A 1,088,198-nucleotide genomic window follows, 5' to 3' on the forward strand; every position below is an offset into this window, starting at 1 on the left:
TTAGCTAAAGACAGGTACTGGTAGGAAATCAAAGGAATAAAAGAAAAGTCAAGAAAGTTCTAGGCATTTACTTCTCCTGGGCCATGGTTTGAAAGTGACAATATTCATCTCCAAGAAGACCCAGCTTCTGCAGGGAAGCCTCTGTCCTATAGCCCTTGAGTGGCAACAGCTTCCTGCTGAGGATAATCCATTAGCCCTTTGCTACATCATTGGTTCTAAATCTTTATTAAACTCCCCTCAACTAACCTTTATAAAGAGCCATCTGCATTCTTTCTGGTGTCTTCCCCTACCTGAACCCAACCTCGCACTTCTAAGAGTATCTGGAGACATTCAATTTTAGGATTCCACAGCTTTTAGAAAGTTGGCTCAATTTTAAAGGTTAAATTTTTCTCATTTGAGTTGGGAGAAATCCTTAAGAAAATCATTGCAGAAGCTTGAAAGAAGGTCAGTAGAGCCCCAAGAAATTCTATTGAGTTGGTGAGCAATAGAGTTTTGAAGATTGTGGCTAAAATACAAATAAATTGGAAGCCCATTCAGGCCCTCAAGTGCCACTCAACTGCCTTCAAGAAAAGAGACAGGATCCATCCCCAATGTCTGTCTGAAGGAAGATCCATGTGCTGTGGGAAGCCAGACACCAGAATGTGAACCTGACCCGGGTCTTTGTGGGGCGTGGCAGAAGAGCCCTGGGAAGGAGACCTAAAGCAAACATGACCCTTTCTCTGTAGGGCTCCTGGCGCCTGGCCCTCAGGAAAGACAATGTCACTGTCTAGGAAGCAAGAGCTGTGGCTACTTGATAACCCATTTTTTTTCTTAATCATCATCCTAATATCCTGTATCTGTACTCATTGCAATGCACTTCCCAGTCTGGAAGACTGATGCTCTCATTTCTGACTCATAAAACCATAATTTTCAGCTAGAAAATTTTAAGATAATTTAGTCCTGCCACTATGTGTTGAGAAATTATGGCAACTTCACATCTAAGAGTCAAGTAGCTTTGAACAATAGAGCTCAGGGACACTTCTTTTCTTCTTCCAAGTGGATTGTGGGACCAGCTAATTAGCAACCCATAGAATAGAAGTTTTCCTGGAAACAAAAGTGACAAGAAGAATGGAGAAGAGTGTGTGACTATGTTTCTGTTTGATCATCTGAACTTACCATGGGCATTTGATTCATGGGTATTTATGATAACAAACAGTTGATTCCAGTGATTTATATTTGCTTGGAAATAGTTCTTACTCAAAATCATAACCAAATGAGCTATGATTGAGAGCATCAGAACAGGGAATAGCTTCCTAGGTCCACCTGAGACTTGGTCTGTCTCCAAGGCCTTTACGGTATCTCAAAAAACTACCTTGTTGAGAAACAGTAAAAGTCATTTTTTTCCCCAAGCAAGAGTCTTGAGCCTAATTACATAGAAAAAGCACCCAGTGATTCTTTCTTCTTTCCTTTCACAAGAAGGACTGTTCTTGGCATTTTTCTTGAGGAGGGAATGAAAATTGACACTTCTGGAATCATCTGAGGCTCTACAAGTGGATATGTGACCTTTTAATAATTATACTCATGTGCACCACACTTCTTCTCACTCAAGAAGGCATAATTGTTTGTGGGATCCCAAGCTCTTTGGGCGACAGAGCTGAGGAGTCCCTCAAGAAGGCCAAGTCAACCTGATTCCTCTCCCACGATTTCAGCAGACTCCAGTGTGGTCCCACTAACTACCTCCTGTCGTCTTTCTCTTCTCCATGATGCTGCCAAGGTGATCTACCCCAGAGACATCTCTGATGCTATCACTGCAGCACTCTGTTGTTCAAAGCCTTTGTACGGTTCTCCATTGCTCTTAAAGTCCTGCCCAGAAACAGGCTTGCAAGCCTGGTTCCTGTTGCTCCATTAGGAGCATCTTGCTGTCTCCCACCCTCCACGATCAACTTTCAGCCACCCTGAATAACTTTTATATCCTCAGAAGTTCCATATTCTCTCTTGCCTCTGACTTTGTACACATCCATTTTCTTCTCAAGTAATAACACGACAGTCTCTTACCCTTCAGCTCTCAGCTTACAGAATGTTTTCCCACAAAGAGCTCACTCCTTTCCCTCATTAAATCTGGGCTAGATACCTGGTATTTGGGCTCCCGTTCAACCTTATATTTCTGATAGCCTAACAGAGAATGCTGGATTATTACGATTATTACTACACTTCCAAACAACTTTAACATCATAAGTACAGTGCCTGACATAAGAGTTGTTTAGTAACAATTTTAAATACGTGAATAGATGAGATGGAAATTGTACTTAGTTCAATGCTATGTGATTTGGGCTTTAGAACTTTTTTGTCATTATTTTTTTAGTTCAATGTCCAACACTTCTTTCCTATCCTCAAATCCAACTTAATATTAACTAAAATATTTTGATTTTGAATTTAACTGTTTTTTTTTTTTAAAGTGAACTCATTGTCAAAGATTGGGAAAGAACAGACAAAATCAATAACAGAAAGACAAAAAGCTAACTGAAGAAAAAGCAATAATGGAAGAAAACTAACAAAATTAGAAAACCAGATGAAATAACTTTTGGAAAATGCTATGGAAAGGGTAGAGGTTTATCTGGAATGAAATTGATACATATTTCAGCTATGGCTTGCCTCTCTACTGGTGATTGAACTTCAAGCAGCTCTGCCATCTAAGGGTTTAGAGAATGCTTGAGCTATCGAAAGTGGATCCTTTCAGGGGCCAAGGAAGCCCTGTCACAGCAGTGGAAGTATAAAAATTGTACAACAATGGCACCTAACTTGGACCCACTGGTGTAAATATATATCGTACCTCCCAGAAGCAGCCGACCAAAGGCACTATATCTGAACTCAAGAGCCGAAGTCAGAGTGACCCTGCTTACATGGGTCTTAGTGATTCACTCGAAGAATTAGGGGTTCCCATCCCTGCAAATCTGGGCCTGTGCGTTTAGAGGTCTTGCTAACTAGACAAGAAAAGCTCCCACCTGGGGCCCCACAAGAGTCCCATTCAAACTTAAGTTATTTTATTTTGGGGTGCTACATTTTTTATTTTGTATAGTAGGCACACAAATGCAGCAGTCACATCCAGGAAAGGAATGGGGCCCAGGGACTCAGATATCTGAAGAATGAGGATCTGTCTCCTCACTAGGGATGCTACAGAGCACATCAGTGTGCCTTCTGAGAGCAAGGGAAATCCAGAACGGGCAGAAGTAGAGAACGTGAGCATGAGTTTAATCGTGGATTACAAATCTTTCCCAGATTTAAATCTTACATCATTGTTGTTGAAGAAGGTTTAAGAAATGGAATTATATGTTATTTAAATGTTCTAGAGGTCAATTTGGAAAAGTATGTACACTATATTTCAAATGTTAAAAATATTTATTTAATCTTTTGCCCAAAGACTGACACAGAAATTTCATTTCCACAAATTTAATCTGATTAAATTAGGATTCTAACTCATTATAGCCTAAATAATTATGATCCTACTTAATTTCCTGAATGAAGGAATGTGTTGGTAGCATAATATAGCTAAGTCTCTCTTCCTCAGAAGAATGTAAGTTCTGAAAAAGTAAGAACCGTGCCTGGGTTTTTTCCCCTCCTTCTCTAGCACTATAGAATCTACCTGGGGTATATAATCAATTTTTATTATATTTAAATTTGGAAGAATCAGTTATGATATATGCATAAATGGGGTATTTTATACACCAAAATGCTTACAATTATGTTTATTTAAATAGTGATATGTTAACAATAACTAACTTTTTAAAGTATCTAACAAAAATGCCTTTTAGCATGGTTTCATACTTGGGGGTACATATTGTATGTGTAATTTTAAGAATTAAAATCTCTTTAAGAATACATATCAATGTCATAATAAGAGTTATCCATGGGAAATATTTTTGATAATTCTTTCTCAATTCTCTTTTCTAAATGGTAAAGCACCTGCATTTAATATGTACCATTAGTACCAGATATATAAAATTATAAAGAGACATCCAAGAATAATGGAGTGATACAAAATGCATTTCAGAGATATCTTCCTTGAGCAATGTTTCTATTCTTGTCTAGAACCAAAAGAGAAAAAAAATAAATCCCTTGGATATAATAAGGAGAGATATAGTGCTTCAATAATTTTGATGGATAGTAAAGTTAGAAATTGGATGCTTTAAAATTGTAGCTTTTCTAAGGAACAGCAGATTTTGAATGCATTAGGATTATTGTGGTTTTACAAAAACAAACAAAAAAGCCCAAAGGCAATTTGCTGTAAATTTAAAGTGTAAAGGATCAAGATTCAAAATTCCAAGTATTAAAATCTTCACTCAAAAACAAAGAGGCATCTACTTAAGCTAAGAGTTTTGCTTAGGATAGGTTGGCACTTTACATCATAAAGCATCAAAACTTATGTTTTCCTACATTGAAAACCTTTCCAGAACTGGGATCTGTTTCCCCCAATCTGTCTTCTGAAGTAGTTTCAGGTTAACACATCAAAGCGCTGGGGAAAGAAATTGTCTAGCAATTTACATTGAGCATTAGATTTTGCAGGCTTATTTCACCCTTTTCCATTTCCATTCCTCATATACATTTACCATAGCATATGTCAGGGTCTTCCTAAAACTTCCCTTTGTGCTTTTTAACACAATGATGTTCAGGAAATTGCTGGCTTCTTCAGTTGCCAAGTGTATACAGAACATGGAGAAGCCATTTGCTTTATGAAAATCAACTGAGAAAAAGGTATCTTAGTATTCCCTAAAAAATTTCAATTGTAAATATTTTTGTTTCATTTCTAGAAACCATGAACACGACCTAGAAAGTTTCAATGGTTTGATAAATAATAAATAAATTCATAATGAGATACTTACAATAGACATAAAAAAAGCTAAGATAATCACTAAATATGGAGAATTATGTGCTAGAGAAATACCAATATATTCACAAAAGCTACACGAACAGAGGGCATATTTGATAGTTTAAAGCTAGTGCTAGAAAGCTATACCATAATTTCTGGCTTACATGTCTCCTTCTTTGGAGAAAATGGGATAAAGGATTGGTGAGCAGATGACCGATCTGAATAGAAAGTCTAGAAAAGAGAGCATTTTTTGAATTTTCTTTGCAGCATTGAGCTGTAAAGGCATGTCAAATTAGCTTTGTATTCTTCAAGTCAGTGTTCTTTTTAAAAAATTTAATTTACTTATTTATTCATTTATTTAAATTTGTTCCAATTAGTTATACATGACAGCAGAATGCATTTTGACACATTGTACACATATGGAGCACAACTTCTCATTCCTCTGGCCTTACATGATGCAGAGTCACACCAGTCCTGTACTCATCTGTGTATATAGGGTAATAATGTCTCATTCCACCATCCTTCCCACCTCCACACTCCTCCTCTCCCCCAACTCCCCTCTGCATAATCCCAAATTCCTCATTCTTCTCAGTGTACCGCCACCGCCCCCCGCCTTATGGATGAGCATATGCTTATCAAAGAAAACATTGCCCTTTTGTTCTTACATCTTGATCTAAAGCTGATTTTCTTTGGGAACCATTTACTCATTTTAAACAACTGAACTATAGCCTCCTTAGGAGCAGAGCAACTTTAAAATGAAGCATTTCTTAATTAAAATTAGGCATTTACTTCAAATTAATACTTATGAAGAATACATTATTTTCTAAGAGTAGGAATTATTTTATTCCTTTTTATTTTTCAATTTAGGTTTTTATTTTTGTATTATCTGTTTTTGGTTACTTAAGGCTCTTTTGTTTGTTTGCCTGAGATTCTGACTATAAGAAAAGAAAAATTTTAAGCAGAAAATGAGAACATTCTGGAACTTTCTTCAATTTACTCATGCTTTTAAAATAGAGGAAATATTAATCATAGCATTTCATGAGTCTTTCTTTATTTCTGCTTCCTACTCTAAAGGGAATCACTAATTCTGAAGAGAAAACAACAGAGAAGTGAGAACAACACCAGTGTAGGAGTTGGGCCAAGCACTTGGATTTAATCACCAAAACAACAAGTTTCAGACAAATAAATGAAGTATCCTGGCAACAATATTTTTTAAAACATAGAATTAAATATTTATCACTTTTTTGTGAGGAAGGGGTACCAGAAATTGAACCCAGGGGCACTCAACCACTGAGCCACATCGCCAGCCCTATTTTGTATTTTATTTAGAGACAGGGTCTCACTGAGTTACTCAGTGCTTCACTTTTGCTGAGGGTGGCTTTAAACTTGTGACCCTCTAGCCTTAGCATCCTGAGCTGCTGGGGAATATTTAACACTTTTAAGATTAAAAATGTGTAAAATTTGAAGCAAAATACGTATTTAAAAGGCAGTTATGAGTTCATTTGAATATGTATATATTTAAAACTTCTGTCTATAAAATGTTACATTAAAAGTAGAGAGGGAAAATCCTTGAAGAACATTTGGCATAAAGTTAATAGTTTTTACCCTAAAGCATTTATACAACTTGTAATAAATATCAAATGCCTAAAAATAAATGAGCAAGAAATATGAATAGATTGTTTATGCATAAAACTAAAATGATCAACAAATAGAGTAGAAATCACCATAATATTATGAAAAAAGGTAAAGGGGCTTAAATTAAAATGATAGAAGCTCTGCTTTTTCAAATAGTCCAGGTTTTTTTTTTTTTTTTACTGTTTATTTTATTGTTTTGTTTTTGTTTTATTCTTTGTTCTCCTTATTAATTCTTTACCGGAAATATGATCTATTAATCTATATCAACATCATTAAAACTATTCATGATTGAATACAATGCCATAGGAAGGCGGGAGATCTAACAAGGCTTCAGGATTTACAAGAACTTAAACTTTCAAAGTGATTGACACTTTAGAGGAACCCATTGGTAATGTTCCCTCTCTTCTTCCTTTTCTGTATTTTTAAAAATTTTATGACTGAATTTAGGCTGCTTTTAATTGAAATATTTTTCTTAAAAATCAGAAAAGCAAGCTTGTACTGAATACTTGGAATTCTATGATACACTGTTTACACTCTATTAAGATGAGGTTAAAAACAGAACTGAATATTGTCCTGACATATTAATTGCATTTTTTCTCTCATCATTAAAAAGGATAATATTTCACATATTAGTCTGAAATTTTGAACAATGAACAAATAGTAGCAGAGCTTGTCAATCATTTGGATATATTTGTTTTAAGTACATAGTTTGCACTAGCAAACTGTATTAAAGATTAATTTACATTATCTCATTCTATCCAACAGTCCTATGATAAAAATGTTATTAACTCCATCTGGATCAGGCAGAACATGAACTTACTGACACTATATTACTCAGCTAATGAAAGGAGGAACCAGTAGGAAGTTCATCAGTGACTAATGAAAGCACAGGAATTTGTCAAGAAATTTTCAAATGTTTATTGGAAAGGTAAATCACAAAATTAAGGAAAGAATAACAAAATATTCACTATGACTATGTTTACTTTTTCACATTTACTTTTACAAGTATATATATTTTAATCGTTGAAATTATAATAGGTGTTAAATGGATGTTTTCAAATAGTACGTAGCTGTTTTTGTGACACTTAGATATTTTCCATATTTCCAGAGAATATTTAGAATTGTTAATAATATTATGCATAATATTTATGGGTTTGATATAGGTGCCTTTTCCACCTTAAGACATCTGTTTTTTCTTTCTTTTTCTAATGCTTTCTTATGTTCTGTTACAAATAAAGATATATTCAGTATCTTCATGAATATAGCTATTTTGCTTTTCCTAAATTATTTTAATGGGATAAATTCATAAAAGTAGAATTGCCCTGTCAACTGACAAGTCAAAACTAGCTGGGGAAACTGAAAGTAGAAAAAAAGCTATTTACACAGCATCTCTTAATTATGTAAAAATGAAGCAGTTACTTCCCACACTGAAACTGTAGCTGACCCAAAGGGGAGCTCCAGCTGTCCTCCTGGCTGCCCTCTCCTCTCTGTGCCCTGTGCATGAACCCTGAACAAAATACACAGTCTCTACAATGGTCTTGACAGAGCACCACTTATTTCTAATAGAAGTTAGTAGGGGCAGGTATTCTTTTTATCACAATACTTTCACTTTCATGATTTAATCAGTACTTTATTAGACATTGTCCCTTGACCAAGTCCTTTCACAGACAGTGGAGAGACAACCATCTTTTACAAGCCTAGTGTACAGTGTGATCACATTGTTACTCAGAGAGGGAGGAGAGCTGGGTGGCTGAGGGGTATGCCCTTGGGCTACATTGCCTGGGTTTGAATCCTAAATCTACCATTTCCATATAATGCAGGACCTTAGAGCAAATATTCAATCTCTTTTGGGACTAGACAGATTGATGTAACTATAGATATAGATATGATCGCCAATATATTTCTTAATACACAAAATACATACTAAATCTTAGTTTATAGATAAACACAAACACATAAAAAGTTTTTATATCCAAATATAGATAAGACCTTAAGGAACTTCTGGACCAACTTTCCATTGCCAGAAAGAAAACTTTTAATTTATTTATGGCTAACAAACCCATTCAGCAACGTATGTCATTCAGTTATAGAGGATACATTTTGCAAGCAATTTATCTTATTATATTGTTCCAGGAAATTGTATTGCTCATAGCCAGACAGTCTATGAGTTATTTATTCAACTCTTTTTTTGTAATATTCAATATAGTTTTGGTCATGCCTGCTTTATAAAACATACTCATGTTAAAGTTCTCAACACATGACATTATATAATCTCTTGAAGTTTTGCAATTTCATTTGGGACATATCATAAATTATTTCAAATGAAGAGCCATTTCTTTCTTAAGCATACACCCTGTGCTTACCACCAAGCATAAATGAAGTATGTTTCTCTACCAATTAGCCCTAAATCAACATCTCAACTTTTGTAAGAGGAGTTGAAGTCTACTCTGGCTGGATGATAAATTAGAGCACGTTTTCATTCTCAAATGTGACATAACAGAATTTTTTCTTCATTTTACAAATTAGGCAGAAAGCACAATCTCAAAATTAATATTGTACACATGTAGGAAAATTAAATTTTAAAAAATAAATTCACAATGGATGTGCAATTTCTTCACATTGCTCAACCTTTTTTGAAGCAAAATTCCTTCTGATGAAAACTACAAATTCTGTCCTCAAAGAAAGACATCCAGAGGATACACAGGATTCCTGGATTTATCTTTGAAGCTGTATCTATCAATCTCTTTGGGTTTTTGAATCTGGTTAGGAAGGTCTGTTGAATATTCTCCAGAAACCTCCTTGCCAAATCACTGAAGTTCTGAACACCTCAATGATATAGTGTTTGCCTCAACAGGACGATTCTCACTGATGGTGTTTATTGTACTTCATGGTGGTGGTGACAGCCTCCAGCGAAACACACTGCCAGGAGACTCCTGCTGCAGTTATCCTGAGGGCATCACTTAGCACTCTGTTCATTATGTTGTGCAGTATTCTATTTACTATAGACTTCATCATGCATGTGTATAGATAAATAGTAACACAAATATTATGATGGAATCTTACTTGGAGCATATGGTGATCCATCCAGCAGCAAGAGCTATCTTTAGATTGCATAAGATACTAATAAAAAGTATCCTCCAGAAAAATTTTACCTTTCAATATTACTACAAAAATAGGGTATCACTTACTATGAAACATCCAAACGTTGCTATTGATTCCTATCAATGCCTGCTGATTTCTTAATACAAGCTCACTTACCAAAAATGTTATCTATTTACAGTATTTACAACTTTGAAATAAAGACAAGTTTCTCTTGAAGTTCTTTCAACAATGTTAAACATTTGCACTCTTGATGCTCCTCTTCTGCTTCCCTTTTAAAAACTGGACTCTACTACCTTGTCATTGACACACTTCCTGGCATGTTTTCTTCTGGTATTGAACCCAGTCTTGTTCTTTCATGTGTCATAGAAATATTAGAGATAAATTTCCTATTTTTAATTTTCTTTCAGCAGCATTACCTCATAAGCATTGCCTAATTTTATAAAGCATCCGTAGATCAGGGATCTGGCATATGTTGTTTTATTTTTAAAAACAAATTTCCAGTAAATGCAGTTTTCAGTTTACACTTACGAAGTCAAAATGTCAAGATGACTCAAAAACAATACATTAAATTGCAAGTGAACTTTACAGATTTGATTTGGCAAAGATAGCACAAGATTCAATCAGACGGTGTGTCTACAATATGCCTGAGTGAGCAATCAGAGATCATTCAGGAAGATAACGTCAAAGGCCAGACCCACACCATGTATGCAAATACCTTGAGGTGGAATTAATCCAATAGAATGAAAATTTTTCTACAAAAAAAAAAAATGTCAAAGCATGCGGAAATGTTACCGAAGTGCCTCCTCTAATGAGAATTTCTGTGAGGAGCAACCCGTGAGAAAGCACAAACACAGAGGAAAGGTAAAGGACAAATAGGTAACTACATTCAGGTCCCCTCTGCTATTTCTACCCAAGCACAACACTGCTTATGACACCATTTCCTCCAGTTAGAAGAATGGCACACCAAGGTGAAGATTTGTCAGGCACCCTGTTTGGCTTTCATGTACATCACACATGAGCATCTCCTTTGTTCAACATTTTTGGGGAAAGGATTTGAACCATAAATTTTACAATTTGTCCAGAAGAAATGGGCTTAATGAAGGAGGATATTTATTCTTAAGTATTGAAATACCCAAATTCTTGAAATAATATGGCCCAGAGTTTGAAATCGAGATATGATACAGCAACTTTTAACCACTGTTAGAAATTTCACAACCTGATTACACAAGAAATTCCTGGCTTAGGAAGAGTATGCCCTTAAAATCCACCAGAGAATGACCTTGATGAAATGACCTTCATGTCTTTTAGTATGGTAAGGAAAACAGAGCCAAGAGAAATAACCACAGTACTCTGGTGAAGGACTGATGGACTGTTTGTAAGTTTTAGGACTCTATACTTTGTTCCAGTAGATTCTAAGAGCAAGACACTGAACACCAAAATGTCAGTAAGCAGAAGCACTCCTGGAGTGATGGAATAAAGACCTGGGGAAATTTTTGCCTCCATAAGAAACAGTGGCAAAAAACAAAACAAAACAAAACAAAATAATTTTTCAGTCCTCTGGAAATTAACCAAAAATTTGCAACGAGAAGTATTTATTCAAGAAAAATACCTAAATCTTAGTAAGAATCATGAACTTTGTGATATTTTAGCTGCCAGCTCTATGGTAGCTTTGAAATTCAATAGGTTTGCTACCACTGCCTAACGTCACCAGAGAAGTGAAAACGGTGTGGGTGTCTCCGAAAGACCCAGGCCCCAAGAATAGTTACCATTTGACCCAGCTCACTGAAAATCCCATTCACAGGGATAGTCCTTATAAAATCTCATTCAGAGCCCACAAGCTGTCAAACTCCATTTCCTCCTGACATTTGCTGAAAATAATCAATAGCAGTTGTTCAATTTTGCAGCTGCCAACGCAGAGACACCTGTTGGAGTAGAGACGCAGAACAAAAAATTCATAAGGAAAATATGTGAAATAAAGTGTTGAAAAGCTCCAACATATTACTGGGCATGTGGAAATGCACATAGCCAGGAAGGATCTGAGAAGACTATGATGTCTCACCTCTACTTCACCTTGAGGTTCTCCCAAGACCATCATTCCTTAACTCTTCCAGGTCCTGGTGGCTGCTGGCATTTCTTGAGTTGTGGCTGCATAAGTCTAGTTAGTCTTCAAGGCCAGCATTTTCAAGCCTCTTTCTACTTTGTCTCCATGTTACCTTTTTTTTTTATGTATCAGTGACAAATCTCCCACTGCCTTTCCTATAAGGACACTTGCTGTCATGTTTAAGGACCACAGAAAATTCAAGACAATATCTTCATTTCAAATTTTTAACCTTATCTACAAAGTCAATTTTTCAAATAAGATTACATTTAGATGTTTAAGAGATTAGAATCTGATCTTTTGGGGGACTGTTGTTATGCTTATCATGGGTCCATTCAAAGATTTCCATGTCAATGTTCATAGAAATTTTATTCCTCAAAAATTTTGGGGAAAATTTCCATCAGTAGTTTAATGAACAAACAAGTGGTAGCATATCACTTCCATAAATTTAATGGGTATAAAGAGGAATAAATTATCAAAACTGGAACAACATGAATAAATCTCAAACTACTTACCTTGAGTGAAAGAAACAGATGCAAAATATTACATATTATAGAATCAATTCCTTTTGTGAAAAACTTCAAGACAAATAAATCTAATCTATAATGGAAGAAAACAGATTCTTGTTAACTTAGGGATGGCAGTGACAAGTGGGCATTGACTGGCAGAGTGTGCAAGGGAACATTGTGCTATGGTGGAAGTGTCATATACCTTAATTATGAAAATGGCAACATGGGTGTGTACATATAGCAAAACTTATCTCTACACTTAAAAATGTATGTCATTTATTCTATAAGAATTAAATTTCAGTAAAGTTGTTTTCAAATATACTTAAAGCATTTGAGATTTGCTCATTTTAAAAAGATCTAACCTCAAAATTAAAGAGAAAAACAAAATCTGAAATCATACCATCGACGGTGTTTCTTAGAAAAAGCTTACCCATGCAGATGTTTCAAAATATTTACCTTTCTTGTTCCTAATTATTATTTCATTTTTATGTTTATGTTCCTCAATCATTTGGAAATATTTCGGAGTGAGAAAGCTATTTTTTTCTCTGTAGTTATCTAGTTTTCCCCAAGACATTAATGATATAATCAGATTTTCTCATTTATTGGAAATTCTGCCCTCATCCTAACTAATTTCTCACATATGTCTAGTTCTGTTCCTGTACTATTCTACTCCATTGATTCTAACATTTATTTCCCTTTGTTTTTCTGGGTTGCATGATTTTAAATTATTATTTTATCTTTATGAACATTTTGATGTCTAGAAGACCAATGATATTGTCTTTATTCTTCTTTCTCAGAATGTTGATGACAATGTTTCTCAAGTTTTTATCTTTATATAAGCTAAAAAACAAAAGCAAATACAAGAACAAAACAAAGCCTATATGTCAAGATTATGACTGAAATAACACAGAATTTATAAATTGATTCAGGTGTACAGTCTCTGAAAATATTGACTCTTCTGAACCAAAACTCAAACCTTCCAAATTTATTGAAATATTATTTTTACAACCCTCACTCTGTTTACAGTTAGTTTTATAAAGACATTTCCGGTGCTTTGTTACTTACCACTTCAGACTCTTACTTGTTTGCCCTCTTTGGACCATGTTCTGTAATATTCTTTGTCCTATTTTATATTTCACTTTAACCAAATTCTTCTGATACTTGTAGATGTACTTTAATATACCTTTTCCTATCTTTTACTTTCAACCTCTCTGAGCCAGTTTATTTTAGACAAGATATGATAGGCTTACAGTTGTAAATTAAAAAATATATTTTATTAGAGCATTATAGTTATAGTTCATATATTGTTAATGTCATACTTAATAAGGGGGCTCATTTTGACATCATCATACATGCACGGGACATACTTTGCCATCTGCAGTCCCCAGGGCTTCCTCTTTCTATCCCCCTTTCTCTCTGTTTTTTTTCCTTTACTCCACTGGTCTTTCTCCTATTTATTTATAGTTTTCTTAATTAGTGATTTATAGATATCCATAAATGACAATTCACTGTGGTGCATTTACATATGTACTTGGCATAATTTGGTTAATTTGATTCCATATTTCTCCCTTTTTCTGTCCTTTTCCCCTCCTATCCTCTCAATCTCCTTCTTCTACTCCACTAATCTCCCTTCAATTTTCATGGGGTGCCCTCATCTTTTTATCCTGATTTTTTATCCTCATCTTTTTATCCTAGCTTCTGCATGTAAGAGAAAACATTTGACCCTTGACTTTCTGGGTTTGGCTTATTCCACTTAGCATGATGTTCACCAGTGGCCTCCATTTTCCAGCAAATGCCATAATTTCATTTTTGATGCTATAGAAAACTATTGTTCTGTATGAGTGTAAGTATCTCATCAGAATTATTTCTGTGAAGAATGTAATTTGTTTTATTTTAATTCTGACATCTTTTACTTTTTACTATGCTTCTACTTTTATTTTCTACCACTTACTATATGATCTGTGATTTGTCCACATGCCCATTCTCCGAAAACAGTTTATTTCATAGGTATTTCCTAATATAATTTCTCATAATTTGCTTATATATGTGTTTCTCAGTTTATCCTCTTTAGAAATGAAGTGGTATATAGTAAATTCCTGTATTAGTCAGAAACCATTTGGGCAAATTATTATAATCCAACCTAGTATTCTTTATATTAAAGTTGTAATTGATTGAAAGCCATTAGATTCCAATAGCTAATAGAAATCTAGAGGATTCCAGGAAGATTTTATTGCTCATGTCATAGGAAGGAGACATAAATAACAAAGCTTTAGGAATTATAAGGACTTAGAATTTCAAGTTGATTGACACTTGGTTTTTCCTTCTTCTCTCACAAGTTAGCCTAATTTTCTTTTCCCCATATTATATATGAAAGAGGTTTTAAATTTTACTTTTTTCAGTTTTATTCTTTTAGAAAATATTGGCCTTACTCTCTCCAGACCCCTCTGCTGACACACTTCACAGAAGCCATTGCATCTGCTTGGTCAGGTGCCTGCTCTCGACTATGTAATGAGATTGCATTTGGTAATTCTGCCATAGACAGAAGTAAGGAGAGACACGAGTAGGATTGTGGTTTTGAGAATCACAGAAGTTTTGACAGACAAAACCATGTATCCTGTGCTCTTGGCATACGCTTTCTCCTTCATCATCCAATAATTAACTTGAGAAATGTCTAACTCAACTGTGTTCTGTAGTATGTGGTCATAATGCTTTCTTATACTACTACTACAAAAAAAAAAAAAGAAAAAGAGAGAAAGAAAGAAAGAAGAAATAACAGGTTCAGAGAAGTGAATATAGAGAAGAGAAAGACAGAGGAGAGACTTGGCATTGGAATCCATGACTGAAGCTTCTGATAACAATATTAGTGAAGTTTAATTTCTAAAGAACATCTTCACTTAGTAATGCAGTGAAGTAATAAAGTGAATCAATTTTTATAATTTCACACAGTGAGTGTGTGTGTGTTTGTGTGTGTGTGTGTGTGTGTGTGTGTTTCATATGTTGCTCGAGTCCCTTTTCTTAATTTGAGAAATTCTATTCTGGATTGCTTTAAAACATGAACATCTCTTCAAACTGAATGTTCAGATAATGTGAGAGTTTTCTCCACACTATTATACTTTGTCCCTGAGCTGGAAAGTGCATGTTAATCTTGATGTCCCTGATCAGTCATCAGAATTCTACTGCATCTTGTTATTATTCTTTGTGAGTTTTTACAAAGCTATTATTTTTCCTTACTTTCAGGGTCTTTTTTTTTCTATTTAAGTTTCTTTATGCTCATCTTCACTGATTATTTTCTAGCTTCTCCCTTGTAATGATTTTTCTCATTGATCTTAAGTGTTTTTCATATAAATAACATCAATTATTTGTCCTGAATTTCATCAAAATGGTCTCTGTGCTCTTCATCTTTGAGCAAACATCCTAGCCTATACATCACACCCAGCATAGCTTCACTCAGTTTCCCATTTTCTGTTTGCCTTTTGTTACTTCAAAGCCACCAGTTCTATTCCCTCCTGCCACATTGCAGTAAGTAATCCAATTTAAGTGTTCACCCTCCCACTATCTGTCTTAGCTAAGCAGATGCTTACCTATAAAGTCCAATTTTTAAATTAAGTCCCTCCATTATCACAGAGTCCCTGATACTCCTGCATGACTGTAACCATTTCTGTGGTTGCTTTTCCATATTTTCAAAGTGCAGCCTGCAAACAGCAAGGATTTCCAGCTGCAGTGACAGATGCTGACCTGCAGTTCTACGTCCTCCTGTCAGGCATTGTTGAAGAGCATCCACCCTTTCTCTAGCATACCTTATGAGAACATGCCTTACAAGGTGTGTTAATACACTTCCACAGCTCCTTTCTATTTGACTTGTCCCATAAGAATGACTTATCTAAATCTCTGCTTCCTGCATTGCCTCACCTCTTGGAACTACTCTAGAGCTTGTCTACAACATTCACTGCTCTTCAGTAAACACAGTGTCTATACCATATGGATCAAAGATGACATGATTTTAGCAGAACAAAGCATGGCCTGCTTGCTTTGCAAATCAGATCAGACAAATGCCCTATGTCTCCCTATATTATCTCAACACAGGGGTCACACCCAGGGTGTGTGAGGCCCTGGAAAAATACTATTTGCCAGACCCTATCTTTTATGAGAAAAAAGATGGTTAAAATGTTTTATAAAACTCATGGTAACATATGAAATATAGTGATCATTCCAGTAATGTTTTAAATGGGAAGGGAAGAGTTACTTATATAGTTATTTGCTATCTTTGAGTGCACATGAAAATTCCTTGTTATTAATGAAGATCCCCCAAATTGGCTTGTCAATCCCATTCTGGACTTCCAATATCATGTAATTCCAAGAAAGAAATGCATTATTCTCTGCAGAAGTGATCTGATTATCCTCCCAGAATTGGGATTCTACCCTATAGACCCTGTAGTGTTAGTCACAGAATTGCTAAGTATTTGGTCAACAATACCTATTCAACAGTGAGACCTGAAAAGGGCAAAGAGGAGGTTAGGATTCAGAGAGGTCCTAGAAGCTTAGGTGCCTTGTCCAGATGGTACTGTCTGTCTAGGTGAATTTTGCTCATCAAGTTGAGATTTATAACAGTTTTTAAAAGGTGCTCTAAAAAGTGAGGCCCTGGATAGGGGTCCAGCTTGTCTGGATCAGACCAAAATTATCCTAATGCATGGATCTCAGATTCTGTTTTTCATCATCTGTTCCTTGCACTAGTTTAGGTGTTAATTTATTCATTGCTCTCTCTTGCTCGCTCTCTTTCCACTTTTCAGGGTTCTGGGAGGATCAAACCTCAGACCTCATATAGGATAGACATCTGCTCTATCATTACATCCCCTTCCACAGAGGTTAAATTCTTTCAAGTGGCTTCCAAATTGTCTCTGCATCGCTCAGTAAACCGTAAACTCTAACTGTAAATTCCACTTTAACTTAATATCAAAAAGATTTCTTTTTCCTTAAAAAAGAAGATATATATATACACACATATATATATGTATATATATACATATATGTATCATGGGAACATATGAAATATAGTGAGATATATATATATATATATATATATATATATATATATATATATGTCTTAAGTAAGGGGAGTTTGTTAAAAGGATACTTCAGGCGTCTTACGCAAGTCTCTGCTTTTCTAATATCTTCTTTCTCTTGAAAGTCCCTCATGGTGGCAATTCTCCCACTCTCTCCTTTCATCCTAACTTCTCACCCCTAAGCAGGGCAGATTTAATTTGCTCGGTTGCTTACCCTCTGTTATGGATTGCTCTGGCTCAGTCACACATGGCCAGTATAGCAGGATTGTTCTCCCTAAAAATCCACTGCTACTTTCACACCAGGTAGGCAGGTTGAGACTTTATGGTCTGGCCAGGGCAAGGCTGTTGATCCTTCTTTTCAAACTGTCTTCCAAAGGGCAGTCCCAATGTATCTTTCCCCCAGAAACCTGTGCCAACAGTGAGGAATTCATTCCTTTGTAATTAGATAATGTGATCAACAAGAAAAGCTAGAATATTGTTTAAATGTACATGGATACCGTCTCAGGAGGAACACTGTATATTTTAGCAAACACTTGTTAATCAATTAAAATTTCTTTCTGGCAAATTATCTGTTCTGATCCTTTAATGATATTGGCTATTTGTTGTCCACAATTACAGTAAGAGTCTTTTCCTTTCTTCTTCTTAACTTTGACAAATAAATCTTTTGACACATAGATTTCAGAATTTTTAATCTGAAACCTGTGTATCAAATTAATCTTTTATTTATTAAAAATATTATAATTATTTAAAAAAGCTATTAATCTTTTCCCTTGTAATTCATCCAATCCCTTTGACCTTAAAATGTTTCCTTTTACTATTTTATTGTTTTGCTAAACATACATCAAATAATTCTGGAACAAACTGATGAATTCTCTCTGCATTAACTTATGAAATAATGTTAAATTTATTTGTTGTCACCCTTTTTCTGTTACACATTTTTATATAAAAGGTATTGTGTCTCAGTCTGCTCACTTATAAAGAATACCCTAGCAGACTTTTTATTCAATCATTTTAACAAGTCCAAAAACGTAGTATAATGTTTCTTTATCTAAAGGGCTTTCTGACTCCTATCATAATTATATAATTTCCTTACTCTCACTTTATAGAAGTGTTTTTATTAATAAAATGTGAATCAAAATTGAAATAAACTTAATTTTATTTCATAATCAACAAAACATTTCAAGTAAAAAGTACAACTAAAAAATCTCCAATTTTTGCTTTAATTTCACATTTTATACAGTGCACAATATTTGTAAGATTCTCATTTTGATTATTTTATAACTAAGGTTGGGGAACAGCCTTAGTTATATATACCAAAGAATTTCTGCTGTTGTTTCCCTCATTTGAGAGCTATAAAGCAGATATTTTACTCCCCACAAAAATTCTAGGAAAAAAATATACTTTGCTTCTTTTCCTGTTAAACATTAAGAATGACTTGAAAGTTAAAATAGCCTTGTTATTAAGATTGAAGCTCTCTTGAAATCTTACTTGGCTATCACAACTTCTAAATTTTCTTATTTAAAAAAAATAATTTACAAGAATTGAATATCCTGTGGTTTTGTTGTTGGTTTTGTTTTGCTTTCTTCCTTCCATCTTTCCCCTTTCCTTCTTTCTTTCCTTGTGTGCATATTTAATTAGAGAGCACCTTTCTATAGACATTAGGGAGAAAAATTTCCCTTGAGGAACAATGAATAATAAAAATTATATGAATGCTATATGGAATGTTTTATTATATAAAATATGTTTAGACACTATTAGCTGTGACCACTGTGCTGCAGAAGCTAAAATGAGAGTATATTTTCTTCACTAAAAATCCCGATGTTTAGAGAAACAAAGAGCAACATACACTAAATACTTTCTTATTCAGAAATGAACCACAAGCTTTTGAATGATACTCCAGTGATTTCTGTTATTAAATTCAAAAGGCAGCCCCTGACATGGGGCCACAGATTCTCTCTGGTGCCCACGTTTAAGGATGTCCCCTCTTGGACACAGGTGAACACCTGCAGACAGGGTCCTCTTAAATAGCTGTCTGCACCAGCAACCACATGGCATGGTTTAACCATTCCACAAAGACTCTTCAGAGAAACTTGGGTTGAAATTCATAGAGAAACAGACAGGAGATGATTCCTAATGGCTGAGAACCAATCCAGGAAGAAGAATTTTCCATGATTGAAGCTTCTCTTTTGATAAGAGATTGTCTCCCCAGTTACTCATCCTTATTTGTCTGCAAAGTTACAAGAGAAGATCCCTAGATAAAGTGCTTTTCCAGTTGCTAGAACCAAGTTTAAGAAAGAAAATTAATCCCTTAAGATAAATGTGAGCTCAATGCCAAAACCAGTTTGCTTTTAGGTCAAATTAATTGAATGTGTGCTTTTCCTTTTCTAACAACATCACTTCAGGGGTGAGGAAGTTAAATCCTCACACTAGAAAATTCAAGGATTTCTGCTTCAATAATATGATAATGATTGAGGAGATAAGCACCATAAGAGTCCATCTTGGAAAAACGCGTGTGAAAATTGGAGCATCTGGCCACAGCAACAGAGGTCGGCTTTCTTTGTTTGCTTCTCTCACTTATAAACGAATGGAATCAAGGAACTTCAGAGTCTCCAATGTTCTGCCATTCTGTGCCTGTGTAAATCCATAAAAAATCCAAGATTGTAAAATACTTTATGGTTCAATTACTAAAGGAAGTAAAACTAAAATTCCTTAGGCTAGAAGATTTTTTAAAACGGTGACTTTTTTTTTTTCTGTACAGTCCTATGGGAAAGTAAATGAAGATTATAAACTGCACATAGCTGAAATTTTATTTTAATCTAAAGCATGTACTGCATCATAACGGATTCACAGATTAGAATCACTATAATGAATATGCCTCACATAGAATGCAAAGTATATAAATATATAGCTATTGGGGAAAATGCTAATTTTATTATTATTATGTTTGCCAGATATAAGTGGAAAAAAAATGTGTTCAAAGAAGATGTGTTTTACATTGTAATACCCAGCCTGTGTGAGCGTATTCAAAATTCACTGGAAACTCATCTGTCATTTGGACCAAACCTTCAAAATACTGTTTTGCCTATTTGTTATTTCCTTTCAATAAAGTGGGGGGGGGGGGGGGGAATAAAGGAAAAACAAAAAGAAAGAAAGCGTCCTACTCAGGAATCTGGAAATGCCTTAATGATGGAATCATAGGCAGGTGGTGGCGGGATTGAGAAGCCCACCCGGAGGCTGTCGCTGGACCAGTGGAAGTCCGGCCGGCTCAGAGGCTGGGAGGCGTTGACAGAGGCGGATGTGCTGGAAGAAGGCAGGGTCATCAACTGACTCTCAGTTTGTACAGGAAGCGGTGGACACTGCAGAAACGGATGGAAAGTGGAAGCTCTGAAACTCGATTTTCTCGGGAAGGAATTTGCTAGCTCCAGGGACGCTTGTCTCTGGAAAGTGAGGCTGGCCAGGCTGAGGTTGCTTCTGCGCTCACAGCCGCTGTGGCGGTAAAACCCAGTTCTGTTGAGGCTCTGGGTGTGCGAGGACCTGGATCGCCGGCTTGAACTCCACTGTGAGATGGGAGCGCTGGCTCTTCTTCGAGACAGACAAACCAACAATGCCCAAATAAATCCTCCAATTACCAGCCCGATCGCCATGGATACCGTGAAGGACATTAGAAGGTCCTCTGAAACAAAGAATAAACAGCTGAATTGATTTTTAAATAAGTATTCCATTAAAAACACAGGACAGAGTGTAAACTGTAAATTCATGGGAAACGATTAATTTAAGCCTACTTTGGATAAGAGAAATGGTGCTACATGGATGGGCACAAATTCGAGCCCATGCTTCCATTCATTCCAACAGAAAGATACAAATGACACCATTAGCTGCAGCGTTCCGGGTTGCTTATGCCATTTGTCATATTTATGACTAAAAATAGTTTCACCAAGGCCATCCTTTAGCTCATCAGTTAGTTGCGAATGTTATTCAAAGATAATTTCCTTTTGATTGACAATTGCAACCTAGGTGCCAAACTGATAAAGAATTTCCTGGTCACTTTGCCTTTTCCTCCGTCTGCTGTCAATCACACTAATTTCTCCCACTAGCCTTCTCATGATGCCTCACTTCCTGTGCTCATTCTGAGACAGGAAGTACTGGCACAGAACCATCTAGAGAGCTGACTGATTGATGCCTTATTTCCTGAACTTCAAGACCATCTCATGGGTCTCTGACTCCACGATGCCATGACTATGCAGCACCTGGGCTCCAGCTCATGCTGCTATCAAGTCCTGATTGTGATAATGGAATTCCTGTCCCCTGAATGTCCATACAGTCCCATTCAGTCTCTTTCACGTAGACACTTAACTGTATCCTCCAATTCATAGAACTTGCTTTTTTTTTTTTTCCCCCTATCCTGGAAAAAAACAGAAAATTAAAAAAAAAAAAAAAAAAGAAGAAGAAGAAGAAGTCTATCCCTTTCCCAGATAGAAATGATATCTTACTGCTTCTTTCAAACTAAAAGCATTGTGTGTGTGTGGGAGGGGGTGGAGAAAGGGAGGGGTGGAGAAAGGGAGGGATGGAACTCTGGGCCTTGTACAAGCTACATAAAATCTTATTGAATAAAACTCAATATCTTATCCCTACTTTAACTGGAAAAAACCCCTCCTGCTAAAGACCCCTCCAGCCTCACTAATGACCGTATTTTCCACTCTCCACTCTCTTGACATAGTTCACAAGCGGTGCTGGTTTTCTCCCTGTCCCCAAGCTTGCCTTTTCCTCTAAACCACTGTGCTTTCCCATATGATTTTCTTTATATCTGGATACAACTTTTTAAATTATTTGTTTTAATTGGCTATACACGATGGCAGAATGCCATAATTCATTTTATATTACACATATAGAGCATAATTTTTCAAGTCACCTATTGCACACAAAGTATTTTCACACCTTTGTGTCTTCATACGTGTATTCAGGATAATGATGTCTAACTCATTCCACCATCATTCTTACCCTCTAGTAAGAATTTTGAAGGTTTGGTCCCTACCCCTTCCCTCCCCTTTGCCCTATCTAAAATTCTTCCATTCCTCCCATGCCCCGCCCCATCGCCATTATGAGTCAGCATCCTCATATCAAAGAAAATATTCTGCCTTTGGATTTTTGGGATTGGCTGACTTCACTTAGCATTATATTCCCCAACTCCATCCATTTACCTGCAAATGCCATGATTTCATTCTCTTTTAATGCGGAATAATGTTCCATTGTGTATATATATATCAAAATTTCCCTATCCATTCATCTGCTGAAGGGCATCTGGTTTGGTTCCACAATTTAGCTACTGTGAATTGTGCTGCTATACACATTGATGTGTCTGTATCCCTGTAGTATTCTGTTTTTCCAATAAAATATAATTTATTTTTCTATTCTTTGGATCCAGGCTGGGTACAGGACTCAATTTGACCAAGAGAATGCAATGGAATCCAAACCTTGCAAGTTCAAGCCTAAGCTGCAGTAGACTTTCATTTTCTACCCTTGCTGTGCTTGGGAATTCTCTCATTGTGGGCATGTGGATAAGGCCAGTGGTGGTGACAGAAAAACATGGCCTGGTTCCCTGTATTGCTCTGGTCAAGAGCCTGCTATCTTTGACAAGTGAAAGGGATAATTCTAGAGAGGTCAGTTGCTAGTGAACTCACCAACTAAGGTTGAAAATCAGCAGAAAATCCATCAGGCTGACCTCATCCCAAATCATCAGCCCATGGAATTATGAGCAAGTAGATGATCATTGCTTTAGATCACCATGATTTGGGGGGCATTATAGAGAGCAAGAGCTCACTGATAAAAGATTCTAAATGCAGATCTTTCCCCATTATGAGATTTGTAGGGGACTTTGTTTGGACTCCATAATTTCAGTATTTTTTTAAATGATGGAGTTAGATTTTATGATTGCCAAAGTTTTTTTTTTTTTTTCAGATTATTCTTGTAACCTATGTTAATGTATAGAAAATCTGTAAGACAGAAATAACAAGTTGATCTTAACAAATGCATAAGCATAATCACTCTGCCTAATTTTAGTGACCTTCTACCATATGCTGCCACATCTATATCCTGTGGAAAGGATCCTTTGTGGTATCTTTTCTGGCAATTATCCTCAAAAACAATTATAATCAAAACCCTGTAAACCAATGATTTATACCAAATCTAAATGATATGTTTTCCAAAAATAACATGATAATTTCTGAATTACAAGATGATTTAAGACAGATTTGCTAGGCCTAGAACTGTTATTCTAAAATCTTTCTCATAAAAATAATGTTGATATAGCCTTAGGGTACAATGTCCTCAGACAGGTTTTGTGGAGGTAGGTGACATCCAAAGAAAGCAAATGGAGGTTGGGAGTGCCCAAGGCCCCTTGGTTAGATCCTTGGCACCAAGAAAAGAAAAAAAAAAAAGGGTGGCACAGAAAGTAGAAAAAAAAAAAAAAAAAGCAAATAGATGTAGTCCACATTAAAGCTGGCCTTGTTGGTAGCACAGTATGATTCCTAATTTAGCTATCGGTGAGCAAATATTTGAAAACTAAAATTCTTCTTAAAAAGAAATTTTAGGAATTCTGCATTGCCAAGACAATGACAGCCATGAAAATCCCATTTTCCAACATTTCTTAACAAAAAATTTAAAAAAGGAGAAAACAACAAACTGAACAAATAAAATCATGAATATGGTTTATGCCTTCAGCCTATTTAGAAGATGAACATCAAAACTTCAAGTTACCACAAAAAGAATACTGGAAAAGAGCCACAGGAAGTTGTTTCATTTTTCTTCCCTTTTTCCACATCTATTGACTTTTAAAAACTTTTCACGTGCTTTTTTTTCCCCTCCTTTTTAGAATTTAAATTATATTTTTCTTTTTTCCATCCTAAGAATTCTATTTCTATTGTTTTATAACTTTTGACTCTAGTTTACATTATTTTTCCTCTATTTTTGAGTGTAGTGGTTATTGGTAGTGTTTTATTTTATTGAGTTTTTGGGTTTTCTTTTTCTTCATAGCACTGATGATCAAGCCCGAGACTTTGGCCACATTGGGCAAGTTCCCTACCAAGAATACACTCCCAGCCCTGCTCCACCCATGACCTAGTCCCACTCAAACCTTGGATAATATGTTAACTTAAAGAAAAGGAGGAACAAAACCCTTAGCCAATGCAGCCCAGCTGGGGGAATCTGACAGCCCACTCTAGACACTGCAATAGCAGGAGAAATAACACAAGTGTGGTGGACACCACACCTGTCAAGGATCTCAAATTTGTCACACACCCCATCAGATCATACAATTATGACAAGACTTTAAATGAGTGCCAAAGAGATGGGGTGGAGGTGAGGGTAGGCTACCCCAACTCCTGCGTCTCTCAGAGAAACACAGAGTTCTGTACAAAAGTATAAACAGAATAAATGCTTCAGACCCTTCACAACAATTGGAAAAGTCAGTACTGGAATGACTTTCAAGTAACAGAACCAATATCAACAGTACATGAAGAACCACCCCCCTCCCATTATGGTTTGAATATGTGGTGTTCCCTAAAAGCTCATGTGTGTGACAATGCAAAAATGTTCAGAGGTGAAGTGATTATGAGAGTTGTAACCCAATTAGTGGATTAATCCACTTGAATGAATTAACTGGGAGTCAGAGTGTGGCTGGAGAAAGTAGGTCACTGGGAGCATGACTGGGGTTTATATTTGTTTCTGGTAAGTGGAATTCTCTCTGCTTCCTAGCTGCTATGTCCTGAGCTGCTTTCTTCTGCCATATCTTCTTCCATGATAGTCTGCCTCACCTGAAGCTCCAGTCCAGGGCTACAGAGTTGGCCAACTATAGAATGAACCTCTGAAACTGTGAGCCAAAATAAACTTTTCCTTTGCATTACAACGACACAACACTGACTAAAACAGCCCCCATTAACTAATAGGGGCTTCCACTCCCGTTGTAAGAGCAACCACATAGGGTGCACCCCTCTACTTCTTCTGTCTACACCACATCTGCCTGAACCATTGGAGGCTAGAGGGACCTGACTCTTGCTTGACTTACAGAGGAAACAGGTCCCTCAGTCCCCTACATGGTACACATTGTGTCAAAATCCCCTAATCAAGCTGAGAAAGCCACAGGGAGACTACACTATGAAATCCAACTGGAGTCAAGGGCAAACACTACACAAAAATCAATACACTAAGACACAATTTCAGAAGAAGGTAATATGACACCCCTAAAGTTAATAATTGCATAGTAACAGATTCTAAAGATATCAAAGGAGATAAAATATATTCAAAAGAATGATTTTATAAAGCTCAATGAAATCCAAAAGAATACAAATAAACAGTTACATGAATTAAAAAAGACAATGCAGGATATGAATGAGCATTTCCTTTAAGAGATCCAAAGTCAAGAGAAAGTAAAAATTATGCCAGAGGGGAACGTGGGCTGGGGAGAGGTTGATAAATGAATCTAAGTTACAGTTAGACAAGAGTAAGGAGCTCTGATTATGCACCATACAACTCAAAAAATCGGAAGAAAGGATTTTAAAAGTTTTTACCATATTGAAAAAATAAATTTTTGAAGGAACACATATGTTTAATCTGATTAGAGCATTATATCATGTACACATGTATAGAATCATCACACAATGCTCCATTTATATGTCTCCATTAATATGTACAATTTTCATGCTTTTATGTATCAGTTAAAAATCAATTTAAGGGCTCAGAATATAGCTTGCATGCACAATGCCCTGGGTTCAGTCCCAGAACCACACACACACACACACACACATACAAAAAAAATTAATTTAAGAGATGATGCAAAAGATTATTTGTGAACTATATTAAGAAAAAATATGAAAGTATAAAGTGGAGAATAAGAGATTAAAATAAATATGGCATAGAAATAAATATTTCATGAAAAAACTCAAAACAAAAAATTATTCTGAAGCATCGTACTATCTCATATACTAGAAATAAGACATTTGGGAGTGGTGGTGAACTGAGACTTAGGGGCTTTTGCTCTTAAAATATCTAAATTATCATTTTTAAGTAGTAATTTAATAAACAGATTACATCAGAATATTTTGGAAATGCTTTAAGCATTTCTCACTCCATGATGTTTTGGATGTATTATCATTTTATATAATAATAGTTTATGAGGAAAGAGTTTACTCAAAATTTTGTTTGTAATAACTAATACTAGATTTCCTTTTTTTTTTTTTTGCCACTTGTGGTCATGACAAATTCTGTATTTCACTGAAAAATGTCCTCATCAAACTTAACGGAATGATCTAGAAAAGAACTAAATAAAAACCAAGAACTGCTCAAGTATTTCATATGACCAAGTCCTTTATTTTCCTTATGAATAACTACATGAGTACAGGTGTTTTACTGCATATGTTGCTTTAGTTAAAAAGTAACTAGCTTTACCTTTTTTTTTTTTCAGAGTTTCTGGTAATCTTTATTTTTGTGAGAGGAAGTTGACTAATTTGTTACTTGATGCCATTAAGTGATTAATTGTCCCTAGAAGAGTCTATTTATTCACAGAAAAGTTTATACCCCAAAGAATCTGTCAGTTAATTATCACAAGACATATTTTAATTAAAGAATATGAACAAAATTCCTCAGAAATTCTGTGGTCTTCCCATAAGGAATGAATGAATGGGGAGTCCTGTGGTCCCTTTGCATGTTTTGCATTTGAATGGGAAAGTAACAAATTAGGTAGAGAGCCTAGCAGGCAAACCAGGAGCTCCCCCTAAGTGTGAAGTCTCAGTATCCCACACCTACAAAAGCTTCAGTCTCAGTATTCCACACCTACAAAGGCTTCACTGCAACATTGATTTTAAAAAATTGATGTTTGAAGGAATATGATTTATAAAATGTAATGTTTACTTTTAATTAATTACCTTGTTAAATAGCACAATCTCTAATTTCAAACTTAATCTTCATATCTACTCTGTGAAATAACTACTCACAGCTTAGCAGGCTGTTTTAAGTGTATTGTATCACCTAATGCTCAAGCCCCCCATAAGGGAAACACTACCGTTATTCCCATTTAATTACTAGGTGAGACTATTGAGAGATATAATTAACAAATCCATAGTCAAATAATTGATGAAGGGGTCAAGTGAGGCTGTGAGTCCAAGGTACTAATAGCTAAATTGCTTATTTTTAAAGTATAAGATTAAAAACATTAATCTAAAACGAAAATGAAGAACATAAAATGCCTGAAGATTGTAACAATTTGGTGTGCCAGAGTCTCTGGGAGCCTTCTATGAACATGAATTCTTGGGAAAATGACGATCAAGACACACTGCATGCTCTACAGATCTGTCTTTCTGAATCAGTAGCCTCCAGTGGAGGATTTTAAATATCATCACCTTCAGATATGGACTCACAGAAATGGGATTTTAGGTAAGAGACTCTTCAAAACTTCTTGGCCCATTCTCCTCATCGTATAAGCATTGAAACAAAAGCTAGAGCTTATGTGGTAGAATTAACATCTTATTTATTTTAATAATTAATTAACATCATTCACTGGTCAGAGGACAATTATTTACACTCATGTGTTGTGTAAACTGAGAAGACAAAGACTCAAATTCACAAAGTATATGCCCTTGGTGTTGTATATTAGATCTTCTTAAGGTCTACATAGGGTCTGACTGAAGATTCCAAATATTTCAGGATTGCAGGAAATACAATAGATGAAATTAAAGAGAGAGATTAGCTTTATTTTAGCAAAACAAAATTAAACTAGAAAATGAAAGGAGAAAACAGACTCAGATTCCCAACAGCAGCATTTAAAGGTTACAGTAACTCATGTATACAGTCTCCTTGTATACCCTTGTGACTCTCAACTATAGTCTCCTAACAAATAGAATATTCATGATATAAATATTATTAATAATGGAATTATAGCAAGTGTCAGTTTCAGGTAAAAAAAAATTAGAAACTTTTGAAGTGTAAATTAAGAGAAAATAATTTTTTAAGTATTAAAGTAATTGAGAAAATTAGCAAAGACAACAAAAATACATTGAGAAATAAATTTATATGTAAATTAAATTTTTCCAAAATATATTATTTTTCTGATATAGTAAAACTATGGTAATATCCAAACTCCAAAGGACAAATCACTAAAGACCATATTGGATCACTCCAGGCTTCTTAAGATGTATTTCAGTTTTATGAGTAAAAAGGATAATTTTTGTTGACACTAAAACTAGAGTTATATTTCTAGGAGAGCAATTTGAAAATTGCTCAAAAGGTGGGGAAATGACTAAAAATACCATTGAATACAGGGTTACATTGATATCTGGAAGGATTATATAAACTTAAAATATACATAAGAGCCATGGGAATGATATATGCATATCTATAATAAGCAATTAAAATTTGAATGAATATAAAATAAGATGAAGCTACAGAAGCCATAATAATGAGATAGGAAAACATTTGCCTTTGGTATATGGGTTTGCTTAATAATTGTCGAATGGACTTCTCCCAGAGCAAAAGCAAACTCCAAGAACACCATGAACTTTACTTCCTAACCTGTAAAGTGAGTCTCATACCCTTGCTCTGCATGCAGAATTTTTTAAACAGTTATAAATGAGAATGTTGACATAAGAATTTGAAGACTACTTAAGATAAGCAAGAAGCTTATTTATCTTCTTAAACTCCATTAAGTCCAAACTGCAAAAATAAGTTTAAAAATGCAGAGAAAGAAAGGTCAAAAATCATAATTGAAGTATAGCCTGTTCCATGGAATTCTTTTCATCTAACTGTAGTTAATGATTTTTTTCTGACCCACCTATACTGTGGAATTCAGAAAACATATTGTGGAAGATGTATCCACTGGTCATACAACTTCAACTCTTTCATATACATAAATCCATCTGACAGGCTGTTGACCTTAGGAGCTTTTCTAAAATCCTAATATAAAATAAACTGTAACTCCCCAAATAAAGTTATTGGCAAAGATGCTGCTTCTTTGAAAACTATGTGCCTTAATTCTCAATAACTTCAGGGAAAGAAAAAGGAGTCATAATGTTATTTCTTATAATTTCAAGCTAATGTTACTAACGAGACCAAACACTTAACTTTGGTCTTATTACCTATGTAACTTTGCTCCTCTGAAGGCAAAAGGAACAAATTCTAACATTAATAAGACATACCAGATAAATAAAGCTTTGTGTCTATACAAACGGTAACTCTCTGGCATGTAAAAAATCTCAGTGAATTCTAGCCATGCCTAGTAATAGTTGCATAACTAAAGTCATTTTCCCTTCTTGGTCTAATAACAGCTACTATAGTGCCTTTCAATTCTAAGACTCTAAAATTGATCATGGGTTTTCAGTGTCTATAGTGAATACTTCAGAGTCCATCCATTGGTATTCAAAGTTAGTGGAGGCCACCACCTAGTGGCCTAGAGTTGAATCATTCCAACATCTGAAAGTGGCTTATCAGAGACAATAGAACATTGACTAAAACATTCAAAACCCTTTGCAGTTATTAGACTCATAATCTCACCTTTGACGAAAGTGCCATGAAGCTTATAGTAGCCTAAAAGTGTATAGGGGGATGGTTCAAACAACAGGGAGACTTTGGTGAAAGGATATTTTTAAGAAGAATACCATTTAGGGCACATAAGTTTGATTAACTATAAGTTAAATTGTCAAAGAATACAAATTTTTTGTTTACCTCTTCTACTGGAAAATCTTATTTGATCTATTTTTATGAAAAGCCCAGAGCTCACTATCCTCCGTCTACATTGCTCCTTCTCTGGAGCAAGTGACCACCATGTGCACCTGGACTATTGTAATGCTGGTGTTCTGTGTCTGTCCTTGGTGCCTCTCCCACACTCCAGCTATAGTCCTTTCTCAAACAGTAAAGAGAGTGAACTCTTCAAAACGTGAGTCAAATCATATCACTCTTTTGTTCTATCACCTCCACTTCTCCCACGGCAAAAGCAAACTCCTAAATCTGGCCTCCTAGTCCCTATTTGATAGACCCCTGGTGGTCAGAGCTCATCTCGTCCACTCTACCTCTGGGTCACTCAGCTTCATCCCACTCTCCCCCCTTGCTGGTTCTTAAACACAGCATATGTGCTCCTGATTTACAGCCTTGCACTAGTTATGATGTGCTCCTTAAAACCCTTCCATAGCTCTTCATGTGGTGAATTTCAGGTTTCTTATTTATACGTAATCTTCTTATTATACATTATCCTCTAAAGGCAAAAGGAACAAACTCTAACATTAATAAGACATACCAGACAAATAAAGTTTTGTAATTTGTGTCTATACAAACAGTAAGTGTCCACTCTATCTGAAAGTACATCTGATCCTATCTCTTATGCAAAATTAGCATTCTTGATATTCTTTTTTATTTTGCCATTAATGGAAATTAGATTTATTAATGTGAACTCTTTTTAAAAAATTAATTAAATGGGGTTTAGTCAGATTTTTCATTGTTGTAACCAAAAGACCTGACAAGAACATAGAGGAGGAAAAGTTTGGCTCATGGTTTCAGTAGTTAAGTCCATGCTCCGTAGCTGACTCCTACAGTTACCACCCAGTTAATTCATATCAATGGATAAATACACTGATTAAGTCACACTTCACAACCTAATTATATTACTTCTGAAAGTTCTTGCGTTGTCTCACATATGAGCTTGGTGCATAGGTATTGTGGTCCATGTATCATTATGTTTAAAAGATAGGGGGGAACTTGTATTTGGAGTGGTTAGCAAAAATTTCATGAAAGAAATAAAATTTGGGATGCCCTTTTGTGTAGAAGTGGTAGACAAATAAATAAGGCATTGGAGGATTTGAAAGTAGTTTTGACCAATAGCCAGCAACATTCTGAATATAATTAGTAAACAGTATTGCCACAGTGGTGAGTAAATTCAGAAGGAACAGGGTGGCACATAACACTTTCTGTGTATGACTTGTATCAAATATAATATTTGTTTAAATAAAATTTTATAAAATAAAGATTTTAAATATATTTAATGTCTCTTAATCCTGTCCAAAACCCACGAAAAGAAGAAGGAGGAGGATAAGAAGGAAGACCAAACAAAGAAAGGCACATTTGTACCAGATTAAACTAAGATGACTTCCCCTAACTAGCTGCCGGCCGGGGCGGGGCGGGGGGTGGAAATGATATACTAAAAGGCTTTCCAAGAAGCTTGGATAAGTGAACAAAAACCAAGAGATATATATGATAATGGGAAAATATCCAGTTATCAAAATATTGGAGGGGCTAAGGATGTCTTGCAGTGGTAGAGGGCATTCCTAGCTTGTATGAGACCCTGGGTTCAATCCCTAGTACTTCAAAAACAAATTAGAATTCCCACACACAAAGATTAAAATAACCATGAATCAGTATGTTAAAAATATGCAATAAGTTGAAAATTTGGGGCAAAGACTGTGAATCTATGAAAATTATCATATAAAAATGTCTAATGAAAATTATTAACTGCATTGTACTCTATTCAAAAAAAGTTTTTTGTATTGTACTTTAAATGTGAAATACCAAAGTATTTGAGATGCATCTAAAATCACATTCAGAGAAAATTTATAAATTTAGGGATTATATCATTGAGAACATAAAATATCAATGTCTTAAACATCCATATAAAGGAGTTAACAAAAGACCAATAAATTGAACATAAATATAAATAGAGAACAGTAGACAATTATGACAAAGCAGAATCTAGGAAAAAAGCAAAATTAAAAGATACGAAGAGAAAAATTTCAAAACAAAGTGTGATTTCCATGAAAAAAAAATTAATAATCTACTGTAGGAATGACCAGATGGAAGGAGAGAGAAAGAGAAAGAGACAGACCAATATTAGAATGAAACTTTAGTGACTTTGGAACAGATGACACAAGCAACAGAAACATTCAAGAAAGATAGGATTCCAAGTAACTTGTGAACTGACTCTTCCATGTAAAATGACTATGAACACTGAATGTAAGAAAAAAGAGCTATACCTAATAGCACTGAAGAATGACCAAATGTTTGCCTCTGTTACAGAGGAATGGATATGTGGGAGAAGAAAATCAATAAGCTCTGGGCAAGTTTTTGATTTCCCAAAGCCTCTAACCTGAGAACAGACTCAGGCTGAATTATGTGAGGCAGGTAGAACCAAAACTGAAAACTTGCATTATTTCGATCTTGAGAAATAGAGGACAGAGATCATATCAATCAGAGCTAACAGAATATTAATGGGAAATAAATTCTGGGAAAAAAAGCCAGAGAAAAAGATCCCCAAATGTTAGTTGATAAATATTTCCCATATCTATTGCTGACTCCTAAATCACACATACACAGGGCATATCACAAACAGTTCAGCTAGAGAAAAGCAAGAAAATTAGATTAAACTGAGTGTGTTAGTCAGCTTTGCACCACCATAAGCAAAATACCTCCCAAGAACAACTTAGAGGAGAAAAGATTTATTTTGATCTCATGGTTTCAGAGGTTCAGCCCTCAGGGACTTCATCACTCTGGGCCCAAGATGAGACAAAACATCATGGTGGGGGGCATAATAGAGGAGAGCTGTTCATCTCATGGCAGGCAGGAGAGAGAGAGAGAGAGAGAGAGAGAATGAGGAGCTATCGATAAGATATATAATCCCCCATGGCACCTCTATGATTTATAAAATAATATAAAATATTTGACACATATATAATTATGGTCCCAGAAACAGGGAAAAAGAGAACAAAGCTGAAAAATATTCAAAAAAATAAGGCTGAAATTTTTCAAAAAACTGTGACAGAAACAATCTACAGATCCAGAGTTTTGGTCATATCAGGCAGAAAAAATATGAATAACCAAGCATGTACACATCTTACTCAAATATCTTAATATCAAACATTTTAAAAATCTTTGAAGATAATAACATATTACATTAGTGAGATAGTTATTTGAATAACTCCTCATCTCTAATAAGAAACAATATTTTAAAGTGGTTAAAAAGTGCTCTGTGTAGAATTCTGTATTCCACAATAATATCCCTTAGGAGTAACAGTGAAGTGGACATTCTTCAGGGGAACAAGAACTCAAGTCCATCAACACACCCACACTAATTGGTGTGCCAGAGACAACTAGGGCTGGGGAAAATGACAAGAGGTAAAAACATGGCTCTTCAAAGAAATTAGCAATGTCAGGAACAGAATCAGGGTATTCAAAAAACTCGTTCCCCTTAATCTTTAATATATGTATAAATACATATACACATGGATGTATACATATATAGCTATTTTTAGAAAAAATAAAATAAAAATATTGTCATATGGGGTTTATAATTATATATATTTTACATATGTATTATTATAAAGAACTTGGTATAGAATATCAATAGATCTATTAGCTTTATTTTTTATTTAGAACATCTTAAGCATTCTAAAATATCATTATAAACTATATTAAGCAATAAAGTCTAATATATAAAAATATTTTATATGATAATACATAATTAGCAAATATAATTATAATGTTGCAATAACATCATTAAACATAAAACACCTAGGAATTCTTTTTTACAATGGATGGGTAAGATCTCTGCATCAAAACCTTCAAAATATTGCTGAAATTAAACAAGACCTCAATAAATGGAGAGATATATTATTTTTGTGGATTGTCAAACTCAATACTGTTAAGAAGCCAAACTTGCTTAAATTTATTTACAGATTCAATGAAATCAATTAACAGGATTTTTGTGGCATTTTGCTAATTATTTCAATTGTGTGTTAGCTTTTTATCACTAAGGTAAGTACTGAGCCAAGTCAACTTGGCTCAACTTTTAATTACTATAGTAAGTACCTGAGCCAAGTCAACAAGAGGAAAGTTTTGTTTTGTTCACAGTTTTGGACCTTCCAGTGTATGAGCAGGAAGACCCATTGCTTTTAGATCTCTGGTGGGAGTGGAGGGCAGCACAGCATGGCAGGCGTTCTTGGCATTGCAAAGCTGCTCACTTCATGGCCAGGAAGTGAGAGCAGAGACAAAGAAGATACCATGGTCCCCAAATTTCCCTCAAGGTTATCCACTAACGACCTGAAGACCTCTTACTAGGTCCCACCTCTTAAAGGTTCCACCACCTCCCAACAGAACCACAGACTGGAAACTAAGCTTTTACAGCATGAACCTTTGGAGGACATTTAAGATCCAAACTATAGCACATCGTGTAAGGATATTTGAAAGAGCAAGAGAAACAAAATTGGAGACATCTCATTACTTGATTTCTAAATATACTATAAAGCTAAAGTAATCAGAACAATATGTTCCTAGAATAAAAACAGACACATAGACTAGTGAACAGAATAGATATCCCAGAATAGACCCATGAATTTATGGTCAACTGATGTTTAACAATGATGTCAAGAGCACACAATGGAGAAAGGACAATCTCTTCAAGAAAGGTAACAGGAAAACCAGATACCTTTTCATGCAGCATGAAAAAGGAGGACTTAACTCAAACCACATACAAAAAGGAACTCAAAATGGATTAAACATTTAAATTTAAAGCCCAAAACCATGAAACTTCTAGAAGAGAACACAGGAAAAAGTCTTGACATTGGTCTATGCAATAATATATATATATACACACATATTAACGTAACATCACAAGCACAGGCAACAGAAGCAAAAATAGACAAATGGGATTACATCAAACTCTGAAGCTTCTGCACAACAAAGGAGTGATGAGGGGGATCCAACATGGCGGCGAGTGGGGAGGCAGCGCTTTCAGTACCTCCGCAACAACGGGGTCAGAGAGACGCATGGATACGCTTAGATTCGACCTGCTGAGAAACTCCTAGCAAAATTCCACGAAAGACAGACCGGCCGGGAATTGGTAGGATTTTGGAGGTGACAGTTTGCGCTAGACAAGTGAATCTCCGCCACGCAGCACAGAGGTCCAGACCCGCCAGCTGCTGCCCGCGCTACTCGGCGACTGTCGGCTGCCTGCACGCGGCCCCCGTGTCAGGGTGGATAGCCTCTGAGGCACAGCGCAGCAGGAGCGGTGCAGGGACTCTAGGAAGAGGTCTCTCGCCAAGCCTTCATGAAATAGCGAACTGGGAGCTGAAACCAACCAGAGACAGACCAGTCCCACCCCTCCCTTTGGACACTCCGGCAAGGAGCCTGGGGCCCGCCATAGCAGAGAGGTGACATCACCAGAGTTCCGCCGACAGAATTCCTTCCCAGTGGAATCCACTAGCAGGTGTGTGACTCCCACCCCCCCCCCCCCCCCAGATACAAGCAGCCAGGAAACCTCGGGAATCTCTCCAGGGGCGTGTCTGTAGGGAAGCAGAGGGGATTCCAGATCCCCACCTCCCATTAACACCAGCAGCGACACCCAAGATCTTAGCCGCCAGTTTCTGGGGGCGTGCCCACCAAAGGGGTCCGGAAAAATTAAACTGTTGGTTCCCAGATCACCCCACCACAGCACTGGAGCTTAGATGAATGACAGAGAGGGTGTTCATTGCTCGGGATATAGGACACGCGGTGGGGCTGCAAGTGTAATCAGATCCTTGGGGAACCGCCTCTGGTGAACAGGACCTGGCTGGCTGGCTGGGAGGAGGAACAGGGGGAGGGGCCGGATAAGTGAAAGGGCTCTGGACTAACAGGATTGAGAGACTCCCAGGAGCCACCGTTCAGGGATTTCTGTCAGCACATAGAGGGCAGAAGCTCGGCTCAGAGGGCACAGCTCCGCCTATTGGAAGAGAAGAAAATGGGATTCAGCCATAGAACAGGGGATGCCAGCCTGGCAGAGATCTGATGTCATCAGAGAGCGGCCGAGGAGAGAACTTCATCGGTGCCAGCGGCGACGGAAACAGTTGGTCCCCTGGTAGGGAGGGTGAGTCACAGATACCCGAGTCTCTCTCGCTTTGTTGTCGAGTCAGAGGGGAGGAGCGGGGCCGCCGCCCGCGCCCGCAAGGTAGGCAGACCTGCGACCAACCTGCAGATCAGGCCCAGCGGTCTGCAGGCGTGGTAGGAGGGGCAGGGCAGAGCCGCCGCCCACGCCGGCAAGGTAAGCAGACCTGCGACAGACCGGCGGATCAGGCCCAGCGGCCTGCCAGCGTGGTACACACTTCACCCCAACTGGAGTAGGGGCAGAGCAGAGCCTTCGCCCGCGCCCAGATCAGGCCCAGAGGCCCGCCTGTGTGGTGGTCAAGTGACCCCAATTGGAGTGGGGGGCGGAGCGGAACTGACACCCGTGCCCGCAAGGTGGGCAGACCCGACCAACCTGCAGATCAGGCCTAGTGGTCCCCGGGTGTGGTAAGAGGGGCAGGGCAGAGCCTTCGCCCCCACCTGCAAGGTAGGCAGACCTGCGACAGAACGGCGGATCAGGCCCAGGGGTCCGCGGGCGTGGTAGACACCTCACATCAATTGGAGGAGGGGCAGAGCAGAGCCCCCCCCGCACCTGCAAGGGAGACTTTTCAACTATACAAGAGCAATATAAATATATAGGGGGGGAAAAAATTTTAAAAACACAACAGTTTCACCAAGAAAAAAGAAACGCAAGCAGTATGAAAAGACAAGGAAAGAAAGGACTACAAGCAATGCAGTTCAACTCAACTTTAGAAGAGGTAACAGCTGCAGCAGATGGAATGTCAGATAAAGAATTCAGGATATATATGCTTCAGATGATCTGGAGTATCAAGGAAGACATTAGACAGCAAAATCAGACAATGAAAGATCACTTCGACAAGGAATTACACAAACAAATCCAGGAAGCAAAGGATCAACTATACAGGGAGATAGAGGTTATAAAAAACAAACAAAAAGAAATCCTAGAAATGCAGGAAGCAATAAACCAACTTAAAAACTCAATTGAGAATACTACCAGCAGAGTAGAACACTTAGAAGATAGAACATCAGACACTGAAGACAAAGTATTTCAACTTGAAAAGAACATAGACAGCTCAGCAAGACTGTTAAGAAACCATGAACAGAACATCCAAGAAATATGGGATAACATTAAGAGACCAAACTTAAGAGTCATTGGGATACAGGAAGGTATAGAACTCCATACCAAAGGAATGAACAATTTATTCAATGAAATAATATGAGAAAACTTCCCAGACTTGAAGAATGAGACAGAATCCCAAATTCTAGAAGCCTACAGGACGCCGAATGTGCAAAATTATAAGAGATCCACACCTAGACACATTATAATGAAGATGCCCAACATACAGAATAAGGAGAGAATTTTAAAAGCTACAAGAGAAAGGAAGCAGATTACATTTAGGGGTAAGCCAATCAGGATAACAGCTGATCTTTCAACACAGACTCTGAAAGCTAGAAGATCCTGGAATAACATATTTCAAACACTGAAAGAAAATGGGTTCCAACCAAGAATTGTGTATCCAGCGAAATTAAGCTTCAGGATGGAAGATGAAATTAAAACCTTCCACGACAAACAAAAGTTAAAAGAATATACAGCTAGAAAACCATCTCTTCAAAACATCCTCGGCAAAACATTACAGGAAGAGGAAATGGAAAATAACAATGAAAACCAACAGTGGGAGGTAGGACAGTAAAGGGGGGGTGAATAATCAAAGAGGAAAACAAACCATGTTTAGTAACATAAATAAACAAATATGGCTGGAACAACAACCCATATCTCAATAATAACCCTAAATGTTAATGGCTTAAACTCACCAATTAAGAGACACAGGCTAGTAGAATGGATCACAAAACAAGACCCAACAATATGCTGCCTACAGGAGACGCATTTGATAGGAAAAGACATACATAGGATGAAGGTGAAAGGTTGGGAAAAATCATATCACTCATATGGACTTCGGAAACAAGCAGGAGTGTCCATACTCATATCAAATAAAATAGATTTCAAGCCAAAGTTAATCAAAAGGGATAAAGAGGGACACTACATACTGCTTAAGGGAACCATACACCAACAAGACATAACAATCATAAATATATATGCCCCAAACAATGGTGCAGCTATGTTCATCAAACAAACTCTTCTCAAGTTCAAGAGTCTAATAGACCATCATACAATAATCATGGGAGACTTCAACTCACCTCTCTCACCACTGGACAGATTTTCCAAACAAAAGTTGAATAAGGAAACTATAGAACTCAATACCACAATTAATAACCTAGACTTAATTGACATATATAGAATATACTACCCAACATTAAGCAGTTACACTTTTTTTCTCAGCAGCACATGGATCCTTCTCAAAAATAGATCATATATTATGTCACAGGGCAACTCTTAGACAATATAAAGGAGTAGAGATAATACCATGCATCCTTTCTGATCATAATGGAATGAAACTGAAAATCAACGATAAAAGAAGGAAGGAAAAAGCATTCATCACTTGGAGAATGAACAATAGGTTACTGAATGATCAATGGGTTATAGAAGACATCAAGGAGGAAATTAAAAAATTCTTAGAGATTAATGAAAACACAGACACAAAATATCGGAATCTATGGGACACATTGAAAGCAGTTCTAAGAGGAAAATTCATTGCTTGGAGTTCATTCCTTAAAAAAAGATAAAACCAACAAATAAATGATCTCATACTTCATCTCAAAATCCTAGAAAAAGAAGAGCAAAACAACAGCAAAAGAAGAAGAAGGCAAGAAATAATTAAAATCAGAGCTGAAATTAATGAAATCGAAACAAAAGAAACAATTGAAAAAATTGACAAAACTAAAAGTTGGTTCTTTGAAAAAATAAACAAAATCGACAGACCCTTAGCCATGCTAGCGAAGAGAAGAAGAGAGAGAACTCAAATTACTAGCATATGGGATGAAAAAGGCAATATCACAACAGACACTTCAGAAATACAGAAGATAATCAAAAATTATTTTGAATCCTTATACTCCAATAAATTAGAAGATAGTGAAGGCATAGATAAATTTCTTAAATCATATGATCTGCCCAGATTGAGTCAGGAGGATATAGAAAACCTAAACAGACCAATATCAATCGAGGAAATAGAAGAAACCATCAAAAGACTACCAACTAAGAAAAGCCCAGGACCGGATGGGTATACAGCAGAATTTTACAAAACCTTTAAAGAGGAACTAATACCAATACTTTTCAAGCTACTTCGGGAAATAGAAAAAGAGGGAGAACTTCCAAATTCATTCTATGAGGCCAACATCACCCTGATACCTAAACCAGACAAAGACACTTCAAAGAAAGAAAACTACAGACCAATATCTCTAATGAACCTAGATGCAAAAATCCTCAATAAAATTCTGGCGAATCGGATACAAAAACATATCAAAAAAATTGTGCACCATGATCAAGTAGGATTCATCCCTGGGATGTAAGGCTGGTTCAATATACTGAAATCAATAAATGTTATTCACCACATCAATAGACTTAAAAATAAGAACCATATGATCATTTTGATAGATGCGGAAAAAGCATTCGACAAAGTACAGCATCCCTTTATGTACAAAACTCTAGAAAAACTAGGGATAACAGGAACATACCTCAATATTGTAAAAGCAATCTATGCTAAGCCTCAGGCTAGCATCATTCTGAATGGAGAAAAATTGAAGGCATTCCCTCTAAAATCTGGAACAAGACAGGGATGCCCTCTTTCACCACTTCTGTTCAACATAGTTCTCGAAACGCTGGCCAGAGCAATTAGACAGACGAAAGAAATTAAAGGCATCAAAATAGGAAAAGAAGAACTTAAATTATCACTATTTGCTGATGACATGATTGTATACCTAGCAGACCCAAAAGGGTCTACAAAGAAACTATTAGAGCTAATAAATGAATTCAGCAAAGTGGCAGGATATAAAATCAACACGCATAAATCAAAGGCATTCCTGTATATCAGCGACAAATCCTCTGAAATGGAAATGAGGACAACCACTCCATTCACAATATCTTCAAAAAAAATAAAATACTTGGGAATCAACATAACAAAAGAGGTGAAAGACTTATACAATGAAAACTACAGAACCCTAAAGAGAGAAATAGAAGAAGATCTTAGAAGATGGAAAAATATACCCTGTTCATGGATAGGCAGAACTAACATCATCAAAATGGCGATATTACCAAAAGTTCTCTATAGGTTTAATGCAATGCCAATCAAAATCCCAAGGGCATTTCTTGTAGAAATAGAGAAAGCAATCATGAAATTCATATGGAAAAATAAAAGACCCAGAATAGCAAAAACAATGCTAAGCAGGAAGTGTGAATCAGGCGGTATAGCGATACCAGACTTCAAACTATACTACAGAGCAATAGTAACAAAAACAGCATGGTACTGGTACCAAAACAGGCGGGTGGACCAATGGTACAGAATAGAGGACACAGAAACCAACCCACAAAACTACAACTATCTTATATTTGATAAAGGGGCTAAAAGCATGCAATGGAGGAAGGATAGCATCTTCAACAAATGGTGCTGGGAAAATTGGAAATCCATATGCAACAAAATGAAACTGAATCCCTTTCTCTCGCCATGCACAAAAGTGAATACAAAATGGATCAAGGAGCTTGATATCAAATCAGAGACACGCCGTCTGATAGAAGAAAAAGTTGGCTACGATCTACATACTGTGGGGTCGGGCTCCAAATTCCTCAATAGAACACACAAAGCACAAAAGTTAATAAGTAGAATCAACAAATGGGACTTACTCAAACTAAAAAGTTTTTTCTCAGCTAAAGAAACAATAAGAGAGGTAAATAGAGAGCCTACATCCTGGGAACAAATCTTTATTCCTCACACTTCAGATAGAGCCCTAATATCCAGAGTATACAAAGAACTCAAAAAATTAGACAATAAGAGAACAAACAACCCAATCAACAAATGGGCCAAGGACCTGAACAGACACTTCTCAGAGGAGGACATACAATCAATCAACAAGTACATGAAAAAATGCTCACCATCTCTAGCAGTCAGAGAAATGCAAATCAAAACCACCCTAAGATACCATCTCACTCCAGTAAGATTGGCAGCCATTAGGAAGTCAAACAACAACAAGTGCTGGCGAGGATGTGGGGAAAAGGGTACACTTGTACATTGCTGGTGGGACTGCAAATTGGTGCAGCCAATTTGGAAAGCAGTATGGAGATTTCTTGGAAAGCTGGGAATGGAGCCACCATTTGACCCAGCTATTCCCCTTCTAGGTCTATTCCCTAAAGACCTAAAAAGAGCATGCTACAGGGACACTGCTACATCGATGTTCATAGCAGCTCAATTCACAATAGCAAGACTGTGGAACCAACCCAGATGCCCTTCAATAAACGAATGGATAAAAAAAAATGTGGGATTTATACACAATGGAGTATTACTCTGCATTAAAAAATGACAAAATCATAGAATTTGCAGGGAAATGGATGGCACTAGAGCAGATTATGCTAAGTGAAGCTAGCCAATCCCTAAAAAACAAATGTCAAATGTCTTCTTTGATATAAGGAGAGTAACTAAGAACAGAGTAGGGACGAAGAGCATGAGAAGAAGATTAACATTAAACAGAGATGAGAGGTGGGAGGGAAAAGGAGAGAAAAGGGAAATTGCATGGAAATGGAAGGAGACCCTCAGGGTTATACAAAAGAACATACAAGATGAAATGAGGGGAAAGGGAAAAATAATACAAGGGGGAGAAATGAAGGTCAGTAGAGGGGGTAGAGAGAGAAGAGGGGAGGGGAGGGGAGGGGAGGGGGGATAGTAGAGGATAGGAAAGGTAGCAGAACACGACAGTCACTAGTATGGCAATATGTAAATCAATGGATGTGTAATTGATGTGATTCTGCAATCTGTATATGGGGTAAAAATGGGAGTTCATAACCCACTTGAAGCAAAGTGTGAAAGATGATATATCAAGAACTATGTAATGTTTTGAACAACCAACAATAAAAAAAAAAACAAAGGAGTGATGATACAACCTATGAAATGGAACAAATATATTTGCAAAATAAAGATCCCATAAGGGATTACTGTAAAGTATATAAATATTTCATACAACTCAATGGCATGAAAACAAATAGTGATTTAAAAATGGGCAAAGGACCTGAATAGACATTTATCCAAGGAAGAAAATGGTCAATAGGTATAAGAAAATCTGTTGGTGACAAATGTATGTGATGACAATGCAGAGAAGAGGGAACTTTTATACACTGTTGTTAGAAGTAATTAGCAAATATAGTTATAGGGACTGGGGTTATGGCTCAGGGGTAGAGCTCTCACCCAACATGTGTGAGGAACTGGGTTCGATCCTCAGCAACATATAAAATAAAATAAAAAGGTATTGTGTCCACCTACATAAAAATAAGTGTGTATATATATATATATATATATATATATATATATATATATATATATATATATATATATAATTATGACATTGTAATAGCATCGTTAAACATAAAACACCTAAGAATATTTTTTTATAAAGGATAGGTAAGATCTCTGCACCAAAACCTTCAAAATATTGCTGAAATTAAACAAGGCCTAAATAAATGGAGAGATATATTATTTAATAGATTGTAAAACTCAATGGATGAGAATAGGAAAGACAGTAGAATGAATTAGTCATGACTCTCCTATGTTCATATATGAATACACACACGACCAGTGGAACTCTACATCATGTACACCCACAAGAATGGGATCATAATTAGAGTAAGTTATACTCCATGTATTATTTTATGTCAAAAAATACACTTTACTGTCATGTATATCTAAAAAGAACAAATTAAAAAAAGAAATGTGAATTTGTTTAACCATTACTAAAACAGCATGGAGTTTCTTCAAAACTAAATGTAGAATCACCACATGATTCAGGCAATCCCTCTGGGTACATACCTCAAGGAAATGAAATTAGTATCTCTAAGAGATATCTGTACTCACATGTTCACTGGAGCATTATCACAACAGCCAAAATACAGATTCAACCTACATGTCCATCATTGGATAAACAGATAAAGAAAATTTGATATATATAAACACATTTTTTTCTACATGATGTTGGATTGATAAATCCCATATATGACAATGGTCCCATAAAATTATATTGTAGTCATTTGGGGTTGATAAGTGCTTTCTGGATGTTTGCACAATGAAAAAATTTACCCAACAATGTATTTCTCATAATGTATCCCTGTTGTTAAACAAACATATGTATATGTATGTATGTAAAAGAACATTATATAATAACTGAATATTATTATTTAATCTTAAAAATAAAGGAGGAATTCCTGTTATTTGCAACAACATAGATGAATCTGGAAGACATTATGGCAAATGAAATAAGCCAGGTTCTGTGCTCACTGCACAGTTCTTTAAATGTTTCTTCTGTACATATAATATAGTGTTGGGAAAACATGAGAGAATGTCACAAACAAGTTTTACAGAATGTATTTGGAAGTTTGACTTAAAAGGGCATAAACAGCTGCCATAAACAGAAGACTCAGTGGACACTCTGAGTGGTCACTATTATTAATGCAGTCCAAGATGCTGTGATTGTATTGATGATTTTCTTCAAACATTTAAACAATGAGCAATGCAAATCTTACTAAAACTTGTCCAGACAATAGAAAACTCAGGACTGCTTCCCAACTTGTTTCTTGAGGCTTGTGTAACATTGATAACAAAATTTAGCAAGGAGATAATGAGAAAAGACAATTCTCATTAATTTCAATGCACAATCCTGAAACCACAGATGCATTGACCAGTAGTAGAGCATGTAGGCTCCCTCACACCTACTGAATCACAATCTCAGCTCACAGTGAGAGACAAGTTATAATAATTCTTTCTAGGTAATTTAGACATAGCCATTTTAAGGACCAGCATTTATAAACCCTCATTTTTCAAATTTTCTAAGTAATTGTGATGAAGAAATAATTAACAGGCTGTTAATATTCATCATTGTTAAAATGTCATGCTAATGATGCATAATTGTTGAAGACCATTCACAACTCTAATTGAGGTGAGTTTGAAATGTGCACCATTTTTTTTTTTACTATCTGGAAGGAGACAGAGGACTTCCTTGAGGCATGTGCTCATCCAGGAGCCTGCTCCCTTCAGCTTCTCTGTGAACACACTGCTCCCACCTACTGGGAAGATCCCTTTATGCTATTTTTCTACAGGCTGAGAAATAACATTTTCAGCTCTTAGACAAGGATTCCTCCCTTCAATAACACTTAACTCCCTCCAAATTGGTTCCCAGCCATTCATGTTATTCAGTTACCTCACAGAAGGTTAAGACAGCTAGCAAGCAAAATTAAAGTCAATGCTTCACTTTAAAATTACTAAGTAAATTGTTAAATATATAGAAAAAAAATCATAGTTTTGAAAATTAACATTGTTACTGCACTAACTAGGTATTTTGAGAGAAAAGTTTTTGTTTCAACTTCAAAATGCTAAAAACCTAAAGGACTCGAGAACATACCTTTTTACTATAAACAAAGTTAGGAAGAATAAAACATGGCCTATCGGTCATTTTTCATGAGCAGTGTGAAGAAGGATTTCAGAGAGAGAAAGAAAAAGATTATGTAGCAAAGGACCACTGAGAGTTTCAGAGAAGGGGCTCATTGCTCCATTCCTGCTTGTGATGAGCTACAGACTGGTGTATGGAATCCCAGGGAACTCAGGATCCATTCCCAGCTTCTTGGAGAAGATAATACTTAGAGAAGCTAGTAGCCCCTCTGGGAAGCCTGGGTTCTCTGGAGGGCAGAACTGGAAGCCAGGCTCCTGATGTTAAAAATTGTTCAGTGCCACTGAGACAGATAGAAGAGCACCTGAAAGAGGGCCAGGAGACCAGAGGGATTTGCAGAAAGGAAGAACCACACTGTCAGCAAATATTGCACAGATCATGTGAGCCAGATTTTGCAGTGAGAGCTTCAGCAGTGAAGGCAGAAAGAGAAAGAGCAATGCCCCAAAGCATTTGAGAAATACCTGTCAGTAGATGTCAGCAGAGGCCAGAAATTGGTCAAGAATCAAAGGCTCTTTTCCTCTAGTGTGTTAGAAAATATAGAATATGAACTCTATAACCCTCACACCCCTTTTCCAACCTTAGAGAAAAATCCTAGGGAGGTGGAATGTGAGGAGGCTTGAAGCCAATAAGTTGCAAGTGATTGGGGTTAAATCAGATCAAACTTTTGCACTGATATTAAAAATCTTACTAAAATCATTACCGTAAGTATATGTATGAAGACACAAATGGTGTGACTCTACTTTATGTACAACCAGAGACATGAAAAATTGTGTTCTATTGTGTAATAGGAGTTGAATCACATTCTGCTGTCATATATAACAAATAAGAATAAATTTAAAAAAATGCTACCTTCAACCTGCCTTTCAACTATGTCCCAGTAATTGCCAAAGATGATCATCCTAATTAGGCATCCACTTCTTCACAAACGTGCCTGAGAATTCTACTCCCGCAGATTTACTGCTAACATTTCTCCTGAGCTCTCTGAACTTCCAAACCATGTCATATGTATGACTCCTAACACATTATCTAATATGCCCAGCCAATGTTTCTGAGTGTGAGCTGAATGAGATTTAGTGAAAAATGAATATCAGAATGCATTAGAATTACCTCCCTATTTGAATCTTACCTTTCTATGAACAGGTAATGTTCCATTTCCTTTTAAGAAGGAGTTAGAAACCATTTTACCATATATTTTAAAACTCCTGTAAATATTTGTTGCCATTTTCTCCATTAAAAAGATAATATATGACAAAATGGTAATGAACATGCATACAAAATTGCATACATGATCACCTCCAAGAATTTAAACCTCTGAAAGATACATTGCATTTTTTTGTGAAGATTTAAATAGGTGAATAAATGCCAGCTCCTACATCAACTATACCTTTCCTCAATTTGTGCACAATGCTAGCTATAAAAGAAACAATCCCTTGCTCCCCAAGAAAAAGCATGAAAAGGTAGCAGGTCCAGCCAAAGCTATGTCTTGTGTGGGACTCTTAAGTACTAAGAGAATAACTGAGTTCGATGACATTGTATTCTATTTCATGAGAGCAGACATAGCAAACTTTCATGAGCCATATTTCCTGTTGTTTTTAGGAGGAAGGTTTATAGAGAAGGGAAGTGCAGTAAAGAAAGAAAAGGCGGAAGGTGTGAGGGGGGTTGTCACTCTCAGGCCAATTTTGTTGCCAACTCCTGTACTCATGACTTTGCTATTTGAACAATGCTCAGTAAGTTTTAGTGGGTGATATCCACAAAAATGCAAACCATCATTATTGGTAGTACTATGGCATCATTATCCTGTTGGCTTTTTTTTCCATTCATTAAAGTAAACGGGGAAAGTCATATTTGGAAAACAACTTCTTATGTGCCTTAAAAGTATTAAGGCTGGGGAAATTTTGTGGTTCTGTGTACAAGTTATGCTTTTCTAAGTTATTTTTTTTTCTGTGTTTTATGAATTCAGAGTGCCAAGCAGACAAGTATCTTTGGAAGCCATGAACAATGTGTTATAATGCATTGTACAAGATTTTAAAATAGTATTTTCAAGGAGCCAATTACCAAAATCAATATCAATTTAGAAATAAAAATCAAGAAATGAAAATAAAAAGATTGACATTTGTAGCTCAGAAAATGCTTGAATGTTATATACTTACACTCATATTTTCATTGTATACTTAATACTTTTAACCACAGAAATAATACTGTAATCTTTTACCTATTTTCCCCCAAGTGATCAAATATTTTATGTTTTCCAATTTCCATTGAATTTTCATACTTACAAGTGCAACACTCTGCTCAGTTTTCTTTTTCCCACCTATTTTCCATTATATTCACATGCCAAGAAAAAAGAAATATTAGGACCTATCTTTCATATAATAACTTTGTATTTCCTCTTAAGCACAGATCTATTTATTAAAAAAATTACATTTTAGGATGAAGGGATGGACTCCAACTAAGCATTCTCTTATTAATTTCAGCTTTAATGATTATTATTCATGTTTTATTCAGTAGATGATGGATTATTTTCCTTATATGAATCTCAAATTATGAATGGCTTGAAAAAATAGATCTGGATTTCATATATTAAGTTTTGCAATATGAGTTAATTTACTTTTGAATAATTTGTACAATTACTCATTTTTGTAATGGGGGTTTAGTTTAGACACATTCTAGCTATTTTCAGCATGTGGTTTGCATGATTGCTTTCTCTGTAAATAAGGACAGCAATTAATATTGTCACAAATATATAATTAGATCCCACAATTCAAAGGCTTATTGTCTCTTGGTATATAACTAGAATAAGCTATTACTAAAGCTGTTCTGTATAGTATGCATGCATAATTCATTTTCTTCTCCCCCAATTTATCATTTAATTTTATCAAGATGTTCATCATTAAATTTCTCTTTAGGCTTGAAGCAAACAGAAATGGTTATTGACAGAAAAGAGTTAATTCCCTTGATGCAAATTGCTGTGATGATGGTCAACTAGACCTGATTGCTGGGGACAGTCAGAAAGTGTCATTCACTTTTACCTGATGGCTCTCAAAACCTTACCTTAAATCACAGTAGTAGTCTGAAATAGTTTTTGAGAGGACTAAAAACTTGTTCTGAACATTTGAACCTGGCTATAGATCTCTTCATAAACTCCATTTCTTTTTCCTTTAAAGCTTTTTTTTTTTTTTCCCTGGATGTAACTGAACTTGTCTTCTTTATTTTTAAATTTCTCTGAACCCAAGAGACAGGTCAATTTCACATCCTAGCCCTTCTTCCCTGAACCTGTAGCGACAGGTAACTGACTTTGGCCCGTTCCTGCTCAAAGGTCAGCTTTGGGGAACACTAAAAAAACCTTAGTGTGGGCTGATCTAAATGAAAAACCACCTTGGTATTGGTCCTCTTATCTCTGGGATAGTATTGGAATGCTATATGAACTTATCCCCATATATTAACATATATATATATATATATGGAATAATATATTTCACATAGGAATCATATTATATAATTATATTTATTTTATCATGTAATATATAATATTTATTATATCTAAAATTATTGTAATTGTACATAAAATATTATTTTATTTGCAAAAAATTCTTTATATTTGTCATGCTCTAAATTCATTCAAGTATAGATTTGTTATTTATATTCACTTTGGAAATTAAAAGATACAACATTGACAACTTAAGTTACAAAAACCCCTGTAGAACATCTTGGTTTCATTCAATAAAATACATAACACAAACTTTACACAAGTAATACACATTTTTTCCCAATAAAATCCATTCTGTCATATTCCAAACAGCAATTACTTACACCTTATATTTCTTTTCTTTTTTTAGCCTCATTTTTAAATTCTCCTTATTTTCTAATTATATTTTATAACCCCAACCAAAATCTATACTTCTCCAGGTTCTTTGATGTCTCTGTAACTCTCTCCACAGATGTTTTATACAAATAACATTTCTGCAGTAAATCTATGAAAACTTGGATATAATCAGTTTACAGTAAACAAAATGTCTCAGCAATTTCCATCATTGTCATAAATTATGCACTACATTTCTCTGAGTCTGAATTTAAATTTAAAATGTTTAAAGAAAATACCTTACCCCAAAAGTTTTCTGGCCATGGACTTCCTAAACTTGTGTTATTAGCCATAATATCCACAAGAAAGAGAAGATAGAAAGAAAAGCCAGTATGTCCCAAAGAAGCTGTTTCAGTCTATGTCTTTGTGGTTCAGCAAGAGAAAAATTATTTTCACACAACCCCTCAAATACTAGTGTTTGCATAAAAGGAAATAAAGTGTATCATGTTTCCTGCTTTTATACTCAAATTAGCAACTGTTTTTCTTATCTTGGAATTCCACACGGTGCCCTAGACACAAAACAATTTCCTCCTCGTCATTTCCTCAGCTGAGTTACTGAGTACCCTCCTCTCAGCCACCTCTGAAGCTGCTTTGGGACCATTGGCTCTTTATCTTGGTATTTCCCCACCCTGCTAACATATTGAAGAACATTCCAAAGCTCAGCTACAGTGCTCTTCATTAAAGTTATATAGGATTGAGAAATAGACTATTTTCCAATGTCTGAAAGTCATAGCAATATAGTAAAGGGAAGAGGGGAGTAGCTGTTTAGAATTTCATATTCTATTTAAGTGCAATTAAGTTTACCTGACACCATTTGTTTATAAAATCTCAGTTACTTATTAAAATTCTTAGCTCTTCCCCTATTTTGCATAAAAAATTTGAAAGCCATTTAGTACTTAAATATGAAAAGATAGTTTGTGCAATGAAGGAGTCTGCTTAAAATCAGGTAAAGGAAACATAGGGCAAAATTTTCAATGACAACAGAATCTGAAGTGCTACAGCCAGGGGTACAAGGATCACATTATTTATTCTCAGGGATAGATCAGAGAGAGCCATACAGGAAAGAGTTGCTCGAAACCTTTCAGGAGATGAAGCTTAGTAGAAATTTCAACAATCTTTGTCCATGAGCGTTACTGCTTTAGACTGGATCCTCTGACACTGGGGAGCTACTGGAAGCAGTAATACCAGTTGCCAACATGCACTTAATGACTGCAAATGCAGGCACTGACCTGGTTTTCTCAATCCTCAAGGAACTCTAGCATAAACTCTTGCATGACTCTTGAATTAACCCTGAGTCACTAGAATATGATTTAATGTGGAGGCGTAACCATCTTCGCAAAGACTTTAATATATTCCTGAAAGGTTTTAAGAAGGGGGAAAAAGAATATCTCATTGATTTATGTAGTCCCAATTCTCCAAAAACTAGGTTGTTTCTGCTCACTTTCTCAATTTTTATCCATTTACTTATAAATTTGTTGAAAATTAAATCATAAACAATTAGAATTCTAGAAGAGAAGAACAGAACGTTATAGAGAGTGTATAGGATACACTGAGGAAATATGAAGACTCAGCTCTATGATATTTTTTGCTAAACTTTATTATCATATAATCCAATGAATAAAAAATTATTGGTAAAAAAATGCAAAGACGGCTCGTATTTCAACAGTTATAGTCACTTCTTAATATTATTGATAAATTCATAAAAGTAGAAAATTGAAAGCAAATGTTATTTCTGAAAAAAATATAATCTGGATAAAAGAATATTGAAATATTATTTACTCTACTGACCCAAAACAGAGTAGGATTGTTCAATTACTAAATACATTTTTAAATACATAGAGGCCTTTTTCTCATGCTAGCCTCACGCTGTGGACAGGCTGCAGAGCTACTGTTGGCCTCTGCTATAAGGACATTCAGCCCCTGCAAGAAGGCTTCACCCCCAGGCCTGAGGCTTCTCCTTCTAATGCCAAACCTTTGGTGGGTGAGGATTTCAACATATGAATGGTGGGTGTGTATCAGACTGTAACAGTATGCTTTGATCTTTTTTCCCACCAGAAATTAAACTTCATGAGTATTTTGTTTTAGCATTTTTTGATTTCCTAATTTTGATACATCCTATTTTCAAAAATGTGTGTAACTTCATAAAGAGCTCTTCAGACTGCATTTCTGAGCCAGATTCAGGACTCTGGCTTTGTCTGCCTTGGCCTCAGTGCTGAAAGAGCTCATTTGGCCTCAGGGGTGGGATACAGGCTGAGACTTCCTTTCATTGTTTCATGTTTAGACCTAGAGATATTCGACCAATAAATTTTCACTTTTGCAGACAATCAGAAACTAGTCAAAACCCTGAAGAAAACATGTTTTCTGTCCATTGGTGACCTAGGAATATTTCTCTCACTCGTTAAAAGCTTATTGATGGCATTAGTTCTTATCTGTGCATGCAGTTTGCCCTGTAAGGATTCATATTTTTCCCTGGCATAGATCCATGGCACTGAGTGTTTATATCTATGTGATTTTCGAATCCCATGACTTGTCATGCCATAACAGGAAGTTGATTTTTATCTTTACAAAAACGTGAGGTCTGCTTTTCTACTGTTCGTTGTTCTAAAAGTTCGGTCCACAGTCACGAGTTCTCCAGAAGCCATACGTTGGCAGATTTGTTCTTAACTCAGAATTCACAGGACTTATTCCCTTCCTGCAGGTGTCTGGACAGAAGTCACCTCCTGCAGAGTCACCACCTTGTCAGAGTATTCCCATGGGAGCCGCTCTCTCCCCTGAGTTTGCATTACTGTTTTCTTCAGAGCTACCCGGCACTCTATGCGTCTCGGTGTGTTTCCATTGCTAAACAAAATACCATAAGCTGGGTGACTTGAGAACAATAGAAATCCATTTCTCACATTTCAGGAGGCTGGGAAGTCCACACTCACAGCCTTGCACATTCAGTGTCTGAGAAGGTTCACTCCCTCATAAAGGCCTTCTTCTCATGCTAGCCTCACACTGTGGATGGGCTACGAGCCACTGTTGGCCTCTTCTATAAGGACACTCAGCCCCTGCATGAAGGCTTCACCCCATGGCCTGAGGCCCCTCCTTCTCATACCATACCCTTGGTGGGGGAGGATTTCAACATACGAATGGGGGGTTATCAGACTGTATCATTATGCTTTGATTTTTTTTTTCCTACCAGAAATTAAACTTCATGAGTATGGGAACTGCTGTAGTTTCAGTCAGTTTCTCAAAGGTTCATATGCTGGAAGCTTGACCCCAGTGCAGTTGTGCCCACCTAGTAAAAGCATGAAGGGTAGGGCCCAGTGGAAGGTACCTAGACATGGGGACTCCACCCTCATAAATGAACTAATGCCACTCTCACAGTGTAGGTAACATCTCACAGGACTGAGTGCATTTCCATGAATGGGATGCTGGGATGATCCTTCCCTGGAATCTTGCTTCTTGCCTCACCGTGTAATCTGTTCCATGTGTGCTCCTGACACTATGGAACCATCTGCTGTGAGGTCCTCACCAGAGCTGAGGAGATGACAGTGTTATACTCTTGAGTCTCCAGAACTGGGAGCTAAATATGGCTCTTTTCTTTATCATGTATCCAGCCTCAGGTGATTTGTTATAGCAACATAAGATGAACCAAGGCAGGAACTTCATTGATCTTGCTTGTGTTTGTATATCCAGTAGCTAAAATAGCATCTAGAACACAATAGCCTCTGAATGCATGTTTATTAAGTAAGAGAATGTAATACTTTGAAGATAACTTAAGATAAAAGTAATTTGGGCATTCAGATCAGGTTAATAAAAAAACTGTCACTTTACACTGAAAAACAAGTTAAAACTCTATTCATAAGCATTACAATATCTAAAATTTTTGACATAAAAATACAGAGTTAAAAATACAAAAGAACACCATCACATTTAAGAGAAAATTCATAATTGACTTTGAACTTCCTTTCTTTAGCTTTATCTTTTAAAACTATCATGGCTTTTGTTTCTCCCATATCAATCTGAGCCAAACAACTTCTGAGAATGCTCTTAGAACATACGAGAACCACCAGCAAAAATTAAAAATTTTAATCTATTGAAAAAATTTCAAGTTTTTAAAAGAAACCTAAGGGATAAAATAACATATTCATGCATTTTTTAATGTGAATATGCTATGAAAATTGGTCTTTCTCTGCCTTCAACCCATTTACTGTGGTTAGGGGATGATGATATTAAGAAAGACTGAAAACAGTAGTGGTTGAGTTACTTTTGTGAAAATTGAACTGCTAGTTTCAAGATTTCACAAACTGCAGTGGAGACAGAGTCTCCAGGCCAGAGTGCCACTTTCTCCAGTAACTATGCCTCTGTGGGTGCCTTGTTGAGGCTGTGATCTGATTAAAGGGAAGCATTGCCTGGAAATTAACTGTGAGAAACAGAGCTAAAGCCACAGGCCAGAGGCCTAGAGTTAGAGCCAGGGTTTTGGTTGAGCTTTTCGGAGTCTCTACATATAGAAACTGCAAACCAAGATGATCTGACTTCTTTCTAATTTGGATGCTTTTTCTTTATTTTTCTTGTCTAATTGTCCTGGAGAGGACTCGCTGTCCTGTGCTAACCAGAGCAGGCATTCTTGCCTTTTTCCTGATCTTACAAAAAACCTTTCAGTTTCTCCCATGGATCATAATGTTAGCTGTGGGATTTTTTTTTTTTATCATGAATGGATACTGAGTTTTGTCAATTTTTTTTTGCTGTATCTAGTGAGGGAATCACATATTTTTGTGTTTCTGTAGATGTGGTGTATCACAATGATTTTCATATGTTCAAACATTTCTTGGATCCCAACAACAAATTCCACTTGATCATATGTATATGATTCTTTAATACACTATGGAATTTGGTTTCCTATTGATTTATTGAGGATTCTTGTATCTATGTCAATCTAAGTGAGATATTAACTTGTAGTTTTCTTGTCTCATAGTATCTTTGTCTAGCTTTGGTATCAAGATGTTCCTGACTTCATAAAATGGATTTAAAAGTCTTCCTCCTTCTGTTATTTGGGAAAAATTTTTTTAAAATACTTTTTTATTTGTAGATGGACACAATATCTTTATTTGTTTATTTTTATGTGGTGCTGGGGATCGAACCCAGGGTCTCATGCATGCAAGGCAAGCGCTTTACCACTGAGCTACAGCCCCAGCCCATTTGGGAAGAATTTAAGAAGGATTGGTAGTAACTCTTCTTTGGATGATTAAATTCATTAAAGTAGGAAGATACAAAATCAGCATACAAAAATTAGTGGCATTTCTACGCACAAACAATAAACTATCAAAAAGAGAAATTGAGAAAGCAATCCCATTTAAAGAGCAACAAAAAGAATAAAATAGCTAGGAACAAACAATCAGATTTGTACAACAAAAATTATAAAACATTGATGAAAGAAATTCAAGAAGATACAAATAAATGGAAAGACATTGTGTGCTCATGGATTGGAAGAATATTGTTAAGATGTTCATCTCTTCAAAGTGATCGACAAATTCAATGTCATCACTATTGATTGGAGGCTCTCATTTCATAGGCTCTTATCTCTGGGAACTCTTTGCACCCTTGGTTTAAAGTGTGTCCCTTGAGGAAGTTTATTTCTGCAGGTTCATAGTCATAGCTAACTCAGCTGGCTACTTGAAACTAACTGTTCAGCTTGGCATCTTCTGGCATTATGGAATCAGCATCAGACACAGGCCCCTAACACCTGTGAGCACAAATCTTTGATTAGGAATTCTCAGGGGACCTTTATTTTTCTTGTCTGTCCCTTGGAGGCATGGAAGGGTGGGAAAACCTGCAGAACAATTTCTTTTCTAGATTGCATTTTATTGACAACATGGTCTGACAGTCGTCCTCAGGACAGATACCAACTTAAGGCATATTTTCTTCTTCTTTAAAAACTAAGATAAAACTAATAAACTAAAATTTTGTACATAAAATGATCACTGAAATCAAGCTCACATAGTCATGGCTTGGGATTTTTCTGTTCACTCGTGTGTGTGTGTGTGTGTGTGTGTGTGTGTGTGGTGTGTGTGTGTGTGTGTTGAGCGCGAGCACACGCCATTCAAAATCTTTTAGCAAATTCCAAATTGAAGGTGCAGTATTGTCAACTACAGTCACATGGATATTTATTAGCAATTCAGAAACTATTCATCTTGCATGACAGAAAATAAGCATCCATAGGCCAACATTTCCCTATCTATGCTGCTTCTGGAAATTATCACTTTGCTCTCTGCTTCTGTGAGCCTGGCTGTTTTGGATTCTACATAAAAGTGACATCATGAAACATTTGTCTTTCAGGTCTGATTTATTACACTTAGCATAATATCTTCTGGCTTCATCCTCTTTGTCTCAAATGACTGCATTTCCTTCTTTATTATGGCTCAATATGTACTCTACAAACTGTTCTATAAGGGTCTATATCTAGTTTCCTGCAACATAAGTTGCAATCATACAATTCAATATTTTGTGAAATAAATTTTTTGAATAACAGGAATTTGGAAACAGTCTAAATATCTAGCAATAAGGACCAAATAAACCACTGATAGAACAATCATCAAACTCTACACTACTTATAACATAGATAAATCTATACAAAATGAAATAGGATAATATCCTAGATGAAAAATTAGGTGAAAAAAATTAGACTGTACAAAACAAAAATGGATAGATATTAAGTACTATCTTGGTCCATCATGTGCTATTATAACAGAATGCTTGAGACTGGATAATTTATAATGAACAGAAATGAACTGACTTCCAGATCTTGAGGTTAGGAACTCCAGGATGGAGGTACTGGCATCTTGTAGGTGATTCTTAATTTATCATCACATGGGAGTCAGAAAAACAACAGAAGAAGAGAAAGCCAAACCCACCCTTCTATAACAAAACCACCTGGTGAGGTCTGAAGGACTTAGGACTTCCAAGAAGCAGTAATGTTTTACCAATTTTCTCTCTTATATGATCATAGTTTACAATAAGGTTCCTATAGCCTCAGCATATTTTAATAAGAGAATGAATTTAGCCTGGCATGATTTGCCATTATTTAAATAATAGAGGCTCCTAAAATAAATAAAATTGCATTAATTTTTTGGTAATCTTTACATATTCATTTATCCCTAAAATCATTCTAAAGCCTATTAGGATTGATAAAAAAATATTTATTTTAATTTTAGGAATTAATTTCACCATCCTTTCAAAAAAATAAAATCTTCCCTATTCTCCCTGGTTCTCAAAAATTACATTTGACAGATTGATATTCAAATTCTTATTATGCTAAAATCCAAATTGCCCATACCAGAAGATATTGCTCACTTTAGAGCAGCTAACTGTTATTTGCAATCTTTTCAGTCTTCCAGGACTTTTTGGTTCTTTCTTTTTAATCTTTACTTCCCCTTTTGGTTTAAAAAATTTTATCCTCAACTAAAATGAAGAAAAACAGCAACTGAAGAGCTTTATTTACTCATCACATCATTGGCCTTTAATTCATTTTGCTCTTTTTAGATCTGATTACAATCTTTAAGGCCACTTTGTTGCTGACAACTAAAGATTTTCGAAAGGCTCAATTTGTAATTTTACGTTCCAAAAAAAAGCTATACCATATTATCATATATTGATTTTCTGTTTTCTATATTTCTCATATATATATATATATATATATATATATATCTTAAAAATATGTGTGTGTGTCTCTATATTTCAGAATCACCTATAATACAAAGTTCCCCCTATTACTTTCCTACATACTCTTTTTTTCTTTACAATTTCATTTTCATTTTTCATAAAATATTTTCTCTTCCTTTTCTGAATTTCTATTAAAATTTTAGCTGATTATAGAATTCTCTGATTATTTTCTAAATGTCTCCATAGATTAACTTTTCTACTTAGGTCTGGATGCCTTGGACGTTTCTCCCTAATATTTTTAAAATCTTACACCATCTCTTGAGCACCAAATAGTTACTTAATAACAATCACATTTACTTTACTCAATAATCAATATCATGTATGAATTAGTAACTATTTTAGTCATTTGATATTAATTATTCTATTAATCTTTTACTTTAAAATGCTAGTAATTTGTTATTATATGTTTCAGATATAGCAAGAAGTTGCATGAATTTTTAGTAATGCAAGTTTGTTGATGATTCTTAGCTATACGGAGTATAGTCTTATTGACCATTTGAAAGCTTTTGCGTGAAATATTAAAGCAGACTTGGAAAGTGTCTTGATCTTAGGAACATAAAGTTCATTTAAATATTTGTATTTCAGAATACATTATAAATACTCTGTTCTTCCCTAAATGGAATCCATCAGCTAAAGATTGCTTGCTTACATGGCCTGTGTCTCCATGTAATTGCACAATTTTCTCAGAATGAGATCCAATAAGCTAGTGGGTGGTGCTGTCATTCAAAGGCTACCTTTTTATTTTATTGCTTTTTTTGCAGAAGTCCTTAGGCGCAGAGAACCGAGTTGACCACCCATGTCCTTTTGTGATATGTGTCTTCAATCCATGCTTTCTAACATACTTCTGTCTCTGCTTTCACCTGTCATTTATTATTGTGTTTATTTACTTCTTTTCGTCCTCATTCACAATTTACATTTCCCTCCCTCCAATGACCACCCTTCTAATGTGTAACCCACCCATCAGTTGTTTGGATAAATCCTTAGGAAACACTTGCTGTTTCAGTGTACAACTGTTAACCAGAAACACTGCTCTGTGCTTCCTTCTATCTTTTAACTTCTGTTCACGCAGCACAGTTTTCAGTACTATCTTCCTGGGTCAATATTTTGCGCTGTACAGCACTTTATGTATTACAGAATTCTACTTCACTTTTTACTGTTTCAGGAGGATCGTGTTCTCTCATAAGTACAGAGGAGGTCATGTTTACAGCCATTTGTTCCTTGCTCAATTTTCATTTTGTTTGCTTCTTTAAACACTTCACATAATTAATTAATTAATACTCTAAATTTGATTGATCTAAATTCTTAGGATCTTAATGTGTTTTTGTTGGCTTTTCCATTGAATTTCACTTGTATTTAGTTATTTGCTCAGGATGTTTTTCTTGTAAATATACATATCTATGTATACATGTATATACACACACACACACATTGCTGAAGACAATCTGTGGGAATTTTGAGAGGCTGCTTTTTACTATGCAGTCGTGAGCTTCCAACATTCAATTATTGTGTGGAGTTTCTCCACAGATGCCAAAATCTCAATCCCATGCTTACATGAGGAGCAATCAATAGTTACTAATTCTCAGGCAAAACATCTGTCTGGAAGCCTTGGAGCTATGGCAGGCTGCCATCTTCCTCCTTACCTCTTTCTTGCCTCCCAGCAGATTTTTCTTCACTAACCCCTTTTGCTAACTAACACGTGATCCTTTTCAGAATAGTGTTTTTGTGCACGGATGTTGAGCTTACTCCCTGGTGCTAGGTGGACCCAAGGCCTGCTTTTTCTTTTCTCCTGTTCAACCCTAAGCCCTTGAATTATGAATTCCTACTTTTAGCATTTGCTCCTAAACAGCTGAACCTCGGAGTTTGTTTCCTTCTCCAGGCTCGATTCCTTGTGGTTCATTGCATTTGTTGTTACTTGTTTTGGTTTTTGCCTTTGGACATGTCTCTTACTTTCCAGAGAGCTCAGAAATTCATTTAAAGTACTGATTTTGTTTTTATCCTAAGAGGAATGTTCATTGATTTAGGGGGAGAAGGCAGTGACAAGGGTGTGTGTGTGAGCAGAGATGACGTAAGTTCATTACAGTCTGCAGGATGGAAAATAGATGAAGGAGGAGGAAAGCCGGGGAATTAGTCAAGAGACTATTGCAGTGATCCAGGAAAAGTATTAAGAAAATTTGTAATAAAAATGTGACAGTTCAGCTACAGAAGACTCTCAGATTCAAGGGATATTTCGGAGATAAAAATGGGCAGACATTGCTGAGTTTGGATAGGATTGAAAGGATAGGATTGCTACATATAAAAATGATGATTAGAGAAATCTGTGAGGGAAAATGGTTGGGAAAGTCAATGGTTAGTTTGGGGCAAGCTGAACTTGGGGTGTCCTTGAGATACTCAGAGATTTCAATGAGGCTGAATACCCTGGCTGGTGATCTGAAGTGAAGCAGGTTGTGTCATAAACTTAAGTGAGTTAATGATTATTTCTGAGTTGTTGGGCATTCTAGAGATGGGTGTTGATAAGCTCACTCTTTGAGAACACAGGTCAGGGGTAGGTAGAGGAGTGAGGAATCCCAGGATTGAACTTTAAGAAACATTGGTGTTTAACATCTGGGAAGATGAGTCTGATAGGTAGGATACAGTCAATGGCAAAACAGAAAAACCCAGAAGGGTGAATTTGTTTTAAAAATAAGGGGATGTGGGCACAGTGGTACACACTTGTAAACCCAGCAGCTTGGGAAGCTGAAGCAGGAAGATCGCGAGTTCAAAGCCAGCCTCAGAAACTCAGCAAGAACCTAAGTAACTCAGTGAGACCCTGTTTCTAAATAAAAAAATACAAAAAAGGACTGGGGTAGTGGTTCAGTAGTTAAGTACTCCTGGATTCACTCCCCAGTACCAAAATAAATAAATAAAATATAAAAGAAAAGGAAGTGCAATTTAACAAGGATGCCAATCTTCCCCCAAATTAATCTATTAATTTAATAAAATACCTGTCAAAATTCCAGATTTTTATTAAACACGAGAAACTTTACTCTAAAATTTGTGAGGAAGGATGCAGGCAAATCAATCTGGAAAAAGAAAGTGGGGAGCATCACTCTCCTCTCTACAAAAGTTTACTGCACACCTACAGGCATCACGACAGGGTGGGATTGGTGAGCAACAGACACAGAGAGTAATGTAACCAAATAGACTTGGAATCAAAGCACACAAATATGCCCAAAGGGGATCTGAGAACATCCTGAGGAAAAGTAGGATGCTTCATCTGGGAGCCTATGCCACAGAGGAAAGCCCATGAACCCCAGGATTTGTAGGATTTCAAGAGCAGCAGCCTTCTCCCCTAAGGTTTTCTCTGCAAAATGGGGATTCTTGAATACCAGCATGTATGGTTGTGGTAAGAAATAAAGGAACGGGCATGAACTTAACTTTGCAATACGTAATTGGCTTTGCAAGCTTCAGTTAATAACAATACTACAATAATAATAATAATAATAATGTTAACTCTAATGAAGAAAGAGCAAAAATGAGCCAAGGGCTGAAGAGCATGGGTGGGAGTGGGTACAGGAGGGGCTGAGGGGCTGTACCCATGGCAATTCTGCACCAAAACTTGCTTCACAGTGCAGCACCTCATTCTCTGCCCTCGTTCAGGCTTTTCCCTGGCCACAGAGAACCCCAAAATCTTGCTCTCCACAGGGACTCCCTGTCAGCATGCCTGCCTAAATGCTTTCTGTTCCTATCTTCCCGTGGCATCAAGGCAGTTGTTTTAAGAGTTAGAATGAGGAACTCTTCCCTGCTTTCAAACACAGTCATGTGCAGCAGAATGATGCTTCAGATGGCATATGTGGTGATGATCCTGTAAGATTACAATGAAGCTGAAAAATTCTTTTTCCCGTTTTTATTAGTGCATTATAATTATACACAATGGTGGGACTCATTAAATATTTGTACATGCACACAATGTAATTTGGTCAATAGCATTCCAAAGCTTAAAAATTCTTGTGGCCATATTGCTGACACAGTGATCACAACTTGAAAGAGCAAGGGGTGGCTCACATGTATGAGGTGCTGCAGGGTAAACAAACCTACTGCCCTTCCAGTCCAATAACAGAGACCACATGCAATTACAAACTGAACATCAGACCTAGTGATGATAACAAATGAGTCTTTCCAGCTTTTATATTTGTTACACCGCACTGTTATTATTTTAGCATGTAATTCTCCTACTTTTCATAAAACTGTGTCCTGCATTAGAGGACAGAATCCTCATCCATCTCATGTTGCCATGTCTCTGGATGACATCAAGAGGCCACCTAGAACCACTGATTGATCTGAACCATATAGGTTTGAGTAAATACACACTATGGTGCTCCATAATGGCAAAATCACCTAATGAGACATTTTTTGGAACACATCCCCATCACTAAGCTGAGAATTACCTGGTTGTAATTGATGTTGCAAGTGACTATACCAGAGTGAAGGAGGTAGCCTTGTCTTCCCTTTCATAATCTCTACCTCCTGGACTTTCTCATCAACATTCAGACACTATAGGAATCATTGTTTGTGACCTTGGCCCAGTCATTTAATGCCAATAGATCTGTATCCTAGCCTGTTAAATGGCCTCCAACAATTTAACCTAAAGCCAGTTGGTTATATAAATTCTGTTTGCCTTAATAGCTTATTTTATGTGATAATTAATATTCCCATGTTTAAACATTGTACAAAATAATGGTCCTATCATAACTTATGAGATTCATTTTTAACTTTCAAATCATTTTTTAAATATTTATTTTTTGTTGTAGTTGTGCCCAATATCTTTACTTTATTTATTTATTTTTATGTGGTGCTGACAATTGAACCCAAGGCCTCGCATGTGCTAGGCAAGGGCTCTACCGCTGAGCCACAACCCCAGCCCTCTTTCAAATCATTTCTAATTTGATAAGAATAGGAGTTGCATTTCTTCTTAACATACCATTTTTGTTTTAGCTAAAATATGTATTCTTGCTGAGCATCCTGGCGCCTGCCTGTAATACCAGAAGCTGGGGGCGGTGCTAAGGCAGGAGGATCCCAAGTTCAAAGCCAACCTCGGCAACTTAGTGAGGGCCTAAGCAACCTAGTGAGTCCCTGACTTAAAATTAAAATAAATAAATAAATAAAAAGAACTTGAGATGTTGATCAGTGGCTAAGAGTCCCTGGGTTCATTCCCTGGTACCAAAAAAAAAAAAAAAAAAAAAAAGAGGAAAAAAAAGCATATTGTTTCATTAATGTGTTTTCCAGTAACTTACTACTTTTAAAAATGGCTCTCTTTATACTCTCTCCTCATTTATCTACTGGATTAGGACTAGTGTTGGTCTTAAGGCTTGTGTGCTATGGACAAAACCTCCTTGTTTGCTTGTTGATTTCTTTCTCTCATTCCTTCTGTTCTTTCCCTCTCTGAATATCAATTTCTTCATGTGTTAATTGGGGTGGCAGTCACACTTACCCCACAGAACTGAAAAGCAATTTAATGAAGTATCCATGCAAAGCCTTTAGGTCAAAGGTTAATACAGAGCAGCTATAATTAGTACCTGACAGATAGGAAGCCTTATTATTAATGTCATAGAAAACAACTTGGGTTAAACAATCTCAAAGAACTACTCTAGCCAATATTTCAATCTAATTTTATGGTGATTATTTTCTAATTATAAGGAGTTTTTATAAAGAATGTCATGCTATTAATATAAGAAGATAGTAATTTAAAATGAAATGATAATTGTGGACTTCAACAGGCAACAGTCTTTTAAATGTCTGAATCAATTGTTTATAGGAATTAATGTAAAACAATGAGAAAATTAAATGAATTTTATTTATTTAATTAAATAAAAAATTAAATTAATGAAAAGGATAACCATAAAACCATGTCAGAAAATATTTTTTTGAGAATATTAAATTTTGAACATAAATTTTTCTTGTGTTTTACATTGGAATCATGGTATGATTTTATACTGCTAAGTAATTTAAAATAAATGGTACCTTATAGAAATGTACTTAAACAAAAAATGGAGAAAGATACTAGTAGTTTGTATTTTTTCTAGAGATGGGAAAAATATCTTTATTATACCAACTTGTCCCACGAGAAATCATGACACAAAGAAATTTATTACTGACAGGTTCAAGTAAATTGTCCAGATACAAACTACTTTCAATAGTGTTTACTACCAAATGTACTTTCTTGTTATAAGTGAAAATACTTTCTGAGCTTAAAAGGGAGTTATTATAGTAGAGAAATATGATACTCTAAATAATTTTTCCCTTTTTCTTCTACCCAGTCTCTTTTCCTGTGTCTTAAAGGTTGATAAAAATTTGAAAGCAGAAATGGAACTAGCTCTGGAGTAGTTGTTTGGAACTCATATTAAAGGCTCATTTCCTCTCACTTGGTTCACACCCTAACAGAAGAATTTTAGGGGACTGCTCAACAGAGAAATGTCCTTGAAGTCCTGAGTGTAATCAGTGGAACTGTATTCTACTGGGAGCGATGTTTTTTAATCACAATAAATGATAAAACAATAAATGATACTTTAAAATAATAAAGAGTGTGTTGTGGATCCATAATATAGCTTTATAGAACTTTGTTTTTATTTATTTAAAACAGATTTTATGTATGTTTTAGTTTGCTAAATATAGTTTATGAAGAAAATTTTAAAAAATTTATGAACAATAGTTAACCCCTAGTCCATTTGGAGATGCTTCCTTCCTCCTGTCATCTATCTACTCCCCCCTCCCCTTAAATGCTTTGGTTCATAAATTACATGAAAAAGTGATTTTGACATACAGAAAATATTCCAAAGTACAGAAACTATAACCTCAGCCTTTTTGCACCTTAAATACTAAGTGCATGAATACAAAGCATACAAAGCAAGAAATTGTGCTATGTAGCAAAGAAAGTAAGCCGTGACTTGGTGTGAGAGAAAAACCTTTACATTACACACTGAAGCTAGTGAAGTCCCAATTAAAGACAAAAGTGTCAAGTTGTTAACATTAAGTGAGATGAAGCTAAGCAAGAGCAAAGGTGCATTGTGATGTCATAATATTGTTCTTAGACACAGAGCTGTAAAGTGACTGCTGGTAGCACTTGCTACTGTGGCTGCAATCACAGACTCAAATTATTTCTTTTGTCCTTCTTGCAGTGATTTCAAAGTGGCTAAATTGAACAGAAGACCCCTAAATAGCCAAGTGATGCTGGAATGCTGGGATACTGGCCTCAGAAGAATGTCAGCAGGAGATTTGTGCTATCTGAGATCACACAATGCATTGTGGAAGCCATGTTTGGTTATGTACACTTAAGATATTATTAGAGGGCTGGGGATGTGGCTCAAGCGGTAGTGCGCTCGCCTGGCATGCGTGCAGCCCAAGTTCGATTCTCAGCACCACATACAAACAAAGATGTGTCCGCCGAAAACTAAAAAATAAATAATAAAAAAATTCTCTCTCTCTCTTTAAAAAAAAGGTATTATTAGAAATAAATTCAATAAAATTCTCAGTTTTTCAGTTCTGCCAGCCACGTTTCCAGTGTTCAACAGTCACAGTTCACTAGAAATTGACACAGGCATAGATTTCCATTCTTAGTGAAAGTTTTATTGTACTGTGGTATTTGATAATTGCTATATTTTTGAAATAGAATCCAAAAAATTACACATCAACACTTGGGATTATTCCAATTTTATAAAGTAGGAATGATATAGTAAAATAGGCTTCCACAGCATTAAGGGGCTATAAGATATCAAGAGAAGAAGATAACATTTGGACTCAGATCATTCTGGATTCCGATCTTAATTCTACAGAGTATCCTGGGACACATTTCTGGCCTCTGTTCCTTTACTTGCATATGAGGAAACATAATGTTTACAAGAATTTATAAATATTAAAAATAATGTATGCAACATGTTTCCTACAGTGCCTGACACAGAGAAGGCATTCAGTGGAGTAGTTGTTTTTATTCCCAAATAGAAAGATAAAGAAGTTGTTAAAGGTCACACACAAAAGATCATACTTTTGAATGAAATAGGAATCTTTATTTGTGAGAAAAAGTATTTTCTAAGGCTTCAGTGCATTTCAAAAGTATCACACACCAAAAAAATATGAGCACAGAATAGTGAGGAAATACCAAACTAGGAAGGGAAAATGTGACCACAAAGGAATCAGTGTGTCAGGAAGAGAATAAAGATAATTTAACATGCTATGGAGCGGGAGAGACAGAGATGATAAAAAGAGTCCCAAGCTTACAAGAGTAGAAGAGGAAAAACTGATCTCAAACAAAGCGTCTCCAGGAAACATGCCAAAAAGACGCATGAAAACACAATGGCATAATGAAATAGGGAAGGAAAAATGAGTTCTCACTACAAACTACGAGGATGCAGCTTTTCCAGAAATTATTTTTCCTGTGCTAGAGAGGCAAATATACTTAAAGCTTTAAGGGGGGAAAAAAGAGGGCAATATTGCAGAATTGCATGGATTCCTGATTACTTTATAGCCTTAAGCAAGTCATTCAAAATTGATGTGATGCTGTTTCATGAAAATCTCAGTGAGTGGGATGGACTGCACGGTGTTCAGTTCCCCCAGATTTAGTAGGCACAGTTTATGGTAAGTAGTTTGGTTCTGGCCACCAATACGTACCCACTTAAAGAGCCTCCACAAAAAGGCAGGCCAGTTGACAACTAGCCCAACTTACAAAGGCATAGTAGTGAAGAGAAGTGGCCTGTGTTGCTATGGCCAAACCTGTCTTGGAGGAAAATTAGGGATTCAATGTGAGGTCAGCTGGACGGGGTCTCAGGCACTGCCTGCATATACCATGTGAAAACATTGGTCACCTGAAATCAATCTGGACACTTGAAAGATGAGATATTTGGAAAAGAAAGCATATTACCCCTTTCATAAAAGATTGGGATTTTTGATAAACAGAAGCAGTAGGATTAAGTTGGATGAAATAAGAAGCAGGGAGACAAATTTAGGCCAAAAGTTTGAGAAACCCTAAGGCCTCAGATCAGGAATCAATTTCCATTTGATCCTGAGAAGGAATTAAGACTTATTAAAGACAGTAATCAAACCTACTATTATTATTCAATATATGTACATTGAATCCCCATGTTGTTCTACAGTGTTAGGTACTGAGGATGCAACAAGGAGAAAAATACTTGTTATCCCAGCCTTTTGAAACTTAAACTGTGTCTAAAAAAAGGTACTTTTATTTTGGTCACTATCTACATTGTTCATTCAATGGACACATACATTCGTATTGATTAGTACAGGACAGCTAGCCTCCTAAGATTCTATTGTGAAATCTCTCAGCTGTCAGAGCTGCAGGGATGGACTAATGCAGATCACCAGAGGGTGGCGCTGAACACTCTAGATCTCTCCATTGTTACTATGACTAAATTGAAAATTAAAAACTGGTATTTAGCCTATAACACCACAATCAGAAATGGCCCCTTTCCAATTTAGTGGTTTGCCTCAGGTGTATACTAGGCATATTTTGATCACCAGGCAGTAGAGAGAGTGCCAGACTTATAGCATTTTTACTGATGAATAAGAAAGAAAAAGTGTTAAGTTTGATATATAAATCTTAAATCTGAATGCCCAGGAAGATATCCCTTTATCTCTTCAGTTCTTCATCCTTTTCCTGTCTTCAACAACATTCAAGATTAAACAATAGCAAGAGTTATAAAGTGGAATAATCAAACATCAAAAGCTGTTTTTCTTTTTCAATTTTGAAACTTTAGGGTTAAAATGTATTTAGGTAGGCATCATAAACATTTGGGGAAAGATAGCCTCTTTAACAAATGGTGCCAGGAAAATTGAAAATCTATATGTAGAAAAATGGAATTAAACCCTTATCTCTCACCCTATACAATACTTAACTGAAAGTAGATCAAGGATCTAGGCATTAGACCAGAGACCCTGAGCCTAGCAGAAGAAAAAGTAGGCCTAACTCTCCATCATGTTGGCTTAGGAACCAAATTCCTCAACAAGTCTCTTAAAGCACAAGAAGTAAAATCAAGAATCAATAAATGGGATGGTATCAAACTAAAAAGATTCTTCAGGTCTGGGGTTGTCTCTCAGAGGTAGAGTTCTTGTCTAGCACGCATGAGGCCCTGGGTTCAATCCTCAGCACCACATAAGATAAATCAATAAAATAAAGGTAGTGTGTCCATCTACAACTTTATATATATATATATATATATATATATATATGTGTGTGTGTGTGTGTGTTTGTGTGTATTTATATATATATCAGGAACATGAAGAGAGAGCCTATAAAATGGGAGGAAAATCTTTACCACCTGCACCTCAGATAGAGCATTAATCTCCAGGGCATATAAAGAACTCAAAGAACTTAACACCAAAAAAACACAAATAACCCAGTCAATAAATGGGCTAAGGAACTGAAGAGACAATTCACAGAAGAAATATAAATGGTCAACAAATATATGAGAAAATGTTCAATATCCCTTGCAATTAGAGAAATGTAAATTAAAACTACACTGAGATGTCATCTCACTCCAGTCAGAATGGCAATTATCAAGAATACAAGTAACAATACATGTTGGCAAAGATGTGAGGAAAAAGGTACACTCATACACTGCTGGTGGGGCTGAAAATTGGTATAACCACTATGGAAAGCAATATGGAGATTCCTTAGAAAACTTGGAATAGAACCACTGTTTAACCCAGTTATCTCACTCCTCAGAATATACCCAAAGGAATTAAAATTAGCAAACTATAGTGATGTGCCACATCAATGTTTATAGCAGCTCAATTCACAACAGCTAAGGTATGTAACCAACCTAGGTGCCCTTCAACAGATGAGTGGATAAAGAAATGTGATGTATATACACAATGGAATATTACTCCACCATAAAGAAAAATGAAATTATGGCATTTGCCAATAAATGAATAGAACTGGAAGCTATCATTCTAAGTGAAATAAATCAATCCCGCCAAACCAAAGGCCAAATGTTCTCTTTGATATATGGATGCTAACACACAATGTTTGGGGGGTGGGAAAGAATAGAAATTCATTGGATTACACAAAGAGGAATAAAGGGAAGGGAGGGGAGTTGGGAATAGGAAAGACAGTAGAATGAATTAGACATAACTTTCCTACTTCCTGCATTCATATATGAATACACGACCAGTGAAACTCTACATCATGTAAAACCATAGGAATGGGAAGTTATACTCAGTGTATGTATAATATGTCAAAATACACTCTACAGTCATGTATATCTAAAAAGAACAAACTTTAAAAATATTAAAAATTAAATGCATTAATGTATTTGTTATACTATGTTTCAAGTGTATTTAAATTTTTTAAAGAAAATTCAAATTTTTAGATTTTATTGATTTTACAAAGTTGGTTTTGTTCCTAATTTAAACTCTAGATAAAAATATTTGTTTGCTTTATTTTTAATGGAGTTAGCTAAACGTTCATTTTTTCACTTTCAAGTCAATTGAGTTGTTCTTAAAATAGCAAAAATAATGCCAAATTATTAGTCAGTCATGTTTATAAAAATGCAAGAGACACTCGGATCTGATCAAAGACAGAAAGTACTACTTACTGCACTAGACATCTAAAGGTGTCCCATTCCTCAGCACATACCCAAAGGACTTAAAGTCAGCAAACTATAGTGATGCAGCCACATCAATGTTTATAGCAGCTCAATTCACAACAGCCAAGGTATGGAACCAACCTAGGTGCCCTTTATGGGTGGATAATGAAAATGTACAGAACGTACTACTTACTACCCTAATTAAATTATTAAATTATTATCTAAATAATAATTTGTGTTTAATTCAAATTGATGCTGGGTTGTCTCAGAATTAAACTTCTGAACAAGGAAAGCCATCAATAAAAACTGTAAAGGCTTGCTCTTTGTGGAAATGAAAAATGCATTAGCGCTCCTCACAGCTATAGACCAAACAGACAACCAGTCAAAAATAAATGCACTAGAGTTCAAGTTCAGGAACCAGAGAATGACCAAGCACCATCTGTTGCTGTTTTTCCAAACTTGCCACTAAAATCCAGGCCCACTGCTCTTAGTGCGGAGATAGATTCTATGAAAAGGATCAGTGGTGAGTTTCGTCCTGTGTGGTGGACAGAGTGCATTTACACAGACCTAGACTGTGTCAGATAATGAGTGCTGTGGCCTGAGGATGCTGGCCATGAATATCTGGAAACTCAACAGCACTCTCCTGAACAATCATTGGGTCAAAGGAGAAATCAAAACATATTTAAATAATATCTCAAGGCATCTCTGAGTAGTGGCACATGCCTGTAATCCCAGGGGCTCCGGAGGCTGAGGCAAGAGGATTGCAAGTTCCAGGCCAGCCTCAGCAACTTAGTGAGGTTCTAAGCAACTTAGTGAGACCCTGTCTCAAAATAAATAAAAAAGGCTGGGGATGTGGCTGAGTGGTTGAGTGCTGTGTATTAAATTCCTGGGGCCCCCTATTCCCCCCAAAATCTCAAGGCAAATGAAGATGAAACTCAATGGGATACAGCAGTAACCAAAGGATATTTTATAGTAAAAATCACAAGCCTTGAAAGCGAAGAAAGCTTTCAAATAAACAACTTGACTTTATACCTCAAGGAGCTACAAAAAGATGTCCAAAGGAAGTGCACACACAAACATACACACACCCATACACACACCCACACACACACACACATACACACACACACATGACTGACAAAATCATGGCAATATGAAGACTAAACATACCTGTCATATCAAGAAATACAAACCATCTACACTCATTTACTAATAAAAATAAAATTCAAATTGAATCTCAAAGCAAAATTTGAATCTTTTCTATGCATAAGAAACACAACTAAAATAGAACGACTCTAAAATTTGGAAATATTTTTAAACAGGAGAAAAAATATCAAGGAAATATCAACAACTACAATGGCAAGAACAAAAATAACAAATTCGCATCCTCAATATCAGAGAGGGTAAAATTAAAACAACATTGAATAGAAAAGAAGAATGTCTTAAGGTTATAGATTGGAGACAACACACTGAAGTTCTAATGGATGTGTTTTCAACTAAAAATGGTGTCAACATTCATTAAGCAAAACATAAACTACAGGAAATAAAAAGAGACAGAAACACAGAAAAGATGGAAGTCTTTACTGTATCACTTTGGGTCCCATGAAGAGTCAGGAACCCAAAAGTTATCTTACCAGAGATAATTCCATCTAAATAATTCTTAACTAGGTATTTGTTGTGGCCATCTGTCATAAATGGGTGAGACCATCTCTCAAAATTCAGTTTGACTATCAAGACTGCTGGTGGCCCCCATATGCCAAGGGGGTATGAAAAGTTTTATTATTTTCATAATGGGATTTTCCAAAAAGATAAGGCCAAGTTTCTCAGGTGGCTCTGAAGAGGTCTTGAGAGGACAGGGAAAGGAGGCAGCTAGGGCTAGTGCATGATGCGGGGCCAGAGTGAGGATTCTCATGGGGGCAGGGTTTCCACCAGAACCAAAGGAGAGCGCAGCCAGTCATTCTTAACCGCTTGCCCAGATGTGAGCAGGAGAAGACAGTGTGGAGTCAGGTTGTTGGTTACAGTATTAAAGGACCGAGAAGCCAAATAGAATACTAGGGAGTCAAAGAGGCAGCCCCTCTAAAGCTAGGGAAGCAAAGGGAAGAGCTTGGGATTATTAAACTTTCAAGCTTTGAAGAGGGACTCCATACAGCTAACTCAGAAGAGGGGGCTGTTCTTGGTATTTCTGCAACTCTGCAGTTGGTGAATGGACCCTATGGAGCACCAAGACCTCTCTGAAAAGTCCATAGGGATGTGCTAGTCTCAGCTCCCTTGGATTTCTCAAGCCTGATGGCCTGTTATGAAGAAGTACAAGGCTCAACCTTGTGATAAGATGAGCGGGTTTCAATGGCTTCCACTTGGCCCTGCTATGATGGCTCTTTCTCCCTAGGCCAAAGTAGGTAGGGTTCTGCCAGTTGCTGCCTGGGTCCACAGTGATTATCCAGTTCAGAAATAGAGAATGGACCATAGGACAAATCAATACTCCACTGTGATTCAAATTTGGGACAAAGCTCCCCTTGTCCACAATCACCCTCACTTTGTCTAATGGAACAGAATAGCATTTTGAATCCACAGGCATTAACATCAATTTAGAGCTAGAATCGAGAGCCAGAATATCTCCTTTGTCCCCAGTTCACAGCAATTGCAGCAAATGGCCAGGGTGGGGTGGGAGGTGGGGAGGCACTTATAGGCTAAATTGTCAGTACTATAGCACCCTTGCTCACAAGCGCCCAACTCAAGAAGCTTGGGATATGGCCATTGGCCTCTATTTAGAAACTGAATTGGGTATATTTTTCTGGTATTTTATCAAGAACATGGTATTATGAACCTGTTATCCGTAAGTTAAAGTGGGCCCACCTTATCTTTGGTGATGGGGAGCTGCTACAGCCTCTGCTAATCCATAACCCTGGAGAAATCAACTAGCCCATCTTCTACCATCATGTCCAGTCAATAAAGGACAGCCATCCCAGAGCTTCTCAGGGATGCTGCTGGCTACTCCCCTCACCAATTATTTCTCAGTGCCTTAGAGGTGGGTCTTTATTGTACAAGGGGCATTTGGGCATCTCAATCTCACAAAATATAGGCTGCCATTGATTTAAATTTTAACCAAACAACTAATGAAATTATTAGAGAAAAGTGAGCTACAGAGAATATCTTTATTAACTATTTCAAGTAATATTTAAGAACCTTTAAAAAGTAATAATATGCTTCCCTGAAAGCATGATTAATAAGTCATTCAGATAATTACCAGAATCAAAAATATTTTGAAGATCTTATTTTCCTCCTTGTACTTTAAATACACTGAATTTAAAAAGCAAGGATTGGGGATGTGGCTCAGTGGTACGGCACTTGTTTGGCAGGCATGAGGCCCTAGTTTCAACCTCCACCCAAAAGACTACATTTTCCAGGCACAGAATTATCATCTTGAAAATATGCATCAAAAATAATACAGTACTACCAGAGATATAATGCCTTTGTGTCTCCTCAGTCGCCCCAGATTATAAATATTGGAATGAAATACTAGGTTTGAAACTTGGATCAACAGCTGGTTAACTAGCAAAACTATCTCAATCCAAGACAAGTAAGTAGAGCAGAAACAATCAGTAAGTTACTATTTTCTTAGTGTTACATGCTGCCATAACAAATTACTACTAACTAGGTGGTCTAGGACAACTGTGAAACCAGAGATTGAGATGAAACTCTATTCTCTGCTTGTATTGGCAGATGGAGTCTATGGGAGCTGCAGGCCTCTGCAGCCCAGAATGCCCATTTTAGTGTTAGTAGCTACTCCCAGCAGGGAATGCCTGCCAGGGTCAGCTCTGAGGTTGCAGCCAGCAAGCCTCCACTATGACTGAGTGGTGTGTTGCTGCTCTTAATGTGGGCTGTGCCCCTCAGCGTTGCAATAGACTTCAGCAGACTCATCGCCAACTTCTTTGTCTCACGAATCTGAAAAATGAAATTGGGGGGACAACAGAAGACTAGAGTGAAAAGAGTAGTATTTATTCAAACATGAAGAATAGGAACAGAACTCTTGTAGGGGCAAGAAGGAACCCGATAGCAGGTCACTGTCTGTGCGAGTCTAGGGGTTTATATAGCACTCGAGTCAATGCTATGGTTCCAAACTTATGCTAATCATGGTTTGGAAAAGCATTAACACTATTGGTTAGCTTTTGAGTCTGAACTTCCAGTCAGGTCTGCCCCACTTCTGTTCTCTCATGGTTGGTTGGGAAGCAGGAGGGAGTTTGAGGTCATCAGATGCTCGGGGGGTCAGGGATGGAGGTGTGCAGAGCAGGTGTCTTCATCAGGCCCAGCAGGGCTGGCCTAGTGCAACAGGTAGGAATCCCCTGGCTTGCCACGCATTAGGTCTACATTGGTCACGAGAACTGTCACCTAATCAATCCATCCTAGTTTGAGCGGACTGGGTAGTAATTGTGGGCAGGGGGAACAGGACTAGAGAACATGGGTCATTGGAGGCATGCCGTGGAAGGGTGCATCTTCCCTGTGGCCACGTCACCATTCTCTTCTTCCTGACCCCACCATGAGCTGAGAGCAGCTTTCCTCCACTAGACCTTTCTCCTATGATATTCTGCCTCACATGGGCCCAGAGCAATGGAGTCTGCTGTTTATGGACTAAGATCTCTGATACCATGGCACAAAATAAACTTTTCCTCCTCTAAGTTGTTCTTGTCAGGCATTTTTCTCACAGCAACAATAAAAGACCTAACTAAATTCCATATCATAATCCCTACTTAACTTCCAAGAGATTTCTCACTGAGTGTCCAAAAGTAAGAGGAAGTCACTTTGATGAGCAGTTTTTGCCAGCAGCCATAAATATAACAATCCCTACTATAGATCTAGATCATATATAGTTCTGTGTGTGAAAAGCTTAGACCTTAAAAACAGGAGAAAACTGGGTTTTTTAACCTATTGAACGTTAAAAGAAATTAATTTATATTAAATCACAAAAAACTCAGTATATTAAATAACTACATTAGAACCATCAATAGTCTAATATTAGAATGCAATCAGATTAGTTCTAGCTCTGTCACAGTGATGTAGGCACATTTCAGTTCATCCCTTCTTTTTATTGTAACTAAAAACTCTGGTAAAATACCACCCCTTCCCTGAAAAACAACTACCTGGGCACTATAAGAAAAATTGAACAAAGAAATAAATAGCCAATTGCCAAAGTGTGGATTTGCAGCCTCTTTGTTCTCAAGTTTAAACTACATTGCAGTCTCTGAATCTTTGTTGAGGAGAAAAATTGGGTCTTTGAGGAAGGATCCCATAAATTCATGATAGAAGAGAACAGTGAATCTTTCCCAAAGCCTTCTCCCTCTCAAAAATTCTTCTAAGATTACTGAGGAGGTGGGCATGGTGGGTACACCTGTAAGCAATGGGACTCAGAAGGCTGAGGCAGGAGGATGGCAAGTTCAAGGCCAGCCTGGAAAATTTATTGAGACCCTGTCTCAAAATAAATAAACAAAGAAGCTTGGGATGCAGTTCAGTGATAGAGCACTTCTGGGTTCAATCCCCAGTGACCAAAAAGTGGGAAAAAAAAGATTACTGGGGGGGAAAGGAAATACTAGTGCTTCTAGAAGTGCTCTGATTCTGTCCTGATTTTAGGAGGCCCTGAAAATGTGGTCCATAGTCAGAGCAGGGGAGTATGGTTATGGAGTCAGTGACCATCCTCCTCCTGGTCTGTTGTCTGGGATGTGATGGAGATATGACAACTCTTCCAACTTGTGTGTGTGTGTGTGTGTGTGTGTGTATATATGTATATATATATGTATATATATATATATATATATATATATATATATATATATATATATATATATAAAATACTTTCTAATATCATATTTCAACACACAAATAGTACCCCATACTTACTTCCCCATTCCAAAATGTCTAGTGGAAACAAATGTAAATAGTACCCGGGAGAACCTCTCTATCGGTTCCCTGATGCACAAACTGAAGGCCACTCTGTGGGAAGGGACAGACTGGAAACCCTTGCAACTGAAACAGCTCCCCCAGTCACGCCCTCCTAAAATAGTGAACAATAGAAACATGGTGTAGCTGTGGAATTGTAGAAATAAATTTCACCATCTATGGCCTGATAGTAACTCCTACCATGTCCTCATTTAGCTCACGTATAGAAGCTAGGCAGACGGGTTACAGAATAACTGTAGATTATAGCCCATTTAATCAGATAGAGAAACCCATCACTACTGCATCTGGATGTGATATCACTGCTGGAATAAATAAGAACAGCCCTTCAGACAGTACGCAGCTATTGAGCTGGCAATTTTTCCTGTTCCTATTAATCATGGAAATGAAAAGCATTTTTTTTATTTGTATGGATACTTTTAAAGATGATATCAGTTCTTCTGCTATCATAATGTAGTCCCAGGGATCCTTGATGATTTTGATCAAGAGCACCACACCACAGAGCACCACACCGATCCATTACATGGATAGCAATTCAATTGAACTTGATGAGCAGGAAGTGGCAAGCACCCCAAATTCCTGTATTAAATGCTCTGTTGGTTTGGGAACCTACCTCCTTAGTTAAGTTTCCATTAATATGGAACATCTCAGGATATTCCCATTAGAGTAGGCTTTCTGCTAAACCTTGCAAAGTCCACCACTGAGTGAGAAGTGGCATGTGGTGTGTTGAACTTCCTTGGATTTTCAGGTAACACATACTAAATTTGGTCAGGCTGCACCAGCCCATTTACTATAATCCATGAAGTCACTAGCTTTGTGCAGGGTCCAGAGGAGGAGCATGCTGTGTGGGAGGCCAGAGAGCTGTCCTGACCCTTGGTCATACAAACCAATAGCTGTTGAACAGAATCTCTGAAAAGCCCAGTAAGAGAATGATAACTAAAACCCTTAGGGCTCAGGAGTAAGGCCATGCCCTCTTCTATAAATAATCACTCTTGATTAGAAATGAGTTTCCTTGGCTCTGGTGGAGACTGAACATCTGACCATTGGACCATAAGTATACTGAGCTGAATAGTGTCCTCTCAAAGTTTATGATCATCCTAGAACCTCGGATGATGACCTTATTTAGAAATAAGCTCATTGCAGATGTAATTAGTTAAGATGAGATTATGCTGGAGTATGGTGGTCCCTTAACCCAAAATGACAGCTGTCCCCCAAGAAAGGCACTTCTCCAAAGACACACCAGGAGAATGACATGTGACAGTAGGTGGAAATTGGAGTGACACATTCAGAAACCAAGGATTACAAAGGACATGAAAAACTAAGAGAGTCACAGAGCAGATTCTCCTCCTGAGCCTTCAGACAGAGCATGGTCCTTCATTTGAGACTCTAATTTTTTGGCTTTGCTGCCTTATCCTCATCCCACAGCTCTGGCTTTGGGGGTGTTTTCTGTGATTAGTTAAGGGAAAAAGCTTCAGCTTAAAGTGAAGACGAATTCCTGCTATGGTAGCACAGGTAAAGGTAAATAGTGCTGTACTCAGGCACACCTGGGAAGATTCGCTAGACAAACAGAAATGGTGGAAGATCCTTCTAGTTGGTGGACTTTGGAGTGGTACAGATGACATTCACTTTGCATTGAAGAAGAAGTGGCCTGAGCAATGTCCTTCGCAATTGATCTACAATGACTCATTGGGAAACGAGTAGATTTTTAGCTAGAGAGTAACTTGGAAATAACAAAATGATAAATCCAATTACAATTTTAATACTCCTGGTGAGCTATATAGAAGGAGCCCTTGCAGTAGGAAGAGAGTGTGGATATATTTGTTTTTCACCCAAATGTATACCTGAGGGCACACTTAAGTGGAGAAACTTCTTAATGACCAAGTGGACAAGATTATTTTTTCTATGAATTTCACTTAGTCTCTTTCCCTCACCCTTGCTTGGGGAAGGGCCTATGTACAAAGTGACCATGGTGGTAGAGATGGAGGTATGCATGAGCTCAGTAACATGGACTTCCACCCATTATGGCTGACCTGTCCTCTACAGCGCTGAGTGTACAGTTTGCAAACAGTAGCAGCTAACCCCTTACTGTAGTGTTTAATTGCCCACTAGAAGGTTTCTGTTTAAAATCCTCTCAATCTTGACACTGTGGATTTGAAGCACCTATAGTTGGGGAGACGAATGCTTCCATCAGGGAATATCATCATGATTACTGGGAATTGGAAAGAATATTGTTCGCTGATCACTGGCCACTGTGAGATCCTCCCTCCTATAAGCAAGGGATAGTGAACAGGCTTTTCTACTGAGTGTCACAAATGTCCCAATCCCAGGAGCAACCAAGTTGCTATTGTCCAGTGCAGTTGGAAAAACTAGGATTGACACCTGAGGGATTTACTGTTTGTTTGTTTGTTTTTAAATCCTCCCTTGCTGAATCGTCCTGACTTGAGTACTGCAGTTATGTATCCAAGACAGGACCATTAATGCTTCCAGATTCTTCAGAAATGAGGGCTGTCTGGGTCGCCCCACCAGGTGAAATATCCATCCTGCTGAGGTACTGGCAGAAAGAAACAACTTGAGCCTCACGGCTTTAGCAGCTACATTTCCTGTTATTTAAAGTTTCTTTTCCTCCTTTTATTTCCCAGGTACTTTTATAAGAGAACACATCTGGCTAAAACTTTAGGTCTGAGGAAACTGAGCTGACATCAGCCTCCACAGCACAGGAGTTGATAAGGAAACATGTCTCCTTTGTCCATATTGATGAGAGACCTAGAAAATTGACAGGTGATCTGGGGCTTCAGATTGTTAAATTTTCATTTAAAAATGATAACAAAATAATAAGGAAGTTGTTGACTCCAAGAAAAATAAGAATTTGAACAGGGAATGATGAGAGGTCCTGGTATAATTGGTAGATCAAATTTTCGCACATTTGCCTGATCATAATGTAAATACTGAATGTTTCTCAAACTAAAATCATGATGAACTCTAGTAGAAACATGCAGGACAGGATGACATGGGGCCAGGGGCAGAGAGGAGCCCTGGAACACAGTGAAATACTGGTCTTCTGCAGTGAGCAGTCAGCAGACAATGCCTGAGATGTCGCAATCAATAAGCAATGGAAGCATGTTATTTAAAGATACAGAGATGAATACAAATTAAATACTGCTAAGCATGTTCCAGTTTGATGATTTGGAGGAAGGATAAATAGGATTGAGTGAGAACAAATAATTGCTGTTTTCAGTGATAAGACCTATTGGATTAGTTGGCTTTTAAAATTACATGCATACATTTTGTTAAATGCTTTGTAAAATATAACAAATGTAACAAAATATAATAAATATAAGAAAATCTCTTAGAAATGAATGTGGGGAGGAGAATAAAAACAGTAGTTAAAGAAATCTTTTTTTTTCTTTTTAACTTTCTATAATTAAGAATTAACTTTTAGGATAAACTATCTCATAGGAAGGAATATCACTATATGTTTGCCTAAAAGGTTTTTGCTTATTGTATTTTTAACTGTCATTATTTTGCATATTTGAGTTTTATTTTAAAGAAGTAATGGCATTAAATAGGTATAAATATACTTTCAGATTATCAGGTGATTTGGGTGGTTACCTGAATATTCAAGAATCCTGGCTGTATCATAAGCAGTAGGAATACTTTTTGCTTAGAAGTAATTATCTAAATTTTTTGTGAATGCTGAATCTGCACATTTTCTATAAATCAGCACAATATTTATTAATATATTCTTTTATTATATGTATTATTATATTATTTACTATATTTATTATTTGTTTTTATTTTGCTTATATATTAGCATACATATATAACTAAAGTTATTTATAAGATTATTTTCAATATAAATATCTAACCCTAAATCCCTATAAGGGGTAGAAGTAGTGAGATTGTCTTAGAAGTGAAGTCAAGACTTATTTTTTATCTTCAATGCTTAATAAACAGAAGAAACAAATAAACATTTCTGTATGTCTACAGTGACCAGAATATTCACTTATAATAAGAAGACATTTTTACCCACATGTAACAATTCTTAATTTTTTGCTATTTCATTTTTGGATTTTATGTTTGTGTTTTGGGGACACAAGAGTTCTCAGTGTCAACATTGTTAGCATGACACTTCTTTCTAAGCTACCTATAAGATTGTTCCATTTTATCAACTTCAAAAGCAAAGTCAACAGAGTATCTCATCTGCCATTTTTGTTTAGGCAAAATCACGATAGTTGCTAAACTTGTCAGATCACAGCTCTGACTGCAGGTGTTCAGCTGGTCACAGGAGCTACAGTTATTTGTTCCCTTTGAAATAGTTCCTGAACCTGGCTGGGTGTCTATCTTACCTGTAGAGTTGACTCAAAATACAGATTTCTGAGCCTTATCCCAGATCAGAAGAACCAGAATGTGGGATGTTGGTGTCCAAGAAAATATATTTTTAACAAGCTCCCCAGATAATTCAGATATAGCATGTGGAAAGCATTGCCATTACATAAACTTCAAAACCTTAGCAAAGTACTGTCAAATAATACCATTTCCATTATAACCTATTTTCCACCAACTGCCCACATAGTTATCTAAGCCCTCTTTTTCATGATATCCTATTTGGGTTTCCTCATTCCTGAGTTTATATTAACTTATGTTATTTTAGTCAGCAACACGTCGAGAGATTGACTTCCAAAAGCACACTGCAGAGTTTGTAAAATGGTACATCTGATTTTCTGTTGTGGTTTCCATCCGTCAAAATAAATTGCCTTTAAAATCATCCCTATGCATGTAAATCATCAATTGTTAACTTGGACATGAGGATTCTTAAGGGCAATAACTGAGACAAAATAGGACGTAAGGAGAGAAATGGGAGGGAGGCAAGTTAACCAAGAAAAACAGAGGAACGAGTAAATAGATAAAGCAATTAAAAGAAACAACTGCACTCACCAAAAGCCTAGGAAAGGGGACAGAAAAGGGCATGAGAGCAGTGACCTGAAGGATTTCTTTCCTGGAATTGTCTTAAGGAAGATTAACCAAATGAAGACTGTCAGAATTACTGCTGCAGTGGCATTTTGGAGGAGATAGGAAACAGAGAAACAGGAGGTGGAAGTGGAAGTTATAGAAAACAAATGAGGGGCAAATGATAGAGGAAAATACACATATAAAAAGTCCCGTCCATTTTTTAAAGGACAATATCACGCTCCTTGTTATCCAGGTTCTGATTTATCATCAATGCCTCCTTCTTGGCCTCTGAATTCAGTCAACTGCTCTGTCATTGCAGCTTGTAGATTTGCTTATGCCAGCGTAGCCACAAGCAGAGGAGTCACGCATTGCATTATTATCATTGTTACTATGAAGTAACAATTATGTCACTAGGCATTAGGAATTTCCCAGCTCCATTATAGCCTAAGGGACCCATTCTTATATGTGATCCACTGTTGATCAAAATGTCATTATACAGCACATGGCTGTAGTTTCTTTTTCCCATGCCTTTTCAGGCTGTGTCTCTCTGTCTGGAAATACATTTCTTTTCATCAACCACAGCATTAATCAGGATAGCAAGAATCCCCTCCCAAAGAAGTCCTGGAAACCACCTCTGATATGTACACAGTGAACAGTGGGCATCATCAGAAGGCCATTGAGGCAGCTGTTGAGGCAGTAGAGAATTGAAATCCTCAAAAGATAAAACTGCCTTCTGTGATTTATTACTAACCTTCATGTTCTGTTACCATTAGAATCTTCAAGACAGACAAAGCCTTGGGAAAGCATTGTTTCCTGGTCTTGTGCGGTTTCCAGTTCTGCAAGCTCCTATACTTTGCATTAGGTTTCTGCACAGCTGGGGCCTCTGATAGCTGCCTGGCTTAGTAGAGGCCATATAAAGAGCCTTCACTCAGTGGCCAAGCAGCAGGAGGGTTATGCTGCTGGTCTGGCTTCAGGTTGGTTACCTCCACAATGTGCTAGTGTCTTGATTCTCTGTAACTAGATCATTCTCTGAAGCAATGAGTGGCAGACTTGTTTCAGGATGATCAAACCATGGCCTAGTACCCCAAATCAATCGTGATGCATGCCTTAGCCATCCTTGATGCCCTCCTGCCCAGAGACAGGCTGACCCTCTGATAAAAATTTGCTATGACTTTCTTAGCCATCCTCACATCACTGTGATTCCCTTTGGATATTATCTTGGGTTTGGAATCGTGGTTATTCTCTCCATTCTGATTGATCCAGAGTTTTACTTGAAATCTGCCTCATGAGAATGATACTCTTCCAATTTCAGACCTGTTGGAATTTCAATATTTACATGGAAAACTTTGGAAATGGATGGTCCCCTGGCCTTAAGATGCTAATGCTATTACCATCACTCACACACCTATTAAATCAATAAATCTTAAAAGCATCAAAGTATATTGAGAACTTGATCATTTCTCACTGTTCCAATGGACAACCACCTGGTCCAAGCCAGCAGCATCTCTCACCTGTATAATGGCTGTGTGCTCCTAATTGGTCCCTGCCTTAATCTGCTTTCTACTACTGTAACAATACCAAGACTGGGTAATTTATAAAAAACGGTTCACAGATTTGTGGCTCTAGAGGCAAGGAAATGGCAAGGCAAGGCACTGGATGTATAGTGGAGGTCTCCGCTGCATTAAAACATGGCAGGAGGGCAAGTAAGTACCTGAGACAAAGAAAAATTGGGCTGACCTCATCTTTCCTATCAGCAGCTCACTCCTGGGACAACTAAACCTCTCCCATTTCAATCGCATTGATCCACTCATTGGGGTAGTCTCATGACCTAACTGTCTCTTAAAGGTCCCACTTCTTAATACTCTTACTATGGCAATTTATTTCAACCTGAACCTTGGAGAGGACACTTGAACTACAATGGTTCCCTGCTTCTGTTTCAGTCCTGCAGTATTATCAACACAGTAGTCAGTTCTCTTTTTGGAGCCCAGATCACATCCTGCCATTCTTGTGCTCAGGATTCTCCAGTGGATTCTTGTAAAGATCAACGAGCTCTCTAAGGTGGCCAATAAGACGTACGGGATCTGTCCACATCACCACCTTTCATTTCTGTAACTTCACCTCCCTCATCTACTGCACTCCAGCCACTCTAACTTCCTTGCGTTCCACAAATAGAAAAGGGAGTTTTCAAGGTCAAGGACATTGCTCTCAGCTCTCTGTGCGGGTATCCTTGGAAGGACTTCCTCCTTTACTTCCCCTAGATTTTTTTCCCCCAGGATTTATGGTAAGATTTCAGCCATTTACCGAACACATCTTTTGTCTCTTGTCTGCTTTATTTTTAATTTTTAGTAGTTATCCGTATCCAGTATAGTTCACATTTGTGTGTATTTTGTTTATTATAGACTTTCCCCACCAGAAGATAAACTTCCTGGAAACAAATGATTCTTTCCTGTTTTGTCGCCATCAAAAAATTGTCTATCACACATACAGTAGGCACTCAATAAATATTGAAGTAATTCATGAGAGCCCTAACTGCCTATGTGCCTAGATTTTGAACCTTGGATTCTCTGGTCCAGCCTACCATTCCAGGATTTTGTCCCCACTATGATGCATAAAGCACATTAGGGAGGCAGCTGAGGATGTTGCTAGCAATGGCTTGTCTATCAGAATCTCCTGAGGCTAACAGTGGAAAGCGATGGAATATTTTCCACTGTCCCTACAACTATCACAACTGTCACAGCAGCAGCTACCCTGGGGCATACAGCATTTTTGTGCTTGAGGAGCAAGAAATGATTTTGATATCCATTTTAGAGCCTGTTGGTTGCCAGAATGAATTTAGAACATTAGCCGAGAAATTCTAAAATCTACTTAAAGATAATCAGGAGGAAAATATTTTAGGGTTTATCTTATCCTAGTATAAAAAAAGCCTATGTCTAATCAAAACACCTTGGGCTCAAAATATGGCTAGATTAATTAAGATAAACAATGGGTCCATGCTTCCAGTCATTGTAATAGAACCCCCATATTCATATCATGTGCTATGTTAAGTATTTTTAAGAGGCTTTATCTGCTTTTTGGAATACTCAGTGCTATCACAAGTATCTTAAAAGTTCCTGGTAAGATAAGCAAGTAGAGTATTTCTGGTCTGCAGGGAATCTTGGTTGGTTGTCTCTATGGGTTCATTATCTTCTCTTATCTCCTTCACAGTTCTCAAGCTTTGATTCAGATACCATGCAGAATATTCTCTGTTGTCCCTTCTTTCTTTCCCTGTCTTTTCCATTGTGCTTTGCCCTACAAGGAGGACCAGCATGAACTTGCAGTGCTCTTGGGGCTACCCATGTCCCTCAGGGGTCAATGCTCCCATCTCCAATGTCATTCATTGCAGGACCTCCATTCCTCCCAGCCTCAATTTAGCTCTCCCTCCCATTTGTCTCTGGCAGGGTTAGTAATGGCCCAGATGTCATTCACTCCAAGCTCCTGTTAGGCCTTTGAGTTCCATTACCTCCTATCCACACTTGGGAAACTGGTCCTTTGAACAAGACAAAATCAAATTCACTTCATCTCAAATTATCCTAATCTAATTCACATGAATTCTTTTTTTTTTTTTTTTTTTGGGTGGGGGGAGGCACAAAATTGGTGTCTACACCTTGATTATAGAGGCCATTTGCTTTGGGAAAATAAGTTAAGTTTGGTACCAGGGATGGATCCTGATTGGTAAGAGTCAGAACAGTTTTATTCCTCCTGATCATGGTGATTCGTGAGAGGTGGATATTGGGAACATAATAGCTTAATCTAGTCCAGTCATGGTAAATTTTAAGGACCTTTTCCTGGAACTTATAGACATAAATACTTTCTTTCTCAGTGGATAAACCAAGAAGTGAGCACTAGCCTGATTATAGGCACTCTACTGGCAATAGTAAGAGTTATCCTTAGAAAGAACCCACTGTTCAGGCAGCAGGTGCAGGTGGCAGATGGGAGAGCATAGAAAGAAACCAGACCCCCGATGGACGCTTTGAGTGAGTTCTGAGCCCTATCCTCTGAACAAGATCATGAATTTTTTGTGTTGCTTTTGGTTGTGTCAGCTGGATTTTCTCTTACATGAATCATATTGGGTCTGAATTGATAGATGGCCACACAGAAATTTGAGTCTGGTGATTTGTCACAAATTTTCCAGCATAAAATAGGTGTGGCTAGTGAAATAAATCAGGGAGAAGAAACTCACAAATAGATCTTCTTTCCTTTTTAGAGTCTCCTTGAAGTGTTTCCAGTGGAATAAAACTGTGCATTAGTGAGTTCAGCCATTCTGTAATACTATTTGTAGGAATCTAATTAAGAATTTTCATTCTTCAACCCACATGCTCTCTTCCCATTTCAAACTAATCCATGACCTGATGTCATTACTGGCACAGTTATTTTGTAAACAAAAGCTCATTTCTGCACAGTATTTAGGAAGGTTATTACACACTACTGAGACAGAATGTTGGTGCCTATGAACCAACTTTTACAAAATATTCTGAAGATGTTGAAATCGTTTAACAAAAGAGAAAACCAAGGAAAGAAAAAAGATGATAATATTAATACATGATGAATAACAAAGAAAAGACTCCAATATGCCTAGAGAATGAAACAAATCCAAGGGAAATTTGGAAAGCAGCATACAATCTCAGAAGTGGATTTACCAAGTGATTTCAGAGATGCCCACCTATCAGGACCCATTTTTGGCATTGAATTGTATATCCAAACAGCCAACAATGCAGTGGCAGAAGTACTCCTGAGCTGTTAAAAAATTGTCAATAAAGAAGAAAAGATAGAATTATGAGCTGAAAGGAGAGACTTTTTTTTTTCCATTTGACATCACAGAAGATATGATTATCCTGTGTGACTGACCCATTTAGGATCAGGATTTACCAGAATTTGGATACCCAATTTCTAGGGAGTTTCATAAAAATGTAATTATATAACTGATGATAGGTACTGTTCTATAAGGCATAGCAAAATTAGTACATTATCTTGGGGGTAGGAAAGACGGTGGAATGAGATGGACATCATTACCTTAAGTACATGTATGAAGACACGAATGGTGAGACTCTACTTTGTGAACACCCAGAGATGAATAATTGTGCTCTATGTGTAATATGAATTGTAATGCATTCTGCTGTCATATATAACAAATTAGAATTTTAAAAAATAAATTAAAAAGTAGTATGTTATTTGTTTATTTATTCAACAGTCAGTATTAGTTGAATAAACAACATGTGTCACTTTTAAATGTTGGGAATATCAGAATTCAAATCAGAAAAGACATCTGCCCTCATGTTCATATTCTGAAGGCAGGCAGAAAATAACTGGATAATTAAGGAAAATCTATACAATAGTATGCTAATTTTTGGAGATAGATATAAGGATATAGAATGTTTAAACCAGAGTGGAGGGTATTTTAAACTTTATACAGGGCACTCAGGAGAAGCTTCACTGAGAAGGTGATAGTTTAATAAAAGACCTGAAAAAAGTTAGGAAGTAAGCCATGGGAATAAGTTTCAGAATTTAATATCCAGGAAGAAGTAACATTATATGAAAAGATCCTGAAGCAGTATCTTGCATAGTATCCTTCAAAAACATCAACCAAAGTTTGTATCTGCAGTTCAGTGAGGAGGGGAGATTCAAAGTTGAGGCTAAAGAGTTAATGGGGAGATAGGGACAAATCATGTAGGGCCTTACAGATCATCAAGAGGCTTCATCTTTCATTCTAAGTAAGATGGAATTTTATTGGAGGATTTTGAGCAAAGAGGTGACTTCAACTAATTTAGGCTGCACTAGGATGCAGCTGATATATTAATAGCCCCAAAGTCAATGATGATCCAGGTCAGCAGCAGTGGAGTTGATAAGTAACAGATTTTAAATATATTTCTTGTCACCTACTGGAATGCTTCAAGAATATTACATAGAATTCCTATGTATTTCTCAGCCGGATTCACACATTGTTTACTTTTGCCCCATTTACTTTCTCTATCTTCTTTATCTATCCTTACATTATTTTTTTCAGACCTACTTGAGAGTATGTTGAAAATATCTGCACTACTACTGCTAAACATTTCAGAGTTTATTTTCAAGAACAAAGATAGTTTGGTTTTGTGATCATGGAGTATTAAACCATGATGATGTCAAGTGGGTAGCTTATACAGAGTGGATACACAGGAAAATGAATGTTTCACATACCAGGTAGAAAGGACAGCATAAGATTTCATCATGTAAATCAGGATGATGTACGACTTTAAACTAATGAATTATTTCTGGAATTGTTTCCTTATTTTTAGACCACAGCTGATCATGGGTAGCTAAAACTGAAAAGTTGAAACTGTGGATAAGGGGTTAATACTGTAGTCACTGAGCTGCCATATATAATTAATGTGGGTTATGCACTGCATGCACCTCAGAATACCTCTCTCAAGTTGGTACCATTTAATTTGAAATTTATAATTTGTAAATTTATTATAATGATTTCCTGGAGGACGATATTTGAGTTTCTTATTTCATAAATAAAAGACCTTTTATCATAGTTTCCAAAAGATGGAATTAAAGCAATTGAAAAATTCAAAGATTTCAGTGGCTCTGCTGATGGTTATAAGGTCCTGTTTAGTGGAGAGCAGATTGGAATTGGTAAACTAGAGGGAGAGGACTGGGAACACCAGAGGCGATGGTCAGAGAGTGAAGTGTTTGTCATTGGGATTATCATTACAAATAATTGTCATTGTTTATAATAACAAAGCCAGGATTCTGATCCTGGGAGTGGATGGTCAAAGGCGAGGAGGGACAAGAGTGATCTAAGAAGAGCAGATCCAGATGGAAGCCTGGAGAGAAAGTGACAAGAAAATCACACTGGGACATTAATAATATCACCCTAAAATTTATCAGCAATGCCAACATGCTCTATGTTCATTTTACAAATACAGTCCTAACTTAAAATACTAAAACAATATCAGCATAAGAGGTACAATCAATTAAAAAAAGGATTCAACATTTAAAGTGAAATTTATGTGAGTTTTAAATAAACATTTTCATTATCTTGTTCAACCCAAGTCTGTGTTTATGTTGGATACAGTTTACTGGCAAGCAAACTTCATTCACAACTCTTTCTCTGCTCTCTATCTGGGGATGGCACTTCCCAGGCTCCTTTTCCAGATTTGGATAAAATTTGCATTCTGCCAGTGCTTCCACAAGAGAGCTGGAAGGCAAAGGGATCACCAAGAAGTTCTCCTTCCAATCTCTACGCAAGGAGTTCTATGGTGGCTGACTGACCGCCAAGTTCCATCAACAGAGTTTCTGTGATGCTGTGGCCCTTTGCTGCAGCACCTTGACCTCTGGGTGGCAGCAGCAACCTGCTTAGTTCTGGATGCACCTGCGCTGGTGGAGCCTGAGAGATAAAGGTAGCCATATTGATGAACACCTCTCCAGTCCTTCCAACAGCTTTCTAACTCCTAAGGTTGTTTGACTTTTCCCTGATGAATCCTGACTGATGCAATATTTCATGCCGAGTCAGTCTGGTTCCAGGCCTTCAAGGATGGGGATCTTGTGTTTTGACCTGCTTCCATTTTGCCTACTGAAGACCTCATTGTCCATGGAAAAGAGAATTCTAAGACCTGGAGGGTGGTGGCAAACAGCTCCTGAAATTAATGCCTATGATTGCCTGAAGTAAAGAGGCCATTGAAGACAAGGATATAGGTGCAGCTGTAACATCTCATGGTAGGAAAGAGAACAGGAAGGACTATGATGTGTGTCAGCCATTATGACTGTACCAGATGTCATAAGAAGAAATTGACAAGCCCCCAAACATTACACTCTTGGATCAAGGAAGTGCCCGAGAACCGAAGAACCTCTAGAGCCCATACAGTCACAGGAACATTTTTTATAAAATATATATATATATAATTAATATATATATTTAATATATAATTAATATATATTATATATAATAATATATAATATATATAATAATTAATATATATGATATATATAATAATTAATATATATAATTATATATATAATTAATATATATAATATAAAATATATATATAATATAATATAAAAAATATATATATATAATCACCTCAAAGATCTGTTTCTGCATGTTGCAAAATTATAGTGCAAGATGAATTAAATATTTGGCAGGTCTTTTATGGGAGAGTTAAAGCCCTTGTTGTAAAGAGTGAGCTCTGGGAATTAGAAAAGAGGCACTGTGGAGGATTGGATGAACTTTGAACTTAAAATCATCCTGCGACTTCCTTCAGGAAAAGTGAGCCCCTCCCTTGCTGTCCTTTCTTCCCTTGTTAACAGATGATATTGACTTCACTTGAGGCCATTACTTAGCAAGAGCCTCCCAAGTTTCCTAAAACTATATCAGACCATGGTTGGCTGCATCTGAATCCTGGGTGATACAAGGCTTCTTTACCTTTGAAAAGTAAGAGCTATTTTGTTTACATATTTTGGGGCACTTGAAGTTGGCTTCAAAGACAGTTAAGATCAAGGGAGGGAGATGGGAGAAGAGACCCACTTGTTAAGTTGCACGTGTACTCCTGCCAGTAAAGATGCACCTCTGGGAAGATCCTGAGGCTGATGCTTTTTATAAATCAACAACATATTTTAACTATGGCAATTTCCCCCTATAGTGTTAACAGAGTGACATAAAGTAGAAATGATAGAAACAAAAATTATTATTTGCTGACTTCAAATGGGCAATTTCTTATTTAACACACATGTGGGCCATAATGATAATAGGAAATTGGGCTAAAGATGAGCTGAAAGCAATAGGTAAGTTTTGCTACATTTTTCTACTTTCTATTAATGCAAAAAGGGATCAGTGGGGGGCCTAGCTTTAGGGACACATGACAATAGCATCCCATATAAAGTGAGACCATATGAAGACACCAGAAGAAGACAGGTATTGGACCTGCTGGAGAAAAAAATCAGATTGCTGCCCTGATCTGTGATGACCCTGGGATAATATGTTTCTATTCCCAGGAAATGGTGTCTTAGCTCAATCAGGCTATTGCAACACAGAGACTGATAATTTTCCATTTATTTGCTGACTTCTGGAATATCTGGAATCATATTAATAATAACTATAATGATAAAAATGATGCTAATTTTATCTTGTACTTATTGACCACATGCCAAGCTGTAAAGTAATAAGTGTTTCTCAGATATTAGGTCATTTGGCCTCCACAAAGACCCTATGAATAAGATACTATTATAATTCTGAATCAAAGGTTTGTAAATCTGAATTCATGAGAGGCAAATTGCACAGGCACTTAATAATAGAGCTGAGACTCAAACCTAGGCCTTTCTTGCTTAAAACCTAAGACTTTAACCACTATATTGGTAAAGTAGAACTTTTCTAAGTTCTATTGGGCCCATGTGTTAATGCAGCTTTTGGGCTGCTCTAGTGTAATTCTGAACACTGTGTGGCTTATAAGCATTTCTCTCCCATGGTTCTGAAAGCAAAGGAGTCAACCATCCAGGAGCCTGATAATTCTGTGTCTAGGGAGGGCTATTTCCTGTTTCAGAGATGATGGTCTTTTCACTGGGAGTTCTCTGTGTCTCTTTTAAAAAAGGCACAAACCCCATTTATAAGGGCATCATCCTCATTACCCAACCACTTCCCAAAGGCACCACCTCCAAATATTGTCACCTTAATCATTCCATGTCACCATGTGAATTGGGGTGTAAAGGGTTATATGGGCATTCGGTATATAGCCATGCACATGTTCTTATGCCCCGTAAGTTTTATCTGTTAAGTATTTTTCAGATCCATCTATTTTTGCCATCCCTATCAGTCTAGGAAAGAATGCCAGAATATTTTCTGAAGGAATACTGCAGCACCTTCCTAACTGGTCAGTGTTTGTGGATTCTGGCTCCAATTCTAATCTGTTTTCCACATTCTAGCCAAAGAGCAAATTTCAAAGCATAAATGCAATCAGGTCACACCACTTACTAGACACTCAATTCACATAATGACAAGACACCTCTATTCAGGGGACTTTTGAGGGTCCCTAGTATGTTTTGAGCCTCACCTTGTGCCCTGTTCCCTGAACCTCCTGCCTGCCCCTTGCATTCTCTTCCTCATTTCCTCAAATGCACCATGTGCTTCTCTTCCCTTGAGCCCCTGTGTTTGCTCTGCCCTCTGCCTGAAGTGCTTCTCCCACAGCAGCCCCTTTTACCTCTTCAATACCATCCTTCTGTACATCCCAGTTTAAGTGACTCTCCCATACCAAAGTCTTTCTATCTCTGAAATAAATTAATGCCCCCAACAGGAAGCTTCCTAACACCATTTCCCTTTTTTGGAAAATGAGATTTGACAAGAGTTTGTGTAGTTCTTTCACGAATTCCTGTCTCGCCCTGGCCATACCATTGGCTTAGTGAAGGCAGGAACCAGGTTAGATTCTGCTGACCACTTTAGGTCCAGAGCTCAGGACAATATCTGGTATGTGCTAGGTGTTCAAGCAGTAGTTGAGTCAATGGAGCAACAAAAGCCTTCCCTGGGGAGTCTGAAAAAGACAAGCCCTTTTCAAAAGTCTAAAATAGGAAAATAGTGTTGAATGAGCTGAGACTATAAGTTTGGTTCAACAGGGGAAAAAAAAAATGCCAGCCAAAGTCTCCAAGCTCTTCTCTGTCTGATCCTGGGGGAACAGATTAGCTCTAGCTAAGAAGTTTCAGTTGATGGGAGAGATGTTTCCAGCTTATATTAAGTAGCCAGCTCCCTTCTCAAATAAGTCAACTGCAGAAGCAGCTGCTAACACAAAGAATCTCAGGTTTGTAGAGTACCTTCCCACCTCATATTCCAAAACAAGTCAGCAGGGACAATTCCCTTCTATGGAAGGAGGATGAACAGGGAGAACTGAGACAGTCCAGTTCTTTCCTTCTGAGAAACCTCAAGTCTGGACCCCAGTCTAGTGACTTGGAATACTCAGGCTCTGGCTGTTATTTCCACATGGGACTCAGAACAGCCTTTATGTATGTCACCCTCAGGCAGAGGTGGGGTACCATTGGTATCAACCCAAAACACCATCTCTGCTCCTACAGCCCCAACTTCCTGATAAGTTCCATAATTAGCCAATATTTGGACTCCTAATTAAAAAAAAAAAACTCAAGGAAAGAGAATATATCAGATTAGTTTGCCAGATTTGTTTCAGATGTTATTATTTTGATAGGATCCAGAAAAAGAGAATTTGAAGGAAATGGAAACCTAATAGTGTGAATGTTGGCTGCAGGTGAGGGAAAGGCAGGAGGCAGAGAGAGACAAACTTCTCATACTTTACAAATTGGTCCTTTCATTCATCAAATTTAGAAAATCAGAGTTTTGTTAAGATCGAAGATTCAAGGAGTAATTATTATTTTTGAGATTCTTGCGATATAGCCTCAATTATTTTAGCTGCAGTATTCCTGTTGGACTTGGACTTCATTGTCAGTGAAGAGAAACTTTGTTTAACTTTGCTTGGAAACCGTAAAACCACAACAAAATAAAGTCTCCTGAATGCTCCTAGGCAACACTGCAATCTCCTACACAACTGGGAGGACTTGTGGTCCTTCACAATTTTCATGGCAAGTCTGAAGGACCTAAAGGTGTTCTTTTTATAATTCTCATAAAATAAAAACAAAATAATTCTAAATTAAGGTTTTAAATGCTATCTCAAGAAATCTAAGCTTTATAAACAACAGTAACAAAAATCTATAAAGCCTGACTAGTCTCTTCAAATTAATTGTTCCTGGTTTGACAGTCCAAAGGTCAGCTGTTGGAATCTTCTTGGAGGTGGTTTTCAGGGGAGCCGGCTGAATGTGTTCCTGGAACTGCATCACGTCCTTCCTGGGACCATCAGGGAACCTCCGGAGATTCTGCTCCGGAGGTCCACCGGGCGGTGGAACCCTGGGCAATAGTTGGCAGCCAGGCCAGCAAAGCTCCTGTAGGCAGCTGGGGCAGCAGGTCCCAGCGCCCTGGGACATTTCCTTCCCACCTCGACTACCTGGAGCTAGACCCTTAGCAGAGCTTGCTAAGAGGTTAGGTCAAGCAGAAGGACTTTGCGATTGCAGAGAAATAGCTGAGGCCAAGCATCTTTCTGAGGTAGGGGGAAGCCTAGAAGCGAGACTTCAGGTCCCCGCCCCCAGCTCCGCCGGGGAGCAGTGCATCCCGGAGCCGGCGCGGGGCCCGGAGGGGGTGTGGCGGGCCAGGGGTAGTGCTGGGCCCCGGCCCATAGGCTGAACCTCCTCGGTGACTTTCCCTTCGGGCAGGAGCACTGGCTGCGGAGGGCGGGAGATGGGGGAGGCCTAACCCCCTAGTGTGCAGCCGGGGGAGGAACCGATCGCGGAGGGAGGGCAGAGCAGCCGAGCAGCGGCGCAGCAGCGAGTGGCGCGCGCCCGCCGGGGTGATCGCCAGCCCCGAGCGGGGCTGGGATTGTTGTACTCTGTCACCAGGGCGGCCGGGCTCCCTGCAGCCCTGCAGACCGCGCCCGAGCGCCGGCGACAGGGCGGGCGGACAGCTGCTCACCCTTGGGTCCCTCCGAGCCCGGCGCAGCGAGCCGGGAGGAGGCGGTAGCTCGCGTCCCGGAACCTGAACGAGGCCGAGAGAAGGTAAAGAGAGAGAGAGAGAGAGAGAGAGAGGAGAGGAGAGAGAGGAGAGAGAGAGAGAGAGAGAGAGAGAGAGAGAGAGAGAGAGAGAGAGAGAGAAGGAGAGAGAGGTGCAAGGCGCACAAATTGCAGACAAATCGTAAGCAAGTTTGTGCTTGCAAGCTGAGGCGCTGCGTACTGGGTGGGAGGGAGAGAGTGGCGGTGGTGTGCGTACGTGTGTGACACTCATGGATAAGGAGATAAGGAGGTTGGGGAGCCTCTGCATCTCGTACGTAGATATCCCTATTAATATCCCCCTCTGTGAGTTGTCATTTCCGCTTGTGGCACGTCCCCTGGGCTCCAAGGATACCGAAGCAAAAGGCAGCCACCCTCGTATTGTGATGGTCGGTACTGTTGCTACTATCTGATGGGAGATGTAGGGCGTTGGACAATTTCTAGGAGCCTCCCTTCCTCCACCCCTAGACTATTTTAGGAAGGCTGGGGGAGGGAAAATGGGTAGCTGAGCCCAGGGCTTGAAGACTGCGCGGAGGCCCGGGCGACTCCCCCGGCGCAGTCATGGTGCAGTTGCTTCCAGGCAGAGCCTACACTAGAGGGCAAGATAACTTTCATCTCCTCAGATAGACACGTTTCAGACAGATTTTGCCCTGCTGCTGAAGGAGTTCTGGGAAATGGTGGTTCACAGCGGGGCAGGTGCATCGCAAAGGGCAGAATTTAGTGCAAAATGCAGCATCCATCAGACCCAGAAAGGAAAGCCCCTGGGGAAAGGAGATTGGCTGTGCTGCTTGGGATAACAGTGTTTGATGCTGGAAGTTCAGGCCTCTTCCATTAAGAGTCAGGTTCAAATAAGAAATATCAGCTCTGAAACCTCAGCAGCCTGTGATGTTCATTTCTGAGCTTTTCAGTTTGGAGTGAAAAACTTACATGTATCGGATTTTTTTTTTTTTTTTTTTGTCAAGGTTAAGAAAGCCCCAAATGAATTATTTTTCTGTTCTTTAATGCAAATTTATTCGTCTTGATCTAAGAACTACTTTCCTAAAGGCAGGATTTGTGTACAAAAGCCAGTCCTTTGCAAGAGAATGCCTACTAATTTTAAATCAAGCAAAGGTTATTAATATGACCTACATCTGCATAAAATGCTGATTTAATTGTGAGTCATGAGGATTGTTCTTTGTGAGAGGCTTTTTATTCCCCATGATGAAACAAATTAATAATATGGATAAAAAGTTTTGGTTAAATGCGTAACTAATTTTCTTGTGTTTTTCAGTCTGTTTATTACTTTGTAGCAGATTTAGAACAAAATGTACCGGATCACTACTAACTTAATGTTTCATGTTGAAGATAAAAAAAATAAAAACATGCTCAGACAGACCATTATCATAATATCGCTAGCCTTTGAAAAATATTCAATCAACTATTACATCATAGCCTTACTTTTATTTTTCTTAACTAATGATTTTCCACAAAGTGATTTGCTTCTGTCCTTATTGTCCCCAAGTAAGCATTCTTTTCACTTGATTCCTTGCTACCAGGGAGCAGGGACTGGGAAAAACTACTTTACCATTTGAAAAATGTCTAGAATTGCTGGGTGCTTCACTATGTCCTACTCTCTGATAATTATGCAGCCTGCAGCTTCTGGCCACTGTCAGGAGGTGTGACTATAACAGGAAGTAAGAGCAAGGTGGGTGGCATTTTTGCAGTTCTAGCTACTGCAGCCACACCCTGTAGCCTGAATGTGACTGGTGAGCAGCGCCCAAGACGCCTCTGTGGGGCAGATGTCTCTTAACTGTGTCCTTCCTTGAGGTCTAATCTAAGGAGAACTAATGTTGGGCAAGAAGTGAAATACATATTGAGCAAGGTATGGAAAGAAGGCGGCAGTTATCTTTGGGTGCATTTTATACCCCCAGCTTACAAAATCATTTGCATCATAACCCTGAATGTTTTTCATGCTGTTTTCTTCTATAATTTGTCTTGTGCTTACTTGTTGGTATTCGTGTGACTCTAGGAAAAGGACCATTTCTTATCATTGTCCTGAATAATTCTTAATAGTGAATAACAGAATTATTTACTAATAACCTGAGTACATATATTAGTAAATATATTTATATTAAGCCAATGATGTCCCTCTTCTTTCCTACTTCATAGCCATCTTAATGTTTATTAAGTAATGTCATTACTAAGGGCAGAACAGACAAAAAATAATTACATTTAAAATTAGAGAATTATGTGAATTTAAGCCAGTAAAAGTCTTGGAGCAGGTGGTTGAAAGAACTTTTACATTTTTAATTTAGTAGTGAATTTCAATATTATTGCTTTCATGTTCATATTTAGATATATAACTAAGCAATATTTACATATCATACTGCTGTGAATCTTTTTATGCATTTATGGTCTCCATTCTTTTTCCCCCCATTTTTTCAGGGTTTGGAATTTTCTGCTATAGTTTCCTAATATCTAAAATTTTGGTTGTATTGCTTTAAGGTATATTCTTGTGGCCTGGTAGTATTTTTCTTACTGCTTCCTTAGTGTATTCCTTTCTAGTCACACAAATAAGAAAGTGCTGTGGTAGCCTTTGGTACATTTTGGGTAAGACAGAACAAGTTGAGTTGTGACACTTCATAACTGTGCTTTTCATAGGTATTGGTGGTAAGAAGACACTGTCAATCAGCTAGCAGAATCCCAAATAGCACAGAGTCGAAATTCCCTCTGCATCCTGCACTGTGAGTGCAGCAGACAGTTATTGATTGAGTGTTCTGTTTGTCCCCACTGTGGCCTGGACTTCTCCATTACAAGTCACCCTGTCTGATTTGTGGCAATAGTGTTTATATCATCTCCCCCTCTGGTCTGTAAGTTCAATGAGGCACTTGGTCTTTCTTGTTCACCATTTCAGTATACACTGAGATCCATTACAAATATTTTCTCAATACATATTGGCAGTGAAATAATAAATACAGGAATATTACCTTTCTGCTAAGTATGATAAATATATTTAACTGCATTTTCTTAGTTCCTTCTTCTGGAGAGATGTAGAGATGGTGTAGTGTACGATCCATCAATGTCTACCCCATTCTCCCCTTCCATCCAAGTGCCCGGTTTCACCCTTTATTCTCTAACTCCTCACCCCACAATATCCTGCATCTATTAAAAACTCCTTTCAAAACCTTGGGATGGTAAACTTATTGCTTTTTCTGGATCTCCCTTTGGTGACCGGTTCTGTAGGTCATGTTCACAATCAGAACACCACCACATAACTACTCAGTTTGAGGCTCTTATCACTGTTCACCTGTAGTTGTTGTCCCTTATGCTACCATTGATTTTGGAATTGGGGCACACCTTTGGGGTCATCTTTCCATTTGGGGGCCACTTCTCAAATTGTTGACGGAGAAACAGAGGACAGTTGATGGAGAAACCAGTGATTTACTGAAACTCAATGGCATGCCATCGGTTATTTATTTATTTTGGCCATACTGGCAATTGAACCCAGGGCATCAGGCATACTAGGCAAGCACACTACTTGATTCAGCCTAATTTCACATAAGTTGACCTCATTTTACAGATGAAGGAACAAAGGCGCAGAAAAGCTAACCTTTCTTAAGATCATAGAGACAGAGTTAAGAGTGTGCTCCTTCCTGGTCTTTCTTCATCCAGTTTGTGCATTTCCTGTACCATTCTGTCTCCAATAAGTGGGTTGTTGAGGACAAGGACATTCATGCAGAGAGCCTTCTCAAAATTGACCCACTAGTTGGGACAAAGTTAAGCTTAGAATTTGTATCTCTTAATCACAGTCTTCTTTTTTGTATTCTTTTTAGCATTTTTAGATTTATTATTAAATCACATGACACAAAATTAAAGTATCAGTAAAAAGCAAGAAAATTATAATTCTATATAAGACCTGTGTATAAAAAATGATAAAAGCAAATTGGTTTATCTGAGGCCTGAAAAAGGAAGGATGTTGCTTCAACTTCTGTTGTGATGGGGAGGAGTAAGGGGTTTTTCTGGGGTTTGTCTCACCCACATAAAGTATTTTGAACCTGATTCGACAAAACAAAACTACATATTGAGGGCTTCATATGTGCTTGGGGATATATCAGCTGTAAATGAGTGAGTTGTGGAAATAGTAACAGTTATAGTTAATCCTTATTCCAGCAAAATGGTCATGTTCTGATTAAAGTAAGGTTAGCAGTACTGCAGAGTGTAGGCCAGAGTGTGGAGTATTAGTGCTCAAGAGGAATCGAGGGAAAACCATGCTGGATGTGTGCAAGTATCTTTAGGGAGGGCTTCAGGTGGGCTGGGGGTCCTTGGTGAATGATGCTTTGCATTTGCTCAGCTGGGAGCGTTTCCCCAGAAGTGAGGCAAAGGAGCAATGAAGAAATGGCTCCTTCCAAAAACTAGGAGGATATGGTGTACTTGGAAGAGTACTTGGAAGTAAACCCTGTGCAGCTCCTCTTCTCTGAGCTCCATTAGTGGCACCATGAACCCTGAACATCCTCTGGGACGCCTCAGTCTCCCTTATCCACTCTGGAAACTCCCAGCCCCAGTTGACCAATCACCAAGCCTTGCAAATTTTGCCCTGTGAAGGTTTCTTCTCTTTGTCTTACTCTCACCCTCTTCCCTCTCTCCAGTTTCTGCCTTTCATCCTCTCCTGTCTGGATTCCTGAGATAACTTTCCTAACTGGTCTTCCTGCCTTGACCACTTCAAATACACCCTTAAAAACCATAGCTGTTCATCTAGGTCATTTCTTCTCACGTCCAGCCCAACATGCCCCAATGGTTTCTTTTTGCCTCCTAGAAAACCAGAACCACTCTTCTGTACATGTACACAGGGACCCCCACCATCTGGCTACTCCCTCATTTGTCAGAGTGTCACCTGGCAGAGGCCTTCAGGGCCAGGCTATTAACTGTTCCACATATGATTCATGCTGCTTCTCATTCCCATACCTTTGCTCAAACTGGCCACTCTACCTGGAATGCATTGTCCATATTTTCACCTAACTCTAACTCATTGGCCAAGACTGAATGTAGGTGTTATCGTCTTCCCAGTAGAATTTTCCAGAACCCCCAGATTGGCAAAACCTTCTCCTTTCTAGCCCTCCATCTTTATATTTGCACTTGCTCCTGGGATTTTTGTATTGTTTTCTCTTTGTTGTCTTTTCCATTATGTTTTAAGCTCCGCAAAATTAGATTCCTGTGTCGTATTCATTTTGGTAGCCCCAGCATTGATATTGTCACTCAATGTGTTAGCCTATGCTTTGGCTGTAAGACTGGATGCATACTAGAGACAAGTAAGGAATTTCTGAGTTTAATGTGGAGAGAGAGAGATTAACTGATGTTAGATTTAATCTTTTCTGTTACATGAATGTGATCTAGAAGAGGGTAGAAGCAGAATGATCTGTAATGCAATGACTTGCAGAAATCCCTTTTAATTCTGTAATTCTTGATTAAAGGTGGGGGCTATGTTTTAGTCATTTAACCCTGCTAAGCAGGACTTAATGTAGGGCAGCTGGATTGAAGTGAATTGCTTTCCCTATCCCTGCTTAGAATACATACAGATGAATGATATTGACAGACACACAGTTTTAGATACAGATTTCAGAAAGTTGTACTCTTATATTTGTGGAACCTAACTTTCTAACAGATTAGAGAAAGAGACCAGTTGTAAGTTTCCTCAGGCCTTTCTCTCTGTTATTTTTCCAAGTTAAGGTTGCTTTTGTGCATGGGCAGGTAGGAATATTACCCAGGAAATTCAAACTGCTAATGGGAACATAATTTTGGCAGAGTTGTACGACATGATGTGTGACAGGCCAGCCATACATAATTATTTTCCCTCTGAGAATCTCTTAGGGATCCACCCACTGAGAGGTAGCCTTCTAGCCTAGAAGATGCCAACTACTTTGTCCTTCTCCTACTAATCTGATTTCAAGTGGCCAAGATAGGTCTGCCTTTCTATCTCTCTACTACTTGACACTGTTTACTCTTCTCTGCCCTCTAACTGGCAAAGTGAGCAGTCAGGGAGGTCTTCTTTCTCTAATGGTTCCTTTTTGTTTTTATTTTTTTAAGCACAGGGCAGTAGCAGTAGCAGTGGGTAGCATTTTTCATCCTTTAAAGATGTGTGCAATATATGCTGGTATTAGTAATACCATTTAAAAATCATTTGTACAGCCCCATGCAGTGGCCCACGCCTGTAATCCCAGCGGCTCCAGAGGCTAAAATAGGAGGATTGAGGGTTCAAAGCCAGCCTCAGCAAAAGCAAGGCATTAAGCAACTCATTGAGACCCTGTCTCTAAATAAAATACATAAAAGGGCTGGGGATGTGGCTCAGGATTTAACCCCTGAGTTCAATCCCCAGTACCAAAAAAAAAAAAAAAAAAAATCATTTGTACTTTGTATTTATACTCTATTGCTTAACCAATTCATCATAAATAATGCTAATTTTAAGGACTATACATTGAGATTATAGCATAATTTTGTAGCATGCATAGATTCTCCTTTTCCTTCAGGCAGGTGGGCAATTTCACACATATGTGCTGTGATTTCTTCAAGTTTCTGTCCCCCTTCTTTTCTTCCTACCCCCATTTCCCCCTACCCATCATCATCATAACCAAGAGATGTAGTATGAATCGTAATAGAACATCCGGCTCACATGGGCCTCTTCTGTGGCCCTTGGTTAAGTGCCTTTCTCTGGGTGCATTATTCAGCCCTCTCTTCTGATTATCCTGTTCATGGCAAGACCTGTCCAGCTACTCCTTGGGTTAGCAATCCTTGTTAAAAGTACACTGCTCAATGGCAAGACTCCTCCAAATATTTGTCTACCTCTTTTTCGCCACCCAACTCCTGAATGACCAATTACACTTGACCAAAGCAGAGAATTCAGGCAAGACTTAGAAGAGCAATATCCTCCCTGATTAGTCCACGCTCAACCCAGCCTTACAACCTACTTTACAGTCTTTCTACATAGGGAAGAAGAAAGCTAAACACGGCCCATTTTGTCTTCTAAATTTAGAATATTTAAAAGTCAGATTTTGAGACTGAGATAATTTTTACCTTTATACTCTTTTAATTCGTCAAATTGTTATTAGGAGCTAGGATATGATCTCATTCCTAGAAACATTACAACAAAACACAGCAAAATATGTTTGCAAAATAGCATAGATAAGAGAACCTGTGAAAATTGAGAAGTAGAACTCAGTGTGTTGAGATAGAATTCATAGATTGATAAAGTTTATAGTTAAAAAAAAAACATGGAAAGAAGTGTATTTCTCCTTCCAGCAACCAATTTTATTTTAGGTCCAATATAAATTTTGTCAAATATCATATAAATTTCTAACATTTGCATGGCACTTTATAAGTGTTCTTTACATTGGCTATTTCAGTTGATAATGAATCAGGAATTCACACTGAATGGAGAGAGTTCTCCTTTTAGCACTATGGTGACCTAGTAGATTTTTAAAAATTATTAATATACCTTTTTCTTGTTTTGTTTTTCAGATTCCAGAGTTCATCTAAGAGGACAGTCTTAAAAAAAAGAAGAAGAAGAAGAGGAAGAGGAAGAGGAAGAAGAGGTTCAAGATTTGGAAGGTTTGGAAGCCCTTACTCACTGATAGCTGCCAGTACCTTGGATTCCTTTGTGACTCCTCACATCTAGAAAGTCCTCTCATGTTTTCTGGAGTGGCATAGTCCTGTACTGCCTCAGGGAAGAGGCTCTCAGTGGTGTTGGTTTCATGCCACAGAAAAACCATGGCAAGTTCCAGAGGTACCTCGCGTTCTCCTCGGGACATCGCCAATGTGATGCAGAGGCTGCAAGGTAAGGGGCAGAAATCTCAGTATTGTTTTTTTAAATACACTTTTAAATCCAAATACCAACATAACTGAGAATCTACATTTGCTTAGATTTTTATTTAATTTTATGAATTGAAAGCAAAGCAAAGAAGAGCAAATGATAGAGTGGATATCTTTTTTCCATTGTTTGAAACAAGTGCATGCCTTCTTAAGATGAGTTTTGTTTAGGTAGAAAGAAAAGATAAAGATATGGGTCTTTGTGAATTCTGTCTGCATTAGTGTGATCCAAGTGGCCCTTCAGTGCCAATTGTACTAAGGCCCTCCTTCAATAAAATTAATGACAGTGCCTGGTAAAATGACCTTGGCAATGCTACACACAGCCATGTACTGTGGCCAGACAGTGAACAGCATGTATTTGGCTTTGTTTTGTTTTAACTGGATGCAGTGGTTCAAGCCTGTAACCCAGCTACTTGGGAGGCTGAGGCAGAATGATGGCATTTTCTAGGTCAGCCTGAGAAACATAGAGAGACCCTCCTCTCAAAGTAAAAAATAAAAGCTGGGAATGTAGTTCACCTGGATTTAATCCCCAGTAGCACCACCATAGCAAAAAAAAAAAAATTTTATATATATATATATATATATATATATATATATATATATATATATATATATAAAATTAACAAAATGAGGCAAAAGAAGCTCTGAGAGGTGGAAGGACATGACAGTCATGATCAGTGGCAACAGATGGACTAGTCCTGCATTTCTTGCTGGTGCTCTTTCTTTATCAGTGGATTGTCTTCTAAAAGAGAATTAATAGTAAAATGTTATGGCTGTTCTCAGGGGAGCTCCCAATTCTCAGTTTTCTTTACATGCATATAATCCCTGAACCATAAAATAAATTATCTCCTGTAGGTATGTGAAAATGTTTTGTTTTTTGTCATAATCCCAATGCTCCAATGTATACTTTCAGGATACAAAGATTTCCCAATTAGGAGGGTTTTACTCTAACCTTTGTCAAGAGAGCTTAAAAATAATGTTACAGTTTAACTTTTAAGTTTTCTAGTACTACCAATGAATGGCTGCTGTGATTTTGCACTACAGCTACCACAGCAAGATGGTATCATGATCCCACTTTCTTTGCTTATAGTATATTTGATGTCCACAGCAGTAAATTCCAGTGAAGCACTCCTGACTTACAAAATACACACTGAGCTCTTAAATCTGGATATTTATGCCCAGAATATGTTCATAGATATAGAAAATCAGGATAACCAGTTGATGGAGTGCTCTGTGGCCAGTGAACCCACCGTATTCACCTGCCCAGGGGGACTTGTGATGCCTCAGGGTGAGTGGTAACTTAAGTTTTGAGTTTGTTGTTGAACAATTCCATTTGTCATGCCAAAGAGAGTCTTGTTGAATTAAAGAACAGGCCCTAAGCAACTTTGTGAGACACTATCTCAAAATAAAAATAAAAAAGGATGGGATGTAGCTCAGTGGTAAAGCACCTCTGGATTCTACTCCTGGTACAAAAAAAAAAAAAAAAAAAAAAAAAAAAAAACCAGATCTCTGCTGAATATATAGATATATATAGGCTGAAAAATTATCTGATTGGCTCTGCCCAGAATCAAGGAGCTCCAATTTTTATTGAGCATCTTGATTTGGGTAAATGAGTTTGGAGTTCATTCTTCTGTCTATGTTTGGCTTCACTGTGTGCCAGAGGGCAAGTCACTGAACCATTTCAGTAATGGCAGCTATGAACAGATAGAAAGGAAACCTATAGGTCTCTTACAAAAGTACAAAAGTATAGGAAAGATAATTTAGGTTATAAAGCAGATTTCCCCAAAAGTTTATTAAATGTGAAACTTCTGTAGATGAGAAACACATTGACAATAGAGGAATGTTGTGAAGCGAAAAGTTGAAATCACTTAGCATCAGACTTTGGTCCTGCAATCACTACCCATCATTCAGACCTTGGTGTGAATGGAAGTCTCTTTATTAAGGCTATGGTTGGGGTGAGAGGAGAATGAAGAATACTGATGGCTTGATTTTTTTTTTTTAATAATGGATGTATAAGTGGTTTTTATTGAGAAATGTATGGAGTGGGGGAAAGAGAGTAGTCCCCATCTCCATTCCACACTGGGCCCATGGCAGTGGATTCCCTGTTTAACACACATGCATGTGGGTGCCCCTTTTGCAAAATATGAACAGCTCCCACCCAGCTTAGACTCTTTCAGAATTGTGTTGTGAATCTTAGGAGATAATATATTAAAGGCGTTTCACAAACTATTTGAATAGCTGTGCTATGTTGAGCTATTCCAGTAGTCACAGAAGAACATTGCATAAGAAAGCACAGCTTGATAAGTTGTTGCAAATCTTTCTTGAAAATTTTTCTAATCACCTAGATTGTGGGAAGAATGTTAATGGTCTAATGTATTCAGTGATGTATGACACTAGTAATTCTATTACATAATGAGGTGACTATACTTATTGTATTAATTATTCTTCCTTTCTACAAAAGTTATAACAAATCAGAAGGATACCTGACAAAGTTAGAATAACAAGCCTTAAAATCCTGAAGGAAGAAAATTCATGAGCATCAATTATTTACTGTATATAGATTACCGATGGCCACAAATGTAAGGTCTGCATTGCTACAAAATGCGACACACCTAGTCTGCATTAGAGGAAGTGAAGTGAAATGACAGGAAGTGAAAGTGACCTGTTGGGTGTGTCTGTTAACAAATCCATCTTCTGGGTTAATTCTGCTGATTCAATGGGCAAGGGGCATTTTTCCTGCTCTTGATTCTCCTGTTGTACCCTTATTGATGCTTTGCACCCATACAGGGGCCAGCCCTCCCAGAGAGAAGAGACCTGTCATTTACCAAGTGTATTTATGGGCTTGCTGGAACCTCCAGACAGATGAACGAGGTTCTAATAAGTGGAGGGCTGGCATTATTGCCCAGATAATTAAGACAAATGAGGAAATTTATTTGAGGCAAGATAAATTTCTATAAGCTTAAATAGAATCAGACTTGCTTGCCATTTTCAAAGTTCGAGTCCATAAGCACATTCTTCTAGAATTCCCTTTTCTCTGCTTGGATAGATAATGAGTAACTACTGTTTTTGTTTTTTCTCCTCTTGGGTTTACTGTCATTTCAGAACCATGAATAACAAATAAAGAGAACGTCACTTTAAATAATGGCTTTACTATCTTGCTTATTTAGTCTATAACTATAATTGTTGAATATTTTTCTTTTTAAAATTTTTATTCCCAGTGCTAGGGAATTCAAGCACACACACAGATTGCTACATAATTTAGCTGCTACTATAGCAGTTCAATATTTCACCTTTGCCAATATTTGTGCTTGTTTGAGCATAATGTTTTAGGCTGGGATCCTGAATTATGGATGAACAGACAGACTGCAATGCGGAGTTTCATTTGGTCTTAAGAATAATAAGGGTTTCTGTAACTTTAATCAATTTCTATATAGGCTTAAAAGAAAATACAAGAAAAGAGTGTAATAGGGGCGTATTAAATTTTAAAATGTACATGATTAGTATACATATATTTTTGCTTTTAAATGCTAACTAAAGAGATCCGTTTGACAAATAGTTTATAGAGTCACTTTAAGGTCACATCTAAGAAAATAAAAGTCTCAACTCTTTAGATTATTGTTTTTACAAGAAAGTAACGATATTGTAAAGACCTTTGTAATTTTTTCATAGTGCTTATGCATAACATTTACTTAAAACATTTGTTGACTAACTTTAGCAATGACTTTTTTTCTTTTGAATGTATTAAACTTTATGGATTTTTAAATTAATGCATCAATGTTGAGTATTATACAGCGGGGTGACATTGACACAATCTTATAGACAAAGTAGAAAATGCCAGAAAAGATCCAGAAAACTCTTTATTTGGTTTCATCAATTTCTCTTCCTATAAGAATGTTGTGTGATGGTATCTGAAATCCAAATTGACAAAAAACAAAGGATCTGCTAAAATGTCACATACAATGGGCTGATTTTAAAAAGTAGGATTATTCTCTGCAAAGTGAAAATTTGATCTTTTAATCTTGTGACTAGATTTAAAGAAAAACAGAATAGAGAAGCATTTTGACCTTTGGAAGCTTATTTATGAAATTTGCTAGCTGTTCAGTACAAAATCATCACATAAAACCAAAAAGCAGCATCAAACTCCATTAATTGTACTTAGGTACAACTCTCTTTTGAGTTTCATCTCTTTCTCTTCCTATAAGAATGTTGTATGATGGTATCTGAAATCCAAATTGACACAAAACAAGAATAATTTCTTTGTATTTTAGAACATCATAGTTAAATAAATATTTGAATAAATGAGTAAGTCATGATCCCCAAACTAATGAACTAAAGATAAAATTAGTCATGGCATCTAAAAACAAGAGAACAAACCATTAAAATTGGGTCTCTTTGCTCTCTTTTAGAAAAAGTTACCTAAATTGTGTTTATTGGGGCTTTCAACATAAAATTGCTCTAAGAACACACATTCTGCCTGAATGGGTGATTATACTGACTTCTCAGATGTATGTACTGTTTTTGTGACTGAATGCTTTAAATAAGTTTTCCTTCTTAAGAATATAGTTCCATGTTTATATTACTTTTATATGTATCAAAGTGCTCACATTTCTAGACTTCTGGTCCTTCAAGTCTTTTTCTTTGTAGAGCTATTTCATTATTGTGCTACATGGAGAAAATGTCTTGGGCCTTCAGGGTCTTTGAAAACCTTTAGAATATTATATATCAAGTGGAAAAAAATGCTGAATCAAAAATAGCAAAGGTTTACAAGTACTAATATTATGTCAAATGGTCAAATGTAAATCAAAATTGATCCAAAAATTATGTGTGGATACTCTACATTGAACTTGATATGGAGTGTGGCAGTTGATATCGAGTGTCTAATGCCCATGAAGAAAATAGGAAAGCGTCCCCATACATCATAATGCCTCCACATTAAAATTTTTTTAACACACTACTTTAATCTTGTCACTCATGACATTAAACATATGTAACAAAATTATTGCCCTGACCTCCCAATTAAAGTCTCAATTAGCTTCTTGGCTTCCTTATTCTAACAACTAACATTTAAGCTCCCTACATGTTTCAGGCAAATGACACTATTTACCATGCTCTGAGAATGCTCTGTCTCTGTCTCCTTCTGGGCCACCTTCAGGAATGAGCTGAATTTCATTCTCCTAAAACTGAACTTTAGACTCAATGGATCTAAATTAAATGCAACCTCCTTGTTGTAAAGGCTTTTACACTAATATTATGACAATTTTCCTCCTCCCTCCATACTCCTCTGGCACTTTTCAGCACTCTCACCAGTTACCAAGTACTGATTCACATTCTGTCTCATGTATGTGTCTGACCCAGGTACCCAGAGTATAAAACCTTGAGAGCAGGAAGTGGGTCAAATTCACAAGTGCCCTCCACACTAGCAGGACAGAGTATTTCATAATGTGGATGTTTCATGAGCATTATATAATGATATAATGACAATATGTTGATTTTCAATAGTGGAAGCTGGGAAATCAGGGAAGGCTCTTTTTAATAAGCCAAGAGACAACCATGGTTTGGATATTAAGTATATTAAACAGTGGATGGGCCTCACACATGAGACAGACATTTCATCCAATATGGGAGGAAGGAAGAGGAAAGAAGGAAGACCCGGAGGGCAAGAGAACAATGAGTTCCAAGAGGGAGTGATCAACTGTGTTTGATGTTATAATGTTTACGTGCACCTGTTCCTATATGTTTCGTGTATAAAATATCATATGTGTGTTTTACATATAAATACTAGGTCTGAGTAGGTGCAAGTGCGTGTACCTATAATTTCAAATTATTTCTAGAAGACTAAAGAACGGACCTATGTGAGGCCTGTCAGGAATTGCAAGGTTCTAGGGAATGAGTTAGATAAGAGACATTCCTTAAAAGATTATTAAATATAATTCTGCTCTACTTCATGCAGAGATCAAGCAGAAATGACAGAGAGCAGGAGATATGAGACCCAAGGGTGAAATGTCTCTCACTTAGGCCCTGCTCAGTCTTATACCCTTATGGAATTGGGGCCCCACCATGAACCAAGAACAGTTCTCATGGGATGGTGCTCCTGTTGATGCCTTTGTGGACACCTGAGTGTCTGTCACATCCCGGCTGACTTCCTGCTTTGTTTACCTCCTCCCTCATATATCTCCACCTGCTCCCCATGACATTATTTTCTAGATTCTTTCCACATATTGAAACTAGTACCCATCCTGCTTGTGTTTTGGAGAAAGTCTTTGTGGAGTTGGTGGGAATCGTTTTCTTGGCATTGATCATTGTTCAATTAGGGCACAGTTGCATGAAGAGAAAGGACAAAGTGTGGCATCTTATGTGTTTTGATTGTCTGAAATATTGTGAGGACACTAGGAGGTCTTCTTCAAGGACTGTTAATAAGCTCCCAACTGTGCTTTAAGCAAAACTGTACAAGTGAGTCACCATGCTCGTAGCTATTTAACCCTGCCTGTGTTGGATCTGACCTGGGGCCTTGGGTTGGCTTCTGATGAGGCATCCATGAACACTAGAGTTTCACTAATGCAGATTTTAAGGTAATAAACACCTAGAAACAAAAAATTATTAGACTCTAAGTTTATATGAGAAATTCCTCATATATTTTCAAAGGTTAAACAAAAACAACTCATGTCTCAGGTTATTATTTTTCTCTTTTATTTTCATTCCAATTCAGGAAAATTTCTTTTCTATTTTCTTTCAGATTAGGGCAAATGAGGATATTATCCATTCTTTTTGTGTATACACAACAAAATACCTATCCTGATCTTTGAATGACAGTTTATAGTTTAAGCAATTATTAAGGTTAGATATTCAGTTGAGGATGCATGCATTTATCTTATATAGTTGCAAAGTTACTTTATAAGAATATATACAGTATTACTATATGCTGAGGATAGTCAAATGGTACTTTGTTTCTTCTCAAGTAAATGAATGGTAACATCTGAAAGAAGGTGACTGCCCCAAACAAATTCAGCATTGAATGACCCATAGGTGATTTTGAATTCTTCGGAGTCTTTGGATGTAGTGAAATTTGCTTGAAGTATTTTGAAAATGGTTTCTATGGTAACCTATGCTCTTTTTTTCATTGTTTTCAATGACCTCTCAGATCAAAAACAAACAATTCCTTCCTCTACTGATATTAATCTTCTGTGTTTAGTAAACACTTATGTTCAAAAGATCATTTACCTTGAATTACACAATTGCCCTTTGTTTGCTTCTTCTGTCTCCTTGTATGTGTCACCAACATTGTTCCCATGCCATTTAAATCCCTTTTACTGCTTTTCTTTGATTATTATGTTGACTGGTCATTAACTTGGGAAGAATGCTGAGGTCCCCAGGGTTTATCCTGTTGGGTTGTTGTCGTTATCTATGGTGATACCTGCCATATGTTGTTGTAATATATTGTGAACTGCAGTGTGCAGTTTGCTAAGGGTTATACTAATTACATCCTCATAGCCTACATTTTCAGCTCCTTTGCTTTCCTGAAAGTTCTCACAGATTTAACTCAGCTTATTCAATTTTGGTTGAGATGAGCATTCCTAGTCAAGAGAAAAATGTGGAATTCTTAGAGTTTATCCCCAAACCTGGATAGGTTGCACCCTCAATCAGGTAGCAGGGGATCTTTCAAAGCACAACTCCACTGTGCCCCTTTCCCTGCTCCTCTGTCTCATGGTAACCTTCAAGATGAACTCATTGTGGCAGAAGAATCTTCATTATCTGACTCCTACCAATCCTCCTATCTTCATTCTCTTAGCCCTCCACAGACTCTGGTCTTTCTGAATCACTTCCAGCTCCCTTCAAACTAATCTGTGATCTCACTTGGGCCTGTCTCATTCCTGCCCCCACCCCCACCCCTGCCTTCCTCAAGCTTCAGGGCCCAGCTCAAATCTTCCCTCCTCTGTGCTGCCTTCCTAATACACCAGCCAGAGAGAAAGATTCCCTTATTGATGGTCTACTTGAGCAATATGTCTGTTAAAGCTTACATCAGTCCATGAGGGCTTCTTTTACTATCCATATCCAATTAGAACATTAGGACCTCAAGGGCAGGGCCTGTAGCTTATGCAATTCTACATATCCATTACTGAGCACAAATCTGACCTTTAGTAAGTGCCTAGTCCACTCAGTTGTACATTCACACATTGAACAAATATTTACTGGACATCTGTGCTCAAGTCATCTGATATGAACATGATGTACAGAGTTCCTGTCTTCATAGAACTGTAGTCTCCTGGATGCAAAGATAACGATCAAAGAATTTTTAAATTGGGTGATAGATATGATGGATAAATATAGATTTGAAGAATAAGTGAATGAATAAATTAACTTTCCACAAAATAGATAGATAATTAAGTGAATTGATGAGAGTAGTAAACTACTCAATGATCTCTGTTACATTCATGTGTTTTTTTACTTCACATCTTATCTTAAAATCATGGGTCCCTAGTTTTATACTGGGGAGTGTGGTTGTGTAGATGGGAAGGGGACTTGGGGTTCCTAATATGACATTCTCATTCTGCAGATGAAATGAGAGAATTCTAGAGCAGTGAAGTGATAAACCAAGGTCTTAATTAGATAATAGATACTGATGGAGTCCAATCTCAGAGAACTGAGGAGCATCTCGACATTCCTACAGTGCCATGCGAAATCCACGCAGTTATCCTGGGCATAGTTGTTAATGCTGGATGGGTCATTATAAGACTGGCTTCAAAATTTTCAGGACCAGCACAACATAAAAATGTGGAACTCACTTGTTGAATGGATAAGGATAATTTAATATGCAACAGAGAATAAACGTGTGTGGGGCCCACCAAAGCACAGGGCCCTCTCGTGCTCTTTAGCCCAAGCACCCGTGAAACCAGCCCTCAAAGGAAATCACTCTGGGAGACTTAGGACCCTGAGACTTTAGGCTGTTTCAGAAGAGGTAAAAAAGAACTGAAGGGGAGAAGGAGCAACACATCAAGAGAGCCCTTAAGTGTTTCAAAATCATACCTAAAATTGGTCTTGCATAACACTGAAGTGAGAAGACTTCATGACCATCTCAGCACGAGCTTGCCAGAATTCACAGCTCATCCATGGGCAATATGAGCCAACCTCTCCACGAGTTGAACACTCTGGTGACCCATCACTTATAACTTACTTCTCTTGATTCAAATCAACTCACCATATAAATGAATTTGTGATCACTTGGTGAATTGAAACTTGCCCATATATTTCTACAAAAGAAAAGATCATTATGAAAATCAAAACTCTTAATGTCCAGTTTTTTTACCCAAAACATTAATTCATACTGATTCATCATGATGAGAGACTAACAATTATTATTTTTTTATTCCTGGACATTTTTATGCTAATTTTATTCCTATAATTTCTCTACCCCAATAATTAGTAGCACTATAATCAAGCTGTAAGAAATGTGATGTATGGCATACAAAAAGATGTGTTGAAAACTTCTGTCTCTTGACTTTATCTTATTCAGTGAAGTTGTGAAAAATCCCTCAAGAGTGCCTAGCTCTTATATTTGCAAGTCAAAGGCGTGAAGACAGTTCCTTGAGAAAGCATTGCCAGATTCATGGTTCTCCTACAAGAAGCAGCAGATATTCTGAGGTCATTTTGCATCCTAATGTTGTGATACTTCCTCAGTTACATTGTCACTAGGATCTATGCATAATTAGTGAATCCATTAATAAATTAATATAAAGCATATGTAATCCAGACTGGAAATATGGGTATACAAATATCATTTTAACACTTATTTGATTTTACAAGTTCAAAAAAATACCTTTGTCTCACCTGTGTGGTATGATTCCTTTCCAAAGTAATAAAGGCTATCTCTATAATAATAATCAAGAAAAGAATGAATGCCATTTTTGATGTATTTTGAAGCTTTGTATATTTTCTTCTCTTGTTACTTTGTACTTTAAAAAAAAGAGTAATTTCATGACGACATTGGAGGGGGCTTATAGTTCATGGTGTGATATCCTTATTTTTTTTCAGATGAAAAAAAAGCAATTCTAGAGTGGTGGGGTGATAAACCTAGGTCACTACTAGATATTTGAGAGACTCTGAGGGAACTTGGGGATAACTTTATATTCACGCATTTGTGCATATTTCTTGGTGTCTTGGATATACCTTTATGGGTTTTTATAACAACAACAATTACATAAAACTTAATTAAATATTTATAACTATTTGAAGCCAGATACAGTGCTGTGTACTTGTAGTCCCAGCTAATTGACAGGAGGATCAGTTGAGCCCACAAGTTTGCCACCAGTCTGGGCAACACAGTGAGATCAAAAGAAAAAATTATAAATTATAAGTATTTGAATCCAAATTACATAATCCAAATATTTGAATCCAGTTATATTAGAATCGAACTTTGACAATTTTACATTACCTATAGAAGAGATATGCGAGTTTTAAAGTTTCCTTGGTGACAGTTAACTATTGAAATGTGACCTGAAAGACTTATAGAATCTCACAATTTTAGATGTAAAAATCTTAAAAAGATCAGTTTGATGAGTAAATGACAAGTAATTCAGATTCCTAAAGATTAAATAACCAGTGCAAAGTCATGCACTTAGTTAAGGCAAAATAAAAATAGAACCTAGATTTTTTATTTTCTACAGTTATGAAATTGTAAGGGATTTTTCTATCATGATAAAATTATATGCTTTTTTTAAAAAAACTTATACATGTAAACAATATTTTTATTTATTTTTATATGGTGCTGAGGATTAAACCCTCACATATGTGAGGCAAGTGCTCTGCCACTGAGCCACAACCCCAGCCCAAAATCATATGATTTTTTTAAAGAAACATTGCCTTTTTAGCTTTTGAATATTAATATTGATATTATTTTAATATCCAGTTCCCAACCAAAACCATTTAGGTCTTACTAAGTAATCAAAATGAGAACCTAGCTATTACTTTTCTTATTTCTGGATATATTCATGCTAATTATATAGCTGAAAAGCAAGACTGACATTTAGTGTGTGATTATAAAATTATAAACTTTGAACTTGTCTGCTGCATTAGTAATCTTTCCATTATCACTATAATGAATTACCTGAGGTAATTGATTTACAAAAAAGGAAAGGTTAACATTGGCTCATGGTTCTGAAGCTTCCAGTCTAAGATCAAGTGACTCCATTTCTTTGGATCTCTGGTGAGGGCAGTGCATCATGATGACAGTGAGTGGCCCACCTCCTAAAGGTTCACAGCACCTCCCAATGGTACCACCCTAGGGACCAAGCCAACATGGTCCTTTGTGGGCATTCAATGTCCACAGTACCTGTAATTGTACCACTGGAGTATTAAGACATATTCGTGTATGTTTCAGCTCTGAAAAATCTAGTAAAGTTCCCTAAACATTTGTTGGATGACTTTAGATGAGTGAACTCACCTTCTCCACTGTATGTCTTTGAAGAGAAGGAGAACAAGAGACAGAGATGCAGAGGACAGTGTGAGGGTGGGAGGCAGTCTTTATTAGCTCATCACATCTGCTTTTAGCTGTTGCTTCACTAGGGATGTTAAAAGTGGGAAATTTCTCCTTTGTTCCCATTTAGTCCCTACTTGTCACTTGAACTGGTAAATATTGGCTGTTAGTCTAACATTAAAGTATAAGGACATTTTTTGAAAGCTTTGGTTTCTGATTGATTCATCTGTGCAATCTTCTGTTCATAAAGTGCAGTTGAGAGTGCAGTTCAGCAGATTTCCTTTTCCTGTGACCCATGTAAAGTGAGCATCTCCTATGTCCCCATACAGTCACACCTAAGGGACCTCACTCTGCATCTCATGGTTTTGTCCTGGATCTTGAGGAATGTTAAAGTTGGAAAAATTGTAATTGTCAATTTTGCTCTTGAAAAGGTCTTCAGCAAGTCGCTATGGACAGGGTCAGAGGGCCTTTGGAAGTTGATGTAGGTTTCTCCCAGACTCATGCCAGGGAGCGGCCCCAAAGCTCTCTGTCTGGTGCTGGCCCTCCCTCCCTGTGATCCTCATGCCAGGTTTTAGGAACTAGGCCACGTTCTGACAGAACTGCCAATGAGCTCCCCGACTTGCCACACTCCATATGGCCCTGGGGTTGTAGATGACAAACTGGCTGCTCCTCTGCCAAGCCTCAGACTGTGCCCAGGGAAGGCATAGCTGCTCACTTCCTTGCCCACAGCACGTCCGTTGTGTGTTTATACCACAGATTCGCAGCGTCACCCGACTCTTCTTTCTACGGGGGAAAGTTGGCTTTTGTTCATACCTAAGACATTTAGGAATTAAAAATAATAATTATTACTTTTCTGAACTTAATACTTTAGCTTGGCTCTGGGAAGGCCAGGACTACTTGAATGGTATACTGTTTCTCATTCTTTTTAGAACCAAGTATTACTCTAATGAGCACATTTAGCTCCAAGAAAAAGAAAAAAAAAACCTTTTAAAATTCATAAAAACCTTGAATGTAAATCAAAACTATGAAAATATCTTTAAAGAGCTGCACTTAGAAAAGTCAAATTGTTTCTGTGCTACACACTATGAAAAGAGACCGTCTGCTCAGAATACTCTGTGTAGAGTTTCAACCTGGAGCTGGTCTTAATTGGCTCAGTTGTTGATACCTCAAAAACGGAGTTTTATAATGTTGAACTAGCCTCAGGTATGGACTGAAGGGCTGTAATGCCTTTCTTCTGGGCAAAGTCACTTTATCAGCTACACATTAATGTGAGCTTTTTTATGTTTGATACCTAGAACTATTTCCTGTCATCCAAAACAGCTTCTGATACGGGTCATATTATTGATGATACTGATCATCATTGATGATTCAAGGACAATCAGAACTTCGAAGGACAGCTACTTGCTGTTGTTTCAGATTTCAGAGGAAAAATGAGTCCATTTTTAAATTTCCTCATTGCTGGATAGCTAAATAATAAGGTGACTTAGAAAATGTGATGCCATCACTTCTTCAGAGAAGAAATAAGCCAAAATGGAAAACTAGTAAGATTTCTATGTTTTCAACAAAAAACCTTCATAATCCATAGTGATTTTTAGTAGCCTATCAGTGATATAACCACAAAAGTAATTAAATAGACTTTATGAAATGTTTTTTTCATATTAAATGGCTCACTTGCCACAGGTTATTTTATAATGCAAGCTTCTTAAAACTCAACCAATATAGAAAGTATGAAGAAGAAATTGCTAATACTTCTCAATAAGAGTGCATAGATAGATGTAAATTAGATAGACAGGTGTAAGTATATTGGTGGATAGTCTTTCACATGTTTTATGCATGTACATTATGCATAAAAATAAATTTACACTGTAAATGCTGCTTTATAATATGTGGGTATTTGTACAAAAAATCATATTATGCACAGCTTCATATGTCCATAAATATATATTTGTATCATCTTTGAATGTTTGAATAATATTCCATTTTATATATGTGCCACTTGATTTAACTTATTCTATATTGTATCTATCTTTCACTATTGTAAATAGGATATAAATATATTTATATACTTTTGTACCTTCTAAAAAATCAGTTTCTAGCCAGGCACAGTGGTGTACACTATAATTCCAGAGACTCAGGAGGCTGAGGCAGGAGGATCACAAGTTTCAGGCCAACCTTGGCAAATTAGGGAGACTTCAGCAAATTAACAAGACTCTGCCTCTAATAAAATATAAAAAGGGCTGAGGATGTAGCTCTGTGATAAGTGCCCCTGGGTTCAATGCTCAGTACCACAACAAAAAACAAATGAACAACAACAACAACAACAACAAAAAACCTAGTTTCTAATCATTTTAAGAGACAAGTTTCCAAGACTACAAAAGTATAATGAATATATTAGCAATATAAAAGTTGAAAATAAGATGGAATGGATTTTAATTAGTATGGAATATTTTCAGATGAACTTCCCAGCCCTTTCCTTCACAGAGTCATAAACTACCTGACCTAGAAGCGGTGATTCTCTGGCATACGCTTCCCACTTGACTGGAAAGTTCTGAGAGGAAACTGTCAGGATCTGATGCTGTTTCCTTTGATCACACTGGTTCCCGTGTGGCTGAGGGCAGGACAGTTGGTCGTGTTTCATTTAAAAATGGCACAAATACCTTTCTGCAAAATAACAACTGCCTGTGATAGGCTAAAACTGAATTGAGTTGTTATGATACAAAGCGCAGCATTGTTTTGTAGCCAAGAGGTCTCCCCAACTCCCATGCACCAATCTTGCAATTCAGGTATTGCAGTTTGATTTTGGTGTTCCTTGAATCACCCAGACAACCACCTTGGCTCATGGTCAGCTGCATTCCTTGGTGCTAAGAGTGGAAGTGAGAGCTTATGAGAAATCTTGAAATGAATGGGTGCCAAGATGCACAAGTCCTGCCTCCCATTCCTGGCAGCGGTCTTGTTGCTCAGACTGATTATTTTAGCTGGAAATACACTGATCCTCTGCCTGCTTGGCCCCAGTGCTGTCTGTCCACCCTGGCCGGGCTCACATTGGCTTTTCTTCCTTTCCCCCCTCATTTCACAGGTGCAGCCTGCTTGGCCTCCCCAGGAGCTGCTGCAGAGAGGGTATCTGCCATCAGGATACCCTTAGGGTAGGACTTCTCTCTGCTGCTGCCCTAGAAGGGGGCACATACCGCTTGGACTTCTTAAAGTCACTGCTCTCTCTTTTGCTTTTCTTTCTTTTTTTTCAGTTCTAGGATCACACCCAGGGCCTTGTGCATCCTAGGCCAACGCTCTACTGCTGAGCTACATCGCAGCCCCTCTCTTCCTTTGTCCCTTCTTTCTGTTGGTAGTAGCTACCTAAAACTCCAAGGTATTAACTCAAAGAGGAAACAATTGTGGCCTGAGTTTCAGAGCATGAGAAATCCTTACTGACACCCTCCTTCTTCCAGAAAGGACGGAAAATAACAAAAATGATGCGCTTCATTTTTGAATAAGGAAGTAGCTGAGGCCCATGGAAAGTACTAATTAACACTGCTTCATTCTTAGTGCAGAAGGCCCGGGTTAGTTTGCTAGGGCTGAAAAAACAAAACATCACAAACTGGTGGTTCAAAGAACAGAAACATAGTGTTCCATGGTTCTGGTGGGAGCTGACAGTCTAGAATCAAGTGACCTGCAAGGTGTCCCTTCATGAGACGGTGAGGGAAGGACCTGTTGATGTCCCTCGCTGGCTTGTACATGGCTTGTTTTCCCTTGTATTCTTCACATGGAGTCTCTCTCTGGATATCTCTGTCTAAATTTCTTCTTTTAATAAGGACACCAGTCATGTTGGATTAGGGTCCACCCTAATGAGTTTCCTAATGAGTTTCATTACCTCTGAAAAGACCCTTTCTCCAAGTAAGGTCGTAGTCTGTGGCCCAGGGGATAGGGTTTCAAAATGTAAATTGGGAATTTAGAGAGCTGGGATGGGGCAGAGAGGAGAGAGAGGAGATTCATGGAGCAGCATGTCTGCAAGGGCAAGAGCATTGGCCTTTGAAATAAATCTAAGGGACACAAGCACCCAACCCAAATGAGAGGCACTCAATGAGCAAGAAAACCCAGGACAAAGAGCATCTGGAAGTGCAAGGGTGGCCAGGTGAACCCTGGAGATGACTTTGCAAAGCCAGCGCAGCTCTTTGCCCACAGCCTGTGACCGATGGTCTGTCAAAGGAGTCAGTATGGAGTCAGCAGGGAATGGACCCTGCTCACTCCGGCTTAGCGGTGCTCATTTTACCTCTGCTGTGATCTTGCCCATGAACCAGCCCTCTCGATGACTTACCAAGCCCATCCAAACTGCAGCACCAGTTGAATTCCCACTGGAACTGGTTTGTGTTCAACCCAGTGATTCCAAAAGCATTTCAGGAGACGGTTTATCATCTTTTCTGTGGATGTCCAAGGCTCCTTCTTATAGCTTTTTTCTCTGCAGCTATTTAGCAGGACCATCTCCTGAATGATTGTTCAATGTCAGCCTCAACCTTCCTCAATTTACCTAAAATGTCTTAGCCCATGAATAAGGAGAAATACACAGATAGGCGATCCTCAATTTCTTCTATTTAAATTATGCCCACGCTTTTGGTCTTGATGTTTGTCACCATTATCCATAAATTCTGTCCCCGAGTGATCAGGAAATGCTTGTCTCTTTCCTATTTTTAGGTACCTAAGTCCCTATTGAACTTCTACCAAGTTTCGACACTACTTTCGATATGAATGGCTGTTCCCTGCCTTGGTGTACATCATTAGCATATACCCTGTTCTCACTCCACAAGTAAAGGCTTCCTCACTCAGACAACCTCAGAACAATATCATCTTCACACCTGAGTTCTCTTTATTGTCTTTGTGGGTTTGGAAAGTGGTCTTCTCAAATGATCTGATTTGAAGCTTGCCACTTTAAAACAGTGCAAACACACAGGAAGAATCAGAGCACGGTTTCCACAAAGAAAAGATGAAAACTATTTATTCATACTCTCACTGGAATTTTACTTCTTTATTGAAATATTTTCACTGTGGTTGTGTCAAAGCTTTTAATTTCATGGTGTGTAAATTCGTTTTCTGACTTGCTGAGAACTTTTCAGATTATATCTTTTTTGTTCTGCTTATATAAAAAGCCATTTAGAGGACATCTTTCCTCCAGGGACCCTCAATGTGTGCCCTCCCATCTCTTAATTTATCTGAACATCCAGGAAAACCATCCAAGGGAAAAAACGAAAAGAAAGAGGATCCTGAACACTGAGGTTGGAGCTAGAAGATTGTCATTACTTAGAAGAAACCTACAGGGACAGATTTTTAACAGATTTATTTCTTTCTGTTACAAACATTTCTACCACCAGGATGAAAGGTTAATAGAGCTTCTATCCAGTCATGACCAGTTATAAAATTTTTGCATTTAGCTCTCCAAATAAGATAAAGGAAAAGACACACACACAAAAATTGTTTGTTTTTTTTTAAAATAGGAAGAATTTTTTAAAGTAATTGTCACCATTTCCTAGCTTTTACAACAAAAATTCTTGTTATATGGTACATTTAGATTCCTGTGTCTATAACAAAGTTAGCAAAGGGGATATTTGTCTGGACTCTCAGTTCCTTTTCACCTGGTGGTGGCACCTGTTCCTTGTAGCTGTTGCCATCTGTTCTCCTGTTCTGTCACCTCTTCTAAGGTTTTTGCCACCTCAGAGCTGTCCTCTGGTTGTTGAACTGTTCATCTTTGTTATTATATATGAAGTTTTGGGGTTTATCAGCTGCTACTGCACATAATAAAGGGGTCAATCCTCACTGATATTACTAGGTTCTGTTGGCTTTTGCTGGTTCTATGAGAAAGACATTTCAAATAAATTACTGCATCTCTTCAAACCCTACACTGTTTTTTTTCCCTTTTTTTTTCTCAATCCACATATTACTCTTTATCTTCCAGCAGTTCTTGTGTATCCAATGATCTTATGTTCCACTTTTCACCTACCAGCTAGTCCACGTACTAATCTGTTGATTGTAGCACTTTACCCCACCTCTGGTGCTATAGGACAGGTACACATTTAAAACACTAGTGCATGCAGAGAATAAGTAGACCACAGAAGACATGATGATGTCGATAAAATAACATCCCAGAACACTCTTGACTCCAGTGAACCTGGGTAATGGATTTTAAATCTTACCATCAATAGGTAGCATATAGATATGTAGTGGATCGGTTTTGCAATCAGTAGTTTGGGGATACTTAAAAAGGAATGACCAAGCATCATGTACCTTTTTGCACTTTATTTTTATCTGAAAAATCAAGAGAAAAACACTGATATATCTGACTATGGAAGATACAGAATGTCCAGAATGCTAATTCCAAGAATTATCATTGTTCTTTTGTTGCTATTCCTTTGGGAACTAGAGACATTTTTAGTTCTTTGATCTGATAATGTCACCAATGTAGGATTGCTTGGCATGTCAAGGGACGGAAATGGGAGGAGTTCTAGAAAGCCCTGTGGGTGGGTGATAACCTAATGCCATCAGATAAGTAGATCCAAATATGACTGCCCCCCCAAAAGCACTCTTCCTCCATTTTCCAAGTGCTTATTAGAGCAACCTACAATGATGTTTTACTTGGCAGCCCTGAATAGCTATTATAAACCAGAGGATTCTCCAGTCTGAAACTGGTGACAATTTCATAAGCTCACAAGGGTTTATGTTTAGTGCTTTAAATAAATTTAGAATGATAATTTTTCTCCCCTATGAACTTCTATGGAAATTATTTTTTAAATCTGATGAATTTGCTTGGACTGTATTATTATTTATTTCTTAGGAAGAGTGAAAATCAAATCCAGATGTTTGTTCTCATTTTGCTATTTGATTATTGTGGAAGACTCAGAAGAGGCCTCTGACCTCTTATGAAAGAGAATGACATCACTTGAAATTGCTATTATTCTGCTTCTCTCTGTGGCATGGATGAGCAGCAGCAAAACATCTAGATTAGAAGGGATGAACAGAGATGAAAACAACACCATCAATTATGTCACAAAATACTCTGGTTTGTCATTGCATTATCTGTCACACAGAGATTAAATATTGAAAGCATATTTGTAACTTACTGACACTGAACCTACCTGATTTTCTTCCTACTGCGCAGGAGGATATCGAGTTCAAAGCCAGCCTCAACAATGGCAAGGTGCTAAGCAACTCAAATGAGACACTGTCTCTAAAATAAAATATACAAAATAGGGCTCGGGATGTGGCTCAGTTGTTGAGTGCCCCTGAGTCCAATCTGCGGTAACTCCTCCACCAAAAAAAAAAAAAAAGATTTTTTTTTAGCCCAGATTCTTAGAGGCTCTTATAGCTAAACAAGGAATACATAATTGCTACATTGTCCCTTGTGGTCAATAAATGGGATACTTTTTTTTTTTTTTTCTTTCTGGACTGGGGTTGAACGCTGCGCTTCTTGGAGACTAGTTCAGTGCTCTGCCATCCAGTTGCAAACCTGGCACACTTTCTTTTAACTTTGCAAATGTAGAGTATACCATGTTCACTTGATACTGTTAAATCCTGAAACAGAGATCATGTTTATCATGGGAGAGATTGCTAAACCACCATTGTGTTTAGGAGAAACTGAGAAATATGATTTAATTAACTTATTTAAAGAAATGTCATTTTAATGTTTAAAATATATGTTCAGTTCCCAAATCTGAGTATCCCAGCCTGTTTTTCTCCCTTTAAGCCCCAGGAAATATTTCCTTTTTCTTACCTCATTTGTTATAAAAGGGCAGTTCATATGTCACTACTTTATCAATGCAGTTATTCTGATAGTGATGTAGATGGGAGTTTATGGATCAATTCCTAGTCTCAGAAATATTAAGACAATTTTTATGTATGTGGAAGTATCATCAATCATCACCATAGTTGCCACAGGGAAAGAAAAGAGTAGTTTTCCCCAAGGGGGAAAAATACTTTCCATTTGGCTGCAATATATATATATATATATATATATATATATATATATATATATATATATATATGACATAGTTAAGCATGCATTTTAAGTTTTTGTTCTTACGAAAATATTTGTACTAAGTTACAATAAAAAAGGAATTCTTAACATGCAGCTTACAAGACAGGCACTCCATAATTAGATAAGTCAAAATTAGTTCCATGTATATTTATCCTTCTCTTACTAAGGTAGAAAAGCAACATTTTCATAAGGTAGAAAGTTTGAGGTAAAGAAGAAAATGCTTTAGGAAGTTTAGTTACTCTAAGATGTAAATTTAGTTTCTGTTAATATGTCAATTTAATGTTTGTTTGTTATTATTATTTTTCTAAACTGGGTATTGAACCCTGGGGCTTCTAATATTGAGCCACATCCTCAACCCTTTTTATTTTGAGACAGGGTCTTACTAAGTTGCCCAAGCTGGTCTCAAACTTGCAATCCTCTTGCTTCAGCCTCCTGGGAGGCTGGGATTACAGGTGTGCACCACCATGCACAGTTCTATTTAATGTTTCCAAATATATTTCCTTATAGATGATAAATGGGAAAACATCTCATCTCATTGCTAAAACTCAAATGTCTTCAGGTTCATCCCAAAGCAGTTCACATGGGTCAAATTCACCCTTTCACATTCAACTTAACAAAAACCCTCCATGTAGTTAAAGAAATACCTGTAGTTTAAAAAGAGGCAAGTGATTTCATTGGGTCTATTAATTTGATGCCCACATTTCTGCTCGACATATGGACGCGCTCGTGTTCCTGGCACAGATTATGAGCAGTGTGTGCTTGCGCCTTTGTCAGAGCCTCTGTGCGGGAAGAGTCTTTCATGAGGAAAACCAAGGACCTGAGATTAGAAAGCCTGTCATGCCAAATTTACCTCAGGCTGTCCAACATAACAAGAAGGGGAGATAACAGGTGGATTTAAATTAATGTTTTAAAACTGTTGCTTTATGAATTCCATAGTTTACATGATGTAACTGAAATAATCCTACAAAATCATGCTTCCTTATATTCTCCTTTCATTGATAATCTGTAACACTTACCTTGGGCTTAGCTAGACAATCACCCAGTCACCCTCCTCCATGGAAGGAGTGGAGAATAGGCAAGAGGACTTGAGTCAAAACTATAACCAAACCATTTTTAAATGAAAAAATAATTTGAAAATTATCTCATCCTGCAAAGTTAGCCTTTAGGGATACATACCAATATGTCTTTTTCTCTGAGGAAGTTCCAGCCAGGGAACAGGAATCAGAAAGGGCCATTTTGTTCTTAAAGTCCCTTCCTTGGTCCAAGCACACTCTTCCTGGAGAGAGGTCCAAGGAATGGTGAACAAATCTGTTGGTCGGCCTCAGTCCTCCTCCCTGTACCTCTGCTGTCCCTGATTAGGGAAGACAGCTCAATTTCTTATCTTATTCCTATGAACAAGTCAATGTGAGGTCTAATTCTCCAGTTTGTTACATGGGACTGGGTATTCCAATCATGAGAGCCTAGAACTTTTGGACTGAACAGTGCTGTAGAGAATGTGAATCCAACAGCCACATCTTACAGGTGAGGCAGCTGTGGCCGGGAAGTAGATGTCCTGTCAGACCGGACACCTGGTCCCCTGTCGCTATCACAACCCTTTCTTGAGGTTTCCAGAGTTCCCCGTAGGGGCAGATGTAAATCCAACCACGTTTTCCCGCGACAGCTCTGTTGACATATTTCTGTTCCAGTGTATCCAAATTTGGGAAAGAATATATAGTTTTTGGCAAGGCAGTTTGGAATAGTTTGCAGCAGCATTTTAGGGATTAGAATTTTAAAAACATAGATTGCTCATTTATTCATCCACCAACTGTTTAATAAACTTCTACAATGCTCCTTGGGATGGAGTTGTCAGCAGAGGCATGTTTAAGAGTGGACATGTGATTGGGACCTGAATGGCAAGAATGGAGTCTGGAAATAGGGGAGGGCATTTCAGCTGAGGAAAGAGCAAGTGTAGAACTCTGTGGGACACATTTGGTCAATGTACCTGGAGCTTGGTGGATAAGACATGGAATCACGGGTTGTTCGTTGGAAAGATTCACTTTGAGATGCTTTGAGACCTCCTGCGGGGAGGCTGAGCAATCAGCTTTATTGAGCAGACTTGACCTCAGAGGATAGCTCAGGCTGAGGACATATACTTGTGATTCCAGAGCACACAGATTGCATGATCTGGATGGGATCTGCTGAAGGAAGGTCATCAGTGTAGAAGGAAGTGATCATTGTGCACCTGTCCCTCAGCAAAAGGAGAGGAGACAGTGCTGGAGATGTAGGAGGAGTGGTGATATGGCAAGAAAAGCCAAAGGACAAGGGGGTGGATGAGCTGGTATCTACAGGAATGGAGTTTTAAGAATAAGGATGAAACTAGCAATGCTTGCTGCTGAGTCAAACAACATGAGAAGCAAAAATCCTGGAATTTGTTGATTCAGAAGGGTGACACTGAGGAGAGGGTGAGGGTCGACTTGGAGTAGATCAAGAGAGACTGAGAAGGCAGCAGAAAGTAGGGATGCCTTGGAAGAACTGTTACTGGGGGAGAGTAGAGCTGTTGATGGTAGCTGGAGGAAATATTATGCATCTATGTAGGAGGCATTTACTTTAATGAACTGTTTTTAGAGACTTTACAGTAAGTTTGGTGCAAAATTCCATAATTTAAAATAATCAATCCTGTTTGCTGTAAGTTGAGTTTTGTGAAGCATCAAACACAGAGAAGTTCCTGAAATTGTCCTAGAAGATTTCATAAAGTTGACATTCAGCTTTTCATGTGGATAACTGTGATTCACATTCAGTTGAGAGAGCCTGGCATAAATTGATGAAAGAAATATTGACTCCAGACTTCTCAAACAAAAAGCCCCATTCAGTTCTATTTTTGTACTTTTTAAAATTGTAATTGATGGTGTGGATCCTCTCTTTCTCTTTGTTTACACTCACTTAATGCTGAAACACATCTTTGTGATTGATAGGCTGGTAAAAAGATGAAGACTTTTCAGATTAGTTGGGTTTTAACCTAAAGCCATTATAAAATATAACTTTAAAATCTTTATGACTTTAAAATAAACAATATTATCTTAAATTTTCTGGTAGAAAATGGTTTTATGAGATTAGTAGTAGCCTTTCTCAGAAAATCAAATCCAGGAAATCAAATACATTAATAAAATGTTAATGGATTCTTTTTTTTTTTTTTAACATTTTTAACGTATTTCTTCTATAATCCCATGAAAAGACTAACAAATGCCATGATCTCTCCTAAAAGGGACCATTTAAATATGTGCATTTAAAACTCTGGAGATGTGTAGTTTTGCTTTTGCAATCTCCTAGTTGAGTGATTTCTTGCTTACTGTGTGGCTATAGGAGAGTACATCTGCCTGTCTGAGGTGATGCTACTGGTGTGGAGTGTCCTTCCCAGGGCCTAGCTGGATGACAGCAGGCAGTGGTCCCCATTAATCTTTTGCTGATGCAATGTGGGGAAGGAAGAATATTAGTTACTTTGGGAGCTTCTTTAAGGTGTGTGTGTGTGTGTGTGTGTGTCTTCCCCTCTCTCTAACGTTTATCAGAACTGTAGGAAAAGGAAGCCTGGGCAAGTGTGTTTCAAAAGAGCTTATCTGGCAAGTTTGATATGACCCACTCCTCCCTCCTCCCTGGCTGGTACCATGTGCAATGCAGGAGCTACTTGTCCATCTGAGAGGATTCTTTTTTCTTCTTCAATTCTAATCCTAACCTGGCTGTCCTGTAACCCAGCCAACCACTTGTCAGGCTTCTCATTGGCTATTGAATTTCTCTGTGACTCAAGGAGTGAAACCACAAAAAAATCCAGACTAAAGAACCTGCAGGGGACTGAGGATGCAGCCAGGAGGGTAAAGCAGCTACTGAGCATGTGCAAGATCCTGGGTTGGATCCCCAGTACTGGGGACAGGGAAGAACCTGTAGAATAGTTCCTGCATTTCTTTGTAATACTGTTTCACTGATAATTTTGGACTCAGACTATTTTACACATTGCAAGTTGTCATTTGTATGTATCTTCTGTTCTGCCCAGTGCAATGTTAGATACAAGGCACCTTGTTAGACATTATCCTCTCTGCTCAGCACAGAGCTTCAACAGAGCAGTTATCTAAAAGTCCCTGTGGCTTTTTGTTGTTGATACTCATGTTCTTTAGCTCTTGGCTGCCCAGGTAGCACTCTATCCGGTTTGAGATACCTGTATCATGAAGCAGAGGGTGAGAGGTTGTGCAAGTTTTGAATGCCAGCCATTGTGTAAATCTGTAGGCACTTCTAGTAGACAAAGGAGAAAGGTAAAGCATGTTTAAAATGTTGTGGCATGTATGTCTAAGTTGGTAGCAAATAAAACGTTGCAATCATTGTTGCTAAATGAAACAACATATTCAAACCCAAGGTAGGAGTATTCAAGGGGACTGCCCAGCTGACTCTAAATCATGACCTGACACCATAATTATAACTTACATTAGTTGAGTTCCAAGCAGGAGAGTTTCTTCCAAACAATAATCTGACCTTGATCTGTGATTACTAATGGTAACACTGGATTTTCAAACGAGAATTCTAGAAAATAGAAACAGAAGAAGCTACTGAGCTTAGCTAAGCACCTTGCACACCCAGGGAGAGGTGTTCTAATCGCTCTCAGCCATGTTGCCACAAGAGATCTTGTGTGAGGGAGGATGTGGGGAGGAAAAATGGAAGATGATAGCATATAAGAGGAACTTGCTAAAGAGATTCCTTTCCTTTTGTTCCTTTCTTTCTGGGTCCCTCATCCCATAAAACCAGCACCTGTTCTTGAATCCCTTCTTCATTATTCCACGTCTCTCTACTTTTCTGCTAGTTGTTACTTTGTATGACTGAACTGAATCTTCTCCAATCCAGGACTGTCTAAATGTTCCCTTGTTCCAGTGAATAGTAGTCACCAGGAAAATTTTGAACACACTGAATTTCTAAAAGTTGGAGACTGTTAGGTAAGTACATTTCCTTGAGAAAAGTGACAACCTTTAGAGGAACAGTGTAGGAGTTCTGGTGAAAGACTGTGAGGAAGGATATCTTAGTTCTTCCTGACTCTCAGAACAACAAAACAGAATGCAAAACTAATGGGAAAATGTTATAATAGTAAACTTAGAACAGTTATAATCTAACCCCCCGTCCAAATAATAATGGTATTTGGATCAGATGAAGTGAAGGGTAGAGAGAAATAAGAACCTTCTCCAGAGGCCAAGGAGGACACAGAATACTCTAAAAGACAGCATTGTGGTCCACAAGTAGCCTTTTCAAAGATCCCACACTGGGCCATGGAAAGCTATTGCAGACATGGAGAACATTCCTGGGCAGACCCATCTCCCTCTGGAACATCAGCTGAGAGTTGAAGAAGGACACAGAGTTATTTTTATTCTTTCTGATCTAGAATATATAGAATTTAGCGGTTTATTAAAGTAATAATATACCACCAAATGGGTTTTTTCCCCTAGGAATTTCAGGATTTTTTTATTATTGTGAATTTTATTAATATGACTTTGAAATGAATCAAAGGAGAATAATTATATGTCTATCCAAGTACAAAATAAGTTGTATGAGATGTGCACTTAATTCTGAATTTTAAAAGATCTTTATCATGTGTGTATAGGTGTGTGTGTCCAGGACCAGTACTTATAAGTTATAGAAGATTCCAAGTAAAGCCAGCAGTCACATACCAACCAATATAATCAAAGAAGGACAGAAACACACAAATGAGAAGTATGACAAACATCATTAGTTACATAAAATATAAAGTATGACTAAAATCCATAACAGAACCAATGGAAAGACTGTTAAAAAAAAGTAAGAGAAGTTGCTCAGGTAGTTAGTTTTAAATATGAAAAAATTTGTACCCCACATGTGTTCATGTAAGTGGTTTACACACCCACACCCAAACACACATATGCACACACACGTGCACAAACACACACAGATACATACACACAGAACTTCAATTGGACCAAAGGCTTCAATGTATTTGTTTGAAGTTGATAATTTATAGGCTAAAACCACTATTGACATATTTATATAATTGAAACTAAATTTAAAAAGATACATCATAGAAATATTAATGAAAATATAGAAGTTTTTAAAAATTATCCAGTTATGGGAAAATCCTTTTTTTCATTTGTTAGACTTAGAGCCAAAAAGAAACTGATTAGTACATTTGAGTAAATAAAAATATCTGTACATATTCTTGCTCATCTGAGGGAGCTAGAAAGGTTGATATCACAGAAGTAAAGAGTAGAAGAACAGCCACCAGGGGTAGGGAGGCAGGGGAAGGAGAGAGAGGGAGGTCGGAAAGTCTGTGCAGAGAGGAGGCCGAGGCTCTTGTGTTCTATGTTGCCACAGGAGGAGAGTTTACATCACCTTGTTATATAGTCCCTAAAGAGCTAGAGGAGAGCGGGTCAGAAAGCAAATGAGAAAGTTGGGGAAATACTTATTATGCATATGACAAAAATTACACAGTTTTGAAATAGATAAAAGTATTTATATGCCAGTAAGTAAAAGAACATCAGTTAATACAAAGTAAGCAAAAGACATCAGAAAATAACCTGTGGTTCTATTTTCACTTGTATGCAAACCTATATTACAAAGTTGTTGATTGCAACATTATTATATATGTATATAATTATATATTTTATATACAATAGTACATTATTAATAATATATAATATATGTCATTATATGTTATATATAAATTTTTGTATTTTAAATTTTAAACTACATATATAATATATAATTAAATATATATTTAAGTATATATTAAATATATATTATATTAAATATTTAAATGTATATATTTAAGGTAGAAGCATCTCAAATTTTCCTATAGGAAAATCTTTACCAGTAGTAAAATTCTCCCACACAATGAAATATTATGCATCTATTTAAAATTAGGAAAATTTATTTATATGGAAATGTGGAGATTCAGGAATATATGTAACTTTCCTCATAGAACTAGTCTCTATATAAGAGTGTGAAGGTATATACATAAAAATGTCATTATATTGACTTTCTATATTAAACAGTATATTAGAAATTGAAGGATAGTCTAGGAGGAGATGTCTTACCGACAAGATAAATTAGGCAGAAAATGTTAGAAAAGTATAATGTTACCCTATTTTGTGATTTTTCTCTCCATATTTGTGGAAACTTTGTGGCCAGGCACTGTGGTGAGGGCATCACATGTGCTATCTTAGTTAAACCTCATAATAATGAATGCCTTCATTATTATGCTCCCAGTTCAGTCAGCAGATCAGGATACTGCGGATGGAGATCATATATAAACATGCCCTTTTTCCCCTTCTTCTTGGTGGTGCTGAATGGAATTCAGGGCCTTGCACATGCCAAGCGAGCACTCTACCATTGAGCTTCACCCCAGCCTGGAAAATGATTTTGATGACTCTCATTCCCAATCCATCCCTTCTTCTTCCTTCATTATCTAGTCCACCCACGTCTGCTGTCAGGAAAAGAATAACTAATAAATTCAACCACGTAGAGGGACGGACAACCAATATGGCTCAGTGACTGTCTCCAAATATCCCCTTCTATAGAGGAGACGAGTTGAAAATTGCAGACAGAGGAGAGGCTCTCTGAGTCACTGGAGTTGGAGGTTGATGGAGGGAATTTTAGACAGGAAAATTTTTGGGTCCTGTGAAGCAGATATGACCTGTTTGTCAGTCTCTGGAGGGTAGGGAGTTCCCTGGCTGTTTTCTGTTGAAGATTCTATGACCACACGCCGGGATTGTTAGAATGGGTGACTTTATAGATTTGTTATTATGCTGTACAACTCTAATGATAACCTTAGGACTCTCTGGACACCATCATCATCACCACTTCATAAGTGTGGAAATGGGGCTTAGAGCGGAGAAGTTGCTCCAGGCCACTGGATTAGTAATGTCAGAGATGTCACTACAGAGCCCGTCAGTCCTCTTTGGGAAACAGCTGAGGGCTGGGGTGTGAGAAAGGGACTGTTGACTGTGAAGATCCTAAAGACCTGTCCTCCACTCGGAGCTTCCTTGACTTTAGAATGTGACCCACGAGGCCAGGGCACACCAGAAACCCTGGCACATGTTGTGAGGGTAGCTGACTTAATGTCTGTTTAGAGGTAACTCAAAATGTGCTTAATGTATTCCCTGTGGTGCAAAATAAATTTTAGGTGATGAAAGAGCCACTTATTAATGGTTTCTTATGAATAAAATAATTATAAAATATATAAGATTTATGATACCTCAGAGGCCCTCTGTTCTAACAAAGGCATCATTTAATAATTCTAGTAGCACTCCATGATTTTGTCCATATTTGTAACCATATAAATGCTCAATATAGAAATCTGATAAAAAAAATTAAAAGATATTATGATTGAGGGCTGGGGATATAGCTCAGTTGATAGAGTGCTTGCCTCACATGCACAAGGCCCTGGGTTCAATCCCCAGCACCATGAGAAAAATAAAGTAAAATAAAATATATTATGATTGAGATCTTCTACAAAGAATTTAGAGGCTATGAATTACATTTTCATGTGGGATTACAAACAATGTTGAACAGGCCAGGAGTGTTTGACTTTTGAGGATGAGGACCTAAAGGAAGAAAATTGTGCACAAAGAAGATACAATATTTATGTTTGAGGCTACTAATAATTATAAAAATAAGGAGTCATCATTATTTTGTCCAGAAAAGTACAATTTCTTAGACATGAATTTTTAAAACAGTTTATTAGGGTGATTGAAACTCTAAGTTAAGTTATATTTTATAGTATATTATTTGGGAATTAAGATAGCCATTTACATTTCAAAAGTCCTTTGACTAGATATCAATAGAATAAATAATCACCGGTGATAGAGCATGGTTTTTCTTCTGAAGTTCCTGCTGAAAGAACACCCTTGCTGCTGTGCAGGATTGCCATAAATTATAAATGTTGTCTTTTTTTAAATTTTTTAAATTTTTAACACCAATTTAAGTTGGTGTGTGCCTGCCTACCTGCACATACACATTTTTATGTGATATGTTAAGCAGCTGTTAGATAAATATTGACATTATTATCACAAGGAGGGACGCAAAACTGCTGGGATAGTGTTTTTAAGACAAGATGCAAGGAATTGATTTTGAGAGTTGGGGAGAGAACTTCCAGGTAGAATGATATCACAAGAGGTCTTACCATTGAACAAGGGGTTAAGGAGGAGAATTCTTACCTGATGGCAACAGAGGAGCTGAAGGTGTCTGAGGTGGTAGGGCCAACTTGAGAAGAGATGGGGCAGGGAGGCAGCTGGACAGAGAAGCCCAGGCTGTGTTTGGGAAGTGTCAAGGCTGGGCTACAGAAGGGAACTGCAGTGTAGTACAACTAGCTCTATATGGGTTATTGCTGACATGACTAAAAAGTAGGTTGAGGCCAGATTATAAAAAGTTTTCGATTCTGGGATATGGAGCAAAGAACCAGCTAGGCCGTGGTAACCCATTTTAAGGTGACAAGGGAGTGAAATCTTCAGAGCTGTGCTGGAAGAAGAGAGACCTAAGTCAGGGGACCAGAGCAGGTGTGCAAGGACCAGCTGGGAGGAGTCACTAGAGTTCAGACCCCAGCTCCCACCACCGGTGATTCTGATTCAGTGACATTGGAGTGGCCCAGGGGGTATGTGTGGGTAGCAGAGTCCGTGATTCTTAGGCTGCTGGGCCTCTAAGCCCCCTGGAAAAACATCAAGGGAAAGTTGAGAAGTCTTAGGCGGAAACTGGCCTGGGAGGGGCAGACAAAGGAGGTGTAGAAGCTACTCAGTGATCCTCGCGTCTGGATGCACCAGGACATCACCTCTCACCTGCTCACAGGAACGTGCTCACCCCACCCATTCAGGCCCATTCCTGGTCTCTGGTGTCACTGGCACATCAATGCTGTGCAGGACATTCTCAGCAAAGCAGCTCTTTGCGTGCGTTGATGGAAAAATCTTTCATCTTGACGGTTTCTGCGAGGTAATTTTTAGTAAGGTTTGCTAAGCAGAGAAAAACTAATAAATGGAGAAAGTAAATGGTTTTTTAAACACAAAGAGAAAAGCAACTTTACAGCTGGTAACAGATGTGGCATGGTGAGTGCCAACAGTGCACTTGTTTACTCCAAGTCCCACGTGTTCGGGATATCTGTGGCTCTGTGACAAGTTACAGAAGTTGGTAGCAAACCACAGTCACTTATGACTATGCTCACACCCTTTGTGGATCAGGGATTTTGGATAGGACTGTCAGAGGGCTTATCTCTGTTTCAAAACGCCTGGGTGCTCTGCCAGACGACCTGAATGCAAGGGCTGCCAGCAACACAGAGCTCTTACTACATCTGGCAGCTGGTTGTGGCTCTTGGCTAGCACTTGAGCCAGGACACCTGCGTGTGTGTCCTCTCCACGTGCCTGGGCATCAGACAGCAGAGGAGCTGGGTTCCAAGCATGAGTAACTGAGACAGAGCCAGGCAGGCGTTTGTGCCTTTAAGACCTACCCTCAGAAGCCATGCCACTTTTACACCTGATTTCAAGGGGAGGGAGAACAGTTTCATCTCCTAATGGGTTAGTCGCAAGATTCCAGGAGAACATGTGGGACTATAAATGCTGTTGTCTATTTTTTTTGGAAAATTCAATCTTTCTAGGCTTGTAGTCTCCAATGGGCCTTACTTAGGTAAATGATAATATGGTGAATAAGAAATGTCCTTATTAAATTCAAAGTAAGGAAACCCACTTAGTGAGAATTAACAGATAAAGTGTCATTATACTTCTGGTAGATTTCCATCTTTGGTTATAGGCATATGAAATCCAATATCTTCTGAGAGGATTAGAATATTAAATTAATATTAATTAAATTAATATTATTAATTTAATAGAATATTAAATCTGTTTCTGGAGATGACAGATATTTAACTGGAAAACTTGGAAATGAAACCTGGCTCTTACTCTTAAAAATGATAATGAAATAAACAGAGAAGTCATGGCCACATAAAATGTTATTAAGTTGAATTCATAGAAGAGATACATGGGTGGTAATCAGAGGTCAAAATTCTCAATTATGAAAAAGGAAAACAGAATCTAAAGACTTCACAGGAAAAAAGGCTTAATCCCTCTCTTGTGGCTTGGATATGAGGTGTCCCCCATAAACTTATGTGTGAGACAATGCAAAAAGGTCTACAGGTGAAATGGTTGGATTATGAGAGCCTTAATCTGATCAGTGAATTAATCCCATGATAGGGATTAACTGAGTGGTAACTGTGGGCAGGGTGTGGCTGGAGGAGGTGGGTCACTGGGGTTGTGCCTTGGGGTTTACACTTTGTTGTGGTGAGGAGAGCTCTGTCTGTCTGCTTCCTGTGTGCCATGTTCCCTGCTGCTTTCCTCCTCCACATCTTTCTGCTGTGATGTTCTTCTGCTCACCTTGAGCCCCAGGAAATGGAGCCAGCCATCTGTGGACTGAGAACTCTGAAATCATGAGCCCCAGGAAACTTTCCCTCCTCATATTGTTCTTGTCAGGTCTTTTGGTCACAGTGGCCAAACAAGCTAACTACAACAATTTCCAAAATAGGGAATTTTGAAATCAAAACCAGAACAAATAATATGAAAGTATAAATCTAGTGAGTTTTTTTCACTGCTGTACTTAACTTTATTAAGGGACTAAATCTCATGCATTTAACAAAAGAAAAAGAATTTGCTATTGTTTCTCTGGGCACTGCAGTCTATATTTGTGCAGTAGGCAGAGAGAATGACACTTTACAAATGACAGACATACAGGTATATACCCACCCTCATACCAACCTGGCATCACCTCACAGGACCTATGGGAAATAGGGAAGATGTGGAGTTTGTTATTCCAAAAAAAAAAAAAAAAAAAAAAAAAAAAAAAAAATATATATATATATATATATATATATATATATATATATTTTTTTTTTTTTTTGTCAGAAGGAGGGTGGTACTGGGGATTGAATTCAGGGATACTCAACCATGATCCATACCCCCAGCCCTATTTTGTATTTTATTTAGAGACAGGGTCTCACTGAATTGCTTAGCATTTCGATTTTGCTGAGGCTGGCTTTGAACTCATCATCCTCTGCCTCAGCCTCCTGAGCTGCTGGGATTATAAGTGTGCAGCACCATACCCAGGGAAATATTTCTTCTTGATGGCTACTTTCGTTTTTTTACTATTGCATTATAATTATACAGAAGAGTGGCATTCGTTGTTATATATTTGTACATAAGATATGTGAATAACTGTGGTTATTTTATGAGTAAGGCTATTCTGTAATGTAAGTCTTTTATAAGTAGGCAAGATATAGTATAATAAATAAAAATTATTTTGTTGGCATATTGCTTAAAAAGCTAAAAAAACAAAAGAAAAACTCCGTGGGGAGATGTGATACCAGATAAATGAATATAGAGCTTCATTCCAAAATCTGCCTAGAAAAATTACCAAAGTGGTTAGAAACATTTTTAGTGTCAGAAAATATTTTTATAACTTAAAACATCTGAACTTTTAAATTTTTAGGTGATTTTGTAGATTTAGCAAATGATTTTTAGTAGTAGAATATACAACCTCTTGTAAAAACAAAACAAACCATGATTCGCCTATTTCTTCCAGAAACCAGGATCCCTAGCTTAGCTATGTCACCTCTGCAAGGTAATGCATAATTATAACTCCTAGTAAAATTATTCCCCAAATTGAATGATCTGTAGTAGGTTTTATTCTTGGTAAAAAGCAAAAACACTTCATTAGCTCTACTGATTATGAATAGTTGTGCTATTCCAAGTTCACTTTAATTTTAAGAAATTGCCAAAAATTTCCTTTTCCATATTTGAACCATTTTCATTGTTGGAAAATGAAAGTTGGTATTTATGTGTTCCTCAATTTATTTCTAAAAGCCCTTTTGCATAAAAATGATTACTACAAATCCTTTTTGCTTTAGTTCACAATTTTCTTTCCATAGATCTTTGTTAGTCTTCAATTCTTAAATCAAATTGTATCTCTATTTCCGGTTCACTTTGAGGGTTATCCATTCTTATTTAATCTAATTGGACTAAATGTGATTAGACTCTGGGAAGCTCAGTAACAAAAATGAATTTTTCCACTGATTCTTGACAGGCAGATTTGGGAGAATGTAAAGTAATTTCTGTATTTCCCCTAGCTGATTTTGATAGGCAGATCAAGAATCTGGCTGTCCATCCTTGCACCTGCCGTGACCCAAAATATGCCAAGGTTTGGAAAGCTCTTTGGTTGATGAGTCATTGTCTCATTTGGAAATCTCTGTGATTTTGTTTTTGTTTTTGTTTTGAGAGGCATGCATGAGCTGTGTTTCCATACTACTGACTTTTTAGTGACTTATCTTTGACAGATTTGGGAGCATAAGCCTGAGACATGAGTTTGATAACAAAACAACTAGGTTCAGAGGGGTAGCTAAACATTCCAAGTTGTATAGGATTCATCATTAAAAACTGTGAGCACCCTGTGCTCTTGGAAACTGACTGATGGAAACAAAAAATAACATGACATATATGTCCATGGGCACATTGCAAAGTAAATAGAGCAGGACTGGACCTCAAGAACAGAGTGTCTGCTAGCTTCTCTGCCATCAGTGCCTGATAATCAGTTCTTCCAGTGTGTAGCTGTGAGCTGCCCCTCACTTCTCTCACCAGTTTGTTCTGTTAGTAGGCACTGTGACACTTGGCCTGCTCTGCACCTCTTGAGCACCTGCTCAGGGAGTGCATTGTTTTTTTTTATTTTGGAAATGTCCTGTAGATACAGATTGTGAACACATGCCACTAACTGTAGGAAGCAAGTAGTTAATACGGATTAGATTTAAGATTAGTAAAGAAAGATGGGTTCGTACACATTAAAAAAAAAAAAAAAGCCACCTCAGGAACAATTCAGTAGCTGGCCAGCTGGCCTCCAGAAAGGCATGCATGGGCACGTTTGTTATGTGTCAAGGTCCACTCTGTCCTTATTTGGCAGATTGTGCATTAGTCCTTTCCCAGAACATTACTCATCATGCCATAAGAGGTATGGGGCTTTGTTTAAATTGAATATGTTTAATAAGGTTGCAGTCACACCAAGTTGATAAAAGGGAATGTCATAACAATGACATGTACTGTTAACTCTAGCCATTATCCCAAGTGAGTACTATGGTCCCCACACTGCACTCTAAATTTGCACATATATGGCTCATTTAGCTGCCCCGCCCCCATCTCTGTGAGGTAGCTATAATTAGTTTCCCCATTTTAGAGATGAGGAATGTGATCCTCATAGGTTTAGACACTTGTTCAAGGTCATACAAAGTCATGGTGAATCTAGGTCATTTTTCTAACTCCAATGATTGTGTTTATTCCCGTGTCACCACACTCTAAAAATGGAATATCTTATTTGATTACTAAACTTTAATGCCCTCTTGAAATGTTAGCAATTAGCATCATTGAATTATCATGCAAACATTTTAAGAATCTAAAGCAGTGAATTTGAACTTCAGCTTCCATAAGATTTGCATGAGGAATGTGTTCCAATGGAGACCTCTAACAGAGATTCTCATTCAGAAGGTATGATGCAGAACAAAGGAATCTGCAACTCTAACAAGCATCAGTTTGGTGCATTTGGTTTATGAACCACATTTGGACAGAGGCAAATCTAGAGAAATATAGTTCAGTTCAGAAAAAAAGAAAGAAAGAAAGAAGGAAAGAAAGAAAGAAAAAGGAAAGAAGGAAGGAAAGAAAGCTTTTTGAAAAGTTATTCTGCTCAAGGTAGCATTATATTGGGAAAAAGTTGATAAAGTGTGTCTCCTCAAAGTACTCTTCTAGGACATTTGTTCCATTTCCATATTAAAGGCTACTATATCTTGTACCATGAAGGCCAGAGAAAATATTATCAACTGTGTACACCACCAGGTAATTCAGAGTTTGCATCTCAGATGTAGCAGTTATTATATTTAGTGCTTTGATACAGTTGCTCCTATTCTTTTGCTTAAAAGAACATGATTGCAAGGATTATTTTCTTCAAGTACTCCCATGGTGCTAAAGAGACTAAAGCAATAAAAATCACACACACACACACACACACACACACACACACACACACGGCTAAGAATACCAAGAAGTTCTTCTCTTAAGGACTTAACAGTGGATGGCAGACACTAAATGTGACTAGCATAGGGGCCTGAAAGCTTAAACTGCCAGATAAAACCACAAGCTGGCTCATACACTGGGGCAAGTCACCTGGGTTGCTACAAATACCTCAAATACCTGAAATGCTTGCATAGAAAGCTAGTAAAGAGTTTACCTTTCAGGTGGAATTTTCTGTGGTTGAGAAACTACTGTGGTATTTACTTAACATCTATTATACTCATTTCCTTTTCAGCCCACAGAGCTGCATTTAGACCAATCAATGAGATAAGATTTTGTATTCATTATCAAACTCTGGATGCTTAATCAGCTAACAAGACCAGAAGAGAGTCATGCAGGAAGTGAGAGTAAGGGGGACCAGGAAGGACATCCAGCCTTTGCTCTCCATTTAGAGAAGTTAGCAATCAGGTGTGGGAAGGAAGGACAGGTACAAGAGTGAAGAGCAGGTAAACACACAGGACTGAGCTAGACAGCTCTCTACTTCTACCTCTCTGTCTCTTACATGCACAGACAGACAGAGATACACAATACCAACATGGTAAACTCTGTCCCTCTTCTTCCTTCTATCCTGAGACTCAGATTGTAGTTGTCAGATGGCATCTGTGTTCACTCTCCCAGGTTGGAATCAGGATGTTCTGGCACTTCTTGTAACTTGTTTTTGAGAATCTACAACTCATAAAGAAATGACTCAGAGCTTGGTTAAACATCTCTAATATTTGTTCTTTGGTTAAAAAAAAAAATCGCTTTTTGTCAAGTCAAAATATGTTCTGTGGTCCCAGCAGGTAAAACAAAGCTTTAGTATTATTCATTCCAAAAATGAACCCGTGTTTGTTTTTTCATTATTGATGCTTGTTTTAGGATAAGTAGGTGCATTGTCATTATTAGTTTGATTATCTTAATTGAACTTTTTAAAAAAAGATTGAAACAATTGAACAGGTGCATTAGAATGCTGGGGTAATAGTTTCTAGGGAAACCCTCAGAAAATGTGTGCAGAGTTCTAATTTATGAGAATCCCAAGGTTGCGTTCTTGGACTTTCTGCAGGTTGGGTCTAGAAACCTCTCAAACATTCCTAGATTCAGAGAATGCCAAGTTGGGGCCCTTGGAGGAGGGAGACATGTGAGCAATGGAACCCATTACTTTTTTATCCTTTTGCTCTTACTTCTCTCATTTGGGGATGCCAGTCTCCTCCTTAGGAACAGGACTACCTATCCCCCCACCCCAGGGGAGTCTGGCCTGTAAGCTCCTCACCCTTAGAAACCTGTTCCTTTCTCCCACTGCACCCTTTGTTTTTCAATGCCTGAGGTCATGACAAGGTGCTACCTAATTAGAGCAATTGGTGATGAGTTGTGAATGACTCACAGACCTACCTTCCCTGGGTGTTCACCTTCCTTAAATGTTGATTAGAACCAAGGCAACTTCCTGTTTCAGAAACTGTGTCTGAAATACTTTTTATGCTTTCTCTGCCTACCCTAGAAAACCAATGGGCAGGAAAACATCAATACTTATCACCCATGTAGCACAAAACACCAATAAGCAAAATTCACAGAACTGGCTTTATTCTATAGCTTTTGGCATTACATTAATTCCCTTCACCTCCCCTCTCTCTAGATAGGTGCCTCTTCAGTCCCTAGCACAAGGCAAGTCACCCTTCAGAAAGGACTTTCCCCAACTCATCATTCCTACTGCCTAGGAAGAGCTTTTGACTCTTCTAGAATAATGAGCATCGTTTCTGACTTTCTATGGCTAAACAAGTTCTGTGACATTGGGCGGGTCACAATCCACAAAAATACTCTAGTTCTAGGATTCTGTTATTCTGTGAGTCTCCTTCTTCTGTTTATTTGCTCTGAAGTCCTTCCAACCTGAATAATTTCTCCCACAAGGCAAAGAAAATGAGTACTTTACAAAAAGCAAGACATTTAGGACTGAAGTGACTTGTTCCAACAGCTCAATAGATTATTGTGCATTTGGGGGAGATATAATCAATAGAGGATAATGAGAACACTAGAATACAGATAGACAACATGGACAGAAAGGAAAACATACTTTCATTTGTAGAAGTTTCAATTTATATAAATATTGTAATAAACATTACCTTGGTTACTATAGGCACTACAGTAAAATGCTAGGCATTATGTAATGACAATGGAAATACCACCGGACACCTTCAGGAGTGTCATCATGTGGAAATGTAGACATTTTATAAAAATATATTGACTTCTATTCATCTTGTTGGATGCTTAAAGCAAAAGGCCAGTTTAGGACTATGCTTACAAACCTCCCTCACCCTCCTTCCTCAATTTAGGAAGAGACCAGAAAGGTTTTGTCACTGTTCCTACAAATATGATCATCTTTTGTTAAGGACATTTAGAAACTTTGTGATCATGTGTAAACCAGCATTATGGTTTTTGAAAATCTACTAAAAATAAGAAATCAATTACACATAGCAAATAAGCAGGAACCAAAAAGTTTGATCATGTTACTTTTTTCTTTTTAAATTATTTAAGAAAATAAAATATTAATATTTTTCTGCTAAAGAAAATGCAGTTATACTAATTAATTCAAGACAATTACAGCCATAGTAAGACAATTTTGCTTCTGAGACCCATTTCCCTTCTCTCTTTGTGGGTACTTTAAAGTAATGTAAAGTTAAATTGTCCTACATTTCATGAAGTGAAGGTAATATGCATTCCTTCTCTGTTGTGTGTAAAAGTATATTTATGTATATTGTTCCCTTCATCCTGATAAGCCTCAAAACTGTTGAACTGTTGATACATAGCACTAAATTTGTGTTGACACAGGATTCATATGCACATGTACGTTCATCTAAGGAATCCCTTAGATCTTTTTGGTTTCTGCACATTGTATTATTTTTCTTTCCTCCCCGGATTATCTTTTCATGAACACTCAGATGGAATAGCAGTGCCAGTTCTCAGCTGGAGGTCCTCACCAAGGCTGCTGTTTGAAAAGTAAGATTAGTAATGTGTACTTTCTTTCTTTTCTTAAGCAACCTCAGAAGCAAAAAGTGAAAACAAAACAAAAACTTCAGCAGAGAGCATTTCCATTCTGTGGGGTTAAAAGGAACCTCAGAATTGAACGCTATTGTGTTCCCTGATGACATTGACTGAATCTAGGTCACTGAGATAGAAAATTGTCAATTAAAAAAATATCTCTGCATTCTTGTATGGGTCAAGAAAAGACCATCAGATTAAAGAAGCAACTTGATTTCAGAGGGGAGTCTCTGCCCTTCATGCATTACAACTAGAGGGACAACCTCCTTTTGTTCATTCCTTCCTGACCCTGGGCAGAGGGGTCTCATGGGAATCTGTTCACACCTGGGCCCCTTTAGTATAAAGCCACCTGGGTGAGGCCCACTTCACTGGCAGTCTGTCTGTACTGCTATGGGCAGGAGTTTGATCATTTTTTTTTTCTTTTCAGTGAAGTCAATGATTAAAGAAAGATTCCTTACCACTGATAATTGGGGGCTAAAACTTCCTGATAGCTCCCTACATAAATTTGTAAAAAGAAAAAAAGTACACATGCCAATGTTTCAGTGGCCCCTGATTATGGGAACAGTTATTAGAGGTAACCTAGTTTCCTGGTGGGAGCAGGTGGAACAGATAACCCATCTCAAACTTGTTAGGGACCAAATGACCCAGTACTTCAAGGCTGAAGATCAAGGCTGAGACCATGTCTCGGTGGATCCTGTCCCTGGTGAAGCGAGTCTGGGCCTCCCCAGAACTCAACCACTTTAGACTTTAGCAACCTCTGACTTCCCCTCTACCTGACCCAAAGGCACAGGTAATTCCCGGGTTTTCCTGTTCACATGAAAATCAAGCACAGAGGTAGAAGAGTGATGGTATAAATGCATAGTAGGCAGAGACTTAAAAGATTTTTTTGAAAGTCTAAGAGAAAGTATTTTGCTGCATTTTAGACAATCAGATATCCAACAACATAGGAAAATATTAGTACTTTAACTTTTATATTATGTCGCTTACTGTTGAGTAAGAAGAGTAAAAATAGAAAATGTAATTGTTTTCAGTTATTTTGCTGTGATTTCATGATTATTTAGATGTTATTAACAACTAGATAATTGAAAAATTTGGTGGAGTTGTCAGACAGGGTCTAGACAACACTGAAATAACAGCTATCCTAGTACATTTAGTTTTTAAAGTATTTTGAAAATTAAATTACAAATCAAAGAAGTGATTAATATGTAGAATGAAATCATTAAGAATACATTTCATTAATAGCATAAGATGATATTTGGATCAACTTAATAAAGGGTTATTTATTTCATCAAGGTTTGGCTTCAATCCATGTAGCTACTATTTCTGGTCATTTTATTAGCAAATAAAATCAAAAAGGCACATCTTTACCACCCAAGAATGAAAGTCTATATTCCCAAATCATTTTGCATCTGAGCAAAAGGATTCACATTTCCAGGGTTATATTCAAAAAGATCCCGGAATTAATGATGTGTTTGGTTTTCGGTTGTCAGAATACTTGAGAATTTGGGTACAGCTGGTATCTATTCTTTTTTTCTTCTCCCTATTTTTCATCATTTCAAAATACTAAAAAATTCTCACTATTAACTATTTTTCCATTCCTGCACAGACATGCAAATAGTTCATCGTTTTCAATAGTGTGATTATCAATTATCTTTATTTAAAATTTTTTCATCTGCTCTTTGGCCTTTTTGATTAAAAAGTAATTTTTATTTTTATTTCACAATGAGCTAAATTCTACACTAAGCATTGTTTCATGTACTTTTCAAATATTAACACATGTTATCCTACCAACAAACTTATGAGGCAGATGCCAATACCATCCCCCTTTTCTATTATGCTTTCATTAGTGAGTTATAATTATGCAGAATAATGGGGTTCACTGTGACGTATTTACATAGGTACATGACATAATTTGCTTCCTCTTTTCCTTTCCCTCCTTCCTCCCTCTCTGATTTCCTTCCTGTACTTTATTGATCTCCCTTTTATTCATTTTTAGTTTATCACACATAAAAGTAGGATTCGTTGTGATATATTCACACATGCACATAGCAAAATTTAATTTCATTTCTTAGTTCCTCCACTTCCCCTTTCCCACTCTACCCACCTTTGTCCCCTTCCTCTGCCCCACTGATCTCCCTTCTATTTTCATGAGATCCTCCCATTTTTTTTTAATTCCATTTTTATCTCTAGCTTCTGTATATAAGAAAACATTTGACCCTTGACTTTCTGACTCTGGCTCATTTCGCTTAGCATGCTGTTCTCCAGTCAGGTCCATTTACCAGTAAATGCCCACTTTCTTCTTTATGACTAAGTGAAACTCCATTGTGTATATATATACCACATTTCCTTCAACCAGTTATCTATTGAGGGAAAATAAGGCGGGGCCCATAACCTGGCTATTTTGAACTGTGTTACTATAAACACGGGTATGCATGTGTCACTGTAGTGTGCTGATATCAGCTCTTTTGGACAAATACCAAGGAGTAGGATAGCCGGGTCTTGTGGTGCTTCTATTTTTAGTCTTTTGAGGAATCTCTATACTATTTTCAGAAGTGGTTGTACTAATCTGTAGTCCTACCAACAATGTATGAGTGTTTCTTTCTCCCCACATCCTTATCAGTATTTTTATTATTTATATATTTAATGGTTACCATTCAAATCAAGGTGAAATGAAACCCCAGTAGTTTTGATTTGCATTTCCCTGACTGCTGAGGATATATAACTTTTTTTTTCATATATTTCTTGGCCATTTGCATTCCTTCTTTGAGAAATGTCTGTTTAGTTCATTTAACTATTTACTGATTAGGTTATTTGGGGTTTTGGTACTGTTTTTTTTTTAAGTTCTTTATATGTTATGATATTAATCCTCTGTCAGAAGAAGAGCTGGCAAAGTTTTTCCTCCCGTTCTGTAGACTCTCTTTCATACTATTAAGTGTTGACTTTGCTGTACTGAAGCCTCTTGATTTGTTGCCATTTCACTTATTTACTTTTGGTTTTATGTCTTAAGCTTTAGACATCTTAGTAAGAAAGCCAATGCCTGAGCCTGTATGCTGGAGAGTTAATCCTATGCTTTCTTCTACCATTTGCAAAGTTTCTGGTCTAAATCCTAGGACTTTGATCCACTTTGAGTTGACTTTTGTGCAGGGTGATGGATAGGGATCTAGTTTCATTCCACTACATATGGATATCCAATTTCCCTAATACCATTTGTTCAAATAATAGTCTTCTCCAGTGTATGATTTTGGTGCCTTTGTCAAGGATGAGATGACTGTATCTGGTAATTTTTCTACATCTTCTATTTTATCCCATTGGTTTTCGTATTTGTTTTTATGACATTACCATACTGGTTTTGCTACTATATGTCTCTACTATAATTCGAAGTCGGATATTGCGATACCCCCAATCTTGTTGTTATTGCTCAGAATTAATTTGGCCATTCTGGGTCTTTTAGTCTTTTTTCCTAATTCAGTGAAGAATGTCATTGGTATTTTGATGGAGATTTCATTATCCCCCTTTTACACACAAAGAATCTAAAAGAGAATCTGAGTAACTTGCCTAAGAAGTGGAGGCAGGACTAAACCCAGGCATCATGGGTGCATGCTGCTAACCACTATGCTATAGTTCTTTAAACCACCGTGACACATATAGTGATTCCCAAACGTGATTGTGCATAAGTATCACCTGGGAGTTTGTTAAAATGGATTGCTTATCTGATGCTTTAGGTCTTAATTGGAGCTGAATATTTATCCCTCTGACAAGTTCTAAGTGATGCTGATGCTGATGGAGCAGGCGCTTTTAGAACCACTGATGTACGAGAGCATGGAGACCACATGAGGACTCAGTAGCAGCTTATTAATGTTGCTTAATCTTCATTATAATAACTGAAAATGTTGGCTTTCAAAAATAGGAACATTTTGCAGTTTAACTTCTTGTTTAATTATTCTGGATATGATATTTATCTCATTCTGATCTCCTTAAAATGTAAATATTTTCAAATTTAAATTCCACATATTTTAAAACCTTTTTGAGAGTTGCTAGTTCATTCATGTCTTTGCTTAACAATGCAATAGGCTGTTAGGTTATGTTTGGCAAATATTTTCCTAATATACTCTTTTTTATTTATAATATTTTGAGCATGCAATTTTATTTGGATATGCAATGAAATTTGTCCCTCTTCTGTCACCTGAAGGCCTGGAGTGTCTGTCTTTAGTAAATGCAGATGTCATATTTATAGGTAGTTGTTACAGTTATTTCATTTACCTTAATTCCCTACACCATTTGGAATTATTTTGGTTAAAAACTGAGATTTTAAATGGATTTTTCTACTATAATCTGTCTTATAAACCATTCATACCCTTTTCACTTTGTTTAGACAGGTCAGAATCTCCTTCTGGATTGTGTGTTCCATTCTATTCTGTGGCGTTTCCTTCCCTGTTGTCACATTGCACTGAATAATTTAGCTTTTTACTATATTTTAATATTCGATAGGACAAGCCCTGTGTTCCCCTCATCCATTGTTTTTCTTTTCTTATCTGAGATGCTTTCCATACAGGAGTCAGGCCTCTTTTATTCTCTTTAGAAAATACCTAAGAAGCTGTTTCTGACAAGTTAATAAAGAGCATTATTTTTTTTGGATTTTGTACAAAAATTGATTAACACAAAGTTAATGCTATAATAACTAGTTGACATTCAGATAGCAGGAGAGTTGCAGGCTAAGGACATCATGACATTAGAAAACACTGTTTCTTTTCATCTTCTCTAGTGTTTGTATCAGATGGTAAAAGAAGTCACTGGGAGGAATATGGAGGCAAAAAGATTCAATAGAATCATCCCAGCCATCTAATATATACGCTGTACTTCACTCTAGGATTGTGAACACACACTAATAGAGATCTTGCTATTCAAACTTAAGAGAGCAGGGCATGGTGGCACATGCCTGTAATACCAGCAACTCTGGGATGCTGACACAGTAGAATCACAAGTTCAAGGCCAGCCTCAGCAACTTGGTGAGTCCCTAAGCAACTTAGTGAGATCCTGTCTCAAAAAAAAAAAAAAAAAATATATATATATATATATATATTTGGGTTGAGGATGCAGCTCAGTGGTTAAGCACCTCCAGGTTCAATCCCCAGTATAAAAACAAATAAACAAAAAAATTATAAGAGGCGTGTTAGTTAAGAAAACAAAATAACGTATATTTATATTATTGTAAAAAAAGAAAGAAAATCTATTTGATTGAAGAGTTAGCCTGATTAAAAATTTAATGTCCTACCACTCTTCAATATAGAATTGAATAGAAAAAGATGTTGTGGTATACATATACACATATAATGTGGAATACCAGCCAGCTTTAAGAAGAAGGAAGTTCTGTCATTTCTGGCAACATGAATGAAGCTGGAGGACTTTATGCTAGGTGAAATAACCAGATATAGGAAGAAAAATACTGCATACATTGTTCTTGAAAAAGTCAAACACAGAGAAACAGAAAGCAGAACGTAGTTACCAGATGCAGGGGGAGGGTTGGAAGAGGGATGTATAAGTCACAGTGTACTGAGTTGTAAGGCTGGTAGGTCTGTAATTTAAGTTCCAGTGTGAGGACTATAGTTAACATTGTATTATAGACTGGAAATTGGATGAGACTTGATTTCAGATACTCTTACCATACATGAAAGGTAACAGTGAAGTACAGCATATATATTAGATGGCTGGGATGAGTCTATTGAATCTTTTTGCCTCCATTTTTCTCCCAATGTCTTTTTCTATCTACTAATTGCTTGGCTGTAGTGTGTGTGTATATATATATGTATATGTATATATATATATGGAGAGAGAGTTATAAATGTTGTATACTACAAATGTATATAATAAAAAAGTCAATGTTTAAAATAACATGTAGAAAGATAAGGGATACTTTTCAGTGGCAGCAAAGCATTTGTGGATTATTTTTCTGCCTCTGAGATTATACCCCTACATGGTGAGTGTCACTCCTGTGCCTGCCGTTGTTTGTGAAATGACTATTTGAGTCCAGCCCAGCTCTACTGGAGTAATCCTGCAAAGACACCTTGCTGAAAGGACATCTGTGGCTCCTCCTCCTGCCTGATGTCCATATGGCAGCCACACTCTTGATAATTCCACTAATCCTTATCCTACAGCACCAGGAACCTGAGATTTAGTACCCAAAATGCTACTCTTAACCATGCTTTTAAATTAATTTGAAAGGTGGTAACTTGCACCAAAATCACCTCTGAATCTATATTCCAGTGCTTTTCCTGTGTCCCTGTTGCCCCTCCTTCCAATCCCACTGTTTCTGCTGCTATTTTTTAAATGGTAATTTTTTTTTCTCAAGGTTGGTATTGTTTCTTCCTGAAAAGAAACAACATTGCCCTTGTCAGTGAAAACCAAAAATAAAAGGGAAGGTCATGTGGTTGCGTATTCCAGTTGGAGCAGAGACAACACATCATTTTCAAGCCAGCATCTTTCACTTCTGTTGATGCTCTGAAACGCCAGCGGTTGGTTCACACATATACCGTGGGTTCCATTGGGAGGCGATTTGGTAATGAATCAGGGACTGCTACATTCCGGATCCTTTCCCTCTAGAGCCACCCACACACAAATACACACAGATGCAGTGCTGTTTGAGGAAATAGTACTTTTCAGGGCTGTAAAGGAGTTAGCTTATGAGGGCAATAGGTTTAGGTTCTTCATCTTTCTTTCTGTCTAGCTCCTGTGCCCTCCCCACCAAGTCCCCAAGGTAACCAGCAAGAGCCTTGCACATAGACTGCAGAGTGAGTGCTTCTTAAGGCACCAAGTAACCCAGTGGTCCTCCTTTAGGGTCTCAGACCCTTCTGAATCTAACTTTTTATATCCACAATCTAACTTGTTATACCCTTTAGCTTCTTGCCAAATGGAAACAAGACTTTAGTGAGAAAGTTGAAAGGATAAGAAATTCTACATGTAATGTGATGCTAAATCATCTCCCTGTCATCTGCTCAGTTTCTTAGAAATATGCCCTTCCTTTTTTTCCCCTTCTCTGCAGGGCAGATGTTTAAAGTGATGGAAATTTTAGCAGCCTTTGATACTTTTCTGAATCTTGAATACAAGTGAGAATCTCAAGACTAATAAGGTTGACAATTCAAAGTTGAAAACACTGGTTCTGGGTGCGGAGGGCTCTAGGGAGTATGGACTATGAAATGACCATGCCAGGACACACAAGAGTACTGAACCCATGCTTTGCACAAAACCACGATTGCTACAGAAGCCACCCTGGAGCTGGTGCTGGCTAACCCTTAGGGGTGAAAGCTAGGTGCTATGCCTATTCTTAAGATGTAAGGATTACTTTGTTTTACTTATTAATTAACTTAATTGCCCTGAACATATTAAGAAAAATTAAACCTAATGGCTCAGATTTGCTCAGTAGATACATGCTAGAATGTCTCAACTTTGTATGAAGCTCAGATTCTTGGTGTTAGGAAGCAAGGAGGGACAAAGGAATCATGTAAATAACCGGGTTTCTCCTGGCTTGCAGGAATTGCTCCCTTTGCTAAGATAATATCCCACTAATAAGATAAAAGAAAGCAATGGTCTTTTCTATTTCCTTGACATGGAAACAACATTGCCCTTGCTATCATGTTTAAATCAGTAAGAGTAAAAACAAGAATAACAATAGCTAACTGTGTGTGTGTGGTTCTGGAGATTGAATCCAGGGATGCTTAAATATAAATGAATGCCATTTTAATGTTGTTCTATGAAAGATTCATTTAGTTTCTTCTCCCATATTCTAAAATTAAAACTTCATATAACAATTCTGAGAATTCTTATGAGTTGATTTTTTCCCCAACAAAAATGCCCTTAAAAGTTTTTAATGTTAGATTTTAATTTTTTAGCTTTATTAGAATATATTTGACAAAAATTTTGTACATGTATAAAAATCATGTATATATATATATATGTTGGGGGGAGTATATGTGTGTGGGTGTGTGTATATATCTATATCTAAGGGGAGCAATGTAATGATTTGTTACATGAATGTATTGTGAAGTGATTGTTATAATCAAATTAACATCAAGGTCTTAACATCATAAAGATGCCTGAATTTCTAAATATTAAATGAAAAAATGTTTCTCCCCCACCCTCACTGAAAATGCATCAGAAGCACTTTTGGTAAGTGAATGTGGAGACTGCTTCCTAGAGGGCTGGTAGTGGGGACAGTCATTTGGTCAGCTCACAGGGGGTAAGGCTGAAGAATGAGAAAACCTAGGTCTTTACAAAGGTGTTGCTATAGCGATAATTTAAGGAGACTGCTGCTAGGAGAGCCTCAAGTTTCCTAGGTGAAACTATGTTTTGTTTAGATATTGACTGAATGAGGGCAACTTCTCAAAGCCAGTAAACTAGTTTAAAACAGAATATGATAAAAATAAACTACAAGACTCCAGGAGCAATAAAAGGTATTTTATTATTGCTTTTATTGTTAATGTTTGTGTGTGTGTGTGTGGGGGGGGGTGTAGTGTGTGTGTGTGTGTGTGTGTGTGTGTGTGTGTGTATACTTGTTTTCTTCTGCTATAACTTGAGTCAGAATCCCTGGTACAAATTTTAGACCAACTCTGAAAGTTTAATTTTTTTTCTTTCTATTTTATCTTAATCTAAAATGAATGAACATGAATAATACTGGTTCGTAGTCATGACTGTCAGTAACTTAAAACCAGTATTTGTAGTGAAAATTTTGAATAGTGAACATTTAGGTGATTCATCATTAGGTATTTTAAGAAATGGTATCTTTAATTTGAGACATCAGTTTATTTGGGGTTCATGACTTCAGAGATCTCAGTCAGTTGGTAGATGGGTGATGTCTATGCTCTGGACCCAAGGTGAGGCAGAATATCATGGCAGAAGAGTGTAGAAGAGGAACACAGCTCAAGATATGGCAATCAGGAAGCAGAGAGAGCCCCACTCACCAGGGACAAAATATAAACCCCAAATCCATGCCCTTTTGTATATGATGGATTCTTTTCTCTGGGGTTACCATGGAAGTTACATGAAATATCTTTTTTTTTTTTTTGAAATATCTTATAGTTATAATAATAGTATGTTTTAAGCTGATAACAAATTAACTTTGACTGCATACAAAGTTCTATATTTAACCTCTCCCCCTAAATTTTATTTGTATCACAATTTACATTGTTTTACATTCACTATTAATACATTATTGTAACCACAGTTATCTTTAACACTTTTGGTTTTTAACTTTTATATTCAGTTTATAAGTGATTTGCACCATCATTACAGTATTAGAGTATTCTGAAGTTGACCATATTGTTAACTTAGTATTTTTTTTTTATATTTTCACATTGTCAATTTACATCTTTTTTTTCAACCTGAACAACTCCCTTTAACATTTCTTGTAAGGTAGGTCTAGAGATGATGAACTCCCTCTGCTTTTGTTTATGTGAGAAAGTGAGTTTTTGTTGTTGTTGTTTTGTTTTGTTGTTATATCTCTCCTTCATCTTCTCCTTTTGAGAGACCACTTTGCCAAATATAGTATTCTTGGTTTGCATTTTTTTCTTTCTTTCAGGCTTTTGAATATATCTTCTCACTTTCTCCTAGTCCATAAGCTTTCTGTTGAGAAATCTGCTCATAACCTTACAGAGGTTCCCTTACATGTAAAAAGTCTCCCTTTTTCTTACTGCTTTCTAAATATCCTTTACTTTTGAACTTCTGAGAATTTGATTATAATGTGTCTTGGAGAAGAACTCTTTTGTGTTGTTTCTTCTTTGGGACTCATGAATCTCAAGGTTTATTACCCTATTCTCATTTGGGGAATTTTCTGATATAATTTTTTATTAAAATAAGCCTTTTTTCTCTTTCTCTGTCTTTGATTACTCTAGAATTACCATCATATGTATGTTGATTCACTTCATGGTATCCAATAAGCCCCACATTTTTTCTTTATTTTACTCTTTTCTTTAATTTTTGATACTCTGATTAGATAAATTCAAACTTATTTTCAAACTCACTCTTCTACTTGATTGAATCTGCTGTTGAAATTCTGTGGAATTTTAAACTTTGGTCATTGTGTTCTTCACATCCTGAATTTGTTTAGTTGTTTTTGTCGAACTGATATGTTATGTATATTGTTCTTCTGATATTGTTTAATTGTCTTTTTGTGTTCTTCTGTAATTTATGGGTAATCTTTTAGAATATTATTTTTTAGGTAGTTGATAGATCTCCATTAATTTAGAGTTGATTACTGATGCTTTATTTTGATGGTATTATATTTATCTGATTATTTGTGATCCTTATGGCATTCTATTGGTGCTTGTGCATTTACATATTTTGGCACCTCTTCCTGTATTCACAGACCAGCATTCACAGGGAAAACCCTTTGCTAGTCCGTCTGTATAGAATTTGGGGTAGACCTGCTAACTGTCCTTAGACAGGCTTGCTCCTGGAGTCCTATGGCAGGCTGACATGATGCCTGTGTCAGGGGGCATATGAGCTTGTCACCTGAGTGCATAGGGTCTGACCTGGTGCCTTAGACAATGAGGGTAGACTTGGACCTATGGTGGACTGGGGTGAGCCCTGGCAATGGGTCTGTGGAGGCTAGACTGAAGATTGAGTCCACAGGGGCTCAACTAGAGCTGGTGTGGATCTCTTGCTGAGTTAATGAGAGCTGGCCTGAGCAGGGATGGGACTGGCATCTGGGTGCACCTGGGAAAGTCCTAGGCCCTGGATCTGTGGGGTTGGGTCTGGAGACTGGGTCTGATTACAGCATTCACCAGGGCAGACGCTGAGGAATGTGGAGGTCAGGCTCTCATTTCACTACTGTCCCCCACACGGAGGAAATCTTTCTTTATGCTGTGCTATGCAGATTTACTTTCTTAGGTACACCTTTTCGTAGTGTACTGTGCTCCAGTCAGGTGCTAGAATTTCTCACCTGGATTCCTTAACTCTTCTGATGACTGTTAAACTGATGCTTCTGTGATGGGGTAGGCACTAGAAACTTCTATTCACTATTTTATGGATGTCATTATTTTTCAACATCCTGTGAAGGTGACTCGGAATTTTACTTCTTTTTCAACTATGTCGATATATTCTAGTTTTCTTCTGTAAGAATAATTTTCTTCAGTGACACCTCCTACAACATAAGGAGGTAGTTGAACCATTTCTTTGACAGAAAACAAATGCAGATATAGTAGTCTTATGCTGACGTGGCTACATGGAGTTGCTTGCTCTTGATATAGACTCATGACTTACAAAGTTTTATGTAAAATGTGCCATGCATTATGATAGCTGGTTGAAATTTGGAATCTGCTACTTGGTTATATACAAAAATTCTAAAATCATATGATCTTGAATAGATATTTATCAAATTTCATGAATCTGTTGATATATTTACATCATGAAATGTAAATTTTCTTTGGTTCTAGTCATTTTGAGTTTCCATGAAATAACACTTTTTAACATTTATACAAATTTAAAATACTGTGAGAGGAAATTAAAAATGTGAGAAGATGATAACATTTTCTCTTCTCCCTTTCCCCCCAATATAACATAGATATAACAAAGATATAACAATTATAACAAAAAAATTAGAGTTTCTTTTTTTTTAAGTTGGGTGTCTTTGTTTGCTTATTATCTCTAAGATTTCTCATCATATTTCTTCCTTAGTTTCCTTATCTTACCTCCATCTGTGCATGTGTGGAATAAATATTTCAGTATAATATCTTAAACACAGTTATCTTCAGGTGATTTAGGATGTAATTTGTTTAAGAGAATAGAGTAATGGGTCCGTGGGAAAGTGGGGAATAAATATAAGTTGCATGGAGTATATACTAATTAAAATATTTTCTTTGAGTTTTGCTGGTGGAAGGAGATACATTTTGGACCCAGATTCTCCCCATATGTCAGTATACACGAATACCTGCTTCTCACGGTGTAGGTGCCTGGCTGAAAACATTTATAAGCTGGAAGAGTTGTCTTCCAGGGGAGGGAGTGGAACATGGAAGGAAGGGGAGACCAAAGGGAAGGACTGATAGTGGTTGCCAGAGTTGTCTAGTTAGAGGAATAAAACGGTACCTTCGGTAGGGAGGCCCAGAGGTTAGTTTGGGTTGGTTGACTAAGGAAACATATGAATCAGTAAGAAACCATTCAAACTGATTTAAAAAAATGAAGAAGTCTGACATGATTTGAAGAACTGCATGTGACTAAGTGCGTCATGAATGATGTGGCCCTTTCCCTTCCCTGGCAGCAGCACACTGTCACACATTTGATCTAGTCTTTAGGAAAGTGCAAAAATGGGCCTTGGGTACAGTGTTCAATTTTAAATAAGTAGAGGACAGAAGACAGCACCTCATGTTGGTAAAGGGTTTGGCTTTGGGGTCAAGCATAAATGGGAGCAAGTCTCGGCTTCCTCTAAATGTGGCATCTCTGACATAACACGAAATAAAAAGAGCCGCTATTCTCATTATTATTTGGACAGAGACAATTTCCAGGACTTAGTAGCTTATGCTGTAGCTGATGCAGCAGATGTTCTAGGGCACAACCTAGATGCTGCCCTTCAGTTCTGAGGTCCTCATTCCCATCACTGCAGAGAATTGACTGTTAAAGCTTCACAGGAGCCATCCTTGGCCAAGAGGCAGGACATCTGCCTCTTCCAAGTTACATCCTCTTCCCACATCTAACAACTGATAAATACCAGGGTGCAAAGTCTCAGCTCCTTGCTTTCATTTAGAACACCTCTGAAAGACTGTTGCAACCTCAGAGATCTTGCTTCAACATCTCCCTCTGCCCAAGCTTGCTTCCCTCACACCCTTACAGTTGTTCCTGAGAGCACCTTCCCAAAAGCCTCCTGCTGACAAATCCCTTGCAGAATCTGTTTCCTTGTAAACCTAACCTATGACACACGATAGTGCCAGATACAAATATAGACCCGAGGAAGGGAAATTCTTCTGTGGATTCTTACAGGAGCCAACTCCCATGAACATCTGACTCGATTCTGTTTCCTGTTGAAGAAGCTGAAGCGGGGTATGAGGTGGGCTAGGAATTAAGGTGTAAAAAGTTGCAGAACTGATGAGAGGAAATCAGGGTGTCACTGGAGGGTGGGGAGAAGTCTTTAGATTGTAGTTCAGAAAGATGTGACCATAGAGAGCCTAACTTTGTATTGCTCTGTAAATCCACTAGATTCTAGCCAAATCATTTCTAACATAGTGCAGGGGGACAAAGGGTCAGAAGGAATTCATTGGACCTCGGCATGCACTTGCTGAGACACCGTTTCTGAAATGGGGTCACCCCATCTGGGAGTTGGGAATAACACTTGCATTGTTTAGTCTCCAGATCAGATGATATATAAGCATTTTTTTCTGGAAATCCTCATGGGCTATTTGGATATGAGAGTGGAATAAAATGATTGAAGACACAGATGCAAATATCTATGCCCCACTCCTTGGTGTCTCTGTGAACCTCAGGCAAGTTGATTAACCTTGGTAGTTCCCATTAACCTTAAGTATAAAATCAGGATAGGGTGGGGACATGTTTCCTCACAGGGCTGTTGAAATGTTGGATGATGTGAATAATGACCATATGCAACATGATGTCTGCCATATACATTCCAACTAAATGATAGACGATTATTATTAAAATGAAATTTAAAATATTACATTATTATATAAATGAGCTTGTTCAAGTACATTGGGGCTGACACCCAGAAGAACTGTCAGTGACCATTCTCCAGGTGCTGACCCACATGGACACCCCTGCAGCAGGTTCTATTATCCTTAGTCTATTCTATTATCCTGATTTTCCTTATTCCTGAGGTCACTGATATCACTCCAATCCTGAAACAACAGAAAGCTACAGCACCCTCTGGTGCTCTGTGTGCAGGTCTTCCAGATGGCCAAGGGAGCTTTGTGTTCTTCAGGCTGAATTTGAGATTGGAATTTCCAACATCTGCTCTTTAAACTGCCCTTTGACCGCATTTTTAGTTTTGCTCTTTTAGCTTCTTGTTTACTTTTTCCATGTCATCTCTATCTCCAGTTTATTAATTGTGATGGTGTAATTGAAGTTCTTTTGATATGAGATGTAAGTAAAATTGTGTGAAATTATTGCATTTGTGCTTTGATAGTGATAAAATAATATAGGTAGAGAGATAAATATTAAGATCACCAGGTGAAAATACAAATAATATTAGTAGGTACATGAAATATGAAATAACCAAATGTAAAATGATGGATTATAATCATGAGCCCATTTAAGAAAACGGGTAGTAATTCGATGAACAATAACAACCTCCAAACTTTGAAAGCACTAACTGGGGAAAAGCCACCTTTACTTGGTAGGTTTTTTTGTTTTGTTTTTGATTAAAGATTAGACTAAGTGGTAGAGATCAAGTATATGAACAGTGTGATCAAGTACTCTCCATGTTCTCCCCCTATGCAAAATAACCCTGTATTTTGATTCTTAAAATTCTAGCACTGAAGCACAGTTTAATGTTGAAAGCAACTGTTGAATTTGAATTTATACTAATTTTGTTAGTATGAGGAGGGTGGCTTTGCAGGAAATTTCCCAATCCTCCCTTTCCTTCTGCTGCTCTGAATTGCTCACAATTCACAACAGGAAAAGGTTTCAGAGTCACAGTGTCTTCCTTGCAAAATCAGGAGGCCCCCTTTTTTGCAAAGACAGTTTTTTGCATGTGTCAAGTTCATGTAGCCCCAACTCTGTACTCTCTAATTGAAATAATGCCTTTATCAACATCAGTTGTCCTTCACAGATATCTACACATGGAATTTATTAGGAAAGATCTTAGATATGGGACCAGCATTTTCTCTTTAGTTTTTATCCTAGCAAATGTTATAGGTTGGTTTCCATATTTTCCACATTCATTCTATCTTTAATACAATAATAATAGTCTTTTTTAAAAATCTGGTAACTATTGCATGTCATTATTTGTTCTTAATTTTTCTTTGCATATATCAACCATTGGATGATATATAATTCTTTCTGATTTTGTTTTCCTTGCTGGATGTTGAGGACCCAAATGATCCTCTCAGTTTGCCCCCACAGATGGTCAGAGCAGAGTGGCTGGCACATAGAGGGAAGGCAATGAAATCAATTAAGTAAGCAAATCAAATAATTGTTTTATGACTCTAGTTGAAATTGCATTAGGGTAGGAGTTTGATAACCTAAATTCTGGTCCTGATGCTGTAATTCTCCTGAGTTTGTTACATAACATAAATTCCAGGCATTTCTCTCTTTTTTAAAACTAATTTTATATTTTAATTAGGACATAATATTTTTACATATTTATGAAGTATGATGTTATATTTTAATTCATGTAAACATTGGGTAATGATTAATTTGGGGGTAATTAGCATATTCATCACCTTAAACTTTTGTTATCTCCTATGGAGAATGCATTCAAAATCCTCTCTTCCATCTATTTTGAGATATTCAGTGCATTATTGTTAACTCTAGGCGTCCTACTGTGCCATAGAACACTAGAAATTCTTCCTGTCTAGCTGGAGCTTAGCACTCTCCCCAGCCTCTGATAACCTCCCTTCTACCCTCAACTTCTACAAGATCAAGATTTTTAGATTTCATGTGTGCGTGAGATCATGCAGTGTTTGTCTTTCTGTACTCAGCTTGTTTCATTTAGCACAATGCCCTTCAGGTCATTGGCACATTTCTTAATGCACCCTCTGCTTTAGTTTCTTTGTTTCCATCCTGGCTGATGATACCTCCTCCTCCTTTACTTGTGAAAACCAATGAGACATACATGTGAAAGTATGTCAATTTAAATGTTATGCAGATATAAATTGTTACTTTATCATATGATCAATGTTTTCTGCAACATTTGCATTCACAAATAGAGGTAGAAAAGGTATAAAAAAGCAATAAAACTTTGCCCAAAGTATTTAAATTTATTAACTTAAGGTATTAGAAATTGCCAAAATAAGCTCTGCTGTTTTCACTCTTATTATATTTTTCTTCTCCTGATTGTAATGATTTTCTTATGAGGGCATATCTCTGTCACTATTGCTGTATTTCCATATTGTACATATAGTCCTTTATGCAGACACCTAAGGGACCAGCTTAAATTTAAATTCAGAATTTTTAGGACTTCAAAAATATAATATGGCACACATACCATGTATTATGTATGTATCATTTCTAATCTATCTATGGCAACACCTTGCCATCAGAGACCTTCATATTTCTGCAAAGTATTAATTTTCATATTAAAGGGAATAACAGATTACTGATAGCCTCTTCTCAATTTATATCACATTTTTGCTACCAAATGAGTTACTAAAATTTATCAAATTCCAGGCTAAGGCTTGAAGGCTGTTGCACCTGTTACCTCCACTCCCCCAAATCCTCTAGAGATTACGGAATGCTCATAAATGCAAAGCATTTCCCATTGTTGCACCCCTAGGGACTAACTCAAGACATGAAATACGGTCTGATGTATGTTCTTATAAAGCTGTACGTGCTTAATTGACTCCACCCCAACAAATGCATTACTTTTTTTTTTTTAGAATTCTGCATATTTATTTCAGTGACAGGTTTTATTATTAACATTAATAAGAATTTAAGAGGGAACACATCATCCCCGATGGAAACCTTTAACAGTTCCATTCCAAGTAATAGTCACTTGTTTCAATTATAATTCACTTTAATTTTCATAGTTTAATATGTCTTCATTCTAAAGAAAGTATGGATAAGTATTTTTAACAAAGTGCTTGCCATGTTATTTTAATTCTTTATTAGAATTTTACCCTTTGATGAGTAGAACTTGAAGGCCAGTATTATTGACATAAAATACACTGGTGAGTCATTAATCTGATCTTTGGAATACAGCTGAAAAATATTTTTAAAGTCACCTGTAAATAAAATATACCATTATGAAGCAACATTACAATTCTTTATAATTTAGAATTTTTTTCTTACACTTAGCTGATTAACATGCCATATAGTTTTCCTGGTCTGACAGTAACATATTGAAATTGTTAAAAATAAATGGTTCAGGCTCTACTTTTAACCCACAATAACCACTTAAAACTATAAACTTCAATTTTTATTCATTTCTTTATTGTTTACATTTCTGAAAAAAAGTTATTAATGTTTATAATAGTAAAATAAATACAACAAAATACCAGGATAAATGCACCCTCTTCTACCCATTCCTTCTCCATCATATAGGACCAGATTTGAATGACAGAGTATCTGTCACATGAAGTATATGATATTTCATTCACATTGGAAATATTGTGTCACTTTTACATAGCCTTTCATCAGAGTTATTAGACTGTCTGCATTTTGGCACTTCTCAAATAGGTGTATCTCAGGGTGAAGGATTTATGCCCAAATAAGCATATTAATTATGGTAATAAGCTTATACAATAATAACTTCCAATTGTTTATTGTTAATTGAACAATAACAATTTAATTGAAATGTTGACAGTAGCAGTAAATGCTTGTGTTGATTTATGTCTATCATCATGCCTAAATTCACAGGGCAGAGTTCAGGTAATGGTCATCAATGAGAATGGTTGCCTGCTCCGTCTAACCCAGTAGAAATTTGGCAATGCCTGAAGACATCTTGATTATGAGACTGGAGTAAGGATGTTTCTGGCATCTAGTGGGTTGCTGCCAGGGATGCTATTAACACCCTCTGATTCAAAAGATGCCCTTTCCCAACAGAGTTATCCTGCCCAAAATGTCAGTAGTGCTGAAGTTGAGAAATTCCAACTTAGAAACTGAAGTAATTGTGTTCTTCTCTTCCTTTGTGCCTTAGACTTGAAGTGAAATGACTTCAAGTTTTGCAAATGTAACTTTAATGAAACTGGTCTCTTGATCCAGTCCCTGGTTCTCTATATAAAATAAATACAGCTCCATTTCCTACAAGTATAAGAACAATAAATCTTTACTGACATTCACTTGAAAAATCACTGAAGTGTAGTGATTAGAGTACTCAACATTAAAACCCTAAAAATTTATTTTGCTCATTTTTTTCACTCAACTCTAGAACTTTTGATAGCTATGGAGCTTCTTTCCCTCTTCCCTTCCTTGTCCTCTCCCACCAATTCATGCTGGATCTAATGCAGAGTAACTCATATACCCTGTTCCTTACTATGTTTTATTCCATGTTTCTATCTGTCACATAAATGAATGGCTTTGTTTCAGTTAACTCTTAGTGTAACAAACTGCTCCAAAACATTGTGGCTCAAGACAATCACAATTTATTATTTCTCACAATCTGTGCCTCAGTGGACTGGCTGGTGAGTTCACAGTTAAATAGCAATGGTTTTTATAAAGGATGCGTATATAAGACAATGTGCCAGGCAATGACTTAGTGTTTAGGGATACAAAATGGGGAAAAAGCTTTCTTTCCTTGAGGATTTTGTGATCAGGTATGGGTGAGTGCAGGATAGAGCTGGTATCAGATGCAGTAGCCGTGAAGTCTTAGGCCTTGATTTGCCGATTTCACCTTGGCTCCTCTGTGGCTGATTTCCTCTGCAGGACTTGCTGAGCGAGGAGATACAAGATGACCTCACCTCACTTGTCTGGAAGCTGGTTCTGGCTATCAGATAGTTCATTTCAGTTCTTCTCAAAGTGGATTTGCATCCTCAGAACCAGACTGCTTTCCTTGCTCGATAATTTTCAGATAGTAATTCAGGACAGCTAAAACAGAAGCTGCCAGGTTTCTTAACTCCAAGAGTGAGTCAAATGACATAAAGTCATTTCTGCTGCATTATTAATCAAAGAAAGCATAATATGGGATCAGATTGAAAGGAAGGGGAAGTCAATTCTACCCTTGATGGAGGAAGGGTAAGATCACATTGCAAAGGAGGATGCATACTGGGAGAAGTTTTTGTGATCCTAATTTAAAATGTCTTCTGGTCTATTATTATTGGTATTCTTCCTACATGCAAAATATACACATTCCTTCTTGAGACTCCAAAAGTCATGTCCAGCTCCAATCTCAGCATCAAGCTCCAAGTCCAGTATTGTGTCACCTACATCTGGTGCAGATACAGACAAGATTCCAACCACAGTTCCTCTTGATCCATAGACCTGTAAATTAAAAGCAGAAGTTATCTGTTCCTCATGTATTCCACATGCAGTGATCAGAGAAGAATAGGTCATTGCAATGGACAATACTGTCCTAAAGGGGAAAACACACACACACACACACACACACACAGGAATTAACGGTCATAGTCCAAAGTAATTTTGAAATCCAGCAAGACACATGTATAGCTCCTTTAACTGACAGGCCAATTCCTTGTCTTCTAGATAAGAAGTGACTCATGGCTTCAAGTGACAGTTTTCTCAGCCTCTTCCTAGCTTAAGTCATGTTTTCCAAGTCTTCTATTCTTTTTAAACCAATCTGCTCCTTTGGTACAAGCTGGTGTCCTAAACGTCTGTTTGGGGTTCATTCTATTCTCCCAAACCTAATATTTGTACTGGGCATGCTGTGGCATGCCTGTAAACCCAGCAACTTGGGAGGCTGAGGCAGGAAGATCTCAAGCTCAAAGCCAGCTTCAGTAACTTAGACCCTCAGCAACTTAGCCAGACCTGTCTCAAAATTGAAAAAGAAAAGAAAAGAAAAAGTCTGGGAATGTGGCACAGAGAAAGAGCACCTGGATCCAATCACCAGTAGCACAATAAATAAATGAATAAATGAATAAATAAATAAATAGATATATAGATAGATAAATAAATAAATAAAGCAGACTTTGGACACATGAAGGCTGCTCTGGGCAATGCCTTTAAGATTAATTTCCTTAAGGTACTTTTAATAAACTTAAACCTTAGAAGCTGGTTTGTTTAGTGGAAGAGGTCAAGTAGGCTCTATTAGAAAGCTTTTTGAGTTCTTCCTTTTGTTTTCCAACCCTATGATGAAGTAGAATTGATAGATGCAACTTTATATATATTTCAAGATTTATAACATGATGATTGGATATATGTATACTTTGTTGTGCATAATTACCATAACCTAAAAAGAACACATTCATGAATGGATAAAGAGAATCCACCAGGCAATATTATTTAGACACACACACACACACACACACACACACACACACACACACAGGAAATCCTGCTATTTGTTGCAACATGGATGAATCTGACAAGCTAGACACAGAAAGAAACTGTATGACCTCACACGTGAAATCTAAAAAAGCCAAACTCTTCCTGGGTTCCTAACCATGGGTCTTACAAACATATTCTTCATTGCTGTTACCCTGAAGCTATTTATTCCTTTGCAAATCATTTTCCTGCAAAGACTGAAAATAACAGACCATCTTATTTTCCAATCCACCATAGCCTGGGCCTTCGATGTTTCTTCTAATCTGTGCTTGCAAACAAAACGGTTTCCTCTTTGGTTCATCAGTTTCTTTTCCAGAACTTATAACACACAGCTAAAGGAAGCCACTTGACACTTTCAGCATTGTTCGGGGAACTCTCTTTATCCAGATGCACACATTTGTTATTTCAGATGACATATTATATAATGTACAGAATACCTGTAGCCTCCTCCAATCTCCAACAGCAGTTACCTCACTGTCCTCGAGCCTCCTTTCCCTACCTGGTCCTAAAGCCAATGCCACATGTTTTAGACTTTTGTTCCCGCACTGCCACACTCTGGGTAGCAATTTCTAGTTCAATTAAATTGCACTGTGCAAGAAACCACCACCTGATTTTAATGGATTAGAGTAACAGGGATGTGTGACTTGTGATTCTTTGAGTGTCCTAGTAGTTATGACCTGGCTGGTTCAGGTGGCTGCCTTCACTGGATCAGTTAGACTAGCCGATCCCAAGATGGCCTTGCTGTGGTTGTTGGCTGTTCCCTGGGGTGCTTCAGTTCTCCTCCAAGTGACTTCTTATCCTCTGGGATCCTAGACCAGCTTCCTTATGTGATTGCCTTAGGGAAGAGTTCCAAGAGCTAAAAATGGAAGCTCAAGGCCTCTTAGGGTTCACCTTTACAAATCACATAAAATCACTCGTCACATTGTCATCAATGCAAGTCTCAAGGCCAGCCCAGACTGCAGGTGGGGGAGAGAAGATGACCTCTTGATCAGAGGAGTGACACAGTCACATCACAAAGGATATGCCGGCCAGGATGGGAAGAACTAGGGGCACACTTCACAGTCTGTCACAGCCTGGTTCTGTAAATATTCTTTTCACTTATGCATTTGATTTAAAAGTTTTAACAATGAGTAATTATGAACATTTAGTTATCTTATTATGTTCAACCATCCAATATACCTTGGATCCTACTTATGTATAACAAAGTAGTGATATTAGTAATTATATACTTACAACAGGGAAAATAAAATTCTGATCCCAAAACAATTTATTTGACTCAGGTGATCTAATTTTGGCTGTTAATTAATAACCACTGCATTATCATCTTTATGCATTTGTGTTTGTTTTTTTCCTATGTAGGCACAGTATTTGGTTGTGGCAAGAAATTCAGTCTGCATTTTTCTGGTTTTTTTTAAACTTCATTCCAACTTTTTTATTGATGCATCAAAAATAATGAAAACCAATTATTAGAAACAGTCAGGGGCAATGTGACCTTAAAGATTATTTATTTTAAATTAGCATTTACATTTTATGGTATAGTTACCTTTAAGATTATTATTTAAGCCATCATTATTATTAAAGATATTTATTAGGATATAATAATAATCTGCAAAAAAATGTTAATAATGATCTATAGCAAGCTGAGTTTTGTGTGTGGTGAAAGAAAGGGGTATAATTTCATTTTGCTACATATGGATTTCCAGTTTTACCAGCACTATTTGTTGAAAAGGGTATCGTTTCACCAAGGTATGTTTTTAACACCTTTGTCTAGTATGTGATAACTATATTTATGTGGGTTTGTCTCTGTGTACTCTCTTCTATACCATTGGTCTTCATGTCTATTTTGGTGCCAATATCATGCTATTTTTGTTACTATAGCTCTGTAAGTATAATTTAAGGTCTGGTATTGTGATGCCTTCTGCTTCACTTTTCTCTCCGAGGATTGCTTTGGCTATTCTGGGTCTCTTATTTTTTTCAAATGAATTTCATGACTGCTTTTTTTATTTCTATGAAAAATATAATTGGAACCTTAATAGGAATGGCATTAAATCCATATAATGCTTCTGGTAGCATGGCCATCTTGACAATATTAATTCTGCCTATCCAAGAATATGGGAGATCTTTCCATCTTCTAAGGTCTTATTCAGTTTTTTTCCTTCATGTTCTTTAGTTCTCATTATAAAGGTCTTGTACCCCTTTTTTAGATTGATTCCCAATTTTTTTTGAGGCTACTGTGAATGGGATAGTTTTCCTAATTTCTCTTCCAGTGGATTCATCACTGGTATAAAGGAACACAAGTAGACCAGAGACCCTGTGCCTACTAGAAGAAAAAGTAGGTGCAAATCTTCATCATGTTGGCTTAGGAACAGAATTCCTCAACAAGATTCCTAAAGCACAAGAAGTAAAATCAAGAGTAAATAAATGATATGATATCAAACTAAGAAGCTTCTTCACAGAAAAAAAACCAATCAAGAATGTGAAGAGAGACCCTACAGAATATGAGAAAATATTTACCACCTGCATCTCAAATAGAGCAATAATCTCCAGGATACATAAATAACTCAGACAACTTAACACCAGAAAAACAAATAACCCAATCAATAAATGGGCTAAGGCATGGAAAGAATGGAAGAACTTTAGATAGAGGAAAGGGGGAGAAGGGAAGGGAGGGAGGAAGTGGGTAGGAATGATGATGGAATGAGTTAGACATCATTGCCCTAAATATATGTATGAAGACACGAATGGTGTGAAAATACTTTGTGTACAGTGACTTGAAAAATTGTGCTCTATATGTGTAATATGAAATTAATTACATTCTACCATTATGTATAACAAATTAGAATAAATAAATAATTTAATAAATAAATAAATGGGCTAAGGAACTGAACAGACACTTAATAGAAGAAGAAATATGAATGGTCAACAAATATATGAAAAAAATGTTCAACATCCCTAGCAATTAAAGAAATGCAAATTAAAACTACACTGAGATTTCATCTCACTCCAATCAGAATGGCAATTATCAAGAATGCAAGCAACAATAAATTTTGGTACAGATGTGGAGGAAAAGGTCCATTCATACACTGCTGGTGGGACTGCAAATTGTGTAACCATTCTGGAAAGCAGTATGGAGATTCTTCAGAAAACTTGAAATAGAACTGCCATTTGACCCAGTTATCCCACTCCTCAGCATATACCTTATGGACTTAAAAATCAGCTTACTATAGAGATGTGGCCACATCAAGGTTATAGTAGTTCAATTCACAATAGCTAAGCTATGGAACCAACCTGGGTGCCCTTTAATGGGTGAATGGAAAAAGAAAATGTGGTATATATACCCAGTGGAATATTACTCAGCCATAAAGAAAAAGGTAAAGATGGTATAATGGATTGGACATAACTTTCCTGTGTTCATCTATGATTACATGACCAATGTAACTGTACATCATGTACAACCACAAAATGGAAACATACTATATGAATGTATGTCAAAATACATTCTACTGTCAAGTATAACTAAAAACAACAAATAAAAATTTAAAAAATTAACCACTAAAAAATAATCTATGGCAAACTATTAATAATACATTAATATTAGATAATTTTAGTATTTTTTGCCAGAGTTTTTTTTTTTCAAATTTAACTATATTTATTTAAGCAATGTAGTTTTCTTCTTAGTACTTGTATATTAAATGTGACATTGATTAGATGTATTCAGGAATTCATGATTTTACTCTTTATGATTTTTCATGCTTCTGATAGAATTTATTGTACATTATTAAGAGCATACTCATGAATACTCATGTACTTCTCAGAAATAAGTTCTTATGGAAGAATTTGTTCAATATATTTTAATATAGTCATTTCAGTTACTGTTAACATTCCAAAAACATCATCTGTTAAAATGGATATTGGCATGTATTTTAATATTCTTTTTATTTAGTAATGCTATTTACAAACTAATGAGCACAAGATTCTGTAGCATAGTTTTACATAACTAATGATACATGTCAAATCCATTATTCATAATAAAATTACCAGGTAATCAACATACTTCTAGACTCTATGTTTGTATGATGAGTGACAAAGTTTCTGTAGTAACCCAAGCTACCATTTATTTTGACCTCCTTGCTTCTAACTGCATGAATACACCAGGTGAACCATAATGGCCATAGGAACAAGTTACTGCTAACCTTAAACAATGTTCTTTTAAAAGCAAGGGCATATATATCAAGAGAACCTTAAAGCTTACGTCATGGGAGTTATTTCAGTTGCTTGTCAATAGGATTATAAAGAAGTGTTCTCATGACTATTTTTATGTAGGTTGATAGACATTTATGGCATACTTGTCTTCTGCAGTTTAAAGATCTTATGTTATCGATATTAGATTTAATTAACAAATGTGGGAGTAAATTATTCAGGTTTTACATAAAGATAAGAGTTTGCTAACAATGAAATTTTAGAATTCTTTTTTCTTTTAGGAAAATAGTACATAAAATTGAAATATTTACTAAGAATTCAGCTGACTGCATCTGATAAATATAAAAGTAGACTTTTAGGATCCAGAAAAATCTGGTTTTGCAGGCATAAAAGGAAGCATGTAGAGAATTTGACATTTAGATATACACAATGCTACACAAAAAAAAAGATAATTTGAGCTCTCTAAAAGGAGGTCTTTTAACTAAAGTCTAAATATAAAATCAAAGATTTGCCATCAGATGGTAAATCTGAAGGTGGTAGCAGTGAAAATGTAAAAATTTAAAATCAGGAAGCAACATATAATCAGTAGGTATTCTTAAACTTATGACATCCTACACTAACTCATGCTAATTTATTTTAACATTTTAAAACAATGACATCTTGGTTTATAAAAGAATATATAATTTCAAATTAAGTGTCACAATTTGCATAAACTCTAATTGTATCTTCAGTCTATTTTAGACAAAGAATTGCACTTTATGTATCATAAAGTTCTGAATTTCATCACGCTTAGTTTGAATAGTTAATTTTGCAGCCGTATAACTTTATAGAACCTGAAGATTCCAAGCCAATCTCATATTTAACCATGAATTTATCATTTTCATGTGATTAGTATCTGGTAAGACCAATATACTAATTTTTATGTTATTGTCAATTAGTAATGTAATATCATGGATCCACACTTCTGAAATCCAAAACCTGGCTCTTCTGCTGGGTGATTTTGGTAAAAATACTTAATTTCTATGTGCCTTGGCTTTCTTATCTGTAAAATGAGAATTATAATAGGCTTTATTTATACGTTTGTTGTAAGAATGAAAGTTAATACATGCATTATATTTTGTTATATAATGATTAAATAAATAATAATTTAATTAAAATATGATGTGATATATGTCACGTTATACATATAATACATATAAATGTGTGTTAGCATGCATAGGAGCACCTTGTATATAGGAAATGTTACCAATTTGTAATGCTGATTTTTTTTTATACTTGAAAATTAAAACAAAAAAGCATGCTGGAAATATTTTAGAAATACTAGCATTCTGCAAATTTTATGTACATATCTAAAGCTTCTCCAAGTTAAAAGGTCTTGTTATCTATTTTCCTCATCCATTCATTGCTATTTGTCAATGTTGATCAGGTTTACATCCTAGTAGACAGTCGGATTCCAAGGTGAAACCTTGGTAAGGTCAGATCTAGAAATATGGATTGAGCATCATCCCCCAAAGGGAGAGGAATTGAGATTAGGTGTGCTCATCTGTATCCCCCACAACATCTCATCTTGTCTGGTGTCAAACATTTGGCATCCAGGAAAGGTTGGCTGAGCAAACAGATGTCACCCTTCTTTCTAAGGGATTAAATGCCTCCTCTCTCTGGCCTTCATGCCTTTAAACCTCTAATTAAAGCTTTCCTGAACCCTGTTCTTTTCCTTCTTCATTAGTCTTGTTGCATAACAATTACCACAGACTTAGCAGTTTAAAGCACCACACATTTATTGTCTCCACATGTTCATGGGTCAGGAGTCATGCACAGCATAGCTGCATCTGCTCAGAGTCCCACAGGCTACAAGATGCTAGTGGACTGCATCCACATCCCCATTCTTTTTAAGGGACTTCAACCTACTTTTGAATTTGTCTGCATTGCTAGCAAAATCCATTCCTTGTGGCTGTTAGTCAAGGAACCAGGTTCCTATTGGATGTTGGCTGGAGGCAGCTCTCCACTACTGAAAGAAACCCAGTTCCCTGCCTTTGACCACGTTCACAGATGGTTCACAACATGCTGGTGCTCGGAGAGCCTCAGCTAGAATGGAGTGATTTAAGGCAACAGGATCACATGTGACACCCCACCACCAACCATTTCATATTCTGTTAGCTTGAAGCAAGTCACAGGATCTGCCCACACTCTACCGACACAAAAGTGTGGATTCCAGGAGGTAGGGATTTCTGGAGATTGCCCAGGGTGTATTCACCCCACTCCTCATTTGGGTTAAGTTCCTATAATACCTCATGTTTATAGCTCTACCTTAATATTGCTGTGTAACCCACTATATACATATGCCCTTGTCTGTCTGTCTCCACCTCTATGTCTCTCTGTCTCCCTCTACACGTAGAACTTGACATTTAGTTGGACTTAGCAAACTTTTATTTTTAACAGCTTTGTTGAGGGACAATTAATCAGTGAACTTTCAGTAAGTGAATGAGAGTAAACATAGGGATGATGTGGTGCAAACTTTAAAGTATTTGGTAATAATTTTTATTCGAATAGTTCCGTGTGATAATGTATTTAGAATTGTGTCAACCCTGAAAGAAAATAATTGTTCCAATGAATTAGAAGATAAAATGGTTTTACGATTAGTTCTAGAGCTGTATACCTTGGACCTTTTTCATAGTATAAACATGATACTTTATGCTATCTAACCAGATTCTTTTTTTTTCTTTTAGATGAGCAAGAGATTGTACAAAAGCGTACTTTCACAAAATGGATCAACTCTCATCTGGCCAAGGTAAGGGAGACAACCCAGAGTTACAGGTTTGCATAGTTTCAGCCAAAAAGTCATGAAGTGCACAATGTGGAGGGATGTTGCTGTTGTTTTTGTCACCATTACTGATCAATGACATTGGCCATCCTATTCGCTGGTTTAATCGTCACCTAAATGAGGCATTTACAGACTTTGCCTTTGGAAAGAAATGGACTGACAGCCAGTCAAGAGCAGTTACTTCATGTCAATCCCATGGATCTTGCTCAAATATTTCACTGTTATTACTTCTATCTTAATTGTCAGAGTCTTTGCTCAGATGTGCTTATGTCTATTTGGAACAGGAAGAAAGAATAATTGGTCTGTGCTGAGCAAAGAGGTTTATCTGAGGAGGTGACAACAGTGCCCCTCCCAGGTGCTTTGATGAAAAATAACCCTGGAAGCAAGACACTGGAAAGATTGACATCTTTCCAAGATTGTCCATATTAGGTTGTGCCAGGTGATCTTAGTCTTTCTAGTGTGCATTCTAATGTCTTTGCACATAACTACGATATAAAATAAATTTTAGGGTGGTCTTTCGGTCACAGAAGACATGCTCTCTAAGGGGTTTGTGGGACCCCAGCCCCTCCTCTTTTCTCAATCTGGATGTGAGGTGAACAGCTTTGCTCTTCCACATGCCCCCTCCCCATGATGTGCTGCCTTGCTAAAAGCAATGGGCTGACTGTCCATGGGCTGAAACCTCCATACTGTAAACCAAAGTAAATCTCAATAACAGAGTGAATTAATACATCCCTGAAGTCCCCTTCCCTCCCTTTTTTTTTATACTTCAATAGCAAACAAAGTGTGGCAGTTGATTTTAATTCCTTTCTACAGATTAACTGTGTACCTGCGTCTCTGCTAGGTTTTAGGGAAAGGAAAATATAGTAGAAAACATTCCCAGGACTTGAGAAGCTCACAATCCAGCAATAAAGAAATAGAGCAATGTGTCTAGGTGCAGGATAAATTGGGATCACCTTTCCTAAAATCTCTTTCCAAAAGCTACTTGATGAGAGGAGAATTCTCTGGTCCAGTGGTTGCACCTAGAATCCGTCCTGTTCCTCCTTCCTTTCTACTCCGTGACTGCAGTAGGCCTGAGTACTCTGGGGGCTCATTTCCTCAAACCTGTTGACAGCCAGACTCTACTTACACTACAGAATTGGCAACTATCAGGGAAGATTTTTATTTCCAAAATGAAAATAGAGTTATTGTTTCTCATGCCGTGAAAAGGCTACATGCTAACTGTAAGTAATATTAATAATGAATTTCTTTAGAAAGTGTAAAGAATGTTAAAGTGACCTTAGATTACTACACAATCCAGTTAGACGTATGACTCAAATATTATTTTCCATTTTTCTTTTGATAGTGTACCTCTTCACATGCCCAGAAAGATTCTAATCTAGAAAAGAACCTGAAGTCCCTGTGTTTCCCCAACATTACACACTAGTGCATGAATGATATAATTTTGAAATGCCCAGAAAATTACCATATCCATAAAAACCTATTATAAACTTAACCATATGTTATTTTTTAATCCTCTGTACTTGTCATTTCTTTTCTTCTTGGGCCACTTTGAAAACTAAACAGTGAAATAGAACAATACGTGAACTTGTTCTCCTGAACTTATTTATGCCAATGTTATGGTGTTTCATTAAACATAGCCCAAACCTAAGAAAGCGTAGGATGATATTTTAGTTTTCTGACTCCTTATATTTGGAAAACTTTCTGAAATGAGATCTGGCCCCAGTTCCCTGCTGTGGCAATTGAGAACTCAAGGAGAGCTGTAGGGTTGGTGTGTCTGTGTTTGTCTCGGCAGCTGACCACATATTGCCACTCATCTGTCCCCATCCTTTGCCCTCCTTGTTCCCACTTGAGGTCCTGTTTACAGCGCTCTCTCTCTCTCTCTCTCTCTCTCTCTCTCTCTCTCCCTCTCACCTCTCTTCCATCCCATTTCAGTTGTCCCTTCCATGCCATCTCCTCTGCCACCACACCCGCAGCCCAGCCCAGTCTCTTTTCCATCTCTATCTCAGTCTCCCTGTCCCTATCTTTACCCTATTCCATCTCTATTTGATTTGTGTACTAGTCCTATAAAACACATTTAGTCTGAAAATCCGAAACTTCACAGTGTCGTTGAGGTTGTATTTACGTATGTCCTCAAGTTAAAAGGGAGGCAAACACTTCCCTCCCCATGATGGGTCCTCACTTACTTCAAGGAATTCTAAGAATGAGAATACCTCACCTATGACAAAAGCAGTCACTTTCATATGTGATCTGGCCTCTGGACCTTGTGTCACTTTTCCTGATGCTTTGTAAGAAGGCTTGCTGCCAACACCACTCCGGGTGCTAGAGCATGCTTGGACCCTTCATTTTAGCATACATGGGCTGTTGCACTAACCACACATGCATACACACACACACACACACACACACACAGTCAGCTAATTCCTTCAGGAGCATGTGCCCAGGGTCTTACTAAATCTCTCAAGGATATAGCTTCTTAAATGTGGGGTTCTTGTCTCTTGATCATCAGCAACACCCTGAAATCTCCCCCAAACAATAGGTTTTCAGTCACAGAGCAGGCCCAAAGCTATGTTTCAGAACATTTCTCTTTAGAAAAAATAATTCACAAAGAAGAAGCTTGACTCATCTGAAAGTCTTTCCTGATCTTCCAGAGCTTTTTGGAGTCATGTTTCCCTCTTCTTGCTTGTTGAGTAACCAAAGCTGTTGGCTTTTAGTGGACCTGGGGTACCAGGGTTGAGGATCAGGTTGAGTCTGCTCTGGTGTGTTTTTCCTGCATTGCTAATTCTCCATTGTCTAGTAATGACTCAGCCTGTTGTGTCAGTGAATTTGGGTCCTGCTTAGTCAATTCAACCTGTTGTAACAAAATACCAGAGGCTGGGTGGTTTAAACAGCAGACACTTATTCCTTACAGTTCTGGAGGCTGGGAAGTCCAAAATGAAGGCACCAACAGATTTGGGTTTTGATGAAGGCTATTTTCCTTGTCCCTGTGTTTCACATGGCAGCAGGAAAGAGCTATGGTCTCTCTTCATCTTCCTATAAGGCCACTAATAAATCACACAGTGGGGCCCCACATTTGTGGCTTCACCTAAACCTAGATACTACCCAAAGGCCCCACCTCTAAATATCACCATATTGGGGTTAAGTGTTCAACATATGAATTTTGGTGGGGATACAAGCCACAGAACTTTAGTCCGTAACAGGCCTCAAGTTCAGTCTGAAGTCTGACTGGAAGCAAATGAGAAGTTCTGAATCTATAACACAGGGGTGGGAACTCTACCCTGAAAACACTTACCCCTATTCCTGGTGGATGTTTTCTTTGGAATTTTTCCACTAACCTGACAATGAAACCATTGAGAATGGTTGAGTTGCATTCTATTCCTTGGTCTTATTGATTGTCCCCTTTCCTATAGTTTTTTGTTTACATTTACTAATAAAAGTAAGAAAATGAACCGTGTTGAAAGTATATTTTTTTTTCTGGTAATCAGAATAATAGTTTCAAATCACCTGTTACTTATGCTACATGATGTTCCAAGTTATTTTATATCTAAAAACAAGAAAAAGTGTCAAATTGACTAGGAAAAAGAATTTGACATTTTTCTGGAATGCAACTTGTAAATATTTCACAGGATCTCTGTTGTCTGAGAACTTTTGCATAGTAGTCATGGAAATTGGTATGTATTTAAGTTAGAATGGTAAATCATAAATCCTGTGATAATATTATGCCTCCTTTAATGTTTATGAACCATCTAAAGATAATAAAATTTTATTTTTTAGTTTTTATTGATTATTTTGTGGTGCTGGGGATTGAATGTAAAGCCTCATGTTTGGCAATCCACTGAGCCATATGCTCAGCCCCCCAATTTTTATTTTAAAGGACAATTTGAAAGACTGTCTTTGGAAAGCAAATGTATCTATTTTCTCAAAATCTTCTTTGCAAATTGACTTCCCAAAACAGCATTGATAACAGATAATGGCAGGATTAAGAGTTGAGATGTTGAGTTGAGAAGAAAAAATGTTGGTGGTCTTGTTCTTCCCAAGGTCATTAAATCTTGGGTGCATCAGAGACTATTGGAAATGATTTTGAGAGTGAGTTTGAAGAGGTTTTTTTAATAAGAAATTTTCATTTTGTTCTTGATTGCTTGTCTTGGTTTCACATCAATATATGACATATTAAATAAGAAACTCTTCTACTGATGACATTCTATTCTATTATAGCAATTATTTATAAATATTATGACAGAAGTTATGAAGAAATAAGATACAAACAAAAGTCCAATATGTTTTTGTAAAATATACTTTTCTTAAACAAAATATTTTATCAAAAATAGGGGGCAAACCTAAGGATTTTCCCTCTGTGGGTGTTTTATATCACTCTTAGAACACAGATATAGATTATTAAAATTTATGGGTCTAATTAACTTTTCATTTTTTGATGTTTGCTTTGTTCCTAAATGGAAGTTTTTATGTCTCTGCAATTATGCAAAGAATCGAAAATCACAAATTGTCAATATGCTACAATATGACATTCACAAAAATTAGTAGTTATAGTTGTTTCATATACTCCATCATCTGTTTCAGAGATGGGACTCCCTTTTTAGACATGAAACCTATAATTTTCTTTTTATCAAGAAGAAACATTTTTTCTGTTAGTTCTGTTAATGAAAGAAGATTAAATATTTCTTATTTAATTAGCCCAATTTATTTTGAGTGGTAGTTTTTCAAAGTTAGGTTCCTGATGCAGGTCTAACACATTAGCACTCATTGTTGGGATGCATTTCTAAACTGAAGGGATGCTGTTTATTGAGCACTTGTCATGTGCCAGTTATGGTGCTTTAACAACTGTATCTTATTTTATTTAATCCTAACAACATTCAAATGTATCATTTTTATTCTTTTATAAGTTATAAGCCTGAAAAGTTAATTAATTAGCTTAGGGTCACATAACAAAGGACAAAGCCAGGTTTCAATCCCACCATTCCTGAGCTTGGGCACTGTTGGTCAGCTCAGGCTGCTATGAGAGATGCCATAGGTTGAGTGGCTTAAACAACAAACTATTCCCACAGTTCTGGTGGCTGGGAAGTGCAAGATCCAGGTCTTGAAACATTCATTTCCCTGGGAGGGCACTTTTCCTGGCTTGCATATGGCTGCCATCTCCTTGTCTTTAGTTGGCAGGAGGAAAAGGAGCCCTGGTCTCTCTTCCTCCAATTATAAGGCTATTAATCAATCCCATCATGGGGGCCTCACTATCATGATCTCATCTAAACAGAATAGTTTCCAAGGAACCCCATCTCTAAATATCATCACATATGAATTTTGGAGGCATTCAACCTCTTAGTCCACAGCAGGCATCAACCACTGTGTCATACTCTCAGGCTTCATTTGTTTATTTAGTCATTCATTCACTAAGCACCTATTTTGTGGTAGGTGTTGTGGATACATCAGTGAATACAGACATAGCCCATGCCATCTTGGAACTAGTGGTCTAGCAGAGGAGACCCACAATTATAATGAAGTGTGTATGATGAATTCTAGGAGAAAGAAAGTTCAGGGTGACCAGGAGCACATATCAATCATAGCCAGACACACAGATGATCTCAAGGAGAGGTCTGTAGGCTTTCACAGGAAGAAACATTTAATCAGAGGCCTGAGAAATGTCTCAGGAGTGGGTAGGTGAAGGGAACAATGTTTTCAAATGTGGAGAGATGAGAAAGATGATGGTTCTAAAGTAAAGGGAATAGAAGAATTTAGGAATATCTGAAAATGTTCCAGGAGTGAGTTGGCAATATGGAAAACAGAATTGGTCAAAGGCCAGTCATAAAGAGAGTTTGGACCCGTACCATGGGCAGAAGGCCCAAAATAAAGAATCTTATGCAGGGTGAGAAATGATTACTTAGGCTCTAACCCCTTCCCCTTCTCATGAATTAGAGCAGGAGCAGGTAAGATTGGAGATGGAGTGCAGTAAGTCAGATGAGAGCTGTAGACAGGTTGGACTAAAGTGAATTGCACAGAAGATGGAAGGAGACCCTCATTGTTATACAAATACATGTATGATGATGTAGGAAAAAGAAAAAAAAGAAGTGTGTCACATTAGATTGGGTAGAGAGAAGTGATGGGAGGGGAGGGCTGGGGAAGGGGGAAAGGAAGGATAGCAGAATAAAATAGAAATTATTATTGCTGTATATATATACATGACTGCATGACCAATGTGATTCTGCAACCTGTGCACTCAGAAAAATGAGAAATTATACCTCATCTGATTCAAATGTATGATATGTCAAGATATGTCATGTGTAACTAATTAAAACAAATTAAAAAATAAAGTCATGGTGGGAGAATGGAAAAAAAATGGATAAATTAAATAGATGTTTAGGGGTGGACCTGATGGAACTGAGGCTTAATTGGAATCCCAGAGGAGGAAATTAAGGATAACTTGTAGATTCCTGACCTGAGAAATTAAGATCAGTCATATAGATCAGAAATTATAAGAGGCTTGGGAAAAAGGTGTACTAAGTTCTGGCTCAGATAGAGAAATTACTTGATTTCTCTGAGAGATGAATCCATGTGACCTGGCAGTTAGGACGCATTGTCCACTGTTGGGAGTGGAGTCCACATTACAATAGAAACCAGATTCATGTTAACTGATGAGTTGATGAAGGGTGAGAGAGTTAGGACACTCAGTACCTACAACATGTTCATGAGATGGAATCTTAGCTAGTGCTGAAAATTGGATCTGTTGAGAGACTTTTTTTTTTCATATAGCATTAAAAAAATTTTAGTGAATTATACTTATACATAATAGTGTTATTTATTTTGATATACTCATAAATGCATATGATTTAGTCTTCTCCATTTCAATCCCCAATACTACCTCTTCCCTCCCTCTTCCCTCCCCTGGCTCCTCTTCTTCTACTTTATTGGTTTCTTTTTATTTATTTGTTTGTTTATTTTTAATCGATGCATTAGAGTTATATATAAATTGTAATGAATTTTGATATGTTCATACATGCCCATAGTGTAATTTACTCAACATTATTCCACAGATCTTCCCCTTTGCCTCTATTCTTCCCTCACCCTTGGTCCCCTGGCTCCTATTCTATTGTTTTCCCTTCTATTTTCTCAAGAGTCTCATTTTTTAAATTTCTGGGTTTTGGTCTCTAGCTTCTGTATATATTGTGTAGACACACCACATTTTCCTTATTCATTTTTCTATTGATGAGCTCTGGAGCACCTAGGTTGACTATTGTGGATTGTGCTGCTATACACTCTGGTATGCATGCATTATTACTATAGCATGCTGACTTCATTTCTTTTGGATGAATAGTAAGTGCTTTTTTAACACAGGGTGGTCTTGGGTGTCTATGAAGAAGGGAATGATCAAGAACTAGTAAAGAATGAGAGACTGGAGAAGAGAAGGAAGGTTAGTTTGAAGGTACAAAGGGAGGCAGAATGGGACAAAGAATCAAGAGCACTTGTGGGGGGTGTACGTTTGCACCAGAGGAGAGAAATCTCTTTCCTTGAGACCAGTGGAAAGAAGGGTATGGATGTATCTAAGTTTGGGTGAGGTGAAGACATTAAAAGACAGACGGAAAGCACTTGAGTTGAAGGGGTCCCCACCTGATGGTCACAGATGTCTCAGATTTACCAGTGTGATTATGCGTTTTTGAACAAAAAAGATTCTATTAGAAAAATATGTTAAATTTTGACAGTTAAAATGTTAGTTCTTTTTTTTTTTTTTTTTATTTTTATTTTTTTTTATTTTTTATTGTTGGCTGTTCAAAACATTACATAGTTCTTGATATATCATATTTCACAATTTGATTCAAGTGGGTTATGAGCTCCCATTTTTACCCCATATACAGATTGCAGAATCACATCAGTTACACATCCATTGATTTACATATTGCCATACTAGTGTCTGTTGTATTCTGCTGTCTTTCCTATCCTCTACTATCCCCCCTCCCCTCCCCTCCCCTCCCCTCCCCTCCCCTCCCCTCTTCTCTCTCTGCCCCCTTTACTGACATTCGTTTGTCCCCCTTGTATTATTTTTCCCCTTCCCCTCACTTCCTCTTGTATGTACTTTTGTATACCTCTGAGGGTCTCCTTCCATTTCCATGCATTTTCCCTTCTCTCTCCCTTTCCCTCCCACCTCTCATCCCTGTTTAATGTTAATCTTCTTCTCATGCTCTTCGACCCTACTCTGTTCTTAGCTACTCTCCTTATATCAAAGAAGACATTTGACATTTGTTTTTTAGGGATTGGCTAGCTTCACTTAGCATAATCTGCTCTAATGCCATCCATTTCCCTGTAAATTCTATGATTTTGTCATTTTTTAATGCAGAGTAATACTCCATTGTGTATAAATGCCACATTTTTTTTATCCATTCATCCATTGAAGGGCATCTAGGTTGGTTCCACAGTCTAGCTATTGTGAATTGTGCTGCTATGAACATCGATGTAGCAGTGTCCCTGTAGCATGCTCTTTTTAGGTCTTTAGGGAATAGACCGAGAAGGGGAATAGCTGGGTCAAATGGTGGCTCCATTCCCAGCTTTCCAAGAAATCTCCATACTGCTTTCCAAATTGGCTGCACCAATTTGCAGTCCCACCAGCAATGTACAAGTGTACCCTTTTCCCCACATCCTCGCCAGCACTTGTTGTTGTTTGACTTCATAATGGCTGCCAATCTAACTGGAGTGAGATGGTATCTTAGGGTGGTTTTGATTTGCATTTCTCTGACTGCTAGAGATGGTGAGCATTTTTTCATGTACTTGTTGATTGACTGTATGTCCTCCTCTGAGAAGTGTCTGTTCAGGTCCTTGGCCCATTTGTTGATTGGGTTGTTTGTTCTCTTATTGTCTAATTTTTTGAGCTCTTTGTATACTCTGGATATTAGGGCTCTATCTGAAGTGTGAGGAGTAAAGATTTGTTCCCAGGATGTAGGCTCTCTATTTACCTCTCTTATTGTATCTTTTGCTGAGAAAAAACTTTTTAGTTTGAGTAAGTCCCATTTGTTGATTCTAGTTATTAACTTTTGTGCTATGGGTGTCCTATTGAGGAATTTGGAGCCCGACCCCACCGACTGTAGATCGTAGCCAACTTTTTCTTCTATCAGACGGCGCGTCTCTGATTTGATATCAAGCTCCTTGATCCATTTTGAATTAACTTTTGTGCATGGCGAGAGAAAGGGATTCAGTTTCATTTTGTTGCATATGGATTTCCAGTTTTCCCAGCACCATTTGTTGAAGATGCTATCCTTCCTCCATTGCATGCTTTTAGACCCTTTATCAAATATAAGATAGTTGTAGTTTTGTGGATTGGTTTCTGTGTCCTCTATTCTGTACCATTGGTCCACCCGCCTGTTTTGGTACCAGTACCATGCTGTTTTTGTTACTATTGCTCTGTAATATAGTTTGAAGTCTGGTATCGCTATACCGCCTGATTCACACTTCCTGCTTAGCATTGTTTTTGCTATTCTGGGTCTTTTATTTTTCCATATGAATTTCATGATTGCTTTCTCTATTTCTACAAGAAATGCCGTTGGGATTTTGATTGGCATTGCATTAAACCTATAGAGAACTTTTGGTAATATCGCCATTTTGATGATGTTAGTTCTGCCTATCCATGAACAGGGTATATTTTTCCATCTTCTAAGATCTTCTTCTATTTCTCTCTTTAGGGTTCTGTAGTTTTCATTGTATAAGTCTTTCACCTCTTTTGTTAGGTTGATTCCCAAGTATTTTATTTTTTTTGAAGATATTGTGAATGGAGTGGTTGTCCTCATTTCCATTTCAGAGGATTTGTCGCTGATATACAGGAATGCCTTTGATTTATGCGTGTTGATTTTATATCCTGCCACTTTGCTGAATTCATTTATTAGCTCTAATAGTTTCTTTGTAGACCCTTTTGGGTCTGCTAGGTATAGAATCATGTCATCTGCAAATAGTGATAATTTAAGTTCTTCTTTTCCTATTTTGATGCCTTTAATTTCTTTCGTCTGTCTAATTGCTCTGGCCAGTGTTTCGAGAACTATGTTGAACAGAAGTGGTGAGAGAGGGCATCCCTGTCTTGTTCCAGATTTTAGAGGGAATGCCTTCAATTTTTCTCCATTCAGAATGATGCTAGCCTGAGGCTTAGCATAGATTGCTTTTACAATATTGAGGTATGTTCCTGTTATCCCTAGTTTTTCTAGAGTTTTGAACATAAAGGGATGCTGTACTTTGTCGAATGCTTTTTCCGCATCTATCGAGATGATCATATGGTTCTTATTTTTAAGTCTATTGATGTGGTGAATAACATTTATTGATTTCCTTATATTGAACCAGCCTTGCATCCCAGGGATGAATCCTACTTGATCATGGTGCACAATTTTTTTGATGTGCCTTTGTATCCGAGTGGCCAGAATTTTATTGAGGATTTTTGCATCTAGGTTCATTAGAGATATTGGTCTGTAGTTTTCTTTCTTTGAAGTGTCTTTGTCTGGTTTAGGTATCAGGGTGATGTTGGCCTCGTAGAATGAATTTGGAAGTTCTCCCTCTTTTTCTATTTCCCGAAGTAGCTTGAAAAGTATTGGTATTAGTTCCTCTTTAAAGGTTTTGTAAAACTCTGCTGTATACCCATCCGGTCCTGGGCTTTTCTTAGTTGGTAGTCCTTTGATGGTTTCTTCTATTTCCTCAATTGATATTGGTCTGTTTAGGTTGTCTATATCCTCCTGACTCAATCTGGGCAGATCATATGACTTAAGAAATTTATCTATGCCTTCACTATCTTCTAATTTATTGGAGTATAAGGATTCAAAATAATTTTTGATTATCTTCTGTATTTCTGAAGTGTCTGTTGTGATATTGCCTCTTTCATCCCGTATGTTAGTGATTTGAGTTCTCTCTCTTCTTCTCTTCACTAGCATGGCTAAGGGTCTGTCGATTTTGTTTATTTTTTCAAAGAACCAACTTTTAGTTTTGTCAATTTTTTCAATTGTTTCTTTTGTTTCGATTTCATTGATTTCAGCTCTGATTTTAATTATTTCTTGCCTTCTACTTCTTTTGCTGTTGTTTTGCTCTTCTTTTTCTAGGATTTTGAGATGAAGTATGAGATCATTTATTTGTTGGTTTTTTCTTTTTTTAAGGAATGAACTCCAAGCAATGAATTTTCCTCTTAGAACTGCTTTCAATGTGTCCCATAGATTCCGATATGTTGTGTCTGTGTTTTCATTAATCTCTAAGAATTTTTTAATTTCCTCCTTGATGTCTTCTATAACCCATTGATCATTCAGTAACCTATTGTTCATTCTCCAAGTGATATATTCTTTTTCCTTCCTTCTTTTATCGTTGATTTTCAGTTCCATTCCATTATGATCAGATAGGATGCATGGTATTATCTCTACTCCTTTGTATTGTCTAAGAGTTTCCCTGTGACATAATATATGATCTATTTTTGAGAAGGATCCATGTGCTGCTGAGAAAAAAGTGTAACTGTTTGATGTTGGGTGGTATATTCTATATATGTCAATTAAGTCTAGGTTATTAATTGTGTTATTGAGTTCTATGGTTTCCTTATTCAACTTTTGTTTGGAAGATCTGTCCATTGGTGAGAGAGGTGTGTTGAAGTCTCCCATGATTATTGTATGGTGGTCTATTAGACTCTTGAACTTGAGAAGAGTTTGTTTGATGAACATAGCTGCACCATTGTTTGGGGCATATATATTTATGATTGTTATGTCTTGTTGGTGTATGGTTCCCTTGAGCAGTATGTAGTGTCCCTCTTTATCCCTTTTGATTAACTTTGGCTTAAAATCTATTTTATTTGATATGAGTATGGATACTCCTGCTTGTTTCCGAAGTCCATATGAGTGATATGATTTTTCCCAACCTTTCACCTTCAGCCTATGTATGTCTTTTCCTATCAAATGCGTCTCCTGTAGGCAGCATATTGTTGGGTCTTGTTTTGTGATCCATTCTACTAGCCTGTGTCTCTTGATTGGTGAGTTTAAGCCATTAACATTTAGGGTTATTATTGAGATATGGGTTGTTCTTCCAGCCATATTTGTTTATTTATGTTACTAAACATGGTTTGTTTTCCACTTTGATTATTTTCCCCCCTTTAGTGTCCTACCTCCCACTGTTGGTTTTCATTGTTATTTTCCATTTCCTCTTCCTGTAATGTTTTGCCAAGGATGTTTTGAAGAGATGGTTTTCTAGCTGCAAATTCTTTTAACTTTTGTTTATCGTGGAAGGTTTTAATTTCATCTTCCATCCTGAAGCTTAATTTCGCTGGAAACACAATTCTTGGTTGGAACCCATTTTCTTTCAGTGTTTGAAATATGTTATTCCAGGATCTTCTAGCTTTCAGAGTCTGTGTTGAAAGATCAGCTGTTATCCTGATTGGCTTACCCCTAAATGTGATCTGCTTCCTTTCTCTTGTAGCTTTTAAAATTCTCTCCTTGTTCTGTATGTTGGGCATCTTCATTATAATGTGTCTAGGTGTGGGTCTCTTATGATTTTGCACATTCGGCGTCCTGTAGGCTTCTAGGATTTGGGGTTCTGTCTCATTCTTCAAGTCTGGGAAGTTTTCTCGTATTATTTCATTGAATAGATTGCTCATTCCTTTGGTTTGAAACTCTGTCCCTTCCTGTATCCCAATGACTCTTAAATTTGGTCTCTTGATGTTATCCCATATTTCTTGGATGTTCTGCTCATGGTTTCTTAACAGTCTTGCTGAGCTGTCTATGTTCTTTTCAAGTTGAAATACTTTATCTTCATTGTCTGATGTTCTGTCTTCTAAGTGTTCTACTCTGCTGGTAGTATTCTCAATTGAGTTTTTAAGTTGGCTTATTGCTTCCTGCATTTCTAGGATTTCTGTTTGTTTGTTTTTTATAACCTCTATTTCCCTGTATAGTTGATCTTTTGCTTCTTGGATTTGTTTATGTAATTCATTGTTGAAGTGATCTTTCATTGTCTGATTTTGCTGTCTGATGTCTTCCTTGAGACTCCAGATCATCTGAAGCATGTATATCCTGAATTCTTTATCTGACATTCCATCAGCTGCAGCTATTACCTCTTCTAAAGTTGAGTTGACCTGCAATGCTTGTGGTCCTTTCTTTCCTTGTCTCTTCATACTGTTCTCTTTCCTTTCTTCTTGGTGAAACTGTTGTGCTATTGAATTTTCCCCCTATATATTTATATTGGTCTTGTATAGTTGCAAAGTCTCCCTCGCAGGCACGGGCGGCGGCTCTGCCCCTCCGCCAATTGGGGCAATGTGCCTACCACGCCGGCAGGCCGCTGGGCCTGCTCTGCCAGTCGGTAGCAGGTCCGCCGTCCTTGCAGGCGCGGGCGGCGGCTCTGTCCCTCTGCAGGCCTCTGGGGCTGTACTGCCAGTGGGTCGCAGGTCCGCCTACTTTGCAGGCGTGGGGGGGGGGGCGGCTCTACCCTTCCTCAGGCCACTGGGCCTGTTCTGTCTCTCGGTTGCAGGTCTGACCTGTTCTGATGGTGGTCTCAGTTCCGACTACCTTGCAGGCGCGGGGGGAGGGGGCGGCTCAGCCTCTCAGCAGGCGGCTGCTCCTCTTCTGCCGGTGGGTCGCAGGCCCGCCTACCTTGCAGGAGTGATTGGAAGCTCTGTCCCGCCCTGGGCCACTGGGCCTTTTCTGTCGGTGGTCACCCTTCCCCTACCTGGCAGGCGAGGGGGGTGGGGGGCGGCTCTGCCCCTCAGCAGGCCACTGGGCCTGCTCTGTGATTGGTCCCAGTTCCGTCTACTATGCCAGCGCAGGGGGAGGGGGCGGCTCAGCCTCTCAGCAGGCGGCTGCTCCTCTTCTGCCAGTGGGTCGCAGGCCCGCCTACCTTGCAGGAGTGATTGGAAGCTCTGTCCCGCCCTGGGCCACTGGGCCTTTTCTGTCGGTGGTCACCCTTCCCCTACCTGGCAGGCGAGGGGGGTGGGGGGCGGCTCTGCCCCTCAGCAGGCCGCTGGGCCTGCTCTGTGTTTGGTCCCAGTTCCCTCTACTATGCCGGCGCAGGGGGAGGGGGCGTCTCAGCCTCTCAGCAGGCGACTGCTCCTCTTCTGCCGGTGGGTCGCAGGCCTGCCTACCTTGCAGGAGTGATTGGAAGCTCTGTCCCACCCTGGGCCACTGGGCCTTTTCTGTCGGTGGTCACCCTTCCCCTACCTGGCAGGCGAGGGGGGTGGGGGGCGGCTCTGCCCCTCAGCAGGCCGCTGGGCCTGCTCTGTCTTTGGTCCCAGTTCCCTCTACTATGCCGGCACAGGGGGAGGGGGCGGCTCAGCCTCTCAGCAGGCGGCTGCTCCTCTTCTGCCGGTGGGTCGCAGGCCCGCCTACCTTGCAGGAGTGATTGGAAGCTCTGTCCCGCTGCGGGCCACTGGGCCTTTTCTGTCGGTGGTCACCCTTCCCCTACCTGGCAGGCGAGGGGGGTGGGGGGCGGCTCTGCCCCTCAGCAGGCCGCTGGGCCTGCTCTGTGTTTGGTCCCAGTTCTCTCTACTATGCCGGCGCAGGGGGAGGGGGCGGCTCAGCCTCTCAGCAGGCGACTGCTCCTCTTCTGCCGGTGGGTCGCAGGCCCGCCTACCTTGCAGGAGTGATTGGAAGCTCTGTCCCGCCCTGGGCCACTGGGCCTTTTCTGTCGGTGGTCACCCTTCCCCTACCTGGCAGGCGAGGGGGGTGGGGGGCGGCTCTGCCCCTCAGCAGGCCGCTGGGCCTGCTCTGTGTTTGGTCCCAGTTCTCTCTACTATGCCGGCGCAGGGGGAGGGGGCGGCTCAGCCTCTCAGCAGGCGACTGCTCCTCTTCTGCCGGTGGGTCGCAGGCCCGCCTACCTTGCAGGAGTGATTGGAAGCTCTGTCCCGCCCTGGGCCACTGGGCCTTTTCTGTCGGTGGTCACCCTTCCCCTACCTGGCAGGCGAGGGGGGTGGGGGGCGGCTCTGCCCCTCAGCAGGCCGCTGGGCCTGCTCTGTGTTTGGTCCCAGTTCTCTCTACTATGCCGGCGCAGGGGGAGGGGGCGGCTCAGCCTCTCAGCAGGCGACTGCTCCTCTTCTGCCGGTGGGTCGCAGGCCCGCCTACCTTGCAGGAGTGATTGGAAGCTCTGTCCCGCCCTGGGCCACTGGGCCTTTTCTGTCGGTGGTCACCCTTCCCCTACCTGGCAGGCGAGGGGGGTGGGGGGCGGCTCTGCCCCTCAGCAGGCCGCTGGGCCTGCTCTGTCTTTGGTCCCAGTTCCCTCTACTATGAAAATGTTAGTTCTTTCACGTTTTAAATTCCCAAATTTATTCATGATCCATAGCTATTATAACTGTATGGTGCTACACTGGCCATCCAAAGGGAACAATTTAAATATGTCTTTTCCAACAAAATTTATAAAATGTTTGATTTTTTTAAATTGGAGAAATTAGTATAAATAATATTAATATTCATATTGATTGTATTCATTTGCAATTTCACATTTTCTCTCATTTTGTCAAATAGAATAAACTGTATTTAAACCCCATTGGTTCAATCTTTATGATATCTAGCTGTAAAATATATGGGTTGGAACTAGACCCTTTGAGGGGAAAAAAATTGGTCTCAGCCATTTTTAAGTGTTTCTATAAATGGTGTTTCTTTTCAATATGCAATGAGCAATCCTTTTTCCATCTGCCAGCCTTATATTTGTAGATCTCTCAAGCATAGGCACCAAATATTTCAAACACTGCCTTTGGAATGACCTCAGGCATAATATAGGCATCTTCTTACTCTTTAGAAGAACTGGTTAAAAAAAGAAAAAAAAGTCTTAAAACATTATTCAGGTTTTCTATTAATTTCCATGGCTACTGTAACAAAGTACAGTATATTGACTTGAAATGAGAATTTTCCTCTTTCACAGTTTGGAAGGAAGAAGGCCATGTTCCTTCTCAGACTCCAGCAGGAATCCTTTCTTGTCTGCTTGGCCTCTGGAGGTGGCCTGCAGTGCTTCATATTCCTTAGCTTGCATCTCTGCAGTCTCTTCCCCTGTGCATGCCTGTGTCTGTGTCAGGATTACCTCATTATATAAAGACACCTGTCATAGTGGATGGGGACCAATGCTACTGACCTCGTTGTAACCTGATTACTTCTCTGAAGACCCTCTTTCCAAATAAGGTCACATTCTGCAGTGCAGGCATTGAGATTTCAATATATATTTGGGGCCATAAGAGATCCATTAAGAGCATTTTGTTTTAATACAAAGTTAGATGCATAGCCTTTAAAAGGAACACGGGATTTTCCTTGTTCTTTTAAAAAGCAACCCGTAGTAATTACAACTTGAATGATGTCTGCACAGTCATAGAAGATCACTTTCCTAGTTGCTTTCATCTTCTCCAGTTATCTTTTCGCCAACAGTGGTGAAAGGTAGCATGGAAACACTTTGTGGATTGAATTTCTCTCCCATCTGTTTCCTTGCATGCACTTTGGTGGAACTGCTAGTGAACTAATATAAGATAATAAGGGCCAAAGAGGGAAAGGCAAATGTAATTATTCACCCCGGAAATCACTATTTAGTTTTTTTTTAAAGCTACATTAAACATGTGAGGTGATGAATATGTTGTTACCTTGATTTAATCATTTCACAATGTGTTAAAACCTCATTTTTACATTCTAAATATATACAATTTTATGTGTCAATTATGCCTTAATAAAATCAGGGAAAACACATGTATTTTGATTTTGTTAACCCTAAACATACTGATAAATTAGTTATTTCCAAATATGCATTTAAAAATTAGAAAGGAAAAAATCACCATTTCAAGATGAATAGCATTTATTAGTTTAAGGGGTATAATTCATTGATAACATGGAAATAAGTCCTACAAAGTTTTTTACAGTTAATAAACATTTAAATAATATTTTTCAAAATTCCTTCTTTAGAAATATATCTTATTTATTCATACATTCATTAACAAGTATTTTTAAATGCTATTTAATCAGGCAATATTTGAGGTACTGAGCATGTAGCAGTGAATAAAATAGAGAAATAATCTATGTATTTTGGATCTTACATTCTAATGGGGGAGATGAGCAGAAGAGGAGATGACAAAAGTGTTCTGTTGAGAAAAGACTGAAGAAGAGCAAGTTGAGAAGGGAAATAAGTTGGGGGTCATTGAAGTCGTCATCCAGGCCAGGGACTGGTGACTTGGACCAAGATACTGGCGGTAGAGGAGATAAGAGATGGCTGGATTCTGGATGAATTTTGAAAAAGAAAACAAAAACAAAAACAAGATTTGTTAATGAGTCACATATTTTGTGTGAACAAAAGGTATCAAGGACAATACCAATATTGCACAGAATAAAGGAAATGACTTGAAGATTGTGCTTCTTTTATACTACATAGTGAAAATAACTTTTATTATATCTGAGAATTATTAAGAGCAGGGTTTTCCTGAGCTGATTGAAAGCTGGGCTAAAGGGAAGTTATTGCCTTTTGAGATATTTATTCAGAACTGAATTAAATAATCAAGGAAGTGGAAATGATTATGCTATCCATCATGGAAAATGAAAAAGAATGGAAACTACATTCGTATCTTTGCCAAATAGAGGTGGAAAATAATCACAATAGGTCTTTCATAAAGGCACTGGCAGAGAAACAGATGACACAGAAAGTTTTAAAATTACTTCTCGTTTCCAGAGATATTGGGAACTTTCAATTCGATGTTCTGAATAATATAACAAATCCTTTCAGACATCAAGTGAATTTTATTTGGCCATCATCTGTGGTTATTATCGGCTTTATCGATCTGGTCCAAGGCTGTGTCAGCTTTCTGAGGTGTTTCAGTGTGGTGGGCTGTTTGCCAGCCTCTGGGGAGGTGACTTGCTTCACATCCACTGGTCAACCTCTCTTCCCTTACCACCTTCTCTCTGTTCCTGCTGTTTGGCTCTTGTCCCCACCCTGCGGATGACCATCAGAACATGGAAAAGCTCGAGACTGGACCTGGGGTGGGAATTCTCCTCCCCGCTTCTCTTCTGGGTCTGTGTTTCTAACTGAACTTTAGTTAAATGGGAAGTCATGGTTTATCTGGGTCCAGAAGTGAGGCACCACAGTGCACACAGGGCTCAGGGATGCTCAGAATGTGTCCTGAGAAGCAGCCCTTGCCTTAAGACCTCCCACACAGTGCACAGAGGGACATTTTGTGTGCATCTGAGGCAGCACACAAGACTGATAGTGCTCAACAGTGAGCGTCTCACCGGAGGTGGTTTTCAGTGGGTTGGGCTTTCTGCTAGACATTTTCTAGTTCTATTTTATTGGTATCACAAGGTATCCAGCAATCACAAATATTGAGTCATAGGGTGTGTGTTTAGTATTTTAAAGTACATAGCTTTCTGTGTTGTGAAATGTTTTGAGAGTTCTTCCCCCCAAAGAAAAAGCATTTGGTAGAAAACTAAACAAGATGATGGTGAGGACCTGGATTGTTCTGGCAGAAGAGAGGTTGATTTTACTCTTGTGGTTGCTAAGGGCTAAATCTTGAATGCTGAAAAATCTACTTTATAGCTGTGTGGTTTTGATTACTAGGAACTCTAAGATGGTAGAAAATGTATAGATATTCACCTATGAAATGGTGATATACTAATAGTGTTTCAAAGTAGGTTTTTATTTTTTTGCATGATAGAATCTATAGAAAACTATGGTAGTTTCTGAAAAAAATAAAAATAAATAAAATTTCCAAAGAACCTACCAGTTCTACTTCTGGCTATATATCTAAAAGAACTGAAAATAGGGTGTTGAAGAGATATTGATACATGTATGTTCATAGCAGCATTATTCCCAGTATCCAGATGGGAGAACACCTTGCATCCACTAACACAGAGATCAATACAAAAAGTGTGGTATCTATGTAAAAGAAAAAATGCTATTCAACCTTAAAAAGGAAATAAATTCTGTCATCTGTGAAATGATGGATCAACCTTGAGAACTTTATGCTAAATGAAATAAGCCAGTCACTAAATGACAAATCTATATGATTCTACTCATATAAGGCATCAAGAATAGTCAAAATTATTGAAAAGAAAGTAGAGTGTTGCTTGCCAGGAGCTGGGAGGAAGTAGAAATGCTGTCATTCAATGTGTGTAGCCTTTCAGTTTTGCAAAATGAAAATACTTCTGGAGATGGTAGCACAGTAATATGGAAATAACCCACTACTGAACAATTACACTAAAAAATTGTTAAAATGGTAAACATTTTTAATGTGCATTTTTGCACAATTAAAATTTATAACTTAGAATAGCAAAGACATACAATCAGATTCCTTTGAAAATGCTCATTCCTATCTTACAGAATGAATTGATTTGGGGTCACTTGTAGGAATCTCATCATTGGATGTGGGGAGGTTCTGAAATATAGTTTGACTCAGAACAATTTTTCATACTAATAAATTTAGACATGTGTCAGTCATGTTCCATTTGTGAATAAAATTAGTTTTAGATGGTTTAACCCAGAGGAGAGGTCTATTGAGAGGATTCTAGGTGCTTCAGAGTATGAGAAAAAGATTAATTAGCAGGAAAGGGTTAACTCAGAAGCCCTGTGTTGTTTAAACTGTGCACATTCCAGAGAAAAGCCTATCTTAGTAATGGCCCTGGCTGGCTATAGAGAGATAACCACTGAGCACTTGGCATATTTTGCTTCTCTATATCTGTGACCCTATGCCATACTATGTTTATAGTGAGTATCTGTTTTTGTGTTAGGGGGTTTGGCTGTGCTGTACCACTTTAAATAGATTGTTTATATTACCAATCTTATTTTGGTTAACATTTTTTTTTTCTGGGGTTGGGAGTGAGAAAGAGGGCTAGAGTCTGAGTAGCTGATGCCCATCACACGGGAACTGTGTGTCCCCAATAAAAATCCCAGACACTTAGGTTTGGCTTAGTTTCCCTGGTTGGCAACAATTTGTGTTGTCAAACATCATTGTTAAAAAAATAAAGTGCATCTCCATGTGACTCTGCTTCAGAGGGGGCAGGTCACTCACCTTGGAAATTGTGTGAATGCATTTTCCTGGACTTCACTCCATGGGAATGCACCTCTCCCCTTTGCTGATTTTAATCTATATCCTTTTGCTATAATAAACTGTAGGCGGGAGCTTAATAGTTTTTCTGAGTTCTCTAAATCCTAGAGAATCACAAAGCCTAAGGGTGGTTTTGGAGACCCTAACACACGGGTAACTCAGTATTGAAAAAGTCAGACATGGAGTAGCTTGGGACCTCAGTACCAGGAACCTGATGATGAGCAGGAGGCGATTTGGTCCCAGCCATCTTTTAGATCCACGCAGAGAATGTGACAGGCCCAGCTCAGGGCAGAGTAGAAATATGATCATTAGGAGACATGATAACCATGATAACATATATTTATACACATGATGTTTTCTTCTTTTGATTTTAGTATTTCTTAAATCCATATTTAGAAGTGGCTTTTTACTATTAATCTTTTTGTTTCCAGTAGAGTGGAAGGCACTTGATTTGATTAGTCAATAATTTTCTTATTATTAAATAAAAGTCATGTTCGTAGGTTTGTGCATTGTTCTGAAAAATTAAAGTGAGTGCCTGAATTTTTGTACTAGGCTTTCTGTCTAAAAAGGAGGCTCAAATTATAATAAACCTAGACTCAAATCTCCAGTCACTTAATAGTGGTGTGATTACTGGCCAATACCTTAGTGAAGCTGGGATTCAGATTCCTTGCTTTTAGAGAGAGGGGAGCTTTCCCACATGCGGTGGTGTGAATATGAAGTGAGATAACCCGGAGTCCACACAACAGTGTTCAACACATTTAGACAGTCAGTAATATTTTACTAATTCTTCTTTATTCTCCTTCCCCTATTCAATCAGCTACTAAATTTGAGTGAATAAATATCTTAGCCATAGAAACATCTACTAAATATTAGAATTCATGTATATAGTTTATATGACTTTTGCCTTCTTTCCCTTATGCAACAGCATTGTTATAATTTGTACTTATTTATTTATTGTACTGATTCTTGAACCCAGGGAACATTCTATCACATTCAGGCCCTTTTTTTTTTTTTAAATTTGAAAGAGGGTCTCACTAAGTTGCAGAGACTGGCCTTGAACTTGTGATCCTTCTGCCTCAGACTCCTGAGTAACTGTGACTACAGGTATGCAATACCATGTCTGGCTCATTTTATTCATGATTTTTCTTTTCTTTTTTTTTTTTTTTAATTTTTTATTGTTGGCTGTTCAAAACATTACATAGTTCTTGATATATCATATTTCACAATTTGATTCAAGTGGGTTATGAGCTCCCATTTTTACCCCATATACAGATTGCAGAATCACATCAGTTACACATCCATTGATTTACATATTGCCATACTAGTGTCTGTTGTATTCTGCTGCCTTTCCTATCCTCTAATATTATTCATGATTTTTCAATGTGAACATTTCTTAAGCTTTCATTTCATGCCAATAGTTATTTCTGAAATCTTTTTTCATCGAATCATTCTCCTAACCTCTTAGGGAATGTAATTATTCTTCAGGGCATACAACTAACAGGTAGGATAACACATATGGCCATCCTTTCACAATAAAATCATAAAAGCAGGTGGCAAATAGGGGCTAAATATATGATGGTGCTTACAGACCAGTGAATAGACACACAGGGTGTGCACACACACACATGCACAAACACACAGGAGGAGAGAATATTTCCCCAAAGAGAGGAAGCGGTCAGAAAAAATGTCTAAGATACCTGTGGCTTCAGATTTCACAAAGTTCAAGAAGAAACCTCCTTAAAGTCCTCGGAGAACACGTGTGAGTTCTGTTATGTGTCATCAGGGGGCTGCTGTAGTAAGAATGAAAGGGGAGGAGAAATAGAGAACATGGAGCTGTGAGGTCTGTTCAGTCACAGATGAACCACAAGGGACTCGCCTGCAGCACCAGCCCTCAGAGGCAGAGGCCTGCAGCCTTGAGTTTGTAGGGTTTTTTGGGTCACCCAGTCATTTTAGAGCAAAATGCATGGTTTAGACATGATTTGAAAAAAGCTTCTGGAAGGGTGGCACTGAAGGGAAGTTCTTCTCTTGTCTCTCTGTCTTCCTCTGCCCTCAGGGAGACAGGAGTCCATTCCTAGAATGATGTCAGGCCCAGCATGAATAGGTGATAGTTCCACCTGCTAAGTGTGATTGCTATGGCCATGGGGGTGGAAATTCTCCAGATACCTCCAAAACTTATCACAGTTTTACACTGATTTAAAAAAAGGAGGAGGAGGAGGAGGAGGAGGAGGAGGAGGAGGAGGAGGAGGAGGAGGAGGAGATAATTATGATCTTGTAAAGTGCTCAACTGTTTGCTATCCAGTGCTTGAAAGCAATAAGAACAAAATCACACTGTCCTTATTTTCCATCAAGCTGGGCTTCAATCAATTATCTTCATTTCTATCTCTTTTTTTGGCCTCTAGCCCTATGACCTTCATTCAACCAAAGTAGTCATATTGATACAGTATTTTGTATGTGACCGGAGACAAAGTTAGCTAGAAGATTTTCTATTACAATGTTGTTGCAAAGAATAGAGATGAACTAATCAGGACAAGAAAAAGCTCCCCTATTGTTCATGAAGTATGTATAAACAATGCCTCAGGCAAAGTGGCATTGCCCAAGCACCTGCTACATATTGGACAATATGTAGGAGAGGACATTTACCTGGAAGGAGGGACTCAAGTGTCCTGTCTATGCAGGCAAACTTCCGTGAAGAGCAAAGGACTTAGGATGGAATTGGCCCCAGCTCTAGTACCTAGCCAGCTCCTGTGAAGGAGGCAGTTTTGTCATAGGCAGAGGCCTGTGGGTCACTGACCTGTCTAGCTGTAACTGCTGATTTGAAGGCCAGTTCAGCCAGCACTATGGAGCATGTGTTCTTCAAAGTGGAAGAGACCTGTGCATGTTTAGTGGCATGGATACATGCATTCAATCACATTTTGGGGGGGTGTCAGATTTCTTTGAATATTTATTATTTCAAGGGAATTTCCTGTTTTCTTTAACTTTCTTTACATATTCACATTAAAATATTATGTGAAAAACTTAAATTGTATTTATTCACTGTATATATCACACATTTATGAACTTTTCCCTCATTGTTTTATTTCATTTAAACTATATGGATACTTTGAATGATAGATTATATTTGTAATGACTGTCTATGGTCATTGTAATAATTTTGATTCTTATTGCACCAAAGAGTTTTCATTGTAATGGCTCCTTTTGTTCTAGATAACTTTTATTTATATGCTTGGGCTATAAAATCACTCTTACATTTTTGCTCTATAAGTAAGAAGCAGTGTGAGGGGTGGGATCCAAGAGGGAATGATTGAAAATGAAAACTGTTATTTTTGAACATGTATTTCGCAGCATGAGAACAAAATGTGTTCAGCTGTTCATTTTATAGAGAGAAAAATACTTTTAAAATTAGAATTATACCACTCAGAGTCTTTAATTCATGCAGTCAGAAGAGAAATATAAATGCTCCATATGTAGAGAAGAAAGTCAATTTCAACAAAACATGGTGTTTAAATAGCTCTCCATAGAACATATTTATTTAAAGAAAGGAAGACAGTTGATGGTCAGCAGTCAAGAATTAAAGTCTGCGACTAGATTTAACAAGAATCAGACAAGAATGGAGCTGGAACTCAGAATGACGAAAGTGTTCCAATTCTGTGAGATGGCTGTGAGCCCCTCCCTTCTATTGACCATCAACATTAGTACCACCACCTCTTTGCTTCTTCTGAGCCAGGATAGGCTCTAATTCATGGTTCCGTGAACACCAGTGTGTTGAACACTTGAATGACTTTCTTTAAAAAAATGAAAGACTCTCATGAATTAAACATGGGAGTTGGTTCATTTATCCAGCAGAGGTGATGGGTCTGCTCTGATCAGCCTGTACTTTTGTACTTATGCTCCTTTTGGGTTTTGTGCTGTCTCAAGAGAAGTTTTGCTAGATGTGCAAACAAAACAAACCAGCCTCCTGACCTCAGGAGTATCAATGAGCCTGTGACCTTGGCAGCCCCAATAGCACTATCACAGCAGGTCACTGAGCTAAGAGTTGCCTTGGTGGGAATGTCCCACAGAAGGCCTTCATCTTGTTAAGCCCCAGTAAGTGGTGGTCACTCACAGTGAAGTGATGAGGTTGGTCCAGTTCGTCTAGGATGCCTCCTGCTGTCCTTCAGGTCTGCTTTACTCTTTCTTATAGGCTGATGGTGACTGCTTTTCTTTCCTTTTTCTTGTACCATCCAATCCTGTAAAATATCTCTTTCTACAAAGCAGTCAGTATTCATGTTAAAGCCCAAGCATTAAATCTTGAGGTTTTGGAATGTTGAGTTTTATCTCCACTGGATGGTTTTTCTTCTTGCAGTTATCAGAAGGTAATTGGCAATTATATTCAAAATAAAGAATTAAAGGGCCTGGTGTATTTCAAAAAAAAAGTAAAAGGAAATAAGGTTTATAGAGATTTCTCCTACAAGATCCCTCAAAAGAGCAAGAATGGAACCACAATATGACCCAGTTATCCCACTCCTTGATATTTATACTTAAGAACTAAAATCAGCATACTATAGAAATGCAGGCACATCAATATTTATAGCAGCACAATTCACAATAGCCAAGTTATGGAACCAGTCCTGATACCCATCAACAGATGAATGGATAAAGAAAATATGGTATATATACATCATGAATGTTTTAGACCACTTTTTTTTTTGTCACTGTGACTAAAAGACCTGAAAGAACAATGTAGAGGAGGAAGAGTTTATTTTGGCTCTCAGTTTCAGAGGTCTTAATCCATAGATGGCCGACTCCATTGCTCTGAGCCCAAGGTAAAGAGAACATCATGGCAGAGGGCATAGTGGAATAAAACAGCTCAGGATATGGCAACAAGGAAGCAGAGAAATCTCTGCTCACCAGGGACAAAATATATACCCCAAACGCATGCCCCCAGTGTCCCACCTCCTTCAGCCATACCTTACTTGCCTACAGCTACCACCAAATTAACCATATCAGTGGTCTACTCCATTTACCAGTTTACAACTCTCATAATCTAATCATTTCACCTTGAATGTTCTTGTATCGTCTCACACATCAGCTTTTGGAAGACACCTCAAACCTAAACCGTAAATAGCAATGAAGTTTTACCCAACCATAAACAAAAATAAAATCTTGTCATTTGTGGGTAAATAGATAGAATAGGAGAACATTTATAATTCAGACTCAGAAAGTTGAGTATTAAATATTTTCTCTCTTATGTGGAAGCTAGAAAAAAAAAGGGGGACTGAAGTGTGGGAAACCATCAAAATGGAAGGGAGATCAGTGGAGTAGAGGAGGAGGGTTGAGGAGGAGGGGAAGAACAAGAAAGGAATGGAGTTGACTAAACTATGCTAGGTACAGATGTGAATGTACCTTTGCAAATTCCATCATTTTGTGTACTTTGAAGTATCAATTTGTAAAAATACTATATAGCCAGGTACAGTGGTAAATGCCTGTGATCCCAGTGATTTAGGAGGCTGAGGCGGGAAGATCATAAGTTTGAGGCCAGCTTGGGCAACTTAGTGAGCCTCAAAATAAAAATTTAAAAGATCTGAGGGTGTAAAGCACATCTGGGTTCAATCACCAGTATGATAGATAGATAGATAGATAGATAGGTAGATAGACAGACAGACAGATAGATAGAGGAAGGTCAGTAGAAGAGTGGGGATATAGGTGGGGAAGAAGGCCACAGTGTTGGGAGTCGCCCCGGGTCCAAAGACTAACTTTCCCATCCCCTGAGAAGAGCCATCCAATGGTGAACCCTGCTGACTCACATGATCCTTACCCACCAATCAGACTAGCCCTGCTGGCTCACATGATCCTTACCCACCAATCAGAAAGCACCCCATGCCAACTGTCAAACCGTTCAACCATTAAACTGTCATAATTGTCAAACCACCCCAGCTCTATAAATAAATATGCAGAGCTGTTCCTCAATAAACGGGCATTTTCTCTGACGACAAGCCTTGTTCGTTCTTTCACATGGAGTTACTGGGGACTGAATAGGGCAAATGATATTCCATGCATGGATGATCATGTCAAAATAAACTTGACTATTGTGTATAGCTAGGATGCACTAATAAAAACATAATTTCTTTTCTCCTACAAATTTCACCATGAGCAGCATTTTGATTTTACAGCGGAAGCCCCCTATGGTGGTGGATGATCTTTTTGAAGACATGAAAGATGGTGTCAAACTGCTTGCTCTCCTAGAGGTCCTGTCTGGTCAGAAACTGGTAAGATTTTTGTTGTTATTGTCTTTTTTTTTTTTAAACCAAACTTGTCAATTAGTTTTATTTGGAATTTGGGGATTGCAGGGTTGAAAGAGTAGCAGGTCCTGCCCACAAGAGAGAAAGTTCTCTTTTGTAAATGATAAGATACTGGAAACCGTGGTTTATTGGTCATTTCTAGGAGCAAGCAATAAATTTCCTTTTGTTCTTGCAAATTCCCAATGGACTGAAAACATATTAGTAATGATAACTTGAGAAGTAGGAATAAAGAACAGAATAAAAAATAAAGAACCTTAGAATCATAGACATGGCTAACTATTGCATCTGCATGGTATCAGGAAGATTTGCTGCACATTAATATCCACCTCACTTAAATGTTTGCTTTTCATTGGAAAAGATTGTTAGTCCATCTTTATGTATTTATACAGTTGTTTGTTGAAAATTGAGCTTGAAAGTAATGTGGCATTTTCATACTCTTGTCAACATCCTCTGTCATCAATCATTTGTAACAAGAACAGCATGTTCACAGTCATTTTTTTTATATGCCACAGAACAGAGTGAAAAACAACATTGACAGTGAGCTATAAATTATATTTTTCAGGACATTATTGAATAATAAAAAATTTATTTTTCTTGCATATGTCTTTTCAGAGTAGAAGAACAGTAAGTAGTTTATTAACATAAATTATTTATAAATTAAGGTTTACTGTAATTGGTAAAAGGAATTCAGGAAGTATTGTCCAGAGTGATCTATAACACACTGAACCGAAGATCAGAAATTGGCAGTACTTTTTTTTCTTTATCTCTTATATCTTGGCAATCATTATTACTTGGATAATTAGATTTTTAAGAGTGTTTTTGACTGAGCATAACTTTCCAGGTAATTTTGTGTAGGGAGTCAGTCATCAAAATAACTTAAGAGACATTTGTTGAAAAACGCAAATCGGTACGATTTTGGGGTCCACCATTCATGTAACTGGATTCTCACAGAAGCAGATGCATTTGGTGAACTGGTCTCGTCTGAGCTCGTCTTTGATTTCAGCTTTGTCAGTAGTGGACATTTCCCCAAACACTTTGACAGCATCTCACCTCAAGTGCTAGTAGCATCTCTCTGGATTCCTGCCTGAGGGCTTTTATCAAAGCCACAAGTTGACAAGGCTTTCCTGAAGTATAAGAGAGCTAACAGTCCCACAGGATCCCCAACCAACAGAGATAGGAGTCTGTGAATAAATGTTCAGCTTTGAATTTTTATGAGGGGCAATTTTTAGACATGTCTCAGAATTCTCCATAGGCCCTCCAGTGGGACTGAGCTCCAGTTACCCACAGAGGTAAATTCCAGTAACACTCCTTGTATTGACTTTCCCTACTTTCCATCTCAATCTTCACACATCCGCACCATGTGACTAGGAAAGAGCTTGCTAAGTCCCTGTCACAAGCTCTGCTTTGGGATGAACCATACAGAACATATATGAATAGACAATTTGGAATATAGACATATTCATGAGCACAACAAATCAAATAAGCACCAGGGTATAAGAGCTATTAGACTGAAATATTGATTATCTTAAATACCTGGCCATCTTCCAAATCTCCTGAATTCAGCTATTTATCTGAAGGTTGAAAGAGCCTTGATATGACTATTCAAGAAGTGTATCTGTCATAGTTTCAAAAATAATTCTGCCAATGTACTTTCCCAACAGTCTATAGAAATCTTGATGGACATTTAAGTGCCAAGCTAGATAATTCTAGAAAAAGTGTATATATTTGACTGGACAATCTTACTTCTGTTTAAATGTCCTACACATTCAGACATAGTTAGAACTGTGGAATCCTAAAGCTGGAGAGGTTTTCTGAATGAAACTCAGCATTCTTATTTAACAGGGAGGGAAACTGAGATATAGAAGGGCAATTTCCAGTGTAATCTTTACTATTTATTTATTTATACAGAGCCCTTCAATAGTTTGAATTACACAAATTGAATTTTTTCTGAAATTATAAATATGCTTTAGCAGTGGTGATTTTGATTTAAATTTTGTACATGTGAACATTATGGTTCAGGAGCACACAGAGAGGAAGCATTGTATAAAGAAATGAGCATACTGGGCAATCTTTTAGGGTTTTTGAAGGGAGAATGTGAGCAAGTGCATTTCCTCAAGAGTGTTCACATGGTCAGGAACTCTACAGCCATCCAAGGGGCAGAACCATTGTAAACGCCATAGTTAACCCCAGAGTGCACATAGCCCCTGCCTCTGGCTCTGACCATGATAATCCAGAAAATGTGGCCAAAGGAATAAGCATCCTATTCACTGGCCCTATCCCAGGGTGAGTGCAATCTCAATATCTTAGTACCCTTTAATAGCCTTTTGTGACTCCCTTGTCTATGATTTATTTAAAATTTTAGGGGGTTTTAAATTTTAAAATTATTTATTCTTGTATTTCTCTACATACCTGGAATGCTAATTGTGAAGCATTCATTCTTTAACGAACTAATGATTATGCCTTTATTCACATGTAAACCACAGACTTTAATTTAATTTTGCCTGTGAGATATTTTTAAGAATGTGAGCAATTTCTATCAAAAAAAATAGGAACCATAGAATCAAATGAACAGATTAAGGACCACAGACAAACTTTTCTTTTCTTTTTCCTATTTTGGTGATTCCCGAAGTGTTTTTAGAAAGCCTCTTATACTTTGCACTCAAGAGAAGTCTAATAATTCACTTCAGAGTGCTCAATGGGCACTTTTAGGAACTCTTGAGCCTCCAAAGCTCCTTTACGTTCACCAGGTAACTATTAGTCATCAACCACATACGTAAATAGATAGGAAAAATACTAGAAAGAAAAAAGAAAAAGTTGGATCCTTATTCCATGGCCCACAAAAAGAATTACATCTACATGAATTAAGGACCTAATGGCAAAACACTTAAATATTTTAGCAGAAAATACAGGCAACTGTCTTAGACACTGGGAAAGGAAAAAAAGTCATTCAATAAGACAAAAAAAAATATTGCTATATTTAACCATGTTAAAATTAAGAACATCTAAAAAATCAATCACCTTGAAAAGAAGTGATTATATTTGTCCAAGACATTGAAAATTTATGTTGTGAAAGGCTTAGAAATATAATATAAAAAATACATAAAATATAGCTTTAAAACAAGAAGGGTACAAATGACCCACAGGAAACCTGGGCAAGAGATGGGAAAAGGCATTTTACAAAATAAACACACATTGCCAACGACCAGAGGAAGAGATGTGCACAGCATCGCTGTCTAGGAAAATGCAAATGAAGATCACATGGAAAGCAGTACATACATTTCACATTCATTCCATTCAAAAATATGTTTTAAATATATGTCAAAATAAAGTGTTGGAGAGAGTATGAGTCAACAGTGTCACTGGACGAGAGTGAGAAATAGTTTAATTTTTTTGGAAAAATTTGAAATTATTTTGCAAAAAATAAAAGTTGTGCTCCCTCTGACCTGATGGTTCTCCTCCAAGTATTATATATCCAAGACAAACTATGCTTGTACAAAAGGTGGTAAGTACAGGAATTATCCGTCAGCATAGATTATTATAACCTATATAATATAATATCATGGAAATAACCCAGGTTCACCTCAGAGGGAGAACATACACAGGGCACATTATCATTGTCAAAATGCGTGAAGTATGGATGAATCTCAGCAATATAATGTTACACAGAAAAGTAAGTTTCCAAGGATTAACACAGTGCTGATCTATGTAATGTTTAAAAATCAAGGGAATGTTCATTAAGGATGCATCTGAATGAACTGGATCCATAAAAAAAGGAAATTTTAGGACTGGATTTAATGTGGTGGTTGTCTTGGGGAGAGAAAGAACAAGAGGATAGGGATAGAAGGATGTGATGATGTGGACTGATGTGGTTTTCTCTCACTGAATTGTGTGTCTTGGCTTTCTTTTAGTTGGCAGATTAATGGGTATTTTTTTTTTTTTTTGCCTTGCAAAAATAAACTAAATAAGTGGGCTGGGCATATGGACAGATAAAAAGCTAAGTCATGTATAACAGTTTCCCAGTGAAGAATAAATAAAAGTTTAAGAAGTGTATCTTCTACTTTAATATTTCTTTAAAATCACACCATTATATTATTACACAATACACTAGTAATTGAAATGAAAAGATACTCCATTTTGAATTTTAATGGGAAATTATTTAGAGCTCTAGGGCATCAAAAAAGAGAATAGTTTGTAAGTTTTCAGCCTGAGAGAGACTTCTTTGCCTCTGTGAGACTGGTATTGGCTGTGAATGTAAAGAAGGCAACAATATCAACTTCACTGAATTTATTTTGACTTTTCAAATTAATGGTGTGGCTCAAAGAAAGCACAAATACACTTTGGCGACCTTAGCACAGATGACAGAATATCCAGGTACTCAAACACAATGTTGTGTATAACATCTTCATTCTCACAATCCTGTATTTAAACCTTGGCTTGGCTTCATGTGTTTTTGGTCAATCAAATCAAGAGATGTCAGCACTATTGTCAGTATCTTTGCAGACCCCTATGACTGTAAAAAAAAAAAAAAATGGTGAGTGACCAGGAGTACGTTTCATATAAATATTTCCTGACCTGTAGGGACACCCATCTCCATATACAGCGTGGAACTCCATGAATGTCTGCTTTCTGGCATGCAGAAGCCCCAAAGGCAGCATTTACAGAGAAACTGGGAACAAATGTCTTTATAAGGCGGGTGCTTCAGGGTACAGAGGGATAGTGCTCCTTGGCATATTTGCTTACTGTTGAAGAAGTTGAATAATGTCAGTTGCTTTTGAATAGCTGAATAGCCTTCAAGTATAATTTTCATCCATTTAGATTTTTTTAAATGTGTGCTCTTTTTTGGTCCCTGTTCTTTCCCTTTTCACAGCCTTGTGAACAAGGACGTCATATGAAGCGAATCCATGCGGTGGCAAACATCGGCACTGCACTCAAGTTTCTGGAAGGAAGAAAGGTAGGAAATGATAGAGAACACTGGAAGATGGAGGCATGGGCAAAACAATGCTTCCAGAAGTAGCCATGGCATCAAAGCACTGCCAGTTATCTATGCAGCAAGGACACATGATATTATTATAAAATAATTTTGGATTTACAGTAAAGTTGCAAAAAAGGGTTTCACATCTACTCTTCACTCAAATTCCTCTGAAGTTAAAAATTTATACAACCATAGTACTATTATCAAAATAAGGAAACTAAAATGTTGTGATACTGTTAATGAAAGCACAGATGTTAGTCTAATTCCATCAAATTCCTCCCCGTTGCCTAGTTTTTGCCCCAGGACTCAATCCAGAATCACACAGGGCACTCGATCATCTCTTTATTCTATGAAGAGTCCTCATTCTTTTCTTGTCTTTCCTAACCTCTGATATTTTTGATACCATCGATCGGTTATTTGAACATAATGTCTCAATTTGAGTTTGTATGTTTTCTCATGATTAGATTGAAGTCATACATTGTTGGCAAGAATACCAAGGACGTGATGTTGTATTCTTCCAGCATATCACGTTAGTGAGCATAGAATTCTGAAATGCCATTGCTGATGAGGCAAACCTTGATCACTTGATATATAATGTAATGCCAAGACTATAAAGAGCAGAAGTTATTCAGCTCACAGTTCTGCAGGCTGGGGAGTCCGAGAGCGTGGTGCAGACACCTGTTCAGCATCTAGTGAGGGCCTTCTTGCTGCATTACAACATGGCAGAGACAGAAACTTGAGTAAGCATGGGTCAACGCAGCTTCCTTTTCCTATAAAGCCCCCAGTCCCATCAGGGCTACCCATCCCACCCTAATGGGCTTATCTGATCCTAATCACCCCCCAAAGGCTGCCTCATCAATGCCATTGACAAAACTTGAGGATTAAGTTTCTAACACATGATATTTGAAGGATGCATTCAGATCATAGCAGGTAGTGTCTGCCATGATTTCCATGATGTTATTACTGTTTTTCCACTTGATGAATAACTTAGAGGAGATCATTGAGACTGCTAAATCTCGGCTTCTCCTCCTAACTTTTGCTCACTGATTTTTTGCAAATAATTATTTGCAATAATTATTTCTGTACTCTTTGCCTACTGGTGATTTTGTGTTTCCCTCATTCTATCTACACTTATTGAAATTGTTCTGTAGGAAAAAAGATGTTCTTCCTTCTTCACTCTATTTATTGACTTATTCGACTACTTATTTCTTTCAGCATGGACTCATGTAAATTTGTTTTATTCAGACTTATCAAATATTGTTATTATCATTTCGTTGCTCAAATTGTTCCAGCTTTGGCCATGGAGAGCTCTTTGGCTGGCTTCTTCAAGAACAAGGAAGTGCTTAAAATGTTTCTGGTAACTACAGGTGATTCAGGCTTATATGTTCCTGCCGCAGTCCTAGAGTCAATCACTTCTCTAAGGAGGCTTTGTTCCTGTTACGGGTGAACGGTGTTCATAAACCTAGATCTAGGGTTTGCTCATTGCTACTGAGGTGATGTTGCTTCTAGGCTTTCCCAGCAGATAGGTCCAAAAGTACGTATGCTTACTCATTTCTGTATGTACACATGTGCTTGCCCCCCTACCTATCTGTATGCATACATATATGTACATATACATGTATGGTTTCTCCTGTGTGTGTGTTTGTATGCATATGTAAAAAAACAAAACATTAGTTCAAAATGATACATCTGATTCCAGCCTAATTCCATAAGGCTCATTCTAGCCTCACATGCTTATTTATTTCTGTTTTCTCCAATAATGAGAGCACTGGCTCTTATCCACAATATATTTGCTTATTTTTTGTAACCCTGCTATATGCATAAAATAGTTTTGGAATTGCTAGTTCATATTCTTGTCAGAAACAGGTTTACTAACTGGAAATCAGTACTTATTATAGTTCTTTTTCCCTTTAGCATTATATTACCCAGTCAGAAGACTATTTTCCAAATGTACTTTAGTTATTTCTAGTCTCCCACATCCTCTGCAGTGTGCTTGAATTAGCAATTTTTAATAGTTATGTTCTATTGTTATTGTGTAACACACTGAGCTCATGAGCATGCGCGTACACACACACACACACACATACACACGCACACACATCCTGCTTTACTTTATTTGTTTATTTATTTTTAATTTGGGGAAGACATTACCATGATTCTAATAGTAAAAAACACACTAGTAAAAAATTTTCTGATCTCTTTTCTTTCATCCCCATTCCCTGGCCTCTAACTCGATTTCCCACCTCTCCTAATCAATCTCTCTTGTTTCTTTTCAAATAAGATGTGTGTGCATATGCCCCCTCCTTTCCTACATGAAGGGTAGGATTCCATAGGTGTATTTTCTGTTTTGTTTTTTGAAGTGTATCTTGATAATCACCCCACCTACTTTAGCTTTTTCTACTTTGTGGAAATTTAGTATGTCTGTACTTGGCAATAGCAAAACCAGCTTTATAAACAGGTATCCATATACTTCTGGGAAAGGGAATAATTTGATTACTTCCTAACATCTACATGTACTAGGTTAATTCATTCACTTTATAAATGTACAAAACAGGAACTTGAAAAAAACTTAGATCCTGACCCTTAAATAACTTTTGTTTTGAAAAGTTGGCAATGCAGTGAACCAGGATAAAGTTGTTAGTCTTGCAAACTTCATGCCCTACACAGATTCTAGGAACTAGGACCATGTAGAAAAATACTTTTATCTCCTTATACAATATTGGGAAGTCTTTGCAAATCACTCTAACTTCATTATTATTGGAGAGTTTACCTTCTTCTTGCTCACCCTGTGTTAGCTTTTCATAGAAAGCAGAGTAAAGCCTTATGGAACAGGATACTAGAGGATTCCAGGATATTAAGTCTGCCATTTCCATTGTATAACAAGAATGCTTTAATTCATTCTGAGAAATATTTATTGGTTAGAATAGAAAAAAAAATTTCCTCCTGTTAATTAATATCTTGGAGAAAACTGTAAAGACTTAATCTATGAAAGGCATTTTTTCTGAGGACTCTTCCCATTGAAGATTTGCTCCACAAGATCCATTTTCACAGAAAAACCGGAGAAAATTAAAAATAAATAAATACAGGAATCATATTTCTAAAGTTAACATTTGCCCTAGACACAAAGTATTACAGTTGAATGTATGATAAACATTTTAAAAAGTAAATAATTCATAAACTTCTGAACTTTATATTAATCACACACCTCATGAAATCTTAGCTTAGCTACATGCCTAAGGAGTATGTCATTATTTTTTTAATTCATAATTTGTTTATGAAAAAAGATGCTGAACAGTTATTTCTTATATGCTATAGATATTGATGGACATAGAAGTTCATTTTGCTTGAACTTAAGAAACAACCTTTTTAATAATTGGGAGAACATAAAAAATAAATAATTAAGGGCATTTGTAGACAGATTGGAATCTAAGGAAAATGCTTTATAGTACATTGCCCAAAACTAAATGCTAATGATCTCTATTTTACTATTTCTTGGCTTTACTTTGTTTTTTGAAATTTATTCTCTAAGTCATGCTCTAAATTTACTATCTTTTATTCCTTTTGAACAAATAATGCTGATTTTGGAAGGTTATTTATGTATGTATATCATCTTCTTCCTTTGTTTTACATGTCAGTCCATGTACAGAGGATCACCGGTTAGTACAAATTTTAGAATTTTTAATTCCTGATTTTTATAGGTAAAAGAGAACATAAGTTTCATGCTATTTGGTAGAAAACTTAAAAGTAAGTGCATCTTCTTAAGCTACTCTTCATGGTTTCTTTTTAGTCAACCTTTAAATGTAAAGAATAACCTTTTTTTTGTTTGAAAATTTTTGTTGATAATTCCTTGCATGATGTTATATATTTTTAAAAATTTTAAATTTAAAAAAGTTTTTGAAATCAGTTTTTTAGTTGTTACATTTTGTGCACCTAACAAATGCACCAGAAAGTTTCACTGAAACCATGTGTGCGTGTGTGTTCACAGCTCACCCCACTTACTCTTGTGTACCACCTCATGACCTCAAACCTTACTGGTGTCTAATAAAGTTCTAATTATTGTGTAATTAAATGGGTTGTAATATTTCTAGTACATTACTAATGCAGTTTTTCTTTTTAAACAGATTAAACTAGTCAACATTAACTCCACTGATATAGCTGATGGCCGACCATCAATAGTTCTTGGATTGGTGTGGACCATTATTCTATATTTCCAGGTATTGTGCTACAGTTTCTTTTTCAGTTGATGTTATATCACAGAAGGAAATGGGAGTAGACATTTTAATAATGTCATCTTTTCTTTAGCTTAGCAGATATGTTACCTTCACTCATAACAGGGTATTTGGTTGCAAGAGAATTTCCTCTTCTCTCTTGAAACCCTCCATTCCAAAATACTCCAATAGAGGTACCCACTCTGAAAAGTAGGTCAATCTCAATGGAGGTGGATATAGGCATAGAAGGAGTTGGGGAATTTTTTTTCTTTTTTTCTATGGGAGTAGTTCTAAGCTCCAGGGGGGCATATTAACCACCATTCCATGCAGAATAATTGTTATAAATATTAGGTTTTATTTTATTAGTGGTATCAGTCAATTTTCCATTTTTACAACAAAATAACTGAGGCTGGGTAACTTATAAAGAAGAATATTTAACTTATACTTTGGGTAACTGAAAGACCAAAAAGTACGGGGCCAGTTCTGATGAGGTCTGGTGGCTGTATCACATCAGGGCAGATGGCATCATGGCTTGTGCCAGAGGGAGAGATCACAGATCACAGGGTGAGGCAGGAAGCCAGAGAGACCAGGAAGTTGCCCGACTAATAGTGCTCTCATGAGAAGTAACCAATGTCCTAGGGCAGCTCCCTAGGCTCAAACTCCTAAAGGCCAGCACCTCCCAAAATTGCTGCACAGAGGACCAGGCTTCCAACATATGAATTTTCAGGTGACAAGCTCAGATCACATCTAAACCAGACATCAGTTCATTCATGCATTCAACAAATATTTGTGACTGTAAGATATAGGGGCACAGTGAGCACAAAGAGGGATAAAATGTCCTCTTGTGCCCTATAAGAGCTCACATTTCAATGTCATTTTTATTGGGAAAAGTATATTCCAAGGAAAGAAAAACCAAAGATGATTCTTATGTTTTTGCTCTCTGTTAACTCGTAAATAGATTGAAGAGTTGACCAGCAACCTGCCACAGCTACAGTCTCTGTCCAGCAGTGCCTCTTCTGTGGACAGCATCGTCAGCTCTGAGACCGCCAGCCCACCAAGCAAGCGCAAGGTGGCCACCAAGATCCAAGGAAATGCCAAGAAAGCTCTATTAAAATGGGTGCAGTACACAGCAGGCAAGTAAGTATCAAGGGTTTGTTTGAATTTGGAACCCTGTGATAATTATCGATTTATCGCTTATTACACCTTCTAATGATTGCAAAATTTGAAAAGATATTTGAATGAATGACTTTTGCTTTAGCTCTTATTTCACTGTCCTTGAACTAAAATGTAAACATAAGCTCATCACCAATACTCCAAGAAAATGCTGTAATAAAATGAATTCTTTCTTCGTTCATGTGATTGGGCCTGATCGATTCAACTGATCATTTTTTTACTTTTGATTAGTGGCCTGAGGGCTAATTCTAATCAGATCATTATTTAGATTCTCTGTTCCTATTAAATAATGTTTTCACAAATAAATTACAAGCTCAAACTTGATTATCTCTTCAAAAGACTCTTGAATTCGATTTAATAATAATGTTAAGAAAGGTCTACATTCTGAAAAACATTGTATTTGTTTCCATTCCCTGAAATTTTCTAGAAATTTTATTTTTTGATTTTTACCCTTTGTTCTTATATCTATAACAAAGATTCCTTTGTCAACTCTTGCTTTATGAGTTGAAATTTAAATTTACATGTACATACATTTTGTTATGATGGTAGATGGAAGATTACTACTCTTCAAAAAAGTACCTTTTCATAGCAATTCCAATGGGATATCTATCCCGTTGATCATAGCAATATTTTGTGGCCTGATGTGGTCACTGTCAAGTTTCTTCACATAAAAGTTGTGCATTTGTTTGATTTTCCTAAATAGCGTGAAATATTAACTAACTTTCTATCTTGCTTTACTTGATTGAATCTAATCTGAATCTATTATCTACTTTGGGAAAACAGTTGTAAATAAGTACTTATTATAAAATACTGAGGTGCTAAAACATAGAGAGTTCTATTTTTAAAAAGTTTGAAGAGCAAAAATAAGGAGAGAAAAATCAAAAATAGATAAGATGTAATTAGTGTTACTGATTTATGTAGGTTTGTTTAGCTTTTAAAGTGTGTTAGTTGTTTTCTAATTTTAGGTATATACTTATGATTTAGTGCAGCCAAAAATATTGTGAAAGCAAATTTGTTTGACTCTTTAGACTCTGTAGTAGAAATTAAGATTAAAAATCTTTCCCATAATATTGGTGCACTATTTGATTATAAACACATTGGACCTTACTAATCTCTATTGTAACTTAACTGGACAGGGAAAAGAAATGTCCTGGGTGGAAAACTGATGACCGCTTGCTGACATTTGTCACAATGCTATTGCATTTACACTTTGTAATAATTCAATGTGCTCTTCTATTGTCCATTGCTCCACACAGCACTAAACTAATCAAAAATAAGTTGATTTTTATTTAATAACCTAGTGGCTTGAGGTTAACTCAAATTTAATGCTGTGGGAGTTATCCTACATCGAATTTAGTTTCATACATACTGTGTTGGGTTTCTAAGATATGCAGAGATATGCTAACAGCGCAAAGTCATTCCTACAACTTATATGTTTGTGACATCAGTTTAAGTTATATTTTCCTTATCTGTATAAATGTCTAATATCATGATCCCAATCAGATCCATTTCTCCGGTAACTGTGTAAACTGTAGAGTTTGGACTCTTTGTCATGAAAATTCTGTAAGGACACATGACGTTTATGCCACCAAATTGTTGATAATTGTTGTGAAGCTTCCTTTTACATGGTCCCTGTGTACACTTTTTAAGCAACTTCTTACCTGACATGGATAGAAGACTTTAGGATCTGTATCCATTTCAATATGTGCATGACAACTTTCCTGAAATTGTTATTATCTTATGGGGGACTCTGTAGTCTGGATCACTCTCACAGGACTCTCACAGCCAATGGGAAGGTGGGAAATGAGAAAATATTTAGAAACACCTGACTGATTGCTAGAGTGTATTCACTATCTTCACACAAAGTTTAAAGAGATTTGAGAAATGAGTCAAAAACTGTGTTGGTAAAACAAAATCATGAAGCCCTTTCTATTTTCTTAGCCAATTTCATGGACTGCTAGTACATATTCTCAGAAATAAAAAGCACTAAGTTAAACCATTTGCATACCTATTATTAACTGTCTAAGAAGAACGATTATGTTTTAACACAGAAATAAATCAGATAAACAAACAAATGAAGATATGAATACCCCAAATCATTCAAAATTACCTGAAGTAAATGTAGAGCTGTTTTAGTCAGCTTTTTCAGTGCTGTGAATAAAGCACCCAACTAGAACAACTGTAGAGGAGGAAAAGTTTATTTGAGGGCTCATCATTTCAGAGGTCTCAGTCCATAAACAGCTGGCTCCATTCCTCAGGGTTCAAGATGATGCCAGACATCATGGTGGAAGAGGTGGTGTAAGGGAAGCAGTTCACATGATGATCAGAGAGCAGAGAGTGAGACTCCACTCTGCCAAATACAAAATATATACCCCAGAGCCACATCCCCAATTCCAACCTTCTTCAACCTCACTCTATCATTTTGGTTGCCACTCAGTTAATCCCTGTGCAGTTATTAATTCACTGATTGGATTAAGACTGTCATGACCCAGTCATTTCTCCTCTGAACCTGCTTACATTGTCTTACATGTGAGCTTTTGGGGAACACCTCACATCCAAACCATAACATAGTAGAGACCAGAATTGCCTGTAAACTGACCACATTTCATCACTTAAGTAATGCACAAGTTTTCCTTGGGTTTATAAGATTCTAAAAGGAGAAGCTTGAACTAAAACCAGAACTTTTGAGAAATATTAACTACTACTTTGATGTAATAAGAAATGGTGTGTATCTTCACATACACACACACACACACACACATATTATACACGTATATTTATTTCAGCAAATGCAAAAGGAAAAATGCACTGAAACATTTTAATGATTCCAAGATAGTAAATATTTAAGAAAACATTTTAAATATTTCTTTTAGAATATCTGAAACAATAAAAAAGTTCAAGGAAACATTAAATAACAAGGTGATTATTTATTAGCTGGTTGTTTATTTGTGCCTTGTTTTATTATGTTAAAAACTAATATGAAGTGGCTTAAAGAGTCAGGAATATTTATAAATGAGAAAATGTGAGCAAGGAAAAATATAGGTAGAAAAGTAAGATGAAGAGGAAATATACAAATGAAAAGATAACAAGGACAAACTTTTCAACCTGTATGGATATTAGATGTCTGCTCAAAGAATTTGTATCCATACTGCCAGAGACACAAACTCTAGAAGAACCAAGAGCAGATTCAGGATTATAATTACTAAAGTTTTGGACACAGTTTTTAAAAAATATTTATTTGTAAAGCCAATGATTAGTTCCAGTGATGCTATTTTCAGCACATGATATTTTATGTGAACTGAATGCACTTTAGTAAAATGTGATTTAGAGTAAATATAAAGTGTCCTGAGATAAATTTAAGGGAACTTAGCAATTTATTAATGAGTATGGTATAGTATTTTTTTATGAAAATTTTGAGAATTTGGTAAAAACTCAGTGATGTTTTTGTTTTATTTAGGAACAACTATAAAGTGAATGACTAATTTTTTAAAAAGAATCTGTCATATGACTTTATCCATGAATATTCCCTAACCAAGTAGTCGCATCTATAGGTTCTACATTTAATCATGGGGTCTCACTGATGTTCACAATCATCTTTGCAACTCTTTTTTGGAACTCCCTTTATAATTGAGAAATTGTATGTAGAAAAATCTCTCATGATTTTGCCTCATTTTTATTTATAATCATAAAGTATTATTACCAGCTTGAACTGCTTTCCTAGTTGTAACTGGCTTTGAACTTATCAAATCCATCACCAAAGAACAAAGATTTGTCTACAGAGCATTGCTTTCAAGATAATCCCAAAAAGAAAATTTTAAAGCAATTTGATTGGTGGGGCAATGAAGTAATCATCTAGAATTGTGTCAATTGTGGCTCTTTTGTGACTACTTTGTGTATCTGATCACATCCTTTTGCTTTTGTATGCTCTGGTGTATTGGATATGATGTAGCCACATCATCTTAGTCTGTTAGAACCTTGGCCTATATGACGTACTGTTGTTTATCATTAAAAATGTGTTGGATAGAATTTCTTAAAAAGCACACACTGGTTAATTCTTGTCACTTTTGGTGTTTTTATCACTTTCTCTTTTTAAAATATTGTCACACATTTTCCTCTAAATGTATTTCCCTTTCAAAAATAAGTGTGAATTATGATTCAAATGGGCCATCTCAATTACTGAAAAAAAATCTCATAAAAACTATAAATTTTATTATCTTCTAAAATATTTTTTTTGCTTAATTCCCCCCCAAAGGGAAAAAAATCATTTAACTGATATAGTGCATCATTGGCAGTGAGCATTGGGTTTTGCATAAGATCTTAAAGAAATTACTTGTGTCTATTCAGCATGTGACACTGTTTCTGTGTTTACCACACTAAGGCAGATCGGAATAGAAGTGAAAGATTTTGGGAGAAGTTGGAGAAGTGGAGTTGCCTTCCATTCCGTTATCCATGCCATCCGACCTGAGTTGGTGGACTTAGAGAAGGTGAAAGGCAGATCTAACAGAGAAAATCTGGAGGATGCTTTCACTATTGCTGAAACACAACTGGGCATTCCAAGACTGCTGGACCCTGAAGGTATGTTGAATAATTAATGAATGTTGCATACCTCACTGTAGGCTATTTGTATGTATTAAACCCACAAATTGCATGACTCCTAAGGCTCTTTACAAGACAGAAAGCTGGAGAAAAGCAGCAAGAAATACTATCTTTCTGCAATAATTTTCTTCTGGATAAACATTTGCCACTGTATTTGGAAACAGAATATGGAACCATTGCTCCAAACAGCTCTTTGATATGGTGTAACAGCCACGTAAACTGAGCTTACTCAACACACCAAAGGGTGAAATGAAGGTGTTGGAAGTGTATGCAGGGGCAAAAAGTTACTCTAAAACCCAGAAGAAATAGATCATTACTTATCTAAGACCATATATTCAAAATGTCAGTCATTAGATACTTAGAAATGAAGGCATTCATCCAATGTTTTGGCAAAAGTAGCAGACTATCCAAACGGTTGACTACTATTTTCCATTCCAATTCTTTTGCATAATTTTTGTAAGATTGTGAATTTTAAGACTTTTTAAAAATGAATTTAACTTTTGTAAGTATTCAAAAGACAGTTATGCTAAAACTGTAATAAAGTAGTAAATTGTTTTCATATTGAAGTAAAAGTATCAAAATGAATTTTCCAAATGTCATACATAATTCTCTATTTGTGTTGGAAATTGTGGAAATTCCCATTAATGAATGTGTAAGTGTAATACACGGTGAAAAACAAGTTTTTCTAAAAGATTAGCTTTCAGAATGAATTCTCACAGCCCTAAAGCAAAGATGATGCCCTGGCATTTCCAAAAAAAAAAAAGAAATAGAGACCTGAGTGGGTTTCATCTGAGATGAGAGGCCCCATGGAGATCCCTTGCCACCTTAGGATGCTGATTTGGGGCCCCACATTCACTCAAATCATTAAGGAATTTCCATCTGTTTCCATACAAGAATGCCAAAGGGGAAACTACTATGCACACATCACAGCCATCAGCTGCAAGAGAGCTGAATCTCTTCATAGTATAGGATGAGAGTATAAAGCATTCTTTGATGTCCACTAGAATAGAAGGTCTTAATACTTCTACTAATTCTCAGAAACTGAGGTTGCTCAAATGCAAGGTTATCCCAGATAGAAGTGATCTTGTGTTTTCCTAAAGAATTTTCCTCTTCAAAAGTAATTTAGCCAACTTTTAGACATACAGAATAAATAGACTAATACCTATTGTAAAAGTTATTTTATAAGTTAGGCATATATATATTTAATGGCACATACTATATTAAATCATGTATTAAATTTTGCTTTTCTTTCCATGTTTCCACTTCATGAAATAGTTTTATTCCTTCTTCACATACCTCTTTAGTATTAGTAAAGAGTGTCAGTATCAAGTATGACTGATCTTGTCACTTCTAAAATCACTTTTAAGTCATCTAAGAAATTCCAGGATCTTTGGTTTTTTTTAGAATCCTACATTGATTGTCCCTAGAAATTACATCACAAATTAAAAGAAATATTCATCAATTGTTGTGGGTTTTAGGTTTGTTTGGTTTGGTTTTGGCTGTATAAATTGTTCTTCAAAATGTCATCGCAGTTATTGACTTTTAAATGGGTATTTTAAAGATTTGTTTATAACATTTGGTACATTTTATTTATTCAGTCTTTTCCCCACATACAGTTACTGAATCTGCCAAAATTCTGGTGCCTTATTTATACCAATTTTATAGAGCAAATATCTGTAGATTTGAAACCACATGATTGAGATTTTTTCAGGCTGTGTCTCCCTCAAAAAGTACTTGATTATTCAAACTATTATAATTTATTATTTTTATTTTTTAATTGCTTTTATTTTTTAAATACATGACAGAAGAATGCATCATAATTCTTATTGCACATATAGAACACAATTTTTTATATCTCTGTTTGTATATAAAGTATGTTCACATCAATTCGTGTCTTCGTACATGTACTTTGGATAAGGATGTCCACCACATTTGACCATCATTGCTAACCCCCTGCCTCCTCCCTTACCCTCCCACCCATCTGCCCTATCTAGAGTTCATCTGTTCCTCCCATGCAACTATGGGAGGATATAAGTCACCTTATGAGTTAGTCACCTTATATCAGAGAAAACATTCACCATTTGTTTTTTTGGGATTGGCTAACTTCACTTAGCATTGTCTTCTCCAAATGCATCCATTTACCTGCAAGTGCCATGATTTTATTCTCTTTTATTGCTGAGTAATAAAAATATTATAATTTATTTTTAAAGGAAGAAATAAAATTGTCTTTGTTCACAGATGACACAAATGTCTAGATACAAAATTTTAGACCAAGATTGCAAGATAGAAGGTTAATATACAAAAGTGTATTTCTTTCCTATATACCAGCAATAACTACTTGGAATATGAAACTTAAAACACAATACCATTTATATTACAATGAGGGTAAAAAGTGTAAGTGCAAATTAAAAAAAATATATACAAGATTTCATAAGGAAAACTACAGTGCAAATGAAGAAGGTAAAAAAGATCCAAAGAATGAGGAGATATTTCATATTCCATATTCATGAACAGGAAGACTCAATTTTAAGATGTCAGTTCTTTTCAATTATTTATTTATTTATTGTAACAAAAACTAAAAGTTTCAGCTTAATAGAAGTATATATGGCAGAGTGGTAGACCAGAGGACGTAAAGAGGTTGAGGTGGTGTGGGGGCTGTTGATAGCAAAGATTTCCTGAGGATTAGTCAGGAAAAGGGCAAGGTCACCACATAGCAGGAAGAATGAATTGATGAAAGAAATAACATTTCAAGTGAAAGGCAAAGGACAAAGGAAATACATGAAACAGATGGGGAAAATAGTCAGATATTTAAGAGTTAATCATGATTTTCAGATTTTATGAGAAGAAAATTACTAATATACAAAGATTCCAAATTTTTTCTCTGTAAGCCTTCCAAGGAAGTCCTGCCTTGCTGTTCTAGTTGTGGGACTACTATTTTTATTTGTTCTTTTTAGATATACATGACAGTAGAGTGTATTTTGGCATATTGTATATACATGGAGTATAACTTATTCTAATTGGGTTCCCATTCTTGTGGTTGTACATGATGTGGCATTTCATTGATCATGCGATCACATATGAATGTAGGAAAGGATGTCCAATTCATTCTACTATCTTTTCCATTCCCATCTCTTCTCCCTTCCCTTCACTCCCTTTATTCACCTTTATCTAATCTAAAGAACTTCTATTCTCACCACACATAACACTTATTGTGCCTTAACATTCACATATCAGAAAGAAAATTTGGCCTTTGGTTTGGGGAGACTGGTTTATTTTATTTAAAACAATAGTCTCCAGTCCCATCCATTTACTGGCAAATGCCATAATTTCACTCTTCTTTATGGATGAGTAATATTTTATTGTGTGTATATACCACATTTTCTTTATCCATTTATCTTTTGAAGTCATGAAATTCATTTGGGAAAATAAGAGGCCCAGAATAGCCACAACTATTCTTAGTGAGAAAAGTGAAGCAAGAGGCATCACAATACCAGAACTTAAATTATACTACAGAGCTATAGTAACAAAAACAGCATGGCATTGGGACATAAAAAGATATGAAGCCCAATGGTACTGAATAGAAACACAGAGACAAATATATATATATATATATATATATATATATATATATATATATACATACATACATACATTTATCTCATACTAGACAAAGACACCATAAACATACATTGGAGAAAAGATAGTTTTCCAACAAATGGTGCTGGGAAACTGAAAATACATATGTAGTAGAATGAAATTTAACCCCTATCCCCTATCTCCTACCCTGCACAAAACTCAAAGTAGACCAAGGACTTAGGCATTAGACCAGTGCCAACTATAAGAAAAGAAGGCCCAACTCTTCATCATGTCAGCTTAGGAACCAATTTCCTCAACAAGCCTCCTAAACTGCAAGAAGTAAAATCAAGAATCAATAAATGGGATGGTATCAAACTAAAAAGCTTCTTCACAGCAAAGAAAATAATCAAGAACATGCACACAGAGGCTACAGAATGGGAGAAAATCTTTGCCACCTGCACCTCAGATAGAGCATTAATCTCCAAGATAGATAAAGAACTCAAAAAACTTAACACCAAAAAATCAAATGCTCCAATCGATAAATGAGTTAAGAAACTGAACAGATACTTCACAGAATAAGAAATAGGATCAATCAACAAATAAGTGAAGAAATGTACAACATCTCTAGCAATTAGAGAAATGCAAATTAAACCTACACTGCGATTTCATCTTACTCCAGTCAAAATGGCAATTATCAAGAATACAAGTAACAGTAAATATTGGTGAGGATATAAGGGTAAAAGCACACTCAAACATTGCTGGTGGGATTGCAAATAGGTGCAACCATTCTGGAAAGAAGTATGGAGATTCTTCAGAAAACTTGAAATGGAACCACCATTTGACCCAATTATCCAGCTCCTTGGTATGTACAAATGACTTAAAATCAGCACATCACAGTGACACAGCCACGTCAATGTTTATAGCATCTCAATTCATAACAGCAAAGTATAGTAATTTAGAAAGAATGCCTCATAGTGAAAGGACCAAGAAATTAGATATATGACACGTCCCGTTCTTCTCAAGCAAAGTTTAAGGGGGCAGGGAAGTTGTCTGTATTTGTCCATATATAATGGTCTACAAGCTGTCATTTAACATCACATCTGCAAACATTTTTATATGCCCTGCTCTCTCTAATTCTAAACTTTACATATTATTTGTATTTTATTAGCCAGACAGAATGTCTGAATAACCATATAGAATCTTTGATCTCTGCTAAATTATTGATGAGACTTTATAAATGGGACATCTATTACTTTTATTAAAAGCTGTTTGTTAAAACACACCATCTTGAGTTATAAAATTCTTAGCATGTTTTATTCAGACTAAATTGGTTTCCTTTCTTCCCCCAAATTTCTTAATAATGATTCTATTTTCTTTCTGCATTTAGGTCAGTTTTCTTGATATAATAGCTAGATTTTAAAACTTGCATTATTAAACTCCAATGAATGCTAATTAATTTGTTCACATTTGATCTTGATTTTTCCAGATGTTGATGTGGATAAGCCAGATGAGAAGTCCATTATGACTTATGTGGCCCAGTTTCTGAAACATTATCCTGACGTCCACAATGCAGGCAGTGATGGGCTAGAAAACGATGTGAGTATCTGTTCCAAGTATTGCTGGTGTGCTCAGTGACAGTGGCTCAGGTTTGCATGGCTACTGTTTTCAAAAAGTTAAATTGGAATGCATTTTAATATGAGACCAATTGAGTAAGGAATAGATATCACCAAATGAAAAGGCAATTAGAGGAAAAGGTTTTGCTGGTTTGTATGTTGCTTATTAGAGCATTTCTAATAAGTGCTAGATTTGCAATGCTGATGAATTAAACTGAGGAAAGCAGTGTTGGGAACTCAGTTTTAGTAATTTGAGAATTGAAATAATTTTATGTCTATCACATTTGTACACATAGTTCTTGAGTCTCCTCATTCTGTCTGATCTGATGAAATCTAATTTTGACTTATAGATTCAATGTTATCTATTTACAGCAAGCATATGGAAGTAGGGCATAATTTTAAAAGTTGTAATCATTTGCTGTGGTTAGACTTTTCAGCTTTCAATAGTTTAAGTAAAATTTATATTTTTCTTACTGATCAAATCATATATGTTCAGCATCATAATTATTTTACATAAATTTGGGGAAAAAAGGAAAATTACCTTTATTTGACTTTCTAGATAGAACCTATGCTAGGAAAACATTAACATGTCAGTGTTAATTCTCAACATTTTTCTTTGTCTATGTAGATTCATGATATTTTAAGAAAAATAGAATAATAATATCCATTCAATTTTAAACTTATTTTTCCATGAACGTTATGAAGAATTATGCAAGTCATCATGTGTATGATTGCCCATGAATGGGAATGTAATGCAAAAATCCTCAGAGATGAAACATGCAAACTCCTGACACAAGCTGTCAGTATTTAGCCAAGTTTATCTGCTGGAAATTGTTAACTTCTCAATATCATAGATAACACTTTTATGAACAGTCTTTTTTTATTTTAAACAATTTATTCTAATTAGTTATACATGATATGAACAGTCTTAAAGCTCTGTTGTAAGATTTGTTCTTAGAAGTAGAATTCCTAGTCTAAACAAAATACACATTTTAATTCTTTTTAAAATGTTTTTTGAATTTCCGTGTTGAAAGTTTGCCCCATATTGCTCTCTATGCAGGAAAGCAAACTACTTATTCTTCCAGTCTATAACAACTATGGTAATGGCCATTCTCCTAATAGTTCTGAAATCACACTCTATTCCTTTTAAATTATAAAGGGCTTGATTTATAGCTGAATTTATAATGAATCATAAAGCAAAATGACTGCAGGGAAAATAGCAAAAGGAATTTTCAAGATGTACCTCTCTGTATTGCCCTGATCTCAGATAGACTTTGGAAGCAGTTTGAGATCATGATGAAAGACAATAAGAAAAACAAAACTTAAAATATGTTTCCTAAAACCTCAGAAACAGGTCTAACAAAGGAAAGGTCAGGGACGTATAAGGCCATATTGTCAAGTGGAAACAACTATTATACTAATAGAAATCAGTGGCTTCATGAAAGAATTAAAATACAGGTAACTGGTGTTTCCTATGCCTCCTAGTTGAAGTTACTATGGTTTGGGATAGAGGCGTGCTGGTGCCTTAAATCTATAGTTTTAGAAAATGTTTCTTGTGTCTTGCCAGGATTCAGGCACAGGCACTGACTACCAGAGTAACTTATCCATAGTTAGTAAAGCAAACATTTCAGAGAAGTACACGAAAGGCTAAAGCAAAGACTGTGTATGCCAGCATTTTGAAGTCATTTGGGGATTTCAGAGTTTTGGCCATATAATTGGACATGGATGTTGCTGGATGAATACGAAACTATAAGAAAACATATTAGACTCACCTCATCCAGCACAGAGTAAATCAGATTTCTATCTGATTTTTATATCTAAAGTTCTTGTATTACTCAGGTGGATTTACATCTGATTTGTTTTCTGAGTTTTTTTCTGTTTTAATTTCTTTGACATTTGTCATCTCAGATAAGTACATTTTATGATTGAAAACATCTGAGAAACACAAGTAGTTGCTTTAGTGATTGCCTGTGAATAGGAATGTAATGCAAAAATCCTCAGAGAGATGAAACATGCAAACTCCTGACACAACACAAGCTGTCAGTACACTTCATTAGAGTCTTATTGTTAGGAGTTTAAGTTCATTATCTAGAAAATAAGTTTTGATCCTTTAAAAAAAAAATCCCTTCCAACTTGTTCCTGAAGAGAGAATCCACATGGCTTCTGTGTGTGTGTTTGTGTGTGTGTGTGTGTGTGTGTGTGTGTGTGGTGCTGGGGATTGAACCCAAGGACTTGAGCATGTAAGGCAAGCACTCTACCAACTGAGCTATATCCCCATCTTCTCTACATGTCTTCTTTAGAGTTATTCAAAAAATCAGATTTTAAGCTTTGTCTTTTTGTGTGGTATTTGTAATGTTGGACATAAGCTTCTAAAACTGAATATTCTGAACAATTTTTTAAAATATTCTTAATGATGCAGAGCTTATGTATGTTAATGTTGTTAATGGTCCCTTAATTGTATTTAGTGAACTTGTAAGATTTTTATAGACCGTGTATATTAGAGTGGCTAATATCATCTCCTCAAAATACTCAATATCTGCCTACTCAGGACTTAGAGAATCTCTTAGTACACTTTGAGAATCTTGGCATCAAGATACCTACCAGCATTCCAGATTTTTGTGTGCATTTGATTTCTGCATCATCTTTTATGAGTCTGTTTGCATCAGTTATTTTGTGGCTGCTATTTTAACTGTAATTTTCTACCTGGAAGTAGGCATTGTTGTGCCCTACTTCAACCAGTAAAACTTACGAAGAAGCTTTTGAGATATTGCTTCAGGAATTAGTACTTTGTCATAAGTAAATGAAACAGGGCTGCTGGCTTATCTTCTGGCCCAGTGAACTCTCATTTATTTTTTGCCATCCATTGTTCCATTGCAGCAGATACTACTGATGACTCTTAGAAGCAAACCACAGTCAACCATGAGAAAGACACAGAAACGTGTGTGCTGCTGGTGTATCTATAGGGAGAATAGGAGTCCGTGTACCTCTTACTTACCTAGTTCTCCTAAAGTGTTTTAATGTTGTTTCAAAACACATTGTGAACTGTATGTGTTGCCCCACATAGCCATTTCAAGGTTTTTTTAATGCCATTTGCCACCAAATAACTACATTGACTTATTGGAAATTATAGAAAAAAGTCCTGAAGTAATTATACCCTTAAAATTATCAGCTATTAATCTATAGAAAAGATGCTTCTTCAGTGATTTTATTCTTGTTTCCTGTATAATTTTTATTCCTAATTTATAGTATGTTTCTATGTATTATTTTTTTCATATTGTTAGGAAATACTTCCAGTTTTCCCATCTTTTGCAATTTCTATCCAAAGTTTTAAGGTAAGATTCAAGTAACCTTGAATGAGTGACCTATTTTAAATATTCTACATTCTGTAGCTTGTTAGCCATTCCTTTGCATGTGTTGCCCTTATGTATACATTTCTTTTACTACCTTGGTCAATGTTAGTTCTCTTTCTTTCTAATAGAACAAATAACATGCATATGTTATTAAATATTAGCGACAGTCTAAATCACTCCCATGGACTTTTCCACTAATCTTCAATTATGAGACCACATCGATTAACTTCTTTTTAACACTTAACAGCACTAATAAAAAGAATTATATTAGCTATGTTATTATAATATTAAGTAGGGAATAATCGAAAAAGGTGAGTATCACTTCATTTGTCAGCCTGAGATTCCCCACATCTCTTCTTGCTCAGTAGTGAATTACATAGTTTAATAAAGGACATAATAGGTGCTAAAAATATTTGTGGACTGAATCACTTTAAATTCTTGCTTACACCTAAATTATTGAGTATTTATTCTACACATTAACTTTTTCAGATTTTAAAAAATATTTTACTTGGGCCTGGGGTTAAACATCTAAGAGTACAGAAGACTTTATGCAAACATTGGAGTAGAAAATCAGAAGTACCAATTTCATGTCAAATATTAAATTAATTTTATTTTATGCTTCATGAAGCATAAGTTTGTGTTATTTTTGTGCTTATTTGAGAGGTAGTGGGGAGAGAAACAGAGGGTAGTGGAGAGAATGGTAACAGTTTAGCTCTTGGAACTTAGGTGATCTTTTGTGGCCAAATAGACCCCAGGTCTTTTGAATGCATGTGAAACTTACCAGTTGAGGAGAAGGCAGTAGACTAATGATTTCTGGGACTCTAAATATTGTTTTGGACTTCATTTCCCTCTTAGAAAAGAGAATGTTGAATGTATAAATAGCGACATCTCTCTTACCTTTTGCAATTTGCTTGATAACTTTCCTACCACCAGAAAGTCATTTGCTGAATGGACTGTAATAAGTTATTTTAAGGACATAATCCTCCAATGACTGTGTGAAGTAATTTCAATTAGTAACAAACATCTGTGCTTGGGGCCAGTTCCAAGTGTATTTTAGATGCAGAGCCTAATAAAAGCCTGACAGTGAAGTTGCACACTCACATCCTCAGGTTCAGGTGTAGTAAGTGCTCCCATTGACCTTTGGTACTTGGGAGATAGACCAAGAGCATTTATTTGTTCCTCTGAGCTCATTATAATGCATTATCAGTACTTTCCTAGGCACACAAAAAAAAATCCTATAATAAGACATGGACTCTAATTTTTTTCACCTCATCATTCAAAAGAGCCATCATGGGAAGAGCCAAACTTTGCAGTGTCTGGGTCTAGTCTCATTTCTTTCTCTTAGTAACTATGATATCAATTAATCATTATTATATAACCATATGTTGCATGGTACTGAGGACCAGACACTGTTAGGCACTGGAGATAAAATCATAGCTGATGGGTTTGTAATTTGGGGGATAAAGAAATAATTAAGGAGACAAACACAATGGCATGTATTTGGGTGCTGCACAGGATCCAGGATAATAGGGAAGTGTTCTCAGTATGTGGTTCCTAAAGCAGCATATCAAAGTTCACCTGAAAACTTGTTAGAGATGCAAATTCTCTTGGATCTTGCTCAGATCTACTGAGCCAGAAAACCTGTTTATGTGTCCAGTCCAGCCATCAGGGTTATCACACCTCACGATTATGTAGTGCCTCCTAAAGTTTGAGAACCATTAGTGTAGAATAGAGACCTCCTGTCCCCAAGAGGCAAGACTTTTTCTGAGTCAGGAAAAACACTCCAGAGAATGTCCAGGGAGAACTGGGAAGACATGTGCTCAGGCAGAAGACAGCTACCACTGTAAGACCAGAAAGTGAGACAAGTTAAGGATCACGTCAACATTGTTTGCCAGTCTCTGTCCTTGGGTGTCTAACATAGATAACCTCCAGTTGTCTCCAAACTATAAGAAGGATTGTGGTAATTTTTCAGATGATGATGCAACATCAGGGAAAGTAAAAAATAAAGAAAGATGTGCCAAGGTCACAGAGCTGATGCATTGCCAAATCAGATGCCAGTTTTGCCTGCCTGTATAGAGCCTGTAGACAGTTATTTTAAGGACAATCCTCCAATGACATTTGACCTCTCCATGAGGAAAATCATGTTACCTGTGTCATAGGACTGAGAGCAGCAAGTGAGATCCTATAGTTAAAAGCCATTTGCAAGTGCCAAAAATCACACTAAATGTTCATTATCGCTTTGGCATTCTTATAGGTTATGAAATTAGATGATAAAATTAAATGATGAAAAATTAGAATGTTTTTCCTAAATCAGTGCTATAATGCCTCCTATTATTATTTGTGTAACCAAACGTATAAATTAAGCTGGATGTATTTTTTCAGCAGATAACTTGGTAACTCTCTTATGGGAACTATGCAGCATGGATCTAGGAATATTTTATTAAACAAGATAAATATGTTTTATATCTACTTGGAGCTTATGTTATATTGAATATAGGCAATTTATCCAACATTATTCTAATTGCCACTCCTTGAATTTGGTCAAAGTTAATCCTACCCAGAATAGTCCACTGGGTAACCAACAGCTTGGTTTGGGAGGTAATCCATGGGCCTATGTTTTCACTCCAACTATTGTTCTTTCTGATTAATTTTGGATGTAGGACCTTCTCTTTGGATCACATTTTCTTTGATAGCTTAGTGTTACTTGAGGGGAAAAAATAGAGTTGGATAATTTTGGTACTACCAAGATAATTAAAATATTTTTCCAGAATTAATTTTGCTTCTTACACTTTGGAAGGAGTGGGAGCAAGGAGACAGAAAAATTTTCAAAGACAATTGGGATGTATTACATATTAAGTCTTATTGGTAATTGAATAAATACACAGTTAGTAATAAAATTGCAATGTTTTCTGGTTTTCAGAGAGAAGACAGACTAATTTTGAAGGAAATGAAAGTTTGGATAGAACAATTTGAAAGAGATTTGACAAGGGCACAGATGACAGAATCGAATTTGCAGGATAAGTATCAGGTATGATATAGAAAAGAGATTTCAATTTTTAAAAAAATCTTTCATGGATATGTCATTTGATCTAATAATAATGTCTCAAGTTATATTGAGAAAATACAATTAGGAAATAATGTGCACATAAAATAAATTTGTACATAATATAATAATTATATTTCTATCTGTTTAGGTAGCTTTAAGTTGAGTTGTGTCCACACTCCATATGAAGCTCTGAGGTGTCATCGCTTGCTAGACACAGAGTCTTAGAGGTGGCCCAGAAAAGTACCTCGGAGTCATTGTTTTTGTAAAACTCATGGTTTTACAGATGTCACATAACATGAAAGTCCACCAAAAAGAAATGAATAAATAAGTGACTTGAGTCAAATGAAAATTACACTAAGATAGGCTGAATTTAATAAGGGATTGCAACATGAATATTTGGAGTGGGTTCATTAAGGCAATCAATTTCAACACTAGTTCAACACTATTGCACTCCACTTGAGGTCAGAGTTGTTGTTTCACCCAGTCTCATTACACTGTCATTAATTGGACTTCTGCTTCCAATTTTCACTTCCAAGACACAAAGTCTGTAGCAGGTTTTTCCCATTAAAAAGTTGTGATTTATTCTATGCAGCATTGTCATTTTCCTTCTATTTAAAATACCACTTCATTTTAGTGGAAAAACTAATTTGATGTATTTTGGATTATATTCTACAGTATGTTCTACTCTATATTTTAGTCATTTTGGCTGCATCAAAGGGTACAATGATATGATAGGCTCAACATGTCATACAAAAGATTAATCTATGATGTTAGTATGTCATTTCAAGTAAATATGCACAAATTTAAATGGATTATAGTATTATTATTCTATTTATTGAACTTGGCAAAATGATAAATATGTGCTTATTATCCATGTACTATTTGGCTTTGAAACTCAATGTAATCTTTTAAAACGATAAAATTTGGGGGCATGAGCTCCCCTAAGAAGTGTTTGAGTTAATATGTTGAGAAAAACAGACTGAATATACTTACTGAATCCATTAGTGAGTTTAATTTGAGCATAAAATATAAAAAAATTCAAGTTACAAAGTACCTGTTGTACAGATATGATTTTGTGAGAGGAAAACAGTTGCTAAGAAAAATATAAAATACAAAAAAGCAGCACTTCTTTTGAGCCACAAATGATTGCTACGTGTTTAAAAATGGATAGTGACCATCTGAAATCTGTATACCAGGGAAATTTTCTTACATATCTGTATTATATAATCAGCACTTTCTTTCTATTTCAAGATCAATAAATACTATATTTTCCATACATATGCTTTCATAGATTTTGTTCATTTGTTTTGGCATTTTGTGGTGCTTGGGATCAAACCCACCGAACTATACTCCCCAAAATGCTTTGTTATTATTTAAATTACATTAAGTTACAGAGAATGGAAGATGAAACTTGTAGTGAAATTTTTATTCACCATCTCCCCCCAGTGATCTACGTGTGAATTTGCACGTTTGTTTATAATTTTGAAGTTTTTTAAAGATGTGTCATCTACTAGACTCTCTAGGGCCTTTCTTCTGCTCTGTAACATAATTGCACATTTTAATGGCATATTCAATTCATAATTTGGATTTAGAGTCACACTTTGGGGTATGATGGTTTAGTGTAAAATGTAGAAATTTGAAGACTTTTTATGTTAATATATGGGTAAGCTTACATATTATAAGTTCACTTTAATCATTCTGTGATATATCTGATAATACCATAATATGAAAGAATTATTATGTAAATGAGATCCCCTAAAATAGATCTACTAATCCAGGCTTGTTTGAACTCAAATTTATATATCTTTAATTCACTGATATTTTCATATATACAATTTTTTCTTGTAAATTGTTTTGCACCTTGGAATAAAACACTGGTCTTCTTGATTATTAGCAATGATTTATATTCCTGTTTACTATTCTTTCTTGACAAATATAGAATGGTATAAAAATTACTTAATTAGCACTGAAAAATCTAGCCTGTTGTCTGACCTCTACTATGTGGCTTTGCCAAGTCACTTGTGGGCTTCATACTGGTAACTAGTGTCTATTATGTAGGGTTATGGAGAGACCCAGTGAGCACAATATGTAGAAAGTATTGGGCATAGGTTCAAGCTCTGAGTACAGAATCAATGATCACTGCTATTATTTTTATCAGTGTCTATTATCAATAACAGACATGGAGTGCTCTCCAGACATAAAGGATGACTAATTAGGAGGTGTGGTTTCCTTTGCTTTTGCTTTCTTTGACTCATTGCCCTATTTTTTCTGTTTTTCATCTTTTAGTCATTTAAACACTTCAGAGTCGAATATGAAATAAAAAGGAAACAGATTGAACATTTAATTCAACCATTACACAGAGATGGTAAATTGTCACTTGACCAAGCATTGGTAAAACAATCCTGGGACAGAGTGTCCTCCAGGGTAAGTTTCTCCATGATTAATCTCATCAGGGCTTTTGTAATCTAGTGTAGAATATGTTAATCATCTTTCTCTACCCAGCACTGTTTCACCAGCCCTGCTGCCTCTGTCTGAGGCTGGGAAGGCTGAATTACAAAGCATTTTTGCTTTGTCAGGTTTTCTGTGCACTAGGGGGAGCCCTTGGGTCAGCAGCTATTTTCCTGCCTGGCTTATCCTACCCGTGCTAGCTTTTCAGTATTGGTAGACTGAGATCCTGGAAGAGCTTCTAGATTACTTCTCACCATACAAAACTTAGTTCTACTTTGTTTAGAAAACATGACTTGTTTTGTAGAAGATTTCCAGGGATAGATAGTCGACTACTTCTCATTCTATAATCACCTTTCATCAATAGTCAAGGACCTTACATGCTGACATACAACCTTACATGCTTGAATGAGAGCATTTCTTCTTATCTGGTCCCTTGTGAATCTGAAGGAAAACTATTCAGTATCTTCATAGCAACATTCTGCATGCTTAAAGGCCAAGATTTCAAACCCCTGGACTTCTTCTACCATCTGTAGGAATATTTGACTTAAATTTGCCATATGCTATTAATTTGGATAATCTCCCTTTTCATCATTAACTCCATCAAAGAATAGTGCAGTTCCCAAGTACCACAACCATCCTACCTGTACAGATACAGTACACTAAGAAATGGTGCTTGAGAATCAAGTAAAATGGAAGAAATGAAGAGAAGGTTAAAAATAATCACAGACTTCTAGAAAGAATCCTCACATCTGTGTCTAAAGCTGTCTAGATAACCTTCATTTTTCTAGGAGGTTTAAATGAGACTCTCATTCTGATAACCAGGGATTTCACATGCTGGTGTATAATTACTGCTGTTTTTTGAGCATGTTGGCAAACCTAGTACCTTCTCTTTCTGCAAAAGCCATAAGAGAATCAGTGGGTGCTTTATGCTATTCCCACAAGAAGAAACTTGCTTACATTCATAATAATATTCTTCCATGTTTAAGATGTATCTTAAGTTTCCTCAAAAATTGTTTGTGTCTATAGTTTTCTCCCCATACCCAAAATATCACACTCAGAAATAGATGTTTGTTTAGTTGATATATATTAAATAAACCTGCAATTATTAACTTAAAACTTTCTGTAGACTTTAAAATCATTTGGGGAAATTTTTAAGAATTTTCTTCTGTGTAGGAGATATTTTACTTTTCTCATTTTTTGAAATTTCAGCTGTTTGATTGGCATATACAGCTTGATAAATCTCTTCCTGCGCCTCTGGGCACTATAGGTGCCTGGCTGTACAGGGCAGAGGTGGCCCTGAGAGAGGAAATAACCATTCAGCAAGTCCATGAGGAAACAGCAAACACAATACAACGGAAACTGGAGCAACATAAGGTAAAAATTCTGGTTGGAAAACTTTACAGTCTGACAGAAGCTGCAGTGGAGCCCTCTGAGACATCCATCAGAGACATCCTTCTTAGAAGTTTTCTAATTTACACTTTCCTTTCTTGTACTAAGTCATGAAAATTCCAGTAGGTTTATTTCCTGAGATATTTCCCACTAGCTCTGGGCCATATTTTCAGCCATCTTTGTTATTTCTGCTGCTATATGTTATGTTCTAAAAGATAAGCTTACAGGTAGTATGAATTTACAGGTGATTGGCTCTTGACTCCATCCTCCAAGGAGACCAGGCAAGATTTCTTGGGTCCTGGTACTGCAAGGTGGGGTGAGGGAGCCTTGGGAAGTGGTGTTGCTGGAATTTAATGGCACCTTAGTCAATTGGGACATTTTCAGTGTAGTGCATGTTCAGTTGTATATAAGTTCCAATGTACTTCTTTGCATTTTGTGATAGTAAAGACCCAGCTAAAATGCTGTTGTTCATTAATGTAGTCATGCAATTTGTAATTGAGTTTCTGTTCCCCATTCTGTGTCATGGTGGTGAGGTTTTACTGAATGTCCTGAAAACTAACTGATCAGCAGAAATTTCTATTCCTGACCACCTATGGGCAATTTTTAGATCATGTATATTTTCTCCCAAATTATTGATATTTATGTGTGTATGAACATACAGTTTTTATTTAGTTACCCCAAGGAAATAGACTATTATCTATTCTAGACTAGATCAAAAGGCAAATTCATGACAAATATCATTTCATGCCTCTCTGGGACCTTATTTCTGGAGCTAGAGATGTAGAAACACAGAAATCCCATGCCATTTACACTTCTGGTCCTTTCAGATCAGCACACCCAAACCCAGATTAGCCCATCCAGCATGACTGACAGCCAGACCCTAAGTCAGCTGTAGACCACATTTGGGTCCTGCCTTCATTTATTCTTGGCCTTTTGGTGCCTGCAGAAACTCCTATTTCTTTTAATTCAAAATAATTTTTAATTGACATAATAATTACATATACAATTATAAGTACAATGTGCTGTTGCAATACCTGTATCCATTGTAGAATGATCAAATCAGGGTAGTTAGCATATTCATCACCTCAAATATTTGTCATGTCTTTGTGATGAGAAAATTTAAAATGCTCTCTTAACCATTCTGAAATGCATAGTACATGGCTGTTAACTGAGGTCACCATGTCATGCTAGAGAACACCAGAACCCTCCCCCCATCTAGAACTTTGTTCTCATTGTCCAGGGTCTCCCTTTCCCCATCCATGTCCTCCACCCCAGGCCTCTGCTAACCACCATTCTACCCTGTACTTCTATGGGTTCAGCTTTTTTAGATTCTACCTGTCATTGAGATCAATTATACAAAATCATATGATATTTGTCTCCCATTCCCCCTCCTCCCCCTCAATCCCCTTCATCTGGTTCACTCATCTGTCTTCTGTTTTGATGGAATTCCCCCCCACTACCTTTTTCCTTTTTCTTCCCCTATTTTAAAAGGCATACTTGTTTCCTTGCCATTATCAAGTTCATTATATATTTCAGGTGTTAGCCCCTTATGCAAAGTATGATTTGAAAATATTGTCTTCCAGTCTGTGGGTTGTCTTCACTCTCTTGATTGTTTCCTTTGCTCTGCAGGAAATGTGGAGATAGATATGATCTCATTTGTCTGGTTTTGCTTCTGCTGCCTGTGCTTTGGGGTGCATATCTAAGAACTCATTGCCCAGGTCAATGTCATAGAGCTTTCCATAGGGAAGTTTTATTCCAATGGTTATACCATTTCCTTTCTTATGTTTAAATATTTAATCCATTTTGAGTTGAAATAAGGGTCCATTTTCATTCTTCTGTATGGATATCAGTTTCCCCAACACCATTTGAGTTCAGGCTTTAGATGAAATGGAGTCACAAGTTTTCCTAGTTTGGACCACATTCAGACTTCTCAGAAGCATGGAAACATTAGGCCATTTTGAGACTCCTAATATATTAAAAATAGAAAAAAATGCCAAATAATACCACTTAATAAATTAGCAACTAAGAATATGTAACATGTAATAATTTCTCTTCCTAGGTTGTGAGGGGAAAGGGAAAAAAATTAAAAAAAAACAAGGGAGAGAATTAAATTACAGCAGATGGGACAGAGAGAGAAGATGGGAGGGGAGGGGAGGGTGTTAGTAGAGGATAGGAAAGGTAGCAGAATACAACAGTTACTAATATGGCATTATGTAAAAATGTGATGTGTAACCGATGTGATTCTGCAATCTGTATACGGGGTAAAAATGGGAGTTCATAACCCACTTGAATCTAAAGTATGAAATATGATATGTCAAGAGCTTTGTAATGTTTTGAACAACCAATAAAAAAAAGAAAAAAAATTTCTCTTCCTATGAAACATGTAATAATTGAAACTATTTTAATTTCTGTGACTATTTGATACAGAAGAATTCATTTTTAAAATGTACTATGTATACTAATTTTGAGTTGAATGTTAATTCAGCAAAATGAATACCACGGGTTAGCTCTGTGCCAGATTTCAGCACAGGGCAAATGGGTGCCCGTGATAGATAAGGCCCTGGTACTTGTGGTGCCTTTAAACTGAAGGTTTGAGAAACACTGGTGTGCTTGTTGTTTACATAGTAGATTTATACCACAGGGAAAATGTTCAACAATGCAACTGCCCTATTTGCTAGATAATTGTAGGGTTTTATAGGAATATCAATTCAAGGTTCACTATAGATGACATCAGCCCCTGACAAGAAAGCTTTAAGTTGGATGATACGTGTACTAATCTGTATACTTAAGTGACTGTAGAATTTGAAGCCCTTTCTGGATCCCGGAGAGAGAGAAAGAGGTAGAGACCCAGACACAGAAAGAGGGACAGAGAGAGAAGAAAGAGAGACACTGTGCCAACTGCCTGCATTACAAGTAGAGGAAGTCTCTCTACTGGAGTGTAGTAAACAAGCCACATTAACCAGAAAAGAAGTGGAGCTGGGAGACCCACAAGGACAGTAGTCAGAGAAGATGGTTATCTGAGACTAACAAAAGAACAGAAAAAAGAGAAAACTAGGCATGCAACAGAGACAATAGGAAGCAAGCAAAGGCAAGTAGGAACAAAGGCCAGGTTCAATCTCTGAATCATTATTTTATTGAGACAGAAACTTTTACTAGGCCTGGGCACAGTTACTTAAAATAGCACAATCCTGATACAATGAAATTATCAATTACAAGATCAATTCTAATTTGTTCAAAAATACGTTTATTTGTTAAATGCCTCAGATAAGCTAAATTTTAAAAAGTGAGACATTTAAATCATTGCTGAGATGATTAAAATTCTAGGTTCCCTCAATAACATTAAATCAGGGTATCAGTTTGAAGCATCTACCCTATACCTGATCAGAGATTCAATAATTTGAGAAAAGAGCATTATAGAACTTAATTCAGAAAAAGTAATTCCAAGTCTTGTCAAGAAAACTTAAACACGGTGTAATAATTTAGAATGTTTGGTTTTCTGCCCTCCTCACACATTTTTTAGAAATATAACACCATTTCATCACTTTTAATACATAAGCAGTGTTTGTAAATTGGATTCAGATCATTTCTAACATGCATGTTTCAAAGAGTTCACTTTGTGAATGGTTCTGCCAATTCTTTTTCTTTTTAATATTTTTTAAAAAGTTAACTTACATTTATATCAGAATATATTTATATTGCAAAGCAAATTATACCCATACTATCTTTTCTATCTTCCAGATACCCCAGGGCTCAGTTATCTAGTAAAATAACAATGAATATAGTTAACTACGAGGAAGGATTTAACCATGTTTTGGGTCCTAAATATTTAATTTTTGCTGAATCCATAATGACATATTTGAGATAGGTAGTATTGTTGTCTTGTGCAAAAGGCAGAGAGAGGTTAAGTGACTTTCCCAAGGCATCACAGCTGATAATCTCAGTTGTCTTGAGCATTAAGATTAAAACGTGCCTGCAGAGCTATTGACTATAGCACATGTACAATGAGGTTTGTTGGGAGTCTTATTGCTTTAACAAAGTAAGGCTTTCAAGTCTTAAGGAATCATGAGACTGGCTCATAGACTCCATCTTTCCCAGGGTGATCTACCCTACCTAGGTCATTCTTCCTCCTTTCTAGATGGTGCTTAGTGTTTAGTGATCTCAGGAAGCCACAGGTGGTTCTCCCAATATCCTGGCCTCTGAGTACCTTGACCATCTCCTCCTCATGACCGTGTCCTTTGTCCCACCTTCACTGCCCACTCCATGTTCACAGCTGGCAGAAGTCATCATCAGAAGCTGAAACCTCCACCCCACTTTGCTGAGCATCTCTTCTGCCACATGTGACTTCACCCTCCATGACCTATAAGCCACTGATGCTCTGGATTTTTCCGCCATCACACCCACTTCATTTCACCCCTGCCCTCTGGGCCCTTCCCTCAGTGTTCAAAAGAGTCACCCCTTGTGCATTTCTCAGTCCCTTATGGGCATATCTCACTTTGTCCTACTATCCAGGTTAAAAAAAAAAATAGTGCTGGCGCAAACCCACCTCTGCCTGGTTCCTCCCACACACATGGAGCTGACTGTGGCTGGAGAAAAACACCCCCCACCCCCGCACAGTGACTAACCCACCTGGGCCCTAAGGCTGGTTGGCTCTCTCAGGGCATTTCCCAACTCACTCCTCCATTTCTGGGACAACTATTTTATGCTTCCTTTCCCCAAGCCTTCCACACCTCCTCCCCATCCTCATTCTTAGCTGTTGACATTGCTTCCTATTTCTCTGAGAAAATAGAAGCAACCAGAAAAGAATTTCCGCAGCTCCCACGACCACATCAGCCCACCTACTTGCATCTGTGCCTGAATACTCGGTCTCCACTCCTGTTACTATGGATGAACCATCTGTGCGCCCGGCTCAGGCCAATCCCTCTACGAGTGCCTCCAGCCCATCCTCCCTCTCCCTCCAGGGGAGAATTCCTGTCCTTCTTCACTGTACTTTCTTCCCCCTCAATCTCTGTTGGATTCTTCCTATCCACATATAAATGCATGTCGTTTCTCTCATCTCAAAAAGTCACTTTCTTAATTCTACCTTTCCAACTGCCATTCAATTTTACCTCTTTTTACTGAAAAGCTTTTAGAAAGAATTGCCCATTTTAGTTTCAAAATCTTCTTCTCCCATTCTCTGTAGAACCTATTCCCAAACAGGCTTTTCTTCCCCATGTTACCCAGGACAAGTTGACCAGGATGTGTCTTGGTCCTCATAATAGTCAGTTCTCAGTCCTTATCTTTTCTCACCTGTCAGAAGCACTTTACATGGTTGTTTCTGCATTCATGAAATTCTTTCTTCATTCAGGTTTCTACCTATACCCCTGGCTACACCTTTCTAATCTTAACCGAATTTTCAATAAAATTTAAATGAGCACCTGTTACATGAAAATAGTGCTCTAAGCATTTGTGAAATACCCATAAGCAATACAGACAAAAGACTCTTGCCTTATATAACTTGACTTCCAGTGGGAGAATGCAAACAAAAAAAATAAGCATAATAAATAAAATTAGGTTAGAAGGTTAAAAGCATAGAGAATTGGGTATTGTTGCAATCTTAAATATGGTAGTCAGAGAAACCTCACTGGAAAGGTGGCACCAAACAGGCAAACACATTGCAGGGCTTGGCCTTTACCATCCCTCTGGAATAATCTTGTCTTACCAATATTCCTGTTTCCTTCTGCCTCATCTGCTTTGACCATCACTAAAAAGTCCTCTTTTAGTCAGACTTTTCTGAGATTACAGCTACCCTTTTTTGAGATTACAGCTACCCCCAACCCTCTTTCCAGCTTGATATTTGTCCCATCATCTCAACTGTTATCTGTCTTAATCACCTGCTTATTGACTGATGGATTTCGGGCACTCTAGTGTTCACTCCATAGGGACAAGGTTATTGGATTTGTTGTTGTTATTGTTGCTGTATCCCCATATTTGGACTTACAAAATTAATTGAGTCAATATTGCTAATTCAGACTTTCTATTAATTTATTTCTTTGACTATTGTCAAAAGTATTAGCATAAAGTTGGTCAAAATATACTTTTCCAAGCTGGGCATGGTGAAAAACGCCTATAATCCCAGCTACTCAGGAGACTGAAGCAGGAGGATGGCAAGTTCTGAGCCAGCTTGGATAGTGTAGTGATTCCCTGTCTCAAAATAAATAAATAAATAAATAAAATAAAATGATCAACTAATTCATTATTTTAACTTATTATACATTTAAAATTCTTTTTGTGATCTTTCCTGTGCCTGCAGTTAATGCCCTGTTTTTTTTTTTTTTTCCCAATCCCGTTTCTTTGTATCTTCTCTCTTCCTTTATCCCTACTTAGGCACTTGGTTTTCTCTGTCATGTCCTAACCATCCTTTCTCATCCATTTTCTTACCATAGAAATGGCAGTGTTTTTACAAGATGCTGTGTGAGAACAGAATAGAATAGATGGAGGACAGAAGCCAGGACACAGTTTCAATAATGCAAGTTGAGTGTTTTGAACCAAACTGGAAGCTGTAGAGCTGGTGAGAAGTGCTGAGATTCAGAATATATTTTGAGCATCAAATATGGACTGTGAAGGAAGAGGAATCATAAATAAACCTATGATTTTTAGACTGAGTAACTGAAAAAATGGAGTTTCCATCAATTGAGATGGGGAAACACTGATGCAGGTTTAGGAGGCAAGATTACATGTTCAGTGTGGGGCAAGATGAGGTCTCTTCTCCTGCAACTTGACCTGTGGATTAGGCAGTCGGGGATACCAGACAAGACCTCTGGAAAGAGGCACAGACTGGAAATAAAAATGCAGTCCTTGACACATAGAGGTTTATTTAAAGATATGGGACTGGAAATGAAATACAGAAGTGTAGACAGGAAGAGGAAAAGAATCAAAGACTAAGCCACCATACTAAGAGATCAAACGGTGGAGATGACCCAGCATCGGAGTTCCCACAGTGGGTGGGTCTGTCCTCTCCCTGTAGTTCTATTAGCTTTTGCTTTATCTGTTTTGAGACTTACTAGGTAATTTAAGTTCAGAATTAATATGTATCTTCTAGTAAGTTGCAAGCTACATCATTAAGCAATTAACTCCTTTTAATGATTTCTGGTTCAAAATCTATTTTGGCTGATGTCAATACTTTTATACCAGTTTTCTTTCAGTTACTTTTTATCTGACATGTAATTTTCCATCCTATTAATTTCAACCTACCCGTGATCTTCATGGTTATGTGTCTCTCTTTGTAAAAGGCAAATTAATCTATTTTGTTTCTTTCTACAAACTGTCAATTTCTACTTTTTTTTGGAGGGGGAGTATACCAGGGATTGAACTCTGGGGCATTCAACCACTGAGCCACATTCCAAGCCCTGTTTGTATTTTATTTAGAGACAGGGTCTTACTGAGTTGCTTAGCACCTCACTTTTGCTGAAGCTGGCTTTGAACTTGCAAACCTCCTACCTTACCTCCTGAGCTGCTGGGATTACAGGCATGCACCATAGCACCCGTATCAATTTCTACCTTTTAACTCATAAGTTTATACCACATTCATATTTATTCCTGAGTATTGATACATTGAACTTGAATTTGTTTTTATCATCTCACTCTGCTTTCTATTTACCCTGGTTGTTTTCTTCCTCTTTTCCTCTTCTACCCTCCTCTAACTCCTCCTTTTACTACATTCATGCTATTTAAAAGTTTATGGTGGAGGTCTTGTTTGTTGACTAGCTGGTTTTCTTATTTATTCTATGGTTTTCTATCTAGTGGCTGCAAAGTTATTTGTTTTAATTGCATAGTACATTTTCCTTAAAATTTGGCCATATATATTTGACAAAACTGAAAGTTAATCTCTTAACATCCTCTTAAATAGTATAAGAATGAAGAACACTTTAGCCAGATCATTTTCCCTCTGACTTACATACTGTGTTGTCCAGTATTAAATGACTGGCATTTCTCTAGTGCTATTAATTTTCTATTTCTGCTGGCTCTCACCCATGGTGGCTTTTTTCCTGTGGTTGATGATCTTTGCTTCTCTCCTTATTGTATTTCCTGGCAGCCGGACCAGCACATTCACATTGGTCAAGAGCTCTGGTTACATGGAGGAAATCCAGTTTCAACGTCTCACCCTGTTTATTTTCCAAGACCCAATATCATGAAGCAGTGTCTAGCTACTTTCCCAAGACAATCTCATTTTTCACTTTTATTTTGCCCACAGCTGTGTGATCATTTGGTGTCATGATTTACTAAGAATGGGAGACCTTTTTTTTTGCTTGCTTGCTTGCTTTCTATGAATTGAGTAAGATGAATTAAAATCACAAGGTTCATTCAACATCTAGAGTTGTTTTAGAGTGAAAGAGCCTTTCAAAGGAAGTTGTAACATTATGCCAGCCGTAGATGTTCATTTATCCTATGTGTGAAGATGTTTTTGTTTGTTTTGATATCTTGTAAAGACTTTTTTCAATGTATACGCTATTAAAAATTGTCAGGTATAGCAAATCAGAGCTAGCTGCGGTGACAGTTCCAAGTTTGCCCTGCAGTCGCTTGAGGAAATTAGCCAAGATCATAAACCACAGAAATGTGTCAGTGTGTGATAAAGGAGTAGTGACTAACTACTTAACCTCAGGGCTGCTCTGAGAGTAGGCCTCTGGCCCCTGTCCTCTTGGGGTCAGGTCTTGGCTGCTCATGGGATCCTCTGTCTGGCACCAAGACTCATGAGTCTATCTACAATTATCTATAGGCTTAAGTCAAATGTGATCATAGCAAAGTTTATCAAAGGTTGGCCCTGAGGTTTTTGATAATGTCAAGATGTCACTTAAGTGGACAAATACACACAGGCCTTAACATTTTAATTTATAATATAAAGACATTGCTTGTTTCTCCCCTCAACTGTTTTTTGGTTTGGGATATATTTGTGTCTTTTTTCTCCATTGGATCCACAAAATCTTACTTTGAGAGAAATAATATTAATTTTAGTTTGTCATTTTGGTGGACTATGTGTGTTAATTTTCAATGGGTGACACACTATAGAGTATTTATTCTGTTGATGGGAAACTAACTAAAACTATAGAAAATATGCCATAAATCTCTTTTCACCTCACTCTCTCCTTGTGTATGCGGGACAGATTGGCTAGGGGTTCTGGTAAAACAAATATTCTCTTTATAAATAAGTTGTGGATGGTAAAAAAATGCCACAAACAAACCAAGAAGGATCAAACCAACCTAAATAAATGATATAAGATATCCCCTGCACTTGAAAAATTTCTAACCAAAAGGATGTTTTCAAAATATATTGTAATCTTATCAGTTTACATGAGATGACAAGCAAATATTACTTAAAATAGCCTGCACACATTCAAAGTAAAATAACAGTAGAAAGCCTATTACTTCTAGGGGGCTGGGGCTATGGCTCAGTGGTAGAGCGCTCGCCTAGCATGTGCAAGGCACTGGGTTCGATCCTCAGCATCACATAAAAATAAATAAAATAAAGGTATTGTGTCCAACTACAACTAAAAAATATTTAAAAAAAGAAAGCCTGTTACTTCTTACCATTAAAGAGTTAAATATGTTGTGCTCACTTTTATGCTTTGTAAAAACCAATGAATCCAAAATTTCAGGAAGGAGAAAAATACTGAAATTGTTGTTTATAGCAATAATTACATTTCCCTTTGGATCATGTACCTTTAAAATGTCTGAATGCATTGCTGTATAAGTGTCATGTGTGTTTAAAAGATGCCATAATTATTAGACACAGCTCTAGCACGGTGTCTTATGCACAAGCCCCGGGCTCCCGCTCAAGGTAAAAGCCTGGGGTAGGCACCAGGCTGCTTATGAATGTGGCAGCAAGATCAAATTGTTGAATACATTGAGTCATCTGTGCAGGCTGAAAATTATGCTTCCCAGCCTCCTGTGAACATGTTTCCTCATTTTTTATTTTTTTAAAACTGTATCTTAGGATCTGCTTCAAAACACAGATGCCCACAAAAGAGCATTCCATGAAATCTATCGGACCAGGTCTGTCAACGGGATCCCAGTGCCACCTGATCAATTAGAGGACATGGCCGAGAGGTAAGAGAATTATCTGGTTTTAAATGAAGTCTTCTTTTAAAATCCTAGGTAGATGATTTTTTTTACATTTCTTTTCTTTTTAGTCAATCATTTGTTTTGTTTTTTAAAAGCATAGATGCTTGCATTTGGTAAATGAAAAGTAGGCTCCTATAATATATGCTAAGAATTCCAACATTCTAATATATTATTAACTGAAAAGACTCAGCCTGGATGTACCCACAGCCTGAAAATCACAGGCATGGTTTCTTCAGAGCCTGTATTTTTTACTCAGTACTGTAAGGAACATTATGTAATATTGCAAAAACAGCTTATAAAAGAAACAGATGAGAGATGTGTTGGCAGGGGAGAGAACTAACTCAAAGACTTCAATCAATAATATTTTGCCTTTAAACCCAGAGTTAGAAAAGGAACCCATCCCCAGACAGTAGTGATTAGCTAGAGTTTGGAGGACCTTGTAGCTGCCCGATATTTAAGGCTGCCATGTAACAGGTTAAGTAAGCATCGTTCTGTTACTATTAGTTACATTCCGTGAAATCTCCCTGTTTTATTTCTAGGTTTCACTTTGTTTCCTCCACATCAGAGCTGCACTTAATGAAAATGGAATTTCTAGAATTAAAGTACCGTCTGCTCTCACTGCTGGTTCTTGCAGAGTCAAAGCTAAAGTCTTGGATCATCAAGTACGGGAGACGAGAGTCGGTGGAGCTGCTTCTACAAAACTACATTGTAAGTCCCTGCTGCTTTACCAGAGAAACCAGGGGACTCATAGAGTTAGCATTTAACACTTGCTAGTTTAATTGACATTATTGTTGTAATCTTGAATTTAAAACATAAAGTGTCAGTGTGTTAAATGGATTAGATCTAAGGTTATGGGCTTTTCAAAATCATCTAAAATATAAACTTATATTCTTTGGAATTTGTTCTTTAAAACCCCATACTGTAGGCAGGTTTGCTGCTTTAACCATATTAAACCATGTGACTGGGCTTTACTTCTTAAAAATATTTTTGAATTGCATACCCAATCCTTAGATTGGAACCCAGTTGCTCCTTTGAAACTGAATTGCAGTACATAAAGGTTATCTTCATGTCTTCTAAAATCCAGTTGGCAGTAGTTTGGGAACAATTTTCAGTTGTACACTTGGGAACTATTTATTTTTAGGTGGGGGCCCATGTGTCTCCTTCATGGTCATTCCCTGAGCTTCTTGCTCCTGTGTGCACACAGGCAGTGTAAAATTTTGTGTATGAATCTCTACCAACTTAATTTTTGAAGATTATCTCATATTTGGGGCTCTTAGTAGGGGTAATCCTATATCTACTTGAAATTATAGCCTTTTGTTAATGTAAGAATCATATTGTTCTATAACCAACAGTTCCATTTGCATGAAGTTAGTGCATTATATTTAAATATTTCCTCTTAGTCCATTAAACATGCCCCCCAGTTTATTTGCAGCCCCAGTTTGCTAATATAATTCATATTAATAGGGTATCTCAGTCCTGTGCTCTTCCATTTATGTTTAAACACAAAATTACAAATGATAAATTGATCAACGTTTAAAACATAAGCCCACTGTAACCTAATCTGTCACAGTGAATTAATAATCCTTGTGCTTGAATACTTTTGAAAATTGTATCTTTACAGAAGCATCTTAAAACCATAATTTATTTTGCAACATAATAATTTTACTTTCTAAGTGATGTGTGAACAACATGTATTGAAACAAAAAGATTTAACTGGTTTACAGTAAAATTTTTTCTCCAGACTAAAATTTTCTAGGAAACATTTGTCCCCCCCCCAAAAAAAGGGAAACCTGTTATAGGTTTCTTTATTCATTTGTAGTTATTTCAGAAATTAATGAAAATTTTATTTTTTTTAATTTAAGAAATTGTTAATGTCTTAAATATTAAATATAGATATGCATTTATATTTTCAGTTTTAGTCATACCAAATGATGCACTCTGAGCCCAGTAGTTAATTATACAGGATTCATTCTTTGTTCTAGTTATTTTAGAACAGCCAATCATATTTAAATATCTAATGGGAATATTTCACCAGGTTAACGTTCCAATACAATGATATTAATAATTATCTTTGAACTTCTCAAAAGATATATAAATAGAGAATTGTTATTAATGATCAAAAGTCAATACTTCTTGCCTACTCCATAAAGTTAAAGAGTTCACTAAGCTTCTAATGGCACACTGCTTTGTAATTTTCACAATTATTTATGAAGTTGATAATTACCCTATATCCACAGCATGTTTTAATGAATATTCCCTAATATTTTCATTCCCTTGTGAAAAATACCTACTTATTGCTCTTGTTTCTTTTCATTAAGGGTTTTAAGATCTTTTTTTTTTTTTTTTTTTTTTTTTTGCTTAACAGTTTTAATAACTGGATATTGAGTGTTTCATTTTTTTGTCCCCTTGATGGTCTTTTGGGCTGGGTGTTTCCACATAGATTTGTACTCAGCAAACAGGGTAGAAGGACTGGGGCCTTCAAAGGCCAAGACACAGGCTTCAGGAAGCAGAGTTGGTAAGATGTGGAGTTGAAATTTAAATCCAGATCTTTCCCCTTTGCAAGCGTACTGAATATTACTATCTAAATAATCCATGAGAAAAAAACTAATGAAAAGACTAAATCATTGATACATGTTGCCATGTTAGTGAACTGAAGAGTGTTGTTCACTTAGACATTGGTTCTGTTTCGTATTGGTCCAGATTTCATAGTGTTCCACACTTGCAAACTATAGCCTTAGCAGGGCTGTTATGTGTGTGCTAGGCAGCTAGGTGTGGGCTCAGAGCTCAGGGGTTATTGACACTGTGCCATCAGTCACAGAGAGATGTGTTTGAATCCTGGTCTATTTAATACCTGTGACTTTGTGAAAGCCAACTTTTAGAAGTTTTAGAAGGTTAGTAAGTTTGTAATAAAAATAACAATGATAATGATAATAGAACAACAGGAGTTAGAAAGGAATAAAGACTGAAGCATACTATTTTACATGTCACACCCCATAGACCTTTCAACCTTTCTGGAGTTTTAGGAGAAAATCATTCAGTTTAGAACAGACCATTTCAAAAATCATGAGGAGTTTTCAATAAAATCATGAAGGCAGTTGCTTAAATGCTATCCTTTTTTGGCTCCTTAAACTAAGATATCGTAATGAGCCTCATGCTGCTACGTGTCTGTCATAATAATATTTAGGCTGTGAAGAGTCCCTAATTATCTTTTCCTTAGTCTGAATTCTCGTTCTTAATCATTTGAAAAACAGAAAGATTATACTTTTTAAGAGCATTAGAGATGGGCTTCCATAGCTCTGGTATGTGGCTGCTGAGTGCTTAGAAATTCTTGGAAAATGCTTCACAGATGCTCATGGTGGATAAGCTTGGCCATATGCTATTGATACGTGATTAAATACTGTGAGGTAATCTGAAGGTACTTAATTTGGTCCTTGTTGTCAGAATTGTTGGCAATGACCATGTTCATTAAACATGCTTCAACTCTAACATGGAAAAATAAGATACATTGTGATGTTTCATGTAACAGAAAGAAAGAGCTCTTGGAATTGTGGTCTGTGTGGGTACAATATCAGTAATGTGAATATTTGTTTTATTATTTGTAACTAATTTATTAATATAAATTTTGAATCCTGATGAAACCACTTTTCAAAATTTATTTTAAAAATCTTAAATTATCTGGCTTAGCTTCCATTGAATTAAATCAATGAGCTTTTTATTTATTATATCTACACTCATCTTGTAAGACTATGTTGGATCAAACTTTGCTAATATTTTCAATTTAATGTCATAAGACATAGCTTATTTTTCTTCAAATACCTTTAACTTTAAAAGTTCCTTGACTAACATAGCTTACTTGTTAAATTTTACATCCAAATTCCAGCCTAATTTTGAAAGAAGTAAACTAATCCTTTTCTTAGTATTTAAAATATTCATCTTCATATTTACTTATACATTTCTTATAATAGATACGTCCATACAGCTTTCAGTAAAAAGGCAATATACTAGTTCTCTTTCTAAAGTGGTTGTAATAGGCAAGATAATTCATATACTCCATATTTAGAAGGAACCAAATTACATAAATCAAAAAATTAAAATAACAAGTTTATCTTCTTTTAAAAGTTAATTACCTAGTTTTCTTAGTAAGAGAGCTCAAAAATACTTTAATAAATTTCTACATTTCTAGCATTCTTTAAACACTCCCCTTGGACCAAAAATGAATCCGGAAATAAGGTTTTTCTTTTATTGGTTTTTAGTTAATTTGTAAACTGTTCTAGACTATTTAGGTATTTAAGTCTTCCTACCACTACAGGCACTATTTTTCCTTTTTTGACACTTAGAACAATTGTTTTCCCATTAGCTTTTTGAAATTTGCAGTGACTCTTTTTAAAATTTGCAGAGACTATTTTCTTAAACTTTGTCAAATATAGTTATTTCTTAAATTTCTTCAACAGTGTCTTGAACATTAGATGTGGTTTTCCAGTTTTGATCAAATCATGACTTGTTTACTTTTGATAAAATCATGGCTTAAATTCCAGTGAATTACTCTTTTCTCAACTGGGAATTAGAAATAAATAATAAGGCTAAATAAGGAATTAACCAGATACTATTGTCTTATGCAATTCTCAAAGAAAAATTGTATAGCCTATTAAAGTTATTAAATAAAATATTGATCATGGAACTTCTCATTCCATGTAATCCACAGCTTTTTCTATTCACTTTATTCCTGAAGAATAGTTTATTTACAAGTAAAGGCTTGGTAACTGTAAAATGATCTATAGTGTATTATATATGTTTTAAAATTATATATGTATTTTATATTTTTAAACTATATTTGTATTATATATATTTAAATTTTATCTTGAAAATGGAAAAATTGGTAAAAATCTAGGGATGTCTATGTAATTGATGTACACTGAGTTTTGTATCTACATACCAGTCTTTTGCATCTCTATAGGGAGCATACATCAGCAAACTACACAGGACTTCAGCTAGTTTGTGAAGGCTAATTTTTGAATTTTATGATAGTGACACCTATCAAGAATTTTAATGAATTAAAATCATGGGAATTCATTATACTCTTAGAAGAAATTCAAGATACTTTGGTGATATGTTAACTATATTATCATTAATTTTCTAGTTTATAGGAGTAAGAACCATCTTTGAGACAGGAGTTATTTTATAACATTAACAATAGTAGGGGTATATACGTGACTGCAACCTGTACACTCAGAAAAATGAAATTATATCCCATCTGATTCAAATGTATTATATGTCAAGAGCATTGTACTGTCATGTGTAACTAATTAAAACAAATTTAAAAAACAATAGTAATATTAACCTGAGAATTTGTTTTTGCATGTTCTTGGTTTTATTTTATCTATTTGCCAACACTGACTATTGCATATGTAAATTACATACAGATATAGATACCACATGTCTTGTAAATTTTATACTAGGTAATTGAAATATGAGGCCATCAATAACACAGATGATATATTTGATCATTTAAAATTTTCCAGTTTTTATTTTAAGTATACCCTGTCATGTATTTATAATCTTAAGTTCCTCGATCAGTCATTCACCAGAACTAATGTTCAAAGAACAACAGACTCACACAGCTTAAACACAGTGGGACACTGAAATGTTCCTCCAAATTTAGTTCTTTCTAAATGTTAGGCCCAGGTTCTCTGGAGAAACTTCTGTCTTATCAAAGAACAAATCCTTGGGTGGTAAAAAATAGCTTATTTTCTCAATCTAGTGCTGAGTTAGAAAGAGTATAGAATCATTTTATATGCTCAGAATAACCTTATGTTATTTGGAACAGTAGAATTAATTTCATATTTTCAAGAAGAGTGAGGTTGGCAAATTTGGATAAAATATGCACATATCTATAATGAAGAAAACTGACTCTGCCGTTTCTACACTAGCCCCATGTTTCCTTTCTCCTAACCAACCATTCCTTCTTTTCTAGTCTTTCATAGAAAATAGCAAGTTCTTTGAACAATATGAAGTGACATACCAGATCCTGAAACAGACAGCTGAGATGTACGTCAAAGCAGACGGTTCAGGTAAAACACACTGCAGAATTTGCTGCAGTGATGACTACATTAGCGTTTACAATCCACAGGTTTCAATGTGATCAGTTCAGTTTTCTTCTCTGCAAAATCTTTGTGTGACCATGCCATTGGCCTTGGAGAGGACATTATTAGATTCACTTCTCTTGACTTTGTGCAGTGTTTAACCCATGCAATTATACTCATGTGTTGTGTGTGTGGTGTGTATGTAGTCATCTTCTAAGAACGCAAAATAAGCATCATTTTTTTCTAAGTCACAATTTTCATCCTATTTTAAATTCTAAGGATTAAAAGCAAAAAAAAAATGGAATAATTTGAATATCACAATCAGGGAAATGAGAGGTTATGTTAGTGTGAAGATACAGTTTGTAAAATGTATTTGTTTTCAATTTGTAAATATGTCATAATTGTTGGAAATGAACTCTAGCATTGGTGATTAATACTATTGCATGCACACCAATATATAAGACCACAGGGGAAAAAAGGCATGGAGGATTTTAAATACAAAATAAAAATTGTAACTGGTTTTATCTTTGCAGTGGAAGAAGCTGAGAATGTGATGAAATTCATGAATGAAACCACAGCTCAGTGGAGGAATCTCTCAGTTGAAGTACGGAGTGTGAGGAGCATGCTGGAGGAAGTGATCTCTAACTGGGATCGCTATGGCAACACAGTGGCTAGTCTTCAAGCATGGCTAGAGGATGCTGAAAAAATGCTAAGTCAATCAGAAACTGCCAAAAAGGTAAGACTGTCTCATACAAAAGGAAAAGACAGGAATTTAGAAGTAAAAGGCTTCTTTCTATGTATGGTACTGGGAATTGAACCCAGGAGCGCTCTACCTCTAAGCTAGATTCCCCAGCCCTTTTTATTTGAAGATAAGGATTTCACTAAGTTGCCTAGGATGACCTTGAACTTGTGATCCTCCTATATCAGCTCAGGAGTTGCTGGGATTTCACATGTGCTCTGCTATGCCAGGCTATGAGAGACAGTTTTTGTAGCATAGTTCACTACGGAGTATTATATATTTGCAAGTTTGACTCAAGAATTCTCACTTTGCCCTAAAAGTTTCACTTTCAGGTTAGTAAATTATTGTAGACCAATAAATACTGGTTAATTAAAGTTCAGTTAAAACAGTCCCCAACCTGGTCAGTTTAACATATGACTTTTATATTCAGATGACCAATAAATGGATGGGGGTGGTGTCCAGCAGGATCCCCTGAGTGCCAATAGCCCTGTGCTCAGCAAGCTCTGTATGTGGAGGGGAATATCTTAGACACCACTCTTGGTGGATTTTCTACTTTAACAGAGGTTCAAAACAACACTGAATAACATAGAACTGATTCTGTGAGGTAGCATACACCATCAAGCAGCTGGACCACCACATTTTTAACTCTTTAGAGATTCAGTTCTGGACTTCATCAACCCTCAATCTATATAGAAGTGATTTCTTTTTTCACTGGTTACAAGTGTATATATGTGTGCACATGGGGGGGGGGTTACTATTTCATTTGAATGTCATTTATATATAAATATCAATGGACTGAGTTATGTATATAGATCTTAAAATGGAAACCTGATATTTTCAATGAAATATCAATGTATATGTAAAAGATTAAAATGTTGGTCTTACATATGATACATACATTAAGATTAATTACTGCTACCAGTTGCAATGGCACGTGCCTAAAAATCTCAGGTAATTAGGAGGCTGAGGCAGGAGAACCAGGAGTTTAAGGCCAGCCTGAGCAATGTGATAAGATCCTATCTCAAAAAAAAAAAAAAAAAAAAAGAATAAATTAGTGCTTGCCACCCAAGATTGGATCATCTGTTATTGTTTGCACAAGTAAATCTATTGTTTTTAAGTGTTTTTCCCATTTTTATTCATATGAATTAAACATTTTTTAATATCTACACAAGACAAAACTAAGTACCCACACAGATTTTAACTTTTCTGATCAGACCAGCAGTGCCCTGGTAGATGTCATATGTGTTAATTTGATCCAAAGAATGTAACCACCAGAAACAGAAATGTTCTCATCTATTTATGTAGAAAATCCTCCCACACATGGCTTATGAAATGAAGTTTGAATTTTCCTTGGTTTTTACTGTGATGTATGTGTGTGTGCATATGTGAACACATACATTTAGTTTGAAATGAGTTTGAAACATTCTTATTTGCTTAAGGCTGCAAATTTGGCAATAAATCAGCTTCAAAGGATGTTACTGTATTAAATGTTCTTGATGCAAATATTTAATTTAGAAATGTTTCAATTGATGTTTATCCCCATAATTGTTAATTATCTTAATATTATATATATGTGTGTGTATATATGCATATATATATACACACACACAGATTTTTAAACAAAAGTAACAATTCAAAAATATATTTAAAAATTTTAAGAAAGCTGTTTATTTCCCTGTTATATATTATGCTTCTTACATTCCCTGGCACTAGTGTTTCCTTGTTTGAATGCTATGCATAATAAACCTCTGATGCTTACAGAAATTCATTCATTGTTTATTCAACTGCAAAATGGAAATAAAAAAGAATCACCATATTCTGTTTCTTTTTCAGCAAAAGAGAGAGCATAACTATTCCTATAAAAGATACTAAGGGCAGGGAAAAGTGGCATGTACCCATAGTCCCAGCTAATTGGGAGGCTGAAGCAGGAGGATCTCTTGAGTCCAGGAGTTCAGGGCCAGCCAGAGTAACGAGAGTAGCAAGACCCTATCTCCAAAGACAATTTCCAAAGTCAATAAAAGAGACTTGGTGCTTCTAGTTCATATTTTGAAATTTTATTTAAAATTTGTATTTTGAGGAGCTGGGGATGTGGTGTGCGGCCCAGGTTCGATCCTCAGCACCACATACAAACAAAGATGTTGTGTCTACCGAAATCTAAAAAATAAATATTAGAAAAATTCTCTCTCTCTCTCTCTCTCTCTCTCTCTCTCTCTCTCTCACTCTTGCTCTTTAAAAAAAAAAATTGTATTTTGAAAGAGATTTAAGGCTTAAAATTTACACACACTTTAGAATGCAGATATTTCATAGTCTGGTAACTTTTATATCTGTTACTAATATTTGATTTATGTCTTACAATATAACACATTCTTTGTTGTTTAGGATTTTTTTCGAAATTTGCCTCATTGGATTCAGCAGCATACCGCCATGAATGATGCTGGCAATTTTCTAATTGAAACTTGTGATGAGATGGTTTCCCGTGACCTTAAGCAGCAATTACTACTGCTCAATGGGAGGTGGAGGGAGTTGTTTATGGAAGTCAAGCAAGTACGTTTCAAATCTGTACTCACTTCAAACGTGTCTGTGTTGTAAATGTGGTGATAAGCAATCTGTTTAGAGGCAATTTTACTTTTATAGCATGAGCTTATTAAGACAGAATAAAGAAGTGTTTAGAACCAATACATGATAGAGTTGATTATTCCTTCTTTTCCATTTGTAATAGCGGAATGGCACAGAAGTCTAGAGTTTGATTAAGGATTATGTTAACATATGGAGCCTACTTGTATGGAATGATTCACTTTCAAATCATACTTCTGCATTGCTATGCTGGTTCCTTTTCTCCTTTCAAAGTAATTGGACTTACTTCAAACCTATCTAAAATAAGAATCAGGAATTAGAGGCTCTTACCATATAACAATCCAAGAGCATAAGACATTATGTCAAAGTGCAGGTTGAGGGTTTCTCGAGTTACAGCTTAATGGCTTTCAAATGCTCTCCACCTCCTTTCTTCACAGTATGCTCGAGCAGATGAGATGGACAGAATGAAGAAGGAATATACAGACTGTGTTACTACCCTCTCTGTTTTCACAACTGAAGCCCATAGGAAGTTTTCAGAGCCCTTCGACGTCTCTTTTATTAACATCAAGTTGTTAATTCAAGACTTAGAGGTGAGGGGTTTTGGGGTCATAAAATGAAAACTCCATCCTCTTGTGAAAATAAAGATCAGCAAGTTTGCAAAATCATTATCAAAGCTGTCTCTCTTTTTCCTGGGCATCATTTTGACAGGTCCATACTGATTCATGCCTTCCATTAAAAAAAAAAAAAAAAAAAAAAAAACCTTGAATTTTTTAAAGAGAGAGTTTTAGTCATATGAAGCAACCTCAAAATAATTTTTCAATTTGGAGATCTTTTTTTTCCTACAATCAAATTGTAAAACACTAGTCAAAACCAGGAGACATCTATAGGTGGTACCTCCATATAAATGCATCTAACAAAAAAGGATTTATTACATGAATTGTGGTATTTATGTACTTTGAACAGCCTATAGCTCTCAAAAGTGAAATAGTGGAAGAATATTTAATAGCATGAAAATATTTTATAGTATATTGTTAAGTGAGAAAAGCAAACCACAACTTGTCATTTTTGTTCTTGTAAAAATAAAACAATGGGTATATACACACACACCAGAAAGAAACATTAATAATATAATGATGAGATAGTGGCTTTGGCTATTATTGTGTGAGAAAACTATATATATGTTCCCTAAACTTTCATTATTTTAGTATCTCTAATTTATAAGTTTTCTGCAATGACAATGTTTAAATTTTTTAAGAAAAAAAAATAAGTTTTAAAGTCAGAATTTCCCCACATTGGTAATATACATTTACATGATATAGTATTTCTATATTACATTAACATATTCATCAAAAACATAAAGATTAATTTACCTAGTCCTTATGTTAATGATAGCTGGTCACCTTTAAAGGGAAGTTTTTATCTGTGTAATATTGCCTATATTGTTAGAGCAAGATTGCAATAAATCACCAAGTTGATCTTAAAGCAGGAGATGGAAACTTGATTCACCAATTGGTGGTCCAGATCCACCATCTGGCGGGCCAAGGGGTAGGCTGCAAGTCTATAACCTTCGACCCCTTCCTGGGATCTGAATGCACATTTTATAGTCCAAAAACCATATTAAAGCATAAGTGGCTGTTGCTATGATTCAAAACCATAAATGTCATGAGATATAAAATAATAAGCAGCAAAGAGGTGGGCCAAAACATCCCTAATTGTGTAAAAGTTAAAGAATCGTTACTAACATCTAGACAATCAATCTCTGTACATTGTCCAAGAAAAAAAGAGAGAACACTTTTACGTTGTATAAGAATTACCATTTTGTGTTGCCAAACATGCTAGCTAAGCAACTGTTGATGGGTACAGAGGTGGGGCTTTCCATGGGAGAAGGATTTTTTATATGATGTGGGGTCTCAAGGAAAAAAATGGAGTCTGTTTGGTCATTGCCCATGTAGCCTGACCCATAACAATATATTAGTAATGAAGGAAAAGCAATGACCAGAATCTTGAAAACTTTTCTACGCATATAGAATTTCATAAAGTGCATATTGATTTTTGTTTTGCCTTCTGTGGAATCTTGAGATTAAAAGGAAATGTGTCATGTGTTAATTGAGCTGTTTCAATGATTCATGCAGGATATTGAGCAGAGGGTGCCTGTAATGGATGCCCAGTACAAGATGATCACAAAGACAGCACATCTCATTGCCAAAGAGAGCCCCCAAGAAGAAGCCAGCGAGATGTTTGCAACCATGTCCAGGCTCAAAGAGCAGCTAGCCAAGGTGCGAGAGTAACACTTCCATGCACAGCATGTAGAGTGGCACCCGAGCCACCTTCAGCTTGTCCCCTGCCCCCTCTGGCTCCCTGTCAGCAACCCTGCTTTTGTTTCTTATTGGGATTTCTGATTTAGTAACTTGGGTGTGAATTTTTAAAATAAAACTATGATGCTGATACCAAGTATTACCTCTTGGTAATCAGCTATTGTTAACTTTCAAGTGCAATAGCTATTCTTTATTAGAAAGATATTTTTGGAGAAGAGTCACATGTGGTAAAACAGAAAGAAGAGGAGGAGGAAAAAGAGGAAAGGAGGAGAGCATATATTTTAATGAGAATTTATTGAGATTTATTTGCTGTACCCCCATTCTAAGCTTACTTATGCTCTTTCCTGCTAACATAACCACAAATCAATAAAATTCCTTCCCCCTCATTCACAGAGCTCACCGTAGGTTTAACATATTTCCATTTCTGCCACTTCTGTGCAGGTACTAGATAGCTATAAAGAGTAGCCATAAGCCTTTTCTACTTAATTGGGGGATTTTCCTTAAAAGCTTAGGAAGTTTCATTGGGGTCTTTAATCTATCTAAATTTTAGTTTTAGGAGGATAACATTGTTTGTAAAATCTACTTAGATTGGGTGATTTAAAGGTAGAGAAAGGAGTGATTTTAAAATGAATAGGAACATTATAAGGAATTAGAAAATAAAGGAAAAGAAAGTAGACATATCTATTAAGTAGAAGAGGGAAAGTGGAAAAAAAGAGAATAACCTAAGTGAAATCAGTAGTGGAGAATTACTGAAAAGAGGAAGAAAGACAGAGGATGAAAATAGGAACACATTGGTCATGAAAAAAGAAGAACTTGTTCAGTCTAATGTATGTTAGAAAGTTGATTTTCAATTCATTTTATTTCAACATTCAAGTTCGAATTTTTATAATTTAATGGTAATAGATAAAAATAGTACTGGCTGACAGCAAAATTTGCCAAAGGGTAGGTGCAATTCCAAGTTGCATTTTCAGGCTGGGGGTGTAGCTCATCGATAGAGCATAGAGCATTTGCCTGACATGCATGAGGCCCTGGGTTTGATCCCTAGTTTGAAAACAAAACAAAAAAAATCAATCAAAGTCAACACTTTCGAGTTGGTTATTTGACTCCTGGGCTTGCACTTATTAGCCTGAGCCAGGTGTGGTCTAGGGCAAGACTTGAGAGAGCAAATTGTACCTTTAGATACATTTAAGCCTTTACATTTTCCTATTGCTGGTTCAGATGCAGCATCTTGATGGGTTTTCTGTTGCACCAGGAAAAATCAATAAAGCTCACTGCTTTTTGTGCACATTCATTGATTCTTGTAGTTTATTTAGTTCAAGCAAGTTTTAGCAGTCTTGATGCAGAGAGAGTTTCTTTCTTTTGATCCTTCAGGCAGTATATTCTAAAACATGAAAATATTTTAGCTTATGCTATTATGTATTTAAGATTATAACAAAATGTTTTCATCTACTTCAGGGATTATTTTTAGAATATTATTGATTTTACTTAGCTTCTCATCTTTGTATTTTATGAAAAACAAAAAAAAAACATTCTACTAATAAATGCTGATTAATTTCTTTTCCATACCTGTCTGAAAGCATTAATAGTTGCTTGGAATCATAATTATTATAATAATGATGATGATAGTTGGAGGCAACTATAGGTAAATAAAAAGGGTTGAGCAGTTCCTGGAAATTTGCAGATCCTGGAGTCCAGCATCAAGGTAGGCAGGCAGACAGTCTATGGAGCTCTTGAACTTCAGGAGCTTATGGCTTCGTCATGAATGTATTGCAGATGCACAGACTAGCAACAATTATTTTAGAGACAAGTGACAGAAGAAGGCTGGGCCAGTTTCGCCTGGAGAGATATCCCTTGGCCTGGGAATATCCGTGGTTAAATTAGTGGGATGTAGGAAAGCGCAGGGGTATCAGGGAAGCGTGAGTTAGCAGGTGCATAAGTTTGTCAGAACTCAGGGTTCAAGTAGGAGAGTTCCTGAAATTAAAGCTGGAAGACACAGGTCACGAAGTGATGTCATAATTTGTGACTATCTTGGGTCATATTTCAAAGTGAAAATGAGTTGCATGGTTTATGAAGGGAATCTGATGCCATCTGCTTCCCTGACAACCACTGTTTAGATGGAAAAGTGCTATCCAGATGGAGGACTCGGATGAATTTTCATGAGAAAACCCCATTGTCATTTATTTTTCTTAGTAGTACAGCAGTATGGATTTCTGACACCAAAATTTAACAACACAGAGGAAATATCAATAAGAAATGGCTTTAGAAATTCACAAACACCAAATGACTATGTCGTTAAATAAAATGTTCCTGAAAGCTATGCATAGTGCCCTGCCGGTGTTGGACTTAATGACCTTTCATGGGATTTTTGTTTTTGTATTTTTAAAGGTCAAAGAGTGCTACTCCCCACTTCTGTATGAGTCTCAGCAGCTGGTGGTTCCATTGGAGGAATTAGAAAAGCAGATAACATCTTTCTATGACTTACTCGGAAAAATCAATGACATTATAACAGTTCTTGAGCGTGAGGCACAATCTAGTGCTCTTTTTAAACAAAAACATCAGGTAAGAAAATTCCTTTTGGGGAAACATAATTATTTTAAAGTACATATAATAAAATTGCAGTGCTGCTTACAGTAAAAGAAGTGCAATTAGAATGAAAACATTTTTTTGAAAATAATACAGTACTAATAACTCAAAACAATAATGCATATTTTGTGTAAAGATGAAAACCCAGCTGGTGGAGGGGTTTGACCCATTTTTAGGGGCTTAGAGCAGGTGGGGCTCAGAGTGGGGCTCTAATCATCTGAATTAAGAAGTTTCCTGAGTTGAGCAAAATTACAAAGACCAGTGTGTTGGAATGCCTGCCTCTGACTTCTTTGAACTTGGCTATACTCAGCAGACATTTATGCGCATTTGCTCCTCACACGCCGCCTCTGCTGTGCCTTCTGAACTCCAAGCTTGACAATGAAAGTTCACACTGTCTCTCTGAAACAAGGAGTATATCTCTGAAGTAGAAGCAAATCTACTGTTGCCTCTTGGAACAAAACCAGCACCCACGATAGAAAGACCTTCTGTTATCCTCTCTGCTTTGTGTTTAATTTTCTAGTATTATCTTTCTACCAGTGAATCTAGGGATCATGTTTGACAAAGTTCACAAAAAGTTTAGTGTAAATAAATTCTCCCTTGTACTTTCTAAAGGGTAGAAAATATATATTTAATTTTTTTTTCATCTTTATATAGACATTTTTTGATGGGCAGAGGGTAATTTAGTGCTCCTTCCTGCATATCATCTTTGGTCACTACCTGCTACCTCACTGACAAAATGGAGAATTTCATTTAAAAAAAGTATATGTTTCTCTATCTCTTGAGTCTTTGGAGTTATATATACATTATACACACACACACACACACAAACACATATACAATATAAATAATTTATTCCATTTCTATTAAGTGTCTACAATCTTATATTTTGTGGTATCTTTTCTTTGACCTTGGGAATCAATCTGTTTATACAACCACAAACTCTGAAAACGTTTTTGGTGTAATCCTTGATATTTTGTCTCATGTTTAGTGAACAGGTCTGTATGCATAGCCTTCTTAGTGTTTCAGTTAATTGACTGGCTTAGTTGCTTTATTATAAATGAGCCCATCTCAGATGAAGATAAAACTAATGTAGGAAAGGTTGCCACTGAACTAATTGAAATGGATTCCTGGAAGGAGACAAATTCACTTCTTAGAAAAAGCAGAGTATCTGAAACAAGTCACCCAGATACTTAGATCTTAGGTCTGATGCCAAAAAATTATGAAGCCTTATTTAACTAACGGTCCTGGTCCTTAAACAAAAGTGATGATACCTAATAAAATGTATTCTGTTATTAGTAGCATTATTATTGCCATTAGTATTGAAGCCATAATCATCATATCACCAAACCTCATTTTAGTGACACCTCCTCATATGGTAAGGATTCTTTCACTGGGGGACATAGTGCCATTTCCTACATATTGCTGTAAATTGCCATCAAACAATTTTTGCATAATTAATGTTTATTATTAATTATAAATATTAATAATACTCATGACATATTTTTAACTTATGTTAGCTATCCCTTAAACCTACAAAGTGTTCAAAAGGAAAAAAATATGTCCTTGCCAAAACAAAACAAAACAAAAATATTAACAGTTGCTAGCTCTTAATATGTGAATATAGATGAACAAAAATGGCATCCACATGAGCAGTTTGAAATATATTTTTTCAAAGTAGTTAAGGGTTTTTAAGTTCATGTTGTTTCAATTCAAGGCAAAAATGAGTACCTTGTTGGGATGGGTTATTTCAACTCTATACTGTCAAAATTGCTACAGTGTCAGGCTGGTAGTCAGAGGGCAAAGGCTGTTGGTCACCACTGCAGTGTGTGACAGTTGCAAGTCTTCCCCAGTCCTAATGGTCAGCTGCCTTTTTAAAAAATTAGGATCTAGAGTTTGCTATTTCATTAATAAGGCTGAAAGCATGTGAACCTTAGAAATTCAAATGTTATAAATTTAGTGTATACAAATAATATATAAACTGCTACATCTGATTATTTCAAGAAAGTGATTTTCATTGATGCTAAATTAATTTAATCTTATTAAAACCTGATTATGTAGATTGTGTTTATGATTGTTCTCTCGATACACCAGTTGGATGAATAACAATTTTGATGCTTTGTCATTTTCTTAATGTTAATAAAATGTGCATGAAATATAAAAATCTCAAAAAACTCTTTGTGACATTTAAATGCCTTGTATAAAAAGCACTGACTTCAGTGATTGCTTAAAATTGAGCTCTTTTGGAAAAAAGTGTTCCTCTGTACTTTTGGTTTTACTTATTGCTGATCAAAAGCCTCAGAGCTATTTAAAGCTGTTCTTGTTATTTGTAATCGTTCCTCCCTCCATCCTTCCCCCCTTTTCATTTTCCTTTTCTTCCTTTATTTTTCAGTCTCTCCTGGATATAATATTATTGTGGGTTTCCCTTCCTTGTAGGAGCTGCTAGCTTGTCAAGAAACCTGTAAGAAAACCTTGGGGCTTGTTGAGAAAGGCAGTCAAACCATTCAAAAATTTGTGACCTTGAGCAATGTGTTAAAGCATTTTGATCAGACGAAGCTACAAAGACAGATTGCTGATGTTCATGTTGCTTTTCAGGTAATCTGCTCTCCTTGCCCTACAGTCATGAGCCCACAAAAATACAGAACAAGGACAAGTAATTTCCACTTCTTGCCAAAATCCCTCACCTTCCAGTATTTAGAAGGCAAACCTTTTACCTCTTCTTTCCCTAATATTAATTAAAAAGAGTTAATTATTCTTATAATAAAGTATCTTCCTCCCAAGTGTTTTTTGAAGAAAAAAAGTACATAATACTACCGGACCAAATGATGCTTTCAGCAGTGAGAAAGCAGCATCCTATTATGATTAGAGTCAGTTCTCTCTAGCTGTAGATTCCACATCTGCAGATTTACCAGGAGGTGGTAATAATTGGGTGAAAAGTTGCATTTATACTGAACATGTACAGCCTTCTTTTTCTTGTCATTATTTCCTCAACAATGCAATATAGTAAGTATTTACATGGCATTTACATTATAGTAGATATTTTGAGTAACTGAGAAATGATTTCTCAAATACAGGAGAATGTGTCTGGGTAAGTACTCCACCACTTTATGTAAAAGAATTGAGCATCTGTGGGTTTGGTATCTTTGGGGGTCCTGGAAACAATCCCCCAAGGATACCAAGGGATGATTATATCTTTTACATCAAGAATATGGTAAAGAAAACGGGGGACTGGAAGAAGCATGCGGAAACCAACAGTCGCTTGATGAAGAAATTCGAGGAGTCTCGGGCAGAGTTGGAGAAAGTGCTGCGGGTCGCACAGGAGGGCCTTGAGGAGAAGGGGGATCCCGAAGAGCTGCTGCCGAAACACACTGTGAGTCTGCCCTCCGTGGTGCATTGGCCCCAGTGCATGGACACCTGCTCTTGGATGAGAATATCCAAAGAGCCAGTGTGCCACCTAATGCAGAGGGGGAGGGGTGGGGAGTTGGGAAGGTGGGAGGGGGAGGGGTGGGGAGTTGGGAAGGTGGGAGGGAGAGGGGTGGGGAGTTGGGAAGTTTGGGAGCATTTTAGATATGAGACCAGAGAAATGTTTTTCAGTCAACTGGATCAGAGAGTCCTCAATGCTTTCCTGAGAAATGTGGGGCAAGAAGGACTTCGAGAGCAATTGATTCGCCTGTGTTTTAGTCACCTTTTTTACTGCTGTGACTAAAAGATCTAACCAGAAAAATTTTAGAGGAGGAAAAATTTATTTAGGGGTTCACGGTTTCGGAGGTCTCAATCCGTAGATCTCAGGCTCCATTCCTCAGGGCTCTAGGTGAAGCAGACCATCACAGTGGAAGAGTGTGGCAGAGCGAAGCAGCTCATCTAGTGATCAGGACACACACACACACACACACAGAGAGAGAGAGAGAGGTGTCTTCACTTGCCAGATACAAATATATATCCCAAAGCCACCCCCTCAATGCCCACCTCCTTCAACCACACCTACCACTTTATACCACTCAGTTACCACTCAGTTAATCCCTACCAGGGGATCAATTCACTAATTAGGTTCAGACTCTCACAACCCAATCATTTATCTTCTGACTGTTCAAAATGTCCCTGTGTTGTCTCACACAATGTGGGGGACACCTCACATCCAAATCATAACCACGCATTTCTGAGACCATTCTTAAACCCCTGGAATATTAAAGAGTCAGGATAATTCGGCCTCTCGAAATTACAAATTCATTATTTAGCTCAGAAATTCTTCTGTAACTCCGTTTTTTTATAAAATAGATAATTTGAGGTGAGAGGCTAATTCATGTTAGAGATGACTTGAAGGCCAGTAGCTCATAACAAAATTTGTCCCAGTCTTGTGAGGCCATCTTCATGTTTATCCTACTTCTTTAAATCATATTTGTATTGGGAACATTAGTAATACATGAAATGTCATGTGGATATGAGTGACATTTTCAGAACATGTATTTTGAATCTTTTTCCTGAAATTTCAGTGGATATGTATTTAAGCCACACTCTGAAATGATGACCCAATGTGTTTGGGATGCAGCTTTCTGAACTCAGGGTCAAGGTCTGTCACCATAAAGCACAAAGCATCTTATTCAGTTTATATACCTGTATTAGGTGGCACCTCTGTTCAGAATGACTGTTCAAAAGGTCCCTGCAGTCACACTCCTGAGACTGTGAGACCTGGTCACATGTCTGTACACACTATTGGTCTACTCAGACTGTCGTGACAAAATACCATAGACTGTGTGATTTACATGACAGATTTATTTCTCAGAGTTGTAGAGACTGGAAGTGTGAAATCAGGGTGCTGGAATGGTAGAGTTCTGACGAGGGTCCTCTTTCTGGCTGCCTATTCCATGTCCTTGTGGGAACACACTGGCAAGCTCTCTGCTGTCCTCTTCAATGAAAATATTGGTCCTACTATGAAGTTTCTGCCCCCATGACCTCATCTAAAATTCAGTACCCTGCAAAGGCCCCATCTCCAATGCCATCATATTTGGGGTTAGGGCTTCAACACAGGAATTTGAGGACACAGTCCCATCCATAGTGTGTGTGTTCAAGTGTGCACGTGGGGAAATGTGGGATGGCTCATAATGAATCACCAGGGCCCAGAATGCACTGTGGTCAAGAAATGAGGGGTTAAGAGACTTAGTGCTGGCTTTTTTCCTGCCCTTCTGACTTTACCAAAGAGGAAGAAAAGCTTATCACTATGGAATCAAGGTTTCAGAATTTTTCCACTGGCTTCTTAGAATATTCCACTGAATTTGAAGGCTGCAATGATTTTGTTTTTACTAAAGTGTAAAACATAATGGTCAAATTTCAAATATGAAAACTTTTGACTTCTAATGATAGATGCTTATAGTTTATTCCTGGAAAATAAAAAAAAAGTAGGGAATGTTCCAAATTTTTGAAGAGGGCAGCAGCTGGCTCAGATGCTGTCTCTCTGCCCAGCATCTTGACCACTTTGGCTCTTCCCTGCCAGGAGTTTTTCAGTCAGCTGGATCAGAGAGTCCTCAATGCTTTCCTGAAAGCCTGCGATGAGCTCACGGACATCCTCCCTGAGCAGGAGCAACAGGGGCTGCAGGAGGCTGTGAGAAAGCTCCATAAACAATGGAAGGTGAGTCAGGACCTGGGGACGCTGGGACAGCTTCAGGAGGGAAGGGAGAGAGTGTGAGGGTGCAGAGATGCAGGGCGGGAAATCAAGAAACTCACGGAAAGCCACCTTGGTACTTGTAAAAAAACCGAACTTGAGTAACACATAATAAACTATGGTAGAATTTCGATATGCCTATTTCACAGTAGCATAAATTTTATCATATGTTTTAAGTACTCTTTTTTTTTTCCAGCTTGTGTGATGAGGGCATTTAATTTATTCAACTGACATTTAATAAACACATCTCAGTTGAATAAATCATGATAGGTCTACTGGTGAAATCACTATATGTGTGTGTATGTGTGTGTGTGTGTGTAATAAAATCACTGTATGTGTATTACTTATATAAATTATTGTATTAATAATAATATATTACTACTATAATACACTATTGCTACATTGACAATATAAATTATTAAATATTAAATTACATATGTATGCCTATGTGTGTGTGTATAGTGTCCTCAAGGATTTTATCATCTAATATAAATAGCTATATTGTAAAAATATAAATAAAAGTATCTATTGGGTAAAAATTCAGAAATGAACAAAACATATTCCTTTTCCCACAAAAAAAGCTTATTAGATTTCAGTTTGGGAGATAATTAGTCACAAAAGATAAAAGTGTAGTATATAATAAGCTCAAAATGTATAAATGTTATATTTATGGAAGCTTTGAAAGATAGAGGTGGACCCACTTGGAGAATGGGGAAGAGTGAATAGAGTGACAATTTTGAGCTAGGACTTCAAAGAAAACACAGAGATGTTGGGGTGGAGAGGAAGGTGGAGTGCAAGTGGGAGGCATCAGGATCCCTTGGAGCCCAGTGTGATCCAAGTGTCACATGCTGTGGAGGAACTGTGGGAAGCAAGGGTGGGCCTGGCACACAGAGCCCTTTGGAAATGGGTACATCAACTTGCAGAGGCTGAGGGCTTTCCTCCCCAAACAGAGGGCAAGAAGTCTGCCCCAGCTACAGGAGAGTGCATGCTGCACAAGGTGACAGTTCATGGCATTATGTGAAGGAGCCTTGGGGATTGCCAGATTGACAGCTCTCCATCTGGTTAGGTTACTTTCTAGATTTTTTAAGTCTCAGTAACATGGGCTAAAACATCATCTTTTGTGCATATGAAAAGCACAGTGGAAAGACATATACCACTTTTGCTTTCTAGATTTGAAAATTAAAGTGACTCATTTAAACAAGAGATTCTCAAAGAAATCCAAGGTCTCTAAGTGCCTTTGAAGTTCAGCATACCTTAAATGTATTATGGATCGACACTTTAATTGAAGTGTCCTTGTTTTTCCATAGTCCAAGCTCATTTTTCTCATCAATTAGTATTCTTTCCCAAACTAATCCTTTTAAGTGCTAGAGGATTCAAGTTGGCTAAAATTAATAAGTTACAGAACTAAAAGTAATAAGGAAGCCTATGTTTATATCAAGAGAAGAGAACATTAGATGGTTATGTGTTGCACACTTGCTTGCTTATTTTTTCAATGCATGGTCTAATCAGAGGAGGACGGGCAGGTGGTCAGCTCTTTTGGGCTTTTTAATCCTTGTTTGTTTCAGTTTTTTTGGTGTGGGAGGGGGATGGATATTAATAAAATTTCCTCAAGTTTTCCCTTAGCTTTTTCAGTTACCCTGGAGCCTCAATAGTCTAATCTGAAAAATAGGGACACTCATTCTGTGCAGCACTAATGTAAAAATTAAACCAAAAGATCACTGTGGAGACACATGACCCACAGCAGGCTTGAAAGGAATCGCTGCAGCCCCACAAATTAGAAAAGTACAATATACGAAGTAAATATTTTAAGTCTTCTTGCCACTTCAACTGAAAATGTACACAATCGGGAGCATGAGTGTGTTTTCTTGGATTTTCCTATGGAATCCAGGATCTTCAAGGAGAGGCCCCTTATCATTTGCTGCATTTGAAGATTGCTGTGGAGAAGAAGAGATTCTTAGCCTCTGTAGAAGAATGCATGGCTGAGCTGGAGAGAGAGACCAAGCTGGTGCCCCAGGAAGGCAGTGAAAATATCATTAAGGAGCACAGGGTAGGTCTCCTGCCCTGAATGTGTAATCCTGGGGAGGCGCCTTGTTACTTAAAGGAGGGGCTCAGATTTTGCTTTGAGTATGAAAAAAAAATGTGTAATTACCTTACAACTGGTGGTCTACAGGACTCTCCCTTTAGTCTTTTTGTGAAATTTTAAGGTATTATATGACTCTCATGTGGATTCTAAAAACATTTATTGCTTATTAGATTTTCTTCAGTGACAAAGGTCCTCATCATCTCTGTGAGAAAAGGTTACAACTCATTGAAGAATTGTGTGGGAAACTCCCAGTCCGGGACCCAGTAAGGGAAACACCTGTAACCTGTCACACGGCCCTGAAAGAGCTCAGAGCTGCCATTGACTGCACCTATGCGAAGCTTGTGGATGACCCAGACAAGTGGAAGGACTACGCCAGCAGGTAGCCTTGGGGTTGTCTCCAGAGAAGGACCTAATCTATCTTGATTCTGTTACTTGAGAGACCATTATAGAACAAGAGATGACGAATGTTTTATTTCACACAATAAAGAAAATCAAATTGCGTTATCTGGCCCGTGTTCTTGTATAAAAATGCTTCAATTGGTAAAAAGAATGGGTTAGTTAGAAATAGGGTGAAGTGCTTTATGACACATGGGCCGGATGTTCTGTCTCTGAGGCCGATTTGGTCAGTCCTTTCCTCCCTCACAGGTGGCCTCCAGCCTCTTGGAGGCACCAGACCTTAGATGGCACCTTCCTTCCTCCAAGGGCTCAGGCCCTGAGACACATCTTTGTCCTCTGCTGAGGCCCCTTCATGTTTCTGAGCTTGGAGATGGACACCTCTACTCTGAGTGTCATGTAAAAGTTTCCAGAGAATTTGTTCATTGATTAGTTAATCCATTTGATTGTTATATTTCCAAGGGTAAATTCAAAATAGAAATCTAATCTAAAATCTAATCATCCTGAGAATTTTCTCCCTTAATTAGAAAATGCTTGCATTGTTTCAGATTTTCTGAGTTGTCATCTTGGATAGCTGCAAAGGAGACGCAGTTGAAGGCCTTCAAGGATAAGGCCATTGAGACTACCAACTACAGCGAGGTTAAACATGCCTCCGATGTAAGTTCTGATCCACTGTCTGCCACAGGATGATTTCCAGTAATAAATACAAAATATTAGACAATGTTGTCTTTCTTTCTTTCTAGGAAAAAAAATATTGGTTTTTCTGAAAATTATCTTAAAGATAAGTCTTCCCATATTACTATGGAGAACTGTGGGTTTTCTATTGAATCAACAGAAGCTTTGAGATCATGCTCAGCAGGGTCTCCAGTGCATCTTTAGCTAATGGGGACTGCTGAGCAGAACACTGCATGCATGCATGTGTAACAGCACAGATTTAAGAACTGACACAGAAAATAAGAAGGCTGTGTGCTTTTATGCAGTCCATCTTCAGCCATGCAAAATCACGGAAATGGGCAAGCTCTCCAAGTTTCCTTTCTTTATCATATTCAGGCTGGACAGTTTATTTCAGCCTTGGGCAGAGGTACAGCCTGCTAAACCCAGCCAGGGTGACAGAGCTTCAGGCCTCAAGACAGCTTTTTGCAAACGGCATCCATTCTCTTAGCTTGACTCTTCTACTTGCTATTGTGAAAACTCTTCCTTTTAAGCATTTTTAATCCTTGAATGTCATGTAATTTCCATTAAGAAGAGAATGAACCTTTGAGTTCTATTTTCTTTCTTATTAAATTATGTAGTTGCATCAAAACTAGAGCTGCTCAATAATGTCATGGTGTGCATATAGAAGATATCTATATTTTTCTGGTTGCTGTTATGACATACACAAAAAACTACATCTTAGAATGCAGGGATTGGAATTAACCATTTCCTGACTGGTATGCATTTGCCCTGGGAAAACCCTGGGACAGCGTGTTGGAGACCCCTGCCCTTGCACTACACCAAAGATTGTGGTGTAGGAGGGACAGACTGCCCAGTCACCATGCTGCTGGTCACCAACCCTGCAAGTGCAAAGCCCCAGAGTCTTTCCAGCATTGTCTTGGCTGATAAATGCTCCCTGCTTTGATTAGAGCTGTGATCCTTTGTATACCTCTTAATATTTGGTGTGTTAACTTCTAAAAGCTAAAAAAAATGAGAGAAAAAGTATAAGTTAATGAAGTTAAATCTTTAGAGCATCTATAACAATATTAAGTAACTAAACTCTTTGATAAAAGAAAACAGCTAATTAAATATGTTAGGAATATCATGCTTTTTCTTTTCTGCCATGTTCCTTCCAGATCACAGAAAGTAAAGTAACAAAGTATATATATTATAGTGCCTTATTTGGCTGTCTTGTTTTCTTCTATGGTAGTTTTAGGAGCATCTTTAGAATGCTTAGGAAATACTTGTATCTACCCAATCTAATTATGAAGATGATTTTGGGGGGTATAGTCAGAACTTATTTTACCCAGCAGTTATTGACATCGAAGAATGTTTCTTCTGTGGACTTTGGTTAAAAATTTGTGCTCAAAGCACAATAAGCAGGTGCTCCATCAGGGAGTGACTGTCTGGCTCTCTTATATCCACCCTACAAGACTTGGGTGGAGTCCTTTCCTGCTGACAATTGAGAATCACCATTGCACTTTGCTCACCAAAAGTGTTCTTTCATTCCAGGAGATCAGGAATGATGTTGCCAAAAAAGGGGAGACACTCAGCTGGCTGAAATCCAGGCTGAAAATTTTGATTGAAGTTTCTTCTGAGACTGAAGCACAAAAGCAAGGAGATGAGCTGGCAAAACTGTCTAGCTCTTTCAAGGCTCTCGTGGCTTTGCTGTCAGAGGTATGTCACTTTATCCACACTCTAAACAGAGTTCTGGGGGTAAGATACCTGGAGGGGTCTTGATAATAGCTTAGCAAGTAATTATATAAGTGAACTAGTTAAAACAGTTATAAACTAATTTAAATAGTGATCACATTTATTTATGAGAAGATTTTTTATGAGAAGATTTGGAGGAAAATTGGGGATATTTAAATTATGGTCAATGCCATTATTGGATATATTAGTTCAGATTAATGGAAAGGTTAATGTTTATCAGCCTACATTTTTTTTCTCTTACTAAGGCAGTTTATTTCTGCTCAGGGCTGAAATAAACTGTATATAAATTACAGTTATTTTATAGTCACTTTAAATTATATCATAAAGATTAGAAAAAAGGCTTAAGGGTCAGACAAATCCATGGCCACAGCTTCTGTCTGATGTCCTGCTTCCTATATAACCTTGAGTTTGTTATTTGATGTCTCTTGGCCCCAACTTTCTTACTTGTAAAACACTATTAAAAATACCCCAAAAGGGAGCCACAGGGATTAAATGCAATAATGTCTGCAGAGCATTCAGTGTAGAGCCTGGACAGAGTAAATGTTTGATGACCAGTAGCTGGTAATAATAAAATATCCAATGTTTAGTCAGCAGGTCAGGAAAATTCTCTGTTAGCCAAAGTCAGCTCATTTTAAGCTTAACAATAGGCATTCCAATGTCTGTATATATATAAACCCACCTACTTAATTTGTAGTTGGGTCTCTTCCACCCACGGTTGTTGTATAGTCCAATGTTTTTTGAGTGGGAAGATAATGTAAGGCAGTAAAGTAGAACAGGTGTTTACCAGTATTTCTTTTACATTATTTAAGTATAAACTTGCATAGAAAATTATCTGTTGGATGACTACAAAATGTCCACAAACTCTCTTATTCTGAAGATCTGGAATTCTCTACAGATTTCCTTAATAATTGGCACTAACTTCATAAATTTTAATCCATGTGGATAGTTCTGCTGGAGACTATAATGGGGAATTTACACAAGCCCCAAATACTTAGGATTGCTTATGACTTTAGTTTGATGTGAAGATTTTGATATATAAATTGTATCAAATTACAAATTTGATATAATTATAAAATTATAAATATATATAAATTACAGTTTTCTTAAGAATCTTGAACAAATTGAAAATAGCATTATTGAACGTAAGCTATTTCAACGCTTTGATTCAAAGCTTTGATGACCCATCTTCCATAGCAATGGACAAGTTTAGTTAGTTACCACTACCATACTCTAGGTGAAAATTTGACCCTTGCCCTCCTGCTCTTTCTTTAGTGAAGACAGCAAAAGGAACAACAGTTTAGAAAGTTAGAATATTGAAGGTGATCTTGGAGCCAAGATCTAACAGTGACTTTCAGTGACATCATGTGCTCCTCCCCCACAAAACATGTGGCGACCTTTAAAATTATTAATTGTTTTTTGTCAGATTTCATGAAGCAATTTGCTTTTTCCCCAAGTGTTCTCTTAGTGAAGTCCGTGGGACTTAGTGACAGGCCACCTCTAACGTCTGCTTGCACAGATGTTAATTCTTTGCACACTCATCTAGCTTAAGCTTCTGCATAATTTTTCTTAGCAATCTTTTTTCTACTTAATCACTTAGTGGAAACAAAAGAAGAATGGAGAAAAACACATTCTGATTAAGTAGACTTAAATAAGAAAATGGACTGGGCACAACCAGGTCCTTCCTTTGATAACAAACCACTTAATGTTTAAATTAATGCTGAACAGGAACATTTGCAATTGTCTGTGTAAGAAGGAAAGGCTGTGGGTGGATTCGTAGGGTGACATGAAGAGTCACTGCTCTCAACAGAGCTGATGATCTACGCTGAGATCTGGAGTTTGTGGCTCTCCCAGGTTCTCATTGCGGCTTGTTTAGAGAAGAGCATCCTCCAAGTGACCTTGGACAAACTCAGACCAGAGAGGGTCAAAGAAAAATAAAGAGGAGAAGAGAAAGACGAACTGGAAGGCTTCCATGGAAGACAGATGACCATCAACTCTGAAACCAGTGATCTATGTGAAGATGGAGAAAACAGAAGCTCTAGGTCAATCTAGGGAAAGCAGACATCAGACAGAAGAGGAAAGTTAAAACTCAGGAAAATGGCGAGGAAGGGAATTAGCTAACCAACAACAAAATTAGGAATTATATTTATGTTTTATTTAGAAATATTGGAGGTACATTTTTAACAAATACTCTTCAATTCTTTTTCTTCTCAACAATTGTTTTCTCATTTAATAAATAGGATGAACTCTATGTAAAGCAATGTTACAAATAGGTATTAGTCATGAGATTATAATTAGAGAGAACCGGCACATGATATGTTTAATGGATTGTTTTAGTATCCTGCTTTGACTGCTAAATACAAAGAAATTGTTTTTTTTTCTTCCTTTTTTTGTATTTAAATTAGGTTTTTAATATGGCAGAAAGCACCAAATCAACTGAAACTTGCAGTTTCTACAAGTGGCTATGTGGTTTAATAATAATTAAATAAGCTTCAAAATATGTGAAAGAATAAAATTAGGAATCTATGAATATATTTTTAGTTATTCTGACAGTATGTATACTCTTAAAATATGTAAAAATTCATGGAATTTAATTGGATTATTTTGATCAAAGGGTATGCACTTTAAATTATAAGATGAATAAATTCTGGAGATCCAGTGCCATATGATCACCATAGTTAATCATGTTATGTTATGCCCTTGAAATTTTCTAAGAGGATAAACCCAAAATGTTCTTTCACACACAGAAAACTAAATGTATGAGTTGGTAGATAGGTTAATTGGCTTGATTGGTGAAGTCATTTCTCAATGTGTACATTTATCAAGGAATCGCTTTGTACATAGTAGATATATGCTGTGTTAATTTGTTGATCATACTTCAAAATAGTATTACATGAATTTCACAAAGTAACCTAAGATTTACTCTACTTTTTTTAAAAATCTAGGTTGAAAAGATGTTAAGCAACTTTGGGGACTGTGTTCAGTACAAAGAAATTGTAAAAAGTTCCCTTGAAGAATTAATTTCTGGCTCTCAAGAAGTCCAGGAACAAGCTGAGAAGATCTTGGACACTGAAAATCTGTTTGAAGCACAGCAATTACTTCTTCATCACCAGGTAGAAATGCCCTCTAACCCTGCAGACCAGAGAGATAAATAAGAGTATGTCTTGGGCTAGGAGATGGGGAGAAGAAGGAAGGGAAGGAACCTGGCTGAATGGCTTTAACAATGCGGCACTTATGTTTTCTGTTCTCTCTGCTAAATGTTAGATAATTCAGAATATCCTCCAAGAAAATTCCTAGAAAGAATGATTTGATGACATCAAAAATTTCAAGGAATAGTGTGGAGAGTAAATTGATTTAGGTGCAAAAATTTACATGAAGCTGGCTAAATTGTACTTTTCATAATAGAAGAAATCACAGAGACACAAATTGCTTCAGATTTGAGATCACTATTCTCTTTTCATTATGTTAAAACAGGTCTTCATTTTACCACTTCAAACACGTTTTAGTTTAAATACATAATTTCTTTGAAGTATCAGACTTTTCAGGAGAATGTACACTTATAAAGAATCACAACTAGAAGTTAAGGAATCTAGTATGTATACTGATAATAAATATTGTGTGTGTACGGGGTGTGTGTGTGCTAGAGATTGAAGCCAGGGCCTCATGCCTGCTAAGCAGCCTTTCTACCACTGAACTATCCCCCCAGACTCTGACAATAAACAATCAACTTATTTCCTGACAGTCTGGTAGTGGACATTAAAATATACTCATAAATGGAATGTATTACTTGTCAAACTCAATATAAATGGAGATATGATTGATATAAATAAATACTTTATTCATAAAAATAAAATACTTAATGATAAATTTCCATATATACAAAAATGGAATTGATTAAAAGTATGTGTAAAATAGCAACCTCTAATCTTTATAAATTTATTTAATAATTATACAAAGCCTGAGACTAGAAAACAATGTTTTGTTTTACATTGTCTTCAATGTTGTAAAATTATTTGGTTTTCTGTTTACTTTAATTCAGAGAAAAGTAAGATTGCAGATATATATGTATAATATCAATATATGTATAATATACATATTAGTATTTTCAAGCTCTTCTCTTATTTCCAGAACCAGGTACTTGTTTCTGTGGGCAGGTATACTCAAGCTGTACACTTGAGATCTGTGTGCTATTCTGTTTGAGGATTATACGTCAGTGAAAAGTTTTCTTTTAAAGCACAACTTTCCTCAAAATATCTCAGCACATAAACTATTTATAATACACCCAGAAGGAAATATCTTAATATCTGCATTTTTACAGTATCAATGATAACAGAAGAATTGGAACTACAGGTTTTTCAGCTGAAAAGGATTAAGAGGAGTCATGACAAATGCACTGTTTAGCCACATTTTTTTCTGAAGTATTGCCCCAAATGTTAAATGTTGTCCAAATTTCACACAATTAAAACATAAAACCAAATTATTGCTATATTTACCATTAAAAACATAAAATATTTATGTAAAATGCCCACCTTAGTTTAACACAAAGCCCCCATTCTTACTGTTTTAACTGTTAAACTTCACTTTAAAACGGTGTAGGACTGTGCTGCACAAGGCCCTACTTTTCTGTACTTCTGATAAGTGTGGGTGCTGTGGCCCAGCTTAGCTTAGCTGCCGAGAGAGTGAATTTTACATCCATCTATTGAACAACTTCTTCCAGCAAAAGATGAAGATGATCTCAGCCAAGAAGAGGGACCTACAGCAGCAGATGGCGCAGACGCAGCAGACAGAAGGCGGGCTGGCTGGCCCTGGCCGGGAGGAGCTTCAGAAGCTAGAGAGCACCCTGGCCAGTGTGGAGCAGGGCAGGGAGAGGCAGGAACGCCGCATCCAGGTAGGGCCGGTCACTTGGGGCCATTTTGGTAGAGACCTAAGTTGTGTTGACGTCCAATTATGTCTCCTATCAGCAGGAGCAAACCTTTGCTTCTGCCTCTGATCCTCCAACATCTGTTAAATTCTTCACATGAACTGCCTCTTTGCATCAGCAGATCAGCCTTATGAGGCCTGAAGTCAGCACACTTTGCCAGTGTGGAAGAGTTTGTCGATACAGCAGTGAATGAAAATATGGCAGTTTCCTAAGAAGACTTTGGGGACTTGGCCCCATGTCACACAGCAGTGATCAATGATGAGCCAGGATTTGATCCACACCTGCCTGAATCCAACATCTGATTATATGTTTCACTCTTCAGGCAGTCCAGCAGCTACTCCTTTAAGCACCTCTATGCTTTATAGAGATGTAGACAGGTTCCCTTAAAAACAGTTTGAGGTTGTCACCTGCTCACTCCTCTTCCTCCCCACCTCACCCCCCTCCATCCTTCCTTTCTGCTAATGGGTAGGATGTTACAACTGATGGGAGACTCAGAAACCATCTAGTCTGTGTGCCCTGTTTCGATAAAGACCATGAGGCCCAGAAAAAAAAAATCTTACAGAAAACACTAGGATCCTCTTTTTTGCACGTGGTACAGATGCACTCTGCCACTGAGCTTCATCCTTTTTATTTTTTTATTTTGAGACACGGCCTTGCTAAGTTGCCCAGACTGGCCTGGAACTTGCCTTCTCCTCTCAAGTAGCTGGGATTACAGGTGTACCACCACACTGGGTTTGGAATCATCTTTACTCAGTGAGATTATGTGAAATTTAAACTGAAAATTCACTGGAAGTTGACAGTTTAGAGAATGAATGAAAATATAGCAATATTTTTCCAAACACTTTGGTAATATATGTATGTATTTTTTTGTTCGAATTTAAGGTCACCTTAAGGAAATGGGAGCGATTTGAGACAAACAAAGAGACAGTGGTCAGATACCTTTTTCAAACTGGTTCCAGCCATGAACGCTTCCTGAGTTTTAGCAGTTTGGAAAGCTTATCTTCAGAACTGGAACAGACAAAGGTATATCAATAGTACCACATGGTTCCTTGGTGCTCATTATTACAATGAACATACTATTTGTCCTCCATTATTTCTATTATTTATTATTATTTAACCAGTAGTTGTTATTTACTCTTTGACATATTGGGAAATTAAAATGTAAGTAGGATTTAAACATTAAGATCTAGGTGAAGTTTTTCAAGAAATTGAGAAATGGTTAATTCACTAACAGATATGTATATTTTTAAAATTATTGAGGCAATGATATTTGAATCTGAAATGCAAAGGGCAGGGGACCTTAGGAAAGCTGAGCTTGGAGCTTAGAACAGAGAGAAATTCCTAGGAAGGGAAACTGCATGGGGTGTCAGAGTGCTGGACACCAGGATCCTGTATGGTGAAGTAGATAAAGCAATGAGAATTTGCATAGCAAAACTGGGCAATATCATATAGTCCTAGAAGAGCTATAACTTTTTTCTCTAGGAAACATGGAGCTGGAGCCTTTGAAGATTTTTGAGAAAAAGTCACACAACCAGAGCTGTGCTTTAGGGAGATGAGTTTCTAAGTAGATAAAGAAAACTGATTGAAAGGGTGAAAGACTGGGATTCAGTTAGAAAGTTACTACATATGGGCACATGGGAGTTAGAATGGGAATTAAGGTGGTAGGGGCAGTGAATGCATGGGATCAGGTACACAAGATAAGGTGAAGTTGACACCAATGTAGAGAAAGTATCTCGATAGAGCAGAGGAAAAGAATATGAAGCACCAGGTTTGGGGCCTGACCAGATAACGAGAGCAAGTAGGGGAATTGGAAGGAGTGTTAGTGGGGCAAGATCCAACTCAATTTTGGGCACAGTGAGTTTGATATTCCAGCTGGGTATCAAAGAGAGCAGTTAGGAGTGTACTTAGTGTTTTTAACATAGAAGCACAAATACCTTGGGTATTTAGAGCAGGCCAATACATTCGCATGAAGCATTTAGAGGAGTCGTTCGGGCTTTTTTGGTTGCTACTATGCCAAGTTGAGGTTTATAGAAAGATAGGATTAAGGCTTCTCATTTAAGGTGGCTGCCATTTCCCCCAAAAGTGTGTTTCTTGTTTATATTGTTTCCCCCAAAAGTGTGTTTTCTTGTTTATCCTCTTGTGATAGTGTGAGGTGCAGTTGAGTGTGCAGTTCCTTTCCAAAATAAATATTTTTCTATGTCTTTGGAAAGAAGGAAGAGAAAGAGAGGAGGAGAAAGGATAAGAGAGGGAAAGGCTGAATTAATGAAACCATGGATTAGCCAGTGTATCAGGGAAAGACCTGGCGGCCATACTTTCCCAACCTTTAGCAAGGAAACCCCTGTGCTTCTGTTTTCTTAGGAAAAGCTTCTCTGTCTCATACTGCTAATTTTATGTCATTTCTCCTATTATTAATTTATTAAGGAGTGTGAAGTTTTATAAGGCCACAGACTCTTTCAATGCTTCAGTTTTCATTAGCCATTTAAAGAGAAAATTATTTAAAATTTATTTTAAAATTTCAATTACTTTATGTATCCAAATTGTATATTAGATGTCTTTTATAAACACAAAGATGCTTACTGGATTGATTTCCATAGGTGGTTCCCTCCAGGGAAATCCAGCCCTGTGACCACTTGTGTCATCCCCGTGGATCAGAAAAGTGCCTAAAGATGAAACACAGGCCATATTTTTAGTCTTATTATCAAAATTCTCCTTCATCCTCCGTGATCTTCCACAGTTTTGGAGTGATTTAATGTTTATTAAGTCTGTCATCTATGCGGGCCTAATCACTTGGTGATTCTTAAAACATTCCTGACAAACAGGCCTCATTATTAATCCTCTTGTATAAATAGGGATACCTAAGGCACAAAGTTGTCCCTGACCTCCTGATCACTAAGGAACATTAGGATTCAAACCCTAAAGATCTCTATCCAAAGCCTGCACTCTAAGGCACTATGTTACATTTTCATTCAAAAACCGAGTGGCTTCTCTATGTGTTTATGTCCTCTGCCAAAGGAGCGTGTGTAATCTGGGATAACTGTTCTCCTCTCCTTCTGTGCTCACTTTGCACTGATATTGCGACCTGTATTCTATGTGACAGTCCTGGAGTGGCTGTGCCCTCTAGGCCCCAGTGTATTGGAGGGTGTCCACAACAAGGTCAGATTGAATCTGCATTACAAGGCATGGCTTTATTGGTCAGGAGTTGAGAATTCAGAGTTTTTCAGGTCTCAGGGTCACTCAGCTAGTGAAGGACAGAACCTGGCTTCAACTGCACTTTCTCTGATGCAAATCATACTCTCCCCTTGCTTCCCACGACCACTCCTCTGCCTGCTTAGGACTTGGCAATGAGCCTTACAATGCTATTCCATTTTTGCTTCACATTTTTCTTATAGATGTCATTCTGCTCTTTGAATTTCTCTCCATTGTGTTTCCCTACACATAGTTTGCACAAAATACTCTAAGAACAAAATAAGCATTTTCAAACATTACTTTCCTTGGGTTCTTTCAGGCTTGGGGGACACTATTTTGTACCTCTGATTCTTTTCATGGGAATCGGAGATTATGCTGAGATTTTTAGACTTTACAATTGACTCTAAAATGACTGTGAGTTCACAGATGGTAATGGTGGGTTCTTTTAAGTATAGAATATAATGTTATGACATCAGCAAAAATCATATTTTAGGACACTATAAAGCTCTATTTCATAAGGAGGCGGTGCTTAGTCAATTTTATTCTCTTGAATTGCAGGCTACTTATGTGAAGTGACATTGTTATTTCTGTGAGGACAATACATCTTTTAAATAGGAAGCTTAAATAGTATTTAGTAGTAACTTTTTTCCACGTTTTTTATTGGTGCATTATGGTTGTAGGTAATGTGGGATTTGTTGTGTTGTAACTATCGTTTTATAATCATTCTGGGAGATGCTGGGTGAAAAATCTGACTTTTTACAAATATTTATGTTGGTTTTCTACATTACCTATTTAGGAAGGTAAGTTGATGATCAAAATTATAAAGCTCCTGTGAGTTTTTCTTACATGAGAAGAATTGAGACACTGATTTTCTTCATTCAAGATTATCACTGTATTTACCTTCTTTAATCTAGTATTCCACATTATTTACCTGACAAAATTCAGAAAACATCTAAAGTTTACCAGGGCCTCATGCATATTAAATTAACTTTTGAATTAAAATAGCTCAGAATCATTGAAAATCCCTGAATAGAATTAATAAACCATTTTCTTCAATTTTATATGAAGGACATAAAAATGATAATTGGTACCTGCCAGAGTGTAGGGTACTTAAAAATGAATTTGCTAATGGAATGCTGAGAGTACCCTTTCAAGACAAGCACAATCATCTGCATTTACATGGAAAAACAACCAGTGATTAGCACATCTGGGATTCTAGCCCAGATTTGAAGGGTTGAAAACTCACCTTCTTTCTGTCATGTTGCATATGCATTGGAAAAAAAATAAGATTTAACAGCATTGAGATCAGATTATATCTCTTTTCAGGGAACTAGTAAACAAAACTTTTCTGGTGTTTCTGGACAGGAAAGATCACTGGTATTCTGCGTTGTTTGAGATTTTCCTCAATTGTATTAACAAGTTATTATCTGTATGATTGAAGAACTGATCACTGTTGATCATTTTGTGAGCTGGCCTGTAATAAATCAACATACGTATGGATAAGTTAACTACTATAATATAGCTCAGAATTCTAAACAATAAGTCAAAGGAGGAAATAAGGGAGAAAAAATTTTCTAAGAGGACTGCTGGGTAACTGTGAAGATAGAACTGGTTGTTTATATAAAATAGAGAAAAAATAGTGAAGTGTCTAAATTGACCATTTAAAAATCAGTTTTATTGTTCAGAACAACATAAATCTATTTATGTATAAATCCTGCCAGCCAGCTGCCCCTCTATTCTGGGGAAGACTATGCACAATATTGCAATTTCCTTGAGGACAGGGTTAAAGAGTATAAAATGTGGACCTAATGGCTCTAATATCTTTCTCCTAGGAATTTTCTAAGCGGACAGAAAGTATTGCAATCCAGGCTGAGAACCTGGTTAAGGAAGCTTCAGAGATACCACTGGGGCCCAAGAATAAGCAATTGCTTCAGCAACAGGCTGCATCAATCAAAGAGCAGGTCAAAAAACTAGAAGACACGCTTGAAGAAGAGTATGTGCTTCACCAGTCCTAAGCTTTCTTCTCTGAGATAAAGCTTAATGCAGTCTTCCCTGTGTCTTGTTTTTAAAACCGTCTTTTAAGATCTCAAAGTGTCTGTGTATTTCAGCATGTCTTGAGATATGATTCACAGTTCAAAAGAAAGTATCCTCAACACAGGAACCAGTATCTGTAACAAAACAAAAATATGTAAGGGATGTGGCATTAACATCTTAAACTGATTTTGTTCACAAGAAAGCCATATTGATTCCATTCTGTGGCCTTTGTACATTGTAGACAAAATCTAGAGAAAATGCCAATATTTTACTTTTTTAAAACTCTATTATTCTGCTGTCACCAGTTAGAAGGAAGGGGAGATATTTCGGTAGTGTAGATCTAGGCCTAAACACACATCACATAGACCAAATGTCTCCAATTCAAAGCTCATAAGCTTACTTACAGTGCCTCGGGATTCAAATTGTCACTGTCTGACATGCTTTTTCAGAAATTAACTTTAAAAATCTATTTTATTTTTAAACATTAATGTTACTTTATGTGAAAAGAAACAAATAGCAGTTGAACCTATTAATATCCTGCTATAGATAACAACATATTTTTAAAAGTTTGCAGGGGATAAACTTATGAGGATATGTCCAATATTCCCCCAAATTATATGGCTAAATACTTCTGTGTAGTTTCAAATTAAGGACACATAATCTATTATTCTTAAGAAATAGGACATCTTTCTAAGGTGGATTTTAAATGTAAAAATTGTTTTTTTATAATATTAACACCTTGAAATTGACATTTTACATTTGCCCAAACTTTAAAAAATGATAAATATTTTATCTGAAACAAATATAACTTGAAACATTTTGAGGACTTTATATTAAATATCTTCCATCAAGTAATAGAAATAGTAAAACTTAGAGTTTACTAGAAAAGAAACTACTTCTATTAAGAATTCCCATTTGAATCTTATTTAAAATCTTGCAACATAACATAGTGTATATTTTCTATACTGCTAAGAGCATTAGGCATACCCAGGGAATAAATTTAAGATTGCAATACCATTTAATTTGACAATCAATGATGCCATTGCTTTTTTATTCATGTCTTCAAGTGCCTTTGGGTAAACAGGGATGTTATTTGCTTTTTTCTTTTTTTTTTAACCCAAGGACTTATAAATTCAATGATATGCTTTTAGTTTCCTACTCTTTTTTTTAATCTGAAAGCCATATTCACTTGGTTATATAGGTGTAGCTAATACAAATAAAATCTATAGTTGAAATCTTGTTACATATAACACTTATGTAGTCTAAAAGCAGGGTGCTCATGAAAAAGAGCTTATGAAAGTCTTTTAGAATTAGGACCATAAAACATGTATGAATCGCTGAAATCATTCTAGATTTTAAATCAAAAGGCGTAGCTGTAATAAAGGCAGCAGTTCCCGCCTGGCAGCAAGGGTTCAGACCACAAGTGCTACCTTGATTCATAGGACACATCTCCTAAAGATCTTTTAGTATAAAGCATTATGGTGGAATCTCTCCTTTACAGGAAAGAGGAACGTGTCCTTGAAAACAGGACTGTTAAAAAATGATGTACACTGGGATCATAGTTTATTGAAATAAGTCTTGGCAAGTGCTGGTCACATGCAGCATTTAATTAGATTATACCTGATTTGACCCCCTTGTACTCAGCAATATTTTGTTCAAAATGCGATTGCGTTTGTAGCAGCCTCGATGATGCCTCCTTAAGAGCTCATTCTCAGAAGAGATAGGAAGACTTGAGACCTGACTACTCAGATCAAGTGTACATTTTTTCCTCCTCAAATATTTCCAACTTTGAAATAGTCACAAATGTCTTCACTATCTTTTCACCTGGTGTTGTTGTTCTCTGTTAAAATATTACATTTTTTTTACTTAATTTGGTTAATTTTAGTATTAAAACCATGGAAATGGTGAAAAACAAGTGGGATCATTTTGGCAGTAATTTTGAGAACCTGTCCGTCTGGATAACTGAAAAAGAGAAAGAACTCAATGCCTTGGAAACTTCATCCTCTGCCATGGACATGCAGATCAGCCAAATTAAGGTGACCTGCTCGGATGTTACATTAATAATCTATGTCTAGCTTTTAAGATCTCTTTCTTACATTTATTTCACCAAAACCTATTTGGTCCTGAGACAAATTTTTCATTGCTCTGTGACTCAATTAAAATTAAGTTCACACAAAATGCCAACCAAGCTAAGAGATCTTGACTGACGCTGGGTAATACTTTATACATGGAATTGTGTATTAATATTGTCAGACCTATGCATTCAAAATCAATATTGTGTGCAATATCATTAAAATATTTTTATGGTTACATTATTCTTTTTCTTGATTTTGCATTAACCTCAATGGAGCGCTCTCTTGATTCTCTTATAAAATATGACGTGTATCCATCATCTACAATTACTTTTTAAGAACTACTTGGATTGTTGTAATTAGTATTAATGGTGTTTACCCTCACTGACCACAAGGGGGAGCTCAAAACACTACATTCTGTAGGTGAAGCAATCAGACCTGGTGGCTGTAATGTATTCCTTTATAACCTTGGGTGCGGATGGAGATGTTCTGTTACAGTAGCTCTCCAAGCTCCAAGATAAACATGTGATTAGATTATCATCAAACACTTCACTCAGTTTAAGAGAAATGAGCTGAAAGATGTGGGCTTGCAGTGCTCATTTATGGTTCTTTCTTTTATGTAACTCCACAACACACATTTTTAAAATTCAGGCACTTTTTATCTCATTTTATTTTTTTCTTTTTGGAATTGGAAAACGCTTTGAAGTTTCATTCTATTAAATATAGTAAAATAAATACCGAGGTGAGGAAACATTTCACACTATGGCTCAGAACAAGTTATTACCATGTGCAAGGTGGGAGGGTGCAATGTCACTTAGCTAAGATCACAGGTGGAACAAATCACCCCTGCTCATCGTACATCTTTTGCAATCAAGCACACATGGTGTGGCACACGCACAGCCTGCCGTGTCTTCTGTGGTGGATTAGAAAAAGAGCATATTACATTTAAGTAGTTCTGTCCCCAAAATTTCCCCTTTAAAAAATTAACAGATTTTTTATCCTTTTAATAATTCCTTCCTTGCTATTTTAATTTATATTCCAGAACTTATGAAATACATCAATGATCAAATATCATCTTGCTATTCTCCAGGAAAAATGAAAATTACATATTTTATTTTTAAATACATAAACAGTAACTTGTGGATTTTCTTACCATCAGACTAGAAATACATTTTAATATGTCCAAAATGGCATTTTGAAAATGACCTAAAATATATTTTAAAATGTCAATATCAGGAAAAAATATCTGCTACAAATAAGCAAAAATAGAGTGGAAAGATCTATGAAATTTGGCTTAATAGGCTCATATTCTGTTTCCCAACAGAAGGCTATACTATAGGAAATGATAAATAAATAATAAATGTAAAACTTGTTATAGTTTTCTCATCTTAAAATAATCTTAAGATTAAAATTAAGCATTTTTATTGCTGTGAAGATAAATGTTGTGAGCTGATTCGTGTTCATCATTCCACGCTGCTCCTGATATTGGTAAATGATAAGAACATATGCTAGATTCATCTTCCAACTTTTCTTGGATGGAATTTCTATTTATTACAATGTGATTGGTTTCCATTTATGATTTTGTTGTTGACATGGATTAGTCCAATAACTAAGAACTTTCTTAGTTCTTAAGCAAGTAGTGTTGTAAGCACCCAGAAGAATTATTAGTGCTTAGAGGACACTCAACACTTATTTGTTGAATTGATGAGTAAATTTTGTAAGATAATCTTAGAAATCAGCAAAAAGAAAGATTGCATTAATGCTCAAATATTTATTAGATATACCATACATATGAAAAATAAAATGAATAAATGGTGGTGCCTACCTGACAATCCTATGTAATTTATTTCTGATTGCCTCACTTAGAAATCACAAATTTATTCCCCTCCCCACCCCCCCATAACAGTATTTTCCATTTAAGTTATTTGTAATTGAAACTTGAGTTTTTGGGCATTATGTTTATTGGACAAGTGTGGCCCTTTTCCTCAGAGAAAGAAATTTCATTGTTTCACACATGAATAAGCCCAATGTTTATGAGAGACACCTTCCCCTGGGTCCATACACATATGCATGCACATTTTTAGTAGCCATTGGTACATTCTATGCATTGGGTTATATGTAAAATATCCTTTCTGCTTCAAATTAAAATGATAGTATGCAGTTTTTCCTGAAAAGAGTGCATAGCTTTTGAAGAAAGTGGTGGTTCTCATAGCAGCAGCAACAGCAGCCCATGGGAACTGATCACAAATCTTGGGTCCTTCTTAGCATGTCTGATCCCTGAGGATGGGAGTCAAGTGTCCTAATTCATTCTATATTTGGAAAACACGGGCATGCAACACAGGGGATAGATTAGGAAAGACTAGCTCCAAGTAGGAGTGCAATCAGAAAAACTTGGTGTTAGTAAATCATGAAATACTCAACAACATTTTAGAAAAAGTAATCGAATGCCAATATTAGTGTTCCTATGAATTCCTAGAACACATGGTTTCCCCAAATCAATTGATTTAAGTGCTTGATCAGTGAGTAAGCAGATAAGTCTCTGTGTGTTTGGAGATAGTGTAAAAGGTGCAGCGATATCCTCTTGCTAATCTCACTGCAAGCAGGAGCAGCATTTCTCTTTATTCCCTCTCCAGTGAACACAGCCACCACAGAGTGGTGTGTGCTGCAGACACTGTCTGTGTGCGCGTCCTCCTCAAATAGTCAGGAAGCAAGGTGCTGGTTCACCTCTCCAACCACCCCCTCCAAGCATGTTTAGATGTCGCTTAAGGAAATTTTCTATTTTTCCTTGTAGGTAATTTTATCGTCTCAGGAAGGCAAGTTTACTCAGTTGCATTGTCATTTTCTTTTTTTAAATATTAGGTGACAATCCAGGAGATTGAGAGTCAGATCAGCAGCATTACAGGGTTAGAAGAAGAAGCTCAGTCTTTTGCTCAGTTTATTACCACTGGGGAATCTGCTCGAATCAAAGCCAAGTTGACACAGATAAGAAGATACTGGGAAGAGCTCCGAGAGCATGCTCAGTGCCTTGAAGGAACAGTCCTGGGGCATTTGTCTCAGCAGCAAAAGTTTGAAGACGATCTTCAAAAGGTAAGAATACATGCAGGCTAAAGTTACACATTTTGCATTGCGTTTATAGAAAAATGAAGCAAAAACTCCTTAAATAGTGTAATGAAGAAAAAACAACTTTCCAATTGTCTACCAAGTTGTCAGGATTGTCAAGTTGTCAGTTATGAACTAAATTCACAATTGTTTATAAGGTATGTTTTTAAGTAAACATATATGTCTACACAAACATACACACACAGATATTTATATAGGTACAATGAGCCTGTAAATGTCACTATACATTATGTTCAGATCATCATTAAGGCTTAATTAGTTTCCTTTCAAATAATAGGACACATTGACTTTAGATTTTTAAAAATTCATTTGTTATCATATTGGAAGTTATCCATAGATGGTAGGTACGATACTGTCTCAGTAACTTTCTTTCTCAACTGCTTTCTCAATGTGTATTTTTCCCAACATTATTATATTTCACCTTTTTTTTTTTTTCAGATCCAGCAGTCTGTGTCTGAATTTGAAGACAAACTTAATGATCCAATTAAAATATGTTCTTCGGCTACAGAAACATACAGAGTTCTCCAAGAACATATGGTAAGAGCATGCATGCACAATTCTGCTGATTTATCCACTCTCAAATTTGATAACTCCAGCTTAAAAAGAAAACAGTAAATATTTTTAGGAGAGTTAAAAATGGAAAAATTATGTTAAGGAATAAGATATTAAATGTATCCACTTCATATAACACAAGAAATGTAAGTATGCCAGTAAATTTTCACTAAAATATATATAAAATGAATATTCAATTAAGAGATATTTCTCTTTTACTAAGATATTTCTCTTTTACTAATATTTTCAGATAATAGTTTTAATAAAACCTTTACTTCTTGCCAGCATTATAGAAAATCAAGTGTGCAAAAAGATGATATAGCATGTTACATGTAGTGATTATAAATTAAGAATTGAATTTAAAAGACTGACATATTTAGCATAAAATAAATGATTTTCATGTGCACCACAGATTTCATATTTCAACCTGTTATATTCAGGTGTTATACATATGTCCTCAGTGACCTGTTTCCAACAACTGGCTTTTAAAATCTGGTCTTTGCGGTGATCATTGTCAAATCTTTGGCAAGGCTACAAACATATGGCATTGGAAGGATTAGGGGTAAGGAGCAAAGAGGAAGATACATGTTCAAAGAAATGATAAAATGAAGCAGGTTAAGAATAAACAAAATACAAATATCATCCCTACTTCATATGCATGTGATCATATATATATATAAATATGGACAAGGAGCTGCAATGACAGAAAGCAAATGATTGACAAGGCACATCTGGAAAGGGGAGTGGGATTTATATTGTTTGATGTAATGAGAATGCATTTATAATACTTACCCAATTTTTAAAAATACTTAAAAATGACGAAAAGAAAATCCAATTTAATGAAATTACTCCAGTACACAACTAAATTGATAACAGAGTGCTGGAGAGGATGGCATTCTATTTTTTTCTAATACTTAGATTTCCTAAAGCAAGTTGGTTTTCTATTCTGTAAAATGAGAGATAATGAAAGGACATCCTCTTAGGGTTTTTAGGAAGATTAAATAAGTTAATACCTATAGTGTTCATAGCACAGCACACTATCTGTCCCATTCTGAGGTGTCTTATTATTATCACCATTGAATCCTAACATTCAGCCATAACTCTTTCTCTCTGTGTGTAGGGTATCTTTTTAAGTAAACATACTTGTCTACAAAAACAAATATCTGAAATACACACACACACACGCACACACACACACTCATATATATATATATGGAGTTTTACTATGTTGCCCAGGTTGGTCTCAAACTCCTTGGTTCAAGTGATCCTCCTGCCTCAACCTCCAGAGTAGCTGTTCACACTGGTTCACACTGTGCCTGGCTTCTTTCCATGTGTTTTTTTTTATGGATGATATAGCATGTTACATGTAGTGATTATAAATTAAGAATTGAATTTAAAAGACTGACATATTTAGCATAAAATAAATGATTTTCACAAACATTCTGAATTGTTGGGGAATGTGAAATTTATTCCAATCTATAGCAGCGCATTCTTATTAGAGAAAATCTCCTCCCACCTTTGACTTTGACATCCATGAAGTCACTCCCTCATTTTCACCAAGTCTTGCTGCAAATTATAGCAGATATTTTTTAGTACCATTGCCATTTATGATGATGGAGGGAAAATGTTTCATGGTGACGGGTCTTAAAAAGGAAACCCAGGTCTTGACTTTTAGTCGGTTGCCTCTGATGTTCAGCAGTCTCCCATCCAAAGTTTCACTTTCTGTGATGTCAGTTACCTGTCGATACCCACAGCCAAAACTACTAAATGGAAGCTACCAGAAATAATAATTTCAGTTTAAATAATTTTTATTACAGTGGATTGTTGTAGCTGTTTAATTTTGTTATTGCTCATTTCTTATTGTGTCAACTTTTAAAATTAAACTTTGCACAGGTATAGAGGCATAGGAAAGAGCATAGCATCATCAGGGTCTGGCTCTCTCCATGGTCTCAGGCATCTGCAGACCATCCAGGAACCTATCTCCTGGGAATTGGGGGCACAGCCCTATTCTCTTTGCACTCTCCTCAGGATCTCTGTCAGGCCCTGGAGTCCCTGAGCAGCACAGTGACTGCCCTCTCTGCCAGTGCCCGGAAGGTGGTGCACAGAGAATCCTGCCTGCAGGAAGCGGCTGCTCTGCAACAGCGGTATGAGGGGACCCTCCGGAAGGCTAAGGAGAGACAGACTGCGCTGGAGGACCTTCTGGCCAACTGGCAGAGGTGAGCAGGGTGTCTTCTTGAGATACTGCCACTCTTAAACATGCAATGCTTTATGGACTGTCTTTAAGTGATGAGGAATTAGCATCCCAGATATAAAACTACAGGACCTCCCATAGGGAGGTGAAGGTCCAGGAGTGAAGAGGACGTGTCTATATGTTTACACATTACACAGTTTGTTGTTGTTGTTCTAATTAGTGATACATTGTACATACATGGAGCACAACTTCTCATTTCTCTGGCTGTACACGATGCAGAGCACACCGTTCGTGCAATTATACATGTACATAGAGTAATAATGTCCATCTCATTCCACCATCCTTCCCACCCCCACACCCCCCTCCCCTCACTCCCCTCTGCCCAATTCAAAGTAACTCTATTCTTCCCTAGCACCAGCCCCCTTATTGTGAATTAGCATCCTCATATCAGAGAAAACGTCTGGCCTTTGGTTTTGGGGATTGGCTTTTTTCTTTGAGCATGGTATTCTCCAACTCCATCCATATACCTGTAAATGCCATAATTTCATTCTTCTTTAAGGCTGAGTAATATTCCGTTGTGTGTATATATATCACATTTTATTTACACAGTTTTAAGTGGTGCAATCCACACATACTGCTTTTTGTCCCTCACATGCAAGGATGACAAAGACTATTTTGCATTGTTTATAATGGTTCACATTGGCCCTCTGACCTCAGAAAGGTTTAGTCTCCTGGCATGATGATTTTGGATGAATGTGTTCCTTTCCTCTGCTTTCTTTAGGCTCGAGAAAGAACTGTCATCCTTTTTGACCTGGTTAGAGCGATGTGAAGCCATGGCCAGTTCCCCAGAAATGGGCATGTCTGCAGACAGAGTCAAAGTGGAGGGTGAACTTCAATTAATACAGGCAAGTTCAAGGAAATGCAAGGAAGGAAAATGAAGTGCTCTTTGTCACAGTTGTGTTATTTAAAAATAAATTAATAAGATAAGGGCTGGGGATATAGCTCAGTGGTAGAGGGCTTGCCTAGCACGCAGGAGACCTGGGGCTCCATCCTGAACACCACAAAAGAATAAAAAAACAAAGACAAGAAATCTCTATCCCAAACTTCTTGCTTTGGTTTTGTGATCCCTGGAGCCTCATGTGACATCAAGGTACGTATCCTGAAAAGAAGATTACAACCCTGACTTGAGAGATGAGGAAATGGCAGGTGGAATTCTGTGGTGACCTAGTTCCATGGTGGCATGAGAAAATCCTGCGATATAATGTCTGGGATGGGAATAAAGCTGGTGTGCCAGGGGAGTTGTGAGAAGGATGGCCAGAGAAGTATATGGAATGAGGTTGACTATCAGTCAGTAATCTCCAAAGCTGGTACAAGGTATAATCTCTCCATTTTCATATTTATTTATAAGAATTTTCAGTAATAGAAAATCACTAATAAAGAGAGAAATAATGCTGAAAGAAATCAACAGCCATGATTATTTTCAAGCAAGATAAATAATATCAGTGATATCAAACATGGATAATAGGTAGAAAGACAAAGAATAATAGCTTATCACAACTTTGAAGACAACTTTTGAAACTTAAAAAAAAAAATCACATGGCACTAATGAAGCCAGTCAACATTACTGATTTTTGTAGATAAATAAATTACTTGAAGTGATATTTGTCTATGCCCAAAATTCAATAGGCAAATTGCTGCTTAACAGAGATTGATTGTATTATAGATTTATATCCCAATTTTCTCCATCACCTTTTATCACAAGTTTAGGATAGAGCTGGGTTCTCTTCATTTTTATAATTTATTCTCTTATAATTCCATTAGGGCATATAACAAATTAAAAATTTAAAAAATAATAGTTCCATCAGAGGGCTGGGCATGGTAGTGCACGCCTGTAATCCCAGTAGCTCGGGAGGCTGAGGCAGGAGGATTGCAGTTCAAAGCCAGTGCCAGCAACATAGTGAGGCCCTGAGCAACTCAGAAAGACCCTGTCTCTAAATAGAGAACAAAAAGGACTGGGATGAGGCTCAGTGGTTAAGTGCCCCTGGGTTCAATCCCCAGTACAAAAAAGAAAAGAAAAAAAAAAATTCCATCAGAGGAATCTGTGGCATCTGAATCTATTGCCCATCTTCAGCTCTTATCCTTCCTTGACTTTGAGGGGGCCGTACCCCCATTCTCTCCCCCTTTCCAGCTTAAAAAACATGGATGCTCTGCATTCATCTCCTGGAAAGTCCCTTCTCAGAAACCTACAGTGGCTACCCTGAGCACAAGGACAATCAGTCTGGTTCCTTAGGTATATATAAGATAGTCCAAGAGGCTAAGTCACAGCTCCTCTCCTTAAAAATAGCAAAGCATAGACATGAAGATGTCCCAGTCCATTGAGTTGGACTCCTCGGTGTCTCCATGTGGAATCTAAGTGCTGTGCATGAGAGGGCTGAGAGGGGCTCTAGGCCTCTGTCACTCCCTTGTCCACACACTGTGTACTATGGGCTGACCATGAACATCCATTCCCACCTCCTGGCCATCCTGGGCCCCTTCTTTCCTGTATACTACTAGCATGTGTTCCCATTCTGCTTTGGGGTCTTCCCTGTCATTCATAGGCTGATTCTCTTCTGATATATACATATAGCAGTTTTCCTTTTATAATATACTGGGCTCCGCTAGGAAGGGAAAAAAGCATTTTGATAAGCATCTACTATGTGCTGTCATATGTACTACCCATGTCATCTCATTAACACCTCTTTGTGTTGTTCTCTATCTATATGAGTCTTTGTTAATTCAATTTTAAAATAGGCAGTTTTGTTCATGCAAGTTAAATAAGAGCCCTTCAGCCCCACAATTTGGCCTAATGTGGTCTCTAAACAGAGAGAGACACCATGTTCCTGGTGCCTAGAATTGCATCTGTTTTTGTTAGATGTTCTTTGGTTCTTATCCACCATACTTTTTCTGTGATTCTTTTTGCTTCCTCAGTTTCTTTGTTCCTCAGCTTTCAATTTTGCCTAACTTATAACTCAGACTCCAGAAAACTCATTTAGGTTTCAGTAGCATTTAAAAAATTTCAGTGATGGTCAAGTGAATCCATCGCTCAGTCAAGTAGTAGTAACTGTCTTGGCCTTAATGACCTCCGTTTTGCAAGAATGTACCTGCAGTGGCCACCTTCTGTTGCAGGGCCCTCCCCATCCTGTCCTCTCATGGGGAGGTCTGTAACGTGTTCTGCTTTCCCAGGCCCTACAGGGTGAAGTGGTGTCTCAGGCCTCCTCCTACAGCAGCCTCTTGCAGTTGAAGGAGTCACTCTTCTCAGTCACCTCCAAGGAGGATGTAAAAATGATCAGAGTACATTTGGAGCAGCTGGACGAGAGGTGGAGAGACCTACCACAGATAATTGGGAAGAGGTTGGTTCTAAAAAGTCTTAATAGTGTTCATTTATTTTGAATGGTGAACATAAATTTTAAAAAGCCATAATTTTATTTTATTTAACTCAGCCATCAGGGGATTGTTACCAGGCAGTGGAAGAAAACTGTCATTTTAAAACTCAGTGTCCTTAAAATAAGCATTGCCAGTGAACCTCAATTCAAAGATTTAGTTTTACCTGCAGGGGAAAATGAGTAAACTAGTTGAAATATATTGAAGAGTGAAGGGTTGCTAGTGATTTTTTTTTTTTTTTGCTAGTGTGTATATTATTTGTTGATTGAGCTATTTGCATAAGAAAAGAAAATGGTAATTAAAATTTTGTCTCCTGAGATATTTCTCAGCCAGAGGCATTTTGTACACATCATTGCATTTCAATATTGATCTTTGGAGAGAATGAGGGAAACTGTTCATATATTAAATGGAGGCAAAAATGGATTAAATCTTAATTAACTAGATGATCAGCAATTTTCATTTATCTTTCTAATTAAAAAGAGAACAGATTTTGTCTTTAAATTGATATTGATTACCCATATGATGATGTGAATCTTGGATAAGCATTTAACCATTCTGACCATTTTAAAAATTCATTTATTCAGCACATATTTATTTAGTTTCTGAAATGAGTAGAGCACCCTTCAATTTGCTGTGGATCACTCCACTTTCATGGAGCTTATATTTATTCCATTGCTTATTCATTTGTTCAATCAATCAACAAATGCCTATTGGGTATCTGCTGATTGCCAGGCACTGTATTGGAGGCTGGTGCCATAGAAAAAAGCAAAGCCTGAACTCAGGTATTTCATAGATTAGTGTGGGAACAACAAGAAAACCATTGAGAGAAGTGAGCATGGAGTATTCAAGGAATGAAAAAGAGGGACATTTGAACTGACCCACAAAGGAAGTGAGGTCAACTCTCGAAAGATGAGAAATTTTCTTTAAAAATGAGCAGGGTCTGTCTCCTGTCTCTCAGAGGGAAAATAAAGGACTTTTAAGCTAATAATACAAATGTGTGACTTTTTTAGAATATGATGAATTCCTGTAATGTGTAGAAAAATTTGCAAGGATTAGAATATGAAAGTTAAAAAGTTGAGCTCTCTAATATGTACAATTAATATGTGTAAAAATTTTGATAAAAATTTGAAATAGTAAAAGGTTGATCTCCGGATACAAACCATTGTAATGAATATTTGATTGTAATATTATGTTTGGGATCCCAGTTTGGGATTCTCATCTCCTATACCTGTTATTGGCCAGCAGAGAACAAGAGGACGTAGGCAGAGGCAGCAAATGGCCCAAGGCTCCAAGGAGAAATAAGTGGGTATAGTGGGCAACAGACAGGAGGTCAGAGGGAGTGCAGGACATTGTTGCATCAGATGAGGCCAGAGGAGCAAGTACGTGGGATTCCTTGGGACCACAGTTCGGAGTCCTGGGGGATGACCTCCCAAGTACAACAGGAAACTGCTCCAGTATAGACACATGACAGGGATTGTTCTGATCCCATGACACCGTTTCTGACTAGTCTAGAGAGTGGACAGTAGGGAAGCAAAGTTGTCAGGAAAGAGGCTAGCTTAAACAAGAGACTCAGAAACTCAGGCCAGGATGAGCATAGTGGAAAGGAGAAGAGCAAAGCATCAGTATATCTGGTGGAGCATGTGGGACCCACTGTGCACAGGTAAGATGTGGTGGTGAGGAATGGGGGGACCATCAGGGTGGGTGGTAGCAATATTAATTGAGACAGAGAAAACTGTGAGGAAAGCAGGACTTTGGAAGAAGGAACTATCCACAGGTCCAGCTTGTCCATGTAAGACATCATCATGGGGTAGGCTTCATTTCCAAAATCCGTCTTTAACCCATTCTGCTCTCTAATGGAACATTTTAACTTTAACCCCTTTCTCCACATAGGATTAATTTTCTTCAGTCTGTGGTTGCTGAACACCAGCAATTTGATGAGCTGCTGCTTTCTGTTTCTGTCTGGATCAAAGCATTTCTCAGTGAATTACAATCTACTTCTGAGATAAGCATCATGGACCATCAAGTAGCTTTTACTCGGCAGAAGGTAAATCTGTTAGGATTAAAAAAAAAGGAGGGGGGGCTGGGGACGTAGCTCAGTTGGTAGAGTGCTTGCTTCACATGCACAAGGCCCTGGGGTCAATCCTCAGCACCACAAAATCATAATAATAGTAATAAAATGGAGTCACTTAGGGTAAGTTCTCAAAAGAAATAAAAAAGATTGAAGAAAAATTTGTTCACAAGGGAGAGTTCTTGAATTACAAAGGAAAATATGTGGCAGTAATCTAACTTTTCATTCATATGAAAATGTTTTAATAATCGAGTATATGGGTCCTGCCAATTTCTTACACAGGTAAATTAAGCAGATAAAACCCCTTCAAGATAGAATAGGGAACTACAACAAGAAACTGTTTATTCATAGTGGAGCAAATTATTTGTAGCTTAAAGTGATAAGAATGTTCATTTTTAAGCTTTTGAATTCGTTTTTGTTCCTGTACTAAAAATTAATACAGATTTCAATGCTTTAATGATAAAGTTGTTCTGAATTACTATTTAGCTTGAAAGTGTTTAAAAATTCATGGCTTATTTTCCTTATTTATAAATTATGTGTTGTGTCTATCCTGGCACCAAAAAAATTTTTAAATCAGGATATTGATTTTCAAGCATGGGGAGAGTGGAGAAGAATTACATAATACACTTAAAATAAAATTTGATAATAAAATGTTTAGTATTTATTGGGTGTTTACTCCTTGCCGAGTTTTGCTGTTTGGCCTTACAAAGAACACACATCTGTCCTTGGGACAGGAGGTAGTTCTGCAACTTGGAAGAATGTACCAAAGTCAGGCTTCTCCCTCCAAGGAGACTGGAAGAGAGGTTCTGCCTTCTGGGATGATTTTATTTCAAAGGAGGAATGTCCTTGAGAAAGACAATCCTGGGTTGTAAAACTGATCAGACTTGAAAAGGTGAATCTCAATGGGACAAAGAATGAATTTATGATTTGTAAGGCAAATGCTCTAAGAAAAGACAGTTCAGGAACCTGGGTTAGAGAACTCTCTCAGTTTCATCATCAGACAGGGGCAGCTGTAAGGTCCTTGTGGTCAGGATTAGGACAGAAATTAGGATAAAATTTCTCATGAATGGGAACCATGCTGAGATTGTTGGCAGTTTTCTGCTAGATTTTCAATGTGGTTTCTTGTGAACTAGTCCAATATCCTATATGGCAGACTCACATAATAATATATATATTTTTATATATGACATATATGGATGAACAAAATGGGAAAATCTGTGAATGTTTCTTAAAGACTCATTGTAGATGACCTTTAAGCATTATGCTATCCATGGCATCTAAAATCCAACTTAACCTCATGAATCCTGCTTCTGTGACTCATGGACTCCAGTGTACCTGAGGATTCAGCAACTCTCTCTTGTCTTCCAGGATCATGCAACAGAAATAGAGAACAAAAAGGGAGAGCTGCAGAGTCTGCAGGGTCACTTGGCAAAGCTGGGGTCTTTGGGCCATGCTGAGGACCTCCATCTGCTCCAGGGCAAGGCGGAGGACTGCCTGCAGCTCTTCGAGGAGGCCAATCAGGTGGTAGAGAGGAGGCAGCTTGCCCTGTCCCAGCTGGCAGAGTTCCTGCAGACCCACGCCTCTCTGTCCGGGGTTCTCCACCAGCTGAGGCAAACGGTGGAAGCAACCAACAGCATGAACAAGAAGCAGTCTGACTTGTTGGAGAAGGACCTCGGGGACGCCATTCGGGATGTTAAAGCGTTGGAGTCCACTGCCATCGGTCTCGATGGCCTTCTTACCAAAGCCCAGTACCATCTGAAAAGTGGGAGCGGGGAGCAAAGGACGTCCTGCAGAGCCACGGCTGATCAGCTCTGTGCAGAATTAGAGAGGATCCAGAGCCTTCTGGGGACCAAGCAGAGTGAGGCGGATGCACTCGCAGTGTTGAAGAAAGCATTTGAAGACCAGAGAGAGGAGCTGCTGAAAAGCATTGAGGACATCGAAGAGAGGACTGACAAGGAAGGCCTGAAGGAGCCGACCCGCCAAGCTCTTCAGCAGAGGTACTCGGAGTGGCTGGCGCTGAAGCCTGCTGTCCCTTCCGCTTTTCATTTCTTGTGGAGTGAACTTTCGTGCAAAGCTTCAATAGTGCCATAGTTAGCAAAAAGATTCTGAAGATAAAATTCATGGCTAATTCAGTTGAGAAGTACTCAAGTTTCTGTGGCTTCCTCAAGAATTTCCCTGTGGGTGATATCTGAACCCCTTTGAGATTGTATCTCCAGGACAGATTAGAAATCATGTTATATATTTGTGAGACATTTTAGAAGAAGGAGCTCATCTTCTGTAGAAAGAATGAAGACCGAGATCCAAGTAGTAGTAGTGTAGTTCTGGTGTAAAAATATCAGCAAATTTCTCCCTCTAGGCCTCACCAGCCCCTCAATAAAGAGCACAGCAAACGCATTGGCTGGCAGTAGGTGGCAGATGTTGGAGGAGAGAAATCAGGGTGAAATAGCACTCTCTCTCTCTCATAGAGAAGAGCTTAGGAAAGTGGTAGGAGTCATCTGAGATCTTTGTTCACCCATCAGATGTGAAACCAGTCCACCTCACAGTCTGCCCAGATGTATGGAGAAGGCAGAATCAAGGGTTCAGCACATCTGGGGTTGTCAGTGAGATCAGTGGAGAAGCAAAGGGATCAGGGTTAGTTCCTTCCGTAAATTTGACAAGTGAGTTTTTGGGGGTTTTTTCCTAATGTTACCTTTGTTTCTATCTTCATCTTTCTTCTTAATAGAACCTTATCCCCATTTATCTTCTAAGGCCACTTTTGGGCTCTTGGAGCCAAGAAACAGTGGAAAAGCATCCCAAGATGTTCATGGTTTTGTTAAGAATTATGCTGTCCCTGCTAAGACCATTAGCATTTGACCCCTTTAACCCCAAATCAAAGAAGAAGCCAAAAGCATTAGTCAGGTGACAGTGGAGTTAATATCAGGACTCCAGCTTGGACTCCTGATTATATCCCTTATGGGCAGTAAGCAATGTGACTAGTTTAATAATACATTCACAAAAGGGGACAGGATCTGGGAAAATAGCCTTTAAAGAGAGAACAAGGTGCCTAGTGTTTCCCACATAGGAAAGAGCAGCCTTACCTTCTGGCCAACTCAGGCCAAGCCAACAGAAATGTTAAAGCTGCAGGAGAAAGGTCAGACTGGCCTCAAGAACCCCATCAGTATCCCAGGTCACCAAGGACACACAAACACTGAGACAGTGTAGCAGTAAATTGATGGTTGGTAAACCCCAACCATCCTGAGGTTTCACTCCACCACCTTGGGCACCTCTCTTGCAAGGTGGGCATAATGACAACACCTGCCTGCAGCCACTCCACATTGGGAATCAAGGGGGATACCACATATGCCCTTGCCTTACACTCTACAGTATGGTACCAGTGTGAAGATGAGCCAGTAATTACCTCTTTGTGGTCACATTTTACAAATGCCTAAATATTATTAGGGATAAAGAAACATATCATTTTCTCATGGTAATCTTTTCAATCAAGTAGGACATTTAAGTTCAAAAATAGATATTTTCCACAGAACTCAGGAAAGTTAGTTTTGTTTTGAATGAAATAACTATTACCCTTCAATGTTCATTATTCTCCTGGGTTGGACCTCATGCACATGTTTGTTTGTTTGTTTTGCATGACCTTGTAATACATATTCACCTACCTTGACCACAGGGTTAGCCTTAGCCTTAAAAGTCTTATACCTCCAAAACCAAATAGAAAATTCAAGCATAACAGAAGATGGAAAGAAAATCCAATGCTCTTCAATGTTTTCTGAGGTACAGTGTCAGTCATAATGCAAATTTAACTTTAAAAGCATCTTCATCAGTGGATATGCATTAATGTTCTTGCTGTGTTAAGTTTTTCCAGCTATTAAGCTGCATGCTTTCTGGACTCATCACGTGCTTACAAAAAGTAAAATTAGTTCACTGCCTTAATAGATTAGCACTGAAACCATGTTTTAACTCACAGGTTGAGAGTGTTCAATCAGCTAGAAGATGAATTGAATTCTCATGAACATGAGCTATGCTGGTTGAAAGACAAAGCTAAACAAATCGCCCAGAAGGATGTAGCTTTTGCACCTGAAGTCGACAGAGAGATAAACCGCTTAGAAGTCACCTGGGATGATACCAAAAAGCTAATTCATGAAAAGTAAGTAGAAATGTCCCAGTTTTACTTTCAATTTCCATAATTTTGTGACATTAGTCCATTACCTAGAGATTTGTGATGACAGGATTATGAGTTGAATACATTGCTCATCTTCATAGGTATTCTATATCCCTTTAGTAACATTAAAAAATTTGTCCTACGGAGCTTTACCGAGGATGTTGAGATAACGACATTCAGAATTCAATGCTTTAAAAGTAATTGTCACTGTTGGGTTGTAGCTCAGTGGCAGAGTCCCTAGCATGTCTGAAGCCCTGGGTATGATTCCTAGCACCGTAAATTAAAAGTCGTTATCAACAATTACAAAGTGCTTGGATAAGTCTTAATTTTCTTAAGAAATATATCATTTTCTCAGGAGAATAATGAACATTGAAGGGTTATAGTTATTTCATTCAAAACAAAACTAGCTTTCCTGAGTTCTGTGGAAAATATCTATTTTTGAACTTAAATGTCCTACTTGATTGATTTTCTTTATGTTTTGTGTAATTTTACTTGTTTGCATTTGAGCTATAATTAAATACAATAAAATTCACCCTTTTTCATATATAATTCTATGAATTTTGACACACTCACACTGTTATACAATCATCAAATGTCATGGTAACTGTTCTCCTACCTGAAAAAAGAAAAAAAAATCCTTCATGTCTTATTGTAATTGATATCACTTCCTTTTGTCCAGTTCCTCACAACCATTGGTCAGACTTCTGTATACATGTAGCTTCGCCTTTTTTCAAAATCACATAAAAATGAAATCATATAGAATGTAATGTCTTGAGTCTGACTTTTATTTTTACATAGAAAAACATAATTGTATATATATCCTTGATTTATTCTTTTTTAATAGCTAAATATTCCATTGACTGGCTGTTCCACAGTTTTTCCATTAACTAGTATATGGATAACTTCCAGTTTGAATGATTATAAATGAAGCACCTATTAACATTCATGTTCAAGTTTTTATTTACACATAAATTTTATTTCACTTGGCTAAATATTTAAAAGTGGGATTGTGTTACATGATCAAGTATATGCTTATAAGGAACTGCCAAACTATTTTCCAAAATGTTGGAACTATGTTGCACTCAAACATGTGAGAGATTTCTAGAAGCTCCACACCATTTCTATCACTTGCTATTGTCAAGCATTTTTCATTTGTTTGTTTGACATTCTAAAAGATATATAGAAATATCTCATTGTTTTTAATTTTATATTTCCTGATTACTAATGATATTGAGCATGTTTTTGTGTTATTTGCCACACACATACACACATATATATGTGCAAACTAGTGCAACCATTCTGGAAAGCAGTATGGAGATTCCATCCAAAACTGGGAATGGAACCACCATATGACCAGCTGCCCTATTCCTCAGTTTTTATCCCAAAGATTTAAATCAGCACACTCTAGGGATGTAGTAGCCACATTTTTAATATTTATAGTAGTACAATTCACAATAGCCAAGCTATGGAACCAACTTATGTGCCCTTCAACAGATGAATGGATAAAGAAAATGTGATATATTTAATAAAATATGTATATGTTTATATACTATATATAAATATATATTTAACAAAATATATATACATATATGTATATATTAGAGTATTAGTCATAAAAAGTATGTATAAAATTATGCTACTTACCAGTAAGTCGCCAGAACTGGAGAACATCATGTTAAGTGAAATAAGCCAGACTTAGAAAGTCAAAGGTCCAGTGTTTTCTCTGATATGGGAAGCTAGACCAAAGGGGGGAAAAAAAGAAAAGAGGGAGAAAAATACCATAAATATATAAAAGATATCAGTGGAGCAGAGGAAGGGGACTGAAGGGGAGCGAGAGGGATGGGAAGAGGGAGGAAAGATGCAGTGATCCTGACCCAACTTTCCTGTGTATATATATGAATATATCATAGTGAATCTCACTTTCATGATCATAAGTATTTTAATTATTGAGCTGTGTTTTTATTTGCTTTGTTTTTGTTTTGCTTTTCCTTCTTTTTTTGCCCCCAATATATGCCCTTATGAAGTAATTAAAACACCATGAAAACATTTAAAAAATAAAAACTTTAAGTGACTCAATCTAAGTAAGTTGGAATTGTCAACAACATGTGCTGTTGCTTGTTTGTCACTGAGTTCACGGATTTTATTTTAATGCCCGTGTGCTTCCTTTATTCATAAAGAACATATTGGACATTATTAAACATTAGTGTTAAGTAGCATTAACCAGCAACAGCAGAGGAAAAATGTGATTTTCTCTTGGTTCCAGCATCTGCCCGTGGATACTTGCACATAGTGAAATACCAGGTCCAATCCTAAGGAACTCTCATCCTTCCTAATGTGATGCTAAATGATACATGTTCTTCCATCATTATAGCCAGGGTCAGTGCTGTGGACTTATTGATTTGATGAGAGAGTATCAGAACTTGAAGTCAACTGTGTCTCAGGTCCTAGAAAGTGCCAGTAGTGTCATTGTGACCAGAACTACCATAAAAGATCAAGAGGACCTTAAATGGGCTGTTTCTAAGGTAAAATTCAAATGCATTTATTTTAATGTTACCACCATCTTCACCACCATTAATACTACCACCACCAAATGAGTAGTTTTGCTTCTTATAGAACAATTCTCTGAACAGTTTTTTTTATGTGTCAGTTCACGTAGATATAGGTACTTCCTGCTAACAGCACAATTTTTTTTTCTAGGAATGCTGATATCCTAGGATTCTAATAATTCAAGAAGCAATATATATATATATATATATATATATACACACACACACATACATACACACACACACATACATATACACACACATACACATACATAGTATGTGTGTGCGTCTGTGTGTGTGTGTGTGTGTAGAGAGAGTGAGAGAGTTAAATAATACCACTAATTTCAGAATAAGGTCAACCATAAATTAAATTTCTCAGAAGCAAATGGCTATAAACTCTTATCACTGGTGATTTTGTTAATTAAGGAAACATTTATGTCCACAGCATGAATCTGTCAAGAATGAAATGAATTGTAAGCAGAAAGAATTGGACAATTTTACCAGTAAAGGCAAACACTTGTTATCTGAACTGAAAAAAGTCCACAGTAGTGATTTCGCCTTGGTGAAAACAGACATGGAAGGAACCGTGGACAAGTGGCTGGATGTAAGACCTTTGCTGTAGGAAGAATATGTAGCAATAATACTGTGAATATGCAGTCTGTTGCTGCCAACGGTATTTCCTTATATTATAAATGTGCTCAAATTTAATGTCCATTCCTGTTCCTCAGCATTACAAATAATAGTGCTAATTGTTTTACATTGAACAATAAATGCAATAGATGGACCTCAATCCTGTGGAATTCAACCTCATAGTGAGTTATATTTTTGTAGATTCCAATAGACCTGTAGCCGTTCGTATCCCAATTTATGAATGAAAATTGAGTGTCTCAGAAATTCAAACAACTCTCCAAATGACAGAAACAATCTATGTATTGATTGGCATTTGCTTGAATCACATGTGCTAATTAGCTTACAATAATTTTGGTTAAACTTTGTGAGAATATAATTTTCTAATTAAAAAAGCATTCGTCAGGGAATGAGTCCTTGAAAGCCTCATACTATCAATGACATGGCTTCTCTTTTCTGTCCTAGGTATCAGAGAAAATTGAAGAAAGCATAGATAGGCTGAGGGACGGCCTGTCCATTTGGGAGGATGTACTTTCAAGTAAAGATGAGATCGAGGGGTGGTCCAATAATTCTCTTCCACAGCTGTCTGAAAATATCAACAACCTGAACAACAGCCACAAAACTGAAGAATTTCTTAGAGAATTTGAGGTAAAATCACTATGCCTACATATGGAGCTGGGGGTACATCATTGTCTTGAATGTGAGAAAGTGGAGTCTTTTCTCAGTTCGTTCTTCTCAAAGACACATAAGAGAATTACAAAACTCGCAACTCTCTTCTACTATTTACTCAAAATTTTAATCAGCTCCGGGTAAGAGATTTTTTGTGCATTTCTATCATTTCTTATTTAGGGCCCTTTTTTGAAGTATTAATAGAAAAAGAGAAGTCTATAAAATATATAATTTTCTAATTTTTCTGAGAATATGACACCTTCTCATTTGAAAACCAAATTGGAAGTATTTGAATATGTAGTACCTATTTTTTGTTGTTGTTGTTCAAGAAAAGAAAAGAAAAAGAAAACATGTTTACTACCTGCTTACAATGTGCTATTATTATGTTTGGTACTTGCTTCTTCCACTTCCTCTTTGGAAATGGAAGAAAATTGGAGATTCGCATGCCTCAGGCTTCCAAGGCAAGTCTCTGACTTTCTGAAGGTTTAGTAACCAATTTATTTAAAATTAATTATATTCCCATTTATTACATACATTTATTCAGTATTCATCAAATTATTAATGAATGTCTACCTTATATCAGGAAATGTTTTAGATGCTGAAAATTTAGTAGTAAACAAAGTCCCTACCTTTGTGGAATTTGCATTATTTACATTACAATATATGTTATGTGTGAAATGCCAAGTACTAGCTGGGCTAGGATAAAAATTAAAGCAGGATAAGAGAAAATAGAGGAAGGAAAGATATCTATTTCACAAAGCACATAGCTGACTGTACTCTTGGTAACAACAGTGAATATTCCCATTGAACACTCTGGTGCCCAGCATTGTATCTTGCACCATACCCAGGAACTGGCAGATAAGTAAATGAATGGCCACAGTCTGAAAAAATATAGGCAAATGAAAAGTATTACCTAAGCTATTCCATGATCTCTGACCCAAGCAATGTTTGATAGATTTCATAATCTAATTTCTAAAGGCCATCACACCTGGAAGAAATTATGCAGATTAAAATAACCAGAAGTGAAGGGTACTGAGGTCTCTTTAGTTGCTATTGCTGATGGTAACATTACAGCTCAAATTGTGGTCTGTGCTGGATTCAGTTTATACCAGCTCAAAGAAGTTGATTGTTGAATTTTTAAGAATTTTGTAAGTCACTTTTAACACTATTAAAATTGAGGGTGTAAATAAATGTGCAATTAAATAAATTCTATTTAAAAAGTTAATGAATACTCAAAATTTGTCCATCCCTCATTGTTCTACATATCACTATTATCTAGGTCCCTGAGTTATTGACATCTGTCCCATCTATATCAGAGATGGTGGCAATACTGTGGAGTGATGTGCCACTGTGTGTATCTTGCAGGTCCCTGTGCAGTGACATTGTATTGTAGCTAGAAGGCAGTATTTTTAGGGGGAGAGGCAGTTAGTTGTCAGACCAGTCTAGAATCTCCAAACTCAGAAATCCAGGGAGCCCATGTGCCTCAGACCCACGTTCAATGTGACTAGGATCAGGCCCTTACAGATGGGTGGTTTTGCAGGTGACTGTCTGTGGCATACTTGCTAACAGACTCTGTTTACTGCAACTGGCCATCACTCATCAGTGCCTTTCCTGCTGCAGAGTGCTAAGTGTGGGTCAGTAGATGGATTCTTTAATTGCCCATCCAGCTTCTGCAGAGGCCAGAGGGCCCTAAAGTCAGTTCCCCATCTTACTGTGTAAGTAAATTACTTTCTGAGTTCAGGACATCAGAAAGTTTGTTAGTGTCTACAAAGCACCAACATGCCATTTTTAACCTGAGAGGGATAGTTTATTAAATGCTCCTTTGTGGTCCCAAATAACAAATGAAGTTTTTATAAGCATCTTTTTTTCAAAAATGGTTCCTAATTGTTCTTTTTTCTTTTCTGCGTTGGTGTTTGTGAAAAGAATATAAAAGAAAAGAAAGAAAAGAAAAAAAGGGGGGATAAAATATCAGTTGTTAATGTCCCAAGTAATCTGATTTCTGCTTTAATAGTCTGACAACGTCTATTTGAAATGTTTCTGCATATTATATATCTATTATATATTATCTACAACAAAGGCACTCTTGCTGTGTATTTGCTTTGAAATGCTTCTGGAAGAGTTTAATGCTGCCATAGTAACTGGTAAAATAGTCCTCTCAACGAATACAGGACAGCCCATTGGAAATCCCCGTTGACTCAGGGATTGTGGTCAGTGTTTAATTTTTTCCAGGAGCTTTTATTCTAATAAAGGAGGGTAGGGAGAAGGAAACGTTTTGTGTACTCCCTTACATGCCAACTGAATGATAACTGGAGCTTTTTCCACATTCATAAGTAATAGCATCCCTCAGAAAATGAAACAGGGCTCTTTTTTTACACAGCTTAAAGTTGGTATCTTGACAGTTCTTGAAATTATGAAATGCTAATTACAGCACATCAGCATTTCTGATTAGTTGTGCTTTTCCCCTGTGTCTTTTATGTTGTTAGTCTGAAGTTAAAAACAAAGCACTGAAATTGGAAGAACTGCATTCCAAAGTTAATACACTCAAAGAATTAACTAAAAATCCAGAAACACCACCAGACCTTCAGGTAAGCACTCAAATCAGATGTAATAATCATGGTATATGAGTCTCTCTCTTATATTCTCCTCTCTCAAAAAAAATTTATATCATCATCATAATTTCAAGCAAACATGTTGCCTTTATCTTATGTGGGGTTAAATATTAATGTCTACAGAATTCCTTGTGCCAATGTTAACGTCATATTTCCAACTCAAGTATTATATGAGTAGTTCTTCATTTCTTAGTAAATTTTGGAAGCATCATCAGCCAGTTTTTCTCATGAACCATCTTACATTAGACAGGAACAGAACCCCTTTTATGAATATTGATGATCTTATTGATATTTTCCTAATTCATTTGGTCAATAACTGGGTTTGAAGGGGTCATCACTAAAAAAAATCTCCCTACATGACTCTTACAATGACATAAACTCACAGGAACCAAGGGTATATGACAGGGTGGAGCAGGGCTGGCCAGGAAACCTGGGCTACCTCGGTGCCTAAGCCCATCCTGGTAGGTCTCTTTAGCTCCTGGCATAGGGTTCTGCTGCACCCCTGAACCTCCGTTCTTGCTGCTGCTCTCAGGGACTTCCTCTATCTTGTCTTCTTGTTCCCTTGTCCTTGACTTGCTCCTTCTCTCTAACCAGTCACTACCACACTTTTGCTCTCATTTAAGACTGCATGTCCACAACTTGGTACCATGTGGGTCGATGACCCATGAACAGAAGGGTAGACGTTTCATTGGTATTAAGAAGCAAAGGAGGTGCTACTTATATTCAAACTAAAAAGGAGCCGTGTAGTCACCTCCTCTGAAGATCTCAATGGCAACAGGTGGACTATGCAAAGAAGACTGAGCCTGGATTTTCGGAGCAAGCTACAGCTCTACTCTTCTCTTTCTCTCTGTCTCATACACTGTCTCACACACACACATCTCGCCTGCAACCTGCACTGATGAGATGAGCTGGGTTCAGAAGAGCTGGCTGCAACATTAACCTAAGAAAATGGTGAGAAAGCACAGGACACAGAAGTAATTTTCTTATCGAGGAAAGGACAGCTTTTCGACTTTCAGGGGCAGCTTCCACAATGGAAGGTGCTGGAAGGCACTGGAAAGAGAGCGTGCACCTGGAATCTCTTTATTTTTATGGGGGTGGACACACAAAAGAGTTTGATAGAATGTTCTTCACCAAATAAGTCAGAGGATAAGGTTTCAACGGGGGGGTTTCAAATCCCATTGGGTAATGCCTAAGTCCAGCGCTGAAGCAAACTTCTTTGCCAAGCGAAGGTGAGGAGCACTTGCTTTGCACAGGCTATGGAGTGCCATGCCAGACTGACACCCGCTTTACTCAAGGCTGAGAGGGGATGCTTAGCTCATGGGTAGGTGGCCTACCTGCCCCCCCCCCCACACCTATGTATATGAGGGAAGAGCTGTGGAGTGCCTTAACTTGCCTCAAGTGTAGGCCGAGGATTTCAGTTGTCCCACCTGGGGAACAGGATTTTGTTCCCTGCTGCTGGCAGATTCCAGAAACCCTGATACAGGCTGGATAACTTAATGTATCTGTGGAAGGAGAAGTGACTGGTGCAGCCTGCATCCAAGAGGCAGCAGGGGGTGAATGCCAGAGTGTGATCCCCAGCCCAGAAGAGAGTCAGGAAAAGAGAGAAAAGGAAGAATGCACCAGGTGAGGGCATCTTAGGTTAGCTGAGAAGGCCATCTGGTGGGTGAGCAGACCTCAGCATCCACAAGTTAAAGAGATGGCCACAGGCTGAAGAAGGAGACAGGAAGGAGGCAGAGGAGAGCACACTAGTGCATCCCGAGAACTTAGTGGGAGGTCTCAGAAAGAAAGGGAGTCTCAGGAAAACCCACAGAACCAGGCCTTCTAGAGAAGGAGTGAGTGTGAAACTCAGGTGACAGCTCACAACAAGTGTCACATGTTTCATAACCCCATGCCCACTTACCGCTACCCAAGCCTGCATGGGGTCAAGAGTCTTCAAGGTGGGGAAATGGAGTGAAGAAAGAGAAGAAGAGCTCTCCACTTTTGGGCTTCCTGCTTTTATCAAGTTTGAGCTAGGAATAAGGAATAAAGCCTTGAATTTAAATTCAAAGCTTTGATTTTCAAACAAACCTGAATCTCTTGATTGTGGAATGAATCATATTTTGCAATTTATAGTGACTATAAGTCCTTTTGTTTACTAAGGAGCTGACGAAGTCACCTCTTCTGAAATATATCATCCTGGGAGAGAATGTCTTCAGCCCCACTGGATCACAGGGAAAGTGGGATCCAACAAGAAAAGTGCCTTATCCTACAATCCTATAGGGTGTGGGCCCTGCATAGAGCTCCATTTGGACAGGAAGTGTGTGAGGGCTCCTTAGGAGAACTAAGCAGGGTTTTGGTTGCCTCCTCAGCAACTCTGGGTAGACCTAGCTCAGCTTTCAGAGTGAGCTCACAGGTTCCCTGGAACCTCAGTCAGACCACCACTTTAACATCCAGCATTAACCACAGTCCCTACTCTTTCCAGTTTCCCATCTCGTGATATGTCTGGCACCCCATGCTCACTAATTTTCCCTCTTGGAAGAGGCATATTAGCATTGGAGCAGCTTCCATGGTGAGGCTTATGTGTTCTTGACAAAGCTGCACATTAACAGAATTCCTGCAGAATGAGTGTGCCTTTGGTCTTCACAGATTTTAATGAAATCTTGCTTTGTATTTAGTTTATAGAAGCAGACTTAAGGCAGAAACTGGAGCATGCCAAAGAAATAACAGAAGAAGCCAAAGGAACCTTGAAGGATTTCACTGCTCAAAGTACACAAGTGGAGAAGTTTATCGACGACATCACAGTGTGGCTGGCAAGAGTGGAAGAGTCGCTGAGGAGCTGCGCCCAAGCGGAGACTTGCGAAGGGCTGAGGAAAGTGAAGGTGGGTAAAAACCATCACTGAGCATTTCCACTCCTGTGTTGTGTTGACTGTAGTAAAAAATATAACATCTGCTTTCAATCATCCATCTTACTGCTGTGACCGACCAATTCATAATATTGGACACAGCAAAGTAATAAATCTGTGAAGAACTGAATGAAGGCATTAAGAAATCAAAGATGAATCTTCTAAAATCAGAAAGCATGCATTGCTGAACGGTTCATTCATAGGCTCTGTTTGTGTGTGTAGATATTGTTATGGATATATAACTTTTCGGCAAAAGAATGAAGACCATTGGGAAACAATTTGATTTTCCACCCATTTTTAAGCTCAAATGCTAGATGTTTCTTTCATCACTTAATCATTTTTATGGTCAATGTGACTGCTTTTATCCAAAGAATGCTACAATTTTGACCAAAAAAGCAAGAAAACGTTCCAGTTCATTGTCATCTGTCCATATTACTAAGGGCTTTCTTGAAGTGTGTGTAAAGGAAGTGTGTTATTTGCCTTCTCAATAGGAGTAGCCTGTTCTCTGTTGGTGTATTTTCTTTCTATACTTGAGGCTAAGGACATAATATTTTTAAATTAAACTACTGGTACAATTCATGTAGCCCGTGACCCTGAAACAAAACTCAAGTGGTCCACTGAAGAATGTGAACTTGTAAGTTTTTTCAAAAGTGACTCAAGCCAAGATCATGGGCTAAAATTCATAAGGACCTATTCAATTAGCTTGAAATCCTAGACTACAATCCACATTCTGGCCACTTATCAAGAGATCTTTGTTACCCAGGAGGACTGAGAAATTTTATTAATGAATCAATACATATCTATCATCACAATTATTTTTTTTAAATCCCATCAACATGTATATACTCCTGAGTGAATTTCAGCAGCAGCAAATTCAGATTTAAAAAAAAAATACCATGGTGACGTGATTGGAGTATTTCTCTTGAATGTGATGAATACTCTTGAATATACTTTTATTATATGTTATACTGTCATATTTTATTCTGTAGGATATACAAAAAGAGCTTCAAAGTCAGCAGAGCAACATCAGCTCTACCCAGGAAAACCTCAATAGCTTGTGCCGCAAGTACCACTCGGTGGAGCTGGAGAGCCTGGGCCGGGCCATGACAGGGCTGATAAAGAAGCAGGAAGCTGCCAGCCAGTTGTGCTCCAAGACCCAGGCCAGCCTGCAGGATTCCCTGGAAAAGCATTTCAATGGTGAGCTTTGAGGGGCCTTAACATGAACCGTTATTTAGGAGAAAGATTCCAAACCAAATGCTGCTTAGAAATTGCCAGGCAAAAGTGTGAGGGAATTTTGCAGAAGGTCCATTTTAAATCCATTTGTGCTTTGAGAGTGGAGCAGCAGAAGTGCTCTGTTGGGGGAAAGCAGGAGTCCATTATTTTGATGATTCTGAATTTCATCAGGGTGTTTTACCTGTGGCTTATGTATGTGGAAAATCAGGTGGTCAGCAGCCACTGTTCAAATAACTATGGACATTTTTTTATGCTAGAATGAAGTGACAATAAGCTTGGAAGTTAGCAAAGACCATATGGTGACCGTTATAGAGTCATGACTCCTTCTGCTCCTGCTTCTGCATGGCTGTGCCTAGGTTGGGATGTGCATGCACCTGGTTCTCTGAATTGGCTTGGTGGAAGGAGTAACTGGTTCTTCCCCGTGCTATGCAAATAGCTCCAACTCTCCAGAGCATTGCCCTCTGACATGTTCTTCATCAGGTGAAAGAAAAAGGTTGGAAGTCAGGCATTCCAGGAAGACACACTGCTTTTTCAGCCTCTTGTCTGACTCTGCCATGAACAGTCATGGTTGTAAATCGTATTGTATTATTTTCTACATTATCACTTTCTTTTCGGGAATATTTTCTGAGACACAGTGAGATGGGAGGGAAGACAGAGGTAATTCATTGTGGTAATCCTGGGACCTCATTCAGTGTTTGTGATTTATTCCTGGTTTTTGTTGCTTTCAAAAGATTCTATGCGGGAATTCCAAGAATGGTTTTTGGGAGCAAAAGCAGCAGCCAAGGAATCATCTGATAGGACTGGCGACAGCAAAGTCCTAGAGGCAAAGCTCCAGGACCTTCAGGTAGGAAACCTGGCACCTTCACCCCTCCCCCTCCCCCGCCCCGCCCACGTTGCGCTCAGGTGCCTCAGGTCAGCCGACCCTTGTCTTTGCCCACCTCATATTATTTTAGCCCATCTTTTCTTCTTCCCTAACACAGTTGTACTTACTGAGTCAGAGCAACGTGAAAAGGCACTGAGAAAACCAGTCCAGAGCATTTCTAGATCCCTTTCCTCTCCATTTTCAGCCTGTTAACCATTCTTTGGATTTTATTCAAAATGAAAGCTCATTTTAATTTTCATAGTAGTAAAAGTACAAATAATTGTACCTATTTTCTGTCACTGTCATGCTAAGAGGGGTTTTGTTTGTTTTTTAAGAAGACAGGGCTTGCCAGGTGCAGTGGCACACGCCTATAATCCCAAAGGCTCAAGGGGCAAGAAGATGGTGAGTTCCAAGCCAGCCTCAGCAATTTAGCAAGACCCTAAGCAACTTAGTGAGACCTTTTCTCTAAATGAAATATAAATGGGCTGGGGATGTGGCTCAATGGTTAAGTACCTCTGGATTCAATCCCCAGTACCAAATAAATAAATAAATAAAAATTACCCATGTCTTTTTTTTTCTTTTTAAATAACTTGTGGTCTAAACCTGGAGTGGGATATATTCAAATTAAATAATGGCTATTACAGGTTATTTGTATTTTAGTGGCTACAAAAAATAGATGAATTCAGGAAGAAGGCGGCCAACATGAAGCAGTTAAGAAATGCCTTACAAAAGAATCAGTTCAAAATAAGTTTTGAGCAAGTCTTCTAAGTAGCTAGTCTGAGCAAATCACTATGTTAATTATTGTTAAAAATAATGTTGAAATTAACAAGGACCCTGAGGATTTTGAAAGATGATGAAAGTGATATCCCTAACTCATTATATTAGAAATCAGGGTAGGAAGATTGTTACAGGAAAGGAAAATGGTTTTGCAGGAGATATGGTGAATTCAGTTGTGGAGTTGACCCCTTTAAAGCTTGAGACACAGTGGAACTCCATGAACAAATTTTGGAGTCACAATTGAAATGACAATTTGGAGCTCAGGGAAGAGGAACAGCTAGCCCTGAATTCCGGATTTCTTTTGCTTTGTTGAAGCACAGTCATGCACAAATCTTCCAAGGAAGGGGCTGATACTAAGCAAGGCAGTTTCCATTCCTGAGGACCATTCTGTGCAGGGTGAATCAGAGGGTAGGGGAGGACCCCCAGGGGCCAATCAATTACAAGAATGTCACACTACTGTGTGAGAAGGTAGAACCTGTACTGGGTTAGGAACTGATAATGGGGAGACTCTGAGACCTTAATCAAAACCTCGTTTCCAGCTACTCATTGTTCCCACTCTGTCCTGAGTTGTTCCCATGTCTAGCTGGCACTGTGCTGGATTTCATGCCCAATTCTCACTCTATCCTTGTTAGATTTTTTTTCCTTCAGGTTTTATTTATCTTCTCTTGCTCTACCAACTCAGCACTGTAATGAATGGTCCCATGCACCAGGATCTTTGAATATTAGCAAATATTTAGTATTATTATTGCTTCCTGAAAACAGAATATCTTGGACTCAGTCAGTGATGGGCAGAGCAAGCTTGATGCCGTAACTCAAGAAGGACAAACTCTGTATGCATACTTGCCTAAGCAAATTGTCAGCAGCATCCAGGAGCAAATCACAAAGGCTAATGAAGAGTTTCAAGCATTTCTGAAGCAATGTCTGAAGGACAAACAGGCTCTACAAGACTGTGTTTCAGAGTTGGGAAGGTAGGTCATTCTGATAAATGAAGATTTTGTCACACACTGGAGGTATATCCAAAGACATAGATAAAATGCTATGTGAAAAAAAAAGAATCTTGAAATTGTGAGTTAAATTGTAATGAGTGTTGACCTACTTTAAGTGTGGCTTCATTCTAGTGCAAAATGGGTTGCTTAGGCTCTGAAATTATCATTTTCTATGTAGGAAAAATGGTTATAATTCCTAGTAAATATGAAAGACATCATTTCATATAATTTTTGTCTATTAAGCTAACACAAATTGTTAGAGCTTTGATATACCATTTTTTAATTATTCAAGATTTTTCCTTGTGTCCACTTTTCCTGGAATAGAATAATGGCAGAAAACAACTACTGAATTTTGTGGATTATATTGCAGCAAGTAACATATGTCAGCGGGGTTGAAAATGAAACTAGAAGGAGAAAAATTTCTCATTACCCCAGAGACAAAGGATGTCAGTATGACTGAATTGCCTTTCCGGTGGCCAAGTTATTTTGCCTGAATCTTGTCCATGTTTCTTAGAGAGTGTTCATTGTTATCAAAATTTACAGCTTTTGTGCCAAATTCAAATTCCCCTAAGAAACAGAGACACAAAAACCACTCTCCTTTCTTTCCCCAAGGCTTCTGCTGCCCCACTTACCCACTGGCCCAATTCAAGGGTCTCTATAGTAAGATGAAAAGTTAAGTGCATGTTGACACGAGAATATTATCTTACAGTCAATTACCAGCTATGAAATCAATTCAGCTGAGAGGTATTTTTTTTTTCCTCTTGTAGTTCCAAAAAATACATATATGATGATTTTTTTTTAAATCATCACTTTGTTACTAGAATAAGACAATTTGGACGGGCTTCTTGTTGAGTTGTCTTCTAACTTGAAAACTCATATAATCTTAATTGCTATATAAAATACATTGGACCTCAGCTCTTAGAATTTACCAGTATAACCAGCACATCAAAATTTCTCTAAGATATTTTCCTTTTCTTTAGCTTTGAGGATCAGCACAGAAAACTGAACTTATGGATCCATGAGATGGAAGAAAGATTCAACACTGAAAACTTGGGAGAGAGTAAACTGCACATTCCTGAGAAGAAAAATGAAGTTCATAAAGTTGAAATGTTTCTCGGGGAACTACTAGCTGCAAGGTATGGTGTAGAGATGGAATAGGTTGTTCACTTGCTAACCTGTTTTGGTCTTGTGGGCTGGTTATTGGTTTGGTTATTGGGTGATTGCTTGGTTGGTTTCCGGTGATGATTTCTTTCATCTCTGAATGTCTAAAATCCAAAAGATCGTGTGGCATTCTTTATAGAAGTGTGGGATTCTGGAGAGAGTAAGATGGATGTAAGGAGTTAATTTACATCCCAGATCCATCTCCCTCTGCTCAGGAAATTGGACAGATCACTTATCACTATACTCCTGATGTTAGCCCTTAAACATTGTATATAATAAATACTGTAACTTCCTCTATTGGATTATTTTGAGGATTAACAAAATATAAAGCTGGTATGAAGAAAAGAAAAGCAGAGATGCACAGCCACTGAAATAGACAAAAAATAATGATACAGATCTCAATTTCCATATATTCTTCACATTTTGGAGCCTCCAGTTCTATTGCCCTATCCGTCCTTCCTCATAACATTATTAATGAAGCAAAACGTGTGGTCATTGAGTTGGACCCTCCTTGTGGTTCCTCTTCTCTGCAGTCCTTCTTTATTGCTTCCTTACTGAGAAGACATGTCTTGCCCCTTTCCTGGGCAAAGTTCTCTGTCTGTGCTTTTGACCTATCACCTTCATGCTCCACTCCTGGTATTTTTAGTTGTTTTCTTTCCTTTGGAAGATAGAAGACTTTCCATCAAGAAGGTATAGCTTGGCTAAAAACTTGGGCTCCTTAACCTCTCTCCAAGAGCCAGCGTACTTGTCTGTAAAGCAGGAAAGGATAGAGCCCACCCAAGTGGATCAGCTGTCAGCACTTGAATAAAACTCACCTATTTTGCATTTCTGTTGAATCTTCTTTTTGGTCAAACATGCTTGATTTTCCTTATCTTGAAAAACAAGTATGCAAAAAAATAAATAAATGACAGAGACCAAACAGGTAACTATAGTCATCCACCCCTTGGTATCCATGGGGGATTTGTTCCAAGACACCCGTGGGTACCAAAACCCATGTATGCCCAATTCCCTATTCAGGATGGCATATTACATTCACTTTACCTACACACATCATCCTGTGTTCTTCACATCATCTCTAGATTACTTACAATATCTACTACAATGTAAATAGTTGTTCTACTGTATTGTTCAGGGAATAATGTCAAAGAAAAAAGACTGTACAAGTTTAGTACAGACACAATTTTAAAAAATATATATTTGACCTATCATTGGTTGAATCTGCACATGGGGAGCCCAAGGATAAGGAAGGCCCACAGTTTTTATCAGATACTGGTTTGATAACTGTTACAAAATTTTCCTGGGATGGTTGGTTCCATACCTGGGAGCCCTCACTATGGGGTTAACTCTTCATCAAGACTGCGCACCCAACCTCCAACTGAGTTCCTCAAGTTTATGGACTTCAGGTCTTTATCATATTTGTGTTGCCATTGTCTAGTATAGTGCCAGAAAAGTAGAAAATGTTCATGGAATTAACAAAATAATGGCATCATTCTAATCATATGACTTTCTAAAAATGATACCATATTTTATTTTGCTTTTGAAATATAACTTTTGTCTAGATACAGTGTAACATAAACAAACCCACACCTCTCTTTCTTGCAGGCTTTTAAAATAGCTTAATTTGACTTTCATTTCTTCTCCACAGGCTGCTCATTAGCATCCTTCTCATCCACTTCTGCCATAGATACACTAACCCCACACTGGAGAAAGTCTCAAAGACCAAATCACCAAATTCACTGTCTTTCTTTTGTCTTTATTTATCTAATAACTGTAGTTTTCTAATAACTGTAGTTTTTCTAATAACTTAGACATGGAAAAGCACATGGTCCCTCTTCAAGTTTTACTCCCTGATATGCCAGGACTAGATGCTAAATGACCTCAGGCGGCTCTCACGTTCTTTCCCTCCAAACTGGCTGCTTCTTCAGATGATCCAAATGTACCAGGCTGGTCAATTGGGCTCTTGCTCTGGGTCACCAGCTTCTCTCACTTGCTCTTTCCAGTCTCTGGATCTTTTCATCATAATGATCCTAATACCTCAAATATTCTGGGGAGACGCCCTGTATGAAAGTACACAGACCTGAGGCTTATTGCGTGTTTATCATCCACTAAGCAATTCATCTTGTAGTAACAAGTGAAATATTTTGTCTTGAATTGTTCTTTAACTGACACTTTTGCTTAAGGAACTTCTTGTCTCACCAAAATATTCTAAGTGTACTAAGTGTCTTTAAGAGGAGGAATGTTGTATGACTCTTCATGTAGCTCAGGGTGACTCACAGGATGCTATTCACATAGTAGTTACTCAGAAACAAAAGAATAGAGACAGTGGAGAAGGAACGCTTTAAATTCTTTTTCTAGTAGTCACAGAAATTTGTGTTAAGACATCTCCACACTTCCGTTTTTCCCTGGTAGAGGTACTCTTAAGAATTACAAACTCGCTAGACTGGTGCTTACAGAGGCTTAGGGGTTAAGGGGGAAGATAAGGAGATGTAGGTTGAAAGGCACAGACTCTCAGGAGGAATATGGGGTTGCTTTGTTTGCTTTCATTCTATTGAACAGCATGGTGAATATAGCTAAAAATAGAGCCTTGCGTATTTGAAAATTGCTAACAGAATGAATTTTACATGTTCTTACCACAAAAGGAATGCCAAATATTTAGGGTAATAGATATGTTAACCAGCTTGGTTTAGTTACCCTACACTGCCATCATAAGCCATAATGTCACTTTGTACCCTATAAATTTATATAGTTATAAATTGTCCATTTATGATATTAAAAATAATGTAAATGGTTGGTTAAGAAGGAGGAGGAGAAAAAGAAGGACAGAAAAAGAAATCAGAGCTCTGTTGGCCTATAAAATGGGCTAACAGGCCACACCATGATTCTGTTTTTCCCTTGACCTTACTCACCTAGCTCTGAAGCAAGCTGAGCACAGGGCTCTGGATACAGCAAGGAAACCAGGAGAAATCCTACAATGGCTGGAGAAGGAAACTTTTTCTTTCAAATGTTGGGCTCTGCCCAACATTGTGTTGAGTCTTGGAATTAGGTGAATGTAGTGGCCCTAGTTTTCTAGAGTGTCTGCTTCTGGAACCAGACAGGAATATTAGGTGACAGCAAGACAAGAGCAGAGGGCACAGGAAGGGGTCTACGTGCTGCTCCACCCCATCCTGGGTTGCCATGGGCATTGCTTGGGAACATGGGGCTGTGCATTTTAAGGGGCACCTAAGAAAGAAACAAGAAAGCAGAGGCACTCACAAAAGAGCACTCTCTACAGAACAACAGAGTATTGGGGCAATTTCAAGGTTTTCATGGTTAGAGTACTTTGCTAGATGGAGAGGGAGCCATGGCCCATTCTCTGGAGTGAATTCCTGGTGAGGTGGTAGGCTACATCACTGCTCTTTGGATGCAGCATGGTATAAATTGAATCACATGCCCCAGCACAGACACTGACACCACTAAGAGAGACCACACAGAAGGCAAGCAAACAGCTACATCCCAGCATCTTCATTTTAAAAGTCACGTCAGCTGTGAGCTCTTGTCTGGTTCCTGTTCCAATGTCAACAATCATTTGTTACTCCTCTGTGCTCCAGAATGTTGGGATTAAAAAAAAAATTCTGGTTTTTTAGAGACTCTCTGGATAAGCTTTCCCAGAGAGGGCAGCTTCTCAGCGAGGAAGGCCATGGTGCTGGGAAAGAAGGCCGCCTGTGCTCCCAGCTCCTCACTAGCTACCAGAACTTGCTCAGGATGACCAAGGAGAGACATCGGAACTGCCAGCTGGCCCTGCAGGAGCATGAAGCTCTGGAGGCAGCCCTGCAGAGTATGTGGTCCCGGGTGACAGACGTTCGAGACAGACTGGCCTGTGCCCAGAGCACTGTCGGGAGCAAAGAGACCTTGGAGAAACGACTGTCACAGATACAGGTACCTGCAGATGCTGATTCTGGAGATGAATCTGATCAGAATCCCAGGGGTGCAAGTAGATCCTAATTGTTCCGGGAGCAGCATCAAATGAGGATTATGTGGGCAAAAATGGAGAACTCAGTACAACAGACATGGAGGGAGCCTCCCCTTCCCCCATGATGAAACATTGTTTTAGAGTGAGCTATGAGTCTGTTTTTCATTTAATTTAATAAATAATCAGTCAACGTTGTTGAATACCAACTCCTCTTTAAGCTTTGTGTAAGCTGCATAGAAATGTGTGGGCCACAAATGAGTCCCTGTTTTCTAGAAGTTCATGTTCTAGTGGGAAAGACCAATGTGTAAATTGGTAACTTGTGGTGCAGGGCGTGTGTAGAAGCCATGACAGAAGGAAACAAATGTGTGTTGGGAGCACAGAGCAGACCACCACCCCAATCGGTAGCCATGAAGGTGACCCTGAAAGATAAGAGTCAGTCAGGCAACAGTGATAGGGCCATTTTTGGCAGGTGTGTCTTTATTTTTTAAACAATTTCCTCTCACTCTTTGAAACCAATCAACAAAATTATCATTTCTGGGCTAGTGACCCAAATTTCTTAATAATTTAAATTGGAGTTGATGTTTCACTCCCAAGCATCCCTGCCATCTCTAGCATGTGGGTATTATATGGCAACAGAGGCAAGAGTTGGTTCTTTTTGCTTAAGGTAGGTATCTCCTACCTTAAGTCTCGTGGCAAACAACCATTTTTTTTTAACAGTAAAATTATGTTTATTTAACAAGAAGAGGGAAATATGCATCATTTTGGAGAGTTTTATCTTATATCATATATCATGTTCATATTATGTAAAACTTCTACAAAGCAAAGATATCACCAATAGTTTTCCAAAACAAGTCACAGGGAAGAGAACATATTTATTTATTTATTTATTTATTTTTTGGGGGGGGGTGATTTCTTTTTTTTTTTTTTTTATTTTTTAATTTTTTATTGTGGGTTGTTCAAAACATTAGCAAACAACCATTTTTAAAGTAGCCGGTCTTCATATTCTTACTGACATATAGCCCTTCTTCCTTCCTAGGACATTCTCCTGATGAAAGGGGAAGGAGAAGTTAAGTTGAATATGGCCATTGGCAAAGGAGAACAGGCCTTGAGAAGTAGCAACAGAGAAGGTCAGAAGGCCATTCAGACCCAGCTGGAGACCCTGAAGAACGTGTGGGCTGACATCATGAGCTCCTCTGTCCATGCTCAGAGGTATAGAGTCTGTTTCTGTGCTTATTTACCCAAATAAAATCCTGTGGCTTGGTAAAATGATGGAGCAGTGCTAAGGTATTGGTGGCTAAGTTACCAAGCATGGTATTTTAGCTAGTTGGGAGCTGCAGGTCTTCCCTATGTCATATTCCCCAGGGACAAAGACTAGCTTTTGTTTGCTAGCCTGTTTTGTTTTATTTCTAAAATAGCTATGTCTTCCTGAGTGTCTCTCATGGATTCTTGCATGTAACACAGGTCAGGAAATACCTCCTTCCAAGTTATTCAAGCAAGGATATGTGGTCTTCAGTAACATTTATCTTTTTAAAGAACATGCTGTAAATTACATTGTTGGCAATCACTGAGTTTAAGTATCAATCTATTCCACAACCAAAAGTAGTATTACCCACTGTGGGGTTGTAGGAAATGTGTGGGGAGGCTTTGATTGTCATAGTGATGGGGGGACATCCCAGGCATTTAGTGACTGAGGCCTAGAAAGCTAACAGAGCATGAACCCTTCTCACAATTAAAAAATGAGCCCATGCAGAATGCCTTTAGAGCTGTTGTAGCACCATATGATTTTACCCAGGCAGAATCTAAAGTAGTTGAGCTCATAGAAGTTCAGATAGAATGGTAATTACCAGAGGCCAGGGGAGAAGGGATAGAGAGGGATAGGAAGAGATTATTAGTGGGTACTAAGTTATAGATAGAAAGGAATGAGAAGCTCTAGGGTGCCATTGCACAGTAGGGTAAATACAGATAAATATGTGCTCTACATTTCAATAAGTTTGAAGGAAATGCATTAAGAGTTTTCACCATATAGATATTATCAAGCACACACCTATAATCCTGGCAACTCAGGAGGCTGAGGCACTAGGACCACAAATTCAAGGCTAGCTTCAGCAAATTAGCAAGACCCTATCTCAAAATGAAAAGAATGAGATGTTCCTAAGTGGTAAAGTGCTCCTGGGGGAAAAAAAAGAAATGATCCATATTTGATAAGTTTAACCTGATTTAAACATTACACAATGTAAGCATGTATTGAAATATCACATAACCCCATTGATATGTATAATCTTTGTTTTTATGTATCCATTTCAAAAATAAATTTAATTTAAATGAAAAGGAAAGGAAGGAAAGAAGGAAGTCCCTGTACCAGATGCTGAAGAAGTAGAGAAGAGCTTGTTACACTAAGTGTGCTGTGGGGTGGTTGGGGTGCACTGGTGGTATTTAAGATAAATAATATAAAATAATAATATAATATATAATTAATAACCTGATTAACTTGTTGGAAAAATGACCATAAATCAGTATTATACTAAAACACAACCCAGGATCTATATTCTAAAGGTTATATATACTCAAGAAACGGGTGCTAAATATGGTCAGGTCATAGCAAATGGATGAACAGAAGATTAAAGTTCATCACAAAACAAATCAAAAACCACTGTTGCTCTCCACTGTTGTGCAAACAATAAGCCATGGTTATGCCTCAAATTTGGGTGATTTTTTTTTTTTTTTTTTTTTGCTTTTTCCTTTGACATGAGGCATAGCTGGTGATTCTCAAAGTGAACAGGAGCTTGTATCTTCTTGGTCATAGGTTCTACTCAGCAAAGAAAAAAATATAGGTCTTGTTGGGTTTTTCTTAGTCCATAGTAGATAGCTGGAACATAATCTAGACTTCCCAATGCTTGACAATGGACTAGCTTCATGAAATTTAATAGGAATGTGAGTGAATGTATTTCAGATGCAGGTGTTTGAATAAAATGATAAATACAAGAAGGAAAATTAGATTTTTGACTCCACTTCTTCAGCAAGAAATTAAATTTGACACCTATGTATTGAGAAGAAGTAATGTTTTAATTAATATATTAACATAATGAAAACAAAATAATTTTTGCCGTCCCTGAGCTCAGAGGCTACATTCTGGAAAACTGAGTCAGCTTGTGTTACTAAGAGGTTTCAAAAGACACTGTGATACTGCAGAAAAATGCAGGTCTGGGTGGCTTCCGGAAAGATGACATTGATTTGGACTTGAAGGTGTATATGCTGAGGTTCTTACTGAAGCAATGGCGGCAGTTTCAGCAAATGCTGGAATTTTATTAAGTGGTCCTAGGGTTGATTCAGGGAGGCTGGGGAAGTCACTGAGGATGACTTTAGAATAGCTTGTGGGGCTGGGGTTTACACTAGTGGTAAAGCACTTGCTTAATATGCATGAGGCCCTGATTTCATCCTTAGCACCACAAAAAGAGAGAAAGTGAGAGAATGGTCTGTGAAGCTCATTGATGGAGGGCTTTTCTAAATGCCAGTCTGGAGAGCCTTTTATTTGATTTTCTGGAGAACTAGTACCAGGCAATTATATTAGTGACTATATTTCTTATAAATACATTGAACCTTCATTTTTTTTCCCACACATGTAACATAGAAGCACTGACTATTTGTGTGTATGTGTGTGTGTGTGTGGGGGGGGTGTTCCTAAATGAAAATCAATCTAATGCTATTTTTTACCCAGGAAGAATACCTTGAGTTTTGATATCTAACCAACAGACAATTACTATCTGATTGTAATAAGATAAACTAAACCCAAGGATATTAGCAATTGATACATACTACCTAGGATTTAACTGATGTTTCAGCTCTGAGTTTTCACAACATAACATGTAAATTTAGATGTTCATTTAAGACAATTAGCAGTTGTTAAAAAAAAAAAAAATCTCCCAATGTGTGTGTGACTATAGCTTCTTACTTCAAATTTTAGCACAGATTTACTTGGTTTAAAGGAACTGTGCTCTGGGTTTGATGGATCAGAAAAGCAGGTTTCTATCTGTGCTCAAAAGCGACATTATCATCACTTACAGTGGCGTTCAATCAAATAGTTTACATGGAATAGTGACTTTGTGATTGGGTTTGGGTGGTATTAACAAGGCAACTCATTCTCACGACACGTGCCATTCATTCCAGCACTCTGGAGTCTGTGATTAGCCAATGGAATGACTATCTAGAGAAGAAAAGCCAGTTGGAGCAGTGGATGGAATCCATGGATCAAAAAGTAGAACAGCCCTTACAGCTGCAGCCAGGGCTGAAAGAGAAATTCTCTCTGCTGGATCACTTCCAGTCCATCGTGTCGGAGGCAGAAGATCATGCCGGAGCGCTACACCACCTGGCCGCCAAGTCCAGAGAGCTCTACGAGAAGACACAGGATGAGTCTTTCAAGGAGACAGTTCACAAGGAGCTGAAGACACAGTTCCATGACATAACCACTGTGGCCAAGGTTAGTGTAAGGTTAGCCAAGAGACAGCTTCAAGCTCAGGTGCAGGATAACTGTGGATAAATTACTGGAGAATTGGCTGCTCTGTGATGGCTTGTGTGTTTAGTAGCTAATAGAACAAAAGGATCCTTTCGTACCTGGGAATGCCATGTCTTTTTTTCTTTCTAATTTTGGGATTATTCTGTATTTTTTGACCTATGTGTTGCTAGTCGAGTCATCTTCATTCTTTGTAAAGTCAGTGTTTAAATTTTTTTTTTAGCTTGGTACAATGGTAATCCTAGACCAGGAGGCTGAAGCAGTAGGATTGCAAGTTTGAGGCAAGCCTCAGCCACGTAGCCAGGCAGCAATTTAGTGAGGCCTAAGCAACTCAGTGAGACCCTATTTCAAAATAAAAAACTTAAAGTTCTAGGAATGTAGCTCAGTTGTAAAGTGTCCCTGGGTTCAATCCTAGCACCAAAAACTAAATGAATGAATGAATGAATGAATAAATAAATAAATAAAAATTTCTTGTTCTCTTGACTGTTGCATTAAATGCAATTTTACTTACTTCCCAGGTATCAGTTATATAAAAAGTATTATGTTCATTTCTTAATAAACACTGAATTTCTCTGTTCTCCAAAATATAGGCTACTTTGTGTATTATAAATATTTTTCAATTTTTTACATGAAACTTTATTTTAATCTGTGATTTTTCTTTTGTGCATTTGTGAATGCTATAAAAATTAACAAAGAATTTTGTTTGATTTTGGAAGTCTGTCTTATTGATACTACAGCTATTAAGATAGATATTTATTCTTCTTTGCTTTTATCTGGGTAATGATTAAGACATATGACTCTGGTTTCAGAAAACCCTGAGTTTGAATTGTGACTGACACTGTTTGGATGTGTGACATTGGGCATGCTTCTTAACCTCTGTAAGCTTGAGTAACCTTTCCTGTGTAATGAAGATAGTGATGTGTCCCCATCACAGGGCTGTATGAGGATCTGGTGGGCTAATGCAGTTAAAGAATGCTATTTGTCAAGTTAATCTGAGTGTGCTTCAATAATAAGAACAGGTATTCTAGTAACTGATTAAGTGGGTTGCTAGGGGTTTAGGCCAACATTTATTAAGCATAGATTCTTAGCTAAGCTACAAAGAGCAAACTTATAGGAAAAATGGTTGTTTCCTCAAAGCAGTTCAGTTCAGGCTTTGAGAGTTTGGTGTTTTGTTTTTTTTAAGATAGCAAACTCGGAGAAAATTTAGGAATAAAAATGAAGTCTTCTGAGATATGTTAAGAAACTTCTATCAGGCCTATCATCTTATGTGATTTCATGTTCTTAATAAAAATTACAGCTAAAGTGGCCTTTTTTTTTTTTTTTTTGTCTGCCAGGAAAAATTGAGGAAAGTGGAAGAGATTGTGAAAGACCATCTCATGTACTTGGATGCCGTCCAGGAGTTCACCGATTGGCTCCACTCGGCAAAGGAAGAACTTCACCGGTGGTCAGACATGTCTGGGGACTCATCAGCCGCCCAGAAAAAGTTATCAAAAATTAAGGTCAGAAAATGGACAGATATCATACCACACTGTTCCATGGGTTCTTGAGTGCAGACAGCCTACTTGGGATAAGGATTGGGTGGATAAGATTCTGTTGTTGAAAGTGTCTCCTGGTTTTGGTTGGTATTTTTTGTTTTGCACCTCAGTCATTCTAAACATAGATGAGATTTTTTAAAAAAATGATTTGAAAGACTTTAAACTAGTGAGCAAAATGTAACATTACCTCTGTGTATTTCTGTGTGCAAATGTTCTTATTGCTATCCTATGAGAGTCTAAGAAGCGTATGCCAGCCTGCTGGGCTGGCAAAACCAACGTGATGAGAACTCACGCTGCTTCATGTAGTGCAGGCTCAGGATCAGAGACCAGGGCTGATCCTGCCTCTCCTGATTTTCTAGCTGTGTCTTTAGACAAGTTACTTTGAGAAATGTCCTCAAATCTCTTAATTGGTTAAAAAAAGAAGAAGAAAATGGAACCTGCCTCACATAGTTGTCTTAGGGACTAATTAGATGATGCATATAAAACATTTGTTATCCTGCATAGCACACAGAGCATATTCAATAAGAAAATCCAGTGATTCGACAAATTGGCTATGGGGTGACAAGGTGGGAAGGGTCAGTGTGAAGGTCAAATCTTTATCTAGAGTTAATAGAGCTGTTGCCCCCTAGGACAAATTGGTGCATGAACAGGAGCTTGGTCGTAGAAGGGGAGACAAGAGGAATTCAAGGAGGTACAGATGGAATGTGAACTGCCATGTGGGAGTAAAGCCTAGAAGGCAGTAGAATGAATATTCAGGAAGCTGGGCTGAAGACAGTGTGGGGAAACTGGGAGCCTACAGCTGGGAGTTGAAGTCCCCAGAGTGGGTGAAACCAACTCCAGTGTATGTGGCAAAGAGAATACTAGCCACAGAACCAAAGTCTGGGTACTACCAAGGCTTCAGGGGCCATAGAACAAAAGAAGTTTAAAGGGAGAAAGAAAAGGAGAGGAGACGTAATCATGAGCAGGGGAGTAGGGGGCCGTGGTATCACCAAGAGCCCATTGGAGGAGCTATCACTATCGCAGATGCAGCAAGAGGCTGCCATTAAGAAAAAGGCTGAAGAGAGCCTGCTGGATTGGACAGCTGGACTCTGGCACCCACCCCGAGAGCCATTTCCACAGCAAGGCAAGGTGAGAAACCAGATCATGTGATTTAGGAGTGAATGGCAGGTATGAAGAAGAAATACTAAAGGTGAACTAATGTTTTGAAAAGTTAGTTTGAAAAAGTAAGATAACCCTTTGACAAAGGCTGCCTTTTGGATCGCAGAAGGCTCACTGGCTCTCTTTCCCTCTCTCTTAAAAAAGGCATTACAAAAATGCTTCCAAAAACATAGGAAATACAGAAGGAATTGGCAGAAAGCAACTGGGATTTGGGAAGGAGAAAATGAAGCCTGTCAGAGACTGGCCCTCAGAAGGTCAGGTCGGGCCTCAGTGTAGGTGGGTGTGCGGTTCAAGAGACCTCAGAGGAAATAAAGCAGCTCCTCTGTCCTTGGGTGCCATGGCCAGCCCATTCCTGGAGTCACCACCTAGAAGAGCAACTCCGAGGCCCAGTGTGTACCAGATGAAGGCGTGAATGCACATGTGTGTATGTGCAGGTACTGCTTTTAAAGGACCCAAATACCAGACAAGAAGATGTACTTACAAACCACTCCAAAAGACTTTATAATAAGGTGTCCTTATTCAAAATCTGGATGAGCACATTGGTGATTGCAAATATTGAAATGACCCACTTTTCATGCCAAAGAAAACTGGTATAATGCCATAGAATATCTTAGGAAAACTATTTTTGATAGTTGATATTCTCTGAACTCTAAATTTGAAATTGCTTACAAAGGCAAATTATTGTAAGTTTTTAAAGCTATGTGTTAGACATAGCATTTTTAAATTTTCCTTTATTGAATCACTAATTACTATACACACTGATAAACAGGAATAGGTTTTAGAGTCTCTCGCCAAGAAAGGCCAATTATATATGTTAAATGCTGACTGTAAAGACACATTTACACATGTATAAAAATCATCTTTCATGTGATTGTGCTTTGGACGATTGCATAACTAAGCACTTTCAAATGATCTATGCTGAAATATGGCCCTGTTGCATGTAATTGTGAGAAGATAGATTTATTTCAAGCTAACTAAATTAAATGCAAACTATGCTATACTGACTAGATAAGACATGCTTTATGCTTAACAATTTATGAAGCATGCATAATATTTAACTGCAAATTTTATTTGTTAATTACTAATTGATTTTCTCCTTGAAGATTTTGTCCCTAATAATTATTTTTTTCTTCTATGTAATGCAAGAATGAAGTCATGATTTTCTATTAATGGAAACAAAATCTTGGCATTAGCAATAGACATGTAAATATATAAATACTGGTTGATTTATATATTTGAATATATATGAATACTAGTTTTAAAACTCTAGTCAAAAAACTCTCTTCTTAGAAAGAAATGCCACTATTTATCTATTTAAGAGTGCATATCTGAATCTTATTGTACTTTAGAGTATTCATGCATTAAGACTGTAAACTATATCTAGATAGTTAAATTTCTAGTAAGATTCTTTTAAAGGTGAAAATGACAGCAATAAATGATCCCAATCTAGAGGTCATTTAAAACTTTCCATTAAGCCAAGTCTGTAAAGTTTTCATTTTAGTTGCTATAAAATGTTTGCTGAAGGTTCTGAAGTATTTGCAGTTGAGTGAGGCTCATTGTTTTTCTCTGGTGGGTCAGCTTGATTCCTGGTACAACAGCAATGTGATTTAAGCCACCAGCTTGTGGAAGAAGGTGGAAATGGAATAGAGCAGAACACAGCTCTGCCACACATGTTCGTCCACTTAGCAAAAGTATGGATTCAATTATTTGCAGGAGCAGTACACCACGGGCCCATATTTAAATGTCAAAACATTTCCATATACTTAAACAATGCCTGAGTTCATGGTGCCTGTTTAGTCTGTTTCAGGATGTTACGGCTTCCTGGGTTATTCTGCCACAAGCCTGGGCACTCACAGTGCCAATTCCCTGCTAATATAACTTGGGAATGGGTGCATGTGTGGATTCTGGTTCCTTGTGCACACTTGCTCAAACTTCCTAGCAGGACAGCGTTCCCCTCTGCACACATTTGAAAACTTGCAGCCCAAGTGACTCACAGCCTCCTTGGTTTCCATGGCGATATTCCATTACAGGAGCTGATAGATTCCAGAGAGATTGGTGCAGGCCGCCTGAGCAGAGTGGAGTCGCTGGCCCCTGAAGTGAAACAGAACACAGCTGCCAGTGGGTGTGAGCTCATGCAGACGGAGATGCAGGCCCTGCACGCCGACTGGAAGCAGTGGGAAGACAGTGTGCTCCAAACGCGGAGCAGCCTGGAGAACCTGGTCAGTCAAATGGCCCTTTCGGAGCAGGAGTTCTCAGGCCAGGTGGCCCAACTGGAGCAGGCCCTGGAGCAGTTCGGTGCCCTTCTGAAAACCTGGGCTGAGCAGTTAGCCCTCCTGGAAGGCAAGAACACGGACAAGGAGATAGTGGAATCCTGGCACAAAGGACAAGTAAGTTGGTTTCTGGTTTTTCATTGGTGGTTATGCTAAATAAATAAATAAATAAAAATTTAAAGAATTCTGGTTTTTTGGCTCTTAGGATTGCTAAAAAGAAAAGTCTTCACTAACTTAAACCATGCAATATTCAGACTTGGAAGAAGTATTTATCTAAATAAAATGGCCAAGTCTGATCTTTTTCCTTTTCTCACAAATCAAACTTTGGTAAAAAATTAACATGTCGGGGAGAAGAAGCTATGTTTCCTGTAGAAAACATTATAACTAAATGGAGACATTTTTCTTCCCGGTGTATGGTGTAAGAGCGTGTAATCCTGTATGAGGCACTCAGTCTGAAAAATGGCCTGTGGGCAGAGGCATAAATAGACAGAGTCATACTGTTTTCCTGCCAGTTAACCGTTGCAAACAACTCAACAATTGAGTTTATAGATTTGAAGACACATTTAGTAGTCTACTAGAGCACAACTAATGGTTTTGACCCTGATTAGCTCTCCTCTGTGTGGTTTTGACAGCTGTACTTGAAATTAGCCTGTTAACACACGCTAACCCCACTCTTCTGTCAGGCTCCGGGTAGCCTTCCTGTTGTTTTTTTTTTTTTTTTTTTAAACAAATGGCATCTCTTTTAAAATGTGAGAAAGAGAAGCAGGAAAGGAATAGAGAAGAATGGGAAGCAGCTCAAAATCCGCTCCTTTTCTGTGACTGTTCAGACTTAACTTTGAAAGCCTCTTCAATATTTGTAGTTTTATAATGCTCTGAATCATGGCTGGCCTTACAAGGAAGTCTAGTGAAGTAAACTTCTCTGCTTCTATTTATGTTACAATCATTTCAAAATAGCTTGGACGAGTAAGAAAGTCATGTCGTATTTCAAGCATTGTCTTTGTTTTAAATCAAGCAGTTGAAGCAAGTAAGACTCACCAGAAATTAAACTTCATAATCATCTCTTTATTCTAGTTTGTTTATAATGTTTCTAAGTGTTATGGTTTTGTTTTGGAGGTTTGGTTTTGTTTTTTTTTTTTTTGGATGCCTTTTTTGACCTTTAGATTTGTGCAACAGAATGAAGCATAATAGTAATCCATTCAGCAGAACAAGGAAAAAGAAGTTGTAATTGCTCCATGTGATCTGATAGGAACATATCAATTATATTGTTTTGATTCCTTTTTATGCCCTTTTCTTTCCATTCTTGTTCCATTTACTATTATTTATTACACTGATACTATTACTGGAAAAATAAATGACAGATATAAAAATACATATGATAATGCAACAGTAATTGTGGGTTTTCAGTTTTACTAACAAAGATGACAGCCCTCTGCTTAGTTCTGTATCTACCTTTGGCTCCAGAGCTAATGTTTTTGAGGACAATAGAACATTAACAGACATTCATATCTTATTTCTAATAATAACATTTTACTTAAAAGTGGAAATAATACTTCGATTATGATGAATGTGTAGGAAGATGTTTGTAAAACAGATTTTTCTAGGGTTCTTATGTCATCGTTTTGCTGTGAGACCTCGTTATTGCTGACAATGAAAATAATCACAAACCTTCTCAAGTATTTCACATAAGTAAATAGTGGTATTCAAGAAATCCTTTAAAACATAAAACCAAGTATCAATAAAATATATAATACAGTGTTGCAACATATCATGTTCATTGTGTTTGCAAAACTCATTGATTTAAAAATATATTGGTTTGCTAGTGTTGGAAATAACAGCATTTTTCTTTAGCTGTACAAAGAGGAAATGCAATTTGAAATTTACCTGACTCAGATATAACTTGATGCAGTATTTATGTAATCAGAGGCTCTACTGGAAAATTTTCATTAAGCATGAAAGCATGGACTTTTCTTTTTTTTTGGTGGTGCTAGGGATTGAACCCAGGGCCTTGTGTATATACAAGGCAAGCCCTCTACCAACTGAGCTATATCCCCAGCCAGCATGAACATTTTTTAAATGTGAAGTTTTAGCCAAAGATTTTCACTTTTCATGTCACCCAATATATAAGTGGCTGACTTGAATCTCAATGTTCTTGCTTTTTTTTTTTTTTTTTTTTTTTTGGCTAGGTGTTAATTTTTTTTAGTTCTTACAATATTCTCCCTTACATAAAATGTGAACATTTGGAGTTTCAGAGAGAAACTGGTTACTTTTGTGAATTTTGTAAATAAAAATGTTTTAAACGCTCTAGTCCAGTCACTGAGCTAAATAAAGAGTGGACATACCAAGAGAACCCGATCCCTGTGCTCATGTCCACAGTTCAGGTGAAAAGACAAATAGGACAAAATCAGTGGGGACCCTCTTTGTAACAAGTGCCCATGAGGTGCTGCGTATCCTCAGATGAGAAATCCCAGGAGGCAGGAAGGAGTGCAGAGCATCCCTAGAGGAGCGGGGAGTTGAGCTGAATCCTAAGGTCTGGGTACAACTTGACAAATAGGAAGGTGAGGGGACAGCCCCAAGATGCAGACTTTTACAAAGAGGTAACAAAATCTGGGAAAGGAAACCAGAGAACAGGAATGAAATTAGTAGTACATTGTGAATTTCCAGAATGAAATGATGAAGATGTAAAAGGAGTAAGTGATTGAAGGGACTCAGGTGCAACCAGAGCATCGTTGTCATGGAGTGAGAGGAGGGGACAGATGTGGGAAAGGCCAAGATGATCCTTAGACATCTCATGCACAGCAGGGGGAAGACAGTGGTACCTTTTACCAGGATGAGGCTGCAGCCTAGACCTGGTCTGTTGATGAGAGATGCGATTTCTCTACAGATCTGGATCATCTCAGTAAATATCTTTGTATAAAAATATCATCTGGGCCATCTCAATAAATATCTCTGAGGCTCATAAGAGTAACAGCAACACTATTTGAGTCATTACTCATCTGTTGGTCCTTCCTCCTTAACTTATTTTAGCTTTTTATTCTTCATAACCACTATCCACTTAGTCTCATCTAAATATCCAGGAATCATTTTCCCACTAATTTTGCTAATTAGGCGTCTATCAGTATGCCAGGAATTGTGATAAGTATTTGACACTCATGAGCTCATTTGCTCCTGTGACAGCCCTATAAGAGGAATGCTGTAGTTGCAAATCATCCTGCATTACCAGGTGACCATGGTTTTGATTTCAGAGTTGTACTCATCAAGCCCTGAGACTTTATTTTGGATTAAGTACACACAGTACTGTGATTTTCCACATCTCTCTCTCATCAATTGAATTATGAAGTCTTCCTTTATTTATTGGAGGAAAGGTACCCAAGAATCCAGGAAAATGCTGGACACATAATAGACTCTAAGAATGAAACTAGGAGATGAATGAACTGCTAGTTTAGTTAGATAGACCTATGGATTATAAAGAATTCTGAATGTCAATTAATTGTATATACTCTATAAAATCAATTACTACATATATTGCTAATCTAAAATAAGTGTTGCTTTCTTCAAACTGATCTTTCTTTACCTTTAAATAATATACACATCCCCTAATGATCTAGCCAGACCATTTTTAATAATTTAGGATATTTTTTCTTTTTCTTATCTCAATTTGAGTCATTTGACCAAAAGCTTAAGTAAGCTTTTGACTATTTTACATTTGATGCTGAAGTATATATTTGTGGCTAGAAAAGAATACAGGTGGGGTCCTATAAATATACCTCACTTCTTTACTGAATTTATTATATTATTTTGTTCCTCACTAATAATTTATATTATTTAAATCACTAATAATGATTTGTGCATACATAATGTGAGGATATGGAAATTGCCTAATTTAAATGCTTGTTTTTTCTCTCTTAGGAAATCCTAGATGATCTACAAAAAGCAGAGCCCACAACCGAGAATCTCAAGTCTCAGCTTAATGAACTTTGTCGATTTTCCAGAGACCTGAGTACTTACAGTGGGAAAGTTTCTGGCTTGATTAAAGAATATAACTGGTGAGCAAGAACCTTCCAGGTGTTCAAAATATTTTGTTTTTATTTTCTCTAATGTCTCACTATACTGCCTGGGCTGGTCTTAAATTCCTGGCTCTCAAGAGATCCTCCTGCCTTAGCCTCAGGAGGAGGTGGGACAACAGGTACCATCACCATCTCAGCTTCAATATTTTTATACAAAGTTAGAGCTAAACTGAGCATGGTGGCACATGCTTGTAGTCCCAGGTACTATATTCCAACTGAGGTGGAAGATCACATGAGCTCATGAGTTTAAGATCAGCCTGGACAATATAGTGAGACCCCATCTCAAAAAAGAGAAAAAAAAAAAAGTAAAGAAGAAAGAAAGAGGAAACTTAGACCAAGTAGAAGCTATTTTAAGTGTGATTTCAATAATAATTTTAGTTAAGCATAAAATATATTACTAAAAGAAATAAATGTATATTCTAAGAACTCATTTCTATCAAATATTATTTTAATCAATTTTATCATTTTCCTTTTCATTCAATTTTTAAATCACTTTTTCAGTCTTTGTTTGCAAGCATCCAAGGGCTGCCAGAATAAAGAACAGATTTTGCAGCAAAGGTTTAGAAAAGCCTTCCGGGATTTCCAGCAGTGGTTGGTTAATGCAAAGATCACTACCGCCAAATGTTTTGATATACCTCAGAATATTAGTGAAGTGACGACAAGTCTTCAGAAAATACAGGTAAGAATTTATCTGTTAATTCTAACAAGAGTGGTTAATTAGATTAGAAACGTGCCTTGCATATGAAAGTTTTGCTTAACAAAATCAAATTTCAAATAAGTGCTTCACTTGAAACAAGGGAAAAGAAACTAGTCCATTTACATTCATAAATGCATGCTATTTTATGTATTAATGAGAGGTTAGGAGATAATCAAAGCTCTTGTATGCAATGAGCAATGAGCCTGTACATTCCAAGTGGATTTTTGCATTCAGTTTTCACTCCAACCACATTAGGAACTGTGAGGTTCTTATGGTTCTTATTTCCAATATACAAATAGGGTCAAAGAATTTTAATGAAGTCACAGAGCTGATGTGTAAAACAGCAAGAGTTACAGCTGGATTTTGCTTAAGTTTGGAGGGTTTTTTTTTTTCCTAGTCTTCCTTCATCTAACTTCAACTTTGTGGTGCCATGTCACACTCCACCTTCAACCCCAACATTTTTTATACACAGTAACATTGTGTTTCATACTTTTGCATGTCTGATTTTTCTGATTACAAACAGTCTTGAGTGATTGCTTATGAAATTTGAGTGTTTTTTTTCCCCCAGAGAGGGCATATGTACATAGAAAACCATGTGTAAGTGCCCACAGATGAAGTTTCTTTGCTGGAAGCAATCTCTTAAGTAGTACTGTGCCGCAGTCTGGCTGGGCACAAAATCACGAGCCACTCAAGCAGGAACAAACTTTATTTTTGAAACTGCCGCCAATGCCCTGTGTGCTCCCGGGAAGATTGCCTACCGACCCACGCGCGCGGTGTTCTCCCGGACCCCAACAGGAAGTCCCTCCTCCGGAATTCCCTCCTACCGCACTTCCCCAACCAATGGGAACTCTCCAGGAGTCCCATAGCAGGCCGAGGTGGACAGCAGGAGTCTAATATCCATATGAATGCAAATCTTAACATAATCATATCATCTCAATGGCTTGCTGGCATCACCTTTCAACCAAAAATGCCATGCATCATATTACTTTGCTTTGGCTCTTAGCAGTACTGTCCATATACATTTGACTTTTTAAATTTTTTGTTCATAATATAATGAGATAACTCTTGCTTTGAAAACTTTCCCCATTGAAAATTCTTCCAGTTTTTCTCCAAGCCTAGGGAGTAGAATCTTTGAGCATCAATTACCAACTTGCCTGTGCTGGAGAAACTCAGTACAATTTTTGAGGCCAGGCTTTTCTCTGACCCAGTCCCATGGATGGGGGTAGTACCTCCATTAAAACAGTTGTTCTGGTAAGGTTCTATATAAGTTCGTTTTTCATGACTATAATGATATGCCTGAGGTAGGCTACTTTGTAAATAAAAGAGGTTTATTGTGCTCACAGTTCTGAAGGTTCATGGTCACGGCAGTGGTGTCAGCTCAGCTCTAAGTGAGGATCTCATGGCAATGGCACCACAATGGCAGGAGCACATGGAAGAACAAGAGACTTTATCATCAGACAGGAAACCAAAGAGACTAGGAAGAAGCCAGGCTTGTCCCTTAAGAATAATCTTCTTCTGAAAACTAACTCTGGATCCCAAGAGAACAAACTGAATTTCCCCAAGGCCTGTCCCCAGGGACCTAAGTACTTTGCAGTAGGCTCACCTCCTAATATTGCCACACCAAGGTTCAAGCTTCCAATACAGGATCCTTGGAAGACAAACTACACCCAAATTATAACAAGCCTCTTTCATCAATATCTGCAGTACAGAACATCCTTGCTTCTGTTTCTTGCTAGAATAAATAACCTTGAGCTTATGCTTTCCATGTCTTTTCCATTGCATAAAATATTATGCAACATTTTCACCTGAAAATGTCAATGGCTATTTACTGTATAATGTAGAGTTTTTGTTTATTTAGGATGAGATTCCCTCCTTGGATCCAGCCACATCATGGGAAAAGTACATGCTGTGGCCACACTGTTGAGTTACTCTTGGCATTATGCCATTGACTTGTCCTTCATAAAGACAATCCTATAAATTACTCTGCTGTTCTCTTTTTATAAACTGCTAATAATGGTGCCATTTACTCCATGTAACAGTGTTTACTTCATTAAGATTCCCAGGGAAATTCATCTGCTGTTTCTTTCTAGGAACAGCTGTGCTTCTGCTGAGCAGATGGTTTGTATTGCACAGGTCCTGAGTCCAGTCCTGTACCTGGTTGGTTGTGTTTACTCTTGTTTTGGAAGCTAGGATACTCAGAGTCAAAGTCATAATCAAGCTCCACCAATTACACAGAACTACAGGGCATTATTTTGTAAAATAAACTTACCAGAGATTATTTTGCAACTCTTATTTTCTCCTGATCCTCATTTCCTCTCGTTTATTTATTTTTTTAATTTAATAGTTTATAAGATATCTCACAACCTTTTTGGAATAAGCCAGAATTTATATTAATAAATAAAATACCTTACAACTTAACTATTAAAGGAAGACCTAGGTTACTTAGCATATGAAAGTAGTTTATTTCTTCTCTTCACACTAAGAAATACATGGAAAAAAATCAAAGAATTTTAAAATATAGCATATTTTGCTTTTCTTTCTAGGAGTTTTCGTCAGAAAGTGAAAATGGGCAGCATAAGCTGAACACGATGCTGTCAAAGGGAGAACTTCTGAGTGCTCTGCTGACCAAAGAGAAAGCAAAAAGTGTCCAGGCCAAGGTTGAAACTGCAAAAGAAGATTGGAAGAGCTTTCATTCAAACCTCCACCAAAAGGAATCTGCCTTGGAGGTATGATATGGCTAACCACAGGGTCCTGTTTGTTGTCAGTTAAAACATAGTTTCAATGAGTCCAAGGTCCTTGTCAATAATTGTAGTCACTGCTCTTTGAATATTGATGGACAACTGAATAGCTCTAAGACAGCTCAGTGCTGGAAGTGTGAGCAACCCTGAGGAAGGAGGTGGCTTCTTGCACGGTAGGGCCTCTCACCACAAACTTGCCCAAGCACATTCACAAGGAAACATTTAAGCACAGTACTGAATGTTTCATTTGAAGTAACTCAAGTTTGGGAGAAAATCCCTTTATGGCTACAAAATGCTAGTTATGAGAGGACGTAACTTATGCAAATATCAAGTAGTAGGTTTTTTAGGGGTTAAGTGTGCAAAGAGAGAAAGTTGATGCCCTTTCACTTTCTACAGAGACCATTTATTATAAGCACAGGGTTCTCACTGCCACAGTGCAGGGGTTTTGTTCTTCTATGATCATCTATTTAACATACCAGCTCTTCTCTCAAGGAAAATACGCAGAGGCATGGAGAAGAGAACATCTGTCCCTTTTAAAACAATACTTCCTGGAAAAATAGATCCTGAATGTAATCATGACCATAATTAGTGGGGCAGGGAAAAATAACTGTAGAGAACTACTATTCAGGGAGAGAAAGTGAGTATTTCCTTAATTCTCTCCTAACGCAGGAACTCGATGCTAACAGCTACCTTTCTTCCATCGCAGGCCTCATTCTATCACTAGTGTGGCAGCCATTGTGCAGTGCCTGAAATCTACCACTAACCCTGTAGGAATCCTTAGTGTAATTGCCCTGAGCTCTGAAGCATCCACGGTGATTGCAAAATTACCTTGTTCAAGAGAAAAGAGGAAGAGAGGAGAAGGGCCTGTCTCCTTAATCTGCCTCTCTTCATGATGGGTGTAACTCTTTGATTTGGTCCATGCCTTCCTTTCTCCCTCCCTTCTGTCCTATTAGGAATATATATATATATATATATATATATATATATATATATATATATATATATATATATATATAAATAAAATAATGACTATAATAAGCCAGGCACTGTGTGGCTGAGAGGGCCAATCTGTTGCCCTCAGAGAGTTTACTTTCTGGAAGGGAAACAGTCCCCAAAGAGCTATTTGTAATCTAATATAGGCATGTTCAGGGGTAGAAGTCACTCATAGACAGATGCCACTGACTATTTAGAGAAGTCAAGGAAGGTGTCCGGAGAGGTGACATTTAAACAGAATACTGATGGCCAAGCATTCTTTGAATTTGCCACCGTGGGCATGAATTCCACCTAGAAGGAATTGAATGCACAGGGCCCAAGTGTCATGAGTGCCAACAATGTATGGGGGATGTTGAGAAGTCTGATACTGATGTGAAATTTTACAGCAACAACAGAGATAAAACCTGAGACAAAGATTAGGGCCAGACAGTGAAATATCTTTTGTACTAAGCAGTTTGACCTTGACTCTTGACTAGAGTTCCTTATCTGAACCCAGACAGTTTTCCTAAGGATAAAACCTAACATCCTATTGTAGGGCATAGGAAGAAAATAAATTCATTCCATCAAATGGATGTTTTGGGGCACCAAGACTTAATTTGCTCCTAGAACCTGGTCGAGAAAGGCTGAGTCAGCAATCTGCAGGTCTTTAAGCTAGAGATAAACTTGTTAGTTCACTGAGCACAGCATGGACCAGATGGGGAATAGTGAGTAGCTGGAAGACCAAAGAAAGCTTTTCATAATGGTCCAGATAAAAGAAATGAGGGAACAAATAAGGAAATAATAAATGGCAAATTCACCCCCAAGGTAAAACTCAACAGGATTTGGTAGTTAATTATACAAGGGGCATATGGAAGAAGTTAAGTTTGAGTCCTCAGTTTCTAGAATGGCATGGAGGATGATGCTATCAACTGAGACATGATTACGGAAAGGATAATAATCCATTCAATTTAGTTTACATTAAATTTGGTGTGCCTGTAAGACATCCAACTATTAATGTCTTAACTTTCCAAAGTATTCCCATAGCCTACCCATCTCCCTCAGAGGTGAGTATAGAGACACCAGTGGCCCCTCACAGTAGATATCCCAGACTGGCACAGATGGGGCCTAGGGCATTCTTCCACAGGCTCTGTTAGTCTGTACTACTTAGATGTTTCAGCTAACTTTATGGACTTGCTTTTGGACAAAACTATCCCGAAGTGCTGATTTAATTTTTAAACTCTTTAATTGGTTCACATAGTAGTATAAACAACATTAAAGTTCACATCAATTTAGCACTTTATAAGTAATGGACAGCAGATATAGACATCTTTGCTAATGTGAAATGGAACCATAATGACATGCTATTAACTTTTGGGCTAATAGTTTCCTCACAGACCGTCTATGAGTATTTACAACATTCTTACATAAGAAGCACACCATACTATTTGGTATTTTCTCTTTTGAAATCAGAAAAAACTTTACTGAGAACATAAAAAACATGTAAACTAGATTGATTGATAGATTGGATAGATAGATGGATGATTTATACTCCTACAAGGTACTATGGTGTGTCCTGGGAAGTGCAAGGCACAGATTCTCCCTTCCCAGGATTCATAAGCTAGGCATGGAGACCAGACAGCCTGCAGCAGGTGAAAATCACAGTGCAGCCAGTCTATGATAAAAATCTGTAACCACTGGCATAAAAACAAATGCCTAGAAGTGAGAAGGTGGTGTGTTCTCTTGGGTTTTGCTCAGAAAAGTTATAGAAACATATATTTTAAGCAGTAGAACTATAAAAGGTTCTTAAAGGATGTTCAGAAATTATACTGGTATCAATGTGAAGAACAAAACATCCCAGAAGCAGGGAACATGGGCAGTAGGGGTGGTTCCAGAGGGAAGTAGGCTTTGAATTGCAAATAAAGAAGTTGGTGCTTGACTTTTGTTTGCTTTGCCCCTGATACTAAAACCCTACAGAATCTAAAGATCCAAATGAAGGACTTTGAGGTAAGCGCAGAACCTGTGCAGACCTGGCTGAGTAAGACTGAGAAGCTGGTCCAGGAAAGCAGCAGCCGCCTCTACGATCTGCCAGCCAAGAGGAGGGAGCAGCAGAAGCTCCAGGTGATGAGACCTGATCCCTTGGAGAGCATCTTTGTCCCTTCCTCTGTCCACCAGGCCTGCGTTCAGATGCATGCTGGGCACCCTGGAGTTAGACTATGCCACCTTGAGATGTAGTCTGTCCCTTCCTTCTTTATGACAGATATTGTATGTTTTCCTCCTTTCCTTTGAGGTTTGATTTGTTTCCTTCCCCCATGGTGCTCCACTTGTGTGTAGCTTGGAGATACAAAGGCCTTCAGGTGATGCCGATCGCTTGACAGTGTTTATTTCCATGTTCTGTGGTCCAGAGCTCCGTCCATCCATCTGCCGTGTGCTTTCCCCCAGCCTCTGAATGGTAACTTGCTTGTGCTTTTCAGTCTGTCCTTGAGGAAATTCACTGCTACGAGCCTCAGCTCAACAGGCTGAAAGAGAAAGCTCAGCAGCTGTGGGAAGGACAAGCTGCCAGCAGGAGCTTTATGCACAGAGTGTCGCAGCTGTCTTCTCAGTATCTAGCACTAAGCAATCTAACCAAGGTAATGCCTGCCGTGTGCTCTGTGTGAGTGCCATAGCGATGTTGGTGTTGCAGATTGGAGCTGTGCAGGGCGTCCATCTGACTCGCCCAAGGAGGGCATCTCCAACTCAGCAGTAAGACATGCAAAAGCCATTTCCCCAGGCTTGCAATCCAAGTGCGTCATGTGTACTGTGCCTCTTAGTGTGGTTCTCTGAAAACATGAAGGGAGGTTTCAAAGACCCAGGAGAATTCCTATCTCCACGAATGCCCCAAATACTTCATTTTTGTTCCTGAAATGATATGTTCTTCAGGGCTTTGATTTTGGAGACTCAGGACATACACAAAGGTACAAGTCAGAATTTTTGTTCCAAAACATCTTGAATTAAATTCCATTAGCAAAAAAAAAAAAAAAAAAGGACTCAAAGCAGTTGAAATTTTATTTTATTAGACTCAATGTAATGAGTTGGGAATAATCTTTTTTGTTTGCCTAAATTCCACATATTCATTATATAGTAGTCAAAGATATATGGATTGAGAGTTTCATTTCAGTTTCTAAAGCAGAGTTCAGAATTGTCAGTGATTTATATAACTGATTAATATCTTCAACTAGCTTAGAAAAAAGGTAAATGGGACCCCCTAGGGCACATCGAGAGCAGTCAACCAGCATGATGCAAACCCATTCACACATATGCTGCAGGCCTGCTTTGGCCTCACTATTAAGTAAACTTACTTAAATAATTTGAGTCTGATAATTTAAGTCTTCAATTTTCAAATATTTCTATCATTGAGATAGTCACACTGATATATTCTACATTTATTTATTTATTTTTTAAATTTATTTATTTTTTTATTGGTTGTTCAAAACATTACAAAGCTCTTGACATATCATATTTCATACATTAGATTCAAGTGGGTTATGAACTCCCATTTTTACCCCAAATACAGATTGCAGAATCACATCGGTTACACATCCACATTTTTACATAATGCCATATTAATAACTGTTGTATTCTGCTACCTTTCCTATCCTCTACTATCCCCCCTCCCCTCCCATCTTCTCTCTCTACCCCATCTACTGTAATTCATTTCTCTCCTTGTTTTTTTTCCCATTCCCCTCACAACCTCTTATATGTAATTTTGTATAACAATGAGGGTCTCCTTCCATTTCCATGCAATTTCCCTTTTCTCTCCCTTTCCCTCCCACCTTGTGTCTCTGTTTAATGTTAATCTTTTCCTCCTGCTCTTCCTCCCTGCTCTGTTCTTAGTTACTCTCCTTATATCAAAAAAGACATTTGGCATTTGTTTTTTAGGGATTGGCTAGCTTCACTTAGCATAATCTGCTCTAGTGCCATCCATTTATACTCATATTTACTCTATGAATAAGTCCCTTTTTATTTTTTCAAAAATCAGGTACATGCCTAAAATTAGAATGAATGATGAACAACTTTTATTCATTTGTATTTACTTAGATATTAACAGGCAGTAAGTATTTGCTTTAAGAACTCTATCCTAGCCTTATAAAGTCTACACTATGTTGGATATGAACTATAATTAAATAAAACAACATGAGTAGTCTCAGCTTTCAAATTTAGGTCTATTTATTATACCTTATATATATGTATTAAAATATCACACTGCACTCTGTAAATATGTGCAATTATTATGTATCAACTAAAATATATTTTATTTTATATATATATACACACACATACACACACACACACACACACATATATATATATATATATATATATATATATATATATAATTTAGAAATACTGCAAAATCTCAGGCAGTTATTTTTTAAAACTGAAACAATGTATGTCAATGGGAATAGGTGGTTTCAGTTGAGCCAAATGTGATAAACAAAAGCTGAAAACTACTATGACGAGGTATTAGGAAGAAATTCCATCAATTAAAGAAAGGTTTGGGCTGTGCAGGGTAGGGAGTGGAGAGTGAAAACCTGTCTCTGTCTTTCCCAGGAGAAAGTGTCGAGACTGGACAGAATCGTTGCAGAGCACAATCAGTTCTCCCTCGGGGTTAAAGAGTTGCAAGACTGGATGACAGACACCGTTCACGTGCTGGATTCTTACTGTCACCCAACATCCGACAAAAGCGTGTTGGACAGCAGGATGCTCAAGCTTGAGGTGTGCATTTTAGAGATCTCCGACTTGCAAAATTTGTTTTTCTCAAAATTTCTCAAGTTTCCTTCTACCTGGTCTGATTAGATCACACTGTGTCTAATAGAAGTCTCAGAATATTTTGTGGGTGTGATACCATTTGCTTATTATGATCATGCCCAAGCATTCATGGATCATTTGACCCTAGATGTATTTGCCTAAAAATGCTTAACAAAATACAAAATAAAACCTAATGTGGCTGCTTGCTCGATATCCAGTTAAGAAGCTAGTTTAAAATTACATGACCCATTTATTTTAAGAAAATATTTCAGTGAAACTTTTTAGAGGGAAAAGCATTGTCCACCTTATTCAACTCATTTGCCTGCCTGTGTGAGTTAGTCTCCTATCCTAAGGTATCAGTTCTATGTAGCATTTGTGATGAAAACAATTAATCTACCTTCATTCCTATTCATACCTTTCATTCATGTCCCCTGGGCGCCTTGCAGAAGACTGGCACTGTGTCTTGACACCAAGGAATCAGACATGAGTAAGAAGTGGCCTTTGTCCTCAGGAATCTCATTGAGACTGAGGTTGAAATGCAGGGGACAATAACAGATGGGGATGTGTGTATGGGTGTCATGGACACTCAGGTGTGGAACTATGCAAGGGGGAGAGAGTTGAGAGGTGGAGCAGGTTTCTTAGAAAATCAGGTTCCTACCCAAGTTTTTAAGAATCATGGAGGGAGTTATCCTGGCAAAGGTGATTGAATGGAGATTTGAGAATGGCACCAGGGAGGCGGCAAGTATGAGCAAGAGAAAGAGCCAACATGACATAAGAAGTTGGTAGCAGTCCCTTCTTGCTATAGCAGACTCAGGGGCCATGAGAGGCTGAACCGGGGCGGGGGAGGGTGTTGTGAAAATCCAGACAAGGAGCAGAGAAGAAGCTTTGCCTTTGGATGACACTACCAACTTTATAACTTTGAATTAAAACTTCCTTCTCATGCTGAGAAAAAACTTTTTAGTTTAAGTTAGTCCCATTTGTTTATTCTTGTTATTAACTCTTGGGCTATGGGCGTCCTATTTAGGAATTTGGAGCCCGACCCCACAGTATGCAGATCGTAGCCAACTTTTTCTTCTATCAGACGCAGTGTCTCTGATTTGATATCTAGCTCCTTGATCCATTTTGAGTTAACTTTTGTGCATGGCGAGAGAAAGGGATTCAGTTTCATTTTGTTGCATATGGATTTCCAATTTTCCCAGCACCATTTGTTGAAGATGCTATCCTTCCTCCATTGCATGCTTTTAGCCCCTTTATCAAATATAAGAAAGTTGTACTTTTGTGGATTGGTTTCTGTGTCCTCTATTCTGTACCATTGGTCCACCTGCCTGTTTTGGTACCAGTACCATGCTGTTTTTGTTACTATTGCTTTGTAGTACAGTTTGAACTCTGGTATCGCTATACCCCCAGATTCACACTTCCTGCTTAGAATTGTTTTTGCTATTCTGGGTCTTTTGTTTTTCCATATGAATTTCATGATTGCTTTATCTATTTCTACAAGAAATGCCATTGGGATTTTGATTGGCATCGCATTAAACCTGTAGAGAACTTTGGGTAATATCGCCATTTTGATGATGTTAGTTCTGCCTATCCATGAACAGGGTACATTTTTCCATCTTCTAAGATCTTCTTCTATCTCTCTCTTTAGGGTTCTGTAGTTTTCATTGTATAAATCTTTCACCTCTTTTGTTAGGTTGATTCCCAAGTATCTTATTTTCTTTGAGGATATTGTGAATGGAGTGGTTTTCCTCATTTCCATTTCAGAAGTTTTGTTGCTGATATACAGGAATGCCTTTGATTTTTGCGTGTTGATTTTATATCCTGCCACTTTGCTGAATTCATTTATTAACTCTAGCAGTTTCTTTGTAGACCCTTTTGAGTCTGTTAAATATATTATCATGTCATCCGCAAATAGCGATAATTTAAGTTCTTCTTTTCATATTTTTATGCCTTTAATTTCTTTTGTCTGTCTAATTGCTCTGGCTAGTATTTCAAGAACTGAATTGAACAGAAGTGGTGATAGAGGGCATCCCTGTCTTGTTCCAGATTTTAGAGGGAATGCCTTCAGTTTTTCTCCATTTAGGATGATGCTAGCCTGAGGTTTAGCATATATAGCTTTTACCATGTTGAGGTAAGTTCCTGTTATCCCTAGTTTTTCTAGTATTTTGAACATAAAGGGATGCTGTACTTTGTCGAATGCTTTTTCTGCATCTATGGAGATGATCATATGGTTCTTGTCTTTAAGTCTATTGATGTGGTGGATTACATTTATTGATTTCCGTATATTGAACCAGCTTTGCATCCCAGGGATGAATCCTACTTGATCATGGTGCACAATTTTTTTGATATGCTTTTGTATTCGATTCGCCAGGATTTTATTGAGAATTTTTGCATCCAAGTTCATTAGAGATATTGGTCTATAGTTTTCTTTCTTTGAAGTGTCTTTGTCTGGTTTCGGGATCAGGGTGATGTTGGCCTCATAGAATGAATTAGGAAGAACTCCTTCTTTTTCTATTTCTTGAAATAGCTTGAAAAGTATTGGTATTAATTCTTTTTTGAAGGTTTTGTAGAACTCCGCTGTATACCCATCCCGTCCAGGGCTTTTTTTGGTTGGTAGTCTTTTGATGGCTTCTTCTATTTCTTCCTTTGTTATTGGTCTGTTTAAATTGTGTGTGTCTTCCTGACTCAATCTGGGCAGATCATATGACTTAAGAAATTTATCGATATCTTCATTATCTTCTATTTTATTGGAATATAGGGTTTCAAAATACTTTCTAATTATCTTCTGTATTTCTGTAGTGTCTGCTGTGATATTGCCTTTTTCATCCCGTATGTTAGTAATTTGAGTTCTCTCTCTTCTTCTCTTCATTAGCATGGCTAAGGGCCTGTCGATCTTATTTATTTTTTCAAAGAACCAACTTTTAGTTTTTTCAATTTTTTCAATGTTTTTTTTTGTTTCTGCTCTAATTTTAATTATTTATTGTCTTCTACTACATTTGCTGTTGTTTTGCTCTTCCTTTTCTAGGTTTTTGAGGTGTAGTGTGAGTTCATTTATTTGTTGGTTTTTTTCTTTTTTTGAGGAAAGAACTCCAAGAAATGAATTTCCCTCTTAAAACTGCTTTCATTGTGTCCCATAGATTCCGGTATGTTGTGTCTGTATTGTCATTTGTCTCTAAGAATTTTTTTATCTCCTCCTTTATGTCTTCTAAAAAGTTTTTTCTCAGCAAGAGAAACAATAAGAGAGGTAAATAGAGAGCCTACATCCTGGGAACAAATTTTTACCCCTCACACTTCAGATAGAGCCCTAATATCCAGAATATACAAAGAACTCAAAAAATTAAACAATAAGATAACAAATAACCCAATCAACAAATGGGCCAAGGACCTGAACAGACACTTCACAGAGGAGGACATACAATTAATCAACAAGTACATGAAAAAATGCTCACCATCTCTAGCAGTCAGAGAAATGCAAATCAAAACCACCCTAAGATACCATCTCACTCCAGTAAGATTGGCAGCCATTATGAAGTCAAACAACAAGAAGTGTTGGCGAGGATGTGGGGAAAAGGGTACACTTGTACACTGCTGGTGGGACTGCAAATTGGTGAGGCCAATTTGGAAAGCAGTATGGAGATTCATGGGAAAGCTGGGAATGGATCCACCATTTGACCCAGCTATCGCCCTTCTCGGACTATTCCCTGAGGATCTTAAAATAGCGCACTATAGGGATACTGCCACATCAATGATCATAGCGGCACAATTCACAATAGCTAGACTGTGGAACCAACTTAGATGCCCTTCAATAGATGAATGGATAAAAAAAAATGTGGCATCTATACACAATGGAGTATCACGCAGCACTAAAAAATGACAAAATCATAGAATTTGCAGGGAAATGGATGGCATTAGAACAGATTATGCTAAGCGAAGCTAGCCAATCCTTAAAAAACAAATGCCAAATGTCTTCTTTGATATAAAGAGAGCAACTAAGAACAGAACAGGGAGGAAGAGCATGAGGAAAAGATTAACACTAAACAGAGACGAGTGGGGGGAGAGAAAGGGAGAGAGAAGGGAAAGCATATGGAAATGGTAGGAGACCCTCAATGTTACACAAAATTACATATAAGAGGTTGTGAGGGGAAAGGGGGGGGGGAACAAGGGAGAGGATTGAACAACAGCAGATGAGGTAGAGAGGGAAGATGGGAGGGGAGGGGAGGGGGGATAGTAGGGGATAGGAAAGGTAGCAGAATACAACAGTCACTAATATGCCATTATGTAAAAACGTGAGTGTGTAACTGATGTGATTCTGCAATTTATATTTGGGGTAAAAATGGGAGTTCATAACCCAATTGAGTCAAATGTATGAAAGATGATATATCATGAGCTTTGTAATGTTTTGAACAACCAATAAAAAAAAAAAAGTAATTTAAAGCAAATAGTCATGCAAAGGAAAAAAAAAAAAAAAACTCCCTACTCACATGAGAAAGAATAAGGCTTATGAAGAACTTGGAGCCCAGAATCTATTTCTATAGAAGTGTGTGTTAGAATCTCAACATTTATAAGCTCTGCATCCTGTGACCTTTGAGAATTCATGGATGCTACTGAAATATAGACTTCCTTCCCCTTGTTAAAACCAGGAACATAAAACGTCAGTGGAAGGAAGGGATCATTCAGAGAAAAATCAAAACCTGCAATGCCCAGGCCACTAAGAGACCAGCGGGTATCTGGTGACTGGCTCCTGGCACTCACCAGCAACTGACTTCCCATGGGGCCTTCGTGGCATAGTTGCATATGCCACTTTCAGGAGCTCTGAAATATTTGAAGCTGTTGCATATTTAACATGCAAATGACAAGGGGATTCTGTATTTGTTTCTACAGGCTCTGCTATCAGTGAAACAGGAAAAAGAGATTCAGATGAAAATGATAGTGACCAGGGGGGAATATGTCCTGCAGAACACTTCTCCAGAAGGCGTTCCTGCCATCCAGCAGCAGCTGCAGGCTGTGAAGGAGAGGTGGGCATCCCTCTTGTCTGCAGCCATTCGTTGTAAAAGGTAAGTAAAACTACACCCAAGCGCTGGCAAACCTTACTGAAGGATCAGCTTAATGTTTCAATAACAGGCTTCCTGTGGCTCCTCCCCCTTCCTCCCTCCCTCCCTCCCTCCCTCTCTCCCTCCCTCCCTCCTTTCCTCCCTCCCTTCCTTCTGTCTTTCCCCTCCCCCTACCCCTTTTTCCTTCTCTCTCTCTTCTCATAGCAAAAGAAACTAGCAAGTATAACCTTGCATTTATGTTGAACTACAGTACTATGACTACATTTTAGTATAACTAACTAAAAAGGCATATTTCTTTTTGTTATTGTTTGCTGTTTAAAATAAAAAAAAATAAATAAGTGCTTTGTAATAGAGAAATACTTTGATTAAAACTAAGTATTTATGAGGGAGATGACCCCTGGAGATACCAGCTGGGAGTGGGAAAGAAAGTCAAGTAAGGGAGGCAGGCATTAAAGGGCGTATTATCCAACAGGTTGCCACGTGGGTCACCAGGAACTCACCTGGCTGGGTGACACAGGGAACTGTTGCACAGCATGTGCCTCAGAGTCATCCCACCCAAAGGCACAAGAACAGAGGCATTTGCAGACACACTCCCATGAGTCAAAAGGGTGGAAGAGGGCTGGCCCCAGGGCAACAGTCCCCTGGCACTCCTCCTCTGCAGTGCCTTCACTCTGAGGGTGGATCAGGGATGAGAGAACATCCTAAGGCTGAGAGAGCTAGGGACTGGCAGAACAGAGCACTGGGGGTCTGAGGATGAGGACAAGGCACTGACAGCACCTGATACAGAGGCATTCAACTTGCAGCAGGAAAATCAGGCTCAGATGATGAATGGAATTCATAGGATGAAAGGAATTAGGTACATAGCATTACGTATGGACACAAAGAAGTACTTTTCTGCAAGAGAAATAATTGTTAGTATTTACTTGAAAGACTGTTACTCTATTTTCACCTGGTGTTTTAATGACTTTTAAATCTCATGAAACGTGGCTACTATGCTTTTTCTTCCTTCTTTCTTTCCTGCCTTGTGGGTTTGTGTACAGTTCATTTGTCCCCTGCTCTGAATGTCTTGCTGGATTTGATAGAGTTGAGTGTTGGTTCTCTTTGTGCCCAGAGTTTCAGCTCAACAGAAAAATCCTGCTCTTCCTGGGGGCATTTTCTCTGGGGAGCTAGACCTGCATTCGATGAGCCCAGACGAGCTGCCCACTCACCAGTCTGCCCCTATCCTGGGTCTCTGGATCCTCTGCTGATTGGAGTGGATGAAAGAGGCACTCCTAAGTGTGCCAAAAGTCAATGACAAAAGTCAGCTCCTAAGGACTCTCAGTATGGATATTTTCCTTTCAAATCCTTTTCAGTCAGCTTGAAGGAGCTCTTTCTAAATGGACAAGCTATCAGGATGACGTCCGGCAGTTTTCCAGCTGGATGGACGGTGTGGAAGCCAGCCTCAATGAGTCCGAAAGGCAGTGTGCAGAGCTGCGGGAGAAGGTGACTGCGCTCGGCAAAGCCAAGGTTAGAGCTGGACTTCAGGAGCCAAGTATCTCTTATGGGCTTTTTTTTTTTTGGATACCACAGTCGGATAAAAATGTTACCTGCATGCCAGGACTGCACACATAGATAAATTATATTTTGGCCTTGTACTATCATTTCTCATGGCTTCTTAACTTGTCATTATTTTCTTAGTAAAAATTGCCTCTGCTAGGAAAATCATATACACCTATGTTTGGGGACACACACCATTTAAAATTTAGCCACTTAATAAGACCTTTTCATATCCTCTACTGTTCACCACCAGGAAGTAAAATGCTTCTTTATATCAGGTCCTTTTGAATTACTACCTATGTGCACTTTTTCATAACATTTTCATATTAGTATAGGACTGCATGTGAAGATTTTTTAAAATAAATAATATTAAGGGTATGATCTTTAAACTATTTCTAAGTCAAACATAAACTTTGGGAAACCTTTTGTTTGTGGCTACAGCCCTGCTCCAGGGCATGTTTGTTGGAATATTGTGTCCTAAGCTGTCCTTATTACCTTCCGCACTGAAATTCTTCAGCTTTTGTACTCTCAGTTTGATTCTTGTGGATGGTTCCATACTGAACATACTGACTCATTTTCCCGGGCTCCTCCTTCCTCCTCCTCAGTCACATCACCACTAATCCTGCTGATCCATCCCGTTCTCCTGAACTCCAGTACACCCTAATTTCTCACCTTGCTTCTTGTCTCCATCTCCTGTTATCTTAGGTAAACATCACACCTCCCCTTCACTTGCCTCTAAGACAACGTTAGTCTCCCCCAAGGTCTGTAAGGATTTTCATAATCTCCTCTGCCATCTTCCTCTCCTCCTCTCCTGCCCTCTCCTCTCTTACTGAATCTCATACAATCTCTTTCTTCCTCGAGGCCTCCTCACTTTGCCTCTGCACCTGACAGCCTCCACTGACCTTTCTGAATTAGTGCAGAAATTGTTTTGGCTGCAGTACCCCTTAACCCAGCCCAGATTGTTCTATTCTCTCATAGCACTTGTGTCATATCTCTTTGTAAATTTTGTGTCCCTCACCCTCAGTGGTTAGAGGTGCTTAATTTTGTTTCCTCCCAAGCATTTGGCTCTTTTTCAGATGCCAAGCAAATGATGTGTGGAAGTCATTTGAACGACTAAATGTTCTTATGTAACCTATGCAAGTCCCTTAATATTCTAGGTCTCTTTATGCATCTGTAATTTAGTATAATCATAATTTTCTGCTTCATAATGATTTACATTTATTACCTATTAAAATAATTAATCAGCTAATTAATTAAATTATATATCTGTTCAATCAGTATTTATTGAGAAGTTGCTGTAGGCAGGTATTGTGCTGCATTCTAGGTGAATAAAACAGGCAAAGCTGGGCATGTGTGTTGGAATGTCATGTCCTAAGCTGTCCTGGAAACGTATACACCAAGCAATAAGTAAACAAATCCATAAATAACTAGTAAGTTAGTACTATGGAATGTGAGAGGAAGTAATTTGGAAAGGGCTAATGTAGATTTTTTTGAGATCAAGGCACAGGGATGGTCTGAAACAGGAATGTACACTAAGCCCTAAAAGACTTAGCAAAGAGAAAGTAGTCTGGGAGGCAGTTGGGGAAAGACAATTCTTGACAGATTAAGTAGAATGGGCACAGGCCCTGAAAGAAGCAAGGACCTGGTGCAATCAGTGATGCAGAGGAAGGCAGGGTACTGCTGGACCAGAGAGAAGCAGGCAAAGGTGCCACGGGGTGATCAGGTCCAGCGGGACCTGACCACGTGTAATTCCATGGCGGTGACCCTGAGGGTTTTCTACTCGGTCCTGCCACAGATGGGGAGATAACTGGTATTTTAAGCTGGGGAGTAACATGTTTTCTTTTTCAATCCTGAAACATTTTACCACAAAGGGATCTGTGGGGAGTATGGGACAAAGGATGGGGCAAGAATTGGTGGCAGGAGCTCTGTCTAGGAGACAGCTGCAAAGTCCCAGTGAAGGATGAGGGCGCCTGGGCTAGGGAGCTTACAGGAGATGTGGGGACAGCATCATGATCTCCTGGTAGGTGGAACTAACAGGGCTTCATTATGGATAGAAGGATGGAGAGGCAGAAACAATGAAGACTTCCAGATTTCTGGATTAGCCATCTGGGAGTAAGTGGTAGCGTTTACTGTTTGAAAAAAGAGGTTGAAGGGGAAGTGCGTTGTACAGGAGCTGGGGCAGAATGGGGTCGGGGCAGAATTGAGCAGCCCATTTATGGAGAGATTAAGTTTGAGAAAGCCAAGTAGAAATTTAAAGTAGTCAATTGCAAAATAGTATCTTAAAGGAAGATCTGGAGCAGATATGAAATATACACAAAGACAGATATGCCTGTGTATATTCACATGTGTATCTATATCATTTAGATGTGTAAAGTGACAGGTGGATGGGTGACTTGAGGTCACTTGTCAACTATGCACTTAAAGTATTTTAGGTTTAGTAGTATCACTGATACAGTGGTACATGGAGTAACTGTTTTATTTATTTATTTTAAATGTTCTCTAGTTGTTAAATGAAGAAGTATTGAGTCATAGCAGCCTGCTGGAGACCATTGAAGTCAAAGGCGCGGGCATGACAGAGCACTATGTCACCCAGTTAGAACTTCAGGATCTGCAGGAACGATACCAAACAATCAAAGAGAGAGCCAAGGTATGGCTAACCAGGCTCCTGGAGACCCACCCAAACTGGGGTGTTTGGAGCTGTGCTTATTTCAAGGCTCACTGATATTCAGTAATGACACCCTTGTAAGACCAGATAGAGCAATAGAAACAAAATGGATTTCAAGATTTTAAATGCATCTCTGGCAAAACCAAACAAAAACTTTCAAAATATTGTAAGCATTTATGAAAATTGCTGAAGTAGAAATAATATTCACTAAAAATTTCTAGAAATGTGCCAATTTGACAAAAATCTGTTGGAGCTTTATAATGAAAACTTATAAATGCTACAGTCTATCGAAAAATGAGATTTTTTTTAAAGTAAGAAATAATCATAATATTTATCATTTTTCAAATAGACCACATGAAGAAAATTAAAACACTTTTTAAGAACATATCCTACCTTATTTGACAGTTTAGAAAAGTAAATCCAAAATGAGCCCAAACTCTCATCTAACGCACAATAAAAAATATTCAATTTTCATCATTAACAAAAGTGAATTTTTATGAAAAGCAAAAATTCTGTGTAATGTTTCACAAAAAAATGAGAGATCAGGGAGTTAATTCAACAAAATGATCTTAAAATCCATTTTAATTTCTGAAATATTTGTTTCTCTATTTTGCAAATAAAATTTAAATTCTTATTCTCCTAGGAAAGCATTCATATTCTAATGATTTAAAAATTGTGCTTTTCTAAAATTCCAAAAGTGGATTCATAGGGCACTTTGAGACTATGCATCATAATGCATCACTTTCTCTCTAAATTCTTCTAAATGCTAATTGCAGGAAGTGGTTACCAAATCTGAAAAACTGGTTCGTCAGCACCAAGAGTATCAGAGAGACCTACAGGCCTTTCAGGTGTGGCTGGGACAAGAACAAGAAAAGCTTGACCGATACTCAGTTCTAGAGGGTGATGCACACACCCATGAGACAACCTTGCGGGACCTTCAGGTAAAATCTATTTTATCCTAAAACAAAGATTCTTCCTTCTGAATGTGGAATTATTTTTTTGAGCAATAGAACCTTGAATTAATATGACCTTGAGTCCTATAGAGAACTGATGCATATTAACTACAGTCCTGGTAATGTTTGATCCAGAGCATTCTGGGAGTTTGGTAATAGATGTGAGTTGATCATTTTGTGGGCAGTTTAGACCAGCAGGACTGGCTGTTGGGCTATTCAGCCCACTACCAAGGTGTCCCCTAACAGGAGTAGCCAGAGAGCTAGAATATGGTAGTGACTGACACTCCTGCTTTGCATGTCCCTGAAAGAGTCTTGTATGTGGGACATACACAGGAATTGATGAAATGTGATGCTACTCTGAGACAAACTGGTAGAAATATCTTGGACAATCTAGTTTCAAGAAGAACCTCCCACATTGCTGAAGATATAGACCCAGAGTCAGAGTTCTAGAAGAAGAACTAGAAGAGCTAGAAAAATTATTAGCTGTCAGGCCAATTAGCTGCAATCTACGGTGAGATGTCAGACATTGGGGAAAGGGGTAGTAACCTTTCTACTTACTCATTCCTTCCATTCATTGAATACCTAACAGACTGCAGATGCCTTACTAGTTTCTTCAGGTACGAATGATTGAGTTATCATATCTATATCTTCCTTTGAGGAATTTGCAATCTGGTAAGTAATGCAAACCCATAGGGTAGACAGCTATAATAATGAGGTAAGGCCAACAATATACTAATGCAAGGGATCTTAAGGTGTCATCAAAGAGGGGGCCCTTAATCTTACCATGAGAGGTGGGGAGGAGTCAGTGGCATGCCCCAAGAAGGGGTTCCCAGGAATATGATAGAGATTTGGAGAAGAGTCAATGAGACCACTCCATGCCCCATCAGTAGTGTGTAGCAACCTCCTAACGAGCTGTCAGGCAGGATTAAAACTGGTTCATAATTGGGAAAGATGTCCCTTCAACTTGGACAAGATGGAACATCAGGGGCTTTTATGGTTATCATGGGTATATAAAATTTTATTTCTGTTGGGTCTCAGTGTTTTACGATGTCAAGAGAACAAGTTTTGGATAGCAAGTTTGAGCTGTCATCCTTGGTAGGACCTGCCTCATTATGTGACTTTAGGCCCAAGAGAACTCTGACAGTTTCAGCTACAAAGTCATTATGCAGATTAAGTGAGAAGGGAGGGAATCTTTATTTAAATATCTGGTTTATTCACAAAATAAACAGATAGAAGCTAGAAGGGTGACAATTTTGTGTGCTTGCTCAAGGGTCTTATTCATCCTACTTTAAAAGAATAAGATGTCCTAATCCTCCAGGCTTAGCTGCTGTAGTTTATTTGAGTACTGTTGACTGTTTCCTCTGAATAACCCTTCTCAGCACTTCATTCTGGACAGGCAAAGGAACTGGGCCAACAAGTTACCAGATGTTTCTCTTGTTTCTGGTCAGAAGAATATATTGCACTTCAGTCAGATTAATTGCCCAAACCTGACTCCAACCTCTGGCTTCCCAATCATTAATTCTTATACTGTCACATTTGGGTCACTACATATGTTCACAAGCATGGAGGACGCAGAGGCAGGAAGCAGTGGTGGAGCACTGTGATGCTCCAGGTGGGAACAGAACTCCTTCAGGATCCTGCTGTCCTCCTGCAGTGGTGCAGGGATCCGCCAGCAACATGGCCCATAAGCAGGAGTTACTTTATGTGAACCAAAGCCCAAATTTGAGTCACGGAAAATATATCTACATCTAAGTATCAAACTGTTTTCTTGTCAGCATAAATACTTGAGATATTAGAAATATAAGAATTTGCCTTGGAGAATGATGATTTGTTTAATAGATTAAACATATACAGGAAGGGTGATATACTAGGAATATCTAATAAACCAGGGCAGTGATCAGTTCACTCCAGCTCCTGGCTCTAAGGTCTGTGTTTTAAGTAGAGTGTTTCTAGAACCCCACCGCCACTCCCTTCATGTGCTATTTGCGGCTGTAAAACTGCTACACTGGCAAAGCGGTTATAGCATAAAAGGCCCATGGAGCCTAAAAGGCCCAAAAGGCCCATGGAGCCTAAAATTCTTACTGTCAGGCCCTTTTTATAAAAAATCCACTGACCTTCAATTAGGAAAAAAGATTACAAAAAACTACCTTGGAAATAGTCTTAAGAATTTTGGAACACAATTACTGTATTTGTGGTCATTTGGATGACATTTTTACCATATAGATTTTGTTCTGTTTCTGTGTACCTACATAGTCACATTACATCATTCTAGGAGTGACTTTATACCTGAAGAAAAATGTTCTATTAGTTGGAAACATTTGAGATTGCTATATTTTCTGTAAAAATGATCAGATATCAGCAAATTCAAATGGTTATATATAATAGTAAGTACTTCTTTCGTAATACTATATTTTTACCAAATATGTTGGTACCTTGAACATTCTTGGAGACATTTGACTTAATTCCTTTTACTGTAGATGATCATATCAAGAGATAGTATGGATTAAATTTTTGTGTGACTAGAAATAAATATATTTTGTCTTGTTTTGCCAACATCTTTAAAGATACAAGATTTTTTCTTTCTTAAAGAGTCTATGCTATGCTACAAGTTCAGTATGAATCAAGTCTTAGAGCTTATGCTCTTTGGTAATTGGGGGCTTATGCCCTTATGTACCTGGAACACCTGGTGGGCAGGTGTATTGAGTCAACCTCCCAGATTTGTCTGCCTCCAGACACAACTTTTCTTGACCACAACATTCCCTAGGGTATAGCTCTGGCAAGGATCCCTCCTTAGCAAAAAGGGGACCCATTGTTCCTTTCTCAGCCACAAGTATAACACTGAGCTCACTTAATGTCACAGTACCAGGCCTCAGGCACTCTAAGCTGATTATGAGCCATAATGAAAGTAGGTTATTCTTTTGAACAATAGTCCTTTAATCACGAGTGGTTTTTCCTGTAAACTGGAAAGTCAAATATAGTACAAATCATCATGCAGTTAGATAAATTCTCTCACATCCCGTATTTCAAGTATTTATTCAGAAACTGGTGATTGGAAAAATTGGGGGAGGGGGTTTACATGTTGATAATTTTAATTAGAAAAATTTCAGAATCTTTTTCCAAACTTGGGAAACAATATTCAGTGTTTGGTACACACTTTTTATAGCCTGGAATGAAATCATTACTTCTGGCATGAGGTTCAAGCTGGTCCAGTTGGCTTGGGTGAGATGACACAGGTTGACCCCCCACAAACGTGAGATATGAGGAGTGACAGCCATACCTTTGGTCCTCAGGAACTGCAAGTGCACTGTGCAGAGGGACAGGCACTGCTCAATTCAGTGCTGCACACCAGAGAGGACGTGATCCCATCAGGCATCCCCCAGGCAGAGGACCGGGCGCTTGAGTCGCTCCGGCAGGACTGGCAGGCTTACCAGCACAGACTGTCTGAGACCCGGATGCAGTTCAACAACGTAGTGAACAAGCTGAGGCTGATGGAGCAGAAGTTCCAGCAAGTTGATGAATGGCTAAAAAAAATGGAGGAGAAAGTGAGTCTCAGGACCGGACGTCAGTCTAACCGAGCCACCAAGGAATTACAGTTACATCAGTTGAAGGTGGGACTCGTGGAAATGTCTCATCCTGTCAAATCTTGCATATTTGGTTTCATTACAATATTTAGCAGCTTCTTGTCCAAGGCTTAGATGTCACAAAATTAATTTCTGCTTGCCTAGAAATTTAAAATAAATGGACCATTCTTCTTCCAGTAATTATTTTGTAGATTAGTCTTTGGTAGAATAAAGTTTAATGGAAATATTTCGTATTTTCTTCTCATGCATTTTTACCTTGCTTTGTAAAAATACATAAATGATAGCATGATAATCATTTAAGTTTTTGGTTCTAATGTGATATTGCTCTTATGTGGTATATTCATAATTTAAAATTAGTCTTATTCTAATTTTTATGCTACTTCCATGCCCACATCTAAAATAATGCATATACCATGGGATTTTTTTTTATGATTCACCATTTTTATAACCAATGTAGATGCAACAGATGACATAAAACTTATATACCACTTCACTTTTTAAAAAGTATTTTAACTAGTATGGAGATTCCTCAAAAGACTAGAAATGGAACCATCATATGACCCAGCTATCCTACTCCTTGGTATTTATCCTGAAGAACTAAAATCAGCACACTATAGTGAATCATGCATATCAGTGTTTATAGCAGCACAATTCAGAATAGCCAAGTTATGGAACCAGTCCAGGTGCTCATCAACAGATGAATGGATAAAGAAAATGCATTATGTATGCACAATGGAGTTTTATTCAACCATAAGGAAAAATGAAATTATGGCATTGCCAGTAAATGAGTGGAGCCCGAGAAGATCATGCTAGGTGAAAGAAGCCCAACTTAGAAAGTCAGGGGTTGAGTGCCTTCTCTCATATGCAGAAGCTAGAGAAAAATAAGGGACAAAAAGGAGCTAGGAGATCCCATGAAAATAGAAGGGAGATCAGTGGAATAGAAAAAAGGGATAGAGGAAGAGGAGAGAAGGATGGGAAAAGGAAAATCTGTGGGATAAAATTGGTCAAATTATGCCATGTACATATATGAATACTCCACAGTGAATTTCTCCTTTATGCAGACATATATAGCACCAATTTTAAAAAGCTACAAATTAATAGAAGGAAGACCAACTCAAAGTAGTGTAAGGGGAACATGGTGGGGAAAGGAAAGAGGAAGGTAAGAGGAAGCACTGGGAGTAAAATGGAGCAAATAATATTTTATACACATACGATTATGTCTAAATGAAGCCCCAATATTACCTATGACTAAAACGCAGTAATAAAAATGTCTAAGAAGAGGGTGAAAAAGGTTTTTGAACTGAAGTATAATACATGCAGAAAAGTACCCAAACTCAGAAGCATACATACAGTTTTTATCATCTTATTGCAAGACAAATTTTTCACTAAGATTATATAAAATATGTTCTCAAAATTATATTTTGCAATATATTCTAAACACATGCTGAAATCATGCTTTATCAAGAAGATATTCATAGGTTTTGTCTTTAGTCAACAAAGGCTGGGGGTGAGTCTCTCCCTCCGATTCTTTGTCATTTCAGAAGTGGCACGATGAAGTGGCGGGGCACAGAGATGAGGTGGAGGAAGTGGGCGCCAGAGCACAGGAGATCCTGGACGAGAGCCACGTGAACAGCAGGATGGGCTGCCAGGCCACACAGCTGACCTCCCGATACCAGGCCCTGCTCCTCCAAGTCCTGGTGAGTACATTGTCGGCCACTCAAAGAGGTGCCAGCCGGTCTTCCCCTCATCAGCCTCCATCCAGGAAGATGCACATCAATCCTCAGGGGCCCTGGACCAGGTCTTTCATCTGTGGCTCCAATTTCTCTTTTCTTTCCTAGGAACAAATAAACTTCCTGGAAGAAGAGATCCAGAGTTTGGAGGAATCAGAATTCTCTCTCAGTTCCTATTCCGATTGGTATGGCTCTACTCATAAAAACTTCAAGAATGTGGCGACTAAAATTGATAAAGTAGATAAAGCCATGATGGGGAAGAAGTTGAAGACCTTGGAGGTAGGCACACATTCTTCAGGTTTGTCTTTGATTTACCTTCTTCCTGTCACCTGCTGCCCCATTCCCCTCTGTAGATAGTGGAAATGAGTGTTCATCCTGACCACACATTTGATGATCCTTGATTCTGCATTTCACTCAAAACTCCAAGGTTAAACACTCTTTAAACTAAAAGCTGGCTTTCACTTATTTGTGATGTGTCATATATCTAAATGACATATACACAGCTGCCCACAATGTCTTGAACTAAATTCCAGTTTGTCACTTGACTATTAAGAGAGAAAAACATCTGTCTCAAATTTATGATTTGTTATGTTTTTTTTTGCCTTAACAAAAAGTTTTAACTCAGACCTCTACGGAGATTGCTGAGAATAAGGGCACCACAAGTTTGTTGTTTTTTTTTAAGCCTTTGATTTAGAAATAATAATAATAATAATAATAAAAACTCTATTGAAGTAATGAAAAGAGAGTTTCTGATTCCCGGCAGCTCAGACCTCAGAAGTTTATTTTAAGGGATATAGAAGAACAAAAAAATGGGACTTAAAAGCCTTTTCTTTAAGAGGAAAGAAACTAGACTACCTGTATCTGCTTTCTATTCACTGACTTTTGTAGGTTTTGTTAAAAGACATGGAGAAAGGCCACAGTTTGCTAAAATCAGCCAGAGAGAAAGGAGAGAGGGCTGCTAAGTATCTGGAGAACGGTGACGCAGAGACATTAAGAAGAGAGATCCATGACCACGTGGAGCAGTTGAAGGAACTGACCAGCACTGTTCGGAAAGAGCACATGACCCTGGAGAAAGGTCTTCACTTAGCAAAGGAATTCTCAGATAAATGTAAAGCCCTGGCCCGGTGGACCGCAGAATACCAGGAAGTCCTACGCGTTCCTCAGGAGCCCAAAATGGAATTATATGAGAAAAAAGCTCAGCTATCCAAATACAAGGTAGTGCCTGGCTGCCACTGGCAGATGTGGTGGAGGGCTTGTGGGTCTCCATGGGAGGGAGGTGATTCCAGGTGTGCACCTCCCAGATGGTGCTGACAGCCTCCCTGATGGCTCTGTTCCACTAGTGGCCAGTGATGTCATTGTAGTAAGTGAGTTTATTTAACTAAATACCTTGCCTTGGAGCTATTTTTCCATTCAGGAATCTGATATCCGGAAGTGTGAAAGGAGAGAGGGCTGCTAAGTATCTGGAGGACTGCGAGGCAGAGACATTAAGAAGAGAGATCCAGTTTATTGATTGTGACAATCAATATATGGAGAATTATCTGGAGGATCCCTATACCTGATAGCGTGACCCAGGTATAGGGATCCTCCAGATAAATCTGCTGTCATCAGGACCCTGTACTTATAAATTTTACCTTTCCCCTATGAAGGCTGTCATTCATCCTTTGGTATTCAAGGCCTTGAAGCTGGCCTGTAAATTGAAAATGAGATATCATATCTGAAAATAATAAGTTCTACCTAACCAACTGTAGCTAAACACCTTAGAAAATTTTGAAAAAATATATGATATAGGTACAGATATTTCAACTGTTCAATTTTTGAGCAATTGGCAAAGCTTGTCTGTAAATAGTTTGTGTTTTTGAAGGCCTGAATGAGTTAGTGATAGTCTGTAAGAATTATAGTGTTAGCTTCCTGCCAAGCTTTGGAAGCTTATGCAAACATCTCCAACCAATATGTCTATTCTATGGCGACCTCACAGTCAAACCTGGCACTTCTCTTGGAAGATGCTACATAATTACCACAGCCCTTCCTCCTCCCCCATCCCCACACCAAATCCCTGAAATGTTTAAATAGCACTTTCAACCTGTCTCAGCATGGTCAAGGCTGGAATCCATTTCCCTAATGCCACATTTAAACTATGCTGGCACAGACTTCATGACCTCAAAATCAAAAGATAGTGGTACTCACTCTGTTTTATGTTTTGCTTTCTTTTGTGTTTTTTTCTTTCTCTGCTGAAAGGAATGAAGTAGGAAAAATAGAAAATATATTAAATTTAGCCAAACTTAATTCTTTTCCATAATCTCTTCTCCATATTTGAAGGGCTGTCTGAGGTCCTGCTCTCCCTCTGTGTAGCCCTGTGTTATCCCTGATGAGCCACACCCTCCTTGGTGATTAGACTTCCTGATTTATAACGTGTACATCAGGTCTTTCTGTAGGTGGGTCATGTCAAGTGTTCCGCAGGTATGTGAGCTGACTCTGGTTTTTCTTTCTTACTTGTTCAAGTCCCTACAGCAAATGGTGCTGTCCCATGAACCATCAGTCAACTCGGTGAGAGAGAAAGGTGAAGCTCTTCTGGAACTGGTGCATGATGTTACTTTAAAGGACAAAATAGATAAACTTCAAGGTGATTACCAGGACCTCTGCAGCATGGGAAAGGTAAGGGGAGATCAGAGATTCAATAAGAATGTATAATTGCCAAAATGTGATCCCTAGCATCTCCTTCTCTGTTAGATAGCTTTAAGAACTAGTCTGGGTAAGTATTTTTATCAGCTGCATTTAAATTGCATAATGTCTATTAATTTTTTCCATCCCTGGTAGCTTTCTTTTTACTCATTTATTTATTGTTTTGGAGCAGGGAATGAAACCCAGGGCCTTTCAGGTGTTAAACATGCATTCCATCATTGAGCTACATCCCCAGCCCCACTCCTAGTTGTTTTCTGATATAAGTAACTCTGCCAACCCTATGAATTGCCCTGGGGTTTTTGAAATGCAAATCAGTTTTGAGTAGGTTTTCTCTTGAAAGTCATCTCTAATGGGCACCTGGTTTTACAGGAGCATGTACTCAGTCTGGAGGCGAAAGTCAAAGACCATGAAGACTACAACAGTGAGCTCCAAGAGGTAGAAAAGTGGCTGCTGCAGATGTCTGGCAGGTTGGTGGCACCTGATCTTCTGGAGACCAGCAGCCTGGAGATGATTACCCAGCAACTGGCCCACCACAAGGTATACCTGTTGTCTGAAGAGCTGACCACAGGGCACTTAACTGTCCTGTGTGTGTGTGTGTGTGTGTGTGTTTATGTATGCACATGTGCACACATGAACAAACAGGTATAGCACTGGATTATAATGACTGCACCTAAAGAATGAAGTCTGAGTCTGACTATTGAGGACAATTGAACTGGATACTCGGGTGAATCAAGAAAAATTCAATCCTGGCATTCAACTTCTGAAAAGATTGTTGAAAAGGCAGTGATGTTTCTAGCTTATATCATAATTGTTGGAATAGTCATAAGAAATGATGCTCATGAAAGCATTTTGTGAACCACAAAGTACAACACTGAAGTGAGATGGTCTTATCTTCATTAATATGCGTTTTGGTGATCACATGTACCCTATGGCATATGGTCACAATTTTATGGAATAAATTATTGGTGATCTTAATGGTGATCTGATTTAGCCATGATGTAGTCAATATCTGGTGGTATGCTCTAGGAAAGCCAGTTAACCTCTCTGGGCTTTAGCATCCCTGTTAGAGGTAGAGGTTTTATTTAACAAATATGAATAGAAGAGTAATTACTGTACATAATACATGCTGTTAGGCACTGAAGAGGTCCAACCTTATAGATGGTCTATCCCTTCAGCAGCCTTATGAAGTAGTAGCTCTGTCCCAGCTTGCTTCTTTTCAGTCAGGTGTGTGCAATCTACTGACCTAACACTGTTGGAAAAAATGGTGGACCAGCACTGCTGAGGAACCTCTGGAGTTCCCCTTGGGCATATTGATGTATCAAACCAGGCAATCCTGTGTTGGAGTGTGTCACTTGTCGTTAGCATTTTGTAGCAATAAGGAAATTAAAATTGGATTTGAAAAAGTTGACTCACCACCCCCAATCGATCTATGAGAACATTCACTAGAGAATATGTGGGAGTATGATGGTGTGAGGTAGAATCCAAGAGAGCTTTGTCTGAAGCTAGGGACTCTGACAGTGACTGCTGTGTAACCTTGAGTATGTCATATGAGGTCTCTGTGCATCAGTCTCGCCATCTGTGTAACAATGACAATACACATTTACTGGGGCTTATAAATAATTCTGGGGCTATAAGAGGTGCTCAATAAATTGTAAGTATAAGGGCTATTCTATTAATATAAATATTATTAGATGTAAATTAGATACTATATAAATTTATTATTAAATATTAAAGATATTACATTATTAAATAAATTGCATTAAATAAGGGCTGAGGATGCAGCTCAGTGGTGGGGCACATGCCTAGCATATACAAGGTTCTTGGTTTAATCCCCAGTACCAAAAAATTTAGATTAAATAATAATTATCTTGTTTTAGATAAAAAATTACAAGAATTATAATTGGTAGATTTGACAAATGGATGGCCATCCCATTATCTGTTAACAATACTGTGGAACAGATCTCTCTGGGACCACCCATGAACACATTCTAGTCTTTAAATTACTTCTTCATTCCCTATGAAAGTATCCCTGCAGAAATACATGTGCTTTTTCTATAATTTGTTAATATGTAACCAAGATAAATTGCAAAACTCTTTCAAAAAGTTTATTACATGATGAAAGTAGTTACCTTAAACTTTCTTTTGATGAACAGGTTGTTTTGAACTACTACTAAAATTCTTTTTGAGTTTTATGGGTTTTTTTTTATTTTTTGCAGGCAATGATGGAAGAAATTGCTGGTTTCGAAGAACGTTTGGACAGCCTTAAAATTAAAGGCGATGCTTTGATCAGCCAATGTGCAGACCATCTACAAGCAAAGCTGAAACAGAATGTGCGTGCTCACCTGCAGGGCACAAGGGATAGCTACTCGGCAATCTGCAGCACAGCCCAGAGGGTGAGCACCACAGAACGTTCTATGACAGTGACAAATAATGGAGAAAGGATGTGCAGCCTAGCGGTTTTCACAAATAGAATAGAAGCCCCAGTTCTTGGGAAAGTTTTGGTGTGTTGCCAGACAGGAAATTAGAGAACAGGTTTCATAATATCTGTGTGAAAATTTACATCATACCTTTGATCAGTATTACTAAGTGGAAAATTTCAGACATTCAGTTTTATACAATCTCTTTATTACAATAATTATGAAAAACTTCTTAAAAGTTCTCTTGATTTTGTTTACTTGCATACATCAAAACTTTCTTCTAACTTGCAATTTATTCCGTAACACTAGAATTATGTATTTCATAATTTTTGCAATCATTTTTTGTGATTCTGTGCAGCCTGGGTTCTGCTCTAATACTCTAATATTCTTATGTATTAGTTTAGAAATTGACAAAGGGAGTATCAGTTTTGAGTTACACTTTTAATGGGTGTATTTTCACTAAAGCACAATCTTCAATGTTTTAGAAATAAGTCTAAGATGGGTAAGAATTGTTCTTTTAATAAAAATTTAGTATAATAAATAAATTGCTTTCTATTATTTAAACAATTTAAAATGATATGACAAAGATGTTTTTATAAGTTTTCTAAGGCCTTCCATATGCTTTTGCTACTGGGCTAGCCAGTAAGAACTAGTGAGACAGAATGATAGGGAAGATGATCTGTGTTTATCATGATTTAAAAAAAAATGGTCCTAGTGATATTGACTTCTGAGACTTGAAGTAATCATTTTCAAAAAGTTAAGAGCAAAAGAGGGTAATTGCAAATGATGATACAGTGGAAAAAGGAGAGAGAAGAAAAAAGTCAGAGGATGGTATGTGGAAACTTTCTGGTGAGTTCATTTACTCATTTTGCAGGGACATTGAGCCCTGACTTTATAGCAGTGGTTTTCTTTTTCTTTTTCTTTTTCTCTTTCTTTCTTCTTCTTCTTTTTTTTTTTGCATTAGGGTTACAACTTAAGTTTTCAAAAAACACTAGTAAATGTTGGAAAGACAGACATATTTTTTTAAATGCAAAAAAGCTGATAAAACTCTAAGAACATAGTCAGATCTGTACTCCATAATTGAAGTTTGCAAAATGATAGAGCACATAACACCTGTCCTTTTAATTTCTGTTTAGAATAAGTATAAATAAGGGTAAGACTCAGTGTCAGATGAAAATGATGAATTTAACTAATGACATAGGAAAAATGGCAATCAGTTATTAGTTCCATTGTATCAAAAATGAAAGAAATGCCAGTCTAAATTCATATTCTATTTTCCTTTTCTCTTTTAATAGAATAGTTTGCTCAGAAAACATCATAGATTTATTTCATCTTGATCTCAAGGAGATACATAATTATTTCCCAGTGTCTTTTTTGAATAAAGTGAAAACTGGTTAAATGGTTGTGAATTAATTAATTAGATGTAGTAGGAATGCATGAAAGATTCTGGATTATCGTGGTTCTGGAACATAGCTTCTAAGATGAATTGAGGGCATCAAACTGCCTCCTCTCCTGTATTATAATTTGTTCCAGTTTGATCCTACCCCTATGCCAGAAGCCTCACATGATGAGAAACATTGGTTATTTTTTCTTAGGATGGTGTTTTATTTTTGCTTTTAGTTCTTAGCTTAAATAAAAAGAATAATAGTTGTACACATGGGGCAAAGCTGAAGAAACCTCTGACTTGTGTTTATGACAGTTTACTTCAGTGACTGTGTGAATTCTAACCCATTTGGATACTTACATGAACACTGCTCATGTTGTCTTCCCCTAATTAACACATTACATTGTGATTTATGGTTTGAGAAACGACAAACTAGGGGGTGTCCATTGTATTTTGAAACATTTTGGAACATACACAACTCACTTCAGGAGATGTGTATGGTGTCAGGAGTCCCAGGGAGAAAATGAAACCTGATTCATGAACATCATTTAATGCCAATGGTGTTAGGCTATAGAAAGCAGCTCTCATACCCCCACATGACTTGATCTATTTCAGGTGTACCAGAGTTTGGAACATGAACTTCAGAAGCATGTCAGCCGGCAGGACACCCTGCAGCAGTGCCAGGCCTGGCTTTCTGCAGTCCAGCCAGACTTAAAACCCAGCTCGCAGCCACCTCTTAGCAGGACCGAAGCCGTTAAGCAGGTAGTAGACTCCTGGAAGTTTGTTATTCTTATGAGTCATTCAGACATTCAATCAAAATAGATTAAGTGCTTTTATGTAACAAACTGTGCTGGCGCCAAGGATTATAGAAGTCTAGATAAGGTGTGATGCTGACTCTAGTTGAGTTTATGTTCTAGCTGGGAAGATGGATATAATGCTGATGTGTGGACCTGGCAGAGCAAAAGGGATATGGGTTCTGCAACCAAAGAACAACTCCAAAACAATCTGTGTGGTGATTACATCTAAGTCACTTCTCTGAGCCTCAGTTTCCTTCTATGTAGAGCAATGATTACAAGTACAGTCATTTCTCAGTATCTGCAGAAGGTTGATTTCAGGATATAAAAATCTCAGTTGTTCAAATCCCTTTTGTCAAATGGTGTAGTCTTTGCATATCACTAACAGCCTCCTATCCACTTCACTTCATCCTAGATTACTTATAATACCTAAAGCAATGTAAATGCTTTGTAAACAGTTGTTACATGCTATTGTTTGGGATCAATGACAAGCCTGTACATGTTCCAACCACAACTGTACATGTTCAGTACATAGTTGGGTTTTTCCAATATTTTTTGATTTGGAGTTGGTTGGATCTGTGGATATGACACCCTCCCACACAAAGGACCAACTTTGCACATATTTCTGAAAGTTTTCATGAAATTCAAATGTCATATCAAAAATGAATGTAAATGGAAAAATCAATGCAAGCTTCTCCACGGGATTTTTTTCCCACATAAACAAGGTGTTTAGTAAATGATTACTGAATAAAGAATGAATGGAATGTTAATTATCATCATGTGAAAAGAACATACTGCAAGCTTAAAATTGTACTGCTAAGAATCCGTCAGAATATGGCAGAAACATTTTTAAAAGGTTTTTACTAAGCAGCTTTTCTATGCAGCATTAACCTTATGGGAGTATATTGTAGAAGAATTTTGTTATAAACGTTATTGCTTCCAGATATGAATTAATGGTATTAAATCATTTAATTTTCTTACCACTAACTGAGATTAATGTAATACATTTATTCATTTAGTCCCCGCAGAGGACTGTCTACCAATTTCATACCCAAAGTATTCTTTCTGGTTTAAATGATTTATGTTATTTAAGTCATGAAATATTCACATAAATGCACATATTATACTTTATAAAAAATGGTATCTGAGTAAATGAAACATGTCTTTCTTTGAGTCAAGGAGAGTGAATTAAGGACAATATTCTTATTTTTCACTAGTCAAGAGAGTTTTCTTGAGTCCTTCCTTGTTTTGTGGTTCTTTGTTACCAATGTATTTTTATTCAGAACAATCCAAAACAAAGGCTTAATCTTTCTCCTTTGTTGACCAAGTAGAAATAAAAGGGGTAGAAATAAACATTAATCCTAGTGAACTTTTGCTAGAACAGGATATGATTTACTGTATTTTCCAGCATAAGTTACAACCCCAGGCAGATACTGATCCTTCCAGATAATGAGGCCCTGTGGTACACCATCCCTGCCCATAGTTCCTCTAAATGCTCTGCCCCTCCCTTGAAAGCAGCCAGGGAAGGAAAGAGGTGGTAGAGACACATCTGCATCTCAGATGCACTGAAGGCAAAGAAGGGATTATTTTGTTTTGTTTTCTGTGGTGCAGTATTTGTTCTGTTAAAATTAGTATTTCCCTTGACAGCTACTGTGTTCATAAAAAACTGAGCAGGCTCTTAGTGGTTGGCTAGTGTACAGAGGTGACTGGAGATTACCGCTGCTCAAGACTTCAAGCAGAGGTAGCCTGGCCCTCAGCCTTTGACTAGTGGCATCACAATGGCTGTGGTCCCAAGATGTATTTTGTATCCCCAGTACCTCTTCTGTGCAGAACACTCCACAAAGTGATAACATGCTCCACGTGACCACAAGGAATAACACAATGACTTGATTTCATTGGGAGTGCCACGTGATTTTATAAGGCATAAAATGTGAATTGCAGGGATGGGGAAAAGTACTATCAGATGTGCCTTTGAAGTTAATTTTAGCAAAATTCCTTTGTAACTGTTTCTGCACTGATAATTTATATTCTATGTCCAATGCTTTTGGAATTAGGCCAACCATATAAATCTCCAAATAAACCAGTATTCCTTTAAATTAAATATATTGACAAAAATAAAATTCCGGTATCTTATACTTTTCCCATTTGCAAACATTGCTGGGGATATATAACTGTCCCTGGATCATAGGTTCATGATGTGCTTTTACACACTGGTTAGTGACTGATGATAGCACTTGGAAGTGAAATACAGTTCATTTATACATTGAACTTAAAAAGGTGCTACTTCTGACTTAGTAGGAAATGGATCTGTCTTTGTTTTATCTCCATGAGAATTGTCTGTTCAGGGAATCCTTGGTGTGCAAAGGAAAAGATACTGAGATGAAAAAAAAATTATGCCCCATTATTGACATCTAATTGTCTAATGTTTCTATGGGCAGAGCTTTTACCATACAACCTGCTGTCAGTATTGCTTTCCTTCTTTATCCCTATTTATGGAGTGACCAAGAGTCACCTCCCACCACCTCAGCCACCGTATAATCTCATGGCCTAGGAATAGATGGGTCATATAATTTGTTTTCCAAAAAGGAACTTTTTTAATAATAAAAAGTTCTCTCTCTTTTTTTTAATCCAGTGGAACTAGAACAGTGGTTCTTGACTTGGGTAAAGTGGTGAACTTTGTTCCCAGGGGACATTTAACAATGACTGGACACATTTTCAGTGGCAAACATTGGGAATAGTGGGGATGCTACTGACCTATATTTGGCAGAGGCCAAGAATTCTGTTGAACATCCTGCAATGTACAGGATGCTACCACAAGGCAGTTGACCTCAAATGTCAATAGTTCTGAGATTAAGAACCATGTCTCTGGACTAGAGGCCTAAATCCAGAAAATTTGGATGTATGGTCAACTCCCCTGTTACTTGGGCCCTACCCTCCTACCTGACCTCTGCTCCTGCAGATAACCTGGATAGATTAAAATTGTGTCTGGTTTTCTCCCTTTCCTATACCATGCAAACATCTCTAATTACAACGAGAAGCAGATGGTAGACAAATAGAACCATCAATGTGTTTGAATTCTCTGCTGTGAGTCCCTAACACATATCATGGCTATAGTGAAGACACTGAGTATAGCAAGATTATTTTGGAAATGTCAATTAAACATTAGCAGTGATCCAAATATTTGTTCCCTAAGAGTGTACAAGTCTGTTCCACTCTGACAGTTGCCTTTTTGCAGGTCAAACACTTCAGAGCTTTGCAAGAGCAGGCGAGGACCTACTTGGATCTCCTTTGCTCCATGTGTGACTTGTCCAACTCTTCAGTGAAAACCACAGCAAAAGACATTCAACAAACAGAGCAAATGGTAAAGAAATTAAAACTGCATTTACTTGTCAATTTTATTGCATTCTCTTGCTTGAATGGTAAACATGGTTTAAAGAATATATCTATTGGGTTATTCTTTTATTGGTGCTCCTATACATTATAATGAATAGATAGTTGAACTTCGATCAAGTCATAGAATGTAAGCACACTGACCTGTTGACACACAACTCAATCATCAGTTGGTCCCATTCAGCTTCTATCCTTAGCCCCTTCTTCTCTGTTCCTTCTCTTTTTCCTATTTTCCCATGCTTTTTGTCCTTTTCCATATATTTCTTTAGGAAATATTTAATATGAAGATCCTTTTGACCATGACTTTAATAGATCAGGGATGCCAAAGAGCATGCCATCTGTCCCAACCCTTCTGACTTATTGGTAATGGCTATCAGTAGTGTGAGAAGGATTCTAAAGCTGTGTCTGGCCAAAGGGGAAAGTACTGTAATGAGTTATCAGTTCCAACCACAACAGAGAGAGGGCAGCACAGAGTCACATGCTCATGGCCACTGCCCCTGCAAGCCTTCAACACTTCAATGCAACACTTTCAGGGGCAAGAGGAAAATAAGACTTGCTTTTTGTACTTATTAAATATTCATAGAACTACAAGATAATCCAAATTAAAAAATCTTAAAACAGTAAGTGTCTCTTTGTAGTAAAATTAACCTGTCTTTAAAGCCTTATGAAAGACATATAGCTCACATTTTTAATAGAAATGACTGATTGAAACAAATTATACAATTTCAAAAACCAGCAAAGTGAATCTAAAGAAATATCCAAAATATTAGCAACTCAGTGTTTTGCAAGGTATAAAAATGTACAATAGATAATAATATAAATGTTTCCTAATAAACCCCAACACTGAATTCATGAGTCAAACCGGTGTGTCTACTGAAAGGCCCAATGTGAAAACCATGAACACAGCTTTAGAGCTAATAAATTCTTGGAAATTTCTTGGAGCTTCACAACACTGACTAAAATCATGTGGCATAACTCTTGGACATTTACATTCTTTAGAAACTTTAAATCTAAAAGAAAATCTGCTTTTCTTGAAGCAACTAAAGAAGGCTTTTGGAATTTATCCACATGTGAACACACATGCACACACAAGTCTGTGTGGCAGGCTCTGCACATACACCTGTTGAGGAGTTGCCACTCTGGTTCTTTGAGCACATGTGACTATTTATGGCTGCTGACTTGTAACCATGTGTTTTCTCGAGATTGAGCAAAGACTGGTCCAGGCACAGAACTTAACGCAGGGCTGGGAAGAAATCAAGCACCTGAAAGCTGAGCTCTGGATTTATCTTCAGGATGCTGATCAGCAGCTGCAGAATATGAAGAGAAGGCACTCTGAGCTGGAGCTCAATATTGCACAGAACATGGTTTCCCAAGTAAAGGTGGGAATTTATTTGTCTCCAGGGGACATTAAGGAGGCCAAGATGGTAGAAAGACAAAATGTTTAAACATTCACGTCAGTATGCCTTGGTATCTGTCAATCCTTAAATATCATTACAGCTACTTAAGGAATAAGACAGTCGAATAGCCTTCCTTTGGTGCCAGGGACAGACTGATCAGAAATTTTACATTCATAAGCCAGACAAGGTAGTGGCCCTGTGGTCCCAGCAAATCTGGAGGCTGAGATGGGAGGATCACTTGAGCCCAAGAGTTTGAAGCCAGCCTAGGCAACATGGTGAGACCTGCCAAACTCAAAAAGGAAAGACAAGAAACCAAAAAAAAAAAAAAAGAAAGAAAGCAAACATTCACATATACTCTTGCAGTGAATGGCCATTTCATCAGGAGACGTTCATTCTACACCTTCCTCCTGAGTTAAACATCTGTCATTCAGCCTGGAGAGCCAGAAGAGTTCACTACTAAACAAACAGGAAATTGTAATTTTTATATTTTCATCACAATATTGCTAAAGTTTTAGGATAATAAACCTATCAATTAATTAAAATGTAATATAAATATCATATTTATTATGTATGATTTAAATTATAATAGAACATTGTTATAAACATAGTAATTGATTGGAAGGGTCAGCATCTCTACAAACTCTTAAGACTTATTTTTTCTCTATAACTATGAATCATACATATATTCTACTGGAACATTGTTTGCAAATGCAGACAGAAGATCAGGGATAACATCAATTAGATTTCTTTTTTCCCCCAAAGCACGAACTTTCAAAAATTTATTAAGAAAACTAAGATCTAAGTTCAAAGTAACTTACTTTTCTCTTTAGAAATGATAAGATTGCTTCATATTTATCAGTTTTCCTTTATACTTCTCAAAACAACACAATAAAAGAAAGTAGCACAGTGACTGATTCCTATACAATTGTGAATTTGTGTTCATGAAGAGGTAAGGTACGTTTCAGATTTTATCTCCAGTTTTCTTCATATTAAAGAACTTAAAATGTTAGAGGTGTCATGACCACATTTAACTGTGATATTTGGGAAGGTCTGTTACACACAACCTGCTTTTTCTGGTTTCCTTTAGGATTTCATGAAGCAACTGCAGTGCAAAGAGGCATCAGTGGGTGCCATCTTGGACAAGGTGAATAACTTAACAAAGAACCAGGAGTCTCCTGAACACAAAGAAGTCAGCCACCTGAATGATCAGTGGCTGGATCTATGCCTTCAGTCTGACAAGCTTTGCACGCAGAGGGAACAGGACCTTCAGCGGACAAGAGATTACCACGACCGTATGAATGTTGTTGAAGCCTTCTTAGAAAAGTTTACCACGGAATGGGATAGCTTGGCCAGGTGACAGGCACCCTCCCCTGGGCCACCGTAATGCTAAATCAGAATTTTCTTAATTTCTATAAACATTTAAAATGTCTTATTTGTGTTTTTAACATCATGGTCTATCATTATCAGTATTGGCAAAACATCATGTGAACCTAACATTGTCATATGAATATAAACTCACAGCTTACTAGGTTAATATCAATTTCTTATGAGCAAAACTGAAATGGTTTGTTGTTTAGAAAAAAACATTGCTTTTCTCAGTGACTTCAAAGAATAATAGTCTTTGACCTTATGAAATATTCCAAGAATACTTCTATTTTTGTCTAATTACCAGTTATGGGGCTACTATCTAAGAATTCATGAAGTTAACGCTTCTTGAACCTGTATGCTCCCGAGGTTTCTATTCAAGTCTGTAAAGTAATACATCTACATGAGTCAGTCAAATTTGGTTACATTCTAGAAATCAGTTAACAATCAAAATTCACTTAATTTGTGTCCTTTGAGATTCTGAAGTAATGGAACTTCTCTTAGCTTTTTTGTGTGAAATATAAGACTCAGACACTTTGTGTTGTTATATGAAAACCATTCCCACAATTTTGAGGAGAGAATACTGGGGATTGAACCCAGAGACTCTTTACCCTAGGCTACAAAATTTTTCATTTTGAGACAAGGTCTTGCTAAGTTGCTTATGCCCTCACAAAATTGCTGAGGTCGACTTTGATGAACTTGGGATCCTCCTGCCTCAGCCTCCCAAGCCATTGGGATTACAGGTATAAGGTTGCTGCACCTGGCTCAAACACTTTTTTTTTTTATAGTCACTCAGACTATAAAAATTTGCACTACTTCTGTCAAGATTTGTGGGCTCGTGAGAATGAACACTGCCAACCTTATTCGATATCTACTTAAATCAGTGGGATTTTCTTATTGTGCTTGCTTATTTATTTTATTATACTATTTTCTGATTTGTTTACTTTTCCCTGATAGTCAGCACTTTATGGGACTCTGGGGTTATATACAATCGATAGTTGCAAAAACCAAAAGAAAAAGCATACACACATTTCTGAGTTGCAGTGGGCCTGCAGGTGCCTCAGATCTGTTGTGTCCAACATAGAACTTTCTATACTGCCTCCCAACCCCAACATCTCATGTTTCAGAGCTGATCATTTTATAAATAAGATTATAACATTACACCTTCTTCTATATGCTTTGCAATCAAGAGGAAGAGACTTCTTCATGTTTTATACTTATTTTTAGAGACTTTTAATATCTAAGTACCTAGCTGTACAAAAATATCTAAGTACACAACTAAGTAGCTCTAAGAGCTGCTGGTCAAATCTAACAGAGGGTACCATCTAGCATGCTTTTGTTCTTTGGATCACTGAATCTGATGCTCATAAGAAAGTAAATAAATCATGAATCACTTGTTATTTTTCAATGCCATTTTCAAAAATGTGTGTCTTAATGTTTAATATTACACATATCATCTGGTTACTATGCAAATTCTGCATGGTTGATAAGAGACAGAGAAAACTACAAACATATGGTACATCCCTGTAATCAACTCTGAAGGGTGAGGCAGGAGGATTCTGAGTTTGAGGACAACCTCAGAAACTTTGTGGGATCCTGTCTGAAAATTTAAAATAACAAGAATTGGGCCTGTAGCTTAGTGGTAAAGCACCCCTGGGGTTTAATCTCCAGTACCAAGAGCAGGGAGGGTAGGAAATACATCTGGCAGATGTGATTGGAAAAGGAGAGTGGAGAAGCACTTAAGAAACTTGATTGGACTCAAGTGTTGACAGAGAAAAAGATGAATGAGACTTCTCTTCCAAAACAATTTTAGCCCCTCTGTGGATAACCCTAAACTGAGTACTCACAATGATCCTAAGAACATTCACTTAAAGAAAATGGTGAAAGATAACTTAACAGGTGTGAAGAACTTCACTCTTAGGTCTTTCCATATATTTACAGATCCGACGCCGAGAGTACTGCTGTCCACCTGGAAGCTCTGAACAAGTTGGCATTGGCATTGCAGGAGAGAAAACACGCCATCGAGGACCTCAAAGAGCAAAAACAGAAGATGATAGAGCATCTGAACTTAGATGACAAAGAACTGGTCAAAGAACAGACGAGTCACTTTGAACAGCGCTGGTTTCAGCTCGAGGACCTTGTTAAGAGGAAAATCCAAGTGTCTGTCACCAACTTGGAGGAGCTGAACGTGGTGCAGTCCCGATTCCAGGAGCTAATGGAGTGGGCAGAAGAGCAGCAGCCCAACATTGCTGAGGCCCTGAAGCAGAGCCCCCCTCCCGACATGGCTCAGAACCTCCTCATGGATCACCTGGCCATCTGCAGCGAGCTGGAGGCCAAACAGATGCTCCTGAAATCGCTCACCAAGGATGCCGACCGGGTGATGGCTGATCTTGGCTTAAACGAGCGGAAGGTGATCCAGAAGGCCCTTTCGGATGCACAGAAACACGTGAATTGTCTGAGCGACTTAGTAGGCCAGCGAAGAAAGTACTTGAACAAGGCCTTGTCTGAGAAAACCCAGTTTCTCATGGCAGTGTTCCAGGCGACCAGCCAAATTCAGCAACACGAGCGAAAGATCATGTTCCGAGAACACATCTGCCTGTTACCGGATGACGTGAGCAAACAAGTGAAAACATGCAAGAGCGCACAAGCCAGCCTCAAAACCTACCAAAACGAAGTCACTGGACTTTGGGCCCAGGGTCGCGAATTAATGAAAGGAGTCACAGAGCAGGAAAAGGGCGAGGTGCTGGGTAAGCTCCAGGAATTGCAGAGTGTCTATGACAACGTTTTGCAAAAATGTGGTCATCGGTTACAAGAACTGGAGAAGAATTTAGTTTCAAGGAAGCACTTTAAGGAGGATTTCGATAAAGCTTGCCACTGGCTAAAACAAGCAGATATTGTTACATTTCCTGAAATCAATCTCATGAACGAGAGCACAGAGCTTCATTCACAACTGGACAAATACCAACATATTCTTGAACAATCTCCAGAATATGAAAATCTTCTACTTACACTCCAGAGAACCGGGCAGGCCATGTTACCATCGCTGAATGAAGTCGATCATTCCTACCTGAGCGAAAAGCTTAATGCTCTGCCCCAACAATTTAACGTCATCGTTGCCTTGGCTAAAGACAAGTTCTATAAAGTCCAAGAAGCAATTCTCGCTCGGAAAGAATATGCTTCCCTGATAGAGTTGACCGCCCAGTCTCTGAGTGAGCTGGAAGATCAGTTCTTGAAGATGAAGAAAGTTCCCACCGACCTGGCCTCTGAAGAGTGTCTGTCTCTTCAGGAGGGCTGCAGAGTCCTGCTGGGCGAGGTGGCAGGCCTTGGGGAGGCGCTGGATGAACTGAACCAGAAGAAAGAGAGTTTCCGTAGCACAGGTCAGCCCTGGCAGCCAGATAAGATGCTGGACCTGGTCGCCATGTATCACAGGCTGAAGCGACAAACAGAACAGAGGGTCAGCTTATTGGAAGACACCACGAGCGCTTACCAAGAACATGAAAAGATGTGCCAACAGCTGGAGAGACAGCTGGAGTCTGTGAAAACAGAGCAGACCAAAGTGAATGAGGAGACTTTGCCTGCAGAGGAGAAGCTCAAAATGTACCACTCGTTGGCAGGAAGCCTGCAGGACTCGGGGATTCTGCTGAAGCGGGTGGCCTTGCATCTGGAGGACCTTGTTCCACAGCTGGATCCTGTGGCCTATGAGAGAGCCAAGCAGCAGATCCAGTCGTGGCAAGAGGAGCTGAAACTCCTGACCACTGGCATTGGTGGAACCGTGGCAGAGTGTGAGAGCCGAATGGTGCAGAGCATCGACTTTCAGACGGAGATGAGCCGCTCCCTGGACTGGCTGCGCAGGGTGAAGGCCGAGCTCACTGGGCCCGTGTGCCTGGACCTCAGCCTCCAGGACATCCAGGAGGAAATCCGAAAGATCCAGATCCACCAGGAAGAGGTGCAGTCCAGCCTGAGAATCATGAGGGCCCTGAGTAGCAAGGAGAAGGAGAAGTTCACAAAGGCCAAGGAACTGATCACAGCTGACCTGGAGCACACCCTCGCCGAGCTCGCGGAGCTGGACGGAGACGTGCAGGAAGCCCTGCGCATCCGGCAGGTAGGAGGGCGCCGCACGCTGCCCCTTTGTAAACTGGTCTGAGAAGCGTCTTTTTCAGTTGGTTTGTTAGTCAACATTGCTCCCTTATATATTGCTTTCTTGATACCACAGAGAATCATCTTCAAAGGTGACTTGAAAGGATGTTTCTATTGCTTATGTCCATGCTTTTCATGTCATAGGGTTTCCAGGTCCACTTCCCTTTGTTTATATGAGTGTAACACCTCAGTGATCTCTCACCTTTAGGAGTAAGAACAAATGGTTCTAATAATAGAGTTCACAGCAGATTCAACCAACCTCAGACAGCAAATATTTTTTTAAAATTCTGAACATGTTAGACATTTTCCTTATCGTTGTTCTCTAAACAATACAACGTGATCACTATTCACATGGTATTCTAAGCAATCCAGAGGTGATTTAATGTATATGGGAGAATGTGCACAGGTTATGTGCAAATGTTATGCCGTTTTATGAGACTTGAGCAATTGCAGATTTTGATATCTGCGGATGTTCTGAAACTAATCTCCCATAGAGACCAGGGTGAACCATATTAGGACATAGACAAAATTAATTAACAACGAATAGTGAACAATGCCCTTTTTAAAAATTTTTTAATTGATTTTTAAAAAAATAAACGACAGAGGAATGCATTGCAATTCTTATTACACATATACATCACAATTTTTCATATCTCTGGTTATATATTAAGTTATGTTCACATCAATTCGTGTCTTCATACATGTACTTTGGATAATGATGTCCATCACATTCCACTATCCTTGCTAACCCCCAGCCCCTTCCCTCCTTTCCCACTCCACTGCCCTAACTAGAGTTCATCTATTCCTCCCATGCTCCCCCTCCCTACCCCACTATTAATCAGCCTCCTTATAGCTGAGAAAACATTCGGCATTTGTTTTGGGGGGGATTGGCTAACTTCACTTAGCATTATCTTCTCCAACACCATCCATTTACCTGCAAATGCCATGATTTTATTCTCTTTTATTGCTGAGTAATATTCCATTGTATATATATGCCACATTTTTTTATCCATTCATCTAATGAAGGGCATCTAGATTGGTTCCACAGCTATTGTGAATTGTGCTGCTATAAACATTGATGTGGCTGTGTCCCTAGTAAGCTGTTTTTAAGTCCTTTGAGTATAGACAGAGGAAAGGGATAGCTGGGTCAAATGGTGGTTCCATTCCCGATTTTCCAAGGAATCTCCATACTGCTTTCCAAATTGGCTGCACCAATTTGCAGTCCCACCAGCAATGTATGAATGTACCTTTTTCCCCACATCTTCACCAACAGTTATTATTGTTTGTCTTCATAATAGCTGCCATTCTGACTGGAGTGCAAATCTTAGTTTTGATTTGCATTTCTCTAATTTCTAGAGATGATGAACATTTTTCATATATGTGTTGATTGATTATATATCCTCTTCTGAAGTGTCTGTTCAGGTCCTTGGGCCCATTTATTGATTGGGTTATTTGTTTTTTTGGTGCTTAGCTTTTTGAGTTCTTTATATATCCTAGAGATTAGTGCTCTATCTGGTGTGTGAGTGGTAAAAATTTGCTCCCAAGCTGTAGGCTCTCTATTCACCTAAGTGATTGATTCTTTTGCTGAGAAGAATCTTTTTAATTTGAATCCCATTTATTGATTCTTGGTTTTAATTCCTGTGCCATAGGAGTCTTATTAAGGAAGTTGGGGCCTAATCCCTCATGGTGGATATTAGGGCCTATTTTTTCTTCTATTAGACACAGTGTCTCTGGTTTAATTCCTAGGTCCTTGATCCATTTTGAGTTGAGTTTTGTGCATGGTGAGAGATAGGAGTTTAATTTCATTTTGTTGCATATGAATTTCCAATTTTCCCAGCACCATTTGTTGAAGAGGCTATCTTTTCTCCAGTGCATGTTTTTGGCACCTTTGTCTAATATAAGATAATTATAATTTTGTGGGTTAGTCTCCGTGTCCTCTATTCTGTACCATTGGTCTACCAGTCTGTTTTTGTGCCAATACCATGCTGTTTTTGTTACTATAGCTCTGTAGTATAGTTTAAGCTCTGGTATAATGATACCACCTGCTTCACTCTTCCCGATAAGAATTGCTTTAACTATTCTGGGTCTCTTATTTTTTCCAGATGAATTTCATAATTGCTTTTTCTATTTCTATGAGGAATGCCAATGGGATTTTAAACAATGTGAAACCTGGCATTTCTAAAATGGTGCTGGTTGGAGAATATTCCAAATAGGGAGGAGCAGGTGGATGATGGTGTGGCCCTGGCCATGATGCTGAGGCTGGTTTTTCCGTGTGGTGTCCTATTAGTTGACCTCTGTATCCCTTCCTCAGGGAAGAGTGCTTCCCTTCCCTGTAGCACAGATGAAGCAAGGCTAGAGTATCCATTAATGACTAGACTTAGTGACAGGAATAGCCTGTGTGGACCTTCCCAGGTTGGCCTCCTAACCCAGCTTGCTCTGGGCCTGGCAGGTTCTGTGCATTTGGGACTAAGAAGAGACATAACAGTCCCCAGAGCATTACTTCCTTTAATCCCCTGCCATTTTTTCCCTCCCATATCTGTCTTCAACCCCTCAGATTCTAGATTTCAACCAAACACTTAGGTAAAAGACAACTTTCTTCAGGATAATATAGAATTGCAAATATAATATGTGCAAATGTTATGCCTTCTGCTATTCTTGTTATAATTTTATCATTGCAGTTAAAATAAAAAAGTAAATAAGTACATAAATGGAAGTGAAATGTGTGTTGGTATCTCAGCTAGTTCTAATATTTTCCTTGTTTTCTAAAGAAAATATACAGTATATAAAGAATAATAATGGATTGCACTATAAAAAAATTCCACCAATTAATCAAGTCATTTATTCACATGTTTGCAAACTGAGGACTAGAAAATAAATGGAAAAATGAAACTATTTCTTGCAAACATGTTGTAACTGGGAGTTGATTCTATTTATGCTTACTGTTTTTCAGGCTACCTTGACTGAAATATATAGTCAGTGTCAAAGGTATTATCAAGTATTCCAAGCAGCTAATGACTGGCTTGAGGATGCCCAAGAAATGTTACAGCTGGCGGGCAATGGTTTAGATGTGGAGAGCGCAGAGGAGAATCTCAAGAGCCACCTGGAGTTTTTCAGCACAGAGGATCAATTCCACAGTAATCTGGAGGAGCTCCAAGGCCTGGTGGCCAAGCTGGACCCACTGATCAAGCCCACTGGCAAAGAAGATCTGGCACAGAAGATGGCTTCCCTGGAGGAGAGGAGCCAGAGGACCATCCAGGGCTCACATGCCCAGTTAGACCTCTTGCAGAGGTATTTAGAGTGGTTTTATACCGTATATTTTGACGAAGTGAATTTTCACACAGAAAATAGTAATATACTATTGACACACATTAGTGTGTAAATTTATTCTTCTCTCTTAAGTATCCTTAGCCATATTGACACCAGAACTCTGCATAGGAATGTGTGATTTCACATTGCTTATTGATTTCTGTTGAAATCTTTCAAGATGTACAGTTCAATGGCAAGATTACCAGAAAACAAAGGAAGAGGTTATTGAATTGATGAATGATGCAGAAAAGAAATTGTCTGGGTTTTCTTTGTTGAAGACTTCTTCCAGTCATGCAGCAGAAGAAAAACTGTCAGAACACAAGGTCAGCGTCTTGGTGGAATTTTTTTTAAAAAAAATCTTTCAATTATATTTACAATGAGTTTTTGTTTGTTTGTTGGTGCTGAGGATTGAACCCAGGTCCTTTTGCATGTGAGGCAAATACTCTATCAAATGAGCCGTGTCCTCAGTCCCTTATAATGAGTTTTTTGACCCATGATTATTCCAGATTGTTAAATCTTCTTTTTCACTTGAGTTCCTTAAATATAATAAAGAGACAACCACATTCCATAGAAATTTTAAGCTAATAAAAATGTTGCCAATATTTTTAGATTTGCGTTCCAAGTGCATAGTTAAGATTTATGAAGAATTCAGAGCAATTTGCTTCTGATAAGATGTGGTGCTTAATAAATGTCACTAAATAACTTCCTATGGATAACTTAGGATAATTCAAACAAACTTTAGAAAATCATAACTGAGCCTTTCTCATCTATAGCAGCGATGTAAGGAAGACTGTAGCATACTAAAATATCCCATCCAATTTGCTTATGTTTCTGTTGCTTTTGAAAAATGGGAGAAATGTCATTTCAAGTAGCAAAAAGAATGTTTTACTTAATAAATAAATAATACTTATCTCTTGAAATATCCCAGTCTAACTCAGTCAAAAATATAAATAAAAAGTAAGAGCTATTAGAGGAAAATAAAGTTAAGTGAAACATATCTATCTGCATGTAATTTTTTTTATTTCACCCAAATCCATAGAACTTAAAAAAATCATGCTCTCCCCCATTGATGTCTTTTTCTCTCACCTGCTTCCCCAGGCTTTAGAGTCAGTAGTTAACTCTTTCCGTGAGAAAATTGTGGCCCTAGAGGAGAAAGCATCCCAACTGGAGAAAATTGGAAATGAGGCGAGCAAGGCCACCCTGAGCAGGTCAATGACCACTGTCTGGCAGCGGTGGACTCGCCTTCGTGCTGTGGCCCAGGACCAGGAGAAGATTCTGGAAGATGCAGTGGAGGAGTGGAGGGGCTTGAATGATAAGGTAATTTTCATTATTGATGGGTTCAAGTTAGTATTTTCCTTACCACTTGGAGTGTATTTTGGAAAACAGTATTTTGCTCCTTTTTGAAATAGACATTATGGAAGTAAAAAGTCGTTTTTGTATGTGTCTTTTTCAGTGATGTGAAAACTAAGTTGTGAAACAAAACACATTGTTCAATGTGCAATGTAATCCCAAGTCAGGGTCAAATTATTTCAATTAGAAAGCCAAGAAGCAATTACGGTTTGAAAGGAGGACAACTCACATTGTGCCCCATTTCTTTTCTTACCTGGTCTTGAAAAAATACATTTAAAATACCTTGTCTCTGTCATAAAAATCATCAAGAAGTCAACTCATACACCAAATCCTATATTTAATGTCTTCCATCTTTTAAGCAGGGTTCAGTGTTTTAGCCTTTTTTTTAATAACTCAAAGTACCCATTCATGTTAATTTAAATATTGGAAGTTTTTCATTTGTTTGGATTGTTAAAAATAAACTTTTTTCTATATTTTATATAGTCTCTGTTCCTGATATGATTTTGAGATTAAAAATTTACTCACAGAATTAAAGAGGTGGCTTTTTCTCTCACGTTAAGAAGATTGTTCCGGTTTTAATTTTCTGAAATTCAAAGTTCATGTTATTATCTTTAATGTGTTCTGATGCACTAGTGTCAAATGTGGCATTTATTGAAATTACCCTATTTTTTTCAGTTTATTTTTGAACTTTATCATATGTACATTTGTCATTAGGTTAAAAAAGCCACTGAAATGATTGATCAGCTGCAAGATAAAATGCCTGGAAGTTCAGCAGAGAAAGTTTCAAAAGCAGAACTCTTGGCCCTTCTCGAACACCATGATACATGCGCACTGGAGTTGGAACAGCAGCAGCTGGCCTTGGGCACACTACAGCAGCGGGCACTGAGCATGCTCCAGGATGTAGCCATCCCCAGCCCTGGAGAAGAGCCGCCCATCCTGCAAGAGATCACAGCAATGCAAGATCGGTGCCTCAAGTAATTGCAAACCTGCTCTCATTCTCTGTTACTATACTTGGCCTTGACCCAAAAGTCATCTGGGGTACTTGGGTATGGATGGGGGTCAATGCCACAGTCAAGATGTGGGGATCTGTTCCCATTATCTCCGTATTTCAATATTCTATCTGGCAAATGCATTTCTCATCATACTTAAAAATACAGTGGTGAACCAAACAGGCTCATTGCCTACTTTCATGCAGTTTGCAGCCAGATAATGGAGATGAATGAAAGGAGCCATTTCAGGAAACTATGAAAAGTCTGTTAAGGGAGTAGAAAGCCCAGGCAGCTACTTTCAGAGCGAGTGCTGAGCAGACTTTCTAGTAACACTCAAGACTAAGTGGTCCTGAGCTAGTCATGAGATGGGGATGATAAGTAAGAAAGCTTGGAAGGACACACACACATTCAAGGAGCTCTTTGGGTGGTGTAGAGAGGATGGGGTGATTTAGGAGAAATAAAGCTTGACAGCTAAACAGTTGAGAGCTATTTAGAACTTGGATTTGATGAAGTTTGACAGCTCCTTGACTATATAGGGTGACAGGGAGTTAGGAGCTATGATGACACCAAAGTCCAAATATCTAATAGCCATTTGCTGCAGTGAGTTTAGGAGAAAGTTAATCTTGATGATACGTAACCAGCCTGATTCAATCTTGGGCCAGGGGAAAACATGTCATTAAATAATTTAATTCCCATATTAACTAATATTATCTCATATATATACCTCTTTCAGTCATGGATGAAGTCAGGGTGATCTGACACCACTTATTGAAACTTTTTTTTTTTTACTGAATTTATATTAATTCAAACAAAGAATTCAAATGTGGCATTATTAATGTTAATACCTGTGAAATGTTCAAAGCATGTTTCTTTACATAAAGGCTATTTCTAACAGCCACAAATATCCACTATACACTACTTTTAAATGCTGACAATTCTGTTCCATTTGAGCAGATTTCCAAGGGGGTAAATAGTCCAGGAGTCTCTAAACTACTCTAGCTATGGAAGTTGGTTGCCATTCAGTGCAGGGGAGAAAGTCAACTCAAGTTTCCCAGGAATGGATCACTCACTTCAGATAACACACTTTCTTCTGTCCTGTGTGAACTTAAGTTCTACTGAGCATTATCTGACAGTTTCAGGGAAGTGTACTTGCAGAAAAGATACCAGGTTTCTCTCTCTCTCTCTCTCTCTCTCTCTCTCTCTCTCTCTCTCTTTCATAAAATGATGTCATATATGAGGTGGTTCCCTTCATTTCCAATCCACTTCTTCTTTCTCCCCCGATGTTTCTGAAGCATGCAGGAGAAAGTGAAGAATAACGGAAAACTGGCAAAGCAGGAGCTGCAGGATCGAGAAGCAGTGGAAACTCAAATAAATTCTGTGAAATCCTGGGTTCAAGAAACGAAAGAATATTTAGGGAATCCAACAATAGAAGTTGATGCTCAGCTGGAAGAACTGCAGGTAGAGAAATCTGCTCGTTCTGTATACTCTTCATTCTAAAAAGTTGGCCTCATTTTAATTAGACACCCTCGCTTACATATAGTAAAATAGAGAATTTAAAACTTACGACAGGAATTATATGAAAGGCCATTAGTATGACTTCACGGGATTTTTTTTTTTTTTTTGCTTGTCTTGTAAAAGGGGACAAAGTTCATATTCCGAGATTAAAAGAAAGTTTTTTCTTATTTTTTAATATATATTTTTAATTGTAGATGGACACAATATCTTTATTTTATTTATTTATTTTATGTGGTGCTGAGGATCGAACCCAGTGACTCACACATGCTAGTCAAGTGCTCAACCACTGAGCTACAATCCCAGCCCAGTTTTTTTTTTCTTTTCTTTAAGGAAAGCTTGTTTTTCTTTCTCTAGTTCTAAGCTTAATCATATTCTATTGGTGAGCAATAGAGAGCCTTGTCTCTATACTCATAATGATAACGTCCTTACCAGACTCCGAGAAATTTCTTATTTCAATCTTTTCTTCAGACCCTCTTGACAGAAGCCACAAATCACCGGCAGAACATTGAGAAAATGGCTGAAGAACAGAAGGAGAAGTACTTGGGTCTGTACACAATCCTGCCTTCTGAAATCTCTCTTCAGTTAGCTGAAGTCGCACTGGACCTAAAGATCTATGAGCAGGTACATTTGCCATCAAGGAAGAGGGGCTTTCTATTCTTCTATGGGTCATTCCTTTTGTATGAGAGTTAATGATTTTCTTCTTAGAAACAGAATTAAATAATAGATTACTATACAACAATGATACCAAGTTAGAAGTCTTACTCACAGGCAAGAACCGCATTAGATGATCATAAATATGAATAACAATGTTACACTATTAAAGAAAATTTATCTGCTTCCCCTCAGTTTTGAAACAATGCTTAAAAAAACGAAAAAATAAGGTGTACTACATGTGTTTAACAGTATTTATTGAATACCTCCAGTGTGCCAGGAACTCTTTAGTTGTAGATTTAGTTCAGCAAGATGTAGGTAAAGACATTTGAAGGAAGAAACAATCAAGGTTAAAAGAAAAAGAAAATGGAGCGCATGCTGGTGGATGTGTGCTGTAAGAGGAGGGGCTTCAGTTTGGTCCTAACTTCCAAACAATTGAGGAAAGAATGGCAAGACACATCCATGTGTCCAAATTTCAAAATAATTTTTTACAAAGAAAGACATAGTCTTTTCTGGTACTGAGACCAAAGGGAGGTTTCTATCTTTGGTCTCACAAAGAGCACAGTCTTTCATGTCATGAAAAGTGCCTCATGTAATGTCTGTGTGAAAATAAAGTGGATTTTAAGAGTGTCTTAATGATTGAATACTAAAGTCACTAAGGTTTAGTTAAAACCATTCTCTGTGAAACAGAAAAAAAATTTACACTAAATCTAAACTGCTGCAAGAAGTGAAAATACACAGCACAAAATTCAATCTTAAGAGGCAGAGTGTTTTAAAAATCTCATCAAAATCCAATGCTACTGCATCATGATTTTGATCTACACTAATACACACTATTTTCTATTTGAATATTTATTTGGCCTATTGGATTTCTTAGACACTGGAAGGTCTATTGGGAAAGATGACTTGGCTAGTTCGTATCTTTTTAAAATATTCAAATTTTTCCTTTCCTCTGGCTCCATTTATCTATAATAGTTATTAATATACCTTCCTGATACTTCATCACTCAAATAAAAAATAAGTATGCTAACATGTACTCTTTAGGTGATGTGTTTCTTCTCTAAAAAACAGGTTTTATTAAGGCCTTTTATGTGGGAGACATTCTCCTTTTTACCATCTTCTTTTCAGTGTTTTATTCTAAGCAAATATATGAATTTTTTATCAAATCCAATGAGATCCATTAGAAATTTGTAATGTTAATTTGTCTCTTCACCTTCCTTTCCTTTGAACATACCTTTATGCTACACTATGTGGATATAATTGGGAAGTTAAGAAAAGAGATCATTACCAGAACCTTCTGAAACAAATTTGTTATTTTGAAACAAATCTCTGTGCCTCCCCCTATTCAGAAGGGTTTTTCTATTTTATAAAGAAAAATATTTAGAGAAGGTTGTGGGCCCAAAGTACCAAAGTTAGTAAGTGGATTAGATATGATTCAGCAGTCCACACAGCCATCCATAATGAGTGTTTTGCAAATATTTAGTCAATGAATCACAGTACATGCATTGATTATCTTCTTGCTGCAACAGCAGGAGTGTGGTAAATGCAAGAAGATAGTGGGAAGTGTGGTCTACTTGAAATCCAGGGGAGCTTGCAACTAACTGCTTTGATTAAGTGTGTCCAGGTCAGAGTAGCACTGTCCACCTGAAATGTCCCTAGTCAACATCATTTGAGAATTTTAGTATCTATTATTACATTTTAACTGTGGTTAGTTTTGCTGTTCTCATTGGTTACTTAGATCCAAAACAAAGTGAAAGAAGTTGAACGGAGTAAAGCCATGAGCCAGGAATATGGCCGGCAAATTCAGAAGATAGCCAAGGATCTCACAACTATTCTAACGAAGCTGAAAGCAAAAACTGAAAATTTAGCTCAAGCTAAAGCTGACCAAAAGGTAAGGAGGAAGGAGAAGTGGAAATATAAGGGGTTCTACTGAATAAATTAAATAGATTTTTGGAGCCAGTTTTATTTGTCAATATGGAAAAAAATTCAATAAACTTCACTAAAACCTAATGGTAAAAGTTGGTAGTAAAGATATTTTATACAATGTAATAACACAAATCTACTTACATAATTTATCTCTGAATTGGGCTTATTAATAAGTAAACACACATGTGTGTATGAGAGAGAAGGTTACCAAAAAATTAAATGACAATTTAGGAATACAGGTTTGCAAATTCCAAAGCAAATTAACTATTTTCGGTAGTGGATTCTGTGTCTGCACCCTGTTGATGAGTTAAGTCACTCCAATCCATTTGGGTGGGGCAGAAGGAAAATGTTATCCCTCTCACTCAGGAAATAAACACCAGGATTACAACATATCCTGATCCACCTTCCCCACCCAAGAAACAGAAAAGAGTAGTTTGCAGTCAAATTATTACTTATAATATTTGGCTTTAAAAATATTTAAAATATTCTTCTGATCTTAAAAATTCTTAAGAATCTTATTTTCTCTCATCTAATAATCTTTCATTTTGATTTCATTGAGATGCTGGGAGAGGAACTGGATGGCTGTAATTTGAAGTTAATTGAATTAGATGCAGCAGTACAGAAGTTCTCGGAACAGAATAGCCAACTGGGCAAGCCATTGGTCAACAAGATAGGAAAGCTGACTGAACTCCACCAGCAGACCCTCAGGCAGGCTGAAAATCGGTTCTCCAAGCTCAACCAGGTATGTTTTCCAAGCCAGTAACTGAAATGCTCTAAGACAGAAACTTCGGTCATCTGCCTTTCTCTTTGAAAATAAATGAAAAGGTAATATTGGCAAGGATGCAAGATGAAGTTTATTTCATACCATGCTTGTGTTCCAAGGTTTTATAGGTGAACCCATGTTTAGTTCATATCAAACCATATTTTACATTCACTGTCACAGGTAGTCCTGTAAATGGATTTTGGGGGCAAATATTTTGCAAATTGGAGAAATACTTAACAAAATGAATACATTATCCATTAGCAAGTTTTATAAAGTTAGTTTGGGACAAAATTCATTGATCTTAAAAATATATAATATATTTATAATAAAATATATGTAATATATATAATATATTCACTTATTGTGTGTGTTCACTTTTTCTTAATAGAGTCAGATAGCATATCCATCTAATTTCTTGATGGTAGATTATACTTCTGCAAATCAATTAAGCATTATTTCTATAATCAGGGTCAAGTTAAAAACAGGAGTTGGTACCCAATGAATTGTAATATTGGGGTTTAGCATGCTGTCATTCCCATTTGTCACCTCCTTATACAGTGAGATGTGGAAAAGGGATAGAAAGGATCTAGAACAGGTGAGATGAGGAGGAGAATAAGGAAAAGAAAAAACATCCCAACATATGAAGGACTTAGATTGTATCCTGAGGACTCTGGGAAACCTTCGACAGATTTTTTTTACAGGAAAGTGATTTTTCATGATTCCCTTAAAAGTGATTTTTCATGATCCCTTTCAGTCTCACAGAAAAAAAAAAAAAAACAAAAAACGTTAACCTCCAGGGCTGTTGTATCCAAAGAGACAGATCAAAGGTTAATGTCTAGCTCAAAAGGTGAGTTTACATTTGTTATCTGGATGTTAATGATTTTTCAGGCGGCATCCCATTTAGAAGAATACAATGAAATGCTTGAATTAATTTTGAAATGGATTGAGAAAGCTAAGGACTTGGTACATGGAACTATTGCATGGAATTCTGCAAGTCAGCTTCGGGAACAGTACATTTTGCATCAGGTAACTTTAGGAAAAAGTTTTCAAATAGTAGTAAAGAGCATCTGACTTAACTAGCAAGATTGGCATGAAATATAGAGAGCTGTGATATAAGATTATGGTAGGTACCAGATAAAGAATGACAAGTGTTCAGGTTTGACAGAAAGTAGCTACCTGTGAGATTTCATTAGACTATATAAGTAAATATTCTCTGTTTTCCCAAGATCTCCCTTTCCCCAAGACCGAAAACAATCAGCCTTAAAGAACTCTTTCTTGGCAGCTTCTTTGAAAAAATTATATGCAGGGAAATTCTTCCTCATGAAGAGATAGAGTGGAGTATGGAAAGATTATAAACGTCATAGTCAAACTGAGGGGGAAACCAAGCTCTGCTGTTTGGGATTGTGTGATTATTTTGAGTAAAATACTTTGGCTCTGTTGATTCTGTCTTTTCACCTACACTGTGGGGATGTAGATAATATTCATATGTCAGACTTGAGGACCAAATGGTTTAACATATCTGCAAACAGGGCTCTCAACCTAGCTGTACAGGTGTCTGTAGGAGTTTTCACACCTTCTTCCTCTCACTTTCTGCCAAGTCTCAGTCATCTGACTTTCCTTAGGAGTCAAGGTCAGCTGGGAACAAATCATGAGTCTAATCACATGGTTGTATTACTTCATTTCCTCTCAAGTTATGTGACAAAAATATTCCTTTTCTTTTGGTGTTATTATTCAGGAAATGACTTCATCCTTAGGCTTGAGTTAGATATAGATATCTAGTAGGTTAACCATCTTGCAATAAAATATAGACTAACCGAGGTAACACAGATATCCTCAAGTATTGTAGAATTTTTCTTGTATCTTTTAAATTAGTCTCCTTTTCTTTTCCATTTGTCATTTACTGGAATGCTTTATCAGGTCCTAATTTTTTCCCTGTGTTCACAATCTTGCTTCTCTACTCAATCTTGCACTCTCCTCCCAAGCCTTCTCCTTAACTACATCATTCTGTAAGATATGCTTAGATGTTAACAGATAAGACTTAAGTTACAATTCAATCATAAACGTTGAAAATACATGCTAAGCACAGTGTAAGTAGCTGTAATTCCAGCTACTCATGAGTCTGAGACAGGAAGTTCAGAAACTGAAGGCCAGCCTTGGCAATTAATCAAGACCATGTCTCAAAGTAAAATAAAAAGTGCCAGACATGTAGCTCAGTGATAGAGAACGTGCCTAGCAAATGCCAGGACTTGGGTTCAATCCCCAGCAATGAAAGACAAAAAAAAAAAAAAAAAAAGAAGAACAAAAAAAAAAGAAATATTCAACTTCTTTAGAAATCTAGAAATGCAAGTTTAAGCAGAAAAGAAGGGAGAGAAGTTTAATTGTCAAGTTAACAGTATTTTTTAAAAGTTTATACTTAAAGAAGTAAGAGCTTTCAAACACTGTTGGTAATCTGGTAAAAATCATTTTGAAAACAATTAGCAAAATATATGATGATCACCCAAAATGTCACTACTCTGACCTACTGATTAGGTCAGAGTAGTGACATTTATTCTTGGACTTATTACTAAGGCTGGAATCCAAAATGTAGAAAATATTTTGTGCAGTATTAATAACTGTAATGGAATCTAAAGAGCACTTAACTGTCAAACAACATTTCTGAATAAACATTTGCATACAATATAATATAATGCAATCTTTGAAGAGATCATGAGTTTTTTTTTTAATTTCCTACACTCATTCATTCTTTTATTTTATTTTTTAATTCAATAAGGACTTAGAAAGTCCTTTCCCAATCTAAGAATTCTGGTAAGCATTTGGAATACAAAGAACATTCCTGTCCCTCCTCCTATGGAGTTTGACAGTGAGAGGAGGGGACAGAAAGTAGATCATCACAACTCAGCTTGGTAACTGCAGAGAGGGGACTCGATGCCGGTGCCCGAGAGGCCTGCAGGAGGTGCTCAGGCCAGACTGCCTGGCTGAGGAGGACATGTTTGAACTGACACTGGCTATCTGGAAGACTCCACACCCTGCTTGTGAAATGTGTTTTCCACAGAAACACATTGTCTTGCTCTAATCCCTGCAGTCAGAGTGAAAGGTGCTCTTTTTTAGTGCAGAAGAACTGGAAAGAAGAGGGATAAGAGATAAGAACAGAGAGATAAGAAAAGCCCAGATAATGAAAAGCATGTTAAGAATTTGGACTCCCTTCTAGTCACTCCCAAGCCTTTGACAGGTTTTCTGTCTGCAAGGGAGGGGTTCAGGCTTGTTGAACCTGTGGAGAACAGTATTGGGTGAAAGGAATGATCGAAAATTATTGGTACATTGTAATTTTTAACTGACTAAAAATATGTATGCCCACATGGACCAGCAGTTCTCTCTCAACATTATCTCTGGGCTGTGAGATGATAGGATATTTTGTTTTCGCCCTTACAGTATCAATATTTTTCAAGCTTTGTTTTTTAATAATACATATGTCTACATTCATTGTGGGAAGAAAACGTACTTCGTTTTTTTTAAATGGAACCTAGCCCCTAACAGTGATACCCCATCCCCATTCCTGCTGTGACTTCACATTCTGTACTCATCCACCTCTGTGCCTCCACATATGCTGTTCCCTCAGTGTGAAATGCCTCTCCCTTCCTCCTTCTTTCAAAACATGCTATCCTTCTGACCTAGATCAAACATCACTCTTCCATCACTCTTCCGTGGGGCCTTCTCCCAACCTTCCACCAAGTTGCAGCACAACTCACCTGAGGCATCTCTCAACATTTGGTCTCTCTCACTCTCCTCATTTATTGCATATTTGTATGCATATATGTATGTGCATGAAATATTTACTTGTATTATTGTTAGTCCCAATAGATGACACCATCCTGGATGATGAGTGCCTCTTGATATTTCAAGTCCACTTCTATCTTGTCTCACTTAACATAGGTGCTCAGAGTTTTCATTTGTAATGTTTTTGTCATGTTTTCAAGTCTTCGGGCAATATGCATCCAGAATTTATCTGTAGAATATGAATGTTACTGCACGGTAGCTGTGCAGTGAGAACCACACAGTGCTGCCTGCAGGTAGTATAAATTTCCACTTAGTTCTCCTTACTCCTTCCCACACTGCACCGTGTCAGTCACTGACCCTCTGCCTGCCTACCTGCCAATGATCTTAAATATTGGCAATTCACTCTAGACCCTGCTAGAAGAGTCTGAAGAAATTTACACTGATCTGGAAGCAATGACGGAGAAATTGCAGTACCTCTCTAGTGTATACTGTACAGAAAAGATGTCTCAGCAAGTGGTGGAACTGGGACGGGAGACTGAGGAGTTGCGGCAGGTGATCAAAATTCGAATGCAGAACCTCCAAGATGCAGCCAAGGTAAAAACAAAAAAATAAATAGAAAAAAAATCTATCACGAAAAAATGGTATTTCCACTGTGGAAAGATGGTGATGTTGTTTCTTGACTATGATGTTATTTTTAGGAATTTGGTCTGTAAGTGCAATAGACTGGTATTTAAATGGATTTTACTCTCCAGGATATGAAAAAATTTGAAGCGGAGCTGAAAAACTTACAAGCTGCTTTGGAACAAGCCCAGACCACCCTAACTTCTCCAGAAGTTGGGCGTTTGAGTCTCAAGGAACAACTGTCTCATCGACAGGTAAGCAAAAATACTTCAGGGCCAGTGGGCGATGACCTATATTTCAAAAAGAGCCAGGCAAACTACTTTCTAAATTCAGTTATGGTCTTAGAACTAGAGGCATTATTTGAAAACATACACATTTATAACTTGTGTCTAGAATTCAGTCCGTGTCTTTTGCTTATGCACTAAATGATGGGAACATTAAATTTTTGAACTATGACTTTTCAGCATTTGCTATCTGAGATGGAGTCACTAAAACCGAAGGTGCAAGCTGTGCAGCTCTGCCAGAGCGCTCTCCGGATCCCCGAGGACGTGGTGGCCAGCCTACCGCTCTGCCACGCTGCTCTGCGGTTGCAGGAGGAGGCGAGCCGGCTGCAGCACACAGCCATCCAGCAGTGCAACATCATGCAGGCAGGTGCAGCTGTGCCCCCAGGCTCCACGGTGGTGCCCATGCCCACAGAGCAATCGCGGATGAGTCATGGGCTGCTTTTCTTAGCATTGTGTGGGTTCAGCCATCCAAACACATCCAGAATGTTAAATTTGACAGACTGTTTTGATTATATAAAACAAGGAGATTAAACTGCTATTATTTGGATCACCCACAAAAGCCTGAGAAGGCACTGTAAAAATATCTTTGGGTGAAAATCATCTTTTGAGGCTATTTTAAATGAAGAACAACTTGTGTAGGTTAATTTTGTATGCAACGATATAGTTTTTGGCTTTTATTCACCTGAGAATCACCCAGAACCAGGAATATGGACTTACTGTTATCATATGCTGTAGAATTTTTTCATATTTCAGTTTATTGATTCATTAAATTCATTTTCTTGCTTAAGAAGCACACCCAAGCATTAACTCTTAATCTCTTCACCTAATAAGAAAAATAGCATTTTCCACCATAAAAAGGACATTAATTGCATAAATAGCCTCTCATTAAAATCTCTAGTGGTCCATTTGATCAGCTATCCTTGCTCCTTATACTTCTTTGTAATTCCTTAGACATTCAATTCCTGAGGTTAGAAGTCATGCATAATTCATATTTTAATTCCCTACTGCAACCTTTAGCTGAGTGTCTTACTTGTTATTCAGTATTTCTCAGATGGAGAAATGAAACAATTCCATTTTACATGCTGCTTCTACCTTCTCACCATTACTTTTAATCTTCAGGAAAATGTGAAAAGAAAGAAAATTCTGATTAATCAATTATTTTTATTCTATTCATTCCACTATTAATTCCTACACAAGTTGTTCTTTATTTAAAATAGCCTTTAGAGGAAAAAAAAAACTTGAAAATACCTGAGAATTTGGACCATCTAGGGATTTCACCCATCACTTCTTGTGTTCCCTAGAAACACAAGGAGACAGAAGTCAACACTATCATCTGCAGACAGTGGTACAGTCACTTACTCAATTATTAATAGAGAAAGAAAACCATTTGTTGGTTATTTTTTTCCTTTCTAAAGGAGGCTGTTGTGCAGTATGAGCAATATGAGCAAGAAATGAAGCATCTCCAGCAACTGATAGAAGAAGCGCACGGAGAGGTTGAGGACAAACCTGTGGCCACCAGCAACATCCAGGAGCTGCAAGCCCAGATTTCTCAGCACGAGGTGAGATGGAAGTGGTGGCCAAACACCAAGGGGAGGACACTGGCTTGATTGGGGACTAGAAGAGAATGCCTTTTTTTTTTTTTTTTCCCGTGTCTGCACACAATGTGTCAGTTCCTGGGCAGCAGCTTTGGCTGTCTTTGCATTTTGAGTGCAGTTTTTGCTGACCCAGTAGCACAAGTCTGCCCCTTGAGTCCACAGCCTCTGTGTTGTTCATGACAGTTATTGACCAGGACACACTATCTCCTGCACCCAAAACAGTTAATACAAGTTAATACACTAAATATTTATATCTGAAAACACAGTCTGCTTCTGATTTTAAAGCCCACAAGAAACAACAATGCAAATGCTTTGCTGCATTGTTCACCCTTAAAAAAAAAGTATTTCATATTAAAAAGAAAATTGTTTGCCCTTTAAAATATCAGCCATTTCAGTTCCTTTCACTAAAATCAGAAAATCGTCTATGTCATTCGTTTTGCTAATTTTTAGATGGGGCCAGTCAGCCTTTTCTCCATTTTCAAATACACCTCCTTTTTGTCCTTCAGCATCGTGACGACCTTAGGCCCTGAACCCTCTTCATGCAGACCTCAGAGATTCTAGCCCTACAGTGACTGAGGCATTACACTTAGCAGTGCATTTCCTTTCCTGGCCAGTTAACTTCTATATGGGTCAAGTTCACTCTTTCCCTTGGGGGCTGGTTCTTAGCACCATGAATTTGGGTGACTTATTTCCCTGTGCCTAAGACATTTTATCCTTCTGTCTGCTCTATCTTAACTTTACCATAAGAACAACAGTTTTAACAAACCAAATATCATAGTAAGATTTTCAGAAGACTCAAATGTTGCCTCTTAAGCTTGGAAAATCTTTCCATGCCCATTCCTAAATGTGATTTTGAAATTTCTTGACACTCATAGTATACCAATCACTTATATTTATGTATGATTTTCCAAAATAACTTAAATAAATATCCCAACTATATTTGCTTCTACAACTGTAGACTTCTTCTGTGTTTCTCTTAAGCATTGGTTAAAAGAAAACATGCAAATTCTTGAACCTATTTATGATGTGCACATTACATTATATACTACAAATTTATCTCAAATCTATTCCTATCTCATAAGATGCAAAATTGTGTTACAATAGCTATTTTAATATGATCCTGAAAATATTTTTAATGCCTTGCCTTGGAATAACAATTACTATTATTACCAAAGATTTTTTGTTTTATATTTTCAAAAACAACTTAAAAATTTTTACATCTTTAAAAAAAAAGATTAACTCTGTGAGGATTGGCTTCTTTAAAAACGTTTTCACCAATAAGAAAGCTTTTTATTCATTGAAACTGGACTCAAACCCAGTGTCTTTGACTACAAATTCCATGACTTTTTCGCTGTAGCAGAAACTATATAGTCTACAAATTGCAAAAGAAAAACGATGATGTCACAGGAAAGTCAATGACTTGCCCAAGGCCACAGAGTGAGCTCTCCATAGTCAACACAGACCATGTCCTCCTGGCTCCCCGCCCAGGAGCCAGTTCATCTTGTCACACTTTCTCCTCACAAGTCTAAATATTCATGTGGATATTTGCCAGTTTTGTGATTGGGAACATATTTATAAAAATGTTTTATATATTATTTCATGAAAATAATGAGGTTTTATACCTGAACCTGTGTGAAGTTCATAGAATGTATAAAATAAACACAGGAAGGAAAGTGCTGAATGGAGAAAGGTCAAGTGATGATAATGTCAACATTGGGACCAGGATTTGTTTTCTTGGTTCTATGTCTGCTTTTAATTGAATTTCAATCTTAAGGTCAATCTGCTTTACCATATGGAAAACTTCCTTCAGCCCCCCAAAATTCCTAAATTGATTCACCTTTAAGGAATTCACATTTTATTTTATACAGTTTTTCAGAGGTTGCATTTGGTTTGAAAAGGATGATCCTGACACTTTTAAATCAAGAGAGAATACTCTTTCTGTTCTCTCCACCTAGCATAGAAGATGTGCTCCAGTCCTGAACACAAAGGTCTACTGTCCTTTGCAGGCCACCATACCTGAAATCCCCAGTTTTGTAGTAATTTCCAAAAATACCTAGGGCAAATTAAGAATGGATGACACATTAACATTTTAGGACTCTATTTTATTTCAGCAGATTTGCCATAGCGTGAATATCCGACCCACAAAAGTCATATGATACAAGCAGGTTTTTCCTTAAGGAAGAAAGTTCTGGAATCACATGGGTTGACTGTGAAACAGATTCTCATAATGTTAGTAAATCAAACTCATTTGAAGTGGTGACCAGAGCTGCATTTTTAACAAATAACCCATCTGAGGTTTATCTACAATACAGCTGATATTTCACCTTAGAAAACAGGTACTTGCTCTCAGCATGTGCACACCTGTCTAGCAGGTACTGCAGTATAGAGCTTGGCCAGCCATGTGGGCACCACATGGGTAAGGTATGAGGCTAACTTTGTCTACTTCACAATTTTCCTTACATTCACCATCATGGGGCAAGCCATTGTAAGCTCAGTATGCAGTAAGCCGGAAGATATCTCTTCTAGGTGCATATTAACTAGGAATAATATGTATCATTTACTGAGTACCCATGTGCAAGCCACAAGACTAGATGTAGAAAATAGCTATTTAATCACGAATTTCAAAATGTATATTAGGTTTAATTATCTGCAGCCACAAAAGTAATGATTTCTATTTTTTAAACTCTTGTTTTAAAAATTCCTACACTGCACTGTAAAAAGTCAAGAAGACAGTCATTGACTGAGTTCTGCTGGACTTGTTCTCCCTTTACTCTGTTTTGGTCAGGAGGAGAGAAACAGAACAACAGCAATAACAAAATGTTGCATGTGTGTGTGCAACAGATACTCATATCTATGAATGAACTTATATATATACAAACACTACCATTTGAAGAGGTTGATGTTTATTATCATGGAATGTTTTCCATGCAAAACACTAAAAGTTTCTCAGACAAAGGAACCAAATAAAAGGAATAAAGAATAAGCAGCAAAGTATTGTTTTAATTTTAATATTTAGAATTACCATGCTCCTAAAATGGATGTGGATTCCCTCTTTAAGAGCTAGGTACTATATCCAGCATATTATTCCAAAAAGCTCTTAATAAATAAGCTCTTAGTAGAAGAAACCTGTAGCTCTCTTAATTTCTTTTTCAAAAACAGATGTTAGAACAGCACTTTAAATCTAGCTTGAAGCATCAGAAACATTTGAGGCTTGGTGGAGTGAGAGAAAATGTAACACACGAACTAAACTGCAAACTTCAATCTGCATAAATATTATTTCCCATGTAATATCCATCTTATCTAGAGGCAAAATTACTCCCAGTGGCCCCAGGAAAAGATTGGCAGTTAACTTGGTGACTATCAGTTCCATTTCTGTTGGACGTGCTCAGTGGATGGTAAAAGCTGAGCATTGCTTTTTTTTTTTTTTTTTTTTTTTGTAGTTATATTCATCACATGACCTAATTTCCATGGCTTGAACCATCTGGTAAATTTTAGATGCTCTAGGCATTTTAAAGAAAGTTTCCGGTTCCCAAGGTGGGGAGTTCCTGATTGCATAGGGAGCGCCTCTCAGGAAAGCCCTTCCCCTGCAGCCGGCTCCCTGCGTCTTGCGGGTGCTGCGGGGCGGCGCCGTGGCCGCGGTGGGGCTCGGCGGGGAGATGCAGGCGGCTGCTGCTGCCACAGTCCACATCCTGCCTCGCAGGCTCTGCCATCCCATTGGCCGGCGCTGCAGGAAGATGAACGCCACTGCTTGTGTTTCCTTTTGATGCTGCTCTGACAACACCGGGGGAAAATGTTTTCTCAGGAGCTGGCGCAGAAAATCAAGGGCTACCAGGAGCAGATCGCCTCGTTGAATTCCAAGTGCAAGATGCTGACGATGAAAGCCAAGCACGCCACCATGCTGCTGACGGTGACCGAGGTGGAGGGGCTGGCGGAAGGCACCGAGGACCTGGACGGGGAGCTCCTCCCCGCCTCTTCGACCCACCCCTCTGTGGTCATGGTAAGGATCGGGTCAGTCCCCACCGGCTTTTCCCTTTGGAGGGGAGCCTAGGTGCTGTTCCCAGAGCATTCCCAGGGCTTATTTTAGGGATCAGCTTTAGATCTTGCAGATTCCAATTAAGGAGCAGTTTCCTTAACTCCCTTTTGACTACAGTTGGGCCTGAGCCAGTCTTTGACACTGTCAACAGTGCCTGTTGAAATGAAACTATTTGCTTGAGGCTGCTGAATTACTTCACCTTTCCAAGATCTGCCCTGCATTTATTTACAATTGAGCAATACTACTGAGAGGCTCTGAGCTTTATTTTTAAAAAAAGAAAAAGAAAAATCCTCTGTATAGTGTTCTGGTGTCCTGAAGGATGGGAAAAATAAGATACGTATTTTTAATGATGTTCTCCAAGCTAACTAGTTGATTAGATGTATGCGTATATTTGTTGTATAAATTTAGATGAGAAATTATTATGAGAAAAAGAAGAAATTTCAATGTTTAGCTTTGAATTAAAAGAAATACTCCATTAATCTCTATTTTGTATCATGATATTCCCATGGACTTTGCATTCATCTAAAATGCATTGACTGTTTTGGTAATGTCAGTGTTTTATGGTGCTGTGTATTTCCCCTCCTATGTAATGTATAAACATATATGAGTCCATTTAACAATATGCTACTTTGGATGCATTTATCTCCCTAGGACATTTGGAACGTGAGTTGTCATGAAAGGCCCTTTTCTCGTTTGTAGGATTTGTGATTTTTCAAGTCTTTTATAAAGACAAAATTTTTTAAAAATTAAGTTTTTAATTAGCAAAACTCTTGAATGTGGTATACATCTTTCATTCCTGTACTAACACAGAATTAATATGCAAATTGGAGTCTCAGTCATTCTAACCTTTGTTATATAATTATTAGTTTTGACCTGTGCCTGGCCAGATCTTTTGTTAACATAGCTAACTGATTTTCATGTCCTCTGGGATACATTTTATGTGGCAGATGACTGCAGGTCGCTGTCACACTTTGCTGTCACCTGTCACTGAGGAGTCTGGGGAGGAGGGAACCAACAGTGAGATTTCCTCTCCACCTGCCTGTCGCTCCCCTTCACCTGTGGCTAATACAGATGCTTCTGTTAACCAGGTACCTCCCCCTTGGTGTTCCCCTGACTGTGAGCTCTGGGCAGATGCAGTACTCCATTCTCTCTCTTCCTTAGACTGTGGGTGTGAAGCTTGGATTTCATTGCATTTAGTTCTGGGGCCTCACCATTAGGTGTTATAGTCCCACAAACCATGATTGTCATGTGAGACTACTGGCCCAGTATGTCATCTCCTCTCCTGGGCCATTGACAGTGATATAAGTAAAAACTAGGTCATACAAATTACAACCTGGGAAGGTCTCTTTTAAGAGATGATGGCCTTTATTACTAATAATCATGTGCAATGGGGTACTGCATCCTAACAGAAAATGAAAAGTCTCTGTCACTATTGTAAAATAACATAATTCTATGGCTATGTTAACATTCATTGAACATAGTGTTGATATTTACTAGCTCAGATTTTGATTATGGAAAACTTCTGTTCCTTATGTTATACTTTTTAAATTCCCTAATTGTGAAGAAATTTAAGGGATATTTTTCCAGGATATAGTTTGGAATGCTTGGTAGATTTTAATTTTCTTATCTTTCAATAATCTTACAGTTTATTTCCTATAAAATCAGGCTAATATCTTGGTATGAGATGGGTTTTAGCATTTACTATTGTAAAAATAGATTATACTAAATTAAATGTCAAACATTTTAAGAGCGATATTGGATAAAACTAAAAAAAGTACTTTTACAGTAACCCAGACCTTTAATGCATGTTAACTAAAACTTATTTTTTAGCCAGAACAATTAAAAATAGTTTTAATCATGTTACTATGAAATTATGTATGTGTTCAAAAGAGTAGAGATGTATTACCAAGGAAAAGCATGAAATAAAGCAAATGTTTTATAGGATATACTATAAATAATCATATTATTTTTATTTTAAAACAGAAACGTTCCAACAGAGACTTCTGTGATCAAAAGAACTCCCCTCCCAATTAAAAGAGAATATAAAATTGGCAAAACCTTTAGATAATACAGTTTTTTTGGTAAAAATCAATATAGCTCTGGGAAAGTTATTAACTCATTCTGCATCAAATATATTCTGAGCACCTGCTTGGCACAGATGATGGGGCAGTGACCCCATGCACAAAGACTTTACCCTCGAGAGAGAGGTAAACACTGGACAAATAAGAACAGAAGTAATAAGAGGAAATAAAAAAGAACAACCCAAAAGGAGAAGTTCAGGGGACCCTGAACATAGCAAACTGTTCTCTAAATTCTGATGTAAAAATATATATTACTCATCTTTGATGAGATATTCTTCCCTATAGTCACAGATGTTATTAGAATTAGAGAAATTGGGCTCTAGTCAGCTGCTTATTGTATTCAAAAAAGTTTATTCTATATAATATACTTAGAGTTCTTAAGTTTTTCAAATTGTACAATTGTGATCTTGAGATGAACACTGTGGAAAGAATATACCTTTTCTAAAATTGTAAGTCTCCATGCTACTTAGCTCTTGTAAAGTGTCTTTTAGTATACACACAAATGTGCCCCGTAAATGATAAAACGTGAAAGCATTATTATTATTTCTTGACTTAACTGTAAAGCTTAACAGCATCCTAAAACTGAGTGAGGTGAGATTTTTTTTTGGTGGTTCCATGTTAGCAATTCTCCCCAATCACAGGAAAATATCAATTAAATCACATCCTTCATCTAATACACTGATTAAGGGATGCTGTAAGTAATACTGGAAGGGTCTTTATTTAGGTTAACTTAGTCCCTTTACTGTGAAGCTGTTAAAAAGCCATCATATTAAGCTTGGCATTGCTGGAACTAGTGAATGCCATTATTTTGGCCACACGTTATTCTTGCACAGTAGTGTAAATCAGAGGACAATAACAAACATGACCATGTAACCAGTGGTGCATTGGGTGACACAATCGTCTCTTGAAACTGAGGAGTATGTTTAGGATCCCCTTAAGTTCCAATTTTCAGACTCTAAGCCCTGTACAGAATGTGCACAGAGGTTTCAAGGAGCAGCCAAATATAACTGTTTTATAAAATCCCAGCTGTTACAGGTTTTGTGGTTGCTGTTTCTGTAAGTACATCTCCATTACCTAACTCTGTCTGGGTTGTGCTTGTTGTTTCTGTAAGTACGGCTCATTATAACTCAGGGTGATCTGTCTGTGACAGTAGCTCCAAGGTAAAATACAATAACTTAGCTCACTGGAGAGAGAAACAATGAGGCATCCCCAGAATTTGCCTCAGGCTTCTATGTCCCCTTAGATGCAGGACTTAAAGAGGTCACAGAAGAGGTAAGAGAAGTGAGTTTGCAAAGAGGCATAGCATAAAGGGCAAGCCACTGGCCTCTGGGTCAGAAGTGCCCATGAGTCTCAGTCCTTCCTCCACTGAGCTGAGTGCATCTGCCAAGTCCCTGCACACTCTTGTGTGTAAGTGTGAAACAATATTTCTTAATTTACAGAATTGTGAACATCAAATATGTTTCTAACCATCAAAGTACTTTTAAAACTGGAAAATGCAAATCAAAAAGTAGCTATGGCTACCCAGGTTTATTTCCTTAGTGATCTACTGGGTGATGATTCTCCTAACTTAGGTCCATAAGCAATGAGAGATATATTTCTGAGCATGATCTCTCATGATAGTAAGTGCTGAATTTTGTTTTTATTGTATCATTTGATTTATTTTATTGAATTTATGTAGTTTTCAAACCAAGTTATTCATCTATAAAAGGTGATATATTTTCAAATCCTTTAAAGAAACTAGTTGTCATTCCTGTCTTTAGGCCTGAGCCATATATACACACAGAGCCAAAGTTTTTTGGTGTGTGACAAATTTATTTTGTTCTTGTTCTTTTGGAACCTTCTTTATTTATAATAGAATATTTAATATAAACATTCTACAATATTTCAACCACGTTTTGCTTTTCCTTATCCATTTTATAAGACCCTTAGTGGATGCCTGAAACCATGTATAGTACTGAACCCATCTGTGTTTTTTCCTGTATATACCTACCCACAATGGAGTTCATTTACAAATGAGGTCCAGTGAGAGATTAACAATAATAACAGAACAATTATAACAATATACTCTAATAAAAGTTAATTGAAATTTATGAACTGTTTATTTCTGGAATTTTCCTTTTAAAATTTTCATACTAAGATTGACTATGGGTAAATGAAATGGCAGAGACTGAAACCATGGATAAGGGAGAACTCCCGCCTTACTTTCCATGTGTATAAAACAATAGGATTGACAAAAGTGCTGTGACATGCATGATTTATTATTAGCATACATGCCTGCCTTTTGTTTACCAAACTCTCTAGTGTCCTCAGGAAAACTGTCACAGTCTTTAAAGAGCCCACAGTCTCTGTGAGAACAGGCAAATGATGAGACAAGGGTGGCAAGTGACCAGACAGGGTGAGATGGAGCAGAATGTGATAGGAGGCCATAGAGGAAGCACCTAAGCCAGGTGGGCTTCAGGTACAGGTCAAAGAAGGGGCCCCCTGTGGGAATCCATGGAGGCAGGAAGAAAAGTGACCCATCAAGGCAACTGCAAGTAGTTTTAGAGAAACAAAGGTTTGGGGAAGTGGGTGCAGAAATGAGACTGAGGGGATGCAGGAAGCACACATCACCAAGGCCCGTGGAGGCCACACAAGTGAACTGGGACTTCATCTAGAATTTAATAGCTAACTATCCAAGGGAGTTTAACAAGCAGCTATGCACAGACTGAACTTCATAACAGACCATTCAGTAGGAGAGAGGTGGGAATAGTCAGTCAGGGAAGCCAGTTAGGGACAGAAGACATACACACTCATGCCTGGCTCATCTAGGTGCTAAAAATGGGAGAAACAGGCCAGAGCCTCTGTGAATGTTGCTGTGGGCATGTAGACACGGGGTCTAGTGACAATGATACATACCTTCAGGTTTTCAAAGGAAGCTGTGAGTCTGGATTTTTAATACAATCTATTTTAATGAAGATAATTTAAAAAAAAAAAAAAGTTAAAACACCGTATGTACCAAACTAAAGGCATGCAGACCAGAGGCAGCCTGCAGGCTACCATTGCAGTCTTGGAGTTAGGAGGGTAGTTGCTGTAATGAGAATTTGAACCTTGATTCTGGGAGGGATATGCGTCAATAGAACTTTATCCTTACATAACCAGTGGCTGGTAAGGATGAGAGGAAATTTATAGCTTAGATGGGTATAAGTTCCATGTAATGAGAGAGAGAAAAGCCTTTACCACTTTTTCCTGAATTCATTTCTCATTTTTGTGAAAATATTGAGTTTGAAGAGCCTGTGAGATATATGTGAGCAGCTGGATGGTGTGAGCCTGGAGCTTATAAATTACCAATAGTAAGGAGTTAGTGGAAAAATAAATTACAAAAGAGAAATATTGAATGACCAGGGAACTGAGAAGAGAACAGAGGAGTAAGTGGAAAGTGTTTCCGAAAGACAGTGGTCTGTCGGTGCTATTGAATGCTGCAGAGAGGTCAAGCAAGGGCAGGACTGGAACACGGCTATCATATTTCAAGGGAAAGAAGCCACTGATGACGGTGGTACGAGAGGCCTTATTGTGGTCATCAGGGCTGAAGTTCATTTGGGCATTGAGAGGTGGGTTGAGAGGGAGAGAGTGACATTGCTATCTATACCGCTATTTTCAGAAGCTGGATTATGAAGTGACAGGTCAAGCCTGTGGCACAAACGGATCCATCTGCGATGATCCATCAAAGTGGGATATGTGGACATTTCTAGATTGGGATATCAAGAGAAACAAAATTATAAAGAAAGAGCATGTCTAGGTATTTTTAGATGGGGGAGAGTTGTCTCTATATGCTGAGGAGAAAATCAACCAGAAGGAAATGCCATTAATGGATTGGGGTCCTTGAAAAAGTTTATGGGACTCTGAGATCAGATGGGAGAGACCTCCGTTAGCAAGCCATCTGGCAAGCATGAGGTAAGGGTGAGTCCAAACAGAGCCAGATTTGTGAATATTTGAGCTGATGGCTCTGTGTGTGTGTGTGTGTGTGTGTTATATGTGTTTTACTCTGGAAAGTAAATCTGAATTGAACAATGGTTAGGATTTTCCAGGTTTGTGAAGCCCAGGTTAAAGGGGCAAGGGAAACAAGAGTGTTGGCAAGAAAGGGGCCTAAGTAACTTTAAACATAGCAAGAAGTACCTGTGGTGTGAACTGACTCAGTGAGGACCATGCTCAGGGTGTGGGGTCTGAAGTGAGCTGAGGTGAGCGAGGAGCAGTGATATGAGCCTGTCAAGGACTTGGGAATGCCACAATAATGCACTCAAGATGGCACAGGGTCAGGAGTGAAGAGGAGCTGTCTGCCTGTGGCCATGCCATCAAGAAATATTAAGGACTTATCTAGAAGCCTCTGTACCAAATGCATAGGAGTAGTCACTCAGATGTTATTTCATTTAGTCCTGAAAGTCACCCAGTGTTGAGCTGTGCACAAGATGCTGCAGTTGTACATGTTCTTAGGAGAATGTCTACCAGATCTCAGGTGTCTTGATTCCCAGTCTAAACTCCAGCTGCTGCCCCACCATGCTTCTGCCCTCTTACAGACTGCAAAACACCAGACCCCTCTGGCCAGTGTTTCCATGGGGCTAGAGCCTTCTTTAATACCTATTACCACTACATGGTTATCAGGAAGGTTCCAGCATTTTAACCTCATCTAATTATCTTCAACAGCACAAAACTGCAAATTTAATGAACTTTATAATCATGACTCACAGAATATAAACATTGCTCTCCCTATTCAATTTCCATTAAGATACAGATGCACATAGAAACTATTGAAAATACGTCATTATATATCTCAGTATAGTAAAATCACTACCATAAATACAAAACATGTAATATTACTCATGACCCAAGAGATTAAAAAAATTCAAAAGCATGGATTTTTACCATTCCCTTTGATCATATCTTACGTACTTCCAGGAAATGAATAGGAGAAAACTTTGTTTCTTAGTTTCAACTTCCTCATTACGTTTTCCTTTATTTAGTATTAACATTTTAAAATTAATTTCTATAAATAATTAAGTCACAAATTTTGAAGGTCTAGCTATAGCTGCAAAATGACTGTCTATATATGTAACTTTCTTAAATCAAATACTTTTTAAAAGACGGTTCAGCACTCTGGTCAATACCTTGAATAACATTTTTAGAACCAGATCATTTAGAATCCCTCATTTTGCCATACTAGTCAATCAGCCAAGTTCTTTGTGTGCTGATTTTACCAAATATAAAATTAGTTTTGGTAACTTGAAATATTGGTAAAGTTATTTATTTCTTTTTAAATAAACCAAAATGTTATAACTAGTTCAACATGCTTCTGTATGTGTAAATTCTTCTTGTTAACAAGAATTTACTGATTCATAGAGAGATGCAAATCCTAGACCTTTACTCACATGACAGTACCCAAAACAGGTTGTTCTAGACTCTGTCTTTCCTTTTGAATCTTCCACTGTACTCTCCCTCGCAGGACATTGCTTATTACCAAGCCTTGTCGGCTGAGCGGCTACAAACAGATGCTGCGAGGATTCACCCCAGCACAGCGGCCTCCCAGGAGTTCTATGAACCAGGACTGGAGCCCTCTGCTACTGCCAAACTGGGTGATTTGCAGCGTTCTTGGGAAACCTTAAAAAACGTGGTAAGCCCTTGAAATGTGGGATTGGTTAAAGTCACCAGACACCCATTACCTTAGGTATTGTCTTATGAAATGCTTACAGAGTGTTACACATCCACTACATGGCTGAATACCCTTGGGTAAAGCGGTGAGGAAAGAAATGTCGTAACCTGGGAGATAAGAGGTAAGAAACTGCTGGTAAGATCCCTTTTCTTGTTTAGATCAGTGAAAAGCAGCGCACCCTCTATGAAGCTTTGGAACGGCAGCAAAAGTACCAGGACTCCCTCCAGTCCATCTCAACCAAAATGGAGGCCATCGAGATGAAGCTTGGCGAGAGTCTCAAGCCCAGCAAGAGCCCAGAAAGCCAGATGGCCGAACATCAGGTAAAAATAGTGATGACTCCAGCTTCCTGCATGATTAAATAGGGGCTACAGGCCTGTTGGTTGGGCCTGTGTTCCAGAGAGCAGACTGTCCATTCCGTCACTGCTTCAGGGGAGCTCTACTGAGGAAAAAGAAGGAAACCAGACCTCCACTCTGATTGTAAAAAGTTGTGTGCATTAATATGGCTTTTGCACTTTTATTATACAAAGTGCATTTCCTTGCAGTTGCCAAATTGTTTTGATTTTGTTGTAGAATAACGCATCCCAAATCTGCCTTCTCTAGGTACTAGCCAGTATGCTCCCATCACTGCCCCATTATTGTCTAAGAACCTTAAGTCCCAGACTTCAGTGGGCAAAGAAGGGAGGCTAGGTGTTCCAGGTTCTTATCTTGTCAAAGTTCTGACTTCAATCATTTTTAAAAGATTATACAAACTAGCAAAGCTTCAGTTTTAGATGAGAAACAGCGGATTGCATTAACCTAATTTAGAAAACAATGTTAAAAATTCATCAACTTAAAATTCCTGCTAAGAACTGTGCATATTTTAAAGTCTAGTTGGTACTTTAGCAATACTATCAGGTGTGCTATTAAGACACAATCATATTTGTGTGCTATAACTGGGGCCTGAGGAAAAGTAAGATATTTTTAGACATTAATGAAGAGCTATAAAAGCATGATGTGCTTATTAGCTTTATCTGCTCTACATCTTTATGGTTTTAGAAGCAAGGATAACCTTAGACTATGTTGCATTCTTTTGCAATACAGGGAGGGCCTTTCAGTATAACAGAAAAATGAGAACATTTCATCTAAAGACAGCATATTGAGAAATAGTGGTTTCAAATTTTTAACACCCTGGTAACTTCTCAAGATAGAGATCAAGTGCATAGCACCCATTTCAGAACTTATTTTGATAAACTTCCTTCAGAAGGTCTTTCTGCCATGCTGAAGTCACCATAATCCTCCAGATTTAGGAAGTGTTCCGTGAAAGTGTGTAATTATTCTAGACCAGGTGGCTATTCGACTGCTCTCCAAAGCCCTTTACCTTCCAGAAGGGCCTCAGGGTTGTGCAGTGCTCTTTAACTGATGCTCTGGTCTTCTAATGGCCAACAGCCACCTCATTCTCATCTGAAGGGGTGTCCTATTGCCCCCAGGGAGCTCCTGGCACTCCTTGCTGTTCCCAGTCCCTTAGTTCTGTTTGTCCTGTTGTCCCCTGGACCTTGTCTTCATGTCATCTGTGGAAGGGACTGCCTCACCACCTCCCCATTTGATGAAAGCGCTGCTGGCCAACTTGGGCTGTCCTACATATGGTCACTTGGTTTTAGCATCCAAAAGGAACATAGCATGCATTTTCTAAGGGCTACACCAGAGAGAAGTTAACAGTCAGACACTCAAATTCTTGAAGCTGATGAAATATAGGAAGGTTTAAATATTTACTCCTTCTCTCTACCTTCAGGTCACATCCACCTTCATTCAAGGTCCATTGCCCTCTAAGGCCACAGTTCCCAAAACCCTTCACTGGCTTTCACAGGAGTTAGGAATGGCAGGGAAACAGGATTCTGGTGACTAGCCATGACTTTCAGTTCTTAATTGAAAAGGTGAGTTAGCTTCCACACCATTCATCAGGCTTTAGTATGAAATAACACATAAATGGACTATAAAGCAAAATTATTATTTCGTTCAAAGGATTTAGTTTAAAACACTCGAAACTGCACACTAGTATTAAGCATTATACATTGAAAGTGAAACTGACTCTTCTTCTAATTAAGGCCAATCACAACTCCGTTGATTTTTTGGTCCCTTTATGAATTAAGAACTGCAGTGCTAACCATAATAGCTGTGAGAAAATGTAACTGATTTGATGATAATTACTGGACATCGGGACTCAGTAATGATATTCGTGGCTCTAATGGGAGAAAGAGAAAATGTAAAGAACATTCAATATCATTTCATATATCACCAGAAATCTAACATTTTCCATCTGAGCAATTTTTGCTACTTTTTACTGTCTGTGCCTAAGTTCAACAGATTCTGGGACAGAGCTGCCCACGAGAAAAGCTAATGGTATTACAAAATCTAAATGTGTTCTTGGCTTCTGGAATCGTCCTTTAAAAATGCCAAGCACTATTATAAAATTGCTGTTTTTACAATTTTGAAAAAGTCCAGTATGCTTTTTATATTTTTAAAAATTTATATAAATACTCTCATTGTTATTCCTTTCTTCTTAGAAGTATAGTTTCTTTATAGTTAACTCAATTCCCACATATTCCCTCCAAATACTTCTCTAAGTAATCTAGGTGGAGGAACCCAGGCTGGCCTGGAACTTGTGTTCTTCCTGCCTCAGCATCCCAGATCACTGGGATTGCAGGTGGGCACCACCATGCTGGGCTCAGTGGAAAATAGGCTATTCTTAATTTGAACAGTCACCACCTCCATTTAATCTCTATAAAACGTTCCAAAGCATTTTCCTCACTCCCAAAGAATACTCTACCCATTAAGCTTAACTGCTGCTGTCTCTAAAGTATGAACAGAAGCCTGAATCTAACAGGATGAAAAACAGCGATTTTTACAGCACCTAATCCTTTTGTTGCTTAATTCAGAGAGAAATTTTAGAATAGTTTGAGTTAGAAATGAAGCCAGCAATTTAGCAGCACACCTGCTTGTTCAGATCCACGGAGATTAAATGAGGACACGTATTGATTTTTTGATTGCTTCATGATTCAGATATCAATTTTTTTCTATCATGAATTAGAATAAATTAAGTTCAACTAGAGGTGTTGAGCACCTATGATGCACACATCAGAAAGACACACTTTTCATTAATGTATGATTAAAAAATCTGCTATAGTGGTGGTGGGAATTACCAACACATTGCACAGAAAGTTAAATGTAACTGTGGGCTAGAGCAGTGGAAGTAGATTAAATGAGACTTAGCAAGAACTTTGGGGAGATAGAGTTTTAAAAGCTGGAATGACAACAGGAGTGGGTAGGAGGCACTATAAATGTAAATGTGTGTGGAAAGAGAGTGAGCATGGTGTGAAACCATGAGCAGGCTCTTCTTGCTTCTGTGAAGGATCAGTGCAAAGCAAAGAGACATAACGAGGTCAGTCTAATTATAGACTGACCTATAGAGGAGCCTATAAAATATATATATTTATAGAGGAGCCTATAAAATCAGACCAAATAAAATCAGGTAAAGCAAGTGATCACATAACAACAGAAAATAAGTTACTAAGACAAAAAGTACTTTGAATCATAACAAAAGGGACCATATATTAATTCGATGCAATCTTGTTTGAAAATCTCAGCAAGTTTTTTTGATGGAGATAAATAAGCGAACTCTAATATATATTGCAAAAATATCAAATGCAAAATGTCAAGAGCAGCCAAGACAACCTTGAGGAAGATGAATAGAGTTGAAAGACACATCCTACCAGATTGTAAGACTTATAAAGCTCTAAGAACTGAGATAGTATGGCATCTGTCAATGGCACAGAATTAGAGGCCAGAAATAGACTCACATCTACATAGATACTTGGCTTATGGCAAAGATGGCACTATAAAACAATAGGTGAAGGAAAAGAGTAATTTTGATTCCTACCTACAATGGACACAAAAAAATAAGTTTAGATGAATTATATATCTCGACATAGTGTCAGGACCAAAAAAAGAAAAAAAAAGGGGGGGGGGTTTAAAATAGTGCTTGCAAACTGTCTACGGTGAATATCTTTTCTTAATTTCTAATCCATCAAAGACTAACACTTTGTAAGATTAAATGAAAGCCTGTTTGATGTTATGACAATGTCAAATTGCTATAAAATTTCTTAACACCTATTCTCTATCTTTATCTCATAAAAATCCTGTGCCAAACTTTTTGAAGACTGATTCCGTTCCATAAGAACCATGTTTGGGGTAGCATTCATTTTGTGGTCCTCCTTCCTTCCTTTCACCCTCTCTCCCTTCTTTCCTTCCTTTCCTACTTCCTTCTTTTCACCCTCCTTCCCTCCCTCTCTTTCTCCTTTCTTTCCTTCCTTTCCCCCTTCCTTCCTTTTACCCTCCCTCCCACCCTCTCTCCATTCTTTCCTTCCAGCCTTCCTTCCTTTTTCCCCCTGTGCTGTGGGTTGAACCCAGGGAGCCTCAGGAATTCTAAGCATGCCCAGTGTCACTGAGCCACACCCCCGAGTCCAGTACCTCTTTAGAAGATAACATAATAATATATTCATGACATTGTGGTAGGCAAAGTATTTTTAAAGTAGGACACTGACAACCCTATTAAGGAAAACATCAATCTGTAACAAAATTAAGAATTTGTTTATCAAAAGACACCATTAAAGGATTTTTTCCCAAAGCAGAAAAAAAAAAAAAAAAATAGGAGCAGATATTTCCAGAGTGAGAACAGACATTTGCAATACACAGAAACGAAAGAAACACAGGCACACAGAATTCTTCCAGATCTATAAACAGCGCTTACAGATCAATAATATTAATAATTAATGGAATATGCACTAGAGTTTTAGCCAGCAGTAAGAAGAGATGGCCAACAAGTGTCTGAAAAAGTGGTTGGTGTCAGGCAGCAGGGAAATGCAGATTAAAACTAGCATGAGTTTCCACTGTGAACCCACTAGAAAGGTTTAAATTAAAAAGATTCACAAGCCAATTGATAGTACAGAATGATACAGGTGAAAGTAAGCAGCTCTGTGTGCAGCACCATCAAGCCTGGCCTTCGTGGTAGGAGTGAACCAAGCCAGATGTGAAGCAATGATTCCTTTATGATTCCATTTCCATTAAGCTGAAGTGCAGGCCAAGGTCATCGACCATATTTACAGGTCAACCAGTTGGTGGGGGAGGAGGGGAGGAGCCACAGGGAGGACATCAAAGGGGCAGGGCATGTTGAGTCCTGGATGCTCTATTTCACCATCTGGGTGGCAACATGTGTGTGTGCATTTTGTGAAAATTCACAGAGCCACACACTTCGCTGAATGTAGGTAATATTGTCAGTGTGATAGCCTCTTAGAAATCAATTGGACAGAACATAATATTAGAGAAAGAGAAGGGTTTTTTTTTAAATATTTTTGAGAGTTTACTTGGAGGAGGCGCTTGTCTACAGCAAAACTTGCAGTCCATGGGAGATATGGAAACTGTCAAACGTTAACTAATATAAAACTTACATTACTTGACTTGGCCCCAGTCACCTCTCCTGTTATGGTGCCTTTATTTCTAGCATGCCATTCAAATTCCAAATAAGAATTTCTTGCAAAGGTTTCAGGTGAAGAGCAAGTCATAAAATATGAAAAATGAGAAATGAAAACCATGTATAATTGTGGTAGATGTTAAATGGGAAAACAGTGCTATTGGCAGAATGGTAGAGTTCCTTTAGATGGGGTGTCAGGAAAGGCATCTAAGGGGTGACATTAACCTAAGACTGAAGAGTGAGCAGAGGTATCACACACACACACACACACACACAGTGGGAAGAGAGTTCCAGCTTGAGGGAACAGCATGTGCAAAGGCTGTGAGGCCAGAAAGAGCTGGGGGCCCTGGAGACAATGAAGAAGGCAGGAATTCAGAGAGCAGGAAGGGGGTGGGTGGTGGTACAAGAAACAGGAAGCCTGAGGCCATGCAAGTGATAAGGAGTTCATATTTTATTTTACTGACAGGAAGTCATTAAATATTTTGAAGTAGGGGAATGAGAGGATTTAAGGGATATTTTTTAAAGGCCATTGTAATTGCTTTGTAAAGAGAGGCCTGAAAGACAAGAGTGAAAGCAGGCAGACCCATGGGGAATCATTATAGCCATTTATACAACAGAGGAAGTTGACTTTGACTTTGGAGGTGGGAAGATAGAATGGAGATAATGTAGATGTGCAGGATGTATTTTGGATTTGGTGGTAGATTAGATATGTGAATGAAGGAGACGATGGTGTTATTCCCAAGTCTATAGCTTGAGCAGTGAGGGGGAAAGTCAGGGAGAAACCAGGCTTTATATTGTCAAAGGACAAAAATCACAACAATCTAGTTTTAAAAACGTAGTTGGTTTTATTTTGGATTCTAGAATCCAGCAACACTTCATTCCATAAAACTCAGTAATGTTCAAAGGGGTTGAGTAGAAGAGATTGGTTTTATGGAAGAATGTCCAAAAGAAAAGAAAGAATAAAAACTGATTGGTGGGTTGGTTATTTATTTATTATTATTTTTGCAATGCTGGGGCTTGAACCCAGTTTTCTGCTACCACTGAGCTATACCCCCAAGTACTTTTATTTATTTGTTTTTTAAACAAGGTTTCCCTGAATTGCTCAGGCTGGCTTCAAGCTTGAAATCCTCCTGCCTCAGTCAGCTTCCTGAGTAGCTGGGATTGTCATTTCAAATTCAGTTTCCCTGTAAGACAAGGACAAGGAGGCAGAATAGGAAAACAACTGATCAGTGAACTTCAGGTTACTTAGGTCCCTTCTTTTGTATAAGAATTAAAACAGATACAACTTCCTTATGTTGATTGAGACTAGGCTACTTGAGAAATTCTGTTAATTTCTTATTTCTCCTGGTTTCTTGGAAGGTGAGAAATATGCCTTAGATTAGGTTGGATGTCCTGGAACTTTAGCATGAGAGACTCCATTTCAATTTTTAGTCTCTTTTGGGCCAGTTCAGGAGCACAATTTTTTACTTAACAACACTTAATGTGATGGAAATGCCCATGAACTATGTAAGTAGAACACATAATTCTGAAGCTTAGGACACACGTCTGGGTTAGGGATGTGCCTTCAGAGGTGAGCAGCATTAGCATTTGAAACTTTGGGTATGGACCCCCATTAAAGAGGTAGCCTGGGGGAGACTGTGAAGAGAGGACAGGGTGGGAAATGAGCCCCAAAGAAACTTGACCTTTTAGAGTTGAGTAGAGGAGAAAACCCAGGACTGTGTCACAACACGGAAACAGGTTACCCACTTCTCCTGTCCTTTATGATGGATTTTAATTTCAGCATTGACTCAGACACTTGACACAATTGAGCCTTGCCTATTGCCCCCATTCCTGTGGCCCCCCAACCCCATTACAGATGAGCCTTTTGAAAGTCAGAAAGTTTAATTAACTGGTTCAAAGTCACTTTAGGTAGTGGCCTACACAGTATTAAAATCAGAAACATCCTGGCATTCAGTCAGTATTTCATTTTGACACTCAGGTGAGTAGTCCCCCAATTTGCTGGTCATATGACGTCCACATGGACGGTCTCTCACTAGTGTCAGTGGATGTGAGCCTCTGCCAGTGCCGCTGCCCCTCCGGGCTGAAAATGCGTGCCTGAGCATGACTGCTTTTCCTGCAGGCCCTGATGGACGAGATCCTCATGCTCCAGGATGAAATCAATGCGCTGCAGTCAGCTCTCGCGGACGAGCTGGTGTCTGAGTCTCGGGAGTGTGACCCCGCAGAGCAGCTGGCCTTGCAGTCCACGCTCACCGTCCTGGCCGAGCGAATGTCCACCATCAGGATGAAAGCGGCTGGGAAGCGGCAGCTCCTGGAGGTAAGGCGAGGCAGACCTTGCCTCTTGCTTCTGAGTTGACTCTGCAGGTCCTGCTAACAGGTGTGCGAGTTCTTGTGGTGCTCAAGGATCCACTGTCCCCCACTCCTGAGAAGGTGCATGGTGTTTGTGCAGGATCCTGTGCATGGAGTGCGAGTCAGGGTGCAGCCATGAATGAGTCCTTTCAGCCCCTCTGACTCATTGCAGGCAAAGACCTTGTGAAGACCGCACCAAGCACTCAGGAGACTTGAGCCTTGCGGAGGGCCATTGTAGGTCTGTGTGAGGGTTTGCTGTGTTTAAATAGGGGCGCTTGACGAATATTATTAGTACTATAAAGACTAATTCTTCTTAGTCTCTGCTAACAATTCAAACACAATAATTCATGAAAATGCTCTTGCAATTCTGGTTTTCACGTTACTTAATTTAAATATTATTCAATACATAGATTTCGGTGTTAATACTATATATATGCTAAAATCAGCAAATTTTCTTTTTATTTATTCTCTTGTAACTCTTGGCTTTAAAGAGTATATATGATGTTTGCATTTTCGTATTGTTGCTCCTAAGATTTGGTTAGACCACAGGCTTCACAGAGACTCCTATAATGTGTGGCTCATTGTACCTCCAGGGTCCATCAACTTCTCTGGCACATAATTCTTTCTCAAACATTTCTTATTATATAAATAGAAAATCATTTTATTTAGCAGCTAATTATACCATAATTCAATTTACCATGACCCTATTGTGTAAGCTCTTTCTAAACTTACTTATGTAAGATTAGTTAAATTATCTCTTCAAGTATTTCTAATTTAAGAGCTATTCAAAAATTAATGTGTGTGCCCTACTTACTAATCTCCATGTTAAACAATTGTATAAAATTATGATTTAAAATAATAATAATGAATTATTAATAAGATAGTTTTAAAAATAAGATATTTAGCTGGGCACCTTTAATCCCAGTGACTTGGTAGGCTGAGGCAGGAGGGTTGCAAGTTTGAGGACAGCCTTAGCAACTGAACTGATATAATCAGCAGCATCATTCAAGTTACTGTCTGGTCCTATAGGACAGATCTGGACCCTTATGATTTGATTTGAGCCTCGAACAGCTCTCTGTGCACATTAGCATCATTGGGTAATCTTAAAAAATAAAATTATCTGAGACACCTCCAGAAATTCTGAATTTTTGTTTTGGGATGTGATGCAAGCAACTTAAAAAACTGTTTTTTAAGTTTTCCAGGTGTACAGCCAGAGCTGAGAACTCTCTTGTGCTGAATCTTAAAAAGTTCACCTTCCAGTGATCCGAGTTACATTCTGCTTATTCCATTAGGAGAAGTTAAATGATCAGCTAGAGGAACAGAGGCAGGAGCAGGCCCTGCAGAGGTATCGCTACGAAGCAGACGAGTTGGACCACTGGCTCCTGAATACTAAAGCCACCCTGGATGTTGCACTGGGTTCGCCTAAAGAGCCCATGGACATGGAGGCCCAGCTGGTGGACTGCCAGGTACAAAAGTGGTCTCAAAGGACTGTGCCAACACCACAAAGCACAGTTTTGAACTAGAGGCCTACTGGTAAAAAGTCTTGGTGTGGATATAAAATGTGCTCCCTAAGTACGCACACAAATTCATTAGAACTTAATGAAACCCAAACTTGGACTTAGTTTTTCAAAAAGATTTATTGAAAGGATCTACTTTAGAAGATCTTTAGTTTGTTTCCAAAAGGACACTTTTAAAGACTATAGATGTACGAATGCTTGTGGTAAAAAGAAAAGCAAACCTAATGAGAACAATTGGTATCATGGAGTCAGACTGTGAATAAACACAAGAAGCATCTCTAGGAGCCTGTTGTAGGTTCTAATCCTGATTTGTTATTTGGAAAATGTTTCCAACCATCAGTTTTAGGCAGACAAGGAAACCAAACATGAGAAGGTTGTCTTCTAAAATTTGTACATTTTCTTCCTTCCATGTTGAGTCTCTAGAAATTAATGTGAGGGGTAATTAAGATTTTTATTCTAATATTTTTCTCTTTCCTTTTTATTGTGGAATTTCCAAACACACAAATAACTATAGAATAGATAATGAACTCTCATGCATTCATCATCCAACTTTAATGATTGTCAGTATATTAGACTTCACATATGGGTGAAGTATGCTTTCATTGAAATAACAAGGAAGTGTCTAGAAAGCCCAACATAGCATGCAGGATTAAATTTCACTATGCACAATTTCATAGTTCTCCCATTTGAAATAAGAGAAAATATGCAAATGTCTTTAATTATTTAACTCTGCCTTTATTATTTTTATTTTTATTTTTGATAGGGGTGGATTGAACCCAGGGTTGCATTAACACTAAGCTACATCTCCAGTCCTCTTTATTTTTTATTTTGAGACAGTATTTCACTAAATTGATGAGGCTGAATTCCAACATGCTTTCCTCCTGCTTCAGCCTCCTGAGTCACGGGGAATACAGGAATGCACCACCACAACTGGCTCTGTCTTTATTATTATTATTTTTGTTTTGTTTTAAGTTCATTATTTTTTTCTTTTTTGATTTTATTTATTTATTTATTTTTGCATTACAATTCTTAATACACCTTTATACCATAATTTATCATATCTCTGTGTATAAGGTATGTTGACACCAAATTCACATCTTCATACATGTATTTTGTATAATGATGAGGGTCTCCTTTAACCATCCATGCTCTGTCTTTATTTTTAAAATGTAATATACTACATTGGTCATTCCTGTTTATAATTTGAGATTCATAATATTGATTATTGTTACCTTAGGAAACTTATCTGTGTATATTTGAAACATTATTTTTCTGTCGTGATGATAGAGGCAGTCCTATGTGAGTGCTTTCTGTTCTGTGTATCTTCTTTCCTACTGTTTCTATTCTGGAAATAGACATCTATCTTTAACATTCACTTTAGCACTTGAAATTAGCATCTGAACTGGGATTTCAAACTATGTTTTGTCATTACTGCCACTCTTCTCTTTGGTATAAATCTATTTTTATGGTAAGGCATAAAGCAAAAATTTACCATATATTTCAAGACTTTTACAAAGTATTAAAGTAGTGTTTTGGCCTTATTTTAGGACACTAGAAGCAGGTAAAATTGAAATCACATCAACAAACAGTTTACTAAAATCTAAAAATCACTATATAAATTAGATTTTCAATTTAAATTAGTTGAAACTTAGAAATTAAACCAATTAAAACCTAGTTAGTTATAATTTTAATATTAAGCTGGAGATGTAGCTCAGTGGTAAAGTACTTCCCTGGCATGTGTGAGACCTTGAGTTGGATCCCTAGTACTGCAATCAATGAATTAATTAATCAATTAATACACTATAACATTAAGCCAGTTAAAGATCTAGATGATTAAAAACTAGTATATGGCAGAGGTATAATAATTAATACTGTGACTATTATTCTATGTAATAATTATAGAATTAGAGCCACTGGGTGGCTTTTATGCACCAGGTAACTTTCCTTAGTAAACCCTTTTCTTCATGAAAAATGCCGCAAAGACTAGTACAAACTAGGGTGGAGTCATTCCTATATATTCATATTATTATATTTATTTTTGCTTCTGATTTTTAAGGAAATTAAAATTAAATATCTTTGGGGACCTCAAGAAGTATTATGGGCCTTCAGTGGCTGATATGCCTAATGGAAAAATCAGCCCTGCATAGAATTATATTAATTTCTCAAAAATGATCTTCAAGAAATCATTTATTAATCCCCATTTAAGTTATAAAGTTTTGCTCTTCCATTTGGTTCCAGTTCTTTGATTTGAAGTTAGTTTCTTAAAATTGGGATGGGCCAGTTGCAGCAATTCAGGAAGCTGAGGTGGGAGGATTCCAAGCTCGAGGCAGGCCTGGGCATCTCAGGCAGGTCCTGCTCTGTCTCAAAATAAAATACAATATAAAAATGGATTGAGGGTGTAGCTCAGTAGTAGAACCCTTGCCTGCTGTGTGCAAGGCACTGGGTCAGCACCACTAAAAAAAAAAAAAAAGAAGTTGTTAGGATAGCACTAATTCTAATTTTGTATAAGGAAAATATTCTTTTTCGTTAATTACTTGATGGAATAAAAGTTAGAAAGTACACCTCAAGGAGTTCAAAGTTGACAAAGGTAAAAATAATTTTTCTAGGGGGGTAATTATTGTGTGTGTGTGTGTGTGTGTGTTTCTTTTAGATATACATGACAGTAGAGTGTATTTTTACATATTATACATGCATGAAATATTACTTCGCATTCTTGTGGTTGTCCATGATGTGGACTTTCACTGGTGGTGTATTTATATATAAACTTAAGAAAATTATGTCTGATTCATTCTACTGTCTTTCTGTTCCTATCCTTTCTCCCTTCCTTCATTCCCTTTTGTCTAATCCAATGTCCTTTTGTCTCCCCCCAACTTGTTGTATTTTAGCATCCACATATCAAAGAGAACACTAGACCTTAGGTTTTCAATATTGGCTTATTTCACTTAGCATGATAGTCTCCAGACCCACCCATTTACTGGAAAAAGTCATAAAGTCATGTTTTTATAGCTGAGTAATATTCTGTTGTATATATATACCACATTTTTTTATCCATTTGTCTGTTGAAGGGCACTTAGATTGGTTCCATAACTTAGCTGTTGTGATTGAGCTGTTATAAACATTGATGTGGCTGCGTTGCTATAGTATGCTTATTTTAACTTCTTTGGGTATATATTGAGGAGTGGGTCAAATGGTGGTTCCATTCCAAGTTTTCTGAGGAATCTTTATACTGCTTTCCAGAGTTTCCAGAGTGGTTGCACCAACTTACAGTCCCATCAGCAATGTATGAGTATATCTTTTCCCGACATCCTCACCAACATTTATTGTTGCTTGTATTCTGGATTGTTGCCATTCAAACTGGAGTAAGATGGAATCTTGGTGTAGTTTTAATTTGTATTTCTCAAATTGCTAGAGATGTTGAACATTTTTTTCATATATTTGTTTGCCATAGGCAAAGGGTAAAGAAGGAAGATTGAGGGGATAGGAATAGGAAAGAGAATAGAACAAATCTGAGGTAATTGTCCTGTGTTCAACAATATATTTGTATTTCTTTTCTGTGAAGTGCCTGTTCAGTTCCTTTGCCCATTTGTTGACTGGGTTATTTGGACTTTTTGGTGTTAAGTTTTTTTTTGAGTTCTTTGTCTATCCTGGAGATAAATGATCTATCTCAGTTGTAGGTGGCAAAGACTTTCTCCCATTCCGTGGGCTCTCTTTTCACACTCTTGATTGTTTCCTTTGCTGTAAAGAAGCTTTTTAGTTTGATACCTTTCCACTTATCAATTCTTGATCTTACTTCTTGTGCTTTAGGAGTCTTGTCAGCTCCTAAGCTGACATGATGGAGTGTTGGGCCTACATTTTCTTCTAGTAGGTGTAGGGTCTTTGGTCTGATATCTAGGTCCTTAATCCGCTGTGAGTTGAGTTTTGTGCAGCGTGAGAGATAGGGGTTAATTTTCTATTCTGCTACATATGGATTTCCAATTTTCCCAGCACCATTTGAAGAAGCTGTCTTTTCTCCAATGTATGTTTATGCCACTTTGTCTAGTATAAGGTAACTCCATTCATGTGGGTTTGTCTCTCTGTCTTCTATTCTGTTCCATTGGTCTTCATGTCTGTTTTGGTGTTAATACCATGCTGTTTTTCTTACTATCGAGCTTCTACCTTGAAAAAGGAGATTATTTGGCTTTTCCCCTGGATTTAATTTCACATTTTAAAGGAAAACCCTATAGCACTAGGGTTTTCACAGAAACAAGGAAACATTTTTAGAAATATAAGGTTAAAATCCATGATGCATCAGTGTGGTGGTGCACGCCTGTAATCAAAGTGGCTTGGGAGGCTGAGACAGGAGGATAGTGAGTTCAAAGCCAGCCTCAGCAACTTAGCAAGACCCTAAGCAGTGAGACCCTGTCTCTAAATAAAATATAAAAAAGGGCTGGGGATGTGGCTCAGTTGTTAAGTGCCCCTGGTTCAATCCTCGGTACCAAAAAAAAAAAAAAAAAAAAAGAAAGAAAAAGAAAAGAAAAAAAATCCATGAAGCTAAAACAAGAAATTAGAGCAGCAACCTGAGAAGAATCAACCCAGAGAAGCAGAAGTTCCTTTTTTAAAGTTGGCAAGGAAAATGTGCATCATGTGTTTTGTTTATATTACCAATCATTAGTATCACAATCTAACACTAAAATAATAAAATAATAAAAATGTGGTAACACTGAGGCAGTGTGTTGGTAGATATAAAATGTACTTCCCATGTGGTTTTTCCTTGTATTTTTTTTTTGGTATAATATCTAATCCTCAAAAAGAGAAAAATTACAAAAGCTTAGGCAATTTTAAAAAATCTATAAACCATTCTTCAAGGTTGTGGGAAAAGGACAGAAACGTCATGGACGCCTGGTCGTTGGGTTAAAGACAGTTGTGTTTTGCCTTGGGAAACAGTCTTTGCAGAAGCTGGCAGGATGTGCGAATGTCATTCTTATTTCTCTTGTTCCAGAATATGCTGGTGGAAATAGAGCAGAAGGTGGTGGCCTTATCGGAGCTGTCCGTCCACAATGAAAACCTGCTGCTGGAGGGCAAGGCTCACACCAAGGATGAGGCTGAGCAGCTGGCGGTGAAGCTGAGGACCCTCAAGGGGAGCCTCCTGGAGCTGCAGAGAGCCCTGCACGACAAGCAGCTCAACATCCAGGTGAGGGCAGCAGGGCCCACAGCAGAGGCTTGCTGGAGGGTCTCTTCAGGTGTGTGGTAGAGAGAGGGAGGTGGGGTAGGATGCACACCTACCACACTGACCCACTATGTGATTTACACTGACTTCAGCACAGATTTTAAAATAGGTGTTGTTAGAATTACTTGATGCCATCAACATAAGAACTGCAGTTGTGGGAAAAGAAAGTACAAATAATTATGCCCAAATTTAAAGGCAGGTCATGGATGTAGATATGCTGCGATGTGGTTCCATTTCTTTTTTATTTCTCCCACCTTCACTTCTTTATATATGCTCAGACTCTTTTATTTGGTGCCTGTGTTTTAGTCAGCTTTTTTGCAGCTGTGACTAAATGACCCAACCAACACAACTGTAGAGGAGGAAACGTTTATTTGAGGGCTCACAACTTCAGAGGTCTTGGTCCATAGAGGCCTGCCCCATTCCTTGGGGCTCAAGGTGAGGCAGAACAGCATAGTGGAAGAGTGTGGCCAAAGGAAGCAGCTCACATGGTGATCAGAGAGCAGACAGAGTCTCCACTTGTCAGATACAAATATATACCCCATAGCCACATCCCCAATGAACCACTTCCTCTAGCCACACCCCACCTGCCTCCAGTCACCACTCAATTAATCCCATCAGAGATTAATCCACTGATTAGGTTAAAGCCCAATCATTTCTCCTCCAGATCTCCTTGCATTGCCTTACACGTGAGCTTTTGGGGGCACCACATCTAAACCATAACTGCCCACACGTTAGAATCATCATGTATTCCAGGTGAAGTGAACCTTTTAGTATTGTGTAGGGATCTTAATTTTCTCTAGTGGTAATTTTCATGTCATATTGCTATAGCTTTTTATGTAATATTTGCCTGAAGTATCTTTTAACTTACCTTTGATTTCTACCTTTCTGTATTTTTATGTTATAGGGTTATTTTTTTAAAGAACAGTTAGTCATATTTTCTTGATTTTTAATACTTAATAATGAAAATCCCTAATAATGAAAATGGTTTAAAAGGCAAGTTTTATCCATTAAGTTTATCATGATTACTGATTCTTTAGCTTTTATTATTTTACTCTTTGTTTTCTATTTTCATCCTGTTCTTTCTATTATTCTTTGTTTTTGACATTCATATTTTTAAGTGACTGAGTGATCTTTTTTGTTTTTAATCCCCTCTGTTTTACCATGCATACCTAATAAATTCTAAGTTAATATACTAATCTCCCTCCAGACCAATATACCTTAGAAAACTTTCATTAAGTTTCTTCCATGCACCTTTCATACTATAATTATGCAGCATTTTCATTCTTCTTAGTACCTATAGCTTACTGTTATCATCCTGTGCAAAACTTAAGCAAATATTTGTTGAGAAGTTACTGTGTGCCAGATACTATTATATGTGATGAAGTGAAGGAGCATGAAAAACTGTATATCTATATGTTTATCTGTTCCTATCTTCAGGAGATTAAAGTTTAGGGAGCAGGTAATAAATAAAATTAGAATGAATTATTATATAAGAAGATTATAAAAAATTACTGGTGACCTAGCAAAAGGCAAGAGGATAGGGAAAGGCAGGGCTGGGAGGATTTGCAGCTTTAAACAGGGTAGCTAAGGAATCTTTGCAAAGTTTACACTGAAAGATGAACCATGTGGATGTGAGGGAAGAGAGTTTCAGGCAAAGGGAAAGCAAGTACAAAGGTTCCCAGTCTGTCCAAAGTCAGTGTGGCAGGAAAGGAGTAAGTAAGAGGAGAGAAGTAGAAAATGAGATCAGACCATGCCTTAACCTGTTAGGCTGCTGTAACAAAAATGCCATTATCTGGTGGCTTACAAACAACAGAGATTTATTATTCACAGTTCTGAAAGCTGAGAACCCAAGGTCAAGGTGCCAGCAGATTCAACATCCTGGGAGAGATCTCTTTCTCTGATTCATAGATAGTGTCTTCTCACTGTTCCTCACATGGTGGCAGGGAATATCTAGTTTTCTGGGCTCTCTTTTATAGGAGAGCTCATTTTGTTAGTAATCACCTCTAAAGTCCCCACCCCCTAATATCACCACCCTGGGAAATAGATTTCAAGGTATAAATTTAGGGAAAACATACATCTTCAGACCATAGAAATGGGCAACAAGAGGCCTGGGACTGAAGGACCTTGTGAGCATCTTGTGCACTTTGACTTTGATTCTCGGGAAGGTGAGAAGTTGTTGAGTATTTGGGAACAGAGCACTGATATGATGACCTTGTACCTGTTACAGGGGACCAGGGTGGAAACTGAGGGGCCAGTGAAGAAGTCATCATGGCACAGAGGAGCAGGTGTCAGAACTTGTCAGATGCTGGGTCATGGAAATGATGAAGACTCTCTGAGGAGCAGATTTGGGGGAGGAAGGACTAGCTGGGTCAGCAGATTGATTTTAGGTCAAGATGCCTATCAAAATGCCAAGTAGTGGTGGAAATTCAGGGCAGAGATCTGGTCTGGAGCCATTAGCCTCTGTGTGGTACTCCTAGGCATGAGGTTTGGGGAGCTTCCCAAAGGACTCAGGATGGGAAAAGATGAAGGCCCTAGAGCCCTCAATCTGTCCAAATTGAGAGGTTGGAAGAGGCGGAGGAGCTCACAAAAGAGACTTAAATGGAAGAGCCAGTGTGGTGTGAGGAAGGTAGAGCTTTGTTCCTGGAGGCCATCAGCTGCTGTGTGCAAGCAGATGAGGACAGATCTGTCCCTGCACTCACCAACAGGCAGATCATTGGTGAGCTCTGCAGCAGCTGTTTCAGGCAGGGGTGGAAGCCAGAGCTCTCTGACATGGAAGAGAGACTGGAGAGGTGGAATTGGAGGGGGGCACAGAGCCGACTGCAGGAATTCTGCAACCAAGGGGAGCAGATGAGTGAGACACTCTAGAAGGTGAAGGGGACCAAGAAAAGTTTAGCTTTAAGATCAGAAAAAATAATGGCATGTTTACATGTAGGTAAAAATAACCCAGTAGATGAAAAAATGATGAAAAAGGAGTGAAATTGCAAGACTAGTTTTCTTGTATAGGAGGGAGAAGCTGGAAGGGCCTAGTCTCCCCTATCCCTCCTGCTAAGCCTGGGAGGGGGTGGTTTAGATGCCTGATAACTGCCTCCCACCTGCACCTGCTTCTAATGCTGTCTTCACCCCCGCTGTGGCCTCACCAGTGGTACCTTCCCATACCCCTCATAGCTGTCCCCAACAGCTTCTCCACTTAGAATTTTAAAAAGAAAAAATCAGGAGAAGGAAAAGCATTTATATTTGAGTACACATGCTCTTACAAAGTTGGGCATAAATACTGTAGAGAAAACTTGAGGGAAGTTCACTGTGATGTCTTCTGTTTTCTCAGTGTAAGATGAAATATAACACAAGATAATATATTTTCTCAGTTTGAACTAATGTATGTATTTTTTCAGTTTTTTGCTAATCATATGATCAGGAAAATCAAATATAATCAACTTAAAACTTTTAGAAACAATGGAAGAATTTAGGAAGATCATTGGTTTGTTAAAAATAATCCTCAGTACTATAATAAACAAATAATCTGTAACTTTCATATATACAAACAAAAAACAAGCCAGTTGGTGGTACATGCCTTGAATCCCAGCTACTTGGAAGGCTGAGACAGGAGGCAAAAGTTCAAAAACAGCCTAGGCCATTTAGCCAGACCCTATATTAATATATGTATTTTAAAATTTTTATAAAACAGGAGATGTACCTCAGTTGTAGAGTGCTTGCTTGTGTGAGGCCCTGGACTGAATTTCCAGAATTCAATTTCCATTACAAAAAAAAAAGAAGAAGAAAATAACTATAAAGTTCTGAAAATGAAGAGTTATAAGGGGTCATTAGTCTAATATATTAAAATATAATATTGCATAATTAAAATAGTTTGACATTGGCACAAAAATATATAAGTAAAAATTTAACAGCATAAATATTCCAGAAAGGAATCTTGGCATATAGAGGAATATAATAAATGTTTAGGGTGGCATTACTAGTCAGTAGACAAAACATGACTCTCTCCATAAATAAATAGGCAAATCACTTGAAATATGATAAGCTGGGTCTTTTACCCCATTTATTTTTGTGATACTGGGGATTGAACCCAGGGGTGCTCTACCGCTGTGCTACATCCCCAATCCTTACTATTTTTCAGTGTCTAGCAAAGTCGCTGAGGGTGGCCTTGAAGTCAGGATCCTCCTGCCTCAGCCTCCTGAATCACAGGAATTATAATCATGCACCACCATACCCAGCTCCTCCTCCTTTTTTTTTCTAAACTTAAAAAAAATGTATCACAGATGGATTAAAGATTTAAATGTAAAAATTAACCTGAAATGTATTCCTATGTATAAGTATTTTTTTAATCACATAAGACAGAAAATTTCTGCCAGTTTGCCCTGAAGCCAGAATTTTAGTTTTTCTTATACTACTTTATGAAAGTAAAAATGTTTTGATGAAAAAAAAAAGAAAGAAAATTAACCAATATAAAAGACAAATAGGGAAGAAACTATGTAATTCACAAATCTTTTATAAGTCACTAAGATATGATACCTAATAGAAATAGGGTCAAAATGTATAAAGAGACACCTCAAACAAAAATAAAAAGAAATGGCCAGTGAACATGTTAAAAGATGGTTTGAACTCTCTATTGGATAAATTAATGCCAAAAAAAACAAAATACTACTTTCCCTTTAAACTTACATCCTTCAGGAAAAAAAAATTGTGGAGAGCCTACAGAATGGGAGAAAATATTTCCCAGGTACTCTTCTGACAGTTTATGTAGAATATATAAAAAACTCAAAAAACTTAGCACCCAAAACCAACCCAATAAATAAATGGGCAAATAAACTAAGGCGGATACTTCTTAGAAGAAAAAATACAGATGGTCAACAAATACATAAAGAAAAAGTTTGACATCTTGATCAATCCGAGAAAAGCAAACCAAAATTACTAATACTAATTACTAGTATTGTGATTACTAATTACAATACTAAGATTTCATCTCAGTCCAGTTAGAATGGCAGTCATTAAGAACAAAATATAATAAATGTTGGGGAGGATGCGGGAGGTGGGGGAAGGAGTGCTTATGCACTGTTGGTGAGATTGTAAATTAGTACAGATGCTCTGGATCAGTATGAAAGTTCCTCAAAAGGCTAGGAATGGACCTACCATATGACTCAGCTATACCACTCCTTGGTATTTAGTCATAAGAAAGAAAATCATGGGCTGGGGATGTGGCTCAAGCGGTAGCGCGCTCACCTGGCATGCGTGCGGCCCGGGTTCGATCCTCAGCACCACATACAAACAAAGATGTTGTGTCCGCCAAAAGCTAAAAAAAAAATAAATATTAAAAAATTCTCTCTCTCTCTCTCTCTCTCTCTCTCTCTCTCTCTCTCTCTCCCTCCTCTCTCACTCTCTCTTTAAAAAAAAAAAAAAGAAAGAAAGAAAATCAGGGTATAGCAGCCGTACACACATACCCATGTTCATAACAGTCCACACTAGCCAAGTTATGGAACCAATCTAGGTGTCAGTCACAGATGAATGAACAAAGAAAATGTGGCATTTATACACAGTGGAGTTTTACTCATCATAAAGAAGAATGAAATGCTGTCATTTCCAACAACATAGATGGAAATGAGAACATTATGTTAAGTAAAATAAGCCAGACTCAAAAAGACGAGGGTCATCTGTTTTCTCTCATGTGGAATCTAAAGAGAAAAAAAAAAGGGCGGGGGGGGGGGGAAGGAGCAAAGGGGCAAAGGGAATATCTCATGGTAATAGAAGGGAGACCATAGGAAAAGGGAGGAAAGGGGACCAGGAGAGGAGGAAAGGGGAAAGGGAGCTATTGGGAAATTAAATTGACCAAATCCTGTTTGGGGGTGTGTCTGAGTATGTCACAGTGAATCCTGCTGTTATATATAATTATAATATGCCAATAAAATTAAAATAAATAGATAAATTTACCTCCTCAAAATGAAACCTGACTATAATTAAAGTAAAAAAATGTTAAAAATATTCAAATTGCACAAAACTAGACTGGTATTTCTAAGTGTGAAAGTGCACAGCTCCATTAGTTTTGTTCAAGGTTTTATCCTGTACCATGTGATGCCTTTGGGGTTTCCCTGGTGCTCTGTAGTGATGTGATCTCTAAAGACACTGAAAGAGGAAGGTTCCAGTGTTTGACGTGGGTCAGCCATCGTATGCACTGGCCTCCTGTTGCCCTGTACCTCAAGCAGCTGGGAAAGGAAGGGGTGGCCGGATGCTCCTGTGTACCCCCTGGGATTCAGTCAGTGACCACCGATCTGAAGTCCTCAGAACCTGGGAAGGGCATTCAAACGAGGGCATCAGGCCCAGTCAGGCCCTGGGCAAGTGGGTCTCACATCTAAGGAGCAGCCCATTTTCCTCTTATCCAGAGTCACAGGGACCGTTGCTAGATCTGATGGCTCTTCAAGAGATGGGAAATTTGGATTTATTTATAAAATCTCTGGGTTTTACATATAGACATTTCTAACACAATAGTTTCTTTTGGTGCCAGATAAAGCATCCCCACAAGCCTGGAGTCCCTCTTGGGCCACCATCCTGCAGCTGCACCCTGGTTCTACCAGTTCTTAACTAGGTGGCCTGGACCAAAGATCTGGAGCTTTCTGCAGCTTCTTTATCTTCAGTTTCCTCATCTGTGAACTAGGGATGATAATATGTCAGTGCCCCCTTCTCCCCTGGGATGACCCAAGACCTCTAGTGGGGGTGGGAAACCCACCCCTATGCATGCTAGGGTTTTCCTATATGTACATACCTATGAGAAGGTGTGATTTTTTTTAAATAAAAGGCACCATAATATGAAATTGGCAATAATTACTAATAATAGAACAGAACACTTATAACAATAAACTCTAATAAAAGGGAGAACCAACACAAATAATGTTTTTCAACCATGGTCAACTATAGCAAGTGAAACTAGAGGAAGTAAAACCAGATAAGAGGAACATATGGTATTAAAGTTAAGAATTTTTGCCCCTGAGGATTTGTTTTGAGGTTTGAACACAAGATCTCAAACATGGTAGTCAAGCATTCTACCACTTAGCTGTATCCCCAGCCCTTTTTAAATTTAATTTAGAGACAGGGTCTCCCTAAGTGACTCAGGCTGGCCTCAAACTTATGATCCTCCTATCTCAGCCTCCCAAGTTGCTGGGATTATAGGTATGTACTACAGCACTGAGTTTATCCTAAGGATTTTAATGCAAATAATGCTTACAATAGATGCTGAAATCATAGCAATGTGACAGTGACGACCAGCTGTTTCCACTTAGAATTTAATAAATTTTAAGTAAATAAATAATTTTATTATTTATAGAGGCGCTCTTGGCATTCTATGGGTCCAGGCTCGGCTGAGCATGCTGACATGGCCGTGGGCCCTCACCCAGCAAATCCTGCTCAGTGCCACAGGAATTATTTAAATTGAATAAAGTTCTGACTCTGCCCCAAGTATAAACTTTCCTAAGGGTGCTGCTGGGTGATGTGTAGACAGTAAAAATGTGGTAGTGTTTTACTGCATTGGAATCAGTCAATGGTTATTTTAAGAATTGCTATAAATTCTGTCATCTTTCTTCTAATGGAATTTCTAGCACATAAAATATTAATGGGGTTTAAAAAAGAATTTTGCCTTTTCAAGGTTATTTTTTCATCCATGGAAATAAAAGTAAGCCTTTTTACATTATTAGTGCCATGAAAAGAATAATTTCTCTTTATGTAGAACACAAAAAATAATTCAGATATGAAATTAGCTAATGGTCATGGGGGAGGGGGATCCTCCATTGAATGCAGAAGTTGGTAAGGTCCTGTCCTTGAATTGGGGCTGACATTCAAGTCTGTCTTGAATTACTTTTTTCATAAAAAGCTTAGGTCAAGCCAGACACAGTAGTATATACCAATAATCCCAGCAATTTGAGAGGCTGAGGCAGGAGGATCCCAAGTTGGAGTCCAGACACGGCAACTTAGCAAGGACCTGTCTCAAAATAAAAATGAAAATGGGGGAAAAAAAATTCTGGGTATGTAGCTCAGTGCTAGAACATTCCTGAGTTCAATCTCCAGTACCATTATAAAGAATATAGGTCATTTCACACATTATCATACATCAAAAGAGCAGAGAGTTTGCCCTCTATAAATAACAAAATGCTTTATAGAGATATGTTTTATTTAATGTTCAGCATCTCCCAATCCTACTAATCTTCCAAGGAATGTTCTTGGCATAAGTGGTTACTGTTGGAGTATTTCCAAAATAAACAACTCAGGTAGCCCTTCCTAGTGCTGCTCTGGTGACAGAAGCTGCCTTACTTCCTAGTCCCCAGATCCCAGAGAAAACTGTTGTCACACCTCACAAAAAGTAATTACCAAATCACGTTTCTCCTGCCAGGGCCTCCTCATCCCGTGGGGAAAGGAAATGAAATTTGACCTGGATTCTTATTTATTTTTTGCTTCCTGTGGTTGTACACTTAGGTTTCAAAATGACTAAGTCAGAGAAAATTTCACAGACTGAAAATCCAACATTACCACATAGAAAACACATTCTGTGCGTCTGCTGCTTCGTTTATTATTCTCCCCTGAGTCTGTGGACTCCATTAGCCAAGTAAGATAGCCTTCCCGGGTCTAAGTCCTAGATCCCAAAAGTCCTTCTGCATGTAAATGTGAAGCGTGTTCTTAGGGCTGACATGGCAGTTGTCAGTTTTTGCAAGCACACATTATTCTGGGAAGAATAGGACCCTGAGAAAAAGGGTGAGTGGGCACTGGGTCTGTGAGAAGTCTCCAAAGGAATCTTCCAGCTGGGCTCTGAAAAACAAGCCTCTGCTGAAGAGAAGAGCCCAGAGGAAGTGGCCTGGATCCCAGGGGAGATGCCAGCAGGTGGGGCCCTGCCCTGCCAGCCGGAGCAGCTCTGATTGGAATGGCTTTAAAGGGTCACTGTGTGTCAGCCCTGTCCTTCCCTTCCAGTCCTGTGTGACCCACTGCTTCCTCCCTGTGTGGAAGAGCCCTGAGAGTCTCTTGGAGCTTATTCCTGGAAGTTGGAGCACCCTGAGATGGGGGCAGAGAACTTGTTGCATGTCCTGGGCTTCAGGGTAGGAAGAATGCCCACCCCACGCCCCCAAACACCCAGCCTTCCAGAAGGTCACTGCTTATCTTTGAGAAATGGACCTGAGAGGGAGGAGAGTTTTCTAATTGTTCACTTTTAATTATTATTAGTTGTATTTAATAATAATGCAGAAGGGTGAGCTTCATTGTGGCATATTCTTATATGCACACAACAAAAGTAGATCCATTTCAATCCCCAGGACCTCCCCTTTCCCTGCCCCTCCCTCCCTCCCATGGTCCCCTTCCCCCTTCCTACTGGAGAAGGACTGGGTGTGATCAGTCCCCCATTCTAAAAATCCTACAAAATGCAAATAGCATAATTTAGGGCATAACATTATTCTAACTAAGCCACTTTTTTTTTTTTTCCTGGAACATTGGATCACCTTGAAAGAAAGGAAATATTTTCCAGCTCATTTGGACGGGCTCAGAACAACGTGGGAGAGCTGGGTGTGTGTGTGTGTGTGTGTGTGTGTGTGTGTATGGGTAGAATCTTGCCTCTGAGTTTGACTGATTGCTTCAGCTCATTTAGCTCCAGGTGCCAACACCCATGGTGGGAAGCCCAAGGGCCAGTCCATTCCCTCACACATTCTGCAATTTAATCCTGAGATTCCAGTGAGAAAAATCAGACAGGTGAACAAGCCCCGTCTATTGCCCAGGGATGGTGAGTGTAGAATTCTGAAAATAAGAGGGAGAGCCGGGCCTCTGTGGGTTGGAAACATGGGTCCCATCCCTGGGCAGACTTGGTGAAGAACCAGGGCGGGCAAGCAGCTCCAGAATGGATGTTGGGACACTGCTCTGTGCACACAGCCTGAGCAGTGATCCTGCTCTCTGCTCCACCAGACCAGCCACACTGGCCCCTTCGCTGCTTCTGTGTGTGCCAGATTTCTTTCCTCAGAGGGCCTCTGTGCCATCTGCTCCTGGGCCTGGGGTGCCCGCCTGGGTCTCTGCTGGACTCATTCAGGGCTCAGAGCAGTTCCCATCCTGAGAAGCCTCCCCTGCCCTCTCTGCCCCTTTACCTCTGGCCCGGACCTCGCAGCCCTCACTAGCTTGGCTTTTCAGCTGTTCTTGGTCGGGCATTGTCTGTCTCCCCGCCAGGGCCCTGATCTGGCCTCTGCTTTGTGAACCCTGACTCTTCATGTGTATTTAGCGAATGAGTTACATTAAAATTGCATAATTGACCATTTGACATAAATGCAGGTGAGTGGAGAGGCTCTTGTTCAGAAATGAAGCCACGTGACATGTGGCATTTGGGCACCTTTCAGATTCCCGTGGAATAGCCAGGCAGGAAGGATGAACTCTTGCCTAGGTGTAAGGACATTTTTGTCTTTGTCCTTGTTCAGACTTCATCAAAGCAGTGGGTGGGCTGGTGGTGTAGCAGAGGGAGGGGACCTCGTTTCTCAGAGATCTCGTCTTTAATAATCATTTTAAAGATTCAATTCATTTTTGAATTTGTGATCCACCGTGTCCACAGGTACACGATATTTTTAATGTGCTACTTGGAATGACTTTGGGAAAAAGACACTTAAAGCCTTCTCATACTTGAGCAAAGTATTTGTCCTACAGAAGAATCTTTAAATATAACTATGTAAACAGCAGACACTCGAAAATCAAGAATTCTAGAACTACTTCAACTCTAGGGCCCAAACAGGTTAGATGTTGAAGGCCTATAAAATCCAGTGTCTGGGAGAGTCCCTGCCTAGTGACATGTGTTGGGAATCGCATTCTCTGTGGTTGACCACATCCTGCAGCCCTGGAGCAAGGGTCCAAGAGCCTGGAGAGTGGAGGGTGGGACAGAGGAGTCCCAGCCACCCTGGGAAGCCCTCGCCTGGACTCCTTGTCTCTGTGGGACAATAAATTTTCTTCCATGGGAATTGAAAATCAAGTTTAACTTCTTCTTGAATTCATGAGTATGATATCTTACCTTATAGGGCTATGGACTTCTTCTTAAACATTGAGATCTCTTTGATTAATAACCTTTTAGGCCAGGCATGGGGGCACATGCCTATAAACCCAGTGATTTGTGAGGCTTAGGCAGAAGGATATCAAGTTCAAAGCCAGCCTCAGCAACTTAGTGAGGCCCTAAGCAACTTATTAAATGACAAAAAGATGTCTGTCTCAAAATAAAAGACAAAAGGGCTGGGGTGTAACTCAGTGGTTTTATTCCTCTGGATTCCATCCCCTTACCAAAACAGAAATAAATAAATAATCTTTTAGAAAAATCTTTAGGAACAAGTACCTGCCATATCTTGCATGGTATGTATCATGTGACCTAGAGAAATGAAAAGATGACACTTTCACAGGAGAGACAGTGAATTATAGTATATAATGATCATTTGAGTAACACTTTACCTTTGTATTATTTTTTTTAAATCATAAAAGGATCTAGCATTATATTTTTGTGAAAAGAAATTCTGTAATAATACCTGGTGACCACATTGGAAACACATGGATTTCCCCTCAACTATTTCTGGGCATAACCATCTGTTTATTGTTCTCAATCCTGAAAATGCCATAAATTAGATGGGTTTTGTGTTACTGTCTTTTTAATAATGTGGCTTCACATCCTAACAGAGCAGCTTTGGTTATCATACAGACCACACTGAAAAAGCATTCTCTCCATTTTTGGTGAAGATTTTCCTGTAGAGAGCATGACCTTTGATTTCTGCCTCCTTAAAAGCAGGGAGCCGCCCAAGAGAAGGAAGACAGCGATGTTGACCTCACGGCCACTCAGAGCCCCGGTGTGCAGGAATGGCTGGCTCAAGCTCGAACCACAAGGACCCACCAGCGGCAGAACAGTCTCCAGCAACAGAAAGTAAAGCTCCTTCTGCCCTCACTAGCCCACAGATCTGCCAAGGAAAGACCTGGAGGGAAATGCTGTTTCTTTACTAAAATCCAGTTGCTTTGAATGAAGCAAGATGTGATTAGCCTTTCAATGTCCTTACTCATGACCATTGTTATTTTAGAGGGCAGCCTTTCAGGAAATCTTGTTTTTAAGTTTTTAAATACTATAACTCAACTATAACCCACCTCTGCTTTTAGATTAGCCCTCATTTGAGTCTACTTTATTACAGTAAAAATTGGGGATATGACTCAGTGGTAGAGAGCTTGCCTCACATGCTGCTGGTCCCTGGTTCAGCATGCAGCACTGCAAGAAAACAAAACTAAACTCAAGAAGGTCTTGGGGAATTGGTGGAAATCTGAATTTCATGTTTCTTTTTTTCAAAGAAATGTCATTTGTTTTTACTTTCAAGTGGACACCATCAGAAAACGTGTTGTAAATCGTTACCTAGTGAAACAATTGAGTTTTATGAATAAGATTTTTTTTTTTGGACCTTGATAACACTGTTGTATAAAGGGCAAATTAAAATGTTTAATTTTCCCAAAATACAAATGAGTCTCCTGCAAATAATGAAGGTGAAACCAAATCCGTTGATAATCCAGTTTACACAGTGGTGAGCTGGGTGTGGTGGCACACCCTTGCAATGCCAGCAGCTGGGAGGCTGAAGCAGGAGAATCGAGTCCAAAAGCCAGCCTGGGCAATTTAGTGAGAACCTGTCTCCGAATAAAATCGAAGAGTTTGGGGGTCTAGCTCAGCAAAAGCATACTTGCCCAGCTTTATTGAGGCCCTGACTTCATTCCTAGCATTGCCAAAAAAAAATTAAAAAATAAAATAAGTGAAGAAAAAAGAAAGCTGGTGCTTTCAAGAATCTGTTCTGGCAAGCAGTTTTTTTGTTTTGGTTTTGGTTTTTGAAAAGTGAAAGTTCACTCTACGCCACTAGAGGGCACAATTGTCCAGTAAAATTTTATTTTCCCATTGATTGGCCCAGCTTTTTCAAATATCTTTTATCAAAGCAAAAGAAAACTGTATAATACAGATATGTTTGAATATTTATCTAAATTCTATCTTGAAATCATACCTTTTATGTAATGTGCAAATTTAAAGCTTACTGCCAAAGTTCCCTGAGAATTTTCTAAACAGAACTGTGATTATCAACAATGACCATGAAATGACCAAAAAGTGTTTGCATTTGTCCTCTACCTTGATCAGGAGCTGGAACAAGAATTAGCTGAACAGAAGAGCCTCCTGCGCTCAGTAGCCAGTCGTGGAGAGGAGATCCTGACCCAACACTCAGCCTTGGAGACCTCGGGTGGCCTTGGGTATGTTTCAGAACACTTCAACTTTCTCTTTTTCTAATTGTGTTTCCCTGACAGTGGAAGAAATGGGATCAGCTCATTCAAAATTTTATTTCAAATGTCCTGTGAAAAATGTTTTTTTCACTTTAGAATACTAAATGTACTTGCATGTTGAGTATTTATTGCAAAGCACAAGCCTCACTAGTAATTGTAATGGCTAAGTTCTTTGCTCACTTCCCATGTTCTGAGCACATCTGTCTAAAGAAGATGCTCATAAGTTCATTTTCTAAATTAAATAGGAAATGCATTAGAAAATTGGATGTATAATGTTTCTAAGTGAATTATATGTAACTGCAGAGCATTTCCCCCTAAAGAGCTTATCTTCCTCTATCCACATTCAAAAAAAAAAATGTATGTACTCTCTAAAATATCTGGACTTTTTTCAGTGGGTCAGTTTCTGTAATTTCTACTGTAAAGTCCTTGAGCTTGGAATGGGTCTGAAGTGGAGACTTTGAAAGTCTTAAACATAGAAAAATGTTAAAAGGAAAATGAAGGAAGTTGGAGAATTTCCAAGTTTCAGAATTTGATTAGAAAGGTAGGGAGGTAAAGGTATTGCAACATAGTGGGATAGCTGTAATTTTTAGTCAGCTCTGAGTTTTTTTTTTTCCAGTTCCAGAACTATCACTTGGGAAATATCACTCAACTCTGAGCCTTGGGTTGCTCATGTGAAGAATTCAAATAACAAACAACAGCCATCATCACAAAAGTGTTGTGAAAGTGGGTGGTTGGCACATGCCTGAAATCCCAGGTCTCAACAGAAGCTCTGTAATTGTGTGTGCTACAGACTGTGATTAATGAGTATCCTTCCACAAATAACTTTGACCTTGTTTTCCACTTCTGAAAGGTCTTCCCCCCACCCCGCCCCAGGGGATATAATGTGAAAGAGAAAGTATGTACATTATGAAGGTGATTTTTGAAATAATATTAATAATGCCAAATAATTGAAAAGGCAGAAATGCTCACTGGTGTGGAAAAAAAATCTAAAGAAAATTTGTGTAAATGTATATCTAAAACTAAAAGTTACTTAACGGTATCATAAAGTGTATATATGATACTAAGCAAAAAAGTGAATTAAAATTGAAAGTGTAATGTATATGTGGATAAAAACCAAGACAGAATGTGGATAAATCAAACTAACTTTGGTGAGCGCAGATGGGAAATGTTTTTTATTAGAGCTTTACAGTTATACATAGAGTTGGGCTCATCCTGACAAACTCATACATGCATGGAATTTGATTTCAGTTCATGATCCTCCCTCCTTTTCCCTCCCCCCTCCCCTGTACCCCTTCCTCTTCTAGACTTCTTTTCACTCAACTATTTATTTATATTTGATTCTTTTTACTAATACATAAAGGTGAAATCCCCTTTGGTATATTTACATGTGCACATGATATGACTTTTTAAAAGAATTCATTCTGCATTGCCTCCCATTTAGATTGGGGAAATTAAAAAAAAAAAAACTTCTTTATATATTAAATATTCTTTATATTTAATCAATGCTGACAGAATGTTGCTGTCACATTAGTGCTGATCATATACATAGATGTAGATATACATATTACTAAATATAGATATTAAATATTTCCCTGATTTTATAATATTTATGCATATATAAATAATCAAAAGTGGTAAATGAGTAAATATGTGTTTGAATTTCCAACACATATATACATATATGAATATCAAAGGCATATGATAAAGGATAAATGACAAGAAGCATTTGCAATAGGGATATTATGATAAAGTACATAGGAATGCAAGACAAGAAAGTAAAACCAAGAAACCAAAAATAGTGACATGGTTAAGAAATGTCGATTTAAAAGAATATAAATGAATACGACAATGATATTTGTAGTTGGGCTGTAAAAATTGTGACCAAAACATGAGGATTTTTAAAAAACATCTCTTGTCATCATGTTTACAAATGGTAATAAGGAGCTGGGGGAGCAGCTCAATGGTGGGGCACCTGCCCAGTATGAATAAGGCCCTGGGTTCATGCTCCAGCACTGCACAAAAAAGACGGGGGTGGGGAATAAAAGAAAACAAGAGCAGATGAGGTCATAAATATGTACATCTGTGTCTGGAGCAAACCCGTCCCGATTGAGACTTGCCTTCACTGAGCATTTTCTGTTTCCGACTCCTCTAAGATGTTTGCCTATCCCTTGCAGTTTTCTGTTTCTTTCCACAACATTATTTTTACAAAGAGCTCGTGCACACATTTCATCCTCAGGATGTGTATAGTTCCAAAAAAGAAGTAGCTGAGATCTTCTGCAATTTTTTTTGCCATGGCTTTTTTTTTCCTTCCCTGACCTTCAGCATTGGAAAGAATCCAAATGACAGACAAACAACTGGAAATTGCTCTTTTCAAATATAAAAGTATTTTTAAAAGAAATTTGTAGAGAAGTACTGGCTTTCTATACAAGATTCGCTTTGAAGACTGCTGATAAATTCTTTCACCTATATAAATTCTTTTACACAAATTCCTTTGAAAACTTACCTTTAAATGTAGTTGATTTTAGTTCAGCCAGTTCTTTCAAGTCCCTGGGGACCAACCAAACAAATAATCATAAATTAAGTGGTCTCTAGAAACCAAAGGAAAAATTGTATTTTGGGTTAGAACAGAGTAACATTTCTAGGGGGAAAATATTCATTTTTCATTATATTCATTGTATTTGTTAAGTCTTATAATTACTTACTGATTTTCTGCAGCTGTCAAATGTGAACTGGTTTGTGTGGGATGCCCCTGTAGGAAGGGCATGACCTGCTTTATATACTCAGAAATTTACTATATAAAGAAATCAAATTTCTTGCATGTATGATTTTGTCAAAATGAACCCAGACACTGCATATAATTATAATGCTCTAATTTAAACAAAAGAAAGCAGCAGCAGCAGCAGCACCTACATGAAATGTGGTCTTAATAGAGGGCTCCTTTCAAATCTCCTAAGAAAATCCACTGGAAATTTATTGATATAAATGTGAACGGAAAAGACATTTTCCTTGGGGGTAGTGAAAGGCTGTGTTCTAACTGAAAACTAATTGGCTGCTGGTTTTGTTTTTTTACATGTGTCAATGATTAAATATAAGAATATGGATCTTAATTCTTCCCCTGCTTTATGATAAATTTTTATGCAAACATAAAAAGAAATCATAATGAAGAGATTTAATTTCATAAGAACTTTAAAACGTTTTTCTTTCTTAAAAAAAAAAAAACAGAAAAATCCAGAGACTAATTGTTGCAAACCCTCAACTAGAGGCATCTGTACCGTTTTGTCTTTTTTTTTCATTCAATGTCATTTTCTTAGCTCAACCATGTCAAAACATGCAGACTTAGTTCCACATTTTAACTGCTCACTGCTGTTTTAGCCTTCCTTCCTTCCCTTTCTTTGCTGTTACTCATATTGGAAATACCTAGCATGTCTCCAATAGATGGGAGAGATCCTCTGAGTTATATCCTAGAAATAGAATCCCTGCATCACAGGATTTTGAAATCTTAAGTCTGACTTCAAAAGGCTTACCTGAGACACTCCTGTATTTATACATACTCTGAAAAAAAATTGGTTTCAGGGTCACTACCGATGAAATAGTTAGCTGCCAATGAACTTGTTAGTTCTTTCCACTCAAGCAAAAGGCACTGTCAAAATATTAATTCATAGCTCATATGCCTTCCAGATGCCATGGTTCTAGTCAGGGCCTCAAAATACCTCCTGATACATTAATATCAGAACTTCAGCTCCCTCGATTATTATTGTCACCATTATCATTATTATTAGGCTGCATTTATTAAGTGGCTGTTGTTTGCTCCATAGGGTTGTAGGCATTATGTATTGGTTATCTTACTTTCCATAATTCTGTAAGATGGATACCATCTTCATTTGTAAGGTGAGACAATTGAGTCTCAGAGGAAGTAACACGTTACTCAGTGTCACAAATGCAATGTGCCGGAGCAGGATTCCTTTCCCCTGCTTCCCGTGCTAAGGAGGGAGCAAGGCCTCATTCAAGCTAGGGCAGGTGCCTTATTCTGAGCCACACCTGCCTCTAGAGAGGGCTCTGATCTAGATGCTCACTCCAAAGCCACAGTTTCTCAGGGTCCCCTCCTTCCCCCAAGCTCTGTCCTTCCAGTGCATGTCCTGACATTCTGTAGGCTCACGTCATGGTAAAACCTCTCATAGAGGAGTTAACATTTTCATGGTTTTGAACTAATTTGTAGACTATATATCAAAGGATGCCGCTCCATAATCATATTGCAGTTTTTGTTTCTAAATGTTACAATTCAATACTCAGTTTTTATTAATGTATTTTTAAAATATTCATTATGCTCACAGTTAAATTGTGAATAAGACTATACTTGTTTGTAGTCTCTGTATTTCTGTTTCAATTTGTATTTTTAAGGCGTAGCTAATGACCAAAGTAATCTTGCTCCAGTTTGTGAGTTCAGGCCTAGGACACATAATGTGACCTCTCTCGTTGCTTTTTTTGTGCACATTGTAAACTTAGACTATTTATTCTTCTAATAGCGAAAAACCTGATGTGTTATCCCAGGAATTGGGGATGGAAGGGGAGAAATCATCTGCAGAAGACCAGATGAGAATGAAATGGGAAAGCCTGCACCAAGAATTTAGTACCAAGCAGAAACTACTACAGAATGTTCTGGAACAGGAACAAGAGCAAGTGGTATCAAACGTTTTGCTTTTCTATATTAAGAAACATCAGAGATGTGTGCCTTATGCTAAGGGAATGTGTGCAATAATCTATATTCTCATTATCAATTCCAAACTAAGATATGATGCAAATTATTCATCCTATATTTTTCTTAACAAGCCTGCTTCACATTTCCCTTAATAATTGTCTATTTCTATGTGAAAATTTATTTGATTTCCAGGTAATATTTTCCCTCAAGCATGATTAATATCTGACTCCTCACTAGAATAGGCCATTAAATTTTATTTTATTTTTTCCCACATGGAAAATTATGGATAAAAATTGAGGATATACACATCCAGGGCAAATGGAATTCCACAAATCTGGAACTAAGTTGTCAAGTCATCTTATTTTCCATGGCTTCTTCCAGTATTTAATAATTTTAAAAGGTCTTAATGAAAAACATATTGGAACCTCAGAGGGTCTGAAGGAAGGGAAGCCAGTGGTCAGCTAGAATGGTTACTGACCCCTGTGTCAGGTTGGGTTCTGGGATGGATACTGTGTGATATTGGGCTGGGTTCCACCGAGCATGCCAAGTTCAAGGGAATTGAATATGGCCACAGAAGGTCCCAGGTAAATAATCACTGTTAGTTCACTGTATGGAGAAGCCAGGGAATAACAGGAAGTCAGAGGAATTTGAGAGTTTGGAGGGTAACAAGGGAGCCAGGAACCCAGTCATGCCTGCGATGCCTACCACAGTTGTGGCTCTGGGATTCTGCAGTAGGAGCCTAGGCCCAGGTCCTGGACCAGAGCATGTCCATCTAGGCTCATACCAAGACAGCGAATTTTTGTTAGGATGAATTCGAGGACCTTTACCGTTGGTCTCACGGCTCTGGCCAGAACTGGCTCAGGGACTGGGGGAGACAGAACTGGAAAGAAAGGTGTCAGTCAGTACTGCATGACATCGGGGAGGGCGAAGCAGGAGCTGTCAAAGCAGGCACGAGAGGATATGGCTATAACTGGCCAGGACCAACTAGGAAGAGGCATCTAACCTAAGGGCCACAGTGTGTCCCCTTGTGTCTGGCGACCCTTGCATACGTGTCTCCAGAGCCATGCATTTCTATCCCACTCTCCAAAACCACATGGCATGACATGCCTGCTCCCACCTCGCCCCGCTGCTCCAGCCAGGGGGTCTGCGTGAAGAGTCACCAGCTCTGGCCTGGGGAATTTAAAGCATTCCATACCTGAAGGCAGCGTCTCCTCCAGTGAGCACGTAAATGAGAAAATGGGGACACAGTACCTATGCTCTTAAATAAGGTGTCCCTGTTGGCCTGCAGCTTTACGGCAGGTCAAATCGACTCCTGTCCGGCGTGCCACTGTACAGAGGGGATGGGCAGGCGCAAGACAAATCCGCAGTGACGTCTTTGCTGGATGGACTGAACCAGGCCTTCCAGGAGGTTTCGTCCCAGGTAGGCCTGTGCCCCTGTGTGCGTGTCTCGGCTTGGCTGGCCCTTGCCCTGCTCGCGTGGGTCCCCTCTGCCTTTGCAGAGCTGTTCCACCCCTGCGCATGAGCACTGAGAGCCGACAGGAGGGATGAGCCCTGAAACAAAAAGCCACTGGTCCCTGGAGTCTCTCCTCGTATTTTCGATTCCTCAAAACACTGTCATGGGTTCCTTATCCCGTACCTGCTGCTTCTCAGGGTGGAGGAGCCAAGAGGCAGGACGTGCACCTGGAGCAAAAGCTGTACGACGGAGTCTCAGCCACCTCCACCTGGCTAGATGACGTTGAGGAGCGCTTGTTTGTCGCCACCGCACTTCTGCCCGAAGAAACAGAGACGTGTCTCTTCAACCAAGAGGTAAGGATGGCAGCTTCTGTGTGAGATTTTAAAGCTCGATGAGTTTTGACAATGAGTAATTAATTTCCAATATGAAGGTATGCATAAAACAGTTCTCATGAAGCACAAAGGTGTACCCCCAAGTAACACAGTGCAGGACAGAATTGTTTGAATACAGAAAAGCCTCATAGATATGTATGCCTGCTTCACATTTTTATCCCTTATATTGTGTAAAAAGGGGGAGGAAAAACACAAATTGCTAGAAAACTATTGCATATCATCAATCTGCCATATAATGAAACACATGCTTTAAAAACAATACTGGATTCCTACATAATGCTTTACAAGACTCATTTTTTTTTTGTATCAGTTTGTACTATTATGAGCTAATGATGTAAAGTTGCTGAGAAAAAAATCTCCTCAAAAGCAACTTTCCACTGGGCACAGTGGCACATGCCTGTAATCCCAGTGGCTAGGGAGGCTGAGGCAGGAGGATCAGGAGTTCAAAGCCAGCAAAAGTGAGGTCCTAAGCAACTCAGTGAGACCTTGTCTCTGAATAAAATACAAAATGGGGCTGGGGATGTGGCTCAGTGGTCGAATGCCCCTGAGTTCAATCCCTGTTACTCTGACCCCCCCCCAAAACCCCAACTTTCCTATTATGCATAGAAGTCTGGGGAAAAAAGATGAATTGGCCTTGGTTTAGTGATTAATAAGCAGTAAGATTTAGTGGATTTCCTATGAAGAAATGACTTTTTTGCATACTGATTCAACCATCTAAACACAGAAACAAAGTTTCTCCTTTATCAACCCTAGGCCCTTGCCAAAGACATTAAGGAAATGTCTGAAGAAATGGATAAGAATAAGAACTTGTTTTCCCAAACTTTTCCCGAGAATGGCGATAACCGGGATGTCATTGAAGATACTTTGGGGTGTCTTTTGGGCAGATTGTCCTTATTAGACACAGTAGTGAATCAGCGATGTCATCAGATGAAGGAAAGACTTCAGCAAATACTAAATTTCCAGGTAAAGAGGAGTTTTCTTTTTTTTCCATTTTTAGGATACAGTCAGTAATAATCAATAGGGTATCTCATTGAGGTAAGAAAATCTTTTTTCTTTCAAGTGTTCAATGAAGAGCAGGAGAATTACATGCAGATGGAACTATAGGATTAGAAAACAAAATGTTTCATGCTTCTAGAAATGGAAGGTTGAGAAAACAACTCTAAGTGCTGAGTAAAACTTAACTTCAACAAAAAAGTCAAATTTTTTGCTTATTATAATCAAAGTTTCCAGGGGGCAGTAGTGGAGTTCTGTATTTATTACCCAAGAACATGTGGCAACTGCTACAATGTGGAAGGTACCCCAGGCTTCAGTACCCAAGAGGTTTTGGCAGTGGCGGTGGTCTGATTGCTTCTTCCTGTGTTGAAATGTATTGCACTGCCTTCCAATCCTCACCCTCAGACTCACTACCTTTTTGCTTCATTTTGGAATTCTATACAATTATTTTGATGTCAACTAAATAGTAGTATGGTCATGAAACTTTTCTTATATGAGTGTACACTAAAACAAATGCAAAAGCTGCTGATAAACTTTTAATGTTGATTTTTCATTCCTAATAAAATACACCATGTGGAAATATTTAATTTCAATTGGATGCTTTTTTTTTAGAAAACATTCGAGATATACAAAATAGATGCTTCTAATTAGTGCTCACAGATTGATACAAAGTTTTGATTTGTAAAAAAGAAAATACTAATATCAAATAAATTCTCTATTTACTTAGACATGTGCAATTTTCTGGATAGCCATCTAGTGCGACAAATTACCACTACCTTCCAGAAGTCTACATTCTTAAAACTATCCATTAAAAGTATTGCAATCATGTGTGGGGTTTTCTTGGACTGGAGATTGAACCCAGGGGTGCTTTACCACTGAGCTACATTCCCCCACCCCCCACCCCCGCCACCTTTGTTTACAACTATTTTTAGCACAGTCACATTAAGTTGCTGAGGTTGACCTCAAACTTATTTTTTTATTCATACACACAGATTTCAGATGTGTTATTGTATTTAATCAATACAGTATCCCTATGTTTTAATTTTGCACTTTGGGTTCAAAATCTGGCTCTGTCCCTTACTGTAGTATAAGCTGCTTATCTTCTCTAAGCAGTTAGTATCTTCAACTATTAAATCACACTCTTAGTAATTTTCTCCTAGTGCTCTAAGAACAAAATAAGTTAAAATATGTGAAGTGCTCTAAGTAGTGCCTGATACATGGGCACCCAGCCAATTTTTGTTGTTGCAGTTGTTCTTGCTATAAGCGTAGTGGTAGAGGATCTAAAACCAAGAGAAAGGTTGAATTACTCCTTCATGGTTATCAAAGAGCACTTTTCTATTTTATATTATGGCAAGAGAGATGGAGACTAATAGTCCTCTGAAGATACATTCTGAAGGCAGAGCCAGATGGAAAGCGTTTGTTGATGGTTTGATGTGGGGAATGAGAGACAGGGGGAATGCCCAGGAGCTCCAGGGATTCTGAATTGCCCCTTTGGGGCCCTTGACCAGCAGAGAAGGCCGGTGGATAGCAGTGGGCACGCCCAGGTTACTTGTGGTACCATTGATTGCAACATGGGGCACAGAGTCACAGTAGACACTTGTGTATGCAGGTCTGTGGCATGGAGGAATAGTCTGGAAGGGACATTCACATCTATGCCTGTAGGTTGTGTAGTACATAGCGAGGAAAAAGAATTCACTCAAGTCAGAAAAGCAGGGGTTATTGTTTAACTGTTTTGTTTCAGATGCAAGAATTGATTGCATGTAAATATCTAAGTATGTCTTAAACAGACCATTATGTAATTTATGAAAATTTATTTCATTTCTCTAAAATTCATCTTTCATGAACTAATACACTGAGTTTTAACAGCATGCTAAGGGGAGAGTAACTGTGAAAATGTATGTGTTTCTCAAAGGTGCATTTTGCTTTTTTGAATTGCATTTCTTATATTATTGTCCTGACATTTTAAAATTTTGTTGGTAATTATAACCAGTCACAGGAAAATATGAACTAAGCATGAGTATTTTGGAACTAGGAGAACATGCAATCACAAAACTCTCTTTAAATCATGTTCTCTATTTTCCTTTTGCCAACAAGTTTCTACTTGTTGGTGGCCAGCTCACTAACAAAAACTGACAATTCAAATGTTTTTGTTCCAATTTAATTGAAAAAAGAGTTCCAATGGTAATATAATGAAGGATCAAGTCTCAAACCATTTGCTCTTACTTTGTACCAAGTACCTGGTGTGGTGTCAGTGCTCAAGAGTTGTTGAAATGGCATGTCCTCCTTTTCCAAGCCAGATTCGAGCATCAACTTTTGCCAGACTCTTAACACAATTCTAAACCCCAAAGACAATGTGGAAGGGTCCCTAGATGCTATGTCTGTTATGTCTATTATGCTTGTGGAACCACAGACAAGTCAAACCGTCAACTTCTGAATTTAATTTTTTTTCTCATAGACTTAACCAAAATAACTTTTCTAAATAGGTAATTCAGTATTTGAAGTCATTTTTTAAAGTGAAAAAAAGAATCATTAATAAAAGAGTGAGGCAGTATAACTAATTTTAAAGCTTGAAACTTTCCATGGACCTGATCCTCAACAACCAGAATCCTGCCCCTTTATACCCTCCTAGTAGCTCCATTGACTACAAAAAACAAAAAAAATTAGGACATATTATCTTACTATATAGATAACTTGATCATCTTGCTTTATCATAAGTAATAATAATTGGTTAAATCTTTTGGGGTTTTAATCATAATGAATTTTTAATCTTAAGAAAATACCAATGTTGGTAAAATTATTAGCACCTTTTAATATTTTTATTTAGTAAATTTTAAATCAATCACATTATTATCTATCTTCTTAACTAATCTCTCTCCCTCACAATAATTAGTGTGGCTTCCAGAAATGTAATCTTGGTTCCTATTATCTTCAGTAGAACATAGTTAAGAGAAAATGACATATGAGAAATAAACATGCATTCTTCATTTCTAACCTATGAAATGTATACTGTTACCCTTTAGATTAACTAAACTGACTTTATTATAAATATATGGATATAGTGGAGACTTTATTGCTTTTATATCTGTTCAAGTGAATGAGAAACATCTTTCACTGTGCTTACAAGATAAATGTGTGATGATTCTAATGGCCTGTATGACCTTACCTTGAACACACTGAGTAAATGCAAACATTATCAGAATTCATGCAAATGCTTCAGGTTTCCAATGCTGCCATAATAATTTATTTAGTTGGCCTCTGAGCTTGAACATGGGTTTGAATTCCTCCTCCTCCTCCTCCTCCTCCTCCTCCTCCTCCTCCTCCTCCTCCTTCTTCTTCTTCTTCTTCTTCTTCTTTCTCTCTCTCTCTCTCTCTCTCTCTCTCTCTCTTTCTCCTTTTTTTCCTGTTTCTTTTTTTCAGTGCTGGGGATGGAACCCAGGACCTAGCACATACTAGGCAAGCTCTCTACCAGGAAGCTCCACCCCCAGCCCACCATGTTCTCCCCTGCATAATCCACCCATTCCTTTGCCTTTTGGCCCTGCGTTTGCATTATCACACCTCCACGTGGCCTTAAAGTTGGTTTCTTTTCCTTGCTATGGTTATCCTTCCCTTAAGTCAGGATTTTTGCATGTGGGCTCTGTATTCTCATACGTGCCCCCAGTAAGGAGGACGTGAAGAGCTGAGCTTCATCCTCTGATGAGCAGCCACTCCTGCATATGTGTTGGGTGACTAATACGATACAGAATTTAAATATTGCTGATATTTCTGGGAAGTTTGGAAGTGTTTTAATGTAAATATTGTTCCAACTCCTTATTTCCTTTGACATTGAGTACTGAAGTTCTGAGAGCTCTCTCCTTTTTGTAAGAGTCTAACTGCATATAAGTATATTGAACATTTAAATGAATCTTTAGGAACAAATAACGTGACTAAGACCTTTTAGTGTTGTCTCTTAAAGTCTCTGGTCCTAATAGATAATATTTATTTTCTTAACTTCTGGATGGAATTTTATAAAAAGTTGCACAAATTCTTTGAAAAGAATTTAAGAAGACAATAAGGAAAGGAGAAGAAAGAGAATGAAAAGAAAAAATATATTATTCCTAAAAATATTATTTCCCAAACTGGGAAACACCTGTAGATTGTTTTCTTAGATAAAAATAATTCTCTGACTACTGAAAAATTCAAATGTGTTCATTTATTTCAGATTTAACAAAATTAAGAAGACTAGTATTATTTATTACTTAGATATGTCAACTCTCTTTCATTATGTGGAAAATGCTTTGTGTAGTAAATTCTTCAAAAGTCAAGTTTTAGGGCTGAGCATATAGCTCAGTTGGTAGAGTGCTTGCCTCACAGGGACAAGGCCCTGGTTCAATCCCCAGCACCACCAAAAAAAAAAAATATATATATATATATATTTTAGCCCCAAGGTAAACAGTTACTAGTCCCTTTTACCTTCCCATGAAACATTTTTGTTTCTCCTGAAAATTAAGTCCTACACAACTACCATCAACCTTAAGTATCTGTGGGTTATACACCCACTGATTCAATCAAGCACTGATTGAAAATATTTAGGGAAATAATTGTGTGCTTTTCCCCTGTGATGGCATTTACATGTTAGGTATTATAAGTAATCTGGTGTTTTGGAGGATGTGTAAAGGTCGTTTGCAAATTTTACATCAACTTCTATAAGACACTTGAACATCCCTGGATTTTTGTATTGAGGGGTGGGGGGTCCTGGAAACAATTCCTACAGATACCAAAGGATAACTTGGTATAATTTCTAGAAATCTGTATTATATTTATGATCATTTTGAATTCTCTGTTACACATGCTAAGTCTTCCTGTTGTTTTCCTCCTTAGAATGACCTGAAGGTGTTGTTTACATCACTGGCTGACAATAAATACATCATTCTGCAGAAACTGGCAAATGTGTTTGAACAGCCTGTAGCAGAACAAATAGAGGTATTTGCAGCTGCCTTCTACTAGAAAAGCAAATGCACAAATATCTGGTGTATTGTGACATTTCAAAGAGTCTATGAAAGATTAATGGCTTACTGTGGCATTTTTTGTTTGTCATATATTTTCGTTTTGAATGCTGGATTTGAATATCATATCTGGTGACACTGACTCTTGTCACTTCTGTGTGGACCTAGAAAATGTAAGATAGGTAAAGGTGTCAGTGACAGATGCTGATCTGAAGAAGTTTGCTACCCAACAATGTGATTAAACTTGTTCCCAAGGACAGAAGGTCAGGCTGTCCTTGGAACGGTAGAAAGAACTCTGGACATTCAGAAGGGGGTAAATTACCTCCAGCAGATAGAGGGTCTGGGAAGACTTCGTAGAGGGAAATTGGACATGCAGGAGATTTGGACACATAGTGACTTAGAAGGAAGGTACCAAAGTCCAACAAGAAAAAAAGGCACAAATTCAGGAAACACAGGTAATCCAGTCAGTTGAATTTAGCACGGATGAAAACTATGGAAAGGAAATAAGATCGGATGAGTAAACTTGAAGTAGTCTGGAGGGCCTGCAGAATATCATATAGTTTGACTATTCTATAAACCAGGGGTCTCTACAACTCATTGATTATATACCCCATTATCTAAGAATAATAAATAGGTATACACCACAACTTCATGCATATTTACTTATAAATTATAAGCAGGCACCATGCTATCTCAGAAAGCATATACAAAAATGAAAATTAAGAATGATCGTGGTCAAATGCATAGTGTTTCATCCTGGTTGATCATCTTGCAATCTTCCGGGTACTTTTACTCACCTTGGAGAGTCCTGGCAGAGGAAAGTCATGAGGATGTTGGAGAGGAAGAATGGATGTCCGTCCGTTCCAGGTCCCTTTTGTGGATGGCCATCATGGCAGCAGCAGGCTCAGGAAGCAGGAAGCTGCACTGAGGAGAAAGTTTGAGAATGTGAACCAGGGTGTTGACAGTGAAAACAGAGAGAGCTCAAGAAATGGGAAGGACGCTACAGAGCACATCAGCTACGCATGATGGGAAGTGTGTGTTGAGTGGAATTTTTTACCTCATTTCTGTGGACCCTAAGGGATCTTTGGGTAAACCACAAAGAATAATCTGCAATAGAAATCTCCCACAATACATATGTGAGAGGGATACCTGAAATCATTTGCAAAATAACATGTGAATCTGCATTTTTATTGACCCTAGTTTCATCTGATTTTAGAAGAGATTTCTCATTTACCCCCAATTAAAAATCATTCTGTTATATTATATCTTCCACATGAAAAGATCTTTTAAATTTTTTGTTTATAACACATGTGATTCCAAATGAGATTTGAACACCCATGGTGATATCTTGTGTTAGATTTCTTATGTGAAAAAGAAGGTAGATGTGATCACAAGTAACATTTTTTTTTACTAATTATTGACCAATATAACTAAATAAATGTCACTGAATAAACAATTTGATTATCTATTTGAGTAAATGGAAAGCAGCTCATGAGTGTGCTAATTCCACTCCTACCCTTCTTGGATTAGGAAGGTAAAAATAGCAGAAGGCATGCAATGCCACTCCTCAGGGTATTTGCTCCTCTCCTGAGTCACAGGGCTGCCCCTAGAACACACCTGTTGCAGGTGAGCTTGGTGCATAGCTGTCTTCTTAGGCTGCCCCTACACTTCTCCCTCTACTGCATCTACTCTTTGCTGAGTCCTGAGCCTTTCTTTTTGTTAGATTGCTTTCTTGCTTCCTAAGAAAGTGTACATCATGATAGCTATATTTTCAAGCTCTTGCATGTTGACATATTCTTATCCTATGTTCACATTTGATTGTTTGGCTCTTTATAGAATTCTTGCTTAGAAAGTTCTTTTGGAGTTTGGAAGCTTTGACTACATTGTTTTTTTTAGATTCCAGTGTCAGATTGAGGGATCTAAAAATCATCCTAATTCCCTAAGATCCCTAGTGCTCTGAAATTTCTCAATCACATGCCTTGGGGGAGGGTCTATTTTTATCCACTGGGCTGGGAACTCAATGGGCTTTTTTAATTTGGCAAAATTCTCATCTTTCCATTCTGGAAACTTTTCTAATCATTTATTTAATATTTTTTTATTTCTTCAGTTTGTATGTCTCCCTTTTCAATCATATATTGGATATTTTTGTCCAATCCTCTAATACTTTTAATCAAGAAATCTTTTTCTCTCTCTGTCCTTTTGCTCTATTTTCTGGGACTCTTCTTCAGTTTCAGCTCCATCCATTTCTTATTTTGTGGTTAATTTTCCCAAGCTTATTTTGATTCTCTGAATCATCCTTTTTTATAGTATCCTGTTCTTTTTTTAATGAGTGCATTATCTTTTGTAATCTCTCTGGGTACATTAATGATTTATTTGTTGGTTGAAATTTTTCTGGATAACTTGTTTTGCTCCGAGTTGTTTTTATTTGTTTACTTATGTCATTCTCTGTCTTTCATGTTGGAGTTTTCTTAGGTATACAGGCATGTTTTATTGTCTGTTTACATTTAGGTTGAGGAAAAAACAGCAGAATGGGAACTTTAAGTAAGGATGGAGCTTGACAAGATTGAGATAGTGAAGGGTGATGTGTGGGGGCCATTTTGGAAAATCTTTGTGTTCAATTTTTAGGGCTTCTCTATTGGTCTTAAGAGATTTTTTTCCTTCAGTCTATACTACTGTCCATGGCAGTTCTTGAAAGATAAAAAGACTTGAGCATTGTATATGGCATTTTATCATTTTATTCCCCAGTTTTCAATCAAGCACTTAAGCTCTCTATTTTACCCTCTCCCAGAAAATGAACTGTCAGTCTTTCACCAGGGAGGGGAAGGGGCAGTGTGGAGTGAGGAGGGGACCTGGGGATTTAACTGCTCTTCAGGTAGCTTCTTACCAGCCCTCTTTCTTAGCACCCTCCTCCTTGACTCAGAGTTCCTGAGATTCCCATGGTTCTAAATTTGATGGTGTGGATCTTCTGAATCTAGTGGTGTGGATCTGCTGTTAGATTAGGATTAAGCTCCCACACTTTCTAAACCATCTTTCATGTGCTCTTCCCAATTTCAGCTTCCAGGATTTTGTTGGTATTATCTTCTTCCTTGTTCCCTTGCCCTTGTGGATTTATGGGGGTAACACTCCAAAAACTAGCAAGCAAAATGTTTGGTGTGATTGTAATGAAATTTTAGAAAAGAAAAAATACTGGACACACCACACGTGCTTCATCTGCCATCTGGAGTCCAGGTTCTTTTCAGCCTTCAAGGACAACTGATATTGCACTTCTTCCAAGAGCCTACTTAGCCCAGGCTTTGCTGGTCTGTTATGTCTCTTCTCCAGACTCCTTTAGTGGAGAAGGGTTGCACCATAAAGTTTAGCACTTAATTGTGTTCAGCCTTGTTTGTTTTCCTCTGGCTTCCTGACCAGACCATCAGCTCCTTGAGGTCCAGGATGAGATCTTGTGCTTTTTCTACAAAAGGCAAAGCTCTGCAATGGCAGCCACTTTGCTAGTTGTTGCTTGGTTTATTTTCCATTTTACAACAATGAGAGAGCCTCCTCACCATGCTGTCAGATATCTCCTGTTGCCTCCCTGCGTCTCTCTCCGAAGGTGCTTCCCGCTGCATTTCAGGAAACAAGACATGATACCCTAGAAAATGTTACACAAATACTTTTGCCAACATATTCTACATCTTGCTTCCTGTTTAGGTGTTTCTATTCACCCAGCCCTTCTCCCAATCCTCAACCCCACATCCTTCCTACCTCCTTATCTCTAAGAAGGTAGGGCTGTACTGTAATAAAGGGGTTTCTTCTCTTTTTAATATATGACCATGCTTTTTATGTTTTGTTGATGTAACTCATTTTTTTGTTTGTTTGTTTTTGTTCGTTTGTAGAGGGAAGAAGAACAAATAGAGCCACAATAATCAGACTTTGTGCAGGAGTGGGGGCGGGGGTGGAATTGTCCTTAGGAGTTTAATGAAATGACATAAATCTTACCTAGGCAATACAACAGGCTGAAGAGGGACTAAAGGAACTGGATGCAGGAATCACTGAATTAAAAAGGCGTGGTGACAAATTGCAGATGGAGCAGGCTTCCCTACAAGAACTCTCCAAGCTCCAGGTACAGTCTTCAGTGGACTCTATCCAGGTGCAATGGTGCATTCTAACTCAGGGTTGATAAAATATTATTCTATTTCCTTGGCTTTCTTTTTTTTAGGTTTTTTATTTAGTTGTAGGTGGACACAATACCTTTATTTTATTTTTATGTGGTGCTGAGGATTGAACCCAGTGCCTTCCACATTCAGGGTGAGTACTCTATTGTTGAGCTACAACCCCAGCCCCTTTCCTTGGCTTTCTTTATAAAACCCCAAATTTAGGTCTCAACCTTTCTTCCATGCAAGTCTTGGAAACTTTTCTTAAGCTTTTGCCATATTTAGTGCAATAAAATGAATTACATTCACATACTTCTAAGATTCACATTTTTTCTGATATTTGCATTATTATTCTGGTGCTAAAAATATTATGATCTAGTTCAATAGTAACATATTATCTTCAACTCTAGAAGATAAAATTATGACCACTCCTACTTAGATAAGTTGAAACGGGAATAGCACTCTTATATTTCATTATCTCCCCAAGTATTGAAGTAATATTTTTTAAAAAGAGTTTTTTTAATATTCAAAAACTGTAGCTTATTTTTCTATACATGCAGAATAGAGACATTGTTTCAGTTCTAGAACAACAGCAAAAGAGAAAAATTGAAAAAGTAGAAAGTGGTTGAAATCTAAATACACTTCCTGGCATCCTTAGGAACAGAGAATAACCTTTGGAGATAATTTGCTTTTCTAGATCAGACACAAGCAAAAGTCTGATATCAGAGTGGGAAGACAATTGTAAGATACTTGACCAGTGAAATTTACCATCTGACAATGTAGTTATGTTATATTAAGAAAGAATTGTGCACAGGCACGTACATTCAGAGTCAGTCTCTCTCTCTCTCTCTCTCTCTCTCTCTCTCTCTCTCTTTCTTTCTCTCTCTCTCTCACAACCACACACACAAATACACACACATACATAGACACACACACATACACACACACACACACGGTTTTCTCTGCATGCCTATTGCAAAACAATTGAGGATTATAGTATGAGTCAAGTCCAAGGTCACAAGTTCCTTCTTTGGAGAACATGAAATAGCTCTTAGAAACAAAGGCCATTTCCATTTTAACTGCCTCATTCCTTTATCTAGCATTGCACAGTGTCATAATCCCAAAGCTTTGCCTTGCACTTTTTAGATGGTTTCCCACCAGAGCTTCAGTGTCAGGTGTAAGAGTCCAACATCACAGCTGCAAATTGGCATTAAGGCTGAACTTTTCCAGGCTGAACCTTCTGGCTGCTCATCCTTGAGATGATGCACTGAGCAGGTCCATGTGCCTTCAGTAAATTTTCTGTTTGGCACATCATCGTCTCCTGGAATGTCTTCCCAGATTAAATGGTTATTTACTCACCACATTTGGCGAAAACATGGCCCTTTTAAGTCTTCAAGTCTTTCTGCTCACATCGAACTCCTCTGTTTCTCTAGCTCTTTATTTCAAAGACAATCCCAAATCTGATATCGTTTAGCAGACAGAAATGTTAAGGATACTGTATTCAATTATTCTAAAATTATGTAAATGCTGAGAACATGGTAAAAATTAAAATTGTATTTTCTGTGACACCCCCTCAGCCACATGGACACTTTTTCACCATTTTCAGCCCACATCTCATTGCAGACTGTTGGCTTTCCTGAGAATAGAGTTGTCAAATCTGTCTCCTGCGCCATCTCTAGGAAACTCTTTTTTATGTCCTTTGGAATCTTAAAATAATGAGCTTATTTTTTTATAGGCATACTTTTTTTTTAGATTTTTAGCTTTTTTTCCCCTTATTTCTTTATTTTCAAGTCCATCTAAATTGTATTCTGGTGTATAGCACCTGGTAAGGCTCTGATTTTACTTTTCTCCAAAATAGTTATTTCCACATTATTGCATATTTTATCCTTTGCTCCAGTGACTCCATCCTTAAATTCTCATGAATGCAGTTCTTTTTTCTTCAATTTCTCTTCCATGCTTTATTGCCTGTCAATAGAAAACAAAATTAAATTAAAACAAAAACTAAACAGAATACTGAGCAACATTAGTGGGCGAACTTGTATGAAGCCATTGTAGAGCCACAGATCTGTAAACCACATATTGTAGGCATGGGAACAGAAGTCAAGAGCTTGCAGTTTTTGAAAGAAGTCTTCCAAGTGAGGCTCATAAGAAAGATAGGCAGGTGATCTACATGCAGAGGAGACCTGCCGGTCATAGCAGAAGGAGCTTCCTTGGTTGGGTAGTGGACTTGGCAAGTAGCACACACTGAACGAGGTGCCAGACTGTCAACTGAGAGTGATTGTCACCGTCTCTCTGTCTTAGGACATGTATGATGAGCTGATGATGACCATTGGCTCTCGGAAGAGTGGTCTGAACCAAAATCTTGCTCTCAAGAGCCAGTATGAAAGGGCCTTGCAAGATCTGGCTGACCTGCTAGAAACCGGACGAGAGAAGATGGCAGGGGACCAGAAAATCACTGTGTCTTCCAAAGAGGAAATCCAACAACTGCTCCACAAACATAAGGTAAGAGAAAGAGGGAAAGAAAATGTGGTTGTGAGAACATTCTCAAGTCCTGATATATATTTAGTAACACCTACTGTCCTAAGTCTTTTATAAGTTTCTATTTACATAAGTTATTCTTTATAATGATCACTAAAAATGTGTCTTAAACCCACTAGCGTTTAGTAACACAGAGAAATTATGGTGTTTCTATGATTTTGTAAATTAAATTAACTTAATTATATATTTCTATAATTCTATTAAATTAAAAAAAAAACTACAAGTAGTTTTGCTTCTCGGTTACACACTAGGATTTAAAGGCTTTCTTCTTACATTAACCATATCCAAGGAGAAACTCAAGGACTCCCTTCAGAGGATCCCAGCTTCATTTTTAACTCTTACTTTTTCCTGTACGTCTCTTGTGGTCATTTGTTCATCTAGCCCTGGGGCTGTCTCTGCCCTCTCTTGCCCTGGCCTAGGACTCCCAGCTCTGCTCTGGGAATGCAGAGCTGCCCGCTCAGGCCTGGGTTGGGGTTTATGTCCTTTACATGCGTCATTCAGTTCTGCCTTTAAACACATGCTTCTTCAATTGCTGTGAACCTTGGAGATTTTCCTGGGGACACTGAGTCCAATTACTTCATAATCAAACTTGGTAAGCCTGAGATTTCACCATCTGTGTGGGCCAAACTCAGGTTGGACAATAGTGCTTAGTGAAAGAAGACCTGTTTAACATACACACCAAAACTAACACTTGCATTCCTTAGCAATGACCATGGAAAGTTTCCAAGTCCAGAAACCTAGCTTCCCAGGCCACAGGAATTCCCTGTAAGGAAACAAACAAGCAAATAAATCCCTGTGGGTTGTAGGTGGTTAACATATTCTACCATTATGTAGCTCTGGTGGTTTACAATGGTAGATGTTGGGAACTGGGGGAAGGGAATTGGGAATTGTTGCTATTTTTTTTCCCAGAGGTTTTTATCCAAAGTTTTATGATTTATTCAGGCTTTATCATTTGGCTTTGAAAACATTGCTTTAAAGTTCACAGCTGGTTTTTCTCAAATCTGACCATAGCCATAAAAAATCATTCTGAGTTATTCCAGAAGGAAAGCTAGGATCAATGAATAAAAATAACAGAGAAATAAAGCTCAGTAGAAGACAAACTCTGAAAGGAGTAGGCTATCCCTGAGCAGAAGCCTCCATGGTCATGAGAAGTCCAGCCAAGGCTGTCAGGGTGGGATGGGGGTTAGGGATGGGGGTAGGGAGGGAGCTTGTGGGAGGAATCTCAGCTCTCTGCGCATCTTGGGCTAAACAACCTCCAAGATCTCTTCCAACTTTAAGATTCTTTGATAAAATAATTGTTGGTTAAAAATAAAGATTCTAGCTTCCACTAACAAGCCAATGTTCTGAGGAAGAGTTCTACAGTGTTGGCAGGGAGCATAGATATAGCGGTTGATATGAATTCTACTCCAACTCTGCTGTGACTAGCTGGGCATCCGTGAGTGAGCTACCTGGGGGAGCAGGGTAGCTCGCTGTTCTCCTCTGTACATGGAAACAAAGCCACCCATCTCAGAGAGCCATGGGTTTAGCATGAGGATGACATGAGTCAGGTAAAGAGTTAATGGAGCACCCAGCAAGCAGTAAACACACAATTAATGGTGTATGTTCTTATCAACTTTCATTCAACCTCCAACATCCATTCTCAACATTCCAGTTCTATAATTCTGTCCATGGTGCTGGGTATAGAAAATAGAATAAGGCCCATCTCCATCTTCCAGAATCTACTACACATGACAAGTAGTATTTCAAAGATGTTCATAATGTCACACAAGGCCTTCGATACTGTGGGAGTAAAATATGAAGAAAATTTTAAAATATTTATTGAATTTAATCTTAACATCAAACTATGTTTGGAAGCAAAAAATAAGTACAGCAAATAGTCTGGAAGTTCAGAAAGTAGGGCTCAGACTCAGTCATGGACGGAGAGTCATTAACTGTATTATGTGAGAACATCTTGAGAAGAACAGTTAAACAGGGGCTGGAGATAGGGTGTGAGGGACTGGAGATAGGTACGGCCAAAGAATCCAGCAGGCCACTGGTGTGGTGGGGTTAGTGAGAGACAGTGTCAGGGAAGTAAGGAAGGCCAGAGTGCAAGGGGTGAGGTATTAGAGGGCAGAGGAGTTTTTGTTTAGCAGCTGGTCATCTATGAAGAGTTTGGTTTGGAGGCCATTTGTGGCTACTACACAGTAGTGTACAGGATGCACTTAGATGGGGAGAAGAGGCCAGGCAGGAGACCAGAACCCCTGTCTGGTCAGGAAGCCTCTTTAGGAAGTGATGAGTACCTGGGCCAAGAATGAGGTGAGAGCAGGTGGAATGGTACCATCCATCTATTAAATGAGCCCCATCAGTTTTCATCTTTGGAGCAATGTTTATCTGGAAGTAGTGTCTGAATGAATTGCTGACCTCTTTCTACCTGCAAAATTGCAGGAGTACTTTCAGGGCCTGGAAGCTCACATGATCTTGACAGAAACACTCTTCAGAAAGATCATCAGCTTTGCAGTCCCAAAAGAAACCCAGTTCCACACAGAGCTGATGGCTCAGGCATCCGCTGTGCTGAAGGGGGCTCACAAGAGAGGCGTGGAGCTGGAGTACATTCTAGAGGTAAGACTGTGGCCAATGCAGCACCTTCCCCGCTGCAGGGCAGGCCTTCAGGGAGAGATGAAGTTTATCTCCTGTAACCTTGGAGCTGGCTGGGCCATCTGGTCCAGTATTGTGTTTTTTTATGGCTACGTGATGCCCTGTTCCTCTTATATTTCCTATTTACATGTGGGTATGTGCTGTACCATGTTGTAAGTCAGCTGGGTGAATACTGACCTCAGACTGCATGAAGAGATTTAGGGATTTAATATTCAAACTAAAAGCCTAATTAAAAGCATGGGGAAAAAAATGTGAAAATATACCTCTGGCTCTGTCCCCAGTGCAATTGCTTTTGTGATAAGACCTGTCACTAGGATCCAGAAGCCAGAGCTCAGCCACCTGGGTCCATTTTTTCTGCTCCAAAAGCAGAAAATCAAGGATTCATTTAGTAGCAGCCAAAGAACACTGGTTTGAAATCAGAAAATCTGGGTTCAGATCAGAGAAGCCATTTGTAGTATTCCCCTTAGTTGTAGCTCTGAATATGCTGTCCTGCTAATCACAAAAGGATACTATGAAATTTCATTTCTGCATTAACTTAGTCACCCTCATTCATCACCAATAAATGAATCAAGTATTTGTTCATTCAGCCTTTATCAAGCTGCTACCAGATTTCCAGGCACTGGGGACACTGCCCTCAGTGAGCTCATGGTCTAATGAGGCAACAGGCAAGCAATGGCCAAACATAGTACAAAATGGAAAGTTGTACAGAGAAGGAAGCACACTCCATGCTATAGATAGAAGAGGGATCTCAATTGTAACCAAGGTTCAGACTTAGAACAGGGATTGGCCGGCGGGCCAAATATGATGTACTGCCTGTTTTTGTAGAATTTTATTGGAACATATAAAAAGTTTTCTCTGGTTATACTTTATCTGTGGCTGTCTTCACACCACAAGGACAGATGTGAGTAGTTGCAATAGGTACTGTACAGTCTCCAAAGCTAACATGTTTACTCTCTGGCCTTATATAGAAAAAGCTTTTAGAGCATTGCTCTAGAGTCATACAGATGTGCACCACAGGTATGTGAACTTGAATACCAACAGGTGCTCAGTAGAGCCTAACTGACTGGCCATAGAACCCTGTATCACTGTGAGAAATTATGGATGTCAATGGTCCCTTCCTTTTTTCCATTAACGAGGTCAATTGCCCCAAGAAGTTGCAGCTTTCTCATTCTTCTTTCCTGTGAGAGCTGGAGGGATTATAATCTCTCTCCCCTTCCCTCTCTTCCTCATCCACTCCCCCAGCCTTTTGTGGATTACCTACATCTCGTGTTTACATTTTTCTAAATCTTGCCTTCTTCACTGGGCCAGCATCATCATAGCTAGCTAACTCCAAAAATTCCAGACATGGATTTCCCCAAAGTGCTAAAATTTAGAAAGAAATTTATCAAATTTTTCAAAGTTAACATTTGAAATCTTGTAATAACAGTCACAGTTAAGTGCTCTGTCAGTCTCCGAGATAGGCATTTCACATTTATAAGAATGCATCCAAGTTTGACACAACCCTCTAAGACATATCATGAACCACTATTTTAGGAGTGAGCCTGGGAGCAGTATCTTGCCAAGACACGAGTTTCACTGGGAGCACAGTCAGCAGTCACACCATTTCTGCCTGGTTTCACTGACTGAAAAGAATGTTTTCAATGAAACTGACCAGACTGTGCCACTTAACCACAGCATCCTGTGCTCACACCCGGACTCCCCCACCCTGCTCAACTCAAACTCATTCTTCCACAGCCCAAGAACTCTGTATGCCCTGAAATTTACTCTTTGTATTTTTTTAAGTTCATTTTTATTGTGGATTGCCTATCTCCCTTCTCTAGGATGTAGGTTCCAGAGAGCCAGGGATTTTGAGGTTTTTTTTTTTTTTATTCACTACTAGATCTGGCAATTGTTTAGTATTTGGGAAAAGTATGAACCTTCACTGTTATGCTCTGTTGCCACTCCAGCAGCACATCAGAGTGGAAATGCATATTGAAAAACTGCTGATCCGCACTATAAATTATGAGAAAGAACTTCAACTGACATTTATTTTAAAAGTCTTTTCCAGCTTCAAATAATAAAAAAGTCTGAATTTAGGAATAAGTGATTTGATATTTTTCTTTAACCGAATATCTATAGTAGATATTTATATTTTTTAAATGTCTGCATTTTAAGCATTATTTACAAATCTATTATTCTTAGTTCACTCAGTTCTTGAAAAGCAAACATGCCTATCCTTATGCTTAACTCCTTCCTGGGGTAAAGCATGAAACGAGGCACACCAGACTCCAGTGACACTGCATGCATTGCTCCATTTATAATTAATACCAGCGATGGAGAAGGTAGTGATCCCCATTTTAATATTCTGATGAAAGTCCAGAGATTTAGTATCATTCATGGTGATCGAGGTAATAGTGGCAGTCACCAGTATCCATTTACAATAATTTTGAGGGCCACCATCTGATTACTGGCTTCAAAGCCATCTTTTGCTGCCCAAAGCAAACCCTACGTAGCCTGAAAGAGAATCTTGTCAAGCATATATTTTGTGCACAAGGAGGAATAATGTTCCCTAAGGAGGGTTCTTCTGCTCATAGACTGATGTTGCGTTTCTAGACATGGTCCCATCTGGACGAAGACCGCCAAGCACTCAGCAGGCAGCTGGAGGTGGTGGAAAACAGCATCCCGAGCGTGGGCCTGGTGGAGGAGAGCGAGGACAGGCTCACGGAACGCACAAGCCTCTACCAGGTTGCATCCCCATGGCATGGGTGGCCATATTTCCTTTAGAATCTTCCCAGTCATTTTAGCAGAATCTAAACAAACTTGTGATCAAATAGTTATACTTTTCTTTTACATTATTGATATTGTTTTAAAAAGGTAGTTTTGTCTGTGTTACTTATAGTAGAATATTTTTAAAAGTCTTTTTGGCTGGGCACAGTGGTGTAACCTGTAATCCTAGTGTCTCAGAAAGCTGAAGCAGGAGGATCTCAAGTTTGAGATCAGCCTGGGCAGTTTAGTAAGACACTGTCTCAACATAAAAATAAAATAAAATGAAGGCTGGGGTTGCATCCCAGTGGTAGAGCATCCTTGGGTTGAAAATAAAGGGGGTGAGGGGTGGGGCATGGTGGCACACACCTATAATCCCAGACTTCAGAGATTAAGGCAGGAGGATTACAGGTTTGTAGGCAGCCTCAGCAACATAGCAAGACCCTGTCTCAAAATTAAAAATTTTAAAGGGCTTGAGATGTAGCTCAGTAGTAGAGTACCCCTCTACTTATTGAGATCCAATCCCCTCACATACACACACAAAAAATTATGATTTGGGGTCTGAGGGTGCAGATAAATTGTAGAACATTTAGATTTGCAGAGGCCATAGGCTCTATCCCCAGCATTAAAAAATACATCTTTCTTTCTTTCTTTCTAAATGAGAATTCACTTTGAAAATTTGGCAAGCATTTTCACCAGAATTTTGTGTAGTTTTTATCAGTGTCATACTATTCTTGAATTAATTGACAGTTTTAAATGCACCTAAAATTAATTTAAAAAACGAAAAGAACATTTTTAGTTGGGATATTGATGAAACTTTCAAGTTTTCAATGTTAATTGGGTGCATATAGTGTATATTTGAATAACAAATAACGGGAATGTTATGGACTCCAGAGAAATTGTAATTTTCAAAAAATATAGTATCCAAACTTTTAACCAAATATTGCCATTATTTTAGCACTTAAAATCCAGCCTTAATGAATACCAGCCCAAATTATATCAAGTATTAGATGATGGAAAACGACTTCTGATATCTATCAGCTGCTCAGATCTAGAAAGCCAACTAAATCAACTTGGAGAGCGCTGGCTCAATAATACCAACAAAGTGTCTAAAGAACTTCACAGATTGGAAACAATTTTGAAACACTGGACCAGGTAACAGGATATCTATTTTGCATATTTTGGGATAAGAGCTGCAGTGTATTAATAAGAATGCTTGACTTGGAAAAGATACACAAGTTTGGAAAATTGCACAGTTTGGAAAGTAATAACAAACAGAAAGCCCCAGTTGGACTCTTTTGTAATTGTATAAACACTTAATTCAAAGTGAGCAGGGAGGCAGGTGCTTGGTGCAGCTTACCTCTAAGCTATTGTCCTCCTTTGCCTAATGATTGTAACCTGGGTGTTCATAATAATGCCTTAGGAGAGAAGAGAAAATGTTGATTAAGCAAGCGAGCTTCTCAGGGAAAAGGAAGGTATATAGGGAAGGGAGATGGCTAACTGTTACATAATGAAATACTTTCTTCCTTTTTTCAAAGAACTTTATATACCCATCACCCAATATTTCTAAGAAGCAACAGTGTGAAGGAAGAGAAAGTTGTTTTCTTTTCTTTTTCTGTCTTTTTCTGCTTAGGGATGGGAGGTTGAAATGCAGAGAGACAGACCTGATCAAGACATAAACATTAAGAGAAAAAAATTTCAGAGCATCAACCTAGTGCATTTTGGTTCTAAATCTATCAGGTCTCTTGTTTTCAAACTGCATTGGCAAATATCATGAGTGAGTAGAAGATGAGGGTTGAACGCTTACTTAACAGACTCATTAATATATTCCCAGGTATCAAAGTGAATCTGCAGATCTGATTCGCTGGTTACAATCTGCAAAAGACAGGCTAGCATTTTGGACTGAACAGTCTGTGACAGTCCCTCAAGAGCTGGAAATGGTCCGTGATCATCTGAATGCTTTCCTGGTAAGTTTGAGAGCCTAAGGCATTGATTTGATTTTGGTTTTCAGGCCAATAGGTCAGGCCTGACCCATACCCAGAACAAAGGAAATCAGCTGTCACTGGGTATCCTTAAAAAACTAGCTGTAGGGGCTGGGGTTGTGTTCCGTGGTAGAGCGCTCGCCTCTCATGTGCAAGGCCCTGTGTTCAATCCTCAACACCACATACACATAATAAATAAATAAATAATAAAGTTATTGTGTCCAACTACAACTACAAAAAATAAATATTAAAAATAAACTAAGCTGTAGAGTATTTATCAATGTTAAATATATGTGTTTAGTACTTACCAAACTAATGGGACTCATCTCTATTTATAGTCAGCATTCTTTTTTGCAAATAGTTCCAAGTAGCAATTCACTTCATTTGCAGGCAAACATATGCTTTTTTGCTTCCTTCTAGAAGGATCTATATAACACTTCCCTCAAGATGTAGGAAAAAATTGTTTTGTGCACTGAAATGGCAGACCTAACTATTTAATCCTAATTTGAACTTTGTCACTTCTTTTAGGAGTTTTCTAAAGAAGTGGATGCCAAATCTTCCCTGAAATCATCTGTCCTAAGCACAGGAAATCAGCTCCTTCGATTAAAGAAGGTGGACACAGCTGCCCTTCGTACTGAGCTGTCTCACATTGATGGCCAGTGGACTGAACTGCTGACCAATATTCCAGCTATACAAGAGAAGCTTCACCAGGTAGGGAAACAAAGATTGGTTTATTTAGTAATAATTTATGTAAGTCATAGTAAGTGGAGAACTACATTAATCTGTTTGGGCTCACAAATTTAAACCACCTGTGTCTTACAACTTGTCTTTTCTCTCTTCTAGTGCATTACATTTTAAAAATTATTCTACAAATCCCCACTGAGATAATGTTTCTTCCCAAAACTTCTTTAATGTGTGTGTGTGTGTGTTAGAATCTTTGTCTTTATTTAAACTCTGTTTTCTTTTGGATACAATGAGGGCAGCTACATTAAATGAGTAATTATGAAGATGTATAACATAATCTGGTAAAAGGTCTACTAGCCTACATACAAGAACACAACTGGCACTTGATAAATGTCAGTACAAACATCCTTTAATGACAATGATGTGTCCTGAGAAACGTGTCCTTGGGACATCTATCATTGTACAAATATCATAGAATGTATTTACACAAAACAAGATGACTGCGATGTCTTGAAGTGACCCAGTCTATGGTACAGTCTCATCCCATATGGGGTCTGTTATGGGGAATAAGATTTGGTCCATGACTTCTCCCTTCTTATCTGCAAATGCACCAAACACCCCTGAAATCCCAGAACACTTTATCTTTTCCCCTTTTACCTTCACCATTGTGCATCGAGTGGGTTCAGTGTATATGCCCTAGTTCTCCCAAATCAGCATTTCTCCATTCCTGGAGGGCAGGACAATCTCATGTTCATTTCCACCACACAGAAGTTGATCTATGAATATTTCAAAGTAGTTACCTTTGTTCTTTCAAAGCAATATAAGTATATGCATAAAAATGTGATACATTAAGTAAAATTCAGAATTCTAAGTATATTTGAAAGACTCAGAAAATTGGCTATGCTCTTTGGAATAAATATTAGCGTGCCAAAAAATCTAGAAATTGATAGCTTGTAGTGTGGTGTTTTTCTTCCTTCTTTTAACATTCCTGAGTCATAATACACAGAGATTTTACAAGATAATTAATAAAATACATCTGTTAAATGTTTTGTTGTTACACATTTTTAAAACTTATAAAACTAGCTATAAAATAAGAACAATATTTTCTTCTTGCTGGTGTTTTGATTAATTAGTTAATATTTACACAATGTTTATAGTATTAGATGTCAAGTGCACATAAAATGACTAGTATTGTTCAATGCTTGCCTGATGTTTCAAGCTTCTAAGATCTAAAAATGACATGACAAGTGTTATTTCTATTGGTACGTTGGTAAGAACTAATGTATTCTATGTTAGCCCAAAAATTGGGTTGGATTTTAATTCTTGGACTTGTTCTCTCTCTGACATGGACAGCTCCAAATGGACAAGCTGCCTTCCCGCCATGCCATTTCTGAAGTCATGGGTTGGATTTCTCTGATGGAAAGTGTTATCCGAAAGGATGAAGAGGACATAAAAAATGCCATAGGTTACAAGGCAATTCATGAATATCTTCAAAAATATAAAGTAATTAATACTTTTTTTGTTTTCAGCTTTTACATATTTATACCATTTTATTTGAAAGAACTCCAAAACTCAAATCATGAGATTAGATCTTGGAACACATATTTCATACATAGTGGCCTGATAGGCATGCAAAAACAAGAAAATTGCATCCCTAGCAATTGGCACAGAAAGGTTGCCCGGTGTTAGGGATAACTTTTAGTAATTTTTTTTATTTGAAAAAATCTTAGGTATCATAAAATAAATATAATTGAGAAATATTTTTATAGGGAGGTTATGTAATTTACCAAATTCTATATCTTCTGCTTAAATATGTATATCTGTGTGTGTATGTTTGAATAACATATACAAATATGTAATTCAACTTCTGAAAATAATGGATCAATATTTTATACATTACGTCACTTGTGCAAAGTGATAATATCAATACTACTGTCATTTAAGGCTTTCCTCCTTCCCATATGATAAGACATTTTAACGTGTACAAACTTGTTTTCCTATTTCTTCCTTTTTTTAGGGTTTTAAGATAGACATAAACTGTAAACAGTTGACGGTCGATTTTGTGAACCAGTCTGTACTACAAATCAGCAGTCAGGATGTGGAGAGCAAGCGCAGTGACAAGACTGATTTTGCTGAGCAGCTGGGAGCAATGAATAAAAGCTGGCAAATCCTGCAAGGTCTGGTAACTGAGAAGGTACGCCAGGTGGCCTGTGGCTGCCACATTTCCACGAAGCTCCAGAGACAGGCTCACTGTCAGGAAAATTCATCTCACAAGTAGTAGGGCTGCACGGGGCCCTAGCTGCTCGGGACCATGGCAGTGAACCCGGCCTAGCTCTCACCTGCCTTTGGCCCTCTTATCTGCTCTTGGTACATTTTGTGTGTTCTTTAAAGATGCATCTAAATTCCCCTTGCCTTTACTTCAAGCTGATTTTAGTTCTCTCTTGCTGACCAATAATGCACATTGATTTGCACTTAATAAAATTAATGTTTTAAAATACAAGTACAACGGGGTGGTATTTTAAGAATTCTTAAGGTGCAGGAAATAATGTCCAGACTAATTAGCCTTCTCACGATTTGATTTCAACATAAAAATCACAAGTTTCCTTTCACTGTGTTTGTTCAGATCCAGCTATTGGAAGGCTTGCTGGAATCTTGGTCAGAATATGAAAGTAATGTGCAGTGTCTAAAAACTTGGTTCGAAACCCAGGAAAAGAAACTGAAACAGCAACATCAAATTGGAGATCAGGCTTCCGTTCAGAACACACTGAAAGATTGTCAGGTAAGTGGTCTGATTCTCATGCACCGTTTCATAACTTCACAGCATATGCCAAAGGAGTTTACAGGGTCTGAAATTACAAGTTAAATACTTTTAAAAATTGAAATCTGGTAACAGATTTCTCTGATGATAGGAGCTGATAAGAGTTTATTGGGCTTTTTTCACCTGTTTAAAAAATTTGAAATTAAGAAACTATTCAAATATAGTCATAAGTAGAGAGAAATCAGTGAATTCCATTTACTGGGAATTAGCAAGATTTCAGGCATTTTGCCTGGATTATTTCTTTTTTCATCAAGATGTTATAGTCCCCCCCCCAGATATCATGTCATTTTAATCCTCTATACTATAATACACATCTCTGAAATATATATTTTCTTATGCAACCATAATATCACCACAAAATTTTAACAATAACTCCTTAATGTTATTTCATATTCAACTCTTTAATCATATTCCCTTAATTGCCATTAAAATATCTTTTTTATTCAAAGAATACAATATCTTTATGGCACATTTGCTTGTTGGAGTTCTTAAGCCTCCTTAATAATAATAATAATTATTATTATTATTATTTTGTTTTGTTTTTGATACCATTCACTTGTTACAGAAACTGTAGACTGGCCCATGCTCAGGACTGGTCTGAGCATTTCCTAAAGTTATCATTTAACTTGACTTCTCACCTCTGTATTTCCTGCAATTGGAACTCTGCTCCAGAGGCCTGATTGTACTTATATCTCTCTTCCAAGGCACATGCTTGACAGAAGACCCTGTTCTTCCCTATTTGTCACCTAGGAAAGCTCACAGAGTCTGCTTCTCTGTTTTTGACGAGGGTGGAGGATGGAGCTGTCCCGTTCCAAATGTTTTCCTATAACTAACATTTCCTTGGGGATTCTTATGTATACAACAATTACAATAAATAAAATAATTTTTTAAAAAAATCTATGTACCTAACAATATCATTGCTAATAAAGAGTCCAAATCAAAACAAAGAAACAAAAGAAATGTGTTACAGTTAATGCTGCAATAAAATTGGCTTTAAAATAATGTACTGAAAAATAAAATAAAATAATGTACTAACTTGCACTATTCTCAGATTACCTAGAACTGTTCTTTTACAGTTTTCCCTATGAACCATGAAAAACTCAACTGAGTAATCATATGAAAAAACTCCTTCCCCAAATCTGTTTCTCTAATTTAGATTTAGAAAAGAAAGGACTTTGGTAATTATTTTCCTTCTCAGTAATGTGTTTTCTGTTTGGGACACATGTAACGAGAGCACTTATATATTTAAGCATTCAGTCAGAGCCTCGGGATTCAGAGAAGGAAGACCATGTGCTCCCCAGCTAATGGGCTGTAAGTTTGAAGGTGCATAAAGATGACAAGGAACCTCCAAAAGGAAGATACTTTTAAATAATCATTTTTTAAAATGCCTCACATCTGAAGATGGGAATGTGGAAGACTGGAGATCAGAACTGTGCAGCACTTCCAGTTCCTTAGGGGCCAGTCATACCTTCTAATCTAAGGCTACGAATTCAAAAATAAATAATTCAGAATTTTGAAAATTTTATTTTTAAAGATGGAAAGTCAGGCCTTTGGTTGAGTTACTTACTCACCTTTTTTTTCCCCCCTTTTCTCTTTAATGTGCTTTTTTCTGCCATTTTCTATTTAGTTTCTTTTTCTATGTGTGTCTTCTGTTCAACAGAGAGACACACCGCTATCTGGAAAATCTTACTCAAGCTTGTCCAGGTTTTACTCCTTTTAGGACCAAAGTTTTTGTCTTCCAGAGGGTCAGTTCAGGCAATGTCAGGAGAGAAAGTTTACATTGGGGTTTTAAAAGCTCTATACCAATGCCAGTTTGTGATTTAAGATGAAAAGTCATCTCTTTGAAACCAAAAAACCAGAAAGAAAGTAGCCCACACAGTTATTTTGGGACATTATACATAAATCACAATAGCGTAACTGAAAGGTTCTATTTGGCGATGCTACAAACCTTGATAAAATTTATTGTCATTTTTGAGAAATTGTGCCTTTGGACTAAAGTGTGAAATTCAAGCCAGCGTACTTAAATCAGTGGCTGGATTCAAACTCTATTTTGCTTTAAAAATCTTGAATATTTTTCCAGTCTTTTAGAAGTGATTTATTAATTTAATGTAACATAAAAACTGATATTTATGATTTAATCCCAGCTGAGAATGATTTATTAGAACAAAAAATGTTAGGTTTGGTCTTTCTGATTAGCTTCATTGATCAGAAACAGAACCATCTTTTAATTATTACTTAAAGGAAGGGAAAACACACCTTTATTTTATTAAAAAAATATATTTCTGTTTTCCTCCTCGGTTTTGCTCTTATGCCAACGTACATGATCAGGGCATTTTTGAGATGTATTGCTTAATACCATTTACTGAAAAGCATTAACACCTGTGGATAAATGGAGATAAACTTAATTTCTAATGAGTGAATTAAATATATAAGAATTATATATTATTAAATATAACTTAGGATTCTTATGTGTGGTTAATTATTTCTTAAAGAAATAGAAAAGATTTTCAAATGTAAAGGTAATTATATTTTCTATACTGCATAAAAGACCTGTAATCTCAGTGGTCACAAGTTTCGTTTTGCAGTTGCCAAAGCTGTCATGATATTGACAGAATTATAAAGTAGACATGATAGGACAGTATGAAAAACAAAAATGCTCTCTCTAAGCTGCTAAATGCATGAATTTCTAATTCATACACCAAATAAAAATTGCTTCATGCTAAAAAATAAATAGATTTACAATATAAAAAAAATAAATAGATTTCACTGAAGTGTGGCAGATTGCCAAATAGCTGAATACATTATCTGGCAATTGGCTAGTTTTTGATAGCTTAAAAGATATTTCATATACATTTATCTAATTTTATGCCTTTAGAAAAGTAAGCAGAAAATGTATTATTATCCCTATGTTCCAAATGAAGTGGAAACAGTTGAAAAAAGTTGAATCACAACAGAAACAAAAACAAAAAAGGCAATAATAATAAGAGGCACAAAATTTGTAATTAATAATAAATGGTACTCATTAATACCTTATCCACAGCTACCCATTCCCAATATCTGGGTCATGAGAAGAGGTTAAAATCTTTATTACATAATTATGACATTATCCAAACTTAAAGTATTTGGAGATTTTCTCCTTTCTACCATCTGGGGCCTTCAAATCTATTTTTTACTCCTGAGGATAGGAATGTAAGCATGTGCCTGTCTTATCTTATCACCCTGGCCTGGGGTTTGCACCCTGTGCAGTTTTGGGTTCAGTGGAACCTCCAGCAGGGGCTGGGAGTCAGGAGGCTGAAAGGTTTGGGTTCTGCTTGCCCCTCCCACTTTTATCAGTTCTGTGACCTGAGGGACATCAGATCGCTTCACCTTGCATTTATTTGTCCTTAAAGTGCTCATGGCAGTCTCTGTCTGCTTCACTGAGCTCGAGTCTTCAAATGACATTAAAATGTAAGTTAGGACTCTGATATATGGTTACAATGAGCTTCAGAGCTCTTCCTCATTTTATTTTTCTCTCTTCAGCGTTTCATTGTGACAGTAGAAAATGCACGTCCTAAAGAAAATGAAAGTCTATAACTTTCAGAATTACACAAAATCAGAGTATTTTAGAGAGAAAGGATAACAGAAAAATTTTCCCAGTCTTCTGAGTTCCCAAAGGTAGAAACTGAGGCCCAATGGAAATTTCCCACTTACCCAAAATGATACAGCTTAATATCAGAAATGAGTCTAAGTCTCAGACACTACTCTCTTGAATTTTTTCCTATGAGCTGCACTCATATATGAATAGCAACGTCTATGAATTTAAGAAGATAAATCATATTACCAATTCCAACATGTATTTTTCCCTGAAACTTTTTGAAATAATGGCATGATACCATTTATTCATCTAGTAGGTAATCAGATTTTTACATTTTTTAGGTTATGCTGATATCCCCTAGACAAAAAGACTATTTTTTCACATTTAAGTGTAGGAAGAAGTATTGCTGTGGAGACCCTCTTTTGGGAATGATAATCTTTTTGGATGTGTAACAGGTTTTTAGTACATAAAATTGTAATGGCTCAATTTCTTTGCACCCCAGAGTTTCATAATAGAACAATTTAAAATGACTATTTTTTAAACCTTTCAGGATCTAGAAGATTTGATTAAAGCCAAAGAAAAAGAAGTAGAGAAAATTGAGCAGAATGGACTTACTTTGATTCAGAACAAAAAAGAAGAAGTCTCTGGCACTGTTATGAGCACCCTGCGGGAGCTCAACCAAGCCTGGGCAAATCTGGACCACATGGTAATACTACTTGAGGAGACTGGCTCCAAGACTGTGTTCGCCAGCTCTTGTCCTAACTCTGTGTTTTGGGTTTCTTAAAGTAATCGAGTAAATAATTATTGAATCTATCGTCTCTTTGTACTCTTAAGCCCATTTCATTAACCTCCTTTAAAAAACAACAGGCTAGTTTCTGTGGTTTCCCATAGTAACCATTATTATAAACATTTCCCATCCGTTGTCAATAGCTATCAAAGCTGTCTAGGCACAAATAATTTTTCAGTGTCTATCCCCAGCCTTAATCTTCTCTCCTGAACTCAAGACAGAGACAGAGGTAGACATCCAATCAGTATATAATTCTCCTCTTGCATGATCAAGGGACATCTCAAACTTCCATGCTCAAACTTCTAATCACCCCCCACAAACCGACTCATTCTGCCATCTTGGTTATTGACAATTCTGCCCTTCTCGTTGCCTGGGCAGAGGACCTCAGAGTCATTCTTCACATCTCTTTCTCTCATCACCGATACCTAGTTCATCAGAAAAGCTTGTCAGCTGTGCTTGCAGAACACATTAGAATCCAAACCCCATCCCCACCTCTGCAGCTAGCAAACAGGTCTTGATTATTTTTAGTGGCCTCCTAAACAGTCTCCATGGCAGAGGTGCTGATTAACAAGGCAGTCAGATTATACCATTCTTCTGTTCAACTCTCATAGTAGCTTCTTGTCTTGTTCAGAATGAGACCAAAGCCTGCCTGGTAATGATCTGGCCTTACACTCTCTCTGCTGCTGCTTGCACGCGTCTCTCTCTCTCTCTCTCTCTCTCTCTCTCTCTCTCTCTCTCTCTCTCTTCATTTCTTGCTGATATCCTGGAGGTTCTTTTGCTTCTGCTACACTGACCTCCCAATACCCTTGAATTCAGCAGGCATGTCCCCCACTCAAGGACTTTGCTCTGCTGTTCCTTCTGCCTGAAACACCTTCGTCCAAGTATCGCATGGTTCCTTCCCTGTCCTCAAAGCCTTTGCTCAGGTTCCCATCTCATGGAGGGCTTTCCTGACCACCTGTTTTAAATGACAGCCTTCTTCTCCTTACCTTTCACCCCCGACTCTGATCTGCTTTGCTTTTACTCCTCTAATATATCGATTTCTAGCATACCACGTCATTCCCTTGTGTGTTTAAAGTTCTTTCTCCAAGATATAAGCTCAGTGAAGACATTTGACAAATACGTGTTGGATGAAGTGTAGAATCCTCCAATAGTAAGAAAAAGTGCATCAACAAACAGTAGTCCTTGCGGTATGAGCCCCAGTGCCCTTCAGCATGTACTTGTACAGATAGTTACTATCCACACAGTACAGAGATGGGATCTGAGCTACAGAGGTTAAGGGACAGGGACTGACGGCAAAGGATTCCTGCAGCCCATGCACCCTGCCCAGACTCCCTTTCTCCTCTAGCCTTTCCTCATCTTCAGCCTGACTTGAAATGTGTTTTATTGTAAAAAATTTATATATCACAGAAATGTCTAGAGATAATCTATCACCTAAGTATAAATTAAGTAGCTCTTTCATGGAAATATTGCCTCATGAAAAACAAGCACAAGACAAAGAAGAAATAGGCTATTTAAAAACCCTCATGGCACTCCTTTCCTTATTGTGTGTGCCTTGTGACTTCCTTAGGACAGGCCTGGCCCATCTGTAGCTGTGGTCCTTTCCTTTTCTCTGAGGCAACACTTTCTTAACAATGCCTGAAACCTGGCCGAGGTTTTTAGATGTTTTTCATCAAGTGGGACATATATGCCATCATTTTTACAATTATTTAATGATAACAAATGCTCATCTTTTTCCTAAGGTTGGGCAGTTAAAGATACTGTTGAAGTCAGTTCTTGACCAATGGAGCAATCACAAAATGGCCTTTGACGAAATAAACAGTTACCTCATGGAAGCCAGATATTCTCTGTCCCGATTCCGCCTGCTGACCGGCTCCTTAGAAGCTGTACGAGTGCAGGTGGACAACCTTCAGGTAAGGAATGAATACAAAGCATCCATACATTCTTCTCAATTTGAGAAAAATGGAAAAACCAGAAAACAGCAACATCACCGGAAATATTGCCGTATCTTTACATTTAATATTTTGAAAAATCTTTAAAATTAATTTTAGCCCGTTTCTTGTGACTTAATCAAATTTGCTCTTGGATACCAAATTCGGGATTAGCTGGTATTTAACCAAGTGATTATTAACATCCTATTATACAGATATTCCTGTAATTGTGTTTTGTAAGATGATTTTTATATCCAAATCAGCTTACTGGAACAGTTGGCACTGCCTTTGATGTCTTCCCTTTCTCTTTTTATCCTGCCTCTCCAAGCATATTTTAAGGGATTAAAGAGAAAAATAGTAAGGAATGGTAAACACTTAAACCATTAAGTGGTTTCCTTCCCTTCAGTATCATGCCAGTGGCCTAGCCCATGTGTCCACACAATCCTCTTTTTCAGCCCTTACAGCTTGGTCTCCTGTCTCTCCATTACTGTTTTGTTCAGTCTACAATTCAGGGGGTGGCTATTGTTCTTAAACACGGCACTGTCTCCTATCTCAGGTAGCTGCCCTCCAATTCACTCCTGTGCTCCCTGGGCACTGGGCCATGCTCACTGTTGCTACTCTTTCTTCTTGACTAAATAATGTAGATGGTGGGCTGGTCAGGGCAGGCCCTTGAGGGATGGGATGCCAGCAGGAGCCCAGCCTGTGCCCTTTATAATTCTACTCCATGTCCCTGTCCCTGGCTTGGCTATCAAAGTTGATATGCTCAGACCTCATCTGCAGATTTTCTTAAGGGAATACTTTTATTGGGTAAGATGAGAGGGAGGAAAGATGAAATATATGAATGTAATTCCTTTAAACTTTAGTTATTAAACATACTAAGAATCATGAAAACTCATTTTGAGTATAGTAGATTTAAAAATTACATCATCACTTTGAGAAAGTTAGAAGTACTTTTTAATTTAACATATTCCATGTTTTATATCTGCCAGAATTGTCTTAAGATATGAAGGGATTAAGGTTCTTTTCCTTGAATATTTTGATTTAAGGGCAATCAGATGTTGGTGTTAAATAGTGCTAATTTTTTTCAGCCTACTTCACCAGTGAAATTTTATTAAGATGTGAGTCTGTCACTACAGTGATTTTTCCAGGGAAAAAATCTTTCTACTAGTTTCCTCCCATCCTCAGTGGAAGACTCCACTATGATAGTTGCTCTGAGCATTTTTGAAATATATGATGCATTATTATTAATTATAGCCACGGTTCTGTGCACTAGGTCTCTGTAGCTTATTCCCTCTGTTTATCTGAAGCTCTGTAAACTTTGATTAGCATCTTACCTGGTGACTGCCATTCTGCTCCAGCTTCTGTGAGTTCTGTTAGACAAACACTGATATGTGAGGCAATGATATGTCAATAACTTAACTGAGTCATCCCACAATGTAAAATATATCAAATATATCACATGATACCCTATAAATCTATGCAATCATTATTTGTCAATTAAAAATACAATTAAATATTTAAAATTCTTCTCAAGGGAAAGACATCCAGTGACAGAACCCAGAGTTGGTTCTCAGAAAAGTTTTGACTTGGAATCTCAGTTGTCAGGTGTTTGTGGGAGAATTACTCTAAGCATGTAATAGAGACCTGGGTTTTGGCTTTGGGAATCAAAGGGAACCAGAATGTGACAGATGGACACGCACCTCCCCCACAGCTTCCTGCCGGCTCCTGACAGTGACACCCTGAGTGAGCTTCTCCAGATTAATCCCCAGTGTCAGTAGAAGGTTCAGTTACTAAGCCTACCTCTTCATAGCCATAAGAACAAAGTCATTAGAAAGAGAAGAAATGACTACCAAAGAAAGCTTATCAAGCATTGGAGCAAAGCCATATATGTACATAAATCTGTTAATAATTTTAAACTTGCTTATCACTCTCCTTGGGCAGAGTCTTCATGATGATCTAGAAAAGCAGGAAAAGAGCTTACAAAAATTTGGCTCTGTCACCAACCAACTGTTAAAAGAATGTCACCCACCTGTGACAGAAACTCTCACCAATACATTGAAAGAAGTCAATATGAGGTATGGCATATGCTTACTACATACTATTTATATCCCAACCTTATTATAAGGTTGAATTTGACATTTTGTATTTGAATTCTGTGGATTCTGTTCTATTAATGTTTTGATTTTCACTAAATGAGTTTAAGGATACATAGATTGACACCATTTAGGAAGAACTAGAACTGCCACATCCATAAAGATTATCCTCATCTCCATTATCAACCCCTGAAATCTGAGTGTGACAAGTTACTTTTTATGATGCTAAAGAGAATGAGTCATCCCAGCATTATTTTCATATTCACATGAACCAGGATCATGAAAAATAAAATAGTAAATAACTGCATTTGGTGAGAGATGATAATCTGCCCATGAGTGTTGGCTATTATTTCCAGATGGAATAACTTGTTGGAAGAGATTGCTGAGCAGCTGCTCTCCAGCAAGGCCCTCCTTCAGCTCTGGCAGAGATACAAGGACTACTCCAAACAGTGTGCCTCTACAGTCCAGCAGCAGGAGGACAGAACCAATGAGTTATTGAAGGCCGCCACCAACAAGGACATCGCAGACGAGGAAGTGGCTACATGGATCCAGGATTGTAATGTATGTTTGGCAACTACTGTGTTGACCCAGCAGGTCATTCTTGGCCGCCCTAAGTTTAGCAGGGTTGGGGCTTATGTGTATAGCCTTCGGATATGTCTCAATATGTGAGATGATCATCCAAAAATTATTGTCTTGTGTATTAAATAGCCTCCTGGATTTTCAGAACACAATTGCATGTGTATAAGATTTATGGGGTCCCCTCCTATTATTCCATTTTTAAAAAAGAATTGTTTTCCCATATTTCCCAATGGAATACAATTCATGTGAAAAATGGGTTATATGTTTTAGCTGAGATGGTCAAGATAAAACTGACTACATGGAGAAAAATATCCTATTGAATAATGTTTTTAAAATCTACTGTTAAATATATCATGATATCATCCACACACATTTATAAGTTAGTTATTTACTGTGAAAGCATCTACCTAATAGTTACCTCCAAGAAATAATGGGAGAAAGAAGTCTTTCTCTCTTGATTTACTTACACACTTCTTCTTTACAGCTTGTAGATAATTCTCTTTTCACTACAGCTGCCAATAACCTACTTAAGATTTTCAAGAAAGGCTCTTCTCTTATTTCATCCATTACATGGCTCTTACCATCCGTCCTCCTTTGTCTTTATTTTAGTGGACTCCTCACAGAAGTCTTCTTTTAAACATTCCCAAATTAGTTTATTAGAATTAGGCAAGTTGTGAAAACTGTAGAAATAAAAGTTTAATACATTCTGAGTAATCAGTCTGAGTAATTATTTTAAAGCTGAGGAGATTAATATGTGTAATGAAGATAAACTGGGGTTTTTCCACATAGTTGACCCCTACAAGATTTGTTCAGTTCTCTTGAGTCATCTGCTATCACTGTCAAGGTTAACAGAGCCCTTTATTTTTCCTCCTCTCGCAGTGGTCCCTGTGCAGGTCTGGCAGATTCTGTACTCTCTGCCACATCTGGGTGGGGACCAGCAGAAATCGAAGTAGCTACTTGTTGTCTCTTAGCAGGGGTAGAAACCAGAACCAGGGAATTTCCTCTGACATGTATTTTTTTTAATAGTTTGTTTCATTTTAATTACTTAATTTTTTGCTTCTCATAACATGCTTAATATATTAGCAAAGTGAAACATTTATTAATTTATTCTCTGACATGTATTTTTGAGCATTAATGGGCTGCACAAATTGTGGAGGTGAGAGATGCCATAGAAAGAATAGGGGTGAAACCAGCCTACCCTGTTCGCCTGAGTCACCACTGGGTGCTATACCCTGCTGAAGTGGTGGTGGTTGTAACCATAAAAGATACATACACAAGATACCATGGCTGCACTAATCCTTGGTGTATATAATAAAAATAAGTAGGATAACCTAAAACATAGCACTGTGTCTTTAATTTGATACCAAGCACATAAAGATACAGGAACAAATTATCAAAATGTTTCTAGTTATTGCTTCTACTAGGGTTCTTTTCCTTTTTTATGTATGCTTTTCTACATTTCTCCCCAATAAACTCTAATGAACCTATGCAGCTTTTATTACCAAAAGAGTACTTGTGTGTGTGTGTGAGTGTGCATGTATGTGTGTGTGTGTGTGTGTTAGGTATGTAAACACACGTATTTAGAATGTTGATACACATGATTAATATTTTTAAAAATTGAGTTTGCTTCCTAGTCATTTTTTTTTTACTCTTGAAAGTTATTTAGTGTAATATTTTCACAATTAAGAATTGCCTATGTCTTGGGCTTGGGTTGTAGCTCAGTGGTAGAGCACTTGCCTAGCACGCATGCGGCACCAGTTTTGATCCTCAGCACCACATAAAAATAAATAAATAAAAAATTAAGGTATTGTGTCCATCCACAACTAAGGGCCACGCATCTAGACAGACATCGGTGTCTATATCTACCTAGATGGGTGGCCCTTTGTTGACTGCATGATGTTTCCTGGTGGGCATAATGATTTCGTCTCCTACAGGACCTCCTCAAAGGACTGGGGACAGTAAAGGATTCCCTTTTTGTTCTCCATGAGCTGGGAGAGCAGCTCAAGCAGCAAGTGGGTGCTTCAGCAGCCTCAGCCGTCCAGTCCGATCAGCTCTCTTTGACTCAACACCTAGGTGCCCTGGAGCAGGCTCTTTGCAAACAGCAGACCGTGCTACAGGTACAGAGCTCATGCTCAGTGTGTGTTATGAACTGGGTGGCCTACAGTGTCTGGGAATAGACACAGGAAATGGAATTTTCCACATTGATGCAATGCCTCCCCCAGGACCAAAGAATTAAAAGAAAGCAAACTTGGGAGTTCCAGTGGGGGCAGAGGAAGGTAAGGGGTTTGGTCTTGTTGCCTTCAATGTAATTTTAAAATTAGTCTATTGACAAACCCCTAAACCATGCCTGCCTCCATAGTATGTCCAATTAATAAATAGTAAGTGGCTTCAGTATTAATATTCATATTTAACTTAGGTTTTTGCAAGAATTGGAATTTTTTCAAATGTCTCATAATTTATTTAGAGAATAACTTCAGTTATTGGTTAATGGTACCTAGAAATAATTCTAATTGTTAGAAAAATGACATAAATAAAGAAAAGAAAACTTAAATCATTATAGCCTTGGTTTTTCAGAAATAGCATCTCATAAATGTCAATTTGATATAAGAATGTGAAAAATAATTTCCAAATCCACTTACCCTTTCATGAGATTTCACTAAAAAACTAATATATTTCACTAAAATACCAATTTCTTTTGTGTAAAAAAGGCTGGAGTAGTTGACTATGAAACCTTTGCCAAGAGCTTAGAAGCTCTGGAGGGCTGGATGGTGGAAGCCCAGGAAATACTGCAAGAGCAAGACCCGACCCACTCCTCTGACCTCTCCACCATCCAGGAGAGGATGGAAGAACTGAAGGTGCGTGCATCCAAGTCTTCCTCCCACATCTTCTAGTGTCTTTCCTCAGAAGCTTCAGGAAAACTCAGAACTGGCGTAGACCTATTTCCTTTCAGGGACCTAAGAGAGACGCTTTTAAAGCAACACGTGTCATTTCAAAGCTCAGGTGAAATTGCATTCTATCCAGAAAGAGCCCAGCCAACTTTTGGGTCCCTTACTGCCTGGATGGTTTTGAGCAATTTATTTAGGTTTTTGTCTCCTCCTTTACTCATTTGTAAAGAGGGAATAGCAATGGTACTTAGCTCCTGGGTTTGTTTTGAGTTTAAAATGTGTGATTTCTTATAAAGCAATGTTTGATTCATGGTAAGAATTCAATACATGTTAACTATGCTGTTATAACCATTATTATTATTAAATAATGAAACAATAAACATAAATAAATTAAATATAGAAGAGTAGGAATAAACCTTTTCGGTGTAATTTTCATCCTTTGTCACTTCTACTGAGAATTGCATATGAGTTAAATAAATCATGTGAATAATAAACCAACCTATTAACACCCAACAAAGGGTAATGAGTAGTTAGGTAGCATAACAGCCATAGTGGTGTAATTGGGGATGATGAAAACATTCTAAAATTGATCATGGAGATGGTGGCACAAGTCTGGAATATAATAAAAGTTAAACTGGACATTTTAAATGTGCAAATTTTATGACATGTGAATAATATCTCAACCAAACTGTTTAAAAACAGTGGAAATAATTTGAAAGACCTTTCTATTGATTTAATAATTGCAGGCAAGTGGTCTAGAAGGCCAAAGATCAGCTTCTTCCTGAAATCAGAAATTTACTTTGTGCCTTAAAACACTGGTGCCTTTTCTGATGCTGATGCTGAAGTTGCCCTTCAATCTTGTTTGCAGGGACAAATGTTAAAATTCAGCAGCATGGCTCCAGATTTAGACCGTCTAAATGAACTGGGATATAGGCTACCGCTGAATGATAAGGAAATCAAAAGGATGCAAAATCTGAACCGCCACTGGTCTCAGAACTCCTCTCAGACTACAGAAAGATTCAGGTAAACGAGATATTTTGGTCTCCCCAGTTGGCTTAATGTGTTTTGTTAAAAGAAGAAGCTTATGTTGCTGTAACAAAATAACTATAGACAAGATAACTTAGAAAGAAAAGAAATGTATTCTTTCACAGTTCTGGAGTCTAGGAAGTTCCAGATCAAGGTGCCAGTAGGTTTGGTTTTCTAGTGAGCTGCTTTCTTTAAGATGGTACCTTCTTGCTGCATCCTCCAGAGAGGCAGGATGCTGCATCCTCAAAAGGGGGAAGGCCAAGAGAGCCAAAGGCAGCCTGAAGACTCTTTTTAAGGGCTTTACCATCACTCACAAAGGGGAAGTCCTCATGGCCTGAATTTTGGAGGGGACACATCCAAACCAAAGCCCTAATCTGTCAGCCCAATAGAAGTTTATGATTTGTGTGTATTTACAAATTTCAGGTTATTCTATTAGCTCTGAAAAACTTGATACTAAATGTGGGAAACTCAAATTGTAAAGTGGTTTTTCATATTCAGGAAAAAAAGCTCTAAAGTAAGAATATATTTGAGGGACATGCAAAATTTTCATTATTTTTAAAATGTAATATTTTAAACTGTTACTTTTTTCAATCTTTCTTTTTTTTTAAATTTTGCTACACAGCATGAAAGCTATGCACTGATTCAGTTAGAATTGGAGACAGAGAATATGTAATCTAGTTTTATATGTTAGAGGTATAAGAATAAAGAGCAAAATAACTATTATTACATATCCTTCATTCTGTCAGTAAGTTGCAGTCATTTTTACTACAACATCAGACTTTCTTGGAAAAATGTGAAACATGGATGGAATTCTTGGTCCAAACGGAACAAAAGTTAGCAGTAGAGATTTCAGGCAACTATCAGCATCTATTGGAACAGCAGAGAGCACATGAGGTGGGTAATGCCAGTAGTTTGGCGGGTACCAAGGTGTTCTTGGCTTTTGGAAGATGCTACAAACTTCCACCTGGGAAAAATGAGTTTTTTCTGTCACATGCATCATTTTTGCAAGCTTGAATTTTAATATCTTTTTTTAATGGGATAATTGTTTCATTTTTAATGTTATTAAAATATTTTTATTGTTTCTTTTTAGTTATACATATCAGTAGGACCCATTTTTATATAATTATACAAGCATGGAATATGTCTTATTCTAATTAGAATCCTTGTTGTTGAGGGATTCACTGTGGTGTTTTCATATATATATGAAAATTATGTCAGATTCATTCCACTGCCTTTTCTTTTTCTATCCTTTTTCTATTTCCTCTATTCCCCATGTCTAATCTACTGAACCTTTATTCTTCCCCTCCCTGCCCCTTATTGTGGGTTAGCTTCCACATATCAGAGAAAACATTTGACCTTTGGTTTCTTAGGACTGGCTTATTTCATTTGGCATGATAGTTTCCAGACCCATTTACTTGCTGGCAAAGTCATTCTTCTTAATGATTGAATAATAATCCATTGTGTATATATACTACATTTTCTTTATCCATTCATCTGTTGATGGGCACCTAGGTTGATTCCATAGCTTACCTATTGTGAATTGGGCTGCTATACACTTTGATATGGCTGTGTCACTATAGTATGCTGATTTTCACTCCTTTGGATATATACCAACTAGTGGGCCAGCTGGGTCAAGTGGTGTTCCAATTCCTAGTTTTCTGATGACTTCATAATGCTTTCCAGATTGGTTGTACCAATATGCAATTCAACCAACAATGTTTGACTATACCCTTTCCCCCATATCCTTGCCAACATTTGTTGTTACTTATAATCTTGATAATTGCCATTCTGGTTAGAGTGAGGTGTAGTTTTAATTTGCATTTCTCTAATTGCTAGAAGATGCTGACAAAAAAAAAAAAAAGTGATCCAGTTCTCTGCTCCATAGCTGTTTGTAGACATATGTCAAGCATCAATACTTTGTAATGCATAGTGCTAGAGTTGTGCTTAAGGCTACTTATTGGAGATAGAGCTGGAGAGGAAAAGCAGTGCAGAAAGCCACACAGTTTTCCAACTACATTGTAGACTGCATTACCATTGCCAAGGCTAACTGTTTAAGAGAATATGCTTTGAGCAAAAAGTTTGGGGCCAATGAAAATCATGTGTTCTTTAAAAAACATAAATTAATTTTATAGCAAGACACCAATCTGTCAAATATCTTCAAGCATATCTCTTAATCGAACTGCATTATAATTATTTCTCAAGAAATAAGGAGAAAGAACTACATATAAATAGTATATTAATTAATTTGCCAACTCTATCCCTGTTTTGCTATGTATTGGTGTTTGTCAAATACATGCTCATAGAAGGATGGGACATACCTAAGAACTGAGAGAAACTTGTTCTAAAAAAGAATAAGATGAATTTTAAAATGTTTGGAATTCTAAAAATAGAAAATTTAAAGGTAGATATTTTAAAATCCAGTTTTACTGAGCTGACAGATGAGGACATAAAAGTCATGGATCAAAACTACAGTGAGACACCATTTTTCACCCACTAGGATGGCTGAAATGAAAAACATGACAAATATTGGTGAAGTGGCAGAGATATTAGAGTCCATGTGCATTGTTGATGGGACTGTAAAGTGGTGAAGCTGTTTTGGAAAACAGTGGATCATTTCTCAAAATGCTAAACACAGAATTGCCTTATAACCCAGTAATGCCATCCCTAAGTATATCCCGCACAAAACCTGGACAAGTGTATGTTCATAGCAGTACCTTCATAATAGACAAAGTAGAAAAAAAAACAAAGTCCATCAATGGATGAGAGTGTAAATAAAATGTAAGCACTATTCAGCGATATTAAGAACAAGATACTGATGCATAATGCAACGTGGATGAACAGAGAAAATGTCACATGCAAGAAGCCAGTCACAAAAGGCCACATGTTACTTGGCTCGATTTATATGAATTATCCAGAGTAAGCAATTGATAGAGATGTGAAGTAGATTAGTGGTTGCTCAGAGCTGGGAATTGGGAGGAAATGGGGTCTGATTTCTAATGAGGGCAGAATTTCTTTGGGGACGATGAAAACATTCTAAAATTGATCATGGAGATGGTGGCACAAGTCTGGAATATAATAAAAGTTATTAAACTGGACATTTTAAATGTGCAAATTTTATGACATGTGAATAATATCTCAACCAAACTGTTTAAAAACAGTGGAAATAATTTGAAAGACCTTTCTATTGATTTAATAATGAAATAATTTTATTAAACTAATTAATTTGAAAAACATTTCAGAAAGACCAGAACACAAATTATTCATCAACTTACCTTATTGAGGGATTTAAAGAGAAAGAAGGGAAACCTAAATCTACTTTTAGTCATTAAGTTTAATAAGCCAAAAACCAAACTTTAGGCCTACTTTAATTAATGGTCTAAAAGTAAATATTCCTACATGTCAGGATTTCACACTCATCGTGATTCAGCTGGAGATATTTTCCATAGTCTTGCTATACCCAGTGCATTTGAAAGGTTATCAGAAAACCGGTCACAAAAATTAGGAACTCTAAAAGTATGCTCTTCTTTTTTAAAATTATAGTTGTTTCAAGCCGAGATGTTCAGCCGTCAGCAGATTTTACACTCGATCATTATTGATGGGCAACGTCTTCTAGAACAAGGTCAAGTTGATGACAGGTAGGATCTTTGATAACTTATTATGAAGAAAGCTTCCAGTAAATTAGTCATTTTCCTTTTAATGAGCAGATTAGAGGGCACATAGCCAATCTTCTCAAGGCAATTGTATTATCCTGGAGTCTCAGTAATTGGAGGGAAGGCTTGTCTGAATCTCTGAAATGAGTGAGTATTGAATCCTTTTAGAGAACAGCTATTATATGATATGAAGGACATAGAGTAATTGGAAATCACCTAGCCAACCTTCACTAGTCATCTGTAGAGACTGGAATTAATGAATAGATCAGAATGAATTGTATCAATGGTTCATAAACAGATGCTTCTAATATTCTCATGCAATTATCGAAATTGTATTCCTGAAAGGAGGATAGATATCACTAGTCCATCTTTCTTACTCGGAGATGAAAAACCTGAGACCCACAAATGTGGACTGATTTGACCAAGGTCACAAAACCAAGGAGCAGCAGACTCTGGCTTTGTGCTCCTGGGTCTAGTTTGTAGTCTGCACAGCCAGCCTTCCCAGGCCACAAAACTTCCTCCGTGTTTGAAAATGATTTGTCACCATAAATCTGATTACATTCTACCTGAAATACTTCTTCCTCTTCATTTACATGACAAATTATCTCTTTAATAAAAATTCAGAGGTAAAAACATAGCTTCTCTTCCAATTTACAGCATGTGAATTGGCAATTATGTGCAGTATTTACATTTCCTAGGAACAATATTTTCTTTATCTTATTGACTTTCCATGGTGATATTTGGAGAATTAAACTCATTTGTTTTATTATATGCATACATCTTCCCCATAGTTAGGACCAGTAGTTGTGACTATAATTAACTTTGTGTATTTAAAAAAGTTAGAAAATGAATCATTTTATTGTGAAAGGTTTTTTTTAATGTTTTGGAAGTAATTTCAGTTTTTAAGTGGTTATTTCTTTGGATGTACATAAAAGATTTTCATAGTTAAGGTTGGAACAACAAAACATGATAGCATATTATTCTTTCCTAAGCAGGCCAAACTTAAATGCAAGATTTACTGAGAATTTAAGACCTTCAAAATAAAACAAATTCAAATGCAATTAACTTTTAGCTTTTGCTTTATCATCTTTTAGCCAACTTTATAACAATATTTTAAACATTCAAGTCATTATGTTAAATACAATTTACAATTCCCCTATAAGCCAACATCTATTAAATTTTAAATGCTAACATTTAGGGGAAAAACAACAACAGAGAGAAGAAAATTGGAAGATAAGAATTTTGATAGTTGTAATTAAAAAGAGAAGCATCAGATTAGAACCTGCTGACAATAGGAAGTTTCCTGATGACAAATGTACGTAACTCTCAAAGTTCATTTATGATCTCTGTTGTTTAGAGCTTCAGCAGTGGGGAGATGTGCTCTAAGTGGTTTCTTGTGTTGACAGGTAGCTCAGGGCAACCAGGCTACACAGGGAGGATAGAGCCCCATAGAGATCCTGGGTGGTTACCTGGCACAAAGCAACACACAAATGAACCATTCCACATTCCATGATGTTCTCATTCTGATTTGACAGATGTTATAAATGTTAAGGAAGTATCATGAAGTTAATTTGCAAATTTGGATTCGACTGTGCTTGATTTGACAAATGACTTCTGTTTTTGAAAGGAAATTCATATATATAATCTATACATTATATATATATATATATATATATATATATATATATATCTCCCCTTTGCTCTATCCCTCTCCACTCACACACTCAGGAAGAGAGTGACAATGACCTTGTCAAAGATTTTTCGAACTGTACTGAGACCTGGAAACACCACTTACCTACACCAATAGTCTAATTTTGAAAATTATTTTCAGTAGACCCCATAGCAGATCTTGGCATAATATTTTTAAATTGATTTGTTTATTTGTTTTTATGATACTGGGGATTGATCTAGGTGTTTTGCACATGCTAATCAAACACTACCACTGAGCTACATTTGTGCTCTACCTCAGCACTTTTTTAAGTTACCCTGTCTGGCCTTGAACTTTTGATTCTCCTGAGTCAGCCTTCTGAATAGCTAGGACTAATGGCATGTACTACTGCACCGGGCCATAGCATCTATTTTAAATCCTTTGCCTTAGATCACTTCTCAGGGCTTGCAGTCATTGAGAAGGTATGCTCCCTCTGTTATGTGGCTACATCCAAAGAACAATCTTTTCACCGTGTAATTACCTCTTCTCCAGGGATGAGTTCAACCTGAAGTTGACCCTCCTCAGTAATCAGTGGCAGGGAGTGATTCGCAGAGCCCAGCAGAGGCGGGGGATCATCGATAGCCAGATTCGCCAGTGGCAACGCTACAGGGAGATGGCAGAGAAGCTCCGTAAATGGTTGGTGGAGGTGTCCTATCTGCCCGTGAGTGGCCTTGGAAGCATCCCCGTGCCACTGCAACAAGTCAGGACCCTCTTTGATGAAGTGCAGGTAGGATGCAGAACACACTGTTCTCAAGCCTCTTCTGCATTTCCAACTTGACCTTAGCCTCAGTGCTTCAGAGGTACCCTGGAGTGACAGGGGAATTGGAGTGAATATTATTCCCAAATGTGAACTGAAAATGCAAAAGTGATTGCCCTGCAGACATCTGAATGGTGGGGTCAGAGTAAACCTCAGCCTCTCCCAGAGCCTCTTCTACTCCACACACCAAGGCTCATAGCAGCTCCCTGCAGCCCAGCTAGAATGTGTTGATTATGTCTATTGGACTCATGAGCAATTTAAACATGTAATGCAAGCACTCCAGAGAAGGCTCTGTCCTTGAGTTCTTTGTCCCTGCCCAACTAGCTCCTTACTTTCACCAGCCTGAGATCTGGGGCTATGGCATCTGAGACAGATACCTCCCAGCACTCTCACCCATCCTTCCCCCTTGATTCATGGGCTCTCTTCCTTTCAAGGTCACTGTTCTCTGGTTCTCCTTCTCCAAATTTCTTTGAAAGAACTCATCTACAGATAGGGCTTCAACTACTCACTACCAGCAAAAAAGGAGCAAGTTGGTATCTTCTGGTCACATTCACCTGCTATGGTTTCAACTCCTGTATCTGGCCACATTTTAGATTGATATCTGTGCATTTCAGCTGTAACAACTCTGTGTCCCTCAACAGTGTTTGTGATCTCTGAAACAACATTCTCTGTTTCCCATGTCCAGTGTAGGAAAATGTTATCACCAGCGATCTGGTCTATCAGTCCAGGACCCCTAGTGTCATTGTAGAGCTATACCCCTCCTCGTCTGTTGCTCCCCTATAAATCTGCTGCAAGTCTTCATCCTCATGGCCACTGCCTTGAATAAGGCATTCATGACTTCTCACCTGAATGGACAGTAGCTTTCTTACCTGTCTCAGCATATCCAATACACACCCCTCTTCCATCCCACTTTCCACCCTGCTTCTGAATGCTTTTATTAAAACCTTAATTCAAACACATTACTTACCTCCTTAATATTCTTCTGTGACCGCAGTCATTTTTACTCTAAAAGAACAAATTTCTGTGCAAGATGTAGTCTTGCCTCATCTTCGACCATTCTGTTACATGCACCCCATACTCCAGCCACTGAAAAACTACATCCTGTTTTCCTGTACAGTGGACATGCGCATCCTCAGTTCCCTGAGGGAAGGTGTTCTCTCCTCTGCTTCTGCTTCGACTCATCACTTAATAAGGTTGCATTCACGCATCTTTCAAGAAGTCCCAAGCCACTTTACCACTTTGGGGAAGCTATGCTGTGCCTGCCATGCTCTATGTTCTTTGCACACCAGTTTTATAAAGCAAATCTCATATTATATCCTAACTGTATTTGACTTTAGGGTAGAAAGAAAGCCTTTCCCTGTTGTGTTCTCATTCATTATACATGGTTCATTCCTGCACAAAGTACCATCTCAACAAATGCTTGCTGGATGGAAGAGGGCAGGCTGCTTATGCTAACCTGTGGGGCCACTAAGAATACTTATAGTAGGAAAAGGATGAAGAAGAGTCGAAAAAGTAAAAAGTGACCCTTCCTTTCAGTTCAAAGAAAAGGTGTTCCTGCGACAACAAGGGAGCTACATCCTGACTGTGGAGGCTGGCAAGCAGCTCCTGCTGACTGCAGACAGCGCAGCCGAGGCCGCCTTGCAAGCCGAACTCACCGAAATCCAAGAGAAGTGGAGATTGGCCAGCATGCACCTGGAGGAGCAGAAGAAAAAACTGGCTTTCTTGCTGAAAGTAGGTTCAATTTAAAAGGGCATTTTAATAGTTGTACTGTTTTCTCCCATTGTTTTCCTTGCAAATCAAGTATTCAAAGATCATTAAGCAATACCTGCAGGATTTTGAACCTGTGCATTTTATTTAAGACTTTGCCCTATCTTGCAGGAACTGGACAAGTTTCTCCATTTTCAGCATTTCATTTTTCAGGACAATCCCCCAACAATGTAATTGAAACTGGAAAAGGTCTGTCCATGCTATGAATTCTGATTAATGGCCATTGCTAAGGCTTAGCCATGAGATGACTTTATAAAATTAGACAGAAAGTCAAAGCATTGGTTCCACTCCCTAACCTCAAACTCAAAAATGGTTCTCAAGATTGATATCTCTTATTTTATAGCAGGGGAAAACCAACCCAAAATGATGCTCTCAAGTTGGCTTAGTTTACCAAAGAAGGTTGCTAGGCAATAGAATCTCCAGGAGGAATATGAAGCCCTTAGTGGGATACGCATTGCATACCATCACTCAGGAAGTTGAAGGGAGCTTGGATTGGGCTACACCTGCTCCAAGAAATTTTCACCCTTATTTTCAAATTCCAGGTATAAAACATAATTAAATCAGGAGCTTAAAAAGGGCATGTGCCCTAAACCTGGGTAAAACCAAGTTAAAACCAGAGTAAACCAAGTAATCTGGTTATTGGAATCTTTCCAATCCTCGGACAAGTGGTATATTACCTGGTACATATTGAGCACTAAATATATAACAGTAATTACCATTGTTTATGTCATCATTTAAAAAAGTGAACATAGTAAATGCTAAATTATGTAGGTTGATAATCACCAATAATTCAATGAGATTATCTATTAAAGTGACTTGTCACTTTTTTGGATCAAAGGTAATAACTAAAGTTAATGGAGCAGATTTTACTCTTTTATTGTTTAAAGTCCACACACCCATTTGATTTGTTCTGCTGAATTTTAGTTAATGATATATTAACTTCTGAGTGGGAAATAAGCAATCAAAAATACCCCTGGGCATCTATAAGTCACTATTATTTGCACACAGTGCAATTCATCAGTAATATAATATGCCAAATTCATCTTGCTTTCAGGAAAGGATTTAAAACATTGTAACTCGATCTGTAAGAGAACATGTTAATCATATATTTTTCTTTATTTGTGATGTGATTTTTGGAGACATTCCTGAGATTTAATAAGGCATGGTATCTGAGTCACTGCCTTTGCTGAAGACAAGTCTGTCTGCTGGTTGGTGTATAAAACATCCGAATTAATAGATGCTTACAGACCACAGCATTAAGCTATTACCTTAGAATTCATAGAACAAACAGACTTGATTATAGCTTCACAGTCTAAGTCATTCTTGGAAAGGGAGGAATCCCTGTTCTTCTCTTGTTAAAGCTTGTTATATTTTGAATCATTTACTTCCTTCTATCTGTCTAAGAGAGTATTATAAAACTAAATTTTAATGTTTTTGGAGCTTCATTTCAGGATATCTTTGCACCACAGCTATAATACTTATCTATTTTTAGTTCTCAATCTAATGCTCCAAGTATGTATGTCAAAAATAGTCATTATAATTCCATATTCTACATAGTCACCTGCTTCATCGATGCCTCAAAGTATTTTCACAAGAATGAGTTGTCCTTGTTTCTGTGAGATCAATGAATAATTACTGACTGCATTCTTATAGATTTGGGGGTGTATGCTGATTTAAATGAGGATGTTTTGTTCATTTTAAGCAGGAAGAGGACCTGTCTACCCTCACTATGCTGAACATTGGTAAACTAAGTAGCCTGAGAATACAGCGATATTTTTAAATAAAGGGAGTTGGAATGAATCTGTGCATGATAAGCAAAGGATTTTTGCTTTTTGTTTTCTTGGGGTTTTGTTTGTTTGTTTCTGGTAATAGGGATGAGAGAATATGATTATACACTCTAGGAAGTTCCAGAAAAGAAGTTTAAAGAGAAATGAGAATGTGGGACCAAACCTTTGGTTCAGTTAAAAGCAAAAGACACTTTGGGTAGGAATTACTTTGGTCCTTACTTTTTGTGTCAGTAAAACAAAACAAAAGACACTTGTAGTGATAGACGGTTGTGGTTGTAGTCACAGTTATACCTGTGGGTTGTCATTGCAAAGGATAAATAAATCAGGTGTCAGGAGAGAAGACAGGAAGAATGCTAGGAAGGAAAGACTGGAGGTGATGAGAGAGATGCTGTGGAAGAAAATGGAGCATGATGTGGTGGCATGTGAACCACTCTCCATATTTCTATCATGTCGGGAGCGGCCATTGGGGAGGACAGTGGGGATGCAGAGGCCAGGCATGGACATAGGATAAAATGGGTTGTGTTGGACAACATAGAGGAGACTCGTTTAGTTGGACTTACTTTTCCATGGCATTGAGACACCAGATAAGAGTTAACTTGTAGATATGGTGCTTGTAAGTATCCGTCTCCATTGTGGAAATTTCATCTTATTTTTCTTAGTTTTTAATTACTCCTTCCACTTTTTTTCCTTAGTTTTTAAATTACAAAAGAAATACATGTGTCATAAAATTTCACATAATAATTGAGGTATATAGAGTACAAAATGAAATTCCCCTTGTACCACCATTCAGATTGTCTATCTCTGCCAAGAGGGAGCCATTGCCACCAGTTTGTTGTGTAACATTTGAAAACAAAGCCACACAATGCCTGTTTTCTTTGTCAGCCCGTGGAGACCCCCAGGTTCTCTGCTGCCATGCTCTACCACTAAGGGAGCACTTACCACTACGTGGCATGCTGGATACATATTTCTTAAAGTGTGCCTTAGCTCTCTTCCCCCACTTCTTGATGGTGTGGACTTTTATGTTGTACACAACCCTTTGCTACCTGCTTTATCAGTAACAAGATAAAGCCAGTCAAAGGCTCTGCCCATCTCTGTTGTATTTCCACTTCTTTAACAGCTCATACTCATGTGGCTCATACCATTGATGAATTTAATCAGACTCTGGGTTATATTGTTTTTACATTCGCTCTCTCTCCTCTTACTCCTATGTGTTTTTATAGCCTCTTTTTTTATCCCCTGTAGTGTATTGGGGAGAGCATGGGCATTGAATGCAGTTAGGGATGAAGTTAGCTGAAAGGCACATTGCCACATCATACCCCTGCCTCTGCAGACAGATTTGGATTCAGATAACATTGCTGAGTATTCATGATTCTCTGGGTGTTGTGTTCGTTAACACCCATTGCTTATTTTAATTCTCTGACAGTTATAGTTTGTATTATTTCCATTTTCATTGGGAAACATGAGACACAGGCTTATCAGCTTACTAAAGTCATGCAGTTAAAAAGTAACAGAGTCAGAATTGGACTCAACTCTTAGGATGACCGCATGCTGCCCATGGTGGCAAAGGGTGTGGACTCCCCTTCTCACTGTTCATCAATGTGACTTTAATTCTTTCTCTGTAATTAAAAAGTGTTTCTTTCTTGTTTTCTAATTTATTTCCAAAACAAAACAAAAAACATACCGGGTACAGTGGTGCATGCCTGTAATCCCAGCAGCTTGGGAGGCTGAGACAGGAGGATCGAGGATCGTGAGTTCAAAGACAGCCTCAGCAATGGCGAGGCCCTAAACAACTCAAGGAGACCTTGTCTCTAAATAAAATACAAAAAATAGGGCTGGGGCTAGGGCTCAGTGGTTGAATGCCTGAGCTCAATCCCCAGTACCCCTTCCCACCAAAATAAACTGACATGCAATTTCTTTTGCTTCCATCATAGGACTGGGAAAAATGTGAAAAAGGAATTGCTGATTCCCTGGAGAAACTACGGACATTCAAAAAGAAGCTTTCCCAGCCTCTACCAGATCATCATGAGGAGCTTCATGCAGAGCAAATGCGATGCAAGGTGAATTACTGGATGGAGATAATCCCTGTCACCCATCTTCTGCCTGTGCAGGGATAACACCTGCAGAAGAATAATCCCATCAATCTTCTCTGGCTGTCTGCATGCAGATGCAAAATCCCAGGGGACTGCAATAAGACAAATAGCTCCTAGGTGATACTTGCTTGGCTCACTTATTGCAGTGAGTGAAAGTTTATGAATTAACCTGCTGAAGCAAATGAAAATTAAACACAAACATTAAAGATATTTAAAAGCCAGGTTAAGAGCAATAAAAGCAATCTTTCTAAAGCATCCACACTGAGGGATCATTTTAGCCAGAGTCTACTTTACAGAAAGCATTGGCAGCCTGGACAATCTGTTGTCTATGGCTTGCGGAAGAACCCTCCCTCCCCTCCAGACTCTTCTGCAAAGAAAGCAGGAAAAATTGCTAATCTCAGTTGACACAAGGAGTCATCTAATCCTTATTACTCAGGGCTCTAACTACTTAAAGATTATGATCAATGCTTTAAATCATGCTTGAAAGCAAATTGATAGCTAATACAGACCACTCCCTGCATGATGAGGTCATGAATACTTACATGATTTAGTGGCTGTAGGATTCATCCCATTTACACCTTCTTAGCCCAGTAAAGCTTGAGACTGGTCCTCTGCTGAGCAATGTGCCCATCAGATCAAAAGTACTAATACTTTTTTCTTTTCAAATTATACATGTCCTCATGTTCTCTAATTATTTGTAAATTATTGCTGTAGTGTAATTCTAGTAAAATTTTACATATATGGAAGTGATATGGATTTTAATTGGAAGTTCTCTGCCTCACTCTGACTAAGAAGGTGTAAATAGAAAGGTTGCATCTTTAATTTACCGGTTTGATCCTTCAAGCCAAGAGATTATTAAGTCTAGAAATCTTGATAAGTGTGGATGTAAAAATTTTTCCTTCAGTACAAAAATCCAAAGATATTCTTTGAGACATTAAAAGGCAGTTAGGAAAAATTGAAGGTGGTACACTTCACATCTCAAATGGCAAGTGAATGAAATATTATTTTGAGGTGTGACGTTCAGAAGTTTGTGAAGATGACAAAGGTAAACAGTTATTTTTAAGCCTGTGATTATAAATTTACCAAAAAAAACTATTAAATACAAATTCTGTTAAGTAAGAATGGACACTGATTAGGCTCCTCTGTGTGCCAGTGACCTCATGAGTGTTGTTTCAGTTGGTCTGAACACAAGTCAGGAGGACATTCAGTTACTGCCTTTTTGCAGATGAGAAAACAGAGGCTTCTAGGAAGTAAGTAAGTATCTGAGTTGTTGCATTTAAAGGCTGTACTTTTCCCACACTGACTCGCCTCATGGAGAATGTTCAAAGCAGTGGGTCCTGATGTTAGTGTTGTTTGTTTTTTCAATCTCTTCACCAAATCTGCTGTTTGGATTGAGGACCAGGAACTGGCATAAAATGAGCAAAATCTTTACATTGGTATAACAATTTAATATCTCCAAAGGTGTAAATGTTGCATTTTTAAATGTTGCATTTTTAATTTACTGGAACAGTTTGATCCTTCAGCCAGATGCTGTTTCTAAGGAGTCTCATTTTTTCATCTCCCCAAATACTGGACACATACTCTGTTTTTGAGTTTGTAGATTCAAAGGATGCCTTTCAGTCTGGCTCTCTGCTCCTCTTCCCCAAACAACCTTAGCAGCAAAACAAAGCAATTACTTGGAAAATCAGGCTAAAACCTTGTTTGCCTAAATTGCCTGGAAAGTCAGCCTCAGACAGTATTGTTAATTACTTTTGCCTTTGGAAACTGGTGTCCTGTGTGAAGAGACAAAAAGAGAAGGAACCAACCATCTGAAATTTTCTATTCATACGCTAAATTAGCTGGATTCTAAAGGCAACAACTGGCAGGGAACAAGAGTTATACAAATTGCAAAATCAGCCATCCATCAAAGTATTGCAAAAGTTAATGTCAACTCTTACAAATATTATTATAAGATTTTTTTCTCCTTAAATCATTTCCCAAAAGAACAGGGTACATAATCTTTTTCAGTAACTTAAATAAATTTCTGATCCTACAGAAAATGTATTCAGGGAATTATTTTTAATTTAGTAATAATAGATCTCCACCATTATCTTGCAAGTATACATCATAGAATATAGCAACTCATAATGTATGAAAATGAAAATTAAATTATTAAAATATTTCATTAGTGTGATCAGTAACTTAGGACAAAAAGAAAGTATGGGTTATGTGTTTATGACATCAGTTTAAAGTTCAGTGCAGTGCTCAAACATCAGTTAGGAAAAGCCATCAAAGAGAAAATAAGATCGTTGAGATGGTAAATAGATGTTAGAAAGATTCTACAAGCAAGTCTGGTATCAGAAGAACTTGGCAATTGATCAGATTATGTAGGAAGAAAATGAAACAGATCCCACGTTAGAGAATGGAAATGGAATTTTATCTGGAAGGATTTCAAATGATGTGAGAAATTGTTGACGGTAGATGACAAGATAACTATTAGAGAAAAATTCTAATAAGTAAGAATGGGCATTTATTAGGCCCATTTTTTCAAGAATCATTTTCAGGAACTTCTTTTTTAATCTAGGAATTAGAAAGTGCCGTTGGGAGCTGGACGGATGACTTGGCAGAGCTGACGTTGCTGCGGGGCTCCCTGTCTGCCTACATCAGTGCTGACGACATCTCCATCCTTAATGAGCGCATAGAGCTCCTGCAGAGGCAGTGGGAAGAACTGTGCCACCAGGTAAGACCAGTGCCGTACGTGGAAAGTGACCATCATGGTGGAAAGCTGGGTGGTGATTCAGTGGCAGGTGGCTTGACCAGGTTTGGACCCACCCATAGCACATGGTACCAGCTAAAGAAGAACCCTGTGGTTATTGCCAGAACATTCCAGACCAAGACAACTATGTCTTACCATTTTATCTTTGATGCATCTAAACTGGATTCTCACCTCTCCTTTCATTGGCTGGTGTAGTATTTTTAAGAGGAAGCACAAAGCTGTGGTTGACAGATGTGATTATTTTGCTAGGTAGACACTGGTGGCATCTTCTATTTTTTAAACACATGAAAAAGTATTGTTTTATTTGCAATTTCAGCTAACACTCCAGAGCCAGTTCTGTTATGGAATATTTATTGTTACTCTCATCCTAGTTGTTTCCTGGTAATTAAAGGGTGTGTGTCGTGGTTAGTCATACTTTATTCATGTTTTAAGTACCTTTCTGTGTGTGCAATACTTTAGAAGAGATCCCAGGTTGGTCTTTGAGTTGGAAATGAAAGGGAAAAGTTGGTGGGAAGGCAGTAAGAGGACACCCTGGACCAAGAGAGTATCGGATTGCAGGCTCACAAATGAGCAGACAGCTGCCCAAGAGGCTTGTGGACCTACCCTCCAAGAGGCAGGGCCCAAGTCTGTCTCTCCCCATCTGTAACCTATGCACCATGCCTGGCACATTATAGGCTCTGACAATTATTCAGTTGAATTGTTCATTTCCATTATTGTGAATTTGACAAGCCATAATAGATGTTCCCACCATCAAGCTTACAAACTTGATTTACACAAACTTTTACAGTTACAAAGAAAATCATGTATAACCAGGTTAAACACAATATGTGAAAATATATAAAGATATAAATGAGCTAAGGATGATAGGGATTGAAGAGAATGAAGGAGGTGCTTCTTGGAATGGGTAAATCTTCAAGGGACGCCTGAGATGGAGAGCGTGGAGTAAGATTGGTGTGCAGGGGACAAATGGATGCGGGGGCAAGCTTGCAGCTGCAGTAGAGGCCAGGGACGCAGGCTTTAGTAGGGCATATGTAGGTGTCATTTGGTGGAGGAAAGGCTGTGGAAGGGTGGCCTCTTGGTGTCTATGCCAGCTACACTGCTCCACCATCTCTCTTCTCTCCCATCCTTCTACCTCCTCTAACTTTGGGGATGCTTATCCTTGTGCTCCAGGAACTACTAAACAGAGGCTCAGAGCCTCTTGGTTTATTTGACATCAAGAAGAAATATGTTCTTACAAAAACTTCCTTCTGAATGTTTAAATGAAAACCCAGAATTTTCTCATCTTGTGAACCAAAGGGGGACTCTAGGCACACATGGTAGATGTGTGAACCCTCTTCTTGTGAAATATATTCTTGCAAAAAGCAGGACACAGGAGAGAGGCTTTCATCAGCCTGTCAGTGATTCACGTTCAACATGAATGTAGCTACTTTTCACAGAGCTCTGTATTCTCAACGACCATGAGAAACCTCCATCAAGTTCCTCATAGGAAGTGGCACTATTAATCACCACGCTTTATTCTTTTCTGATTTCTTCAACCCAGAAGGAATACATTTCCATAGTCACTCATCCTATCATTTCCTGATGTAAAGATCTTATCATGATGTATAAATGGAAGCTATTTTGTGATGACAGATGACGGCAAATTTTTACAGCATGATTCCTTTACCCTTATTGAGCCTGTTCATCTATTTTTAATTTTGAGAAAAGTTTAGTACTACTTGCTGTCTTAGTGTTTTTCAACATTAGACCAGATCCATTTCTGTAGCTAATGGAAGCCTGCAGAGTTCTTCAGAAAGGTGGCACCTCAGAGTTTGGACGTTTCCTTGGCAAACACACACATGAACATCCCTCCCTAAAAGCCTGATCATGCCACTCCTCCTGCCTAAGCTGATGATTTCTTCTCTTCTGATTTCTAGCCTGTGGTCTTTCATGTTCCACAAACCCATGGCATTGTGACATTATGCTCTGTCATTGAGATTTTCTTAATCCTGTGAACTACCCTTTCCCTTTTGGTCTGTGCTGTTCCATAGTACAGTATTTTACTTCTTTGTGATCTGATTCCAAAAGCTAAGGTGCAAAGACCTTTTCTCTGTATGGCTAATGCCCACCACAGCTATGTGTCTGTGTGTGTATGTGCAGTATAGCAGGAGAGGGGATGGAACCCAGGACCTCGTGCTGGTGAGGCTACTGCTCTGCCAGTGGGCTATGTCCCCCAACCCTATGTATTCTTTTTTTTTTTAATTTTTTTTTAGTTGTAAGATGGGTGCTACCACTGAGCCACAACCCCAGCCCCCTGTGTATTAAAAAGGTATCGACTCTATGTCTTTATGCTTCTGCTCCTCCAATGATAAAACAATGACACAAGTTTTAATGTTTTGGAGGTTAAGATTATGGTCATGCAGTATTCTTTGATTTGGGAAAACTTGTTTAACAGTGCCATGAAAGTATTACTATTATTACTAATTCTTATACATGTAGATGTTGCAAAATGACCACTAGATACCTAGGCAACAGTCTGTTTGAAAACACATTTTGAAAGTTGCTTTTCGTCACAGAATATGCTGTGAAGAGATTAATGCTTTGCACCCATGCATAGAGCAAGGTGTAAAGGAGAGGAAGCGATGGAATACATAGTGTTTCTAGAAACTTTCTATGTCCAAGTGTCCTGAGGACCTCGCTTTACTTCATGGTACATCAAGTTGTTTGCCAGTAGGACTTCAGTCATGGGTTGGGTCAAGGTGCCTGCATGTCAGTCTTAAGGAAGGAGGTGGATGCCCTGCTAGTTCTTGAGTTGTTTCTGGTGAACTTTTGTTGAGCGCGGAAACCACAACAGGAAGTGAGCCTGTGCCTGTTTCATTGTACAAGTCAGAAACTACGTTTGAACACAGCATTGTCCCTGCTAAGGAGCAGGTATCCTGTTCCTGTTCTTCCAAAGCAGCTGATAGGAGTCAGGAGTACCTGAGAGCAGGTAAGAATGAGGACTAGACTGTGAGTAAACATTGCAGCACAGAAAAAAAATGCATAAAAGAAATCTGTTTATGAATAGACTCCCCAGGGGGTAGTCAAGCTTGTGTACAGCCATGAGTGATATTTGCTTTTACTTCTGTTTCAGTTTGAAGAACTGTGTGTGTGTGGAAATTCTAGTTGAAATATAAATTTATAACATCACTGTAATTGCTCATTTCTTTTCCCTGCAAAATGTCATCGTCAAAATATGTGAAGCAGAAAAGGATGTACTTCCTGTTCAGCTGTCTCCTGCTCTGCAGGCAGTACAGTGTGTCTGTGCCTGTAAGAAAACGTAAATGTGTGCTGAGCTGATAACATAATTTGAGAGATTTGACTGCACCCAAGCAAAGAGATGGTAATGTTCATTTATATATGGTCTAATATTGGACTTATAAACAACAACAAAAAAACACTCCATTCTTCTAACGAATTTACATTTTTTAAAAAATCTTTTGGCCCCCATTGGCAGCCAATGCTTATAGCCTACCTGCTGCTTCTTAAGTTTCAAGTCCATGATAAACAGTGCAGAGGTGCTTTCATAGTGTGTGAATATACACAGACACCGAAGACACCAGTGCCTAGGAGGAAGCCAGCTAACAGCTCCAGGATGCCCTGAGTCATGCACAACAGTATAGACAGAGTGAAGCAGCAGCGTGGCCAGGGCTGCCCTGTCGGGTCTTCAGAATGTGCCAGTCTCTTCTGTCTGCCTGCTATTTCCTGGTACATGGGAATGGTGCTTGGCACAGTGAAGACACACGCTTACCATAAACAATAAACATGTGATGAATTTGGGGAAGAATTAGGATCAATTTGTAAGTGAAGAGTGTAAGGCTTAGAGAAGATGAGTAACCTTTCCCTGGTCACGTTATCCAGAAGCGATGGAGACGGGTTCTCAGGTGCCTCTGGATGTTTGATCATAATGTTATATTGCAACCTCTAACGAAGACTCAAGCATGGCTGGACCTCTTTTACTCACTATAAACAGACTATAAACAGATGCCTCGGAGGTGTTCAGTGTCACTCTTCTGATGCCTGTAATGGGGATAAGACCACCTACCTCTCACAGTAATGGAGAATAGATTTTTCTATCACAGGAGCACCCTCCCTGAAGACGTGGGTGAGGGTAGTCCCAGCTTGCTTCCTGGTTGGTGGCCAACATTGGGGGGAAGCTACTCAAAGCAAGACAAATTCACCATACGGTCAGGGGTTTCGAACCTCTTTTTTAGAAAGCAGTTACCAATTATGAAAATACAGTTTCAACTTACAATATCAGCTGAACCAGAATATTAACTACAGCCAGGGTCCTGACTCGGGTGCTGTGTGACCCACTGGAGACCCACTGGAGAATTAGTCTGAACATCCCAGCAGATCAGAGCCACTCTCTCTCAGAGTTGGAGAGGAAAGGGGTACTGAAGGAGCATGCTCCCCAGTACTGTCCCCAGTGGGGCTTAAAGTAGGTGACATCTGCCTAAAAATTTTAACATTTTAACCTGTGGGTATTTTTTTTTTTTTTTTTAGCTTTTTCTACTCCCCACCCCAAGTGAGTCATTGCCCTCTAAGCTTTTCTGTATTAAACTACCTCAATGAAAATTAAATGTTCAACTAATTATATTGATGGGGAATCCTTGATGGCTTCATCAGTGACACCCAACCCAGAGAAATATTTATTTTAAAACATCCCAAATAGCTCAAAAGGTTGAATTTCTAATGTTGAAATTTCAAAAACTATGGTGAGTTACAAACTCACTGTTTAGGCAGTTCACCTAAGATGGGCCCTGAGAAAGGGGTCTTCGGCTTATGTCCTAACTCCCTACTCTTTTCTCAGATATAGAAACACAGACATTTGGGTTGTATGGGAGCTAAATTATCTGCCTCATCATTAACAGATTCATTTCTAGACAGAATAGATACCCAGGAAGCATATGCCACCTTCAAAATAGTTTTCATTTTCATCTTAGAGATTCCTTTGATGTATGTATACTATGTCAAAACACACTCTACTATCATGTATATCTAAAAATTAACAAAAAATAAATAAAAAAGAAAGGAGATTCCTTTAAAGCTCATAAAAAAGCAATTGAAGTGATAAGCTAAAGCCAAATTTTAACAATTTTATAGTCTAGGGTGTATATCACTGATGCTTAGCATACACTTTGTATTTGTTTGAAAATTTCCATAGTGAAATGTTGCAAAGAAAGAGAGAGAGAGAGAGAGAGAGAGAGAAAATCAATAGTTATTTATTGAATGCAGTGGACTCAATAATGGAATGGCTAGTATTACCAACAGGTCTTCAAACCTTACCACTCAAATCATATTTTGTTTGGCTAATGTATAGTTTAGTTCCACTAGAAACATTCCTTAGTAGCTCAACTTCTACTGTGAGAACAAAAGTAGCATAAAGTGAGAGAACTTAAGAATTCTAGAATCATTCTAGACTTAGAAATGAAAACAAGTATCTATAATGTTCAAGGAACTTTTCAAACTCAATAATACACGACTTTATTTAAAAATGGGCAAAGGAATTCACGAGATAGTTCTGCAGAGAAGATATACCAGGCCAGAAAGCATATGAGAAAGCTCTTAACTTCATTATCATTAGGGAAGGGCACATGAAAACCACAGTGAGGTGGCACCTCCCACCTGCTGTCATGGCTGTCATCAAAGGACAGATGATAACAAACTCTGGCGAGGAGATAGAAAAAGTGAACCCTTACTGCTATGGGAATGTGAAGTGGCGTAGCCACCTTTGAAAACAATCCCTGCTGTTACCATGTGACCCAGCAATTGTATTCTTGGGTGCATACCCAAGAGAAATGAAAATGTGTCCACGTGAAGGCTTTAGCATGAAGGCTTAAAACAGCATTATCCATAGTAGACTTAGGGTGGAATCAACCCAAATGTCCTGAATCAATGAATGAACAAATAAAATGTGTTATATCTGTGCAATGGAATTTATTTAGCAATATAAAGGAATGAGGTATTGATAGCTCTGAACATGGATGAAGCTTTAAAATACAAGCAAAAAAAGCCAGTTACAAATATCCACTTACTGTATGATTTGACTTACAAGAAATGTCCCCAGTAGGCAAATCCCCAGAGGCGAAAAGTAGATTCGAGTTGGAAGGTGCATGGGGAGAAAAAGGGGAGTGACTGTGATGACTACAGGGTTTTGGGGGGGGGGGTGTGTGCATTGATTTGGGATGATGCTTGTCAACTCCGTTAGTAAACACCACTCGGTGTATACCTGAAGCAGATGCATTGCATGATGTGTGAATTCTACCTCAGTCAAGCTGTTATGCTGAGGGGAAAAAAAAAGACAAAAACAAAAAACCAAAAATGTTGAAAAGAGTAGAGAAATAGAGGAACTTGCCCCACGTGGAGTTGCCAGGGTGAAGCTGAACAGAGACAAGAGTTCCTCTTCAGGCTCCTCCCAGGTCCTCTCAGCTCCTCTCACCTGATACCTGAGGCTCTTCTTCCTTCTTTCTTTCCTTCCATTTTCCCCTTCCTTCCCTATTTTTACTTTTTCTTTTCTTTCTTTTTTCTTCCTTCTTTCTCCCATCTTTTCTCTTCCCTTCTTTCCCTCTTCTTTTTGGTCCTTCTGCTTTAGTACTCTGTACCTCTGGTCATATGTCAGATCTAAGCTGAGGCAGCTGTGCAAGGTTGAACCTTTAACAGGTCAGTGTGCAGGGGAACCTTCAGAAAAGAAACCCGGGGCTCAGCATCTCCCACCTGTGGTGGACCACCAATCCTGAATTTCAGGAACAGTGGCCTACGGGGTGCACAGCAGTGGGCAGAGTCCGGGCACCTGGTAAATGCTGCTCGCTGGGGTGTGACTCCTTATCCTTTGGCGTCTTGTCCTGTTTTAAACTTCCCAGGTCTCCTTGAGGCGGCAGCAGGTAAATGAGAGACTGAATGAATGGGCGGTCTTCAGCGAAAAGAACAAGGAGCTCTGTGAGTGGCTGACTCAGATGGAGAGCAAGGTTTCTCAGAACGGAGACATCCTCATCGAGGAAATGATCGAGAAACTCAAGAAGGTATGGGGCAGGCAGGGCTGCCTGTGCTTCCGCTCTGCCTAATGCTCAGGTGTTTCCAACCAGTGCAGAGGTGGCCTTCCTGGGGATTACTTGCTATCAAGGGAACACTAGGTTTTAAACATCTTATCTTCTTGACACATGAAAGGCCAGCTTCATATACAAAATACACAGAATACTTTCAGTTTGTGGTAACTGATCAAATTGGCCAACATTTGAAAATGTTTTTTGATGATTTCAGTATTGCTTCTACATTGTTTTTGAACAAATAATCATTTCAGAGTTATTTTAGTTTATGTTTCTCTTTAGCACATATCACCATCTAAAGTATGATGTATTTTTCATTTTTACCTGTTCATGGTCTATCTAGGATATAGGCCCCCCTGGACTGTCAGTCTCACTGGAACATGGACTTTGTCTTGTCTATTATTATCTCCCCTGCACCCAGAGCAGCATCTGACTTCTTATAAGCACTTAATTCATATTTTTGGAATGAATGAATTATGACTTTGTTCATTTAGAAAAGAAATATAAATGATTATTAGAAAAATTTATCTCCATTCATTCATGCACATAGAAAAAATACCCTCAGAGGCAACATGCAATATTAATAACTTTAGAGTAGTTTCAGTATAACACTGCAAATTCTGAGTAAGCATTTGTTTATTTGACATTGCAAAGCTTTAATACCTGGGTTGAGATGAAACAGATTTCATTTTAACATCTGCTAATGGTGGCACCTTGCTAGTTGCTGTGTATCTGGGAATGCTATACTAGACGTGATGAAATGCACCAGCTACTATAGTGAAATTTGCTAAAGAATAAGTTTTGTTTCAATGTACCTATATATGCCCATTGCTTTTTAACATAAAATTCAGAATGTATATTTTTGGAGTGTGGGAGAAAAAAAAAATCTCTTGAACAAAATAAAACCATAATTAAAATTTAGAAAAACTTTAGCTATTCATAGGTAATTTTGTTACATTATTTGGAATAATATTAGAAATACTCTTTAAAATTAAATTTTTATTTTTATTTTAATAATTTTAAATATTTTAATAGTTAATACTATCCTAGTTTATATATAGAATAAGTCATGGGATTTAGACAAAAAAAGTCTTTAAGAGCTTGCCACTCCATGGTGTCTCTTTTGTAAAGGAAGAGAATTACTAAGAAAAGACTTGGCAATTTTGACAATATAGAAAAAAAGTGGTAACTAAATGGAGCCAAAAATATTGATGTCCACTGGCATTGACATTAACAAAATAGTTCAAATTAAATGATAATCCAAGAGGATTGTAGTAATTTCTTTGAAGTAAACATTTCTCAATAAAATCATCTCAAATTGGCGATGAAATATTAAAACAACTAATAAGTGTATCTAATGTTTTGGTCTTTGAATCCCATTGTGTGAAATAACACAAAAAGGCCAGTAGGCGGGGCACTGGGCATGAGGAGGGCCCTGAGCCCTGGGAGGGAATAAAATTTCCTTGGCCCTCCCATTCCTTTGAGGCCTTTTGCTTAGGTAAATGACCTGGCAGGTAAATGGCCTGTTATGACACCTGCTTTAGAGCAGAGAAGGTTGAAATATCTTTGCACATGAGGAACCTGTCTTCATTTATTGTTTTGCTGAGGTACTATTTACTTCAACCAAAAATGAAAAAAAAAAATTGATTCTAATGATTGGATACTATTACTCACTGTGACGAGAGAATAACAGGGTTACTGGGGGTTGGGGAAGGGTTTCATTATAATTTAAGTTATACCTTTTAGTGCCTATCTCTTGCAAATAGACCACATAAAATCTGCTCTACCTATTGAACCAAAACAATCTTTAACAGAGGCTGGGTCAGAAACTGGGTAAATCAAGAAGGTTGTAGACCTATTGACTTGTTAAAATTAATGACTATTATTCATAAGAGGTTGTCATTGATTTATGTGTTACAAAATATTGGCCTTATGTAGAGATTACCTTTTTAAAATGAAGGAATTCTTAAAATATTTTGCACAAATAACATGCCTCACATACAAATGCACATACACAATTCCCTGTGTGTGTGTGTGTGTGTATTTACCTTATAAATGTCTTGTCATCTCTTTGTATAAGAATTAATTCTAAATATAACATCAGGTTAGGGATTAGAGCAATAAGGTATAATTTCAGTGTTAAATCTTCCAAATTTTGTCATTTTGTAGTTATGTATATATTTTGTTTTTAGTGCCCATTTTAAGTAAACAGACAGCACCTCCCATTCTGTTCAACAACACCTGTATAAAAATTTAATCCATACGTGCTGAAAATAATAGGTACTACTAATTCTTGTGCATGGATGTTCACATGGTGTTCCTCATGCCCAAACTATTTCTCAGCAGTAGAAAACCATAATTATCATGTTTCTAGAAGAGCTGGATGAATGCATTAAGCATACGCTTTCTGACCTCTGTGATTGCTATTTATTATGCAGGATTATCAAGAGGAAATTGCTGTTGCCCAAGAGAACAAAATACAGCTCCAGCAAATGGGAGAACGACTTGCCAAAGCCAGCCATGAAAGCAAAGCTTCAGAGATTGAATACAAGCTTGGAAAGGTCAACGACCGGTGGCAGCATCTCCTGGATCTCATTGCAGCCAGGTAAAAAGGACCTGATTCAATAGCACATGTGTCTCCAGAATTTTAAAGCCTTTTATTTCAGCTAAAAGATAAACCAACAAATCACTCTCTTTCTCTCTCTTCTGATGTTATTCTGCCATTTTGACGTTCGTTCTATTCTCATAAATGCCACTTTCGTTAACTTTAAAATTCTCCTTATTTCACAAATCTAGTGTTGTTTCATGTAGCTGAGAAGGAAGGGAGAGAGTCACATCCAAACAGCAACCATTCCCAAGAAAAGATATTTATTTCAGGAGCATCATAGGTAGCCTATAGCCTACGGGGAAGGAAAAGAAATCGCTGACCAGTATTTGCAGAGGGTATTTTTGTTTTAAATGTATATTTTTAAAAGGTTATAACATTCCTATTATATTTTTGGTTAGCAGGATGTGGGAATAAAGCTGATTGTTGCTATTTTTTGCTTAGTTGCAAAACTAAGCTGCTTCATTATTTGTAATTTTGTGCTTAGTTTTAATGATAACTCTGAGCACCTTTCTCGGGTCTAAGAGGCAGATTATGTTCAGTTTCTACTGGGGAAGGTCAGCATGAATAAAGGGGATAATAATCAAAAAGAAAAACATGTGAGGGTCTTTACCAGCAGTATTAATTCTGATCTGATTGAATAATGTACTGTGCTGTTTGATATTAAAGAGGGAATGATTAAGTAGAGGCTTTGTTTTAGGTGAACTTGGCTTCATGTGGGAATCCATGAGGCCAAGAAGCTTTATCCATTCTACTCGCTGTATATCACAAGCACCAATAATACTGCCTGGGGCTGAGGATGCAGCTCAGTGGAAGAGCCCTTGCCTAGCATGTGTGAGGCCCTGGATTCAGTCCCCAGCAGTACACAAAAAGAAAGAAGGGGAAGGAGGAGGAATATGAATAAACATAATTTGGGCTCAATAAATCTATTCTTGTATATTTGAGCAGTTAGGAGGGTTTGGGGCTACTCCAAACTTTTTAAAATCTGGATTCCTTTCCTTAGCCTTGCTGAATATACATAAAGCACCACAATTGTGTATGCTGATTGTGAAAACATTAGTGTACTTTTTTTTTCTATAAGGAAGACATCAAAGAGGGTCTAACTCAAGAAGTTGAGATTATTATTTGTTTTAGGGGTAATGAAATAAAAGTGCAACAAGTGCTTATCAATTTTTTCAATGTTTAACAATTGCACACTTGCTAGCTGGCTAACACTTATCAATCTGGGTTTGTATGAGGACTGTGCTACAGGCTTCCTATGCATCTTCTCACATGTCATTCACAATACCCTTTGAGGTGGTCCTTATCATTGTGCCCATTTTACAGAGGTAGAGACTGAGGCTCAGACTTGCCCTGGTCATACTCACATTGCATGGCAGAGCCTGTGCTACCTGACTCCAACATCCTATGGTGCTATGGGGCACGATTCTCTGCTGCCTGGCTAGTTTGTGACTTCTTTTTCCTGATTAGAGAGACAAAGCAGTTCAGTGCAGGTTAAGTTCTGGTAATCATTCCCACAATCTCATTTTTCAAGCCTTTGTAAAGCATTTGCAATGTGAGGACCGTTAAACTCTGAGGGTGAAACTATAGAGCCCTCTCTCCTCAAGAGGTCATGGTGGGCAAAAGAATTCACAAAGAATGGAGTAAAACCATGTGCTCAGAGCTCACTGTGCCTAGACTGAATGGCGCATTTAGCTGAAGTTATCCCCCAGTATAGACACACAAAGGTTCAGGATCCCAGTGCTACTTGTAGCCTCACATCTCAGTCACTACAAAGATAACAATCTCTTAATTTAGAAGGAGAAATCGGAGACTGTTTTGCTATAAATACCCTTCTTAGGGAGATCTACTTGGTAAACTCTTCCCCCACCTAGGTTTTCTGTCAGATTCTGACTCACAGATTGATCTTGCATGTTCATGTAACCCAGTTAAACTAGTTAAAATTCTCTTATAATTTTTGATGGCCATTTGGTATGGAGGATGGGGAGGTACTGTGGCAAAGGTATTTTACCTTAGACTTACTATACTGTGGTTGCCAACCGCTACTTAGCATATGCCCAGCCCAGGGATGAGCCGGAACCACACAGGAGTGCCATGCTTTCTCCCCAGTCACGCCTGCTTGTGTTATTTTTGTGTAGCTATTCAGGTGAGAATTTTATAGATGTTATTTAGTTCACTTTGTGAATGACTATTGATAAACTTGACTGGATGATCTATACATAAGGTACACAAGCTTTGTACCATAGTCACTAAGATGCTCGTGTGTACTTTCACTTATACAGTCTCATCCTACTCAGGTGTATTTCCTATGGGAAAGTTTTGTGGATATATCATCTATTTCTAGTTGTTTCCTTCAAAAATGGACCAGATGATGAGCTGATCATTAATTTGCCCCAGAGTTTAATGCCACATGGGATTCACAGTCTCCCTTTTGGCTTTCCCAAAAGACACCCGGCCATCACCCCTGCTTTCTGTTTCCTTGGTCACTGGTGCAGAGACCATGTGAACATATCCCACACCTGTCTCCAACTGTGAACGGCCAGCGGAAATACTCAGTTCTGTGATTCAGTCCCAGTCAGAGACTCTTCCAACTTTTTTCCATGCTGATTCATGAGACCAAAATATGACCCACTGTGTGATTTTTTTAAAAATATTTTTTATATTTCTTATATACTCATTACAGGACATTTGGAAACTTAAAATTCACAAAAAGAAAAAACGTTAACAGAAATCTCACCATGCAAATGAATAGATATCTTTTAAATAATCTTTTGAAATGAACAAATTAATTTTTTTAGCCTTACCGGGGGACTAATATTTCCTCATTGTATTTTCTCACCAGTCGTCGAGGTAAAGAAAAAGCTCTTTCCCACAGAATCTCTTCCCTCCCACCTTCCCTGTCCACCCCTCAAACTCCTACTTACACCACTGTGAGCTGCAGATTGGACAGAAGGGAAAGAGAAGTTGCCCCGTGTGGCTGGCACAGTTGGCTGTAGCTGCGGAGGCTGGGTCTGTCCTTTTGCATGTGGGCGTCTGTCTTTTCCATGTAGCCCTCCAACCTGACAGCCCGCAAGCCCGGTCGACTGCCCTCACAGAAGGGGCAGAACATCTGGAGCCACTTTAATTTCACTCTCCTTTCTTCAGACCTTAGCCGCCTCCTCCTTGCGGATTACGCTGAGCTGTTTCCCCTTCTTACACTCGTGGCCTACATTCCAGGAGATCAGGCCTGGCACATGTTAATGAATGTGGGTTTTATTTAGAAACATGACCACTTGTCACTGCCCAGTGTCATGTTATCAGGCAGACACTACCACCATTTGTCCAGCGTGTGCATTTTCATACTTCTGTGCACAGAGAGGGGGAAACGTCCAGCCCCACGCAGGATCTAGCTCTTGGCTCTGCAGAGCCTCACTTTGGCAAGTGGAAACTTCATGGTGGTGGCCGAGGACTTGCGTGCCCTGAGGATGGCAGAGGACGGCTGCGCAGACGCGGATCTCCCAGACTGTAACTGCGATGTCACCAGGCAGGCATCTCCTTGAGTTTCTTCCATTGTGCATAGCTCTCGTGTGACGTGGGTTTATAGGATAGATGCTGGGAGCTTTAATTCAGTATTGCTTTTGCCAACCTCACCTGAAGGTGGTTGGTGTCCGGAGACTATAGGCTGTGGACTCCACAGAGCTATGTGTTGGCTTGTTTTAATGTTCTTCTGATAGACGTGTGCAGCTGGACAAAAAGGTTAATGGACTTCATTATGACTTGGCATTCCAGTCGTCTCTGGACTGTGTGTGTCACATGAGAAGTGTGGCTACAGTAGAGAGGACAAGACCCAGGAAAGAGATTTAGAAAAAGACCCAGTTAGTCCCTCATCTGCTATTGAAAAGATGGGTGTCTGATGAGACTGAAATTCGGCTTTCACCAGTTCCCAGCTTTGTAGCACAGCTTTCTTTTTAATAAATAAGAATCAGATATTTATCTGTTAAATAAAGAAAGTTGCTTTTGTGTTTGTCAGTCAATTTTGGCTGCTTACTAATATAAGCCTTATAAAATGTTGAAATTTATGTCTGAAATAGTAATGAATGCATTGTTTAAAGACTTAGTTCATGATTTTTTTCAATTAGAATAACAATATGACAGGTATTTTTATTTTGTTGTTTAAAAATTGTTTTTTTTTTTTTGTCTCATTAATCCCCTAAATAAATTCCTATAGATTCATAGGATTTACCAATGACACTTTTCATTTTATTGTATTTAGAATTTGGACTTTGTTTTGGGGGGGTTACAGGCATACTAAATTAGTTTAAGGAAAGTGGTGCTACATAAGTGTATATATATTAGATATATAGATATGTGTGTATAAATGCATGTATGTGCGAATGTTCATGTAACAGCATTCATATGCTGGACAATTGGATTTAATAGCAGAATAAAGGTCAAGTTCCTGAGATGAACACTGGACTGTGAAAGGAGAATGATAAGTTGTAAGAACTGTAGATCTTTCTTGCTAAACCCATCCAGACATGGGACACACACAAGCATCTATTTTGAATTATAATCCTGGATGCTACCAAAAGGAATGTTGCTCAAACTTCTTACAATAAAGGATAAATAAAAATATTGTGACACTATAGCCAAGGATTTCCTTTAAAGAAATAATGGGAAAAACATGAGACATTTCTCCTATTAAAGAATGAACCCTGCCCTGCAAATATCAAGTTTAATAAGCCATGGAAAATATATATGGGCCTTATCACCCATGTCCTGCTCACATCCACCCCCTTCAACACACACAATGTGATTTGCTATTTATAGTAAAATATGCTTCTTAAAAAATGATACAGGAGGACCACATAAGTGTTCACCCCCATTGACTTCGCTAAATTTACACCTTAGTTTGAAAGAGGAACTTGTCCCTAATGGACTATATGAACAAGCATTTCCATGTCACGATGCCCTTGACATATTGCTGACTAACCACTCTGCCTTGGAATTCATTCAACATTATACAGGATTAAGAATTCTGTGATTTATTTTGCCAGTATAGACAGCTCAATGGAATAGTGTTTACTCATATCCCTTTGTGCTTTGGATCTTTTGATCATATTTATGAGTTTGGAACCAAGAAAATGAATGAACTTTAGGTTTTGAAAAATAGACCATTTGCAAATGTTTTACTTAGCAGAAACAAGTATATACTTAATATCAAATATTTTTTTAAAAATGTCAATTGAATAAAAATATTGTAGTTAGAATACTAATTATTGATAGTTAACAGGTATTTAAATCATGTTCAACTTTCTGCCAAACACTGAGCTTAGCTATGTCAGAGAGAAGGAAAATCCAAATGTGGGAATTCAGTTTTGCCTTTCCAAAGAGGTTGCCATGGAGGAAATCAACTGGTGCATAAATAATCCCAGGGAGTTAAAATAAGGGTAGAGAGAAAACTAGCACTCCCGCCACTAATAAACCCTAATGGGATTATGAGGTTGCAATTAAACCCCTTTCTTAATGCATAGTCAGCATCAAGACCTTACCTTGTCTGAAGACAGGAAGCTCATCAAACAGGAGAGATTATGGGGAGGACATTCCTACAGGGGTAACATCAGGACAGACATCTCCATTTTATGTGTCAGTCCTGTCCCATCAGAACCGTAGATGGCAGACCATACTTTCAGTCTGGAGCACTATAGCCAGTACCAGCTTAAAGTCCCTTGTTCATGCCACAATTATTATCAGAATGCACTGCCTTACATTTGTACCCAGTTGCTTTCTAAAACTGTCACTCATTGGCTGCTACCCAAGTGAATTTAGCCTTATGTATGAGAGAAGTGAGCGTGGATTGTCTTGGGAATATTGTTCAAGGCCGATGCCATGAAGTGCCCAAGGGGGGGTTGTGTGTAATTCATGCTTATAGAATTCTTATCTCGAGTGAAATTAATTTGGGGATTCTTATTTTGAGTGAAATTATGAGTCATGTTAAACATGGCAATGCATTTTAATTCCCTAGCAATAAAATATATTGTGGAATATGAACGTGATTTTTTTAAATGTACATTTTCCCCCAAATAATATATGATAGTATACAGAAGAATGCTTTTACAAATGAAAAATGTTATTCATATATAGACATTACTATTAATTCTAATTAACCAAGTATAGATGTTATTACTGTTATTAATAGCTGACCATAATGAAAATCCTTTAAAAGCATTTGAATGACAGTGTTTTGAGGAGAATATCAAGGAGGAAATGTGATTACATTATCATGTGGTTACATTTTCATTTGAGAGAGAAATATTGATTTATTGAAACTGTCATAGCAGTGAAGATATAAATTTTTAGGAACTAAAAATAAATCACAATGTCAAAATACTTTGATAGGAGACTTTTTCTTAAGGGTACTGACTCTTGGCAGAGAAGTATATCAGAATCACCTGGGTGGAGCGAGAGCACTGGTAGTTGGCATGTAGGGACTGAAAGCACACTCAGGTGATTGTGTACTCCAGCTTGAGAAGCAGGAAATACCTGATGACACCAAGTGGAAGTTGTCAGTCTCTGAGAACATTTTCTTGCAAATCCCTGACTTTAAACATACCATATCCTTACAATCTTAAAAATCACAGTTCTTGACGTTTTTTTCAAAAAGATGTCTCTTCATTTGGGCCAAGTTGATACCCTAGGACATTGAAATATTTTGCTTATCTGCTATTCGCCTATACTATGAGCAGTGCCAATGGGGTAACCATATTTCTTGAACTGAAAATAGGACTCATGGTCTAAAGGTAGAAGGGAATCTTAAATAGTCCAGACCAGAAGTCTTTGATCTTATGCTTATTATCACTATGATCCTCCTTTTTGGACCAATCTACTCTCCAACCATGAAAAGTCAATTATGCCTTGAAGACAGATCATTCCAGAAGTTCCATACTGTAGTTATGCAGTTTCATTGCCTACTTTCTTAAACTTAACTACATTTTCTTACTGTAAGTATCTTACTTAATTTAAATACATTCTAATTTCTATTTCCACAGTCTTTGATGAATAATTCTTTGATGAACTCATTGCCAGATGCTAGATCCTCACCTTAGGCCTCATCATCCTGTATTGCTGTGCTGTATGGTAGACCAGTAGTTTCTAAATTTTAGCATGCATATGAATCACTTTAAAAGTATGTTAGTCAATTTTTCATTGCTTTTATTAAAATACCTGACAACAACAACTTAGAGGAGGAAAGGTTTATTTGGGCTCTTGGTTTTAGAGAATTTAGTCTATGAGCAACTAGTTCTGTGGCCAGCAGCGTCCATTGTTTTGGGCCTAGGGTGAAGCAGAACTTCAGGGCAATAAGAACGTAACTAAGAAGAGCTGCTCAGATCAGAGTAGGTGGAAGCAGAGAGAGAGGAAGGACCAGAGAGAAAATAAACCCATCCATGGCACACCCTGCTGACCTAATTCCTCCCACTAGGTCCCTTCTCCCAGTAGTCCATCCAGTGATTGGTGGATTAATCCATTAATCAGTAACCCACTGGTGAGGTCAGAGCCGTCATGATCCAGTCATTTCCTAAGAACCCCTTCTCTGAACCTTGTTGCAACTCTCCTGTGCTTCTTTTCCCCATCCTCTAACTTCAGCCTCCCCAGCACTACGCTATTTCTCTTCTGTTTCCTAGGCCAGGAGTATTCTGCTTGGCTTTCTCAAGCAGATACAGCTTCAATATTATCTCCTTACTTGTCAAATCCAACTCCTCAATGGGAAGAATGAAACTTCAGCCACCACCGTTTTTCTATCACCTGGCTTCGCATTGTCCTAACACCACATGTGTTTGTAGAAGCAATTAAGGGAGGAAAATATTCATTATTTATTCATGCATGAATAAATAAATGAAGGATTACCTGAACATGGCAAGACAGAATTGATCATTTCTGATTGATTAATCAGAGACTTGGCTCATTTCTTTAGTTCTCACACATTGTGTCATATTTCATTGTTGGTCCAGGTTTCCTTTCAGATTGTACATTTCAGAAGAGAAAGAGTAGAGTCTTATTTATCTTGATCTTCCCAGCATCTCACGCATGAGATGTTCTCCCGATTGTTAGATAAATGACAAGCATAGAAAAAGCACTTTTTCCTGCGTCTCTGGAAATAATTGGGAAAGGCTTTCCTTGAAGCATTGAAGCATGTTACGTAATGGATACTGCACTAATCTGGGTGCTGAAGTGGAAGATTGGATAGTTACAAACTTCATACCTTGGACCTGCCCTCTGTTGCTTATAATCCACCAGATCCTCAGTTACCTTTAATGCAGTCTATCCCCAGCAAAATTTGAATTGCTTGAGTGCATATGACATCTCTCTGAAATTATCTCTAGTGTGCTTTCCTCTTTTAACTGAATTTCCACCCAAAAGATGCTGAAAATGCAACCCATGGGGACTGCACGTGGGAGCAATGTGAGCAGGGCCTCTCAACAATGCTCCATGTTTCACCTTCTCTGCCCACAGGGTGAAGAAGCTGAAGGAGACTCTGGTGGCTGTACAGCAGCTTGATAAGAACATGAGCAGCCTGAGGACTTGGCTCGCTCACATTGAGTCAGAGCTGGCCAAGCCCATCGTCTATGATTCCTGTAACTCTGAAGAAATACAGAGAAAGCTTAATGAGCAGCAGGTAAAACTGAACGCACTTGAGATGAAATCAAATAAGCCATGGAACACCTGTCCTCCTGGCTGGGCTACTGCGATTGAGATGGTGACTCAGGGTGGGAGGCCAGGAGGAACGTAGGCAGGACTGGGGAGGAAGGAAGGCTTTGCATAGGAAAGTGTTGGGGGCAGACAGTTCCAGTCACTGCAGAGCTGACTCTTATAAAGATGTTTGGGCCATTGTACTGCTGGTCCTCCAAGGGTGCTAATCCCTCCAAGGATTCTAAGATGGTAGAGGGTAAGGTTGAGTTGTAGTGATATTCATTTATTTATGGGTCACTAGCCCACTACCATAGACTTAGCAAAGAGCCTTGTCTTTCAGTGTGCAGCATCTGGAGAGAGATTACAATGCATGCTTAGAATTTTAAAAGTTTTGTTCTGCAAGGATTGATTGCACAGCCTTTAGACCACACATTAAAGGTAATTTCAGCTTTGTGTAAGCAGCGAAGAGCACATCTCATTCGCAAACAATGTATGATCCAACAAAGCAGACTAGATGACCCTTCAAATGCACAAAGGAGAAATTTTTTTTACCTCTCACTCCTCTTGCTTATTCATGCTGGTGTTTTAGACTCTACTTGCTAGTAATGAGCACCATGAATTCCTAATCAGAAGTCTTTAGATTGCTTTTGAAAATTTTACCCAGACTCTGTTTCCTTCTGTTACATTTAGGCCATTATAGACAAGTTGCTAAATTTAAAAACATCATAAAATGTAAACAGTACATAATTTTAAAATTCTATGAGGTAGGTAATATACTTACTGTATTTTTTACATGCAACCTAAGCCAATGAGAAATAGGTGCTAAAGTATAGTCATATATGTTGAGTTTTTTAAAATATAAAATTAACATTGCATCTAAAAACTTTTTGTTAGCAGGATATTTTTCAATTTTTATAAGATTAAAAATATCCAGGTGTGGCAGTGCACACCTGTGATCCCAGCAACCCAGAAGGCTAAGGCAGGAGGATTGCAAATTTCAGGATAGTCTCAGAACTTAACAAGACCCTGACTCAAAAACCAAATCTAACACACACACACACAAAAAAAAAAAAAAAAAAAAAAAAAAAAAAAAAAAAAAAACTTGGGAATGAGAGTAGCCAAGGAAAGGCAAGACTAAGACTAAAATCATCTGAAGGATGCTAATGTTTGAGATTTTGATGATTGCAGTTTGTGGCTTATAGTTTGCTTTAAATTCCCTAAATTCTTTTGTAAAATATGGTAATGATGTGTTTGAGTAATGAGGATTAAAATGCTAATGACCAGTATTGTCATTTAGCCAATGTATGAAAATCAAAAGAGTATCTAGTTGAATATGACAAATTGTTCATATGCATTTATAGCTCAACCTACTATTAAGTCTCCAATAAAATGATGGTCAAAAGGGAAAAAAGGTCAAAACCCACAATGGTAAATAGAACAGGAAAGAACGTGATAGAGATGACAGACAGCCAGTAGAATTTTGAAAGACAGAAAATGAATAGATGAATACTGATGGCGCTGGCAGAGTGGAGGGTGGAGAAGATTGATTTACGCCACGGAGTCCAAGTCAGGCACAGAATGGTGATCAAGCTGAGCCGGTTGTCTGTGGAGCTTCAAGGGGGAACATTGCATAAAAGTATGATTCAGGAGTGTTGAGACTGGCAGAGCCCCCTCAGCCCAGAAAGCCAGACAGCCCTATTTCACTTTGGCAAAAAACCAGAGGATAACCCTCAGGTCCTTCTCTTCAGGAGAAGGCAAACCAGAGGGACTTGGGAGTGGGGATCAGAACACCATCAGGCTGGTATTCAAAGTATGGAGAAGAAGTTGGCAGCCAGCCCTTCTTTCCCAGCAGGGCTCCAGCAGTGTCAGAGCCAGGCTTACACCCCAGCCAGGAGACTGGAGCAGTCACTGTACAGAAACAGAGAAACAGACCCCGACAAGGGAAAACACCTTCAGATGTGGTACTAACAGGCACCTGTAAAGGCCACGCCCCACCTGGCTCGCTGGCTGGCATGGCCTAGACATGGCTTCCTGTAGCCGACTCCTTCTCAGGGATGTGTGGATGGTCAAGAACCTCTGTGGTTTAAGAAAGCTTCTACCTCCTACATTGGAAACAGAGGCCAAAATAAATGGGTAACAGGGTAAAGAAAGGAAGAATCAAAGGGAACATTATAGAAAGAGGAAGAAATTTTATTTTATTTATAAAAAGTTCTTATAGAAACTACAGATTTACATTCAAAAAAAAGAGGATGCCATTGTTATTTTTTAAAAAAGGAATTTTCAGAAATGACAGTATCTCCTACAGAGTAAAACAAAAAGATACATACTTGAAAATATGAGAAAAATATTTTAAAAATTAATGCAGGAATTTCAAAATTCAATTATTGCATAAAATTTCCAAAAAGAATTTTTTTAAATGGAGGAAAAAATTATCAAAGTGCTAATGTTAAAAAAATGTAAAACAGACATTCACGTATCATAAGGGCCTGATAAGTGTCCAGGAAAATTTAGAACAAAGCAAAACCATCCCAGGACACTACATTATAAAATTGCCAAACATGAATAATAAAGAGAACCCTAATCTCCAGGATATATAAAGAATTAAAGAAACTTAACACCAAAAAAGCAAACAATCCAATCAATAAATGGGCTAAGGAGCTGAACAGACACTTCTTAGAAGAAGATATGCATTTGATCAACAAATATATGAAAAAATGTTCAACATTTCTAGTAATTAGAGAAATGCAAATAAAAACTAAGATTTCATCTCACGCCTGTCAGAATGGCAGTATCAAGAATACAGACAACAATAGATGTTGACAAGAATGTGGGGGAAAAGGCACACTCATACTTTGTTGGTGGAACTGCAAATTGGTGCAACCAATCTGGAAAGCAGTATGGAGATTCCTTAGAAAACTTGGAATGGAACCATCCTTTGGCCTAGCTATCCCACCTCTTGGCCTATACCCAAAGAACTTAAAATCAGCATACTATAGTAATGCAGCCACATCAGTGTTCATAGCAGCTCAATTCATAATAGCTAAACTGTGGAAGCAACCTAGATGCCCTTCAATAGATGAATGGATAAAGAGAAGACCTTTAATGTTTCCAGGGTGAAAAAACTCTGACTTCTCCCAAACAACACTGAAATCTTGGAGACCCTGGCACATTTCCTTTAAAAGCTGAAAAAGAGCTTAGCATGGTAGCACAGGCCTATAATCCCAGTGACTCAAGAGGCTGAGGCAGGAGGATCATGAGGTCAAAGTCAGCCTCAGCAACATAGTAATGAACAAAAATTTACCTCCTATGAACCCATTTACAGGAAACGAATGAAAGCTATTCTGCATACACTAATGGCACTAAGTGATAAGAAACATAAAGCTTGAGAGAAAGAAAAATGGAATGTTATTCATCCATAAAGGAGAATGAAATTGTGTCATTTGTAGTAAAATAGATAGATCTGAAGGACATTATATCAACATCATGTCAAGTGAAATGAGACAGAAACAGAAAGACAAACACTGCATGTTTTCTCTTATATGTGGAAGTTTAAAAAAAAAAAAAGTCAACCTGAATGTAGAATAGTGATTGCTAGAAGTCAGGAAGTAGAATAGGTGCGTATATGAAAGGTGGTGAGATTTGATCATTGTGCACTTGTGTATGATAGCATTTCATTGAACCCCGTTCATATGTATAATTAATGCATGCTAATCAAAAATTTTTAAAAAATTTAAAAAGGGAATTTCCAGGATAAAGGTAAAGGGAGCCCCTGAGGACAGCTGACCTGTGGGCCAGTGAGCTGTGGCCAGTTCGGAGCAGGGGTGAGGGTGCTTGAGGAAAGAGTTTCCAAGGAAGAAAACAATACTACATCACCTGCTGGACTAGGGCATTTATTATTCCCATAGAGAGAGACTAGAAACAAGCAATATATGTTTGAGACAGAGGATTGCTCATTCTAGAAAAACAGAATTTTTATGCAAGAAAAGAAAACCCCTCCCTGTAGAATTTTTGTGTTTCTTTTTCCAATGTACTGAATTCTTACAGAATTATTTGGATGGAATTACATACTTAAGATATAGACTTGAAATGGCTTTAGGTTAAATTTGTCAAATTTCTCTTTGTTAAAAGAAAAATTAATTCAGAGATTTTATGTGGTGACTATTTTTTCTTTCTTTCTTTTTTTTTTTTTTTTTTTTTTGTACTCAGGGACATTATACCATTGAGCCACATCCCCAGTCCTTTTTTAACTTTTATTTTGAGACAGTGTCTTGCTAAGTAGCTTTGGACCTAGCTAAGTTGCTGAGGCTGGCCTAAAACTTGTGATCCTCCTGTGCCAGCCTCCCAAGTTCCTGGGATTACAGGCATGTGCCACCACATTGATTCATATGCGTTAAGTTGAGACCATATTGCCAATGGAGGTTAAAGCTAAGATTAAAATATTATTTTATATTAGGGTTCATATATATCACTATAAAATCACTTATTATTTCATATGTTGAATGATTTTATAGTGATATGTATGTTGATTTCAATAAAAACTTTTGAGTCCTTGGGAATTTTTGTCAAAATGTTATGCTTTAAGTGTGTAGGCTTTATTCAGATGCCTAACACTTTTTCCTAAAGTTTATTCTTGCTCTCATATAAGTCTCTATATTTTTAAGCACATGTTGAGTTTAATTTTTGTAGTATTTTATATTTTTGAGATCAGCAATCCTTTGATGTCCTCTTCCATATAAGTGTAAGAGGCTATGCTAGAGATTTGGAAAGAATATTTACTAAATTAGGAATTTTTAAAGATAATTTATTTTCTAACATCTAGTTTATAAGATCTTCAAAAATTAACCAAATTACTGTTTTACATTCAAGATGTTAGCCTTTTTTGCAGACATTATAACAGGGTGTTAAAGACAAAAATAAGAGAAAAAACATCACAGGAATATAAATTCTAGGTATCTAAGTTAAATAATTATTAGAAGAAGAGACAACCTTGGCAAATCCAAGAGCTGCAAAAGAAACATGATAAAGAGGACAAGCAGAAAACTGGACCTGCAGTGGAACTCTTACCATAAGTAAAGAGATTTTGATAGTCAGCTTTCCGTTACTGAGAAGAAATGCCTGCGATAAGACGCTTATAAAGAGGAAAGGTTATTTTGGCACGTGGTGTCAGAGGTTTCTATCCATGGGCATTTGGCCCTGTTACTTTGGGCCTGTGATGACCCTGCACATTATGGTGTTCACCTGTGGTGGGCAGAGGAGGCATAAGAGAAAAAGGAAGAGACTAGACTCCCCAAATCCCCTTTATGCATACCCCCCCTGTGACCTCACTTCCTTTTCCCCACCTCCTGAAGGTTCCACCACCTCCCAATAATATCTCTGGTGGCTGACCACACCTTTAACATAAGACCTTTGGGGGACATTGCAAATCTGAATTATAGCAAAACTCATGGAGAAAATAAGAAACACATTTTATTTACATTATATGTAGTTAATATGAAAGTTTACATGTAGAAATTAGGGGAAATTTAACTTCTAGTTTTTGTTCCACATTTAAAATCACACTCTGAGAAAGCTGCTGATGGTAATGTCACATATCCTACAGAACCTAGGTCCCTTAAACCATGACACCTTTTAACAATGTGGTATTAACTGTTTAGAACAGTTTGCAGATCTTTGAGGTTTAAATTTCAGTTCTTGAATACTAACTATAATAGGTGCACATAAATTTCATTGAGTGATCCATCAATTAGAATGGAAGCAGAGTTTCTAGAGTCGAGATGAGCATCACATTCATTTTCCAATCATGAAAGAAGGGTAGTCCATTCCATTAGTGTAGTCCATTCCATTTGTTCAGTTTCCATTTTGGCACTGTTCATGTAGCCAAAATATTTCTAGACCATCTTCTCATAGTGTACCCTAGAGCTTGCCGGACTTCATAAATGTGACTCCAGAAACTTCATTCCATCAAAGAGGTGAAATGCTGGTCGCTGGTTAGCCTACCGTTTATCAGGCATTGAACAATGTTGCAGCTTCTCCTTTCCATCTATGTGGTATTTGGGAATAAAGCATGCTGCATTTCCCTTCAGGAGCTTCAGAGAGACATAGAGAAGCACAGTACCGGTGTTGCCTCCGTCCTTAACCTGTGTGAAGTCCTGTTGCATGACTGTGATGCTTGTGCCACCGATGCTGAGTGTGACTCGATCCAGCAGGCTACTCGAAACCTGGACCGGCGGTGGAGAAACATCTGTGCTATGTCCATGGAAAGGAGGCTCAAGTGAGCTGGGGTGTTCAGTGAGGGAAGAGCAAAGACCAAAAAGGAAAAAAAAAAAAAAAGACCCAGAGTATCCATGGCTCCCTATTTCCTTTTGGTTACAGTGTCCAAAAATAGCCTTGGCTTCCCCAACTTACTGCCATCTACATTTAGTTGGGAAAATAAGTAGGTGTAAAGGTAATATATAAATATAACATGCCGAGTTGTGTCTGACCTTACCAATTAAATGTCATACAGAATAATAAAACAGCCTTGCCATGAAGGAATAACTTTGCAGAATTTGCAGTTGTAAAAAAAAAAAAAAAGTATCATTCTTTTACTAAAAATTACATAATGAAGAGACACATTCTTCATCTTTAAGCCCTTTGAAATTTAGGGTGGCAGAAACCTGTGATGTGTTATTACAACATTATCGTAATGACTTAAAACACAGAATCATCATGGTCTCTGGTGACTTTTAAAAGCTTGATATTTATCTTGCTGTCATAGGTTGACGTCAGGTGAGTGTGAAGTTGAATTTAGTGGGTTTTCAAACCTGGTATATTTTAATGGATCATCAGCACTCAACATGTTGCATTTCAAAATTTCCTTACAAACATCCATGGCAGCTCACATTATGTGCTCATGATATTCAATTTGACTAATTCCAAAGCCAGAGCTACAGGGCATGCTTTAAAAAAAAAAAAAACAGCTGTTTTATTTTAGCTCAAACAGTTGTTTCCCTCTCTCTGGTCAGTTTGGCTCAAGGCAAGGTTATTGTTTGGCACAGCAGTTGCTTATTTGGGCACTCTTAATCCTGTTGCAGGCATCAGACAGGGTTCTGGTGCATAAACAGTCTTAAATAATGGGAGTCTGTTCCTTCGTTTTCTGTCTCAGAATCGAAGAGACCTGGAGATTGTGGCAGAAGTTTCTGGATGACTATTCTCGGTTTGAAGATTGGCTGAAGATTTCAGAAAGGACTGCAGCTTTCCCCAGCTCTTCTGGGGTGCTCTATACAGTTGCTAAGGAAGAACTAAAGAAATTTGAGGTGAATTAGAATTCCAAATATTTAATGCGTATTTTGCTATTGAAGTAGTAGCCAGCTAGGAGTTGGTGTTCAAGACATAAGCTAACTCTCCGCCCCCATGCTGTTTGTTCAAATAGCTGGGTGATGACTTTGTGGCCACGTTGATATTGCCCCATAAGAAGGGGTGAAGGAAGTGGGTAAAGGAAGATTTTATTTCCATTTCAGATTATGGAGAATTACAAAGTAATAATAAAAAGAAATTCTATTACAAAACAAGACTTGTGTTTTGTAATAATCTTAGCATTATTTTTATTTCAAAATTCTTCTCAGTCACTCGTCTTTTCTGAAATTACAATGTGGTAGTGTTCCATATTATAAAAATCTACCTTCTAAATGTTCTTTCTCAATTTTTTTCTTTTACTGAATTGGAATGCATGTGCATACATATGAGTAATTTTAATCATTGATAAGATCGGGTTGGATCCAGAATTGAATAGGACATTTTCATTATAATTCATGTCTTTTTAAAAATGTATTTTTAATAATTTGTTCTTTGGGGGCTGGGGTTGTGGTTCAGTTGTGGAATGCTTGCCTGGCATGCATGAGGCACTGGGTTTGATTCTCAGCACTACATATAAAAAAATAAAAAAATAAAGGTCCATCAACAATTAAAAATTATTTTTTAAAAAAATTGTTTTTTTAGTTATACATGAATATATTTTGACATATTTATACAAACATGGAATACATCTTATTCTAATTAAGATCCCAGTCTTGTGGTTGTACATGACATGGAGATTCACTGTTGTGTATTTATATATGTATATAGAAAAGTTAAGTCAGATTCATTGCACAATCTTTCCTATTTCCTGTCCCCCCACCCATTCCTTTCATTATAACTCTTTTCTAATCAAACAACAAAGACCAGTGTCCTCTTGACTCACCAAGACTTTTTAACTCCATGAGATAAAAATAGCAGGAGTGTAATAATATTCATAAAGAAAGAAATCATTCAGTAGTTGATTCCATCTCCTCGCTGGTTTGCACAATCTTGAGTCTACTCCATCACTGCAGTACCACAAAACTCCAACTTCTCAGCAGCCTCTGATCTTCACAGAGCCTTGACATAGCCTAAATTGGACCTTTTTTTTTTTTTTTTTTTAATTTGGAGTTTCTTTTCTCTTTCGTTCCCACTGATAAGCAGATGTATACTCATATATGCTGAGAATGGACAGTTCTGATGCCTTCTTATCATTGCTAATTCTGCCCCAACCTTTTCAAAATATTTAGAAATAAGATTTTAAAAATCCAACCAAGTCCAGGAGGGTTCATTTTTACCTTCCAACATCAGTTAACCAGGCATTTACTGAGGCCTATGATGGGAAATACAAAGTTTGCTTTTTGTGCTTGTGGGGTTACAATCTAAGAGTCAGATGGACAGCTATGTGAATCTATAAAAATGTTCAATTACTGTGTGAAATAAATGAGTTGCTCTGCCTAGATTTATACAAAACTATCCCACTAAATTCCAGGGGGAAAAATGTTCCATATAAAAAATTTTTTTGTTAGAAAACTTCTAGAAAAAGCCACAGTAAATGGTAGTAGGTTTCAGGTCAGTCTGATGCAGACCAGTGCTACTGGAAGTGCTACTGTCCTGAGTCTTATTGCACTCAGCTTCAATAAGGTCAAAACCCATATAATTGGCTTATACTACAAAGAAGATTATATTTAAGATCCTTCTTGATGCTATTTTAAACTCTGAATTTACAGCAAAAGTTACCCATATAGTCAGTCCCTCTAATGATTGATGCTATCATTTATCACCAATTGTGTAGTAAATTTTTTGAAGAGATGAAAATAAGTCACAAAAAGAAAATTTTGCTTAAGGGCAATCCTTAGCCTATTCCATTGCATAAATATTGGGAGAGACCTGAATGTGCTGGGTTGCCTCCCCTGGGTACTTTACCCCCAACCTAGTGGCCAAGCAGTATCTTGACTTCTAGTAACATCAAAAGCCAAACCTGCCTTGCCACTTTCTTCACTGGGGAAATAACTTAAAATTTTATAGAAATGCTGATTGGACTCACTGGGTTGTCTTAAGACAACTCTCAGAAAGAAAACATTTACGAGGCAGAAACGTAATACCATGCAAACAATATGAAGAGCCAAGGAAAATAGAATTTCAGAATTTAGATGAGTACAGTCTGATTCAATAATTATAAAGTTTTTAGTCTAGTGCTAAGATAAAAATCAGTCATAAATCATACAAATAAATTCGGAAAAAGAAGCTTCATTTTATTTTGGCCAAATGATTCTTGGCCTATTGTATATTGTAGTAACAGAGCAGCCAGGTATTTAACTGCAGAATCTATAAAAGGCATGTAGCATGACTTAAATAGTAACCAGCACTAACATGTTTTATAAAAACTGTGAATAATTACTGGGAACAACAGATGTTCCAAAATTTTTAAAAAATGGAAAGTTACTTGTGTTTTACTATAGTGCTTTTCTGAAAAGTTGGTAACAGCTTGCATTTAGAGGTCCTTCCACAAAAGGTGGTTTTAATTTCATTCATAATGGACACCAGAATTGAATCCATTTCTGAGTATTTAGAAAATTACATAATTCACAAATAAATAGTTCTGTTATAGATATCTTTTCTCAGTATTGATGCTAGAATTATTGAACACTGCCAACTCACATTTCCCCATATATATACTTTTATACTTGGTTTGTTTGATAAGAAAATTTGTTTTCAGACTGTTAATTATTTTAAAAGCCATATTATATGCATATGTGTTTATGTATATATGTAGATATATATGCATATATCTACATATACATATATATAGTGTATGTATATACACATATGAATATATGGTGCATAAATTTATATGTACATATATTTACAGATACATTGATTTATTAGTATTTCCCATTTTCTTTCAGATTCTTGATTGATTCCTGCCTTTCCTTAAGCTAGGCTGATCAGTGACTCTGCTTTCATCAGGGGACATGCACCTCCAATACAAACCATCCTTTCCCTCCATCTGTGGTAGCGTCACCTCCATCCTCTCTGACCCTGCTGTGTGAAAGCCAGGAGCCATGGCTGAAGGTCCTTCACTGATCTCCCACACTGACTTTGATCTTCTCTGTGGTCTTAGGCTTTCCAGCGACAGGTCCATGAGAGCCTGACCCAGCTGGAGCTGATCAACAAGCAGTACCGTCGCCTGGCCAGGGAGAATCGCACAGATTCCGCAGGTAGCCTCAAACAGATGGTGCACGAAGGCAACCAGAGATGGGACAACCTGCAGAAGCGTGTCACCTCCATCCTGCGCAGACTCAAGGTTTCCCTTATGCCTCCTCTGAGACTAAGAGGCCCAGGGGATGGGGCTGGGCCCTCTGAGCACAACCCTGAACCAGGATCTCAGTGGTGGGGGAAGATTGGGATGGCAAGAGCGTAGTAGGGGCAGCGATCCAGTGAAGGTTCCCAGGGTTCTCTTTCCTTGTTGAGAAAGTGACTCTCCAGAAGGACATTGGAACCGGCTGTGCCACCTCAGCATGTTGGCATGGACTTTTTAATTGCTATATTCTTCCTTTCTCATCCAGCATTTCATTAGCCAGCGCGAGGAGTTTGAGACTGCGCGGGACAGCATTCTGGTCTGGCTAACAGAGATGGATCTACAACTCACTAATATCGAACATTTTTCTGAGTGTGATGTTCAAGCTAAAATAAAGCAGCTCAAGGTAATAGATACATTATTTTCAAAGTATCAATTTGAAGAAAGCACAAAAGAAAGAGTTTGTAGATTCTTTTGTGAGGTTATAACAAAGAACTCTAAAATATTAGTTCTTCTTGCTAGACATGGTGACGCATGACTGTAATCCCCACCATTCAGGAGGCTGAGGCAGGAGGATCATGAGTTCAAAGCCAGCCTCAGCAACGTCTAGGCTGCTAAGCAACTCAGTGAGATCTTGTCTCTAAATAAAATATAAAATATAGTTGAGGATGTGGCTCAGTGGTTAAGTGTTGAGTGCCCCAGAGTTTAATCCCTGGATACACACACACACACATACACACACATATACATATGCATATACATACATGTATGTTCAATCCCTGGTACCAAATACACACAATTTGTTCTGCTTGATTGCAAGAAAATTTAGAAAATATAAAATATATTCAAAATAAAGAGTACTAGCCAGAGACAACCACCATTAACATATATACTTTTAAATAGTAGCTTGATTGCCAGGTTTCAGAGGGCCTCTCTTGTTATTTTGTTTCTAGGACTTACAAATAGTTTAGCTGACTTCCATGTTCTAGAACAGTATGACTTTCTTATGTTAGGATTTTATTTCATATGTTCTTCATTCATACAGGACAAATTAATTTTAAATATATTTTGTATCTTTCACTGTGTAATGCAAACAGAGTGGCTGGTTAGAAACTTGAATAGGGGAGATGTAGATTCTGTATAAGGATTTCCTTAAAAGGCGATGTTCTTAACAAATTGAACAATTCTCCAGGAAGCTTATGAAATTTTCTTATTTATTCTTCTACTGAACTAAAATTTATCACTTTAAATTGTTGCCAGTGATTTAACTCTTTCCAACTATATAGATCAGGATTCCTTGCTTTTAGAATCTTTCCAACTTCATGCTTTAACACTCACATCCTGAAAAAAAAAGGATCCCCCTGAGGAGGATTCAGATAGCTTCACTGAGTCATGGTTGGCAAATGACTTACATCACGTGATACAAGTCAGAATGTGCAGATGGGCCATTGGTCAAGTTAATATCAGAGCTATTAACTTGATGATGGATGCAAATATTTTCCCCCTCTTTTCTACCCACACTGTCTGTGTTGGTAAATTTAAATATCAAAGGATCTTTTCTAATATTTCCATTTCTGCCTCCTAATCTGACTTGAAATCTTACGTTTAAATTTAGAGGGGTATAGCCTCTTGGCCTGTCATCATATACGGTAAATCTAACGTCCCCTACATAAAAAATGTTTTTCTAATGTAATGAGAAGTGTGTATTTATTGTTTTATATCAATGAGAGCAACAACAACAACAACAAAAAAAAAATCACATGGATTTGTGCTCCCTAGGCCTTCCAGCAGGAAATTTCACTAAACCACAACAAGATTGAGCAGATAATTGCCCAAGGGGAACAGCTGATAGAAAAGAGCGAGCCCCTCGATGCTGCAGTCATCGAAGAGGAACTGGACGAACTCCGTCGCTACTGCCAGGAGGTCTTTGGGCGCGTGGAAAGATACCACAAGAAGTTGATCCGCCTGCCTGTAGGTGACATTACCCTTTTCTTCCATGGCCATTAAATCTAAAGAGAACTGATTATGTGGGATATGGTAGAATAATGAGGACGAATTGATCCCAGGCTCTGGAACCAGACACCTGGGCTCAGTCCTAGCTTTGACACAGGCTGGCTCTGTAAACTTAGAGCAAGTTACTTACCTTTCTTGCTTCGGTTTCCTCAACTGTGAAACACATTTTCTCGCAGTAACTACCTTGTAAAAGGATTTATTTGATTGTTAGGTGAGTTAATATAAAGATTTGAAAAAAGTTCTGAGTGCATATCTTCTATGCAAGACCAAGAAGCTTCTAGAAGAAACAGGGAGATGAAGTGAGCCATGTCAATAGTGGCTCAGCTGATGAGGTTGTGTTTAGGTGAATTTGTTCTTCTGCTTTCCTACTTGCAACCATAAACACATCTCATCTGCAGAGGCGGTGTTATTAGGATGTTGGGAATCTTCTCTGAGGTCATGTATTTTGTTTTTTTCTGCCACATAAGGCCAAAAGGGAAGCTAAGGTTTTATTGGTGATTTCCTTCTGTTACCAATATATGGCATTATGTACCCATTGTATAGCAGGTACAGTGCTAGGTTCCCTTTGTTTAATCATCTTATTTGATTTTCTCTCATAATTGAAACTGACTTTAATATTATTCTCATGTTGCTGGCAATAAAATGGAGGCTTGTATAGACTGATTTATAAGGCCTTTTCTAAGTGACCAGAAGGGTCTTATCTACTTGCTATGGGGAAGTTTGTTCTTGCTGCCTGGTAGCCGTGTGGCCCTCTGGGCTCCAGTGCCGAGGTTTGCTGCGAGGTGGAGCCTGAGAGGTGAGGGCAGTAACAGAGTTGGCTTCACTTCCCTTCTAGCTGCCAGACGATGAGCATGACCTCTCTGACCGGGAGCTCGATGACTCTGCTGCTCTCTCGGACCTGCGCTGGCAGGACCCCTCTGCGGACGCACTCTCCCCGCAGCCTTCCTCCAACCCCTCCCTCTCCCTTCCCCAGCCCCTCCGGAGCGAGCGGTCGGGAAGGGACACCCCGGCCAGCGTGGACTCCATCCCCCTGGAGTGGGATCATGACTATGACCTCAGTCGTGACCTGGAGTCTGCAGTGTCCAGGACTCTGCCCTCTGAGGATGAAGAGGGTCAGGAAGACAAGGAATTCTACCTCAGGGGAGCTGTTGGCTTATCAGGTAGGAAAGCCATCCTGTGTGCCAGCTGGAGGGGAATAAAAGAGAGTTGATACTATGCTGAAAACAGGCAGCTTCAGCTTCTGTGAGCCATCTGAGGCTGGGGGGCGATGTCCCTGTGGTGGCTTAGGAAGGGCAGTCATGGGCAACTGGCCTGGAGTTCAGAGGAGAGGCTTCAGGGAAGAGACTTGTAAGCTGAGACCAGAAGGATGAGTAGCGGTCAGTAAGGTGGACATGGCAATGTCCAGAGGAGAAGAGAGGAGCTCTGCCCCTTGCCCTGGGACATCTGAAGTTTTTCCAGAATAGCAAGATTGTAGGTTAGGTGACATGGAGTCGACAAAGTGACCCTGGAAAGACAAAGTCATAAAGTGGTCTGTTCACCATGTAAGGAGTTTGGTTCTTACCCTGGAGGCAGTAGGGATCCCCAGCAGGGTCTAACGAGAGAGGTCATCAGATGCATAGTTTCATATTGGATCAACTAGATTCTATAGGAGGAAAGCATATTGGGCAGAAGAGAGTCCAGATGGAAATGTTTTATAATCCAGAGCAGAGACAGTATGGTGGTCTGAACTAAGGAAGAAGCATTGGGTCTAGGAAGAGTAAAGGAGGTGAGAAACCAGGAGGAGAAGACTCCTCCATCCTCCAGATGGAGACAGTTTTCTGACTGGGGCTTGATGTAAACATTGTGGGTGATCCTACCCTTTGAGTATCACAAAAGGGAGAAAATGTTGTGGAACAACTGGGCAAGGGAGGCACAGCAGTGAGATGGGATGTGCTGTGTGGGTGGTGTGTGGCCTGATTTAGAGATGTTTGAAGAATCCCTGATGCAGTGATCCAGGAGTCGATGCTTGGGTCTGAAGTTCAGGACCCAGAAAGTCAGATGAGCTAGTTATCCACTTGCAAATGGCAATTGTCCCTGGAATACAGGGAATCACACAAGAAATGTGTCTAGAGGAAAACAAGAAGGACAAAACTCAAGGAGGAAATAGAGTGAAGAGGGGGGTAGATAGAGAAGGAGGTTCATGGTATGGAAGATGAGGAAAACAGAATAAATCATTGGAGGTTGATTTACAGCACATGAAAGTGCATCTCATAATCCCCTAAAAAGCTTATTGCTGATGGTTCACATCTGAATTCCCAATGCATGTGACTTTGTTCTAAGAACAAAAATGATTTCTCACATTTCCATTTTCTTGACACCAGAGCCCCTTAGCTAGGCATATGTCATCAGAATCAGCACCATCTAAAATGTTGCCACCTACATGACTGTTGAGCACTGAAATGTGACTGTGCAAATTGAGATGGGTTGTGAATGGAAAATGCACTTACTTACACACCAATTTCTAAAGCTTACTACAAAGAAAGGTTGTAAAATATCATCAATATTTATTTTGATTACATCATAATTTGTATATGTTGACTCAGTAAAATATAGCATTAAAGTCAATTTCATCTGCTTACTACGCTCTACCATGGCTATTAAACCTCTATAATTACATATGTGGTTTACATAGAGAAAATAAAGGTCAGCTCTGTTCTAGAATCTGGGTTGAAATTCCTGTTCTGCCTCTAGAAAACCTGTTTAAACTTTGATATGTAACTTCATTAAACTGGATGTCAGTTTTCTTATCTACAAAATGGAAATAATACTACCAGTCAAGCCATAGGGTTTCTGGGAGGAAAAATGAGTGCTTAAAACAGTGCCCAGCTCAAAAAACACCGTCCTTCAACATGAGTTCTTAGTAGGATTCATTTCTGGAAGTGTCTGGTGAATGTGCACACTCTCCTCTGTGCACACCGGAGCCATCTGTCTGGAATAACTAACCTCCTCTTTTTCCCCAGGAAAGTTATTTTCCTGCCACAGGGAATCACGTTTCCAGCCCGTAGCTGTCAACTTAGACTGTGCTCTTTTTGCAGATATAGTGATCCCTGAAAGCCCTGAGGCCTATGTAAAACTCACAGAAAATGCAATCAGAGATACCTCTGGTAGGCATGAAAAGCCAGAGCAAGCCTCCTTTCTCCTGCTGTAACCAGACACCTCTCTTAGCACAGCTTCTCCATCTCTCACAGCTTCGGGGGGCTCAAGCATGCTAAGGCACAACCTCCCTCAATCCCCACTGCGCTAGAAAAAAGCAGCCAGTTGACCAACACCGAGAATACAATTTTAGTAATCAAGTGCAATGAAATAACTTCTCGGCTTGTCAAATGATAATCAGTCTCATTAAGTGCAGACCTCGGATGCCCATTAACAGCAGGAAACATGAGAGGGAAAGCCAGTCCTCAGCACTGAGCCCTGGCACTCCACTTGATGGTGGCAGCGCCAGCTTCTGGGGGTTGTGACCTACCTCTAGCTGGGTGAGTGACCCAGCACACCCTCCATGCAACCTGCTCATCTCAGAGGTCCCATATAAGACAAGGGTGAAATAAGACTTTAGCTCTAAAAATCCATCATTTTCATCTAAGGAGTCTTGTAAAATAATATGAAATGAAAAATGTATTCCACAATCTCTTGAGCCTTTGATTTCTTAAAGGATAAAATCTCTTCTTGAAACAAGAAGAATTAAAGAAAAAAATGGAACTGGTTTTGCTCAGTATTGCATTAGACAAATGGTAGTTCAGTATCAGTAACTGGGGACAGTTGGGATAACAGTGACATGATCATGGAGTTACTAGTTTGCACATCAGTTTCTAAAGACAAGCAAAAGGACAGGAAGTGAGGTGACATTGCTGAATGGGTTATTTTCTCAGCAATTGTCAGTGAGAGACCTCTCCCAGGTGTACTTAGAGGGCTTCTTTTGCAAAAATAAATAAATTTAATAGCGCTTACTAATATTTTTTCTGCTTTCACCCTGTGCCAGATCCATTCTGATAATCAGTGTTATTGTTCAGTTTGAAAGACTGTAACACACACACACACACACACACACACAAATTCATTAGTGCAAACACAGGCAAATGCATACACACATAGTATGTCACAACTCTAAGAGAAAAATCAGCCAACACCTAGGCAATAAGTAAGACCTTGCCTAGATGAATGTGCTTAAATCTTAACTTTCTCTTCATTTTGTTCAGGTTTTAGATCAAAGTTAATCACTGTCCAGCATAGTGGCACACACCTTTAATCCCAGTGGCCAAGGAGGCTGAGACAGAAGGATCACAAGTTCAAAGCCAGCCTCAGTAATGGTGAGGCACTAAGCAACTCAGGGAGACCCTGTTTCTAAATAAAATACAAAATACAGCTGGGGATATGGCTCAGTGGTCAAGTACCCCTGAGTTCGATACTCCCCCTCAAAAAAAGCAAATCACTGCTAGTTTGATGTCTCCATGTCTATTCTGAGCTAGTCTTTTCCTGGTTAACTTGAATTTGTTCCTTAAATGCAATGTCCCAACAACCTGGGCCTTCAGTGGCACTGTGGTCTCCTGTGATACAGAAAGGCAGGATAGAGAGTGCAATACCCTCTACTTAGTAAATGACCACAGAAAAAGTCAGGGAAGTTACTGCCTCCTGCTTCCGGAGGAGTGCCAGGCACCATTTCAGACTTTCAGAAAGGCCTTCCACTATCTACAGCATTCAGATGACAGGGGATCAGCTGGGAGAGGAAATGGACACTCAAGGTTATTCAGAATCAACTGCAGAACCCTTTTCAATGTCCAGGCTGCTGGCACTCGAGGGAAGCACATTCATTGGTTTAGCCCCTTAAACATCTAACCCACCAGCACTGTAATACTAAATTTGCTTTATAATTACTCCCAGACACACCCCTTCTATGCTGCCATAGCTGAAATAACTTCTGAAACTTCTCCTTGAATGTTAAACTTGAACTCAGTCTAACAGCATGGCCACTGAGCATTCTTATGGTTGGCACTGCAGGAGATCGCAGCGCCTTGGAGTCACAGATCCGACAATTGGACAAAGCCCTGGATGACAGCCGCTTCCAGATGCAGCAAACTGAAAATATTCTTCGCAGCAAAACTCCCACGGGGCCAGAGCTGGACTCCAGCTACAAAGGCTATGTGAGTAACTTGACCATCCTGCTCCTGACCTGCACCCGGATCACAATTCAGTGACATAGAACAGTCTGTGTGCCCTGTGAGGGCTCTGAGTGTCCTTGAACTCCTGAAGGTGGATTTGCAGAACAAAGCCCTGCTATTTAAAGTTTGAGTAGAACCTGGTACTTTAATAACCAGCCTGTTCCTTACACTGAGCACTTAGGAAGATCCTTTAGTTGAATGCAACAAAAGGCTTTGGCTCCCAAATGTCATTAGGCATTTATCCAATTCAACTAATAATTTCTGAATCAAGGTTATCCTTGAAAGAAGATTTTAGCTAATAGATTACTAACATGGAATTTTTTAAAGTTCTTTTCCTGGGCTTTTGATTCACTGAATGACCTTGGGAGTCTTTTTTAAATCTTTGTTTTTCTATTGTTGTTCTTTTTTTTTTTTTGATTCCTACGGATAGAACTCAGAGCCTTGTGCATGCTAGGCAAGGGCTCTACCAGTGAGCTGTACCCCCAGCCCATCCTCTGTTCTTTGTGTGCTCATTTTGGAGAAAGGAATTGCAATTGTTATAACTCAAAAGAGGAATTTTGGGAAAAGACATCAAGGGATTATGTTTATCACCAATTTTATTTGTGCAGCAATTAGCTATGTATTTTATCTCTCATAATTTTCTTCATCCTGCTTCAGTTATTCATCAAGTAATTCTTCTCAGAGAAGGACCTGTTTCCTCCACATACTTAAGCAAGATAATTTTAGGGTAAATCTCTTTCCTGCTTCAGATCTTCTTTCACATTTAAAAGACTGCTTAGTAAAAAGAAAGAAAAAGTAGTTTCCCTAGTATACTTATAATTCACACGTACTACTTTTTTAAACCAGGGAAGAAAATTGTTCTAGCAATAAATGTTGATATTAATTGTCCTTATAATTACTTCTATATAGTAAAACCTGCCTTTAAATGTATAATTTTTTAATCATTATGCTGACATCACTGAAATTGTACTTATCCTCGATCAAAAGTAATCAAAGTAGCTTAACAGCACTGTTATCTGTTTTAAGGGCTCTAAGAGATAGTGTTACGATCTGTACAGCAAGAATGCCTTGAGGTGATTTATCCTTTTAATATTAGAATATTGTAGATGATATTAAAATGGATTTGGCAGCTTTTCCTTTGATTTTAGAATTTAGTCCCTCGATACCTATTAAATATTGCTTAAACTTCCTTGTAAAACACTGACTTTAATATTGCTTTATACTTTTAAGTATTTTAATTATTTAATGCAGAAATGTTCTCATGAGATTTGTGGTAATATCAGTGCTTCCACATTTCAGTTTGACAAGGAAAAACAGAGAGCAACTTGCCAAAAATTATATATTGCCTTGCCAACTGAGGCTCTTGGTTTTAAGTCCCAGATTGATTTAATCTGTTCTGATTTAGGAGTTTAAAAAGAAATCCGAGGGCTTCTCTTGCCAATCATGCATGCACAGCAAATCTTTAAGGCATAGCTTTCTTGTGTCATGCCATATCTATCGCTTGTTGAGATAGCACGGTTTTAAACTATGCCTACTTTTTTAGTAAAGTGGCACAGAAAAGTATGATACAGCCACTGCCCTCCCCTGGAAGTCAAAAGGTGCCTCCCCTGGAAGCTCTTGTCCTTGTGAGAGCTTTGGTGATAGGGGGCTGTTTCTTATGTCTAAACAGATGAAACTGCTGGGAGAATGTAGTGGCAGCATAGATTCAGTGAGGAGATTGGAGCACAAGCTGAAGGAGGAAGAAGACAGCTTTCCTGGCTTTGTCAACCTGAATAGCACCGAGACCCAGACAGCTGGTGAGTGCACTGTGCTCATTCAAGACATTACGAAAAAGAAGATCCTGAAGCACTTTGTCACACCCAAGTTCTACTGGGCTGCTCAGCCTCCTTCTATTCTGTCCTGAGAACTCTCCAGGGTCTCCTGTTCTCCCATGACAGAGACAGGAGGTGAAGGTCATGGTGGTGGTTTTCCCATTCTGTCTATTTGAATGAACTGTCTCTGATGTAGCTAGTCAACTTTTTAAAAGTATGCTCTCAGAGTCTATTATAAGAAGGAACCAAGAACAGAAGGATCTCCGGTATGGAAGTTCCTCAAAAAACTAGGAATGGAACCACCATATGACCCATATCACCACTCCTTCTTATTTATCCTAAAGAATTAAAGTAAGTATACTATAGTGATACATGCATACCCATGTTTGTAGCAGCACAATTCACAATAGCCAAACTATAAAAACAGTCTAAGTGTCTGTCAGTGCATGAATGGGTAAAAAAAAAAAGTTATATATATATATATATATATATATATATATATATATATATATATATATATATATATATATATATATTAATTCAGTCATAAAAAGAACAAAATTATGTCATTTGTAGGAAAATGGATAGAACTTGAGAGCATTTTGTTAAGCAAAATAAGCCAGACTCAAAAGTCAAGGATCATACGTTTTTCTCTTATATCTGTAAGCTACAGGAAAAAATAGGGAAGAGAGTCTTATGAAAACAAAAAAGGAAACCAGGAGGGTGTTGGAGCAGGGGAAAGAAGAGGATTGAGATAGGGGAAGTATTGGAGAAGAAATTGACCAAATCACATTGTTATATTGTATGCATGTATGAATGTGTAGCAGTGAATTCCACTATTACATATAATTATAATGTGTTACAGTTTTACTAGTATAAAAAAGAATGGAATGATCTCTTCATGCATATGGCTGCTCATTTCTTCATAAAGCTCATCACAGTGTAGCTAATTTTTCTTTTACTTCATTATCATTATAAAAACAAATGGGGAGAACACAGCCATTGGACCCATTTAGCTGTCATTTACAAATGACAACAGAAATGTCCAGCAGAATCACTTTTCTTTCTGTTGCTCCTTAAAGTTAGACACCACCATATGATTAAAGCATTCCCTAAATGTCATAGGTGGAGAAACCCCCTCACTGTTCTGTGCATGTTTGCCAGGTGTCATTGACCGATGGGAGCTGTTACAGGCCCAGGCATTGAGCAAGGAGTTGAGAATGAAGCAGAACCTCCAGAAATGGCAGCAGTTCAACTCGGACCTGAACAACATCTGGGCCTGGCTGGGGGAGACAGAGGAAGAACTGGAGCATCTCCAACGCTTGGAGCTCAGCACCGACATCCAGACCATCGAGCTCCAAATCAAAAAGCTCAAGGTAGCTACCTCTCCCTCTCCCTCAGCAGCCAAACAGAAAGCCACCACACACCAATACCTGTTCAGAAACTGCTAGCTCTGATGGTTGTATCCCCTGGAGCAGCAGAAGAAACTATCTAACCAAAATTAACAAGAATGCTGCTCTTGGCCCCATCTGTCCCAAATTGATGTGTTTCATAAAGGCAGTTTGGAAGAGCAGAAAGAAGGACCATATTATAATGAATTGGTACTTTAAGAAATAGCTCAAGTTTTATGAAAGATCCAGGCACCTCTGAGACCTATTTAACCTCTTTATACGGGCAACATAAGTATACTCAGAGTCATGCATATCTCTATCCATAGCTGGAAAGAAACCTTTTCCAAGATTGTATTTGTGTGAATTTGTAAGAGACCTGATGAGACCATTTGAAATTCTCAAAGTGGCAAAATTTCCCAAATTGATTATGGTTGTTATGGCAAAAACAGTTTTACTATAATCAGAAAAACAAAACAAAACTTTGGAGTAATTGTGATTAAACACCTACTTTGGATTTGGGACTGGGAGGATGTGGTGTGCAGATAGCTTACCTTAACTCCAATTCCTTATCTGAAAACTCCTTAGTCCAAGCTATTGAGCTATGTTCATGTGGAAACTTGTAAGCATCCCCTGGACGGGGGTTTTGTTTGATGAACATTCAGATGTGCTACTCCTCAGAATGTTTCTGCCCGGAATCTTCAAGCCCAGAATTAAGGGTGCTGCGTTTGTGTTCCTGTGGTTTTAGCATATGCTATTTACTTGGGGCTGTTATCTCTGTTGCTTGATTTTGAGTGGTTGTATTATTTTGTTTTAAATTTTCAGACAGATAAATGAGTCTTCCCCAAAGATTTCCCACAGTTGCATCCTATAGAGAGGTCTCTGCACCAACCCTATGAATTTCAGGACAGAGCACAGGAGGGAAGATGCAGTTTAGAGTATCTGCATACTGAACTGCGTTTTTCATTAGAGTCCCTAAGTTACTCTAGCTAAACAGTATTTTAGTGTAATCAAATTCCTTTGAAAATTGATAAAGAAAGTACTGGCCAGAATCTGAGACCTCAGGAGATCAGGGCAGGAAAATAAGACCTTGGAAGTTAGCCTGTATGATAAGCAGAAGGAGTAGCCTCTGTAGCCCTTCCTCTTCCCTCCTGTTTTCTGTAAATAAATCTATGGAACAATTAAGTACTTTCCAATTTATAGACCAGGATGTTAAGAACCCCTTGAAAAGTGAAAAATGAAGTCAAGTTAGGGACATAATAAAACTAGTAAGAAATTATAATAAAATACAGCCTAGGTAGTTGTGATTTCCACAATTGCTCCCCACCCGCCATAAGCTTGATCTGTGGATGTTTAAATAACACCCAGACACTCCACAATTAATATGTGCTCAAGTTCTTAGAACTGAGTTCTAGATTGTTTAGAAATGCATAAAGTCAAAAATCGGTCATGTTTTTTTTTTTTTTTTTTGGGGGGGGGGTGACATCAAACTAAACTATTTAGCTCATAAAATACCTAATTTATTCTCTTTATCATCACAAGAATATGGCCTGTGATGTGGTGATGTTCTCAGCCAGTGAGCCCCTGTGCCTACAGTTTCTGGGCTCTGAAACCCACTATCAAAAACTCACCACTTCATTCTTATGCACACAAGTTGAGCACCATTAGTCTAGTGACCTAGGATTAAGAAATCAATCATTTTATGCAAAAGATTTTTTTTTTTTTTAAAAAAGCAGGTGTCCAGCTGCCCAAAAGTGTTGGAGCCAGGTTTCTGTTTTGTTTTTTTGTGGCTGAACTACTGTGCAAGAAATCAAGTTCAACAGCTTCCTTAGTTCATTGCATGTAGCTATCATTTCTTCCTTCAAAGCTCCATTTTGCTTTATTTATCATTTTCATTCATTGATTTTGCATTCCTATTCCTCAGAGCCTTGGCAACCATTCTGAAATATTTACTAGTCATTCTTTGTTCATATGCACTCTTGAAAAATGTGGGATTTTGTGTGCATTCAGGTATCAGTGCTCATCCAGGTTTGGATTTCTCATGCATCTGGTTTTCTAAAGATCTATCCGTGTTGTCAAGTGTCCTGTAATTGATTTCTTGTGATTACAGTATCATTCTCAGTGGCTCTCATCATCTATTCCTTAATGGTCCTGTTAAAGGCCGGTTTTAATAAATGGATCTTTTTATAGGAGTAAAACATGTTCCAGAGTTTTAAACTACATTTTAAAATGTTTTTATATTATGGTTCTTGTTTGATTGCTCGCCTTTCTCTTTTAGGAGCTTCAGAGAGCCGTGGACCACCGCAAAGCCATCATCCTCTCCATCAATCTCTGCAGTTCTGAGTTCACCCAGGCTGACAGTAAGGAGAGCCGGGACCTGCAGGACCGGTTGTCCCAGATGAACGGGCGCTGGGACCGGGTGTGCTCTCTGCTGGAGGACTGGCGGGGACTGCTGCAGGACGCACTGATGCAGTGCCAGGTGGGTGGGGCTTGGCATTTGGAGACTTGAAGCCATAGGTTCATATCTCAGTTACCTTAGAGGTGCAGTTGCTCCCCCAGATCAGTGTTTGAGTGAGATAACTGCGCCTCCAAACTTTTCAAGTTATTGGAGAATCTGTACTCTTGAATGAGGTATAAGGACTCAGATCTCATTTTCTTCCCATCTCTCAAGTTCTGCCATTCCTTCTTTGACTCATTCATTTATTTCATTCATTCATTCAACACATACTTCTGAGCACACAGCTATTTCTTCAAGATCAAAGGAAGATATTGCAATATCTATTTATCCATTCTTGCCACAGTTACTTGCTGTTTCCACTGTGAGCCAGATAGGTCACTGAGCAGCTATGATACAGTGTAGCCTCTGCTTTTGTTAGGAAGACAAGACAAGAGTAACTGAGGAAAGCCACTTTGGGAGGAAAGTCAGAGGCTTTCTAAAGTCCCTTGAACCAACCTTGGAAGGATGTTGCTAAGAAGGAGATGCAATGGATGAGAAGTCCCAGAAGCAGAAAAGGGCATGGCATCTTTTAGGACATGAAAGAAGCCAGTTTGACCAAAATATTGTGAGGGAGTCCGAAAATGAGCAAAAGGGCTGGGGGAAGTGGTCAAGAGCCAGATCCCACATAGCATTGCAGGTCCTGGCCAGGAGCTTGGGTCATATTCTGAGCACAATGAGATGATGAAGGAGGTGAAGCCTCTTTGAAAGCAGGTACCCAAGCTGTTGTTGCACACCGCCTCCACTCCTAGTGCAGCTTCTGGCACATAGGAGACCTTCACTGACTGCAGGCTGAATCACTGAGCAAGTGGGTGAGTGAAGGGGAGATGGGATTGGGCCTAGGCCTTCAAACATGGGAAGATTTTCTGAAAAGAGATAAGAGGAGAATTGTTTTCTTCCAAACTATTAGCATGACTCTTCCTGTGGGAAATTAAGTATTTTGATACCAATTTACTTTATATCTAAATTTTCCCCCAAGTAATAATTGAGATGCTTTTGGTAAGAAGATGAACTCAAGATTAGATCATCAACACCAGGGCCTCTCTCAGAAAAGAGTCATGTAACTGATGTTAAAATCAATGTGCATTTGCCAATGGTAGCCATTGGAAAGAATGGAAATATATTCTGGGAAATAGGTTATCCAGGGTTTGTATATTTTGGTAGGATTTCCATGAAATGAGCCATGGTTTGCTTCTGATGCTGGAGAATATCGACAGGAGGAAAAATGAAATTGTCCCTATCGATGCCAGCCTTGATGCAGAGATACTTCAGGACCAACATAAACAGCTTATGGTAAGAACTCTCGTGGCCTCTGCTTGGTTTTTTACCTTTTGCATTATAATCTCTCATACCCCAACTGAAGTCCCCAATTTAACTCCTATGGTTTTCAGTTTTTGTGAAACAAATATGCACAGAAGATGACATCGGCCAACTTCAGCCATTGCTCATTTGTATTACTCTTACCTTTCATTAATTAGTTGTGTTAATCTCAACTATCTTGGGTTTATTATGGCAGCTTTTTGATGAATTATGTTTATTTTTAATTTAAGCTTTATATGTTGTATCGATGCCCCAAAAGTTTATTTGGTGGCTTATTGTAAAAGAACATAAAACAATTAAAATAGAAAGATACAGGCCTTGTTAAGAGAAACCGATGAAACATGAACCTTGGCACCAAGATTTCTGAAAGCAAAACTAAAGAGAAACACAGTTCGTTCACTCTCTGTCATTATCTGACAAACAAAATATACCAGTTCTTAAGGATCAAGATATTTTTCTAGCACTAAACTCAAGCAGAAATTGACTTAAAGAATCATGTTTCCTTTTATTGGCTAAACAATTCATTGATAAGTGCAACAAAAGAATTACCTTCCACAGTTAATTTCTCTCTTGAATGAGAAATTTATGCCATGCTAGGCTGGGTAGGTTCTTATAATGATCTTGGAACAATATAAAGGATGCTGTATTTCGCAACTTTGATAGATGATTAGAAAGCATATTTGAGTTCCATTAGGAGAAAAATACCTTGCATGTTGTGACTTTCTGTATTTTTTAAATGTTATATCTTAACTTTTAAGAGTTACCAAACTTAGCACGCTTGCCTGGCGTGCGTGCGGCCCGGGTTCGATCCTCAGCACCACATACAAACAAAGATGTTGTGTCCGCCGAAAACTAAAAAAAAATAAATAAATATTTAAAAAAAAAAAAAGAGTTACCAAACTGCAGAATTGGCAGTTTTTAATTTAGTACCATAAGGATCTTAGAAAACAAGAGCTATGTTTTTATTCAACTTTGATCTCTGGCATTAAGCTGTATCTTTTTAAAAATCATGACCAGATATCAGAGTATGCCTGGACATATCTGAATTTTGTTATATCTAGATGTTTTGTTTTTCTGTTGAAAAGACTAAGTTTCATTTTCATGGTACTTTACATTGTAAGTATTTTCATATGCATCACCTAATTTAAACCTTATAAAAACACTTACTGGGACCAGGCAGCCAATGAGGAACTCAGATCGGAGAGGTTCAGAGGCCTTGGGGAGCATTTTTGGCAGAGCCAGAATTAGAACACCAGTCCCCAATTCCCAGGCCAGGAGCTGCAGCATTGTTTTGGGTGCGAGCCCATCATTCTGATGCTCAGATATAATTGCTCACTTTGGGAACTTACTCCAGCTATTACAAATTCTTAGAAAAATATTTCCTATTCCATACATTAGCAAATAAGGCGTGAGCTGTTGGAGTCCCAGCTCAGAGTGGCCTCACTGCAAGACATGTCTGGCCAACTCCTGGTGAATGCTGAAGGTACAGACTGTTTAGAAGCCAAAGAAAAAGTCCATGTTATTGGGAACCGGCTCAAACTTCTCTTGAAGGAGGTCAGTCGGCATATCAAAGATCTGGAGAAGTTATTGGACATGTCGAGCAGTCAGCAGGTAAGCCTAGCCAGACCTCTGTTTACAGTAAGGCCAAGGTCATCCTCTCCACCTGTGGTAGAAAAGCTTTAAATGCAGCACTTACCAGAATGGATGTCCACCTCCGGCACTATTGATCCAAGTCCTGCCTCCAAATAAAAAAGCAGACTCATAGCTTTTCATGACAGTATGCTACTATTGATTCTCCTCAATCTAAACCATGTCTTGTACTTGTTTGCTACCAACCCTATTACCACCACTGCTGTAGCATTTTATTCTCCCTTGTTTAGTTAAGAATTCACACATTTTCAGATACACAGCCCTGGTAGAGCAAACAATTATTGCCCACGAGTTTTGTATTCAACACTTGAAAGGCATGAATTCTTATGTATATGGTAATTAATTCATAGAACATGGTCTTTTGCTCATTTATCTTTCCTATTTTTTTTCAAGTCACGGTGCCATGGTAATATTCTTGTTTTAAGAAATATACTTGTAGGCCCACCAATGCTTGGAGAGATGGCAAACATTCAATCATGAAACCCTGTCATCCACACAAATGTGTTGTCCTTCTATAAGCATGAAAAAGAGCCATCCACTCTAAATAGCAGCTGTGCCAGAAAGAATAGGCTTTCTCTGATTCCATAAGGTAGACTCCTGGATGACTCTCATTTGTTTCTGACTTCAAGGCCTGGCCTGAGTGAGCCTCAGGCAGACATCTCTCCCAAGCCAGTATCAGCTCATTCACATCCATGACACTAAGAAATAGTAAAGCTGCAATAACAACACTGAAGCTGCAATTTCCAGAAGGGCCAAGCTTGCAGTCAGAAAGCCCCAGTGCACTGGAAGGGTTAGGTCCCATTCTTGCAATTGTCTGATTCCATTTTTCACAAGGAATGGTCTGAATTTATGGAGGAGATGAAGCGACGTAGGGCTGGGGTGGGAAATACATTGTGTATACAGAGCCACCATGGCTGTGGTTTGTGGCCTTGTTCAAAGAACTTTCCCCCTTATAGGACTTGTCCTCCTGGTCTTCTGCTGATGAGCTGGACACCTCGGGATCTGTGAGTCCTGCATCAGGAAGAAGCACCCCGAACAGACAGAAATCGGTAAATTTTCACTGTTCATTTTCAGGTCACCCGTGGGGGGAGGGACACTGGGGTATGAGAGTATTTGTGCCTATCACAGGGTCCACAGGCTCAAAGCAGGAGTCCCCAGGCAGGAGAGGGCTGTCACCAGCATAGAGCTGCTCTTAGCCCTGCCGCGTGCCCTTCCAGCATGTGCTAAGGAATGGAAAACAGCAGTTCTGTTTTTCAAAAAGAAACAGGACTCAACGTGTGGTTGGTATGCAGGAAAAAAAAAAAAAAAAGTATATGTATGCCTATTTTTGCTTTTGCTCAAGTGGCCATTTCCAGAATGGTGCTCCTGTGTCCCTTCAGCGACTCCTTCCTTCAAACCACCACTGCTGTGTCCACCTAACCAAGATGGGCTGCCACGTACAAAGTGCCTGAGCCAGAGGTGGGCACGGTGAACATCCTGTGCATCCACTAAAGGGTGGTTCTGTTGTTCCTCAAGTTGAGGGGCTTCTGAGTGGTGGTCCTGAAGTTGCTTCGTGACTGTTCTGCCCTAAAGTGGCAACAACTCGAGCAGACCCACCCTCAAGGCCTGGTGGGGGCCGCTTCACCAGAGCACAGTGAGGACAAAAAGACAAATTTGGCCCCTGCTACCCTCTATACCTTGATTTCTCTGTGTAAATAGAAGCTTGTTTTTTCTTTTGTTATTTTTTTTAGTCTGGCTTTATGATTTTATTCATCCATTTTTTTTTCAGTTTTTAGAAGTAATGACTTTATTTGTACTTTTTTTTGTTATAGACACTTATGTTCTATGCTGACAAATGTATTATTCGTTTTAGGATTGTTTTTTACTACATTCACTAGTTTCCTGTAGATCCTAGTTTAAGAATGTAAAGGAATACTGGCTTTTCCATTGAAATTTTAGCTTTGATGTAACTTGTTGGGCTCCATCACTATAAACAACAATGTCCTGAGATAGTCCAAAATTTTAATATGGTTGGAGTGCTCCAAAAGGTGAAAAAAAAATATGTAAAGTGTCTTTGACGTACATAGTAGGCTATGTCTAATTTTATAGTAAATATGCGGAGACACTGGAGTGGCACACTCATTTGTGCTTCTTCCATGAAAAGTGAGGGAAATTATGCCCACAGTGGTGTGGACGCCACAACTTCTGTTTCTTTAAGGATGAATAATGTAGATGTGAATTCGTTTTATTTCTTCGACACAAGAAAAGCCAGTTTCCTTGATCCGTGGGTACTGATCATTTCATTTGGTTCGTTGTTCCTTTGCTGCACTTTTAGTTTGATTTTCATCAGTAGCTTGTCTTTATTTGCCTGGACTGAACATTCTTCTTTCTTTACCCCTGTTCATTGCAAACAGCCACGAGGCAAATGTAGTCTCTCACAGCCTGGACCCTCTGTCAGCAGTCCAAATAGCAGGTACCTTGTTCTCCTGGTTTCCACACTGTTCTAGAACTCCAAGAGGATGATGAAAATGGTCCATGATGTAGGGAGGCCTGTGTGTGGTCTGCCTCACTCATTTCTGCCCACACTCTTTCCTAGTAAATTGGAAGATGCATTTCTAAAAGTAAAACACAAATCTGGACCCTATCCAAATTTTGGCTACACATAGTCCATCTGGTCCTTCCCAACAAAGTGTACTCTGAGTGTCCACAAGGACTCAGTACAGCTGTGGCACAGCCACCTTTTGATTCATGGCAGACTTTCATCATCCTCTTTCTTTCTAGATTTTACAATAAGACAGGTAATCAATCAGTAAATTATTTTACCATTTACAGAACCCACAAATCTGCATAAAATATACTAACATCCCCAGCTTTTTATTTTATCTTCCTGTTTTATCCAGATTGTGGGTTTTGGCTTCTCAAAATGACAAGTCCTAATTTGGTGTTCTTCACTTAAAATTTATAAGCACCTTCTCCCTCTCTTCTGGCTTGCCCTAAAATGCCAGCACACTCAGCCATGCACCTTCCTCACACTTGGCAGACTCTTTCCTCTGGACCCAGGAGCAGTGCTCTCTAGAGCCGCTCTCAGCTGGTCTCCCTGCTCCACGCCTTGTCTGAGATCCCCGTTCCACAGTTAGCAGTGCTTTGCCTTCTCTGTTGTTGGTGTGATGTCTGTGCTCCTTCGCCTTTCCACTAATCAGCTCATGTTTCCCCAGAAAACTTTTTTTTAATGAAAAAATTGTCCTTGAAGCTGGATTTTTCTTTTTTTTTTCTTTCTTTCTTTATTTTTTATTCTAATCCCAAGCAGTTTATTGGAAAAGTATTTGTCCCCCTGGAAACTTGATCTCCACTGAGCAGGAATCTAAATTCCTGGAAGGAGGGTGGGGATGAGGAAAGATAGAACTGTAAACCAAGTAAGAGTTTTAGTTTTCCAGCTGTGGCCTGAAGGACTGGCTATTTCATTTGGTCCATCAAAGTCTCGCAGAAAGGATTTTGATATTTTGATATGCTTTCCGGTTTTAAGTCTCCTTTTACCATTTTTTTTTTTCCTTTTCCTTTTTGTTTGAAGATGATTTAGTGGAATCTTTTTTTCCTATCTCCATAACAAAATAATAGCAATGAAATTTGGAGAAACTCCTAGGTACTTTGAAGGTGATCATGGACATCTGAGGGGGCTCTGATATTTACTTCGGCCCCTAGAGCAAAAGACAGTCGTGTACTATGGACAGATTATTGTGTTATATAATCTCTCTTCTCCCCACACATTGCTAATGTGCCATGAGCAGAGATGAAGAATATCCTCATAGCATTCCTTTGAGGAAACCAGAGAACAATTCTTTGGTCAAACCAAATGGTTGAGCTGAGAAAGTGAAAACCTCTTACCCTCTTGTTCAACACCGGTAGAAATCACCTTACGGTTTCCAAATATCACATCTGTGGGCTCCCTCGGTTATTTTGGACAGTCCACAGATCTTTTGAAACATCAAAGCCCTAATGTCTCTTAGGGTAGCAGGAGCTTCCACACACCTCCTAACAGGACTTTACAGCTGGGACAGCCACCTTCTCTCTGCCACGTCCACAAGACGCCTTCAGCTCTGCTCTGCCCTGCACTGTTGATTAACATCTTTCTAAGCATTCAGCACAATGTCCACTTGGCTACTCGGGAGAGGGTGGAATACCAGAATGGTGTCCTTCATCAGACACCTTGGCAGACAGGTTATGGTTGAATGTTCCCAGGCTTCTCAACTCCTTGGTATTTTAGCTTGGATTCACCCAAACCTGAGAGTGAACCAGAGAGGCTCCAGGGGAGAGTGGACTTCACTCACAATCCATGCTATCCATGCTACCACGGTGTCCCTTTACCTTGCAACTGGAGATACCTTGCATTTGATCTTGCACTGGCCCAGCACATTTGAAAGGTTAACGCTGAAGCACAGGAGTTTAGAATGTTGCCCTCAGTTCAACAAGAACATTTTAGATACACATTTTTTTCTGAGAAGGAAAAGGGGCTCTGTTGAAAAAGCCCAGGTGTTCATTTGAAGAGAGTGGTTACTTAAATAATATACTAGCCTGTTACATATTTTATTTTGATTTGATGGTGACAATTCTGTGTCCTCATTTAATATTCTAAGCCTGCATAGGGACTGAGGCCAGTAGTTACTGAACACTTACTACATTTAGGTCCTAGGCCTACATAATTAATATAATATAGTTTCTTTCATTAAGAAACTTGTTGCACCAATAATAAGAGGCTTTCAGATAATTCCTAAAATTATAAGAAATTGAAAAAAATCTGTGCACACACTCATAATAACTCATAATTTTCATGATTTTTATTTGAGGGTAAACATACCTTAGAAATGTACTTCAAAGCAATGTTTGTGATGGTCCATCTGGTACAATTTTCATACATCAGACTTAAAATTTTCTAACCCAATCACCACTTCAAACCTCTACAGTAGATGAGTTGAAGTTGACATGTGGAAAGATTTCACTCCACTTTTCAGCAGGACAAAAAAAATAATTGCTCTGCAGTCCAGGCACAGTGAATGATGACTTCATCCAAAAGCTCAGAATTATAAAATGCAGAATTGCCGTGGACACAGTCTTTGGCACCTTCTGCACAGAAAAATTAAGATGAAATGAGAGTGGCAAATGCTGGCTTAAACACTGAAAGGGAAAAGAGGCCTCATTTAAAAATCCATCCAAGGTGGTCAAATATATTTAAGCAAGCCAGTGGGTGTTTTTGCATGTACACTAAAGTCTTGCTCAAAGTGCTGTTCCGTATCTCGTGGAATTTGTTTTCAAATCTTTTCTGTTGCACTTTTCCTGGGTATCTCTTTATTCCAAGCTTTCAAAGAGCTCAGCATAAAGCAGTTTGCCCTGAAGGCAGGGTGCCCACCCATACTCCAAGGACAGCTGTAGGGGATAGGCTCCAAGAGGTATGTCTTTTGCTGTTTTGATTCAGCCCTTCCCAGTCTTTCTGGGGAACAAGTGAGGCAGTTGGAGAAATTTGTCACACCTTTGAAATTAATATTAGTCAATCAGGAACGCTTCCTGAAAGCAGAGGCTGAATCCAGCCAACCCCCAGGGGCATGAGTCAACATACCCTTGGTATAATTATATAGATAATAATGACAAGTTCCTGACATCTATTTAGTATTTAATATGTTCTAGGTGCCATGCCAAGTGTTGTGTATATATTACCTCATCTAGCCTGCACAAGAACCCTATGGCACGTGAACCCAGGCAGGAACTCAGGTCTCTCCCGGGTTAACCCTGACATGTTAACAATACCACTCTACTGAAAGACTGTCAGTGGGTAAGGGGACTCACAGAACAGGTCCCCAGGCTGCCTGATGTAGTATAGGAACAGCCAGAATATTTAATTTGAAACAAAATGAGACTGGAGTCCTAAATTGATTCTGGGAACTTGTCTTCTGAGCCATATTTTTATACGTAAATAAACACTGCAGTTTCAAAGACTTATAAGGGGCAGGCAACAAGATCATGGATAGCCTATTTAGGGACAGTAACAAAACAACAACACCTGGGCAGTTATTTACTCAGAAATTTGAAGGAGTGAGAACAATGAGAAACAAATAAATATTTGCAGTAGAGGAGGAGACCATGTTTTCCTGGACAGAATTATCTAAAATACCTGCATTGACCACCTTCCTTGAATACATTCACATGTTTAAGTTTTCCTATCTAAACACCACCTGCATTTGCTTGCATGGACGTGGTAAGATCAGTGGAGAATGACCAGTGATTAGTCAGCAAGTCCCCAAGACTCTCAAAACTTGGGTGACCTTAGGTCCATAGATAAATATTAAAAATACCCTTTCACTTTGGGATCATTAATCTACTGCTAAGATCTCTAGAACAGAGTCATCCTCAAGGAGAAGCAAATTTGAGCATGTTGAAACTGGTAGTTACCCCAAGTGGAGTGGGCACTTTTCTTGGTGGATGGACTAGATGTTTTTAAGAGCATTCAACTGTGGGAGCAGTCACTGGGTACTGTCTGTTCTCTTTGACCTTTTCTCAGCCCATTTCTGCTCCCTATGTTGACATTCTTAAACATTAGAAGTCATGCACCAATTACATTTTAATAAAAAATGCTCTGATGCTGTTAAATGTGCCATGTCCTCCAAAAGCCTCCTTAACATGTGAGTCCATATTCCCAAAATAGTGATCTTTCTAGTTTTTCTCAGGAGAGAATTAGCCAATGAACAGCCTTTGATTTGATCTTGATCTTTGACCTCATTGCTCAGGAGAGCTAATGATTAATAAAGAGGGGTGCTCCAGCTCTGTGGGTTGCATTATCAACTCTATACACACCTGTCCATCACTAAAGTCTTAAATTGTCTCCTATTGAAAATGAATCAGTTAGATATTTGGAAATGAGATAGGATGGGGCCATTCTGTTCTAACTCACCCAGTTACAAGTGGTGACTGGTGTTTGCCAAGTCATATTTTCACATCAACGGAAGGATATGCCGAAGAAAAACACAATCCAGAGTTTGTGGGTAGCTTATTCCATCTTTCTCACCATGTTTTGAAACAAACCATTGAAGCATAAACTGTCAGACTGAAATTATTTTAGGGTACTAGGGCATCGCGTTTCTTTGCAAACAAGCAAACTGAAGGCTAGAGAGAGAATTTACTTGCCCGTGATTATACACCTGCCTGGAAAAACAATGTCCTTGTGTCCACACAGGGATTTGGTGATAGGTGTGATATTCTTAGGCTTTCTGACTAGAGGCATTTTAGACACAAAGAAACCACTTTAAAATACCTTCAGATGCAAAGATTTCTTCTTTGCTTCTGCATGTGAGATACGTGGGTCATAAATTTGACCTTCATGTCTATAATTCATAACCCCCAACCAAAAAATCATGGCCTCATCAAGCGTGTGGTGGGCAGGGATTTGGAAACTCTGAGTTCCTGCTGGAGCTCTTCCTTTAATCTTGATACTTGGGACAAGTCGTGTAGCTCTCGACAGAGTCCATGTTCTGGTAGTTCACATCCCAGGCTTCAAATCTTGATTCTGCCACTTGCTGGCTAGGTAAACTTGGGCCAACTGCTTCATTTTCCGAGCCACTTTTTTCATCACCTATGAACTGAAGCTAATAAGCCTCAGAGGTCTGTTGTGAGATTAAATGAGAGAATCCAAGATAAATGCTTCCTTAAGAGTGTTGCCTAGCAATCTGGAGTATGAATGTTAACTATCCTTAGCTACTTATCTCCCAAATTAGGAGATGGATTAGATACTGTCTAAAGAGGCTTGATCTCAAGATGAGTATTTTATAATTAGATAGCTTGACATGCTTCTGTTTTCCCTTTCATCAGTAAGGTATATGACATTTTTTTTTTTTAATGCTCTACTGTATTTCCACAAAACATACATTTTTTTTTTCTTTTTTTCTGCTCTTCAGCTCACTAGGAACAGCTCACTGGTCTTACCATAGGATAGTTAAGCAATTCAACCACTAGATGGTGATTGAACTCTTGTAGCCTCTCAGTTGGGAGACTGTTAACACTGACAAATTAGAAGTCATAAGTCACATAAGACATGGAACTGAGAAGTTGGAAGACCATCAAGTCTAATTTGAAGAGGTTGATGACAAGGTTGGCACTTAGAGGTGAATTCTAAGCAGGTTGTTCAAGGTTATGCCACCATTAGACATGAGCTTCAGAAAAAACAAAAGTCCTCATATAGACCAGTCATTTTTTTTCTCTCTCTCTCCATTACACTCCAAGAAGCATGCTTGGAAGTGTGCAGAACAGAGCTGCTTGGGGCTTCTGCAGAACTAATCTATCTCTCATGTTACTTTGATGGTTTAATAAAGAGTTTTGCATAGTCCCTGTATTCCCTTTTAAGGGGATTATATGTTTTTTTTATCTTAACACTTATTTTCTCAGGTGCCATTTATCCCCCGTGGACACTTGGGTAATCTGTCTTTAGAAATTAACAGCTAATAGGTGAGCTAAAATGCAGAGTATTCTTATGAGCCAAATCTGCAGTTACTAATGCAGTTTTTACATCTTCATATTTTTCCAACAGCCTCCCATTCGATGTCTTTACATTTAGTGCTATTAAACCATTAAGGAATTAATTCATCCTCAGTGTGTGGGACTGTGTCTTCTTTGTACATCTGTTCTTTGTGCTCATGCTGTGTAGGTGTGGGTGCATACGAAACACCTCTTGTAATAGCATTTGTACCTTTCATCTATTCTACCAGTGACCAAACAAAATACCAATGGCTACTCTCAAGAGAAAACAGGAGCACCAAAATCAGAAGCCACTTTCATATTCAATATTTCCCAGCACTCTTTAATATGAATACTGAAAATTTGTGCTTACTCTCAAATGTACTATTTAAAAGGAAGATAAACACAAACTAGGAAATTTTGAGTCTAGAAGGGATTCAAGATGACAAACCGTCCTCTCCAGAAAAAATGGTGTCCTTTTCCCAAAGCCACATAATTAGTGACAGGATCAGCCTGGAAACTATGTCCTTTAACAATAATTCTTAGATGGGTGCCATTGCTTTTACTTATTCATGTAGCTTTGGAATCCACTGATGTCAGAGCCAGTTGCTGGTTCAGTGCAAGATGAAGCCAGGTAGACTCTATAAGTAAAGCTCCTTGGTTTGTGCCAAATGACCAGGACAGTTTTTATCCTTGGGTGCAGATTTCAACACACCCAGGATGGCTAGATGGGGTACTTTGTATGATTCTCTCACAACAACTAACTTTGCCTAACAATAACGCTGATATTTTTAAATCAAAAATGTAATGCCTCAAACATCTACACTTTAATTGTCCTGGATATCCTTAATTTATGCTGGAAAATGTATTTAGAGCATTTATTTTTATTGATAGAAAAAAAATTTACCAAAATAAGGGATAAAAGGAATGGAATTTCAACCCAGTTAGTTACCTTTAGCTGACTGATGACGTGGGTATTGTTAGTGCAGTTTCCAGAAACTCTTCCTTTGGTGGGGGGAGTCCTGGGCATACTGCTGAAGGATGGCCACCCACTATCAAGTTTGCATGGCCCTTTGGCTTCCCGGAAGGTGCAGAAACAAAAAGCAACATCCACCTAATACTTGAGTTATTTGAGTTATTTATGTTGATTCTTCTCTCAGGTCCACAAAAGGTGGCTCCGATTCCTCCCTTTCTGAGCTACGGCCAGCTCGGTCAGGCAGAGCCTTCCTGCTCAGAGTCCTCCGGGCGGCTCTCCCCCTTCAACTCCTCCTGCTGCTCCTCGTGGGGCTCGCCTGCCTTGTACCAATGTCAGAGGAAGACTACAGTTGTGCCCTCTCCAACAATTTTGCCCGGTCATTCCACCCCATGCTCAGATACACAAATGGTCCTCCTCCACTCTGAATCAAGCAGATGCTTGCTACAGAAGTGTTGGTAGCATCAGGAGGATTGGGCCAGCAGCAAGCCCAAACCATCAGAGGATTTGATCTTGATGAAAGCCCTCCATGTGGCAACTTTAGCTCTCCTCCATATCCATGTGTGCAAATCACGGCTTCAGATGTGGTTGATAAACAATGACGTAAATGGAAGGTTTCGAAGAAATATTGTTCCAGACTCTGAGCCTTAGCACTGAAGTAAGGACATCCAAAGTTTCCTGGACTCATGAATTCTGGGCCATTGGCCCATTCAATGCATAGCCGAGGACTTCAGTAGACCACCTGGGCAGCTTTCCCATGGTGCTGCTCCACCACCCAATCAACCAAGGACCCTTATCATACAATCTACCAACCAATCAGTGCTGAAGAGATTTTAGAACCTTGTAACATACAATTTTTAAGAGCTTATATGGCAGCTTCCTTTTTACCTTGTTTTCCTTTTGGGCATGACATTCTAACCTTTGCTTTAGAAGCACAAGCTGTAAATTCTCAAGGCACTTTTTTTAAAGGTATAAAAAAAAAAGATGTAATAAATAAGGTTATGAAAGGCTTTATGTGAAAAAAGTTGAATGTTATAGTATTAAAAAAAGATATTTATGTATGTACAGTTTGCTAAAGCCAAGTTTTGTTTGTATTGATTTATTTGCATTTATTATAGATACTGTACAATATTTTGTCTGTGTTTTTTTTTCTCCCTAAAAAAAAAGAGATTCTAAATTTCATTATTAAGCAGGCACTGATCAGAATGAAACTTGATCTTTTTCTGTGGGATGAGTGAAGATGGAAAATCAGGATGTATTAAAGGAAAAGGAAGCTTGGAAACATTACATATTTAGACACAGAGGAACCCAGAGGATCGCTTTTTCCCTCTTCCTTCCACAGCCAATCAGACCTCATGCATTCCTGCTTCCTGACATCTTCACCCTCTCTTCTCCATTTGCTTTGCACAGTTGGAAGCACCTCCTAGGAACTCCTGCCCAAAGCCTCCTCTCTGATCCATCCAGGGGTATACAACGGCCACATGAACCTTCTTGAAGCCCTCTTTTGTTCCAGTGCCTTCTTTGGGCTGGGGATGTAGCTCAGTGGATGAGCACTTGCCTAGCATGTATGAGTTCTTGGGCTTAATCCCTGATACCAAAGAATAACAACAAACAAACAAAACAAAATAAACCAGGTTCCTTCTTTGCTACAAAACCTTCTCTTGTTCATTGACTATCCATTAAGTACGATTTCGGCCTGTCATTCAAGTCCAAATACATAAGATTTTATTCTGCCCCTCTGACCTTGCCAACTGGCAATCCTCGTGGAACCATGTGATACTCATGGCATTTAATCTGTCATTTAATAATTTAGGGAGAGGAGGGTACACAAGACCCAGATTTCATGCTTCTCTTGGAAATAGAAGGCTCTAGCACCTTGAGCATATACCCTGCATGGCAACAATGGCTGGGGCTTATTGGCTTGTCTTTAAGAACTGGAAGGGACAGTTTTCCATTTGTGCTTATAACCCATCAACATCTCTCATTGCCTGTAACAACCTGTAAGTAATTGAGTTTATGAAACCTGTTCTAAATCCAATATGGAAACTAAACTGAGGTGCTCTGTCTTCCCTGGCTTCCATTCCATGGAGCATGAAGGTTGAGTGCCATCCCAGGCAGCCTCCTGAGGCTTCGAAGCTTTCAGATTCCCGGGCTCATATCAGTCCTCACCTGACCCCTGGGGCAGGACCATAGAGCCTGCATTTTAAGCAGGTGCCTGGGTGGCTTTATTCCTACCGTTGACAAGAATGCCCCATGTTTTCTTATTTCCATCTTTTTATTCTCACCTTCCCTTTGTTCCTCCCTCACGAGACTTAGCTGACAAGCCACCTACTCCATGAAGATTTCTTGGTGGATCTTCTACCATACTCCAGACTCCTCTGAACCAAACTTCCTTCTGTGGCTTTTCTATTATGTGGACTGTGCTTTCTACCTTCAGGCTACACCTTTACTTTCCCCTACCTGTCATGCCCTCAGGAGCGACATTCTTTTATAGAGAAGACAAAACTATGCTTTACGTGTCCAGTCCTCCCTCATTTCTCTGTCGCTCCTGGCCCCTAGGCGTGGAAGCAGAGGCCTTGTCCTGGAGCAGTTCCCCCTTCCCCACCACACCTTGCCACTGTTAGGGAACTCACCAATGTGGGGCAGGAGGCATGGAAAAGGTGAGCACAAAGGGACTTCCAAGGCACTTCTGCTCCAAACAAGGTAACTGACTTCCTTGGCATCTCCCGTCACTGAAGAATCCAATGTTGAATGTTGCAGAGAAAAAAAAAAATTCTTTTATTTTGTTTTATATTATGTTATTTTCTTTTTGCTGTGCTAGGGATCAAATCCAGGGCATCACATATCCGAAGCACATGCTGAGCCACTGAGCTACACCCCTGGCCCCTCTAGAGAAAAACATTAACTTACTTTCTTTCTTTCTTTTTTAACTGTACTGGGGCTCTGTTGCAGTACACCTGCTCTTCATGTTCTCTACCACTGAGCTACATCTCCAACCCTTTTTTCAAAATTTTATTTTGAGACAGGACTCATTAAAGTGCTAAGGATAGCCTCAAATTTGTAATCCTTTTGTTTCAGACTCCCAAGTAGCTGGGATTGCAGGTGTATGTCACCATGCCAGCCCTAATCAAGAAAAAACTTAGAGTACAATACAATTTTTGCCTTTCTAAAACCCTGTGACATGCTCATTGGGGTGTGTGACCTGCATTTCCTTAATTTTTCTGAATACTTAACAGCGCACTGGAAGAATGAAGAAGTAGGGACCCCTGGGGGATATAAGCACTGAAGCCAGGAGGTCAGGGATTTCCCCAGATGATATAGCTCATCCCGTGGAATAAGGGCCATGCACAAGAAAGATGAGACCAGGGCCTTTGTCGGAGGCCTCACAACCTCAAGTGCCTTCTGAAGGAGGGGCCCCGGGTCCCCTTAGGAGCATTCTCCCCTGCACCCAGCTGCTTCCCTGGCAATGGAGAGGAGGATGTGTACATCAAAGGCTTCATGGAGAAACAGCATTTTAATAGAAGATGAAGAACACTGATGGCAGTCGAAGGGGCTCATATTTCTATAGCAAGGACTGTCAGGAGCTCTATTGTGGCCTGCAGAGCAAGAATAATGTCCCAAGTGTATGATGGGTAAGGAAAGGCACCATCAAAGAACCACCAATTGACCGGAAGGCGGAGAAGGGAAGGATAGTAACATTTTGGTATTGAGATTTTCACAAGCACACAAGAATTATTAGAGAAGGTTGACACAGAGAGAATTCATAAAGTGAAGCTGCAAATTAAAGGCTTAGAAACTAAAAGTAGTGACAATAAGAAATCCAGGAAGGAAAGAAAATTGTGCCCAAGGAGCAGGAACAGGAAGATTGGGCAACAACAAATCCCCTTGTTAATTTTTAAGAAGTGAGAAGAGATACCTTCAAAAGACTCAGAATGGAAATTCAGCAAACTGAGGGCAGAGATTTATTGTAAGAGGGCAGGTTGGGATAGACTGATTTATAGCCTATACCCTAAGGCCACATATTAAGCAATTATAGCTAAGAAATTTTATTGGCAAGCCATATAAAAGATTATAAAGCAAAGAATATAGGAGAGAAATAATTTATCCAAGCTAATCATGGCCAGAGAAGCAGGGCCCCCAAGGAACTGGGCTGGGTAAGACTCAGGGCAGTGCCATGGATGGATTCTTTGCTCTGTGCCCAGCAAATCCACCCTCCTCATCACCAATCAACTCCAGGCAATTGCACACCCATTAAAATAGTCCGAAAGCACATGTCAAATAAGCCCAAAATGCCTGGGAAGAGCAGCACCCAGTAAATGGCACTGTGTGGCCTGAACTGCTCTAAGATCCTGAGTCTCAGCCAGGACCTCACAACTTCTTGTTAATTACCCATTTGAATGGGTAATTACATACAAATTTCCTCTCTTCTTAACTTTCTCATCCAATTTATGTCAATGTAGGATGTATTTTTAAAAAGAGTGACTGTCAGTCTATGGAAACAGGGTGGTTTACAAGCCTAGAGCCAATTTCTGCTTAGCATGTGCAGCACTAAAAAGATAATTTGGGTGAGGAAAGGAAGGATTCTCTTGGGAGTGGTTATTGCAGTTTTAGATTTGATAATACATTGTGATAACTGTAGTTGATCATTATACCTAGAGCAACTCAGAGATAAAGAAACTGAAAAGGAATGACTTGCATTCTTCAGTTCCTGGCTTCTCCCTAACCTCTCCCATGGAGTTGCACAATATCCAGGAGGAGGCCACTGGGGACTATCACAGAGAGGCCTGAAATAGGGACCACCTCCCTTTCAGATGAATCAGTGAAACAGGGAAGACCAAGGGCACTTACTGGAGTCTCTGCTGAGCAGCTTCCTGCAGCCTCTGGGAAAAAAAAAATGTGATCTGAAAAAATGTGCCATGTATGTGTAATATGAATTGTAATGCATTCTGCTGTCATATATAACAAATAAGAATAAAAAATAATTTTTTTTAAAAAGTTGAGAATAGATCATAAAAACCAGGCAGTGAATGCACTACTATCCAAGCTGAACCATGAGGAATGCTGAATCTGGGAGCCAAGGAGGCCAGGTGGGACTTGGGAGCCATCTTTCTAAACCACGAAGGTCCTGGGAAAATGAATCAGCCTTGCAAAACTCTTCACCTGTTACTCAATACAGTCATTAGAACATAAAAGAATTTGAAGCCACAATTGTATCAAAACAAAGTCCCTCATAAGCTGTGCCATAGACACTGCATCGGATGCCATAGGTAGTCCAGAAGAAATCTAACTTCCTCAAAGAAGATGCATACCAGGGCCTTGAAGATGTGCACTCCAGGCCAATTCTGAACCCTGCTGGAACCAATTTTGAGGCAGTCATTGGCTCAGAAGGCAAAGCTACCAAGTAGTTGGAAACATCCACAGCAGTTTCATGAAGCTACCTCCAACCCTAGTCCACAGTTTTAGGCAGGAACCCAGCACAGCCCACCCCCTCCGCCTGCACTGCACCTTTCTGTGAGCTGTACAGATTGGTGGGGAGCTGCAGGAATGCAGGTTGCCAGAGGTTTCCTAAGTGCGGTTCCTAATCAGAAGCATCTGTGTCACCTTGGGTTCCAAGATGGGCTTCCAGACCACTGCCTGCCCCAGATTGCCCCATCCTAGAGCCCTCTAACCCTCCCCCTGGCTGCCGTGGCAAGTTTCCCATCTTTCCCCATAACTCTTAATGTCAACTTCATCAACCAGTAAGTTTCCACATGAATCTGGATTTTCAGATTGGACTCTGTCCTGTGCTGTTGATCTATCTGGCCATTGCTGTGTATATAGTATAACTGACTATAATGATAATACATATGTATAATATATAAATACAGTAAAATGCCCAAGTCAATAATACAAATATATAACACAAATATGTTGTAACTGTCAATATACTAGTATCATATATTGGTGACTCTAGTGTAATTGTTAATAATCTTAGGACAGGCACCATTTCTCTCTTTGTATATGTGTCCATTTAAAAGGCTAATTGTTTTAAAAAATCAACTATTTTAATTACAAAAGATTCTCTTCTAAAGATAAATTTTTTATCATTCTCTTGATCATTTTCCAATTTTATGTTACCTTTCTATTGCCTTTTTACTTTTCTCAAATAACATACACAGTTGTTTTTAATCAGGGCTATTTATATTATTCAGTGACTTGCATTTTTCACTTACTTGTATTCTGCAGATATGTCTGTACATATGCATTCATCTTCACTGCACTGAATATCACAGTATATTTTTAATTAAATTTTATTGTGTATATTTGAGGCTTACAACATGATGCTCTGGGATATATATATAGACAGTAAAATAATTATGATAGTGAAACAGTAGAAGAGCTATCATCTCACTTAAAAATTTTGTAGGCGTGGCTAAAATCTACTCATTTAACAAGAATGCCTAGTACAATACAATTTAAATTTAGTCCTCACAATGATAGTAAGTCTCTAAATTTGCTCATCTTACTTATCTACTAGTTTGTGTCCTTCGACATACAATCTCCCCATTTTCTCCTCTCCCCTCAGCTATCCTTTCTCTGTCTCTGTGAATTTGAAGCCACAATTGTATCAAAACAAAGTCCCTCATAAGCTGTGCCATAGACACTGCATCGGATGCCTTAAATATATGTCTCTGTGTATTTGCCACAACTTGAATGGACCTGGGGGACAGTACCCTAAATGAAATAATCATGTCTTTTCTCAGCAGTTGTTTTCTCCCAGGTGCATGCTATTAAGCAATGCTGCAGTAAACATTCTTGCATGGACATGAAAGTATACCCTTGTGTAACATGGCTTTTATTTCTCTAAGGTGGCACCTATTTCAAGGTGGCATTACTGAATTACAAGGTATGTATGTTCTAACCTTTAATACATTTTAATGACTTCATCCAGATTACTTTCTGAGAAAGTCATGATGAGTTACAGTCCCACCTTTTCTTAGAACCTCCCAATTATTAATTAATAATTTGCTCCCAAATTATTAATGTCCAAATTCTACATTTTCAAATCTCTCAGGAACTTTGGAAAACTTATAGCCCCAGGATTTAAAACAAGTACTGGTCATGGTGCATCTGTATTTGTTTGAAGCTCCCCAGACAATTCCCCTGTATGGACAAGTTTGGGAAGGGCAGGACTAGATGTTATCAGTTTTCTAAAATATTGCCCAACTCAGGCAACAGTAGCAAATTGTTTATAAAATTTGCATTTTCATGACTAGTTTATATGTTAATTGTTTCATTTGTAATATCCTTTGACCATTTTTCTATTTTTTTTTATATTTTCAAGGAACTCTTTGTATATGAGGGAAATTAGCTCTCTATATCATTTGTGTTAACTTTAACAGTTCCTTTAGTTACCAGAACATTTTAGTTGGTACGTTATCAAATCTGATATGTTTTTTTTCCTTTGTAGATTCTGAACTTTGTATCAACAAGGCCTTTTCCATTCCAAGATTATGCAAATGTTGGCTTGTATTTCCTTCTAATATATCTACACTCTCCATGGAATCATTTTTATAGTTAATATAAAGGAATTACTATGGCATTTTTTTAGAAGAATAGACAATTGTCTTAAAACCAATCAGGCATAAGAAATATATGCCTCCTGTTATTAATATTCTTTTTCTTTTTAATAACCTCAATGCCAGTCAGTTTGTGCTTGTTTAATAAATAGTATTTACTATGAGGCAACCATTTTTTAAATAAGATCAATCTATGTACATATTGATTAGGGGAAGATACCTACCATATAATTTCAAATTTTAACGAATAAGATCTAGAATAATTTGTATAATATATTCCAAATTTCGTATAAAGAAAGCTAAGTGTATCTTACATGAGGCAAGAAGTTGCTCTGAGCAACACAAATAAAATACATGACATTGTTACTGAAGTCATAGGGAGAAACAATTTTAAACATTTTTATTATTTAAATTTGACAGTTATTATTTGGCTTTTTAGACCCAAATTTTTGTAAGAATAATGACAATTTTAAAAAATAAAAAGGCACTTCTGTTGTTCTATAAGGAGGCAATATTTGATTTGCTTTTTTAATTTAGAAGAAAAATGTGTGTATGCCTCAAATAAGTGGTGATAGGTCCTTTATTCAAAGTAGCAGAATCCTATTGGGTGACTTCACTCTAGATTTCATCCTGAATTCCTGGTTGGTTTCAAGGAAAAATAACAAAGTGACAAAAGCCACCAATTTGTGACAAGTCTCACTGCCCAGGGGACTTTCAGAATCCCAGGAGAAGAGTTTCCCTAGGGGAGATGTCCTCATGAGACTCATTAGTTCAGGAAAAACCAAAAACCTGTCTACCACCAGAAGTCACTCTGCATATCGGTGCCCTCAGGCCATCAGAGGCAGCGAAGTAAGTGTCTGGGGGAAGGGTGGGGCAGGTCCTCCCTGTGCCTTTCCTGACACAGGCCTCAGAGACCAATCATCCTGTTGCATTTGCCTTGAACTCTGATCCTTCTCTGTAACCTCCCAGGAGATATGCCACTCAAGCCTGGTTTTGCATGGGGCTCAAGTCCTACTCTGTCACCCCTGTCCTGGCCACCCTGTGGATCAGAGTGGGAGAACAGATGGGGCAGCTTTCATAAAGCCCTTTCGTCCAAATCTTCAGGAAAATCTACCTACAGCATCAACTCTGGAGCCAAAACATCTGGGCTGAATTTCCAGCTCAGCTACTTCCTAACGAGCAAGTTACTTAACCTTTCTGTTCCTCAGTTTCCTCTTCTGTAAGATGGCATGATAATAATACTTCCTGCTGCAGAGGTTGATATAAGGATTAAACAGAATATATGTGGTGTGTTGAAACAGTTCAGGCAAGTATGAAGGGATAATTATAGTATTTTATTGCTGTTCCCTCCAGCTTCAAATTGAATTTAAAAATGTCTACTGGGAAGAGCTTACCAGATCTTCTTCCCCCATATACTTTAGAAAAAGAAAACAGCTTAGAATTTTTTTCTTTCCTCTTCTATTTTTCTTTTTAAATTTTGGTTACAAAAGCCACATAACAGGACATCTGCCCTCCATGAATTTGCATGTATACAGAGCAATATTGTTAACTATAGGCACAGCACGGAGGGCAGATTTCTGTCTTTGATTTGACAGCCCCGCGGGAAGCATCTGCCCTGAGCCCACCCAGGTGTGTGCAGCCAGCAGGGCCTCACTCTGCGGGCTCCCACTCTGCACCCGCAGAGGGAAGTCGTGGCAGGACCTTAGGTAGCCTTGTAACCTCCAGAAGTACAGTCCAGGCCTTGAGTTAACAATGGCTTTTGTGTTGTAAAACAGAAACAAACAAAATGCCTAAAAATGCGTCCTTGGGACACTTCACAGAACAAGTGTGCTGACCCAAGAGATAGAATTGCCTAAGACAAATGCCATTAGTGGTAGCATGCAGCCGGCAGAATCCTTTCTCCAAGGAGACTTCCGGAACTCAGTCCTGCAGGGGCAACTCAGCACCCGATCCCCTCTGCTGCACTTCTATCTGACTGCCCTTTAGGGTTCTTCCCCAAAGACAACCCTGCGGCATCCATGAAAAATTCATCTTTCCTTTTCTTCCCCCCACCCCATTCCTTGCCCTTGGGTTCTATGGAGGGCCGTGGGACAAGACTTTAATGTTAGTCTTGAGAATGGAAATGGCATCTGCTTCTGTGAGTGATGAGCACAGAGGGTTCTGCAAATCCTTTGGCCACTCCCAGGTTGTGTTGCTCATTTCCTAGTTGGGACACCTGCCAGGCCAGCAGCCCGGGTCCTTCTGAAGCCAGATTTAAAGTTAGGTAGTCAGTGTAGTTAGATAAATCGGTCTAATATCGAGTGAAATCTAAAATGGAGGCCATGCTGGCAATGATTCCGGGAAACGCAGGACAACTCATGGAATGTTAATGAAGTCCTGAAAAGGCCCTAGGCCAAAGTCCACCTCAAAGAAATGTCAATGAACAGCCCCCAGCAAAAAGGTGCTGACTCAGAAGTCCTTCCTGACCAGATTACTTCTTTGGCCCACCTGTGTCCCACCCCTCGGGCCTTCCCACCTACATTCCATCACTGAAAGAACTATAAAAAGGGGAGACAACATCCCTTCCACGGATTCCACCTCTTGGGTCCCCTTCTTCCTCCAGGAGAAGTCTTTTCTGCTGTCCTTTAATAAACTTCTAATTTCTACTCTGACCTTGCCTCGGCGTGCTTCTTTGGTGTTATTCTTCAACATTGGGGAAGCAAGAACTTGTCACCGGTCAACAGCGGTAACACTTCCCTTGGCTGCCAATGCTGATGTCCGGAATTTGAGGGTTCCAGTCCGCCTGCAGGGCTGCTTTTTCAGAGTTAGGCACATCCGGTTGGCACAGGGAGTGTATGTGTACCTGCTTATATGCAGAATGTGAAATGATTGAATTTACAGAAGCAGAAAGCAGAATGACAGTTATCAGAGGCTGGGGTGGGGGGCTGGGGAGAGAATCCAAAGGGACACAACTTGAGTTTGAGAGGAAGAATAAGTTTGAATTTGTTTTTGAGATTTTTTTTTTTCTTTTGCAGAGCATGACAAATACAGCTAATAATCAAGAACTGTACATCTCAATATTGCTGATGTTCTTATCAAGAAAAGGAACAATATGATGTGTATACATATAATTGTATTTTTGTAATAAGTAAGTAAATAAATAAGAGGGGGGTGTATGAGTGTCTTCACAGAATGGGCACTAAGAAGGGGATGGTGACATAGTTGGGCAGGTGATAAACCTTGTTCATTCAGGTTTTTGGATGCTTTGACCACCTGGATGAGGTCCTAGCACCTTTTCCTGGGGACAAAACAAGACACTTTCACCAGTGGGGACACTTTAGTCAAATGGGACACAGGAAATTTGAAAGAGCACCTATTTAATCTTTTTGCCTCAATGCAATTACAGAATATGGATGAAAAATTCCTCCATGACGCTATAACTTCTGTGATTTAGCCTTCCCATTCCTGGGATAAGGCTTAGCTACTTTTTCCATAGGAAGAAGCTGCAGCCAACCTTGATTTCTACCATTTCTGGATTCAGTTCCTTTTTCTGCCTGGAGCCAGATTCTTATAATCTGGGACTTTAACCAGTTGGAACCAACCTTGCCAAGTAATTAAAATAAGATTCTCTCCTCAAACCTCCTATCTTTTCATAAACTTGAAAATTTTTCCCTTATACAGCTGAGCATCCCTAATCCAAAAATCTGAAATCTTTAAAATGCTCCAAAATCTGAATCCTTTCAAGTGCTGACATGATGCTCAAAGAATTTTGGATTTTGGAGCAGTTTGGATTTTGGATTTGGGGATTAGGAATGCTCCACGGGTAAAGTTCACGAAAATATCCAAAAATTTGAAAAACTTAGAAATACACGATACTTCTGGTTCCAAGCATCTCAGCTAGGGGACAACTGACCTGTGTGCATTTCTATAGTTTTGGGGAATGGCCACCTCCTAGGTGGAAAAGGGGAACATGATTCTTCAAAAGTGGAAAGGCACCACAAGAGGCCTTCTGGTCAAGGTGGTATATTGCTTTAAAGGATCACATTTGCCTTAAAAGTTCATTGACTTTTTTCTTTCTACTCGTAAATGTGAAAGCTCATTAAAATGCAAAATTGGTTGGTGTTTTCTCTGGTCCTTTAGTATATTTTCGTATGAACTCTGTGACTTTAATAATTTCTAGGAAGCTCCAAGTGGTACTTCTTATTACTCAAGTATAAGGTCAGGAAGACTCAGCCCATATCTGCTCTTCACCCATTTCTGAGGTTGGGAAAGTTACATAACTGTGTTAAGCCTCAGATTCCTCACCTGTAAAACAAGGATAGTCATATTTTTGCTTTCATGGGGAGTGGTAAAGAGTACCTGGAAATAAGGACTAAAAGTCGTCCCTGGTCAAGGGAAGCCTTCAATAAAAGGTACTTTTGTATATATGAGTGTGGATGTGTGTGGTTCTTCCCAGGGTAGAAAGGAGAATCAAACATTATCCCATCTTCTAAGATAACCTCTTCAACAACACTTGGACTTAGTTTCGGCCAAGTCCATGCAAAATTGCCTGCTGTTTCAGGAATTCTCCCCACGTTCACCTTCACCATCACCAGGTGCTCCAGGGCATGTGTAGGCAGTTTCTTTGGAAAGTCTGTCTCTATCTTGAATGTACATCTCTCCCCATATTTGGATCTATTCTTTTTGTGGTATCTCCAAATATTGCAATTGTAAACTCACAAAGATGTGAACTTAGAACTAGTTCCTTTAATGCACATAGTCCAAATAAGCAAAGTTATGAAATTTTTGCTTCCCCAGAGTAGACATTCTATATTTTTGGAGAAACGAATCTAAACATGGTAGTTTTGAGTATAAATGTCTCCCAAAGCCTTGAGAATATGTAACAATGGAGAATGTGATCTTGGGCCAGTGAGCACATTGAATCAACCCTCTGTTAGCCATTCCCATTCTCATACACTCCAAAGGAAAGACGTGAAATTCCATAGATTGCCATGGACTGTCTCAAAACCTGGCTGATCAGGGAAAATAGCAGAGAGCACACATAGACAACTCTGTTCCTTGGTATTTTGTGAAGGGTGACAAGGGACGAACAGGGTGCTTGGAGAGGGTAGATGCCTGGCCCAATGAAAAGACTGATAACTGCTGGATCCAAAATGCAACTCAAAAGCAGAAGGAAACTCACAACAGCAAACATTTCAGCCCTCTGCAAATTCATCAAAGGCCTGAAACAATAGGAGAAATGTTCATGCTTGAAAAACTGCTTAACTTTGGGTAAGTGAAGGTTGAATTTGTGGCATTTTGCCTGGTACTGTGCCCATTCCCCACCCTCCATTGTTGGGTCAGCATCAGAACACAGCAGTTCATGAGGACCCATAGCTTTGCTGCTGGTGTTGAAGGATCTAAAGAAGGCTCCAGTGAACACAGAGAGGAAGAAATAGAGCTAGGTACGGAGGAAGGGGCACAGAGTTTCCATGCCCTCCCTGGGCACCACCCTCCAGGCACCGTCACCTGTTGAGTTATTCAGAGCCCTCTAAACCCTGCCCTCTTGGGCCTCTAAGGGAGGCCTCACTACACACACACACACACATACATACATACACAAACACACACACACAATCGATCACATCTTTGGCCATTGGTGAGCAATGCAGCCCTCAGCCTCTCTTCCCTTCCCACATGTTGGAGCTGAAAGTTTCCAATTCTATGCAAAGTTGGTTCCTGTACAACCAGCCCCCACCTCAGACTAACCCAAAGCCCACCAAGAGTCACCTCAGTAGAACAAAAGGTGTTCATATTGTCACATGAGAAGTGGTGTCTCCCAGGAAGTGTCTAAGGAGTTTCCAGGGAGCAGGGATAACTGGACTCAAGACCAGAGGGGTTCTTGGCATATGCATCATTTAGAGGCACAGACAGAGGCTTATTTAGAAAGTAGGTAGACATTTAAGGAAGAATGCAGGCAATCTCAAGGGAAAGAGGCCCTTTGGGAGTTCTCTTAAAAGAAACTCATTGTGGGGTGGATATGGGAAGGTATATAGGAATGATATCAGTCTGGTGACCTCAAGATGGTTTTTGATAGTTTGGTCAACCTCCAGATCCTCAGGTTGATATAGTCTTTGTTATCTGATCAATAGACTTCACAGTAAACCCCCTACATTTTAGGTTCCTCAAGGTATCATACCTCTTTGTTAATATAATTATTGGGGGAAAAATATCACTGCACACGTAGATTTATAGATTTCTCAGGAATTTGGGAGTAACAGATCTAGAAAAGAGAGTCTCAGGATGTGACAGTCCAGGAAAAATATGTAGAACTTCTGAATTAAAATCTTCCTTCCTTGTCCTTCCTTTATGTCTCATTTTTACCTGTTTTTTATTTCTTCTACCCTACCTCACCCCCTACCAATTTAATCCCTTAATCATAGGGACGATGAAGTTTGAAGACCTGTCTTCTATGGTCACTTCGGGCTGATAACAATGACCCTGCCTAGGCAAGGCCTGAACATCTTGTCCTGTCTAATCTACAGGGGACAAAGAAAGGCCAGGATTTGTTGGGTGTAGAACCATTCTTTGATAACCTTGAAGAAGCGTCACATGCCTGTGAGATATTAACCTCCTCCCCACCCCATGACAGTAAATAAGCACAAAGAGTAAGAGAGTCCCTGAGTGGTACATACAAACAAACATCCTTGCTCAGCCTTCTCACTTCTTTTGCATAATACTTGTAAATCTTCTAGAGGTTCATGGAAATATTGATTGCAAGTCTTGTTCGAGTCTTGGGATGGATTCCAGACTTGTCAAGGTCTTGGTTCTGCAAAATCTCAAGAGGGACAGCATGATTTCTAGATTCACAGATTCAGAGAGTGTGCCCCTGTGACTTAACAGCTGTGGGAATGCTAAGGAGAACCAGAAAAGGGCCCTTTCTTTGGGGGTCAGAAAAAGTCTTCCATAAAGCATCTCATAAGGGCTTGCTGGAGAGAGTTTTAGGAGCAATTCTGATTCTTAACACAGCAATAGGCTGTAGAGGTGACCAGGACATTGAAGTTTCTCAGCATTGTTTTGCCAACGTAGTTTTGATATGTAAGTCAGCCCCCTCGACTTTTTCTGGGGATCAATGGTGCCAGGAGGTTTGAAGATAGTGAGCAATGCCAACAGCCTTAACACCTCCTGGGATACCTTTCAGACAAAGAAATGTCCATTGTCACTCTGAAGTGACCTAGCAAGTCCAAATCTAGGAATTATTTCTTTTAATAAGGTTTTAATGACTTCTTGGGCCTTCTCAGTTTGGGTCGGGTATACTTCTATCCACCCAGAAGAGGTCTCAGAAAAATCTAGAAAAAAATTCACATCCTTCCTTTGTGTCTCCTTTCTAGCTATTTTTAAAATTTCTTCTATTCTACCTCAGTTATCACCCCCACAAAATTCTAAGGAATTTGGGAGCACTATGTCAGGAACCAGGGTCCCAGGCCAGATAAGAGAATAGAAGATTCTCCTTGTACACTTATCTTCAAGACTTTAAGGAATTCTGTCTCAGTAAGTGGGGTAGAGACCAAATGTACATTTCCTACTTCATCACAATAACACAATAACAACAAAAAGTCAGTATGGAGGAACAGAGGGGGGGAAAAGAAGATGTATTCAAACCAATAGCAGAATCCATTTGGTGTAAGTTTCCTGGACAGCAGCAGGAGGTGTGGCCCTAATGGATAACAGGCAGAGAGTCCTCAGATGCCTGGTCCTACTCCAGGTGTTGTGGTTTAGATGTGAGTTGTCCCCCAATAACTCTTTTGTGAGACAATGCAAGAAGGTTTAGAGGAGAAATGATTGGGTTATGGAAGCCTTAACCTAATCACTGCATTAATCCCCCCTCCATGGGATTAGCTGATTGGTTAACTGAGAGCAGATAGAGGTGGCTGCAGGAGGTGATTGGGGGCATGCCTTTAGGGTGGATATTTTGTCTCTGGCAAGTAGAGTCTCTCTCTCTCTCTCTCTCTCTCTCTCTCTCTCTCTCTCTCTCTCTCTCGACTTCCTGATCATTATGTGAGCTGCTTCTCTCTACCACACTCTTCCACCATGATGTTCAGCCTCACCTCAAGCCCCCAGGAATGGAGCTGGCTGTGAATGCACTAAGACCTCTGAAACTGTGAGCCCTCAAATAAAACTCTCCTCCTTGACGATTGTTCTGGTGAGGTCTTTTAGTCACAGCAGCAAAAAAAGCTGACTAAAACAGTGAGTCTGCCTTAATCTTCACAGGTATCCTATGAAATCAAATAACCAGAAAATCAAATAACTCTATGACTAAAATGTGATGAAACCAACCCAACCTAGTAAATAAGTGAGTTTGGATACACAATAGCAGAGGACTCTTGGAAGAGAGGAGAAATGTCAGCCACTGCCCTTAAGTGCCCTCCATGGATGAGCCAAAGTAGTCTTCACAACCCTCCTTCGGGCAGGAGGGAGTATTCTCTTTCCCACTCTGTGCTAAGATTTGGATATGATATGAGCATGCCCCCCACCCACGCCCCAGGGTTCTTGTGTTGACAACTTGGTCCTCGGTGTGGTGATATTGAGAAGTGGAGGAACCTTTAAAAGGTGGGACTTGGTAAAAGGTAATTAGGTGGAGGAGGTGGACTGAACTCATAAGAGACTAACATAGCTCACAGATCTACACAGATCTCTAGAGGGAAGGTGGTTATAAAAAGGCAGGACTGGCCTCTCTAAGTTCTCTGGTTTCCTGTCCATACCATGTGATCCCTATCACTCTCACACCCACAGTAAGGCCATTGGTCTTGAGATGTTGCCAGAGCTGGCACCATGATGTTTGGAACTTCAGCCTCCAAAACCGTCAGTTAAATCAACCTCTTTTCAAGTTACCTAGCCTAAATATTTTGTCATAGTGTTACCGCTGTTTACCGGTGACGAATTCCTTGCTTCCCCAATGCTGAAGTATAACACCAGAGAAGCACGCCGAGGCAAGTGTAGAGTGGAAAGTGGAAGCTTTATTAAAGGACAGCAGAAACGACTTCTCCCCGGAGAAAGAAGGGGACCCAAGAGGTGGAATCTGTGGAAGGGGAGGTCTTCCCTCTTTTACAGCTAAGGTCTTCTTTCAGCTTTCCTGCATGTATTTCTGTCTGTGGGTGTTCCTGTCCTTTGTCCTGTTATCTTGCAGTGATAGAATGTAGGTGGGGAGACCCAAAAGGTGAGGGGCAGAGGGGCCAGAGGAGTAATCTTGGGCAGGAAGGGCCTGGGGCCGCTTTTGATTAGCACCTCCCTATTTGCTGGGAGCTGTTTCATTAACATTTCTTTAGAATGGGCTCTGGGTCTTGGGAACTTTAACATTCCAAGTGCTGCTCTGCTTTCCCTGGCTCCATTCTCAACACGGCCTTCATTTTCGATTTTACTTGATATTAGACCCGATTTACCTAACTGCACTACCTACCTATCTTTCAATCTGGCTTCAGTAGTAGCTATGGAAAACAGACTAATACACTTTACAGGAAAAGAAAATGAGGCACAGGGAAATTAACTTACTCAAGATGGCAAGGTAAATGGTAGGATGAGGATTCCAACTGAGTAATCTAGATGCGGAGCCTGTATGTGATGTAGCTCTCAATACATCATGTGCTCCTCTCCCCCATTCGTCAGGTGAGTCATACAGAAAACAGGTAACTCTGAGAGGAAAGGATGTCCTGAAATGGAAACCAGTCATCCTGCTTTATCTCCATGGTGGGGATAACCGGTTTTTGATCTAAGCATATATATTTCAGATCATTCAATCATCTATTCACTCTTTCATTCGTAAATAAGGACTCAAAAAGCTTCTTTTGTCTCTCACTGGGAAGAAGTTGGGGCTAAGTAATAGAATACAGTTATTTCAAGGAGAAACTTATTTAATCCTCCTCATCATCTTACAAATGGATGATGGCTTATCACCATTGTGTTGATAACCTGAAGCTCTGAAAAACCAATTTCCAGTGATCCTAAAACTTGCATGTGATGGTGCCTTGTCAGTGTCTACACACCTGAAGTCAGTGTCATACACCTACAGTGGGGGCGCGCAGGAGAGGGGGATGGAAGATCTGTGTTCTACAGATCTTCCAATCACCTTGATTTCCCATGAAACAGTAGTGAACTATTAGCAACAAGTACAGCATAAAAACAAAAGAAAACAAAAGGCAATCTTTCATTTCATCCTTTATTTGAACATCAAATAGGTTGAGAAAATGTTTTACAGGTGCTAAAGCATCCTGCTGGATTCTTTACTTTTTCAAGGTGCAAAAGAGGTTTACAAGTGTGTTTCATTAAACAAAGCAAAGCTGCGACAAAATGGAATCACATCAATAATGGTACGCATCAGCATGAGCGCATATCACTCCATCAAACACAATTGGGCATTTGAGCCTTTTCCCATAAAACAAGAGCTCTACACTGAAGAATATGTGGTGCACCAAAAGCATTGTTTATATCTGTGAGAGAACAAAAACTGGCTTAATGTCACTTATTAATTCAAGTCTCTATGACCAATGACCTCTCTGTGAACACAAAGGGGTCCGTGTCTTAGGCACCTGTTCATGGGATTAAATGTTATTTCCAGGGTGCACAGCTCATAAAAACACACTAAAGATGGGTTTGGTTGGGACATGGCAGCATTTACATATTTAAAAAGTTCAGGCACATTTGGATGCAAAAAAAAAAAAAAAAAGGAAAGAATAGAAATTTTTCTTGAGTCTCTAAAAGACAGTGCAAAATTGAAGTGCCATAATAGAGGCAGCAATTATTAGAAAGTAATTTTAAATGACTTAAATAAAAGACCACACCTTAATTTAAATGGAAAAGAAATGCAGCTAGAAACAGAGCATAATCACACTAATGAAAAGATGGATATTTGGGACCACAGTTAAATTCATTTGCTCCAGTTAAGTGTAAGTAAATTTTCTGGGGATTTAATCTAGGGAGTGTGCAGTGTTATCTGGATCAACCTCCCAAGACTTGCATGGAAGAGAATCATGGTTGCCTTATGAGCTACTCTGTAACTCTATTTGCCTATCAAAGAACTAGTTTCCCCAAGCAGATCTTCCTGTAAATATATAGTCATTACTATGGTCCTAGTGATCATTCCCAGTATCCACAGTCCATCTCAGAGTTGCAAAGTATTAATAGGAAAGGATTCATAATTGGTTTCACGTAGCAATAGAAGTCTTCTAAACCAATGGCCTAAATCAAGGGCCATTTCAATGAGTAAAATTTTAAATACAGAACACCTCAATGTGATTAAGAGTAAATTATCAGTAAGTCACTTATTTATTCAGCCTCCAAAAGGCATAAGACATGGCATAGTTAAGCATATTTGCAAGACTACTAGGGAAATCTATCGAAGATTGCACTGCCTTATGGGCTGAATCTCACAATCTCCATCAATAGGGTCTTCTCTTTGGAATACCTAGTCTCCTTATTTCTGCATGATAGCATTACAGCATCATTACAGCAAGCTAGGCAGTGGGTAAAAGAAACTCAGACCCCTAACTATTCTTTGGACGTCACTGCTGATGCCACTTACTTCCCCAGAACTCAAGCTGCCATTTTGGAAATGGCTGTCAATGGAGCTAGTTATTTTTGGATTACAGTGCACAAGTAGAATACTGAAACTTGGTGCCAGAATACTTTCAATATTCTTATTCCCCTTTTTCCCATACATCAATCTCCCAAACCCACTTTCCCATCCTATCTGTATCCTCCAGGTAGATCATGTCTTTCAAACTTTAAATTGGCTCAAAGTGGGGGGAAAGGACAGGAAAAATTATTCAAAATCTACCCTATACTCTACAGCAACATCAGCTGGAAAATGTCAGCAGCTCATTATTGACACTTCAAATAAGGATAAAAAGAGATTTCCAAAATTGTTGAAACTCCCGGGCTAACATTTCAACCATCTAATGTTCTTGGCCCGTTTCAAATGTAGTAGTATCTTGACATGAATACAAACACAGTAGATGAATAATGTAAAACCCTCCACTGTATTATTGTTTGGATTTAGCTGGTATTACATCATCTGTAGTCCTAGAGGTTTGTTTTTTTTTTTTTTGTTTGTTTTTATTTTTTTTAAAAGAAAATCTCAGTATAAACATTAAAAAGAACCCACTGACCCATTAGCTACTGTCCAAAAATATTACTACTGATATTTTGGTAAAAGCAAAATTAGCTGCCCTGAATAATTTTCCTTTTCAGGCATAATCTGTGCTACATAAGATTGTCTTATCATTCAATATCCAACAATAGGCATGTGGATTAGTGCTATTTTGTCTACTGTGGATACAAAAGTTGATATGAAATGTGATCTTCATTTAAATGAATAATCACCAGGTTTCAGGCATCAATAACTGCATACATGACAAGGTAACTTGAAAAGTATACAAAAAAGCTAAATATTTTTCCTTGGTTTTTGCATGTTAACCCAGTCAAATTAAATCCAGAACAGAATCATTACATTCAATTGTCTGATAAACAAGCAATGCAATTTCAAAAAAATATATATCATACTATATAAGGTGCTTCTTAAACAAACAATAAAAGAATTATGTTCTTAAACATATTCTTAATGCAGATACATAAAATTGCCCCCAAATTTAGATGCTCATATAAATGGAAAAAAATATATATATATTTTTTTGGCCCTCCCAGTTTCCCAGTCCTTTGGTAGAAATTTAACTGGGCAACCAGAAATTAATCAAACTTGCTTTTCCAAACAGGACATACCAAGAGAAGCCTAGTAGCTCTCCAGGGGTGTTGGCAAACATGTCACCTCTCAATGGGGTTCGAATTAAAGACTATGAAGTCAGGGAAGGAAATCAAACTTACTTCTTAGCTTAAAAAAAGGAAATAACCCACAATTGCATTAAAGAAGCAAAGGCCCCAATGCTGGTCTCCTCCTGGCTTATGAAGTTTTAGAACAGGAGATGGGGGGTGGGGCGGGGGAGGGGCTGATTTCTTCCCAAGGGCATGCGCAGTCTCACCAGCCCCCACAGCCTGAGTCCAGCGCTCCTGTCACTTCTCTCCTTCCCTCCTTCCCTGCCAGGAGCATGCTGGGCCAACTATAGGAACACAGCTATCCACTGCTGTTCTTCCAATGAGGGCCACTCAGAAAGCAAGAAGGGCAGACTACCCTGTGGACCCTAGAACAGCCCGTTGTGCACTGCAGGGTGGAGGGCCTGGGAGATGCATCCTGGGAGCTGAAGCCTGTGGCCATGCCACTCTGAGCAAGGCTGACTTTGCTTTACAGATTTATCCAGTTTCTCCCCTGCTTTCTTTCCTCTGGAGCAGCCACAATCATCATGCAGTGTTACTATTTAGCCCCATGCCCCAGGGCTAAAAAAAAAAAAAAAAAAATTCAAACACCAGGAGGAAGCCGGCTCACTGAAACTCCCCTTTTTCCTGACCGGGCCTTACATGTTAAAATTCAGTGGAGCTCACACCCGGAAGATCCAAGTACAGCGCCCTCTGCTGATAAATAGGAGACCCCACCAAGACAGGTTCTGAAAGCTGTTTCACTGCAAGTCCTGGGGGCAGAGGGCTTGCTTCCATAAATAAAAATTAAAACAAAAAACTCAAGCTTGTCCCTCATACAGAGAGATTGATCTGTGTGGGGGTGACTTAATTGAAATCGACTTGCTGACTTCCCACAGGGCCTTGGGAAGCAAGAATTAACCAGAACCCATGATCTGTATGTAGTGCTCTAGAAATACAACAGTAGAGATGTCAGCAAGTTGACATGATCTTGACAATCAGGGGGTCTTCCTTCCCTGTGTGTGTCTTGTATTCCTATAGGTGAAATGAATAGACAATCACTAAATATAATGCTACAGCCATGCAACAGAACAAAATGATAAAGGCATCACCTTAATAAAGTGACACATGACTATAGGAATACAAGAGGATGCTAAGGAACCCTTGAGCTAGCTTTCTCAATGTCATAGGTTAAAAGAGCCACTATCAATTCTTTCCTGAGGCTTTTTCTTGGAGCCATCACAAAGTGCTTATCAGAAGTGAAATGGCTACTCTCCAGGCCTGGGCCTCAACAAGTCTTTTCAAAGCACAGTCATCTCATAGGTTGAGTTCAGTCGCAAAGGGCTATGGGAATCCTCATTCTCAGTCAGGTAGCAAAGGGGGAAGAGAGCTGTTACCAAGAATTGGCCTTGGACTCCCTTTGGCTGTTCCTAACAGAAGATGTATCACTAAGAACTGAGCAAGCAAATGAACGGCCACTCATACTAGAAAGCCACTGGTGGTGGATGCATGCCTGGTGTGTGCAGGAGACAGAATTCCGCTAAAGTGATGCTTGGCTTGGGTAAAAAGCTGCAGGGATTCTCAGAGCTTTGGGAGAGGCCGAGAGCTCTCACATTGTGTTGGGGAAACCCTCTGCTTCCTGGGGGATGTAGTATGTCTGCAAGGAATGTGCTGAAGTGGAGCCCGTGGTGGCCAGCAGGCTCTGGCTAGACTCCTCTGGGGACCCTCCTCCACGGGTGGCTGGGGCGTGCAGGCGGTGGGCATCCAGCATCTCCAGCAGCAGGTCGTACAGGGGCACCACGTTCTTGCACTTCATGCTGTACAGATGCTCCATGCCCTTGTTGCTGGGGAGGGGGCACAGAGAGGACCACATTAGACACCAGCGGAGCCCCAGGACACCTGAAATTCCCAGGGGAAGTAAGAGGGACTCCAGGGACGCTTGTAAACCAGTCTTCCTTCCCATTTAAAGACCCATCTTTGGACGGCACCTGCAGAAACCTGAGGGCTGCTGAGACCCCAGTCTGGGACTTATCTTCATTTGTGTTTCATTTTCCCATCCTACAAGGGCAGTCCCACCCCCCCCACCCCCCCACAAACGCACTCTCTCTCCAGTCACTTCACTGACAGTGTACTGTTTACGCAGGTGACTTTCTTCTACATCCTGGCATGAGACCCCATTCCCCTCTCTCACCTTTACATGTAAAAAGAGAACAGAAGAGGTACAGCCAGGCAGGAGTGAAACTATGATATTTGAAGCTGTTCAAGAAGCTTCCTTGCTTAAACCTCTCCATGGCTTCCCAGCAAACTCAGAACAAAACAGAAATTTCTGTCCACACTCTCCAAGGCCCAAGTGACCTTCCTTGTCCTCCTTCATGGTGCTCATCCTGTCTTCTGTCCCTAACTCACACTCCTTAGCCACACTGGTTTTTGTGCTGTCCTGTAAAGGAACTAGGATCCTCCTAGATTTAGGGGCTCTGCACCTGCCAATCTCTCTCCCTGGATGTACTTCCCCAAATCTTCAAATGTCACCTCCTCTGGGAAGTTTCTGCTACCCCCGTGGCACGAGGCCCTGGCCCTACAGTCTGAGCTGCTCTCTTCTGAATTGTTCCGTCTTCCTTCTTACAGTTAACACAACCTGGAATTCTCCTGTGTGCTCATGTGTGTTTATTCCTCCCCACACACACACAGACACACACTCCACACAGACACACACACACACACACAACCCAGCATAGTACAAGTTACAGGAGGAGAGGATCTGTCCATCCTGTCATCTACCATAGCCTAGCACTGTGTCCGGAACTTGGTGTCTTGCAAATGGGGGTAAATCGGCAAGGGGAACATAGGCAAATGTCACTCCTCTCTGTCACATGCCCCTTCTCTACCCTCCACCAGCCACCTCTCTGCTGTTCTCACCACAGCATGAGGTGGGAGAGGGCTGCAACAATGACTATCTAGCTTGACATTTCTTAAGAAAGAAAATATGTATCATGAGGAGACAGGACCAAAAAAATGTCCTGGAAAATATTTGCAGTGTTGGGGGTGGGGCGAGGGGGACGCAAGCACAGATTGGGGTCCTGCCATGGAAACCCAGCATCAGAGTCATCCAGGTCTACAGCCCAACCTAGATGAGTGTTATTTTGTTATTGTTTTGCTATTTAATTTAGATGCCGTTAAATGCCCCCTGGATCCGCCACCATCTTGCTCATGCAATGTAATGAATCACATTTACAGTCAGATGAAATCTGGTGTTAAATTCTTTGAATAGCAGCATATGGCTGGAGCCACGCTTGACAAAACAGAGTTCTGGGACTTAGATTAGCTGTCGTGAGGCACCAAAATATTATTTTGTATATGTGAATGAGTGAGAGAGACAGAGGGGTATGGGAAGGGAGGGAGACAGGGAAAGAGAGAGAAGAAGAGAGAAAGAGAGTGAGGGGGTGGGACGCTCAAAGCTTTCAATAAAACAACATCTTTCTCTAGTTTTTCACACAATTCCTAAAGAAATTCTAACAGAGCTTCCACTCTGCTGTGCCCAGTAAAATCAGCCAGGGCTGGATGTCTAGTGCCAATATACTTGATATTAACCAGTTCAGCTTGCTAATGCTGTCAGGCTGTTAATGAATTTGAATAGTCATCGATTCCTATCAACAAATAAACACATCCATGGGGTGTGGGATTTCTATAACATGCCTGAAATTCCTAGCTCAAAGTAAAAGACAGTCTGTTTTCTTCCAGGTAAGGTTATTGTCTACACCAGGTAATCCGGCAGGATATATGATATTCTGAGCCATTTTTCTGCTTCTTTCTCTAGGAGGCTCATCAAAAGGCAAAGACAGGAAAGGGTTGGATTGTTTACCCTGGTGCAATCACCTACTGTACCTGGCAGTGTGAGTCCTTCGTCTGCTACACAGGGATTCTTGGGGAATCCTGAGAACAGAGATTGTAATCACTTTCTCCCAACTTTCCCAAGTGGAATTCTTTACTTATGAATTTCAGATTCATAGGAAGGGGAAAACCTATCAGGATTCATTTGTTCACTGATTCATTCTCTCATTCATTCATTCACTTGGTTATAATTTTATGAGCACATTTTGTATGTAAGTATTCATCTACAGCACTCTGGGGGATATAAAGGGAAAAAAGGTACTTCTCTTTTATCAAGAATCTAACAATTTTGCAAGATTGTCTCCAGAAAGGAGACAACTAGGACTTTGATGGGAAAAACTTCTTGCCATTTGAATCATACAGCTAAAGATTGAATGAAGGTCCCTTGAAAATGAACTATTTCCACTCCCTCTAAACATCTTGGTCCTTTCCTCAAAGATACCTCTTTTTGATTCCTAGGGTCCTTGTATAAGTTCAAGATCATGCAGGTTTTATCACCCATGGTACTTTTCTCTAGTGCTATCATTTCATATCATTGTCATTATCGTGAACTTTCTGGAGTCTGTGATAAAGAATCCATATTTTCTTCATCTCTTCCTTGCAGGCTGAGCTCTACCTATGAGAATGGCATCCCCTAAGCCTGTTAGCAGCCAAGTTTCATGATTCTTTAGAAAAGAAATGAGGCTACCTTTACCTTTTGGCATAAAGAGATTCTATTTCCTCTGTAAATAATATTCACTGCATTTTACTATGTGCTTAGCACTGTGCTGGGTTGTGTAGGGTATACAGGGTAAGACAAATTGTGATCATAGCCTCACAGAGTTTACAGTCTATTTGGGCAGGAGGTTAATGAAATGGGCAATAACAATTAAAAAGAACAAGTCTAAAGGGTCAGGACATACTTTCCAGAAAGGAGAGAGATCTACGTGATGACAAGTTTGAGTACTATTTAGAAATATTCACACACACACACACACACCCTTGCCACCATGTGTCCATGATACTTGACTTTGGGTTCACCACCTGACTTGGTTGGCTAGGGGAATGTTAATGGAAATGATGCACTTGCCCAAAAGGGCTTGCTTCATCTGCCTCTGCCCAGCACACGTCAACCTGTGGGTGCAAGGAAGATGCACCAGACACATAAAGCTGTCAGCTGGCCCACCTGCAGGGCTGCAGCTTGAAGCAGACTCTCCCACCTGTGCCCTACAGATGTGTGAGTGCATCCAGCTGAGATCAGCAGAGCTGCCTGGCCCATCTGCAGCCTGAGGTGCAGGCTCCCAGAGGACATAGAGAGCAGCTTACTATGGAGGCAGGGCTCAGACTACAAGGAGGTCCCTGTAAGTTAAGTAGGGCTGGACCACAAGGAGTAACATAAACAAAATGAAGGGATTTATATAACTTTTATTTAAAAGCAATGGGAAGCCCCTGAGAGGTTTTAAGCAGGGAGATGACATGATCAGATTTGGTATAAGAATGATCACTCTGGCTACATCACGCAGGATAGTTTGAAAGGGTCAAGATTAAAGGCAGACAGACATGTTAGGTGGCTGGTACAGAAAGGGCAGTGGAAATGGAATGGAGATGACAAGGAGGGGTTAAGGAGCTATGCAGAGGTCAAGGTTGACCCTCCATCAGGCATCTTAACAGTCTGTCATTTAGGATCTCTGAGTGTAACTCAGGGGAGCTTGGAAGGGAGCAGGAGGGATGTGCCCCCTCAGGAGAGGGGCTTGTGCTGACTGACTTGCTTTGATTGGCCTCCTCCCCCACCCATAAGACCTTGCACATGCTTCCAACCCAGCACACACACCACACTCCCTATGAAGCGTTCTCCAACACTTGCCCCGTGCCCTAGGCAGAGCAACGCCTCCCTCCTCTATCCTACCATAGCATGCGAGCTTATTATACGCCCAGAACTGTCTCAAGGGTGCTCTCCATATATAGGCAGTGGCCCTTCCTGAGCCAGCTGTCACACAGGGCTGGGGCAAGCTTCCTTTAGGTCTCTCCCAGGGGACCCCATGGATGACTGACCTCATGTGCCGGATGTGGGAGAGGATGAGCAGGAGCTGGGCCAGGCGCCGGTGCTGCTGCTGCAGGGTCAGGCCTGCCTTGGCCATCAGGTGGATCAAGGTGTCTGTGATCTTGTCAAGGACCCGGTGGATATGGTCCTTTTCTTCCAGAGATTTCAGGGTGCTGGACAGAAATGTGTATACTCCTGAATGTGCACAGAAAGAGAGACTCAAAGAGGATGAGGTCTTGGAGACTGGAAATGTCCATGAGACAAAATAGTGAGCCAGAGCCCATTCTGGCACAGCAGTACAGCAGTAGGAACGTTCTGGAACCATTTAAGACCAAGCAACTCCATGAAATTCCTAATGAACATGCAAGTCTGGGAGCCGCCAGAAACCAATATGGCCCCCTGTGCCGGAGTCAAGATTCCTAGGATAGAACTGTGAGCACTGGGGCTGTGGGACACTGGCCACCCTTCTGGGATCTATCTGACACCAGTGTGAACTGTCCATTTAACACCAGTGTGAACCACAACCCTGTGGGGAAGCCACTATTGCTTCTTTTCAGGGCAGAGGGATGCTCTGACCTGCTACCAAGCTTGCACAGTAGGTGCAAAGCTTGGATAGCACAGCTGATGATGAGAAGGCAGACTTTAGGAGACCTGGTGGTTGCTTGGCTAAGTGACTGGAAGGTGGCTTTCCAGGTAGGATCTGCTTTGCTTCTGTGTTTCCATTGAGATGTGGGGCCTAAGCCCTTTTCAGTGTCAGCTGATGGTTTAGGATAAGGGTGAGTGCAGAGGATCTTGGAAATAGCTGTTTCTACTCCAGGTAACCCTCTCTTGCCTTTCTCCAGCTCTCTGTGCCACAGGTAGGGTCAGGACTGCAGCTGAGACCATCATGCACTCCATTCTGGACAGCACCAGTCCTGAGCTAGACAAAAGAGACCCTTTCTGGAATTTTTTTTTCTTATGTTTGAGTTCAAACCTAGGGCCTTGCTTACTCTGGACAAGTACTCTGTCACTGAGCCACAGCTACAGGACACCTCTCTTCTGAGGTTGTACATGGAGGTTGTAAGCTAGAAACCCCTTCTTCTAGGGTTGCTAAGCTAGGAGATGAAAATGCTGTATAGAGCTTTAAATGGCCCTCTTTCTAGTACATGGAGCTCTGATCTGCAGAAGGAGCTTTACAGCAATAAGCAGAGTGGAGAAAGAGAGAGAGAGAGAGAGAGAGAGAGAGAGAGAGAGAGACTCTATTCAGTCACAAGACCCTAGTTCTTATATAGTTTTCATTTGACCTTTGAGCTTTCATAGTATCCTTCCTAACATGTGAATCAACAAATTCTCTCTTTGCTTAAGATAATGGGAGTTGAGTTTCTGCCACTTTCAACAGAAAGAATCCTGACTGTTCCAGTAAATTTTGAGCTGAGCCCCAGCACAAGGTGGGGAGGGTTGAGTAGTATTAAGAAGGGCTGGATGGAATGTGCTTGTCTTGGGACCACAGATTTTCTATCAGCTAAACCTCCAGAAATAAGCACTTCCTGCTCAATCACACTATCTTATAGGGAGTAGAAGGCACAGAGATTTTCTCCTAGTTATGAGTATGTAGCACTATTTTTTAGCCTCCCTTCATTCAGCTCACTGGCCATCTCATGACTAACTTCTCTTCCCCTCCTCTGTCCTCACCAGCACCTTCAAATTAAAATCTTCCTAGTTTGCAGCCCCCAACTTAATACTGTTTAAATGTAATTCAAAAGTTACTGCCCATGCAGCAATCTGTGGGTTGGGATTAAAGAAAACACCTCCTTAGAGGAACTTATAGTAAACAGAGTTGTAATTGCCCAGAATAGAAAATGGCTAAGGTTTAAAACAAACAAAACAACAACAACAACAACAAAATAAGAGTGGCTAGCATGCCATCAAATACCATCAAGTCATTTTTGGTACCTGGAGGCACATGGATCCAAAATAAACAAAGCACATAATAAGCAAGCAGCAGACAGGTAGTGGGATAAGAAGGAAATTTCAAAATTCCTTCACTTACATTTCATGTGGGTCGTTGACAGAGAAAGAATGTGTCTATCAGAAAAATGGGCAATGTCCAGTAGCCATGGGGTTGGATTGGACGCAGCACGTAGCATGGAGATATGCAAGGGTAGGTTGGGGTCAGGGGTGGCCCTGGCTAAGCTCCCCATGGGCTCTGCCTCTCGAGATCTGTCCTTTATGTCATTATCCACAGTCCAGCTTCATCAGCTACAGGTCCTGCCATGGACTGGATATCCTGGGAACCCACCCAGGCCACAAGGCTAAGTCAGTCCAACTTGAATGATGCAATTTTTACCAGTTTCCGTTTCTGTTACCACCCAGGATACTGGCCTCATTCACCAATGACCCCTTTCTTGTTCAAGAGAACCCAGAAATGAGGGTCAAACAGCACAGAGGGTCCTGCTTGACCCCTGGTCTTCACTTCTCCTCCTACTGTGGGCTCAGTAGCAAAGACACACTCTAGACCCTCACCAGTCCCGGGGGCCAGCATTTCACGAAGCACTTTCCAGTGGAGGTAAAAGAGGCAGCACCCAGGCTTGAGCAAGTCAAGTTTTCTCATGAGCATGGCTGCATGGGTTCCTTCATCCAGCAAGTAATAGCTGAGAACCTATTGTGTGCATCACTGTGCTCTTTGATAGGGATTCCATGCCTTATTTCCTTTCAAGTGTTAATATTTTAAGAGCAGATTTTGCCTGTGGAGAGAGGATTTTCTTAACAGTGACTCTCGAGATGTGGGCCATTCTCAGAACAAGCCTGTTTTTCCAGTCCTGCTCTGGCACCAGTACAGCTTATCATCTCATCCTTGTCAGCAGATGCTTCCTAGCTGTGCAAATATACTTAGAAATAAAAATACAGCCCTGTAAAAATGCCAATAATTGACAACAGCAGCCATCATCTTTTGGGGCCTTTCCAGCAGAATGTGGTCCATGTTTGCTGCCTATTGCCTTAAGGAGCCGTTTGAGAAACAAGAGCAATCCAAATTCCCAGAATGCTTCAGGTTCACTGGCGACCACTGTCAATGAGCAAGAACAAAGCAGGGCTGCTGGTAAGGCTGCTCCCTGGCTCCCTGCAGCAGGAGCCAGTGAGCAGACACTGAGAGCCTTCGGAGTCTTGCAGCAAGACAGACTGTTGCAACTCTGGAGATGGGTCCAAATCCCGAAGACAGCGCAGAGGAGAAAAGAAAGAGCACTTGTATGTCACTGCCCATGGTTGGCCTGGTAGGCAGATCTGAGATTCTACATACTCTGAATCTTGCAGCCACCATTGAGAGATTTAGAAAAAGTCTGTGGGAAACACGCTGGTAGAGAAGAATGGAGAGTTCAAACACACAGAGACCCCCATGCGCAAGAGATCTTGACTTTCCTCTCCTGTTCTCTGGATCTCATGAATTGGATTCTGCTCTCGGGCACCTTCTCTCCTGCATAGACACCTCTTCCTGTTTCCCTTTCCATCTTGACCCCATGCAATCTCCTCCTTATTCCTCAGCTCTTTTCTAGATAGTAGTGGCTTCTGGAAGCTGGGGGAAGGTAGGCTTGGCTCTGCAGCACACAGGTGTCTGTCTGCCACTGGCCCGAGGAAGCACAAGTAGCCCCTGGAGTCCCCAACTTGCCCTGCCGTTGGCCTCCACTGGGGGGCACTGTAGTAGAGAACTGACCAATGCGGGTCCCTGGCTTACCAGCTGCTTGAGGACAAATTCTTCAAGCAAGGCCACATTCCCTTCCCCTCCCCTTTTCCAAAAAGAAGAATGTGACAATAGGCCCTGGGAGAGTTCTTCAGTCTATGGCATCTTGATAAAAGAGGGAATGGGAGGGGGAATGATTCAAAGGGAAAAAATAGCAAAGACTAAGTTCACAGCTGTCAGTGATCTGGGCCAGGACACTGTCACTGGGCTTGGATGAGGAGGAATGCCCAGCATTCATCGAGGACCCTGTGATGAATCAGCATGCTGGCATTTTTGGGTTTCTGCAGAGAACTGTTCCCACAACCAAATAACCAAATAGAGTGTTGGCTCAGAAGTGACTTTGAGGCCCAATGGCTTGATGACCCACACTTGTGGGCTTCGCCTCTGCTACCATTCTTCCTGGGGGTGGTCCTGTCCCTGGTGGAGTCTTGGGACAACTCATGGTTGCTGCTGCCACTTGATGGCAGGGGCTGTGCTAGATGTCCTACAATGTGCAAGTCAGCCCCAGACAAACAAGGATTTTTTCCAGTCTCTACGCCTCTTGAAAGTTCTACAATAAAAATTATTGCAAATAGAAATTTGTAAGAAAAAAATTTGAGAAATGGGCTGGGAGTGTAGCTCAGTGGTAGGAAACTTGCCTAGTATGGGCAAGGTCCTGGGTTTCATCCCAGCTACAGACACAAACACTCACACCATTTCAAAAGCTTTCACAGGCTGTACTTAAAAGTCTAGTACACAAACTGGTTTATAGAGAGAGAAGATTAAGCAGAATGCATATTCTCAAATTATTAAATAACTGATTCTCTTTATGCAGTCTGTCAACTGAGGGCATTGTATAAGCTTTCCATGTGCACATTCAGTTGGATGATTTCAGGGCTACTCTGCAGATACTACAAAAAATAAAACCACAATTGGTTGTAAATATATAGAGAGGAGATATGAGACTCTTCTAAGCAAAAGTAGAACAGATGATTGTAAAAGAGTAAACACCAATGGAATATTGTGTTATTGCCTCCTATACATTTTAAGTAATTTTATAATATTACTTATAAAGGAATCCATTTTGTGAAAAGTACATATTTAAGATATTTGGGGATTCTTATTCTTTCTGTCTTATGTTGGCACTGTTTCCTGAGTTTCCCATGTACTTCCTGATACCTCCTCTGTGTTTGGCTGTTACTTTTTCCAATCTATCATCTCTTCTCCATTGCCTAGCCAAAGGATCTAGTCTCTAAGGCCTTTTCAAGTTTAAGAGACTGACTGAATATCTGCCTTGAATGTAGTGGGATATTAGGATATGTTTCTCAACATCCCAATGTATCCCATTATCCTAGCCTATTAAGATAGGAGAGTTGGCACTTTCTCATCCTGCATCATAACAAAGGAAATCACTTTTTTTCCACCTTTTTATTGGTGCACTATAATTATACATAATGGTGGGATTCTTTAATACATATTCATACATGCACACAATGTAATAGTCATGATCAATTTCAATCCTCAATATCTCTCATTTCCTGTCTTTCTCCCTCCCCCTATCCCTTGTCTCTAGTGAATTTCATGGAATCGTCCACATACACACACCTTTATTTTTCTTCCGAGACTCCACATATAAGAGAAAACATACAACCTTTGGATTTCTGAGTTTGGCTTCTATTGCTTAACATAGTGTTCTCAAGTTCCATCTGTTTTCCAGAAAATGTCATAAATACTCTTCTTTATAGACAAATAAAATTCCATTACGTATATATTCCACATTTTCTTTATCCATTCATCCACTGATGGACACCTACGCTGGTTCTATAGTTTTGCTATAGTGAATTGTGCTGCATAAACATAGGTCTGCATGTATCACTATAGTATGTTGATTTCAGTTTTTTAGGATAAATATCAAGGAGTGGTATGGGTGGGTCATATGATGGTTTCATTTCTAGTTTTTTAAGGAACCTCCATACTGATTTCCATAGTGGTTGTACTAATTTGCAATCCACCATCAGTGTAAAAGTGTTCCTTTTCCCCCATATCCTCTCCAGTGTTAATTATTGTTTGTATTCTTGATGGCTGCCATTCTGACTGGAGTGAGATGAAATCTTCATGCAGACAGAGAGGGAATCACTTTGACAATAAACTTAGAATAATGCCCAGCGTTTGCAAAAATTACTTTACTCCCTAAGTTTTCTTTCACCTTTACACTCTTTGGTTTTTCTTGGCATGTTATTACTAGATCTATTTATTTTTCTCTTTTTATTATGTACAAATAGGTTATGTTAGTTTTTCATCTTCTTCCTCTAGTGTCCATCTCTAGCTCTGCTTTTTTCCTAGGCCTGTACTTGGACAGAAAGGCTTCTGATCATCTTATATCCAAACATTCACTCTGAAAACAAGAGAGCATTTTACTTACTTTATTGCATTTTCTACTTTTCTTAAACCTGGATATCTATATTGAAATAGATATCATCTTATTTTAAATGAGTTCAATATTTTTCATCTTTTATGTGAGAGTTTTGAAAGTACATTGTTTTTTTTTTTTTTTACTATCATGCATCTAGGTGTAATATTATCTATTTCATTTCAAGATAGTCAAAGTGTTACATATATTTTTATGTTTTAAATGCCAGTAGGCATTTCCATATTTTTTTCCTATGTTTGTGATTTCCAATCTTGGCTTTCTTTCAGAATCTTCTGTGGAATTTTGTAACATGCAGCTACCCAGGTTCCTCCCTAACATGATGATTGGAAGCCAAGGAAGGAGTCTGATATCTGTGATTTAATAACATCCTCCATTAAGAAGACACATGCAGCCAGGAAGAAAAGCCATGTGATTACCTTGTTTTTTTCATATTGTGGCTCCTAAAATGTAAATATTGCTACCGAAAGTATATATTGTGTCTCTGTTCTATGAAAAGTGCCACAACACAACAATAACTTCCGGAAATTGGATTTCCTGGACCACTTGTGCTCCCCTGGGCCCCTCCCACTTTCCGGCCTGGCTGGTGAGAATGGAGAGAACTCCGAGGATCTCCTTGGAAACCACTCATTTAAGAAAGCAGAGTCCTCATTCACCTGCATCCCTAAATGACCACATGGAAGAGGACTAGGACACCAAGTTAGAAAAACAAGCCATTTTTCCTGTGCTCTCACACCACAATAGACACAGAGGACATCTGTGACCCTGAAAAGGGTGAGGACTTCTCCTCACCAGCTGCTGTCCTCTAATTCAATTTGGTTCTGACACTATCAACCTGGAGATGGCACTGGTTCCCACAGGTGAGGGCTCCATCCCCAGGACTGTGATCCCACCCCCTTCATATGCCAGCCACCAGCTCCCAGTTGTTCTACTTGGGCTTCTGACTCACCAACTGGAAATCAGGGTTCCCACAACCTCCTCCTTTCTTGAGTTACATTAATTTGCTCAAGCAGCTCACAAAACTCAGAGAAACATTGATGTTTAGTGGTTTATTATAAAGGATATTGCAAAGGGTACAGATGAAGAGATGCCTGGAACAAGCAGAGAGAGATCTCAGGTCTTTCCAGGGCTCACCACCTCCAGAAATTGCCACATGTCATCTATCCTGACGTGCTTGAGCCTTGACCTTTGGGGTTTTTGTGGAGGCTTCATGCATGAGCATGACTGGTTACACCACTGACCACTGGTGCTCAACTCAGTCTTCAGCCCTCGAATCGTGCCTGGTCTTTCTAGGGATCAGCCCCCATCCTCCATCTACCTAAAGGCTGCCAGCCATTAAGTAAATTCATTGTCATAGAAAAAAGACACTATCACTTTGAAGTGTCCATAGACAGGAAACTTCTATGCTTCTACTGATGTGTAGTTATTCACCTGGTGTGAATCCACCTATAACCCCATCTTTGTGCCAATGTGTGCAATTACACTAATGTGTATAAGACTACACACTCACAGAAGTCCGCTCTCAGTGGTCTCAATGTGAGAGAGATCAAAGTGAAGTTGAGAGTCCCTGCCAGAACCCGGCGTGGGAACATGGTGGCCCTATTCACTTGGCAATGCTCGGTCCCTATGAGTGCCCTCTTGGCAGCAATGACTATGAAACTATGTATTTCTGATTCAGTGACATTTGTCAATTTGGTAATTTTTTTTTTTTTTTTTTGTGAAATGTACTAGATGTTCTAGAAGGTAAATACTTGGTCATCAACATAGTCAAACTGACTCAGAAGAAAAATTTCTTAATGATGACTTCAGATGAACTGACTCAGATGACTTGAAGGAAAACATCTTAAATATGGACTTCTCTTTTACATTTAAGTGTCAAATATGTTTCACTTTTACATGTGAAGTCCCACTTCTTAAGCTTTTTTAATCACTTACCCTTATTCCTTTTAGGATAAAGCCATTGTGGACATGTAGTTTGTTTAGGAGTCTTAGTTTTGTTAATTATATTTGTAATATATTAATAATCATCCAAGGTTTTACCTCTTCAAGGTCAGAAAGGAAATGCTCCCAAGACAAAGTTGGTGGAAATTGTGCAGCCCATCTATTGCAGAGGAATTTGTACGAGGTTCCACGTGGGACTCCTAACCACAAGGAGCTGGCTTAGTCTCAGGAGGTCCTGACAGTTTCCTTTTCTTTCCAGAAAAGGCATTTTCTTAACTGGTATTTTAAGGATCAGGGAGCAACAACACAAAACAGGAAGCAGCTCTGACATACTGGGGCAGATTTTATTTTCCAAAGATGACCATGCCAATATCTCCTACCCACATGGCTTCTATAAGGACATCTTGGCATTCTTCCTATGAAGATATGCGGTCTGTTCACCCTCCCTTGAATGTGGATGAGCTCATAACTTGCTTGTCATCAATGGTATGGGCTGAAAGTGACTTTGCATGACTTCTAAGCATATGTCATAAAAGGTCATGAAGCTTTGGCCTTGTCAGGATATTTGCTTTGGAAGCACTTGCCACCTTCTAAGAGGTCTAGCATACCATGCTGTAGAGAGGCCACAAATGGCCATCCTATTTGATCCCACTGATAGTCCACCCAATAGCCAACATCAATTTCCAGGGAGCCAACAGAGGTAACTCCAGGTCACTTTAGCTCATGACAACCAAATTATCCCAGTTGACAAGTATCCTCATCTGAAGACCCTAACACCATGGAGAGGAGACTGTCATTCCCTCTGTGCCCTGTCCAAATTTATGACCAATATTTTAAGCCATTACATTTTCAGTTAATTCATTACACAATGGCAGTGATCAGAAGATACTTTGACATCCACATCACACACCTAGGGAGGAAAATGATGAAGAATAAGCAGGATGGAAATTAGACTCCTAATCTTGAAGGCTATGTGAAAGATGGAATTTGGGCTTCTCATTCTGCATTATGAACTCTACCACTCACCAATGCTTTGGTCCAGCCTCATTGTTATAGTGGTAAGGGTTTCAATTCATCCTAACAGCCTGAAGGAGAGTTTTCATGGTGAACAACCGAGTCCATTTTATTTCATTAAAAGCCTATGAACCTGATAATGGAATTTGTCCTCCTTTTTGGTTTGGCCAGGCAAAGAAATTGAGAGCCAAATTGTGGACCAACCTAGGATCTGAACAGAGGTGTACATCTGTGTGCTAATCTGACTCCTGAATTTATTGTCTTCTTCATGGTATTATTCTTTTATGCAGATTTTGTCAACTGTTAGTTTGCCCCTTTGCCTGGCATGAAATTTGGTCAGTCAAACCCTCTGTGGAATAAACAGTGTATGAATAAGAGAATGGAAAAGATGCTCCCTTGCTCTCTGCCAAATCAATGAACGGTGTTAGTGTGAGGAGAAGTGTTTATAAAACATCATGAAATATTCATCTGACTTAGCCTCGACTCCAGGAAAAAATGACAAACCTAAGCATATACAGTTAGCTGATTTGCACATGGTCACATCATTCTGAACCAAGCAGCCTGCTTAACTACCCTGTGATATCAGCTCCAGCAGCTAATATGTGAAGTCATGCCCTCTTCACTCTTATCTGCATGTTTATCTCCTCAACCACAAACCTTCAGAAGTATTTTTCCTTTTTATCCTAGTTATAAATTGAAATGGCTGAGAGTTTTTTCTGGTTATTCCTGTTTTGGTCATGCAGATTGTATGTATCTTTAGGTAGATCCATCCCATCATTTTCAGTGTATACTAGAGTGGATTTAAAACTCTATTGAATAACTGTAACAGGTTTACTTTATTTTTCTTAAGGAAAGGAAACTTACACTACACAAACCGAGGTACAGGATTTTAGAATTATAAATGTAAGAGATGCCTTAAGATCATCATCACACTTCAAACTTTTGAGAATCAAAACAACCTTTGTACAAATAGTGAACACCATATGTAAACTCTCATATATAAACTGGGTGAAATCAGACTTTTCTGATTCAAGCAGGGAGAATGATAGGGGAAGCCTAAAGCCCACTCCTGCTCTTCTTGCTACCAGTACCCAATCCTGTGGTGGCTCTGTGGATCCTTCTATGGTGCTTAATTTTAGCACAAGTAAGTGCAAAAAACATTGATCTCCAGAAAATGAGAGGACAAACCAGAGACTGGAAAAAATATTTGCAAAAGACACATCCAATAAAGGACTATTATACAACATATACAAAGAACTGTTCAAACTCAACAAAACCCAATTTAAAAAATGGGCCAGAGACCTTAACAAACAACTCACCAAGAAAAATATACAGATGACAATTAAGCATATAAAAAGATACTTAGCATCATATATAATTCAGAAATTGCGAATTAAAACCACAATGAAATACCACTGCACATATCTTAGCATAGCCAAAATCCAGAGCATTGACAATAGCAAATGCTGACAAGGATGTGGTGCAAAAGGAACTCTTATTTGTGTTGGTGGAAATGTATGACACAGCCATTTTGGTTTTTTATTGTTACTGTTGATCTTTTTCTTTTCCAATTTTTTTTTAAATTGGTGCATTATAATTATGCATAAGGGTGGAATTCACCATTACATATTTGTACATGCACACATTATAACAATATAATTTGGTAAATTTTGTTCCCCATAGTCTCTTTTCTCTATTCTACTTGTCTCTCTTTGATTTTTGTGAGACTCCCCCTGCATTTTCCCCTCCATTCCCTCTAGCTTTCACACATGAGATAATACGGGAGTTTGGCTTCTTTCACTTAACGTAATGTTCCCAAGGTCTATCCATTATCCTGAAAATAACATAATTTCATTTTTTTATAACTGAATAAAACTCCATTCTGTATGTATACCATATTTTCATTATCTATTCATCTATTGATAGGTTGGTTCCACAGTTTGGCTTTGTGAATCATGCTGCTATAGACATGAGTATACATATATCACCATACTACAATGACTTTAATTCAGAATAAATACCAGGGATTGATATAGCTGGGAGTAACAGTGATTCCATTCCTAGTCTTTTGAGGAACTTCTGTACTGACTTCCACAGTGGTTGGACTAACTTACAGTTCCATCAACAGTGTAAAAGTGTTCCCTTCTTCCGCATCCTCTCCAGCTTTTATTATTTTTTGCACTCTTGATGGCTGCCACTCCAGCTGGAGTGAGATGAAATCTCAGTGTAGTTTTGCATTCCCCTAATTGCTAAAGATTTTGAACATTTTTCAAACATTTTTTGACCATTTGTAGTACTTTAGAAGTGTCTGTTTAGTTCATTTGCCCATTTATTGTATGGGTTATTTGTTTTTTAGTAGTAAGTTTTTTGAGTTCTTTGTACATTATGGATATGGATCCTCTTTCCAAAGAGCTAGCAAGTACTTTCTCCCATTCTGTTGGTTCTCTCTTCCCCTCCTAATTGTCTCCTTTGCTGTACAGAAGCTTTTAAATTTTATGTCATCCCATTTACTGATTCTTACTGTTATTTACTGAGCTTTAGGAGCCCTATTGAGGAAGTCATTGTCTGTACTTATATGTAGGAGTGGTGACCCTACATTTTCTTCTAGCATTCGCAAAGTTTCTGGTCTAATTTTAGGTCTGTGATCCATTTTGTGCCCGGTGACAGAGATGGATCTAGTTTCATTCTTCTATGTATGGATAATCAGTTTTTCCAAGTACTATTTGTTTAAAAGGCTTTCTTTCTACCAACATGTGTTTGGGGAAACTTTGTCAAGGATCAGATGACTGTCTCTGTCTGGGTTTGTCTCTGTGTCTTCTATTCTGTTCCACTGGTATGTGGCACAGCCACTTTGGAAAATACTTTGGCAGTTTCTTACAAAACTAAACATACCCTTACCACACAATCCAGCAATCATGCTCTTTAGTATTTGCCCAAAGAAAGTGAAAATATATTTCCACACAAAAACTTTTCATGGATGTTTTTAGCAGCTTTATTCATAATGACCAGAATTTGGAAGTGACTGAGAGGTTCTTCAATGTGTGAATGGTTAAACTGATACATCCAAACAATGGAATACTATTCAGTGCTAAAAAATAAAAACAAGCTACTGAGCTATGAAAAAACACAGAAGAAACTTAAGTTTTGCATGTTACTAAGTGATAGAAGCCAATATGAAAAGGCTGTATATGTATGAGCCCAACTACATGACATCCTGGACAAGGCAAAACTATGGGAATAGTAAAAGATAAGTGGTTGCCAGGGGTGAACAGAGGGAAGGTTGAATAAGAGGAGCACAAGGATTTTTAGAGTACTGAAAGTATTCTATGGAACAATACAATAGTGGAGACACTTTCCAAAAGCACAGAATGCACAATAACGAGGGCGAACCTTGGTGTGACCGTAGATTTGGCATGATAATGATGTGCTAGCAGAGGTTTATTGATTATAACAATCGTCCCACTCTGGCTGGGGTGTCCATAGTGAGGGACACCGTTTAGATGGCGGAAGTGGGTATCTGGGAACTCTCTGTAGTTTACCATGACCCTAACACTATTCTGGAAAGTGAAATGAAGTCTGCTAAAATGTAAAAAATAAAGTTCAAACCACTGATTGGATGCAATTATTTTAATTGTTGACAAACAGCAGCTCAAAGAGGCAAAGGCACTGGAGCTGGAAGATGTGTGATCTGGAGAGAAGTCAGGTAGGGCAAAGAGTTGGGACTTGACTGACGTCACCCAGTTGGTAAAATAAGTGACAGAGCTTGAACTAGAATCCAAACATCCCATACCCTTAGCCCAGTGCTCAAAAACTACTCAAGGCATTTCCTCACTTCAAGGTTGGAGAGAAACTAGGGATGGCTGCCAAAGGACTCACCTCCAGAGTTCTTTGAGAAAACAATAATTTTCCTGGAATGATTTAGGAGTGATTCTGCTTTTCAAAACAGGGTTCAGGATGGTGTGGAGAAAAGGAGTAGACATGAGCAGGTATCTTCTAAAATGTCTCTTTAATTAAGGACTTTCACCAAAATGATAATGATGATTACTTTTGTGTGATAAAATCATGATCATTTGGGAGACTATTTTTCTTGGTGGCTTTTCTCTACTTTGCAAGTTCTCTGCCTTGGGCATGCATTACTTTCATAATTTGATGGAGAAAAGTGCTTTTAGAAATAAAAAAATATCAAAGTTCCTTTCATTCCTATTATTTCACAAACTGTCAACACCCAGACTGTTGAGAGGGAAATACAGCTGGTGAATGGATACTCCAAAGAATTAAGGAGCTTGCTATAGAAATATTATTTATTACTCTTTTCATAATATTTCCATCTTCTCTATGGCTGTTCACATTTATGAAACTCTTCAAATCTTATTATTTCACCAGGAAATGGAATTAATGTTACTAAAAGATTTTTTTTGAATTATTTTCCTTAGAAATACCTGAGATGTCATCAATAAGCTTAGCTACATATATAAGTACAAAGAAGGTCAGTTTCAAAGACTGACCATGCATAGTCCCTAGAGGACTTGCAAGTTGGACTGCCAAGATAGCACAGGCTCAAGGTCTTACTAGCAGGTGCTCAGGGCTTGGCTTTTACTAAGCATGAAGCCTCTGCTAACTCAATGATTCACATTCCCTTCCAAAAGAAAGGGCTATGCTTCAGGTGTCATGGTGAAAAGGCATTTCACATTCAAGTTTCATTCATCACTGTTGTTGATGCCAATTTTAAAGAATAAATAAACTTCCCCTGCCAGTTCCTTCCTGACCCACCTGCTGAACTTCCTCAGAATGGCTACCTGTCCCAGATGGACTATGGAGTCTAGTATCTGCCTTCCATTGCAGAGAACCTGGAGAGTAGTTTGCACTTGGTCCTTGGGGCCTCCGTGCATTTAGACAGGTCACAGTACGAAGAAAAGTATAGCTTGTCAGAGGAGGGCACACCTGGAGAGAAGGATCACATGCTATACTGCTTCTTCTAAGCTTCTAACTGACTAGAAAAGAGCACGTCCAATACACAAAGCCCAGAACCCAGATGGAGCAAAATCACTGGAGGAACCAGGATGTCCTCTTGTAGAAGAGTTTTAAAAGAGATGTGCTTTCAGATCTTCAACCTCTTGCCTTTCTTTCTTTCTTTCTTTCTTTCTTTCTTTCTTTCTTTCTTTCTTTCTTTCGCAAATATAGCTTTAAAAAAAGTCTGTGGCACAGGATCAATTGCAGAAGGTAAAACATAAACTATCAACCCTGTGAGTGCCCTCACTGCCTGGAAAAAGAGTAGCTCACCAGCACCATGTCTGTGCAAGTCAGGACACTTAAAATGAACGTAACAGGCACCTGTATGGATCATTAAACAGGTAACATTCCCCGATAAAAGGTAATCTGTGTTTATACTATAATCTGTATATAATTCCTGACTGCGGGTGTTTCAGTGCACAGGCAGTGCCTGGCCAGGAGGACAATGCTCTCCGGACTTTCCAGCAACCTGCACTCGTGTTCCACGGTGCACTATAAGCTTGCATTAAGTGCGCACTTTGACTCCTAGTTGGTAAAAGTGTAAACTGATAGAGTTTGCTGGAGCTGTAGGCAATATGTATTAAGGGCCTGAAAAATGTTTTGGCCCTTTTCACCAAGCAAATCCACTTCTAATAATGTATCCAAACTAATAATGAAAAGTGGACAAAGAGGTATTGAAAGCGCAAAATTAGCATTATTTATAATATCAGAGGAAAGCAATCACTTTTAAATGTTTAACAATGAAAGATTTGTTAAACAAACCAAGTTGTATCCTCATGACCAGCATGCATCCATTTACAACCTTATTTTAAAAGAAAGTACAGGCATAGAATTGTAATTAGATACATAAATATAAAGACAGTCATGTATCACAGAATGACATTTTTGTTCAGTGATGGACCACATATGGGACAGTGGTACCAAAGACTATAAAGGAACTGAAAAATTCCTGTTGCTTAGTGATGTCATAGCCATCATAATGTCCAAGTGCAAAGTAGTACATGATTGTGGGGGTGCTGGTGTGGAGAGGCCAACTGCACTGCCACTAGTAAAAAAGTGTAGCACAAATATGCATAGCACATGATATTGATCACAGTAACAAACGACTATGCTCCTGGTTTGTGTGTGTGTGTGTGTGTGTGTGTGTGTGCATAGTCGGCTGCTGTATCACCTGGGCAGCCTCATGCAATTTGTGTTTACTGAGTCTCTTGATTGCATTAAGAGGCTACAAAGAGAAACTGACCTGTACCCACCACATCTGTGCAAATAAATGTACTCTGATGTTCATACAGCAACAAAATCACCTAATGAAGCATTTCTCAGAATGCTTGCTGGTCATTAAGTCACACAGCACTATTTATGAATACATGCACACTGCGGTATGGAAAAGAAAATTTGCCTCATGCAAATTGTTAGTTTCAGTAGCCATTGTTCTAAGAGCTGACTGGCATTAGCAATACCCTACAGGTAGGCATTACGACAATTTCCATTTCACGGACAAGGAAACAGAAGCACAAAAAGTTGAAGCAATTTGTCCCAATGTTGTACGACTAAGAGGCAGCAGAAAGAGGACTTGCACTTGTAGCCAAAGTCCCTTGTTCTTAACCCTTACACTGCCTTGTAGGATGGTGCATCAAAGCATTAGTGTGGTTGGTTAACTGCAGGTGGTTCCATGTTTCCTTAATTATACATTTTGTCTAATTTTACATTTTATACGACTATACATTGTTGAATGCACTATATTATAGTTCTAATTTTATATTTAAAAAGGATAATTCTCTTGTTATATCTGTCCTTTTCATCAGACTGTGAGTTCCTTAAGGTAGAAGTTGTTTCTAATTACCATTACTATTCCCACAGCTGGTCCAACCACTGAGTCACCCCATGGAGCCATTCTTGGGTTCCAGGAAACAGTCCCTAGGCCCCACTTGACACAAAACCCAATGCAGAACTACTGTTTTTCCCATTTTACAGATGGGGTAACTAAAAGCAGCTTTGTATTTCAGCACTAGCACAAGAACTGGAATGTAGTAAATCCTAAATTTGAGGTCCAACTCACAAGTAACATTCCATATAATGGGAGATTGCTGTCTTTCTTTATGGCAGAAGAAAAATAAAACTTACAATATGGATATAAAGTAAAAACTCAGAAACTAGAGCCGAGGCAAACCTCAGTCAAACTCAACACAGCCACATGCCCCTGGGGACAGTGCTGAGGGAGGCTGTGTCTCCATGGCAGGGCTGGACACAAGGGAGATGAACTTCAGAGCAGGGATCTGGTTTTTCCATCTCTCTTTCAATCCCAGGGAGCAACAGGAGGAGCAACAGGGCCATTGGAAAGGCCATGCCCACCGGTAGGTCTTCCAGGTAGGTGCTGTCCAATTGGGTTCAGACTTTAAATTTTACAGAAAAGTTTGATTCCCCACTTCTGTTTCTGAGGGTAGTATACATTTACTATTATGCATGCTTTGAATGCTCACTCAATATTCAAAATATCTGGTGGAAAAAGAAAAACCCATTTTAAAAAAACAGAACTTTATTTTTACTTCTGGGCTCAGGACTTTGGTAGGGTTTTTCTTATCTGTTGTTTTTGCTTAGTTTCCTTTGGTTCAAGGCTCAAAACTGTTAAAGTCTACAGTTCACAATGCTGGGCAAAAATACTAAGAATTTTAAAGTCAGCACTTTAAGAATCTGTGGGCATATTATTAAAAAAACATGGATCTACACCTTATTCAAACTTAAGAATACCAATTTATTGTAGAGAACCCACAGAGGGTGTGCCAAAATGGTTGTCAAATCAAAGACCTGAGCGGTGGCATTTCCTTCATTGGTGTCCATGAGCGCAAAACATGATGAGCAGTTTCTCCCCCTGCCGAGGCCTGAACATGAGTGGATAACTCCTCCTGGTATCCAGAACAGACAGGGATTCCCAGTCTCTCTATACCAAATACCTTTTGCCACCTCCCAAGAATTTATAGTAAAACTCCCTGTTTCAGTCTGTTTTCTTTTGCTAACAATACAAATTTGATTAAGTTACAAAGACAAGAGGCCTGTTTTGGTTCATAGTTCAGGTCCAAGGAGAAGGGGCCATATCTGGTTGTAATTTTCCTGCCTACAGGATCCAAAGGCAGCACAGGATATCCTATGGCAAGAGACAGGAAATGCACACACACGTTTGTGCACATTTTTGTGTGTGTTCTCTGCTCTCTCTCTCTGCTTCAAAGCCATTCAATAATGAGGACTCCCACCCTGATGACCTTCTGATCATAAGCACTACCCAAATGCCTCACCCCAATACACTGTAGCTAGATTGAGTTTCTAAACTCTTTTTTTAACCTTTATTGTGTTTATTTTATTTTATTTACGTGATGCCAGGATCAAATCCAGTGCCTCATGCATGCTCGACAAATGCTCTACCTCTGAGCCACAGCCCCAGCCCCAAGTTTCTAAAGGCTTAATCCCTCACAATGGGGACTAAACTCCAACATGAGTTTGGGAGGCAAGAAACCATATCAAACCATAGCATTCAACCCCTTTTTCCCCCAATTCATGTTCTTCTTACATGAAACATACAATCATTCCATCCAAAGAGTCCCAAAGTCTCATCTCATTCTAGTTTTAATTCGAAAGTCCAAAGTCTCATCTGAGATTTAGAGCAAATTTCATCCAGCTATCAGCCTATAACATCACAAGTTATCTACTTCCGGTGTACAATGGCAAGTCAGGCACAGGACACACATTCCCATTTCTAAAGGGAGAAGTAGGAAAGTAGGAAAGAGTAATCAGCCCAAAGTAAGCCAAAACCCAGCAGGAAAGATATAAAGCTTAAGGCTTTAAGCTTAGTATCCTGCACGCACTGTATTGGTTAAGGAAGCCCCCTCCCAGGGTCTTAGGCAGCCCTGTGTGTAAGGCGTTGGGTCACAGATCATGCTTACTCTCTTGGGCTGGCTCTGAATACAGCCTGCAGCTGTCTGCAGTGGATTTTGCATATTGCTGCTAGGTTTCTTCTCTGAGATTCCTGTTTAGGTTCCACAAGGCATTGCCCCACTGGAATCTCTGCCCAGAGGATCTGACTCTAAGGCACACTTTTACCTGGCTTTGTAGGCTTTCCTTTGAAATTTCAAAGGGCAGCATCATGATGTCATAATTCCTGTATCCTGAGCACCGGCAAAACCAGCACAATGTGGACACCACCCAGGTCTGCCACTAGCACAAGTGGTGGAATCCTACAAGGAATAGAATCCCAAAGACTCCGTGGGAAAAGTGTCCCAGGCTCAGTCTCTAAAACAATTTACCCTTATCTGGGCCTGTAATGGGAGAGGTCATCCTAAGATGGCCTCAGGACCTTTTTCTCATTGTCTTGCCATTTATCTGCACCAATTTCTTTAACAAGTGTCATCTTGGCTGCCTCTTAGTTTCTTCTTTCAAATATACTTTTTACTTTTTACTTGGCCATGCTAAGAATTTTGCAAATCTTTCCTTTTGCTCCAAAGTTTCACTCTAAAGCTGACTAAAACAACCAGTAATACCTTTGCCACAGCCTGAATGCTTTGTTGTTTATAAGTCTCCTTTGCCAAAGATACTAGTCTATCACTTTCAAGTTGGGCCTTCCACAGAAGGCCAAATAGAGGTGGAGGGCATGAATACAACACAGTCAAGCTCTTTGCAAGGGTGAAACAAAGATGCCCTTTCCTCTGATCTGCAGTAGGATCCTCATTTCCAATTGAGACTAGTTTCCTAGTCGCCTGTCTTCTGAGCCCTTGCTAGAATTACCGATAATGTTCCACTCATAACATTTGAGGCTTTTTCTAGTATTTTCTTCCAAAACCCTCCAGCCTTCATCCATACCCTTACACTTCCAATGCTGCTTCCACATATTCAAGAACTTGTTACTAATAACAGTCCCATTTCTTGGTACTAATTTTCTGTCTTCATTCACTTTCTGATGCTAATATCACAATGGCACAGACGGGGTAAGTTATAAAGAAAAGAGGCATACATTGGCTTACAGTTTGGTTCACAGGGGAGGGTCCAGGCCTTACTGCTGGCAGAATCCAGAGGCATTGGACAGCAAGAGACAGGCAGTGTGTGTGCACATGTGTGTGTATTATCAGAGCCTCTGAAGTTCAATCATGGGGGCTCCACCTGACCTTATATAACCCCAGTCACCTCCCAAAGGCCCTACCTCCACCTCTATTGTTGGCTTAAGTTCCATTTTCTTCATGCTTCACAATAGGGGTTAAACTTCAGTGTGTCTTTTAGTGGTGACACACTAAAACCAGAATTACAGTCAGTCATTACAGAATTAAAGTCAGTGTAAATAGATAAATTGGGTTGAACTGAGAAAATGGAGGCCAGTTTGGGTCTGGGGAGTTGGAAACTGCCCCTGAGAGATTGAAATGTCAATGTCTTCAGAGATAGAGATCTTCCTCCACCCTTGTCAGGATAACCTGCCCCTGTGGCTAAGGTACCATGTCCCAGGAATTGTCCCTGCCTACTGGGAGTTGTAAAAGTTGTTAATTAATGTGTCCTGGGCTGCTTCCTGCCTGGATCACTCCATTTGGCCCTTCCCCAGTCCATCTGCTTCTCCCTTTTGGCCATCCCACCAGAGCATCTCCTGGGCCTTATCACATATGCAGAAAGGAGAGAGATAAGGGAGAAGAGAGTAGGAGAACAAAGAAAGTCTAGGATATATAACACAGGCAGAACACCCTCATTTCTGGGGATACCAGGATAGCAGGTAGGGCCCCCTTGTCCCTCCCTAAAAAAGCCTGTATTATCCCTTTTTAAATAAATCCTGCTTTATATGCTTTCCAGAGCATGCTTCTCTAATGTTATACTTCAGTATATTTGGAAGCAGCACTCAGTGATAATTGGCTGTATCATATTTGGAGGTCCCACCAAGATCTACACCAAAGTAAGCTCCTCTTCACGCACCCCACATCTGTTTTTGAGGTGCATCTTTCTGTCTTTTTCTTTGTGGAGAATGATAATGGGGGCACCTGTTGGCTACTTATATGCTGTTAGTGCAACCACCATTCTTCAAGACTTGGGGAAAGATTTACTGGCCTAGGCAGCTCCCAATCACTTGTTCTGTGCAGACCGAAGCCACTTCCTACTTTTCTGTCCAGGCCTGGAGAGTAATGGGCATAAGTGCACAGCATCTCTAGTCTTGGTCTACCTCGGATGCGTGGAGGCAGATGAAGGAGCTTGGAACTACTGAGGAATTCTGGCCCAGACCACTCTTGGGTAAATTCCAAAGGTTCCTTCTCCAGATTCCACTCCTCACTGCCCTAAGGGGTATCTAGGATGATAGGTCCATAAGTGGCAGTGAGGGAAAGGGTCTGTTACAACTAGCCTCCATGTGGCCTATACAATACTCTCTGTACCCTTCTCCCAATACCACCCCTCCAGGGTGCTTTCCTTCCCTGGTCAGACACTATCAATTCAGATTAAGCTGAAAACTGTTAGTAAGAAAATACCAATGTCCCCATTGTTTGCATACCTAGCCTTCACTAGCCAGTTAAAATCTCCCCATTACTGTTCCTCTGCTCAAATGTGCTCAATATATTAAAAAAAAAAATCTGCAGGAGGGAGGCATTCTATTTTAAACCAATCCCTCCAATAAACTCCGGGATTGGTTTAAAATAGGGCGTTATGCACCTAACAACCAGTAGATGTTCCCTTATTCTCCAGCGAGTCCTTTAGTCTACAGGGCAAAAAAAATAGGCAAAGAAATGTACAATGTCCTTCTTTTTTTTCAGGGTTTTTTCATAATCAGGAGTTTTATAGTGTCAGGGAGGAAAGCAGTAATGCCCTTAAGTTTGAATCCTCCAAGGATCTCTGGGATAGGGCAAACTGGGACCCTAGCACTTCGACAAAGGAGGCCATAAATAACTTTGGGAAAGCTAGGTGATGAGAGATGGGTTTTCTGGGCCATAGTGAAGCTTAAGCTTAGGGACCCATAGCAAGTGTTAAGATAGTAACTTCACTCTTGACAGTGTGCAGGTCCACCACTAGCCTGCATACTGGGAAATCAAGATGATCAGGAAAAGTGCCTCATTTTCTTATGTTGCCAGGCCTGCCCTCAATAATCTTTGCCACGAGAGGAGAAAGCCTTAAGGAATTACCTACTAAGGGAGAAAAATCAAGGTAACCCCCTCAACTTAAAACAGATAAGAATAAAATTAGGGAGATTTTCAGAGGATCCAGATAAATATATTGAGATGTTTCAGAACTTATGCCAGGTGTCTGACCTCACCTGGAAAGATATTATGCTATTTTTTAACCAAACTTTAAGAAGGAAGCCACCCTAAAAGCAGCTGAACAATTTGGGGGTGACCTACATCTTACCTAAGTCCCAGCAGCACAAACTAGGAACAAACCTAATTATCATCTAGAGCACAGGCAGTTCCCAGAAATGATTCTAACTGGGATCCAAATGATGATCAGGATGCCTGGGAAATTATTACATAAAGCTCTCAGGAAAGTCCTGCTATTTTCATGAAAAGATAAAGGGAGACAATTAAAAGGAAAAAAAAAAAAACACCCTGGATCTTGAATCCATAGAGGTCCACTTACTTTTAAGAGGATAAATTTATCATTCAGTTGGTCCCAGAAATTTGGAGGAAATTACAAAAATGGGCATATGGCCCTGATCGATTCTTAGATGATGTCCTCAAGCTTGCAACTTCTGTTTTTTTATAATAGAGATCAGAAAGGAAAAAAAGAAAGGGAGCATAAAGACAAAAAAAAAGTGTGTGGGGGGTTTAATTAAAGATCATTCAGAAGCTTAATTGGCAGATACTTCTAATGTCCTACAGCAGCCGATATAACACACCCATTTTGGGTGTTCAAAAGCCAAATGGGGAATGGGGCCTAGTGCCGAATAACTAATGAAGAAGTCATTCCCCTCCACCCTATAGTTCCTAATCCATATACTCTGTTATCTGAGATTCTAGCTGATGCTGCTTGGATTACTGTGTTAGATTTACAAGATGCCATTTTCTGTATACTCCTAGACTCTCAACCACAATATCTGTTTGCTTTTGAGGAACCAAATAGTGACTCTCAATTAACCTAGACAGTGTTGCATCAAGGATTTAAAGATAGCCTTCACCTGTTTGGATTAACTCTAGCTAAGTACTTATCAGAATTCAGAGATAAAACATCTGTAATTGTTCTCCAATATGTAGCTGACATCCTTTTTTTTAATGTGCCACCACTCAGGAAAAAAACAAAAGGCCATTACATTAGCTGATAAGGATTATAAAATCTTAAAAAAAAAAAAAAAAAAGAAAGAAAGAAAGCTCAATTATGCCAACAATAAGTTCAATACTTAGGATCACAGCCGTTTAAGGAACAGGCAAGCTAGGACAGGAAGATAACCCCCACAGGACAATATCCTCTACCTGAAACAGTAAGGCAACTCAGAGGCTTCTTAAGATAATTGAATACTGCCTGCTTTGAATTCCTGGTTATGGGCAATTAGCTAAGCCTCTTTACAGCCTCTTTAAAGAAACCCTACACCAAAGAGCAAATACCCTGATGTGGGAACCAGAACATATCAAGACCTTTAAGGCATTAAAAAGGGGCCTTACTCTAAGCCCCTATCCTCAGTCCTTAGTTTACCTACTGAAGAAAATAATTTTTTAATTAATTTTTAAAAATTTATATATGACAGTGGAATGCATTATAATTCTTATTACACATATAGAGCACATTTTTTCATATCTCTGGTTGTTTACAAAGTATATTCACACCAATTTGTGTTTTCATACATGTACTTGGATAAAATTTAACCTGTTTGTCACTGAGAGAAGAAATAGCCCTGGGAGTGATCACACAAAAGAATGGACTTGCTTAACAGTCAATGGTATAGCTCAGTAAGGAGCTTAACATAGTAGGTTCATCCTCAAAAGTAATGGAAATAAGGTATCATGATTTTCTTTTTCTTTTTTTTTTTCCAAAATAAACCTTCTCTATTTTATTTTTTCCCATTTTTTTTTTTTGTTACTGAGGATTGAATCCAAGAGTCCTTGACCACTGAGATAGATAGATGTTACATCCCTACCCCACTCTTTTTTATTTAATTGATTTTATTTTTTTAAATATATGACAGTGCAATGCATTATAATTCTTATTACACATATAAAGCACAATTTTTCATATCTTTGTATATAAAGGAAGAGGAGGTGGGAGGGAAAGAGAGGAGGCAGGGGATTAGCAAGGATGGTGGAATGTGATGGACATCATTATCTAAAGTACATGTATGAAGACACGAATTGGATGTCAACCTACTTTTTATACAAACAGAGATATGAAAAATTGTGATATATATGTGTAATAAGAATTGTAATGTAAAAAATACATGTATAAAGACATGAATTGGTGTGAACATACCGTATATACAAAAGTATCATGATTTTTGATGTCCAAACCTGTCAGATGACCAACTAGAAAAAAAAAATTGGTTAAAATGCCTAAGCATGAGATTTCTGCTCAGAACAGCAATTTCCCTCATCTCCTTCCAGATCTCCTGGAAGGGCTTACATTGAAATGTAAATGGAAGAAGCTTGCAGGCTCAGTAGGAAACTAATCTAAAACCCAAGGGGGAAAAAGAAGTGTCTTTTGCCTGAACTCATGCTAGTCTGAGCAAAAATTATATAATGCTTTACTAAAATAATTAACAGCCATGTCATTTTTTTCTAGGAGCCTGTTCTTAGATTCTTTCTTTCTTTTTTTTTTTTTTTTTTTTTTTTTTTGAGCTCATGATTTTGATCCTACACACCTAGGTTAATGTTTTTGTGATTACTCCTATTTTTTATTCAACTATAGAGTCTTTTGAAACATATCTGAAACATTGCAATGGAGATTCACCTACAAAAAGCTACAAGGTCTTTGCTTTCGTATGTGTGCACAGTGGTGTATCATGTTGTCTGTCTATGTATGTGAGCATCCATATATCATGTACATAATATTAAAATTGATATATAGATAATGAGCACTCACAAATCAAAATTAAAAAATGAATTCAAATACCTTTAATTCATGTGATTTAAAAAGGGTCAATTTAAATTGGGTAAACAAATAAAGGTAAAATGTCTTTAAAATTACTTAACTCACAAGTCTCTCTAGGTGGTCAAAGAATTAATAAAATGTCAATGTCTATAAAATGTCTAACATCCATTGTTTCTAGGACTTTTCTTCAACCAGGAAGAGATGGCAAATACTGTTCAATACACTTGTCTGATATCTTGGTTTTTACAATGAGATAAATAAATTTGATATGTATAGGATTACTCATAAATGTGTTTCTTAGAGACATCTGATTAATTTACAAAGTTAAAATGCTAACTGTTAAATATAACATCAAGTAATCTTAACTCTCTAAGTTCCATAGGGAAACATACTTAAACATTATTGGTGTTTTGATTGGTAAATAAAGGGTTTTTAATTGCTTTGTGTCATAACTAAAGACAAGGTTACTAAAAATTAAGTCCCAACAGGTATAATCCTATACACAAAGGACCTCAAAAGGTTCAACTACACTTCAATTAAAGTCCTATAACTTTAATATATATAAAATATCTCATCTTAGTAAAATGGAGTAATTTATCTAAATTCAGAAATTAACAAGGGTTGTTTCAGAATGTAAATAAAAAGAAGGATCAATGGATAGGAAAGAGAAATTAGAAGGTTCTAGATATAAAAAATATACTTAGTAAAAGGAAAAAGAAAATGCCTCTGGGTAAGAAAGTCTTTGTGTAATGAAATAAACAACATGTGGGTCTAAGTAAGTGATAAGAATGTCTGTGTAAGTAAAGGGAAAATTTCAACAAGTTTGTGTGTAACTAAGTTGGTTTTATATATATATGTGGAACAATCAATTCGGGATTTTTTCCTAAGGTCAAATGTTAATGTACTGATGTAAACCAAAGTTTAATCTATGTGCTAAAATGGCAAGGATTTCTTAAAATATTAATTTACTAATGTTGTTTCTGTTAAGTTTTATTCTTTAGAACAACTAGTCTTGAAGGAATTAAATTTTATATAACTGTGATTAAACAACAATGGTTATTTTGGAGTATTAGATTATATTACAGAGTCTAGATTTTTATTTAAGAGCTAAACTCGATTAATATAAAAACATCAATGTAATGGTGGTGCTGTTACTCTTCTTTGTATATTAAATGTATTCCTATATTCCAGGTATACATGTCTTTAAGGTAGAAGGTTTAAAATAACATTTTTATCAAGCTGGTGTTCTCTGAACTAAAGTTGTCTAGTAATTTTAATTTTAGACTTATAAAGATAACAAATTTTATTGGGAATTTATTTATATCATGTTCGATAACTAGACCTGTTATCAATAAGATATATATACATATATGCTAAAAGTTAAGTCCCAATCGGCATAATGCTATATACAAAAGAACCCTTTTAATTTACATATATGTGTGTATGTGTGTGTGTGTGTACACACACACATACATACAATTTTATGTTACTTTTTTACACTGGGATAAAATTTAAATGTATTTTTAAAAGATAATGAAAGTCTGATCTATTCAAAGGTTAATATTGTAAAATATAAAACCATTTTGCCACTTCTACAAAAAGAAGGTTAAAAGTTCTCTTAGCCTTTCTTTAATTCATTTTTACATGTAATATCATATTATGTTAGCTAACATTCATATAGACGCAAGAAATAATATGTAACGTTTGTAAAATGATATTTAAGAAAGAGGCAAAGATCAGCTTCAGAACTAGAACACTTAAGATTTTTGAGGAGCCCTGCCTTACTGAAATAAGGCTCTGCCTCCAACCTTACTGCATGTTCAAATATTTCCAAAGTAGGCCAGACTTCAGTTCATTTAAAATTGTGTTCAAAAGATTGATTTTTGATATAAAGATTATTGTGATCTCAAACAGAATATAATGAATAAATCAGCCAAAATTCAAGATAACTGTTGCACAAATTAATTGTGTTTTTTACTCTTGTTAATTCCATTTTGTATTTTCCTTGTAAACTCTATAATTATTACCTATTAATGCTTTGCAGACATACTGTTTCAAGATCACACAACCTGGGTTAATTTAAGATAATAAACCATCACCCACAGGATAATGCAGACCCCAATTAAATAAAAGGGGTAAATGACTGTGAAGTTATAAACCTTAAAGTTAAAGCAAAATACTCTCATTTTAAGACTAATGAAACTGGCCTACTAGATATTTAAAATCAAGACTTAAAAATTAAAGTTAAATTGAAAGAACCAAGAAAACCAATATTTGGCTCTTGCCATCTCAGTTAGCCTAAACCAGGGAACAGGTAACTTTCTAAAGAGCTTTGCAACTCTGGGACACATGGTCTCCCCGTCAGTGAGATTAATGAGACCACTGGAGAAGGAAAATCCAATCAGTGCACTTGCTATGAAGAGGGGGTCATTGGAGAAGGGAGACATCCCTGATGCTTCCAAGGGAAGCCACATGGTCAATGAGACCTCAACCCATCTTAGGGCAAATGTCATTAGCCGAGGTAAGAAGCTGCTCTCAAGCTCCCCCATGAGTGACCCTGTAGGAACTCTGCTGACTTTTAACAACAGATAGGAATAAGATCAATTTGACCAGCTTGATCTTAAATATCTAGCAGAAATAGTTAAAACCAAAACACAACCACTCCTGGGCATTAAAAAAAAAAAAGCAATGGTTAAATGTAACTTAAGATATACACTTGTGTTAGCCCCTAAGAATAAATAAGACTGGAGGCTACAAAAGAGAGATTTTCAGGCAGGAATGCCTGATAACTATCAAGAGAACCTGCCAAAGCCAGGATTTTTTTGTAAGTTTAAGGCCTAGAGCTCTTCCTAACCTCCTACACAGGTAGGCTTAATCAGTGTTTGCTAGCATGGTTATCTAGCCTTAAGTAACAGAAAAAAAGAGATCTCTACTAAACACAGAGGTCATCATACCAATAAAATCATCTTTTCCAAAAATCAGCTGACATTAAATAGCTTACCTACATCTTATGAAGATGGACATCTGTGATATTAAAAGTTAAGTATTGTGTTTACATTCCTGATAACTCTGGCAATGTTAAAGATTTATATTCCCAAATAAAGGCCTTGTCGTGTCTGGCCTTGTTATAGGGGACAACTTCTTAGCTCTTGTACCTCCTGGTGAGAGATTATTGATTTCTAAAGCAACTTCATGATATTCATTGACATGTTCCAGATGCTGCAACACTCATTTTGTGTTAATCTCATTTCAGTATTCATATATTTTTGTTTCTATCTCATAGAATCACCCATCCCCAGGTGACCCTACAACCTGTTCTTTACAACCAGACTTTTACCACGGACTTCTCAACCAGCCCAATTTCTAAAAGGTAACTCCTAACTGCTTGTCCCACTCCACGCCACCCCCTCTCAGCTCCAAGCAGCCAGAGAGGTCCCATTTCATTACAACAGTAAGGAGCTCCTAAAATTGGATGGGGGAATGAAGCTAGAATCAAAGACAAGCAAATTGGGTAAATAGGTAAATTGGGTCCGATGAGAGAAGGGAGGACAATTTGGGTCTGGGAAGTTGGAAACTGCCCCTGAAGGATTGAAGTGTTAATGCCTTCAGAGCCCTTCCTCTACGCTTAACAAGATAACCTGCCCTTGCTCCATGGAACCTGTAACATTGTAAAATGATATTTGCTAAGATAACCTGTCCCGAGAATTGTCCCCGCCTACAAGGAGTTGTAGAAGTTGTTAATTAATGTGTCCTCCTGGGCTGCTTCCTGCCTGGATCACTCCATTTGGCCCTTCCCCAAGTCCATCTGCTTCTCCCTTTTGGCCATCCCACCAGAGTATCTCCTGGGCCTAGTCACGTATGCAGGAAGGACAGAGATAAGGGGGAAGAGAGCAGGAGAACAAAGAAAGTCTAGGATATATACAACAGGCAGAACACCCTCACTTCTTGGGATACCAGGATAGCACCTATGCCCCACTTGTCCTTCCCTGGAGAAGACTGTAGTAGCCCTTTTAAAATAAACCCGGCTTTATATGCTTTCCTCAGCATGCTTCTCTGATGTTATACTTCAACATGTGAGGAAGCAGGACTCATCGCCAATTACCAGCGGTATCAACACCATATTCAAATCATAGCACTCCTTAGGTTTCCCCAGGCTACAGGCACTTGGTTGGTTCCCAGTTCTCAGACCCTCCAGGAGAACTTTGAAGGACCAAACCTACCCCATCTCAAGGGCATCCTTCTTCTGAGACTGAGCTTTTCATTCCAAATGAGAAGTGAAATCCTGCCTCAGAATTTTCTGGAGGAATTCACTTATTATCTGCTGAGAAAAGCAGAGTAATTTATTTCATGGAGCCCAGAGCCAGGGTATTTGTATTTGGAGACCTGGGATTAAACACTCTTGCATTCATGGGCATCTCCCACATGCTGCAAGCAAGTGTAAGATGCCACATGGACTGTGTGGCCAGGCTCTCAATTGTCACAACAGCTGAGTGAGTGTCACTCGGGACTGTTTTACACACTGGCTTCAGGGAAGTAACTTATCAAAGGGCCTCTATTACTACCCCTTCAAGTAAGTGGTGGCATCCTTTGTATTGAGTTCCAGTCCTCTCTGATGACAAAGATCATGCGATGTCACATTTTCAGGAGGTGGCCATGAGGCTTATTTAAAGCCACACTGGAATTTGGTAATAGGTGAAGGCTCCAAAAGTTGAGTTGCTGCCTGCACAATCCAGTCAGCCAGAGAGGAGACAATGAACCACTTAATAACTGTGAAGTGCCACTCATTTCAAAATAATGACAATAAGCAGGCTCCCTGGAGAGGAAGCTTGGCATTACAGAGAACACAGAGATAATATAATCAAATCTTTTTCAATGGAACAACAATGGGCATCCTTGGCAATGTGCCCATTTGTGATTTCCAACGCTTCTTCCTCAGAAACCTTTAATTGTTGAGAATCAATGATCCTCAATGTTTACAGTCAACATGTTTAAAAAAATGTTCTTTCATCTAAATATAGGGACCCTCTGAATTACTGTATTACTTCTAAACTTAAAAACATAAATGCTCTGAGTGACTGTCTAATAACACAGAACAAGTGCAAATGATCCAGGTCTGGAGAGCTGGAATATTCTTTGTGATAGAACTTGTTAAATTTAATTGTGGGAGAGCTGAGTGAGGTGGCTCATGCCTGTAATTCCAGCGGCTTGAGAGGTTGAGAAAGGAGAATTGAGAGTTCAGAGCCAACCTCAGCAATTTAGTGAGGCCCTACGCTACTCAGAGAAACCCTGTCTCTAAATAAAATATAAAACGGGGCTGGGGATATGGCTCAGTGGTTAAGAACCCTGGGGTCAATCCCTGGTATAATAATAATAATAATAATAATAATAATAATAATAATAAATTGTGAAAGAAATGCTTCCTTGACCAGAGTGTGGCTACTGATGAAGACAGAAAAGGCGCTTGAATGCCATGAGTTCAACATCACGTGCTTGACTTCAGGACACCATGGTGGCCAGGTACACAGTCAAAATAGTCTAACAGTTTTAAGTTTATGTCCACTATATCTGCTCCTGTTCAACATTCCCTTGCTTCACTAGGGTACACACTTTAGAAATCCTGCCATATCCTTTCTAGCATTCTGTTTTCCCTTACATTTCACCTTCAGTTTTTAAGAGTCTGTGGACTTTGGCTCTCATCCCTCATTATTCCATTAACTGAAAGAGAAATATTGTCCAAAGGTCAGTTCAGGTAAGGCCTTCCAGGACAAGATGTCCTGTTAATGGTGTTTTGGGGAACCAGCAGCACATGGAGAGGACTTCCGGGTGGCGGGAGTTGGTTTGTGGGCCAGGAGAAGAAAAAGGCCCTACAGAGAGACGAACACCCAGGAGCTAGAATCAGGAATCTGAGACCAGCTCTCCAGGCTCGAGCTGGATAATGTTTCCAAGGAGCAAAGTGAATGAGGCTCTTCAGAATAAATATGTAGAATTGTGATCAAAAAGTGTTCCAGAAAGGGAGGAAATAATTATTAAATTAAATTTCAGACCAAACAAAGCAAACTTTCATTAGAGATTATAGATATATGCATATAAAACTTGGATACATGGATTTTTCTGAGTTATGAAAAAGGCTTTTTAAAAAGGTGGAGTTCTGACTGGGTGTGGATTCTGAAAGTTAAGAGAAGACAGGATGGATGGTGAATGAGCTGTGGTGATTCTGCACTGAGGCCCATAGCTTCATTAAGCTTTCAACACTAAAGTTCAATCACAATCAGTTATTACTCTTAAGATAAATCTCACTCTAACTTTTTCTAAACATAATTAATTAGCACAGTTGTTTAAAGCTTCAGGGTAACCCTCACAGCCTCTACTACTTTACCTCCAGGTTCCTGCATTTCTTTCATAAGCCTTTCAACTACAATATTTCATTGCATTGCAAAAATACAGTAATCCACTCCGTGTAGGCCAGGTTCTCATGGGCAATGAGGACGCAACTCCTAACTGAGGACACTATGTCCCAAGAACTGCTTTATACATTTTCCACAGCATTTCTTCCTTACCCACAGCAGCAGCATAGGGACATCACTTTTTCCTCTTAATTATTCGATATTATCTGGAGCTTAATCCTCCAAAAAAGAATGATATATTTCAGAATGGTAGGAAAATGCTGGGGAAAAAAATAAGGACTTTCAAGGTTCTCCAGGCCATGTTCAGCAAATAAGCATCTATTAAACGACTGAATGGTGCAATATATGTTGACAATCTAAAGACCATGAGGAATACAAAAATGGTATGAATAGTTCATGCAAGAATTAGGAAATACATGCACACAGAACCAGAGAATAGGTTAAAGTGAAAAGCTGAAAGAAAAAGAAAAGTCATAAAACTGTGATATTCATTTTGGTATATTTGGCACAAAGATCACAGTGGGGATTCACTAAGCATTGGATTGTTGAATAAGTGAATGAAATTATTGATTAAAGAAATGAAATTACCCGATTAATTAAATGGTAAATTTTTCAGTATTGACACAGACTAGAGAAAGAAGATGCATTATGAACTGAGCACTAGAAAGATTTCCCAAGTAAGAAGGGATCTGAACTAGGTCTAGAAGAAAGCAAAATATCTGATCGCTCCTGGGGAAGATGGGAAGTCACCTGGGTGGAAGGAAGACCGTGGATAGGCACAGGGCTGCCTCCTCAGTCTCCTCTCCCAGCTCCAACACCCCAACCTTCCTCTACTCCTGCTCCTTAAGTGGCTGTGCCCTGAGCTCATCTGCTCTGTTCTTATTCACCCTCCTCCTGAGTTCAGCCCAGCTAGTTCTTTGAAGTCTTGAAGCTGGTACAGATTCTGTTACAGCATCTTTGGTTTAACCAGGATTGCCTTTGTCCTTCAGTGCAGAAAAACAGTGCTTGCCCGATGTATGATTCCAGTCTTTTGCAAGCAAAACAATAAGTTATTCTAAATGAGGCGAGAATCGTGATTGATATCTTCTCCCAAGCTGCTGTGAATTTCTGGCCTTTAGAGAATTCCAGGAAGATGTTCCTGGCAGGTCCTCACAGTAACCCTTCAATTCTCCTTGTGTCTCTGCTCCAAAATCAGGGCCAACGTGAACACGGCCTTGTCAGACTTTTGACAGGCCCATGACACAAAACCTTAGGCTCCTCCGTATGCTGGGGATTTGCTGCCCAGGCCTAGGAAGCTATCTTCTAATTCAGGTTTTCTGAACACTTCCAGTGTGGCTTCTGTCAGAGGCTCTTGGAATCAGAGTAGCTTTGTAATTTGTCTCATGATAGGTAAGATGTTACCCGAACAAAACCATGAACTAGTTAGGTTTTTAGAAAAATCTTTCCCCTCCATTGTGTGTGTGCACGGGGAACCATTGATGGTGGTATTCTTCCAATGACAGGTTGCTTTCTTTACTCAGAAAAAGGCTCCCAATAACATACCATTGTGTTTCAGAGGCTGTCCACTTTGATTCTGCTTTGATGGGGACAATATGAGACACCAGGAGCTGTGTCTGCTTTTCCAAAACAGCTCACTTTTGTGTTGAGAAGAGTGGTTTCACTTGTGACAGGGTTGAGAGACTACTTTCTGCTCTGTTCCTGCTCCCTTGAGCCAGCAGCACCGTCCTTGATGGGAAAGACAAGCTGCCAAGCTGCTGCACTGTTATCTCATGAAAAAGAAAACTATAAATTCTATCAACATTATAGGGCCTCGTATTTCCAAAACAGTGTTCCAGCCCTTCAAGAGCCAGCAAGCACACAGAGGATACTAAGAAATGAAGGAACAAGGACAGGGTATAAAACTTGCATGACAAGGAGTCAGATGGAAAGGGCCAAATCCTGCCATGAAAAATTCAGTATTGAGGTTCTAGGGCCAGTCTTTGAGTAAAAACGTTCCAGTGAAGGCTGAACGTTTTTCTCCCTGGGTTATAACTGAAAGTTTTTCTCCATGGATTTTAAAAATCCTTGGTCTATGAATCTAATGTTTTGGTGGTAATATTATGACTTTTTTTTCTTTTTTTTACCAAATGTTTAAAAAAATAATAAAACCCACACTGTCCTAGGAACAGAAACAATCAAAATTCAGGAAAAGGCTATCTGGATCCGAAGGAGGTATTTTTTCATTACTAAGAGCAGATAAATCACAGGTGTTGATTCTACAACTCTGAGTAATGCCACTTCCTGTCTGGGGTATCCTTCCCTGATTATGAATTTTGGGTTTTATTTTTCAGTGCTGGGGACAGAATGTATGGCCTCACACACGCTAGGCAAGCACTCTACCTCTGAGCTACACTCCCAGCCCTTTTATGTTTTGTTTTGAGCCATAGACTAAGTTGCCTGGGCTAGTCTCAAACTTGTACTCCTCCTGCCTCAGCCTCCTGAGGAGTTGGGATAGCAGGTGTGCACCACCACACCCAGCCTCTTTCCTGGTTAAAGAGGGAAATAAGTCCCAACACTTGTTAGGCCCGCTTTCCCTGAAGTTAGCAGATTTCCCACATGAAAGCTCTGCGTGTGTGCCAGCCCTCCACCAAAGGAGGAGCAGGTTCAGGACCTGGCACTGTGCAGCCGAGTGGCACTGCTCCCAGAACTCTCATCCAATAAAGAGCCATTGTGGGATCTGCACCCTTCAATGTACAGGACAAATGACTCAAATGAATAGGCACAATGCTTGTGAGTGAGACCCGAAACTTGAATGGGGTGGTAATCACTTCCTCCGAACAGACCACAGTATCTTCCAGGGAACTTCACTCTGTAACGCAGTCCTTGCCTCCTGTGATAGTACCGATTTCCATTTTTTAGTTGATAAGTGAGCATGATTACTGTGGGAATCATTAAGCAGTGAGTTGCTAGCACTGGGGGGCCAGAGAAGTGGAAAATTGTTTGGGGAGATGGGATGGGATTGGCATTCCTCAGGGAGAGACAAGAAAGACAAGGAAGTGCTGTTATTTGATCAAACGGACTGTGAGAGGTAATGGTGTAAGGAACTAAATTGGACCTGAGGCTTCAAAATAACTATGATTTCACCCTAAGAATGACGTAGGAGGCACAAAGTAGGGCTGGGGGCGTTCAGTCCCCACTCAAGGTATCCACTGAGCAAGTGGCATTCAATTGAGGGCTTCCAGTCCCTGAGGCTATAGACCTAGTTCTTGACCCACACATGAAGGGGGCTGGGAGGAGTAAGCGTGTTAATTCAGGCTGAGCCATCTTTTCCATCTGGGTGGCCTGTGGTGACTCCATGCCACGGCCAGCCTCACTGTAGAAAAACAGAAAAGCAAAGCCAAACCATTGCTACTCTCAGCTAAGCTTTCTCAAGTACATAAATAGGACGGGACAGCAAGAGTAGACTTCATGGGCAGGTGAAAAATGCTCTTGCTGCTGCATTCCATGATGCTCAGTTTTAGTAGCTGGTTTATTTAAGCTAATTTAATCCATTTTAACCAGAAACATGATCTGTCTCAAATAACTGTCTTTATTACCTGGAGTTGGAAATAGTCATAATTTTTCTTCTTAGGGTTCCTGGGGTTGGAACCCAGAGCTTTGCACATGCTAAGCACACACTGTACCATTGAGTTGCAATCCCCCCAGCCTACAGATCACAACTTCTTATTAGTGCCTCTTGGTCTGCTTACTTCTGACATGCATAACTCTCAATGAATATATATTACCTACATCCACCATTTTTAATTTTTTAAATCCCTAACTCTGAGAAAGGATGCGCATGTTTCAACCAAAAGGCCATTTGATTGTCCGTTATCATTTTCACTTTTAATATTTGACTAACATTGTTCTAGCTTCCCAAGAAACTTACAATGATGATGGGTTATTTTTAAACATGCATAATGTCTTTCCATTTATGACATCATGACCTTGGAGTGGGTAGATCATATCTTGCTAAAAAGTACAAACAGATATTTCTTCCAATAATCCAGCATTAAGTTCTCACATGTCATCAACTCACCAGAATTAAGCAAAATGATAGATTTGAGGCACACAAATTCCTCTCCCTGCAGATTCATCATACGGAACCGGGTCGACGTAGCCAGCAACATGTCAAAGATCTCCACCATGCCCTCTACACATTTACCCTGATTCCTACAAAAACAAATTTTTAGAAGCATTAAAGGACAAGAAAGTTTCTGCAAAACCCCAAATTACATTTATAAAAAGCTACCGACTCCAAATCTGTAATAAAAACCTGCAGCCCATCCTCTTAATGGAACATGGACATTCATTTGAATTCCAGAAGGCAAGACAAGCAAAGATTTTTCCATCAATAAACATCTTCACTTCAAATTCCTAGAAAAGGTGTTTAGTTGCCAAATCTACGACATTAAATGTGGAGTTCTTCAATCTATAGTAACTGAAAATAATTAAGATTCAGGCAATTTTTTTTTCTAATACAGTTTATTGCTCTGTTACTGTATTCTAGATATTGTAGTAGTTATGAGAATAAAAGGGGAGGGTTTGCCCTCAAGATGCTCGTGACCTTCAAGTAATATACCAATGTGCCAAGAAGTTTACTATGGTGTGAGTCTGGGCTGGATCATTGGTGTTATAAAGGACTGTGGGGAAGAATGTACCTAGGAAGTGACATTTGAGTTAACCATAAGAGAATGTAGGATTTCCTCAAGTAAGTATGTGAATGCATAACTAGAAGAAAGTCCTACACAGAAAGAGAGCAGCAGGAAAGAACATAGAGTGGTGGCTGTAGGTGATGAGGTAGGCCTGTGTAGCTGATGAAGCTTCTCCTATACCATCAAAAGAAATTCAGGCCTTCTCCCCTTCCAACAGAAACTTGGCGTCAAGGATTTCACCTTAGTGGCTGCAACTATTAAATAAGCAAATTCAAAAGGTCATGAGACGTAATATTTAAAAATGCACATGGCCATATCCTATCCGTGGGGTTGTTTCAGAAATAAAGAGATACTATATATGGAAGGAATCCATTCATTTGAGGGCATGATATGTTTGAAAATTTTAAAACACAGGAATAAGTTAAAAGAGTCTGTGCATATTCAGTCATTTGTAAAACACATGACATTTAAACATGAGCAGAAACATAATTCAGGACTTCATTTTGTCTTTGATTAATAGATCTTGGAGTTCTTTATTAACCAAGTTTAACAACTGAACAGTTATCACTGAACAGAATGCTATACAATCATTTGTCACATAATGATGGGGACACACTCTGAGAAATGTGCTGTTAGACAATTCTGTCACTGTATGATCATCATAGAGTTTAGATAAACTAAGATGGCCACAATGTCACTAAGCAATATAACCTTATGGTAACACAGCATTATACATGTGGTCCATTGTTGACCAGAACATTCTTAAGTGGTATATGACAATTTATTTATCCACCTCTTTTTTAGTTGATATTTAGCTTGATTCTAAGTATTGTGCTGTTACAAACATTTCACAAAATGATAATCCTATGTTTATGCCCTTGGACACATATAGATAGCTACAGAATACATTATTAGAGTTAGAATCGCTAGAACAAAAGACATAATATATTTTTATTCATGATAGTTAAAACATTGGTTTCAAAGAGCTTGTACCAATAAGCTATTGGTAGAATAATTTTTCCCCCTTATTCTGGCTATTGAACCCAGAGCTAAACATGTGGTCTACCACTAAGGTACACCTCCAGTTCCATAGGAAACTATGTTGACATGAGAATTTCCTCTGAATTGCCTGCTGTAGTACTTTGCCCACAATTTTCAGTTGGGTTATTGGTCATTTTCACCTTGATTTCTTTTTTTTTTTAGAGAGAGAGAGAGAAAGAAATTTTTTAATATTTATTTTTTAATTTTCGGCGGACACAACATCTTTGTATGTGGTGCTGAGGATCAAACCCAGGCCGCACGCATGCCAGGCGAGCGCACTACTGCTTGAGCCACATCCCCAGCCTTCCACCTTGATTCTTAAGAGATATTTATATATGATAGTAATTAGTGCCATGTCATACATATTTCTAATATGGTTTTCCCATGGTTTGTCATCTTTTTTTTTTTTTAATTTTGTTTCTGGTGTTTTCTTCCTAAAATGATTTAATTATTGCAGGATCAGATTTATCAAACTTTTCATTTATGGCTCTAGAATACTATGTCTTGCTGGATAAGGTCAGTCCCCATTCCAATAACACATAAATCTTATGTTTCCTTTCAGTAACATTCTATGCTTTTATGTTTAAATTTCTGATTTTCTGGAATGTATTCATTTTTTATAATGACTTTATTAAGAGATACCCACATGCTATATAATTCACCCATTGAAAGAATACAATGCAGTGGATTTGGGTGTATTCACATAGCTGTGCTACCTACCCTCTTGTGGGATTTGTTTTGGTGTGGTCTTAAGATAAGATTCAGCTTAACACTTTTTTTCAGGTAGCAAGTTGGTGTCCTCAACACCATTTTGGAACAAACCACTGGCTTGAGATAGACTAGGGACTCTTGATATTCATTTCCAGAGTGTTATTTTTCCTGTTGTCCAAGTAGTGGAATTAGGACTCTAAACTTTCCTATCAAACCACACTGCCTACATACTAGAAGGAAGAATCCTAACAAAAAGGTTTTCTTTGTCTTCCTTTCTTTAATTCAAAATTATGAGGATCTATTATATACCAGTCCTGTGCTCCACATTAGGGCATAGAGAAGAAAGCAATGGGAATCTTAAATGAAGAGGTGAAAACTGGGAGCATAGGTGCAATGACATGAGATGCCATCCACAGAAAAGGTCCAGAAAGAATCTCTGCATCTAATGTCAGTCTCCACCAATTTCATCTGTGTCAATATGGAAGCATTTGCCACGGTATGTTCGACACAGTTTAGTAAGTGTTTTTAATGTGAAATATTTAGAATGCTATGTGGCATTTGGCAGGGATGATATTTAAGTATTAGTTACATATATATTGATGAATAGAGAGATGAGTGTCTGTCAAGGGAGAAGCATCTAGAATACGAGTGCTGTGTGCATTTCATGTTGACCATGGAAATCTGGACGTACAGGGGAAATTTTAAAAGCCATATTGCTCAAAGTGAGGATGAGATAGTGGTCTCTCCAAAGGGGCCCTTGGCCTTAAGTGGAGAGGGCATCCTAGGAGTGGGTTTTCCTTGTCATCTAGCTGAATTTTGCAAATGAGGTACATTTTCTTTCCAGTGAAAAAATAAACAAGGATAAGGGAAAATGTTTGGAAGATGAAGCTTTAAAAATAACAACTCATAGCCAAAATAGAGAAATGTTCCTTTCTCAGTATAAAGTCTCTGTTTACTTAGCAGACTGCACACCAGCAGGGAGGAAGTCTTGGTGTGGGAGGAAGCCTGCCTTCACCTGCTGCGAGCAAAAGTTCAGTTCAGAAACCGAGAAAGTAGAGTCTGAACAATTTTCCTTTCTTCTCGTCCTTTTTCAACAGTCTCCCACATTTTCTGATGAAGGAAAATGCCTGAATCGTTCTTAACTCTTCCAGCAAAGGTGGATTTTTCTGCACTCTCTTTTCTCTGAATATCCTGCTTATCCCCACTAGCAATTATTATCTGCAGACATAATGCTGACACTGCAGTATTCATTAGAAGCTATAGACTGTGTCCTCAGAGATGGGGCATACCCCCAATTCTCAGTTCACTTCTCCCCTTGAGTGTGTGTGTATGTCCTTTAGGGATGTGGAGAGAGCATGCATTGAGTGGCAATCACAGGGCATGAGAGGAGGTCCCTGGAGTCTCTCTTTCACGTGAATATAGGTGCTTCACATTCTGGTGCATGAGTCTGAGACAGGCACTCTAAGACAGGCACTTGTCTTCTGTCTGGTGCAAAGAAACTCTCACTGTTGGTTGAGGTCAGAGCCCCGTCAAAATATCCTGCACCAACTTCAAAGAGCATTTAACTCAGTTTTTTTGAAGAAGTGAATGTATCCACAGCATCAGAAAGGGGAGGGCGGTGCTGAAAATCTGGAGGTAACATTACTGTAAGACAAGATTAGTGTAAATCCATGGAGGTGCTCCTGAGGCTGAGAAACACACAGGGTGTGGAAAAAACAACATGTATTTTAAAGGAATCATAGATCAAAAGCAAGTTTACCAAGCCGACCAGCCCATGACTCCCACTGTGAGACGTGACAGCCTGCCATGACTAACTCCTTCGCCGATTATATCAGGCAGCTTTTCAGAACACCTCGAAATCCCCTTGTGGGGAACCTTGTTCTGCCACTGACCCTCTTCAAATGCAGCCCATTGTCACTTAAGTAATGAGAGAAGGAACAGGGCTTGAAAGAGCTCAGAGCAGGTCTTGATACTTCTCTATAAAAGTGAAATCCTGTTTTTCAGAATCTTCAAGTTCCTCTTCTTCCCCATGGGAAGGAAATAAAGATGTCTAATAATCAAATCAAATCTTCAAAATATGCTTTACAAACTGTAATGTTACCCATCAGCCTCTCTTGTATGTAAGGAATTAGAGAAATAGAAACCAAGAAAACCCAGATCAGCATAGGAGATTCAATGAAAAATAGCACAATATGGTTAGAAAACAGTTACAAATAAGATACTGTATAAAATCAATCGTGGTAAGATCAGTCATATTTGAAGAACTTGACCTCAAAAATATTTGTAGGATCATGAGGTTTGCATATACAACTCTGACGCATAGAAAGAAGAACTGAAAATGGCAAATTGTAAGCAATATATCTTAAAAGATGCAATTTTTAACAAGTGATTTAGGCTCTGTATCCCAGAGCCTATATGGGTTCAAATCTTGATATCACTACTTAGGAAATATATGACCATGAATCTGTTACTTTATTTCACTACTTGTTTCTGAATGAAAGGAGAGACAGAATCACCCATATTGGAATGTAAGTTGAATTTAAAAAGTAAAGAAGCCATTGGGGCATGATGATTGTGATATAGCAGTTAGATCATGGAGAAGAGAGAGATGGGTGCCAGAAGTGGAAATAATGTTATAAAAAAATGTTTAAATGTTTACTTCCTCAGTGCCGGGTAGTAAGGAAATGGATACTGTAGCAAGCTAGGGAACCCTGCTACAACATCATAAAACATCTGCAATAACTTGGAAGGCAGACCAAGTACCCAGAGAAGTGGGCAGAAAGAGTCAGACTGCAGTGGGTACTGTGGCTGCCATCAGTAAGGCATTACCAGAAAGAGGTGAGCTCAAGCAGAAACTGAAGGGAAAAAAAAAAAGGTAGATGGTCTTACAGATTTGGAAAAACCAACTATTTCTGGCCAAAAAATATTAAGAGATGAAACCGAAAAGGGTCTTGGGTAGGAAAGGCCCAGGAAGGCTCCTCAGTTTACAGAGTACATCTAGACTCTCATATCTACGCATTCTGCATCCTGTGGTGCTTCATGCACTATATGGTTAGACCTACCATGGCTGCACCTCTACTGAACAAGTACTGAGCAAGAACATTTTTCCTTGTCATCATTTCCTGAAAAATGAAGTATAGCAACAATTGGCACAGCACTTACATTAGGTATAATACGTAGTCTAGAGATGATTTAAACTTCATGGAAGGGTATATATATTTCATGTGCTAATTTTATATATGGGACTTGAGTCTCCACAGATCTGGGTATCCTCAGGGGTCCTGGAACCAATCTCCTAAAGATATCAAAGGATGACTACAACATAGTCTCATGGAAAAGAATAACTCCAAAAGGGTATTACCTCCCATCCAAGCACATCATTCAAAAAACCTCAAAGGAGTCACACACAAATCATAAGGGAAAGGCCCAAAGACTAAGAAGCCAATGAGAATATCAAACTTGTTGGTGAGAATGTGGGAAATATGGAGCCCTTGCACCCTATTGGTAGAAATGTAAGTTGGTGCAGCCACTTTGGAAAATAGCACAGAGGTTCTTCAAAATTTTGAAAATAGAATTATCACATGATCTAGCAACGTGTCCAAAGGAAACCAAATCAGTATGTCGAAGAGATATTGCACTCCTATGTCCTTGAAACATTATTCATAATTGCAAAAAAATGGAATCCACCTAAGTGTCTATCAGTGGACGAACAGATGTAGAAAATGTGGTATGTACATATAATGGAATACTGCTTAGCCTTGAAAAAGAAGAAAATTCATTTTTCAATGATATGGATGAACCTGAAGTACAGAAAGACAAATGCAATATGGTCTCACATATGTGTGGAATCAAAACGTGTCCATCTCACAGAAGCAGAGAGAGGAATGGTTACCAGAGGCTGGGAAGGGAAGGGGGTTTGGCATGGGGGATGTTGGTCAAAGGATACAAACCATCACTGAGAGGAGAACTAAGTTTAAGAGTTCTTCTGGGCAACATAGTACTACAGCTAATAGCATGCGTTGCATCATATGTGTAACGATTGCCCAGAGAATGGATTTTATCTCACCACAAATAAAAGATGCTTATGTGATGCAATCCTTTTGTTTAGAATATGTATATATTTCAAAACATCATGTTGTACACCATAAACATATACAAATCTTATTTGTCAATTAAAGCATAAACAACAATAATAAAATAAAGAATAATCGGATTTGAGAACTGTCTCTAGCAAAGTACTTTGGGAGTGGTTACAAGTGGTTGGAACTGAGAAGAGGCATGTAAACTGAAGCCTCCTAGATTGTGGAGACAAGTGTCCTACCAAAGAAATTACAGGTTTTGACTGAAAAACAGCTTTTTATTGTTCTGAGCCTCCGATCCTTAAGCCTCAAGGGTCCGTGGGCAGAAAGTGCTATGACCACTGGAGAGCCCACCATTGCCCACTTCAGATGCGACCACAGGGGAACAATGGGAAGAAAAACCTCCCAGTAAGTGAATGATGGAACAGAAGACCCTCCCATCAGGGTAGGAGAAAATTAGAGCACTTTGCTCCCAGAGAGCAAAATTAGGGACTAATTAAAGAACTTTCCAGCTCAGGAGAGTAGAAGCCACCATGAGTCTGCCCACCAGAATGTCCTAGCTCCTATGAAAGAGTGATACTGAGTCTTCCCTTCTTCCATTTCTCTGTAAAGAAGTTTGGATCACAGTACATTTGCCCTTGCTTGATCATGGGGCATCGAGTACATCTTGTGGGTGAGGCTGCCAAACCAGGGGAAGCCACATCCGTCCTTGACAGAGAGGACAGTACATCATTGAGAAATCCTTGAGCTGACTCTATGGGTAGATGTGATGGGATCCTCTCCCTGGGGTGGTACTAAGTGTGTTCTTTGTGTGGGACAAATAGATATTTGGCAACCAGAAGTGAAGGCTGTGATGACAACGATGACAGCCGTGTTCCCCAAAGCACTTTTCCTTGTTCTCTTGAATTCCCTCCTGGTTAAGAGTGGACATATGACTGGGCTCTGGCCAATGGAAAGTAAGCAGACACTGCTGACATCTCCTCTGTGATGAAGTTGTAAAGAAACACAGGTGCTTCCCCAGACCTCCACCCACCACCTGAATCAGGAGCCCTTCAAGGACCTAGTGAGGGACAGGGGTACAGACTAGAAGGATTCTGGGTCCCTTAACGAGAGGTTCACCTAGCAAGAGATATACCTACTCTGAAAAAAATGTTTTGAATAAGAAATAAACTTTTATTAAAATTTTAGAGATAATTCCTCCCTGTTCCAACATACTCTCAACACACAGCAACACATGGGATGCAAAAGTGCACCGATCTTCTGTAGACATGGGTACTGTATGACCAGGGGGGATAAGATATGGAATTCCAGGGCTGGGGATGTAGCTCAGTATAAAGCACTTGCTTAACACGCACTCGTGAGATCTGGGTTCAAGTGCCAGTGGTGCAAAAAAAAAAAGGGGGGGAATGGACTTTGATAGCACCTTGCTTTAGAGATTTGAATCATTTCCAATGGTGTGATTAGTAAAAGCACAAAAGAAGATGCAGCATTTGACATGGGTCTCCAGGGGTTGTGTGAGTGAGGAGGAAGGAAGGTCTAGGCCCCGAGGTGGGAGAAGTGGAGGTGGGGCCATGGAGCAGGCTGAGCTGGCTATTTCTAAGGAGAGAAACTTGCAAAGGGGGCTTAGTCAGAGAGTGAAGAGTGGTTAATAGAAGAGTCACAAAATGATGGTGGGAAGAAGAGGGCTTATCAGTGGGTGTCGGGATCAGGTACCATAAGCACTTTGTTCTGATTAATTTGGCAACAGTGCACAAAGGAGAAGAAGGGAGGGAGGAGAGAAGTCTGAAGGAGACGTTGGGGGTGGGATGGGGCAAGAGCCACCACAGCGGTGAACAAGAAGAGAGAGTTAGAAAATCCCCTCAAAGGAAAAGCAGACCCACTTGGTGAATAGTCCACAGTGCTGGACAGACAAAAAAGGGTCTAAAGAGTCCTCTGAAATTATATGCCAGGATGAACTGAAAAACTATAAAAGAAATAGAGAAATGAGCAGAAAGAGGGAAAGTCAGAGGTCTTTAATTTATGAGAACAACCTCTCCTAAAAAAATTATTGAACTTGAAAATTCATAGAACTGTGTAACTAGAGATGCCAAGCAGAAGATTAAAGATGTAAAATAAATTAAAGATATATATCTGAAACCTGGGAGAGAGAACAGGCTATATACATCAGTGCAGAATAGTTTTTCCCACTTGCCATAGGGGGCATCTATTCAAATCAGCACATGAGAATATACACATTTTTGGAAAGGGTGCCCAGCCCAGTTTTCCACTGTAGTCACAGTTATATAAATGCTCCTATGATGATTAGTGTCTATACTATTTCCAACTTTTAGCTACAAAAAATGTACAATTATTCTTATATATGTGTTTCCTACACTTGCCAAAGTGTACAGAAAAAAAAAAAATCCTTACATACGTGATGTCAGTCAAAGAATAGAAACGTTTAACGTCTTACTAAGTATGGCTAAAATGATTTTCAAAAATGTTATGCCACCTTCCACAGCCCTTAGGAGAGCAGGGACATATCCAGAAACTGAGGTTTTTGGAGATATCTGAATAGACTGCACTCATTAGGGAAAACAGAGGTTGAGAGGAAGAGGAAGGAGGAGGAGGACAGCAGGGAAGAAGGAGGGTGGGGGAGATAGAGCCCAAGGAGAAACAGGCAGAGCAGAAGAAGTTGGGGGACAGCAGCGTCTCTAGCATGACAGACAAAAGCGTGGAGCCAACCAAGAGGGCAACAGTCAGAGATGTGGCGACAGAGGAGGAGCCGAGATGCAGAAGGTCTGAAGGTCAAACAGAAGAGGTAGTGGGCTCAAGCGGGGACCTGAGGGAAAGAGAGAAGAGAGTCATGGAAACAGGCGAGAACAGATTCAGTGTCATCACAGGAGGAAGAGAGTGCTTTTTTCTAACTCCAGAGTTAGAAGCTATAGTGTCAGCACAGTAAATCTACATTAAAAATAGTTTTCCCTCAGTTGTTTTAAGAAATGGAAGTGTCAGTATTTGCAGAGAATATGGAAAGGTAGACTGAGGCATGGCATTCAGGACACCCGAAGCATCTGTAAAAGCCACTGGAGCCCAAGATTGGATCAGGCTGAAGCTCCCTGGCATTGCCTGGGATTTCTGGCCCTGGCCCCTTTCTCTGTAAGTCCATGTCTCACTCCCGGCCTCGCCTGTGAGCTGCACAGCTCTGCAGAACAAACGCAGGCTTCCCCGGGCACTGCTTGTGCTGCCTGCTTGGACTACCCCCCCACCCCTCCTGCCCTTGGAGAACTCCTTCCCAGCTTCTAAGGCTCAGACAGGCTCTAGGAAGACTTCCCTGAGAGCCCACCATTCCCTTCCCTTTTCTCCCTTGGGTTTTATACTTTTCCTGGGTGTTGTTGGACTATCTCTTTTATCAGTGTCAGCAAGCTGTTTCTCTAAAAGGCCAGAAAGTAAATATTTCAGGCTTTTGGGGTCATCGAGTCTCTGTTGCATTTCCTCAGCTCTGATGTCTTAGCATCAAAGCAGATGTCAAAAACGTATGCTCAATGCACATGACTAACATGCATAAGTAGAGCATATAGCATGTGCTCTAATAAGACTTCACTTACAAAAACAATAGCAGGCTGCATCTGTCCTGTGTTCCTACTTTGTTGACCCCTATCATATATCGCTGTTGTATATTTCATGAACTTATTGGCCACTACTGTGCTCAATATGTGCCCACACCCAGTGGGTTGGTAAGAATGTAGTGATGAATAGACAGGAATGTGCAAACTCAGAAGGAGCTTACAATAATTAGAGTGGCAGATAGTTTTCAAAAGAAAGAAAGTCATGGTTAATGATAGAAAGGAGGAAGTCATGATATTGCACTATACTATGAGAGGGGGAAACGGAGCCCCATGTGGAAGAGAAGCTTGAGAAGGGAGCGGGATATCTAACTAGATGGTGGAGAATGGATCTGGAACTCAGGGAAACTTTGGGATCAGCTTTGGGAGCTGCCAGGGGGGAATGTCAAGGGCATGGACGGAGAGGAGAGAGAGCACCACGGGGGAATACAGCCTAAGAGGAAGATGAGCCTGCAAAGACACCGAGAGGGGCACTGGGGGAGCAGAACAGCATGGGAGGAGGGCATTGCAAGGCCAAGAGGAGGTGTCGAGAGTGTTGATGGCTCAGAGGAATGGAGGAAGATAAGCATGAGTTTGTGGGCCAGATTAAGATGGTATCCTGGCTTTTTTTCCAGCAGTCTAGGTAGCCAGGGGATGGAAGTGAAGAATGTGGATGGTGGATGTGGTCAAAGGTAGAAGACTGACCCTCCAAGCCTGGAGAAAACTTGAAGGCTGAGATTCTAGAAGGTAATTTTGCAGTGGTTGATTATAGGGCCTAGGATGGACCAGGAGTCAAATGGAAAACTATTTATAATAAAAGAAGAGGGAGGAGTAGGATCAATAGTAGGAAGGGGTGAGAGGTGTGGAGGACGCTATGGAGACTACTGCCCTGGAGAAGAAGCTTCCGGTTTAAAAGACTGCCGGTGGTGGGGTTCCCAGGGGCAGTTGTGCTGATGCAGAGGACAAACCAAATAACAGAAATGGGGAGCCATAAAAACACTGAGACCAAGTCCGTGTCACATAACAAAGCACAATATGAAATGGCTGATTAAGAGTTGACCAAAGGCCTGACTTTGAAGAACAACCCAAGGTTCCTTTATGGCCAACCCCAACTTTGAGGCCTTTTCCCCTGAAGACTGCTCTGAACAAAGACAATGACCAGAAGGTTGCCAGAGCAGGTCTCACAGTCTCACTAGAAGGACAGCCACCTCCCTCATGCCTAACCTTCTTCCTGGCCACCTGTCAACACATAAACCTGATGGCCCGGGGCCATGTTCCTGTGTTAGTGTCCTTTAAATATCACAAGCTGTATTGCAAGGCAAAGGAGCTAAAAACAAAATAATAACTAAGAAAAATATTATTTCTCTTAGGAGCAAGTTTCGGTAGGGAATTAAAGGGGGGGGGGAATGGAGTAAAATAAACACAAACAGGAGAGATTTTAAGAACACAGCCAGAGGATCCTCTTCTCAGAGTTATTAGGAGGAAATGGAGATGACTGTGTCCTGTGATTCATTTAGAAGGATTGGATTTCAAGTGGAAATGGCTCTCGGGTCCGTTACCTTGAGAAGAGTTGCTATGAGACAGAGAGCAGTGCCAGCTTCCCCAGGAGTTTGAGGGATAAATGCTCAGAGCAACCTAGGAGCCCTTCAGAGCTGCAAACTTGTCAGAAGGCAGGCAGGCCCGAGGCAGCGCAACTCAGCCTCAGAAGCTAGGAAGCAGGACTGTGTTTTACTCTCTGCTTCTCTTAGCCTAAACCCGTACATAGCTATACTTCTGTAGTTGTCTTTTAAAATTTTGAAACATAAGGAGATCTGTAATCAAGAGAAGCCAATCGATGTGTGTAGGTACCCAGTGAATAGATTTTTTTAATCATAAAAAATTAAAAAGGCAGAGATATTCCTTTAGTATAAAGAAGTCTATGCTCACTGAAAACAAAGAAAGAAGTTTTTATTTCTCTCATGCAGTGTCCTTGGACAGATATTTTCAGGTTGAGGGAGAAGAGTCATTCTCCCTGAGACCTGCGTCACTGGGGCCCTCACTTTCTGTTTTCTGAAGGGTGAATGCTCTGCCCTGTATCACCAGCTATCCACGCACGTCTCATTCTATTCACAGCCACCCCCTTCCAGAAAAAAAAGGCCCCCAGCCTTTTTATGTTTTCATCCCTTGTCCTTGTTTTTTACTGCAGTTTCCACAGGTGGACGTCAGCCTTGAAAGAGCCCCTGTGAGCCTGCCTCCCAACCCTGGTCACAGAGGGCAAATAATTGATGTATCTGTTACTCACCCACAAGGAGTCAGTCCCTCTGCGTTCACGTTGGCTCAAACTGTTGTTGTGGAAATTACACAGGAAATGTTAGATTGACCTACCTGAAGGATGTGTCTGGATTTGAGCTTCAGACACTTAGTCATATAATGTTCCATTATCTTTAATTAAACTGCCTGTCACACAGAAGTGAGACCCTGGGGAACTCGTTGCTATTTACTTTTCTCACATCAGGGGGCTGATAGTCAAAAGCTTTCTTAAGCCAGGAGATATTTTCTAATAAATTGAATGAGCTTTAACATGCTCTCTTTTCTTATACTTTTGGATGGTAAAGTGGCAAAAAAAAAAAAAAAAAAAAAGGTTAGAATGGGTTATTATAGATTCTTCTTTCAGAATGTGTAAAACACACTTCTAGGTTTGAATGGTTTACCAAAGGGAGATGGGATTCTGCACTCCTATAGATAATGATCCACTTGAGTTTCCTTGTTCAGTTTATATGGCTTAAGAGCCACAGTAAGCCCCTGGAGGAAAATTCTCTAATGGTTGTGGCTACTCAGATATCCAGCTGAAAGGAGAAACAATCAATCTTTGAAGGCATCCTCATCAAGTGGGTAAGAGAAATATGAAGGCCTCAGTTATTCACTTTTTGTTGGGAAGTCTTGAAAATATACAAAAGAGTTAGGTAGTTTCTCTCCACTGCCCTTCGATGAGCAACTCCAGGAACTAAAAGGAAGGCAAATGAATGAACAGAGAGTACGCCAGGTTATGCACATGAGAGCAGGGTTTCTAGATTGATCAACAAACCACCGTTTTTCTGAAAGAAAATATGATTAACACCTCATTTGTTCATTAACTCAATTTTAGCAGAGCACTATTTCCAGAATCCAGGATAGATGCCATTCTCTATGCTAGGCACGAGGAACAAAACGATCAGTTTTATTCATTCCTCTCTTTATTCATTCAGTAAAAATGGACTGAGTCAGAATCTGCTATGCTGCAGGCCCTGGGTTACAGGCTGAGTCCTTCTGCAGAACAGAGGTTAGTAGTAAGCTGATATTGAATACGCACAAACACATACACAGCGAGAAAACAAATAAAACTCCTAATAAATGCCAAAGAGGGAAAGCACCAGGGATTATGAGATGGTACAACAAAGGGAACTAACTTAGGTGATGGAGAAGAACTTAAGTGTCAGAGAAAGTCTCCTTGAGGAGGGACATTTAATCTTGAACTAGTAACTAGCCTGGAAATGAAAATTGGGAAGAGTGGTCCCAGGAAAGATGTGTGAGGGTTTTGGAAGTAAGGAAATGCTACAGGATTTGAGAACCTGAAAGAAGGTCAACAAACTAGAGGCAGGTGATCCAGGCACTAGTGGCCCCAGGAGCTGGAGAGTTAGCAGCACATGCTAGAGCTCACAGGGACGGCACTGAACCTTGCCACCAAAAGAGGTCCTTGCAGTCTTAAGGGAAGAGTGACCGAGCTGTGCTATTGTTCTTTCAGTTTCTGTCCTCAAGGAACTCATATGGGAAATATTTCTAAGTCTTTATAGCAGGAAGAAAATAAAATCTACATTTCTTAACTTGTTCATTTTATTGCCAAAAGTTTTTATGCATCCAGAAACCAAAACAAAAACAAAATGCACTGTAAAATGTTTAGGATGGATGAATCATGACCACTGAAATACCTGAAGGAAAAAAGAAATATTTTTCTTTCCCTCTTCCTATTATGAAAAACCTACCCACTCACAAAGACTTGGAATTTCTTTTTTTCTTTTTCTTTTCTTTTTTTTTTTTTTGGTACTGGGATTGAGCCCAGGGGCACTTTACCTCTGAGCCACATCCCCAGCCCTTTTTATTTTTACTTTTTATTTAGAAACAAGGTCTCACCAAGTTGCTGAAGCTGGCCTCACACTTGCAATCCTCCTGCCTCAGCCTCCCAAGTTGCTGGGTCTCACAGGGTTCCTAGTCACCAGTTTTTTTGGTACAAATCTTGTTTTCACTTGGCCCTAAGCTGCTAATGTGTCAAGCCCCTGACTACCCTGACACATAGTCAAGTGGAGCAGACAGACAATAAACATTTCATAAACAAGATCATCTCCAATTGTTGAAAGACGGAACAGGGGGAAGCAGGCAAGCTGTGTGAGGTCAACTCCAACTAGCCTGCCCTTGAGGAGGTGACAATCGAACCAAGGCCTACATGACAACATGTTTTGAGGTTATCTAGAATCCATTTTTAGGAGTGAAATGTGAAGTACTTTGCATCGGGATATGAAAGAGGTCATTATTTTAATGGTTGCTTTTAGGGGTAGGGAAATAAAATGTCTGACTCTAAAATCCAGTAAGGAAGAACAGGAGATAAGCATGTGCAGAACAACATGAGAAATCTGAAATGGAAAGGTGGAATTGCAAGTGTCCTAAACACTGTCTCCCTCCAGAATCCGTCTTTCCATGATGAAGTCAGAACCGCAAAGGTTAGCGGAGTAATAGGCTTCCCCAGAACCCAGTTCACAAACCAGGCCCAGAATAGAGTGGAAGGAACGTGGCAGGACTTCCCAACTGCCAGTCACTTTCAAATAATCCTGTTGAGTATTGGACGTCTCTCCTTTCTATTGCAAATATTCTGTGGTTTTTTGTTTACTTCATTCTTATCACTTTGTCTTCTTTTTTCTGGACAATCCTTATCTTGAGTTCTCCACATGATTCCTCCTTTGTAACTTCATTTCATACTTCTTAATTTCAGTTTTATTCAAATAAAAATACAGAAATGAAATCACCATTTATTTAAAGGAGGGCATGTGTTCCTAATGGGGTGGGGGAAGTGGAGACATATCTTTCCATGTTCAATACTAATTTTTTTTAAGCTCTTGCATACAGATGCCGATTTGGAGGTATATTTTAGATTTTTCTTTTGATTTTTCAAGATTAAGAAAAGTGAAGTTATTTTGTGTCATGCAGCAACAGGTAGCATTATGTAACTAGGAAGGAATAGGTCTGTGTTTGTGGATTCACTGTGCTCATAAACAGTTGTGCCAACTTGGGCAAGTCATCTAACCTTCCTGGAATTCCATTTCCTCTTCTGTGGACAAGGAGCCTGGATCATATCAATGGCTTTCAACCCGATTTTTAGAAGTGAGCTCCTCCTAATAAATAACATGCAACACTCCAATTACAAAACAGAATCAAAGAACCTCTGCTCTGCAAGAACTAAGAAAATGTCCTAGATATCCCATCCCTCCTCTTTTCTTCAAGGCAAGGCCTCAGCCACCTTTGTGAAAAGTCTCACAGAACCTAAGGTGGAAAGTTATCGGCCTCACTCTTAAATTCCATTCCAATTCTAAAATGATTTAGGGCCTTTATAAGTGCAAAGAGAATCATAAAATCTCCAAAAATGACACTTGAAACACAAACTGAATATTTTGTAGATTTGCTAACTTCTACGAGAAGGTAAACCTTCAGTAATTACAAAAGCTCCATCTCTGGTAACCAAACTTCTTGAAGTACTGCTATTCATTCCTTTGACTTAGTACTGACCACACCTCAAAAGCTAATTCATGATGTAATTGAGCTCCACTATAAGCTAATGTTTACCGAGTTTTTACTAGATGCTAATAAGCACAGCCTAGGGACTGAACATCTAACCATTGAATCCTTAAAATACTCCACAAGAAAGCTACTGTTATTATAAAAAAAAAAAAAAAAAAAAAGATGGTATGTGACCTTCCAGAATCCACCATTAGTTGGTGCTCAACCTGCAGCCTGGCTTCAGTACACGCTGAACACCCTTCCACCACCACCCCTTCTCCACCAGGCTTGCTGGCCCTGGTCTCTGAGGCAACTCAACCTTCTCACCAGGCTGCTCTGGGATCCTCTCACCCCAGTGCATCTGAACACCAGTGGGGAGAACCAAAAGGTCGCTGATTTTCAAACTGATGTGCCAATAAAGCCTTGAAAGTTTCTATAACTCTCTCTTCTGCTGGTTCCTCAGTCTGTTCAATGACTACATGGTACCAGTCCCACAGCTAAAACCTGACTTGGAACCAGATTCTTGGATTAAAGACCCTATAGCTATTGAATCCTCTTCCTGGGTTCTTGTAGGGCACCATCTATTTGCTTGCGGTAATCTTCCTCTCTGCTTCTCCACCTACTGCTCTCCACTGCTACTTCTCCCACGATGAGGACATGGTTAAGTATACTCCACCTTGATCCCTTATTTGCCACCTATCTCGTTTTCACTGATATATCCAACCTTCTGTATTTATAAAACTACCCTCTCCCCAATGTATTACATGCTCTCAGAAGATGGCAGGTCACATTTTTCTCTATGTACCTAATGCCTAGGAAAATAATGAGACTCTTAATCAACACCAATTATTAATGGTGGAGTGAGAAAGCATTGAATTGCAGTCAAGAGTCTTGTGGTTCAAGGCCTCGTAATGTGTATGTTAATATCGTTATGATGCTGTTCCAAGGCTACATGAGAGGCCAGGACACTCCAAACCACTAGCATGATACTTACTATCAGATCATCATCACTTAAAACTTACTTTGATCTTCTAGAAGCTTTGATTCTAAGCCTTTTTAAAAAGCAATGCAATATGAGAGAAGGAGGAGTAATAGCTCATCAATGTCTTGAGGAAACAAATAAAGATCCACTAAGTTTCACTAACAGCAAGGCCCACCATCACCCATGTGACTCCAAAGGCCAGATGAAGCCTTTCTACTCTGCCCAGAGGATGTTTTATCTTTGCAGTCACATGCACTGGCATTTTCAGAAATAAGTCACAGATTATCTGAGGTCTTTTATGGGTAATGGCGTCTCACGCATCATCCTTACTGTAAGGGGCTACATTCTGGTTTTGGTTGGTTCTTTCTCTCTGTCACTTACTCTCTCCCTCTCCTTGGAAAACATTTCCAGTGCTTCACACCTCAGTGCCTGTGGAGAGTGTATCCTTGGTCTATCAGGACAACACAGAAGAGAGTCAATGTCGTTGTTCTCAGTTACCTGAAGCTTCTTCAAGAAACAAGAGCAAAGTATAATCCTGCACCTCCTCCTCCAGGGTTGGCACTGCAATATGTCATCCCTGGAACAGCTGGTAAACAAAACCCCAGCCCATTTCTGGGCTTTTAGCAAATCATTGTCATCTTTTCCTCCCCTGCCCAGAGTATCCCCAAGGCCTTCAGGCTGCTCTCTGAGCTCCCCGACATCCTTGATGGTTGAAATGGATTCTGAACCGAGGTAAACAGGGCTCCTCCCAGCAGTCTGGAGAGCTTTGGTCTGCAGAAAGCTAATGAAGCCCTTGAAGCAGTATGCTTCTCTTCCACCCACACTTTATTGAAATGCTTTTGAGTCTTATTGTGTTGTAATTACATGCTATAGAAAACTCGACAAACATCTATTTCAAGGATTGGGCCCATGACTCTTACTAAAACATTTCAATTCCATTTTCTTGAGCATACAATCTCTAAATGCATCTGTGAGGGCCCTCCACAAGTATTTCCATTTCACATTTCAGAAAACTTAAAAGTGATGCAGGTTCCTGATTCAGCTGATGATGGATGTAAAGGGACTAACTTCATGAGCCCTAGAGGTTGTTTTTCCTTTCTGTTTCCCTTCCCTTTCTAGAGTTTTAGGATAGAATTTATATATATATATATATATATATATATATATATATATATATATATATATATATATATATATATAATGAAACATAATGAAATAAATAAGCATTTCTTTGGTAACTTGTTTTCTTTTTATTTCCCTTATAAAAGCAGTTACTTTAAAGAGATGGGCTTTATCCATATTTCTTTATCCTTAGAAACATTTGGGTCTAGTTTAAGGTATAATTCCTAACCCTGAGATAAGTTTTCTTTCCTATAAAAATTTAATTTTGGCTTTTAAAAGTTCTGGAATTACTTTTTTCACACGATATGGAGTAGAATCGGATTCTCTTTTTTTCCCCTTGTAGAAAACTAGTTCCTTCGCACCCTTCATTGAACGATTTCCCTGGAACTCTCAGTACTCATGGGGTCACAGAACAGCTTATCCTCAGAGTAGAGGTTTATTTCTGGTTCTCGCTTATATTTCATTAGTTGATGTGTTTATTTCTATGCAAATACCATCACGTTGTCCTAATTATTACAGCTTTATGATTTTTATAATTTAAGGGTTTCTTTTTTTTATACCCAATCTCCTCAATCTTCATTTTATTCTTGGGAGCATGAGGGTGGATTCAGTTGTTAAGCTTCTCCATATAAATTTTAGAATGAATTTGAGATTTTGATTGGAAGTGCTATGAACTTATAAATCAATTTATGGAGAATAAAAACATTTTCAACAATGAATATTCCCAGTCATAAATGAAGTATAGATTTTTTTCCATATATATTTAGTGACTTTCAATAAAGGGGTATAATTTTTTAGGTTTAAGTTGCAGCTATAAAGTCTACCTGTAGTATAAAATAATGTTTTGAATTTGTTGCTGGTGTAAATAGATTTGATTTTTGTATATTGATTACCTTCTTTTAACCATTTTTATGGGGTTCAATATCAGAAATATAAAAAGTAATTTCTTATTTAAGAATGTTTTAAACAGGATATGTGCAGTCTATATGAATCATCATTCATACTTAAAAAAATGGAGCTTAAAAACTTATATCCTGCCGCTGCTGCTTGTAAATGAAGAATAACCCCATAGGATTTCTATCTCATGGCAAAGATAGCATGAAACCTAAGAATGGCTTCCTCTGGGCCAATTACCTATGGATCATCAATTGTTCCCAAACAAAACACATTTCAGCCAGGAAGGATGATCCTTTGGAAGCTCTATATGATGGTTCAGACTTCTTCTAAAGACAGATATGTTATGCTTATGAAAGTTTTCAGCTTGAACTCTTTGTTAGCTGTCAGTAACAATGGGGTCTCGTGCAGATTTCAGGTTCGTGGGGACTGCCCTGACAGCTCAGCTCCCCATGGCACTGCTGTCCACAAAGCAGATGAAAATTGGAGCCTAATGCTTCAGACAGAATTAAAAACACTGAAAAAAAAAATGATCAAAGCTTTTCAAAGAGCTGGTGGCATATTTCAGAAAGGGAAAACTTAGAAAAGATATGGTCAGGTAACAGGAAGTACAACAGCTGAGATATTTTAGAAATATATGGGTATCCTTTAAATGTGCCTCTGAAGAAGGAAATCAAAGCGATATAGCAAAGCAATTATTTAAGAATATAAATCAAGAGAGTCAAGAAGTAAAAGACTGCAACCTACACATTCAAGAAGTGTGCCAAGTACCTAGAGTTACTGGCCAAAAATGGTCAAAGGAGAAGCACATCTTGATTGCTATTTAAGAGAAAAACAAAAAGACCAAATCATTAATGAGGGAAAGAAAATCAAATTTCCATTCAACTCCTTGACACAGCAATACTTTATACAAAACAATTTAAAAACACTTGAGGAGAACTGTGAGCCAAAGATTCGATATGCAGGCGAGTTTCAGCACAAAGGAATAAATAATAAGACAAATATGAATGTTATTAAACTAGACAGGAAAAGTGTTCTCATGAGCATTTCTTGGAAAAACCTACAAGAAAGAAGTTCCAAACAACCAAAAAGATTAGAGAACCATCAGAATTCGGTCTGAGGGTGGACATTAAGTATAATAATAACAGAATTGACATTAGAAATGAACTTTGAGGTGGTAGAAAATAGCATGGAAGTATTATTATAAGCTCTAGAGATATATAAAAATACATGATGAAGTGAGAAAAATAGTCATAAAAATTATTACTAGCTCACAATGACCTCATAGGCATTATCTGGAAGTAAATTAATATCATTTAAATCTGACAAACCACAAAGTAGAAGCTTAAGTATATTTAACATGATAATGCTGAACACAGACAATACCAGTGACTAAAATTGGAAGTTAGATAGGAAATATTACATTCACTATTGCTCATAGCAGGAAATGAACTGTTTCTAAAGGAAGATTTGATAATTATTTATAAATCTAACAATCAGAACAAAAATACAAAGATCTAAAACCCAAAGAAACATAATAAATCAGTCAATAAAGAGCCAAGAAAATAGAACAGTTAGAATATGGGAAATACAACTGGAACCTAACACGATGTTGGTATCACTAAATATAAATCAGCTTCATTCACATACTAAAAATATTCTCAGATCGACAAGTAAACTAAAATACAATTGTAGTCTATATAAAATAGAGACTGAAAGCAAAGTTGTTCTGATGTTGAAAATAAAGAATGAGGAAAGATCTATGGAGTAAGTGAAAATAAAAAGGAACCAGGGCGGACTGGGGCTTGTAGCTCAGTGACAGAGCGCTTGCTAGCATGTGTGAGACACTGGGTTTGATCCTTAGACACACATTAAAATAAACAAATAAAATAAAGGCATGCTGTTCATCTACAACTACAAAAAAAAAAAAAAAGAAAAGAAAAGAAAACAGAACTTTTAAAAAAGGAACAAGGGTTTATGATCTTGGTTTTAAGCAGGTAAAATTCAATCCCACAAAATAATTGAATCAAAAACTTTACCACACAAACATCAATAGTGCATAATAGATATAAAGCAAATATAAGTATTTATGAATCATGTACCAGATTTGAAGTTTTCATTAAGCAGAAATGACATATTATAAGAAGATAAATAGACACAGGCATATAATATTTTACCATGTAGCCCAATGATTGAATAAACCTGCATTTCAAATATATATGGAACATTTAGAAAAGCTGAAATTATAAAGTTGCATTGATAGGTCAAAAAGAATCAAAATGTAAGCCGTAGTCTTTGATTCCAAGGAAAATAGTATTTATTAATAATAAAACAAAAAATGCTCTTCCAACCTAGAAATTAAGATATTTATAGAAGAACTATTGAATAAAAGAGAATAAAACAAAAAGTGGAAGAATTTGGGAGAATATTGATGAAAGAAAATATATATAGGAACACAGCCAAAGCAACAGTTTGAGAAAATTCTGAGCATTAATATCCTATATTATGAAATGAATTAAATATTAATTTAGAAAGCTAATGAAAAAAGCTAAAAGCAGAAAGAAGGACCTAATAAAGATATGTGTATAATTTGATGAGTTAGGAAGCAGTAAACCAGCAGAACTAATAAGACACAAACTTAAGCTAGTTCTTTGGGGAAAAGAATCAACAAAATAGGAAAATCACCAGCTGATCTAAGTTTTCTAGAAACAGCATAAATGCATAAAACAAATTATATATTGCAATAACCATACAACCAGAGGAAATTTAAAAAACAATTAGGAATGAGTTGTCCAACTCAAAACAATAAATTTGAAAACACACAAAATAGATAACTTTATCAGAAGATTCTATGTATGTATGTATGTATCTATCTATCTATCTATCACCTGACGGTGGAAAAAATAGAAAGTCTAAAGACATCAATTACAACAGAAAAAATAAAAGTTTCCAGAGACCTTCTGTATTATAAATTTCCAGATCCAGATGGTTTCAAAAGGGCATTCCACCAGTGTTTTAAAAGATCAAATAATCCCAATACTACTTAACACTTTCTAGATTATAGAATATGAAAGGCAAATTTCAAACTACTTTTTAATGCAAGTGAACATAAATAACAAAAGCTCTTTAAGACTACATAAAGAAAAAATTTCAAACCCAGTGTGGTGGTGCACATCTGTAAACCCAACAATTTGGGAGGTTGAGGCAAGAGAATTGCAAGTTCTAGGCCAGCCTGGGAAACTTAGTAAGATCTGTCTCAAAATAAAATGTGGGGATGTAGCTCAGTGGTAGAGCACCACTGCGTTCAAACCCCAGCACTAAAAAAAAAAAAAAAAAAAAAATCACTCCAAACTTTGTCTGAATTTTGATGTAAACTGACAATCATCTTTTTTTTTAATCCTAATAAAAGCACTAAACAATACAGAAATGCCTGAAAACATTTTAACATGAATATATAGGAATAAAGAAGTATCAAGTGATAGATAGATAGATACATACATACATACATACATAGAATCCTCTGATAAAGAAGTATTGCCCACAATTCATACCAATTTTACAAGATATTAAACATTAAATATAAGTAATATAAATAATCACAAGATTATTTGACACAGTTAAACAAGAAAAAATATTTGGATGCTTAGGAATATGAAAGAAAAGGTAAAAGAATCTCTATTTGCAGATATATGACTATATACTAAAAAACCCCACTGGATTTAATGAAAACAAAATACTCTGAACAATAAGAAAATTTAGTAAAATCATCGTCTATAATAATAAATGCAAAAGTCACTTATCTACCAGCATAGAGTATCCAATTAAGAGAAGCAATGGAAGAGAAACTCCAGTTAGTGATCTTCATTCACTATATAGTGTATGTATAGAGTATATAATATAAATATTACACTTTCATATTTTATATATTGAATTTATATGTATTTATATAAAGTAGGCAAAATTTTACATGCAAAATACTTATGAGGATATTTAAAAGACTTATGAAAGACACGCCAAAAGATTGAACAATGAAAAGGCACAATTTGTCCTTGAGTAGGAAGACTCCACATGTCAACACTTATTCTGCAGCTCTTACAGTTACTTATTCTGCTCTAATTTTCAAAAAACAAAAAAAGTCAACACTCCCTAAGCTAATTTACATTTACCACAATTCCAGTAAAATTATCTACAAGTTTTCTTATAGGGTTAAACAAGTTAATTTCAAAGGTCAAATGGAAAAAGAAACAGAAGAATTGCCTGTTAAACTGTGAAAAAAAAAATCAAAGGGCAATATTAGAGGGATAGTAAGCTAGATTTAAAACCATTTGGAGCTTCTATAAATAAAGCTATGTGATATTGATTTTTAAGTAAACAAACTTTAGCAGATAATTAAAATTTCAGAAAAAGACTTAAGTGTATAGAAAAATTTAATGGGTAATGAGGGATTCATCTCAAATCACTTGAGAAAATATTGACTTTTTTATAAGGGTGTTGGGACAACTGAATATCCATTTGGAAACACATGAAAGTCAATCTTTATTTCACACTGTAAATCAGGAAAAATTGGTTTAAAAAGCTCCCCTTGATGCTGCAGCTGTCAAAACCAGAGGCCCCCTGCTTCCCTCACTGCCAAACATCTCAATGAGCAGGCTCATGCTTCCTTTCTTTAATGTCACCTGCCCATTTTCTCTTTCATATATCAATATAAAGTACTTCTGTTCAATACGCTATACTGTTTTTTCCTCCTCTACCTTTACTGAATGTGTTCCCTTAAGGAACAACGATCCCCTAATTAACCAATCCTTAAACCCTTCCACCTCACCTCTGCCCATCTCTCTGCTCTCTGGCCTGATGCACCATCTTTTTCTTTTGAAAAGCATCCCCGCCCCCCTGGTTGGGAATTAGGGATATTTTTACTTCTACTTCTCAAAACAACTTTTCCTTAACCCCAGGCTGAAATTCTCTTTTGCCTAAAGTCCCCCAAAGTCAGCCTTTCAGGAAATCTTCCCTCAGCCCTCTGGACTCCTCTTTCTCTATCATCTCAGCTTAGTGTTGCATTCATTCCACGCTGTAACCCATGGAGGTAACTTCCAAAACCTTCATCGTCAGTTCTGACCTCTCCTGGGAGCTCCAACCTTCTGCTGGGCATCATCTTGAGGACATCTTCCCTGCACTTTAAATCTGCTGTCTCCCCCAAAAAAATCCTCCTATTTGATTTCTCCAACAGCCACCCTTTCTCCTCTTTCTCCTGGCCTCCCAGTCTCATTGCATATTTTCCAACACTGACATAAAATTTGGACATCTGTGCTGCGTTGCATGAAGTGCCCTCAAAGTTTCCACTTTCCCCAGAGGCACACTTGAACCTATCCAGAGGATCAGTCACACACATCAGTTAAACTTGTCTTGACCAAACTTGCACAGATACATCCCTGCTTTGCCCAGGGGGTCCAAGATAGAAACCTAGGGTCCAGAGTGCCTGGGTGTACAGAGTATGCAGTAACTAACCTTCCCTCAACAAATCAGTGTGTTTGTTGCATCTCCTTTTCCAATGACGAAGTTAGGATGGATCTTGCATTACACCAATGGAGAATGAAAAATAAGCAAGCAGGTTATAGAACTGGTTCTCAGCGGTGATATAAAAGAAGATACTGACTGTTTCTAACATCTCTTTTCTATTTGATAAAATGAAGATGCAGGGAAAATGACAAATAAGAATACTAAAATAATTAATAAATGTATCCAAAATCATCAAAAAGAAAGTTCATCTTTATCCTTTGCATTAGAAGCCCACAGGGGATGTCAATAATACGAATAGAAACTGTAACTTAATTATAGACCACAAGGACATGTAACCATGACACTAATAATAAAGACAATTTCAACTTTTAGCAAGAAATAGACATTCTAACTCCATTTACCTTGAAGCCAAACATTCATCCACTCATAAAATTAAGAGCTGTTGTCACAGAAACCATCAAAGCCTGGCCATCCTTAGCATATGCAATATTTCAAAGATGTATATGTATGTGTTATATGTGTGTGTGCGTGTGTGTGTGTGTGTGTATGAAGTGACTTGATTGTTTCTGCATAATATTTGTGATTTACCTAGTATTGGTTTAATATTAAATGTTTATTTTAAAATAGTATATTTATAGGCAGGAATAATGTAGAATGAGCATAATTATGCTAAATATTCCACCTTGGATTATCAAGAATGTATCAGTACAACAACGCAAGCATAAACCAGGGGTTGGTTTGCACTCAGAAACCATAGCCATTAAAAAGTGACGAAGGAAGACAAACAGACATGAATGAGGTGAAGTGTGGCAAGCTCCTGCTTTCGATTGCATTCATTTACTTACAATTATTAATCCACTACTGCACACTAAATTCCCTGAGGGCAGGTCTGCCTCGTACCCATCTCCTTTTTTTTGTGTCCTCTAGTATCATGCAGAACCCTATGGATGTGCTGGTGTTTAGTAAATGCCTAATGGGTTGGACTATACTGAATTCTAACCAACACAGACTTGCAATTGGCTCTCTTCCCTTATAGCTGGATTTTAACAACTCATTTAAAAAATGAGAATGGCCACACTGGTGTGCGGTGCAGTGGTAGGAAGGTTGCTTAGCATGCAAAGTCCTTGAGTTCCATCCCCAGCACCGCACACACGAAAAAGGATCTTTCCATTCTTAACAGGAAGAGGTATCTGTAATAAAAGCAGCTATGCAGCATGAGGGCAAAAGCCTGGATTATCCCTGTATAGAATCTGTGATTTCAATAGTGTGAATATATTTGAAAATTAACTGTCAAAATACTATTTTGATTATATCTAATCAATTTAGCTGATATTTAATTGCTACTAATAAGTGGAAGTGAAAAATAAAGCAGTGTATAAAAATGTAAGAAAAGTCAAATTAACCTCCTACACAGGATTAATTCTTGAGTTAGAATTAGGCCTTTTCCCCTGGAGTAATTGTATGTTGAGTGGATACTTACTGTTTACAGGCTTAACTCTCTTAAGGATTTAAAGATTTGTGGCTTAGCAAATTTTATAATGTTGCTCTTTTGTTTTTAAGGAGAAACTTTGCTTTCAATTTTTTATTTTCTACCTTTTTCCAATAGAACACATTCAAGTACTTGCATGACTGATGATCTTGTTGATCAAGTTGTCTTTTCATGAAATACCAATATGGGTATTTATGTGTCTGTGTGTTTAATATCTTTATTGAGATATGTTCATGTCTTAACAACGATGCGTTGAAAGTGTATAAATTCAACTGACTTTTAGTCCAATAGATACTTTGATTCATCTTCAATCAGAAGTACCAGTAATAATGGAAGTTGGGCTAATTTCTCCCTTCTTTGACCTCAATAGTTCTCCTTTTCAGTTTACAGTTTTATATTCCCAGAATCTGTCAAGGTATTAAACCAGAGTTTTAAGAATCGATCAACTGGCACAAGCTTCTGAGTGATTAAGGGCTCAGAACGACAATCAATAGATCCAGGGTTAAATTATAAACTGGTTATAACTTCCTATATCTTATAATGAATGAACTATATTGTAGAAGATAACCCAGAACAGGACTGTACACATTCAAGAAGTTAAATGAACATTGGCTTTCTCTCTTTTCTTTTTGCATCCAGTTTTTAAGATGGAGAGGAGAAAGGTTATGAAAGGTTAAAGTATTTTAAAATTGACAAATGATAATTATACATCTTTGCAGGTATGCTATGATCTATTGGTGCATTGTATAATGATCACTCAGGTCTGAATGGGGCAAAGGGCAATGCAAAGCACACTGCACTCCAGGCATGTGGAGGGGGAATCTGGCAAAGCTCCTGGCTTTACAGAACTGCCTCCTGCCCCAGGCTGGCTCTGCTGACAGGTGGATGGCTCACTGCACACCCCCACAACCTGCTCCCCCGTCTACCCACTGTGTGAGGTCTCTCTTTAGCACAGCACACACTTCTTGGAAGGGCAATTTTGAAAAGGGAACATAAAGGGAGATCCTTCCCTTTCTACCCCCAAAACACATGTGGATGGATTACATTCTGAATTCATCAACAAGTTATTTCAGAACTTCATATTTTTATTTCTTCCAAGTAAAAAACCTGCAAAAAATTAATGAAGCTGTAAAGACATGGGAGGGAGGGAGTGGGGGAAGCCAATAAAATTATTGCTGAAAGCATTATTTTGTTGTTGTTGTTGCTGCATGTTTTTATTTGCATTTTTTTTCTGAAATATTTACAATAAACAACCTAAAATAAGAATGTTCAAAAATTACTCTCTTTTCAATTTAAAATGAATCTATCATCAGAAAACAGTTTGCTCTTTAAATGTTCTCTCTGGTGGAGCAACCTGTTTTTTTTCCTTAAGGAAGAGAATTCATTCTTATTTCATGCCTATGGGTTAAAGAACTTCTGTTGTCCAGCTCTATTTCCTGCAGGCAGAGCCTCCTGATGGAAGAACAGTGAAAGAGCTAGATCAACAACCTTCTGCCCAAAGGCTTGGTTGAGGCAATATTCTGTTTGTCGAATTTGGTCTCTGCTTTTCAAATGCATGAATCTTTTTTTTTTCTCTCTCTGAGAGTGAATAAGAATCAAAAGAGAGTGCTTTGGCTTCACTGACAAATCCACAAATATTTCTCAGAATTTGTTAGCATGGACGGCGCCAGCAAAGCAGTATTAGCCAGCCCCTTGATGGCTGGACAGTCCTACCTAACAGCCAATTCACATTGCTTCCTCTAACATCCTATCTGCCTTGTGGACATAGTAAACTTCATTCCTGCAAAAGTGAAGAGACCTCACAACAAATGAGTCATGATGAGTGCCTCTGCTCCAGTTTTTGGTCTGTATTTTTTAGTATGAGCACTCGAGCAGGACTAACTGAAGAGGCTCATTCCTAGTAGACGCGGAGGGCATATTTTGTGTTTTCTAGTGCCAAACACACACCAAAGGATTAGGTGCTAGAATGAAAAATGAGTTTTCTCCATTTTCTGATTATTTTCACAGGCATTTCTATTATCTTTAACTTTCTTCTTCTAAAACACACACACACACACACACACACACAAACACCACCTAAAGAAAATTACTAAAGAAATTACTGGGTTCTTTATTTACATTTTATTACAACCTTTACTTCTTGGTTTTCATAGGAAGAAGTGACAAGGACAACGTTAAGAAGTTGGCCCTCACTGCTGCAGGACATAGGAAAGAACTGGAAATTGAGGGCAGGCTAAGCTGGATAAGGATAAAATTAGCCTTCAAGCATATGACTACCAGGAAATAATAAACTACCAGAATCAAGATACCCTGAGTTGTCATCGGGGAGTAAATCAAGTCATAACTCTTTTCTGAAGGACACAAGATAGCAGGGAGGGCAATCCAGCAGGTTTTATAGCCCTGTGCTCACCAACCCCCCACTTGCCAATTCAAACATTTGAGTAATTACAAAAGGCTGGGGTGTAGTCTACCCTTCCGATGGCTTTGTAAGACACAAATGCCAGATTCATAAGAAAGATTTGAGAAAACAGGGCATCGGTATAATTAATCACAGATAAAACTCTGTCTCCAGTTAGTAGCATTGATGACCCTCATGTTTAAAGGGCCATTGTGACTTTAGGCTTGATCTTTTCCCATTTCTACATAAATGAAAACAACCCCTGGAGATGGCCAACCTCAGCCGACCTTTCCAAAGTGGCATCAAAGCCTGAGATGGAACAAAAAGGGTGGTGCCAACATTTGTCTTCTGCCTCCCAGCTCTCCCTCAACCTCAGAGCTTTGAAAATTATGGATGTCTCTAAAAGAGCAACGGGAAGATAGAGGTGACTTGTGCTAATGAGAGGGTCCAGTGCTATCAGGGGGGTTGGGAGCTTATAGAAAAAAGCCATGTGAACCCTGTTCTCAGTCACCACTCAAAAGCCATCTTCCACACATATAAAGTTTCAGATGGGCTGCTGATTGAAATACTTTTTTTTTTTTTTTACTGTTCTCTACCTATCAATGTCATCAAAAGCAGCTATCCTCAAACACTAAGAAGTTAATTTACATTATATTAAAATTTAGTAATATTTATGTGCATGTTAATGATTAGAAGACTACAGAATTTTTTTATATTCTAGATCATATCTTACTGTTTATATTTTACATGATTTTCTATATACCTTTTATATTTATTTATACATTTTAATCATCATTAACATGTACCTAAATATTCTTTTTCTTTCCTTCTTTCTTTTATTTTTTGCACTTTACCACTGAGCTACGTCCTCATCTCCTTTTATTTTTTTATTCTGAGACGGGGTCTAGCTAAGTTTCACAGACTGTCCTTGAACTTGTGATCCTCCTGTCTCAGGTAACCTAATCACTGGGCTTATAGGCATGCACCACCATCCCTGGTCCTAATTATTCTTAAATTTAGTAATACTAAGAATTATACTCCATAGTGAGGCCAGTTATGGGGGAAAAATATTTTGCTCGTCCGCATTTAGAATTTAAAAGTTGTACAAGAGGGTTGTGGAGTATAAGCAGAAGTATAGTTACAAGTCAAATGCATTAATACATTTGGAAAGTCCTTCCATAACAGACGGATACTTATTCTGCAAAATTTATAAAGGAATAAGCCAGGAATTGATGAGTAACGATGAACAACAAGAAAATAAACTTGATGACAATAACAGACGACATGTTTATCAGAAGATGTGGATCCTCCTTCTGATTCTGCTATGAGCTACCTGGTTGACTTGGCCTGTGCCGTTAGCAAACATTTATTGGGGATCATGGAATACTTTGTATGTTGGGGGGTGACACAAAGATAAATAACATTTGGTTCTGGACCTTGAAAAGTTTATGAGCTGGTATGGAAGATAAGAAATACAACCATAGCTAACATCTGGCAGGATGAGAGAAGTCCAATTCAAACACATGAGATTGTAGACAGAGGAAAGGATAATTTCTGTCTGAAGAGAAGAGTTTGAAGGAAGGTTTTATGGGAAAGTAGTTTCTGATTGAGCCTCATGGAATGCATAAGTGTCTGACATGAAACTCAAGGAGGAAGGTCTCTCAGAAGCAGTGTGTGAAGTTGTGTTCACAGTTCTCACGCCAAGTTCAGCCACCAGATGTCTTTAGCCTGGGCAAGGTCACCTAATCCTCAGCACTCCTCTTTGGACTCTCACCTCCTCGCCTTCGTCATTTACATCATTTGACTGGCTCTGCAGACATTTGGGATTGTGACACTTGTAATAGAGATGTGGAATTTTTGAGATAAGGAGCCTACATAGTACTTCCAAAAGAATGGACAGAGCCAACAGCAGCTGAGTCCAGAAGCTTCATGCTTCTAGCTGTGCCTTGGGAAGTAGTTTCTGGTATCACTGTGGAGGAGAAAAAGAGGGGTGGGGGGCCAATAAAGAGAGACAGTCAGGGAGGTGAATCACCTGAGGACGAGACCACCAGGACCTGAGCTGAGGCAGTAGAATGGAGACCAAGGGAGCTTTGGATTCTGGGTATTCTTGAAGGAGGAAGTGGAATCCATCCTTCGTTTAAACTTTATATCTCCAAGGTCTAGGTAAATATGTCATTAAGAAAGGAAAAAGAAAGGAACAGACTTGACGAGGAAGATCAGTTCTTCATTTTGAGATGTGATGAGTCTGAAGGGCTTATAGGACATTGAAATAGGAGTGTGTAGCTATGGTTCTCAACCAGGTTCACAATAATTTGGCCTCGGCCACCCATATCACACACAGTAGAGGTATGGAAATGTGTGGAGATGGTATTGGCTGACATATCTGGGAGGATGCTACTGGCAATTAGCAGTAGTCCAGGGGTGCTGTAAATAGTCTACAAGGCACAGACAATCCCTTGCCCGCAAGAGAGAATTACCCTGGACATCAACAGGGCAGAGGTGGAGAAATCTTAGTCTAGAGATAATAGAAACTTCTAACCTGGATTTTTTGAGAGTAGACTAGATACAGATGAGAACTTTGAACCCCTCACCCTTCTGTAGGAGATGTGAGAGAAGACCAACCACTTTAGAAGTGTGTACAAAGGAAAGAAAGGCAGGGACTAATCAAATCCTAGGTAACTTCACTTCACCGGCAATATGAGTTCAGTGGGTTGAAGTAACGCCAGAGGCTCTTTCATATTCAAAAAACAATGATTTTATGACTGTTCTTAGCAACTGTGAATCTATAAAGATAGACATAAAGGAGGATGGAAATCATGGAGCAGATCAGTTCAGCCATGAATGTGAAGACACATTGTGGTATGTAGGAGGGAAATATTATATATTGTCTAAAATTTTCATCTGCAAATTTGATATAGAACCACACTATTATAGGGCAAGAAATTTAATACAAAAAAGGAGACAGGTGCAAAAGAAAGAAGGAAAGAAGATAGCAAAAAAGTAAAAGAGAAATGAAATAGGGAGGGGAAATGACAAGACCAGGAAAAGAAGGAGAGGAGAGGAGGGGAGGGGAGAGGAGGAGAGGGGAGGGGAGGGGAGGGGAGGGGAGGGGAGGGGAGAGGAGCCTAAAGACATCCTCTAAAGTCTGAGAGAATACAGTATGAAACAGTTATGCATATGGTTCCAAGGAATAAGACTAGCGGCCATTCTTAATAAGTTTTTGAAACTGTGATACTAGAATATGGTCCATGGACAGCAAAATCTGCTTCATGAGTGGTGTCATCAATGTTTTTCAAAAGCTAGGCTCACACAACATGACAAAACAATGCCTTGCACTATATTCTCACACTTGAATTTTGCTGTAACTCCACTCCAGTGGGCTTGGTGAGTAGAGCGAGCCCAGAGCAGGGCGACCCTGGAGAGGCAGTGCAGCTCTCCAAAGCAAATGGAAGATAAGTTTACAACTAACAAGAAGATGATCCTTTCACACTCAAATCATCCTGTAGCTTTGAAAGACAAGGTGCACATGAAAATAGCAAGCTAAAGTAGCCAACCATAGAGCCAGGAGCCAGAAAGACCTTGAGTTCAAGTGCCAACCCACCATCCATTGACTCCTGCGGACTGCAAGCTGGGGGATGTCTCTGAGCCTGGACTTCCCTTCTCCTAAAACATGGATGATAAGCCCCTGCCTCCTATGAGCTCTGTGACAATTGGATGAGATAACAAATGTAAAGGGTTCAGGCCAGCAGCTGGTGTGGGGTGGTGACTGTCCCCAGTAGCTGCTGTTAAGTGACATATAAATCCCATTACGCTAATCAATGACCGAAAGAGAAAAACAGTAGAACCCACATTCCAAGGCAACCAAAGTACAATACATTAGAGAAAGTAATGCATTTGAAAACTGAAATGGATTTGTAGAACTGGAAATGGCTTTCAGAGCTCTCTTGTCAAATTTCCTCATTTTATTGATAGGAAAATTGGGGGAGGAAATGAAAAGGCTATTGTGGGTTGGATATACATGCACCAAAAAAGGTCTTAATTAAAGGGAGGTTATTCAAGTTCAGCCAGCAGATGTCTTTAGCCTGGGCAAGGTCACCTAATCCCCAGCACTCCTCTTTGGGCTCTCACCCACTAGCCTTCGTCATTTACATCATTTGACTAGCTCTGTAGACATTTGGGATTGTGACACTTGTAATGGAGATGTGGAATTTTTGAGATAAGGAGCCTACATAGTACTTCCAAAAGAATGCATAGAGCCAATAGCAGATATAAATGTATATATAAATATATATCTGAAAGAATAAACCAGGAAAATAAAGGATGTGCTTCTCCTAAGACAGAGCCAAGTCACTCACCTGTCCAGGAGCAAGTTGGGAGCAAAGAGTAGCTTCCCTGGGTGCTCCATGGAGCGCCAGACAAGACCAATCATTAGGATCTCTAGCCAGGCACATTCCAGAAGATGGACCTGATCGTGGAGGTTCAAATCCCCAAAGCCTGAAACATGACAAGAAAAAATAAACTCTGCTGAGTTAAAATGAAAAGCATTCATCACTGGTGGAATCAATGCAACCAGGGATTGCAACCATTTGGCTGTGTTTTCTATTAGATGGAATTAAGCGTAATAGAGGCACACCATATAGGAACGTCAAGGAACTATTATTTAAACCTAGCTCTATGAATAAATTTGTTGTGGTTTTAAGTTTTTTAATGACGTAGTGTCACATCTAAAGAAATACATAAACTTATATAACCCACTTAGCTTTCTGTACTTAGTAATGAAGCTTAAATGCTTTCTACTTTATAAATTTTTTATTTGTTTTAATTAGTTATACATGACAGTAGAATACATTCATGCACTTTGATACATCATACACAGATAGGATACAATTTTTCATTTTTCTGAGTGTACATGCTATAGAATCATATTGGTCATTAGTCACATATATACATAAAGTAATAATGTCTGTTTCATTTACTGTCTTTCCTATCCTCACATCCCCTCCCCTCCTGTCCCTTCATTTCCCTCTACCTAACCTAAAGTGATGCTATTCTTCTCTAGTGCCGCACCCTCTCTTATTGTGAATTAGCATCTGCATATTAGAGAAAACATTTGGCCCCTGGTCTTCTGGGATTGGCTCATTTCACTTAGCATGATATTCTCCCACTCCATCCAGTTACTGGCAAATCCCATAATTTCACTCTCCTTTAAAGCTGAATAATATTCCACTGAATACGTATACCACATTTTCTTTATCCTTTCATCTATTGAAGGACACCTATGTTGGTTCCATAGTTTAGCTATTGTGAATTGAGCTGCTGTAAACATTGATGTGGATGCATTACTGTAGTATGCTGACTTTAAGTCCTTTGGGTAGAAACTGAGGAGTGGGATAGCTGGGGCAAATGGTAGTTACATTCCAAGTTTTCTGAAGAATCTCTATCCTACTTTCCATGGTGGTTGCACCAATTTGCAGTCCCACCAGCAATGTATGAGTGTACCTCTTTCCCTACATCCTCGTCAACACTTATTGTCGCCTGTATTCTTGATGATTCTGGCAGGAGTGAGATGAAATATTAGTGTAGTTTTGATTTGCATTTCTCTAATTTCCAGAGATGTTGAACACTTTTTCATATATTTGTTGATCAATTGTATTTCTTCTTCTGTGGAGTGTCTGTTCAGTTCCTTAGCCCACTTATTGATTGGGTTATTTGATTTTTGGTGTTTTTTGAGTTCTTTATATATCCTAGAGATTAATGCTTTATCAGAAGTGCATGTGACAAAGATTTTCTCCCAATCTGTGGGCTCTCTCTTCACATTAATTGTTTCCTTTGCTGAGAAGAAGCTTTTCAATTGAATCCATCCCATTTATTGATTATTGATTTTTACTTCTTGTGCTTTAGGAGTCTGGTTAAGGAAGTCAGATCCTAGGCCAACATAGTGAAGATTTGGGCCTACTTATTCTTCTATTAGGCATAGAGTTTGTGTTGATTTTAGTGCAGGGTGAGAGATAGAGGTTTAATTTCATTTTGCTACATATGGATTTCCAGTTTTGCCAGAACTATTTGTTGAATAGGCGATCTTTTCTCCAGTGAATGTTTCTGGCACCTTTGTCTAGTATGACGTAACCAAATTTATGTCTAGTATGACATAACCAAAATTCTACTCTGAACCATTGGTCTACAAGTTCTATTTTGGTGGCAATACCATGCTACTTTTATTACTACAGTTTAAGGTCTGGTATTGTGATGCCTCCTGCTTCACTTTTCTTGCTAAGGATTGCTATTCTGAGTCTCTTACTTTTCCAAATAAATTTTATGATTGCTTTTTCTGTTTCTATGAAGAATGTTATTGGGATTTTAATAGGAATTGCACTAAATCTGCATAATGCTTTTGGTAGTATGGCCATTTGGACAATATTAATTCTGCCTGTCCAGGAACATGGGAAATCTTTCCATCTTCTGAGGTTTTCTTCAATTTCTTTCTTTAGTGTTCTGTAGTTTTAATTGTAGAGGTCTTTCACCTCTTTTGTTAGATTGATTCCCAGGGATTTTATTGTACTTATGACACTTTTAATAGCCCTATTTGGCTGCTATTCATTTGTGCTTCGTTGAAAATACAAAGGTGCAAGAAATTTAAATTACTTGTCTTATACCATACAGAAACTGGCACTCAGGTAGGACCAAAGTCATTAAACATCTATTTTTTCTTCATATCTAAAAGATCATATCATATGATCTTCTTTCATAATCTGTCGAAAACTCATGAAATAACATGTAAGTAAGTCACTTGGGAGAATGAAACAGATGATTAAAGGTGACATTATGATTACTTTTGATAAAAAAAACATTAAAATGTGTCCTTTTTCCAAATTGTTGATTAGGATATTAAAGCTTTTTCCAATCATTAATGACAAATGCTGGATGCTCAAAATATAACAACAAGGAAGAGGAGGAAGAACAAAGAGAAGAAGGTGGCAAAGGAGAAGAAAATGGAGGGAAGAAGAAGAGGAAGAAAGAAAGACCAGCTTATGAGTGCCTTACTATAAGTTAGAGGCAGCGCCAAGTGCTTCCTGTACTTGGTCTTTCTCATTTTTATTAATACAATACTCAGAAGAGGTGGGAAGTGACACCTATTTACAAGATAAGAAAACAGATACTCAGAGATGGGAATGTCATCTCCAGTGCTTGTGCCCTTGACCACAATTAGCATGACCTCTTGTGAGCTCTCCTTAATTATAGAATTTGAATTGAATGACCAAGTAAATCTAACCACACACATAAGGATAAATTAGTGACAGGGAAATTAAATGAAGACATGGTCCAAAAAGTTTTTTGTTTCTCAGATCAGCTTCCTGTTCTTTGGCCCAGGGGCGCAGTGTATTTCCTTCTTCTTGCTCCTTACCCTCAGCTCTGTTCCCACTTATCCATGAGAATGGCTATATAAATCTTATTTTTTAATGTCCTCTTCTTTTTTTTTCTTGCTATTTCTAATTTAATTAGCAATCTAATATTGCATTAATTGAAAAGTCAAAATGTAAGATGATTTCCTTAATTAGTCAAGTATATATATATATATATTTTTTTAATTTTTTATTGTGGGTTGTTCAAAACATTACAAATTTCTTGACATATCATATTCCACACTTTGATTCAAGTGGGTTATGAACTCCCACCTTCACCCCATACACAGATTGCAGAATCACATCAGTTACACATCCATTGATTTACAAATTGCCATACTAGTGTCTGTTGTGCTCCGCTGCCTTTCCCATCCTCCACCCTCCCCCCTCCCCACCTCTCCCCTCCCCTCCCCTCCTCTCTCTCTACCTCCTCCACTGTATAACCCTGAGGGTCTCCTTCCATTACCATGCAATTTCCCTTCTCTCTCCCTTTCCCTCCCACCTCTCATCCCTGTTAAATGTTAATCTTCTTCTCCTGTTCTTCGTCCCTACACTGTTCTTAGTTACTCTCCTTATATCAAAGAAGACATTTGGCATTTGTTTTTTAGGGATTGGCTAGCTTCACTTAGAATAATCTGCTCTAATGCCATCCATTTCCCTGTAAATTCTATGATTTTGTCATTTTTTAATGCAGAGTAATACTCCATTGTGTATAAATGCCACATTTTTTTTTATCCATTCGTCTATTGAAGGGCATCTAGGTTGGTTCCACAGTCTTGCTATTGTGAACTGTGCTGCTATGAACATCGATGTAGCAGTGTCCCTGTAGCATGCTCTTTTTAGGTCTTTAGGGAATAGACCAAGAAGGGGAATAGCTGGGTCAAATGGTGGCTCCATTCCCAGCTTTCCAAGAAATCTCCATACTGCTTTCCAAATTGGCTGCACCAATCTGCAGTCCCACCAGCAATGTACAAGTGTACCCTTTTCCCCACATCCTCGCCAGCACTTGTTGTTGTTTGACTTCCTAATGGCTGCCAATCTTACTGGAGTGAGATGGTATCTTAGGGTGGTTTTGATTTGCATTTCTCTGACAGCTAGAGATGTTGAGCATTTTTTCATGTACTTGTTGATTGACTGAAACCATTAGTCAAGTATAAATGATCTGCCTAGTGGATATTTCTTCTTGAGGGTCTTGGTGTTATCCACAGCTCAGCCTTAAATAATTAGCTCATATTTGTACATGCCTAGGCATTGTATAGCACTTAATCCTCATCACCAAATATGTGGGATCCAGATACAGAAATTTAAGCCTGAAACAAACCTCACAGCCTATGTCCCCTTTCTTGCCATCATCTCATCATCAAACCTAATCCATTAGTCTTCCTCTCCTCTCTGTTCCTACAGTTGACAAAGTCAATTCCTAACCACCTCTTACCTTTTTGTATGACTTCCCTATTACTCTAATAATACTTAATCATGATGTTGCTTGTATAGATAGTTGATTCTTTCTCTCATGGAGTGGATTATTGAATCACTAAGTACACATTTATCCTATCATTGGACATTTCGATTGTTTCCAGATTTTGAGTTATTACAAGTAAAACTGTTATGAGCAATTTATGTATCAGTTTTGGTATGGACATATGCTTCCATTGCTCTTGGTTAGATATTTAAGTGTGCAGTGCTTCTTAGAAACTGCCATACAGTTTTCAAAAGTGGTCGTACCACTTTACATACCCACCAGCAATACATGAGAACAGCAGGTGTTCTGCATCCTTGCCCATATCAGTGTGGTCGTTCTTTTTCATTTTAGACATTCTAATAGATATAAAGGTATAACAATGACATTGTGGTTTGATTTGCATTTTCCTAATCATATTGAGCATCCCATGTTTTCTACCAGATCATTTCGTTACACTGTATTCACGTCAATTATTCACGTATCTGTAGGACCCACTAGACTATGAACCTATTAGAGCCACAAAATGGATGATCTCTCAAAGCCCACTTTTTTTAAAGCTCAAATTTATTGCGACTTCCAGAACATCACACAGCCATTCCAGGCCTCATAATAGCATAGCCTTTGTCAGGGCAGGTATCTTTCAACTGGAAAGAATGGATTCCACTCAGGTGACACAGACTGGTATCTGGAGAAATGAGGAAATGGGTGGCATTGATCATAAGAAAATCTTGAAAACTAAAAAGCTATTTTTTGGTTTCAGACCTGCCTGGGGGGGAAAGGAACATAAATATCTGCAATACGTAGATGTTCACCTAGTGCCCTGGGTCAAAAAGGACCAGGCTTTCTCCAGAGGAGACATCACCTGGCTCAACAATAAATGCTTCTCTTTCTTCTGGTATAATAGGAAAAACCAAACCCAGGGGAAGAACATAAAATGAAAGCCCTAATATGTCCCTCAACTCTCTGAATAAAGTCTCCTAATAGTGAGATAAACCTACCCTATAAGTTAAACTCACTTTCAGAAATGTTAACTTTGTGTGTGTGTGTGTGTGTGTGTGTGGTACTGGGGATTGAACCCAGGGCCTTGTGCCTGCAAGGCAAGCACTCTACCAACTGAGCTACATCCTCAGCCTAGAAAGGTTAACATTTAAAAGCAAGTCTTTTTCTGTCTTCTCACAACATTCACTATTTTGTGTACACAAAAACGGTATCACGTGATATGTTTACCCATGAAGAATTTACCCTGTAATATTAAATTCCTTACATAAACCTCAGAAAATTATAAAGGATGGGCTTGGGGGCTGACTCCCAAGTTCTCAGAACTGCAGTTGGTCATGTAACCAATCAACTTGGGAAAACCAAAGGCCTGCTTTCTGATGGCAACTTTACATTTAAATGGGAATCACACATTTTAATTCTCTCTTTAGAATTCCAGTGTTGTTTAGGTGTGACAGTTTTAGTGGTCTTTTGGGAGCCAAACAAGCTCCCCCTAATCCTTTGTACCATGTAAGTATGGTGATTATGAAATGGGTCTGAGGGATGTCTGTTAGTAATAGTTTTCAATGGAAGGCCAGCAGGATTGCTAGGTCTCTCTATTGAAATGTTGTAGATCTCTCAAATGAATCTATTTAATTATCTTTCCCAGCTGTGCGTATTGCCTACAGACAAAGGTTATTATGTCTGTTCCACAGTGTCCTCTGCAAGTTCCTGGGACAGGGTCAGAGAATCATGCAGAAAAGACTGACAATTAACCTCCTCGATGAATGAGAGGACTGTAAAAGGGAGTTATTAGATGGAGTGTCTCCTTTCTTCCAATATACTGGTCTTGACATTACATTAACCACGCAGGAGCCAAATACCCTTTTGGTGTGGAACAAATGTCCATGAATTTTTCAATTGACAGTCAGTGGGGAAAAATAATGTAATAAATCCCTAACAAAATGATAGTGTGCCAGATATCTAATGCCATCAAGTTTGAACTCCTTGGCTTACTTTCCTTATGAACATGAAGACAGTTCCAATATGTAATTCCAATGGACCTGACAAAACTTAGGGCATTCACAATTTAAATTCCATTCTTTCTGAACACTTGAAAGTTCAGCAATAGGAAGATGGGAGCTTCTCAGTTGCCATGGGATATGAATAGAGACATCAGTGATAGATATTCTCGCAGGTGGCACAATGAGAGGTGTCTCTTCCCCCCCGCCCCCCCCACTTGAGGACCACATCTTAATGGCCATGATAAGGCAGCATGGTCCTTTGGACTTCACCAGAAGGAAAGAATGTGTGCTAGCAAGTAGTAACAGCAGTTGATTGAGATGAAGCTAAATCAAATGTTCAGAAATCTAATTATATAAAATAAAATTATTTTTAAAAAACAAACACAGGTGTTTTCTCCTGTTCTCCTTCACAGGTCTAGTAAAATAAAATCTCCAGAGATGGGATATAGTATAGACAGACAGAGATGCCTCAAGACCTCCTCCCCATCCCACATGGAATGTAACCCAGCTAATGAAGTTGAGGGAGAAAAAGGACACCAGCCCATATATCACCAGCTCATTATTTCCAGCATCATGGCCAGGTAGAATTATGCCTTCTCTCCTACTTTTTTTTCCCCTTCAGATATTTTAACTTGGTGTTAACTGTAAAGGGAACTACAGCATGTCCATCACCCTCCCTGGGGTCTCATGAGATGCTGAGCCCTCTGCTCCACTCTTCTCTACTAGGAATTGCTGCTGTGCAGATTGCTTCATTTGCCTTGGCACACACAGAGATCGTTAAGCTTCACCCTCCATTACTGGGTGTGGCCTGGCTTTTAGAAATTATGTTGAAAGTGTGCAGAGATCCTTAGGCAAAATGACTAATATCATCTGAATGCCCATAAAGTCCCACACTGCCTCAGAATAAATGATAAATCAGAGTTCCTCTTCAGTGGAGACATGAGAAAAATTAAGCACTACAGCAATTGTATGTGTGATTTCCACGGGATACACTTAATGGAGACAAAAAGTTGAAACCCCGTGGAAGAAGAAAGCAGCATTTCTCAGGGGAATGCTATCGACAAAACCAGAAGCCAGGTAGTTGGGTCCCTCAGTTAATCTACTGGAACAACTACTGGCTTCTTGACCTTCAAAAAAAGTAATCATGTTCTTAGTCATATGACCACAATGTTCTCCAAAATGTCAGTTATGAAATTGCCTGGCTTATTTTTTTTTTTCTGTGTTGCCTTATTACTCAATGGAAGAAAAGTTTACTGATTTATATCTTTTGCCCTTGATGCCAAAGACTCAATGTAAGAGAAGAGAAAGGTAAGAAATTAAGAAATCATGGAAGGTTCGGATGAGATTTTAGCACAATGATAGCTACAAGCTGAACCAAACTAGGATTTCTGAGAGAAATCCTATAGAACAGATAATATCAGAAAAGATCCTAGACCCCTGTTCAAATGCCAAGTAGTCTTCACATTTTTTCATTTGGTAATTTTTTTCTCCAGAAAATAGTAATTTAATGTTATATATACCATGGTCCATGGACCCCATGGTATGGTTGAATATGATGTTCCTTCATTCCAAAGATATTCTTACACTCCATCTTATACACAGTCCCAGTGTAGAGGCATCCACCAAAGCTGTGATTGCTAGTTTATGACACTTAATGCTGTTTCCAACAGTGTAAGCATCAAAAACTTCTTTTTGCAGAAATGAGTTTAATGTACTTAAATAAATAATGTCACACAACTCTTTTATCAAATATGTATTACCATTAAAAATAAAATAAATATAAACTGTATCAACACAATAAGTAGTAACAGAATAAACAGTCACTTGTCTAGAAATACTGTGAATCACAATGCAAGAGCCTTCCCCACATCACCATCACTAGGTTCTGACTTTAACAAGAGAAGTGTGAGCAGCCTGCCCCCTGACCTCACACCTTATCATATCACCTATCCGATGCTCTTAAGCAGCCATCAATTAAATATTGACCTTGTCAATAGCAAGTTTACTTCTTTCCTTCTTTGTATGACAATAGCCCTCATCTGTGGGCATAATGACTAAGCTATTTCCAAATCACATCCCAACATGGGACTGTAATTATCTGGACCCTACCCGCCAACAGAATGGACAGAGAGTGAGCCGAAAAGTCAAGCAGACCTGGTTTGCAATTGCTCTGTGGCCTTCAGCCAGTTACTTAAGATCTCTGGAAGTGCTTCCATCTGTAAAATGCAGATAAACTGACCTGCCACTCAGAGTAACTATAAAAATTAGCAGATGTCCCAGGGTACCAAAGTGACTACTGTCTTCCATACTTCATACCAACAGGCTACAATTTCTGTTTCTGCAGAACATCAAGAGACATGATTTGTTTTTAAAATATTTTAGATTTTGAATCTCAAACTTAAATTGGGCATTTCGTATTGACCCCAATTCATGATGCCATATTGTATTTTCCTTTATATATAAAGAACCTAATAAAAAGGATAAAAGACTTTCTGGACATCAAAGAGCACTTTAAAAAAACAACATTTTTATGATTTAAAAGTGGAGGGAATAAGAGCATGTGAATTATATTTTCCCTAAAATACATAGATGAGAAAAGAGGGTATATTTGGGGTTTTATTATATCCAAAGCATTCTAAAATGGTGAGCATCTCCAGAATGTATCTATCTCCATGTACCCCCCAAACAAGCAGAAGATGGTTTTCTATTGAACCCAGCACCCTTCTAGGCTATGCTGGGTACCCTTCACTGACCTTGGATAGACAAAATAAAACTTTCCCTGTGGTGGCTATTCTCTTTGGGAAACAAAATGGTGTTCCTCAGAAAAACACTATGCAATAAATCCATTGGTACTGAAGGACCAAATGTGAAAATTTGATATCTTAAAAATACGTACACTTAGCATAGTTGGAAGCCAATTAATTTGAGTAAAAACTGAGGAATTCAGTAAGAGGTTTGAAAATAAATGAAGAGATTTGTTTTTAAAATTAATGATGCCTGCTTCTAATGCCCCACACTGAGAGCCATATCTCAAAAGACTTACAGATGATGAAGGTCATGATAGCTATATAAATCTGTATGATCTCTGTTTACCAACATTGACACTGCACTCTGACAATGGAAACATGTATTCTTTTACATAACATAATCACCAATTCCTTCAGAATAATGCAGCAAAACCTAACACATCTTACCTGAGAATTAGTCTTATACATACAGAGTCTAAGATGATGGTTGTGTGGAACACCTAAAACAAACAAAACAGTACTGTTTGGGGTAATTGCATTTTTTCCTCATTTTTTATCTAAATGAAAGGGGAAAAACAAGAGAGTCACAGGTAATCCCTGGCCCTCACGTGTGAATGCATTCATTAGTATAAACTAAGTACAGAAGAGATGTTCTTCTGATAAGGTCTTAAATACCTTATCATAACCTACTTGTTGAGAAAAAAAAATCTAAAGACATAACCATTTGCTCAACTGTTGAATTAAATTCAAGGATCCATATACCTTATAATATGCCTCTAAGAAATTATTAGCCTTAACCCAGAAGTAAATTCAGACTCTACCACAAAGTCTTTCAACAGCTTTCCCCTGATCTGGAATCAGTCCACATTTATTGTTTAGGGGTGTGTGTGTGTGTATTGTGGTTACATCTTAGTCATCTGCCAGTATTTGATTATGTTTGCACATAATTAGAGATAACCTAAAAACAGTGTATGGAAATCTGACCTACAGTGGTAATTATAGAACTTCTCTGTATAGAAAGAAAAATAGAGCTCTATTATAAAAGCTCAAGATTCTAATGCTTAGAGTAATACATTATAGCATATATAAAATAATGATGACATGCAAATTATTCTTGACTTTAAATGAACTTCATGAAATATTTCTCTTAGTCTTATTGATTTAGTTTATCACATTTTTTAATAGCGAGATTTGTACTTTCTTCTTTTTCAAAGGCCAAATGGATCTTAATTCTGATCATGGCACACGTGAATTTTTGAAATACTGCCTATTTTTCTTAAAAATGTATCTCCTCTGTTTCAGTAATGAGTCAATATGAGAAAATGTCATTGCATCTTTGTCAAAGAGGCTGGATACCTCATAAAAGTCTTCATTTATATGGTTCTTTCTGAATTTTGTAAAAAAATTCTTCTGAAGAATTGGCATGTCTCTTTTCATTGGCTGGTAAGCCCCATCATCAGGAGGCACAGGCATGAATACAATGTTCTAGAACACTGACAATTTCACTTATTTCCTAAAAAAAAAAAAAGTCTGCCTTGCTGCTTCTTTTCTGTGGACCTTACTTTTGGACGAACCTTATATCGAACTTTGCAAAGTAGGTAGAGAAATAAACCATTCAAATATGGGTGTATTTGGTTTTGCATACATACAGAATATTCCATTTTCCCTCCATTTAACCATAAGTAAGTTCTGTGGTAACAGATGAGGAAGTGATTTGGCAAGAGAAGAGAATTCATAGCACAACTAGAGCTGCCTCCCGAGAGGAAAACAGTCAAGACTTCAAATCTGAGGCTCAGACTTGGGGATCCAAAAACAAGTCCCTCAGAGAAAACAAAGCAGATGGCAATTCTACCTTGTTACCAGCCCCATCTGTATTACATGCAGAGCCTTGGTTTATGAAGACATGGTTGTCATGACAATGAGCATTTGAGAAGAATTCTGGAGAAGCTGATGAATTTATGAGAGTCTCCTGGCTTCCCAATTTTCCAAACACACCAAAATCCAAACCCCCAACCCCAAAATAAGCAATTCTATTACTGCCCATATTGGCTACAATTATTCTACATAGATATTATGAGTTTTGGCACTTTTCATATCAAAATCCTCCACAGAGGGATGCAACAGCTTTTTACTCTGATAGAGCACAGCTTGAAGGTAAACCAGTCTTTATTTTTATTCAGTGAAGGCAACTCTATTAACTACAGCTTAATTTTCTTTCCTTACAAGCTCAGAAAGAAATCAATTTCAGCTTAAATGAGAAAGGGGGAAAAAGTAAAAGAAATTATTTTCCAGTTTCTGAGAGTAGATTGCAAACTAAAGAAGGAAAAAAAATTAATAAACTATAAAGTAAAGTACTTAAGACTGTCCTTTTAAGTGCTTGTCAAATGGACAGGAAGGCCAGCCACTGCGGAGTGACTCTGAGTTACCTGACAAAGAGCACAGACTGGCTGCATTTGAAAAGTCAACAAGCACTTGTCCCCAGGAACATAGTTTTCCCCATATTTCTAGAAGCAGACCTACAGAGCATTTCAAATACTATTGTCATCAGTCTGAGTTTCCAAACTACGCTCCTGGTAAACAGTACAAATGTCATCAACACACTTTAAGAAGGAAGAAGACAGTCTCCCTTTAGAGTAAGTCCACAAAACAAATCAACAATGATGATTTCTTTTATCCCACCTCTGCCAAGCTCAAGCCCCTTCATGAAACCAAATTGCTGATGATCCACAGTTTTAGAAGGACTCCCCCCACCACACACACACACACACACACACACACACATACACACACTCACACCTGATTTAAACACTAGAACACCCATCATAGCTGATGGTCCAGGGACATCTAGCTCTAGAATGCTTTAGGAGGAAAAATAGGTTAATTCATTCATTGTTTTACTTAAAATTATGTCAAAATGGGAGCTTTACAAGGCAGAACCCCAAGAGGTCTGGGAAAGACAGAGTATCAAATCACACAGCAAGCAATGCTCCAGCCAAGAAGGCAGGGGACAAGCCACAGGTTCCAGATCAAGAAGGGGCAGGCCAGCAAGTCTGGGGTCTCACAAGTACTTGGGAGTATTTGGAAAACTTGGCTCTCTCCCATCTGGTCTTCCTACAATTGCCTGCCACCCATAATTGTTCCATGATCCTTTAGAAATTTTAGTACCAGATAAAGTGAGTGATGAAATGAAGGAGAAAGAATTATTTCCACCTCTTCCACCCAATACTTGAAGATAATGATCCCTGAATTTGCACAGATCATTCTAGAGAGAGGTCAAAAGGAAGCCAGATAGCCAGAATTGATGTTCCTTTAAACCCTAGTGGATACTTTTATAAGTCCAGTATATATTTCCAGGTCATTAAATAGCCTCTCTAAAAATAAAGTGGGTGCTAGGCCAGCCTAAAAGAGAGCTTCTCTAAGTACTGCTTGTCTTGAAAGCAAGAGCTATGTAATTTCTTGCTGGCTGAATGTGGAACCTAGCTTTGTCTTGAGCCTCATGGATAGTGTGGGCTTCTGAAGGATTTCAACAAGAGCACAGCAATATTTCCGGACAGAGATAAAGAACATCTGTTTAATTTCCTAGGATTTCCATCACAAAGTTCCACAAAATGGGTGATGCCAACCTGGCTTAAAAAATATTCAACCCTCAAAATTGCAAAGCCTCTTGATCTAACTATTTCAGGCCACAAATGTGAAACAGTATGAATTGGGATCACTGAAAAATAACAAAAAACAAGATCCCATGAAAATACAATGGCACCTACACCAAATTAAAGGCAAGGTTTCTGAATATTTGTCAAGGCAAAGGAGTGGGTATATGTTTGTGGGTACAAGGACACATAGATGCCATCACTGGGATGACAGACTCTTAACTCTGCATCCTTGCAAGATTAGTGACAGAGCTAGAAGAGAACTGGTTAATTCCAGAACATCACTGATTGGAATACAGCTTGCTCACTCAAAGCTAGAATAAAGAAAAGCAGAATCATTACTTTCTAGGGAAACCTAACTATATTTCATATTTATATAAAAAGTAAAATATGTATCGGCCACCTTCCTAGAGTTTCAGGTCTCCATAGGACTTCTTACCTGTCTGACATAGAATAAGATGCTGTGAAGATGTACTGTCTGGTGGAGTGACAGTGGGCTTTGCTGGGCCCAGCTTTGCCCCGTATGAGCCATGTGGTTTGGGTGAATTGATCAGTCCCTGCTGCCCACTCTTGGTGTCTGCTCTATGGATACTTTAAAAATAAATAGAATCTCCTATTGCCTGCTACAAATTGGTGGTTCATAAATAAATATCATTACTACTAGTTCCATTTTAAGGTAAAAAATGTCAAATATTATGGAGAAGATCAGTTTTCTTATGCCTAACCATGAGTTTTACATCTAAAGTATATAGGTAGAAGCACATTTATGACAGGGTTTTTGAATATTTTTGTTTCAATTGGAAATCTGTGAAGTTTATGGAGTAATGTTTTAAGTGCATAAATTAAAATATATTTTACTGAGAAAAAAATTATGGCATTTGTGGGTAAATGGATGGAGTTGGAGAACATCATGCTAAGCAAAATAAACAAAGGCCAAATGTTCCCCAAAATCCCCAAATCCCCAAAAAACAAAGGCCAAATGTTCATTCTCTGATAAGTGGACACTAATACATAATGAGTCGGGGGAGAATGAAGGAACAAAGGGGAGCATCAGGGCAGGAAAGAGGGTGGAATGAGATGAACATCATTATCCTAGGTACATGTATGACTGCACATATCATGTGACTTGTATCATGTACAACCAGAGAAATAAAAAGTTGTGCTCCATTTGTGTACAGTGAATCAAAATGCATTCTGCTGTCATGTATAACTAATTAGAACAAATAAAAATAAATAAATAAACATATGTACATGTGCATGCATAGATATAACAAAATATACTGCATGTGGATATATTTCTAACAAATGGGTACATATCATATATATTATATTTTTGTATATATTACATGTATATCATGCTTATGTAGTCTACATGTTGCTTTTTTAATTTGACAATAATAAATCTCAATACATTCTAGAAAAAGAAAATATCTTTTACCAAAGTCACTAAATGAAAAAAATTAGTGGGACTTAGTTCTTCTTAAGACCCTGGTGTATACATGGACCTCAGGTTAGGAGTACCTGATAGGCTGAGGATAAACGTCAATGAATTCCTAAATAATCAAATTGTGTTGGAAGACTGTCCTACAGCATCCTTCTGGTGGACTGTGACACACGTCATTCATTCTATATCTTCTCTTGAAACTAAAACACAGCAGATTAAATGAGAATTTCATGCGTATGACATTTCAAACAAGGAAGACCTTTTCTCATCCTGCACTCTTTCTGGAATGCTTTCATAAAATGATTGAAGCGCAAATAAACTTCTATAAGCTATTGGAAATTCTTATTGTACATGAAACAAAGAGAAGTGAAAAAAAAATTGCAACAGAGATCTAGTGAAACAACTACTGTTTAACAGCAGGTACGAGAGTCAGCCTTGATGACCCACTTTTGATGATTCATTTCACCAGCTATTTAGGGAAATCATTAATATCTTAACTAAAGAATGTCTGTGAAATTTCATGAAGATTTGAAGAGTAAAGGTAAATTGCAAGTCTTAACAAGAAGAGATTAGTAATTCAATAAATTATAAGATGATTTGGGGGTATCAAAATACATTTTATTGACTTTTAAGGAATAATAAAATCCGAAGTTATGCATGAAACAGACAAGAAAAACCTCAAAAATACAATGTTCCTCAGTATGAAGTATCCTAGTACCTGAACATAAATGGCCAGTAGAGGGCTGGCCAAGAGAGGGGACATCCAGCTGTGGTTTGACTGTTCACCCAGCCCACTCTGCAAAACTTCGACAACAGCCTCATAAACACTGATAAGAGCCAGATTTGGGGCTAACAATCAACAGCAAAAATATTCAGTGAATGAGTACAAGGAGCTAAGAACGCATAGGAAGAACCCCAATTTAAAAATTACACAATGTATATGTGTTCTGAAACATCACATGGTACCCCATTGTTTTGTATAAATTTTATGTTTTTATATATCGGTTAAAAATAAATTTACATTTTTAAAATTTCAAGTGAAAAAAATAGAGATAGAAACTTAAAAGATTATCCAAACAGGTTGAGGTATAAGAGAAGATTCTATCAAGAAGGCAGAAGCGCTGGGGTTGCTTTCATCACTGAAATTTTAGAATGACCCTGAAGACTCTTCCTTTGGCCTTTCGTGACTTGCTGCTTAATCCCTCAGAATGGTGGCATCTTTAAAACTTTTCCATTGCTTTTACTGTCCTTCTTACATTTCTGTGTTTTCCTCTTCTGCTACTCTATCCAGTGGCATTTTAGCAGAGGGACCATGATGTAAATTCTGAAAGCTAAAATTTCAGATAATTTTTGCCCTGCTAAAAGCACAGTCAATGTCAAGAAAGAGGCAGAAAATGGAACAATGATTTGTGGAAACTACCTTCTGTTCTTGAGTCTATTAGTGTCCAGCTAGCATAGGAAATCTTTCATAAAGTGTTATTCTTTTCGAGCTTAATTTCTTACAGCGACAATACCAATCCTATTAGATATCTGTATCTGATGTCTCATATTGCAACACTGGGGCTGTGATTTTTTAAAAAGCCAAAAAAAAAAAAAAAAAAAAAAAAAAAGAAAGAAAAAGAAAAAACCTATTTGGGCATAAAAAACATTTCTAGTTTCCTAAGTTTACTATAAAAAAGAGATAATTTAACCTAAGCATAGTGTTGAGGTTTGCAATTACCTAGCATTTCAATTCATATTTCTTGAAAGGTCAACTATAGAATTTTTTATTTATTAGTAGATGATTAGTAAATGATGTGTGAATTTAATGGATTTTAAAAGTAATTATATTGGAGGGAAAATTGAAAGTCAGACTTCCACAATACAGATTTTCCATAAATACTGATCAAATCTACCACTATTCACTAGTTTGGGGCAAATGAACCAAAATCATAAATAGTTAAATGGGGTTCACATTGTTTTTGCTTTTGATTTCTTTGCTTTTTTAGTTTTTGTTTAAGACTAGAAAAGGTACTTAAATAGAGAGAGAGATGGTATTTTCTTTTGAAAGACTCTTAGGGCCCCATTTAGTTAGCTGAGATGAAGTATTAGGATAACATATTTGGATGGGCTCAAAACATTTTTGTCATTGAAGTCTCTTTTGTCCTCAATAAGTAGTAGTATTTAAAAGCTCCTCACTTGTTTGAAATGACCTAAAAGATAGAATTATCTTCACTTTGAGAATAGCACTTATGGATTTGTTCAAACAATATGTCAAAATCTTTCATCCCTTAGATATTTATTGAAGTCCTATTACATTCTAAGTATTGTGTTAAGCATTGAAATTAGCGTACTTTGCTTTATTTTCTATATTGAGATGGACTCCAAAGTTCTAATTTTATCTCATTAGCTACATGCTTACATATCTATTGGTGTGAATGATACACAGAGAGATATGTAACATGGTCTCATAGTCATACCTAAGCAAGAGGCATAAATGCAAGCTGGAAGAGCTCAAGAGGAGAGAAGCGTTGGTGGCAAGGGGTGGGGAGCTAAGGACATAGTCCCCACAGACATTCATGAAGACAGCAGGGCAGGGTAGGATGCATGTCCAGAAGAGGAAGTGAGATGGAAATGACACCAGCAGAGCCTTGCTTGGGAAGGAGCATCACAATAGGAGGACAAGGTGGAGGGAGCCCTGGCTAGAGAAAAAGGTATGTATGCAGAGGAGGAAATACTCATCTAAGTGGAATGCAGGCCAGCAGAGCAGGACCCCAGGCCTGGCTCAGATGCCTCCATGTGAGTCTATGGCAGCCACTGTGGGAACCAGAGCAGACAGCCATGACGGCCCTCTCCTTCATAGGCAAATAAGGAAGTTCTCCCACACATACCGAAGGGATGAGGGGCATGCACTGTTTATGGAACGGTATTAACGATCTTGCTATGCAAGGTTTCTTCTCAAACTGCAGTGGAGGAAGATGCCATTCAGTTTGATGTAGTCATGTGTACTTCAGGGTGTGGCCTCAGGAACAGAGGGTCTGGCTGAGATCCTGGCTCTGATACTTCATAATGGAGACACCTTGAGAAGGATACTTGACTTCCCCATGCCTCCGTTTCTTCATCTGAGGTGGGAGCTTAAAATTTAAAAAGTGTCTTTCCTCTGGGTGTATTATGATGAGTAAATGAACCAAGAAATATAAAATGCTATAAATGTTGTTCCAGGTAGTCACTCACTGTTAGTTCAGCAGTAGTAGCAGCACTCATTGTGGTTCAAAGTGGTAGAACAGGTCTGAAATAAAAGTCAATTTTTACCTTTTTGGGGTACTCAACTTACTTTATAACTCTCACCATTTGCATAAAATAAATAAAATAAAATGAAGAAGCCATAAAACTATAATTTGATTTTTGAAGTTTTACCCCAAAAAGCATAACTGGAAACCAGATATTAAGAACACAATCAAGAACTTCAACTTTGAACTTAAAATACTACTGTAAATATGAGATGATATATTTTAATCATGATCTTATTTCAATTGTGACTTCCCATATGAAATCTTTCCTACTGGTCCATGCCCCTAAAATAATTGTACAGATTTTCTCTCTTGTATCTCACACTTTCTGGCACATAAGTAGTCAAAGAGTCTTGGATTGATGGATAGATGAATGGGAGAAGGAAGGGAGGCAAGAAGTTAGAGAGGCCAGAACACCAGGGGTCAGCTGCTGTCCCAGCACTGGAGGTCAAGGCCTTTTTATGGATTTAGGAGTTCAGAATTCAGGGTCACCACCCATGTTCTCAGGGCCTGATCTGCACACAGAGGTCATCTTCGGAATGAAGCCAGGGGATCCATGTGCTTCTGCAGCTGCAGAGGGTGCTCCATCCATGGACTCTTCTTCTCCTTGTATCTCCTCTAGAGAAGGCTCCCTCCTTCAGTTTGAAAACCTCTGGAGATATGTGAGGGCATACGAAAAGCATAAATTTTTTTCTCTTTGAATCAGGCAAATGACATTATTCAAATATTACTTATAAAGATTGATTTCTTTTAAGTTAAGGAAGGAATTTGCCTTGGAAGCTGGAATAATAAAACATCTCAATGATAATTTCTCAAATGGAAATATACTAAGCAAAATGGACAAGTCTGCCCCTTGCTTGTTCTCTCTCTCTCCCTCTTTCTCTCTCTCTGTACCTCTCCCTCCCTCTCTCTTTCACTCTCTGTTCCTCTCCCTCTCTCCCTATCTCTCTCTGCACCTCTCCCTCCCTCCTTTTCTATCTCTATCTCTTTCCTGATTGTAAAGGCAAGGTGTTAATGAGAACTAGCAGGCATCCTGCTAGCTTGTTAGAATGCACTGTATTGCATCATGAAGACAAAGATGCAAGAAAGCTTCTCTGCTTACTTTGACAGAGCTTCCTGGACTTATTTTTGATGAAAGGTTTTGGATGCCACCCATCATCACACATGGAATAACAAGTAAGAGAGGGCTTGTCACCCATGGGTCCTGAGTCAGCAGCATAAGGAGCATGTTAAGACGTCAGCCTTTCTGTCTTGGTTTGGGGTTTATTTGGAAGAGTAGTTTTCAACTTAATTCCATAAGTTTTTCTCTGAGTGCTTACATGCCTAGGATTGTTCACACTTGTTAGAAGATAGAGATGAAAGACCAGAGATTACATTTGAAAAGTTTACAGCAAATTTAGTAGAGGTTATTTTTTAAATGTTAAGGTTCCAATCAAAAAGTGATCTCATATAAAGAACAAAGAATCGAGTCTTCAGGATGGAATGGACCTCAGAGGGGCTCAAACTGAGTTTCCCCCAACTTTTGTGACCTAAGCAACCTACGTACTATCTCAGTATTTCAATTTCCCTATCTGTAAAAATAGTGATAATCACTCTATATGGTCATTAAGAGGGTTAAATAAGTTACCACATAAAATGCATATCATGCCTGGCATAGAGTTAATATTCTAGAGTTATTTGCTCTTATCATTACTTTTCAGTATAAAGAAAAGTAGAAGTAATTCTTTGGCAAAATTCCTAGTACTGCCTCATCTAGAAAGGAAAACGAACTTTGCAATTATGTGGCAGTGTGGGCTAATGGAAGACACTGGTGCATATCTGAGCTTCTCCACTGAAGAGCATGTGGCCTTGGGCAAGCCACTCAACCTATCTAGACCTCAATTTCCATATCTGTGGAATGGGGATAATAACACCCACTCATCTTCCTGCCAGATCATTGGAAGTTTTGGTTCAGATGTTGGAGAATAAATCAAGTTGAAAATGCTAAATGCTGTGCATGTCAGAAATCATAGGGAGGATCTTGGGTTGAAACCAGAGAATTCAAGGGAAGCTGTCAACAAATCCAGAGCTGGAGTTAAAGCTGATCCAGGGTTTAGGAACAAGTCAATGCTCTCATTCTTTTCTGGTCGTTTCTTTAGCTGGTGTCCTTGTGGCTTGACTTTTATAACTTAGAGAATACTGTGACTTGGGAGAAGGAAGTTGGTCCTGTCCACTTGCTCTGAGCCAGGACTAACCCAAGAAAAGAAGTTAATATTATTAGATCAACATATCCCATTTCATACCTTGCTGACTGTAATGTGAATGTCTTGAGTGTCCTTTGGATAGTATGTCAACAGCCCTTTGGCAACTGAGTGTGATGTTAACTTCATAGAGACTAATATGCTTCTCTGATTTATAGATTGCCCTAGACAACAGTTATGTAATTTAGACATATTTAGACTGTAGAAGAAATAGATTTTCTGACTTGTAAATTAATTATCTGAAAACATATTAACTCATTTATATCATGAAGTACAATTTTCTGTATGAAAAGTTTCTTTTGGGCTTCATAATCACATTTTTAAAACCTATGAGTGGGGAACATCTCCACTCACGTACCAACATTTTGCCACTCAAGCAAAATCATGAAGTAAACTAGATACGTGTAGACACTATAGTGTGCTTTCTTGCAGGTATTCTAAATAATAAATTACTTACAGCATATCAGACATGTTTATACAAATCTTCACACTCTTATCTCCTGTTCAAATCCTGTTCTTCTCTGCCTCTCCTTTCTAACACTGGTGCAGGTCAATAAGATAGAGTCCCACACATGAGCCACAACAACATCATTGTTATAATAACAGTAAGGGTACCCAGGAAAACTGAGGATGTTTACCTCTTCCAAACTTTTTAGAGGTCCAATTCTGCTGATAGGAGATCCAAACACTTTAGGACACGCAGGTTCTTCCTGTTCTCACCCCACCCACATTGCCAACCTCACCACTCCCAGTCAACTTCCAAATTCCAAGCTACACTATCTCTGTCCCCAGGAAATTCTCTTGAGTATCCTTCAAATATGCTTATATTTTTTTGATCTTATGCTTTCATTCAAAAAGCATTAATTACCTTCTATGTGCCGGGCATTATGAAAGAAAGATACCAAAACAAATAGGACAACATGGAAAAACTTTGACAGTGCTGTCCCGTGGGAAAAAAGCTAGGCACAAAAGGGCACCTAATGTGTGATTCCACTTGCACGAAGTACTTTGAATAGTCAGTCATAGAGGCAGAAAGTAGATTTGAGGTCACCAGGAGTGAGGGAGGAGGGAGCAGAATGGATAGCTATTGTTTAATGTGAACAGTTTCAATTTGAGGTGATGAAATTCTGGAGATGGTGGTGGTGGTGGCTGCACAAAAATATGAAAGTACTAAATGCCACTCATCTCTAGATTTAATGTGGTGAAAGAGAATGTAAATTGCATGTTATGTATATCTTAGCATGATAAAAAAATTTAAGCATAACAAAGAAAAAGAAGACCCAATCTCTGCCCTCCTTGGAGATTCTGACTAGTTGGAGTTAGCAAACAACCATAATAGAGATGCAGCAATACAGAAGCCTGGGGACACTTAGTCAGGCTCAGGAGAAGTTCCTGGGAAAGGTGATGTCCTGTCCATGACAATAAAGAGGATGAAAGAGCATGTAAGCCAAGAGTGTGGGATGTTTGGGAGGCAATGGGGGCAGGATTTGGTGAGAAGAGGACTCCTAGCCAGACCACCTGGCCTGGAGGGGCAGGAAGTCCAGGGTTTGTGCTGGGGACTCCAAGCTCTTGTTCATAGTATCACATTCACCATAATGGCCTTTCCTTAACCTCAAACCATGATCCATCTTATCACAACCAGTTCAGGGCCCATTTTTGTCTGTGAAACTTTTCTTTCCAAGAAATCAATCATTATTTTTCTTTCTTCTAAACTTCAATTTTGCTCCTAATTATACATTTTTTTAAAAAATGGAACTTGTTTTCTGTGACCGGTGTTTTAAGACACTTGGGAGCAGAAACAATGGGGTTTTTTGTTTTTGTTTTTGGTTCCTTATAGCATCTAACTGGTAGGATTATAAAATTCTTTTAAATAAATGTTTTCAGAGTAGGATTCATCTTGAATTTCCAACTATTGGCTTCTAAGAAAATAAAAAAAATAAATCATAAAACCAAATTCTGAAGAAGAAATAATTCCTCCTAAGAAATAATTAATACATGAGTACAGTGGTTCAGGAACACAAGGCTGAAATGAATTGTGATTCAAGATCTGCACACTTCAGAGTTATCCAAAAGTCACATTGACCAATGCTTTCTATCATCGCAAATATTAGGATCCACAGATACCAGAAAGTAACTTGCCATCAATATTGAGCTATTTTGAAATGAGCTTTTTGCTTAGTATTCTCCCCCAAAATGCCATTTTTTTCTAAGGGACTTTAATACACAAAAGTTCAGTGTACTGAAAGAGGCACAGAATCGGACTTAAATTGTATGGGTTCTGGTGTTTCTCCTAGAGGTACTGTATGGATTTGGGCAACTAACATAACTTTTCTTGGTTAAGTTTATCTTTAGTGTAGGGTATTAGCTTATACATCTATTTATAAATATCTTCTGCTATGGTTTAAATGTGAACTTTTCCTCAAGGGAAGGTGTTGGAAGTTTCTTTTCCAAGGTGAAGATGTTAAAATGTGGTGGGACCTTTAAGAGGAGGGGTCCAGGGAGAAGTCCCTAGGTCAATGGAGGCATGCCATAAGAAGGAATTAACAGTTCTTGAGGGACCTAGGTTTCCTTTTCTGGCTTCTAGGTCTTACCATGCAATCTCCCCCTCATGCTTATGAATCCATCTGCCATAATGTGAAGCAGCCAGTGGGGGTGCAGGCCTTTTGCAGAGCTAACACTATACAGTTTGGATTTTCAAATAAATCTCTTTTCTTTATACAGCACCAGCCTTGGGTGCTTCACTATAGTAAATGAAAACAGACTAAACACCTTTTCATCTATGCATATCTATATTACACAGCAGATAAGCAAAATTAAATTCTAGATTAAAAATGGAAATGGAAGATTACTATGTATTCATTGATTTTTATGGATAATTATTCATATATTTATATCAGAGATCTAACATGGCAGCAGGCGCAGAGAGATCAAGTCTCTGACCTCTTCAACTGCGCGGGCATAGAGAGCCGTAAATTGTGTAAATGCTGTTTGCTCAGGATCACAAGGCAATGCTGAGCTGATGTGGATCTGGGGCATACAGTCTGGGCCCCTCAGAACACACACACCGAGCCCGGATCGGCTGCATTCAAGCTCCGGTTCGCCTGCTTCTCGTGACTCAGCACTAACGATCCCGCTGAAATAACTGGTCGGCCCTTATGAACTTATAGAGGTAAAAGCCAACCAAGCCTTCATAGGCAGTGGCCACAGGATTGAAACAGGGATTGGGAGAGACAGTCAGGACCCACCCGTTGCATTGGTCACCCGGCAAAGGGAACGAACGGTCACCATTTGCATGGGATACCACCTTGGCAGAGAACTGATGTCATGGGCGGAGGAGATAACTGCATTGAAACCAGTGCGACAGCATCAAATAAATTTATAAGAGTAAACAGTAACTCAGCAGTCAAACAGAACAAGAAGTAACATGAGCAGCATAAAAAAGCAAGGAAGAAAAGGAGTACAAACAATGAAGGACAGCATAAATATTCAGGAGGACCTAGAGTCAGCAGAAAAATGGTCATATAAAGAACTCAAGGAATACCTTAGACAGATGGAATGGAACCTTAAAGAGGATACGAGACAGCAAATCCAAACAGTGAAAGAACACTTTGAAAATGAATTACATAAACAGATAAAAGAAGAAGTTAAGCATCTTTATCAGGAGATAGAGATTATAAAAAAAATCAAACAATAATTCTAGAAATGAAGGAAACGATAAACCAAATTAAAAACTCAATTGAGAGTATCACTAACAGAGTGGAGCAAGTAGAAGCCAGAACGTCAGATAATGAAGACAAAATATATCATCTTGAAAAGAGCCTAGCCAACTCAGAAGGCTGGTTAAAAATCACGAGAAAAACATCCAAGAGATATGGGATAACATTAAAAAAACAAACCTACGAGTCATCGGGATAGAGGAAGGTACAGAGATTCAAACCAAGGGAATGAGTAACCTGCTGAATGAAATAATTACAGAAAACTTTCCAGAAATAAAAAAGGAAACGGATATACAAATTGTAGATGCATACAGGACACCGAGCACACAAAATCACAGTAGACCAACGCCAAGACACATTGTTATGAAGATATCCAATATACAGAACAAAGAGAAAATATTAAAAGCTACAAGAGAAAGAAGGCAGATTACATTCAGGGGTAAACCAATAAGGTTAACAACGGATTTTTCATCACAGACGCTGAAAGAGAGAAGATCCTGGAACAACGTATTTCAAACACTGAAAGACAATGGATGCCAACCAAGAATTCTGTATCCAGCAAAATTAAGCTTCAGGTACGACAACGAAATAAAAATCTTTCATGATAAACAAAAGCTAAAAGAATTTGCAGCCAGAAAACCAGCACTGCAAAGCATCTTGAGCAAAACACAACACGAGGAAGAAATGAAAAACAATAACCAAAACCATCAGTGGGAAGTGCCTCTATAAAGACAGAGGGCGGGGGGAAAGCTAACCATGGAGAAACAAACTAAATTAAAAAAAAAAGAAGATAAATAATCAAACATGGCTGGAAGTACAAACCATATATCAATAGTAACTCTAAATGTTAATGGCTTAAACTCTCCAATAAAGCAACATAGGCTGGTAACATGGATTAAAAAAACAAATCCAACAATATGCTGCCTCCAGGAGACACATCTGATTGGAAAAGATATACACAGGCTGAAGGTGAAAGGTTGGGAAAAAATATACCACGCACACGGTCCTCATAAGCAAGCAGGGGTGGCCATCCTCATATCGAATAAAATCGACTTCAAGACTAAGTTAATCAAAAGGGATAAGGAAGGACATTATATACTGTTAAAAGGAACCATTCACCAACAAGACATAACAATTATCAATATTTATGCACCAAATAATGGTGCTGCGACATTCATAAAACAAATTCTCCTCAAGTTCAAGAATCAAATAGACCACAACACAATAATTATGGGTGACTTCAACACACCTCTCTCACCATTGGACAGATCCTCCAAACAAAAGTTGAATAAAGAAACTATAGAACTCAATATCACAATCAATAACCTAGACTTAACTGACATATATAGAATATATCAACCATCATCAAGTGGATATACTTTTTTCTCAGCAGCACATGGATCCTTCTCAAAAATAGACCATATATTATGCCATAGGGCAACCTCAGTAAATATACAGGGGTGGAGATAATACCATGCATTTTATCTGATCATAATGGAATGAAACTAGAAATCAATGATAAAAGAAGGAAGGAAAAATCCTACATCACATGGAAAATGAACAATATGTTACTGAATGATCAATGGGTTACAGAAGACATAAAGGAGGAAATAAAAAATTTCTTAGAAATAAATGAAAATACAGACACAACATATCGGAATCTATGGGACACAATGAAAGCAGTTTTAAGAGGGAAATTCATCGCCTGGAGGTCATTCCTCAAAAAAAGGAAAAACCAACAAATAAATGAGCTCACACTTCATCTCAAAGCCCTAGAAAAGGAAGAGCAAAACAACAGCAAATGTAGCAGAAGGCAAGAAATAATTAAAATCAGAGTGGAAATCAACGAAATTGAAAAAAAAGAAATATTGAAAAAATTAACAAAACTAAAAGTTGGTTCTTTGAAAAAATAAATAAGATCGACAGACCCTTAGCCATGCTAACAAAGAGAAGAAGAGAGAGAACTCAAATTACTCACATACGCGATGAAAAAGGCAATATCACAATAGACGCTACAGAAATACAGAAGACAATTAGAAATTATTTTGAAAACCTATATTCCAATAAAATAGAAGATAGTGAAGACATCGATAAATTCCTTAAGTCATATGATTTGCCTAGACTGAGTCAGGAGGATACTCACAACTTAAACAAACCAATATCAATAGATGAAATAGAAGAAGCAATCAAAAGACTTCCAACCAAGAAAAGCCCAGGACCGGATGGGTGTACAGCAGAGTTTTGCAAAACCTTTAAGGAAGAATTAATACCAATACTTTTCAAGTTATTTCAGGAAATAGAAAAAGAGGGAGCTCTGCCAAATTCATTTTATGAGGCCAATATCACCCTGATTCCGAAACCAGACAAAGACACCTCAAAGAAAGAAAACTACAGACCAATATCTCTGATGAACCTAGATGCAAAAATCCTCAATAAAATTCTGGCGAATCGGATACAAAGGCACATCAAAAAAATTGTGCACCATGATCAAGTAGGATTCATCCCTGGGATGCAAGGATGGTTCAATATATGGAAATCAATAAATGTTATTCACCACATCAATAGACTTAAAGATAAGAACCATCTGATCATCTCAATAGACGCATAAAAAGCATTCGACAAAGTACAGCATCCCTTTATGTTCAAAACATTAGAAAAACTAGGGATAACAGGAACTTACCTCGACATTGTAAAAGCTATCTATGCTAAGCCTCAGGCTAGCATCATTCTCAATGGAGAAAAATTGAAGGCATTCCCCCTAATATCTGGAACAAGACAGGGATGCCCTCTATCACCACTTCTATTCAATATAGTTCTTGAAACACTGGCCAGAGTAATTAGACAGACGAAAGAAATTAAAGGCATAAAAATAGGAAAAGAAGAACTTAAATTATCACTATTTTCGGTTGACATGATTCTATACCTAGAAGACCCAAAAGGGTCTTCAAAAAAACTACTAGAACTAATAAATGAATTCAGCAAAGTGGCAGGATATAAAATCAACATGCATAAATCAAAGGCATTTCTGTATATCAGCGACAAAACTTCTGAAACGGAAATGAGGAAAAACACTCCATTCACATTATCCTCAAAAAAAATAAAATACTTGGGAATCAACCTAACAAAAGAGGTGAAAGATTTATACAATGAAAACTACAAAACCCTAAAAAGAGAAGTAGAAGAAGATCTTAGAAGATGGAAAAATATACCCTGTTCATGGATAGGCAGAACTAACATAATCAAAATGGCGATATTACCAAAAGTTCTCTATAGGTTTAATACAATGCCAATCAAAATCCCAATGACATTTCTTGTAGAAATAGATAAAGCAATCATGAAATTCATATGGAAAAATAAAAGACCCAGAATAGCAAAAGCAATTCTAAGCAGGAAGTGTGAATCAGGCGGTATAGCGATACCAGATTTAAAACTATATTACAGAGCAATAGTAACAAAAACAGCATGGTACTGGTACCAAAACAGGCGGGTGGACCAATGGTACAGAATAGAGGACACAGAGACTAATCCACAAAGCTACAACTATCTTATATTTGATAAAGGAGCTAAAAGCATGCAATGGAGGAAGGATAGCATCTTCAACAAATGGTGTTGGGAAAACTGGAAATCCATATGCAACAAAATGAAACTGAATCCCCTCCTCTCGCCATGCACAAAAGTTGACTCAAAGTGGATCAAGGAGCTAGATATCAAATCAGAGACTCTGCGTCTGATAGAAGAAAAAGTTGGCTCCAATCTACATATTGTGGGGTCAGGCTCCAAATTCCTTATAGGACACCCATAGCACAAAAGTTAATAACGAGAATCAACAAATGGGACTTACTTAAACTGAAAAGTTTTTTCTCAGCAAGAGAAACAATAAGAGAGGTAAATAGGGAGCCTACATCATGGGAACAAATTTTTACTCCTCACACTTCAGATAGAGACCTAATATCCAGAGTATACAAAGAACTCAAAAAATTAAACAATATAAAAACAAATAACCCAATCAACAAATGGGCCAAAGACCTGAACAGACATTTCTCAGAGGAGGACATACAATCAATCAACAAGTACATGAAAAAATGCTCACCATCTCTAGCAGTCAGAGAAATGCAAATCAAAACCACCCTAAGATACCATCTCACTCCAGTAAGATTGGCAGCCATTATGAAGTCAAACAACAACAAGTGCTGGCGAGGATGTGGGGAAAAGGGTACTCTTGTACATTGCTGGTGGGACTGCAAACTGGTGCGGCCAATTTGGAAAGCAGTATGGAGATTCCTGGGAAAGCTGGGAATGGAACCACTATTTGTCCCAGCTATTGCCCTTCTCGGACTATTCCGTGAGGACCTTAAAAGAGCGTACTACAGGGATACCGCTACATCGATGTTCATAGCAGCACAATTCACAATTGCTAGACTGTGGAACCAACCCAGATGTCCTTCAATAGATGAATGGATAAAAAAAAAATGTGGCATTTATACACCATGGAGTATTACTCTGCACTAAAAAATGACAAAATCATGGAATTTGCAGGGAAATGGATGGCACTAGAGCAGATTATACTTAGTGAAGCTAGCCAATCCCTAAAAAACAAATACCAAATGTCTTCTTTGATATAATGAGAGCAACTAAGAACAGAGCAGGGAGGAAGAGCAGGAAGAAAAGATTAACATTAAACAGATACATGAGGTGGGAGGGAAAGGGAGAGAAAAGGGAAATTGCATGGTAATGGAGGGAGACCCTCATTGTTATACAAAATTACTTATAAGAGGCTGTGAGGGGAATGGGAAAATAAACCTGGAGAGAAATGAATTACAGTAGATGGGGTAGAGAGAGAAGATGGGAGGGGAGGGGAGGGGGGATAGTAGAGGATAGGAAAGGTAGCAGAATGCAAGTTACTAATAGGGCATTATGTAAAAATGTGGATGTGTAACCGATGTGATTCTGCAATCTGTATTTGGGGTAAAATTGGGAGTTCATAACCAACTTGAATCTAATGTATGAAATATGATGTGTCAAGAGCTTTGTAATGTTTTGAACAACCAATAAAAAAAAGAAAAAAAAAGAAAAAGAAAATTACAAATCATTAAAAAAAAACCATATATTTATATCAGTGTGCTACAATGACAAGGCTGAATGTTATTTTAATATTGAACAGGGGATAGTTCACTCTCCACCAAAACTCATGCTTCCATCCCATAATTTACACTTAGAGTTGTCACTGAGAAAAGATATCCAGGGACTACATTTCTCACCCTCTCCCACTGCAGCCAGCTCTGGGCCACCATGACACTACATCTGTCCAATGGAATGAGAGCAGAGAGGTATGTTAGGTCCAAGCCAAGGCAGTCACGAGCAAATATCCTCTACCCTTGCTTTTCTCATGGCCACAGAGATGACACAGCCACAGAAGGAGCAGATTGTTTCCCTGAATTCCCCTGTTATAGGGACACCCTCCAAAAAGGAGCTCAGCAGGGAATATTTTGTGAGCAGGAAATATTTTTTATAATAAACCAATCAAATTGGAGGATTTTTCTAAGGCAGCTAACATTATCCTTTTTAATACAGCATACATGTACTTCTCTCCTTGTATACCATGTACACACATTCATTCCACAAAAGAATCATCACTTAAAAATTTAAATAAGCAAAATATACTTCATTGGCAATAGTTGATCTAATCCATACTACCTCTTAGAAGACATTTAAATCATCTAGAATTCAGTAAGTTTACATTTATTGTTACAAATGTTGCTTTTCATTATTATTTGTAGGTATGAATATTTATCATCAACATTAATCTAACACTCCATTGATGACCTATGAAATGTAGTCTTATCAAAATATGACTGGATGCCCACATGGTAGATGATGTAATTCTGCCCACAAATAGAAACATAAATTAGAAGGAAAAAGTGTTCAGTGTGAGTATGGTGTATGATATAAGTGGGACTGTACCCATTTTGTCCCAATGTCCCAGATATCATATTTGCTCAAGGTCCTATTTTTAAGACAGCTTATATATCTATAAGATGCATTTTCCCAGTGTCCTGTTTATAGGAAAATCTACTTTTGCTTTTAATAATAATAAAGGATATATAAGCTCTAGATTATGATTCCCAATCTATCTTATTTATTTATTTATTGAGGGGGGATTACTGGGAATTGAACTCAGCAACTCTCAGCCACTGAGCCACATCCCCAGCCCTATTTTGTGTTTTATTTACAGACAGGGTCTCACTGAGTTGCTTAGCACCTCACTTTTGCTGAGGCAGGCACTGAACTCATGATTCTCATGCCTCAGCCTCCTGAGCTGCTGGGATCACAGGCATGCACCAACCGGCTCCAACCTATTTTCATGCACCTGTGTCAATTTTGTTAAAATATTTGCAGAATTGGAAAATTGGGACTTAATGGGTAGAAGCTCATCAACATTTGATGAATATTGATGCTTAATATACTCTTAAGGGAATTTTGCCTCCAAATTGAAGTTGTAAAGTCATTGGAATTATTAAAAAATAAAAGCAAATATGTAGCTTTCTAGATTTTTGGTATGTGTTAAAAATTGTGTAATGTTGAAATGTCTATGTACTGATCCTTCACACAATAAATAAAATCTCAATTATGAAAGAAAGAAAATGTACAGTGTCACAGAAACCAATATAACACAGAAAAATGTACATGTACTCCCACCCTTAACACATACACAAATCATAGATAGAAAACAAATTCTAATAGAGATGTAATCCAATTTTAAGCATCAATGACACATTAACATAAAAGTATTTTGAATGTAACAGAGATACTGGGAACATACACAAAGCAATGACTTTTTCTGCCCTGAGATGCCTGCCAATAATCTGAAGATAAGTCATAATATAGCAATTAAAGATAGGTAGAAAGCAAAAGTATGCAATTTTTTCAGCTATTCAGTCCCTGAGCTGGTTTAAATGTATCCAGGACATTATCTCCGTCTCAGACAGTTATTGGCAATGAAGTCTAATGCTTTGCTCATCACTAGAATTTTTTTTCCACTGGCCTGTGTAAACCATTTAAATCTGCAATCATTTTAAATATAATGATTTGATAATAGTTTTGAAGTTAATTATGTCTTAGGATCAGAGGGAACTATAAAAGCCATCATAAGCACTACTATTACATATTTTTCAAATTAATTTTAGAGAAAGGTCTTATAACAAAGTAATAGTAATGAAAAGTGAATGTGCTATATTCATAAACACATTTAACAAATCTGAACTAGATCATACTGTTTTTATTAAGACATGTATTTAATTTTTTATTAACTATACAATATTTATCACCAGGGAAGTTAAGCATCCAGCTAGGATGTGCACCAGCACACTCAGGAAGAGGTGGAATCATCCTCTCCAGAGGCATCATTTGCCAGCCTACTGGGTAATTTTTGAAAGGTACCTTTATTATCCAAGGCCTCAGTGTTATAAAAAGTGTTGGTAAAATTCCTAACCAATGTACTTGACTTGATAGTCCTGAAAAAAAAATAGGACATTCCTTGGAAATGTATATATAAATGAAAACATTTTTCAAACTGCTTTGAGTTTAAGCTTTTAATTCCACTAACCCTAAACAACAAGCAAGAGGTGAAAAACATTTGCATTATTTGTCTCATTTGTCATATATTCATGTATATATATATATATATATATATATATACACACACACACATTATATATACATATATATGAAGTTTAATTGACAAAGCAATAGAAGCTTAAAAGACATGGTCAACTTTTTATAATTACATAATATTTTTATAATTAATGATAATATTCAAGAGCCTATTAAAAATCATAACAACATACACCAGGCATAAATTTTTTAAAATGCTGTCAGTGGAAGGATATGACATTAGCCAAGCAAAAATTTTGGTGTCCTGAAGGAGAGATGATTGATGAGTGGATACAATGGGATGAGATGAAGCATCAAACCTAAGCTAAATCACTGCAGAGACGTGAAGTGTGAGAGCCACTGTGCTGAGCAGAGCCCACTGGGACCCAGGGTGAGGGAGGAGAAAGAATGTCCAAGGAAATACCAGGTTGCGGTCTGGAAAAGGCCAGGGATTCCAGGGTAGGAATCCTTCTGCATAAGAGAGATGGGAAGGGCAGCTACCCTGAGGGATCATCCCAAACCAAAGCCTGCCAGACAAAACGGTCCCAAATGTACACACACATGTACACACATGTGCATACACACACATGCACCTGCCCATATTCCCCAGGCAGGCATGCAACAAAAATTGAGAGGTGTGTAAAAAGAAGGAGAAGAGAAAATGATTCATATTCTTTATCCTTCATAGCTGGAAGTCAAGACATTCTGCTCAAAGTTGGTAAACCAAGATGTGAGACACAGGCAAATCATTCAGAATTCTGGGTGTGGCCACTAGGAGAGCTGGTCTAAGGTGGTTTCCACTGGGAAGACATCCAAGGGAGCATGGCAGGCAGGACCCTGACCACTTCTTCACTTAATGACCAACTGTACTTGAATACTTTGGGCCATGGATACTTGCCTGCTGAATTCTCAAAAAAATAGATCTAAAAAACTAGTTAATCCACAAAATGGGTTTTATATCTATTTATTGCTGCTTATTTTATAATCTACTTACATAATAATGCACACTCTTATTGTCCCATTTTGTCATCTTATCAATACAAATAAACTGCTTCTCCCTATCAGTGTGCCTGGGAGGTGTCCACAGGCACAGAAACCTAGAAATTTAAACAAACATAAACAGTAAATGAGGAAAAGAGAAAAGCAACAGATACTTTCTCTTCTAATCAACAATATGTTACAATATATAAGAAAGAAAAAGAGATTTTCATTTAAAAATTTGACATTTTGTTCCTCACAGATTTTTGCATTAATTTTGATTTTTAAAATACTGCTTTACAATATTGTATTGAATGTTGAGTGTTTCCTTTGGTTTTGTGCCCAAGACCAGGACCTCACACACCCTATACACCTCATGACCAGTCTTAGCCCTGTCATAAAGACAAAGGGCACTTGTCACACTTCCAAACTGTGCCTGTTCTCAGCAATGCAACTATATATCACTGGGCCTCCTCACCCTATAGGGTCACACACCCAAGTAACCCATTTGAAAATTAAGGAATGAAGAACTTAACCAAAAAAATGAATTAATGCATGAAGGCAGACATCTGCCCAGCTGAAAAGTCATAACCATTGCCCTGGCAACAAAGATGACATCCATACCTGGACCTTACAATCCTTCTGAAGATCCACTGGCCTTTTCCATAGAACCTGCTCCCTTTTAAGGATGACAAGACCTAGAGCACAACCATCCCTCCAGCACAGAGATGTTGATACGCTTCATTTTTTAGTACTTTATGGGGTTGATGTTTAGGCATCCATTGGTATATCACCCTCATGATGTACAAATCATTCTCTCCCATCTTCGTGATGAAGAGGCTAACAATGAATGTGATTAAATTACTTGTGCAAAATTATATTTGCAATCAGGTTTCATGACCCTAGAGTGCTGTTCTTCTAAAGCTGTCCCAAAATATCCACGTATGGAGAGGTCAAGTCAGATAACATTTAGGATAGAAGGGAAAATTAAGTACTCAAAATACTTTCTAAAATTTTTGGAGATTTCTATATATATGTAGAGATTATTTTGGAGAAACAAGGGTCATACAAACACTATAAGAAGCAAAGCTGCTTATTTAAGAAAATAGGCATCCATAGCTTTGAGACAAAAGAGCAGAATTATGAAAATAATACTTGCAAATAGTAGTCCACCAGTGTCCAGATTCCACAGCCCAGGGAGGACTGTAATAGGGACCTGGACTATCTGCTGAAACACAGCTAGTCTGTGATAGCAGAGGTTAAAATAACTTTGTGTAAAAAGTTCTGCTTTTGTCCATGGGTGTCATAGCTATTGATTTTAGCCTAGCTTCAAGTGCCAAAATTGATTACCAAGTTTGTTATTTCTAGTATTTTGGCTCTCAAATTGAATCCTGTTTAGACCTGATATTTCCTCATAGTTGGGTTTGAATGGCCACTCTAGCTTTCTATGAAAAGTCTCTGATTTCACCTTAATCCATGTCTCTCTGAAGAGAAAATAAATTTTATGACTGATGGATAGTAAGCCTTCTAAAAAATATCCATAAGAAAACAATCATACAGGTTAGACTTTAGAAAATGCTTCCAAAACCAGGAGGATGGTGAAATAGTAAAAAACAAAACCAAGGATTGCAGAAAAAAAAAAGAAAAAACTCTAATGAAAATTTTAAAGAGAAGATAATAATCTTGTAGAGGATAGTTGGGAGAATCTTTCTAGATGCACCATGATGCTCTTGTCTGTAGAGTTTCTGTTTGGTCGGTTTTGATTTGTTTGTTTGCCTAATCTTTAGGGAGAGTTAAAACAAATAAAGTGACAGACAAAAGCCACAGTGTAAACTGAATAGAAATCTGCCAGACGTGAGTTCACTAGAGATCCCAAACTGCAAAATAGGCAACATGCCAAGGGTCTCAGCTAGCAGCCCAGTCCTGTGACTCTCACTCACCTCCCATGTCTCCAGGACAGTTCCAACATTCCAGATGGCAGCCACGGCCATCATTGGCCCAGATATTCAAGTAAAAGAGCCAAAGGCCACAATGGAGTTTGACTGAACCCTGGTGACAGGTAAAAATCCCACAAGCAAATGACTAGCAGACCCTAAAAGCCATCAGAAATCTTCAGTATGGGCCATGTTATCTTTGTCAATCACAGGCAATAGACCTATCATAGGGTCTATCCATTCCACTTTTGGATGTATGTATATATATATATATATATATATATATATATATATATATATACACACACACATACACACACACACGCGCACGCACACACACGTACACATATATATGAATTAAATGAGCATAATGAAGGGATACCTGCATACTCATGTTTATTGTGACACTACTCATAGTATCCAAGATGTGGAATCAACCTAGTAAATGAATGGCAAAAAAAAAAAATCTTTTAACTACACAATGGAGTATTATTCAGACATAAAAAAGAATGAAATCCTGTAATTTACAGCAGAATGGATGGAACTGTAGGCCATTATCTTAAGTGAAACAAGCCAGACACAGAAAGGCAAGCACAGACTGTTCTCTCTCATATGTCAAAATAAAAAAAAAAAAAGTCGATCTGAATGTAGAATAGTGATTACTAGCAGTTGGGAAGGAGTGGAGGCAGGGTGGGAAACAGGAGGCTGGATTTGACCAGTGCATACTACATGCATGTATTGAAATATCATACTGAATCCTATGATATACAAATAATAGATATTAAATTCTTTAAAGCACATTTTCCCCCTGGAACTGAATAAACCTCTTACTCATGAGGCGGCCCTGAAAGTGTCCAGTTAGAAATAATGAGCTATAGGAAGCAACATTTTGGCACACCCGGGATCACACCCAGGCCCACCTCTTTGAGAAATGGGTCCATGAATAACAGACTCTAAGTTACTTGAGCTCAGGGACCGTGTCTCACTGAAGCTCGAGTACCCAGCACAAGCACCAACATAATGCATGCTCAATTAATTACTTTCAATTAAATGATGAATGTTATTAAACCCATCTACTGTAGCTATTTCTCATTCTGTCAAGAAATGGAATATATTGGTCTCCTTCCCCCCCACCTACCTATGAATCCTATTGATTTTTCAAGACCCACTTCATCTTTTCCTTTTTAATTCCCTGCAGTTCTCTCTTCATGCCTCCTTCATACCACTTATACTGAATTCTCATTCTAGACCTGCACTGTGCAGTGTAAAAGCTATTTGCCAACTACGGCTATAGAGCATTTAAAATGTGTCTAGTGTGGCTAAAGAAGAGAATTTTAAGTTGTATTTAATTTTAATTAACTTATGTTTTAAAATCAATGATTCGATTACCAAACACTGTGAAGTGTACTTGGAACAACTTGGGTATGTGAATCTCCTTTTTCAACCCTGGAAGTTATCTAATCTAAATATAGATCAAATACTCCAGTGAAAAATTACCATCGAAATCAAAATATGCACTAAGCATAAAGTGTAAATTAGATAAGACTTAACACAAAACAAAGAATGCAAAATGGTTGATAAATAATATTTTGTATTGATCACAAGCTGAAATACCGTTATTTTTATATGTTGGACTAAGTGTTATTACTGAAATTACCTGTGGCTTTTCGCTCTTTTAATTTGGGTACTAGAAAGTTTCATATTACCAATAGTATATTTCTGAGTTAGTATCCCTGAATTAGTGTATTTCTACTGAATAAGCTCTGTTAGGGACATTCTACAAACACTTCCTAAACACTACTTATTGAAATGGGCATCTTATATGTTAAACCTGCCTCGCCAATAAACAAACCTGGGTATCTAAGGGAAAGTCAGGTACTATGCCCAGAAGAATGTTAGGAGGACATGAAGCTGCCTCCACAGCCTCTCAGGCGCTCCATCCTCCTTTCCCCGGATATTGGTGTATCAGCGTGTTCAGTAGATCGTGGGCTGCTTTTCTCTTCTTTGAATCTTCACCAACTTGCACACAGTGTGCAGTCAATGTATTTTTACTGAATGAATGAGACACGGAGTGAATGAATGAGACAAGGCTATCTATATAAATGCATTTGTAACATGCAAAGGAATCTGTATAATCTTGAATTGCAAATTTAACAACATAGAATGAAAATAGATTTGATTTGCCTGGAAGCGCCACAGAACTCCTCAGCTTGGTGTTTACACTTGACCTACGAAAATATCATTATGAACATGAAGCGTACACCTTAAAACAGACAGACAGACAAGCTGCTGGGAAGCCAGGTGGGACAGAGAACAGTGTCTACCGATGGAGAAAAGAAAAGAACATCTGAATTTTTGTGGTTCAATATAGTTCTAACTTCTCAAATTAAAGCAACAATAATTTTTTGTAAACAAAACTATCATAAGTTCTTAGGTGTACATTTTATAACAGACATTTTAATAGACAAATTCTACACATACTTCTCAAGTCCATTCTATTAGAATTGGTCTGTCACCACCAAATGTCTTATGCATAAACATGGATTTTTTTCTTTGAAGAAAAAAATCCATGGTCTATCAGAAGAATACAGAAACTTTAATTTTGATATTTCTCTTGGTTTGAGAATTTCTACAGAACCATTTTCTTCATTGTTATGTATTTTTTTAAAAAAATTAACTCTATTCTACAAAAATTGGTCAAATGCCTGCTGGGTGGTCACCCCTGTGCTAGGTGCTAGTTGTTCAAAAGTGAATCAGACCACAAACAAGAAACTCCACCAGATCTCTGAATTTTCATTTCTTTCTTTTCTTACCCTTGAAAATGAGTTGTTACTTTAGAATTGGAAATATGGGAGGGGAGTATAAGAAGTTTATAAAAGAGTAAGTCAAAATAAAATACTTCCTAACTTTAAAATACAAGTATAGAATGAACAAAAAGACTAGAACCACTGTACGACTCCAAATAGAAACTGCTCAGAACATACTGTGCAGGACATGAAAAACGAAGCATAACCCTAGAGTTCATGGTCTGGTCATTCTTTCTAATCATGAGAAAATAAAATTAGTCTCCTACTAAGACACCTGCAGCCATTTAAAAACTTCAGATGAGTCCAGTTTGCAAAGCTCATCTATCTGAATTTCTTTTGGGCAAGATAACCTAGACATTCTGTATGTTACAGGCTACTGGGCTGATGCCATTCAAAGAGAAAAGGTTTTAAGAAGAGTCAACTATGTCAATGAGTTATCTATTTATTGTCATCTGTCAAGAAAATAAAATAAGTTTTAGACTCTTTAGACAAAAAAATATTTTTTGTCTCAAATTTAGGAAAAGATTATATTTCCTTTATTGCTTCTCCCCCTCCTCAAAGTCAAAACACTGTCCTTGAACAAATGCCAAACACCAAAAATTACTCATAGCATTATAGTGACACATCAAAGAGAGAAGAGACTGGGAAATTAATTACAATGATTTCTTTTGGACACTCTCACAAGTGCTTTAACTGGCGTGTAGGAGTATCAAAATCCAAGAATGCAAAAGGGGAGGATGTTACAGGAAGAAAACAATTCAGAACATAGCTGATCATTTGAATTTTTTTTTTTTTGTAGTTAGCATGAAATGTATCCCAAGAAAACCCATCACTTACCAACCAACTAAAGGGCTATTTTTTCCCCCTAAGAAATGCTTTCTAAAATGTAACAACCACAAGAACTGTTTGAATCTTTCAGACAAGCAAATATTTAAATGGCATTTTAAAACTATGTGCAATAATATTATGCAATTTGGAAAATAGGTTCTGATTATTTTTAAAGTTCTCATCTGATCCACTTGAAAACACCAGAAAATGCTTACTACTGAAAAATCAACATCATAGATTATGTCTGTTGATATTACAGCAGTAAAAGCTCATTAAATTTTAATTACATGTGCAATTTGGTACTTAGAAAGCAAATGTGTCCAAGATTTATGTTCCACTATCTAGAAGAAGCAGATAATCAAAAAGAGCAATATTGTAAACACCACTGAAGAGGAAGACTATTAACCCTGGTGAGAAGAGATTGCATTCAAAAACTTCAGAAGAAATACATAAGATTAATTTTTAATTGCCCATCATTTTTATCTATTTATTAAAGTAAATTCCACACTCTGCTTTCCTAATTTGAATAATTGCACATTCCAGGAAAGTAAGTTAAAATATGAATTGATATGATTCTATTTCTATAGAAATGTTAGTTTTATAATATTAAAGTAAGGGCAGGACTCTGAGTTATCATTATGATACTATTAGGTTATTTACTGATTTTTTCATACACATCAAGTCATTAATAAAATCATAAAGGCAAAAGCCTAGTACTTTAATGTCCACTTTCTTCTAAAGTCATCTTAGAATACATAGCCACATTCATTCCTCCAAAAGAACTTTGTTCTTTTCTGTCCCAGAAGATAAGATTATTTCCCCCACAGACATTGTATTTAAATTGCAATGGGCTGAACTGCCTCCCCACCCCCAATTCATATAATGAAGTCTAATGTCCATTATCTCAGAATGTGACTATACAGACGCTTTAAACAAGTGAGTAGATTCAGTGAAAATCATAATTTAGTCCCAGTAAGAAGAGGAAATGTAGAAACACAAGGAGAGTGGGAATACTGTTCCTGAATCTCATCATCTACTGTCCCATATTTTAGTTCTATTTAATTATTAAAATTTCAAATTAGATATTATTTTTTGCATTAGTCAACTCTTATTTTTATTTACTCACATACTTCTCAATATTTCACTCACCATTCCTTCTTGCATATCAGACATCCTTTCTGGAAATCTTATTTCTTAGGCCTGAAATACATGCTCCAAAATTTCCCTGAATGATCATTATGTATAGGAAACTGTTTTTATCTAATAATGTCATGCCTTCACTCTCATTCTTGAAGGATGATTTTGCCATATCTACAACTTGAAATTGAAAGCATATTCTCTCAGCATATTGAAAGTATCCCCCTGGCTTCTTATTTTCATTGTTGCTACTGAGAAATCAACTATCTTATTGCTTCTTTCTTTGAAGATGATCTGTCTTTTCTCTCTTGCTGCCTGTAAGATAAGTTCTTCATCTCTGATGTTTTGCCAAAGCCCTAAGACAGTTCTTGGTGCCGATTTCTGTTTTCTCTTTCTGTTTGCAAATTATAGGCTTGTGCATCTAAGGACTCATGTCTTTCAACACTTCTAGAAAAATTTTAGTTATTATAACCTTTGAAAATGTGGCTTTTCCAACCTCTTTCCTGTCTCCTCCCTGCCTCTGGTTAGAATTTACTACACTTCTGTTCACTGTTTTCCATGTCTCTTAAATGGCTGTTCATATTTGCCATCTGTTTATCTGCTTAAATTTTTTTTCTAGATCACCTCTCTGTTATGTTTTTCAGTTCAACAAATCTTTCTGCTGCTGTATTCATTCTGCTGTTTAATTCATCCAGTGACATTTTTCACTATCATTATTATACTGTTTTATTTCTAGATGCTCAGTTTCATTCTGTTTTCAAATTTACTTGGTTATTTTTCCAGCTTCTTATTCCTGACTGATATTTTCAATTCCCCTTTTACATCTTAAACATACTTCATGTTTATCTTTGGTATCCTGTGTCTAAACCTCCATCATCTAAATTCTCCGACTATCATCTCTCCATTTCTTTTGCTGGTTCGCTCTTAGTGGTTTGTTTTTAGAAAGAGTGTTTGTTTGTGATTTCTGACTGTGGGCACAAATTTTCTGAAATCTTTTTAGTGGGAAATCTTTGAGGAATAACATGAAATTCCATCCCCCAGTGAGAATTTGTGTTTCCTTTTCCCCATCCTCTGTAGACCCTATCAACAAAGTCCACGTTGAAGTACCAAGTCCACTGTGGCTTCTTTGGACTGCACAGATAACATCAATCCAAGATGCAAACTCACTTGAGTTGGCTCCTGGTTCTCATTTCTCCAAGATATTTTTCTTTCAGGGTCATATCAGGCAAGTTTGGGGACTGCTCCTCTCTGCCTTGAGAGTTTATTCACATTCTTTCTAATACCACCAAGGGTGTAGCTCCAGATTTATGTAGAAATTGTCTACTGGCCCATATGCAGGTCAGAATGGAAACTTGATGCTGTCGGTGTCATGAATACCTGCAGACTCCCTTGCCTCCCGGGGTTTCTGCTTGCACTCCTTTGTTCTCTACAATGGCATACTTTTCTTGCCAGCTCAGTGATGCATTTTGAAAGATATGTTTTAACATGTAATCCAACACAGTCATTTTCAATTGGTTTTCCATGGCACCAAGCCTCCATAGTACCAGCAAAGGAAGCCAATAAATTCTGAAAGATTTCAAAAAGTCTCCATCCGAAAGTAGTAAGGGCATTTCGAATGGAGACTTTTTGAAATTATTTAATTATGTAGTTAGATACATTTTATGCATATACGTGTAAAGCATTTGAAGCTTCTGTGAGTGTTAAAAAGGACAGAGTTGTTGAAGCATTTTGCTGTTGAGGGGCTATTCAAGTAAAAAAGAAAGATTCTGCTTACAAAGTTGAATATTTAACATATTAGGTGAGGATGACTAATATAAAGATATTTTATTTTTTTTAAAGAGAGAGAGAGAGAGAGAATTTAATATTTATTTTTTAGTTTTTCAGCGGAAACAACATCTTTATTTGTATGTGGTGCTGAGGATCGAACCCAGGCTGCACGCATGTCAGGCGAGCATGCTACAGTTTGAGCCATATCCCCATCCCTATTTTAATTTTTATCAACGGTTAATTTTTTAGTTTTTAAAATTCTGTTAGCTTTATGTTGCATTTTTCCGAGTAGAAAATAAAGTTAAAATGTAAAAGATTTATTACCCTTATGGTATTTATCAATTAACCCAAATCAGGACATTTGAAACATTTCAAGAAATGCTGTTCTTGTGATACATTTCCTGCACTTTTCAGACAATCTGGATCTGTACAACCAAAAAGGTTTTGTAGTTCGGGTGCAAAACTGAGAAGTTTGTTAAGTCCACTGACTGAAAAGTTTTAGGTGGAGACCTGGCTTAAAACCTCCCTATCATAACATCACCAGCGATGGACTTTTTACTTTTCTAATAATAGGGACAGTAATTGAACTCCATCACAATCCCACTTATGCCAGAAGGGAATCTCTGAGTTTTAGGTAAAACCAGCTAAATTGTGATCCTGTCGAATAAAGATGATGACACGTCGGTGGGCTGCTTTCTCCCTCCCTGTCCTTCCCAGACTCTATTTTTTTTATTTTTTTAATGAAAGACTGAGGCTTCCTTTATTGAGCATAGAACAAAAATCAAAACCTTAAAAAAAAAAAGAAATCCCTTACCATCCTGGGATCGTTCAAATAATATACATCACTATCATCTGCATCCTTGGAAAACAGCATTATTTGAAACTAATGAGCATATTGTTTGCCTGAAGATAAACTGTGAGGATACTTATCCACAGGTGAACTGCAGTTCAAGCACACTACAAATATTTCATGCTATCTACTCAGCAAAAGAGTCATCCACAGAATGACCAGCATGTCTTTCTATTCAAGTATACAGACAGGTTCAAAATGATATGTTTTTAATATCAATCGTGATGGCTAATTTTAAATGTCAACTTGGATAGATTATAGTGTCCAGCTGTTGGTCAAACCCTAGTCTAGATGTTGCTATGAAAGTGTTCTTTAGAATTAACGTTCACATTATGTAAACTATATAGAGCAGATTACTCTTCGTCATAAGGTTAGGTGGGCCTCGTTCAGTCTGTTGAAGACCTTAGGGCAAAGATGAAAGTTTCTCTAAGAAGAAAGAATTCTGCCACACAGAAATCACCCTGAGTTTCCAGCCAGAAGCCTGCCCTACAGATCTCAGAATTGCCAATGTCACAACTGCTTGTGCCAATCCTTAAAAATAAATCTCTTTTGATGGATGATAGAAAGATGGATAGACAGACAGACATATGGTCCTTATTGCTTCTGTTTTTCTGGAGAACTGTGACTAATATACCCAATTGCTTTAGACTCTTAGAAGGGATGAAGAGCTGAGGACAAAATAAGGACAGTTTTCTAGGCATGATATTGCAAAGGAATTGGCTGGGTGGCAAAGGAAGAGCAGTCAAGGTCATTTCCATTCTTGGCCTTTCTGGTTCCTTCCAGAGGGGAAGATATGGGACACTCAAGTCCCATGACCAAACTACTAATATATGAACAGATGCCCCACTGAGGGGACAGAGGGAATTGGGAGACAGGTGTCTTGAAACTTCCAGTCAAGTCAATCTGCTGCAAGGCTTGGTTACACTAGGATCATAAAATTGGAACTCTGTAAAAACCTAACTGTCCTTTCTTTAGAGCGCAACTTCAATTCTGCCACTTCATTTCCACCTAGCCTGAGAGATCTAGGTTTAATCTCCCTCCACAGAACAATAGGTAGGGGAGAATAAATGGCCACCTCTCCTTCAGACAGGGATGGGCCTAGAAGCAGTTAACAAGAGGCCAAACACCTAGGGCTGCCAGGACAGCCAGAGATCAAGTTATCTAAGAACCCAAATGCTGATGGTGGCTTCAACACCCCTAAAAGCTTTCTAGTTTCAGGAATCTCACTGCCTCTCTTAAATATTTTTATTTCACATTTTAAAAAGTCTAAGATATATCCAAATGCAAATGAATAACTAACAGCTGTATGGTACTTGGTTTATGAAGTACATGCATATAACCTCTCATTCTTACTGCAACTTCTATGGTTGCAGGGGCGAGGGCTGGGATTAGTCCCTTTCCTAGGTGGGAAACCTGGGCCTCCATGTTAATGTAATTTGGCATGGAGCGGATTCAAAATACAAACCCAGATTTCTGATTCCTGGTCCTGTGCTCTTTCCTGTTGGTCCCATATCATTGTGATCTTTGCAGAAGCTCGTGGATCCTGTAATCAGACCACCTGTTTCAAAGCATGGGTGACATGCGACCATAGGCGGTCTATTTAAGCTTTCTGTGACTCAGTTCACTCAGCTATAAATGGAGATAATAACATTATTTGCTTTATGAATCACATAAAGCATGGAGAGTACTTAGCAAAGTGCCCAACATAGAGCAAACACTCGATAACCGTTAGCCACTATTATCTCCATGATTGAATTAGATTGCTGTATCATCAATTTAGTCATTTCCTGCCCAGTAAATTTTAGAAAAATACAGAAAACTCAGAATCAAACTCAGGTAGCATCTAATGGGCATAGCACAGCACATTCTGTCTTTTCTTTAAATCAGGGATTGAAAAATGCAGCCTGAGCTGACCTTTTGTTTTTTAAATAAAGTTTTATTGGAATACAACCACGCATGTTCATTCACATGCTGTTTGTGACTGCTTTGGTGCTATCATGGCAAAGTTCAAGAGTGGCCAAGACCAGATACTCAAAAAGCCTGAAATTTTACTATCTGGCCTTTTACAGGAAAAGTTTGCTGGTTTCTATTTTAAATCAATGATGAAAACTTAGAAAAATAAAAATGAACATCCCTGCCAGGTATCTGAAGTGAGATAAAGAAATTAGGGGAGCAGGAAGAGTTTATGAGCCATCTGTGAGTGGAAGAAGCCAGGGAGCTGTGTTTTGCCAGCCACGTATCTGTCTGGGAAACGTCCTAGTATTTACAACATGTAAAACTTCAGTTTCTATCAACAAGCTGCGCTCACTGGCCCGCCTATGATGTTGTGTCTTGCTTCCAGAAGCCTTTGGAAAGCTGCAATAACTGAAGCACTGACTTTCTCAGCACTTGCTTTCAAATAGCAGGAAAGGGAAGGAGCAGACAGAGGGACTGTCCGCAGCTGGTGCTGGCGGCAGAGTGACAACTCAGGAAACCGTAACAGAACTTGATAACATTGACAGCTTAGTGACGGCTCTGTGTGTGCTAGACAATCAGCCTGGGGAAGTCCTTGGGGGAATTCCCTGACATCCCCCAGAGCAAGATCTCTTCAGACCCTGAAGTCTGATTGGCCAAGTTATTAAATGGGAGTAGACGGAAAAATCCAGTCATATTCTCCAGCTTGCTCGCAACTGAAAAATGAAGCTACACTCACTTTTGAATGCATACAGAGCATTCTCCACTCAGCAAATCATCCTACTCCTCTAGGCCTGTTCCCTCCTAAGACAAAAACAAGTGTCTATTCCAGGGAGTTGTTGTAGGGGTTAAAGAAGATGATCACATGGTTGTCACCAACATCTCCTTCTTCAGGAAGACAATTACCCACACTGAGCAATCAGTTATCAACATTCTCCCTGCCACCACCACCATCAAAGCCTCTATTAGCCAGGACAAATAAATGGCAAAAAATTTAGAATGGATCCAGGCAACAGGATCTATTGATTATCTATTGATTATCTTGTGGCGTACCAAGTACTACACCAGGCATTCTATAAAGTATGAAAATGAATAAAATACACGAATACTATGGAGGAAATAATATACACCAACGAATAACTCTGGTATGGGTGAAATACACCATAATAAAGATACAAATCAAAGATGAAGCCCAAGATTTGTATTAGAATGAGGATGGACACTGTCACAGATAAAGTAGCGTTTAAGCTACTTGGTAGATTTGAAAAACATTAAGGCCACTTGGAGGATTTGAAAAACAGGCGGGGAAAGGTGCAGGAAAAAGAAAACTGAATTTAACGGAACAGGAAGTCTTTTGGTTGGGGTGGAGGTTCAGCTGAGTGAGAGGAATAGGGGGACAGCACTAAATCAGGACGAAAGGCCAGCTGCCCTGTTGAAGAACAGAAGCTCCAAGTCCTCCGGTGTGGGATTTCCTGACCACCTATCAAATGATTGCCATGTAATCTGTCACTAATAATAAAATGTGAATTAAACTCCAAGATACTCCCTGTCATAACATTTCTTTAGCTCAGGTCTGCTTTTCAGAGCGGGAGAAAAAGGGCCAATTTCCAGGGCTGTGATGCTCCATCACCAGGCTACCTGCAGAAGCCCAGAGAAAAGCGAACTTGAAGGGAATTGCTTCCTTAAAAATATTTTATTTGTTTTCATAAAATCTAAGTATGCTCCTGGGAGGACTTCTTATATGCAAGTGTCCTTAATGTCATGTGCCATAGTAGAAAGAAGGAAAGATGCTGGAGGTCAGTGGCGGAGGAGGGGGACAGAGGATGCAGGACTCCACCAGCCTATTCCCTCCTGGCCATAGACCACTGGTCTTCTTTAGTCTTGTCTACTGAATGCCCAGCATCATGCTAAGCATAAAACAGCAAGGGAAGCAAAAACATGGCTTCTACGTTGGATAGCATCCAATGTAGTCACCATTAGAGCCACGTACTAGAGGGGTCTCTCAAGGCACAGGGAGAAATGATGAGAAAAATTGAAGTCAGTAGAAGGCAGAAGGCCAGCAAAGAGCTGAGCATGAGATTCCAGGAGAGTGGGGAGAGAACAATGTCGGTGTCACTAGAAAGGAGGGGACACACAGGGAAGACGATAAATAAGTTTATGATTTTCTGCTAGAATGGTGAGATGAAAGGAGACATGGAGGGATGGTGTGTGTGTGTGTGTGTGTGTGTGTGTGTGTGTGTGTGTGTGCACGCATGCACAGGCATGTGTGTGAATGCATATACACATTCCCTGACCAGGGCTCCTATGTGCTGTAAACACAAATGGCTTATTTAGAAAAGGAACTCAAAGCATTTGGAATACAGAACTTTGATCACAGGTTCTTACAGATCTGACTTACCAAAACCCCAATAACGAATCTGTATAAATATCAAATCTGATTTAAAATAAACTGGAGGGGTTTCTGGTTGAAGGAAAGAGACAGATGGCACCCATGTGCTTCCTCTCTCTCCTCAGAAGGAAGCAGACAGGATAGTCATAAGCAGAAATGAGAGTGGAGGAAACCACAATCCACACCAGAGTATCAGAGTTCTCCCTAGACACCAGAAATTCAAAAATAAATAGCACCTGGAGCAATTATCAGGGTGATTTATTAAAGCACTGCATTCAGAACAGCCTGGAGAACTGGGTCCTTGACCTTTTCACCCAGTAAACCTGACCCTTTAGCCTCCACTCAAAGCCTGAGCTCTACTTGCTAAAAAATGTGGATGACTCAAATGAGGACATTTTCTACCCAGGGGTTTTGATACCAGATAGAGGCAAAGAAACTCCAGGTCTTCATTGATGAAAGAAAAAAAAAAATCAAGGAGGCAGCCCTGATCAGGACCATGCACAGAGCAAATCTTCTCTGTTGGCATCCCACAGCTTGCTTCCATCAGCCTGAAGGATTGCTTGCAAGAGAAACACTCTGCCCACTGACCTGGAACCTGACAAGCTCACATAGCCACAATGAAAACACAGACCAGCTGCCCACACCAACCTTGACGGTAACTAGCAAATATGAACAATACAAACAGGCTATTGCCAACAGCGAGAAACAAAATACATAAGATGGACAAATGATAAGTCATAAAAAAAGATAGAGATTATGCTGGGAATAGAAGAATATTTAACAAACTCTTTTCCATACTCAGAGAGATTGCAAATTTATTGCATCCACAAAACCTGAGAAAGTTGTAAGGAAAAAGTAGTGTCAAGGGATGGAGTTCTTCCCCTTTATTTCTCACCCCACTGTGAATGTGGGTATATCAAGCAGGATTGTTACTGGAGATGTGAAAGACAACAGCGTGAATTAGGAATTTGCTGGCCTAACTACAAAGAGTGGGTGGCAAAATACAAGTTCCACCGCCCTGGAACTTAAGGGCGGTGGTGATATATGGTGGGTAAGGGAGGCTGATGGAGGGTAGGTCTCTTGGGCCTGGAGACCTGGGGACAGAAGCAAAGTGCCTAGATGTCTGCATTCAATGTTCTTATGAGCCACAGATAAGAGAGAGTTCTTTCTAGGTATTGCAGGATATAAAAGTAAGGTTTCAGGAAAAAAGTAGAATATAAACAACAGATTCTTGGAAATTAAAAATACAGTTGCAAAACAGAAAGTCAAAAATACTCAGATAGATTGGATAATAAAACTGACAAAACTGAAGATAAAGTAGGTGGTATCCTATGTGCAAGGATGTCCTTAATGGAGTACAGCTTTCTACAGAGACAGAGTATGAGATCATCTCAAAGACATGGAAGATAGATCACGGGAGTTCAACATTTATCAAAAAAACACTTAAGAAGGTAAGAACAGAAACAATAAAGGGAAAGAAGAAACCTAAACATAATAGAAGATCAATCTCACAGCACTGAAAAAGATGAGAATTTAATTGAAAAACCTGTTCAAGTCTTTAAGGATTAAACACAAGCAACATTTACATCCAGGGACTTGATAGAGGAGTGTCATCATTCAGAGGAGAAATATTAGTTTCCAGAAGAATAAGCCCAAGTAACCTCAAAGAAATAAGACTTGCCTGACACTAGAATTTCTCCATTGCAGCAATGGATTCTAGAAAACGGTGGGGCAGAATCTTTAAAGTTCTGAGGGGGAAAGAATTAGAACCCAGAATCTGATTTGCAATCAGACTATTAGCAAACATGAAGGCAAACTCTCTGGACATAGGCGAGGTCAGGAAGTTTATAACTCACATGCCCATTCTGAAAAATTACTCAAGGATATATTCTAACACTAACAAAAAAGCTCAGCAACAGCTTCTGAGTTCCATTCTCAGGAAAGAACCTCTAAGGAAATTCTCTGAGTTCCATTGTGCAGCTTGTCATTAATATTTACCAAATAATGTTGTGAATGCTAATTATATAATCAATTTTTGTATACAACATGAAATATATTCTATAGCTCCAGAACAGTAACTGTGAATCCTGTCAATCTAACAGCAGTAGTACAGTAAAAAAAAAGGAGGGGGAGAAAGAGCTTTGGAAGAAAGAAAAATGTGCAAATTCTTTATTTCTTATAATGAGCCACTGATAGATATGTCTTCAGTTGATGAATCAAAAGTATAGGTTTAGGTGTATTACTTAAAACACATGAGCCAAAAACTATAATCAAAATCAGTAAGTAGGTAAAGGGTAGGAAAGTGAGAGGAAAGTATTCAATTCCTTATTTTCAATAGTAAGAAGAACAGGACAAAATGCTCAGAAATAAACCCACACACTTAGCAGTCAATTCACTTTCAACAAAGGGGCCAAGAGTGCACAGGGGAAAGGACAACCTCTTCCACTAATGGTGCTGGAGAATGAGACCTTTATCTCACACCATGTGCCCAAATCAACTCCAGATAGGTTAAAGACTTAAACATAAGACCTGAAACCACCAGAAGAAAACATAGGAGAAGTGTTCCTTGATTGGTCCGGACAAGGAATATTTAGACACGCCCTACAGGTAAAGATAACATAAGCAAAAGTGGGCAGATGGGATGGCTAAAATCTTCTGCACAGCAAAGGAAGCAACCCACAGATAAAGAGAAAACAAAGCATACAACTGATAAAGGGGTAATATCTAACAGGATATTAGCAGGAAGACAAATAAGCTGATCAGAAATGGACCATGGATCTGAATCACTGGTTTATTATTTTGGAGAAACATAATTTAAGGGGGTTCATATTTGGGGATACCAACGGTAGCAGGAGAGGCAGAAGTCCCAGGGCTGAAAAGAAGCCAATTAGCAAGTCTGCGTTCCCTTTCAGTTCCATAGAACATGCAGCCAGGCTCTCACCCCATGGAAACAGTCTGGAAAATTGTAGATCTGGGGAAATTAATCGGTGCCAGAGAAGACACTGCAACGAAGCCCAAGAATCCAAAACCCCACTCCAACGGCACACAGAGCTCCAATCAGCACTTTCAGTTCCTCAAGGTCAAAATGAATGGAAGGTCAAATATTCGTAGGACTCCAAAACCAAGAGCACAAGCAAAAAGAAGAAAGGGGGGGGGGGGAGAAAAAGAAGGAGGGAGAAGGGAGGAGTTTAAAGAAAAGAGGTAATTCAGGGAGCGATGCACAACATATTTTTAACAAACCTATAATGAATATCATCCAAAAGATAAAAAGAACACAGTAACAATGAATCAAAATCTATACAAAAATATATGTACATATTATTCATTTTATATATAGTTAAAGGAAACCATTAGGGGACAAAGAATATATTTTGAAAATGGAAAATAAGCCAGTCATCATTTTTAAAAATCCATGGGATTTAGAAGATAAAGTTGAAGAAATCTTAAAAAGTAGCTGTGCCACTTCCCTACCCACTCCTCCTAAAACTGCAAGAGTCCACTCAGTGTGCGCCCAGCACAGTGAATGAAAACGAACACACAATTATGAAATTTCAGAGACAAAGGAGCCAAAGGGTTTCAGTGTAGGAGGGACTGTGGTAAAAGGTCACATACTTTTCTTTTCTTTGGTTTGTTGGTTTGGCTTGGCTTTCCCCCTTGGTTGTGGTTTGGGTTTGTACAGGAAAGTAGCCCTCATCATTATTTAATTCCTTGTAGGATTGTGGTAGTAAAGGTTCTATTTGAAAAGAAAGTACATTAAGCAGGAGTCCAGAACCACAGGCGGAACTAGGGATGGCAGAGTGGAAGTGTGGTGGTCTTCTCAGGCCACACAGGGCAGAGTGAGGTGGGCTTTAAGCAACCACAGGAATTCTCCCATCTGAGCCTCCAGGGGGCCTTTGAGCACCCCTCCGTGCAGGTTTCCAGGCATCCCTGCAGAGCCGTCTCCAGGGACCCCCCTGCAGCAGCAGAAAGCCCTAAAAAGGCAGGAAGTTCTTGGCCCTGCTTTAAAGGCACAAGTATCCCCCTCAGGGATCCTACTCCCTTTGCTGCACCTGCCCACTCAAGATCCACTCCTCCCTCCTTGCTACTTCCTTTTCCAGGAGTGTGCATTGAAATCGCTCTTCTATACGCGGTGTGGGCTCCCTGAAGTCTCTTGATGCCACATACTCCTTTTCCAAAACTGCCATCTGGATTAAACTGAACTCTCTGCCAGCCACCCATGCAGAGGAGTTGACGGAAGAAGACACATCTACACCTCCATGCCCCAAATATTAGTTGGGCGGATTATGCAGCCCAGAAGCCACACCATTCCACAGGGTCCATCTCGTCTCCCTTCTTCCTGAAAGAGTTGGGGCACTACCCCAGTCTCTCATCCTTCTCCCCTACCCACACTCATAGCCAATGGCCTCACTCCTTGCTTCTAAGAACTGTGCCCTGACTCCTTCCAGTGGAAGCAGTCCCTCCTGTCTTCCACCTGATATCACCAGAGCCGTTCTTCCTTCTCCCTTTGTTGAGAGAGTTGGTTATACTTGCTTTTTCCTCTCATTTTCTAAAGAACTCACTGAATTATGCCTCCACCCCATCCCTCTATCAAAACTTCTCCTAGTAAGATGGACAACTACCCATTCTCATTCTATTTGGCCCAAGAGCAGTATTTGACATAGCTGATCACTTTTTCTGCCTGTATTTCTTCATCTGTCTTCCATCATGCCACAGTAAAGAAGGACTCTGTGTCAATTTCCTTTCCTGGGTCCTCTTCTTTCTTAAATAACGTCTGAGCATCCCAGGTCTCAGTTCTCCGTCTTTTGCTCTCCCTCTTTATATCAACTCCCGTGGTGGTCTCATTCATCATTTCTTCACTTAGGATGCACAACATTCCCAAGTCCAGACCCACTTCCAGACTCCAGGCATCTCCTCTGGGATGGTCTAAATACATCTCAAAGTTCAACATGGTCAGCACTAGACTGGATTTCCTCCTCCAAGACTTAGACTACTTGTAGACTTCTCCATATCTGTGGTTCACAACTCCACCTTCCAATCATTCAAGTCAAAATGATCACGTCATTCTAGACCCTCCTTCACATACCACCCCTACCCATCAGGGAATCCTGACAGTTCTACCTTAGGGTATGTTCAAGATGTGACCAGCCCTCACTGCCACCCTTGTCAGAGCCACCATAGTCCCTCTTTTCTCACCTGAGATTCTGTAGTAAGCTTTGAACTGCCCTTCCTGCCTCAACCCTGGGCTCTCTTTGGGATTCTTCTCAACCCAGCAGTCAAAGTGAACACTCATAAAACAAGTCAGATCGCGTCTCTCCCGTCCTGCCATGAATGTGCATTTCCCTCAGAAAGCAAGCCGAAACCTTAGATGCCACAAGGACTCATGTAACCTCCCACACCCTTACTCTCTGAGTGCGTTTTCTCCCACTCCTACCTCCCTCTGCTCCAACCATATTGGCCTCCTTCCTGTCCCTAGAGCATTCTAGAACTGCTCTTGCTTTCAGGAATCTGAGTTTTCTGGGCTCTTTGCCTAGTACACTGGCTAATCCCCCCACCCCTTCCATCAACTGTTGCTCAGATGCTGTCTCAGTAAGGCTCCTTCTAACCTGACCTCTCACCCAACCCCACACTTGCACTCTGCTTTCTCCAGCTCTTGCTTCCCTTTGTCCACACTTTGGCCATCTTCCAAAAATCAGACATCCCGTCTGCCTGTTCCTGTCTCCCTCTAGACTGAGCCCTCTAGCTGTAGGACTTGATGTATCCCAAACACCAAGGACAGCACCAAGCATGCTCAGTGAGACTGCTGAATAAACAAAGCCATCGTGAATCTGTAGCTGCCACCTCCAACCATACTACAAGCTCATTAAGGCACAGGTTTCTCTACACTTTTTAATAGGCAGAGACTCCATATGCACATCAGAAAAGCCTAAGTACCTACGCCATACCCTCCCAAACACACACACACACACACACACACACACACACATTGTTAATGTCCTGTCAGTGAATGTTGATTAAAAACTAACAGCCCCAAAACATTGGGATCAGTAAATGCATAGACTTAATTTGTGTTTTATTAACCATGCATTAAAAAATATTCTTAAGCACCTACTATATTTCAGGTAGTATCCTAGGAACTGCAAATATAACAGTAAACAAAATGGATACAACTTCTGCCCTCATAGAACTTACATTCTTCTGGATTACAAGTGATAATAAACATCTGAACATAGTAAACACAAGTTGAAGGCATATTATTGAATGGTGCTCATACAGAGTGGTGGACATCTTATATGAATGTGTGTAGGATCAAGACCATGATCATCTCTCAGGAGACAGAGATTATTTCTGGGAGTTAAGAAATCCTAGATATGCTTCCAAAGCATATCTGTTTGGAAGTTGTGCTTCCAAAGCACAACCTACCTGGTATTTAACTCAATACTAACTCTTCCTTAGTATGTAACTTGATTCAATTCAATTTTCCTCCTGTAGCTCAGTAGGGGTAATAATGACAGGAGGGTGGAGACAGAGTGCCACACCGTGCTGGGCTCCCTGGGCTCAGGGATCTCAGACTCACTACCCGTGCTCCAGGAAGAACCCCACTCAGCTTTGCACTCCCTGAGGATTGCAGGTCTACAACTTCCTCAAAAGCTAGTGGCTAGGTAGGAGCCACCCTGTGCACAGCCCTCACAGCCCTGCCATGAGGACACTTCTGTGACATGACGGAATATGGAGACTGAGAAAAAGCCAAGATTGTGGGCAGAGGAGAAATCAGGAGTGAAGCTGTGGTTATTTAGCCTAGGAATTTTTTTTTAAAGAAAAAAATCATGAGAAAAATAAGCATTTGCGTTTGTTCACGGGTAGAGAAAGGTGTGTCGCACCAGTGATTCCTCACAATCGAGAGTTTCTGCTTTCACAGGTGACTAAGTGACCTCTCACTAGGTTTGATGAATGGAATGATTCAAACAAAGATGAACGAAACAAGCCAAGCTCAGCCCCAGAAGGCGAGGGGAAGAGGAGCATTTCCTGCTGAACAGTGCAGTCTCCAGAGGGCTGGTTCGCAGGTAAGTGGGCATGTGCACGACGTATTAGGTGAGTGGTCCAAGCCCTCCGCACTCCTCTCTGTCTCATTCCACCCTCCTGCTACTGGCAGCACCCTCTGCCGATGCACAGAATCTCTCTCTATAGCTATACGGCCACACACACACACACACACACACACACACACTAACACACATTCCCTCCCCAAACTTTGTTTCTATTAATGGAAGTAGTAGAACTCCACTTGTAATTCCTCATCTTTGAACCCCTAAAAAGGAAAAAGCAGGAATGGTATGGACACTCTGGTTGTCAAAAAGGCTGCACAGAGGCTGGCTCTGAGGCGCTGCCTGACACTTTCTGAAGACAAGTGTGAAATATTTGTTCACCATGTGCTCTGACTGCCTTCTCTCGTGTAGAGAAAAATTTCCCTTCAATACAAGAACTGTTCTGAGAGGTACCTGTGAGGGTGCACATGTTGATTTGTTACATTTTTTTTTTAAGTATGCACACAGCACAATCACATGTAGGGACCAAAATCCCAAATGTCAAATAGTTCAAGTGGCCACATTTCTCCACAAAATCAGAAGATGACAATTAATGCTCCAGATGACCAACTGCACCATCCTGTAATACTTTATGAAGTACGAAATGAGGCAACATCATGACTTACTGTAAGGCTTGCAACTGGGACCAGACTCCCCAGGCTCTGCCACTGCTTAGTTCAGTTGTGTTTCAGAAAGCTCCTTGTCATCTTCATGCCCCTGTTTCTCTATCTCTAAAATGGCCACACTCATAGGAATGTTGTGCAGGGGATACAGCCAGGGGTGACTTTTCTTTTTTCCTAGTAGGACTTCAGTATGAATTTTGTTATTGTGCTCTGGTTCTTTTTCAGAATGGTGATCTATCTATGATATAAATTGACACTCAGTAACTCAGAATATTTATTAAACAGGATCCGAGATTCCTCAGAAAGCTGGGAATGGAACCACCATTTGACCCAGCTATTCCCCTTCTCGGACTATTCCCCAAAGACCTTAAAAGAGCGTATTATAGGGATACAGCTACATCGATGTTCATAGCAGCACAATTCACAATAGTTAGACTGTGGAACCAACCTAGATGCCCTTCAATAGATGAATGGATAAAAAAATTGTGGCATTTATACACAATGGAGTATTACTCAGCACTCAAAAATGACAAAATCATGGCAAATGCAGGGAAATGGATGGCATTAGAGCAGATTATGCTAAGTGAAGCTAGCCAATCCCTAAAAAACAAATGCCAAATGTCTTCTTTGATATAAGGAGGGCAACTAAGAACAGAGCAGGGAGGAAGAACATGAGAAGAAGATTACCATTAAACGGGGACGAGAGGTGGGAGGGAAAGGGAGAAAGAAGGGAAATTGCATGGAAATGGAAGGAGACCCTCATCGTTATACAAAATTACATATAAGAGGAAGTGAGGGGAAAGGGAAAAAAAGAACAAGAGAGAGAAATGAGTTACGATAGATGGGGGAGAGAGGGGAGGGGAGGGGGGATAGTAGAGAATAGGAAAGGGAGCAGAATACAACAGACACTACTATGGCAGTATGTAAAAATATGGATGTGTAACTGATGTGATTCTGCAATCTGTATACGGGGTAAAAATGGGAGTTCATAACCCACTTGAATCAAATGTATGAAATATGATATGTCAAGAGCTTTGTAATGTTTTGAACAACTAATAATAATTTAAAAAAACAGGAACCAGTTCTGAAATTATTATTTCAGTTTACTATTTTTACATAAACCTATTTATATAAGTTAATTATTATAGCAGACACTGCCATTTGCCTGCCAAAATATCCATTCAACTCTGCTTATTAATAGAACTCATACTTTATTCCAGGTACAATGTACATAGTTTAATGATTAGATAACCCAGATAACTAACTGAATGACAGTTAAAAAAGCAAGTGCTGAGAAAGACTTTCAGAAAGGCACCTTCAAGGAAACTGCTTCTGATGGCAAGTGTGTCCCCGCTGACTTCCCATAACCCCTTCTGTTGCTGTCTAGGAGGCAGTGGTGATGGCTGAAGCCCCTGTAGCCACACTAGACCAGGCATTGACCTTGAAAATGGAATATTTGTGCTGGGAGAGGGGAACAGAAAGTCAGGAGACAGGGGGCCTTTTGACTATGAAGCTGTCATATCTCTGTGAAAAGAAGTTCAGGTTATTTTATGTGACAGAAAATAAAAGTTTTATCTTGTTTAAGTCACTATTATTTGAGGGTTTTCTTCTGCACATGGTTGATTTTAATTGTGAAACCGTATGTTTTAAGTAGGATTTATTCTTCAATTGATGCTATTTCGTATCTCTATATTCTCTTTCCAATTTCACTTAAATATTTGCACGTATAACTATTTTAAGCTTGTTGGCTAGCTTGAAGCATTAAAATGTAGTAAAAGTCTCTAGTTAAGGTTAACCTGAAAAATTGACAGGAGCTGATACACTTCAGGAAATGTTTTCTTTTTCTTAGTTGTATCACTATGTAAAAATAAAACAAAGTGAAAGCAAAGAAACAACAGTTAAATCTCATTTAGTTTTTGTGAATAGCAAGATTATTTGAAAAAAGAAAAGGCATAAAAGCATGAAAGCAAATCATATAGCACAAGTAAAAAAGGGATATGCTGAATTTAGGCTTAAAGTGCATTTTAAAACTGGTTTCCACTTTTGCAAAGTGCCACTTTATCTTATGATTTTAATTTATAGTTACATAATACTTCTTAAAAGTCAGATTCAAAATTAATTTACATCAAAAACTTCAAAACCAGCAAGAACAACAACTAATATTATTGAATGTGCACTATGAGGTCTGCATTGCTCTAAGATCAAGGTTATGTTCTTAACTTCCTGTAACACACAGACCTTCATGTTGATGTCTACATCACAGGGCAGGAGAGGAAGAGGAGGGCTCTTTTTAAAAATCAAATCAGGAGCAACTTTCTTTAGCCTATGCTGAGAATCTCACACAGGAATAGTGTTCTAGAAGTCAAATCACTTCCCTAATGACACACCAGTCTGCAATGGACCTCTGTGCTCTGCGTCATCATCCACAAAATGAGATGAAGATGGAGAAAATAAAAGCACTCAGCTCAGTGAACATAGGCAAATGCTGAGAGCAGAGGCCTACTCATAAGGCCTCTTATTATCTTCTAAGAGATAAATTACCAAGCTTGGCTCTGCTTTGACTTCTTCACAGGTAAAATAGGCAGACCGTCACAGTAGGACCCACATCCTCTATGCAGTAACTGGGAGCATTGCATGGACATTCTTCAAAGGCAGAGATTTTTGTCCGTTTTGTTCTGTGGTATAGTCTCACACAGAACAGTACCTAGCCATAGGAGGAGCTCATCAAATTACTGTCAAATGAATGAAATTAATATGAAAAAAGCTCTTAATATGAAAAAGACTCCATAGGAGACTAAGGTCAAACTTGTTTATATTTCTTTGTTCCACTCCATGTCCTTAGTTTATCAAGTTACCTTCTTGCCAAATGTTTATATTACATATATTATGTATTATACATACGTATTATACATATGTATTTTTTTTCCTGTTAGTTATTTTGTTTTGCAGTACTAGGAATCAAACCCAGGGCCTTGTGCATGCTAAGCAACTGTTCAACCACTGAGCTACATCACCAACCCCCATAAAATGTTTATATTCTTATCTGAAAATCAAATTTAAAGTTCTGGATAAGAAGAATCACTTCTGAATGTAGTTTCATTTCCATGTATTTCTTTCTGCCATGTGCTATGGTTTGGATGTAGAATGTCTCCCAAAGGCCTGTGTGTTAAAGCCTTGGTCTCCAGGCTTGTGCTATTGGGAGGTGGTGGAAACCTTAAGAGGTGGGTCAAGTAGGTGGTCTTTAGGTCACTGAGGGCATACCCCGAAAGAGGATTGTGGGGCCCCGGACTCTTCTTTTTTTCTACTTCCTGACCATAGGTAGACCAAGTGGTTCTGCTCTGCTGTACATTCCTGCCATGATGTGCTGCCACAGGTCCAAAGCAATGAGGCCAACTAACCATAAACTAAACTCTCTAAAGCTGTAAGCCAAAATAAACTTTTCCTCTTTATAAGTAGATTATCTCAGGTACTTTTTATAGTTATAAAGCTGATGAACTCAACATGCAAAGACTTATTTTCATGTAAGTTTCATACTGTATTGTATCTTCTTCTTGATTACAGTAAACCATTTTTAAGTGGCATTAACTTCATTCACATGGTTTTAAAACCATTACTATGATTCATCTGCAGAACAGACTTTAAAACTATGGCTTCTATGATAAATAGTTAGGTTCAATTATTTTAAAAAGCTAAGGCAAATCAGAAATTGGTTTACTGGGCTATTGATAACATTTGTCTGTTTGACAGTCACTTTGGTATTAAAGATTCCCTCAAAGTGGTCTTGATATTTGTTAGGCAAGACCAAGATATTTATGTAGAGCTCTCTGATTTCATGAGATTGGACCCATTTGTTTTGGTATGCATGTGTTAGATAGTAACTATTTGGCTGCTTCTCCTTATACATCTATATAAACAGTCCCAATACCAACATAGCATTGTTCTGGATTGCAGTTTGGAGAATTTAAAAGTCTTCTCAGAAAAAGATTATCTATTTTATATCTCTGATTTGTGAACAGCAATAAGAAAAGACAAACATGATCATATTTATTTCTGCTTTATTGATACAAGAAGAAAAACACTGACAGATACAACTTGAATACATACTTTAGACAATATCCAAGGCTTTGAATGACTTTTTATATCCAAAGCATTTACCCAGCCTAAGTAAATTTAGGGAAACATCTTGACCAGGTAAAAATAACCACAGGTTATAATGCAACACCCTGTTCTAAGAAGAGACACTTTTAACACCCTCCAGAGAGGAAACTGCCCATCATTTTATTAGATTTCATGTTTATGAAAGAGTCACATAATGAACACATGAGATACTACAAAGAGAAACTGCAGTTCCCACCAGAGAAGGGCACTGACATCATTTTAATAAATTTTATCTTTCTCTAGCAATTACATTTTTATTTTTCCCTATTATTATGTGAGGGGCTCTGCTAGATACAACTAAGTGATAAATCCTAGACCCCCCAAAAAATAAAAAACAAGGTCACTTTTGAAAACTCAATCATGGTGAATTGGTATCAAGAATTTTGAAATAGAACTTAGATTTTAACATATCAAGCAATTTACTTACAAGGGAAGACACTCCTAAGAGAAGTATCCATTGGAAGTTGAGCAGGGGTTAGGGGGTAACTCTGGAGGAGAACACTTGTGCTTAACATGCACAAGGCCCTGGGTTTAAGCTCCAGAACCAAATCAAACAACCAAACAAAAATAAATAAATGAATAACAAAGTTAAACTGTGGAACAGCTTAGTAACCATGGCAATAGAACTGAAACTCCGAAACCCAAAGACTCCCCATGCACCAGGGGAATCCAACCAGAAACAATGAAATTACTTACCCTTTGAAAGAAGGTGATTGAACACCAAGAAGCTTTGGTGGCTCTGGTGAGGTGACCTGTCAACAGTCCTACGGTTGTGTCTACTTTATTGACAATGTCCAAATAACTTAAGTAATAAAAAGACTTTACAATTGCACATTTTCTAATGCATTCTCTGCGCAACCATCAGAGTGCAGAGTAGGCACCTGCTTACCAGATGACTATCAACTTTCAGCTATGAATTACCTAAGAGACTGTTATACCATCTTCTCTCTCAGAAATACATTATGTGATTGAGAGAAAAAGAGCATATATATATATATATATATATATATATATATATATATATATATATATATATATACCACATCTAGTCTACTTCTAATACTTTTCAGTCTGTTTCAATGTTCAACCATCTGCTTGAGGCAATGGTTTTATTTTCATACTAGCAAAATAAAAAAAGAAAGAAAAAAATCCTTGACATGAGTAGTTCAGAGCCAGAGGTGGAGTAAGCAAAGAAAAGTAATAACTATGCCAAAAAATAAACAGTCAAGTTTACATCATAGTCTCATGTAAAGACTAAAGTGCAAAACCTTTCATTATAGAACCCACTGATTCTTGCAGGGGAACAAAGCAATAAAAAGACGATGGCATGAAAACAGTTCCAAATCTATATAGTAAGCTTTCTTTAGGATTCAACTGATTATATAAGGAGCTGAATTTTTTTTTTAATTTACACTAGAAAATTCCTTCCCCTGTACTCACTGTTTTCTTTCTCTCTACTCAGATATCATTAAAACCAACATCCATTTCTCTCCTTTTTGCAGTTCTCCAGCCATTAATCCCCAAAGAAAACTAACATCTTACATCATGGAGGTGTAACCTCCATTGCATGGCAGGGAAGCTCAGGCTGGGCTCCACCACATGCACAGTGAGGACACAGAGTTTAACCCATATGGGTCTAAATATACCACTGTTGGAAGTAACTGGATTTCAGGGATCTAGATACAGAATACATTAAGCCAAAAACATGCAGACCAGTCACCCAAGAAAATCAGCCACACGTATATTTGGAGAATTCATGTAGTTCTGAGCCATTCTAAGAATGCGAGTAACTAATTATAGTTAGTACAAATGGTCACCTATTAAAAATTCTCTATTTGTGAAAAATTTCTCTTTTTTTCAGTTCAATAAAAAGGAGAACTTTTATGTCAAAGAAATGCTTACCTCATAGAGAAGTATCTTTCACAGATTTTATTTATCCTTACAACATTAAAATTTGATTATCCTTACAACATTAAAATTTGATTCATTTAATATAAGTTTATTTTGAACATATATAATTTTTAAAGAACAAGATGGTGGTTTGAGCAAATTAAACTCAGATTTTTGGAAATATTTCTCCTTTCACAGAGTTCTTTAGAAAAAAACACTTAGCCAACAAAAACTACTCATCTTTCCATTTTAAAGAAGAAATTCAACTACAGTTTGTCAAAAACCAAAATTATACCAATTTGGTTTGAAGATCTTAATTGGTTTTATTTTTGCCATCCTGGAATTGGATAACACTTCATTCCATAAAACAGAATTAAGTGCTACAATGGGCCAAGCAGAGGAGGTTAGTTTTATAGGCAGGAAAGGATGAAGAAAGCATAAAACCAAGAATATAAAGTGGATTGGTCATTTCAAAGTCTCTTTCCCTGTAAAGTGTGGACATGGAGACAGAAAAAACAGACAAATAACTGATTGACATCAGATTACCTTGGGATACTTCTTGTAAGAATTTAAGGACATAAGTATTTAAGCAGAGGAACTTCCATGAAGTTGAAATGGGCCTGTTAGGGAATTGGGGCTGTTAATCCATTCTCTCCTATTTCTAGGAAGGTCAGATAACAACTTGATTTTAGTTTGACTTTCAATATGAATGAAAATTTTCAACTTTTTGGTATGGTCTGATGGGGATTACTGCACAAACTTAGCCCAAAACAGTGGTCTCCTTTAATTTTCATCTCACAAATGAACTCTCCAGCATCAAACCTACCACAGAGGACATAAGAAATAAGAAAACAGGAGTAATTACTGTGTTTTAGATTCCCATTGACTCATTCTGAAATATGACAAGATATTCTGGCCTAAGTATTGGTTATCCCGAAAAGGCAAAGTCAATGAAAGTAGTTTGAAATTTCAGAATGGAAATAGAAATGATGAAGTTCTTTTAGGAAAAAAAATGAGCATAGAACTGGAAGGGAGGGGAATGAATGCAGGCATTCAAACAAAAGAAAATTAAAATCAATGCAAGGTATGAATGGCAAAGTGCCAGGAAAAAGGGTGAGCCAACAAAATTGTCCAAGGTAAGTAGATCATGTTGGAAAGTAGATGTCAAATAAGAAATTAAATAAGGACTGTGATGATCAGCTTTTCATGCTCTGAGTAAAATACACAAGAAAAACTTAAAAGAAGAAAAAGTTTATTTTATTTTTTTTGCTCATGGTTCTGGAGGTTTAGTCCAGGATCTGCCAAGTCCATTGCTCTGGGCCCAAGGTGAGGCAGAACTTCATGGTGGAAGGGTGTGGTGCTGCCCTATTCAAGACATCCAGGAAGCAGAGAGAGGCAAGGGGGCTACAGTGAAGATGAACCTTTCCAAGGCATGCCCCTATGACCAACTTCCCCCAACCCAGTTGCCACCCAGTCAAACCATTCAAACTAGGAAGGACAGATTAGGTTACAAGTCTAATAATCTAATCATTGTACCACTGAATATTCCTGCATTCACACAGGAACTTCTGGGTGATGCTTTGTGTCCAAACCACAACATTCCACACTGTGCCCAAAAGCTCATGTCCATCTGACAATGCAGAATGTATTTAGTTCACCTCTAAGAGTCCTGTAGTCGTAATAGTTCCAGTACTGCTCAAAAGTCCAAGTCTGAAATCTCTACTGAGACTCAAGACATTCTTGACTGGGAGCCCTTATAAAAATCAAAAGCAAGTTACACATGTTCGATGTAAAATGGTAAAGAGTAAATATTCTCATTCTGAAAGGAGGGAATAGGTGTATAGAAAAAAGGGATGAGTCCAAAATAAGACTGAAATTCAATTGAGAAACAAGTCCTGAAACATCACATACAGCATCTAGATAAATGGTAGGGAGATGTGCTCCCTAAAGGGTTTGGCCAATCCCATCTCTTTGGCCTTGCTGGTTGCAGCACATATAGGCTCTTTTAGTCTGGCTTTATCCAGAGCCAGCAGATTTCCTTGGCAGCGATTCCATATTATTGGTATCTCTTTCCTGTCTGGTTCTCCATTCCAGGTTTGGCTTCAATTTCACAGCTTCACACATTACCCTCTCAGGGGAAACCTACAGGGATCCCAACACTGCTACACTTTGCTTGGCCTTCCAGGCCTTTCTTTGAAATCTCAGTGGTAGTCTTCTAACTCCTTAACTCCAGCATCCTGCATTCCTGAAGAACTAGCACCCCATGAATGATACCAAGGTCTGCCACCAGCTCACATAGCACCTTGGTCCCCTAGGATCAAAGTAGCAGTGGCCTCTGAGTGCCTGCATGGTTAAGCAGGGTGAAACAACTCCCTAGGCCTAGGTATAAGCAGATTACTCCCAGGATCACTTCTTAAAGGAGTTTCCCTTTCCACATCCTTAAGCCTGCAATGGGTATGGTCTTGCAAATTCCTGAGATGTCCTCAAGGCATAGTTCCCATTATCTGTGTGAAAAGTACTTAGCATCTCTTTAGTGGCTATAATCTCTTTAACAACCACATCATGCTTGGCCCTAGTTTTACAAGCTTTTAAAATCCTTCAGCTCTGCTTTTTTTGCTATAAATTTTCACAGAAAACCTGGCTGAAAGCTGACAGCAAAATCTATGCCACTGACTAAATGCTATGCTGTGTGGAAATTTCCTCTACCAGATTAATTAGTCAATCACCTTTAAAGTCAGCCTCACACAAAGTTACGGGTAAAATATAGGCAAGTCCTTTGCCAGAATAAAACATGAATGGCCTCTAGTCCAATTCCAAATACAGTCCTCATTTCCTCTGAAATTTCACAAGCAGAGTCTGCCTTCCTGTCAACATGCTGGTATCCAAGCTCCCACCAGAATCACCCATTAAGCTCTGCTTACAACATTCTAAGGCTTCTCCAGCCTGCATCTTCAAACTTTTCCAAACTCCTTCCAAAAACCATTTCCAAAGACTTCTGAACCACCTGGAAAGCTTAGTCAGAACTAATTTCTATGTTAGTGTTTCATGGCTGTGATCAAAATATCTGACAAAAACAACTTAGAGGAAGAAGATTGATTTTGGCTCACAGCTCCAGAGGATTAATCCATGATTGGCTAAATCGTTGCTTTAGACCCAGGTAGGCAGAACATCTTAGAGGACAGGTGTAGCAGAGCTTTACTGTTTCACTCATGGCAGCCAGGAAGCAGACAGAGAGAAGGGGAAGGGGCCACAGGGAAGATGAATCCTTCCGGACACGGTCCTAGAGACATACCTGCCTACGGCTACCCTCCAGTCAGTTCATTCAAACCAGAATGGACTGATTAGGCTCTCATAACTGAATATTCCTGCATTAGCAAAGAAGCCTTGCAGGGACACCCAAATAGTAAAGGTGTAGTAATTTGGTGGTGTGGGCCAAGGTAGTGATAGTGGAATAAGGAAGCATAAATCTAGAGGTATGAAGAGAAAGAATCGAGGTGCATGGTGGAAAAGAGCCATACCCAAAGATGATTCCACAGGTGTATAGGAAGAAGGGTGGAGGCCCTGGCCCGGGTGGAGAGGACCAGAATCAAAAAATGAGCTTACTGTTCAAGGGAGAAAGAGAAAAACAGCCCATTTGGTTCCAGTTGGCTTGTGAAAGTGTGGACCTTTAACTCCTGGGCTGCAGATATCTAAAAGTGAAAATTTAATATTTAGGTGTTTAGAACCTAGAGAAAGAAATCTGGAAAGAAGTAAACCAAAAGTTCCTGGAGAAAGCTTTGTAGAGACTGGCTTTTCCAGTTGGTTAGAAGCAGCAGGAGTGTTGAGGGTCCAGTTCTACAGCATTTGGGGGATACCTACAACTTGTGGGAGAAAAGAAAAAAGAAGCCTGGCACACTCTTTTCTCTCCTGGGGAACAATTTTGATGTCCTATTCAAACTTAATAGTCAGTATATCACCTGACTACCTCCTACCAGCACTGGTCTTACCTGAATGTCTCAAGTCTCATGATATTTTTGTCTTTATTTTCCAAATGAATGGAAAAATACCAAATATCTCCACTCAGGGCAGACAAATCACACTATATATTTAGTTAAATTAGGCAAAATGTATAATTTTGAATAGCTAACTTATTTTTATTTCAGAATTGGAAACAATAACCATACATATAGACTAATGGTCAAATCTTTCACCCTACTTTAAAAGCTCTTAATAAACTGAAACTAACAAAGCTCTGAAATTTGGAAGGCAAAGTATTAAATAAGTATTGAAAATACTTCTTTAGGAGGCTGTTCAATAAATAACAACTAAGTGGCCACTTGTTGAAAAACATCGTGAGAGCCACACTTCATATGGTATCTCAGGAGGAATTCAAATGGATCGAAGACATAAATGTTTAAAGGAGAAACTATGAAAGTGCCACATGAAAACATCCTTCTTTGGGTTAAAATCTTTTACAAGATATTTATCAGGTAGAGGCATGGAACAGTTACAGTGCTAACTCAGTTTCAAAGCCAGAAGTTAGGTAAACCACTTGCACCGTCACTGAAGAAAATACACAGGAGTAATTGATTAACCACACTTGCCCTAGATGAGCCAAACATTCCTCTTGGTATAAATAACTCCTGATTTTTTTCCTGCCTCAAAAAAATGCAAAACAAAAAAAATATTTTAATATACTTTGTATTATTTTTCTTAGGTTTTCATATGAAGTGTCAAAAACAATGTGGCTTTTGAAAGAACAGAAATGCATTGCTTCACAGTTCTGGAAGCAAAAGTCTAAAATCAAGGTGTCAGTGGGGCCACACTCTCTCTCTCTCTCTCTCTCTCTCTCTCTCTCTCTCTCTGAATGCCCCAGCGGAGAGTCCAACTTGCCTCTCCAACTTCTGCTGTTTGCTGCAAACTTTGGTGTTCCCGGGCTTGTGCATGTACTCTGGTTGGGTGATCATCTTCTCCCTGTGTTTCTTCAGCTTCCCTCTGCACATGTCTAGTTCTGGGTCCAAATTTCCATTTCCATAAGCACACCAGTCATGTGGAATTAGAATCCATAGAGGGAACTCATTTGATCTTGATCACCACTGTAAAGACCACTTCCTAAGTCACATTCTGAGACATTAGGGTTTAAGATGCACTTTGACCTATTAACCACTTCAAAGTGACATCTTTTAAGTACATAAACAGTTAATGGATGCTGACGTTCTCTCTGCCAGCCCCCCAAGAAAGTGTCAGAATCAGGTGTACACTCCCCATGACGTGTCCTAAGTACACTCCACCAACCATGCCCACTGTGCTCGAGATAGACATGCAGATGCCCCAACTCCCTACCCAGGATTCCTGAAGCAGATCCCTGAGGAGGATGGAGCATGTTTCTCAAATATTCTCAAAATAGAAAAGGGATTTTAAAAGGCTTTTTAGCTTCGGGTCCTCAAAAATTGATAGTGCTTCAAAGTTTCACATGAAAGAGAAAACAAGCAAAGAGCTTCATTCTTTGAGTGTCACCCAGAACTTTTGCGGGAGCCATGAGAAGCGGGGAAAGGTTATCAGGGTAGCTGTACATTGGAGCCCAGAGCAGCTCCACCGTTCTCACTAGGGCAATTCCAGCGCAGTCCTGGGGCTCTTTGTTATGGTTTTGATCTGGAATGTCCCCCAAAGTCTCATGTTGACGAAGGGTTGGTTCCCGAGAAGAGCAAAGCTAGAGGCATCACAATATTCAACCTCAATTTACACTACAGAGCTCTATTAGCAAAAACAGCATGGTACTGGAATAAAAAGAGACATGAAGACCAAGGGAGAGCAGAAGACACAGATCCACATAGATACAGTCATCTGATCCTTGATAAAGTCTCCAAAACCCACATTGGAGAGCAGATAGAGCTTTTGATAAATGCTGCTGGGAAAACTACTTATCCATAAGCAGAAGAATGAAACTAGATCGTTATATCTCACCCTGCACACACACACACACACACACAAATCACCTTGAAGTAGATCAAAGACCAAGGAATTAGACCAGAAACACTGAAACTACTAGAAGAATACATAGAATCAAAACTCCAACATGTCAGTGCAGGCACTGACTTCCTTACTAAGATCCCTAAAGGTCAAGAAATAAAAACAAGAATCAATAAGTGGAATAGCATAAAATTAAAAAGCTTCTGAGGAATCTCCATATTGCTTTCCATAGTGGTTGCACTCATTTGCAGTCCCAGCAGCAATATATGAGTGTACCTTTCTCACCACATCGTCGCCAACATTTATCATTGCCTGTATTCTTGATGATTGCCATTCTGACAGGAGTGAGATAAAATCTTAGAGTAGTTTTGATTTGTATTTCTCTAATTGCCAGAGATGTTGAACACTTTTTCATATATTTATTGATCAATTCTATTTCTTCTTCTGTGAAGTGTCTGTTCAGTTCCTTATCCCATTAATTGACTGGGTTATTTGTTTTTTTGGTGTTAAGTTTTTTGAGTTTTTTAATATATCCTAGAGATTAATGCTTTATTGGAGGTGCACTTGGTAAAGATATTCTCCCAATCTGTAGGCTCTCTCCTTACTTTATTAAGATTCCTCAGAAAATTGGGAATGAAACCACCATTTGACTCAGCTATCTTGTTGATCTATACCCAAAGGACTTAAAATCAGCGTAGTATAGTGACGCAGCCACATAAATGCTTATAGCCGCTCAATTCACAATAGCTAGACTATGGAACCAACCTAGGTGTCCCTCAATAGATGAATGCATAAAGAAAATGTGGTATATATACTCAATGGATTATTACTCAGCTTTAAAGAAGAGTAAAATTATGGAATTTGCCAGAAGATGGTTGGAGTTGGAGAATATCATGTTAAGTGAAATATCATGCTAAGTGGGGAGCACTTGGGAAGAACAGTGTTACCTTAGATTAGGTAGAAGGAAGTGATAGAAGGGGAGAGGAGGGGATGTTGGGATAGGAAAGATAGTCGAATGAAACAGACATTATTACTGTATATGTGTCTGCATGACCAGTATGATTCTGCAACATGTACACTCAGAAAAATGAGAAATTATATCCCATCTATGTATGATATATCAAAGTGCATAAATTCATTCTACTGTCATGTACAACTAATTAAAACAAATTTAAAAAATTTAAAAACCTTCTGCACAGTAAAAGAAACAAGAAAGAAAGATACAGCCTACAGAATAAGAGAAAATCTTATTAAAAAAAACTCTTTCAGACAAGGAATAACATCCAGAATATATTAATCCTCCCCCAAAAAACACTCCAAAAAATCTAATACCCAATCAATAAATGGACAAAAAGTCCTTAATAAACATTTCTCAAAATAAAAAACACAAATGACCAACAAATACATGAAAAAAATGTTCAACATTCTTAGCAATCAGGAAAATGCGAATCAAAACTACATTGAGATTTCACTCATCCTGGTTAGAATGGCAATCATCAAGAACACAAAGAATGATAATTGCTGGCAAGGATGTGGGGAAAAGGTACACTTATACGTGGTTGGTGGGAATTCAAATTAGTATAACCACTTTGGAAAGAAACATGGAGATTCCTCAAAAGACTTGGATTGGAAACACCAATTACTTAGCTATCCCACTCGTTGGTATTTATCCAAAAGAACTAAAATCAGCATAGTATAGTAATACAGGCACCTCATTGTTTATAGCAGTGCAATTCACAATAGCCAAGTTATGTAACCAGCCCAGGTGCCCATCAACAGACGAATGAATGAACAAAATGTGAAGTTTTACTCAGCCATAAAAAGAATGAAATTATATCATTTGTGGGTAAATGGATGGAACTGGAAACATCATGCTAAGTGAAATAAGACAGACTCAGAAAGTCAAGAGTTAAATGTTTTCTTTCATATGTGGAAGCTAGAGAGGGAGAGAGAGGAAAAAGGAATAATAAAAAACAAAAAAAGAAGGAAGTCTCACAAAAATAGAAGAAAGACAAAAAGAACAGAGGAAGGGAATTGAAAGGGAGGGGAGAACACGAGGAAGTACTGAGGAATGAAATCTAGCAAATTATGCTAGATCTATGTATGAATATACCACAGTGAATCCCACATATTACACATGTGTGTGTATAAAATTATAATTCACTAATTAAAATAATAATGACTATAATTAAAAGGAGATCAATAGAGTAAAGTGGATCAGAGGAGGTAGAAGGGCAGGGTAAGGGAACATATTGGGAAATGAGATTAAACAAATATTGTTATGTGCATGTATGAATATAGCATAACAAATCTCATTTTATGTATAATTACAATGCATCAGAAAAAGTTAAAATAAAATAAAGGTTTTGTCCCCAGTGAGGCAATGTTCAGAGGTGGGGCTTATGGAAAGTGATTAGATCATGAGGAATCTGACCTCATCAATGGATTAATCCATTGATAACTGAATGGACCATTGGAAGGTGGTAGAAATTATAAGAGGTGGGACCTAGTTGAAGAGAGTAGGTCCTTAAAGGAATGCCCTTAGGGATGCCGTATCTTGTCTCCCCTCACTCCTGTCCCACCAGCAGCCACGAGGTGAGCACTTTCTTACACCATGCCCTTCTGCCATGATGTTCTGCCTCATCTCAGGCCTAGAGCAACAGAGCCAGCCAACCATGGACTGAATCCTCTGAAATTGTGAGTCAAAGTAAATCTTTCCTGTTTTAAGTTAGTTTTCTCTGATACTTTGGTCACAGAGATAAAAAAAAAAAAACGAATACACTCTTATTGTAGCAAAGCGATATGGTTGCAAAACAGCAAATCTTGCCCTTAAGCGTATGCATCTGTCACCAGTATGTCACCCATATTCCCATGTCAAGTTCCCTCATTGCTGTGCTATGTTGAAGCAGTTGAACCACAGCCGCCCAAGAGTAGGGTCTATTGGTCTAGGTGTAGTTGGGAAGAAGAATACTGGGTAGCTTTGCCTCCTCCCTGGAATCCACAGGAACCACCCAGAATAGAATATGTTCCTACTAGATGCTTCCAATTCCCAGGCGGAGGAACTGTGCCCTCCCCCTGTCCTCTTGTCCCTACCCATTTAAGTTTTCATTTACACTCACTAAGTGAACTCACCTGCTGACAGACACCTGAAGCCTGTTAAAGTCTTCCTGTTAAAGAGCTCCTGTCTGCACCTTTCTCTGGACATCTCTCTGCTCTTTAACAAAAGAAAGCATGGAAATTTGGAGTCTCACCAAGGCAGCTGCCAGAGAGATGTCAGAACAACCCATGGATTCAGAAGAGAGGTGAAGGAACGCCACAGCCTTACAGAATGGGTTGAAGGGGTATTGACTTCTAACAGGGCTCAGATGTCTCAAAATCAGGCATCTCAAAAGCTACTTTTCATTTGTGTACTTGCTCCTTCCAGCCTTTCCTGAGCTCCGTTCATTACTGGTTTGAGTGAGGAGGCTGAGCTTAGAGCCAGGGAAGCTAACCGCTGAATTCCTGGGGAATACAGGAGAAGCAGCAGCCTCAATCCCTGGGGTGGCTGAGACAATCATGCCATCAGAGATGATACAGAAACTGCTGAAACACTGAGCTTGGAGCTGGTGGGGGGCACATCCCCACAAAGTGGATCCTCTACCCCAGGGGCCAAAAGTGAGCAAGGAGAGAATGTGAAGTAAGATGGGTGCAGGAGTCAGAGCCCAGAAGGAAGCAGGGACTCTAGCATTGTGTTGAGAGGGATGGGCAAGAAAGGAGAAAATAACTAGTTTGCCCCTAAAAGAATGAGGAAGTGGTTAAGGTTGAATGAGTCCCATGGAATCCGGTTCCAGATCCACTTCTCCTTTACTTCCTCCCTTGGCCAGGCCTCTAGCCTACTCCTTGGACACCTCACACCTGTGCCCAGCAGTTCAGGGCTGTCGGGTTTCTGGGTATCAGTTTTTAAAAGGCAATCTGCCTTGGGGTATCCATGCCAAATTGATATTCCCAATTCAATAGGTAGAAACTAGAGTATGAATTGTAAGAATGAAATTGCTTTGGAGGTACATAGAATTATGGTGCATTTTGGAAAAAACTTAATTTTTCATAAATCAAAGTGACATTTTGCTGCTGCCTTTCAAGCTTCTAGCAAAAACCAAAAAAAATCAAATGTATTTCTTTAACACTGAAACTAAGAGTCAACCATTCATCGATGTCCGTGAAAGTGATGCAGCTAGATATCAGAAGTATAACAACTTTGTAGTAATATTTCCCCCTTTGTGATCAGGCTGAATGATGTTTCATTTATTGACTAGTTTCACTATGCACAGGATAATAGTAATAAGATTTAATAATATATTTTTAAAGTTAATCTCCATTATGGTTAACTATAAAATGCGTATTGAAGAATAACAGATCAAACAATAAAGAGAAAAACCTCTATAGCTAGATAATAAAATGCAGACATATAGCATATATTATAGAAAAGCATCACTTCTCAGAGCTGAGTAGGAAGGTTTTCACATTCTTGTTGTGGCTTTGTTTGTAAATTGTGAAGGGAAAATTAAATCCTTAAAGTCATGTTTAATCTGGCTTGATATAATAAATATTCTATAGGTTGGAACTTGACTATCAAGATTGTGTGATGTATTTTATCTTAAAACTCTTCTCATCTTAATTCTTAATAAAGATATATGTCAAAATATTCCAAGATATTAAGACAAAAGGAATTTCAACTTACAGTCACCAGTACTTGAAAATTCTGACAATTTGTTATTAGTAAAAAAAAAAAAAAAATACATCTAGAACTACTAAAGTAGCCCAAAGTTTGATTATCTTTATTAAAATTCATCACTCAAAATGAGGTCTGTTCATAATGGCTATTAATAGCCATTCTGAGGATGGTCTAAAGACCAACTCTGGGTATTTCTAGAAATGGCTTCCCCACTATTCTGCTGCTGATGAAGTTTCCCATCCTGTCTTTTAAAAGTTACCATTATTATGACTCTCAAATTACTACCACATAAATGTAACATTGTCTGAATTTGATTCTTAGTGTAAACTATTTTTTTAAATGACTGACAATATTTGATATAAAGTCTTTTTAAAATGCGGCTTTCTCAAATTTTAATGAAAATCTTGACAATTGCCTTCAGAATTCTTCCAGGACAACTTTTTCTTCTCTTACTCTTCATTCTTTTAAAATCAATGACTATTTTTATTCCGCTTGGTCAGACAAGTAGGCTTTTGACTTATAAAAGCTCTATTCCAATGGCGCACACACGCGCGAGTGCCCAACCCCCCACAGTCACGTGTCACTTAGTGGCAGGGATACATTCTGAGAAATGCATCATTAGGTAATCTTATCATGTGTGAACATCATAAAACGTACTTCCACAAACAGCTACACCATCACTAGCTGATAAAATCACATGGGAATTCCATCATACATGTGGTCCTTTGCTAAACAAAACACCATTATGTAGTACATGACTGTATATAATTTCATTTTGCCTGTGTAGTTCTTTTTAAAAATAAATAACCAAGTAATAGAGTTTGGTTCAAGGATTTTTGGAGTCATCTAGACCTTTTAAATTAACATAAGGGAGTTACAGGGTATTTTTGAACATACCTCATTACTATAAATTTACCTAGTACTGAGTTCATGATGCAATAGCTAAACATGGACAAAGTATTTTCTTTTCCTTGACAGAGTCCCTATTTTATTCCTAAATTCAGAATATTATTACCATGAATTCTTCATCCACTAGTACTGTGTTTGAACTTACAGTTGTTTCAAATGATTTTAAATTTTTATAATTATAAAAAATGCCACAATGGTAATCTACAGATAAATATCAAAAGTACAGACTTGAGTTGAGAAGTACTCAGATAGTAATATTGCCAAAATTTCATAAGGGAAAATATACCTTTACAGAACAATAAACAGCAACCAAGAGTTAGCTCTTAGAGGTATGACCACTAGCATTTTATTCTTTTGTTTGTTTTTCTCTTCTTCCAAAGTATTTTAAAGGTACTAACAGATATAAAGATAAAGCAAAACCTATAGCCCCATAACATCCAGATTACAATTTATGGATGACGTGTCTACTTCACTTAAGAATGGTAAAATATATATATGTTCAATAAAACTCTTAATTCCAAAAATGGTTAGGAGCTTTTGTCTACCAGGTTGACTTACCCTGAAAAACCTAAATTTGCCCATTAATCCCCAGACTTCCCTGTAAGCCAATCTTCACTACCCTAACCATTACCTAAGTGTATTGGATGTGCTCTAAGGAATGTGGATCACAATACAGATGGCTTCTTATTCAAAGGACCACATGCTTATATATTAATTTGATATATGCAATACCTGTAAGGTTCTTTAAGGCCAGACATAGGTCTACTCAACCTATAACATATCAGTGACCTTAGAGATGTGCGCACAAAACTTCACATTATTTTAGTTTCATAAAAAGTTCCACACTTCATAGGTAGGAGAAACCATATGAGAAAATCTCTATCTAAATCCACTACTCATTTGACCAGTAAGCCCACAAAAGAGATTTAACTTCCTCTTGCCTTAGTACAAACTTCCTGATATGCATAATGAATGTGTTGGGACATGGAGGAATCTGGTTTCCCTACTAATTAGAGCTCTTCTCTGAACAGCAAGAGCAGCAGTTGAGTTTTATGGAAACACCATTTCTGAGAGAATCAACAGAAATGTCACTTCCACCATTGGGTCCTTCCACAAGCTCTTCTCAGAGACAATGCCCTAATTTATTTTTCAATTACATTTCTACTATGCATATGTCAGTTTGGATAAATAATAGGCATTCAGTGAATAAATCTATTAGTATTATGTCTCTAGTTCAGACAAATCTTTAAAGAAAATATTTTCAGGAAAATAATTTATTAGTAATTGAGGTTTTTGAATGATAGTGCTCAATATTAAAATCTTTTATAGGTCCTATAGTATTAAACACTTCTGACAGCATGCATATATGATATGTAATACATTCATCATGTAGTGTCTACTCAAAATATTTTTGGCAAATAAGATGGCTTAAAAATAAGTTTTGTCAGATCAAGCATTTTAGTCTTCTAGGTTTTGATATTAAAATGCTATTTCCTAAATTCTAGGAGAATTATAGTGTATTGATATGAAAAATTCTGATGTAGCTTTGAAACTAATGAGATAACAAGTATGGTTTCTTTTCCTCCCACTATTTCTCCCATGAAATCGCAATCAGTTCTTAAAAAGACTCTTAAAATAAAAGCTGAGCTTAGCATTCTTACCTGGCACCCTTTTGGCCCAGTTGATCATGTGAACCAGCTCCCTGTCTGCCAGGTTGGTCAGCAAGCCCATCATGGAGGCCTCGCTGAAGGGTCTGGTAGGATCGTACTCAGAGTAGATTATGGGGGGCTCAGCGTCCAGCAAGGCACTGACCATCTGATCAGCTGTCAAGGACAAGGCAGGGCTGTTCTTCTTAGTGTGTTTAATAATGAGGGGGCTTGGCCAAAGGTTGGCAGCTCTCATTTCTCCAGAGGGTCCTATTTCATTCCTGCCTTCCCCATCATCTCTCTGACGCTTGTGTTTCAACATTCTTCCTCCTCTTCGGTCTTTCCGTATCCCTGAAAATGCAGAGGGAAAAAATTAACTAATTTGTTCCCAAGTAAATTTTCATATAAACACCATTTTCAAAGCAAACAGCACTTTATTTTATTTCAGTAAATACATGGGGGACAAACAAACTAGTAAGCATTTAGCAATTAACTCTCCATAAGGGGGAAAAAAGGAATTGATTTGTAGCATTTGCCAATTTTCATGATATAAATACTGCCACTGAAACTAATTTCAAGTCACTTGTCTAACATCAATATTCTTATAAAACGCTTGTAGATAACAGTAGGCTTTTGTAAGCCAGTACAAGCTGGCTGTGACACACCAGGTCTGTGTGTGTGTGTGTGTGTGTGTGTGTATAAAACAGATGCTGTAAAACAAAAGAATTATAATAAAAAACTATTCTTGAAATATAATTTAACATCAAAAATTTCTTCTGCATGAATATTCTCTTAAATAGTAAATTAAAAGAATATTTTAATAATAAAGGGGCAGAGTAAGATGGTGGGATAAGAGCCTCCAAAGATTGAATCTCAACAGAAACATCAATTCAAGAACTATTCACACATGAAAGTACTTTCACAAGAGCTATGGGAGATCACAGTACCTGCTTTTCGCATACAAATAAGAAAGATTCTTTAAAGGCAACAAGGAAAGAATTGCTCACATTACTCTTCTTTCAACTCTAAGCAGCACAATGTAGAGAAGGACACCTCCCACTTGAGAGAGGAATATAGACCTTAGACACGAAACCAAGTGCCAGGTGTACCACAGTGACATTCAGTACTGGGAGTAATGCTATAGCCCCTACCCCCAGTCTTTGACTCAGACAAAGCCTGTGTATGCACCCTTCACCAGGCAGAGACCTGTGGCCCCAGTAGGACAGCCTTGCATTTTAGCCCACTTCACATCCAATCAGCTGCAGGGGTCTTGGGCCACAAAGAAACCACAGCAGCAGGCAGGTCATAGCAGGAAGGGCCTTGGTCCTGCCTCATGCTGCACTGGTATCAGAGGACTATTGGCTTCTGATACGAACTGGCACTGAAGCAGCCATGGTGTCCGTGGGACTGCCCATCCTTTCCACAATCCCAGGCAGCACAACATGGAGAGAGTTACTGTCCATTGCAGAATGAAGAGGGAGATAGGCACTAGTTGTTTCTGGACCTTCCACAGTGAGGCCTGTGCCAGGCAAAATTCTATGGTACCTGACTTCAGATCATTGACCATGGACAAGGCATCTGGATAGTTGACAAGAAGGCTTATAGAGAATGACTGCCCTTTCAGATATATCCCTCGGCTGTCTTGAACAACACAATGGCACCTCAGGACTTAGGGTACTATCTACTGCTGAAATAGTGACAGTGACCACAGGCTCAGAGAAAATAAATTAGAATTTCTGGAAAGAAGGGCACAAAGACAAATTATAAAGACTGGAATAATACCTAATCTTTTAATATGCATATGACATCACACACACTAATGAGCATTAACAAATTGCAGAAAATCAAAACATCACCTAATAGACAAAATAAGACACCAGAAGGGCTGGGGCATGACTCAGTGAAAGACTGCTTGCCTAGCATGTGGGGAGCCTCAGGTACTATCCTCAGCAGGAGGATGAGGAGAAGGAGAAAAAGAAAATGGATGCCAGCACCTGATTATAAAGCAACCAACATGTAAGAACACTCAGAGATTCAAAATAGCTGTTTAAGAAAAACACAATGAACTGCAAAAAAATACAGAGAAACAATTCATAATTCATCAGAAAAACAAATTTCACTGAGAAAGATTAATTTATGAAAATCAAACAGAAAGGAAGGAAGGAAGACCATAAAGGAAACAAAGAGACAGGAGTGGTAGTGCACACCTGTAATCCCAGCGGCTCAGGAGGCCGAGACAGAAGGATCACAAGTTCAAAGCCAGCCTCAGCAATGGTGAGGCACTAAGCAACTCAGTGAGAATCTGCCTCTAACTAAGATACAAAACAGGGCTGGGGATGTGGCGCAGTGGTTGAGTGCCCTGAGTTCAATCCCCTGGAAAGGAAGGAAGGAAGGAAGGAAGGCAGCAGTAATAAGACCTAACCTATCAATAATTACCTTAAATGCAAGTGGATTAAATTCTCTAATTAAAAGACACAGAATAGAGCCGCCCCCTCCCCCCGCGCTGGCAAGGTAGACGGAACTGTGACCACCCACAGAACAGGCAGAGCGGCCTACTGAGGAGCAGAGCCGCCCCCCACCCCCCGCGCCTGCCAGGTAGGCAGAACTGTGACCACCGACAGAAAAGGCCCAGTGGCCCGCGGAGGGGCAGAGCTGCCAACCACTCCTGCAAGGTAGGCGGGCCTGCGACCCACCTGCAGAACAGGAGCAGCGGCCTGCTGAGAGGCAGAGCCGCCCCCTCCCCCCGCGCCTGCAAGGTAGGCGGAACTGTGACCACCAACAGAACAGGCCAGACCTGCAACCGACAAACAGAACAGGCCCAGTGGCCTGCGGAAGGGTAGAGCCGCCCCCCCGCCACGCCTGCAAGGTAGGCGGACCTGCGACCCACCGGCAGAACAGCCCCAGAGGCCTGCAGAGGGGCAGTGCCGCTGCCTGCGCCTGCAAAGTAGGCAGAACTGCGACCACCGACAGAACAAGCCTAGCGGCCCGCAGAGGGACAGAGCCGCCGCCCGCGCCTGCAAGGTAGGCGGACCTGCTACCGACCAGCAGAACAGGCCCAGCGGCCTGCCGGCATGGTAGGCACATTGCCCCAATTGGAGGAGGGGCAGAGCCACCGCCCACGCCTGCGAGGGAGACTTTGCAACTATACAAGACCAATATAAATATATAGGGGGAAAATTCAATAGCACAAAGTTTCACCAAGCAGAAAGAAACGTGAACAGTATGAAGAGACAAGGAAAGAAAGGACCACAAGCAATGCAGGTCAACTCAACGTTAGAAGAGGTAATAGCTGCAGCAGATGGAATGTCAGATAAAGAATTCAGGATATACCTGCTTCAGATGATCTGGAGTCTCAAGGAAGACATCAGACAGCAAAATCAGACAATGAAAGATCACTTCAACAATGAATTACATAAACAAATCCAAGAAGCAAAAGATCAACTATACAGGGAGATAGAGGTTATAAAAAACAAACAAACAGAAATCCTAGAAATGCAGGAAGCAATAAACCAACTTAAAAACTCAATTGAGAATACTACCAGCAGAGTAGAACACTTAGAAGATAGAACATCAGACAATGAAGATAAAGTATTTCAACTGGAAAAGAACACAGACAGCTCAGCAAGACTGTTAAGAAACCATGAGCAGAACATCCAAGAAATATAGGATAACATCAAGAGACCAAATTTAAGAGTCATTGGGATACAGGAAGGGACAGAGTTTCAAACCAAAGGAATGAGCAATCTATTCAATGAAATAATACGAGAAAACTTCCCAGACTTGAAGAATGAGACAGAATCCCAAATCCTAGAAGCCTACAGGACGCCGAATGTGCAAAATCATAAGAGATCCACACCTAGACACATTATAATGAAGATGCCCAACATACAGAATAAGGAGAGAATTTTAAAAGCTACAAGAGAAAGGAAGCAGATTACATTTAGGGGTAAGCCAATCAGGATAACAGCTGATCTTTCAACACAGACTCTGAAAGCTAGAAGATCCTGGAATAACATATTTCAAACACTGAAAGAAAATGGGTTCCAACCAAGAATTGTGTTTCCAGCGAAATTAAGCTTCAGGATGGAAGATGAAATTAAAACCTTCCATGATAAACAAAAGTTAAAAAAATTTGCAGCTAGTAAACCATCTCTTCAAAACATCCTCGGCAAAACATTACAGGAAGAGGAAACGGAAAATAACAATGAAAACCAACAGTGGGAGGTAGGACAGTAAAGGGGGGAAAATAATCAAAGAGGAAAACAAACCATGTTTAGTAACATAAATAAACAAATATGGCTGGAAGAACAACCCATATCTCAATAATAACACTAAATGTTAATGGCTTAAACTCACCAATTAAGAGACACAGGCTAGTAGAATGGATCACAAAACAAGACCCAACAATATGTTGCCTACAGGAGACGCATTTGATAGGAAAAGACATACATAGGCTGAAGGTGAAAGGTTGGGAAAAATCATCTCAAAATCCTAGAAAAAGAAGAGCAAAACAACAGCAAAAGAAGTAGAAGGCAAGAAATAATGAAAATCAGAGCTGAAATTAATGAAATCGAAACAAAAGAAACAATTGAAAAAATTGACAAAACTAAAAGTTGGTTCTTTGAAAAAATAAACAAAATCGACAGACCCTTAGTCATGCTAGCAAAAAGAAGAAGAGAGACAACTCAAATTACTAGCATACGGGATGAAAAAGGCAATATCACAACAGACACTTCAGAAATACAGAAGATAATCAAAAATTATTTTGAATCCTTATACTCCAATAAATTAGAAGATAGTGAAGGCATAGACAAATTTCTTAAGTCATATGATCTGCCCAGATTGAGTCAGGAAGATATAGACAACCTAAACAGACCAATATCAATTGAGGAAATAGAACAAACCATCAAAAGACTACCAACTAAGAAAATCCCAGGACCGGATGGGTATACAGCAGAGTTTTACAAAACCTTTAAAGAAGAACTAATACCAATACTTTTCAAGCTACTTCAGGAAATAGAAAAAGAGGGAGAACTTCCAAATTCATTCTACGAGGCCAACATCACCCTGATACCTAAACCAGACAAAGACACTTCAAAGAAAGAAAACTACAGACCAATATCTCTAATGAACCTAGATGCAAAAATCCTCAATAAAATTCTGGCGAATCGGATACAAAAACATATCAAAAAAATTGTGCACCATGATCAAGTAGGATTCATCCCTGGGATGCAAGGCTGGTTCAATATACGGAAATCAATAAATGTTATTCACCACATCAATAGACTTAAAAATAAGAACCATATGATCATCTCGATAGATGCAGAAAAAGCATTCGACAAAGTACAGCATCCCTTTATGTTCAAAACTCTAGAAAAACTAGGGATAACAGGAACATACCTCAATATTGTAAAAGCAATCTATGCTAAGCCTCAGGCTAGCATCATTCTGAATGGAGAAAAATTGAAGGCATTCCCTCTAAAATCTGGAACAAGACAGGGATGCCCTCTCTCACCACTTCTGTTCAACATAGTTCTCGAAACACTGGCCAGAGCAATTAGACAGACGAAAGAAATTAAAGGCATAAAAATAGGAAAAGAAGAACTTAAATTATCACTATTTGCTGATGACATGATTCTATACCTAGCAGACCAAAAAGGGTCTACAAAGAAACTATTAGAGCTAATAAATGAATTCAGCAAAGTGGCAGGATATAAAATCAACACGCATAAATCAAAGGCATTCCTGAATATCAGCAACAAATCCTCTGAAATGGAAATGAGGACAACCACCCCATTCACAATATCTTCAAAAAAAATAAAATACTTGGGAATCAACCTAACAAAAGAGGTGAAAGACTTATACAATGAAAACTACAGAACCCTAAAGAGAGAAATAGAAGAAGATCTTAGAAGATGGAAAAATATACCCTGTTCATGGATAGGCAGAACTAACATCATCAAAATGGCGATATTACCAAAAGTTCTCTATAGGTTTAATGCAATGCCAATCAAAATCCTAACGGCATTTCTTGTAGAAATAGAGAAAGCAATCCTGAAATTCATATGGAAAAATAAAAGACTCAGAATATCAAAAACAATGCTAAGCAGGAAGTGTGAATCAGGCGGTATAGTGATACCAGACTTCAAACTATACTACAGAGCAATAGTAACAAAAACAGCATGGTATTGGTACCAAAACAGGCGGGTGGACCAATGGTACAGAATAGAGGACACAGAAACCAATCCACAAAACTACAACTACCTTATATTTGATAAAGGGGCTAAAAGCATGCAATGGAGGAAGGATAGCATCTTCAACAAATGGTGCTGGGAAAACTGGAAATCCATATGCAACAAAATGAAACTGAATCCCTTTCTCTCGCCATGCACAAAAGTTAATTCAAAATGGATCAAGGAGCTTGATATCAAATCAGAGACTTTGCGTCTGATAGAAGAAAAAGTTGGCTACGATCTACATACGGTGGGGTCGGGCTCCAAATTCCTCAATAGGACAGCCATAGCACAAAAGTTAATAACTAGAATCAACAAATGGGACTTACTCAAACTAAAAAGTTTTTTCTCAGCAAAATAAACAATAAGAGAGGTAAATAGGGAGCCTACGTCCTGGGAACAAATCTTTACTCCTCACACTTCAGATAGAGCCCTAATATCCAGAGTATACAAAGAACTCAAAAAATTAGACAATAAGAGAACAAACAACCCAATCAACAAATGGGCCAAGGACCTGAACAGACACTTCTCAGAGGAGGACATACAATCAATCAACAAGTACATGAAAAAATGCTCAACATCTCTAGCAGTCAGAGAAATGCAAACCAAAACCACCCTAAGATACCATCTCACTCCAGTAAGATTGGCAGCCATTATGAAGTCAAACAACAACAAGTGCTGGTGAGGATGTGGGGAAAAGGGTACACTTGTACATTGCTGGTGGGACTGCAGATTGGTGCAGCCAATTTGGAAAGCAATATGGAGATTTCTTGGAAAGCTGGGAATGGAGCCACCATTTGACCCAGCTATTCCCCTTCTCGGTCTGTTCCCTAAAGACCTAAAAAGAACATGCTACAGGGACACTGCTACATCGATGTTCATAGCAGCACAATTCACAATAGCAAGACTGTGGAACCAACCTAGATGCCCTTCAATAGACGAATGGATAAAAAAAATGTGGCATTTATACACAATGGTGTATTACTCTGCATTAAAAAATGACAAAATCATAGAATTTGCAGGGAAATGGATGGCATTAGAACAGATTATGCTAAGTGAAGCTAGCCAATCCCTAAAAAACAAATGCCAAATGTCTTCTTTGATATAAGGAGAGTAACTAAGAACAGAGTAGGGTCAAAGGGCATGAGAAGAAGATTAACATTAAACAGGGATGAGAGGTGGGAGGGAAAGGGAGAGAGAAGGGAAATTGCATGGAAATGGAAGGAGACCCTCAGGGTTATACAAAAGTACATACAAGAGGAAGTGAGGGGAAAGGGAAAAATAATACAAGGGGGACAAATGAATGACAGTAGAGGGGGCAGAGAGAGAAGAGGGGAGGGGAGGGGGGATAGTAAAGGATAGGAAAGGCAGCAGAACACAACAGACACTAGTATGGCAATATGTAAATCAATGGATGTGTAACTGATGTGATTCTGCAATCTGTATATGGGGTAAAAATGGGAGTTCATAACCCGCTTGAATCAAAGTGTGAAATATGATATATCAAGAACTATGTAATGTTTTGAATAACCAACAATAAAAAATTAAAAATAAATAAATAAATAAAAGACACAGAATAACTTAATGGATTTAAAAACAAGGCCCAACTAGTCACTATTTGCAAGAAATACTTCATTCTAAGGACATGTATAGACTGAAAGTGAAGGGACAGGGAAAGAAATTCTGTGCAACTGGAATCCAAAAGAAAGCAGAAGTAGTCATACTTATTTTGAGTATGATAGATCATTTAGATATTTAGATACAGATTTTAAATCAAAAGTATTAAAGAGCAACAAGGAAAGTCATTGTAGAATGATGAAGGGATCAATTCAGCAAGATTGTAAATGACAGTTCTAAATATATATGCACCCAATATCAGAGCACCCAAATATATAAAGCAAATATTAATAGACCTAAAGGGAGAGACATACTCCAGCACAATAATAGCAGGGAACTTTAAGATCTCATTTTCAGCTGGGGACATATCATCTAGACAGAAAATCAACAAAGAAACAGCAGAGTTAAACTGCACCAGAAACCAAATGGACCCGTCATTACAGAATATTCTATCCAACAGCTGCAGAATATGCATTCTTCTCAGCAGCACAAAAACATTCTCCAGGAGAGATTATACAGCAGGCCATATCAAGTATCTTATCTAATCACTATGCAATAAAGCTAGAAATCAGTAACAAGAAAAACTTAGAAATACACGGAACTTAAACTGACCCAAATTACCAATGGATCAGTGAAATAATTAAGAAGAAAATATACAATTTTCTTGAAATAGATGATAGTGGAAATACAACATACCAAAACCTAGGGGGTATAGGAAACTAAGAGGAAAACTGATAGGCTTGTATATATTGAGCCCTTCTTGCATCCCTAAGACGAATCCCCCTGAGGACGGTGAATAACATTTTTATGTGTTGTTGAGTTTGGTTAGCTACTATTTTGTTGAGAATTTTTGCACATAGGCTCATGGGAATCTTGACTTTCTTTTACATCAAAAAAGCAGAAAGTTCTCAAATAAATAGCCCGTTGCATCTCAAGGAACTAAAAAGAAAATACAAACAAACCAAACCCAAAGTTGGCAGAAGAAAAAAAACTAATAAAAGTCAGAACACAAATAAATGAAAGAGAAACTAAAACAACAATATGAAAAAATTAACAAAATTAAGAGTTGATTTTTGCAAGCATAAACAAAAATGACACTTTTAGACTAAAAAAATGACTCAAAATCAGAGGTGAAAAATGAGATATCACAATTTATACCACAGAATTGAAAAGGATCATTGAAGACTATCATGAACAACCAAAAGCCAACAAATTTGATAACCTAGAGAAAATGGGAAAATTCCTGACACATATACCTTACCAAGGCTGAATCACAAAGAAATAGAAAAACCGTGTACAGACCAACCACAGCAAGACTGGATTAGTCTCCCATCAAAGAAAAACCTAGAATCAAACAGCTTCACTGATGCAGTCCATCCAAACCTTTAAGGAAGAACCAATTCTTTTTCAGTTATTCAAAAAAAATTAAGAGGTGGAAGGAACTCTTACAAACTCTTTTTTAAAATTTTTAAAAATATTTTTCTATTGTTGATATTTATTTATTTATTTATGTATATGTGGTGCTGAGAATCGAACCCAGTGCCACACACATACCAGGTAAGTGTGCTACCACTGAGCTACAGCCCCAGCCCCTCTTTCAAACTCTTTTTACAAGGTCAGAATTATCCTGAGACCCAAACTAGACAAGAACATGAATAAAGAAAACTACATACATTTCCTTGAAGAACATTCATGAAAAAATTCTCCACAAAATACTAGTAAACCAAATCTAACAACATATCCAAAGAATCATTCACCATGATCAAGTGGGATTCATCCCAGGGATGCAAGAATGGTTCAACATATGCAAATCAATAAATGTGAGACATCATATCGACAGAATAAAGGACAAAAGTCCATATGATCAGCTCAGTAGAGGCAAAGCATTGAATAAAATTCAATATCCGTACATGATAAAAAACTGAACAAATTAGGTTCAGAAGGTATGCATACCTCAGTATAGTAAAGATCAAATACAATAACCCCACAACTCACATAATAGTGAAGAGGAGAAAGCTGAAATTTTCTAAGGGGAACAAGAAAAGAATGGCCACTTTCACTCCTTTTATTCAACCTAGTACTGGAAATTCTAGCCAGAGTATTCAAGCAAAAGAAATAAATAAATGTCATCCAAATTGGAAAAATGGAAGTCAAATTGTCCCTTTACAGTTATGATCTTATACACTGAAAATCAGAAAGACTTCACCAAGAAAACTATTAGAATTATTAAGTGAATTCAACAAAATTTCAGGATACACAGTCAACATACAAAAATCAGTTGCATTCCTCTAAGTTGATGATGAATCATCTAAAAAAGAATTTTAAAAAGCAATCTCATTTACAATAGCTATAAAAAATAAAGTACCTAGGAATTTAAAGTTCTAAGTAGTTAAAAGTAGTTTCCCTCCCCCAAAGGTTTACCCAGCTGGGTTCTTACTAACTACACCATGGAATAGGGGAGAAAGGGGGAATTCAGTTTTTCTGCTGTGATTCTTTGAGGTTTTGGCTCAGTATCTTGCCTGAAAAAGGCCAAGCTGTGCTGCTAAACATGTTATCAGCAAAAACAAATATTTTTAAAAGAAAAAATTTCACACAAGCTTCTGTATTTTCAAAGAAAGTTAATCTCTCCAAAATTTGTCAGATAGCAGCAGTTTTTGATTTATATGTAGAAAATTATCATTTGATAAAAAGTTAATACAACTATTTTTACTATTAAAGACATGAGAAATAAATGCTATAATATATCATCTTTCTCTATCACTCCAAAACAAATGAGTGACTATGAGAGCTTTGGTTTTTTTAATTTAAATTTTCAAGGGATTTTGGCAAATATGTGGTTGTAAAGTGTTTAATATATAACTTTTATTCTTGTAGGTCTAAAGGTATATTAGATGTCATTTTTAAAACTAAGAGAAGCCACCCACCTTTTCCATTGCTCAGTATTAAAATGAGCATTTATCAGAGCTCTTAGAATAAGTTATCATAACCATAAACTTTATCATTATTGCAAATACACATTGGGCACTATTTGTTTTAAGTGTTTTACATACATTATGCTGTAACACATTGTAACTCATTGGTTCTCACAATAATCTTGTAAATGTTAGAAAACTGCACTTAGGTTCATGGCTCACCCATGATCATTTCTCTTTGATTCCAGGTCATGGCTCTTTAAAGAAGTGGTTTTGTTTTGCTTTTCAGTTAAACAGAGATTTTGAATTTTAGCCATTATCATTGGTACAAAGTTGATAAGTGTAAGAACACCAAGAAGTAAACCAAGTCAGACAAGAACAACAGTATACGACCAGTCATTGTGCAGAATTGGGCCCTTCCGCTGCCTCACTGCCAGATGCGCCCACATCTGGATGAAGGGTGATGGTGCTCCCCCTCTGCTCCCGGCTCATCAGAGCACACCAGAAGCATGCTCAGTGCCAGATGCCACATAGTAAAGAAAGATCTATTCAGATTAGCGTTAACTAGAATGTCAAGGAGACCTGAACTGAGGTCACATGGAGAACCAGGAAGGAACAAGGAGGAGTGAGCCCGGAGAAAAGGCTTAGAGGAAGTTCGAGCACCACCCTCAGAGGGGCAATCTTGCGTGGCATGATTCCACTAACTGCCTGCTTACCAGCCCAATGGCTGAAACAGAAGCAGTGTGGAGCGACCCCGGAGAGTTGGCTGCAGTGCAGGACCAGGAGCATGTGCAACAGTCAGAGGGACAACTGAGTCAGAAGCTGCCACCATAAGAAGAAATAAGGTGGACCACTGGCATTTTCCAAGAATAGGCTAAATGAAAACCTTACAGGAATGTTTGTGTCAAATCATGAAATTTCTCATCTTAGAGGAATTTGGAAGTAGACTGTTCTGGTGGTTTAGTCATAGCGCTATTTAAAGCAATGACTTGAACCAGCACACCACTTGAGTTTCACACACAATTCAGGTTATTGAACATACGACAAAAATGGCCACAGGTTGGAGAGGTGGAAGAGGAAAACACAACTGGAGAGATGAAGAGAGGCTGATTATTTGGAAAACCATCAAAGAGTCAAAGAGGGAAAGATAAATTCAATGAGCATTAATGAATATTTTTTTTCTAATTTACCCCAAATGTACTATACTTTTCAAATATCAGAGTTCCCACAATTATACAAAGAAAATAAAAAGAGACGCTTCTACATATTATGTGGCCAACTGTCTGTGAGAGGATCCCAGGGTATTGTTCAATGAGAAAGGAATCCTGTTCTATTTGCAAGTCATAATGTACACATTGCTGGTGATAACACTGCACAACTATTTTGCAGCAGTTAAAACAAGGTACAACTGGAATTAAATGAAAGAAGGTGAAAAATAATGCAACTTCTATTCCTATTTTACCCTATGTCTAGTGAGAACTGAAGATCAGAACCATGACTGTGGGCTGTTGTGTCTCTGAGGAGTGTAAGGTCAGTTCTTAGTTATAAAGAGGGGTGGAGCACAGGAAAGGCATGGATACTTGAAAGCCAAAGACAAAACTAAAAACTCATTCTCTGCTCTCTCCCAATTCCTCCAGAATTATCTGTAGAGGAACAATATAAGCTCATCCTCTTTGCCTACCTTTTTTACACTATCAGGAAAAAGCTAAAAGACTAAACAATGAGCATGAAGCAGAGGCAAGGGGGAAAAAATGTAGATTATGCAAATATTAAACAGCTTCTTGAGAGTCAGAAACTTTATTGGTAGCCAATAGCACTGTGGCTCATAAGATTGTACATATGAGATGCACTACACTTCCATCCAGTACATTAAAATATTTTCAGAATGATTGAGCAATATATTTATCAGCACAAGATGTTAGGCACTGGAGAGGCTAATGTACATGTTATTAGCTCTCAAGTTGTGCCGCTGATTAGATAACACTTGCACCTAAGCAGATTTCTTTATCTTTCCGTTATTCAATGATTTTCCTAACCGGGTCCATGGATTTTACATAAGTGACTGAGAAATGAAAGCCGTTTTCATTTGTCAAACCCATCATGAGTGTGAAACGCCAACCAGATTGATTTTTGTCTCCTTGGGGTTAGGCATCTCTGATATCCTCATCAACTATTGTCAGGACTTAGGCCAAGGAAAGTGTCTCTACTTAGTAGCACTCACTGTGGACCCCAGTAATTCTAATCCACCATAGGAAGCATGAATTTGAGAGAATTTACTAACACAGGCAATCAGGGTGAGCATGAAAGGGAGAGGAAGGTGGCTTGGTTATTCTGGAGGGAAGGCAGGCCCCAAGGAGCTCTGCAAGCCTGCCTGGGATTCAAACATCAGTCATCAGCTGAAGGCATTCTGGGCATGATCCCCAGGGAAAGAGGATGAAGATATCTCTCTTGCTTAAAAGTACGTCCTAACCCTAAAAGGAAAAACATCTGTCCTAATAAGCAAATTGCCTGAGGCATTTTAAAAGAGCGTGTCTAATTATTTTAGACTCGGCTTAATCATTTTTTTAAGGTTTTAAATTCTTTGGCCATTGAATCTCAAAAGTTAATATACTATCTGAATATTCATTAATAATAGAATTCACTGGATTTTTCACTTCTAATGCATTCTAATTTTAAATTTTTCTTTTATTGAAATGTTTTTTTTTTCCTCTTAATAACCAATACCTCTAAAAAAAAAACCTAGTATAACACCAGTATAGTCATTTTTCCAGTTTCCTACAACTATTTCAATGTATTATTAAGTATTTCAAGCTTTTGCATAATCACTTTTCCTTTGTTTCTCAATAATTTCACATTACTCGTGAGGTATTAAAGAGCCAGACAAAGAAATACACTAAAAGCTTTTTAATCTAACATGTTAAAGAAAACAGAAGTATTGATTAGTTAAAAATTAAATAAAGAACTAATAAAACTGCTCTAGAGATATTCCCCCTTCATCAATTCTAATGTTGTCCCTTCAAATACTCAAGATGAATTCTATAAAGTAAATATTGTTATTGTCCCCATTCAACAGCGAATACATTGACTATCATGCCCAAGGTCCTACCAAGGTCAGCACAGGATTCTGACCAAGGTACATCTGATTCCGTAGCCTGTGTACCACAATATGACTGATCATAAAGCCCCTATGGAACCATTAGATTGTATCTTCAAATTATGTAATTGTAGATTATTGTTATTATTAATATAATCACATTCCCAAAGTGTGTCAGGTCAAGGAACTAGGAATGATCTAGTTCATTTAACACTATTCAACATTCTTTCTCCCCACATCCAACGAATCACCATAACACACACAGCATTTCCACACACGCCTCTTGCTTTAGTCCCTTCCTTTCTCTTCACTGCCATCATTTGCTCTGGCTGAATAAATGTCTCCCAAAGTCAAGGTGTTAAAGGCTTGGTCCCCAGCCTGTTGGTTACAGGGAGATGGCAGAACCTTTAAGAAGCAGGGCCTAAAGGCAGGAAGTGAGGTCACTGGAGGTGTGTCCTTGAAGGGGATATTAGGACTGTGAGCCCTTCCTGTCTCTCTCTTTGCTTCCTAGCTGCCAAGAAGAGAGCAGTTTTCTGCATCATGAGCTCCAACCCTGATGTGCTGCCTTGCCAGAGGCCCAAAAGCAACAGAGCAAATCAAACATAGATGGAAACCTCTGAAACCCTAAGCCAAAATAACTCTTTTTCCCTATAAATTGATTACCTGAGGAATTTTATTATAGCAACACAAAGCTCATTAACACACCATGCTACTTCATATCCTCATCCCCTTGCCCAGATCATTAAAGTAGCTCCTAATTGGGCACCCTGCCTACCTTCACTAGGGATTTGTTCATCTCCATTGTACACCCATGTCATCCAGCCATGGTGTACGTAAGACTTTCATTGAGTGCCTTGGCCGTAAGCTGGAACTCTTCAACCACACTGTTCCACAGGGTATCTGAGGTGGGGCTCCTGGGGTTTCTAGCCACCCCATCACTCCATTTGTCCAAAGCAGCTGTGTGTTGTTTGCGTGTGTATGTGTGTTTGTGCATCTTGTTTGGAATTAGGGGAAGAAGTTATTTTAGGGCTTACTTGTTTATTTTCAGTTTTAAAAGTCATTAATTAATGGAATATACCCAAATTCTAAATTAAAACTCATGAATTTTCACAAAGAGTCTAAATAAAGTACCTTTGAAATGTAGCTTTACAAATCCCTTTCATAAACCTTCCATTTGGGTAGAAGCAGACTGGGCCTGTGTCTCCTTTTATAATGCTTTGCAACATCACCACCCTGTTCTCTTTCTATCCGTTTCTTATTCAACCTCAACAACTTAGGGTCCCATTTCATCTGTGGTCAGACTTAGACCCCATTCCAGCCTAGTGGGCTCCATCTTCTTTGTTCCGTTGCTTTCCTTCCCTGGGCCCTTCACGGTGCTGCTGTCCCGTTTTAGTTATACCCGAGTTCCTCCTCACTTTTGTGTCCTGGACCTTCCCTCCAGGAAGGAACCTGGAGCTGTCTTGGGCTCTCCTTATTAGTTTCCCTTTCTCAAGAGACACTGTCATGCTCTGCTTGGTTTTTAAAGACAGTGTGTGTGTGTGTGTGTGTGTGTGTGTGTGTTGTGTGTGTGTGTGTGTAATATTTTTTGTAGGTTTTATTTACTTTATGTTTCTGGTGGTGGGTAATCTAGTACCTGCTATTCCATCTTGGCAGAGATTCCCAATAATTATTTTGATCATTAGATTTAACAAAATCCCTTACTCTCATCTCTTCTCTATTAACCAACTTCCTGTTTGAAATCCTCCATTTCTTCTTCTAGAGTTTTACCAGCATGGATCTTATTGGGATTTTCTTTTCCTCTTCTGTAAAGTATAATGACCAAAAAGGATTTCAAGCCCAAGTTAGAAAAGTTAGATGGAGGAAAAGGAGAGTTTATTTTCAGTAAGCAAAGACCGTATTTCCCTCCCACTAACTCCATGCTTCTTCCCAATAGCAAGTTAGGAGGCTTAGCTCCTTCACCCTGCCTCTCCATTTCTTTACACTATGGCTCATTGCTTCCCAGCTGCAATTCCTGTTCTCCCCAGCTGCTAACCATGAGAACTATTTTCACCTTTGTTTATCTGATGATCCTCTCTGATCCAGGTTACAGTGGTCTGAAGACACGTTTGCTATTTAGGAACTTGGGGAGGCAGCACAGCCCCCAAGACCCCAGAAGCAGCATCTCTCCAGAGACATGCAGCGCTTTGCTTGTTCCTCCAATTTAACCCTGTGAATGTAGCTCTCTTTATTCAAGGGGATAATCTATTCACTGTGCAGAAGCAGGTTCCCAAGGCAAGTTGAAATGACCTTCCAGGTTCACGTCAGGCAAGATCTACATGACCAAAATATACTGGGTTTGAATAGATCCCAGGTAAGAGTCTTCAGTTTTCTAGAAGTTTAGAATCACTACAGAACACCTAAAGACAGAGAACTTAGAAAGACTGAGGACCAGTTTTGCAGTTTTGAACATTTTGTTTGGTACTTCAAACTGAACTGTTGTTTTTAGGGCATTGTTCAAACATTTTTGAAATGGGTAATTTTGTTAACTAATTGTAGTAATAGACATTTCTTAATTTTTGTTTTCCTGCCACCTCAATTGTCTTTCTATATTTGGCAAATTTCCTAGTTTGTGAATTAGTAGATGTCAGAATCTGCCTTTCACTGCAAAAGCCACAATTACTGCTTTCTGTGGCTCCAGACTCTAGGGAGAAAGTCAGTGGCCTGGGCTCCACCCACAGCATGCTTCCCCCTGAGGCTGTGCAGCCAGGGCGTAGGACAATTCCATTTGCTGTCCAGTGGTGCATCTGGTGCCCAAGAATGGAGGCAGGACTGCTCCACTGGCAAAGGCAATGGCTCCCTGCTTCTCTTGCTCACAACTGTTCCCTAAGCCTGATATTTCAGTCCTGGAATTGAATCAAATTGTCTCAATAATTTCTTTTGTCACAAAATTGTCTCAATAATTTATTTCTTAAGTGTGAGCCAGTTTGTAGTGCTTGTAATCAATAATAATGCAAACAATAATAATAATAATTGCTAAGATTTATTGAGTCATCGTTATATACCAGGCGTTCATCTAAGCTCTTGGCCTATATTATGCAATTTAATTTTCAGAGACACAATGTAAGATAGGTCCTATACAGTATCTCTTCCTATTGCCAAGAAAACTGGATGCAGAACTGGAGCTTGAACCCGGGAAGACTGATTGCAGGGCCCACACAATAAAATACCATGCCACAGCTGTCTCCGAAAATACTGATTGGTACTATTTGTAAAAACCTACAAGCACTGTTAATCAAAATAACTAGTTGTATTCTGTGGTTTTTGTGTTTACAGTTGATACCCTAGAATCCCTGGAGGACAAACTATCACATAAAACAGTACATCTATTGGTTCACCATGCATATAATCAATGATTCTGTAATTCCTACAAATATCACCTACAACATTTCTCAATACATAGTCTACATTACATAGATCCTAGTCCAGAAATTTTTTTAGAAGTTATTTTCCTATTTTTTCATTGAAGTTTTTATTTAGGCAAATTATTTGCCTACTAGTAGATCCCAAGGTTTGAATATCAGACATATTAAAATAGATCATTTTTCTCCAAATGAAGCAGATGGGCTAAAATTGACACCTATCTCCTATTAAAATTTTCTCTAAAGAAACATCTTCACCATGATTTTTCCAGTGTGTTACAATCAGTTGAGAATAGTTAAAAACCTCTAAGCTTTGAAAGGGTGTCATATATCACTTATGTAAAATGTATGCATGCTTACATAAACAGTGCATTTTAAATAAATCTATTTAAAATTAGATAAATTAATTTTATTCATTCATTAATTCATACAATACAAATTACTAATAGCCAGACACTGCTCTGGGGTAAAAAGACAAAATTCCTACCCTCACACTACCATGATTTTTGTGATGAAGATAAACATTAAACAAGTAATAATAAACATGTCAGGAGGAAAAACAATGTGTGGAAAGTGCATTTAGACCACAGAGTACATAGGTTTAGAAACCAAAGCACAGTGGCTAGGATGGTCAATTCTGCTGTGGAAGAAAGACCAGCATGCCCACAGTTGGAAGAAAATGCACCCAAGTTGTTCAAGGAAAAGGCAGAGGTCAGGAAGGTTATTGTTACAGTAGACAGAGCAAGGAAGAAGTAAGGTGAGGGGGCCCGTCCTCCAGAACCCAGGAGATTAGGTAAGGACTGACTGTGCATTGTATTCCGAGAGATGAGAAGGCATTCTTTTAAGTTGAGTGACATGATAGAATTCATATTTTTAAAAGATTATTCTGGTACCCCCTAGGGAGAACTTACAGCCTCAAATAAGCACTGCAGAATAAGTTAGGGAGCCACGGCAGTTGACTAGGTAACAGATAACAAGAGCTTATATTTTGCATGATAAAAAAGAGGATGCAAGATAGAATTAGATGTAAAGTCAATAAGAACTGTTGATGAATTGAATGTGAAATGTGAGGAAAGAAAAATTCCAAATACTTTTGATTAAGATGTCAAGGGCTCTAATAGAAAAGGTAGACAACCTACAAGAACATATAGGTACCAGAAGCAAAAAAGATGAAAACTCTAAGAAAAAATCAAAAGCAAATGTTAGAAATGTAAAAACACTGTGATAAAAATGAAAAACATCTTTGGTAGTTGATAGCCAGACACTGCTCTGGGGTAAAAAGCTAGACACTACTCTAGCTCATCCTGGCCAAGGGAAGAAGCAGTGAGTTGGAAGGTAAGTCATCACGAACTTAAATGAAAGGACCAAAAAAATAAATAAAAAGGCAAAAAGTATAACCTATGCATAATTAGAATGTGAGAAAGAAACCAATGAAAGGAGAAGAAAAAATATTGGTGGAAACAATGACTGAGTATTTTTCCAAAATTATTGAGAGATCAAACCACAGATGGAGGTATCTTAGAGAATTTGAAAATGAACAAATGTCCCCATTCCCGCAAGGAGAGCTACACCTCAGTACATAATATTTGAACTGTAGAAAGCCAAAGACAGGGAGAAAACCCTAGACAGGGGGCCACAACTACCCATAGAGAACAGGATAAGAATATGTCTCTTCGGAAACCATGAATGCATGAAAAGAGTAGAATGAAATATAATTATGGAAGGAAAAAAGTGACCCATGTAGAATTTCAAACCCATAAAAACTATCCTTTAAAAGTGGAGAGAAATAATTATTTTTAAAAAGTAAAAATCTAAGGGAATTCATCACCAGTAGACTTGTGTTGGTATTAGAAATAATAAAAGACTGTCTTCAAGTAGGAGGAACACATAGATCAGAAACTGTGTCTACATAAAGCTTGGAAGACCCTCAGACAATAAAATCAAAGCAGAAAAAGTAAAATCTTTTAAAGTTCTTAATAGGCTTAACTTCCTGTTTAAATTAATAATAGTAACAATGAATTAGGTGACTAGATAGGTGAGATGAATGACAATAATGTCACAAAGGACAGGAAGGAGGGCTTGGGATTATTGTCTTAATGTTCCTATACTACATGTAAACTGGAAGAGTGTTATTGAAGGTGTACTAGGATTATTCTTTTAAATGTATACTTTAAACTTTAGGGGAACTACTACTACAAAAAAAACTTTGCTCTAAGAGAGGTGATAATTATATAAAATGCTCCAATTAAACTAGAAGAGGACACAAAGGAAGACTCTAGCAATAAACATGAAACAGTCACAAACATGGTTGTTAATACAAATATATCAATAACAACTTTAAAAACAAATGGTCTAAGTATACCAATTAAAAGGCAGAAATTGTCAAGATTGAGCTATGTATTGTCTTCAAGAAACCCACTCTAAGCATATGATATGTTAAAAGTAAAGGGATGGATAAAAAATACTATACTAAATCAAAATAAAGCTGACATAGCTGTATTCATTTCAGGAAAAGCAGACTACAGAACAAGGAAAATTATCAGGATTTAAGAAGAGGGTTACCATATAATGATAGAAAAATCAATTTGCTAAGAAAATATTACACTAGTAATTGTGTTTGTACCTAAGAGTAGAGCCTCAAAATACATGGACAAAACAGGTGAATGAAAAGTGAAACAGACCAATCCACTGTTTTAGTTAGAAAATTCATCATTTTGATCAGTAATTGATAGTTTAAACCAGTGGAAAAAATCAACATACATATAGTTATTGACTTCAATAGCTCTTATCAATCAACTTGACCTAATTAATATTTATAAAATGTTCCATCAAACAGTCTTCTCAAGCTTTGGTGGACTATTCACCATTATAGGCCAGTTTCGGGGCCATAAACATCCTTTGAAATTTAAAGGAACAGAAATCATGCAAAGTATGATCTCATGTTAGAATTGAAATAAACTAGAAATCAATAAGAGAAAGATAACTGGAAAATTCCCAAATATTTGCAGATTAAACAACACTCTTTTAAGGGTCATAGGGGTAAAAAGAGCCTCAAGAGAAATGTTTAAATGTTTTGAACTAAATGAAAATAAAAACAAAACTTAAAATTTGTAGCATATAGAAAAGTAGTTCTTAAGAAGAAATTTTATAGCATTAAATGAATATATGAGACAAGAAGAAAAGTATAACATCAATAAAACAAAGTTTCACCTTAGGAGACAAGAAGAGAAAAAGCTAGATATGTCTAAAATAAAAATAAGAGAAAAAAATAACAATTAGAACAAAATCAACAAAATTAAAAACATAAATAAAATAAATTCAGTTGAATAAATCTTGTTCTTCAAAAAGATCAATTAGAATTGATATATTTCCAGTCAGGCTAATTAAGAAAAAGAGAGAAAACATAAATTACCGACATAATAAATAAAAAAGAAGTCCTCAGCATTTGTCCCATTGGCATTAAAAGGACAATAAAGAAATACTATAATAATTTTATGCCCTCAAATTTGATAATTTATATAAATTGGACAAATTGTTGAAAGACAAATTACCAAAACTCACATGAGGAGAAACAGATATCCTGAATAACTCTTTATTTAGGAAATGGAATCAATAATTAATAACCTTCAAAAATGGGGAAACACTTTGTAGCTCATTTTGTGAGTCCAGCATCACACTAATACCAAATCATATGAAGGCATTAAAAGAAAGAAAAAGTATAAACCAATATCTCTCACCTGATCATTAGCATAAAATTTCAGCTAATGTCAGCAAGTCTAATCTAAAAGCATATAAAATAAATTATACAGCCTGACCAAAGAGCATTTATTCTAGTTATGTAAAACAAATTCAACATTAGAAAATAAATTAATGTAAATATCACCTTAACAGAGAGAATAGGAAAAATTCATATCAATTGGTTCAGAAAAAGGCATTTGACAAAATCCAAAAGCTATTCATGATTTCTTGCCATTGGTTCAGGAAATGACCAATGGGATGAGGGAGCTAGAAGGAATACTCTTGCAATGGGTTAGCCTTAGAAGCATTAGCACGTACTCATATGCAGTTTAGCATAGATACAGATTGTGATTTATGCAAATAGTTGTAGATATATGCATATGCTTGGGTTAGTACATATACCTCTTTGTATCATCGGCATAGGAGACCCAAAATTAACAACACTCAATAACAAGTACACTTACTTCCCAGATCTTGATTCTCCAGATTCTCTGGAGAAATGGCTGATCATTAGAGTGAGGCAGGAAGTACACAAATGAATCCAAAATATCTCATTGTGAAAGTTAAAAAGTGCCAAATGTGTGTGATGGGGGAGGGAAGACCAACAATGATAGGCACATGGTAAAGGCATACAGAAGTCAATAGAAAGAGCTTCCAAAATTTAAAAAAAAAAAAATACTGGTAGGTTCTACCCAAACCATAAAATAAGTATCCATGGATGTTCTTATGTATGTGCAATGTGTGTGTATGCACATAAGAATGTATGTATGTAGATATACACATATATAAATATATGTATATACATAAGTGATTAAATAAACAAATTAGTGGAGAAGAACAGATACTTGAAAATGATTTGTATAGTTAACCCCTCCTTAAGAAGGTGGAGCACAACTTCCCAGTCTTTAGGTCTGAACTACCCAATGCTTCTTCCCAAGAGAAGGGAGAAGAAAAGCAACCATACAGTAATCTGATAAATGCAACCTCAAGCCAGGTAATCAAGGTGAAAATCAACAGCCATAAGACATATTGACAGAATGTATGCTTGATATGATGTGATAAGAATCACATTTAATCTAAGTGGCCTTTCCTCCCCAAATTACACTGACACCTATAACCATGTGAAAAATCTCAGACAAATCCACTGTGAGAGATGTTTTATAAAACACTTGATCAGTATCCCTTAAAACCATCTAGATCAACAAAAACAGTCACTACTAAGAGAATCCTAAGGCAAAATGACTTTCATAAATGTATCCTGATGGGATCCTGGAGCAGGAAAATGACATTAGGTAAATACCCAGGAAATCTGATGGATGTATGGACTTTAATAATAAAGAATGAAAACCACAGTTTAGCTATTGTGAATTGTGCTGCTATAAACAAAGATGTGGCTGTGTCCCTGTAGTATGCTGTTTTTAAGTCCTTTGCTATGGAACCAGCCTAGATGCCCTTCAAAAGATGAATGGATTTTAAAAATATGGCATATATACACATTGGAATATTACTAAACAATAAAAGAAAATAAAATCATGGCATTTGCAAGTAAATGAACGGAGTTAGAGAAGATAATGCTAAGTTAGCCAATCCCAAAAAAACAAACGCCAAATATTTTCTTTGCTATAAGGAGACTGGTTTATAGTGAGATAGGGAGAGGGAGCATGGGAGGAATAGACGAACTCTAGATAGGGCAGAGGGGTTGGAGGGGAAGGGAGGGGGCATGGGGTAATTAATGATGGTGGAATGTGATGATCATTATTATCCAAAGTACAGGTATGAAGACACAAATTGGTGTGAATATACTATTATACAACCAGAGATATGAAAAATTGTGCTCTATATATTTAATAAGAATTGTAATGTATTATGCTATCATATATAAATTTTAAAAATACAATATTATTATAACCTCAAAACAACAACAACAAAAAGAATCAAAACCAGTTCATTAATTGTGGTGAATATACCATATAAGATGCTAACAGTGTAGGAACTGTGTGGGGTGTATGAGACCGCTTGGCATCTTTGCAACAATTCTGTAAATCTAAAATTAATCTGAAATAAGTTTCTTTTTAAAAAAAAATAGTAAGGGGGAGGGCACTGAGCAAGAATTACCTTTCTATAATGTGAAGATTGGCTTTAAGTTGCCCCCTCGCTGGTTTCTGCTGTTTGTGCTGCTATTTGAAGGAGGACAGCTGAATGGTCCCACCTGAGAGTGGGAGTCAAAATATAATTTTATAATAATGATTGCATTGTATTAGTAAAAGGCCATGAAGTTGAGAAAGAGGAAAAAATAGGACTGTCAGAAAAACCAGCCTATAAATCAAAACTACAAAGACTCTGTGTTTAAAAAAGCTTTTGTTGGGGATGGGGCTGGGGCTCAGCGGTAGAGCGTTCACCTAGCATGCGGGAGGCCCTGGGTTCGATCCTCAACACCACATAAAAATAAATAGATAAACAAACAAAATAAAGGTATTGTGTACAAAAAAAAAAAAAGCTTTTGTTTAAGGGCTGGGGTTGGGGCTCAGTGGCAGAGCGCTTGCCTCCTACATGTGGGGCACTGGGTTTGACCCTCAGCACCACATAAAAATAAGTAAACAAAATAAAGACATTGTGTCCATCTATAGCTAAAAATTTCACAATACATTTTACAAAAAGCTTTTGTTTAAAAAGGTTTTGTCTCCATCTTCAGCGTTCTGAATGAGTCTTTGTAACTGGGCACCTACGCCCAAGCGTGTGGTGGTTTTTCGTGTGTGGGGGGCGTGCACATGCATATGTCTGTGTGTATTTCTGCGTGTACCTCTGTGTGTATTACTAGAGTCCTCTTTCTCCTTATATGTCCCCTGCTTCCTCCTGCCTACTTATCTCCTACTCAACCCAATGCCTCTGCCTCAAGGAACTTTTCTCAGACCCTTCATACTAATCAATCAATCAAATACTGCTTTCATAGCACACAATGCTTCTTCTCCATAGCACTTATCAAAATTACAACCAAAATATCCAATTACACTTTTATGTTTAATGATACAAACAGAATTGATTAATACAAACAGAATTGATTCATTAATTCAATTCTCTTTAAAACTAATTAACTGTCGACTTTTTCATCATGCTATTCTCACAACCAATTACCAGTTAACCTGTGTAATCTCAAACTGATTATAGGGATGGGGGCAACTAATTCAATGCAGTCAATGTTCTGTAACCTCAGAATTTAACACAGTGCTGTGCTGTATTAGCCTTCAATTAACATTTGTTATATTATAAATATATTATCATTTTCAGAGCTAACACTTTCAAGAAGTTCTAGGACCACTAAAACACTATTATAATAAGATTCACTCCTAGATCATCAATTACATAATTCCAAAACTGCCCAACTATTTAGGCACTGATTTTTATCCTTTCAAGGGGAAAGAAAAACCCAATGGGTTTACTGAGTCTTAGAAAAGCACCTTCCACTTTTCTCCTTTAATATTGAACATAGTACACTTTAAAGGAAAAATTTCTCCAATTAAAGAGGTAAAATGATCACAATAAAATGTTAAAGATCTGTGTCCACAATGTTTGTGTCCACAATATTTGCTACACTTCAGTAGGTATACATCAATTGAACACATATATGTTTCTGGTAGGACCTCAAATCATATTAAGGAAGGAATTTATTAACAACACAGCTTTAATATATTACAAATATCTTGATCACTATCAGTGGTTGACTTTTGATGATAGCAGTCCTCAAAACAGGCACTTTTTCAGTAAGGCGCTTCACTTTGTACAATCAATGTAAGTAACACATCTTTTTATTATTAAATGAAAGAGAATAGTTATGATCAGTCTTTCTACATGAAATCCTTGACCCACTTATGCAGCCTAATATTCCTGTGATCTAATTTTATGGACTGATCCCTCTGTCCCTTCCCCATATTGCCAAGTTTTGTTTTCATTATCTTACGTAAGTTTGAAGTGAAACTATTAAGAGCAAGGGGGAGGTTGTATACATAGTACAAACAGAATTGATTCATTAATTCAATTCTCATTAAAAGTAATTAACTGTCAACTTTTTCATCATGCTACTCTCACAATCAACTACCAGTTAACCTCACTTGTTCAGGGTGCTATTTACCAACTAACTTCGTCCTTCCTCCCAGACTAGCAGTCTGTCTCCCACCTTCTCCATAACTGTCATATTTATGGATAAATATAAAGTCCCATGCTATCATCTGCCAGAGCCCAAATTCAAATCAACTGGCAAGTTCTCTGAACATGGGGGTCCTTTATGGTAATTAGTCAGGGTGAACCAACTGTCCTTGAGTCTACGTGGGCACAGATGGGCAATGGTTCCTTCTGGTGCAAAGGGTGCATCCCCACCTCTCCTCCTAAACTAGAGCTCCAGCCACGCCTGCTCTAGCTGTTTCACTTGCATGAGCAGCAACCAGGGCCCACCAGGCGGCTGGTTATGTCCCCAACCCAGCCTGGGTTCTCCTTATTTGTATGATGGCAATAGGAACCCAGCAATGAGAGAAGGGAGCAGCTGCAGTTTCATACATGGAACCTTAATCAACAAGCTGCCAGCCCTCCTGGTCATGCCTGTCCCACTACAGGGCATGTGTCCACAAGTCTGCAACAGCCCAACCCCACACATTGAGCTCAGATGGTCTGGCTGAAAAGCACTTGACAAACACAAATTTCAGGATAATACGGGGATTTTTTTTCAATCAGAAAAATAATATATATGCTATTGTTCTTAAAATTAGACAACAGGGACTTTATTTGTTTTCTTATTGCTCTTCAGCAAAGCAAATGCTTAGGGATTATTAATCTTCCTCTTTTTGCCAAACCCTAAAGGAAAAGCACAATTTACTTTGATGACATTTGTTTCAAATTTTTAATTTTAAAAAGCCACTGCACCAGTCTTACCCTGACTTGCTGTACTACTTAAAAAACCGTTCTTTGTGAAAGCTGAATTCACCACGGAGGAGGCCCTCCTATATGACTGAACTGTTTTTCTATTATGTTCAACTATAATGGACTCATAAATACATATTTTTTTAAAAAACTGAACTGGTTTTGAATTTTCCCAGAAGTCCGAAAAGGGAGTGTCAAGAATGGGACATCAATCACAGCTACCGCACCTTAATTTGCATGTCAAATCATGCCACCTTATCCCGCCAACAAAAACCAGGCACCAGACACCACCCCTCCCCACCAAGCAAGACACTGGTAAGGTGTCAACAGCCCCACGTGACCTCAGAGACATCCATTTTGACTGAAAAGTATAATGTTTACTCTTAAAACTACTGTGTATTTTATTTTGTTAAAATTTTTACTAATAAAACTGTTTCTAGAGGCAGCTGTGGCAGGCTGTTCTATAAGAATCTGATTTATTAATAACGAAATTTATGGGGTGAGGAGAAAAGCAATACATGATTTTCTTGCCTGGCTTCATTTCCCCGGAATATCTTAGTGATGAGTCTCCCGCTGGCAGGCATTCTGTAGCCAAGAGGAATAAATAAGACCCTGGGACTCAGCCTGTGAAGTTCTCTCTCTTCCCCTCCTATTCCCTAGCAGTTCTGCAGCTCAGACCTGTTCTTGTCTAACTTGTGAAAGACACATTTTATCTCCCTGACTCCCCATGTGGATAGGTGCTGAGTAGGATACAAATAAAGCCCCTGTTGTCTTTAATTTGGTCACCGATGAGTCTTCCCAGCCTCGGTTGAGTCACCAACACTCAATTACATTCTCTTGGGCAAGAAGTGCCTGCCAGCGTGACTGTCATCCTGCCACAATACCGCACAGGATCACAAGATAATTCACCCTAATGATTTAACAAAACAAGTGAGTGCAATTCATATTCTTGAGGCTTAAAAATGAATACTCCTTTATTATAAAGTCTTGCTTGTGAACTCTGTCACCTTAACTGTGTTAGAGAGATTTGATACGCCCTATAGTACTGAATCCTGGTGTGGAACAAATTAGCAGCTCAATAAATATTTGTTAAATGATGGATGTATATCTTATCCTGGGGATTAATAGAAATCACTGGAGTTAGCAAGAATGATTCTTTCCAAAAATATTGATCTGACAAATAGAAGCAGTACTATAGGGTGAAAAACCCAGAATTATCAAGTCTTAATGCATATCAGGTTTATTGCTCTTGTTTTAATAGAGAGGTCATCAAAAGAAAATCTCTCACTCTTATCATTGAAATGTCAGAAGCAATTCTTTCTTAACACACTCATTTCCAAGGAAAGAACCTATTGTCCAAGCTGAGAATTTCTCTCTGAAACATGTCTAGATTTAGAAATAGCTTAACAATAGAGACAGAACCTGGTTCTCTGTGTTTCTTACTACTTAGCTCTGTGCCTTGTAAATAAATAAGCTTTCCTAACTAATTATCAATGCATGTTTCATGCAGTGAATTGAATCATGTCTTCCAAAGGAGACAGCATTGCACTGTGGACAGAACCTCTCCCCAGGGCCAGCCTCTCTTCTACAGAATCTCCATCTTCCTTTTTTTCTGACTATATTTCATCACAAGCAACTCCTCATTCAATCCAAAGTAGCATATTTGTTATACTGTGATTTATTCTTGAATATCAACTATCTTACCCCATCTGATTTAAATTCCATTATTCAGTTTCACAGGTTCTTATCCACTTTTCAGAAAAAAAAATTAATGCATCTTGATGCATAAAGCATGTCCACATCTGTTTACTTCACCAAATACCAACTGTATCCTTTGCTGACAACTGCCAAAGCTGAAATTGTATTTAAAATATCTTAAATAAGCTTGTTTATCAAATGTCAAATGCTAAATATATGCTGCTCCAGAATAATGATCCTTCAGTGGGAAGATACTTAGCAACCTGGCCTAACTACCAGTTTTCTATAAAACCTAGATTTTACTACTGGAAATGGAAGGAGAGAGAAGCCTTCAATCAAATTGCAAGAGCAGGAGTCAGTGATGTCTCTAAGAGTTAAGGGAGCAGAAGAAATTCTAAATGAAATGGTCAGAATAGTCCTAAACCCAGGCAAGATGAATTCATAACCTTCAGAAATCTATAAAAAACAGTCCAAGGTTCAGGAAAGTCATCCATCAGACACTGTTAACAGTCCAGACAGAAGTAGGACGTATTAGAGTCTGCTCCATGGGATGTAAAAGGACTTCCGTAGATGCATACTTTCTCTTTTAGAGAGAACAAGGGACATTTTGTCCTTTTTCATGAAAGCTAGAGTCACATTGACAATCAACTTCATTCAATCTTTGGGTACTTGTCAACTGGTAACTGCATACTTTTTCAAGTTTAATATGTTTTAAAACTGGTTGTGACATATAAAGCATATTTTTATTATGACTATAGGATTCCTGTAGGCAATATGAATATACCTCATTGAAATTGGCAGGGCTTTGATTCAAGGAGTAAAAAAACTATTACAGTTGACCCCCAGGACATGCAGGTGTATCCAAAAGGACACCCCATTGTCGGAGACTTCAACTTTAGCCTTCCAGAAAAGGCCTTTGGTCACAAAGATCACAAAAACAGGGTGAATGCTCAGATTCAAGTAAAGGTGAAGAAATTTTTGCAAGCCAGATAACAGACCTGCCTTGTAACCAAAATAGAAGCATTTTTAAAAAGCTAGGAAGAAATTTTAGTTGAGATTGTATAAGATGGGATGTCTTATGTAAAACTTTCTTTAGATGTGAAACCAAGGTTTGAGTTGGCAGGCGAAGTGAAAAGCAAGTTTAGCTAACCATGTAAGACATGATGACAGTCAGGATGAAAGCAAACTGTTCTCTTATTGAAATGGTTATAAATTGCCGGAATTCATCCATCCTGAATTCAAAGCACAAGTGTGCATTTGGGGGAAGAAAGTTAACACTATGCAGTGGTTACTGTGCCAAGTACTTTAGATACCACTTTGTGGAAATGTCGGAGATACTAGCCCTCTTTCTATACATGAAAGTCTCAGGAGGGAACAATGGCTTAGCCCAGAGACATGCAATTAGGGGCTGACAAAAAATTAGAATGCAAGACAGCTCATCTCAGTTTTCCTGCCCTTTCGCCTGCTAGCCTGTCCTCAATACTATTAGGTTTGGTTGAATTTCTAATAAAATGGTGATTTGCCTTGTGGATTTGTTGACCCAGTCCCTGATATATGCAGATTCTCTAATTAGTTCTTAGTATTGAATTCATTATAAGCTATTTCACTTCAACTTCACTGCACATAATTCAGTAACCTGAATATGCTATCTAATTCTTTCACATTATGTGATGATTTTTAAGGCATTCAGAAGTTACTTAATTCAGTACAATTTGGTAGGAGGAAAAGTTCATTTCAATAAATAAGTGCATGCGTTTTAAATATGGTGATACGCTGCTGTTGAAGTTAAAAAATACTGATTTTTTTTTAATGAAAAAGTAGGTGGAAGGACAAAGGGTAATCTGAGAAGCTCAAAGAAATTGTGAGCCCTGAATTGCAGAGAATGGAGCCTACGAGAAAGTTCTTCAGAGTAGACAGAAGAAAAGGAAGAAAATTGGCCTGCAGAAAATGAGGAGGGAATTGAAGACATGGATAAAGAAATGACAGTTATTTTTCACATGATTTTAAAACGAAGGAATAGAACACAGAGCTCCCGAAACTAAAGAGTTTATTTTTCAAGAAGAAAGCACATTAAGACCATATGCAGTAAAGAAAAGAAAAATTAAAGTTCTCATGAAATGCTCTGAATGGAAACAAGAAGAATAATGAAAAATAAAATTTTCCAAGGATGATAGTTTGAAGATTACAAGATTATCACCTCTTAAAAAGGAATCATTTTCGAACTAAGAAGCTGGTTGTTAAAAGAATTTTCTGGTAATTTGGTGATGCTTCTAATTTTTAGCCCAGTACATGAAAAACCAATCTACTATATGTTATTATTCTTCATAATATTAGATTTTTGAAAAATGTGAAATATTACACTGGGAAAGATTCAGACTTCTTTGGAAGAACAAAATTAAAACTGAAGATAGATGGATAGACTAAAATGGGGGGAAAGATTACTTTGGTAACTAAGTCCCGGTAGAAAAAGTTGTTCTGCTTAATCTAATAGAATAAACTTCCCAGAGTTACTATTTGTATGCTATGAGCTAATATTTACAATTATTGAATACCAAACTGGCCTTACCTGCCAAGAATATCAGTTAAACCATCATTTTAATAATTCTTCCTTATACCAGTGAATGTCACTATTCAAAATAGGATGACACTTAATGAAATGAACTTGTTAAAAATAACATGTACGCATCCATGAAATTATAATTATAATTACACAGTCGCTTGTGATCAGCTTTAAAGTTCTTCTTGAAGACAAGTGAGCATAATGAAGTCCATTAATGGACCAATGTGTTCTGTTAACATGTAGGGAGGGACATGGGAAGAGCATTCGAAAGAGCAGGAGGGCATAAGAAGTGAAGCTCTAGTTGTAAGTGCAGGTCCCACCATGGAGAGGTCAGGGGCAGCGTGTGAAAGGTTCCCAGTAATCGGAGAAGGTGATTCTTCCCAAAAGCCAGTAAATACTCAGCTGGTAAATGGCTACTTTTAGTGCTTTCAATAAGTAGAAATGATATTAAGGTGGATATCCTCGCACTGCTATTGTTCCTGACATGATAAGGCTCTTCAGTGCTGCCCCATGGAAATGTTTATATTGATGCATTACTACTAGAGCATGAAATCCATCAGAAATGTCACGGTGCAAGGTCATGACTGACACCAGGCTTTCCTTTGGAGGGATTAGAAACCTTAGAGTTATTTTTCACCAGCTGTTCACCCCTTCCTTAAAGCAATACAGATTTCAGAAGGGGATTATCTCTATGATTAAATTGGTTTTGATAGTTTTTAAACTATAGTTTTTAATAGCTTTTAATAGTTTAAAAGTGTGAGATGCTGCTATAATCCCTATTAACAAAAGAGATACATTAAACAAAGGAAAGCTACGCCAACCACATAAAATGAATCGAATCATCAGCTAATCCTCACTTAAGCCAACCAAATTTCGTTTCAACTGAATTTGAAAATTAAGAAATTTGAAAATTAAGAAATATATACATGACATTCCCAATATAATTCCCAATATAATTTAATATAGTTGTAAGCTCTCCTCCACAGAGCACTTTGGAATTTGCTTCTCCATCTCAATGTCTCCTAATCGTTTGCATTCTTCAACAGAACCCTGTGATGTCAGAAATGTGCTATAGCTGTGCCGCTCAATGTGGTAGCCACTGTCGACTTATGGTCAATGAGCACTTGAACATGCCTACTTCAACTGAGGAGTGGGATTTATAATATTATTTAATTTTAACTGGCCGTGGCTGCCTCTCAGACCATGCAGTAGACATATGGGCAAGTCCTGTTGGAAGATGCCGGGCAGTGGCACTGCTCAGGGATAACCGTGGATGTGCATTAGAATCACCTGGGACCCAGGACAACTATTCTTGTACCTGCAGCCACCCTCAGAGAGTCTGACTTAACCAAGTCACAACAGTAAAGTGGGTAACTTAAGAGAGGTTCCAAGAGCTGGCGCTTCTGGCACCAAATCTGGATTACATCCTAATGAGGGGCAGCTGGGAGCTGAGAGGGGCGGCCTCCCTCTCTCATCCCCAGAGGTAAGTCAGAGCAGGTTACAAGGAGGCTGTAAAGTTTTGAAGAGCACATTTGAGGGGCCTATGAAGATTAATGGGGAATAAAACAGCAAAGACATGGAAAGAAACAGAGCACTCACTGAGCATGAAACAGAGCTATAAAACTTACATCAAGTGCACCAGGTGATACATTTATTAAAAATGCTGCCAAGAAAGGCCATTCAGTAAATACATGCTCCTGTTACTAAATTATCCAAATATCTGAGAAGAGGATAAACATTGAATCACACTGGTCCACCCCGCTATGGCCACCTTTTTCTATAAAATATACTAAGACTGGAGCTCCAAACTTTTTACCTGTTCATCTCTACTAGGAAAAATATTTGAGCAAGCACTTCCAGGAGATGTGTATATTTGAATTACATTAATATCCTAGTGTACTACTGTGTTATGCACATAAAAGATACACAAGCCAAAATACTATTTCCTTCATGTGACTTTTTAAAAGTAAGAAATTCTTTTAGTTTCTGTCCACACTTTAATAGATCATGTTGTTAATTGCCTGTTTCCAGAACTACTTTGAAAACCACTGCTAAACGATTTGAAGGGATATGTAGAAATGGCCCATTCACCATCTACTGCTGGAGTGGGTTCCAGTACAGGCTTAATTACCACTTTGTAGACACACAGAGCAGCGCAATGTACATCTTTAAAATGAGTTCCATGCTGCCTCTGTGTGTTGAGTACCAGTAACCAGGTGAACCTGCATCTCCACAAGCAAAGGAATTTATATTTTATAAATTTTCAAAATTAGTGCTCCCTATTTGGAGTGGAGAATACCAATTGACTTTTGCCCATCTCACTTACTTACTTTAGCTATTGATTTCCATTATACTCCACATGAAATTTGCTGCTATCACTCTAGTAGCCTCAAGAGCTGCCCTGTCCTGTCCCATCCAATAGCCACCAGCCAAATGTTGTTATTTCCATTTAATTTTATTGAATTAAAAATTTAGATCCTTAGTCACACTAGCAACATTTTATACATGCTCAAGAGCTGCCTGTGGCTCACGGCCACCAAAGTGAGCAGAACAGAATCACTCCATGGCAGAAAGTTCTATTGGACAGACCTCACTGGACATGAGTACATCTTCCTAGAACCATGTCAGAGGTGAGAAGGATACTGTCACCAGAGACAATCCCCTGCCTAGTTCTGACAGTAATGGTCACATTGGTTACAACATTCCTCTGCCTACTCATAGATTCTTGCAGCTGGATTTGTTGATGGCCCCCACCTATAGTTCAGTCCCTTCCTGCCCCAAGCCAGGTAGGTCAGCATTCCTAACTTGTGGTGAAGCCTATAATTAAGTCCTGCTCTCAGACACAGCATAGATGCCACCTACCCCCAACCCCACCCCTAGGCCCTGGGCAGAGAGCTGTGCAGTTCCCCACACATTCCCCACTCCCTGATGGCTCAGTTGGTCAAGATCCAGAGGTCCTGCTTCTGCCTAAGCTGTAGACGTGAATCACAGCTCTGAACCCAGTGGCAGCCAGGAGAACCGTTTATGACATTTGACAACCCTCCTTCCATGGATTTCACCCTCCAGAGCTCTTGCTGTGTTACATATGTACCATCCACTACAGACAGGTCTCCTCCTGACACTAAGGTGTGGAGTCACTGCCGTCCGGAACCTGCTGGTGTTGGTACCCACTCTCATCGTTACATCCACCTACTCCCTGGAGCCAGAGGAGCCTTCCTCTTCTTTTGCTGTGCTCTGGCCTAAGAGCGCTCAAGACGGGCCCTCTTCCTTAGTCCTCCAACTGAGGAATTCAGGCTTCAAGTCAGAGACTTTAAGCCATCTCCAAACATAATTCGCTAAAAAAAAAAAAAAAAAAAAGGCACTCCTTTGCCTCATTGAGAATGGCTGGCAGATGTCCCAGGGAGTTTGTGTGAATGCAATGGGATTTTTCCACTGAGATTTAGTGCCCGGTAATGGAATAGAATCCATGACCTTGGTGTGATCAGCACCAAGCACTTAGCAGCTGAGCTAACCGTCTCCACGTTTCAATAGACGCTTAAGGTCACAGAGATTGGGTTGCCTTTTTCCATTTTATCCTCTGAAGATAAAGTGAATTATCTTGATTGCAGACGTTGCCCAAATAAAAATATGTCAACTTTGAGATTTTTCAGAACAGTATGTACTCAACAGTGGACGTGAAGCAGACAATCAGAATGAGCTACCAGGTATCAGTTACAGAATTCTTCTGAAAAGAAACCTGATGGCAGCAGGACACCTTGCTGGGAAGAAATTACTTTAAACATAAAATCATCAAGCTCCTTGCCAGTCACTGCCTTAAGGAAACACATTCAAATGAAAGGACCGGCCAGACGTTGCTGCTCCAGAACAATTTTTTCTCAGTTGTTTGGAAAGTTTTCGTTGGTGGTGAATCTTCTTTGTTCCTTATTTAATTTTCTGTAATTCAGGAACTGAACTACAGAAACTGAAAACATCTCAACAGAGGCCTGGAAAGGTAACTTGCTTCCCCGTGGCTTCTCCAGGTAACTCCTGAGTGAATAGCACCAAGGGTTCCTGCTTTGGTTTTAAGCAAGGAAAGGGAAGAGGAAGGTGTGAGCAGTTGGCAAGGGTTCTTGCCATTTACAATAATGGCTGCCTTTCATCATGAAAAAACACAAATGTGCCAGGCTTGGTAGTGCACACTTGTAATCCCTGAGACCTCGGAGGCTGAGGCTAGAGGATCACAAATTTGAGACCAGTCTCCACAACTTAGTGAGACCTTATCTCAAATAAAAAATAAGAAGGACTGGGGATGAAGCTCCATAGAAAAGCATCCCTGAATAAAATCCCCAGTACCATTTTTAAAAATGTAATCAACAAATTTTAACCCCCAAGATACCTGTCGTTTATTAAGAGAATCATTATTTGTTATTGATGATTCAGTATTTTAATGTCAAATTAGTTCAGTCAATGATATTTTTGAGCTCACCTAAAATATAGTTAAGAGCCAAATATGGGACAAAATAGTTAGCAACTGTAGAATTTATCAGCTAGATACAACAATGACAACGTACACAGCATTACAGTAAAACAGCTGCTCAATCTCACTTCTTAAAGACAGGAATAAGCATTTGAAAAAAGAAAAGCAATTGTACCTGGCATGGTGGCACAGGACTGTAATTCTAGCAGCTCGAGAGGCTGAAACAGGAGTATTGCAAGTTCAAGGCTAGCCTCAGCAATGTAGTGAGTCCCTAAGAAATTTACTGAGACTCTGTCTCAAATTTTAAAAATAATGAAAAGGATTGGGGATGTAGTTTAATGGTAAAGTGCACCTGAGTTAAATCCCCCGTGCCAAAAAAAAAGAAAGAAAGAAAAGAAAAGCAACTGCAAAAAGAAAGATCTCTTAAAATGAAAGCAATAAAGGAGAAATGTTATCCCACTAAACCTAACAAATCAAAGTTTTAAAAATTTTATTCCTAAATAATTTATATACACAACTTAAAATATACAGAGAAGAAAATAAAAGCATACATCAGTCCCCTGCCTAGAGGGGTTAACTGCTATTAACTAACCCTTTGATGCAAATTCTTCCAGAATCATTCATTTAACCATCTTTTTCTGTATTGCTCACAGAAGCTTATATGCCTCAAAATGGTTAGGCAGTGTTTATAACCCATTTTATTCAAGATATATTCCATCTCAATCAATATTTTTTAGATTTCATAACTCTTAATGCTTTCATAGTATTCTATTTATATGATAGATCCTGATTTGTAAATCAATCATCATTGGCTTGATTTTGATAATATATACTAAGTCATGAAAAAATGCATAGCTTTTGACACAGAAATTAAAGTTCTAGAAATGAACCCTAAAAAAGCAATTATTGTGATATGCAAAAATTCAGCAAAACAAAACCAAAAAAATACTGACTATAGTCATGTTTAAAATTGTGAAAGTTAGAAACAATGTACATATCTGATTCAAGATAATTACATATCTTATAGAATGTCCATACAGGAATGTTAATGTCGCTTCCCTAATAATTTTGCCTTGATAGATACCAACAAGGGACACTAAAAAATGAACAGGCGATGTAATCCCAAATTTGTAAAATTTTTCAGACACATCTGAAACAATTCAGTAGTATAAATTTTAAAAATATTTTCTTTAAATATTGGTAAAATGACCTAACTATGAATAATTTTTTACTGAGATTCATTTAAAAAGACTTAAATGGAGAGTCAGAAAATGCTAATGCATTTTGTAAAATGTCCAACCTCCTCAAATTAATTTATAAATTCAATGCAATTTCATTAATGGTAGATTTAGAAATTCATTTGAAAGCAAAAGTATATCCATAAATAGACAAAACAATTTTGGAAAAGGACAAAGTCCTTTTTTAAGAAGAGATTATAAAATCAAAGCAATTATAAAGTTAACTGGTTTAGTGAATGGTCTTAGCCATGGTTTTATTGAAGATACAGACATACAAAGGAAATAGGAAAGAGAGATCAGACTCAGATTCCTTCATGCTCCAGAACTTCAGAGATAATGGAATTAGCTTTACAGATCAATGGGAAGAATGAAATGCTTAAGTATTAACACTGGAAAAAATTTGGTTTATCTAAATGAAAAAATAAAATAAAATTATAATCCTTCCTCAATTAATGTGCATAATTCTCTTCCAATAAGTAACAAAATGTGAAAGACAAAGCTGTAATACTTTTAAAATAGAATAAAGAGAAGTACCTTGATAGTGTCCATTATTAAAAATTGACTCGACTCCAAAGCACAAAGTCTAAAGTATGATAAATTTCAGAATGTAAAATTAAAATTTTCTGAGAAATAGATGATAAACAAAGAAAAGTTGAGCTACAAACTAAATTAATACACTATCAAATCATAATATAAATTGAAAATTAGGATCCAGAATACATGAAAACCTCTAACCCAATGGTTTTGTACATATTTATCACTTATATTTTGTGATTATAGTATTAGGACATTAAAATTCAGAACTGTTACCTGCGTCTCTTTCAGGGATTATATTTTTAATCTGTTCAATTATTTTTACATACGTTTAGACCATTTTCCTTAAATATTAAAAATGATTTAGAAATCCTAGATGAATTGGATTGTCAACTTAGATTTTAATGGTAACTATGTCTTTAAATTCCCATTTCAGGCTTTTAAATTGTTTCTTAACGAAATACATCAAAAGTAACCTTAACTAATATACTTAACCATAGTCATTCATTTTAACAAAAATTTGTATTTTTAACTTGCTAAGTTGGCTAAGTGAACTAGTCCTCATGCTAAAGGGGGACGTAGAGGTAAAACTTTGGATGTTTCCTTCTGTACTTGTCCTACCGTCTTCATAGGTCGTTTTTGAAATTGTCACAGTTCTCAGTCTCATCATTTTAAAAATATGGAGTAATTAATAGTGCATTTAACTTTCTAATATTCACTTGTCACTGGTGTATTGACCTGTCATTCACTGATCTGTCCTCCCCATCTTTGTGTGTGACCTACTGGGAGGAGCTGATTCAGGTTTTCACTAAAAGTTGAAAAGTGATTAAGTTTTCACATCTTAAGATAACATTTTCTGCCTTCAAATAGAAATGTTATCTTGCCCATAAGCTATATAAGCTTGTGATGCTCATGAAATGTTCCATATTTTTTCCTGAAATCTTATCTAAACATGGAGAAGCAAACTCTTAGAACAGTCTAACATCTTACTTTTAATACTAAAGCTTCCCATTTTTTAAAATTGAAAAGTAGATTCTACTTCTTTATCTGGAGGATTATGCCCCAAATCTAAGGTCTTAGTCATTGGAGTATTTCTTTTCATTAATATGCCTCATTCAATCATCTGGAACTTAAATCTATCTTTCTACTCTCAGGTACACCAGTTCTGCCTGGGATCTCATCAACTCTCCATGCAACTTAGAACCTACTGAGTTTTGAGCCAGACATTTATCTGCAGATGCACCATGCCTGGACTTCACACCTCCTGGTATTTTGGTTACTTCTATCATCCTAAGGACGTTCTAAGCATAATGTCATCAGTATTCTACCACTTTCCTTTTGTTAGTCCTAAACTTTTTTTCCCCTATTTTTTAAAATGAATCTGTTCAACCAGACTCCCATCCCATGATGTTCCACTCCTGGGTAATTCTAGTTCCCTCCAGCCAGCTCAGTCTTCTGTTTGATTATTCTTTTAAATGGCCTTGGGTGCTTTGGTGGAGTATTTTATTTAATACTCTATTTTTAAAACTTACATTTCTAGGGTTTGTATTTTTGTTTTTGTTTTTAGTTTTTTGTCCTTGATTCATACAACTAATTCTTTTAATTGGACTTCAGTCAAAGAAGTTACCTACTACGATTGCTCAGTCCTCTATCTTACCAGTAAACTCAACAGCAAAATTCCATCAGGGAATGATGTCAGATATAGACAGATACTTTTCTGACCTTCTAGGGAAAACCAGAAACCAGAATCTCCTTGGGAAGAAAAACAACATCCCTGTGAAGCAAATCAGTTACAGATGCACAACATTTAATTGTGCAAAAGACAGAACTGAACAGATGAGGAAATTCCGCCTTGGAGCAAACGTAGCAAGCTATTCCAACGACAATTATTATTAGAGAAAATGCTCAACACATTTTTTGGTCTTTCATTGGATGTATTAGAACCATATTTAGAGAAAGAGGGACTGAGACAGATAATGTCTTTAAAACTAAATAGAGCTACTATCTGTCTAAATGAAGGAATTCTGGGAAATCCAAGATGGAACTGTCATCAGACGAGGAATAATGTCAAAAAAACACACATAAATATCATGAAACCCAAATTTTTGGATTCCCACACAAAACAAAATAATAAACATAAAAGTAAGTTAAAGAAACAGGAATTCAACAGAAAGATATCAGACCTAGAACTTGCTGGAGTCAGGCCTGTGTTAAGAAAGTAGGAGAGAGAAGCTGAAATCATGTCAAGGATCAGAACATCTCCAACTCTGTCAAGAATGTCAACTCCCAACAAAATCATCCTATGATACTGAATCATTAAAATCATAAAATCATTAAAGTAATTGAATAATAAAGAAATCTTATTTGGGCTTAATTTTAGAAATGGCATTTTTCCCTATTTCCCCAAACCTGTGTTTCTTTGAGTTAATGTACAGTTGTATTTATTTGTTATGATGGTTGTGGTATTTGGCTTCATGACTTTTTATAATTAAAATTACATAATAAAGTTTTTACAGGTCTATGCCCTATATAAACAAAAGCTGAGAGAGACAGAGATAATTATGGTATTATAGTCAAGGTGTTGCTTCAGTCATGCCATGTCATCTGAACAATAGACTATGTCAAGGAAATGGCTTAGCTAAACTCCAAGATAAATTACCTCCCCTCCTGTTTTCCTCTGTCACTTACACTCACCATCAATAATAAATGATGAAAACAGTATTATTGTGCTATGAATAAAATAAGAATATGACTGTTTCTGACTGTAAAGATTAAAAATCTAATTGAATAGATACGAGAGATGGGTATGTTTTGAAAATACTAAGTTGTTAGCTTGTCTTAACTTTTTAGAAAGTGAATTCTATTCCCCCATTCAATTAATCATGCAATAAGCAAAGATAAATCAAACTCAGGGCCAGCAGGCAAGGCGCTAAAGGGACAGCACAATCAAAGGGCAGGATCCAGCTGGCATGGGTGCTCTGACATTCAGTGCCAGGCTGGACGGAGAGTCAGTAGTGAACAGAGCTGAGTGGCAGGCATATCATGGGAAGATGACAGCAACATCTGTATACAAATAAGTCGTGATGAAAGAAAATGAGCAATGATATAAATGATCTAGAAGTCCAAAACCAAAACCTCGTACAGACTGGAGTCATGCCAGAGACCAGAAGTGGAGGCGAAGCAGCGGGCAGAGGTTGGAGTCTAGGTGGAAACCAAGGAGGTGAGATCAAACAGGAGTCCAGAGCAAGCATGGCCACTGATGGCAAAAACTGGTCTCCCAGTTGAAAGCCATCACACACCAATGTGTCTGACTTGTCCCCAAGCTACCAGGGAACCAAGAGCTCAGTGCCTGGATTAACCCAAGGGCTCTAACAGCAGCTCAGCTGACCCTGGATTAGACATTCAAAAAGGGTGTTACAGAAATTCAGAAGGAAAAGTGACAGCTTGTGGGGAGACATGATCCAGTTCAAGAGAGGGGATCAGTGAACAGGGGAATGCACAACTAATAAATAAAGGTATTAATGACTAACTTCAGGTTGAAGGGAGGCATAAAGAGACAAATTACATTCTATAGTCAATGACCAGTCCTGTTGGCTGGAGCCAAAGGTAGGTTAGGAAAATAGGAGAGAAAAACCTTAAAAAAAAAAATAGGTGTGATTCAGAGGGTGAAGAACTTTAAAGGCCAAGGTCAGCAGGAGGCTGAATTGTAGGTTCCTCAGGGTGAGTTATGACATTTTCTATTGATTATCCAAATGGGACCAAATGCATACTAATTACTCACTTTAAAATTTTCTGTTTAATTATGAATGATAGTACAGTGGAATTGCATTTTATTTGGAGATTCTATCAAGTACAAAAAGCAAAATTGAGTGTAGTTCTCAATGCCCACTGTAACCAACTTATATGGAGATCTCACTACAAGCCAAGTTCAATATTGAAAGCTTGACATTCATTCTCATACAATATTAAGTAAGTATGACTATTATCATCCTCATTTGACAAATAAAGAAGCCGCGATCTAAAGTGGTTACGGGTTTTGTTCAAAGTCATACACCTGTAGATAGAGTTAAACTTTTAATCCAAGTGGTCTGATTCTAAAGCTGAATATTGAACCCACAAGGCTACATCCTATACAAATAATAATCCCTGATATCGATGCCAATTTGTAATTGTCAAAATACAGTTTGCACCTTTCAGTTTCAAAATAATCTTAGAAGGCAGCAGTTTTGTCTGAGACTGGAACACACAATGACAGCAGAAACATCAAGGATGTGTAGGAGTCTGATGTGGCAATAGGACACATCCCCAAGAACATCAGTCAGAAGTTGAAACCACAAAGGACAAAAGGCCAGACATTTCACCTTGCTTGACCTCTGGAAACAAGGTCAGAACAGTAAGTAAGCTGAAAAACCAGGAATTGTAAGACAACTCCAAACTTAGGTCTCCTGAGGAAATGGAGGGATTTAATCACCTTCTTAAGTGAATGGTCTCTTTCCACCATTCAATTGCCTGAACTCTGAGGTAAGTCAGTGACCTCCTCCTAAATTCTCTTGTGTCTCCAGCACCTGCAAATTGTAGATGCTTAACAAAAGGTCAGAAGTTGGACTAGTCTTGGCATTTGCTATGTAAAACATTCTACATAGGAGCTGGAGGTGTAGCTCAGAGTCCAGAGTCCTCAGTTTAGCACGCAGGAAGCTCCAACTTCAATCCCCAGGTTCAAGCCCCAAATTCAATCCGGAAAAAAAAAAATCTTATAAATTTAAATTGGCAATTAGTATTACTGTCAAAATTTTAAATATAAAATAAATATTTATTAGTTTTATAAAGCAAGGGTTTTTGTTGTTGTTGTTATCGTTTGTTTGTTTGTTTGTTTGGTACCAGGGATTGAACGCAGGGGCACTCAACCACTGAGCCACATCCCCAGACCTATTTTGTATTTTACTTAGAGACAGGGTCTCACTGAGTTGCTTAGCACCTCGATATTGCTGAGGCTGGCTTTGAACTCACAATTCTCCTGTCTCAGCCTCCCCACCTGCTGGGTATAAAGCAAGTTTTTAAAGATATAAGAAACTAAATACAATTCTGTATGCTTCTCAGATATTTTTCTCTGCTAAATCAAGCATAAACCAAACCAGTGTTGCCTCCAGGAGTGACCAGAATTTTTCTTTACAAATTAGTCTCTCTGCACTTTACTTCAGGATCCCTCATAGGCATGGAATATATTTCTGTGATTTCCAAGAAGTCCAGCCTCAAGTGCACTGGTTTATACCCACTGAATATGTTTTCCAGCCAACACCACCAAACTAGCATATGTAATATTGAATCAGAAACTTCTCATAATCACCAGCTTTTTAACCTCTCTCTTTCCACAAGGCAGAAACCAGAATGTTCTACCATCTCTTGGTATTCAAGTCTTAATTATATGCATATATGACATCTCTAATAAGAGAAAAGAGCTTAGTTATTGTCTCAAAGTCCTGTCTAAATAAACTTTGTTCTTGAATTCTTTCTTTTATTTGTATAAATAATTTGTAGTAATTTTTGCCTTTTTTATTATGATAATCACTGTGAAGTCAGAATCTATTAATTTTTGTGATATTTCCCATTCAGAAGAGACTCACTTTCCATGCTTATTAATGAAGAGAATAACTTCATCAATTCCAAAAAACTTTTCTAGTTGCTAGTTGTTAGGCTAAATTTAGCATTAAATATAAATACAATTGTCAAGCTGTTTCTGATATCCAGAAACTTTACATACTACCTTTATAGTCTAACCTTTCCATTGTTAATCTGAACTCAAATCTTAAAACAAAATTTAAAATTAGAAAGATACTTAATAGACCACTGATTCCTAAGCCCATGTCTTTTCAAATGTAAAAACTGAATACATGTATTAGTCCATTTTCCTATACAATAACAAAATACCAGAGTCTGAGAACTTTACAAAGAGAAAAGGTTTATTTATCTCACAGTTCTGGAAGCTGAAAGGTTGACCCATTTGTTTAGTCTCTGGTGAGGGCCTCAGGCCAGATTGCATCAGGGTTAGAGTGTGTACAAGAGGGACAAGAGGCATCACAGGGGAAGACAGAAAGCAAGAGAGGAGAGGGGCCAGTCTTGCTCCTTTGTAACAACCCATGCTCAAAGAAACTAACTGGAGTCCCACAAGACCTACATAAGTCCCTCCCAAGGAAAGTGTTGCCAATGACCTATCCACCTCCCGTAATACTCCCTCTTAAAGGTTCTACCACCCCAACAACACCACCCAGGAGCCCTTGGAGACAAACCAAATTTTAACAGGACAGAAAAATGAAGTGATCTTCCCGAGGTTCTAAGTAGTAGTGAAGAGTCAGGTTATGTATTTGATCCTTAGTCAAAATCCCAATTTGACAAAATGACCTTTCAGTATACCAAAACTAGTATAAACAGTTAAAAATAAAAATAAGCTTTACAAAAAATTTTAAAATTATGTGAAAATCTTTGGCCTGAAGGAAAAAAATGTCCTTTTTAAATTATATTAAATCTTAAGTCTTTAAAAATTAGCCATCACACCCACTGTGTATATTTATTTTGTATTTTGGTTGCACAACTATGTCAAATTCATCATTCATGATTTTTTTTGAAGAGGAGCAGCACCCTGTGTCCACAATAACTGTTCCTAAGTCACTTCTTGGGCCTGTGGCATATTAATATCTGACATCTGCATGCATCTATCGTCCACGATGATCTAAGTCAGCTCAGCAGTGAGAACAATGGAAAGAACACTGGTCCAAGAGGCAGGCGACTGGGCTTCTGGTCCAAGTCCCAACTAGCTGTATGGCCTGGACAAGAGCCATGGGCTGAAAAACAAAGAGGTGGGGTGGGTGACCCCCAAGTTCTTTTCAGCTCTTGGTTTCAATCTCTGGTACCAAAAAAAGAAAAAAAAAGGCCATATCTCACTTTAAATGTTAGAAGAAATATTGGCAGAGACTCAATTCCAGGCAAAAATTTCAAAGATTCTCTCTTGTTTTTTACAATTTGTTTCTGGAAAACTAAACGATTTTTGATATGATATGAAGGCACTGTCTGTGAATAGAACACTACGAATGTCGAAGTTTGTGAGCAATAGTATGATAGTTGCTACTCTTAATTTCGGTAAACCCCAAGACCTCAGGAATTTCCACATACTTTTTGTTTCAATGGTTGTGACTAGGGGAGTGAATCGTTTTTTAGAGCCCCTGTTTAAAAAGTGTTTCAATTTTGAGACACAGTCTGGCTAAGTTGTTTATTTTTTATTTTGAGGCAGGGTCTTGCTAAGTTGCTTAGTCTTTGCTAAGTTGCCAGGCGGGCCTTGAACTTGGAATCCTCCTGCCTGCTGAGCTATTGGGATTACAGGCATGTGCCACCATGCCTGTCTTTGTTTTTGTTTTTGTTTTTGTTTTTGTTTTTGTGGGTTTTTTTTTGAACATTGTAAGTACACACAGTATTGGAGTTAATTTTGACAAAATTATACCTACAAGGAATTTGATTTTAATCCCTATCCTCTTTTTTCTCCCCTCCTCTAATGATAGTCCTTTCACTCCTCTCTCTCTCTCTCTCTCTCTCTCCCTCCCTCCCTCCCTCCCTTTGGTACATTTATATATGTATATACCATGATTTTGTTAAATTCATTACATATTTTCCCCTTTCCCTTCTTCCCTCTCTCCCTCCCATTCTCCTGTTTCTCCTACTCCACTGATCTTCCCTGTGTCTTTATTACATCTGATCCACTCCTCCAATACCTTCTTCCTCTTATTCTGCTCTAGCTTCTATATATGAGAGAAAACATTTGACCCTTGGCTTTGTGAGTCTGGTTAATTTCACTTGGTACAATTTTCTCTATTTCCATCCGTTTTCCTGTAAATAGCATTATTTCATTCTTCTTTATGGCCAAGTAAAATTCCATTGTGTACATAGGTCACATTTTTTTGATCCATTCCTCTACTGACAGGCATCTGGGCTGATCCCATAATTTTGTTACTGTGAATTTTGCTGCTATGAACATTGTAGTGGCTCTATCACTATACTAGGCTGGATGTTAATTCTTTGGGATGAATTCTGAAGAGTAGGATAGCTTGGTCATATGCTGGTTCCATTCCTATTTTTTGAGAAATTTCCACATTGCTTTCCAAAGTGGTTGAACGAATTTTCAGTCCCAACAACAGTGTATAGGTATACTTTGTCCCCTACATCCTCATCAGTTTTATAATTATTCATCCTCTTGATAGCTGCCATTCAGACTAGAATGAGATAAAATCTAATGTAGTTTTGATTTGCATTTATTTTCCTGATTGCTTGAGATGTTACACATATTTTCATATATTTATTGGCCATTTGTGTTTCTTCTTTTGAGAATTTTTTTTATTTTGCCCACTTATTGATTGGGATATTTGTTATTCGGTTTTTATTTATTTTTCATAGTTTTTTTGAGCTCTCTATATATTCTGATTATTAATCACCTGATAGAGAAGGAGCTGGCAAAGATATTTTCCCATCCTGTAAGCTCTCTCTCACTCTCTCAATAATTTCCTTTGCTTTGCAGAAGCTTTTTAATTTGATGGCATACCATTTATTGATTCTTCATTTTATTTCTTGAGCTTTAGGGGTCTTCTTGTGGAAGTAGATGACCGTATGATGGAGTATTTATGTTTTCTTTTAGCAACTGTAAGGTTTCTGATCTAATTCCTAAGATTTGATCTACTTTGATTTGACTTTTGTGCAGAGAGAAAGATAGGGATCTAATTTCATTCTTCTACATTTGGATATCCAATTTTCCCAGCACTATTTCTTTAAAAAGCTGTTTTTTTCTCCAACATATATTTTTGGCACCTTTATCAAATATCAGATGGCTATAAGTATGTGGATTTGTCTCTGTGTTTTCTATTCTATTCCATTGGTCTTCATGTCTATCTTGGTGTAGATATGGTCTTTCTTAAAAAGGTAAATGAGGGACTCCTTTTTCCTTCTTTAAAAAACAAAAAAAGACTTCTAAATAAGCAATCAAATTATTCAAGTATAAAAATATTAGTCAAGGTTAAGTTGTTATCAGTTTAAAATAGCCTGTTATAACTGCAAAAGGTTTTATGTAAGCATTATGGTTTTTTAAGCATTTTTATGTAAGCATTATGCAGAGCAAAAACTGACAGTCAATAAGATAAAAAGTAAGATTTAAAGCATACCACTATGAAAAAAATCACTTAATCACACAAGAAGGTAGCAAGAGAAGAAAAAAGAAAACATGCATCTAGAAAACAAATAGCAAGCATAAGTTCTTATTTATCAATAATTATTTTAAATATAAGTGTCAAATTCTCCAATCAAAAGACAGAGTGAGCTCCCTGGTGGTCTTGTACTTAGGATTTGGCACTCTCACCACCAATGCTTGGGTTTGATTCCCAATCAGGGAAGTCTTTCTTCTAAAAGCCAGGCTTGCTGCACACATCTGTAATCCCAGTGCTCTGAAATCTGAGGTAGAAGGTTCACAAGTTCAAAGCCAGCCTCAACAACTTAGCAAGACCCTAAGCAACAAAATTAGGCCTCATAATCTCAAAATAAAAAATTTAAAAAGGTCTAGAGCCAGTGCCATGGTGCACACCTATAATCCCAGTGTGAACCACTCAAGAGGCAGAGGCAGAAGGATTGCAGGTTCAAAGCCAGCCTCAGAAACTTAGCAAGGCTCTAAGTAACTTTGTGAGACCCTGTCTCAATAAATAAATAAATAGGATTGGGGGATTGGCTCAGTTGTTAAGCAACATTTGGCTCAGTCCCTACTACCAAAAAGAAAAAAGAAAAAGTCAGAGTGGCACAGTGGATTAAAGAAAAAAAACCCAATGATATACTACCTATAAGAAATATACTGCACCAATAAGGATCCACAGATTAAAGGTGAAGGAATGAAAAAAGATGTTCTAAACACATGAAAACCCTAAGAGAGCAGGGGTAACTATACTTATAGTAATAATAAACAATCAATATAGCTAAGAATTGATTGTGATAACTAACAAAATTAGCAAATCATTAGTCAGACTAAGAAAAAAAGACAATAAAAATGAAAGAAGAAACATTACAAATAATACTACAGAAACACAAAGATCATAAGATACCATTATGCACAATAATAAACCAACAAACTTGATAATGCAGAAGAAATGAACAAATTCCTAGTCACATAAAACTAACCAAGATCTAAGCATAAAGAAATAGAAAATCTGAATAGACTATAATGTATAAGAAAATTAAATCAGTTAATAAAAAGTCTTCATCAAATGAAAGCTCAGAACCTTATAAATTTACTGCTGAATTCTTTCAAACATTTAAAGAATTAATATGAATCCTTTTCAAACTCTTTGACAAAATTGAAAAGAAGGAAATTCCTCTAAACTCGTTTTACAAGGCCAGCATTATCCTAATGCCAAAGTCAAACAAGAATAGTATAACAAAAGAAAATTACAGATCAATATCCCTGACAAATATAGGTGCAAAAATTTCTCAACAAAATATTAGCAAAACTGATTTCAACAGCAAATTGAAAGGATCATTCACCATGTTCAAGTGTAATTTACAGGGACAAAGGTAAAATTTAACACATGCAAATCTACAAATTTACCACATTAAGAGAATGAAGGGCAAAAATCATATAATCCTCTCAAAAGATGTAAAAATGCATTTGACAAAATTCAACTTTCTTTCATGATAAAAGTTCTCAATAAATTAGGTACAGAAGGAATGTATTTCAACACATTAAAGAACACATAGGGTAAACACACAGCTATACTATAAACAATAGTAAAAAGTTAAATGTTCTTCATCTAAGATTAGAAACAAAATAAGGATGCTGACTCTTACCACATCTATTCAGCATAGAGCTGGAATTCCTCGCCATACCAATTAGGTAAGTAAAAGAAATAAAGCCATGCAGATTAGAAAGGAAGAAGTTGAATTTTCCTTGTTTGCACTTTACATAATATCAATATATAAATCCCTAAAGGTTAGACAAACACATCTGTTAGACTTAATAAACAAATTCAAGAAAGTTTCAGGATACAAAATCAACCTATAAAAATCAGTAGTGTTTTGATACACCAATAATGAACTATCCCAAAAAATAAATCAAGAAAACAATTCCATTTATAATAGCTATTAAAAAAACTCTAAGATATAAATTTAACCAAGAAACTGAAAGACCTGTACATTGAAAATCAAACATTGATGAAAGAAACTGAAGAAAATACAAATAAATGGAAAGAAACTCCATGTTCATGGATTAGAGAAATTTACATTATTAAAATGCCCTTACTAGTTAAAGTGATCTACAGATTCAGTGCAATTCTGAGTGAGGAGAACAAAGGTGGAAGCGTCACACTACCTGACTTCAAAATATACCAAAAAGCTTTTGTAATCTAAAAAGCATGGTACTGGCATATAAATGGACCCATTGACCAACAAGAACAGAAAATCCAGAAATAAATTCATATATTTAGCAACAATTATTTTCAATAAAATTTCCACAAACACAAGAGAATCTCTTCAATAAATAGTGCTGGGGAATATGCATATTCAAATGCAGATGAATGAAAATAGACCCTTACCTCACACTATATGCAAAAATACTGTAATCCAGACATTGAGCACACAGATTTGATCCCAATAACTCAGGTGGCTGACAACATGAAGATCAACTTAGCAACTTAGCAAGACCCTGTCTCTAAATAAAAAGGGCTGGGGTATAGCTCAGTGGTAGGGCTCAATGGTAGATATTGCAAAAGAAATACCAAGATTAAAGACTCAGATATTAGACCTAAAACTATGAGACTACTAGAAAAAAAAAAGAGAAAACTTCCATGACATTGGTCTAGAGAGTAATTTTTTTTGACACAATCTCACAACCAGAGATAATAAAGGCAAAAAAAAAAGATAAGTGGGATTTCATTAAACTAAAAAGTTTCTGCACACCAAATTAACAATAAAAGAATGAACACAACTTTAGAATGGAATAAAGTATCTATAAATCATACCTCTGATAAGCAGTTAATAATCCAACATATATAAGGAACTCAAAAACAAGAAAATTGGTGATACAAGTGAAAAATGGGCAAAGGACCAGAGCAGACATTTCTAATAGGTTACTGAAAAATATGAAACAATGTCCAAAATTAATTAACCATCAAGGAAATGTAAATTAAACCTACTGTAAGGTATCACCATGAACCTATTACAGTGGTTTTATGATTAAGCTCATGTATGAAACAATGCAAGAAATTTTAGAGGTGAAATGATTGAGTTATGAGAGCCTTAACCTCAAAAGTAGATTAATCCACTGATATGGATTAACTGAGCAGATAGGGTGTGGTTGGAGAAGGCAGGTCAGTATGGGTGTGCCTTTGGGGTTTATATTTTGTTCTTGATGAGTGAAACTCTCTCTGCTTCCTGGTGCCACATCCTAAACTGCTCTCCTGTGGCACATCCTTCTGCCATGATGTTCTGCCTCACCTTGGGCCCACAGCAATGGAGCTGGCTGACCATAGATTGAGCCAAAATAAACTTTTCATCCTCTACATTGTTCTTTTCAGGTATTTTAGTCACAGCAATGAAAAAGCCCACTGAAACAAGTGGCTATTACCAACAAGATGTTGGTGAGAACTTTGAGAAAGGGAAGACTTACACACTGCTGGTGAAAATGTACACTAATATAGTCATTATGGAAAATAATGGAGATTTCTCAAAAAGTTAAATATAGAACTATGATGTGATATATCAGTTCCACTAATAGGCATATATCAAAATGAAATCAGAATGTCAAAGAGATATCTTCACTTTTGTGTTCCTTGCAATATTATTCACAATAGAAGAAGATATACAGTCAACCTAAGTGTCCTAAGTGCAGCCCACAATGGAATACTATGTAACCTTCCAAAAGAGACTGATTGGCAGGAACATGGATGAATATAAAGGACATTAAGTGAAACAAGCCAGGCACAGAAAGACAAATACCACATGATCTCACTTATGTATGGAACCTAAAACGTGAACTCACAGAAACAGTGTAGAGTGATTGTTGCCAGAAGCTGGGGGTAGGAGGGAGGTGTTGAGGAAGATGTTGGTCAAAGTATATGAAAGGTCAGCTAGATAGGTAGAATGAGATCAAGAGATTCAGTTCACACAATGGTGACTACAGTTATTAACAATGCATGGAATACATGAAAATCATTAAAACAATCAATTTTAAGTATCCTCACCACAAAATTTTACAAGTTAATGAATGTGTTAATTAGCTTGATTCAGTGATTCCGCAATGTATATATATTTCAAAACGTCATGTAGTATATAACATATATTTGTCAATTAGAAATAAATACAAATTTTAAAAATGTAAATTGGATGTTAGCTCAAATAAAAATAAAGTTCTGTAGTTAATTTTAGAGATGTAATTAACTTTTACCAAAATGTTAAAAGAGTCTCATATTTAATTACTATTTCATTTCCCATTTATACACAGTAATAACACACACATATATACTAAACTCACATCAAAGTCAACTAGCAAATTCCAGCGTACCAGAAATTATCCCACATTTTCCAGAAGTATTGGCTCACATATATTGCTGGATTTCTGCCTTATCATGTCCATTCATCATATATATATAAAAGACAGGCATGAAAATACAATACACATCTGTTTTCTGCACTCTAACACAAGCTGTTAGGGATGCTGCATAATGATTCTCACCTTGAACAGTAGAGAACAGTAGATATGCCCTCTCCAACTCTAAGATCAAATTATTCTATTTGGTTTACAGTCCAAAATCTAAGCAATTCACATTTTTGCTTGAAACAGATTACAAAAATATATCCCAAACATTCCCACATTTGTCACATAACTCTGAAAGTTCCTCTCCTTCTGCCAATGAACTCAGACATTGACTTGCTGTGGCCTGCTGTGTGCCATCAAATAATACAAGCAAAAGCTTCAGGCTTTGGGTTTGCCTTTCTTTGTGCCTGTACTGTTAGCAGTAAGAACATGCCTGGATCAGTCCACTAGAGGAGGAAAGATGTATGAAGCAAAACTAAGTCTTTCCAGTTGCTCTAGCCAAGACAACCAGCTTACCTGCAGACATGAGTAAGTCCAGCCAATATCATCAAATGCTCCAAGCCTACCTTCCTGATATGTGAGTAATAGATGCTTCTTGAATGTCATTGAGATCTGAGGTGAGATTCTGTCATCTAGCATAAGCTTCTATATAGGTTACATCTTCCAAGCCAAGATTCTCTCCAAATTAGAAAATCAGGATTCTTAGTCGTAACTCTGCTCCTGTACTTTCACATTTTTTTCATTCATTTCATTAATTCATGCATACAACTCTTTCTTTTTTTCTTTTTTGCCTTTTTTATTGATTTTTTAAAAAAATAAATGACAGTGGAATGCATTACAATTCTTTTTACACATATAGAGGACAATTTTTCACATCTCTGGTTGTATATTAAGTTATGTTCACATCAATTCGTGTCTTCATACATGTACTTTGGATAATGATGTTCAATACATTCCACCATCCTTGCTAAGCCCCTGCCCTCTCCCTTACCCTCCCACCCCTCTGCCCTATCTAGAGTTTGTCTATTCCTCCCTTGCTCCCCCTCCCTACCCCACTATGAGTCAGTCACCTTATATCAGAGAAAACACTCGGCATTTGTTATTTTGGGATTGGCTAACTTCACTTAGCATTATCTTCTCTAACACCATCCATTTACCTGCAAATGCCATGATTTTATTCTCTTTTAATGATGAATAATATTCCATTGTATATATATGCCACATTTTTAATCCATTCATCTACTAAAGGGCATCTAGGTTGGTTCCACAGTTTAACTATTGTGAATTGTGCTGCTATAAACATTGATGTGGCTGTGTCTCTAGTATGCTGTTTTAAAGTCCTTTGGGTATAAACCAAGGAGAGGGATAGCTGGGTCAAATGGTGGTTCCATTCCAGGTTTACCAAGGAATCTCCATACTGCTTTCCATATTTGGGTAAGTTTATTCCTAGATGTTTTAATTTTTTTTATAGCTATTGTAAATGACTACTCTCTTGGTTTCTATATCAGATAACTTGCTATTAGTCTATAAAAGTTATAAATTTCTATATGTCAATTTTATATCTGACAGCATTGCTGAATTTATTAGTTTCAATAGTTTTTTTGGTGTCATCTGTGGGATTTCTTTCATATAAGATCATGTAATCTGCAAACAGTGATAATTAGACTCCTCTAACTTAAAAGCATTTCCTTCCTTTCTCTGCTTCAATGCTCTGACTAGGACTTTCAGCACCATGTTGAACAAAAATGGTGAAAGTGAACATTCCTGCCTTGTTCCAGATCTTAGAAAACTTTCAGCTTTTCCCCATTTGGTATTCTGTTGGCTGTGAGCTTATTATATATGACCTTTGTTATGTTGAAGGACACTCCTTCCATACTTCATTTAGAAGAATGTTGTTACGCTGAGGTACTTAATTTCATACTTCATTCTTCATGAAAGAATGTTAACTCTCACCAAATATCTTTTATGCCTCCATTGAAGGGATCATATGGGGTTTTTTTTGTCCTTATTTCATTGATAAATTGCATCACATTTGATACACTATATCACATTTGTTGATTTCTTATGTTGCGCCTGAAAGTGAATCCACACAACCACAGCCAACTGATATTCAACCAAGGTGCTAAGATACACATTGAAGAAAAAACAAACTTCTCCATAATGGTGCTGGGGAAATTGGAAATTGGTTGTCTATGCACAGAAGAATGAAACCAGACCCCTACCAATCACTCAGTAGTTACAAAAATCAACTCAAAAAGATTAAAGACCTAAACGTAAAACCTGAAACTATGAAAATACTAAAAGAAAACATAGAGAAAACATTTCCAGACATTGGAATGAGCAAGTATTTTTTTAACACAATCCCAAAAGCACAGGCAACTAAAGCACGAATAGAGAAATGAGATTACGTCAAACTGAAAAGTTTCTGCACAGCAAAGAAAACATGCTAAGTGAAATAAGCCAGACTTAGAAAGTCAAGGGTCGAATGTTTGCTCTCATTTACAGAAGCCAGAGAGACAGAAATGAAAGGAATATTGAAAAACAAAAAGTGGGAGGGACCTCATGAAAATAGAAGGAAGACCATTAGAGTAGAGGAAGGGGATCAAGAGGGAGGAGGAGGGAGGGCCATGGGGAATACTGGAATAATACATGGGGAATCTATCAAACTATACGATGTCTATGTATTTAGCAAATACACTAGAATGAATCATGAATATATGTAATTATAGTTTTCTAATTAAAATAACAGTAATAATATTAGAAAGAAGATCTGTAGATGAAAACAAGAAGCCCAGGGGATATAGAAGGGGAGGAAAGAAAAGGTACTAAGGAATGAGATTGATCAAATTTAGTTGTGTGAAAAAACAAATGTAAGGATGGGAAAGGCAGTGGAGCACAACAGACACTAGTATGGCAATTTGTAAATCAATGGATGTGTAACTGATGTGATTCTGCAATCTGTGTATGGGGTGAAGGTGGGAGTTCATAACCCACTTGAATCAAAGTGTGGAATATGATATGTCAAGAAATTTGTAATGTTTTGAACAACCCACAATAAAAAATTAAAAAAAAAAAAAACAAAACAAATGTAACATAATGAATCTATTATGTAAAATTCTAATGTGCTAAAAACAATGAAAGAAAGAAAAAGGACAAATAAAACAACAAGTGCTGATGTAAATGTGAAGAAAGGGGAACTCTTGCACACTGTGGGTAGGAATGGAAACTAATCATTATGGAAAATGATGTGGAGGTTGTTCAAAAAAGTAAAATCTGTGCTGCCGTATGGTCCAGCAATCCCACTACTGGGTATACATCAAAAGGAAGGATGTATGTTGAAGAGACACCTGCACTTCCACGTTTTCTGTAGCATTCATCATCACAAGAGCCATGAAACATGATCAACCCAAGTGTCCATCAACTCATCAGTAGATTAAAGAAAATGTGGTACATATATGCAATGGAACACTATTCAGCCTTTAAAGTGGATAACATTGTCATTTTTGTCAACATGGATGGAACTGGAGAGATCATCATGGTTACTAAACTAAGCCAGACACAGACGACAAGGGCCACATGATAGCACTCACATAGAATGTGAAAAGGCTGATCTCATCTTAGAGGCAGAGAGTGGGACCCTGCTTGGCAGAGGTGGAGAGAGTAGAGGAAGGGAGGGACAGGACGAGGTTGGTGGTGGGTACTAATTACAGTTAGATAGGAGTAAGAAGTTTTGTTGTGCTAGTGCATCTCGGGGCAACCATAGATAATGATAATGGATTTTGTGTTTCAAAAAACTAGAAGTGATTGAAGGTTTTCACCATAAACATTTGAGATAGATATGATTTATCTGATTTAAACATAACAATATATCCATGAATCAAAACATCCCATGGTACACCATAGTAAGCACAATCGTTATGTTTTTAACATATCAGCTTAACAAACAAATTTAGACTTTAGAAATACATAAAGAGATCAAAACAAACATAAAGTAGAATTAGAGCAATGTTTTAGTATTTTATTGTTTTGTAATAGTCCTAAACATTAGATTGCAACATTGTCATCAAAATAAAGATGAGTTGACAACTACTACTTTGTCTTAAATTTCTTTCAATATGTTGGGATGAAATAAAACCAGGATAGTTAGTGCAAAAGTCCTGCACATCAATTAACCTCTTCATGCCAACTTCATGGACTACAGAAAAGAGAACCTGGCCAGCAACTTGCCTCTGTGTCTATTGTAGGGAAAGAACTTTAATGAACCTGTGTAAATCTCTGGCATCATAAAATGATAATCATCATTTTATATAACCTCATCATGCAACTATATCCAGTGTATGACATAAAAATGACTTTAAAAAAGCATATGTGTCTGAGCCTAGGTTTTTATTCTTCAAAAAGGAATTAAACAATTTTACCTAGTGGAAGTAATGAAATTGTGTCTTTCTTCCAATAGAAAAAAAAATAGCAGCATGATGTTCCTTAGTAAGATAAGAATTATTTTTGACAGAAAAGATAAAATAGCTAATGCTTCTATGGTAACTTTAAATTTATAAAGTATTTTCCTGTGTTATGATTTGTGACCTTCATGACAAACTGGTTGAGTAGAAATTATTTCATCCTACGTCCCAGAGCAGTGAAGCTCACAAAAGTGATTTAATGGGGTTGCTCAGCTAGTCTAGGGAGGGGTCAGTATTGAAGTCTTCCCTTTTCTTGTAAAATTCATGGGTAGCAATATATACTTTGGAAGTCAGATGGGCTGAGTAATGTTCTGGGTTGGGCTAAACCCAGGAGAGGTTGGCTAAAACTCTGGACATCCATTCTGATTCTTCATTATTTGAGCTATCTTCCAAGCTTGTCAAATCTCAAATTTTCTGGATTACTATTTACCACTTCAAACGCACCTTTGCAATGTGTCTTCTTTGTACTATGAGGATACTGATGGAAGAGACTAGGCTTATTCATATTCACTTCATCCACAACAACTTGCATGTAAGACAACCGAAACAGATACTACTTCAATGAATTAAATCAATTCACTTTTGCAAAATATTTTCATTAAACACCTTCTTTGTGACTTGTTCAATACTAGCTCAGTCAACAAGACAGAAAGAACTCCAGACTGCCTCATAGAGTTCATGAACTAGAGAAGACACACTCTGAACAACAACAGAGATGGAATCTCAGAGACGTTTGCTGTGGAAATTAGAATACAGGATCCAACCCAATGCAAAGGCACAGGAACTAATTTTCCAGAAAGAAAAATTCCTGAACTATTTAATCTGCATTCTTAGGGCTGAAGGGAAATGAGGTAGACGAAGAAGAAAAAAATACACTAAGATGGAAAAACATCCCCTGAGGCATATCTTAAATCCCTCATCTCATTGAACTATCATAACTCAGAAGCAAATCTAATCATGGGATTTAGGCAGGGAGGACAGTAGGTAATCAACAGATTGATTAAATTTTTTTTTTCATGTGGATAAATCCTGCTCTCTTAGATCTTTAGAATACATCTTCACAAATGTATTCAGCCTTGCTATTAAAGCAGAAGGTATGTTATGTGATTCTCTGAAGCCAGAATTTTTATTTCATATATAGAGATTTACTATTCTGTTGTAGCTCAGCAGTAGAGTGCTTGCCTAGCATATGTGAGGCACTAGGTTCGATCCTCAGCATCACATAAAAATAAATAGAGATTTACTACTCTAATTGGCGACTAGCCTGGTTAAGAAACTGGATTGTTAATGAAACCAGTTGGAAAATGTTGTAAAGATTTATTTAGTCGCAGCTGTTTTTTACAACTGCAAATTTTATAGTTAGTTATTACTGTACTTCCAGTTGTAAATTAAGTTTTTATTCATTGGGATTTCCAAGGAGTTGTTATATAAGGTGCCATGAGGTTATATGTGCTATGAGGATACATTTTATAACATCCCATATTATAAAAAAACAATAATTTATATTGCTTTATGGAAAGTACTTTATTTTTAATTTTTTTTTAATTTTAGGTGTAGATGGACACAACACAATGCCTTTATTTTTATGTGGTACTCAAGATCGAACCTGGGTCTCGCCCGTGCTAGGCAAGCACTCCACCGCTGAGCCACAATCCCAGCCCATGGAAAGTACTTTATACATGTAATTAAAACGTGATATTCTTGCAGCATACAGTTTTATGGTAAAAATTGGTTCAAAACTCATGTATATACATAAACTTCCAGAAGGACACATTTTCATTATATGTAGATAAGTACTGAACAATCATTGAGTAATCCCAATGGGATATTGTTACATAATGAATTATGTACTTGCAAATTCATATTTTGAAACCCTAACTAACTCCTAGGACCTTAGAACGTGACTGAGTTTGGAGATGAAGTCTTTAAAAAGGTAATTAAGATTAAACAAGGTCATAACAGGTAGGGTGCTAGTTCATAGGCCTGATGTCTTCATGAGAAGAAGAAACAGCAGGAGTGCGTGGGCAGAGAAAATGTCATGTGAGGACAGAAAGGTGGCAATCTGTAAGCCAAGGAGAGAGGCCTCCAGAGAAACCAAACCACCAGCACACAGACCTCAGACATGCAGCGTCCAGAGCTGTGAGAAGATGAACTTCTGTTATTTCAGCCACTAGGTCCAGGGTGTTTTGTCATGGTAGCCTGTTATGACTGAATTGTGTCCTCCCAGATTTAGATATTGAGGCTGTAGCCCCAATCTGAATATCTTTGGAATAGGGTCTATATAGAGATAATTAGGGTTATGTAAAGTCATAAGGGTTAGTCCCAAATCCAATGAGACTGACATCCTTATAACAAAAGGAAAATACACCAGGAGTGAGTGGCAGAGAAATGGCCATGTGAGTGAGATCATCCAAAGCCTACAAGAGATGCCAACACCAGGAACAAATTTTCTAGCAACTTGACCTTAGACTTCTTGCCTCCAATAATGTGAGAAAATTACTTTTTATCATTTGAACCAACTAGTTTATTTTTGCTATGGCAACTCCAGAAAACTACACAGATACATATTTTATGGTCATAAATATACATGTACAAATATATGCATGCTGACTGTCCAGGTAGCATCAAATTATTTAGATTTCTATTTGAAAACAGTGAGAAAGATTTTATTATGACTTTACAAATTGGAATTTTTGCGAGATTAAAAATGAGGATGAATAATTTATGTTTTTGCAGCCAGATTGTATCTGAATATTAATTAGAAAAAAGAATTGTTTTCAAGAAGTGAAGTCAATGTATGGATACCTTCAAATTTATAAACAAAAAATGTTTTGGACCTATTCACAAGTTTATTATTTCAGCTTCTAGAGACAATAAAAAATCTTGGGCTTATCTTACCTATAACCGCCAAAGAATATTACATTTGGACTCTTCTGTTTCAAATTAAACTTTTCTTATATAGCCATTATCTTTTGTCATTTATCAAGTTACCTTAAGAAGCTTTTTGTGGGCTTAATTAAGTATGACTAATTTTCCAATGGTACAAAGAAAAATTAATTCCTTAAATATTTAATCCATTTATGACTCAAAGTGTCATTTTCTGAATGCGGCTATTCAGTTCTTAGAATTAATTACCCTTTGAATTAAAGCTGATTTTTCAGACTTTCAAGACATATAGTCACATCTCATAACACTGCTTAAATTCAACACTTCATCTGCTCACCGAGAAAATGTATTCTGAATGCTGTATTCAAAATCACAATCTGACCATGGAACTAAGGCTTTTTTTTTTTTTTTGTAAGTTGGTAATGACCAAGTGTGCCTTCATCCTCACCTCCATTCTTACTTAGGTTTCCCTCTCCTTTCCCTTCATTCAGGTGTGAGTTAAAAGTTAGCTGCCTTCTATTTGCAAAATCACTATTCTTCTTCATTGTAACTGTGTTCTCCTCAGCTCATCCTGAACCTCGCCTGCTTCCGAAAGTCGTTCCCCAGGGAAGACAGTAGACCGCACAGTCATTGACCCCTCCCTGCCTCCTGTATCACTGTGGAACATGGAAAGCATCCAGGACTTAATTACACAGCGCCTATTTGTTCTCCCCAACTATGTTTGAAGGCTATCCAAAACCAGAAGCAATGTTCTTCAAGAGGATATTCCCTAGAACACAAGGGGATCTTAAATAGGAGCATCTAACACCCCCCAGAAGTGGACTCCAGATTCCCATACAAGAAAACTGCAGGACTGAGCACGAGGCACCAGGAAACCACATGTGCATACTTGAGCAGCCACACAGGAAAGATAACCACATGGGCGCGAATCCTGAGAGCTCGGGGATTCGTTAGTGCTCAGTGGGCATGTAACCAGCACTGAGATTATAAAATGTGCTGCTTGACTCAAGTTCCAAAGGTGAACAATCCCTCTGACTGAAATTCAAATCCCCTAAGGTACATCAAAACATCGCACCATTATAAATTAGTATTTAGTGCTCACATGTACACGTGTGAATCGAGGGGGAAATTTATCTCTAGATATCGTTTTCTAGCAATAGCAATAGCATCGGTAACTGAAAAAATATTTCCAGAATAATTCATTGAGCAGTCTTCTTTTCCTTCCACCACTCCTCCCACACACCTTTGATTTATTTTTTTTTAATTTTTTATTGTTGGTTGTTCAAAACATTACATAGTTCTTGACATCTCATATTTCACACTTTGATTCAAGTGGGTTATGAACTCCCATACACCTTTGATTTAATAGACAATTATTTACATTGCAAATATGAAACACAAAATGGCATGTTAGAATTTCTAGTTCCAGCCACTTTCAATTGCTTTGAAATAAAATGCATTTGTTGAAAAGAGAAATAGGAAAAAAAATGAATTAAACACACTAAACTCCTGGTGGCTATGCAAATAGAAGTTGCCAGCCCTGGACAGTAGGCAAGTTCGGCCAGAACGGGCATCATGGCAGGGTACCTACCACCTTTCATCATCCCCACTTCATAGCATTTGCGGAGCCGGCAGGCCTGGCAGCTCTTCCTCCTGTTTTTATCAATCGTGCACTGGTTGGTAGCTGGACACATGTAGTCATTATGCCCTATTAAAAGCAAGAGGACAGAATTAACATTATTTCAAGGACTTTACAGGGAAACTGCTGGATGATGTTTTCATATCACTAACTTGGCTTTCCCAAGTTGCCACCTTGATCTGCCCTCCTTCTCTCCATGCTAAGTGCAAATAAACCTCAGCTGGACTTAATTTTTACCTCAGCCGATTGCTCCAGGAGGTCTTTGGACAATCACCTTCTGGAAGCTCACACAGCCTAGATAGAGCTGTATCACGTCTCACCTGGGCCCCGAAGGTCAAGGTTCTCGGTAGGTGAGATGTTTTGTCTGGGTTTTGTGCTTTTACCCAGGCCACTCAATAAAATTGTCCAAATAGAGCTGCTAGAAATCAGATTTTAATAATGAGTTTCAAGGTGGTCCTTCCTAAAACATAAATTAAAGGATCTTTAATTAGATACTCAAATGAAACACAGAAGACCTAAATTCAAGCAGGAGGGTGCTGGGTGTCCCCAAGGCTCATCCTTGAGTTAGTCGGTCACTTACTCACTGGAGGGTGCAGAGCAAACTGCTGGACATCTCTGAGCCTCCCTTTCCTTCTCTCTAACCTAGAGACGATATGGTGTTCACTACCTAAATTATTGTAAGACTCAAATGTGAGAATACATGTCCACGTGCTTGCATCCAGTCAATCACAGGAAGTTTCTACTCTAAGATTCAGAAGTCACCTCCACTTCTTTATCCATTAAAAGAACTCTGGTTTGTATTGTGCAGAATATTAAACTTCACTAATTAATAAGTACGTTTTTATATAAGTCTAATTGTCTTAGGGAAGTATCCTGGATTTAGACTAAGGAAATAATATGTACTGTTTAAAAACATGTTTCCCATTCTCCCACCCCCAAAACTGAATGTATACATACTACCCTCTAATTCAGATTCTCTGCTATGGTCTTTATCTTCCCATTTAGTAAGGACGAGATGCATCATATAATGAAAAGTTTTAATACAGATCTCTTTGTTCTTTATTCAACATAAGAGCCAAACTTGATTAAATAGGGTGGAGGGGGGGCTTGACAAGAAATGCTGGCCTTATAAAACTTGTTCCTCCATCTTTAGATATACATTATAAAAGTTACTGTATAAACAGACTTCAGCTCAAATTATCATCTGCATTTAACTATTCAATGGAGTTGTAAACTTGGAACTTTGGCAAGAGACCACACACTGCCTCAAATATCCAGGCACAGATATTATTTTTAGAAATGTCCTTATTAATAAGGACAAATTGTGGAAGTAATAGAGCCAGGAACGAAATTTGTCTGGGCAGATGCTAACTCTAAGCAAAAGGTGCATTTTTCCTGGTACCATAAAGATATGGTTAGTGTTTGGTCTTCTATGGGGTTTATTCAGAATACATTAACGTATTTTAGCTCAAAAAATGAGTATAAATTAAGTTAATAATGACTTAAGCCAAATATTATGTTGACTCGCTTTCTCCCCTAAAAGCAGGTGTTTTGCAAGCCAGAGGAAGATGGGAGAACTGAATTGGATGACAGGCCAATTGGCTAAACCTTCTATTTGGATTTGTCATCCACTGGATATGCTTATCTTTATAGAACCAAGTGAAATTCTTCAACTAACATGTTTAATACACAAAAAGCACTGGACTTGTGCAGTTGAATTCATTCCTTAACAAGAATAAAAACAGATGCACAACGGAATCACTTCATAATGCAAACCTATTTTGACAAAGCTGGGTTTTCTTTTACCTGAAATACATTAAAAAGCATTGATAAACTGATGAGAAGAAATATTTAATAGCACCTATTTGATATCTACAATTAAAACAAATTCTTCTTTTTTAATTTTTAACTTGTTATTGTTAGATACACATGATAGTAGGGTGTATTTTGACATATTATTCATACATGGAGTATGACTTAATCCAATTAGGATCCCATTCTTGTGGTTGTACATGATGTGGAGGTTCACTGGTGGTGTATTCATATATGAACATAGGAAAGTTATGTCCTTCTTAACCAAATACCAACAACAATTAGAAGAAGAAGACCAACAAATAATATTTTTTTTCCTTAATGAGTATAATTTGGTCAATGGGTGTTATTAAGGCAATTGATTTAATTTGCTTTAAGAGGAAATTCTTCTTTAAATCTCATTTAATTTGTGGGTAAAATACTCCAGAAAAATCCTATTGAAGTACTTTTTTTAAAAAGCCAACTTACACCAGTGATATTTGCGAAGCATTCGTGTGTTCACTGTAGAGACCCAAGAATCTGCATACCTGTGACTAAAGGCTGAAGCTATGAGTCATGTTCAGGTGAAGGTTTGAAAAATAATAATCACTATTTTCTTGTCCACCAAAACACAAAAATGATGAATAGGGATGTAGCTCAGTGGAAGAGCACTTGCCTAGACTGCACCACACCCTGGGTTCAATCCCCAGCACTGCAAAGGTAAAGATCAAAAGTAAATAAAAATGAGAAACCTTTGGGGGAATCTATAATTTGAGTAATAGGAAGTAGAGGGACAGCAGGTACAGCAAACAACCAGAGAGGCAGAGAGTGGGGGGAGAAGACACCTGTACACAAGAATCATCAGGTTCTCGGGGAACAGAGGATTCACATGAACTTTGCCTTCAACATGTCTGAGTTCTTTTCTCTTGATTTTTTCTTTTTCCTTCTCTTATTCTCCCCCTTTTGGTAGCAGATGATTTTTTTTCTTTGTTACCATCACTCAGAAAGTCTACATTTGTTAGCTACGAAAATAAGCAATGACCCATAATCAGAGATTTAAAAGGAATATAAACACAGGCCATATAAAATAAGCAGTAACATGAGAGAAACCCACTACTGTGGGTCTTTCCTTTTACGACCTTTTCCTTAGTACTTTCTTGACAGTCATCTCAGGCCGAGTTTCTTTCCCAAACTTCAGATTTCTGTGTCCACCTGCCCTCGGTCCATACAGACTTGACTCACAGACTCTTCAGAAGGAACGTGCCCAGTGGGATTGACTGTTTTCTTGCCTCAGCAGTGTGTCCATACCCACCACACCACCACGAGACCAGAAACATGGGTGTTATTCTAGATCTTCCCTCTTCCTCAGTGGACCCTCCTTCCATACCCCTCATCCTTCACATGTACACAGACACATGCACAGAGAAATCAAATCCATTCTTTTCTAACTTTTTCAAAGCAGACCAATTTCTTCCTATGCTCACCCTCACTACTGGCGTCTGTACCATCTCCCATCTGGATCGCCACAACAGCCCACTGTGTGATTCCCTGCCTCCAACTTTCCCCTGTCAACCTTCTCACCATGTAGCCAGTGATTTTTTCAAAACCACACACCATGCTACCACTATCCTGAATTATATTCTTACTTGCCTCCAAGGACTAAGGATAAAATCCAAAACCCCAACACAGCTTACAGAGCTCTTCCCAGCTCCTCCCCAAGATTCTCTCCACCCTCCCTAAGGCATTCCTGGGTTCCAGCCATGCCTTCTGTCCAAGTATGCCAAGCTCCTGTCACTCTCAGGACTTTGCATGGGCTCCTTTTTCTTGTGGATACTGCACCCTCCCTACTCTTGCATGGTAGGTTCCTGTTCATCTTTCAAGTATGCATATGAGATATGGATTCCTCTGAGAAATCTCCTCTGCCCTCCAACCATGCCTAGTTTATGTCCTATTAGCACTTACTACATTAGACTTGATTGCTTTTCTCAATTCCTGGATGGACTATATCTGTCTCATCCATTACCATGTGCTCAGCACATTCTCAGGCACACAGTGGAGCTTAGTGAGTCTGTTAGATGACCCAAAGAAACATACTAATGTTCTGTTGCCCCCTCCTTCATCCTGTCTGAGGATCACAGGCTTCTTTATATCAGGGTTCTATAAAAAAAGTAATGACTGACAGAAAATCAGTCATCAAGGACACAAACAATAACAAAGGCTGAAGAAGATGTGAAGAAAGAGGAAACCTTTACCCTGTTAGTGAGATTGTAACTTAGTACATCCACTATGGAAAGCAGTATGGAGGCTCCTCAAAGAGTAGCATGGAACCACCATACAAGCCAGCTATACCACTTCTCAGCATTTATCCTGAAGAATTAAAATCATCTTACTTTAATGGTATATGCATACTATGTTCATAGCAGCATAATTCACAATAGCCAATGTACAGAACCAGCCTAGGTGTCCATCAACAGATGAACTGATAAAGAAAATGTAACATACACACAATAGAGTTTTATTCAGCTGTAAAGAGAAATGAAATTATGTCACTTTCAGGAAAACGGATGGAACTTGAGAGTATCATGATAAGTGAAATAAGCCAAACTCAAAATGTTTGCTCTCATATATGGAACCTATAGAGTAAAGAGGAAAATAAAAGTTGGAGGAATCTCATGACAATTGAAGGGAGATGGGGAGAATAAAGGAGAGGGACCAGAGGAGGGGAAGAGTGGTGGGAAAGGGGAAATACTGGGGAATGATATTGACCAAATTATATTGTTGTATTGTGTGCATGTATGAATAGATAACAACAAATGCCACAATTATGTACAACAATGATGCACCAATTTTTAAAAAAAAGGTGTGGAAAAAAGGAAGCAATGACTGAGAAGATGCTGACCCTGAACAAAGCAATGGCTGCTACAGCTACAGCTCAGGATCCCAAAACTCAGGCCCATGAGAACAAGAGTAAAGATGGCAGGGGGAAGCTGCTCTTCAACACTGACTGGGGCCAGACATTAGCATAAAGGTACAGTTCTTCCCAAATGAGAAGGTCAAGAGCTACATCAAATAGTGTGTGACCCGGGAATTATCTTCACTATGATTTCAAATTTGACGCTGCACTGACATGAGTGAATTTTATGATTGCTCAAAAAAATCAAACATATTCTAATTATTCAAAAGTTTGTTCTTTATAGAGATGTGTTACTGAATTAAAATGTTGTTTCTGTTATCATTTGAATTGAGTATCTACCAAGGACCCAAGTATTCAAGGCATGGTCCCCAGTTTGTGGAACCATTGGGAGATGGTGGAGTCTAGTAGAAGAGAATTAGGTGATTGGGAAGATACCTTCAAAGGGATATTGAGGCCCAAACCCCCTCCTCTCTCTCTCTTTGCTCCCCAACTTCTTTGAGGTGAGCAGTTTCTTCTAACATTTGTTCCTGTCAGGATTTGTGGCCTCTTCACAGGCCCAAAAGCAACGCAGCCAACCAACCACAGACAGACACCTCTGAAACAATGAGCCCAAATAAACCAATCCTCTTTTTGTGTTAATTAATTCAAGTATTTTATTACAGTAACAGAAAACTAACTAGCACACCTTCTAATAATCTGGTTATATATCCATTTTAATGTGGTTCATTGAATACTAATTTCATTTCATAGGGTATTTTAACTTTTTAAAAATGTCTGCTTCATCTCATAGGAAAATACATCCACATACTGAAGCTGAAAGGATGGGAAAAATTCATACCACTCACATGGCCTGCGGAAACATGCAGGGGTTTCCATTCTTGTATCAAATAAAGTAGACGTCAAGCCAAAGTTAGTCAAAAGGGATAAAGAAGGACATATCATATGCTTAAGGGAACCCTACATCAACAAGACATAACAATTATAAATATATATGCCCCAAACCATGGAGCATCTACATTCAGCCAACAAGCTCTTCTCAATTTCAGGAGTCAAACTGACCACAACACAATACTAGCTGACTTTAACACACCTCTTTCACCACTGGATAGATCTTCCAAAGAAAAACTAAACAAAGAAACTATAAAACTTAATAATAAACCAATAATTTAGACTTAACAGACATATATAGTATATTTAATCCATTAATGTGTGAATACACTTTCTTCTCAGCAGCACATGGATCCTTCTCTAAAACAGATCATATATTATGCCACAAAGCAACTCTTAGAAAATTCAAAAAACAGAGATACCACCCTGCATTCTATCAAATCATAATGGAATGAAATTAGAAATCAATGATAAAATAAAAAATAGAAGCTACACTAACACCTGGAGACTAAATAATATGTTATTGAATGAACAATGGATTGCAGAAGACATTAGAGAGGAGATTTTAAAATTCTTAGAGGTGAATGAGAATACTGATACAACATATCAAAATCTCTGGGACACTATGAAGGTAGTACTAAGAGGAAAGTTCATTGCATGGAGTTGATTCCTTAAAAGAAGAAAAAGTCAATAAATAAATGATGTAACATTAAATCTCAAAAACCCTAGAAAAAAAAAACAGATCAATACCCAAAGTAGTAAGACAGGAAATAATTAAAATCAGAGCTGAAATAAATGAAATTGAAACAATGGAAAAAATTTACAAAACAAAAAGTAGATTCTTTGAAAAAATAAATAAAATTGATAAAACCTTAGCCACGCTAATTGTTGGGGTCTGTAAACAAGTCAAGATGGCGCCTGGCATTTTGCCAGAGGGAGTGGTTTGTGAAGTAACGCCAGCGAGCCATTAAGTGTGGAGATTCCTTATTGGTTGACTGCTGTATCTAGTTTATGTTAATTAAGATAATCTGTGTGTAATGGATATATACCCCTCCTGTCCTACAAGAAACGGCTCCCACTCCTGCTGTATCAATGTACACAAGTTGCTCGTCACCCCCCCGGTTATTTTGCTGCAGCCAGACTGCGGCACTAATGAAGAAAAAAAAAGAGAAAACTCAAATTACTAAAATTTATGATGAAAAAGAAAATATCACAACAGACACTACAGAAATACAGAAGATAATTAGAAACTATTTTGAAAATTTGTACACCAATAACAGAGAAAGTATCAAAGACATCAACAAATTTCCAGAGCATTTGATTTACCCAAACTGAGTTGGGACCATATACACAAGTTAAACAGAAAAATTTCAAGCAATGAAATAGAAGATACCATCGACAGCCTATCAACCAAAAAACGCCCAGGACCAGATGGATTCACAGCTGAGTTCTACAAGATCTTCAAAAAAGAATTAATACCAACACTTCTCAAATTATTCCATGACATAGAAAAAGAGAGAACACTTCCAAACTCATTCTATGAGGCCAATATCACACTGATTCGAAAACCAAACAAAGATACATCAAAGAAAGAAAACTTCAGACAAACATCTCTAATAAATATAGATGCAAAAATTCTCAATAAAATTCTGGCAAATTGAATACAAAAACATATTAAAAAGATAGTGTACCATGGTCAAATGGGGTTCATCCCAGGGATGCAAGGTAGATTCAACATATGGAAATCAATAAACAAAATTCATCACATCAATAGACTTAAAGATAAGAATCATAGATCATTTCAATAGATGCAGAAAAAGCATTCCACAAAACACAGCACCCCATCATGTTCACAACACTAGAAACAAGGGAAAATAGGAACATATCTCAACATTGTAAAAGCTATCTATGCTAAGCCCAAGGCCAACATCATTCTAAATGGAGAAAAATTGAAAGCACTCCCTCTAAAACTTGGAGCAAGACAGGGATGCCCTCTTTCACCACTTCTATTTAACATAGTCCTTGAAATTACAGCCAAAGTAATTAGACAGACAAAAGAAATTAAAGGGATACAAATAGGAAAAGAACTCAAACTATCATCATTTGCCAACAATATGATTCTTTACTTAGAAGATCTGAAAAATTCCACCAGAAAACTTATAAAACTAATAAATTAATTCAGCAAAGTAGCAGAATATAAAATCAACACCCATAAATCAAAAGCATTTTTGTACATCAGTGATGAATCCTCTGAAAGAGAAATTAGGAAAACTATCCCATTCATAATAGCCTCAAAAAAAAAATACTTGGGAATCAATTTAACAAAAGAGGTGAAAGACCTCTACTATGAAAACTGCAGAATGCTAAAGAGGTAAATGAGAATACTGATACAACATATCAAAATTAAAGAAGACTTTAGAAGATGAAAAGATCTCCCTTGTTCTTGGATAGGCAGAATTAATATTGTCAAAATGAGTGAAGCAGTCAGAGAAATGCAAATCAAAACCACCCTAAGATACCATCTCACTCCAGTAAGATTGGCAGCCATTATGAAGTCAAAACAACAACAAGTGCTGGCGAGGATGTGGGGAAAAGGGTACTCTTATACATTGCTGGTGGGACTGCAAATTGGTGCGGCCAATTTGGAAAGCTGTATGGAGATTCCTGGGAAAGCTGGGAATGGAACCACCATTTGACCCAGCTATTGCCCTTCTCGGACTATTCCCTGAAGACCTTAAAAGAGCGCACTACAGGGATACTGCCACATCGATGTTCATAGCAGCACAATTCACAATAGCTAGACTGTGGAACCAACCCAGATGCCCTTCAATAGATGAATGGATAAAAAAAATGTGGCATTTATACACCATGGAGTATTACGCAGCACTAAAAAATGACAAAATCATGGAATTTGCAGGGAAATGGATGGCACTAGAGCAGATTATGCTAAGTGAAGCTAGCCAATCCCTAAAAAACAAATGCCAAATGTCTTCTTTGATATAAAGAGAGCAACTAAGAACAGAGCAGGGAGGAAGAGCAGGAGGAAAAGACTAACATTAAACAGAGACATGAGGTGGGAGGGAAAGGGAGAGAAAAGGGAAATTGCATGGAAATGGAAGGAGACCCTCATTGTTATACAAAATTACATATAAGAGGTTGTGAGGGGAATTGGGGGGGGAAACAAGGAGAGAAATGAATTGTAGTAGATGGGGTAGAGAGAGAAGATGGGAGGGGAGGTTAGGAGGGATAATAGAGGATAGGAAAGGTAGCAGAATACAGCAGTCACTAATATGGCATCATGTAAAAATGTGGATGTGTAACCGATGTGATTCTGCAATCTGTAATTGGGGTAAAAATGGGAGTTCATAACCCACTTGAATCTAATGTATGAAATATGATATGTCAAGAGCTTTGTAATGTTTTGAACAACCAATAAAAAAATAAAATAAAATAAAGTGCATTAAGGACCTAGGAATTAGACCAGAGACCCTGCATCTAATAGAAGAAAAAGTAGACCCAAATATTCATCATATTGGATTAGGCACTGATTTCCTTAACAAGATTCCTGAAGCTTCTTCTCAGCAAAAAGAAAAAGAAAAAACAATGAGGTGAAAAGAGAGTCTACAGAATGGGAGCAAATTTTTACTACACACACATCAAATAGAGCACTAATCTCCAGGATATATAAAGAACTCAAAAACCAAATAACCCAATCAATAAATTGGCTAAGAAACTGAACAAACACTTCTCAGAAGAGGATATAAATCAATCAACAAATATATTTTAAAAAAATATGTTCAACATCATTAGTAATTAGAGAAATACAAATCAAAACTACTCTAAGATTTCTTCTCACTCCAGTCAGAAAGGCAGTTATTAAAAATACAAGCAACAATAAGTGTTGGTGAGGATGTGGGGGAAAAACACACTCATACATTGCTGGTGGGACTACAAATTGGTGCAGCCAATATGGAAAGCAGTATGGAGATTCCTTGGAAAACTGGGAATGAAACCACCATTTGACCCAGTTATCCCAATCCTTGGTTTATACCCAAAGGACTTAAAAACAGCATACTACAGGGACACAGCCACATCAACGTATAGCAGCACAATTCACAATAGCTAAATTGTGGAACCAACTTAGGTGCCCTTCAATAGATGAATGAATAAAAAAATGTGGTATATATACACAATGGAATATTACTCAGCATTAAAAGAGAATAAAATCATGGCATTTACAGGTAAATGGATGGAGTTGGAGAATTTCATGCTAAGTGAAATAAGCCAATCCCAAAAAAACAAAGGCCAAATGTTTTCTCTGATAAGTGAATGCAGACCCATAAGGGTGATGGAGTGGAGCATGGGAAGAATGGAGGAACTTCTTTGGATAGGGCAAAGAGGAGGGAGGGGAACGGAGCAGGAATGGGGGTAGGAAAGATGGTGGAATAAGATGGACATCATTACCCTAAGTACATGTATGAAGATACGAATGATGTGACTCTACTTTGTGTACAACCAGAGAAATGAAAAATCGTGCTCCATCGTGTACCATGAATTGAAATGCATTCTGTTATCATGTATAATAAATTAAACAAATGAATAAATAAAAATAGAAAGCTGGTAGATACCCAGACATACTGAAGATCACAAGGGGCCTTGTAGAATTTTATTAGAGGTGCGCTGGTGTGATCACTATCTCCAAACTAAGAGAAAGAAACAAAAAATAAAAAACTGCTTCATGATTTTACAAAATCCTACAAGATTAGCCCTGGTTCATCTCTCTCCTCACTACCATTACCACAGAATACATTTAGCTGTAAAAATAATGAGTCTATGCTATTATATTCCAAAGAAAATAAAAATCCTCATAAATAAATTGCAAGGTCAGAGGACTAGTAGGAAAGAATGAACACCTTGATTGAAGGGTTTCTTGCACATAAAAGATATAGACTGCTAAATGTCTCAATTTATAAGAGAAGCTAAACTTCAAGTGTTCTACTCATGGCTTAATAGTTAAATATGAAGATATTAAAAATATTTGCTTCAATCATAGCCTCTAAAGCTGAAGATCATTTTGTCAATAAAATAATACAGGTCTGTTGACATATTTGTGCAACGTAGTTATTTTTCCACCATTTTATTACTTCCTAAGTTTCTGCCATCAGAGTTGTATTTGAATGGGGCTTTCCAATGTCCCTATCTCCAATTGACACATTTCAAAGTGCTCTACAGCTCACAACACTCACTCCTAAGGAAGCACCCACACAGATTTAATTCAGGACTTCCAAATGTCAAAATATATGATATCAACTCTTATTTTATGAGTTTTTTTGTAAGTGAGCTCACTAAGAATATATACAGTACTCTGGGAAAAAAAGCATTGAAATCAAGGAGGTTTTCATGAGATTAGGCAAGAAGCTAATTATGCAAACTGGGAAAACATTTTGCACCATTAAGGAATAAACACTTAACACTTCTTATCAACATATGTAAGCATTTAGCTAACAGTTCGTATTTTAAGGCACATAAATCAAAATGAATTCTCAAGGATAAATTAACTCTCCAATTTTAAGCATCCACACATCAAATAAAAACCAATTGTACTAATCCTGAAAACCTCATTGAAGAATTCAACACAATAACATTTTATTTTCAAAGTCTTTTTCTCTCATACCTAATTTAGCTACCATCTATAAAGCTTGGTTACCTTTCCATTCTCTTTATTAAAGGCTCTTCTGGACTATTTGCATAAAATTAACAAGTTTATTAGAATTTAGAAGTTGTGTACAAATAGTTTAAATTGCCAAATAAGATATCAATTCTGGATTTATTTCCCTGCTTAAGTATTTAATGTGTATTTATAGAGTGAAGAAAACAGCTTTAATGTGGATCCTATTAATATTTAATAGGATCCTATTAATATTTGGCAAAGGGAAATCCATGACATTAGTGTTTATCAGTAAACGATGCAGATGCTCCACAATTTATGATGGATGGGGCTACAGCCTAATAAATTTATCATAAATTTAAAATATCATAAGTAAAAAATGCATCTCATACAGTTCATCTACCAAGCACCCTAGATAGCAACACATCACACACTGCAGAGTGAGTGCGAGTTGTTCCCCTCGTGATCATATGCCTGTCAGGAGCTACAGCTGCTGCTACTACCCACCAACATGAAGGTGGGTCAGACTGCACATGCCTAGCCAGGGAAGGGAGCAGAGACCCTAAATCAAAGAATTTCTACCAAATGCATATCATTTTCACAACATTGTAAAATCAAAAAAATCGTTCATCGAACTATCCTAAATTGGGGAACATCTGCATTATTCTCTAGATACTAAGGTACATGAGACAGGTCAAACACATGGTTTTGAGCTTTTGCATTTGAAAATATAATAAGAATCCATTGGGGAATGAATGGTCAGAGCTCCATTGCACAAGGTAGCAACCAGCAAGACCTGAGCAACTGCATTTTGTAACAGAGTTTTCCGTAAATGGAATTCCTAAGGAGGGATACACCTCTTCCTGCTTATTCCTTTCAAACCTGTACTACTTCCTGTCTAGAAGCCCTGTCAGAGGCTTCTCTGATCATTCTAAGAAAATTGGCCTTTTAGTTACTGTAGTTCATGTGGCAGACACTTGATACTATATGAACTGTATCATTTAATCCCCCAACAACTTTATGAGGAAGGGATTATATTAATCCCCATTTTACCAATGCAAAACTTTGATATATCAAAGTTTTAAACTCTGTTCAAAGCCACATAGCAAGAAAGTGGCAGATTTTTTTTTTTAAAAACAGGATTGAACCCAAGGGTGCTTAACCACTGAGCCACATGCCCAGCTCTTCTAATTTTTTATTTTGAGACAGAGTCTCCCTAAATTGCTTAGGGCCTCCCTAAATTGCTGAGGCTGACCTTGAACTTTCGACTCTCCTGCCTCAGTCACAGAGAGGCTGGAAATACAGACATGCACCACCACACCCAGCCACAGATGACTTATGAACCAAGTTCCCTCATCTTAGAGATTGAATTTGTTTCCATTCTAACAGCCTTCACACATGGTAGGCTTGACTTCCCCAAAGTGCAAGATCTTCACTCAAGAACCATTATCTACTTTCCAGAGAGTGATCATGATAGGATCCTCCGCAACAACTGACCACAGAGTATTCTGATTCTTAGGATGTGCATGCAAAGAAAGTAAATCATGAGGAGTTAAGACAGCCAAGCCAATGCTATTGTCTTCTACTTAATATATCTGCAAATTACACACAAAAATCAAACTAATATTGGATTCTTTGAGCAAATTTTTTTTTACTTACATCAAAGGGATGAAATGTACAGTCCAACTCTCCTGGACATGACTGTACAGGGAACAGAAATCTTCCCCTATATTCAACTCAGGAAAATATGGACCTCCTGTATTATCTGCATTCCCCTGTCTCAGGAATGATGCCATATATTGGTGGTGCCAAACACATTATTCATTGTCACCAAGGGAAGAACAGGTTCAAGCAGTGATGTTGTCAGGGCCCACTAACAAAAAGAAAATGAAGACTAGCAGGGATTTGTCATAGAAATAAGAGTTCAAAGATTTTTAAGTGAAAGTAGGAATGTATAACTGTCATAAAAAATAAAGGATTCAAAGAAAAATTATACCAAAATATGTACTAATCATCTTTGAGTAGTAAAGGAGATGAGGCGGAGAGAAGATGTGAAGTTTTAAATACCTTTGCCAAATATTTAGAGCCAGGGGGAAGGGGAGGAGAAATTCAAAGAGTCTGATGGTTTGTGCCAAGATGTCTTGAAAGTTGGTCTTACTGTTAATCAGAAAGAGGATCTGATCTGAGAGTGGGGATAGGAAGAAGCATAGGACAATTTTAAGCATTTTATAATTGAGATCTCAGTAATACACCAACCAACTGTGCAGCAGGCCATAAATGCAGTATTAAAGCTTGGAAGTCAGATCCAAATGAAGTTAGAGGCCAAATTACCTAACAATTCCTCTTTCAGGAAGATACTCAGAGAAACTGAGGGACTGGGAATGTAGTTCAGTGCTAGACTGTATAGTTAGCATGTACAAGGCCCTGGGTTCAATCTCAGGACCAAAAAATTAAGATTATAAAAGGATTGAGAGCAAGCACTCAAACTTCCATGCCTATGGCAACATTACTCAAAGCAACCCAAAATGAGAAATAACCCAAATGTCCATTAACAGATAAATAAACAAAATGTAGTATGTAAATACAATAGAATGAAAAACAGTAGTATGAATCAGACATAACTTTCCTATGTTCATATATGAAGTTAATCGCCACATCATGTACAACTACAAAAATGGATTCCTAATTAGAATAATTTATACTCCATGTACGTATAATGTCAAAATATACTCTACTGAATACATAAAAAGGGCTGACTAACTAAATAAATACAATAGAATAGTGTTCAGCCTTAAAAAGAAATGAAATTCTGACACATGGTATAAAATAAATGAACCTGGAAAACAATGCAAAGTGAGAAAAGCCAGACCTAAAAGGACAAATATTCTGTTCCCTCTTGCCTGAAGCATCTAGAAGAGACAAATTCATAGAGACAGAATGCAGAAAAGCTGTTTCCCAGGAGTTGTGGGAAAGTGGGGGAGGGAGGGTCACTGTTTGATGGGTACAGAGTTCGAATCTGAGAAAATGAAAAAGTTCTGGTTTCACAACACAAATCAATTAATGCCACTGAACTTTACTTTGAAGAATGACTGAAGGAATCAACTTTGTTATGTTTATCTTGCCACATTTTTTAAAAGTGAAGTTGGAGTGGTATGAAGTGTCTCCATGAGGAGGGCAGGAAAAGGAATCAAAGTTACATGCTGTGAGTCTGCCTCTTCCGATCCCCTTCCTTGCACCAATCTGGCTTTCTGTCTCATCTGAACGACACAAGGAATGAGTGAGGTTACTCTAATTCCCAGTTACAGAAGTCAGAGACTGAGACCCCAGGAAATCGACAGGTTGAGCAGGGCATTGGCTTTTCCATGTTGGACCGTGATTAAAATCCAGGTCTGTCTCATCACTAGTCCTTTTCCCAGGAATCCTACCTTGGTTGGTGAAATGGAAAGAACTCAATGAATACTGACTCAGAACATACAAATATTAAGTTATACTTCATAATAAAGATAGAGTACCCAACGGAATGACTATATCATCAAAAGGGATTTCAGAAGCAACCTGGCAATTATTCCCAGAACCACTGGCGGTAACACTTCCATGATTATATCTCCTAAAATATGAGAGCTCAATCTCATGACAAGTGTTTATCAGTGGATTTGGAAGATAGGTCATAAAAATTTTTATGGAAAATGTCTTAGCACACTCCAGCATAGAATAAGAAGAGAAAGCAGAAAGCAAAGTACTGATGAAATAAACAAGAAATTTACATCCTGTGGAAGAAGAACTGCAGTATTATGTTTGGAAATAAATTGTGACTCAGATTATTAAAGCAAATATTCTCCGATTTACAGCCAATGCAATGTGCCAAACAAAATGAAATAAAATTTGGCTGTCTTGATGAACACATTCCTAAAAATCCAGCAAGGACATTCAATGTGCCATGATTTGAATGATTTCACAGCCACATCTGTATGTAATGGCATCCAAATAAAACCAGCATGCCTTAATAATGCCTCCCAAATTATATTTTTACACCAGTCAAATCTAGTTAATCTTATCAGTGAAAAACATTACCTCCAATTGGCATTTTGTTTTTATTTTTTTAAGTGAAACAAAAAAAAAAATACTATTGTTATCTCAGAATATTTTTAAAATAAGATTTAACAAAAAAAAAAGAAAGAAAGGAATTCTAGGAAAGAAAATCATACTGAAAAGTTTCTTTTTCTAAATGAAAATGAAGTAATAAGGAAATTTTTGTCCTCACAAGACCCTAGTGGGTTAAAATTTTGGCCGGGGTGGAAATGACATGACCCCCCCCCCCCTTTTTGCCCAGCCTCTTGATTTCATCTGCAAAACCACAATTGTTTTAAGCACCTGGCACAGGATCAAACCAACAGCTGCAATAGGGGAAAACATAATGAAATCAGTGACCACCATCTCATTGTCATACTCAAGACAATGAATGGCTTTCAAGAATGCCTCTCAGAGCTCCACAAATAAGTGCCGTTCTACATCTCAGAAAAAGACCTTCTGAAAGTGCTCCTTCTGGGACGGCAGATAAGCATCAAACAAAGAGCAGAGAGGTGACCATTGGTGAGATTAGTTCAATGGCAGGTGGCATTCAGCTCCCCTTTGGATCTCTCTCCTTTTCTCTGTTCAATGGTTTCCAGAACGTTCTCCAAGCTTTTTTTTTTTTTTTTTCTCCTACTTGGGCACCTTTAAAATCCAAACCCTGGTATGTTCAAAAGTAGTAGAAATAATTTCAAAGTTTTCTTGTCTTCAGCTGAAGAAGCAAGAAAGAGGAAAATGATCTGGTTATCAGAGCGTGAGGGTAAAACTCAGAGACCCTGCACAGGGCTGTGTTTCCTGGCCTGGATCTCTGGAATCATGAGTAAGCACATTTCCCCACCCTCTCATTTCTGGGTCCTTTTGGTGCTTTGGAACAAAATGGAAAAGCTGTTGACTAAGACTTGGTGTTGAAGGTCCCTCAAACTGCCACATCTCAAGATTCCCTTATGGAATTTTGACCCTCTAAGCACTAAAATAAGTGCCTTCACCCATCTTCAAGGTCTCCCCCAAGTTTACTTAGTAGGCGAAGTTCCTCCCAGGCATTCTGATCAGAGTAACAATGAGGACCTTCTGAATCAACAGGCAGAGGCTACTGTGACACATCTATATCATGAGTTCAGTCATCCCTCCCTTTTTAAGTTTGTTCAGTTCTCTTTTAAAATAAGGAAACAAACCAAGAGCTAGTCTGTCAGATTGAGAAATAACTACTAACACTTTTTCAACTTAGGTAACACTTTCTCTTATCTAATAGAAACAAGTGAATGTTGGTTTTCATTCATTGAAAACCATTAGAAATGTTTGTTTGATAAAAGTAAACCAAATCTGTATATAGGGAGAAATGTTTTCCACGAATGTGTATTTATTTGCATGGAAAATTTAACCCAAGAGTATTCTTGTATTTTATAGTCCTCGTGGTTGGGGATAGATTCTGTGACATAAGCTGCAGAAAGTGGCCCTGGAGCCTGGCAGAAGGCAGAGTACATGTGGATGCTCAGGCAGTCAGTGCAAAAGTGGTACTAAAACTCGCACTTCCTGGGCCTCCAGACCACTCCAGACTGTGTGGTCATACTGCCCTGCTGGGAGAATTATTTCAGACAAGCCTCATCACAGCATTGCAAAAGAAGTGTTCTCATTTCTCAAGGATATTTAGCTTCTCAGTCAACATTCCACTTCACATTTTAGCTGATGAGAACAAAAAAGCCAGAAAAATCTAGAATCTCTTTGCTTCCCTTTCCAGAACTAGTCTCAGGAAAGAAAGAGGCCCAGCTGTGGGGCCTGAACATGCTATTTAATATTTGCAGGCCTCACCCAGGTCTGCCTCTGTGAAAGGAAAGATGTGAATCTGCTAATCATTATGGTCCACTCTAGTTCTAAACCCTCTTCTCACTCTGCTGAGGTCCACACTTTATATGTCTTCTTGATATTCCAGATTGGTGAGATTTTTGCCACTTCCAGTAAGTGGCTGCTGTACCAAACTATAGGGACACAGGCATATTTGGGGAATGCTTTAGTGTTAGAAGTACCAGACTTGGGTTTGAGGCTCAGGCTCTGTGTGCTCCTGGGCAAGCTAGGCAAGCCCTCTGGGCCTTCTTATGCCCTAATATGATTCTTTTTCTTTTTTTTTTTTGGTGGGGGGAGTTTGGGGGATTAAACTCAGGGGTATTCAAGCACTGAGCCACATCCCCAGCCCTATTTTGTATTTTATTTAGAGACAGGGTGTCCCTGAGTAGCATAGTGCCTCGCCGTTGCTGAGGATGGCTTTGAACTCACAATCCTCCTGTTTCAGTCTCCCGAGCCACTGGGATTACAGGCGTGCCCCACCGTGTCCAGCCACTGCTGCCTCTAGTATGGCTGCCATATAGACGGAGGAGTTAATAGATACAAACACTGTGTCACCCATGAAACTTTGTAACAATAACAGGTATCACTCCATAATATGGAGCCTCAAAAGAGAATGAGTGAGCCTACATGAACGGATCTAGAAAGATCTCTAATCTAAGTTATTTATAAAATGTTACCAAAAAATGTGTGCATACATAAAGTAATTTTCAGAAAACGTAACAGTGTTTGCCGATTGAGAAAGGAACAGTGGATTTGGTATGAGACAAGAAGACCTTAACTTTTCATGACAAACCATGTTGTATTGCTTTAACTCTTAACTTTGTCTACTTATCTGCTGGTGTTTATTAATAATTAAAAAGAAAGAAATAGGGCTGAAGATGTGGCTCAAGCGGTAACGCACTCCCCTGGCATGCGCGCGGCGGCGCTGGGTTCGATCCTCGGCACCGCATACAAATAAAGATGTTGTGTCCACCGAAAACTAAACAATAAATATTAAAAAATTCCCTCTCTCTCTCTCTCTCTCTCTCTCTCTCTCTCTCTCTCTCTCTCTCTCTCTCTCTTAAAAAAAAAGAAAGAAAAAAATATATTTGAAGTTTTTGAAATCAACACCAGCCTAATGTCAATCTTCATTTTCTTTTCTGGCTCTGCTCCCATCCCCTCCAATCCCCTCCAGTAGTTATTTCTCTTTTCTCTTATTTCTGAAAAACCTTGTTCATCAAGAGGAAACTATCACACTTCTCTTATATAGAATTTCTTAAAAAGGCTAAGCACAAGCTGTGTTTTCCAGCTCATCCGGCAAAGAACAAGCAGAGGTTTCTCAAGGATATTTAGCTGTTCTGGTCTGTGGGGTCACAAGATCATCTGAGTGTGAGTCTCCACCTTTCCAAGCTGGGCCATACAACCCTTATTTCCAGCAGACCCAAATCTTTATCCCCTTGGTCTCCTCTCCATAGAGAGGATGGAGTCATCCTCAACCTTAATCCTGCACCTAGTGGTATAACAGGTAGCACGTGGGGCTTTGTCCCATTATCCGCTTGGCAATCAAGATAATCCCAGACAGCCCTGTGTTCCCCTTCCATTGCCTGCTAACCTAGAAGGACAATGGTCAGAGAGCAGTCCTCATTCCAAGGTCCCTTCCAGAAGCACTCCTTCTTTTATGAGACTACAGAACTCAATAGTAAGAGTCAGGCTCTGCAATTTGACTAGTTTCAACCTTGGATTATTTTTCGTATAAACCTCAGTAATTACAGAGTTGACCTCCTAAAATTTTGTGAAGTATTAAATGATATTAGATGCATGTAAAATGGGTAACATCAAGTCCAGGGCAGGGTAAGCCCTCATTAAACATTAACCATCATTATTATTAGATGCTAAATCTCCACAAGGCACAGCTCAGGGACAACATCTAAAAGACAATAACTTCAAGCCAATCTATAATAACCTAACATTTCCTAGTATACAATCTGGTTTTACCTGTAAGTAATTCTCTTCACATCATATAACTTGCAAGGCTACACTTATGCAGTCAAGTGTAAATCATATAAAACTCTTGGTCACATGCAAAAAAAAAAAATCCTCCACAGTCAGCAAAAGGCTAACCGTCAGAGCCTTATGAGACTTCTAAGGCTTGAAAAAGCAGGCTGAAATGTAAGAAAAACAGCCATTTATTCAATCCTCTTGACAAACTACGTCCAAACACCTATTTAAACAACCAAGAATTACATTCTAAATGTCCAGAACTATGTGAAAGTCATAATATGCCTTTACCATAGATGATCTAACATAGACTAATAGTTCACTTCGGGGCTGTAAAGTAAATGCAGTTACCTCTCCTCTTCAAAAAGTAAAAGGTACATGCTCTCCTACAGTCTGAGGGAAGCCCAAATCTATGAAACCCATCCGTGAACACAGAATGTATTGTTCCCTGATTCTTGTTACTAGAATTTTCCTAGGTGCTTACAAATGAGAACAAGGAAGACAGACTATATTTTATTTAACAAAATATATTTCAAGAGGTGTTAAATTTGGCATAATTACTTCTTTGCAATCTACTCTCTTTCTACTGATTAATAATTTGGTGTCATTCCAAATTCCCATTTCAAAGTAGCAATTATGAAGGTTATTATGAAGTTTGATTTTCTTTTTTAATTCACTAAAAAGGCTAGGTTTATGTGGAAGCAGAGCCCACTTTCTGAGAATGATCTCATGAAAAGGAAAGATTATATTCTTGGTGTCACTATCAAAAACACAGCAAGAAAAATAGAGTAGTAAGACTCACCGAGTCCCATAAAGTATATTTCACTAATCTATAGAAACAACAAATTTCAATTTAAATTGTTGCTCTCATTCTGTACTTTGCAGTTAAATACTATCTTCATTCTTTAAATATATTTTAAGTAAGGAAATGCTAGTTAGAAACTTTATCCAAAAAAAATGATTCAGCAATAAAAGAAAAATGAATTCATCCAAGAAATTTTCTCAGTCTCTGCTATATATAAGAAGAGATGTATTTGTGTACTTGTTATTACAGAGACTCAAAAAGACTATATTTGCTCGCTTTTTTTATACAAGGTATTGAATTCAGGGGCACTTAAACACTGAGCCACATCCCCAGCCTTTTTTATCTTTTATTTTTGTATTTTATTTAGATACAGGGTCTCACTGAGTTCCTTACACCCTCAATAAATAGCAGACACTAGCTTTGAATTTGCAATCCTCATGCCTCAGCCTCCTCAGCTACTGGTATTATAGGCATTGCCATTATGCCCAGCCTGAAGCTTAACATTTTAAGGTAAAAAAAAAGCATAAGTGATAAAGATTCCAAGTCTTTATAAAAAAAAAAAACTCTAATCTCTTGTTTTTATAGCACAATGGTAACTAATTTTCAAATTCTGGTTTTGAGAAGTAATGGGTATTTTTCTATGTCTTACTTATTTCATGTAGTTCAATGTCCTTAAGATTCCTCCCTGTTGTCACAAATAGCAGCATTTCCTTGTTAAGAATAAATCCTATCAGCCAGGCACAGTGGCACATGTCTGTGATCCCCATGGCCTTGGAGGCTGAGGCAAGAGGATCATGAGTTCAAAGTCAGACTCAGCAATTTAGAGAGGCCCTAAGCAACTTAGTGAGAATCTGTCTCTAAATAAAAAAGGGGCTGGGGGTGTGGCTCAGTGGTTGAGTGACCCTGGGTTCAATCCCTGGGTACCCACCCCCCAAAAAAGAAGAAATAATATTATCTCACACACACACACACACACACACACACACACACGGTTAAGGAGAGAGAGAGAGAGAGAGAGAGAGAGAGAGAGGGAGAAGGATACAGATATTGGTCAAAGGATAAAATGTTGTATGTAGGACAAAAAAGTTTACAAACCTAGAGTACAGCATGGGTGACTGTAGTTAATAATACAGGACTATACACTGGAAGTTTTCTGTGAGTAGATCTCAGGTGTGCTCACCAGACACAAATTATGGTAGTATATGAGATGTGAAGCATTGGATATGCTAGCTCAAATGCAGTTATTATTTCACTTTTTTTATGTTTATCAGAACATCATATTATACACCTTAAACATATACAACTTTTTTTAAAAAATTAAATTTAAAAAGACATAAGAAGTAAAGATGGTTGTAGAAACAAAATAATGAAATGTTAAGTTACTTTTTCCACTTAGCTTCAGAATAGAAAGAGGGCAGAGACCACTCGAGGTCATAATGACAATGATTCTTTTCAAAGCATGATTTCTAATCACTGAATCTTCCAGCAATGTCAGAACCACTGTGGCATTTATAATTGAGGAAACAGAAGTTCAGAGACACTGGTTTTTGAAGACCAAAAGAGGAGTAGCAGGAAGGAAGATAATTGACTCATAATGACCTCACAGGGCTTACCCCAGGAACCAACTCTGTGCATGTGACTCTGCCTCCTGACAACATGCAGAGGTGTGTCCCTGACCAAAAATAGGCCAATCAGAGTGCTTTCACAATATTTGTTAGCTTGAAAAATGTCACAGGATGTGAAGCTTGGCAGCTGTTGCCAGTCCTGCTTCCCACCTTAGGGTTTACCGATGGAGGACATGAAGCTGTCACTGAGAGGAGCAGAAGCAAGGCTGGGGTCCTGACCTGCTCTGAGACCCTGGGTTTTTTCACTTAGCTCAATGAAGTAAAAAAACAACGAATTTTCTTTATTTTATTTTATTTTATTGCTCCATCACCTTTTTTGGTAAAGTTTTCAACTAGCCTTTCTTTACTGAGACCTACCTGCACTCCTGTCCTGCTTGCAGTTAACCAAGACCCTCAAGTGACCTTCTAGCAACATCTTTTGCTTTTCATCTCCCCCATCACCAAGCTAGTCTGAGTTGCTCACTCAAAGCTATAAGCCCTACAAGTTCATGAAATAATTTTTCTAAGACTACACAGATAAATTATAATAGTGACAACTATATTTCCATGAAATATAGTAATTTATGACATATAAAGTGACTTCTCATGTTATAATCATTTTTACTAAACACATTTTATAAATTGTGACAAAATATGATCCAAAACTGCAAAAATACATTGAAGGTAAAGACTAATTATGCTATTTGGCATCTCATAAGTCATGGAAGTTGAAAATAATAGGGGAAAGAAAGGAAAAAGAAAAGGTTAATGAACAGGAAGCTGTTTTACTGAACTGTCTTCATCCACTGCCACAATGGCAGGTGTAGAGCTTCTAGCCACATAGAGATGGCCCCTTGTAGAGGTTTTTTGTTTTTTTTTTAGGAGAATACTCCTGTGACCTGATTCATACGTCTTTTATAAAAGTTTAACACACTTAATTGGAAACAGAAACAAAGACAATTTTGAAGAAAACAAGTTTCCACTAGTATTGAAGCAATAAATCAATCTGACCTGTTATTTCTTGGTAAATGATTCTGTCTTTAATACCTACTGCTTTCATTTCAAATGCACCAAGTATTTAAACAGCTTCATACTATGAACAATATATGATTTCTAATCCAGCTATAGTTTTTAGCTAAAGTGTAGTCCTAAACAAGATGGCACAAGACCAGGTCCAATTGTGATCTTATTTCTACCTAAAATACTAAACTAAACTCCTTATAAGATAAATGAAGCAATTAAAAATAATATATTCATTCATAGGTAACATACCAAAAACAGAGAGAAAAGGATTAAGAGGCAGGGTAGTGAGCCAGACGGATTTCCAATTTAGTTCCCTTCCAGAACTATTATTCACCGGTCTACATATATCATTTGTTCAAGCATCAGCTTCATTGTTCTTTCAGCCATCCTGACTCAACATCTCAGAATCACATCATATCTCTTCCTCAAAGGCCTGTCCAGTGGGCACGGTGTCACATCCTTGCAATCGCAGTGGCTCAGGAGGCTGAGGCAAGAGGATTGCAAGTTCAAAGCCAGCCTCAGCAATTCAGTGAGGTCCTAAGCAACTTAGAGACTCTGTCTCAAAATAAAATACAAAGAGGGCTGGCAATGTGGCTCAGTGGGTTCAATCCCTGGTACCAAAAAAAAAAAATCCATTGTTAATTGTTGCCAGTTCTACTTTAATCAGTCTTTGCTTAGCAAGCAGCCTTTTTCCTCCATGTGGTGAGGACATGGCCACCATCAGTTGTTACTTGTACAACTTGGGACCCTCTGTTGGTCCCCCAGGTCCATCCAACATTCTGTACCACTCTCCTTGACTATTTTAATGGTTTCTTGACTTCAGCCCATTCCGAAGCAAACTGCATAAGAGCAAAAGGACTAATTTATTATTTTTTTAAAGCGCTCCCTTTCAAAGAGATGCAAATGAACGGCTTTAAAAAGTCTTCATGACTTTTAAATTAATTTAGATAGAGAAGTTCTAGCATTATGAAAGTCACCTAAGAAAGATTAATATCTCTAAAATTAAAATCACAATGATCCTCAAAACTTCTAAGAGACTATAACAAAATACTCTGTTTATGATCTTAGGTTAGAAAAATGTCGCTCACCATAGGGCCATATGAACACAGAGAAAAGGCTCTTAGTATATCTGGTCACAGCATTGGTCCTGCCCTGGAGCAGCCAGCAGCCACCAAGGCCAAGCTCAGAACTCCCTAGGACTTCAGATAGTTCAACCCCAGAAGACCAGAGCACCAGCTTCTTCTCAATGGGGAGTTTTCTGTCCCAAGGGGTTCTCAAAGTTCTAGATTTACAGCTAATAGAATAAGAAGAAAGGGAGGAGGAAAGAGAGAAGGAGAAGAAGAATCACCCTTACTGCAATGATTCCATTATAGTCCTATATAATGTTTTGCTTTCAATTCTTCCAGCTGCTTCCAGACGACCTTTTCACCCTTTGTCCATCTACTTTCAGAATTAAAAAACAAAATCAAAAAATATAATTTTCAAATGAAGAAGTGGGAGCAGAATGAACTGCTAGAGTTCACATCATAAGTCACTTTAGGTGCCACTGGTCCCCAGAGCTGGAGAAGGGGAAAACAAGCAAGGTGAGGATCCAGCCCTGCCTCTGGACTGAGGGACTGTTTCTAGTCCACGTGTGCAGTTGGCTTCAATCCATGACTGATAACAACCCGGGTCCCTTCCAGACGGCTATCTTCCCCCTTCAGTGGATGTATGGTTAGGGTCAACAGTCACTGAAATATGTCACCTTGCTGGTCAGGCCTGCAGCTGTAGAAATCTAGATTCCTACTGGCATTGTTCACACAACGCCTTCTGCCTCCTCTTCTGTGATTTCCCAACAGCTTAGAAGGAATATTCTATTGGCCTCAGCTACCTGTGTCCACCTGATACAATTTCACCTGGGCTACTTGAGAATGAAATGAAAGCTGTATTTTAGTGCAAACTGAGAGTAAAGACTTTGCACTTTGGTAGATTCACAATACTCTTTCTCTACTAGAGGAAGAACAAAGAAAATGCTAAGGTAAAATCAGCTAATCAACTGCAATGTTGATCTTTCACATGATGTTTCAATTACAAAAATAAAAGATGTTAATTGTAGACAATAAGAATATAGATAAGAAAAAAGAACCAGATTTATTCCTAATCCTAACATTCAGCAATTAGGCACTATTTTTTTAAATTTGTTTTTTATTAGTTATACATGATAGTAGAATGCATTTATGCACTTTAATATATCATACATAGATGGGATATAGTTTCTCATTTTTGTGAGTGTACATGTGGCAGATTCATATTGGTCATGCAGTCACAAATATACATAAAGTAATAATGTCTGTTTCTTTCTACTGTCTTTCCTGTCCCCATATCCCCTCCCCTCCCCTCCCCTCCTTTCATTTCCCTCTATCTAATCTAAGGTAACGCTATTGTTCTCCCCACCTTTATTGTGAATTAGCATCCGCAGTTTAGAAAAAACATTTGGCCTTTGGTTTGGGGGATTGGCTTATTTCATTTAGCTTAATATTCTCCAACTCCATCCATTTACTGGCAAATGCCATAATTTCATTCTTCTTTAAAGCTGAGTAATATTTCATTGAATATATATATCACATTTTCTTTATCCATTTATCTATTGAAGGATACCTAGGTTGGTTCCATAGTTTAGCTATTGTGAATTGAGCTGCTATAAACATTGACATGGATGCATCACTGTAATATGCTGATTTTAAGTCCTTTGGGTATAAACCAAGAGTGGAATAGCTGAGTCAAATGGTAATTCCATTCCAAGTTTTCTGAGGAATCTCCATATGGATTTCCATAGTGGTTGCATGAATTTGCAGTTCCACCAACAATATATGAGTGTACCTTTTTACCCACATCCTCGCCAACGATTATTGCTGTCTATATTCTTGATAATTGCCATTCTGACAGGAGTGAGATGAATCTGAGTGTAGTTTTGATTTGCATTTCTCTAATTGCTAGAGATGTTGAACATTTTTTCATATATTTGTTTATCAATTGTATTTCTTCTTCTGTGAAGTGTCTGTTCAGTTCCTTAGCCCATTTATTGATTGGGTTATCTGGCTTTTTTGGTGTTAAGTTTTTTGACTTCTTTATATATCCTAGAGATTAATGCTTTTTTGGAAGTGCATGTGGTAAACATTTTCTCCCAATCTTTAGGCTCTCTCCTCACATTATTGATTGTTTCCTTTGCTGAAAAGAAGCTTTTTAATTTGAATCCATCCCATTTATTGATTCTTGATTTTACTTTTTGTGCTTTAGGAGTCTTGTTAAGGAAGACAGATCCTAGGCCAACAGGGTGAAGATTTGGGCCTACTTTTTCTTCTGTTAGGTGCAGGCTCTCTGTTCTAGTGCCTAAGTTTTTGATATACTTTGAGTTGATTTTTGTGCATGTTGAGAGATAGGGGTTTAATTTCATTTTGCTACATATGGATTTCCAGTTTTGATGATTGCCAGCACCATTCGTTAATGCTTTTGGCACCTTTGTCCATTATGACATAACAGTATTTATGTGGGTTTGTCTTTGGGTCCTCTATTCTGTACCGTTGATAGATTGATATTTTGTACACACATTTTCAAAGTTTATAAATGCTTCTTGCTCTATGTGTGTGCATGCATGTGTGCATATATATATTTATGTACACACCTATTTATGTGTGCATTCATACACAAACATACACACACAGAGAAAAGGAATTGTTTACAAGAAACCTTTGATTCGAACTCTTTTTTTCTACCTTATAGTCAGAAAAATTAGGCCCCTAAAAAGCATTTTATAAGCAATAACTATCACATTAGGCCCTTGACAATACTTTCATTTCTAGGGAAACATATTTAAAATCAAAGAGTGTGAGTAGGATGCCCTTACTTATTTCAGGGAGGAGACATGGGAACAAAATTAGGAGAAAGGAGAACACCCTGTCCCTAAAGTTGCGCTAGCACATCCCATGCGCTTCCGGCTTCTTTCCTGGACTTACAAAAAGTGAGGAAGGACACAGAACAGGTAGCACAAAGAAAGGAAGTGTTTCCAGGACCTAGACTCACATTTGCTATTGTCTCCTGTTGAGACCAATTGCATGGACAGTACCGACCTTAAGAAAAAGTATCACACTGAGAGTGGAAGAGAAAGGAACTGAAATCTTTCAAATATCTTTTAATGTAATGCAATTGATAAAAGCTGGCCAAACAATTTTCTACCTTCTCTGAGACCAGTTTTACTGGCATCATATTAAAAATTAAAGAGTGTATCTAAGTTTGTCAACTACTAATTGCTCAGGTTATCGAAAAGCTTACTATCAACTCTTAGATGAAAAAGGCTCTAGCCAATTTTAAAACATCCTTGATAAATATCTCACAGAATTAAAACCATAGGGGAAACCAAGAAAATTGCAAACATAATAATAACCGGGTCTAAATCAGGCCTACCTAAATAAATCTTTACTTGGAACCAATTATTTACCTAAAATCATAAAAAAACATCAAATACAGTATGTTTACCTACATAATTGCTGCATTATATATTACTACAGAAGAGAATGTCCAGGTTGTGTTGATATAATTACCATGTTAAGCTTCAGAAATAAGTGGAAATATTCTATTACCCACATCCAAAATATTGTAATATATTTTAAAGTATTCCAAATGAATATCTTTAGCAACAAGTTTATTATGAATCTAGAGATTGGTTAAAAACCACTCTACGTTGCTATCTGATACTGAACAGTACTGACCATGCAGAATTAAATATGCAATTAATAACTAATAACAAATCTCACGTTACTTGCGATGAAGTAGCCTCTCTTCATGGTGTTCTGGACAGATCAGACACCGTCTGCTCCACAAAGGCTTCTAGCCTATTCTAGAGTATTGTGTTTATACCCTACTCTGAACTCACACATGTCCTTCTTGAAATACTCCTTTGCTCCTTTCTATAGCTTCAGTACAGACTATAGTGCTGAATTTAACCTGGGTGTTCAATTAATGTTCCAGCTGAATCCTTCATTGGATTGGAGGGTCTATGGATGATATGGCTTGCATTTCTCACCTTTCCAAACTAAAACGGTCATTCAATAAATATCCATTCCAATGAAATAAAAAAATTTAAGTACCTGAGCTCCACAAGTTAGCCCTCTCTGAAGAAGAGGATGCAGGGAACTTGAGCTGGGAAGTCTCCAAGAGCATTCAGAGTGCACATGTGCTAAGGGGAGAGAAGTAGGAAGAAAGGGGAACTGAAGTAGGAGGGTGAGGGCAAGGCTTGCCTGCAGGTGCTGGTGGACAGGGAGGAATGACCAATGTGCTAGAAATCAAAAAATAAAGAGAAAAATCCTCTCCATGATGACTACATTACACCATCATGAACTGCTTAACAGTAGTGTCAACATACACTAGTGATGGTTTTCAAATGAAATTCTTTATCAGTAATTCTGAAGTGAATTGTGAATCTTTATTATCTTAAATACCATAATTTCTTTGTGCATAACACTTACAGAAATAAACTAAATTGATACGGCCATCCTTCTAGATCTTTGTGCTTAGATTTTAATCACAAAATAATTCATATCTGTAAATGTAGTCTAACCAGCCACCTATAAATTCTTAAATCTGGTGATTTCTGAATAACGTATTTTACAATTTCAGCACTATAGATATAAGTTATGCCTTATCCTCTTGCCTAAAAAAGCTCCCTTTTCTGAAAAAATAACACATACAAGAAAATTCTATTTCATAAATCTACCATCCACTTTATAAAACTTTTACTTGCTACTATGGTAATTCTGTATTTATTCATAATATTCATTTGGATAAAATTTAAAATCCACTTCCTCTTTCTTAAAGAAAACAAAGAATATATGCCTATTACAGAGAGACACTGAATTTAATAATTAAGGGTTTTTTTTCTTCCTCTCTTTCTTAGCAATGAAAAAAATAAAATCTCTTTATTTCAGCTAAAGAATACAAAAATGTGTGGGAAACAATAAGAGTACTTTCACCACTATATTTTCTTTTTCTCAAGTAAGTATCTTCCATATTAAAATATATTAATAAATAAATCTGCTTTCTAACTCATATACAAATGCAGAATTAATATAGTAGCAAGAAAAAGTTTTATAAAGTGATGGAAGATTTATGAAATAGATTTTTCTTGCATGTGGTATTTTGCTGCAAATGGAGCTTTTTCAGGAAAGGAGATGAGGTATAATCTGGATCTATAGTGCTGAAATTGTACAATATGTAATTCAGGAAGGATAAGTCTGTGTTTAAATGCATAGTTTTCTCTGAATGAGTATCAGAGAAACAGACCTTTCTCTTTAAAAGGATATAACAGTATCAACAGAAGTTTTCCATGGATAGAGAGACCAATCTGGCAGGATGAGACCACAGACCACTACTGGAAGGTTTTGCAAGAACAGTGTCAGCAATAATTCTGAGGGCTAGTTGATGCCCTTTGCAAATGTGCCCATTAAAGCCTATCTATAATTTTTGAGGGAAATTATTGCCACTCATAAATGGGGCTTTCTAATGGAATTGTTGATGAGCTTAACCACTGTATACGAGCACAAACTACCACTTTAATGGAAATAATCAATGCCATGACCAGAATAGAACCACTTAGTAGGGAAATTGGGAATTTAATTTCAATCAGGTGAACAAAAAGTAAAGAAGAATGCTTGAAGTGGTAGCATAAAAAACACCAGCGATTAAAAACATTTGGAACCTTTGCTTACCCTTCAAAGGCATTTGTTGCCATGGTTTTTAAAGACCTCTGAAATCTTCAGCTGTGTCCACAAAAGCTGCCAAAAAAATAAGAGTTCTATACTGATTTTATTTGTCAGAGGCATTTTGTCTTAATTACCTCCAAGAAAAAGATTGCCTGGCCAAAGGGACAGAAAAGAAGAACCGCTGTCATTTCACATGTAGGAAGACTGATTTTACCTTTCTGAGACTTTCTTCAAATGCACACATGCAGGTGCGTACACACATGTCTAATTTTTGTACTAATGCAATAAGAGTGACAAGCACTTAAAAGCGGTAATGGGGATTCTTGCATGGAATGAGGCTTTCAGATCTGGATTCTCATGGTGTGTCTTTTTTTTTTTTTTTTTTTTTTTTTTCCTTCCTCTGAAGAGAACCAGGAGCCAAACTTGTAGCAAAGAAAGCCTGTCCTTCTTTCTCATGGCAAGGAATAAGAAAAGAAGAAAGGGGCTGAGATCCTCAGATTCCTTTAAGTCCCAGTGACTTTAAGACCTCCCACTAAGTTCTGCCTCTTTATCAATTTATCAATGCCTGCAGGTAATTCTTTCTCCAAAAAAGATTCATTATAATAACTTTCATATGAAAATTCCATGACAGTGCATCAGTGTACACACTAAAGACCTCCTGCTCTTCAGCCTCAATACTTTTATTTCTCTGTTGCATAATATGCATGTTACCATAAGAAGGAAAACTGAAAATTAAAAGTAGAAACAGTAGAAAGACTAGGCAAGCTCTTGGTCGGAAAAGTGGGCTACGAACTCCCATAATACAAATAATTTGCAAAAAAAAAAAAAAAGTAGATCTTACTTGAGCATCATAAAAAAATGCTTATATTTGTTCCTGTGCTTCAGTATGTAGCTTACTATCTTGGTACCAGCATGTTCTCTTTTCAATTATAATCTCCTAGAGAGCATTGTTTGTCCCTGTTCAGCTGATTTGTGATTTTCTTGTTTAGAAGGGTCTTGTGCCTACTTTTAATAATAAACATGTTTCTTACACGGTTTTGGTAAAGTCCAGGAAACTCTTTTAACATATTAGAGTCTCTGCTATGGTTTGAATAAGTGTCTCCCAAAGGGCCATGTGGTCAAGGCTCAGTCCCCAGCCATGGGGCTACAGGATGTGGAGGCACCTTTAAGAGGCAGAACCTAGTGGGAGGTCTTAAAGTCACTGGGGACTTTAAGCAATCTGAGGATCTCAGCCCCTTTCTTCTTTTCTTGAGATGGACAGGCTTCCTCTGCCACAAGCTCCTGCCCCATTGTGTCTGCCTCACCACAGGCCCAAAAGCCAAGTGACCATAGACTGAAACCTCCAAAACTGTGAGCGAAAATAAACCTTCACTCTATTTCAGTTGATTATATTAGGGACTTTGAAGTATTAGGTAATGAGAAGTTTACAGTTATTTCTACATTATTAATAATGTACGACCTTCAAGGAGTATTCAGACCATTCTTATCATGTTCCTTTAAAATTAATTGAGAAGATTGATTCAAATCACCCCTGAACTGTCTGCACAGTGCTGATTCTGTTTCTGTGGCTGCTGGATAATTCCATCTGCAGACCCAGCTACATTCTCAAACTCAGCATGTCTAGAATTCAACTTACCCTGTGCCCCTACTAATTGGCCTTCCTCTTGAATTCACTAGTTCATTCATTTCCAAGGTCACTCCCCCTCTGTTGGAACATCTTTAACTCCTTTTTTCCTGGATAATTCGTGTTTAATCATCTTTATACAATGTATGATCTTTTTAACCTTCCATTTTATTCCTTTTTTTCCCATTTTACAATTACTGAAATGTCCAAATTTATAATGTACCTAAACTGATGGAACATCACATAAATTAGTCTTTATGCTTTTATTTGCTCCCTTCCCTGAAGTTTCCTACATGCTTGTGGAAGGTTAAACTTCATTAAAGAGTATTTCATTCTATGATGGTTTTATGTTGCTTAAAGTCCACAAACTGAGCTTCACCTTCCCTTCATTCTTTGATTTATTCATTGAGTGACTCCTATAATACAAAGCTTGATTTGGTCCTTACCTCTGAAAAGCTAATAGTCAATGTGGGAGAAACACAAATATATGTGATTTGATGGAACAAAGTTTTATGGAAGTCAAGAGAGAGAGAGAGAGAGAGAGATCTTTTGCATGAGCATCAGAGGTTCTGATGACAATTACTTTTGACCAGGAGAGGAAGAATTCTTATAGGGAAATATGAAAAGACATGGAATGATTGCATTTGTAGAACAACAAATAATCCAGTCTGCCTAGTGTTTACTTCATGCAAGTACAAGCAGTGACTTAAATACAACTAGAAAGGGGCTGGGGATGTGGCTCAAGCGGTAGCGCACTTGCCTGGCATGCGTGCAACCCGGGTTCGATCCTCAGCACCACATACAAACAAAGATGTTGAGTCCGCCGAAAACTAAAAAAAAATAAATATTAAAAAATTCTCTCTCTCTCTTAAAAAAAAAACTGGAAAGACAGGCTAGAACAAGACAGTATAAATGTTGAAATAGCCATATAAGCCATGGTTATTCCATGGTCACAGAACTCTTCAAAGGATTCTAGACAGAGGATTTATATGATTAGTGATTTGCTTTAAGAATATTAACAGACTGGTGGTGTGCAAAATTGTTTGAAAGAAGAAAAAGCAAATGAAGACAAACAGAAATACTGAATTAATGTTTGGTCCTGGTTAAAGGTTAAAGGACCAACTCTGAATAAAGGGAATTGCATTTGAAAGATAGACTCAACAGAACTATGCAATCATTCTGATTGGTAACATAAGAGACACAGATTGCAGAGTGTAACCATGGAGGTAACTAACTCCAAGTTTGAAAATCTGGATGCTGGACACAGTGGTGAGGTTAGGGACCCATACATCAAGCAGTCAGGAGAGTGGCTGGTAGCAGAGGGAAACACACCATAATCACTGAGAAGCCAAGATGGGACAAGAGCCAGACTTGAGAGATATTTGCATCGCTGTGATACTTTGGGCCTTTTATATTGTGTCAGATTCCTAGGCTTTCCAAAAAAAATGAGTTCCTTAAGTAACATGAAGTTTTGTCTCACAGTGCTGCTGGCTAGAAATCTGAAATAAAGGTGTTGGCAGGACCATGCTCCCTCTGAAACCTGCCAGGGAGGATTCTCCCTTACTGCTTCCTAGCTTCTAGTGTTTGCCCACCATCTGTGATATTTAGACATGCACCACTCCCACCTGCCTTTCCATTGTGCATGGCATTCTCTCCTCTCTGTCTGTGTCCACTTTTCCCTCTTTTCTTTAGGACATCAGTCATGTTGGGTTAAGGGACCACTTTACCCCAAGATCTGAATTAGTTATATCTGAAATAGCTTTATTTTAAAATAAGGTCACATTCGGAGATATTAGAGGTTCAGACTTCAGCATATTCTTTTAGGGACACACTTCAATCCATATCAGATATGTAGGAGATTCCCTAGTAAACTGTGTGGAGAAAAGGAGAAGGAAGAAAAAGCAAAGATTGCAGACCTGGAGAATACACTTTTACAGCACCAAAGAGGGGAAACAGGGACAGAGCACAGTAAGCCCTCTGTTGTCTCAAGGCTGAGTTACTCAATTTCTTGGTTTATCCTATTTCACATTTCTGAAATTATCTTCCAAAATTCTTATTGCCTATGAAAAATCCTCCATTTCTTTTCAATCTTATATCATATGTACCACTTGCATTACCCTTTTCTTGCCAATCTAATCTGCCTTTTTAAAGATCCTCTAGAAGTTTTTATCCATCATTCTTTTGACCCCAGTATCCATCATTCATTTGACCCATGTTCCATTCAGTGCATGTGTGTCCAACAGTGCTAAAGGCAAAGGAGCTAATAGCAACCAGAAATCAGCTCCCCCCGTTGAGTTTACATTCAAGTTTGTGTGGGAATATAGGGAGGAGGTACCTGGTGCAGACAGACAAAAATTAAACAACTGAATAAACAGGGCATCTTCATAAAGCTTTAAGGGCATTAAAGAAAAATAATCTGTACCATAAATAAAAAAAAACAACAGAGTGAAGATACAACCATAAAACAAGAGAAAATTTTTGCAAATTCTACATTTGGTATGGGGTTAATGTCCAGAATACACACAGAACTCAACTCAATAACATAAAAACAAATAAAAAAGCAAACAATAAATTTCCCAGTAACCTGATTTTAAAATAGATAATAGACATTTTTCAAAAGAAGACATACAAATGACCAATAGGTATATAAAAAAATGTTCAACATCACTAATCATCAGAGAAATGCTAATCAAAACCACAATGAGATATTACTTCATTCCAATTAGAATGGTTATTTTCAAAAAATACAAAGGATAAGTACTAGTGAGAATATGGAGAAAAGGGAACCCTTCCACACCTTTGGTAGATATATTAAATTATCAGAGTCATTATGGAAAACAGTATGGAGATTCCTTAAAAAATTAAAAAACAGAATTATCACATGATTCAGCAATCCCACTATTGGGTATATATCCAAAGCAGCCAGGCGATGGAATCAGTGTAAGTAACCATGAAATTTTGAAAAAATAAAGAAAATCAATCTCTCTCTCTCTCTCTCTCTCTCTCTCTCTCTCTCTCTCTCTCTCTCTGTCACACACACACACACACACACACACACACACACACAATGGAATACTACTATACCATAAACATAAGGAAATGTTGTCATTTAAAATTAAATGAACAGACCTGAAAGACATTATGTCAAGTGAAATAAGCCAGACACAGATACAAATGCTGCAAGATCTTACATGATATGTGAAATCTAAGCAAGTGGTTCTTATAGAAGATGAGAGTAAAATGTCGGTTACCAGAGACTAGGGAGAGGGAGGAATGGGGAAATGTTGGTCAATATACTAAGTTATATTTAGATAGAAATAAGAAGTTCTGGTACACTATGCACAATAGAGTGACCACAGATAATGATAATGCATTATATATTTCCAAAGAGCCAGAAGAAATTATTTTGATGGCTATAAGAAAGGAGGAAAAAAATAAGAAAAACAAAGTAAAGGGAGAGATAAAGAAAGAACAATAGAATTTGGCTGTTAGTGGGAGAAGAAAAGAAAGAGACAAATAAACAAAACAAAACCAAAACTAACCACATCAAAAACCCTAACACTCAAAAAATAAGGCAAGGAAAATTAACTATATTTTTAAAATGAGAGAAAATGAGAAAAAAGAAACAAATATATGAATGTATGTATGCCCACAAACCAAACATAAAAAGAAAAAGAAAAGAAAAAAATCTTAATGAAAAATGATAGAATAAGAATTGAGCCCACTGACATGGTCACAACAGTCAGATAATGGATGGTCACTGCCTATATCACCCCAGTGTCCTTCTTTCTATTTCTTCTTGGGTTATGTACTGAGAGAGGGGGGTGGGAAGCAAGCAAGGCTGTGGGTTTTAACCCCTTCCTCTCTTCGTGTTGCTCACCAAGCTGCCAGCTAAAGTGGCCTAGGATTGATGCTGGTTGAAATAACTCTCAGCTTCCCCTCTCACAAATATAAGGAAGGATGGAATGGGAAGTACTGTTGATTGGAGTTTTTTTTTGGAGGGGGGGGAATTTGGGGGGATTTTTGTTTTGTTTTTTGTAGAAAAGGGGATTTTGAATGTTTTCATCACTAGTAAATGATACATGCTTGAGGAAGTAACATTTACTCTGATTAGAACATTATGCAATGCATACATGTATCAAAACATTGGGTACCCTACAAATAAGTACTATAACTGTTCTGTATAAGTTGAAAAAGAGAAAAGAAGACAGGGAAGGGAGCACTTAGAAAACAACACTTCAGGGCAATGGTCTGTAGGGATCCTTTTAGGTAGGATAATTGAGGAAGACCTACCTGAGGAAGTGGTTGTGGGCTGAGTTCTGAATGACAAATAGCTGGCCAGGGAAAATCTGGGCATTCCAAGCAATAGAACAGAGAGAAAGAACCACATTGTTAGGTTCTGAAGAAGGAACGTGTTGTCATGTTGGGAGAAAAGAAGGAAGTCCAGTGTGGCTGGACCACCATTAACTGGGGAGAAGTAAACAGTATTAGAAATAGGTAGACCATTGTAAGCCATACAAAGGAAATTTTACTCTAAGTTCATTGAGAGTTTTAAGCTCAAGATCATTTGGTTTGGCTAAGTATCTAAAAGATCTCTTCTGCTGTTGCATGGAGACTGTACTGCAAGGGGGGAAAGTATAGAAATGTGGAGAAAAAAGACTTAATATTTTTCTGTGTATATATTATCAGGATCCAAATCACATCTCTGAGGAGATCACCAATATAAAACAGTGACATGATGCAAGAGGAGCCCCCACGCCTACCTGTTCACTAACCATTTCCAGATAGGGCTTCACCTACCAAGCAGAAGGCTGGACACTAATATGAAAACTAATTAACCTTGAGTGAACAAGCGTGAGTTGTCAATCCTGGGATAACTGTGTTCTCTCTCAACAGAGCTCTACAGACTGATGGAACCAGCTAAGTGGACCTTTCTTTAGAAAGTAAGCCTCTGCACACCTTCAGCAGCTGTTGAAGGAGCTATCCAGGGTCCTGGACTAGCTTACCCCCAATGCTTTCTAAGGTCCAGGTGGACTGTGCACTCAGTTATCCTTGTTGGATGTAAGCCCCCCACTGCATTGAAACATAACCGGATTCCACTCTGATACCATGTTGTCCCATCTCAGCTCACCTGTGGGTTAACACCTGCCTTGGCCCTGTATATTGGTCTAATGTTGAGTGACTTGAATACATGGTTAGAATATGAAGTGGTAACATAGTTAATGATGTATAGATAGCCTTGGGCCCTGCTATGGCTCAGGTTTTCTGAAATAATAATGTAAGAGAAGTGAACTCGGTAGAACCATTTTTCCTTGGAGAAGCACTCAAAGATAATATCGGCTACCGAACGTATAACTAGATCTGCTTATGTAACTTATTCCATAGTCTCTACCTAAAATACACCTTAAGGCATAATCCAATGCCCACAATGATTACTAAATTCATAAAATATTCAATTTCATCCTTCTGACTTTAATAGCATTCTTAACTTTGCTTTTTATTATTTTTTTTTAAATGCATTCAACTGGAGGCCATTACTCAATTTCTTAAGTAATCAAGTTTATAGACTAAGTAGTGGATAAAAATTTGTGTGCTTTCAAGTCAAACACTTTACCTCTTCAACCAAAACACTTAGAACTTGAGAATAATCTGATGTATACTCACTCCTAGCTCTCTTCTTAAGTAACATGAAAAACAGGGAGAGCCGCAGCCTCTTCAGAACTTTCCACCTACGTGCCAGCCCCTCCACTGTCCTTCAGTGTGTTTGAGGGGCAGTGTGATTCATAAAGAGCCACAAAAGTTCAGTAAAACCTTTAGTTCCAAGTTATCAAGACTCTGATGAGAAAAACAGGATTGGAAACATTTAAACTTGCTCTGGCATATCCCCTTGTAGCAGCACAAACCAACACAACATATGAAAATAGCATTAAAATGGAAAGGGAATCAACAGCCTGGAATGTCTCTGTTCAATCTAATAGCAAATGAATCTTGTGAAGTTTTATTCACAGAACTCCCTGCACTCTATCTTCCCCCCTGACCTTCCCTCATATTCCCATGCTATAACTAAATATTTTGTCCTTCACCTTGCTCACTTATCTCATCCTTCAGACTTAATTCTAATCAGGAAACTTTCTCTGAGACCCTTACTCCCTGGGACTGAGTCAAGTTTAAACTTCTGTAAAACGCTGCATTCACCTGGAGCTTGACACTTGTCATAATTTAATAGCTGGTTTATTTATTCATTTCTACTTCTACCTTATAAGCTCAATGAGAGTAGGGACCAGGTCTTTTATATTATTGCATCCCCCTGGGCTTTGCATAGTACTTTTCCTAGTAGAAATATTCAATGAATAAATTAATAAATTAATGAACTTAATAGTTTTAAGGTCCCTCTGTATCTCTAGAAGTAATAATTTTGCCTTGTTTCTAGGTTTCTTTCAGAACTTCATACTCAATCTCCACCCAATGGAAGAAATTTTATATATATGACCACACCATGATATATAAGAACTTTCTGAACCTAGATAAAACTCTCATTTTTATATGGTACAATTTCAATGAAATTCTACTATTTAGTCTGTGAATACAAGATGGAGATTAGTGTGTGTGTGTGTGTGTGTGTGTGCGCGCGCGCACACACGCACGTGTGTGTGTGTAAAGTATCAAAGAGTAAGCAGAAATTATTTTTAAAAATTGAACTTGAGGTAAAAACCATACCAATAAGCACATTTTTCATTGATATTTTTAAGTGTATCTTTTTTTTTCTTGTTTTCTGGTCATATGTCTTAATGCCTGGAGATACTACTAAATATGATGGGAACTTGTGTAGTTTATTACTAATGTTGAAAAACTATGATGAAAATAATTTGTAAGAATACTGCTATTGTTTCTTGGAAGACAGCCATCTCTACTTTCAATTTCAATAAGTTTCCATTTATAACTGACACTATTTTCTTCTCTTACATTTATCTATTATTTTCCTTATCTTTTTCATAAAGTAACACTTTATCTATACTAACTTACTATACAATTATGTCATGAGAACCAGTACTTTTGTTTCCCCCAAATAAACTTCTCAAACAACTCTAAATTCTGTGGGATTATGAAGTATGTCTTTCACATTTTCTATTTCCTTCAGAAAAGAACAGAATAAGTTCTCAACAAAGCATGAATAATCAGAACTTTAGATTTAAAAACCACCCATTTTTTCCATAAACTATGATATGTGGACTAAATAAAATCAATAAATATTAAATCATGGATCAGTAAATGATGCTCTACCAGCTAATTCTGGTCAGTTGTCTATTTTAACAAAGCTTTATTGACATATAGCCACTCTCATTTATTTAAATATTGCCTGTGATTCTTTGCAAGCTACAGTACCAGAGGATAGTACCTGTTACAGGGATTGAATGGCTTGCAGAAGCTAAAATAGTCACTATTGGGCCCTTCAAAAAAAAAGAAAACTTTGTGGACCCCTGCACTACTCTAAATCATTTTTACTGATGATGGAAATAAGTCCCTGATATTTGACTTACCTAAGTATATAGCTGAACCTATTCACTAACCTTACCTTTATCAGATACATTTTCATTATTGGATTAAATGCTTAGTAAAAATAGTATTTTAGATTATATAAAATCAAATCAACAGTAAAACCTCAAATGAAGATGTTTGTCAGACTTTTAAGTATTTATACTAACCTTAACCAAGATATAAATTTTAAATTTAATTTTTCTGAATTATGATAGTATCAGCTAGTAAAATTAATAGTGTGTATACACACACACACTTACGGATTTATTGCCAGATAATATCACTAATTGTTATAAAAACACTGACAAAAAAGTACAAGTCTTACAGCAGAGTTTTAAAGATGTTGAAAGCAGTAAGTGTCAAGAAAAATGCTTTTTAAATGGATCACATTGACCTCACAGTCTACTCTATTAAGATATGAACAGCTTTTAAAAAAATTCCACTGGCAATGGAAGGAAAAATAAATAGTATGTACCATCCCTCAGTTTTCATGCCATATAAGAGCTGTGAAGAGCCATAGCAGAAAGTTCCTGAGAATCACTTCTTCTGTCAGTGTCTATTAATTTAGCAGACTCTAGTTTTTAACAAGTTACTTAAGTCTAGATTTCTGGAGAGGGAATTGTGAAAACTCTCTCAGAAATATCCTTAGTATCTATAGACCAAGCTTCACAGAATCTGAAAAAGTAAAGGGATAAGAACAGAAAAAAATATCCTCCTATTAAAACAAAAGGTAAATTCAGTAAGACTTTTTGATAAAGGATCTGTAGAATGGATATTTTAGTAGTAAAAATGATAGACATCTTCCTAGGTTGTCCTGTGAAATACCACAACATGGACAACCCTGGAGTAGACATAAAATGTAGCTGGCACTATATCAGAGAAGCTGCAATTGATAAACCCTATACAACAAAAAGATTGAGCAGGCAGCAGAATGAAATGTTACAGTTGGATACTTCGTAACTACTTGGACTGATGCTATATCCCCTATTTCAAGTCACTAGATATTTAGTCTGCTCATATTAGCAAAAGGTCATGTCATCCATTGAGACAGGAAAGAGATCGAAGAGAGGAAGGGAACAAGCTGCATAGAAATGGTCTGGACTAAAGATCAGAACAGAATACTAACCTGGACAAGGCCAAGGTAAGATAACTATGCACAAACAATATAGTACATAAGCTTAGTTGCTTGCAGAACAGGAATGTCCATCTGCCAATTCCCAATCAGGGCAGAGACATTTCCTTTTATTTCAGAGACCCAGCTACCACAGTCCCCCTCTATAGAATTTGTGGAGACTGTAGGAACCTTGCCAAATGGAGGAAGCAGAATTACTCAGTCACAGCTTCCCTGACATCTGTCAGCTCCTGTGAGATTCCATTTCTTCTCTGTATTTCTACCAAAGATGCTAGTGGGACCCACTGGTGTTAAGTAGCTGATTGTGTCTTCCTTCCTTGGTCATTTCTGATCTTTGGACCAAACATAGAATTAGTTGATTTCAACACACTATTACCTTGAATACTCCTCTTGAAGAAAGCCTTACAACCCTCACAGGACCAGACTCCATAGTGGTAGCCAGAGGCATAGTCATTGCATACTGCACAGTAGCGAGTCTCCTTGGCAGATTCCAAGGCCAGGCTTCCCTTGTCACTGTTACTGGTCAATCTCTCTCTGCCACTCTGGCGACGATTATCTGAATTTGGCCTGAGGGAGAAAAAGGGAAGAAAAAGGTGAGTCCATTATCATCAGAAAAAACAAAATATGTATTCTCCTCTAAAGAATAAGAGGCTTAGGAGATGAGCAGATTCACTTTATCCTGACATTTTGAAATAATGAATCATAATGTAAGCTAATCTTTTGTTACTTCTTGCTGTTTGCTGCCACAAAAGGTGTTTGACTACTGTATTAACCTTGAGGGAAAATTGTTTGTTGCAAACTTGCTTAAGAAACAGACTGTCTATCCCAAAAAATGCTACCCCTAAAAAAATGACAAAATGAAATTAGCTGGTTTCTAATAAGCGTCTTTTCTCAAAACTTACAATTAAATCAGAACTGTTAAAGACGAAGGCTCATTCTGATTCTAGACCACAGAAAGGGTCTTTAGGAAATAGAAACAAAGCATAGGACAGCTGGAGCATTGAAATTCCAATGAATTGGTGAACAATGTAGAACACATGTCAAAAAATCAACAATATAAATGTTTATGTTACTGTTACCAGGTAAGCCTGGGTATGGATTTTTAAAACTTGACTATAACTTAAGGGTGCTGTTCTCCACTATTCAAAGTCCTCTTTAAGAACATATAGAATGAGAAGAGTGGAGGAACACCAATGGTTACCTCCACCTTTAATGATTTCATGGAAGAAGCATATCCCAGAAATGAAATTGAAAAATAAACAGAAACAAAGCATGGTGCTAGGAGAACCAAGAAAATGGGGAAGTAAAAAGCTTTAAGAATGATTTGAGGGCACTCAATAATGCCAAATGGAACAGAGAAGTCCAAGGAAACAAGCACTGATAAAGTGAGTTTGAATTTGACTAAGAGAACATTCAGCAAGGAGTTCTGGGAGAAAGGGTAGAGGTTCCAGCCAAACCCCAGTGTGGATGCCAGGGGGGGATGTGAGAAGATGAGTGAGGCTCTCCAAATCTTGGAGAGCTGGTATGGGAATGGCTCAAGAAAGATTTCATGTAGTATTTAAAGAATATAATGCCACCCCCCAAAGGATTTTTATAATGGAAGAGGTTACAAAGCCCTCATGCAAACTGAAGGGAATAGACCAGCAGGGACAGAATGGATGAAGGCACAAAGAGAATAAAAGAACAAAGGCAAGAAGGAAACTAAAGAAGCTGTCCAAGGAGCCACCTGTGGAAGATACCTTGAAGAAGACCGGAAGAAAGGAGGAATGGGAAGAAGTAGATGAGAAGTTTGCATTTCTCATGTGGCCAGGTATAGAAGCAGAAGTTAGGGTGGCCTGGGATTTTCTAGACATGTGACAACCAATACAGGTTGAGTGTAAGGGATTGGGGGTGGAGGGGTGTTGGTCAGAGGGCAGCACAGTGCCTGGAATGTAGCTGGCACTCAATGATACACATGATGAATGAAGAGTGTGTACAAGGTGATTGGGAAACAGAGGTTGGCAGATATTGTAGAGGTAGATGGGGTAAAGGTTCCTACAAGATTTTCAGAACTCTAAAAAGAGATACAGTAAATTGAAAATAGAGCTCCCAGGATCTCGTTGTTAAGGAAGCTGCAGCCATGCTGAGTTCAACCGATTCCCCCCTTTACAGCCCCCTTTTTTCTTGTTGCTCAGATTTTATAACCTTTCCCTGCCCTTCGCACTTACTAATATTGTACACAATTTTTTGTGTGTCTCCAACTACATTTGCCATAAAATTCACAAAACATTGGTCCCTTGGGTTAAGCACATCTGATTTGCCAATTTTTTTCCATTTGGAATAACTTAGCTCTGAGGTTGGCAGCCTCAAATAGGAATTCTTTATTTTTTAATGATCCTGAGAGAGCACTGGACCTCAGTTTTCAATCCTAGTTCATATTCTGTTACCCATCTCTTTCCATTTCACCACTATGCTGCTGAATGCCCCCCATCAACCTCAGATCTTTTTACGGTTTGTTTACTAATGTCTTATGCATGATTCAAGTCAGTAGGAAGCCACTGTGAATATTTAACCTTAGGAATTCAATCCCTTGGGGGTGTGGGAGTGGATAATGAGAAAGCATGAAATGGATAGATATACTGTCTTGAAAACCTTATTAATTGTTGCAGACAAGAACCTAACTCAATGCCTAGCACACAGCAAGCATTCAATACAAGTGTGTTGAATGAATGAATGAATGAACAAACAAAAGGTATGCATGGGCAACTATTCCAAGATGTCAAATATACTCCCATAATTCTCATACAATAAAGTACAATTGACTCCCAAATCAAAACAGCTTTTAACTTTCAGTAGTCAATAGGTGGGCTGGGAAAGGAGAGACATGAAACAGTTTGAAAAAACTTTCACATAAACATTGTAGCCTAGAAATATAGAAAAAAAAATAAGAAAAAGATATGGCATGAATGCATAAAATATATACATATGTAATAGTCTATTTTATCACTACCATAAGTTTTAAAAATTCATTATGAAAAGTTAAAAGGTATCCAAACTTAGCCACAAAAATACAAAATCTAGTTGGCACCAGGTGCAGTACAGAAATGTAAACAAAGGTAAAGAATTAAATCATAATTGTGTAAAACTAACTGTGTACACTGTACTACTGTCATAGTTTCATAACCACTTCCAGTTGCAGGTAGCTCAAGTGTTGCCAATATCCACGAAAAACACTCATGAAATGCATATGGCAGTAAAAAAGAGAAATCTCATAGTTCATGAGTAATTTTTATCACCCATAATACATATAATATGTAAAACGTGTGTTCAAGTTTAAGTCTGTTTATATTTTATTGTTTAAGTCTGTTTATGGTATCACTAAGGCTTCTGGTTAAAGGGAGGCTCCTAGTAGTTGGATTTGGCGCAGTCAAAAGTTATTCTTGGGAGTTTGATTGGCAGCAGGAGGGCAGAGAAGCCCCAGGGAGCCCTGAGCAGTCCCTCTGCCACCTCTGGCTTGTCACCATCACCCCTGCCCGGGGAACCATAACCACTACCAGAGCTGCAAGGCCCAAGCCCGGAAGGCGGCAGGTGCAGCGGCCACCAAGCGCGGCACCACGGACAGCGGCTCAGGAGCCTAGCGCGGGCGGCCACACATCGGCGGCACCTACTGGTGGGGACACAGCTACCGCAATCAAGGTTTGGGTCAAATGGTTCAATGGAAGAAAAGGACATGGTTTCATTAGCGGGAATAACACAAAGAAAGATAAATGTATAAGCCAAACCGCCACAAAGAAGAGTAACCGAGATGTCCCTGAGCAGGGTCGGAGGAGAGACGTAGGGGTTGGATGCCATTGGGGAAAAGCGTGCGAGGCAGCCCATGTTACAGGCGCTGCTGGAGCTGCAATTCAAGGCATTAACTATGCGACAGGCATGACCATTATATGTGCTATCCACACAATCAACAGCAGAACTTCCAGAATAGAGAGAGCTCGAGAGGAGGAGGGACCCCAGCGCTCCCAAAGTCCGTGCCCAACAACACTGGCCTACCACCGGCCCAGGTCCCCACCTTACTTCACCTGGAGACCCCACAGACATGGACCACAGTATTCCACCCCTCCTGTGCAGGGAGAAGCCATGCATGGTGCTAACAGGGGAAAAGGTGGACCAGAAAGACAAAACAGGAGCGAGGGCTATAGACAGGTTGCTCCAGGCCCTGCTCGCCAAAGGCAGCATGGGGAGGGCCACAATGAAAAAGATACGGAATGTCTTTACCTGTTGGTCAAATAACTCAAGCTACATAGTCTATACAGCATAGGGTTTTTACTATTTTTACCTAAAGACATGTCTTTTTAGTAATGAGAAATGTGTTCTTTTTAAAAGCATAGGTTTTTCTTTCTTTAAAATTTTGTTTCATATATGATCAAATTGAGTCTTTTAAAGAATTTTATTTTTAATGTGCAATAAAAAGCTTACAACTTGATTTTTAAATAAACAAACTTTAAACTCCTGGTAAATAAAAGTCTTAAATAATTTTCAAAGTTGTATTCAGATATTTTAACTGAACAGGAGGTCAGCACCTCTAACTCCTACATAATTCAAGGGTCAACAGCACTGCATTTTTTAAAAACTGTGGTAAGATACACATAGCTTAAAATTGACCAACTTAATCATTTTTAAGTGTATGAGTCAGCAGTGTTAACTATTTTTACATTGTTGTGTAACCATCTTCAGAAATGCTCCACATTACAAAACTGAAACTCTAAACCCATTAAACTCCCAATATCCCCCTTCCTTTATCCCCTGGCAACCACCATTCTGCTTTCTGTTTCTAAGAACATCACTATTTCAGATGCCTCCCATAAGTGGACTCATTCAGTATTTCTTTTTGCTGTTGTTGTTTATTTGCAGGGCGGGGGGGGGGGGGTGTCTGGCTTGTTTTGTTTAGAATAATGTCCTGAGGTCATTGTGGATAATTCTGCCATAAACATGGATGTACAAGTATATCTTCAAGACCCAGCTTTTCTATTCTTTTAAATTTATGCCGAGAAGCAGCATTCTTGGACCACCTGATATTCTGTTTACTATTTTGAGGATCCATCATACCGTTTTCCATAGTGGTTGCACCCTTTTCTATTCCCTCCAAGGCACAAGGGCTCTTACTTCTACATGTCCTTGTCAACACTTGCTGTTTTGCCCATCTGTCTTACAGTGGCCATCCTAGTGAGTATGAGAGGAATGCTGCGATTTTTTACATCACCTTCAGCATTGTGTTCCTTCCCTGCCCGCCACTCCACAGACTTGAAATATCTCAGCCTTTCTCTGGACTCTCTGACAGGTTTTTTGGTACTTCTCTTCTGCTATTAGCTACATTAATCCTTCCTGTGATTTATTTTCAACTTCATAGCTGTCTGCAAAGTTCCTTGTGTCTAATTCATCTTTGTAATGCCAAGTGCTTAGAGCATAGTGTCTCATCCAAAAGAGAGACTGAATAAATATTGATCACAAATAATTAATCCATAACTGGACCAATGATGTGATCATTTTCACAATATAAATGGAATAATCAACGTTGGTCTTTAAGGTTTTGGTAAAAATTTTAATAGCAAAAGCCCATTTGCTATTAAAAATTGTAATAGCAAGAGTTATAAAAGTAGTATAGATGTTTACTGTAAGCAAAATGTCATTCATTATACACTTTAACTTTTAAATGATTCTGGATTATTGAATATTGACTGCAAACAGAAGGCATAAAAGCAGAAGGCATATAAAGAAGAAGGGGGGAAGTAGACAGACCATACTTACTTTCTGTAAAGCAACTTTTTAGCCAGAAATCCATGATACAATATTGTCATAATATGACAATATTATATGCTGTATGAAAACTCCCAAAACATCATGAAAAAGAGAATCAACCAGATCACCCTAAAAGTCAGGTGAGACCTTCCCACGGGTTTGCAGAGCCCTGTGGCACATTGCAGTTGTATTCAAGTTTTCTTGAGCATCCATTGGGCCAGGCTAATTGGGCACAACTGTCTCTAGACAGCTGTGTCTTCTGAATGCAGAATTCAGCCTGATAATCTTCAGTGGAAAGGAACAAAGTGGGATGTGTCCATGTCTGGGCTCAGACCTGGCCATATGGGTGGATCAGCACCAACCTGCAAATATCTGAGTACCTCTAGTTAGACCAACCCCAGCAGATGGGCTTAGACATGAGTCCCAGTCTCATCTCATCTCTTCTTGCTGCTCTCTACCTGGCTTTGGCCCACTGCTCTGTCACAGACTTGGTCTTGCTAGCCTACACCTCCTTTGAAGGAAGGGCCTATCCCATGTTTAAGTCATTGCTTCTTCCTCTCCCTTCACCTCAGAGGACCTTGATTTCCTTTATTTTCACAGGGCCAAAATTTCATGTTCAAAATGTCTTCAGGTCCTGCTTTCCTGATGGGAGGCTTTCAAGTCCTATCCATGCTCTTAGCTCTGGATTATAAATGAAGGATGCACTAATTCTTTAGCAAAATTTCTAAAACACCTTTTTTCCCCCTTGAAAAGTTCTTACCCCTTTCTCATTGAATTGTAACCCAGTCATTACAGCTTTTTATCTTGGAAACTTTCTCATCAGACCCAGATAAGAAGTTGAATGGATTTACTAAGCTCCAAATAAAGAGGCTGAACGTTGTTCAGTTTTTCTAACACTTTTCAAGACTGTCTGGAAAGAAACAAGCCAGAAACTTCAGGGTGAAATGAAGGCATGTTTCATGTAAGTAATACATAGATACAGCCCTGAAGCATACAAGTGACCAAGGAACAAAGAAAAGGCAGAGGAACAGGGGCCAGAAGCATGAGAGACAATGCTTAAAAAAAAAAAAAGCAGCAACACATTTACCTATGGAAATTGGAAACTCAACTGCCTTGACTTAGTTCACTTTTCATTTTATCAACTAATTACTAAATATTTCCAAAGGGATGCCTCACTGATATTACATGTGCAACATACTCAACATAATTAAAAGATGTATCTGAAGGCATTCATAAAGGTGGATCTATATGAGTGGACCCACTTGGACCAAGTATAAACACAGCATGATAAAAAATATTAACCGAGAAAATTTTTATTAATCAAAGGAAAACGTTAAAGCTCAGTATAATGAAATACTGCTGTTTGTCTAACCACATATAATGGTACCAGCTATCCAAAAGCATTATTCTCTTTGAGTAACCAAGCATTTTTTAAAAGTTTGAAAGCCTTGGTTTCTAGAGGAAATATTTTTACAAAGCTAAATTAAAAGAACCATCAGATGTCCACTTCCTAGAAATATGGTTTAATTAACTGCTAGTGGAATAACTTCATAATTCTCCCTCACCAGATCAAGTACCCAAAGCTATGCACACTCAATATTCCCCAGAATTTTCCTTCATGGCAATTACCACAAAATCCAGTCCTATATTTGGGTATTATTAATAAGTGTATTTTCCCCTTCACCAATAAACTCATTTGCTCCCAATTTTAACTGACACACAGTAGGTCCTTAATAAATATTTGCTAAATGCAGCTCCTACATCTTATCCCACCACCACATTTAGTCAATTATTTCTTCAAAACACTCTGCCTATCCTTCTCTCCATTCCTTGTTCTTATCATTCATATCTGAGAAATCAGTAATGCTCCGAGTTTGAATTAATTGTCCTCCTCCCCCTTTTCCTCAAACTCACCCTGATAGCACTGCTTAAAAAATTCTCCCTATAATTTTAGGGGAGTTATAAACCTGAAAAACACAAGTTTGAAAAATAATGTCAACACATTAGAATTAAGCCCGAATTCTTGAATTCCCTGCACCAGGCAATATTGTTCTCTTTGTATTTGCCTAAGCAAGATGTAACCAAATCCACCCTTAGGAAATTGCTCATACTACGTTCCCCTCATATTTCCTGCTTCCCGTCACCTATACGCATCTCATCCCTCCTAGAAAACTAAGCTCTATACTCATGGATGATCCACATCATCCATGAGTATTCCGGCTCACACTAGTTCAAGTTTGAATTCTTATACAATTTAACATCACCCCCTCATCCCTACACACCTAGTTGGACATGGACTTGGACCTCTGGCAACTATTCCACTTACTGTGCAGTATTTTCTGCCTCCACAGGGCTCCTTAGGCAGTGTTCCTCAAGGTTCTTCTACCCTTGGCCCTCTGCCATTCTCAGTTGATATTTACTCTCTGTGGGATCTCAGAAACATGTGTGGTCACATGCAACTGCCATCTCACACCCCCTCCTGGACTTTGGACCATATACTAATTATCTCCTCTATGCTCTGCAGCTTCCCTTGAATGAACCAAAGAAACCTCAAGCTCAATGCATGCAAGACTGTTTCCCAGAGAGCCTACTCCTAGGATCCACTGATGCATTCAAGCCTGTGCTCCTGCCTGGAACACCTGTTCCCCACACCTGAATAACCCTTATTCATCCTCCTGTCTCAGCTCAAACAAGGTCCTCCATAGCTTTGCCAATGCATCAGCCTAGTTTATATAAGACCTGGAGTCATCCAGTTACAGCAGAAGTCTTTGCACTCCCCACTCCGAACACTTGGCAGGTCCCCACCCTCCAAGAAGAAAACTCAAAAAAGTTCTTTTGGTGCCCTGGAAGGCCCAACACAGTGTGACGCTGCCTGTTATTCATTGCACCCCTGCCCTTGCTCCCCAGTCTCAGTTGCCACCTCGGCTGCTGCTGGACAGTCACACCATGTGTTCCCCGTCCCACGCCCTCCCCATGCCCAGCTCCTCCTGGTCTTGCTTCTTCCCTCGATGCAGCTTTGCTTCCTTTCCCAGCACCACTTTCCTGGTCAGTTTAGATTAGGCTCCTTCTTACTTTCTCTGCTCTGCACTGGTTGGTTTGTAGTCTTTACAACACCTAACACCACCCAACATCCAACCTGCCATGTGAGGTGTCCCCCAAAGTTTCTGTTAATGCAGGAATGTTGGGAGGTGAACTGATTAGATTATGAGAGCTGTAACCTACTCATGCCATCTTAACTGGAATGGACTGATGGGTGGTAACTGTAGCAGGTGGGCGTGCCTGGAGGAGGCCAGTCACCGGGAGCATGCCCTGAAACGGTACATCTTTTTGCAGCCCATTGCCCTTCCTCTATCTCCTGACCCTGTACGTGGAGCCATGCACCTCCATCATGCCCTCCCACCAGGATGTACTGCCTCATCTTGGGGCCAGCTCAGCAGACTCAGAAAACCATGAACTAAACCTCTGAAACTGTGGGCTCAAAACACACTTTTCCTTCTCTACATCGTTCTTGTCAGGTATCTTGGTCACAGCCAACAGAAAAGTTAACTAACATACCTGCTCCAAATATGTTTATTTCATTGTGTATCTTCTTCCCAGAAGGGTAAGCTTGATTCCACCAGCACCTTGAAAACAGCCCAGCACAGAAACAGTTGTTGGATGAAAAAGTCCCTAAATAAATGAGAGCTGCAGTGAATCCACACTTTGCTGTCTTCTGCTTACTTATGTATCTTATCCTATGAGCCATTACCTCCACCATGGAGGGCACTGTGGCCACATTACTTGCCAGGGTCTGCCAGCTCCTCCTTACTGCCTGATACTAAGTTACTAATTTGCCATGTGAATGACTGCAAGTTACTAATTTGCCATGCGAATGAGTAGAGGGTCATGGTGAGTCTTGTCCCACTCCTCCCCACTCCACACCTTCCATGCCCCCACATCACACATCTGTCCTACACACTAGAGCAAGAACGAGGGGTTCTACCTTGAAAAGTGGACCCCTGTTCAAAATCCTTCCTGTGTCCTTATCATCTCTGCAAGACTTCTTAACCTTCTTTGGCTGAGGGAGTCCAGGAGAACCCTCTTATTTACAGACACACAGGTTTCACTTATAATCGTAGGGTGTTCACAGGCCTCCTGAAGACCATGAATGTCTTCCCAAGAAGATTTCAGCCGAAAATCCGCTGGTCCATGGGATACACACAGGTTCTTTAGCACCAGCCCATTATGACCTGGCAACTCTGTCTCTCCAGCCCTACCTGTCCTGCAGGGATTAATTTTATGCATTATGCTTCCCAAACCAAGCTACTACAGCTCTGACCTTCGCCCACACAGTTTCCTATTTTGGTCAAAAGGCAAAAAAGCTCTTGAGTAAAAAATCCCTCCTGCTCAGATATCAGCCACTGCCTCTCTCAACAGAATGAACCTGTGCTGACCCAATATCAAATGTATGCTTCATCATCATCTAATTGTAAATCTCCAGGAAGGAGACCCTACTATATTCATGGCTGTTTCCCAGTTTCCAACACCATATGATGAATAGCAAGAATTGGATAGGTGGTTGTGGGAATGAGTAAAATTCTATGTTCAATTATTTTGTGTCTTGCTTTCCAGCAGGGGGCTTCAAGCTTCCCAAGAATACAGATGCTGTATTACAAGTATTTTTATCACCCCCAATTTGTATCCCCTGCATTTCTTTACACATGGAAAGTAACTGATAAATGCTTACTGAATAAGTCAATCAATAGACTTAAGAATAACCTGCAAGGGGCATAGCAGAGTGTGTTTCTCTAACAGAATGATGGATAGAGGGAATGAGAAAACAATTATTAATGCCCGTTTGTGGAGCAACAAGTCCATCTAAATATGGTTTCTCGGGCAGCTGTCTCTGCTCTAAATATCCACATGAATGGGCATAAGCTGGGGATGCTTCATGTCATGGGTTGATTTCTAATTTCTCTACAATTTTGTATCTTGACTTTATATGATCTCTATTTATTTTCCTGGAAGTAAATAAATATTGCTTAGAAGAATGGGCAGGAATGGACTCTATCTAAATTGGTGGAATCTGGAAAGGAAAATCCTGAACCTCCTTTAGAAAAATTTAAGTGAGTCCTGGACCAGGTCTAGGCAACTCCCTTAACCAGGTGGCAGTTGTGTGCCGGGGTAGGCAAGTTATAAATTATTTTCAGCTTGACAACGTGGACTCTTTCAACACTTTTAGAAATTATTCTAGCTCCTCTACACTGTGTTTCTGAAAACTTAATATGTATCTATCTCTTGCCTCAGATGATCCCTTTAATGAATTTAACTTATATTTTTATTGTGTCTTTTAGTTAATATAAAAAAAAAGCCAGAGAAGGTTCTTCCCTTAAAAGTGTAGAAGTAAACTTCTTCCAAAAAAGACTAGTGATAAAGCAGTGAAGAATGCTCCCTGGAATTCTCTAGGGAGAAGGTGGCAGCTGGAGTTCCAGCTGCCGCCCAATTTCTAGACCACGCCCCAGACTTCTAGGAAATGCCACCTGACTCTGGATCCAGAAGACTAGCAAAGGGTCACACTACCTGGATGGTAGTGGCAGGCACTGTTTTAAGTGTTTTATGAATATTATTTTACATGGTCCTTCAAACCACACTAAGCAGTACTATTAAAACTCCAGTTGCTTCAGAAATGAGGCTACCCAGGGGCACACAGATTAGGTAACCCATCAGAGTCAGTCAAGAAACTCTGGAGCAGAGGGCCCTGGAATTTGACCCCAGAGCCCAAGCTCCCCACAAAACACAATCCCCAGGAGCTCCACCCAAAGTCATTGCAAGCCAAGGGCAAAGTGCATCTGGGAACAAAGTCATTGCCTCAGATTCATCCCTACACTCATAAATCCCTTTAGAAATCACTGCGGATGTTTCTTACAAGGCCAGCAATACTTTTTTGAGGGAGAATGGTAATTTAACTTGTAGGGCAAAGGTTGAAAACTCTGTTGAGTTCCATGAAAATGTAGTTAATGGAGCTAATAAGTCCTACAGGAGAAGGGTTTGATGAAAGTTTGAATATTTTATAAAAAATGTGACTGCAGGAAATCATCTATTTTCACTCAAAAACAAACAGAAAATTGTGTGTCATTATTGCTCATATGCAAAAGTTCTGAAATTCTTAATGCACAAAGAACATTAGCATTCATCACTCAAGAGGTAAGGCACTCCGTAAAATGTCAAGTGGTTTTCCCACTCACTTAAGAAAAATGTCTTCACCCCAAAATACAAGCAAGTGTTGATTTTCCACACTAATGGGAAACAAGAATAGCCTGGTATAAAGTTCCCTAAAAACCCCATTTAGTCAATATCTTTTTATCTTCTCTGAGCTACTAATGTGTAGCCAAATGACCCAATTTGAGCCTCATCACCTCTCCTTTCTCTATTCACTCACATCTGTTACATGTGCTAATGAACGATGGGGAGAACTAAGGGCCCAGAGATGCAAAGAAGCAAGGTATACAGGTGACACAGAAAGGGGTCAAGAGGCAGCAAGCAACAGTTGGATTCCACACCTTTAAAAAAAAAAAAAAAGAGAGAGAGTCTGATTTCCAGTCTAACTTCTACAGTCACTATGACACTGTATTGGGAGAATGATAAACGTATTGACACCCAGAATTATTAACATTTATTCAACAGCATTGAGAGAACAGCTCCCCGTGCCCAACCAGAGGGTATAGCACAAGAAAGGACAGGAACAACAGGAGAGGGAACGCGGGGTAGCAGGCAGTGGAGGGGCGCAGAGGGAAGACAGTCAGGCCAAGCTCTGTCCTGGGAAGCAGATGACTGGGGGAGGAAGGCCCCGGCCCTTGGGAAAACACACTGCAGGCAAGAGTCCTAGACCCACTGACACTTAGACACGGAATGTCAAGGACTCAAAACAACGCTCTTTAAACAATGGTCTCTGGCTTGCTTTTGAACGTTATCTATAAATCATTTCATTTATGATCCCAGCCAAGAGATAAGGCCAACATGTCATCACATAAAAATCCCACACAAACATGTCCAGAATTGCAAATGGAAATTTTTTGCCCACAAAAATTATTTGGGAAGCTGTATTGTCATCAGGGATCACATTGCTGCAAATGTAATAAACTTCAAGATAAAATAAGGAAGGCAGGATATTGTAGTGAAGAAGTTCTAGACTGACCCAGAACTCTTGAGTTCTAGACAAAACTCTGCCAATAACAGCTATGTGGCCTAAGCAAATGATCTAAACTCTCTGGATCTCCATTTCTTTGCTTGTAAAATGAGAAATCACAACTGGGCTTCCCAAATTCTTTTTGGCACCACAATTTTGTGACCATGATTCTAGCCCATGCCTCTGACCCAACAATAACATCTGTAGCCAGCTAGAATTTCTTCAATGGGTCCCACGAGAGAAAAGCTTATTTCTCAGAACTCTTTCCTAAGAGTAACAAAATGCATAAAACACGAGCTGGGTTGAGGGGTAGCACCACAGTGGAGTCTTCTCGGAGCTGCCATAGCCAGTTAATGGTAACAAGTAGCCATCTCAGCATAGGTAGCTGTCAGTCATAGCCACTGGGTTTCTAACTGTTCATATGACTTCCCCTCAAAACTGTAACTTTAGTAATGCAAGGTAAGAGAAAACAGAAAGAAAAGGGAAAGAAAAAATGGAGAAACAGAGAAAGGGGGAGAAAAGTTGTATATTTGTCTTGTTCTCAGTTCTAAGAGCTCTATCATCCATGATTGAGAGGGAAGCTTGAAGAAAAAAGAAGTGAGACAGAAAAAGACAAAGTAAACTATAATTTGACTATCATGGCATTGCACACGTGACTGGGAAAAGTTCCAAAGCAAGTGAATGATCTCAACTAGGAGACGATTTGGATATGGTAAAAAATAAACACAGACTCTTTTGCACAGAACAAATTTATCAGTAGGGCAAAGTCGAACCTCTCAAAGTCTTCATAGACTAGAAGTTTTGAGTAGATACCAAGGGCTCTCTTAAACATTAAAGTCAAAACTAAATCTTTAATGTTAAATCTTCTTTGGTTTTCCCGACTACTCTGCAGAAAGCAGGCTCAAAGAACAATTATTCTATTGCTACTGAAGCAAAAAAAAAAAAAAAAAAGATAAAATCTTTCTTATGTCTCAGAAGACATAGTCAAACACTATGTGGTACAGTGAGGACATTTGCTTAGGGTATCATCTGGAGACCCTGGGAATGTGCTAGAATATGCATGGAGATGCACACTATATGAACCCCAAGGCATAAGACTGGATTGATAGGTGTACTGCACTCTACTAGGGCAGCGACTCTATCGCTTGGTTGCAGTCTTGGAGTTTAGACATCATATTATTATTTTTGACTTAGGATAATGTCTACGAAGTGCTTTCTGGAACACCTCAACCTCTCTCATGGCCTGATTCCCCAGCAACCCATTTTATGCCGTCCCTCACACTTCCATGCTTTGGCTCATGTCTTTTCCTTCCAATGGCATCCTTTTCCAGCCCTCGCGAGTCAGGAGAAATCCCCAACACATTCAGATCCAGCTTCATCTGTTGATTCTCTGTGCATTACCCACTTCCTCTTGGCCCCCTTCACACCACACTGCAAGTCACATGTACACAGGTTTCAACCCTGCTAGATGGTGGAAGCTTAGATGGGAGACAGCCAAGATATCTTTTTGAATTTATTTAAATTGAATTCCACTCCAGTGAATTTTATGGAGTGAGTTCCATGATACCCTTTTAAATAATTCAAAATATCTCAAGAGTCCTGACAAGTGCCCAATTGCCTGACTAAATTTCCTACAGGCAAGAAAGAAAAAAAAAAATAACAGAACCCAGGGAAATTCAAGTTTGGATAAGTGACTCCCAGTTTACCAAGATTTTCTAAATCACTCTATAAGGAACTTTAAAACAAGCTACTGAACATGTAAGCAATTCTGTGCCATTTCCCTCCTTTCTTAAAAATACGAATGACAGTGTTTTCTCTCACTGGAGAGATTATGGCATTGAATAACATTTATGAAAAGAAATTAAAAAATCAGAAAGCCAGTGCCTGCCATTAATCTTTAAAACCTGTTTTGAGGTACATATTTAGTGGTCTTTCAGTGTGCTTCTCTGAAAGGAATGAACCAATTCAGATTCTTGATACTTAAGGAAATAATGTTAAGTTTTTAATGGAATGATATTATAGTTATTTTTTAAATAGTCCTTCTTCTACAGAATTATATACAGAAATATATATGAATAAAACATAACTGTTGAAGCTGGGCGAGGAATAGATAAAGGGTCATTATTCTCTGCCATTTCTGTGAAGGTTTGAAAACTTTCACAATAAGAACTCTGACCAGGTCGTTATTCTCTTTGAAACCCTCTATTGGCTCTCCAACTCACTCAGAGTAAAAGCCAGAGTCCTGCTGATGGTGCACAGTGGCTCTAGTGGCTCTCACCTCCCTGTTCTTCTCCTTAGTCACCTCCAAACTACTCCACTCCAGCCATACTGGCCTCTGCCTTAAACATGTGAGGCATGCTCCTGCCTCAGGGCCTTTCCACTACTGTGCCCTCAGCTTCAATCACTTCTCATTAGGGACTTCTCACGGCTCCATTCCCTCCACTATTCAGATCTTCATTTAAATGTCGCCTTTGCAATAACAAAGTTGCTGCAATAGAACCTGTAATGGAATGGTTGTTTGATCTGTTAGCAGATCTATTCCCAATGCCTAGAACAGTGCCTGGCATTCAGTTAATGCTCAATAAATATTTGTTAAATGCATGAATGGGCAAACTGAGCCGGCCACCCAGAGAAGCCAGCTGCAGATTTAACAACATCAATTGAAGTAAGATCATGTCAGACAGGCTACACTGGTCACTGTCAACCAGACTGCCCATGACTTCAATTACTCTTTATGAGGAACAAAAACAAGGATTCAATGTAATGCCCAAGGAGGTCAACATAGTTAATACAGCAAAGTTTTCTAGAGCTTGAGTGGCAAGTTAAAAGCCAGGTAAAGCCCCCTGCTACTCTCAGAAAACATCAGGGCTACAGCCGCTGGCGCAGACTGGCTCTTTCTTCACTTGCCTCTGAAAACATTCTAGGCAGCATCCTCTGATGGTCGTGTCTAGATAGTGGAATCAGAAGCAAACTGATTCACTAGGATAAGGGCACAGATTCCCAGGCTCCAGCTCATTTATACTGTTGTCCTGCAAGACTTGGCCTGTTCGGAGGAAATTTAATATTATATCTTTATTACTCTTACAAGTGGTATTTATAACTCTTTATATTTAGCTCAGAAATAATCTTCCTGATTCTCCTGCTATAGTTCTCCAAGGTATAAGCATGCTATGAAGCCAAACAAACCAGCCAAGCAACTTCCAATGCAGTACTGTCCCCAGGGCTCTGTTCAACCTGGCTCTCAACCAGTTGGGGTAAGTCACTTACTAGTCAGCCAATCACTTTGGCCACCACCAGCCAATGCAACAAGTTCTCTAAGCACCTGAGAACCCTGGCAGACACACTTCCACCCTGGCACCAACTCTTGCTTGCAGTTATGTCCTGGGATGTGATAGTGGGAGTTCTCTAACATCTTTGGGTCAGCACTGAATAAAAGGAAATACTTCAGAGAACTTGGGAATTGTCACTCACATCCCTGTCTCCATGTTCTCATCAAAAAGATTTCAGAGAACACCCCCTCCCTGAAAATTACACAAGTACAGTTACTGACCTATACCCAGTGATTACTGGAGCATTTCTTTACTTTCCCTTTTCACACTGTGGCTTTCTTTACCAACCCCACAGTACACTGGAGATCCCCCATCCCTCCAAGGCCATTGGTAGCCATGCACCTCCTGGTGCAGCCAGCCACCTCCCAAGCCACCACAAGCAAGCTCAAGTTCTCCTGCTCTCAATACAGCCAAACCAAGGTGTAGCAAACTGAGCAGATGAAGAGAGGGAATGCAGACAGGTCTCTTTAAAGCTTTATCTACATTGGAGGTGCACTTCCTCCTTCTGAGTCTTTTATGCCTTAGACAGCATTTCAGATTTTTGCTTTTCTAAGTTGCTATTTTCTGAAATCCAACGACGCCCCCCCCAAAAAAGAGAATTCTCCCAAGGTTACCAAGAAAAGTGTTATATCTATAATACTCACTGCAATATTCACTACAAAATTCACTACAAAAGTGAATCCACAGTTCTGAAGACAAGATCTCCTTTTACCACATCCTACGCCTTCACCTTCCCCTCATGCATTATAATATTTATTTTATACTTCAATTATCTATCTTTATAATTGTCAAATTTTACAATTATCAAATTATCTGAGTGGCAGTCATGTCTATGTTTAATCTAAATGTATGTTCTCAATCATAACTAACAATAATAGCAAAAATACGTGTACAAATTTGACATGGGTGTGCCTCCTTTGCTGACAGAAAGGCAGAAGTGGAAACCTGTGTAGTCACACAAAAGAATCTCTGGGCTTCAAAAACTAAACCATAAATAGTGAGGCAAGATGATTATGGCTGCCAGATTTATCCAACCAAAATGCAGAAAGCCCAGTTCAATTCAAATTTTAGATACACAGCAAAAACAACTTTGAGTATAATATGATGGGAGAAGTAACTAAAAACTGACTTGCTACTTATCTAAAATTTCATCTTACCTGGGCATCCTATTTTTTATCTGGCAGCCCTGCGTAGCCTTTTAAGAAAGGCAATGGAGATGTGTGACTCCAGCAGTCACCAGAGATTTGATCTGAGAACAATAGGAAAAGTTAATGATCACACACTTAATTATGCTTTTCTCGTCAGGGGACATAATAGGCAACGCTCAGGGAGCACTGACTCTGGGCCAATGGGATGTCATGTTAAATTAATGTTCACCTGTTTACTAAAATGACCTGGGAGTAAAAAGACTAATGTATCTCATGATTCACGCAGCTTAAGTCACCGAGGAGAAGTCCCCTCACCAGTAAGTGCCACAAGACACATGACTTCATCTTTCTCACTTTTGAGCCCAGTATAAATTGCTAGTCTAATCTCTGGGAGGATTAACAAGATCATCCTCCAAGATGGACTGATGGAAGACGGGTGCCATCAACCTGAACTTCCTGTATGCGGCATCCTCTGACTCTAAGGACGACCTAGACTGTGGGATCTGCACAATGGCCCCTCCAAATATCACCAGGGTGGCTTCATTCTCATGCCTCAGTGGGAGTCATTTTGCTGAAAGGATAATGATACTACTTTCAAACCCGAACAAAATACATTTTGGCCTACATTTTTTTCATAAAAAAGAAAATCAATATGAAAGCCAACCTTAAGGATTCCATATAAATTCTACCTCAAAAACTTTTTCTTTTACACAAAGTAGTCTTAAAATATTAAAAGGAACATATTTAATTTCTACATACCATTTTGAATTGTAAGATTATTTTCTCCTTTTCAAACATTTCAGTTGAAAAAGTAACTAACAGTTCTTTAACTGGTAAAAAAAATCAAAATGAAAAAATATTGGATTTTTGCTTAATTGTAAATCCTATCTTGATAGATTTCTAAAGAATAAGCTGTGTCAAAGTACTTTGCTTTTGCTTTAGTGTAGTTAGAACCCATCAGCCACAATAAATGTGCTAAACATTAATTATATTTCCAACATATGGTTCCATCAATTGCCATTCATATTAAACTTACATTTAATTTCCTGGAACAATATTAAACCACAAATGGAAAAATTTAATAGTAAACAGTATATAACCAACATTGGGTTTAGAAATTAGTCTCAGAGGACACACATATTGTTCAACATAGGGACCATTGTAGCAAAGTTTTTATGTGCATCCTGGCTTTTTTAAAAAATATTTTGACAGTACGAAGGTAAATATCCATGATGAATTAATGCAAGTTTCATCTTCACATTTGTAATAGTGGAATAAAAATAGCCTCCAACTGCTTTAGAAATCTGAAAGGAGTCAGCGTAAGCCTCCAGGGAAATTTGGCAAGGTAATTCCTAACCTTTAAGCTCCAGATGGAAGGGGGAAATAAAAAAACAAGAAAGGAAACCTACAATCAGAAAGCAAACAAGTTATAGTTATTAGGATGGAAAGGAAACGATCTAAATGGAAGTATAGAAAGTAAGTCTCCATTAGAAAGCCAAAATCAAACTGCCAAATAGAGGTTATGCTTTTTCACGGAGACCATATGCCAATCAAACGGATGGCCAGCCCAGGAGGGTACAGTGGGCACTCTCCCTTTAGCCATCATTATAATGTCATAGCTACCAGAACCAGGCTTCCCCTCATTCCACTTTGTTGAGCGTCCACCACAAACACCAGAACAACGACATGAGTGTGTGTGTTCTCTGTGCCCTGCGTGATGGGAGCAGGCTCACCCTCATCTGCTAGGGGTGAGGTAATGGGCAAGAGCCAGGTATAGACGTAGACCTGCTTTGACTCTCCAGAGTGAAGCTCTGGGGAAGTCCCTTCACCTCTCTGGACTTTGATTTCTTTACCTGGAAAATAAAGAGATGGGACGAGATCACATCTAAGGTCCCTCCTTGACCTAAACTACCGGGACCTTATGGTTTTATCTAAAAAAAAAAAAAAAAGGTTGAAATAGATCATATCTAATGTACCTTCTAGATGAAAATACTGTGATTTTCTGATTTTTATCTGTATAAAGAGAGGATTGGACCAAACTAACACTATAATTCTGTCCACATTTGAAATTCTTGGATGTTTTTCACATGCAAAGAAAAGAATAAGGTTGCTATCAGCAAGTCTTTTTAGGATTGTATTTAATGGCTCCTTCTGATATTAGAAGGGAAAACATCCCCCTACTTAATGGAAAATTGTTTAAACATGCATTTAGAAAGCATCATAAAAATAGCAGTTTCCCATAAAACTAAAAGCAGCAGCCTCAGGACATAGTCTAAGATTAAAGCATTGTCACAACTAAAAATAAAGACATTAAAGAAATTAACAGACCAAGGGCCCAGCAAGTTGATCACATCAGAAGACACCCCGTCACCGTTTCCACATAGTCTACAGTCAGTTTAAAGCTTCAGCTCTCTTTTCTAGATTGAGACTCACTGGTCCTCCATTAGCTGGCTGTGTGACCTTGGACATATCATTTCCACTCTCTAAGTATTAATTTCTTCATCCATAAATGAGGGCAATAATAGCACCAGCCTCTTAAGTTTAGCATAAGGATTAAACAAGAGGATCCCTATAAGATTTTCAGGAAGATGTCTGGCACAGTGTGTTCCAAAAACCAAAAGCACCAGCCATTGGCATGGTTAAAGTTATCTCTCTGAACCTTAACATTTTACCCTTCTTTTGTTGAATCAACAGCATGGTTCCATAAGCCATTAAGTATTTATTTGGTCAAAGGAACTGAGCTACAATTGCAGGAAGCATCAGGACAAGCAAGCTTCAGCTCCTCTTCACAGCCTCACCCGCCCCTCATTCTTAAAACCTCTGCTGAAAGTGTCACTTGTTTCATCAGACCATCTGTGACCTCCACGTGGAGGGATGGGACCTCCCACCTGGCTTGGTGCCTCTCCTCCAGGCTCCCCGTGGCTGCCCTCTAACACAGCTCTTATTCCACTGTTCTCACCTGGTCTACACACTCAGCATCTCCCTCACTCTGATGAATTCCTTGACCCCAGACTAGGTTTCCATCTCTGAACCAATACCACATCCAATGAAGCCTCCCATCCAGGACATTCACCTGTAACCCTGATTCAATCTGTTCAACAGATAGGGGAGACAAATCTATTTACAACCAAAGTGAACAGAATTCCATGTGGCTACAATAAAGATAACAAAAAAGTAATGTATGTGCACAATACACATTGAAAGAATGTCAGGTGGGAAACTCACCTGGCTGAGAAGGCATTTGAGCTGAGTCTTGACTTCCAGGTAGAATCAGCCTCACAGAGATGGGAGAAAATGGAAGAAAGGTACACAGTACAGATAAGGGTGACTATAAGGATCACAAGTGCCATTCAAATATGGCTTTGAACAAGAGCTTCTTGGAGGGACAGTAGGAGATTTATTGGAATCAAGTCACAAGGGTTTGAAGGCCACACCATGAAATACAGGTGTTCTGTGACCAGTGAGAAAATACTGAGGGCACGTAAGCAGAGGAAGGAGCAGATCAGGTCTACAGATCTTTGACTGGTATGCTCTGGTAGCAACCTCAAAGCTTAACTGGAGTTTGAAAAAGAGTTAAAAAAAAAAAAAAGACAGTGATGACCTTAGGACAAGTAGTCAAAGAGGACTGAACTTGTGTAGAGAAAGGAGAGAATGACGTGAGAGACATTCAAAAGAAACATTTTGCCTGTGTTTGTTAGGTGGCCTAACTTTTAGGTCAACCACAGCTATTCTATTTAAAAATCAGAGCAATGGAATGCTTCTAACCTGATCACTCTGCTAGCCATTTCCTATGTCAAACACAGACTTCTTAAAAGAAAGTTGGACTCATTACAGAAAAGCAAATTTGGTCCCATCAGTCACTACTGCAAAGCATCAAAATCAAAAGAACAAAGCACCAAAAGCCCCAGGCTGGTGTGTTGTTAGTCCCTCATGGTCAAGGTTTCCTAGAACCTATGGTTCAAGAAGTGCAGGCGCTAGAGAAAACCTGTGTTCACTTCTAACCCGAGGAGGTGCATTTATACATATTCCTAGGATTTCAAAAACTTGCTCTCAGCTGCTTATTCCAGACAGTCAGATGAGAAAAAGACCAGACTTGAGCATTGGGCAAAGTGAGGGGGATCTTTAGGAGACCATGCCCTGGGCTCACATGCCAAGATGGAGGGCCTGAATTCCCCTATCCTTCATCAATAAATTAATTTTTTAAAACACAAAATTGGAAGGGGGAAGCATTAAAAATAGCACACATTCTAACTCCATTAAGAATTCTGAAGATACACTGTGACAGAGGGAGTACACCAAGAAAGCTGTACAGGCATCCTCCTCCACATCAAAGACAAGCTGAGGATTCCAACTCATAGAACTTTCCAAATGTGCAACTAAAGCTTTGTGCAGTCAACCAATGGTACTGATATTTAGTATTTTATGGTTATAAATATAGATATATAGAGGTTATATCCATCACCAACAGCTTGACATTGTGGCAACTGAAAAACCTAAAGGAAAGAGAACTCTTCTTCAGGAATCACAGAAGAACTTCAATCACCTCCCAAGTATCTAAACACTTAACAAAAATCCAATTATGCAAAGTAATGGGCATGGGGTATGTTTGCATCCGTGTTTTAAGTGGTTTCTTAATTTCAATTTCATATCCTGTGTGGAAAATTGTGCATCTTCATATTCTTATTCATACTGTCTTCTGTGTATCCACATCAAACAGAAACGGTCTAATCAAGTCTTATTTTGGAAAAATGAGGAGTAGAAAGGAATGCTTCTGTCACCTTGGTCCTCAATACTCCCTCTACTCCCTACTTCAAATATCCAAGTGACCCAATAGAAGGGAGACTTGGAAGTTGGGCACACTTGGATTTGAACATTTCTCCTTAAAGTTGGAACACAGCAAAGCCCTGTCACACCAGGGCCCTCCTGCCTCTCTCTCTCCATATTAAACCGTGCTGGAAACATCCCCACCCATCCAACATGGTGGGAAGATGGAACGCAGGAGCAGATGCATACTGGGAAACTGCAAGTCAGTGGAGTACCCAGGAGAAAAGCCTGAGGAATCGTTTTGTTTTGTTTGTTCATTTCTTATTCTAGCTTCAACCTCAGAGCAATTATCAGAACTGCTGTGAAATGGCCCAGACCTTAGTGGGTTTTGAATCATCTGGATGATTCTGCAATCGTCCTGATTCTAACTGCAGCCAGGGTTGGAAAGGCACCTTTGAAGATGCACATACATATTCCTTTGTTCCAGATCTCAGAGGAGTGGGCTTCTGCACTTGAAAGCTTCTCCCTAAAGGGCTCAGATCGGCTTCTACTCTGCTTCTCTGAGGGACTGCTGCATTCCATCATACTCAATACCTCTCCCCGCTTTTTATCTGCTGATTGGTTTTTATTCACTTGGAATTTATTACAGTTGCTTTGTTCGTTTTTTTTTTTTCTTCATTTTTTCCTGGTACTGAGATTGAAACCAGGAGTACTCATCACCAAGCTTCACCCCCAGCCCTTTTTATTTGTTTTTTTTTCTTTTCATACAGGATCTTGCTCAGTTGCTGATGCTGAACTTGAACTCACAATCCTCCTGCCTCCAGCTCTCAAAATGCTGGGATTACAGGTGCGCACCACCACGCCCAGCTTGTTTTGTTCTCTTCTAGCATAGTACCTGGCATGCATTAAGCACTTCAAGAAATACTAGCTTCCTGCTTCCTTCTGGTTGGAAAAGTTTAACTTCTAATCACAATAGGGCATTAAAGTTGGTTCCTTAAAGGCAAATTAAACCAATTGAGGGCAATCACAAACATTGTAGACTCTAGAGAGGCCCCTCTTCATCATTAGTGGGTAGTTCCCATTCCCCCTTCTAAAAGAGAAATGAAAATAGTGACTTCTATGTGCTGGGTATGTTTAAGCCTTAGATGTCTATGAACTCACTTAATTCTCACACCACCCAAAAGAGGCAGGTCCTATTCTGATCAGCAATTGACAAATGATAAAATGAAACACACAGTTAAATAACTTGCCAGATTTTACTGCTAGACAAGAGTCAAGCCAGGATAGAAATATAAGTGGCCTACCTCCCAAACATGTGCTTTTAATCACTCCCATATGTAGAGTCAGTTCTCACTATTCACTGTAGTTATATACTATAAAGTCACTGTGAATATGGAGTCATTGCTCTGAGGGGAAAACATGGTGGGTACCTGGGAGCCTCTGGTTACAGTGTTTTTGTCAATACATAACTTTGTCTTATAGGTGTTTCTATTAAAAAACACTTTATTTAGTATAAACTATTGATTCATCAATATTGAACTCAGCTGACCACGCTATCACTCATGCCAAAACACTGCTTGTCTTTGTGAGACACATCAGAGCCTCTCTGCACTTAAAAACACTAGGCAGTCTTTCAGCACTGTGCTTGGGGTCATTTAACCAGCAAAATCACCAACAAAAAGTATAAAAATGCAAAAACAATGCATTAAATAGGACTCTAAAAGGGCACATTTACACTATGAAAGTTGAAACAAAAAGAGCACCTTGTCCTACCTTAGCTAAGAACATGCACATTGGGGCCACCAAGTCTTTGCCACTCTGCATGTGTCTGCGAAGGGCCAAGAAAGTACCTTGCCTATTGATTTTGGGGTTACAAAAAAATTGTAGCAAGGAGGTGAATTTTCAAATACCAAATCTGTGGCTGATGAGGGTTGATTGTATTTGGAATGCTTATGAAGTCCTTCTTTCTACTTTCATTTCTGAGGGAGGAGATTCACAGACTCTCCACATCCTTCCAACGGCATCTGAAAGTCCCTTCCTGAATGGCCTTTCTCCCAGCCAAGAGACTGGAGAGAATCAGTGCAATTGGTGCTTCCTGCCCACAACCACTGTTCACTCAGCTGCTTCTCAGACATTCATGTGCCACATTCTTTGCAAAGGGCTCAGAGAAACAAGTGATGAATGAGATATGGTATCCACCTGGGTCAGTGCTCAGGGATCCCTCCTTCTAGAAATCAAAGAAGTTTCCAAAAGTCCTGTGATTCTTGTTTCCTGTAACTAAAGAAAATAATTTTGCAATGTCACTAACTTGTATCTCATACTCAAATTGGAATATGCATCCTTTCACTCTGGAATGCTTGAAATAATGCAGTAGAAATAAATACAACCATCTTCCCCCCAAAAAAGCCAAAACCAAATAACTCATTTCTAACTGTCACATCATGAAAGTTTAACCCCCCAAATCACTGTCTAAAATTCTTCATGACATAAGTAAAATGACTCATGGAATGTAATTAAATTATTTTCTAATGAGCTTTTACGTCGATTGAGTAGGAGAAGAAGGTTTTGGCATAAATGTCTTGTGCATATTCATATGTTTCTAGAACTCCTGGTCTAAAATTCTGATCCCCAGGATAATAATAACCAGGCTTCACTTTACTTTTTTTTTTTAATCTCCATGCCATATACAAACCCAATAGACTTGGGTGTTAGGATTTCATCTACCCACGCCGTAAGATTTCCCAGCTGTTATATTCAACATTGTTTGATGAATTACTGGGAACACGAAAATGCACTTTATGTAATCCATGCCCTCAATGAGCTACTCAATTTGGAACAAGGTAGCCAAATGAATGAATGAACTGTCCAAGCAATTCCACTAAGTGAAAATTTCTTGACTTTGTTTCAGGTTTGTATCCTTAGAGATAAGAAAAACTCATTTTTGAAATTTTAATCTAGTTAATGCCACTCTGAGTTATTAAAGAATATTCTAATACTACTAGTTTTCCCATGGTAGGTAGGAACTCTGCTTAATCCTGTTCCAAATTTCATTAAAATAACAGATGAAATAGGTCCATAAAGAAACAAACCAGAAAAGGTGGAAGAAAAAAATTGAGGCTACACAGAAAGAACAACTAAAATAGAAGAGAAAAAAAAAAGAAAACTTGATGGGGAGAGAGACCCAAAAAGAGTTCAAAGGGAACTTAAAGCTTCCATTTATGAGAAAATGAAGCAGAGGAAATAAGAAAGTGTGAGAAAGTAAAAAAGATCGCAAAGAGGAATTTTGCCAACAATTCCTTTCTATTCCTTTTTTATTTAACCAAATAACTCTTTCTAGCGTCATGTAGTTGCAGGAAACTAGAAAATTGTCTTTTGCTTTTAGAGATTTAGAAGAAATCCAAAACCTGTCAATGATCAAGAGACCAGGGAAACTGCCCAGGAAGTAGTAAGTACCAGCATGAACACACCAGCCACTGGGGCCCCTAACCATGCCAATGCTTGGACGGTGGTAATTCACCATGGAGCTGGAGAATGCAGGTCAGAATGGAACCAACGGAGAGGACCAGCCAGTCTGGCAGCTTCCAAGCTGGAGGTAAGAACTGCAGAGGCCCTTTGGACTCTTAGGATGGACGACATTTAGGGAATTCTCAAAAAGAGAATTTAGATTTTCAAGGGCTCATTTGAACATATAGAGTCTTGAGCACTATTTAACCAACTTTATTAATTTTAAGTGAACTCCCAAGGTTTACCCAGGTATAATTCACAGAAACTCTGGAACATATAAAATTACAGGACAAAGAGGTCCACTGCCTTATTAAAGACAGCACATTTGATCAAAGTAGAAAATGTTATGAGAACAAACTAGTGATGTGATTTGGTCCTCTATAATGTTCAGGGCTGGGGGGAAACCCAGGCTTGTTTGGGTTTGGGGGATTTTTGATCGTTTGTTTTAATTTTCTGTGTAGCAATTATAGGTCCTTGATAGATTTATGATATTACTATTAATAACATCATTGACATTTTCAGACTATTAAATTATAGCCTCACAAAATTGAGTTGAGTATAATAAATGGATTTTTTTTTTCATATAGGGTAAACCTCTCCAGGCTATATTACAAGCAACCAGAACTACCATTGACCCTAACTGACCCCAAAACTCCACTGCCATCACCACCACCACCACCATCATTAACACAGTCACCACCCTGCCATACCACCTAGGAGTGACAGCTGCATCCTCTTTTATTTAACCAAGTTACTTAAAGTTATGATTTTATTAAATGGCATGAAATTCTGACATATGGGACTGACATAGTTTGCTCTATCCTTCCTATCTTAATAAGGTCTAAAAAATACACATCATTTAAAATACTGTTGGTGAAGGCCAAACTTTCCTCATCATTCCTAATAATATTCTCCGAGGTACAGAATTCAGCAATTACGCTTTCCTCCCTCATGAGACCAAGACGATCATAAAGGAGCTTCCCTTAAATTCTAGTCCACCTAAGTCCTCCAATTCCAGGAGACAGGGTAAAGACCTTTTAGGATGGTGGAGAGAACAGCTCAGACACACTTTTTTTTTTTTTCAAATGACATTATTCACCAATTGACTGAAAGCATTTAAAATATAAAACTACTCAATGACTTTGACAAAGTGCCTTCTGTGAAATCCTGTGCCTTTCACTTTGGTTGGTTCCCATTCAAGTGGCTATATTTTTTATTTATATAGCGTCTTTCCCTGGAGCATGCATTTTGATCCCAAACAAGTGCCCAGGTTTTCCTTTCTTAGGTAAGCAAACTGAGACTTATCATTAAACCAAAGAACATACTTGCTCCTCTTTAAAGTCTCCTGGAAAAGGAAGGAGCACACTCAGAGTGCTGCTTTTTCAACTAAGATCATCTAAATTTACATTAAAAATAATACTGAAGGCCCAGGGAGGAGTGAGACGTCTTAATTTTATGTACACTCTGGAGTTGAGAAAAATACAATTAAAATTCATTTATTTCCTTATGTGAAAATTTTTTTCACATAATCAGTCTGAATCAGATTTTTAGAATCGGATACGTTCTAAAAATGCATCTATAAAATAAATGTTCCTTAGAATAACCCTGGTTGCAAACAAATGTTGCAGATGGAATAAAGATTTTTACCTAAATTTGGCACCCAGAGGAAAATATTTCACAATATCATCACTCTATATTCATAGCAAAACTTCTGACCACTTAAATCTGTTCTTCTCTTCTGCTTTTTTAGAGTAAGAAAGCACCAGCACAAATATTAGCATTGGGATAAAGTAATAAAAATATCTAATATTTGTATAGTTATATACTACTTTTATATATTCAGTCTCCCCTGATAAAGATTACTATTTTCTCATCGTTAATGGGAAATCGGACTTGTCTTTTACAGTTTTTCCTGCTTTCTATTGTGCCTGCCATTGGTGATTTCTTGCCCCCTGTCTTTTATATCCTTAAATGTATAAGAAACCAAAAATCTTCAACCTGAATTTTCTCAAATTATAAATGTCATAGCCTAAATATATCCACAAAAGTAAATAACAAACAATTATAGCCAGGGATCCAAATTAACAGAGTGTGAGAAAGAAGATTAGAATAAGTGGCAATTATCCTTCACGAGCTTTCTACCAAACAGGCACAAGCCACATGGAGTAGGTGAAAATGAAATGGAGATTGGAGATGTGATTCCGTTTTCATCCGAACATCCACTCATTCCCGAGGCAGTATGTGTCAGGTAATCAGTAGCAATTTAAATGAATGAAAAAAGTAAGAACAGAAAGAAAAGGAGCTGAAATAGCATCTAAGCACAAGGGAAGAATTACTGGAAACTTGAACATTAGCCACTCAAAAGAAGTAGGCAATGTTCAGCCATTAGAAATACTGAGTAATAAAACTGAAATAAGCATGCAGCATTAAATGTCTACTTTGAATTTTTAAAAAAAAACAGTGTCAATTTTTTTCATTTTTAGTTGCATTTGAAATCCCTAAGCCATTGGCACCTTAAAGAAGAACTCAAGATCAGAGGCCTTCGTCATGAAATTTTAGGTAAGACACATCTTGCAAAATCACAGCTTGTCTGTGAACAAACTAATTATCTCTTAATAACTATTTGTTGGGAAGTGCAATAATCCTTCTCATGTTATTATGTGACCTGTGCAATTTTACCTGTTACTTTTCTTCATACATAAATGTGGTTGTTTATGGTGGCCAAGAAAGAAAGTAATCATAGCATCTTAATGCTGAATAATGTGAACTTCACACAAGCTCACTGAACATCCCAGGGGGACATTCATGTGGATAGTGCAAACTGTACCCCATGGTGCTGTTCACCATTCTACAAATGGAAAGTTAAGAATCAGAAATAGCAAACCTTAGTCTAACTGACCTAAATATACCAGCCTAATGCATAAGGGAAAAATAAAACGAAGACAATCAAATAAGTGTTTTGGTTTGTGTAGATAAAACCGCAGCCACTGCCTCAATTTTCTGTTTTTACTGAACATAACCCTTGAAGCCTGTATCTTCCAAATTTCTTTGACTGCAACCCACAGTAACAAATATATTTTACATCACAATTGGCACACGTAGCACATAAAATTACCACAAATTTACATGGAACAAAACTTACCCTCGCGAAATATCATGTACTCTAATATTTTTCTGATTTATTCCTTTAATAATGAATTGACTTAATAAACTAATTTTTTGATCTACTGTGTCATGACAAGTAGTTGAAAACACTGCTTTCCAAAACTTTTAAGAACTACTTAAGAAAATTAAAGGTTTTTAAAAGAGCCTAATCATTTTTTTTTCTTTCTATCCAAAGTTATCCAAACAGGAAAACTGATAAGAAAAGAAAATATATTAAATAGCATCTGTGCATTTGAAGTAACTAGCACAGACAACTCCTTCCCTCCATGGGTAATAAGAAGCAAACCACACAGAAAAAAAAAAAAATTCCAAAACTGAGTTTCCCAAGGGAATTGAATTTCTGTGAGTATTTTACTTTTAAAAGTTTTTTTGTCATTTTTTTATTATTCTAAAAGTATTTGGATATTGTTTAACGCAAAAAGTTTAAGATGGGGCATATTATACTGACATTATTTGCCACTTGGATGATGAGCAGTTTTGAATAAAATGTGGTCCCCTCTTTATTTGACCATGCTCACTTTGTAATTATTAGCAAGGCAGCAATAATCCACCAAGGAGCAGTCTCATTAGTGCCCATTGAAATTCAGTGGCATTCATTTGCAATAAAAGAACTGAAAATTAAATGGAAAAGAAAACAGTTTCAGGAGTCCACCAAAAGGTTATGGAATTCATATCCTACCAATACCTTCCTTCACATCATGAAGTTTAAAATGCTGTGGGAATTAGAATTAATCGCTATATTTTGTTCTTCCAGTTGAAAAAAGTGGGCAGAAGAAACGGTTTTTTCTCTCCCCCCCCCCTCTCTTTCCTCTCTCCAGTTTAACCCTGGATTAAAACAGGTAAATTAATTTCAGTACAGCAACTCCAAGTTTTGTTCGTTGTTCATCTTTTAAGAAATAACTCAGCCTAGACCTGCTTGGTTGTGGAATGAGCCAGATTTCTCTAACGGAGATGAAGATGTATCCTTGGATACCCCAAGAGTCTGCTCTCCAGTATCCTCGGGTGCCAACCTGCTCCTTAGTCCAGTTTCTTCTGCTATAAATACCTCTGGGAAAGGAACACTGAGCAGAAAATGGTCCAGAGCTTGCACTGCAGGAGGACTGGGCCAGCACAGCAGAAGGCTCTAGACACCAGTGTACAGTGGGAAAGTGCCTAATGTGGGCACCCTGAAGTCTCCCAAACAGACCCAGCTCTCTCTGTCCTCCCATACCTGTATTTACCAGAAAGGCCCACCCAAGCTCTCTATGGGCCCTCTGTAGAGGAAGGGGAACTGCTCAAGGGAAAATGAAAGGTAATGGGGAGGCAGGAGAAGCAATCTCTATTAGGAGATAATAAAGCCACAAAACAATCACCACTCAGGTCGCAAAGAGTTTCCCCTGTGTTGTGCACTGCCAGGATTTCTTGCACAAGACGAAAAAGGCGACGACCCCCGCTGACCCCGCACCAGCCCAGGGGCATTCTATGCCTGGCAGAACAGACGTGTCATTTAGCAGGCAGGAGATTATTTTGAATCACTGGTGTTTCAATATGGCATGTTTTAAGTTTACAGGACACCTATAAATTTCCGGCTGTCAAAAGTCACATGCCAGCAATCTGCTCCAACACGGAATCAGCCAGAAACTCAGTCAGAAATCAGAAAATTGTTGAGACTCATTCAACTCTTGTATGAATCTTCTGAGCAGCGCGATTCCATCCAAAACCCTTCGAAACTAGGATGCGGAGGAAGGGTGAAGTGGATGATAAGAATCGCTTCCCCAAAATCACCATCATACCTTGCATATTCCAAATTCATGATTCTAGATAAAAGAAAATTTTACTGGCATATTAAAGTAAAATAATAATAATAATAATAATAATAATAATAATAATAATAAATTTTTAAAAAACTTTCCTGAGTTCCACTCACCCCAAATACCTCCAACTTTAAATAGTAAAGCAGGACCTTTACTAGTGACTCAAAGTGCCTTGAGTTTATTTGCTTTGGGGTATTTAGCCCCCACAAATAAGTGCTGCTTTGTATAATTTTCCAAAACATACTTAGTTAGGCAGCACACGGGCTTTGGGATCCGCCTCTCACAGAGACCATAGGAGGGTGGAGAACAACTGTTTTTTAAGTACCAATGTACAGACCCCGGGTTCCGCAAACAACCCCAGGGCTCCTGCCCTTGCAGCCCAAAGAGCTCCAGCCTGCATCCCACTCGTGGCCTCCTCGGGCGAGCTGGGACCCGCGCGGGTGTCCGCAGGCTCCCCCCCTTCCCCTCCCGCAGGGCGCGCACCGGCCACCCGACTTGATGCAACGCGGCGCGACGCGGCCGGCGCGGGTACCTGTAGAACGCGGGCGGGCCGGCCTCGCGCACCGCGTAGGTGCTGGGCTCGTTCTCCAGGTAATAGGGCACCTGTTGGCCGTGGGGGTGCAGGAAGGGCGATAGCTGCGGCGGCGGGTGCAGCAGCATCAGCGGGCTCGGAGACACGCTGTTGAGCTGGGGGAAGCCCCCGAGGTTGTTGGCGCCGAACGTCGCCTCCGACCCGGGGCCGTAGGCGATGCCCGACTGGCCGTAGACCGGCGCGGAGGCGGCGGAGGCGTTGAACTCGTACGCTGCGCCCTCGGGGTAGTTGAACACCGCGGGCTTGCTGCTGTCCACGTACACCTCACCCAGGGGCCGCTCCAAGGGTATCTTGAGCTGCGGGCGGTTTAGGGGCTCCAGCTCGCTCCCTTGGATCTGGTGCAGCAAGGCCATTCCTGATGCTTTGGTGTGGAGAGTCATGGTCATGGTCGGTGACCGCGGGGCAAGGCGCAGACTGTCTCCCTGGGCGACAGAGGGCTTAGCAGCCGGTGGGCCACCTGGAAAAAGAGCACAGTCCGCGGTTAGAGGTGGTGCGGCTCATGTCCTGAGGCGACTGGAACTCCGGCCTGGCCCTGCCCCGGGGGCCGACCGTGGAGCCCAGTGGCCAAACTCTGGCCAAACTCCAGCAAGTGCAACCCTGGTGCGAACGCGCCCCGCCAGCTCCCGGTCTCCCTAGTCTCTAACTTTAAGTACAGGTCTCCTTTGCTTACAAGTGTTACAAAGGTGCTGGAATCCTGCCAGGGACCACTGCCTCTCACTGACACTGGTTCAAACATCACTCCAGGCCCCGCTCCTTCTGGAGCAACCCCAAAGAGCCGCTTCCCAGAACTTAACTTTACTTGTGGTCGCTGCTGAATGATGGCTGAATTTCACCGTAAGGGCATGGGGACGCCGAGGGATCTCCTAAATGTGGCTCAGGGAAGACGAGGGTTAAAACAGAAGACTAAGCCAGGGGCCAGCTTTTTCTAAAGTGCTGCCTGATGTGCCCATGCCAGGCTCCCATCTATCTCTGTTTGTCTTTCTATTTGATTCACTCTCCTTGTTGGCTAGAAATATGTAGTGTGTACATAGAATGACCCTGGGGAGGACTGCTCTGTAACTGAGATATGGTAGATAGGATGGAGTGTGCAGTTGCATATGCAGCCAGCCACAGCCGGCTATATTTAGCAGCTGAAGGAACTGATAGGAGGCATGTAGGGGCAAGGAGAGTGGAGATGCAAGGTGTACTTATAGGAAGAACTGCTTTCTGCAGGCAGGAGAATCCTGCCGCTCTTCAGTTTTTCATCTGCTGAAAGCTTCTGACAAGGTCCTTTCCAGACACAACCTCTGAGACTCTCCCAGCCTGACTTTTCTATTTATGTTGGACCACGGTGCTGTACTTGCTCCCTTTAGAAATTCTCATGTGAATGATGATTCAGAAAAACCTTTGGTTAGGCACAAATGGGTGTTCATGCCTTCCACAGGTTATGCAACCAAAACTTCAGAAAACTGAATATGCAATGCAACCTTTCCCCACAAAACATAACCTCTCAGAGGTCACTAGCTAAAGCTTTGGCAGTTATGTTACACTGTCCATCTAACCAGCAATTTTAAAATGCATTTCTGCATTTCATCTCTTTAGTCCTACAGCTGGACTTTCTGGGTCCACTTGGGCTGGAATATGCAGAAGCAAATATCCAAATGAAAAAGAAATAGAAACAATTTTTGAACTCAACTGAATTAAAGCTAAGCCACCCCGCTTGCACTCACACACACATGCACACATGCACACACAGTCCTATTAATGAGATAAAATATCTGGTCAAGTATATCATAATCCATAGTCTTGATTAGTTTATACTTCTTAATAAACTTCCTTTGCTACAGCCTAATAGCCTCTGATATAGCCATTAATACTTTACCTTAATTGCTATCTCAAATGCCCAAAAGAGTAACTGACAAAATGTTCATGGCATATATAAATGCCAAGGTTGCTGTTACTAATGGTAACATTCATAATATTTTATACTAAGTACACATTTTTATCTAATTCTTGCAAAAACAGATCAATTTTGGATGATATGTAGATGAACTGATTTAATATGAAACCAAAATTGAGTTTAGCATCAATAACTATAGATCATAAGCAGAGAAAGGGTTAAAAACACATTAGGTGAATTGCAGATATTTCTCTCTTTATGGCCAGCAACAATTACTTTCCAGAGCAATTTTTTTTTACAGATGATTTAGTTTCCGTAAATCACACTTTCAATTTTCAAATGCCTTCTTTACAACACATGCAAAAGCACTTCATGGGGCTCTTTAAAAATCTGAGCCTGCCAAATTATATATATAAATGGCACAAAGAATCCTACAACTCCTGAAAGAAAAGGGAGCCGCACACATCCCCCCCCCCCCCCATGGAAAAACGGCACATCCTCATCTCCCAGCTAGGATACAGACGCTGGCCAGAAAGGTAAGTTGCTTTCTCAAAATGCTCAAAAGAGAGAGAAAGAGAGACAGAGAGAGAGAGAGAGAGAGAGAGAGAGATATCAAAACAATCCTACCCTGCTGGATCAAGAGTGTCTTTCCAGAAATGTTCCATGAGCTTGTAGAAGTCAAGGGCCGAGACGGTAAGAAGGGAGGAAGGAATGTGCTCGCATGTTCGAGTGGCTCGGTGTGTGATCAAGGCAGAGCGTGTGTGGATGTGTTTGTGTGTGGAATGGCAGGGACTCGGGAAGCAGCCAGTAGGCAGGGCACTTGGCAGCCCCTCCCGGCAGACGCGGCAGCTGGGCTGCTGAACAGAGCTGGATGAATGGCAGTGGGGAGTGAGGGAGGCTTGCTGTCTGCTGGGGACAGCAGTGTGGCATAGCTAGAGTGTGTCTCCCTGGGGAAAAGAAACTCCAGCCCCCTCTGCTCCCTACTTGTGTCCCAAGCTTTCTGCCATCGTCACCCTACGCAAGAGGGAAACCAGCCTAGCTGTAAATCATAGGCTTATGGCGAAAATAGAATGCCCATCAAAAGTGTATAGAGATCAAGTTTACAAAATGTGCCAGGGGTGGTTTTTTTTTTTTTTTTTTTTTTTTTTCTGAAGAATATAATTTAACAAGAAAAGCTTCCTGGAATACACTTGGATCAAATGCCTTACTGGTCCCAGCCCCACACATCTCTGAGTAGCCACACTATTGCCAAGCCTCTAGTGGCACAAGGAAATCAGACTTTGAAATAAATGTCTTGGCATTCCAGGGATACGTTTGCAGCTGAAAAGTAATACTCCTCCACCTCGTTAACCAAACCCACAAAACTCTCCACCAATATCTCCTTGACTGCTTCCTGTAAACATGTGAAAAATGTATTAAGTCTGAGGGTATGAAGATAAGACCAAGGTAGGACCTTTGTTTTAACTGATTTTAAGCTTTTAGTTGTACTGGCATTGACTGTAGGCAGGGGTCTTACTTTTCCTGACAGTGCCCTCATGCGTCCGCCTGATTCTCAACATTTCTCCTGACCAGGGAGCAAGAGTTGGGGTAAGGTTCTCCTAGTGTGCCCTCCCCCAGGGTCCCAGGACACATGACGCCTAGTAGTGCCCTCATTGCCAGACATTTGTCACTGCCTTGGGTATTAAATAACTCTAATCACAATGCCAGGAGTGGCTAGTCTCTGGTTTTAGGAACCTGTGCAGTTACCAAGAGATTTATGAGTGGCTCTTAAAACTAGTACAAATAAAAAAGTAGAAAGTTTTTTTTAAAAAAAAGGCTAATTATGTCGTAATGCAAATATATATTTTTTGTGAGTGCTTTGAAAAACCCAAAATAATGCAATATTGGAACACAGAAGAGTTCCCTTTGCAATTAGCAATGACAATAAATATTGAACATAAATAAATACTGAAGACTAGGGATGTAACTCAGCAGTAGAGCACTTGCATAGCATGTAGGATGCCCTGGGTTCAACCCCCAGCACCACAAAAATCTAAAAAATTATAATGAAAAGAAAGATTATTATCCTTTGTCGGTGACAGTGGTGAATCCTGGTGACAGTACCTCCTCTCATAGGTCAACAATGGTCACGTATTCACTAGGCCAGTCCAAAATAAAACAAGTAAATGCAAGAGGGACAGAAAGGAGAAGGGAAGGGAGGGGAGGGGAAGTGAGAAGAGAGTGGAGATGAGGAAAAAAAAGAAAAGAGGAAATAAGAAGGGAAGGAGGAAGGGAAAGAGAACCTGCAAATGTTCACCTTGAACACAGGAGGGATAAGAAGCCTAGCTGTCTTCTCAGAGACTCTGAATCTGCAGAGACTTGTGATCAAAGTCTGACATGTCCAATAAAGACAGTTTTCTTGACCCCTTTCTTTCCAGTAATTTCTGTCAACATCCTGATCAGTTTGGTCTGCCATGTTGGGTGATGGTGGGTAGGAAAGCATGGTGCCCAGGAGCCCAATATGGACTTTCCTCTAGTGGCTCTGGCTCCAACTTTCTCTCCTTTCCTATCACCTCTCATGTGGGACACACAGCCCTGCCATGACTGACTGACTGACCAGGTAAAGTCTACTTCTCTAGAGCCACTGCCCAGTGTATCTCCGGACCCGCGTTTCCAATCATCTCCCAAGCTCTCATTCTCTCTCCTCCAACATGGTCACCCCCCCTCCTCCAACTTCCCTTTGTGTACAGCATCACTGTCCCTCTGGTCACCAGATTAAAATTCTAGCATTTTCCTTTGAGGCCTGACTTTCCATTACCTTTCATATGGGATCAAGAAGTAGTTCCCAAGCAATCTAGCTTAGCCACTTCTGCTCATCACTGCATTGCCATCGCTCCTTTTCCATCCCTCCTTGCCTTACCTGTGCCAGTGCCTCCTAAAGACCTTCTGCCTCTTCCTTCTCCCTATTTTTCCTGAATTCTGCTGCGGATTTATTTTCTTGACTTTTTTAACCCAGATCCCAGCTTCCCCAGGAATTCCAGACATCTCTTCTCCATCGCCATCCTTTCTAGTCTGGTGGCTTCGGTGTGTGACCCGTGCTTCAGCCAAATGAAAGTATAATACTCCAAGACCCCCAAATTTTTCTGTCTAGAACCCCCACCTTCCTGACTTGTCAGGGAAAAGCATCTCCTTTTTTAAGGTCCAGTCTCAATGCCACTGAATCCATGGTACCTTCCTCTATTCCTTATCCAAAGAGAATTCCTGTCCTCTGAGCTCCAGGGGTAGTTCTCGTGCAGTTAACCCATTCTTCCTTGAATCAGTTATTTATATAAATATAATTTTTAACCTTTTACTCAGAAGCTCCTAGAGGACAAGTTCTAGCTAGAAATATTTGGGAATTTGAGAGCCTAAAATGGTGTTTGATCATTATTAAGTCATTAAACATCAGCTAGTTAATTACTACAGATACTTCCGAGGATAAAATAATATCCCATCTGTCAGAATAACGGTGTCTAAAAACTAACTTTCTAAGTGATGTCCTACCACTTTCAAAACTGTTTTTTGCTATAAAAACTGTTTTTTGCTATATAACTGTTTTTTGTTATCTCTGTATCTTCACAATGACTGAAAACATAAAGTCAAAATTCAAATCTGTACCATCTCAATGTGTTAAGTCTGCAGTTCTTGGCGACATGATTCACCAGAGGGCTCTGCATTTTAGTTCTTAACCAGATAATACTGTGGCCAAACATAGCTTCTTCTCTAGCTCCATTAAAAGCTTTTTACAGTAACAAAAACATAATTCCTCAACAGAAACATGAAAAAATAAATAAATGTAGAAATAGCTCCATGATAGCTTATCCCACCAGACATGGTTCCTGCACTCTGAGAAGTGCAGGTTTAGCTCTGTTCAAACTGATCATTGTGCTGATTACAAATGCCATGATGGGGAGCTTGTTTTTGAGCATTTATTTGACGTCATCTGTTTTCCTCTAAAGTGGATGAATAATGAGTCCTTTTAAGGGCTCGTTTTAAAGATAGTTTGGTCATTTGTTTTAAGTGTTTTTATTAGCTCCTAGCCTTTAATTTTCACCCAGTTTTGGATTTTTGCTTTTTCAGTCAAAATTTACATACAGTAGAATGGACATGCATATACAGTTTGATAAATCTGGGGAGAAGGATATGCCCATGTAACAACCCTGCCAGTCAAAATATAGAGTATTTCCATCACCCAGAAAGTTCCTTCCTGACCATTGTAGTCAACCCCCAACCTCTATAGTAACTGTCGTTCTGAGTTCTGTTGCCATAGATTGATGTTGCCACCTGGCCCAGGAGATCTCTTACAAATTGAAGCACATGTGCCCCATTTCCCACCAATGGCACAACCAGGCAGGTGCTGGCTTTGCAGCTTCCTCTGGCATCAAGGCACAGATCTACTTTATTCTTCCCAGACTTCCCAGCATGAGAACCCTTAAGACCACAGAATTTTACTAACATTCCACTATTCATGGACACTTTGAAGCTCAGCAGGTGCAAAGATGCAAGTGACCAAAACGCCCAGTGGAATCAGTGTCCCTTCATCCATTTCTAAACCCACTGCTGCTGCAAAGAAAAAGGCATGATTTTTAACCAAGAATCAAGCCAAAGACCCCTTCTCTTACAAACCCTGTGACCTCAGATGCCATTTTCTGTCTTCTTGCTCAGGACTTGATGCAGATGATTAGAATTCTTGGTTGCCAGACAGAATGGCTGCTCTTCATTATGAATCAATAAGTGATTCAGATTTCATTTGCCAGCTTAATAGAATTGGCTAACTTTCATCTTACATTTTCTTGGAAAATGTATTTAAAATATTCTAAGAACTTTTTATATCATTTACCTACACTGCATGTGGTAGAAGACAATTTAGAAGATACTTTCACTGTAAGTGCCATGTAGGATACAAGAATTCCAATTATTGTTAACACTGTGTCCCTCTTCCCCCCTTTATCTGCTATTTACTTGAGGAATCTCATTGCCAGTTTAGGGTATTATTTCTCTGTGTAGAGCAATATCCAGATTGTGCCTAAATACACATAGATTTAGATAGTCTTATCTAATGTTAAGGAGGGCTCTTACACACACACACACACACACACACACACACACACACTTCTCTCTCTCTCTCTCTCTCTCTCTCTCTCTCTCTCTAACCAAGAACCATCCCCCATGCCCAATTTCAGAGCCAAGCCTAGCAAAATGATTTCTATATTTATATATTTGTGAATTTTAAGCCTTTTCAGGCCTTTACATTATTTATGTGTTTGTTTCTTCGTTTGTCATAGCTGCCTCTTATTCACACTACCAAGAGCTCCTTCCCTCTCTCACCCCCCTCAATTGCAATCATTCTGTATTGAGGAAGTAACACATTTGTAAACATGACAATGAATGCCTCATTCACTCAGTTCTCTCTCTCTCAAAAAAAAAAAAAAAAGAACTATTGATTACTTATATTTACCAGGCCATCTGTAAGTGGGCACAGTCTTAGCTAGCTCAGGCAGTCATAACGAAATACCACAGACTGAGTTTCTTATACGACAGACATTTATGTTCTCACAGTCTGGGAGCCTGGAAGTCTGAGATCAGGGTGCTGGCATAGTCAGGTTCTGGTGAGGGCCCTCTTCCTGGTTTGTAGATGGCCACCTTCTTAATGTATCCTTACATGGCAAGAAGTAGAGGGGAAAGGAGAGGGAAAAAGATCGCTTCCTTTCCTAAGAAGGTCACAGTGCTACCAGAGTAGGGTCCACCCCTCTGGTCTCATTTGACCTACATAGCTGCCTAAGGATCCTACCTAGATAGTCACACATTGAGGGTTAAGGCTTAAATATATGAAGCTGGAGACACAGTTCAGTCAATATCAGGTACCCCAAATAAACCCAAAACCTCCAACCTCACAGAGCTGACTGAGTGCTGAACCTAATCTCAGGGGTCCTCCTACTCAGCCTTTGAGACCTGGTCTTCCCCAGGGGCCCACAGGCATTGCTACTCCTCTGCATCCAGCCCATGCATTCCCATCTCTCCTCCACACTCCCCTGGATGATTACAACCACTCCCAGGGATTTAAGTTTCATTTAAGTACATTGAAGATATCAGAGTAGAAATCTCCAACCACGATCCCCATCCTGGCCAGAAGAGTTCCAATTCCAGATATAGAGGGCATCTTTTTACGTGAAAATTCATTCAGTCTATAAATATTTATTGAGCACCTATAATATACTAGCCATTTGAAGCTCAACTTGTTCAAAATTGAATCATTATCTTTTCCCAGACGTGCCCCTCCCCTCCATTTCCTGCTTTGGCAAAGGACCCCACTGTTCATGGAAATGCTCAAGCCAGGAGAATCTGGCCATCAGCCTTGACCCTTGTTCTCACTCATTATATTTGATCTCTCACAAATTTTTATTTCTATCTCCTGATCTCTTTCACGTGGTCTCCCTCTTCTCATCACTGTGGTTGTCAGGCCACTGTATTCTCTCTGAAGATCACTGTCTCCATCCTTTGGCCTCCACTATCTAGTCTCCATACTGTAGGAAGAGTAATCTATCTGACAAGCAAAGGAATTCAAATGATCATCCTTGCTTCTCCAGAGGTCCCATCCCTCCCACTGGTACCATGCTCCTGCTTTCAAGTTGCTCAAACCCTCTGACCTAAATAGGTGGATATTTAACAATGCAAACAGGATGTCCACCTATTCAGATTATACTCCCCAGAATCTTCCTCCCATCTCTTTTCAGCTGACTTACTCCTACTCATCCTTCAAATCTTCCCAAGACATCACAGCCTTCCTTGATTTCCCATTGGGCCACTCGTAAGAAAGCTCCTATCTCCCCATCTTGGGCCATTTCTGCTTCTGACAGAACACCACAGACTGGCTAAGTGGTAAACAACAGAAACTTATTTGGCTATGATTCTGAAGTCTGGAATTCCAAGATTGAGGGGCTGCATCTGGTGAGGGCCTTCTTCCTGTGTCATAACAGGGTGTAAGGAAGGGTGTAAGGAAGCATGTGTGTGAGACAGAAAAAACAGGCTCAACTTGCCCTTTAAACAGGAGCCTACCCCAACAATAATGGCCTTAGTCACCTCTTAAAGGTCGTATCTCTTAATACTGTTTCAATGGCTTTTAATATGAATTTTTGAAAGGACATACAAATTTTAGCACTCTACAAACACTCCCATTACAGCCCTATCATATGGTTGGACTTCCTAAGTAGTTCTCTGTATCCGCCCCCCACTGGCTTGTAAATTCAAAAGGGCCATGGGGAGCATGTTTTTCAAAGTCACAAGTCCATTTCTTAGTAGGATGCTTGATGCATAGTTGGCCCCCAACGACTGCTATTTGGATAATGAATATGGAAACCTCTCCCAGAATCCCGTTTGCATTGTTAAGTGACTTCCGCAGAAGGACAGATGATGAGGGCTGGAATTTAGAACCAGAGCTGGAAGGAAAATTTGAAAGTAGATTCATATTTTCTAGAACAACTCCCATTTCTTATCACATAATGGACTATTAGAATTCATGGTTTCTTTATGGGTTATCACGGTCAAATCCTTCATGGTACTTATGAAGAAACTGAGGCCCAGAAAGGCACAGGAAACTTGCTGAAGGTTCCCAGGTAGAGGAACTAGACTAGCATCTGGGGCCCCAGACAGGGTGAGTCCTTCTTTCTCACCCACCCCAGCTCTCTGTGTAGCTACTGTATTCTCCTTTAGTATAGCACAGGTTTAGCAAAAAAGCAAATTAAGGCATAATCCTGGTGGTTCAATGAGCTATTCTTAAATGTTTTTAAAATTCCCGGCTCTTTGGAAAACACATAAGTTTGCTACCACATTCCCAAATCATTGGTAGAGAAACAAGGGGGTTGAAGAACATAATGTTTTAAACAAACATTGACACAACTTGTGTTCAGAGATGTGACTTCCCTAATAGAACATGAAGAAGTGAGTAATCCATCTCCCATTCATTGCTGCCAAGAAGAGAGTTCATTTGAGTCTCACTTCCATATAATTGGAATTTAACTTCCTAGCTACAAAACGAATTTAAATCCTTCCTGTGTCTGCTAAACTGTACAAACTTGCAAATGCAACAGCTTTAACCAAAAAAAAAAGTGAAAAATGAAAACAAAGCTGATTATTTTACTTTATTTGTTACATTTCAATTTTCAAGGGAATCTAGTTTGAAAGAAATTAAATCTCCTTTCTATTTTGCTATTCTACTGATCAAGGAAGCCACTTCAGAATCAAAACCCAGTAGCCTTCCTAAAAATCACCAGCTTTATAAAAGAATTGGAAAGATTATTAATTTAAACATGCAGATTCAGAAGAATTTAGTGGCAAACTCTTAAATGATTATTGCATAAATATAATCTTTTTAGTGATATTTGTCTGCAGCATTTTGCCATAAACCCAGAGAAAAAAATATTTCCACATTTTTTCTACCAAAAGTTAATAAATGGTTGAATTGTACACTTTTTTTTTTACTTTTTTCCACCCTACCCTTACGTATCTGTTTTCTGTTCTTAATACAGATCTACTTTTTCCTTAATACATGATCTCTGCGATCTTTTCAGGCCAGCCCTCTTCAACTCCTACTCAACAGGGGTCACCCACTAGCCCCAGAATTCTAATCAAACCTCACAGCCAACGTGCTCTCTCTTACATGGGTGTCCTTGACCCCCTTGGCCTCTCTTTTTCAACAAGCCAGTCAGTGACACCCCTTGCTCAGCCCAACTGTCACTTCTGGTGAGATGCCCAACGTTCATCTTGAACAGCTGCCCCATGCTCAAAATCCTGGCTTGTTCAAGTCTTAAGTTCAGCCTGCAGTTCATAGGAACATATCTGATTGAATTCATTTTCATTCTTACCAAACCTGTAGGTGTTTGAATTTTAAACAGGGAAATCTTATTCAACTAAGAAAGTCCCTTCTTGCAGAAATGCAAAAGTACAAAAAGTAAAGCATGGGGCTTGGGAGGAGGTACTTATATGAAAAACCTTAGGCACTTTGCTTTCTCAAGAAATTCAAAACGAGAATGAGCTGCATCAAACCATCCCTTAGTGAGCCCCTGGAGTGCCCCGGTACATTGTTCTTGGTGTCTCAGTGGGGTCTCATGCCTCCTTCCTACACTGGGATGGTCCTTGTGTTTGGGTAAGCACTTGAGAATACATAATAAACAAGCACAAACAGCACCATGGCTCTCACAGAACATGACCCACAGCAGTCAGATCAGAGGGCTGATGATTTGCCCAAAGGAAGATGGAAGGTAAGCATATTCCAAACACTGAAATTCACTCCCTGACTGTGCACAATGCTAGAGACAGAAAACATTAAAAACAGTAAAGTCCTTTTCTAAGTGCTACCGTAAAATAACCCAAAGTTTAAACCTAACAGCCCATTTCATTGGCTTCTCTTTCATGCAAAAGGAGATCTTTTGACTCTTTCTGATGTGATAATTTAGCTTTCTTAGAATTGATATAAGAACGACTCAATTAAATATACTTCTTGCTCAATGAATCTGGACGTGCCTATTCTTGGAAATAAATGCTATTATTCATTCCGATGAATGTTTCCCAATCAGCCTCAATTCACCCTTCACTCCATACAGAACAGACTTGCCCTCCTCTGCCCACAGCTGCTTGGGGTGATCCAGTCCTGGCTGAGTGGTCAGTGACACTCCCAACCTCACCATCTTCTTTTCACTTTCCTTAGAGGAATTTCAATAGAAACCCTCATCCATATCCCAGGAGTCCCAACCGGTGCTCCTGTAGGCCTGGCCCACAGGGTCTGGTGTGCACTCTTGAGAGCTTTGCTACCTATCAATCACCCCAGTTTATAGGCAGGAAGGAAGGAGCTTAGTAAAGAGAACCAGATTTCATTAACCTCTGTATAAGTGGGTTGATAGTGAGGATTTTTTATTTCTGTTCCCTCCAAACTGCTGCAGTGTGAACATGGCCATCTGCTTTGGAGACTTTTCTTTCTTCTTTTTTTTTGGGGGGGGGGTTGGGGAGAGAGGGGGTTCTAGAGACTGAATCCAGTGGGGCTCTACAACTGAACTACATTTCTAGTGTCTATTTTTTATTTTGAGACAGGGTCTCACTGAGTTGCCCAGGCTGGCCTTGAACTTGTGATCCCTCTGCCTCAGCTGCATGGGTCACTGGGTTTACAGGCATGTGCCACAGCACCCACTCAGACTTTTCTTTCAAATTGATTTGACAACAAGGAAAGCATCCTTTCTAGTGTTGATTTTTCTACTGAAATCTCTCCTCTGAGGCCTCACCAGAAGCATAAGGGAAATCCTTATGGCTCTTAATTGAGCATCTATCATGTGCTTTACAGATTTCATTTCATTTTAAAATTTTATTTAATCAATTTTCAAGTATATAATGCAGTTAAAAAAAAAACTTCAAAAGATATTTCCAAAGCAGAATTAGGGAAATATCCTCCCACCTCTGCCTGGGACCCTTCAATTTCCCTCTCTGGAGACAACCAATGTCATCAATTTTAAAAGTAGCCTTCCAGAGATACCCTATGCCTATGGAAGAAAACACAACACACACACACACACACACACACACACATTTCCACACCCCTTTTAAAAAAAGTTATAGTAATATGCATCCTATTTTGTGTCATGCTTCTTGTTTTCATTGACAGTATACCTTAGACATCTTCCTATTTCATTATCAAACATCTTCTTCCTTTTTTATAAGTATTCCACTGTAAGGAAGAAACAATTTATTTTGCCAATTCCCATTAAAGTCAATTAAGTGTATTTCCAATCTTTTGCAATTACTACAATACTACAATTACTTAATACCTAAGTCAAATCTCACATGAGTAAATAAGTTTAATTTTAATTTTGGTACATGTTGCCAAATGTCCTCGTAGTGGCTATACAACTGGAACTCCCACATCCTCAGAAATATGTTGAATCTTTGAGTTTTTAAATATTTTTCAACATAGTATCTCCATGCAGATTTGCTTCTTTGTTTTTGTTTTAAACCAGGAATTGAACCTAGGACACTCTACCACAGAGCTACATCCCCAGCCCTTTTTTATATTTTATTTTGATACAGGGTCTCACCAAATTGCTTGGAGCCTCTCTAAGTTGCTGAGGCTGGCTTTGAACTTGTGATTCTCCTGCTTCAGACTTCCAAACCACTGGTGCACCAATGCACCTGGCTTTGTGCAGTTTTAATCAGCACTTTTTAAACCATGAGCAAGGTTGAACATCTTTTCACATGCTTTTAGTTTCAATTTTTAGCTGATACACCTAGAGGTTGTAAGACCTGGGACAAAGTAAGGTGTTTTAGTTTCGGGTTTTTAATATTTTTTTAGTTTTCGATAGACTTTATTTATTTGTATGCGGTGCTGAGAATCAAACCCATTGCCTCATACATGCCAGGCAAGCGCTCTTCCACTGAGCTACAACCCCAGTCCCACAAAGTTAGGTTTTTAACATGAATCTATAAAATTGGGACAATCTCACCTCGAAGAATTGTTTGAAGATTTGGAAGTGATGATGCAGGAAATGCAAGTTCTTCTCAATGGTTTACACCATTTTCCCCAGTAGTTAGCCCTGGGCCCCACAAGCACAGGTTACTACAGGTGACAGAAGATATGACAAAGACTAGAATTGAATGACCCAAAAGTTTTAGATGAAGTGAAGAGCTATTATTTAAGGCTTATTTGCTACCACCACAAAGTGACAGTCAGCTTAATACATTATTGAAATTAGATACAAACCAGCACCCTTTCTCTGGGGATAAAAAAATAATCAAGCACAGTGTAACCAGAAGCAAGCTATGTAAACTTGAAAAACAAAAGCTCACTTATGAGTTCAGTGTAATTTGGGTAATGAATTGTTACAATACCAGCTTTTACTGTTTTACTGTGTTTTCAGACATAACACAAACCACCTTCTATTACTCCCACTGAGACATTGTACAATGCAAGTTAATATCTATCATCAGATTTTAAACCTTCATAAATAAGTGATGGATTGTTGACAAAATTGTGGCTGTCACGTTGAGAAAAGGACTGTGGCTTTCACAAAAATAAAAATAAATATTTTAAAGTAGACTGTCAAATATTAGGTTTTAAGATGCTTTAATGTAAAGCTAAAATGCTTGGGACCCAAATGGCCAATGTGTCCAAAGTCTAACTTAGATTTCCTTTAGGTACAACATGATCATCCAAGAGGAAACCAAAAATCATCTAGTTTTTCTTAGCCATTTTTTTAGCTTTTCCATTTATATTAATAATAAATATAGCCACTGGATTTGAAGATTATGGAAACCAATCTGAACCTCAATAAGAAAAAAAATGATAATAATTACAACCTATCTTTAGTGGAAAGACAAGGTTTTATATACATAGATAATTTTTCATTTTTGTGAAATAATTTAAAAAGTTGTTTTCATATCAGAAAAAAACCAATTGTTATATATTTGTAAGTATTTTTATCCATAGAACATACATTGAAGGAGAATTTATACTAAGACTCCTTTTCACAGTTATATATACTGTATCCCAATTGTTTAAAAATCAACGAAGAGAAAATTAGCCTGTCATTAAAGATAACATCTAGTCTCCTAACACTTTAAAAAATATTTTTTCATATCACAAGTACATAGACCTAAAATTAACCAAGTAGACATAATTTCTCCCTGGGAGAGTGGATAGGTAACCTGCTGTTATAGGACTGTCCCTTTGAATTATACATATTGTTTTTATATCATTTTTTCCACTAGACTTTGAGATTCCTTTGGGTCACCAGTATACTGCCTGGCATACATTTGGTACTCAAATATATTGAAAGAGAATAAATAAAGTGATTTGAACCTATTGTCTAGCTTCATGTAAATAAATTTCTTTTCAATGCTTTACCTGTTGTTTGTGCTCAAGTGTTTATTATTCTCTGAAATATAAAACAACATCCATGCCACAAGAATTATAAGGTGAAAAGACAAGTTCTGATCAGCAGACACACTGAAAGTCACATTTATCACAAGTCCCACATTGCCCAGCCCTGATGGTTCAAGACAATTGCTGAGTGTCCTCTAAGAATCTTGAGTCCGAAGTTAGCCTATAGAGTGGATCTCTCATCTCATAGACCTTCAGGAAGTCTGTCACAATGTGGCTCAGTAATCACAGGTTCACCACACAGCTTACAGAGTCAAGAGGTATGGGTCAATAGGATAGACCCAGGGTCCCTAACACCACACATCCAATATTAGGCTGGCTGGCTTCCAAGAGCCCTCTCTGTTTACTACCACATACCATGATTTTTCACAATCCACTATCAACTCTTCATTATCATTAGCAGCATTTATTTCTTAGATTGGCACTTTGGGGAAAACTCATGATATCCAACTTTACAAACCATCTTTTTCACGTCCAGAAATTTCATTATAATACTGATTTGCTGAACAAAACTATAAACTCCTTGAAGGTGAAAATTAAGCTCAAGAATCAGTATAGGACTACACAATGGAGAATCCTCATCCATAGAAAAATTGACTTCGTTAGTTTTTCTTAACTGAATTAAGTGATTTGGTGGCAAATAGGTTACCAAAGTCAAACCATGTTTATTAGAACAAATATCTGCTAATATAGGAACAAAATGTAAAAATGGAGCCATTTTTTACTGGTGCTGTATTTCAATCCCCAGAATAGATGACATGTTCCAAAGTGAAGTATCAGGCCACCGTACAGCATTCAAAAAAAAAAAAAAAAGTGTGAGATTCACTCTTATCTCTCATACATCAAGGGCATGAAAGAAACAGGAGTTAGGAAATTAGAAAACTTTTGGAGTTGCCTGCAGGGTCACGTCCTCTTCAAGGTGGAGAGTCAGGACAGGCCAGCTGACATCTGGAGCCCAGGGAAAGAGGATAATACAACCCCTAGGAGATTGGTCTTCTAAGAATTTGCAGACACAGTGACCTCAGGTGTCTGGCCCACCTGCAAAGCTTGAAGACAAGAGAACTCTGGCCATGGCAGAGCTGGGCTGGTCCCAAAGTTTGTGGAGGCAAAGAATGGACCTGATCTGGGTCACGTGCAAGAGGAAACCGGCATAGCTACAATTTGGATCCAACAAAGAGGACTGCCTGGCAGGGACAGCTGACCTCATCAGGAAGAAGGCTCTGGTGACTCCACTCAAGACCAACCAGGCACATGGTGTTGCCTGCATGGAGGAGCCCAAGTGCAAGACCCTAGGGCTAAGGTCAAGGGGGTATATCCTGGGGGCCCATGAATGATGGTTGTCCCTAAGACAGGGACAGCTCCTAACATCTGCCAGATCTAGGTAACGTGACACCAGCTCACCCAATATGCCCTACCCTCACTTCTCCTCCTGACTCACTTCAACCCTGTAGGGATCAGACATTGAGGTGGGCAAGATGTACAAAGAGGAATAAATACGAGGGAAAGGAGGAAGGAGGCTAACTCCCACTAACCCCACTGTAGAGAGCAAGTGAGCCTGTCTGGGGCTTGACCTGGGAAAGTGGAGGAGTCACGACACAAAATGAAACTCGTGTTTGACATTCACATTGGACCAGCTATGGTACTTAGTGACTAAAGGGCCTCTACACTTGAAAGTAAAGTCTTGAGCTTTGCTTTACATTTCTACTACTACCAGAAAGTCTTGAGCTTTGCTTTACATTTCCTCCTTTACATTTACCCCATGGGACAAGATTAAGGGCACAGAGAATGCTCTCTGTTTAACCCTGTGAGGCCTGCTTTCCGGCACAATGGCACATCTCTATTCCTTCAAGGGACTGCGCCTCTTATTCCCCCTTCCTTCTGATGCCTCTAATACACAGAGCAAATGGATCTCATGACTGATATTTTAGACCAACTGCAGTGAAATTGACTGAGCCAGGGAATTCAGTATACCTTCTATTTGAGGACATATCTGATGCTTACTGGAATAAATGTTTTCCTAATCATTTATATGTCAAATCATAGACTTTTAAGTAAATCAACAAAAGACACTCTCAGAGGTTCAATTTATAAAGCCAAAGGTCTCCTTTGCAATATTTGTGTATATAAATGGTTATTCATTGTTGCTGTTTAAAAACACAAAGTTGGGAGGAAATTAGCATGTTCTTTCCATTAGCTACTCTGTAAGTCAAGTGCAGTGAGAATGGAATAAAGAAAGGTGTGTGCCGGGCAGAGAGCACCAGGCTCCACCTGGTCTCTTGTCTCTGGGGACAGACTTTCCCCAGCAAAGCCCCTGGCCTGTAGCTCTCCTGGACCTGGGTCAGGAGCAGGAGGGGAGCCTCTTGCTAGAGGGTAGATGACACAGGGCCTTGCAAAGAACATCTGATTTGGGGGGTTGGCCCTGGCCCTGCTAGATAAAATCAGGAAAATGCTCTTAGGAAACTGACCTCTATCAGACACCTCCACAGCCGTGGTGATGCAAAGAATGTGACTTCATTGTTAATATCACGTCCAAGTTGGGAATATTATGAGCACCCTGTGAAAACGAATCTTGTCAGCAAAGGATGGTAGGACTGGGGAGGACTTCAGCAGTCATGTAGATCAAGGTCGCAAGTCTTCCTGAGAAGGAAGGACGAAGTTCACAAAAGCTCACAGACCCTCCTGTCCTACCCTAAGCTCTCTGCAATCTCAGGTGCACCCAGATTTTCCTCCATATAGAAGAATCTGAATGGAAAGGACATGAATAGACGAATAACCTCACCCCCCTTCATTCACAACACATTTACCTCTTTTGGTAACTAAGTACTTGAATCAGACCTCCCCACAAATCTCAGTGCTTAAATGTGCCACCAAAATGTGTTTCAGAATTCTGTGTTCATTATGACCTCTTCTTTGCACCGGTGGGGAACTAAGGCCCCAATGGGTTTGGTGGCTTGTCCAGAGAGACAGTGCAGAATCAAGGTCTCATCTCTTACTAATTTGGGGTGATATTTATATTTAGTACAATAAATAAACTCAGTTCTTACCTACAGAACCCCTATCCTCCCTTTGTCCTGGACCTCTCTGGACTTCCTTCTTGAGAATCTGCCTCTCAACACACCTGCCAGTCCCTCCCTGCCAGGTGAGATAGGCATTTGGAGGAAAGTGATCCCAGGAGGATGGTAACAGACCTCCCTAGGATTCGTTGCATGATAAGAGAGTTTGCACCCTCACTCAGTGGTTCTCAAAGGAGGTCCCCGTGTCAACTACATCAGTATCACCAGGAAACTAGAAATGCAAAGTCTTGGTGTAACTGGTTCCTGCTTTTATAGTTTTTAATATTTCATCTCAAATGTCTTCTCTCTTGACCACTCCATCTAAAGTGTAACTGTCCCCCCTATGTCCCCTGGCTCATCTCTCACTCTCCTACCACCCTACCACCTACTCCTGCTCACTTTCTATCCTGATCACTGTGATGGTCACTTTTAGGTACCAACTTGGTTAGATTATAGAACCCTTTTATTTAATCAAACACTAGTCTAGGTGTTGCTGCAAGGTCCTCTGTAGATGTCATTAATATCAACAACCTGTTGAATTTAAGTTCCCCTTTGTAATGTGAGTGAACTTCATCCAATCAGTTTTGAAGCCTTTACCAGCAAAAAAAGGTTTACCAGAGAAAAAATTCTGTCTCAAGAATGCAGCATTAAGTCCTTCCTGAGTTTCCCACACATTTTAAAATTTTCAGTCCTCAAAACTACATGAGCCAATGAATAAATAGAAAAAAATATATATTGAGAGAAAGCCAGGGTTTGAGGATGGGGGCACTTACAGGGGACTCATTCCCAAAAGAGAAAGTAGCATATGCAAAAACCCTCTGGTGGCAAAACTATGTTTGAGAAATTGAGAACCCAGTAAGGGAAGGTCAAAGTGACCACATGAGGTAGACCAAGGAGAGCCATGGAGGCCTTTGTCCTCACCCAGGAGCAGTGGGCCACCCAGCAGATTTAGAGAGGGGAATGGGAAGGTATTCCTACAACTGCACATGTTGACTAACTCAGCCTCAAAAATGTTACTTTTTTTTCTGATCTGAGTACATTAAAATACAAACACTATTTTTAAGTTACAAGCAATGAACAGAATTTTATTTGATGGGAAAATGGTATAATTAACACATTAAGGAAAATTAAAAAACAATTCTCTCCTGTTGACTTCATTCTTTGATAGAGTATTTTTATATTAAAAAAAAATCTCTCCCAAAGCTTGAACAACGTGAGAAATAAAGTAGTATTGTTTTATATCTCAAAGTATAAAATAAATATCCATCAATCTATACAGATATAAATAAACATTTGAATAAACAGATAATTGGGAGAGACTAGACAAATCCCCAAGGCAGAAGAATTTCAAATAATTTATGTAGATACTCGACCCTCCAGAAGGAGGAGCATAATTCTCTACTCCATAAGTATGGGCTGGGTCTAGGGACTTCCCTGAAAGGAGTACAGTCTTCACAGTGAAGGTAACTGGCACACACTCCCCTCAGCCAGGTATCAAGATCAACATTCACAGTCACAAATTCAATTGGTAGTCTATGTGATTGATATGAAGTGGTAAGAATTTGCATTTCAGGGCTGGGGCTGTGGTTCAGTGGTCGAGTGCTTGCCTAGCACGTGTGAGGCACTGGGTTCAATTCTCAGCACCCCATATAAATAAATAAAAAAAATAAAGGTCCATTGACAACTAAAAACTATTTTTTTTAAAAAAATTTCACCTCAGTAGCCTAAAAAATCTATAATTCAATTCTCAACATGAGAAAAAACATGAAACAAACCTCACTGAGGCACCCTACAGAGGCCTCACCAATCCTCCCCCAAACTGTCAAGGTCATCGAGAACGAGAAAAGCCTACGGAACTGTCACAGCAAGGAGAGCCTAAAGGAGACATGACAACAAGAAGTAAAGTGGCATTCTAGACGGGACCCAGGGCAGAAAAGGGACACTAGGTAACTACGGAGGGAATGGAATGAAGTTTGGGCGTTAATTAATAACAGTGTATCAGTATTAATTAATTAATTATAATAGACCATAGCAATGGAAGAAGAGTGTGAGGAAGACAGGAAATCTATCATCCTGATTTTTCTGTCCTAAAATTGAAAGTTTATTTCAACACATCAACACACACTCCTATCTTCTAGGACAAGTGAAGCATGAAATTATTTTCTAAGTAGACAGGCAGAGATTCTGACACCACTAGTCAGACAGCTCTGAGGTTGACACATGTCGGTAATTATCTCCACCCAGAGCTGTTAGGCTCCTGCAGCCCCAAGAGGGTTCCTCTGCCTTTCTGCCCTCACATTCCAATGTGCCTAAGAACCTGGCTCCTGGCGACAAAGGGCCTGCCCCTCTCCAGTTAGCAAAGAGCTATACCTCCCCGGAGTGCACAGGGGCTGCTGCGGACCCTCACGGGCTGTTCTGGGCATTGTCAGGAAGTGCCGCCTCTGCCAGGCAGGCACAGCCCTTGTGAAATGGTGCCTGAGTTTGGGATGTAGACTGCGGGTAGCAGTGAACCATCAGTGCCCTCTTAGTCCAGCTGTGCAAGCCTTCAGTGTCCTTGGGGGGGCACGGGATAACAGGTAGACCACTGCTGGTGACGCGGGAAGACAATGGTGCCAGAGTGGAGGGGTCAGTCTGCGCTGGGGCATTAGAAAAAGCATGAACAGGTAGGGTAACTAGAGATAGATTTCTCACTGACCTTCATTCACACCTAACCCTATGGGGCCTTCATGGGAACTGGCCACATTTGGCCTGGACTTTGGGCTGTCCATTCACACACTCACTGCCTGTGTTCAAATCAATGGATTTCTGGAGGAAAGCCACAATACCAGGCTAGCATGATTTCCAGAAGGCAGCCACGTATAGAGATGAAGTAGTGTTAGTCCTTTTGTGTTCTAGCAGATTCCCACAGGCTGGGTCCTTAGTAAGGAACAGAAGTCCATTCCCCCTCGGCCCTGGGGGCGGGAAGTCCAAGGTGGAGGGGCTGGCAGCTGAAAGACCTTCTTTCTGCATCATCCCCTGGCACACACCCAGAAAGGGCAAGAGAGCAGGAGGAGTAGACTCGCCCCTTCACAACACATCCTCCCATGAGAGAGGAGCCTGGGGCCCAGGACCCTCTGACACATCCCACCACTTGACACTATTAGATTCCACAACCACACAGCAGCAATAAAATTTCAACATGGGTTTTGGCAGGGACACTCAAATAATAGCAAATGGGCACTTCCACACACTTTTAAATTGGTGTACACATGCATGGAGGGAAATAAGGAAGCCTATATCAAAAGTCTTACAGATACTATAATTTTGAAAATATATATCTTGAAATCTTGAGGAAGTCATTCAATATATACCCCAAAATAACAGAAAGATCCACTGAAATAGCCAAGGGGAAAAAAAATCAGTTGATAGGGGAAATAATTAAAGAAAACCATTACCTGTTTTAGTCAGCTTTTTTACTGCTGTGATTAAAAGGACCCAAGCAGAACAACTGTAGGGGAGGAAAATTTTATTAGAGGGCTCGTGGTTTTAGAGGTCTCAATCCACAGATAGCAAATTCCATTCCCCAAAACTCAAGGTGAGGCTGAACATCATGGCAGAAGAGTGTGGCAGAGGGAAGCAGCTCACATAATGATCAGACGCAGAGAGAGAGAGAGAGGGAGAGACTCCACTTGCCAGATACAAATATGTACCCCAAGGCCACACCCCCAGAGATCCACTTCCTCCAGCCACACCCTACCTGCCCTCAGTTACCACTCATGTAACCCCATCAGGGGATTAATTCAACCGCTGGATTAAGGCTTTTATAATCCAATTGTTTCTCCTCTAAACCTTCTTGCATTGTCTCACACATAAGCTTTTGGGGGACACCTCACATCCAAACCATAACATTAACTATAAAATTGCATTATAATACTATTTCCAAAATAGACTCACCACCTTATGAAAAGTGAAGAAAACACACACAGTGCTTGCCTCTTTATAATCTTAACCATTTCCTATATTCATATTTCTATGTAAACATACATAAACATATCGAGGCCCTGAGCAATACTCTCTAAATAAAATATGAAAAGGGCTAGCGATGTGGCTCAGTGGTTGAGTGCCCCTGGATTCAATACCTGGCACCAAAAAAAGGTAAGAGAGAATACGTGGAAGTCCGCAATAAGTTTATTATTTTGCTTTTGACTCCTCTGCGGCCAGTTAAGATCTACTAGGTTGCCAGGTGCAGTGGCACATGCCTGTAATCCCAGCAGCTGGGCAGGCTGACACAGGAGGATTATAAGTTCAAAGTCAGCCTCAGCAACTCAGTGTAACTGTGTCTCAAAATAAAAACATTTTTAAAAGGGAGATTGTGGGCTGGGGATGTGGCTCAGTGGTTAAGTGCCTCAGGGGTCAATCTCTGGTACCAAAAAAACCCCCCAAAAAACAAAAAAAAAAAACACATTAAGTTAAATAACAAAACGTATGAGGAAAAGCAAGGTATAGAACTCCTAACATTCAAAACAAACCGGGTTCCACTCAGCGATGCAGAGTGTGTGGGGTTGCACTTGCTGCTCTACTCTTGCTGTGCACACAGCAAGAAGAGCTAGGCTTCACCCTGAGAACTTGCCCAGCAATAACGACAAAGAACTTTAGAAGGACTGGCAGTCATTTCCTGAGGAAAGTATAAACTTCTTTTAAAAATTAGGCCAGAAATGAATGATCTCTTGGCTAGTTCAGTGTCAGGACGTGAACTTGTGGGTTTGCACAATCTGTCTACACATTAACCACCGACAGCTGCCCCTTTGCTCTGAGTTAATCAGTCTGGTCTCTTCTCTGTTGTGCCTACTGGTCCTCCTATGCCCACATTCACTCCTCTCTAGCCACAGCTCCTTGCTCTCAAGGGCATCACCCCTCAGCGTGTGTGTCCACGAAATACCTGATTCACCTCTTCTTCCAATTTCTGTGGCTACAGTCCTAATCAATACTCTTATTTGGGACTGACAAAAGAAACAAAAAAGACAAAACTTCAGAGCTGAACAGGCCTTTCTCTGGCTTTTTCATAGTCAGAGGGAGCTTCCACACAAGCCCTTCTTAGATTTGCACCCCCCAAATACTCTCTTTTACTTTTTGCCTCTTTTACTGTTGGCCTGCTAGCCCACCCCATCAACCCAGCTTTTTATTTCTCCATATTCAACACTCCTCCAGCCACACTCATCTGTGGCCAGTTTTCTGAATACAACATTTAATCCCTACCTCCACGCAAGCTTGAACTCATTGCTGTTCCTCCAGTAACTAACAGCCACTACCACCCGTGGCTCCATAGCCCTCTTCAGAGGCCATAGGGTCCTCCTGCCACCTCTGTCTGTTCACACCGATGACAAAGAGCAGATAGCAGCCTCCGCATTGGTATCTCTCACCACAAAACTACCATGGGAACCATTAGTGTTGCCCCACAAACCCCGTCCACCCTGAAATGAATTTCAGGTCTCCTTCTCCTAATATTTCAGTACGGTGGTTTCTAACCACCTGCGCCAGCTTCTTGTAACCCGGGAGCTATTTCCCATATCTATTCTCTGCCCTGGCCTTATGTTCTCAGGATACCCAACCAAGGTTCCCAGCTCCCGCTGTCGGGTTCCTTCTGACCCAGCCTCTTTCCTTTACCTTGCTTTACCAGTTCCTTTGGCTCCAAAACCCAGAACTTTTAATTTGCAACAACTGCCCATGTACTCTGCTGCCCTTCTATGATTTAAAGTGCTCTCATGTCCACTCTTACATTTAAGTGATTTTCTGACCACAACTCTTGCTCTCCAGCTCGTAAAAACAATCTTCTGTGTAGACCAGTCCCCCTGGCTGACTTTTCTTGGCCTGCCCTCCCCCCCCCCACCATGCTACCCAGGTGCTGGCATGAGCAGGCCTTGAACGCCATCTTCTATAGCACTATTTTGTTTTCCTCAGGCTACTCCTCTAAGCTGGTAAAGTCCAGGATGGTTTTGTTTGCTGATACAAATGCTCCTCAAGTTACAGAGTGGTTATATCTTGATAAACCCACCCTTAGTTGAAAATGCCCTATGTGCATTGAATCCACCTGCTGCCCCAGCCTCCTGGCTTAGCAGCATAGCACACTGTAGAGTGTTGGTTACCAACAGTGTGCTGTGCACACTGCCCCTATCTAGCATTGAGAGATAGGATCTCTAATACAAGAAGAGCTCAGCATTCAGAATTTGAGTTTAATCTCTTCTGAATGTGAATCACTTTTGCACCATGGTAAAGTCAAAAAAATCTTAATTCAGGGCTGGGGTTGTGGCTCGGTAAAGTGCTTGCCTAGCATATGTGAGGCACTGGGTTTGATCTTCAGCACCACATAAAAATAAATGCATAAAATCAAGATACTGTGTCCATCTACAACTAAAAAATATTTAAATCTTAATCCATGTTATCGTAGGTTAGACCATTTATTTCTCTATCACCCAACTCTTGTGTTGAGGGTACATCTCTGTAGTTGATTGTGTCCTTTTAATATCTGCTTTTTCTTCCCATGCCACTTCAGTCCTTACCCAGGGATGGAACTGGCTGCCTAGGGAGTAGTCATGCAGATAAGTTTTGAAGTGTGAACTTTTCCAAAATCAAAGGAATACATTGCACTAGTCATTGGGTCAAAGTCCATCCCAACCCATTAGTGACATGAGAAATAGGTCAATTCATATGTCCCCAAAATGAAGCCAATAACCAACCATGAAAGAAGAAAAAAAAAGCTTGAATAACTGTATAGTCATTTAAAGGCGACTTTATCTAGTCCCGAGTTTCTTCAAGTTACCCAATAGGCTAATTCTATGAATACACCAATAGAGGTCTAAAAAAGGCTTGACTTCTTTCAGCTTCACCTGTAAATGTTCAACACAATGGGTAGAGGACACTCTTTCTAAATATAGACTGTCTAAACCCACCCTTTCCAGTCAGTGATCATCACAGACTTCAAAAGATGGAAGTTGGGGGTAAAAAGCAATGACCGCCCAGCCTTCCTAATTGTTGTGCAAAAAACAAACCAAGAATTCATCCCAAGCTGCTTACACTTTTAAATCCTACAGAAAGACCACACAGGGCCCACTGCCCATCCATGACTAATTGGTCCCTAGTGATCCAGAGACTGTTACCTGCTCTTAGCATCTAATGCCTCAATGTCTCATCCAGGGACAGGAAAGTTCCAATAAAACAACTAAACTTCAAACAAAATGTCCAAGTTATTCATTATCACGGAACAGCCATCTGTCCCTCTGCCATCCTAAGATGCTGTCCTTGCTCAAACTACACAATTCGGTATAACCAAAGCATGTTTTCAGAAGTAAATGAGTGACATTCTCTATCTCCAGTTGCTAATAAATTTTACCAGCTAATGAAAAGGTTTTGGATCAAATTCATTGCAGGTTGAATTAAAACTGACCAAACTCTTCCTGGAGTCTTCCCTAATTTCCTGATGACAATGTTTCTTAAATAACCCTGCTTAATCAACCTACTCCAACTCTTCAATAAGGACACCTACTTCCTGAAAAGCATGTGTCCCAGTTCGTTTGCCACTCTAGTTGTAGAAGCCCATATTTTTACCAAGGATGCCGGATGTGTTTATTTAGTTGAAAGTCATCAGACACCAGGACAGTACTGATAACAGATCCAAAAGTGAAATTGAGCTATACATCACTTTTCCAACTAGAACCTCCACAATCCAATCATTTGCCAACAAGGAAATGAGAGGTTAAATTTCATATAAAATTATATTTTATATAAAATTTCTGCCCATAATTCTGCAACAAGCATGATCTTAAATTAATATAAAAGAAAAGATGCCAGAGTTGCTACTTGCACAAAGATCTGTGGGGTAAGGAAACCTACCCGGCTTTCCTGAGTCACTGGGTCACCTGCCAAGAAGGCTCCCTGACTCCACCTCTGAACCTCCCTTTAACTAGGTCTAGGGTAAAAGCCTCCAGTGGCCTCCCAACACTGCCTTCAAACATGCACTTTGGCAAAGATAATTATTCTTTATCAGCAGACTTTCTGTTTCTATACAAGAAATGAGTAAGAATTGTTCTAGAGTATTCATGTTATCATAGACATTGGCTCATGGGGCTGCTGGAATAAAGCACCCCAAATTTGTTGAATTAAATTTCAGAAATATATTCTCACAATTCTGGAAGCTAGACCTGCAAAATCAAGGTGTTAATAGGGTGAGTGCTTTCTAAGGGCTGAGGATGAGAATCTGTACCAGGACCCTCTGTATCCTCTGGTGGTTTGCTGACCATCTTTGGTGTCCATTGTCTTGGAGAAACATCACTCTCCACCTTCACCTCTTTCTGGATCTTTTCTCTCTCTCTCTTTGTGTCTGTCCATATTTTCCCTTTTTATAAGGACACCAGTCACATTGAATCAAGGCCAACACTATGGCCTCAGTTCAATTCCATGGCCTTTGTAAAAACCCCACTTCCAAATAAGGTCACGTTCTGAGATCCTGAGGGTCAGGTTTCAATGTACCTTTTTCTGGGGAGGACACAATTCAATTGATAAAGGAAAGATATTAAGATCCTGGAGGAAAGGAATGTTTCATCATCCAAGAAGTGATAGATCTGAGGCACAAAGACAGTGAGGATTTTTTATGAAACAATGAGAGGAGGAGTGAACCTGTGACTAACGCTGCACAATTTGCCTGCTTCACCACCACTCAGGGCTTTTATCTTGGTAACCTCTCTGTCAAGCAGTCTCTTAGCATTTGCGAATATGTTATTAAGGCTGGACATCTGATGAGATTTTCAAGTTTCATAGTGGATATGCTGATGGGGATTTTCCACTCACCAGAATCCAGCTTTGAATAGCTCTCTAGTATGTCGGTTGTCAGGAAGCCAGCATCTTTCTTAGCCCTTGTCTCTCTGACCTCATTGCATTCAGACTCCAACAAGGCCGTCTGTCTTAAATCCCTCCAAAGCAGATGACATTTTTGATTCTGATAATGATTTTGATACATGGTTGAAAAAGCTGCTATATATTTTGCCATAAAAATTAAAATCAAAAGGGAATCCGAGTCTAGCCTCTTCCACCCCACACACACATCCTGCTTTTGCACACACTGTGGCCACACAAAACGCCATCTACCCTTTGTAACAAGATGCGAAAGTTATTATCAAAGTTACTAGCAACAACTTTCTCATCATTGTTTTGCGGCATATTCAAGAAAATTCAAAGAGACTCAGGTTGGTGCATATGTTGGAAGGTCCACTCTTTCCTGACATTTGGGTGCCATGTCACCGTGCCCTGTATAACTGAGATCCCTTCTGGTCTCTGACTTCCTGTTGTTCCAAATCTCCCTTCCTGCTACCATTGGATAAATCAGCAGTTACCAAAGCATGGTTTCCTACTGAACTGCCCTGTTAGACGCCCACAGTCCTTGATTTACCATAAAGACTTGCATGTCACATTTGCTACTGACAAAACCAAATGAGCCATTTAGGCAGGAGGTGGGAAGGTTGAGCTGCTCATTTCCTCTGAAACATTTACCCTTCCTTTTCAAAGCCACCTCCTGAGAAAACAGGGGAGTTTGGGAGGAGCAAAAGAAAATAATAGTCAAGCAGCATATCAACAAATTAATGATTTAAACATATTCCAACCCAAGTAATTTCTCACTCCTGGGGGGGTTAACTGTCAGTTGTTTGTTTGTTTGTTTTTTTAATTACAAAGTAACACTTGCTGTTTTAAAAAATTCAGACAAAACAAAAGCATACAAAATAAAGAGTATAATGTTAACAGTGAAAGTGTCATGTTGCCTTTACTAATCTCACTCCCCACAGGTAATCATTGTCCCTAATAGCTGAACAGATATACTTAAATGTGACATATACAGTTAAAAGTAGGATCTATTTGACATTTGCACCGTAACTGGCTTTTTTCACCCCATGATAGATTATGGACTTTCTTCATGTCATTCCATGTTTCTTTTGAAAGAATACAATTTTATTTTTTGATTAGTGCCAAAGTGGCAACCAAGATGTAACCATGTGAACACACATGGTTACAACTGCCACGAGAGAGTCCAGTGGCATTTCTAGTGCAGGACCACATTTTCAACAGGTTATCCTTGGAAAAGTGGAAACTTTAGAACAAAGCTGACTGAAGAGCATTTCCTGGGCCTTGGACAAAGGTGGGGGATTTCATTACTTCCAAGTGCCCAATTTTTCTACTAAGAGAAGATAAACGCTTTCAATTACATGAATTCCCATCAGGCAGACAACAATAGGAATAGACACAATTCTATAGCTCTTGAGCAATCAAAAGTATATCGCAAGACAGACTAAAAAGAGAAACAGCTCTGCCTTCATAATAAGGCAGAGGGAGAGTTGTTATCTGCAAAATGCTGCTGAAGCACATTAACTGGAAATTTTAAGCAAATAAGTTGTACACTATTTCTCGGTGATTTGCAATACTTCCATTGAAAACTCTAATACAACTGGTTTAGGGCTTCCTTTATATTTCCACTCTTTTCTTATGCTTTCTTTTTGTCCTTCTTTTTCTCTTCTTCAAACTTATGTCTCTCTGATTTTAATGGTTTTACTTTCTTAAATTTTCTTTCTGCTCAGAAACAACTGAAATTGTCAAATGAATCATGTCCAAATCTAATCTGAGGTGAGATAGATTACTAGCAGGAGTTTCCATCTGTCTAAACTTCTTCCACATCCCATTATGACAAAATCTTGGAAAAAAAAAAAAACAGATGACTGGATTTATAATAGCAGAATTTCATATGTAGTTTTTATCCCAAAATTAGTTATACTAAAGGGACTTTTGCTTGAGACTCTCAAAATTGGCTTATTGCCTATGTCTAGTCACTGCCAATCACATACTACCTTCACCTCCTGGAAAAAAGAGGGAAATTTTAGAATTCTTCTTCATGGTTGAATCTTAACCTTTTTCAATCATATTTATCAATTACATATAATTACAGTTACATTAAGTTAATATTAGTTACAGTTACATATCAATTATATTTAATAACTAGAATTCTATAAAATAATTGAAATCATGCCTGGCTTTATTAGTGATGACTATATTTTTAATTCTGCATAATAAATATTTCAAGGATGCTCTACCTAAATTTAATAAATATTTATAATGAAATCTCTTCCAAGAAAAACAATTTTTTAAATTTTAATTTCATTAACATTCTGGGTTCAGCTGAGAAAGATGTGACAAATATTGCATAATATTCTTATTTATGAATGAAAAATTAAGAGCACACAATGCTGAATTAAATTGTTCCAAATCTCTTATAACATCACTGGAAATCATCTAACTGGCTGTAGAAGCAAGAATTTCCTTCTTAACTCATCTGTTGCACCCCCATCTCCCCAAACCCCTATTCCATCCTGGCTAACGTATCCTGAGTTCTAGCCCTCTTCCGAACTTTTATTGAAAACTCCTCCATAAGCTATCATGCAATCAAGTGTCACTACAGTCTTTCACCCTTGTTGTTCAAAGAAGTCTGAAAAACCAAACTTGGAGCTTATGGAGTGACAGGGATGTCAACATAAATATCCAGTGCCCCAGTAGACATCTTCACATGGACATTTTACAAAAACCTCAAGCTTGTCATGTCCCAGGCTGAACACAGAGTCCACTCCCTGCCTAATCTTTCCTCCGGTGTTTTCTATCTCATTACATGTCACCCAGATCAATTATTTTCAGCCTAGAAATTTATTGTCCATTCAATCAATCACCCAGACCTGTCAATTATAGATCCTAACGTTCTCTGTCATTCCACTGCTCACCATATCAGCTTTCACTGTGACAATCCATAGGAGAAACAAAAACAGTGTCTGTGTGACAGTGCCAGTTAAGAAGTGTGCACTGATGGAGATATCATCAGGAAAATGCCACCAGATGAATTAACCTGCTGGCTCAGACCATTTGGGATTGCCCATTTAAAGTTGGGGGAATTTCACCCAAAACCAAGAGTTGTTCCTTCTGATAGCAATGAGTCAGAGTTCAACCCCTCCTAGCAAAACTTCTAACCAAGAAATAAAAGATTTATAGCATAATACAAAAGAAATCTCTCTCCACTTCCTATAACAAGATGGGGTGTGCTGTTTGCAAGTCAGGGAGACGAAGGTGCTTACACATAAGAAGTCAATACAACCCTATTTGAATACAGAGATTTATTTGTCTACTACATGCTGAGATTTGCAACATCAAAGAGACCCTGGCATGTTGCCCACTGCATCCCTAGCAGTTAATACCAGGCATAGCAAGGAACAAGAGCTCAATAAATATTTGTTGCATGTATGCATAGATCCCCTGTCTCTTACATGTATAGTAGTATTGTGACACAAAAGCCAAAATATTGGTAATAGTCCAAAATCAAGGTAATCACTTGAATTACAAATTATTTCTCAATATAGAATCAAAGGGTATGGATATTTAAAACAGCTTTAAGTTTTCTGGACAATTTTTTTTTTCAATTTAATAAATCTTGGGCAGTTAGGCTAGTTATGACCAATGTATCCAAAACCCATTTTCCTTACAATATATACTTCCAGTAATGACATAAAATCCATTCTTTTTAGCTCAAGAGATGTTCAATTAAAATCATGTATACTTCCACCATCTCTAGCTTCAGAGGGAGATCCATATTAATTAATCTATTCCAACAAGTTGGTCCAAGAATAAGCACAAAACAAATTTGTCAGACTGAAAGGAGTCATTTACTCACATTCCACACTTCACAAAATTTTTCCTGTTCTCTCAACATGAGCAAGAAACATGATTCTAGAAGCTGGTGGAAAAAAACTGTTTATCAGTGTGGTGACCCTGCCTCAGAGCAAAACAGATACATAGAAAATGGCAGAGCAAAAAGTTGGAGAGAACCCAGTCTTAAACAATATTATTAAGCTAGTGATTCAACCAGCTCTTGATTCCAGCCCACCCCACCCCACATCTGGAATCTCCACTTTGTAAGATAAATTTTCTTATTGTCAAAAACAACTTGAGTTTTCTGCTAAAATGCATCTTAACTGATCATCCCTTTATAAAAGATAATTTGGTGAGAAAAGAGCTGATACAGGTTTAGGGAGAATACTCAAATACTAATCATTCTTTAATGTTACAGACAGAAAAGACTTCCCATTTAAAAATAAACTTGATCTTACTTGTTATTCATACTGAGAAAACTATTCCTGCACTGAGTGGCAGAGAAGACAGGGAAAGGATGAGTGTTTATTCACTTTTCTTATGCAACAAATACATACTCAGTTCCCTGTTTAGGCGTTTATAAACTATTTCAGTTGATAGCCACAAAAACCTGATGAAATGAGTACCATTAATCATATTTTAGAAAAGAAAAACTGAACCCATAGAGGTTAAATAACTTGTCTTGCATCATGGAATCCCTGAGAACCAGGACTGGAACATAAAACTGTCTAACTTCAAAACTCAAAGTCTTTCTACCATTCTCTGTTGCCTTCTATGATTAGGTTAGGCAAAAATTGGAAACAAATACCTAAATTTGGTAAGTGGATGATTAAAATGGCATAAATGGTATGCATATACCATCACAAACTGATAAAGACACTTTGGAAATAAAACATAGGAAGAATATTCACATTTACTCCCCTTATCTACCTGCCATCTACCAATCTATGCATGTTTCTTAGATTGAGCAATCTTACTCTGAGAATTTATCCTAAGGAGCATGTTCAATAGAAGTAATATATACATCGATGCTTTAAGGGTTGGGATTGGTTAGTTATCTTTTATGAAAAAATTGGAGAAAAAAATTTAAATTGTAACAATAATGAACTGGCTGAATAAGTATGGGCACATAAATTAATAATAGACTATTATGCATACATTATGTGTAATTTCATTGTATAGAAACACTGAAAAAGATGTATAAATCAAAAAGCATAATGTAAATCATATGTAGGCTATTAAAAACTAGAAAACATTTAAAAAGTACATAGATAATGATTAGAGGGTGAGATTTTGCATGGGTTTAATTTTTTTCTTTAGTTCAGTTTATAATCAACTTCTTTTACTTATGGGAGGTCTAGTACTTCAAATAGAATAAAATTGAGTGGATTCAACTGGATTTTATTCAGAGTCTTGGCAAATATATCAAGGTTCTTTGGTTTTAGAATATTTTCTCCTATTAGTGTCTGACCTGACTTCTAAGGTAATGACAGTCAAGTTCATTCCAACAAATTTACCTTCTGAGAACATAAATTAAAAGGAGATCGTCTCCTAAAATAGGGCTATTAGAACACCATCAATATTTTACCTAAGTTTGATTCCTACACTTAAACATTATTGGGTTATTTACTCCACTCTCACTCCCCTCTGTAATCTCACTGGTATGTGTGTTGGTGGGCAGTTTCCATGTGACCAAAGCCAAGACCAGGTATGTTAAGGATCATAAGTTCAAAGATAAAGATGAATATTTCATCACTTTGGCAGAATATTTCATCAATATTAGAAGTTGAATATACTTTCTCTGAAATGCTTGGAAAGGAAATGTTTTGGATTTTGAGTTTTTTTTTTTTTAATCTTAGAGTACCTGCATAGGCATAAGATGCTGAGGATTGGGGTATTAGAGTATTTGTCTGAACACAACATTCATTTATGTTCTACATGCATTTTATATGTATACCTGAAGCTAATATTGTACAGTATTTTTGGTATACCTGTGTTTTGACTATAAACTGTCACATGAGTCAGTTGTAGAATTTTCCACTTGTGACATCATGTTGATGCTCAGAAAGTTTCAGATTTTGGAATATTTTGGACTTTAGATTTTTTGGATTAATAAGGCTTTGTTAATGAATGAGTTTTATCATTCAAACTTTTTTCCTGTGGTCTAAGCCGTCACACTTGAAAAAATATCTTGCAAAATTAGACTTCCAGGGGCTGGAGTTGTGGCTCAGCAGTAGAGCGCTGGCTTAGCACGTGTGGGGCACTGGGTTCAATCCTCAGCACCACATAAAAATAAAATAAAGGAATTGTGTCCGACTACAATTAAAAAACAAAATATCTTTTTAAAAATTAGACTTCCAAATCCATATTTCCCAATGAAGTCTTAGCAAAACCACTGATGATTCTGGCATTCAAATCTACCTAAATATATAAGATGAACCAAAGTAACAAAATGTTCCAGAATCTATCTGCACCATTGCATGCAAATTACTAGGCAATGTCCAGACAATAAAGCACAAATTCACTATTATCAGGAAAATGGATTAACATATAAAGAACTATACTTTTTGCACATGGTCCAGAAACTCCTGGACTTATTCAGGTGTTAACTAGAATATCAGTGATCAACCCAGATTGTCACCAAGATTCTTTGACAAAGAGAAAAATAGGAAGCATAAGAAAGTTTGGGCCAACCTACTTAGTTAGTTAAAAACTTTTTTTAATAAAATGATTTCAGACTTAAAAGAGAGGTTGCAAAAATAATACAAAGTATGCCTATATATATTTCGCTTAGATTCCTCAAATCACATTTTGCCACATTTACTTTATCATCATCTTATCATCCATTTATCCATCTATCTACCCCCATCATCTGTTTATCCAGTTTTCATTTTTCAGAGATGCTTGAGAATAAGTTGCATGTATCAGAATGTGTTTCCAAAAAACAAAGTCTTTTTTTCTTTCTTAACCATAATACTCCTACCAAAATCAGGAAATTCACATAGAAAGAGTGCTATTTTCAAATTGATAGAATTTATTCATATTTTGCAAATTGTCTTGCTAATGCCCATTTTCTAACCCAAGATTCAATCCAAGATCTCACTGGAATTTAGTTGTCATAACTCTGAAACAGTTTGTGACCTTCACCATTTCGAAGAGTTTTAGCTATCTATTTTGTAGAATGTCCCTCAATTTGGGCTTTTCTGATAACTCCTTCAGGTTACAGATTGTGGGCAGGACACCACAGAAATGATATCTTTTCTCCATCATGCACCACATCAGGAAGTACATAGTGCTAATGTGTACCACTAGTGGTGTGAACTTTAGACCTGGATGAGGTGATCTCGGACATATCTCCTCCTCTCTGTGAAGTTCCCTTCTCCCTTTGCAATAAGCATCTAGTGTGGAGGTACTTAGAGACTTTGAAAATATTTACTTCTCAACCTATTTGCCTTCACTAAATTTAGCCTCCATTGTTAATTCTTCCTGCAAACACATCTTCCTCCACACTCCCCACACTTTCCCTTCTTCTTAAATGCACAGATGAAATCTAGTTTCCAGTCCTCTTAAATCTAGGCGGGGGGGGATTAGATAACTAGTTCTAGTTCACAGACCTGTGATTATAAGTGACACATGCCCCTGTTCTCCCACAAGTTTTTAGTCATTCAGTTGAATGCATAAGATCTAGCAAAAAGCTCTAAGTAGGCTTTGGTAATTGTAGTCACTAGACCTCAGGGGCTGTACCATTCTGGGAGTTTAATGAACTTGAGTGAGGAAAATCTATCTTTAATAAACTTTTAATTGGAGCTTGGCTTTTCTTCTATTCAAATAAGCAATAACTATGATAGTTGTTAATAATACTTATAGCTTTGTCACCTATATTTTGTATCCCAGATACTTGATGTAGCTATCTTGTAATGTATTTACCTATCACTAATTTGAAATTCACGTTGAATTTTAGTTATTAAATATGTTGCTACATTTTGTTTTCTTTTATCACACTTAGAAAAACCATCCTGGGAGGACATTCCCAGAGGATTTGCCTGACTGCTGAGGGGGATCAAGACATAAAATGGGTAAAGACAGAGAGGGCTCCTCCAGTCACTATATTTTGAGGGGTCACTCAGGAAAACAGGTGGGGACTATCTGCATGAGAATTTGTGTGATTGAGAAATAAACTCTTGTTATTTTAAGCTGATATTTATGCAGTTATTTGCTCAGCAATAATCCTAACCTGACTAGTCCAGAGAATAAAGTTGTAAATTTGGAAATTGCATGCATGGGAAGATGGTAGAAGCCACAGGATGGAACGTGATTATCAAGAAGACAGATTAAAAAAAAAAATAGAAGACAAGCCCTGGATTTGGGGTAATCATAGATTGAAGGAAAGGGAGACAAAATGTTATTAGGAGAGCAGACAAATAGGAGAAAGGGAACAAGGAATATACTGTGCAAGAGGTTATATCAATCTGACACCATAGTTTCAATCTCAGATGTCTTCACATGGAAGCCCTTATATGTAATCTCTGCTTTGGAGGAGTAGGAGGAGGACAAGGAGGAGGAGAAAAGGGAGAGGGCGATGGGGCACAGGAGGACCAAACCACTTCAGTAGATTTTCTCAACTGTATCCATCATTTATAAGATGATGGGATTTATACCTAAGTCCAGGTTTCTTTATCTATAAAAACTGCTATGTGTTTTAAAGAGGTACTGAGAACAAACACATGCCAAAGAACCTAGGACCACTCCTGACATGCCCCTGTCTCATGAAGTTAGCTCTCCTTCTCCCCATTTCCCCCTATCTACTCTGCCACCATCAGAAATCCATTTTATATGTTAGAGTTTTAAAGAATTAAAGAGTATATTAAGAAAAGAACTTTTTCTTGAGTGAAAAGAACTTTTTCTTGAGTGAAAAGAACTTTTTCTTGTGTAAAAGCATAGCATTTTACCCATTATACTAAGTACAGTACAAATATTCTAGTAATAAAGTTAACATTAAAAAATCATGATTAATATTCAAACGGAACCTTGATAGTCTATGTGAGAAACAGTGAAAAATATAGAAAAGGGAAACTAATTTTTAAGTGTTAACCAAAAAGGATCAAGACACCAAACCACAATTTTCCAGGGTTTGGTCCCAGACAGGTCTCATGAACTAGGTACAGATATACATTGGTCCTCAGGGAACCTAACTCTGCATTTTGATCTCTCTCTTCAGTATGCCATTACTTACCTATGTTTGCTTATCGCAAATGCAATGTGAGGAAAGGGAAAGGATGCTTCAAAAGATAAAAACATGAATTTTTCTACAGGTAAATATTAACCTTAGCTATATTCCATCAAGTTCTTTCAATACTGGATGTGAATATCTAGCTTATATATAAAAGCAATATGAAATTCTGTGTGCATTCTCAAGCAAATCAATTATAAAGTCCAGTGGAAAATGAAAACAGATTAATATTGCCACAGCGTGGAAAACAAAAGGCACCTCTCATCTATTAAGAAGTTTTATTAAGTGGCACTTGGAATTACCACTGCCAAAATATGGACATGAGCAAACAAAAGCATTTGGGAACAATGCTTCAACTGCACCCCTTTCTCTTCTCAGGGTTTCTTTTCTCTTACCCCAAACTGAGCAACGAGAAACTCTCCAGACTGGAGGCTGAGAAACTGTTTCCATAATCAACAGCCATCTGTGCAGAATAACACTAGAGCTGAAAAGATTCTGACCTATGCTATGAAAGAATTTTCCAAAGAATTGAGAATTTCTATGAAAAATGCCAGAAACAGAGTGAAAAGTCCCAGCAACACCTCCTCCTGTAGTTTCAGGAAGAAAGTACTGCCACCTACAGGAAGCCTATGGAACAAATGCCTGCAAAAAAAAAAAAAAAACCGGCTGGGTCTGGTGGATTCTAAAGTTGTACTCAGCTAAGGGCAGGAGGGTAGCAGTCTTCAAAGAAAGGAATGAAATTATTCCCACTTCCAAATTCTTACTTATACCTAGTGGAGTCTATATCTTGTCTGTTCCAATATAGCAGCCTGTAGCCACACGTGGCTATTAAACACTTGGAAGGTGGCTGGTGTGACTAAAGATTGGAGTCATTTAAATTCTCATATTCAAGGCAAGTGGTAATACTTCTATGCTTGAAATTTCATATTTGAAATCTGTATCAAAACCATGATAAAGATAATATTTTGAGGTTTTCAGAGCAAAGATTGTTTTCCCATGACCAATTTGAACTTGGATATCCTGACCAATAAGCAAAGGACATTCATTGAGTAGTAAGTATCTTTAGTTTCCAAAATTGTAATCAAAACAGTTTTGTCACTAAATTCATGGTTACTATATTTTGCTTTTAAAACTCAAAGTCGAAACTTGATTTAAAAATAAATTTGTAAGATGGCATCCAATTTTTTTATTTATTATCATGAGCAAATATTTTAAGTGCTGCGGGTACAGAGAGAAGAGGCACCTGTTGTGTTCTTGGTTCTGTCAAAGACTAATTGCAAGCCCTATAACACTTGGAGAATAGTGTTCTACTGAATGAAGATTTAAATAAGGCAAGTTACTATAAGAAAAATATTTGTCATCTTAATCTCTTTTTCATTTTAAAATGAATATTCGACTCAGCCATTGCAAACTGAAATATAGTTATAGCTACTTAGATACATGAATCTACTTTTTTAAATGTAAATTTTAAATATGTACATATAGATAAAATATTCCTAATGAAATTTTTATATAAATTTCAGAGTTAGTAGGGATCAAAAGAATGTAACATATCTCTTTAACAATATGTTGAAATTGTGACATAGCTATATTGTGTCAAACAAAATATATTATCAATATTAATTTCATTGGTTTCTCATGAGTTTTTAAAGAGAAATTACTAGAAACTTTTAAATGACTTTGTTTGACATATTTCTATTGCACAGTGTTATTCTAATTGATTAAAAGGGAAATAAAACAGAGAGGTATGTTGAGTGCCGACAGAATCACATGAAGCACTATATTTACAAATGTGCTATTTGACCTCCAGATTAATTTTAAAAACATGTGGCAGACAGTGAAATTCTATAGGTTAATATAACACAATTTTTAGAGGAAATTATCTAATCCATCTTTAATAATCATCATTGTGACTGATAAATATCATAAAACAGAAGAAAACTTAATTTTGATGAATGTAATTACATGATCATCTCAAGCATAGTTAGTAAACTGTTAATAGGAAACACACATTTTAAAGAAATTCCACCAAAAGTGTTTTCTGTTCCATTTCTTCTATCAATTTCCACCAATGTGTTCCCAGACATAATCTTCATTCTCAGGAGCCCAAGTGTGTGGACCCCTCCAGAATCCCACCCCTGGATCCTCAGGTGCTCAAACACTCTTGCTCCCAAGTATGAACACATCCTTCATCAAGAATGGCTCCATCTGTTCCTTAGAAAACTTGGAATGGAACCACCATTTGACCCAGTTATCCCACATTGGGTATAAACCCAAGTATCCCCCCTTGGGTATTACCTTTATACCTAAAGGACTTAAAAATAGCATACTACAGTGATGCAGCCACATCAGTGTTTATAGCAACACAATTCACAGTGGCTAAATTGTGGAAATAACCTAGATGCCCTTCAATAGATGAATGGATAAAGAAACTGCAGTATATATACACAATGGAATATTACTCATCAGTAAAAGAGAATAAAATCATGGCATTTGCAGGTAAATGGATGGAATTAGAGAAGATAATGCTAAGTGAAGTAAGCCAATCCCCAAAAACTAAATGCCGAATGTTTTCTCTGATACGTGGATGCTGATCCATAATGGGGGCAGGGAGGGAGAGCAAGGGAGGAATGGAGGAACTTTGGATAGGGCAAAGGGGAGGGAGGGGGAGAGAGGGGACATGAGGGTAGGAAAGACGGTAGAATGAGATGGCCTTCATTACCCTAAGTACATGTATGAAGACACAAATGGTGTGACTCTACTTTGTGTACAATCAGAGAAATGAAAAATCGTGCTCCATTTGTGTACCATGAGTTGAAATACATTCTGCTGTCATGTATAGCAAATTAGAAATAAATGAATAAATAAGTCTTTAAAAAAAGAATAGTTTCCTCTGATCTACAAACATCATACCTATCCTTTCCTCCTTTTTCATATTCCATCTTTAATATATTCTTCTATTACTAAAAAGAAAAACAAGACAAACAACCAGACAGCCCTCAATTCTGTTGGCAGATACCTACACAAAGAATAGGGCGTCTAACCGTCCTGGGGTTTTGCCCAGGACTCTCCTGGTTTGAGTACTGAAATTCTTTTTGAGAAACTCTGAGTCCTGGATAAAGCAGGGCGGTTGGTGGCCCTCCTTGCCAGCCTCACCTGCTGGCAGCAGAGCAGGGGAGAGGAGATCCCCACACTCTGTGCTCCTGCAGGGCTGGGCCCCCTGTGACTCCCTGCAGCTTTTAGCCTCCTTCCTGTTACCCACATGGTTGTCCCGTCCTTTACCCCTGCCACCCTTGCCTGATGGCAAGTCACCTTCCAGGCATGGCTCTCTCTCCAGGTCTTTCCTCCTTCCTCCAGGCTCCTGAGTCTTTATCAGTTGTATGCTCCTTGAAGGCAGGAAGGAGTCTCACCATTCTTTCCAGTAGGCCCATCAAGTATTCACTGAATTTGTGAATGAATGACAAGTGAAGAGGCCTCTTAGAAAGGCCTCTGAGCTCTGGGTAACCTCCTGGGCTTTCTTGTAGCCAACACACCCTCTTCTGATGTAACCACTGACAAACCATTCTCAAGACTGGAAGTCTGCTCATTTCCCAGGTTTGGAGAGTCTTTCCTCCAACACAATAAATAACACCATCCTGTCAGTCTGTAACCCCTAATTAAGGACATCCACACTGCATTCCAGGGAAGGGGAGGGCCCAGGGAGGGGGTTACATGCAAAACATTCACACATTAAAAAGCAACAACAATTAAGCCAAAACAAAACAAAATACTCTCACTTTCATTTTCTAAAGAGGCTAGTCATTTTTGCCTTTGGGCACTGAAGTAGGTCATTATGTGTATTTCTTTCCAGTTTCCAGGAGGAAACAGGAGGAATGCAGCAAAGAGAGAACTGGTAGAAATAACAGAAGAGGTATTCTAGAGGTCAGCACATGGGCACCAGGGAAGAAACTTGTCCAAGCTCAGAAAATGTGTAAATGGAAGAGCCAGGACTCAAGGAAACCCTTTAGAGACAATAGTAACCTTCTGGGATGCCAAGAAACGTCCGTATCACTTTAGAGTTATCAAATATCACATCAGAGAATGAATTTATCACAGGAATCTGCAACATCCAAAGCAACATTGCAGCATGCATTATGCTGTTTTGCTACAAACCATACAGTAATGTTATTATAACTCATATGATATAAGAGCACTGGGAAGAAATTAGGAGAGGCAGATTTTAATGCCCAAATCTGACAGAAAATCAGTGTGTGACCTTGGGTGAGTCACTGCCTGTGCTCAGCCTTAGCTTCCTCTTCTGTGAACTAAGGGACTGGGTCACATGTACTCTAATGTCCTCTGTAGCTCCAATGTGCAATAATTTTCTGATTCTAAATGCATCATTATTGCCACTTCTCTTGAAGTAGTATGCAGTAGCTCAGAAAGAACAAACCGATTGAGGACTATTAAATAAATGCATTTAAAAGGAACAGAACAGGCCAGTATATTTTAAGTTGCATTGATGAAAGGAGGCCCCCTGAGACATCCATAATAATAAAGTAGTTTGCATCTTAGCATCTATTTTGCTATCTCTAATATGAAAAAGAAACAAACCAGCCCATGAGTAACAAAATTGCACACAAATTCCTACTATATTTCTAGCACACAGGTGTCTCTAAAGAATGCTAAACAGCCAAGATAGGAAACCACCAAGAATTTAAATGGCATGAACATTCAGAACTACCAAGTATTCTGGAGTCTTTGCAAAAGTTCACATTTCTAAAGTTTTATAAGCTATGCTAGAGTTTATAAACTACCATGCCTTGGTATACAGTGGACAGTAAATGCTGTTCTACAGCTATCCCTAGAAATGGCCTCTGTGTTTAGAAGCACACGTTGATAGATTCCTCAAGGTCAAGAAAATTGCCTCATTATAGGAAATGGATGAAGTCATTCCTGGCTTCCCGATTTCTCTGAAAAACTACCTGCTGTGTTGGTTGACCACTCTAAATCCTGCTGGGTCTCTTTTGCCTCCTTGGTTGTAACACTTGTCAGATGGAAGCCTTCATCAGCTCTAGCAGAATGGGAGAAAATGCATCTTCAAAAGCACAAAAGAACAAAGGGTCCAAGTGAGGACATCAACCCCTGGGTGGGACAGCAGCTGAGAGCTTGCTGATAGTCAACATGCATGAGCTCGCTCTCCTCGAGAGCTGTCACTTGGGCAGTTATTCTGAGGTCAGATCCAAAGTTGGAGGCCAGCTCCCGCCCTGTCTGTCCTGCAGTAACACATTCCCTCAGACTCTCAGGGTCTTGCTTTCGACTATTAGGACACATGGAGGGAAGATGAGAAGGAAGGCAGGAGACAAGAGAGATGGAAACTTTTTAATATGTCCTTAAAAGCCTCTTTACAGAGATGAGTAATAAAAAGATTGAGGCCAGCAAACATATTCAACCTTTCCACATTTTCTCTAAACAGTTATAAAACTGAGAGTCTTGTAAGGTCAGAGTTAAAGTAATACTGCCTTGTTTTTGAATTTTAAATGGTTTTTAATGGAACATTAAAATAGCCTCAGTACAAGTAGAAGGTGTATACAAGAGTATTGGTTGGAATCCGGAGAAAGATAATGGAACCTGCCCAGTGAAGAGGTTAGGGAGAGCCGATGTCAGCCCCCACTTCAATGCCAAGTAAGGTTCTCTGCACACCATACCCTCCCCTCAGCCCAACATAAATTTTTCCTTCTTATTCAATCTAATAGCAATATGCAATGAATTCACTTGTTTTATTTTAACCAATTATAATGTGTTACTCTACACTCATTTAAAAATGTGATTGCATGTCTACTGTGTGCCCAGGAACGTCCTAAATACTGAAAATACAGAATTGGACAAAACAAGGAACTCTGTTCTCACAGATCGATTATTCTAGTGTAGGGAGCCAGACATAGTGGGTTAGGAGATGACAAAGGGGAAAGAGTCACATCAGGTAAGGAGTAAGTGGATATGGGCAGTGGGGAGGCAGGGTGCTGCATTTCTGAACAGAATGATAGAAAAGGCCCTGCTAAGGTGACATTTGAATTATCACCTAAAGAAAATGAAGGAGCAAGCCACATGTTTGAGGAGATGGCAAATATAAACTTTCTAGATCAGAGGACAGTGTGCTTGTAGCAGAATGAGTAGAGTCGGCAGTCAATCCAAGAGATAAGGTTGGGGCCATGCAGGTCTGACTTTTACTGAATGACCATGGAGGTGATTAAGAGAGTTTAAACAGTCTTGACACAATCTGATTTCCCTTTGTAATGGATAGAGCTGACTGCACAGAGGCAGGAAAGGCAGGAGCAGAAAGACCAGTTCTAAGGCGACTACAATAACATCCAGGCAACACATGGATTAGCTAGGATCAGGATGACGGGGTGGCATCAGCAGGAAGTAGTTAAACTCCATGTGTATTTTTATTATAAAGCCAAAGGGATTCTTTGATATTTAGATGAGCAGTATAGAAGAGAGAAGTTGAGAATTATCCCACGGGTTTTGGCCTGAGACCTGGAAGGAAGGATCGGCCCAAATCAAAATGGTACCTGTTGTGAGATGAGAATACCTATGGAGGGAAGGGAGAACTAAGAATTTGTTCTAGAAATGTGAAGTGTGAGAATTCTGTTAGACATACAGGTGGAGATGTTGAGTGGGTAGTTGGAGGACATGTCTAGAGTTCAAGAAGACAGATATGGTAGATATGTTTAAAGCCATATACCAGAATTGAAGAGACAAAGGAAAAAGAAGTCCAAAGACTGAACCCTAGAGAACTCCCAACTCTGAAAGACTGGAAATAAGGAGCAACCAGCAAAGAAGACTAAGAAAGTACAACTGATGAAGAAAGGGAAGAAATAGAAATCAGGGTACAACAGAAGCCCAATCAAGGCAGGTCTCAAGATGGCACAATGATCAACTGTGGCTGACACATTAAATAACACAAAGACAAAAAACTGATTTAAGACTCAGTAATTTTCCCAAGTAAGGTCAGTGAAGACCGAATGCTCACATAGTCACTACCTGCATGAAAGAAATCAATCGAGTTTTAGCTAAATAATTAAATATTAAGGAAAATCCTCAGCATCTTCAGTTTGTCTTTTGATTCATAAGTCTTACTATATAGGCCAAAGCATGAATAGAATAACACACTTTTTCTTCCCCTTACCAAATAAAATAATAACAGATAGTAGATAGAGATTCCTATGTTTTCTCCAGTGACAGATTTAATAGTAACACTTCTTACTGACAATGGAAGGCTTAACCTCATGTAAGACACACACATTTTTCTCTTTCTGGACTCAGGAAATTACAGGTGACTTTTTTTATTAAAAATAAACATTTCTTTCTTTTTCAAATCCTAATTCTAATGCAAAAATGTTTATTTCCATTGGTTATCTTGATTGTAATTTTTGGTCTCCATTTACTCTCCTTCCTGAAGGTTTTCTCTGTGTGTCCATCTCTGGTTTCTCCTTCCCTCATCTCCCCGCAGTCTCTGACTGCTCTCCACATCCTCGCTCTGCACTATTATAATCTGTTTGACCTTGGACATAACATTCCTCTCATTCCCACAGCACCAGATTGATGTCACTGAGAAAACATAATGATTTCTAGGAAGAGGCCAAGAAGAGGGAAAATGAACAGATGCAAAGACCAATTAGACAAAAAGAGAGACAATGGAGGTGGAGGCACCTAACCAGGAGTTCCGATATTTATATTTCCAATACAAGCAGGTTAATCCAGTCACTGCAGGATCTAGAAATTTCATATCGACAAATTCCATATCGGGCCAAATTTTTACCTAAATAATTTAATATGTGCAATAAATAAACACTACTGGCAATATCTATGCTCCAAACTGATGTTACCAATTGGGTCTCAATCCATTAAAAGTCAGTCATATAATGAATTTTGAGAAAAACTTTTCATTTGCATAGTTTTTCCAAACTGACTTCTATATATTAAAACTGTTTAACTCTCAATGGTTAGCTACACAAACCAAAGAGTGGAGGTGGCTTAAAGGACCTTTTATGCAGGATGTCATAATTCTAACTCCAAATCACATCAACAATTGAGGAAGACACAGAACTGGTGACTATGTTACCAGTGTAGTGAGTTTGCTGAAAAGCCTAAATTTCAATATTTCTGGTTTATTCATTATGGTAAATTTCAGAATACAGTGAGCCAATAAAAGTTACTGATAGCATGTTCTACATTAGGTTGATTTTTTTTTTTTTTTTTGGTACCAGGTATTGAACCCAGGGGCACATATCCACTGAGCCACATCCCCACCCCTTTTTTATATTTTATTTAGAGACAAGGTCTCACTGAGTTGTTCGGGGCCTCACTAATTGCTGAGGATGGCTTTGAACTCGCAATCCAAGTCATTGGGATTACAGGCTTGCACCACCACACCCGGATAGCTTGATTATTTTCATATTCTTAGCTCTTTTAAAAGAATCATGACTGAGAATAAAGGAAAAGTACACACTCCAGTTGCAATGAGATGAATTATTTTATGAGTCCATTAGTCTTATAAGAACACAGTAGCTAAAAAAAAAAAAAAAAAAAAGGCTTAATCCAACAGATGATTTTGTCCTACAAAATCCTTTAAAAGAGAAAAAAAATGCACAAAAGCCCAGGAAGCATCAAATGGCCCAGAACCCTCAGAAATGTTTTCTGAAGATAAACATTTTCAAGAAAAGGGTATTAAATTTTTAAGGAGGAAAACTTTAAAACATTTAAAAATATGTACTCTGTGTTGAAAATAACATCTTAATAACATTACAGTACTTTCCATTATGGTAAAATTTGACCCTTGGAAAAGAAATTGAAGAACATATTCTCTTCTCTACATCTTTACAATTTGAAATATTTTTTTATTATCATGGTGAAAAAGTTTTTCTTTGCAGAAAGTCATGAAAACACACATAGGGAGCCTGTGGCAGTGTTCTAAATTTATAAGTAAGCAACTGCAATAGTTATATGAGGATTAAATGCAAAATTAGGAACTAAATTATGAGGAAATGGCTTTTAGAAATGATGCAGTTGAAAACTGTCATTGGTGTGCATGTTCCTCTGTATTCTAAATCATTATTAATAGTCAACACATTAGAATCCTTCCATTTTGCCATTGTTAACTTTCCTTTAGTCTTCCAAAATATGAGTAAGATTTTTGTTCTTTCTTTAAAGCTACATTAAGAATCAGCCTGAATTCCTAGTAACACCAGGTGCATGGCACTTACTGCTAATTGGAAGTGGCTGCTTTTAGCAAATCTGGTAGTTGCTAAAAGCCACAGTTACTGTGTTATGGCCTCACCAGTATTCAGGGTGCAGTACTATTACCTCTTCCCTGCCAAAGCTACATGTCTGCAAAATTTGCCACCCATATACATTGCCAACTCTGTCACTTAAATGCACAGAGACAGGAATCTTTAAAGAGCCTCCTACAACACCATTGAAGAAAATATGAACCTCTTAATACACAATAAAGATTCCCATTTAAAGTATTTCAGTAAAGTGTTTTCCTATGATAATAAGTCATTTCGAGCCCTGCACCATCAAGGTGGGTTACAAAATGCAACACAACTAACACATTCTTATTTATCGTCTCTCCTGTGTGCCATACCAACCGGCTGGGGCACTAAAGTTTTGGAAAATATCATAGACCAAATTATATCTATGTCTCACATCATCATTTGTGTTTGTTTTGGATGTTTGTTCTGAGAAAATTAAAAATACTTTGTTTAAGTTGCAGTACTATTAAGAGGTAATAGTACTGCACCCTGTTTAAGTTGGATCACATTTTACCAGTTCAGTGAAACTTACCAGGTAAGTCTCCTGATTTGAATATTAACTCTTTCTGTTTGGGTTTGTTCAATTTGGTTTTGCTTTTGTAAATTTACAGCCTGATTCAAATATTCTGTCTTTTTAAAAGAGCATTCTATCAATATTCTCAGAACAGTTTCATAAAACATTCAAAACCTGACTAGCCTGTCCTATGAGAATCAGTGTTCTCATTCAGTCTCCAAAACTCTTTGTGTCTTACTATCTGTATTAGTCACAGTCAAGGATGGACAACTGGTTTATTGGAAAGGATTTACTGTGAATACTGAGAGAAAAATCCAGAAGCAGTAACATTAAAATAATCCCACTTATTCTCTCAAACAGATAATGAATGAATTTCCCAGCTCTAGAATTATGGACCAAAGATATGTAAATATCATTCCCCTGAGCATGTGCTCTCTCCTGTTTCATAGATTGTAGCCTTCAAGAAATCCCAGTAGAGTCTTTCCCTAAAGAAGTTAATATCACCCATTTCAGACAAATTTGTGTAAGGTCATATGGCAAATTCAACTTTAGCCAAAATTGAGTCTATTAATGCTGATACTTGGCTGATTGTCTTGTTTCCTCAAACATCCAAAGTGTCTGTAAAATGTACCTTTAAGTGTCTGAAGACTAGTGCTAAGACCCTTATGCTATTTAAACTTCAATTCTTCACAACTACTTTTACATTTCATGTGAAAGCATTTTTTTTTCTCAACTTGGAGTAGTTTTCCAGAATTTCCCTCAAATAAATATTCAACTTCTAGAACAAAAAAGCTTACAGTGGCAAGATGAGTAGTCTAACCCTGACCTTTGTTTCCAGTTGAATGTGGGATTTTGTTTTTTTATCATGGTCATAAAATAGTCCTGATTTCCAAAGCAAAGCTAACTCCATTGGCACCAACTCCTCAGATGTCATATCTTCAGAAATCACAAGTTTGATAGCAAAACAAAACCTTTCTGCAAAGATCTTATTTTAGGATTAGCATAAGAAGAAGACATTTAACTTCAAGGAAATGAAGATTACTTCTCACCCTACGGGAAAACCACTTTGAAAAGCTGGGCAAAATTCTACCTAGGTATTTTCACTTTTTCACTAGAAGCCTGGGAAATGTTCTTCATCAGAGACAACCTTCTATTGATTCCAAAAGAACACTACAAATGATTTCTCTTAAAATACCTAGAGAAGACAGAGCAATCACTACCTTCTAAACTAAAGGCCCCCTGCTTGTCAGCATGAGTAGAGAACATCAACCCAAATCTGGGAAGAGAGGCCCAGACCCACTTCTCCCCTATTGACCCAGGTACCCTACAAATTGCTAGTCCCCGATTTTCTGTCAATGACCAAACTGCCACTGCCTAGAACTGTAATTATATAATATCCATTATCAGAAATGGTTTCACTGGTAGCTTACTTTCTGTAAAACTTTTGCCATAGGAAAAATACATACTCAAAGTACCAAAACAAATTGAATTCCTAATAAATATGGATATAAATATCTAGAGTCATTTTTTTCCACAGAGAGTTTTGAATACATAAAACCCTTGAATCTATGATTTTAAGAAATGCAGCATAAAAGAGTATGCACAAAAGTAACTATGTTTACACAACACCTTATCAAATATAGCTTAAGGGTCTACCCATGGTCACCCACATTCAGTCTCTCCCTTTCTCATCCCTTTATTTTTAAGCAGCTGTTGTGTTTGGGATCTTACATTTCCCTCAAGGCCCATATGCTGAAGGTGTGTGTGCTTCTCAGCCCTAGGGTACTGCGTGGCAGTGGAAGCCTGGGGAGGTGAGGCCTAGTGGGGGAGGAAGTTAGGCCATTGAATGGGATATAAAAGGGATATTGAGACCCTGGCCTCTTCGAGTCTTGCTCCTGGCTTCCCAGCTATCAGAGGGTGATCAGAGCTCTTCTGCCATGCACTCCAGCCACTATATACTGGGCCATCAGAGGCCCAAAATGACATGGCCAAGCCTCTACAGACTGAAACCTCTGAAACCCAGAGCCAAAATTAACCCTTCCCGCTTTCAAGCTGATTTATCTCTGGTGTTTGTCACAGTATGAAAAGCTAATAGAGCAGCCATGCCATACAGTATCTTGCATAAGTCCTATTTCATAGCACCAATTATATGATCATGTGAATCACACGTCTTATGTCACCATGAGATTTTACATGGAATCATCTTATTTATTAATAACAATGTAATTTTAAGCTATGTTGGCAAAGATCTGTCCAGCAGTTCTAAGAAACATCACAGTGACATAGCTAACTGCCCTTCCACCTGCTTCGCACACCGTGGAGCCTAAACCCATGCTCCCCTGCCCACAGAAAGGACCATGGCAACCATGGGCACACAGCTGGACTTTATGACCCCAGCCTGCCTTACAACTAGAAGTGGCTTTCCAATGCATTTTGAGAAGTCAGTGTACAACATACATGGTTCTTGCTTAAAAGTAATGGCTTCCTCTTGATGTCCACTCTTTCATCTATTCCGCAAGCTTTTCTTAACTTTTCCCAAAAGCAATCCCCAAAGTATTTGGAAGGCAGTCTTAATTTCACAGTTGCTTAGCCTGTGACCTAACACTGAGAGTTTATGGTACTTGTATTTATGTCATGTTCACTATGCAAAATGGTTCATATGTGTCTCCTTTGCTAGATCACATATTACTTGTGAGCAATATGTGCTTCTTATTCATCTTTCTTTAGCTCAACTTCAAAACATTTAAAAAGTTAAAATTCCAGCTTTATAATAACATACACTTGCCCCCTGCGGCTCAAATTTACTTTCACTAACCTATTTTTCTCATACCACATTGGCCAAGATGGAATTGTCTGATGACATATGATGTCACGTTGGAGAGACCTGGCCTGACAGCCACTTCCATCCTCTTTTGGTGGTAACACACAGCAGTGTGACTTATTTTTCTTGTGAATATTGTCACAAGTGTTAACTCAAAACCAAATTGTACATGATGTTCATATGAGCAACATACTGGAACCAACCAAAATCCTTCCAATAGAAAAACTGTTTACATGAATTATGGTACATCCTCACAAAGAAATACTCTGCACAGAGCAAAAAGAATAGCCAGTTCTATAGAAATTACTCTATGGTATATTATTAAGTGAAAGAAATGATATAAAAAGTATACTCCTTGATATGTCTTTTTTTTTTTTGAGAGAGAGAGAGAGAGAGAGAGTTTTTTAATATTTATTTTTTAGTTTTTGGTGGACACAACATCTTTATTTTATTTTTATGTTGTGCCGAGGATCGAAACCAGCGCTTGAGCCACATCCCCAGCCCAATATGTCTTTTTAAAATATATATCATAGATGCATAGACAATTTTAAAGACCTATAGAAAAAGAAATGTGATTCTGGGAGACATTTTGATCCTAGACCATACTTTTTGCACTGTTTCAATTTCACTTTTACTTTACAAACACATTACTTTTTTAAAAAAATATTTATTTTTTAGTTGTAGTTGGACACAATACCTTTTATTTTATTGGTTTATATGTGGTGCTGAAGATCGAACCCAGGCAAGTGCTTTACCACTGAGCCATAACCCCAGCCCCAACACATTACTTTTTACCAGTTCATATTCATTATGACAAGACAGGCAATAATGAGGGTGATGAGGATGTAGAGAAGTTAAAAAACCTTATACATTGTTAATGGAAATGCAAAATTGTACATCCCTTTGACAGTTCCTGAAAACGCCAAATATGGAGTTATCCTATGACTTGGCAATTTCACATCTATCTATATATCCAAGAGAATCAAAAATATATGTCCACACAAAAACTTATATACAAACATTCCGAGAAGCATTATGTATAATGTCTAAAAATTGGTAATACAAATTACTCCTCAACTCATTAATGGAAAAAAGAAAATGAGGTCTGTATCCATACAATGAAATCCTACTTGGCAATGAACAGTGAAGTATTGATACATGCTACAACATGAATGACCCTCAAAAACATTATGCTAAGAGAACTAAACTAGATACAAAAGATGGCAAGTTGTGTTGTACCCTTTGTATAAAACAGGACTCCCTAGAGAAAGAAGTTGAGAATATTCGAAATTAGATTGCGGCAATGGTTGTTCAACTGTGTGCATATACTAAAAAGCACTGAATTTTACACTTTAGTCATGTGAATTGTACATTCTTACATGAAATGTATCACAATAACACTGTAAAAAAAACATTTTTAGAAATACCATCACACATATGATCCCATCTGATCTTCCCACCCATCCTGGAAGATGGAGAAGATAGAGATGGGAAGAGCAGATGAGACCCTGCAGACAACAAAATACAGAAAAGATAAACAGCCATAACTTTAAAATTAACAAGCGTCTATTGTCATGAGCAGTAGTTTGAGTTTTTATCTCTCTGAAATGTTTCTGTAGTAAGAGAAAAAAATTCTTCAGGGTTTGCCTCCCACAGTCCATCTGCCTATTCAATGAATCATTCATTAAAAACTCTTGCCATCACAAAGAATGTATTGGTGATGCACTCACTGAATCTCCTGGTGTTTCCTGTGCACAGTCTGAGAGTTTTCAGGGTACAAAATGTTCCATCCATCCCTCTTTCAATTTATGCACTAACCAATTACTAAAAGGAAAAGGGGCTTTCAACCTTTGATTTGTCCACATTTAAAACCATTCAGAAAAAAAAAAAAAAGAAAAACTTTTCTTTTTTTGCAAATGACAATATTGATGCCTGGGATAATAAAAGAAAAAAAGAACAACATAAGAATTCATGGCTCGTACTAGAAAATCAGTAATAAAATCTTTATTAGCACTTCCTCCACACTGGGCAGTGTTCTAGCAAGTTACATATTAAATCTTTAAAATTCCACAACTATTGTTAACTATGTTTTACAGATGAGGGATCGGAAACTGTGAGGAGATTCCCAAGTCACACAGCTACTAGTAGCAGAGCTTACACTGGCACCAAACACTTTGAATCCAGAATCCCTGCTCTTGACCCTGTTTATCCATCTCTTACCCAAGTCCCGGTTTGTTATGTAAGAGTTGCAATATGTTTTTTTCCTCTCATAATATTTCTAATCAGAGTAAAAGTTAAACTCAAATTCACATAGTCCCCTAATTTATACCTTTCATTGGCTTAGACTTGTGCAAGAGCCTCAATAAGAATCCCTTCCACACTGCACACAGCATGTCGGCTTCTATGCCGCGTCAGACGCCATCCCAATCATGGTATCTGTTCGTTAGATGGCCTTAATAGAGATCTGTACTCTGTATTTTGATGTAAAGAAACTTGTACTATTAAAACTTTTGGCTTTTACATTATAAAAAACAAAATATATATGAAACATTAAAGAAATTGTTGAAACTCTACAGAGTTGTCACAGGGATGATTCATTCATCCTCTTCATTACTTACATCTAAAATGATTTGAACCACACACATCTAAAAGGAAAAGAAGCATTTAAATCTGTCAAATATTGAATCTATAAGCTCCTCAAAAAAGGAGGGGAGGGTGTCCTTCTTCCTCTTCTTCTTTTTTTTTTTTTTTTTTTCCTTTTTTTGTCTATTGAACCTAGGGGCAATTTACTATTGAGCTCTATCCCCAGCCCTTATTATTTATTATTTTGAGACAAGGTCTCACTAAGTTGCTGAAGCTGGCCTCGAACTTGACAATCCTCCTGCCTCAGACTCCCCAGTCACTGGGATTATAGACACACACCACCAGACCCAGCACTTTTTTCTCTGAAATGATTTTCTTCCCTGAATCAAACAATGTTTTCCCAGAATAATACAGAACTAATAACCCAACAGTAATAACAGTGATTGACCTACTTAGAGTTATAAGTCTGCAAGTTCGATTAACTTCAACACTCTCACTATTTGCAAAAGAAAGCACAGGCAGGTAAAATTCAAGTAGTAATTTGTTCATGGTTACCTTAATGAGAGATGTCCAAAAAGAAGCAAAGTATAAAGATCGAAATGTTCACAAATGATGAAAAGCCTAAATCAGGAAATGGGAGTCACTGCCTGAGAACTCCTTGATTATTTAGTGAAGTTAGGAAGATGCTAATAGTCAACCCAGAAAACCCGGTGGGAAATAAATAACTTCATCTTAATTATCCACATGGTTGATTACAAAAGTTAAACCTTAAAAAACAGAAGGCAATTTTCTTTGATAATTATCTTGGCATGTGCAATCCTTACAAATATACAAAGGTGAAAAGTTGTGGTTTAGTACTTTCCTATCAGTAATGTAAATTTTAAAGCTACAAAGACAGTAGACATGTCTCTGGTGGTACTAGAGAAAGGGCTCTTAGCTCATGTTTCCATTAGAGAAGTTGAACCATTATTGACTTCTCCTTGTGCACTGTTGAAGGGAATGTAAAAATGGGTCAGCCACTATAGAAACCAGAATGGCAGTTCCTAACAAATAGGGTAGCATATGATTCAGCAATTCCAATCCTATGTCTGGTTATAGATCTAAAAGAATTGAAAGCATGGTTTCTAAGAGCCAAAAAGTGGAAGCAATCCAAAATGTCTCTTTTTTTTAAACCAAGGATTGTATCCCCACCCGTTTTTATTTTTTACTTTGAGACAGAGTCTCACTAGGTTGCTTAGGGCCTCACTAAGTTACTGAAACTGGACTCAAACTTGCAATCCTCCTACCTCAGCCTCCCATGTTGCTGGGATTATAGGCATGTGCTACCATGCCCAACTCTGAATGTCTATTGACAGAAAAATGAATAATGGGAATGTGGTATATATTTAGTGGAATATTATTCAGCCTTAAAACAGAAGGAAATTCTGTCATAGGTTACAGCATGAATGGACTTTCAGGACATTATGCTAAATGAACTAAACCAGTTACAAAAAGACAAATATTGTATAATCCCATTTATATAAGGTATTAAAGACAGTCAAATTCCATAGAATCAGAGTAGAATGGAGGTTACCAGGGACTTGGAGGAGAGGGGAATGTGGAATTGTTTAATGGTGGCAAAGTTTCAGTTTTACAAGTTCTGGAGATGTGTTACATCACAATGTGAATAGACTCAACACTAGTGAACTATATGCTTCTAAAAGGTTCAGACGGTAAATTTTGTTATTTTTTACCACAATTAAAAGTAAATAATTTTTATAAATTAACAACTCCTATTTTTACCCCAGTGATGAAAGCCATAGTTTTTAGTGATGTAGGAGGCCTTAATTATGGGTGTCAGAATGTAAAATATGGAACTTACCAACAAAGTTGCAGAGTTTGAGATGGGTGGTTGATTATTAAAAATACAACTTAAGGATCATTTGTGAATTTGACTCTACCTATAAAAAGAAAGTTCATTTTCTTCTAAATGTTTTAAAATAGATTGCTAGTCCTAAAATGTTGGCTTCTTAAGGGTCCCTCTAGTCATTAAGATAAGAAAATGTGATAGCACCTCCATTCTTCAGAGTCCCTAGTTATCCCATAAGCAGCCCTCCCACAGTCAGCCACCAAAGTCACATATGTCTAACCCAGATGCCACATGGCCAGAAGAAGACAAGCCAAGTAGCCAGGGATGGCTGGGATGGGATGGCAGGTGGGAAGGAAGTAATATAAAATTGGAAGGAAGACTGAGGCAGGGTACACAGGACCTTTAATTATGTGCTGAGTACTTGAAATATTTTAAGGAGAATAATAAAAAAAATCCAGTGATTTTTCTGAAGGAAAGGACATGATCACATCTGTGAATAAGAATAACTGGTAGCAAGGTGGCACAGGAACTCTGGTGGAGAAGAGCGAAAAGCAGGAAGAGCCATGAGGTGGGTACTTCAACAGTCTGGACAAGATGAATTCAAAGAATTAAAATGTACTGGATATTTGATGCTGGGAAACTGGACACCTACATGTGAAACAACAGATTTGAACTTTTGCCTCACATCGTTCGCAAACTTTTAATCAAAAGGAATCAAAGACCTAAATGTAAGAGCTAAAAGTATAAAATTCTTTGAAGAAAACATAGGTGTCCGTCTTCTGACTATGGATTACACAACTGTTTCTTAGATATGTACCTAAAACATACGCAAACAAAGGGGAAACATACACAAATTAGTCCACAATACAATGAAACTCTTTTGTGCATCAAAGAACACCATTTTGAAAGTGAGAAGATCAGAGATGTAAGATGGCAGGCTAGAAGAAGACTACCTCTCTAGTCACTCTATGACTCAGGATTAAAGCAGCAAGAAGTACAGCTTCTCTGCAAAATGGGTGAAAGAGGGATTTCATTAAAACTCAATATTGGATAGTCAGAGTGTCTTAGAGACTCAGAAATTCAGATTCATTAAACAAAGAAGAAAGACTACATCAAGCTAAGCCAGTTGGGGCAGCAATACTGGTTCTGCACAGAGGGAGGGAGAACCCAGAAACATAGCAGACAGATTTAGTACAGAAAAACCTGAGATCAGAAAAGCAGCCTGCTCTTAGCTGATCCAGAGACTGCACTGTGCACTGGTGCTTGAAATGTGCCCTAGGTTTCCCAACTGGCTGCAGAGAGCTGAGGTGGAACCATCTTGGGGCAGCCACTCTGCAGCTGCTGCTACAGGAGCAGAGAGATCTAAGTAAACATGGCTAAACTGTCCTGGCAAGTGCCTGCTGTATGACCTTGGGTGTACCTAGCATAGCAGGAGTGAAACAGACACAGAGAATATTTTACCTAGGGAGATTAAAGTCAGAAAAGCAGAAGAGAGCTCAACTCTCTTCCCCCTTGGAGTCTGGGGGGCTCACGTGACCAGCTGAAGCAGGTTGGGAATCTGAGCAGGCAAGTGTGAATACAGTCAGGGACTAAGCCTACAAAGCCTGGAAAGTCTGTGTTCATGGGCAGCAGAGAGGGTAAAAGATGGGCTTGCCCACCCCATGAGTAGAATCCTTGGGAGGTGACTGAGATCCAGACTCCCAGAAGAGATTAACATCTGCCAGGCCCTAGGGGTGTGTTGATCTAAACCTTCTAGGGTATACACCACCTAACAAAGCCTCCAAGGCCTGATTAGACCTAAACCCCCTGCCAGAACTCCACTCATGGAACTCTGCAGCAGCCCCAATCCTGAGAGTTAGTGAGCTCTAAGAGAATTATTTGAACCCACTTCAGTCTTAGGCCACTCCAACTGGCAGCTTGGTGAGCAAACACAAAAAGAAGAACAGTTTAATAACCCTCAGCCCTTGTTCACATGCTCAGTACATAGCTCAAGAAGAAATGAAAAGAAAGACAGTCAGGCAACTGATCATCTATTCTTTTTTTATCATCTGTTCTTGTTAACTATTTTGACCACATTTGTGGAAAAAATTCCTTAATTTTTCATTAAGAATATTTTCTGTGTATGTGTGTGTGCTCCGCACTTTGTTTCTCTGTTTTTTGTTTTGTTTTGTTTTGTTTTGTTTTTGTTTTTCTGTTCTGATTAATTCATGGACATGTATACATATACATATTTGTTTTGTTTTTTCTCATTTTTAGCATTTTTAATTGTAGTTATTTTTCCTTATCTTGTCTTTTAAGGGTTATTTAAAGTTTTTGAATAGTATATTTTGGTCTGGTTTTGTATTGTTTTTCATTTGTCTGTTCCTCTTATTTCTCTTTCTCTCTTTTCTTCTGCTAACAACCAGATTCTATTTTTCTCTCTCACTCTCCCTTTCTTCTACTTTTTCTCCTCCTTCCTGATAACCATCACATGCTACATCTCTTCTGCATTCCCTCTGTTCACTTTTTTAAATTGTAAATTCTTTTCTACCTTCCTATCACATTTTCTATTCTCTTTGTTAACTGTATTCTTGCCATCTTTTATCACTAATTGGTTTATCTAACTCTTACCTCCACCATTAATGCTGTTGCAATTATTACTGCTGTGGATGTCATGGCGGAAATCTCTTGTATGTTTTAAAGCCAGAACAGTTAATGGATACTTATTATTTTTGCTGTTAACAATTTTTGACCCTACACTTTCTGTTTTTGTGTCAATTGACATTATAGATGTCATGATAGGAAGCAAGTATTTAGGTTAATGCTGTTTTTGCATTGGCCATTACTATTGTTTGTTTTCCTCTATTCTGTGAGGTGTTCAGAACCTACAGGGACACTACAAGTTCACAAGGTAGAAATTCTGATGCTAAACTAAATTCAACCAAAAAACAGCACACCTTGCTCCACACGCAAATTAATGACACCTATTCTTCAGTTATACTCTAATACAAAGAACAGAATGGACAAAAACCCAAGCTAATGACCAGGACCCAAGTAGAAATGGTTAGGGGTGGGCACCCAGGTTCCACCTATGGATATACACTGCTATAGCAAATACAAAGAAATAACACAAAAGTGGTGGACACCACACCTATGAGGGGGTCTCAATCCAGATCACTCTAGGACATTTTGGAAAGTGTGCCCTAAAAAGGCCCACACATAAAAGTGGATCAAAAATCACTTTGAACAAATGCATAAAACTCAACACATGAATACAAGAAATATGAAAAAGAAAGCTAATACAACACCTCACAAAGGTGATAATTTACCAGCAAATGACCCCCAAAATATTGAAGTGAATGAACTATAAAATAAGGAATTCAAAAGAATCATTATAATAATGATCAATGAATTCCAAGAGAACACAGAAAAACAATTGAATGAATTAAGGAAGTCAGTACAGAATATGAATGAGAAATTCAATAAGGAGATAAAAATGTTGAAAAAGATCCAAACAGAAATTTTAGAAATGAAAGACATAATAAATCAAATAAAATGTTCAGTTGAAAATCTCTAATAGAGTAGACCATGTTGAAGACAGTATATCAGAGCTGGAAGACAATGGTCAGCCTTGAATATTCAGGCAGTATTAGGAGGCATTCAGAATCCCAAAGCAATAAAATCAAAAAAGAACCTCTTCATGACACATTATTATTAAAATGTCTAACATACAGAACAAGGATAGAATTTTTAAAAGCCTCAAGAGAAAAACATCAGGTTACACTTAGAGACAAGACAATTAGAATAACCTCTGATTTCTCAGTATAAACTACTATCTAGGAGGGCTTGGAACGATGTGTTCCAAGTCCTGAAAGAAAGTAACTGTCAACCAAGACTGCTATATACAGCAAAGCTATAATTCATATTTTAAGATTAATTAAAAATCTTCCAAAATAAGCAGAAACTAAAAGAATTAATGACTATTAAATCAGCACTAAAGAACTTACTTAAAGAAATGCAGGGCCCAGTGCAGTGGTGCATGCTTGTAATCCCAGCAGCTCCAGAAGATGAAGGAAGAGGATCACAAGTTCAAAGCCAGCCTTAGCAACTTAGTGAAGCCCTAAACAATTTAGTGAAACCCTCTCTCAAAGTAAAAAATTGAAAGTTCTGGGAATGTAGCTCAGCAATTGAGCACCCCTAAGTTAAGTCCCTGGTACCAAAAAGAAAAAAAAATACTGCACACAGAAGAAATAAAAAACAAACCTCAGTGCTCACAAAAGAACAAATCTCATTTGAAGAGCTGCTAAGCAAATGAGAAACAGGCCCAAAAGATAAGTAAATCAAACAGCAGAAATTAATAAACATCTCTCTATAATAACATTAAATGTAAATTGTCTCAACTCTCCAATTAAAAGACATAAGCTGGCAGAATTGATTAAGAAATAAGATCCGAATATATGTTGCTTGCAAGTGATGTACCTAATAGGCAAAGACGGTCATAGGCTAAAAGTGAAAGGATGGAAATTGATATACCATGTAAATGGAGCCCCAAAACAAGCAGAAGTGGCTTCTCTCATATCTGACAAAGTATATTTTACAGAAAAACTAACCAGAAAAGACATAGGTCACTTCATATTTGTAAAGTGAACAATCCAACAAGATTGCCCAATCCAACCAGAAGATATAATAGTAATCAATATTTATGCCCCAAACATGGTGCAGTTATATAAAAGAGACACTACTCAAATTGAAGCCTCAGATAGACCCCAGTACAATGATATTGGGTGCTTTCAATATACCTCTCTCACCATTCGATGGATTATCCAGACATAAACTCAGTAAAGAGTCTTTGTACATGAAAAATATTATAAGTCAAATGGACCCAACAGACATCTGTATAATATTTCATCCAACAAGAGCTGAATACAATTTATTCTAGGTGGCTCATGAAACCTTCTCCAAAATAGATCATGTTTTAGGCCACAAAGCACCTCTTACAAAAGAACAGATATAATTCTTTGCATCTTATCAGATTAAAATAGAATGAAATTAGAAATAAATATGATCAAACCCTACAGAAATTACACAAACACATGAAGATTGAACAATACTCTTGAATTATTAATGGGTGATAAAAGAAATCAAAGGAGAAATTTTTAAATTCTTAGACTCAAATTAGAATAGCAATACAACATACCAGAACCTCTGGGACACTATGAAGGTAGTTCTAAGAGGAAAGTTTGTAACTATGAGTGCCTGTGTAAGAAAATCAGAAAGATCCCAAATAAACAGCCTAATGTTTCAGCTCAAGGCCCTTTAAAAAGAAAAACAAACCAATTCTAAAGCCAGAAAAAAGAATTAAGATCAGAGACAAAAATCAATAAACTTGAGAATTAAAAAAAAATACAAAAGATTGATGAAACAAAGAGCTGACTCTTTGAAAAGATAAACAAGATTGATAAGCCCTTAGCCAAATTAACTAAAAGAAAAAAATGAGAAAAAAACAAATTAATAAAACTGTGATGAAAAAGGAGAACTCACCAAAGACATCTCAGAAATCTAGCAGATCATTAGGGACTATTTTGAAAACTTATACTCCAATAAATTGGAAGACCTGGAAGAAAGACTTACATTTCTAGACAAATATGATGTGCCAAAACTGAATCAAGAGGATGTGGAAAACCTAAATAGACCAATAACTTATAATGAGATACAAGCAGTAATAAAAATCCTTCCAACATAGAAGAGCCCAGGACCAGATAGATACTCAGCTGAATTTCAGCAAAACTTTAAAGAGGAAATAATGCCAATACCCCTCATTTATTCCATGAAATAGAAAGAATGGGACACTTCCAATTTCATTCTATGAAGCTAATATTACACCCATACCAAAACCAGATAAGGACACATCAAGGAAAGAAAACTACAGATCAATATCCCTGATGAACTTAGATGCCAAAATACTTAGTAAAGTATTAGCAAATCATGTTCAACAATATATTAAGAAGATTGTACCCCATGACCAAGTAGGTTTTACTCCAGAGATGCAAGAATGGTTTATTACATGCAAATCAATAAATGTAATTCATCATATTAACAGATTTAAGGACAAAAATCACTTAGTAACGTCAATAGGCGCAGAGAAGGGCTTTGACAAAATTCAACACCCATTCATGATAAGAACACAAAAGAAACTAGGGATAAAAAGGAACCTACCTCAACATCACAAAAAAGTGTATATGAAAAAACCAAAGCCAACCTCATAGTAAATGGGGAAAAACTAAAAGCATTTCCTTGAACATCTGGGACAAGACAGGGATGTTCACTCTCACCACTTCAACTTAATATAGTGCTAGAAATTCTAGCCAAAGCAATTAGGCAAGAGAAGGAAATAAAACAGATTTAAAAACAGGAATATAAAAAGTCAAAATATCACTATTTTCAAATGATATGATCCTACACCTAGAAGATCCTAAAAATCCCCCCCAAAGACTGATAGAACTAATAAACAAATTTGACAAAGTAGCAGGTTACATAATACACACACACACACACACACACACACACACACAATAGCTTTCCTATTTACCAACAGTGAATCTGCTGAGAAGGAAATTAGGAAAACAATTTCATTCACAATAGCTTAAAAAAAAATACGTAGGAATAAAATCTAACCAAGTAGGTGAAAGACCTCTGCAATGAAAACTATAAAACACTGAAGAAAGAAATTGAAGAAGATCTCAAAAGACAGAAAGACTTCCCATGTCCATGGATAGGCAGAATTACCATTGTTAAAATGGCCATTAGTACCAAAAGCAATATACAGATTCAATGCAATCTCCATCAAAATATCAATGTCATTCTTTACAGAACTAGAAAAAAAAAACAGCTTTGAAATTCATTTGGAAGAATAAATGACCCAGAACAGTCAAAGCAAATTTAAGCAAAAAAGGCAACACCACAATACATGACTTCAAATTATACTACAGATCTATAGTAACAAAAGACTGCACGGTACTGGCATAAAAATAGACACATGGATCAACGTTACAGAATAGAAGACACATAGACAAGCCCACACAGATACAATCATCTGTTCTTTGACAAAAGTTGCCAAAACTATACATGGGAGAAAAGACAGCCTTTTTAACAAATGGTGTTGGGACAAGTCATCCATATGTAGAAGAATGAAACTAGACCCTTATTCTCACTCTGCACAAAAATCAATTCAAAATGGATCAAAGGCCTTGAAATTAGACCAGAAACTTTGAAACTGCTAGAAGAAAATGTAGGGTCAACACTCTAGTTTTTAGTCACAGGCAACTTTCTCAATTGGACCACTAAACCTCAGGAAATAATGCCAAGTGTTAATAAATGGGACAACATCAAATTTAAAAAAAAAATTCCACACAGCAAAGGAAACAATTAGGAATGTGAAGAGAGAACCCACAGAGTGGGAGAAAAATCTATGCAAACTACTCCTCTGACAGAGGATTAATATTTAGAATATATAAGGAGCTCAAAAAACTTTATACCAAAAATTAAATAACCCAATTAATAAATGGGCAAATGAACTACACAGACACTTCTTAGTAAAAGAAATGCAAACAGCCAAAAAAAAGACTTTTTTAAAATGTTCAACATCATTAGGAATTAGGGGAAAAAATCAAATAAAAAATACACTGAGATTTCATCTTACACCAGTCAGAATGGCAGTTGTTAAGAATACAAATAATAATAAATGCTGGAGAGGATGTGGAGAAAAAAGAACACTTTGACACTATGGTAGGGCTATAAATTACCACTATAGTGTAAATAACCACTGTGAAATCCATATAGAGGCCCCTCAAAAAATAGGCATGGAATCACCATATGACCCAGCTATATCACTTCTCAGTATTTATCCTGAAGAATTAAAGTCATCTTGCTACAGTGATACACGCATATCCATATTTATAGAAGCACAGTTCATAATAGCCAAACTATGGACCAGCCTAGGTGTCCATTAATGTATGAATAGATAAGGAAAATGTGTATATATATATATATATATATATATATATATATATATATATATATATATATATATATATATATATCAATGGAGTTTTGTTCAGCCGTAAAGAAAATTAAATTATGTCCTCTGCAGGAAAATGGATGGAACTAGAGACCATCATGTTAAACCAAATAAGTCAAACTCAGAGGATCAAGGGTCATATGTTTTCTGTAATCTTCAGAGACTAAAGAAGAAAAATGAAAACAAAGGTAGGGTACAGCTCCTAAAACTCAAAGGGAGGTCAGTAGAGGAAAGGACCAAGGGGAGGGAGGGGGGAAGTGTTGGGGTCATATTGTCATATTGGCCAAATTATATTGTTGTGTTGTGTGCACGTACAAATATGTAATAACAAATCCCATCAATATGTACATTAATGTACCCATAAAAAAATGTGGTTAAAAAAAAGAAAGTGAGAAGACCCATAAAATGAGAGAAAATATTTGATAAGGATCTAGCATCCATAATACATAAAGATTTTTACAGCTAAACAATAAAATGAGCAAAGAATTGAATATACATTTTTCCAAAGAAGATATACAAATAGCTAATATGCATATGAAAAAAATGTTAACATCAAAACCATAAGATACTGCTTACCCATTAAGATGTCAATAATCAAATACAATAAAAAAATGTTGGTGGGGCTGGGGTTGTGGCTCAGTAGTAGAGCACTTGCCTAGCATGTGTGAACCAATAGCTAGGCACTAGATTCAATTCTCAGCACCACATATAAATAAATAAATTAAAGGTCCATTGACAATTAAAAAAATATTGGTGAAGATGTAGAGAAATTAGAACACTCACACATCACTGGTAGACTTGAAAAACAGTATGGTCACTACTGGAAACATTTTAACTAGTTCCTCAAAAAATTGGTAAACGCAGAGTCACTATAAGTCCCAACAACTCCACTCTTGGGTATATTCCAAGAAAAAGGAGAACATGTGTCCATGCATGTTTTGTGTGCAAACATTCATAATCATCTTATTCATAACAGTCAAAAATGAAAATCCAAATGTCCATGAACAAATGAATGATAAAGAAAATGTGGTAACTCCATACAATGGAATATTACTCTGACATAAAAAAAAGTATTGAGGTAAAAATAATGATATATGCTGCAAGCTGGATGAACCTTGAAAACACTATGCTAAGTGAAAAAGGCCAGTCACAAAAGTGTTTGTTACATTTTCCCATTTATATATATTGTCCAGCCTAGGACACCAGAGATGCAAAATAGATCAGTGGTTGCCAGAGACAGAGACGGGGACATGGGGAGAAAATAAGAGTAGGAGTAATAGTAAATTTTTAAGAATAATAGTAGCAATAATAGTATATGTTTAAGAAAAATAGTATCAGTAATAGTTGAGGGACATAAAAATATTCTAAAATTATTTAGTGGTGAAGGCTATACAATTCTGAAGATACTTAAAATATACTGAACTCTACACTTAAGTTGGTGAATTTTATGGCATATGAATTATATTATATGTAGATAGCAAATTTATTTATTTATGTTAAGGACTAAGGTTAAAAGGTACTGGAACATTGGGAGAGTTCTTATAATATTTGGTGACTACTTGGTCTGCCTGGTCTAAGAGAGATGTGACCATTGAGAAGTTAGAAATTATGGAGATGTGTTGAAGTGTTACTGTGATCTCTATAATATCAGAAACTAAGTTCTGTAAAGTGTAGAAAACTTGAACATAAAATATAATCTTTGAGCTTATTTTTCAGGCCTACTAATTGCCAAGTCAGAGGCCACATTGGGGTGTTATGAGCAGTTCTTCTCCACCACTCTGTGAATAGAAGATTCCTTCCAACAAATGATTCTGTGTACTCTATGACTTTGTTAGGGCAAACCAAGAGACTGATGGAGCTGGTGGGCAGGAAAATGTGGCCAGAAGGTCTCTGTTCCTGAATGTCAAGACCACTGTTAAGATGCACTGTTAAGATTTGGTTCTAGAGGGTCCCCCCTGTAATCAGAAGCTCAGGTGTTAGCCAATGGAACAATGTTCAGAGGTGAAATGGTTAGATTGTGAGAGCGATGACCTCATCAATGGAGAATCCACTTGATATAATTTGAATGGACTACTGGGTGGTAAGTGTAGGCAAGTAAGCTCCCTCTTCCTCCTCCCCCTCCCCCTCCCCCTCCTCTCCTACTCCCCCTCCCCTCTCCTTTTCTCTGCCATGCACTTCCGCCATGATGTTCTGCCTCACCTAATCCCCACAGCAACAGAGTCTGGCAAACCATGGACCGAACTCTGAAACTGTGCCAAAATGAGCCTTTCCTCCTCCAACTTATTCTCATCAGGTATATTGTGAGAGTGACAAAAGGCTGGTGAAACACCTGTGACCAACCCTACACCACACTAGTCCTCCTTCCCATACCCGAGCCCCACATGTCCACTGGGGTGCCCTCTTCCACCAGGCCGTGCCAGCAGCTCAGCCCACAGAGCTCTCTCCCTCCTCTGTCTCCTTCATAAATTTCTACGTGTGCCTGTGGATCCCAAACCTGGGTGTTCTCTGAAACTCCTGGAGAACGTTTTCGTACAGATTCCTGAACCTCAATTCATATCTATTCAACCAATATTAGCGAGTTTCACTGGAAAATCAGCAATTTTAATAAACCTCCCAAATGATTCTAAAAGAAAAATCTTGAAATGATACATCAACCTAGTATTTAAGCACCATTCAATTATCATCTTATCTTTGTTATATTCTCAACCAGACTGTGAGGTCTAAAAGAAAAAAAATCACTTATATTTCTTTGTATCTGCAGTGCCAAGGTCATTCATGCATTCATTCACTCACTTGAAGATATTTTTAAGTATTTATTGAGTAGAAGATGAACATATAGAGTATCTTTATTTTTTTATGTGGTGCTGAGGATCGAACCCCATGTCTCACACATTGCGAGGCAAGCACTCTACCACTGAGCCCCAGCCCCAGCCCCAGAAGACATTTTTTAATAACTTCAACATCCCTAGCTTCATTCTAGGTGAAATGATATCAATGAACAAAACACATACCTTCATCTATAAATGGCTGGTAATTGTGATTACAATGATTCTATTAAACTGAATTCAAAAGTAATAGAAAATATTTAATAGCACTTATATGTATGACAGTAACTGTCCTGAGCATCATTATTATCAACCCTATGCTACAAAGGCGGGAAATGAGGCACGAAAAGGTTAAGCAACTTGCTCAAGGTTACAGAGTTAAGAACTGGCAGGGACAAGTTGCAAACATGAGCAGGCTGATTCCAGAGACAGAAACTAGTCTGCTGTATTTGTCTAGCACATACACTCTGCTAAGCTTAAAGAAAATAATGCTAATAACACCTGTTCTTCTGTTATAAAAAAAAATGCAAGAGACAAAACTTGGCAAATGTGTGGAGAACAGGGAATCCTTACACACTCTTGGTGGGAATGTAGATTAGTGTAGTCACCAGGGAAACAATAAGGAAGTTTCTTTAAAAATCAAAATTAGAACCACCATATGATTGAGCTCTCTCTCTTACGGGTGTATGTTCAAGGTAAATGAAATCTGCACTCCCATGCTTATTGCGGCATTATTCCCAATAGCCAAGATATGGAGCCAACCTAAGTACCCTCTGATGGACGAATGAATAAGGACGCTGTGGTAGTTCCATACAACAGAATGCTATTTGGTCATGAAAAGGAGATCCTGCCACTTGCCACCCGTGGATAAAGCTGGAGGACACTATGCTGTGTGAAATAAGCCAGACACTCAAAGAAAAATATTGCCTGATCTCAATTACATGTGGAATCTAAAATGTGGTCAAATACACACAGAGAACAGAATAAAGCGGTGTTTATCAGGGCAGAAGTTGGGGAGGAAATAGGCAGATGTGGTCAAAAGATACAAAGTAGAAGATACATAAGATAAACAGTCTGGAGAGCTAACTGTAAAGTGAGGTAATGAAATAGGATTTTATTGGGGATTTTTGTTTAATGAGTAGATTTTAGTGGATCTTATCAAATACACAAAAATAGGTACCATATGAGATGATGGATATGTAAAATTGCTTCACTATAGTAATTATTTTACTACTTATAGGTATCTTATAGCAGCATGTTTTGTCTCTTAAATATATACTGTAAAATTTCTTTTAAATTCATTGATTCTAAAAACTACTTGTGTGCCTTAAATATATGATTTGTAAATTATACCTCAATCAACCTAGAAGATACTTCTCTAACTATTGGGCAATTTTTCCTGCACTAGAAGCTTCCTGAAATATAAATCACATAAATAAAGCATGCTTAAAGCTATAATGAAAAAGAGAATATTATTTTTTAAATTAAAATAACAACATGCCCTTCCCTTATCATGCATGAATTCATGGATAGAGAGAGCTATAATATGAAATGGTAAATAACACACCAAAGAGATAAGCAGAGGAGAACAGAGGAGGCCCAGGGGGGTCACAGGTGGCCCTGGCAGCAGAATGGAGGACTGAGTGTGTTAAACATTGGTGGTCTCAGCCACATCCAACCACCTGCAGAACAGAACAGCAGCCCCAACACTTTTTTATTGTTAAAAACCTAGGGTGTAAAGAGAAGCAGTCAAAATGCTAAACAATGTCTAAGAGGAAATTTTCAGAGTGAACCAAATAGAAAATTGGGCATCTGATTCAAACATCTATTGACACAAACATGCCAGAAACAAGTTCTGGTAATATTTTTCCTAGTTAAAAAAAAAGTCTATATAAAAAAACATGTATCAAAACTAACTAAGGAAACTCAATGGAATATGGAGAATGTTCCTAGAAGCCAGGAGATAGGCTCCAGGCAAAGGTGAGGCTGGGGTGAGAACCTTTTTGAGCCACATTGTCAGCTAGCTGTAGGATAGCACAGTGGATTAATGACCTACTGTGCGCCATGAATTCTGCCACTGTAAGTGGCAGAAAATGGAAAGATCCTCAGAGGACATTGGTTTCACCCTATGGAGGGGAGCCCTAGTGACAATGTAGCAGATTTAGACTGTTCTGAGAAGCCTTCTGTGACAGAACAAGAAGAGACAACATCTAGTAAAGTGCCTCTCACACAGTAGGTTCTCACTAAATACCAGATTGATGGTGAAAAAAAAAAAGATGGAGAGATGGAGGGAGGAAGAGACGGCAAATAAGGATCATTGCGCAGAAGACTGTGGACAGGTTGCTTAGAGACAAAATAAAGGTAAGAAAGAGCCTCTGCCAGAAAGAAATGGAAGTATGGTACCTCTAAATAGAGACAGAGTTCAAAACGAACTCAGAGCATGAAAGATGAGGACAAGGTGGAATAAAACAGTTCACCTTAATCTACGGTATAACCATATTTGGGAAATGGAATTAAAGGGGCTTGAGGGTTTAGCCTGCAAGGAATTCCTTGTCATTTGAGAGCCATGAAAGTAGTTCAGTAGAAAATAAATGCTTGAGTTACACCCCACAGAGCACTTTGAAGATATTATGATAATGGTTCTGCAGGCAACAGCTGTTTTTACTACGACTGACAATGGGCAGTCAGAAATGGACTTGGAACCCCTTCACTGTGATGTATGGAAGGGAAGGAGGGAGGGAGGAAGACAATATCTGGTGCTAGCAAAAATCTGCCTAGAAAGGAGCCCAAACCTTGGCTTCATACAATTGTCCTGAATATCAAGAAAAATAACTAAACTCTCGATACTCAACAATGGTAATATCAACAACCACTATGTTTATCTAGCACTTACATAAAACATGTTTTTCATACCTTAGCTCATTTGGTCCTCACAGTTCTATGACATAGATATTAGATTATTATTATCCTTATTAATATTATTCTTACTTTAAATATTATAAATAACTTACCCCTGTTCATCTATGGGTCAAATCAAAAAAGCACTATTCAGTGAAGCCCGTTCTTATAAATAAGATAAAGCAAAAATGTTAGAAAGGACTCAGGATAGAGAAGTCTCTATTAACAATCTGCACTCTCTGATTTAAACATGGCTACAAGTGTCCAAGTGTCTTCAGACACCAGTAAATTCTGACTTGGTGTTATCTGCATTTCTAATATTCCAAGATGAATAGAGGTAGGAATGAAGCAAAGTTTCAACACTGTCCCAATTTCTTCCTTAATGAAAATTTATCCACAAGCAGCTTCCAAGTCAACATAAAGCTAATCAGTCATTTCATCTTAACTGAAACTTGAACTTAAGCCTCCTTTGGCACAGGCGCTGAACTTCACTTCATATCCATTAAAAACTATTTCCTAAATGAAGCATATGTAAAATGGAACTAACTCATAAAAAACAAATTCTTCCAACTACAAGTTTTCATAGATGGTTCTATTCATGATATTGCTCTTATAGAATATTTGAAGTTGGAGGGATGTTATTTGGAAACAATTTTTAAGATTCTGACAAATTTTATTTTCAAAATGATCCTGGCACTCCTTAGGATGGGCTACTATCAAAAAAGAATATACCAAATGTTGGCAAGGATATAAAGAAATGGGAGCCTTTGAACAGTGTTGGTTGGATTGTAAAATGGTTCGGCTGCTGTGGATAACAACATGATCATTCCTCAAAAAGTGAAATGTAGAAACACCACATGGCCCAGAAACCCCACTCTGGATACATAAACAAGAAACTGAAAGTAGTATTTTTTAAAAAAATATTTTCACACTACTGTTAACGATAGCATTATTCCCAATAGCCAAACCCCCATGTAAAGAGACTATAAGTAAACAAAGAGACCATGGCAGCTCTTGATCATCCAGGAAAATCATTCACAAAACAAACCAGAAAGATGAATAGGTTGGATTACGTAAGAAGACTTCTCTACATCCACTCCAAAACAAAAGACAAAACAATCGCAAAAAAATGAACCACCACAAAACAAGATCAAAAAACCAACAATGAAATATGAAATAAAATTTGCATTATTTAATACCAATGGCTTGGTCATTTATTTTACAATAAAGACTTGTGAATCATCATTAACAACATAAAAGTTAAAAATGCAATTTGAAAAATGTTCAAAGGACACTAACAGGCAATTTTAAAGAAGAAATGCCCATAGCCAAAAAACAAATGTTAATGTTTGCAACCGTTTCCTTATGGTGCAATGCTATGTAGATATTTCAAATAATAAGATAATTCTTTGTTTACTGATATGGAATGATCACCAACATTTCCTGTTAAGTGGAAAAAGCAAGGGGCAAAACAAGATGTATGGTATGTTTCTCTTTGTGTGTGTGTGCATGCGCACAAGACCACTTATGCACTTCTTTGATTGTATATGCTTGATACCTTTAAGAAGGTTACTCGAGAATGGTACCAGTGGTTCTCCCTGAGGTTACTGATGGACATCTGGGAGCCAATGTTGAAGGCACATGCACTTTCACTGTAATAATATTTTGTTTCTTTAATAACTTGAATAATGCACACCTATTCAAGTACTAAATAAAATTGTGTTGATATTTAAACTTTTTGCAAATCAAGAAATGCACATTGAAATGAGAAATTTCTTTGGTTTTGTCTAGAAGAAAGGGGGAAGAAGAATAATCCAAGGTATCCAGTGTCCAGGAAAACAGGCACTCTTGTTCACTGCTAGCATTAATGAAACAAGAAAATCTTTCTGGAGGACAATTGGCAAGATGATTAAAGGCACTTAACATGTGCATCTCCCTTGCCTCTGCCTGAATTGCTTAGAAGTGATTCTAGGAAATTATTATAAGGAAATAACCAAACATATGTTTAAAAATAATGCACAGTGACATTTATTGAAAATTTGGAAATAACATAGGTGTCTTTTAATAAGAAATTTAATTATAGAGATTATGTACTTTCATACAATGGAACGGTGAAAATCCAAAAAAATCCAGTTTTGGACCTAGGAAAGTGTCAGAGGGGGATAACAAACAGTATGGATAAAGAAACTACTTCTTTTTTAAGTTTATATTTTCATAAAAATTCAGAAAGTGCATACAACTAAGTGTTAAATGCTTCCTTTTAATAGGTATCTTTGAATGGTAGGGAAATGGAAAATTTATTTTTGAAGTTCTCTGCATTAAACAACACAGAGCAATTTTGAGGAGTTTGGTCTTAAGAACCAGACTTCCAGGATTCAAACGCCCATGATGCTACTCGCCACTATGACACTTTGTGCAAATTACACAACCTCTCTGTGCTTTAGTTACTGTGCCTCTAAATGCAGGTGATTTTTACTACCCCAAAGGGTTATTGTGAGTTCCATAAATTAATAGAAGCATACTGATTAGGACAGTTCCTGAAATACACTATTACTATTGTTGTTAGTTTTAGAATTTGAGAAGTAAATATTTTTAAAACTTTAAAAAGTTTTTTAAATCATAAAAAATGTATGATTTAGTATGCAATTCCAACTTTCACTGCATTATGTCTTCCTGAGAATAAAAATCAAATGTGTAAGATTTGGGGGACAATGAATGAAAAATATTGATTCACAAGATTCTTATAATGGAATGGACTAGTATCGCTATGACCCTCCAAATTGAAAACCCTTCTATTATTGACATCAAATGCAAAACCAAATAAGCAAACAAAAAGCCTAATAGATACAGTCCCTCCAAATTGAGGTGAGATTTCTGCCGTCTTACCTTCTAGGAGAGAGTTATTTCCTTTGGACACCTGATTGTGGATTTACAAGCACGGTGTATTTTTCTGCTGAACTGGTAGAAGTGATGTCTCCAGGAAAAAAAAAGAATGCTCTGGGGGTATTCGGTGGTTCTTAAGCACAAAATTTTTACCAGCCTGTAGAAAAATGGTGATCAGAATCATTCTATTAAAACAAGAAATCTGTTGCTAGGATTCTGGTGCCTCAAAAATCTGCAAGACGATGGGGAACTGAGGAGAAAGGCTTGGCAAGAAAGAATGACACACCATGAGGACCATGGCAATTCCTGATGCTAAGAAACCTGGTCCAGAACGGAGAACTCCGCTGATATGAGTCTATGTGCTACTCTCCATCCCCAAAATAACACAGTCATAAAACACAGCATCTTTGACTAATGAAGGAACGGCCAAAGAAGATGATTTGTCTGCTCATACACATTTTATAAACATTTTATTGTAGTGGGTATTTGTTAAATCATCCAAAATCCCAGTAGGTCCTAGGCCTCTTTTCAGTTTTGTACATTTCTTTCTTTTGAAGCTTGGCTTCCACTCATAGGGAGCAACGAGTTGCCCAAAAAATGTAGTTAAGTGGCCCTTCACCTTCACACGTAGGTGGTGTGGCCCTCTCGCCATGCAGGAAGGCAGAAGCAATGAAGTGGGTGTCATGCCAGGGAGTCCAGCCACCATGGGGCCTCGCCAATCTAGAAGATGGGTCGTTCCTCTGAAGCTCTCAGAAATTAATCCTGTGATAGCATCCCAGGTGACTGCATTTGAAACCACTGGCACAGTCTCTGCAAAGATAGCTCAGGACAATGTCCTTCAGTGACCCCCAGTAGCTGCCACCTGGCCTTGGCAAATCACAAAGAAGATGGAAGTTGACTTTGGATTGTACCCACTTCTTTTTCTGCATCTCTCATGTACATGATAATGTTGTCTCACAAGCAGCCAGAACTCTCCAGCAGCATGCAGACTGTCCAGGGAAACCCAGGGAAAGGCTTCATTATTTAAATAGCATTCTTCCTTTCTTGAAGTAGCGCCATCCTCCAAAACAACCTCTCCATCCTACATCCAATTTAAACCGCCGTTTCTGGGCTGGGGTCATGGCTCAGCATGATGAGGCCCTGTGTCCCACCCCAGAACCAAACCAAAACAACAACAACATAAATTCCATTTCTGCACTTGCATGAGCCAAGGCATTACAAGCAAACAGATCTGATTCAAGAGCATCATACTAAGCTGGGAATTAAATGGATTATCTCACAGTTTTAAAATAAGAGGGATATACTAGGGGATGAAATTGATCAAATTATGTTGTGTGCACATATGGAATGTAACAATGAATCCCACTGTTATGTATAATTATTTTATAATGCCACTAAAATTTTAAATATTTAAATAAAATAGGAGGAATAACTCAATTAACCTAAATGAATATGTAATCATCTGAATTCTTGGAAAAAAATAATTGTGTAAGGTAAGGCATCTGGTAGAGGACAGAAGTCTCCTTGTAAGTCCAAGAAAACCAGGGTGAACAACCTCTTTCCTTCAGAGAGACAGCAACAAATGCTCTGAGTGTTCTAGAATCTACCAAGAGGACGAAAGAAATCCTAATGCTGGGAAAGCAAAACTCACCACATCTTTGTTTAATGCTCACCTACCTAGTTTCTTTTTTTTTAATTAATTGAGCATGTAGTGTAATGAAAGTCATGAAGGGGAAGGATTAGGAAACCAAACAGAGGGGTCTCAGACTCCCATCCCATGGCTTCCTAAATGCAAGATCTTTCCAACATAAAATGGGAACAATGTGGATCTCACAAGATTCTAGCGAAAATTAAGCCTAAATATGTGAAGTTAGATACAAATATTCCAAATACGTAGTAGAGGATGACAATTAACACTTGCAGGGTGCCTGCCTGCATGGCCCTGGTGCTGGACACAGCCCAGGTTCCTCATCCCTAGAAACACACAATTAAGCAGAGGAGGCAGGTGTGTCCCTGATTAGTTCTATTCTCCGATGGTGCAGTGGATTTGAGGTGTTTGGGGTGGGAGAGTGTGCCGGCTAATGACATGGGTTTTGGGGTTAGACTAATGGGTTCAAATCCTGGCTCTGCTGCTGACTTTGTGAACTTGGACAAGTTATTTTTCCCCTTCATGCCTCAACTGTAAAGTGTCCTTAACCACAAAGTGTCCTTAACCATAAAGTGTCCTTAACCATAAAGTGGAGGTATGCATAGGATCTGTTTCATTGTGTTGGTTGAAAGAATAAAAACGTGTGAAGTACATAGGAGAGTGTGTAAGTTTCCCACCAGAAATGTCACCTGCTACTTACTGTTATCCAGGCTTTTCAGAGGTCCTGGAGATGAAGGCAACAAAGGCTGTGGTCCTGGGTGGGAGTGGAGAGGGACTACAGCCCAAGGTATGTAGCCAGGAGCCTTGGCAGAGGTGACAGGAGAGGGTATGTTTACCAAGTCAAAACCCTTTAGCTCTTCTCTTCCCCAGGTAACCTTCCCTTTCAGTTTCAAAATCATGGTTTGTACTAACCAGGTGTCACAATGATAATGGTTACAGCTACAAGATAGGATCTGAGGGCGGGTAAAAAAAAGACCTTCTGCCTAAAAGTATAGCCCCTACTAACCTCTGTGTGAACCCCAAAGTCTTTTACCATTGGAGTTCATTCTAGGTGAAGGCACTATATTTAAAAAAAAAAAAAAAGATCTTTTCAAATTCGATAGTTCAAAAGAAGACTATCAAATTCAATTATCACCCAATATCACAGAAGCACAAAGGGAACCCCATTTACCATTATGCAAATCCTGAAAGCAAAAAGTCCTTTTAGTTTTTAATCCGAGAAACAGTGTGTCTTGCTCATAAACAGACTAACTTCATTTCACAAACACTAAGTCCTTTATTCTTTGGAATTACATTGGCAAGACTATGAAATCACTTTTCATTTTTCTGACCAAATGGATCATATGCAGTATGTGACAAGATATCAGTTACTTTTTATTTCAGTTAAATGACTCATACTTATTTTACAATGTAATTAACTGCCTGATGAGACTAATACCCTATGAACTTCTACTAGCTATTTATAGCGGCAATTTTATAATTGAAATAAAAATGTTATCCGGGAAGAAGAGAAGATACACGGCTTTCTACAACTCTATTATAGAAAGTCACCAATTGCAACTTGAAGAAACTTACATTTGCAGATTTTATCTCTCAAGAAAAAATTATAGGAAGACTCAGTTAACAGTAACCAGCTAACAATAAGGATATGTCATGGCTCCTAATTCCACAAACCCTGTTTCTAATCCCCTACAGTGAACCATTTCATTAGGACAAGCAATTTCTTTTATGATTAATGAGAAAACAGCATTTTCTCCATGATCTATGAAGACATAACTACAGATTTAACCTCTGTCTTGTTCTTGGATAATGAAAGTGGTAATTCAGACACCTTATTTTGTCTGCCTGATGAGAGGAACAAGAACATTATGAAGGTTATTAGCAACCAAAGACCCTGCATCTCAAACCTCACAATGCTCACATGGCTCTTATTTTGTGCAGCCAGGATCAAACTGATCAGTGTTCTATCACAGGTACTCTGTGGCTGAGGCACTAGGCTGGTGTAAACTCTCTGAGGGTTTAAGAGGAGTCTGATTCAAACTGAGTGACTGGTGTGGCAGGAAGCAGCAGGTATCTGGCACCATCTTTATCCCCCTTTCTTGGCACCGTCCCCGGCCTCTATGTAGACTGCAAACCGCTGCTCAGTTTCCACATTGCTCTGGGTGTCCAGCCAGCCAAGCCTAATCCTTCCAAACCCATACTAACAAAATAAACCTTACCTGCACCCATGTTTCTGTCTGCTAATTAATTTCCCTGGAGCAGAACAACAAAGCAAAAAAGAATGAGTGTCTCTTCACCCTTGGGTGACACCACTCCAAAAAAAAGATTCAAGTAAAATGTCTTTGTGATGATGAATTTTATACAAAGATCTTTCTAGCTGCATTTTGGCTAGACAGAGAAAATTGCATCTATTTAGTTTAATGACCTATTATAACTTGTGTGAAAGTGGTCACAGAGATAAGAGAAAAAACTAGGATGAAAATTTCACCAGAGAAGACCAGCAGGACGGTCTTCAGAGCTACACTTGATTCTTGTAAGCTCCCTACATCATAGAATTACAGGGGCACCCAGTTTCTTAGAGTGATGTCAAGATGTTGAATAGGAAACATTGTTTCCTCGCCATCTATACGACCAGAGTGCTCACCAAGCTAGAAGGAATTAATGTGAAGGTCCATATTTGTTTGCTAACACTTCATACAGCAAGGTGAAAGCTAGATCCAAAGGAGAGGAATTCTTCAAATGAAGTCAAATATGACGGGAGCTGGCCATGACGGGCCAAACTGGAAAAGCTAGAGATCTCGTCTGAGGACCAGACCCCTGGGCAGAGGCCAGAGTGGGAAATAAGAGGCTGTGCCATATCAGAAGAAGATGCTGAAAGAGGGTAGGATTGGTGATGTGCCAGACCCAGGGCACAAGCACAGTCCTGCAGCAGAGACCAACAAGGCATTAGTTAGCAGGCCTCAGACCCAATTCTGACTGGGATTGTGACAAGACTCATGTGATGCTTCACAAAAGGATCCCTAGCTGTCTTTATTCTCCCTGACTAGAAACTGCCCTTTGTTATTTTCAAACTTGCCACTGATAATTCTATGACATTACCAAGTTACTTAACCTCTCTGATAAGTGAGTGTGTGTGTGCAAGCACGCACGCACACACAATGTCTAGCACGAGCTAGGGCTCAACAAATGTTGCTTACTTTCCTTTGCTCTCTACTCTCTACTCCTTGCAGTTTATCCTACTGTTTCTTCAAGGTAGGTCCAAGCATTATTAATTCCCCTACGTATCCTGCCCAGTTCCTGTCACAGCACCAGAGACACGCGAGCCCTGTAGGAGCCAAGGTGAGTCAAATTGATGGTGAACAAAGTCTCAGTCCATTTGGGCTGTGATAACAAAATTAGGTGGCTTGTAAATGACAGAAATTTATTTCTCACCATTCTGGAGGCTGGGAAAGTCCCAAGATCAAGGTTGAGTTTGGTAAGGGCCTACTTTCTAGGTCACAGATGGTACCTTCAGGCTGTATCTTTGCCTTCTGATACCATCAGCTTTGAGGTTAGGATTTCAACACGTAAATTTAGGGGGAAAGGGACCTGAACATTCAGCCCACTGCAAATGAATACCAAAAGCATGGGACAGCAGTAATAGAATATAGGTGTTTCTACATTGCAACATCTTATTATCGCACTTTGGTTGATACAAATCAAACAAATACAAGCTTCATTATGCATTTCTAGTACCACCCTTCTAGAACAAATCTTACATTTTAGTACTGGCTTATGTGGCTTATGTTACATCTGAGTCTATCAAAATAGGCACTTCCAATGTCTTCCTCCATGGGAGTTTTTCCAGGCAGGGTCAGATTGCCCAAGGCATCATCAAATATTTTTTAATAGACAGTGAGGAACGGGGAGGGAAAATTAAAAAACTTAGAAGAGGGGTGTGTCCCTTGTATTGATTATGGTAAAGGTTAAATGGCAATTTACATGTATCAAAACTTCTCAAATCATATACTTTATGTGCAGTTACAGTGTGTAAAATTATACCTCAAAAAAAGCTGTTTAAAAATTTAAAGTTTGGAAGTCATCAAATAGTTCATATATCATAAATGAGTTTTAAAAAGTATTCAAGGTTTTGGAGAAAGCCAAGCTATCAAACTAATCAGTGTTTTCTATTGATGAAAATCTTTCTGATAAATAGACTTCAAGATTTCTCAATGTTCAGTTGAACTTTCCATTTATAGGTGCCTGGGTAAACACCTTGTATTCATTAATAAAAATAATAATAGCTGGAATTATAATCATTTTCTATGAGCTTGGCATAAACCTCTAAGGGAGATAAATCATCATCTTCCTTTATAGAGAAGGACAATTGGAGCTAAGGTCACACACCAAGTGAGAGGCAGAGCTGGAATTAGAGGCGTATGACACTACACCAGGTGAGCCCAAGCTTTTGAACACAAGCCAGGGCTTCCTCCTCTTATTTGGATTTTGCTATGAGATAGATTCCCTCTCCCATCAGATATTCTGAGTTTCAGGGCTCTGCCTTTCTCTACCATGGCTGACATTCTGGCTCCTATTTTTTTATGAATCTGATTCATCAGCTTTTTTCTTGACATCAAATAATCTATGAAAAGCAAGTTGGACTTCGTTTGGAAATGAAAAGTGTATTTGAAAGTCAATTAATGTAATTCGTCAAATTAAATGAAGGACAATATTCAGGTGATCATCTCAATAGATATAGAAAAGATTATATTACTTAATATATTAATAATACATTAATTCATTATTTTAAAATAGCTATTAGACAACTAGTTAGGATAAACTATAAAAATAAGTAAAGCAAACATTACTCATGATGGTTAAGTGTTAAAAGATGTCCTTCTGTGATCAGAAATGAGAAAAGAATGCACACTATATCACCGTCTATTCACATTATATTGGAGGATCCTAACCAATGCAATAGGTTAAAAAAAAAAATCAGAAGGTCAGGTGTAGCTCAGTGAGAGAGCAGTTGCCTAGCAAATACAAATAAGACCCTGGGTTCAATCCCCCACACCTCAGAAAAGAAAAATAAGAAAAGAGGAAGAAAAAGTAATAATGTCATTATTTATACATAGCTTGATTGCATATTTAGAAAATTCAAAAGAATCTATACACAGAGTTGTTATAATTAATAAGTTAAATTATCAAATTTGCTGGATATAAGGACAATATGCAAAAATGTGTTGTACCTCTGGGTAGTATCAACAATTAGAAAGTGGAAGTTTTGAAATTATTTAATTTAATTAAAAAATAAATTACCCAGTCAACAAACGGGCAAATGATCTAAACAGACATTTCTCAAAAGAAGAAATGTTTAACCAATATGTGAACAAATGTTCAACATGCCTAACAATCAGGGAAATACAAGTCAAAACTGCACTGAGAGTTCATCTCACTCCAGTTTAGAATGATAATCATCAAAACCACAAATAACAATAAATATTAGAAAAGAAATGGGGAAAGGGGACACTCATGCATTATTGGAGGGACTGTAAGTTGGCACAACCACTCTGAAAAGCAGTATGGAGATTCCACAAAAGATGAGAAATGAACCCATCACATCCAACTATCCCACTCCTTGGTATTTATCCAAAAGAACTAAAATCAGCATATTATAGTGATATAGGCACATCAATGTTTAGGGCACCACAATTCACAAGGACCAAGTTATGAAACCAGCATAGATGTTCCTCAATAGAAAAATGAATGGGAAAATGTGGTATATATACTCAGTGGAGTTTCACTCAGCCATAAAGAAGAATGAAATTATGTCATTTGTGGACTAAATAGATGGAACTGGAAAACATCACGCTAAATGAAATAAACCAAACTCAGAAAGTCAAGGGTTGAATTTTTTCTCATATATGGAAGCCAGAAATAAAGAGTTTTTTTTAAAGGGGGAATCTCATTAAAATAGAAAGGAGAACCGTGGAGTAAAGAAAGGGGATCGAGAAGGAGGAAGAAAGGATGGGAAAGGGTTAGAATGACAGAATGAAATTGAGCGAATCATGCCATGTGCATGTAGGAATGTATCACAGTGAATTTCACTTCTATGTATGTAATGCACCAGTTAAAAACAACTAATTAATAGAAGAAAGACCAATAGAGTAGAGGTAGGGTACGAGAGGAAGGAGGAGAAGCAGGAAAGGAGTTTAAATCTTTAACAGTAGCATAAAACTGTCAAATGTCTAGGAACAAATGTAACAAAAGATGTACAAGTCTTCTACATAGAAAACCTTTCAAACTATAAAAATAAAGAAATTAGGCTGAAATGAAAGGAGGAATAGATTATGGTCACCGATTGCAAGACCCAGGATTGTAAATACCTTTTCTGCCTAAGCAAGCCATAGTTGCTTAGTTTTGGCTCCTTACCAAACCCAAGTACCCTAGCTCATCTAGAGGTTTGGAATGGAGGGTACCCCTCCCCCACGTCACTAATTTCCTTGCTTTCTGTCAATCAAGTATCTCCCATGGTTTCCATCTTTTTTAAAATTTCTCTCTTCCTCATCTGCCCAGATCCCCTCATCCCACAAGAGCTCATCATTTTTAAAGTTCTTCCATGTACAACTCAGTTTTTTCATTTCTCTTGTCTTGAGTCCTTAATACTGTTTGACATTAGTCTTAATAATGCCTGCAAACTCATGTATCTGTATGCAAATATCTGTTGTTTAATCTTTCACAATTCATCTCCCCAATGAGAACATTCTCTCAAAGTGGGCCAAATTCAGACCTTACATTTTTTTGTTTCACCTTTACCTTTTGCCTCTCACATAGGAAATGTTCCACACAGATTTACAAATGTAACCTGTTTGGGAGGCAATATTGCCAAAATCCCTGGTTAAGAATTATACCATGCTCTGCTTTCAAGTTAGGTGGGTGCAATAGCCCAAGATCTTTGAAATATAAGCTTTATATTTTTTCCCTATTAATTCAAATAGTATGGCAAATTTCTTCAGAGTCTTACCAATTCCTAATAATCTAGAAAACTAAGAATCAGACACTTTAACTCTCTACTTCCAAATCAAAGAACATAGCCTTAAACAGATGAAAAAAAACTCAACTTTTTTTTAAGGAAATTTTGTTTTCTTGGAGTCTTACAATGCTAAAGGGACACAATCAAACCTACCACCCCTACATGACCTGAAAACACTCCAACAGGTTCGGCAAACAAAAGCAAAGCTCAGATCAACAAAATCTGCTAAAAATGGACCAACTTTCCCAGGGCCAAAGGGAGTTGTCATGTAAAAGAGTCTACAATTCCTTAATCAGAGAGCAGAGGTGGGAATTTTAATAAATCTATAGCAGAAAGCCTCCCATGGATCACATGCAAAGAGAAAGCTGTTGCCTTTTTAAATACTTCACTCTGAATTTGAAATAATAGACAAAGTACATAGAACGGCTATGAATGTGTTCCCTAATTTCATTTGTTCACAGTATAGGAAAAAACAAAACAAAAGAACCTTAAATTCCAAAACTTGGCTCCTAAGATGACCAAATAAAAGTGTATTTCATACCAGAGACTCCTTGATGAATTACAAAAACAGACCCATAAATTGGCCCCAGGTGTTAGCATTTGTAGTAACTCTGGATTCAAATCTAAAAATGAGGAAGAGCAGGGATAGAGACCAGGAGGGACCCAGGACAAACACTGCGCAGATTTTCTCTGCCTCGCAAAGATCTATCTTTCAGGGAGTCTGATTCTTAGTTTTCTGGTTAGTGTTCAGGTTAATAGTCTTAGCCAAGAACACATGCAAACAGTAGCTCAAAAAAGACACAAGATGTTTTTCTTCCTGTATAGTTCCTCCAATGGAAGAGTGTGTGTGTGTGTGCGTGTGTGTGTGTGTGTGTCTCCATCTTTCATTGTACCAGTGTCAGATGACTGTCCTTCGTTGGAGCATCATGTTTCTGTGTAGTTCTAGGGTAATCAGGTGGGGACCTAGTCCCTTCAATGTCAGTTTCAGAGGTCCCTTCTTGCAAGTGATCAGTTTCATCAATTAGCCACTTCCCCCAAACTCCTGCCTGGGTGGTTCACACCTTGCTACCAAGTCTTGAGGCAGGAAGCACCGGGGTCTCCCCATTCAACATGATGGCCTTCCCTTAATTTCTCTATTTTCAAGAAGGCTTCTACCCCTCTCCACTCAACAAGGAGGGTGTCTGTGGTTCTAACTGCCACAGATGTTGACTCTCAGCTGGTTCTGTTTTCAGCCCTGCCCCACCTCTAGTCTTTGGAGGCATCTGCTGCCATTAAACCCCCAGCTGACCTGGGATTCCTTAGCTGGGTGAGCTGGACCTTCATTCGGCTGCCTCCACAAGGCTCAGAATTCACACCAGCTGGTCACAGAGCCGCCTATCACTCATCCAGCAGCTGCCGTACTCCAGAGTTTCATGTATTGCTGTTGTCTCTTCTCCTATCATTGCTTGTTCTTGTGGGTTGATGTCTTCTTCCATTCCTTTTTTGTTAGTAGCCTAAGTTTAGTCAGAAGCTTCTGGTTGTATTTTATATGTGACCTACAAGGCATCTCTCTATCTACACAGCTCCAAATGCCCAATGCCCACCCGACTCCCATCTCCTTCCTATTCTGTAATTCAAAAAGTTATGACACATGTCTTTCATGTACACTGAAAATCCAAATTGGAAAGTACAAATATTGGAACAAGACAGGGAAGCCCTCTCTCTCCACTTCTGTTCAACATAGTTCTCAAAACACTGGCCAGAGCAATTAGACAGACGAAAGAAATTAAAGGCATAAAAATAGGTAAAGAAGAACTTAAATTATCACTATTTGCAGGTTACATGATTCTACACCTAGCAGACCCAAAAGGGTCTACAAAGAAACTATTAGAGCTAATGAATGAATTCAGCAAAGTGGCAGGATATAAAATCAACACGCATAAATCAAAGGCATTCCTGTATATCAGCGACAAATCCTCTGAAATGGAAATGAGGACAACCACTCCATTCACGATATCTTCAAAAAAAATAAAATACTTGGGAATCAACCTAACAAAAGAGGTGAAAGACTTATACAATGAAAACTACAGAACCCTAAAGAGAGAAATAGAAGAAGATCTTAGAAGATGGAAAAATATACCCTGTTCATGGATAGGCAGAACTAACATCATCAAAATGGCGATATTACCAAAAGTTCTCTACAGGTTTAATGCAATGCCAATCAAAATCCCAACGGTATTTCTTGTAGAAATAGAGAAAGCAATCATGAAATTCATATGGAAAAATAAAAGACCCAGAATAGCAAAAACAATGCTAAGCAGGAAGTGTGAATCAGGCGGTATAACGATACCAGACTTCAAACTATACTACAGAGCAATAGTAACAAAAACAGCATGGTACTGGTACCAAAACAGGCGGGTGGACCAATGGTACAGAATAGAGGACACAGAAACCAATCCACAAAACTACAACTATCTTATATTTGATAAAGGGTCTAAAAGCATGCAATGGAGGAAGGATAGCATCTTCAACAAATGGTGCTGGGAAAACTGGAAATCCATATGCAACAAAATGAAACTGAATCCCTTTCTCTCGCCATGCACAAAAGTTAATTCAAAATGGATCAAGGAGCTTGATATCAAATCAGAGACACGCCGTCTGATAGAAGAAAAAGTTGGCTATGATCTACATACGGTGGGGTCGGGCTCCAAATTCCTCAATAGGACACCCATAGCACAAAAGTTAATAACTAGAATCAACAAATGGGACTTACTCAAACTAAAAAGTTTTTTTCTCAGCAAAAGAAACAATAAGAGAGGTAAATAGGGAGCCTACACCCTGGGAACAAATCTTTACTCCTCACACTTCAGATAGAGCCCTAATATCCAGAGTATACAAAGAACTCAAAAAATTAGACAATAAGAGAACAAACAACCCAATCAACAAATGGGCCAAGGACCTGAACAGACACTTCTCAGAGGAGGACATACAGTCAATCAACAAGTACATGAAAAAATGCTCACCATCTCTAGCAGTCAGAGAAATGCAAATCAAAACCACCCTAAGATACCATCTCACTCCAGTAAGATTGGCAGCCATTATGAAGTCAAACAACAAGTGCTGGCAAGGATGTGGGGAAAAGGGTACACTTGTACATTGCTGGTGGGACTGCAAATTGGTGCAGCCAATTTGGAAAGCAGTATGGAGATTTCTTGGAAAGCTGGGAATGGAGCCACCATTTGACCCAGCTATTCCCCTTCTTGGTCTATTCCCTAAAGACCTAAAAAGAGCATGCTACAGGGACACTGCTACATCGATGTTCATAGCAGCACAATTCACAATAGCAAGACAGTGGAACCAACCTAGATGCCCTTCAATAGACGAATGGATAAAAAAAATGTGGCATTTATACACAATGGAGTATTACTCTGCATTTAAAAATGACAAAATCATAGAATTTACAGGGAAATGGATGGCATTAGAGCAGATTATGCTAAGTGAAGCTAGCCAATCCCTAAAACACAAATGCCAAATGTCTTCTTTGATATAAGGAAAGTATCTAAGAACAGAGCAGGGACGAAGAGCAGGAGAAGAAGATTAACATTAAACAGGGATGAGAGGTGGGAGGGAAAGGGAGAGAGAAGGGAAATTGCATGGAAATGGAAGGAGACCCTCAGGGTTATACAAAAGTACATACAAGAGGAAGTGAGGGGAAAGGGAAAAATAATACAAGGGGGAGAAATGAATGACAGTAGAGTGGGTAGAGAGAGAAGAGGGGAGGGGAGGGGAGGGGAGGGGGGATAGTAGAGGATAGGAAAGGCAGCAGAACACAACAGACACTAGTATGGCAATATGTAAATCATTGGATGTGTAACTGATGTGATTCTGCAATCTGTATATGGGGTAAAAATGGGAGTTCATAACGCACTTGAATCAAAGTGTGAAATATGATATGTCAAGAACTATGTAATGTTTTGAACAACCAACAATAAAAAATTAAAAAAAAAGAAAGTACAAATATATATAAAATGAGCTACAAAGTTCTCAATATACTGAGAATCTGAACACATCTAACCATTCACATTTTATACACATTGCTTGCTTCTAAGTGGCCGCATTTACAGGGTAGAGAAGGATTTATAATAAATGCTATGAAACGAAGTTAGCTAAAATGGTACTGATGTTCTGCCTCCCAGACCCCATTTACATCACACTATAAAGTGGCAACTTGCCCAGGTAATGAATTAGCTTTAAATAGAATTTTGTCTCAGCAGTGATATATGAAGATGTATGCTACTTGTGATCATTACCATTTTATGGAAAAGACAATGGTTTTAGAGAAGTTTAGATTTTTAATTCAATATACAGGACTATGAAGCTGCCCAAGTTTGGAAACATATCAGGATTTATAGACATTTGGGCACATTAATGCCAGAAGTACTATCACTGGAGGGTCTAGACGTCAGTAATCTGGGCCCCCGAGGGCCAGTTTGTTTGAACACTCTACTGTCACTGTGTTGGCCCATGTGTTCTTGCCAAAGGCGCTGTCTGTTCTGACTGCACACAGTCTTGGGTGGCATTTTCCTCCTCTGCCCCTGTCTCTGTCTACATCTGTCTTTTTCTCTGCATTGCCATGGCCTCCTCCTAAACCAGGCTCTTCCCTGGTTTAGGAACTTCTCAGTGCAAATCCTTGCTTTAAATGTGTTACTTCCCAATTCAAACAGCTCTGATAGCTGCCTGTCACAGCAGAGAGAAGCCAAAACTTCTTGGCAGGCAGGTCTGTCAAGGATTCCATAGTCAGAGCACACCTACCTCAAGATCAAATCCCCTACCCCCACGCCCTCTCTAGCCCCTGAACAGGCTGGGTTCACTCAGTGCTCCTGATTCCTTGCTTATGGGATGTCCCATTCCACCCAGCCAAACCCCTTACTGCCAGGATTATTCCTGCCAGTTCTCCAAGATCCTGACTGCAATCTTCTCCTGAACAGGATTCTCCCAATGCCTCCGTTATAGTTTGGATGTGAGGTATCCCCCAAAAGCTCACGGGTGAAACAATGCAGGAAGGTTCAGAGGGGAAATGATCGGATTGCAAGAGCCTTAATCCAATCAGTGAATTGATCCCTGAAGGGATTAACTGAGTGGTGATTAGAGGCAGGTGGGTTGTGGCTGGAGGAAGTGGTTAACTGGGGGGTGTGGCTATGGGGTATATATTTTGTATCTGGAGCTGGAGTCTCTCTCTGCTTCTTGATCACCATGATGTGAGCTGCTTTCCTCTGCCACTCTCTCAGGCCATGATGTTCAGCCTCACCTGGAGCCCCAAGGAATGGAGCTGGCCTTTTCTGGACTAAGACCTCTGAATCTGTGAGCCCTCAAATAAACTTTTCCTCCCCTACAGTTGTACTCATCAGATCCTTTTGTCACAGCAGAAAAAAAAAAAAAAAGCTTATTAAAACAGCCTCTAAGCAGATAAGTCTCTTAGGAAATCAATATGTCACCAACAGTTGGAAAGCCAATCACATCTGCCTGACATCACTTGACTAGTTTTCATGTCTGGGAATTCATTGAAAATATGAAACATCGAGCTGGCATTGTGGCTCAGTGGCAGAGTACTTGCCTAGGATGCATGAGGCAGTGGGTTCGATCCCCAGCACCACATTAAAAAAATACTAAGTAAATAAAATAAAGGTATTGTGTCTATCAACAATTAAAAATATTAAAAAATATATGAATCATCCTCAACATGTACCTCCTGCTCCCTGAGAACCTACTAGGATGACATGTACCTCTATTTAACAATTTATGAATTAATTTATTTATTAACTTGTTGGATGAATGACTTGCTCTTGAAAAAGAGAGAAATCTTGTTAAATGGTTATGCCAAAAAGACCATGTTTGCAACTATAAACCTACAAATCTGCCATTTGATGTTTGGTGAAGGAGAACACTGCCTAGGACCAGGCAGACACGTAAGACATAGGAGTTTATCAAATGAAAGAAAAACTTTGATGCCTTCTTATCTAACCACTCTACTCCCATGAGTTTTAAAGAGTTGGTAGTCATGATTTTGCTTCCTATAATTTCCTATTTGAATGTTAAACCAATAGCGTATGTATGATTCCCAAATCCCTTCCGTCTCCTCAGGAATCTTGTCCCGTCATTTATTCATTATGCACTGTCTTGCAGCCAGAGTGCTCTTTCTAAACTCACGTCAGACTAGTGTTCTTTCTCTTTGTAGCCTCATGGGTGGGACACAGGCCCTGAGCAATCTCCTCACTCCCAATCTCTCCTTGGAACCCTGAACTCCGGCCATGATGAATCACAGCTCCCTGAACACACCAAATCCTCTCTGGTCACCCAAACATGTTTCTTGTTGCCTCTTTCTTGAATCCTCACCTCCAGCATGTTGCCCTGGACATCCTGATAAACATTTCTGCCTCCCTTTAAGATTCAGATCAAATATCACCTCTTCCTAAAAGACATCCCTGAGCAGCTGAGTCCTTGAAACTTTATTTCCATAGCACATTATTGACACAAGTCATGTGACACTTATTTCAATCCTATAAATTATTTCTTTTTCTGTCACTGCACTGTGAATCCATAGCAAGAGATATGTCTATTAATTTTTACATTGTCCTCTTTATATTACTAGCACCTAGCACAAGGTTGAAACCTAACAAATGATTGGATTAATTACTTTAAAAAGTAACATGAAATTCAAAAGCAAATAAAAAATGCAAATAACCAAAAGCACATTGTTACCTAAATAATGCATGTATGTCAGACCACCTAAAAGCAAAATGAATGTTTTGTTCCAAAATATTGTCATTTTTAAGAATTCTATTTTTCAATTTGTCCTTGTATGTCTTTCCCTTTAACACTTCTCTAAGTGTTTCCCAAAGAATATTAAAAGCTATTATACTATTTTTTAGGCTTCACAATCAAAAAGTTTGGGGAAGAAAGGAACAAATAAGTTAATCAAATAAGTTAATTGGGTTTCTGCACCACAAACTTCCCAGAGGCCTTCATGTGTTAATCTGCACGTAAATCTCTCAAGAGGAAGCACAAAGTTTTCAGGTTTTTTTTAGCCATGTGTCAGCCACTTTAATATAAGATGTGATCAAAATTCAATTTTGAGAGTTCAAAAAGTCATAGAAAAAAACAATGAATTTAAAACTTATTTCATGTTTTTAAATTTGGAACTAGTTAAAAAGGAAAAATAAACTTAATTTCAGTTAAGAGTTTTTGAGGTCTTTTTATTTTTTTCTTTTTACAACCAAACTAAAAATGACTACATGAGAACATCCGTGCAACAAACTAGTGAAGTTTGCAAATACAAGTCACAAATTTATGAAATTAATAGTTACAGTAAGGGACATAGCCAAAGAACAACTAAGTATGAAAAAAAAAATCCTGCCTTCTGTAAGGACAGAGGAGGAAAGTGCAAACAATTCTGCTCCAAGAAATTCACAGCATTTAAAAAATGTATTTGAACAAGACTTTTGCAGATGAGTGGAACTCACTTGGAAAAAAACTGCTTCCCAGATATCTCTTCAAAGGTGAGTCTCTTTGCTCATTTAAACTTACTAAGGGCATGAGCAAAGTATAAAATCAAAAGACAGAATACTGTAGTATACCAGTTAACAGGTCTGTAGATAATCCGGAACTTCTTATTTATCCTCTCTGGGACTCAGTTTTCTTCTCTTACAAGATGGAGTCAGGGATACCTGTGTTGACAGGCAGATTGCATAGCTGGCATGTAATGATAGGGGTAGGACATTCGGCATATGTCCAGGCATATGGCAAGGGAAAAGCAAATGGCAGATATAAAATATTGGCAACATTGATTATCTTGTACCCTTGGGTTCACCAAAAGAAAAAAAAACAACTGTCAGTGGATTACCCAAGGCATGACATTTCAAAACATTCTGCCCTCGTTTTTGTTATCAACCACTAGTTTTGACCTTGCATTCTCCCTGAGAGCTACAGTTTAGATATTTAACCAGTGGAGTCACATTTCTAAACAATCCTGCAGCCTAAGTCAAGTACTTCTGATCCTTCTAATGTTAACAAGAAATGCATAAATATACTTGGTAGTAAAAAGAAATAAATAAATATCCTCAGTGGTATCTTGAATATACTCTTATCTTGGTTGCCCTTAGAGAAACTTACTACAGAAATCTGTAGCTCCTTTATGAATCCCTTCTCTACAATCTTTGCCATCTGCACCTCAGATAGAGCATTGATCTCCAACATTGATCTCCAGAATATACAAAGAACTCAAAAAACATAACACAAAAAAAATTAACCAGAGAGCCCAGTCATTAACTGGGCAAAGGAACTGAACAGGCATGTCACAGAAGAAATATGACTGGTCAACAAGTATATGAAAATACATTCCACATCTCTAGCAATTAGAGAAATGCAAATAAAAACTACACTGACATTCCATCTCCAGTCAGAATGGCAAGAATACAAGTAACAATAAATGTCAGTGAAGATGTAGGGGAAAAGGCACACTCATAAATTGCTGATGGGACTGCAAATTAGTGCAACCACTCTGAAAAGCAGTATGAAGATTCCTCAGAAAACGTGGAATGGAACCACCATTTGACCCAGTTACCTCACTCCTTAGTTTATACCCAAAGGAGTTAAAATCAGCATACTTCAGTGACACACCCACATCAATGTTTACAGCAGCTCAATTCACAGTAGCTAAGCCATGGAACCAACCTAGGTGTCCTTCAGTAGATGAATGGATAAAATGTGAGATAGATAGATAGATAGATAGATAGATAGATAGATAGATAGATAGATAGATATCAGAGTACTACTCAGCCATAAGAAAAAAATGAAATTATGACATTTGCCAGTAAATGGGTGAATCAGGAGACTATCATGTTAAGCAAAATAATCCAATCCCAAAAACCCAAAGGCCAAATGTTCTCTCTGACATGTGGACGCTAACACACATTAAGAGGTGGAGAGGAAAGAAGTTCGTTGGATTAGACAAAGGGGAATGAAGGGAAGGGAGGGGGGATAGCTGCAGAAATTTATAGTAAGTTTCTCTAAGAGCAACCAAGGTAGGAGTATATTCAAGATACCACTGAGTATATTCATTTATTTCTTTTTACTACCAAGTATATTTATGCATTTCTTGTTAATGTTAGAAGGAACCAAAGTACTTGATTTAGGATGCAGGATGGGCATAGAAAAGACAGTGGAATGAATTGGACATAACTTTCCTATGCTCATATATGAATACACCACCAGTGTAACTCCACATTGTGTACAACCACCAGAATGGGAAGTTATAGTCCATGTTTGTGTACTATGTCAAAATACACTCTACTGTCATGTCTGTCTAAAAAGAACAAATAAAAAATAAAAACATTTAATGTTTAAAAAATAAATAACTCCCTTCTCTATTGGTGAATAAAAAAAGAGAAAATTGCAAATAAAATTGTCCTAGAGTTCTGATCACAGTCTGCTTGCCAATCAAGTATTCACATGAAAGTGATTGTACAATAAAATCAGAATGAATTTGAGATACTTATCATTTAAATCTATCCAAAGAATTACCCTTTGAACTCCCCTAAAGAAATAAGTTCACCTGCCACAGCTACTCCTTGACCTTCCAAGTTTTCTCCTTGACTGGGCTCCAGACACACTGACCTCCATGACTCTCCAATCACAAAGCAAGGATCCTGCCCTGAGGCTTAGGACGGGCTCTTAATTCTTTCTGGAAATTTCTTCCCCAGACATCCATGTCTCACTCCCTCACCTCCTTCATGTCTTTGCTCACATGTTCCTTTCTCAGGGAGGCTTATCATGACCATCTAGCTGCACCCTCCCACTGGGATAGGCAATCCACCTCACCTTGGTCTACTTTTCTGTTCTTTCCTGCAGCAGTGACCATCTCTTAAGATCTTTGCCTTATACATTATCTCAGTATCACCTGTCTGCCTCCACCATAAAATGTAAGCTCCAGAGGGACAAGATTGGGTCTGTGCAGAGCATCCAGAACACGACCTCGATACAGTAGGAGCTCAACGTTTTGGGTATGAATGAATGAAGACTGCCAGCTGAATTGAATCCAGCTCTGGAGGTGAGGGCAGAGCTCCAGGAAGGGATGAGGAACCAGCAAGCCTGGGGGTGGCAGGGGCGTTCTTCTTCTTTCCCCCCTCATTACTGACTTTTTCCAAACCCTGAAGATACAGAGGAAGAAAAGAAGAGCTAAGACAAGAGAGAAGGAGGGAGGAAAATGACTAGAGGAGATGAAGAGGAGGAAGAAGTGATGAGGGCACTTATCTAAAAAAATAAATAAATAAAAAGGCAGAATAAAGCTTAGATCTGGACGGTGACAGCCTTCCGTGTTCCCCTGCGCTCCTTTCTCTCTTGCTGAAACTGAAACTAACCAAAAGATGGTTTTAAGGCCCAATAAAACTGCATGATTTAAACAGACACTACTAATTGTCAGCAAGCAACAAGGACTTGCTGGGGCACCATAACCTATTTCCAGTCATATGCCTAGTAAATCCACTCCATCACCTCTGCATTCAGCCCATTGGCAAAAGACAGATGTGAAGTTTTTCTCCCAGTCCTTGTCTGATTTTTCCCATTAATACAATTTCAGTAATAGGTAGAAAGGCAGATCTTATGCATGTTTTCAAAATGAAAAGCTCAATTCTTTGATCATCAGACATAATTCAACATTGTCTACTTAATTTGCCAACACTGTTTGCGAGTTTAATCGGAGTTAGTCTCTGTGCTAAGTGCTGAAGTTTTAGGATGATACAATGACAACCGATTGTAACTTAATCCAGTGTTTTTCATCCCTCTCCATAGATAAATCTCAAGCTCCATCTTCCAGACAGAACTCTCTGAAGAGAACTGGCTTCCTTGGGACAATTTCTTATTTCTGATTCATAGAAGAGATGTATCTTTTGTAGATTCTCACCAACCAGTGAGACACTTTTATTGAATTTTATTTTCCCATTTCATATTATGAAAACAATACACTGGGTTTCTTTTCCAAATTCACAGTATTATAACATTTTCTTACAATAGTTTATGACATTCATTCACTTATTCATCAGATGTTCACTGAGTGCTACTAGATGCCAGCTGTCAGCTATAGTTAAGGTGATGACTAATAAGGAAAATGTCTCAACTTGTACACACAACACCAAAGAGCTTCTCCCCACTCCCCAGGACCTGTCCTGCTTGAGATCCACTGATCCAATGAGATGACAAAAGAATGCCAGGTGAAATTACAGTTCTCATACATCTGAAAAATAGGTGTTACTAATTTCTTACACTATAAAAAGAATGCATCATCAATACAGAAAAGTGGAAGAAGAAGCAAAAGTTTTGTAACGCCCACCACCAGGATCAGCTAATGTTAATAGTTTGATGTATTTCCTTCTAGTTTTTTCTCTTACAGGATTATTTTTACTCTAACAGGAAGCACAACTAGGAAGATACAAGAACAATATAAAGAGAATCCTACGAAGGAACTCAATGTAAGAGCTAAACAATGAAAAGGTATACTATGTTCTTGGATAAGAAGATAATATCACAAAGCAGTCAACTACTGAAAATTGTTGCTGTTAATTGCAGCAACAAACAAAACTACTTTGCTTCTATTTATGGTCTCTTTAAATAAAGTTGCATACAAAATTCAATTCATATAGAAGAATAATCATTGAAAATGACACCAAAAGTTATGGATAATCATGAGTGAGGGCATCAAAGTTTACATATGTTAAAATACATTATATATCTATTGTGATCAAAGCAATATAAAAATATACCAGTGGACTAGAGAAAAGAATTTTTAAAGAGATACTAGTAAAATTTTATTTATTGAAAAAAGTTTATGTCATATGTGATGCTTAAATTATAGACTATTCAAATTTTAAAAAATACAATTGAACCTCACACTTTTAGACACACAAACAATTTCAGATGTAAAAATTGCTAATGTTAAAAATGGAAAAAGATAAATAGAATTTTTAGAAGAAATTGTAAGAAAAGAAGAGGTGAGAAGATATTTTAAAGTAAGGAGATCCAGAATCTGTAGAGGAAGAGAAGCACACTGAATTTCATAAAATTACTTTGAAAATTTTGTGACAGACAAACTACAAAAATAAAATCAAAGGATAAATTTTTGATGGGGAAAGATATAGCAACTGATGGGACAAAAAAATCTATAGGAAAATTTGTTGAACATCACTAATTACTAGAAAAATGAAAATTAAAACCACAAGAAGGCATTTGATCACAACTGTTAAAATGACTATTATCCAAAGGGGGGAAAATAGTAACAAAGTAGTACACTCTTTATAGGAATGTAAATTAGTATAGCTATTATGAAAAACAGTATATGAGTTCCCTTGAAAATTAAAAAAGAACTGCCATATGATGCAGCAATCCCACTACTATGTCTACATAGAAAAAAAAACTAAAATCATTATGTCTAAGGGTTTATCTGTACCCCAACATCTACTGCAGCATTATTTGCAATAGCTAAGATCAACCTAAGTGTCCACTGATGGATGAATTGATAGAGATACTGCATAATAGAAGACTATTCACCCTAAAAAGGAAGAAACCCCTATCATACATGGATGAACCTGGAGGACATTATGCTAAGTGAAATAAGCCAGGCACAGAAAGACAAATCCTACGTGATCTCTCTCATGTGGAATGTTTTAGTTCTTCTCATAGAAATAGAGTAGAATGGTGGTAATCAGGGCTTAGGATAGTTGGGTAGATGCTGGTTAAAAGTTACCAAATTTCATTAGATAGGTGGAACAAGTTCAAGAGCTCTATTAGACAACAAAATTACTATAGCTAGTAACTACATATTGAATTCTCAAAAAAAGTGCTAAGAGGGTATATTTTAAGTGTTCTCACTACAGGAATAACTTTGTGAGATAATGCATATATTAATTAGCTATATTTCACCATTCCACTGTGTGTGTGTGTGTGTGTGTGTGTGTATATATATATATATGGTTCAAAATACCATGTTGCTCATAATAAAGAGATGCAAGTTTATCTGGCAATTTTTTAATCTATAATATAAATATAAGAGCATTTATAAATAAATAAAAGCAACTATATAGGTCAAAAAGACTAACAATAATGAGGAAAGATGTTCAACGTCGTTAGACATCCAAAAAGTGGAAATTAGGACTGGGAATGAGGCTCAGTGGTAGAGGGCTTTCCCAGCATGTGCAAGGCCCCAGGTTCAATCCCCAGTACTACAAAAATAAAAAATAAAAAAAGGTGGGGAGGGTTATCAATTTACTCATTAGACTAGCAAAAATTAGAAAGTGAAGAAACAGGAATGCTAAAGGAAAACAATACTCTCAAACATTCCTAGTGGGACTATGATTTGTTATATTTTTAGAAAATAATGTGGAAAAAACCATTAAAATTTAAAAATACACATACCCTTTGAACCAGCAGTCCTACTTCTGGGAATTACACCATAAAAATAAAACCACCAATAGTTAAGAATATGTGTCTAAGAATATTTGTAGTGACAGCACTTTTTATGTGTTGAGAACTTTTCATGACAGAATAACTAATGAAAGACGATTGCTTGAATAAATTTTAGCAAATTCTTACCTCATGCAACTATTGAAAAGAACAAGATACGAGTACAGTTCTCAGGACTTCCAAAATGCATTGCAAAGAGAAAACCAAGGTACAGAGCAATATGCACACGTGCACCTGTGTACACACTCACACACACTCTGTATATGCAGCTTGATGCCACACGTGAAGACAAATGGAGACTATTCCTCTGAATATCAGTGTGCACATTTGTATAGGGTTGTGTGAGATAAGACTAGTGGATGCACATCAAGCTGTATGTGCTGGTTTCTCAGAAGTAGGATGGATGAAGCAAAGAGAAACGAAAGAAGGAGGGCAGACCAAAAAGAGACTGTGGCATAATAGAACATATGCAAGGCACAGTAACCAAAGAAAATGCAGAAAATAAATCCTATCTATTATTGGAAAGATCCAGGAATAGAGTAAATTCGTAGACAAGGTGACAGACAAAATAGTGACTCGATTTCTAGATGGAATTATAGATGATTTTCACTTGGAATTTTGAGAGAGAGTTTCTGCAATGCAGTAATTTTTAAAGAGAAAGAAAAAGAGATCTGAAAATACTCCTTTAAACCCTTAAAAACAGCTTTCCCCTTTAACATTCTATTTTCACATTTAGGAATTTATATTAAGGGAATAAAAATGTAGACAACAATACTTTTTAAACTTTATAAGTATTTAAATAAATTCTAATATTAAGGCTAAACATAACCTCAATCTGCAAAATGCATACCTATATGTGTGCATACATACATGTTACACATCTATAATATGTATGTGTGTATTATATATGTGTATTATAAAAGGAAATTGTTTCATCTTGAATTTTATTAACATTACACTATGGAATCTTTTCATGTTATTCAATATATATATATATATATATATATATATTTGCTCAAAAAGACTAAATGAAAATGTGCCTATGAGAATATAGGTTATTTCTACCTACATGTTTACTCTTGTCTAAACTTGCTAAAATAAACAGGCAGTCTACAATATGAAAAAAACACAATACCACTTTTAAATGGAAGCATAAGAAAGGTCATGATTTCCTTTTAAAATGAAGGACGACACTTCCAGTCAATTCTAAATGTTGAGGCATAACCTTCCTCCAGTGCTCCTTCAGCATGAGAAAGACTCTCAGTCACCTAAATACAAGTCTCACACATCCACATCGTTGGTTAAGAGTGGAAGCACAGAAGCCCCTCGATGACCACAATAGGCCTGTCTCAGATAACCTTACAGCCTGGGACCCTGTAAACCCTCACGTTTCCAGGTCTCTCTGCGGAGGCTGCAGAGAAGAACTTCCATGATTCCAAACGTGCTTCTCATGTTAACTCTGCTCAACAGCATTCACCATTCACTTCTCCAGCCCTCTAGTTAAAACAGATGCCTGTAGATTGGACAGAGGGCTCAAAACTAGAGACACTTCCTCCATTTTTTCTCTCATTTCTCCTCCTGCATGGAAAGAATTTCAGCTGAAACATGAGGCAGAGCCAGTGTGGGAAAGCAAACAAGACAGTACTAGGGACCTGGTGTGCTCTTGTGCAGAGCAAGGACAACCAATAAGCTTTGTTCTTATCCCAGGAAATCTACCCTGAAAGGACCAGACAGGACAACAAGGTACACAGTAACCTGTGAAGCGTGGTCCTGCCCTCCCTCTCCTTCCTCCCATCCCTGGGAAGGACACTTGCTTCCTGGGTGATGAGAACAAGGATTCCCTGATATATCATTTTCCTGTGGTGCTCCAGGATTGAAGAAAGATCAACAGAAACATGGTGAATTTCTTTGAAGCACATTAGCTGGTTTCCCTTGTTGTAAATGTAGTTTGAAGAAATGTGTTCTGCATGTTTGAGCTGAGCAAAAATCCCAAAATTGCTCTGTAGAACTTTTGGATGCTCAATAGCAACAAAATGTCATCTATACTTTGACAGATAATATTATATTATTATTTAAATATGTGTCAAAACAATAGCTAAATGTTGCCATGGGAAGAAAAATGTAGACATGGATATGGATATGTGTGTTCATAACTGATTCCAGCTTCAGATGTCCACATTTTTCTGGAATCATGGAATTCCAGATGACTAAGATTTCTACTTGCTGTATACATATAACTTCTGACTAGATGGTGGACATAAAGACAAGAATTGTGTGTGTGTGTGTGTGTATATATATACATATATATATATTATTTATTGCCTTCTAATTTACTTAGAGACAGATTAAAGCAATGAGATAGAATCAAAACTAGAAGAAATCCCAGTAAATAGATACCAACGAGAATATAGCAGAGAAGTAATATGCCCCAAATAGATAATGAAGTTGCTCCAAATAGAGGATGAAGTGACATAATCGTTGAGTGCATTGTTACATTGCAGTCAGTCCTATATTATTCAGGTGTGATTCACCAGTGTTGTGGATCCCACTCCCTCTGCCATCCTATGCACATTTGAGCCATCTCTTTTCATCTTTAGTTCATATTTCCTGAATCCCCCAAATCATATTTACCATTCATCTACATCAAATATAATTAGGAAGCAAAAAAAAGATCTGGTCAAGAAGAGACCTCTTCCACTGTCTATTTTGGGACAAAATCCAGTGACACATTTTCACTAACTGAAGTTAGAATGAGGATTGAGCTTAATGACTGGTTAGCTAATCTTGCATGTTGTCTTTTTTAATAAGTCAAGTTTGTCCAGATATATATAATCAGTTGGCCTCATTAGGTATTATTTATAGGCAGAACAATGTACTCCAAATGATAAAAAAATAAAAATCCATTGTCCATGGCCTGGTCTGTAAACACACAGAGTTCTCGACTTGAATAGATGAGCTCCAAACATATAAAAATAAGAAATCATAGGCATCTGTCCATCTATTCAGTGGGGACACAAATACCAATTCACAAAGAAATCTGAGCTCTCATTTCAAATGGACGATGGGATCCTACTGGGAGAAGACTTTTCCTTTTCATTACACTTTCTCTATATCCTCCATGATCAATGTCTTTTGCCTGCCTTCGTAACCTGGAAACCCATGCTTACAGTGGCCAAGATCCTCTATTCCAGTCTTGTTATACCACATATAGTGAGGTCATCTTCAGGAAATTACTTGATTTGGCTTTCCTTTGCTTGCCTGGGAAAGTGGGTGTATAGACACCTACTCCTAGAGATATTAAAAGGACCAAATGAGCTATCTCTATAAAGCACCAAGCACCAGAAAACAATGTATAACTGTTATTACTGTCATTATATTAACCACTTGACTGAACTCACTGACCCCAGGAATGAAAAAATTAGACCATGAAAGACACAGGACTTTCAAGAGTGCTCGTGGGGAAACCCACATGCAGGTGCCCCATAACCTAGCGCTTTATGTATCTCCTTTTTTAGCCTTCAGGTTCTTTGTACTGAAAACCAACATTTCATGTTAATAGAGCCAAATACGTTTGAGAATGGGAGAAACACTTCTGTTCTGGGTGGTTTGTAAATGGAAGAGCAACCGGCATGGGAAAGAACGATTCTGGCGTGCCACCTAGGTGTCGCAGTTCCTTGGGGAGGAACACCATGAGCCCTGAGCTCCATGCCAGCTAGAAGACTGACGGTTTTGTTTCAAACCTCTATCAAAGTCATAACAATAGCAACCTTAGACCTTTGTAGAATAATCAACTTCAGAACCGGGACCTCAAAGTAGAAAGAAAAATGCAAGAGACCCGTGGAGCTAGTGGAAACAGAAAGGGAGAGAGGACATAGGACAATATATTGAAAATGATGTGGGATCCAAACTCCCAAGATTTGCACTGGTTCTCCTGGTGTTTTAACCCCGAGCCAGATAGAGGATTCATTTGTTTGTTAAAATCTTGTTCTTTTTTTTTTTTCTTTTTCTTTTTTCCATTGTCTTTCCCCTTGCTGTCCAAAATCAACCCGTCTGCACCGGGTTGGCAAATAGCTCCAGGCATTCGCTGTCTTCTTGGAAGTGAGAAGCTACAGCAGCCATGCCCCTGGCTCTGCTGTGATTCACATGAGGGTTGATTTGCAGTTGCTCAGACTCTTAATAGAGGTATTAGAACCATAACTCTCTTAGATTCATAAGCCAGAGCAGTTTGGGGGGTGGGAGCTTCTACATAGCCTGCAGTCAGCCTTGTTCTTGTAGACAAGGTTCAGAGGGCTTTGCGTGCCTGGGGACAGTTGATCATCTCCAGCCTCTTGGGAAGACCAGCCTAACCAGTTCCACAGCACTTGTGAGGACAGTGACTAAGCCTGGAATTGTTAATATTATTTAACATTTGATTAGTCACCAAAGAAAGTCTTTGCCTAGTAACCCTTCATTTCTTATACAAGGTCTAATCAAAAACTTTCCTGAAATACTTCACCAAAACTGCTAGTTCTACAATTAGGTCATCTCTCTGAGTAAAATATGCCACTTTGGACCCTAGAGAGGTCAGGTTAAGTTCTGGCCTCTATAGCTGATTGGCAGACAGAGCTAGGTCCACACCCCACACCTCCCTTGCAATGTGGGCACGTTACATAAAAACAAACCTTGCATATTATTAAGTTGACTCAGACTTCTTGGGCTTTTAATCATTTTGAAGGATTGCATGGAATTTACAAATAAAAAGGGATTTTAACATTTTATATCACATGCCTGCTACTGGATTCATGTACTACAAAATAAATATACAGCTTCTCAAGCTGGCTTTACGCAATGGTGACACCTTTCATTAGAATATAGGTATGGCTTTCCAAGAGGTTCTGAACTGGTTCTAAAATGTTTTATGGAGGAAATGAGAAAGGACTTGGAGATCAGTAATTTATTTTCTCTTTAAATTTTAAATTTAAATGATCTGATTATTTGGTAGTCACAATACAAAAAAAAAAAAAAAGTCTGCTTGTCCACCTAAACAATTTTTTTCCCCTTAGAAACTGCCATTTGTCACTTTTGAATAATTAAATTCCACAGGAAGATTCCTAACTAATAAGAATGTAAGAGTCATGTCTCTGGTTTTAGGTAGAAACTGATTATATAAAGACTACATTCTGAAGACGTTCTCTGATTTCAGGGTTAAATGCAAACTCACATTTTGCGTCTAATTAACATCATACAACTGGCAAGACAAAAAGGAAGTTGTGAAATTCCAATAAGGAAATGTTTTACTTGCTAACGGCTATGATAAAGCTATTAGAGAAAAAAATGATACTTAAAAGATTTTTTTAAGTAGTGTTTTCTATATATAGAATGAAATATTGAACATTGTAGATAAGTTGGTCAACCTCCCTGATAACAAGTAAAGAAATTTCAACTACACAGTACTTGTGGGGTATTTTTTTAATGGTGGTAGTTCATAGATTGTATCCTTCACTTCAACTCAAGAAACACACTCCAGTGCTCCGCAGAGAGCAAGTATATGCTAAGCCGCTGGCAATAGTTGCTCAATAATCAAAGAAATTAAATGAAAAGTCATTCCCCAAACTAAGAGTCCAATTATATTTTATATATCCATGGAAGAAGCTGAAAGACAGAAAGGGAAACTAATATGATCTCCTATTTTGATGGTAGTTCCATTGACATTTGTATCTACATCCTTCTTGGTAAAGAGCTGTGCTGAGATTTGGTACTGCAGTCCTGAAGAGTATAAAGACATTTTTGTGCTTACATCTTCTTGGTTTTCTTCTTCCTTTTGTTTTATAACAGAGTGGGACAGTTTCATAATATGAGTGATTTCCAAAGATTTCCTTTATGAATTTTGATTTTATCCCCCACTTAAATAAAGCAAGGTGATTAAAAATAAAAGTAGTCTCCCTTATCCACGGCACTGAAGAATCAATGTCTCCCTTATCTGCAACGATCAAGTTCCTCAACCATAGTTTCTACAGAACTAAGTAAGGCATGAGCTATTTACCAATGATGTAATTAGTCGTTTTGATTCATTTATACGTAGGCCATAACCTACTATCTCAATTCAGGTTCAGGGAATGAATTTTATTTCTGTACATTCATTTTGTCATTAGAACAAAACCTCCCGGTCCACAGCATCTCAAAGCATATGTCCAGTATAGTCACCTGTGATGGCTGTGTGGTTTTACCAGAGAATCAGCAAGTGAGGAATTAGCAATGTCATTTCCTACACAGTTTTATCTCATCACTTATATGACTTTCTTAATCCTTATTTACACCATTTTTGAATTTTTACTTTATTACAAGGTATTTCAATAGAATTCCTTGCAGTGCTCCAAAAATGCCACAGGGCATTTTTTCCTATGGGTTTTAAACATCAACTTAAGCTATTGAAAAGTACGTCATCAGTTTTATTTTTGTTTGTTTATTTGTTTGTTTCTAAAATGCTGTATCATGACTTCACATGTACAAAACACGATAATGTGAGGAAAAAAAACTTGTTTAATTTCTTAACTTTGTTTTTCCATCTGAAATATGAGTGTGCCTGTGTCTTTTCCTAATTCTAAGCAACAGTAAACTTAATTTATGAACTTTTTCTCAATTAAAAAAATAACAAATGTGACATTGAATAAAAGAATTTTTACAATTAGCAAGTTCACACTGACAGACACAGGGATGATGATGGATAGTGATAATTTAGAGCTGGGAAACATCTGCTCAAAGTGAGTAGCTTATGGTTTTTACATCAAATTTTAAAAATACCACACTGATTCTGAGACTTTGGTAGGTTTTTTTTTTTCTTTCTTCCTTTTTTTTTTTTTTTAACCAAAAGCAATGCAATCCACTTCTAGCAGACTTATATTCTTCCTTCTCAGTTTCTATTAAAATTAAGAATATATAAAAATGGCCATATGAGGAAATGAGAAAGGCAAGAGAGCATCAAAGTTTTCAATGGAAAATTCACCAGCATGCACTGTGGAGGGTAAAAAGACTAATTAAATACAATATTCGTCAAAACTGTAAAAGAACATAAGTCAGTTTCCTCCACCACTTCAACCCACTAGTCTAGAACAGTGAAATCCGATCCCTGGAAATACTCAGGATTAGACATGTCACAGATAATAACACAGATATGGAGAAAAATCTGCACAAACTTGCAACAGCCTCAGTAGTGACTTTGTTTTTCCCCTTGTCCTTCAGTCTCATTCTAAACAACGACATGAAGAAGGCATTGGCTGTTATTCAGTAAATTTGGACTGTGGATACTGACCAAATTGCTTGACATTCCACACTCACTCCTACCCTATTTTCAGTCCACATTTTCCCTCTGCAATGACTTTCTGATCATGCATTATCTGGTTTGGCCGTCTCTACTGCCCACTTCAGATAATTGCTCAACTCTCCATTTGGCTTTTGGCTGGGTAGGCTTGACCTAAGAGAATGGATGAAGGAAGAGCCAGAATTTTCCTTTGATCTCTTAGAACTCAGGATTCCATTATATAATCTACCATAAATCCTGGCAGTCAGATTAACATCAATTTCCAAATTTACCAGAGTATGACATTCCTCCTTGATTCATGATGGATTCTGACATTTCTTAATTAATGTGAACTTGGTTCTTCAGTGTATCAGTGATAAGACACTTTTCTTTAGTGTAGTCTCAATAGTTTTGAGGGTTTCCTTGATTAATTTTTCTCTTCTACAATCTGAGCTTCATTATGCCAAATGTTCTAACTGGCTTTTTGCCTCTAAGGTTTAAGCTCACAGATGTTTCCTTGTGGCCACAGCAAATACCACTCCTCTGAGAATTGGTTTGATAAATAAAACTAACAATAAATTTAGAACTAAAGAGCTGGATAAAGAAGTCAAGTGCACCCAATGTTTGTTACACTTTTGTACATCTATAAATTTCTCTAGTGCGCCCAATTATCAAACATTGATGGTAGTGGATTCTAGCAATATCAACAACAAACCAAAGCCTTAGATCATCCCAAACTCTCCTTCTACATAACAGTATAAATCCCTTTCCCTACTGAACATATTACTATAGCTTCTAATAAGTAGAAATTTGGCACATTGAAATTTCGTTTCTATTCCAAGTGCTGAGGGAGGAGTGAAATGGACAGAATCCAGATGGTGAGAAAGAAGTGAAATGAGGTCCCTGCATAGTCCAAATGTGAATAATTTGTTAACTGCTCTAAATGATTAATACTCATCTACTTTAATACAGCTTATGCAACATGAATGCCACCGTAAACAGACCTTTATTTTTTGACTTTTCGTTTCCTAGAAAACATTTTTCTATGAATCTTTTTTTGTTCCAAACTAGATTTAAAGTACCTGTGTGCTTACTTTGTGCAGGCTGGGTGAGCTAGAGGAAAAGACCATCCAACCAGTATGAGTAATGTTCTTCCTGCTGAGTGGTGCAGTATCACCTTCTCTCTGTTCATCTCTGCCCAAATACAAAAGCCAAGTGTTAGCCACTGAGCACTCTCAGGAGTGAAGCATCAGCCCTGGAGATTTATTATAACTGAAATTAGATTATTGAGTGCACTTGGCCTTTTCTATCAACCCCCACCCCAGACTGTTCTTTGCCATTTTTCTTTTCATAATTATTTCCCCTTCCTTTTATATAAGAGAAAAAAGGAAGACAGCAAACCCAACCTTCCCCCTTTCTTCTACCCACAATACCTGGACTCAGCTCCCCATTCCCATAAGGCACAGCATTTTGGCAGAGGAAAGACAAATCAGTCTTCCTTTCCAACTAGAACCCTGAGTCTATGGGACAGTGGCACATCTGTCTCTTACTCCCAGACAGATGCCTATCAGTTTGATTGTGTTTATGATGGTATCTCAACTCACTGTTCTAATTGTAGGTAACTGAACACCAGAACCACAGAATTACCAAATGGTGAAATCACAGAGACCATGCAGTTTCCCTAGTCCAACCCCTGTGTCTGTTTTGTGAGCAAAATGAGGCCTCGAAAGTCAAAATTCTCAGTGCCCAATGAAGAGTATCTATTTAATAAGTATATGCAAAAATTGGGATGATCCTATTAATCACAATAAGATTAAAAGAGTAATCTTAGAGAGACTGACAGTAGTAGTACTAGTAGTAGTAGTAGTAGTAGTACAACTACTATAGAGATATGAACTATTTCCTAATGAATCTATTTTTTGTCCAAATAAAATAATTGTCCTATAAAAATATTCTAAGTAGATAGTATTTCACACATATGAAGTGTGGCACTTCACAAAGGTCCATTACTTGGTCTCCAGGGTACCACTAGTATAGTGCTTTGATGGGTGCCCAGCAGTTATCAGTCCCATTTTACAGTTACAGAGACACAGCTCAGAGCCTGCCACTGTTTGCTAAGCACCTCAGTGGCAAAGTAAGACCTTTTGACTCTCACTTCTTTCTCCACTAGTCACTTTTGGAACAAAATCTTCTTTACAACCATAAACAGTCCTGATTCAAAAAAACAAGTCCTAAAAGATTTATTAAATTGTTCAATTTAGGTTGTTCCACTTAAATTAATAGTTCACCTCTCTTGAACTATTCAAATCACCTCCAAATTGATGTTCTCACTTATCACCTGAACACTTCCATCTATACAGTGTTTTCCTAAGGTTGAGGCATTATTTCATTATAAGCCTATACCAAAATCTTTAATGCTTACATAATGAAGTCCAAGTCCTCAAAATGACATTGAACTCTCCATTCCTAGATTATCTCCTGCTGCCTCCCTGCACGTGTCCTAACTATATTTCTGTCAAACTGCTAATGATTCCCCAAAGCCTTTGCTTTGCTTATTTTCTGTCCTTTCCTTACATCTTCCTGTGGAAACATTGCCCATAGTTCAAGGTCAGGGTCATATGTCACTTCCTACCTGAAATCACCCCTAACCACCCTTTGCCAACTGGAAATAACTTCCTCTCTTCTCTTCACACTCCCCCACAGAGCTCATCACTCTCAAAGCACTTATCACATTCTCCTCTACTGTTACCTGACATTATGATAGAAAGGATATATTACAATTGTTAGCTAATAGTCATACATTATACCCAGTGCCCAGCTGACCATACCTAGTAGAGAATGTCTAGGGATCAAAGAAATGTCAGGCTCAATCAAACACAATCATGCCCCTGACACCAGTGTGTAGCAGGCTCTTCCCAGGCACCGATGTGCAATCACCAGCACTGTACCCAAGACAATTTTGTTCTGTTAGGAGAGGGTCTCTAGGACAAAGTTTAATGAGCCACAATGGGGCCCTGTAGCAACTACTCATTTCCTAGGCAAAATTAGGGAAAAAAAATTAAATTGGATTGAATTAAATTATATTTGGCTCTGAATAACCTTAATCCTTAAATATTCTGTAGTAAAACTCAATGCAAGTAGAACTTCTAAAATTCCTTATTGAAATGTGTGTGTGTGTGTGTGTGTGTGTACATGTCTGTGTATGTTTATCCCATAGCTTTAAAGTAAAAGATATTAAAATGACACTTAGCAAGGCCTTAAGCAACATATTTTTTTTAAAGAGAGAGAGAGACAGAATTTTTTAATATTTATTTTTTAGTTTTTGGCGGACACAACATCATTGTTTGTATGTGGTGCTGAGGATCGAACCTGGGCCACAAGCATGGCAGGCGAGCGCCCTACCGCTTGAGCCACATCCCCAGCCCAAAGCAACATATTTAGATCCTGTGTCAACATTTTTAAATAAAATTTCTAAAAGTCTAAGGATGTGGCTCAATAGTTAAGCACCCCTGGATTTAATACCCAGAACCAAAAACTAAATAAATAAAAAGATATTAAAATGAATTATTAAATATGATGCTATCATCTTTATTAGGCCCTTTTTTGCATGGTTTTTAGAAAATAATTCTTGATTTACTCTCTGTCAGATAAATTCAAAGTTGCTGCTGGATTTCTTGGTGTCTCCTGAAAGGAAATATCCCAGTGAGACCATTTCTAAGAATAGCAGAAGGAAGATGGGTCTCAGAAATGCAGATCACTTCTCCCATGTTCTTGGGTGGCCAGAATTAATATTGTCAAAATGTCCATACTACCAAAAGCTGTATACAGATTTAATGCAATTCCCATTAAAATTCCAATGATGTTCTTCATAGAAATAGGAAAAAAAAAAGTTTTGAAATCCATGTGGAAAAATAAGAGACCTAGAAGAACCAAAGCAATCCTTAGTGAGAAAAGCAAAGCAGAAAGCATCACAATTCCAGGTTTTAAATATACTATAGACCTATAATAACAACAACAAAAAGCATGGTATTGGCACCAAAACAGGCAAGAACTCCAATGGAACAGAATAGAAGACACAGAGACAAACCCACAGAGATAGTTACCTCATACTAGACAAAGGCACCAAAACTTACATTGAAGAAAAGACAGCCTCTTCAACAAAAAATTCAATCACAAAAAAATCAAATAATCCAACCAATAAATGGGCAAAAAGAACTAAATAGAGTCTTCTCTAAAGAAGAAATGAGCTATCAACAAAAATATGGAAAAATGTTCAACATCTCTAGCAATTAGAGAAATGCAAATCAAAACCACTCTAAGATTTCATCTCACTCCATTCAGAATGGCAATTATCAAGAATACAAACAACAATAAATGTTGGTGAGAATGTGGGAGAAAGGGTACACTCATACATTGTGGTAGGACTGCAAAGTAGTGCAACCACTCTGGAAAGTAATACAGAGATTTCTCAGAAACTTGGAATGGAACCACCATTTGATCCAGCTATCCCACTCCTCAGTATATATTCAAAGAACTTAAAAATCAGCATCCTAAAGTGACACAGCCACATATATGTTTATAGCAGCACAATTCACAATTACTAAGCTATGGAGCCAAACTAAGTGCCCTTCAATAGATGAATGGATGAGGAAATTGTGATATATATACACAATGGAGTATTAATCTGCCATGAATAAGAATGACTTTATGAAATTTTCCAGTAAATGGATGGATCTGAAGTCTATCATGCTAAGTGAAATAAGCCAACCCTGAAAAACCAAAGGTAGAATGTTTTCTCTGATATGTGGAAGCTAACCCACAATAAGGGCAGGGGGCATAAAAATTCACTGGATTAGACAAAGAGAAATAAAGAGAAGGGAGTATGGAAAGACAGTAGAATGAATCTGACATAACTTTCCTATGTACATATATGAATACACCACAGTGAATCTCAACATTGTGTATATCCACAAAACCGAGGTCCTAATTAGAACATGGTATATTCCATGCTTATATACTTATATCAAAATGGACTCTATTATAACCTATAACTAAAAAGAATGAAGCAAATAAATAAATAGAATCTAAACTGAATTTGAAAAGAAAAAAGAATCCCCATCACTGGGCTGGGGAGATAGCTCAGTGGTAGCGTGCTTGCCTACCATGCAAGGAGCCCTGGATTCTATCCCCAGAACCACCAGAAGAAGAAAAAAGAAATGCAGATCACCCATTTTCAGAAGAACCTTTTTGGGGAAGGAGCTGCATATTAGGAACTCCGCTGCTCTCCATTTGAGAAGATGGAAGTTTAATGAGATCCAAGGAAAAAGAAACATCAAAAACCCAGTGGCACTCTACTTTGCCAGTGAAGAGCTGGAATCATGACATCAGTTGCTTAACTTCACAAGCTCCCTGGACTGGTCATCTTGTCGTGGTCTGTCTCTTCCCCCTTATGATTGGCAGTAACCACGAAGGTCCTGGACATTATCTCCAAGGCAACAAGAAAGATAGGTGGAAGATTGTGCCCACTTACACCCATTCTTAGCAGGAAAGCACAAAAAAAAAAAATGTTGATGACAACTTTAATTTCAAGTAGGAGACCAAAGCCAGATTAAGCTCCTGAAAGCTTGGGACAACACCATTCCATGTGTACAGCCAATAAGAGTCTTCAACGACTCTTACAACAGCGAGCCAGGGAAGTTCCTAGGCATTTGTTTTCTCCAAATAAATTAGAGAGCATTCCCCAAGTCTGCAAGGGTCGACCAGGGAGAAGGTCGCCATCTTCCTCCACAACCACCTCCCTCCTGCCCCTGCTCATACGCATGTTTTGTCACGCGCTTGGGGAGCCAGGACTCTCCCAACCCACACTTGCACTGATGCACTCACTGTCAGTGCTTCACATGCACAAAATGACCTGCCTCTCCTACCCAGTTCCCAGCACCACACCCAGGCTATGCTCACTTACCTGGTGACAAAATGTTACACGTAAACTCAGTCATAATTTGTGCATAATTGTATTACTGGCAGTAACAAATTTATATTTGAATAAAGTGAACTTTTCACAATGTTCTTTTACAGTTATTATTACATTGAATTCTCATCAGTAGCCACAAAACTTCTGTTAAATCCAACATCATGATTCCCATTTTACAGACGAAGATAGTAAGCCTTAGAGAGGGCATAACGTCTTCTCTGAGCTCAGCCTGCTTCTCCAAGGCAAAGTTCATATTGAACAGAGACTTGAGAAATGAATATTATTTCAAGTAATAGCTGAGAATATGAACTTTGGGATTAGATGAGTTTATCTTCCAGAGCTAGGTTTGCCATTTACAAAGCTTTATAATACGAGACAAATCACTAACTTGCAAAGCCTCAGTTTCCTCATTTGTACATTGAGAATCATGTTACTGTTTATGACCTGGGGTTGGTGTGAGGATGAAACATGATATACTTATAAAAAGTATCATGCAAAATAAGAGCTCCCCAAACAGTAAGTGCTAATGTAATTGCTATTATTACTAACCATCATGGGCCCTAAATATATGTGGGGTCAGAAGGGAGAGTCTATTTCAGTTCTCTGATACCATATTGAATTAGAAATTTAACATGCTATGCATACATGAACTAAGATTTTGCCCAAAAAAAGCAACATATTTGTTCTTTTTCTTCTTTTTGGGGGGGAGAAGGGGAAGCCTTGTTGTGCTGTACCACTGAACTTCATCCACCCCATCTCTCAAAATATTTCTTATAATGTGAAAATAAGTATAAAGAAATTTATAACAAAGTATTGATATCTCAGCAAGATACTCCTTGCTGCCTTTCTTATCGCAAAGGAATGTGACCATCCTGTGGTCCCAAAGGACAGAAATAATGGGAATAAGAGCCAGAAGGACATTGGCAGTTTCTGGGCCTGCTGTTTCAACACTTTGTGCTTAATACAAAAGCACCAGTTCTTTAGTAGGTGGCTTTCTCAGCAGGATGAACTGACCACCCGTTATTTTTCAGGGTAAGTCCCTGGTTATGATCAGATGGATATCAACTGCTAGCAGTCATGGGACTAACCTGGAGTTCGATTCATTTATTCACCAACATTTATTGAGCACCAGGCACTGTACTTGGCTTGGAATTAAAGTTACTTTCTTGTGTTGTGTTTCTATCACTTGAATACTGCAAGTAGTTTAAAAAGTGGTTTAATCTCATTTTTTCCATTAAATTATACCTGGTGGCTACTCTTAGTCCCCTACATTGCAGATGAAAAACTTGAGTGCAGAGGTGAAATAATCTGCCTGAATTGCACAGGTAGAAATTCATATAACTAAGTCTTGGAATTAGTCATATCATATTTATTTGTATTTGAAACTTCACTAAAGATTTATCTGTTATAGAAAACCTGAGCTGAAAACAATCTGTATAGAATTATTTTTAGGGGCAAATGAATAGTGCAAGCCTCTTCAAACTCTAATAAAACAGCCACAGACTTTCAGAGAGAAAAAATTTATACTCCTTGGAAAGAACCACAAACTCACAGTTGTGCAAGGTTTTGCTGTCCTAGTCCAGGGGGAATGGCCCAGAGGTAACCTATTGGGATGCTGCCCAAAAGGCAAGCACCTTTATCACTATCATCTTCAGCAAGAGCCACCTGTAAAGTGTCTTTTAAAATGGCACCTTATTAGACTCTTGGCAGAAGCCTCACAGGTGGTGTTTCTTTCTTAGGGATTAATGACAGAGACCCAGCCCTGGTAGAAGTGGATGGGCAGGACCATAACTCACCCATCATGGATGAAGTGTGGGTGTGAGTCTTTTTTTTTCCCTTACCAGCAATGTGATGGTCTTCTCAGAGTTAATCCCTCTTTTTCCTTGGAGCTAGCTACAACCATGGAGCAGAGCTTTTCTCCATTCAGATCAAACAAAACTTCAACCAATGAGCCTCAGTCCCAGCATTTGTTCTGACCAACTGAGCTAAATGGAAACAGACAAAATACTCAGAGAAGCCCTGCAGACAACCAGGTTAAGAATGTTCAGCAGCTACCTGGTGTCGTGGTTACAGTGCAGGTCGCTTTAGAGTATTAGGGGAAAGGTAGAGGGCACTAGCTCTGAATGCTAAACTGAATGAGAGACACAGGCCTCACTGAAATAAAAGGTAGTTGTTTGGCTTTGTTCTCATTTTAAGTTTAAGTACAGAACTTTATGCCTTTCCTTGACTGTCACCAGTTATGAAATGAAACAAATATCTCCAAGAGCCTGAAAAAAATATCCTACTAGTAAATATAATCCTTATATTCATATTCAGAAATTTGCTTTTTTTTCCTGCATGCTCTGTCTCTCATACCTACATTATTTTTGTTTCTAATTTTCTTGAAAATCTAACAACTTGTACACTATTGTATCCAACCTGTTAGTAATAATACTATGTCCATGCATCCCAAGTTCTTATAGGCACACTTCATAGAACATTAATAAGACCAGAGCAAACGTTTGCTTTTAATAAATGGGAAGGCATTTTAAAGAATAGAAATGGCTCTGAATCCAAGATCTCAGTTCCTATCCTACTTTTTTTTTTTTTTTTTTTTTGGTTTTTCCATGCATTCTATGATTTAGTTTAAATATTTCTACCTGGTTCTCTCTCCTAAGTTCACTCTCAACATTAATAAATAAATATATTTTATATGTGTAAAAAATAAATATATATGTATCATATCAAAACCAGATAAGTTTCCCAACAACCTTCTACTTGAAGGTACTCTGTAAGCCTATTAGATCTGACCCATAGTCATTCAAAATCTGGCACTTTGAATAGGAATCAGTACCAATGATCACAATCCCTGATAAAGCCAACTCTTCTATTAAGTAATTATAAAAAAAAATATTAATCATGTTGGCTTCTATGTACATGTAAAAGAAAACGAAAACTGGTTAGCTTCATAACCCAGAATAAATCTTACAACTTAAAACATTTCCTGAAACGTGTAGCATTCCTTTAACCAAAATGAAAGTATCCTGTCCTATCTTTTGTGACCACCACGTCATTATGTGAGCAACAGGCTACATGTGGTGCTGTAGTTAATGTGCACACCACCCTGCTGCAAAAAGTCATTAGTGGTAGTGTTCAGATAGAGAAAACTGGAACCACAGGACTCAAACGAACTTGCCTAAAATCATGGGGCAAAACAAGACACAGAGTCTCAATCTCATCTTGCTACCTCACGCAGCTTTTCAAAAAAAAACTCTGCCTTCAGGAAAACAAATAATGGCTTATTCCGATTGCTTAGTTCAAACTCACATAAGTTATAGCACCAAACAGAGAGTAAGGAAACAGTTAGTGTTCAGGCTAGTCCAAGATCAATCATGAACTTCTAAAATTGCAACACATTTCAGCCATACAGTATCTCATGGCTAGAGCCGGATCCAATAAATATACAGTTATCTGGGGCGGGCAGGGAGCCTGTCAGTGCTGTACAGAGGAGAGGCAGTCGGGTTGCCCTGTGACTCAGCTGAATCTTACTCCCAAAGTGAATTTCCACTACCAAGTTCAGATTAACATGCTAACATCATGCTAAGACTTTCTAGGAACTTTGCAAAATACCCCTGGAGCAGTGAGAGAAAAAGGAACAGCGTTTCACAGGAGAGGTAAGCTCTGAGTTATACCCTGCTTGAACACGGTAGCGCATTCTAGCAAAAAGAAAAAAATGATCAATTGAGAAGAAATAGGAGTACCTACTTGAGGAGAAGAAAGTCACTCAGAGACTGTCTTCTTGTGCTAGAGAGGGCAGCAGAAGGGGCCTTAACCTTTGCTGCCCGTCACAGAGCTGCTGAGCAGGGAGCCTGCATTTTCAGTTTTGGTAGAAGCCGTTCTGAGGCTGTTGTGACCATGAAATTAGGAAATGCAGAAACTCAAGAATAAAGAACTAGCACCACCATTTGACTGGGATTGGAAACTCTCCTTCAAATAATAAAGGCGGCGGTGGCCTTCCATCCAGGCCTGATTCTAACTTTCTCAGCACTTCCGTTTTGATAGATGTTTAACATGGGGAAAGTCATGTGTTGATCCACCCAAACTTATTTCTTTTCTTCTCTCTCTCTCTCTGTCTCTCTCTCTCTCTCTCTTTTTATGTAATCCAGCCCATTTTCTGTTTACTCATAATAAAACTTGAAGTCTAGACAAATTGGGGGGAAAGAAGTAAATAAAGCTTTCATTCAGCACATTTTGAACAATTTTGTTCATCCAAAATTAACCACAGCTAAAAGCAGGACAGAGGACACACCTGTGATCGTGGTCTTGGTAACTTTCTCTTTCTGCTCCGCACTTTGTGTCACTGATTAATGACCTTCCTGACTTTGTAACCTGCACAGGTTTAGCTCCTCTGACTTTGAACTCCTTCTTCTGTCCTATGATCCTGGCACTTTCCTGAAATAGTTTACAAGTTCATAGGGTTTTTGTTTGTTGTTTGTTTGTTTTTAACACAGAGACAAGCATTCTAAAGTAGAAAATGAGTTTTTAAATAATATTAAATTTTTTAAAATTTTAAAAGCTTATAAAAATCTGCTGTAGGTTAATGTAGCATGTACTCCAAAGGGTTTTTTAAAATACATATTAGCTTTTTCTACTCTGAAAGTCTGAGTAAGGCTGGTTTTCCGGAAGTTGAGCAGTGACCGATGAAGGGAGGAGGAGGGGCCTCTCTCTGGCTACTTGCACCTCTTGGTCTCCCAGCCAAAGGCCACCCGCAAGAGGAGGGCCATCTCAGAAATGACTTAGGGAAGAAAGGAAAAGGGAAACTCTCAGAATCAATGCTTTAAACATTTTTTAAATAAATAATCTTCACTGTCTTCCATCTTCTCTATATTTGTGAATTAGTCCATAAATAATTTGAATGAGCAAACTTCTCTGAGGTTAACTTTTCCAAAACATGGAGAGCAGGGAACATTTTGGTTAAGATGCAAAGTATTTGATTTAGTTTCACAAACATAAAATGTTAACAAGATTCACTTACATGAGAGATAATCATGTATACTAAGCAGTGCAGGAACTTTGTTAGCTGTTTATTGTTGTTTATGATTTCTGGGGGAAAGTAAACTTTAAATGTTTTGAGCAGTTTAAATGTCTTAAAAGCAAAATATTTTTTCTAATTTAATTAAATCCTTTCATTATTTTTTAGCAAGAATGGATGAATTTTGCTTTTCAAACAGCATTTAGTTTCCTGCTAAAATCAGTTGTGCGCATCAATATAGAGAAGGAAATTCAGAGAGCAACAGTTCTTAAAAATAGGACACTCAACTGATTCTAAACTGATTATAGATTATTTCCTTTTTTAGAAAATATGAATAAATAGTGTAAACGTCACATAAAATATAAATTAGATTACTTACCCTTAAAAGAGTATTATTGATATTCACTTACATTTCAGTATATGCTTTCTTGAGTGGAAGAGAATCAAAATAATAGCAAATGTCTCCTGGGCATATAAATACAGGAATTCTAAGCACTTTCATAGTGATGTAGGTTCTACCAAAACACAGATGTGGAGACCACGAGATAATAAGCTTAAGTACCCATACCAGCTGGCAGGAGGGCTCAAATGTGGGCAGTCCAGCTCAAACCTCACCTCACACCTTCAACACTCCCCTGTAGCATCTGAACCAACACAGGATCTCACACTATGAGAACACTCAGGTTCTATGTGTCCTGAGGAGACAGTGAAGTTTCATCAGCAAATCAAAAACAATTTAATCAGGTTGATATAGAAAGTTTATTTTGACCATTTTGATGTTTATCATCCTAATGAGTTCACTAAAAATAAAAATGTGTGCTTAGACTAACAATGTTTTAAAATACTCTGTGCTTTCTTATAGAAAAAAAAAACTTCCCTTGAGATTAAGGAAGAATCATTTTAAAATGAAGAATCATAAACTGTATTCACCACTATTAAGAGTTGGTAATGAAAAAAAAAAAAAAACCCAGAAAGAACAAGTTAAATGAAGCACTGTAATACAGCATCATAGAAACAAACACAGGACAAATTAAATCTCAGAAGTATAATTCAAAGAGCAATATCATGCCTGATTCCCTCATGCACACTTTTAAAAGGAAGAGTCATTTTCATCAAAATCATGCTATCCACACTATCTTTACTAAAAACTAAAGTGGGCCAACATAAACATATCGTGTATATGTTATAGAGTCATGTGGTTTATTAAGGAACACTGAACAATGAAATTCTAAAAACAGGTTATAACCTTCATGTTTTTTTCTTTTTTCTTTTCTTTCTTTCTTTCTTTTTTTTTTTTTTTTTTTTGATACCTTCTCCCATTCCAGAAGTAGCCACTAACAGCCTGGTTTCCACAAGTAAAGTGAAGCAGAAAATTGATGCAATCTGTCTGGGTCATTCAAGCAAAATCTTGCTGTGATCTGGTTGATTTAGGCTAAAATAAAAAAAATCAGGTTTATGGCTTGGAATGTGTGCTTTGGTCAGACACCCCAGATGATAGCAGAGCTTGGGACTCAGATACATAGGTAATTGCCCATAGTCTCCATTTGTCCTTATTAGATGCTTCCACTGTGGGCAGTACTCCAAGACCGTCTCAATTCCATCACACTATAAAAGCCGCTTCAAATTTCTGGTTTTCTTCCTGAAGAGCAACAAGAATTGAACTGTCCTAGCCTGGAGGCATCAATCAGTACCTGACCACCCATCTAGCCATCTTCACAGGGGAAATTGCCCTGCCCTCTACTCCTATTGCCCAGACAACCAAGCAGACACCCTTGGACTCCACGTCCCCCCACAATCTGACTACCACTAGCTGGACAGCCAATCTGCAGTCTGGGCAGTGACCTAGAACACAACCTAACAAGATGGACTTGGCCAATCATGTTGAGGTTCTCAGGAGTATGAATTTGGAAACCTACAGGGTGGTATGAGCCTCACAGGGAACGTCTTGGGATGGAATGGAGAACATAGGAAGCAAAGACCCCTAGTAAGTAAAGTTGTACAATGACAGAGAAAACCAGCCAGCTGAGATGAGCAGGCTCATCTGTGATCAGTGGTAAGTCCATCAGATAAGTCCGTCTGAGATCAGTGGCCCTCCCACTAGTATATTTTCAACTGCTAAGGTCTATTTCTGACAGGAAAGGAGAATCCATAAATTTCACCTGAGAACAAGGAGCCAAAGTCAGAGAAGAACGGTTTTTACATACAGCACAGAATCTGTGATCAAGTTCAGCTGCCCAGCTTGCCCAGACACCAGAATCACAGTGACAGAAGACACGGCTTTATGGGAGGGAAACAGCTGTAAACAAATGAGATCAGAGGGAAGCCTTGACCCATATAAGAACAGGAATCAAGAACCAGATGAGCCAGTGCAGTGGTGCATGCCCATAATCCTAGTGACTGGGAGGCTGAGGCAGGAGGACTGCAGGTTCAAAGCCAGCCTCCGCAACTTAGTGGGGCTCTAAGCAATTTAGCGAGACCCTGTCTCAAAATAAGAAAAGAAAATAGGGCTGGGGGTGTGGCTCAGTGGTTGAGTACCCCTGTTAAAAAAAAAAAAAAAGAAGGAATGAAATCTAGGAAATAGTAGCCACAGAGAATCAGGGGCAATGGGCCCTGCCCTTTTGCTGCCTTTGATGTGCATCAGCGTGGACAGCCATGGCCCGTCAATACTGGTGGCTCCTGAGAGCCCACAGTGACATTCTGCACTGAGGCCAGTTCTGCAGCACATTCTTATTCACCCAGCACTAAAGAAGTGAAGAGTCTTAAAGGGCTGCAGGCTGTAAAATGAGCAACAACCTGAGAAAACTGTTGTGTGGTTAACAGTTTTTCTCCTATATTCACCCAGACTCAGACACTCTAGGGATTTCAGACACCATTTTCAAAATACCTCCAGCCTTCAGATCTTCTGGGCCCCTCCCCCACCCTCAGGTCCTCGTCAGCTCTGGAGGACTTGACTGAATAACATCCTAAAGGGTCTGATTGCCGCCAGCCTCTCCCGCTGCTAACCCACGGAACGCAGCTTCACCAGATTACTTCCCTCTTTAATCACCCTCACCAAGTCACTCTAAATCAAATGAAGTACAAACCACTCACTGGGTCCCTGTGACTCATCTGACCCCAGCCCTCTCACCAGCCTCACACTCTGAGCCCCTGTGGCCTTGATCTCAGCCTATTCTCCATTCAGCTCAGTTGTAACCGCATTACTTCTTCAAGGTTCATGGCAAAGAGCACCTTCTCCCTGGAGCCCTCCCTGGTTGCCCGACATTGCTCAAGCCTCACTGTCCCCTCTGGGTCCCACAGTGCATTGCCTGCACCTCTCTCCTGTAGCAGCAAGTGCCTATGAGTCCTCTCCTCTATGCCCAGCAAGAACAAACAGACATGACCTTGAGGAGCTGTGCTGGAAAGGGAGAACGACCTTTCCACAGGTGAAAGGTATAAACCATAACAGGTCAAAGCACACTTTTTTTTTTTTTTTTTTTTTTTTTTTTTGGTACTGGAGATTGAACTCAGGAGCACTTGACCACTGAGCTACCTCCTCAGCTTTGTTTTGAATTTTATTGAGAGACAGGGTCTCACTGAGTTGCTCAGTGCCTCAGCACTGTTGCTGAGGCTGGCTTTAAACTCGTGATCCTCCTGCCTCAGCCTCCGGAGCCACTGGGATTACATCCAGTGTAAAAAAAGTGGCCACTGTGCCTGGCCAGAGCACACTTTTAAAGAATATTCAATGGCACTCTTAGGAAGGTTCAGTTTGGCCCTGAGTTGTACCTTCCACACCTCCTACCACCAACTGATTGCAGTTTACCTGGGAATATGTCTTACTCCACCTAGATCTATGCAGTAAACCACACAATGCCTGGTGAACATATCTTTTTTTGTTTTTGTTTTTCATTCAAATACATTTCAATCTGGATTGAAGGGGAAGAAACTCCAGTCTCTCCACCATCTGCTTCCCTCTGCTATCCTCAGTGACCAAGGAGACTGACATTCACCTTGCTCTCCAAGCAGCAGGAAAAGAGTTGGCCACATGTGGGGGTACTGCATAGCCTAACCCCAAGTGTAGCCCTGCTGGGCTTGGAAAGCTTCCTCTGTGATACCAAAACCTATACTGGAATCTACTTTTCCCCCAGTCCCAGTACCTTCAAGGTCCTTGAAGGGACAAGCAAAAGACAAAACGTAAGAAACCAAGGACAAAATTAGATAATTACACCAGAGATAGGACAGTTAAGTTGCACAGTACAGGCATTAAGTAGAACAAGAAAATCAAAGCAAATAAAGAGCATTTAGATTACTGGATCACCAGAAATGTAAAGAGTGCTTAAAACAGATAATAATATAAATGTGATTTTGAGTTATCTCATTGGCATTTTCTTCACAACTATTATATTTTAGCTGGTTACTAGGCAAAGATATTTCCCTTTCATAAAACCATTCTGTGTTCCACTGGGAACTGTCCTCTGGTTTGCTTACTCCACCCTCCAAAACAAACATCCACATGGGTAGTTCCAGGGCATTTAAAACCCCCCTGAAATCCTGAACTTTTGGGTACATAAGCACATGTGTATTTTTCTGAAGGGAGAGTCTGGAAACTATCAAATTCTTAAGGAAGCCCAAACAAGATTAAGAAGCAAAGGAACTGGGTTTCTCACTGTAAAGGCAACATTTAATACAACGCAACATATATTGTTATTGTTCCTTCACAATTTGTAAACATTGCCTATGCCTCACTTTTCCTTTCCAAATTAGTGCCTTTTACCAAGTTGTTACAATTTTACAACTCACATTTTCTCAAAGAAATTGGAATGGTCATTTCTCAGTTTTGAAAATCTCACTGGTAAAACTCCAAAGAGATCCTGATTTTCAAAACTTTAGGTCTTCTCAGCAGTTACCACGTTGTGGTATGAACTGGCCCCAAGATTCAGAAAGAATGACACATGGACCTCGCCCCACAGGGGTCCCCCTCTGTCGGCCTTTCCCACCTAAGAAGCTTTATACTTGAGGAAATGGAAGAGGCAAAAGTCAGCCTTAGCATAGGGCAGCGCCCGTGTCTGTTGGGCCAGTCGGGGGCTTTTTATTTTTCTCATGTAGGAAATAAAGACAAAGGTATGAATGAGCTGAGCCACCAGTTACACAAAGAGTCATTCAGGTGTGAGATGCAACATAAAAATAAGAAAACCTAGGCTAGGAAGTAAGGGCTGAACACAGCACCAAGGTATCCACCGTCCCCCCATGACAGAGTCCACGCCTGTGTTTGCAACTCCAGACTCTGAACCTGCTTCCAATGCCTGCTGCCGAGTTTTGCACTTGGCCCTGTGTGCGCTGCAACAGCAGACGTCCAGCTTCACGGCCTCCACAGCTCACGGGGAGCAGGTCTTCAGGAGTCCCCGCAAGTGCCAGAGGTGGGGCCTTGTTTGTTCTGAGTTGAGACGTTTAAAAGGTGTTTGGGCAGCGTTTGTGCTTCAGGAAGGAGGCGTGAAGGCAGACGCTGCTCCACGTCCAGCTGTGGCCACCACTAAACCAACAAAGCCACCAGCCCCTCGGAAGCACCAGGGCAGAGGAAGCCGCCCGTCCCACAGAGCTGGTGTGCTGTTTATTCAGGCAGAGAAAGGATAGTTATTTCAACCAGCAAGAGAAATACGAAGTTATGTAACATTGGGGATCAGGAGAATGAGGCTTTCTTTTCCCCCCTACTTTTTCCTGGAGAAAAGTGTTGTGAAATAGTCCAGGAACAGCGTCTAGTTTCCACAGGCACTCATGCTTCCAGAGGCTTCTATCTGACAGGATCAACAGAGCCTCAGGCACAGCCCCGTGGGACCCTGCCCACCTGCCACTGCCCCACCCCCACCAGCAGCATGACACTCTGGCCACAGAGTCCCATTAGTCACTTCAGAGAGACTCAGTACAATTGCCCTGAGGCGTTTTTCCCACCTCACACCCCAGTGCGGCCTTAGAAAGAATTGGTATTTACATGGTCGGCTGCACAGGAATCATGCAAACAGAAGCTCACGCAGGACTGGGCTGGACCAATGTACTGTAATTCCAGGAGCTGGGCAGTTGGTGGGGGCTGGGGGTATTTATTTAAGTGAAAAATAAGAAGGTGCGCTCAGGTGAGGTCTCAGCCAGCAGATGGGGCCACAGAAGAAGGGACAGAGGGGGCGTGAGGGCTGAGTGAAGGAGTCCACACCAAGACCCCAACTGGCTGAATAATCAAGGACAAGGAAGTGGCCAGCAGCCATCCTGGGCAGTTGGCAGGGCTCCAGTGGGCAGTGAGAGTGAGAGAACCATGCAATAGACTATGAGAATCTCCAGTTCTCCCCAAGTGGCACATGAGGACCCAAGGCTGAGACTTGGTCACAAGGGAGCTAGGCAGACCTGGCCACTGGGAAGGATCTTAGAGATTATGTGAGAGACCAGTTCATTTTTTCAACACAAAGTTATTTATTGAGCACCTACAACATGCCAAGCATTGACCTAGGTGTTGGGGACACAGCAGCAGACAAAAGGGGCAAAACTCCCTGGCCTCACAGAGGGCACATGCCGGGAAAGTGAGAAGCAGAAACAGTAACTGTTATGGACAGAAAGTTTGTGTCCCCCAAAATTCATACACTGGAACCCAAACCCCCGACATGATGGTCTTAGGAGACAGGGCCTTCGGAGGTAGCTAGGCCCGGAGGGTGGGGTCCTCTTGATGAGATTAGTACCCTTACAAAGAAGACCTACCCCAGAGAGCTCTGCAGCTCCTTCTGCCACGTTAAGACACAGCGAGGACGCAGTCCTGGGCAACGCAGAAGCGCCCTTACCAGAGGCAGTCCAGGCAGCACCCAGATCTCTGACTTCCAGCTTCCAAAACTGTGACAAATAGATTTACGTTTTTTAAACCTCCCTGTTTATGGTATTTGTCCTAGCAGCCCAAGCTGACTAAGACAATGACCAATAAATAAAATAGAGAGAAGGACAAATGACAACGCAACGGCACTCAGGTGAAGATGAACAGGGCATGGAGACGGGGAGGCTGGGACAAGGGGTGACATGGTGACTCTAGATCACACAGACTGAGAAGACAAGTAGCCATCCCGGAGGAAGCTCATTCTGGGCACATAACAGTTCAGAGTAGGAGCAAGTACAAAGGGCAGAGTGTCCCAGGTATAACTGGGAGAGAGAGAAGCAGCAAGTGCGGCTGCTGTGGCCCCAGCAAGAAAAGAACAAGGAGGAGGTGGAAGAGAAAGAGGCGCACCAGGTCATGTGGGCCCCAGAGGTCCTCAAAGAAGAGTGGATGACCTGCTCCGAGCACAGTGGGAAGGCACTGGAGGCTGGTGAGCAGGCATGATCCAACCTGCATTTTATCAGGCCACGGTAACTGACTAGGACACATGGGCGTGTGAGTGGGGAGACGGGAGAGGACATTGCAACCACGCAGTTGTCTTAGGCCACTGGGGCTGTTGTAACAAACAGCACAGACTGAGTGGCGTAAGCCACAGAAATGAATTTCTCACAGGCTGGAAGTCCATATCAAGGTGCAAACCAACCCAGTGTCTGGGAAGGGCCTGCTTTCTTGTTTGAAGGTGCCTGTCTTCTTGTATCCTCACATGGCAGAGGGCAGAGAGAGGAAGCCGACTCTCACATCTCTCCTATAAGGGCATTTATCACATTCACCAGGGCTCCACATAAATTCGAGAGGGACACCAACATCCAACACACAGCACCCGGAGACAAGTGCCGGTGCTTGGACCAGGCAGTGGTGCTCGGTGGTGCCCAGTACTTACAAGCTGGGTACATCTGAAAGGTGGAGCCAACAGGACTGCTGATAGGTCAGATGCCTGGAGGAAAAGAGAGGAGGCCAGCGCGCTACCCCAAGGTCTTTGGCCTCCAGGACCCTGATAGGAAGATGTCGCTTACTGAGAAAAGAGGTTCCCTGCAGGTACAGGTTTAAGGGGAAAAAGGGTTCCAGAATCTAGTTTCAGACATGTTTAATCTGAGGCACCAGTTAGGCAGCCAGACACGGTAAGTTGGCAAAGGGTTTGGAAGTCTGAAGCACCTAGCGGGCATTTAATCTTCAGAGCTGGTGACCCTAGCTTACTCATCCAGGACGGTGGCATCTCTTCCCTTCATTCAGCTGCCCCGATCCCTGTCCTGCCTGTGACCTGCCACACAGAGTTTGCCTTCTGTGCCCTTGACTGTCGCCTCTGTCTTGACCCCAACACAGTCACCTCTCCTGAGTCCCCTTCTCCTGAGCTCTAACAGACATAAGCTAAATTAACAGGCGGATATAACAGACTAGCAGATGCCAACCAAACTGACTGGTCTATCTGCCTGTAAAGGACATGTCCAAGCTAACAGGAGACCTTTTCAATAAGGGACTTCTAGGCCACACCAAAAGAAAGAAGCGTATCGTGTTTTGGACATGCGGCATCCTTTGACACATGTAACTCTTTGAATCACATGGAGAGGACAGTGGCTCTGAGGCTGAAGGCAGTGCCTTTGAGATACAAAACAGATATGTCATCCACGCTCAAAAGCAACCAGTCCACGGCTGCTAAGAACCTCTGAGAAAAAAAAGTTCATGAAAAGCAATTCATCCCTCTATTTCATTCCACTTCTGTTGGCATTTTTATTCTATCCTAAATGCTCCAGGAGTTCAACTGGAGAAAAACTGTTTAAAGTCAGGAAGGGCCAGATATCATGGGACCATTGCCAAAAGAAAAGCCCCATCAAGATTAGATGAAACCCACAGGTTAGCGTTGGGCAGACAGATATCTGCAGCCAGGCTGAGACCCCTTCTGTGAAGACCTCATAAGAAGCTCATTTCTGTGGGTTATCAGTAATTCCCAGCCCTGGCCGCACAACTAAGGAGACATTCAAACATCTATGCCTCACCCACATGCTCGGGTGTTCTGATTTCTGGGGAGAAATGTGGACATTAACATGGTTTTAAATCTTCCATGAGATTCTAATATGCCAATGAGAGTGGAAAACCACTCATTTTAATTCATATTTTCTCACCGTTCCTACAAACCTGTCCCATTCAGCCCCGTGCATGGACCCCCCACACACAGTCAAGCCATCACAGAGCCAGCTCCTCCTGTCACTGTGTCTGTCCACTTACTTCCTGCTTCTTTCGTTACATTTGTGTTAACACATGTTTCATGATCTTTTAAACACATTTACCATGTTTAACAACACCACTCAAGAGAATGCAGGAGTTTCTATTAGAGAAAGAAGAAAAACTCCTGAGAAACAATTCTAGCATTTGAGGGGGGGGGGGGGGAGAAAAAACTTTGACAGTGCAATATTCCAAATTTTTTACCAAGTCCTCCTCCCTCTGCAAACTCCCTTCTGAAATCACACTGTGCACACCGTTCCCAGCGCGACTCTATTATTGACAACGTGGGTGAAGAGGTAAACAAACAACAGGAAAAAAAAATGCTCATTTCAAGCCGCTAAGAAGCACAGGCCAAAAGAAAAATAAAATCATTCAACCTTTGCCAAGTGAAAAAGAACAAAACCAGCAGGGACTGAAGTCTATATTCAGCTTTTTAAAGACTATTTTGAACAAAAGAGAAAAAGAACTGTGTGATCACTCGAAAGATTTACAAACCAAGCAATAGAACAATGCAAACTAAGTCAATACTTCTCCTGGCAGGCTGTTTATTCTCCAAAGACACACTGAGCTTCATTAATAAAATGCTCTTGGTGTTGACATTCATTCACAAGAACCCTCTCAGAGAACTATGCATCAGTCAGTAATCTCCATTTTTTTTAATTTAATTTTATTTTTTTTTTAGTACCTGTGATTGAACCCTGGTGCACTTAAACACTGAACCACATTCCCAACCCTTTTTATTTTATTTTTTAATTTTGAGACAGGGCCTCACTAAGTTGCTGAGGCTGGCTTTGAACTTGCAATCTTCTTGCCTCAGCCTCCCAAATCACTGGGATTACAAATGTGTGCCACCAAGCCCAGCAGTAATCTCCATTCATATCTTTAAAATCTTTTGGAATCATGTCATCAAGGTCTTTAATTCCCCTTTTACAGAAAAGGAAATAAAGGCAGGAAAAGGTTGATCATTCTGATCAAGGGAGTCACAGTTGAGCTGCCTCAGCCACTCCTAAGAGTAGAGCCAATGAATAGTTCATGGTGTCGTCCCTCATCAAGAACTTTCCACCCATTTTCTCAAGAAAGTCCGTACCTACAGTTTAGTGTTTAACTCAAATTTTTCTTTTTTTTCCAAGAACTCCCTTGTGTTCCCCTTTGTTTTTCTCCAGACTCTCCCAATTTCCAAATTGTCTTGCACAATTCCAACGCTGTTATAATTAGATCAGAGGAACTATCCAAAAGCCTTTTTCTTCTGCTGGGACTTGGGGGGATAGACGTGCCTTGAGATAAGCTGCCATCTGCTAGGACTCGGTGCTCTTCTCCATTGGATGGCAGCTTCTCTGGTGAGGCAGCTTAGAGGAGTGGTAAGGGAAAGACAGGGGGGTGCAATGAGGGCTCTCCGAATGCCTGCCCACGGGGGATGCTAAATGCACCATGCAAGGTGCCAAGTCAGGAAAGGGACGGCTGCATGCGTGTTGGCTCTGTTAATTAGCACCATTTGAAGATAATTATGACAAGACCACACAGGGAGAGCATGATGCTTCGAGTATAGTAGACCATTAAGTAAACAGGAGCACCAGACTGTATTTCATTGGTGATTGTAAAAATTCTTCCAAAAGATGGATGGGAGGATATCGTGGGCTTTCGTCCTTTGCAGTAACCAGGATTAAAAGCCCAAGCAAAACTTCATCACCACTCCCTAATGGGGACCAAGTCATCCCAAGTGTTCTCAACTTATTTAATGTTTGTTGCTGGAACAAGAACTTTCATTATAATCCAAGCTCGAGGAGAGTGGTGGCCAGCTTTTCACATGTCAGTTCTTTCAGAGTCGTTGCTCTGACACATCAATGATGGCGGCGAACCTAGGTGGGGAGGAATGAAGGAATGAAGGGACAAGAGACACGAGGGATGACAGCAAGACAGGAGTTCTGATCAAGCTGCAAACTTTTATTGTTCACCCAGGGGTATTTATATGCTGGGGATGGGGAAGCTCTCTTATCGGCAGTTGCTGGATGTCTTCACAAGGTGAGATAACCTCAGGATGTTTCAGGAAGACAGATGGCCGCAGGATGTCTCAGGGAGATAGATGGCTGCAGGATGTCTCCCAGGCAGGATGTCTCCCAGGGGGCTGTTTCTTGTAAGTGTCAGGCTATTCTTTGAAGGAGAATTTCCTTCTAGCCCCTGGCAAGGACCAAGCAAGATGGAATTGGGATCTCGACCACCATGTTGGGAGGGCTCTGGAAAGCAGGCTGGCTTCCCTGGCTGTTCACTGCCCACCCTCACCTTCCTGTCTGTTCTGCTGTCTCTGCTATCGCCACCAAGCTCTTTGACTCTGTGTCCTACTTCACTTCCTGCTTCCCCTGAGTTCTGATCTTGGTGGTGTTTCTAACTCTCTCGCTTTCCTCCCTTCTTCTCAGATGCAGAGTCAAAACCTTGATTCTCCTAACTCATTGCCTCTTCTATTCCTGCCTTGGACTCCAAGGACAAGTCCTGGCCTCCACTTGGTGGCCCTCAGTCAGCTCTCTGCTGCCCCCACCTGGTCCAGAGCAGAATCTGCAGATAGTAAACCCGCAAACTGGCCCCTAAATCCCATGATTCAATTTCCCACCTCAACTCAAATTTTGCTAATTTTGTTTCACCACAGCCTGACTTAATTTATTGTTCCAAAACAATTCTTAATGTTCAATGGTCAAGTTATGCTAGCGAGTAAATGAGATACGTTAAGGGAAGCACTTTAACTTTTAGGGTAAGTGCAAACAACACAGGTATCATTAAGATTCAGCCTAAAATTGATGGGTTTTTCTTAACGATTAGGAAACATTACATAAATGAAAGTATTCCAGAAAGTGACCACTTATGAAATTAATTTATTTTTCCTTCTATTTCAATTTTCCTACAATAGTAAAAGAGGGGTGGCAAAGAAAAGGAGAAGGAAGAAGAAAAGGAAAACACGAATCCTCTGTAGTTCCCCAAACACTTTTGGTTTTAAAGCAACTCAGAAACTTCTCAGGATAAATTTCAGCATCTGAAGGCACTGAGCTAACCATGTAATTATTCACACTCAGAACAATAGCTGGAGTCCAGTTGTCCATCACAAGCCTCTATCTGGAAACAGATATATAGCAGACCATCAATCAATATTTTTGAGTCAATCAATGAATGCCCATGTAATAAAGAGTACTTGGTAATCCATACCTTCACTAGGTATTGTGTAAATATTTGTTATCGTATACAGCCTGGCAGTCAACAGCACTTTCTCATAACAGGAAAAGACTCATCCTCCCCTGTCTTGCAACCTTAGTTTTTCCTACATTTATACCTCAAATTACTAAAAATTGGCTTAGAAATGAGAAAAACATTTGTTTTCATAAATCAACAAGGCACTCCAATGCTCTGGTTGAAAATCCAATGGTCTGAAAATATGTATCTACATTATTTCTTCTTTTCAAAGCATAACATTTCTCAGTGGACATCCAATGCATTCCTACTGAATACTCTCTTGCCCGTGGATTTGTGCTGGTGTCTGGAAGGTATTGAAGTGGGGCAGGTAAGTCTGGAGGTCCTAGATAGACTGGAACTGCAACTTAGGCCCAATAGAAAAGTATGCATTTTCTTTTATAATGAAGAAAATCACTTGGTTGTAATTAAAGTCCAATTGGAGCACACTGGGAATGGATAAATAAATCCCCTCAGCCTCCCAAATGGCAAAAGGTACCATGAATTTTTATAGACTACATTGATAGACTCACATATGGGATACACAGCCTTAGAACAATCAATCCCAAAGGCAAAGTATCACATGATGGGAGCAGAGTAACCTAAGCTAATTTCAAAAAGAGTCACATTAACACCAGGGCATTTTAATTAGTTATAGAAAAACTGACCAAACAAAATAGAGATATGTGTAATATTATATACTTTTGTGAAGGAACTGAAACAGTCAATAAGCCAAAAGGTCCAAACATCATAGCACCTAAATACATAGATCAAAAACTATCTGGAAGAGCAAGAACTTCATTAACATGTAATTATGAGAGATGTTAATGCATTTTTTTAGAAGTGAATCAATATTGCTTTCAGTTATCTACATTTTTAGTGATAGATCTTTCAATTACATATTTCAATTGGAGATTTTTTAAAATATATCCATTAACAAATTATAAAATTTAGTTATGTATTTGGGCACCAAGAATGTGCAAAAAGATTTTTTTAAAAAAGTTGAGGTCTACAGGCTATATAATCTGATAATAATCCAATAAAATTTGAATACAAAGAAAGGTCTTTACTTAAAAATGGGAGATATATATGGTATATATCTATATATACCTATATATATCTATATATACCTATATATACCTATATATAACCTATATATATCTATATATCTCTATATATCTATATATCTGTATATATCTATAATTAATCTTGGGAATCAAGACAACCAAAGGTGGGGGCTAGGGGTGTAGCTCATGAAAGAACACTTGACTGGCATACCCTTGGATACCCAGATACTCCAATTATCCTGGAAAAATGAAACCAAAATCTATAGGTCATGGAAAAAAAAAGTGACTCAGATGCAGTTTAAAATATATGTAAATATATTACCTGTAAAATATTAAATTTAAAATATTTATAAAATATGTACTTAATACTTGTTTTAAGAAATCCCAAATAAAAATAATAAATTAAGAAGCTAGGGCATGAAGGTGAAGAAAAGACAAAAAAAAAATAAGTAAATTTAAAATCTGTTCTTTGAAAAGATCAACAAAATAGATAAACTTCTAAACCTGGAAAGTCAGTGCCTACCATTTAGTGTTCTAAAGCCTAACTCAATTTTTTCTTTTTTTCCAAGGTTTCTTCTAAACCTAACACAATAAAGAAGGAGAAAGAAAAACCAAGACTGAGAAAGCAGTAGAGTTTCAGAGAATCACAGACACGTCTAGGTCAATGAAGGGCGCTGTGCTGCCCGGTAACCTTCCTAGAAAAAAAAAAAAACAAATTAGTAAAATTGACCTGAGAGATTGTGGGAAAAGTTGAGTGGATCAATTATCATAGACAGCAGCAAAGGTGATTGAAAAGCTGTCCTTGAAAAGGGGGCAGTGACCTGACAGACCCCAGCTGAGTCCTATTTAACACCTGAAGGAAAGGTAATGATGAGAAGACCTTTATTCCTGTGCTCCGCCAGCCCCCAGCTTGGAGTCGGCTGGGTGGGGCTAATGCCCCTTCTCTCTTCATTCACACTTTAATTGCTGTGACTTGAAACCGGTACCCCTGGGGGAGCAGCCTGGACAACCCACAGCCCGCCCCGACTGGATTTTGGAAAGCACAGACCCTGGAGCCAGGGGCTGAAACAGGGTCACTGGAGTCAGGCTTGGGACAGTTCTGGCACCTCCACTGATGGTCGTTTAACCACTCTAACCCTCAACTTTCTCATTCCCAAGGGGAATATGCACAGCCCCCACTTCAGAGGTCCCTGAAATGAGCTGATGAAATGTGCGAAGCACGCAAAGATTTATCACCGCGTCAGCTCGTGGTAAATGCTAAGCACGGCTGTGATTTCATGTGGCCTTACAAAAGGACACCAGAAAGAGGCGGGAGGGAGAACTTCTAACTTCCTGCTGGCCCAACTGTACTGAGAATCCTAAGAACCTTCTTCTCCATTCCCAGGGTGGGGGTTCAGGGCGTGGCACCCCAGCTTCTCCTCCTTTGCTCTACTTCCTCTTAGAGCTCCTAGGACATTCCTCTGAGATGCATTCTGAGCCACAATTCCACCCCCTCACTTCTTTTTTTAATAAAAAACAAAAACTGTATGTCTACAATGTATAATGTGATGTTTTGATCTATTGTGTATAATATGGAATGATTAAGTCAAGGTAATTAACCTCACATTTTTTATCATCTTTTGTGATGAGAACATTTAAGATCTACTCTTAGCAATTCTGAAGTATTCGGTATTGCTGACCGTGGTCACCATGCCGACATTAGATCTTTAAACTTACTCATCCTATCTAAAACTGCCCACCCTTTCACCAACATCTCCCCACTCTGCCCACTGACCCTCACCCAGCAACCCACCAACCCAGTGCCTGCTCCTGGGAGTTCAACTCTTTTAGATTCCACAAATAGGAAGTATCTGTCTTTCTGTGCCTGGTTTATTCTGCTTAGCCAAATGTCCTCCAGGTTCACCCATGCTGTCACAAGTGACAAGATTTTCCTTTCAGTAGCTGACTAGTACTGCACTGGGTCTATATAGATAGATAGGAGAGAGAGAGAGAGAGAGAGAGAGAGAGAGAGAGAGAGAGAGATCGCATTTTCTTTATCCACTCATCTGTTGATGGACACATGGTAATTCCATATCTCAGCTATTATGAAGAACACAGCAAGGGACATGGGAGTGCTGATGTCTATTTGAAATACTGATTTCATTTCCTTTGGACATACCCAGAGATCTACATCCCTACCCCCTTGCTTTCTAGATGTTATTTTACTTCCTGATTTTCAATGGAAAATGGCTCGATTTCCTCAATTTTCTTCTCTGCATCAAAATACATCTTATCCACCTAGACTTGCCTCTGTGTGTGTGTGTGTGTGTTGTGTGTGTGTGTGTCTTGCTGGGGGATTGAACCCAGGGCCTTATGCATGCAAGGCAAGCACTCTACCAACTGAGCTATGTCCCCAGCCCCTCTAGACTTGCCTCTTGCTTTCTCATATATTGATGAAAACGGTGTTCATTTCTTCATTCAGCAAACATTTAATTGAGCTCCTATCATATGCCAGGTGTAAAGAATACTATCATGAACAGAAGAGGTCTCCGCCCCAATGAAGTTACACCTCCCAAAGAGAGAGAGATCAGACACTGATAAAGGGGCAAACAAAAACATCAAGGGGTGATGCATACAATTCAGAGACAGGAAAACAGGCCATGTGATAGACACTGGGTGGCCCTCTTGGACTGCCCGGTCAGGAAGTCCTTCATGAATTCCAAGTGGGAGCTGCATGATACAGGGGAGCTCACCAGGTAAGAAACTGAGGGAAGATGGAGGAGCTGGAACAGGGCCCAGGCCAGGACCATCTTGGCAGGCCTGAGAAAATGCAGGAGATGCCCAGGGCAGCAGGGAGAGTGGGAGCTGGTGCTAGAGACAGGAAGGAGAAGGCCACCGCGGGACACGGAAGCCCAGGTGAACAGCCTCAATTTGAATCCAAAGGCAAACTGAGGCCATTTATCCCCCAAGACTGCCCCCCACAACTTACCCCCATGCCGTGAGCATGAGTCTACCTTCACTCCCAACACACCTGCCTTCCATTCCCCCGCTCCTGTGCCCTGGGGCTCATTCTCACCGTTTGAAACCAGGTTTCGCCTTCCCAGGCTCCTCAAGCAAATTTCTTCAGATTCTCCTTCCTCTACCTTCCTCAACGTCTCTGTAGACTTAAATTATATGTGGGGTGTTCTATTTTAGGGGGGGGGGAACAATTGGTACTGGGGATTGAACCCAGGGCCTCGTGCATGGTGGGCAAGCACTCTACCACTGACCTATACCCCAGCTCTCTGGAGACTTAATGTCATTGAGTACCTTCTCTGTGGTAGGACTTGCTCCTCCTGCTATTTCTCGGAAGCCCACTTTTAGCCCCTTCTCCTCTCCCCCTGACTCCACCCATTTCTATAAATCAATAGCCCCAGCCCAAACCTCAGTTTCCAACTGGCCCTGAGAAGTTTCCAACTGGCCCTGCTTGCTCCAGGCTGCCCAGCTCCAAGCCGGTCCCCACCACTGCCATAACTCTCTCTCTGAAGCCCAGAGCTGGCCAGCACCCTCTCAGATACCTGCTGTGGTTCCACATCTCCTGTGGGCAAAGTCTAGATGCCTGCAGCCTGGCACAGCCTGTTTCCACACTGGTCTGCCGTGGGCTGGCTTCACATAACCTGCTGCAGCAGAACTCACTCATGTTCCCCTTGGGTGCCAGGGCTTTCCACCCTCCTGCGCCTCTTCTTTCACCTGGAATGCCACTCCCGCACTCTAAAGGCCCAGATCCTGCCATGCTTAAAGGCCCAGCTCAAACCTCCCTTCCCAAATGATGCAGCAGTAAGTGGTATTTCTTTCCTTTTAAATCCTCATAGGAAATCCAACAGGAGAGGACTGCTAGGTGGAGGAGGGCCTGTCTCGTTCACTTCACATTGTCTTTGCCATATTTTCGTTGGGAAGATGCCTTTCTTCCCCAATCCAATAGCATGATCCTTGAGGCCTGATTTTTTTTTTTTAATCACTTTAGCGCTTTGCCCAAGAATGCACTTAATGTTTGCCCATGGAATAAACGCTAGCTACACAGAGGAATACATGCACACAGACATAACGCATCGTTCTCTTTACTCTTAGCCCGCAAACACCTTTGTAATGAGCCTGCCAAGTCTCACCAGCACATCTTCAGGCCCAGGAGAGACTTACTGGCAACTCCTTCCCAGAGCAAGAGTCGGCTGCTCTGGTCTCTCCCAGCTAATGAGGGCTGGTCTGAGTTCCCAGGCCTTGTTCAAGGTCCTGTATGAACAGTCTCCCCAGCAGTCACGGTTTGGCCTAAAAGGTCTCCAATGTCCTTGCAGGCAACAGCCTTGTCTTCTTGAGTTAAATTGTTCCTGGCATTGGGCAGAAAGCCAGGGAAGTACAAAACCATAGAGGATCGATGCTGGTGGGGGTCTCCCGTATCAACTAGACCAACTCTCTCATGGTGCAAATGAGGGACTACAGTCCAGAGAACTGGAGTGACAGACCCCAAACTCCAGACTCTCAGCAAATGTTTAGCTAAATGTTTATTATGAGCAGGGTCATTCTGCTAGGTGCTGGGGCTACTGTGATAAAAGAGAGACCGTGGTGTGGTCCTGCGTTTGTGAAGTGAACTCTCCAGAGGATAAGAAGCCAAGAAGCGATTTTAATGAGATGTCCTTAAGTGTTATGATATGTAAGGGCTCCCATCAGGACACACAGATTCCCAGTGAAAGTACCAGAAGTGTACACAGGGCTCAGTAGAACTGTGTCAGCAAAAAGAAAGGAGGAGGAAGACTAGCGAGTGGGTGAGACCCAGCCAGACATCCAGTCAATGCATCTCTGTCCTTCTCGCTCCCTTTATTGGTACCTTCCTGCACTGAAGTGAGGGAGCGTCAAGACTCGAGTTCTCTTGGCTGCTTTCCAGTTCTCCTCTCCTAATTCCTTTTGACGTCCCAACTCCTCTAATTTTTTCTTCTCTCTTCCACTTGCACCTTTCCTTTCTTCTTTCCTGTCTCCTTATAGCTCTCTGGGTCCATCTTGCCTGATGACCTCCACCCCCCACACACATTGAGCACGTAACACTGTTTAAAGCTGCTGTGGTCACGTGTGCTTGGTGATACCAGAGCCCTCACACAGCACCATGCACACCCATGGGTGCACTCGTTCATTTTGTTAATACCAGTCATGCATCTCCTAGGGGAGGCCCCTGCTGGTGGGTAGAAGCCTGCAGCCAGGTGAAAGTGTGCACCTCAGTAGAGGGGCTCTGGCTGCAGAAAGAGATGGGCAGAGGCCAGGAACTCCAGCTCTTTGAAGGAATGAGAGTGTGCAGAGCTATGTCAAGGGCAAGACTGCACAGGGCCCAGCCAGGTGGAGGAGACACGTGGCCTCAGAGCTGTACAGTTCCTGATATTCTGACCCACTGAGAACCCAACATCCTGGGTGGTGCGTCCACCAGAGAACAGAAATGTGCAATTTCCCCCATAGAAATAATAGGGATTATTAATAAGAAAATAATATAAATTTATATAAAATAATATAAAAATGGCTAAAGGAAGCCTGAGTCTATTCTACATACCAGCTTTCTTCCTTCACATCTAATGGCTGAAAGAGAGGGCCAACGTCTTTGATCCTCTGGGCATGAGATTTTGGGGGGTACTTTTTAATATCCTCAAGTCTAAGATTTAATTTTTCCAAAGTAGCTTTTCTCCCCTGCTACAGCTTTAAATCAGTTTCAGAGTGACAGTTATTTATGGCAGACACATTTCAGTCATTTTCTATGAAGAGCCCAGAGAAAGACAGTGAAATTAGCCAATTTCTTCTGATCACCCTTGTTGCGCTAGTGAAAATTCTTTTCAGTAATTCCTTAGTTTTCCAATGCAATTCTTTAGGCCCTGACCAAATAAAATGTAATTTTTAAGTGATATGAGAAAAAACGGAAGGAAATAACTCTCTAAGAGATTTAGGTGAAATGAAATGAAATAAAACCTAAAATGATTTGAGAAGTAGAATGGTACAAAATTCTTGTCTCTGTCTCTGGAGTAATCATTTGAGATAATGTCTCTATATCCTAAGAATATGGATGAAGATGAAATCAATTCTTAATATGCCATTGTGCTTTGGGAAAATGTGATAAAACCTCATGTGTTAGTCATCTTGAGATGACTTAGAAACCATTTATTTTTGAAGTATTTGAAACCTTTTAAGCCTTGGCATGGGAAAGGGAGGGGAGACATTTAGAGATGAAGAGGATATGGAGCAGAGGCGGGGTAGTGTGGCAGGATAACCGGCTGGCCTGGACACTGGGGGTCCTACCCCAGCTGCCCACCTCCAGCCAGTGGAGCCGTTACCCAAAAGAGGGGGGCCTGAGTGCCAAATTTACTTGCATTTAATGTATCAGTGTTTACTTCCACTAAGCTTAGGGAGGCCAGGGAGGAGGGTGGGAAGAGGGAGAGAGCGGCTGGGAGTGGACTGCTGTACAGAGAGGGAAGACCACACACACAGCAGGCAGACTCTGCTGCTCTCACAAGCACCAAGGGACCTTCCCTGGACCTTCATGGGCTCAGGTCTGGCTGCTTCCAGCTCCAGAGTTCTGGGCTCCTCAGTTCAGAGATCATGATTCTCTAACTGTGCTGTCTCTTTAAAACAAAATCTCTCCGAGGCCAATTGAATGATGAAAATAATAATGATTTCTAGTTCATGTCAGACACTTCTAGAAAACAAACCACTTTAAAAAATCAAGGGACTGGACGAAGCTGGGCTTTGAGGCCAATTCCATTACCCTGCTATTGTGTCTTGACCCTTCCCACCTCGTTTTCTTGTTTAATTGGAGGCAGCGCCAAGCCAGAAAATTTAGGGCAGCCCATGGCATGAAAGCATTGGTACTGAGCACAGCTGTGAGAGAGGAGGTAGATGAATCCTGCTCAGTCTATGCTACCTACACACACGTGCACACGCACAAATGGGAACTGGGTATTCACAAAACTTGCTTTAAGTTTTATACCTGCTATTTCAATAATGCTAATAATAATAATAATAATAATACCCAGAAAAATGTTCTGAGGACTATATATTTTGGGGAATTTGATTTGCCATGTCTTGTACCACTTGATAATCAATCAAAGGCAGTAAATTGGAAAGTACTCATTACCTTGTGAACCCAAATTTGGCACAGTAATAAAACCACTATGCACGTCATCACTCTTCTTCAAAGGCTGTTTTAAAGTTAATTCCGTTTTTATTTCCTGTCTCCTTCTCAGTTTACAAGTGACAGAGTTTTGTTGTAGTATTTTTTAAAAAGGTCAAAAACAGACGTCTTTCTTCATTGACTTTTACAACAACACGGTTTGCTCTCCAGTGTGGAAAAGAGAGAAAGAAACATACATGGCGTCAGGAAACTTAGTTTATTATTCTTCAAACTTTGAGAAAACAGCACAGGATGGACAGAGAAGAGGATGTAGCTGATTTGGTCGGGCAGGTGCTGCGGGAATCAGCTTAGGGGTGTTCCCTCCTTGACCTTTATCAGATGGGCTGCCGAGTGGGCATTCTGGCAGGTCACTCTGTCAAAGAGAAATCTGCGCCAGGTATTTTTTTTCTGCCTAAAGAAAAATTATCTTCTCATGTTATCTAAAATTTCACCCTTATTACAACCTGATATATTTTAAATAGTTTTCTTTAATGATAGTTTTTCCATAAGCTACTGGGTTTGTTATTACAGATAATGATTTAGAAATCCTCACTGTCGGAGTTACTTCTCTAAATCACTCAAAAACATGGTAAAGGTGTCCTTGTTAATCTGCTCCCAGTAATCTGTAAAAGCAGTGTTGTGTCCATCTGGTGGTAATGTGAGTTTTTATCAGGTCCCACAATTCAAATGGGTTTTCTCCATGGAATCTATATTTCCTCACTTCTAAGTCACCACTTCAATTTTTTTTTTTTAACTTCAATGTATGCTTACCTTTACCCACTTAGCAAGAATGTGATGTCACAACCAAGGCACCAAAGAATGTCAGCCTGAGGGAAAGGACGAGCGGCAAAACGCATCCAGAATCCGTTATGGACCGCCACCATGGAAAGAAGCCCACACCACACAACAGCATTGCAATGAAAAGCACATACTCAGGGCTGAGGTTAGAGCCCATTGGTAGAGCACTTGCCTAGCATGTGTGAGGTACTGGGTTTCATATTCAGTACCACATAAAAATAAACAAAATAAAGATATTGTGTCTATCTACAACTAAAAATGTTTGATTTTTTTTTAAAAAAAGCACCTTCTCAGAGTTCTCTATTTTAGTACACTCCTTTCACCTGTGTGTTGTTTGGTCTTGTTTCTTCCCTATGTGGAACAAAGGGTGCTTTGTTTTAGACCATAACTGTTGGGTGCAGAGCAGGCTGAACTGTGGTGTCTGCAGGGCAGGCTGAACAGATGTTGGCTGCAAGATAGCCCACGCACTCAAACCCCCCTCTATCTGGTCCTTTATCACCTGTTTGCCTCAAGTCTGAACATTCAACCCTGCTTAAGGCTGAACACTTAACCCCCCCTTGGGCCAACAAGGCAGCTTGCAGACCCAGAGGCCCCATTAGATTTGGGCTATAAAAACTCCCTCCTGCCAGGCCCCCCTCTCTCTTGCTCTTTCTCTCTTGCTCTCTCTCTCTTGCTCTTTATCTTTCTTACGCGCGCTCTCTGTCTCTCTCTTGCTCTTGCTCTCTCCCTGGTCATCTCTTCTCTTTTCTCTCTCTCTCTTTCCTTCTTTCCTTTCTCTTTGTTGCACTGCTGCAATAAAGATCTTTTGGTTGCTCCGAGTGTTGTGGTCACTTTCCTTTCAATAACCATGAAACAGATGCAATCAAAACTTGCATTATGTGTTGTTCTTGTATTGCTGCCTAAAATCAATTTATATTTAAGGCTTTTTTTCCAACAATTTTGTCATATCCTTGAATATAAAGCCATTCTTGTGACTGGAGATATGGCTCAATTGAAGAGTGCTTGCCTAGCACATGGGAGGCCCTAGAAACAAAGAAAAAAGCAATGCTTTGGGGAGCTATGGCTAGCACTTAGTGCAATTCTAGGGATGCACTAAATATCCAACAGAAAATGAATGGAACTAAACAAAGCAAAAGAGCAGAACTCATTACTATGATTATTTTGTTTAAAAATTCGAACTGCATGAATGTTTCAATTATTATGGGCAGTTAATGTCCAAAAAAAATATTTTTAGATGCAACCTGTCTCTTGCTGTATGATGTCTTGACACTCTATCATCAAGAAGGCCATCACCAAATGCAGTCCCTTGGCTTTGAACCAGAATCCTGGGCCAAAAAAAAATTGAAACAAAAGGCACCAACCCTTTTTAAGGAACTAAGTTTGAATCTCTACTAATCTAGTTCTTCTTAAGTGCATTGAGCAAATTTCTGGCATTAGATGATTGTCCATAAATCTTACTTGGTCTACAGAAGAAAGAATTTTGGAATAAAAGTGGTAAGTAGATAAATACGAATGGATTTTGAAACACCCAACCCACATTAAGATGTACAGGTCATTAATTTCCAAACCACCTGCTTTCCATAGTGGAGATAACAATCTCAGACACTATGTGTGCCAGACATGGTATAAAATGCTCTGATTTGTTACCATGTGTAATCAAATAATAATCAAAGAGACGCTGAGGCTCCAAGACATGGGTAACGGATGCAGAAAGATGCTGCCAATTCTACCTGAGCAAGGACCAGCCCGAACTCCCTGATTAATAGGTGAGAATGCTGAGACCCAGCAAGTTTGAGAGACTCACCCAGAGCTACAGCAAACTTGGGGCCAAGTCATTCCTAGAATGGGGTCTACTGAGTCACAATTTAGGCATGCTTTCCATTACATAGAACAAAAAATGACTTAATTTACTAGCGGCACACGAGTTTAACAAGAATTTTTTAGAGGAATATGGAAACAATCTACGTTTTTTCTTATAAACAAAATTCTTCATTTTCCAAATATCTGCAAGAGACTTTCAAAAATAATCTTTGCAAATAATTTTGAACAAAACTGAGAAGAGGTATGCTTGTGCCTTTTTTTTCTCTCATCTCCTGCATCCTGGGACTAAGCAACATTTTTAAGAAGGGGGAGCTTAGCTCCCAGCCCTTCCTGGGGTCCATCTCCTCTCATTGCTGCTGCTTCTTATCTCTGCTTTCTCTGCTCTTCATCCCATGACTCATGGATTTGCTGATATAGAGATAAAGGATGAGGACATGGGGAAATTGGCAGCCAGAGTTCAGCAACAGGGTCCAGACTCCAAGCCTGGCTTAAGACCCAAACAGACCTGGGTTTAAAGGCTGATTATTCTTCTTCACAACGAGGGTTGGGGGCATGTTCTTTAACCTCAACGTCCTCCCTTTAAAATGTCATGGGCTGCAAGAATTGGTATGAAGATGAAATAAAATGACCAGTTCTCAATAAGTATTGCCATGATTACTATTTCCCAAAACTGGAAGTAAACCTGTGTTGTGGCCCATAAACTATATGCTAACATCAAAAGGGAGACGGAAATGATGAAACTTTGATTTCTGAGATAGGCGGCAGGCAGAGATCATGCTCCACTTGTTTATACCCTAAGACCATATTGATTGTTCAAATATGGAAATAACTCCTCACCAGATGTTAAAGAACCACGAACTGAGTCCCTTAAGTGCCCTCCAATGCTCCCTCCCTCCATCAGCCCCTCCCCTTGGACTGCCTCACTCACCTCACTCCATCCAAGGATAAAGGGTCAGCCCCTGGCACAGTGGTGCTGATACTTAATTGGGAGATGCCCATACAAACAGGCTGTCCTCATACAAAAAGTTTGTCCCCATAATTATTTTGAGTATTCGTTTTATGTTTGAGAAATTATTTTTTGACATTTAGCAGTCCTAAGTACTAAAATAAGAGCTTTGCCCATGGGACCAAGCTAAGCACTTTTGTTACCTTGGACATAATTAGGAAATGCACCTCCTACTCTCCTGGAAGCAGCCCCTCCAGGACACCCAGACTGCAGAGAAGAATGCTCTGAGGCTGGGCTTCTCCTCTTACCTCTGATCTGGACATGCTGCTCCAATGCAAGCCTCACACGTCATCCTACACAAGCACACCCCTTCACCCCTAGTATATGATGCAAGCGGAAATAATAGCACACTGCAAAATCTTTGTAGGGAAGGCCAACAGAGTTCTGCTTTCCCCATGACGTCTGTATGGGTACTCTTGGAAAAAAAAATCAAATACCTTTTTAAAATCATTTTACTATTTTTAACCCTTGCCACCATTCTGACTATTGCATTATGTCCCATATGGTGCTCCCAGTATTGGTCAATTTTAACTTCCTATTTGAATTTCCTGGACCCAACTCCAAATCAATCAGAATGCCTTAGGCTAGAGGTGTAGCTCAGTGGTATAGAGAATTTTGAAATGAGGCAGAGAACTGGAGCATGTGTGTGTGTGTGTGTGTGTGTGTGTGTGTGTTACATCCCTCTCAGTTGAATTTACAGATATTTATTGTAAGACATACATACACAAAATAGTTCTAAAAAAAAGTTGCTAAAGCAAGTTATAACATCCTGTGGAATTTACGGGGAATTTTTCATTTTCCCATACAGTGGATAAGTTAATTTCACCTGCCAGATAAGTATGTAAAAGTAATACTGATTCCTTTGAAACTACTGAACTCTAAAGAGCTGATCTGATAACTGTAGAGATGTATCTATTCTAAATTGATAAAGGAGAGTGCTAAAAATTCCCTTTTCACCTTTTGAATAAAAATCTTTTGCACACACACTGGTCAACAGTAATGTGCTGTTTTAAAGAATATTATGACTAATAGTTCCTTCTTCTTCTACACCTTTTGCCTCCTTTGCTTGACTTTAATGATCAGCCACCATTTTAGGGGTAAGCATTTGAACTGATACGTACTTGCATATTCATTTTCCAATCTTTTGGTTTTTAACTTAGCTGAGAGTCCCACAGTAGACATTTAAACTATTATTTTGAGTAGAAAAGCTCTTGGTAGGGGTGGAATGTTGGCAGGGAAGACGTTCGCTGTGAATTACTCCTGTCAAGGGCCTATCCCCAGAGGTTTCCCACAGTAGGGAGTAGAGCCTTCTTCAGGGACTGGTTCCCAGAATCCTAAAGATAAAGCCGATGCCAGTGTTCTTGTTGGCCTTGAGAAACTCGATGGTAAAAGGGCTAGACAAACTCTTAGCTGCTAGGCAGGAAGCTGGAGGGGTGAGCGCTGTGCTTGGGGTAAGAAGCTGCTCACTGCTAGCACCCCTGTCTCTTTGTTTCAGGGAAGGCCTTCAGAGAAAGTGAGTAGGAACCAAGTTCAACCAGCCTTGGCCATCCAGTTCCTCTAGGTGACACAGGGTAACTTTGATCATTATAATCTCATTATAATGCTAAATTCTCTGCCCCAGGAGTATCCCTGTCTACCATCTTTGAACATGCAATATAAGTATAAGCACACTCTACCTGAGCATGCTCAAGAAGGTGGCTTAACCTACCTGTGATGTCCAATATGAATCGGTATAAGTTTTCCCAACAGAAGTCCCTTGCTCCCTTTGTTCGGGGAGACACTGCTTTGGGAGTTATCCCCAGTGCTCTCCTGACTTTCTGAAAGTCTCCAGTTGTGTTTAATGGCTCAGCACCCACCAAGGGGCGAACCCACTGTTTGGTTAGAAAACCAAATAAGGAACCACTTCCTGAATGGGAGTTTGTAGGGTGGACAATGAACCCAGAAAAGAGGCGAGGGAGATGTAGAAGGGCAGGGGAAGCCGAGGCAAGACGGCAAGTGAAGAGTTCAGGGACAGGGCCAGACCAAAGGAGCATGGAGTGGGTCTCTAATGAGGTCAACTTCCTGCTTGACAAAAGTGGTCCTGGACTCAGGCAGGGGACCCAGTCAGACAGACACTTCCATACTCTGCTCCTAATCAGGGTATCCAATAGCAAAACTAAAACAGATGCATGGACAGAGGGGGCATCAGTGAATAACAGTGAGGAGCGTGGACAGGGAGGAGATAAGGAAACGAGGAATTCCAGAGACCATCTAAAGAACAGGCCCCAACTCCCCCATCACATTCCCAGCTCTGGGGTCCCTTCTCTATGGAGAAGTCTTCACTGTCTGTCGCCTTCGCAATAAACCTGCGTCTTGCTTGCTATCTCTGTGTCCTGTTCTTCTATTCTTTGCTGAACAGAGACGATGAACCCAGCACTCTTAGATGGTAACAAGGGAGTTGATTGGAGAGTGTCAGGAGGGAAAGTCCTGCCACCAAGACTAGTCACCTCCTCTAGTGACCAACATTTGCCTTAGCATTTTTGAGTTCTGCCTCAGTGGGCTTCCCTAAACCAAGCCCTAGGCTGGCCACCTAGAAAAACCTTTCCTTCCTTCCTTATGGATGCATATTTCTAATAGAGTACTTAAAACCTGGGTTTAGATCCAGGCTTGGCTGCTGCACTAGCCCTGTGATACCTTCATCCTCTATACTTCAGTTTCCTTATGTGTAAAGCAGAAAGAATTCTCCTCTCAGTAGTGCATGAGATCATAACTCTATCCACTTAGAACAGTGCTCAGCACAAAGTAGGTGCTTAATATATGATACCAATGATTGTTTTTAAATAACAATGTCAAAAGCCTTATTATTTTTGTATGTATGAATGTGTGTGTGTGTGTATACACACACACACACACACATTCATACATACAAAAATATATATATATGGGGGTAGGGGGGGATTGAATTCAGGGGCACTCAACCACTGAGCCGCATCCCCAGCCCAATTTTGTATTTTATTTAGAGACAGGGTCTCACTGAGTTGCTTAGCACCTTGCTTTTGCTGAGGCTAGCTTTGAACTCACGATCTTCCTGCCTTAGCCTCTAGAGCTGCTGGGATGTTCTCCATGTGGCACCCGGCATAAATATATTTTTGACATTGCCATCCAACTTCATTATGGAAGGAAAACAAAGCAATGTCATTGTCTCAATGAAATGAACAGTAGTCCTTGCATGGTGCTTATTGTATACTGGGGATCGAGGATTTTTATTGAACCGGCAGTTGTTTCAGTCCACGTTTGCATTGCTGTGAACAAAACACCCAACAAGAACAACCTAGAGGAAGAAAAGTTTGCTTCGGCTCCCAGTATCAGAAATCTCAGTCCACAGAGCGCAGACTCCACTGTTGTGGGCCCTGAGGTGATGCAGCGCATCGTGGGGGAAGCGAACCAGTGGAGGGAAGCAGCCGGGAAACAGAGAGAGAGGAAGAGGAAGGGGCCAGAGGAGGAGCGATCCTTCCAGGGCACATCGCCATCACCCACCTCCTGCAGCCACACCCCTCCTGCCCACAGTTTCCACCAACTTAGTCCATTCTAACTAGACTGGGCTGATGAGGTTACAGCTCTCACCATCAGTCAGCCTACCTCTGGATATTCTTGCATTATTGACAGGAGCTTTTAAGAGACACCTCACATCCAAACTATAACAGGAATATTAATGAACATTTCTCTCTCTTTTCTTTTTTTTCTTTTTTTTAAGCAGTACTAGGGATTAAACCCAGGGCCTTGCAAAAGCTACACAAGCATTCAACCACTGAGCTATATCCCCAGCCCTAAGGAACATAATTTTAACAAAAACAATAAGAAATAGCTTTGGCTGTGCTTCTGTGTGAGGAAGGATATACAAAATACTTAATTTCAAAAATCAAAAAACACAGGAGGGAACAAGAATTTTAAAATCAATAAGTAGCCTTGTGAGTCATTTCATCTACATGAAATAATGTTCAGACAAACTAAAAAAGGTCTAACTAAGCGAACCCCAGCTGTATTGACAGAAGTTCAAGTTGCTTTTAGCATTATTTCATCACTCCATAATCAGGACCATCAACAAATATTCACTGGGTGCTCTCTGCCCTAGAGGCACTGCGGTGTGGGCTGCATCTATGTGCATCGTCAGGAAATCGATGAACATAGATGCACAAGGGTGATGGGGAGAATTGCTTACCTTTCTTGAATGATTAAATTCTAACTGGAGAGATAGACAGCACATAAAAATAAATGGGGGGGGGGATTAAAAAAACTAACCTACAAATGTTTCCAATGTTGTTGGAAATGTGTTTATATTCCTTTAACATTAAAAAAATATTTTAAAACATAAAATTTAAAAGAATAAAAACACTCTCTAGTCATCACAAAATTTTTAGCCAAGAGCATCGCAAAACAAAGATATTAGGTTGAATATATGAAGATAGAAATGTTTAAACATTTTTTAGATAAAAAACAACAAAACAAATTGCATATGATTCAATTTTAATTTCCGTAAGGTATTTTTGTTTTGTTTTGTTTTGTTTCTGTTTTGTTTTGGTTACCAACAATTGAACCAGGGGCATTCAACCACAGATCCACATTCCCAGTCCTTTATTTTATTTTTCATTTTGAGACAGGGTCTTGCCAAATTGCTTATGACCTCACTAAATTGTGGAGGCTGACTTTGAACTCGCAATCCTTCTGCCTCAGCTTCCTAAATCGCTGGGATTACATACATGTGCCGCTACATATGGCTCAAGAAGGCATTTTTAAGATGAACACATACTGGCATATATATAACACTTAGAATTGGTACTCATGAGTTCGTGCTAGTTCCTCCAGATTTAAAATAGACTTAGAGGGCTGGGGATGTGGCTCATGTGGTAGCACGCTCGCCTGGCATGCGTGTGGCCCGGGTTCGATCCTCAGCACCACATACAGGCGGAGATGTTGTGTCTGCCAAAAAATAAAAAATAAATAATAAAATTCTCTCTCTTTCTCTCTCTCTCTCTCTCTCTCTCTCTCTCTCTCTCTAAAAAAAAGTTAAAATAGACTTAGAGACAGAAATTAAATAATGTTTAAAGTGAGGGGCTAGAAAATCAGCACAGCTGGGCGTGGTGGCACACACCTATAATCCCAGCGGCTCCAGAGGCTGTGGCAAGAGGATCATGAGTTCAAAGCCAGCCTCAGCAATTTAGCAAAGCTGCTAACTTGGTGAGACCCTGTCTCTAAATAAAATATGAAAGAGGAACTTGCTTAGCATGAGGATGTGGTTCAGTGGTTAAGCACTTTTTCAATCCTGGTACAAAAAAAAAGAAAGAAAGAGAGGAAAGAGAAGGAAAATCAGCACAAAAAGTTAGTCACTGATGCATAAAATTTCATCCAAAACATGTCACAAAGAACAAAAGCGTCAATGGTAGAGTCACGCCAATAAGCCATGCTAGTGCAGTGATATCATCCAACATAAAATCTAAGAATAATTTCCCCAATAAAGGACTAGATTTGAGCTAAAGAGTAATCAAAGTATGAACAACTATGGAATACAATGGTCACCCAAAATATTTACTTTCACAAAAACTGAAAACTATTTCACTGTAACATAATTTACAATGACTAAAATTTTATTTTTAAGGGTTAAACTTTTTCAAAAGAAACGGGAAGTTTTATTGTTTTCCCATTTTTATTTGTGCATAGGATCTTAAGTTTCAAACTTCATCTATATTTTGCTATATATTTTCAGAACAATATTAAATTCCCACACAATGTTAACTTTTTTCACAACTATAAAGCTAAGATTTGAATTTTTAAGATAAAAGACATAACAACTTTGCCTGAGAAGACAAAGAAAAAATTATACAAAAATTTATTTTCTGTATTTAAGATGTAGACTCATTTAATATTGTTGAATAATGAGATTGTTTGGCTATCATTACTTTATAATCTAAAGATTCTCTAATTTGAAAGATTGTCATCCTTAATCCAGGGCTCTGAAATATCCAGGGACCATGTGTCAAGTCTTTGAATATGTCAACCATTGCGCCCACATGTATCCCACGTCCACGTCTTGGCACCAATTTATAAGACAAAAATATTCCTTCTACATTGTATGATTTCAACCAAATTGCATTCTTTCATAACAATTACAGTATTAGATTACCTAAGGTAAATTAATAAAGTAGAAAAGTTAGAACTTACTTCCTTTGGGAATGGAGAACATTATTTGGACAATGGAGAACATTATTTTCAATCAAATGGGTTGGTGTCAGGTTGTGGGGATGTTTGGAGCTACGTGTCCATTTTTTCCTAACTGGTGAGAAATTTAGAGCTTATCAAAATAAAATCTAGCTGCTAGGGGTGCAGCTCAGTGGCAGAGAACTTGCTTAGCATGTGTAAGGTTCTGGTTCAAACCCCAGCACCACAAAAAATAAATAAACTGTCCCAAATAAAAATCTACTTACCATAGTTTTTTTTGGAACTACTCTTATTGTTTCTTCAGGCATTGAAAACATGTCTAAGAGTCATTTCTGCTTTCAGATAAATTTTGTTTACTGAAAGAGAACACAGAACAACTGTCTCAGAGCCATCCATGATGTTCCTGAAAAGTAGTAAGTGAGCTCTTCAGCAGCAAGTTGGTGTTTACCAACTGCCTCTGATGGTAGCTTCATCGAAAGCTGGAGAAGATGTGGTGTGGCAGGTGAGAACCTTCTATCTTGTGCCCTAGGGCTGAGGGGAAAAAACAGTATATATAAAAAAAGTACTGGAAAATACCAGTGGTAATGATAAAAGGTTAACATTCTTAAGCAAAAAGAACCTTAACTACCTTGGGCTTGGGTGTAGTTCAGTGGGAAAGCATTTGCCTAGTATGTATAAGGCCTGGGGTTCAAGCTCCAGCACTGGGGGAGGAACAAATATCTTAAAAATAAAACGTGGGAACCGAAACTTTAGCAGAAGACTTACAAGAGACAAAATAGGAGAGCCCAATAAACATAATTTCTTAAAAGTTCAATTCCACTATTGATAAAGAATTTCACATTTTAAAAACTGTATGCTACCAATTTTAAGGTAATATTTATGGTGTTGATAGTTTAGGATAGAGGTGCTCTCAAACCTAATGCTAATGGAAATACAAATTGCTTCAGCTTTCCCAAATTTCATTTCAAAATTTTAAAATATTTCAGGAAAAAAAAAAAAGCTTTCTTTCCTAGACTCTCATATGCAGTTTAGAATAATATAACCAAATCTGAGCCCACTCATAAAAACAAAATCATATTATAAAATACCTAGGGGTGTGTGTAGCAAGAATGGGCAGAAGAGAGACAGAGATGATCAGAAAGAATACAGAATACTAAAGATTGGAGAGAGATCCAAGATGGCGGAATAGAGGAGTTGTTTTCTTGGCTCCTCGGTGGTGTGGAACCAGGAAACCAAACAGGCAGCTTCTCCAACAAGGTGGGTGACCAAAAAGAGGGGGTACTTTACCAGAACCTAAAATGAACATTCAAAGCAGATCAGGGACACAGGAGGTTGGATATAATAAGGAAAATATCCCCAGCAGCACAGCCACTGCCCTAGGCCAGAAGCTGCAGCCACAGGGGTCCCTCTGTGAGCATAGCAGAGGGATAAGTGAATTAAAGGAACCCACATTCCTGGGAGGCCTGAGGCATGTCTGGGTATGGAGTGTTTAGTGAACAAGGACATTGCCCAACATGAAGAACCCGCTGCACAAGATCCATGTGGGAAAGAAGCCACCATCTCTCCAGGCAGCATGCAGAGGACAAGGAAGGAACGATTTTGCAACTGTGGCACAGGGGCCAGCATCTGAGGAAGCAGATTTCTGGCAAACCCGAGTTTGGCCCTAAATACAAATCCAGTAAATCCACACCCGCTGCATGACATAGAGTCTGTTTAAGTGACCAGAAGAAAATCAAACATGAGGAGAGGTTTACACGGGGGACAACTGGTTGTGGAAATCCGCCCAGCTCTACCTGTCCCCCTCCAACCCGACTGCTTATAGGACCACCTGGAAGAGAGGCACCTGGTTGAGAACTCAGAAGGACAGGGGCAGGAGAGATTGGAGACTGAACTAGAGACTAGGAAACATGGCGTCTGCAGGTAGGGGACTAAGAATTCGCTCCCCCACCACACAAGTGGAACCCAGGGGAGCCCTGGCATAAAGTCCTCCAGTGTGGACCAGCAAGTACTGGGCACTGGAGGTGCCTGATGTAAAATCTCCAGATAAGTTATAATTCAGCAAACAGCCTGGAGCCCACCCAGGTCTAAACCCTGCCTTCAGGAGCTTCATCCATGGGATTACCCCTCTCACTCCAGCAATCCAGAGGGTGGAGCATCACTTCTGGTCATCATCCAGAAGACCCCACCTAAAACTGCTCAGAAGAGAAGCTGAGAATATTTTAAACTCCAATGGAAAGAATTCTTTAACTTTTCATCAAGCTTTTTTTTTTTAATTCTTTTTCACTGTTGAATTGTGACCTTAATGGTACATGGACATTTATACAGTTTTCTATTTCTTTCTTATTCTTATCTCTATTCTTATTTTTGAAGCCAGTTATTTTACATGAATTAGTTTTTTTGTGAACTAGGATGTTTGATTAATATGTTTTAGTTTTGTTTTGTATTCTTTTATTTTTTTATTTAAATTTTTGCTTTAAATATATTTTTAGCCTGTTTCCCTTGATTCTCTCTTTTCTTCTAACAGCCAATCTCTACTGTTCTTTCACTCTTCCTTTAATCTTTTACTTCTGTCTTCTCTCCTGCTCCCTCATAATCATCACCTCCATCACTTCTGTTCTCTCCCTGTCCACCATTTGAAAATGTAAACCCTTTTGCAAACTTGCTGTTTATATTATAGGCATAACTGATCATGTCATTTCTGTTTATTGTGATAATTAACATTATAAACATTAAAATAGGAACTATTTGGTTCTATCCTCAAAATTATTTGCACTGATTGTTGTTTTTATTTGTCTCCCCCTAAACAATGAGGTACTGGAAAACTTCAGAGACACTGTAAGTTCATAGGGTAGAAACTCTACAGCCTCAGAGCCATACAACAACATGAAAAAGCAAGGGGAAAAAAATCTCCCTAGGTCTGGGGCTGGGGCTCAGAGGTAGCATGGCTTGTATGAGGCACTGGGTTCGATTCTCAGCACCGGGTTCGATTCTCAGCACCAAATATAAATAAATAAAAATAAAGGTCTATCGACAACTAAAAAAAATATTTTTTAAATAAAAAGAAGAAGAAAAAATTTACTCCAAGCAAACCAAGATACTCCAATAACAGAATCCATCGATTCCATAGTGGAAGAAATATCAGAGAAGGAGTTTCGAATGTACATAGTTAAACTCATCTACAAAGTAAAGGATGATGTAAGAGAGCAAATACAGGTACCAAAAGATCACTTCAATAAAGAGATAAAGATTCTGGGAGAAAAAAAAAACCTTGAAATGAAGGAGACAATTAAAAATTCAATAGAAAGCATCACCAACAGACTAGACTACTTGGAAGACAGAACCTCAGGCAATGAAGACAAAATATATAGTCTTGAAAATAGAGTTGACCACAGAGAAAAGATGTTAAGAAACCATGAACTTTCAAGAATTATGGAATAACATGAAAATAAAAAATTTAAGATTTATTAGGATGGATGAAGGCATGGAGATACAAACCAAAGAAATGCACAGTCTTTTTAATGAAATAATATCATAAAATTTCCCCAAAATAAGGAATGAAATGGAAAATCAAATATAAGAGGTCTGCAGGACCCCAAATGTGCAAAATTACAACAGACCCACATCAAGGCACATTATAATGAAAATGCCTAGCATACAGAATAAGGATAAAATTTTAAAGGCTGTGAGAGAAAAATATTAGATAACGTATAGATTATAATTTCAATCTCAGCTGATTTCTCAACTCAGACCCTCAAAGCTAGGAGGTCCTGGAATAACATTACACCAAGCACTGAAAGAAAATGGATGCCAACCAAGAATCCTCTATCCAGCAATTTAAACTTTGTATTTGAAGATGAAATAAAAAGTTTCATGATAGACAAAAATTAAAATAATTTGCAACCAGAAAGCCTGCACTTCAGAATATTCTCAACAAAATATTCCAAGAAGATGAAATGAAAAAAAAAAGTGAAAACCAACTACATTAAAGTAATAATCAAAGTAGAAACTAATTCAAGTTAAAAACTAGAAATAAACCAAAATGACTGGGAACACAAATCATATCTCAATAACAACCTTGAACATAAAAGGCCTAAAGTCATCAATCAAAAGACACAGACTGGCAGATTGGATTAAAAAAGAAGACCCAACAATATACTGTCTCAAAAGACTCACTTACTTCATAGGCAAAGACATCCACAGACTGAAGGTGAAAGAGTGGGAAAAAACACATCGTTCACATGGATCACACAAACAAGCAGGGGTTTCTATCCTCTAAAATAGACCAAGTTATGTAAGTTATGTAATTGTAATTATACAATTGTAATATTATTTTTAGCAACTTTAGTATTGTTTCAATAGCTCCCTTTCCATTGATATTAATTTTTTCTTGCTTTTTTTTCTTGATCAGACTTGTTAAACTTATATTAGCTTTTAGCTATATTATTTTTGTATTTCACATATTTCTGTTCCTACTCTTATTTTTTCCTTCCTACTACCTTCCTTAAGAATAATTTAATTGTTAATTTAGCTTCTTGCTAATACAAATACTTTGTTATAAGTGTTCATCGAGTACTATTTCGTCCCAGAAATTCTGATATTTTAAGCTTTTATTATCACTTACTTCAAAGCACTTTTTATTTGCTTTTCTTGTGCTTTCTTGTTTTATCTGTGAGATATTTATGAGTATGTCATTTAATTCTAAGTAGGGTTGGATTTTATACATCTTAAGGTGATTGATTTCTAGTGTGATAAATCATGAAGGAAACACAATCTACATGATTTCAAATTTTTAAAATTTCTCAAAGATTATTTTATGACAGAATATAGTCTATCCTTATTAATTTTCTATTTGTCATTCTTGTGCATAATTCTCTATAAACAATAAGTAGGTCAAGGTGGCTGATAATGTTGTTAAGCCTTCTATATCATTACTCCTTCTAGCAAAGTGACAGGGCTTAAAATCTCCAAATATGATTGTGGATTTGTCTTTCTGGTTTTATTAAATGTTACATCATGTATTTTGAAATTTTGTTATTAGCTACATACACATTTAGGTTTGCTATACTTTCTTGACGAAGTTACTCTGTTATGGTTATGACATATTCCCCTTTATCTCTGAAAATACTTTTTCTTGAAATTTATTTTATTTAATAGCTCTGCTTCAGATTTCTCATTCTTATTTCCCCCTTCTTTTGCTTTTAACCTATTGGTGTACTGATATGTAAAGTGCAACATATGTATAGAGCATATAGTTACTGTTTGCTTGTTATACATGCTGAACATTTATACCTTTTAATTATAATATCTAGTTCATTTATATTTAAATTAATTATTGATATTGTTGGGGGAAAAAAGAACACCTAACATAAGGTCAGTGGGAAATTGATTAAACGATAGGTTTGATGATGTAATATTTTGGGAAATGGGTTGAATAGTCTTGCTGTCAGGTTCAAAAAAGAGATCATTGGAATGCTTTTGTTGCAATTGTTCATTCTCTCATTTATCATATGGTACACAGCAACAGATTTATTTTATTTTTTGTTAACACTTTTTATTTGCAAATAAAAAAATAATACATAAGTGTGTGTGTATGTGTGTGTGTGTGTAAAACCATAAGCAATCTCTTAGGTGTCCCATTATGATTTTAATGTGAAATTCTCTAACAATGAATAATGTCAGGTATTTTTTAATGTGCTTATTTGTCATTTGATTATCCTCTTTAATGAAATACCTGTTTATGTGTTTTGTTCATTTTTAATTGCATTATTTGCTGATTGTTGAGTTTTCCAGTCTTTGTATATTTTGTAAACAAATATGTATATTGCAAATGTTTTCCATAGTCAAAAAAAAAAGAAGAAGAAGAAGTCAGACACAGAAGGACAAATACTACACATTCTGACTTACAGGTGGGTACTAATCCTGATCTCATAGGAGGAGAGAACAGAAAGTGGTAACTAGAGCTTCAGAAGATGCGGGAGAAAGGGGAGGTCAACAGGTACAGAGGTACAATGGGATAGGAGAAATGACTTCTAATGTTTTCTAGCAAACTAGACTAACTATGCTTGTCAATAATTGATAGGTATTTTAAAATGAGAAGATTCTGGATGTCCCCCTCAAAAAAAGAAATGATAAATACTTGAAAACAAAATATTTGAGGTAGTTTAAATACCAGTTGACCTGATTTGATTATGCATTTGTATACATGTACTAAAATATCACACTAAAACCCACAAAAAAATGTGTAATTGCTATTTTCAAGAAAAGTTATATGTAAATAAATATTTTATATCTATTAAAAATTCTCTTAAAAAAGAATACTATAGATTCAGAAGTTTAATATAAGTGTAACCATATTTCCAATTTCTCTTTAAATTGAGATCTTCTAGAAAAATAAGTACATAAAAATAGACTAGATCTATCTGAAGAGAAGTAAGGGATAGTATATTTCCCTGAAAGTTGTTGTTAAACATTATTGTGAAACTAAGATTGATACAGTAATAGTTCATTAATGCAAATTACAACTTTAAAGTAAGCCTAAGTATATTTAATAATTTGGCACATGATGAAGGTTGTACTTCAACTCAATGGGAAAAAAACTATTTAAGAATTATTTTGAAACAATAAACTTGAATAATGAACTGCTGAAACAGTAAAGTTGAATCTACATTGCAAAATATAAAGGAACTTGCACAGGTCTTAATTTTTTTAAAGAATCATATGATCATCTCAATAGATGCAAAAAAAAAGCATTTGACAAAATTCAGCATCCATTCATGCTCAAAATACTAGAGAAACTAGAGATAGTAAGAATATACCTCAACATTGTAAAAGTTGTATATGCTAAATCCAAGGCCAACATCATTCTAAATTAATAAAAATTGAAAGCATTCCCTCTAAGAACTGGAACAAAACAAGGATGCCCTCTTTCACTACTCCTATTCAATACAGTCCTTGAAACCCTAGCCAAAGCAATTAGACAAAAGACAGAAATTAAAGTGACATGAATAGGAAAAGAAGAGCTCAAACTATCCCTATTTACCATCAACATGATTCTATATTTAGAAGAACCCAAACACTCCACCAGAAAACTTTTAGAACTCATAAATGAATTCAGAAAGTAGCAGGATATAAAATTAACACCCGTAAGTCAGTTGTGTGCCTATACATCAGTGATGAACTGAAAGAGAAATTGGGAAAACTGTTCCATTCACAATAGCCTCAGGAAAAATAAAATATTTGGGAATAAATCTAACAAAAGAGGTGAAAGACCTCTACAATGAAAACTACAGAACTCTAAAGAAATAAACTGAAGACCTTAGAAAATGGAAAGCTCTTAACTTTTAATGAAAAAACTTATTATGGTAATAGAAGAACATTTTGAAGGAAAGGAGAGTCATTCTAAATAATCTCTATATTAAAATATTGACAGGTTTTATCTATCATTCTGTCTCTGTTATGCATCAAACTTCCATTTAGATGTGAGTCTTCATGGGCTCTCAAATCTATTACCTTCTATGTAGGAAAAAAGAGGACGAGAGAGAAGGAGGGAGGAAGGAAGGAAAGAAAGAAAAACAAAATATAAACAAATTTAAGGAAATATTTGCTACATACATAGTAAGCACAGTTGATTTTTCTTAATATAGAGAGTTCTTACAAATCAATAAGAAATATCACAGTAAAAAAAAAAAAGTCATTAATTAACCAAACAATAAAAAAGAACATGAGGGGCTAAGTTGTGGCTCAACAGTAGAGCACTGGCGTAGCATGTGCGAGGCCCTGGGTTCAATCCTCAGCACCACAAAAAAAATGAATAAATAAAATAAAGGTATTGTGTCCGACTACAACTAAGAAATAAATATTTCAAAAGAAAAAAAAGACCATGAGGACTGGGGCTGTGGCTCAGCAGTAGCACACTTGCCTGGCATGTGTGAGGCACTGGGTTCAATTCTCAGCACCACATACAAATAAATAAAATAAAGGTCTATTAACAACTAAAAATATTTTTTTAAAAAGAACATGAAAAAAATTCAACTTCACATTAATAACAGAAATATAAATTTCTGAGTTTGGTATAATTTTTACTCTTCAAATTAGCAAATACTTTTTTAAAAATTAGTAATAGTGATGATCTTTTCTTTTAAGGTTAGCACTTAAAAAAGAAAGATACTGATCCCTACCTAAAGTCCAATATGTAATCATTCAATATTCTGTAAAGAGTTTTAAATTTTTATTTTTTTAATATTTATTTTTTAGTTGTAGTTGGACACAATACCTTTATTTTATAGATTTATATGTGGTGCTGAGGATCAAACCCAGGGCCCCGCATGTGCTAGGCAAGCGCTCTACTGCTGAGCCACAACTCCTAAATTTTGATTTTTGACATATAAGTCCTTGAGAAATCTGGAGTTGAGTTTTTGTATGTGATGTGAGATAAGAATCCAATTTTCAATTTTATCTTTTTCCATATAGGAAACTCAGTTGCATTTCTAGAATAATCATTCCTTGCCCTCATAATCTAGCATTCACCTTTGGTACAGATCAAACTTTGCTTTCATGGTCTCTCAAACTTATTTCTATTGATCAATTTGTTTGTTTATTTATTTATCAGGGCCAAACTGTCCTAATTTTGATAGGCTCAGAATAAATGCTAATATCTGACAGAGCCAGATCTATCTACTTTTCTTCCTTAGAAGTATTTTAGCTTCTCTTAGCTCTTTACTTTTTTCATGAAAACTTAAGAATCAGTTTATCAAGTGTCATAAAAAATATGTTGGAATTTGTACTAGATTTGCATTGAAACTATAGACCAATTTGGAGAGAACTGAAATCTTCCATATGTTAAGACTTCTTATCTATAAATACAATATAACCTTGTTTATTTAGATCTTCTCCAATATCCCTCAACAAATATTTATGATTATTTTCCTCTAAGAAGTCTTTCCACATTTTATGCTGGATTTATTCTTACATTTTTTATATTCTTTAATGTATCCATAAACAGTGTCTTTTTTCCACGTCTTTTTGCCAGCGACATTGGTTCTTGTATATTAATTTTATATCAAGCCATATTGTTAAGCTGTCCTATTATTTCTAATAATTTGTCTGAATTCTAGAGTTTTCTATGTAAAGAAGTATATAACCTAAACATAAAGTTTTATTTCTTCTTTTCAACCCTTATCTGACTCTATAATTCTCTCAATTTTTGTTTTATATGTTTTAAGGTAGTTTAATCAGCTTTAGAATTGATATGTATTCTTGGTGAGTGGATGAATAATCTCATATATGAACTAATAAATGCTTTCTATCTAAAAATAAGCTTTGTCTCATCTTTATAGAATTATATGAGCTTTTCTTTTGTTCATTTCTTCTACCCTTTAATTTTCTGGTTTCTTGTGTCTTTATGCTCCAGGTATGATCATATGAAAGGCATGTATCTGGATTTTTAAAAACTAATTTGGTAGTTTCTTTGGTAGTTTCTTTCAGTTGGCAAGTTTAATATATTTGCAGTTATTATAGTTAATGATACATTTCCATATCTTTCTACTATCTTATTTTACTCTTATAATGTTATTATAAGAGTCATCAGATTATTCAGCATTTCTTTTTCTTTTTAATTCGTCCTTATTTTTAAGCTTTTGTCTATATGTTCCCCCTAACAAGTCAAGAATTGAGTGTAATCTCACATCATGTTGCCTCTCTAATATCATCACAAACTCCCTTGTGCTAACGTGATCTAGAATTTTAAATATGAGTAATTACTAATAAAGTTTCCCTTTTTGTGTTCTTTGGTGTTTGTTATCTTTGTTTTATTTTGTTTTGCAGTGCCAGGGCCTTGAGCATACTAGATTCTACGACTGAGCTACACCCCATCCTCTGTTATATTTTTAAATCAACAAACTTTTCCAAGGTATTTGACCTTTTTTATTTCAATGCAACTTGTGAGTGCATGTGTGAAGGAAGAGAGTCTCGGGTACCAGAAACCCACAGCTGATCCTTCTCTGCCCCATAGAATACCCCATCACACCAGAGCTTTGTTTCTGGTACCACCCAGGCAGGCTGCATTAGGAAGATACAGTTACTTTACAGCCCAAGACCTCCTGTTCTCAACTCCCCACAGGCAGACCGCTTCCTCAGTTCCTGGGCTTAACTTAACTAGGTTCTACCACTTAACTTCTCAAGAACTTAATGCAGGAGTCTGAGCACTTCCTTGTGTGCTGGGATTCAGAGGTGGTGTAACCAACTCAATCTTTGAACTTTTCTTTCCTCTCAAATGCTAAAGGTAACAGCATTATATCATGCATTATTTAGAGTATCAAATAAGAATTTTTGTAAGGCTCCTCAATAAGAATTTTTGTAATGCTCTCTCAGTATTTTGGCACTTTAGAGGGACATATGATAGTTTTCTCTTAGTAAAATGATACAATGATATGTAATTAGAATCAACCAAAACATTCTTTGTATTAAAAAGTACCTTGTAGCGGGGTGCAGTGGTGCACACCTATAATCTCAGTGACTCAAGAGTCTGAGGCCAGAGGATCACAAGTCCAAGACTAGCTTCAGCATCCTAGAGATATCCTCAGCAACTTAGCACGATCCTATCTCAAAAATGGAAAGGACCGGGGGTGTAGCTCATTGATAAAGCACCCGGGGTTCAATCCCTACTATTAGGCCCCCCAAAAGTACCTTGTAAACTGTAAATTGCTGCACAAATATTGGCTAATAGTAATAGCACACTGAGTGATAGCAAGTTCTCACTGTGTTCCCACATTCCTAGAATCCACAAAGAGTTCCCAGAAGGCTGAGAGAGTCTTATTCACCACTGTATGGTCAAAACCTACCACAGTGCCTTGTATATAGAAGGCATTCAACAAATACTTGCTAAATTGACATGTTACTTTTGAAAATTACATGGTCAAAATGAAATAGAGGAAACCTTGTGTCCATAACTTACAGGATAAGCTTTTTCCAATAATTTTTCTTTTGATTCTGAAAAACTTCCATGACCACTAGAACAGATTTTCATGTCATCCATCAAATTAAGTAGGAGAGAAACAAGATGGTAGACTGAACCCTGGTGGTACCTCCAGGGTGAGTATATCTTTTCTGAACCATAGCTACATACACACAGAATGATCCCCAAGACATCCTATTATGTGCTTGCTGTAGACTGAGTTGTGTCCCTTCAAAATTCATTATGATGAAGCCCTTACCTCCCATGTGCCTGTATTTAGAGATGTGGGATTTAGGGAGGTAATTGAGGTTAAATGAAGCATAAAAATGGGGCCTTGAGGCCCAGCAGCCTGCTGAGGGGCAGAGCCACCCCCCACCCCCCTCGCCTGCCAGGTAGGGGAAGGGTGACCACCGACAGAAAAGGCCCAGTGGCCCAGGGCGGGACAGAGCTTCCAATCACTCCTGCAAGGTAGGCGGGCCTGCGACCCACTGGCAGAAGAGGAGCAGCCGCCTGCTGAGAGGCTGAGCCGCCCCCTCCCCCTGCACTGGCATAGTAGACGGAACTGGGACCAATCACAGAGCAGGCCCAGCGGCCTGCTGAGGGGCAGAGCCGCCCCCCACCCCCCTCGCCTGCCAGGTAGGGGAAGGGTGACCACCGACAGAAAAGGCCCAGTGGCCCGCGGCAGGACAGAGCTTCCAATCACTCCTGCAAGGTAGGCGGGCCTGCGACCCACCGGCAGAAGAGGAGCAGCCGCCTGCTGAGAGGCTGAGCCGCCCCCTCCCCCTGCGCCGGCATAGTAGAGGGAACTGGGACCAAACACAGAGCGGGCCCAGCAGCCTGCTGAGGGGCAGAGCCGCCCCCCACCCCCCTCGCCTGCCAGGTAGGGGAAGGGTGACCACAGACAGAAAAGGCCCAGTGGCCCGCGGCAGGACAGAGCTTCCAATCACTCCTGCAAGGTAGGCGGGCCTGCGACCCACTGGCAGAAGAGGAGCAGCCGCCTGCTGAGAGGCTGAGCCGCCCCCTCCCCCTGCGCCGGCATAGTAGAGGGAACTGGGACCAAACACAGAGCAGGCCCAGCGGCCTGCTGAGGGGCAGAGCCGCCCCCCACCCCCCTCGCCTGCCAGGTAGGGGAAGGGTGACCACCGACAGAAAAGGCCCAGTGGCCCAGGGCGGGACAGAGCTTCCAATCACTCCTGCAAGGTAGGCGGGCCTGCGACCCACCGGCAGAAGAGGAGCAGCGGCCTGCTGAGAGGCAGAGCCGCCCCCTCCCCCCCGCGCCTGCAAGGTAATCGGAACTGAGACCACCATCAGAACAGGTCAGACCTGCAACCGAGAGACAGAACAGGCCCAGTGGCCTGAGGAAGGGTAGAGCCGCCCCCCCCCCACGCCTGCAAAGTAGGCGGACCTGCGACCCACTGGCAGTACAGCCCCAGAGGCCTGCAGAGGGGCAGTGCCGCTGCCTGCGCCTGCAAAGTAGGCAGAACGGCGACCACCGACAGAACAAGCCTAGCGGCCCGCAGAGGGACAGACCCGCCGCCCGCGCCTGCAAGGACGGCGGACCTGCTACCGACTGGCAGAGCAGGCCCAGCGGCCTGCCGGCGTGGTAGGCACATTGCCCCAATTGGCGGAGGGGCAGAGCCGCCGCCCGTGCCTGCGAGGGAGACTTTGCAACTATACAAGACCAGTATAAATATATAGGGGGAAAATTCAATAGCACAACAGTTTCACCAAGAAGAAAGGAACGCGAACAGTATGAAGAGACAAGGAAAGAAAGGACCACAAGCATCGCAGGTCAACTCAACTTTAGAAGAGGTAATAGCTGCAGCTGATGGAATGTCAGATAAAGAATTCAGGATATACATGCTTCAGATGATCTGGAGTCTCAAGGAAGACATCAGACAGCAAAATCAGACAATGAAAGATCACTTCAACAATGAATTACATAAACAAATCCAAGAAGCAAAAGATCAACTATACAGGGAAATAGAGGTTATAAAAAACAAACAAACAGAAATCCTAGAAATGCAGGAAGCAATAAGCCAACTTAAAAACTCAATTGAGAATACTACCAGCAGAGTAGAACACTTAGAAGACAGAACATCAGACAATGAAGATAAAGTATTTCAACTTGAAAAGAACATAGACAGCTCAGCAAGACTGTTAAGAAACCATGAGCAGAACATCCAAGAAATATGGGATAACATCAAGAGACCAAATTTAAGAGTCATTGGGATACAGGAAGGAACAGAGTTTCAAACCAAAGGAATGAGCAATCTATTCAATGAAATAATTCGAGAAAACTTCCCAGACTTGAAGAATGAGACAGAACCCCAAATCCTAGAAGCCTACAGGACGCCGAATGTGCAAAATCATAAGAGACCCACACCTAGACACATTATAATGAAGATGCCCAACATACAGAACAAGGAGAGAATTTTAAAAGCTACAAGAGAAAGGAAGCAGATCACATTTAGGGGTAAGCCAATCAGGATAACAGCTGATCTTTCAACACAGACTCTGAAAGCTAGAAGATCCTGGAATAACATATTTCAAACACTGAAAGAAAATGGGTTCCAACCAAGAATTGTGCTTCCAGCGAAATTAAGCTTCAGGATGGAAGATGAAATTAAAACCTTCCACGATAAACAAAAGTTAAAAGAATTTGCAGCTAGAAAACCATCTCTTCAAAACATCCTTGGCAAAACATTACAGGAAGAGGAAATGGAAAATAACAATGAAAACCAACAGTGGGAGGTAGGACACTAAAGGGGGGAAAATAATCAAAGTGGAAAACAAACCATGTTTAGTAACATAAATAAACAAATATGGCTGGAAGAACAACCCATATCTCAATAATAACCCTAAATGTTAATGGCTTAAACTCACCAATCAAGAGACACAGGCTAGTAGAATGGATCACAAAACAAGACCCAACAATATGCTGCCTACAGGAGACGCATTTGATAGGAAAAGACATACATAGGCTGAAGGTGAAAGGTTGGGAAAAATCATATCACTCATATGGACTTCGGAAACAAGCAGGAGTATCCATACTCATATCAAATAAAATAGATTTTAAGCCAAAGTTAATCAAAAGGGATAAAGAGGGACACTACATACTGCTCAAGGGAACCATACACCAACAAGACATAACAATCATAAATATATATGCCCCAAACAATGGTGCAGCTATGTTCATCAAACAAACTCTTCTCAAGTTCAAGAGTCTAATAGACCACCATACAATAATCATGGGAGACTTCAACACACCTCTCTCACCACTGGACAGATCTTCCAAACAAAAGTTGAATAAGGAAACTATAGAACTCAATAACACAATTAATAACCTAGACTTAATTGACATATATAGAATATACCACCCAACATCAAACAGTTACACTTTTTTCTCAGCAGCACATGGATCCTTCTCAAAAATAGATCATATATTATGTCATAGGGAAACTCTTAGACAATACAAAGGAGTAGAGATAATACCATGCATCCTATCTGATCATAATGGAATGGAACTGAAAATCAACGATAAAAGAAGGAAGGAAAAAGAATATATCACTTGGAGAATGAACAATAGGTTACTGAATGATCAATGGGTTATAGAAGACATCAAGGAGGAAATTAAAAAATTCTTAGAGATTAATGAAAACACAGACACAACATATCGGAATCTATGGGACACATTGAAAGCAGTTCTAAGAGGAAAATTCATTGCTTGGAGTTCATTCCTTAAAAAAAGAAAAAACCAACAAATAAATGATCTCATACTTCATCTCAAAATCCTAGAAAAAGAAGAGCAAAACAACAGCAAAAGAAGTAGAAGGCAAGAAATAATTAAAATCAGAGCTGAAATCAATGAAATCGAAACAAAAGAAACAATTGAAAAAAATTGACAAAACTAAAAGTTGGTTCTTTGAAAAAATAAACAAAATCGACAGACCCTTAGCCATGCTAACGAAGAGAAGAAGAGAGAGAACTCAAATCACTAACATACGGGATGAAAGAGGCAATATCACAATAGACACTTCAGAAATACAGAAGATAATCAAAAATTATTTTGAATCCTTATACTCCAATAAATTAGAAGATAGTGAAGGCATCGATAAATTTCTTAAGTCATATGATCTGCCCAGATTGAGTCAGGAGGATATAGACAACCTAAACAGACCAATATCAATTGAGGAAATAGAAGAAACCATCAAAAGACTACCAACTAAGAAAAGCCCAGGACCGGATGGGTATACAGCAGAGTTTTACAAAACCTTTAAAGAGGAACTAATACCAATACTTTTCAAGCTACTTCGGGAAATAGAAAAAGAGGGAGAACTTCCAAATTCATTCTACGAGGCCAACATCACCCTGATACCTAAACCAGACAAAGACACTTCAAAGAAAGAAAACTACAGACCAATATCTCTAATGAACCTAGATGCAAAAATCCTCAATAAAATTCTGGCCACTCGGATACAAAGGCACATCAAAAAAATTGTGCACCATGATCAAGTAGGATTCATCCCTGGGATGCAAGGCTGGTTCAATATAAGGAAATCAATAAATGTTATTCACCACATCAATATACTTAAAAATAAGAACCATATGATCATCTCGATAGATGCGGAAAAAGCATTCGACAAAGTACAGCATCCCTTTATGTTCAAAACTCTAGAAAAACTAGGGATAACAGGAACATACCTCAATATTGTAAAAGCAATCTATGCTAAGCCTCAGGCTAGCATCATTCTGAATGGAGAAAAATTGAAGGCATTCCCTCTAAAATCTGGAACAAGACAGGGATGCCCTCTCTCACCACTTCTGTTCAACATAGTTCTCGAAACACTGGCCAGAGCAATTAGACAGACGAAAGAAATTAAAGGCATCAAAATAGGAAAAGAAGAACTTAAATTATCACTATTTGCAGATGACATGATTCTATACCTAGCAGACCCAAAAGGGTCTACAAAGAAACTATTAGAGCTAATAAATGAATTCAGCAAAGTGGCAGGATATAAAATCAACACACATAAATCAAAGGCATTCCTGTATATCAGCGACAAATCCTCTGAAATGGAAATGAGGACAACCACTCCATTCACAATATCTTCAAAAAAAATAAAATACTTAGGAATCAACCTAACAAAAGAGGTGAAAGACTTATACAATGAAAACTACAGAACCCTAAAGAGAGAAATAGAAGAAGATCTTAGAAGATGGAAAAATATACCCTGTTCATGGATAGGCAGAACTAACATCATCAAAATGGCGATATTACCAAAAGTTCTCTATAGGTTTAATGCAATGCCAATCAAAATCCCAACGGCATTTCTTGTAGAAATAGAGAAAGCAATCATGAAATTCATATGGAAAAATAAAAGACCCAGAATAGCAAAAACAATGCTAAGCAGGAAGTGTGAATCAGGCGGTATAGCGATACCAGACTTCAAACTATACTACAGAGCAATAGTAACAAAAACAGCATGGTACTGGTACCAAAACAGGCGGGTGGACCAATGGTACAGAATAGAGGACACAGAAACCAATCCACAAAACTACAACTATCTTATATTTGATAAAGGGTCTAAAAGCATGCAATGGAGGAAGGATAGCATCTTCAACAAATGGTGCTGGGAAAACTGGAAATCCATATGCAACAAAATGAAACTGAATCCCTTTCTCTCGCCATGCACAAAAGTTAATTCAAAATGGATCAAGGAGCTTGATATCAAATCAGAGACGCGCCGTCTGATAGAAGAAAAAGTTGGCTACGATCTACAGTCGGTGGGGTCGGGCTCCAAATTCCTCAATAGGACACCCATAGCACAAAAGTTAATAACTAGGATCAACAAATGGGACTTACTCAAACTAAAAAGTTTTTTCTCAGCAAAAGATACAATAAGAGAGGTAAATAGAGAGCCTACAACCTGGGAACAAATCTTTACTCCTCACACTTCAGATAGAGCCCTAATATCCAGAGTATACAAAGAGCTCAAAAAATTAGACAATAAGAGAACAAACAACCCAATCAACAAATGGGCCAAGGACCTGAACAGACACTTCTCAGAGGAGGACATACAGTCAATCAACAAGTACATGAAAAAATGCTCACCATCTCTAGCAGTCAGAGAAATGCAAATCAAAACCACCCTAAGATACCATCTCACTCCAGTTAGATTGGCAGCCATTATGAAGTCAAACAACAACAAGTGCTGGCGAGGATGTGGGGAAAAGGGTACACTTGTACATTGCTGGTGGGACTGCAAATTGGTGCAGCCAATTTGGAAAGCAGTATGGAGATTTCTTGGAAAGCTGGGAATGGAGCCACCATTTGACCCAGCTATTCCCCTTCTCGGTCTATTCCCTAAAGACCTAAAAAGAGCATGCTACAGGGACACTGCTACATCGATGTTCATAGCAGCACAATTCACAATAGCTAGACTGTGGAACCAACCTAGATGCCCTTCAATGGATGAATGGATAAAAAAAAATGTGGCATTTATACACAATGGAGTATTACTCTGCATTAAAAAATGACAAAATCATAGAATTTACAGGGAAATGGATGGCATTAGAGCAGATTATGCTAAGTGAAGCTAGCCAATCCCTAAAAAACAAATGTCAAATGTCTTCTTTGATATAAGGAGAGTAGCTAAGAACAGAGTAGGGTCGAAGAGCATGAGAAGAAGATTAACATTAAACAGGGATGAGAGGTGGGAGGGAAAGGGAGAGAGAAGGGAAAATGCATGGAAATGGAAGGAGACCCTCAGAGGTATACAAAAGTACATACAAGAGGAAGTGAGGGGAAGGGGAAAAATAATACAAGGGGGACAAACGAATGTCAGTAAAGGGGGCAGAGAGAGAAGAGGGGAGGGGAGGGGAGGGGAGGGGAGGGGAGGGGGGATAGTAGAGGATAGGAAAGACAGCAGAATACAACAGACACTAGTATGGCAATATGTAAATCAATGGATGTGTAACTGATGTGATTCTGCAATCTGTATATGGGGTAAAAATGGGAGCTCATAACCCACTTGAATCAAATTGTGAAATATGATATATCAAGAACTATGTAATGTTTTGAACAGCCAACAATAAAAAAAAAAAAAAAAAAAAGATTAAAAAAAAGAAAAAAAAAAAAATGGGGCCTTGATCTGATAGTATCTGCATCCTTAGAAGAAGAGGAAAAGAAACCAAAGACTCCCACCCCCCCACACATATTTTTATGAGTTTGGAAAACTGATATCAATGGTGGTATTGGGATGGGGAAATGGAGTAAGAGTGGTAAAGGGAATTTTATCTCTTTCTGAATTTTTGGTAATACAACAAGAACCTATTCATATATTATTTCCATTAAAAAAAACACATTTTTAAAAAATTCAAGTGGTAGCAATTCCAGTCTTTCTTCCCATGGACTATTGGGCAATATTTGAGACTCCATAAACACTACGCATGATCTAGGTATGCAGGGTCTAGAATTGCCTTCAAAAATCAAGGTTGTAATTAGGAGTTCTGTTTCTACTCATTCAAAAGAACACTTTGCTATTATCAGAAAAGAATCCATCCCATACAGGGCACAGTGGCACACACCTGTAGTCCCAGCTACTTGGGAGGCTGAGGCAGGAGGATCACAAGTTTGAGACCAGGCTGTACAACATAGCAAGACCCTCATCAAGAAAGAAAGAGAGAAAGAAGAGGAGAGAGGGGGTAGGAAGAGAGGGAAAGAAAGGATGGAAGGAAGGAAGGAAGAGAGGGAGGGAGGGAAGGAGAGAGGGAGGGAAGGAGGGGGAAGGGGAAGGAAAGGAGGAAGAGGGAGAGAGGGGTGGAGAGAAAGAAAAAAGGAAGGAAAGAAGAAAAGAGAGGACTTACACTGGAAGATAAGTAGGTAGGTAGATAGACAGATGGGCGATAGATAAATGGATATGGGTGGGTAGACAAATGAATAGGGAGAAAGGATGTAGGGAAAGAGATGATAGACAAACAGATAAGAAGAAAGACACCTATGTATATTTAATAGTTGTCTAGATGTATCAAAGTATTCATTACTGTATAGTTTGTAATTTGCCATCATTGTGACCCAAACTAGCATCAGATAGAAAAACCCACCGTGTTTTCAGAACAGGTTTTACAAAGGAGCTGACAGGTCATGATTCGTGAGAACCACGCTGTCATTCTTTGAATGTGGTAGGTGCTTCTGCCCTTGGGGCTCATACTTCAATAAAACATTCCATAAATATCAAGGTTAGACCAAAAGAACCTTACCCATGCCATAAGCCAATTCTTTTCCACTTAATCTGCCTTACTTTTATGGAACTCGTTTACTGAAATAAGATCATTTATTTATCTGCCCATAATTATCCATCTGCTCCTAATATCTCCCCCAGGTAAATCTTTATACTACAAGCTGCACATCAATTCCTAGTGGCAGCGAAAGTCCGTGCTTTGCCATCCTGTCACCCTTGCATTCTCTTCCACATGAAATCACAGAGCAAACTGTGGAATAGGATTTAGTAACCACGCAGACAACGATGTTTTCTCAGTGTTTGGAATATTATGGTTGTAGACAGTAAAGTAAGAGACCAGTTTGCTGTAAATCTATCTGAACCCCAGGAGTTGGTGACTTAGGCTCATCGGGAGCCTCACGCAGGATCTGTGAGGACTAGGTGGTCATTGTCAGGTGATGGCCACCTGAGATTGACTCCAGCTCATGATCTTAGCCCTGCACTCAGCCTTGACATGAGTGTTGTCAGAAGATGCCCCACAAGGACCCTTAAGCATAAGCATCCTTGGTCCAAGGCCAACCACAGTGTGAAGATAGAACTTCAGCAGAAACTTAGCCTGGTGCACCTTAGCCTGGTACACCTTGCGCCAAGACAAGGCTGTCTCCCTCCCTCCCTACCCCCTCTCTCTCTCCTCTCCTGTCTCCTAGCACCATCCTCTCCTTCTAACCATGCCTCTGGGGTTAGCCTTGCTCTTCTGGGGGACCTGACATTCCTCCCTTGGCTTTGTACATACCACTGTATTGTTTATGAAATCAGGTTAGTTGATTTGCTTGACATAATAGTGACTGCCAGGCACTTTGCACCCATGTTCTTATTGAATTCCCACTATTACCCCTGAGATAAGCTAATTCCTTTCAATCCCATTTTACTACAGAGGAATAAAGAATTAGAAAGAGACTTTGTCCAAGATCACACAGCTTGGAACTGGTGAATCAGGACTCAAAGTTAGACGGCCCTGGTTTCAAAACCCAGCTCTTGACCCCTATGTAGTAGGGCCTCCAAATGCGTCAGTGCTGCAAGCCATTCATCAAATAACACTTTGGATTGGTTCTGACAGATCCAATTCCATGGAAACTTTACAATATTTTTAAATTACTGAACATGCAATCTTATGCAGTTTCTCTCCATGTTGGTGGGTTCTGAATTCATGGATTCAACCATGGATTGAAAATACTTGAAAAAAATTGCATTTGTACTAAACGTGTATATATACTTTTTTCTTGTTATGATTCTCCAAACAACACAGTAGGACATCTATTTACATAGCATTTACATTCACTAGGAATTATAAGTAAACTAGATTATAATTTAAAATATACAGGAGCAGGTATGGAGTTTATATGCAAATATATGCCATTATATATACACAACATGAGCACCGCAGATTCTTGTATCCATGAGGGTTCTTAGAACCAATCTCCTGCAGAAATCAAGGTACAATTATATTTATTCATTCAAAAAACATTCATTAAGGGTCTATTCTGTCTCATCAAATATGCAGCAAATACTAAAATATTGGGGCCATATTGTATCTCAGGAGCCCACAGCCTAACAAGGAAGACAGACATGAATAATGATAATATAGTGAGAAAGAAGGAAAACAACAGAAAAATATTAACAAACCTGTTTTTTCTACGGATCTCCACTATTTTTCAGTCTTTATTAGATTGTCTACATCTTGAAGATTTTCTCAATTATATTTTTGATACTCAGATTTTAATACATTCTCTCCCTTATATAGAATGATTAGATATGTAGAATCAACATCTTATCAATGTTTTTCCTAAATTTGATCATGATAGCTAATATATTTCTATTTGTTCTTTTAATAATCATTTTGTTTACACAATGCTTAGATTAATTTAAAACTCTCAACATTATTACCTTTATAAAACTGTTCTAAGAGAAAATATTTGCAAAAGACATATCTGATAATGGACTGCTATCCAAAATATACAAGGAACTTTCAAAAGTCCACAATAAGAAAATGAACAATCCAATTAAAAAGTAAGCAAAATATCCAAACAGATGCCTCACCAAAGAAAATACACAGATGTCAAATAAGCTTATGGAAAGATGCTCAACACCATGTGACATCAGGGAATTGCAAATTAAAACAACAATGAGATACCATTACATGTTACAAGGGCCAAATCCAAAATACCACCCAATGCTGGGGAGGATGAGGAACAATAAGAAGTTTCCTTCATTGCTGGTGGGGATGTCCCACTGGAAGACAGATTCACAGTTTCTTACAAAATTTACCAGAGGATCCAGCAAGCTCCTTGGAGTATGCTCAAATGGGTTGAAAACTTATGTCCACAAAAGAAAAAACCCACAAATATTCATAGCAGCTTTATTCATAATTGGTGAAATTTGGAAGTAAATGTGTAAATTAACTGTGGTACATCCAGGCAATGAAATATTATTCTGTACTAAAAAGAATGAACTATCAAGCTATGCAAAGACATGGAAAAACCTTAAATACATATAACTAAGTGAAAGAAGCCAATCTGGAAAAGCTATGTACTATATGATTCCAACTATCTAACATTTTGGAAAAAGCAGAACTATGGAAACAGTAAAAAAAAAAAAAAAAAAAAAAAATCAGTGGTTGCCAGGGGTGAGCTGAGAGGGAGAAATGAATAGATAGAGCACATAGGATTTTTAGGGCAGTGAAGCTACTCTGAATGTTACTATAATGATGGCATGTGGCATTATACATTTGTCAAAACCCATAGACTATGCAACACCAAGCCCAAATACAAACTATGGATTTGGGGTGATAACGATGTGTCATTGGAGATTCATCCTTTGTAACAAATGTCTCACTCTGTTGCAAGATGTTGAAGTGCAGGAGTCCATGCCTATGTAGGTGGGGAGAGAGGATGTAAGAAATCTTGGTACCTTTTCACTTAATTGTCTGTGAACCCAAAACTACCCCTCAAAATAACAATAAAGTCTATTTTTCAAACTTGCTTGTTCAAAATTGATTTTTTGCTTTATTTTTCTATCCTCCTAGTAATAGATTAAATTTTTCCCCTAAAGATTTATAATCCTCTCCAATATACACATCAACCAATTCACTTCATCTAACACAATGAGCAAACAGTAATGCAGGAAAGAGAAGCTGAGTCAGTGGAGTTGGCAGTGTTGGTGCAGGTACTTAAGTCAAGAATATGTTGCTGACAGGCCCATGTCCCTTCAAATACAATAATGTTCAATGCTGTTTAGCCAACTTCTTAGAGCACTCTTAAAATAACCCAAATCCCTACCCTACTCTTCTTACTAACTACATGTTTTAGAAAAACAACATCAGGGTACAACTGGCATTGACATTTTCCAAATAAAACGTTTGTTTCTGAAAATTGCCCTGTTTTTCTGTTGTAAGCACTGGTTTTGTAGGAAAATGGAAATGTGGGTTGCATTTATTGTGGCCAGGTCACTGGAGTGCCTGTGGTTTCTTTCTTATTTCCTACAAGCCAACAGTCCTAGTGCTGGGTTTCGCATCAGGATGGAGTCCTGGCAATGCCCTGGGTGCCTTCGATGGAGGCTTGGCCCCAAAACGTGGACTGATAATGCAGATGACTACTCTGAGCTCTTTGAAAGCTCTTCTCTTTTCCCACAGTTATCCATTTGCCATTGAGAGGGTGGCAATTGTGCTTTTTTTTTTTTTTTTATTAGTTCGGCTTTGGTACAAGGTTGTGTTTCACAGTATTATGCAGACAACACAAAGGGTGCTTCGGCCATATAAAACTGCCCCCCGCCAAAAAAAAAAAAAGTGGCTTAAAAGAACTATGATTTATTGTTTCTCATGATTCTGTGATTTGACTTGGCAGTTCTTCTGCTCATAACTGGAGTCATCTCTGGGGTTGCATTCAGCTGGAAAACGGACTTAGGGTCAAGTTCAACTGTGGCATTGGCATGGATGAACCTCTTTTTGTATGGCCTTATGGTCTCTCTCCAAATAGACTGGCTTGGTTTGCTTTTCTTGCACCACCTCTGGGTTCCAAGTGGGCAAGTCCCAGGGTATAAGTGCTGACCACATCTCTGCCTACAGCACACTTGCTGGAGTCCCATGGCCAAGCAAGTCACAGTGCCAAGCCCCGAGTCACTGTGGATTGGGGAAGAATTACACCAGGCATCAGTACCAGGAGGTGAGTCCTTGGGAACAATCCACTTGACCCTAGAGGGTGGAAGAAAGCCCTGTATCTGATTACAGTCATTTAATTCAGCAGCAAACTCCTTAAATATGCAAATATTATATTGGACATATTAATGGCTTAATATCAGTAATAGCTAATATCTGTTGACAATAATAGTAAGGCAGGCCATGCACTAAACATTTCATGTAGGCGATGGGGACCATTACTGATCCTCATTTTATAGATGAGAAAACCAATGTCCAGAGATACACGCAAACAGCAAAAGGTGGGTTCAGATTAAAGTTCAGCAGTATAATCCAAACTGTGCTCTTAATTCCCAGGTTATCAGATCCCTAAACAGAATGGTCCAGAGGTGCCAGGTTAGTGAAAATGGCGTGGCTTTCAAAATTTACCTCTAACATCCAGCTGAAAACAATCAGCCTGAGTCCCAACCCAGGGAGTCGCGGAGGGCTCCCAGAACACCAAGCTGTCTGCTAGGGACATCGCTCCTCCTGTCAACCTGTCAACCTGTCAACCTGGCTGACACCTGTGCATCCACACAGTTCCCACACTCACATAGGACAGTGCCAGGCACTGGCCAGGCATCCACACCAGGGCCTGCACCCTAGGCTCTCCAAAAGAGTGGTACCGCCGGTTACCAGTTACTGTGACTAGTCCTGCTTCCTCCAATGTTGAAGTATAACACCAGAGAAGCACGACGAGACAAGCCTCCGGTAGAAAGTAAGAAGCTTTATTAAAGGACAGTAGAAGAGACTTCTCCCGGGTGAAAGAAGGAAACCCAAAAACGGAATCTGTGGGATGAGGAAGTCCTGTCCCTTCTATATGTCTAAATTTTCCCTTGTTCTCCTGCATTCTTATCCCTTGTTCGTTGCCCCTCATCCTGCTTAGTAACTGGGGGATGTCCATGGAATGGCCAGAGGGTGAGCAGGTGGTCTGGAAGGGCCTCGATGGGGTGCTAGGCTGGAAGGGAGGGCAGCCCAGTGGGGGATGATGAGCAGCTCCCTGTCTGCTCAGGAGTTGCTTAATTAACAATTTTTTGGGAGGAGGAGTATCAAAGGGCTCTTCTCCCAGGGGCTGTTTCCAATTTCCCAGACTCCAGTCTAACTCCATTTCCTCCATCAGACCTGATTTACCTACCTACACTAGCTCCCTATCTTTAAATCTGGTTTTAAGAAGAGGTGGAACAGTACAGGAGCAAGAGCCTTCAGATCAGATCAGCCAGCATGGGGTTGGACACCAGTAACTGCTCTCATCTAGACTCATCCTTTGGCTTAAATGAGATTGAACATAGATTGATCACGCTGTGCAGTTTAGGGAAGATTAATTTACAAAGGGTTTACAAGAAGCTCAACACAGTCTCTGGCACATAAATAAATAGTAACTCTGGTTATCAAGATGAGGATTTAGTGTTTCTCAGAACTTCTTTGGAAGCTCTGCCTTTTCCTTACAACCCATCACATGCTGAGAGAAGCGTATGTGGGGTTTTATCTTCTCTGTGGAAGACGTAGTGGCCAGCTTCTGAGGACTCGCAGAATTGTGTGGATCTCATATTGATTTACGCATAAGAAATAACCCAAGGAAGATTTTAAATAAGTTACTTGTTTGTGCCTAGCTTTGTCTCTGTCCTGAGGTTAATAAAATCAGATCACATAGGCAAAGCGTCACACCAAATTGTGCTCTTTTTAATCTAATATTTTACTTAATTTTTTAAAATGTTTTGCTAAAAAAGAAAAATGCAAAAACAAACATTATGAGAAGCAAACGCACTTTAGATTGTTTCACATATTTTGCAAGCTTGGCATTCTTCACATTGCCACCACCATATGCAAGGGCCACATACATATACCACAGGTGGCTGGGTTAAGCTCACACAGTGGAGGCACTCGGGGAAATATTTTGTTACATACTGCTTTAGTCAACTCAAAGTGCCATAACAAAATGGCATAGACTAGGAAGACTCAGCCAGCAGCAATTTACTTCTCACGCCAGTCCCATCATGAACCACTCCACCCTCATGACCTCATCTAAACCTCCTCACCTCATGAAGGCGACACCTTCAAATGCCATCGTGCTGGGGGTTAAGGCTTCAACCTATGGTCTTGGAGAGGCACTAACATTCAATCCACAGGAAAACCATGAAAGATATAAAACTAAAATTATCCCAGCAAATTATCTTTTCCAATTCTCTATTGCACTTAAGATATCTAGGTCTTATAAAGAGCAAAATACAGCTTAGGAAGATTTTACACGAAACGAGTAGCTTAAAAGCCCATAAGAATGTTTCATTTTCCAGAACATAATAATTTTAGTCTTGCCAATCAAGTCTGTTTTGAGAATTCTTTTTCACTTGTAACCACAAAGCATGAGCTATGAAATCACCCAGAACTGAGTGTAAATTCCACATTCTACCACTTTCTAGATTAATGACCTTGGTTCAGTCCCTTTAAATCACTTTAAGCTTCTTTTTCTCACATGTAAAAGTCATGATCAAATTCTTCCTTTAAATTATTGTGAGGTCTGGGTGTGGTAGGGCACGCCTGTAATCCCAGTGGCTTGGGAGGCTGAGGCAGGAGGATTGCAAGTTCAAAGGCAGCCTCAGCAACTTAATGAGACCCTAACCAACTTAGTAAGAACCTGTCTGTAAATAAAATATTTAAAAGGGCTGGAGATGTGGCTCAGTGTTTAAGCACCCCTGGGTTCAATCCCTGGTACCAAAATAAATAAATAAATAAAATATTGTGAGGAACTAGAGTGTGGCTCAGTGGTAGAATACTTGCCTAGCATTTGTGAGACCCTGGGTTCAATTCCCAGCACTGCAACAAAAACAAAAACAAATAGCTAAAAAAATTATCATGAGGCATATATGAGTTGTTGTATGTGGAAATGATTGGTACCCCATTTGGCACAGAATAAGCATTTGGTAAACTTTAATTTTCTTCTCCCTTTTTGATTGGTTTCTCTTTTTCAAAACAAATTACCTTCAAACCTACACCAGATTAGAAAAAGTTCCTATTGAAAGCCTCAATCACTGGCAAGTATAAGATTTTACCTGAAAGCTCTACATTAAGGGATTAATTTCTTTACAAACCTTAACAGCAAAATTAACTGTCGATTTTCAAACCTGGGGCAAGTGAACCAACCATCCAATTCACATTTGATACATACTGCCGTGTTCTTAGAATTGATCATTAGGATTTACACCTACATGCAAAACCAGGAACTGGACTAAAGCCAGTACTTAAAGTACTACTTTTTAAGAATACACATGTTAATCCACAAGCACATTTTTTTTGTTGTTGAGACAGCCTTGTGAGATTAATCCACACTGTCCTTAAAATCACAAGGCACTGATCACTTTTCCTCAGTTTTTCTTCTAGGCAAGTGACAATTGGGTTGTTACAACCCAGAACTATTGCAATGCTCTCATTTACAAATGGAGAAACTGCTGTTCCAAGGACAAGCCACTCAGCCACTCTGCTGGTCCTCAGTCCACTGTATACTATATCCTATTACTAAGTCCCTTCTGTAAATAGCCTTAAATCCTTTTCTGTTAATTCAGGGACAGGGGAAAGAACAGCATAGAATGGTGAATATTGTGATTGGCACTCAACATCCATTTCTCTCCTCTTGTAGAGAAGTATTTTTTTTTCAAACTGCCAGTTGCCATCCATTAGTGGGTCATGAAATCAACTTAGTGAGTCAAGACCAACATGGCTTAATGGAATGGAATAGCATAGAACAGCAGAGCCCTGCGCAACACAGACTAGAATAGAAACCATCAGGATGCGTCACATTTTTCTTATAAATCTTTTATTTCAGGCAGACATATCTGTGACTATGTGTATCTGTGAGTAAAATGAATTTGACAATCAAGCATGTCAAAAGGTTTGAAAAACATGCTTCTAGCATGCCTTTCTGTATCTCTGACATTGACAAGTTAAATATTATATTTCCTGGAGTCCCTTAAGAACAGATTCCAGATGTAAAGTGAGTTTAGCCGATCAGATGCCTAAGTGTGAGATCTGCAAGACGGTGGTGATCACACCACCTCCTGTCACAGCTGTTACTGCTGGCAAGCATGTGGTGGAGGCTTTGGGTCCTCTGTGGTCCCATTAGCAAAGGTTCCAGCAATCACTAGGTCCAGGGGTCCTGAGGGGCAGGGTACAAGGCATGCACTTCCTGGTCCAGATAACAGCAGGTGCAGTGAGGTTCTGGAACTAGCAGCTGAAAGGGAGACCCCCGAGAGCCCTAGCTTCAGACCCTGGTAGTATCAACACGATGATGGATCCCCCAGCTTTCTGGTGATTGGCAATCAACAGCCATTTCTCTCCTCCTTTAATCAAGTATTTTTTTCAAACTACCATTTGTCATTCATTAATTGGTCAGTGAAATCAACTTAGTGGGTCAATTCAACAATTCTTCATGGAATGGAACAGCACAGAGAGCTCATCCCTCAAACATTGACTAGAAGAGAGTGTGGTGGTCTAGTTCGTGGTATGCCTTTGAGAATTGCTGTGGAAAACTCCAAACACATTTATTTCTGCAGTCCTGACGATTCTGTGAGCCACTTAATACCTTACAACAGATCCCTTCTTGTTTAAGTCACTCTCGGTACTGTGATCTGTTACAACTGCCTAGAAAGTAAAGCTAATAAAATATTTTTTCTGGTGCTCAACCTTTTACTGGAACCTAGTTACGAATCCCCGTGGAGAATTAAGAAAAGAAGCAAAAAAAAAATGAGTAATTTGTCCCAGATACTTTTGTTTTTGTTCTTTTATGGGCACTATAACACCAAGTGATCAGAAAATACTTGTTACTGACTGATTGACAAGGAGCACGATGAAAGGTACATGGTCAATACTCACTGCAGGGAAAGCTCATGAAGCTGACTTAGGTTAGGTGTCCTGGAAAACTCCAGGACAGAGATCCAGACATAGAGGGGTCATTGAATTGCACACTCAGGAGCAAAACATGTAAGAGAGTGAGAAGCAGGATTGACAGAGGGGGCAGTCACACCATGATGTAGTGGCCACAGAGGCCCCAGCCAATCTTCTGAGGGAGGAGGGATGTGAAGCTGAGATGGTGGCCCTTAGGAGCTGCCCTGCATGGAGGGAAGACAGCCATGGCTGTGTGTCCCTACATTGGCCAGTCCCTGGATGAGAGTTGCCCTTAGGAAGAGTCTACGACCCTTTAGGACTCAGCTGTGTGTTGACAGGAGCCAGCAGCTCTGGGCAGCTGGAGAATGAGTGCTCTGGAGCTGGGGATGTAGCTCAGCTTGCCTAGTTGGTGCAAGGTCCTCAGTTCAAGCCCCAGCACAGCAAAAAGAAAAAAAAAGAAAAGAAAAGAAAGATAGATAGATAGATAGATAGATAGATAGATAGATAGATAGATAGATAGATAGATGTAGGAAGAAAGAAAAAAGTAGGAAGAAAAGAACGAATGCTTCAGTCCTAAGGAGGGAACTGAGGTGCACCCATAGCATCCGCTCCAAAACCCAGAGAAGCATTAGCCCGTATCATGTTCTCACAATTTCCTAAACAACTCATGAAGACATTCAGCCCAGGCCTGTGGGAAAGGCATGCTTTGTGTAAATGACTTTCAGCAGGACAGTTACAATAAAATCCATTTTCCACTTAGCAGTAGTCTAGGAAAGCATGTTTCTCAAGTTGAACTTTGTGAATCTGGAGCCAGAGAGCATGAGTGTGGGTTTTGTCCCCTAATCTATTTCTGGATCAGTAGTGGGTGCAATCTCTCCACTTTTATTTATTGACCATTACCACTTGGGAAGTAGCAGCATCTTTTTCTTCAGTACTACCTTCTTCCCTACTTTCTACTAGGCCAAGAATTATTCATAAAGTTACTCAAAGTGTTGCAAGGGAGCAGCTTTGTGAAAGGAAAATTTCATGGAACCAGGAATTAGGAAACCTGGGACCTAGTCTCAGTTTTGTCAATTCTCCACACCTCTCCTCTCCTATTTTCTCTTTCCTTCTCCTTCTCCTCTTCTTTCTCCCCCTCCTCCTTTCTTCTCTTTCCTCTCTCTTCTCTGCTCTCTCTCTCCCCCTTTCCATTTCCTAGAAATAACCATGCTTGCCATCCATATCCAAATTATTGTGTAGATGAAACATTTTTATAAATAAGAACTGAATGCATCTGCAAGCTATCATCCTTATAATCATATGCCCACTTAGTAATTACACAAATCATTATGCATTAAGAACCCATCCAAATCTGTATGCAGCTGAAATGTAGATAAGAGAGGATCCAACCAACCTGTATATTCAAACTCCATTCTATCAGCTAATTTAACCGTACAATCAACAAATACCCACAGAGCATCCACCACGGGCCAAGCCCTGGATACATAATGAACACGCCTGCAGGAGGTAGTGTGGCCAAGTGTGAATAAAGGGGACTTCAAAGTAAGATTGGCCTGGATTTGAGACCAGGTAGCTATAACTTTGATTTGTCTGAGTCTCCGTGTTTCTTTGTTCCATTAATTCTATCATAATGGGATGCTACCAAAAAAGAAAAAAAAAGTGCTGGTAAAATTATGTACAAGATACCATGGAAACTCATAAGTGGGTTACCCAACCCAACTTTAGGACCACAGGGAAAGTTCTTGGGTGATATCCCAACTGAGTCCTAAACAATAAGCAGGAATCACTCGAATGAGGATAGCAAAGAGACGGTCCGAATGGTAGGCAGCTGCAAAGCCCTGCAGGTGAGAGAGCACTGAAGGGATTTCCAAGGTTCTTTTATATAAAGTATGGCATTCCTCAAGGATAGGAGAGAGTGAGAACCCTGTGCTCCGTGCCACAAGACCAACTTCACCCAGAGGGCAGCAGGAATCAAAGAAAGGCATAGAGCAGGGAGCACAGGGTCCTGTTGGTATGATCACTCTGACCACAGTGGAGAAGGGAAGGGACAATACAGGAACACCCAAGGTTGGGCAGAGAAAAGGGGGTATAAACCATAGTGCCCTTAAAGTGGAAGGAGAGACTTGGGTAGATGAGGGAGAAGACAGGGGATGGACTAGACAGGGCTTTGTGATTCATCAGATGTGGAAGTGATAAAGAAGTCACAGTCTCCTCTCCATCCTGACTTGGACAGTTGAGCAGAAGCCAAGTCACTCTCTGAGGAGGGAGCCCAGGAGAGCATATGGTGGGATACAGGTGGTAAAGAAAGAGAATATGATGGAAAACATAAACTCAATGTTGCATATGTTGAAGTTGAGAAGCTGTAAGACATTATGACACCCATGGAGCTCTGGCATGGTCCAGGATCTCGGCTGCACACCTTATACACATCAAGTCAACCCTCACAAGGACTCTATGAGCAAAACACTCCTGTTATTCCCACGGTCATCCTGAAGTAAACACTCAGAATAAGCACTCAGCAGAGCCTATATTTGATCCAAGCCTGTTTTGTTCAGTTTCTCCTTGTGCCTCCTCCACACAATTCTACCCCACACTTGACCATGATGATTAGGACAGAAACCATCTCGAGAAAGAAAGGTCAGCACCATCATTACAGGGGTGATGATTAAAGCCACAAGAGTGGGTGGTCCTGGCTAGTGATATTTACAACAACCATCTTAGCTAGGATGTGTTGAGTATCCATTATGTGCTATGATATTTTCCAAATGCTTTATATTATTTAATTTTTGCAATAGGCTTATAAGGTAGAGTACTCATATTGTAGGGCTGCCCTAACAGAATTCCAGAAACTGAGTGACTTCAACCACAGTTCAGGAGGCTAGAAGTCAGAGATCAAGGTGTCCACAGGTTGGTTCCTTCTGAGGACCGTGAGAGAATCTGTTCCAGGCTTCTTTCCTATTTTCTGGTGATTTGTTGACAATCTGCCTCCATTGACTTCTAGATTCCTTGCCCTGATATCTGCCTTCATCGTCACATGGCATTCTCCCTGAGTAAGTGTCTATGTCTGTGTCCAGATTTCCACTTTATAAAGACACCCATCCTATTGGATTAGGAATCACCATAATGACCTCATCTTACTTGCTTATCTGCAAAGACCTTATTTCCAAATGAGTTAATGTTCACAGAAATTCAAACTTAAGACCTCAACATCTGTTGTTAGCTTCTCATCTCTGTGACCAAAATACCCAGCAAGAACAACTTAGAGGTGGAAAAGTTTATTTTGGCTCAAAAGTTTCAGTCCATGTGCTGAGTCCAGTGCTCTGGGTCCAAGGTGAGGCACAGCATCCTGGTGGAAGGGCATGATGGAGGAGAGCTGCTCCCTTCATGGCACCCAGGAATCCAAGTCAGGGAGGGGAAGGGGCTGCCGAGAAGATGCTGCCTTCCAGGGCATGCATCCGGTGACCCACCTCCTCCAGCCATGCCCCTCCTGCCTGCAGTGATCACCCAGATGAGGTTACAACTCCCACAATCCAATCAATTCACATTTCATTTTAAACATTCCTGCATTAACACAGGAGCTTTTGGGGGGACACCAAAAAAAATTAACCTCTGTCTTACAGATAAGGAAACCAAGGTACAAAGAAATAAGTAACTTGCCTGAGGTTATGAAGCTGATGCATTGAAAAGAATATGAAATGTGATAAAGGGAAGCCTAGAATAAGCACCCATGAAACATTCACATCCAACAGACCCAAGCAAGACCCCACTCCATGACCACAGGGGACGGGACCAGGAATGGGTACTGAAGCTGTCAAAGCAGAGGCAGAAAGCTGAGTCACATCAAGGAACCAAAGGAAACCTGGCACTGTGGGGTGGATACGAGATTCCAAAGAGTCACCCTGGGCCCTGCACGGGGCCCTCCAGTTCTGTTCCCGGGATGTCCGACTGCTCTCCACTGAGTTCTGACTATGCAGTTAAGTCTCTCACTCACCCGTGTACCCACTTTTCCTTACATGAATCTCTCGTTTCATTTCTGTTTCTTACAAACTGAGACTTATCTAACTCAAGCACCTAGAAAGGTAGAAGAAAAACAAGTTGCAGGTCACTTCATGGAAAAGAATATTTCAAGAAGGAAATGGTCTATAGGGCCACATGTTGCAGAAAGTTCAAGTTAGACAAGCACTTTAAAAGCAAAGCTTTGTTAACCAAAGAGCAGAGACAGGGCCAGGTTACAGGGAGGAGGTAATGATTGGGAGTTGGGACAGAAAGATAGAAATGTAATGGACAATTTCACGGGGCTTGACTATAAAGAAGACAATGGAGGCAAGGCTTGAAGAATTGTCATAAATAGAGGGAGTGATTTTTCAAGATAAGAGAGATTTGAACATATTTTAAGGCTGATGGAATTAAGCTACTAACAAAGGTAAGGATGAAAATATTGAAAACAGACAAAAATAATTGATGGGATAAGTTGCTGGGGAAACTAGTGCCCAGGCAGAGGACATAAGCCAAGAGGGGAAGAGGGAGGATGGGTGTGGACACAGAAGGCTGTATGAGGGTGCGGTAGTGAAGGTGATTCCCGTAATGGCTTCTATTCACTGAGTGAAATCACAGATGAGATTATCCACTGAGAGGGAAGAGAGAGGATAAGAGCTTTGAGCAAGAGAAGAATATTTGCAATAGTAGTTTTGAAAAATGGCAGTAAGAGCTAACCAGGAAAACACGGCAGTATTACCAGTCAGCACAGAGGGCTCGGTGGGGCTCAAGGTCATGAATTTGGGATGCCACTTAGCTGTGATTTCATGTGATTTTCTCCAGCCTCATTCGATGGGGGCAGGAAAAACAGCAGAAACATTGGTAGTTGGGATTACTTCAAAGTTGAGGACAGAAAGGCCAGGGAACAGGAAGTTGAAGGTATTAGGAAGAGAATGATTGAAGAAATGAGCCATCATCTCTAGGTGGCTCCAGATGGAATGAAGATTGGCAGGGCAAGGAGGGAGAAAATAGGAGGACCAAGGAAACTCAAAGGCTCACAGAACAGCTTTGTGGGAGTGGGACGTAAAAGTCTGGGATGAACAAAGTTGGTGGAGATTTTAACTTACAATTTCAATCACAGCATGCTGTGTGCATATGTGGGAATGTCGGAAAAGTCACACTGAATCCCACTAAAGTGTACAATTAATGCATGTTAATAACAACATTTTTTTTTGAAGATTTCAGAGCTGGAGAGGTCTAGGTCACTGGGAGGTTCTGACGTGAGTGGAGTGTGCGTGTGTTTGTGTGTGTGCACGTGTGCACTCGCGGGCAACATCTGTCATTACAGGTGGTCCTGGTTGAACAGTTCATCCTACACCTCACCCTGCCCGGCCTTACTGGAGGGTTGGCATGAGTTGTAGGCAGATGGGTTCATCCCCTGGCTCCAGGGATTGGGTCAGGGATGGATACATGACAAGAAGAGATGGCTCCTCTGTAAGATTTCTCACCCAGATGCTTGGAGACAAGTCCTTTTTCTCAGCTCAGGGATCATTAATATTATGGTTTGGATCTAAAATGTCCCCAAAAGCTCATGTGTTGAAAGTTTGGTCCCCAGTGCAGCAACGTGTAGAAGTGCTGCACATTGGCTCATGAGGGTTCTAACCCCATTGATGGATAAATCTGTTGGTCAGTTCATAGATGAAGGGGCTATTAGGAGGTGAGGCTCAGTTAGACGAAGTAGGTCACTGGAGGCGTTCCTAGAAGGGTACTTTTGTCCCCAGTCCCTTGCTCTCTGCCATGGGGTGCGCAGGTCTCCTTCACCACACCCTTCCACCATGATGTTCCACCTTCCCTCAGGCCAAAACAATGGGGCCAGCGGACCATGGACCAAAACCTGTGGAACTATGAGCCAATAAATATTCCCTCATTTAAGTGTTCTTCCTCAGGTATTTTGCCACAGTGACCAAAAAAAAAAAAAAAAAAAACCTGACACAGTTGGAAAGCCCGTCTTTCCTGTCAGCATGGAGAAAATGAGACCAACGTGAAAAGACAAGCCAATGACAGAGATGAGAGGTGAAGAGGAGCAAAAAGAATCTAGATAAAAATTTTGAATCCCTAAATCTACCCAGCTGGAGCTGAACCCTTCCAATGAGTCCTCAAAGTTCTATTTCAACTTCAGGTGGTCTACATTGACTCCTACATACTGCAGTCTAAGGTGTAAGTGGCTAAAACAAAAAGAGGTGTTATGGTTTGGATGTGGTGTCCCCCAAAAGCTCACGTGTGAGACAATGCAAGAAGGTTCAGAGGAAAAAAAAAAACCATTAGGTCATGAAAACTTTAACCCAATCAGTGAATTGATCACCTGATGGGATTAATGGAGTGGTGACGCCAGGCAGGTGAGGTGTGGCGGAAGGGGCGGGGCGTTGGGAAATATGTTTGTATTTGGCAAGTAGAGATCTCTCTCTCTTTGCTTCATGTGAGCTGCCTCCCTCTGCCACGCTCTTCCACCATGATGTTCTGCTCCAAGGAAGCAATGGGCCCCAAGGAATGGAGCCAGCCTTCTGTGGACTGAGACCTCTGAAACCATGAGCCCTCAAATGAACTTTCCTTCTCTACAATTGTTCTGGTCAAGTCATTTAGTCACAGTAGTGAAAGAGCTGACTAAACAGGAAGGAAAGATATGAGAGCTGAGAAGACCCAGAAACAACAGATACAATGTTGCATAGGTGACCTTGTGAACATTAATGCCACCCAGGATGAAGACAGCACTCAGCAGGGTGGAGAAGACACTTTGGAACCATTTTATTAAAAAATCTTAAGTAGGGAGAATAAACAGCATATTACTAGGTAACACAATAAAGACAAATGAAAATTATACAGCAGTTATCAGGAGCTTCCAAAGAGCAACGGTTTTTTAAAATTTGTTCTAATCAGTTATACATGACAGTAGAATGCATTTGACACGTCATACATATACAGAGTATTACTTCTCATTCTTCTGGTTGTACCTGGTGTAGAATCACACCAGTCATGTAATCATATATACACATAGGGTAATAATGTCCAATTCATTCGACTATCCTTCCTACCCCCATAACCTCTCCCCTTCCTTCACTCCCTTTTGCCCAATACAAAGTACCTCTACTCTTCCCTAGCCCTGTCCGCTTATTGTGAATTAGCATCCACATATCAGAGAAAACATTTGGCCTTTGGTTCTTTGGGATTGGCTTATTTTGCTTAGTATGATTTCTCCAGCTCCATACATTTACCTGCAAATGCTATAATTTCGTTCTTCTTTAAGGCTGAGTAATATTCCTTTTCTTGTGTGTATATATATATATATATATATATATATATATATATATATATATATACACACACACACACACACACCACATTTTCTTTATCTATTCATCTGTTGAAGAGCAGCCAGATTGGTTCCATAGTTTAGCAATTGTGAATTAACCTGCTATAAACATTGATGGCTGTGTCACCATAGTTTGCTGATTTTAAGTCCTTTTAAGTCCAAAGAGTGGGATAACTGGGTCAAATGCTGGCTCCATTCCAAGTTTTCTGAAGAATCTTCATATTGCTTTCCATAGTGGTTGCACTAATTTGCAGTCCCACCAGTAATATGTGAGTGTACCTTTTCCCCCACATCCTCGACAACACTTATTGTTGCTTGTATTCTTGATAATTGCCATACTGACTGGAGTTAGATGAAATTGTAGAGTACTTTTGATTGAGCAATGGTTTTTATACTACATAGAGTAATGGGATGGAAGACATAGAGGGGAAAGAGAGGTACCCAGATTATACTTGCTGATGAGAACCTGGAGCAGAACGCAATAACGTGGATAAGATAAGGTATTATCACTGGTGTATAAGTCACAGATTACATTACCACGAACTGCTGCCCCAGTGAAAATTAGACCCCACTTCTGTGTCCCAAGCATTCACCATAGCAGTACTACAGAATCCCCAACAGCTCTTCAGGGAATAGAGTTGCTTACTCTTCTCCCTGTAAAATGGACTATAAGGTAAAACTGGAAATTTAGACAGATCGGGTTCACATTTTCCTCCTGAGGAACTTTATGCAGATACTTAGATGTCTCAGTGACCAGAATGAATACCCCAGTAGCAATTTCACTCAAGTGTATTTGGTAGAAGAGTTAGTTTTAAATATTTTAAGGCCTCATCTAAAAAATCACATCAATCTAATGCATTTTATTGGACAACATAAAATATACATGGATATTACAGACCAACAAATGGAACACAAAAACATGAAGCTGGCTTGCCAACTCTGGAATGAGGGCCACCGAGGGAGAGGCCACAGCCAATGCCATCGTAACAAGGAGGAAATGGCTTTACTAGCAGGTTTGCAATTTGTCCAACCACTATATGAACCATATGCATAGTCAGGATTTCTTTTTTCTTATTCTATATACCCTTTCCACTAAAAGTCTCTAAAGCTTAGGTTTGAATACGTTTCCTTATATATTAAACATTATTGTATATATACTGAGTCATACAGCAGAAATACTACGTAAACATATTTAGGTAAATGAAGTATAATTTCATATACTACTGAGAAAGTACAGTACTACCCACTATAGACTATTTTTAGCCTCTTACATGAATCTTGTTATATAATTAATAATGAATCAATCACAGAAACACATTTATGTTTTTAAGTACTATTTAAAATATCTTTGAATGATGTAGAAAATAAATTTATAAAGAAGATAAATAAAATGTATTAAAATTATGTGTGGAAAACAGAGAAAATGTACAAAAAGAGCCCTCCCATATGCGCACACACACACACACACACACACACACATCCATGACTGCATTCATGGGGATCTTCTCCAGGGACACAGAGAAACTGCTGCCTCCACTCAGCAGAAAGGGGGCTCCAAAGTAGAAGCCATTGCATGCAGTCTCTAGAGGCCCTCTTTAAGAAAGCTTCTCCATATGGTTATTATGAGAATTAAAATGGCTAGTGAACCCCCACCTGAAAAATGATACCCCATCAATGTTAATTCTCTACTCCTATTTCCCAGTCTAGATTGCAATGTAATGGAATAATTCTGAGTCTCAAAGTGTTAGCAAGTGGAATAATAGGTGTTTTCAGTGCTAAACATTTGTCTAGGGCTGGCACCTTTGAGGCCTTTTCTGCCAATGATGCAACCTCGCTAGGCCATTAAAGCATACCATATTCACACGCTGATCACATCTCACAGATTTGAGGAATTTGTGAAAGTAGGAATTGTGCTGTCTTAGTTCCACCTCCCTCTGGAGACAAGCATTCAATGAAGAAGTTTTAAGTGCCCTTGCGGGTGCCTGTCTTGCCCAGAAGTCATGTCTTTGAGGCAGGCACAGGAAACAAGGCGATGCTGATGTAAATGGATCAGTCTTTCAAGACACTTGATGATCTCATAGTCAGGAAGAGCAAGAGCGGTCATGTTCAAGCCCAGCATCTGGGAAACTACCTCCCTGAAGTCCGCCAGCTGCAACATCAAACAGAAACACATTAACTGGGAGAACAAAAAGTCTCCACTGTTGCTGGGTCAAGTGCAACCAAAAGCAAAAAGATAAATAATAAAACCTGGAAAACTCAGGTCTGCACAAGGTAGGTCAATTACCTACCCCCTTTAGCCTTATAAAATAAGTTGGCTTGCCTGCTAATTACTTCTAAAGTCTCTTCAAGGGTCTCCCTTTAGCAATTCTCATAGCCACTTTTCTGATGAGCAAATTGATTAGCTACTCAAGAATTCCAGTTGAGAACCCATAAATGAGACTCTGACCTAAGGCTTCATTTTCTCTTCTCCATATACTTACTTGCTCTGAAATTCAGAACAAATGAAATGATAATTATGTATGTGCTCTGCACAGTAGAAATACAGAGCTAGAAATATACAGATGTTGGTATCATAGTGTCAATGGATGATAAATGTTTGTGCATTGGAATGTGAACTGGATAATGAACTTCTTAAACTAAAAGAACAAATGGCAAGAAAGCAGGAGGGCTTCTAAATTAGTATTATATCACATCACAGAGATTGCCACCTCAAAACATATCACTGGACTGGTGTGGGATTATGTGTCCATTGAGAAAGGGAAAATGGGAGACCAGGAACAATGGCTGAAATATGCTTCCTATACCCCTTCAAATTCTCCTAGGCTGCTTTCTCTTGTTCTAAGATAATGCAAAAGCAGGTAAATGAGGGCTATCTGGACAATACCTCATTAAAGCTACCTTCCATTTTAGAAGAGCTGTGATCCAACCAGAAAATGGGTTACATTAGAAAAACGCCATCCATACAGCCTGCCCTGGGCCCATTGCTTCCCAACCACCTTCCCATGCAGAGTCCAATTTGGGAAATGCAACGTCCTCTCTACCCGTTATGGTAGAACTGTTTGTGCGTGCGCACGTGCACACACACACACACACACACACATATGGAAACACACCAATGTGATGGTATCAGGAGGTGGAGATAATTGGGTGGGAGTTAGTTAGGTTTCAATGAGAGTCCCCAGGACAGGATTAGTGCCCTCATAAAACAGTCCCCAGAGAGCTACTTTGTCCCTTCTACCATGTGAGGACACAAAGAGAAGACACCGTCTATGAACCAGATGCTCCATGTACCAGCACCTGGACCAACCTCCAGAATTGTGAGGAAGAACAGTCTTGTTTACCAGCCACCCAGTTTACAGCCTGGGCGCACAGCACCTCAGCAGACTGAGGCCCTGGCCTCTCTCCCAGATGAAAAGGTTTTCCTCAAACCTCCACCCTTTTGAATGTGATCAGAGCTCTTAATTCCCAGGATGTTTCCCCCAAGTCCATTTGGTCTCACGGTTTGGCTTTCCCAAACTGTCTGACATCTGAGCCAAAGCAGAGGCAGCCAAAGAGCAGGGGAGAGAAAAAAAAAAAAAAACTCCTAGGACCAGAGTCCACTCTCTGCCCTTTTGAGCTCCAGAAAGAGAGTGACATGAAAGCCAGAGGCAGTGGGGGTCAGGCTGCCCGGGACATATTTCTTTATGCCTGACCTGATGTGCTCACCAGATAAAATGTTCCTCCTGTAGCCAGCCAGCCATGAGTTCATTTTTATGGCTTACATCTGTGCTTGGTGGACTCACAAGTCTGGGTGCCACTGTTTGAGACTGGAGGCTATTTCCTGCCACTGATCTCTTCCAGAGATGAGGCCTCTCCCCCGGGTTTCCAAGCCCTGCTAATGTTCAGGGACCTGAAGGGTGCAGAGCCCAGAGGTCATCACCAGACATAATAAACGACCTTGCCACAACCAGAACCTGGGCTCTCACCAGCTTGTCACTGCTGTGATAAGAGCCTGTCTTTATTTCCTACAAACCTTGCCACGCCACCGTGAACTGCAAATCATGACAATTCATCATGGTTATTGGGATGCCGAAAGGATGCAGGAGGATCGGTTGGAATGATATAGAAAGCTTGACAAAGTGGTTTTGAAGAAACGTGTGAATACCGCTGTCTTTGGAGCACACACCACCAAATTGGAATCACACTGAGAAGAGTAGCGTGGCCCCTGCGCCAGGGTGACAGTCTGTGAAGCATCCCAGTGAGTCACCGTCAAGCCTCTGAACCGTCCCGCTGTGTCCCCACAGGATTTCCCTGCCGCAGTTGTGCCTACCTGCTTTTCTCTCTTTTCTGCATCCTCCAGAGATCTTTTCAGAGTCTTCATCTCGCTGGTCACTGCTTCCAGCATGTGTCGGGCCCTTTCCTTACCCTCCTCGGCCTCCCGCCCCGCCGTGTCCAGTTCTGCCCTGACCGACGCGAGCTGCTTCTCCGCTTTCCCCTTCATCTTCTCCAGCTGGTCTCTGGATTTATTTAAGTCTTCGATGGTTTTGGTCTGTTCCAAAGTTTTAATCTAAAGAGACAAAAGAAGGCTGATCGTTTCTTTCGTTTTTATTTAGGAAAACTGTGCAAACAACATAAATCAGAAGTCAATGGAGCTCACTTAACTTTTTATGAATAAAGAAAGGAATTTATCCTAAACAGCGACATGGACTTTGCTGGATATTATGAGCTGGAGGAACATGACTTAAGACTGTTCTAGCTTACAAACAACACAGGAGTGCCCTTATTTGGAAAAATCAATGAGATGAAACTGTAGACAGCATGATTCTGGATTGAGATAGTAAAGCTCTCAAGCAACCTGCACTTTCTGGCCCTACCTGTGGGCCACCATCCCTATAAACGTTAGAAGAGCAAACTGTCCACTAGTTGTGTGTCCTACAGGGGAGCCCCACCTAAGGTCCCCTCGGCAAGTCTGCATCACTGTGAGCAAAATCAAGACCAGAATTATTCAGAAATGTCTTCTGTCTGCACAATGCGTACCAGTCACAGAAGGTGGCAATGGGGCCTTTGCAGACCGTGGGAGGGTGGTGCGTCCCACCAAGGAGTTGTCCCAGGATCTTTCATCCCCAGCCTGTTTTTAAATTTTTTATCTTGAAACAGGGTCTCACCAAGTTGCTTAGGGCCTCACTAAGTTGCTGAGGCTGGCTTTGAACTTTTGATCCTCCTGCCTCAGCCTCCCCACGAGTCGCTGGGATTACAGGCAGTGCCACCGCGCCCAGCTGTCCCAGGATCTTAAAGCCCAAACACAGAGTATCCTAGAGTTCAGAGCATATTTTCTGTGTTAGTTTATTATTCAAGGCTATACCAGAGCTTCTTACAAAAGAATTTCAGTAAAAGGGAATGAAATTCTGACTTTGCTACAATGTGGATGAACTTTGAAAACATGCTAAGGCCCAAAAGGACAAATAGTGTAGAATTCCACTTATCGCAGGTACCTAGACCAGGCTGTTTCATAGACAGGGAACACAGAATAGAAGCTGTCAGGGGTGGGGATGGGGGAGCTGTGATCCATCATCTGAGGGGCACAGAGTTTCATTTGAGATGATGGGAAAGTTCTGGAAATGGATAGAGACGATGGTTTCACAACATGGTGAATGTAGTTGATGCCACTGGAATGCAAACATAGTGATGACTAAAACGATGAATTTTATGTCTTATTTTGCCACTATCAAGTTAAGGAATTTGAAGCAGTTTTATACAGACACAAGTATTTTTAAATGACCATTAAAAATAAATACACATCCTGGGCTGGGGTTGTGGCTCAGCCGCAGAGCACTCGCCTAGGTGTCCTCCAACAGATGAATGGTAAAGAAAATGTGGTATATGTACTCAATGGGTTATCACTCAGTCTTGAAGAAGAATGAAATTATGGCATTTACTGGTAAATGGATGGAGTTGGAAAATATCATGCTAAGCAAAATAAGCCAATTTCAACTAACCAAAGGTCGAATGTTTTCTCTAATATGTGGATGCTAATTCACAATAAGGCGGGGGTGGGAGGGCACTATAGAAGAAAAGCATTACCTTAGATTAGGTAGAGGGAAGGGGAGGGGAGGGTATGTGGGGATAGGAAGGATAGTAGAACAAAATAGACATTATTACTTTATGTATATATGTGACTGCATGCTCAATGTGATTCTGTAACAGGTTCACTCAGCAAAGTGAGAAATTATATCCCATCTATGTATATCAAAGTGCATAAATGCATTCTGCTGTCATATATAACTAATTAAAACAGATTTTCAAAGTTAAAAAATAAATACACATGAGCTACCACTTAACATCCACTGGGATGGCTAAATAAAAACAACAGACAATGACAAGGGATTGCAAGAATCTAGGGACATGGGGGTCTTGAGCGCTGCTGGTGAGACGTAAAATAGCCCAGCTGCTGAGGAGGGCAGTCTGGACGATTTCAAAGTGTGGAACACAGAGTTGCCATAAGATCCACAGCTTTGCTCCTAGTTGTATCACAGGTGCAGCGGTAGAGTGCTTTCCTAACATGCACAAGGGTTTGATCCCCAGCTCTACAAAGGACAGACAGGACAGGTGGAGGAGAAAACATGCCACATAAAGACCTTGCATAACCACCAAAAAGTGGTTCCCACAATTCAAAGGTCCATCAAGTGATGTATAGAGAACCAAAATGTGGTGTGGCCACGCAATGGGATACTACTCAGCGGAAGGACCGAGTACCATGACAGGCCACAACATGAGTGAACCTTGAAAATGTCAAGCCAAGGGGGAAAAGCCAGCTGCAAAGACCCCATGTTGTGGGATGTCACTTACATGAAAGATCTGGGAGAGGTCTGAGGCTGGTGAGAGGGGCCGGGGGAGTGCCTGCCTACAGGTACGTGGTTTCTTTGGGGGATGATGAAACCATTCTGAAACTTGATAATGGTGATGTCTGCACAACCCCAAGAAGACACTAAAAACCACTGAACTGTACACTTAAAAGGGTGAATTTTATGACAATTGAATTGTTTCTTGATAAAAGTATTGTTTGATGTACATTTACAGAGAAGGCCTCAAAGCATGACAATAAATTATTTGAAATAAGTAAACAAGTTTGTACATTTGAATCGAGGGGACAAAGAACATAGATGGATAGAGCTCAGGATTTAGTTCTGAGTTCTGAACAAATCAGACAAGGTCTGCAGGCACAGTATCAGAAAAAAGGTATCACTTGGGATTTTAATTCTGTGTTCAAGTCCTTTGAATATTCAGTATGAAAGTAATGAAATAATGAGTGCTTTCCCTCTTCCCTCCACCCCGTCTTCCCTAAGAATGAAGGACATGTTCTCGCTGCACATACTCCCCTGATCCCTCCTGGGGCAGAATCAGAGTCAAGGGGTGAGTTGAGGGTGATCGAAGGAAGAGACCCAGGGGGAGTAAACTGTTCTACAGGATAAAGAACTCAGAGAAGGGGTGGGGGGAGAAAGGCGAGAGCCATGCTCAAGAGGCTGCTGGAAAGGTGTTGTGAAGAAACTGGGTGTGGAAGGACTCGCTAGGCGCCATAGGGCTGCGTGGGCAACTTGAGAGTGAAAGATAAAAGGAGAAGACACTTCAAACCGTTGCTGCTCCCAGTGAATGAACGCCCTCTTCATCTTTTTGTTTGGGGTGGGGGTCGGTTTGTTTTGTTTTTGTGTAATGATGAAGCTGGTGGACTGGTTACTAATTGGCCAGCAGGTGTAGACAGGTGACTCACTGGTCCTATTAGGAGGACACTGTAGGAGATGACATCCTCACCTGGTCCTGAGCACATCTTCACTGTGACTGAGGATCCAAACCTGGGCACAAGTTGACCTGACCTACACTCTGACCAATGCCTCTTACCAACCCACTAGAAAGTCAGGGGAAGGGAAGGCGTCACTGTGAGCTTAGAATTAGGACATGATGAGGAGATGTGACTTGTGAGTGAACACCTGCGGTTCTGACCTACTGTAACACATTTTAACTTCCTAGGAAATTAAATTCCTTCAGCTATGGTCTGAATGTTTGTGATCCCCAAAATTCCTATGTGGAAATCCTAGCCCCCAAGGTAACACTATTAGGAAGCTGAACTTTGGGAAGTGAAGACAGAGTCCTTGTGAAGGGGTCAAAGTGGCTGAAGAGCTCTCTTAACCCCTTGAACTGTGTGAGGACACAGCAAGAAGGTGTTCTCTATGACCCGGGAAGCAGGCCCTCACCAGACATCCAGTCTGCGGGCACCTTGATCTGGAACTTTCCAGCCTCCAGAACTGTGCAAACAAAATTTCTGTTCTTTTTAATCCTCCCAGTTTATGGTATTTTATTACAGCAGCCTAAGAGTGAGACACTTTTCTAGACAGGAAGGAGGTCAATGCTCAGATAAGTCACAGCTGCTGACCTGGCTCTGTCCAGAGGAGATGAAATTCCTTTGGAAACTGGCAGCAGGTGTGGGATTTGCTATCTAGAAGGCATAAGAACAACTGTGACAGCTCCGGAAATGTGCAGAAATTAAAATGACTGCTGCTGGGGGAAGGGATTCCACACTGGCATCAATGAAACGATAGCAGTAGAGCAGGTCCCTGAGACAGAGAAATGCCACTACGAAGAGCAGGTCCACAGGAGCTGACCCGGGAGAGCATTCATGCATCCCAAGGTATGAAGCCCGTCTGTGGATATGGACTGAGTATTAGATACGGGTGTGTCAGAGCATGGCCTCAGTGGTAACTCCTACCATCAAGGGCAAAGTCAAGCCCAAGCCCAACCCCACGACTCCCAGGCCCCACAACTCCCAGGCTCCACACGCTTTCTATAAGCCACAGCATATCACAGGAGACCAATTTTGCTCTCTTTATGTCTTTGTTCACACTGTAAATGTCGAATAAAATCTCAATGTTTAATTTAGCACCAAAAAAAAAAATACTAATTCCTGAATATGCTACTTATATTGAGGCAAAGGACAAGAATGCCCTTGCTCTTAAGAGATACACAGTATTTGGGAGGTGTAAAGATGTTTGCAACTCTCTCTCAAAGGGTTCAGCAAAAATAAAAGCAATCTCTCTCTCTCTCTCTCTCTCTCTCTCTCTCTCTCTCTCTCTCTCATATTAAGCAAAATATAATAATTAATAAAACATTTAAAATCTTTGTGAAGGGTTAGAGAATGTCCATTACACTATTCTGGCAATTGTTCCACAGATTTGAAATTTTTCAAAACAAGAAGCAGGGAAAGGGACTATATTGATCATGGTTCCTATGGATTAAAAATTTTAATAACTAAGTATATTTATTTATAAATTAGATAAATATACATCTCCAAATAATGTATTCTATAGACTATCAAATATTTTTATAAATTGTGGACATTACATGGATGAAATAAGTATCAATTTTTAAAATAATCTCCCATTAAAATAAAGAGCTCCCCTTCACATGCTCTCTAGCTCTGTGCTGCAGAGAAAATACACAGCAAAGGGGCAGTGCTGGGGTTGGTGTGTTGAGTTCAGACCCTTGTCTTAATAGAAGAGACACATTCAGGCTACAGCTCGGAGAGATGAATCAAGTCCTAGGGAGGAGAATGCACTGCCAAGAATTTCTGAAAAATATGAGACTTTATCACAGTCCCTAGGGCTGCTTGAATCTTGTTTTCAGGAAGCAAAGGCAAGACCGGCTCTGCGCCAAGCCACCAGGGCAGAGCTAGAAGCCAGTGGTAGTGTCCACCCTTGTCCTCCTGAAGTCAAACCCCAGATTTCTGGGAGCCTAGTGGACCAGGCCAGCATCTTAATCTTCCTGAGGGAACTTCTCACCAGCTCAGAATTCAGCAAGGGTCTGTGCCCCTCATTTTCTCCCATCGGGACAGAACTGGCAATAAATAATATTTTTGCGTCACTGAGACTTCGGCAAAGACGGAAGGTGCCCAGGCTGCCCTCCCTGCTCACTGTAAACTATATTTGCTGCCTCCTCAGGGAAGGAATTGTTAAAATCTGGTGAGCAACTCTCTGGTGTTACAAAGGCCCAGAAAAAAAAGGTGATTAAATTTAAAAGCTGTTGTATTGGCTCCCACAACCCTCAGCTGTGTGAACGTGGGGTGGGGCAAGGGTGGGGTTCAAGACCGGCATTGGAAGCCCACCTGCTCGAAGGCCCTCTGAATGGGGTGGGAACTCAAGGTGGGAGACTCTCCCACTGACCCGAATAGAGGCTGTGGCCCTTTTGGAAGAGGAGCAAAGATTCCGCTGGGTAGGAATGCTGCAGAAGCAAGGGCAGGCAGTTCTGGCACCCTGCCCCTCCCCCAGCAGCCCGTGCCAGGGAGCCAGACCTGCTGAGCTGTGAGAACCACCAGGAGCTCAAAGATTCCAAGCAGCAAGGCAATCCGCAGAATCAGAGCTGATCCAATGGGAGGCTAGGGGAGAAGGTAGGAAGGGCATCCTGGACAGGAGAAGGGCATGAGTGGAGAAGGACCATGGGAGCGGCCGTCATACCAAGAGAGTCATACAGCATTCTGCATGGGGCTAAGATCCCTGTTGGTGTTTCCTTGAGAGACTGCAATGAAGATAATCAGGACTTGCCCCTAGGTTTTGGTGGTCTGGCTGCTAAATTTTGGTCACAGATCCCTACTAAGGCACGCAGCTTAGACTGATAGCTCAGGTTGATTGATAGCTGATTTCTCTCCACCAGATAGCTGCTTTTTTTGCCCAGAATAAAGACCCATTCTCAGATTGACTTTATTTAAATGAAGCACAGGTACTCAGTTCTGGTCAATGAAGATGTAGGAAGTGTTGAGTTGCTCCTGAAAAGTAGCAAATAACTGGAAGAAGGCTGGAGTCCCAGCAGCCACCTTGGGCTAACAGGCAGCATTGGGAATGAGAGCTACAGTTAGGATAGTGAAGTAGAAAGACATAACAATTCAGGGTTGCTGGTGACCAGGGAGCTATCCATCTACACATGGAATGTCTACTTCCATGCTTCTGTGTCTCCTATCTCAGCCACTATGGGCTGCTTCAATATATTTAGCTGAAACTAACATAAGTAGTTAATCCATTAAAAAAATGTTCAAGCCAAAAGCAGAGATAAGCTATAGTGTATGCACAAATACAGTATCTGCAATAGTAAAGCAGGTGGTAGAATAATTGCTCTATCCTTAGGAAAAATAAACCATAGGTTTGCCAAACTCAGAAGAAGACACATCCTGAGTAGCTATACCACACATTCTTGCTGGTGATTTCAGTAAAATAACATCATCTGTCACATTGAGTTAACATCACTAATATTTTTAATTCTATTTTGATCCTTTATTTGGATTTCTAAATTGGTTTGGATTTCATAATGCTAAAAATATAATAAGATTAAAACTTTTATATAGTTTTGAGTTTGAACATATGTGAGCAACATTCTAATAAAATTATTCTTTCTCAAATAGGGAAGTCTGTGAAGATATATTTGTTTTTCAAAAAAGAATCTCTATAATCCTAGGTTTGCCTGCCAAATCAAAATTTAATTGTTCATCTGGAAAAGTCTCATAATTTTAGTTTAAAATTACGGAGAAATTTTACATCTCCAAATTTGGATATGAAAGTGGGTTGACAGGAGATTTGGCTAAGCAAAGAGTCAAGGTCTTCAGTCATGGTTTTGCCACAGACTTAAGAAATGCATGCCCACCAATGCTCATGGCAGCCTTATTCATAATAACCAAAAACTAGGAACAATCCAAATATCCATGAAATGTTTACTAAACCAACAGAATGTGATACATATACCCAATGGATTATAATTTACCCATAAAAATAATTGTGATGGTAAATTTTATGTATCAACTTGGCTAAACCACATTTTTGGTTTATGTACCCACATATTTAGCCCAATGTTATTCTGGATGTTTCTGTGTGGATGTTTTCAAACAATATTAACATTTAAATGCGTAGACTGAGTGAAGCAGATTGCCTTCCCTAATGTGGGTGGGCTTTCCCAATCGGTTGAAGATCTAAATATCACAAAAGACTGAACTCCCCTCAACAAGAGGGAATTCTGCCAGCAGCCAGCCCTTGGATTTAAACTGCATGGCAGCCTTTCCTGGGTCTCTAGCCTGAAACCCCAACCTACAGATTTTGAACTTGTAGGCCTTTGTTATCATGTGAGCCAATTCCTTAAAATAAAACGGATCTCTTTCTCCCTCTTCCCTACCTTGCACACGCACACCTTCACACACATTCTTTTGATTCCACTTCTCTGGAGAACCCTGACGAATACAGGAACACTGACACATGCTAGAACACAAGTGGACCTTAAAAACATCAAACTAAGTAAAAGAAGTCAGAGGAAAGGACCTCATACTGTATGATTCCATTTATATCAACTGTCCAGAATATGCAAATCTCTACAGACAGGAAGCAGACTAGCGGTGGTAACTGCACAGACTGTGGACATCGTGAAACCCATCACACTACACTTCAAAAGGGTCCATTTTATGGCAGGTGAGCTATTTATTTAAAAAAAAAATAGAAACGCAATTTCAATTATTACCTTATATAGACCCTCTATAAATGGTGAAATTGTTCATCTGCTAGGTCACAGGCTGAATAATCCTCCCGTCCCCAAAGCTAAGTCCACCTGGAACCTCAGAATGGGACCTTATTTAGGAAGAAGGCCTTCAAAGGTGTAGTTAAGTTAGGGTTCTCGTGATGAGATCAGTGTGGTTTAGGAGGCGCCCTGAACCCAATTTTGGATGTCTTTGTAAGTGACAAGAAAAAGAGGCACACAGAGAGAAGGTCACATGAAGATAGAGCATGGGTTGAAATGATGCAGCTTATAAGCCAAGGGTTGCCAGCAGCCACTGGGAGTTGGAGAGGCTGGAATGGACTCCCTCAGAACCCCAGAGGGAAGTGCCCTGCCAACACCTGGATTTCAGACTTCTGGCCTCCAGAAGAATTGAGAGGGAATGTTAAGCTACCTGATTAGCAATAATTGGGCTGATTCACTGATATCCTGAAGTGTTGCTCCATGAACAGTGAAATTAATACAGAGACAAGCTTAGACTATGTACAAAGATAGGAACATTAAGTGGGGCATGGTGGTGCATGCTTGTAACCCCAGAGAGTCAGGAGGCTGAGGTAGGAGAATCACAAGTTCAGGGCCAGCCTGGTCAACTTAGCAAGACCCTGTCTCAGAATAAAATCCAAAGGGCTGGGGATGCAGCTCAGTGAGAGTGTCCCTGGGTTCGATCCATAGCACCCCCCTCCAACGCACACACACACATACACACACACATGCACACACACACACAATCCTCCATGGCTCAGGATCAGTCCAAGCATCTGCAGGATGCCCGCAGGCCCTCTATGAGCTCCCTCCACACCCAGCTCCTCCCAACACTCACGGATTCACAGGGATGATCAGGCGTGGTCAGCAACAACCAGGCCTTCAGTTCCCCTGTCTCAGTGCATCGGACAGTCATTGGTCATCCTCGATACCCACCTGCTGTGCCAGATCCCAGGACAGCACTGGGAGGGGGTCTGCTGGTGAAGTCATGGCAAAGCCTCAGAGAGATGGAGACGGCATTTCCGTCTGAGCTTAAGCCACTTCCTGTCTACACCTCCTCTGGTGAAGATGGGATTCTCCAAAAGGATCAGATGGTCTCTGCATTCTCCTCCTTCTCTGGAGCCCAAGGCCTGCACCACCCCTGCCTGTCGCAGTGACGCCCCCTTTCCTTTCTGTCCCACACACTCTCCCACCACTCTCTGACTTACCCTGACCCCCGTTTCTTTTCATTGCTGTCTCTGGCAGTGTTGAGGGGCCCTGTATTCTCTTTAATAAAGTAATTCTCCTGTAGCCCTCTGAGCTGGGGGGGCCAAAGGGGGCCCCACCCTGGAGGTGAACAGACAGTCACTCCACCGTCAGGAGTGACCAAATCAAGGTCCCTGCCATCCTAACTTAGGACTCGCTTTGTGATCTCTGGAAACACGGAACCAACTCCTCACCACCCACCGCCTCAATCGGTTCAAGCACTGAGTGTTGGTAACCAACCATATTCCCTCAGGTTTAAAATTTATTTTCCTTTATCAGTCTTTCAGGAATGCTTTTCTCCCTGCAATGGGGTCTGTGTGGAGGGAAACCCTGGTAGGTGTTCTGCCCTGAACCCTCCTGCATGCTGCCCGGGAGTCTGTCCTGTGAGCGCCCAATCCTAACAGACAACACTCCATCGTCGGCCTTTGCGAGTTCGACACTCCCTGTGACTCCACTGAATCATGGTTCCAGAATTGCCCCAGAGCCTCTGATGGGGTCGCTTGGCCCCTCACTTGAAGGGACCACCCCGTCTGCTCCCACAGTGAGCACGCTGGCACACATCTTCAGCGACTGTCCATGTCCCCAGCTGTCCCAAATGGAACCCCAGGTTCCAAGCAATCACCACACAATCCAGACATCCTGTCTCCTCTGCACCCCTTCCCGCCAGGGTGGGAGCGGCTAACTTCAGGGATTCTACCCCCAGCTCAAGTCGGCCCCCTACGGTCAATCTCAAGGCCTGAGGAGGGAGCTGAGGACACTGGTCCCTGATATTCCCCACCCCTGGCACCTGTCAGGTACCTTTCCCTGCTTCTCTCCCTTGCATTCAAATATGTCCCCTCCCCTGCCACCCTTCCCTTCTCGGAGGAAACTCGCCTCAACTCCATGGCCTTATCCAATGGCAGAAGGGCCTGAGCGGGGACCCTAATGACCTAGGAGGGAAAACACAGAGGAAATGTGCCCTAAACCATCGTGCCCACTGTGCGGGTTCCAGGGTGGCTTAATCCGAGAGGCTTTTTCCCCCTCTGATCTGGTTCCAAATTCAGAAACACCCAAAGTCAGTTTCAGGGCACTCCCCTGCCAAGAGCAGGCTGTTACTAGACCTGGTATTTGAGATTCATGGACCTGCTGGAAACGTGTGCATGTGGACATATTATGGCCAGAGGCACACATGCAGGGCGTTGGAATATTCTTATTAAATTCCTCAGGGGGTTTCATTTCTTTCTTCTCTGTATTTAGTAGATGTGAGACTCCAGGACTTGAATCCAGGACTGCCTCCCCCATCTGCTGATCCCTTCTACCGTCGAACTCTTCAGTAAACAGTGTACCCATTTTCTCATTTCTTCCTAAATGAATTTCTATTTGCTAAATCTCTCCATCATCCCTCATCACATGGCCACGTACATCTTAAAGAAATGCTTTGATTTCCTGGCACTAAATTTTACCTCTTTTTGACCCTTTGAATAGTGACCACCTCAAATATTGAAGACACTAAATCAGATATTCTGCTTTACGTAATTTGGCATTTTCCCCACGACAGAGGAAATTTTCTTCTTCATCATGGTTTCTTTTCCCCTGGTGCATCCATGATAAGGCTCATTCTTTTGCATAAGCTTTGGTGGGAGCCTGCAAAAGGAACAAGAACACGGAGCCTCGCACTTGCCTTGAGCTCACTGGTGTCGGCCAGCTTGGCTTTGAGCTCCAGGTTGGATTCACGACACAGGTTCAGCTCCTTCTGCATCCTTCCCACCTTCATCTCCAGCTTCCTGATGGTGAGCTGGGCCTCGTCCCTCTCTGTGGCCAGGGCTGAGCGCACCTGCTTCTCCTCCTCCAGCTGCGCTATTTTCTGCCGGAGGAGGTTCATGTGGAGTTCTCTGCTCTCCAGTCTTTCTTTCTGAGTCTTTAGCTGGTTTGATACAAAGAGGGATTTTTTTTTTAATAATTGAAGAGTCAGTAAATATAAATGAATTAGAGATAATGTCAAATTTTATCTACACTTCAATAAGACTAATTTGTAAACCGTCAAAAAAAAAGGTCACTGGGTTCCTTTCCCTGATTGCATTTTTTTTTATTCATATTTTTCCAAGAATGAATCTTGCAGCTGCAAAGTATGAGACAAAAGAGCCGCAGAAGATGTTGAAAGACTTCCCATAGCTGCTTCTCTCCAACATTGTGTGCATCATAATAAAAATAGGAAATTACTTTAAAACTACTAAAACAGGCTTATCAAGAACAGAATACAAGACAGGGAGACAAAATCCTCTCCAACACACACGGACCATGATGCCTTCACTGGTGTTTTCTGAAACAACATAGGGTACAAATAAATATTGTGAACCCGGACTGGTTGATTTCAATCCCTCTCAGTGACATCTGTGTCTATGCCCAACTCATTCTTTAACAAGCACCCCATATGAGAATGCAGATACTGCTAAAATATGATAAAACAAGGAGGCTTTTTTTAAGAAATCTTTGTTTACATATTGAAAATGTTAGAAGGTTTCATTTCTTTGGGGTCTTTTGTTATACGACTGGCTGATTAGATCAACCAACCAAGCAAAGAGCAAAGTCCTCAAACTGGCTTCTCAAGTCAAACTTGATGAAGGAAATTGGATTTTTTAGGTGACCATGGATTCTTGAAGGGAGATCAGTAGAGGAAAGGGATGAGGTGGAGGGAGGAGGAAAGGAAAGGGGAAATACTGGGGAATAACATTACACTGTTGCTTGGTGTGCATGTGTGGATAGGTAACAACGAATTCCACCACTGTGTACAGCTGTAATGTACCAATAAAAATATGGAGGAAAAAAATAAAATGACTATGGACCCTAAGACTGAAAAGACCTTCCTGGGTTCCACCTGTCACAATTAAAGTGTGCAATATTAAGTCCAGACACCTCAATCATTCTGCCACAAATGTCAGGAAGAATCACCGACAATCCCTTATTATCTTCTCCACATTTATACGGTATTATAAGGTGGGGGACTTACTGAAATGCTGCTGAGTTCCTTGCCTCACAGTGACAACTGTGCCTATGCCTCCCAAGTCATTCTTTAACAAGACCCTCCCACTCCTTCCCTACCCGCTCCCTTTCTTGAGCATCTTCATGTCAAATCCCACCCTATGGCAAATTTACACTGGTAAACTCTACACACTGACTGTTCTAATAGTGCTGTAATTCTTAGAAGGAATAATATTGGAATAAATAATAATAATATTTAAATAACATTTAAAAAGGAAATCAATTATCTAAAAGAGGACTTGGGAAAGAGTTGTTGTTCAGTTTAACATCCCTGTTGGCAATTGGGTTTGTCTACTCTCTTTTTTTATAAAATATTCCCCCAGCTATAATCAAATAGGAAAGAAGACAAATATGAGCAGAGCATCTTCTATGAACCAAGAGTTCAAAGATGTTGTTTATTAAAAACCAACAGTTCCTTAGAGTAGGTACTATCCCTATCTTAACATGAGGAAACAGAGAGGTACATGATTTCCCAAAGTGGCCCAGCTTGGTTGAGCCAAATTGCAAACCCAGATGTATTTCATTACCCAGCCTTTAGACTAAAATTTGACCATCAAATTTTCTCCTCAGAACAATAATAAGAACACATCGGTGTTTTCTGTTTTCTTTTCCCAATACCATTAATTATGTAACTAATAATTATACTTCTTTCTGTTCTTTCTTTCATTCACTCATTTTGTCTACACTGTTTCTAACTCTTCCTCAGAGTAAATGGAAAGTTGGTCCTTCTCTCTCTAATTTCTTGTGCAACAGAGCTTATAAATGCAGACACTGCTACATGCATCCCCCATTCTCCTCTTCTCCCAAAACAGCAGGACCTGAATTTTTTAAGGGAGGTGGATGGCTACCCACAGTTGAGGCTGCATTTGAAAGCCTCTGTGTCAGCTAGGTTTGGCCATCGGAACACATTCTGGCTGGGGATATAAGCGCAAGTTCCTGTAGCAGATTCTGGGCCCCATCTTCAAAAGGCACCTCTTCCATGTTCTATTGTAACCTTCTTCTTCATCCCCTTCTTCTCCAATCTTCTCCGTGGATCACAGATATAATGGTGTGGGCACCATTTTGAACCATGAGGATAAGGACCACCCTAGTGATGGTAAATTAATGAGCTGAGATGGGTCTGATTCCTTGAAGAATGGACAGAGCAGAGCGGCCAGGCCAACCCCAAGCGGCCTATCTCTAGAAATGTATGTGAGAAAAGAAACAACTTCTGCTTGTTTAATTCAATATTATTTAGGACTCCTTGGCATACCCAAAGGACTTAAAATCAGCACATAGTGGTGTGGCCACATCAATATTTATAGCAGCTCAATGCACAATAGCTAAGCTATGGAACCAACCTAGGTGCCCTTCCACAGACAAATGGATAAAGAAAATGTGGTACATATACACAATGGAATATTACTCAGCCTTAAAGAAGAATGAAATCATATCAGTTGCTGGTGAAATAAGCCAATCCCAAAAAAACAAAGGTCAAAAGTTCTCTCTGATACATGAATGTTGATGCACAATGGGGGATGGGGGTTTCACCAGATTGGGGGGAGGGGGGTGAGAATAGAAAAAATTGGACATAACTTTCCTATATTCATATACAAATACACAACCAGTGTAACTGCACCTCATGTACAACCACAAAAGTGGGAAGTTATATTCCATGTATGTATGCTGTATCAAAATAAGAGCACTCTAATGTCATGTATTATTAACTAAAAAGAACACATTAAAAAATTGTAAAAAATGTATTATTTGGGGCCTCCATTTCTCACAGTGAAAATAACCTTGAAAGTGACACAAACTCTTACCAACTCTCAAGACTTGAAATCAAGACCCAGATGGTAAATAGATAAGTTTGTGTTTCCCATCCCACTAGTATATACAGTGGGGGTGAATCGCTCTTCAATATTGGGGTTTTTCAGAAATTCTTTTCCTCAGCATTCCTAATTTTCAACATCACCCACCTTCCTCTGTAAATTGTAGGCAATCGTCTTGTTTTCAACGACTGCGCTACTCTCAAGGCGGACCAGCTGCTCTGCACGCGCCAAGACGACATCCAGACGCATGTCAAAGCCAAGTTCAGCAGCCATCCGGTCCAATCTCATTTTCTCTGAAAGCTGATCCAAAAATTTAAGATACTAAATTCAGGACCAAAAAAAGAAATAAAAGAAAATGGAACATAAAAGTAACATTAATGTGTGAGCTCACAGAATCCTTCTCTTTCTCCCAAGCTTAAACCCAACTTTTCTTTAAACCCAACCCGGAGCCTGGACTCTGATCCTGATCAGTGACCTTGGTGTTCAATCTAATGTCATGCACTCCTCTTCGCCCGGCCATATGACAAATTTGGCTGGGTCGACAATTACATCCTCATCTCTCGGCTGTGGCAACACAGTGATGAAATCGCGCCCCACCCCCAGCCCATCCAGCTCCTGGGACCTGCCCACCCATGCACCTTCTGTGGCAGTTTCCCCCACAGAACTGGACCATGACCCTGAAGGTAGAAACTGGCAACTTAACCAGTGGCCACTTAACTCTCTCCCTGTGCCCCACCCGTCTCTTCAAAGTCAAAGGTCCCCTCCCAAAATTTTTGAACAACATTTTGTTTTGTTTCTTTAAGTTAAAATGTTTTACAAAATGTCTTTAAAAGTATTTCAGTGCATCAAAATTAAATGAACAACATCCGAAATAGAACCATACAAAATAAGGTCCATAGTTCAACATCACTGAGTCCTCCTCCACTTGTTGAAGCTGAGTTTTGGCTGGATGACTAAAGAAGTCCATGAACTTTCACCATTGCATGATTTGGCCTCTAACTTGGGTATTTTCTTCTCATTGCAAGAACTTCTCTTCCATCTGCCATTTTCAGGCAATTAAATATGTAAATAATTTCCTGCTGCCTAAGAATACCATTAAAGTGGGGAGCACTCTATATTTCAGTCATCGGGATGAAATTATCTCCCAGTGTATATTTTCTCTAGTTTTGTTAAATAGCATACATATAAATATAATTTAACCTCTTCTTTGTATAGTCACAATCGTTATAAACATCACACCTTGTATCGTCCTACAACACCAGAGCTTGCTTTTGTCCCTGCACCACCAGGTTATCACTTCCAAATGCCGCGTCCCTTCTCCCCTTGGAATGTTTGATCCCTAATCTCTGTGCACAGAAGTGACCTAACAGCTACTGCTTCTATTTTATGTAAGAGTTGTTGCCATTTTATGAAGACAGAAAAGCCCCTTTTTTTCTTTCTATTTCTATGTGTGGCCCACCCTTAGCATGCAAGGACCTCCAACAGGCAAGAAAAGATTAAGATAGGACAAGCCAAGACCCTGCAAAGGAAGTGCCCATTTCAAGAACCTTAGCTATGCCTCTGAATATTGCAGCTGCTGAAAACTTCCAAATACATAGAAGCAAACGATAGTGTACATTTTGTTTGTTGGGACCACATTACAGAATAAACGTTCAAAAGTACATTTTTGTGCACCTTGTGTTAGCCTAGATTACCTGTATTGAGCATTTAATCTCGGCACAACTTTGCTTTTCAATTTGCACAACCCTGCCTTAACCAGGACATTCATTTCATATGCAATTATCTCCGGAAACTTCACCGTGGGCAGAATTAGCTGACATAATTGGCTTTCATAACTGGGAGTTATTTTGGCATAATCCCAATTAAAATTAATGATTCACTATATGAAAGGAGGGGGAAGAGATAACAATCCACTTGAAATTCTTGCCTTTGATATATTTCTTCTATAATTCATGTATTTAAAGACTCTCACTTCAGGCCCTGGAGGAAGGGAAGGGAGAGAAAGCAGTGGCATCTGAGCGGCAACTGGAAGGTTAACTCTGACCAGGTGAAGGCAGGAGGACCTGCTCCCAGAGAGGACAGCTGACGCAGCGTGAGATGCCCACAAAGCCAGAGGAGTGCCACCAGTGTGAAGATGGATGTCTTCAGGCTCAGTAATCATTTACCACCCACCCTGCCAGGGTCCTACTGGCCCCTGAATGCTTCAAGTCTGTCTCATTGGCCAGACAGATTTGGCCTGGCAGCCTACAGACTGTGAAGCCCTGGTACCAGGAGGAATCTGCCAGATTCTGGGGGCCACAGAGAGCCACTCACCAGTTTTAGATGGAGAAAGATAAGATTAGCTGTGTCTTTTATTAAGACCTCTCTGGCAGGAGTACAGAAAATAACTTTGGGATGTGGTGAGCAGAGCAAGGAGACCTATTAGACCGCTGCTCCATCGTCCTTGCAAATTAACACAAGGCTCAGAACAGAGCAACTGCAGCTGGAAGTAGAGAGGAGGAGCGGGGATCTGGGAGACAGCACTGGCAGAACTCAGGGACTGGGGAAGGAGAGAGGAGCAGAGGACAGCTCGGGTAAGTGGAGGCAGACGGCCACCGTCACCGAAGCAGGAGAGGGGCCAAGGTGAAGACAGGTCATTTCAGTTCTGGATTATATTTAAGTTTCCAGGGACCATCAAGCTGGGGCTGTGAAGCTAGCAGTTAAACTGTTTCCAGATTACCCTACTATACTCAGGCACAGTGTTTCTTTGCAAAAATCATAATTTTAACCAATACCTAATTGGTTAGATATTAATATTTTAGCCAATATCAAATAGAAAAAAAAACTCCATCCTCCCACATTTCTCAAATCTATTCTTTATCATTTTTATTCACAAAACCACTGCTTGGTCCACACCCTTATTACCTTCTGATCTAGACTGTTCCATGAATCTCTCATTGGGCTCCCCTACCTCTGGCCTCTAAGATGCTCCAAGCCAATCTGCCTTGAGAGAAAACTTTCCTTTACTCAAGAACCTTCTGTGGCTTCCCATTACCTACAGGTGAAGCCTGAGTAGATCACGTGACCTGCCTCCCTATTCCTAGCACCCAGGGTGCACCTCACACCTCTAGCCTCACCAGGTGCCACACTCCAGTCTCCTTGTGCCACATTTCACCTCCTGGGCCATCTTGTCAACCTCCATTTCTTCTTCCTTCCTGTAGCTCCCTCCACGGGGAATTCCTTCCCACCTCTGCTGCCTGATAAATTCCTATTCATTCTTTAGGACCCTGATAAATGGCATCTCTTCTGTGAAGACAGCTCATTTCCTCACACACGGGAATGGGAAGGAACTCATCCCTCCTTTTCCTTAGTTCCTGTCACATTTATACCCATCTCTATTACTAATCATGCCCAGGCTGCTTGCCCTGCCCATCCACAGGCACCATTCATGGGGCTTTCTCTTCCAATCACCCCTCAGCCCAGAGCTAACTGCCTTCCCTTCTCACCACTTCTTCAGACTGCATCTCAGAGGTGGCTGATGGTCTCCCACCCTCGGATCCTCAGGGTGGACCCCTTCTCTCCTCATCCCTCTCTCCCACTGGGCTAGCTCCATACCACAATCTCAGCTCCACAGTGTCCTCACGGTTTTGAAATGCAGTCATGCATTGCTTAACACTGGGGATACGTTCTGAGAACTTCATCCTCAGACAACCTCATCATTGTGGGAACATCATAGCATGCCTTAGTTTCACAGACTAAAAGCTGTAATATCACTAGGCAATAGTCTTATAGGACCACAGTCTTGTCCACAGTCCATCACGACTAAATCATTGTGATGAAGCACATGCCTGTACAATTATGCTCACAACCATTTATTCCACTTTTACAGTCTACAGAATAAAGATGCTCAGTCTTTATCATCTAAGCCATTCCAGTCTTGTCTCTTGCCATAGCCCTACTTAGAATGCCATGGTCCAGCCATAAGGATTAACCACTCTGCATTCTGTGAATACAGCACTTAAAAGATTTTGTGCCCTGGTTCAAACTGCTTCCTCTATCAGCCCCTTCTCACCACTACAATCCTTCTTATCCTGCAAAGATGCACTTAGTTATCTCTTCTCCTATAAACTCTCTTTACCCAGAAGTGCCTACAACACTATATTAACCGCTATATTAATGTAATACAACTTTTATATAACACATACACAGTCTAAGGCACAGCAAATTATCTGAAGGTCTGTCTCCTCGACTGAATTCTGACACTATGTATTATTCATACTTTAACTGCCCTCAAACCTTCAGGGCCTCATATATAATAGGCATTCAGAAAATATGAGTTTAATTGAATTAATTCAGATCAAAGAAGTTCTAAACAATAGGAAGAGACTCAGTGTTCCTTGAAATTTGCTCTGACCCAAGTCATAATCAGTCTCAGTATTGCAAAATTCAGAATATTCTCAGGTAAAATAAATGCAACAGATGCTACCACCCATGGACGTCCCCTGGGGTCATTACTTTTTGTTTCTCAAAATTCAAGTTATCTCTTAAAACATCCGCAGAAACCAGCTCTCCTTCCAGGTGTGTCAGCTGACCCTGAAGAGTCTCCAACTTGTCTTCTGCCTTGTGGGCTCTCTGGAGAGCTTCCTGGTGAGACTCAGACACCTTTCCCAACTGTTCGACAAGCTCTGCTCTTTGTGCTTCAAGCTGGGAGACCATCTGGAAACAGAGCCACAACCAGGATAAACCTTGTTTTAGATGCAACAAAGTGTTAAAATCCAGCTCAACCCAGCAGCCTAACTATTAATGACACCCACTTCCAGATTCTTTGTAAAAATTAAATCAAAAATAGGTCACCAGTAGCTCTATTTGCCTCTGCTTGAAGTAAATCTGCCTTCATTATCTAATAAAATATCTTTGACACATATTTTTAATTTGCATAAATTCAACAGATTAATCAATAAGTATTTACAGATGATATCCACTTACCTCCCAAACTGTCATTAATTTAGAAGTTTTGAAGTTTTAGTTGGAAAAAGAGGGTGAATAAAAGCACTTTCCAAAATCTACAAGAGTCATTCCCCAGAGAAACTCTGCCACCACACGCAGGTGACAGAAGATTACACAGCAAGGTGATCTTGATAAATAACCTTAGGACATTGCAGGGAATTCAAGTGCAGAAACATTTTTTTCAAACTTCTTCAACCTTGTATCAGTTATCACACCCTAAACTCCAGGGGTGCTGACTTTGCAGGACACAGGCAATAAAGTCATTTTAGCGTTAGACATGTCAGAATCTCCTCATGTTGATGACTCCAAACAAGGTCAAGGGCAACATCAAGCCAGCAAAAAAAATCTAACAACTGTCCCCTCTCCTACCTCATGAAACCACTGCCCCTCCATTTCAGCTCCCCAGGGTTCTCCACAACCCCAGATTTCCCCAAAATTGCATCCTTCCCAAAGCTCCTCTTTGTTTGTCTCAACTGTCTTGTCCCCTTATGCCAAGAGAATAAGTTTTATCAAAGACCTCCAATATACTTTCGGAAAACTCAACCCTAGTTTCATAAGATGTTGAATTCAATACAACCCAGAAGACTTGGGCAATGTATTTGTTTTCCTTTGATGTTTTACTTTGGAAGAGGAAAGAGAAAAAAATAGTAGATATTTACATATCGTTCTGTAGGGAAGCAATCTCGACTATTTCAGTTTTTAAAGTCTAAATTTAAAAAAAAAGTTTCTGTTTGCCTGTCTATAAACAACCATGTTGAAAGGCAAGAAGAACTTTAAGCCCCCTTCAGCTTTTTTGGACATCTATTATGTGGAAGAACAATAAGATATGATCCAAGTTGCCTCAGAGCCTCCACAGAGGACCAACAAGTATAAATTGGAGAAGGAATTCCACATCCATCCAAGGGGAAAATTTTCCCCATCCCAAAATAATAGCAGTAACACATGCGCATTATAAAATATTTGTTAAGGACAAAAAAAGTATAAATAAACAAACAAGAAATCTCCTCTGATTTCACCACCTAGAGGAAACAACATTAATATTTTTAAATAAGTTGTTATATATTATTAAAATATAGCTGAAATTATATTACATATGCAGCTTTCTTTGTTTTTACCTAGTTGTATCTTAAGCTTCTCATGCCATTCAAAATTCTCAATATTTTAGTGACTATATTAAGAATTAATCCAGAGAATGTGCTATCATTTACTTAAATTCTTTTTACACTCCCCATCAGGCGGTGGGTTCCAAGTCACTGGAGATGGCCAGAAGTCGTGACCATTTGTTATAGGATGAACTGACGTGATCCAGGGGGAAAGTTAGACTATATGCGCTCTAAACTCTGTAATCCAGTGTTTCTATAGCCTTCAGAGTTTTGGGCCTATTATTCACTTAATTTTCTGTTTATGTGGGGGCTTAGATGTTTGATGGTGAGCTGCGCAGAGCCACATTCAAGGAAATATTTCCTAAGGAAATTCTTGATGTCACTACAGAATATGAGGCTCTGGAGATACTTCCATGAAACAAGGTCCTCAAGATGCCACGTCCCCAGGAAGCTGGTTCGTGCTGTTCAAGGTTTGACGAGCATTTCTGCACCACAGGAGATGTGGCTTGACTCCAGGCTCCAGGAGGGAGTACCTCTCCCCACCTGAGGAGCCTTCAACACCTCTCCTACCTCACCAGTGACCCTGCATAGAGGACAAGACCACAGAGGAAACAGATGCAGAGGGAGAAGTGTGCACTCAGCTGTGTGGGCTGGCAGCAGACCTCTCCGGAAGAAAGCAGAGCCTCCCTGGAAATCAGCCAGGGAGGACTCCATCCTAAAGACGACACTGAGCAGCAACAGGAAGTGGACGAGGGAGTGATAATGACCTTGAAGGAGGAAGCAGACATCTTCAATGTGGACCACACTGTGGGGCGGGAGCTTTGGAGTCAGAGAGCCCTGGTTCCAAGTCCCTCTGAACTGTTTACCAGCATGTTTCCTGAAGCAAGTAATTAACCTCTCTGAAACTCAGAGATGATTAAAGGAGCCAATTTAGATAATTTGAGTAACAAATTTGAGTGGCAGAAAGACTCACTGCCTACTTGGAGTCCAGCTTAAAGCCACATCTCCTATTGTTCAGAAACATGTCAAACCTTAAACAATTTGAACCAGCTTCCCAGGGAGGCCACATCTTATGGTGGTCATTTTTTTCTGTAGGTCATTTTTCTGTGGTCATTTTTTTCTATAGGTCGCCTTGCAAGCGAAGCACACAACTTCTATTGCACCAAGATCAGACCTGTCTCACACCCTGTGGAAGTTACAACTTGGCCCAGCCCATATTACTGCTCCAGGGCATGGGTTCAGCTAATCATACACCCTTGCCTTAAAGAGGTAAAAACATTTCAGAAATCGTCCTATGTCATGTTTCTCAAACTGTTTTCAACTGTAGAGGTTTTTTTTTTTTCTTTTTTATCAACTAGAAGTCTTTCTGGGAGGGACAAATATTTTCAAATCAAAGGTAAGAGGATCCCACCAGCATCTTGACCCTGTGTGGACCCAATGGTATTCCGAGGAACCCTGGAGACTTCACATAATATGATTTCTAAGACCACTAACATGAGATGGATAAACGGTGCAGAATCTACCTGGTTGCCTTGCCAGGATTACGGATTGGAGGGGGCCGCCAACATCCAAGGACTTCCCCACACTCCCCTGGGTACGACGTTGCTTCATAAGCTTATTTTTGTGTCAGCCCATTTGGCACCACTGGGTTTTTTCAGAACTAAATTTACAGAACTGTAATCAAATAAATTAACATTCCCATCTGACACAGTTCTTAGGAACATCAAATGCCAGTGTCTGGGGGAACATATGTGTCCCACCCAAACTGTAAACATGTGTTGCTTTTCACACCAAAAAATCTAGAGTCAATAAGCTTTTCCCTCTTCCTGTTGTTTTTTTTTTTTAATCGTCTGTTAACTACACCTGATAGTCCCTGCGACAGAATGTGCCTGGGATTTCCACCCTAGAGGTGTAGGAAATAGGGGTGGGTATCACAAAGAACAAATACCCCTGGTTTTTAAACAACAACAAAAAAGACACTGTAGTAAACTCTGCTTCAAGAGGCAGCAGTACCGTGTTTGAAAGTGAAGTCATAACGCCCTAACAGAGGTAATTCACTTTCCAAGGACAAGGATTTGTTGATTTCATCAGAGAAGCATTTTGCTCTGAGACTGAAGTAAGCAGAAACAGAAGGGCTCTAAGTCAGGAAAGCTACTGGGTCACTGAGGCACCAGTGCCTCTGGACATAAACAACTCTTGTTGATCATCCAAGATGCAGTGTTCACTTAGGAAATATATAAAGTAAGTTATCAGGTGCCAGGTACTTAAGTCAAATTTCCCTAACTCTACCCACTCCATTTAGTTCATGACCACTTTTGTGGGGTACCATCCCCAGGTACCCCAGTACCTCGAATATGGCCTTATTTTGGAAACAAGCTCTTTACAGAAATAATAAAATTTAAATGAAGTCATTACCTTAGGATCCAATTCACTTTGGCCCGTGTCTTTATTAAAAGGGGAAATTTGGACACAAAGTCAGATATGCAGAAAAATATAAATCAAGGGAGAACATCATCCTAAAGTCAAGGTAGGCCTGAGCCGTCAAGAGCTAGGTGAGATGAATGGAACAGAGACTTCTTCACAGACCTCAGGAGGAACCAGCCCTGCCAACACCTGGATTTCAGATTTCTAACCTCCAGAACCAAAAGAAGAAAAAAAAAATCTGTTGTTTAGTTCACCCAGTTAGTAGTACTTTGTTACGGCAGGAAACAAATACAATTAGAGAGGCTGGGAAAGCTGAACTTGTATCTGTTCAGATGCCCCTGTAGCCAGGGGTGACCGTGGAACACAGTTTCATACAATGAAGCATCACCAGAAATCAACTGGCACTTCTGGAAAAATGTTGGCTTTAGTAGGTGACATGGGATGTTTTAGTCAGCTTTTTTGCTGCTGTGACTAAAGGATCTGACCAGAACAACTGTAGAGGAGGAAGAGTTTATTTGAGGGCTCATAGTTTCAGAGGTCTTAGTCCATAGAAGGCTGGCTCCATTCCTCGGGGCTCGAGAGGTGAGGTTGTACATCATGGCAGGAGAGTGTGACAGAGGGAGGCGGCCCACATGATGATCAGGAAGCAGAGAGAAACTCCGCTCTCCAGGTACAAATATACACACCAAAGCCACACCCCAATTCCCACCTCCTCCAGCCACACCCTACCTCGTCAGTTACCCCTCAGGTCATCCCTATGGGGGATGAAATCACTGACTGGGTTAATACACAACCCGATCATTTCTCCTCTGAACCTTCTTGCACGGTGAGCTTCTGGGGGACATCTCACATCCAAACCATATCACAGGATAAGAACAGAGTAGGAACAGGTGACACCAGCAAGGACTGGGCTCTGAGACCAGAAGAAGTAGGTGGGTCAAGGAGCGCATCCCAGGCTCTTTAGGGCTTCAAGCTGGGTCTCCACAATGCCCACAGAGCCCCCAGAATAAGACTCTTTCCAACGAAGGAAGTAAAGCCTTAGGTTTGCCTAATGCAGAGCAAAAAGGCTGTCCAGGTCAAGGTGTATGAACTTGCTTGAACCTGGGGTACTTAACCACTGAGCCACATACCCAGCCCTTTTTTACTTTTTTTTTTTTTTTTTTTTGAGGCAGGGTCTTGCTAAATTGTTGAGGAACTCTCTAAGTCGCTGAGGCTGACTTTGAACTTTCAATGCTCCTGCCTCAGCCTCCCAAGCCACTGGGATTACAGGTATGCCCCACCATGCCCAGCTTGCATGAATTTGTCTTTAAGAAATTACAAACAATTGATCATGGTCATATCTGCTCTATTTTTAATCAGTTCTCATCCAGATGACCAGTCAGTTAGTAAACACCTCAAAGTAGGGAAAAAAATTTGCTTCTAATTTAAATTCTAAAGTAAAAATCTTAAAACGTTACGACTAGCTGCCATTGTGGAATCACTATTTTATAAATATCTGCTATAGCATCCTGAAATTTCAAAGCTAAATAGTATCTTAAAATTCATTTAGAGGACTCGGGGTATAGCTCAGTTGGTAGAGTGATTGCCTCACATACACAAGGCCCTGGGGTTCAATTCCCCAGCACCACCAAAAAAAAAGTAAAAAGAAAATTCATTAATTCATTTAGGTTCTGTGGTCTGGCCTTCAAGACACCCAGTGAGGCCACTGAGGGCACCTATATTGGCAGGAAGTGTCCCTCCACTGTTACTAGTTCCATCCAAGGGCAGATCCTGGCTGGCCTGGAGGCTAAGATGAAGACACTGAGGACACTAAGATCTGCAGGGACTGTCTCCACTCTGTCTGCAAGGGCAGTCACTGTGAGAAGTGCCACAAGAACATGTCTGTGCACCTGTCTTCCAGCTGTTTCAGGGATGTCCAGATTGAGGACTTTGTCACCGTCAACCAGTGTGCAGGCCCTTGAGCAAGAGAGTGCACTTCAACATACTTCAGGACATCAAGGCTGCTGGTACCAAGAAGTTCTTCCAGAAGTTCTGAAGCTGGATTCCTGCCCACTTCCCAAACAAAATAGACTTAATTTAAAAAACAACAACAACAACAACAAAACAAAACAAAAAAAAAAACCTCATTTAGGATTTCTGGGAAGCTGGCTGTAAACTGTTCCTCTAAGGAAGTGGACATTTGGTATTGGTTGGAGACACCAGTGATTGTCACAATTGGAGAGGGGATGATAATGGTGTCTTGTGGGTAGAAGCCAGGGATATTACTAATCACCCTACAATGCACAGAACAGCAAAGATTATTTGGTCCAAAATGTCAGTAATGCCAAGGCTGAGCAACCCTGCTCCAAGGTACAGAAAAGCTTTTAAAAAGAAAATTAAATTTTGCCAGAAGCAGAAATTCAAGGAACAAGTAGAAATGACTTACTGAAGAAGTGTGGGTGGTATCCTCAGTTCTACCAAGAACTGCAAATACAGGAGAGAGAAAATGGGTAGCCAAGGGGTAACATGAAAAGCACCATTCAGCAGGTAGGAGTGGACCTGAGGGGGAGAGATGGCCAGGCCAAGCCTGCACCCACTGTGGAGCCTTCACATCAGTGTAGACACAGCAGCTGGTGGGGGGTGCAGTCTCCCCAACAAACAGATTCATCAATGTGTAAAGCTGCCATTCTCCAAAAACATTTCTGAGACAATGTACAAAATCCATTTTCTCCTGATTTTACTTGAAGATGAGTCACACAAGACACCAGCTATATGCTTGATTTCAGGCTTTTAAATAGGAAGAACAGCTATTGAAAAAAATTACAGGGTAGGAAAGGCAGACAAAGGCACTAAAAAGATTCTGAATCATTCTAATTTTTATGGGGAGTGGGGGAGGCACATTAGGCTTAACCAATTTAAACCATTTTGCTTTAGAAAATAAACATACACATCATGCTGACAATTGTACGTCATGTTTCACATGCCAGAATTAAAATAGATTTGGGGGGTAGCATTGGAAATACAGAGGGAAAGCAGTCAAATAAATGGAAAAAAATCTTTGGCTATTGAAACACATTTATTATCGTTAATAACTTCATAAAGTTTTTCTCAAGCTTGTAAATAATTTCCTTTCTCGATGAAGTATTTCTGTGTAAATTGAATCACAAGAAAAACTGAGTTTCTCTTAGAGATGCATATGCTTTCCAGGGTGGAGGTTAGCCAAGGAGCGTTCTGTGTATGAACATTTGTGTGTGTGCATGTGTGTGTGTTTGTTAGTTGTTCTAAATATTTATACATGACAATAGAATGCATTTTGACCCATCATACATAAGTGGAGTAACACTTCTCATTCTTCTGGTTGTACATGATGTAGAGTCACACCGGTCATGTAGTCATATATACAATAGGGTAATAATGTCTGATTCATTCTACTATCTTTCCTATCCCCGTACCTCCTCCCCTCCCTGCACTCCCTTCTCCCTAAACCAAAGTACCTCTATTCTTCCCTAACCCGCCCCCATATTGTGAATTAGCATCTGCATATCAGAGAAAACATTTGGCCTTTGGTTCTTTGGGTTTAGCTTATTTCACTTAGCATGATATACTCCAGCTCTGTCTATTTACCAGAAAATGCCATGATTTCATTCTTCTTTAAGGCTGAGTAATATTCCATCATGTATATATACCACATTTTCTTTATGCATTCATCTCTTGAAGGATGCCTAAGTTGGTTCCATAGTTTACCTATTGTAAATTGGGCTGCTAGAAACATTGATGTGACCGTGTCAACTGTAGTGTGCTGATTTTAAGTCCTTTGGGTATTAACCAAGGAATAGGATAATTGGGTAAAATGGTTCCATTCCAAGTGTTCTGAGCAATCTCCATACTGCTTTCCATAGTGGTTGTACCAATTTGCAGCCCCACCAGCAATGTCTGAGTGAGTATGAACATTTTATATCCATAAAGAGAATAGTGCAGGTAGCCAAGGGAGCCCCAATTACTCCTTCAAGAGTATTTTGAATTTTGGAGACTTTTTCAAGGTAATTTCAATTTTTGGATTGTTAAGGGAAATTTACAAATATAATCCTGAATTTGGTTTTTTAAATGTTTATGTATGTTTAAGGCATACAAAATGATGTTATAAGATTCATATATATTAAAATGGTTGCTATATTAGAAAAAAATTAACCTACCCGTCATCTCCCACAGTCATGGATGGATCTGGAGAACAGTATGCTAAGTGAAATAAACCAGGCACAAAAAAAAATATTACATGATCTCACTTATTTGCAGAATCTTTAAAAAGATGGGAGAGGCCAAAGATAGAGAATAAAACAGTGGATACCAAGAGCAAGATACAAGGAGAGGAGAAATGGGGAGATGCCAGAGGAGGACGCAACCCTGAGCTTTAAATTAGTTATCACTGAGATTCTTACTAACAATAAAAAATGGAAAAGTGCATTTTCTCCTTTTGAATGACTATGGCATCAACAGAAGAAATAGTCCATAGTGGAACTGTACATAAAATTTGGACATCATTTACTTTAACATCTCATTAATTACAACTTCAGTAATTTTGATTTGATGATCATTTAAAGAGCTGTGCTGAAGTTAACTCTGGTAAGTAAAGCTTTACAGAAAATGAGAATTGTTGACAGATGAATGATGACAAAATCAAATGTGCTTCCACCATGGATATTAATTAATTAAGCCCTTTCTCCATTTGGTAACTAGGTCTCCTAAAACACTCTTCTGGGCACCAATATAGAGGAGGGAGGAGGAAGAGATAGAGGGCCAGAAACAGCAGCAATCGTTAAGATTAATTTCTGTGATTTGCCAGACAGTGTGTTAAGGACTTCATAACAATTTTTTTTTCCATTGAATCTTATAACTTAAAAATAACGTTATGTGGCAAATACTGTTACAGGTCTAGAACTCCTTATGTGCAATTCCAAAATGCAGGGGTTTTCCTAATTTATTTGCTGACAAAGCTGGCCTGACCTGACCCAGTGGAGCAGCAAACCCTGATCTGAAGTGACATGAGGCTCTTCAGCGCCTCCATTCATCCCACCCACTCCAGTAGCTCACAGGTATGAAGTGATAGGAAGGTGGCAGGTGATGGGGCTCTGCAGAATCTACTGACTTTCCATATACTGTCTTGTCTTTCTGAACCCCGAAAAAAAAAATCTGAAATTAAAAGCACACTGGGCCCAGGGTTCTGGATTAGGAACTGTGAGCCTTGCACTAACCCTCACTGAGATCAGGAAACAAAATCTCAGAAGCCATCATCTCAGGATGGCCCAAGCTCGCACTGTCCATGAGTGGGAATGTGGTAGAGATTGGGTCAGTGCCAGGTAGGTCTGACTCCAGAACTTACTTCCCCGTTAGCTGTCACTTGAGTGACTCCTGGTCCTTCCCAAGTACTGTCTATAGTTAAAAGTGGCCCAACCCCATGTAAACTATACTCTTAACTGCTTCAGATAAATCAGGTATTGGACAGGCTCCATGAATGAGTTTGTTATTCTGAGGAAGCCTGTCAGCAGCTATTTCACACTCACCCTTTTCCCGTCCTCTTCCTGGCTGCCCATTTCTTGAATCCTCTCCAAAATGGCGTCCTCTGTGGAGCCAGTCATGCCCCATATGCCCGTAAGGAGGCCGGCGACCTTCTCCCTAAAGGAGGCATTCTGGTTTTCAGAGGCTGTGGCCACCTCGCGACTGACCTTCAAACTCTTCTCCAGTTCACAAGAGCTTTTCTTCAGGAGGCTCAGCTCCTGCTTCGAGGCATCCCAGGCCCGCTGGCCTGCAAGCAACCTTTCTTGGAAGATCTTAACCTCCCTTTCAAGAGCTTCTTTTGCCTCCATAGCACTGAGCAAGTCCTGAAATAGTCACAGTGAAGACACTACCATTAGCAGTCAGCAGAGTACACCTGCAGGCCCACAGCAATCCATTTACCTGGCTTTCTGAAGACTTCAAGGAGTTAGGTTAAACACTGGTTCCTTTTTTAACTCCAAGTTCCCTAATGTCTCTTCATATAGAGACATTTTTACAATTTTCCTTTACAATCAAACCTTTACAATTTGATCGTTGTTAAGGTTAAAGCATTAAAAATTATCTGAATAAAGATGCTTCTTTAATCCTACTAGCATTCTCAGGAAAACATCATTCCATAAAGAAGACCTGGATGTTTCTTTCACTATTCATTGACTGTGTATCCCCTTATCTCATAAACACAAGATGAAAATTGACAGAACCTGAAGAAAGAAGACAGGAATAACTAGCCATTTGGTGGGTGGTAGGATTAAAAGTTGAGGAGATGAAGTGCCATACTGAGAAAAATAATCTTAAGTAATATAATATTAGATTCAGAAAAATATAATGCATATCAAAGGTTACCTGGGCACCTTGCTGCTATTCATCATAATCTAGAATGATCCAAAGAGACACCAGAGGAGTATCTTTTAATTTTTAAATCACTTGTTAACATTCCGTTCCAAAATACATGGATTCGTATCAAATAAGATTAAGCAGTTGAGTAACCAGTATTGCTATTATATTGCCTGATTAACTGGCAAAAAAAATAATTTAAAATAGTATTTTAGGGGAAAAAGCAAAAAAAAAAAAAGAAGAAATAGTATCATTGAATCACAGGCTGTACACCTAAACAAACTGGAAATGCTTCAGCCTGCTAGTTACAACACAATCATTTCTTTTGCATTAGAAGTAGTTTTAAACAGGGCTGGGGATATAGCTCAGTTAGTAGAGCGCTTGCCTCGCATGCACAAGGCCCTGGGTTCAATCCTCAGCACCACAAAAAAAAAAAAAAAAAAACTGGTTTTAAATGGTATTTATCTTCACCAACAACTTGGAGACCAGAAAAAGGCTAGCTGACACAGTAGTTCCTACTATTTAAGAGGAACATCTTAGTATTTTTCTTGGGGTGATTTTTTTTTAAATTAAGTAAGTCTCAAGCATCAATTTGAAAGATAAGAGGTAGATAGAGAAGAAGGCTGTCTTTTCCAGAGATGCAATAACTCATCATGGAGCTTACTTTGAAAAATGCCTTGCTTTTCAAGGTCTCGGTTTCCTCTTTCTCTTTGCAAACTAGACATCTCTGTAGAGAAAGCCCACTGATAATTAAATTATGGCCACTAAAGTAGATTTGAGGACACTTTATCAAGAATACAGTATTTTTGCAGGTTACCGATTGCTCTTCCAGTGGTAACATTGTAGCTGCTTACTTGGTCGGATGGAGTAACCATTATCAGTATAAATGATAATCAGTCCAGCCACGTTTTACTTAGAAACAACAATCTCAGGTGTGCTTAGAAAACTGAGACCCTAAATTGCCAGGCACAGCGGCACATGTCTGTAATCCCAGCAGATCGGGAGGCTGAGGCAGGAGGCAGATTCAAAACCAGCCTCAGCAATTTGGCAAGACATGGCCCCTAGCAACTTAGGGAGACGCTGTTGCAAAATAAAATATTAAAAAGAGCTGGGGATATGGCGGCTCAGAGGTTAAGTGCCCCTGGGTTCAATCTCTGATAAAAAAAAAAAAAACTAAGGCAAAAGGAATTTTCCATAATCAACAAACTTTTATTTGTAACTGATTATTTACAAAAGGCCTTCAAAATACACACACAAAAAAAATATCAGCTGCTTGAGTGCCATGGACTTCCTGCCAATTTAAAGTAGACTAATCAAGAGGCAGTTGATACCAAGAGACCAATAAACACAACTAAACTAGTTGAGGAATTTTTCTACCCAGGGTCATACTATTGTTCACTGACTTAGAAACAAGGACCATAACAGTCCAGCGAATCCAAAGCATTTCTTCTTTGTAAACCTGAGTGCCCACATTTATATCTAATAAAAATCTGAAACTAACTTGTGATCATGGAACACAGCAGTACCTGGTAGCAGGCCCATTTCTTTTTTTTCTAGATACTTTCAGCCCAGTGAACTCCAAGCCATTTCTGTATGAAATGCAGGACAGGAGCTAGTGACAGACCTTGGGGAAGGCCACTCCCCAGGCCTCTGATTAATCATTCCGGGATTCAGGGGCACTGGGCTGATCTGCTGGAAATAGATGTCCTCAGATTGCAAATGCAATTACCTGTACGGCTATGAGGAGGCATCCACTGGCCTGGAGTCTGGTTACGTGACTACCTCAAGGATAAACTGAAGCACAGGGCATGAAGTAATGTGACATGGGCATTGTTGGCCAGGACCTGGGGACTGCTGTCAGATCACACTGACACAGAGCAAGAAACAAATAGCTTCCTCCTCATAAAACAGGGCTGACCTCCCCAGAGGACATCACATTTGCAAATGAGGGCAGACTCTATGCAGACAGTGAAGCTGGTCACTTAAACCTTCTTTGTATAATTAACGAATCTTTAGGTTCAGTCCAATTAATGCTGGAAATAACAAATGACTCCTTCACCATTACTGCTAACAAAAGCATTTATAAATAATACAACTCAGGCCTTCGGTTTAGCTTCCCGATTAAATGGCTGAATCTGCATTAATTGATGAAAGCCTTGGAAGATTTGTGCTTTTAAAAACACAATTGAGGGCTGGGGATGTGGCTCAAGTGGTAATACGTTCACCTGGCATGCACGGGGCACTGGGTTCGATCCTCAGCACCACATAAAATAAAATAAAGATGTTGTGTCCACCGAAAAAAATTTAAAAAAAAAATGAAAACACAATTGATTCGTCTTATGATACTGCTATTACATAAATTTAGATATGACTGAGATCAAATTGCCTTTCAAAAATACAATGACTATTTATCATCAGGGTAGAACCTCTGGCTGGAGCTTAATTCCTCCAATCCTAAATCAGCCTTATAATTTGTTTTAGAAAGTTCATTAGTTCTACTTACTGCAGTTAGGATCAACAAACCCAGGAACTTCCCCCAAACAGGCACTCTTGTACATTGCTGGTAGAAATGGAATAGGTACAGTTTTGGTAGAAATTGTTGCTATAAATGGGTAACAACATTTCACATATGATCAGTGGACATGATTGTTGATAAGGTATGGGCTCTGCTCAGGCTTTGTTGAGGTATATGGTGTGAGCTGAACCTTATTGGGCCCTGTAGGAACACATTGAAAAATGTGCTATTTTTAAGGTTGGTTTGCAGACTATAATCTAAGAGTAAAAGTATATAAAATTCAGAACCTATTTCTTTCATCAAGAGATAATTTAACTATATCTTTATGGAATAAATTAATAAAACTATCTACAAATGGAGGACTGAACAGATTTTAAAAACACGTATGTTTCAGTTTGGATGTAAGTTACGAATAAACATATTGAGCTTGCTGAAATTACTTTGAAATCTCTTATACTCTCAACAAACTTCTGAGACAGTTTCCAACCATAAGTGTCTTAAAAACAAAACATGTTTTCTGCAAGCAGCATTGTCAACAGTCCATCCAAGGTGACCTAAGTTAAGAAGCCAGAAGCAAGTTCATTGTCACAATCAAACTTTAAATACTGACATAAGCAGAATTCATTCAAAATGTGCATGTAGAACTTTAGTGCAGGGAATTTTAGTCATCATTTTTTGTTCACATGATTGCAATATAAGAAAAAACTGTGAGTATAATAGTGATACTCTATATTAATCACCCACACACATATTTTCAAAGAACAAAGGGTATCATTTACATAATTCCATTCTTCATATTTATTCTCATTACATTTATTAAAATTTAATTTTATGTCTGTGGTTTCTAATACATAAATTTGGACATTTGCTTTCTGTATCTTTTTAAATAGATTTTTCTAGTCATTCATTTTAATTTTATAGAAGTACTGATCAACAATGCATTGGAAATAAAGGAAAAAGTTATCCTTCCCAACAAAAAGTTTGGAAAAAAACAAACCAGAGTACATTCAGTGAATAGGCAGAATGGTAGAAATTTTGAAGTTATGTTCTGGGAGGAAATCTTAAAAGAACTAGAGCATTTGTCCTGTGGATGCCTTCAAACAATTTGAAGGCCGTTATTAGAAGGAGGATTAGCTTTGTTCTGCACAACATGATCAATGAAATGGAAGCTGCAGGGTAGCATTTTTACTTCAAATGAGAAGAGCTTTCCCAAATCTGACCTCTCCCAATGGCATCATCAAACTTAGAAGATAATGAGAATTCAATTTAGGTTTGAAATTCTCATTATTGATAAATTCAATACTAGTAGGCAGTGGACTTAGCTGCCCAAGAGGCCCATGTGCTCCTGGGTGCCAGTACAGGGCTGCAAGCCCTCTGCCCTGAACCCGTCAGCTGGTATTTGGAGGACCATGGACAGTTCCCACTAGAATTTTCAAGAGGGCCATTGGCAAAATGGAATGGGTTTCCGCATCACATATTAAGATTAGGTCCATAATACTCCATCAATAAATAGATGAGAAAATGTTCAACATCTCGAGTAATTAGAGAAATGCAAATCAAAACTAAGATTTCATCTCATGCCAGTCAGAATAGGCTATCAAGAATACAGACAACAATAAGTGTTGACAAGGATGTGGGGGAAAAGGCACACTCATACATTGCTGGTGGGACTGAAAATTGGTGCAACCATTCTGGAAGGCAATGTGGAGATTCCTTAGAAAACTTGGAATGGAACCACCATTTGACCCAGCTATCCCACTCCTCTGTCTATACCCAAAGATTAGGTCCATAATAGAATGTTTTATATAATCATGTTATTTTTAAATCCTGTTTTAACTGATTTTAAATTTTCAGAATGAACCTAAGGACAAACCATTGAAGATTTAATGATGATAACAGAACAAAATGGAAACCCTGACCATCTAAGTGCAATAATATAATAAGGAAGTAGAAAGAGGGGACCAGAAAGTAAGAGGCATTAAATTCTCCATATTTCATATAGAAAGTCCAAAAATAACTATCTTATATTGATGAACTTGGAATAAAAATGTATTAAGGTCTTCAGGGTAATTATCAGAAGAACTAAGAAAGATAAACAGGTAAAAAATAATTACTTTGTAAGAGTGAGAATAGGGGTGAGTATTGAAGGAGAGAGGATTTTTAAGTGTACTTCAGAGTCCTTAAACAGCTTTAATTTTATGAGCAGGCACTACTTTCATTTTAATTCCTCACCCAGAGAGTAGAACTCCCCAAGCCTCACAGACAGTGAGAAGGAAGGACCAAATGAGAAGAATTTGGACGATATGGGGCTGTTTAACCAGAAGTGACTTGAAAATCCATGACAGATGCTTTTAAGTGCTTGAAGGGTGGCCATAGGAAGGGATTTCCGTTTCCTCTGTGAAGTAAGATAGACCCAGGATGAAGATATGAAGTACAGGGATTCCAACCCCAACAGCAAAACAGTTAGAACTGACAGGATGAGGAGCTGGCCCTCAGGAAAGGGTGGTGAATTCCTTGCCCGTGGAGTTCAAGGAAGGGCTGGACTCTAGCTGGTCAGAGACATTTTTAAAATGATTCTTTAGACAACTTGCTTAGAGTGTGTGAGGCCCTGGGTTCAATCCCCAGAGCAGCAAAATTAATGTAAGTTCATTAATCAGTTAGTTAATTAATCAGAATAAATTAATGAAGACAATTCTTATTATCTAGAGTCAGTCTAGATTCTAAATGACTTGACAGTCACATCTAACATTATGATTCTAGAAGAGTAAAGAGACCCTTAATTTCTCTAGTAACATATCCTGTCTAATCATTTCTCAATTCCAGGGACATTTCCATAGGCCTGCACTCTTCAAATAATCCCATGTTTATTTTAAACTCTGGATAAGACTAAATAACTGGGAAAGAGAAATAAAAATACTGAGTATAAATCATGTACCAGACATGTGCTGAGTACTGTATGTAACAGTTGGCCCTGTCCGTCTACAGCCTCCACATCCGTGCATTCAACCAACTTCACATCAAAAATATTCAAGGGGAAAAAAAAACCTGCATCTATACTAAACACGCACTGACCTTTTTCTTGTCATTATTCCCTAAATAATATAGTATGACCACTGTGCTTTTACATTCTATTAGGCATTTCAAGTACACTAGAGCTGATTTAAAGTCCACAGGAGGATATGAGTAGGTGATATACAAATACTACTATATTTTATATAAGAAATTTGAGTATCTTTAGATTTTGCATCCACCAGAGGTCCAGGAACCAATCCCCCATGGATATTGAGAGATGACTTTGTGTAATTTAATCCTAACGATAGTTATAAGAGATAGAACCTTAAGTTATTTTCCTATTTTACAGATTTTTTTAAAAAAAGAAGATCCAAAGAGGAAAAGCTACACGCCTGAGATCACATGGTCAAATGATTCTGGAGAAAACTTCACAGCCCCATCCCCAAGTTCAGCTTCTTAACTACCTGCTGTGTCCCTCTAAGGCTTTTCCGCTTCACGGCTCAGCCACAGGATAGTAAGTCAAAAAAACGCAGAACATACCAAACCCAGGCCAGCCTGAGTCCAAAAACCAGTATGGCATCCTAACTTTAATTCTACTCAATAGAATTAAAGAAAATGTGAACAATGTGAAAGAAAAGGAGCTGTTTGATATGCAACGTGTAGGCCTAATTTCCAGTCCATTAATTTTAACTTCTATTAGTCCATAAGAAATGTGTGTGTGACTATGTAGACTTGTGCAGGGAAAGTGACTACTTTTCTCAAAGTTGGATTTTTTTCTTTAAGATAATCAAGAGAAAAGATATCAACCTTTGATAGTTTATAAAACATACTTCAATGTGTGGAGTGTAGCTCAATGGTTGAAAATGTGCTTAACATTCATGAGGTCCTGAATTTAATTCCCAGCACCAAAAAAAAAAAAAGCAAAAATATTAACTATTAAAGATTTGTATATAAGATATTCATCATATATATGAGAAATTGCTCAGATTTTTATGCAAACTTTTCATAAAGTAACTTAAGTAGAGTCTTGAAGCGTATCAGAAAAGTTTGAGTTTATAGAAACAGCACCCCAGTCCTGTGGATACTTCTAGCTCTGCAGTACAGCTGGACTTCACTAATAAAACAAGTTTCCTATCTCCAAAACAGAGCTTTAGAAAGCACTAGGAAGACTCTTCCTGAGGCCATTAACATGTCAGTAAAACCACTTGACCGTGTTTTTCAGTAGTAAATCTTTGGAGTCATAATCCTGTGAATGAGCACTTTATTATAAAGACCTCAAGTTTTTTATTGCCTGTATTTTTATTTTACAATTTTTATTATTTTGGCAGGAACCTCAAGCCAAAGTGAATGTGTTCCCAAAGTCTGAACAACATTGCCTCAGTCATTTCCCAATAAAGACACTTATGTAAGAAAAGGAATCAGTTCTGTTTGGTTTTTTAACAACACATTTTCTTATTTCCTACTCCTAAACTCCAGAGATGCATTTTACACATAAAGATTACATTCTTTCTAATTTTCAAGACTTGATAATTTAATAACTACTATTATAATTGAATTAGAAATTACTCACTGAGGAAATTTACATAACTGCTAACATTATTGTTCCGCTTACTGATAAATAATGTCTTCTGTCAAACTCATACGTAAGACGTAGCTGTGACTATCAGTGTAAAGGGGATTTATGGATGGAGACAGTGATGTGATAATCTGGGCTCCAGTCCCAGCTTTGCCATGTGACGGCCATGTGAACCTGATCAAGTGCATAGCCTCACGGAGCACTTAGCACAATGACCGTGTAAATGTTCAATAAATGAGCACACTTAAAGCATCACTATTGGTTTCTAAGCACCAGTCCCTGATAAAATGAACCAGAGCTCCTTAGGAAATTGGCTGATTTGGGTTTATGAACTAAAAATTTCAAGTGACCCTGGGGTAACTTCTTTCTAAAAATGTGGAAGTGTTAAACACTAAAAGAAACCAGATATGGCGGTGCATGCCTATAATCCCAGTGTCTCAGGAGGCTGAGTTAGGTAGGAGGATCATGAATTCAAAGCCAGCATCAGCAACTTAGCGAGGCCCTAAGCAACTCAGTGACACCCTGTCTCTAAGTAAAATACAAAAAAAAGGGCTGGGGACGCGGCTCAGTGGTTAGTACCCCTGGGTACAATCCCTGGTGCCAAACACACACACACACACACACACACACACACAAAAGGAGTCAAGGTCACAAGGAGCTGGACAAATTTGGAGAATTCAGAAAAACAAAAAAGAATAATTGAGTGTAACACAATAAAAAAAAATCCATGCATCCATAGAATTGAAAAGATAAAGAAGGAAATATTTTCTTTACAGAAAAATAGCAGCTAATTAATAAGACAAATGCTAAAATTAGAATACTACCACATTGCCAACCTGACCTAATAGTTATTCCAAACAAGATTTGATGGATGCTAATATCATTGGTGAAGTTGTTAAGCTCCATATTAATAAATGTCACACACACCCCAGATATCTTACTTAATTGCAGAAGAAAAAAATGTACCATTACACTAACGATATTTGTAGTCATACTAAATGTTACCAATAAAGGAATATCTAACATCATTTTCTTTCTAGTGTGGTATAATAGAAAATATACAACTTTACTTCTGAGATAATACAACTTCAGGATGTAGAGAAACCATTCAAATAGTATCATGAAGAAACTATCACACTGCTTCTCTGGACTTTAAAAAGGAACTAAAAATTTCCAAATATGCAATAAATAAACCCAGATTAGATCCCAGTTTGGTGAAAAAAAAATCTATAAAAGGCATTCTTATATAGCACTTATTCTTACAAATATATATGTGGTGTTTGAATGTGATTTGAGAGGATTATTGGTTATTTACTGCTGTGCAGAACTTGCCCAAAATTTGAAACCTTAAAACAACAAATATCTGTTATGTCAACAGTTTCTTAACTGTGGCTGCACCCTGATCTTGCAATTCCAGCCTCCAAAACTACAAGGGATAAAAATCTGTTGTTTAAGCAATCTAATTTGTGGTGCTTCGCTTTGTTTTGTTTTGCTTTGCTTTGGTTTTTTGTGGTGCTGGGACTCGAACACAGGTCCTTGTGCATGCTAGCTAGGCAAGTGCAATACCTGGGAGCTACATCGCCAACCAACTCTGTGATATTTGGTGATGGCCACTCAAGCTGACTAAGATGTTGACAATGATAGAGTCTTGGCTTTTTGTTCCTAGTTGAAATGTCAGAGAAGAAAACCAATGGTAAGAGGGTTTGCTGATGCATGGAATTGGGGGTGAATTAGAAATTACTATCTTTACTGGGATCACTGCCTTGCCCCAGTTTCCCATCTTGCTTCTGCTCAGCAGTAAGGTCACTATAGATAGGAAAGGCCCAAGGAAACTGGCCCCTTCTCCCACAGACCAAGTCACACCCTCTCTTCAGCCTGGGTCTTCACCCTTTCTGGGGACACTCTTTTGGGGCACCACTTATTACTCCATTGTAAACTTCATCTTCTTTACCAGGGCCATTTTGTTGCCTCCTCTGTGCCTTTTTTTTTATTACTGGGTATTGAACCAGTGGTGCTTAACTACTGAGCCACGTCCCCAGCCCTTTTTATCTTTCACTTTGAGACAGGGTCTTGGTAAGATACTTAGGGCTTCACTAAGTTGCTTAGGGCCTTTCTAAGTTACTGAGGCTGGCCTCAAACTTACAACCCTCCTACCTCAGCCTCCTGAGCTGCTGGGAATATAGGAATGCACCACCACACCTGGCCCTCCTGTGTACTTGTAGTAACTGACTGCACTCACTTATTACTGCTTTTGGAAGCAGATTGTCATTATTCATCCAATAATTCGTTTCTTATTACAAAACATAAAAATCACAATTAAAGGGTTATATGGTGTTAAACGTGGTATTAATTCTCTTGCTCAAATAGATTATAGCTAATTTTAAAAGATCTAGCAATTTATTATGTAAAAAAAAATTAGAATAGGAAATTACTTCCTTTTATCGATATCTCTCAAAATTACAATACCCATTTCCTTTGACAGAGCAAGTCTACTTCTTCTAGGACTCTGTTTTATATGATCCATGAAGCATGCAAAATCATATAAAAATCATTCATCATTGCCTTCTTGATATTATTGTGCAATATATTGCCATTTTTTAAAATAAATACATATTACATGTTACATATAACAGACATCTTCTCTTACATGTTGTATGCATACATGTGCATAGAATTATTTCCAGAAGTACACAGAGGAAATTGTAGCCAGTTCCCCTCTAGGAGAACTGGGCAGAGGGGTAAGGGAAAGGGTTTTCGCTGAATATCTTTTTGAACATTAGACTCTTTTTAATCTTGTAAACGTATTACCTGTTGGTTCAAAAAAGCAAAACAATTTTTTAAAAAATCCTTACAATCTAGTTAACAATAAATCATCTTCTCTACAGAGTCTTTACTTTTATACTTTCAAGTATTTTTTTTGTTTCTTTCTTTCCAACTGAAAAATATATATACATATCGAATGGCCTGTTCAGGTCACTTAATCCAGCGTCGCCCCACACCTCCTGCTGAGAGCAGCCTTGGAATCGTGGTCCATGACCCTGCTGCCCTCGTCTAACACAGCTTTTCCGTTTCTGCTTCTTAAACGCGGTCCCAGATGCGCACACACACTTCGCACACCCTACCTGGTTCAGCTGGTCTTTGTCCTCCTTCCAGGAGGCAGTTTTCCTCTGCTCTCTGTTGACTTCTGAAGCCAGCCTCACAATCGTCTCTCTGTTAGCTTTTGCCTCCATCTCATGGACATTTAGAGACTCTTCAAGAGTAACAATTTGTCCTTTCACGAATGTGATCTCCTTGCACAGCTCTCTAAGCTGAAGAGAAAGCAATTACAGCCGTCCCGTGAAAATTCACAACCTCACCCGCTCTCTCCAGCCTGGGCCCAAGGACTTCGTGATCATATGAAAACAGTAAAAAACGTTATTCCTAAAGGAACTCGAAAGCTCACATTTCCAAAGGCAGCCTCTAACTGGGCCATTAGATGCAGGCCCAGGGGCAAATTAAAAGTATTCAAAACATGGACACAAGGCAAGGATGTCAGGAGTGAGTCAAAAATTTGTCCACTGGGCAAGCATCAGCCCTGGCGTCTGAACACTGGTGGCCAGAGGCTGGCGCTGGCTTCTGAGCACTGGAGGCCAGAGATGCTCCACAGAGGTCACAGCAGGAAATGGAGCCAGGAGCTGCGTTCAGTGCCCACCTGCTCACACCTACTGCACACCAGGCACCATCTGAACCAGGGGAGACGCAGAAGAGACAGGACTACTATTTTGAAAAGTATCCTCCTGATATGCACCTAGGAAAATTCTGCTTAACACACTCAAACTCTGATTATCATGCAGGGCTAGGATCAGCCTATGGGATGGATTAGCCTATGGTGGATGTCTATAAGGTGGTGCGAAAGCCCAGCCTTCCAAGTCACACCCAGCCATGCAAGTGCCACACCTTTTAGCCTCAGCACTTTGCCAACAGAGTACTGTTTCCAACTCAGTGCTGTTCCTCCCCCTTGAACACTTTTTCTCATATTTGCATGCTCATTCCCCAACATCCTTCACGAGTCCCCACTTCAAGGGCCATTCCTCCGTCAGTCTCCCTGAACCAGCATCGCAGGCTGCTGACCAGCTTTGTTCTCTAGCCTTCCGTCCTGATGAGTTTTTCTTCACTGCACCTTTAACAATGTAGGATAATATTCTATATTTACTTATTTACCTCCTCACCACCATCACCCCATGACAAAGAAAGCTCTAAGAGAGCATGGAATTAGCTTTGCCTCACTCACGACCACATTCCTAGCACCTTGAGTGGTGCCTCGCCTATCTCTCACTGAGGACTGATAAAATGGATGAATGAATATCAGTAAATTATTAGGAGTACTCCCTTTCCACCATGGATCCTTGGAAGTGTTTGGTGACATGTGTTTACAGGGGCATGTGAAAGCAAAGCAATAGCTTTGAAGTGGGAGGGATTTTGTTCCATTTCTCAGAGGAACACCTAGTGAGTCTGTGGTCTTGCTCAAGACACCAGACTTCCTGCTCTGGCCAGAGATTTGTTTCTAGGCAAGTACCTACTCAGGATGGGGTGCTAAAACTCCAGAGTCCTACTATTGGTTTTGAAATACAGGTTCCATTACTATTCAGTCATTGGGAGGCCAACAGACCAGGTGACAATTGCTACAGGAAAGAGGGTTCATTGCTTGTGGTTCCCAAGAAGAGACATGCCATGCTATGCAGGGCCACTTGGAAAAGCCTCAGAGCAGTCAGGAGGCAGAGGGAGCCGTGGGAAGAACATGGGCAAGACTCTTTGTCATGGTGGTACGGGAAGGAGAAAGCAAGGTAGTAGTAAGCAGGCTTAGGACTGGCTAGTTTGAATAATACTGGTGTCTGCAACTGTGGAGGCTGTCCAGAGCCATCTGATATCTGGCCCTGGGAAATTGAGAGCAGAAGGACAGTGGCCCAGAGAGTATAAGAGCCAGACATAGGAGGTGATTAGGTAGTGGCCTCTGGGTTGGTTAGTTTTCATGGGAAAGCCAAGCTCCCAACTGAGTCCTTTACCATCTCTAGGAATCAGCTGACCCTGGGGGCAGGGGCAGTCTGTTCTGGGTCAGCAAGCTCCCAGATGACAAAGCATCAGGAATACAGAAAATTAAAGGGAATGATTAACGCACCCAGATTAGCACCTAGAGATGATCTTTGATGAAGGGAAGGATATCACAAAGAAGAAACTTCTGAATTCCCTTTGCTTTTCCCCAGCACGGGGATTGAAAGGTCAGCCCCCCAAACCACAGCGTGAAGGACACTTTTACAGCATAGCTCCTGGTCACACATCAGTCACAGTAGAAGGAAAAGGCCATCCAGAGCCCACGAGGGTGTTGGGCAGACTCTATCCTTAGCTACCAAACCTATCAGTGAATGGATACGTGCTAAAGCATCGTGGAACCCTCTCACAGCTTACAGGGAGGACACTGGAGGAACTGATTGGCAGACAGCTGGAAGGTGGCTTTAAGAATGGCTGATGAAGTCTGCCAGGACACAAGGAAACAGAAGGGTTTCTCAATGAGCAACAAGACCAGGAGCACTCAAATACCTTGAAATACCCAAATGAACCACTATGAGACAATGAATTATTCAGTTAGTATCAGTAATTTCTAATTTCCATCTTAACAGTCATCTACCAATAAATAAAATGTTTATTAATTGGTTTTCAAGTAAAATTTTAAAAGTACTTTTGAATTAATCTTAAATGTATACTCAGTAAGTCCCCCAAATGACTCCTATCTGGTTTTATGTGTGTGTAACTAAAAGAAAACAAACATGGTCCTAACATGTATCATCAATATGAATAATTAACTGTATTTGAAAACCTAAATATATTTTAGACAACATAATTCATCCCTTTTGGAGAATAATTAATCCCAAATAATGGTAGGAAGAATTTTAAATTGAGGCCCCAGAGATGCTATGATTTGTCCCACCTCACACACTTAATCAATGCTACGCTTGGGCTACTGTCCGGGTCTCCCATCACTATCCAGACTCAACCTCAGAACCTCCTTTCATGTCACATGTCAGAATGACCCTTAAATTTCAGTCTTTCTGGTCTGCATTGCGACACCTTTAAAATTAAATCTTCTTCCGATGCCTTCTCACTCCTCTTGTCTGGATCCAAGAAATCATGAAGTTGAATTAGAAACTCTTCGTGTTTCCTGCTATGCTTTGAAACTTGCTTCTTGTTTTCCTCATTTTCCTTTGAACATTTTCTATCAGGCAAAAAACAAATAAGTCAGGATTTAGCACCACAGAAGATAGCATTCATCAAACCCAGAAGTGAAGCTCTCTGTGGGAAATAACTGTTATTTTCAGCACAAAAGAGGCCCCTGGACACAATGCACATTGCTGTCAACCAAGCCCTGTGAGGGGCAGAGAAACGTGGAAGCAATTTCTGGGTACGTATGCTTTGCATTTCTGCAAATGCAGAGAAATCCTCATGGCATCGCGGACTTAGTAACGGGCCGGGGGTTGGGGGAATGGATTCCGCCTCCTTTGCTCAACCCTTTGGGATCTGCAGAAGCAGAGGCTGGCCTCTGGATCACAAGTGGACTCTTTACCACGTGTGATCGTAACCCACACAAGCACAGGTCCCCACTGGGACCTTGCAGAGAAGCAGAGCGCCAATGCATTGGTTCTAGAAGACCAAGCTTTACTTCATTTTCAAGTGACCTATAGGGGCACAGGCATAGCCAGGCAGAATTGTAATAAGGGAGGAGGGGATGGGCCACCCTTGGAGGACAGAAGAGTCAGTCACCAGCAAAGATCATGATTAGTTTCCACACACACACAGAATCTTTAGGGTATGGGAAGAGTGTTGTAATTGGCCAGTCAAGAAAATCAGGAGATTGGGAGCCTGCTGTGAATATTTTATTTCAAATTTCAGATAGGTTTGTTGAAATGGTGTGGTCCATTTCTAATGCTTTAAATGTTAAAGACTTAGAGGCCATGAAAAAAAAAATAGATGCATATTAAAGGCAAATTAGAATCATTTCAGTTAAATTGGTGCCATTTTTTCAGTACCCTAGACAACGAACATGATTATTGCTTTCCCTTTTCACCACGTTGAGTATTTACTGCAATTTTTTCACTTTATTCAAAGATTAACAAAGCATGTAATTGCATATACTCAAAAGCATGTCGTATTTTCACTTAGAAAAATGTAACAATAAAAAACTAACATCAATATATCTTTGAATTCTTATTTTGGGCATATGAAAGGTAATATTTATTCAGTCTTTCAGGTTTGTGAAAGGCACAGTGAATACTGTGATTCTTATCGATTTACATATATGATCCTGTATATTAACCTCAAGATTTCAATCTTACTCTCTAAACTACGTCCACATCTATTTTCATTTTTCCTGACCTACCCTCCTAAAGTCTCAGAAGTTACCTTAAGGACATAATCACATACATGTGAAAATATGAATGCTCATGGACATTCATTACAGCTGGGTTTATTTTTTTAAATTTGTTCTTTTTAGTAATACATGCTAGCTGAATGTATTTTGACATTCATACATACTTGGAGTATAACTTCCCATTCTTGTGGTTGAACATGATGTGGAGTTACCCTTGTCATGTATTCATATATGAAAATAGGAGAATTATAACCAACTTATTTTACTGTCTTTCCCATTCTAAGCTTGGTTTGTAGTAATTTTTTTTTAATGGTGCAAACCTAAGTGTTTACAGGAAGCAAAAGGAATTGGTTGACTAAATTGAGATACTTCAGACAGTGGAATAAAATGGGTTCTTAAAAATTATAATGACTTTTTAAAATATCTACAATATATTATTCAGTAAAAATAGTATGTTACATGATGTCATGTGGGTACAACTATCTGAAAATCTGTTCAGAAATTGTTAATTATTACTCAAACTAAAAATTTTTTTCTCAGCAAAAGAAACAATAAGAGAGGTAAATAGGGAGCCTACATCCTGGGAACAAATCTTTACTCCTCACACTTCAGATAGAGCCCTAATATCCAGAGTATACAAAGAACTCAAAAAATTAGACAATAAAATAACAAACAACCCAATCAACAAATGGGCCAAGGACCTGAACAGACACTTCTCAGAGGAGGACATACAGTCAATCAACAAGTACACGAAAAAATGCTCACCATCTCTAGCAGTCAGAGAAATGCAAATCAAAACCACCCTAAGATACCATCTCACTCCAGTAAGATTGGCAGCCATTATGAAGTCAAACAACAACAAGTGCTGGCGAGGATGTGGGGAAAAGGGTACACTTGTACATTGCTGGTGGGACTGCAAATTAGTGCAGCCAAATTGGAAAGCAGTATGGAGATTTCTTGGAAAGCTGGGAATGGAGCCACCATTTGACCCAGCTATTCCCCTTCTCAGTCTATTCCCTAAAGACCTAAAAAGAGCATGCTACAGGGACACTGCTACATCGATGTTCATAGCAGCACAATTCACAATAGCAAGACTGTGGAACCAACCTAGATGCCCTTCAATAGATGAATGGATAAAAAAAATGTGGCATTTATACACAATGGAGTATTACTCTGCATTAAAAAATGACAAAATCATAGAATTTGCAGGGAAATGGATGGCATTAGAGCAGATTATGCTAAGTGAAGCTAGCCAATCCCTAAAAAACAAATGCCAAATGTCTTCTTTGATATAAGGAGAGTAACTAAGAACAGAGTAGGGACGAAGAGCATGAGAAGAAGATTAACATTAAACAGGGATGAGAGGTGGGAGGGGAAGGGAGAGAGAAGGGAAATTGCATGGAAATGGAAGGAGACCCTCAGGGTTATACAAAAGCACATACAAGAGGAAGTGAGGGGAAAGGGAAAAATAATACAAGGGGGAGTAATGAATGACAGTAGAGGGGGTAGAGAGAGAAGAGGGGAGGGGAGGGGAGGGGGGATAGTAGAGGGTAGGAAAGGCAGCAGAACACAACAGACACTAGTATGGCAATATGTAAATCAATGGATGTGTAACTGGTGTGATTCTGCAATCTGTATATGGGGTAAAAATGGGAGTTCATAACCCACTTGAATCAAAGTGTGAAATATGATATATCAAGAACTATGTAATGTTTTGAACAACCAACAATAAAAAATTTAAAAAAAAGAAATTGTTAATTATCACTTTTCTATAACCATAAGGTTTTAGGCAATTTTTAATTTTTTTCTTGGCACTTTAAGTACACATCATTTTATTGTTCGTTTAATAAACATTTATTGAGCATGTAGTATGCACCAGGCCCTATTAATGATGCAAAAGGACAGTAGTAAACAAAACAGATAAGAACCCTTGCCCTCATGGAGCGTATGTTGTAGTTGGAAAGATGGACAATAATCATAATATTAATATATGCAAAACCTACAGTAAGTTATAAAAGGACTGCAGAGAAAAGATGAAGCAGGAAAGGTGGTAAGAAATATTGTGAGCAGGTAAAATTTCAGATGTGGCACTTTGGGAGGCTTCAGTAGGAAGGAGCCTTCTGAGTGAAGGCCTAAAGGAAGCAGCCATGTAACCTCTGGAAAAGAGCCTTCTAGGCAGAATGATTAGCAGTTGCAAAGACCCTGGGGTAGGATCACACCTGTCAAGTTCAAGAAACAGAAAAAAAAAAGAGAGAGAGAGAGAGAAAGAAAGAAGAAAGACAGTTATCTAAGGTAAAAAAAAAAAAAATAAAGGAGATAAAAGCAATAAACCAGGTTAGGATGGGTCTGTTAAGACATAGAAAATACTACTATGTCTTTGTCCTCAGTGAGAAAAGAAATCACTAGAGAGCTCTCAGCTGAGGACAGACATGATCTAATTCATATTGTAACAGGATCACCCTGGCTGCAGGGGTGTAGGCAGAAGCAAGCAAACCACTATTATGGACTAAATGTTTATATCCCCCAGAATTAATACATTGAGCCCTAGTTGTCAATATGACAGGCAGAGCCTTGGGGAGGTAATTAGGTAATAATATTAGAGACATGAAAGAGATGACAAATCTCCCTCTCTCCACCACAAGAAGGCATTCATCTGCAAACCAGGAAGTGGGTTCTCACCAGGGAATGAACTGTCCAGCCCCTTGATCTTACACTTTCAGCCTCCAGAACTATAAAGGAATAAATATCTGCTGTGTAAGCCAGTCTATGGTATTTTTATAGCACCTCAAACTAAGACAGAAATTAATATCAGGAGTGGGGTGTTAATGTTTCAAATGTCTAATGCAATATCCAGTAGTTATTGGGGTGACCACAGAAGCAGTCAGAATGTAGGTTCACTTTGAAGGTAGATAGGATTGGGATTGCTAAAGAACCAAATATGAGTATGAAAGAGAAATAGAACCAAGGATGATATTAAGATTTTGGACCTGATCAACTAGAAGAATGGGAATTATCCTTGAAGAAAATAAGGAAATTTGTGCAGAAGGATTGTGTGGGAACGTCAAGAGCAGAGTTTTAGACGCATTAAGTTTGAGGTGCCTGATGGACCAGGTGGAGAGATGTGGGTAAGATGGTGGGTCTTGAGTTGTGGAAGGAGATTCAAGCTAGATACAGAAATGTGGGTGTCACCAGCACTTAGATCATGCTTAAAGTCATGAGACCAAATGACAAAGAAATGAGAAGAGATTTGAAGACTGAGCCCGAGGCACTCCAACATTTAGAAGTCAAGGAGATGAAGGAAATCAGCAGAAGAAACCACATGAGAGGATAAGAATGGAAACGGTCATGTTCAATGTCCTGGAGACCAACAGAAGAAAGGGACTCTAGGAGAACGGAGGGCTGTGACTGATGTGCTGCTGACAGGTCAAGCGAGGCGAGGCTGACCACTCACCCTGCACTGGGCAGTCACTGGTGGTCTAAACGAGTGATTCTGTGGAGCAGCCCTAGGAGAGAGGAGAGCACTTGGAGATGGTGATGTGATGGTGGCGTGCAAGCATGGAGAAGTTTTGCAGGAAGTGGGAGAGGAGGAGGACAGGAGCTAGGGTGTTGCTTTATTTTTTAAAATGGGACAAGCAAAATAAACACCATGCATTTTATTAATAAAGACATTGGAGTCATGTATAGAATTTTTTGAATATATTTTAGAAGCAACCGGGTCCCACTTTTGTCTTAATGATCACCTCCTTATGAAACCAAGTGTGGAAAAATCTAAGTTTTAAGAGTCCTTTGTGTAAACTGGTAATAAAACCTAATGAAGAACATTTGGGTGGTCTGGCGTACAAGCACTGGAGAAGTTTTGCAGGAAGTGGGAGAGGAGGAGGACAGGAGCTAGAGTGTTGCACTCCAGGATTTTTATAACTTCTTCTGAGTAAATGCCTCCCTCTGCAGACAAGCCTGTCACCTCAGGGTTAAACCTCTACTTAGAGAAAATCTTCCCGTTTTGCATATGCTGTGTTTTTACAAGCTTCGTCTATAGGACAAACCCCTGCTTAGGACAATCTTGTATTTGTTGAGACACTTGATGAGACTTAGAAAGAGCTAGGAAAAAGCTTTTAAGACTCTAAAGATATCTAGAGTTAATAATATGTGTTTTTTAAATTGAGTTTCATGGTCAGATAATACAAAATATTTGAAGTTTATTCAAAGACATATCTTGCTCCAAAGCTAGTATGGATCATTCACTAAACCGAGAACATATTGCAGTATCCTTACTGTAATTTCTCCTCTAGTTCCACAACTCTCTTCATTAACTCCTGATTCTCCTTGATTGCAGCGTGAGCTGTGAGTTCCGTTCTGATTTTAGAAGCAGAAAGTGCAGCTGATTCTTCTTCTAGCTCTTGAACTCTGTCCCTCAAAGAGGTGAGGAGAGATGATTTTCTGGCATTGTTTTCTTTGTAATTCTCCATTTCAGCCTTTAGCTCTTGACAGGAAACTTCTTTGGAAAGCATCTTGGAGCGCAGGTCTCGAAGCTAACAAAAAAAAAAAAAAAAAAGAGATAAAGGAATCTAATGGCATACCACTTGAAGTACCAGTTAGAAATCCAAAACCATAATTTAAAATCTTATACTATTTTTCATGACTTAATCCAGGTTTAATTTCTTTTTCTCATATTTCTATCTGTATTTCAAGTAGGAAATTATATTTTAATAATGGATTTCATGTTCTGTCTTTTTCAAAACCAATAGAGCAATGATTTTCGTCTCATTCAGGAAACATTTGTGGTGGGATTACAAAAAGTAATAAATATATTTTGCAGCAGTAACCCATTTTCTATATCCAGTATTGCTGCTTTTGCTTCTTATAAACAATGATTCAAGGAACCTACAAGCCACACTCTGTGATTTCACAGCCACAACTATTTCTCAAATAAATACAGACTATTTGATATATCACTATATTTCTTCTACTAGCCTTCTGGACCATAATTGTTGGTGAAAAAATAACATTCAGATTTCTGAAAAAAAAAATATGAGAGCAAAGGAAAATCCTTATTGCATTTATATGAAATGGGGACATTTTGAATTTTATGAGCTCTCTGGCATCAAAATGCTCATCAATGTACATATCCTACCAAACTAAGATGTCAGGTCTCTCCTACAAGAACACTTGATAAATTTTATAAATGCAAGGCATTTCTTTGGAACTATAAGTGTACTTGCATACATCCCCCCCTTCTCTCTCTCTCTCTCTCTCTCTCTCTCTCTCTCTCTCTCTCTCACACACACACACACACACACACACACACACACACAGTATCAACACATCTTTCAGGGGGGTCCTGGCGGCCTCAGGGAGATTGCTTGTTATCTCACAGGCCAGCCTAGATTCCTAGAGACCACTGGGCTAGGAGCAGAATGAGTCTAGGGAGACTCAAAGCTCTACTGTAGACCTGATCTAGCCTAGAGGGCAGGTGGACCCCAAATGTCTTACTAGAATTTCCCCAGCCAATCAAAACTTCCATAAGAAAGGAATTCAGATTTCCCTCCTAAGGCGCCATATTGCAAGCAATCCACAGTAAAGGACAATATTCCCAGAGAGGCTAAAAGTTCCCCAAGGCCCTTGCAGCTTCAACCCAAAGTCCTCAGGTGCCCTCTGGTCACTTAAGGCTGCAGGGCTTTCTGAGATTCAAGCCAGGCCAAGCCACCTTGCTTTGCAGTGTGGAAATGCACAACCCTTCAGGAATTCTAGGGGATGGGCTCACCAGAAAAGAAGAAGTGCAGATTTTGCCAAAAAGCTTCAATCTGTATTCTACTATCCCACTCCTAATCTTCTGTCCTCTACTTCACCCTGTCAGAAGCTAGAAAGACCCACTTTTTGATGATAAAGGGGCACTATCTTACCTCAGACTGCGCGGATTCGAATTTGACCAAAGTTGCGGCGAGTTCACTTCGAACATTTTCAACCACATTCCGATAATGGTTTAATTGCTCCCGAGAGACAGGGACTTCCAAAGAATGATCACGAGTTTCCTGAAAGTTCCCCCAAAAAGACAAAATACAGAGAAAAAATGATAAACAATCTTTTCTGTGCAGCTGGGCAAAGCTAGATGGCATGGAAGTATTCTTCGTATTTCAAATGTGTTGAAAATGCTAACCAGAAACGTGTTGTGTTCAGATCACTTTATTCTTGTTCTCAAAATTCAAAGGGAGATCAGAGATAGCCCAGGAACTAATGAGGGGCTATCCCTGGGTGGTAGTGAGATTTGACACTTAAGGATTGACTCTTGCCATTCAGAGCATTTCCTTCCAAACAACTCAAATGCTATTTGACCCTTGCCCAGCACAGAAAGAGACAGCAAAGAACTATCAGAAGAGAAACAGCACCACACCCTCTGTATCAGGTGGTTTCCATCATTCCTCTGTCTCCTGACTATAAAGGTGATCAGCTCCTCTCTTGTCTGTTCATCAGAGATCACGGGATTTCATGTAAAAGACCATATTCTTCCTCCTCACTAAGCCCTTTTACTCTCAATCCCATAAGCTCCTGGGATCACAGAGATGCCTCGAAGAAATGCAAGAGATTAGAGATGGGGAGAGCATGGAAAGCCTTCATCCCTCCAGAAGGGAGCAGCTCTCAGCTCCACTGATGGTCACCAATGCAAAAATAAGGATCCCAGCTGGCCAAATCGTTCTGATTTTGTAAGACAAAACATATACCCAAACTTTTCAAATTGATTCTCAGTTTTGCAGCTTGAAAACTGTCAAAATGTTTTTAAAGAAAAATATGAGCCAAATAAACACTTCTGCAGAGCAGACTTGGCAGGGTTAGGCTGTGGTCAGCCTGCAGCCTCGGGTCCTGTCTCTGTTCTCCCGAGCATTAAGTCCACTTCCTTCAAGAACCACTTCTTAGTTTGGACAGATAATTGTACCCACCTCTGTGAAGTCCCTCCAGCCTAAGGTCTTTGTGAAAGAAACCCATTCATTTTTGAAGGAATATGAAAGAGGTCACATAAAGGAGAATTTCCTGGAATCTCAGTGGCCTCAAGGGACACATCAGTGAAACCATCGATGACTGCCAGCAACTACTACAGCAAGTGTTTGACATAATCATGAATGTAAAAGTCATCATAAAGCCCTTAACCTGACAACAAGCGTTGTCATGACCAGTGTGTTGTAGTTCATAGATGCCAAACAAAACTTTCTGGGCACTTAGGAACAGTCAGTGTTTGCCAGTCACAACATGCCCAAGGAGATGGTAGCTGAGTCCTCCTGGGGAGAAAGCAGAACAAGATCCATTGAAGCTTTTACTGGAGAACCACATCCTGTTCACTCTCAGGATTCAGAAGGGCCTTCTCCTCCCTAACCACCACAGCCACGTGTCCTAAACCAGCCTAAGTGAGGACATGGGTCACTTACAAGAGGTTTCAACCATGGGGTATATGGCTCGCCATTCTATAAAACCCATTAGGAAAATAAGGTCCCCTATGACTATCTTGTTCAATAACTAACATCTTTGTTTAGGAAATGGCATGATCAAGGGCTGACTCAGTGGTTAAGCACTTGCCTTGCATGCATGAGGCACTGGGTTCAATCCTCAGCACCACATAAATTAATTAATTAAAGATATATAAAAAAGAAATGGTATAGTCATATTATTTTTATATCTCCTTCCAATGAAAAAATATTATGTCCATTGAATGTAAAACTAAAAGCCAGACAAGACAATTCAGAAATTCATTTTAGGAGGTTACAACCTAATGCAAAACAGTACCAAAAGAATTATCTTCAAACATTCATGGGTAAATTAAACTATATATTAAGATAGGATGGGGCTGGGGTTATCACTCGGTGCTAAGCACTCGCCTAGCACACAGAGGCCCTGAGTTGACTCCACAGCATTGTGGGAGATGGGGGAGAAAAAGAAGGGGAAGAAGAGGAGGAGGAAAAAAGAAAAAAAATACCCAAATATTTAATACAAAGATATTCAAAAAGGTGAGTGTTAGCAATTTAAAAAAAAAAAATCTGCAATTGCAAACATTAAAAAAAACTACAGATCTAGAATAATGTTAACATGAAGGAAAAAAAGGAAAAGAAAATGATACAAATGCACAATAAAATCATATTCAGCCAGGCACGATGTAATCCCAGCTATTTAAGAGGCTGAAGCAGGAAAATCGCTAGTTCAAAGTCAACCTAAGCAACTTACAGAGACCCTGTCTCAAAATAAAGAATAAAAAGGTTTGGGGGTATAGTTCAGCAGTAAATTGCTCCTGGGTTCAATCCCCAGCACCAAATAATAAATAAATAAATAAAATTATATTCAGTCAGTAAAAATCACATTTAGGAGACTACATTGTTTTTTGTTTTGCTTTGAAACATGGTCTCACTAAATTCCTTAAGCTAGACTTAAACTCATGATCCCCCTGCCTCAGCCACCCAAGTAGCGGGGATTATAAGCATACACCACTATGACCACCAAATGCTTACCCTTCCCCCCAGACTCACCCAGGTGTGGGTGATCAAATCCTAGGCATGATGTACAAGCACTCTACCACTGAGCTATTTCCCCAGGCCAGTTTTGGGGAGACTTTAGTCATATGAAAAAATGCAGTGTGTGTGTGTGTGTGTGTGTGTGTACTGGGGATTGAATTAAGGGACTCTTAATCAGGGAGCCACATCCCCCAGCTTTTTTATATTTTATTTAGAGACAAGGTCTCACTGAGTTGCTTAAGGCCTCGCTAAGTTGCTGAGGCTGGCTTTGAATTCACAATCTCCTGCCTCAGTCTGCCAAACTACTAAGATTACAGGCATGCATCACCGAACCCAGCTAAATGCAATATAAATTTTAGTTTAAAAAAAACAAAATACAAAATGGTATATACACTTTCATTTTAGTTGTGTAAAATAATTTTATGCAAAAGAAAAAAAGTTTTATTAGAACTTAGAAAATTTGTAAACACCAATAAATTAGTAAGAAAATCACAAATGACCCCATAAAAAGGACCCAACATATAAGCAGGAAATTTCCATTAAGAGAGATACAAGTGGAAGTAAAATATAAAATATGAAAAGATACTCAACTTCCCTAAGATTCAGGGCAATACACATTAAAACACAGACACACCAATTTTTGTATAGCAGATTGGGCAAAAAATAAGAAATTTGATACTACCAAGTGTCAGCCAAGTAGAAGGGAAGAGTTATTTTCCTATATAGCTTCTAGGAATATAAAATGAGTATATCCTTCAGATGCCTTACCAGTTTGTTTATATCTTTCAAGAATGGAGATGTAGAGGGGCTGGGGTTATGGCTCAGCGGTAGAGCGTTCGCCTGGCATGTGCAAGGCACTGGGTTTGATCCTCAGCACCACATAAAAACAAATAAATAAAATAAAGGTATTGTGTCACTACAACTAAAGAACTATTTTTAAAAAAAAAAAAGAATGTAGATGTAGGGCTGGGGGTATAGCTCAGTGGTGGAGTGCTTGCCTAGTGTACGCAAGGCCCTGAGTTTGATCCAGTTATGGTGTGGTTTAAAATGCCAATGCCCACCCCCCAAGGCTCTTGAAACCATCAATATAGCAGTGTTCAGAGGTGGGGTTTAGGAAAGTGGTTGGATCATGAGGGCTCTGATCCTCATCAGTGGATCGATCCATGAGTGGATTAATAATTAGATGACATTAATGGGAGGTGGTGGAAACCTTAGGCGATGGGACTGGCTGGCGGAAGTAGGTCACTAAGAAGGAGCATGCCCTGGAACAGCATTTCTTGTCCCCAGTTTCCTTTCCTCTCTCTCTTTCTGCTTGGCACCTGCTTTGAGCTGAGCAGCTTTCTTCCACCACCTCTCCCCTTCCACCATGATGCTTCTGCTTGGAACCAGCTGACCATGGACTAACCCTCTGAAAGCAGGAACCAAAACAAATCTTCTCTCCTGTGAGTTGTTCACATCGGATGTTTTTGTCACAGCAATGGCAAACTAACAGATCCACCAGCACCACAAAAAGAATTAACTAATTAATTAAATGTAAATGAATAAGTCTCTGACCCACTTATACATTTACTGAGCCACATCCCCCAGCCCTTTTATATTTTATTTAGAGACAGGATCTCACTGAGCTCAACTCTCCAATTGGTTCCCCTTGAAAAATACTCACACATGTGCACAGAGGATACTCATAATATATCACGATTTGTAGTAGCAACAAATGGGGAAGGGGATTACTGTAAAAATATTAAGCCATTTCCGTACTGTAGAATCTGATGCAACAGGTAATATGAGATAGATCTGTATGTTGGGGCATACTAATATCCTCAAGAAATATCACTGAACAAAAACAAGACAGCATTCATCCATAGTTTGATACTTGTTCTCACAAAGCACATACAGGAGGAAAAGTACCACTGCATGTATTTACTATGAATATATAGGACAAAAAGAGAGAAAGACCCACAGAGCACCCAGTCACCTAATGACGGTACTTTCTCTGCAGGGGACAGTAGGACGCTAGTACTGGAGCTGTGGGTAGGGACGCAGTGTTTTGATCTTTTTTCAAGAAAGATATATTTATGCATTATTTTTACAACTAAATATAATTTAAAGAAAAGAAAAACATTGAGAAGAAAATGCTTACTGTGGTTATCATTTAGTTCCAGGGCTAGATTTTATTTTCTTCTTTATTATACATTTCCATATTTTCCAAAATCTTTTTCAACAACCATGTATTACTTTCATCCTTCTTAAATTTTCAAAAATAAGACAAAACCCAGGAGCCTTGCTCCATAGCATATATATGAACACGATGACAAGAAATGACAGTGGGCAGCCTGGACACAAGCACATGTGACAGCTGACATTTCAGAGGGTTGCTGTCTTAATTCAGCCCTCCGGGAGTTCATAAAATTTTTTGAAAGTCCTTCAACTTTTCCTGTAAGTATTAAGCAATCTTCACCTTAAAACTTTTTTCTTAGCCTATTCAAAAATGGCAAGATTAAGAGCTCATCCATTTGTCATCACACGAGGACCATCTAAGTTATTAGGCACCTCTCAGCTAACCCAGGAAGCAATTTTATATTAATTTTAAATATCCAACTATGTATGATTTGATTTTGCTGCTGATATTATTATGATAATGATTGCAATTGCCTCACAGGGTGGCTCAGCGTCTTTTCAGAAAAAAAGGATGGTTTCAAAGCTCAGTGGCATAAAGCTTATTCATAGTTCAAGTAGACAACGTGTCCCATTATCTGATCTGTGGACAATGTCTTGGGCCAGTCCTGCTAGTATGGCATTTAGTTGTCTTATTATTCCATGGACAAGAGAGAGAGAGAGAAAATCACTGCCTGCCTCGGACACACAAAAGCTCCTAAATCCATCCCACCCTTTCTTGTTCCCCATGGTTCCAAACTGCAGTGCAGACTTGCATTCCTGCAGACTCCGGCATTGCGGCATGCTTCCTTCTGTCTCTGCAAACTCATGTTTCCAGTGGTGCCCAGTGAGGAATCCCCTCTAAGACACTCCCCCCTATTGTCTGCCTTCACTCCAACTAGTAAAGTTTCTCCCTTAATTTATCCTCCATAAATTGTCTCATAAGTTGCCTTTCTCCCACCTAATCATTACTACAAGCAATTTTTGGCCATTCATCCGTTTTCCTCCCTACCTGGACGGACTTTCCTGAGCCTCCTGCTTTTCTTTTTCCTTTCCCTGCACCTGAACTCTGGTGCGCCTTCGTGGGTGCAGTGGACCATGTGACGGGTGTGGGGTCCAGGGAGTCAACCTGCTCACCTGCACCTTAGCAGCGATGGGGCACGTTGGGAAGAAGACATTGCTGCTAAAACCAAGTATCACAAAAAGCTGATCATATTATCCTTACATTGTCCTACCATCCTTTTCCCCTTAGGCATTACTCTTATTTACTTGAAGCCCCTTCTAACCTAATATTCCTGTTGAAAAGAATACACCATCCCCAGAACCCCAGGGGGAAACCAAGAGAATACACTGGTCTAAAATCGTCTGGCTTTACTAAAGACATTGAGTCTTCTCCTCGTGGGGTGTGCAGGGGCCGCAATGAGAAACACTGAGGTGCCAAAGGCTTTTGAAGACCTGCTTTCAGTACTGGTTATAAAGTATCTTATATATTTATACATGCATATATATCAGAATACATACATTCACATATAAGGATACATATGTATGTGTATGTATGTATATGTATATGTACAATTTGTTCACAACCAATATGTCCTGATCCAGAAACTTCTCCCATTGCTCTACACCATAACCCTGTGAGTGGGCGTTGTTCCTGTCCCTTCACTTAAAAATTAGGCAAGTAAAACTTAAAAGGAATTTTGTTGTCATATTTTTTTAAGTAGGAATAAAAGAAAAGAAGAAAGAAAGACACAAAGGAGGGAAGGAAGGAAGGAAGGAAAGAAAGAAGGAAGGGAGAAAGGGGAGGGAGGGAAAAGCAGAAGAACTGGTGGTAGTTCTTGAGCAATGATTACTTCTCTGTGCTGTATAATTAAAAATGAGTCAACCGTATCCCAAAAAACATAGGCCACTGTTTTCTCTGATATGGAGATGCTAACACACAATAAGTCGGGCGGGGCTAGGGAACAATAGAGATACTTTGGATTAGGTAGAAGGGAGTGAGGGGGGAGGGGTCGTGGGGGTGGGAAGGATAGTAGAATGAATCGGACACTATGATCCTATGTGCATATATGATTACAGGACCACTGTGATTCCACATCGTGTACAACCAGAAGAATGAGAAGTTATACTCCATATAAGTATGATGTGTCAAAATGCATTCTATTGTTATGAGCAGCTAAGAGAGCAAATAAATTTAAAAAAAAAAAGTATGCCTAATGAGGGCTGGGGATGTGGCTCAAGTGGTAGTGTGCTCTCCTGGTATGCGCGGGACACTGGGTTCCATCCTCAACACCACATAAAAATAAAAAATAAAAATAAAGATACTGTGTCCACCTAAAACTAAAAAATAAATATTAAAAAAAAGTATGCCTAATGGACAGGCATGTAAAACATCCCAGGTACTGTTGGGGGACTCTGATTAACACTCTATGACCCGCAGTTCTTCCAGTTCTTGGTCATGTTCATGGTGTACAGTGTCTATTAACACAGGAATTAGTAAACTACTACATCCATAAGAAGAGAATCTAGAAAGCAGTTACAAGAACCAGTCTATATCTATTTGGAGCAAATAGATAGACCTCAAAAGCATACTGTTTTTTAAGTAAGTTAGAGAACAAAAGTAACAACATGATACTTTTTATGTTTTAAAAGTGAATGCTAAGTAAAATAAGGTATTTTCCCTGGGTGCAAATATGAACGCAAAAAGTATTGTCAATGGTCTCAAAGACACCCACCAGACCTATACAATTATTAACTCTGGAGAATGGAGGGAAAGATCAAGATTACAGGTGATTGCCAAAGGGAACTACAGCATATTTCGCAATACTCTACTTTTTAAAGGGAAAGTGACTAACCTTAATGCGCATATGTATCAGAACATCACATGCTGTCCCAACATAAATATGAAGAATTTTACACCTTTGGTATCAGTTTTAGAAGATTTAATTTTTTTAAAAAAGTGACTAATTTTCATATTAAAATTAATTTCTTACCACCAGTGAAACTCCATATCATGTACAACCACAAGAATGGGATCCTAATTAGAATAACATACTCTAGGTATGTGTAATATATCAAAACACTCTACTGTCATGTATATCTGAAAATATTAAAATCCCTTAAAAATTTCTTAATTGTATAAGTAAAAGACAACTGAAAGCATTTTAAGGGTCCAAATTACTTGGTTCTCAGTTGGTATATCCTAATTTTCTTTGCTGTAGAACTTTGAGACGCTGAATACTACATCTGTAAATTCTTACTGGCTGCAGAAGCAACAGGAAACTGTGAACTTGAACCCCAGCATGCACTAAGAGGCAGTAGGAAAGAGAACCACTGAGTTCCAGCAGTGCTTGGGATGCACTTGGTGTGCAAGGATAATGTGATGACTGCATTGGGGACAGGAAATTCACTGCTAAAATGAATGGTACATAAATTATATTGTAGCCAAAATATGAAGTGCCTTCAAGATTTAAAACAAGAATTCAGTGATTTTTTTTTAACTAACTGGAGAAATATCTCCAATTAACAAAGGATAAATTAGAGGGAAAAAAAAATACCTATCTGGCTTCTGTGTTGCACTAACTCCTTGCTTTCTCTCCCAAGGTGGCCCTTAGCTTTGCCTAAAGAAAACTCAACAAAATGGTGCTTCATCTTCCCTAGCAGCCATTTCTTCGGTTAGAGCACTCCACCACCTCCAGCAAACACACAATCCTGACAGCAACAAAGCCTCCATTGGGAAATAACCAGAAGGTGGAAAATGTTAGCAACCGTAAGCAAATAATCCACTTCAGAAAGAAGTCAAACAGTGTTTAGCCTTCCTACAAGAATTCTTGCAAAGAGACAAAGAAAGATCTTTGTCTTTTTAGACAAAGTTTAGAGAGGTTTTTAGAATTATTTTCCCTCCATTTTGTTCCCAAAATAAGTGAGAGTAAAGGTAGATTCATACCTCCGCCGTGGTCCTCAGCAACCCTCTCTAGCTTCCATGAGGATGACCCGTGTCCTCAACACCCTCTTCAGGACAGATGTTGTAGGCTCCTGGCTAGGAACCCCATCCTTCCCAAAGAAGGGATTCATCGCCTCCTTAACCACCAGAGCTCACCTCAGTCTGCCCAGGACCCGCAGCCTCTCCTCCCCTAAAGCTCCAACCCAGAGAGTAGCAGGAGGCAGCTTGAGAATTGAAAAAGGAATCAGAAGTCAACGGGGAAAATCAGCTTGGCCAGTGAGTGTGTCCCAACATAACCCTCTTGCTCCTCCAGTACTGACAATTCTGTAGAACCTGACCAGTCTACACTCCCTCGGCTACGCTGCTCTGTCTCAGCTCTCTTCTCATAGTGAGGATGCTTCTCCCTCTGGGCACTTAGCCCAGGATAAGGAATAAATAATCACATATTCCATGTCTCCCTCTCTCAAAAGACTGTGAGGCTCACTAAGCCACACCTAGCACCTACTGAGGATCTCACAGTACAAACTATAATTATTAATAGAGTTAAGGGAAAGAGTGAACGCCCTTTACTCTTTCCATTGGATGGACTAATGAAGGTTGGGTGTTCTTTTTATTAATATCCTAGTTTTCACCCTACATTTGATTCTATCTAGAATCTTATCCAATTCTCATTTGCTATGCCTAACACTATCAGCCTCAGTGGCTGGCTAATTTCTACTGGGCCCGACACCTTGGGAATGGGCAGATTTGGAAAGTCCACAGATTGTCCCATGGGAAGGAAATGGCCTGAGAGTCTCCAGTTCAGCCTCTGCAGAAACATTAACACCACAAAGCAGGAGTATATCACACCACCATGAGCTCAGACAGGAGAAGGTGCCTTATTTTTTGCTTCTACGGGTATTCTAGGACATACTCCTCCTGTATCTTGGCAGAGCCCTAAATACAGGCAAGTCCTCACTCTGCTAGTGTATCCTATAATTTTTATTGTCTGTAAAAGGCCTGGATTTTCAAGAAATGACTTTAATTCCCATCCAGAGCTTCAGGTCTAATTTCTTATTCAATGTCAAAACAAAGAAAAGAAGGAAGCGAATGAAAGTGAACAAAAAATAAAGGAGGAAAAAAAATTAAAAGAAGCCAATAAGAGTCACTTGCTTGCAATGACCTGAGCTTGATTTGGCTTTGCCAAGCAGGTAAACATGAGTCCCATGATTCACTAGGGCGATGAGGGAGAGCAGACCAGCTGCTCAGTAACAGCACACCTCCCTACAGAAGAAATCACAACAAATTTCAAAACCACAAAATAATCCAGTGGCCTAAGAGCAAGTCCTTGTCTGTTAAAGCACTTCTACAACAGGATCAAAACAAATGTACAGGGTGGGTCTGATCAATTCAGGGCCCTATATTTTAGCTAATTGTAAAGTTCTATGGAGCTTTAAAAAATCTGTTCACATTAAAGTGATAATTTCTTAAACTGAACTCAATGAAAGTCACAAGCAAACTGATTAACTCCAGGTTCAATTTTAAGCAATGAGCATTCGTATTGGACGTATCTCCAAGACTAATAGTGAATGCAGGCCTGGGAGTGTTGCCACATGTGGAATCACTTCTATAAGAGGAATGGCAGGTGGCTAGATGGGACATTTTCTCTCTCTGTCTCTCTCTATATGTATGCTCTCTCTGCGGTTGATGCTAATCTGTTCGTTCTAACAAACTCCTCAAGCATAGAAGGACTCTCAGTGACACTGCCCTCTATACCAGTCAGGGTTCTCCAGGAAGCCAACTCCTTCCGTGACTTGGAGGGGTACTGTGTGGGTAGGTATTAACTTGGGGACTATGAGGAGGTACCTCAGGCCCAAATTAGGGGACCAGCCAAAGCTTTCTAGAGCTACAGAATTCTTGATCTTTAAGAACTGGGCTTTCTGAAAAAGGAGGATTTTTAAATGTTTTAAAAGGCTACTTCTGTGTATAAGTAACAACACCTTGAGGATTCACAGCCCCCACCCCCCCCAAAAAATCATTTCTTTAATTCACAGAGTGGAGAACAATCCATGATGAGAACAATCCCTGAGAAAGAGAATGTGGGGCACCAACAGAGAGGAAATGGGAGGGACATGGGACCACTGGTGCTTAGGGACACTGCCCACCCTCTCGGGGCTGCACTGAGGGGGTGGGAGTGTGCCCTCCAGCTAGCTGCCCACTCCTGGGATGCACCATGGAGACCAGAGCCTCAGAGACAAGGCCTGTGGGCTGCACAGCTCCTGGGTGGGACTGCGGGAAGTGCCCACCAGGGGTGCGAGGTGGGTCCTTCCAAGCTTCTTGAGCGCCCACTCCTCAGGCAAGGAAAAGGAAGGAGGTATTTTTCTACTCTAGACAGGACATTGCAGACAGCCTCTCAACTTGACCCTCAATGCCTGGTGCTAGCTGTATGTCACCAGTCCCCCAGAGAACTACCTATCGTGACAAACACATCCAAAGAAAAGTGTTAGGTGAGCAAAAAAGTATAGGCTGAGCAGCTGCTGCTTCCAGCTCTGTAAACTAGATGCCAGAGAGTTCATTTCTGTAGAGCAGTGACTTCTCTAAGGTCCAGTTTAATGTTTTTCAGTCTCTGGGGATCAGTGTTATAAGAAATCTCCATATGAAGACTAATTCTGTAATTAAAGTCACCAGTCCTGATGTTACATAATTGTAACACTCTGTATTTGTTTTCAAGGCCTTTGTTTCCACTGGGTGTGAGTTCTGAGAACATGATTGAGGATGCCAACTTTAACAAAGGCAGTCTATTAATAAGCTCCGGTTGCTATAACAAAACACCAGAGACTGGGTAGCTTAAAGAATAGGCATGTACTGCTCACAGTTCTATAGATCAGAAAGTCCAAGATGAGGTTATTCTTGATGAGGGCCCTCTTCCTAGCTTGCATATGGCCATCTTATCATGACAAAGACAGAGCTCCGGTCTTCATCTTCTTATCAGGACACTAACCCCATCCTAGGGGCCCCACCCTCATGACCTCATCTAAACCTAACTACCTCCCCAAGGTCCCCAGGTCCCAATATCATCACATTGAGGGTTAGGACTGCAGCAAATGGATTGCAGAGGACACAAACCTTAAATCCACAACAGGCTGCAAGCTCAATTGCACAGGGCAGGAAAAGATAAATCCGCATACACTTGGGAGCTGAGAGGGCCTGGGGATTTAGACAACGCATCCATGTTCTGTTCACCAACTCATCACCCCTGTTTCTTCCTCCTTCCTAACCCAATCCACAGGTGCCAAGTCCAAGCACAGAACCTTCCAGAGGTCCCTGGGAAGAGGAGCTCTACCTCACGGTTGCCTTCACCCACACCTAAAGAAGGCTCCCTCCTGTTCATTGATGTCGCTTCCCTCTTCTGTGTTCCAGAATGATGCAGTGTGTGGTCTCATCTCCACCGTGTTGTAGGTCTATATTCTGTTTCCTACTTTTTCCTCTGTATTAGCGGGATTTAGAGAAGCAGAGGACATGAACATAGGGACTCCGTCCACTTTCTTTGGCCAGCAGTCCAGATCAGGGATTAACATCCCCATTTTCACCGAGAGGCCTCTGAGGCCTGGAGGGCTGGAACCACTTTTCCAAGGTCTTAAGTTGAGCCCATGTTGTGGCTGGACTTGCACCTGTCTTCTACACTGTGGCTCGTGGCTCCCACTTAAGGTGACGCGTTTGTGAATACCTGCCTTACAACCAGAAAAGAGAATTATCCCTCCACGTGAATGTGTGTGTGTGTGCATGTGTGTGTGTGTGTGTGTGTGTGAAACTTCCACCTTGAAAACCCACCGCTTTTTTCACAACTGCCAGAGAGCTCAACATTCAATGTAGTGTGGCAATTTTCACAACATGTCTAACCCACAACTAGAGTGTCTGATTCTGTCCTCTCTCTCTCTCTCTCTCTCTCTCTCTCTCTCTCTCTCTCTCTCTCTCTCTCATTTCTGTTAAAAATCTCTCAAATTATTTGGGAAGTTATTAGTTTATTCATATTTCTTCCAAATTTTTGAAAAAGAAATTAACATTAAAACAGAAAACTACCAAACCTAGCGAGATCAACGAATGTGCTCTCCATAACAAAATCAGCTCATCTCCGAGTCAAGAATACTCAGGTCTCTTGACTTCTAGGTTTATTCTTTTCAAGTCAACAAATATTTACTCAGTAAATTGATGAGAAATTGATTTTCTTATTAGGGGCTTATAACAGGAAGAATCTATTCCCTCATGTCTTCAACTGAAAGAATGTGAAGGGAATAAATTTGGGGTCCTTTGGGGTCTGCTCACCCCAACCAACACGTGATAAAATCCAACGTTAATCTGAAAATGCCTCTTTCTCTCCCTGGAAAGGCTCTTCCTTCTGTGGTCTTCTTTTATTCATGACCTCAAGAACAACCTACAGCTGACGACCTCCAAATACACATGATCCCCAGTCAACACCTCCCTGTTAAGCTAGAATCTTCCTACCTAACTGCTTTCTGAATACAACCTGGGTACTACACAGGCACCTCACCCCTAACATGGATAAAGCTGGACTCGTAGCCAGGTGCAATGGCGCACCCTGTAATCCCAACAACTCGGGAGGCTGAGGCAGAAGGATCGCAAGTTCGAGGCCAGCCTTCTCCAGGGTTCTCCATCCCAGTGAATGAGACCAAGCATCCACCTTGTCACTCAAGCCAGAAACCCATGACAATCTCTGTCACCCTCTCCCCTGTTCCTGTGCCTCTGTCTTGTGGATGCTCCCACCCAACACCCTCAATGTCCTTGACCTTCGCCCAAGTCTAGATCACAGAAGGCAGGTTCCAAACAGCTGATTCCCCTCTAAGCCCAACTCGGTCCCAGCCTGCCTCGCCAACTTCATCTACCACTCTAGTCCTTCACTGTCCCCTCCAGCCACAGTGGCCTTCTACACTTGCTTGAGTGGACTGTGCTTCTCCGACCAACGGCCTCCGCACACTCTGTGCCTCCTAAAGGCCCATACCCAGTCCTTGGTCCAGCTGATTCCCACTCACCTCCCAAAGCTCAGCCTCGGATTCACTTCCTGGAAGAAGACTGCCTCACCCCCAAGTCCAGGGGACACTTTGTCCTCTGGCCTGACTTGACCTCCCTCTGACATTGGACACAGCAGGCACTCCCTCCGTGGCACTGTGCTTCCTCACCCCCCCACGCCACCGTGCTCCCCGGAGCACCTCTTCTTTCTTCATTCCTGTGCACCCCTTCTCATCCCCTGTAGCTCATCTTCCTTCACCCACTCCTCAACTTGGCCTTTTTTTTTTTTTTGAGGGGGGGAGGTACCAGGGATTGAACCCAGGGTTGCTTAAACACTAAGCCACATCCCCAGCCCCATTTTTATATTTTATTTAGAGGCAGGGTCTCCCTGAGTTGCTTGGGGCCTCACTAAGTTGCTGAAGCTGCTCTGAACTCATGATCCTCCTGCCTCAGCCTCCAGAGCCGCTGGGATTATATTCAACTTGACCTTTGCTGGATTCTGATGTCAGGACTCCTTACTCATCACTTGGGACACTCTCCCTACTTCACACCCTCCTGCAATTTCAACCACTTCCAGGATGCGATGGCTCCCAGTCTGCATCTCCATCCAGAGACCCACTGCAACATCATGTCCTGCCAGCACCTCAAGCTCAGGACCCACTGCCATTGCTCCAACACCCTCAGCCAGGCTCCGTTCCCAACCCTGTGTCTTCCCTCCAGAGCCTTCCCTGACTTCACACTCTAGCCACACTTGCCCTGGACCTTTTGTAAACTTTTATTTATTAGCAGTTATTATTTACCTAACTAAACTGTAAGCTCAACAAATTTGTGACCTGGCACGTCCATTGAATATATTTTTGCATCAATGTGTAAAAGAGTTGCAAAAATAATCCCATGAATTCAAGAATATTATTCACTTAAATCACCAAAAAGAACATTTTGCTGCGTTTTATTAAATCATTTATGTATGTGTATATCAAAGTTATGATTGTTGAATTATATGTGAGCAATCTACACACACCAGGGCCCTTTAACCCTAAATACTTCAGTATGCATCTACAAATAATGACATTCCTTTTCAGATCATTGTCAAGTTCAAAAAATCCAGCAGTGATGCCATATTATTCACCAATTGACCCAATAATGTTCCTCAGAATAACAATAAATGCATTGCATGTGGTTGTCAAATGTCAGCCTTTCCTTGTCTTTCGTAACATCTCAGTGGTGTGATAAATTGTCACGTGGCTCTTTATGGGATGCATGGAAAAGAATACAGACCCTCCCACGGAATAGCCAAAAACGATTAGCACAAGTCTAATCATGAAGAAATGCTGGACATCCCCACAGTGAGAAGCATTCGGCAAGTCACTCTTCAAATGCATCAATTCATTCCCACCGAATTGTTGTCCTGGCTTTTTCTAGGAACGCTGCCTTACAGACCTTGCAGGACTCTGCCCCAGTGTGCCGTCTCTCTCCTTGGAGAGCTGACCCGACTCAAACTGGATCCTGCCCCTCACCCCATTTTATCTCTACCTTGCAACCTTGCTTTCCTTCCTTTCAAAGCATTGACCAATCCTTGAAATGACCTTATCTGCCTGGTTAATTTTTTTTTCCCTTACTAGAATGTAATTTTTTTGAAAGTGGGCCCATATCCAACACAGTGCCTGCTTTTAAATCAGCCCAGATTTTGTAGCTGCTGAAGGAAGGAACTTCTGTGTCTTCAGTGCCTAATGAAGTGCCTGAGACCCCGTGCATGTTTACAAAGGAGTGACCAAGGCAACCTCTAACCTCTGACTAAGTAGGCAGATTATTTGTGGGTCTCATTTCCTCCTAAGTTCTCACTTTTGCTTACTGCAAACATCGACAAGATTTCAACATCAAGATTTCCTTTTTGAAAGCCAACTATCCGTTTCTTTTGTCCCAAAGTAGACAAGATTTAGGGAAATGTCATGAAATTCTTCCCCTTGGCATCGACATTGAGGTTACACTATGTTGACCGTCATGTGCCAAAACATACATTTTTGAATAAAGCTCATAGGGCAGATTCCTTTCAGAGGAAAAGTCTAAGGGTAAATTTAATCCATGAGAAGGAACTCATTTCAAACACAGAGAAATATAATTCAGATATTTATTTTTATGAGACTGACTCACTCCCTACTGAACTAAAGAGACAATTCAGATGTTTACAAGCAATATTTATTTACTCAAGCAATCTCTTCCTATAGACACAGAAGCTATAATCAATAGCTGTGCCCCTATCAGTAAGAGAAAGAATGAGGTGCTCTGTCCACCTCAGCAGAGCCTTTGAACTTCTCTGCCCTTAGATCAAAGCCACCAAAGCACCAATTTCAAAGAGAAAAAAATTGGAAGGGAAACAAAGAAAAAAAGAAACCTGAGTAAAAGAACACAGCATAAATAATTCCTGGTGTAGCAAATGTTACTCCCTTTTTCACTTAAAAAAAATTTTAAGTTGTCCTTGAACATGGAAAAAAGTAAATCTTTATAATGAGTCAACTTGATTTAAGCACAAACCAAAGAGCATTCAGTATTGTCTGAAATACACTGCACATTCTATTTGCCGACATTAAGTAAACACACACAATCTCTTCAAACATGTGCAAAAAACACCACCTCACTTTCTGTTTGAGGTTCAAAAAGTTCTCCCCTACCTGTTCTTTTTGAAGGATTTTATCTCTGTCTGCATTCAAAGGCCAGGCAGTCAAAGAATAGGGAAGAGAAAATAAATGTTATAATAAATATAACAAAGTGAAAATGTGTAAATAAATGATGAACCACTCATCGGATATTTTTAAAAACATTTTATTCTGAAATAATTTAGAATTACAAAGAAGTTGCAGATAACAACCCAGTGATTCTGTACACCCATCACCCAGCTTCCCCTAACGTTAACAACTTTCATAACCGAGGTATATTTACTAAAATTAGGAAATTAACGTTGCTACAATACTGTTAACTAAACTACAGACTTCAGTCCAATTCCATCACTTTTTTCACTGAGGTCCTTCTTGATCAGGAGCCAACCTGAGCTCGCATATGCATTTAGTTTTTGCGTTTCTCTAGTCATGATCTTGATACTTTTGAAGAACACTACCCAGTATTCTGTAGAATGTCTCTTAAGGTAGGTTTGTCTAAAGTTTTCACATGATTTGAGAGTTATCATTTGTTTGTAATAACTCTCTATATTTAACACATGGAGAAAACATCTAATTCAACCTCTATCATTAAAGTAAACTTTCTAGGCTTTTATCCAATTAATTATTACTTAATCTAAAAATATTTATTCCCCTGGGCCAAGAGAGAGAGAAAGAGTCCTGGTTAATCTCTATAGTCATGTTCCAAATGCTTTATGTATTTTATTCTTACAATAACCAAGTTTGCACTTTAGCAAAATCTTTTAATAGACCCCTTGCCAATTAACACTAACAGAGGTATAGTTAAAATCTTCTAGTCATGAATTTGCCTATTTCTCCTTACAGATTTTTTGCTCCTGTCAATTTTTGTTTTTATGTTTTGAGGCAATGTAATTAAGTGCATATACATTTAGAATTGTTACAACTTCCTGGGGCTGAGGATGTGGCTCAAGTAGTAGCGAGCTCCCCTAGCATGTGTGAGGCACTGGGTTTGATCCTCAGCACCACATAAAAATAAAATAAAGATATTGTGTCCACCTAAAGCTAAAAAATAAATATTAAAAAAAAGAATTGTTACAACTTCCTGATGAATGGGACATTTTTTCATTTGTGATGACTCTTGTTGACCTCTAGTAACCCAGTTTTTCCTGTGAGTATTTTGCATAATATTAATATGGTAATCATTTTGGGCTGTTATTTGCCTGGTATGTCCTTTTATGTACTTCTGCTTTCAACCTTTCCATATTCTTTTGCTTTGGTATTATTATAGCTTGGATGTGGAATGTCCTCACAGTCGTGTGTTGGAAGTTTGGACCCCGGTGGTACGGCAGTGTTGAGAGGTGGGGCTGGGGGACCTAATTGGATCCTGAGGGCGCTGACATCCACGGATTCATCCCTTGATGGAGTCACAGCTGAAGGGACAACTGGGAGGCGATGAAACTGCAGGAGGTGGGACACAGTTGACGGGAGTATGACCTTGGGGGCGTGCCCTTGGGGACTATATCTTGTCCCCCATCCTTTCTCTGTCTACTTCCTGGCTGTAAAGAGCTGACAGCTCTCCTCTGCCAGGACCTTCTGCCAGAAGTTCTGCCCCATCTCAGGCCCAGAGGAGTGGAACCAGCTCACTCGAGTCTATAGTCCCCTCAGTGAAAAGCTAACGCGTGTGTCTTTCATCAACATCATACACTTGGGTTTTTAAATGTGATCTAGGGCTGGGGGTGTAGCTCAGCCGCAGCCCCCGTAGTTTGTCCGCACAAGGCCCTGGTTTGACTCCCAACACTGCAAAATAAAACATTTTTTTTAATGTGATCTGTTTTTGTCAGCTGAGTATTTGGTCCATATGTATTTATTGTAATTGCTGATACACATGCACTGCTTTCGACTATCATTTTGTGTTTTATTTTTCTTCCCCCTTTTTTCTCCTTTATTGTCTTTTTTTTTTTTTGGAAGATTTACGTTTTTTCTATAACCTAGAAAAGGGGTTTCTTACTTATATTCATATGACAATATAATCTGAATAAGATATTGAATTTGATTTTGATTTATGAAAAGGAGGGGAAGAAAACAATAGAACAGAGTAAATGAGAGGAGGAAACGAGGGAGGAAATGGTTGTTTAAGAAGTAGTCATGGAGACCCCCTCATATCCATTAGAATGGCTATGATTTAAAACACAAAGAGGAAATTATAAGTAGGGTTAAGGATGTGGAAAAATTGGAACCTCTGTAAATTTCTGGAAGAAACGTAAACTAGTAGAGCCACTAGGAAAAACAACAGGGTGGCAGTTCCTCAAAAAAATAATAATAAAATTACTCTGTGATACAGCAACTCCAGTTCTGGATATGTACGCAGAAGAATTGAAAGCAGAGACTCCATGAGATATTTGTAGATGCTTATTCATAGAGCACTATTAACAACATCCACAAAGTAGAACAATCCAAGTGTTCATGGACAGATGAATGGATAAGGAAAGCATGAGATATGCATACAGTGGAATATTATTCAGCCCTAAAAAAAGGAATTCTAACACAGGCTACAATATGGATGAATTTTGAGGATAATATGCTTTGTAAAATATGCTAGTCATAAAAGGACAAATACAAATATGTATTGTTCCATTTAGGTGAGGTACCTAGAATGGTCAAAGTGATAGAGACAGAGAAGAATGGCTTTTGTTAGAGGCTGTGGGAGGGGGAATGGGAAGTTACTGTTTAATGAGTACAGAGTTTTAGTTTTGCAACATAAACAAAGATCTGGAGATGGGTAGTGGCAATGGTTTCCCAGCAACGAGAATACACTCAATGCCGCTGAACGTGTGATTTAAGGTGATAAATTTTATGTGCATTTTACACACATTTTTAACCGTGAAGTGGTGGGAGGAGAAAGGAAAACAGACTTCACTCCTTTTAACTACACATGATCAGATCTAAGCCCTTGGCTCTGAGGAACCGAAACTGTTGAGAGCTTGTGTTGCTATTTGCATTTGTTTCTCAGAAAGGCATTCCACTCACCTCTGCTTTACAGAGAGTAAAGAGGTTTGTTCAATTTCCAAATGATAATTTATATCGAAGACATCGCTTTGATTTGTGTCCTCTGGGTATGTGAAAACACACTCACCAACACAGCTAAATCGCCTTTGTCTTGTGTCCCCGACACCCTACCCAAGCACTTTTACTGAACTACTGTGATAGTTTTTTGCTGGATGATGATACTACTTTATAATCCAGTTGGATTTTTCAATTAGCAGCTTATTCCTAGTGCAAACTACTTACTGCTGAAAGTTGCTTATGAATTTCCCCAAAGCAAGTCTCTTTTCCTCCACGCTTAAGCTGTTCCACTTCAATCCCCACAATATTTGCCATCGGGGCTCATGGTGAGGCTCTGTGGGTGATTTGGTTATAGGTAAATCCATCTTGAGAAAAGTTGAGCATGAAATCTGGTTCGTGAGTGAAACCATGAATCTTTTCATGTGTCTGTTTCTCCCAATCATGAACTCTGGACTCACTGAAAGCCAGCACTGTGTCAAACTCACTTTCGTCCTTGGTGCCTGTCACAGATCCTCAGTAAATGGATGGTTGGGGTAGTTGGTGAGGTATCAGTGGAGGTGTTGGTGGTGACACCAAAGGCAAATTCTTGAAGTTATAAAGAATCACAACAGCTAATATTAATAAGCACTTATTCAGTCAGATACTCTATGGAGTGCCCTACATATTTTTAGTGTGAAATCCCAAAACAACACTATGTGATAAGTATTTTGGTCCCATATTACAGATGAGGACACTAGAGTTGAGACACTATTTGTGGTTTTTATTTGTTTTTTTGTTTTGTTTTGTTTTGTTTTGTTTTTGTTTTTGTTTTGTTTTTGGTCCTGGGGATTGAACCCAGGGGTGCTCTACCACTGACCTATATCTCCAGTCCTTTTTATTTTTTATTTTGAGACAAGGTTGTTGTCCAGGCTGGCCTCAAACTTGTGATCCTCCTGCCTCAGCCTCCTAAGTTAAGTAATAATTTTGACCAAAATGTCACAGATAAGAGATGTAACCAGGATTATATCTAGCTTTGGTTCCTTGACTCTACTTCCTCAGAAAGGTGCATACTATTATAGCTTGGTATTTTTACCTGTTTCAATGCAGCGGGTAGGAAAAGAAAACTTTCAAAATAAAGATACTTCAGTACCTCTCGTCATTTGTTAACTGAGAAAGCTGTCTCCTCTTCTATATAATGGGACATTTCTGGGCTGCCTATGCCTGCCTAAATTTTAAGGTTATCTCAGATGAAGTATTTTGTAAACTGAAAATTTAATTACAATAAATGCTGGGCTTGCTGCTTCTACTCTCGTTCTGAGTGCCACTCAGCTCTTTCAAGCCCATTAAAATCTCAGGCCTGGTGGAAATTTTCCTTTATGTAGATAGTGATTATCCTGAAAACTCTCTATTGAATCAATAGAGATTATTGATGAATCAATAAGATTATTCAATTAATATGATTACTTACTTATTGCTAAAGGAGAAAAGGTATCTTTTACAGTGGAAGAATCTGGTAGATACCACCAGTTGGGGACATCACCAATAATGGGACAAACCAATATCATGCACCTGCTGATGGGATGCACTGAGACACAACACCTCTAAAATAGCATCCTACCAAAATTTAATCATAAAGAACAGATTTTTTAAAACAAAACTGAGGAATTATTCCAAGATGAAAGAAACTGAAGAGACTTGGCAACAATATAATGTGTTGTCCTGGAAGGGAAAAAAAATTGCAATAAAGCTGGTAAATGGGATAATAGGCAAAATGCAAGTAGACAGCATGCAACAGACAGTGATATTATAACTAGATGTTCTGAGTTTGATCATTGTGCTTAGGTTAGTAAATTCCCTTATTAGAAGATACACACCAGTTTATTTAGGATGGACCCCAAAGTAAATTACAGACCTCACCATGACTGATAGACATCATGATGATGTCTAATTTACTCTGGGTCACCATAAATAAATAATATAAAGATACCACCTACTTATATATGCGCTGACTGACTTAATTAATAGAGAAAACGTATGTTGGGATAAAAGGTAATTGTGTTAAATATGTAAATGCCAGATGGAAGAAAAAACAGTTTTGTTTTTAGGACACGCTACTACTTTTCCACAAACATGTCAGGAATTGGAGAAATCTAAATGTGGGGGAGTAAGGCAACAATCAAAGGTGCCCTACATGAGAATCCTGGCAGCATATTGAAGAATTCCGAGCCATGCTCTGAATCTAACACAACCTCCAGGGATGCCCACAGTATGGTCAGCAATCCCACCCCAGCGCGACTCTCCCTTCTCTGGCAACTGCTTCAGATACAGGATACTCTGGGGGCATCCAGTGCCAGCCACGTCCAGAGGTGCATAGTAACCCAGGCTGAGCTGAGGGAGAGGGGACCTGACACCTCTAGTCCCCAATGTCTAAGCGACCTCCTGGTAGTAAATGAGTAAACGGATTCAAGGATGAGTGCATTTTAATATTCTGGAATGGTCAGCAGCTTAAAGGTCAGCAGCTTAACTCGGAGCCGGCATCCTACCCATCGGATTTGGAGGGAAAGTGCCAGGAAGCGCGTCTCGGTGGCTAAGCAGCGAGGAGGGAGCGCAGGAGCCGCCGCGCGGTCGAATTTAACCCTTTCAAAGGGTCGCAGAAGCTGCGCGGCACAACCTAAAACTCAGACGCGGTCACAAACTCCTGAGTCGCGCTGTTTCTAGGATTATCCGGCCACCCTAGTCCACGGCCCACGCGGGACGGAGCTGCTGGATGCTACCCACACTCGGGAGGAGAGGGCTGCGGACGCGCGGCGTGGGTGCCGCTCGGCGCTCGGACCCGGGACCCCGGGACCCCGGCCGGGGCCACCCCGCGCACCACTGCGGCTGGGACTGTACCTCGGGCGCTGGCGACGCGGCGTGGCTGCTCGCGTCCAGGCTCCTGGAGCCGGAGGAGCCGCGGTGGCTCATGGCAGGACTCCGGATGCGCAGAGCGCAGCGGCGCGCTGAGCCGGCGGGTGGCGCGGACGCGTCTCCTCGGGCAACGGTAAACACCGCCGGGAGGCGCCGGCATCCTGAGGCTGTCCTCCACCGCGAGCCGCTGCGACTGAGCGACCTGGGGTCCCCGGGAATGGAAGTCCGCGCTCACGGTGGGACTCCACTGTAAGCGCAGCTCCAGGTACTCTGTCCTCATGTCAGGGACAAGGGAGAACGAGTGGTCTCCGGCGCACGTGAGGTATAGGCAGTCACCTACATAATGGTGATTGGAGCATTTATTTAGCACCCAGTGTGTGCAAATGCGCCTGCGAGTTCCAAGGCCCCCTTCACAGGCATGCAACCGGTATGCCGCACAGGCCCGGGTATAATGCCCTGCTGTTCCAGTCTTGAAATTCCTGGTTCAGATTCCTTGAAACTTTGCGAGTTTCATTTTGTACTGGGCTTTGCAAATTATGTGGCCTGTCCTGGTGAGCTTTCTTTTATTTAACCTTAGCAACAACCCTGCAGGAAAATAGAGGTGATGGTAATACTAGGGTTAGTGACAGCACGGCTTCTCATTCTGAAATCCAGGTGCCCTAACATGAGGTGTTCTAATCGCTCTTTAAATGAAACAGGATTACAAAGTGGGTATTAGAATAATGTAATGCACTTTTAAGATAAGGCAACCAACCCTCAAGGAAGAATGAAATAAATTGTTCAAGAATATATAAATGACAAATAGTTGGGTGACAATAAGACCCCAGATCAGAAAACTAAAGCATAGAGAGTAACCTGTCCAAGGTCCATTAGGGAAGTCCCTAATGAAACAAAAGCTTTTGGAAATCTCCTATTAATAGTATAGGAAGATTAATAGTATAATATAATTAATAGTATAATTTTTAGAAAATGTGTTTTCCAGTGGCAGTTTTTTCTGGCTATAAAATCACTACAAAGGTGCTTAATTTTCAGCAAACTGACACTACCAGAGGACACACAAAGTCAATGAAAACTCAAGAGAGGGCTGGGGCTGTAGCTAAGTGGTAGAACACTTGCCTTGCAGGTGTGAGACCCTGGGTTCCATCCTCAGCACCACTTAAAAAAACAAATAAGTAAGTAAATAAAGATATTGTGCCCATCTACAACTAAAAAAAAAAATTTAAAAAAAGAAAACTCAAGAGAACCAACCTGAAAAAGTCCTTCTCTATAAACTGCATACATCCTTTTGCTCCATAATTCCATGTCACAAAGTCTAATTCTATTCACTTTGGTTAACCTTGCATCTCTTCTTCGTGAGAACAGGAGATAGGAATTGGCACCGTCTTAAACATCCTTGTTAGACAGCTTTTCTCTGTGTGAGGTGCAGCAGGTGTTTCTGAGGTGACGGGGGGCAGAAAAAGTGCTCGCCCAGCTTTGCCCCAGTGCCTGTGAACTTTCTGAGATGTCAAGGCATGAGCCATGTGACTTTTCAAGGCAGCATCTAATGATGGGGTCTGATGATGTTTAGGGAGTTGAGAAGCAGGACTCTGAGGGCTGCACCTTCGAGGGGACTGCAGGGAACTCCCAGGGCACAGCATCTGGAGCTGGATGGGGCACTGCAAGTATGAGGGCAGTTTACACTCAGGAGGGAAGTGAAATGACCAAGCACACTCCAGTCCAGACTTCCCACAAAGCTCCACACGTGGGCAACACTCTGGGGTGCCTAAAACCCCAGTAGAGACTTCGGATCGTCTTTAAATGACAAGGGAGACAGGAAGCTGCCAGAGTTGTGACCTTGTACACATCCTCTACCTGCATCTTTATGGAAGAGAGATGTTCCTAACTAGACACCAGGCTGAATTTGTTTCAGGTAATGTAGACTCTTAAGCTGATAAGCTTTGGAAGAACAATTCTTTGTTGTGAATGCTGCACCCAAAGAAGGTAACAGACAGTGCTAGACCTTGATAGGGTTGGTGAGGGGGCTGGAGGAGGAGACTGGCCAGGCCAGCAGAGAGGGGGGGCCAGACCACATGGGAGTGTGGGGAGGAGGAAGATTTAGACTGGCAGATCTTGGTGAGGCCTAATCAGACAGCAAGGAGACAAAGCAGAAGAGAGTTCAGTTTGGGACAACTTTAGTCTGACTCTGAAAGGAGAAAACAAGCAGATATCCTGCAGTGTGGAACAGGCAGTCCTGGGCACATCAGCCCGAAGCAGAAAACCCAGCTCATTCTCTACAATGTTAAACCGTCCCCTGAAATACACTGACAAACGTGGCATGTGGAGATATATGTAAAATAAATACAATATTTAAGAAAAGGTAAAAATGCTTCAAAAATAGCTCTGGGGGCATGAAAAATTTGGAGCTTGCTTGTGGTGTCATAAATTTATTACTCTGTTTTCTTTCTTTTGTTTAACTGCTTGTTTGTTTTACAAACGAACATGTTTCCCCAGGAAAAAATGTACTGAGATAACAACTTTGGGGTTTTCAATTTACATTTAAAAGCTTGTCACTGGAACCACTCCTATGACATTTAGTTGTCTAAAGATTGATTAAAAGAGGATGTTTGATTTAAATATTTTCCTACTCAGGTACTGGAGACGTGGCTTAGTGGTAAAGCACTTGCTTACCATGCATGAGGCCCTGGTATCCTCAGGTGCTGTCTATATCCTCAACACCATAGGAGGAAAAAAAAAAAATATATATATATATATATATATATATAGTGCTGGGATGTTGCTCATGGTAAAGCTCCTCTGAGCTCCATTCTTAGTTCCAGGAAAAAATAAATAAATATTTTCCTAGACGATTTTTATAATCTGAATGTGGGTGTCCCTTGGAAATTTACATGTTGGAACCTCATACTCCAGGTGATAGTATTAAGTAGTGCAGCTGTGGGAGTGGTTGATTAAGTCATGAAGCTTCTACTCTAAGGAATGACATCAGTGTCTTTATTAGTGGCTCCAATAAGCTGCCCCTGAGGGTGCAGCAGGAAGACACCATCCTTCTGTAAAGAACAGGCCCCCACCAGACACCAATCTGCTGGCACCTTCAGGAGGTACTTCTTAGTTTCCTGAACTATGAGAAATAAAAGTTGTTGTTTTCAATGACCCAGTCGAAGGCACTTTGGAATAGCAGCCCAAATGAAGTAAGGCAGAACTGAACAAAGACTGCAAATGACTTCTTTATTCATCTAACACAAGTTACCTGGTGAAATATAGACCACTGAAATCCACTGCCATTATAAATGACAGCATTTAAAGGTCTTTATGGCCATCCTCACTCCTTTCCTAGACTTGTCTCCGTTGTTTGCTGATCCCTATTTGATGATTTTAGCAACGATTTGCTAAAGTAAATCATTCTTTAGCAATAATTTCAGTTTTATCAATTCATCCTAAAACGAGCAGCTCCCCTGTCCCTTCTTGGTTCTATTGTAATATAGAGCTGGTTGTAAACAATTTATCAATGTCACTTCCAAGGATCATCATAACTTTTCATTCAATTTATCTTTAAGGTCTACTTTCTTTTTTTCCACACATATGACCATGCATATTTTATACATAAAATAAATGTGATCCTCTTATAACTTCACTATAGGCTAGGTTGAGAAAACCTCTAAGAACTTACCTTATAGAAAATCACCAACTCAAACATCTTCCACCTTTTTTTTTTTTTTTGTACCAGTGATTAAACCCAGGGAAGCTTAACCACTGAACCACATCTCCAGATTTTTTTCATATTTTATTTTAGGGACAGGGCCTCACTGGGTTGCTGAGGCTGGCTTTGAACTCACAATCCTCCTGCCTTGCCTCCTGAACCCTGGGAATACAGGCGTGCACCACCAGCCTGGCAAGACCTTCCACTTTTCAAGGTAAATTACAATCATTCTTTTAAATTGTTAAGGTAAATTATAACTGTTTATTTAAAAAGCAAAATCCTTCTTATCAAAAATGTACATTTCAAAATATTTTAGCTGGGTAATGTGAAGTTCTGAAGACTATCCATGATAAATACACATTTTCTAGACCTGTGATTTATTTTATTCCTATAAATGCAATTTTGATATTTCAATAAATTTTAATCGATATTTTCTCAGCTGGTCAGAAAGACATACATAATGCCATCATTCATGGCCTTACTGAAGTGATCTTTCAGCTGTAGAATTGCAAATTTAAAATATATTAATATTTGGGGAAAATTTGGAGAGATAAATGAAACAATCTATGTTAATATTTTTCTGTTGTAAGGGGAGAGAGCACACTAGTAAGGGTGAACCATAAGCCAATGTGCACATCCTCCACTGAGGTCAAACAAAGCAATGTTCCGCCTTCTCATTCCCACACTCACACTGTAACACGAGTCCTTTTGCAGTCCAGTTAGCGCTCTTTTCTGTTTTTGATTTTTGTTTCTTTCTTTGTTGAAGTCTTTTTTGCTTTTTTGTTTTGGTTTTGTTTTTCATTTTCCTCCTTGCTGTGAGTGATTTTGGTTTCTGTTTGATTGACAGTGCTAAGGATGGAATCTGGAACCTCAAGGATGCAAGACAGAGTGCTCTACCAACCCTTGTTGGTGATTTGGCTGATTAAAATGGCCCCAGGCACAGTGCTGAGGTGCTGTCTGGTACTGAAGTCAGGCTGGGTTGTGCCTTAGGGAGAAAGTACATTACGTGTGCTAGAGAGCCGTCACTCAAGCTTGAGTTATGGTGCTGTTGACATGAGTTCACAGCTAATGAACTAACAGTACATATTTAATAAGGTATCATTAGACAAAATCGCATAAAACAAAGTTACATATTGACCAGTTGATGAAAATCTCGTAAGCAGGCATACAAAAACCTAACCCTGTATTTCCCTTAGAAGCAATGGTTCAGTATGCACTAATTCAGTGTTCACAGCAATTTCACAGACCATAACCGCTGTGAGCAATAATGTACCACATTCTACTGGGATTAGTCACTGGTTAAATTTGACATTCACGTTATAATGTATACGATCTGCTGTTTGTTTATTGTACAGAATGATATCTTAAGTTCCCAATTTCAATGTACAGGCATCTTCATTATGACAATTGCTCTGAAATAACTAATATTTAACAATACAATAGAGCTGTAGAATTGCTACATTGTAGAATGTGATGAACTTAAGTGTACTTCCTGCCAGTTTAGGCATGTGGCCAATTGAAATTTTTAAATTATGAATTCTTATTAAAAATTATCCACTTGAAATAAAAATAGATTTTTCTAAAACCCTCTATAGGTATAAAATTTAGGAGATTTATCAGAGGTAACAAAATGACGGAAAAAAAAAACTCTGAATCTTTGTTATTTTTTTCTGCCTTATGCATTTTTTTTGATTCTGTCTATATTATAAACTCTTTGAGGATAAAAAATGAAATGAAAATTTGCAACATTTATTATGGATTCTAAAAAGCAGGCCAAATGATAGGTAAAAAATGTTGTGCCTTAGGGAGAAAGTACAGTACGTGTGCTAGAGAGCCGTCACTCAAGCTTTTAAATGTATTTACTCTGAATTTATTTGGTATGATTTTTAAGATGAAAGTAATGCTTTCAGCAAAAAAGATGAAGGAACCAAACTGCATCGTATTTAGTACCATCAGAAGCATCTAAGAGATTCTTTGAAGAAAAACAGAACCATGATGATTACAGAAATATTTTTGGTTGCTATACAACAAATATAATTTTTACAGTATTGGAAGTATATCACTGCTGTGTCAGAGTTATGACATAAAACAAAGTATACTCAAACTGGGGACTTACGTAGGTGTTTAATGAAGAGAGCATTTACAGACTTTAGGGAAGGTTTAGGGAAGCCCACAGGAAACAATGCAGAGTAGAGACCCATGACTAAGGGGAGGGAATGGTTCCTGGAACTTGAGGAGGGTGGCCACATGGAAAGAGCTGCCCAAGAGGAACAAGAGGATGGAGAGGAAGCTGGTGGTCTAAGTACCCAGACCACCCTTTCCTTCTGCCCTGTTCTCCTCCAGAACTCCCATTGGCTCAAACAACTGGAAGCCCAAGCTCAAGGAAAATCGGTATTCCTGAAACCCTGTTTCTGAAAAGAGGGAGAAACCATTTTGCACTGACATTGCAAAGTCTTCAGTGTTTGTTTTTACTGTCCCCATTGGTGACCTCTGGTCAAATTTGGAGAATGTCCTTAAAATAAACTTGAACGTAGTTGATAATGGAAACCATGAAGGTCCTCCTACAATGTCAGAGAACAGCAAAGGGGGTGTTGTGGAGGAAGGAACAAATACAGGGCATCTGGCTGTTAATTAGCTTCATATGTGATTCTCAAAGTGTGGTCCTTGGAGGGGCATAGCAACATCACCAGGGAACCTGTAGATGCAAATGCTGGGATTCTATCCCCATATCCAAGGCCTACAGGTAATTCTGAGGCACACTCAAGTTTTAGAACCACCATCCTACAACAGGAGTTGGCATACATTTTCCATAAAAAGCCTGAGAGTAAATATTTTAGACTTTGTAAATCGAGAGGAAAAATCAAGGATATTAAATGAGTACATGTATGCCAAGAGAGAAAATAGATTTCCGTATTTTTATTGAGAAAATTAAAAAATAGAATGATAATAATTGAGTACACATTTGTAATAAAGTTCTACTAATGAGAATAGAATTCCTTTGTGGAGCAAATAACAGTTTGCTTAACTAGGGCTTAAGTAAATCTTTCCTAGCATCTACATTTATTATAAATGTCCGACTCTTTAAGGTTTATCTCTAATGAAGATGACCTATTTCATCTTTGAAAATGTCACACATATGGGTTCTGATAAATATTGATTTCAATCCACTAGGATGTGATTTTAATAGAGCATCATACCAATTACTTTGGAGGCACGTATCAATTTATATTAGATTTTTATCTTGATATTTGTTTTTTAGCATACCATTAAATTGCAGATTAATGAATCACTTTCAATCGAAAGTTAGGTGGAAGTTCCTCAATGGCACAGTTAGGGGTATGGGAATTTCCTTTGTTATAACGTTGAGGGCTAAGTATTTGTGCGATAATGAAATTTTAAAATCTTGTTTTTAACTTTGATAACATAAGAAGTGTTTCAAGAAACTCTGCTTGTACTTCAAACAATATTAACAGTTATCAAAATTGACTTTAACAGTGTAAGTTTTACATTTAATGCTGTTGTATCTTATTATTTTAACTACAGCAAAGGCTAATTTCCAAAGCCATTCAGCCATTCATTTGATAATAGTGGTTGAGGGCCATCTACTCTTTAAGAAAAAAATTCTACTCATTCCTGGGTTCAAAAAACTTCCATGGGGCTTGGGATGCGGCTCAAACGGTAGCGCTCTCGCCTGGCATGCATGCAGCCCAGGTTCAATCCTCGGCACCACATACAAACAAAGATGTTGTGTCCGCCAAAAAAACTAAAAAATAAATATTAAAAAAAAATTCCACTAAAATTTTAACACGGCTGGTCCATCCAATGCTGTGCAACAAGGTAAGTCAGGATTTTTCATCTTATTTTTCTAGAAAAAGTTCACAGAAGTAGGAAAGGTTAGGACCACAAGAACAAATTAAGTTCAACATTGACACAATGGCTTAACACAAATGCTTGTTGGGATGGATTTGCTGATGAGTAATACAATGGTTAACCATAGGCGTTTCATTTTTTCATGCTTTTTAAATTTCATCTAATTAAACCCTTTTGTGTCCAGCATATTTTTGCCACCATCAGTTGCCCCTCATCAGATTCCACTTCAGTTTGTCCTGAATCAGTGTTTCCTCAATTTCTCTGAAAATATTGTCAACTGTAGTTGTTCCACTTCGACTTTTCAGTCATTTCAATCTTGGCGCTAACTTTTCAAAAACAAAAGTTTTAGGCGATATATTAACATCAGTCAACACATCAAGAGCCAAAGAAAAACATTCTAAATCATTCACTTTGATTTCTTATTGACTATTGAAACTGTTCCCAGTGTCCTCAACTCTCTGAGCAATCGTTCTTACTGAAAGGCAAGCTTATTTTTTCGAAATACTTTTCTTTGGTGGCAGTATTCAAACGTGATTTAATGAACTCTTAAAAGCATGACACCCGAAATCCATTTTTAGCTTTTTTCTCATTTTGATATGATGCATAACCAGCATCTTAAAAAGTAAAATAAAATATCCCAGTACAGTGGTACACATGGTTCTCCAAACACTGTCGAGCTGACCAGCAAGGTCACACAGTAAGAGCATCAGTGCCATCTCTTGTGCAACCCCTCACCTCTGTTCTTACAGTGCAAAATCAACCATAAATAGTCAAAATATAAACAAGTGTTTAATTTAAAAATTGAATTTCTCTTAACTTCACATGTCACAAAATATTAATCTTCTTTTGGTTTCTTTCCCCCCAATCAGTTGAAAATGCAAAAATTATTATTCTTAGCTCATGGACCATAACACTCACTCACACACACACACACACACACACACACACACACACACAGGTATCAGTTTGGACTTGGCCTGCAGGGCCTGCAGGGCATATTTGCTGACCCTTGGTGTAAGGCAAATTGTAGGATATGTGTACATTTTCAATAAGAATCAATTTCAAGGACTGGGGCTATAGCTCAGTTGGTAGAGTGCTTGCCTAGCATGCACCAGGGCCTGGGTTCCATCCCCAGATCCATAAAAAAAAAAAAAAGAATCAATTTCAGATAAATTATGCAGTTAACCACTGCATAGGGAGTATTCAAATAATAATAAAAATCATATGGGTGATAGAGGAATGACTAAAATTTTGAAAACACTCATCAGTGAAACTCTCAGTGGAATTTGCTGATAGCAATGAGTTTTAAAAATGAAACCAGTCAGCTCAATTGTCTGATTTTTCTCCTCAGTGTTTCAATTGTTTGAGAAAATGGAACACAGTTACCTTCAACCAAGGTCAGGGTTGTGCCAGGCAAGTAAGATAGAGGAACAAGACAATTGATTGTATTTGCCAGGGAGTCATAATGATGGATCGTGGAATTTAAGGTGGATAGTAAAGAAAATGAAGAGAGGAGAAAAATGAGAAGTATGAGAGTTTGAAAAAAGAAAAGGAGAGAATGGATGAATGAGAGGTTTTGATGAGGTCACAAACTGAACCTCTTGCAAATGGGCTATTTCAATAAGTAAATTGAGGGGACACTAGGTATTGGTCAGAGTAGGATGTTTGAGACCGAGATAGTACAGCTCCTGGTCTAGGCTGTAACCATGGGAACAGATGGCCAAATTGAAATTTGAAAAAAAAAAAAAAAAGTCATTGATTCTGAAGCAGGCAATCAAAGAACTGAATGGCCAAGATGTTGGATGGGTCACACAGTTAGACGTTGATGTCACCAAGGATGACAGAGGAAGACAGCCAGGAGAGAAAGTCCTCAATAGATGCATTACTGAAAAATCAGAACTGCTCCATGGAGCTGACAGATTTTTCCCAGACAAAAGCCAGCCCTCCTCCTTGATAGCTAGAAATGACAGAGTGCCCACTGGAAATGTGGAGTAAAGCATTTCCTCTGCTTTAAATAAGTTGGCCATCACTAGATTGGTCCTTAATTAAAATTAGAGTTTAAATGAGTTAAATTACCCATACAATATAAAAAGTATTTTTTTAAAAAAATATAGAAAGTTCTTGAGTGTATTCCTGGGCTTGGAAGCCCTCCTACCCTGTCACTAAGTGGACAGACCCTGGAGCCAAGCTGCCTGGGTTCAAATCCAGATTTTGTCATTTCCTTGCCTTAGGCAAGTTCCTTCACCTCTTTGGGCTTATTTCACCACCTATAATGTATAGGCAATAATAATACTTAACCCACAAGGTTGTTGTAAATAGTAAATTATTTAATGCACGTAAGGGCCCAGGATGTCGAATTAGGATGAAGTCAGTGTTTGCTATTATCGTTATTATCTTAAAACACAGAGGAATTCTCTAATTCCTCCGCCTGACACTATAAAAATGACTAGAAAAGCACAGTGTTTGCTCTTGCTCTACTTTACTCGGAACTTTGGAAGATCATGGGTTGAATTTTTGTTAACTACTCAATATAAAAGAATGAATTTTTAAAGCATTTACTGTACTTTTGGAAAATAGGAATTCTAAAAAGGAGTTGAAAGCAACAAAGAGGCGCTTCACCTCCAAGAACTTAGAAATCAATTGGTCCCATATGGTTAAAGCAAAGCAGAACGTGCAAAGCACTTTGTAAAGGTGTACTATCTTGCCATGCCAAAGAAGACTTCCACTTAGTTGACCAGCTCATCATATATAAAGAAAGAATATGGGAACTGGGAGTGTGAACAATGGTAGAGCACTTGTGTGGCATGCACCAGGCTCTGGATTTGATCCCCAGCAATGAAAAAAGGAAGAATATGATAATCACATGGAAAGATATTCCATAATGGAAGCTGGGGGTGGAGGAAAAAAAGAGAACAGTGCACCTCAAATGCGAATGTTTTACCTCCTTAATAGCATTATTTTTCATCTAAAATTGACGACTCCAGCCCCTTATATATTCCTGTAATCCCAGCAACTCAGGAGGCTAAGGCAGGAGGATCACAAGTTTGAAGTCAGCCTCAGGAACTAAGTGAGACCCTGTCTCAAAATTTAAAAAAAAAAAAAACAATTAAAAGAGATAAGGATATAACTTAGCAATAAATTGCCCCTGGGTTCAATTTCCAGTACCCCGCCCTCTCAAAAAAAAAAAAAGAAAGAAAGAAAGAAAAAGATTCCACCCTCTGAGTTTGCAATCCTGTGGCCACCCCCAGGAACTTGTCTTTCCTAAGGATCCTTGTCCATTCACAGGATATGCTTGGAAGTGACCAGAACAGGAGGAAATCCTAACTCAGAACTTGAGGTAGGATTATTACAAGTCCACAATGAAAAATGAAGACAGGTCTTAAGAGATGGTTCTTGCCACCACAAGTTGGAGTTCTCAGAGAAGGAGTGTTAAAAATTCCTCAAAACAAGATGATAATTTTCCAAACATTCTGTTAAAATCAACTTTGAAAAGCAAACCTGGTTTCTAAATTAAGCAAAGACCTCAGCTGCTTGTGGATCTTTAAAATGTCCTACTTTGGAAAACCCTATGGCTTTGGGTGGGGGGAGTGTGGGATTTTCCTAACCCCATTTTACACGTTTTGGATTTCTTTTAAAACCAAGCCAACTTTCTTTCAAACAACAATAAACAATTCTTGCTTAAAAGTTGAGAGTGAAGACTGTCCTCAAGCATGTGTCTGCCTCTGGCTGTCAATTCCAACTTCCTGCTGAAGTCTTCACAAAAGCATTCCAAAACATTTTGATGAGTTTCCTCATTTGGATCAGGCCAGATTTTACTAGCAAGTGAGGTTTAGCCAACCCCACACATGTATATAAAGTGATTTTCATCTACCGTTCCCAGAAACTTCAGAATAATGAATTAGTCTGATTTTGGGAGATTTTATCTTCTGCTGATTCACTGATTTGATCGCCCCTAGTTATAAGCTTGCACTATTTGACATAAATTTACTTGGTCTATAACACTTCCTCTTACGAAAGAGAAAGAGAAGCAAGCAACATACAAAAAGCTTGGCTATCAGCAAATCATTTTTTTTTTAAAGAAACAAATATTGCAGCATCTTTGGGGGGCTCATGAGATAGCTCCTAAAAGTTTTATCACTAGATTCAAAACCCTAATCTAAGGGCATCAACTGCCTTTATTTCATTTGAAAAATCAGTCTGCGCAATAGAGACCACTGATCAGAAAATCCCACAAGTTAGAAAGAAAAGGTGTTTGACTTTATCCTTGAGGACATTCACATGAATGAGGAACAATGAGACTTGTCTAAGAAAAAATAATAATTAGTATATAAACAAAACACAACTACAAAAAAAAGTAGCCATGGAGCAATATTCCAAGGTCAATAATAATGCAAACCAAGAAATTATAAATAAAATAAAAGCAAAGACAGATTTATTCTAGTGCAGAAAAGATATGCAAATGAGGATCATGGACTCAGCTAGATGGAGCCAGTGTTCCTTGGGAAGGTGAACTTGGGCTCAATTGCAAAGAATTGGGGAAGGGCAGGGTGCAGCTATGCACTCTTCAGAGGAGATAAGTAGGACAGGTAAATTCAGTGCAAATCAGGTTGGTCATAAGTTGTGTTAAGTCCTTGGAATATCCATGTCAGGAGACAGACTGGCCCATCTGGTATTTCCCAGACCTTATAAGATTTTGTTAGATTCTGGAAAATTGTTCTCTTTGGCAGATTTCAGTCCCCAACATAATGTCTTTCTATGTGGCAATTTAGACCTGTCAGTAAAATCTCTAAGACTCAGAAAAAGAGTTTTGCTCTCATTTTGACCATTCTGTAGTCCTTTTGATTTTTGTATCATCAGTAATAGCTGGAGTTAACAAAAGTCCTTGATGGTAAGTGAGAAAAGAATTCACCAGGGAAGTGAGTCTTACCAAATTTTCAAAGACGAATGAATGGAGAAAGGCTTTTTCCTTACTCCTGGCACCTCATGCTTGGGGGCTGCCATCTCGTACCTCAAAAGTACAGAGCTCCCTGAATCAATTCTATCAGTCCTCACACAGTTACCAAAACACAAACATAAAAATAGCCTGACTTCCCCAAAGCCAAAGCATAAATCCAGGATTCAGGTTCTGCTTTCCAGTTTTTATTCCTCAGTTACTCACAACATGTGACAGAGACTGGTTTGCTGTTCACGATACCGGGTTAGGTGTGACCTTGAAATATGACCTTTGATTCTTGGGCAGAAGAATCCAGGTTTGGCCCAGAAAAACACCCCATGTGACTCTGTCCCATATCTTATTCCCCTATCTTCTGGCTGGATCTTGATTCCAGGCTGACCTCGGAGCCTCCATGAGCCAGGGCCACAAAAGGTCCACATAGAGCCGGCAACCCCACCCTTCCCGCACACACACCCCGGCCAACTGGACTTTGTAAGAGTACATTTTATTCTGTTAAAGCCACTGAGTTTTGGCTGCTATAACAGCTAGCATAATGTTAACTACAAGATGCATTGTTATTTTTAATAAAAGATGATAGCCAAAAGACATACAGTAGTCCCCCATTACCTGAAACTTGAGGTTTCAGATATCCTTAGTCAACTACAGTTGAAAATATTATTTACCTAAACTCTTTAAAAAGAGGGGAGATCACATCCACTTTTACTACAGAATATTGTTATAATTGTTCTACTTTTTGATTAGTGACTGTTGCAAACATCTTACTGTGCCCGTTTATAAACTAAACTTCATCATAGGTGTGTGCATATAAGGAAAAGCTTAGTGTATTCAATATGGGTTTCAGGTGTCCTTGGGAGGTCCTGGAGGGCATCCCCTGTGAATAAGGGGTGCAACTACCTGCAGTATGCTGAATTCTGTTGAAGAATATTAGATATTTGTTAAATGAGATTTATTATGAATTCATTCTCATCTTTAAAATTTAAAATAAAGCATTTAAGTAATAAGTATAACTAAAACCATAAATGTAGAATAGATAGAATGAAGTCCAGCCTGTGACACATTTAGCTATACCCTCTCCCCAGGATACGGTAGAGGCCAGCATAGATTCTCTCTGTCGGGGAGATTAAGACTCTTTACTCATCCAATTATACATTTTTGAATGTGTGGTTTCCCAGAGAGTAGCCCCACTTTTTAATTTATTCATTCATTCGTTTGTTTGTTTGTTTGTTTGTTTTTCCTGTGTAACACTTTATTCCAGTGAAATTGTACAGGGAAGCAAACAGATTGTGTTGGCACTGTTCTGGTTGAAGTGGGAGTTAAAAATGTGATTCTAGCCCCAGAGTGTTTCTGACAGCTCTATAAAACATCTTAACAAAATACCATGGACCCTTAAGAGCACAGTTTAAAAAACACAATTTACATTAATTCAATCACAGGATGTTAGGTACACACCGAAACATCCTTAGTTTCCCTTATAACTTTGACCTATCAGCTGCTAGTTTATCTGTATTTTGGAAGTTATTTAAATTCTTAATCTGCATAAACCCATAGGCAACAAATTCCATTTTTCTTTAAGATTTTTTTTTTTTACATTCATCCTTCCATTTTCTTCCTACCATCCATCTACTTCAAGCTTACATTACACTATCACCTTTGTCTTGATATCTCCCTACTCTCCCAATCCATCCTGCACACCTTCTCTGAGAAACTGTTCTTTGGCCAGACAGCCAAGGTGGGCTTCATCATATCAATCTGACCAGGTCACTCTTTTGCTTAAACTCTCTAATGGCTGCCCATCATATTTTGAATAAAAATTCAAAGGCCACCTGGTATGGTGGTGCATGCCCTTAATCCCAACTACTTAGGAGGCTGAAGCAGGAAGATCTCAAGTTCAAGGATAGTCTAGGCAACCTAGTGAGACCCTGTTTCAAAATAAAAAGGGCTGGGGAGGTGGCTCAGTGGTAGAACTCTCGGTTAGCATATGAGAGATCCTGGATTTGATCCCCAGTAAGTACATGTGTGCACGTGTGTGTGCGTGCACACACACACAAACACACACGCACACACAATCCAAAGTCCCAGGGCCTTTCGGTGGTGCCCAAGAATCCCCATGACCTGGCTTGATATCCACTCAGACCAGACCCCTGTTCTGCATCCACCGGCCTTGTTGAACTTTCTCAAACATTGCAGCCACCCTCAGTTCCCTGGGCCTGTCACATCCCACATGACTACATGGCTCACTCACATACTTCATTCCCATCTGTG

At 38.6% G+C, this 1,088,198-nt stretch overlaps 4 protein-coding genes, 1 long non-coding RNA gene and 1 other non-coding gene across 20 annotated transcripts; 2 read left to right on the forward strand and 4 right to left on the reverse strand.

Annotated features, from left to right (window-relative positions):
• Positions 1-18,448: 18,448 nt before the first annotated feature.
• On the reverse strand, positions 18,449-48,980 carry Myct1 (MYC target 1). Its single transcript, XM_027939575.2, is given in 4 exon segments — positions 18,449-19,878; positions 20,409-20,920; positions 48,801-48,866; positions 48,869-48,980. Coding segments are annotated over 3 exon segments (690 nt in total). The 3' UTR covers positions 18,449-19,878.
• Positions 48,981-53,658: 4,678 nt separating this feature from the next.
• Positions 53,659-53,731, reverse strand: Trnaa-ugc (transfer RNA alanine (anticodon UGC)). Its single transcript has one exon. It is a non-coding gene; the product is annotated as a tRNA-Ala (tRNA).
• A 36,948-nt stretch (positions 53,732-90,679) lies between these two features.
• Positions 90,680-527,023, forward strand: Syne1 (spectrin repeat containing nuclear envelope protein 1). 12 transcript variants are annotated; one of them, XM_071612898.1, is made up of 146 exons: positions 90,680-90,832; positions 98,818-99,133; positions 163,786-163,847; positions 190,014-190,109; positions 195,010-195,093; positions 199,236-199,328; positions 200,281-200,459; positions 204,874-205,070; positions 210,154-210,263; positions 213,562-213,612; positions 216,551-216,658; positions 218,963-219,100; positions 220,334-220,498; positions 230,481-230,593; positions 231,148-231,316; positions 236,580-236,676; positions 237,222-237,424; positions 239,807-239,971; positions 240,439-240,591; positions 242,134-242,277; positions 244,702-244,875; positions 247,333-247,491; positions 248,102-248,266; positions 250,385-250,519; positions 252,441-252,599; positions 252,806-253,014; positions 253,577-253,685; positions 255,234-255,398; positions 258,377-258,544; positions 260,149-260,319; positions 261,235-261,375; positions 265,371-265,531; positions 267,458-267,608; positions 270,504-270,731; positions 271,203-271,301; positions 273,345-273,532; positions 274,289-274,412; positions 276,730-276,896; positions 278,818-278,971; positions 280,364-280,992; positions 282,957-283,136; positions 285,523-285,673; positions 286,143-286,301; positions 286,790-286,972; positions 289,477-289,578; positions 292,257-292,460; positions 293,474-293,681; positions 294,449-294,561; positions 296,119-296,324; positions 297,323-297,478; positions 301,127-301,418; positions 302,489-302,661; positions 305,617-305,926; positions 307,294-307,458; positions 310,683-311,039; positions 314,829-314,965; positions 315,488-315,665; positions 318,227-318,409; positions 321,368-321,511; positions 321,865-322,020; positions 323,981-324,145; positions 329,057-329,229; positions 330,579-330,732; positions 333,266-333,409; positions 334,204-334,368; positions 337,671-337,988; positions 339,503-339,658; positions 339,800-339,970; positions 340,580-340,906; positions 342,191-342,343; positions 342,740-342,907; positions 344,587-344,763; positions 346,787-346,933; positions 350,201-350,326; positions 351,558-351,734; positions 352,840-353,105; positions 355,059-357,219; positions 360,205-360,542; positions 360,739-360,883; positions 361,659-361,877; positions 362,625-362,884; positions 364,192-364,357; positions 364,883-365,035; positions 366,804-366,956; positions 367,551-367,733; positions 368,643-368,780; positions 371,937-372,122; positions 372,281-372,403; positions 372,614-372,796; positions 373,849-373,992; positions 377,831-378,025; positions 379,009-379,149; positions 385,616-385,783; positions 385,981-386,142; positions 393,445-393,639; positions 394,964-395,137; positions 400,167-400,358; positions 412,165-412,299; positions 413,536-413,645; positions 418,199-418,355; positions 419,660-419,791; positions 420,022-420,177; positions 420,970-421,179; positions 426,067-426,168; positions 430,171-430,290; positions 432,623-432,823; positions 435,284-435,457; positions 438,086-438,217; positions 439,194-439,390; positions 440,070-440,202; positions 440,746-440,928; positions 442,255-442,404; positions 442,919-443,095; positions 443,525-443,680; positions 447,844-447,999; positions 449,820-449,990; positions 451,950-452,083; positions 452,458-452,662; positions 454,615-454,797; positions 455,389-455,535; positions 456,434-456,588; positions 457,338-457,485; positions 460,132-460,226; positions 462,442-462,676; positions 464,243-464,437; positions 468,192-468,317; positions 470,914-471,069; positions 477,987-478,145; positions 480,608-480,774; positions 489,265-489,427; positions 495,525-495,712; positions 496,586-496,736; positions 499,880-500,062; positions 500,325-500,462; positions 501,836-502,027; positions 502,905-503,229; positions 505,144-505,212; positions 507,101-507,243; positions 508,931-509,057; positions 510,237-510,448; positions 512,739-512,939; positions 514,119-514,247; positions 515,673-515,885; positions 516,881-516,973; positions 518,318-518,376; positions 525,557-527,023. In XM_071612898.1, the coding sequence occupies exons 2-146, from the start codon at positions 99,067-99,069 to the stop codon at positions 525,795-525,797; spliced, it is 26,457 nt and encodes an 8,818-aa protein (XP_071468999.1). In that variant the 5' UTR covers positions 90,680-90,832; positions 98,818-99,066; the 3' UTR covers positions 525,798-527,023. The 12 variants fall into 12 exon arrangements, with proteins under 12 accessions (XP_071468999.1, XP_071469006.1, XP_071469001.1 ...); XM_071612905.1 differs by having other exon boundaries at positions 503,043-503,229; XM_071612900.1 differs by having other exon boundaries at positions 412,168-412,299.
• A 16,062-nt stretch (positions 527,024-543,085) lies between these two features.
• Esr1 (estrogen receptor 1) lies at positions 543,086-930,121 on the reverse strand. Of its 4 annotated transcripts, none has more exons than XM_071612909.1 (10): positions 930,038-930,121; positions 821,310-821,826; positions 790,514-790,704; positions 750,487-750,603; positions 691,576-691,911; positions 618,727-618,865; positions 586,158-586,291; positions 551,604-551,787; positions 549,567-549,614; positions 543,086-547,528 (listed from the first exon to the last, which is right to left on the reverse strand). In XM_071612909.1, the coding sequence occupies exons 2-10, from the start codon at positions 821,753-821,755 to the stop codon at positions 547,294-547,296; spliced, it is 1,830 nt and encodes a 609-aa protein (XP_071469010.1). In that variant the 5' UTR covers positions 821,756-821,826; positions 930,038-930,121; the 3' UTR covers positions 543,086-547,293. The 4 variants fall into 4 exon arrangements, with proteins under 4 accessions (XP_071469010.1, XP_071469011.1, XP_071469009.1 ...); XM_071612910.1 differs by lacking the exon at positions 930,038-930,121 and adding an exon at positions 921,417-921,492; XM_071612908.1 differs by lacking the exon at positions 930,038-930,121 and adding an exon at positions 823,876-824,134.
• On the forward strand, positions 929,840-932,770 carry LOC114095956 (uncharacterized). Its single transcript, XR_003583334.3, has 2 exons — positions 929,840-929,946; positions 932,630-932,770. It is a non-coding gene; the product is annotated as an uncharacterized lncRNA (long non-coding RNA).
• A 66,441-nt stretch (positions 932,771-999,211) lies between these two features.
• Positions 999,212-1,073,698, reverse strand: Ccdc170 (coiled-coil domain containing 170). The gene is made up of 12 exons (XM_027939412.2): positions 1,073,290-1,073,698; positions 1,073,055-1,073,182; positions 1,051,147-1,051,275; positions 1,049,519-1,049,775; positions 1,043,950-1,044,094; positions 1,040,970-1,041,155; positions 1,029,919-1,030,236; positions 1,020,363-1,020,563; positions 1,016,016-1,016,189; positions 1,012,700-1,012,942; positions 1,001,573-1,001,809; positions 999,212-999,412 (listed from the first exon to the last, which is right to left on the reverse strand). The coding sequence occupies exons 1-12, from the start codon at positions 1,073,696-1,073,698 to the stop codon at positions 999,212-999,214; spliced, it is 2,628 nt and encodes an 875-aa protein (XP_027795213.2).
• Between the last annotated feature and the right edge of the window lie 14,500 nt (positions 1,073,699-1,088,198).

This window comes from Marmota flaviventris, chromosome 6 (genome assembly GCF_047511675.1).
Source record: "Marmota flaviventris isolate mMarFla1 chromosome 6, mMarFla1.hap1, whole genome shotgun sequence".
In the NCBI taxonomy this organism is placed as follows: domain Eukaryota; kingdom Metazoa; phylum Chordata; class Mammalia; order Rodentia; family Sciuridae; genus Marmota; species Marmota flaviventris.

Excerpts from the sequence above, each read along its gene's own strand:
- Syne1 (XM_071612898.1), top strand. The coding sequence starts at position 99,067 with ATGGCAAGTTCCAGAGGTACCTCGCGTTCTCCTCGGGACATCGCCAAT. Across the intron at positions 274,413-276,729 it reads GTGAACTTCAATTAATACAG|GCCCTACAGGGTGAAGTGGT; the intron begins GCAAGTTCAAGG and ends CTGCTTTCCCAG. Across the intron at positions 292,461-293,473 it reads AAGGGCTGAGGAAAGTGAAG|GATATACAAAAAGAGCTTCA; the intron begins GTGGGTAAAAAC and ends TTTATTCTGTAG.
- Esr1 (XM_071612909.1), bottom strand. The coding sequence starts at position 821,755 with ATGACCATGACTCTCCACACCAAAGCATCAGGAATGGCCTTGCTGCAC. Across the intron at positions 691,912-750,486 it reads AGTGGGGATGATGAAAGGTG|GGATACGGAAAGACCGAAGA; the intron begins GTAGGTACCCTG and ends CTGCATTTTCAG. Across the intron at positions 586,292-618,726 it reads CCCAACTTGCTCCTGGACAG|GAATCAGGGTAAATGTGTAG; the intron begins GTGAGTGACTTG and ends TTGTTTTTGTAG.
- Ccdc170 (XM_027939412.2), bottom strand. The coding sequence starts at position 1,073,698 with ATGAGGACAGAGTACCTGGAGCTGCGCTTACAGTGGAGTCCCACCGTG. Across the intron at positions 1,049,776-1,051,146 it reads TCGAATCCGCGCAGTCTGAG|CTTCGAGACCTGCGCTCCAA; the intron begins GTAAGATAGTGC and ends TTTTTTTGTTAG. Across the intron at positions 1,020,564-1,029,918 it reads AGGAAGAGGACGGGAAAAGG|ATGGTCTCCCAGCTTGAAGC; the intron begins GTGAGTGTGAAA and ends CTCTGTTTCCAG.